We start from the raw sequence: 1143812 nt of genomic DNA on the forward strand, positions 1-1143812 counted from the left end.
GTCTTCAATCTAACCATAAAACATGAAGCACCCATAACTGTCAGTTGTATCGACAGCGGTAAAAAAGATTTTTTCTTTCTGTCACGACCTGGTCCGCCATCCTTGCCGTAACATGGTGTCATTCGGATGTTAACACAAAGAATTTTCGCCGAAAGGCTATGTTTTAAAATGTAGTGCTTTGTTGAAAACTTTCAAGCCGGGTTCACGCCAAAGTGGCACAATTAATCACAACCTCACGCTCTCGCCCCGTAGCAGATTTTAATTCGGGAATGAGAAGCAACAACTATATCACTGTCAACTTCTCACCACTTCTGTCTTGTAAAACAACTTTCCTTGTTTTTTCCCTTTCTGAAACACGGGTATGCCATTAATCAATTCACATGGCAAGATGGAACCGGAGAAACAAGCGCGTATAAAACATGAAGCCGGGGTTGGGGTTGGGTGGGGTTGGGGTGGTACAGAGGCACGTGCTGGGATGGCAAGGAACACTGTACCCATGTCTTGGAGGTCGTGGGCGGGGTTGGGGTAGGGGTGGGGGGTGTAGGGTGGAGGAGAAATCTGTTGAATTCAGCCAATATATGGCGTAATTGCGTGTCGAAATAACTCCTACGCCACAAGTGTGATACTTTCCCTATTGATTCCACACACTTTTTCTTTATTAGATGGAATAAACAGCAACCGGCATCCCAGTGGATGGGGTGGTCGCGGTCTGTGCAATAAACAAGAGCTCTATAAACATGAGTTTTTAGTATATCTTATTGTCAAATCGGGATGTTCCTGAAGAAACTACGTACATCATACATGGCCACACAAGGTGCTCTGCTGCAGCTGTGGCACAGTGCGGCTAGAACTGTCTCAGCTCCCGCGGTCTGATTTATCGGCCCCACACTTGGATGCGCTTGAGAAGAACTCGTGTCGGTTTATTGTACCATGAACCGCACATATGCAACAGTCGTTGGATAGTCGCTATTTTAAATTTCTTTGGTGTATTTGGTGGTTTGCGCTGTCCATGTATTTGATTTATAGGTCTGCCTCTTTGGCGCGAAACTGCAGTCCTGTTACAATAGATATGAAAAATATAAGATTGATGCATACCAGCTTTCAGAATTTTATTTTATATTATTTATCTGTTTATTGGGCAAATTTGTGAAATGAAGTAAGATATAATGTAATATGGAAGTCAAGCTGTGCTTAAAATTGACCCGCCAGTGGAAACATAAAACGCTCTAAAATCACTTAACGCGGGAAAGAATATCTCCGCACGTATGATGCTGGATGATTAATTTCAGCAATATTCCACGTATTTCAATGAATATCTAAGATGTTCAACTATCCCCAGGACATGTTAAACCAAGGCCGTAACCTAGGGTGCTAATTATAATTCCCGTGACACGAGGGCTAACGTGGGGGTATATTTCATTCTTCGTTCAGTTATGGTCTTGGTTTTCTTGTCTATTGTGCCCAGCCCTGATCTGTAAACAAACACGAACAGCTCTGGTCCCTAACCATAGCCATAGAGTTGCAACATCACAGTTGGGTGGTTCGTAATGAACTCCCATAGAGTGCCTTTCGATACACAGCCCCCCTCTTGCGGCGCAGTAAAACAAGCCCACATTGTACGAAGCCCAATCAAGTGTGAAGTTTGATTTCTCCTCTATTTACCTTCTTTGGTTTATTTTACATGGCGCGCTGGACAACGTGGAAGGCCCAAATGCAACGTTATCCCAGCTTGTGAGTATTGCGTAATTGCACAACCCCTAGTGGAGTCCCATCAGACCCAGTGTCACCCAAAGAGAAAGAAGGAGCAACTTATTACCAAACTGATTGAATAGCATTTCTCCTCTTCGGTGCATTTTACTTCATATTCACCCTTTCTTGTTTTACTTTCGCCAAAAGATCACGTCGTAATTGCAGGTGTTACAATAAGCAGATTAAAGGTGTAAAGGAAACAATTGTGTAAAGGATTATATTCCGTTATTCCAGTTTTGTGGTTTTTACGATAATTTTGCAACTATCTACAATATTTCTCAACACGCTTACCGCCTCTCTATGGAAAGACAGTTTGGTGCAGGGCTCAAGCATTTAGGAATACTTAGGGTTAAAGGGGGCGCTGCTTATTAACCTAATATCAGTCTACCGTGTTAGACTTTTGTCTAATGCAAATTTGAAATCAGTATGTTCGAAAATCATTGAGTCAGTGTGACCTTCAGATACACAGGGTCTGTCGGTCATGTCGGTCATGTTGCGCGTAGCCTGCTTATTAGCTATATGACCTTACGTTCTGGCAAAGATATCAAAGATAGATAGGTAGAAAGATAGATAGATAGTTCAGAGAAACGACAACCAAGTAAAGCGATAAGCTTCCCGACACAGCCCTGACACCACTGTCTTCCGTTTCTCCCGCGGGTTTCTAGACTTTAAAATGTTTCACACGGTATTTCTCAATATTTTTCCATCACTGATCTTCTAAAAAGGTTAAATGAATGTATAAGTTTATTTCGATGGTAATATTTTAATATGTAAAGGCTAACGTAAGTTACTTTTATTTTTGTCTTTTGTTTTTTGTACATGGCACTGATGGAATTCGTTTCCTACGCTGATTCTGTTTAAATGATGTTTATGAAGTGGAACAGATTGCGTTTGTTGAGATGATCAGCCGTGCGACAACTGATGCATTGTAAGCAGGCTTTCATAGTCCACTCCAGATCTGAGTTACCCTCTACCAGGGCCGCAGACTTTATAAATTATGTGTACTTTTCTCAAACGCGTGGAGAAAAGTACCACCGTTTATCTAGAGACATATCTGTGAATATCTAGTGAAAATATCAATCTGTGGTCCTGGTGGAGGGTAGATCTTAGTCTATGTAAAAAGCTAGGCCTAAATAGATTCCCTTATCTTTAAGTAAGTGTATTTCTGAAATATAAAAAAACCTACAAATCAAGATAAGGAAACAATCACCACTCATATTGAGGAACTCCAGAAATCATATAGTGAGCAGCCACTAGTATTGGTATGGTAAGAACAAATTGGACATTCATAGTCTAAGATCAGGTGAAGCTACATGCACAATGTCTGGCTGCCTCTTAAAAAGCAGCCCTAATGGAAACCGCAGTAGACGTTTATATTAAAGAGAATAAAGGAACAAATTTGCTTCACAACCAGTATGCTTTTAATCTTTATTTATCGTTGAAAATAAGATAAATGAAATGAGCACTTCATCCCCAATACAGTGTCTGTGATTATATTATATTATATTATATTATATTATATTATATTATATTATATTATATTATATTATATTATCGTCTGAGTGTACCGAATTAGAACATAAAAGCAAATAGTAAACACGACAATGTAATTGACTTTAGACCATTGAAATGGGATGTGCAGAATTTGGAAGAAAATATCATAAATCAAAAATGAAAGGTGTTTGTCATACCATATGCCCCTATTGACCTACCATACGATTTGCCCGATACATTTTTATTTACGTTTGGCTGATCAAAAAGGAATTAAGTTTGGCCAATTTTTTATATATTATGCTTTAGTAATCTAATGGGGGGGGGGGGTGAAAGCCGTCCAATATGCACGTCGATATGATGGTGTTAGTTATCTTCTCTCCCGGTCAATCATTGGTTATCTGTTGACCTAATAAATAACCGATAAGCCTAATCTTAATAATGATACACCAAAACGTAAATCTAAATCTACTGTCCTCATTGTTCATTATAAGTAAACAACAGCACTGTTGTATGATAAATACACTAAATGGTACTTCTCTGAGTTTAACAGACACAGTTATAAACTGTATTCGAATTCAAGTTGACACAAAGTTTTAACATTTCAGACTATTGCCTATTTGTGGTTGGAAAGGAATAAACATGCCACGGTAAGTAACACCTTTTAAGGATATTAAAATATCTAAGGGCCACGGGCCCTATCTCCCGGTCACACGCCACTTTTTTCGGTATAAGTTTTTTCACTTTAAGTGCATAAACCCGAGAAGTGCCCTGTATTAAGCTATATACAGATATATCATATTTTCCATGTATTATTTCATATTTGCAAACGTCCATCAAAATAAGAATTCGACAAAATGATAATGATAAACTGTACTTCAAAATCAAATGTAATATTCTATACGTGATGCTATCCCTGTATTTCACATTATCAGTAATTTACAATTTCTGTGAAATATTTTAAGATCAATTCACATTTTTCCTACCGCTCCCCCAGGACTGGGCGTGGTAAGTGATGGTGTAGGCATTAGGGTAGTGTTCTTTACAACGCTGAAGCTCGCTGTCGGTCATCTGGTTGAAGTCCTTGCAATGTGTCTTGGCACCGCCCCAATTAAAGGGGTTGAAGTAACATGGCGGGAAGACAACATAATCATCATGGTACTTTGTATAATTTTTCAGTGCGTCCATTACTACTTGTGGTCCTGTGACGAACTCCGGTCTCCCGGAAGTGTTGTTTTTAGGTAGATCAGCCAAAAGCTGAAACGGAAAAGTTTCTCCCATGAAATATGTCATTATATTAACATCAATGTGACAAATAAAAAAAATCGAAGGCAATTCAATTACTCTATTAATGAATGTAAAACCAGTTGTATTAATCAGCAATGCTCCAACCGATTTACGAACAAAAGCTACGTGCGATGGGGGTATAAGTTTAATCCCGAACCCTTTTTAATTTATCTCATTTACACAATAACTTAATATATTCTACTTTGAACAGGAACAGGAACTTCACCACAACATATACTCTTGCTAAAAATGACGGGATATTCCCACAGAATATTGGTCCTGCCCTTTCAATCAGTTCAAATTTACACATGTTTTATTCAACTAGTGAAATAGTTTTTTTTTACGTACCTCTACAGAGGGGTGACAAAATTATTGCACAATTTTGCTTACAGTTGAACAACAGCTGTATTTGCTAGTTCTTTTCAATTAGTATTTTATTGAAAACTTTTAATGTCAAGTTAATATCTTCACTACAGGTTTACAGAACAGTGATTTTCCCTTACAAAACGCATGTTATTATGTCAGTATTTATATTCTGTAGGGTAATCACGTGATCTCAATATGGCAACAATCTCAGGTTTTTAATGTCTCTCAGGTTTTTAAATTAGGTAAGCGGCTGGTGATTAGGCAGGCCCTTCCACCCTGTTGATTCCATGCTGGTAAAGTCACTCTTGTATACAGCCCTGGTCCTGGGGTAGATGTTAGGCGTGATCTGCGTAGATGTTATGGGGAAATTTTCTTTTGAATTACATGCTTATTGCATATCATCCTATCATCCCGTCAAAGATTTTGTCAATCTGCTCAGAATTGTTATGCAAAGAACACAAGAAATATTATTCTATGAATTTTGTATACTATTGTAACTTTTTACGATAATTGACTAATGCTGCAGTCAACTATAGAAAGGGTTTTGTGACAAGATAACAGTGGTCTTTTAAAATGATAATTATATCTTAAATTTTCGAAATATTTCGAAATATTCCATCATTTTTTTAGCAGGAGCGTTTGTTACCATTTCTGCAGAAATACACAAATATTCTAGGAAGAAAAGGTCAGTCAAATGGAACGTGTTAGTAGAGATCTCACCTGTTTCCAGAAGGGGTGTCCAGCTCGTGACATCATGAAGGAATTCTGTATGTATGGGTAATCTGGATACTTGTGTCCGTCTCGGCGTAGGTCCATTGATTCAAATATCAAATCTTTAACAAGGAGGTGCTCAAAAGACCTAAAACATTCGTAATCCAGATCCACATATATTCCCCCGTACTGGTAAAGGTAAAAATATCTGACGGCATCTGCTCTTTTGATATTTGCGTCATATGCGTCGTACGTCTTTAAAAACCATGGGTAGTGCGTTTTGATAAACATTCTGTTGTCTTTGTCTGTCCATAATTTATATTCCCAGTCAGGAAAACAAACTCTCCAAGACTTTTGCCATTTTGCGAAGCGTTTTGGTAAATCTTTGGTTTTCCAGGATTGATGAATAATTTTAGGAATCACTAAATTTCTAGTCTGCAATTTAATTAAGATTTCCCTATTTATATCTGGAGGACACGAGAGATTTAATCTTTTGATGTAGTAGAATGATTCATTAGTAATTTTCCCATTGGATTGTTTTTTTGCCGCTGTAGCCAGATATAGTTTGTTCGAAATGTTCCCAATCGGTTGAGCTGTTGTGTTGTGGTTACTCGTGATCCAATGTTGTCGACTCTGACTTTTTTGAATGGATGGAGTCGAGACGGATATCGCAGCATTTTCTTCTCCCCTTGATTGATGTGGCGTCACATTTTCACTCTTGTGCGAAGTCCATAATTTCAAAATGATTACTGCTAAAAGGAGGAAGATAAGGATTTTTCTCAAATGTCTTTTAAAATAGATTTTTACACAGCCTGATTGTAGTGCAGCCATTTTTCAATACTTCTCTGAGCAAATTCAGGATGCCTCAGTGATCAGTCTGATTTAAACATCTTATTTTCATTTACGTGTAATGGATATGGGGTATTCAAAAAGTTCTTGGAAACCACTTGTTTATTGATAATAGTTTATTGAGACGTATAAAATCGAATTTACCGGTTCTACGTTCAAAGTAATTATATGTACTTCTTTTAGATATGCACTTTCAAAAAACAGATCTGATCTTTTTATTTCATTTTTTGTCTGCTGATTAACGCGATTGTTAAAGAACACCGTGAACTTTTTCAACACTGTACGTTGTCAACAACACTCTAATCCAAGCCCACATAGTCTACCCTCATTGTTAATTGCCTTCAGCTCAAAACACTTCGACTAAAACATCCCTTATCACATAGTATATGTATTGCCTCAGTGAAAAATCTGCATAAATGTTATGGGACAAATTTCTTTTGAATTACATGCTTATTAAGTATCATCCTATCATCCTGCATAAGATTTTGAAGTTGATTAACAATGCGACACAATGTTGTCCAGAGTCACTGGCGGTGACACAGAAGGGGTAATATCAGACACCTGCTTCCGATTTTTAAAATCTCAATTTTTTTTTATGTCAAACTAATAAGCATCATCTGAGTTAAAAACCCATGTCATATATTGGGGCCTCATTCATATAATTATCAAAAAACGGCCAGGGAGTTTAAGCAATGCACGTCTTTTATTTCCAGGTATATACATGATAAAGGCACTGATATCATACCATGTTTTCTCGCAAAAACGTTCACAGGCTTTTAATACATTATGTTTCATATTTCAATGGTATGCCCTATCCTTCCATGAGGGTTGCCAGCAAAATCTCGCTTAAGTATGTCATCACCGGAGTTATTAATATTGATTGATATAGCCACCTTTAAAAGACGAATAATAACATTAAACAAGGCAGCAAAGCTGTCAAATGTACAGACAAAAAGCAGAAAATAATAATGCACAAAATAAGGCTACTTTCAATTCTGATGCAAAAATACATTATGCTTAACTGCAAAGTCAACATCAAATTCTAATTATGCGTAACAAGTAATACCAGTGTAAGTAAAACAGGCCTACCCAACTACCAGACTCGGCACCTAAGGATCCAGAATTAACCGGTATATCAGACCCCACTTCCCGTTTTCAAGGTGTGTGTCAGATCGCATTTCGGAGTATCAGCCAGAACACCGATAGGATGAGCCCTGGCATGCTCGGCTGTCACCTTGATTGGATAGTAAACGATTGTCGTAAAATCGCTATATGATTTTAAAACCGGGTGCATTAATTTGAAAGCCACCTAGATGAACCTTAGACTGCCACATTAATCTAATACAATGCAAAAAAGCCCTATCAAAAGTGGTTAAATCATTCAAACCGAATGTCATAAAGTCCCTTTATATCCCCATAGAGACAACAAAATAGAGTACTCTAAAGTAAGAGTACAGTTTAAGGTTGTTCAGCCGAGCGTGGATGAGCCCGCAGTCGTGCTACAAAATTTGTTCTTAGGTATGATACTCCGAAATGCGATCTGACACACACCTTGAAAACGAGTAGCGTGGTCCGATATACCGGTTAATTCTGGGCCCTTAGGTGCCGAGTCTGGTAGTTGGGAAGGCCTGTAAAATAAGTAACAAGCATAAGGCTTCAGGCCCATGAGAGTTCAAGTTCATACTTTGAAAACGCCATAATGAGAATAATGAAAATTAAACCACTTGAAACTACATCTCCATAGAATAATTGAAAATAAAAAACAATGTCCACACTGTAATGTAATAAGTAAATCCCTTTGAAAAAAAGTGAATAATAACGCTGAGAGCAAAGTCAGCGGCTACATCTATGCTCTGCATTGAGTCTGATATCTTACGTAAAGATCTCAATATAGTAAAAATTATTTTTTATGAAAATTCACTTCTCACTCGTTGTCAAAACTAAGGAAAGTGGAAGAGTTATTGTAGATGATTACGACAAACATCGCTTAGCTGTTTTTACTCCCACTTTCGTCCAAACCATAGACCTAAATGTGGTTTTATGAAAAATAACTTTTTAGAAGTAGTAGAAATAGGTCATCTTTTGACTGATAGTAACAAACAGTCCTCACAAACTTTTCACTTCCGTATACGACATGCGCAATGCATGCCCCAGAAGAAAACCACAAAGAGATATGTCCCTTTTCATTGTGTCTCCTTAAAAACGACGGTGTGACCTTGATCCAGTACGGCAGGCTGAATATGTACCAGTTCTTAGCTGAATGGCTCCCCCTATGGTGGCATTATAAGTATGGTGTTTTCTTATATCAAATAGATGCCAAGACTTCGAAGGATGGAGTCGTTGAGTGCATATTTTTCAGATGGCTGCAGGTAAAATTCAAATGTAACTTGGACTAATAATACGAATTATTTGCCCAAAACTGAAAGCAAGGCGTAACTGATTTCTCACTGCAGTGGTGTGTGTGAATCACTGCTTTTTTGGTTTTAGAATGTTCGTCATGAAGTCCCTCATTACCAACAGTGTGTGTCCGGCAACACTGAATGACATGTTTCACAGGCTGTCGCTTACTCAGCTCCATCATTGGAAAGTTTGTTGTTATTTGGGTAGCTAGAGTCACCGCTCGCACTGTAACACCAGGGTGCATATCATCATCACCTTCACCATCAATGCCATCATACATTTATATCACCTATATTGCCATGCTGTACATTAATGATCGTTGCAATATGATTTGTATCTTCAGAGCGCAACCTCTGTGGTTTTTTATGATGGTCGCAGTCTTACCGGCCACCATAGGGAAATCATTCGACGGGTTGTTGCGGCGGACCACTGACGGGCGATACGAGGCCTACATGAAGCCACCGTACAAGTCTAACCATGCCTCGTTCATAGAAAGACTGTCCAGGGAAGACATGGTCATAGCTTGGTTCAGCGGTTCTAAGGAAGGCGAAAGTAACGTGAGTACAGAGAAACCTTAATACAATATAAGATATTAAAGATAAGAGGAAAGTAAGATCACGCAAAATGCAACATTTTTTTATGTTTTTAGGTATCTCTTTGTATTGTATACGTCTTCACGCACGCTAGTAAAAACTGTTAGGTGTTGCCAAGTGCTGTCACTGTCCCCTGTGAGGTTGATTCAATGGATTTGGAATTAGAACATGGACATTTATTGAAATTACTTATTTTTTCTAGGTTGCCATAGTTTTTGCCCGTCTCCCTAACGGCACATTACAGTGGATGAATCCGCGCACCGTCTCACAAAGACCTGGTTATTCTAACCAAAATCCCGTCCTGTTCGCAGACAACAACACGTTGTTCCTCTTCCACACTCAGCAGAAGGCATCATTCACAAGCACGTGCAACAGTGACGTAGGCAGCGAAGGTGAGATAGGCATGACTTATTTAATATTACATATTTAGTCCGTGAGTTGTATGTTTATGTTATAAACATATAACAATTAATTTACAAAACAATCAATATCGATATCAAAACCATTATTCGTGAAAAAAATAACTTCCAGTGGCAAAACCATGCTCCTTTTACCGTTTTCCAAAAAATGAATTGAGTTTATTGACATGAAGACAACCTCCAATCTTCTAAATACGTGTCAAATAAATAGATGTCAAAAATCAAATGATTTTATTCTCTTTCATTAGATTCCGCTCAGGTGTGGGCTCTAGTTTCTACAGACGGGAAAGGAGAAAAATTTACTAAACCAAAGCTAGTTCTTTCCAAAGCTGGGTCATTCGACCGCAATCGAATTATTCGATCCCTGGAGAACGAGTGGCTATTCCCAACGTACTTTGCAGGGGGCTCTTCTAAAGACCAACACTCGATTTTGATGGAGAACGCCAAACACGATCCTTATTCGTCATGGGTTGGGCATGCTTTTCCAAAATCTGACTACTTAGTGCAACCAAGCGTAGTCCGTCCCGTTCCAGGCAAGTTATTCGTGCCGTTCGTCTATTCTTTTTTTTCTTTAAAAAATTAGAATGGATTATCAGCACGTTTTGTGGAGCAGTTATTACTAATAGACGTTTGCATAAATGATAAACCCACCCAACCGCCGTCTTCTTTGATCCACGAAATAAAGTATTCATTTCACTTGCAATAAGACATTTTATTAGGGCTCCACTTTATGCTATAAGGGGACGTTTGTTTCACAAGTATGCCATGTCTAGAGAAAGCATTTTATTCACCACTGTTCATTTATAAATTCAAGAATCAGTTAAGGCACTAATACTTTCAGTGCTTATTCGAAATGTCTTCAAATAAAAGTCCGATATTAAAATAAGAAAGACTAATTTTTTCAGGCAAGCCGAACCTTGTCGTTTTCTTCAGAGATCGGCGTGCAGGGAACATCTACAGGGCAACAAGCCCAGACGACGGTAAAACGTGGACCACACCCACCAAAACCACACTTCCTAATAACAATAGTGGGATAGAAGCAAACGTTTTGAAAAGCGGCCGAATCGCTCTGGTGTATAACCCAACCCACCACGCACGTGACCCGTTGGTAATCTCCCTGTCGGAGGACCAAGGTAAAAGTTGGAAGTATACGCGCACACTGGAGACCAGCAGCAGCGGGAAGAACGTTGTAGAATACAGTTACCCTTCTCTACTACAGGACACAATGGGCAGAATTCACGTGTCCTATACTTATAACAGAGAGACAGTTAAACATGTCATTATACCCAATGAGCAGTGGATAATGAAAACATATTAAGAAATTGATATATCAGACCTAAGTTGGATGTTTTATAAGCCAATAAAAAGAGGTTCTTTTCAATAGATTTTTATTCAAATTACTTATGCTAACGAATAGATAAAAGACTCTTTCACTAGATTCCACAAGTTAAATTTTGAGGCAATTTTGTATAACATTTTTATTATTATATAACCAGAACAATATATTGTATATATTAAAATGGATCTAGAACCAAAACACACACACACACACACACACACACACACACACACACACGTTGACTTAATAAAATAAATATTTTATAATTTAACAATGTGTTAATATTGTTAAAAAAGCAAACATGTAAATGGGTTTTCATATACCAGCAAAATATATATCATGTATAAATTTTTCTAATAAAAATAAAGGAGCATTATCAAAAAGGCACATATGATAAATAGCCAAGATTTCGCAGGGTGAAGGGACTAACTTCATTAAGATTAAGCAGAAATAATATATATAACAATATATATATCGGTCATTTTGGCAATTATGATACAATGTTACATAATGGTTAACAACAAAATCAACACTAAATTTTAATAATGCACAATAGGTAACAGAATATTACTTCAGGCCCACGAGAGCTGGAAAATGATTGTACACAGACTGAAGTTTAAGTAGGACCTTTGTAGGATCTAATAAAAAATGGTTTCTGTTTTTATGAGGGACACCCTATACGATGCCACTGTGTGAACCTACAGACGCTTCCTTGAATGAGTCCAGAACGAGCAGCAACGACCAAACATTTGTTTGCGACCAAAACACCACATTCACAAAAATTACCAAGCTTAACCACGGGGTGTAAGACGAAAAAATTGCTACCCTTCAAATGTTTCAAATGAAGAGAATTGACTTGCGACCGCACACAGCAGTGACTTGTCCATAAGTATACACGTAGCATGCCAGCCTGCTCAGATTTGCTAAACAGGGAACACAGCTTAAACCAACCATTACTCTAGGAATTCTGTCCACTTCCTTACCTTCATAATTGCTTACTGGTGAATGTTATAGCCAGCTTAATGAAAGGTTTTGTGACAAGTATTATGCCTGTAATTGCCAAAATATTCCATCATTTATAGCAAGAGTGTATATGAGGATTTCCGCAGAAACATACCAAGGAGAAGAGCAAGGTTACTTACCAGTATCCAGAAGGGGTGTCCAGCTCGTGAAATCATGAAGGAATTCTGTATGTATGGGTAATCTGGATACTTGTGTCCGTCCCGGTGTAGATCCATTGATTCAAATATCAAATCTTTAACAAGGAGATGCTCAAAAGGTCTGATACATTCGTAATCCAGATCCACATATATTCCCCCGTAATGGTAAAGGTAAAAATATCTGACGACATCTGCTCTTTTGATATTTGCGTTATATGTGTCGTACGTCTTTAAAAACCATGGGTAGTGTGTTTTGATAAACATTCTGTTGTCTTTGTCTGTCCATAATTTATATTCCCAGTCAGGAAAACAAACTCTCCAAGACTTTTGCCATTTTGCGAAGCGTTTTGGTAAATCTTTGGTTTTCCAGGATTGATGAATAATTTTAGGAATCACTAAATTTCTAGTCTGCAATTTAATTAACGTTTCCTTATTTATATCTGGAGGACACGAGAGATTTAGTCTTTTGATGTAGTAGAATGATTCATTAGTAATTTGCCCACTGGAATGTCTTTCTGCAGCTGTAGTCAGATATTGTTTGTTAGAAATGTTCCCAATCGGAAGTACTGTTGTGTTGTGGTTACTCATCATATGTTGCCGACTCTGACTTTTTTTAATGGATGAAGTCGAGACGGATATCGCAGCATTTTCTCCTTTTTCTCCCCTTGTTTGATGTGGCACTACGTTTTCACTTTGGCGCGAAATCCATACTTTCAGAATGCATATTATTAAAATGATGAACGTAAGGATATACTTGAACTTTCTTCTAAAAGAGATTTTCACACAGGCTGATTGTTGTGCGGCCATTTATCATTTCTCCTCTGAACAATTTCAAGATGTCTCAGTCAGTCGTTCATAAAATATTCCGTCAAACATTAATTCAAGCATCATGGGGGTAAAAGTATTAGCATATAATTAAATTGAATTACAAAGCGCTAACATAATGTACATAGTAACAATTCGCGCGCTTAATCAATAACCTTCATGTATACAGGAACCCACATAGCACAAGCACACTGCTGTTGGGGCAGCTTTGGCATCAGTGGTTCAAACGTCATTTTATCCTTGGGCCCACAGTGGATCACCCAGACCCCATCCCTGCTAGGTACTAGAACGGGTGATATGAGCTTGTAATTTCTTTCGTTTCCGACCCGCATATGCAGATGCTGGATCGAATACTTACTTTTTGCAGTAATTTTTTCGGGAAGGTACACATTCATAATGTATATTTGGTATTTTTATGTGTTGATGTTGAACTTAACATAAGTTATTTGGTGCGTAACTTCAGAAACCAAGTCGCCCGCCGGAAGTAGTTCCAGTTGAACGCTATGTCAGCAGCTTTGACGTGCACGACATATAATTAACAGACTTAACGTCACAAGCCGTTGTTGTAACTGGCTGTCTTATGATCTTCAACAGAAACACAAAAATTAATAGGCCACAAGTTGTGCAAATTGTTGTTGTCCTCAAAACACAACCACATCCCCAAATCGCTGTTCATTCTCAAGGCGTGGTTTGCGCACCTGAAAAATCACCCCGTTTTGTGGTTGCAAACTGATTTTTTAAAAGATAGTTTAATTAGATAAAACAGTTTCTGGTGAAAATCTGAAAGAGGCCAACCCTCGATTTTGATGTAGAACGCCAAACACGATCCTTACTCGGCATTGGTTTGACGTGCTTTTCCAAAATCTGACTACACAGTCCAACCAAGTGTAGTCCGTCTAGCGACAGGCAACCGTGGTGCTCGTCTTTCCGCGTTTTTTTGATCAAAAAATTTTACTATAAGGACGATTGCACCGCCCACTGCTAACTCGAAGTCTTTGCAACCGCAACGCAATATTTGAGTGGCCGTAGAATAACAGCCTTGATGAGTCATTAAAATTAAAATCTAAAGAAAAGGCTTTATCCAACTTTTTTTTTATTTTCTCGACGGTTTTGGATGGTATATACCTTGGCAAATAATTGGTAAAATGATATTCCAAGGAAATTTAATATATATTTAATACATACAGATTTCATGCACTTTGTGTGCTTTTAACGATAGATTTATACTTTTCTATTCTTACTTTATATAGTCAATATTCATAATATAATATACTCTAAACAAACATGGCAAATAGCTCTTTCATATACATCCACACACAACCAATATTACACGTATATACATACTGCTTGTGTAACTGTTAAAGCACTCAAACAGATGATTGCACAATTAATTCAAATTTTGTTGACTTCACTGAGATAATATTTCATAAGTTACACTAAAAATGTTTTAATATTGTAAAAAGAAAGAAAAGCATAAATAGGCAGTTTTCCATCTAACAGCAAAATATGCAGAATTTGCATAAATTTCCCTCTTACCAAACATAAATGAGCATTATCCAAAATGCATACGATACGCAGGTGAGATTAAGTGCATTTTGGCAGAGTCAAGGGTTGAGGAGTTTAATAAGATTCCTTGAAGTGCAGAAAGGATTCACTGGGGGTTTATACACTGGTGTAATGGTAAGGTGAAACGTTGGCAGTTTAGATGTCTTTTCAGCTGGGGTGATATTGGTATTTCCCTACATATAGTTATATGCAGTGCATATTCACACTGGTCTTGGGATTTGATGACTGCTGACTGCTGGTTCAAATAAATGGTTAATGGTTACCGAGTTATCAAACACTGTTACATAGTTCTGCTCAAAATATAGTTACAGAAGATGGTGTTAATAAAAAGAAGCTGCTCAGTCTGGTTTAGAATACAACCACTTTTTTCAAAATCAATAAATTGGTTGAGAAGACTGTCACTTTAATTCAGTCAGAGGATCCAACCCCAAAAATCACTGTGTGACTGCAAACTCTCTGGTCTCATCACAGTCACTGCTGAGGAGGGTGCATCAACTGGTGGACCTCCTGAAAAGACTGTGCGTCCAGTGCGTACGCTGAGCCAAGCGGCCCAGGCCCGTACATGTTGTGAGCTGGGATCATGTGGGTCGAATGCACTGCTTGCGTGTGGGTTATATGTGGGTGCTCAGGGTGGGTTCTCTGCTGTTTGTCACCCACAGTGGGTGTGGGTTGCTGTTGCATGCCCTGTAAAGTGGGATAGTGGTATATGGGGTGGGAGGAGTAGATGGCCGAGGGGGTGCCGGGGACTTGTACAGGGGTGGGATCTTGTTCATGGGGGTCTTGTGGGAGATGTTGTGACTGATGCTGCACCTGTTGTTGTTGCTGTTGTTGTTGATGTAGTTGGTGTTGTTTTAGTGCAGTATCGGCCAGCTGGGAGATACTGTCCTGTACTTGTTGGAGACTTTCCTCAGCAAGTTGTTTGGAAGCCTGCTCAATATTATTCATTCCACCATCAATAACTTGTTTTGTGTGGACTCGCATGTGCTTGTGCAGGGTTGACCCATGAGCAAAGGTCTTGTTACAGACTTTACATTTGACAGGCTTCTCACCTGTGTGGGTACGTGCATGTTCCATCATGGTTTTCTTTTGTGTAAATCCACGCCCACAGTAAGAACAGACGAAAGGCTTCTGACCATAATGAATTCGCAGATGCATGTTAAGATGACTCGTGGCCTTAAATCCTTTGCCACATACATGACAGACCTTGTTACGCTCAGCAGTATGACTCTGAAGATGGCACTCGTAAGAACGCTTGTGGGCAAAAGCTTTAAAGCATTCTGAACACTCATAAGGCATTTGGTCTCCATGAGTTTTCTGGTGGTCACGCAGATAGTATTTATTGGCAAACTTTTTTCCACACTGCTCACAGAAATATTCCTCAATTTTTCCACCATGTACTTTTTCCTTGTGAACATTAACATACTGATGACTTGAAAAGTTCTTACCACACAAATCACAGGGGATTTGTCTTGGACCTTCTTTGTGGCGACGCTCATGGATAACCAGTGCTGTTTTACTACGGTACTGCTTGCCACAAAGCTCACACATGTATTTGACATTATAGTGCCGACTTTCCATGTGGAATTTTAAGTCTCTAGGGATTGCAAACTTATGATCACACTCGGTGCATTGTAAGCTTTTTGCAAAATGCTTCCTCATCAGATGTGTCCTCATGTGACGGCGGTACTCACTCTTGAAGCTACAGTGGATACAGACGATCATTCCCTCAACAATCTTGTAATGCGCCCTCCAGTCGCTGGCTGATTTGGCAACAATTACACCATCATTTGAATCATTTGATTCTGTTTTATCCAAAGTCTCATCCAGTTCTCCTGTATCATCAAGTGCAGGTTTTTCTGCGTGCGACACCCCCTTTGAGTCGGCCTCACACTCTGCCTCATGCTCTTCATAGGCATTCTGGTCAACAAATTTAGCTTGGCAATAAGCACATGTGTAGTATTTCCAGCATCTCCGAGTTCTCTGACCACATGAGTGCCAGCGCAAATATTCCTTCTTCACGTACGCCTTCCCACACACTTTGCACGGATACCGCTTGACTTTGGGCTTACATTTGTGAATTTTAAGTGAATGCGGGCTGACATAGACTTTTCTACACTTATTACACTTAAAAGGTTGTTGCTGCATGCAGTGTCTTTGCAGGTGCTTTTTAAGTTCTCCTTTATCCATAGTAGACTTGTCACATAGAGGACAGAGCCACTTCTTTGGTAAATGATTTTCTATCATGTGGTTGCACCAGGTGGTTATTATTTTAGTTTCAAACTCACAAAACTTGCACTTTTGGTTGACTTTAGTTTGTTTTTGTGTTGGTGGTGGGATGAAATTATCTCCTTCATCTTCTCCTGGTTCAGCAATGCCCTCATCATTATCATCATCATCATCATCATCTAAAGCTTCATCCATTTCTTCTTCATTGTAAATGAAAGAAGTTTCTTTGGCTTTCTGTTTTCTTTGTGGTTCAACAAAATCATCTTCTTCATAAACTTCTGGCTTTGGTTCAGCATATGATTTGTTTTTCTTGGCCCTTCGAAATCTAGGGACCCATCCAGGAACCCCTTCACAATTTCTTGACTGCATTCCCTCTTCGGGGACTTCTTCTTCAGCTTTATTTTCATTCTTTTCTTCAACATTTCCATTTGATGAGCCAACCTTTTCATTTCTATCTGAATCTTCAGCAATCAGAGCCTGTTTACTGAAGGCCAAGTCCTGTATCTTTCTAAGGGCCTGACTCTGCCTGTACTTGGTATCTAAGACATCATGGAATTCTTTGATATTGTTCCATGTGCCATGGAGGAGACAGGCGCCTACGTCATCTGGAACTGTTTGTACTGAGGTCCCACTCTGGAAGACACAAAAATGTTCATGTAAGTACACAGATACACATTGTAGCAAGAGATAAATAAATGTTCAAAATATAACTAGATATGCTTAACTGGAGCAAAGGATAAATCACATTTTAATATACTCATGTACAGAGTAGTACGATGCACATTATACACAGCAGTGATCAGAGGAGAGGACTGCACTTGAAGATTACTTTATCTTTTCTGGCTTACAATGACTCACAGTTCATAGCTTAATTTTGCAATGAGAATTCATTAGTTTTCCTTGTGACACTAAAATATGTTCTATTAGTGCAATAGTATAAACAGGAGAAGAGTTTGCAGCTAATACCACCGTACATACATTTACATGGGATACCTTTTTCATGTCTTCCAGTGGCTGTACATGTTATAGTGCCAGCGGTATAATGAGCAAAATTAGGCTTAAAACGGAGGTTTAGATGGCACCTCCCTAGTTACTGCCTTTATAAGTAAGTATGTCGCATGTTCGTGAATGAATACAGGTGTTATTCTTTGCTTATGCCAACCCCCCAAGAAAGGTTTGCAAATACCGCAAATGAACGGCATACTTACGGGCTCGCCATTGCTCAACTCGTAATACCAGTCAAGTCCATATTCACCTCCAAGATCAGAAATCAACTTGGCGAAGAGTGGCACCGTTTTTATCACATCAGAAGAAACCACGGCGGTTACTTCACTGAACACTGTCATTGCTAAGGTCTAATAAGACCATCGTTTGGGTAATCAACCGAATTTACGGTAATTTTCTTCGCCCCTTTGTGATCAAAGTACACTTTTTCCTTACCTCCAATCACTGAAGAGCGTAACTTGGCGAACCTTACATTGCAATAATTCATGCAAAGCAGATGATGAGTTTTTTCCCTGATTTTTCTTTTTAGGGACTTTTTACCTTTTAAAAATATTACAGAGTACTAACAAAACTGTGTTATTGAAGTTGGTATAATTTTTAATTTAATTCAATTTATTTCTTTTTGGTGCATATTTTAAAATTTTATTACTTTTTAAATTAATTAAAAAAATAATAAAAATAATAATAATACCGTACGTAAAGGAGCAAATATATCTTTGCACAATGGAAAAATGCACTAGTTAAATTACTCATAAAGTATTCCAACTTAATAGTGAGATACTTGGTGTTTACTAATTTATCATGCAGCATATATTTACGATTATGTGTAACACAATAACATATGTAGTTAAATTTTACAAAAAAATATGCTAGGAGTTACCAAGTAGAGCAATTACTCCACTCCATATCTTAAATTATTTCATTATAAAGTTGGAAAAGGAGACTAAATTATCTTTGTTGGCACTGTTAAACACTTTGTATAATTTACTCTCTGGTGACCTTGCATCAACTTTTAGGATTAATATTTTACTATGATCACTAAGGTTTGTTTTATGCAATGAAGAATAAAATGGCATCTATCTTCATTAACCTCTTGGGTACACAGGCAACAGTACACCTTTCAGTTTCCATTTTAATCTTCCCTGGTCACTTTAAAATCAAAGAAATAAACATTTATTGTAAAGAAATACTCAATTACCTATTGATTGTAGTTTCACTTCTTTTCCATAAACCTTTCCCATTTATTCTGAACTCTATCCTTCAAAATTTACAGCAACACATATTATTCTGTTTAACACAAATTTTAACTTTTTTACCGAAAAAAAAAAACAATCACACAACAGACACAATGTAGCAATATAAAGTTTTTTATTCGGTTACCTCTAAATCAAAGATGCATATATTATTCACATAAAATAGTAATTATTCATGACATACATCCCAGTGAGACAGGCTCTTTATTAAGACAGGTACATAAGCTGTGCTTGTTAGTATTTAAAAGTTATGTGCCTTTATTTGATTTTATTTGTAATGTAAACCCAAATACTATAAAACCCTTTTTTTAACAAAGTAAACCTTGTAAATTAATGTCCATTTAAATGCAGTTGCTTAACATTACAGTCAACTTGCAACTAGCAATTAATAATAAGTTATGTTATAAAGAATATATAGTGTAAATAAAATTTCTGGTTCATAAAACAAAGTAACAGAAATAGATATATGCATTAAAATGATAATTTCTCATTCAAAGTGTATCTTTATGTAAAACACTGAGCAACAGTCACATTAAGCTGGTCCCTTGTGTAACCTAGGAAATGACACATGATGAGTTGTTTCTTTTCAGACCTGGTGGATGAACTGATGAATTCCTGGCAAAAAATAGCAGATAATATTTTGTTTTAAAAAAACTTATTATCAAAAAAATATAATTCAAAAGTGCTACTATCATATCATCATCAATTTAAAATACAACTAAAAAATCAATTTTAAATCAACAAAAAATGGAAAATATTTTTTGGGCAAATTTTGCCTTAAAAGTCATGAATTCAGTGCAATTTTCAATATAATTATAAGGGAGAGAGGAGAGAGTAATCGAGTGAAACAACAAACCTGAGATTAGCACCATGACTCGTGTAATAAATTTCCGTTGAGCTCTCCTGTCCACTGCCACTACTAGATATCATCTGCTGCTGATCAGAGGTATCTGCTGAGGAACAAGGTTCACTCTCAGATGACAAATCTATCTCAGAAGTCACAAAAGCATCCATTTCAGCAGAAGTCATGAAAATATTTCCTTTGTCATATTCCTCTTCCTGGTCTTCATTATCATAGCTGTTTTCTTCTTCCAGTTGTTCTTTGATGACAGATAGTTCTTGGGGCTGCTAAAAAGATTTGTTCAACGATTCCAGTTATTTTTATATTTGATTTAAAAGAAATGTCCAAATTCTTTAATTGAAATAAAATCCGCAATTCTACAAAGAACAACTAGCTATTTATGTTAAACAGTGAATACACATACTAATCAGAAATATACTTTGAAAGTCATTAATATTGACAATATTATGTCTACAATATATAATCGAACTGTTCTACATGCCTGCTTTAGGTCTGTTTGATAGGAGTCATCCATATCAAAGGCATCAATATTAGGTGATGTGTTTTCACAACTCTCTGGACTACTGGGGACATCACAGCCATCGTTGCTACTGGTACTGCTGAGCAATTTCCTTCTCTTCCTCCTTGGAGTTATACAAGACATGTTCTGTTCTAGGAGCTGTCTGAGCTGGGCCTTCACAGGAACTGCAGCTCCCGAACCCTTTTTACTGCCGTTTCCATTTTCTTTTTTCTGAAAAAGAATGTGCAATGCATATCACTTTACGTCCTTATTTGGCAATTCCTATCTCTAAGTATAGAACTCACAGATCATCATCATACAATTAAAAATTTAAACATTACAGAATCTATAATTTTCCAAATATCAGGAAGGAATTGATTCTTTGCTTTATTAACAGAAGAAAAATCTATACACTTTCAAATGAACTTTAAATCATATAAGCTGAAGTACAAAGTAACTTTGTCTAAGAAAAAATGCAGGGAAAATCCTTTATTACATCATCTGATAATTTTCTCTTTTCCTGTTTCCTCATCCTCAGAAACCCTGTCCTTCTCATTGGTTGCTTGGCACTGCTCTCCTTTCTCAGGGTCTGTCTACACTCCTTGTTTACTCTGGAAAAAACAACAACACTGTCAGAAAATAGAATGTGCATATGAAAGTAATGTGAAAATCATAATCTTGATCTCAGCTGATATCAGAACATGCCTTTGTTGTTTTTTTAATTATTTGTATACTGGTTATCCCTGCACTTAAATTTCGTTTCAATATACATATACATTTCTAACAAACTGTGAAAAAAAAAACAAGGAAACAAGAGAAGATTTTCTTCTTATTTTGCAGAAAATATAAGGACATTATCATATCTTGGAATCTGAACCACCACTTCACATGTGAACAAATGCAAGTCCCAAATGGAGCAGCACTTGGCCAGACAAGCTGTACCAGTGGTACTTCGGGAGGCCCTATTATGTAAGTGCACTACATGCAGTTTTACTACCTTTTCTCTACCATTTACTTTGTAAATTAAATTAATTTACTTCTTTGACACACTATCAAAACTTTTTTACCTACCCTATTGCCTCCTCTAAAGCTGTTATCCAGGAACTCACTGTCTTCTTGTCTTCAGAGAACAGCAACACACTCTCATTCTTGCATGTCACCTGGTTAAAAGTATAAGCTAAATACTACACCTGCATAATTCTAAAGCCTGAGGAAAGGTATCACTATGATAGTAATTAATTTTGTCAAAAATCATCATTTAGTTTTTCAATAATTCAGTTAGTTACTAGGCACATGTCTGTCTTCTAGACTCATATTGGTGAAATCCTGCAAGCTCTCTTAATGAAAAATGATACAAACACAAATTATAGCTCAAAGTATCTGTCCACAAACAGAGATGAAACGAGCTCATTGCTCAGACGAAAGGTAGCTTAGTTTTCACCTTAAACAAATCCCCCAGCATTCTCTCCACATGGCAGTGGTGGAGAGGGAACACACAGCAGCAGACATACTTGGAATTGAAAGGTTTGGCATACAGTAACATGTCTGAAAACAGGAAGAACATACGCTCATGGGATGAGCAACCTGTTCTTGAAACCTGTGAAAAAGATAAAAAATTGTTCTGTTAGAATGCCATTTATTCAAATATATATTTTAATTTATAATTTTAATTTTTATAATTTTTTAAATAATCTATTGTCATATTTATACAAGTATAAAATGAAAATTGGTATGATCTGTCGATAAAATGTAATACAATGGAATTATTAAAAAACATTAAAATAATTACCAGCTTGCAATTACGAGAGAAGTAAAATGCTTTGGTTCATGGAAAAATGGTTAGAAACAACTTCTTTTTGCCAAATTGTCTCAGGTAATTTTACTTTAAACTTTAAAGTTGAAATTTTTAGCCTGTTAGATAAAGAGGGTTCTTAGACTACTATACCTTTTTTAACATGCCATCTTTGATGAATCTTCTTCCAGGAGCAACAATCCTGGGAGCTGTGTTCCCTGTCAAATTGTTCTGTATTGCCAGCATCTTCTGGAAGTTGTCGTGCTCCTTTATGTGTTCGTTGATGTGTGCTGCAACCCCAGCTATCATTATCGCTGCATCTGTGTGGATAAATCAGAAATTAAACACTTGAGAGAACACATTTTTTATTTCTAAAGGGACTGAAAAAAAAAAGCATACCAACATACTTTAAGTATGGATTACAATTTCTACAAGAGAGGAAAATAAAACTAATACTGAACAAAGTAATAAACCAATGTTGTCTTCAACAGAGAAACGAGTGTCAGCAACCCCTCGAGTTGGTCACATCACATGAAAGGTAAGACAGCTAGATGTCTGCTCAAGGACCTGTTCTCAGTTGTGGGAGAGATGAAATTTCCTCCACAGTTCAGTGGTAACGATCGCAAAGTTGCTTTATTACTTTGTAAGCCCAGTTTTAATAGTTTTTTTTTTTTGCACTTATTGTATATTACATTATCTGGGTTAAATAGAACATTCACTCTACAGACTTTAAAGATCCCATCTCTAATATTTACATTTCATAACTGACATCACCTGTACCTTTTAATGCTTTATAATCATCATCTTCAGGTGGGGTGTTCTCTAGAAGATCTTCCAGTAATAACTTGTACCTGAAATACACACACACATCAGCATCACAAAGGAATCATTTACCATATACTTATGAGAGACAGGCCAAAAATGAAAATTGGTGTTTTAAAACTATTTTACACATAAGTACTTATTAAAATGAAGTGGCTTGCAGAACATCTTTCTGCAATTCATTAATTGCACTGATTTTTCTAAGACAGGAAAAAAAAATTTTTTTGGCAATTATTTGAAGAGAAAATTTTATACCTTGGTATTCTTTGCACAGGTGTAATAAGTAAAGCATTGAACTTTAGACCCATTACTTCGGGCTCTTCCTCCTGAGCACGCCTGAATGCAGAAAACTCGGGCTTTTTCTGCTCCCATTCCTAACACAACAAAACAAAATGCAAATTAATAATGATCCTTCAACATCACCTTAACTAAACATATAGTTAACAAAACATTATAATGAAAAAAGTTCACATGATATTTACAATAAAGTTCTTAACACCAAGTATTAATGGTGAGGGCGTCTCGATAGTCCGAAGGTTCATTGGTCCGAAATGTGGTAACATTTTCATCGATTTTTTAATCAAGGGTTCATTGGTCCGAAGGTTCTATAGTGAATATTAGGACCAATGAACCTTCGGACTATTGAACCTTCGGACTATTGCTATGGCCCCTTAATGGTGACAAATAAATTCAACTTTTAACATCATAATCTTTATAACCACAGCTCCACTGTAAACTCCTTAAATCAGACATGAGCCTAGGTTAAAAAAAAAAAACCCTCTGACCATTTATCATGAGACCCAACACCTAACCTTGATGAATCTCAGGAACCATCAGAATTGAATTAAAAAAAGCGGAATTCCACTTTTCTGTGGAAAAAGCTCATGTCTGTTAAATCTACACATAAACATGAACAGATATCTCACCAGCAGAGTACCAAGAGCATGTTCATGGTTATTTGCATACATGGAATAAAGCTTTAGAAATGGCGCCAGGGACAGGAATGCGTCTCCTATTGATGTTGTCTCTAACTGTTCTAGGAGTTCTTTGTTGACTTCTATGATATTCCTGATGTTGCTGAATATTGTGGCTTGCACATGCTTTGGTACCAACTGACTTTCTGTCAAAGGGTCAGCAAAATACTGGAAATGATACAAAGAAACTTCTTTTATATTTCCCTTTAGCATGCAATGCACTATTTCTTGGATAAAAGAATTACTGAACACTTATAAAATTTAGAAAATGCTACTTGAGTTCAGTTAACTTCTTACCTCTCAGAAAACAATTTTATCAACAGTATTATGTACTAAGAATAAGTCAATTAATTTTCTTCAATCAACAGTTAGTAATGGAATTATTTACCTCCATTACTTTATGTCTATCTAGAGCATCTTCATCAGTGAATGAGGCTTTCCAGGTGAATAGCCTCTATAGAGGACATATCCCCTACAAACACACTCTAACCACCTTAGACAGGAATGAGACTGCCATTTAGTGAAAAATTCAGAGAATATGGTGTGGGATCCAAAGGCCACATAGACTTAAAGGTCAGAAATCTGCCAATACTCAATAGAAAAATAGAAAAAAAAAAAAAAGAAAAAAAAATCTCATCTCTGCTTGGAAAAGGCAGGTTCACTTATCACAGACGTACATCAAAATACTGGAGGTAGAAAACAATTTTAGTAATCGCTGCTGATTATTGTTTCAATCTTCTTACCTTTACAATTAACTCCAGATGCTTCTGATACGTCCTTTCAGTGTCAAATATCTCCTTGATAATCTTTTTACGTCTCCTTTCTCTCCGTGCCAGATCTTTGCTGTCTTGATCCTCCTCATCTGAGGTATTACAAACCTTCTGATGGGCAGAACCTTCGTCATCTTCACATTCCTTTAATGCCTCTAGGACTACAACATAGAAATGTACATACAGTATTTTCCACTACATTTTAAAGATTATACTTTAAATTGTCCAATATACATGAAGATCAATATATATATATGTGATATATATTATGTATATTTATTTTATCATAAATATAGATAAATATAAATAATATAAAAATTAAATGGGTGACCTAGAGCTAAGTTTCAGAGGAGCATTTACTACTGTGATTGATATACAGTACTACTTAAATAACTTATAGTGGATGGTATGTAACTAATAAAGCTTATTTTATGTTGTTTATGGAAATGAAATATTGTCAAGCATTTTTACTAGTACTTAATTACTACGTTACTAAATTACTGTAATAAATACAAAACTAAATCTGCCATTTCATGTAGCAGTATGTAGTTGTTTACACTACCTCTAACACGACTCCTTGTTGACAGCATGACAGAAACGGTTATAGCAATTTCAATACTGAAAAAAATACAATATTCTTAAATTAAGGAATGAAGAAATATTAGTTCTTTTGCAGAATCCCCCCTCCCTGTGTCTCTCTCATTTTAAAGGCAACCAAAACTAGAGGATCAGAGAGGCGATACCGCCTCCGAATATTGTACCACCAGCTGGAGCAAGCGCATTCGTATAGACCCCCACATACACAAAATAAGGGACACAGCCACCAGTCTTATGCTTGACAAGCTATAAAAATGCAATCAACAAGAATTTTCAAAATACGCAAAAAATATATATAACTTAAAATGGTACAATCAAAGTTAAGTTCATCGTAAGGTAGGTCAAAGGTCAATTTCAAGGTCACAGTAAATTGCCAGTATATGACTTCCTATTCAACTTCAATAGTAACTATGGACCTATCTCTGCCAGGTTTGGAGTTAAAAGAGAAAGAAATTAGCAGAGTTCAGTTCATGATTATAAGTAGGTCAAAGGTCAATTTCAAGGTCACACTTAGATTGCCAGTATATGACTTCCTATTCAACTTCAATAGTAACTATGGACCTATCTTGCTAGTTTTGGAAATAAAAGGGAACCAAAATTTGCAAAGTTCAATTCATGATAAAAAGTAGGTCAAAGGTCAATTTCAAGGTCACATTTAGATTGCCAGTATATGACTTCCTATTCAAGTTCAAAAGTAACTATGGACCTATCTCTGCCAGTTTTGGAGATAAAAGGGAAGCAAAATTTGCAAAGTTCAATTCATGATAAAAAGTAGGTCAAAGGTCAATTTCAAGGTCACATTTAGATTGCCAGTATATGACTTCCTATTCAACTTCAACAGTAACTATGGACCTATCTCTGCCAGGTTTGGAGTTAAAAGAGAAAGAAATTAGCAGAGTTCAGTTCATGGTGAAAAGTAGGTCAAAGGTCAATTTTAAGGTCACATTTAGATTGCCAGTATATGACTTCCTATTCAACTTCAATAGTAACTATGAACCTATCTCTGCCAGTTTTGGAGATAAAAGGGAAGCAAAATTTGCAAAGTTCAGTTCATGGTGAAAAGTAGGTCAAAGGTCAATTTCAAGGTCACAGTAAGATTGCCAGTACATGACTTCCTATTCAACTTCAATAGTAACTATGGACTTATCTCTGCCAGTTTTGGAGATATAAGGGACTAAATGTTATAATTTTGGAGTTACCATAATGTGCCATAAAGAAAAGGTCATTTTGGTAAAAATTCTTGAAATGGGAGGTGCTCTGAAGTTCCAGATGTTCAAATTTGATGAAATAATGTCATTTTCGACCACAAGTTGCCTGCTTTGCCAAGCCTTATGTTTTATTTTTCCGGAGTTCAAAATTTATTATCCATTACCGTACTGCACATTTTGCTTTAACCACCAAAATGTACTTTTTGATACAGCGTAACTTTGGAGATAAAAGGGAAGCAAAATTTGCAAAGTTCAGTTCATGATGAAAAGAAGGTCAAAGGTCAATTTCAAGGTCACAGTAAGATTGCCAGTATATGACTTCCTATTCAAGTTCAATAGTAACTATGGATTTATTTCTGCCAGTTTTGGGGATAAAAGGGAACCAAAATTTGCAAAGTTCAATTCATGATAAAAAGTAGGTCAAAGGTCAATTTCAAGGTCACATTTAGATTGCCAGTATATGACTTCCTATTCAACTTCAACAGTAACTATGGACCTATCTCTGCCAAGTTTGGAGTTAAAAGAGAAAGAAATTAGCAGAGTTCAGTTCATGGTGAAAAGAAGGTCAAAGGTCAATTTTAAGGTCACATTTAGATTGCCAGTATATGACTTCCTATTCAACTTCAATAGTAACTATGGACCTATCTCTGCTAGTTTTGGAGATAAAAGGGAAGCAAAATTTCCAAAGTTCAGTTCATGGTGAAAAGTAGGTCAAAGGTCAATTTCAAGGTCACATTTAGATTGCCAGTATATGACTTCCTATTCAACTTCAATAGTAACTATGGACCTATCTCTGCCAGTTTTGGAGATAAAAGGGAAGCAAAATTTGCAAAGTTCAATTTATGGTGAAAAGTAGGTCAAAGGTCAATTTCAAGGTCACAGTAAGATTGCCAGTATATGACTTCCTATTCAACTTCAATAGTAACTATGGACCTATCTCTGCCAGTTTTGGAGATATAAGGGACTAAATGTTATAATTTCGGAGTTACCTTAATGTGCCATAAATTTCCTACAGAAAAAATTAATTAAAATAAAGAAAAGGTCATTTTGGTAAAAATTCTTGAAATGGGAGGTGCTCTGAAGTTCCAGAAGTTCAAATTTGATGAAATAATGTCATTTTTGACCACAAGTTGTCTGCTTTGCCAAGCCTTATGTTTTATTTTTCCAGAGTTCAAAATTTATTATCCATTACCGTACTGCACATTTTGCTTTCACCACCAATATGTACTTTTTGATACAGCGTAACTCGAAAACCGTATGGAATACAAAAAAACGGAGACCACCTCCAGTGTTGGGCTTTACATGCTCTACAAAATGCAAAAAAGAATGGGTCTCTAGCATTAACGGTTCCTGAATTAGAGACAGTTTTCAGTTTCGGTATCTTATGGCCGCTACTCCCGTGAAAATGCACCGATTGACCCCAAATTTACGGATATGAAAGATGACCTGAAGGGTAACATCTTCCAATAATATTATTGGTTAAGTCTGTGTGGTGTCTGAATAACAGCGCAAATAAATTTTTTTTCGTAAAAAAATTCATTTTTTTGAAAATTTTTGCCCGTTTGACCTTGAAATAAAGGTCAAAGGTCAAATCCAAGGGCATATTTGAAATCTACACATATGACTTTTGGAAAGCCGTCTGTAGAAATTTTTCCCATAATTCCTTCCGTAGGGTAGATAATTAGCATTTAATTTTGCCATTTTTGGACAAGGGTGCATTGCAATGAGTGCCACACCTAGACCCCAATACCGACAAGGCCCAAATTTTACGTGGAACGAGTTGAGATTATAGGTGACCTAAATCCAAGAGATGGGTATGGGGGCCCTTACCGTCTAGGAGGAGAAGCGGTAACGGTAACATGGCGGCGGAGCCGGCGGAGCCGGCGGAGCCGCAGGAGCCGGCGGAGCCGGCGGAACGGACCGGACGGGACTAAAACCATGTGTACCGCCAGCGCTAACGCTGGTGGTACAATTAAGTTATATGGTGACTATGATCAATGTCTCTTCTTTTCAAATAAATTAGTTTTGTATTTTACTAAATAATTATTTAAATATCTTTTATTAAACCTTCAAGCTCTGGGAGATTACAGAAAGCTCTGTAAGATTACGGAAAAATTTCACTCAAGCAATGGCCTCCACTTTGGATGGCATGTACTACAGTATGTTTCATGCAAAAAATCAAGTTAAATTGGCATACTAAATAAATTGCCGAACTATTTATTAGAATTTCCGGGACACATTGCTCAAAGTTACCACAAGTTGGTTAAAAAAGATATTGAAAATCAAGAGTTTTATGGTGGTGGTGGTGGTGGTGGTGGTGGTGGTGGTGGTGGGGGGGGGGGGGGGGGGGGGCTTCGGGAGGGAAAACTGCAAAAGTGCCAAATCTTTGTAACTTGAATATCCATAACGTGATCAATATCAAACATTTTCACTTCAGTTAATAATGTAACAATCAGAAGGGCCTATGAAGCAGGTGTCACCTCAATGTTGACATGGCTACAATGAGTCACTACAGGCATGCATTGCTGTAAATCTCAAATTTATATTTAAATACAAATATGTCGAAATGAAAAGGGAAAGGGGTGAATTGGACCAATTATAAAAAATTACAAGATTGTACAAGGTTTTCTCTAACTGGATGTGCTTAAAATATTACTCTTCATAATTATCTTACCTGTGATTAAAACAGCGGTGTCAAGAACAGCATAAAAAGTGAATGAAAAATCTCATTATCAATTAACACAGTGAATGTTTCAAATGGTTCAAAACAGGTGCTCTTTTACGAAGAAACTGACGTCCGCAATTCCCATTGGTCAATTTTGTAGGTCACATTAAAGGCAAGTACTAGGTCATTTTGTGCGACCTAAACCCCTGCAAGCTAATGGCTTGGAGGAGGGGTGCATTTTTTTTTGTTTACAAATATTGACTCATTGTGAAAAAAGAAGTTTTGCACTGATATGGTTTGATGAAAGGTTTTAATGAATGTTTACATTGCCTCAGTAAACACTAGCTGCCACTTATTTAGTGAGCCTTAGCAGTAATAAATAGGCCCAATTAGTCCATGGCTTCCGCGTCTCAGCTCGCCACGCGCTGAGCCCACCCAGAGCTTCAGAGTCATGAACGCGGTAAGTTGCCTTAAGTAATACTCTGATACAGACCATTTGAGCGACATAGACTGTGAAACACCCGGGAAAATTACTTAAACATACACGAGGCTAGTATTAATGTTTACAATAAAATACTCTCTCTCGATCCCTCCTCTCTCTCTGTCTCTCTCTCTCTCTCTCTCTCTCCCTTTTACTTTGTTGCTACACTTGATCGACATTACACATATTTTTTAGTATTTGTTAAGATGCATTTACTTGAATTTTTTATAGTGTAAAATGTTTTTGAGATCAAAAGCCTCTGCATTGGAGGAACTTAGATAACAATCACATTTTCTTTTTTCATCTTGGCAAACTTCTGTTGCTTCCTGTAGATTTATTCTTGATAAATATGCTCAAGTTTCATTGTAGTCAGTTTGTGGTTTGGACCCATGGTGGCTGACGGAAGTGAGACCTAACAATGAAAACAGCAAAGCGTGCCTTGGAGTTTGCTTTGAAACCTGAGTCTAACAGTGGCAGGGACATATGCAGTGACCCTACTAATAACAGCTGAGGCTACAAAGGATGACCACCCCATAGAGAAAAAACTTGTGATCATGATGCAAGGTACTAGTGATTTCTGCAGAGATGAGATTTATTCATTTTTTGTTACTTTTTTTCCATGACAATTGAATCTGTAGTTATTAAAGACAACTTTATATATATACATGTACATATGTGTGTACCTTATCTTTAAAAAATGACGAGCTTATATTTGGTAATTTTCAGTCTTATTTTTTGTTTGTTACTTAACTATTGTGATGGACATGCCCTAATGACACCACAGTATGTCACAATATTTCACCATTTGAAACTATTTAAATGGGTATTGAAATTAATTTATAAATGAAATATATAACAGAATCAACAATTACAAAGATGGATAGGGAAACCCTTTGTAAGTTAATCAAAATAAAGAATATATCATTGTAGTTAATAGATAAACATGGAGAAGAAAGAGCAAATTTCCTTCCAAAAGTTCAATGGCTGGGAGGTAAGTGTTCCCTGTTCCAAGCCTCTGAAGCCTCAATGGTACACCAGGATCTGTATGTCCTGGATACTGAATGATTGTAGTTTTGTCATGTCATCTTTTTCTTCTATTCACAAAACACACCACAATACATGTTACCACAAATTTATAGAATTAAACACAGACCACATTGATTATATAATTTTAGGCCTAACACCAGAGGTTTTCAACCCGGAAAAGGCATTATGGAAGATAGACCAGAGAGTAGTTTAATGAGTGTTCTTGTGTTTTGACTGTAATGTAAAACAAGGGGTGCAGGCCTGAGCTCACCACCTGGCTTTCACTGTTAATTAAGATAAGGGAGCGTGCTACCGGGAATTGTTTTCGCTGATAACATTTAGTTTTGATTTTGCAGCAATTAGTGTTGGGTTTGCCACTACTATCTGAACACCCAAGCTGGCAAGAGGCACATTTGGTTTCATCTCCATTGATTGAAGCAGTAGTGGCATATCTCTCATAGTTGTAACATGTCAAAGGTTTCAAGGAAGAAGACAGTCTTGGGTGAGTATATATGTGCTTTGGGGAGCTTTTCAAAGTTATGAAAAAAATGTTATTGGTGTATTCTTGTCTCTCTAGATTTGAATTTCAGATGTTAATTACCTTTTGTTGAATATTTTTCAGCATAACCTTCTTTCTAGTATCCTGACAGTCAGATGTAATGTAGTCAAAAGTTTAATTTATTGAAGCTAAATGTATATCTAACAGAATCAACAATTACAAAGATGAATAGGGAGACAATTTGTAAATTAATCAAAATGAAGAATATATCATCGCCCATCATCATGCTTAGTTTTTATTTATTTTACTAGTATACTTTAACAGTTCAGAGAAATGCATGTTGAAATTGTTTTGGAACACTTTCACAGCACAGATATGCTAAAAATGAAAAAAATTACAAAAACTATATGTTCACTTTTATGGTGGTTGTTGGCTTTGGGATGGCATATATTACTTATGTATATTTTTAAGTCAAGATGGTTTATATTGTTTTAGATATGCAAAACTGAATGAAATTCATTGTGTCTTGTTTGATAGTTTGGGGTTGCAATTATTATGTAGTAGAAAAGCACTAGGAGAGTGCAAACCTCTACACATTTGTTTTTATTATTATTATTATTATTATTTATAATTAACTAATAGATCACTACCTGAATTAAGAAAGTGTTAGTTAGCCCTTGAGAGACTTATCTTGAAAATTTTACCAAAATATGGCCACATTTTTTTGCTAGGGGAAAAAACAAAAACATTACTTCTTTGGTGTAGGTAATGCGTTGTGCTGGGAACTGCAGCATTGCGTTTTCCCAGAGCATACACTCTATGTCTCACCTAACACAATAGCATTGATTGAGGCAGACGGCCAGCTGGTACAAACTTGTTTTGTGTGCTTAATTTTGTTCAGAAAAGATTAATTAAATACACTGTTGGTAGACCTAAATGATTACTTTTTCACAGAATTTCCAAGATCATTTTGCCTTCTTTATATGAAGCCTATTCTTGATTAAAACTACTAAAGAATGTGTGTCACAAATGGCAATGGTAATGGCAGGATTATGAAGAAAAAAAATTAATTATGCTGTATGATGACACAGCTGTGGAAAATTATATCATGGTTCAAAGCTAAGATTAAGTCACTTGTCAATATTCAATGAAGTGGTGGTTTTTAATACTGTTGTTACAGCTGGTTTTTAATTTCATGAGGGTGTTGCATATTTAACATTTCAGATATCATTATAATTCATTTTTATGACTCGTTGAACACATTAAACTTAAAGAGTAATGTGGGTGTTAGAAATCCTATATGGTATATATTTTCAGTTTATAAATTTAAAAATAATTCTTATCAGTTATATATATATGTTAAAATGTCTCATCTATTTTAACTTGATGGAAATAGGTGCAGTTGACTGATTAATTGATAGTCCTTATACCTGGTAACACTGATGAGACTTTTCCGACTTTTGTTGGAATTCCGACTTTTTCAGTGTCATTTGTGTCATTCTTGTGAATCATGTACCCTGGACCCTCGGCCAATTTTCCTACTTTTTCAGTGAGGACTGGTCTCATCCCTGTAGTAAGATAACCTAAAAGTACATTTGAGGATTCCCAGTAACGCACATAAACCACTATCCAACTACATCGTGCGAAGTCAAAAACCAAATTTAATCCTTCATTCAGCCAAAAATAGCTTTAAACTGCAACTTCTTCAATTTTCAGGTTGGAAGTTGACCTATTTATCTGCCCCTCCAAATTGTCCGCTAAATGATGTAGCACATTGCATACGTATTCCAACGAGTTGCTGAAAAAGACCGAGGGTTATATAAAGCACAGAAAGAAAGCAGAAAATATCTGCTCAAATGCCATTTTTTCAGAAAATATAAAATCATATCCTTTGGTGTATCTCTAAGTTATACTATTTGAAGCTGTATGGTGCCGTTTGGTTGGGTTTTCTAGAAAAAAGTAAAAGTAAAGAGTATTTCACCAGTCTACCTTAAGCTTTCAAATAATTATGTTTAGTTCAATTTTTGTCAGTTAAAAACCTCCCCTGACTGATATGAGACAGTCTCTGAGAAGAATCATTTCTGCAAAGAAAAATGTCATATTCTTTTGTGTGAAAGTTGACACAAGAGTTAAGCTCTCTACGGGCTCTGTGTGTCCAAAATTAATGCACATAAACATGTACTCAGTCATGTAAAGTTAAGTCAATACATTTCTGTTGTATCAGACTTTTTTAATGATTGAACAGACAAATATTGATATATGTCTTAAGTCAAAAATTCGGTCTACAAAAACTATGTTACAGTTCATTATATCAGACCATTTGAGTACCATGTTAGTTTACCCCTATGACATACAGCTAAAACAATACAAAATTATTTATTCAATTAAGCTGTAACAGACAAAACATGTGGCGTCAAGTCACTTATGTACAGATTTTTGAAAGAGTTAACTTGTAATGTAGGAAAAAAGTATGTGCAAGATTTGATCCATTGTTTTTATCATTCTTTATAAAATTTTGTATGCATAAACTTGATGTTAGGACTATGCTGGCTATGATCAAGGATTTTAGGTTTTCAATTATCTCTTTGTTCATGCCATTTTTAGTCTAATGACGCACAGTGTTTGTGTATAATGTATCATTATTTTTAATCTCTTCCCATGTCATTATGTATGTCATGATTGATTTAATGTGTTAATATGTATACAGTAAAAGACCAAACATCCGAATGCTGGCTATTTTTGTTACCTGTATGTTTTTTTCCTATGTTCTAATGACTCGGTGAGAATGGATCGCTGGTGGGGAAATAAGTTGGTACATGTTACTCGTTTTTTTTAGCCACCTAGATTGCAGCGTCTTATTTTGATTTGTGCTACAGTTTCTTTGTTGATTCTCTCTGATACACGGTAGTTATCCCTGAACATACCTTTACAGTTGTAATACATAAATACCAGTGTGGAGCAGAGTCCAGATCTTGTCATCTTGTGTTAAATGGTAAAATTGTGGTGTGCTGAAAGATGTAATGATGATTATCTTGTTTGCTGTATTTGTCACTGTTCTTGTTACAAGGTAACTTTCATACCATCTCTAGAATATCCAGGATGGATTAGGATCATGTGTTAAAACATTAAGTCCCACATTGCCATGGTTCACTGATGCAGAAAATTAAGGAAGAGTTAAAAAACTAAAAGAGGGCAGAAATTATCCTATCCCTATCATGATTGAACAGGTGGGTCAACATTCTTATTGGATATTCTTCTTCTCTTTGTATAACCTGTTAACAGGTCTGGTTGTGCTTTCACATTTATTATTATTCATTTTTGAAAAAATCCCCCAGTGAATAACAGGAATCCAGAAAAGAACCAGAAAATATGTTGTAAATACACTGCTTTTTTGTAAATCCTATTTATTTCAGGCATTTCTCACTGTAACCAGAGTTCAGTGTTAAACCACAAACTCAGTATAAGGTTTTCATCATGGAAAAGTGAAGTCCTGAAATGCTAGACATTTTAGAAAAGGCTTGGTTTCTTATTAAGGAAAACCTTACTTTTAAATCCATTCCAAGTTTATATCCTTCCTCATTTTTTATTTTTTATTTTTTTTTTGTCATCATCAGTCATTCAAGGTCAGATTTTTTCATTCATTATGAGTTAAATTTTCTTACTTTATGGGCATATTGTATTTCCCAGCATTTATATATATATATTGAGAACCAGAGCTTTGTAATATCTTATTCTAAGTATGCACATAAAAATGCTGTGATTGTAGTGGACAGTGTTTATTCCACCTCATTTGGACACATGTCCTAAGGCTCATTCACAATGAAACTATCATTCTACATAGATAGATTCAACTCTGTGGGGACTTGCTGAATGCAATCACACTAAAAGATAAAACTATCATCAAGTAGGATACAGCTGATGATTATGAGAATACATTGGAAACAAGAGGATGCATGTTAACCTGATTGCATTCAGTGAGAGTCCTAACAGAGCTGGATTGATGTTAGTAGAATGACAGTTTCATTGGGAATGTGCCCTTAGGTTCAAGAGTGATGGTCAGCCTATATTGACATTGGGAATGGGTCCTTAGGTTCAAGAGTGATGGTCAGCCTATATTGACATTGGGAATGGGCCCTTAAGGTTCAAGAGTGATGGTCAGCCTATATTGACATTGGGAATGGGCCCTTAGGTTCAAGAGTGATGGGCTGCCTATATTGACATTGGGAATGGGCCCTTAGGTTCAAGAGTGATAGTCAGCCTATATTGACATTGGGAATGGGCCCTTAGGTTCAAGAGTAATGGTCAGCCTATATTGACATTGGGAATGGGCCCTTAGGTTCAAGAGTGATGGTCAGCCTATATTGACATTGGGAATGGGCCCTTAGGTTCAAGAGTGATGGTCAGCCTATATTGACATTTACTTGATTGATTGCTTTGCTAGAGTGGACATCAGGAAACTAATTTAAGAAACCTTCTGTGAAGGCCCAAATGATTAACCTTGTGGGTGTGCTTCTCTTATAGCTAGATTAAAAACGTGCTGATGAAACTATATAGGAGAATGTAAAGGTATATGCTGAGCTGAGTGTTTTGTACAAGTAGATGTTTGAAGACATCATTTGGTATTGAACCCTACAGCTATGGCTAAGAAGAACATAACTAGCTGATGATTTTGAGAGTATTTGGTCATTCTGTTCTCCTAACTTCAGATTTTAACTAGCAACCTTGTCATATAAATGTAGCTATATTGTCCAGATTGACCTTCAGCAGATGTACCTTCCTTCAAGATATTGTTGCTTGTGATTTTGTGGGTTTCCATATTTGAGGTATGGCATAATTTATAGGTTGGTTGCTCTTGTAAAAAAAAAAGGTTGAAGAACCAAGTGTGCAGTATAGATTGTGAAAATGATGTTTTTTTATGCATCCAGACAATTTTATTTGTTTAACTGATACATTTAATAAATTATTTTAAAATATTTGTGCCTTTAACAAGAAATTTGAAGTTAAATGTTTATGGTGCAAATAAGAAATATTCAATGAGATTTTTTACTCAGTTGTTACAAACAAATTCAACAATATATCTTAATGAGCAAAGCTTTATATTTTCTTTAAATGTGGCAATATAATTATAGAATATAGATTAATTTTTGGAAAAGACCTGTAACTTCAGTATATGTATTTGAATGAATGAAAATCCTTCAGTGTTAACAGAGGGACTCTACCCTTCTTGAGTCACTAGCATGTTCATGGTTATACTATCAAATCCACATGAGGCCATAACAAAGTTCTTTAAGTGTAAAATATCTTTTTCATCTTCATTGTGGATTTTGTTTTGTGTTCCAAGATTTAGATGGGCTTTCAATTAGATTCTAACAGAGTTTGGATTGGTCTTTTATTTGATCCAGTCTAGTAAAAAGATAAAAGTCTGCATGGAGCCTTGGTACTGTTTGGAATTGGATAGTCTTTGAGATTAAATGGAGATTTATAGCCAAGTTTGACCATTTATTGTACTTGATTGGACATTTTGCTCTGTACTTGCCATCCTATTGTTTCTATACAAGTTAAACAAGAAGAAGATTGGCCTGGTAGGTTAGACAAATGATGAGGGATCAGTCAGAGGCCAAAGTGGACCCATCAGAGTTCAGTAAGAGACAAAACCATTTTTACATCATGTACATTGTTATGTACAGTTGTTTGTTAGCTTATAGCTTTTATTTTGATTAGTTATCTTGTTTACGTAATTGCATACTTCTTTGCCTCATATACATAATGGAGGTTTCAATTAGATAGATTTCAATTAGAGCTTTATGATACAAATAGCAGTGGTCAGTTGGCAAGCCTTCAGCTTTGTCACTGTAGAGGTGGATTGAAGGGGGGGGGGGTGTTGTGGAGGAGCAGGGGAAAGGTGCTTTTGAAAGATAAAAGGTAGTAATTATCGTCATTAAGCTAAGCAAGAACGTAAATTCAACGTCCTTGAACTAAGTTATCATTAATATTATTGAACTTAAAGTATGTATATATGTATATCATGCTAACAATTTCATTTAGAATGGAAACAATCAAGAAAATGATATGGAATACTAAAAAAGTGTGTGTGTGTGTGTGGGAGGAGAACAAGCATAAATTTGCAGAAGAAGTCAGTGCCAGGAACTAGCAGTCTTGTTAATGTGATGTTACTGACAAATATTACTGTTGATTGACAGGTGTTTTGGTAACAAGTCACTGGATCAGACTTGACAACTGTCAGTGGCAGTCACATAAAAAAGCGTGCCAAACAATAACTAGATATATATATTTTTTTGAATATGTCATTATCATTTATAAAGTTATCTGGCTTTTGCTCAGCCTTAAGGATGAATTTAAGAAAAATTGTGTGAAAAGATGAAGACACCTGCTTGCCGTGTCTTGTCTTGTCTTGCCCAGACAGTAATATCATTATAAATTTCATTGTCATGTGAACTTAACTGTCAGAGGAAAAAAAAAACTTTTCCTAATGGCATTGTTGTTAAACAGTGCTATCTTAACAGAAAGATCTGGAAGATAATGACACTGTCAGTTGTTATATAGATGTCAGCGGAAGATATATCTTAAATGCAGAAAACTATTTTGAGTTTTGAAGGAAAGAATGCTTTGATCGATATAACAACATTTTGACAAATGCCCCCATTGTTACCTAATGGAGTTTTCTTAGATATATCTTAAGTTCCTGGGGTTGTCTTGTTTGTTATGGGATTTTTGCCAGAATATTGAGACTGTTAAAGACACTGACTGCGATTTTAAAAAATTATTAGGCTACTTGAAAAACAAAAGAAGACTGGCTTTGACTTAATTGATATAAACAATGTATTTTAAGGTGAATTTTGAACAGGTACTTATATAACAGCTGAAGGATGTGCTTTTTTATTAGTGTACATGTGCAGAATTGAGGGAACATACACTGTCTTTTGCACTTTAGGTAAGAAGGGGCTGCCCTGTTAGTTACATGTACACCATACATGACTGAGGTTTAGATATACCTAAACTGAAGAAAAATATGAGCTCTACAGACCTGCAGGAACAATAAACATGTTTCTGTGACATTTACAGAAAAAATGTCATGTTGCTAATGAAGTGAAGTTCTTTTTACCTTGTCAGGGCTTGGAGGGAGTTCTGTATAGAATATTGGCAAAAGATGGAGGTTTTTGACAGAATTGTCTCTCTGTACTATGTATACAGGGACATTTTTGTAAAAGTAAAAGATTCGAGAGTAATTTATTGCTTGTAGATAATGCGCAGGGTATGCATTTTTAAAATAAAACTCTGTGTGGTTTTGAAGGAAACCAGTTGTGTTTTGTGAACCATAAAAAGCAGTTATATTTCACACCAAGCATATAATTTAGCAGTCATCTGCCTAGTTTGGCTGGAGATATGTATCAGGTTTGTTGGCCTTAGTGTATTTTACTTCTCGTTTTTCTACGTATGTAATTTACATACTGATACATTGTGATGTTTAACAGTTCTCCATTGGCAAATATTCACCTTGATGGCATTGAACATGTCAAAGGGATATTTGAATTTAAGAATTGTTGGATATTTGTAGGATCTGACTTTTCTGAACAATTTAGGACAGGTAAGATTTAGCATATTTGTTAATATTCTACAATGTCATCTTAGTTTATTATCCTTAATAATGTGAACTTGTAAAAATTAAAATCTTGTCTTGAAAACAAATGTTAGTGTTATTTTTAAAACGTCAAATTTCATCATGTTGAAAAAAGGAGGCAATATGCATCTTTACCTGCTGCCAGTGGATTTTACAACAGTTAATTTATAGAAACTTTCAAATGAACCAGTGGCATAGGTAGCTGCAAACTGGAAGTTTCATGAAAAATATAAGTTTAAAAATATCAATAGGAAGCAAATATGGTTGTTATCTTCATTTGCAGCCAAAATATTAGTATGAACTTTTTCAACTTCTGCAGTAATCCATTTTCATTTTGGTATGGGTGAAGGATTACAGGTAGACTTAGAATTTATTTTATTTATTGTTTGCAAAGGGAGTTAAATAAGTTTTGTTGTGTAAAAAAAGTGGCTTCAATATTCCAACTGTAAGACTCTGGAGGAAAAAAGGAAAGTAGGCGATCAGTGACTGAGTCAAAAGATTTACAGTATTTTTTTCACTTAATTAGAATCTTTGTAGTTGTGGTCTTTTTACACACAAAAAATGCCATCATAAATACATGTATGTCTCTTGTTTGTGACCCTACATCCTGTGGGGATGGCTTCATCTGTGAGATCTGAACTGTGGAGGAAGTCTTCACACTTGACTGTGAAAATACCTGTAATTACGACCAGCACCCCACTTACTTTTACCAGCATTTACTTCAAAATAACGCTAGCAGCTTATAATGGCAGAAATAATAGTTGGTTTTAGGGTTACATAAGGAATGCAAGTTTTGCCCTACCGGTTTGATTTTTATCAACTTTTAAAGTTCAATTGTAATTGAAATCTAATTGCTTTGGTCCTTTTAAGGGAGCTGTAGTTGGCAGTCATCTCACAGGTTTTCATTTTATCTTTCATGCAATCAGGCCATTAAAATCTCTGTGTCTGCCATATTTCCACTTTACCAATGTCTAAATGTCAGCATTTCTTTACAATAGAAAAGGAAGATCTGAGTCTCAATGTTAAGGAAGAACAAGAAATTAAATACTAGAAATGGTAATTTGATGATTTTAATACAATGTTTTGGATAATTGCTTTTTCAGCTCTTAAAATACAACTGTTTAAATGTTTACATTGTGTGACTGATATCCAGTTTGAGGATTTAAATTTACAATGTGAGTAATTATACTAAATACTAAATTTAAAAAAATGATAAAGATGTACAAAAGTTAATGAGGTGATCAGATCAAAATTTATTGACTCTCTTGTGCTGTGTTCGTAGATACAAATGTACAGAGGAACTCCATTATTAAAAATGATTTATTCAGTGATTTCAGAGAATTAATTTATTCGAAAAAAAAAAATTTATTTTTACAAAGATTGAATTTTTACTCTGTGACACATTTTAGACCTTTTATTGCTATCAAAACTTGAGGGTAAATGGAATATTATATTACTTAAAGGCTTTTACTGTTGGTGATTTCCACTGGATTGTTTTGTACAAGATTAAAACCTACAGGTACACGTATACCATGTATACTTGTTTATGGCTGCCAGACTATACTTAGAGAACAAAAAAGATGTTTTATAGCTACATTAAGTGGAAAATGCATCTTGATTGATACTTTTTTTGAAGGAGATACCATTAGCTGTTCTGTAAAGGTGCGCAGTAAACTGTTTTGTTTGTTCTGTGTTATGATAAAATAAAGTTGTAAAATTACATAGAGACATCTATCTTTGTCAGCTGAGCTGAAGAGTCTTCTATCTACCCGTATCCCTTCCTCAATCTTAAATATCATCATTAGAGATTTTTAGTGTTGAGGTACAGCTGATTTTTGTTATTTGAGAAGAGCATGCAATTTACGGACATAAAGCTTGATGATCGCCTTTCAGGGTTTGCTGTTTCTTCTTTATTGTTGTCATCCTTTTTTTATGTTTCTGCATGGTATATTGCTGTCTGCACCTGGGAATGTAGAATCTGTTTGCATCTACTCCATATTCTTTATCTAAGGTACAATTTTTCCCCATTTTGAATAAATGAACAATGTTCACAGTTGTAAGTTGGCCCAAGGGGATGGTCTCGGTTTCACCACCTAACTTCTGTTCATCTCCACATAAAGGTTACTCCCTATGGTTAGATATACTCTTCCACAAAATGCAGAAGTTCATTAAAACGAAGTAGCTTTTCAGACAATTAAATGGCAGATGTTTAAACGCTTTGTGAAGCTGTCTGCTGACACCCTCTCCTGAGAGTCCCCATGAAAGACGCCCCACTTAGCTTAGGATAAACAAAGTGCTTTGGGACGGTAACAAGACCTGCAGCCATGAAAAAGATACCTTGTTCAATGCCACAATAACTTCTAGACAATTTAGCTGAGTGAATAACTCAGAAAGGACATCAAAGAGTCCATACATATGAGATTGTTTGGTTAATAGCCAAACTAGAGATTCTTAATGGTGCTTAGTTAGTTGCGTGCTTGCATAACACTTAGTGGTGGGTCAAAGCAAGAGGTCCCTAAAACTGTAAAAGACATGATAAATATCTAATTGAGCAATAACATCAAACGTTTCACAGGGACAGAAGTGAATGGCGGTGCCACTTACCTCGGCTAACTCGGGAAGGAAGAAGAGAAAAGGTAGGTTCAATACAACTCAACATTTTTACAGCCTGATGTTTATACCAAAATGTCATGTGCTTACACTTTTCTAGTTTTATTTCTAAAATTTGGTTATTGCAATGATGGGGGCTTGATTTTGCAATTTTATTGCTTATGTCTTCGTAAGAATGTCTTCTTTTTTTAAAAAAACAGAACAGTAATGCTGGTAGCAAAAATGATTCTTGTGTTTGTTATGTCATGGTAGTTTTGGCACATATTTCTTGGAAAATTTGCCTTGTGACTTCTTCTTAAATCATGATTTAGAATATATCTTAAGTGTCAATCACAATCATGAAGAATCTTTTGACTATTTTCTGGAAGGACCTTTGTCTAGTCATATGTCACCTTTGTCGTGATCATCAAATATTAAGAATAAGGAAACATCCTTTGCAAAACTTTGAGATCAAATATAACAATGAGAAAAGAATCTTCACCAAAAATAAAATAAGACTGTGATTACTTCTTGGAAATGTGTATGTATTATTTTTCTGGGAAGAAAAGATTTCTTTAGTGATCAGGTATCTTTGCCAGAAACTTCCAGCTCATTTATATGACACTTAATGGAGAAAAATTAGATTAGGCATTTCTTCACAGAGTGCTTAGGCATAAGTACATGTACAAGTAGGCTGCTTGATACAGTGATGAAATCTTGTCAGATTTAAGTCATTAGAAGGAAAACAATCTTTCAGAATTAATTTGTAATTACACGGATGGATCAACAGAGAAGAATATTCAGTAGAAGATGGATATGGAAACCTACATATGTCAACCAAGCTGCCCTGACATTTTTTGGTATGACTAGTGCAGCTATCTGAAATAATATGTTTACCAAAAAACTTTTTTGAACACAACAGCAGTGATGTTAATAGTCTAGAAGGTATTAATGTAAAGTGTTGAAATATAATTTTGTTATACAGATAATATTCTTCATTTAAATGTATGTTTAAAGGGAGATGGAATGCTGCAAAAACAAATAAGAATATCAGAGAAATGCATATAATGTGCAATAAGATTGAATAAGCTCATATACATTTTAGTACCGCTATCATTCTGGATATAATAACTTGAGTAAACTAAAAACATAGGTTTTGAGACAGGTGGTTCTAGAAGAGAGATCAAAGCACCTTCACCTAAGTTATCTGAATTATTTGATATGACCTGAGATAATAATACTGCCTAAAGGACCAATGGATAAACATGCATGCTTCAAGATCTGGGAAAAGGTATAGCCATTTTGTATAGCCAGTTTGGGTGTCACATGGAGCTTGTTACTAAATGATAACACTTGTGCATGGGATTTTTAGCTAAAATAAAAAAAATCCTGTCTTCCTTGACCAAGTCCAATGATTTCTGACTTACTTTATATCAAATTCCAATATTAGATATACCTGATGCAAGCTTTGAACAGGGCGTGCTTTTAATTTCTTTAATGACATGTATAATATGCTGAGTGCTTTTGAGAAATAATTTGAGGCTGTCATAGGATAAAAAAGTCTATTTTAGTAAAGGACAGTCCCCTGAATGAACATTATAAGGGGTATTCGATGGCTGTTGAACAGTAAACTCTCCCAGTATTATTATAGTATTATATACTATATATCAGGGAGGGGGAGGGGGGGGGCAGGGAGGCTATCAACTTAACCATAAAACACCTCTTGTCATTACTGTAGCAAGTTTGAATGTCATGGAAGCAGCAAAACTTTGTTCCTTCTCTTAAAAATATCTTGGCACGCTAGACCACAAAGTATCATGGTCAACACAAACCCAGCATGGTGACACTGAGTCTGCATCTTCGTCCAGGTCGCCATTGTTTTCACACTTCACCAGGCGAACTCTATTGTTTGGCAGTTGTCATTATTCTAGAAAGTTGTCACTGATACTTTCCCAAGGAATGGATCAGCATTAATCAGGTGTTAATATCAGGAGTTAATGATCCAGTTAGAACATAACTCCTATTGATTCTTCTTAAATTAGTTGAGATAGAATCACAAGATGGCTGCTGTGCCATCATTTTTCTTGTGCCGTAGTGAATATGTGGAGAAGCAGGATCTGATTTTTATTGCACTTCTTTTTGCTGCTTGATAGAATTAGGCACTAAATAGGCCTAAAATGCTTAAATAAAAAATTGCCAGAGCTTGGTCAATGGTCCTGTCAGAGCGAAAGCAAGAACTATAGCAATGGCTACAGTTAGGGAGTACATGCATTAAGTTGGAACCTGGGTAGATTTGTGTCAAAAAGGTGAAACAGTTAATTGTTGCAACTGAAATATTTGAGGCGATATTGTAAAAAAAATTTTCTGAGATTTGTTTAAGGGAATTTTTTTTAGAAAATCAGAGAAATTGCCTGTCTCTCTCTTCCCCCCCCCCCTCTTTTTTTTTGCTTGAGAAATGGTTCCTTAAGGACTGATTAGTCATATATTCTCCTTTAGATTTACTTCCTCAGTTGAGTAACTAAGGACATCCTGAATGTATCTATGGTTTTGTTTGTTTTTTCAAAGTTTCCGCAGCATCAAAGGGAGCTTTTGAATGGGCGGCTTCCAATTTGTAGGAAATTTGTACTTGTAACTGGAATATATGGCATCCAGCAGAAGGAGAGAGAGAGAGAGAGAGAGAGAGAGAGAGCCTGAGTGAGAAAAGTAAAACGAGGGAGTTAAGGTTTAAATAGAATTCTTGTCATCTTATCAGTATATTTCACATGTTTCATTATGTTCTAATTTTTAACCAAATTTTTTGACATGCAGAGAAATGATTGGATACACAAACACAGATACATGCAGACACACATTCACACACACACACATGCATACAAACACACACATATACATGTACATGCATCTTATTGTTACTTCATGGTGTTAGTCCATCATGCACATTAAGGGAGATGGGATAGCTGGTACCTTTTGTGCTTACCATAGAAATGGTAATGAATGATCCAGAGAATTCAAACTTATACTTGCAAGAATTTTGACTTTTAAACCTCTGTTTATTGCAGCAAATTTAGGAATTAAAAATAATATTTGGAAATTTAAACAGTAAAAGGGTTGTACTGATATAGGCTAAATACAAATTAAAGCTTTTTAAAGGGCACTGATTATGTATTTAAAACCCTGTTTGCTTGTAATCACTGCATGGTAACCAGATTAAACAGCAATCAGTTCCCTAACTAACCCAAAGTAGTGTCTGAAAATACAGATGCTCAAGACATTAAGTTGCATCAATAAGTTCTAAAACTGCTCTGGCTACCTCAAACTGCAGGGGTTTGAACATACACATTGCTTAAGTAGGTGATTTAATGGGTATTTAGCATTCAATTACTTGATCAGTAACTAATGGGGTGCGGAATGTGACTTTTATTTGGTTTTAATTCACTTGTCAACTCCCATTACCTGTTCCACATGTTGCATCTAAATGCTGTACATGTTGAAGACTTGTATGTAGGAATGGGAAAAACAAACCGGCATTTTTGCACATAAATTGTGTATTTTAACTGTTAGAAAGTTGGAAATATTGAAAATTGGTACTAATGTAATAGGGTGAACTTAACTGAGATATAGATACTTCTTGGGAAGTGATTGAAAGATTCTTATTGCTGCAAATTAAGTTTTGAGCAATGGCAGGTTTATGATTTCCCCAACAGATGGCAGCAGTAGTGAGAGCAAGTCAACTGACCATAGCTCATGTTTTTTGACAGCATACTTGGACATAAGTTGTAAACCTAATGTCTTAATCAGCTGACATCTAACAGGATGGCCAGAAATTGAAAAGTATTTAAGATATATTGAGATCTTGCAGTGGGATTTATTTTACAGTGGATTAAATTTTGAGAAAAAGTATGGGTGTTAAGTATCCAGCGTAATGTAGGGAGCTGTTTTCCAAGCTGCCAGTCGAGTATTGTTAAAAGAATCAGAAGAGGATTTTTATACCCTGTTGGCACAGTTGAAATCAAAGCAGTGGCAGTCTGCCAGGACAACTAGTCATACTTACATTTTAGGCCCAAAACAATCCTGCAACCTAATCTATAGCACGTCTATAATAGGTATAATGCAATGAAATTAGACGACATTGATACCTCTCTTTTGTCACACTAATTCACCAGATCTGAGAATAATGGCTGCAACCTGCAGTTAGTGTTTAGAGTTGATGATGATTTGAACTTTCCCCTGTGCAGCTGGTTTCTGTGTTTTTTGTTGGACATGCCATTATGCTAGACCAGCTCTGCTCATTAATGGGAATAATTGTTTTGCTTTCCACTATGATAGGGAAATGTGACAGTAAGTGGGCTACACTTATGCATGTTTTGGGACCAGTAGGGAAGCAATAGAATGCTAAGATAAGGTTTACCAGAGAACCCTCCCTCTGTCTGGGTAAGGGCAGTGATTTCTATAGTTTCTGCCCTGTATAGAGTATTGGCCCATATGATATTGTTTTCACTATTCCATTAGGAAATCTGTTGGGGAAAGGCTAATCATGCTCATTTGAGGATATACTTTTCAGAGGAAATGCTACATATTTTCAATAAGGAGAAAGTAATTATCTTCCATTGTTGCTGGCAGGGCTTTAACTTTATTGTGTTACGTTTAATTGATTGTGCATTTGAAGGCAGAAGAAATGGCTTTAGTAGCTTGCTCAGCAATAGATTGCTCATCGGGGCTTTCGGTGGAGAAGCTGTTGAGAAATAGAGTTTGAAACAAAATGTAATTATGAATTTTCCAAGCATGAAATAAACCAACTCCTCCTGGAAAAGTGATAGATTGAGTCTGGCATCCACAGAAAAGTTGGATTTCAGATTTTACTCAGATAAGATGGAAAATTGGCTCTAGTTGAAGCAGCAGAAACATTGACAATTTTCCCACCACTAATAGCTTTCCAAGGCACTTAGAATGAAATATCAGTGAACTTAATGGGCAGAAAGACTAATTATTGGAAAGGCAACAAAGTCAATTAGGGTTAGCTATCATTTTACCTTCAATAAGTGCTGTTAGTTTCAGAATTAAACATACATTTATTTCCAACATAACGATTTTCCTGACTGGATAAAACTAGGGGGGTCATCTCCAAGAAGTGGATAGGCCTCACATAAGGCCAAATATCCTGCTGCCATTTAGTTGTGGTGGGCAATTTCATTGGACTGTTTAGGATACAGTAAGTTTTAAAGATTATATATATGTAGACCTTTTATGCTATATTCTTTCAGCTGAAGAGTATTGGGAATTATGCAGAAAACAATTATTTGACTGAAAGGATATCACTTGAATTGTACATAAAGAAAGGAAAAAAGGACCATTCATAGAAGTAGATTTGTTAGATTTAACTTTTATTAATTTTTTCTTTTGTACAAAAATGAAGTTCATTTAGCAGGTACAATACCCATACATGCTTTCTACTGCAAAGGTGCCTAATTAAACCATATGTCTTTTTAAATTTCTTATGGAAAAAAAAACAGCTATTACAAGCTTAATTTTATCTGGATTGTATCTTTTTATTAGTAAAATATGTTGCCAATCATGGAACTTCATTGGTATTTACATAATAACAGTATAGTGCTGCAAGGGCACTGGGTACAGCAATGCCTACTTAGTACTCACTTACTTCAAAGCATCTTAGGAAGGATGTCTGGGGCATTAAAAATAGCAATTAATTTTTGCACATTGTAAGCCCACTAGGTCACGTCAAAGTTTGGTGTAAGTCATTGAGCTGCTTCGTGAAAAAAAAAAAAAAAGCAATCCTGACAATTTGTTAAATGGAAATCTATAAACCTAATGATAATGTGTACACACACACAGAAAAGGATGCAACATTTATGAATTCATTTCACAAAACAAATTTACCCGAGCATTTCAACCTTAGATTTTGTCTAATTTCCACTATATTTCAACTTTGTATGCATGAAGACTTGTATTTGTGCACCAGGGTTTGAAAACCTTCATTTTTCTTATTAATATATTTTAACATATTTAAATAGAAATTTGGTTATAGATTTTAAAAATGCATTTGCTTTTGAGCATTTTACCTTTTTTTTTACTGACCATGAACTTCAGAATCAATTCCAAAGGACCCATCCATGCATGAAGACCCAAATCTGAACTTATGCACCTGATATTCCCCCCACTGACTTTTGCCAAAGTTTGATTATTTTGAAAATATTTGAAAATTAGCTGACACATTAGTGTCATGAAACATTGTTTGACAATCTCTGACAGCTAACTGTCAATTTTATTGAAATCTTCCTGGGTCATCTCTGTGCATCCCCGCATCATATCTCTCCCACGTCATTACTGTACTAGCACAAGTGTAATATTACCTACATCAGTACCTCCCTCCCTCCATTTCCATTTTCTCTCATCTTTGGTTCTTGAATGATTTTTATAAAAAAGTGTCACTTTCAGGTCTCAGTAAGTAGTTTTAAAATGAATATTATAACTGTCAGTAAAATCTCTGTCCATTTGTGTTGCAAACTGGTGAATGTGTTTTATAATGACAGCTATGATGTAGGACCACTCAGCTTACAGCATATTAAGTCCTTCTTAGATGAGTTGATGATTTATTCACCTTGATCCACTTTCAAGGTAACTCAGGTCTTAATTAAAAAGTTTTAAGAGGCCATATATGTAGAAAGTGTTAATCCAGGAACTTCAAACTCAGAATAATTATTATTTGTAGATGTGGTATTTTTCAGGTATTTTTCAGTGTTTCTCTTAATTTCTGTGTTGCTGTACATATTTAGTTTGACCCTTTCCTCATAATCCATTTCTTTGTAAAGAAAAAAAAAACAGATACTGATTGGGTGGAGGGGTTATGGCATTTAGCGAATAGTTATTAGTTTGATGTGACACTTTTGTGGCCCAGTAAACAATGAATTGTTTTAATGCGCATATTTCTGACAGTGAAATATACCACCTTGCATGCTTTGCTAAAGATGTAATCAAGTAATAGAAAATTGATAAATTTTTCATGACCCTTTCAAATGTCAGGTGGAGCATATGAAATCAACAATGCATTTATCTGATGCCAGCAGAAGCTTTTAGCTCACGGTTAATGGGAATTTGAAAAATTAATTGGCCACCAAAAGTGAATAGTTCATCACTGTTTGACATAAGCACAGTGATCAGTGGCAGTTGAGAGTAGACATCTTACCGTTTGTTGGCAACTGAGGTGTGAGAACGCACAGGGTGTGTCAATTGAAGATCCATTTTACCTTCTGACTGTTTCTTGACACTACTTTCTTAAATAGCTCTGTTATCTGAAATAAATGATCTCTTAAAATTATAATATAGCAGGCCGGTAGCCAGCCATTTCAGGGAGGTTCTTTTTTGAAAAAAAGTGGACCTTCAACCATTAAACCTTTATGTACCTACATTATATTTTACCCAGAGCGGACCTTTTTCCCCAGAAAAAGAACAATTCATTCTCACTCCCATCCTGGAACCCCCCCTGGCTAAGGGGCCTGAATACTGATCAGTACTGAATGGCTTTTTGCAATTTTCCAAAGAAAAGAAGAGGAAAAAGAAGTGTAGAGAGAATGAAGAGATTGTCATTAAGACCATCAGAAGAATAAACAGAATAGGAAAAATTTCTGGTCAAGATATTATACATGGTATTTTTACTCTGTACTGTTGATATATAACAATCTAGGTGAAAACACCCACTTTTGTTAACCACAGTTATTTCTTAGTGTCCTAGCTTTGCCAAACCTTCAGTGACTGTTACAGAATGTTTACCGACTTCCACCCATTTCATATAGCATGCAGTTAGGAAGTTTTGACTCTAAACAGCTATATTATGTTCCCAATATAGCTTATAAAAAGGCTGCAAATGCTTGTTGGCATACAATAACATCGTTAAACATAATTCTTATGTGAGAATTTAGATTAACATTGGGTGATTACGAGGGCTGTGATTTTTCCGTGAAAAGTATTAAGTTGATTGAATGTATTGATGAAGAAGCCTGGTTATGGAGTTTATGTCTGCCAGCCTTTCGCATGTTCTTGTATTAAAGATACCCTGTAAACTTTTTATGTTCTATATTAATCTGTCCTCAATGTAATCATCAAATTAGTTGCAGGTAATGCTGTTATCATCCTGTAGCATTTTGAAAATTCCAGCTGTTTCTTTCTGGGTGGTGAAAAAGTCAGGCAAATCCTATAAATGAGCTAATTTTTGTGATTACTGAAGTTTTGCATGATCTGCATGACATCTGTCATGTAGGAGTCTAATGAGCTGGTGCCCTGCTATTCTGACCTGTTGGTATTGGGGCTTCCTGTGGACCACTTTATGCCAAAAAAAGCCTCCCAATTAGCTGAGTGCACTCATTAAAGATGCTATGGTGTAAGGTATAGCTCTCATTAAAGCAGGATGTGTCATGGTACATTTCTGTCATTCTTGCTCATTATTCTGTAAGGCACTCATTTATGGTGCTCTCTTGTGAGATGGTTGTGATATAAAGTTTTTTTTTAGTTTGATAATTGGGTTTGGTTTACTTTTTGGAAGAGGGTAACTACAGGCAACATTTTGAATATGTGAGAAGACAAACTTAGACCACACAGCATGCAAAGAAAGGCATTGACAGCATCGGAAAATTTCATTTTGAACATGAATTTTGCTTATAGTTTTTTAATCATCTTATTATTAGATGATTTTGCTTTGTGAAACAGTGAAACAAAAAAGTAATATCACATAATTGATATCCCTATAGAAAATGGTTATCCTTTGCTAAAATGGGATTCAACAAGTAGGATGACCTCTTTTAAAGATAAGATAATAGCATTACATGTTTGATTTCTTAAAATGGTATATTGTAATAATGAATGTTTTTTATAGCTTGGTGGCAGTCAGGGTTGAGAAGCATTCCATCTATATATTATTCTTTTGTTCTTGTCTTCCAGATTGTGAAGGAATCAAGTGAAAAATTTTAGTGGATGATTGCTTTCATTTGTAGTTTGTTTTTCCTTGAATTAGCCTGATTCTGGGGGGTCACCCGGTGCATTTTGAAACTTTTGGCAGCCAAGCAACCATCATCTGAAGTATTTTTGTCATCATAAGAGCTACAGTAGTAATACCCTTACTGCTATCATTATCAACTAAGTAAGAGAGGTACATGTATATTCACAGAGTGGTAGCGATCTCTGTCCATTTTCTTCAACAGTACTAAATCAGGTCCAGTGGGTATTTTCATATACTAGTATATGAACACACGTGTCATTCTTTTCCAATTTTTGTAGTAAAAAATTGTCAAATTTGAAAAATGTCATAATTGATTGGTTATGCATTGTACAGCCAAGTATTTAATTAGCACATATAGCAGGATTTTTGAAAAAAAAGTTTCTGTTTTTTTGTCCATCTGTCTCACAAAAACAGATGAGCTAAGACCACCTGATTTAGACCAGAGACTTGTCATGGGGTTCTTGGATGAGATTGTGATTGGTTGAATTTGACCCTCCTTTCAAGGTCATGGAGGTCGTATTAAGAAAAACTTTAACTTGATACTGGTTGATGAATAATAGCAGCTAGAAACCTTATACACTTCATCATCATGAAATGTTAATAAGCCTAACGTATATTTCATTGTAATGTGGATAAAGGTGTTACTTAGGAAAATTTATTTAAAATTGCTGTGTTTTTCCAATTTCTGTGTTTCTGAGACTTGGTTTATGTGTGGATGTGGTGAGTGTTATCATCAAATTCAGTGATAATTTTGTTTGAATGTGTTATTTTTAAAATTATGTTGCGATAACATGACTGATGCTAAGGGAGTACTGGCATGTGCTCTGAAGGCTGTCTTTGCCTGTCTGAACCTCTCATGGAAACCCTCTCTCTTGACTGCATAATTTTCTTTTCTTTGCCTTTAAATATCATCTCTCGAAGTAATATTATCCACAACATAACAAATTCTTATTTCTATTTTGATAAATTATTTTTTTGATGAGCACTTGGGTAGCCCCATTATCTGATAGTCTTCTTGATTACTATTTTTTCCAATCTTGATTAAATTACCAATGTGACTAGGGATGTTTTCCTATGGGTGTAATAGTAGCAGTTTCTTAATAAACTGGGAACTCCTGGCGTGACCGGTTGTTTGTTTCAGGCAGGCTGGGAATTAGATCCATCCCAAATTATGTTTTCTTGATTCTGTTATTACATGTTGGTCCTGGTTGTATGTGATTACTGGTGGAGACTGCAGCCCTGTGCTCTGGCCTAAGGTGGGATACAAGGAGAACACTGAAGTTAATTCATTAAAATGTGTACCACCATACTGCATTGATTTATAACAACCTGCACCGTGTTAATGAAGAACTTGCAACCTGACACCCCCTGAGGCGCAATGCACTGGTCACTGGAAGAGTCCATTCATAGCGAGAGAAACATGAACATGTTGGTGCAGCGTAAGATCCAAGCAGTGTAAGCGTGAGCAATCAGTACTAATTCCACTCATGTTTCTCTCATTTCATAAATTATGATTGCAATCAAGCCATAGATAAGCTGCCATCACGCAGTGTTTGTGACAGAAGTGATCGCCGCATTGTCTTTTCGTCATCCTGTGTCGGTTGTGACAGGAGTGACTGACTGAAGCATCAGCAGACAATAACATACACAGAAAGCCACAGCTGCTTGACTTCTCCCTAACAAGGATGTCATCTGAAGGAGACAGTAGCACTCACAGTGGTTCTCTGGATTCTTTGCCCAACATATTAGAAACTGATACAGCGCAGGATGATATAACAGAACCACAGATTGGTATGTTCATTATTAGGGATTTTTTTATGTTATAGAATCAAATGCATGCTGCTATAATAATTAGGATATTTCAACTGTAGCATGTGTTTTGGTACATTTTCATACATGTGGGAATAAAGAATTGAGAAGTGCAATATACGTGCTAGTATATTATGTATACAGAATGAAGAAAGGTTCTTTTTTTTAAATATTATTCCCAGTGATAACTGAATAGCTATGTAATCACGTTGACTGTTTGGGTTTTGATTAAAGCAGGAAATGCACTGCACTGGCAATTTAGGGAGGTTTTATATTAACAGGAAATCACACTTTCCCCAAAGCTTTTGTTGATGCCAAATGCTGAGATTTATCAGTTAATTATTTCAATTTATCATTTAATTATAGGGGTTGCTAATTAGGTTTAATACATCCAGTCACTTCTACTAGTTACAGTCAATCAATAAGCTGTGCAGCCAGATCAGTTGGGAGGTTAACCTGACTGCTACAAATGGCTATTCACAAGGTTATGTGCTACAGAAAATGTTGGAATAGAATTGGCTAAATGGTGGTTATGTAGCTCAGGGTTTTCTTGTTCTTGCCTCGCTGAGTTATTTAACATGTGTATGCTAATCTTTAGGGCAGCATGTATTTTTCTCCCTGATGTTGAGCCAGAAATACATAATTTTAGTTCGTGTACTGTGGTTTGGTTTGGGAAGTGATTCTCAAAGCAGCTTTTTTAGCAGTGGATAACAGCTCCTTTATTTCATTTAGGCTGCTGTGGCACTTCATGTATGCAAACTGAGTGGTTGACTGTTGTTCATTCCGTGCACATGCTTTTGCGAGTAACATTTGTGATTACTTTGTCACAGAATTGCATGGAATCCTAAAATTATCTTGTATTCTCTTTTAATCATAGATGAAATATTTTGTAAATTGCTGTGTGTATTATAGTGTTCTGAAGCAAGATGTTCAGATGACACTATGTATTAAATTTTTAAGTATTTCTTTTGTTTTTTGTCCTTGCTGATTTAGCATCTGATGTGACAGACTGGTTTGAAATTATTCAAAAGAAAAAAAAAAAGAAATAATATGGCCGTAGCAATTCTTTAAAAAAAAAAAAAAAGATTGAATTTTTTATATCATGGCTCACCAGCGTCATAAGCTTTTCAGTTGATTCTGATAATTTTCAGCACATCATGAGGGTGGATAAGAACTTCAATAAGCTGTTACAATATGTCATGTCTAGTTGGCTTTTTGTTCTGGTAGCTTCTGACAATAAACCGATTATGCCTATGTTTTTATTTTTGATATTGTTTATCAAAATGTTTGATTAAATCAAGGAAATTGTGCCATTATTTCATGCTTTTTGTTAGTCCTTGAAAGTAGGAACTTTTTGTGCCTTCTAGATACTAATGAAGATATGTTTTCTCTGAAAAGAATGGAGAGCTATATTAATTAATAAAGGAAATGTTGGTTTTGAAAGGCAAATATTTGAATAGCCATTTCTCTTATAATGAAGTACAGCACTTTATGCTTTGTCCATTTATTTTGCCACAAAATCTCATAAATTATTTTATTAACATAAGTTTTTGCGAAATTATTATAAGACACAATCATACATTATTCTAATGCTTCTGAAATATTAAATACGGTCTTTTGTAAGTTACGTGATTGTGTTTGAATCAGTTTCCTGTTTTTATATTTTGTGTAAATAGAGACAATTAATTAAACATTTATTGCATTTTCTATGAAAAGGGACATAATGATGGAGTTTTAAATGTGGGAACAATAACCAAGCAGGGCTTTCCGTACCTTTCATCGGCTTGCAATTCCATCTGAAATTTTAACATTCAATCTTTGTCCAATTTTCATGGTAGAGGCGCGACAGTGAGTTATCCAAATCAAATGTAGTGGAAGGTTAACACTGTGAGATGATCTTGACATGAGGTACAGCAGAGTACATCTGTACGGAATCTTATACATTACATGTCTTATCCTATTTTTTGAGTGATTACTGCTCTTTGTAAGTAGAGGAAATTAGGTGGTTTTGAAATACATATACAAGATGAAAAGATTTTTTCTCTTTTGTTGAATATTGTACATACATGTTTTATCTATCAGGAGCATGTATTGGTGTAAATTCTTAAAGCAATTATTCATGTTTTGTGATGAGATAACCAACTCAAGGCAACTGTCATTCATTTACAATTTACAACATTTACAAACCTGTGTATTGACTGATCAAAAGAAAATAGAAAGCAGCAGAGGATGTACACAATGAAAGAGAAATTATACAATGCAATAGCTGTCAGTTGATGTGACAGAAAAAATTAGTGATGCTGAGGGCAGTTAATTAGTTTGAACCACGAAAAAGTTAATTAGTTATCAGAACCAGACTGAGACATGTTCTCACTTGGCTAAAAACTAGAGGGACTTTGTGGTGAATAAACTAATTAAAGCAATCCATTTGCAGGAACATAAGGGCAACATTATGCCAGCTCAAGTGCCTTATTCACAGTCATTTTCAAGTTATGTCACTTGTAACAGTTAGTTTTAAACAGCCAAGTTGACTGTGCAGTGGGACACACATGCTTGTGTGCTTGCACTTGCTGAAGTGAAGTTACTAGTCACGAGAGCAACTTGCAAGAAAAACAAGGCACTGTTTAAGATAGCAATGTTGCAGGTCATGTAGCAAAGCTGAGATGTGTCTGATGCATATGTCAGCGGTTTGTTATTTTTTTTATAATTACATTTCCCCCTTTTAGAGTAAAAATAGATTTGTTGAGAATGATATTCTGGAATATTCAGTCTTAGGGCTCAATCCCAAAGAACTGTTGTTCTACATAGATGAATCCATTCCTGCAGGGTCTCTTGCTGAATGAAATCCATTAACTGATTAACAGTTTAACATGTCTCCTCTTGTTTTCAACACACCTGTATAATCACCAGTTTTTCTGCATTCTACTCAATGCCAGGAGACAGCTTGTAAATAGGTGAAATTGATTGTATTCAGCAAGAGTTCCCATGGAATTGGACCACTCTATGTAAAACAATAGTTTCATTTGGAATGAGCCCTTAGAATCGTCTTATTACACATCCTCATTCTTAACGTTAACTGCCAATATTTCATTTTTTTACTTCAGAAATCTGGCGCTTTGCTTTTCTGCGTTCTGAAAGAAAAACTTTTGAGAGACTTGTTGAAAAGGCAATGTCAGTCGTAAAGTAATCTTAAAAAAATGGTTTTGAGTAGGAGTGGTCACTGTTTTGAAGAAATGTTTTAGAAACCCAGCCCAGAAGGAGAAAAATAGACTGGTGTTTTCGTGCAAGTGCCCATAACTAACATAGCGAAAAGCATGTGGCTACTTGGCTTCAAACAGCTAGAACAAAACTGTTGATGTGTAAAGCTCATAGTTTTGTAAACTAAAGTCGCTAAAATTAAGGACATTTTGCAATCATTCCAATCTCAGAGTGCATTTTCATGTTCTTCTCAAGCCAAAGCACATTTCAACAGATTAACATACATCAAAGTTGAGGTAAAATGGCATGATTATGATTTTACCCAAATTGATGCCATTGATTTAATGTGTTTTGCTGAAGGAAAATTTAAACTGTGGTGAATTAGAAAAAAGCATTTTGTATTTCTTTAGCATAAGAGATGTGATATCTTCAAAACACTAGAAACATTTATGATGTTTTGTTTAAATAGAACTTCCTTTAAGAGTGCTTGATGCTGTTTTGAGAAGTTGAGCAGTACTTGAAGGACTTAAAAAGATCAGCCTGGAGTAGACAGAAATTCTTTGTAGATAAAAGGCATCCAATTTTGCCTCATGCTTGCATTGCTGTAAATACACTGAAATATACAACTACACCTGAAACTTGAACATAAGACTAAGTGATTTTATTCTTGAAATCTGGTGGATGATATAAGCCTGTAGGGGAGAGTTCGGAGGGGGGGGGAGGCTCAAAAGACTCTTTGGCCAAATGACCATTGCAAACTCTTTGGCCAAATGGCTATTGCAATTTTGGTTTCATTTCATTGCTTGAGAAAACCCCCAATTTCATTATCCTGTTCTGAACCTATGTGAGTATGCGAGGGACATATTGCCTGGTACAGGGCCTCTTTTTGACATCAACTATATTTAAGGAATCTCTCCCCCCCCCCTCCTGCCTGTAAAAAGCCTGGTGTTGGTGACAGTGCCCCAGCAGATGACAGCGTATACACTGGGGTCAACTGGCAATTGTGTGTGGGTGCTAAAAGCAGAACTTTGTGCCAAGAATATGAAGGAAAAAAGGAACAAGTGGGCAGAGTTACTACTTGGGGAATACTTTTTGGAAGAAAATACGATGTACAGATTTGAAAATTTTGTCAGTATGAACCACGATCAAACATTTAGTCTTAAAATCAAACTGGTCATTATTACCATGTGGTCACTTAAAGGGATGGATGTTATTGCCTGGAGTATAGGAACAGTTTTTTTTTTAATCAGTGCAGACTTTTAAAGAACCCTGTACATATACCTGGATCTTGTAAGTGGCTTCATAACTAATAATATCTTCCCCACTTGAAGGCCTAGGGAAGTAAATTACTACAGTTTCTAGAGCAACTCAAGCCCACAGCTTATTCTTGCTTTTTTTTTTTAACCCTAGGAATCATTTTATTTAAAAAAAAACCTTTACATACATGTATCTGTTTTGCCAATATTACAGGCTGAATATCTCTATAACAAAAGATAAAGGTGTTAGCACAACTTGATGCTATGAAACTGGTAAACCAAGAAAACTTAGCTTTCAGAGGTGCATATCCATATATTTGGCAGCTATTTTAAACTTAAGCAAAAAGGAAAAAAAAATTTTATGGATAAATACGTATCCTTTAAGATCTTCTCCAGCATTTTAAGTTCTAAGTTGACTGAAGTAAAATTATTTCAGGCATATGTTTTGCTGGTGGTACATAGTAAGGAGGGGTCTACACTCTCTAAACCTATCATTTATATTGCTTCAGCATGCTCAACATGCTTATTATTCAAATTAAAAAATGATGTCAGAACAAATAGACATGTCTGTTGAAATATGATTTTATCAAATCTGTCTTTCTAATCAAATTTTTCTTGTTGACCATGCAGCTTTTCTCACAGTGTTGGCCAAATGTGTGTGAAAATGTGATGTTTTCACCCAGGCTTCTGTTACTGATGTTAAACAAGCACTTAAGCTGGAGTGTGTCGCTAAAGTGTGCACCTCCTTGAGGATAGAATAACTGACTTAATGTGACAAAAAAGCTAACAAATCGGTTGGGCAAATTGAGCTAGGGAAAATTCCCTCTATTGAATGCATTTGAACTGCAATTGCATCTTGTTTACAAAAAGGTTAAAAACACACTCACTCTATTTTGTGAAATTGATCTGTGGGCTGAGAGGGAATTCCATTTTATACACTACATTACCCTTTATTTCATTTGATGAGAAAATTTCCAAAATTTCATCCCTGAATTATTTTCTGTCAGTGCATAATGAAAGAGTAATCTGTCAACCAATCATTTAGAGACTTGGAAATGGCAAGGGAGAGCGCGGGGTGCAGAAACGGCCATGATCTGGGGATAACTGTGGTGATTACCACTTAATGGAGTGGAAAGAAAAAGGCTTTTCATTAACTAACAAATGCACAGATTAGTACAAGTAGGAATGAGCAGCCACTACTTAGTATTGGTTCATTGCAGCAGAAGGACAGCAGGCGGAAGATGGAGCAAACCCGGCTGCCTCACACTGCCATAGCGGACCTGCACTTTTGAAACGACATTATTCCAGGGAATTGACCATTTACAGTATTTATTAGTAAGAGAGAGAGAGAGAGAGAGAGTTGGTTTTTCTTATATTTTTATATCATTAGATACCATAAAGGCAGGTTAGAATTCTAATTCAGTCATGTTTTCTGGAAGATTACTTTATTGAGAATTTGAAGGTTTTAATGATAAGGATTAAGTCAGCATCTCCAGCTTCATTTAGTCCAGAAAATAGTATTTTAATCATAAGCAAAAGTTGGTTAGGTAAGGTGCCATATTGAAATCCATAATTACACAGCTTAAATCCATGAAAATGACGTCTTTTGGCATGTAAGAGGTTTACCAATAACCTTTGCTTTTTCTGATGATTGCACACCATATCTTGTATCTGAGATTAGTTGTTGAAAAACAATTCAATGTTGAGAAGGTCATATTACCTTTACAGCTGTTACAGTTTATTTTAAGAGCAAAAAGAGTCCTTTCTGCTTTTTAATTAAAATGTCTCTTTGTGGCTAGTCACAATTTTCAGTCATACTGCAAATGAAAAGAGTAAATATATTATTCAATAAAATCTGTGAAGCATGTTTCCCAAATATCACTTTTTTTAATTGCCTTATGTGATGAGACATCAGAGTTTACTGTAATAGTTATGGTATGGATTCCTGACCTTCTGAGGACATTGACATGTGTCTGTTCTGTGAATGCCAAAAGAAAGTGATGTGATTTGGGAAAAATTTGGTGTGTTGTTATATGTAGATCAGAATGTCTACAGACTTGTATCTGTGCTGTTATAACACAATATGTAAGATCTGCTGATGATGGAGAAGTGATGTATCATGATGTAGGAAGCATATGGAGAAGCTGCACAGTTACAGTCAATTTAGGTACCACATTTTTTCCAGACATTTATGATATTGTAATGTTGAATGCATCCAAGTCCTGCGTTTCCACTTACGTCTGGCGACCAGCGAGAGCAGATGTACGGAATGTTCCACTCCAGAGACAATAACAACACTAAAAATGAACTGTATCACTTGTATGTCATTTCCAGCTTCGTTTTACTGATAACTTCCCTCCACTTCCAATGATCGCCTTTGTTGCCCATAAGCAGTGTATTGCATGATGGCAAAGTTAATGAAAAACTAAGGATATTGTTATTATAGGATAAAAACCAATTCCCTATACTTGCAACATTAATGTATATTATACGAATTTCTAATGAATTTTTTCATCAATATCGCAATGTTAATTACAATATTCTTGAAAAAATACCCCCTCAGCCGCCTAAGTCAACTTGAGAAGTTGATTTTGATGGAAAAATTGCATGTATCTTCCATGCTGCCTCATACTGTGCTCTTTTCACAAAGGATATTGGGTTTACGGGGAGATCAGATAATCAGTAAGTAATTCCAAACTTTAATATCTACCGAGCTGATAGCCCTGCTTGGCATGTTTTCATTACTTTGAAATTAATGTTAGTAATAATCTGCTCACTTTTACACAAGTCAGTAGGCATGAAATGTAAGATATAAAGTCATCTATAACCCCTGATGGAGTTCTCATCTACTCTGGCCATAGCTCATTTTCTCTCCATGTAATTTTTTTACAGTTTTAATAACTGCTCTAGCCACTGATGGCACAAGATTTATCTTGGTGCATAGTTATTAATGGCGTTGCCTAGAAAGTGGCTGCGGGTGCATGCACCATTGCCCCCGCAGATGGATAGCCATCAATAGCATTAGTTTCTGCATGACTTAGAAACTATTGTGAAAATAAAAAAAACAAAGTAATGTACATGTAGTGTGCTTTGTTTTGCCAACAATTGTGTATTAAGATGCTGGCTAATTTTTTTCCTGTCTATTTCATCTATTAGAATTGAGGCAGGAAATTAGAAGTCTGCTCCAATCCGGTAAGCTAAGACGAGTGATTAGTTGCTGTGGAGTCCACACTGTAGACAGTCTGAGACAGCCTTAACAACAGGGTTGCATTAAGTTGTCCATGGATGTGACTAAGCTTTCCATAGTTCTGTGCCAGTCTGCTCTAGACAGCATGTTAATTTTATAACACTTTATCCCATTGACCTTTCCTTGTTATTGTATTCTTTGCAGAAATTAATATCTCACCAGGATATCCATATTCCCTTCTATAAATTGAACCACAACAATGCGGTGTACTCATGTGTTAAAACTTCAATATCCACTAATTGAACACTGAAAAAGCAAATGAAATGGATGATGTATGATCAAATAGACTTGCACGCAGCCAGATTGAAATTTTTCATTGCTGTAATACACTTGACATCATCCACAGGGGATTATTTTACACAGACCTTTAATAAGTGGCTATAATTAAGGTAACAAAGTAATTTTGTGAGTGGGTTTGCTAAAGGGAGGGAAATATCTGCACTGATTACTTTTTGCCTGCAGTCAGTTGGTTGGCAGGCCAAGCAGAAGGTAGGTAGGCTACACTGAGACTGAACAGCTATAGGAGTCATATCTTGTGGGGAGAAGAACAACCACATGATCAAGGTCGTACATGTACATGTAGATCTTGAGGACCAGCTGGACATGTTCCCGTAAGGTTGAGTGGTATTTTTAAAGCAGAATGTTGATTGAAAGGAAAGAAGATATGGAAACTTCTACCCAGGCATTAGTAACCTTATGGAAATATTTTATTCATATATGGTTCAAAGGCACCAGCATTTCCCTGGTATCGATAGGGGCAGTGTTGACAGTAACGCTGAAGTTATTAAACATTTATCTTTTTTTCATTCACTTTAATAACAAGTCCTTTCAAACCCAATCGGTCTGACCTGAATCATCTATAATGCAATCCATATATTTCATTAACTTGATATTTTTATCTAAGAACAGTGCAGAGATGACAGGGAGCCTGACATTTGTCATGCAACCTGTGTTCATCTGATCTGGTCTATGAAATCATATATAACTCAACTTTTCTGCCGTGCACATGATGTGCTAGAAAATTTCATTGAATAAGTCCGTCATGTCAGGTAACATTTACTCTCACAGGTGATGGTGATATCATAAGAGCCACACTTAGTCTATTAAATTAAATGATCACATTAGTGTGATGAGACCAATTTAAGATATTAGCTGTGTGGACAGTATGGACAGAGAGAGAGAGAGAGAGAGAGAGAGAGAGAGAGAGAGAGCTAGTGTGTTAAGATTTAGAAGGGAAACATAACACTTTCCCAAGCATGTGACACAGAAATAGAATCATGTTGTTGTGGTTACTTCAGTTCCCTTTATTAAAGATTGTTTTATCTTGTTAAATAATTGTTTATGCAGTTTTCAACTTGGATTCAGTAAAAGTTCAGTAATGTTCGTCAATTCAAACGATGATTTAAGTTGGAAAGTTGAATTTCAATATTGTAACAAAGACCTTGGATGAGTGTGAAATGTTACTAATTGATTTAGACTTCAGTTTTCTTTAGATTTAGAAAAAATACAATGTGTTAATATATATTTTTCTCAGCACTTGCAGATTTTTTTATGATTAATGCATTGAATTTTTCATTAAATGTATTGGCATATTTTTATTTTCAGATTTAACCCATAAAATTGATTTTCTGTAAAATGATACTGATGTGTTTTATTTTTCAGATTATATATATTCAGAGTGCAGTGAGTGTTCTAAATTCTTTTCTAAAAAATTTATCTGCGACTTTTCATTTCATTAATTCTACCTCAAGTTATTCTGTATCTGTTATATTGAATACTTCTCATATTTCTATGCTTTTCAATTTCCCACTAGTATCCTCTTGTTCAAAAGTCGAGATTGAAGAAGAAGCTGGAAGAAAACCTCAAGTATATTCAGCATCTTTTTCATTTCTGTTCAAGTATGTAAAAAGATATTTTCCTGTTTCTTATTGTAGTTAGTAACCCCATTTAGACACAATTGAAAAAAAGCTGAAGTGATGGTCCAGATTGAAATCAAATTGGTAAATAAAGGTTTAAGCTGACATTTTGAGATATACTAGGATATAATAATAATAATAATAATAATAATAATAATAATAATAAATTTGTAATAATAAATTTGATCAAAAGAGGTTTCATCTGGGCATGCATAGTGATTTTCTCTGTTTGTCTATTCTAGTGTCACACGATAGAATGAACAACAAAGATGTATTCTGGTTCTCTGACGGCTTTTTATTTCAGTCTAGGATGCCTTAGTTTTTTAATTTTAAAACTGTGAGTTGATTGACCATATCTTATAATGCCCACCTCTTGTAAAAATTTGAAACTTTCTTTTTCAAGGAGATTTCTTAAATGTTTTGCTGCATAGGCTTGGTATCTTCAAATCAAAGGATGTAAAATTCCATGCTTGGATACTAAATTGGCAATCTTTCTTATACCTTTGTGTCAGTGACAAAGTTAACTCTACATTATGTTATTTTCCAAGTAATAGGAATAATTGCATAGTTGCTTTGTTGCATGACGTCTTCAGACTTATGGTTGTGCATGTGAACATGCACTGCAGATAACGTTACTTTATTTCATTAGCTCTTCATCAAATTGATTATTTTAATTAGATGGCTCAGGAGTGTTGCTTATCCTCCCTTGACTAACTCTGGCAGTAAGACATACAACAGGGACTCCAGTGCCTGTCAGGTTTATTCTATATCCTTGACGAAGAAATTGGTTTAGTATCAGGAATGGAGTTAATTGGAGTAGAAAAAAGAGAGTAAATTTGAGTGGAATTCAGATTTTGAGCTAGTTAGACTAGGTAATGAGAGAGAAGTGAGATTGGACTTGGGTATCACAGTGAGATTCCATTTGATTAGCCCTGTCACTAATTAAAATGTGAAATAGAAAACAAAGTATTTTCTTTACTTGTAATTCAATTTGGGACTGCTTTCAGAAATGAGCTGTCAGTCCTAAATAGCAAAATTACACAAACACTTGACACTTTGTCAGTTGAGGTTACTTTGAGAGTGATGAGTTCACTTCACACTGGTAGAACTGGGAGATGCTGGTAGGGCATGGTTTTAATAAAAAGGATCATCAAACCAGGGAGATTTACAGCCAAATTGTGCCTTGTTTGCCCCCATCAAGCAGTGCTTATTGCTCATCCTTTTTCAGTGTAACTGCATGCTTCAAGCTGAATGGGACAAGAATTGAATCAATGAATTCATAAAGATATATAGTCAAAAATATGGTATTTTACAGACAAGTATTTGTGTATTTTATTTAACAAATTAATACATAGGAAGCATTGCTAAATGTATGTGCATTAAGTCATGTTGTTGACTCCAAATAAAGATATCAGTTTTTAAGAAATCATTAAGACAAAATTTATTATGATAGTATGAAAACACCATTTATACATTTAACTTACACATGTGATTATAAATATGCTGGTATGGCATGGATTTTGAGGAAAGATTTGTTTTGTGTATATTTTTGTTGTAGTGGCTGTCATGACATTTGGCAGCAAATGTCGTATATGGTATCAAATTTGCAAATAACTCAGAAATTGAAAACATTTTGCTATATTTTTGAAAACTATATAAAACTAAGTAAAGTTTTTCAAAGGCAATCCTGACACTGAAAGTTTAGTATAAAAGTGAGAGTTTAACTGTTGAATAAATGGGAATAGAAAAATTGTAAAAGAGATATGAAAGTTTTATTTTCTTATTTTTTGTAAAGATCTTTCAAATGATACTAAAGGTTTTGCTTCTGCAGAATAAAAAAAAAAAAAAAAAAAAACGTGTGGATTCAACAAATAATATACAAACTGAATGAGGAGGTGGGATTGGTGGAAATCTGACAAGTTTGTCACAAGATGACGACATGTGACCCAAGTATGCCACGTGAAAATGGTACGCTTCTCAGGAAAATCTACGAGAGGCTTCAGAATCTCTACAAGTTCTACTTTTTTAATACACTTTCGTGGTGGACTGATTAGAAATACATTGAAAATACATGTTTTTATCATTGGCTAGTCTAGATTGCTGATGCAAATGTTATTGCCAAAGATGTAGAAGTGCCAAAGTATCTATCATCCTTTCTTTGACGTTGGGTATGGTTTCAGCAAGCAGATTAAAGAAAACTATCCAATGCTATGTTGAATCTGAAAAGAGGATTGGCCAGAAAAACAGGTATATTGATATATAAAATATGTAGGGACATGTTTATCAATTTCAGGGAAAACCATTTTCACTTGTAATTTACAGAGATCTGCTTTTGAGTTAGTCTGTGACAAAAGGAAGACTTAGGATGAAATATCTCTAAGGCAAGTCATAACTTTTATATTATATTTGAACATTCACGTTCAAATCAAATAAGAATTGCAATCTTTTCAGCAAAGAAATATCTCGTGTTTTGATTTTTGCAAATTATTATTTGAACATCGTTATCCATTTGTTTTTTTTTACCTTACAAATATAACTAGCTTGTATCTAAACTGTAATTTGTGACCTTATTTTCCAATTCATGAGAGCCTTCACTGATTGGAAATCATCCGAGAAAGTCTTAAATGAGGCTTTCAACATTGTATGACGTCATAAGGGAGTAGAAAATGTGCGAGTATCTATCAGGTTGGAATAATCATGTAGCAATAAGGGGAAACTCTATGCACCATGAATGTCATCTTAGAAAGCAATGTAAAGGTAACATGCAAAACATGGTAAATACTATGTATGTTGTGTTATGAAAAAATCTGTTATTGTTCACAAATTAAGAAAAAGCAACCTGAAATTTTTTGCGGAGAAATTTTGTCAGCTTCTACATTCAATTTATGGCTTATCCAGTTGCCATAAACTTTCAATTACTGACTGTTTGGACCACCTCTTTCCTAAAATTTACTGGTCTGAATTGGGATTCACAAGTCTGAATTAGAATGTCAATAAGACTGGACATTTTCCCCTTTTACACAAACATTAGTTATAACAAAACCTTGATTTTGTCAAATTAAAAAAAAATTTTGAATAATCTTGATCTGACAGTAACATTTCAGAAAAATTCAATCATGTTGTAAGCTCTTTTGCAAACTTACAGAAAAATATCTAATGGCCATGCCAGACCACTTAATTCACATATTCTGAAAAATGCTCGTGGAATCAAAATTTTACTAGCTGTAGGCATCAGACCAGTGGCTAATGTCGCAGACTGCTTTAATTTGTTGCAGCACTGCACTCACTATGGTCTACCATTATTTCTGACCCCATTCTCCTCTCAATCCCACAAAATCTCATTTGATTTTATGCTAAGTCAGAAGACATCTGGCCATCTTGGATGATCCCCCTGTTACGAATTCTTTTTCCGTTAATGTGTTCACTTTTCACAGCCTCCGTATTGGTCAGTATGTCACCTGTCACCAATGACAACCACTTACAAAATATTTGAACTGATCTACTCCCAGTCACAAAGGCCCTTGTATTTAGTTATCTTGGCTTACAAAAAATGGAATTACTTTTTCTAATGAGGTAATATCTCCATTGTTCCTTCCCCTGTGTACATGTGCTCATATCAGTTGGACTTCATTAGATGACACTGAATAATGATTAGCTGAGAACTGACATTTAAGATGGTGCAATTTAGCCTAATTTTGTTGGTTGGATTCATCAAAAGTGAAACTTCAGCCTGACACCCATGAAACCAGACCCATTTTATCTGCTACCCTAAGGGTTTTAGGGAAATTGCGCCATTGCATTGAAATTGCTCGGGGGAAGGAATACATATAAAATGTCATTGCAAGGGATCTTGATTTTGATTATTTTGCATTAGGCAGCATGGGTAATTTCTCACTTATGGATTTTACTTAATCTAAAGGTCTTTTTATATGACAACTCCAATAACAGAATGATAGAAAAAAAGATTTTGAATTGATTTGTATTTGATAGGGTTTAGGTCCTAACTGGCCAACATAGTACTGAGGTTACATATTATTTTAAGATCATCAGATTAAGATTTAACTGTCAAATATCAGGCTGAATAAGGCAGTTGAAGTATAGTATTCTCTAGTAGAAGTATTGTAGGTACCTGTGATTTGATCATTTCATTGATTTTAGTGCCATTGAAGTTGCATGAAGTGAAAATTGGAAAATCTGCATTTTTACAGAAGTAAAGCTTCAGTGATGAACCATAGGCAGGTGTCAACAGGCAGTAGACAGGTGGTGTAATGAAACTTAGGGTCCTTGTTACATTTAGTTATAATGGTTAGGGTTAGCCTGAACGAAGTGAGCCCAAATCCAGGGTGAGGCTCACCTGTACAAATGAATAGGAAGTGGACTCTATCATTGGGGACTCTCTTACAGTGATACATGTACCAAGTAGGACATGATTACCTTGGTCAAAAATCTCTGCAGGTAAAATGACTGAACCATTGTCTGGCATTAAGCTGAAGGTTGACAAACTGTCCCCAGTTACCAGTGATCACTTTACGCACTTTACACATTCAGTGGTATACTATAGCCATCTATACAGGTATGCTTTGAAAGAGTGACAACTCATTAGACTGGCTAATATGTAACAGAGTCAACTAAATGAAGCCCATCAGATTTGTAAAATAAAAAGGAGAGGAAGAAGAAGAAGAAAAAAAAAGCATGAGATGTAATGCTAATCAGTCTTAGAAAAACTGAAGACCAGAAGAAGAGAGATGTGCTCCAAGATGGCAATGGACAAGACTGTTAACAGCTTAATGCATATTGGGAATTAATAAATGGATAAAAGGCTGTCAGTCCATGTGTGAATTGCTGTTATTATGTCTGTGAATTATGTTGATGTGTGACAAATTATCAGAATTGCTAGAGACCACTTATTTGATGTGCATTTTGATAAATGGGTTTGGTTAATCCCATAAGTGTGCGTGTTGGGGGACATGAAGGGGGGGTGTCTAGAAAAACCAAGGGTGGTATCTCATTTCACTTCAGCTTTGGCAACATTTATATGTGCAGTAATGGGTTATATGTTTATTTTAGAAATGAAATTATTTATTCCATTTATTATTAATTGTAAGCAGAAGTGAAAAAAATGCTTCATTTAGCTAGTTGCTAACAACAAGCACCTAAACGCTGGTTTAAAGGATCTTATCCCACTGACGTCCAAACATAAAGACGCTTCCTCTGCTCTGCTATTTGTTATATTCGTTTCCTCTCATTTTTTTAATATCAAACCTCAGAAAAATAGGTTAAACATTGCTTGGGTGAACAGCTAGTCGGGCGTAAATTAAAGGTTTGAAGAACATTTTAAAGCTTTTATACCCTTTATTTCAGAAAATAATTTTTTCAGGAAAATAATTGTTGGATACATGTATTTCATGGTGCTATTCATAGTGAGAAAGGCACATTGCAATTGAAATTAACAAAGTATTGCAACATAATTTTCTACCTTAAACCAACCACTTGTGTATTATTTGACTTGTTGCATTATGATAACTGCTAAGTTGCTGAGTTTTCTTGGAAACAATAATTTAAGGTATTCCACCTTGTCAGGTGTGAGATATGTGAAAACACATCCATTCTTATGGAACAGTTGGCATACAGAAAGACATTGTGTGTAATCTATTCTGAGTATCCTTGAGGAAATAAACAATAAAAGTAAAACCCATTAGTTTAGCTGTGTAATTGATTAATGGCAGCTGAGTGCACAACAGACTTAAATGGGTTCATCCAACACTTGGTTAATGCAATATTGGAAAATGTCGCATTATGGATATCTATTATATAGTAGAAGGAAATCAGTGAGCAGGTGCTTTACAGTGCCTTCAATAGGCTGTTTGTAGTAAGGACAAAGCCAGGTATAGAAATGGTGTTTTGTTCTGTGATGTAATATCCCAGTTGGTTTGCTGGCTAATTGTATCCTGTGTTACAAGCAGGTTAATTGCTAGGGGCTCAGACTTTTGGCAAGTGGAGGCACCTCCTTTTAGCTGTGCTGTCTAGATCATCCTGTGATAACATCACACCCGTTGCTCATTACTTATGTTAATAACCACAAGTTTTGGTGGGGTCTGGAAGTTGGTTGATATAAAAGTGGAGTTTAGTGAGAAGAGATGAGATAGAGGCTGGCATTTCATAGCCACTGATTCCTGAGATCAGTATAAGATTGTGGAGGGGAGAGGAAGAAGTACTCTGAGATATCTACAGGTCTGACACAAATACAAGATGAGGACATTGATGTCACCTGATGGAAGTGGTAATGGAATGCTAATATTTATTTTGATTGATCAACTATTTATTTTTCTTTCAGAATGGAATTGTGATTTAACTTGGAAGATAGTTTTTCAGCAATTTTAGCTGATAAAAAATTTTTGTTGTTAATACAGTTTATTGCATTGTCATTTTTTTTTTGTTGACATTTTAAATCTATTTTTCTGAGTCACTGAAAGTTATCCTTTTTTTTAGCAACAGTTGCAGGTAAGGCATAATGAGGAAATCCTGTCAACATAAGATCAATTTTCCAGTTCTACATATAGATGTGTGATTTAAGACCCTCACCAGTAGATGAGTAGCACATGTTCAGTTGACTTGCTTCTCTTTCCAGGTCCAATGCAGATCTCGCCCGAAGAAAACATCCCGTCTGCGAGCGGGGAACGACAGACCTGCTCTGGTTGTAAAAGAAAGATAACTGACCGCTACTTACTGAAAGCTTTAGACCAGTATTGGCATGAAGACTGTTTGAAGTGTTCGTGTTGTGACTGCAGACTGGGAGAGGTGGGGTCCACTTTGTTTACAAAAGCCAATCTTTTGTTATGTCGGAGAGACTATTTGAGGTAAGAAAGAAGCCTTCTTGAAACAAAATCTGCAAACATATCTGTAAAGAATGGCATTAATGCCACTTCATGTAATGATGTGTACTGATTTGATGATAAAAAAAGTTAAATTGAAGCCAAGAAAATGGGAAAATAATTGGTACATCCTTCATTTGACGTCATATGAAATACACTGTCTGTGAAACTGATAATAACATATAAAGTTCATATAATAAAAATGTGGATGAGGAGAAGAATTATGTATAAAAAATACATGTTCTGATGACCCTTTTCAGTAAACTATTATAAATTGAAATTCCAATAATATTATAAGCCAAAAGCAAAAAAAAAAAAAAAAAGATGGAAAATGAAAAAAAAGAAGAAAATGGTTGTAAATATATACAGACAAACTAAAAATCTCACATTGGAAGATATGGATGTCCAGTTGAAAAATAATGGTTTAAGTATTGGAAGTGTTGTAAAATATAATTGGTACCACCTGTGGGGCTCAGGATGGTGTTCTGTCCCCTGAGAGCTCTCTCTCTGGTATCATTACCTGGTCCAGGTGTGTTATTAAGTCTTTGTTGACCATTGTATTGTGTAACACTATGCCATCTTCCTGAGCAATGAAAGTGGCTTCCCATGCTGCAGGGCCTAACACATTGTTAAGACACTGTAATTATTCCATCAACTCATTGCCTTATGAAGCACTAATTAACTTTCCCCCAGGTGAACCAGTTGAAAGGGACCTGTTTACTTATGCGATAAAACAGTGGGGTAGAATATAATGAGAAAAACCTGTTTTAGTATTTGTTATGGACACTTAAATCATGGAGTCTTCTTCATAATAAGTTAATAGTCTTACTTTACCTACTTTTGAAGGTTAAACAGTCTGGTGCCCTGTATTTATCAAGTTATAATGTGTACTTGGAAGACGTTTATTTTGGTGAAGGTACAATTAACTTATTGTTCCAAGTAATACTGTATACTGAGTGCTCTTTTTGCTGTTAGAAAATCTGGATGCAGTAAAACAGGTGTAGAGTAAGTAAAAGTGGAAGGATTTTAGACATTGTATACCCCACATGAATATTTCAAGTGAACTTCTTTGCAAGATTATTTTTTTCCCCACCCTTGACAAATATGAAGATATGTTTTGAAAAATATGCAGCATGGGTCACATTGTAATGCTTTATGAACCTCAAGTCTGCATTCTATCTACTTCCAGCCTGAATCAACCACTGTTTTTGTTTTGGAGAGGATGTGTTTGTGTGTGTGTGCGTGCGTGCGTGCGTGTCTGTGTGTGTGTGTGTGTGTGTGTGTGTGTGTGTGTGTTTGCGTGTGTCTGGAGGGAGCAGGTACCTGTGGTCATTGAACACCCCACAAATGTAAATAAAAATACCCTCTCATCCAATATGGTTTGATTTCAGTCTTACAATGTTCAAAAATAAAACTAAATATTTTTATTTTCCGGGCAGGTTGTTTGGCACCACGGGGTATTGTTCCGCATGTGCGAAGATGATTCCAGCGTTTGAGATGGTGATGCGAGCCAAGGGCAATGTGTACCACCTCGAGTGTTTTGCTTGCCAAACTTGCAATCACAGGTAATACACCACAGATGGATTTAGTCTTATCTTGCTGGTGTTTATCATGCTCAGTAGGGAAAATAGGAAGCAAATTGTGCGTGTTAAAAAAAAAGAAGACAAAGGATTATCTATTTAAAATGACAAAAGGAATTTTTTTACCCTTGTCTAAAATGATATATTGCTTGTCATGGATTGTTTTGGTGATTTTGTCGATATCTTTATTCCCTAATGAAGATAATATTAGGGACACAATTATTATTGTTGTTTGCATTGTTTCCAAGTAGAATACATTACAACGTACCTAATCCATTTGGAGCTTTGTTAAACTAAATAAATAATGCAAGAGAAAGATAACATCAGTGTAATTTATGATCTAGAAGATAAGACACTTTGATATTCTGCAAAATTCAATTATTTATTCAATAAGTGGAGTTTTTTAATCATGAGGGTAAACATCGTATTGAGTATCATAATGCCAGTGGTACTTTTGAAGCTAGAATCATTTGCTGAGAAGTAACATAATATTTTGTCAAAAAAAAAAAAAAAAAAGCAAAGCTTACCTGTTGCTGTCCCTATGCATATCTTCATAATAAGCTGATTTAAAGAAGTATTTGATACCCTCCATGGTAGATCTATTTTGAGGCTTTCTAGATGAGTTTTGCCTGCATGCAATCTGGAGACACATCTTTGGCAGGACAAATCTGATTGCATTATTGAAAATTCAATTAGAATCATAAATCCACGCAATAAGTTTGGATAATTATCTTTTGATTAATACCACAATATCTGATTAATAACTCAATATTTTTCACCTTCTAGGTTCTGCGTGGGAGACAAGTTCTACTTGTGTGATAACAAAATCTTGTGTGAATATGACTATGAAGAGAGGATGATGTTCGCAAGCCTATCCTACAACTATAACGCTTTGTCCCAGATAAAACAACAGACCTATAGACTGAATGGCAGCATAAGCGATGATGTGTCCAGTGGATATGGCAGTCCAAGTCCTAACTCCATGTAGTAACACGTGAGGGGGGGGGGTTCACCCTGAGAATCCAGTGCAATGTTTGGCCATCTCATCGTGGTACTATCCAGGTGCAATGCAGTGGTATCAGTGGACCAAGACTCTGGTGCTCACTGAGCAACAGGGGGGGTATCCCAGGCTTTTTTTTTTTACATTCTACAAGTAACTAACTACAAATGAGCACAGGTATTAAATGTCTGCGACAAATTAAGAAACTAGTTCATGCAGATGGTTTTGGCAAGTGAAAGACAGAATTCCTACAAAATATTATTTTAAGATAATAGGCCCACCAAAAGGGGTTTCTATATAGAATATTTTAAAATAGTTTTGGGAATAAGGCACCCAGAACCCCTTATATGATGCATTGTGTGTGTCAACAAAGGAAGCATGTGCAAATATGGCTTTTTAAAATAAGTTTATGAAAGCAGAAGCCTCAAAAGATGGATTTATCTTGATAAATCTTCAAGAATAATAAAATATTAATTTGAAATATTTTAAATGGCGCAAACATTTGAAGCCTGTGCTCAACAAATTTAGGCGATGGATGGTATAATAGGGGCTTGGGACTCTGTCAGACATTTCAAGGAAGACCGACAAATCAGCACTGCCTTTATGTTAGTTCATGAATGTATAGCTCCAAAGATGTTCTCCAGTTTTGTTGAGTATGGAGTTTAAATAGTTAAATCTTGGTATGATGATCTTTAATTTGTATAAACCCATCTTCACTGCAAAAGGATCAATATTGTGAATGTAACATGTTGAGATGTACTTTGGTCTGGAAACCAAGAATTTTGACTTAAGATTTCATGTCCTTAGACTTAATTGTCAGTCTTATTATGATACAGACAGATTTAATTAACAAACTGTTCTGCAGAGTTGCAGTCATCAAACACTTTCGCAGAAGCCATCCTCTCTGTTATGAGCAGAAAGATTAATGGGTATATTTCATGAGGCATGGTGTTCAGTGGCTCCTGTAATGACGGAATGAAAAGGCTCTCTGCAGACTAGCTGGCTGGTTGAGCAGACTGGGCAAAGGAAATGTGAATTTGAACAAGAAATGGATAGCTAGATTATAGATATATTTGGTTCCGATTTCTGCGTTGTACAGAGAACAAGGCTGTTGAGCAAAATTAAAACAGCAGCGGGTATTTGGATCTGAGATTCTTTTATCACTTATTAAATAGCATAAAACATTGAAAGTATGGTTTCACATTGTCTTGCTGTAATATTATGAAGAATTAATCATTGGTTCATAGTCTTTGTAGGGGTCAGCATTTTTATTTTTAACTTGTATATTATTGTAACATTATCCTTGTTATTAATATACAGTTTCAAAAAATAATCCTCTTGCTTCACTGGAAGGGATATTTGCATATTTCATCACAACTTCACTATTTTTGATACAGATTATGGTGCTATTAGTCTGTTATCTTTATTATTTTTCAAGAAACACCTTTGTAAATACTTCAATATAAGTGAGAGAAATATATTTATTCACTTTATAGTGACCTGTGTAAACTTGTATCATATATAGCTGTTATAAAATTTCAAGCTAAGATTTGATTTTCAAAGTTTCAACTTTAAATATTATGTTACTATTTTAATGAAGCACTAGTGACATCAATTTTGTATTCTACAAGCTACTGTAAGATGTGTTCCAGGTGTTCATAGAACTGGTTTTAGTATACTGGCTAAATTAGCACACCCAACACAGCTGTGTGTTTTAATTTAAAAGGATGATACCTTCACCATAATTATACATTATTAATGAAGAAATTTTACATAATTATGCTTTTACCCCCACATTAAGTGAATCATATGTTGAATGGGATCGTTTGTGCATGATTCAACTGGTGGCACATTTCTTTCAAAAATAGTGACATATTTTCTTGTTTTCTTGTTGAAAACACATGCGACAGATTCATTTGGCTACTGCAATGCATTTACATTTTTGTTAAGAAATTAGTCTGCAAGGCATCACAATATCATCTTAGTCACTGCCCAAAGGAAGAATTCCACATGAGCACTAACAGCAATGACATTAATAAGCTAACTTTGGCAAGCAAGGAAAAATTGCCAGAGATTTGCTAAGTATCACTGAAGCACCACTTTCCCATATAAATTATTGTGATTATTGCACCTTCTTGGTGTCTTTATTATGTTGTGTTACTAACTTTGAACTTTATTGTAAACACGAAATCAGGGAACCTCGTAGCCCTCCATGATATTTATAATATAATGGCCAATATATGATATGTTTATTCAACACATTGCTGGTTCTTTATAGTCACTGGATTTTGTGATTGAAGAACAAATGTTAGCTGTGCCAGCTTGGAGGAGAATGGAATTGTGTTAGCTGTACCAGCGGAGGAGAATAGAATTGTGTTGGCTGTGCCCCCGTAGAGGAGAATTGTGTTGATATAGAGCTTGTTGCAGCAACCTGGATTCAGCAGGTCAGGACGACAGTTTGTGCATTTTTTTCCATCTTTGTTGTACATACTTAAATATATGAAAATAAAAAAAATGTCAAATATTGGTTTGTGCTTTCATTATCAGAAAATTGGGTGAAAGTTAATAACTTAAAAATTTATTGAAGAATATCATCTGTTGCAAGTTCAAAAATTTTCAAGATAAAAATAACAGTAAAATGTGCTTGAAAATGAAATAAAACATCACTTACTTTGTATAAAAACAAAATCTGTTAATCAAAAACTTTTCGTAACACTATCATCAACACCTTGTCAGGTTTTATCAACTCTGACATTTATCTAGATTCTAGACCAAAGTATCTTTAACTTGCATGGTTTTGCAGTAAGTACTAGACTTAGTGTTTTAAATAGATATTAGATTAATTGGTCCCTGTATTAACTGTTCTATCATCACATTAATCACGGCCAGTATGTGAAGGTATAAAATATACTAAAATATACTAAAAAGTCTAAAAAATTACATCAAAAGTTTGGACTGAAAATTCAATCGGGTAAAGCTAAGACGTCTCTCAGATGAAGCCATTATTTTGCCGGGCAATCCTCATCATTTCCATCTCTTCACTGGAAAATTTTGGAGTAAGGACAACATTATCATAATCAAAGTCCTCATCCAGTGAGAAAGGCTGGACTTCATCTGGATCGGTGGGTAACTGAAACAGAACATTAACACTCATTATCATAGTCATCTTCAGACTTCTTCTGGATTGGTGGGTGACTGACAAATTAGACAAATATTAACATACGGTGTGATATGATAAGATTTTATAAAGCTGTAAGGTCTCAACCTTACAGAATCCATGACAGAAATAGTGTCAGTTTGCAAAAATATTTTTTAAAATCTACAACCTGAAGACCTTTTTGGCTGTGCCATAGGCACACACAGATATGTACACAGTACTATGTTGAACAACTTCAAGCCCTAATCATTCAATGAAATAATTGTCCAAATAGGCCTACTTTACCTATGCTGCAGTTTCAAATTTAATCTCAATGATTTTCACCAAGGAGTGATCCATATGCTATCAGAAATTGTTAAAATGTTTATTTATTTTTTCTTTTTAACAAAATAAACTAAAATGATTAATGTAAGGCTTTGTTTTAACAATCTCCACTATTTTGTCTCAAGATAACAAACATGACACCGAGTGGACACTACAAGTACTGATAATGGATTCTTGATAAATGTTCAAAAATATCAAATATTCAAAATGCACCTACATCTTTTTCCCCCTGAGATTCTTTATTTTCTGCCACAACAGGGCCACCAGTGGCTGTTGAAAAATCCAACTGAGAAATTTTTCTTATATCTTTTTCTCTGGGACTCTGCTGAACCTCTTCCACTTCACCAGGGTATAACGCAACTCCTGTATCTTCTGGCATGAAAGGTATTGCATCTTGCGTGTGATTGTCATGGATTTCAATGCTGGCTTTCATTCTTTCCTGTTTTGAATGCTCTGCTGTGGAAACAGGTGAAGGTACTTTCTCTTTTTTTGCTGTAAAATAAGTATGGTTTTATTCTTAGTTTGAGAGTTTCTAATCATTCTCACAGTTTTTTTTACAAAGAGTCTTATTTTAAGGAAATGTCTTGTACAGTGGGTTAATCAAAAGAAACCTTTTCTACACATTTTATTCTTTCCCTTAGCAAAATATCAGACCAGTTGCAAATTCACTGCAAACTGCAATTCCTTCTTACAAATTAGCAGCAAGTTTGCTGCAATATGCCTGCAAATTAGCAGCAAGAAAATTTTTCTTACAAACTCCTGCAAACTCATTGCTGCAAACTTTTCATTTAACAGCATGAAAGCACAAATGTATTCTGCTTAAAAGTTCAGTCAACAAAATTTTACATTTTTATTGTCAGAACAATGGGAACATGAAACCTGAACAGCATTTATATATACATATATTGCTGGACATACAATTTAGACATGTGATGTTGTCCATCTTTCTCAGTGACTTCAGCCAGTCTCCAACGGGGAGACACAGCATTATTAGACTAATGTAATGAATGAAGACCAAAAATCCTGAAATCAGAGATAATCCTGAAAACTTTCACCCATGGAACAGTATTGTTTACAGCTGCATCAGAAATCTCTATTGTCAGCACTTCTACAAGAGGTTCTTAAGGGCAGAAATTGCAGAGATGCTATGAAGTGCTGACAACTCTGAGCCTAGGTTTCAAAAAAAAAAAAACTTATCATGGGACCCAACACCTATTTTATTGCAGATCTTGACGAATTTCAGGAACCACCAGAATTGAATTAAAAAACATGGAATTCTGGGTTTCCGCAGAAAAGCTCATGTCTGCTTAGCATACCATCAGTAGGAGTAAAGCTAGCCTGATATGTGTTTTCTTCACTGGTGACATCTTCCCACACAGCCTTGCAACCATCTTCTTCATCTGATAAGTTCTCCTCTCCTTCATCTTCAACAAAGTTGTCAAGCTAGAGGGGAAAAGAAAAAAAAAAACTAATAATATAAAACTGTGTATCTCCAGTATCTACCAGTTGTCTGTTAGTTTAACTTAACTTGTTGTTTACTACACAAGAAGTCTGAGCTTCCTTGAGAACTTTCATCCTCATCCGAGGACTTCTGATTAGTCTGGGAAGGAAGATCACTATCAAACTGTCCCAAATATGCAGCAGTTGCAATCTGCTACCACACTCCTTTTGATTGAAACGCTGTACTCTAATGTAAATCACATAAGATAAAAAGATAAATCTAATACTAGACATCCAGCTATGATCAAATGTTGCCATTGTACTACCAATGTTCAACCAGAAAGTCCAGTTTTAGATTTTTTGTTCTATTTTTGTGATTTCTTACATTTATTCAGAACATTTATTCTGTCTACTGTAAATCATGTCCCTCCCCCACCCCCCCAATTCCTGGAATGATCACCCATCAATATTAATAAAATTATTACAATATAAAGAAAAAATTTGCCAACAGGCATTGAAACACAGAAAATGACCTTTTAAAAAATTATCTAGAACAAGTAATTCCTAGAAAGCAGTTTCTGAGAATCTTCAAGAGGAAGGTGCAGAAGCAAAGGGCAGCTGAGAGAATAAAGGACGATAGAAACATACTGGAAGACCTGATGTGCTCAAGTTCGATAATTAAAAACGTGACAAACTGGCATTTTCTTTACTGACAGTAGATGGGTTTGATATAGTTATTAGGTTTCCCATGAAGACAGTGACAGCAGATCTATTACATCACCTGCACTGAGGCTGTGCCATCACTTGACTGACGGGTAAAGATACTTGGGGTTTGTGTTCCTTCTTCAAGTATCTAAAAATAAAGAAGTAGACTTCCTTAAAAACATGTATAAAACATACAGGTAAAATATGTTATGAAACTTTACGTGTATTAGTGCATACTTAATCATGTGTGTGTATGCCTGTGTACACGCATGTTGATTAATGTATAGCTTTGCACCTCCGCAGATTGTGGAGGAATGCTCAGCAAACTAATAGACAACAGGCTCCATCAGCAGACTTTCAATTCCTAGATTGTTCATTTTTTTAATCTAAAAGGTCTGGGGCAAAGGAATCACGTGATAATGTCTGAAAATTTAATCTGACACCATTGTAAACAATTGTGCCAAACATTCATAGGTTTTTGTATAAACAGATGTCAATGCCACAACTTCATAAGCAATTTTCACTCAAATTTCAATTTTTTAGTAACAAGGGCAACCAACTATTATGAGAGACCACACCCAGTGATGTACCGGTGTCACTTGTAGGGTCCATTCTGCGTGAACCATCTGCGTGAACCGATTGTACACACAGCAGACGTGTGTATGAGCCATTCCGAGAATGATCCGTTGTTATTCACCTGTACTGTTATATTCAGCTAGTTCATTTCCTACCTCATTATACATTTACCAGCTACGATGGGAATATTTCTAGGTAAAATTCATGTTTATTCATAATTTTGATAGAGAATCAGCGTCCAATTCGTTATTCGCTGTTGGCCTACTATTTTATTATTGATTTTACTAGGCTAGTGTGTTGATGTGGCCACCTGAGGGAAATCGCAGTAGCGGTGAACAACTATAAGTTGTGAATACTTCTAAAGATTATGTTTGAATTTGCAGTATGTTCTCAACAGCGCATGTTTATTAAAGGCTGAGAATGTACTGATGACTCGCTAGAAAGTTGGAAGTCTCTCAGATTTGCCTGCACTTTGTGCGCATGAGCAGGATGGATGGTTCATGCTCCAAGTGGTACTACGTCCACCGGTATAGTGAAAGTATCAACATTTGTTTCTTATACCTCCACATCTAAATCACAGTCAACTCTCTCTTGAGCAACAGATTGGACAGACACGTTATCACGACTAGCAGCAACTTGTGGCACAGGTGCTTCTACAGGGACTGGCGTTGGTCTGACAACATCGCCTGAAATCAACCAACCAAAAGTTATACACAACAAGGGAATAGTGTCATTCCGGTTAGAAAATAATCTTTGTATCAAAATATATTAGTAAGGCTACATTCAGAACAGATGATCTGCAGACAAACATGGCCGACCCCACTTGAAAACTATGCTGCTTATTCCCTATTGGTCTTGCCACCTTCAACACGTGCCAGGTCTGCAGGAGCCTTGCAATTAAATGGATTAAATCTAAGCTCCGGTACCATTTTTTCGAGTGTGTCAGCCACATTTGATCCAGAGATTAGTAAGTTCACTGATCAACTTGTTCTAAAAGCACCCTAAAGCACATTTGTTATACTGATCTTTATTACTTAATCACAATGTAGGCTTGGGTTGAGTCCAATGATGGCATTCTCTACAATAAACTGTCCGAATTTTTTCTAATATATTTTGCATACATTAATGCAATCCTTGCTTTCGATGTAATACATATAAAACAAAGCTGACCCTTCTTCAAGAACATAAAGTTTTCCATAAATTCATCATAAGTTTGTTCCGGGCTGTTCATCAAGGCATCTATAGCTTGGTAGGTATATGCATCCTGGTTGTTGGTCTCATTTTCTGCTTCAGCAGACGATATGTGGTTGTCTACTCCTATTTCATCCATCTCAGCTGCCAGCAAAACACTACAAAATGAAAGATTCATTCAAATAAGTGAATTTTTTGGAAAAATATGGTAGCATATTATGTAGGAACTGAAGATATGACATATGGAGAGAGAACCCTTTTTCACAATTTCATTTCTCATAGGCAAGAAAATCTCTGACATTGAGAAGATTATAAAGATGTCCCCTTTTCACACAATAACTTTCATTATTTCATGCAAAGGCAAAATTTATATGATACATAATTATATGCTACTGTATATATACAAGTTATACAAGTTGCAGTACAAAATGTTTGCTTGTAAAGTGCCTCATATGTACCATGCAGTTTCTTGTGTTGCTCCAACCAGTGGTTTCAACTTGCCTTCTAAACATGAATTTGAGCAAAATTTTCAATGAGCCTGAGATAACTCTACACAAAATACTGATCGTCAAATTTGGTCATAATACATTTACTGGCAGTAATTAATTTAACTTTTTTAAAGTGAATAAAATATTGATTGGCAAAAAAAAGAAGCAAAATATTCACATTCATTTTCGTGTTACTACCTGAGTTATAACACTGGTGATTTTTAATACAGCTTCACATATTCTTAAGTTTGCAACAACAGATTTCTTAGCTAACAGCACACTGAAAGCTTTTACGACTACAGCCAAATGTGATATCGTGCACTGCCAGGCATTTTGTTTACCTGGAAGTGACGTCTCAAACCTCCTGAGGTCACATGAGACTGTTTATCCAATGAGCTTGCAGTTCTTTTCAAGATGGCGAGCACTGGTGAGCCTTTGACGTTGGAGCAAGGTAATTTAGATATATTTTGGTTCTTTCCGTTGTAGAATATTATTGATCGCCTATAGAACAACTCGAGAATGCTTCATATTCAATGCAAAAGGAATAAATATGTCTAGTTTTGCTTTTTTGTTCAAATTATAGGCTAATGTTCACAGAACGGTTGACACCCTTCATTTAGTCATTGGATATTCAAACTATTTCAACTATGCATTTGGGTCTGAGAGTTTTTTATTGTCGCAGTGCATGGATTACGATTCTTGGTATTTGAGAGACTGCGCATTTTGTAAATATAAAGCAAACCTCTTAATCATATTCCATTCAAATGTAGCTGAGCCTGCTTGGTGCCCTAATTAGTTTGCTAAATAAAGACAAGGCTTCCAGTTTGTGCCAATAAGGCTTATAGTAACTGGCTCGCGCTGCCAGTAATTACGCCGCGGGATAATCAGTGCACAGACCGTGATCATAAGACATACCGAAAATAGAAAATAGAAAATAGACATTGCATGTGAACGAAGCCTAAGTGGCAACATTTACAGCCGAATCATGTGCAGTTTCACTTCCTTAAGCTAAAAGCATAGAGCGTATAGAGTGATTTCTTAAAGTTACAAGTAGAGATTGCTCCTAGTTTTCAGCAAGCTTCTATTATTGTTGGAAAATCACTTGGGTTTTCTAGGGCATAACTGGATTAATTTTTATTGAAGTGGAGTGTTAATTATATTTCAGATGTTGCAAGAGCCATTGAATTATTGGAAAATTTGCAAAGAAGTAAGTGGAAAAGCATATTAAGTCTTCACTTATTATCTTAAAATTGCGAATTTCAAAGAGAAAATAAATATAAGTTTCTTCAAGTATGGGCATCTGTTATAATTTTTTTCAAACCTCAGATATCATTATGATATATATAAAGATTGAATTTACTTGTATGTTTTTCTGTGTGCACAAGGTTATGAATAAACAAATAAAAAGTTTGAATTAAATTTGTTGAAGAATGAATGTCAAACATTAAATCACTTGTCATTACCAGGTGGAGAGTTCAACAATGCTAAGTTAATGGCCCTGCAGAAAGTGCTCCAGAGTGAATTCTGCCAGGCAGTGAGGGAGGTATACGAGCATGTCTACGAAACCGTGGATATCCAGGGAAGTCCAGAAATAAGAGCGAATGCAACTGCAAAGGTTGGTCTCACTCTGCTTGTTTAACTTAAGACATCACAAAGTATAAGTTTAGTTTAAGTAGAACGTTTGCTAAACATAAATTTATATTTATCATAGAATGGACAGTGATGTTAGTTATTTGCCTTTGTTGGCTTTAAGTTAACTTTATTGCTAAAAAAATTACAGATGGATAGCTCAGAATTGGGTCTACTTAGAATTGATAGGATCTTGATGTTGATCCAGTAATCAGTTAATTAATAGTGAGAATTGAGCAGCTTTGGCAGAGTTCCCTGCCCTCTGATTGCCTTTCTACTAGTTTTTAATGTTTTGATTTGTTTAATATATCTTGCAGCTTTTATGTTACAGTTATCCCTAAACTTTTGCCAAAATTATGTGGATCATATTTCCAGGCCACTGTAGCTGCTTTTGCTGCCAGTGAAGGGCATGCACATCCCAGAGTGGTAGAACTGCCCAAGACAGAGGAGGGTCTTGGTTTCAATGTGATGGGAGGAAAGGAACAGAACTCTCCCATCTATATCTCACGCATCATTCCTGGGGGTGTGGCAGACAGACATGCTGGACTGAAGAGAGGGGATCAGTTGTTGTCTGTGAATGGTGTGGTAAGTATGACCCATTTCCAGAGATTAGATTGATCTACTTTAGATCGACCTAACTCCCTGGGGGTTCACGCTAAATAGCTGTCAGCCGAGCCAATACGGAAGTTAATTACCCCCTTACAGCTTGCAGTATGCGGGACAGACATTTAAGCCGGATTATCTGACAGTAATCTAGTGAGACTCCCCGCGGGGATAGATCAATCTAAAAGCTCTGGGAATACAGCCCATGTCTGAGGATGTACAGTTTGTAATTGGGAGTTAGAGGTGATGCAGAGCATTTACACTGAGCAAAAATATATGTGACTTTATTTTTTAATATGTTATTATTATTACTTTATTGTACCACCAGCGTAGGCGCTGGCGGTACACATGGTTTTAGTCCCGACCCGTATGTTCCGCCGGCTCCTGCGGCTCCGCCGGCTCCTGCGGCTCCGCCGCCAAGTCACCGTTACCGCTTCTCCTCCTAGACGGTAAGGGCCTCCATACCCATCTCTTGGATTTAGGTCACCTATAATCTCAACTCGTTCCACGTAAAATTTGGGCTTTGTCGGTATTGGGGTCTAGGTGTGGCACATTATGGTAACTCCAAAATTATAACATTTAGTCCCTTATATCTCCAAAACTGGCAGAGATAGGTCCATAGTTACTATTGAAGTTGAATAGGAAGTCATATACTGGCAATCTAAATGTGACCTTAAAATTGACCTTTGACCTACTTTTCACCATGAACTGAACTTTGCAAATTTTGCTTCCCTTTTATCTCCAAAACTGGCAGAGATAGGTCCATAGTTTCTATTGAACTTGAATAGGAAGTCATATACTGGCAATCTAAATGTGACCTTAAAATTGACCTTTGACCTACTTTTCACCATGAACTGAACTTTGCATATTTTGCTTCTCCTTTATCTCCAAAACTGGCAGAGATAGGTCCATAGTTACTATTGAAGTTGAATAGGAAGTCATATACTGGCAATTTACTGTGACCTTGGAATTGACCTTTGACCTACCTTACAATGAACTTAACTTTGATTGTACCATTTTTATGTACAGACACAGATGTGTCTGTACATATTGCCATCACCTGCGTCTGTCGTCGCCGATGCCGATGGCGATGCCGATGCCGATGCCGGCGCCGGCGCCGTGCACTTTCCTTGTAAACACGATAAGTGGAAGGCAGTTTCACTTTTTGGCTTTATATTTACAGAGCTGATGAATATTCATAAAACGCAGGTCAAGTTCGAAAATCAGCATGATCGGGCCATTATTGTAGAAGTTATGCTGTTTTTTCACTTTTCAGCATATATGCAACCTTGTAAACACGTTTTAAGGAAAACCGTTAGGCCTGTTGTCATGAAACTCACAGGAGTAATCAATCTTACTAAAACGCAGGTCAAGTTCGAAAATCAGCATGATCTGGCCACTATTTTAGTAGTTATGCGGTTTTTTCATTGTTCAGCATATATGCAACACTGTAAACACAATATAAGAAAAACAGAAAGCCCAATTGTCATTAAACTCACAGGAATGGTCAGTCTTACTAAAACGCAGGTTGAGTTTGAAACTCAGCATAATCAGGGCATTATTTTAGAAGTTATGCTGTTTTTTCACATTTCCTCAGATTTCCTCAGATTTAATTCTTAGGCATGTTAATAGCCTTATTATTTAAGTAATGAGATATGTAAAAGTGTTTGCTTGACATTTCCTGCATCTTTACAACATTGTTAGTTGATTATGTAAAAATGATGGTAAACTTGTTATCATGTATTGTGTAATCAAGTGTCAAAAACGGAAATAAACTCATATCATTGCAGTTTGTCAGATTCAATCATCCACTATGTTCAGAATCTCAGAATGGAGGAAATTGGACATTTAACACTGTTCTATTGATACTTTTCTCATCTCATCATTTTTCTTAGTTGGTCATAAAAAAATGGCAGTAAAATGTTTATTTTGTTTTATGTTAAAAAAAGTGTTAAAAACGGAAATAAACCCATTTCAGAACAGTGCTGTCTTGTTTACATTTTGGCATTTTCAAGATGTGACTTTGAAGTTCCATGGGCCTGAAGACCTTTGCTAGTCACATTTTCTGAATATCTGTGATACTAATATTTTATAATTAAAAATTAATGGTCATTATGCTGTTAAACATTATGTAATATTGCATCAAAATTTGAAGAAACCCCTATTTTGGGCACTGCTCCCATGATGACCATTTAAGGAAAATCATGTCACTTACTGTTCTCAAACTTACAGGAAAGAAACATGGGACTAAAATACAGCTTCAGTAGGCAATGCAGTCTGTTTGGTAACTTTTTCTGGCAGTTAAACAGTTTTTTGTGAAAATTTTTATTTTTCACGTGTTGGCATTTTTAAGGTGTGACTTTGAAGTTCCATGATAGTGAAGACCTTTGCTTGTCATGTTTTCTGAATGTCCATGTTACTAATATTTTATTAATAACATTTGATGGTCATTATGCTGTTAAACATTATGTAATGTTGCATCAAAATTTGAAAAAAAAAAACCTATTTTGGGCACTGCTCCTATGATGACCATTTAAGGGAAATCATGTCACTTACTGTTCTCAAACTTACAGGAAAGAAACATGGGTCTAACATACAGCTTCAGTAGGCAATGCAGTCTGTTTGGTAAAATTTTCTGGCAATTTAACAGTTTTTTGTGAAAATTTAATTTTTCACTTCTTGGCATTTTCAAGGTGCGACTTAGAACCTCCACGGGCTTGAAGACCCATGCTAGTCACATTTTCTGAAAATCCATGACAGGTATATTTTATTATTAAAAATTGATGTATTATGCTGTTAAGCATTATGTAATGTTGCATCAAAATAGAAGAAAACACAATTTTTGGTGCTTCTGCCATGATGACCATTATGGGAAAACCGTGTTACTTATGATTGTCAAACTTTCAAAAAAGAAACACAGGACTAAAATGCAGCCCGAGTTGGAAAAGCAGTCTAATTGGCTTCTTTTTCTGGAAGTTATACATTTTAGTGAAATATTCATTATCTTTTTGGCATATTCATTGTTGGACTCGGAGCTCCCATGGACATGAAGCCGGATGGTAATCAAATTTTCTACATGTCCATGCTATTTATAGTTAATAATCAAAAATTGGTGATAATTATTCTATAATTTATTATGTAATGTTACATCAAAATTGACAATAATCTTTTTGCACTGCTACTGCAAACATTATGAAAAGAAAACTGTGTTATTTATTATTATATTTAACTTATGAGTATGATATATATATATATCAAACTCAAAGATTAAAAGTTTGAATAGCAGCTTCGTTGGAATTATATTTACCTCTGCCAAGGAGGTTATATTTTCACCCCTGTTTGTCATCAACATAACTCAAAAAGTTATGGACCGATTTTGCTGAAATTTTCAGGAACTGTCAGAAGTGGGCCAAAGAGGACAATAATCAATAATAATCAACAATTGCTACCTTGGCAGAGGTCTGCACTCTCGGAGTGCTTTTCTAGTTTTGTTATGTTTTCCTTTATAATTTTTTCTCAAACACTTGCATTTGTGACTTTTAACTCTCATCCGCCTGAGGCTCTGACATTTCTGTATTTCCACATAAGCAGTTGTATTGTTTTTTATGTCTTTAAACATTATGTTACTTATGTAATATTATTTTATGCACTGTCATCATTTTTCAAATATTGAGACTTTCATCATGTGAATTTAAACTCATGGTCCTGAAACTGTAATCTTATTGAAAGGGTAGATTGAGACCATCTTCTGGGTCTTCCGGAAGACAGTCAGGTTATTAAGTTTATATTGCCTGGTATCTATTTTTTCTTCTGTTGGAAGACCATCAAAATGGAGGATGGATCAAAATAGATACTTTGATATACTGTCAGAAAATATCTCTGGGTCCGCTCATGTTATTGACCATTTTACCTGTTGTGCATGATTAAAATTCAGTGTTGACTGACAGTGCTATTATAAGCATTATTTATTATTGCATCAAAATTGACAAAATGACCTATTTTGAATCTTTATTTTCTGTTTTTTGTCTGTACATTTGACAGCTTTGCTGCCTTGTTAGTTATATATATATTTTTTGCATATTTTGAAAATTCTTGTTGATTGCATTTTTACAGCTTGGCAAGCACAAGACTGGTGGCTGTGTTCCTTATTTTGTATATGTGGGGGTCTATACGAATGCGCTTGCTCCAGCTGGTGGTACAATATTCGGAGGCGGTATCGCCTCTCTGATCCTCTAGTTGTGAATGTAGATATGGTAACAGAATAAAGTTTAAAAACAATAATATATTTTGATATAGGGAAAGTGCCATTCCTATCTTTGATAACATGATTTTTGCCAATTTGATGCTTTTCAACTTGCGGATTTACTGCCATTTCAGAGTGTTGAAGGAGAGAATCATGAAAAAGCTGTGGATCTTTTGAAGGCTGCACAAGGTAAATAAACACAATTTCAGTTTCACCAGAAAGAAAAGTGTTATCTGTACAAGTAAAATTAACATAAGTATTAATAAATAGGACAGTAAGCAGGGTTTTTCTTTTTTTTTCAAACTTGGCATTTTTTAAAAATGTTTTTACTTACATGTAAGGACAGGCTACACCCTTTTTAAATAAAACCATTAAATTGCCTTTGTGTGTTCCGATAACTTGAATCTCCTGCTAGATGTATCCAAAGTTTTATATTTTTGCAGGCACTGTAAAACTGGTGGTTAGATATACTCCAAAAGTTTTGGAGGAAATGGAAGCAAGGTTTGAAAGACAAAGGGCAGGAAGAAGAAGGGCACCATAGTTGTTTTTAAAAGTCTTGACAGAAAGGACAGAAAAATATCTGCAGAACTGTGCAGTTTCCTGGTACTAGGAAGCAGTATCAAGTTTCTGAATGTGTTAGATGTGATCATGAAATGCTTCAGATGTGAACACATGTGTAGAACTTCTCTGATCATAGATTGTGCTTGTTTCCACTTTAATGGATTCTGAAATTTAATCATGGACATGGCATTTTTTTGTACAAAGAAGGAATTTTTTCCAACCATGCATTTGAAAATAATGGTTATGTGTCAAGCACAGATTCTGAACAGACCCTGTGTAGTTTTACAGAGAAGAACAGCAAATAATAAAAATAGTTAAGTGTTCAATGTGTCTATACATGGATGTATGCAGTTTCCCCTCATGTACATAGTGCCTGTAGAGAATTCATAGTGAAATAGATTTGAGTCAGGTTATCTGCATATGAATAAAAGATGTCACATAATTGAACCATGTGTTTTTATTAAGCAGAAGTCATTTCTACCATGAATATCAATGTTGGAAATGCCCAAATGTCAGAACAATTATTGTATACATTGCCAAATTTTTGTTTTAATAGCCTAAGGTTTATTATCCTATCAAGTTCTAAGTAGACCATATGGTAGCTTCTTTTTAGCCTAACCATTTTTGTTCAATCTTGTGTGTTGCAATAACCCATTCTTCAATTTTAGCCACTGGTCCTACACCCACGGCCAGTAGAACTTTGTTAGGACCTGTAGACTTCAGAATGTGTGAATGTAATGGTACAACATTGCCCTTATTTTTTTTCCTGAAAGGGATAACAACTATTTGTATCAGATTCAGACTCATGGAAATGTTACACATTCTAATTTACCACCAAAACAGCTGTCATTGCAACTATTCTGGAATCTGCTTGCCATCAGATCACATGGACCTTCATAGATGGCTATACCTCTGTAATGATGTCTTGAGATATTATAAAAAAACTTTTTAGAAAAAAACATGGGCCAACTTTGAATGTCGAAATGGATTCATTAACCATTGGTAAGTATGGAAAAATTGTATTTTGCCCTAGGAAAATCTGTACTTTGGCTAAAACTACCAATTGTTATACCTGTAAGTTTTCAAAAAAACTTGCTTTGATTTTATTTTTTTTTCTCTGAAAAGTAACTGTTACATGTTGATTCATAATGAATAACGTTTGAAAAATCAGGTCTTGTTATAAATAATATTAATGTAGTGCAGGGGAAATGTCCAGTCTTGAAATTTCTATTCAGACCAGTGAATCCTGATTTGGACCTAGTCCAGTGGATTTTGGGAAAGTATTGGTTCAAATTGCAGTAAACTGAAAAGTTTGTGGCACAGACGGGTAACCCCATTATTTTACTGTCACTTACATACATTTACCAAGTTTTTGAATTGAAAATTGGACACCACTTGAGTCTATACAAACAGTTGTTATGTATATGCCAATCCTCCTTTCCTGAAACAAGCAATGTGTCATCTCATTAAAATTTTTACTTATTAGCAGTTTTATCTTGAATAATCACATGTCATTAAGCTGATCTTGTTCTTGGATTTGGTTCCTGTAACTTATTTTCCACATAATAAGTGGACTAAGGTACACTCAATGACCAATAACACTGCCAAGGCCAAGTTCGGCCTACCAAAATGGCAGGCCAAAATATAAAGATCCTTAAAATTAAATCCTATAAATCATAATAATAACCAATATATGAATATGCATGTGGCCCTCCTTTCTAATTTTTTTTTTTCAAAATGAAAAAATAAAATGCCCTGAAAATACGTTTGACTAAAGTCAAGTGCAAACCTAGAATGCATACCAACTTAAAGTTTATTGCTGGACATACCTGGGTTTGTTATTATTCTCTTTAACTTTGGCCTTTTCAGTTTTCCAAAGGTTACTAATTCTCCATCTTTTCCAAAAAGTTTGGCTTTCCAGAAAAAAATCGAGAGCTCCTTTCAATTTTTCAGGCCTTATATCTCCAAAGGAAAACCATATTATTTTTTGTTTCTGAGTCTTGATAAATATTCAGGTCAACATGGGGAATGAGAAATATTCCATTAATTTTTCTTTATTTATAGAGCTGTGGAGAAAAAAACAACAATAAATTTTGTCAAATTATATCCAAATGAATAAAAAATGAGTTTATTATTCTGGAATCTGCTTGCCATCAGACCACATGGACCTTCATAGATGGCAATACCTCTGGAATGATTTCTTGAGAGATTATAAAACACTTTTAGTAAAAACTAAGGACCAACTTTGAATGTCAGAATGGATTCATTAACCATTGATAAGTATGGAAAAATTGTAGTTTGACCCATAAAAATCTTTTTTTTTTTTTTTTTGCTTTGACTAACAATTGTTATACCTTTAAGTTTTCAAAAGAACTTTTGATTTGATTTCATATTTTTTCTGAAAAGTAACTGTTACATGATGATTCTAAATGAAAAAAAAAGTTTGAAAAATCAGGGTCTTGTTATTAATAATATTAATGCAGTACAGGGGAAATGTCCAGTCTTGAAACTTTTTTCTGACCAGTGAATACTGATATGGACGTGGTCAAGTGGATTTTGGGAAAGTGGTGGTCCAAATGACAGTAAACCGAAAAGCTTGTGGCACAGACGGGTAACCCCATTATTTTTCTATCACCTACATACATTTGCCAAGTTTTTGAATTGAAAATTGGACACCAACTGTATCTATAGGTGCCAATCCCCCTTTCCTGAAACAAGCAATGTGTCATCTCATTAAAAGATTTACTTATTAGCAGTTTTTTCTTGAATATGTACACACCATAAATTGATCTTGTTCTTGGATTTGGTTCCTGCAACTTAATTTTCACACTGGACTAACTTTAAATATTAAAAAGGTGCACGAAAAAATTCTTTTACAGAAGGTTTTAAATTTTATTTTTTAGCCCAGGGTTTATTTATCCTCCTTTAAATTCTGAATACACCATTTTGTTACATCTTTTTGGCCCAACCACACCTTGTTCCATCTTGTTTTTTTAATGTAATCCTATTATTTTACTGAGCAGCATTAAAACATAAAGTGTCATCTTACTGAAAATTTTACTTACAAACAGGTCCAGTAAATCTTGTTCTTAGAGTAAAAACCTATTTTTCACACCACAAGTAGACTAAGGTAATGCCCAATGTACAATAAAACATCGAAGTTCTCAGAAAGTTAATGCACCTGTTTCCCTTTTTTTCTACTGCTTTAATTAGCACTGTTATTTGCAAAAAAAAAAAAAAAAAAAAAAAAATGGCCACAGTACACAGGCAGGAGAACTTCATGTTTTTAATGTCTTGAACATCTGTCAATGTTCAACATGCTGGGGTCATGTTTGGTCCTTTCCATGAACTGTAACTATACATCGGCATCATGGTCCATTTAGCCTGCAAAAGTCACCTCTCCTACAGGAGGCCAAGACTGTACATTAGCCATTTCCTTCTCCAATACCTTGTGCTTACTCCTGGGTTCTTTAGAGCACAGGCATTTCTTTATCTTTGATGGGAGATTTCTATCCACTATAAAACTCTGGAAGATGAAATCATGGAACCAGAATATGAAATAATCTAAGATAATGAGCTAAAATCCACTTCTAAAGACAAAATGCATTATACATTACTGATCAATTTTAGACTATCATTTTTACATCCTTATTCATCTCCAATAATAAGAATAAAAGATCACTGCATGTTGTTTCTGCTAGCAATTCCTATACTTATTCTAAAAATTGAAGCTAACAAAGTAACAAAATTAACCTTAAACAGGGATTTTACTGAACTTTAACAAAACAACTGAATAACTACAATGCTGGTGATTGGGCAGGTTAGACAGTCAAGGTTTTGTGTTTTGGTTCCATATTTAAGATTTTGCAGCAAGTGGCAATAAGAATAATGTACATTACCTCAATGGACATTGCCACGACAAAATGAATAGTTAGCATCAAAAGTATAGTCATCTTAAACCCATTGTACTCTGAGGATATCAATTTGAACTGAAAAGAAAAGAACAAAAGACACATACCTGATAAATGGCAAAAAATTATGACCTGAGTAATATAATAACTCTAATAATATTGTTTCAAATACTAAAAAAAATAGCACATGGTATATAGAGTAGATAAGCAAGAAAGGTATCAAAATTGCAAGGTTAGTGATTGCTTAATTAATCTGTACACTTGAGAGCTAAGGTACAGAAAGCTTTAAATGGTAAATTATTGAAAATGTGCAGTGTACATTTCTTTTACCTCAAAGAATTTGGATAAGGTTGGTGAAAACTGGAACCACAGAAATGCCGTAAACATGGAGAGCAAGACGACGGCTATCAGAAACAGCACTGGAAGACAGGGTGATTTAACATGTAAAAATATCTGCCTGAGAGAGAATGGTGAAATTCTACAACAATTTTACAATCATTATGAAGTACTATTCATTTGTTCTAATGTAATATAAGTCAACCCCCAAAAATTACATTTCATCTTGAACTTTTGGCAAGCACTGCAGTATGACCTATATAAGTTATCGTTTCACTATAAGTACTATAACTCACCATTTGTCCATATTCTCTTTCTGTAGGGAGGACCCTTGGAGAAGGCAACAGAAAGGATAAGGTACTGGTAGCTTCCCACTATGAACAAAGTGGTGGTTTCTGGGCATACCTGGTTATTTTGATTCAATACAGGTCGCAGTTTTTCCTTCCTGTGTGATAGAAAAACAAGACCAAATCTGCAAGTCTACCCTACAATACAGTGCTGTCACAAAATATCATTTTTTTATGTAAGATTAAAATATATAGTGATAATTAAAATAAACTGCATATGCCATTTAATTCAACAAAGAATCTAATAATTTTGTTTTATCTAATTTGTATTATCAACATTTTAAAATCTTAATATCTTAACAACCTATTTATTTATTGACTTTATTCATCTTATTCTGTTCATTTTACCCATGTAAAGTCTACTGAACATTTTACATGGATTTTAGACTATAAATAATAATAATAACTAGAGGATCAGAGAGGCGATACCGCCTCCGAATATTGTACCACCAGCTGGAGCAAGCGCATTCGTATAGACCCCCACATACACAAAATAAGGGACACAGCCACCAGTTTTGTGCTTGACAAGCTGTAAAAATGCAATCAACAAGAATTTTTAAACTATTGCAAAATATATATATGGTACAATCAAATTTAAGTTCTTCGTAAGGTAGGTCAAGGGTCAATTTCAAGGTCACACTTAGATTGCCAGTATAGGACTTCCTATTCAAGTTCAATAGTAACTATGGACCTATCTCTGCCAGTTTTGGAGATAAAAGGGAAACAAAATTTGCAAAGTTCAGTTCATGGTGAAAAGTAGGTCAAAGGTCAATTTCAAGGTCACATTTAGATTGCCAGTATATGACTTTCTATTCAAGTTCAATAGTAACTATGGACCTATCTCTGCCAGTTTTGGAGATAAAAGGAAAGCAAAATTTGCAAACTTCAGTTCATGGTGAAAAGTAGGTCAAAGGTCAATTTTAAGATCACATTTAGATTGCCAGTATATGACTTCCTATTCAAGTTCAATAGTAACTATGGACCTATCTCTGCCAGTTTTGGAGATAAAAGGGAAGCAAAATTTGCAAAGTTCAGTTCATGGTGAAAAGTAGGTCAAAGGTCAATTTCAAGGTCACAGAAAGATTGCCAGTATATGACTTCCTTTTCAAGTTCAATAGTAACTATGGACCTATTTCTGCCAGTTTTGGAGATAAAAGGAAAGCAAAATTTGCAAAGTTCAGTTCATGGTGAAAAGTAGGTCAAAGGTCAATTTCAAGGTCACATTTAGATTGCCAGTATATGACTTTCTATTCAAGTTCAATAGTAACTATGGACCTATTTCTGCCAGTTTTGGAGATAAAAGGAAAGCAAAATTTGCAAAGTTCAGTTCATGGTGAAAAGTAGGTCAAAGGTCAATTTTAAGATCACATTTAGATTGCCAGTATATGACTTCCTATTCAAGTTCAATAGTAACTATGGACCTATCTCTACCAGTTTTGGAGATAAAAGGGAAGCAAAATTTGCAAAGTTCAGTTCATGGTGAAAAGTAGGTCAAAGGTCAATTTCAAGGTCACAGTAAGATTGCCAGTATATGACTTCCTATTCAACTTCAATAGTAACTATGGACCTATTTCTGCCAGTTTTTGAGATATAAGGGACTTAATGTTATAATTTTGGAGTTACCATAATGTGCCTTAAATTTCGTACAGTAAAAATTAATTAAAATAAAGAAAATGTCATTTTGGTCAAAATTCTTGAAATAGGAGGTGCTCTGAAGTTCCAGAAGTTCAAATTTGATGAAATAATGTCATTTTTGAACACAAGTTGTCTGCTTTGCCAAGCCTTATGTTTTATTTTTCCAGAGTTCAAAATTTATTATCCATTACCGTACTGCACATTTTGCTTTTACCACCAATATGTACTTTTTGATACAGCGTAACTCGAAAACCGTATGGAATACAAAAAAAACGAGACCACCTCCAGTGTTGGGCTTAACATGCTCTACAAAATGCAAAAAAGAATGGGTCTCTAGCATTAATGGTTCCCGAATTAGAGACAGTTTTCAGTTTCCGTATCTTAAGGCCGCTACTCCCGTGAAAATGCACCGATTGACCCCAAATTCATGGAGATGAAAGATGACCTGAAGGGTAACACTTTCCAATAATATTATTGGTTAAGTCTGTGTGGTGTCTGAATAACAGGGCAAAAAAATTTTTTTTCGTAAAAAATTTCATTTTTTTGAAAATTTTGGCCCATTTGACCTTGAAGTAAAGGTCAAAGGTCAAATCCAAGGGTATATTTGAAATCTACACATATGACTTTTGGAAAGCCGTCTATAGAAATTTTTCCCATAACTCCTTCCGTAGGGTAGATGATAAGCATTTAATTTTGCCATTTTTAGACAAGGGTGCATTGCAATGAGTGCCACACCCAGACCCCAATACCCACAAAGCCCAAATTTTACGTGGAACGAGTTGAGATTATAGGTGACCTAAATCCATGAGATGGGTACGGGGGCCCTTACCGTCTAGGAGGAGAAGCGGTAACGGTAGCCGTCCGGCGGAGCCGGCGGAGCCGGCGGAGCTGGCGGAACGATCCGGACGGGACCGAAACCATGTGTACCGCCAGCGCTAACGCTGGTGGTACAATTATTATTATTATTTATATCATAACTGAATTTATAACTGAATTTTCCATATAGCATTATTAATATCATAACTGAAGTCATAACTTACGAGTACCAGGGCTGGGATGTTAGATAGTAATATGCACTGATTTGTACCACAATGACCACAAATGTCTGTGACAATATGGAGAACAGATTGGACACACTGACCAGACTGCCCCGTGGTGGATGGGGCACCAGCTTGTGATAGGCACTGGTGTGTCCCACTGGAAAAAATGAACAAAAATGCAGTGATGATGCAATCTCTTCATTGGGCAAAAATTATCAAACTTTCAGATACGTGATTTTAAAATCACAAAACTATATTTCCATGAAGCATTTGTGGTGCTTTTACTGAATATAGAAGAGAACTATAGAGTAGCATGCTTTTTAATTTTATTGCTACTTACTATAAATAGGAATGTTCTGACTTAAAGAAATTATGACTTAACAAAATACTATATCTGTAAAATTTTCTCCCATTGAAAAGAAAGTGTAATTATCATATGTCACAGAGTGAGGTCATCATGTGGTAGATATTGGCTATATATCTGTATATATCATGTGGAAAATTATACCAAAGGCTGTACAATATTATATAAATTTTCAATATTCGATGTCAAAAGAAAAATTTTAATTGAAATTCATGAACTTACTCAGAATGGCCACTGTTGTTGTAATCACCAGATCAATGTATAAGAACTGCATGTCTGACATGTTGGTCTCCAGCTATTAAAATAATATTTTTATGATATTCAAAGGCATAGAGGACAAATAAATAGCACAAAACACTCCATTAAAACGGAATTTTATCACATCTCCATTAAGGCCTAGTGTAAAATTCACTGTTTTCATTAATTTTGAAGCAAAAAATTCCTTCGTTTCTTTTACAACAACTAAAACAAAAACTCACATTTGGTCCACATAACTGCAGATAATGCGTCGTAAAGGTTCATATAATGGGTGCATATATTTTCTTCATAATATGCAAAAAGCCTGTAACTTAATTTACCTTATTTACCAATTAACATAATTTTGATATCCCATGATTGTAAAAAACTTCAGCTATTTGCAAAAAATAGAATAGTAATTCCAATTGTGTATTTACCATATACAGTATCATCACCATCACAAATTGTATCCAATTGCCCAAAATTATGTAAAAATTTCCAAGTCAAGTTTTCTTTATTTTACCGTGTAGAGTATCATCACAGTCACAAACTGTATCATGCTGTATAGTGCCATGTACTTGAACACTCCAAATGAGGTCACAAGGGCAGCCCGACCTTCTCTGAATAAGAACAGAAACTTCTAAATCAAAAACATTATTTTTAGATAAAGTTTTTTCATTATTGCTTTTACAAATGAAATGGTAATTTTTCAAAATGTGGCTATGATTTTAATCCAAAAAAATGGATCTTTATAGATTCCACCAGACATGTTGATTTGTGTACATTCTTGAAAACCTAATATAAGAATATTACATTAGCTCAATACAGTCAGTTTGAGGTGAAAAAGAAACTTGAATTTCTTTTTAATATCTAATATTATTTATACATTGTATTTTTGAGTGGTGATATCGTATGCTTACTAGATCGAGTTACGGTGGGTAAGAATTAGAAATTGCAAATGTCTGTAACGCCTAGTAAAGCTGTTAGGGGGTAATCATCTTTACCCCCTTGCTGATTCGGTAGGCGTGGCAGACATTTGAGCCGGTTAGTTGACAGCAATTTAGTGAGACGTACTCCTCAGGGAGTTAGATCGATCCAGACGGATTGATCTAAGTATGGGAACCCAGTCCTAGAGGTGAAGGGAGAGACTCACCTTATCACACTGGGCACACACTCAATGTTTGGTGTCTTAGAGGTGAAGGGAGAGACTTACCTTATCACAGTGGGCACACACTCAATGTTTGGTGTCTTAGAGGTGAAGGGAGAGACTTACCTTATCACAGTGGGCACACATTCAATGTTTGGTGTCTTAGAGGTGAAGGGAGAGGCCACAGAGGCTTCTGCTTCTGACAGGGAGATTCCAGCATGGGCAGTTTTTAAAGCCTTTAGAGAGATTAGAGAGATACAGTTATTTGAAAGTAACAATAACAATCACTGGCAACAAACATACACTAAGTATACTTAATATGAGGACTGGGGTAACACTTGAAGATTTTTTCTTTTGTTTTAGGAAAATGTATTATTTTCACAGCTTCAGTCAATAATGAATTAACAACCGTTTTTTTTTTTTTTTTTCATTTTTTACATGTTCAAAATTGCAAAATTTGATGCTGGTCTGTGTCTTCAATGGCAAATGTGACATATATACCAGTATCTATGTAACAACAAAAAATTAACACATTTATTGAAACTTTTTGACAACAAAACACTCATTTTAATCAATAATTTATATCATATAATTTCTGCATTGAAAACTGGCATCAACTTATGTATGATCTTTTTGGTGTTTTTGAATACAATACAGAAAAATGAATCCCACTAGAAGTACTTACCCCACAATCATTTGCCCCATCTCCACACATCCCAACAACATACCTGCCAAAATGGAGAGGGGAAACATCAACACTTCAACATGCAAAACATAAAGGTGAGACGAATATATACTTTGTGAAAATACTAATTTTACCAATAAACACAATCTGCCAAATACACTTTTCAAAGTTGAAGCTTTGTATTAGGCTGTGAGAGACCTGATTTGTACTTTGGTGGTTCAGAATAACAGAAAGTGGTTTCAATGATTTCATGCTAAAAATTGATATAAATCATCATGAATACAAATACATATGCAAAGATTGTATACAAGCACTGTGTATATATCTGGAGTTGTTCAAGGTTGATCTAACATCTTTTAGTTCTCTAATGTACAGTTCTTTATAGTAGTTCAGACTGTATAATTAATCTATAGAAAATTTCTTAGCTTAGCTTATAAGGCAGTTTGTAAAAGTGCAGTCATTTAGTTTACTGAAACAATAAATGCTTTGAGGTGGTGGTGTAAGATTATCTTTCAGCTTTTGAAATTCTTTAGAGTGATGGCTGGTTGATCAAAGTTAATTTCAAGAAAAATTAACAGCAGAATGTTATCATGAACTAATAGTAAGAAATGTACATGTTTTCACAATTAAAATTGTATTTATTTATTTATTCATTTCTTCTGTTCCAAAATCTTATATAAGGTTTGAACAACTGTTCTGACTGATATTTTCTCTTGGAATAGGGATTACTAACCCCAGGTCTTGCAAGTGTTCAATAAGATTTCCTTTCTGGTCGGGAGACATTCTGGCAAATATTGTACCTCTCACACAGATCTGAAATTTTTAAGGAACACAATGCTCAGGTTAATTTTGCCAGGAAATTACAATAATTTTCACATAACATTATATCCCAATATATCCCCATAACACCCTTTCCAGGTATATCCAAGGACGTCGATTGACTTTCTTGGTATATCACATCCAAAACTTTTAATTGAACTTTGTTTTTTTTTTGTTTGTTTGTTTTTTAGTCACCCTTTTAACGAAAATTGAAACTGGTGAATTTCACGCATATGAAGAGAAATAAAAAGCTTGGAAATGTTTTAATGGTTTTGCAGTGATTATACCTTAACTTTTGTGTTATAGGGAAAATGGAAGCATTGGGTTGCCAGAATTCTTTTTAAAAATGGCTTTCAATGGGCAAAAATCATCAAACTTTCAAATACACAATTTTATAAACACGAAATTTTTATATTACATTTACAAAATACAAAACACTTTTAAAAAATACAGTATCGATAAAACTAACAATTTCCCTCCACTGAAAATAACAAGTAATTAATGTAGTTTCAGGCATCCTATCGTGTTTGGAAGACAATACTAGTTTGTGAAAACCAAAATCATTTAGAAAAGCTGTTTTTGGTTGCCAGAATTGTTTTCTAAAAATGAAACTGACAAAATACTTCAGTGTCCTCCAATAATCAGAATATATTGACCCTTACATTAAATATAACAGTTATTGGTTTCCATAACATCTTTTCCTATTATTGCAGATGTTCATTGTTAATATACAGTAATGAACTTGCCAGGAAGAAATAGGTTTCTTAATATAACTACATGGTAATCCTACTTACTTATCTTACTTAACACAGATTATCATTTGTAACTTTTCACAGTTCCAGAATATTCTCAAACTCACTCTGTGTCTTATTGCAATGTGATTTTGTTCATCTATAATAAACCCATGTTTCTATTAATTAATAAAGAAATCAAAACTACTTCAATTACTACATTTTTTGTGATTTTGTTCACAGCGGAGACATGTGCCATGAATTAGCCAGAGATATATCTGTAAATATCTAGTGAAAAATCAATCTGTGGCCCTGGTAGAGGGTATATTTCTATTAACCAAGAAATAAAAAGTATTTTCATTCCTACCTTTTTTTTTGTGATTTTGTTCATCTAAAAACCCACATTTCTATTACCAAAGAAATAAACAATATTCTAATAACTACATTTTTTGTGATTTTGTTCTCAGTGGGGAAATGTGTCATGAATTTGCAGATATTTAGTCACTTCTAATACATTCAGTAAATCTTTTTGATCAAAGGAAATTTCAGCTGTCCATTTTTTAATGATGAGTAATTTGAATGAAATACTCTTTAATTCCTAAGTGAAATCTCATGTTTTATAATTACCTTAGGCAAAATGTCAGGAAAATGCACCCTGATTACACCAAATGAACCTCCATCAATGGCAAAGTGAAAATTGTCTGCCCTGCTCTCAATGTTCAGTGTACTATAGGGCTGAAAATGCCACAGTATCATACTTTACTTTAGTTTCTTAAAATATGTGGAAATTTTAATAAAACACCCAAAAAACTAGAGGGAAATTTCCATGCTTAAATGATGGTCATATACCAAGAATGACATGAAAACAGTACTTTGGGTGAATGATCCTAAGTAAGCCAAAAATAACATTATTTCTTTTAAATGCAAGAAAATTAATAATACTTGTCAAAACCATAGTACCCTGGTCCACAGGATAATGTGCATTTTTTTAATAGGCTCTAAAAAATCTACATGCACCATATCAATTTTACCTATCACCACACTCCACAGAACCAAGGTGCAGGCCACTATGGGGCATAACATGGATTTAAAGCTTCAACAAGTGTTTTAAAAAGTAGTTCTCTAACATACCTTATCTCTTTCCTCATGGCTGACCGTAAGTTCATTGTCCAGGTTGACCTCAGCATATTCCCAGTGGATGACTGCCTCACTGTTCTTGCTGGGAGGACTGGCTTTCACCATAATTACCTTCTCTTCCTCATCCACCATTGCACAATCCCTGGCAACACTTATGGCTGTGTGCATGTTGTCACCTGCAGTAAAAATTGCTTTTGCAGAAAATTTTGCATTTCAAATGTGATTCCATAAACTAGCCCCAGGCAATTACCCACCTGTAGAGACACTGGGCTAGTAAAGGGCTATCAGAATAAAGATTTTGGCACATACAGTCAATTTAATATATTAAATCATTGATAACATCATGATCACCAAAATATATAGGGACTGTGATATTGTTGGCGAAGTTTTCCTAAATACTTTACAGATAGTTTGTGCTTATATCCAAAGGGCACGTAATGATCGAAGTACATTCCTAACAGTCACATAATTTAAGATAATCTATTACAGATTTTTCCACAAAATGCATTTTACTTGACAATGTGTGTGAATGTGTGTGTGTGTGTGTGTGTGTGTGTGGGGGGGGGGGGGGGGGGGAGGGGGGGTGTGGAAGCTACTTTCTCCTACTCCTAAATCAATTCTCTCAATTTGTTCATATTTTGGAGGAAGTTGTGAGGTGATATGGTGTAAAATGCACTGACAAGATAGTTATGAATCATATAATAACAATTAGGTACACTTTCGATAAACTTTTATTTTAAGGGTTCCACTGACTTATATTCTATACTGGGGAATAAAAGAAGCTTTGCAGGATAAAAAGGTGGTGGTGGTGGTGGTGGTGGTGGTTGGGGGGGAAGTATTTAAAATGTGTGAGAATTTCCTGTGTTAAAACTGCATTTTCATGCTAAGTGATAATAAAAGAAAAGCATGAAGCATTCAAATACCTGTGACCATCACAACCCTTATGTTAGCTGCCTTGAGTTGTCTTATTACAGGAGTAGTCTCTGGTTTTAAACTGTTCTGCATAATTATCAGACCTAGGAATGTCAGCTCACACTCTACAGTTTCCCTGTAAGTATATGCATATGCATATGCTTATGTATATAATTATCAAGATACTGACAATAAATTCTATAAAATACATACCAACTGAATATATTTCATGAAAAATGTTTGAATGCTGTTTAACTCCATCACTCCAGATTTAACATGTGGTATTATCTTTAAAAAATGTTTAAATTTCCTCAACCAACTATTTAACATGCCACACAGCTGTTTCTAGAAACAATGAGGTACCTTTGTATTCTTGAAGCACGATGCCAGGTCAAGGCAGGGTCCAGTGGCTTCCAGGCAACCGCTATCACACGGAATCCTTTCATAGTATAACGTTGTAAAACATAATGGAAATCACAAGGCACTAGAAAAAAGCATGATGTATTTGGCATTGGAAAACTCCTTGCATTTTCAGACAATTGCCTGGTTTTTCCTTCCTGGCAATCATTCTATTGGCCTGATATTTATAATGAGATGCTATATAGAGCGAGTAATTTTAATTGATTTCCATAAGTTTTTATTAGACTTTTGAGACAATGAACAGATGTGAAAATAAAATGAAAAAGATAATATCTAATGAATTATCTTTTTTAGATGATGATCAAAATATATCATTATGTCAAGGTCAGCATAAAAATGTACCTGAATAAATAAATATATTCAGCAAACCTGAAGTCAGACCCAGTGATTTTAAATAAATAAATAAATAAATAAAGCTTACATGACTCTACATTGCAGAGGTGCGCTACTTTCTCTGGTGACCCTTTGCAATACAGGTCCATGTGGGAACTTCCCAAAGTTCTGGTGATCACACTCATACGCTGCAGGTCTGAGGTAAATACAAACTGACGCACAATACCAATTTCATATGGCAGCTGGAAACAGAAGGTTTTTAATAATCTTGAAAATCAAGACAATGAAAATGAAGGTAATGTACGTAACACATGCTGCATTTAGCCACGAGAACTTACAATAAAAATCAAGTCATATCAGGAGCTCTTCTTTACCATCAAATTATTGAATTAATTATCAATACATATAACCCTTAAATAACCTTTTTACCATTTTCTGGTCATAAGCAGAGAAATAAGTCTCTTTATTGCAGGGTTTTACAATGGTAGGCACCATCATGTCAAATCTACTGGTGTCTTGTCCTGGTTCTTCTAATAGCTGCAAAATAAGAAAAAAGGTTAACATTTACCATGAAGATAAAAGAAAGGATACCAAACTTAAGCATTTGATACATCAATAATCAACCATGGACATTTATGTTATATTACTTTGTCTGACACACAACAAAAGTTTTGACTCCAAAGATTTTGTAACATCCCTGAAATAATTTATTTAAAATCATGGTTCAAATTAACAGATTCACAAATGAGATGGGTCAGGACTAAAACCATATGTACCGCCCGCGCCGCGCTGGTGGTACAATAAACATCATTTACCCAGTTTGTAGACTCAAACATCTTCAAGTCAAGTGGATCTCCTTTCAGTTCTCCTTCTATCATGGTGAGTGAGTGACAGGTTGCCATGGCAGCCAGAAATGGACCAGTGGGCAGGTCTGTGGGATGCTGGACTACATGCAGAAACCTGGAATTATTGTTATTTCAATCAATCGATTACAGTGTATTATTGCTTATAAAGAAAGGTGTCACTTTACACCTAAACCCAATATAGAGGTGTAAATGAGGTCACAAACATGCTCTTAAAAATATTTAGTGCACAGAATACAAACTATGTTTGATTATTTAAGGGTCCCACATAAAGAAGTTTGTATCAAAATTTCTCTCTTCTGGAACCATGAATAATAAATAATAATAAATAAATGATAATTCCCAATTATAACCCAAAAAAAGGAACATAGGTTACTGTTATAAATGGAAAATGTCCAGCTGTGGAGACGTTTACACTTTGAAAATTTAATCATCTGTATAGATCAATTAATTTTTTTTAGTGACTTTAGTTTGCTTGTCACTGAATATTATAAAAAGGGGAAAATACACCCTACTGATGATAAATAAGCATTAAATAAACTACTGTGCATTACTGATCCAAATATTATATCAGAAAAGTCAAACTTTTATGGAATCACAATATATTTTTCAGTCAGCAACAGAAAATCCTGCTTCCCATTGCACCAAGTACTTGAATCTTTCTGACAATGTTTCTGGGGAGCATATGTTACGTAGTATTAGCCATGGCACAAGAACCCTTGCGTTAGTTTAGATATTTGTAAAAACATCCTTACATCATTGCGCCATGGCTAATACTACGTAACAGATGTTCCCCATCACTACAAATTATACTGGAAAGTGATATAAAATTTAAATTACATGGCCCTGAACATACATTACTGGAACATATGTTACCATTTAGGCTCCTTACATAATGTGCAGACATGGTAAAAATTAAATGTAAATGTAAAATTGAGACAGCCATGGAAATTGTTCTATACACGTTGTAAAAAAATTGAGTACAATTCTGTATTCATTTCATTTTATTTTTTGATACTTCAGCATGTAAAATGCACCTCTGTATTGGGTTTGGGGGTAAGTTAAATTTTCTGAATGTTTGGCACTTATGACACTTGTTTTGTTAATTGCTGTGCAGTTTAAAAATCCATTGAAGACAGGCAAAATAAATAACAAATAAAAATCTGCCAAAGTTTCTAGTTTCTCAGATTTCAAAATATTTCACTGATATCCTAGTTTTTACCTATCCTCCTGTACAGGAACTACACCATAAAGGTCCAAACCATCTTCAGTTAATGTGCCTGTCTGAAATGACCACAAATTACCGTCAAAATGTCAACTTTATCAAAGATGATAAAAATGACAAAGCATGGCAAGTGCAAGGCCTTTATTACATATATCCATTCTCATGCTATTTTGAACTTCATGAAGGGTGATTAGTTCAATTTTGGACATACAAAAAATGGAGCAAGCTGTAAAAAAATTAAATTTATCATCTGAATTCTACAAGTCAAATAAAAAAAAAAAGATCTACCTTGTCAAAGCAAATGCTGTTTAATTTTCCACACATGTTAATCCTTGGTGGACTGATACAAAATATGCCTTCCTTCTTGAGGCGATTCTGGGCATATATTGTGCCCACTGTCATGGCGGCTGGTAAAGCCACGGGCACAACTATAGTAATGATGTCTAGAGTACGTAATATAATTCTCCTGACAGATTCCTGGTTTGAGAGAAAATTGAAAAAAACAAAACAAAACTATATATGAATAATGATATGTATTTATATTAACAATTAATGATATGTAAGATAAATATGAAAATTCATAACTGATATTATTATCATTCAATGGACAAACTTCCCATAAACATGTAACAACGATGTAAGACAAGGAAAAACATAAGATTCATACGTATGTAATTTCAGGTCATGATGCAAAAGTACATGTCTATTTCTTGTCAGTTAAGAAACTTACCCCTCTTTTAATGAACACATACAGGTTGTAAGCCATACCACATAAGGCAATCAAAAAGAGGATTTGGACAAAGCGGATAGCATCAGTGTAAAACTTGAAATCCATTTGTTTGGGATAGAGAATGGCACGGACTAGTCTACCTTTTGAGGTTGAATACCCTACAGAAAAAAAATTTTGAAAATAGCAAAAATATTACATAACTGAAATCAAAATTTAAAAATATACACCAGAAGATATAATTATACCATTGGAAAATATTTAAAGTGAGGGAGTTGATAAAAGGACAAAAATATTTCACTTGACAGCCAGTGTTTTTGAAGTTTAATCAATACACAGTCCACAACCACTGCACTCCCAACTTATACCTTTACAATTTTTCAATTATTTTGTTGGCTCCTGTGTGTCTCAATATTTATCAAACTCAGCAATTTTTAGCTGCATGACTAGAAAATGGGTATGGTCACTCCCTTACCTGTTCTGACCACCACAGCGGTCACTTTTCCTGCCCCATAGTATCTGGTCTGGATGACCTGGGTGCCACAGAAAAGGGTGTATCTCTTGTGGACATCATCAGGAGAGAACACTTCATCTGAGTCAGGCTGGTTTGGAAGGGGAGTCTTGGTCACTGGGACACTCTCACCTTCATAAGGCAAAATAAATTTTTTTTTAATATATAAATTATAAAAACGGGAAATGAGCAGCTTTGGTTCACTCTTAGTTTGTGAAACATGAAATGGGTAGACTTTAGTGATTACTAACTTCCATTTAAAATGGTTTCTTTACATTAAATAACAGAAACAGAACAGCTAAGTGATAGTTTTATGAAAGACAGGTCCTACTAAGGCAACATCAAAGCAATTCTGTTCATGCCTGGTATTGTTGTTACGTACCATTTGTAAAAGAAATGACTACAACATGGGGATCAAAAACTGAGAGAACTCTTAGCAAATGCATTGGCATTGTGTGCAGAAATGAGGTACACTGTACCTCTACCAACTGTCAAAACTATCTTTTTAGTTCCTTACCAGTCAACATACTCTCATTGACAATACAGTTCCCAACAAGCAGGACAGCATCACATGACATTGTACAGCCATGTTTGGGGATCACAATCACATCTCCAGGGACTAGTTGGGTCATTGGGAGGTCTTCAAAAACTGGAATTAAATTTATCAGACTTGGTTACCAATTTAATATGGACCATTTCTTAAATAAATTTTATTTTCTTCCATTGATGGTTTACAGGTTCAGTTTATAGATAAAATTCAGGAAACAAATCATCCACCTTAATTCAGCAATCAGTCCTTCCATCAGTATATTCATCTGTGCATAGGTCTGGCCAAAAGGGTACTACATAATCTTATGCCATAAATAAAGGCATACAATGTCTGTTAGACCATTATATAAAAATAACAATACTGAATTAATAAATAATAAATTGGCTGTACATTTCCATAATTCACAATACTGAAATCCATTTTTAATATCTAATTTTTTTAATTCTACCATCACAAGTGAAACCATCTAGTCACTCCCTCCATGACATATCAGGAAATCAACAACAAAAAAGTTTGGTTTTTGGATTACCAATGTTTTTTTCTTTTTTTTTTTCTGTGTGTGTGTGCACGCACATGTGTGTGTGGTTTATGGAACTCTTATTTGTTTATGGATTGCCTTTCTGTGAATGCTTTCAAAACTATAAAAAACAAAATTTTAATACATGTCTTACATTCACTACATGGCCTGAAAGTAAACTGCTACATACACATAACACCAGGGCCCCGTATCTCGAAAGCAATATCACATAGAGGCTACAATGTATTAGATGGGACGAGTATGGGTGAGTTCTGGAATCGAGACGCTTGCGCACAGTCGCACATGCAAGAGCAGCCAGTCTGCAACAATCACTTCTATGGAGACTTGTCTTGCAGAGATTCGAGAATGGATGAAAGTGAACATGTTGGCTTTAAATGATAGTAAGACTGAGTTGATATGGTTTACATCAAGGTTCAAGGCAAATAGAAAAAATGTAGCAAATGCCAACATTTGCATAGGAGCTGTTCTTATAAAACCATCTAGTTCTGTAAAAGATCTGGGAGTTACCCTCGATGAAAATGGCACTATGGGCAAGCGTGTATCTGAAGTGTGTAAATCAGCATCTTATGCACTATGGCGCATTGGAAAAATAAGGAAAGTGTTAGATAACAAAACCACTGAAAAATTAGTACATGCATTTATATCATCAAGATTAGATTACTGCAATAGTCTCCTCTTTGGTATTTGTGACTATCAGATTAAAAAGTTACAAGTTATTCAAAACTCAGCTGCAAGACTGGTTTGTCAAATTAAGTACAATAGTACACACCATATCACTCCCATTCTGAAAGAATTACACTGGCTGCCTGTGAAGCAGAGGATTGATTTTAAAGTACTCTGTATTATTTTTAAGGCGATCCATTCACAAGGACCATTATATTTATCTGATCTTATCTGTTTTAACTTACCACGGCGGTCCACACATTTTAATACTGAGAATGATTTTATTTTAGAACATTCTGTTTTAGAGAAGGGGTGCCTAAAAAGTTATGGAGATCGTGCTTTTATAATCTACGCCCCAAGAGTGTGGAATGGTCTACCAAATTTTATTAGGAAAACAGAAGACTTTGACAATTTTAAATCTCTTTTAAAGACCCACTTTTTTAATTCTGTCTATATCTCTTAGATTTTATTTTAATATATATATGTTTTTTTTTTTTTTTTAATAAGATTGATTTTTAGTAGTGTAAATTTTAAATGGTTTCCAATGAGAGTTTATGATTAAAATATTGTAGTCATTTTAATGATTTTAGTATATTAGCCATTATTGTAAGGCGCCTTGAGATAGAATGTAAGGCGCCATATAAGAATCTTATTATTATTATTATTATTAATGCACGATGCTTTCGAGATAAGGGGCTCAGGTCCTTAAATTTTCTATTATAATCAAAATCTCATTCAGTTACAAATCCATAAAAAATAATAATAGTATAAGTTACAACAATAAGAGCTAGATATGTCAACAATAATTAGATTATATACACTAAGAAACAAAAAGAAGAAAAGAAAAAGAAAAACACCAAAAAAATAAAAATAAAACAAAACAAAACAAAAACAAAAGAAACTATCTTAGACTCATGCATCTTTCCAAAAAAGTGTTGTTTACAATTTTGCAAAAAAAAAAAAAAAAAAAAAAACAGTGATCTTGATTTTCTGAATTCAAAACATGGAATTTCCACATCCCAACACCAGTAGAAATATTTCATCATTTAATGCCAAAATGCCTGTTCACAATGCAAATCTGAAACATAAGTTTAGTAGGCCACAGATTTAAAACAAACAAGCTCCTGAACTTGGATGATACTAAGAAGGTAAATCTGTCATCACACTTTATGAATATATGTTATAAGATATATAAGTGTGTATTCTGTAGTTAACAGAGCAATAATATTTGATTGAAGTTACAGTGTGGATGGCACTATATTTAACATGTTATATGAGTTTTTTGCTCACAGAAATAATTCAGTTCCCAAGTCTGGTAAGTCAAATTGTGAGCAAGCCATCAAACTGCCTTCTTAAACTGCCTGTTATTCAAGTTATATACAGAAAGAAAGCAGAAAATACCTATCCAAATAGCATTTTTCCAGGAAATATAAAATGATGCCTTGTGGTATTCTATAAGTTAGGCTATTTGCAACTATTTGGTGGCATTTGGTTGGGTTCTATGGTGAAATTTTGACTTCTTTAAAAAAGCATTTTCAATAATAATGTTGGATGTCTGAGCAGCCAGAAATACACGTTTGCATTCATGTGCATCCGTGCTGGCACGTTCTCTTGCCTCGTGTTGTCTTAAATCCTCCTAAATGTATCATTAATTAAACGTGCTTTATTATCTGATATTGTGACAAAATGTCGGGATTCTTAGAAATGTGAAGGCTGTGTTTATTAAGATATCCTGTAAACCATTTTAATACAATGTATACCGGTTGCAGCTTTCTAGTTCAGTAAGAGCTATGGATGTGGTATATGTGGCTATGTTTTGCAGGGTAGTACTGAGGAGTTGGGATGTGGTATATGTGGCTAGGTGTTGTAGGGTAGTACTGAGGAGTTGGGGTGTGGTATATGTGGCTAGGTGTTGCAGGGTAGTACTGAGGAGTTGGGGTGTGGTATATGTGGCTAGGTGTTGCAGGGTAGTACTGAGGAGTTGGGGTGTGGTATATGTGGCTAGGTGTTGCAGGGTAGTACTGAGGAGTTGGGGTGTGGTATATGTGGCTAGGTGTTGCAGGGTAGTCCTGAGGAGTTGGGGTGTGGTATATGTGGCTAGGTGTTGCAGGGTAGTCCTGAGGAGTTGGGGTGTGGTATATGTGGCTAGGTGTTGTAGGGTAGTACTGAGGAGTTGGGGTGTGGTATATGTGGCTAGGCTAGGTGTTGCAGGGTAGTACTGAGGAGTTGGGGTGTGGTATATGTGGCTAGGCTAGGTGTTGCAGGGTAGTACTGAGGAGTTGGGGTGTGGTATATGTGGCTAGGCTAGGTGTTGTAGGGTAGTACTGAGGAGTTGGGGTGTGGTATATGTGGCTAGGTGTTGCAGGGTAATACTGAGGAGTTCAGACGGTCACTGTTGTGGGAAAGACATTGTTTTCTTAGCTTAAGATATAAGGGAGTAAAATTTATGTACTACCCCTCAGTTAGATATTCTTTTTATGAATGAGCTAAGACCTATCAAATTTTAGGTCCTAGATCTCAGTGAGTTTGAATGTCTGATACATTTGTGTACATGCTTACCTCCATTGCCTCTGCTAACATGAACCATGCTCTTGTGTGAAGCAACCATATCTCGCAGGATTCTCCTTTGCTGTAATATTTTATACATGTAAAATTATATAGACCATTTTTATTAATAAACAAGGTGAATGCAGAGGTCAATGTGCTCCTGACAACAGGCATCAATCATGATTTTTGTGGTATAAATTTATTGGTCACGGGCCACCCCTTTCTAAATTAGCTATGGCATACATAAGGTTGTAACAAAAAGCTGTAAAGTGACTATGTCCATAGATTTTTCACCAGAATGGAGGTAACTACATGAAATACACTGCATTATTCACACATGCTGACATTTATGTACATATGTCAAAATTATTCTGCTCTTCTTCCCCCCTAAATGTTTGTTGATACAGTGAACCTCCCATGAAAACTCTGGAATGATAGTTATTTGTCATGAATAAATTCAAAAGTACAATTCAATATGAAGTGATTGATTGAATACAAATTGTCCCATATAATGTCACCAACATTTCAGGTGCCATGACAGATGCACAGGTATAAGGAAATTAAGACCTATCAAAGAAAAACAACAAGTTGAATGTGTCATCCAGCAGAGCACATTACTGTATTACATTACTATGATAAGTCAAAGTTTTAAGTATGTTTACATGTGTTGTGAATCGTACCATACCTTTTTTGTTTCATAAAGTGACATCACAATGGATACCACAGAGATGAGGATAATACATCCAGAGTAGAAATAGTAATCATCACACATCCATAGTATTACACTGAACAGCTGAAAGATGTAGAAGGGATTCAGCACCTAGAAAAACATTGGAAACGGTGTCTATAAATGAACACATCTATGGTCAAATTGTATAACATACAAACTATGCAACAAAGTTGTCAAATGGACAGAAAAAAATCATCCATACCCACAGTATCCCACTTAACAGGTGAAAGATATAAAACTGATTCAGCACTTGAAATTATCCACACAAAGACAACCAAAACTATAACTCAGATTTTATCAGTTATTTGAATAAATTGTCATTTGAATTAAAAGGAACATCATATTGAAATTAAACAGGTGGGGGACAGGCACAACATTCATGATTATCTGAAGTGCAAAATAAAATGAACCATTTATTTCACAGCAGTGTTTTGATTTAATTTCTCATCATATCCTGTTAGGTCTGAACACTACTGACAAGTAGATATGTGTCAGTATTTCAGTATGATTACATGTTCTTACCTCTTCAAAGAGCAAAACAATGTATGACTTCACTTCCACATCTATCTCATTTGGGCCATATAAATCCAATCTAAAAGTAAAAAGACAAATAAAAATAGAACCCCTGAGGACAAAACTATCCTCATGTTGTTGTTGTTGTGGTTTCATCACAAGGTTATGTAAAAATATCTTTAGTTTTAATCACCTTTGGATAAACTGTGTCAAAGACAAACCCCCAATACTAAAGACCCTGAGGATACATTATAAAACTAAATTGTTGCAAACCTCAACAATGGCATGCAGTAACACAACATACTTGTGAACAGCACAACTCTGAAACTCAGGGTGCTATGACAGTGATGTGGTGAATAAGGCATCTATATCACTATGCTGGTAGTACTGAAATCAAGGCTTACTTCTTCCATTGCTCTGTCACACCCAGACCTTTAAAATCTTCATGAAAAGATGAACATTTTGTGCCCACATCCAATCCACTGCAAAGGATGAATAAAGAATGTTATTTCATACATTAACTATCATCTACCTGTATTTCATCAAATGTAGAGAAATGCATCATGTAAAATGAAAGAAAACATTAGCTTTGCAGCTATATATATATATATATATATATATATATATATATATATATATATATATATATATATATATATATATATATATATATATATATATATATATTCGCCAACTGAATTTAAGGACTGACAGTATTTGCTATATAAAAAAACACCTACAAGTGAGTACACCTCACATAACTAAAATGTTTATTTCTTACACAAGGATTCTATGTACCATAGTGTCTCAAATTTGCCATTGCTTTGGTTCCATATGTATCTCACGTGTTGATGAACAAAATAACGGAGGGCTGAACCCTGTAAGGAGAAATTGACTTCATTTGAAATTTTAGTGATTGAGATTTTTAAAACAAGCTATATTGTATAGAATGATCATTTCAATGAAAAATATTACTCATAGTTGATTTTTAGAAATTTGACGTTTACTGTGAATTGTAAAAAAAAGCTAATAATAAACATTTATTATGTTAATGTTCCACAACAACATAACAACTTTTACCTGTTTCATTGACAAAATACTTGTCCTTTCATCACATGAAGAAAGTTCTTGGTTCACAGCAAAAGACCTGCAGCAGTGAATGGAAGACAGCAAAAAATAACTTACAGAGACCATAAAAATAATCTTTTAGCAGATGGATGCAGCACAGGCATATGTAAATAAAAGGGTTTATAGATCATAAATATGTTCTAGAGTTATGTGTATATGTGTAAAAAAACTACTTAAGCTAACATTGCACATAATTTTCTACACATATGGGATATATGAGACATGAGTGAAAATGCAATCAAGATGTAGAAAATGCAATCATGATGTAGAAAATCTTACTGATAGCCTTCTCTTGAAGTCATCAACAAAACATCAGCAGTGAACAGTTGTGATGACTGGTCCTGAAGAGAGGAATCAACTTAGGGTACTTTTTCAGTGAAACCACTGCTCTACGTAGATCTATTCAGCTTTGCATGGACTCACGCTGAGAGCAATCAGATTAACATGCATCTTTCTGTCATTAAGTAGAATAAAGAAAAGCTGATTATATGAATATGTTGGCAAGAAATGGCACATTAATCTGTTAATCTGATTGCATTCAGCAAGAGTCCAGATGGGGTTAAATGTTAGACTGATAGTTGCATTGTGAACATTCTTTGGAACACATTTCACTAGTTGCCAAGTTTATGGACAAGTTTATATCCATTTACCATTAATAATAATAACAATAATAATTTTAGCTTTCAACAATTTCAGCTTGTAATAGCATTGCTACAATGCTAATGTAATGTTAACAGTGCTGGCTGTTTACACTACTTGTAATACTACCATTTGTTAACATAGTATAGGAAAGGGATATATATATATATATGTATATAATTTAATATGATAGATACTTGTCTGTCAGTGTATATAAATTGAGGAGTGTGATGTGCGCTTTCTGTAATTCTGTATATTGAGATAGTGCTCTAAGAGATTTATCATTCTGTGGGTTAAGGAGGATAATATAGAATATACAGTAATAAACAATGACAATGTATTGCTTACACTGTTTATTGAAATAAACTTTTTTTGGTTTCATTATTTTTATGTTGATCAAATACTAATTCTGCTGATCAGAAGTCATATGACCTTACTATCAAGGTATTTTGTCACTTGAAAAAATATAACATTGTATAAAATGTATATTGAAGATTCAAAAGGAATATCATGAATGCAGAGGATTGTCAGTTTTTGTCAAGTGACTGTGACAGTCATCAAATGTCATCATTACATTTTCATATACCTTGAGCAAAACCTCATCTGCACTGGCCAGAGAACACGGGGTCTTTGTGAACCTAATCTTCCAGTCTGGCTTCCAATATAGAACCAGCCAGAAACCCCCAAGTGTGAGGACACACAAGACATAGTACAGGGAAACACAACACACTGTCTTTCTGTAGCCATGGCAATCCTGTGCAAAAATGAATTATTTAAAGCATTCTGAAAACATCAGGGCTATTATTTAAGGTAACATACTCTATAAGCCCAAATCAGGCTAAAGTGACTTTTGTTATGTAAAACTGGTTGTTACTATGTTAATAGTCTTCATAGAAATAATATGTTTTCAGAAAAACATATGAAGACATAAAAACACTGATGTTGATGATGATATCATAACAGTGTTTTAAAGATATAACTGCAACTTTTAGTTTCTTGTACTGTAGGATGCTATTATTTTTTTTACCACTTTAAACAATAGGATAATTGTACTTGTATTTTGCATACAAGCGTGCCTGTATTTTCATGCGCTTTGGTGCATTCAACCTATTGTTAGATTCAACTGTGGCATAAGTAAGTTACAACTACTTCTCGTCTGTATGCAACATACAAGGGCAAATTATATCTCGGCTGCGCCTTGGTATAATTACGCTTTTGTATATCCCATACAGTGGCCAACTCATGTTGTAACTAGTACTTATTCATTTAGTTTAGATCTTGTCACTATTAACTTTAAATTACACCAATTTCCAACTGATTTCCTAACTTACAGTCATGTAATAGAATACTCACCAACTGGTCATCTGTCCCTGGGTTTAGGACTTGAGTCACATCTGGCTCCTCCTCACCAATCTTTCGGTACATGTGATCTGGAAGAAAAATGCATCCATTCATATGCCAGTATCCTGCGCTATTTAATATTGTTACATGATTATAAATTTTTTTACAGAATGAGACAGTTTTCCTGGTACTGGAAATTATTGCTCTCAACTGGAGTTTCCTGCCACGTCTTATATAAAAGATGAATAATGGTAGTATCAATCTTGTTACTGTCTACAGACCCTCCGTAAAATCCACACTTAACAATTAAAATATAGGAAATAGATGGAGAAAAAAGTCCTGTCATATCTAACATAAAATGATACCAAAAAGAATCAAAATGTTACCTTTTGACTGCCCAAATCCCTTCCATGATCTCATCTTTCACTTCTGTATGCCTCCAAACTGGAGCCTGCGGTTTCTCGACTACCATGAAATAGGGGCAAAATCCCATATATATTTCAGTGCAACAACTTCAAGTGACATCAGTAGGTACTATCAATATGAACCCTGTATTCATCACTTGACGGTACAAACGTTTACAAACTAATATAATGGGGCATGAAATTTCACCTCTCAGAGCCAGTTTTGTTTTAAAGAAATTAAAACTGCAATTTTTCTGACAGTTAATTTCACAACACGCCTCCATGTATGTACGATATCATATGCTCCTAAAATAAAACAAATGAGTAAATTATTGAGACATTAACGTTTTAAATAATTATTGGATGCTTCACTCCATGATAAAGACACACTTCAATCTTTCCTTTTCTATTTGGGAATTATCTTGATAACAATATGCTGTGTTTACCTTTTGATGTTATTCCGAGTTATTCCTTTCTTTACAACTCTAGCCACAAACTTGAATGTCACCAAAATATAAATATACACAAATATATAAACTTTACACTGGAACTAGTCTGTACGCATGCATATATGTTGGTTTGATGCGACTAAGATAATTATTGTTAAATTGCTTGAAATTGCACTTGATCTTCAGGGTAGAATTTTTGTATCGCCTGAGATAGTCATCTAGACAATGACTGAAAGAAAGTAAGAGACATATATCTGATCTGAGAAAGGTGACCTCAAAAGTATGTAAAAATGTCCTCAAAAGTATATTAAAAATGCTCAAGTGGTTAGATATTGGCCACTGTAATCATTCACAAAATGAATTGAACAATACCCAGGCTCCCAACCACAGGTAGATAAATACACCTACTTCCCCCCCCCCCCCCCACACACACACACATGCACACACACACACACACACACACACACACAAGACTGCTGGGGTCTTAATTGGAAGAAAACTGTCTGTTTATATTTTTACAGAACCACACATGCTGGTTAACCTAACTGAATGATAAAAATTAGGTCAGAAAGAAACTGTTACATAAGAGGTCAGTTGCCTCCTTCCCCTCTCCTGACTTGCCCCTTCTGTAGGTCTTCTGGTCACTCTGATATGTACTTACCACAGGTCAGCAAAGCAAGGCCTTTCACTGAGACAACCATCCAGCAGTCATTGGTTTCTGCCCTTGGGATCAGAGACAGCTACAGTGTACGTCAATTTGCAGGATAACCAAATATGACAAGGGGCTCATCTGCTTCACAATAGCTACAGCCAGGTGTTGAATTCTCAGAAAATCCCACTCAAATAAGGGCTAAAATATTCAAATGTCACCCCTTCCCTGTACCAGTCTTACCCACAGTGAAAACAAGTGAGTGCTTGACGTCAGGCCTCCAGGAGACATCAACATTGCACACCTGAGTGACCCTACCGGTTCAGGTCCAGTGCCTTCTTTTCAGCTTGGTGATTGTGAACATTTACAGATGTGTTACAGCATTGTTGAACAAGAGGCATAGACAACCACTGAACACTTTATTATTTCACTCAGATAGAGACATGTATTGGTATGGTATTATATTGAATGCTATACATTATCATTAATACATTTTCTGTTCACAGACCTACAGTATGGACTTGTCACGTTTCAACAAACAAACACTACTCAGTTATCATTGAAATATTTATTTCTGAACTATTCCTTGTAGGCCACCTTGATTACATTTTATAACCATGTCCTTTATCTCCCACTTTAAATACATATGGCACAATTTACCAAGGTCAGATCATTGTAATTTATATTATATACCTTATCATATTTTGCCCAACCCCCAAATTCTGCAACATACAGGCTCATTTCAGAATCAGTCCAATGTGTCACATGGTCCCACTCAACCACTAACGCTGTTCACTACATAATTAGTGACCATTAGCAGTTTTGCTAAATACTGATGAATAACATCTTGTTCAACCAATAAATACTTTAACAGCAATGACATTTTCACAAAGAGATATCTGTCAAAAATACATTTTAAGAAAAACTTCTAGGAGAAAGAATAAAACCAGTAGATGCTCAGAGAGGTTATAGCCTCCTCCCGAGTATGTCCCACCAGCCAGATATCTTTAATAAAGTAGGCTTACATCACACCAGTGGTATTTTCATCTTTTTTCTTTTTGATTCAGAAAGACATGAATTAAAAACTTACATAAACTGCAAATTGTTGGTGCCATTATTGCACATGTCCTGCTGTTGTAAGGCTAAAAAGATGGAATGTTCCTAAGTTCAAGTCATCCTTGCCTGTAAGTACTGGTTAACTTTTATCAAAGGCATACACTGTAATCATACTATTAACTTCCTCCCATAGTAAAAACAATGTACCTATGTTTAATACATACAAGCTGGATGAGTCCTGTTTACCCCACACCATAAAACCCTAATTATTAAACAGAGCAAACAATTTTTCTCAAAATTAGAGGTATGTGGGGACATTACAATTACATGTATGTGCTATTTCTCTACCTATTGTTTTACATGTAACTTACACAGACTGATGTCTTCTTTGCCAGCAATAATATCATCATAATATAAGAATTATTATACATTGAAAATGACACTAGGAAGACCAGTTTGTATTTGACAAATGATATATTATTACATGTCATCTTCCAGAAAATGTTAATGTTCTGAAATGTTTTTATCACAAGAACAAAATGAATTGTCTTAAGTTCTACAACAAGTAAAAAATAAACTTTTTTAATATCACATATTAAAGCATTCCATAAAACATTAACCCTTTCATATCCATCAGTTCATGAACAGTAATGGTTCAATCTTTTCAATGGGGAAAAATAATCAGTCTTTCAGATGAATCATTAAAAATCGTTTTCTATATAGCATTTGTGGTGCTTTAAACCATATATAATAAAAGCTATGGGGTAGCCTGCTTATTCATTTTGTTGCCACCTCTCAACAGAAATGTTGTAATTAAAAAAATATTAATTAAAAAAATACAGTATCTGTAAAATACACAATTTCCCCATTGAAAAGATTGAGTTATTACAGTAACAATAATACTTCACAGACTGAATAAAATTTGAGAGCACTCACACAAATAATGACTCCCAGTCTAGTACACCATTGTTTAATACTAAAACCACCTCTATGAGATTATTTAATAATAACAATAATTAAAACCATTATCACAAACATCACAGTAGCCCTCCCGTCAGCAGAGAAAATTTCACCAAAGGCTATTACTAATCTTTTCCCCACCACAATGAATGGATTTTGATTATTTTTTGGGGGAAAATATTTGGTTAAGAAAACATATCCATTGGATATATCCAGCCCAGGAAGTCCAATATTCATAAAATTTCATAGTATCTAGTAAACTACTCAGTTATTATTGTACTTGCAATGAAACATGGACATCACTGGTTTCCCGCACATTTTGTTCAGCTTCTCTTGTAACGTCACCAACAGGAGGCCAGTGCGGGTTGTCCGATAGCTCTTTTTCAATAATCTTGTATTTTTTCTTTGGTTTTGAAAGTTTTCCAAAGCATTTCTTCAAACAACTGGAGGGGATATTCCTGTCTATTATGAAGCTCTGAAGAGAGACATAAATAATGTCATTAGATGATTTATGAGGCATGCAGGTAGTTTGGTTACCATGGAAATGAGCAGAGTTATATAACAACTCAACGGGAAAACTATTTCGATGTGTTATGACTAGTGATGTTAATAGCATGTTAAGTCTTAACATTAAAATACACTGGTTTCTTGAGAAAGAAAACTTTAATGATGATTCTCAAATCTGATGCTCAAAGAGGCAACAAACTCTCTCTGACCGATTTGTTTTATTTGCAATGTTGTTCCTCTCAACTATCTCTGTCAATATAAAACAGAAAAACTCTCACCTCTATACTCTCAGCTATCACAAAGTGCATCACTGCAAGAAGAACCACTGTTATCTTGAAAACAATATATTCATCAGGAATCAACTTCATCTGAAAATAGATCAGAGTTAAAAAGTTATACCTCAACTTCTCATTATTTTCTGTTTTCCATTGCTTTTGTTAATTTTTCATCACAAAATGAAACACACCTCCTCCTGGCATTGAGTAGAATAGAGAAATGCCAGTGACAATATAAGTGCAATGGAAAAAAGAGTAGGCATAATAATCAATATAACTGTTTGCATATAGCAAGAGTCCACGCAGAGTTGGATTGACCTATATAGACCTATATTGACAATATATAGTTTCAATGAGAAAGAGCCATAGTCTTCATGTTATACATGTACAGAACATCTTACCATTAGGAATTCTCTGATGACAGTGGGAGGGTAGAGCCACAACCATGCAGTCAATGCTGTAAGCAATATCACAGACACCAGAAACAAAACTGAAAAGAGAAATTTACCAAAAACTTCCATTAATTATTCATATAAAATCTGATTTTTAGAGGTATTTAAAACTTTTTATTCTTATATATATATATATATATATATATATATATATATATATATATATATAATACTTCATTTAAAGTTGCTGACAGGAAAGAAACTTCACTGATATAAACCATAACATACATAATACCCAACCTACAGACACAGACAGCTACACAAAAGATATATTAGATTTACAGTTATAAATACAGATATAAAATATTTACAGTGAGGCATATGTACAACAGAAAAAAAGTTGCAGTATGTAGTAGAAAAATAATGAATCAGTCAACTGACCCAACTTACCATTTGTCCAAATTCTCTTTCTATATGGAGGACCTTTAGAGAAAATCACAGAGAGGATAAGGTACTGGAAGGATCCCGAAATGAACAATGTGGTCGTTTCTGGACACACAACATTATGCTCATCATCATTTATTATTGGGTGTAGTTTCTCTGCACTGAAAGTATTAGAATTAGCAAGCTTCAAAAAAATTTTTCATAAAACCTCATCTGTACAAAAGTAATGCTAATAATTAACCAAGGAGAGTTTTTAAAATGTGATGATTTGGGTGATGAGGTAATAGCTTATTATCTCCAGAAGCACCTTAGGCATGAAAATTCAGTCCAGATCACCTGCTGCTTATAACATACACAAGGGTCACACATCAATGTAACCAATGAGCTAGTGAATGTGGCTACTCTTGCCTTAGGGCCAAAGAAACTATCATTCTAGGCAGATCTATTCAATGCTATGGGGACTCTAGCTGAATGTAATCAGATTAACATACCTCCTTTTGTTTCCAACATACTTATATCATATAATCACCAGTTTTTCTGTGTTCTACCTATTGCAGGAGGCATATCATTCAGTTAAACTGACTGCATTCAGCAAGAGTCCATGCAGAGTTGGATCTACATAGAATGATGGTTTTACTGAGAATGAGTACTTAGAATGCCTTCTGGTTCTAAAACTGTCTATAAGGTTAAGAAGGAATGTTATCCCATTAATAGAGGATGTATACTTACGGATACCAAGACTGGGAAGTTAAATAGAAGAATGCTCCGAGTTGGAAGGTCACCACACCCACAGTCTGTGACAATATGGAGAACAGATTGGACACGCTGACCAGACTGCCTTTGGGTGGACGCGGGACCAGTTTATGATAGGCGCTGGTGTGCCCCACTGAAAACAGTATTACAATATCTTAATATCAAAATAATGTTTATACATGGCAGGGTTTAGCTAGCTTATATTAGGGATTTTGGCAGGAATCAATACAAATAAATATTTTCTGTACCAATGACAATTCTTTTTAATTTTGTTCTTCATCATTTTGTTTCATACTCGTGAAGTTAATATTTCTTCTTTTTGCCTTTTTTTTTATTAATCTCCTTTTTTTCTTTTTTACATTTTAATTTAAAATGCATTATCACACTGATGACCTGTTCCTCAGCAGACATTATCATTACAGCTATTAATCAATTATGTGGACTGTAAGAGTGAATAACTCATTTCAATAATAACACAAGGAACAACAAGTTATTTTTCACACCAACCCAAAATACTTTTCTGCAAATTATTCTTAATATTTTGTTCAAATAAGTTTCCTCAATTTTCTCAGACAAACCAGCTCACTAAAAGTCACTTACTGAGTACTGCCACTGTGGTTGTAATGACTAGGTCAATGTAAAGAAACATCATGTCAGATAAATTGGTGTCAAGCTGAAAAATACAAATACACGACACATTAATATCTAATTTAATCATAGATTTTCTGCTCTTTGATGAAATATTTGGAATATATAATGAGGACAAAACAGAACATATTTTTAAGCTTGACAAAAGATCACTTTAAATCAAAGTTTAAGAACATTTACTTTTTCTTCTTCTTTTCACATAACCCCATGCTATTTCATTTATACATTCAATTTCTAATGGTGTAAAATAATGAAATAAATACCAAATTGTAATTATGATGAAAACCAAATGTAGGTCTACATAATAAGTGGCTCTGAAGGCTCATGATAAATTTTCTATGATATGACATTGTAGCCAATTGCCCAAAATTCTGTTAAAATTTCCAAGTTTTCTTTTATTTACCGTGTAAAGTATCATCACAGTCACAAACTGTATCATGCTGTATAGTGCCATGTACTTGAACACTCCAAATGAGGTCACAAGGGCAGCCCGACCTTCTCTGTAAGTATAAAACATTCATGTGAGGTTTATAGACAATCAGATATTCATTTGATATTTACAAGTTTGTTTCTTGGTGAGAGACTCTTGATCAATGATGATGGCCAGTTGATGTCATTTTGGTAAATAAGACTAGTTTTACATCAGGGTTATGTTATTGTAAGGGTCTGAAAGCCATAAAGATTGATACTACTGTGATCATGTATCATACCACTATCTTTCTGAGACTTATTCTCACACACACACACACACACACACACACACACACACACACACACACACACACACACACACACACATACACACACACACACACACACACATTAAAAACCTCTCAAAAAGACCTCAACATTCAATGTTTGGTGTCTTAGAGGTGAAGGGAGAGACTCACCTTATCACAGTGGGCACACATTCAATGTTTGGTGTCTTACAGGTGAAGGGAGAGACTCACCTTATCACAGTGGGCACACACTCAATGTTTGGTGTCTTAGAGGTGAAGGGAGAGACTCACCTTATCACAGTGGGCACGCGCTCAATGTTTGGTGTCTTACAGGTGAAGGGAGAGACTCACCTTATCACAGTGGGCACACACTCAATGTTTGGTGTCTTAGAAGTGAAGGGAGAGACTCACCTTATCACAGTGGGCACACACTCAATGTTTGGTGTCTTAGAGGTGAAGGGAGAGACTCACCTTATCACAGTGGGCACACACTCAATGTTTGGTGTCTTAGAGGTGAAGGGAGAGACTTACCTTATCACAGTGGGCACACACTCAATGTTTGGTGTCTTAGAGGTGAAGGGAGAGGCCACAGAAGCCTCTGCTTCTGACAGGGAGATGCCAGCATGGGCAGTTTTTAAAGCCTTGAAAAAAGACGTGTGTGCAATCACTAGATATTTTAATACTGTTATTTAAAAATAATATTCCAAATTAGATCATCTAATCAGAAATAATCAGAAATAATGATGAATATTCAAATAATTTTTGCACTGATCAGAATGTTTCAAAATTGTTGAAATGTTTTTTCTTTGTCTGACAAGAATAATTTCAACTCTTCTTGGTCCCAAACTTTTATGTTCAAGATCTAAATTTACTAGAATGACAGTAAGGTCACTTTATACTTAAATTATCAATGAGTAAACTTTGAGATTCTTTCTAAATTGTAAGCATGTTTTTCACAGAGGAGGATGCATATTTTTCACAGAGGATAAAGAAACTTTCTATAATAATACTTACTCCACAGTCATTGGCACCGTCTCCACACATTCCAACAACATATCTTAAAACAAAATTAATTTTTTTATAATAATCATTTACAACTTGCCATGAAGTCATTTTGTCAAAACAGCAAAAGCTTCTTAATATGTTTTAATGACCAGATGTCTTCGTTTGTTTTTTATGTAGATGAATTCACCAGCAGAGCTTTCTGTTCACAATTACTTATTTAAGATTTTCAATAAATAATAGGCTTCTTAGACGTAGATTTATGTAGTAGGTAGGGTTTTAAGGAAACGCACCCTAGGTCTTGGAGTTGTTCTATCAGTTGACCCTTTTGGTCAGGAGACATTCTGGCAAATATTGTACCTTTCACACAGATCTAGAACAAAAGCAGTGCATTTCAGTTAAAACTTATAGCAATATGCAAGACTCACTTACATTCAACCTCATTCTTGAAATGTCACAGTCAAATGTAGCACAATTACAATTGCCAACACATTCATCAGATCATAAATTCCTCTTATTGATGAAATGTAAATCAATATTTTGTGTTATTGCAAATTAAAGAAATAAAAATAGAAAAAAATGTTTTGCATACAAACCTTTGGCAAGAGTTCAGGAAAATATTGCCTTACTACCCCAAAAGAGCGTCCGTCAAGAGCAAAGTGGTATGCATCAGCTCTTACAATGTTCAAGGCGTGATAAGACTGAAACAAAAAATAGTGCAATGCATACATTCTCTGTTTAGAATAATATCTCAGTATAAAAACTCTGGTCAAATTTTTAAAACACTGAACAATCGAGTTCAACAGATACATGTTTCTCCATCTAACAAACAAGCTTGTTGCTATATAGGATGAAACATTTCCAAGCAGTTTTGACCTGTAATGATCACTCACTGCATCACTCTCCTCGGCTGTGGATACCGTAAGTTCATTGTCCAGGTTGACCTCGGCATATTCCCAGTGGATGACTGCCTCACTGTTCTTGCTGGGAGGATTGGCTTTCACCATAATTACCTTCTCTTCCTCATCCACCATTGCACAATCCCTGGCAACACTTATGGCTGTGTGCATGTTGTCACCTGGAAAATGGAGACATGGCAAAGATATATATCACTGATGACAAAAACCTGTATACTGATTTGTATTTAACCCATGTAATTAGTAAAATAACATCAATGAAAGGAGTACCAATTTTATTTCTTGTTTGTTCTTCTCTACATTTACTAATTTTTATAAGGTGGTTCTTTGAAAGAAAACTGCAGAAAACCTTGTTTGAAATCGAATAATGATAATCAGTATCATTGTGTTTTTCACTATTGTGCTAGTAACTATTTTTCTTCACATCCAAATGTTTCAGTCTCTTGTAAAAAGTGTTACACATTCCAGCTTTTAAGTCACAAAATTAATATAAATGAACAAAGATAAAACAAATTCAAACCTGTGGCCATCACAACCCTTATGTTAGCTGCCTTCAGTTGTCTTATTACAGGAGTAGTCTCTGGTTTTAAACTGTTCTGCATAATTATCAGACCTAGGAATGTCAGCTCACACTCTATATTTTCCCTGAAAAATAATATGCATGCAATCACAATAGTAAAAGTCCCTGCCAAAAATATGAAAAAATTAAATTTCACATGTATTTACAAAAGATATTATCAAAGTAAAAATTTTCTCAAATTTCCAACTGAATCTCAAACACCTTAAAATGTACACAGAACCCCACTAGGATTTGTTCCAGGATATCTTGAAAAATACTGCACCCTTTACCAGTAGTGCTTTGAGAAGTTCTAACATAAGTTTTCCCCCTTTCACAAGTTCTCAACAAGTTTGCCCCCTGCTGTTGAGTTTAAACGAGATTTCAATTAATTTAAGCTGCAGAGGTGCTGTAAAGATGACCCTCTACCAAGGCTATTAAGTAGCATTCCCTCTAGACAGACAGACTGTATCGCTAAAGTTGGCCCATAGCCAACCATTTCAAAGGAGTGTTTTTTCTGTTACCATGACCCTTTACTTCAATCAAATTTTACCCAGAGTGGGCCATTTTCTGGCAAAAAAGGGTGATTCGTTCCCCCCCCCCCCAAACCCCCCTGGCTATGGGCATGTAAAGTCTACAACATCATCTGGCACCTGGCTGTAAAAAATGGCCACAGCTTACCTCTGCACTCTCATGGCATGGTGCCAGTTCAGTTTGGGGTCCAACTGTCTCCAGCCCAGGGCAATGACACGAAACCCTTTCATGGTGAACCGATGAAGTACATCACTGTAGTCTTCTGGCACTGAATAATGGAACAATAACTTATGAGAGATTTCTCAAAAGCACATGTTATGTAGCTTTTGATTTTTTTTTTTTTTTTTGTAATATTATGGCCAAATAAACCTGGGGCTGATCAAAAATGCACCTTACTTGATTGATATTTAATTTTGTATGTGAGCTTGTATCTGAGAGGCATTCCTCACTTTTCATATCACTTAAATTTACAAAGTGTAACCTGAAGAAATCTTTGTTAACATGGAGATTCACAGCATTAATTTTGAAAATTGTCTGTCATTTAAAACCACAGGTCTTACAAGTTTCTTGCTTGCAGAGAGAAGCCACTTTCTCTGGTGCTCCCTTGCAGTACAAGTCCATCTGGGTATTCCCTAGAGTTCTGGTAATCACACTCATGCGCTGTAAGGCTGATGTGAAAACAAACTGGCGCACAATCCCAACTTCAAAAGCAATCTGCAAATGTCAAAATAGTTACAGCATTCCAAATTACACAAAATCCTCAAACTTTTTGCTGAACATATCACGTTTTCAAATGATTTCTTTATCAAACACAAAAAATATTGCTTACATTCAAATGCTTGGTCTCATTTATGTACATTGCGCTTCTTTTTTAAATGCAACTTGATAAGTTTAACTAAATAATACTTAGAATAAATGAACTTCAATATAGGACTTCTCCACTATCAAAGTCAGCAATACAATACCTTTACTGTTGACTGTCAAAAATAATAACTTTTCTTAAGTTTTCAGATCCTCCATGCCATATTTATGTCTGTGCTACTACATGTACTATGCCAGCTTCCAAACACATAGGTTGCACTCACAATAAAACTATTTTCCTACATAGTTTGAACTCCTCGGGGACTCTCACTGAGTGCAATCAGATGGACAGATTAACACACCTCCTCTCATTTCCAAGGTACTCATATAATCACCAGCATTTCTGTATTCTACTCTACTCTAGACCATGAGGTGGCATGTTTATCTGTTTATCTCATTGCATTCGGTGTGAGAACTTCTAGCACGGTAGTTTCATTGTGAAGGCACCAACAGAGAATATGACTGGGTTCCCTTACCTAGATCGATCTAACAGGATCGATCCATCTTCGAGGGGTTTCTCGCTAAATTGCTTTCAGCTTAAGCAGCTTAAGATGTCTGGCACACCTACTGAAGCTGCTAAACCATAGTTAATTACCCCTAGCAGCTTCAATTTAGGCGTGAAAGACATCTTAGTCGCTTAAGTTGATTGCAATTTAGTGAGAATTTCCTCAAAGATAGATCAATCCGCAGTTAGTATGATGGGGTCTGGGAATGGTCCCAATGTCTGTGGCACTAAATTCACCTTGTCAGTATGTCCTGAGTAGTAACTTTCTTTGGTAATAGGTTTCACAATGGTGGGCACCATAATGTCAAATTTACTGGTATCCTGCCCAGGTTCTTCCAGGAGCTATGGTTGTGATAAAATGCAGTCATTTTAGTATGTAATTCACCAAACTTACCTCAACCTCCAGTTCTATCTACCACGCAGTGCAGTGAGTCCAAAGAAAACCTCAAAACACACAAGAAATGGTGAAGTTGTGCAGAATCCAAGACACTCTATATGTTAATTTGGGTACAATATTACACCACCAAAGAAAGGGACACCATACCAAGGAAGAATCATGGGAGATTTAAATAACCAGCCTAAGAAAAAAATCTCTGATAGGTTTTTATCCCTATATCTGAAAGGGACCTTTTCCTTTTCTGCAAAATTCACCAATTCTTCATTTCTAATAACTTATTCCCATTGAAACTATGTAGATTGATCCAACTCCCCAGGGACTCTTCCTAAATGCCATCAGATTAACAGATTAACAGGCCTCTTGTTTCCAAGTTTCTCGTATAAACACCAACTTGTCTATATTCTACTCAAGCCCAGGAAGAGGCATGTCATTCAGTTAATCTCATTGTATTGAGTTAGTCCCCTGGATCGATTGTTTCATTGGGAATTAGCCTTAAAGTTAAACCACTGAAGAAACCATCACCTGTTCAAACCCATCAAAGCCAGTTGAAGAGGTGAAAAGTGTGTCAAGTGAGGGCGGATGTACAGTAGTGGGGATCAAGTTATCAAAGCGAGTCGTCTCCCTTCCTGGTTCCTGCAATATCTGCCAACAAATGTGAAGGTATTGTTAAAGCAGAAAAAAAACACACCAAAAAAAAAAAAAAAACACTGACAAGCCCTTTTCAAGTGTGGTACGCCTTTCTGTTTCACACCATTTTGACGGGTCCAAACATCCTTAGATCACATTCAGATCCATCAGGGAATTAGCAACATCACTTTTTAAGTGGGATCGGCCATATTTGTTCAGCGGATGGGTTAGTCCGCAAATCATCTGTTCTGAATTCGTTCTTACACTGCAGGGATTTTACTCCCTCTCACATTTCCTTCTGACTTTTTAGACCAATCAAAATAAATCCAGTTAAAGTGTACTTCGCAATGTGGGCACCATAAGACCAAACAAGGCTTAAGTACAGAGACACACACCACAAAACAACTAATTGGTAAATGAGGTTAAGAAAAAAAGATGTGTCTATTAAATTCAATCATCTTTATAAATTAAGCTAAAGCTATATGTTAATTTAAAATTGTTATTATGTTTCCATTTTATTAAGTTCTCCTTACATTCAAAACAATTAACATTCTTCAACAATAAAAATGATAAGGAAAACAATTAGATTATTGTCACTGATGATGTTTTTTTTTTCCAATAACTAACAAAAGAAGAACAATAAATTGACAACAACATCAACATAGACTATTCTTTCAGATAACGAGAAGTTAATCCTAATACAAGATCTTACACTGAAACGTTGTTTTGACCTTATCACAAGGTCTTTTTTCAGCTGAACTGATTTTGATTTGTCACTGGTTTCGTGTAAGATCCTGTATTAAATTGAAATTCCCATTATATCAGTCTTATATAAATGAATGAATCAATATAATATAACTGGATAAATAAAATTATTCATTTTTTCTTCAGCATATTTCTCTACTCTTCAGACTTACTAGGTAACATTTGTTTGGAGTTTAAATTACTAGTATTTGTTTCAGCCCAAAATCTCATTTTTAGCATAGATAATTCAGTAACCTCACTTGATGTCTTTTTAATAACCAGAATTCCATCAAACATTCAAAACATTCTTACCCAGTTTGTAGACTCAAACATCTTCAAGTCAAGTGGATCTCCTTTCAGTTCTCCTTCTATCATGGTGAGTGAGTGACAGGTTGCCATGGCGGTCAGAAATGGACCAATGGGCAAGTCCGTGGGATGCTGTACTACATGGAGAAACCTGATAGACAAAACAAACAAATACTAATGTGACAACTTTTTCCTTGTATGACATTTAAAGTTTATGATTGAGAACCTTATTAAGCTTTACACAGAAAATTTTAGCTACTTAAACATACAAAGCCGATACTATACGTTTCATTTTGGTTCAATGGTGAAATGTTTCATTTTAGTTTTAATACAATATCAGCTTTGGCAAAGTGACCTGGATAGTGCAAATGATGAAGTAAAGAGTGGCCAGAGTGTGTGCATATGAGAATATTTATTCACAACAATGCCTCCTAAATCTACCTGTTCTCCTGCAGTGGCACTACACCAAACAGATCCAGCCCATCTTCAGTCAAAGTCCCAGTCTAAAACACAAGCAGAGCCAGGTAATAGAGCATGTTATTATTTATTATGCACAGCTTCTATAATTCAGTGACCTCATTAGTGTAGTGAACATGATAATATCAGAATCAAACATTTGTGCACAGACAAAATGTCTTGCTTGACCATCAAAGGATGACTCCTGCCATTATGATCATACAGTACTCAAACTGAGCAAATGATTTCTTCCAATTTTTTAATATATCAACAACTATGAAAAAGAGTATGAAATAATTCTAAACCCATATTACTAAACATCATGGTTGATTGAAGTAGAGGCCATACTGTAAGAAAATCTGACAACATAGGATGACAAATGTACAATGTACTGTCCTTAAAAACATTTTCTTTAAGGGGTCAAATATTAAGGAAATGTCAATTAAACTACATGTACCTTATCAAAACAGATACATTTCAACTTCCCACACATGTTTATCCTTGGAGGACTGATGCAAAATATCCCTGCTTTCTTGAGGCGATTCTGAGCATATATTGTGCCCACTGTCATGGCCGCCGGTAAAGCTGGAGGAACACAAATTGTCACGATGTCCAAAGTTCTAAGAATAATTCTCTGAGCACTTTCCTGAAAGAGAAAAGGTATCTAATAAAATTGGAACTCTTTCTTATTAAGCTTAAATGCATAAAAACCTTATTGTCTAAGTTCGGGTTAAAAATAACGAATTTGAAATTATTTGTGACAAATTTAGATCAAAGTCAAGTACTTTTCAATTACAAAAATCATGGAATACAAGCCCTTTTCAAGGCTAATAGTAATTCCAAGTACTGATCAAGGCCAATAAGGTGCAGGGCTAAACACAAGTAATTTTCAAGGCTGTACGAACCCTGCAGGGGTAGCAAGTATGATCTACAATGATTGCTTTCATTCAAGGATATAAAATCTTTTATACTAACCCCTCTGCTTAAAAAGGTTGCTATATTATAGATCATCCCAATTGATGCAATCAGGAACAGCACTTGAACAAAGCGGATAGCATCTTGGTAGAATTTAAAGTCCATGGGTTTGGGGAAGAGGATTGCTCTCACCAGCTCTCCTTTGGTGGTAGAATAACCTAGAATTTACAAAACAGAGTCAACTAAATATAGTTTTAACTAGAAAAGCACTTCTAGAGCGCAGACCTCTGCCAAGGCAGGGATTTTTTATTATTATTGATTATTGATTGATTATTGATCCGGATCACCACCAAAAACTTATCATCCCTTCGTTGGCCCACTTCCAGTTCCTGAAAATTTCATCAGAATCTGTCCATAACTTATTGAGTTATGTTGATGACAAACAAACAGACAAACAGGGGTAAAAACATAACCTCCTTGGTGGAGGTAATAAATATATACCTCTGAGAAGTTCCCAACAACAATATGGATATCACGATTTTTTTTGCAAAAATTAATTATAAGTCAGCCATCAAACAAGCCAACAAATAGGAAACACTCTCTTTCTCTCTGGCTATCCATCTTTTTTTTTTTTTTCTGAGAGTGCAAATGTTTTTTATAAATTAATTTCAACTTTCAAAATATTAAGGACTTCACTTTGCAGGATTACAGTAGTCAATATTTATCTCTATCTCTGTTGTCGCTTATGACAACAATTTGCGTTTACAATCGTATCACTGGTCAGCTTTGTATTATTATGCAAATCATTTGCTCTGTATAAATACTGTATGCAGTAGTTCTGGGCGCGGCCACGTTGTATTTGACGAGCGAAGGCTCAGGTCGTCGAGTCTGAAGTTTTAGTAGGCAAAATTTGTGGATCAACACTGGACGGGAAAGCCACATTTCTCTGTACGTATTGTATTAAATTCTATTGTTAATCATTTGCACAACATTTCCGTTTCTTATAATTAATTCATTATTTCTTTTTATATTTGTATTCAATTTATGTTATATTTGTGTATTTTGTATAATTAGTTTGGTATTTATCTTTCATTATTTTGTTATTTTTAGTTACACCATATCCATGTCAGTGTGCGTGAAATAAAGTGTGAACATTTCCCGTCGTTTGTTTGTTTGGTGTGGGATCCGCAACAGTGAAAAGAGAAATATAGACATTGGACAACTGAATTACCCTAAGACGACACCATCTCCATGTAAGAAACTACAATATGAGTGAAAGCAAGGATCAAGAAATCGAGAAGCTGCGACTCGCACGTAGGGCACGGAAGGGCGCTGTTACACGGGTGATTGGGGTGATAGAGCGTGCTATAGCCGCGGATGAACCAAAGACTGTCGACGCAAACGTTAGTAAGTTGAAAGAAGTGTTTACAAGCTTTGAAAACTGTCATGATGCGTATCATTCTCTACTTGAAACTGACTCTGACATTGAAACCAGTGAAGCTTGGTTTTCTCAGGTACAAGATAGCTACATAAGAGGTATTGGAGCAGGTGTTACTTACATGAAAAGTCTAAAACCAGAAAGTGAATCTGAACAATTATCTGAGCAAAAACTTATCAATTTACTTTCATTACCAAAAGCAGAAATAGACACATTTTCTGGAAATCCATCTGATTTCTATAGCTTTTGTGCAGTATTTGACGAAACTATTGACAGCAAAATTGATGATAAAAGTGTCAAGTTGACCAGGTTATTGCAATACACGTCTGGAGCTGCCAAAGATGCAATAAAAAATTGTGTTCTAATTGGTGAAGCGGGTTATGATAAAGCACGGGAAATTTTGAAGGCCAGATTTGGTAATGATCACTTAGTAGCCCAGCGAATTATTAATGATCTCAAATCAGGCAAAACTGTAAATACGCCAGATGAACTACAAAAATTGGCAGATGATTTGCAAGTTGCTAGTGTCACTTTGGAAAAGTTAGACATGCTAAGTGAGGTTGAGAATCAAAAAACAATCTTAGATATTGTGAAAAGGTGTAGAGTAAAGATAGTAGACAAATGGAGACATAAAGCACTCAAAATTAAAAGTGTTGAGAAAAGGTATCCCACATTCTCACAATTTGTAGATTTTGTGTCACAACAAGCAACAGAGGCCAATGACCCGGTCTATGGGGACAGTCCTGTATATCATCCTGGCCGTAAGTCATCTAGTACTTTTACTTATACCGCCCAAGGGCCCATTGACCCCCCTTTTGAACCCCCTGTTCAGCGTGATCTCCCTCCATGTGTTGTCTGTCATCAGCCGCATGATTTGTTTCATTGTGAGGTCTTCAAGGCAAAAAGCGTTCAAGCTCGTTTTGATATCATAAAGCAAAATCGCTTATGTCACAATTGTTTTTCAGCTGGACATTTTGCTAAAGATTGTCGGAAAAATACTGTGTGTACTGTGCCAGGTTGTGGACGTAAGCACTCAAAGTTTATTCATTTCGGTCAAAGTGAGAAGTCGTCCTCCAAAACCGCAAGTAACGGCATTTCAGACACCGTGACGAGTGTTCACTCTAATTTCAATCATGTGAATCTGCCCATTGTGTCCGTCAGAGTAAACGGACACGTGATAGCTTCCGCTCTTTTGGACAATGGTTCTACTTCAACATTTATTTCTGAACGTCTTGCAAATGAACTTTCTCTCAAACACTCACAAAGCTTGAACTATCAAATGAACACGTTGAGTTGTTCACAAAGTACAAAATCTCACGTTGTGTCATTTCAGGTGTCACCTGTTCATGATTTGAATGTCTCCTATTGTTTATCAAATGTGTTAGTTATCCCACAAATTCGTGTGCGAGCGAATTCGCGAGTTAACACTGATGCGTATCCGTATTTGAAAGATATACCTTTCAGTAACACAGGATCGGGTCACGCAGATATTATTATTGGAATGGACAACGCGCATTTGATCATGCCGTTAGAGACACGTTGCGATGAAAGCGGAAATTTGAAACTTTACGCGTCTCGTTCGCGCTTAGGTTGGACATTGAACGGCCCGTTGAATGAAAAGTTGGCATCTGACATTTCAGTCAATTTTCTCTCGGTTGAAGAAAATATTGAGAATTTATGGCGACTCGAAAATGAGAGCGCGGTTTCTTTCTCGCAAGAAGATGGAGAAGTTTTGGCCCTGTGGGAATCGACTGTTAGTGAGGAGAACGGTCATTACGTGTTACCGATACCGTTGGAAAACAGGGTGTCCGAAATTTCCGTATAACAAGAACGTGGCGATCAACCGCTTACACAGTTTAGAACGTAAGCTGGAGAAAGACGGGTAATACGAAAAATATCACGACAACATATTGGATTTGATTTCCGATAGTTATGTTGAGAAAGTCCCAGATGATGAAATTGATCTGCGCGACTGCACAGTATGGTATATTCCGCACAGACATGTTTTGAATCCCTCAAAACCTGAGAAATTGCGAGTTGTTTATGATTGTGCGTGCAAATGTCAGGGTGTTAGTCTAAATTCTCAGACCAAACAAGGCCCAGATTTCATAAACAAGCTGTTAGGTATTTTGTTGCGATTTCGTCAACATAAATACGCGATAATGGCGGACATCAAGGCCATGTACTATCAAGTTATGGTGCCCGAATGCGATAGAAATTCGCTCAGATTCTTATGGCGCGACGGGGAAAATCTTGTTCACTATCGCATGCGCGTCCATTTGTTTGGTGGAAAGTGGTCAGGGAGCGCAAGCTGTTATGCTCTAAGACGCACAGTAAAAGACCATGAAGTCACAGAATTGATCAGAAACACCGTGTTGAAATCTTTTTATGTCGATGATTTGCTCAAATCCGTAAAAACTAGAAGAGGCTCGTGAGGTCATTGAAGGCACAAAACGCGCGGTGAGCCGCGGCGGATTCGATCTCACTCAATTCGTAGTAAATGACTTCGAATTAAATAAAGCTATTCCTGTTGATGACAGAGCTAAAGAGGTGAAAGAATTAGCGTTCGATTCTCATGCAAAAGCTCTCGGGATTAAATGGGAAGTCATGCCTGATTATTTCTATTACATCTTCAGACTCAAAGAAAGCGCGATTGTTACCAAGCGTATCATTCTCAGTAGAGTTGCCTCGATGTATGATCCTCTTGGATTGATATCTCCTGTCATCACACGCGGTAAAATGATATTTCAAAAGGTAACGCGGTTGCGCGAAGGATGGGACACACCAGTGCCTGGTGACTTGAGTCTTGAATGGCAACGTTGGATTGAATCTTTGAAAGATTTACACACTCTTCATTTTCCAAGGTGTGTTATTTCAGAGACGAGTTATGCTTCCGAGGTGCACATTTTTTGTGATGCTAGTGAAAAGGCTTACGGAGCTTGTGCATACCTTCGATCAGTCTGTAGTGATGGCAAAATCCGTATTGCGTTATTGGTAGCTAAAAGCAGATTAGCGCCTTTAAAGCAAGTCACTATACCGAGACTGGAACTTACTGCATGTGTTGTCGCTGTTGACCTTGATCGGTTAATCCGCGAAGAAATGGATGTATCTTTGTTGCCTACTACATTTTGGAGTGATAGTGAGGTCGCGTTGGCCTATATTGCAAATGAAACTACGCGTTTCAAAACGTTCGTGGCAAATAGGGTGTCTTACATAAGACAAAATACCAGTGTGCAACAATGGCGACGGATTCCCGGCAAATCCAATCCAGCCGATATTTTATCGCGAGGAAGCAATGTTGATGAAATGTCTGAAATTTGGATGAAGGGTCCCGCGTTTTTATCGGAATTCAGATCAAAATGGTCCTGCCCAAAGTCTTCTCGGGACATTTCTAATGATCTTGAAATCCACACATGCACTGTCAGTGAACAACTTGAGGAAGCTGTATCCGAAAGAGATGTCTCACCTTTACAAAAGTTATGGAATCATTATTCCAGTTTTTACAAGCTTTGCAAAGCTGTGGCATGGCTTTTACGATTCAAAAGACATCTTCGTGGAAAAGACATCATAAAAACGAACGTAACGGCATCCGAGTTGAAAGAAGCTGAAGATTCCATTTTCAGAGCAGTCCAAAGCGAAGTGTTCGGTCGTGAAATTCAATCTTTGAGTGAGTCCGGCGTTATTTCGCGATCGAGTGCAATCTACAAGTTATCTCTTATTGTGAAGGACGGGATTTTAGTTGTTGGCGGTCGGCTTATTCATTCATCATTAGCATGTAAACAGCCCCCCATTTTGCCCAGATCTCACAAAATTTGCTCTTCAATCATTCGCGACTTTCACGGTGGAGCACATATGGGAACTGAGTGGACCCATAGTATTGTCCGTCGGAAGTACTGGATAGTTGATGGAAGAAATTTGGTGAAAAAAATCGTCAAAAACTGCATAATCTGCAAAAAGCTCTACGCGTTACCTATGTCGCAGAAAATGGCGGATTTGCCCGAGGACAGGTGTAGCGCAGGGGGGCTTCCTTTTGATATTGTCGGCATCGATATTTTCGGGCCCCTTGTTGTGAAAGTAGGACGTTCTGACGTAAAGCGTTATGGATGCATTTTTACTTGCTTCAAAACACGGGCGTTGCATATTGAGGTGTTGGAAAATTTGAGTACAGACGCGTTTCTCAATGGGTTTTTCCGTTTTGTCGCGAGAAGAGGATGTCCTTCCAAACTTTATAGTGACAATGCCACGAATTTTATTGGTGCTCAAAGTGAGCTAGCGCGAAGCTTACGTCAGCTCGACAAGAGTAAAATACTTAGGGAAACAAGACGCAGAGGCGTCGAGTGGAATTTTAACCCCCCACATGCATCCCATCATGGAGGGATCTGGGAACGCATGATAAGAACTGTCAGAAAAATACTGACAGCACTGTTGTCAAATGTGTCTACCAAGTCATTATCTGATTGGGTATTACAAACAATTTTATGTGAGTGCGAAAGCATTATAAATGGAAGACCCATGACAAAAGTCAGCACTGACTCAAATGACTGTGACGCTCTTACTCCTAACCATCTGTTACTACTCCGTAACAATCCCTCTCTTCCTTGGGGTGATTTTGAAATAGCAGATGCGTATAGACGGTTGTGGAGACATTGTCAATTTCTTGTTTCCCAGTTCTGGAAGCGATGGACTAGGGAATATTTATCTTTGCTTCAGTCTAGACCCAAGTGGCGGGAGATCAAGCGAAATTTAAAGAGGGGGGACCTTGTCCTTATTGTTGATGCTTCTATGCCCCGTGGTTCATGGCCTCTAGCTGTAGTAGAAAATGTTAAGATTGGGAGAGATAGCTTAGTGCGTAGCGCGACGGTTCGTACTAAATCGTCTCGCTATAATAGACCCATCACAAAATTAGTATTTTTAGAGAGAGACTGTTAAGATATGTGTTATATTATTACAATATTGTTTAAGTGACATTGTTTAAACAATAAATTGTAAGTAAATTTGAATAAGAATAAGTAGACTATTAAGATATGTATTATATTGTTACAATATTGTTTAAGTGGCATTGTTTAAACAATAAATTGTAAGTAAATTTGAATAAGAATAAGTAATATTGTTTATTTTTGTTTGTTTGTTTGTGACAGATAATATAGTGAATATGTGTTTGTTTGAGTATATACTGAGGTAGATAATTTTTTATTTTATTTTTTTTTATTTTTGTTTATTTATTTATTTATTTATTTATTTATTTATTTATTTATTTTTTTGTTTAAGTGGGAGTGTTGTCGCTTATGACAACAATTTGCGTTTACAATCGTATCACTGGTCAGCTTTGTATTATTATGCAAATCATTTGCTCTGTATAAATACTGTATGCAGTAGTTCTGGGCGCGGCCACGTTGTATTTGACGAGCGAAGGCTCAGGTCGTCAAGTCTGAAGTTTTAGTAGGCAAAATTTGTGGATCAACACTGGACGGGAAAGCCACATTTCTCTGTACGTATTGTATTAAATTCTATTGTTAATCATTTGCACAACATTTCCGTTTCTTATAATTAATTCATTATTTCTTTTTATATTTGTATTCAATTTATGTTATATTTGTGTATCTTGTATAATTAGTTTGGTATTTATCTTTCATTATTTTGTTATTTTTAGTTACACCATATCCATGTCAGTGTGCGTGAAATAAAGTGTGAACATTTCCCGTCGTTTGTTTGTTTGGTGTGGGATCCGCAACAATCTCCAACTCCAAGGACAAGACTGCCTGGCTAGGAAATATGTGACGTCACTCTCTCACCTATTCTGGGCACTGTCTAGAAAAAGGGTGCAGTCACACTCTCACCTGTTCTGACCACAACAGCGGTCACTTTTCCTGCCCCGTAGTATCTGGTCTGGATGACCTGAGTGCCACAGAAAAGGGTGTATCTCTTGTGGACATCATCAGGAGAGAACACTTCATCTGAGTCAGGCTGGTTTGGAAGGGGAGTCTTGGTCACTGGGACACTCTCACCTACATAACAGATCAACAAACATTCAGAATTCTGCACATATTCATTCAAAACTTAAACTACTGTTGGGATTAATAGTTAACATAATCAAAACTTGAGTCAAATTACAAACTAGAAAGAGCAATTCTAAAATGTTATGTATACCATTACCATATTAATAATGAAAGTCATAAGAATGCAGACATAAGCCTAGGTTTTCAAAAAAAAAACAACTTCTGAACATTTATCATGGGACCCAACACCTAACCCTGACGAATCTCAGGAACCATCAGAATTGAATTTTGAATTAAAAACATGGAATTCTGCTTTTCTGCAGAAAAGCTTATATCTGAGAGTGTTATGTGTGTCTGTCTATATAAAGACACACACATACACAGATGGAGATGCCTGAAGAAATTCAAACCCCCCTCTCAATGAGTCAAGCATGTGTGATTTTAAAGTAAAACTTCATCAACTTACATGTCCTTATAAAGCACACACTTGCTAATATTAAATTAATGCATATCTAAACTTGTAAGACAATATTTTCTACCAAAATTAACATAACATAACAGCTGTGTACTGACCAGTCAACATGCTCTCATTGACAATACAGTTCCCAACAAGCAACACAGCATCACATGACATCATACAGCCATGTTGGGGGATCACAACCACATCTCCAGGGACCAGTTTGGAGGTTGGAAGCTCTTCAAAGACTAAAATTATAATGATCCTTTAGTTGTATTGTTATTATACTGCTGGTGGTTGATCACCTTTTTTGTTTGAAATCACATACATATATTTTTACAATTTTAAATCAACATTTCATGAAAATTTTAAATTAAAAAAGGAAACAATAATACATTTCTTGAAGGAAGAGCATGTTATTGCCCAGTGTCTCCACAGGTAAAGATCTGCCCATGGCACATGCACATGACATGTCCTGATATATAAGTTGTCTGCACTGAACAAGTAAAATATTGTCATTAGACAAAAAGTATACATGAACAAAGATTGAACACACAAAGTCCACCAAAAGTTAGACTTCCTTGCAGATTTATCAGGTATACATTAATATATAATCTGAAAAAGCTGGCCCCCTCAGCTTATTATTCAGCTAAATCATTAAAAAATCATCAACAATACAGGAAATTCAGAAAGTATTCAGTGATACATTTGCTGTTACTTAAAAATATGAAAATTACCTCCATCTCCGCGAGATACTGTCATTACATTCACTTCATGGGAGGCTACCATGTCTCTGAGGGTTATACTTTGCTGATAAAATATAAAAAAAGCTTTATTATATTTAGTGAACCAACAGTGTTTATGGAAAAGTTCTTAACAAATAACAAATAGATGTGAACCAAACACAGTTTGTGCCATTTTCAAGAAGACAATATACACTATCTTTGCTTGCGTTGTCCCAAAAACAAGTATAATTAAAGACCATAGTACTAATTTGCAGGCTTAGTCTCAATATGCTTCCTTTGAAACAATTTGTCAAGCATCCTCGAGAAGTGAAGATAAATACTGCTTGCTAATGATGTTAAAAGAGCACCAAATGAAATATTCAGATCACACCTGCCACACAGAAATGCTAACTGGAAATCAAGAACCAAATCAATGTTCCTGGCAAATTACAACTATCCGGGTGCATGAGCTAAATATCATTCAGGTCTCTTTGGAGAGACTATTTCACTGTTGATTTTTCTCACTCTTCTGTGTTTTAACATCAAATAATAAAAAAATGTTGTTTTTTTTTTTCATTTTTCTAAGAATAACACACAGATACTTTAAAACTCTCAGTTTGTCAATTTCACAAAAAAGTCAAAGATGATTAAGTCTTAATATGCACCCTTATGGAAATTCAACAAATGCAGTACATCCTGTAATTGTAACTCAATATCTGGCTCACCTTTTTTGTCTCATATAAAGACACAACTATGGAGATCACAGATATGAGTATGATACAGCCAGCATAGTAATAGTAATCATCACACATCCATAGTATTACACTGAACAGTTGAAAGATATAGAAGGGATTCAGCACCTAGAAAAACAATATATATATATATATATATAAATATATATATATATATTTTTTTTTCCCCTAAAATTTTATCTTTCTTTATAAAGCACTCTCTCAAACACCGTAATGACTTAATCTTCAATGAACAATAATTATCAAAATTTCACATACATAATTTTATAATCGCAAAATCATATTTCTAAAGTGCTTTTTGTGGTGATTTTACTGCATACAAAAGAACTATAGATTAGCCTGCTTTTTAATGTTGATACATCTACTAAATAGGAATTTTCTAATATAAAGAAACTGTGACATAAAAAATACAGTATCAGTAAAATTCACAATTTTCCCCATTGAAAAAATTGACTATTTATCGTATTGGTAAAACAAAGAAAAATTGAAAAAGGTAGATAACCATTACCTCTTCCACAAGCAGCTTGAAATAGGATTTCACTTCCACCACAATCTCATTGCAGCCAAATATTTTCAGTCTGAAGTTAAATGTCACTGTGGTCAGTTTAAAATCAAATATAATATTTGACCTTCACTGAAACATTTGACAATCAAAATCTAATCACAAACATGAGCCTAGGTTTAAAAAAAAACCCTGAACGTTTATCATGGAACCCAACACTTAGCCAGAAATCTCAGGAACCATGAGAATTGAAGTAAAAACGCAGGATTCCACGATTCTGCGGAAAAAGCTCATGTCTGAATCAATATGGACTGTTCTGAATGTAAATATCCTGAGCAGATAGCTGTTACGTACAGCCATTTCTCTTGATAAGCAAAATATACTGTATGTCAAGTAATATGAACAAATATTTAAAACTTCCAACACCATTTAGGAGTTCAATGACAAGAAGAAAAATGTCTGTTTCTTACTTTTGCCTTTGCTCTAATTCACTATATCCATGGAATTCACTGTGAAATTCAGAACACTTTGTTCCTTTATCTAAACCACTGAAACAGAAAGAAACTTTGAAAAGCTATAAAACTAGTTTTCAAGACAATTTATTACATACAGTTATACATAGTAATCTTTTGTACATTAATAATGATTTTTAAATGTTACTTCGTAAAAAATAGGTGCGATAAAATTCTTAAATTCAGAGTATACTCAGAGAACATCACATTTCAAGATTATCGTTGTAAAATAATTTTTCAAGCAAATTCTACAAACATCTCATGAGTCACATCTGAGTAACATGGCAAGATGATACTTCCAATATAGTTAAATCTATGAAAAAACAGAAATTTACACCAGCAATTTGAAAGCACGTTCTTCATGGCTCCAGAAATATCTGAGATACTGATGCACAAAGAATCTGGTATGAGGACGCTGAAATAGAAAAAAAACAGAACAATTGTGCCTTTACAATTGATACAGAGGATTTGTACATACAGGTGACTTTAATAAGCAGAGGATTTTCTTTTATATTCCGTGAAAATACACTAAATTTATAGAAAATAATATCATGGTTGGCCAAAAAATTGTACGCACAGTGCATCCGTGCGTATGCCTAGTTACGCCCATGCTAGGTACAACATATATCTCACATAGGATGATAATACTTAGCAACTGCATGTTATCAAATGCCATTGTTAAGCATTACCTAATAGAAAGATGTTAAATCAGTATCTGGATATTCAATTTCAATATACTCATAGAGGGCTTGTTCTCTATCAATGTTTAAATTCTGTAATAAGAATACCTGGCAAAGCAAAACTGATTAATAATGCAATTTCTTCACTTAAAACCACTCCTTAATGTCAAAATGAAAATGATAATATATAAATAAACAGAAATGCTTCATGTATTTCTGTTTAAGTTCTTAAACCAGTCATATGAAAAAATTTGGAGTATTTTGTATTATCATCAACTTAACTAAATCTACAGAATGGGTAATAACACATACCTTTTTTCATATATTTCAAGGAGGTACTTTTCAACAAGATTTATAAATTTGGATTTTTTTACAAATTCTTTATGTCCAAATATTTAACTACCACCAATTACTATTAAGGTTGCTATTTTTATGAACATTGTATGGAGGTAATATAATTTCTACAGTTTACACGTCGTATTTTAAAAACAGTTGGTAAATTCAGCAACTTACACACAAGTTTTATACATCTGTACAACATTACATTGTTAAAGGTTACAGACTAAAATCCTCAAATGACCTTCTTCCGCCCGCCTGCCCCCCCCCCCCCCCCCCCCCCCCCCCCCCCCCCGTCAAAGAAGTACTGTTACACCAATAACTCTATATGGGTATGTTAAATTGATACTGTTTCTTACTGTTTGTGACCCAGTAGAGGACGCTCTTCCCACACTTGGAAAATCTTAACCTGAGAATCTTAATTGTTATATTGTTATAAAGGGGGTTATAAAAGTCATGTATCCTGTCTTACCTACATTCCCCTAAGAATTGTTAGTGATTTTTAACAATTTGGGAATAAATTACGTCATAAGAAATGTCACAAATTTGTTATTACCAATGTCGTTCCAATCAAGAATGTGACGCACAGTAGGCGATAGACACAATTAAAGAAAGAAATTTCCTATTTTTGCTGATTAAATCTTCACTACTTCTGGAGAAAATATTAAGGTGATATATTTCTTAACAGCTAATTGCCTAAAGAACCGTACTGATAGCAGCAGTTAACTAAGGTTAACTTGAAATCAAAAAATGATATCTTTATACCAACAACTCTACTAATTCTATCTAAAACACATTTCATTATATGGTAACAATGGTTTTGTGACAACCTCTCATGATTCGCTGAAATTTAACTTGTCAACTCCAGGGTCCCCTAATATTAATTTTTTTAAAAATCTTTTCACTTTTATTCACATTTTGACAAAGCAAATGTCTACATTCTTGTACAGCTCTAAAGTTACAATAAATACAAGAATTTTATTTGGCAAATTGTTGAAATAAGGCCTCAGGCAGACACATGGTTTGTTCAGCTTTATGGACACTGCACAACTAGTTCAATGCAGTGTGCTGTCTAGAAGTAGAACACCTACAGACCAGTATATGTATTCTGTCAATGAAAATCAGGCTCGTAAAGCACACATTTCTATTATCAGCAAAGCAGGCAATGTGTCAATAACATCCACTGGCCTTAAATAAATAAAATGTTTACTCAGATGCAAACTTATTTCATATATAGCAAGTAAATAATTAATTCAAAATGGAGTTGAGCTGTATCAAAATGTTCAAAAACACAATGGCGTGTTACCCGTGTTTAATAAATCATCCACCTACCTGCTTCGGTGTGAGGATTTTTGTATCTTCATCTGAAAGGTTTTCAGACTTCACTAAGGAAATGCTTCTATCTCTGAAACTAGACAGAAGACATTTTCATTTAAATACGATGATGAATAAATGTTGTATTTCACTTAAGGTCTTATTACAAAGATTATTTGATTTTTTCAATGACCTGTTCATTAGTGATTTTAGTATTTTTTTTTTACAATATGTGAATATTTTTAAATGTTTGTTTATCAGTAATATTACTACTTACTCCCCTAGTCCTTCCTCTAAGAGTAAAATCTGGACCTCTGCTGTTAACTGTTGGTTAAAATGGTCCTACAAATATTTAAAAACAATGATTTTAACAGATTTCACATGGTAAAACATTCTTCTTACACATAAAAAGATGAAAAACATGACACTACAACAAAGTAGGACTATGTGAAATCAAACCAAGCTTTTGAAGGACAATTTTTTCTAAAAAATGAATTCCTTGAAAACAATTAGAATTATACTGAAAAACATCAATGGTTGGACTCATATTTTACATAATGTAGTTAAGTTTACCCAAATGCCTAATATTGTGATTTGGGAATTCTTTGCCTTGTTATACAAGTCCAAGTTTTTTTTTATTTTTTAACATAAAATACATGCTATTAGGCTAAAATTAATTATTTTCTTGATGAGCCAGAAAAGTACAATAAACAACATCTTAACCAGATAAATACAGCATTATAAACCTAGAATCCTCATACCTTGAGCAAAACCTCGTCTGCATAGGCCAGCAAGCAAGGCATCTTGGTAAATTTAATCTTCCAGTCTGGCCTCCAATATAGAACCAGCCAGAATCCTCCAAGTGTCACGACGCACAGGACATAGTACAGGAGACTACGCCACACAGTCTTCTTGTAGCCATAGCAGACCTACAGTCAATGAAATGATTTTAATAATCCTTTTTAAAATGAGGTATAAGAATTGTTGTTGTTGTCTTTCAAGTACAATATGCTCAATTTCATATTAGGGCCACAAACACTAGTTTTAGCTAGTAACTGTCACTGCAGATTTTTTTTTTTCGCAAATGTATCACTGCAATTTATTAGGTGTAAACAAAATCTGTATCAATTGTCCCAAACACCTTATCATTCATTCTAATCAAATATTTCCAGCATTCATAACAATTATATTATAGATTTTTAACACAATCCTACTGCTATCAGCAATGTATGAAAGTGAAACTAATACCCCGTTCACACTACGCTCAGTTATCCGGATAAATTGCGAATTAGGTCACAATTCGAATAAATGCAGTAGTGTGAACGCAAGAGGATTTTTGTAATGCGCATTTTCAAAATCCTGCAAGCGAGGTGGATTTCTAAGCGCGATCCGGATAACTTACCGGAATCGACACCTGTACAGATCTAACTGCACATGCGTGCAGATAAGTGCGGGTATCTATGAACGCTTGTTTATTACTTTAGCGATTGCACCAAACGTATTTGGAGGTCGCCACTCACTACAACATGAGGAAACAAACTTATTTTGCCATCTTATACTTCTCAAGAATGCTGGAATGTCTTTAGAGTTGCATTTGTCGTCACAAATTGTTGTTGGTATTTTAAGATTTTCTGTGCGGCGCATGCGCGAGTGTTCAAAACAGGAAGTTAAACCTGAAATTTTCAACGTGGGATTCGGATTCGCTTAGCGTGTGTGAACGCAATACCGAATCGGATTCCTAACGAAAAATTCGGATTATAGAAATGCGCATTTTTGCAACTGTAGTGTGAATGGGGTATAAGACTCATCTTTTCAAATTCAATGCAAACTCAATTAATTTAAATAGAATTTCAACAGCACTTTTCAATTATATTAATTCATAAAGATCAGAAGTAAACCTCCCCACAAGGAATGCAGACCAAGTCCAGCTTTGAAGAAAATCCAGCTCAATCATTTTGATTTTTGACATAAAATCGCATTTAATTTTTTCAAGAATCGAATTCTTACCAACTGATCATCTGTTCCTTTGTTGAGTATCTGAGAAAAGTTCTGCTCAGGTGGTCTCAGTTGCTGGTAGCCATTCCTGCTACCTACATCATGACAGAGAAAACAATTTATCAACACAGAAATACATGGGGGTACACACATACATTTATGTACTACATAATGCACTTCTCCAGAGCATTATTGTTTGTTTAATAGGGTATCGCGCACTTGTAGCACTAGCAGACATGGTGTCGTGGATATCAGGCAAGGGGGGTGCAGTGCATACCAAAAGGACGCATTCATATTTCCCACCCAAACACCCTAATGTCAATAAAAAATGATAATGTCAATGCACACAGGGTGATATGAAAGAGCAGATTTTCCACATTGATGACAGATGTTTTTGTTCAATTGTGGGTATTCCCCCTCATTTCTTTATGTGAATGGTTTATGATTGCACGTATTGTCAGAGATATGACTCAATGGTTTTTTGTATCTGGTGGTTGGTTGAATTCCCCCCTTACAAAAAAGTCCTATTGGATCCTATAGGACTTTTTCATAAGTGATAAATATATTGATAGAAGTCCAATTATAAGTACATGTATATATATTTATATGTATTCTAACCATGGGATTGTTACATAGGAAATTCAATATATCATTTTAACACTGTCAAAAATCCTTTGCTAGATCTGAAACAGGATGCTTTAATGTCTCAAATACATAGAACATGCCTTTAAAGTATGTATCTGGTTCCCATGGTCACCAAGTACTGCAACTAAGTAAATAAAGCACAATTATGCAACGTCAAATTGGAAATCTAGAGGCAATAAAAATTGACATGAGAATTTAAAATACAAAGAAGAAACCCAATCTATAAATACCCAATACATCAAACATTAGGCATTTGAACCATGTTACATTTTGAAAAAAAAAATGTTTTTGACTGTGGGTATTAATCACATCTTTATCAATTGCAACTACTATCCTATGTCTAGGACAGCACAGCGCACCAAGTACACAGATCTATATGAATTTTACAGCAAGTCCACAACCACACCTTTGGTAAAATTAAAAGTTGAAACCATTAATTTTCTTACTACTGACACAATACCAGCATTTCCCTTTAAACAGTGGATAGACCCATTTCTTTTCCCATCACTACTCAATCAACAAACAAAACTGACTACTCCCTATTTACCTTGTCACCACTATCATAATTACACTGTTACACACCACCTGACTGGACATTTCATGTGGTGGTACTATGTAATAATTTCAGAGGTCTGCTTCTCTATGGGTCGTTTAGTAGTATGTCCCCCTTTGTATAAAGTTCTGTAATGCTTCATATTCCTACAAATCTAGTCTGAGTAAAATGTATTATAGTACTAGCTAGTACTCATTTCCTTTTTCATGGGATAACACAAAGAACAAAAATGAATGCAGCAAGATAAATTTTTACAAAGGGGAAGACTACATGCAGAATGACCCTCATATAGACAAAACTGTGTAAATATGGAATATAATATCATATCAGGCAGCAGAAATATAGGAATGACATTTATTCTAAGCTACAAAGACAAACATAAAAAATTCCCATATAAACTGTGTAGAATACCTTCCTCTTCCTGATAATTCTTCTTATCTGAAAGCAGCATGTTTCATACAAATTCATACATTTCAATTTCAGTATATTTACTGTTCAATACACAACCCTGCAAAAATTTGTCTCATTTAACGCTCACTTACGGTTCTCAATCTGTCCAAGAACATAATTTTTTTTTCTTTTAATGAAAAATGTACTTACTAGTAATCTGTTCTAGGACATTCTGAAAGACTTCCTGAAAAATTCCTCGAACTGTTACATTCATTACAGAACAACATTAGAACTGTAAAAAAAAAAAAAAAAAAAAATACACCAACTATTCTAGAATAGATTGAGAATATTAAATAATACAGATTTTTGCAAGGGAAGTAAACAGCAGTCATTTTTATTTCAAAGATCCATCGAATTAGCAACCTTGCTTGCTTTGGTAATCTCTTTAGTTATGGGAGGGGGCAAAGATGAAGGAAAGACAGAAGGAGCCAATGAAAAGTGAGCACTGGCCTGTGCAGGTCATATGAGTTACTCACAAACACTTTAATTTAGTTAAGTTGATCTGTGAGTTATTACAAAGGCATCTAAACTTAGAACTTGTCTTCTGTACATAGATAAAAAGATAGTTTACAAACACAGTTGTACTACACATATGAAGTCAAGTGTGTCTCTGTTACACTTGACATAGGGACTCCCAGTGAACTTTTGACTGGGATTTATAATCTGATAATCAGATTGTAATAACGACACAGGTTTACTGTGTCAGCTTCATATACATTCCTTTACGCCCTTTACGCCTTTGCACCATTGCTATCCAGCATCTTTAATGCCTTACAGTATAGGTTCTACCTAGTAAAAATGTGACCTATAAAAAACATAATTCTTATTTTTGATTTTGTCTTTTTTTAATGGGACAACAGAAATGAATAACATTTTTTAATAAATACACCATCCCAGGGAGTCATAATGCACCTAGATATTGTTGAAGAGGAAAAACAATGCATGGGCTCACTGTTGTAGGTGATAACAAAATTTTCTTAAGGAAAGGAATGATGTGTGGAAATAAAAAGGGAAAAGTGAACCAGAGACATAAAGAAATGACTCATATATATCTTTTTCTTCATATGGACTTTGATTCTTTCTGATCAGTGAAAGTAGACCATATATTGTTCTCTAGCACTCTGCCTTTATATATATAAAGAGAAGCTCCTACTGACCCAAGTAAAACTTTATCAAACCACTCTTTCTGCTTAATTTTATTTAGTACTTATTACTTTGCCCCCAAATGAGAGGAAAACTGCAGTCAAGACAGGGTGTCTCGAACATCGGAAGATCATTTTAATAATATAAAGATTTGGGGGGGGGGGGAGTATAAGTTTTCCCTCTCACCTAAACAAGTGCCAAGTGGAGTGAACTGAGGCATTTAGCCCAATAATATACTGGTATTATTCTACAATAGTACAAATGAACGAAAGAAAGATATGGCCCCCGTTTAACTGACAGCACTGGTTAATTGTTCGAAGTACCAGTCGAGTACGTCGGGTGAACTCACGTCAGTGGCACTGAGACAGATTAAGAAGACTGCTAATGTCACATCCCTGCAGGCTGCTAACAGTACAGTACGTGTAGTATTATTAATCCTGTAACCAAGTCTCACCTGATAGGAGGCTCATCTTCAAACGTATCCAGAATATTTCTCATTCCTTTCTGTCTTGATCAGGTGATTATCCCTCTAGTTTCCTCGGTGGTTTCGCTTTGGATAGATAGAACGTTTAAGAAAAAATGACATAAATACGAGGATTGAAAGTGCAACCAGGGTTAACCATTATGGAAAGACGTTGCACTTCCTATCCCACAATGCAATTGAATGACCCTTCCTGTAGACGCACCTGTCGCTTGCCTGTTTACATATCATCACACATTTATAAAGAAACGACGCAATTGCTTACAGTGTGTTCCATCAGTGGGCTTTTGACGTAAATGTAACATTGCAGTTATGAGGCTTAAAATAATGCATAAACTTATATATAAAGAGCAACTCTTTGGGATTTACCCGCCAAAATTGATTTTCCCGGGAAAATAAACAATTTCTCGTACTCACGAATCATTTATCTACCCCTCTCTTTCGACCTTTAATTAAATTTATAAAGCTTAATTTATTTTAAAATGGCTGGCCAGTCATTGTAACCAGCGACCACCTTCCTAACCTCCGAAGTATCATCAAGTATCATCAAGTAGGCTACTGTACGCTCTAGAAAAAATATTGAAAGGAGTTAAATCATTTTTAAGATGTAAGGTTTTATAAGAAGCTGTGGATGACAAAAATAAGCATTGTGGGGATTTTCAAACCCATACAGCATGCTTTTCACCTTGCTTGAGTAGCTGCAGAGGCGCGAGCAATTCCTTAAAGGCTTTAAAATATACGTTTTTTTTCGTATCTGAAATTGAATATCTGCTGGCTTTAGCCACACTCTCTCTGTTCCTAAATGTGTTTTGTTCATGATGATAGATCTATAAAATGTGCCAAGTGCTGTTGTCACAAGATCCGTATCTTGTAGGCCCCTACCAGCCGAGCGAGTCGTCTCATGTATTATATAAGATAGGGCTATTATTCACTTTTTATGGAGACACGTCACTTTTTTTTTTCTTTTTTCATGAATGATACCTGTAGATGGCCTATTCCGCATATGAGGCACAGGGGCGGATCCAAGAATATAGAGGGGGGGGGTCAAATATATTCTTGGATCCGCCCCTGTGCCTCATATGCGGATCCAAATATATTCTTGGATCCGCATATGAGGCACAGGGGCGGATCCAAGAATATATTTGACCCCCCCCCCTCTATATCCGCCACTGAGGCACTAGTATTTGACAGTCAGGAAGAGTGTTTACGACTCCCTCAGACTGCCCCTCCCCCTCCCCGCCAAGCTATCACTGTATATTCTCTGTATGACCACGCTGTTTTCGCACCGATAATTGTGAAAATTGCGTTTCAGTATCTACTGGGCGAGAGAAAATCCAATTTGCCAAGCCAACGTCCGTCTCAAACATCGGTCCATGCCGGCAATTAATCATCTTTGTTTCAATATGATTAAAACTATTGGCCCCTATATCGTTTTTTTTTACCTGAAATAAAGGGAGACACTTGTAGAAATCGATAAGTTTATTTTAAGTTAGCTATAACACATAGGACTCTCGATAAGTTTATGTCAAGTTGGTTATATCACATAAGGCCCTACATGAGACCAATGAATGATTTGAAGCGTATATTATAAAATCAGCTTATATATATATATTTTAGTGTGAAAATAGATTTGGCTGATTAATATGACGCCAATTACCTAATCACGTACATCACACATACAGTACTGACATGGTGCGTCAATAAAGTTGGATTTAATCCAAGTTGGACAAAACAAATTTTATCTTATCAATTGGCTCATGAGATAAAAATATCAAAAGCCAATTGATAAGAGAAAAAAGTCTCTTACAAATAAACAGATGAGGACATTCACGGATCCAAGATATGTATTAGGAATGAAGTGGTAGGATTTTTTCCACATAGATCCGCCTGTGTCATAATATTCAATGTGTACAGGCATATTTTAGTAAGAAAGGTGTCTAAACTGATCTGAGTTGGAGGTGAAATTACCGAACCATAAAACAACGCAATTCTAACCACTATCTCGCCGATTCATTCAGATACATAAACAAATTTAGAAACAACTTATCTGATTCTACATGTACGTGCGACATTTGAACAAATAAAAAAAGTCACGCGTTTGTCAAACACAGCGTTAACCAGATATCCTATCATATTAGTAGCCATTCCTCTGATTAAAAACCCTGGAATTTTCATGGCTAAATGAAAAATTAACAAAAATTATTAAATACAAAGAGAGAAAGAAATAAGCTGAACGGTGTAAGAATGTAATGAAGGGCAGACACGCCGATGCGCACTTTGGGACTAGGATTTTCCCATTTCAGTGCCTCCTAGAGAGTAAATTAAAACTTTATTCGGTGTTCATTGCCATTTTCTTATTTGTATTTGATATCAAACGCACGCTGCAAAGTCGATAGTGTTTTCTTATGTTATTTTTTTTAGCAGTGAGTTATTTCATTCTGCTCATTGGGTATTTCCATATTATCTACCAAGGTGGCAGTATGGGAAGAACGTGGTTCAGTGTCGGCGCCATTACCCTCTGTATAAGTGAGAGACCGAAGACGCTTTATAGGTGACTTTAAGAAACTGCTTGGTGTTCCAATGCTGCTGACGCTGAAAGACCGCGGTTTCTTTTCTGGGAGTTCGACCTGTGCAAATTTATTTTCTTCTTGCTGTTTCTGCCGCGTACTTTGAAGTTCAACATATGTTTCATTTTCGTTATAAAAACCTAAGGCGTTTTTGTCTGTGGCATCGTTGCTTAGAAAACTGTCATCCAAATTGTTGTTGCTGGGGCTATCATCATCAGCTGCTCTGTTTTCCGTGGTTTCAGAGTTCACGGAAGCACTCTTCTCATGCAATGACGTCCGCAGGTAGGGCTGACTGCCGTCTTCTGATTCTTCATCATCGGATGGGTGAACTTTTGATGGGTCCAAGCCAAGCGAACCAAACGCGGCCAGAGAAGCGAGCATTGTTAGAGACGCCCCACTGGATCGTCGTCTGAACCGATTCTCTGAAATAACGACAAGGACATGGTATCACCTTAAAAAACGTGCTATACAATGACACTTCACACAGGCGTTACACTATCTGATTTTTCTCCCAAGGCACGCTTTTAAAAACTGAACCGAAAATGAATGTAGTGAATAAAGTTCAAAACGAAAATTGCCTTTGACCAAATGCGCCATCTTGGTCATTGCCCAAAGAGTTAGATATAAATTTGCAGTTATGTTATGCAGGAGCGGATCCATAGATATTTTCTAATCTTCCAAATTATCTTTGTAGATCCATTCCCCATTTTGACCATCTTCCGACAGAAAAAATTAAATACTAGTCAATGTAAACTTGAAAATCTGACCGTCCTCTGGAATACCCAAAAGATTTATATGATAGAAAACCAATGAAGTTCCGACTCACCGTTGCCCACCTGCGGCTTACAGGCGTTTATGGCATCTTCTGGTGCTTCAAACTTTTTGCACAATCCACGTAAAGCGCGTATTTCTTGCTGTAATGACACAAGTCATGGTGAAATGGGGTTTTCATAGTCTCTTGTGTAATAATGGTAATATATTTTTATTGTTGAGGCATAACGTTTCGACCCCTCTCCCCCCCCCCAAAAAAAAGGGGGGGTGATCACAAGACTGAATCGTCATGCCTCATGCAAATGTAGGTAGGAAACGATTTGTTTTTAATTTGTTTTTCGTTAATTGCTAAATTTGGCTACATAACAGAAAATTCTTAATTAAAGTTAATAACAGTTTGAAACAACGAAATTGTACAAAGGTGATATTCTGAACCGTGTTTGCTAATATAGGCGACAGGTTACCTTGTGACGCTCGGCCTGTTTGATCAAGTCGGACACTCGTTTCAGCGCTTTTTTGCGGCCGCTCTTGACCATTTTCATTGCAATGTGGTCCTTTTCTTTCACAGTCATCACAAAACCTAGCAAATTGTAGAAGAACGAATCTACAGTTGAGACATAAAATGGGTGCATCTGCTAAAAAAGGAACTGAAATCCAGACACAGTAAAAATCAAATCAGTTGAGATTCCGATCGTGGTTTTACCAGGGTGAGGTAGAAATACATATACATGATATGCACATCATGCTGGGGTAGCGCTAACACTCGCCAATTTAGCCAAATGCTAAAACTGACTTAAATTGGTTAAAGAAAAAGGGCTTGATATGACATGTTTTAGCCAAATTATAACCATTATGATAACAAATTGACAAAAATGTGGTGATTTGGCTAAGTGAAAAAAATTGCTAGCGCTACCCCAGACATGCCTTAGTGTAAGGTCGGGATGGTACATGCGCTGGTGTTTTATCAATTAGGGATATACATGCACAGGATTAAAATATCAGAAATGATAATCTAATATCAAGCCAAAATATATGCAAACACAAGAAAAATATCAATTAATACTGCCCCCATGTTTTCAGGGTTTATGAATCTACAAGTCAATTTTACTTTCTCATCACTGTTCAACTGCATAATGTAACACTCATTTCCGGAGCCCTGGTAAAAGTAATGTATTTAAAATGAAAATCAAAAATAAGAGGTCCAAGAATCATTTGACGTCACATAAGTGATTAGGCTTGTTCTACATTAAGTACTACGAACTGAAATTAATGGAAGCCCCCCGATTCGAGGAAGACCTCCTGTGAACTACAGGTGCCCTCACATGGTTAAAAAGTCCAATTAATTTTAGATTTGCAATGTTTCCGGCATATCTTGCACTGGAAGTATATATTGACACCTTTATCGCGAAACAATAACCTAATGCTTACAATTCTTATTACCCTCCATGGTAAAAAATCACTTACTGTTCACAATTCTTATCACCCTCCATGGCACTAAGACAAGCACTAATACTGCTGCCTCCCCGGTATCGTCAGACCAAATACCTTTCAGAAACGCCAAGTCTAACACAAGTGAAATGGTGACCACGGCAGCATCAAATACCTATAATATATTCACATTTGATTACTGTTTTATCAGCCTTGTTAACCAACTATGTTTGTTGCTATTTAGATAATCATTGCTGAGTTTACGTAATTAAAATATAATCTCTTAAGATTAAAAAAGCGAAATGGGTGAATATTTTTCTACAATCTGCATTTTGGTTCTTAGATGTATCATTTGAATATGTCTTGTTTTAACATGGCAGCTAAGGTTCTCCCTAAACACCGAATTAAAAGACCAAGCACGAGGCTCACGAAGTCGAGAAAATTTCGTAAATCCCCATCCAGAAAATTATCAGGAAAACGCAACTGGATACTTGATTTTGAATAAATGGAGTCGACAGGGGGACTGGCGGACCCAGAATTCTGCTAGGGGGGGGAGGAGGGGGGCAGGATCAAAAGATTTTGGCGATTGAATAGAGTCAAATTGAAATTAGTAGACAAGAACAATTAAATCATGATATATAGGGTACAGGGATGGAAATGTTCTTGGTTTGGTCTCATCTCTCTTTTTATACTGCTTTGTGAGAGGGAGGCAGCACGTGGCCCTCTTTGCCCCCCCCCCCCCCGCCCCTCCCCCTAGATCTGCTACTGAGAAGAGTAGAAAGCGCGGTATGAACCCCTTTTATAAGAACTTTTTCGCCAAAAATTCAACTTCTGTGCATTTTATTGATTAAATATCACTTACCTGAAACTTATACTGAAAGAATCTTCTTTTTGTTGCTATTATTCTCAAACAGTGCTGCAGGAAAAAAAAGGTAAATACGAGATTCTACATGTTTGCTTCCCACCAATGAAGGAAAATAGTATTTTCTAAATTGAGTACCTTTGAATCACACTCTGACTTAAATTTGGAAATTTTCAAAAAAAAAAAAAATTTGTCTATTGAAGAATTTTTAAGTGTAGTACTAACAAAGACTGCACAGGTTTAGAAAAACTGAACACTGTTATGGAAAGATAGGAAAACAACATACCACAAAAACAATACTTGACAGAATAAAAAGACTCAGCATATGCAATACGTGGCCGATTTCTTTCAAGACATGTTCGAGGGCATGGGGGCATTGGTCAGTATCACCAGGAAGTGAACAATTGCTAGGCTGCCCAGGGACTGCCTGCTTTGTGAGTGATCCTGTCAGTACATTCAGATACAAGACGCCGGGTTCTTCGGTTTGGGTCGGGGCGTGACTAACGGTGCTCTCAGACGTGGTTGGTCCCGGGCAGTGGATGTTGCTAATCTTCCGGATTAAATCTGAGACGCTTTCTGTAGCTCTGCTTTTTAAGTGTGGAAACCTGTCATACAGAGCTTGACGAATGGAAGTCACGTAAGCCTTTGCTGCCTCCGTTTTTCCTGCAATACGGACAGTATATCGAGTATTGGTATTAGGGGCAAAAGGAATAACCTTCATATGTCATTTATTATTACCTCTTAACCAATGACTTTCGTTAGGTAATTTTTTTTCATCAAAATCATTCGTGGTTAAAATAAACACCCAATTAAACGAAAACACATGCATTTTTATTTGGCGGGCTACAGTTCTTACCATTGGTAAGAGTTAAATCAATCAGCACTTCCCCTACTACACACGCAGCGTCCGCTATGGAAAGAATGCTGATAGCCATTAAAAGTGGGTAGCTGTACAGATACTTCGTTAGTCTCTTCCTGGAAAATTAGTTCATATTATTACTGATGTCCCGTTTTTGGCCATGATGCTTGAAAATAGATCGAATTCAACGAAGCAAAGTAATACAGCTATAACTCAATAAATTCGAATAAATTATCTATTAATAATCCCCCTCTCCAAAACTGTTTTGTTTGTGATGCTTCAAAATGTTTATTCACAAGATTGAGAGATAATTCAGTTTTGTGTCAGGAAGTAAATTTTTGTGCGTGTTTGCAAACGAAGGGAAAATATTGGGGAAAATGAGACTTTGTAGATTTAAAGAAAGACCTTTTTTCAAAATTTTATCGTAGTATCAAATGAAATACTTTAAATATTGACATGTTTCTAGCATTAAAATCTTACAATTTTCAGGTGCTCCGTGCAAAGTCAACCTTAAATCCTGGCCAGTTTGGAACTGGCAATAATACTAGATAAATGGAGTGGCCATAAATTTTATTGTATGGTTTTTCAATCTGGGACTTCCCCAAATAGACCGTGATTTATCAATTAATAATCAACAAACGAAAAATTATGTCAGCTCTAGCTGTCATTTTGTTTGTCGACGTTTATTTCTTATATCCATTTTGGTGTTTATCAATGGTTCGTTAAGGCCCATGTCTACACATGTATCGAAGTCCAGGGTTTTGTGACCTTGCACACCTGAAAATCCAATAGAATGAACAACATGCTCCCCTGTTGCAGGTTTTGAGTGCTACTCATGTGTCATAAAATTTCTTAAACTTATCTTGAGAACATATTGTTGCTGTTAAACAAAGAAGGCGTTTTTCATTTTTTTTAATCCAAATACGGTGTGTTTTGTGATAGCGATGCTTGAAGTTATAAACTGCATTAGTTGTAAAAATCTCAAATTTTAAGATCACGGATATTCATGATGTCATTGAATTTTGCTAGTTTTCAGTGTTTTTAGTAAATTTAACAGGTAAAATTAAAATTTAATATCAAAAGATAGGTTTATTATCGAAAACGCTATCAAAAATTCCGGTTTCACTGAGTATTTTGCGCCAACAAAGCGTCGACGTTACACCTTATTTATGTTATATATGTATTGCAATATATAAAATTTAAAACTGTATATTAATATTTTCTGATTAATAGTTAAAAATTTAATTCCAAACTCTTGGTCGAGGGCCGATGTGACATATTTCAGATGTGAAATTGTTCATAACAATAAAGATGATTTGCTGGATTTCTGTGACATCAGAAAAAAATCAAAATGATTTTTGGCGGTGAAGAAAAGTTGAGTAATAGTTTTTTCAAAACCTTTAAAGCACAAAGGGCAAATCTTTAATCAAAACACCTTATGAGTCTAATATACCATGATTAAAACAGTTATACACGTACGTTTTAAAAATGCTTTATTTATTGATATTCGGGAGCGTGCACGGAGGCAAGGTATGATAAAGCCTTTCAAATAAATGGACAAGTTAACAGTGGGCATTAAAGGAAACCCAACGAAGTCATTGTTTCACCTACGAGTCTAATTTTTATAGATTTTTTAGAATTTTCATAATTTACAGAATTATATACATATTATGACTATCGTTAATAAAATCCACTTAATTTTGAAGCAAACCTAGACCAGTTTCACCAAAAAATTAAACGACCTGGGAGGTAAAAAATATTAAGTCAACACTACAGATTACCTGAAAGATACTTTTGCCGCTTTCTCCCACGTTTTTTCTTTCTCCATGGTTACTGAATCCTGGCTTGAAATTATTTGCGTTTCCATTACACCCACATCCAGACTACCAACTACAGTAATTGGCAACAAAATCCTCCCAAAGAGTTCCTTGGGTCATTTAAACGCCACTGCGCGTGCACGCTCTAACCATCAACTATACATTAGCATCAATAAAAGAGCAATAAAAGTGATAAAACTTTATCACGTGCTGAAGTGGTAGGCTAAGAAAGGTGAGGGGAGGGGGCTTGGGGTCTTGGCTATTAACCAGCATTAACCAACGTTATGATCGGTGTGAATAGGAGCATGCAGGATAACGCCTGTTTGAATATGATTACAATGAAGAATACCAAAATGAGATAGAATTGAGATAGAATTCATGGAGAAAACACCTTCACACACACAAATCAAAACCTTGAAATAAATTAAGACAATAATTTCATTAAGTTGACAACTACAGCCACAATTGTACTAGGACCCACTTAATGGGTTTGCAGGGCCCTAGAATTTGGGAAAGTGTAACCCACATACATGGAAACACTGTACACATAGATCACATCAAATTTATTTCATACTGGACAGACAATTATTGGCAATATTCTTACATGTATATGGCATACAACAGATACCGTTTAAAAAATCATCCAGGACACCTCTACTATCTACATGTAGTTGATATATTAGGCCCTACTGATAGAACGGTAACGAGCGGAATAAGGTCCACAATTACTTCAACTCAACAATAAACAGGCTTCCAAAACCCACATGATTGTTGTTAGACGTCTGAGCATACAGAAATTACCCATTTTTCTTCACTCCCAGGATTTAAGGGATGGCTAGAGTAGAAAAATGGTGTTTAAATATGTTGGATATTGTGCTATATAACTTGCCCTAAACCTTAATGAACCGATGATTTTCCTGAAAATTACGTTAAAAAGTTATTTTAAGGGACCAGCCGACTTTTAGGCTCTGTTCTCACAACTTTTAGATCGATCTATCACCGCGGGGAGTCTCACTAGATTACTGTCAGATAATCCCCCTTAAGTGTCCGTCCCCGCCTACTACAAGCTTTAAGGGGTAATTAACTTTCGTGTCCGCCCGGCTGACAGCTATTTAGCGTGAACCCCCAGGGAGTTAGGTCGATCCAATGTAGGTCGATCTAATCTATGAGAATGGAGTGTAAGTCCACCCTTTTGACAAGAAACATCATTTTTGGACAGGATATATGGATCGATAAACCTTCATGTTGCATTTTTAATGGAAGGAAAAATCACTGAATATCACCTGAATATCAATGCGTACGCACAATCTTAAGAATCAATTGAAGGGCTTAAATCATGCTATTAATCTTCTCATAACATTGCATGGTCACTCTGACGTTAGTATTGTTTGCTTTCATTCCCTCGTTTGAAATTAAAATATTAATGCGCTTATTACTTTTAAAAAACAATTTTATTTCTGAAATTTGTCAAAGGGATAAGGTATCACATTTCACTGGTCTGAAAAGGTGTCTTTTTCGAATAGTACTTTTACATTTTAAAAAAGGATAGGGAAGGTAAACCATGACAGAAAAAAAAGACAGGGAACGAAAATTTTACCCGAAAATCAAATCACCCTTATGTTTGGGTACAGAGAAAAAGATAGTCAAGGCGAAGCCTGGTTCAGATATTCTGTGTTTGTCTGAGACGTGGAAAGAAAAAGAGATAGACAGTAGCAAAGACCTCGCACCACAAGCTTATAACAAAAACAAAGTAATATTTGACGTACACTTAGGAATAGGCTTGTCTTGACCACAATCTTATTTCTCACACCAGGTGGCAATTTTACCTCATTCTTTACAAAATTATTATTTCATCCAAAATTGTATACAGAGCACACAAGAAGTGTGATATTTATACTATTGAACATTATGTTATATACCAACCTTCAATATACTGTGCAATGTGCACGTATTTACCCCGAATAAACTGAGACTGCTGTTCTATACTTAAAGGACAAGGCATGAGGTAGACCGACACAATGGCGGACGGCGTGGACATCGATTTGTATGCAGATAATTTAGAGGATGATTTCCATCAAGTAAACATTTTGCATAATCTTTTCACACTTTGATGCATAAGTCATTTACTTTCTAAAGCATTAGGTTGGGAAAACCATTTATCAAAGTATTGCATAAAACGTGCAATGGCATTGTTATCACCCTCCGAATGAGGGATGTCTCTGATTTTATATTGTGAAAACAAAGTGATTTTATTGAAATTGAAACCGTATGTGTGATGATATATATGTATTTGATAGGTCATTGTAAATATTGCTGTTATATGTCTGTGCAAGTGTTAAATTTGCAGTGCAGTGTAGTAACCCGACGGAAAGAGTCCGGAGAAGCCATTATTTTGGATCTCGTCTCATTTCGTGTATTGTCAGCTCAGCTTACTGCATTCCCACAGATTTAGATCGATCTATCTGGATCGACCTAACTCCCTAGGGGTTCACTCTAAATTGCTATCAGCCGAGCACGCACAGAAGTTAATTAACCCCTTACAGCTTTCAGTAGGCGGGACAGACATTTAAGCCGGCTAAGCTGACAGTAATCTAGTGAGACTCCCCAAGGGAATAAATTTAAGAAGTAGAAATGTATTGTTTTAATTTTCTGTTTAGGATGCCGACTTCAATGGTGGCGGAGTCGACCTCTATGATGATGTCATAACATCACATTCAACCTCACAGGATCATTCCACAGAAGAGGTGAGCATGACTACAGGGGGTTTTAGAAACCAACTTAATACAATATCGAAAGCAAAGTACTTTTTGTACAATATACCTTATGACGCTGCAGTTCTGTTTGAATAAAGTGGAAACTGTCAAAAACTTCAACTTTTAAGTATTTTTTAAAACTTTTTTACTGCAGCATCACCCTTGAACTAGAGGAAATTCACCCATAGTTGGCACTGAACTTGAATGCACTTAAATCTTTCTGTTGGTAGAAAATCACTGTTGGTACAGTATCACTAATGTTTAATAAACTTTTTTTTTTCGTACAGCAGCACCACCCTCAGTCAGATGGCCAAGAGACCAAACCTCGTGTGCCTGCAGGGACAACAGCTTACACAGGGAAAAGAGTGTCACTTTATGTGGGCAATATGACCTGGGTAAGAGAATACAGAGAGTTCTCTCTTTCAACAGTGAACAGTTTAGGGTACATTATTGAACAATTCTAATTAAGACTTCATTCTCGGTGCGGAGATGATACAGTTAAGAGTAGGATTCCCCTTAAATGACCATTTTTGCTAAGTGTTACCTAAATAAAAAATCACATAAGTAATTATCTATATCTATGTTTGCTTCTTCATTTGCAGTGGACCACAGATCAAGATCTGACTGATTGTATCACAAGTTTAGGAATCACAGACCTCCTGGAAATTAAATTTTATGAAAACAGAGCTAATGGACAGTCTAAAGGGTATGTATGTTTCTTCATCTTAACTTGGAACATTAAGACCGAAATGTTATTTGTTTCACTGATTGTTTGTTTTATATATTGCAGCTGAAAATGTTATAAGTAGTGACTCAATATTTAAAAAAATTCCTCTGATTTTCACTGAGTGAACTTTCTATGTGATTGCGTGTACAATCTGTGTATAAGCCTGCCATTTCATTCCTCAGGTTTGCTGTGGTAACTTTTGGGTCCGACTCATCTTCACGTATAGTAATGGAGAAGCTCCCCAGGAAGGACCTCCACGGCCAGGCCCCCGTGGTGACCCACTGCAATAAACACAACCTGTCTCAGTTTGAGAACCAGTCGCGGAAACCAGATGCTTCTCCTAGCCAGGACAGAGACAGGGACAGAGACAGAAATGACAACAGAGACCGAGATCGAGACAGAGATAGGGACAGAGGTAAGTGGACAGAGTCAGACTGGGACTGGGATAGTAGATTGGTGTGCATATTTGACAAGGTGCTACACTTGTACCATTTTTTTATTTCCATTTATATTGAAATTTGATTTTTTCTCAGCGTTGTTCTGCATTAAGCTGCTCTCACACCCCCTGTCACTCAGTTTCTTATTTTTTTAACAAACCAAAATCATGTCTGTTCACTTCAGGAAAAATGTTTGCGTTTATTCCTCAGGAATCACTTCTTAAGAATCATGGCCTAATAAAGCATGGTAACTTGATTAGAACTGAAGACTATGAAATTTGTAATGTCTAGGTTACCAGGATAACCGAGGTCCTCCAGGCAGGAATCACCCCCAGGGAGGTGGTGGGCGCGGGCGTGGCAACCCCTACCCACCCAGGGGGCAGAGGCCAGCAGGACCCCCAGGTCCCCAGGGACCACCCCCTGGAGCTCCAGGAGGACCACCACCACCACATTTTGGAGGTAAGTTTCCTTTGTGAACAACAGGTGTCTTCTATACAGAAGAAAGATGACTGGGAGATAATAGCAGTGAAGAGAATGTGATGTGTAAGCTTTTGGAAGTAATAATTAGGAATAACCCAGTCAATAAATCTAGATTTTGTTGCACAAGATTATTGATTTCCATACATTAATTTCTGTTAATTGTATACATTGAAAATGTTACATTGTTATTGTATTTGTTAAATATTTATTTTACTGTGTGAAAAAGAAATATAGTTATATTCTGCAACAAGTGGAAAGACCACTTATGGATGAGAAAAATTGTTCAGTTGAATTTGAAATCTTTCAGGCCCCCCACGCCCTGGCCCCCCTGGTCCCCAGGGCCCCCCTCCCCCAGGAATGCAGGGTGGACCTCCCCATAGACAACAAGGGCCTCCACCAGGAATGGTAAACATTGTAGACTTACTTGCATATTTAATGATTTTTTATCTTTGAAGGATTTTTTTCCAATAAAAAAAAAAACAAAAAAAAAAAAAAAAACAACAACAGAATAGCAGTGATAAATGCAAATCTATATATCAGACATTTTAAAACTACCACCCTTTGTATACCTATGCATGTGTACTGCAGGTTCCCCGTGGTCCCCACCCAGGGGGAATGAGAGGCCCAACCCCACAAGACCCCAGAGCTGGCCCACCACGGCCCGAGTGGGACAGACCCCCTGGTAAGTTACAAAGCATCAATTTTTCAAATCTCTTGTGAAGATCTGATGTGCTGTTTGTTTCACTAGGTATGCTAAGTGACCATTTTCACTGCTGTCTAAAACTTGAGAACAAAATAAAAAAAGATATGCAGAGAGGAGTTCTCTATCAATTTTTATGGACAGACACTTTGAATGTCTGTTTATCACGATGTTGGTCCTTTAATGTCACTTTTCAAAGCATCCCTGTAGCTGCCAAACCATATTTTTATTTTGTTTTTAATTGTACCACCAGCGTTAGCGCTGGCGGTACACATGGTTTCGGTCCCGTCCGGATCGTTCCGCCGGCTCCGCCGGACGGCTACCGTTACCGCTTCTCCTCCTAGACGGTAAGGGCCCCTGTACCCATCTCATGGATTTAGGTCACCTATAATCTCAACTCGTTCCACGTAAAATTTGGGCTTTGTCGGTATTGGGGTCTGGGTGTGGCACTCATTGCAATGCACCCTTGTCTAAAAATGGCAAAATTAAATGCTAATTATCTACCCTACGGAAGGAGTTATGGGAAAAATTTCTATAGACGGCTTTCCAAAAGTCATATGTGTAGATTTCAAATATACCCTTGGATTTGACCTTTGACCTCTACTTCAAGGTCAAATGGGCCAAAATTTTCAAAAAAATGAAATTTTTTACGAAAAAAAATTTTTTTTGCCCTGTTATTCAGACACCACACAGACTTAACCAATAATATTATTGGAAAGTGTTACCCTTCAGGTCATCTTTCATCTCCATGAATTTGGGGTCAATCGGTGCATTTTCACGGGAGTAGCGGCCATAAGATACCGAAACTGAAAACTGTTTCTAATTCGGGAACCGTTAATGCTAGAGACCCATTCTTTTTTGCATTTTGTAGAGCATGTAAAGCCCAACACTGGAGGTGGTCTCGGTTTTTTTGTATTCCATACGGTTTTCGAGTTACGCTCTATCAAAAAGTACATATTGGTGGTAAAAGCAAAATGTGCAGTACGGTAATGGATAATAAATTTTGAACTCTGGAAAAATAAAACATAAGGCTTGGCAAAGCAGACAACTTGTGTTCAAAAATGACATTATTTCATCAAATTTGAACTTCTGAAACTTCAGAGCACCTCCTATTTCAAGAATTTTGACCAAAATGACATTTTCTTTATTTTAATTAATTTTTTCTGTATGAAATTTAAGGCACATTATGGTAATTCCAAAATTATAACATCTAGTCCCTTTTATCTCCAAAACTGGCAGAGATAGGTCCATAGTTACTATTGAACTTGAAAAGGAAGTCATATACTGGCAATCTAAATGTGACCTTAAAATTGACCTTTGACCTACTTTACACCATGAACTGAATTTTGCAAATTTTTCTTTCCTTTTATCTCCAAAACTGGCAGAGATAGGTCCGTAGTTACTATTGAACTTGAATAGGAAGTCATATACTGGCAATCTATATGTGACATTAAAATTGACCTTTGACCTACTTTTCACCATGAACTGAATTTTGCAAATTTTGCTTTCCTTTTATCTCCAAAACTGGCAGAGATAGGTCCGAAGTTACTATTGAACTTGAATAGGAAGTCATATACTGGCAATCTAAATGTGACCTTAAAATTGACCTTTGACCTACTTTACACCATGAACTGAATTTTGCAAATTTTTCTTTCCTTTTATCTCCAAAACTGGCAGAGATAGGTCCGTAGTTACTATTGAACTTGAATAGGAAGTCATATACTGGCAATCTATATGTGACCTTAAAGTTGACCTTTGACCTACTTTTCACCATAAACTGAACTTTGCAAAATTTGCTTCCCTTTTATCTCCAAAACTGGCAGAGATAGGTCCATAGTTACTATTGAAGTTGAATAGGAAGTCATATACTGGCAATCTAAATGTGACCTTAAAATTGACCTTTGACCTACTTTACACCATGAACTGAATTTTGCAAATTTTGCTTTCCTTTTATCTCCAAAACTGGCTGAGATAGGTCCATAGTTACAATTGAACTTGAATAGGAAGTCATATACTGGCAATCTAAATGTGACCTTAAAATTGACCTTTGACGTACTTTTCACCATAAACTGAACTTTGCAAATTTTGCTTCCCTTTTATCTCCAAAACTGGTAAAGATAGGTCCATAGTTACTATTGAACTTGAATAGAAAGTCATATACTGGCAATCTAAATGTGACCTTGAAATTGACCTTTGACCTACTTTTCACCATGAACTGAATTTTGCAAATTTTGCTTCCCTTTTATCTCCAAAACTGGCTGAGATAGGTCCATAGTTACTATTGAAGTTGAATAGGAAGTCCTATACTGGCAATCTAAGTGTGACCTTTAAAATGACCTTTGACCTACTTATTATCATGAACTGAACTCTGCTAATTTCTTTCTCTTTTAACTTCAAACTTGACAGAGATAGGTCCATAGTTACTCTTGAACTTGAATAGGAAGTCATATACTGGCAATTTACTGTGACCTTGAAATTGACCCTTGACCTACCTTACCAAGAACTTAAATTTGATTGTACCATATATATTTTTTGCAATAGTTTAAAAATTCTTGTTGATTGCATTTTTACAGCTTGTCAAGCACAAAACTGGTGGCTGTGTCCCTTATTTTGTGTATGTGGGGGTCTATACGAATGCGCTTGCTCCAGCTGGTGGTACAATATTTGGAGGCGGTATCGCCTCTCTGATCCTCTAGTTTAATGAGCAGTTATGTTATTTTTTTTTTAAAAGGGTTCCTTTCGAAAATCAGCATGATTGGATTATATTTGCAAAAGTTAGCTTTATGTATTTGATTATTTATTTATTTATTTATTATTGCTGTTTGGTGCCTGTATATTTTCACATTTTGCTGTCTAGTTCATGTGTTGAACTCGATGTTTTTCATTTGGCTTAAATAAAATTGGTGAAACTTAGTAAGTAAACAGTTCACCTTCTATAATGGGGAATAGCAGGCTAGATTTGTCTTCTTTTCTCCCCATGCATTTTTAACATGGGTGCATAAGCACTTTGTATATGGGCCTTATTAATGTATCACAATTCAGAGCTTCCCCCTTTTCATCAAAAGTTGGTTCACCAAGAAGAATAAATTATCTTAAGTGAAGAAGTTGACATCATTTGTCTTAAAAACCTTTCTGTGAACATTCAGTAATACCGAATTGCTAGATAGTTTTTGCATAGTATTCACTGCCCTTCTTTTCTCCTTACCATATACAGTGTGACCAAAAAAAAAAAAAAAACAAATTTTATTAAATCCTACAAATGTCCATCAAATTTCAAGAAATTTGCTGGATTTAATATTTCAATATGTGTATGATTGTTCCCCAAAGTTTCAGTTATCTTGGTTGCTTTGCATAAAAGGCATGTTCTTTTTAAAAAAAATATGCTCCAAATGGCTTCTGAGGCATTGGATGCACACTTGCATATGTCGTGAAAAAAATGCCAATTTCTCAAACACATTCCTCCTTCAGGATTTCACTGATTTTTGCTGTGATTGCTGCCCACATTTCACCCATCATTTGAGGGTTGTTCTGGTACACTTTATCCTTGAGAAATCCCACAGAAAAAATCTGAAGGGGGTTTCAAGTCAGGTGAATGCTGTCCCACTCAACATCACACTTCCAGCTGATAAGTCTATGCCAAAATCACTATGTGGCAGTGCTGAGGAAGTTTGGACATCACTGGGACGATTTAGAGGGATAAATCAAGATGGACAGTGGTTCCAGCAAGATAGGGTCATCCCCACATGTCAAATTACTCCCTAGCCTGACAGAGAGCAATTTCAGGAGTATTTTCTATGTTTTTTTTTTTTTTTTTTTTTTTTTTTTTTTTGGGGGGGGGGGGGGGGGGGGGTCACCCTGTATTTCTTGAGAATGTAATGACAGTTTGTCTGAAAACAAGTTTAGGACATTTTTGCAAAATGATCCTTGCTAAATGGTTAAATTAAAGTTGTTTGTGTAAAAGGATGTCCTGGAGTTACTTGTTAGCATCTTGTCAGAGTGGTGCTAGTCTCCTGTGAAGGCAATGTGTAGAGTCAGACTTGATGCTAACAATCGTGTTCTAATTGAGGATGTTCAGGGAGTAGATTTCATCTTGACATTGGTTGATATGTACTGCCAACACGCTGCTTTTTATAGCTTACTCAGTGTGCGACATAGATGCCTATGACTATCCAGAAATTGATCTTCAAGATTCTAGAAACCTGTTGTGTATTTTGTCCTTAAAATACCTGTATAGACTACCGAGTAACGAGAAAGGTAATTTTCATACAGAGTCAGTTTTCATAGACTATTGAACTACTGGCTATGTCTCACCCTGTATACTGCAATTTCATTTATGTTTTATGGTTTTAATGTTTTTATTTTTTACTTTTTATTTTTCTTGATGTGTACATTTTGTTCAGAGTTGTGTTTTGCACCCTTTTATTTTTTTATGTTCAGATCCTTATAGCATAAGCACTGCTCCTACTAACTGTGACTCCCCCGAGCCTCCCCCTCCTGGTGGTAAGTGAGCCTAGGGGGTGGAGGAAGTGGTGACAGGGGTGGATGTCCAAGGGGGGGTGGGGGTGGAGGAAGTGGTGACAGGGGTGGATGCCCAAGAGGGGGGGGTGGAGGAAGTGGTGACAGGGGTGGATGTCCAAGGGGGGTGGGGGTGGAGGAAGTAGTGACAGGGGTGGATGCCCAAGGGGGGGGGGGTGGAGGAAGTGGTGACAGGGGTGGACTCCCAAGGGAGAAGGACATTGACGTCATTGTTAACCCTGACATTTTGCCTCTTTATCACACAGTTCACTTGAAATGTGAACAGAGTTACTGCGTATGTGTCTATAAAATATAGCACAGGTGTGAGCTAACTTATGTGCCAATTTGGCCGATTTTAGTATGCATCGAAAGGCTCGCCAAATTGGATACATAGTAAGCTCAGCATCCATGGGCACAAATGGGATGAAGAAAGCCAAGATATGCACTTTATTGGTTCACGTAATATTATATCTGTACAGTGTGTAAAAGAAACAAAATGTCAGGGTTAACAGTGAACTCTACATTCTTTGATGTTGGGAGTTCAACCCCCTTGTTCTGTCAAAGTAGGAATAAAGTGATAGGCAAGAAGCACACATGGTGATTGCAAAGTTCTTGGTTCGCATATGACAACTAGGTAACGTGTCAAAAATATCCTACCTGGGATTTTCGTACCATATCTAATTTATATTGAGGAAAAAGGCAATTTTTTTTACGGTTTGAATTGGAAAGAGAAATAGGACATTTTGAAATATGACTTTGGGACATTTTCAAGTTTGTATTATGTATCTTTGAACAAGCTGTAAGTTTTAACAGAGAGATGTGTTATGATCTACCTAGTGGATTATTTACTGCACTGCACCTTCACTCCAGATATCCTGATCATCAGTGCTAGCTAAATATGGGATGCGATTTAACGAGGAAATTGATTGCTTAATGCACTTAACAAAGCCCTCGTGGACCATTCATATGGTTATCTAAATGGAATCTAGTTCTGTTTGAAAATACACCATAATAATTGAATGGTTTTTTTTTACTTTATATTCTGCCTAAAGTTTGAAAGATATTTGGTGAAATACTTGTGGTGTTAGGAATAAGAAATGTATACTTTTAAAACTGTTTTATCTCGTTGACATTGTTTATGATTAACTGCAGTCAGTAATGTACAGGAAATCATTGTGGCCTGATATAGACCAGTCTTTTATCTTTTGCAAATAGAAAATGGAAAAAAAGACAAACCTTTTGGGGTTTATTGCATATTTTGGTGAAAATGTTGAGTAAAAGGCTTTTATTAATGGCTGCAAAGATGAGACACTCAAATTACCTGAGTCTCTTCTTTTATGTTAAGATTGTTTGGGAGGTACAAACCTCGCGATGTGAGAACCAAGATCTTTGTAATCACCTGTGACTATGCATGTTTTGACTCGGTATGGGGGGGGGGGGGGGGGTATGGTGGTGGTGGCAGGGTTTTCAGTTTACACTGTACACAGGTGTAGTTTCTGGTAACGACATTGGTCAGAAGTTAAATGGGTGACTGGTTTTCAAGGATTTTCATGATCGTTCTTTTGCAGTAGAGGGATTAAACATTGTTGGTTGGTTGTGGAATTTATGGGCAGTGCTTTGTTCCTGTATATCTTTTTCATTATAGTTACGATTAGATTCCTAATAAGGGAATTGACGTACTTACATTTTCTTCTTAACTTCAGGTGTGCTTCATCTACTGTAAATATTATATTTTGATTTTATGTTATACTTTTCTGTGTGTGTGTGTGTGTGAAGAGGGAGGAGGAGAGTAAAAGTAGGTATTGGAGCATGTAGAGGTCTAATCCTTTCTGTGATTGGACAATGCGTCCTAAGCACTGCTATTTTCTCCTACAGGTTATATTTTAGGGTTTGCATAGGCTTGACAATTGCTCTACCTCAAACGATTCAGTTCATGAACTTGAAAATTCTTGAAACTATGACAGGAAGCTGTCCTCATTTATGTTCATAAGTTCCATGAAATGTACTTGATTAAGAGCCTACAGGTCCTTGAAAGTCCTTGAATTTAATCTTCATTTTTCTGTATGAATCCTGATAATTCCTGCATCACTAATTAGTCCAGATGTTTGAAAATAAATACTAATACTTTAGTTTCCTGTGAGAATTTCATAGAAGGAAATCTCTTGAGTCCTACAGGAAAATACTTAATTTTATTATTTTTTGATAAGCTCTCTATATGCATCATATGCCATACAGAATTTTTTAAAGAAATGTTCTACAAGTGTCAGATTATTGCATATAAATGATAAAGCTGTGAATTTAAAGTGGATAGATTATAAGATTGTCTGTATGAAACGTACAAAACAGATTTTTTTCTTTGAAAGCAGAAACAAAATTCAAGAAGTTTTTCCACATTTACATGGCTCATTTGGCTAAATTCTGATATAAGAGCGAAGCATATTTGCTGTGATGTTCATTTCAAAATTCTCTCCATCATTGTCACTGGTTTTATTCATTAGTCAGTAAGATTTTGCTGAGGTGGTTGCTATTCTCAGGAGGCCATTTCACTATATAACATGATTGATTTATGTGTCAATTTATTTATTTATTTTTTTAGACTCAATTGTGTCTAGGACTTCTTTATTGTCTGTCTAAAATAGGGAATAAAAAAATAATAGCATTCCCTAAGCTACAAGTTACTGTTTGACCAACATTGCCTCCATCCTCAACTAAGGTAGAAATCTGACATTTTTCATCAAGTGTATTATTATGCAAACTTCATTGTAGTAAATGCCTTCATTGTATCTTGTGATTGACCCACTGTGATCCAGAAACTAAGACCATTATTTTCTGCAAACTTTTATAACAACCTAAGGTTCCAGCCACTGGAGGCTTGATTTATGAAACTAATTAGATTACATTGGATGTTTGGGTCATGCCTTAGGAGGCTCAGATCTTACTTGGAAAAAAAAGGAGTAAGCTGAGTTACCAGCCTCCAGAGCTCAGTAGCTCACCTTCAAGTTCTCTCTGACCGCAGGGTACACTAGTAGTCCGTAACAAAATTATTATATTGCACCCAGTGGGATTTCATGTCATCAGTGGGGACACGTTCCTCGCCAGACATACCTGTGAGCAAATAAGCAGACATTTTGGTATATTTAATATTCCTTACAATTTTGATACGAACAAGAGCATCCTTCCTGTCTCAAAGGTGAAGGTTATTTTACCCAGTGAAAAACAAATGTTAAAGGTTGCAGGTCTCTGTCTCTATTGGGAAGATATTTTATGTACACTGTCAGTGACTTACAATTCAACTTTGTATTTTAGTTGGCTATATACCACAACATGCACGGCCAATCCAACCAGTGACATCTTCTAGTAAGTTATAAAATTATTAAAAAAGGAGAGAAAAAAATGCAGAATTCAGTGCTTTGTGCTACATATTGTTATGCAGATGGGCTTGGGATTTGCATGTCTCTTCCTTAATAAAAAACCTGCCATGAAAGGAACTTGAGGCGTCCTTTTCAGCTTGCTTACACACAACCTTGGGGTCAGTAAAAGTGCCAACCTTACCCTTTGATTGGTTTTGATTGCATCAGGAGAGGGAAAATATTTTGCCAAATTTTTGTTAATATGTCGGCAGAAATTAAGGCATTCTTGAACGCAATCATGTGATTGATACAGATAACTATCCTAGAGATTGCCCTGCTTTCTTTTTTATGCTCACTGTGTTGAAGAGGGATTTTGGGGATATTATTCAGTAGGTGGTTATAAGCCACCTGAACTTGTGATGCGAATTTAAGCAAAGAATATTGACTACCAAGTTCAACTGATGTGTGAAAGAACGTTTTGCTTGTTTATGAATATTCTTTACAAAATGTTTTTGGGACATGAACTGATCTGTTATTAAATTGCACAAACATCATTAACTAAAGGTGTTAGGCAATTATAAAATAAGTGTGGGCAGGAAATTACAGGAGAGGTTTCGTCATTCAGACAGTAGTGATAATCCTGCATTTGTGCCCATATTTTATTTTTCAAGATAATGGAGAATGATTAAGCCCCAAGTGGAGCAATTTCATTGGTTCCCCTTACTCTGCAAATTAAAAGGTGACAATCTCATAATCCAAGAACAGCTGTGGCTGTGTCTCAGTTAACTTTTTGAAAAATCCACCATCATTTTCTGGAACTCCTTTTTTGTGATGACGTTATGTATGTTTTGAAAAAAAGGGAATTTTTTCAGTTTAGATTACAAAAGTATCATTACAGAATGGGGATTATCCAAGTAAATCCAAAGTTTCGTAACTTCGTGTAATATCAAGCAGTTGTGCGCAAGACTTAGAGGAGAGGGGGGTCAGACAAAATGGCAGACTAGCCAGTGTGGCGCAACAACAAATTAAAGCTGAAAGAATTTTTTCATATATTTTTTTTTTCGGGGTCCAGTTTCATTAACACTGGATAGCACTATCCTATGGATAACACTATCCATTAGATAAAATTGTCATCCTCTGGACAGTTATCCTGTGGATAAAGCAATGTTTCCTAAATGCTTAATAAATATTTTTGGTTCTGTTGCTATACAGTGGTTAAAAATGGCTGCTTTCATCAGGATAACTGTCGATAGGATAGCAACTTTATCAAGTGGATAGTGTTATTCATAGGATGGCGCTATCCAGTGTTGATGAAACTGGGCCCTGGGTTGTTTTCACTCAAGTTTTGTCAGATAACTATCTATTTCAAAACAGAACATATTCACCGTAGTTTGTGTGTCTTGTATTTCTTTCTAAAGCGCGATTTTCCTAACGCAAAGTTTCACCCTTTTTTGCTTTAAATGTTAGCCTCCCCTCACGCTAATCCTTACATGGTTTCTAGCCTCGCATGATGTCACACACAGCAGACAGCTCCCTCTTTGTTGAAACAGCATATTTATATATAATACACCAATGCATTGTTCAAAGTTGTGCTATTGTTGATATTTCAGTTTCCTATCCAGTGGGTCCACAGCCGGGCGTTCCCCCACAAATGCGTAAGTAGTACAACACAGTGAAACAAAGAAAAGGAAAAAAAATATTGTGGGATAGGAACAATTCCCAGATCCTATCTTAGTAACTGTGGATCGATCTAATTCTGAGGGGATTCTTGCTAAATTGCAATCAACAAGCGGCTAGGGGGTAATTAATTATCGCTTAACAGCTTCAGTAGGTGTGCCAGACATGTAAGCCACTTAAGCTGAAAGCAATTTAGCAAGAAACCCCTCAGAGATGGATCAATCCTGTTAGATCGATCTAGGTATGGAAACCCAGTCATAGAAACTTATCAATGTACATGGCAGGCCTTTGGCTAAAATTTCTAGGTTACTAGCCCTTTATGCAACTAGTATTTAAAAGTGGGGTAGTGTTATTTAAATTTTAGAATGTTTATAAGCTTAGAAAGTGTCTTTTTGGAAGGGTGGGTGCCTTGGTTTGTGCCTAACAATGCACACTGTATGTATGTACTAAGACCGTAAATCATTGCAAGCAAAATACTCCCATTAAGACTGCCTTTATCCATTATCAGGAAATAATTTTTGTGACACAGTTCATAAGTAAAAATATTGTGAATTTTTTATAAATATATTTAGCAATCATTATTCATTGTTATTTATTTAATCTTGTTTGTTGAAACATATTGTTTTATCATTATTTTGATGAGATGTGCTCTAATCTGTACTCATGATGTCAATTCAGTTTTCCTCATCAATATCTGTTTCTGTTAATCTAATCTAGAAAGTGATGTTAATAACATTACATTTTTTCAATCTGCACATCTTATCAGTTCCATACAGTTGTCATTAACAGCCTCTTGAAAACTGGTCACTGAGTGTGTAAGTAAAGTTGCCATGACAACTATATGGAATGATGCATTAAAAGGGGTGGTCATGAAATTCCTTTCAAAGTTCACCATGTTATCAACATTTATTAATGCAATAAAATATGTTGGGTTTTGTCTTTAATTTCATTCCCTTGCACAAAATGTTTGCCAAAAAAAAAAAAAAAAAAATATCTGCTTGAGGTGAGCCAATCATCTTGCTATTGCAATGATATGAACATTTTCACTCCACAGCTCATATGTGGCTTTTGAATAATGAAAACAGTTTATTGAGCTGTAGGTGGTACATGTATTTGCCCACTCTATACTCTGCAGTTTTTCTTTTTCAAATAGAAAAAAGTAAAAGAATATGATTCATTATGCCTTAAGACAAAAACATTTTTCCTCGTCTGATTGTATTTTCAAACAAATATTTTCCATTGTAATTTTAGCTCCATTTCAAGCAGCCCCAGGACCTGTTCCTCCCCCTGGCCACCACCCACCCCCAGCTGGACATCCTGGTGGACCCCCTGGACATCTGGGACCCCCTGGACACCCAGGGATGATGCCCCCTAGAATGGGACCCCCTCAGAGTAAGTGCTGTGAACCCCTTATCACAGGGTTTGTGCAGTCATATGTTAAAGATGCATACAAAGTCAATTTTTTGTCACAGAAACCAACCAAATGCCAGCATATAGTTTCAAGTAGTATAACTAAGAGAATTACCAAAAGGCATTGTATAATTTTACCCGGAAATGATGTTTGAACGGATTTTTCTGCTGGCATTCTAAGCTGTATGTCAATGGGGCAGGAAAGTAGGTCACGAAAGTAGGTTAAATTTACAACCATAAATTTAAAGAAAGGAGCCATCTAAAGGTCTTTTATGGCTCATCGAGTGATCTATTCAGTTTTTCCCTTGGCATGTCGAATTTATTTGAGTCATATAAGAATCTAGTAGAAGTGGTTTACATGTGTTACTAGGAATCCAGGCTCCACCAATGTTCGGTTCGTATGTACCTTTAAGGAGTAAAAGTTATACTTAATTTTATTTCCATTTTTTCTGTGATGCTTTAAAATGACTTCATTTCTCTGTAAAATTACTGTAATTTTTCTCAAAAACTTTCTGCATTATTCCTTGGCTTGCATATGTTATATATTTTTTATCAATATTGTGTGGTAAGCTGCATTGTCCACTTAAAGGTCGTTGCTTGTGGATGTGGAGATAAATCTATCGTAACATTTCATTGGCAATTGTCTTCCTATGTTACATTTCAGTTGAATTTAAGGTAGACTTGCACAGTGTTATGTTCACCACATTTTAATTCTTGTTCCAAATTCATGGAATATTTCTTAGCAAACTTTTGCTTATGATCAACCACAGGTACTAGGGGTGATATTAGGTAATGGTTTTGAGGTCAGTCTGAAACACAAAGCTGCCACATCTTGCACAGCTTTATGCATGTGATCACACGTAAGGGGAAGCACTGTCATAATGTTTTTTTTCCCTTTCAGATGCTCCTCCACATGCTGGCCCTCCGCCCCCCGGACACCCAGGGGCACCCCCTCCAGGACACCCCTACTCAGGGCACCCCCCACCAGGACAAGGGGGCCCTCCACCAGGCCATTCAGCCCCCCCGGCACCACATGTGAACCCAGCCTTCTTCCCCCCAGGACAGGCACCGCCCCACCCACAGGGAGGACCTGCGGTAAGGAGAGACTGTGTGTGTGTGTGTGTGAGAGAGAGAGAGAGAGTTTACCTGTGTATGTGTGCGAGAGAGAAAAGTTTTTGTGTGTATGTGTGCAAAAGAGAGAGAGAGAGTGTGTGTGTGTGTGTGTGTGCGTAAAAGCGAGAAATTGTGTGTGGTTAAAATTCAGTTTAGAATTTTTCTGTACATCTGAAAATATAGTATAATTGTGTGATTACAAGAACTCTGTTGTTCATGAGATGGATATTAATTACTGTAATGACTTGGATTTTTTCAATGAGGGGAAAATGATATATCTGAAAGATTAATAATTTTTGCCAATTCATAAGATCATTACCATTCCTGGAGATCTCTACATACACATGTAGGTTATTCTTTGTTCCCTGCCTGACATGACAAACATAGCTCTCTCACAGGTGGTTGTGACATGTTACAGCATGCCTTTGTTATAACAACAGTATAAATAGGAATTTCAGAATTCGATGTTATTGTGATTATTTTGTTGCTGTAAAACAGTTGGAAAAGCTCTTCAGGGTTGCTAAGCAATGTGACAAAAATTTAACTATGATTCTCATAAGTGTGCATGTATTGTATAATGAAAATAGAAATTGATAGTTTTAAAACTGTGCCCTGAAACACTTAATGGTGATGCAATCTAGGAAGTACTGAATGCTTTTTTATTTTTTACTTGATTTGAGAGCTTATGTTACCCTAAGGAGTAATTTTTAAAACTTGTATGATGGCAATATCAAAAGTAAAGGTAAATACCCCATTCACACTACGCTCAGTTATCCGGATAAGTTGCGAATTAGGTCACAATTCGAATAAATGCAGTAGTGTGAACGCAAGAGGATTTCTGTATTGCGCATTTTCAAAATCCTGCAAGCGAGGTGGATTTCTAAGCACGATCCGGATAACTTACCGGAATCGACACCTGTACAGATCTTACTGCGCATGTGTGCAGATAAGTGCGGGTATCTATGAACGCTTGTTTATTACTTTAGCGATTGCACCAAACATATTTGGAGGTCACCACTCACTACAACATGAGGAAACAAACTTATCTTGCCATCTTATGCTTCCCAAGAATGCTGGCATGTCTTTTTGAGATACATTTGCCGTCACATTTTTTTGTTGGCATTTTGAGTTTTCCTGTGCGGAGCATGCGCAAATGTTCAAAACAGGAAGTTAAACCTGAAATTTTCAACATGGGATTCGGTTTCGCTTCGCGAGTGTGAACACAATACCGAATCGGATTCCTCACGAAAAATCCAAATTATAGAAATGCGCATTTTTGCAACTGTAGTGTGAATGGGGTATAAGACATCTTGTTGCTTCCTGAACTTAAACTGAACTCAGACTTTTCTAAAAGTTTATTTCACACTCAGTAAGTTCATAGCTGTGAAGAAAAACATCTCTATGTTTGCTGTTGTTGTTATAGAAACCATAGCAGGTGGATGTAATTTTAGCATTTCTAGAAAAGCACTCGGAGGGGGTCACCGCCTGCGAAGTTTAAGGGTAAAATCTAATTGATTCTGAGTGAGGTTGTTAAACAACAAACTAGCTAATACAAAAAATAAGATTGTGATGGTAATAAAAGTGTGAAAAAGTGAGATAAGTTATAAATAGTAAGAACTAACGTTACTCCTTGTAATAACAGGATAGGCAAATGAGTTTTACTGACGTCTAGATGCAGTCTCTTTCTAATTGAGAATGGCATTTTGCAGATTTCTTCAATCTCATGTATAGGTGCAAAAGGTGTGTGTGTGTGTGACAGAGAGAGAGAGAACCTAGGTGTATAGCTTGGTAGACATGACCAGCATGCCTTTCATGTGAATGTTGATCCAAATTCTCTTATACAAAAACATAAGATTGCGGTGGTAATAAAGGTGTGAAAAAGTCAGACAAGTTATTAACAGTAAGAATTAATATTACTCATTGTCATAACAGGATAAGCAAGTGAGTTTTATTGATGTCTGGTTGCAGTCTCTTTCTAATTGAGAATGGCATTTTGCAGATTTCTTGTATCTCCTGTTTAGGGGAAAAACGTGTATGTGAGTGTGTGTGTGTGTGTGTGTGTGTGAGAGAGAGAGAGAGAGAGAGAGAGAGAGAGAGAGAGAAAACCCAGATGGTCAGCTTGGTAGACATGCCTTTTATGTGAATTTTGATCAGAGTTCTCTTATTGACAGTGATGGACAAATTTTTGCCAAGATGTTTGCTTGTTATTTAAAATATTTTAATCATCATCATAAAATGACATCATGAAATAACAACTTGGAACTAGACCTCTACAAATTATGTATTTTTTCAATTCCAGGTCACTGAATTATTAAACACACACCCACACACAAAAAAATTATAAATATATAATCATCTCCTAGACCCTTATTGGGTAAGCACATGTATATATCTGGTGTTTCAGCCCCCTCATTCCCAGCCACATGATCCATACGGTCGTCCCCCAGTGTCCTACCCCTCGGACCCCGCATACAGACCGTCAGAGCCAGCTTTCAGGCCTTCTCCACAAGAGAGGTGAGTGTCTGAGGACATGCATCTCATTACAGGGGCAGATCCAAAGATATTTTTTCTGACAGTCTTCCAACTTATCTTTGATCCATCCTCCATGAATCATTTACTGTTTTCCGACAGCAAAAAATAGTTACCTATCAATGTAAACTTTAAAAATCTGACCGTCTTCTGGAAGACCCAGAAGACAGCCTCAATCTGCCCCTGCATTATGAATATGCTTGAGTATTTAATTTCCTTTATTTGTAAAGATGTCACTTGCTATACTGAAGGGTATTTAGTATCGCTAGTTCATTGAATATAAAACTTGTTTATTTTATCCGTCTTCAATTGTAAAGATGCTCTGTGTGATATCAGTGAGAATGTTATAATTTTTTCATCAGCATTTGATTGTCAAAGGGCCACTCCATGGGATTTTCCCACCAAAATGATTTTTAAAAGTTGTCTCCACATGTTGAAAATCCCCCACGTGTCCTGGAAAACTTTACATTTCCCAATTCAGACCTTTAAGACAATAAAACCCCTTTTAAAATAAAGTTTACCTGAAGTGCACCTTGTGTAGTTATTATTTTCTAAGCTTCCTTGGGAAGCCATAACCAGCTTGCAAGGTCTATATTATACATGCCACAAGGATGAGATAAAACACCCAGTCATTTACTTGTCTGAAAAAAGAAGCAGGGATGGGTCAAGCAATAATTTGTGAGTGGGAGAAAACTGCTTTTTTCCCAGGAATATTCATTTTGGCTGGAAAATCCCACGGAGTGGCCCTTTAATACATTGATAATAGATATAGGTGAATTTTGATTTGATTTTTTGCTGTAGGACATCAATTACATGTTTCTTATTTACATATAAATAAAGTTACCTCACTTCCATTGCCTTAAAAAAAACTATTTCAGACCCCCAGCAAGTCAGAGACATGAGCCCCCGGCACCTCAGCTTAATGAGCAGGAGTTTGAAGAAATTCTCGCCCGTAACAAGACAGTTTCAAGCAGTGCCATTTCCAGAGCAGTGCAAGATGCTAGTGCAGGCAAGTTACCTTACTAACTTCACGCTGTCAATTGCACGGAGATTAAAAGTTTAGGTTCACAGTTCACGTACACTGAGCAAGAAACTTAATGCCCCACACAATACTTAAAAAAAGGAAAAGGTTATCAGTGAATTTTGATGTTTAATATGACCCAAAAAGAATTTTGTTGTTCATTGTTATCCAGATTACTGTACGATTATTAGGCAACATCAGCTTATTTACATGTAACATGAAAATTGGGGTGTTTATATTTTTGCTCATTGTATTTTGTGGCATGCAGCAACTCCCTCCTATTTTTAATTGCCAGAATAGTACTTGGATGTCATTCACTGTTTTTTTATTCTGCAGGAGAGTATGCGAGTGCTATAGAAACCTTGGTGACTGCCATTTCCCTGATCAAACAGTCGAAGATTGCTAACGATGACAGGTGCAAAATACTGATCAGTTCACTTCAGGATACGCTGCATGGTATTGAGGCCAAGTCCTACGGTTCCAAGTAAGTTGAATTGCGATATCCATATTCCTAATTCTGTTGATTAGCATTTCAAATCCCAAGTAGAAGAACATGTTTAATCGACCCCAGCAGGGTATGATTACTGCATATTTTTGTTTTTGAGGAAAATTTGAGAGACTTCATGAAACCTATTCTCTTCATGTAATAACGAAGTAAAACTTTTAAGTCACAGTAATCCTGATTTTAAAAATGTGTGCAGTAAAAACGGAAAGAGGAATTACTTGTGTCAAGAAGCATATTAAATTAAACATTTTTAGTGAAGGTGGTAATGAGGCTGCCTCATGTTTCACCCCATTGGTTTCCTGTTGCTGCCCTCTGAAGTTCCAAATAATTGTACTGACGGAATAGTTGTACCGCCTGGAAAATTCTCGTCAAAATTGACAATTGCACCAGCTTTATCTATTCAAATATTCCTATTTCATGAAAGCTGACTCTTCCTTCTGTCTCTCCCAAAATATTTATCTTCCAACTAATACTTTATTATTTTCTAACTGGAACTTAAAAGTGCCTAATAAATGTACTTGGAAAATTGATGAACATAAGGGCTGAAAAGGGACATACTTCTTGGAAAAAGTCTTGAAAAAAAAACATTATTTAGAACTTCTGAGAAATCAATTTGTGTTGTTCTGTTTGTCTATTAAAATATCATATTTAGTTTTGCACAATGAATATTTTTAAACTCCTAGACTATTTTATTATTTCCCTCTAGTTAGGACAAACTGATTAGAGGAGCTTTTAATAATTTTAGTTTTGAAAATAAAGAGTTTTAAATTATGTTACAGGGAACGCAGCAGCACATCTAAGGAGCGCAGGTCAAGATCTAGATCACGAGATCGCGACAGAGACCGTGATAAGCGCAGTCGCCATAGAAGCAGAGAGAGAGAATACAGGGAGAGGAGCCGAGATCGCAGTACCAGTCACTACGATGAGAGGCACCGTGAGAGAGAGCCAGATAGAGAGAGGGACAGGGAATATCGCAGAAGTTCTCGTCACTGAGTGGAAAGAGAGGTAAGAAAGTGAAACATTGTTTTAAGATCTTTTAAAAATGGGATGCAATTTAAATATTTAAATAAATCTCCATAGATGAGATTTAAAAATTGTTTATAAATGGGATGCTATTTAAATATTTGATTAGATCCCCAAAGATAAGATGGGTAAGTACAATTGTTACATACATTTGAGCAGTATTTCTTATTTCCTATTGTTTTAAAAGTGACTATGGATAACAGGTAAATGTTCTTGGTGTTGCTAAACTATGAGAGTGAAATTGTTCAGTGCACAGAATTGTCACATTTCAATTTTTACTTTTTATATCAAACCCTCACAAACATGCATAACATTGTGATATTCATAGTTCCAGGATTGAAAAAGAACTCTTTTGTTAAGCACAGCCTTTTTAACCCAACTGATTAAGATTTATTTCAGGACTATTAATGGGATTGATGCTTGAGATTTTAGTTTGCCACCAAGCAGTTTTATCAAAGATTTGAAAAGTGGCAGTTTCATTTGGTGAATTTCATTTTTGTCTTAATGAGCAAGCTCATGGAGTCCTCACCCAGTAAGGGGAATGGGGGAGGAATTTTTTGGGGGAGGGGGGTCATATATAAACAGTTTTTTCATCATACACCCAATACTGTTTTTATAGTATGAGAATAATAAAATGGTTTTTAGTCTCATATATGTGATTTGGCCTTTGGCAACAAAATATATCATTTATATTTTAATAAACATGCACCTTGTTTATGTACATTTTTTTCACAGCTTTATTGCTTTTGAACATAAATCTTCTCTCAGATGTGCTTAGTTTGTTATCATTGTTATCCAAGTCTTGTCCAAAACTTTTATCATCAAAATATCTCCGCAAAAGATGTTTGTGTGTGCTTGAACCAGAGGCTGCAAGTTAAAATTTTTTTGTTTCAGTCCACGCCATATATTTTCCCCCCAAAATGCCCCTATCCCCACCCTGGGACCCCTACCCCCACACTGGGACCCTATTCAGTATATTTATGTTTAAATGCAAATAACAAGTTGCACAAATTGCCAAAATGGAAAGGTTGGAATTTGATTTACAAACACAAAGTCAGTTTTTGTCTTATGGCTAAAAACAAAAACCAGAAATGTATTCACAGGGAAGTTATATGTAGCATTCTGATAAAAAAAGTTATTTTTTTAGACAAAATTATCCCTTATTTTTTTTATATGAAAATTTGATGTACCAGTATGTTAATACATTTATATGTCAGATTTATAGTTATGTATCATAATAATGTCTTATATGTCATCATTTATTTATTTATTTTATTACTTCTAATCTGTTATATACATTTGTGTAAGAGTTAACACATGGATGGTGGTCACTGCCCCTGTCAGTATTTTATATATAATATACTTGGGTTTCAGTATGGATATGATCAGTGCACGTTATATTGATGCAATGATTGTTGTTCCTGGCTATTGTCTGTGTTGTTTTGACACATTAAATCAAACCGAGTTTGGAAAACAATGACTAGATTAATTTTACATTCAAAATTAAATTTATAAAAATTTTGTTTGTTTCAATTTTTCTGTACCTGGGTGAAAAATGGTGGTCACCTTTAATGTTGCTTAACTTGTGTATTTTCTCTTTCTTATAGGCCTGTCATACATGTCATATTCCCTGCAGTCAATGTATATAATATCTACAACGTGTAGCCAAGAGAGCACCTGCTTATATTTCATTATTAGAAAGAATTATTAAGAGTTTTATATAGAGAGAAAATGAGCTAGACTCTGTTGTAACAATTTTTAAGGATGACCATGTAGTGTGCTGTATCTGTGAAAAAAAAAACTATTATTCTGTAAATGATCAAAGGTTTGGAAATTTACGAAGACTGGAGGAAAAGGAAAAGACAGAAAGAATGAAGATAAACATTGGAAAAGAAGAGGATTATGGACCAAGGAAGCAAGGAAAGATTGGGATTTTAGATCACTAAATATTTCTTTTAATTATTCAATTTTTGTGAAAGAATTGACATAGTAAATAGATGTTAGTAAAACTGTGTTCTTGTTTCTTTAAAAAAAAAATGATGATTATAATTGACTTGTGTTGTCCTTGTTGCCGATTTTGAGATTTTAAAAATCTTTTACTATTGATTTGGGAGAAAATATCAAAAGCTGTGAACTGGAAGTGACCCGACTTCTGCTACAGTTATGAGTAATTGTGAACAGTTTGCAGTCCCATTACTAACAAATATGAAAGGATGAAACTGGGTTGAATATTGATTCTGTAATTACTGGTGTTTTGTAAATCATGTGTTGAGAATGGGCACCAATTAAAATCTAAAAAACCGAAGGTAACTGGTTATGATATTAACCTAAAAGTATTTGGTGTATATGAAACCTTTTCAAAACATGACGTATGAAAATAAGTTGAACAATTGCTAATGAGCTGGGGATAGTGCGTTTAATATTCAGCGTAGAAGCAAAAAGAGTAATAACTGTACTTCTGCCATGATACATGTATCACGTCATCACAGTTAGTCTTTAGCAACCCCCGACTGCATGCATTATTCAATTGCAAGCACTTACTGCACTTATTTGTACGTATATGATGTTTGTTCACTATGTATGTGAAATGTATGTCTTTGATAAATATGTGTTGAACAGGTTTGATGGTAAAGATGAAGGTAACTATCCAGATATTTTTATCCTCGTCTTCTTGGCTAAATGTGTCCCTCTTAAACCAGTTACTGAAACAATTTGAAACCAGCTGTTTTAGGCAGATCCAAAAAACCAACACTATAGGTTTTTCTTAGGTTCATGAGATTTCAGTAAAAAAGGTTAAGAATGGTAAACCTATGTTTCAAGAATTGCAAAAGGTAAAGCTTACTTTATGGGTCTTTACAATAGTATTGAGGTAATGTAACTATATTAATTTTAAAAAGGGAGATAGAATGTTTTCATTTTTTCTCTGAAGTGTATGACTTTGCAGCATTGATGTAACTTTTTGTGATTACAGAGTTGCAGGAGTGTTTTCTACAGTCTAATATGATTCTCTTCCTTGAAAAGTAAAAGGCTTCTTTTGACTTCGGAAGAGTGCTTTACCTTTATTCACGATTTTTATAACCTATTTGTCATGGATTCCTGAAGAAGTAGGGATTAACAGTAAGTTGTTATTCTAAGAGTTAATACTATTTTATAATGTGGAATCCCAGTTTGGGCAATTAATGATGCACAAAATTGAAAAATGTTTCTATTAAAAATGGATGCAATTAAGAAACGACAGTTCCCACACAGTTGAATGAAAGTGATACATAGTTTTATCTATCAAGTTTATTATTTTAGGAAGACATTAGAAATATGTGCTTTGTATCCCATTAAATTTATTTCCAATTGTGATATATGGACCAAAGGTTTTTAATTGATAAAAAAGACAATCTCTAAATAATAACTTGCAAGTTGAATTTGATATGTTACATTCTTCCATAGAAAATGCATGTTAGTTATCTCAGTAAGATAAGGTATGAAAAAGTGAGGAACATAATAGTCTGTATTCAAATCCTTGAGGAGTATTTCCCTGAAAATGGGATTTTGGTAGCTGTGTAATGTTGCTTGACTAGAGAAAGGATTATGTTTGAAAAGTAATCCATGTAGCCTTTGATCTCTCTTCTAGCATTTTTATAGAATTTATTTCTGTACACTGGGGTTAGCTATCTTGGGATTTGCTTGTCTGTTCAGACAAATTATAATATCTAAAAGTACATTTCAAAACAATTTTCTTGATTTTTAATGTTTTCCTTTATCCTTCAGTTCTGTTGTTTAGAAAATGATTCAATTTTATTTGACTTAACTACTTCTCTAATCATTTTCTTTTATTGATTTTTTTAGCTATTGGGAAGTATTGGGGTTAGTTTTGTTCTATAAGATGAGATTTCAGTTGGTATTTTAAGCATAAGTTTTGCTCAAAAATTTATCATAATAAATATGGTCTTTTTTACATAGGTAGATAGGATTGCACAGTTATTTTTATATCAAATATTTTATATTTTTTTCTAAAAAATGTTTTATTAAGTGAAATTTTACCATATATTTTTTTTATTTTTAGATATGAAGTGAGCATCTATTTCAAAGCATGTCGTTCTGTTTAAGTTTTGTTAACAACATATCTGCTAGTTGTGATTATGGTAATATTTTGTGCGGCATTTTCTTCATCACCTTTTAAAAAAATGAAAATGACAATTGCCTCAAATACAGTACAGTTATGATTTTTCATTGCTGTGGTACATGTTATGAATAATCTTTTCAGCAATTTTCTCCCAGGTTGCTTTGGTTAGGGATGACAGCCCGTATTTTATTAACTTGTACTTGTTTGTTTATTTATTTGTGGCATTTAAGGTAGATCGTAAAGCCATTCTTTTAGTGTGCAATTCATATGCATGATACATTACATGAGAACGATTTGAAGTGAATAAGATTTATTGGTATGAAAGAAAATTTGAGATTCCTCCTACAAGAGTTCTTAATAATTTGTTTAATGTATCATTATGCAATATTGAAATTAGTATCCTAAAGTTATCACAATCCCACAATACTTAACACCTGATTATTTTTACCAGTATGTCTTTCATCTACATAATGGAGACAGAACTTACAAATAGTGCATGAAATATTGTGTTTATTGTGTAAATGTGTAGCAAATGCAACTGTTATAGAACATTTTCAATCTTTTGTTCTGTTAACAGAATCAAGTATATTTATCATATAGTTTCATAAATTATGATTGTTTTTTGATGGAGTTTCCCCTAGCATTTAATTGTGCTAGTGAAAATCATAATCTTTGTGACAATATAGTAAACGATGGCTATAAAGTAGACAAAATCAGTCAGTATACAATGTATAGCATCTTGGTTGCCCTTGGTTGTTATAAAATTTGGGAAGATCTGTAAATTTTCTTGGGGGACTTCCATCAGTAGGCATTTAACATCACTGGTACAGAGTGACCCACCCTTAAAATTTGCTGTGCTTTATTTTCATCATTATAGTTCATTCATAAAAGCACTTGTATTTCATCATTGTTTAACAGACATGGGGAAATCTATGGAGATACTGAAGGCCCAGAGGACCTGCACTACAAAAAATCTTCAGGAACTAAGAGTTATTTCTGTTAGTCTATGTTTACATGTGATTTATTATGATGTGTTGTATTTTCACATAAATCTCGCAGGTCCTCTGACATTTCAAGTGATCCTGTCCTGCCACATATATGCAGTTTCCCCATGTCTGTAGTGTGTATGTATTGGTAACTTGGCTATATGTTTATATATTGTATATTGCTCTTCATGACTTCTGCCCCTTTGACTAGAACTATATTTGGAACACAAGTAACTGGTGTGGCTATTGTAGCCTTCAACTTGTGAATGGGTTACCTTATAAGTTATATATGAAGCAAGAGTGGATGATGCATATGGACCACTTGAAACTGAAACTTCATCAAATTTCTGGTCATAAACTTGACCTGTTTATACTTCTCTCCAGTTTGTTTGTCTGTCAGTGACATAGGGTGCATTCCCATAGATTTTAGATCGATCTATCCCCGTGGGGAGTCTCACTAAATTACTGTCATATAATCCGGCTTAAATGTACGTCCTGCCTACTACAAGCTGTAAGAGGGTAATTAACTTTTGTGCTCGCTCGGCTGACAGCTATTTAGCGTGAACCCCCAGGGAGTTAGGTCAATCTAGTCGGATCGATCTAATCTCTGGAAATGGGGTCATAGTAATGTATGATGCATTAATGCTGTGCAATAAGACTGGATTCCCATGCCTAGATCAATTCATTTGGATCGCTCTAACTCCCTGGGGAGTCTCACTAAATTGCTATCAGCTTAACCAGCTTAAATGTCTGTCATACCTACCGAATCAGCTAGGGCGTAAAGATAATTACCCCCTAACAGCTTTACTAGGTGTGACAGACATTAACTTGGTTAAGTTTATAGCAATTTAGTGAGACTCCCCAGGGAGATAGATCGATCCAAATATCTGTCGGAATGGTCCCTAAGGCTTGACCCAAACAATTGAGGGGTTCTGTTCATGTAATATAGTACATAAAGCAGATAATATATGTTCAAATGTCATTTTTTGGGAAATATTTGACAATGCTCTGGTATTTCTTTAAATTATGCCATTTGAAACTATATGATGGTATTTGGTTTGGTTCAGTGGCAAAAGTTTGACTTCATATGTAACTTTAAACCAACTTTTTAAGGTCACAAGTTTGTAGTCACCTAGTGGGTACATATCAGTCCCTCCTTGTGTATTTAATGTGAACTTTGATCATAGATTTAAACATTTTGCACAAAAAGTAGATTATTACTGAATTCAGTGACATTGGGGGTACCTCTCAGTATATTTAAAGGCCATCCAAGGTGTGGCTGTGTAAAAAGTAATAGGATTGCTGTCACAAAGAACTTTTTATTATGTAAATCACCCCAGATAGCCCAGAAAATATGCAGGTGGTGCTAATGTTTTTAGCAATAGAAGTGAAAACCCCTGCACTTGAAATGTTGTCTTTAAATGCAAAAGTAACATGTAAAACATGGTAAATGTGGAATGTTGTGCCAAAGGCGTGTTCTACAGAAAATAATTTTTAAAAAACATACCAGCAAATAATAAATTCTCTCAGATTTTATGTAAGAACAACACTCTTCTTACACCATTCTCTTATAAGTGCCCAGAAATCTCCCTTGATTTTATGCTAAGTTACCTCGGACTATTTAGGCTGATACTCATTTCAAACAACAAACCACATGGCTTCTCCTTCAGTGTTATCCCCTTTGAATCTAATGGACGCTGAAAGGATTCTGATGCCAAGTTCCTCATCCCCTTCATCCTCTCACTATTGGAGGCCTCCCCCTCCCCCAGGGCCCACAAAACTGTCCCCCTTTGATATCCCTTATAGACTGGAGAATGTCGTTTCAGCAGAACAAAAATGATATGCTAAACATTGTGAATATGCACTGTTGGGCAGTAGACTGTAATTCAGCAGAGAAAGCGAGTAGAAGAATGTATTTGGATGAAATTCTCTAATTCGTTGGCACAGCCAATTTTTTTTCTGACAACATTCTCCAAATTCTGCGAAATCTCTCTCAATTTTATGATGAGTTGCAAGACTGGACTGTCTGAGATGATTTCCATTGTAATAAATTGTGACAGCAGTCCCATTTCTCTTCAGATGCACCTCACTTATTAGGCTCTTGTTCCATGTTATAAAGGTTGACAGATGCTACTAGGAGAGGCCATATTGTGTATTTAACTGCCATTGACAGCGTAACAAGTTGGTTGATAATGCCTTTGATAAATGAACTGTTGTAATGTTATAATGGGGTTCACAGCAGGAAGGGGTTTGGCACCTGAGCTATTCTAAGCATTTAGTCAAATTTTGGGTTTTGACTGTTTCTGTTGATTGATTTACTTCAAGGCATTGAGTATATACCAGTCTACTACATATGTTATTATGAAACTTACATTATATATCATGAAACTTAGGTAATAGTTGCCCGCGATTCAAAGTTACGGAAACGCTTTTATTTAATGTGTGTGAACAAGTGAAATGTGTGACGCAAGTCTTGTCCTTACGACAGCAGTTTTATACGAGGGGTGTGAGACTGCTACTTCTGGTGGATTTTTTTCTTTTTATGTTTGGGTGTTTTAAAAAGTTTGCTGGGATTTGTAGGAATTGAGAAAAAATGTGAGATTTGAGGGGGTAAGCTTATATTTATTGCTTTTAATAATACAAACATCCCACCCCAAGATACTCCAGATGAAATGTTACTATGACAATGTGTATATGGTACAGAAGTGCACAGTGTGAGGTACGGGATCTAGTGATAAGTGATTTTGATAGTGACCCTTATCATAAATTAATTGTTGCTGTACATATTGATGACTTAGTAGGTAAAATACCAACCAATACATGCTTGGAGATATGATCTCATAGTTCCAGGTGATTGATATTGAAAATATTTCATCATAATTTTTTACCGATTTGTTTGTTATGGAATGACAAGCAGAAGTGAGACAAATAGGTAAGTAAATGAGAAATGGTAAGTAAATATATTGATAAAATAAATTGCTTATAGAGACAAAACAGCTTTCTCTTTATTAACTGAAAACACTCCTGTGTAAAAAAGAAATGTGTAAAGCTATGGCTCACGCAGGTGGGCTTGATCTGAGACGTGATTATCGTAGGATTAGTCCATTGTTTAATGAAGTTGAATTAAAGGATAAAACTTTGGCAAACTGCCAGATTCACATATGCTGTTAAGAGGGTTATGTGTAAATTCTGAACAAGATCTTTTCTTGTGTTGTATATTTTAGTTCCATTCCCATAGACACCAGTGGTTTCTGTAGAATGATCCAACTCTGCGTAGACTCTCACTAAGTGCAGTCAGCTGAACTGAATGACACACCTCCTTTTGTATCCAACTTACTCAAAGAATCACCAGCTTTCTGTATTCTACTCACCACCAGGGGGAAGTGTGTCACCCAGTTAAGTTGATTGCACTCAGCGAGAGTCCCTGCAGAATTGGATCAATCTACTTAGACCATTGGTGTCTATGGGAATGGAGCCTAAAATGAATCAAATTATTTAATGAGTGACTTGAAGCCATGAAAGTCTTTCACTTACTATAACTTTGGTTAGTTAAATTTAATGCTCGGTGTTAAACTAGTATAGTTTCATCTCACAAGTACAGCTATTTTGATTTAAATAAAGTGATTACTTTCATGTTTTAACAGTTTTGTAAAGGTCCTTCAGGTGTACAACAGTTGGTTTTGAGTCATCTTTACTGTGTTAAACTTCACCAGTAATGCGGAAGTTGCTGGAAGTGTCATGATAGATTGTAAAGTTTGATGAAAGTTGTGTGACCCTAGAAAACCGATCTTCAGATACATATTGTTCGCCTTTGTATCTTGTGATGAAATATTGTTAAATATTTCGGTAGAACGACGAGTAATATGCTTTTTTATATGTCTTGTTTGATTATAGTTACATAGTAAGGCTGGTCGATATATTACTGATGCAAGTTAAGTGGTGAAAAGGTGATGGTGACAATATTCTGATTAGTTTACGCCTCAAATGGCAATAAACACCTTGTTGGTGGCACTGTCAGGTATATGGTAAGAGGAAAGAAATCAATAGCGTTTTGCCTCGGACAATGTTTCATTGTGTGTCAATTTCTCCAAACTAGTATCTAAAGCTCCCATCTTGTTTCATACCAGAATCAATTAATTGAATAAATTGACAAACGCAATATATGGGTTTATTGATATCAGGCTATTTTTAGGTCGCTTTTATTTATTCCAAACCCAAATGAGATTTATTACAATTTTACAGTAATTAATCATTAAATCAAACCAGCAATGATTGATTAGAATACTGAAATATAGCGTGACCAAAATATTTTGGTAATGGGTAACACGTAAAAGAATTTTGGAGTTACAGAATAGCTCTTAGCGTAAATGCAATCAGCATGGCATAGTTGATAACTTAGAAAATAAGTAGCGTCTTATAGAACGAACCACCTTGGAAGTGCCTGGATTCTCCGGAGGATACCTTGGGAGGCCATTTCTGCCTTCCTTCCTAGGAAAGGCTTGGGTAAAGTCTGACACCTGCCTCTTCCCGGCACCTCTCGTACAGGTTTAGGAGGAAAGTGTACCTTGAATGGCTTGTCCTGACTGTCACTTGGGGGTTTGCTTCCGTATGCTGTTCATCAGCCCCATTCAGAAAAGGGGACTAACTAATCCAAGGGTCAAATATGGCGACCGACTGAAAAGCTTGCCGTCTAACCTGCTAATAGATACTGAATAGATATCCCGTGAGAAAGTATACAAGTGGGTTGGCCATATTTGACCCTTGGACTAGTTAGTTCCCTATTCTGAATGGGTTCATTGTTCATGAATCTTGTAGGAATTTGATGGATTATTTATGAAGCCATTTGGTTAATTGTAGAAATGACAAAAAGTCTTGTCGCCCACTTAAAATAACTTTTTTAAACACGATTTTATTTTACTTGCAAAATGTATTTGGATGAGGGTGTCGGAAGTACCCTAAGGCGCAGTCACGTCACAAAAGTTACACCTCCAACAGCTATCTGGCCATGTTTGAGGGGAGATCACTTCTTGGTTACTCAGGGATGATTGGCGCTATGGGTTACTGGAAAACCCGACTTGCTATTGTTGCGTTACGGGACAATGGGATCATCTTCTTCATTTATGACATCTTTCGTATACTTAAATCATAAACTTAATACAGGTGCTGATTAAGCCAGAATATATTTGAAAGCTATTCAGTATGGAATAAATTGGAAGTGTTGAGGCGAAAAGAATCTGCAGCAGTCAATTGGAATAAAAGATAAAGTGGAAGATATAGCAAGGCATTTGGAATGTTCATGGCATGTTTTTCATTATTTCATATTCATTATTTTATCTTGAAACCAGTTTACAGATGAAAATACGTCTGTGCGTCATTAAATCGTAAAATACATTTTAGATATGCTAAAAACAAAAATTGAGATGGATTTGAATATATTGCAATTGTGTTTATATGAAATTGTCTTCTTTTGAATTCAGAACCTGCACCGGTGAAAACTGGGCACGCGTGGCATGTCTCGACTATTTTTTAGTGTAAATAAAGATATAGAAATATATTTACTATTCAATTGTTTTGGTAATGTGCTATGTGCATAGCACCCCCTATTCCAGTCTCGTCATGGTTCTTTTGAAACCGTTTTCCCGGGATTGGCTTTCTGAAGCCGCGTGCACAACCAGTTGCTCTGCAGACTAACTAATCCGCGGATAAAATATGGTGCGCACTTCACAATGGTTTCCTGCTTCCCGCGCGTGAAATTCCAACAGCAGTTAAATTTCGACACGCTTTCAAATGGGTGGCACCATATTTGATCCGCAGACGTATTAGTCCGCAGATCAACTGGTTGTGAACACGGCCTGAGTTCAGTTCCCATACGTGTCCTATCAATGGACTTCGCCCACCCTGCCACCGAGTGCTGGACGACCTCAGAGAAAAACGTGGCGACTAGTTGCAATGTGTGTGTGTGTTTTTTGTGTGTGTGTTTTTTGTGTGTGTGTGTGGGGGGGGGGGGGGGCTTATTAACTGTTACAGCAAGGCATTACCCACAGACGTGTTTTTTAATAGTTACAATTAAAGCATTAATGCGGAGCATGGACAAGAAAAAAGAGAAGGAACACGATATAGCCCTGAGGCATTGCCACAGCACTATTAGAAGGTGCCATAGAACAGAATTTAGTTTTCGTGAACGAAACCTGCCTTCGATGTCACATCTCGTGACAACTCGTGGTGCTTCAATAGTGAATGATTGTTATTGACAAAGTTTTTGTGTGTGCGCGCACGCGTGTCAACGACGATAACAAAAAATAAACCTGTCATGATCAATTATATAACTTTATAGTTTCTGTTTCACATATATAACGAAACCTCAGTTCAACTTATTAAAACCCGAAACGTCGTTGTGCTGCACGTACTGACCTAAGCACTACTCGTTATGACCCTCGGTCACAGGCACGGAACAAACTCGAAAATGGTAGTATAGAATTTCGGCCAGGCACGCAACAACCCGAAAACCATCGAATGGAACCCCGACCAGGTAGACTGGGGTGAGTGGCACGGAGTGTTATGCGTTAAGATTGAAACCTTGAGACTGTGTTGTATGGCACTATATACTGGTTACGTCGTGGTTTTTGGGGCTGTCGATTTTCTGTGGGCAAACTATTTGGGTTGCCCGAGTATGATGGTACAGCATATTTCAAACATTTCTCCGGAATACTGATATTCACAGTTTGTAACATTCTCCGAAAAAAGGGATTAAGCAATCATCTGAGCTTAAAGATCTCGTTGGCACCTTTTAACAAATTTTCTTTGAAAACTCCTGTTGTGCGCTAGACACATTATTTACCCAGAAAACATGTTGAGTTGTGAAAAATGCTTTACGCTGAAAAAAAATCCATGTATTGTAATCAATTAACACAAAAGTTTTGCTCTATAAAAGACTCTTGGGGGGGGGGGGGGTGAAAAACTCCAAAATTAGCAGAGATACGTCCATAGTTACTATTGAACTTGAATAGGAATTCATATACTGGGTGACCTTGAAAATGACCTTTGACCTACTTTTCACCATAAACTGAACTTTGCAAATTTGCTGTCTCTTATATCTCGAAAACTGGCAGGGATACGTCCATATTTACTATTGAACTTGAATAAGAAGTCACATTTTGGCAATCTTACTGTGACCTTGAATTTGACCTTTGACCTACTTTTTCACCATGAACTGCACTTTGCATATTTTCTGCCCCTCATATCTTCAAATCTGGCAGAGATATGCCCAGTGTTTCTCCTGGGTTTTCTTTTTATTCAACATATATGCAACGCTGATAACACATTTCAAGGAAAACCCGTTGTCTTCTGTCTTGAAAATCACAGGAGTGATCACTATTACAAAAATACAGCTTAATTCAAAAATAAGCTTGATCAGACTTTTTTTACAGTTATGCGGTTTTTTCAGTTCTTTTTGCATATTTTGAGAACTCTTGTTTATTGCATTTTATAGAGCTTGTCAAGCTCGACACTGGTGGTGGTGGTGACCCGTTTTTTTTTGTTTTTTTTTTTTGGTTTTCCATACGAATGCGCTTACTCCAGCTGGTGGTACTATAACAGGAGGCGGTATCGCCTCTCTGATCCTCTAGTTATTTTTTATTTTTTATTTTTTTATTTATTTATTCAAAAATGAACAGTTGTTATCCCTTTTACTAGGAATGGTATAAAACATTGTGGTCAAGTGCAGAGACGACTCGGGCTATAATTAGTGAGAAGTAGAAATTGCTAATTTTTCTAGAAAAATTGTATATAGCGAGAGATTTCCAGATGTCTTTAATTTCATTGGAAATTATGAACACTTCTTTAAGAACATGAGAAAAATTACCAAAAATCGTTTATCCGGTGTTAAATAGCAATGTTTTCACTTATTGTAGTGATTTAGCATTTTACTTGTGTCCTATAAAAATTGCGAATTAAGTACTCTGGAACGCGTTTATTTTTCTCAGCTTTTTTTTAAATAGAGTAACGTATAATGTGAGGGAAAGTTGCAGAAGTTTACTTTTTCCCCCTGTATAAAGGGTTAACACACCTTGTAATCCTTGAATGGAGAATTTTTCTTAGATGTACAGCTTTTGGTCGTGTGTGTCTGCGCAAGGAATTGGGATTTCCTCGGCTGCGTGAGAGATGGATCATTGAGATTAAACCTGGCGGATAAAAAAAATAGACACCAGCACTCTGCCAGACACGAGCGAATGAATGGGGGAGGGAGGTTTCCTAATCGCATAAATGTGGGGAAAAGCCCTTTTGGGAAGTAACTGAAGCCAACAATGTCGGACTTGAAGGGCAAAGAGGAAAGATCTTAACCATCATCTGCTGGCCGTTTTCTATTTAGCACTTCTGAAGGCAAAATGCTTGGTTAGGATGGAGAATTTATTCCTCGACAGGCACATGACATATACCCTCTACCAGGGCCACAGATAAATTTTTCTCTAGATATAAAGGGATATGTTCCTGGTTAAAAAGATGGCTAATCTCTGCAAAAAATGTCCACAGAATAATAACTGCGGCAAAGGTAGAGGGCACATGACATACCTGGCTGTTTACAGCTGAAGTTCGCTACGTTGTGGTTCATATGGTGTGAAGTTAAAACTTCGTGTATGGACTACTGACGAATGAAAAGTGATGTAATCCCCCGATATAGGCCTATAAATGGGGGTGAATGACCCTTTGATTAAATGCTTGCCTGCAGATGTGTGACTAATAGTTGTGCAAGACAACCTTATTTCACTTAAAAGCATATTTACGCGCGTGCGTGCGCGCACACACACACAATTTGTGATTTTACCCCTTTCGCTGTGGTTTCACCGTTTGTGCCTTGTGCCCATTACAACGGTTAAGTAAAATGTTAAAAGGTTAAACAGTTTGTAAAGCAAAACAAATTAGACGTCTTGCCCCGTGCCCCGCGGAAAGTGATTGCGCAGGCGAAGGGCCTCCATCAGCCGCGACTGGTTAACTACTAGACTGTGGCAATAGGGAGTGGTTGATGTTACAACGCACAGTTCAACGCATTCTGTTACAGGATCAATATTTAGTTTTTGAATAAGGACAGAAAATGTTTTCTGATCAAGCCTATTTAGTAATATATCTGTTATATTTTTAACCTTCGCCTTTAAATAATACGCAGTTCACGTTGCATGTCTTCTGCAATGTACAGTAGTCATGATGTGAAGACCAGAGAATTCTGATTGGCTTCTTGAACTGTACGTCACCGTTATATCAGTAGGGAGAGAAGTTTAAAATGTGCATAAGGTACCAAGGACTTCATTAAACGTTCATCAGCTGCGATTCAAGTTTTAAGATTGGTAATCTCATAAAAGACATTCATTTGGGGACCTTGAGGGCTACCAGATACAGCGAAGGACGTGTCACTGCTAGGTGAGTTTATTAATTGCAAGCTGAGGTACTAATTGGCTTTTTTTAAAGTGATCAATGAATCTATATCGTGGCATTATGAAAAAGTAAACAGAAACACGTGGCACAATTGTCATTAAAAATACAGCAATATTTGTTCGGCCTACCTAGAAAATTACTTGTCATATCCGCTCTTTCCTTAAAAGTAGTCCCGTTTCCAGAGTTGGTTTGTGTGGTTTATGGTATCAAAGCTGTTCGAAGCACTGCAGAATAGCATCGGCAATGGCTATGTAATTAACAGTCTTCGCGAGACGTCTTTCTTGTGGCTGCCTACTGAACATAAGTTAAGCAAAATGTTAATCTTATGTAAGAAACAGCAAAGAAGTGAGATTACTTTTTGCTAGAAGTCGACGAGGGAATATTCGGGATTCTTTGAAAGAAAAGAGCAGTATGTTCGTGGTTTTCTTTGCAGAAAATAAAAGGCTAAATCAATTGCAGATGTTTTGAAAACAGGAAATCTACAATGAATACTTGCTTTTCCATTTGTAGATAACATATGTATGTAACATGTCTTCAGAGAACAGGCACAAGACCGTGTTCTTTTACTTGAAATCATCATTTTTGACCGTTTTACATCCCCCGCGATGGCTGTTGTAGGCAAACTACGTATACTGTTTTGAAACGGAAGGGTTCGCATGACGCTCAGTGTCTTGTTCTGTGAAGTCTGGGTAATATGTTGTCAATAATGTAAATGCATCTTAAGATTGGCATGTTTCTCGAAGATACCATATCATTTAAGGATGCCTTTTTCCGTTTGTAATTAGGCAAATAAGAAACCGAGTCATTTGCGTTACCTGAAACGGTGATATTGGTTTCTATCACCACTGTATTTATGTTTATTAAATCAAATTAAAACTTGTATGCTGTTATGATAAATAAATTTTCAAAGTATTATGTTGCTAAGGATAAATCAAAGCCTTCAATTAGGTGATATTTAAATCGTGCTAACAATTATGAACAGTTTGGACCAACGTTAAGTTTGATGACTTTTGTTTGCCTAGAAACTACCAGTGAGCGTAGTGATTGACGCTCCGAGAGCGTGTAATGCCCCTTGCTCCGATATTGTGATGTTCTGTCGTTAAGTTAGGTTTTCCTATGAAATAAAACGGGTAAATCTGTTCCTATTTGAGTGCTGTGAATTGACGAAAGGTTGATTTGACTCGAATTAAAATACTGCTTTATGTTGCACACTCTTGCTTTGTATATAATTTATGAAATTAAACATCGGTGGCAATGGATAATGTAATTAATTAATTTATTTTGTTACTTTGGCCAGGGAATTATATCTATTCCCTGCTTTGGCATAAATGATACAAGATGGAACGTGTTTTTGTTCCCCTCCGTCGCTGGTACTTCACTCAGGAAGCGCCCTTCGCCACTCTAAACGTTTTCTGTGTCAGGTATTTTGTCATAGAAACTCATCAAGTGCAGAGAGCCATGCTACAGGAATAATATTATACAGTTTAGAATTCAGGAATTTCAAAATCTCAAAAGATATACACGACAGACGATTGGTTTTGTCGTGTTCTCGAATGCTCGTCACAGTCGCCCCCTCTCCTCTAGATTATGAGAATGATCGCGCGTTACAGGGGTTCCCGCTTTTTGCCGTTTTTGTGGCCAAAAAAAAAAAAAAAAGACTAAGGTAATTACCGGTAGCTAGGATTTAATAAATAAAAATTATTTTGGGGAAAAGCAATCGCTTATTTTGTGCATGATCCTTCTGAAGTAAAGTTAGATATGATATCTCTTTGCAGCCCTAATTACCCACTAACAAAACTACTTGAAACACCTTTTTTCGTTTTCATGTACACGTGGACCTGTAACAAACAGAAATCAGATAAAAATAAGGTGGAGTGGATATAGCATTCATGATCATGGTGGTTGGCCAAATGCAAAAAATTCATTTCATTTCATTTCATTATCTTTAAGTCAAAGCCATACATGCCATAAGACATAATTAAGTGTCCAACAATCCACTTCTCACCTTGGCTGGTGCACTCCTACATGTATTATGTATGATAAAGTACATCTTACACTGTGTCTGAAAATACAAAATTAAAATTATAATTGTGCCCAGTTTAATCGTGAACATGGTTGTTCAAAAAGGGGCAAAATATACCGTAGCTTCAATTTCTTGGCCAACTAAAATATTAAGTTATTAAAGAGCGCCGTGTCCATCAGCTATAGGCCCACGTGCAACACGTGTGAACGCTGTGACATTTTCTTGTCTTCACCAGTGTTAATAACATGAATAAGTATGAACATTATAGCATATGGAGTTTAAGATTAACTACACTGAGACTGAAATGGTAAAATATACCAGTGGTGAGTTATTGGCTTGAATACACATTGAAAATTAATCACCCTTTTGGTACGTTCTTTTTTTTTAATGTCAAAGACACCCCTTTTCATTGATTGAAATTGTCTTTAAACCGTTAAGCAGTTTTGAAAGCTAATGTATGACACTCTATCGCCATCAAACCCTTCTCGCCTGAGCTTGCATTTTAATCTCATTAAAATTGTAGACTAAGTTTTAATCTTTTTTTTTTTCAATTCGCATTCTGATGTGTCATAGTTATGAATGACTAAACGAGCTGAATTCTGAAACAAAGTAGTGTGCATGCTTTTAAACAGGAAGCCCATGAATAACATTTGTTTTTTTCCCTTGCTTTCTTTAAAGACGTCTTACATATCTTAGAAAATCATGATGAATATGACTACATCCAAATAAAGAGATGACTATTTCTAAATTACAAGTTGATGGTAGCTATGCCGGAGACAACCAAGACCATTTATTGGTCCGATTTATGCGTGTGTCCGTATATAACGTTAGGTCTTTTATGTACAAGCTTTTTTTTTTTTTTTGGGGGGGGGGGGGGGGTCTGAGTATTGAGCAAATAACTATAATAGATAAATATTGGATATATATTGCCAGCTTATGCTGTCTATTATATTAATAGAGCATTGCAGTACATGAACCTCACAAGACGGGCTTTATTTAGCGTTGAGTGTCCTAGGGGGATATCAGGCCTGAAACCCGGTTGGCTTGCGAACCAAATCTATGATAACCCTCTATTTATTCAAGATATTCGGTCGTCAAATAAAGGGACAAGGCTAATTTGAAAAACCTCAGTCAGTTGTTCATTTTCCCCCTTTTCCGGTTGTTCCATCAATGGGATTGATTGTAATTTGGTAACTGTAGGTTCATGTGACGGTACGGAATACATTTCCCAATGTTGCCTTCCGACACCCACTGCAGCTTGGTCGTCACGATACATATGGGCCTTGCACTGTGTGAGCGCTGGCTTCTTATCGCTGGCATGCATATTGCAGAAGAAACGCATTGGTTTTCAAAGAATTATCGCATTAAATGACAAACAAATTGGAAGGTAATGGAATTGTCGGATGCAAGCCTTTGTCGATTGTTTCCATTTTTTTCATGCGTCCTCCGTGAATCATCACTCGCATGTAACAGTCAATGTGGTGTTTTCATTACACTGTTTCCATAAACATTCAGCTCGTATGATTTATGGTTGCTTACAACAGGATTTGTGAATATACATCTGGAACATGATAGTCTATCAATGAATTTAAAGCTGAAAAATACGTTCCACGTTTTAGATAATGGTAATCCAAAACCGCGCCGCTAACTAAGCAGTAGGATAAGTCGTTCACATTTCAGTTTTTATTAAAACTAAGCCGCTGTTACAAGATAAAAGTGTATCGAATAAGTTAAAAGAATGGGCGTATGATATAACAGTTAAAATTTCTCATCATTAGTTAAAATAGGGATTGGTATTTTTGTCCTTTGCTTTATGATTCTTTAGTATAAATTTATCTTTGCTTCCCCTCACCTTTAATAGTGATATGAAAAAAAGAGCAGAAAATAGCAGGCTTTATTTAACAATCTGTTTTATTCCCACATTAAATAGGTATGATACAGGTCAAAGCCCTAGTGCACCTCTACCACGTTATCGTAACAGCAGCTCCAACAACCTGTGTACAAAGTTCTCTCCTGGGACCTCTTTCATGTGGTTTGGAAGTGAAGCTATGTCTCTTCTCGAAAGCTTAGGTTTTTAATGCATTTGACGATGAGTAGGGCCCTAAACGCTTCAGGTAATCTACCAGTATCAGTCTACCGCTTTCGGCCTGTAAAACCAAGTGTAGGGAAATCTGGTGGAAGTAATTAACCACACTGGCCCGAAATGGCCGTGTTATGTTTATCATTTGCGTGCAATTCAGTCAATATTTAAACCACACGTCTGGGAAACTATAACTTTTTAATCAATAGTGTTTGTTGTTGAGTCTGTATAGGTAGTCTTTCGCGTTCGTAAAGAATATGTGGAAAAGTAGCCTACATTTCTAGCATTTTCAACGTCTGTTTGGGACTGCGTCTTTATGTGAATATTATATTGAGGTACCAGTATCTTATTATTGCATTCCCGGAACTGTGACTGTGACTGTCTTTTGCTACAGTTCCTGTGAAAATAAAAAAATGGCAGTTTTCCCTTTTATTTGTTTATTGCCTTGTGTGTAATTGCAGTAGGATGCTTAAAAATACCGGGTTAGTAATATATTATGTCTTGCACATGTCCTACTTCTTTATTCGCTTTTGCGTGCAATATAAATAAAACCAATTATAATCTTAAACTGACAGTCAAATAACTGGGCTTTCAGTATTATTGCATGTTATTTATATATAAGTAATTAGGAAGTTTAAAGTGTGCACACAGGGAAACAAATGAACAGTACTGGTAGTTGACTGATTCGATGGGAATCGTCGAGATAGCTCAAAGTCACGTGATTTTGCGTAAAATCAAACGAGATTTCGCTGGATTAGAAGAAAGGATCAGAATTAATGAATAAAAGCTGACAAAATTATCCACGGATATTTTCATGTTGTTTTCTCTAAGGCTCTACGTGATAAAAGTTTACTGAGCAACAGTGTGAATTCGCAACGGCATTGCTTGTCACTTTTGTATTGCTGTCTGTGGCGATATCTCTGAAAAGTTAGCCCCACTTCACGCAGATTCTCGCAAGTTTTCTAGTCTCGTATGACATCACAGTGCCAAAAGCACCATTTAAGACTATCTCAAATGTTTCCCACCAAAATCGGACAATTGACTATTGGTTATTAGTCCTGAACCTTTTAAAACTTATTGGCCCTCAGTACATGCGTCTTAAATGGCAACTGTAACCCTGAGTTAAAAAGTCGTCAAAACGACCATAATTTACCCAAGTGATTTTACTGAAAGAACGAAATAATAAATAAAAAATAGTGTTCGGTCTTTTTACTTGTTTTGGAAACGCAATTTTGGCAACTGAGTCTTACACCCCATTTCCATAGATTTTTAGATCGATCTATCCCTGTGGGGAGTCTCACTAGATTACTGTCAGCTTGGCCGGTTTAAGCGTCTGTCCCGCCTACTAAAAACTGTAAGGGGGTATTTAACTATGGTGCCCGCTCGGCTGACTGCAATTTAGCGTAGCCCCCAGGGAGTTAGGTCGATCTAAAACTTAATCTTTAGATCTATCTAAATCTCTGGGAAAGCACCCATAGTCGTCCAAGATTTAAGCCCAAAAAGACGAAAACCATATTTTTTTAACCAGGCTCTTGTAGTTGAAGACCACTCTCCGCCATTTGGTCTTGTCACTAGAGGCATTTGCTCTGGGAGATATTTGTTAGCCACATCTACGACACCGTCTGAGACAGCTATCGTTGTGTGCACGCAGATTGGTAAAATGTTTTCTCTAATTACCTATTGACTAGGACGAGGTCTCTCGGCACTGCAGTTAATCTGCGCCCAAGCTATCCAAGCGTCTCAAAATGAAATGGCCTTTTTAAGTATAACTTATTGTGCTTTATCTTTGGCGATTTGCATGAGTAGTTCAATTTTTGCATATTAAGAAAGAAAATACTTTGTACTTTTAATTTGTATTTAAAAAATATTCAACCAACGTATTGAACGCTTAATGCCTGTCAGAAACGCTAGCTTTGGAGGCGTGTCGCCCACCGTGACAACTGGGGAGTCACCACCGGCCCGGCACTGCGCTTCTAGGCGCGGATGATTAAAAATCTCCAGCGCGTAACCAAGTATAATTCAATCTGCTCACATGTAATAACTCAAGTAAATGATTCAAGTTAAAGCTGGGATTGCATGTGCGTGTTCGATAGAAGAAGCTAATAAAGGTCACTCTGATTTATAAATTCATTACAAATTATATTAATCCCATTCAACTCCTGGGAATTGATCCCCATACAAACACGTGCTAGGCGCAGTGAAAATGCTTCGGCTCAAGCTTTCAGTGAAAGCTTTGTACTGCTACTGTATGAAAAATGGTGGCAACAAAGGTCAGAATCTCTTTTACTCTTTCCATACACTTATTCTACTTTGCTCAAAGTCAGCGTTCTGATCCTATTCAAAGTAATAAATTCACATCCATGGTCGTAATTTGTTTGCGCTTTGAGCCATATCTGCTCAAATAGAAAGACAAAAGATTGCCATATTTAATTCAACACGTTTCGTCTAGTCAAAATGCCGCCTGATCAGATATATTTTCTGTTGTGAATTTTTAGAGGAATAAAGGTTCGTTTGAAGTTTGATTGATCAGCATAATGTAACAATGTACTAAATTTGCTCTTGCCATAAAGAAGCTTGTTCAGTTTTGTACATTTCCGAGCGGATGTAATTTGCTTATAGAACAATTACCACGGTAGAACGCATGCGAATGTATGTGAAAACAAGAGTATGAGATACATACTGAAATGTGGTAAAAAAATGTGGTAAAAAAATGGAGATTTTTGCCGTCGCAGGCGCTCAGTGTTCTCAAAAAAATTTTGTCACGACCATTTGCATATTTTTATTTCATAGTGTGGTGACAATTCGACGCGCTTTTGTCAACATCGGCAAAGCACAATCAAAACCTTACATAATTTCTATTCCGGCCTCAATTATATGCAGATACGCTGTCTCCAACAATAATTATGCTGTGCGCTTCGTGTGTAATTGAAACGATACTGGCATATTGGTTTATAATTGTTCCTACTGCTAGGAAATTGGCCTCCAGTGGTGAATTTTCCTTTCGTTAACGCAGAATTCATCAAGACTTGTGAAATGGGAGGTCTTGCAACGGTTATCCATCTCCGTTATTGGGTGCCGGGGGCCAGTCTGACTGTCTTCGTAAGCTGTCAGAAGTTTTTTTTCTCATTTCGTCCTCTCCAATATGTGTGTATCTTGATGTCGTGATTAGAGCAACCACAGAGTCGCCAACTAATATAAACCAACAAACATTTATGTAAGACATTTTGTTTGATTCTTTATGTTTTTTCCACCAACCAGTCGTGTGTATGATTGATAAAGGCACATGCGAACGTTGTTAATGGTGATGCAAAACGCATTTTCTTATTATTAATGGATTTTAGACATAAGACATTTGTTATAGCTTGGTTATAAGCTTTGTTTCATATTTTAAAGGAAGGTAAATGCGGCGTAAGGTAAACCACTTTAGTCGTCTTCTCAAAACTCCCTGCACGGAATCAATAAAGGCCCACTTAAGTCTTTCCCGGTCACCATACCTACTGTTCGTCATCTAACTGTTAATAACAATTACACCAAAGAACAAAAAAACTGATGTACTGACAAGCAGTCCTATGATTGTCGGCCATTGAATGAAATATTGATAACAATAAAAAGAATGTTAAATTGCCAGTGATACCCAATAAAATCGGAGGGACGTTGACGAAGATTTTTTTCAAAAATATGTCTTTTCGTGGCAGGTAGACGTAAAGATATGAAATTGTTTATATGAGAGTGATTCAGTGACCAAATGCAATCCTCAGAGCCGTCTTAATTCAGTTGGATGCCCTTGTAAGCCAGCGACCCATGTTAGTGGTGGTTGTAAAGATAGAGCCTCGGGCAGTGCCTCGGCCAAGTCCGTTGTTCGAATCCATAATTCTTTTCTCATGCATTCACGGCGATTTTTTCTTATTTCAATGTATGTATTTATTATGCTTTCTTCAATCAAAGAAAGACAATTGTACATCCAAACTTTGCACTGATAGTATTGGAATCGGGTGTAAAACAGTCACAAAAGTATTTCTGATGAAAGCTTCTTTAAATTTATTGTAAGCATAGAGACGGGTACAGTATTTTTACCCCAAATATTTCCCTTGGACTCATATTTTTAAAAGTACAAGAAGTAAGCTCGTGGTAATCGATATTACATGCTATAATATGTTATCAACTTTACATGAGTGGGCCATAATTTTAGTTCCACAATTCTAAAATTTAAAAAAAGATGGTTCGGTGTAAAACAGAGTTTCGGTTCAAATCCAATTTTAAAAAGAGTTTTGGTGTGAAGGGCACAGTTTATGCATTATTTTTTGGTGTTAAAATGTGAATGCCAGCGAAAAAAACCATTCAGAAGTAATTTTAATCCACATACTAGATCAAATAATGCCTCCCATGCATTTAACAGAAGTCTTTAACAAAGCCTCAATCAACGTTTTTATCTTAGTGCAGAATATTTCCTCCTAGGTTTGCTCTTGAAGCCGACAGAATCTTTTAAAAGACTACATCAGGGTTTTCATTATTGTGCAAAACGGTAAACCGTGATATGCAACCCAGTCGTGATTTCAAGAGGACCCATTGATTTCTATACGAAATCTTACGATTCACTGGGACGTTTTGTTGTGTTCACTGGTGTGTATGTTTACGAACTACTGGTAAATGTTCAATTATTGCCTTGAGAATTTGTAAATTAATTAAGACGTGGAAGGGGTGTTAACGAATTAATATGGGATGTTATAATTTTTCGCGGAAAATGCCAGCTGTCAACAAAACTAGTCAAGGTGTCAAACAACAAATTGATTGAGACTTGATTCTAGAAACAGGCAAATAGTCCAACTAGTCCAATAGGTCAACTTGATGTCCAAACTCATCTGACACCTCGATGATGAGGACTTAGAGGGCTGAGTTATGTCACCTCGGAGGTTCAAATATATACATGTAGGTACAGGTATATTACCATTGTTGAACGAGATGCCGATTAATATTGTTACGGCGTTTTTGCTTCGTAACTATTGATGAAAGGAGTCATTTCTCGGAATATATTTTATTTTATTTCTGAAGTGCAGCTTACAAGATTTCTAAGTGCTAACTTCGACCCAGTTGTCACCTCTCTCACGAGTAGCTGATCCTCCGTTTCAGCACTTGAGCTTTTTGGCACTTGGCTAACTTTTCAATAAATTTCACATATGTAAATACTATAATGAATAGCGTACCGTGTGCAAATAGATAAGTGCCGTGTGCATTTTACCATATATGGTCAGCATTACTTTACTTACTGAACAAAGCTAATTGCATGGACAATACGTGAAATTATCATGCCTAAATGCTGGATTACATGAGATTGGTTATACAGATAATTTACGACATGCAGCAAATATCTTCACCTTACTATGTAGGCCATAACGTGATGCAGGAGGCAGGTCATTGTTTTTGCTTAATTATCATTAGCTATCAATGTCCAAATTTCCATAACTAATTGTCACGCCTCAAAAATGAAACATGACTTCACAAGTTAAATGCGAAGACGATCATCCGGTGAACCTATAAAGTGCATGGGGTTAGAAAGTACTCGGTATATAGAAGAGGGGTTTTCTAATTCAAATTTTTCATTTTAAGCGTTATGTTACCCAGTGACAATATTTTGCTCCGACGAAATGCGAATTGGAGTCCCACCTAAGTGAGGCTCAAATCCAAATATAAACACAGAGATAGTGATTGGGTTCGCTTTGGATATAAGAGCGTAGAAAGAATTCAAAGCAAAGTCTGTTATATGCTCAAAGTGTTTTGTAAAATTATATCATAATATGAAGTTTGTTGAAACGTCGATTTTTGTCTCAATGAGTGTAAATCAGATAAATGTCGGACACTTTATATGCGTGTGGAACCAGAAAATACTCAGGAACAACTCTGATTTGAGGACTTGATTATAAAAAGCTCAGATCATCTGTGTATCCACTTAGTGGTGTCTCGAGGTGAAAAACATGACCAACCCTAGCTTACTCACATAGTGTGCTTTGCATTGATGTTATTACACGCACATTTTGAATCGGTCCAAATGCGAGAAAATCAGCAAATCTCAACTGCACCAGCAAACAGACATTAAATGGTGACGCACATAAAATTACCACCTTGTTTTTCCCAAAAAAAGAACCGTGCTGTTTGTAAAAACCATGATAACGTAAATGGAGTTTAGTAACTGGTGTGTTAAATCATTGATCGCAGTAAGCGAGGGGTGTCCAGGACGCGTCCCGCGCGTCTCATTAATCATGTCACTGTGACAGCGATGCGCCGAGCGTTTCATGGTCTCGTGTTCAGAATTAACAATCTTACCAATCATAGTGTCTTGTGGACGTGCGTATTGCCAGAATAATGAAAACACAACCAATAATCTGTTGTTGACTGAATGGAAGAACTGAACGGGTACTTTTTCCATACAGGCGTGTCCAATTCAGATGGCATCCGATCGATAAAGCGATACTGGCTGTTTGTTCCATAAATGAGTATTTAGAACTATCTCTTTACGCAAACAAAGTCGTGGCGGATGAGACCATTTACCGCCTCACTGTAATTTCATACGGTGATTATCATTGGCGTCAATTTCATGTATTATGCATAAAATGTTACAAAAATCCATGCTGACGTAATAGAATGATTTATCTAATCAAAGCATCATACAATAATACTCCTAACCGTGCCTTATACAACTATTTTAGTAAAGAACCGCCTACAGGCCAACCGTTACAAGTGGTGGAAAGTGCTATGAAATTGAACGATTTTTTCCCCTAATATACGCGTTGTGGTGGCTCGAATATGAAAGAAGTATGTCCAAAGCTTACTTCACTCTGTTTTCTCAAGTAATGTTAGTGTGTTTTTTAGTAAATAAAACTCTACCTTCAAACACCACAGTAGTCTTTTCCAGAAAAGAAACAACGTAAGCGAGCTGCATCTTCGTTTTGTGTACACGGTGCTTGACAGGAAAAACAGCGGTAAAACAGTGTAGTGACAGTAGATGAGAGATCAAACAACTCGATAAAAAAAAAAAACGGCTTTCACAGTGCGTACAATATGCGTGTAAAACGAAACCAGTTCAATTTGTATGAAGGCGTAAAAAAATAACACTGTCTCAGATAGTTATAGGTATGAGTAAAAACGACCATTATGTAGCCAACACTGTTTGGATCTGATGTCCAATCCCGTATTTCTAAATAATGGGCAATAAGTGGACTCCCACTCCCATTGCGGTTCAATTTACGCGGGGTTTGCCTGTCATTAGCGACCGTCACACACACATTCAAGCCTATCATATGCGGGAATTATAGTCACTGAATATTTTCTGACCAAGCAAAAAGAGTAGTTGGCATTATATGGCAATCTTGATACTCATTTAAATCGCCCTTTGTTATTTTTTCTTTGAAAATAGCTACAGTGCCTTGCCTTAACTAAATAACTTTTGAGCTATTTCATCCATTTTGCCCACTAAAAGATTTGGTCCAGAGCAAGCTCATATATATATATATATATATGACTTCTAAAAGTTAATACGATATCTCAAAAAATTTAGATGTATCAATGTTTAGTTTTTGATGAAGTTAAAAAGTGTGCAAAGGAATACATATACAATTTATTCAAAATATGTATTTTTCAAATACGTGTAGATAGAAAAGCCACCACATATTTTTTTTACTTAATGTGGCGGAATATGCTTTCATCAATACCTTCAATATCCTTAGGTGATACTTAAGTATGTTGTGTGACATCAATCTGGGGCTAGGTGTGAACCAAACTGTTTATCATCTATATTAAAGGTTCAAAAACTGTTTATCGGGGTTCGTTTTTCTGTGGTTGCAAGATGCGTTGCGGTGAAGTAATACACAGTTATTGCAGCTGTTAATGACACAGCATCAGGAGCAGGCGGCGGACACTGGGCGTTCACTCCACTGGAAATTGGAGGAACGCAGTTAGTTATTACTGCTATGTGTAACCTGTAGAATGAAAAAATGCATGGGGTATCATCAAACAAATAAACTAAACCTTGTTTAACAGCACCTGTTGCCGCGTGTTGCCGCGCATATCGCTTTTCGACTGATTAATTGCCAAGAAAAGTAAAAATGTGAAACCTAAATATTTGGCAGTCCTGATACATGTATTTGGCATACATGTATTTGGCAGATAGGCCCGTAAATTATGAATTTACTTCGCAGTAATCAACAAATGACTGACGGATGAAGATCAAAACCGATAGTATGCCTTCTTGATTTCTGTCAAATTTTAATTTTAATCATATTAAGTAATTAGAACTACTGGTACATCACTCTTTCGCTATAATTTATTTTTACAGTGTGTTTTCGTTTCCATAATGGGCCCTCTCAAAGTAGAGGCACGAATACAGTGTCACTTTTCTGATCGTTTATCGACCAATCAAACCTTGCAATCAGATGCCTAGAAATGAGGTTATAGCAACATTATAAAAAAAAGGATTGGACAAGTAAGAAACAATGATAATGGCGATTCATTGATTCAGATTATTGTTAAATATTAGTCAACTATTTGTCTGTCTGTTAGCAACGGAATCCAAAGATTTTTGATGGATTTATTTATTTATTCATTAAATTTTTTTGAAACTGTCGAGGAGGGACTTGGTAACAAACGGTAGGATTTTGGTGATACATTGATAAATAACGTGATCTGTTAGCAACATTATGCAAAACGTTATTTAGGGATTTGAATGAAATTTTCGGGACAGCTCAGATTTGGTGAGGATTGATTAATTAATTAATGAGGTAATTAACTAATTTTAAAAGTTATACGAATTTAGCTTTTTTTTATAAGTAAAATTAATAATTAATTCAGTTAAATAAATGGGTTAATTAATTTGGAAGCTATTTAATAGATAATTGGTAATAATGAGAAATAAGCTACCTTGGCGGAGGTGTACGCTCTTTGAATGCTTTTTACTGTTAGTTGCATATTACATGATTTCTTAATATTGGGTGGTGAGCCGTGAATACATATCTCTTATTTTTTTCTAATTAATCTTTTGACGAATCAGTTTTTGTAGATGTAAATATGCTTCTGTGTAACCCCGTTTTACGTAGTTTTTATAAGGGAAAAATCAATGATATACAGCTTGTATGTTCTCTCCGATAAAATTGTACGGTATCATGACAGTTATTATATTTATTATTGAGACTTCTGCAAGTCCGATACAAAGCAACAATTTAATAACACTTATCGCAGCCAAGTTATCGCTTTACGTATCTGTGTACTATGTAGTTAATTGATGACAACGTGTCATCTGATTAACTTGCGAGCGAAGAAATCTCAGTCACCATCAACAATCATTTCTTTTGATTTATATCCCATTATTGCCTAAAACCTGGCTCACGCGACGTTGCGCGGGGAGAATTGGAGCCGTGAGCATAATACGCCAGTGCTGTAAAACACTTCAAGTTACTTAGCCATACACGTATCCTATCTAAATTAGCCTTTGTATCTCTCCCCATAGGAGCAGGCTGCAAATTTGTGATAGTCACCGGGATTTTTTCCACCAAATCCAATTTAGTTAAACTAGATAAAAACACCTTTGGCATTTGACTGATGTAGCTAACACAGGCCACTCTACCGATTTTGACACTCAGTGAATTAAAGGGAGTTGATAAACTTCTAATCATTCATATGGTGCAATAATTCGGCTGGCTGGAATCAGTTTTTACATTAAAGGAAAATTTGGCACACAGTCATGAACTCGATGAAGCTAAAGTCGTTATTTGTCGACAGCTGATAACCTTTGAGAATCGAGGTGTTAGCTTTATTACATGAGTGATAAAGGAAATGCTGACCCATCCGCTACTTGCGTGGCAATGAAAGCCGTAAGCAGTGGGATGTCTTGAATAAAATTAAGATAGCCGTGTGGACTGTCAAAGGTTCAAGACCAACTCACTCCCAGAAAATTGCGGAATCCGAGAAAATTAATTTGATGCACATTGTATGTGAACTTTTGCCGTTTCCGTTTCAAGCGACCGAGAAAGTAACTTAAAGGTTTCGTTAATATGTATTACAGCATCCAATACCATCATATTTTCACGAATAGCTTTGATATATTCTAAGTGGAATGTTAAGAAGAAAATTAACATGAAAGATCTTTGTGGAAATTCATTAATCTACGCGAAAATTGCTGACGCCTGAGGATGAGGATGCCAAGGTGTGTTGATAATGACATAAGGTGACGCTGTGGTCTTAATTAAGCCTAAAGGAAGGGAAAGGGAGAGATTTTTCAAAGAAGGAGACGAATAAATATGAAAACATTTGAAGTCATACGAAAGGAATTTAAAAAGGACATGCCACCTGCCCAATAGTCCTGATAGCATCTGTTTTCTCCATAAGTTTTTCCACTTGTTTATCTATTTACAGTATTTATTTATTTATTTATTTATTTATTTATTTATTTATTTGAGGGGGTGTCATCGAGTATTGCGCTGAAAACCCATGGAAACTTAATCACAATCAAAATAATGAGTCTTAAGATGTTTGTCGAATAGTTTCCAGGTGTTTTGCTCTCAAATTGCCGTGGGGAATTTGTCAACTATTGTCAAAAGTCATCATTTCTACCAATAATTAAATCTTTATATATTGGTCGTAAAATACGCCGATACTTCAGCAATAGAATAATAGATATCATTAAAAGAAGACCTTTTCGCGGTGCCCGACTTTGCTGTTCTTTACTAACTGTTCTTTACTAAAACCTCAATTTTTGGCGTCCTTTTTTCCTAATCGTGTACAGCAAATATCATGAAAATTTTCATCTTTGAAAACATTATCTTTTTTTATAAGTCTACAAAGAATATAGACAGTTTGAGCAGCATGGTCACGTCTCCACCCACCATACGATATATGCCTGTGAAAAAAAGACGTCATACATGTACCAAGACTCACCGGGGAAAAAACAGCATTTAATATTTCATCCAGGTTTTATTTGGTCGTCTGATGGCGCAATTTAGTCTTGAACCAATCTCATTTTACAACTTGAGCATGTCTTGATAACTGTTGAAGTCTTCACCGTGTTTTCTCACTTCCTACGTTCATCCGCCCACGCCAACGAGCGTTTGGCCACGAGGCGAGTAATCCGCCCAAGTCGTGCACGCCTTGAAGTGCTATTCAGGATCCTTTTTTCTTAATGAAATGCCTACTTATAAGGTAGTAATCACACCTATCGTAGGATGAATATGCATTTTCCACAGAAGGATTTCATCATGGTAATTGACTACCTTTTGATATTCTTCTTAATGTACAGGAGAGCGGAGGACAATGGCTGTGGGCCCGGGAAACATTAATCAAACATGTACGAGATCGATAACGCACAGGACTCTCTTCTCCCCGTAAATGGTTCAGCTTAAATTAACCGACACTGTTTTAATGTGTACATTTTGTTGTTTTTTTCCCTATGTATATCAATGGAATTCGACGGAGATTTCCAAGACCAAAGCTTTCGTTGTCCTGAAAAGTCATGTATGGAGCCTCTTGTTCTGTTTGATTTATTGCGAACAATTTAACCTGACTGATTCTGAGTGAACGTTCAATTAACTTTTTTCACCGCAGAATTGATACACTTACAGATTGCTAGGCTGTCAAAGTTGTAAATACTTATCTATGTTTGCTTGGCGTGCTATAAAATGTTGCATTCTAAACCTTACAATTGTTTGTATAAAATGAATCATAATAACAAAGTTCATTTTTCGTTCAAAGAGTCTGGTCATAGTTTTGCATAACAGGAAGCATGCTTTTTAGAACCGAAAGAAAATTTGATCACTTAAGAAATTAAATCAAGGTAAAGCACTTTGCCTTTGGATACATTTTATAATTACATCCCCTGTCTATAAAGACAACTAATTTGATAACCTTTCTTGATTAAAAACGCCTAGAAACATATCCTGTTCCTGGTGCTCAAATTTTTCCATTTCTAGGGGGATGAGTTATTTAAAACGTTGCGGTCTTCTTTACATCGCTGCCTACTAATTGTTTTATATGCAATGTCAATGAGTACTTTAGTCTAACTTGCTGAACAAAGCCTTATTTTCTCACATTGTTATATTGTTGCTACCACTCCATCAAGCCGGCAGGTGCCTTAGAGTTATTAATATTGTGTATCAAAAATTAATTCTGCGTCCGAGGACGCCAGAAGATACATTTTTTCATTAGAGCTCTATTAACAACGTTATGTTCTCTATGGGTATTATAGGCGCTGATTGCTTTATGAAAAACCAACATATCTTGTTTTTCATTTACAGTTCGTATAGCGTGTACCAAGGTGTATAGCAATGATTATTGCCGTTTGTAATATGTGCATAACTGATGACTAAATTGTACCACCAGTTCACTATAATTCGTATATACGTATAAATGCGAGTCCATTAAGTTAACTGCCGTATTGTTAATATTATATATTAACATTTTTTCGTTTCTATTTTTTTTTTTAACAACGATAGCTATCACTTTAAAATATGAACGAAGTAGTCAATAGCAAAGACATGTACATGTAGAGAAAGCGCGAAAATAATATGAATTAAAATCACCCTATCTGCTTGTCGCCTACTGGGCGTACGTCACCGACCAATATCCTGGTAAATGTAAATCAGCGAATGCTAGATCGAGCGCTAATGAGATGGACGGTTGCCATGTTCCCACGTGCTTCTGTTCCTGTCATATAGAGTGAACACTCCGAGATTTTTCATTCATTTTGCTAGAGACTTCAAGAGAGCGAAAGCGAGCGAGAGAGCGGTCTAATCGTTATATTTTAGTTTATGTTCCATTCTTTTTTATTTATTACAGAACATGGAACAAAGAACGAGTTGGTCACCACTTTTTAGACTTATAGTTACTCTGTGTGTCGTGCCAGTGTTAACGGCAGCTGACTACGTGAGCCCAGATTTACTTATTCGGGGAACCAATGGGGCCGACAGGCAGCAAGCGTTCGCAGAAAAACGCATGGACAGAAACATGCTTTTGATGGGACTTGGGAAACGAAACGGCCTCGACAAGCACGTGCTCTTCCAGGGGCTTGGGAAAAGAAACGGTTTGTATGTAACAGACTTCGGACCAAATCCTTACACATTTTCGAAAAGACGTATGAGTAGGGGCATGTTGCTGGCTGGGATTGGTAAAAGAATGGACCGAAACATGCTCTTTACTGGGATTGGGAAACGGCCCATGGACCGTGCCATGCTAATTCAGGGACTTGGCAAGCGTGCTGATCATGACTTTCTGTTGTCGAATCTAGATGATGGCGTTGCCGCCGGAATAGAACGCCGTCAAGACCCGAAGATGATTCTCATGGGTATAGGCAAAAGAAGCGCTCTCCTCAACAGTCACCCCTACGCTTTGATGCCCGAAGAAGACGAATTCGATTTGAATCCAAACTTTTCAGAAGACGACATCCAAGATTATGACCTACAAGAGCGAGATTTGGACAACGCACTGAGGTTCGGCGGACTGGGGAAGAAACGCCGTCGTCGCAGCACTGCCGCCGTCCCATCATTAGAAAAAGATGTCTCAAAACGCGCGGCTGATGATTCGGTGTTATCTGAAGATCAAGGAGTCGACGGTTCAAAACAGAAGATCACCGCCAAAAAGAGAGGCATAGACCGGGCAATGCTGTTCTCCGGAATGGGGAAACGGGATTTCACCAAACGCGGTATGGACAGAAGCATGCTTTTCTCAGGGGTTGGGAAACGCGGATTTGACCGAAACATGCTTTTCACGGGAATGGGCAAAAGGTCTGACCCTAAGAGAGTGATGGACTCCCAAATGCTTCTGGCTGGTCTTGGAAAACGACCCCACGACGAAGACGAAGACGAAGACGTAGACCATACTGCAATATTTAACGAGCTCGCCGACGCCATGGACCGCGCCGAGAGCCAGAAAAATGCCTCGGATGACGGCAATATAAATAGTGTTGACACAGCTGAAGATGATCGACTTAAAATACCCTATGATTATATATATGACGATGACGATAACATGAATGAAAAACGGTACAGCACAAAAATGTTGCTGACCGGACTCGGCAGACGACAGGATGACGCCGCCCAGGGCGAGTTTGATAAGAGAGGAATCGACCGCTCCATGTTGTTTTCGGGCGTCGGTAAGCGTCGGTTGTCCAAAATGCTTCTGACAGGGTTGGGAAAAAGGCGTCTCGATTCCAGTATGCTGTTCTCCGGATTAGGCAAAAGAGGCTATTCCAAGCTATTGCTCACAGGACTGGGGAAGAGGCGGTTAGATTCTAGCATGTTATTTTCTGGCCTTGGAAAACGTCGTATGGATTCTTCGATGCTGTTTTCTGGATTAGGGAAAAGGCGCCTTTCAAACCAAATGTTGTTCTCTGGCCTTGGGAGACGCGAAACGAAACAGAACGTGGATAATTCAAAACGCCTAAATGATGACCAATCAGCTATTACGTCTGGAAGTGAAAAGCGGACCGTGTCATAGTTCAGATGTTTAAGGAATGTAAGAGACGGTTTCTTATTTACTTGAGAGTATGAACACAGCCCATTGAGGAAAAAAACTGATATAGTGTCTTGGTTATGACCTTCGAATTTCAGTCGACTTTTGTCAGATACTGGTATATACCAAAATTGATATAGAAGCACTCACATTTAGTTTGTATGTTAACACAATAACGAAAGTGAAATGTGTCGGAGAATCAGGGGAAACGTAACTAGCCATGATTGCTTTATCCATGATTTCCTCATTTTTAAGCGATACAAAGCAATTTATGAAAACGAAATAGGTCAAATGAATATCGGTCCAAGTGGTATAGCTTTTATGGCTTATTTATATTTGTTTATTCATTGATTTAACCATTTTTGTCATCAGTATTCGATACATTTAAAGTTATTCTTCACAATTGTTAGTAATGTTTGTAAACATGTACCTCCGATATTTTTGTTTTCACGACTGATAATAACTTTTACTGTTTTTTGAAGTAATATTTTAAAATTTGCGTCTCTTTTAATTTATTTGCAAGGAATATATATTGGAAATAATTGTAACTGTATAGAAAAGCGAAAGAAGTTAAAACAAATGTTTTGTTTCAATTTTGTCACGTTTATTTAATATTCAAGTGCACAGATTTAAAGAATCCGGGCAAATTTTCTTGAAATTTACCATTTTACCATGTAAATGAGTTGACATTTCTTGTGTACCCAGCAATCCTTTAATTTGAAATAGTTTTCTTTTAGTTCGTGTATTATTTGTACCTTATTTTTATCGTAGTCTGTGCCTTATTCTAAATACACTGTTAGTCTTATCAACGCACAACGACTTTATTTAATGGGTTGAAAGAAGGGAATATTACTCATTTCTTGGCATTATCGCGAATTCCCTAGCGCTAATTGACTCTTCTGTCTTGTTTAAACACAAATGTACTTGAATTTACATACTTAAGACTTTTTTCACTTTCAAATTGCGTCCTTACATTTTAACAGCGGACATAATTTAATATTTGACTATTGGTGCATTGTTTAAATTTTGATACTTAAAACGAGTGTAATATCCCATGATTGCAAAATGATACTTTTAAAGAATACAGATTTAAAACGAACATTTTAATTTGTAAGTGTTTTTTTTTATTTCGCACTAAATACAGGAATTAAAAATCGCGCTGTTCACTAGAGTACACTCTGAAAAATAATATGCTGCAGTTTTATTTTTAAAGTAAAGATTTCAATCATTAAACCTAAAATTTATTCAAAATTAGAAAAACGATAACCATTCCAGTTATGTGCTTTTCACGGCGGAGGATTGGTTTAAATGAAAAATGACAAGTTATGTGTATAACAAGCACAGGTACATATAATATCCTCTCCTTGGATAATTATTTCACACCTTTAACACCTTTGGTGTTGGGATTAATATGGGCGATCGTCAGACACAAAGGGCATTATGGGTAGATAGACCCACTTCAGATTGCCGTCATGAGTGATTTACATATGGGAATTTTCCTTTTATATTTATTAGAGGAGGGGGTTAATTAGCCGGTACCTTCCATAAACACTCGAATGAAAAACAGGATTTAAACTTACGTCAATCCTGAAAAAGAATGCAGTCGAATTGTAAGGACATCTAGTTATCTTTCTAAGAAGGAAATCATAATTAAATCTATTTGTTTGAAGATGAATGACACGACTGCACATCACACCTACCGCAATCAACTTCCTGGAGGAATGTGATTGTGCCAGTTGCGATTGAATCTCAGTGCAACAAGATTTACAACTTTAACTTGTTTTTCATTTACCTTTTTTTTATTATTCTGATATCCTAGTGTGTGAATGTTTGTTGGGCTTATTTGGCAATATCCGAAATTAAAAGTTGTATTCTTTAAGTTTTTGTCAGGCCAAACTGGGGCATTTCAAATCTCACATTGCGTGTAATACTGCCCTGTCCATAGCATCACTGAATACTGCAAGGTTTGAGTGTTCATTAGCGCTGCTTTACTCTAGAAAAGCATGGTAACTAATCGGAGGCAGAGACTGAATATGTAAAGGGACATACAGTCGGTGCGTTATCAACATAGTGTCCGGAACCACGCAATTTTAGATATAAACGTAATTTAGACTTGAGCTCGAAATGCGGACACCGTTGGATACTTTAGTTAGGATAACGCTTTAGTATATAGCCTTCCAGATTCGCGGTCGAAATCTTTACGTCTAGACGCTACAGAGGAAATCCACACTGACAAAAATGACCAGTTTCAATCGTTTAATGTGAACTCGTTGCCTGCTCAGGTACATTCTGACTCTCTATTCAATATTACACACTTTTAGTACATACTCCAGCCAATGGCTTCATGCACTTCTTATCACTGGCTTCTTAATGCGACAGGTACACAAGCCTTACTCAGCCTCTTCAAAATTGACACAATGTATTATGGAGAATAATAAAAGTTATGACTTGAAATTATAGACATCTTCCATGAATTATTAAATGTCTCCGACAATAGGATAGTGGTGCTCCTGCGAAAGATATGAAAATTAATAAATGCATCTTTTTTTTTCGGTCATTGCCAGCACGTTGGGTTGAATTTCTTTCTTTCTTTGTTTTGTTTACTTTTTATTTTATTTTTTTTCTATTTTATTTATTTATTTATTTAATTAATTAATTAATTAATTAATTATTTATTTATTTATAATTTTTGTCATCTTGAAGGTGCCGAGAATCAAAGCTGAGCTTTTCGCCATCCAATTTTGAACTTATATCTGTAACCTTTTTTTAGTAAAGTGCATAAAAAGATATTTTTAATGAAAACAGAAATCTCATCTCGCATTTCTCTTCACAGACCGCCATAGTTCTCATCATTGTAAAAGCAAAGGTGGAGTGCAGTTGAAATGGTACGCATACCGGTTTTTTTAGACATCGAACATCTGTAAGCTTCGGGCATTTTTTTTCCATCACAGAGAAGGTCAAACAGCTGCAGAAGTATACCTCATCAACAGGTGTCTCTTTTGGTATGTTTTAAAAAATTACTGAACGTGTTGCAAATGTCAGGGATTGCTAAGGTTGAGAGAACCAGATATCTTGCTCTAAATTGGATGTGATGTGACCGCCTGTTCTCAACTACTGCAATGCTCTACAAGTTCCGTCGGACGGACACATCTTAAATATCGATCGACAGCGTCTGACCACAATACTACATAAAAACGACTACCGAAAGGTCGGGCAGGGAACACCTTAACCCATATCCTTTATCAAAAAAATCAAAAGAATCCAAACCAAATTAAGTGGATCAGCATCTTTCCCCGACAGCAAAGTGAAGAGAGGCAAAACTCAGTCTTATCGCCTATCTGTCAACAGGACTTCAAGATTAAATCATCTGAAAAAAATCAGTGATATGAATTTACTTAGGGTGTAGCAAAAAGAACGTATCGAATCCTTATCCTGGCGTGGGATGGCCCCTGCTGAAGGGAAGTCTACTCTAGAGTCTTGTTAATTGTAGTGAGGTATTGCTAGTTTTTATTTTGTATTTGCGATACTCGAGCTGCGTCACTTTTGCACCTTACACCAATAAACATTTGCATCAACGAGATAGCGTTAACAAGAGATCCAAAGCCTGCTTCCCCGCTGTGCAACCTTGAAATTGGAAACGCGCTTCTTAAAAAACAAGAAATTAGACAGCACTGCCAGTAGGCATACTCTCAGCTCATAAGTCGGTCGACAGTACTCATTTTATGTCATGTTATGGCGCTAATATCCGGTCTATAACTTATTAAAAAGGCATTCTCTATCAGTCAAGATGTTACCAAATCGTTCGAAGGTTCTTTGGCAAATTTTGTAACACCCAAAAAGGCCCCTGGCAGAATGCACTAAAAGGGTCCCAACCCAGTTAGTGAACCGTTTAGGAGAAAACTTGGAACGAATTTCTGCTGTCTAAATTTATCTTAAAATCAAAATAGTAAGACCTTATAACTATGATTTAGAACCACGCTAGCATTTTAAATGCGCAAAGAAACTAACACCCCCAGCACAAATGTTTAATTTCCATGTGAAGTGAAAGTGCAAGGAATGTAAGTGGGTGTATTAACGGAATGTAGATTTACAAGAAGTGATTATATCTTTGGTCGATACTTTATTGGTATAGACCATAACTTCAAAATGGGAAATAATGTCCATAACGCAAGGGAATCTCATAATTTGACCCTTTCCACTTCTTTACCCCAATAACGACCGTTTGTTCTTAAAAAAACAAATACCTACTTAATCACAGAGCGCATGCTTTGGCATGATTCTATAACACTTCAAAGTCATCGTCTTCATTAATATACCCAAGAGAATTGAGTTTTAGTGTTAGTTTTCCACCTGTGAAAGACGCGATAAACCCCGTTAATGTGGAATTTATAGTACTGCGCAATATAAGCCTTTTTTTTTCAAAACAATATTTGTGTTATCTCTATTAAGCAATGATTATGAAAACAGATCCTGAGTGTTTCTGGTCGATAAGTAACTGAATATTGATATCGACCAGACGGCTCACATCCTCGCTGGCCTCTCCATTCGTTTTTAATTACTCATGAACCAATTAAATTACTCTCTGCGCACCCAGAGAGGCCCATTAATATTACCCGCCAAAAGTGACCACATATTCCTCGAAATTACCCTCTGAGGTGTGGCAGGGATGATCCAAATGACGCGCCGTTAAATCTGCTGAACATAGTGCGCCATTGATTTCTTGGTGTGCATTGAATTATTCACTACTCAAACAGAACCAAGCTAATGTCACGAAGAAGTTAATTCTTTGTACACACACTGTACAGGTAGAGGCCGGACTATTACGGGGGACTTCGACTCTTATGTTCTTCTATAAAAAGTCTTTATTGGGAAAATAAGTGAATATGTTATCGATTTTACATCTCAATTTTGGCGTGGGTTGGTTTCAAACACCGTTTTAGTGAACAGTGGCGGTAATTTCAGCAAGCTAATTTTACTGCAGGTGTACAATGTACATGTAGGTTTGAAACTGTATCTTAATTCGAGCAAATTTTTCTTGGAAACTTCAATTGTCACTGTCAGTAATATAAATTTCTTTAAATGCATGCTTGGATTAAACAAGTTTCTTGAATAACTTCATTAGCTCTCTGGTATCCGGGATGCCCCTGATTTTGGATGATATTGTTGACCCTCCAACCCGGTAATTTCAGCAAGTTCATTTTACTGCAGGTGTACATGTAGATTTGAAACTAGTTCTTAATTCGAGTCAATTTTTCTTGGAAACGTCAGTTTTCACTGTCAGTAATGTAAATGTAACAAGTTTCTTGAATGACTTCATTAACTCTCTGGTATCCGGGATGCCCCTGATTTTGGATGATATTGTTGACCCTCCAACCCCACATCCTGTGGTGGCCCCCTTGGGACGGGTTGAGACAAGTTCAAATGTGTTCTCATTAGCCACTATTCTGAGTTGTTCATTCTCAATCACGGTTTCTGACGTTATTACGTTGCCTGAAGGTGAATGTTAACGAGAACGAGAAAAATGCTCTGCAATCAATTGTTGCTGATAAACTCTTGGAGCTATGAAATCTTCAACATTCAGAAAATTACTTGTTTCTCCTTAGTGTTACCAAATCCTTATATTCTCTCTGACCACAGGATGCGCCAGTAGTCTGTTACAAAAATGTTGAAAAGCAGTGTGGTTTTGTATACTATTTTAATGAGGTCATGATATCAGAGGGTGCCCTAACTTTTATTCATCTAGAAATTCGTCATCCACCGCATTTTTACCTCTATATAGGAAGATATTTGGAATGTAAAATCATAAGACAAATTTGTGTAAAGAATGTCTCCACATATCAATTTACAATGTTCAATGACACCAGTATCGTGAGCACTGGCACGGAGCAATTCTTCTCGGAGTGTAAATGATGTGTGTGTCTCAGTGCGTTGGTTTTAACAGAGATTTACGTCCATTTGGCTACTGACAATTTTCCGCAGTGTATAGGCCTACACACTTCATTTGTGCCTGCTATTTTAGTTTAAGTATTCAAGTAATAATAGTTTTCCGATAAACACACAAAAATCATCTAAAAATGAATAGCCACATTAGTTAACTTCGATTGAATATGCCAAACTGCTTTAAGTAAACTACCTCTCCTACCCTCTTGTTCGACACAGCACACCTCCCCGTCCGACCCCCGACACAGCCTCATTAATGTACTTATGGAATATATAAAATTCACGGTGATATCAAAATATAAATAGAACTAATTGTATTAGTAGGCTTGTAGGTTCTAACGTTTCTTGTCAATTCCCTCTTCCTTTCATGCAAATCTATCCCTGCGGCACATCCCACCCTCCGTCTGATAAATATTGATCCAGCACTAAACTCCAGCAACAATTGGACACTAATGAAAGGCATTTCGAAATCCACGCACAAAATGTCTCAATCAAAATTTATTTGAAAAGCATATCGAATTTTGCCGATACGTACATCGGACCGCTTTGAGCATAGATAGCCATACCCGTTCTATTTTTCTTCTTTTTGCTTGATTGATTCACAGCATCTTTGATATAAAATAGATCACATTGCAGTGTCACTTACAATGAATGTAAAACTAAGTCAATATCAACAACAGACAGGATTCCTCGTTTGAAATCAACGCACTGAAAATCGATTAAAAACACTACTTAATTTCCAACAATTGTAACACCAAAGCTTTATATGACATAATGCGCTTTAATCATACCCAAGCTGGAATCATACACAACATGCAGAGAATCACTTAATTGTGTATTTTTCATTAAGAGCGCCTTTCAGATTGTTTGGTCATAAGGATTTGAATGGATTATCACAAATTAATGATACCTGTATAGGTCTACTATCAATTAGCCCAGTCACTTAAAACCTTTTAGGTGTATATAAAGCCGAACAAGCTAAAACAGTGTTATCTATGTTGCTAAAATTAGACTTCGATTTTTAGTGAAAACATAATTTAAGCTAATCGCTGCAAAGCTAGTCAGCTAGTACACAGTTAACTGTCTAAGGTAACCATAAATCATATAGCACGTCGTTTTTACTTTGAAATTCTCTACCCGTTCTGTTTAGATAAATCAAAGGTGCGCATCTGCCTGCAACCAATCTCGTGGTATGTTTAATATTGTACTTATCAAACTGCACCCAAATGCCGACCAACCTCCTTCCTTCGTTTCCATGACGACGTAATTCAAATCGAATTTTCCCTGAAAACGTCCCTAAAACAACAATGGTGCGGAAATGATCACCGTATGTTGGAAAGTTACAAAAACAATGGTTGGAATTGTTTCAACATGAAACTAATGGACCTTGAATAGAATTTAAGCCCAGTCTCTATACTACAGGCATACATGAGTATCAGTTTAACCATCGATTACTACACTTCTGTTCTTCAGGCGCTGCCGCAATCGATACGAAAACAGTTTGCAAAAACAAACTTTACAATGTGACCAATTCGTAATATTTATAGCGTCAAGAAAAATATAGGCTGTATAAAGTATTAACTCGCACCCCGCCTTTCATAGCAGTTTTTGTGTCCATCGACCTACCAGTCACTTAGCCGACTATAAGATATATTACAGAGGTTTACAAATACTTCGATCAACTTATTGGAAGACTTGGAGAATGACTTCACTGCGGCACACATGCTCTCCGACCACAGAGGCTCTCTTTGCATAGGGCCATAATTGCCAACGCACCTGTTCAATGAAATAGAAGGCAGTTGTCATCGATATTTCACTTTAATAATCGATACTACCGATAACCTAGCCAAGCGGTTCCTCGTTTATCCGACACCAGTACATTTGCGACTCTAACTTAATGAATAATACGTTTTTTCCCGGGCAACCAGCTGATACAGCTTCATTTATCAAATCTAATCCTCACTAATTATACCTTTTTATCGTCTTTTACAAAGCACTACGTAAACAGGCAACCTCTTATCGTAATAAAAAGTTGTTTTAAATATCCTTCTGGGACCAAAAAGAAAAAATAACTTTCTTTGCATTAGTATATCACGAATATCCATAGAAAGTAATGATGTTCAAAATCACAATTAGCGTCACTGTCCATGTCGAGGTCAAGTCACATGACCCGCATTTTACGTAGACATTTCCTGTGAAATTGAAAGTATACTCCATGTTGAGCAAGTCACTCTCATTTTTATCGCAACTGGTGACACCAATGTACCATTTGAAAGCTTTAGTCACCGTGAAACCATGAAGAAATTTACATTCATAAAACGGCCTCCTCAATGGATTACTGTTGTTGTTTTTACACCCTGAGAAAATATCCTCATCAGTCAATTTATAAACTTGTTTTGGTGTGTCCTTGAAAAGTGATTCTACCGTTGAACAATTCATGGCGCTGTTCACTAAATACTTCTGTTGCTCGTTGAAAAGTAGAATCTTTATCGTATATTGATCATTAGGATATATGACGTTGAACGACAAGTGGGAAGTTTCACGGTGTGGTCTATATTGGGCTTCTGCTACAATTCCTGCCCACCTCTTGTTGGCACTCATGTACCCGTAACAAATCTTTGAATAGCCCTGTACATTAACAACAGCAGATAGAAAAGTTAGAAGTAACGCACAATACCTCTCCATTTCGATGTAATTCATAACTACACGGCTGATAGTAATCCAGTTATTCTTTTTGAATTTGACACTTTTATCGAAGTAACAACCTGTTTTTCCACGAGCTCAGATAGGATCTCTTGGCGTAGAAACTTTCTCACTGTGTCCGATTTAGAAGCGTGGAGTAACCGCTGCGAGAAAGTGTCTTTTCGAAGCAGGTTAATTCCTTTTGTCACGATATCCGTGCTCGATGTTTGTTTTAACTTAATAGAATTTTTTCCAAAGACTCCGAAGCAAACGAAAACAACGAAATTCACCGTCAACCCTTCAACGAGTCCGCTTCCTTAGTCATGTCGTCCAAAATGTAGCGTCTCGCTGAGAAGTCGAACTAGGACGTTGGCTTATAATTCCTGACTATGAAGCGTTCGATAAGGCTTATCGGTGATAAAATTTGTCAAATATAGGTTGACTAGGCTGTAAATGACTAAACAAGCAAGATTTGCACCACATAGATAACGGTTGCCCCTCTCTCCCAGTCGATTATCGCTGTTTCGGCTGGTTAACGTTCAAATCTTCTCAGGTGCAAATACCTGGCCCCGGCACTGCTCGCCTAATCGAAAAAACTAATCGATGAATCTTCGCTGACGTGTTTGGCTTGACTTTTGTCCTGCAAAATTCAATGATGGCAGGTAAAACTCTTACATGCAGGCTCGTCATCCCGGAATCGATTCCGAGGAGGCACACATCGTTATGAAATTAAGCAATAGAACCTCCTGTTTGCCCGGTTACATGGTGTGACAACTGAGGGAAAGTTTTCGGTTCAGTTTCATAGCCCACCCTTGTACCGACGGGTGTATACACACCCAATAGGAGAGGCTGCAGTAATCACTTAGGGTAGAGACACGCTTCACAAGTAGCTCTGGAAGTACCTTTAAAACTAACGCTTAACTTGGTGCGCATAAGAAAAAACTTCTACGCGAAAAGTTAATAAACTCCCCAGTTCGACGGCTTTGAGAGTTAAAGGTGGATTTGCGTCGCTTGAGCGATGTTTGAATATAATAAACGGGAGATGCATGTTGAGATGCAGAAAAAACTTGACCTTTACAGAGTTCTTCAATTTTCTGTGTAGTTTTCTTAGCATAAAAACAAACCTCCCTCCCAGTTGGCTTCTGTTTTAGCAAGCTTCGTTGCAGGTACTGAACGTTGCGTTCCACACACACACACACAGACGCACAAATCAAAATAACAGATCTTTTCTCTCTTTTCGGGGTGCTGGACGGTGTTGTAAAGTGGGTTAACGTTGAAAGAGAGTGCATTTGAAGAACGTGTCTCTCAAAACAAAAAAGCTCTTATTTCTCCCTGCTTAACAGGTGACTAGTTCAAAATTAAGGAATTTTAATACTTCCCATGTCAGCCAATCTACCTGGTATGCAATTTCTTTAAATATCAACCCGATCATTAAATGGAGCCAGTGAAAAAGTCGGATTGATAATTGGAGAAATTGCGTGCCAGAATCAACGCCCAAGGCGCTGAACTGACTGTCTGCCTCGCCATTCAGATTTGATGTATATAAAGCTGGATTTGAGTAAACTTCAGTTTCGAGGATACTAAACTGATCTACGGTGTGATCTATGACGTTCATCAACGTCTGGAAGATGGCCATTAAAACCACAGGTGTATGCGTTGAGCAGGACGAGTTATTCCAAGTAATTAATTTCGGCGCGGTAATGATGCTCGCTGGCCCGGTGCAGCGTGCGTGCAGGCCGCATTTGATGGCGAAAAATCGTTGCGTTTACGTAATACACAACTGCAGCGTCTAAATTATGAATTGGTAGCTAGGTACTGCCTCATTTTGGCAGCCTTTCTCCATGATGGTTCTTGTTTTAATGATATTTTCGTTATCATTAACAGGTACTTGCAAAGGGTTTCTGTGTTGTTTACACACTGCCATTTTAAAACTAGCGCTGAGAGTAAACCTTGTATAAAAAGAGACAGATCAACAAATTATTGTTTTAATCATTCTTCCTGTAAGATGCACCTTTACTTAAAATATATTGCTTGTCTATATAATAGCAATCTATTCCCAACATGAAATGAGTGGAGAGAGAGGCTGGATGCAATTCTATGTTCTCTTCCAATAGTTGGCTTATTTGTTCATTTAAATTATACCGTATTCGTAACCAATACCAGATTTAAAATGTGTAGAACATGTGTGATGAGTGTTTGATAAGAACCACGGAAACCTTGTAGAATGGAAACTTGCAGGCATATTCTGATATCGTGTAACTTTCAGTAAGCTGGTTCTTCCGTGTAGGTCTTCTCTCCCTTATGGGCCGCGGGATGCAAAGGTCACGAGGTGAAAACTGATATATATGTCATCTGCACGATAAAAAATGGCGCAGTAAAATACCCCATTACTGCTATCAGATACATCATCCACGATAGTTAATATAAACATGATTAACTTCTTGACAGGTTAATTTAAGCGTGGTTTGGGACCATATGGCAGGGAACTGGTTTGGAAAACTATGTTTACTATTTTCACTGTAATCAAAGATGAAGCAGGAAACTCTGGACGGTTTAATAACACGTGCACCACCAAATAGTCCTTCAGCACTCGCTACCTGAGTGTTAAGTGATCAACTTCACATTACAATAGTAATTGTTATTAAGGGCCTCTTTACGTCATCTTTAATATATCATCATCGTGATAAATTAATCGCATTTTCCCACCTGATAAGCACTTAAAGCAGTGGAATTTATACGTGTGTAATATTTCGTGCTAGAAACAAATATTTTACTTCAATATCAAAGCATAATGTTGCAAATAGGAAAACTCTCCCATCTGAAAGTTGATATTCAGAAATAATGCATTTACTCCAACACGCGCCTTTTGTAGTAGTCAGCTAAGCACGTGTGAGAGGTTAGGAAACATTACGCTTCCGTTCATCCGGGACACGATTATGCTAAGTTACTCCTGCGGTCCTTTTCTTTCATTGTCGCCATCTAAATCCGCCAAAGTTACTGTATTCAATAACACTGGGCACAACGGGAGAAATGGAATAACAACAAAATTCATAACTGAGGATAAAACAATAAACGGGAATACAAAATCGATACGGAAAAGAACAAATATAAAAACGACACACGATATTATTGGATTCTCACACTTTTCCGAAGAAGTCCAATACCTTTGTTTTGATTACAAATTTTCAGCAGGTGTATGATTGTTGACCCTAGTTTTCATAGCTGCTTGGGTATTAAATAATTCATTTGTTTACCACATGGCTGTATTGCAGAACAAGGTGTGAGAAGACGGCCTTCGATATCAAATACTATTGAAGAGGGTTTAGATAATAAAGTGCTTACATTTGTAAGAACGCTTCGTTTTAAATAGTTCATTTTTCGTTACGAGAAAATCTAACCTTGAAAGATATAAATTGTTTTCATTTGATTTCTGAGGGACGGAGTGTACCGGTATCATTTAAGAAAATATCCATTTAACAGGCTCCAAATATGTCCAACTGGTGAACCTGTTGGACCCCGTGGACCCCATATAAACTCTCGCCGACTAAAAAGGCCCCCGGCAAGGAGCGTATGGACCCCTCAGTGGGCCCCATGACCCCCACGACCCCCCTCTTTAGTGTGTACTGTTTTGGCTACTTGATATTTTCTCAGTCAGTCCAGACAAAAATGAAAAGTTGGAAAATCTCTGTATACTAGTCGCCCGGCTTAGTTTCTTTTTGTTGTTCTGGTTTTGTTTTCAAAACTGTGTTGTTTAATCATAGGACCGGTCTTTTTATTATTATTATTATTATTTGGAAAAATGTTGCGAAAAAACTGGGATCGGTCGCGCTTGTTAACCCACTTTGCCATAATGTCTGGCCTAACTGGAATGGTTACTTGATAGCGCATATTTATCTGCACCAATGTGCTCTGGCCGCACCAAGACTTCATATTCCCCGACGCATCTAAATTCCACGTTGCAGTGCAAATAGAAATAAATGCGAAATAAAAGCAACGTCATTCCCGGTCTGCCGGAGCTTTTCAGTCACGTGACAATATGGGGGTGAAATAACTATACTGAATAACTGAAATAACTAAACTGGGTATAATACTTTATTTTCCAACTGTCAATTGTTCGTAAATACAGGGACAATGCAATGGTTTATTGGAAGTTAATTTTTTCAAAAGGACTCAGGAAAGGAGTGGAAAGCCATTTATAAGTTTTCCCATGAAATTTCCAAATTTGATATATTGAACGGTACATGTAGTAATAATTGAAAACAACATTATTCTTCAAATGAACGCGATCATGTTGCACCTGCATAAATCCTCTATAGGAATGCAGCACGTCTTAAAGTCTGTCTGCAATTACATTACACCAAAATCAGGCCCATTTTTTCCTGGCAGTTGAACCTGTCTCAACCTCACCCCGCAATCAATAAAACCCTCCTGCACTTGGCAGACTTGCGCATATTAACGTGCACCACATACAAAACAAGTTGCCGCGTTAAAATGTCATAAGGTAATCCAAAGTAATTTCATCGGAAAGCCGACACGCTTACACTTTTGCCCTAACAAGATTAACTTCCACAGGTAAAATGTCGAATATCGAACGAGACTGATGAGATCTTTAACCGATTGGATTGGCGTTTGTATTGGCACTGGCACTTTTATCGTTCATGTCGCCGTCCATACGTAGAATATGAAAACTAGTTTTGTAAATAACACACTTCCGTGGTAATTGAATAATTTCTTTAATCACAGAAGGTTTTATAGTGCCCTGGATGCACCATGCTCCTGTCTAGAGCAACAGAGGCTGACACCGTACAATGCACTGAAAATATCACATCTGATGGCGAGGAAATAGTCTGTAACTGTACACTTACCAAATCTGTTAAAAAAAAAAAAAAACAGACCGATTTAAACTGAAATATAAGACAGAAATATAAAGCGACACGTTTAAGGAGTTGAGTTTTTTTAATTCCAGAATAGTCATACACATGTTAGTATGTTGTATAATTTAACGTTGTTACTGTTGTAGACATTAGGTTAACTATTCCAGCTATTGTTGTATACATAGTACCTAGGTGCGTGTTAAAGCTCGAGCAGCTCACTCCCTCAACCTGAAACCCAGGTGCTGCGCCTCATTTTCCAATTAATTAAATGTGTAAGCTTAGAAGAAACGCGTTTTCATATCGATCTTCAATATATCCCTTCGCTTTTTTTCACTTTTTTTCTCTCTGGTCCTACAGAAAATGCTCTGCATGAATATTTATTATTTTTCTCAAATTTGTAAGATGACATACAAATACCTGAAACTCGGACATCTTTTTCAGTCCCAGTATGAAGGCTTAAATCGAAGATAAATTTACTGTATATTATTTTAACAAAATTATGAAACAATTTGTTGAAAAAAATGTTAGAAAGAAAATTCCCCTCGATGTGCCCTATTATGAGTTATTTCTACAGCGGAGCATAATGTTCTTGGCTCATCTGTCACACTGAGCTGTGCATTTCTCCCCGTTTATCTGCATGGTTGCATACAATGGGCTGCACAGGCTGCTTGAAGGGGCGGATCCAGGATTATTTGAAGGGGGGGGGGGCGACAGGCCTCGGATGCGAAGCCGACCATCCGATGAGGGGCGGATTGAGGCCGTCTTCTGGGTCTTCCGGAAGACGGTCAGTTTTTCAAGTTTACATTGACGGGTATTTACTTTTTTTGTCGGAAGACAGTCAAAAATTGAAGATGGATCAACAAAGATAATTTGGAAGACTGTCAGAAAATATCTCTATATCCGTCCCTGCAGATTCATCGCCCCCACGGTGTGGGGTTCGGTGTTTCGGAGAGCAAACAGTGCCCTTTGGTACGGTTTAGAACTATGATTTAGCTAGTTTTAAAAAATTCTAATTACACGAGTGGAATATTGGTGTGATATATTTTTCAGAAACCGAAGGGGGGTTCAGGACCCCCCTTATCCCCCCTCTAAATCCGCCATTGGCTTGGCACCCCCACCTTTAATAATTACATGTTTCATTTTTGTTAATGTTAATTGTGCCATTATAATATATTAGCCTTATTGCATAATTATTTTTTAAATTCCATTTCAAAACATCACGGTGACTCCCTTCGCCACATAAGTTTTCCTGTAATTATTAAACAGAGCAAAAAATGTCCCTATTTCTGTAGTATTATAAATAGTAACAACAGTAATAAACATAGGTCCGTTATCATAATTGGTCTATTTATTGCAGTTGGTTGGGTAGTCCGTTCATCCATTTGTTTGATTTAATATCAAATGTTTTATTACTTGTGGAATTAACGGCGGCTTATCGTACACAGACTGTTTCCCTTTGTTTGTCAACGTCTTGGATAGAGAAAGAGATTTATCTGAAAAATTTCCAACGTGTGTTGAGATACTTCATAGTATATTCCCACTTCATGGGATAACCATTACTACTTCATGATAGAAGGCGACTTTATTGGTTAAAAAATTAGGACTCTCAGATTTTCAGGAAAATGGAATCAGCATAAATCATCTTTCTTTTTTCAGTTTCTTTAAGTTGTTTTTGACAAATCCCATTTCAACTCATCCTAGTTTTGCAAATGGTCGCTGTCAAAACACACGTCCTCAGCCACTATCTAAGCCACTTAAGCTGAAAGCAATTTTGCGAGAAACCCCGTGGGGCCCTACAGCCAAGGGGGGGAGGGGGGAGTCGGCTTCGCATCCGCGGATCCCCCATCAAATAATCCTGGATCCGCCCCTACGATGGGTCTATATAATGGCCCCTCTAATTCTTCACCTCCGCCGTGACAAACTAGACCAAGGATTAGAGTCAAGATTAGTCTAGTTACAGTTTTTGAACTGGTGGGCGTGGCCATATGGTGAAAATTCGAAATGTGCCTACGCAGGTCGACTTCTACCAGGTTCATGATTACGGATTTCTATCATACGTAATATCAACAGGCACTCAATTACAGGTATTTATTCCTTTGAAAATCTCTTGAGATATTATCATTCTTATCCATTCCCGTCAGTGAGATTGTTACCTATATTCAAAATAGTATTTTAAGCCGAGTAATCCTATATTACAAGTTCCTCTTTACTTGGAGATAGTTTCCCTTCACTTGCTGACAGTAAAGAGGTACCCACTACCGTGGTGCTAGGGCCTACTAGGTTATGTGGGTCATAGCTTGGTGAAAGTGATCCTACCAATGTATTTACAGGTCATTCTTTGGTGTATATCACGATTCATTAATGGCCGTTAGGCATAGGTACATGTAGAAGCATATTTAATACGATAAAGTAGATTAATTACCATTTTCTTTCATTTGAACACAACCTTTCAAACAGTGTTTGTAAAGTTACAGGGAGCCGTGGCCAATATTGCTGATCTGCAGCTCCATTCTCCACACCTCACAGTGTGTGTTACGATATGCTCAACGGCACCATAAAGAGGACTAGCAATTCTTATTTTTATCATTCCTTGACATTTCATTTTAAAAACAGTTGTATACGCCACAGAAGGCAACTGTCATCAAACCCACGTGGGTACATGTATCAGGAGCATGACATTGTGTAAGTTACTATCTCTGCGGAAATACCACAGATGTGCAGACCAAAAATCTTCACTGGATTACCGCCCACTATCCTCTCCAATATTATTTAAAAGAAGCAGCGGCCTTGCTGTTGGCACTGCTCACAAATATCACTGTGACAATGTTCAAACTTGTTGTGGCTTGCGCTCTTTTGGCTGGTAAGACTTCCATATTAATACGTGTTAATATATCAGTGTTATTATCATTGATTAATGTTCTGACGTAGTAGTATTTAAGCGACGAGATAGAAAAATGCCTAACGTGTATGTGTCGGTAAAAAATAGTAAATTAAATAAGCGTAGTTAATATGGATAAGGAACCTAGATATGATTGGTTATATTATTGTTTCACGTGAAAACATTTCCACGACTGTTAGTATGCCTACAGAAGAGTGTGTGTATGTGTGCGTGTGTGTGTGTGTGTGTGTGTGTGTGTGATTTTTTGTGTGAAGACACAAAGCGTTTTTTTTTTTTCGAATAAGTAATAAACGTACGGTACCTGATTAAAGTATGATCGATCATCTTTTGGCGTTATTTCACAACAGTGCACAGAGATGAGTTTTCTTTAATTTGTTACATCAGTCATCGAATGACATGAGGCTTAAAGGTCCTATTGCTTGGTATTTTAATACCGATTTCAACCAATAATACAGCGTATCTTTACTCGTGTCGATAGTGGCATTGGCCCAGTTCCGCCCCCGTCCTTTTGGACCGCGTCCAACTGGTGACGGGCCACACCCACCCCACCCACCACACCCACATCCCACTGGAGACGGGCCAGACCCCTCTGTCATGCCTCACGGAGGTGAGGGACACACCCACCCCCCACTGGACTGCGAGAGGATCCTCGCCGAGGACTGCAGCAAAATGCAACACAACAGACCAGTGTGCGGGTCTGACGACGTCACTTACGACGGCATGTAAGTCAGCGGACTTTTACAGACAATCTATTCATATACACGCTAGTTATATTTATAAAATGACCGTAGGACTTTATGTCCAGTGGTAAAAAAATCAAAGGGTGAGAGATAAATTGATAGAAAAATGAAAAGAGAGGAGTCGCAAATTATAGGTGTATTGATTAACGCCCAATACTTACGAGACTCGCTTTAAGCCAATACAGAAAGTGATTTGGAAATTCGTAAAATATTAAGAGAGTTCCTTTTCAATGGGAAGCTTTTTAAACTGTAAAATTGGTATAATTCCCTTGCGAACCAATCAACAATCACCCAGTTATTTCTGATTGTACCTGGTATTCAAAATGGCTGTATTAATTGTTACAGGTGCTCTTTCGGACAAGCCAAGTGCAAGAATGAGGATCTGACCGTGCAGTGGTTCGCTTCCTGCGAGGGTGGAATGCCAACCAGAGGACCCCATGGTCCCTTTGGTCCCCATGGTCATCATGGACAGCCATTCGGATACTAACCTGGTTCATATTTTACTCGCAGCACGACAAGTTGTATAGAAAGTACAATAAATATCAATTCTGGTCTGTAAGACTACTCACGTTTTTCATATGTTGTGTTCATGAGGTTGTCCAAGACACACGCACACACACACACCTCGTTCTCTCTCTCTCTCTCCCCCTCTCTCTCTTCTCTCTCTCTCTCTCTCTCTCTCTCTCTCTCTCTCTCTCTCTCATAACACACATATACATATACATACACAAATACACACACGTTTCAAATCTTAAAAACACTGCGACTTTTGAGGTAGGACGTACGGAACAAATTCACCCGATTCCTTCAAATCCTACAGTATCTTATATTGAAAATTAAAGTCTTTTATGTACCAATTGACATAACTACATTGCAAATATGAAACCGCCAGGCAAACTGAAGTTTTCTATCTTTTGTTGCTCCTACCTCTGTAATGCAATCGCTATCAAAAATGCGGTAGTGCTGTACAGGATTAAGAATGTGGTAGCTGTGCAAGGTTGAGACTCGCGATGCTTTTATCATCAACCGCAGGAATGAGCTATATACAGTACATATACATACATACATACATACATACATACATAGATGTATGTATATCCCACTGACCTCACCAAGTACTACTTAGACCCAATTATATGTGCACAGATGCCTGTCACCATAGACTCGGTCGAGGCAGGCGCGGCAGGCTAGGCAGTTGTAGTGCCTGTCATTACCCCAGAGCTCACTGATTCCACTGGCTCACGGCAGTGGTCCTCGGGATAACTTGCTCGGAAGAACCCACGTCTTCAATTTTCAGCATCTATCAAAAGCTACCCTCTGATATCACAGGGGCCTCTTGAATTTTTTACAAAAAAATGAAGAAAAATAATTTTATAACAGTATTCTAACAGACCCTGCGGTCAGAGAGTTACCAAAACGCACGCTTAGGTCAAACGTTTAATGTCTACAAGTTAACCTCTGCCTGGGGAAATTGCCTGGGGATGTTAGTAGCATAATACTAGTAATTTGATGCACGTACATGTAGCCAAATCCACGAAGACCGGTAACTTCTAGTACATGTATGAAAAGTGCTGCATATGACAAACATCCAGCACGTTCATTTCCACAGCGAAGGAGTTGTTCTACTTCGTACTGTCTTGTGTCATTCTTTGCTGTGCCTTCTATAGACAAAAGAGCGCAACTAATTGCGTATTATTTTAACTGTCAGCAATCACATTCCATTATAATATCGTATGCTCATAAAGTTATGCTTGTATTTTTATGAGTGATAAGAAAGCGTAAAATGTTAAAAGCTAACAGGTTTTAGTCACACTTATTTTTATAACCTTGTTTTACATTTTACAGGGACGTATCAAACATACATGATTTTTTTAGATGTCAACAGTGGCTCATATAATCAATACGTGTTTAGTTATAACATACCTGTGTACAAAACATGCATGTTGTAACATAACTAGCAAACGCATATTCATGTATTCATTGTGTCTGAACTATTGACATTTCCCTGTAAACATGAAGATGGTTTCAGAAGTACATGTAATTAGGTGTCACAGAGATAACACTGGGCCAGGGTTATGTTAATTTGCACATGATTAAGCAGGCACATATTTGCTCTAAATTGGTTCATGTTTTCTCAATTAAAATTAAAACCGCTATTCTTCACGCACGAAGTCACGCTAGCAGTTGAAAACGAGCTTTTGGAACTAAAGATAACTTCTGAGTCACATCATTTTCATAATAAGATGCCTAACTGACGCAAAATCGGGCAGCTAAGATAAGCTCCCGGTCACCTTATGTCACGCTATAAGTTGGGGTCACTTCTTATGTCGTGTTACATGACACAAAGATCCTGGCTTAAAAATGATTTTTTACTTTCTACCTTTAAATCACTGAGCACTTGAAATAAATCGAACTGGAAGTAGAAAACTGTGCTGTGGTCATAATGCATCAAATTATTTTACTGGGGCTAGGGTTGCGCAAAATATATAGGGCATATTCACGTGACAAATAGCAGTATAAGTTCCCCATTTCTGATAAGCCATAATGTGCCATAGTGACTGCAGGGAGGCCGACTGTATGGAGGCATCGCATGCTTTCATGCGTGCACGTGCATATCTACCTCAATGATTCAGTCTGCTGGTTTGGGGACGCTGTAATCACTGTTATTATTATCATACACTGAGTTAAATGCGAAACTATTCATTGGTGTCGGATAATTTTATTTCTTCCGTATTCATGCAGACAGGGCTGGTTTGGGACTTTGTACCGTTAATAACGAAACAAATAATGAAATGATACTTTTATTCCTCAAGCAAGTGATGTATGCGTCCTGAATTAGTTGACATTAAAACTAGGCAGCAAAGTTTACAAATATACGTTGATGACCCGGACAGACGTAGGGATCAGAATATGTACAAACAATACATATACAGTGTCTGAATAGTAATGTGAAGTGAATCTTTTTAAAAAATATCTGGAACTGTCCTGCAGCAAAATGACAATAACTTCCATAAAAAGTATGAAAGCTATGTCACGGATAATACTGACACTAAATGAAATGGAACGGATAATATCGCGCAGTTTTAGATAAAGTTTAACGAAACGCGTGAAAAAATAATGAGCTATCGGTACGCTGCCCCTGTGATAGGGGCCAAGAAAGAAAGCGTTTTTTTGGGACTTAACCTCAGCTGTTGACTGTGTCTCTGTCCTGTCCCTTCTTTTACCTAACTTTGAGATGGCAGCTAACGCATTTGTCAGGTCAGATTTCTTCGTTGAAACACCTCTTCTATTTATTCAAAAATGTTTCTTTTGAGGTAAATTTAAGCATTATCTTCGCCACTGGCAGTTTTTGTGTGCTCTCCATTTCGATCTTTCGTGTCCATCTCAATGGATTTTTTACAGGTAATGAATTAATTCAAAATGTAATAAGCATTTCGCAAAATGCTAATCAATTATAAAAATCGCTACATATTGATACAAAAACTTAGCTCTCATTTTCACAAGTTTTTTTTTTTTTTTTTTTTTTTTTTGAAAAATATCGATGATTTTCGGTAAAGACTGAAACACAGGCGCATTATTGCATTACGAACTATTTGTTAATTACACCGTCACTGCGTGCTACGTCTTGGTGATTACCATACGTGCATCCACCACGTTACATCAACGCTTGCAGAGTCATACAGCTTTGCGTGGTTATCTACTGCATCCTATCTCAGTACATATCAAAACGAATTATTTAAATCCACCTCTTGGTTTGCAAGTCAAAACCACTATCATTATGGCGTTTAACAAGCGAAAAATTAATTCCATCATTTTGAGATGAGTTCAGCCACAAATAGGGCCAACTTTCCCACTTAGGCTGCATGCCATGTGCTGTTAACTAATTGGGTCCTTAGCATCCTTTTGTCTGTTTGTGTCATTTTCTTTGTCTTATAAAGACGCACTTATTTTTTTAACTCTGTCATTAGCAATGATAATATTGGGCTGTTGGGTCAAAAGTATCCTTTTATATTTTTGAATTGTGCCGACTTTCTTGTGAAGACATACTTATTATCACTATAATTAGAGTATATCTTTATTAGCAGCTGTAACCACGCATACATTAAGTTATAGTAGTGGCCGATAATGGAACGAGCTATTTACAAATCATCGACGTTGGTTTTCCTTGTTTCTCGAACCATCTCTATTCACTTCCTTCTCTAGTTTGTCCCCAACTTGGAAGGTCACGACGTTTGTGTATTACATGGATAAAGAGTTCAGAAAAGACAAAACACTTGTGTGGTTGGTTTAATAAAATGTATTACAGTTTATGAAATGCCTAACAGTAATCAGAAAAACATTTTACTACAGTCAATTAATATAATTTTTGTCAAGTTCACGATGGTGATATGCCTTGAAATAATTTGAGAACCGTAAGGACATGCACGTTCTATTTTCCCACCATCCTCAAACACCCTCGAAATATCTATCTAAATATATGTAGTCACTGGATATATGCAAACATCTCTCATTGGTTATAAGAGAATTGTGGTCATTTTATGGCAATTTCAATTATTTCTCCAATTAGCAGTGTGCAACAACTACAAGCGTGTATTTCATAACGAACAATGAAATTTCCCAATGACTACCTTGAAATTCTCTGTATTTTATAGATGGTTGTATTACCTTGCAAGTAATATCAAAATGTATTTCATTACAGGTAAATAAGTTTTAAAATCTGTCATAATGATGTGCGATTAACTATGGAGAAACCTCAACGCTACTGTATACCAAATGCAAGTTCACTGTTAATAATGTCACGTTTCTGAATATCACATTATTTAATCGAAATCTAAATATTAGCGCCTAAATTTAGGTTTAAGTTTTCAGTGCCGTTAGTCTTTCCGTATAGGCACATCGGTCTTTTTTTTTTTTTTTTTTTTGCTAAGTACCGATTACGTTATCGTATTTTCCCCGTATCCCCCAGTGTCAACCTAGCCATCTCCATGACTTTTTACACCATTTTACACTGCATAGCTAAAAAAATTAGCATGTTCAATCCATATATTCCACCCATATATTACTAATTCATATTGAAACTCACTTGAATTATGTTTTAATCTTTGCTATTTAAAAGACAAACATTAAAACAGGAGGGTTTTACTTTCATTTAATATGCCATGGTTGAGAAAGCTTGCAATGGGCATTTTCCTTGAAATTGGGCCAAATATGTGAACGTATCCTTACATATCCACTTTCATGATTAATGAAATATTGTTTCTGTTTACATTAAGCATTGTGACATCTATGAATGCAAATGAAGATAAACTGAAAGTTAAAAATTCAAATTAATGATAATGAAAGTTGATGCATACGCGGAACTAATCCCCTATAATTTGCCGCTATCCCTCCGCGTCGTGACCTGTGAGAAGGCCGCGTCTGTCGCTTGCCGTGATCACAATCAAAGAAGGAAATGTATAAAGTATGCAGGAGGGAGGAGCTTAGGGTCCATGGGTATTTAGAGTCGAAGATAGCCAGACGACAAGTACTTTCAGTGAGGAGCTCCGGGTGCGTACACCAGCAATAGAGAGGGGCAGTCGACGGCATGTGGAAGGTAGGCAAACGTTTTCCTTCTTTGGAAAAGATCAGGTTTCTTCCTCGTTTTTAGAGCATTAATCTTCTATTAGTCTGTTTATATTTGCTTCTGACACATCAACGAAGTTTTGCTAACTCGGTTCGGCCCAGGTGGCGGTTTTTTGCTAGCGTTCCGTTATTTCTACTACAGTGTATTTTACAACTATAGGCCTACCGTATTCAGACATTTTTTGACAAAAATAGTAATATAAAGAGGTAAGTAAGAAAAAGTCTCAAATGCTGCGGAAAAATAAGGCCTAAAGCTAAAATTGGAAACCTGTTCAATTTAAATGTGACTTAAATAAAATTGATAAAGTAGAAGATGAGAAAACCGATTGAAACTATAGCTTATTAACTTAAAATGCATAATTTCCGTAATTGTTGTGTCAAACCATTATTTGCATTAAAAAACTATTTCGTGGGTTCAAACATTTGACCACTCAGTCTTAACAGCAGTCGTCCTTATTCCAGCTATTTTGTTCTGCGCTGCTTGCCAGCGTTCTGGTGAGCTCTCAGGGTGCGTCTGTTGCCGAGGAACACAGCGTGCACAAACGCCAAGTACCGATGCAGTATGGAGCCAATACCTTAGGAGGCTCCTTCAACTTTGGTCCAAATATCGGCGTGGCCACCCCCGACCAGACCCCAGCCAAAGATACGATCGTTGTCAGTGACGTAGGCAAGGCCAGTATTACTCGCACTGACGGGCCTAACTATACCCCATCTGGACCTAACAACTACAACGCCAAGGTCTGGCAGGTAAGAGAATCATGGATGTTTTCTTGCTGAGAACAGTAGACAATTACCAATAAAGATTGTGATCTTTAAAGAATCTTGTTTAGGATAAATGTGTATGGGATTAGAGATAATGAAATACTAGCCACGAGGTTTAAGGCTTGACAGTGTTATAAACATACTTTTGTATCTACCTTCAAAGTTTGGTTTTTATTTCGTTACAGCTAGGCAACCAGGAGGTCACTTACGTCGGAAACGTAGTCATCATTGACTGGAGGGTGTTTAGCGAACGTAAGGCTCCAGCTGCTTCTAGAACACCCGTTTACGGCTCTTCAGGACCTACGTACGGCACCTCAGGACCTACGTACGGCTCCTCAGGACCTACATACGGCTCCTCGGGATCTACGTTCGGCCCCTCGGGACCTGCGTTCGGCACTGTGCCTCAGTATGGAGATACCAACCTTGGCCAACCAGGCTCAACTAACACAGGCCCAGCTTACGGCCAGGCTACTGGTCAGGATCCAACTTACGGCACAGTAGGACAGGACACAGGATTGCCAGGGTTCAACGCAGGGCTGCAAGATCCAGGATTCAACGCAGGATTACCAGGACAGGGATTCCCATCCGGTTTACCAACCTACAACAACGAAGATCCCTTTTCCGACCCATTCTTTCAAGATGTTCCTGGTTTTTATAATGCTGGGCAAGACGCTGGGCAAGACGGCAGCAACAGTGCAAACCAAGCCCCGCCACAAAACGGAGGAACTTACCAAGGCGCACCTGCTCCAGGTTCTTACCAAAATGGCGTTTTTCTAGGTCCAACACAGAATGGAGGCTACCAAGATCAGGGGGCTTACCAAGGCTTACCCAATCAAGGCGGCTACCAAGATCAGGGGGCTTACCAAGGCTTACCCAATCAAGGCGGTGCTTACCAAGGCGCACCTGCCCAAGGCTCATACCAAAATGGCGTTTTTCTAGGCCCAACACAGAATGGAGGCTACCAAGATCAGGGGGCTTACCAAGGCTTACCCAATCAAGGCGGCGTTTACCAAGGCGCACCTGCTCAGGGCGGCTCAAACCAAGGTGCCGTATATCAAGACCCAACACAGACCGGAGGCTACCAAGACCAAGGTGCTTACCAAGGCCTTCCAAATCAAGGCGGCCTTTACCAAGGCCTACCTTCACAGGGCGCCTCTTTTAACCTCCCCCCTCAAACTGGTGTTTATTCAGGTGCTCCCGCGGGCAATGTCCAGTACGGACCTACGTCTGCTCAGGGACCACTCAACAACCAGTACGGCAACGCCTTGAACCAGTACGGCAAGAAGAAGAGAAGGAGGAGGTCTCTGAGAAAAAAGAGACAGACCTACGCGCCATCTTACGGTACTGGCCCTCTGTACGGCCAAGGAGCCAATTCCGGAGTTGTCACCGGCCTTCCTCTGTACGGCCAAAGCCCCGCATACGGCTCAACCTACGGTTCATACAATGGTAAATATTTTAACCAAACAAAAATTCTGTCATTGGTTTTAATACTAAAACGTGGAGATTTTAGTACAATATATATATATATATATATATATATATATATATATATATATATATATATATATATATATATATATATATATATTCGGTTTGAATCATAAAACTGATATTACCAAAGCCATTTATGTCCTTTTACTACCAGTTTAAGTCTATGTTAATTGGAAAAGAAGGCATTTTTCTCTGAAAAGTTAAAAACTGAAGCATGACTTTTTTTAAAAGCATTGTATTTACTTTTGCAGTTCCTACTGGTCCAGCCTTCCCTAACATCTGTGTGAAGAGAGGAACATACCTTGTCTTCAACTGGCCGTATCCAGGTAAGTTACACAGATCTACACACTTACCTGCTACTTAATCCACTTACGTAATATAACACTGATTCCCTATAACTTGTACGCCAACTATCGTGCATCATATACAGAAGTCATATACTACGTTTGTTAAATTCATAGACATGTACTAACGAAGAAAGATATTAGTGGCTCATACAGTCTTTCAGTAATATGGCATTTGGCTGTTGCTAGTTTCTTATCATGTACATACACCTAATATATACAGCATATGCACAGGTGCAAATGTCTGTTTGTATTTATCAATTAATTGTCATACGGACTCACTGTGTGATGTTGCCCGTGAACGAAAGGGGTCGCGCTAATGTAACCGTTCATTATACCATTCCAGGCAGACACAACGTGAACAAATTCATCTCATACAGAGCCTACAAATACTGCTCCAAGGACGAGCTGACCGAGGACACTTATGGCTCCCAGACCCAGGAGATCATAGACACCAGTAACCTAGCGCCAGGCTATTACTACTTTGCCAGTGGCGTCGGCGATGACTGCTCTACTGGTGGACAGAAGATAGCCGTCCGCGTGGCCACCGATTACGGTGATGACTGTAAGTAGGCCTCCTTTTTTATGGCTTGGGTGGGACTTCGTTATATGGCTTTGATTAGGTCAATTTTAAAGGTCTGCATGGGTATCCTTAAGCCTTCTTACTTGCTTTATTTCAAATGTCCCAAAACACTGTTTGATTAAAAGCTAGAATTTTTTTTAAATGTGTTAAACATTTATCGTTACTTCTCTACTTTAATGTAGCATTTGCCTAGCCTATTTTTGAAAATGGTCATAATAACCCGTCATATACAAGTGTTTTAGACCTTCAGTAGACGTACTTATTAAATACTAGAGGTTGGTTCAGGCACAGTAATCACGTTTGAATATTTCTCTGATTTAGGTAAATACCCAAGCTACGGACAGTATGGCTTGGCCGGTGCAAGCACAGGCAAATAAATCGCTGTCAACATACGCGGGGATTGAGACGACTGGGGAATGATCGTACAATACTGTCAACTGCGGGGAAGTCGCCCTTGAAGCACTACCTAAACAGAATAAGCTAACGCAGGACTGGTTTTGCGGTATTTTTTCAGAATTCTTCCTAGTATGAGCTTTAAGTCTGGAAAACGAAGAGACGACATAATTTATTGTTGGAATTCACAAGAAGTACCGTGCTTGATTTTTAATAATTGACTTTGTTTTATCTTTAATTTTTATTATTTTATTATAATTTAGGCCTTATGTACATAAAGGACCAAAAATAAAGCTTTACTTTCATAATATCATTAAACAGTAGTGTATTATATTATTTTGTAGTTAAATGTAGCTGACTGTGTTGTTCAAATTTTCATCTAATTTATTTGTAAAGCAAAGATGGTCGATATCTTTTTCATTAAAACATTAAAAAAACTAAACCCAGGTTCAGTAGTCGTATGTTTACCTGTCGTTATTGTATGAGCCGGTGAAGAAGGAAGCGTTTTCACAGGGGGTGGGGGTGGGGGTGGAGACTTGGCTATAAGCCACTTAAATCTCGGCTCAGGGAGGTTATTTGGGTGATGGAGGCATTAAGAAAGGGGTGTAATTTTCCAGGTTGACCTCTAAGGCTGACCTCTGTTCTCAGTACCCATATTAACTTCCACTATAATCAGGGTTTCATAGATAAGGCACAGCTACTTATTACTGGATTAATTATGCATTTATTCAAGGAGACAAGCATTCCGATTTCATCTGACTAACAATGGTAATTATATAAATGGTATATCCCTATAAAACCCCCAATCGGATTCTGGTCGCTATCTTATTTCCTCGTCAGAATAAGTAATGAGAACATTTACATACGGAAACGCTGTGAACAAAATTGCACTTCAGTTAAAACAATGATCCAGTAAGTAATTGTTTGCCTTTACAATTTGATATAACATTTAGATGTTCAACATGGCTTTACCGCGGAACCAATTTAATGGGACAGTTTGTTATAAATTCATTCTCACTCGACAACAATAGGTATCCAAGCTGATAGATCTTCACTGACAGAACAACATTCTACACAAAATTAAAGAACTCACATTATGAATTCATCAATTTTCTATCACAATTGTAAGTTTGAATCATGTCATTCCCATTCAAAGATGTGATGATTCCGTTTCCAATGAGCCTTTTTAAGTTTCATGTTGGAAATCAGTCAGTAGGTTTACAAGCGTAAATAACGCAACCTTGGGATCGCCCGTACAGCACAAATATCAGTTAAAACAGCCTAAAGATGAATCCATCGCGACTCAAGCAAATGTCAATGGCAAGTTTTATTCGCTTTTTCCTAATAACACATGTAAAAGAATGGCCTTGAAAAGAATGTTCGCAAGTGGCAGTACAACTTCAATCTCAAAGCTGAGTAAAATTACATCAACACCAAAACTTCAATATTTGACGAAAGAAATGCCTACGATATTCAGAATATTTATCCGCGGCAGCAGCAGTAATTCGGCCCACACCCTCCTCCGCAGCCGCCGCCGTATCTGTGCACTTGAGGACCGGTCACCCCTACAGCTTCGTCATGGTTTGATGATAGCCGCGGGCGATTGAGGTACACATGAAGCGTCTCAAAGCATGTCTTACTAAAGAGAAAAGAAGGAATAATAATTCTCGTGCTACATTTACAGATTAAAAATTTGAATAATTAATATTAAAAAAATTAGGCAGTGGAAGTATTTTCGCAAATCTTCGAAAACTTAACTTAACTTGGCGCACCGAACATTTTTGCCTTTACTTACGTTTTATTTCAATTTTCACGAGAACCTACCCAAATTCAAACGGCAGCGAGTGTGAGTTATATCGATTTGAAGTAATTCATAAAATGTTAAAAGTAAATCAGCGTTTTACCCTAGGTCTGTGCATGCGGTGGAACAAGCCGCATAAGCTGAATTACAGTATCTGCGCACGGCGTGTACTGTCCCATCTACAGGCATAATACCGGTACAGGCTGCCTGGGCAATTTCATCCATCCAGTTGTAGTAATCAGATTCTCGGTTACCTGAAGGTACAATCACACAGCACCGCTTTCTTATAATTGCATAATGTATCTATATCTTTTGTAACACTTAAACTAAATATAAACCCATACATTTATAAAAGTTTGTAACAAGCCATGCAATCAATTTTTGAGTCACTGTAAAGTGGCAGTATCAGACATGCAGGAGGAATACTAAAAATTGTTTTAAAACCACGACCATAAAATTTATATAGAACAAAAACCTATAATTACCCATCTCGTTGGCTGCGACTGCCATCAGATATACACAGAGAATAATGACCAGGAATCGCGCCGCTTGAGCCATCGTTCGATTTGTGATTCTTACGTAACTTCTCCTGTATGACACTTGAATTAGTGAACTGAAACTTTAATGTTGGTGAATCGTTTTGTCTTGATTTTCGAAGTCGTTCTGTTGTTATCCCTGGGTGCTCTGTCTGCCAGACTGGTCTTGGAAATTAAAACACCAGCCCATCAGCTGTTATCAGTAAAATGGTAACTCAGACAGACAGGGTCTTAAGAATCTGACACACCAAGCTGCGTAGCACGTTTTCAGCAAAATTTCTATTTCTCTTGTCCATTTTTTGTTACGATCAATTAAGAAATGAAAGTGTCAACATTCGGTCAACATTCTTAAATTTGAACAAGCTACGAACACTGTGTATTGACCTGCTACAGTTTCAATTTTATTATTTCTATTGATCTTTTTTTTTAGCAACTTTAATCGGAAAAATATCCGTTTGCTTTACTCTGCCATTCGACATTTCCAGTTAAATGCTTTCTGCGGTCAATAGCCTTAAGCCAAGTAACCGGAAAACTATGACTGATCGAAATCCCATTTTCTCTTATTTACACTCTCTCATCAATCATTTGTGTTAAAAACTAAAACCTATCTAGGAAAAGAGAAAATAAATATTGAACTAATTAAATCAACAGTTGTATCTTAACAGTAAGCAGTTTCATAGATGCCATGAAGCAAACCACGCTTTTAAGACATCGTTGCCTTTAATGTTTTATTATTCTATGAAAACTATATTTTACAACAGCCATTCTGCTGGTGAGAAAAAGGAATGTATCATCGTAAAAAAGTGACAAGATTTATTTATTAAAGTTTAAGTATACATGTACAACACTTGTATTCGATGCATTACCCAGTATATCCGAAACACCAAATTCCCTTTCCAATGAGCCTTTATTGTGTTGAAAAGTCTGACAGTAAGTTTATAAGCGTAAGGTACACAACCATTGGATCACAGCACAAAGTTAAAACAGTTTAAGATGATACATCTCAACACGAAGAAAAACATTCATAGGTATATGTTAATCCTAGTGCGACGATGGTATTGAATTTTCACATTTAGCGGACAGATGAGAAACTATGTTCAAAACTTTCAGGTTCCTTCATGAAGAAGTTCGTACCAAAGTTACTGTCACAAATCAAAAACTTTCAGCTGCGGAAGCGTTTTACTCACTTTAAAATTTCGATCAGCGCTGGTTGTGTTCTTTAATTTATTTCCTACAAGTACAACGTTGTGAAATACATGACAATCTTCTGTATAGAACGATTAATTTTTGCGCTATTTTAGTCACTGAATATTACAAAAAAAGGCATCATGCTGACAATAAAAGAAGTATTAAATGAACTATTTTTATTCGTGGCGCAACAAAACCATGTCAAAAAAATAATATTTCAAACTATACAAAAAGTATTGTATACCATTCAGTCGAAAACTGTAACTTATTGCACTAAGTGCTTGGACAAAAATAATTTTTTTCGGACATTTTTCTGGGAAACATACGTTACGTACGTTTTAACCATGACGCAAAGTACCCTGGGTTGCAGTTTACATATTTATAAAGATTTCCTTTTGTTAACCATAATTTACCATGACTGAATCAATGCAACATACATGTATATTGAAACACGATACAAAAGTAAAAATTATCTCCCGTAACATACATTACTGAAATATCAGTGCTACTTGGCCCTTACATAATAATATAAACCGTGTTAAAATCTTATGTTGATGTAAAATTGAGACAACCGTGGATTTTTGTTGTATACTGTGTTTTAAAAATTGAATACAAATTCGAATTCATTCAATTTTATTTATTTATTGGTTTATTTGAGACTTCGACTTGTGAAATGCACCTCTATATTGGGTTTGTTTTCGCAAGTGGCAGTACAACTTCAATGTCAGAGCTGTGACATCGTCAATAAAATTACGTCAATATTTTGTATTAGAAGGGGGAAATGGCTACAGCGCCTTTATCCACGACAGCAGCAGTAGTTTGGTCCACAATGAGTGCTACCGCAAGTGCCATATCTGTGTACCCAGGGTCCTACCTCCCCTACAGCTTCTCCGTGGGTTTCCGACAGCCTTGGTTGATTAGGGTAAACATGAAGCGCCTCAAAGCATGTCAAACTGAACAGAAAAGGAGATAAGATTCTATTCTTAAATTACATTTTAAGATTACGAATATACAGGGTTACCACTTAATATGGAATATTTTTTATCATTGTTATTTTTGAGTGCTCATTAATTATTTTTTGGCTTGAGTCATTAAAAAAGTATGTCACTGAGTGATAATAACATCCAGTCTTCTGTTGTGAGATATTTTGGTCAATAATATTAAATCTGACATAAGGTGCTATTCAAAAGAAAGGAACACCCCCAGAAAACCATATCAACAGTTTGATGCCAGTATAAACTTTAAGATAAGATATTTAAAAAAATGATAGCCTCCGGACAGTGATATGTTACACAGTCAAAGAACTCACTACAGTAAATCATGAAAAGTCAGTAATTGCGGGTATGACCTCCAGCAGCCGCTTGCAGCGCCCTCATCCTACATGGCATATCCTGTGACACGTTTTTTAGAGTTTGGGTGGGGATATCATTCCACGCAGTGATATTTGCCTGTCGCAGTTCATCACTATTTACCGGCCGAGGACCATAGCTATTAATTCTGTGAGTTACTTCCGCCCACATATTTTCAATTGGGTTCATATCTGGAGAGTTTGCAGGCCAGGGCAGTTGCTGAACCCATTGGTTTTGAAGAAAAACAGTGTTTCTGCGGCCTCGATGTGGGGTTGCGCAGTCGTCTTGGTACACAAAGTTGTTCCTGAAGATGAATCTTAGCAATCGAAGCATTGTTTGCTGTAGAATGTCTCTGTAGGAATCCTGGATGAGGTTGCCTCCTAGAAAAATCAACTGGTTCTGGGCACCGACATGAAATACTCCCCAAACAGAGACGTTACCATCCCCTGCTTGCACCCTAGGCAGTACACAATAATTGTTTTATGCCCCTCGTACACGTCGGTGGATACGGATTCGACGATCAACCCTAAAAAACCCATATCTGGCCTTATCACTGAAAACAACGTGATTCCAGTGTTTTGGCTGCAAAGGCACGTGGTCCCCAGCCCTTTGCAGACGTCGCTGTATATGACCTGCTGTTAACAGTGGTTTCCCTACTGGTCTTCGTGCAAAATAACCGGCTTGCAGAAATCTCTTGTTCACGTGGGACCTTGAAACGGGCGTTTGAATGACATTCTGCCTCTCTTTTCTGAGGACACTGGTTGTTTTTGTACGTCCAGCACGGCGTCCACTAAGGAGAAGGCGATCCTGTCTTCTTGGTGTGATACGCGGACACCCTGGTCGAGGTATTGGAGTAGGTGCCACTACTGTAGCAGCATTTCTTTGGAGGACTTCACAAACGGTTCCTGATAAATGTTGAATTACCAGGCAATGGCTGTCCGTTTCTGGCCATTTTCTCTGAGAGCAAGAATCCCATAGTAAGCTGCGTTGCTTTGCTGTCGAACCATATCTTCACTAAGATACCTGTCAAGTTTCAGAGCGATCCCGTTGTTGCTTCTCTAAACACGCTCCAAAGATTGACCAAACCCATGCGTTTTTATACAAGGGCAGAAATTGCCGAAAAGGCCACCCCTCAAATTTCTGACCACAGAACATGCAACTGCATGCATCAATTGTTTCGAGAGTTGTGTGGTAATTAGGTAACACATCTGGCTACACATGGAGTGACACCTCAGCTTTGGATTTAAAGTAGTTAGAGAGAAATTAAATATTTTGTAGAAAATTTATTCGCCAAAAAATAATATTCCATATTAAGTGGTAACCCTGTAGATGATTTATCTTTAAAAAGAAATAAGCAGTAGTACCAGTAGTACTTTTTAGCAAAAATTGGAAAACTAAAATTGTCGCAACTGGAGATTTCTGTATGGACTTGCTAATCATTTCATGAGAACCTACTCAAATTTAAACAGCGATTACGAGTTATATCGATTTGAAGTAATTCATAAGGGAGTTGAGATACGCTGATTGGCTTGAGCTGTGTACATCTTTCAGAAAACATTCTCAACTAATGATTATCTAGACCTGTAACTTCGTTTTTGCATATTGAGTTGTTATTTAAAACTCAATTTTACACTAATCGATTTTTTATAGTGTTAAAAAGGTAGTAGTCGATTTTAAATGTATCACTGGTGTACAGGTTTAGTGCTGTTTCACTAAAATTTGATAACTGTCATTTACCGTATCCCAACTCTCTATGGTTCTAAGAGATAACAAGCGTTATACCCCTGGTTGGTGCACACGGTGGAACAAGCCGGCTGGCCTGAAGCAACACAGTATCTGCGCACGGCGTACACTGTCCCATCTACGGTCATAACACCGGTACAGGCTGCCTGGGCAATTTCGTCCATCCAGTTGTAGTAATCGGATTCTCGGTTACCTGAAGGTACAATAACAGCTATGTGCACTGCCTTCTCCACCTCCCACTGCGGTGATAAACAAACAATGAACGTCCATGCTATACGTCCTGTAGCCCATCGCCCTTCCCCCTTCCTCACGCCCATCCATCCAACCTTGGACATAAAAAGGAAAGGCCTTCTCTTATTATGTCCAAGATCCAACCCAACGCCCGCTCCTTCCACCATGCTCTTTTCTCCGACCAATTGCCCCCTCCTTCCCTTTACAGTGTGTAAAGAGAATTCTTAGTACTCTCTGCCCACAGGGTGCGCTAGTAGTCCGTTAAAAAATAGTTGTATGGCACTTACATAATTTAAAAGTCATAACTTAAATAATGTCTTTTAGAAAACAATCGAGGAGCCAATTTTCACACCTGCATTCCATTAGGAAATGATTTGATTATTGACTATAACATTTGAAAAATTAACTTATCATAATTATCCTGTTTAAAACTTCGGTCCTTTACCGACTTAATAACCTTAATATATAGAACAAAAACCAGTAATTACCCATCTCGTTGGCTGTTACTGTTATCACATTCACACACAGAATGATGACCAGGAATCTTGCCGCTTGAGCCATTGTTCGATTTGTGATTCTTACGTAACTTCTTTTGTCTGACACTTGAATTAGTGGACTGAAATTTATTGTTGGTGAATCGTTTTGACTCGCTGTCTTGATATTTGTAAAGTTGTTCTACTGTTATTCCTAGGTGACAATCTGGTCTTTGATATTGGGCAGCAGTTTTTATCAGTAGCAAGCGAGACCGACAGGGCCCTAAATCTGAAATAGATGAGAAGTGTGTTGCCTGCAAATTTTGACTTCCGTTGTCGTGCTTTTGTAACGCTAATAAAGTAAAAGTCGATATTCGACCAACGGATACTTAAATTTAAACAAACTACGAACGCGTTGTATTGACCTGCTACAGTTTCAGTTTTATCATTTGTAATGGCCTTTTTTCACTTTTAGCAAATTAATCAGCAAAATATCCGTTTGCTTTATCTGCACTTACTCTGTCATTTGACATTTACAATTAAACACCTTCTGCGGTTTAATTTGTGGCGCGCTAACATCAAGGTGTCAATATCCCAAAGCAAAGGAACCGGAGAACCATCATCGATCGAACTGTCATTTTTTTTCTTCCCTTATCATTTTAGCTATGTGCACTGTCTCATCATTTGTTTGTGCTAAAAGCATTTTCCTGTGTCTAGGAAAAGAGAAAATAGATATTGAACTAACTAACTAAATACAAAAGTTAAATCTTTACGGTAAAAAAGTTTCATCAATATCAGGAAGCAAATCACGATTTTAGACATCGTTGCCTTTAAAATTGGTTTTTCAATCTGTGAAGATTGTGCTTCACAGCAGTCACTCTGCTTGGAATAAAAAGAAATGTATCACCACAAAAAAAGACATCGTTGCCTTTAATATTTTTATTAGTCTATGAAAACTATATTTTACAACAGTCATTCTGCAGGTGAAAGAAAGGAATGTATCATCGCAAAAAATATTTATACGTTAAAGTTAAAAGCACACTGTACATAAATTGGATGCATTACCCGGTATATCCGAAATATCAAATGTAATTTATCACTATATATGCTTCTAAGTATCACTGCGATGAGAGTGTGAATGTTGTGATTCATCCAGTTGTGTACAAAAAAAAAGATAAAAAAAACAGACCTCCGCCAAAGCAGCTTAATTATCATTATTAATCAAAATCATCATCATTATCAAAATTAATGGTTCACAACCAAAATTAGACATGTTGTAATTTGTCCAATGCGTGTCTATTCAAAATCCATCCTTTTTGAGTAAGCACTGGACGGCGTCCTTTCTGCGTCCTTTCTGCGACCATGAAATTTGGCATTGCTGTGGTTTTAATAAGGAGGCACGAGCATTGATTTTGTATCAGAATGAATGCTCAATGATCGGCCAGTTGTCGACACGTAAAGTATTATAATTTTTAACTCTCAAATGGGGCCGTACTGCTGGACGCAGAAAGGACGCCATCCAGTGTAAAGGGGGCTTAACTAACAAACCAATGATGCCAATTACTTCTTAGAGTAGGTTTCAAAAATTCTAATTCTTGGCGTAGTATTACAGCAATAATCCAACGTTGCGCTCAGTCAGTACCACCAATTATTAACAGAGAAGTGTCACTGCCCATCGGATATAACAATATACGGTCCTGTTACCGATCAAAATAACAGCTCTATCAAAAGAGTGGTATACAGTGCGTAAAGAGAATTCTTAGTACTCTCTGCCCACAGGGTGCGCTAGTAGTCCGTTATAAAATAATTGTTTGGCACTTACATAATTTTTGTACACACCTTGGACATAATATTCGTTATTATGTCCAATTACACACGTATACTATTTTAGAAACCCCTGAAATCAGACGGTATATTTTCCCACATTAAATTACACTGGTTTTAACAAAATGACACATCTATAGACACCTGAAAGTTATAGCGTGGGTAATTATACAGTGACACACGCGACATCGTTTAACTAGCGCGACAGCAGCAGTATGACTGAGCGTTTACGGCATTGGTCAGCTGTCCGCAGTCCACACTTTTGTGTGTCCCCAGTCCAGTTAGGTATGTGTCCTGTTGATAGGTCGCCGAGAGCCGAGTCGCGTTTATGTTGACAGATAACCAACCGACACAATGGAAGGTGCTGAAATTTGTAAAAGAAAAAAAGAAATATACATGTACTTCAAATTAATTTTAACACCACATTGCATATCCAACTGTTAGAATAAAGTCACAACACTCTTGCCCTCTTGTAAATCCAAGTAGTGTTTTAGTTTAGTTGTGACAAACGCGCATTAAAAACCCTTTGTTTTGAAAGATGTGTCAACAATAAAGAAGGGCATACCTGTATCCAGCTAATTCCGCGTCTGCCTGCCCCCAGGTGGTGCACATAGTCCCGCAATTTGTTCCGCTGTTAGCTCTTGGAGCAAACGTCAGACCTTCCGCCGAGTTCATTGCAGTGCAAGCTGCGGTCATCATCTCATCGTAATAATTGTAGTAGTCAGATTCCTCGAAACCTGGACACAAAGATTTACAAGCATTTAGACATTTAGCCCTTAAACTCTTATCAGCTATATGAAACTATTTGTTAAACTTGCTGTATGCACTTTCAGAAATATGTAAGTTACATGTGAACAATATTTGTAGCTTCCCTTCTAATGGTTCTGTTTAACTGACACAAAATTGCCGTTAGGATAGGATCCGAAATAAACCCTTGGAGCCAATATTTGGAAACTTCACAAATATTAGATAATAAATGGCAATTCCCTGTTACACAGAAAATAAGAAGCAGATTTTGCATGAAAAAGTGTTAAATAATGTGCGTCGATTATCTAGAACTAAAGTTCATATAGTTCACATAGTATATCAAATACAATATGAACATTCCCCTTAAATATCTCTAATTAAAAAAGAATTAGCATAACCTCTTTAGAGTAGTACATATGATATTAGTTCGGAAGATCAAATTTGATAGATATAACGACCTAAGAGATGCACAAACTATAATCTCCGCCACTTCACCTCTTCACATCGCCGTCCTACCCATTCCCTCACTCACCTCGCCAGGGGAAATACACCCATTCCGGGTCCTGCAGGAGGGTGCCTTCCAGGTCGGCCCCAGTGTGCAGCTTGCACGTTCTGGCCGAGGCACTTTGACTCATAGCGTTACAGGCGTCCATGTTCCAGCAAGCGATGGCGCACTTAGTGCCGCTAAAATTATCTTTGGTTACGGTCTGCAAACCTGTAAACTGCTTATTTCTCAGTCCCTTCCATACCTTTTGCACGTATCTAGTGTTTGAAGTTACACACACGCCATATACCAGTAACAGAGATAGAATCCCTTTCTGTTGGAAACAACGCATCTTGCAGGGGAGAAACAAACGCCAGCTATAACTAGACGGCTGTGTAATTTCTTGGACTACAAAAGAAGATTTTGTTTTTGGTCTGTGACACAGTGTCACGTAAGTTTTCAAACTAAAATATCTATTTTGAAGAAAAGGGAAAAGGATAAGATACTGAAATCAATTCGAAGTTAAAAAAACAATAGAACCATCTTCCCGTATATTTATTATCCTACAGACCGGTTTGTTAGATCCTTGTACACGTTTACCCTGCCATGGAAGTTATGTGCACGGAAATCTACACATTGATTGTGAGACATGTTGTTTTCTAGATTAGCAATGAGAAAATCAAATAAGGTTTGTAGCAGTTATTTGTTGATCAAAATAGTCAGTTGGCACGGAAATTTCAATCGATAAAGTAATCAAACTCAAGGTCTCACAAGTGTGAAGCGTGGGAATTTGATCGGGGGGGGGGGGGATATTTGTGATTTTCTGCAGAAAACACATTGAGTAGTAAAAAGTCAACCTATTTTGGTAATAGGCATGGTTCTAGCAAACAACAACAACAAAAAAGGAGGGGGGGGGGGGGGTTATTCACATTCAGAAATATAAAATTAACTAAAGTATGTGTTGCATCCAAGAAATGTGCGTTTTTACATTGTATATGGCTAATAAGTATTGCTATACATCTCTATACGTGGTCGGCACGCCTTTGATCATTATTCAAAATACAGCAAGAGTAGATATCTTCCGTATACATACTTCATTTATAGTAAAAGGAATAATTCACCATTTCACCCTCTTTTGCTTATTCTGAACTCTTCGTGTAAAATTAACCACTGTCAATATTTTACTTTATACATCTGTGCATTTTACCCGAATTTTTTTCCTTGTCTTTTTTCAACGCTTTTTAGTTCACATGGGAAGTGGAATATAAGACTTCAATAATTTCTAAATTTAAAATGTTGGATTTCCTTTTTATTTAGGCGCACATCTTTGGTAATCGAGAAAAATTGTCCACCGGGAAAGTTCATTGATTTTTTACTTAAACATTGTCATTAGACAAAAATTTCTGTGTTTGCTCTCATAGAGCTGTGTACTGTGACGTTAAGGGCCTGTTGACCATTTTCTTCACGCCACAATGTAAAGAAAATATAGAATTGCAAGAAGTCGCTGTTGATGATAATGTTCAAACGATCTACTGTCATTTTTAGCTGAAGGCATTGTAATTTAAATCAATAAAGAAACTTCAATATTTTTTTGCAAAAAACGTCCTGCATGAAGCGTGAGAATGTAATTTTGGGTGTTGGGGTGAAAGCGCGTTAAAATGTGAAGATTTGATCAAGAAAGAAAACACTTGATTGCCATAATCATTCATTGTGTTCGCGACATCAGTTTAAAGTAACGGAGTGATTACACTGCCACTGATCAACTGCTTCGCCCTGAAGTAATGCTTGAAACATTTCGTTGAAGATGTTCATTGTCGAATTCTTCATGTTGCCATTGTCACTAATCGACGGTACATTTACTATTGATTTATCTATTGGTCTTCAATTCATATTACTCACCTATATCTTCATATTAAAACTTTCGGATTGACACATACCATATGCTGAATATACGGTTTAAAGGGTTTATCTATTTAATTTTATAATTTCAAATTTTATTTATTCTTTTTAGTATCATTTATATATTGTTGTGGGTGCTATTAGCCACGATTTTGTGCGCACATGTTTTTGAATTGCGTTTAAGCTGCATATCTTTTATAAATTATCGTATACCTGTACATTATTTATTTTAAGCGCAATAAAATACATTTAAGAGTAAATGATCAAACCGTACATGTGCATCTTCACTTATCAAGTCTTTTGCGTCAGTATTATGATGAGAGACCACACTAATATAAAATTTTCAAAGTGAAATAATGGTCTGGCTTTTTAGGAAATTTCTTTTATTTTCAAACTCTGCGTATTCACAAGTATTATATTTTTAAAGACAGACAATCAATCTCAAAATGAATTACATAATCAAATTAAAAAAAAAAAAGAAAATCAAAATTACCAAAACATATTGAGAATACCCTTCTTCGATTAGCCACATGTACAAAAAAGAACGTTCATAATATATACTGAAGCAGCTCATCCGTTTATTAAATACTGAACTTGTGGACATTAAAAAACACAATATTAAGGTCTACAACCTTCAATAATACCTATATTGAAAGGCATATCTGTTTATTATATATGTACACCTTTTACAACCGCGGTGCAGGTTCACAGACTACGTAGGAGCATTAGTTTTATCGAATACTTGTTTTCATCAACTGATGATATCACACCCTCCGCGGTCGTACCCTAGACCCAGAGTTTGTAGATTGTCTTCGTTATTTCTCTTGCCAGCTTGACGGGAATCTTAATTTTTACAGCAACAGTAATTGGGCCCACACCCGAGGGTGCTGCAGTCGTTGTACCTGTATATCTTCAGTCCCACTGTCCCTATGTCCTCTCTGGGGTCTGGGGACAGGCGACGATTGCTGTCATAGACGTGCTGTCCACCAAAGCAATTCTTACTGAAAATATACATTAAACTTTGAAGCAGTGCTCACAAATAATAACGTACACATGTGAATGTCACATCATTAAAATGCCGTGCACTTACGTTGACGCCGGAATCCAGTATATAATGGAACGTATGGTTGCGTCATGTATGTATGCTTTGAGAGGGGATTAGGAAGAATCGTGTTTCATTGAATTAATCTTTAAATTTAAGATGTAACGGTTTTTAATTGGCAACTACGACATTGACAAACATATCATGATAATACAAATAACAAAAACAATAAATGAGGCAAAAAGGGAAATGAAGAAAGTGAGAGAGAGAGAGAGAAAAAATAAAAGAAAGGATGAAAAGAAAAAAAAAAGAATTAAGTGCAATAATCCAACCCTCCGTGCTTGATGGGGGTTGCTGTGCGTTTTGTTTTATCAGATTCGCCAGAGAAGGCTATACCTACCCAACAGAGGTACATATGTCAGCACAGTTTGGCTGACTGGAGTCGCACTGCCTTCGTACGGCAAATATTGCACCGCTAGTCGTCATGGAAACACACACAGCTTGCGCCATCTCATCACGGTAATTGTAGAAGTCGGTTACTGCACGACCTGAAGGAAAAGAAGAATAAAAGATAGAAAATACCTCATGAATAAGGTGAAATGAAATGTAATAAACAAGTGTAAAACGGGGATTTGATTTCTAACTGTCACGATATGTGAAAGGCCTATCCAAGTCTGAGATAACTGGCACTCCAATTAAATTTACATTGGCCTATTATGCATATGACAGCTTATTGGTCTCTGCTGTTCTCCTTAATAAAAATTTCTAAAAATCCAGTACTTTTCAAGGCCACCTTCACAACATTTTGACCTATCTTTCTATAAGTTATTGTTACCAATGAAACAAATCCATTTTCTGTTAAACTAGAGGTAAAACTAGATGAGCACCTTCTCTGTTAGCCAGAGTTCTACAGATCAACACTACACAGAGAGCGAAGAGAAAGCGCCAGTACGCCATGACACCCATTGTAATAAAAGTCTCCTGTGTGAACGGAGGAGCACTTTTATAGACTGTGACACATGACACTAGGAAATCGATGCTGCTCTGACGAATACAAACCTGTTTCAATAATTGTTATGGTCATGTACCAGTACACTGCAGATTGAACGAAGTCTTCAGTGAAATGAAGAGGGTGTTCACGCAAAAGACTTAAGAATACCACACTAGCCTACCTGAACGAAAAAAATCTTAATCGCTCAAGACCGTTTAAATATTTCATTAAAATTAAAATAAGTAAAACGAACAATTTCATAAAGTAGCCATATACTAAGTACCCTGGCCTTTATAGGCGACAAAATAATGTACTTAGAGGAAAATCAACTCTTCATTTTGGTGAGGAAAAGTGCCATAAAACAATTTTCCTGGGGTAAACGACTATTTTTCCCATATCTTAAAAAATATTTAATAGATCCGTTCCGACATTCAAAGTAGGCCTAAGTCGATTTTTTTAAAAAAAATTATTATTTATTTATTTATTTATTTTTGTAATGATCTCTAAAGAGCTTGTTACGGAAGGTAGCCAAGAAAATCAACGTGGTCCGATGGCAAGCACAGATTTCGGAATAATTGCAATAACCGCTGTTTTGGTGGTAAAATGGAATTCATCAGGTGTTGCTTACAATGTATTCATTGTCAATTTTGAATCTCATATGAATTAGAATTTAGAGTTGTTGAAACAGAATCTCAGAAAATAAGTAAATAAAATCCAAATGAAAGAGGCAGACATCGGATCACCTGTTTTATTTAATCTATCAAGGTGACAACCGAGCGTGTTTACAAGTACGCCTACATGTATATTCGCCTCACCTCTACTTTTTTTCAGCGGACTGTCTTGCAAGACCTAAGCGCCGTCTACAGGTTAAACATTCCACACCAGTCGGCCATATTTGATGCGATTCGCCATGGCTATGCTTAGGCCGGTTTCGCGTTTAAATTATGTAGTTTCCAAGGCTGCAAGGCTTTCATCAGCCTCATTACAACAAAGAAGAGAAAAGGGGGATCTAATATTAACGTTTGCTTCACCTGGTGATGTATGTCATTCCGTTTCTTGAAACGCACACAAGAAACAGTTTATATAGGCCGTTTCATGAAACTCGACTGTCGTGTATTTCTAGTTACTTGTTAATTACTGTAGAACTTAATCACGCAAAAGCACTTTACTTGTTTGTCAGATTAATTACATTTTCGTTGTACACATTTCAGCAAGTCGTTGTACAGTATAAGTGCATCCCATCAATCTCACTGACTTTTTACATTTTTGGTGAAATTCAAACTGTTAGATATGTTTGTACCTTAAGGTAACATTCCAGTGAGTAGTAACGCAATCTTCCCTTCAATAGGTATATTATGTTCAACAAAGTGTGAAGCAAGTAGATGTCCCTACGTTGGCCGGATCAGTGGGTATTCTACCAGATCACGTTCCATGGATTGGGTGCCTGAAGCCAGGACTACTGAGTGTGTTTGAGGAAAGTGGCACAAAAGTACAATACTTTGGTAAGACGTCTTTGGGAATTATGAGACATAGCTTACCTAGAGAGCACTGCAAGAGTGCAGACCTCCTCGAAGACAAAATGTAGAAATAAAAGATGAAAAAATATTCAGTAAAATACAGGAGACCTGGATTCAGTACAAATTATTACTTCTTTTCCTCCTGAAAAAACTCCTCATCCAAAAAGAAATTATCAAAATTTCTGAAAACCTTTCTGAGATTGCTTGCTTATACAAACACAGTAAGCTCCCTTACTAGTAAAGGTAAAAATTAAGATTTCCCTAGTGATATGAGGTTAATTGCACACATATCTTTGAGAAATTGTCTTTGAATACCAGAATCAACAAATTGAATAAGGATTGTGTATTAGGATCTGCAACAAAAGTGAAACCTACAACCAGGTAGCACAGAGCATCTTAACTTATAAGTGCTTCCCTTTTAGTATGTTAAAAATTTTAGGTATTATGCTTAACTAAAGGCCTTGTAAAAGAATAGAAAACTTCATTTTTTTTATTCACAATCATTCTTAAATAATTCACAAGTCTCAGTTGATCTCCATTAAATTCCTTTTTTTGTCACTTAAGTTTAATTGACGATAATGGTATTTTTATGCTATTGTAAATTTGTCATGTCCAATATGAGTTTACAAACATTTATTGCAATATAGCTGTACAGAATGAATGTACCTTACTTTGTAATGACTTTCAGTAGACTTAGAACTAGTAAGGAAAGAACTTTAATTTCATATATATCAAATTGTTTTTAGCATTTTTTTATCTGTTGTGTTTAACATTGTGAAGTGTATTGAACATATGTAGATTTTAGATTCTATATTATAATAATTAATATTAATGACTATTAAATACTATTTGTATTAGATTTTGTTCTCCAGGATCTTGTCTCTACATTTATATGCTGTATATTTGCTTTCAGTAAGCAGTGGTACAGCTACAGTCAATCCAGACTCCAGCTTACAGATATTGGCAGAAGAAGCAGTGCCTGTAGACAGACTGGATACTTCTGTAAGTTTTAAATCATAACATTGACACGGCATAGTATACCACAACCAGAATATGGCTTGCAAATTTCTGTGAAGTGGCAGAGAGCACATTCATATCTAGCATACCTTGACCAGTTCCAGTACTAGTGTCAAAGATGTGCCGTTTTATCCTCATCCAAAGAATTTGTCAGAATTTACCACCGTCTTTTCATGTTCTCCACATTCATAGTACTGTACAGTATTTGTAGGACACTTTAAGGCATGTGAGGTGAATTTTCTTCCCACAATACATGATTTACATTTCTACTTAATGAAGTTTACCAAAATGACAAGCCGACATTTTTGTTTCAAAGATTGTAAATGTGTTAGTAAAATCGTTTTGCATTTCACAACTCTTGCCCCTTATAAAAACTTCTTCCATGTGTACCATCCATTTTCCAGGATCATTGCCTTTAAGATGATTCATAATCATCGAAATAGGTTTGATATTATTGTTAATCTGTCCAAGGATGGTGTGTGTATTTATGCATGTGTGATTCCTTGTTTTGTATTGCTATTTTAACATATTATTTATTTTATTTCATTACCAGGCAGTGACCAGTGGTCTAGCCAAGGCACAACAGATGGTGACCAGCGCACCCACAGACAAGGAAAAAGCAGAGGCACAGATTGAAGTGGAGTGTTACGAAGCTTTACAAAAAGCTCTCCTTGACAAACATTAATGATTTTTTATGGTTGTAGAAATTACACTCTCTACTCCAGTGTTATATGTATGAAATGGACAGTGTTCAAGTTAAGTAGAATTGAGAAGTGTGTGTCCAGCACCTGTGTTGTTACACTGTATTTCTAGAAGTTTTGCTGTGCAGAGATGATTCAGTGCATTTTAGGGGAAATTAATTAAAAATGTTGATTTGAATTAAGATGATACTCGCAGCATAGGGAATTTAAAGGTTGCCTTTCTGCAAGTCATTGTCATGTTTGAAAGTAACTAGAAATAAATGATAATTGTCTATCACCTTAATTTTTTTTTTTTTAATAAAAAAGTAAATTGATGGAATAGTGGATGATGGTCAAAAGCTTAATTAATATGGATAAATCCAGATTTGGTTATACACTTTGACTGGAGATAAAAAATTAATGTCGACACTTCCACGTTCCATAGGGAGACCTGATTTTTTTTGCAGATTTAAAGTAAAATTTTACGGCCCCTCCAAAACCCTGGAAAGGCCACTAAGCCATTTCAGGCCTACCCAACTAACACTCGACCCTAAGGATCCTGAATTAACCGGTATATCGGACCTTACTACCCGTTTTCAAGGTGTGTGTCAGATCGCATTTCGGAGTACCAACCAGAACATTGACAGGATGAGCCCTGGCATGCTCGGCTGTCACTTTGATTGGATAGTAAACGATTGTCGTAAAATCGCTATATGATTTTAAAACCGGGCGCATAAATTTGAAAGCCACCTAGATGAACCTTAGACTACCACATTAATCTAATACAATGCAAAAAAGCCCTATCAAAAGTGGTTAAAACATTCAAACTGAATGTCGTAAAGTCCCCATATACCCCCATAGAGACAATAAAATAGAGTACTCTAAAGTAAGAGTACAGTTTCAGGTTGTTCAGCCGAGCATGGATGAGCCCGCAGCCGTGCTACAAAATTTGTTCTGGGGTATGATACTCCGAAATGCGATCTGACACACACCTTGAAAACGGGTAGCGTGGTCCGATATACCGGTTAATTCAGGATCCTTAGGTGCCGAGTCTGGTAGTTGGGTAGGCCTGCATTTCTTCCTACTTTCTTCTCACAACTTGATTTATCGTCTTTGTAAGACTCTTACTAAGAGTCAAATTTCTGCTCGTGTGAAGTGCAGGAAGAAAACCACATATTGAGAAAAATAATTAATGGGATTGAAATTTTTTTAATCCAATCGAAATGAGAAAATTAATGATGTGATAAACCATGTTCTGTTCCACTGTTTTCTATCAAAGATGTCAGCTGCCTTGTTCTGTATCATTAAAATGACTTGCTTTCAAAAGTTTGTCATTCAAATAACACAGCTGCAGTAGGAATCCATCATTAGGACAGATTTCCCTTTTCTTCCTGACAGTTCTAACTGCTTGCTGTACTGTCATGTGTTTCTTCAGCATTAGATAGGCCAAGGTGATGGCGGCTGACCGGCTGACACCTTCTCTGCAGTGAACAACTATTCGACCTGAGGAACAGAAATGGAATTTTTACGCTGTGTTAAATAGAATTTATAATCATGCCTGAATTCTTTCCAATTTAATCGGAATACTGATTTCATCAAATTGTTCTTCTGGCGTTAAGTGGGGCCCACATCCTTGATCCTAAGATCCCCCAAGTTATTTCTAAATACTTTTTTCTGGCAATTCAAAATCATTTTGGGGTATTAGCCACAGTTCTGCTGATGTTCTTTGCGATGAGAATAATGCGGTGTTATAATGTTCTCACCTGGCAAAAAACAGAAGAATTCAAGAAGTTGACTTCCCCTAGTACACTGAGGTAGTGTTAAGACAAAAAATTTATCATTATTCCTAAAAGAATCATCTGAACTTCACAATCAGAGGGATTACATTCAAGGAGTCTGGGATTTCAGTACCTTACCTCCTGATGTTATTGCCTCGTCAATAAAATTGGCAGTTTCCTCAAAATATGGACTCAGGTCAAAGTTCATCTGGTCTGTTGCTTCAATGGCCTTGAACTTGACCCCCAAATCTCTGTACATGACATGGTTGGTGTTCACATGATATGGGCTTTTCCCTTTAGCACAGTTCAAAATGTGGGTGATACCCAACCGTTTTAACTCACTTTTACTTTTTGCTGTAGTTCTGAAGTAGAAAAAACATTTCTGAATCAAAACATTTTAGACATAACTAACTACATTTAATCTTTGTTTTAAATTGTTCTTAGCTTATGGTTATCATTTGCCAATGAATGAAACATTTCCATTAAATATCTCACATAAGACAGGCACTCTTATCAATTTTTATTGATATTTTAATTTAAAAAAATGAAAACATTCAAAACAGCAAAAAAAAAAAAAAAAAAAAAAAAAAAAAAAAAAAAAAAAAAACTCAAAAGTTTACCCGTCAGATATCAGCAGTCCTGGATAGACCTCATCCCAGTCATTGCTAGGCAGCATAAACAGCCCTCCTGTGTCAAACGTCAGGATGGTGTGTAGCTCCTCCAGCGTGCAGGACGGTTCCTCTTTCCCTTTCTTTTTAAACATGGCCATCCTTAATTGCCCTCTTTCAACTTCTTTGTCGTTCCACTACAATCAGACAAAGTGTGTGCACATTTTTTGTTCTTTTACCAATGACAAATACTTGAAAAGGCTGAATTTCCTGGCCATTTTTAGAAATCAATTTTTCTAAGCCATTGGCCGAAATTCTTGTTTTCAGATAACAGCGACTCGGTGAAGATAAAAAAAAAAAGCATTTTCATATCTAATAAATTTCACTACTGTCCCATTGTGCATTGTAATGTTTTTTTTTCACCTAATCCCAATATCAGGAACAAGCACTGGTATTAGTATATGTACAGTAAATGCAAAACCATGAGACTGGTATGGTAGTACAGAGGACAAATGCACTAAAACACTGACACAAGTACCTGTTATATATTTAATATGCACAAATTTACTGCATACAACATATGTTAAGCAAAACAATTTCTTAAGTTACACAAAGACACTGCAGCAAAGTATATTCAAATATACATTTATAACTTCGCTATAATGACCATCACGTTTACTCTAAAAATCACATAATGAAGTATTGAATCCATTATTTGGTATTGAATTCACTCAATTTTTGAATCTAAAAAAATTAATTGTTTATCAGACAGTCTCTGTGCATAACACCAGAATACCATTTTTCATTTAAAGAAACCCTCTTGAATGATCATAATTGGGAAAATGGTTTTCTTCTGGGACTTTTGTGGCCTTTCATGCTAGTACAAGTACTTGCAATTGTTTGACCAGAAAATAACTGAATATACTACTGTAACTGATATACTTGTTCATAAGGAATCAAAAACCCTTATGCTACCTGATCATCATATTTAACAAATTATCTTGTTTCACATCAAAAGAGAAGCTACAAATACGCAGAATATAAGAGATTAAATAATTATGTATTCTTCTTTTCATTAAAAAAATATTTTTGTAAATAGTGAACCATATTTGCCATTTCTGTCAGGTCTGTGTATGGTGATCTGAATTAAATTTCACAATTCAGTTAATTTCTGTATTAGTGCATTTTATGATCTTGAGCACTGTACATGTAGTATACATGTAGACTGGTCACCGTCTAATGAGCAGACATGCATATACCCCCTTCCCCCTAGTAGGTGTAAAAACACTTTGTCTTTTTTTTCAGATTTGATAGTCAAGCAACTAAAAAAAATATGAAAAGCTTTTAGTCTTTGTGTCTGCTAATATGTGTCAATTATCTTCTTCGCAGCCTTGTACATGTTTTCCTCTTTCTTCTGAAGCAGCTCGATCTTGTCTTTCTGACCTGGTTCCCTGCACAAAGCGATGAACCGACTAACACCTTGCTTGCGAGCGCGCCCACGTGTCTGTACGAGCGCCGTCACTGAACTAGGAGGATTCATATGAATCACGAGTTCACATTCAGGAAAATCTACCCCTTCTTCAGCAACAGAGGTGGCAACTACCACCTGGTACTCGTAATTCCTAATGCCTTCCAGGGCCCTACTCTGCTTTTTGATGGTCATTCCACCACCATCAGAGGAACCACCACCATGGCCCACTATGCAAACTGGACAAATACCGCGTTCTTTCAATTCCTCCATTTCTTTAAGAGCCTCTGTCATTTGCTGTGCAACTACCCTTGTTTTCACTAAAACTAAGACAAATGGCTGCTTTCCTTGCTCCCTGGAGTCCCAATCAATTCCCTGTAGTATTTCTCTGGCTACTGTCTTGACGGCCATCTTGTCATCTTCCTTCTCCTCTTTTGTCCTCAGGGCAAAATGTTCTGTCAGACTTTTCACTTTCTGGTGTGCCAAATTTAACTCTGCTGCTTTTTCAAAACTCCCTGGATGCGATCTGTTCAAAAGATCTTGGAGAACTCTGAAAGCAAATTCCACGGAACCATCTCCCACAGCACTCAGCGCCTCACAGAGAACACTGCAGTGAAGCTTCAGCGCTTCTATGTAGATATTTCTATCAGGCTCGATTGGCTTTGCGTCTTGCAAAAATATTTGGAATGCTTCCAAAACATCCCCTTTCAGATCCTGGCAAGTTTTCACTTCCTCTCTACTGTCAAAATTCCCAAAATCAGTCTCGACTGAGAGGCGGTTGTAACAAAGGAACAAATATTTCTGAAGTTCGTCCTGCAGTTCTTTCTCATTTACAGTCAAGCCCAGCTCTTTAGCTATTAGTTTGGTTTGGGTCTTGTATTTTGACAATTCTTTGAAACTTCTATCATTTTCCATGATGGCTGCCAGTTTTCCATCACCAATATTTTCCAGAAGTCTCTTGAGCATTTTTTCTGTGTCTTCCACTGTTTCTCTCCCTGCTGGAGATGCAGTCAATCCTGCAATAAAAAGAATCAAAGTATAACCCAGATTGTAGAGCCATACAGGCAAAGCATACATCTTAAGATGAAAAAAAAAAAACAAACCCAAATTGGTCTTAATATATGAAGTATTATCAGCAGTTTGTATAAACTCTGAAAAACTTTTGTGAGCTAAATGCACTATGTAGTATACTAGTAGCTCGTCTTAATGTATTGTGGGCAAAGAATATAAATTCTACCTAATTAATTTAAGCTGAATTAATTTTGCAAACAACCAGTAGAAAATCTAACTGAGAGAGTGTAAACAACAAAATAATGATACTTTTTGCATTCATATCAAGCAAAAAGTAACAACTGAACAAAATTATAATTTACCTAAAATTTTAGGTCTGTGTTTAAGTTGTAATTTGCGGTGGAACTGTTCCAGAAGCCTGTTGAAGGGGTGACTTTTTACACAGTGGTGGGCTTCATCAAACACAGCCAGGCAGAGGTCTTGCCAGCAGACAACTTGTTTCTCCAGCAGATTTAAATAATAAGCTGAAATATTTCACATGATATCAAATTATGTGTTATATATTGTGTGGCTTGATGCCATTAAAACACTTAATGACATAAAAACTGTTTATATTATATAATATACAGAATACTGTGATTGAATATTTAAATCACACATACACACACGCTTTGAAATCAAACTTTTTCTACATAATGATAATATTAACTTAAGGTAATTATATAGAGAAACAGAGTCGACCCAATCTCCATGCACATACTGAAATAATGCCATACATACAGTATACACATACCTGCGGTGGTCACTACTATGTCTTGTTTCCATATCAACTCTCCTCCTGTATCTTGCTTTTCCCCACACAGAGTTCCAATTTTTAACTGACGGTCATGTTGCACCCCATCATCTATCCTAGAGAAAATTGTCACAATTCAAATCTTAAAGTTCCCACTAAATCAAACTTCTGAATTATTATTTATTCCAGAAATTATTTTTAGGTCCATATGGTACATGTACAGTTCAATACCTCACCATAATAACACACTGTACAACATGCCCATTTTAAAAACAGAAACACTAACAGTTAGGGTAGGTGGGAGCAAGGTGGGGGGGGGGGGGGGGGGGTTGTGACAAACTAATCTTTCATCATCCTCCATTCCCTTTGGCCTAAAATAAACATATACAAGTACTTCTGACTTTCATTACAATGTTTATGACATCTACAACAATAACAAAACATTTCCAATTACTTTTTATGAGGCACATGTAACGGAAATTTTCAAGATATTTTTTCCAATACAGGACTCCTGCTACTGGTACTTGTAGCATTAAAACTTAAAGAATTCTCCTTTAAGGAGAGACATTTCTTCCATTGCCCATATCAGGAATCACAAAGAAAACAAAACACACAGCAAATGAGCTGATAAAAAGGGTAATTTGTAATTCTCAAAAGACCATAAACACATTAGATTTACCTGTACCTAAGAGATATGGAACAATGAAGTTGTTTACATTTTGATTACACCATACATTTCCTATATTACCTGGTATACATTTTGTCCCCCAGCTCTGTCTTCAGTACTTTACTCTGCTGCATGACCAGTAGCACCCTGTCCACCAGAAACACCACAGGTCTGGCAGGGTTCAGCTGCAACATGTGACTCACAACCATGGCCGATATCACAGTCTTTCCAGTGCCTGGAATATTTAACAACATGCACAGCCTAATTATTTTTTAACTCCCTTAACACTGTCAACTTTATCCTTTTCATTAATTCAAAAGCCTTTACCAAAATGCATTTTCCCAAGAATGACATGATGATATTTGGTTATCCCAACTTAACACATTAACCAACTACAGTGTTTTATCACTTGAACCTCCCTTTACAACAACAAGTGTAAAATAAAGCATGGGCATCTCACAATTAACATACAAACTTTACCTGTTGGTAGAAAGACCACCACATCTCCTTTCATCGCTGCTTCATACAGGTCAATTTGATAACTTCTGGGTAGTGTTGTTGTCATCAAGGAATAGGGATCCATGTCACAATCAACCACTTCTTTCACATGAGATGGCAAGGATCTCTCTGGAACACACTGTGACTGGGCCAGTTTTGCCTTGTGCTTTTCACTCTGAAGGTGTTGAGCATGGCTCTCTGGTCCAGAGAAATTCACCTGACACTCAGAGCAGCTGTAAAGACCAGGCACAAAAGTCAATTGTAAATATCCGTTTTTTGCTCTGGAAAGTTGCTTTGCATGATTTTTTCCTCTGAAATGCTGTGAGGATTTAATTCTGGAATCCAGACCAACATTGCATATGAAGCACTGTCCCCTTCCTTCACTATCTATACTGTACACAGCTTGTCTGTTACCATCAGCATCAACATAGGAATCATCACTGCCATCTTCAGCATCTTGACTTTTCAATGACAACTGAAGAAACTTCGCACATAGATCATCATCCACACTTGGAGGCAGCTGTACAGTTGGGGTAGTGTTCTCAGAGCCAACAGTAGGTTTTTTATCATTCTGGAACAGTTGTTTTTCTTTTGTTTCATCCTCCTCCTTCTTGCAAGTGATATTTTCATTTTCATTTCCATTTCTACCAGTAGCAGGCAAAATATTCTGGACCAACTGAGTGACCTTGGTACATGCATTATCCCTTTCTGACATACTGTCAACTTCTTTTATAGCAGTCACATCATTTTGGTCCTGTTGCTTTAACTTGGTGTCATCATCCCGATCAAGTGCACATGAAGTGTCTTCTCTACGAATATTTACCGGAGTTGAACATTGATTGAAATGCAACTTTTCATCCAATATATCAGCAGTGACTGGTGTTTCCTGACCAGGCACCTGAACCTGTGTCTCAGCTGTCAAGACGCTGACTCCATCAGCACAACCAGATTCTTGGACATCTGGCCTCAAGAGTTTCTCTGGTGTCTCCAGGGTTGTTTCTTGTACCATAAAGTCTGGTGTAGCTGGAACTGCAGAAATATTCCTGACAGACATCATACCCATACTCTGGACTTTCTTTTTGTGTGCACTGCCCACTTGATGTTGTTCAAGATGGTATTGGGAATTACAGTCTACACTGCATACATCACAGTGATACCATGACGTATTATCAAGTGGTGTGGCCATGCGTGCCTGACTGCCATACTGACGCATTTTCTTCGTATGTTTCTGTCCACTAAGGTGCTGCTTGGCATGTTGCAGTGAAGTAAAGGCAATTTGGCAAACATAGCAATATGTTTCATCATATTCTTTGGCTGCAGCATCAGCTCCATCGCTATCAATGCCTTCTTTATTTTCCACTTGAGTGTCCATCTCGTTTTTCTGTGCCTGGGAGTTGGGGTGCTGCTGGGAATCCACAGCCGAGTCCACGCATTCAGGTTGTCGGGGTGGGAATAACAAACGGGCAATCTCTTCACTTCCCACCTCCACTGTAGGGAATTGTTTGGTGTTTTGTAATTTTTTCTCTGCCGCCTGGTGTTTGGGACTTTGACGATGTTGTTCTAAAATTGTGTAAGTATCGCAAAAGATATTACAAATGTCGCAACACGGCTTGTTGGTAAGGGTACTGCCCATTTTTTCAGAGGCAGTCAACTTCTTCTGATGCTGAGCGCTCTCAAAATGTTGCTTGGCAGGAGCTTGACCACTAAATTGTTTCTTACAAACATCGCATTTTAAAGGTAGGAGCGGAGATACATTCATTGCTGTAAATCTGGAGCTGCACGGCACAAAGGAAAAGCTCGAAAGGTACACGAAAACGCACTGACGAAAACGAAAGTCGTACGTCATCACCGACAAAATTCCCCAAGGAAATTCCCAGTTTCAGTTTGGATCAACAAAACACTGTAAGGTTTGTACAAATAATACTTAAAGCCATACTTACCATCTGCGCTTACATCCAATTAAGGTATTGAAAAACCATAGTGATGAACGAAAAACGGGGAGAAGAGCAAAAGACAAGGGAACCAGTCACAAACTATATTTCGCATTTATACAAAGTTGACTTACGCTTTGTATATATTTTCGCTCCCAAAAGATGCTACTATTTAAATTACGCACAACTATACTTCTTTCTCCGTATTTAAAGAATTAAATTAGTGAAATTATTACACTAAACATAATTTTATCCTTTTCAATATTAATTCTTACTGTTAGCGAAACGTTATCTTATATATAAATAAAAGCACAGCTCTGTATGTCTTTATTTTGGTAACAAGCAACATGGCGGACCTTGACCAGGTAACTGATTAGTTTTCAGGCATCAAATCGTTCTTTGTGATATTTTTCTGAAGAATATTAAAACAAATCTATTTTTATTTTTTGTAGAAAATATGTGTACTCTTAATAACCCCTATATTGTCGCATATACGGAAATACAGCATACCTTACCGTTTTGAAATATTCAGTACTTCACTTTTCAGACTATCAAAACGCAGCTCGAAAAGCAAAATATAAAACGCAACGTTGATGTCAAACAGCTTTACTTGTCCAAGTGGTGAGTGTGAAATTTTAGTTATAAAAAATTGCTGATTTGAAGGTAGTCCTGGCAGGCATTGTATATAAAGGGTTACCTAGTTAAAATGATGTGCTTCTATCAAAATTCTAGTCAAGAGTATTTTCACTTGTATTGAGATTATACACCTTTTGAATAATTAATGCACCAATGGCTAATGCTGTATAAATACCCATTGCATTTATTTTGTGGTGTGTTCAGTTTTTCCCCCCACCCAGTGCGAAAATTAATTTTTATTGTATATTATTGTATTTTTGCCTTACAGCAATCTCAAAGATGTTTCAGACTTGGGAAGATTTAAAAATCTCAAATACCTATGGCTTAACCAAAACATGGTTTGTTGAACAAAAATATTTATTTTCTGTTTATATGATTATTCTATTTCATTAATTCAGATGGAATAGACTTGTTTTTTATTCACATATCAATGAGTAATGCAGTTTATACCACAGTACACATGTACCGGTATATACAATTCAATGTTTTTGGCATCACTTAGATATATTATAGATTATATTGCGATGTTTTTTAAAGAGAATAAATAATAAAAAATATAAGAAATTCATTATTTTACCTTTTTAAAAGATTTTTTTGATTTGGCAACTCTTCAAAATAATGTTATGAAGCAATTTAAGTAGACTGCTTTAACTGGATTTTCTTACACTATTTAACACACTTGGAAATATTTCCAAATAAGAAATAGACCTTTAACTTTTATATCATCTTCTATTTTAGCTCACCTCCATTAACTTCCTGGCAAATAATTATCGGTTGTCAGAATTATATTTACAAGAAAACCATTTAAAAGAAATCACTGGGGCACTGAAACATTTAACAAGCATGGAGGTGCTATATTTGCACAACAACCAATTGACCAAACTGGAAAAAGTAGTAGCAGAGTTCAGAAAAATGCAGAATTTAAAATCACTGAGTGAGTATAGCCCCTTTTTTTCTAACTCTTACATGTAAGTTGAATTGAATGAAAATGAATGCAGATTTTAAAAGTTTTTAATTTTTTTTTCAGTAAAAGTGAACTTTTACTGGTATATTAAGTGTTATTATTTTGCCTATCTTATACAATCGTGTTTAAAGGTTCTAGTCAATACAGTGATGTGTATTCTTAACCATCATTGCAGATTTGTTTAGCAATCCAGTGGCCCAAGAGCCTGATTACAGACTCTTTGTGATATCAAGTATACCTTCCTTGGAATTGCTGGACAGACAAGGTGAGAGCATCTTTGTGATATAACTTCTAAAACTGTGTGGATATTAGAAACCCTTAGCTAATGTTAAATTATTAAGTAATTAACTGAAACATGAAGTTTAGGTTTATGTTTTAACCAGACGTGTGAATGAAATGAAGATCTTGATTTGACTGTCATTGATGGAAGTTTTTTTTTCATTACATGGAACTTGAATGATAACTAAAATAAAAAAATTAAGCCAAAAACCTTGAATTCATGTTTAATCTTAACAAACTCTGGGATTTATCTGATTTAAGAAATCACAAAAGATGAGAAAGACAGGGCCAGAGAGATCTATGATCAGGAGCAAGAAGAGGTGAGGGGCACCATTGCATTTGGACGAAGATCCCAGGGTCCGCCATGTATATATTATCCTTCAAGCTTAGAAAAACAAGCGCCAACAAATCCAGGTAAAAGTTGTACATAATCTTCTCCCATGTGTCTGCTGGGAAGATGCATCCTTTTTATTTTAAATCTAAGTAAGTCATTAGAGAAATGTCCTTCTTTACACAGTCCTACTTGACAGTCATGCATATTTAATACTTTGTAGAAAAATAAATAAAAACCAGAAAAGAGCTCACCATTTTATAATCACAAACTAATTGTCAAATAAAAGTATTTTTCTTTATTTAAGTTTTTTTTTCTTTATTTTCAGTGGAATTTGAAATAGGAAACAATTTCTACAGAAACAGTCCCAACTATACAACCCCTGATGATGCTGTTAATGCCAGACTGTTAAAGAAATCTGTCATGCAGTTCTCCAGGTTTGACTGGGCCAAGGTACCCAGGGGAGAACAAAAAAGGACTTCTGAGGAACCATTTGAGACTCCTCAAGTGTTGACGATGCACTTTAGATGACATAAGCATTCTGAGACATCCTAAGGAATTGTTGGACAATCCAGGCAGTGTGTGTGCATGTGTGTGTGTGGCAATGAACATTGGATGCAACACCCATACTTAAAGTTCAGTTGCTGAAGTAGTGAAAAGTATTACTTGTCTGAAGTCACACATTTATGTCATGAAAAAAACACTTACAACAACATTTTATTAAGGTAAAATATAATGTTCAATAGTTAAGTAACAAAATTTTACTGTTTTTAAATAAATGTTACTTTTCTAATAATTTGTTGTATAAACAAGTTCACTTGCTGAAGTAGTGAAAAGTATTACTTGTCTGAAGTCACACATTTATGTCATGAAAAAGCACTTACAACAACATTTTATTAAGGTAAAATATAATGCTCAATATTCAAGTAAAATTTTACTGTTTTTAAATAAATATTACTTTTCTAATAATTTGTTGTATAAACATATTAGACAAGAAAAACTCTGATAATACAATGATGATAAATTGACATTTTTAAAGTTAATGACAAAACACTTTTTTAGTTATTCCTTTGTTGCAATACAGTAATAAGTGGTGGTGGTCCCCTCAATTCAAGAAAGGTTTTCTGTGAGCTATTTGTGAGTGCTAATGTAGCTATGTACTTCATTTCTGGATTAACAGTGTCTGTCATATTGACACTGAAAGTCAGTCTACTAAGTACATAAAAATATTGCTATAATAGTAACAAGAGTTTGCCATGATCATCACAATAAAATGATAAGTCTGTCTTCCTTTCACAATAAGTATAAATAACTGAAAGAAAATACATCATTGAATGGAACCAGGCAACAGTTCAATGTCAAATAATAATAATGCTAAAAATGCACCATATGCATTTTACACAATGAAATATATCTTCTGAGAATTTTCATTAAAATGTGGAAATGACCAAATTTTGCAACGTGCAATATTCAAAACAGAATGGAATTTTAAGTCTGCTATTGTTAGAACAGAAAGCCCTATCTAAGGGAAGCTCTCTTTTCATTCATTTTGGCTGCAGCTTTCTTCTTCATCATCTGCAGTCTCTTGTCAGCACTCATGGCAGCAGACGCACCAGAAGATGACGAGGCTGATGTTGATGATGAGGATGATGATGGTGCTGAGGCAGAGTTTGCTCTATCTCTGCTACCACTGGAGGCCTTTGCTGCTGCTGCTGCAGCTGCTGCTGCCGCGAGAGCTGCCGCTGACAGGGGTTTACTTCCACTAGATGACGACAGCTTAGACAACTCCTTACTTGAAGAAGAACCTTTGGAGGAGTCCTTAGTACTAGATAATGAGGACTTCTCCTTGCTGGACGAGGACAGTTTAGAAGACTCCTTGCTTGAGGAGCTTGACAATTTAGAAGACTCCTTGCCAGAAGAACTTGACAACTTAGAAGACTCCTTGCTTGACGAGCTGGACAGTTTAGAAGATTCCTTGTTCGATGAACTGGTTACCTTTGAACTGTCCGACTTCTGTCCCACTTTTGAAGACAAGTTAGCAGCTAGACTTGCTAAACCCATGAGTGGTTTGCTGCTCTGGCTAGCTGTAGGCGACTCTTTTGTTGCTGAAGGCTGCCGAGCAATAAAAATAAACATTGAACTAATTTGATGTCAGAAAAACAAAACAGTTACTTCCTTTAAAAAGATAATTTGTATATCTCAAACAAAAACTTTTTAATAGACTTGTACATATTACACCCTTAACAAGTATTATCTGTACCTTTACAGGTTCCAATCTTTTAAATGGTAGCATGGCTGGTGCTTCTGCCTTTGTGTTCTTCCCTCCATTACTGCTGTCTTTTAAGCTGCTGCTTACAGCAGTGGGTGCAGGGCGAGACTTCTGAGGTTTGGATACCTGGAAATACAAACCAAATACAGCTGAATTGCCTTTAAATAACATTTTATCACAAAATAACCTTACCCACAGTAACTATGTATCAATTTGAGATAAGTGCAACATTACCATACTTCAGTGAAACTAGTAGGTGAACTTTCTGTATTAAAAACACCACAATTGTAGCAAAAATCTTACCATTTTCTTGAGATTTCTGGAACATTTTGAGCAGTACCAGACAAAACGTGGGTCATTCACTTCTTGTTCAGTTACTGCAGGTCTGTGGCATTCCTGCAATAAGAACAGCCATAATAAAGCATGTAAATTAAAGACTGGAGAACTGAAACTGACAGTGAACAATAAAGAAATGACAGACAAATCAGGGGGATGATATATTTCAAAACTTCCTTAAAATATGTGTCAAATTATCATTTTCATTACTCATGATCACATTTTGCCCACATGTTGCAATATTTCAATAAATTCTTTGTTTCAGAAAAAATGAAACTATTACTTACTTGATGGTACAGGCTGTGACATTCTTGGCACTCCAACAACTGATTAAGGCTACTCACATCAAAATTGCTATAAGAAAGGATTGTATAACTTTTGAATGTGGGTGTTTTTCTTCTTCTTTTTTGTGTACATTTTTCTTTTAAAGACTTTTTAATTGAAACTTATGAAATGGACAAGGCCACTGTAACAAAAGCTTGTGATGAAATGTGCTTTACAAAATTAAGAACAAATCCATGAATTGTATAGCTATGAACAAGATTTCCATTGAAGTATTTATTTAATATAATAATGAATCAAAATATGATACACATTTCAAATGTTCAACTGTGCAGGGCTTTTTTTTGGTTGGAAAATTGAAAAAATATTTTGATCAATTAACTATAAAAGTAAAATTATCACTCTGAAATGAAATATCTTATCCCCCACCCAGGTCATCAAGACTATTAAATTATACTTACCCACAAACTATGCAGGCAATTCCCATGTCTATAGCAAAGTCCCCAGCATCCATGCTGCCTTCGCTATCGGTCTCTTCATCATAAACTGATCTCTCATTCTTGCTTCGTTCTCTCTCCTTTTCCTTCTCTTTTTCCATCAGTCTAGCCTTTTCTCTTTCCTTTTCTTTGACTTTGTCTCTTTGTTTTTCTTTTTCTTTCTCAGTCTCTCTTTCCTTCTCAGTTTCAGCTCTTGATGTTGTTTTAGGTGACTCGGTTCTACTTTTGCTCTCCAGTTTTGGCACCTTCTTGGCAGGTTCCTCTGATACATCAACTCCTTCTTGTTTGATCTATGAAAAGAAAATGCTTTTAAACTTAGGTTAATCATTATGAAAATCATGGCCCAAAGTATGCTGTATTGATGGTATGGAAAAAGAGAATAATAGTGAAGCTTTGCCTTTCACAATGTCACAAAAATCATTTAACTTTTAATTTCTTGTCTGTATCTTCTTTAATTGCAGTACTGCAAAAGAACTACATAACAACCTTACCAAAACAAGAACTCACTGTGTTTTACCACCTACAGTAGCCACACCAGTTCCTAAATCCACCCCATACCTTGTCTACTGTCCTCTTTTCTGGCTCCTGCTTCTTACTGGATTGGGTGGGAAGTGATGGGGAGTCTCTCTTTATGGACTTCACTGATAAACCCTGAATGTAACAAATTAAGTACCAAGTATGTGACATGTGTTTATATATGTATATGTGTATATTGTTACATGTCCCTTCAAAATTATTCGTTCCAGTTATGTGTAGATTCGAATTAGGCAATCTTCATAACAATTACAACCAATAACAGAACAAACATCCATTTCATGTGATTTTTTTTAGATGAATGATGTCATGGGTTAAAGATGCATACAAAGTCAATTTTTTGTCACAAAACCCAACCAAATGCCAGCATATAGTTTCAATTAATATAACTAAGAGAATTACCAAAAGGCATTGTTTAATTTTACCCGAAAATGATGTTTGAACGGATTTGTCTGCTGGCATTCTAAGCTGTATGTCAATGGGGCAGGAAAGTAGGTCACGAAAGTAGGTTAAATTTACAACCAAAAATTTAAAGAAAGGAGCAGTCTAAAGGTCTTTTATGGCTGATCGAGTGATCTATTCAGTTTATCCCTTGGCATGTCGAATTTATTTGAGTCATATAAGAATCTAGTAGAAGTGGTTTATATGTGTTACTGGGAATCCAGGCTCGGTTCGTATGTACCTTTAAAACATTAGTCTGACCACTGTATCATATGTTTTTATAAAACTATCTGGGCATAAGCCAGGCACTCATCCAGTTGTCTTTTTGACTACCAATTTCAGTTTTGATGAAAGTTATTTCAGATTTTTATAATTAGATCAAATGGAGACTTACTAGTAATGAGTTCTAATAAGAAAACGAATTTGGACTTCTTAATTACTACGTAGAATGTACTACACAATTAATACTGGCTAAACCCATGATTTAAGTGCTTCTAAATTTTAACAATGTACACACCTTTTCTTTCTTTACACCCTCATCTACTTCTTTGGCAGGCCGTTTCTTCATGAGAACATCATCAACCATTTGCCTAAGTTGTTCTGTAGAATCTTTGGCCTTGGAGTGGAGGAGATGCAAGGCCTTCACAAAGAGTGGATCTAACTCTACAGAGGCCATTCTCTGACTTTGCCACACTCACTGGTATGGGGCGCCTGTTAAGAAGAATATGTATTAAATATTACCTAAATGTATTAAATGTTTTTAAACCAAGTCATACATTCACAATAGTGCCAGTGATTCATGTCCTAGTACTGGCATGGTGGGGCAGCTACTAAGACAGCAACTCTTGAACTTCCCCGACAATATTACAGGCAGATTGTCCCATTCATTTCATACAACAAACCAATCTCATATAGATCTGAATTACTGCGTACGCATTGTCCAACTGTGCATAAAAACAATCGCCAAACTACTAGTATCTATCTCACCTCTCCGGTGTGCCGACCGACTGGTGTGGATTTAACCTGAAGACGGCGCTTAGGTCTTGCAAGACAGTCCGCTGGAAAAAAAAGTAGAGGCGAGGCGAGTAGGCCTAAGTTTACTTGTAACAGGTGATCCGATGTCTGCCTCTATTTCTTTTGGATTTTATTTATTTATTTTCTGAGATTCTGTTTCAGCAACTCTTCATATGAGATTCAAAATTGACAATGAAAACATTGTAAACATTACAACACCTGATGAATTCCATTTTACCACCAAAACAGCGGTCATTGCAATCATTCCGGAATCTGCGCTTGCCATCGGACCACATTGATTTTCTTGGCTACCTTCCGTAAAAAGCTCTTAAGAGATAATTACAAAAATAAATAAATAAATAAATAAATAAATAAATAATTTTAAAAATCGACTTACTTTGAATGTCGGAACGGATCCATTGTGTATTTTTAAAAATAGGCTATGGGAACAGTCGTTTACAGAAAAATTGTTTTTATGGCACTTATCCCGCCAAAATAAAGTGTTGATTTTCCTTTAAGTACATTATTTTATAGCCAACAATATATAAAGGCCGGCCCACTTAGTAGGCCTATATATCTATTTTATGATATCGTTCGCTTTACAATAGGGGAGACCGGGGCTAGTTGAACCCCGGGGTAAGTTGCCCCCCCCCCCCCCCCCCCCCCCCCCCATCAAGTCTCATTAATAAAGTTACTTTAAGATGCTAAATTATTTCATTTGGACTCACTGCCGACGCTTTCTTAGCACTATTGGATACGGTCACTTTACAAAATGATGTGAACAATTCTTTTACCCCATATAGTTAGGCATACTTTGTCATAAATTGAGGGAGGAATCAACTTACCCCTTGCAACTTACAACTAGCCCCGGTCTCCCCAACTTACACGGTCTTAAGCGATTAAGTTTTTTTTTTTTTTTTCGTTCAGGTATAGACTAGTCTTTTGCGTGATTACCCTCTTCATTTCACTTCAAGGTCGTGAGGACTTCGTTCAAACTGGTGTACATGAACATAAATTAACAAACATTGAAACAGGTTTGTATTCGTCAGCACAGCATCGATTTCCTAGTGCCATGCGTCACAGTCTATAAAACTGCTCCTCCGTTCACTCAGGAGCTTTTAATTAGTTCTACAATGGGTGCCATGGCGTACTGGCACTTTCTCTTGGCTTTCTGTGTACTGTTGATCTGTAGAACGCTGGGTAACAGAGAAGGTGCTCATCTAGTTTTTTCCTCTAGTTTTACAGAAAATGGATTTGTTTCATGCGTAACAATATCTTATATATAAGAAGATAGGCCTAATGGTGTGAACGTGGCCCTGAAAAGTACTGAATTTTGAGAAATGGGTTAAAAGGATAGCAGCAGAGACCAATAAGCTCTCATATGCATAATAGCCCAATGTAAATTGTTTAATTGGAGTGCCAGTCATATCAGACTTGGATAAGCCGTTCATGTATCGTGAAAGTAAGAAATCTAATCACCCTTTAACACTTGTAAAAACACTTGATTATCACATCTCATTTTACCTAATTTCATGAAGTATTTTTCTATCTTTTATTCTTCTTTTCCATCAGGTCGTGCAGTAACCGACTTCTACAATTACCGTGATGAGATGGCGCAAGCTGTGTGTGTTTCCATGACGACTACCGGTGGAATATTTGCCGTACGAAGGCAGTGCGACTCCGGTCAGCCAAGCTGCGCTGACATATGTATCTCTGTCGGGTAGGTATACTCTGAAGATTTTGATATAACAAAAGAAACAGAAACACTCATCTTGCACAGAGAGTTGGGTTATTGCACTTAATTATTCTTTTTCTTTTCTTTTCATCCTTTCTTTTCTTTTCTCTCTCTCTCTCTCTTTCTTTATTTCCCTCAGTTTTATTGTTTTTAACATTTGTGTTATCATGATATGTTTGTCAATGTCGGAGTTGTCAATTTAAAACCGTTACATCTTAAATTTAAAGATACATTCAATAAAGCACAATTCTTCCTACTTCGCTCTCAAAGCATACATATACATGATGCAGTCATACGTTCCAGTATATACAGGTTTCCAGCGTCAACGTATGTGTATACGACGTTTTTAATGTGACATTCACATGTGTACGTTAATATTTGTGAACATTGCTTTTAAGTTTAATGTATATTTTCAGTAAGAATTGCTTTGGTGGACAGCACGTCTATGACAGCAATCGTCGCCTGTCCCCAGACCCCAGAGAGGACATAGGGACAGTGGGGCTGAAGATATACAGGTACAACGACTGCAGCACCCTCGGGTGTGGGCCCAATTACTGTTGCTGTAAAAATTAAGATTCCCGTCAAGCTGGCTAGAGAAATAATGAAGGCAATCTACAAACTCTGGGTCTAGGTTACGGCCGCGCAACGTGCGATATCATCAGTTGATGAAAACTGTTTTTTTGATAAAATTAATGTTCCTGCGTAGTCTGTGAACCTGCACTGCGGTTGTAAAAAAATATATATAATGAACATATATAATGAATAGATATGCCTTTCAACATAGGTATTATTGAAGGTTATAGACCTGAATATTGTTTTTTTTTTGTAATGAATTATGCATTACACAGAATTTGAAAATAAAAAGAATTTCCTAAAAAGCCAGACCATTATTTCATTTTGAAAATTTTATATCAGTGGGGCCTCTCAATGATAGTACACGTACTGACGCAGAACACTTGATAAGTGAAGATGTACATGTACGGCTGATTTAGGATCATTTACTTCCTTAAAATGTATTTTTTTGCTCTAAAATAAATGCTGTAGAGATATTCAATGAATTATAAAAGATATGCAGCTTTAACGCAATTAAAAAATACATGTGCGCACAAAATCTCGAGAAAGCACCCACAACAATATCTTAATAATACTAAAAAGAATAAATAAATTTTAAATTATAAAATTAAATAGATAAACCCTTTAGACCGTATATTCGGCAACATGTGGTATGTGACAAACAGAAAGTTTAAATATAAAGATATAAGGGAGCGATATGAATTGAAGACCAATAGATAAATCAATAGTAAATGAACCGTCGATTAGTGACAATGGCAACATGAAGAGGGCGACAATGAACATCTTCAACAAAATGTTTCAAGCATTACTTCAGGGCGAAGAACTTGATCAGTGGCAGTGTAATCACTCCGTTATTTCAAACTGTTGTCGCGAACACAACGAATGATAATGGCAATCAAGTGTTTCTTTCTTTCTTTCTTTTAACGCACTTTCACCCCAACACCCGAAATTACATTCTCATGCTCAATACATAACGTTTTGTACCATAAAATATTGAAGTACCTTTATTGATTCAAATAACAATGCCTTCAGCTAAAAATGACAGTAGATCGTTTGAACATTATCATCACCAGCGACTTGTTACAATTCTGTACTTTCTTTACATTGTGGCGTGAAGAAAATGGTTAACAGGCCCTTAACGCCACAGTGCACAGCTCTATGAGAGCAAACACAGACAATTTTTGTTTAATGACAATGTTTAAGTAAAAAATTAATGAACATTCCCGGTGGACAATTTGTCTCAATTACCAAAGATGTGTGTCTAAATAACAAGGCAGCAAAGCTGTCAAATGTACAGACAAAAAGAAGAAAAAATGATACACAAAATAGCTAACTGTCAATTCTGATGCAAAAGTACATTATGATTAACAGCAAAAGTCAACATCAAATTTTAATTATGTATAACAGTTAGAATGGACGTAAGTAAAATGTGTAACTAACATAAGGCTTCAGGTCCATGAAAGTTCAAGTTCATACTTTGAAAATGCCTTAAAATAGAAAATGAAAACTTCATACATTCAAGAAAAAATCATAACCCAATCAAGCTGTATGTCAATCCTATGAACCATTCTTTTAAGCTACAAAATAATAAGTAACTTTCATAACATTTGCTGTGGCAGTGCACAAAGTACATGTAGGTTTTTGACAATTTGGATGCAGTATTACATAATGATTAACAGCATAATCAACACCAATTTTTAATTACCTACTATACATAACACTGACACTCAGAAAATGTAAATACCATTCAGCTTTATGTCTGTTGGAGTTCTAAGTCTCACAATGAAAATGCCATATGTGAAAAATAAAAATTTCGCAAAGAACTGAATAGCTTCAAAAAAAAAAAAAAAAAGAATGTAACCATACTGGTTTTTCAACTCAAGCTACACTTCAGTCCCATGAATCTATTCAGTAGGTTTCATGGGCGGATCCAGGATTATTTGAAGGGGCGGGGGGGGGGGGGGGGGGGGTCCGCGGATGGCGTGGGGTTCGGGGGACGCTGAAGGGCCACGAAAATTTTTGGTATTTTTGAGGGCGAACGGTGCCATTTGGTACGGTTTAGTAGTATAAATCAGCTAGTCAAAATTCTAATTCCAAGAGGGGGATATTAGTGTGATTTTTTTCAGAAATCGAAAGGGGGGGGGTCAGGACCCCACTTATTGTGTTTTTAGTGTTGCATATATGCTGAAAAAAAGCATAACCTTTGAAAAATGTCCCGATCATGTTGATTTGCGAACACCACCTGCATTTTATGAATATTAAACAGTTCTGTAAGTTTCGAGCCAAAAGGAAAAAAAAGGTTTTCCACTTATCGTGTTATCGGTAAAAGTGCACGGTGACGGCGACGACGGCGACGACAGACGCAGGTGACTGCTATATGTACATAAAAACAGCATAACTTCCATAAAAATGGCCCGATCATGCTAATTTTCGAACTTGACCTGTGTATTATAAATATTCATCAGATCTGTAAGTTTCAAGCCAAAAGGTAAAACGGTTTTCTCTATTTCGTGTTATCGGTGTTGCATCGATGTTGAAAAACGTGAAAAAAAAACGGCATAACTTTAGTAAAAATTGCCTGATCATGCTGATTTTCGAACTAGACCTGCGTATTATGAATTATTATCATTTCTGTCAGTTTCAAGCCAAAAGGTAAAACGGTTTTCCACTTATCGTGTTGTCGGTGAAAGTGCACGGCGACGGCGACGACGGATACGACAGATGCAGGTGACGGCAGTATGTACAGACACATCTGCGTATGTACATAAAAAGGAAATCAAACATTTTAAATTTGGAAATTATTGAAGTCTTATATTCCAATACCCGTCTGAACTAAAAAGCGTTGAAAATAAGACAGGGGAAAGAAATGTAGATTAAGCGTCTCACCAGGAGTTTTAATCGCTATTTCTTACAATCTATTACAATGATTATTAAACAATGATTTGCAAGGAAAATTTTTTCGGGTAAAATGCACAGATGCATAAAGTAAAATATTGACAGTGGTTAATTTTACACAAAGAGTTCAGAATAAGCAAAAAAGTTGATATGGTGTATTATTCCTTTTACTGTATGAAGTGTGTACACGGAAGATATCTCTTCTTGCTGTATTTTGAACAATGATCAAAGGTGTGCCGACCACGTATAGAGATGTATAGCAATACTTATTAGCCATACAATGTAAAAACGCACATTTCTTGGAATAAGCTCATACTTTTGTAAATTCTATTGATTACTTTATCGATTGGAATTTCCATGCCAACTGATTTATTTGGATCTACAAATAACTGCTACAAACCTTATTTGATTTTCTCATTGCTACAGTGTATTACACAGCCGTCTTGTTATAGCTGACGTTTGTTTCTCCCCGGCAAGATGCTCTGTTTCCAACAGAAAGGGATTATATCTCTTTTACTGGTATATGGTGTGTATGTAACTTCAAACACTAGATACATGCAAAAGGAATGGAAGGGACTGAGAAATAAGCAGTTTACAGGTTCGCAAACTATAACCAAAGACAATTCTAGCGGCACTAAGTGCGCCATCGCTTGCTGGAAGATGGACGTTTGTAACGCTATGAGTTATAGTGCCTCGACCAGAACGTGCAAGCTGCATACTGGGGCCGACCTGGAAGGCACCCTCCTGCAGGACCCGGAATGGGTGTATTTCCCCTGGCGAGGTGAGTGAGGGAATGGGTAGGAAGGCGATGTGAAGAGGTGAAGTAAATGAGATTATAGTTTGTGCATCCCTTGGGTTGCTATATCCATTTTTGATCATCCGAACTAATATTACATGTACTAGTCTAAACACTTAATGCTGATTCTTTTTTGCTTAGAGATATTTTGGGAGAATGTTCATGTTGTTTTTGATAAACCATTTGAAATATATGAACTTAAGTTCTAGATTATTGAAGCACATTATCTAACACTTTTTCATGCAAAAATCTGTTCTTATTTTGTGTAACAAGGAATTGCCACTTATTAGCTGATATTTGTAAAGTTTCCAAATATTGCATCTATAGGTTTATTTCGAGTCCTATACTAACGACAGTTTTGAGTCAGTAAAACAGAACCGTTAGAAGGGAAGCTATGAATATAGTTTGCATGTAACCAACATATTTCTGAAAGTGCATACAGCAAGTTTAACAAATAGTTTCATATAGCTGATCATAATAGTTTATGTGTCCTAAGTTCCTAAGGGCTAAATGACTAAATGCTTGTAAATCTTTGTGTCCAGGTTTCGAGGAATCTGACTACTACAATTATTACGATGAGATGATGACCGCAGCTTGCACCGCAATGAACTCGGCGGGAGGTTTGACGTTTGCTCCAAGAGCTAACAGCGGAACAGATTGCGGCACTATGTGCACCACCTGGGGGCAGGCAGACGCGGAATTAGCTGGATACAGGTATGCTCATTTTTATTGGTGACACATCTTTCAAAACAAAGGGTTTTTAATGCGCGTTTGTTATAACTAGACTAAAACACTTCTTGGATTAACAAGAGGACAAGAGATGAGTGTTGTGACCTTGATCTAACACTTGGATATGCAATGTAGTGTTTTAAAATTAATTAGCAGTACATGTATAAATATTTATTTTTTTCTTTTACAAATTTCAGCACCTTCCATTGTGTCGGTTGGTTATCTGTCAACATAAACGCAACCCGGCTCTCGGCGACCTATCAACAGGACACTTACCTAACTGGACTGGGAACACACAGAAGTATGAACTGCGGACAGCTGACCAATGGCCTAAACGCTCAGTCATATTGCTGTTGTCGCGCTAGTTAAACGATGTTGGGTGTGTCACTGTATAATTACCCACGCTATAACTTTCAGGTGTCTATAGATGTGTCATTTTGTTAAAACCAGTGTAATTTAATGTGGAAAAATATACCGTCTGATTTCAGGGGTTTCTAAAATAGTATACGTGTGTACTTGGACATAATAACGAATATTAAGTCCAAGGTGTGTACAAAAATTATGAAAGTGCCATAAAACTATTTTGTAACGGCCTACTAGCGCACCCTGTGGGCAGAGAGTACTAAGAATTCTCTTTACGCACTGTATACCACTCTTTTGATAGAGCTGTTATTTTGATCTTTAACAGGACCGTATATTGTTATATCCGATGGGCAGTGACACTTCTCTGTCAAAAATTGATGGTACTGAGCGCAACGTAGGATTATTGCTGTAATACTACGTCAAGAATTAGAGTTTTTGAACCTACACCAAGAAGGTTATTGGCATTATTGGTTTGTTAGTTAACAAGCTTACTCAAAAAGGACGGATTTTGAATAGACACGAATTGGAAAAATTACAATATGTTTAAGTTTGGTCGTGAACAATTAATTTTGATAATGATGATAATTTTGATTAATTATAATAATGAAGCTGCCTTGGCGGAGGTCTGCGTTCTGGTTTTCTTATAAGTGATATTACACAACTGGATGAATCACAACATCACACTCCCACCGCAGTGATACTTAGAAGCATATTTTGTGATAAATTACATTTGGTATTCTGGATATGCCGGGTATTGCATCCAATCCATGTATAATGTAATTTTAGCTTAAATGGATAAATATGGATAAATATTGCGATGATACATTCCTTTTTTCACAAGCAGAATGACTGATGTAAAATATAGTTTTCATACACCCCATTTCCATAGATTAGATCGACCTACTTTAGATCGACCTAACTCCCTGGGGGTTCACGCTAAATAGCTGTCAGCCGGGCGGACACGAAAGTTAATTACCCCCTTACAGCTTGTAGTAGACTCCCCTTACAGTTTGTGAGACTCCCCGCGGGGATAGATCGATCTAAAATCTATGGGAATAGAGCCATAGACTAATAAAAATGTTAAAGGCAACGATGTCAAACGATGGAGGGATGAATTAGATGACTACTGGAAGTCTTGGAAGAAGAAACCTTGGCCAAACTGGAAATCTGAGGCTCAGGATAGGAAACAATGGAAAAAGCATGCTGAGGCCTTTGTCCAACAGTGGAACACTATAGGCTCTAAATGATGATGATGATGATGATGTCTTTTTTTGTGGTGATACATTTCTTTTTATTCCAAGCAGAGTGACTGTTGTGAAGCACAGTCTTCACAGATTGAAAAATCAATATAAAAGGCAACGATGTCTAATGAGCGTGAATTGCTTTCTGGTATTGATGGAACTTTTTACTGTAAAGATGCAACTTATTATTTATTTAGTTAGTTTGTTCAATATCTAACACCTCTTGTCCCAGACAAATATTTATAGCACAAACAAATGATGATACAGTATACATAGTTAAAATGACAAGGGAAGAAAAAATGAGTTCCTTTGCATTGGGATATTGCCACCACGATGTTAGCGTTCCACAAATAAGACCACAGAAGGCGTTTGATTGTAAATATCAAACAAGGCAACAAAGCTGCCAAATGTACAGACAAAAACAGAAAATAAAGATGCAGAAAATAGGTCATTTTGTCATTTTTGATGCAATAATATATAATGCTTATAATTGCATAGTCAATCAACACTGGATTTTAATCATGCACAACAGGTAACATGGTCAATAACAGGAGCGGATTCAGAGATATTTTCTGACAGTATTCCAAATAATTTTTGTTGATCCATCCTCCATTTTTGATGGTCTTCCAACAGAGAAAATAGATACCCGTCGATGTAAACTTAAAAATCTGACCATCTTCCGGAAGACCCAGAAGACGGTCTCAAACCGCCCGTGCAATAAGATTACAGTTTCGGGACCATGAGAGTTCAAACTCACATAATGGAAATCCCAATATTTGAAAAATGACGACAGTGCATAAAATGATATTACATCATGTTTAAAGACATAAATACCAATACAACTGCTTATGTGGAAATACAGAAAATGTGCAGAGCTTCAGGTGGATGGGAGTTAAAAGTCACATCTTGAAAATGCCAGTGTTTGAAAAAAATTAAAAAGAAAGCATAACAAAAATATTCCTATAAAGCTGCTATTCAAACTTTTTAATCTTGCTGTATTAACATGATATGAATAACCTAATTGTGTTTGAGGATAATAAGACACTGTTATTCATCTATAGCATTAAATGTTGGCATTACACAAAAATATTTTATTTGAAAACTTATTTGCAATATTAAACTACATTTACCTGCATACTTATCACTGCTTCCTTGTTATGGACACTGTTTTCTGGCAGAGAGCTTTACCAATGGGAGTTTACAGGGAAATCTCAACAGGTGTCTTTTATGTAATCTCATTTAATGGCCACTTGAAACTTAATTAGGAAAGTGACTTTATAGCTCTGAACGTAGCCAGTGATTACCCAAGGGAAAATTACAGACTGACACCCAAATGTGACTAGAAAAGGTCTTCAGGCTCATGAAATTTCTAAGTCACACCTTTAAAAAAAGCAAAAAATAATAATGCACAAAATAAGAGACTGTCAATTCTGATGCAATAATACATTATGCTTAACTGCACAGTCAACATCAAAATGTAATTATGCACAACAGGTAATTGGATTTTTTTCAATTTTGATGCAACATAACATAATGCTTAACAGTAAAATGACCATAAATTGTTAATAGCTAAATAGAAAATGTGTTTTGCAAAGGTCTTCAAGCCCATGGAGGTTCAAAGTCACACCTTGAAAAGGTCAATATGTGAAAAATCAAATTTGCACAAAAAATGTATAACATCCAGAAAAATTAACCAATAAGACAGATTTTCCACATGAAGCTGTATTTAATGCCCATGTTTCTTTCCTGTAAGTGTGAGCTGAGAAGAGTAAGTGACATGGTTTTCCTTTAATGGTCACTATGGAGGCAGTGCCCACAATAGGGTTTTCTTCAATTTTGATCCAATATTACATAATGCTTAACAGCATAATGACCATCAATTTTTAATTTTAAAATAAAAGTATCATAGGTATTCAGAAAATGTGACTAGCAAAAGTCTTCAAGGCCATATAAGTTCAGAGTTAAACCTTGAAAATGCCTAAATGTAAACAAGAGATATCTGTACTGAAATGGGTTTATTCCCATTTTCAACACTTTTCACATAACACAAATTTATCAATTTACTGTCATTTTCATATGATCAACTAAGAAAATTGTTGACATAAGAAAAATATCAATAGAACAATTTTAAATGTCCAATTTGCTCCATTCTGAGATTCTGAACATAGTGAATGATCGAATCTGACAAACTGATATGAACTTATTTCCATTTTGACACTTTATTCCACAATACAGGTTTAGCATCATTGTTATATAATCAACTAACATTATTGTAAAGATGCAGAAAATGTTAAAAGAACACTTTTACCTTTCTAATTAGTTCAATAATGAGACTCTTCACATGCCTAAGAATTAAAAACCACTTATACAAAAAAGGCATAATTTCATCAAAACTTAACTGATCAAGCTTATTTAGGAACTTGATCTGTATATATTAGTAAGAGTGATCACTCCTGTGACTTGCAAGACTATAGACAGATCTGTTTTTCTTGAAATGTGTTATCAGTGTTGAATATATGCTGAAAAAAGCGAAAAAACGGCATAACTTTTGTAAAAATGGTCCAATCAAGCTGATTTTCAAACTTGACCTGTAATGTACTGAGTAGTAAGATTGATCACTCCTGTAGGTTTTAAGACAAAAGGCTTATTGGTTTTCCTTAAAATGAGCTATCAGTGTTGCATATATGCTGAAAAAAGGGAGAAAAAACATAACTGTTGAAAAAAATGGCCCGACCATGCTCTTTTCGAACTTGACCTGCGTTTTATGATTACTCATCAGTTCTGTACGTTTCAATCTAAAAAGTCAAATGTGTTTCCACTTATCGTGTTATCGGTGAAAGTGCACGACGAAGGCGACGACGGATACGACAGGTGACGGCTATATGTACAGACACATCTATGTCTGTACATAATGACAGAGTAAGTGCAGATAAAGCAAACGGATATTTTCCTGATTAACTTGCTAAAAGAAAAAAAGAAGATCAATACAAATAATTAAAGTGAAACTGTAGTAGGCCAATACACGGTGTTCGTAGTTTGTTTGAATTTAAGAATCCGTTGGTCAAATGTTGAGATTTACTTTATAATTTAGCGTTACAAAAGCACGACAACAGAAGTCGAAATTTTACCGGCAAAACACTGTTTCAGATCTAGGGCCCTGTCGGTCTCGCTTACCATTTTACTGATAAAAACTGCTGCGCAATATCAAAGACCAGATTGTCACCTAGGAATAACAGTAGAACAACTTTGCAAATATCAAGACAGACGGTCAATGGCTAAAGCGGCAGGATTCCTGGTCGTCGTTCTGTGTGTAAATCTGATGGCAGTAGCAGCCAACGAGATGGGTAATTACTGGTTTTTGTTCTACATATTAAGGTTATTAAGTCGGTAGAGGACCGAGTTTTTAAACTGGATATATTCGATTGCGTTTTTTTTTTATTGACACAATACATCACGAATACATGACAATACAAAAACAAACAAACAAACACTTGCTCACACACTCACACATATATAATAAGTTATTCGATTGAGTTTTATTAAATAATAATAATTATGTTTATTGAGCACTAAATGTGTAAATGGCTTGACATTTGCGGCTCAAAAATCTGTAAGAGTAGTAGTAGTAGTAGTATATATATATATATATATATATATATATATATATATATATATATATATATATACTGGACAATAGAAGTGTCACCCCCTAAATCAGAGTAATAAAAGTAGGCAGATCTTGGGTAGTTATAATGTCTGGTCTACTTATGATGTGACTAATGAGTATAAAACCGCTATACCATGGAATTGTATTGTTGGTCTTGTACATGTACAGCAAATTTTATTCCTGTCTTCCTCCAACATGGCAATTATCTAACGGTTATAGGTGCAAGTTATTAACCTGAAGAGGCGGAATATAAGCAATGTCAAAATATCGATACAATTGAATTCTTCAGTCAGAACCATGCAGAGGGTCTGGTCTCGGTATAGAAACACTGGATCAAGAGACAAATTGCCTCTGATGGGTCGTCCAAAAAAACTACTAGCCGTGAAGACCGACGACTGATTTTGATGTCCAGGTTGTCAAAGTTTTACAGTGCTTGTCAGTTGACAACACAGTGGAACAATTTCACACATAAGAATCTGTCTGTGAAAATTGCTAGGTATCGGTTACGTGCTCAGAGAGTGTACAGCAGGGTAGCAAGACTGAAACCTTTTATTCGTTACAAAACGGGCAACTTAGAGTAAACTAGGGTGAACAGGATCTGGAACTGGACAGTCCATGACAATTGGTCCTAAATATTTTTTTTCTGATGAGTGTCGCTTTTGTCTGACCTCTGATGACAGACGGGTACGATGATGGCGAACTGCTGGTAAAGCATTTAAACCACATGCACTGAATTTTCGAACCCGGAGCAGCATATTTATTATGGTGTGGGACTGCATCAGCATCCATGGCGTGGGCAAATTGATAGTGGTTGATGGAAACATGAATCACTAGAAATATATCGATGTTTTGTAGTCAGGCTTGCTACCATCTATTACTAACATGTTTGGTAACAGGAATTATCCGTTTGTTCAACAGGATGACAATGCTCCTTGTCATAGGCCCAGAGCAGTTGATGATTGGTTTGACCAACAGGACATTCGCAGGGTGATGTGGCCTGCCCAGAGTCCGGATGCAAACATAATAGAAAATGTGTGAATTGATATGTGAAAACTTTTTACAAATGCCCGTCTAACCAGCAGAGAAACTCTGTTATATTCAGTGTTTCATGCTTGGGCCAGCATAAGCCCTGAACGCATCAGACAATTATATGAATCCTTGCCTCGTCGACTGGCACCTATTATTTGGTCACGTGGCTTTGTCACTAAGTACTAATTTTGGACTTGAAATGCATATTTTAGTAGAATGTATATTTTGTTCTCATGTTGTGATTTTTTGTTAAATTTGATGTTAATAAAATGATACCAGGAGCATATAATTCCACAGACATTTAACTCCCCCATAGTATTGGTTCAGTAGGGGTGACACTTCTATTGTCCAGTGTGTGTATATATATATATATGGGCGATGGGTTGGAGAGAATGGCATGGGGAAGGAGGGGGCAATTTGTTGGAGAGAAGGGCATGGGGAAGGAGGGGGCGATGGGTTGGAGAGAAGGGCATGGGGAAGGAGGGGGCGATTTGTTGTAGAGAATGGCATGGGGAAGGAGGGGGCGGTGGGTTGGAGAGAAGGGCATGGGGAAGGAGGGGGCGATGGGTTGGAGAGAATGGGCATGGGGAATGGACCTGGTGGATGGAAGGGCCCGAGGAAGGGGGAAGGACGATGGGCTACAGGACGTATAGCATGGACGTTCATTGTTTGTTTATCATCGCAGTGGGAGGTGGAGAAGGCAGTGCACGTAGCTGTTATTGTACCTTCAGGTAACCGAGAATCCGATTACTACAACTGGATGGACGAAATTGCCCAGGCAGCCTGTACCGGTATTATGACCGTAGATGGGACAGTACACGCCGTGCGGAGCTTATGTGCTACAGGCCAGCTGGCTTGTTCCGACGTATGCACCAACCTAAGGTATAACGCTCTTTATCTCTTAGAACCTTAGGGAGTTGGGATACGGTAAATGGTAGTTTTCAAATTTTAGTGAAACAGCACTAAACCTGTACACCAGAGATTCATTAAAATCGACTACTACCCTTTAAAACACTATAAAAAATCGATAAGTGGAAAATTGCGTTTTAAATTACCACAATTCAATGTGCAAACACGAAGTTACAGGTCTAGGTCACGTGATCCTGTGGCGCAATCCAGTATGTGATAATGAGCCATGCGCGATGCGGGCAAAGGATCTTTATATTTACCTTGACAAAAGATCCAGACTTATTGAAATGTGAGCAGAAAAAGCCTTCCAAGTCATGGGGTAAAATGCGAATTACCCCTACTAACAAACCTTAAATCTTCCTTTTCTGACACTTGCCATAATTCTATCACAGTTTTGAAAAAGGCGAAAGATCATACTTGCCGCGACCAGAGTTATTTTCAAACTGTATTAAGAGCGCTTACTGCCGAGGCTGGGCAGGGGACAGTGAATATGGTTAGTTTTGAGATATTGATTAAGGCCAATTATCCATTAGTATACGTTTTAAAAGCTTTAATTGTCTTCATATAAGTTCAATAAGAAGTTATTCATTAACTTAAAATACTGGCTTAGATCAGAACGGACATTTTCAAACAAACCACACACTCAAGACTTTGCTCTGATCACTTTGAAAGAGGTATGGCGAAATTTCTAGATCCCCGGACATTTCTTCCATCTCGAATTAGTACAATGCTCTGAGAGCAGCTTCTCGAAATACGTCACCCGACCACGTGACCGTGTACTCATTAACTTTCTCTTACAGTCGGTTTCCGGCCTACTTAACCCAAAACGAGGCTCTCATGAAGGACTGGGGTAAAACAATCGGCTGCGCCCATTGTTCACAATGTTAGACTGATGAACTTTGTTCAAATCAAACGTACCAGTGGACAATTACTTGTGACAGCCGTTTGATCATATTCACTTGGGTATTTAGCGTCAGTCAAGGGCCATCAGGAGGGTTTTCTAGAGCTGTTGGTGATTTTATCAGAGATTATACCAACACTTTTCCAGACACACTTACCCCAGACACATGTTGTAATAGGCATATTTTATTGTCTGTAAAGAGTATATCTGTGAACAAATATGCTTGACAACTATTTGTTTTTAAGTAATGTTTTCATTTTAAGGACATCAGACTAAATATCACAATACAAAGTTTGATATATAAAAATCCGAATTTAATACATATTCTTCTGTCATAAATCACTTTGAATTCTCAAACAAAATGCAAAATGCAAGATGCTATAAAACTTGTTGACTTTAAATCCACATTTTATTTCTACCTGTAAGGTATGTAAGAAAGAAGTTATAAAACTTCTTGATCTAAGTTGTAAAGTAATATTCTGAATAAACATTTGTACAGTAAAAATGAATGGGAATGTCAATGATATAAAGCTTGTTAGCGAATGCATCAATAATGTCAAAAGAATAAAAGACTGAAACCATAACAAAAATTGGATTGCTGATTTTATATGTGTGTGTGTGTGTGTGTGTGTGTGTGTGTGTGTGTGTGTGAAGTTTATTCATTGTATCGTATGCATCTACATGGGTAGATGAAAATGTACAATAGAAATGCACTTATAAATAAGTATGATTTATATTAAGTAGTGATATAGTGCGACTATTTGTAAGAAAAATACAAAACATAATTGGCAGAGCCCAAGTGGCTTTACCTACTCAAATGCCAGTACACTTGTTGGTAATGGGTGCAGCACAGTCCCTTTTTTGAAAGGCTAACCATAAATATTTGGCAAGAGCAATCATATGTTCGTTCTTCTTACCAGTCATTAGTGTTATAAATTTATCCATTCTGGTAAGATGTTCAAAGTTACTATATTGTCTTTTGTACAGTGAATAAAGATCATATCGGAGATCTGTATAAAGAGGGCACGACACAAGGAAATGGATTTCATCTTCTATTTCCCCAGAATTACACTTTTTGCAAATTCTGTCTGCTTGAGGAATTTTTTCATGTCTACCTGTTTCAATACCTAGGTTGTGTGCACTTATGCGGAATCTAGTTAAAGTGGTGCTTTTATCTCTATCTTTAATTGTATCTAAGTATCTTTCCTATTTGTTCTTGTATTGACAATAAACTTGCATATTTGGACTTGGTGTTGGTTATGTCTCCCTGCCATTGTATTTGTCTCACACCTTCGCACCATGACATGTTTTCCTGCTTTATCTCTGTAAGATTGGATGTTTTTAAAAGATTGTAAGTTTCTATTTCATCCAGATAGCCTGTTTCAATAAACTATTATCTTCCAGGTTTAATATTTTTTGCCAAAAATTTACAAATTGTGTTTGGATTTTAGAGGATACTTTTAGCCTACCGAGTTCTTCTCTGACGGCTTGGTTTGTACTTTTAGAATGTACGCCTAGAAGTTCTTTGCAAAAACGTAGGTGGATTTTTTCTACTGGAGATCTGTCGGTGATTTTTGAAATAATTGCTGTAAATTTGCTGGGTTAATAGTTCATATGCTCATTGATACTAGTAGGCCTTCTTGCATCCTATCCTCTGTTAAAAGTGTGCAACATCACAAAGAATATGTATTAGTTATCTGTTCCCATAGCATTTTATTGCCATTTACGCACTTCATGGTACAATAATGTTTAATGGTTTATTGAGTATGTAAACTTTTTAATCCTAACCATGATCTCAATTGCCTGCGGCTACATGGTATTAAAAAATTACTAGAAAAATCGTTCAAATTCTCAAAATGGCATGTAATATAAGAAATAAAATCAGACTAGTAAATTGTCATTAGAGCTCTCTTTTAGCACCCACTTTCAAAGACAAATACAACAACCACGCCTGTAAAGATCATATCTGTTTTATAGTTCTACTCGCTAAAATGACACCAACAGATAAGATCACTTTCTTCCAATTAAACCACCTGAAAGCTCGCTCTTTGATTGTTTGAAGATCCAGGTAAGCTCTCTTCAATCGCTGTCAGTGGACAGATTCCAGAGGTACACCCGATAACAAAGCCATTGCAACTCCAAACCTGGAAAACTATCAAAACAGTAATTGCAGCTTATATAATTACAGTGTTGAAGATGTGCATTTTTATCGTTGATGGCCATTTCCTGACACTGAATATCTATGTTAATATAATTAAACAGTTGTCAAGTTTAATTATCTACCGGTGTGATCGACAGAGACGATCAAACTTCATCATTTTAACATTGGGAGTAATGGACCTACCCGATTGTTTTACCCTAGTCCGACTGTAAGATATTGTGCATTTTAAAGCTCGATATTTACAAAACGCAGTTCCAATTTTGATAAAGAAATTATTAATTGGGCATGGTTTTTGAAGGATGTGCACCGTTCAAGCCACTCAGCGTATCGCAACTCCTTTATGAAATACTTCAAATCGATGTAACTCACAATCTCTGCTGTTCAAATTTGGGTAGGTTAGTAAGGCCAGGGAATTATATTGGATATTGGATATAGTGAATTTTCCAAGTTTTTTTAATGACATGTACGGTGATAAGAACGGGGCTGGTGATACCCACAATCTTTCATTAGAAAATGAATGCGTCTCAACTTTTGAGGAATAAAATGGAGAAATAACCATAGATGAAATGAAAAATGCCATTAAAAGTCTTAAGCGTAAAAAAGGTCATGGGTATGATGGTATTCTAAACGAGTATTTTATAGAATTTTCAGAGATACTATTGCCCTATCTTCATGTAATATTTAATGCAATGTTTGATAAATGTTAATTCCTAAGATCCTTTGCAATGCATTGATTGTCCCAGTTCATAAAAAGGGTGAATATTCTGTTCCTAGTAATTATAGAGGAATATAACTTAATAAGCTGTATGTGTAAGTTATTCACGTCTATTGTAAATGCAAGACTACTTACATGGTCAGAAATGAACGATATTATGAGTGATGCTCAATTTGGTTTCCGTCCTAACCATAGTACTACTGACGCAATTTTCGCACTAAATGCTATAATTAGTAAATTTCTGAGTGATAAGAAGAAGCTGTTTTGTTGCTTCGTGGACTATAAACAATGTTTCGATACTATAGATACTATATCGATAATATAGATAAGTTAGCCAAGTTAGGAATTGGTGGCAAATGTCTCTCTGTTATAAAGTCCTTGTATAATAATATCAAAACTGGTATTTTGTTAAATGGAAAGATCTCAGATTTTTTCAAAAATAACAATGGAGTTCTTCGGGGAGAGGTTTTGTCCCCAATTCTGTTTTCCCTTTTTGTCAATGACTGTGAATTAGAATTTCTAAAAAATGATACCCAGCCAGTTATGATGAATGATTTGTCACTTTTTCTACTCATGTATGCGGATGACATGGTTTTATTCGCTGATTCTGCTGAGGGGCTACAAAGTATGTTGAATTCCTCTCAACATATACTGATAAATGGTCTTTAACTGTAAATGTTAGTAAAACAAAAATACTGGTATTTACAAAAGGTGGTGCTTTAAAAACTGATGAAGTATGGCTATATAAGGGTCACAAACTGGAAGTAGTTAATGAATTCTGTTACCTGGGTGTCACAATGAATTACAATGGTAAATATTATAAAACCCAGAAACAACTTGCATTACAATGTCGCAAAGCCATATGTATAGTTTGTCTAGAAAGTGTAGTGATATGAGCTTGAACCATACTACCGCTTTATCTTTGTTTGACACTTATATATCTAGTATCGCTAATTATGGATGTGAAATATGGGGTCACCATCCTGCCCCTGATATTGAAAAGGTGCATATGGACTTTGGGAAATTTATTTTGGGGGTTAAACGTTCAACCCCTGACTCAATGATTTATGCAGAGTTAGGTAGATTCCCTTTGGTAATCAATAGGAAATTAAGAATGGTTAAATACTGGCTTAAACTGAGAAACACAAATAATTGCATTCTAAAAGAATGCCTTAAATATTTTGAGTATAAATTCCGGACTAAACCATCCTGTGGCAATTGGCTCTCTAAGATTCATGATGTTTTTACAGAAACTGGTCTTAATGATTTTTTTCACTATCCAAGTAATTATGATAAAAATTTATTGTACCTCTAGTATATCAAAAACTAATGGATATTAAACAACAAGCTATATTGTCAGAGATTAACGACTCGAGAAAGTGCTGGCTCTATAGACACCTCATCGACCGTGTTACTATTCAAACTTATCTTACAAAACCAATCCCGCTCCAGTTTAAGAAAATGATTAGTAAAATAAGATTATCATCCCATAAACTTGCAATTGAAACGGGCAGATACAGTAAAATCCCTATTTCACAAAGAAAATGTTCCTATTGCAATGATGTGGAGGACGAATTCCACTTTATACTGGGTTGCTCTAGATATTTAGATTTAAGAAAAAGGTTCATTAAACCTTTCTACTGTAATAGACCCTCGGTGTTCAAATTGGTTCTCCTGCTGAATTCTTCCAGTAAGAAAGTATTATGTAACCTGGCACGATATCTTAGTCAAGCAGGAAGGCTTCGGCATGAGATCTAATCTAATTTGATCTAATTTGATCCAATTTGATCTTATTTGATTCAATTTGATTTAATTTGATTTATTTAAGTAGTTTATTTATTTAAGTACTCATGTATTTAATTTACTACAGGTACTATTATTATTGTTATGATGATTATGATTGCGATTATTACTATTATAATTATTCTTTGTAATAACCCTATAGTTGTTGTAACTATAGTCGTTGTAACATTTGTACCAGTACTAGACTGATGGTCCTCAAGAGACCAAGGTAATAAATAAATGAAAAAAAAATTCCCTGGTAAGGCCAAGCAAAAATTTCCAGTTGCGCCAAATTTGGTTTTCGAAGATTTGCTAAAAGCCTACTACTGCCTATTTTTTAAAGATAAACCATCCATATTCGTAATCTTTAAATGTAATTTGGGAATAAAATGTTTTCTCTTTCTTTTCTCTTTAGTTTGACATGCTTTGAGGCGCTTCATGTGTTCCTCAGTAGACCGAGGCTATCGGAAAACCACGGAGAATCTGTAGGGGTGACCGGACCACACGTATTTAGATACGGCACTTGCGATAGAACTAATTGTGGACCAAACTACTGCTGCTGTAGTGGATAAAGTCGCTGCGGGCATTCCCCCCTTCAAATACAAAATTGACGTTATTTAATTGACGATGTTACAGCTCTGACATTGAAGTTGTTTTGCCACTTGCGAAAACAAACCCAATATAGAGGTGCATTTCACAAGCCGAAGTCTAATAAATAAATAAATAAAATTGAATGAATTCGAATTTGTATTCAATTTTGAAACACATGCGTATACAACAAAAATATACGATTGTCTCAATTTTACACCTACATATGATTTTTAACACGGCTTATATTATTATAAATGGATAAGGGCCAAGTGGTAATGCTGTTCCGGCAACGTATGTTACGAGAGATAATTTTCAATTTTGTATCGTGTTTCAGTATACGGTACTTGTATGTTGTATTGATTCAGTCATGGTTAATTATGGTTGACATAAGGAAATCTTTATAAATATTTAAACTGCAACTCGGGGTACATGTATTTGTATGTAACGTATGTTCTCCAGAAAAATATCCGACAAAAAAGTTATTCTTGTCCAAGCACTTGGTGCAATAAGTTGCAGTTGTCGACTGAATGGTATACAGTCCTTTTTGTGTAGTTTGAAATTAATTTTTTTGAAAAAAATTTTAAAAACTTAAATCTAGTTTATTTTATACTTCTTTTACTGCCAGAATGATGCTTTTTTGTAATATTCAGTGACTGAAATCGCGCAAAAATTTATCGCTCTATACAGAAGATTGTCATGTATTTCACAACGTTGTACTTGTAAGAAAGAACACAACCAGTGCTGATCGATTTTTTTTAAAGTGAGTAAAACGCTTCCGCAGCTGAAAGTTTTCCATTTGTGACAGTAACTTTGGTACGAACTTCTTCATGCAGGACCCTGAAAGTATCAAACATAGTTTCTCATCTGTCCACTAAATATTTTAAGAGGGTGCCTGTGGCGCTATTTGCACCTCTGTATTAGGTTCGGATGAAAATTCAATACCACTAGGATAAACATATACCTAGGATATTTTTTCTTTGTGTTGAGATGTATTATCTTAAGCTGTTTTATCTTATATTTGTGCTGTCACGGGTGATCCGATGGTTGTGTACCTTATATTTGTAAACTTACTGACTGATTTTTCAACATAAAACATAAAAAAGGCTCATTGGAAAGGGAATTTGGTGTTTCGGATATACTGGGTTATGCATCGAATACAAGTGTTGTACATGTATACTTAAACTTTAATAAATAAATATTGTCACTTTTTTGCGATGATACATTTCTTTTTTTTTTTTCAACAGCAGAATGACTGTTGCAAAATATAGTTTTCATAGACTAATAAAAATATTGATGGCAACGATGTCTTAAAAGCGTGGTTTGCAACATGGCATCTATGAAACTGCCTACTGTTAAAATGCAACTGTTTATTTATTTAGTTCAATATCTATTTTTTTCCTAGATACAGCTTAATGTTTATAACACAAATGATTGATGAGAGAGTGTAAATAAGGGAAAAATAGTATTCGATCAGTCATGGTTTTCCGATAATTTTGCTTTAGGATATTGACACAACGAAGTTGGCATTCCACAAATTAGTCCCCAGGAAGCATTTAACTGGAAATGTCGAATGGTAAAGTAAAGCAAACGGGTATTTTGCCTATTAACTTGCTAAAAAAAGTAAAATAACGATAATAATAAATAAATAAATAAATAAATAAATAAATAAATAAATTAAAATCCATTGTAATAATAAAATTGAAACTGTAGCAGGTTAATACACGATGTTCGTAGTTTGTTTAAATCTAAGAATCTATTGGCCGAATGTTGACTTTAATTTTTTAATTGATCGTAACAAAAGATGGACAAGATAAATAGAAATTTTGCTGAAAACGCGCTACGCAGCTTGGTGTGTCAGATTCTTAAGACCCTGTCGGTCTGAGCTACCATTTTTACTGATAACAGCTGATGCGCTGTTGTTTTAATTTCCAATTTCCAAGACCAGTCTGGCAGACAGAGCACCCAGGGATGACAACAGAGCCACTTTTCGAAAATTAAGACAAAACGATTCACCAAAAATAAAGTTTCAGACAGGAGAAGTTACGAAAGAATCACAAATCGAACAATGGCTAAAGCGGCAGGATTCCAGGTCATCGTTCTGTGTGTGAAGGTGATGGCACAAGAAGTTTTAAATCTCTTTATTACATCTTGGATGGCAGTAGCAGCCAACGAGATAGGTTTTTTGTTCTTTATATTAAAGTTATTAAGTCGGTAGAGGACCGAGTTTTTAAAAAGGATAATTGTGGGAAATAAATTTTTCAAATGTGATGGCAGTATAGCAGCCAACGAAATACTAAAAACTGTTTTTAGTATTTCTCCTGCATGTTGGTTACCGTCATTTTATCAGTAACTCAAAAAAATTAGGCCTACTTGGCTTATTAGGCTACAAACTTTTATAGGCCTAAATGTAGGCCTATGCGTTTATTTTTTGATCTAGAATTTTTAAGTGTTACCAAAGATTCAGATACAGTGATGCAATGATAAGAAAGCAGTGCTGTGTGATTGTATCTTCAGGTAACCGAGAATCCGATAACTACAACTGGATGGACGAAATTTCCCAGGCAGTCTGTACCGGTGTGGCATGTCACCGGTTCTTCATTTATGAGCAGTTATGAGCTTAACAATAAAGATGGCGCTGTTCCCAAGTCAAGGTAGTACCGGTTTTTTAAAATTATATTGCTTATCTAGGTTTTCCACAAGTACATGTATAACATAATACGATCACTTTTAAAGCAATGAAAAATGACAACAACATTAAAGTTGCTGTTTAGTCTTTCATAACCAACTCAAACATTGGAAGGGCACATCTTCCCCTAGCGCCACCTATAATAACAAGCCAAAACAAAAAGAAACAGAACCTACAGCTGGAAATAATATTATCAGTAATTTAAAGTGATGCTTATATATTAACTGCCAGGTGAAGTTGTTGACAACAGCACGATGTTTGGGATCCTGGCAGCTGGTAGACTGGTAAGTACATGCTGAGTGTCAAATGATTGAATCTACGGTTCGAGTACGGATGCGCTTCAACTCGACTAACCAGTGGCTTCCAGTAATTTCGTTGAACAAGGATACATTACCCTGAGCTTTCAGTGTCTACTACTCTTAGTTTCGTATATGAAGTGAAGATTCTGTGCCCCTAGCACCTAATTACGTACAAATTTTTAAATAGCGGCTTTAAAAGTTTATTTTTGGACTGTCATTTGCCTTGACAAATGGGCCTAATAAAGTAAATGTAGTGGAGGGCAAGTACAGGAGTACTACTGGTACGAGTATGATCCAAGTTCTGATTATGAACAAGTCGAAAGGTTCATGCAGACAGTATGTGTTATAATATATCACACAAGGAACATATCTCATGCCTATCATGTTATTGTATTTTAGGTACAAACTGAGTTTCAGCAAATCAGTGAGACTCAGTTTCTTTTCAACATCACTGATGCAGACAATGTAAACCATATCGTTGTGTTTATGACTGGGCAGGTGCCCTTTCCAGATGGCATGGGTGGTGCAGGTAAATGTTTTGGTTATGTCAGGTGAGACAGTACCCAATGACATGGGTGGTGCAGGTAAGTCCTTTGAATATGTCAGGTGAGACAGTACACAGTGACATGGGTGGCACAGGTGAGTCCTGTCATTATGTCAGGTGAGACAGTACACAGTGGCATGGGTGGCACAGGTGAGTCCTTTGCTAGAGACTGATTATGTGCTATGTGCTTCATGTATTTGTGAGCGAAATGGTTAGTAAGTGAACACAGTAATTATTACTGAAGTTGCATGGCCAGTTGTGTACATAGAGAATTCTCATCACTTCACATGTATTTTTGTTGGTTTCAGTGTATTTTTGCTGGCCCAATCCCTCGGGTCCTTCCTGGATGCTGTTAGGACATATAAGCAATGCCAAACCAAGTGCAATTTTTAAGATATCTGGATTAAAGTCAGGTACTTTTTTGTGTTTCTCAGGTTTTAAAATATGATTTTAAATAGTGTAACTGTATGTGGAACTGAATGGCATGTTTTTTTAATTGTTGGTATTTTTTTTAGTGAGAATACTGTGCCTTCCCCATGAGCAAGGTCTCACTACCCATAGGCCGCATACAGAATAGGGGACTAACTAGTCCGAGGGTCAAATATGGCTGACCCACTTGAATACTTCCCCACGGGATATCTATTCACTGACTGTTAGCATATTAGACGGCAAGTTTTGTAGTGGGTTGCCATATTTGACCCTCGGACTAGATAGTCCCCTATTCTGAATGGGGCCAAAGCATACTCCTTTATTGATTTGATTTCAGTACACAGTTAAAATATTGTACTTCACTCCAGGTGATAATGCAGTCCTCAATCCATTTGGCCAGTCTTCCCAGCAGCCCAGTCATAATGCACAGATAGGGATCTCAGTGGAGCCTCTAGAGCAGCTGTCCCAGCAGACACCTGCCACCAACACCTCTCTTTCCACACTGAACACCATGGTGGCATTCTCACAGAAGATGCTGGAAAATTTCTTCAATTATGCTTCCTCGTTTGCTGTAAATCAAGCCCAGATGGTGCCAAATCCCTCAGAGACATTTGTTCCACTGAGCACCCTGCAGAAATGGTATGAAAACTTTCAGAAAAGAATGGAAACTAACCCTAATTTTTGGAAGACGTGAAGTATTAGACATCTATTTATTTTTTGTTTGTTATTTACAAATTAATAAATTCACTGTGAAAGAGATTTTCCATGGTCTGTAGATACATGTATGATGATAAAATAGAATTATTCTTTACTTAAAGACTAAATTACATCAGTCAAACACGATGTTTGGTCCACCACCTGTAGACCTTATGCAGGGTCCTGTTTCCTGAAAGCCATGTTTGACTGATGTTATTTAGTCTCTAAGCTAAAGGGATAATAACTCTTCATTTCGGCCAAAAAATGAATTTTCCTGGAGTAAACAACAATTTTCCCATACTTACCAATGGTTAATGAATCCATTTTTACTTTCAAAGTTAGTCCCTGTTTTTTTTTCTAAAAAGTTTGGTTTTTTGTTAAAATCTCTTCAGAGATTTTAACAGAGTATAGCCATCAATGGAGGTCACGTGGTCTAAAGACTGAGCTCAGATATCTGAACAATAGCTATAACTGCCGTTTTTGTGGTAAAACTCATACGAAGAGTTATTATCTCTTTAAGAATACTTCTATTTAATCAGATAGTAATCAGAAAGTATGTGGATGTTCATTAAATTGTATGAGGATAAGCAGGCATCATTAGTGCATGGAAAAGAAAGATTTACATATATATTATATATATTATTTAACTGTTCTGTTCTACAAACAGTCATTTATAAGACTCATCATGCACCTTTCATTTTGTTTGGGGCTTTGTGTGAAAATTAAATAATGTTTGCCAAAAGCAAAATCTTTGTTATTTATCATTAATTTCACAGAATATTTGAGACCAACAGGTACCGGGGTAACAGTATGTATAAAAGATTACGTTTTTTTCCTCAATTAAACTTTATATATACAGTAATTCTTTGTCATAGTATTCAACAATTTTTCATTGATTTGACTTTGTCAGCAATGTAGCAAAAGAAAAGGTAATTTTGTAGAAAAGTTAGGCCATAGTAAAATTTGCAATGCTTTGTTCAATGCCAGCCACTGGTACATGTATACTGCAGGAGTTGTTCTTGTTTCAAGTATTTGACATTTAGTAACTTTGCTAAGGGTTAGGTTTTTCGAGTTCTAAGGGCTTTCAGTCTTAGTCAAGGCTAGTACATGTACTAGACATGTTGAATGGTATTTTTGCTTACTTATTCTCACATTCAATCCAGTGGAATTTACATGTGTTCAGGCTATTTATCATGGTTAGATAAATCTCCATCAGGCTTGTAACTGACAAGTAGCTATTTTTAGTAGTGTCTTGAGCATAATTGTACTATCGGTGTTGATGGTATTTAGTTTTGGCCCAGCACGTGCCATGTTTACTTTTTTAGGCAAGTCGTCAGGTTCTCGCAACGAGTTTCACGTTGAAAGTTTAAGTTGATGAAACTTGATGTAACTGATACAAGACGATACACAGTACCAGTTGATGTTACCAGTTGATGTTATATATCGTTGACAGTTGAATAAAATTGATTGACACCTGCAACAAGGCTCATTAGTGTAACCGATTAGCATTATTGATTAATAAAAAGGCTTAAGTCTGTGAATTACATGTATGACCAATAATGATAGCAGTTTGAAAATTTTAATTCTTAGTTTGCTTTGTTTTATTAGTTTATGGTTTGTCAGTAAGAGTGCTACATGTACCTTAAAGGCTACCATAATACAATAGTTTATATGCTTTATAGATTTTTTATATCTGTTCATTTTGTTTGTATTATACATGAATTATGAAGTTGTGACAGTCTTTAAACTTTTATTGAAGTTTAATGATATTTGAAGGTGTGGTTATTAAAGTTTTCATAAAAATCTTATCTTCTTTTTTACATCACATATAATGGATTACTTATGGACAGAAGCATGGTTATATTTACCCTAGGTTCTAGATTCCGGTATTGCCAGCTCGATCTTGATTTCATATATAACCCATGTCGCAATACCAGAAAAGCGACTCCACCACGAGGTATATTTAGCAAGCTAGCTTTTACGTTTCTCTGACACTCAGGGTAGGTTATATTGCAATTTGGTGTGATGTTGCTTATAGCCAGGGCCGTAGCCTCCGGGGGGGGCAGGGGGGGCAGCTGCCCCCCCCTGGAAATTGGGGTGCAAAAAAAAATAATCGCAAAGGTAAAAAAAATAATTGCAAAGTTGGTATCAATTCTGTGAGAAAAGGCACTCATGGCCACTAGACAATCATTCAACAATCTGTTTACAAAGGTGTACTGTTTTTAGCCAACTCAGTTCATGCCAAAAAGCTCACCCTCCCTGAGGGAGCTATCCCCCAGGCCAATTGGCGTGTTGTGTTGAAAAAAATGACTGTACTTATGGCAAAATGAACCCACAATTTCTGACTTCTGATTGACCAATAAATAACAGTTAAAATGCACCAGAATGCAGTATTATACATACAGTTTTTAAAAATTTTCCACACCGTAGGAGGGGGACACCACCTCCAACACCCTCACCCCTCGGGGGCTTCACCCCCTCGTGTCCGCTTGTACTGCCCCCCCCCTGGCATTTTGCTCAGGCTACGGCCCTGATAGCTACACTTTACTCAGTCACATTTGGATCAACAACTGCAATGGAAACTAGTATATTTGCCTTACTCGGGCATATCAACCACAATATCACATAAAACAGCGTTAATGCGCCTATTTTTCCTGGGCTCTCGAAAGCATTGCGTATTGCGAATAGCTATATCACATAGAGGCTACAATGTATTATATGTGGCGAGTATGGGCGAGTTATGGAATCGAGACGCTTGCGCACGGTCGCAATGCGCGATGCTTTCGAGATACGGGGCCCTGGATCACCAACTGCAGTATGAAGACGGCGTTTATCTCAGGCAGACGTAATAGGGAGATATCAAGCACACACACACATTCGCACTTGCACGCACGCACTTACGCCCGTTCTTATAGGGTACAACTTATATCTTATATCCGTTTTGTAAGTAGGACCTCAAGTCCTTTAGATTGGGTATAATCAAGGAATGATGTACATATGCGCCTAGCAGGTACCCGGAAACCTGGGAAATCAAACGTACAGGGTATACAGAGGTACCTTATAGGCCTACAGGGGCGGATTGAGGCCGTCTTCTGGGTCTTCCGGAAGACGGTCAGATTTTTAAGTTTACATTAAAGGGTATGAATTTTGTTTCTGTCGGAAGACGGTCAAAAATGGACGATTAATCAACAAGGATAGTTTGGATGACTGTCAGAAAATATCTCTGGATCCGCCCCTGTTATGCACACAGATGAACATATCAACGTGATCACTAGCTCAGCAACCAATGGCTTTTTATTACAGACAAAGGTTAACATGAGGTGATAATTTCAAAAGATAAATGGGCACGTGGGGTTTTTATGCACGGGTTGCGTAAAGAAATTGCCTGTCATTGTTTGCTGAACCCTGTACTTTAACAAAGAACGTTATCAAAGATGTAGCCTTCGTATTTATAGTTCCACCAGCTACCAATATTAAAACCCAGCAGTCACGTGCAACCTCACCCCTCTAAACGTGTTCTCATAACTTCATTGAAGACCTGAGCATTGTTAAAACACCTGCAATTTTACGCAACATTCTTCAAAAGAAAAAACGGGGATTGAGGAATTGCAGTTCTCGAATAACACCCGACAAACACTGTAATAATAAAAATAAAGGACTTGTAAACGAAATGTACGGCTACATGCTCCATTTTCTATTTTCTTAAATCTCCCACCCCAACCTTTTCACGTCTTAATATATTCTAATCCTAAACTGGCACACCGGTAGATCTGCTGTATTTACATTATACAACGGTGAAAAAGACAAGAGCATTTATTTACGGCTCACGCTATATTTACATAAATAATTTAAGGATTATACACATTTTACGCAATAGGCCATTTATATCACTTTTGCGTGTATTACGGATGCTTGAATCTTCGCAATTATTGTGTCATTTTAATTTCAGAAGTTCGCATCATTTCAAGAAATGATATTTATCATCAGGACGAGACACCGTCCTCCTCTGGAATTTCACCCAGATTTCTTCACTGATAAGGTTGGCGCGGGTTGAGGTCCAGGTTCACTCTTCTCCACCAGGGGTGTGGCTTGCTTCGACTCTTGCCAAACTTTAGCTACGGCCATACGCATTAAAAAAACTAATTCTAAAAATGTATTTTTATTTTGGTCCGGTCTTTCTCTTCGCGGGGATTTTAATATTTTAACTTGCTTTGTATTAGTTTCAAGAAAATAATTCGTAAACCAGAAGTCTAAAAGCTTTGGCCTTACTGTAAATTGACATTTGAACTTTACAAGGGTATATAAGAGTCGTAATCAGCATCTAACACTTAGAAAGAAGAGGGCCGTTTTCCACTTGACTACTACCATAAACAACAGCGTCAAAATGCAAGGGTCTTGGTCATTTCTTTGCGTGCTACTAATTACCAGTGTAACGAAAAACAATGCCGTAGAAAATCTCATCTTTGAAGACACCTTTGACACGCTGGATCCCAAAAATTGGGAACACGAAATCACCGCATGGGGTGGAGGGGTAGGTGTGGAATGAGTAAAAAAATAGAAAAAAAGGAAGGTTGAAACTTCATAAGTAGTAGTGGTGGAATGAATAGTTGTAAAACTGCGATTTTGCCAGCAAATGTAGAGTTTAAGAGGTGATAAAGAAAATTTTTAGTGCTAGCACCAGGATTTTCCGGAAACTGATGCTTCGGCTGTGTGATATTTTCTTGTGTGTGCACGGTGTCTTCACCTTGCGAGGAACAGAGCGGCATTCAAACACTGTTGCACGTTCACCCATATCTACACTATATGATTTTGACTGTGATAGGGCTTATATTAGATCCAAAGTTTTAAATTGAAATTAGATTATAATTTAAAATTTAACATAAACTAAAGATTTATTGACATATTTTTTTAAAAAATGAAAGAAAAAGAAAGAAAGGCATGTTAAGTCTATATATATTCAATAAACATGTTCCCAATGTTTGAATTACGATGAGGGTCGCTCATGATTGATCGGCAAAAAGTAGAGAAGCAAAAAGATTCATACAAGATTCGCCCCTTCAAATGGCGCACATATAGAAATATTACGAAAATGCAGTCAACTAGATAAAGCCTAATGATTTTTATAATTTCTTGTTTAGAAATCACATTAATTAAATTCAATTCAATTTATTAAATTCAATATAGAATATACACTCCTGTAATATGAAAATGGTGTTCTGTATAGTGGACAATTTTTGGAATATAAAATCACGCTCCGTAATTATTTTTTGATGTGACTTTACATTATTGTTCACCTTTGGTTTTAACTCAACCTGAAAAAATTAAAGATTAGCTCGTATAAGAGGGTCCATAACACTTATATAACGGCATGGACATAATGAGAGAACCTTCTCTCATTATGTCCATGATAACGGCAAGGAGGTATATCTCAGAAGTGCCTCCTTGACCATCGTTAATGTTTTATAAACTGTATTGTGTTGATTTCTAATCGTCCATCATTACGATAAACAGGTGTGATTGTGAAAGACTAGTGTTCTTCACTGCTCGTGTGTCGGTCCCTAGGCTGCCAGAATTGTTACTCTAACATCTGACCAGATAAACTTAGGGATGTTTTAATCCAGTCTTATCACAAATTCAATTTTTCGTCAATATTTGTATAGGTGTGCCGTAACCCTAAACGCATGTCATGGGGAGATAAGTTTGGTTACATATACCCATGCAGCATTGACACCGTAGACATCTCCACATTAACCCAGGAGTGTCAGGAGATTGTATCAGGTACATTGCATCTCCTCGTTAATTTGAATGCCTCGCCAACGTTGGTGTAAATGAATGTCTCCAAGTTCAAACTCCTTTCTGTTCTACTACTCTTTTCTTTCCACCCATCATGCACGATGTATAACGGCCCAGGTTGTTTCTTATGGACTTGGACCCGATTTGTACAAAGCCTACAGTATTTGGAACACTTCTATTGCAAATATCAAGCTGTTCATGCAGGCCTCATCTGTGGGAATCATTTGAAGACCACATGGCCATATTTCATATACTTAAGCTCTGGCCATAACTGTTTGCATTTGAGCTCAGCCAGCGTTGTTTTTGCCCTCAAATGACGATGTTGTTAAGATGGGTTGCTCTATACAGTGGCAGATTTAGAGGGGGGGGGGTCAGGAGGGTCGTTCGACCTCTAAAATACCAAATTTTCCGGGCCCTTCATCGGGCCCCGAACCCCACGCCAAGTTTTTTTTTTTTTTTGGGGGGGGGGGGGGAGGCTTGGCATCTGCGGACCCCCTCTTCAAATATTCCTGGATCCGCCCCTGTCTGTAGTCGTGAAAATGTACTTCATGTGACCAGGGGACAACTTTGCACGAGAAAGGTGAGTTTCCCCAAATATGAAACATTTTTACTATTAAAAATGTTGCCCAACTAAAATCTAAAAAATGATCACAGAATCAAATTAAGTAATGAAATAAAGCCTGCAAGTATCGTCGATCTAGGTGGCCATGCCGACTGAAAATACACTGCCAACATTAGCAAACGCGAAACAAAATGGATAAATACGTAAATAAAATGATGGAGGTCGCAAGTAATAAACAAACAAATTAATTAATAAAAGGGGCGGTTGAGCCCAATTGACCTCCATTTTAACCTCAACAGGTGAACATTTTACCTCGCTAACCCAGCCCTATCAAGTTTTGCTGTGACAATGTGATCTGTATATGTTTTGACAACTTTTCAGTGACTTTTGATTAATACGCATTTCTTTTCAGAACTGGGAATTCGAGGTCTACACTGACGACCCCAAAAACAGTTACGTGAGAGATAACACCCTGTTCATAAAACCAGTGAGTGGCAATTTTTGCGAAATTGTTTGCTTGTAAACGAATCCCTGAACAATTTTATCAAGTTTACTAAAGGGAGGATTTCTTTTAATACCCCACTGACGTATTGACATTTTGTTATTTATTGACACAGGTCGCCCTTTAAATCTTTATTTGCTTCTTCATAGAATTTTTGTGGACCTTTCTTTTCGTGTGCAAACTGCCTAAATGTATGTATGTTTGCAGATCCTGTCAAGAACATAAGGTGGTGTGATCTAAATGGGACAGTTTGAATGCAAAGAGGATATTTTTCTATCAAGAAGCGAAGTTTCATTGCGATCTTGCTTCACAGAATAAATACAATAGCACTGTTTTCTATAACGTCCATTTCTTACAAGAATGGAAATTGTTGACAATTTGAGTTTTATTGCAACTTCTAAAAATCTTCGTTGAACATAATTTTAAAATTTCAAATGGCATTTATAGATGAAAAAACTAATAGTTCTAGTAGAAACAATGTATGTAGCCTGCATTACCAAAGTCCACTGTGCTACCAAACAAACTGACATTCATGAGATTACTGTGTTACCTCTGTGAAAACATCTTTTCCCTGTATAAACCGATATTTCGATGTTATTCAGACCCTGCTGAAAGACAGTATCAATCCTTTGACTGGTCAGCCATTTGGCGAAAGTTTTCTTTATAATGGGACATTGGATATAAGAGGTAATATATCAAATATTCGATGACTCTCTATTAAATGTAAATGTTTTTTGAAGGTAAATGAATTGACTTACACATTACGTCAACAAATATTACGGATATTTTTTTCTAAGACTTAAAAGGTAAGATAGACCCATACTTGTACACGTTTCTTAAAGCGACATGGAACATTTAAGCAATCAATGATAAAGTAAATATATTTTGACTTTTAGCAATGTATGGTCGTTGCACAAATGAAATGTTTTATGGATGCCTGCGCAGAGGACAAGGCGGGCAAATCGTGAACCCCATCATGTCTGCCCGTCTGCGGACTAAAGGCAAATTCAGCTTCAAGTACGGTCGGCTGGAGGTCGTGGCCAAAATGCCGGCAGGAGACTGGATATGGCCAGGTAATGAGAGAGAGAGAGAAACAGAGAGAGAGACAAAAAAGAGAGAAAAAGAACGCCGTGGTAAAAAACAGTGACACAGCAATGTAAACTGAATGTAACAGTATTGTTGAACTATCGCTTCGTTTTTCTGAATACCTCCAATTTAAATTAGAATTGTTTTTGCTCGAAACTGAATGAAATTTAGTGTGTATTTTCAGCTATTTGGCTTTTGCCTGAGGATAATGAATACGGAGATTGGCCAAGATCTGGAGAAATTGACCTAGTGGAAGCAAGGGGTACGCATGATCCAGTACACCCGCCCTTTATGAAGTATTATATTATAATGTTAACAAAGTGCAATATAATATAACCACTCTTATCTGCACACACTTACAAGTATAGAGGTGTTAATATAGGAGTTACTTTATCACTTCATCATTTTTTTAATTGCCCATTTTCAAACGAAAACCTAAGACAGGTTTACTCGCATGGTTGCAAATTAGGAGAAGTCTAAATTATCAAAATATTCTTAAGTCTTGATTATTTTTCACGAAGAACCTAAATAGAAAAGTAAAATAAATCATGGAAACTCTAGATATATATAAAGTGAATAAACAAAAATACACTAAATAACCTACTTTTGTCAGGTTAAACAATAGTTTATTGAAACCAAATGCATCTGTAACATTTATTTTAATGTCATATTTAATTTCCCAGGAAATCGAGATCTATATGGGGTAAATAAATCAGAGCAGGGGGTGAACGCGATTGGCTCAACGCTACACTGGGGACCCATCTATAATGACAATAAGTTCCATCTCACACATAAGACATAGTAAGTTCATTGCGTCTTTAAAATCAGCAACAATACTAATACAAATACAGTACTTTTTATATAATTAATCTCAGTGCAGACCACAGCAGATCTACCTAACTTTGGGTTTGAAATAGTGTTGTGAAATTGCTCAAAACATATTTGTTTTGTCTAAAAGCGTAGACACACAGTTTCATTTTATAGAAAAAGTGTAAATCAGTTAACTTTTTTGAAAGGCTGCTTTAAAGTTTTATTTCTGCTTGTGTGTTGTAGTACAAACAAAACGGCCAACTTTGCAGATAATTTCCACAAGTATGTCGTTGACTGGACCGCCAACGGCTTCAGGTAATACTTTCATCTTGGACATTTCAGTTACGGTATTCTGAAATATTGGTCGATTCAAATGTGTCTTGGAAGAGTGGGTTATTACCTAAATATTAAACAGCTACAGTTTCATTCGCGGGCATAGTTTAGATTTGTATTTTAAAGATCTATTATTTTTAAAGATCATTTTATTCGGATAAACCATATACATTAGGTGCAGAGAAATGTGACATATTAAAAGTAATAAGAAGTCATGAAGTCTAACATAAGTTGGCCGGATAGTCTATTGTTGCTAAATTGCACTGATAAATTTTCTGAAGTTTAAAAGTAAAGTTTTTTTTCTGATGTGAAGAGATGTTCATATTCGGCTATTGATGTAAACATCTTGGTATGAATTTGTCTCTATTTATCTTTATAGTATTATCTGTGCATTAAACTAAATAGTGAAACTCACCTCCCATTGACTTTGTGCCATGTCCACAGGTTTTCCGTTGATGGCCACCAGTTCCTAGAAATTCCATCTCCGCTGCTGGATCAAAACCCCAGCTTTCCCGGTTTCTGGGCGTGGGGTAACCAGAGCGACGGCGGGTGGAAGAACCAAACTCAACCAAATCCTTGGAAAAATGGGACACAACTGGCTCCATTTGATAAAGCTGTGAGTTTCATGATTAAAACAAGTACAGCATATTATATTGTTTCAATTATGTATCGTGTAAGAGAGAGAGAGAGAGAGAGAGAGAGAGACGCCATACAGGAATATATATATATATATATATATTTATATATATATATATATATATATACACTTATTCATACGTAGCGGGTATTTAGGGTTGCCAATTTGTTTTAGAATACGCTTTGTTTGAAAGGTAATTCATTAAAGACAAAAGGGCGGAGTTGTGAATTAGAATTAAGCTAGTTTTGTTATGAATGCGTGTGTGTTAGTGTGTGCGTGGGTGCTTCATTTGTTGGAGAAAAAGGTCGAAATTCGAGGTCACATACGGACATTTAATATAAACTTTCAGGGTCACTAGAATTTTTAAAAAATGACTTTGAAAGCTCGAGAATGGTAGATGCACCGTTGAAAGTGCATTCAAATACTAAATGTATATATTTTAATAAAAGTATTTTGTCTCCCCTGCGCCTGAAAACTTTAACAACTGCGATACTCTGATTATTTGTTATCCCAAACTTAAATAATCACTTAATACATCAAACGTGTATTTTCACATTTGCATTTATTTCAATTCATCAATATTTCAGTTCCACATCATCATGAATGTTGCAGTGGGAGGCACTGGGGGATTCTTTCCCGATTCCCTTAGAGATGGGTCTGGGAACATCACTAAACCGTGGAGGGACAGCGACTCTAAGGCCTCAGCTACGTTCTGGGAGGCCAAGGACAGGTGGTATCCTACATGGACGACGGAGGGGGAGGGTGTGGCCATGCAGGTTAAGTCAGTTCGCGTGTATCAAACTGAGGGAACTGCCACAAGCAGTGGCGCCATCTTGCGAATGAACTCCTGTTCGTTGCTTGCTGTCTTATTCCTTATGATTTTGGCAGTGTGGCATTTTTAGTTTATTATCATCATTACCATTTCAGTGAAGATAGGAGGAAGTTGGACTGTAATTTGAATTATGACAAGCAATTATTCTATTCTTTTAGAAAGGCAAGGATGACAAATGTTTTGTTGATATAATGCTGGGCTTAGGCCTAAGCATTTAAAGAATGCATGAACTGGGACTATTAATTTCTCGCTATAATATTTTGCTTTATATATTATTATATATTATTTATTATTGGTTGCTAAACCTTCATGTGCAAGAATGCCTCAAAGTCAGTCGCAGTGCCATTCCTGCTGAAGCTTCTTCAGTGAACAAATTGCGTGCCTTCTTTTGTCTTTTCTAAATAGTGGAAGAGGTATTTGGTTATTATCAGCATCTGAACAAAATGTTCCATAGCAAAAATGCATAAACATATTCTGACATTCTGAATATCCTCACATTCCATTTACCATGACACAGACGAATGGGAACAAATATTGTGAAATACAGAATGCAGATTCTAACGGTTTGAAATTTATTTATCGTATCTTGTGACAGAAAAAATCTATAACTTGAATTTTCGAGTCGTTGTTTAAATGTGATGTTAGTACATTAAATGTGTTTGATTTGATCAACAAAAAATATACGCTTTGAACCTTGTTTTCAAGTTGTACATTTTCCTTTTTAATTACCGAGATGGTATTACATGTACTAATTCCCGCATTCCCGACGCTCTTGTAGCACGTGTGATAAGAAACCCGTCCCCTCTACCACAGTCACAGTCAATAAGTTTTTACTAGTATTTCGCTGGTTATTCTGGGCACATTTCTGTACAGTGAAAAATAAAGACGTAGTCGCCCATTTGGCATCTGGTAGAGAGTAGAGTTCACGAGACTGTTATTTGGGATAAAGTAAAGTAAATGAAGTTATTAAGGATAATTTTTCATATTGCCAAATTAATGCCATGGCATTTCCTTCATTAATAGATGGGAAATTTCCTATTAAGATAATGAATATTAAAATAATCAATGCATCCGAACTAGAGGTGCTCTGTGTGATCGCCTGCTCCATAACATATTGTGTCAGCTTTACGGTAAGTCACATGGAATCTGCTATAATCAAGAAGTAACGGAGCCCGTACATATATTATAGTTATTCGTTCATTTTTTCCTCGGCGGGCATTTTGAAGCTACATATAACACTGGGTGCTGAAATAGTGACCCTTTCTTTTTTGGTCCTTAAAAGGCTGTAATTATTCTTCACGCATGCTGGTAGCCACCTGGCTAACATAATGTAAAATTGGGTAGTCGCTGTACGCTGCTCCTCGGGTTGTGTATAGATGAAATATTATTTTGGTGTATTTTTCCATCAGGAAGTTACTCTGCTTTGATAATCATTTAACAGCATGGTACAGAATAGGATGTACGGTGAGCTATTCCATTTCATATCAAAGACCACGTCTCCATTTCCCAAACTACCCGATAAAAGAAAAATACGTTTTATTTTAACTGTATACTGAAATCAAGTCAATAAAAGAGTACGCTTTGTTGATGTGTTGGGCGGGTCCATGGTTTAAGGTGACAGACGGGAAAGATTTCGACAATTTCAGCTGAGCACATTCTTGCCAAAAAAGAACCCGAGCTCCTGCTGCATCCTTCTATGAATAACAGCTCGTACTTTTATGAAAAGAATATACTTGAAAAAGTCTATTATATTGTGAAAAGTTTTGTAGAATGTAAAAAAAAAAAAAAAAAAAAAAAAACACAAGTGAAAGAGGTCTGAAACTTGTACTCTGACCACAGGGTCCGTTAGTAGTCTGTTATAAAATTATTGTGTACTTAAATTTTGGATACTATTTTAGAGACCCATGTGATACTAGACTGTAACAACCTTCCATCTTTTCTTTAGTTGTTAAACTTAAATAACATCCAGTGAAAATGTAATTTTCGATATGACAGGATTTTGTAACATCATTTTTCACATAATTTCTATTTAACATATTTATTCTAGTTTATGTCACAGTAACAATTCTTTTTTCTCTCCAATCATCAGGCTTCAAAATGAACCCGGGGATCATTATTGGATTTCTGTGTATTGTTCAAGTTGTCAGTGGAATTCCTCCGACAGAGGCCGCTTCAGATAAACTGACACTTAACCAGGTAAGTGATGGGTAGATAAAAAAACGCTCCGAACTTAAGATTTTATTTACACAGTTCAGTGTCCATAATAATTTAAGAAAATTGGCGGGTCAAGTTGACCCCAGGATCGGGTAAAAGTGGCACCCTACATTTTATAATGAAGCAATCTAAACGCCATGTAAGAATTTTTTACACATTTCATCTTATTTTGAGTCTTTGTTAAATATGTAGTCAATATGAGGCAGATAAATACTATTACAAGGTTATGAAAATACATGTACATTTTGAAATCTATTCAACGAAGTAACATTCACATGCAGAAAACCTTCAGTTGGACTCACCTCCGAAGTATTTTTTTTTTTTACGTATTCTTGGCCCCGTAGGATACGGTCACTTTACAAGATCATGTGATCATGTTTTTCCCCTCATGGGTACTTTTGCATAAATTGACGAAGGGCCAAATTAACCATGTCCCCTCTATCGGTTTCCTGTGTTTACAGAAAAAAAAGAAAAAAAAGCCCAATACATCAAAGATCAATATCATGCGTTCACATTTTACTTGAAAAGTGTACTGGTATTTCTGCCACAGCGAATGTTGAGAACAATAAAATTCAAACGTGATATTTTCGGCAAACACCCACGTCAAGCACGATTGCTAGTTATATCACACCTGGGTCAATTGTTCTCGACACTATGTGAAAAAGATAATCACGACTGAACGGTGTGTCGTGATTTTCACCTTACTGACGTGGGTATCTATTACATGTAACTTCCTGATTCGTGGTGTATTTATCGTATACGCTATTCATATATGCTGGGAAACACTCATGCGTCGTTTACTGAGGAAATGGTTAGTTTTAGAGGGACATTCGTTGTGTAAGATCTCCATGTATTCTTTAAAAACAAGTTGTACTTACATATCAAAAACAAACCCGTTCGCACATTGATTACACTCGGACCACAGGTTGCGCTAGAAGTCTGCTACAAAAGTATTGCATCGTTCATACTTTAATTTGGTATACTATATTATTAGAGACCTGGTTAATTAGATGGCTAATCTCTGTACATACTGTCGCCTCAGCAAAAAAAGCCCACAGAATAATAACTGCAGCCCTGGTAGAACGTATTAGAGACCCCTTATATTACAGAGTATACATTGATAAGGCAATTTTGTGTTTGGAAACCTTGATGTGATAACTGTTTATAAACAACAGAGACTTTTACATGATACCAGGAAAATTACTTTTCCATTTTATATTTTGGGTTCTTCGTCCCAATATCCGTTTGACATTTTGATAATGTGCGGCCGCTACTGAATATCTGATGTAGTACGCATTATTCAATATTGATCGGATGTAATATTTATATGTTCATGAAATTTAAACTGATGTTGTAATGACATTATACTATTAGTCACAACTATTAAAAGTCGAAACTTGGGCCACCTGGTGTAGTCAGAATGAACAAAGTCGTGATATTGGTGATACTAGTCTTTTTTTAATTGTAAGTATCGAATATCAGGTTTTAATATTATGGTTATTTCAGGCCGTTTGTGGTATTGGGCAGGCGTTTGTGGACAAGTACCCTGAGACTGCCGGTGGAGTCCAGACTGCAGCAGTAGCTCAAGCCCTGGCTGACTTCAATGGAGAGAGGCGCAGACACAACGCCCGGCTGAGGGTTATACTTGACAGAGCTGATGCCAATAAGGACGGTGTATTCGACATGGCTGACGTGTTAGCCGGCAAGCCACACCCGGTACAGGTAGGTGTGAAAGAATGTATCAAATCCACAAGGTCACTTTTATCATTTTGATTCATTTAAAACTCTGTATTCTGACGTGTTTCTATTTATATTTTTGAATTTTGGTCGACTGTAATTTGGTGTTGTTGTTTTTCATTTCAGCAACTGAAGTATGTGTTTTAAACTCAACATTTTAAGCCAAATGTAATCATCAATCAATCACAAATACAGTTTTATCACAAAGAAAAAAAAAGAAATAACTAAAGAAAGAAAACGCCCATGTGTATTTAAAGTTGACAATGAGCTAGTTTTGCTATATTTTTTTTTAACAATGCTGTGGTAAAAACATGTTTATGGCAACATGTGCCACGGTTATCAGTATAATATCACAGCTTTTTGTTTCAGTAGAATCTCGATATGTACATACTTGGAAGTGCCTTTTTTGGAACCTACGCTGACGTCGGAGTGGACGCTGAGACCGTCGCTGCGGGACTTAAGAAATGCGAAACGCTGGCAGCTGACCCCAATGTTATCACCCACTTAACTGAAGACTCTCTCTTCGACATGTTGGACGCTACTGAAGACGGTATCTTCAACAAAGAAGATCTACCTGTTATTTTTTCTGAATTTATAGCACGTTATGGAAGGGGACGACAGTAATAATTCTGACCGGGCAGTCCCTCCTTCAGGGTGACCTGGGTTATATGTCAGTGAACGGATGATTTGAGAATTTTGCCCATTTCCTTCCTGGGACGGGGATAGAAGAAAGTCATACCTTTGAAAGAGAAAAACCTAAATCAAAGCTCCTTTGATAAATGTTTTTAAAATTTACATTCTGTTTTGTTTTGTGAAATTTTCAAATCTATCAAGAATAAAGAGAGCATGTAAAAAACTCATGTTCTGGTTTTTAAAACAAATCGTACAGCTATAAAAATCCCACCTACAAATTAAATCACATCATGGTATATTACATGTACCACTTCATGGGATAAATGCTATGATTTTACTGACAACTCGACTTTATAGGATAAAATGCGACTTCATCTCCACATAAGATATTGCCTGCGACTTCATGGGATAATGGTGAAAAAGTACCTGTTGTTGGCCCAACGTTATGAGAGATAACGTTTTTCAAATATAATGTTTTTGTACTGTAAATATTGTTCAACATAGGTAAACTGTACGTTTTAATTTACTTGTATGACTGAATAGGGTTTCTTTAGTGGCATTGGATGCATGTTTTGAGCAATTTTAAAATACACAGGCATATGTAGGTGAGAATCCAGGATTTCTGAAAAATCAGTACATTATGGGAGATTATGGTCAGCGTTGAAAAAATGGGGTCCAGACCCCCTGGGCCCTGCTATATACCCAGATCTTTAGGTTGAGGAAACTAAAATGTTCTTCAGTCGTATTCTTGAATATAAGTCAAGTTAATTAAAATCCATTCAAGACCCCATACTTTCAGGAATCCTAGGGTCCAAGTCCCGTTGTTCTTTAACATAAAACACACATGTTAATTACTGCTCTTGGGTAATAAACATTTTGTTTTGTGTTAAGACACAACAGCAGTTGAACGTTAGGATTCCTGAGTGTGTAGGGCCTTGAATTAGTTTTTAATTGGATTCCCTGACCTATAGTTATGCATATGGCTGGAAGTCTGTTTAGTTCTGTATGTGCTTCTGGTGTTCTCTATATTTCTCAAGGACCTATGCACATTCATTAAAAATGACTGGTTCATTAATCTCCAACGTTAAAATTATGTTCCTTAAAATTTAAGGGTATAGATGGCAGAAATAACGATGTGAAAAATAGAATCAACCACCCACAGGATAGCCACACCTGAAATATCATACTAACATTTCCGGAAACCTATGCAAGTAGTGATAAGTGAGTGATACAATAAATTTGTAACAGACTACTAGCGCAACCTGTGGTCCGAGTGTACGAACGGGACTATTAAGAACTTTAAGATTTATTACTTCAAGGGTTTGTATTAAATATATGAGTACAACTTGTCTTTTAAGAATACATGAAGTTCTTAGACAACGAATGTCCCACTAAAACTACCTATTTCCTCAGTAACCGATGCCTTAGTGTTTCCCAGCATATACGAATAGCGTATACGATAATTACACCACGAATCAGGAAGTTACATGTAATAGATCCCCACGTGTCAGTAAGGTGAAAATCACGACACATCGTTCACTCGCGATGTATCTATTTCATGTAGTTTCGAGTATAACAGACCCAGGCGTGATAAACATATAACTAGCAATCATGCTTGACGTGGGTGTTCGCCTAAAATATCACGTTTGAATTTTATTGTTCTCAACATCCGCTGTGGCATAAATACCAGTACACTTTTCAAGTAAAATGTGAACGCATGATATAGATCTTTGACGTATTGTGCTTTTTTTTCTGTAAACACAGAAAACCGACAGAGAAGACAGGAGTAAGTTGGCCCCTCATCAATTTATGCAAAAGTACCTATGAGGTAAAAAAACATGATCACATGATCTTGTAAAGTGACCGTATCCTACCGGTCCAAGTTAACGTCGGTGGTAAACATTTTTCTTGGGCGGTGAGTCCAAATGAAGGTTTTCTGAAAGTAACTTTGTTGAAGTGATTTTAAAATCTAAGTGTATTTGCAAAGCCTTGTGATAGTACAAAGGATGTGAACAGGGTATCAAACTAAGGTGAAGTGTTTAAACCAGGTTATTCCTATCGTCTACGACCTGTTTCGACGTAGTTCATTTTATAGCACAGAAAATGGCTGAAATTCTTTAAAATAAAAATGTGCAAATGGAGCTACTTGGGTCACTTGAATCGGAGCAAGTGGGACCCTGTATTTTGTTGTGATTTTTAACACAAATTCATATATTAAAAGAAACTTGTAGAAACATTAATTTATCTGTCTCATATTGACTACATATTTAACCAAGACTCAAAATAAGATAAAATACGTAAAAAATTCTTACATGGCGTTTAGATGGATTGCTACATTATAAAATGTAGGGTGCCACTTTGACCCGACCCTGGGGTCAACTAGACCCGCTAATGTTTAAAAATTATTATGGACACTTAGGATCGGGGCGGTTTTTGATCTACCCGTCGCTTACCTGGTTAAGTGTCAGTTTATCTGAAGAGGCCTCTGTCGGAGGAATTCCACTGAGACTGTGTACAATACATAGAAATCCAACAACGACCCCTGGGTTCATCTTGAAACCTGGTCATTGGAGAGAAAAATAATTTTTTCTGTGACATAAACTAAAATAAATATGTTAAACAGAAATTATGTAAAAAAAATGATGTTACAAAATCCTGTCATATTAATTTCGAAAATTAAATTATCACTGGATGTTAGCTAAGTTCCACAATTAAAGAAAAGATGGAAGGTTGTTACAGACTGATATCACATGCGCCTCTAAAATAGTAGCCCCCCCCTCTCCTTATCCAAAATTAAAGTACACAATAATTTTGTAACAGACTACTAACGGACCTTGTGGTCAGAGAGTACAAGTTTCAGACCTCTTTCACTTGTGTTTTTTACATTCTACATAACTCCCCTCACTATAAGAGACTTTTTTCAAGCACATTCTTTGAATAAAAGTAAGAACTTTATGTCTCTTTGATCTAAGCTTCCCTATTCATCATAGAAGGATACAGAAGGAGCTTGGGTTCTTTTTGGCAAGAATGTGTTACATGTGCTCTGCTGAAATCGTCGAAAATCTTCCCTGTCCGCCACCTAATCTATGGACCCGCCAGTACTATACCAACACATCAACAAAGGCCCCATTCAGAATAGGCAGGCCTTCCTAACTACCAGACTCGGCACCTACGGGTCCAGTATAAACCGGTTTATCTGACCACACTACCCGTTTTCAAGGTGTGTGTCAGATCGCATAAAAGAGTATCATACCCTATCACAAATTCTGTAAGCCTAGCTGTCATCCGGGTATCACGCCTCGTTTTCGTCAAGTAGGAGTCGTATGAATAGAACAGACGACTCTCTCAATCAGGGGGTGGAAACGCGCTACTTATATGATTAAGACGAGCCTAGCCGTCAGTACCGGTTATTGTTTTGTGACCTTGAGGAGCAATTAGGTTTGGTCGTTGCGGCACGCATGAACAGTAGTTGAACTACCACAGCTGGGTCTTTTGTTTTTGACAACTGTTCACTCGTCATCGAGGCGCTTGTTCAAGACTACAGGCTGATATCTACTAGTACTACCAGTGGCTTCATTAGTAACGTTCCCACAATACTTAAGTTTTCTGTCCGTGCATACAAACCCTGAAAAAGGACAGCCTCGCTGACGAGAACAATAGACGTTTCTCACCCCTCTCTAGGATTACCCCTGCCCTCAATCTCGTCCGTCCCGGTAGTCATGAAAATAATTTAACCCCCGACAGAATATGCTTCTGCTATCAAAATTAAGTCTACTTTTCTAAATTAATATGTAAGTTTGCAAGTTCTTTTTTACAAAACATCATTGGCTATGTCCGAACCTAAATTTTATGTTAAAAATTGCGGTACTGTCAGATTTTAGCATAAACAGAGAAAATTGCAGCAGCGCATGAATCTAGATGAGATGCACTACTTTCCAACCCCGATTAGGATGGCTATCACATCGCGCACCAGGCAAAATCGGTGTGGTGGCTGATACTCTGTAATGCGATCTGACACACACCTTGAAAACGGGTAGTGTGGTCAGATAAACCGGTTTATACTGGACCCGTAGGTGCCGAGTCTGGTAGTTGGGAAGGCCTGATAGGGGACTAACTAGTCCAAGGGTCAAATACGGCGACCCACTACAAAGCTTGCCGTCTAATCCGCTAATAGACACTGAATAGATATCCCATGGGGAAGTATTCAAGTGGGAAGGCCATATTTGGCCCTCGGACTAGTTAGTCCCCTATTCTGAATGGGACCAAAGCGTACTCTTTTATTGATTTGATTTCAGTACACAGTTAGAATAAAACGTTTTTTTTTTTTTTCTTTTATCAGGTAGTTTGGAAAATGGAGGCGTCCTCTTTTATATGAAACGGAATAACTCACCATACATCCTATTCTGTACTATACTGCGATGTGATCGTTAAAAAAGAGTAAATTCCTGATGATAAATACAATAAAATAATATTTCATCTATACACAAACCCGGGGAGCAGTGTACAGAGACTACCCAATTTTACATGAAGTTAGCCAGTAGGCTACCAGCATACATGAAGAAAACTTACAGCCTTTTAAGGACCAAAGGTGAAAGGGTCACTATTTCAGGGTCCAGTGTTACATGTAACATCAAAATGTCCACCGAGGAGAAAATGAACGAATAACTATAATTTATGTATGGGCTCCGTTACTTTTTGATTATAACAGATTCCATGTGACTTATAAAGCTGATAGAATGTTTTATGGCGCGGGCGATCACACAGAGCACCTCGGATGCATTGATTATTTCAATATTCATAACCTTGATAGCAAATTTCCCATCTATTAACGAAGCAAATGCCAGGGCATTAATTTGGCATATACAAATTTTCCCTTAATAACTTCATTACTTTATCCCAAATAACAGTGTTGTGTACTCTACTCTCTACCAGATGCCAAGTGGCTGATGACGTCTTTTTTTTTTTAAATAAAAATACCACTGTACAGAAGTGTGCAAAGAAAAACCAGCGAAATACTAGCAAAAACTTACAGTCTGGACGCGTGCTACAAGAGCGTTGTGAACATGGGAACTACGTGTAGTAATACCATCTCGGTTATTTTAAGGAAGGAAAATGTAAAACTTGAAAGGTTCAAAGCCTATATTTTTGTTGATCAAATCAAACACATTGGATGTGTGTACATCTCAACAACGCTAGAAAAATCAATTTGCAGATTTTTTTTTGTCACAAGGTACATGTACAATGAATCAACTTCAAACATTTGGAATCTCTGTATTTCACAACATATTTGTTCCCATTCGTCCGTATCATGATTAATGGAATGTGAGGATATCCAGGATGTGGAAATATGTTTACATATTTCTATGGAACATTTTGTTCAGGTGCAGATTATTTGTCATTTGAAGAAGCGGGCCATAAGGAATAACAGCTGCTACTGGCTTTGAGGCATATTTGCATAAACAGGTTTAGACCGAATGATTTAGCAATCCTTAATATAAAATATATAATAATATATAAGACAAAATATTGTAGCGAGAAGTTAGCATGTCCCAGTTCAAGTATCTGTAACTGCATAGGTCTAAGTCCAGCATTATATCAACAAGACATTTGTCATCATTGCTCTTCTAAAAAAAAGAAATAATTGCTTGCCATAATTCAAATTTCAGTCCGGCAAATATACATGTATATATACATTCCTGGACTGAAATATATCAATAAAAATTCAAATTTCAGTCCGTCTCATCCACACTTTCTCCTATCTTCATTGAGAAGAACTAAAAGTGCCTAACTGCCAAAATCATAAGGAATAAGACAGCCAGCAACGAACACGAGTACATTCGCAAGATGGCGCCACTGGATGAATCTGGCGTTTTCACAGTTGTGCTAGTTTCCTCCTCAGTTTGATACACGCGCACGGACTTGACCTGCATGGCCGCACCCTCCCCCTCCGCCGTCCATGTAGGATACCACCTGTCCTTGGCCTCCCAGAACGTAGCTGAGGCCTTAGAGTCGCTGTCACTCCACGGTTTAGTGATGTTCCCAGACCCATCTCTCAGGGAATCTGGAAAGAATCCCCCAGTGCCTCCCACTGCAACGTTCATGATGATGTGGAACTGAAATATTGATGAATTGAAATAAATGCAAATGTGAAAAGACACGTTTGATGGATTAAGTGATAGAAAATTATTTAAGTTTGGGATTACATATAATCAGAGTAATCGCAGATGTTTAAACTTTCAGGCACAGGGGACGCAGAATACTTTATATGTACATGTAGTATTTGAGTGCACTTTCAACGGTTTATCTACCATTTTATCCCAAGTTTTCAAAGTGATTTTTTGTAGTTTCCGGTGGCACTGAAAGTTTATAAGGAACCTTTGTGTGTGGCTTCGAATTTCGACCTTTTTTCAATATAAGCTTAACATGCATTTTAAAAATATTTAAAAGTCACACAGACGCACACACTCAAACACGCATTCATTACAAAACTAACTAAATTCTGATACAAAAACCCACCCTTACGTCTTCAGTGAATTAACTTTCAAATAAAGCGTATTCTTAAACAAATTGGCAACCCCAAATACCAGCAACATCTGTATAAATATGTGTATTCCTGTATGAAATTACATCATCTGTCTCTCTCGTACACATTACATAATCTCAACAATACTATGACGGTCTATGTTTTATTCACGAAACTCACAGCTTTATCAAATGGCGCCAGTCTTGTGCCGTCTTTCCAAGGGTTTGGTTGAGTTTGGTTCTTCCACCCGCCGTCGCTCTGGTTACCCCACGCCCAGAAACCGGGAAAGCTGGGGTTTTGATCCAGCAGCGGAGATGGAATTTCTAGGAACTGGTGGCCATCAACGGAAAACCTGTGGACATGGCACAAAGTTAATGGGAGGCGAGTTTCACTATTTAGCTTAATGCACAGATAATACTATAAAGATAAATAGAGACAAATTCATACCAAGATGTTTACATCAATAACTGAATATGAACATCTCTTCACATCAGAGAAAAAAAACTTTACTTTTAAACTTCAGAAAATTTATCAGTGCAAATGTAGCTACGATAGACTCTCCGGCCAACTTATGTTTGACTTCATTACTTTTTATCACTTTTGTCACATTTCTCTACACCTAATGTACACGGTTTATTGAAGAAAATGATCGTTAAAAAATAATAGATCTTTAAAATACAAATCTAAGCTATGCCAGCATATGAAAGTGTAGCCTTTAACATTTAAGTAATAACCCACTCTTCCAAGACACATTTGAATCGATCAATGTTTCAGAATACCATAACAGAAATGTCCAAGATAAAAGTATTACCTGAAGCCGTTGGCGCTCCAGTCAACGACATACTTGTGGAAATTATCTGCAAAGTTGGCTGTCTTGTTTGTACTACAACACACAAGCAGAAATAAAACTTTAAACCAGCCTTTCATAAAAGTTAACTGATTTACAAATTTTCTATAAAATGAAACTGTGTGTCTATGCTCTTAGACAAAACAAATGTTTTGAGCAATTTCACAACCCAATTTCAAACCCAAAGTTACGTGAACTGCTGTGGTCTGCATTGAGATTAATTACATAAAAAGTACTGTATTTGTATAAGTATTGTTGCTGATTTTAAAGACGCAATGAACTAACTATGTTTTATGTGTGAGATGGAACTTATTGTCATCCCAGATGGGTCCCCAGTGTAGCGTTGAGCCAAACGCGTTCACGCCCTGCTCGGATTTATTTACCCCATATAGATCTCGATTTCCTGGGAAATTAAATATGAAATTAAAATAAATGTTACAGATGCATTTGGTTTCAATAAACTATTGTTTAACCTGACAAAAGTAGGTTATTTCTTAGTGTATTTTGTTTATTTGCTTAATATATATCTAGAGTTTCCATGATTTATTTTACTTTTCTCTTTAGCTTCTTCGTGAAAAAAATTCAAGACTCGAGAATATTTTGGTAATTTTCTCGTAACTATTGGCAACCATGCGAGTGAACCCGTCTTAGGTTTTCGTTTGAATATGGGCAACAAAAAAATGATAAAGTGATAAAGTCACTTCTATATTAACACATCTATGCTTGTAAGTGTGTGCGGATATAAGAGTGGTTACATTATATTGCACTTGGTTAACATAATAATATAATACTACAAAAAGGACAGGTGTACTGGATCTTACATACCCCTTGCTTCCACCAGGTCAATTTCTCCAGATCTTGGCCATTCTCCGTATTCATTATCCTCAGGCAAAAGCCAAATAGCTGAAAATACACCCTAAATTTCATTCAGTTTCGAGCAAAAACACTTCTAATTTAAATTGGAGGTATTCAGAAAAACGAAGCGATAGTTCAACAATACTGTTACATAGTTTTCAGTAAAAAATAACATTGCTGTGTCGCTGTTTTCCACCACAGCGTTCTTTCTCTCTCTCTCTCTCTTCTCTCTTTGTCTCTCTCCCTTTCTAATTCCCTCGCTCTTTTTCTCTCTTTCTCTCACTATCTCTGTATCTCTTTCTTCTTCTTCTTCTTCGTCTTCTTCTTCTCTCTCTCTCTCTCTCTCTCTCAATACCTGGCCATATCCAGTCTCCTGCCGGCATTTTGGCCACGACCTCCAGCCGACCGTACTTGAAGCTGAATCTGCCTTTGGTCCGCAGACGAGCAGACATGATGGGGTTCACGATGTACCCGTTTTGTCCAGTGCGCAGGCATCCATAAAACATTTCATTTGTGCAACGGCCATACATTGCTAAAAGTCAAAATATATTTACTTAATATATTTTCTGATTGCTTGAATGTTCCATGGCGCTCTTGTAAACGTGTACAAATATGGATCTTTCTCACCTTTTAAGTTTTAGAATGCTGAAAAACATCCGTAATATTTGTTGACACAATGTGTAAATCAATTCATTACTTTCAAAAAAACATTACATTTAATAGAGAGTCATCGAATATTTGGGGACCGCTTACCTCTTATATCCAATGTCCCATTATAAAGAAAACTTTCGCCAAATGGCTGACCAGTCAAAGGATTGATACTGTCTTTCAGCAAGGTCTGAATAACATCGAAATATCAGTTTGTACAGGGAAAAGATGTTTTCACAGAGGTAATACAGTAATCTCCTGAATGTCAGTTTGTTTGGTACTGTGAACTAATAGTTTTATCATCTGTAAATGCTATTTGAAATTTTATAATTTTATCAGAAGAAACGAAGATTTTAAGAAGTTGCAATAAAACTCGGATTGTCAACAATTCCCATTTTTGTAAGAAATGGACGTTATGGAAAGCAGTACTTTTGTATCTAATTTGTGAAGATCACAATGGCCCCATTCAGAACGGATGATCCGAGTACTTACTGATCCGACAACTAAATATGGCCGTCCACAGTTCAAAAGCGATGTCGCTGATTTTTTATGGTCTCCCGTCTCCACACGCGCCGTCGCTGCAGGGGCCTAGCAATTAAACCTCGGAGCAGAGATTCAATCCGTTTTAAGGCGCGTGTGGAGTCGGGGAGACCATCAGGAATCAGCGGCATCGCTTTCGAACTGTGGTCGGCCATATTTAGTCGGCGGATCAGCAAGTACTCGGATCATCCATTCTGGGGCCAATGAAGCATGGCGTCGCTTCTTGATAGATAAATATCATATTTGTAGTCAGACTTAGATCAAACTGTCTTGCGTTCTTGACAGGATCTGCAAACATACACGCATTTAGGCAGTTAAATTAAGTTCGCATACATGTACGAAAAGAAAGATCCACACAAATCCTTTGAAGAAACAAATAAAGATTTAAAGGGAGACCTGTGTTGATAAAGAACAAATCTCTATATGTCAGGGGTATTAAACCAAAGCCTCCCTTTAGAAAACTTGATAAAACTGTTCAGGGATTCGTTTAAAAGCAAACAATTTCGCAAAAATTGGCACTCACTGGTTTTATGTACAGGGTGTTCTCTCTCACGTAACTGTTAGTTGAGTCGTTAGTGTAGACCTCGAATTCCCAGTTCTGAAAAGAAAGGCGTATTAATCAAAAATCACCGAAAAGTTGGCAATACATAAACAGATATTGTCACAGCAAAACTTGATAGGGCTGGGTTAGCGAGGTAAAATTGTTCACCTGTTGAGGTTAAAATGGTTGTCAGTTGGGCTCACCCCCTCTTTTTATTTATTTATTTATTTTCTTTCACGTTTGCTAATGTTGGCGAGTATTTTCAGGCGGCATGGCCACCTACATCGACGGTATTTGCAGGCTTTATTTTATAATAATAATAATAATAATAAATTTATTTTAAGTCTAAAATCCATTTAAAATGTTCAGTAGACTTTACATAAAATATCATAAATAATACTACATAAAATATCATAAATAAAATCTAGGTAAAACAGCCATATTCCATACAATTAAATGCAATTAATACAAAATTTATAAAACCAATTAAGAGTTAATCAAAATATTTCCTAAAAAGGTATGTTTTGAGTTATTTTTTAAAATGTTTGGTAGACTGAATTGCTATTACTTAATTTGATTCTGTGTTCAATTTCTAGATTTTAGTTGGCAACATTTTTAATAGTAAAAATGTTTCATATTTGCGGAAACTCACTTTTCTCGTGCAAAGTTGTCCCCTGATCATATGAAGTACATTTTAACTACTATAGCAACTCATCTTCACAACATGTGAAGGCAAAAACAACGCTGGTTGAACTCAAATGCAAACAATTATGGCCAAGGCTGAAGTATATGAAATATGGCCATGTGGTCCTCAATTATTCCCACTTTGTCGGTAAATGAGGCCTGCATGCACAGTTTTTTACTTGCAATAGAGGTGCTCCAATTACTGTGGGCTTTGTAAAAATCGGGCCCAAGTCCATAAAGGACAACTTGATGGGTGAAAAGGAAAGAGTAGTAGAGCAGTAAGGAGTTTTGACTTAGAGGCATTCCTTTACACCAACGTAAGGGATTCAAATTAACCTGATACAAACTCATGACACTCCTGGGTTAATGTGCCGATGGCAATGGTGTCAAAACTGCATGGATACATGTAACCAAACTTATCTCTCCATGACAAACGTTTAGGGCTAAGGCAGACCTATGCAAATAATGACGAAAAACCTGAGTTTGTGATAAGACTGAAGATATCCACAATTTTATCTCGTCAGATTTCTTTTTCTTTCTTTTTTTTTTTTTTTTTTTTTTTTTTTTTTTTTTTTTGTAGCACTTTCAGTAGCCCACGGAGAGAAACACGAGCAGCGAGGAACTTCAGCAACATGGCGTTGAAGAGTTTTCCACTGTCACATTGACAAAGTGTCTTTCAAAATCACACCTGATTATCGTAACGATGGATGATTAGAAATGAACACAATACAGTTTATAAAACATTAACGATGGTCAAGGAGCTACATCAGAGATATACCTCCTTGTCGTTATATAAGTAATTTGGTAAAAACCAAAGATAAACAGCATGTAAAGCCAATCTGAAAAAGAACTGCAGTAATTTTCAACTTTACACTATTTCATATTGCAGGAGTGTATTAATACCTAGAGGTTGGTTAAAAACCAAAGGTGAACAATATGTAAAGCCAAACGAAAAATAATTACAAGGGCGTGATTTTACATTGCAGGAATTTTCCAGTATACAGAATGCAGGAGTGTATTCTATATTGGATTTAATCAATTAAATATTATTTGTAAATAACATATATATATAAATTATTAGGTTTTATCGAGTCTATAGGTGCGCCATTTGAAGAGGTGCGTCTTATATAAACCTTCTCTGCCTTTTGCCAATTAATCATGAGCGACCCTCAACGTAATTCGAACTTGGGGGAACATGTTTGTTGAATATACATAGATTAAACATGCCTTTCTTTCTTTTTCATTTTTTTTTCTTTTTGGAAAATATGCCAATAAAGCTTCAGCTAACGTTAAATTTTAGATTATAATCTAATTTCAATTTTAACCGTTGGATCTAATATAAGCCCTATTATATCAAAATCATATAGTGTAGATATGGGTGAACATGCTACTGTGTTTGAATGTCGTTTTGTTCCTCGCAGGTTGAAGACACCGTACACACACAAGAAAATATCACACAGCCGAAGCATCAGTTTCCAGAAAATTCTGGTGCTAACATTAAAATTTTTCTTTACCACAGCATCCACCTCTTAAACTCAACGTACTGTATGCTGGATAAATTGGAGTTTTAAAAATTATTCATTACACCACTACTGCTTATGAAGTTTCAACCATACTTTTTTTTTCAAATTTTCAACTTATTCCACACCTACCCCTCCACCCCATGCGGTGATTTCGTGTTCCCAATTTTTGGGATCCAGCGTATCAAATGTGTCTTCAAAGATGAGATTTTCTATGGCATTATTTTTCGTTACACTGGTAATTAGTAGCACGCAAAGAAACGACCAAGACCCTTGCATTTCGACGCTGTAGTTTATGGTAGTAGTCAAGTGGAGAACGGTCCTCTTCTTTCTACTCAGTGTTGTATGCTGTTTACGACTCTTATATGCCCTTGTAAAATTTCAATGTCAATATACGGTAAGGCTACCGCTTTTAGACTTCTGGTTTACAAATTATTCCTTGAAACTAATACAAAACAAGCTAAAATAGTTTTAAAAAAACCCTAGAAGAGAAATACAGGACTAAAAAGATATATGTTTGGAATTAGTTTTTTGAATGCGTATGGCCGTAGCTAAAGTTTGGAGGGAGTCGAAGCAAGCCACACCCCTGGTGGAGAAGAGTGAACCTGGACCCCAACCCGGGCCAACCTTATCAGTGAATAAATCTGGGTGAAATTCCAGAGGAGGACGGCGTCTCGTCCTGATGCTAGTGATCATTCCTTGAAATGATGCGAACTTCTGAAATTTAAATGACACAATCGAGAAGATTCAACCATCCGTAATACACGCAAAAGTGATATAAATGGCCTATTGCGTATAATGTGTATAATCCTTAAATTATTTATGTAAATATAACGTGAGCCGTAAATAAATGCTCGTCTTTTTCACCATTGTATAATGTAAATAAAGAAGATCTACAAGTGTGCCAGTTTAGGGACAAAATAGAGAAAGTGAGAATGTTGGGGCGGGAGATTGAAGAAAATAGGAAAATGACGCAGGGTACATGTAACCTACATTTCGTTTACAAGTCCTTTTTATTATTACAATGTAGGTCGGGTGTAATTCGAATGCTGCAATTTCTTAACCCCCGTTTTTTTTTCTTTTGAAGAATGTTGCGTAATCTTTCAGGTGTTAATAATGCTCAGGTCTTACATGAAGTTATGAGAACACGTTTAGAGGGGTGAGGTTGCACGTGACTGCTGGTTTTTTTTTAAACCAACATTAAAATATTGGTGGCTGATGGAAATATAAATATCAAAGCTACATTTTCATAGTGTTCTTGTTAAAATAATAATAATAAACTTTATTGAGATATTGCATATATTTTACATATATTCTATTTTATATTATATATATTTTATTTAATTCAAAATCCAGAAAGAAGCCGGGTCATTTTGGCCCTGTTGCACACTATAAGTTGTCGCTCTCGCCCCCCTGGGGAGGATACAGCCCGACTGCCGTATTAGGCGCTCAGAGCTAGCAAACGTACCATTTCTACACTGCCAGACCAGACCCCTGCTTCAACCCCTAAGTGCTGAGTGCCAAGCGGGGCGACAGCAGTTACCGTTTATAAAGGACTGATATTTTCCCGGACGGGATCGAACCCACGTCCTCCCGCTCCAGAGGCGGACACTCTAAGGGTGCATTCCCAGATATTTAGATCGATCCAGAGATTTAGATTTAGATCGACCTAACTCCCTGGGGGTTCACGCTAAATTGCAGTCAGCCGAGCGCGCACCATAATTAATTACTCCCTTACAGCTTTTAGTAGGCGGGACAGATGCTTAAGCCGGCTAAGCTGACGGCAATCTAGTGAGACTCCCCACAGGGATAGATCGATCTAAAATCTATGGGAATGGGGTCTAAGACTGTGTTCCCATGCCTACATCGATCCATCTGGATCGTCTAACTCCCTGGGGAGTCTCACTTAATTGCTATCAACTAAACCGGCTTAAATATCTGTCACGCCTACCGAATCAGCTAGGGGGTAAAGATAATTACTCCGTAACAGCTTTACTAGGTTGATAGCAATTTAGTGAGACTCCCCAGGGAGATAGATGGATCCAAATATCTGTGGGAATGGTCCCTTAGCCACAAGGCCACCCGGTCGGTGATCAAAATATCGGGTTAAGCAAACAATGACAGGCAATTTTTTACACAACCCGAGCGTAAAAACCCCAGGTGTTCATTTATCTTTTAAAATTATCACCTAATGTTAACCTTTACCTGTAATAAAAAGCCATTGGTTGCTGCGCTAGTGATTACGTGGACATGTACACCTGTGTACATAAGGTACCTCTGCTGTACCTCTGTATACTCTGTACGGTTGATTTCACATATTTCCGGGTGCCTGCTAGGCACATATGTACTTAATTCCTTGATTATACCCAAAATAACCCTTTCTTTTCTCAAAAAATGACCTTTTCTTTTGCTACATTGCTGACAAAGCCAAATCAATGAAATATTGTTGAATAATATTAAAAAGACTTACTCCATATATAAAGTTTAATTGGGGAAAAACATGTAATCTTTTATACATACTGTTACCCCGGTACCTGTTACACATGATCTCAAATATTCTGTGAAAATAATAAAAATATCAAAGATTTTGCTTTTGGCAAACATTGCTTAATTTTAACACAAAGCCCCAAACAAATTTAAAAAAAACATGTTGGGTCTTATAAATGACTGTTTGTAGAACAGAACATTTAAATAGCATACATATATGTAAATCCGTCTTTCTTTTCTATGCACTAATGATGCCTGCTTATCCTCATACAACTTAATGAACATCCAAATACTTTTTGTTCATTACAGATATCTCTTTTTAATCTACTGAAATTTATTTGATTAAATAGAAGTATTCTTAACTTAGAGTCTAAATAACATCAGTCAAACATGGCTTTCAGGAAACAGGACGCTGCCCAAGGTCTACAGGTGGTGGGCCAAACATTGTGTATGACTGATGTTTTTTACTTTTTAAGTAATTTCATTTTATCATCCTATCTACAGACTATGAAAAACCTCTTTCACAGTGAATTTACTAATCTGTAAATAACTAACAAAAAACAAATAGATGTCTAATACTTCACGTCTTCCAAAAATTAGGGTTAGTTTCCATTCTTTTCTGAAAGTTTTCATACCATTTCTGCAGGGTGCTCAGCGGAACAAATGTCTCTGAAGGATTCGGCACCATCTGGGCTTGATTTACAGCAAACGAGGAAGCATAATTGAAGAAATTTTCCAGCATCTTCTGTGAGAATGCCACCATGGTGTTCAGTGTGGACAGAGAGGTGTTGGTGGCAGGTGTCTGCTGGGACAGCTGCTCTAGAGGCTCCACTGAGATCCCTATCTGTGCATTATGACTGGGCTGCTGGGAAGACTGGCCAAATGTATTGAGGACTGCATTATCACCTGGATAATAATGGGTAGTGAGAACTTGCCCATGGGGAAGGCACAGTATTCTCACTAAATTACTAACAAACAAACAAAAAACATGCCATTCAGTTTCACATACAGTTACACTACTTAAAATCATATTTTAAAACCTGAGAAACACAAAGCAGTACCTGACTTAAATCCAGATATCTTAAAAATTGCACTTGGTTTGGCATTGCTTATGTGTCCTAACAGCATCCAAGAAGGGCCTGAGGGATTGGGCCAGCAAAAATACACTGAAACCAACAAAAATACAGTCATGTGAAGTTCATCAACTGAAGAACATTAAATCATTCATCACAGGTGCTGAGGATTTCTATGCACACAACTGGCCACGCAACTTTGTTAATAATTCTGCAATAATTACTAAGTGTTCACTTATTAACCATTTCCTTCTCAAATACTTGAAGTAAATATCACATAATCAGAGACTGATATAAGCCGTTTGTGGTATTGGGCAGGCGTTTGTGGACAAGTACCCTGAGATTGCCGGTGGAGTCCAGGCTACAGCAGTAGCCCAAGCCCTGGCTAACTTCAACGGAAAGAGGCGCAGAAACAACGCCCGGCTGAGGGTTATACTTGAGAGAGCTGATGGACGGCGTGTTCGACCACACGGTCTGCTGATATAGCACTTTCTAAGTCAAGCCGTCCCAACTTGATTGGAAATGCAGCCATAACATAACTCTAAAAAACGAACTGCAAGTTAAATTTCAACCAAACTTACTGCTCCCTAAGTTAGTTAAACAATGATTTTATTTAAAACTGTATCTATCAGTTATTACTAATTAGTATAAATGCCATATCAAATTCATGTGTAATATATGCATTTGTAACAATGCTAATGGGTTGTTTACCTTCGGTAATAAGCTAACAGTCTTGGGTGCAAATTGCTGACGCAAAATCCAAAATAACGGGATCTAATTCCTAATCGTATCTACAATACATGTACTTTTCTCAAAGCCACAAGGTTATTTTTAATCATTTTGATACATTTAAAACTGGGTTCTGACGTATGTTTATGTATATTTTTTAATTCTAATCGCCTGTTATCTCGAATTTGTTGAAAAAAACGTCACCTATCTATGCCTTTTTATTTCATCAGAATCTCGATCTGTACATACTTGGAAGCGCCTTTTTGGAACCTACGCTGACGTCGGAGTGGACGCTGAGACCGTCGCTGCGGGACTAAAGAATTGCGGAACGCTGGCATTTGACCCCAATGTTAACACCCACTTAACTGAAGACTCTCTCTTCGACATGTTGGACGCTACTGGTGACGGTATCTTCAACAAAGAAGATCTACCTGTTATTTTTTTCTGAATTTATAGCACGTTATGGAAGGGGACGACAGTAAGAATTCTGATTGGGCAGTCCCTCCTTCAGGGTTATATGTCAGTGAACGAATGATTTTGAGAAATTTTGTACATTTGCTTCATGGGACAGGGATAGAAGAAAGTCGTACCTTTGCATGGGCGTAACTAGGCATACGCACGGATGCACTGTGCGTACAATTTTTTGGCCAACCATGATATTATTTTATATAAATTTAGTGTATTTTTCACGGAATATAAAAGAAAAGCCTCTGCTTATTAAAGTCACCTGTATGTACAAATCCTCTGTATCAATTGTATAGGCACAATTGTTCTGACCCCCCCCCCCCCCCCCCGCCCCCCCCCGTTCTGGGTAATAAGAATATTGGAACTTTTTTAACTGCGAGAATATTTCTGACTAAATGATGATTTTATTAATGGAAATTAAGCTGCGATGTGTGGTACATATGCTGTAATTACGCTGTCCTTCATCTCTTGCGTTAGTCTACATTTTGCTGGGAATTTTAAAAATCTGTGCGTACAATTTTTAAAGGTCTGGTTACGCCCCTGCTTTGAAAGGGAAAAACTTGAGCCGTTAAAGCTCCTTTGATAAATGTTTGAAAATTTTACATTCTGTTTTGTTTTGTGAAATTTTCAAATCTATCATGAATAAAGATGGTATATAAAAACCGCACAAAACCTATGCTCTGGTTTTTATCTATTCGAATCCCGACTCCAAATTAAGGCACGTCGCTTTTGATGACAGATGCAAGAAATTTGCAGATGAAGCTTTCGGCAAAAAACGAACATCAAGTGTCAATAGAACAACTAACGCATTTGAAATTGTACGGGCAGACCGTGTGTAATGAATTGTAAATTTTAATATGGAACTTTGCGTATGTGCAAGGAGCATAAGTAGGCCCAACAAGGCTCTACTTCTGATACTACATAGTACAGACACGCCCACGAGTTGGTATATCATGTTTACAACACGGCTTCTATAATATTTTAGAGCAAGCACACAGCAGCTGGCCTAAGCATCCCCCCACTGCTCATTGATCATGAACTGTTTATCAATCTTTTTTTTTTTGCGGCACATTGTCACAATTATACCTGCGCCGGCTTACACAAAACGTTTCGCAATTTACACATTCGCAATAGTTTGTGCATTTGTAATTTTTTTTCATAGCCTGAACAAAACCGTCTGCAAGCAAGGTATTGAGCAAAATAACATTGCGAAACAGTGGAAACGATCATGCACGGGTCTGTCCACAAAAAAAAAAAAAAAAAAAAAAAAAAGGGACGGCACAATTGCAAAAACTGCGAACGGTTCATGAAAGTCGGCAATGTTTATTTGTCGGGATCACAAGGACAAATACCTGGACCAAGGGCATCCAGCTACTGCTGGAAATAAAAAACAACTTTTTGTGCAGTAAATAGATAGTTATTACCGCACAAGCCCTGCTGAATACTAGGTATCTGCCATGAGGTAACACCTATTCATTGCCGAACAATAGGTATATATTATATCATACTGTTAAAAAATACCGTTATTTTTCAAAGGCAAAATAGATCTATTTTCTCTCTTATTGGAGCTGTTCCGGTGTTTGCACATTACATTGGGCGGTGAATTCTGAATTTATGTGTTGTTGTATGATAACACGTAGCTGAAGGGGAGAACCTGCATGACTTAGTTTTCAAATATGGAAGCTTTAAAAAGATTGTGAATCAATTTTGTTAAAAATGTGTTACATATAATAAAAGTGGTGGAAAATCGAAGTCCTTCACATACCTTGAATTAAGAACAACCATTGGAAAAAGACAGTAGGCCTACTATACGATGGGGTGTCATTCGTTAAAGAGTTTTTAATACTATACATAAGGGTATGTAGACGAATTTTGAGGGGAAAATGTTTTTGATGTAATTCTCTCTCAGAAAACAATGCCAATTTCACATCCTCCATACCCCTATTCAAAACACTTTTAAATTTCGGGTGGTCATCTTTCAATATTATTCAGAGTTTTTGATTTTGTATGTCGATATTTTTATCAATAAACGTGTTTGAATTGTTTTAAACAAGGTGTATTCTAAGACACTGATGGTAAAGATGAGGAAGGGGGGGGTGTCTTGGCGCCAGACACTCGAATTTTGATCCCGTTTACGATGTTACGCTTTGTTAATTTTACGGACTTTCTTTTTCACTCACTCATGATGATACACCAAAACGCATTTCCTGAATTAATCTTTGAAAATCCGTCTTATACAAGCGAAGTGTTCTTGCCATATCGAGTTGTTGAGAGATTTTGTCTAAATTAATGACGTTTTTCCAATACTTAATTCCACATGAGGCTAATTTCTGATTTTTTAAATCTCGATTCAATTCGTTAAATGCTTATCAATAACAATACTCGCTCTATCTTTGCAGGTACTGTATAATTCTCTCACTTAACTTTTAAACCTCTTCGTTACAATTAAAACATGAAATGAAACGCACAAGGTAAACTCCATTTCTGTGAACTTGTTCTTTTATTGCTTTAAAAAACGATCTGGTGATCGAGTAAGTCGTAGATACAGCTTGATGCAATACGGAACATATCTTTGAAATATAATACATGACGCATCTCGTTTCTTTTTGCATCTTGGCCATCAAATTGTCTTTGGTGTCTTCGTCATAAAAAATACAATTTTTACAATATAGATACACTATGTACATGTATACAGCTTTTACAGTGATTGTACGCGACTTGTGCGGATCAACGAAGTAGAATTAATGCTGTACTGATTTTAAAATATGGGCGCACATGGTCGACAGGAATTGATATCTACATATTGTACAAAGATAAATGGCACTTGAATATTTTGCATATCAAAACAAGAATTCTCTTTATAAAAATAGCTCTTCGAGATCATTTCCCTACATCTTGTTCTTGTGTCTCATCTATATGCATTAAATCTTTTTAAAAATATTTTAAATCTTTTAAAAAAGCACCAGACATTTGTAGCCAGGCAGGTGGTTGGTAACCTGCACAAGCCTTGGTCACTAGGAGCTTAATTATGCCCAATTTAATTAGCGTAAAGATGTCTTTGGCATTTAAAACAAACTAGTTTCCTTTTTTCTTTGATCAGATCTCCCCCTACTTTCCTTACTTATGGGTGACAATTGAGACATAAGACAACAGTGGTTGCTCCTCCCCTGGGGGATGGGGGGGTCTGTAAAGTGCATAGGATGGTCCTCATACCTCCCTGGTCAGTTCTGGTACCGTGGGGGCAATGGCTGGGTTCACGCCCACTTCCTTCTGCGTCACGGTTGAATTATCAGAGCAGAACTGGTATATATAGTTCTGGAAATGTCACTGTAAAGTTTACAAATAGCCTGGGCAAAATTGGTATACCAGTCTCTTGGAGTGTTCAGTTTTCCTAATAATTCTTTTCTTGTAATACTGACGAATAGATCTGCTAAGTTTGTCGTAGTTCATTGCTGGTCTGTTCTTGCGTTTCCCCCACAGACGCGCTACCTTGACGGAATCCTCAATCTTAAAAATACCTGCAAATAGAATTTTTAAAAATGCATCGTTACTTCGGGAACCATTTTAAGTGTTTGCGTCTTGTTTTAAATCTGAACATGTACCTTTTTTCGTGTTAAAAAACCCAAATTTACACTTTTTCTACATAAAAAACTCTAACAAAACTAAAGAACTACAAGACAATGTCAACCCGTTTACCTTTTGATCGGTCCACCCATCTTATGCAGTTGCCATAGCAACCAGGCTCCATGAGCAACTCTTTCAAAAACTGCCACAAATGAATGGTGTGTCTGCCGCTAGAGGTCGTTTCAACGCCTTTATCTGAAATTAGCAGAAGTTGATTTATCAAGTCACGTCATGACAGGAAACGCGTGGTTACGAGTGATACTCATTATACTGACTTGCAATATTTCACCACCGTCGCTAGAGGTGATATATCCATTTTAAGCAATTTTACTTCCTCATGTCTTTCACTTTAATCGTGGTATGTGAGCGAGCTCCCTGCGTGCCTGAAACAATTGTCCCAGGGTTCGTTCTCAATATCGTGATTCATCGTAAAACGATCCTATGTGCTTGTCTTTGCAACAGTCACGAGTCCGAGTCAAGAGTCCAATAAAATTAATTTTACAAACAGCTGACTTCATAGTTCAATCCCCCTGGAGAGTGGGTGGATTGTTTTTATGATTTTTTTCTGGTGGGAGACATTCTTTAAAGATAGGTAAATTAATTTTCGGTTGTTAATCACCAAGACAAGTCACCAATTATACGCTTTGTTCTTCTCTGCTTTTTTACATACCTGAGGAAAATCCCACATCAGTGGAGCAGTATGAGCTGCCATGGCTGTCCAGGCTGTCCTCGCTTGGGTGGGGAGACACCGTATGGCGTTCGGGGACACTACCCAGGAACGGATCCTGGGAAGTGGACTGCATAGTACCAAAATCTGTCACCAGAGGGCCACAGTAGCTGGGATAATAAGAAGGGGACAGAGATGCCGTGCTTGAGCTCGACGACATATTGCACTTGAAAGCTGAAATTAAAGAGAGAAACATTTATGCTTTTGGAAAAATGCTATGTCCAATTCTTAATGGGGAGGTTGAACTATATGCAACACTTGATGGTAGTAGAAAAAACGAAGCAAATAAAAAAAATATTGTAAGCAATTGATTAATACAGTTATATGTATACATACCATTTTTCCATATTTCTAACTGAGCGTATAGGGTTGGTCCCGCTTGGGGGGAATGTCTGGCGAAGTCGGCCTCTGTCATGGCTTGTAACGTGCTCCCTGGCAACCGAAAACTCTCCGCGTGATACGAGAGGAGATTGTACTGCTTCAGCGTCCACACTGCCCACTTCTGAACATTATCTACCGTCCAGCATGATGGGTCTGCAGAAAACAATGAATATTATTTTTAGACTTTTTCACTTTGGTTAACAATGTGTTTATCATTATAACTGTACAGAAATATGATATCTTAAAACACGAGTCACGCGCCTAATGTTATTGCTGGCTTATCTCTGCTCTTGTTTGAGAACAAAAGTTTATTTAATGAAACCGAAGAGAAGCTGCGGTAAGGGTCTCAGATAAATTTGTTTATCTCTTCGCTTCACGCGTGTGAATGGCAAGGTCAAATTTACAAGGCCAGGGTTGCTTTCTTGAAAAGAAAATTGAAATTGAAAGAGTTTTTATTCCTTAGGGTGTCAAGTTCATGTCAATTTTTTTTTTTTTTTTTTTTTTGTCTCAGCCCCGGTAGACTTGGCGGTTAGCCAAAATACACCATGTCTGCATGGCAATGAGGGCTGCCTGTATTCTACGCCTCAGTAACAGTAAACCACACATTTGGCACATAATGATACAGTGAATTGTCATAAGAAGTGATATGGAGTGGAGAACACCTGAATATTTAGCTGGCGGGCTTGTTTACCGACCTAGATAAAAGTTTATAAAAAAAATCACTGCCTGTAGTGCTGCCTGCATGTTTTCTACGCAGTTACAGATACAAAATAGGTATTCTCAATAAATTCTCTTGAAATAAAGAAAAAATGTCTTACCTTCAGGTATATCTAAGATTTTGCAGGCGAATTCAATGTCTTTACTGACTTGCTCAAACACCATCGATTCCATTCTTTGCAGCTGAAATTTCTCGTCTGCTGCGATGTCGTCTGTTGTGTTGTAGTATTGCACTTCTGTTTTAACTTTCACGTTAGTGTTAAGATACAAGGAGGACTCGTCATAGAAAGTTACTTCATCACCCTGGAGAGGCTGGTCCAGGTCCAAAAGATTGCTCTCCTCCAACTGGAATGCACTGTATTCGGAATCATTTGGAATTTCTACTTTTATGCACCTTTTTGCTTCATTGTTTATGCGAATGTCATTGAAAAGGCAGTCAATGTCAGGGAGCACCTGTCTACTGTCCACAGACATTGGTTCTTCATTCATATAGGGTAAATCTGGGATCAGCCCGCTGGTGTTGCGTTCCGTAACTTTCGGACTTGATTGTAACAGGTTGAACAATGCAGATGATGGAACCTGGAGCGATATAAAACCAATTAGTTTATTTTTGTGATTTACAGAAATACGATCATTCAATGTGGAAATTGCACATTTGTTTTATCATAATAGAGCAATTAGCTTAGTTCCGTTGCATATTACACTGATAATGTTTTCTGGAAAGCGCTGATCAACCTTCAAAACGATTCGTTACGCTGTCCACAAAAACCCCTTTTGTAGTCTCTGCAACTGTCAGCGACAGATACTAAGTGTGCTAAATTAAGCCACAGAATAAATTATATATTTAAAAACAACTTAAAACAGATCTAGTAGGTATTAAAAATTCAATAACCGTTGTGGAGACTGGAAGTCGAAATACAAAGGAGAACGGAAAGTCCTAAGGACATAGACTATATGCAGCTATGATGCATCATGAACCTCCAATGCAAATAGTGTAAATCAAAACAGTGGTATACTGCACCTACCTTCTGGTCCTCGTTAGTCACCATTCTCACTTTGCTGTGGTATCTACTTAACTTGTGAACTTCACAATCTGTAAAATGAAAAGACCTTGAGCGTGAGTCTTTATATGCAGGCTTCTATAATCAATAAAAAAGTGTTAACGGTGGACACTGCCTACAAGTAGCCAATCACGTTTCGCTGGAGATTCATAAAAATAGTTTTCCCTGTCAACAGTCTGAAAAACAAGTCTGCTATTGACTTAGGCTATGTTGTTCAGTGACTTATTTATTTGGGTCTTTGGGCCTAGAAAAGGGTTGATCATGATGAACGCGGAAGGGAGTGGGTGAGTACACAGTGTACTTATCACTACGATAAACAATAATTGGTACCGGTGTAGTTCTATATATAGAACTTTTGTTTACTAAAAATAAACTGCGCAGTTCATGCCTCGGTAACTCTGTCACCTGTCTTGTTGTCTATGGCCCTAGCTATCCAACTGGTGACAAACGCAAAATCATTATGAAAATAACTTTGTGTTCGCGGCTGTATAAGTATAGAATGTCAACTGGCCCACAATTTAGACACGGGCATCTCAACCGCAATTGGGTCATTGTAACATAGTCGGAAATGACGTCATGTCACCTCACCTGTCCTTTTGATGAAATTCTCCGAACTACAGTGAATACCTCGGTTAAAGGTGTGGTAAGGGACAAGATTTACCTGGGCTAGAGGGAAAATAACAAGTGCTATGACTGTTATGTTTAATGAAGTAGCGGTTACGATGACTATATAGCGGATAACAATCAGTAAGGATGAGTTTGGTGACAGTCCTACTGCACAAGGTGGGACATTCTGGTCTGAGAGAGTGGATCGGTTTGGAAAAACGATAACGATTTTATATGAATTTGCTCCCCTATAGTAAAACCACACGCACGTGAATAAAATGCCATTGCGAAATAAGTTGCACACTGTGCAACCCAGCAAGTTTCACAACACCACTTTCATCACTTTAACTCAAGGCTAAATGGCTTCACTTGAATACTAGAACCTAGCGTGCGTATGCGGGTCACCCGCTATCAGTCGTGATGCAGACAAGTCAATATTAAGACAGAAGCAATTTTAAATGCAAATATTACAGATAAGAAACGACTCATTGATAAATGCCCAAGGTTGTAGTGACGCATGCCGTGTCCCTGTCCCAGTACTGTTGTGTTTGCACACAGTTCCCTTATCATCTTGTTGACTTACGCTGTGTATTGTCATTACTGATATGACGTGCAAAGCTTTACCAACGATTACAACGAACAAACGAATGCAGTGCTTTTGTACTTAGGTCGACTGACGATTTAGTGTATTTTTCATAATTCGGAAATACAAATAAATAAGTTGCAGTAAGCTGAAATCACTCACCTTAATCGCACACGCTTTCTCCTGCTCCTTTCAGCACTGAGAAACAAGTAAGCCATAACAAACGTGTCTCGATATTTATATAGTCTGATTCACGAGTTCTGCGAAATCAACTACCAGTTGTAGCGGGTTTTCCGAATTCTATTTCTGTCATGCAAATGAAGGAGATTCCGCTGCGGTCACTGGGGTAACTCATGACGAAGAGGTTCGTAAGGATAACAGGACTTACACTGCAGCAAAAGTGGTTGGAGTCTGTGTGGAGGATGGAACATCCAGTTGAGCCCAGCCAATATCGGTCCGTACACATCTCGTGTAAAAATGATATTAAGCTCAAATAATACAGAAGAACATAACATTTAGACGAGATATCTTCCCTTCGTGCTGCATAGCTAATGTTTCCCTTCGACTTCAACCCGACGTAAAATAAAACCTATTATATTGTTTTGTATTACTATATACTTTTCATAAGCATTTTAATAAATATTAAGATATAAAAGGTAACGACTGCTTCAAAAAGGTGTTGGAAATGGGTTGCGCGCCCACCCCTGGATCTCCCAATGTTATTGTCAGAAATAAATTCTTTTATATTTCTCTTTTATACATGATAAGCAATTTCATATTACACACTTCGATTTGAAATTTCAGTTAAAAACCCTTTCGAGCCCCTAATCCGACCTGTCATTCATAATTATCCCGCTGGGCTGACTGTTGTCATTCTCGTTATCGTGCCTAGCACAGGCTTCGTGGAATTTAACCGAGGGGCCGTAACCTCGCGTGTTCTCGCTTCTGATTGGCTTGACGTCACGGGAATCAGGATAAACAACTCGGTTCTACGAAGGCAAGATATTTGATGACACTAAACTGGTTTTAAGCCCATAAGCTACCAGCGGCGCTGTTTATAGACAGGTGTTATGTAATTTTGTGGTTGAATATGCTGAGTATGTGAAGTGGAGGTCAAAAAGGTGTTGCGAAATTATACCGTTGGAAATAAGAAAAGAAATTTAAACACAAACCTCTTCACTTCTCTCAAAATATCTGCTGAAAGAATACCATGCATATATTGCATAGCAGTAGTAACTTGGCTTAAAAATGTCTTTAGTAAGTTAGTAGTCATACATTTTATAATACTCACTTATATTTCTATTGTAATTTTATTTACCAGGTACTTGTAGATGCATACGTTACAATTTAATAAACTATATATATAATGATTTATCTTACTGGTGACTGCGAAGGTGACTGATTGAGCGCTTCATTCAAGCCAGCCAGCGTTTTTGCACCAACAAGAGTATGCAGTGGACTGGCGACGCTCTAACTCGTTGTAAAAAGTACAATTAAATTAACTTCTCCAAATTCAAAATTAATATTTCTTCGAAACCTGAACAATTTCTTCACGATGACGGAGAATTGACTTAGTTTTCGCTTCCGTACTGTTACTTATACTGGTTTCCGCATTTCAGCGGAAACATAATACGGCCTTCCTGTCGCTACCATACAACTGAACGCAAACAGCTGATGGCAGCTTATATCAAACAGCAAACCTTACAACAAACTGACAAAGCTGTGGTTTTCAGCTTTTGTCTTGTCACTATAGTTTTATCCATAATAATAAACTTCTATGAGCATCACCGGTGAAAAGCATTAAAACCCATCACTACGTATTTTGAGCACTCGTTGTACAGGTGTACATATTTATAATGATATTGCACACGGCTGTGTGTTATCCACTCTACTCTTAAACCAAGGGAGACTACCCATATGGAAAGATTAATGACTTGATGCACATTCTTCATGAACGTCACTTCTGAAGACATATGATAATGAGTATTATGACGTCCAAGTTTATAAATAAATACGACGCTCTCAAGAAGATGACCCAGATGATCAGCTGGCATGCGGCATATTTCAACTATTCCGTCGGTAGCTTTACAAAAAGGTCCATCCATATTCCGATGGGGAAAGTCGCCGAATTTCAAGGATTGGTGACTTGATGTTTTCTTTATATATATACAAGCATTTAATTCAATATGCCACCAAGCAATTGTGGAAATGTTCCAGTTATTTCTTATTTTTCTTTCGTAATACAAATATGCCTGAAGGTGATGTACTCTCCAGAATGCATGAAATTGATGATTAAACAATATTCAACCCACGTCGTTACCACGAGAAAAGTTGTCTCTCTCTCCCTCCCGACCCCCCCCCCCCCCCTCCACCCACCGCTAAACCTACACTTATATTTTCCACCAAGTGCTTTTAGAACTTTTGGCTTTCAATACATTTTACTTGACGGATTTGTAACTTTAATATAAGGTAATACTTCAGTGAAAATGACAACCAAACAATGAGACCAGTGAGAAGGCTGTCAGACAAGTACCCCTTACGACGTTCTTCTTAGAGAGTGCAGTCACGCGCTTTCCAATGTGATGAAGGAAAGGGCTTAAGCGAAAAAAGAAAAACAATGACGAAAAGAAACTCAATTCTATGAACAATAAACCTATCCAAGGAACCAATATTTTTATACACGGGACCAAAGATGCACACACACACTTTATACGTTAGAATAATGAAAAGAATTTAGTGCAGCCTTATGCTACGCCGTGTCTAACTGTAAGTTTGTTAAAAAATATTCTTCGGAGCATTGGTTTTGCACACGACCAAGATTTACATCTGGTCAGCACGCTTTCAGAGTTCACCCAGCGTGAAGATTCCATAACCGTGGGAGAATTAGCCACGGTCCTAACACTAACTGGTTGAGATCTAAAGTTTGGAATATTAAAAAGGTTTTTCACATACTTACTTTCAAGACTACGGCCCCAAATTGCTTTTGACGCAACTCACATATTTTTTTGTGTGTTCCGGGTATATAGATAATAAGCCCAAGGTTCGACCATAGTGAAAAAAACTTCTGAATGAAAGATATTGGAAATTGTTACTCTTGAATTTGGTTGTTTAGAAAAAAGGAATTAAAAAACCTCTTGCTACCTCTTTTTTTAAATCTTTTTCTTGCTACGTGAAAAATAAAATCAATAGAACTCCCTATATAGGTTAAATATAAACTTATTCTTGCAAAAGATCTTCTTAACGTCTCACGTCAACAAAAGTAAAGCGAACATTCCTGACGACCTAAATGTAAACTAAGAACGCTGTCCGATAGGAAGTAGACGACTTGTGAAACCAGAAGGCTGAAAGCGTAGCACTGCCACGTGGCTCCAACTTCAGGGAACACTTCCTAGTTACCAGATTTTTGTTGTTTCTTGCAGAAAAGGGCCTTTCACTTCCCTGCTTGGTAATTGGCACTGCCTGTAAACAGTGTTTTTGAGGACACGAAGGATTGCCTCTGCTTTTAACCAATGAAAAATAGGGGACTGATTTGGTCTTTTTTTTTTATCTAATTACTAAATTTGTTTGTTTTTACATTGAGTTAACACATATGAGAAAACAAGTGTCATGGTCCTTCTTGTCAACTCTAGGTGCAGCTCTGTTAAGGTCATGCAATTGTAAGTCATTTCATATCATAGCGATATAAGAGAGGGGGGGGGGAGGGAAGGGGGGCTAAGGTCCTACTTCAACTTCTTTATTTAAGTATTGCTAATCCTTTATCAGTAAAGCTTTATCGACGTATTTGTTCCTGTGTGTTTTATTTGGCCGGTGATTGTTTATTCCGGTTGCCCAATGATAATGAAGTGCCCATTATCAACAGTGCCTCTTCCACGAACTGAGGATATGATGTTATACAACTGTATATGGTGTCACTTGTCGTGACGGCTTCCATCAGCCCTTGAGTCTGCGTCGCAGAAGATGGCGTACGGGAGTGCAACAGATCACGCGATAAGACGTATGAAATGTAATGCCAGTTTTTTTTGGGATGGGGGAGGATTAAGCTCGATCGATCAGGGATTGTTCTCGTTGGTATCACAAAAAAAAAGGCAAAGAAAGAAAGAGAAAGAAAGAAAAAACACTGAGTTCCTCGATACAATTCAGTATTTCTCGTACAAAGTTCAAAACTCCCAAGTACAAAAACTTTGATAACAAATTTTATGTTTACCGACAAATAAATGAATGAGCTTTTATTTCATGAGAGATTGCGTTACGACTTCGTAAGTCTGGTTAGTCTTGATATGAGCCACCGATTTGGCCGCCTCCGAAATCAGCATAAATGTGTTTATCAAAAAAACCTAGAGGGTTGTGGGACCCTAATACACCTTAAATATTTTGATGATCTGACACAGTTAAACATTAATATAAATTCTTGTTTTTTTTCTCATTTTGAATTAACTTTTGGTGACCCTAGACCGGTTAAAACAAAATAGACTTGGCTGTTTTGGAGGCCCAGACCCTTTGAAAACTGTTGAAAAACGTGATGAAGTTTGAATGTAAAAACCATGCTTAAAACTACCCCCTCCAAACTTCTTGTGGCTTGCTTGTCGATTTTTGGTCCCAAAAATCATGCCTTTCTAAGGATGTTTGTGCGAGAGGGTGCCCCCCTTTGGAAATGCCTCTAAAATTGCTGTAATTTGGGGCAATCTGCATTAACTCTGCTTCTGCTAGGAAACATGCTTCTGTGGTACACTCTATCAAAGGCCGCAATAATGTTCTAGTTTGTTTTTTTTTTTTATGGAAAGAGTGGCGGCTTTTTTTTTTTTTTTTTTTTGGAGAGCTCTTCCCCTCTCCAAATCTGCCACTGGACCGAGTTTTTGAAAACTCTCGAAAATACTTGACCATAGCTTATTCATGAAATACTTGACTATCTTATTTGTGAAATTTATGACCAACCTCACCATCCCTATATCCATTTTGATGACCTCCATGTTGCGAAATCTGCCACAAACATTGAGCTAATATTTCAAAGAAATTAATAACAGATGATGTGCGTATTAAGTGTCATAGCAGCCGTACAATGGTCAGTGATTTCACAATGCACTGCTTGAACACACTTTCACTGGAGATTTCGCCGGGGGCACTTGCGGTGGACCACAATTACGCGAAGTTTGCGGTTGGCCAGTTATTTAAGCCACAAGGAAAAGCCAGAATCACCCGCGCCTTTTACGGCATGCTATTTTTAACACTGGGAATACCACGGGATTTCCCGTGCACAGATCGGAAAAATCTCCTTAGTAACTTTGTGGTTTATATACTAAAAAATCTTCAACATTGCGTGAGATTAGCCCCAAATAAGCCAAAGTTTTTTAGCCTTTTCAATATATATTTTTTAACATCTTTTTTTTTTAAACCGAAAGTATTGGTCCAAATGGCTCTGAAATTTTCAACAAATGGATCCTTTGTTGATCATTTTTCTTGGAAGCGGGTTCCTTTGAACACATACAAATAAAAATGTATAAATGTTTTGAATTATTTCTCGTTTTTTTTTTTTTTTTTTTTTTTTTTCACTGTCGTGTGCTGTGTGCCTATTTCTATAACCTAGTCAGCTGCTTATTTTGCCTGGAAGTCGTTTTGCGCGTGAAACGCGCCAAGAACATTCAGCATCAAATTTAAACCGACTATTACAAGACCGTCGGTTTTGTTTTCATAAAAGAAAATCGTGTTTCGCATTTCAGAATTCATATTATGGTTTGTTTCACCACGATCATGTTAAATGCTGTCACTGTAACAAAGATAATGGTTATCAACATCTATTTTTTTTTGTCCATTTTTACTTTCCTTGGTGATAAAACTTTGCTACGAATTCACAGAGAGGACGCGGTAGGATTGACTATACTTGTAGCAACCGATAAAAACGCAGAGCACGATACATTCTGTTGTCTGCTCATTCCCCCAAATTGTGGTCTTTAAAAAGTTGATAAATAACAATTTTCCAGACATGCAATGTTAATGAGAGTGACTATATATTCCCAACAAATTACGTACTGCAATGTAACCCAAAATATGAATTTTTTTTTACCGTAATTCGGTTTGAATACATGTATTGCGCTGATCTGTCAGTGCTAAATTAAAAAAAAAACTAGAAAAAAAAGACAATAATGGCAAATCAAAACACTGAATTTTGTCCTCGTGTTACGGTTTCTCGTTTTTGACACTGTGCTTGCAAACTTTCAAGGACAAATCCACGTTACTTTTTATAAGTAACCTTGTGTAATCGCGCATTATTGCTGCCAGAAGTTTTTTTTTATTTCTGATCATATCGTTGAACCAAACATCTTAACAGGAGGGTGCCTTTGGGCCCTATTAAAATTAAATTTAAAAACTTGGAAATCCGCTGGGAAAAATCACATTTGTAAGTTTTTTTTTTTTTTTTTTTTTGCAATTCCTATTTTTCAATCATTTCTATGGTGAGTGTCCCCATTTCAACCGACAGTAGCAGACCAAATACCAGGCAAACAAATCCAGGATTAACTGCATCAATCTCTCATTCATCTCCTCAACAATTACCTCATACAGAGTATATGCCTCAAAGCTTTAATGAAATACATTTTAAAAATTTATATTAATTACGTAGAAGCGCACTTATAATTAACTGTCAATAAATGGGAAATAGCTGCTTTCCAGTTCATAAACTGAGCAGTACAATTATCCTGCAATGGAGGTTGCTCTGTTATTTGTAAGTCACATTTTAGTGATCTATAAATCATCATTCATCATTGTCTATGAAAATTTAGTAAAAAAAAGGTAAATGAAGCGAAGTTTGAACTAGTACCATCAATGCATATACACTGGGATATGTACCATATGTAAAGATTATACTACCATCGTTGATTTCACAATTTCCTCTCCTTTACCCCGTTGAATATATATGGTTACACAGAATATATGATAATGTATACAAGTAGCCAGAATATTTATGCAAACTGAATAATGTTCACAAACAGATACAAAAAATGTAGAATGTTTCTTGGAAGGGTTGGCTAAAAGGTTTATTGCACCATAGTGCTTGGGATAACATGGATGAATAATTACTTTTCTTTTACATGTAAGTAGCTAAAAAGATATAAAGTGCACCTCCTCTCAACTAATGGCTGTTTTTACCAGGCCCTTTCAACTGTTATGTTAATCAGGCAGCCACATATATTTTATTTAATGTCACGTTCCAGGGGCGGATTTAGGCCGTCTTCTGGGTCTTCCAGAAGACGGTCAGATTTTCAAGTTTACATTGACGGGTATCCAATTTTTAATGTTGGAAGACGGTCAAAATTGGAGGATGAATCAACAAAGATAATTTGGAAGACTGTCAGTATATAGCTCTGGATCCGCCCCTGCATTCATCATCGAACTAACTTTCTCTTCTTGGAAATGACACTATAGTAACAAACACTGTCTGGGGTAGCGCTAGCAATTTTTTTTTTGCTTAGCCAAATCACCACATTTTTTTCAATTTGTAATCAAAATGGTTATAATCTGGCTTAAACATATCAAATCAAGCCCTTTTTCTTTAGCCATTTTAAGTCAGTTTTAGCATTTGGCTAAATTGGCGAGTGTCAGCGCTACCCCAGACAGTCTTGCTAATCTGACGTGATGCTTAACATCACTGTAGATCTACCACCCAAATGTAACAGATAATTAGTATGCTGAGGACAGTGCTCAATCCACATTTTTGCTAGTTCAAAAATTACATTCACAACAGAGCATAACTTACTCCATAGCAACTGCATGGTGGCAGAAACAGAGGAATTTAGGTATTGCACAGATGTCCCTTAAACTATGAAAATGGCAGAAAAATGTTCACTTCAATATATATATATATATATATATACTCATCATATGGAATTATTTTTTAAAAGACATCATTACAATGGAAATGCATGGCAAGAAGTAATGTTTGAGCAGATAACAAAAGACAGAAAATCCTCATGTAAATTCTGCTTTCCTTCACAGTACCAACTTGATAATTTTCTTACATGTGTGCTTCAAGAAGCATATTTACATTCAAGACTCATTTTTTTTTTCTGAACAAATCTCCTGCACTCACTTGTTAATGTTTGAGGCCACAAAACAGTACGTAATTACTTGATCTTTTCAATTGGCAAAAATTACCAAATTTTCAGATACATAATGTTACAATCACAAAATAATATTTTTTTATAGCATTTGTGATACTTAAACTGCATAGAATAGAACTAAAGAGTAGCCTGCTTTTTTAATTTTGTTGCTACCACTCAATAGGAATGTTCTAATTTGCAGAAATTAAGAACTAAAAATATAATACCTGTAAAATTCACAATTTACCAATTGAAAAGAATGAGTTACATCTGGAATTAGAAAAATAGATATCATGTATAAAATGATATATATTAAATAGAGGTCAACCTAGCTATTTGTGAGCTGCTGTTACTGACCATGCTATAAACTGGCAATTTATCTTCCATCAATTATGTACACGTTCCCTGATGACCACTAAGTAGATCTGGGATAAAACTAAAAAAAAAAAGATCTTCTGATAATAATAAAATCAGTCTTCTCTTTATCCACCTTATATCAGAAGCTGTGTGGTCTCATCTGGACTTCTCCTTATATTCACTGGTTCTTCGTCCAAGTGTGACACCTGTAAATGGACCACAATGCCGAGGTCCACTTTCTGAAAGTCTCGTATGTACGTGAAGAAGTAGAGCAGGAATGCAATGGACATACACCACTCTGCAATGGTGCTCACCACATGAGGTGCGTAGCCCTGGAGAGAACGAGAAAAAAAATATATATATATATCTTCATCTAGAGAATCGGTCACAATCTCTAATAACATTCTAGGACTTCTTTCACTAATTACTGAATATTTATTGTATCTCATGCAATTACATTGCTAATTAGGGCTCATTCCCAATGAAACTTACCATTCTACGTAGATGGATCCAACTCTGCGGGGACTCACGCTGAATGCAGTCAGTTAAAAAGATTATCAAGCCTCCATTTGTTCCCACCATATACTTGTATGGTTACCAACTTTTCTGAATTCTACTCAATGCCAGGAGGAGATGTGTTAATCTGTTCATCTGATTGCATTCAGCCAGAGTCCTTGTGGAGTTGGATCCATCTATGTAGAATGATACTTTCATTGGAAATGAGCCCTTAAACTTGGAGATAGAGAGAGGCAAGGCAACTGACTGACTGACTGACTGTTCATCATATGCTAATGCTAAACTCCATCTTCACAATTAACAGAGTTGACCAAAATTATCTTTCAGGAGTGCCTGTCAGGCAGCCACAACCAAAATGCCAGTTGTGGTGTATATAATCTGTTTTAGTAATCTTAGTAAAGGATCAGAAAATATAACTTTATTTATCATTTAAATAATATGAATAAAAAGATAAAACTGCAGTGGAAAAAATATTTTTGGTAGGGGAAGGTGGGGAGAGGAGATTGTTAGATTCCCATTTGGCATTACAGAAAAATGTGTTTGGTTAAGAAATGGGTCTAACTTTTTCTCCATTTAGTGATGTGTTGTATTCAGTTAAACATTGTTTATGTGTGTGTGTATATGTGTGTGTGTATAGAAAGTTTTACAATCACACATAAATCACAAGAAATATAAAATTGCTCATTTCCTGTGAAGAAGGCAATTTTGGCAATAAACCCCCCCATGTGTTTCATGCCTGCCTACACAGGTAAAATTGGCACATTAACACATGACATCATTACGCTGAGATGTGGGAAGTCATGAGAGTAAAGCATGTAATGTTCACATAAAAATTCTGTCAAAGCTGCACTCTCAAAATAAAGTCAGCACATTTTATAAACTTAGACATTTTGGAACTGGAAATTGGTTTTAAAAATCCACTTAGGATATGTTCATACCAACTTCAGTTGACACCTAATATAAAAAACGGGTGAAGAAATCAGTGGCATGATACTGATCTGTGCACGACAAGCAATGTTATCAGGAGTCTAAAGAAAGAGAAGGAAGGTCAGCTGTACTTTTAAAGCACCAGACACAGGTTCTTTCTTTTGTTCAGTTGCAAACTCCCTACACACACATGCACACACACACACACACAGACATGTAAACACACACACACTCACATACACACATTCTTATGCTCAGATGCTCACACACACATGCACACTTACACACTAACACATGCGCACATGCAAACACACACACACACACACACACACACACACACCAGATGAAAACAGCTGTGGTAATGTAAATCCCAGGCACAGCCAGCTAATAAGGATGTCACAATATTTCTGCTGTGAATGAGCCACATAAACCACAAACAAGGAAGCAACAATTTCTAAACAGTAATTCATTCTCAGTTTTCCAAGAAAATTGGCGAGAAAAAAAGGTCATCAAAATAATCAGTTAGGATATTTGAAGACGCAACTGGATCAAAAAGTTTTCAATGTAAGATTGTGGCTTCATATTTGTCATATTTCTTATTTACATTCATGATTTATATAATAACAATGCTTACATAAATTTGAGGGTACAGAAAAAATTGCTTATACACACATGCTTTTGAATCTATATGATACATTACTGCCTGCAGCATATACCAGCACTGTTTTCTGAACAAAATATTTTTGAAAGAACATACTAGTAGCTGATACAAACATTTGCAAGCTTTGTCACCCAAAGTTTGAATGAACAAAGGATTTAATCTATTTAATTTTTGACTTTATCCAAACACTGCCAGTACAAATCAGTCACATTCAAGAACTTTTCAATACTACATGTCTAACATAACATGTATGTGAAAAGTTAAATACAGAGCAGTTAAAAACTATGAATTTACACTTTTAAACATATCATTAGCAAATAAGCCTTTGTTAAAGCATGTCTGAGAGAATTATTTGCTGTAATGTTTGGTTTTTGTCCAAATGTAGATGATCCTTCCTTGCTAAAGCCATATTTCATGATGAGCTCATGTTCCGGGGTGAGATCACCATTACAATGCCAGTAGCAACTCACATATACAGTTCTTTAATGGACATTAATTTCTTAAAATGGAGGAAGAAAATTTCCAGAAGAAAAATTCAAGTAACTGGTCTCAGGAAGTATCTGCAGATGGCTGTTAGCTCCATAACTAACACATAATAGTCCAATTTTGGGGTGGAATTTTTTGGTACATCAGTAATGCTCACTTTGAAAAAAAAAGCCATTTCAGAATTTACATTTATTCCATACACATTTAAAACAAAAACAAACAAAAGAATACTTAAATCTAAAGAATAACAAGGCAGCAAAGCTGTCAAATGTACAGACAAAAAACAGGAAATAACTATGCACAAAATAGGCTACTGTCAATTCTGATGCAAAAGTACATTATGTTAAACTGCAAATTCAACATCAAATTTTAATTATGCTCAAGCAGCACCCAAAATTGTGTTTTCTTCTATTCTGATGCAATATTACATACTGGTTAACAGCATAATGACCGTCAATTTTTAATAATAAAATATACATGGATTTTCAGAAAATGTGACTAGCATGGGTCTTCAAGCCCGTGGAACTTCAAAGTTACACCTTGAAAATGCCAATATGTGAAAAATTAAATTTTCACAAAAAAACTGTTTAACTGGCAGTAAGAATTACCAAACAGACTGCATTGCCTACTGAAGCTGTATTTTAGTCCCATGTTTCTTTCCTGTAAGTTTGAGAACAGTAAGTGACATGGTTTTTCTTAAATGGTCATCATGGGGGCAGTGCCCAAAATAGTTTTTTTTTTTCAAATTTTGATGCAATATTACATAATGTTTAACAGCATAATGATGAGTATTATGGATATTCAGAAAATGTTACTAGCAAAGGTCTTCAGGCCCATGGAACTTCAAAGTCACAACTTGAAAATGCCAAAATGTAAACAAGACAGCACTGTTCTGATTTTTTTTTTCCATTTTTAACAATTTTTAACATAAAACAAAATTAACAGTTTACTGCCGTTTTTATATGATCAACTAAAAAAATTGATGAGATGGGAAAAATATCAATAGAGCAGTGTTAAATGTCCAATTTCTTCCATTCTGAGATTCTGAACATAGTGAATGTCAATGATTGAATCTGACAAACTGCAATGATATGAGTTTATTTCCATTTTTTGAAACTTTATTACACAATACAAGATAACAAGTTTACCATCATTTTTACATATGTTGTAAAGATGCAGGAAATGCCAAACAAACACTTTTACTTATCTAACTAATTAAATAATGAAACATGCATGTTAACATGCCTAAGAATTAAATCTGAGGAAATGTGAAAAAACAGCATTTCTTCAAAATAATGGCCCAATTAAGCTGATTTTTAAACTCAACCTGCGTTTTAGCAGGAATGACCACTCCTGTGAGTTTACTGACAATTGGCCTATCTGTTTTTCTTATTTTGTGTTTACAGTGTTGCATATATGCTGAAAAGTGAAAAAAAAAAGCATAACTAAAATAGTGGCCCGATCATGCCTATTTTCTAACTTGACCTGCGTTATAGTAAGATTGATTACTCCTATGAGTTTCATGACAACAGGCCTAACGGTTTTCCTTGAAATGTGTTTACAGTGTTGCATATATGCTGAAAAGTGAAAAAACAGCATAAGTTCTACAATAATGGCCCGATCATGCTGATTTTCGGACTTGACCTGCGTTTTATGGATATTCATCAGCTCTGTAAATATACAGCCAAAAAGTAAAACTGCCTTCCACTTATCGCGTTTACAATGAAAGTGCACGGCGACAGTGACAGTGACGGCAACGCCAGCCACGACAGACGCAGGTGATGGCAATATGTACAGACACATCTGTACATATTTACTGTACTGTTTGAGAACAGTAAGTGACATGGTTTTTCTTAAATGGTCATCATGGGAGCAGTGCCCAAAATAAGTTTTTTTCAAATTTTGATGCAATATTACATAATGTTAAACAGCTTAATGACCATCAATTTTTAATAATAAAATATTAGTATCATGGATATTCAGAAAATGTGACTAGCAAAGGTCTTCAGGCCCATGGAACTTCAAAGTCACAACTTGAAAATGCCAAAATGTAAACAAGACAGCACTGTTCTGAAATGTTTTTTTTCCATTTTGAACAATTTTTTTAACATAAACAAAATTAACAGGTTACTGCCATTTTTATACGATCAACTAAGAAAATTGATGAGATGGGAAAAATATCAATACAACAGTGTTAAATGTCCAATTTCCTCCATCCTGAGATTCTGAACATAGTGAATGATTGCATCTGACAAACTGCAATGATATGAGTTTATTTCCATTTTTGACACTTTATTACACAATACACGATAACAAGTTTACCATCATTTTTACATAATCAACTAACAATTTTGTAAAGATTCAGGAAATGTCAAACAAACACTTTTATGTATCTTATTAGTAAAATAATAAGACTGTTAACATGCCTAAGAATTGAATCTGAGGAAATGTGAAAAAACAGCATAACTTCTAAAGTAATGGCCCGATCATGCCGATTTTCGAACTTGACCTGCGTTTTAGTAAGATTGATTACTCCTGTGAGTTTCATGACAACAGGCCTAACGGTGTTCCTTAAAATGTGTTTACAGGGTTGCATATATGCTGAAAAGTGAAAAAACAGCATAAGTTCTACAATAATGGCCCGATCATGCTGATTTTCGAACTTGACCTGCGTTTTATGAATATTCATCAGCTCTGTAAATATAAAGCCAAAAAGTAAAACTGTCCTCCACTTATCGTGTTTACAAGGAAAGTGCACGGCATCGGCGACGGCATCGGCATCGGCATCGGCATCGGCATCGGCGACGGCATCGGCGACGACAGACGCAGGTGATGGCAATATGTACAGACACATCTGTGTCTGTACATAAAAAGTGTCACTACCTATATAATACCACAGTGTCATGTGTAAGTATTAAATGATATCTTCTGATAAAAAATGGGATTAACGAAATGAATAAGAGAACGTGTGAGGAGCAATGTTCGGTGTCTCTTTCTCCCTAACCACAAAAGAGGACACAAAACTGTATAACAGAAGAAATGCAAAGTGACCTTACAGGGGCGTTTTATTATAACACAAACACATGCCCCAACACTGAGATGAAGCAAGACACATTTAATCCTATAGACACACTTACTTCTTTCAAACATGTCTGAGTAAAAATTTTAAAATGAGCCAGAATCACTGAGCTCTATACCCAAATATTCTATGCATGATTTCATCAGTCTGCGTTGAAAAAGTGTCAACACGGTAAACATCTTTGTACCTCACTTTATTCATGTACACGTAGTCTATGAATTTGACCTTGATTTTTTTATGACTCTTATGTTCATTTTATCTTTTTTATTTATGGGTGCAATTGTCAACACATCAAATTTGACTGAATGTTAGCAACCCAGATGGATGAAGTTTAATATAAAAATCAAGTCACTCTGAGGAGATTGAGCACTGTATATATATATAACTATGGAGTTCTGTTAACATACTCACACATTAACACAAAATGTGTATTCATGTTTTGACCTCTGACATACTATTAGGTTTTTATCTTTTACCAATATTAAAATATTCATTACTCTTTGTATTAAGATATGAAGAGTCAGCTTTAAATTAAACCACAAATAAATATTTAATTAAGTTATTAATAGCAGACTACTTAGCACTTTTGTCATTCAGTTTAAGTACTTTCATCATTCAGTTTTTGATAGTCAGATATGTGAGGTGTACATGTAGGCATAACCACCCACATAAAACGTGTCCCGTGTCAGCAGCTCTGTTAAAACAGTTACAAAACAACATCACGCTAAGAAGTGAAAGAAATGTGAGTCACTTCCACACACTGTTAATAGCACAAACATTGAATGATAAACTGTTAAATCAACACTATCCATTCAGATATGTATCCAGTATGTGTGCTTTGTGTGTGTGTGTGTGTATGTGTGTGTATGTGTGTGTGTGTAAGTGCACATCTGTGTTAGCTCATAAAATGTGATAAAAAAAGTCCAAGAACAATTTCTAGGAACTTATTTTTCATAGAAAGTGAAAGTGAAAGATCTCCTCATTTCTAAAAAAAAAAAACAAAAAAAAACAAAACAAAACAAAACAAAAAGAAAAAAAGAAAAAGAAAGAACACATTTATGCTGAGACCATAAGGGTAAAGTATGAGGGTGAGATCAATCTATTTACGAATGAAAATCACAAATTTAAATAATACTTCTAACAACTATGTGAGCACCCAAATAACACTAAGAGTACTTCAACACTTTAAAAAGCAAAAATAAAGGTATAAATTTCTGTCTGTCACTTTAAAAATAAATACATTTCTTTTCAGCACAATCCATACAAATGTTGATTACCAAAAACAAGATAAAAATCAAACACAAGTCTAGTGGATAACTTTTTATAGTGAAGTGGGCTTTTTTACCCCCTTAGTTTACCCAAACTGAGAAATGCCATACAATCTGTAATCTAATCCTCACTCACAAGTAGTTTTTTTTTCTTTTAATTTTTTACTGAACTACAAGTAGGACAAAATTGCATCAGATGTGACATCTTCACAAACACGATGCTCACTTCACAGTGCACATCGTACAACTTCTCTTTCAATTTAGGGCTCATTTCCAACACCCAACTGTTCAGAAAATGGGATATGCTGTTGTTGTTTCTGACACTGAGGAGGTTATGTTTTTCGCCTTCATTCATCTATCTTTTTTCTTTCTTTCTGTCTGTTCATCACCAGCCTTACTCAAAAGTTATGGATGGATTTTGATGAAATTTTCAGGACAGGTGAGAAATGTGCTTAATTAACAGATATTAGATTTTGGTGGTGATTCAGTAATTAATTAATGGTAAATTATAATTTAATTATTTTCCTATCTGTCTTTAAGCAAAATTAAGCAATAAGTTATGTTTGGGTTTTGATGAAATATTTAGCACAAGTCAGGATTGGGCTAGATATTTGCAGTAATTAATTAATCAATTTTACAACTAATTAATAAAAGTAATTAAAGATAATAAGAATTGAGCAGAATTGGCAGATATGCACACTCTTGGTGCTTAAAACTTTTCTAGCTTATCCATATTATCAGAGCTATTCTGTTTTAACAGAGCTGAATTCATTCAATGTATGCACTGACAAAAATAAAAAACATGCACAGAACAGAATTCTAATACTCACCATAAGATGCAGCAAAAAAAGGGGGGGGGGCTTAATTTCTTCATCCAAAAAGCTCATTATTTCATCTGGGTATCATTATTAAATAATATGATATTTGATACAAAAACACACTTTTTTCCAGTGAACTTACCCAATCTGTAGGCTTCCAGTGTACTCTACTGTCTGGATGGTCTGGCATTGCATTCCACTCCACTCTAGATATAGACGCTGCTATGAAGGCTGAACACGGTGATAAGGAAAACAGTCAAAATATGATGGTAGCTAAAACTGTACTGTTAGACTATGACAGCTGTGAGGGAGGAAGACAGTAATTAAAATTTGAGGACCAGCAATTTCCAACTTTAAAAGGAAAAAATTGGAGAAAAAACAAAGAATATACTGAAGCTGCATATAACCTGAAAATCTTTTTTTTTCCAAAAAGGATACTAACAACCATACTGATGAGAGAAAACAATGAGAGAGCAAGGCGCCACCTGCAGATGTAGACTCCATTGAACTGTGGGTACATTTTGTAGGAGATAGCACAGTGTAGGAGGGAATACACCACACCACCACCAAATACAAGACCTGCACCTAGGAAGTGGACAACTTCAACTTTTGTTTCCTGGAAAATATATTGTATTGAATACTGAATAGAGTAATTGAATTTAAATGAAATGAATTGATTTGTAGAGTATCATATCATATCATATCATATCACAAAAATATCAATAGGATATTAAGGCACTTTTGGAGGGAGGTCCTCAGTTGGAGTCAAGCCAGAATTTTGAATTACGGAGTTCTAATTCATTTACTTACTGTATAGGTATGTATAGGTCCCATTGGATTTGATAACCAAAATCTGACATAAGGGTTTCCAAAACTGAAATCAGGAGTCCAAAACACAGTGAGATAGCAGTTGCTGTCTGATGACACTTACCTGGAAATTTGCAACCATGGACAGCCCTAATGACGTTAGAATTCCAAAGCCAGCAGCCACCTTGTTCAGAATATCAATTCCTCGATACTCATCACTTATGAACCCCTTCACCAGTTTGTAGCGAACATACATGGTTGCTAGTGCTAGAACATTGAAGAGAAAATGCCATGTTAAGAATGTAATACAAAATCCTGTACAGTTTGTGTGTGTGCTCACTGAGAGTATTTTATGTATGAAACGAAAAAAAGTTCAGTATTGCGTAAGTATTTAAATCAGATATAAGTTTATGTCCATGATCACCACCTGAGCTTCAGAGATAACTTGACACTAACCTCTTCACTGTAGCCTATCTTCATCGTGTCAAGTTACAGGCTACAGTGAAGAGGTTAGTGTCAAGTTATCTCTGAAGCTCTGGGTGATGATCACATTTTATTTATATTTATTTTCTAATATGCAAATACATGGTTATATTTTGTGTATTTAACAAGGTAATAAAAGAGTTCCTATATAAACCAACAGGTGTGCTTTGCTCTCTACACTCACATAGGAAGGCAGACAGGTTCAGGAATTGTCCAAATATGCAGCTCTCTGGCGCATTAGTTCCTGTGTCACTAAAATACAGATATAGAGATATGTTAATTATGAATCTTGTTATAAACACCTATACATTTCATAGTGTCTGCCCTAAAAACAAAAATATACTGTCTTAAAAATCTGATACATTGTGTTGCTTGTACATGTACATGTAGACTAACAGAAAAAATATCAAAACTTAAAAACACTGACTTCCTTATAAAGTTGAAAGGACACATTGCAATATGTGAACAGCAACTAACACATGCAAAATGTAGATGCACATTAATAACACACACACAAACACTTAGTCCCAAGTGAAATCTGGACAATGTCACACAATAAAATATACCATGAAGGCAAATTCAGTATGCAACAATCTTTTTAAGTCACACATGTAATACAACACCATAGCTAACAGTGTTGTATATAATATGTTATAACAACCTAAAAATTCAGCAATAGTGAAGTTCCAACAATGCACAATGATACAGCTGACACACGGTCACAACTAACACACTGTCACATCTACCACAGCAATGCTCACCTTATGTAGGGGAAGAACACCTCCACGTCATTTCTCACTACTGATATGATGTAGGTGCTGACAAATGTGGCAGTAGCAAGAACTCCCAATGAAATGGGCAGGAATCCCAAGCCAGGCCCAAGTATATTCATTCTTCATTAACCACTGGAACAGAAAACAATCACAGCAATTCAGTTGCATGCCTCTCTCTCTCTCTCTCTCTCTCTCTCATATACACTATACAGTACATGGCTACAATATAAAACACCAGGTCGTTTTTCTTTTTCTTGTGTTATGAACCTAGAGTGCTGCCATGTCTGGTAAGTGTATGGTCAGTCATTTCAAACTTAATTATCACAGTAAAATGGTATTTAATATAATTATCATAATATGTTTCAAATTGCACAGACTGATTGTGAAATGATTCTTGAATAGAAAAAAAATTTGCAAGAAAAATAAAATAAATTTGGCAGGAATATCTTGTACAGATTACCTTAAATCAATGCAATTAACGTGTTTCTCTCAAAACAGTCCAGCACATGACCACATACTCATGATGAGTCAACACACACTGGTCAGTCAGCAATTAAACTGAATGTACATACCACAATGACGAAGTCAAACGCCTTTGTTTTACCTCACAGTAGTCCACTAACGTTAAAACCGCAAGCACGAGGTTGTATGACTGTGATCTTTTTCTTCCCCCTGTACCACCTGCCTGAGAAACTTCCTGGTCTTGTGTCTCTGAGATCAGCACTATATTAAAATATCTGATGATCAATATTTGAAGTAATCGCCCCAATCTAACGCCACAACACAGCCATAAACAGGTCCTGGATGTGATTGATTTAGGTTACATTGACAAAACACCCATCGATCACTTCTTAATCACTTTCGTTTGCAGTTGTTTTGACCGGAAGTGTGACCCCTTATTTTTCCTGACTTTATCTAAGAAAGAGCAGCGCAACAGGTTTTAAAAGACAAGCTATTTTAAAAATCCAAGTTTCAAGGTTTATGTTTGAGGTATATCAGCGTGACACGCTTTTTCAATCTATATAATAAGATATAAATAGAGGAATTTCAGGCTGACATTGGTTCAAAAGACCAAAATGATCTAAGTAAAAAACTCGCGCATGCATTTCTGATGAAAAAAAGTAAAAATTCAAGTTAGTTCAATTTAAACTTTACGTAAGAGGCGATTTTCGTTATTGACAACCGTTATGATACTTATAATTTATCTGTTGCAAAGAAAACATTGAACACTGAGGCATGGATGGTTTATTGTCATGTCCACATTTTATCTCTAAATGTTCTATTATATGCACTTGGACAGTATTTTGAATGAGTGAATGAATGAGAGGAGGTACACATTGAACATTAATGGACAAGTTCTAAAAGTGGCTACAGTACGTGCAATCAAATTCCGTTCCGTAAAGTATTTTGCCGCAATGACTCCATCATCTCCTAAAGCATCTTTACTTTTTGTTAGTCTGATTCTAAACCCCATGGGTCTAGCTTGACCATATAAAAATTGTAAAATTGCAAAATTTTCTTACCTTTCCTCAACGTCCGCCTGTCCGTTATTATTATTTCTTAAATCCGGTTGGTCTTCACAGTGCAAAAATCGTATAACTACCGCCCTCTTCTTTTTGGTACGCGCGTACTGTTAATTCATAACCATAGCACAACCAGTACACACCCTTATGCAATTAATTACAGAGATTAAAATGCTTAACATGTTCGAAATAACGCCGCTAATACACAGCTTGTGGCACGAAGTAGTATTCCTTTCGAGCTTTAAGTTCAATGCTTCTTGTACACGCCATCAGAGATTTAGGTAGATTGCGGATTGTGTGTGTAGGAGCGGATCTGTGTCTAGATAATCAGGACAATGTAGGGTAATTTCACGCCAGCACGCACATTAGACCCTCTAATTACGGGTGTTGCCAATGGTTGATTGCATAACAAGCTGTAATTATAACTCTAATAACTCAACATTTAGTTGTAGTACACGAGATATTCAAGATTGGTATGTTAATCAATGCATGGACTGTGAAGACTGAGATTTTAATTTCTGTCTGACGAAAAATCTTTTTGTGAAGTAAAATATTTGTTGGAAGCTATAATAACATGTACCCGTTACTGACCAGTATAGAGGCAAAGATGGGTGCTCTCAAATCTCTCTTTTTTTCATATCATTTTTTTTCTTTTTTATTTGCATATCACATACATTTTGAGTTTCAACAAGCCACTTGACACTGAAACGTTAGTATATCAATACATTACACCGAAAAGCGTTATACCGAGATGTCGGTGCACCATTACATAACCGACTGAATGAAGCGTGTATCCGCTAATTGATATTCCACCGGTTCAACAAAAAACGTGCTTTTATACAACCAGACTGAACACAAGCAGCTAATGTTAGCAGCTAACATTTAAACATTGAAAAGCAAGCTTCCGAGCTGGAAATAATCGTCAAATTAGATCCCTGGGGGAAAATACTAAATTCTTTTTAAAGCACATAGACCTATTTCCTTCTATTCTATTTTCAACCTTTTGAACTGATATTTCTGCAATAACCCATTTCTCTTTTTAACTTTTGCGTGGGGCATGGGTTCGTAGCCTTCATACTCGGCATTTTGCCTACAGATTATGATTTATAAAACTTTTGATTATTTTGAGAGCATTTGAGTTTTTGCTCAAGCAAATATTTTACTAATATCGATCCACTTTGTCAACTTCGCCTCCATCAATTCAAAACTCTGTTTCCAAACGTGCCCTCTAGATCTTTTCTTTAATTATTTAATGAGCCTCCATATGTGATTTCGATTTCTGCTGTTTTCTTAAAACTAACAATCTTGACATATTCTAAAAAAATGCTAATTAAGTCATTTTATAGCCACCAATCCCAAAACTATATTTTGGTGCAAAAATAATAATGATGATAAGAATAGATGGAAAGAAAAAACCAGAACATAAATATTTCTTCATTTTTCTTTTTCCCCCGATTTTTCAGAACAACGGAGTTCAGGTTTAAGCCAAGCTGATTCAGTCAGAAGGACGCAGTATATTAACTAGTTCTTTTCATTCTGCAACGCAGTACAGTGGTGAGATTATATTTGAAATTTTTATAAATAGAAAAAAACGAGATGGCACATAATTATTCTTTTTTCTCGAATTTAACCAACTACCAAATCTAAATGGACGTTATGTCGTCAATAAATGATAGTCTGCGTATTCTCAGAATTAAACGTGGGGTCCCACCATGCGGGATTTACTAGTGCGGGCACCTTGACAGAAAAATGTTTTTTCAAAAGTGTCAGACCCCTTATGTATGTTTTGAATTAAGTTGAAGGTAAAAACATTAAGAGTAGTGTATGCTCATTTTCTCTAATTTACACGACTTTTATGTGTGTTATTTCAACGCTCGGAATGTGGCAAAGTCGAGTTTTGTTTCAATATGTTATCATAAACCATGTCATTGGCTATGACCAGCTACTGTACAATTTGAGGCGACATCTGCCGTGTGCCAGCTGTTGTTCAGATAAATCACGCTCCACTATCAGGCCCCCCGCCACAGCTCGCCCTCGCTACTACATATGTGTGAGCACAAGTACCTTAGAATGTCTTGGCGCACTTGGCAGATTACGGCGTAACAGACGACAGCATAGGACGGAGTAAAAGTATGGACACTGATACTACCTGTGGACACGTTGACATCACAGAAATGTTCGGATTTGATTTTTGCTGCAGAATTTGATCATCTTAAAATTCATTGGGATATTTATTTATATTTATATTTATATTTATATTTAAAACTTTTGTTTACGTGCTTGCTGCAAATGGCTAACGGACAGAGAATTGCGATCGTTGTATTATTTCCATGCATATTAGCAAGTAAGTATAAAAAAACATTTAAAATGTTTCCATATTATGTTATGCGGGCCATACACAAATAACACATTTTTTAAGAATTAAGAAAAACCAATTTGATGTAAATTTCCGCAAAATTCTTTTCGTGTGCTTTTTACAACCTTTTCAGTCTCAGCTTATTTTACGTAATGACAAGTACATTTTTATTAAGCAGCTGCTGCATATTCTCGAACTGTCTAGTTTGCCTTGACGTATTAATCAGTGGACACGCGACAGGTCTACGTCCTGTCTCAGTATCTGTTAGAATGAACTTTTATGTAACGGAGTTTTTAGCGCCTCGCCTCACACAACAGAATTTTCCAAAGTTTCAAAATTTAATGCGTTTAAATATGAATTGCTTTGTCATAATACCAAGCTTCAAGATAAAGTCTGGGTTACATCCGCCGATGCTGACCAGCTTCTTTAGATTAAAAAATAAATGTGCACATATATAGGTTTTAAAATGAAAAGGTCCGTATTGGAACTGAAGTTCTGGGTACATAAAAAGAGAAAAATCAAAATCTTTCAGTGTGACATTAGTCCATATCGTGATCAAACCAAATATTTGTTGTTCAGCAAATACTTATTTGCCATCTGTGTAAATAGTTGACAACACCTGTACGTTAGAAAACATGTCGTTTACCAAGGACATTTTTCAGTATCCAGGTAACATTTGGCTTAATTTCATAAAACCAGAATATTCACTATCTAAGATAAACCGTGGCCTTGTCTTTGCCGCATTACTATAAATTTTGCAAATTCTAATTCCGCTAGCAGCTATATTTGTAACAAAGAAGTTCTAACTTTATGGCAAATGTAAATATTGAAGATGCCAGTTAATCATTTCATTTGTGTCATTTCATTCATTTCCGTACGTTTAACAGATGTCATCCGGTTGATTTTGTATTGACCAACATGCAATGTAAAAATTAAGGAAAGTTTGTTTGTCAAAACATTTTGGATCGCTTTTAATTTATAGACTGTATTGGGGGGGGGGGGGGGGGGAGAGCAACGAAAAGCTCTCTTTATGTGTATTCTGTAGGATTGTATGCCTAACTCACAAACATTTTGTCTCTCTTAAATAATCACTTTTGATTAACATTTTTGTTATACTGTCAACGCCAATATAATGTCCTTGGTGCATCTGTTCCGCCAGGTATGTCCGCCATGCAGGTGCGCGTATCTGTGGTCCAGCATCCATCACTTGTACCGGCGTTGCTAGGCAACCAGGTGCAGCTGCTGTGTGAGGCAATGGCCAGCCAGCCCATGGACGTGCTGAACATTGCCTGGATGTACAACACAGCCTCCAATATTGTGCAGACCAGTCAGAAGTATACCTTGTTCCGTGACCCTCAAATGGGCTTCTGGTCTGCCGTCAATTTGACCCTAACCATCAACAACCTTCAGCCTTCAGATATGGGGAACTACAGCTGTCTGGCTTGGAACTCTGATGGGAGGTTAAGTGGAGAGACCTTGCTTCTGGAGACAGGTAAGAACTTGGTCAATGGAGGAATTAATGTGTATGTGTGTGTGTGTGTGAGAGAGAGAGAGAGAGAGAAAGAGAGAGAGAAAGAGGGCAACAAATATGATAGTTCATGCATTCTTCTCTTCTAGATGGTGGAAATGGTGTAAATATTGAGCACCTTACGCCAGAGATCACCACAACAACAGCCATCATGACCACCACCCAGCAAACCACCACAGAGCTCTATGAAAGACCAATGGAGAACAAACACAGTGGACAGATGGGGCTGAACACTTTGCCTGTCATCTACCTGGTCACAGCCAGCTGGTTAACATGGATATCCTATGGATGAGATGTGCAGCTTTACACTTGTAGTTTCTTCAGTTCAGGGATTTCCTATAATCATTTTCTTTATTTTCCATAAGTTTACAAACATATATTAACTGGCTGCATTAGAAATCACATGCTGATTAATGCAGTGGTCAGTAAAATGGGAAATCTTCACCTTTGTTTGACCAACCTTGTATTATAAAGGTTTTTGTACTTCACAGTCTGTTAACGCAAAGAACCTAAAATCAGACCATCAGACTTGGATTAGGGCGAGTCAAAGTACCACTCTATGATTGAGTTAACAGCCCCGCAATCTCTGGGGAATCATGGAAACAAATATGCCACCAGAACAGAATGAGGAAAATGACATTTTTCTTTCAACATGAGAAATATAATCCTGATGCTTTCTGGTAAGGACAGTGTATACATCAAGTTTAGAATAACAAGAACAACTTTCCCAAAGCCTTGGAAAAGAGAACAAATATCAGCAACCTGGAATTGGGGATTATCACTACATCAATATGGGATATGGACGATGACAACAACACTGTATAAAATAATATAATTTCATTAACTTTTTAAATTAATGTTCAACTAAGAGAACTGTATTCATAACTGTGCTAGAACTGCTCAAAGAGGACCAAAAAAAGAAGAGTGAGAGAGAGTGAAAAAAAAGAAAATTAGTTATGTAAGCATATAATCAAGAAAGATTAATTACAACTAACTACCTCAAGGTAGTGAGGAGGACACTATATAAAGAAAGTTAACATTAGGGAAGAACACAGTCTCAGTGTCCCCTTGCTACCTATATATTTTGGAATCAACAGAGGAAAATATGTGTAAATGCTACAGCAACAGTTGTCTGCCAGATACTTGCCTTGATAATGACATTTAATTTGTGGAGCAAAATTCCCAGGTTACTTCACCATATTGTATTGAATCATCATTTTTATAAATAAATTCTCAAGGCTGACAAATTGAAAGGATTAATAACAAGGGCATAGAATGTCAAGAGAGCACCAAGTAGGGGTTTTAGCAGTTTAACAGATTGGTTGAAGAAACATCCAACTGACATGGAGCTTGCTCCAACTTATATATAAAAGATCTTCACTACACTCCCAACCATACCATCATAATATAGAGCATCAAAGTGTTGGGGTGGGCAGCATTTTAATTGTATAAATAGGGTGGTTTTCTCAGTTTTCTCTACATAATGTCTATTAAATGTAGAATGCCTAATTATGAGAGATCTTTTAAAAGGTAAAATATTCTGTAAATTTAATACTGAACTTTATTACATGCAGTAGTTTATAACATCTATGTACCTAGAGAGTCTACAGAAAATGTTGTCTGCTACATTTATGCTACTATTTCATTAGTCTATGAATGAGAATCTAAAGAAGATAACACAAATGAAAACAAATACTACTATTCGGTCTTTGCACAACCTTACATTACATTAAGTACATCCTGGACTTATGCATATAGAAAACATGATAGTCATGTAACAATTTTCATCTTTCTTTAAAATAGTTGTAAGCCCACAATGCTGCCTGCAGCACAGGTGCCTGTACAAATTGCATCACATAAACAACCCAAAAATGCTCTCTGCCATTGCAGTTAACATAGTCATACAAGTTGATTCATCAAAACTTATAAGAGTAAAAATGCATAATTGAAGTAGAAATTTTACAGCACCAAGAAGAAGTGTATTAGCAAAATAGTTCTTATAAAGTTTTCTACATCATAGAAATATTTGTGAGGATAGTTTTTTCAAGTAAAAAAAAACAATAATGCAAACAGTCCTGTCAAAAATAATAAGCACTGTCAATGGCATTAAAAAAGCCCTCTACAGAATCTAATATAAGCACATTTTATGCATACATTAAAAAATAATAATAAAATAATGCTCTTCTGTTGGGGACTTCTAATTATTTCAGAAGTGGTGGCATAACGTGCCTTACCTAGTCAATTATCATCAAAATACAGGATCTCATCCATTCACAAATGTATATTTATATATACACGTAAAAACTAGAATAAAACCCTTTCTTATTAATGCAGTACAGTCACCTGCCCCTAGAATATATTGCCTAACTTTCTCCTATGTGTATCTCCTACTGTAGATGATACCCAGGTATTTAAATTGTTTACCCATTTTACCCATTAACTAATTGTGATTACATGATAACTTAACGTAAATGACTTCTCACACAAACATAAACTGAACTGAAGTATTTTTTTCTTTACAATACAGTTATCCTAGCTTTGTTCTCCATGTGACATTAAAACAGATAAAAAAAAAGAGTCAAAATACCAGTACATGACATACTGAGACAGTGCTATGGCTAAACTAGCACCATCAAATATTTATGAATAAAAGCGTACACAAGATTCAATAAGCAGCACGAAACATCAAGTAAAGTCTTTTACTACATCAGTGCAGTACACACGAGTACTCATAAGACATAATCTAATGACCCACTTCCACAGTATACATATACAGATGTTACTGAAACAAATGGCACCCTAATCACATTAACCCATCACATAACAGCACCCAAGTAGACAACTCTCAGGCTGAAATCCTCCTGTGTATTTTGATCACAAAGAAACAGACAAATATAGGACCGTAAAACATGAATAAGAAAGTATGAGCACAATGGTGGTGGACGATGATGAATGCTGAAGCTGTTTATGTCAACTTGTTCGTATCATCCCAATGAAACGACTGGTCTTTTCAGTAACAGTTCACTCTCCTGCGACATGATAGGCAGCTTGTTGGTCATGTGATAGTTCACCAGGTGACTGATACTATCAAATGTGCGGTCGCGAGTTCTCACCTAAAAAAATAAATAGTTAAACCATTACATTGGATAAAATGAACACATTTAGTTCTGTAACAGAAGTGACAGCATATTCATAAATAAAAATATCACTGACAAGGAGATTTGTTTCTGGCTTTGTTGGTTTGTTAATTTAAGAGCCTAACTCAATAAATTATTGACAGATTTTTATTAAATTTTCAGAACGGTCAGAAATGGGTTTAAATGGAACCTATTACATTTTGATGATCTGGTATTTCCTTAGAAACAATGAGAATTGAGCTACTTTGGTAAAGGTCTGCATTCTCTGTGAGCTTTTCTAGTTAGTACTGAAGTTTGAATAAGTAGAGAGGTGTATAGGAAAATTTATTTTTCAGCATTATAACATAATTTCCTACATACCACTCCATTGGGATCCACTAACATCAGATGTTTGAAGTGGCCACTCCTCATCCCGCTTAGTATGTACTGACCGGGACTGTTTTTACTCTCACGCACCAAAAAATCACCATCTTTTTTCAGTTTTTCTTCAGCCTGAAACAGAAGTGTTTTTTTTTTCTTTAAGTATGACATAAAAGGCTTATATCTGAAGACTGCAGGCAAAATATTTTTAAAAAATCTTCACAAATTATTTTTGAGTTTTTCACTGTCAAAGTACAATATCAGGCCATCATAATTGAATGTACCACCATTTTGCAATGTTAGAAGTATCCCAGTAGTATCCCACCTGTTGTCTTGTGAGTGCACCATGGAACCATTCCTCATTTTTGGGTGTTATGTCACCAGGGGAGCCTGAAGCTGCTCCAGTTTGTTCACCACTTAAGCTGCTTTTAAATGGTTCTGAAAAAAAGATTGCATTTACTATCTTCTTTGCAACTTTCCTTTTGAACTTGTTTTCATATGGAGATTTCAATTTACTATTTAACGTATTAAATGACAGTGGGCAATACGGGTCTTAGATCAAAGTATAAAAGACAGTTTACCAAGAGAGCCTTTTCAAACACTTTTTTTTGGTGGGTACCGCAGTTTTTCTTAAACAAAGCTTCACATAATGTTACATTTCTAAAACAGCTTACATGGTCCTCTTAACTGTTTTCATGTCTGAGCAATATCATTTTATTACATAACTCTCTATTCACCAAACTAAGCCAGGCTTAATACATGAATATTTGTCACTGATCTTTTATATTCATACGCCATGCCTACAGCAACAGGCAATAATTACTGTAGCAGTTCCCAATGGTATACTCACTCATGTCAAATGGGTCCAGATCCTTACTAGCCCCACTTGTAGCACCGTGATTATCATAGACGCCGCCCCCTACAGCCCCCTTGGCTTCCATCTCTGCCAGTTCATTGGGCAGGTTGTCATATGTTACAGGTGGTTTAACCATTGACAGATCACTCTCAGCTGAACATAAAACGAATGATAAAATGGTTGTAAAATCATAAAACTGGTGGATTCCAGGGCTATATATTAGAACATTTCTACCATACCTTGACCTTTGTTGTTGGACTAATGAACACTTTGACATTAATTACTTACTGGATATGATCCAGCACACAAAGTGTATTATTTTTCAACTGTCATACAAACCCTCAAAGTCATCTTGAAATGCCTCTTTCTGTGGCTCTGATAAATCCACCAGTAAACCTATTGCACCATCTTTATTGTCGTACACTGGATCTCTGAACTTTACAGAGGAATAACCATTCTCATCTACCTATATGAACGGAGAAATACATGATGATCATTAACATTTACAATGTTCCTTAAAATTATTGTAGTTTATCAAGTTAAACTCGTTATAATTAATTCATCCATAACTTTTCCTCAAACATACTTTAGTTCTTCAAGTAAAACTTGATATAACATTATACCATATCAAAATGTTTAATTTAATTTTTTACAACACCATCTAGGCCAAACAAAACTTTAATGTCAAAGTAAATAAATAAATAAATAAATAAATAAATAAATAAATAAATAAATAAGTCCTTGAGTCTTACAGGTTGGTTGGACTTGGGAGCAGAGTAAACTGGGAGAGGTGGTATGGGTGGAGCCTGATCAGGTGCTACAGCTCCAGGTCTGTCATTGTAATAGTCCGGGTCATCTCCCCAGGCTGACTCCTCATTGCTGAACACTGGACTCTCTAGTCTTTAAACAAACAGAAACAGGAATAATGTCATGTTTCATGTATGATAATTATTTGACACAAGTTGAAAATAATTTCATACTGTTGGCTTGCAGCCAACATGGATGTAGGCCTTCATCAGACTGACATGAGTTATTACTAACTAATGTTATGTTCAGTAAATGTTTCTTTATATTCAAAGAAATCCCATGGTATTCTTCAAAATAAATCTTTGGTATTTTATACAATAAATACAATTGAATGTCTTTTTTTTAAATAGCTGTGACAGTTATCCTTCATATCATGGTGTAATATGTGAAAGTTTTGGCTGTAAGTGGAATAAATATACAAAACATTCAATGATAATGTGCAAAGAGCAAAAGAACATACTGGCAAATGCTAAAGCAGAAACACACATACTTGTCTGGGAGATTCATTGCCTTGGGCTGATTTCTGAGAAACTCTTTAAATCTCAGTTCGAAGGCCTGTCCCATGGTGGTGATGACATCCTGTGCTAGACCTCCCCCGCACTCCAGTATGTGACAGGCACGCCCATTCACAGAGTCCTTGGCCACATAAGCTACAAAGTCCATGGTATCCTATAAACACATAATGCATACACTTTAAGTATAACTGGGTACTCACTGAATTAACAATTGAAGATGCAGTTACATACAAATACACACACCTTCACTCCCTCTTTCTCTCTTTAAACCAAGAGATATATCCATAAAAAGCTGATTAACCAAAAAGCTCCAGTATAAAATTCTATATTTGCCAGAGTGAGTAACACAATGATATTACTATATTATGTGATAGTGCTCTGTATGTGAAAAGTACTCACTGGATCTCCTCCTGAGGCAAAAGATATCCCAGGCATTTCATGGTGAACGAGAATCTGAAAAAAATTGCTTTAAATTTGATACTGTGTTGGGTGGGACATTGTGTGTTGTGATGACATATATCATGATAGTTGTGTCATTTTGTCTGTTGTAAGAATAACACAACAGATGCAATAACATGGTTGAGACATTGTGTCTGCTGTGACAAAAGATAATGTGTTAGGTGGGACATTGTGTCTCTTGTGAAAAAAGAGATCATATTGGTAGAGACATTGTGCCTGTTGTGCTAATAGATACTATGTTGGTTGATGTTGTGTCTGCTGTGACAATAGATATTAAGTTGGTTGAGTCAATAGTGACAATAGATAAGGTGTAATAATACACTGCACCTCTCCTGTGTCCATAATCATCAGAGTCAAGGCATCTGTGGTGATGGTCAAGTTCACATTTGTTCCTGCATATATCATCTTGGGATGCTCGCCTAATATTTTTACTAATTTCTTGTCCTGAAATACCAAACAGAATCATAATATTTTGTGACACAAACCAACGCTTTTGATATACTTGGGTAAACCAAACAAGTTTTAAAATATAGATGCTCATCAAAATGAAAGTTACAACATTCTTTCTTTGAACTTTTAAACATTTTCTGTAAAATACCTTTTTCTTCTTTGTAGCTGTTTTCAATCCAGCAGCATCACACACCCTACTGATTGACTCCCTGAAAAATATCATTGGAAAACTTAAATGGCTTCCACTGTCTTAAACTCTTACTTTTCTTTTCAAACATCATACTGTCATTCCATGTGTCAATATGGTATCTTATGCAGAAAGCCAGGAACTCAAAATCTTCCTAAACAATAACCTTTGAATTAAATTTTTAATTAAAGAAATGAACGTAACTGACAACTTGGCATGTATCCAGTGAAAATACTGGTCCTTATCAATGTATATTTATGTGGTATATTTATGTTGGAAATGTCACAGAGTAATAGAGAGTGAATTCGAGTTCATCAAAGATGCCACGAATATAAATTTTATATCATATTTCTACACAGTCAAAAGCCCTTTGGATATAAACATACTTTGAAAGTTAAACAACTCATGTAAAGTACTCAAAACCATACATTTTCATAAAATATTTTGTTCAATCCATTATCTTTGATAACCCTTTATCACAACATGTCATAGCACCATCTATTAATAGATTAATGAATACCCAAAATATATCATAGACTTATTTTTATAGAACACGATAAACATACTTTGCAACAGCAGTTCTTGTTTCAAAGTCCAGTGTCCTCATCGACTGCCTTACTTCCATACACCCCACATACTGGAAAAACATTTGCACAGTATATTAGTTATTTTTTTCATTCAAGGTGTGAACAGTACTATCATAACATTTCCAATCCCTAAAATATTTTCATCTACCCAATATCTGAAATGGGGTATCAACTAATTTTAATATAAAAGCATTTCTGCAGGCATAAAGTTTGATTTTTACTGAAGTTACCTTTTAAACAACAAATTTGTCTTATTGTATTTCATTAAATATCACAATAAATTCAATGTCACAATTGATCACATGGCACATTCACATGCAAACACCCATTGCAATGGCACAGCTAACACACTTACCCAACCGTGAGCCTATAACTCACTTAACATGAGGTCATAAAACTTACCTCTAGACATAACACACTTACCCTGAGACCATAACAAACACCAGCTTCAGGAGACAGTTGATCATCAGGATGAAGCCATCCTTTTGTTGGTTTGTTTATAAATGTGCCTGTTTTGGACCAATCACTACCTTGTGGAGGCTTGCCTTTCTTTAATAGCTTGTCCATTTTCTAAATAAAAACATTTTAAAAAGTAATAAAACAGGGATTCATGAATTGAGTTTCTTTACATTTATAAATCATTTAATAAATTATGACCTGGATTGCCAATGAGACAATTTTTAAATATTATATTGTATAACATGGTAATTTATATTCATGTATTAGAATGGAAAGGTTTGAAACATGTTTATAGCTTATATATTTCCTGGGGTTTTAGGATTCTCAAAGTGAAATCCTTATCTTTAACCCCCATAAATCATGATATTGTAGAGTATGAAGATTACACAACTAGTGAAAACTCAGGTTGTCATGCCTCAGGTTACGAAAATTTCTGTACATAAATGGAGATAGAAGCTGTGAGATTTTACCAACATTTTACAAGCTTAATTCACAAACAATCTCTAAACATCAGTGTCTGTGATAAATTCTTATTCTACCAAAGCCAGAAAGAGTCAACATATTTTAGAGTTTAAAAAGTCCTTGGTAACTAATGCATGAATAGAGAATTTAAAAAGAAAGAAATGAGTGGAAAACTTGGCAAAAATCAATGACATGTTTGCTAAGAAACTCCAAGGTGTAAGTCTTTGTACTGAGAATATCATTTTTCTGCAGTTTGATAAGATTATGTATAGAGAGCCACAGAACGACGCTGTAGCATAGAGCCGCCCCATGGTGTATCACGTTCTACAGTGTTTTTAATGTATATGTATGCAAATTTTCTACGTTAATGAAAATTCAAGGAATCATATATTCAATCAGAAAATCTAAGTAAACCTACCTTTAATGCAGTCAATCTCTATACGAAAAAATAATAACTTTTCAATTTTATCGCTCCCCTTACATGATTCATAATTCGATAATGACACAGACACTAATCTTGTAGCGGGAAGTCACGTCAAAAGAAAAACTCCGTGAATAACTCCTATTCAACCAAACAATGTGTAAAAAGACTGTGAAAGTATTGATAGTTGGAGACATTAGAAATGGAATCTAATGACCTGAGACCAATATTAAAGCACTCATGAATAGCTTAACAAAAATACCACACCCTTCAATATTATTAACACCTGATATTATGAGACATACCTTAGAAAGGTGCCCCGAGTTCGTAAAGCAGGAAGTATTTTCTGTATCCCTCTTATGCGCAAGCGCATAGTGATACTTCCTGTTGAATATTTCACTTCATAAATTCAAATTATGTATGTAGCATAGTAAAATTAGAAAAAAATATATTGAACTTTGTAATACTTAATAAGTATTCTCTAGTGCACTTCTGTTTTTCCTTTGATTTTAGTATTCTTGACTTTAAAGAAAGTCGTATATTGACCAATCACAATTCAAGGAGAATGTCACGTGAAAAAGAGGCACCTCATTCAAATCTGGAGACAGCAGACTATCGGATCTCTGCCGACTAATCCAGTACGGTTTTTCAACATTATATCTTTAAAATGTCTACCAAACAAATTTATTACTCTGATAAGTATTATGATGACGAATACGAGTACAGGTAAGGGCTTTTTTTTTCAACTCAGAGTGGAAATGGATGAATTTCATTGAATGATTTTAATTCTGTAAGTGTAAATTTAAAGGGGCATGTTTTATTCAATAATCAAATGCCAAAGAGTAAACGGGTTTGGCAGGGCAAATGATTCTGCTATCCAAAAATCCCGTTTAATGAATAAACACATAAGTCTAATTCGGATTCAACAGTATTTTCTGTTCCCATAATAATTACTTTTTGTCTAACAACATGCATGCTTGAATTTTTATTTGGCCATTTTTATTGGCATTCTGTGTAGTGCAGGCAAGTGTATTGGTACTTTTGCAGTATAACCCCCCACTCTGTTAGTCTTTGAGAATCACCTTCACTTTTTGTCTGAGATAATTTATTAAGTGACACACCATGACTTTAGGCATCCAAAAAAAAAAAAAAATTAAAAAAATAAAATAAATACAATGGATGAGATGGTTTTGATAGAAACCCCAAGCCCATTCAAATAGTATGAAATTGGTGTCAAAACAGAGTTGAAATTAAAATTCAAAGAAATTGAAAGTGTACTAAAAAACATCCAAAATTAGCAAATTTCCAAAGTAATTTATTAGCATAGCAGAGATATTAATTGATCAAAAATATAGATGGATTTTAAATATCATAAAATACATTGAAAATCAGATAGTCTTGAACTAGATAGGAAGAAATGCTACAAAAGTACCAATAAATCAATGTTTTTTTATCAATAATATATTGATACAAGTTAATATATTGCATAGATGTAAAACGTCTTAAGTTTGCTTTACTTCTGCAACAGTCATAAGAATTTAAATGTATAAAATATGAGTAAATTAGAATATGTGCTCTTCCTTAAATTACTATTTATTTGTGATAAAACTGTGTTCCTTTAAATTGTAGGCATGTTATGCTACCACGTGATATTGCAAAGCTTGTTCCAAAGACCCATCTGATGTCGGAGGCTGAGTGGAGAGGTCTAGGAGTACAGCAAAGCCAGGGATGGGTGCACTATATGATGCATGAACCAGGTAATTTTTTAGGGCACAGGGCTATACATGACCATCGGCGTTACTTGCCAAGTGCAAGTGATATCTGTAATCAGGCAACTAGGATTTAAATTGTACTTGCCTGAAAACACAAGTGACTTGCTAATGGTGCCCTCAAGAAAATCTGATCAAAACAGCATCTTTTTTTTTTCTTTAAGATTTTATGCCTTTTGATTATTGATTCCCCACCCACCACCTTTTTAATATTTGGAGTGGGGCAAGTAGATTGTGAAAATTACTTATAGTACCTAAAAATAGTTTGGCATGCCCTGGGCCAGGATTGTAGGGTGGGGTTTGTGCCAAACTCTTATAACCTGATGTTATTTCTTAGCTTTCAAGGTTATAAAAAATGCCCTAGCCCTTCTATGATGTACATCATTATTAACTTGAAAGTTAATGTTTAATTACTTATGATAAGACTATTGACAGGTGTGAATTATAGGGACTATTATTGTATACTTGATTTTTTATGATTGTATCATATATGGTATACATTTATTTTGGAAAATTTTACTTTCCAGAGCAACACATTTTACTATTCCGGCGACCAGTACAGAAACCATTGCAAGAGAGCAAACAACAGAACTGTTGATGTGTATATTATGGTGGATAAAAAGACTGAAAAAACTAGGAAGTATATTAATTGTGTATGAGTTGAACAGTGACATTGACTGCAGTGTTAATGACTTCACAAATATATACACCATCTGTGTTCACAGACTACCGAGTTTGTTAACTACACTGTAATGCAACAAAAAAATTAATGCAATGACACTGAAAGAAACCACAAATCCCCCATTTGATGCTGAATACGACTGAACAACACATGGATGATTGACTAGGAAAAAAAAAGAGTATTCAGCCCCAATTAACATCTCTGGAGTTGTTAACAGAAGATTGGTTGAAGAATGTGCAATTGTGCGTTGATTGTGCTAAAATGTGTGAAAGGAAATACTGGGGATGTCAGAAAATTAACAGGGAATGGTTTCTTGTAATAACATGCAGTTAGTTATGACTAGCATGTTACTCGAATGTTACTATGATCCACTCTGCCAAAAGTTCAGATTTACCTTCAGGGAAGGTATGCATTATCTGGCATTTGTTTGTTATTAAATCTGTTTTAGAACATTGTAGTGTCAGTAGTAGATAGTTACAGTACTTACTGTTGTTATATTTATAGCTGTATAGTTTACTCTGATTAAATGTATGCACTTTTCTGAGAAAATACCAAGAATGTTTCAAATATCACTCCAGCAGAGCTTAGTAGTATATTTCCTCAGGATATCAATTTAATGTAAAATGAATCCTTTCATATTGGAGATGGGGAGGGGGGGATATATTTTCCAAAGAAAAGCTTTTTCTTTTTACTTCACCATATATTCTGTTTATAAACTGGTGACTAGGATTTGTTTGCATTGGGGGAGAGGGGGGGGGGGGGTCCAGATTGGAAGTTGCTATTAAATTCAGGAAATGCAGGGAATAGACATACTCATTTATCATCATTGTTTTATAATTTATCATACTACATTTGTCAATAAATTTCTAAAATAATAACTGATAAAATTGTTTGACTTGTTACGATTGATATTTATTTCATTTTCACTTTATGTTTCTTGTAGACAATATTTTAAAAATGCAAACTGTTTGGATAATACTTTCCATGATTGAGCAACAAAAATGTACAATTATTGTGAAATATGCATCAATATGATTGTATATCACAGGACATAAACAAAAGTTGAGCAATGAGAGTTCCATCATAGGAAAAAATTACGAATACTGATGATTGTCTTTACCTCCAATATCACTTACTATACTACTAACAAAATAGTGGCAAGTGCACCATAAACAAGTTCTTGAAAGACATACCGCTTCAACAAAGGAGATGCATAGATGAGATGTGAACACACTTGGAGAATAACTAATCAGAACATGGCACGATGAGAGGACATACGAACTCCGAGTGCCTAACACCCAGAGAGTGTTTGGGAGGTGTTGGTTTGTGTACAGTGACACGCTCAGGCCGATGAGCACCTGGTCCTGGTTTAACTGTAGTATCACCTGGCATATAGTGGCGAGACTGGAGTCCATAGATTGGAGCTTTGTTTCTCCAGGTGTTTGGATTGAGAGCGTCATAACGTCCAGGGCCAGGGGTTTTTGATAAGTCCTCAGCAAAATGGCCAACATTCCTTCTTGCTGTCATGGAATAACTTGGATATGACCTCTTGTTTGGTTGAGCAGGGCCAATGAGTTGAGGAAGAGAGTATACATTGGAAGCAGGGTTCTTGTCACTTTTTCTGAAGCGTGTACGGGCACCCATTGAGTAAACTGGAGCATGCTTTTCTCCTTGTGGATGAGCTTTTTCATTTTCATACCGTCCTGGGCCTGGGGTTTTGAAAAAATCTGAAAAACAGAAGGATTGCCAATGAAAATATTTTCTATCTTAAAAAAACAGCAATGCTTAAAATGTTGTTTTTATAGTGATCAAAATTATTATAAAAGGGGTTCATATATTCATGGCCTATTTCAATGTGACAAGGGTCATTAGCAAGATGAATTGTGTGTGTGTGTATATATATATATATATATATATATATATATATATATATATATATATATATATATATATATATATATATATATATTTATAAAATAGTACTCCTTTTATGAAATTGTGCTAGTATCTAGGACATTATTTTGGTATGTAATACTAAAAACAGAGCAATAATATGTAATGGGAAGTGCTTTAGTGATGGTCGATTGATTTGTGTTAGGGTTCATTCGTGTTTGGTCTGAAGTCTCTTTTGGTTGTATGCAAGAGATGAGTTGTTCGTGTGTCAGGCCTTGAGAAAGACTTTGATCATGTGTCTTCAGATATAATAAACTTAAGCACATCCAACAAAACTGTCAGTTTTTATTTGAAAAATTTAAGCCACTGTGACAGTTATATTGTAAACATTTAATTGACTTACTTGGATCTTTTGGCCTGGCTAGCATGGAGTATGATGGAGTGCCATCTTTCCCGTGCCGTGTGTGTCTTGGATCAATGAAGTGGGCAGGTCCAGGACTGCAGTCTTTTGCCACTGAAAGAAAACAATGAAAAAATAATGCATATGTCATGGAGTCAGTTATAGTTTGATAGTTTTTGTGAATATCAGCAAACATGAAACTGGCCATTTTTTAAGTATTGCATAATGTGAAAGCGTGCAGTAAAATAATATGTTAAAAAATCCAAGTTCCTTTAAGTCAGCCTGTGGTTTATGGCACATATGATGATTTTTTGTAAATTAAGGTGATCGACTTATACTAATGTATAAACAACTGTTTGCCAAGCCATGGATAGATAGGCAGATGATAGTTTTTTTATTAAAATGACATGCATCTCTAAACAAAACAAGAATTATAATTTTAATTTGCAAGAATAATAATAATAATTTATACCGGTATGTCACACAGGTAAATGGATCAGTTTATTATATGAATGACACTTACTCAAACTACCAAGCCTTTGTCCAAAGGAGTGTGCAGGTTTCATATGCTTTGTAAAATCATGGTCTATGTATCCCAATGTAGAGGGAAGGCCATACCGTCCTGGTCCAGGTCCTTGTAAAATGAAAATGATATGTGGATAAAATAAGTCCATTCTTTTTTTAAAAAAAGCAAGTACCAGTACCATACAACAGCAGTGAACTATACAGTAATTAACATTTTCTTGTCACACCTATAATAATAATAATAAAAATAATAATCAGAATTGAGATACATCCTTTGTTAAAACGTCAAATGTATTATTCAATATAATCTTGCAAAACTCACCTCTCTCTCTGGCTGCTATAATAATTCCTTTGCCTGATTTCCCGGTTGTTTGCTCATTTCCTTGTCTAGCATCTTTTTCTGTTTCCATTTTTAAATCATACACGCTTTATCTCTGGTCTGTGTATGATCTCCTGCAACCTGAAGCTTCTGTTCATTTAATGCCAATAAAAACACACGTGTATCTATTTACGGGAAATAATAGTGTCTCCAATGACGCCAAACATAGCAACGTAACAACCACCGAGAGGTGGCTACATAAACATGGGCGTGAAAATACGAGACCTCAAGAGGAGCCATGAAAACATTTTTCATTTCCGGTCTAAGCACTGGTAAGTCGAGTCACCTGACGGAAATAATACAATTTACTGCTAATTTGCTAATTTTAGACAATGAATTTGCGCTTGTCCAATCTTTGTGTATGGTTTCAGAGATTTCAAAGCATATTTTGCCGATAGCAATATAACTTAACTGTGTTTGCTTGGTTCCAGAACAAAAGTGTATATGTTTTTATCCCATACTAATTGGACACGCATTCATTGCTGACTAATGAGTAGTAATGTGTGTAGTGAAATTATTCCTCCAAGTAAACTCTACACAGACTGTATATACTGGTGCCAATTTCGACTTTGGAATGATCTTTTTCATTGGGCCATTCCGTGGTATTTTTTTGCTGTTATGGAAGGACATTTGACACTTCAAATGAAAATATTTTCAAAAGTAAAAAAGTTACAAGGTCCATTTTTTGTATGTTTATTCTTCTATATGTAAGTTATAATTAGGCAAAAAATTAGGTTTAAAAAAATTAAAGTTACGAAAAAATTATAATAAATAGTTAGCATCTCGGAAGGACGTGAAATGGACATGGAATTTTAACTTTCAACTTCAACACTAAAATTCTGCTCTGTCTGTGTAGATAGTTTTAAAATCAAATCAAAATATGAATATTTGATTATTTTACTTTCTCGGAGTATAAAAATTTTTTTGGAAAAAAAATAATAAATTTGAAAATTTTGCATATAAAAAAATCAAGTAGGCGTCATGGAAGGACACGTCTCGGAAGGACGTTTTGTCCATGGCTAAATAAAATGTAAAATAAGGCTAATAATAATATTTTATGAATATATACCAGCATAATTTTGATGAATAATATCAAATGTAAACATGTCTTTCCATGGTAATATATTTCATCTTCAAACATGTTACTAATTTTGACTATAAAATAAGTTCTCATCTGCTCTGATCATCTTTAAATAATATTGGGACATTTTTTGAGAAATTCTTACCAAATCTATTAATTATAAATATAATCAATTGTCTAAATTATAATAACTTCAATATTATTCATTCAAATGAAATGTTTCTCAGTTTAAAATGCTTCTATATATAATAATTGTGAATTTTAAGTTCAAGATTATCTTGAAAGACATAAGGGTTTTGGGGCTCATTGGTCACATGACCTGTTATGGTCCAATCAAAATGCCTCATACTTGCTTCCACTGTGCTAGGTGTCATGTTTAATGCTTATATATTTGGATTTAATTTCTACTGAAGTGGTTCTAAGCAAAAATAATTTCATATTTTGTTGGCCCCTTTCATGGTTGAGGAGAATATGAAGTTATAAGTTTTTAACTTTTGTAGTTACTGAGAAAACTTAAAAAATAGGTACCAAAATCATCTCGGAAGGACAAATTGATATTGATTAATCCATTATTTTATAATCAAATATTTTTTTAATCTAATGCACCTGACTAAATGTAAGAAATAGGTTATATTTAATGTATTTAGCCTTTATTGTTTAAAATGATCTCTATTATGAAAAATATATCAAAAATAAAAATGTCCTTCCGTGACACTATTTTATAAGTTTTCCAGATAAAAGTGTCAATAAAATCATAATTAATCATCAAAACCTAAAATTTCTTTTGGATTCTGGTGTCTTATGATGTCTGGTTTCAGAAATTATAAGTTTTATAAGTAGGATTCCTTTTTGAAATTTTGAGGTCTGCGGACCAAATACCACGGAATGGCCCCATTTCATTTTGTAGCTACCTGCTTTGGGAACTTTTTCAAGTCATATTATGAGCTATAAATAACTCACGTGTGAAATGTAAAAGAAAAAAACCCTGAGCTGCCAAAATGGGTGATATATTACATTCCCAGGAATACCAAAGCTTTAGAGCAAGCGTGCCGCAGAAGAGGGTAAGATGATGAGTTAATTGTTTCCCAATGACAGTATAACCTTATAAGATAAAATTCATTACATAACTCTATCTTTACAGTAATGCAACAGCTAGAATAAGTTTATTTTTATGTTGGAAAGAACGAAAGAACAAACATTTGCTGAATAGCTATTTACTGACAGATTCAAGTTTTTAGAATTTAAAAGTCTATTCAAGCTTTTGAACCTGGTTGTTTTGTTTAATAAAACAGTTGTACATTATTATTATTATTATTCTCTCTCTCTCTTTCTCCCTCTCTCTCACTGTGCTTGTGTATGTGGTTTGACTTAATCTCCTTGAAGTACAATGAAGTATTCTACTTTCCAGGTAGCTGTAGATGATGACCCCAGTAAGGTGTGGACTATCTATGATGCTGGTCCCAAGAACGTCCGCTGTCCACTGATATGTATGCCTCCTGCCAGTGGTACAGCAGATGTCTTCTTCAGGCAAATCCTGGCTCTCACGGCCAAAGGATACAGGGTCATTGCAGTATGTACTTAAACTGATTTGTGTTTTGTCCTGTCGAGCAATGTCCATGATGTCTAAGCTGTTTGCTAGGAAAGAAGTGCATGTAAAATCACAAAGTCACTTGGAGCAGTTTAAGAGAATATAAATGATAGCCACAAGTGTTATTCTAACTTAACGAGAGTATTTTCTAGTCTAAGAAATATGTAACAATGTAGAAAAGAAAAAAAATGTTTATATTTTGTGTCATTTATGCATAAATCAAACAAAATATTAAAAACAGTATATTTTCTCTTCTAGGTGGAATATCCTACTTACTGGAAGATGAAGGAATTTTGTGAAGGATTCAGGAAGCTTCTGGATCAGCTGCAACTTGATAAGGTTAAGTATTGTTTTACAGCTTGGTAGGGTGAAAAATACTTTTGACAAATTGAGGTACCATCCCTCTGAGATAGGGTCCTGATTGAGCACACGTTTCAGAAATTGTAGGTTTTCCCCTTAACTGTTTGTCTTATACCTTTCAGGTTCATATATTTGGTGCTTCTTTGGGGGCTTTCCTAGCTCAGCAGTTTGCCCAGTACACACACGTTTCTCCACGAGTCCACTCCCTCATCCTGTGCAATTCTTTTGTAGACACCACAGTGTTTCAACAGACCAATTCAGCCCCCTTGTAAGTGTTCTTTATCTAATTTGTTTTCCTGTGATTAGGCTAAATTAAGACTGTTTCGTTTGATTGTATAGCATGAAAAGATATTTATCTGACACTCAAGCATAGAGGCAATTACAGGTGATACATTGAGATGATATTGGTGATATTTTCCAGGTATTGGATGATGCCTGCTATCTGGCTCAAGAGAATGGTGATGGGCATTTTTGCTCAAGGAGTTGTAGATGGTGACATTGCAGACTCTATTGACTTCATGGTGACCAAAGTAAGTCTTCAACATAACAAGGAGTATTCTAATGTTGAGGGTTTGAATCTAGTTACCGATGTGGCCATCAAAAGTTGAAAAGCCATGCGCTGGTGTGTTTGAAGTATGTTATATATATATTACTGTGTAAAAGAGATAAAAGAAAATTATTTGAAAAGTTGATAAAAAAAGTTTTATCTGATATTTATTGACATTTACCCACTGCAGGATAAGCCCTAAAACTTGACAAATGTGCTTAGCAGGTGTTATCAAGTACTTCCTAATTAACATTTAATTTTCAGTCTTATTTTTTAAATATTATTTACTTTTAATTCCTGTTTCTGTAGTCAAACTTAAATTTTTCATATCTCTTAATTATTCTAATATGTAAACTTTATTACTTTTGTATTTTGTAAAGTCTACTGAACATTTTATGGATTTGAGACTCTAAATATATTATTATTATTATTATTATTATTATTATTATTATTATTACAGCTAGACAGTCTAGACCAGCAGTCACTGGCAGCCAGATTAACATTGAATTGTATGAACTGTTATGTTGAACCACAGAAGCTGCAGAATGTCAACATTACACTGATGGATGTGAGTGTATCAAATTACATAAAGCCATCATGCATTAAAAGAAAACATTTTAAGTTATGTTTTATGCACCATTGAGGTAATAATTTTTGTTTCTTTTAATTCGTTTGGACCTTTTTCACTCATCTTCACTGCATGTTTTAAGTGTACATTTAATGTCTAATTTCGTGACACATTTCATTTTTCAAGGTGTTTGATGAATGTGCCTTGTCAGATTCTGTGAAAGAAGAAAACTGCAAATATTATCCAGATGCCAAAAGAGCTATTTTAAAAAGTGGTGGTAATTTCCCTTACCTGAGCAGGAGTGAGGAGGTCAATGTCTTTATTCAGGTAAGGATTGTTACATTTATTTATTTTTTTTCATTTCCATTCTAGCATGGATATTTAATGTTATCTTCATTTACAGAAAATTTGTAGAGCCCACTAATTTAATGTATTCTAATTTCAGATCCATTTAAAGCAGTTTAATACCACCAGATTCAGTGCCATGGATCCAGAACACGACCCTCTCGCCAATGTGGATATCACACAAGTGCCATCAAAGTCGAGTGATTCCAGGACAACTGATGATGATGACACAGAGAGTTGAGAAATGAACTCAAGTGTTGAGATACCAAACTGTTGGATTTAGTACTATAAAATACAAAATAAGATTGTGATCTGTTATAAACTGTATGAAGAATACAGAATTATGTGCTGTGATTAAAAAGGGGGATACTGAAACAAACAAGTGCACAGTAATCCAAGATAAATTGTACAGAAAGTTGAGTACAAGATTGCCAATTAGATAATAAGGTTGATGTGTGCTGGAAATGAAAACCAGAAATACAGATAAAGTCTAGGCGATCTTTCTATTTTAGATAAATTTGAAAAAAAAAAAAAAAAAACACCTTATGCAGCCATCAATATTTTAATACAATGTGATGCAAAGATGCACCTTACCAGCTTATTACATTGTGCACCATGTTCTTTCACTGTTATTATTATTCAAATATAGTTTATCTGTTTTTATCCTATCAAAGAGACTTGCTTCTGTAAAGACATGTATATAAAATTATTCATTAATTAAAGCAAGTCGCCCATTGGCTTGGCCCGATTGGTGGCTTCATCTTGCTTTCAAATGAGATTCATTTAATAAGACATTATTATGAAACTTACAAATTATGGATTAAATCAAGTTGGATTAAATCAAGTTGACATTTTATGTTGAATGTTGGTTATGGAGAAAAAATATTTTATTACATTGCAATATATTTCACTTTGCATATCTACATTTTTTTATGAGGGTAAATTACTTTGGAAAATGGGTATTGCTGGGTGGTTAATGTAGCAAACAGTAAAGCCATCCTTGTCCCATTTAAGTTGTCTGACTGTCATTTGAAAACACATAATGCCAAGATTTGATTCCAGAAATAAATTAATTCCCAGAAGTTTTTTATTGAAAGCACAATCACTGATCTGACTTCCAAGAACAAGAATTTTGCATTGTTACATATGTACACATTGTTATCAATGAATAAAGATAAGCAAAGAAACATCAAATCACTTCTGCATATTTTAAGATAGTGATTCTTTGGAAAAAAAAAGGCCAAGTGCATGTTGTAATATATGAAATTTGCTGCGTTGGAAACTAAAGTGAAGCTGGTAGAAGTCGGTACAAAAATCATGAATGATAACCAAGTACTTCAATATCTTATTTGCCAATTCATCAAAGAACCACAGTGAATGAACTTGAGGGTGTTATTTGTCATGTTGATATATATCTCATCCTTGCCTTTTTCAAAAGTAGCACAAATGATGACGTCCTCTTAGAAATCTTCGATACAAAATTTTTCTTCCATTAATTGTGCTTAGTCTCTTTTTCCATCCATGCTTATTACTTCTCTTAATTGCACTAGGTCTGTAAAAAGCCCTTCTCTTTCTGTGCCACTGCCTCATAGGAATGCATACAGAAGGACTGCTCTGTAGAATGCTGGGATATACAGCTGAACTCCCTTCTCTCTCTGCACACATAGACCCTTGTAGTAATGTCCTCCCGACAGCAGCCTGTGTGAATTTTTTTGTGTTGTAAACAGGGTTTGCCATTGAAGGATTCCGTAGTACAGTGTTGCTTACAGTTGAAACCAAAGTTCTGCCTGTGCTAAAAACTGGATTCGCAGCAATACCTTGCAGTAATTTCTTTTCAGTTAAGTCACTTGAAAAACATCTGAAATTGGTAAAACAAAATCTTCACCACGTTTTGACAAAAGCAATTATTTCATCAAGATTTTCATTTTTTCTGGAATACGTAAGTGATCACAGGAAAGGAATCAGGCTTATTGGTCATGAAAAAAATTAGAAACTATGGGCACTTACCGTTGCGTTGTAAAAGACACCAGCTTCGGTAAAATACGTGAACGAAGCAAGGACATTACAGAATTCATCTGATTCATGTTGGTCGTATCTCTCGCTGCTTCAATATTGCTCACGAGGTGTCGCGTGTACTCAAGATAACATTCATTTAACGTTTACTAATTATAAGAAAGCTAAGATTATTCGTCAATGCTGCGTTTGCTTTTATTTTGTATTTAGTATATAAAATGGTTTCAATCACAATTGTTTTGACCCCTTTTCAATAGTAACAAGACACTTATGATATATCTGCTCTTGGTTAACAGCGACACCTTTTAACATTAATCAAAATAAGAATATTCATGCGCAAGAAGATGCACAATGAGTTATGTCAAATATGTTAACTTATAAAACAATAAATTATGATTTAATAGATTGATTACTTCAAAAGTTTATCATGTCACCTGAAATTGTGTAAATTTACACTTTTCAAAAATTAGCAAAAGTTTTGTTTTCAGTGCGTAACAGGAAGTTGGTGGTATGTTGTGCGGCTACAGGAGCAAGTGTTTGGATGGTTACTAAATGCCACTTATCATACCGGGAGAATGTATTTGACATGTAGTTGCACTTCAGAAGCACAGTGGACGGCAATGGTGATTTTGACCAAAGGAAGTCAGCTTTCTACTTGTGATGTCTTATCAGCATAACTAGTACAAAACCAGAATATATTCAAATGACATTTGGTAAGTACGGTACATGTAACTTAATGGTGTACATTGTAAGTGATCAAAACAAATAGAATTTATTGATCAAACGATCGAATTAGTGAAATAAAGAAACAGATGCAATAAATACATATCATAGAGTTGACAGCTACAGCTGCAAATGTTCTATTTGACAAACATCAATGACATCATTATCATAAATGCTGTTCATGTTAATCAATAGTTACAGGTAAATCAATATATATACTTGTCTATTGGTAATATTGAGCATTACTGGCAAGTACTAGTAGTTTAAGTCTTGCTAAAAAGTTGAGAAAAAGGGGCTTGATTTCAGATAAGTGTGAGTTTAGTTCCTTTAATTTTTTTTTTAATATTGAGTATGCTACCAGCATTCTGAATATATTGACTCTTTTGCAAGAGTATGAAAGTAATGTCTTCAGCCCCAGGAAAGGTGGATTTATCCTTTCATGTTATTTGGTAAATATAATGCCATTGAATGAAAGTCAGGGGTTCTGAGTGGAGTGGATCTTATTTACCATGATTATCCTTTATAGATGTGAAACTTACCGGTAGGCCATAGGGGTTATTCCTTATGTAAGCATTCCTGTTATGGTTTTATATATGTGTTATAGCATGGAAGCTATCAGTATAGATAACTGTAGAAATCACCATTAGCTAGTGTGTTTACCCTGATGCCCCAAAATTTGTCATAATTTGACATTGTTGTGGAAAAGATATGATTTGGCTACTTTTCTATTAGCCATAAAATCACTCACCTGTTTAAGAGCACCATTACCAGGCTACAGAAAGAATCCATCAGCACATATCTAACCAGAACTATCATCATCACTCCTTGTATATGTGCCGTATATTATAGTATATAAAGAAAAACTTAAATTGGAATATTTCCACATAACTTCCGTGTTACGGTTGGTAGGGAAGGGTACAGATTTTTAGAGAGTAGTTTCTTTTCAAGTTCATTAAATTTTTCTGTGATTTTACTAGTTATTCTTCAGAAGAATGACATTTCATATTGAAATGTTGGTAGATTTATCACATGGGTAGTACTTAGTAATTTGTTTTGCCAAAGAAATGAATGGAAATTAAAAATGGTCAACTGAAACTTCATTTATTTTATCATACTATTTGCATATAAGCAGTCAGTATTTAATGTGTGTGTAGAAGCTTACAGACAGGAAAATGTGGAAGAAAAAAATTTTCTATTTTCATTTTTTTTATCTTTTAAAATGATATTCATAGAGGAACTGACATTGGAACCCCTCAGATTTTGTCACCTGGTCATTGTTTTAATTAGAATTAATAACTTTATAGATCGTTTACCCCCCCCCCCCCCCCCCCCCCCAGTACATTGATGGATGCACTTTAATTTCAGAGCTTGGCTAAAGAAGTTTCTACAAATCATTTGTTAAATGGATATGGATTTGTAAAGACTAAAAAGAAAATTTATTTTCTAGTTAAATAACTTACATATTTATACAGCATTCCAGTAAAGCAAAATAGATAATGAAGAAAGTATTTTTATATAGGAAAAAGGAAACATTTATTTCCTGTCAACTTGGTTGTGCTTTTCATGTTACTGATTTTCCATTCCAACATCTTATAAATATTAATTCAGAAAATGGCATTACAATTTTAATGTCAATTTTGGTATGATTTACAATGGGCAATGTTTTTGTAGCCATAACAGTATTTTAAAATAATATGGATGCTTTTTTTTCCTAACTGAATTCTTCAGTAACACCCTCTACATGCCTAAAGATGCATGCATGAATTCCCAGTCTGACTCAGTAATGAGAAAAATAAGTATTGCCCTTTTAAAGTTATGATAGCCATTTTATTTAAAGTTCAATAATTGAACTTTTATGTTAAGCTTATAATAATGCCTTTTTCTCCATTCATTTTATGTCTTAACCATTATATACATGTAAATATGTTACTTTAATTTTTAACGTCCTTGCATGATGCTGAATACCTACAAGGAGTCAACTTTCTTTCTGTAAAATTACAGTACTGTGCTAATTGGATAATCTTAAGTATTTGGCAATTATTTTACATGCTTAGACAAGCAGTGGATTATGAGAATTTTCAGGATTTAAATTTCTCATTTCTTATGAGTTGAAAGTGTTATTTTGTTGGTATGCATACAAACTGTTAGAAGCAACTTATTTCTTAGAGGAAAAAGCTATGGGGTATATTTTTCCTGCTTGTAAATGGATTCATTTTTATTGTCAGTAAGAATAGAAAAACTTGCCATGAAAGAGGCTTCTATACATTTTGACAAAAAGCAATTTAAAAAAATGCACTTTTGTTTCATTCATTTTGAACAATGCTCTTGTTAATTAGTTATATGCTATTATAACGTGCTTCTACCACAGTATTTACAATCTTATGGATGGTTGCCATGTAATTACACTTTAATCTTTCTCATCTCACAATATAATCATGCAGAACAAATAACAGTTATGTGAAATGATATTGAAAAGCCCCGGTAATAGATCTGTAATCAGTCATTACAACTGGGGACACAGTCATGGATTGACTGCATATTACAGTTGACAAGGATAATTGCTGGGATATCGATCATAACACTAAAAATGGAGGAACCCTTCACCTTGGTTGACAGCACACCATTCATCACGGATCAATTTGCAGCATTAGGTTAACACTTTTTTCATTTTTTTCTTCATACATATTTGGCATTTGGTTCCCTAATAAATAAATGTCTGCAAGACATGAAGAATTGATTTGTGTGTCTATTTTCAGACAGAAAGCCAGCAGGGAATCCAAGGATGAGACACAAGGGAATGGAAATGACTTATCTACACAGTGTAGCCTTGTTTGTGGTTGACCTGGAACATTGTTGTCTGTGTAGGCTTGGCATACAATGCCTGCTGTAGAAAGCTCAGCCAATCATCCGCCAGACCCAGGGGGTCACACACCAACCCCCAGGGGTCAGTCCTCAGACCCAGGGACACAACTGACCAACTGTGGTTGTCTACAGAGGCGGCATCATCGCATAGTTCCAGAACCTTTCCATGGTGAAAGATTTAACCGTATCGAAATCCGTCCAAATAGGTGGCTTCGTATCCGCCATATTAATCCCAGATCCAGGGATAAAGACTTTGAGAAAGAATATGAGACATTTCTTGAGTGTCAGAGATTGGGGCGACAATACATTCCTAAAGGATCTCCAGCATATAGCATGAAAAATGGCAGTGAACCGCAATACCTAGCCAATGGCAAGTGGAAAAAAACTAGTCATACAGTTGAAGAACACCCTTTTTCTCCATACGCTGGGAATCAGCAGGCAATTAGTATTGATGATGGAGCAGAAAATCAAAATAATTCTTTTCAGCATCCAATGGTTGTGACTTCAGAGGAGCAACAAGATGGCAACCCTGAGAGTAGAGTTGCTACTGCTTCTAGTGTTAAAATCACTGAAAACAATGTCCCCGGTTCTGTCAGTGATGCCTCAGCAATTCAGAGTATTATAGAATATAACACCACCTTATCCTCTCATACAAGTGTCACAAAGATGAAAATGAATGAGGATGGAATAGTTGGCAAAGCACGACATCCAAAACTAGAATCTCAAGATAAAACATATTTTGTCAGTTCACCAGGGGACACTGTTCTCAGCACTCAAAGCTCCACCAGTCACGAAACCACTCCACCTGTGATGCGAGTTGACACCAAAGGAGAAGTGACCAGTCATGGCGCTGTGTTGTTTTTCATTCATGGGGTGGGAGGCTCCTCAGATATCTGGCAGGCACAGCTAGACTTCTTTGGAGATGAGGGCTATGAAATCATTGCTCCAGATATGTTGGGGCACGGGTTTAGTGGAGCACCAAACAATGCCAAGGACTACAGCTTTCAGGCACTACTACAAGACATGCTGGCTGTGTTTGATAAGTTTTGCAAGAAACACAATGTTCTCATAGGACATTCATATGGGTATGTGTCAAGTAATGAAATGATCCTTGATGTATCTTTTTAACGGGTTGTAAAGTACAATACATATACTGATTTTTATTTATGTAATTGGTTGTTTACATGCAACCTTTATATGGAAGGCTGTTGATGTTTTTAGTCAACACATTGCATATTGATTAAAACAAAAAAGAAAAATTACTCTGCATTATTTTTTGTAACGGTTGGTGTAAAAGGCTAAATTATTAATTCAAACTTTGACGTAATTAATTGTTCTCCGTTGCACTTAGAAGTAAATCAATACATGAATGGGAAAAAAAAAGATATTGATGAAGTACACTGGATTGCGGAGAAAAAGACTGGCATAATGATTAATCAAATTTATGTAGATAAACTTTGCAAAAAAGTTTTTTTAATCTGTTGAAGGCAAAGTTTTGGTGATTGCCTTCACTTTTTTCTTTCTTTTTTTTCTTTTTGTTTTTTGCCATTCCAAAACATCAATGGGGCCTTAAATGGGAGAAAGTCAAGCTGAATTGATCTCACTTGTTGTGACATCTGATAATGTATTGATTAGATAAAGCTGATTGTCCTGCATATAACTAATATGTCTGTATTGTTACAGTACTTCCTTTGCCACAGCCTTAGCCAAGAAGCGTTCTAGGTGGACGTCAAAATTGATATTGATAAACGGTGGAGGGCCCACACCCCTCGCCCCGCAGCCAGGAGTTTTCCAGTGGCCAACGTGGATGTTGGCATGTATCAAACCTATCCTTGTCTGTGGATTTCAGAAGTGAGTTATTCTTACTGTTGTCTGTATTTTTTTGGTTTTTGTGCAGTAAAATTTAACAATGTTATGCAGTTCTATATTTTTGAATATTGAAAAAATTTGTTTTTCACAAAATATAAATCAAATTATGCATTCCGTATATAAAAAGAACAACTAAAAATTGTCTCCATGTGTTGTTGAATACAGACAAATTTAAATCACAGAGCAATGTTTTTATTTTTTTACAGAAGTGCATTTCATAAAGAAAGCAAGAAAACCTATGTCCCTAAAGAGAAGGCATTAGACGTCCCCACTTACATCTTGAAGCACATGATGAATGGTCAGGTTTGGCCAGAGGGCAACGCCGAGTTCCACCAGTGGCTGAATGTACCAACACTGCTCATATTTGGACAGGATGACCAACTGGTCAGTCTGGAGGAGGAGATTGAAATGAATATGGTAAGATGCCCTAAATAGCAAGCTGTCACACCTGATGCATTTCTGTGGCACAGCTAACACATTTATGTGGCACTCCTGACACATTTATGTGGCACAGCTAACACATTTCTGTGGTACACCTGACACATTTTGTTTATTTTAACACAATTTTGCCAGGCAACATTCAATTGTCTCATTTCATGACAGTCTGTTGTGTTCAGTTTATGTGTGGGTAGACTTTAGGTAATATGCATTTTTCCAATGTTTTAAACATAATATCACAGCATTATCCTAATTTCCATCAGGAAACATCATACTCATATCATGGTAGTTACTTTTTATTAATATTTTGTTATTTAAAAATATGATTCATTTGTTTTGACAAAATAGGGTTCATATAAAATATTTTTGGTAAAAATATATGTTGACTCTGATAAATTATGTGTTGGAGTAAATGTAGTCATTACAATATACAAATAAAAATACTGAAAACATTTGTTTTTTTTTTTTTAGGTTATCTATGGATCAAAACTAGAGGTGATAGAGAATGCCAGTCACATGGTGATGATGGAAAAACCTGATGAGGTCAGTCAGTTGATTTATGACTTTCTGCTCCAAGGCCGGGCAGTCGTCAGGTCAGCAGTCGGCCCAGAGGTCAGATCTGAATCCAGAAGCAAGAGAACATTGTCTGCCAGTTCTGTTAGGAGCTTTCCTGGACATTTACTGAATGCAAAGATTGTATAACAGAAGTTTGCTTCACATTTCAGACATGAGTTTTTTCCACAGAAAAGCGGAATTCCATGTTTTTTAATTCAATTCTGATGGTTCCTCAGATTTGTCATGGTTAGCTGTTGGGTCCCATTATAAATGTACAGTTTTTTTTTTTTTTTTTCGAAACCTAGGCTCATGTCTGATATTTGTCATGCTAGATGTGATGCTCAAACATTGTGGAATAAATCATATTTTATATTTGATAATTTAGAAATATTTTCCTTGATGGGGACAGCAGGACTGTGCTCCAATAAGAATATTTTACAAACAACCAGAGGACCAAGATTTAAGTGTGGTTAAAGTACAGAATTATCTCTAGTTGTTTCAAACAAGAGCATGTTTTTCTTTGAAGAGAATGAAGAATATTTCTGACCTATTTTAATCAAGTATTATGTGAAACAGAATCTCATCATTTACATTTTCTGAAATAATAACCATGTGTAAAGATGTCAAAAACCTTTTCATCTATATTGCTTGAGTAACAAAAAGTTTTTGGACCTATTAAATTTGTTTTTACAGTTGAACTGCACATACTCAAATATTTCTATTTTTTAAAATCCAATGTCAGTGCTTTTTCACTCTTTTTATGTTGGTAAACTTGCAGCACTGCACAGGCTTCATTCACCATTTTATGAGAGCAAGTGTTCGCGGGAAGTGTAGCAGAAAACCCTTGTCTACTTAAATTGATTACATATTGAAAGTATATGTTTGTGTTATTGTAAAACTGTTAACTTAAAGCATCAAGCTTTACAAACAATGATTATTTTAAGATCTTTCATATTTATATTGTTAAAAAGACAATCAAATTCAATACTTGCAGTCAGAATATTATGCAGAAATTTTAGACATTTATTTTTATGTAGTTCATTGTTGAATGATGTTCAGTTATAAAAAGGAATTTGTTGAATAATTAGTATTTATATTAGTATTTAATCAGAGTAAAAAGATATCGGTTAGTAGACTCATCTTGTTATACACACAGTGACAGCTGGTAACTAAGTTATAGCATGTACTTTCAATTTACATATATGGTAAAAAAAGGGGACCACGGTTGTTCCAATTTTTTTTTCAAATAAAATATAATTTTATACCTCCAGATTCTAGTCGCATTGCTTTGATACCCGTGCATACACATTTCCCTGCCTATTAGCTGGCAGCATTCAGTTTTAGGTCAAAGGAATATACATTTTTAAGGGAAGGATAATAAGTGCTTAAACTACAAATAATAAAATTATTAGACCACTGTTTTATTCATAATTATACTTGCAAAATTGGAATTCTCAGAATTCAGAAACTTTCAGTTGGCTAATTTGCTAGACCAAAAGGTGTTAAAATATACCATGTAATAGTTTCACTTACTACATGTATCTAATTAGATCACTAGTACTGCTACTGATACAATGAATTTACTAGTATATATCTATCCTTTTAAAAATGCCATTAAGGTTGGACTTGTCTTAATTCTTCACAATATCTACTTTAATAGATCAATATGTACTATGCTAAATCAAACGAGGAAATGCTTTCTTCTACATACTCTAACAATTTAAATATTTTTTATGCAAATTAACAATTAAAAAATTAAAACAATATGAAATTGTCTTACTCCAAAAGAAAAATTAACAACTATGGATTATGCCCATAACAATTGCCAAATTTTTATAATACCCTTGTCAGGGGTAACTTTACGGGGACCTCGTCTGCAACGTCATACATAAAGATGAATAACAATGAAGAGTACAAAGCTCATTACATACAGGTGGATTTCATTATTGCTGATGGTTTAAAATCACTTGTATATCATTTAGGCAGAATATTTCATCAAATTGACTGAAAATTCAAAGAATGCTATAGAGAGCAGAGTCAGTGGTCTTATGTTTGACTACATTTAAATATATGAGGATCAGCTACCTTTCAGGAACACAACGGATTTAATAAATCAAGGTCATCACCCCTAAAGTTGAAGACTTGTGACCGAGTTAAAATCTACTAGTACATGCCATACCTCAGGACTTCAAATATACAACAATTGTTTTGTATAATCATAAAAAGTCCTGAGCTTTATTTTATACTTTGAATGCGTTTTGAAAAAAAAAAACTACACACAGAATTCCTAAAATATATCAGTTTATTTATTTTTCAAATCTCCTGGCCTGATCTGTCTCTCTCCTTCTATCAGAAATATTTGCAGAGCTTTCTTTAGCAGGTATGTCCCTAGAAGTCTCTTCTGTTTCAATGTCCATGTGCTTTTAACAGAAGTTTAAAATATTTTTGGTAAAAATATATGTTGACTCTGATAAATTATGTGTTGGAGTAAATGTAGTCATTACAATATACAAATAAAAATACTGAAAACATTTGTTTTTTTTTTTTTTTTTTAGGTTATCTATGGATCAAAACTAGAGGTGATAGAGAATGCCAGTCACATGGTGATGATGGAAAAACCTGATGAGGTCAGTCAGTTGATTTATGACTTTCTGCTCCAAGGCCGGGCAGTCGTCAGGTCAGCAGTCGGCCCAGAGGTCAGATCTGAATCCAGAAGCAAGAGAACATTGTCTGCCAGTTCTGTTAGGAGCTTTCCTGGACATTTACTGAATGCAAAGATTGTATAACAGAAGTTTGCTTCACATTTCAGACATGAGTTTTTTCCACAGAAAAGCGGAATTCCATGTTTTTTAATTCAATTCTGATGGTTCCTCAGATTTGTCATGGTTAGCTGTTGGGTCCCATTATAAATGTTCAGTTTTTTTTTTTTTTTTTTTTTTTTTTTTTTTTTTTTTTTTTTTTCAAAACCTAGGCTCATGTCTGATATTTGTCATGCTAGATGTGATGCTCAAACATTGTGGAATAAATAATATTTTATATTTGATAATTTAGAAATATTTTCCTTGATGGGGACAGCAGGACTGTGCTCCAATAAGAATATTTTACAAACAACCAGAGGACCAAGATTTAAGTGTTGTTAAAGTACAGAATTATCTCTAGCTGTTTCAAACAAGAGCATGTTCTTCTTTGAAGAGAATGAAGAATATTTCTGACCTATTTTAATCAAGTATTATGTGAAACAGAATCTCATCATTTACATTTTCTGAAATAATAACCATGTGTAAAGATGTCAAAAACCTTCTCATCTATATTGCTTGAGTAACAAAAAATATTTGGACCTATTAAATTTGTTTTTTAAGGTTGAACTGCACACACTCAAACATTTCTATTTTAAAATCCAATGTCAGTGCTTTTTCACTCTTTTTATGCTGGTAAACTTGCAGCACTGCACAGGCGTCATTCACCATTTTATGAGAGCAAGTGTTTGCAGGAATTGTAGCGGAAAACCCTTGTCTACTTAAATTGATAACATATTGAAAGTATATGTTTGTGTTATTGTAAAACTGTTAACTGTTAAAGCATCAAGCTTTACAAACAATGATTATTTTAAGATCATTCATATTTATATTGTTAAACAATCAAATTCAATACTTGCAGTCAGAATATTATGCAGAAATTTTAGACATTTAATTTTTGTAGTTCATTGTTGAATGATGTTCAGTTATAAAAAGGAATTTGTTGAATAATTAGTATTTATATTAGTATTTAATCAGAGTAAAAAGATATCAGTTAGTGGATTTATCTTATTATATACACAGTAACAGCTGGTATAGCATGTTATTTCAGTTTACATATATGGTAAAAAAGGGACCACGGTTGTTCCAGTTTTTTCAAATAAAATATATTATTTTTTATCTCCAGATTTCAGTCGCATTGCTTTGATACCCGTACATACACATTTCCCTGCCTGTTAGCTGGCAGCATTCAGTTTTAGGTCAAAAGAACATGCATTTTTAAGGGAAGGATAATAAGTGCTTAAACTACAAATGATAAAATTCTCAGACCACTGTTTTATTCATAATTATACTTGCAAAATTGGAATTCTCAGAATTCAGAAACTTTATTTTTAAATTGATTTCAGTTGGCTAATTTGCTAGACCAAAAGATGTTAAAATATACCACGTAATAGTTTCACATGCTACATATATCTCATTAGATCACTATTACTGCTACTGATACAATGAATTTACATATCTATCCTTTTAAACATGTCATTAAGGTTGTGCTTGTCTTAATTCTTCACAATATCTACTTTAATAGGTCAATATGTACTATGCTAAATCAAACGCGGAAATGCTTTCTTCTACATATACTCTAACAATTAAAAAATTTATTATGCAAGTTAACAATTAAAATAAAAACAATATGAAGTTGTCTTACTTCAATGGAAAAATTAACAACTGTGGATTATGCCCATAACAATTGCCAAATTTTTATAATACCCTTTGTCAGGGGTAACTTTACGGGGACCTCGCCTGCAACATCATACATAAAGATGAATGACAATGAAGAGTACAAAACTCATTACATACAGGTGGATTTCATTATTGCTGATGGTTTAAAATCACTTGTATATCATTTAGGCAGAATATTTCATCAAACTGATTGAAAATTAAAAGAATGCTATAGTGAGCAGACTCAATGGTCTTATGTTTGACTACATTTAGATACATGTATAATCATCTGAGGATCATGACCTTTCAGGAACACTGGATTTCATGAATCAAGGTCAAGATCCCTAGAATTCAAATATATATATCGGCCATTCCTCAGGACTTCAAATATACAACAACTGTTTTGTATATCACTAAAATCCTCAAGCTGTATTATATATTACATGTATAAACATCTGAGGATCAGCTACCTTTCAGGAACAATATGGATTTCATGAAGCAAGGTCATGACCCCTAGAGTTGACCACTTGTGATGGAGTTCAAATAGGACATACCTCAGGAATTCAAATATACAACAACTGTTTTGTATATCCTGAAAAATCCTGAGCTGTATTTTATATTTTGAATGAGTTTTGGAAAAAAAGCTACATACAGAATGCCCAAAATATATCAGTTTATTTATTTTTCAGATCTCCTGGCCTGATCTGTCTCTCTCCTTCTATCAGAAATATCTGCAGAGCTTTCTTCAGCAGATACGTCCCCAGTAGTCTTTTCTGTTTCAATGTCCATGTGCTAGCCTTACCATAGTAATCTCCTTTCTTTATGTTAGTCAACCTGTCTAGTCCTGAAATAAAGTTTTAAACATGAAGCAAAAGGGAATTCCATTGTAGCAGACTGTCCTACAAAGTTGAGAACATGTCATGCAAGTAGACAGTAATTTCAGAGGAGGGTTTTTACTGTAAAAGTGGACTATTTTACCCATTTAGTTGACCCAACTTGACAAATGGAAAAGGACCTAGATTGTGTTTATTCATAGTAAAACCTTTTCCATCCAAAAGAATGGTTCTTTTAAACCTACAAACCCCTCCCTCCACCTATGATTCTGAATGTACTATAAGGGTGATTTATTTGTAGCCTGTTTTAAGTTTGCAAATATACATATATTTACTGCTAGCACATAGGATACTGATTTTAGCCTCGTTTGTATGTACAACTTATATACAAGTCTGATACATGTATGTATGTATGTCAGTTTCCTTAAACTTACATCAAAAGTAATACATAAATGTATACAGGAATATATCTCTGTATTTGTATCCATGTATGAGACAATAGTTTTACCTATAGCATCTATCATGGCAGCCTCCCTGGTGTAGGCTTCTACTGGAATAATACTGTTGAAGACATGTAGAGAGACCACACCCAGACCTTCCTCCCAGATCTCCAATATGTGCTTCACCTTTTGGTTTTCCTGAAAGGCAAATATTTTGCAAACTTCATTTAAGCATGGGCACATTTTTCACTGCATTGTGCATCAGTGAGATGGATCTCAAAACAATTTGCTTTGAAACCTGCAGTACAAAAAATTAAATTCTTATTTCATAGCCTACCTTTTTATTTTGCTTATTCTTGATCTCTAGCGCTTCAAAGAAATGGCTGTATCCTCTACTCTTCTTGCCTTTGCCAATGTAAAAAATGGCAGCAATGAAGGTCTGGAAAACATCTGCTTCATCTATTAAGGAAAAAGAAAATTAAAGTGGTTTTGGCATGATTCTTGCATGGATTTATCCATAACCTTTTTCAAAGGGGGCACTGGAGTTATACAGTCAGAAGAAAACTTGATGAATCTGTATGTTCTTAAAAGAGAAGAATAATACATCAAAAACTGAAAAATGAACAATCAATGGCGACAGACGAACTAGTATTTGAATGGCTGACTTACTCATGTTCCTAGCTCTACAAGGCAGGTTCTTAGTCACTCTGGGGTCCAGTAACATGTAGTTAAAGGAGGACTTCTGTATCCCCTCCCTCCAAAACATGGCGGGGTCAGGACTGGCAAACTGACCACACAGCTGTTGTTCCAATCCCTCACACATGCTCATGTCCAAGTTACCTTTTAAGGCTAAGGCCAACTCTTGCTTGTACACTGAAGAGGAAATGAAAAAAATATATTACAGTCAGAAGAAACAACATTCTTCAGAAGACAAATGTTCAAAGTAGAACTTATCAATTAGTATAGCAATTGACAAATAACTTTTTCCAACATTTGAAATATATCTTATTGTGTCAATAATAAGCAAATGTCAGCAAATCTCAGCAACATTACAACATCAAGGATAACTGCCAGACATAAGTGTAACTTTAGTAATTATTTAAACGTTGTGTTAATAGTTCATACTTATGTATGTTGATTCAAAAGTACTGGAGAAGCTCATAGCAACTAAAACTAACAAATGTTGAAAAAGAAAAGTACTAGAATGAAAGGGGCATTAAAAATCCTTTGCCAACATACCTGGCTTATCCACAGGTACATGTTTTTGAGCCAAGTCAGGATTGTGTAAGAGTCTGGCCAGCCTTCTGAGGTACAGCATCCTGGTGGAGTCCATCACAGGGCCAGGGAAGTCCCCCATGTTAAACAGCCGTCTCCTGACCTCCTCATTACTCAGTGCAGCCAGCTCTGCAGGGATCTGTACCTGATTACTGTCTGCTGGCAGGAAGCTGTTCCAGTCCTTGTAGTCCTCTGGCTCTGGAGGAACCTCGCTGAGAACACTGGAGTCTACGGCAGTCGGTTCTGGCAGGATGTGCATCTCGATGATGCTAGCACCAACCTTGTCTTCTGTGTGGACCCATTCTTCTATCTCGGACACCAGACTGGACACACTGCTGACCACACTGCTGCACTGGCTACCAGCACGGGGACTGACCACCGAGTGGTCAGGGGTTAGTAAGCTGTGGTCACCAAACTCCAGGCCGTCTGCCAGAGACCCCACAGTGGAGCTGCTGGTGTTCATGCCACCAGGTTTGTTATCAGTGAAGTAAAAATTTGATGCTGGAGATGTTTTGTTGCTGGTGTCTTTCATCACAAGTATTCGCCCCACGTCTTCTTCCTCAGACTTGGTCACTAAGGAGAGAGCACCTGCAAGCTGGGAAGCAAGTCCGTCGCAGTCATCCTGGGCCGCTGTCACTGGACCTTCATGATCGGATTCACAGGTGTGAAATGATTCACTGCTCTCATCTAGACTCAACTCTGGGTCGTTTTGCTCAGACTTTTGGTGTCTTGAGTCAAGGCCTTTGTTGCTCAGGGAATCAAAGAATGCTGCATCACCTGCTGCTGTGGGTGTATGCTGGGATGCAAGTTCACTGAATGACTTCATTGCTGTTAGATTTTGTAGTGTTGGAAAGTTACTGGAATGTTTATTTGGCATCGAAGGAGACTGAAAAGTGGAGTCATTGAATGATTTCATTGAAACTGTTTGTCTTTGAGCAGGGTATGTATCCAGGCATGTGTCTCCTGCAGTCTGGTACAGTGAACTAGGTTCCACAAATGACGCAACTGTTGGCAGGTTTTCATCAACGTCATTTCTAGTGTCACAAATGCTCTCTGTGGTGTCTGTGTTACATGGAAGAGTGTCATCCAAATCCACATTATCCACTTTTGGTGCTATCTGCAAGTTGTTTAAATAATCTTTTTTACAATATATGTATTAGGGCACATATAACACATTAAAATGGTGAGCACTATTATATAAAAATTAGTCTTAGAAAAAGAATCAAATGAAAAACAGTGTTTTCCTTGTCACTAAATTCTTTTTCATACATATTTGCAGATTTCAAAATAAAAAATACTGATAAGTTTCTGTCCACTCTAAAGACATGATTCACTTACAAAAGGATGGTCTGGAGATGAAACATCAAAAATGTCTTCATTAGCAGAAAATTTCTCCAGCAGTCGGTTCACACTCTCTGTGTAGAAACTCTGACGCGCTTTAGTGTTTATAACTGGGCGAAGGGAGCGCCTGTGCTTCTGTTTTCTTGGTTCATTAACTACCTGGGGAATGTTAAGAATAGATGTCATATCATGTCACGTTACGTCACATTATGTCATATGTTACGTTTGTATTTAGTATATAACTCTCATTTCTTAGCAATTTGAAAAACGTCCTTGATTAAACAAGAAACTGAATTATAAGAATGTGTTTAGCAATCACTTTATAGATCCTCCTTTTACCTGGAGCTTGGAAACATTGAGTAAAGAACTTGAACTGTGGCCGTCAGAAAGCCTGGACTCTGAGCCAACAGATGACAGAGCGGAGCTTGGACGAGATGGCAAGGACAGACATGACAGCTCCCAGGCAGAAATACGCTGATCTACAGAGAGTAAAATTCAGTAAAATAGATCTTAAAATTAATAATAACATTTCATAGTGAAGAAAATCAACATGCATCCTACATTAATAACTCTACCAGAGTGCCACTGTTTGTCATCTCATTTGACCAACACATTATCAGAAGACATGACAAAACTATATCCAAAACATCTATTATAATAATACTTATGAAATGGTCTGCTTTAGGTAAAAAATATTAAAATAGATAACACAAAAGATTATCCACATACTGAGAATAGATCTAACAGTAGTCTGTAATTCTTCTCTGCTATCCTCCTGAAGACTGTGGATGTACTCTGCCACATCAGTGTGGTTATTTAACAGAGCTAGGTCAAGTGCAGACTGACACTCCTGAAAAGATAGGATACACTGTGTATCAAAAGTTTATTACTCTGTTGTTTAAATAAAAATACTTAAGACAAAAGAACTAGTGGATGGAATATACCACTGCTTTTTTATAGCAAAAGGGAATAGATTATTATACACAATACAATATAAGTAACCAAACAAACAATCCACGATCAATTTACTTTTAAAAAACATCTTATAATTCACAAAACTTTTTGACTGACTTGCAATAAATGACACACTTTGAAATGGTACTTAATCTATTCAATAACTTTACTTGGTGTTCAACAATTTATGATGTACACAAGTACTGTGCCTATCTGACAAATCTCTTTCCTTCTGTAAACATACATTAATAATGATACACTTAAGTTGTAAGAAAAAAGTAGGAACAAATGGCTCATTGGGCTTATGACCAGCAGTATGGGGCCACTTATGGTGTAAAACTGCTAAGAAAGATCCTGTCTGTATCAAATATTATTCAGTTGTTTATGTTTTGTCCAAAGAGGCATCTATAATGTAGTGCAGAATCAGTAACAAGGTTGAATGAAGGTTATGTATTGAGACAGCATTTAAGTCATTCTAAGACAGTCTGCTTACCATATCTTCCATAAATGGGTCCCCTCCATTGCTGACTAGTAGTTTGAGCACCTGTAATTTGCCATAAGCTGCAGCCACATGACATGGGGTAGTGCTTTCTGTGTCTCTGAAAGATTGAAACATCACATGGTAACACTATTTGAAGATGGTCCGCAATTTCATAAGTTTTTTAATGACTACTTCTGCCAATAAACTATATGACAATCTACTCAGTACAAGGAAGATTATTCAACACCTTTGGCCTGTAAAGTACCAGTAGATTGTAGACAAGATCTCCAAAACTTCTTCACAAGTTTTGATTAAACTTTCAGCAAAAGACAGTGGGAAGCAGTCACTGCGATTTCAATTTCTAGTTCTCTATTGGTATATGTTCTACAGTACCTGACATTAGGGTTTGCTCCATACTGAAGAAGTAGGCGGGTAAACTCCACAGCGCTGGTTTCTGAGCCCACAGCCAGGTGGAAGGGGGTGACAGCTTCTATTAAGATTCTATTTGGATCAGCACCATCCTTCAGCAATGTTCCTGCCTCTCTGCAAGAATTATTACAGGTTTTTATTTCCTTCAGCCAAAACAAAACCTTGACAAACGAAAATAAGTGGTTAACTTAAATGAAAGCAGAAGGAAGGATAATAATAATATTTAAGTCCTATCCCTTTTTAATCTATAAAGGGCAAATTAATTCATCAATCACCTTCACATTTACAACAGCCCCAAGTCCAGAGCTTGACTCAGTTCTCAACCTTACATGCTATAGCTGCGTTAAGGGTTCCTGGCTAGCATGTAAGGCCGAAAAATGGGGCAATTCCAGAACCCGTTTCAAGATTTTATATGTAGCTACCGATTCTCGGCGTTCTACACCGATTCCAGTGCATATTTGGCCAATAACCTGTACCAAGAGTGCAAAGGAAATATATGACTTGTCAACTGATCGCATTACCTGAGGCGATTTCCTTGAATAGCATGCAGAAGAAGTTCACTCAGCTGGTGCACTGACATTTCGCATGTTTTGCTTTTCCCGGCCAATTTGTCAACAGCAGTAAATATTTTACGGAATTTGATTGGCCACACTAAAACTGGAGAAGCATTTTTTTATGTGATGTTATATCTGATCAATTAAAACGTAGGATGTTTACCTGCTTCACATTTATCAAGAACAATATTCCAAACCTGAAAATGCAGAATGAGTGCACTGTTGTACTGTAGTTGATTGTTATACAAATGTATGCATCACTTGATTAGTCACATGCTTGACCTACTTAATCATAACATCAGGCCACCTAGCATCACACTTCCACAATGTGAGTCCCTTTCAGTGAGATTGTTGGACACTGTATTGAACGAAAATGACGCCCAGGAGGAATAATTGCTGTGTAGTGCATTTTTCCACTGTGATAAATTGGTCTGTGATTGTGTTAACAGGGATTATATCTTTGTTTTGCTGGGGCACGTTAGGTAAGTACATCTTATTTTATTTTGTTAGTACAGTACATGTAGTGTATGTGTAGTTCAAATCTAAGCCGGGTACTAACCTTACGTAAGTTATTAGTACAGATCATAGGACATAAATTTTGGTTTATTGGCGATATTTCAAGAGGTTATTAAAATATTCACATTTTAAATTCTGCTTCTAGTAGTAGTACAGGCCACTAGTGGAGGTGGGAGGGGTCCATGCAGTAAAGTACTTTTTACTCTTTGATCAAAATGTAGCAATTTTGCCAATAATTGTCCTATGTCACCTTTTTTGTCAAATTTTTATGTGACAGTAAATTAACAATGGTATATCTACTGGTATTACTGAGCACTGTAATTCATTGCTTTAAGGCAAGTAACTTCCCCCTCTTCTCCAGGTGCTATTCCCTGTGCCAGGCGTGACTTTAGCCATGGCTCCGTAGTGTGTGTGTGCAATGCCTCTTACTGTGACACAGTAGACCCCCTGACCTCACTGACCGCTGGCCACTATGTGGTCTACCAGTCCAGTAAGGCCGGGGCAAGGTTTGCCAAAACAACTGGACAGTTTACAAAGGGAAAGCTTGAGGTCAATAGTGGTAGGTTTTATTTTTGTATTGGCATTGATAAGGAAATTGAAAAGCAAAAATTAAATATTTACATGAGCTTATGTGACTGATATGCCAAATAAGCTTAGCTCTGGTAGTTGGATTATAATTAAAGGGAAAAAAAGGTGGATGCAATGAAATGTACTTTTAATTCTGATGTGTGTGTGTGTGTGTGTGTGTGTGCGTGCATGTGTGCGTGCATGTGTGCGTGTGCGTGTTTTTTATGCAAAGTATGTATAATGAAATAATATTGACTATCACAATTTAGATTTTTTTCATTACAGAATAAGACAAATTGTGTGAAATTAATTTAATTATTTTAATGATTGATATATATTGGTGAATACATTTGATTTTTCCAGCAAGCTCTGTGGTTTTGACAATCAACAGAAGCAAGACATACCAGACAATGAATGGGTTTGGAGGGGCCTTCACTGATGCTGCAGGCATAAATATTTTCAATGTTTCTGTCAAAACAAGGATGAATCTAATGAAGTCATACTTTTCACCTGAGGGTAATATTTGTTTCCAGTTATGATTTTAATATATATAATGCAGACTTAAATTGGGTTGCTTTTACCCTTTGATTGTCAATGACCATTTTACATATTTTAAAAGTTGAGTAACATATCATTGTCATATTGTATAACGCCATATTGTTTAAGGTATCATTGAGTTACACATCATAATCAAATATAAACACTGTCATGATTGTATGTAGCCCAACACGTGCTTACTTGCACATTTTTTATCTGTGTACAGATATATGACTTTGTAATGTGAATAAGTTTATCATAGTTATCAATTTGAAAGATTTATATCAGTTGTCATAGATAATTCAGTACCTTTATCTGAATTGATTGCTGAAAAAATGATGTTGGTTTTATTTTCATTTTGTTTTCAGTAAAACTGTATTCTGTGTATCCATGTTTTGTATTGTTTACAGGACTTGAGTACAGTATTGGTAGGATTCCAATGGCAAGCTGTGATTTCTCTACACATCCATACTCTTATGATGACACTCCCATGGACTTCAGTCTCAGCAACTTCAGCTTGGCCAAAGAGGACACCAAGTTCAAGGTCAGTTCCCCAAAAGTTGAGGTCTGAACACTTAGGGCACATTCCCAATGAAACTTTCGATCTACATGGATCGATCCAACTCTGTAGGGACTCTTAACTCTGGAACTCTGGGAGCTTTTTCACTTCATTTTGAGTGCGACTAAACACACATGCATGTGAATCACCCCCTAATGGTAGCTGCTCAAGGAGGCATGTCATCCAGATTATTTGATTGCAAGAGTTCCCCTCAGATTTGGAACAATCCTAAAGTTAAAAGGTCATGTCGTCTTTTACCTCCAAAGTCATTAGTACCACCAGCGTGTACGCTGGCGGTACTCATGGTTTTAGTCCCGACCCGTCTCGTCCAGCTCCGCCGGCTCCGTAAGCTCCGCCGGCTCCGCGTACTGGCGCCGGATACAAGTCACCGTTACCGCTTCTCCTCCTAGACCACAAGGACCCCTGTCCCCATCTCTTGGATTTAGGTCACATATAACCTCAACTTGAACCCCCAGGTTTTTTTGTCTCAGTCGGTGCATTGACCTGGGCGTGACGCTCGTTGCAATGCACCCTTGTCAAAATTTTTGAAAATTCAATGCCAATTATCTACCCTACGGAAGGAATTATGGGAAAAATTTCTACAGACGGCTTTCCAAAAGTCATATGTGTAGATTTCAAATATGCCCTTGGATTTGACCTTTGACCTTTATTTCAAGGTCAAACGGGCCAAAATTTTCAAAAAAATGAAATTTTTTACGAAAAAAAATATTATTTGCACTGTTATTCAGACACTACACAGACTTAACCAATAATTATATTGGAAAGTGTTACCCTTTGGGTCATCTTTCATCTCCATGAATTTGGGGTCAATCGGTGCATTTTCTCGGGAGTAGCGGCCATAAGATACCGAAACTGAAAACTGTCTCTAATTCGGGAACGGTTAATGCTAGCGACCCGTTCTTTTTTGCATTTTATAGAGCATGTAAAGCCCAACACTGAGAGTGGTCTCCGTTTTTTTTGTATTTCAAAGGGTTTTCGTGTTATGCTGTATTAAAAAGTACTTTGTGGTGGCACATTATTGTAACTCGGAATTGTAACATTTAGTCCCTTATATCTCCAAAACTGGCAGAGGTGGTCAATAGTTATTATTTAAGTTGAATACGGTAATGTGCCAAGCATTTCGACCGGCCCAGTCAATCCGACCAAAAAAATTATATTATAAAATTAATTTTTCTGGGCTCAAACATTTAGTCCATACGTCAAAATCATGCGGCAGAATTTTTTTCTTGTTCCGATTGTTCGACCACATCGTCGGCAAGACTCGGTAAATTTTCAAGCCAGTCATATAGATGCTGCATGCCGGGCCCTTTGTCAATTGTTGTCCTTTCAATAGCTCTCGCCAATGAGGAAGAAACTATTAATTGAAGATCTAATCTGGAAGCATGACTTACCTGTCATTTTCTTTGTCCCCGATGACAAAATAGTGTTATAGACATACAATTTGTGCTAATTAAGCAGACTTGCCCTCGCTGACTGATTCATCACGCCCGTAACCGGCGGAAGGGGGGGGGGGGTTAAAAAAGGTCCATTCTTGATGAAACCAAATATCGACAGTGGGTAGAATACGTCGTAAACACCTTCATATAGACCATATATAGCGTTTGCTAGCAATAAAAACTTTGGGAAGAATAAGCAATTTATTTTCAAGTTTGATTGAAATATATATGCAGATGGGGAAACGTTCTTGAAGTCAACACCGCAAGATCTTACATTTACTACAATCGACCGAAAGATCAGCGGGCTCGACCGCCCAGACTTCTTGGCGCCAAATACCACGCGCTGTCAAAATCTGACGAACACGTGTAGCTGTTCACCTACATGGATAACTGATTTGTCAACAATAAAAATGACGTCTTCCTTAACTCCATGAGAGCTTCATAGAGAGTTCCACTGGATATTTACGTTACCTGTGAGTCACTTTTTATTTCCCCAGATGCATGAAATGTTGATGATATTTATCTTAATCCACGAAGAACTCCATTCCTGTGACCCCCCTCCCCCAAAATGGGACCGTCTTCATTAACACGTGGTTTGCGCTATGCTAGACCAGACCAGATAAGACCAGTCTCATTTCTGCATGTGCTCAATGATTCTCGCATCAAATTATAAATGCACTTGTTTTGTGAAAATTATGGCAATTAAATGCTTATTTTACGTTCGGGTTGTATCAGTGGGGTTTTCAATATGCACCGTGGTTTGTGCACAGCGAGAGTATATAATTAAGAAAATCGGAAGAGTGCCAGCAAGATAGGCCTACTGTATGTCTATAGGCACAGGTAGGCTCCGTATTTTGCCTTTTCTCAATGTACCCTGTTTCAGTGTTCTTTGTCTTGTACATTTTTGATGCAATGTCGTCGTCGCCACTGACGACGCAGAACGTCGTGAGCCACGTCATCGGCCGCACACGACGCAGCACGCTCGTGGAGGCCGTGACGCGCTCGGCGTTTTTGATGTGGAGTTTTTGTTCTGTTTGATGTTTGACTTTGATGTGCCGTAAGCGGGTTTATTCTTTTATGAAAGCACAGGATTCTCTGGAAGCCTTAATTTTAGTCTTATTTTAATTCTTATTTCGATTACCAAGAATAAACTTATCTGAAAACCCCAGTTGTCGTTATTATCCCGCTTACATTTGGTACCAGAAGTGGGGTAATAAGGCTTCCAGAGATGGAAGAGAAATTGCGCCAACTCGAAGAGGAACTGAGTAAAATAAGGGACACCCAACTGATCAATGTGACTGTGACTGCGCCTCCCGTTCGTAAACTGAGAAAGTATGGAGGATCCGCCCATGAACTCTCGACATGGATAGAAGATGCCCAGAGCCTTTTACCAAGCATTCCGGACCCTGAGCGCACAAAATTTCTGACTAGTCATTTGGAGGGTATAGCCAGAGAAGAAGTTAGACTGATTTCTGACGATGAAAAGAACTCTGCTGATAAAATTTTCAACATCCTCAAGTCGGCGTTCGGAGACACCAGAACCCCAGTGCAGATAAAACGTGAGTTGTATGATCGTTTTCAGACCCCAAGAGAGAGTATCAGAGAATTTTCGCGTAAGTTACTAGAATTAACTACAAAATTGGAAGATTCAGAAAGTAAAAACAACATTGTTTGTGAAGTTTTTAGTGAAAATCTCTATGATACTCAAGTAAAAAGAGAGGTAAAAAGAATCTTCAGATGCAACCCCAGAATTTCCTTCAGTGAGCTCAGAGAGGAAGCCATTAAGATGGAGAGGGATGGAAAGCCGACATCACAGTCTGCCCATGTCCAATCCCTTCAAAGTGACCAAGGTGAGTTAGAAAAGCGTATTGACAGCTTGGCAACAAGATTAGAAGAAATATCTACAACGCAACAAGAAATGATTTCATGGATGAGAGATCAACAACAGCCCCGACAACACCGGTTCCAACCACCACACGGTACAGTACAGTACAGTGCGATCTCAGACAGTAAGTCAGCGCCATACACCAACTACCGTTGTCACTATTGCAAGAAGATGGGACACATTCAGCGTGACTGCCGTAAGCGTCGGAAGGATATGACGGGCCAGGGTACGCCGCAGACGACATCCACTTTCAGCGAAGTTCATAGAACAGCTGATAATTACTCAAGGGACGAGGGAAACTAAAAGGCCCTGCTGACGCGAGGCAAGCAGACGGGGCAAAGAAAATGGAAGAAATGATTAAAGCCTCATTAATGGGAAAATGTCCAACCATACGTTGCAGTATTTCCGGAGTTGAAACAGAATTATTTCTGGATCTCGGCAGTCAGGTTACGATCCTCGAGGAATGGTGGTTTGAAGAAAATCTTAAGTCTCAGTTTAGTGACCTTGCAGATGCCTCAACCTGGCTGAGATTAACTGCAGCGAATGGATTGGAGATTCCATATTTAGGTTATTTTATTACACACACCACTGTTTTGGGTAAAACTGTAGAAAATTGTGGCATCCTAGTAAATAAGGGTGCATCCTCTCCCATGAAATCACACATTGCAGGTATCCTGGGTATGAATGTCCTCCGTCACCTCCCAGATATCCAAGAATTGCTTAAAAAGGTTTCCCCCCAAGAGTCATCTTCATTTTCTTGTGTTGATGGGCATGTTTTTAAAGTTGCTGGCCAGGATATGGTGAATATTCCAGCCTGGTCCACGCGCATTGTTTCTGCATATGGACCACGTTATCCAGGGATGTTGATCACTGAAGCCCTCGATAATCCAGTGTGTGGTGGGTTGCTTTTGAACCCAGGGCTAGTCGTATCCGAAAGTGGACATTTTGACGTGGAAGTGTTTAACCCGACGGAAAATGAAGTTTGGCTTCGACCTCGCTCTCCACTGGGAAGAGTTTCTGCGGCTGATATTGTGGATACAACTCATCAAGTTGAATTGAAGGACTGTGGTGACTGTATACAGGTTAGCCTACACCCTAATAAATCCACAGCATCAGTGTGTACAGCGCAGTACGCAACCAGCCAAGCACCCCCTGAGAGTCTAGATTGGTTGAAAGACATAGCCGTGGGAGACATTTCCACTTGTGATTCCAAACGACTCACTGAAGTATTAAGTCGTAACAAACATGTGTTTGCTTTCTGTGACGAAGACGTGGGTCTCACTCATACAATAACTCATCCTATTCACACATCGGATGACGCTCCTGTAAAATGCCCTTACCGACGTATACCGCCGCCGCATTTCCAGGAAGTGAAAGAACATATACACGATCTAGTCAAGAAGGGAGTGATACGACCTAGTACGTCTGAGTATGCCAGTCCCATAGTTGTATGCAGGAAAAAGAATGGGAAGATTCGAATGTGTGTAGATTACCGGAAGCTGAATTCCAAGACCAGAAAAGATGCTTACCCTCTTCCACGCGTGGAAGAAACGTTTGATCACATGAGTGGAGCTAAGTACTTTTCAACAATTGATTTGAAGGCAGCCTATAATCAAGTTGAGGTAGCAGAGCCTGACCAGCATAAGACAGCTTTCACGACCCCAATGGGACTGTATGAATATGTTAAAATGCCGTATGGGCTTTGTAACTCGCCCGCGACATTTCAGCGGTTGATGCAACTCATCTTCCGTGACGAAATGAATGAAAAGATGATTGTTTTCTTAGATGATATTATCGTTTTCTCGTCCACAATTGAAGAGCACTTTCAGCGACTTGAAATGGTTTTTCAGCGCCTGGGAAAACATGGGTTGAAAATCGAGCCGAGTAAGTGCCATTTATTTAAGAAGTCGGTGACGTACTTAGGGCAAATCATTTCAGAACAAGGGATTTCACCAGATCCAGACAAAGTAAAAGTAGTGTCAGATTGGCCAGTACCCCAGAATGCTGCGGAACTACGAGCATTTTTAGGCACAGCTGGATACCACCGACGGTACATTCGTCATTTTTCTCAGAAAGCCGCACCCTTGTTCAGTTTGGTGAACCAAGATCCAAACAAGGGGAAGAAAAGGAAGTTTGGTCGTAAGCTGGAGAAACCACGTGTGCCATTCGTGTGGGGCGCCGACCATCAGAACGCATTCGACACACTAAAGAGTGATTTGATCTCTGCTCCTGTATTGGGATTTGCCGACTTTTCGAAACCATTTGTTTTAGAGACTGATGCGAGTCAGTCTGGTTTAGGTGCCGTTTTATTCCAGGAACAGGAAGGAAAAAGAGTTGTGATTGCTTATGCTAGTCGTGGACTTCGCGGTGCTGAGAAGAAATTTTACAGTTCAATGAAGTTAGAACTTCTCGCTCTAAAGTGGGCCATAACAGAAAAGTTCCGAGATTTCCTGCTAGCTGCTCCATTCCTGGTATTAACAGACAACAATCCTCTGTGTTATGTGCAGTCATCTGCTAAGCTAAGTGCTACAGAACATCGCTGGCAGGCAGAATTGGCCAGATTTAATTTTACAATCCAGTACCGACCAGGTAAATTGAATGGATCGGCCGATGGGTTAAGTCGAAGACCTCCAGTTGATGACGTCACTGTACTTGATGAAGATGACATTGCAGAAATACTACAGGTCACTACAATACCTGCAGAGATTCGCCAGAAGCTACTGAAAGCGACATTATGTACCACCGACGCCAGTGTAAATCACGTATTTGAATCACTTGTGCCAGTCACACCAAATGGAGGAAGCATCGACATTCAACAGAAACAGAGAGCTGATCCCGTGATAAACAGATTACGCTATTTCCTTCAGACAGGTAACAGTCCGTCAGCAAGGGAGAGGCGAAAAGAAGTCCCAGATGTGAAGAGACTTTTAAGACAGATGGAGCGATTTCATGACCAAGACGGAATCCTATACAGAAAATGCAGAGATCCAGGCAATGGTGAAGAGATAAATCAACTCTTGCTGCCAGAAAATCTGAAGGAAACAGTATTGAATGCTCTACATGATCGAATGGGGCATCAGGGGGCTGAACGTACAGAAAAATTGATCCGATCACGATACTATTGGCCTAATATGTCTGCCGATGTTAAGGACTGGATATCAAACTGTGAAAGGTGTAATCTGGCCAAAATGCCATCACGAAATATTCGTACACCTATGCAAAGCATCATAGCTCATGAGCCAATGGAAATCGTCGCCATTGATTTCACAGTTTTGGAACCAGCCGGAAACGGAATTGAAAATGTTCTAGTCATGACTGACGTATACAGCAAATTTACAATTGCCGTACCTACGAAGAACCAGACAGCTCAGACAGTTGCGAAAGCCCTTGTGCGGGAATGGTTCCTACATTATGGAGTGCCTCAAAGAATTCACTCAGATCAAGGAAAATCATTCGATGCCAAGATAGTGAGTGAGTTGTACAAAATTTATGGAATTGATAAATCCCGCACAACACCATACCACCCGAGAGGGAATGGACAGTGCGAGAGATTCAATCGTACAATGCATGATCTCTTACGTACATTAACACCAGCTCAGAAGACCAAGTGGCCGGACTTCTTGCCTGAACTAGTGTATGCTTACAATGTCACTCCACATTCAGCCACTGGATTTAGTCCATTTTATTTGATCTTTGGTCGAGTACCGAAGCTGCCCATTGATTTAATGCTCGATACTTCAACTGCAGTTCCAGACAACAGGACAGAATGGATATGTCGTCATAGAGAGAGACTTAAGGAGGCTTATAGAAAGACCACCAAGCAACTAGAAGCTGACATTGAAAAGAGGAAAAGGGTTTATGATAGAAGTGCAGAAGAGAGCGTGCTGCAAGTCGGGGATCACGTGCATCTCCGCAACCGCATTCAGGGCAGAAATAAGATTGGGGATGCATGGTCACCTGAAGTCTATATTATTAAAGAAAGGAAAGACAATACCTACATGGTGGTTGCTATGGTCGGGCGAAAAACCTCCTGTGTTAATCGCAAGGACTTGAAACTCTGTGTACCAAAGACTGTAACAAAAGCTATTGAAAATCGCAAATCGCGAAGAAATGCAGTCAACCAAAGAAGAGGAGATATTTCGATTTCTTCGGAATCAGACAATGATAATGAACATGGAACTGTTTCTAGTTCTTCTGAATCTGACAGTGACAATGAACTGGGTTTTGACGTTCAAATGGAAATGCGGTGTGAAACTAGTTCCGACTCGGAACACTCGGCTCATACAGATGAAGTAGAACCCCCCTCACAATCTGTACGACGCACAACTCGGCGCCGTGCAGGTTTTCATTCGAATCCGTTTAATGAGCCGCGTTCCGTATTAAACCAAAACTTTCATTAGACGTGGTCGTCTAATATTTTTTTCCAGGGGAGACTGTACCCTGTTTCAGTGTTCTTTGTCTTGTACATTTTTGATGCAATGTCGTCGTCGCCACTGACGACGCAGAACGTCGTGAGCCACGTCATCGGCCGCACACGACGCAGCACGCTCGTGGAGGCCGTGACGCGCTCGGCGTTTTTGATGTGGAGTTTTTGTTCTGTTTGATGTTTGACTTTGATGTGCCGTAAGCGGGTTTATTCTTTTATGAAAGCACAGGATTCTCTGGAAGCCTTAATTTTAGTCTTATTTTAATTCTTATTTCGATTACCAAGAATAAACTTATCTGAAAACCCCAGTTGTCGTTATTATCCCGCTTACATTAATATGTTTTAATATGACATGCTTTTTAAATAAAATACTTATAGGTAAATTGAAGTTACACTGAATTCCGTTTGAGTACCAGTTGGTATTCTTTGATACGGGTGATTGAATTTTCTTCGGAAGTACGTCTACGCCTCGACGCTGAGCAAGCCTTGTGGGTTGAAAACAACTGATCTCAGACTGGTAAAAAATTTCAGTTCGGTTGATTTCAGTTGTCATATCAAAATTCAAATAAGGCGTACGTAGATCAGATAACTAGTTTAAGTCTACTAAAGCTACCGGTTTCAAATATAAGTGACCGGCCTTTGTTTACAACACCTGTCTCTGGGGAAATACTCGTCCCACTCGTGAAGCGCATCATGAAAATGATCGTAGGTGAGGGAAATATATAATTAGAAATTATAATTGTCATCTTTTTTAATGTTAAGTAATGTTAGCACATATTGTACACAGCAAAATAAGATTTTAAAAGGAGGATAAAACAAGCCTGAAACACGTGTTAGGCGAAAATTGCGGCTTTTCTTGCGTAACACTTCCGGTAAAATGCAATACTTCCGGAAAGATGGACGTTTTGGCAGATGCCCCTAACAATCCGACAATATCAAAGGTTTCCATTTGCTGTATTTTAATCAATTCGACCAAACTGACATTTCCATGAAATTAATTAATTAATCTTGGTCGAATTGTTTGGCATATTACCGTAGGAAGTCATTTACTTGGAATCTAGATGTGACCTTGAAATTGACCTTTGACCTACTTTTCACCATGAACTGAACTTTGCAAATTTTTGTTCCGTTTAATCTCCAAAACTGGCAGAGATAGGTCCATAGTTACAATTGAACTTGAATAGGAAGTCATTAGAGGCAATTTACTCTGACCTTGACGTTGACCTTTGACCTACTTTTTATCATGAACTGAACTTTGCAAATTTTTGTTCTCTTTTATCTCCAAAACTGGCAAAGATTCGCCCATAGTTACTATTGAATTAGATTAGAAAGTCATTAGAGACATTTTATTGTGACCTTAAAATTGACCTTTGACCTACTTTTCACCATGTACTGAACTTTGCAAATTTTCATTCCCTTTTATCTCCAAAACTGGCAGAGATAGGTCCATAGTTACTATTGAACTTGAATAGGAAGTCATATACTGGCAATCTAAGTGTGACCTTGAAATTGACCTTTGACCTACTTTTCATCATGAATTGAACTTTGCAGATTTTCTTTCCCTTTTATCTCCAAAACTGGCTGTGATATATCCATAGTTACTATTGAACTTAAATAGGAAGTCATATACTGGCAATTTACTGTGACCTTTAAATTGACCTTTGACCTTCCTTTTACTATGAACTGAACTTTGCAAATTTTCGTTCACCTTTATCTCCAAAACTGACAGAGATAGGTCCATACTTACTATTGAACTTGAATAGGAAGTAATACACTAGCAATCTGTGACCTTGAAATTGACCTTTGACCTACTTTTTATGATGAACTGCTTTTTGCATGTTTTCTGGCCTTTGAATCTGCAAAATTGGCAAAGAAATGTCCATGGTTGCTATTGAACTTGAATAGAAATTCATATACTATGATATTGAAATTGACCTTTGACCTACTTTTTCACCATGAACTGAGCTTTGCATATTTTCTTGCCTCTAATATCTTTAAAACTAGCAGAGATGTGCCCATTGTTTCCCCAAGGTTTTCTCTTTTGTCAGCATATATGCACCATTGACAACACATTTCAAGGAAAACCAATAGGCCTTTTGTCTAGAGAATACAGTAGTGATCAAGGGTAGGAAAATGCAAGTCAATTCGAAAATCTGCTTGATTGTACCATTTTTAGTTATATTTTTTTGCATATTTTGAGAACTCTTGTTGATTGCATCTTATAGAGCTTCTCAAACACAAGACTGGTGATGGTGTCCCTTTTAGGAGGGGGGGGGGGGTCCATACGAATGCGCTTACTCCAGCTGGTGGTACAATATCCGGAGGCGGTATCGCCTCTCTGATCCTCTAGTTTTATTTGGTTTAAAGTTGATATGAATTATAAAGTTAATATGATTTATGTGCATTTTAAAATATTCAGATACCACTGATACAACAAGCTCAAGCCATGAACCACCGCAAGATGAAGTTTTTTGGGAGTCCTTGGAGTGCGCCATCTTGGATGAAAACCAACAAGAACATGAAAGGACGGGGCAGCTTGATGGGGCAGCCAGGGGGGAAATACTTCAAAACTTGGGCCCAGTATTTTGTCAGGTTAGATCCTGATATAATTTTTAGCACTGATTGGAGGTCAGACAAGAAGACGAATGAAAATTCGATGATTTATTTCAGTTGTTAATGTCTGCATATTATTTTATTAGTTTAATTCTTGTATTAAATAGCTTATTTATTAGTGCTGGTGTGAAAATAAACTCAATAGGAAACCATTTATTTTTCTAATCAACAGGTTCATTCAAGAATACCAAAAGCAGAACATTACTATGTGGGGTATTACTGCTCAAAACGAGCCATCAGATGGTGAAATCATCGACTTCCCTTTCCAAGCCATGGGCTGGACTGCAGACCTCCAGAGGGACTTCATCAAAACAGACCTAGGCCCAGCCCTGCAGGCAGCTGGCTTTGGCAGCGTGAAACTGATGATTCTGGATGACAACAGGATCTGGCTGCCTCTCTGGGCAAAGACAGTATGATATCATAATGATTTGGTTCATATTTTCGTGGAACAAAATAAATGTTGGTTACTTTTGTGCACAAATTCAACAAAATAGAGAGACCTGTGTATTAATTGTGAATTTCAAGATGGTTTACGAGAATAGCCTGGCAAACAGATAAAATTCACATTTAAACCATTCCATAGTATCTTAACTCTCCAATATATTACATCTTGAACATCAATGCCATTTTTTCATAACTAAGGAAAATATTTGCACCTCATTTTAACTTAAGTCATCTGATAGATATAAAAGGAGCATAAATTTTTATGGAGGAGAGAGGATATTAAGAAGGGAGATAAGTGATAAGTGGAATGGCGCATTGGCACTTTTGACAAAATTTGAAAGGAATTTCATGCTTTGTTTTTCTTGAAAACTGGCATCCATGCAAGACAATCACTAATTTCTGTCCTTCCAGGTCCTGTCAGACCCAGTGGCAGCCAAGTATGTGTCAGGTATAGGTGTTCATTGGTACCTGGACACAGAATGGTTGGTGCCTGCATCACTGCTCACAGACACCCACAACCTGTTTCCAGACAAGTTTATCCTGGCCACAGAAGCCTGTGCTGGCTCCATGCCCTGGCAGACCAAGGTGGTACTAGGGAGCTGGGATAGGGCAGAGAGTTACAGCAGGGATATCATAGAGGTAGGCACAGTGCACCCACCATATACCTCGCACTCTAGCTCCCTCCTCTCTCTCTCTCTCTCTCTCTCTCTCGTCTTTGACTGGTCCTTGCATCATTACTCTACAAATCATTCTCACTCTGCCCCCACCCCCCCTTCCACCCCCCTCTTTCTCTGTATATTATTTCTGTCTGATGCTTTTCACATCCAACAGTTCTTTTAGCTGGACAGGCTCACTGTGACAGGTCCAAACATGTAAATACACTACATGGGTTTACCCCCTTTCACAAGTAATCCAAATTGCGCTTTCTGCTCTTCATTCTAATTACTTGTAGTTAATTGGCAGTGTTGAACATTGGGAATCCATTTAGGTGACTCTCTTACATTATAGCTAGACTTCATAGTTGTCATGTTATCTGAGTGATATTCTGTCTATTTGCACTCTAAAATTGTGAACCTCCACATCTCCAGGATATCTCCAACTGGGCCAGTGGCTGGACAGACTGGAACCTAGCTCTGAACATGCAGGGAGGCCCTAACTGGGTGAAAAACTTTGTGGACAGTCCAATTATAGTCAATGCTGAACGTGATGAGTTCTATAAGCAACCCATGTTTTATGTAATGGGACATTTTAGGTAAGATGGTGAAGTTTTTATTTAAAAATGTAGAAGAACAAAGATAACTGTTACAGTAGTGGTGGAAGTAAAATTTTGGGCACAGTTGTGACAGTATCTGCTTCTCTTTATAGCGTTAAAACAAACACTAAATGACGTTTTAGATTTGCATACAAACAAAAATATTTCATTTAGGGAAGGCAGCAAAATATAGTTGATGTGTTTCTGTTTGCAGCAAGTTTGTTCCTCCAGATTCTGTGCGAATAGACCTGACATCTTCTGACAAGTCCATACTGGCAGTGGCTTTCACAGCTCCTGATAAATCAACTGTACTGGTCACTAGCAACAGGTAAGACAGGCCAGAAGCCAAGGGCCGGTTGGGGGGGGGGGGGGTGAAGGAACCACCCTTTTGGTCAGCAAAGATCATGCCTAAATGAAAATTTTATCTAGGTTCTATGCTTTTGAATGATCTGGATGCTACATCAGGAAAAAAAATGTATGTCAGTTTTCCTCTTAATTCGGATATTTCAAATTTATAATCTTTCAGATATGGCTGATATAAATATAATCTTATTGCAGACAAAACCAAGATGTGACAGTAGTAGTGAAGGACAGCGCAGTGGGGACCATGACCATCACTTTACCACCCCACAGTATACAGACCTTTGTATGGTGGACATAGGATGGAGAATATTTGTACCACCAGCGTTAGCGCTGGCGGTACACATGGTTTTAGTCCCGTCCGGTCCGTTCCGCCGGCTCCGCCGGCTCCTGCGGCCCCGCCGGCTCCGCCGCCATGTTACCGTTACCGCTTCTCCTCCTAGACGGTAAGGGCCCCCATACCCATCTCTTGGATTTAGGTCACCTATAATCTCAACTCGTTCCACGTAAAATTTGGGCTTTGTCGGTATTGGGGTCTAGGTGTGGCACTCATTGCAATGCACCCTTGTCCAAAAATGGCAAAATTAAATGCTAATTATCTACCCTACGGAAGGAATTATGGGAAAAATTTCTACAGACGGCTTTCCAAAAGTCATATGTGTAGATTTCAAATATGCCCTTGGATTTGACCTTTGACCTTTATTTCAAGGTCAAACGGGCAAAAATTTTCAAAAAAATGAATTTTTTTACGAAAAAAAAATTATTTGCGCTGTTATTCAGACACCACACAGACTTAACCAATAATATTATTGGAAAATGTTACCCTTCAGGTCATCTTTCATCTGTGTGAATTTGGGGTCAATCGGTGCATTTTCACGGGTGTAGCGGCCATAAGATACCGAAACTGAAAACTGTCTCTAATTCGGGAACCGTTAATGCTAGAGACCCATTCTTTCTTGCATTTTGTAGAGCATGTAAAGCCCAACACTGAAAGTGGTCTCCGTTTTTTTGTATTCCATACGGTTTTCGAGTTACGCTGTATCAAAAAGTACATATTGGTGTTGAAAGCAAAATGTGCAGTACGGTAATGGATAATAAATTTTGAACTCTGGAAAAATAAAACATAAGGCTTGGCAAAGCAGACAACTTGTGGTCAAAAATGACATTATTTCATCAAATTTGAACTTCTGGAACTTCAGGGCACCTCCCATTTCAAGAATTTTTACCAAAATGACCTTTTCTTTATTTTAATTAATTTTTTCTGTAGGAAATTTATGGCACATTAAGGTAACTCCGAAATTATAACATTTAGTCCCTTATGTCTCCAAAACTGGCAGAGATAGGTCCATAGTTACTATTGAAGTTGAATAGGAAGTCATATACTGGCAATCTTACTGTGACCTTGAAATTGACCTTTGACCTACTTTTCACCATAAATTGAACTTTGCAAATTTTGCTACCCTTTTATCTCCAAAACTGGCAGAGATAGGTCCATAGTTACTATTGAAGTTGAATAGGAAGTCATATACTGGCAATCTAAATGTGACCTTAAAATTGACCTTTGACCTACTTTTCACCATGAACTGAACTTTGCAAATTTTGCCTCCCTTTTATCTCCAAAACTGGCAGAGATAGGTCCATAGTTTCTATTGAACTTGAATATGAAGTCATATACTGGCAATCTAAATGTGACCTTGAAATTGACCTTTGACCTACTTTTCACCATGAACTGAACTTTGGAAATTTTGCTTCCCTTTTATCTCCAAAACTAGCAGAGATAGGTCCATAGTCACTATTGAAGTTGAATAGGAAGTCATATACTGGCAATCTAAATGTGACCTTAAAATTGACCTTTGATCTACTTTTCACCATGAACTGAACTCTGCTAATTGTACCACCAGCGTAGGCGCTGGCGGTACTCATGGTTTTAGTCCCGACCCGTATGTTCCGCCGGCTCCGCCGGCTCCTGCGGCTCCGCCGCCAAGTCACCGTTACCGCTTCTCCTCCTAGACGGTAAGGGCCTCCATACCCATCTCTTGGATTTAGGTCACCTATAATCTCAACTCGTTCCACGTAAAATTTGGGCTTTGTCGGTATTGGGGTCTAGGTGTGGCACTCATTGCAATGCACCCTTGTCCAAAAATGGCAAAATTAAATGCTAATTATCTCCCCTACGGAAGGAATTATGGGAAAAATTTCTACAGACAGCTTTCCAAAAGTCATATGTGTAGATTTCAAATATGCCCTTGGATTTGACCTTTGACCTTTATTTCAAGGTCAAACGGGCCAAAATTTTCAAAAAAACAATTTTTGCCGAAAAAAAATTTTTTTGCGCTCTTATTCAGACACCACACAGACTTAACTAATAATATTAATGGAAAGTGTTACCCTTCAGGTCATCTTTCATCTCCGTGAATTTGGGGTCAATCGGTGCATTTTCACGGGAGTAGCGGCCATAAGATATCAAAACTGAAAATTGTCTCTAATTCGGGAACCGTTAATGCTAGACACCCATTCTTTTTTGCATTTTGTAGAGCATGTAAAGCCCAACACTGGAGGTAGTCTCCGTTTTTTTGTATTCCATACGGTTTTCGAGTTACGCTTTATCAAAAAGTCATATACTGGTGGTGAAAGCAAAATGTGCGGGCTTGGCAAAGCAGACAACTTGTGGTCAAAAATGACATTATTTCATCAAATTTGAACATCTGGAACTTCAAAGCACCTCCCATTTCAAGAATTTTGACCAAAATGACCTTTTCTTTATCTTAATTTTTTTCTGTAGGAAATTTATGGCACATTATGGTAACTCCAAAATTATACCATTTAGTCCCTTATATCTCCAAAACTGGCAGAGATAGGTCCATAGTTACTATTGAAGTTGAAAAGGAAGTCATATACTGGCAATCTAAATGTGACCTTAAAATTGACCTTTGACCTACTTTTCACCATGAACTGAACTTTGTAAATTTTGCATCCCTTTTATCTCCAAAACTGGCAGAGATAGGTCCATAGTTACTATTGAACTTGAATAGGAAGTCATATACTGGCAATCTGAATGTGACCTTAAAATTGACCTTTGACCTACTTTTCACCATGAACTGAACTTTGCAAATTTTGTTTCCCTTTTATCTCCAAAACTGGCAGAGATAGGTCTATAGCTACTATTGAACTTGAATAGGAAGTCATATACTGGCAATCTACATGTGACCTTAAAATTGACCTTTGACCTACTTTTCACCATGAACTGAACTTTGTACATTTTGCGTCCCTTTTATCTCCAAAACTGGCAGAGATAGGTCCATAGTTACTATTGAAGTTGAATGGGAAGTCATATACTGGCAATCTAAATGTGACCTTGAAATTGACCTTTGACCTTCTTTTCACCATGAACTAACCTTTGCAAATTTTTTTTCCCTTTTATCTCCAAAACTGGCAGAGATAGGTCCATAGTTACTATTGAACTTGAATGGGAAGTCATATACTGGCAATCTAAATGTGACCTTGAAATTGACCCCTGACCTACTTTTCACCATGAACTAACCTTTGCAAATTTTGCTGCCCTTTTATCTCCAAAACTGGCAGAGATAGGTCCATGGTTACTATTAAACTTGAATAGGTAGTCATATACTGGCAATCCAAATGTGACCTTGAAATTGACCTTTGACCTACTTTTCACCATGAACTGAACTTTGCAAATTTTGCTGCCCTTTTATCTCCAAATCTGGCAGAGATAGGTCCATAGTTACTATTGAACATTGATAGGAAGTCATACACTGGCAATCTAAATGTGACCTTGAAATTGACCTATGACCTACTTTTCACCATGAACTGATCTTTGCAAATTTTGCTTCCCTTTTATCTCCAAAACTGGCAGAGATAGGTCCATAGTTACTATTGAACTTTAATAGGAAGTCATATACTGGCAATCTTAACGTGACCTTGAAATTGTCCTTTGACCTACTTTTCACCATGAACTGAACTTTGCAAATTTTGCTTCCCTTTTATCTCCCAAACTGGCAGAGATAGGTCCAAAGTTACTATTGAAGTTGAATAGGAAGTCATATACTAGCAATCTAAATGTGACCTTAAAATTGACCTTTGACCTACTTTTCACCATGAACTGAACTCTGCTAATTTCTTTCTCTTTTAACTCCTAACCTGGCAGAGATAGGTCCATTGTTACTATTGAACTTGAATAGGAAGTCATATACTGGCAATCTTACTGTGAAATTGACCTTTGACCTACCTTTTGATGAACTTAACTTTGATTGTACCATTTTAAGTTATATATATTTTTTTGCATATTTTGAAAATTCTTATTGATTGCATTTTTACAGCTTGTCAAGCAAAAGACTGGTGGCTGTGTCCCTTATTTTGTGTATGTGGGGGTCTATACAAATGCGCTTGCTCCAGCTGGTGGTACAATATTCGGAGGCGGTATCGCCTCTCTGATCCTCTAGTTATAACATCTCTTTGACACATTTATCTTATTTATTGGGGTTGTAACACTTAACAGTGTCCCCACAGATTTAATCATCAGAAATAGTCTTTCAGCTCTCTTGTGAAGAGATGGAGTCAGACGACATTTTTCTTGGGTAATTGTGGCGCAGCTCTTCCACTGTCATGGAAAGAATATTAGAAAGTGTGCACAACTGAGATCTCTCAGGAAATTTGTTTTTCTTTATGCACTTTGGTCATATTTATGCCAGAAAATTCAGTGTCAAATAGGTTCATCTGCTGGTCTCAGAGGTTCAAAGGTGTTGTGATTTTGTCTTTCATGCCATTTCATAGCGTAATTTGTTGTATACTGAGAGTTAAGAACATAGATATTAAGTGTATGTCATGTACAACCTACAACTTCTTATTCCACTAGTCTCTGCAACTAGCATACCTTAAAAAATTCCTGTCCATTTCAAAATGTGGCAGTCCAAAGATGAAATCTATAGGCAGTTGATCTGACTTAAAAATGAATTTTTTACTTGTCCAAAGTTGAATTCACTAGTCATTAGCAAGCCTGCAGTCTGACTGCAAAAACAGTAATATCAGTGGTGTTAATTTAAAATGTGGCTAGTTTACAATATTGTTATAAGGGTAACAGTTTACTTGTTAGAAATAGGCTTTTTTCATTGATGATAAACACGTTTGCTTTACCTGCTGTGATACTCGGTATTTTTCAAAACTGTATTATTACTGTGCTTCAGGACCATAGTATTAATGTGATATTTTCATGCCAGTTCCACGGGATTGATTTGACATGTTTTGTATTCAGCTCTAGTCCTGAAAGCTTTTCTGCAAATAGTTTGTGTTGAGCTCATCACAGAGGTTGTGTAAAACATTTGTGAGATATTGGCATTTCAGTGATATTGATTTTGAAATATCAGATTGTCATTGAAAGGCATTAATAAATCAGTTTTGTTGACGTTTGTTTATTATGACTTGATAAGTACGTTTTTTAAGGCACTGTTTTAGACCTTTTTAATGCTGAATTTGTCATGCTAAAAAAGTGAGCTTTCATTTTCCATTGATAGGTAAAAGTGCAAATGTGCCTATAGTATAACCTGTATGATAAACACATCGGGTCACAGTCTTCCTAACATCGTTTGGTCTAAGAAGTTGAATCATTTTTTAAGAAAATAAGAGAAAGTGAATAAAGAAAACAAAAAACTGCATAACAGAGATTCATGTTTTGTTTTAAAGATCTTACGACCAGGATATTGGGAAAAAAAGTAACGAAAATTTTAAACTTCGCAGTAGGTATTCTGAAGTACAGCTAGCAGGACTTTCAGAACCTGCTATGGGTTCATCTCTGTTTATTAGGAGAGGCAGGAACCGAGGTGATTCAGAACTTAAAATTTACTTAATTTTTAAGGACGGGCAAATTTTTCAAACGTGCTAGAGAACTTGAACAAAAGTAACGTCTTAGTTTTATTTGTCTAAAAAGGAACTAACATATTCACAATAATAGTCCAATTTGTCAAACGATTTCTTTTGATGTCGCTCTTAGATCACTTAATTAAATGCGAGATTATTACTTGCCCAAATGTAAAGAGCGAAGTTTCCTGGTTTCCTCTAAATAAACATGTTGCTGGCTTTTCATTTTCTAATTTTATTGTTTTTATTTATTTATTTATTTATTTATTTATTTATTTATTATTTGGCAGAGGCCAGTAATGCATTTAAGTGCATTTGGGAGAAACGCACAAGTATCTACAACGACTCCCTGTACAGTCAGTTTACACATATTTAGGCAATATAAGAAAGTTACCATAATAGATACTGCTGAATAAAATGAAACTTCGTTCAAATTTATTTTCAAAGAGGACCTCATGTTAATCATTTAAAGTTTAAAACACAAATTTGAGAGATATTATGACTAATGCCTAATAAATGACAATTTATTTTTACTGTGGAAACGGTTATTTGCACTGCCGTGTATGGGCGAACGTAACATCCTTCTCATGCTACCTTCTCGTTTTTACTACCATATTACGGTTATTTCTAATTTCACTTACATTATATACATATGTTTTGGAATGAAACTGCTTAACAAACTATTCATTCATTCATTCTTGTTAATTACCAGGCGTACTTATTTAGGCAGAGGTACCTCTATTTTGGCATGACTTTCTTTCAATCAGTGGTCATAACAATCTTTTTTTTTTTTTTTAGCGTTATGATTACCTACTGACTACTTAAATCACATCAAAAGGCAAAAGAAAGCGGTCATCTTCCGCGCGGTGTGCGTGCGCTCAGCCGTCATAAAAGAAGAACAAACCCATTAAGAACATTTAGAGTACATTTCAAAGCATTGAAAATCACCCTAACAAAAGTTGTGAAGTTCATCAAACAGATTTGTGCACGGAATTCAAGTAAGTTGAATGAAAGAAATCGTGAGTTAATCACTCTGACTCCGTGAGTTGCTTTTGAAAGAAACGTGTCGTTGCTTTTGAAAGAAACGTGTTTTTAAGGGAAATACTTTACAAAGAGGAATATTGATTGAGTTTTTGATTGTTTCATCGACAAGAACAATCGATTTTCACATTTTCACACATTCAGAACTCTTTTTTTCCATAAACGTCAGTGATTCAAGTGAAAAAAATCTTATTGTTCACCTGCGTTGACTTTGTCTGTACTTGAATTAATCAATTGTGTTGATCAATACGGCTGACACAACTCTACACAGATCAATACGTCCAATCTTGCCTTGTAATAAAAGTAAAACAGGATGGTGTACATCAATCATGAAAGACACGTTCACATGACAGCATGGTACGAGATCGAAACCGTTTTATATTAATATGGAAACATCACTTGTTAGTAATCTGAGAAGGCTGCGACGCAGAGCCGAGTCTTACCAGAAGGGTACGCGCGTGGTGTAGCCTAGCAGAAGTGGGCTTTGGGTGGAGACCGCCAAATAAATAGGAACAATTAACGTCAAATGAATAGCTCCATAACCAATCTCATGAAGGAATCATGTCTTGTAAATGGCAATGTATAGAGTGCAGTAAGGACATGCTGCAGGCTGATCGATAAACAGAATAGACGGTCCATTGGGATTTAGAAGAGCTGGCGGGGAAATAATATTTATAATGAACGTTGGAGTACATGTTATGGTGAACATGGAAAATGGATGTATTTTTCACATATCCGTAAACGATTTGAACAAGGCAGAATTCAGTTGATTATAGCAACCAAATAGATAGAGAAATAAATAGATAATGAATACGCTAACAGCTTCGCTGTTTATCTGTAAGAGAATGCCTGTCGGTTATTATAATTAAATAAGCAAGGCTGTGAGATTATTCAAGCACGTTTTATGAAAAGAGCATTTAATAAACTAAATGGGGAATTTTTATGTGCCCCTTAGAACCTATATATCGTTCAACATTTTGTGTAAAACAAGTCTTTATTATGAATCATCACCTTTAAACAACGCTCCTTAAAATGCTTATAATATCTATAGCAATTATTTGTTTTCCGTCTCAAGATCAATTTTATGATCCCTGTCAATAAAAAGATATAGAAATGATACAGCTCTTGTTGGTCTTGTTAACTATCACATGCTGTGTATAATCTATTAATTATAGTTAAGAGTGATGAGGGTCACGTGTACACGTCTACTGAAAAACGACGCAAAACATCAGCGAAGCCACTTCATTAACATCATAATCACTCCAATTTCCTCCTCGAAATAGACGGCAGGCATAATAAGAAAAAACAACGCGATTTTATTTGACTTTGAAACAGCGAAGGTGATATTTATTAAGGCAGTCAACTCTGCCATTCATTTATTGCGAATAATCCAGCAGTGAAATATTGATAAAGCCGAGAGAGCAGGCGCAAAGATCAGCAAGGGGATAAGTTGCAGTTGGACCATTTTTCATTATTTTCCCGGTGTTTGACCATGACCAGTGGCATGATGGCCCCTCTGGACAGATTCAGGTCCTGGGTGAAGAGGAGAGTGAAGCAATGGAAGGTAGGTGGTGGTTGTGGATGAGACTTAAGTGGAAGGTAGGGGTTGGTTGTGGGTGAGACACAGTGGAAGGTAGGGGTTGGTTGTGGGTGAGACACAGTGGAAGGTAGGGGTTGGTTGTGGATGAGACTTAAGTGGAAGGTAGGGGTTGGTTGTGGGTGAGACACAGTGGAAGGTAGGGGTTGGTTGTGGGTGAGACTAATTGGAAAGTAGGTGTTGGTAAGGAGTCATTGTGGGTAATCTCATTGTGGGTAATCATGAAACAGTAGAAGGCATGGGGTGGTTGTGGGTGAGAGAGTGGCAGGTAAGGAGTGATTGTGGATGAAATACTGGAAGGTTGTGGGTGAGAAACAGTGGAAGGTAGGGGTAGATGTGGGTGAGACACAGTGGAAGGTAGGGGTAGATGTGGGTGAGAAACAGTAGAAGGTAGGGGTAGATGTGGGTGAGAAGAAGTGGAAGGTAGGAGTAGATGTGGGTGAGAAGAAGTGGAAGGTAGGGGTAGATGTGGGTGAGAAACAGTGGAAGGTAGGCTTTGGTTGTGGGTGAGGCATGGTGGAAAGTAGGGGTAGATGTGGGTGAGACAGTGAAAGGTAGGGGGCAGTTGCATGTGAGATACAGTGGAGGGCAGGAAGTTATGTACCATGACAACCAGAGGTTGGGCAGGTCACAGCTATGACAGTGGCAGGCAGAGCCAGGTTGTAGGTATGATGTTAAATGGTATAGGCTTTGTTTTATTGACCCAATAACAAGGGAGGGGTTGAGTTTAACAGGTACACTGGTACCCAATTTATCATTATCAACTGTTGGAACAGAGCAGTAATGACTAGATTCCTATTATGCAGCATGGACTGCAGCAACTGAAGTAAAAATCAATTTTTATGTGATTTAAAACAAATACATCTAATAAAAACTCAGGTCAAGAAATTAGTTTATCTAATAACAAATCTCTTACATGCTTTGGGCAGTATTTTCTCTTAGAGTTGCCTTGCTACATGTATTTTCTATTCAAGTTACAAAAACATGAGCAATTTCATGCCATTTTTAAATGAGAAAGTATAACAAAAAAAATGTGGAAGACAATTTCTTCTTAGATCCAAGAAATTGAGGATTTCCAGAAAAGCTTAGAGGAAAATCCAACAGCTTAGTGAACCCAGTCAGTCTGTGGATAATTTGGAGGTTCAGCATCTGATCCCCCAGAGGGTATGGATTCATTATCTTTATACATTGGAGGTACTTACAAATCAAAGGAAAAGACATAACATTAAGGCTATTGATATCTTGATAGGTCTATAAGCCAGATCAAGACAGACCAATTGCTTTTACTTTCATGCAAGTATTTCCTTGGCCATGCCAAGCACTGAATATAAAGTACATTACATTCCAAGCAGTTTGACAGCTTTGCTTCTTGAACGTTTTAACTGCACGGTTTCAACAAGAAAAACATCTCAAGTAATTTCCCATCAGAAGCTGCAGCTATTTCTACAGCTACAAATGGATAATGTTCCTTTCAGAGCACGTTATAACAGCAGGTGCCCAACAGTGACCAGCTTTAAAGGCTCTCTTTATAGACTCTACACCATCCATACCATCTGCTTAAAAACATTGTGATTAATAAATTATCATTTCATAATGCATATTCCTGAATTCTTTTTACATCATGTGTTTGACTGTTCTGTAGAAATAAAGTTTAACATCACTGAATATTACACAGCACAAGGCTAGCAATAAAGTGGGAAATGAAAGAACTAATGGATTCTATATTGACATAGCAAGAATTTATTACATGAAAATGTAAGTAGCAAAAAGAAATTAACAATTTTATTGGGGCTTTTTTCTGCATCTCCTATGATCCACAGTTTAACACAATATGTGTAGAAATCATCACTGCGATATACCAGTTTAAAAGACAATCACAGCAATTTTCTTTCCTTCTTCAGGTCATCTGTCTGCAGGTAGCTCAGTGACATAACAGTACGGTAATGATCTACTTGACATTTTGGTTTCAATGAAAAAGGGTGGAACAGATATAATGTGCACGGATTGAGAAATAATATGCTATGTTACATAGTCGGATTAGTAAACCATTAAATAATTATTTATGATCATTGCTTTTTCTTTGAACAACATACAGAACAGTTAATTGTCCAAGAGATTAATTTTCCATTAAATTAATGATATTGTGCTTCCATTTTTCTTTAAAAACTTTTTTCTTAAATTGGACAATATTGTCAAAAAATTTCAATCAATGATCACTTTGTATAAATAAAATTGTGGAAATGATACCAGCATTATTATTATTATTATCATTATACCTGGTTCAATAATGAGAGTAGGCCATATGTAATTGCCTTTTATTATTAATAATAACTGAACATTATGACATTACGCAATACACCAATACTGTGAATTGTATTACCAGTGTGTTTGTCCTGCAGACAGTTAACTTTAGTCTATTTTATTGGACATCAGTCCCGCCATCCATACTCATCAATATAAGCTTTTTTTAGCAGGGTAACCCGACTGATCAATACCAGACTTAGTGGGAAGGTGAGGGTTCAGTAGAGAGGTTAGAATGGATATCTTCAGTGTTCTATGTACATTATATCAGCACATTCAGCTCATAGGCTATTCTCACATTGAAAGGTACATTTAACTGGACTGGTCCACTTTGAGATATAGCCAAATTGCTAGCTTGGATATAACCTTAGAGAGGCACCTAAATGGAGCTCCTGCACTCAACAAGGCTAATTAATTAATTAAACATCAAGAAGCCAACTTGTGGAGAACTTGTGAAAGGCAGTAAAATCCCCTGTAGCACAATTATGTTAGGACCATTCATAGAGACAATAGTCTCACAAATACAACTATAAAACAACGTGTACAACTGGTATATAACACTGAGCAACTGGTTAACTGCAAGAACCCTAATGATATTGTTAGGTGTTGTATGATGCAGCACTAAGTATGGGGGGCAGGTCTCATACTTGACCAAGCAAGCATTCTTGTAATGGAGGTATTCACAGCTAATACAGAGATATGTGAAGACATTGTGTTTTCATTGAACATCATCTATCCTTTCACTACTACCACCACTGGCGCCTGCAGCAAGTTTGGACCGTTGTCGGGTTCCTGTCTGCAGTTTTAATGCATTCCTTTTTGGCTTTCCTTTCTCTCCCTTAGATGTGCCTGTGGCTAAGTTAGTGGAAGCATTCTCTCCACACATATCATGTTTAGATTTAACAGAGCTAACCTGGCCGCCTCCCTGTGAGTCAGAAGTCAACTTAGCAGTCTTAATAGCAGCAGTCCGTCTTGGCCTTTTAGCCTCAGCAAGTATGTCTTGAACAAATGAAAAGTGTTCATCAGGTTTTCCAGGCTTAGAGCTTTCATTCTGAGCTAAGTTTGCTCCACTCTTTTCCTGAATGGAGTCTTGTTCTTGTGCACCTTGGTGGTTTGACAGAGCATCAGCAGTGGCACCCCCCACGGAGGTAAGGTCAGAGGTCATTTGATGTTCTTTTTGATCACAAGTGTCTCCATTCAATTGTTCAGAAACAGTGTCATCTACCACATCTTCGTCCATGAATGCTATATCACAGCTTGCATTGGTTGCACTGTTAGTTTCTTTTTCAGTTTGTTCACACTCTTTACTTAGTTCTGACAAAATGACTTGGTTTTCTGTTAATGTAACAGCTTCTACTTCAGGAGTTCTTGTATTTGCTTTTCTTTGGCCAGGTTCCGCCTCAAACACAAGCAAGTTCTCTACCACAGGCTCAGGTTCTGGCTCAGGGGGTAGGGCTTTGTTCTTTTTATGTGGTACTTTTGCATTTTCTGAAAAAAAAAAGGTTTCACTAAAGATTACAAAACAAAATCAAAGTAAAAACAGAAAAGGAATAAAATTCTGGCCATCATGCAAATCTTTTAATATCCCCACTATATGATTTACCTGTTCCTTCCAAAGAACTGATACCGTCAACCAGGTATGCAATGAGGTCTGTTATACAGGTTAAGTGATAGACAAGCCATATCAATTATCATAATATAGTGCCCCCCCCCACCACCACCACCATTTGGATGATTTGGGACTAGATCATTTATTGAAGTAATGCTAGGCAATTTCCATATTTTTTTTTCTAATTAATACGACAAAATATCAGTTCCATAAAATTTATTTGAAATAAATGGTAATTTTTGTATTATAAAGTAATGAGTTATCCAAAGTGTACTCTTACCATTATGTTTAGATTCTTTGTGCCTTAACCTCTCTCTCAGTACCTCCACTTCTTTATGCAGACTCTGCAAGTGCTGCTCTGTCTCCATAACATCTTGAGATAAAACCTGAAAAAAATATGTCAGTGAAAACTTGAAATCAGTATTGTTTTACCTTCATTCAGTCTGAGTCACGGGCAGTTTTTTCACTTACATCATAAATTGAGATGAAAACAATTCAAGTACCCTATGAATCTGCCTATAAGCTCAGTCCTTCACAGACAGGAGTCTACTATATATTGAAAGAAAACCAAAAGCCATTCTAAAGCTACAAACACCAAGAGGACAGCATGCAAATGTCTGTATTCAATGGTTTTTCCTTAATCTAAGTTACATTTAGAGATATGACCATATACATAACATATTGAGATATGCCCATAAACACTCTCACCTGAATATGTTCCTGTACATTAGCTTTCATTTCCTGTACTTTGCCTATCTGTCCTATCTGGCCTCCAGGATCAACAAATAATTTTCTGAAATAATACAGACATGAATTACAATTTCTTAAGAACACGCTACATCAAAACAGAAGATGAGACACACGGCTGAGACCAAATTCACAGTGATCTTATTCTCATCTTTAATAACTAAACATGGTTAAAAACTTATTAGCTGACAAGTATGCTGTTTGGTTCACCAGTTAACATCCAAATTTAAAGAAAAGTTAATCTAAAACATTGTGAATCTCTCTGATAACACTGATGCCATGAGGTGTTTGTAACTTACTCAAACTCACTGACTAGACTTCCAAACATGCCACTGTCCTTACTGGTGGCCAGAGTATTGAACAGCTTGTACTCCACATGACTTGTGTCTCCTAGGTTCACTACTGACAGCACCAGTGGCTGAAAGCACCTGAAAACCAAGTCATTCATGTGTGGTGTAAGATAATTGAATCCATGTACGGTAAGGATTGGATCTTAACTGAGGTGAATTTTAACAACACCATATTATTTAAGGTCATCAGTTTTTAAAATTAGAACATTCCTATTGAGTAGAAGGTTGAAAGGCAGGGTTCCCAGTATAGTTCTGTACTTTACAGAAAAAGAGCCACAAATATACAAAGAAATATTGTTGTAATGATTCTTAAATTTTGTGTCTGAAAGACGAGAGAGAGAGAGAGAGAGAGAGAAAGAGAAAGAACCCTACCTATCCACTGCATGCATTATGACATGATCAAAGTTATGAAGAGCATTGTTAGCCGAGAGGCTGCAGCCAGACAGCATGAACAGAAAGTGGTGACTGGTAATGGTGGGGAATGCATCCTGAAGCTGGAAGTGGAGAGCGCGTTCACGTAGTGTTATACTGGGAGTTGTATTTCTTCTAAATCTGTACCATCCTACAACATTCTGAAATATGAATGTATACTTTAAGGAAATGCCATATATGTTTGTTAAGATTTTTTATTATGTACTAAAATGTCAAAGGTTTAATTGAAAAGTAAATACTGGATTTACAATTCAGAATCAAACTAAACAAGAAAAAATAAAAGACATGAAAACATGTGCAACAGGCAGTTTTACAGCATTTCACTTTCCAAAAATACAAAAAAATGGGATTTCAAATACATGACTTGACTTGAGCATGTATTTTAAAACAGGTGCAACATTTTATCATCATCAATTATGGTAAAATGCTATTAATCTTAGTCCCAGTGGTGGTTGGCTGAACAGTGTTTGGAAAAGTGTACCTTAATTTTTTCTCCTAGTAGCTCAACCAACTTCTGGAAGTTCAGTGAACCAGCAGAGTTGTAGAAGCTGAACAGGCCCAAGCATGGTATGTGGGACTGAATGGCTAAAATAAAGAAAACAGTAATTGCAAAGACCCATGTTTGACTTGGAGACATCCTAAATAGTAAACAATTAAAATTCAGACAATAACTTCACCAAGTTTTTGGTATTCAAACCAACTTATCAGGTTACCTGACACAACCCACCTTCATAAGCTAAAGATACAGCGCACAGCAATGTTTAAACCACATCGCTGAGCTGAACAGACAGTCCCTGTCCTAGATGAAAGCAAATCCTGTTTCACCATCTAGATCAACTCAAATTTGACTTTTTTAAAACACAACCAATTTGATCCTTCAAACTTACAAAAATGTTGAGAATAAGCTAGAAATCACTTCAAAGATTTTTTTTAAATTTGAGGCAGCACAGTGCTTTGAGCATGGGACTTGATCTAGTGGGCTGTTGACCTTTTTCACAACATAATTTCCTATCAGTTTCACTCCTTTAAATGTCATGTAGAATTTATACAGATATATATTAGTGTCTGAACCTAAAGGTTAATTTCTATTGCCTTTTCATGAATTGTTATTTGCTTTACCATAAAAATTCCAAAGAATTCCAAACTCACTTTTTCTAAAAGGGTTGCATGTTTTATTTATTTATCTATTTATTTATTTGCTTGTTTATATATTTTACTTGAGGACACTTTTTCTCAGCCGACAAGGCTGGACCACTATGTATGATGTCTTGTACAAATGGCCAATCACCAACTTACCTATGACTGTTTCTTCTTTAACATTGGTTATCTGAGAATCACTTATGGTATCTGTCACACGCTTGTGTACTTGTCCAATTAAGAAGCCCTCCTAAAATTAAATCAAATAATTATAACTTTTACATGTAAAACCTGAGGCTGTGTGTACAAGTTACAACAAAATTAATATGTGTTTACCATACCAAGGTAAGTGAGTCTAAGTCTCCACGTCTACAGTCTAATGTTAACACAATAATATTAGTTTTAATCCTTTTACGGTTAAATTTTCATCATAAAAAGTCAACAATGAGTATTCCCTGCCACACCATTTTGTCACAAAATGAACAAATAAGCAATGTAGATAATAGCCAGCCAATCGATTCAACAGTCACTCTGCGATCTAATTACATGATTGCGATTATGTTTAGAAAATACATCCATCATTACTAACATATGCAACTGGCATTAATTATTTTTGGAAGACATTGAATGACTCACCCAAGAATCTGCTAGTCTTATCCACAAGCAGACAACAAACTGTTTATTTATTCTAATATAATACTGCATATCAAAATATGTTGCTATAAGCAATATCATGTAAGTAGATGGTTCATCTAGATGTGCAAAATTTACCTGATCGCCTGGACTGTTTATAAGTTCGAAAAACAAGGAAGCGAGTGCAGACCCGCTTACAACCACCGCCATAGTTCCTTATGAATTGTGGGACTGATAAATTTGCCAATAGATGTCAGCAGCTTTTAGTCAGCCAGACACTTGTTCAAGACGGTGATAAAGCGTCACTTTGGCTCACTTCACGCACGGACACTGCTACAAACTAATTTTGAAATGCACATGGGACGTTAAGGCGAAGTTTAAAAAATAAAAACACTTAACCATAAGCCCAGGAATCATGATACTTCAAAGATAGGCCCTAATAGGTACTCGGCAAAAACGAATTTTTGTAGGGGAGGGTTGGGGGGGGGGGGGGGGGGGGGAGGCAATTTTTCTAACCAACTTGTAGCACAGTCAGTTCATATTACAGGGGTGGATCCAGAGATATAGTCTTCCAAACTATCTTTGCTGATTCAGCCTCAATTTTTGACCGTCCTCCGAAAGAAAAATAATTAGATATCCGTCAAAACTTAAAAATCTGACCGTCTTCCGGAAGACCCAAAAGACGGCCTAAATCCGCCTCTGTATTAGATATTAGCACCGTGTATAAAAGCACTGAAGCATGAATTTTTGTGCTATGCATTTTGATTCGATGCTTTATTTCGTTTTTAATTCATAATGATCTGGTTTTGAATAACTGCATGGCTGGTCATTTAGAACGACATGACACCCTGGACAGTCTAAAAAGAACCACCGACGTCAGGGTAATAGACATAAAATATAACTTAAGGGAATTTCAAACGCGTACAGTATACAGGGGTGGATCCAGGATTATTTGAAGTGGGGTCCGGTTTTTAGAAATGACAGGCCGCGGATACGAAGCCGACCCTCGCACTCCCCTCCCCCTTGGCGCGGGTACAGTTTTGGTACAGTTTAGAACTATGATTCAGCTAGTCAAATTTCTAATTTCAGGAGATGCTTATTGCTGTGATTTTTTAAAGAAATTGAAGGGGGGGGGTAGGGACCCCCCCCCCCCCCTCCCCCCGACAACCGCCACTGAGTATACCTTTTACGTTTAATCCCCAATGAAATGTCAGGTCAGCCTACCTTCAGCATTTTTCGCGATATTGAAAATTTAAGTTGATCCAAATAATGTTACATTTAGGTAGGCCTATTGCATTGTTCGCTTTATGATTAATACCTATTAGGTTTGAGGGCGTCATGTACATGAACTAAATGCTTGCTGTCCAGAATATTAGTGATCAGTGGATTTCAGACCTGTCCAACAGACAGTATCTACAATTTTTTAAAAAAGGACCCCATTATAAAAGAGCCCATCAATCCTGAAATTCAAGACAGACTTGCGGTTGTAGGAGTGAGTTGTCTTTATTGTCACCTATTACGCGTTTAAGTTTAGCCCTTTTGCTGATATCTGTCACGGCCGTCAACGGCGTCCTAATTTAAGGTGCTCCTTTGCTCATACGGTGACAACTCAAGGAGGGAGAGGCAAAAAATAAAATTTAACGCCAAACAAGTGTGTTTTGGTTGAAACCATGACCTGAAAAGACCTATATGCACCTCTATAACAAACCATATTAATTTCTTTCTTCATTTCAATGAAACCAATTATAAGAATTATTCATGTCCACAGTTGCTTTCTGCCATCTTCTGATTTCTTACATTCAAACTAAACAATCCAAGGTATACCTGAAAAACTTAATTGAAAAGATCGGAGATTTAATGAAAAATCAATGTAATACGTTAACAAATTAAACGAAAGAAATATATTGAAAGAGCTATTTTCTTGACAAGTTTTTAGTGTTTGGTGTCCATCGGCCTGTGGACTTCGTCTCAAACTGAGAAATTCGATTTCCCCGTTTGATAAATGTTAGAAAATAACTTATTCCGCCAGGATTAAACCACAAGAACGAGTTCATAATTTTTTGGCATCGTAAAAATAGCGTTTTTGGAAAGGTTCCAGCCATTCCACAGTTTAAACAAGGATGGAACATGCCTTTGAGCAGGGTAGGCCTATCTACAACAAAATAATAGTTATATAAATTTAAATCTCACGAGCGATTGCGCAAGTGGTTTTATTTAGATTCTTGGGGGTCATTTTAATTTGGTCTCATCACGCTCCATAAAACGGGTTTTGGTGGCTTTTTCCATAGATTTCCTTCATCACTCATCGTCATCTTCACCGCCCCATCCAATTTTTTGAAGCACCATGCCTCAACGCGTTTTCCATTTCTTGTCGCCCATATATCACCTCTCACCAAAAGTAGCCTCCGCACGGGATATCCATTTTCGAAGTTTTATTTTCAGCTACTGCGGTTTGTTTTTAAAACATATGACATCATATGCTAATCAGAAACTTAACGTGCTTTTTTATGAAAAAAAAAAAAAAAAATACCGCGACTTTAACATCTTGAAGGCAAATATCTTTTTATACACAATCTTCAGTCAGTAATTTAACATAAAATTGTTATTGTAGAATAGAATTGGCATTAGAAAAGGGCTGGGATGAAGAGAGATAGGATTTGCTTCTCAACTTTTCATGAGAAAAATATCGGTGGTTTTCTGAAGTTGATAGCATGTCAACCTCTTTAATAGGAGATGGTGTGACCAGTGGCGTTTACAATGGAGAGATGTAACGGATAGGTCTAGGCCGATGTCTGCACTGTATGATCCCTTAGGACATCTATGCCAGTCATTATAGATTTGACTTACCACTGAAATAAACTTCAGCCTGAGGAAATCTAGTCATTATCACTTCGTTATTGATATCCATCTTTTATTGCTTCATCCAAGAGAAAAGTTTTTGATTTTAAGACGTTTGAGAATTGAGTGAATTTTAGTTATGGGCGCATATCTGTGGCTAAGTTCACTTCTTCCAAATAACTTTAGCGCTTAGTCAAAGTCTATTTACTATTTCAGTTTATGGGAAGACTATCACTAAATTCATTTTGGAAACGTACAAACAATCCATGAACCCCCTATATTTCATCATGTTACGTAAACATGTCAATGTCTAATTCCGGTTCCCCAGTACCAGTGAGATGCAGTAAAGTTGATGAATCAGGAGAAACTGTCCTTTCGTGGAAGAACCGTTGAAGGAAGTCCTGTTTATAACGCCACAGTGAATATAGTAAAGTGAATGGGTGTGAGTTTGGTGACCAAGACAGGGGAAGGTGACTTGGATATGAGGGACTACCTGTCTTAACACATAGGCCGATTGCGGAAACGACACTGAAACGAAATATCGGGACATCTCCATCTGAACATTGGGACGACACGTTTGTTCCGTACACCTTTCACATAAAACGCTAAGTTAGTTTGTGTCCCTTTTTATTGTCATTAACTGAAGGTTAATACTATCGAAGAATGAGGAAAATAACTACCAATAAATTTATATAGGCCTACATTTTTCAATATGTTACAAAAAAGTGTTTAACCGGTCGCACACGGCATTTCGGCGCAAGAAATTATAATGAACGATTTCTTCTGGCACTTCATTGGTATTTAATCGGCTATTTTAATAGCCAATTAACATTCATCGAGTCGCAAACTAAAGAGTAAACATTTCCTCTTTTTTCTGGTCAGACGATTATGCTGCTTAATGAATTTCTGATATTTTCACCTTGTGTAAAATGGAAAGATTTATGTAAGGGCATTACTTTCAATATAATTATTATTTAAAGCGATGTAACAGCCAGTTGGGATATAAGTACGAAGAGGCTATTCACAAAAATAAATGAGAAAGCATGACAAAAATTCCGTCCTCGGGCCCTTTAGAATAATTAAAGTCCGTATCATTGAAACATGACAAACATGTACATAGAAAGACGTCCAAAGCACACTTACAGCCTCTATTATATTAGAGTAAAATTCTATTGCGATCTATAACGACCCTTCATTTACTTGAAATGAATGATACACAGCAGGTTGTGACATTTTTATTTCCGTTTTTAATATTCGACTGTTGAAAATCCTATATTTCAACACAAACACAAAATATATCCGCAATAAAATATTTATCGTATAATTGGGCTTTAATTGAAGGTTTAACGCTGACTGTCCATACATTGATTAGAATTCCGAAAACTTGAAGCCAATTTAAATTTACGTTAGTTCTAGAAGCAAAACCAAGTTCTATGTCATGATATTTGCACCGCAAAGTACGTCTTTAAAAGTCGACGCAACATGTTTGTTCAGTTCTCCACGTTGGATTACAATGCGATCGTGCGATAAAGCAATGTGAAGCGGCAAAGCGGAGTGAATGAAACTCATGCATATGTCTCGTTCTGAGGTATGACGATGTTGTGACGATGACGTTAATAGTCACGTGACCTACACACCTCCAGAGAGGCCGTATAAGACATCAGACGGTTCGATCAGTAATTATCAACATTAAGTCCAAAGATCACATAGGTTCCAAGCAGGCAGGTTTTCACAACATAGGTCCAAATGCATCCGACAATTCATGGAACTACCATGGACGATAAAGAACGAGTAAGTGTAAATTTTTATGTTATGATTTGGCAAATTTTAACCTCCATCTCTTTCGAAACCCATGAATATTTCAACAAATAAGGACGTCTCGTTTTCTTTTCGAATTCTATTAAATATGCGATATGACGCATCACATTACCTGTCGCCTGAACAGTAAGTCAGTGAGAACGTAAAAGAGTATTTTTCTGATGAAACATATGAGTTGGTTTTTCTAAATCTTGCGAAATTAAGCTGGTCAACTGAGTGCGTTTATCAGACGGCATTAAGCCAGGATGTACAGTGAAGTGGGCTGGGCAAATGTGACCGCCGTCTCATCCAATCACAGGTGTTAAAATGTTGACAAGCCCCCATTTTATGCACACATTGTTTAAACACTCATTATAAGATGTATTTTTGGGAAATTTTGAGTTTTTAAAGGGCCTGCATTTTGAGTCCTCGGTTTGACCTTGGTAACCTTGGGACTCTGCAGGCCACACATGGACCATTCTGCTGCCAAAAATCAAGATGTTTGGAACAATTATGAATTTTTTATACTGAATGCAAATGTAAACATATGAAATGTAATTTATAAAGTCATACAAACATATGTGTATGTTTTCGAGTGTAAAATGTCTAGCATACCTGGTATTATGTATGTTTGCACAAAAATCTATAACTTTTGATTGATTGTTTAATTGGTCATCAATCCTAATCATGATAGAAAATAGTGGTTTAAATCATCCTGACAACAATTTACAGGGTGAAATGACAGTAAGAACAATTGCTCCAAAAGACAGTGCAGTTCCCATGGCGATAGCCACATGCAAGCCTTTGAAAGAGAATACAAGCATTGTGTGCTGCCCCCTCCCTGTGCTGGTTAGATATGTTGTATAAGTCTCACAAAGTCAGGAAGGCCATTTATGTTACCATTGTCGAGTGTGCAGTAGACCATTTCGCATGATACATCTACTGTGCTATTGTCGTGCTAAAGTCATTTTGTCAAGGCGAGGTATGCAGACATAGGGCATTTTTGCATAAAACTCATCCAAGCAGAGAGTCAACAACTTGTTATCAACAACAAGTTACACTATTTATATATTATATGGTGGTTGTGACGAAAATAATTTAACAGAGTTTTGTTACAGCTGGGTATCAGATTTACACACTGAAGACCCTAGGGTGGGGGAAGGGGCATAAGGGGCAAACACGCAGAGTAAAACTTGGTTTAAAAAATTACTTGAAAAAATCTGGTTTTCTTTGTATAACTATTTCAATATTAAGCTGTTGATTAAAAAAAAAAAAAACTTCACCTCTTCATACAACTTAAAATTTGGATAAGCATGATTAAAAATCTCAAGGCTCTTGTTCGCATATAAAATTCTCCAAATGTTTAAGTTAATTATCAGTCTTAGGTGATAAAATATATTTCGCCTTTCAGAATTGGGTTTGAGTCTTTAAATCCCCCCCCCCTCTTTTTTTTTGGGGGGGGGGGGGAATTGTAGAGTGAAAAATTAGAAATATTCTATCTTGATGGAATACAAATCATTACTTATAAATGAATAAAGTGGTTTGATTTTAAGTCAGGGGGAGGAAATCATTTGGCTAAAAACTACATAACTGACTATCAATTACAAAACTTTTTCTATATTTTATTAACCCCTATCCCTTTGATAAATTTATTGAGAATGCATCAGTTTATTCCAATAAGTCATGTCATCTTTTAATGATTTTTTAATTACGCTTTAAGGGCACAATCATAGGAGTACAGTTATAAAGACCCTAAGTGTTGACATAGCAATTAAGATAGCATTTCTTTTAAGATTAATGAAAGCCAAACTTATCTAATGAACTTGGTTTAAGGCCATCGTCCCCTGTGTCAGCATGTCTGAAAGTGAGAACAGTTTACAGACTGTAGTCTGCAGGTTCTAGAGTACAGGGACCCAAGATCAAGGTCACGGTATCATATCTTTGTGATTCCGTTCACATCCCGTAGGCATGATGACCACATGCACCCTCTATGGGATTTGTATAGATTACAGATATGATATTTTTGTCGGGGAGTGTCAATATTTAAGACGTTTTACTGATTTTATATTTTCATACTTGAGCTGAGTTGTTGCATTGGTTTTGACGTGCAGTTGCATGGTTTCTGATGCCTTAAAACATTCGAGTTTCCAAGTCAACTAACTGTAGGCTGAATCACATTCAATCATAGTTATTATTCTAGAAGAGTAGATTTACTAGAACAGCGAGTCCAACAAGTTTTGGAACTTTCTTGAAAGTTGAGATTACTTTGCAGTTTGGCTTAAAAGTCTGTCTTTTTTCTCCAAAATATTATATATGTTGATATTTACATTGCACACCACTATATGCACACACATGTGTCCTTTCATTTATGCACACCTGTGCTGGTGCTGGTGGTGGTGGTGGGGAGGGTCCTCTAGATTTTGGACTTCAGGTCATTTTTCACACAGACTTGTACAAGTAGTAAGCTGTTACTGAATTAGTGAAGTTAAAAATATTTGCCTCTTTCTTCCACTTCCTGATAGTGAAACAGCAAGTGTCCAAAATTTGGATACAGAGACTTTCCCGGAATCCAAAATTTAATCTTTTTTAGTGTAGAACCAGGATATTGTTTGTGTCTCGGGTCTGTTTTTTTCCACCTACACCATGCTATAAGACATCAGTCACTGGGGCTTGGCTAGCCTTCCCTGCTCTAGAAAACAACAAGAACAAACATGTAGTAAACACAGAAGTGTGTGCAAATCTAGTGCTGGGTGCATTCATGGAAGCCAATAAGATGACAATTCTTTTTTACAAATTAAGTAGATTTCATTAATTTGCTTACAGGACAAGCAGTAATTTACTAGTACTTTGAGCTTAAGTCAAGACAAGCTAACATCAGTGCATTTTGACCCATTCACATTTAGCAATAGCCACAGCTTTAATGACCTCAGGCTCCCTATATCATGAACTATCTAGGTAACTGGTCTGATTTAGAGGGTAACCTGTTGTCCGTTATTCACCTCCTATATAACAGAAGTCTAGTTTCAGTCCCGTTCAGTTAACTTACCATATATCAGTAAATACAGGTAGTATTAAATTCCGTTCTGTATTTCTATTCAATTGGGGTCATAAAAACATTCAGACACATTCAGTCGTCATACCCCATTAATATTTGAAATTTTAGTGTCATATGAAACAGGAATGTCTCAATATATATTTAGTAGCTATATGTGTGTATACATACAGTATCACATAACAGAATAATGCCCCTTCCCTTAGACTAAGGCTAGCATAGTTTACTATTAAGTGCTGACCTTTTATGCTTAGAAACTGCATGCATACTGTATGTTATTTGTATTTTTCTTAAGTCAGGTGTTTTAAAATTAAAAGACCCCAAAACAAAATCAACTGTTTATTTATTTCCTACACTTCTCAAACTTTTCATAGTAAACAATTCATCAGTGAGTATCTGTGTGGTTTACTGACGCTGTGCCAGCCAGACTGACGCACATGTGTTTTATCCAGTGAATAACCTTGAGATCTCAGCAGTGTGTACATGGAAAATTCCTACAAGTAGTCGGGTCACCTTTGCTGATGTAAATATAAACATTCCTCAGGTCTTGTTTTATTAGTACCACAATCGCTGTTATAGCTTTGTGGATAATTATTATTTTTTTGCAGAAATAGATCGTAGGAGTAGGACACTTAGACATATGTATAGAAATGCAGAAGTGATATTTTATATTTTTTTGGAACTTTAAACTTTTTTGTATCCTGCACTTTGCAAAACAATATAAGTCTTCTAGGAGTGTTTTTGAAAAACAAATTTGTTTGTGAAATAAAAAACAATTTTACAGTAATTATGTCATATTCAATTGGGGTCATAAAAACATTCAGTCACATTCAGTCATCGTAAAAACAAAATAAATTTATTATATTCACCCTGACCTAGAAATGATCCCCTCGATTGCTGTTTTGATAAAGAAAAAGTTTTTTATAAACAAATTGTGCATTTTTTTTCAGTCATCAACATTTCAGTACTAATTGATAGTATTTTGAAAACTCTACCTTGTGGAAATAATTATGGCATGAAGGTGTATAGTTGAACTGCAGGTTTGCGTGCCTTGTGTGCTGTACTTGTTTACAAAATCATAGCCAACAATGATCAACATCACCAATGGAGTGCCTCCATTTTGCTTACGAAATCTGTGTCCTTCATAATCAGTGTACAGTGTAGTAATGAATGACATAAGCAGTTGCTGTACCTGAGCCAGTATAATTGGAATAAAACCCTAGTGTTGTGTAATAGTAATACTTTGCAAGTTATGAAACTTGTTGATTTTGACCACCTAATGTGAATAATCTGACCAGTAACTCACTGTTATTTTCCAGTGTTCTGTTGGTGTAGCTATAAAAGATTATTGAAGTATAAAGTTATTGAAGTATAAAGATCCTTTCAATCCACATGCTTACTGAACTTGTGCTGACTTTTGCCATGAAATCACATACGTAAATAATTAGAAAAAAAAAGAAGTGAAGAGAAGATATGCAGTATATGCTAAAATGACTGAGGTGAAACAGGTACAAAGTGTGGTATTTAATTGATGGCTAAATACACTATAAAAAGATTACATAGTATTTGATTGTTTCACTGCTATCTAGGGACTGGGTATTATGATTGTGCAAAATTTACTATTGCAAGTGGATTTGAATGAATGGGTGATGTGTAAAGTTAACAAAGTTATGATAAAATCAATAAAAAAGAAAAATATTCTTGTTTAAATGTGTAGCTTACTTGCAGGTTGAAAGAATAGTGGAAGAGCTAAAGCTCTCTGACGTGCAGCTACGGAAGGTGATGCAGCTCTTGGATGATGAGATGAACAAGGGTCTGTGTAAAGGAACAAATCCAAACGCAGCTATCAAGATGTTCCCAACATACGTCAGATCTATACCTGATGGCACAGGTAAGATAAACACTGTGATATCTGTGACACGGGGTTCAGATATGAGTGTCATTAATAGATTTACACATGTGCATGCATATAGCCACATGCACACCTACATGCATGCACATCCACGCATGCACACCTACACCACTCAGATGCATGCAAACAGATGTTGATGTTTATTGTCCTGACACCATTGATAAATATAAAGTTACATCACAGTCAGTTTTGCCTCAGTACTGTCCGTTTTATGTCACTATTGTCAGCACCACTGTTCCCATCTTGTCAGCACTGTCAGTTTTATATTGTCAACACCACACTCCCAGCCAGTTTTCAGTTTTATGCCTGTTTTGCCAACACCACTATCCCAAGTCAACACTGTCAGTTATTATCACTATTGTCAGCACCTCTGTCCCAGTCAACTGTCAGTTTTATAGCACTGTTCAGTGTTGACAACACTGTCAGTTAATATCACTATTGTCAGCACCACTGTCCCAGTCAACTATCAGTTTTATATCACAATTGTCAGCACCACTGTCCCAGTCAATACTGTCAGTTATTATCACTATTGTCAGCACCACTGTCCCAGTCAACTGTCAGTTTTATATCACTATTGTCAGCACCACTGTCCCAGTCAACTGTCAGTTTTATATCACTATTGTCAGCACCACTGTCCCAGTCAACTGTCAGTTTTATATCACTATTGTCAGCATCACTGTCCCAGTCAACACTCAGTTTGATATCACCATCACCTATGTAGTAAGTATGCTCTGCAGTAGCAGTCATTCACGTTCTGATCATGATCAGTATCTGTGGAAAGGTGACCTCAATGAGGTACAGGCCAGATAGGCAGATGTTATCTTCAGAGTACTATCTGTCTGAAATACAACTGCAAGACCATCAACTGGCTTGGAGTTATGATGGGGAAATTATGTCTGGCTGGAATTTTACAGGCTGAAATTTGGGATTCTCAAGTCATATTTAATTATTATGGACCCATGATACTAAGTGGCAATGTGTTGTCTGAATGTTTGTTTTATGTTCTACTCATCATAAAATCTACCTTTATCTGTAAATACCAAAGCTCCTTGGCTTACATTTAGGGACCATTCCCAGACCCTGTCGTACCAACTGTGGATCAATCTATCTCCAAGGGGATTCTTGCTAAATTGCAATCAATGTAAGCAGCGTAGATGTCTGTCACGCCTACTGAAGCTGCTAGGGGGTAATTAATTATTGTGTAGCTGCTTCAGTAGGCGTGCAAGACATCTAAGCCGCTTAAGCTGAAAGCAATTTAGCGAGAAATCCCTTGGAGATGGATCGATCCAGTTTTATTGATCTAGGTATGGGAACCCCGTTTTAAAGAAATAGATGAGAAGTATTAAAACTCTGGATATGCCTTGCAGAATTTAATTTCACCTGTGCAGAGATTCCATATCAATTCAATGACTGTGTGTAACAGAATTTAACTCTCTACCAAAGGCTAGCTGGGTGATGACATCATTTTTTGTGCAAAAATTCACAGTGCGTGACTAGCCAGAGAAATATCTGTTAATATCTAGTGATAAAAATTCACTCTCTGACCCTGGTAGAGGGTGAGAGAATTTGCCTTGCAGCTGGCAACAGGTAACCAGTTCAAGCAAAAATGAAAAGTGTTAGCCAATGGACAATGCATTCATTTATTCATTGTGAATAGGTAGGTTTAATATTTATTTTGTCAGGTGTTTTCATTGACTTACCTGTATGGTACCAAAACAGTCATATTTTTGTACAAGGAATCCAAGGTATTAAAAAAAAAGTGATGTAGAGAATTTAATGTTGACTGTGTTGTTTCTTTTCCAGAGGAAGGGAACTACTTGGCCCTGGATCTTGGGGGCACCAACTTCAGAGTGTTGCTGATCAGGCTGAATGGTTCCGAGGTGTCTATGAGGAGTAAAATCTTCTTGGTTCCAAACTTCATCATGACAGGAACAGCGGAAGAGGTGGGTTTCTGAGGGGGCTGGGATAAGGATGGAACAGATGGTTGTCTTTTAGGGACCATTCCCAGAGCCTATTGTACTAACTGTGGATCGATCTATCTCCGAGGGATTAGCGCTTAATTGCAATCAACTTGAGCTTAGTTGTCTGCCACGCCTACTGAAGCCACTAAGGGGTAATTAGCAGCTTCAGTAGATGTGTCAGACATCTTAGCCGTTTAAACTGAATGCAATTTAGCGAGAAACCCCTCGGAGATGGATCGATCCTGTTAGATCGATCTAGGCATGGGAACCCAGTCCTAGAACTTGGGGTGTTGTTTATTCCCTTCCCCTGAACCCCCCCCACCATCACCCCCAACCCCCATCTAGAGGTGAGCATCTCTGATTATGTTAAATTAAAACCTTTTTCTCAAGATATTTACAATATTGTATTACCAAAGAAAGTGAAAACCATTATGCATAATTATTTTCACCACACTCTCATTTTATTTTTGGCACACAGAGGTGAGTTCCCCCTCGATTAAGGTGTTTTCCAAGTACTTTCAAATAATGCTTACGTAGTATCAGGTGGAATTAAAATTGAGTGCTGTGGAGATGTTTACAAGAATATTTGGGGAAATCATTGGCAAGTTTTCAAAAATAGAATTTTGGTGGTTTAGGTGAAAGAAATAATTGAAATGTAGTAAACTCAAATTATTGCAGGTGTATGCATTCGTCTCAGGTACATGTTTTTTTTTTTTTTTTACTGTTCTGGCTTAAATTGTTAAGATTATAGGCAAAATATTGTGAGCCTTTTGGGCCAGTGAAGTTCAGACCTTTTGACTCGCATTAAAAAGTTTAACTATTACTGTTTAAAGAAAAAATAATAATAATCAGACCTGAAAAGCTCTAATGAGCTACATGATCCCATATTTGATATATATATTTTTATGACTGTACACACATAATTGAATACCTGTATAGCAGATCGAAGGCTATGCACATATATATATATATACAATCCACTTTTTGTGTGTGTCTGGGTTGACTTGGCAGCCAAGACACATGATAAGATCAGGATATTTAGCCTGAAGTCTAGACACCACAGACAGTTGCCATTTGTTTCTTAAATCTCTGTTTAACATGGAGAACCTGATGGGTTAATATTGCATCAGCCCCCTTGCAGGTGTCCTGAATGACCTTAATTTGCATGTGGTTTCAACATTCCACGCTTGGTTATTGTGAAATGTGGTGTCAAAAGCACGTTTAGTACAGGGGCTTTGTATATATTATGACTGGATATTTTGCATGTTGTCTTTTATATGACCTTGTCGAATATTTGCAGTGAGCATGCAGGCATAATAATGTAATATGAAAACAACAGATCAATATGATATTGGACTTTGACCTTGTTAATGTTTGGCCAGTGCAGTATTTGGACAGATTGAGCTAAGTGGAATGTTTGGATGTGTTTGTTAGATGCTGTTACTAGAGGGGTGTGTCAGAATCCTGGCCTCTGATTGGCTGAAAGGCATTCCTTCAGTGTGTTCAATACATGCTGGTGTGCACATGTGGTGTTGAGTCTAGGTCAGGTATTGTGTCACTCTGTTTCCTGTCTGCGACCCATCACATTTATTATCACAGCTCATCCAAATGAAACATGAAGAAGGTCATGTGAATGTTTTTTTTTGGCCATTTTACCCCCAAAATAAGACTATTGATGATAGGATTTATTGCTGTCCATTTTGTGGTATATTCAGCTGCACAGGTTAATGTTGCTGTCTTCCCACGCTGTAATGAATAACCATGCTGCTGCAGATAAAACCATAGCGCTGTGGATCGATTACTTTTCTGTCTTGGCAAGATGCCATCTGGAGAGGATGGCATTGGTTATTTAGTGTGTCTGCTATCAATAATCCTCCAGATTTTCACTATACCTATAATACAGAAAGTCCAAGAATAAAATAAATACATGTTGTAATAAGTGGAAAAAATTCTTAACATGTTAACTTTGTTTAATAATCTTTTGATGAATTGACGAAGGTATGAATATTGTGACCTTTGTGAGAGAGAATATATAAAGATGGTGATCATTCATTCCAAAGCTGCTGCGGACATATCTCATTCTAACCTTTCTAAACTTGGCTCGAATTCAATACATGGCAGACGTTCAAAACCACAGGAACAGAATTGACCAATCAGCAGTGAGCTGAGGTGCCAAGCCCCTGACACACCTTTCATAGAAATTTATGGTGAAAATGTACTTGGAACTTATGCAACTGCTGTCTGATTCATCAAATATTTTAGGCAATAATGGGTAATCATTGTGGCTTTTAAAAGAATTGCTTTTTGTCTTGTGAGGGGAATTTTGATGTCTGTTTTGCTTACGGAGAGACTGGTCAAGGTTAGAGCTGTTACAAGGTCAACAATGTTGAGAAAAATGTACCTAGGGCTAATGAGGACATCGTTTGGCTGTGTTCTGAATATACTCCATGTTATCCAGTTTGGCTATTACATATTTAACTTATCCTGATGCCATTGCTGACATATACTGCATATTTTGCATCCTAATGTTACACATTTTTCTGTATGTCTTATTAATAAAATTTAATTAACCCACTTACCCAGGCTTGATACAGGGGTTTGAATTATTTATAAATCAGAATTATCACAAAATACAAATGTTAACTGCATAGACGTTTAATCATATGCAATCATTTCTGAACAAGAGCAGATGCATTTTATAGGAAGATTTCCCACTAGAAGATGATGCATATCTTTGTCTTTTTGTGAATAGTGCATTTTCTGTTATTGAAAATTGAACTGCTTTTGATGTGCTATTGTGTTAGGTGTGACTTTAAATGTGTTGGGTGTGAATGGAGCATGTTGAATAACATTAACTACTGTCGGACTGTCTGGGACAGGTCAAAGTTCAGTTTGAACATTTTTTGAGCCAATTTTGCCATTTTGGACAAACATACATTCTTGATTACACATTAGTTTACTGAGTTCACTGACAGGTATGAATGAAAAAAAATATTGGTTTTGTTGGACAGGTTGGATTCAAATTTGGACAGGTCAAATTTATGGTCATAAAAGTTAATGTTGATCCATGGAAAGGAAAAGTTTACTTGTGGACCATATTGGAATGTAGTCGCATGTACAGTTTCCACAAAAACATTAAAACCATATTTAATTTTACACTGATGAAATCAAGATATTTGCTGAACTGTTACTATGATATCACACACAAAAATATATATTAACCATATCAGTTGATAAACTATATCAGATGATGACAGCAACAATATCAAGTATATAAAATATGGATGTGTTATATATTGAACAGGGTTGTTTGCAGAGCTAAAGGTACGAGTGGGTGTTGCTGTATTGAGATTAGAAGTCATCAGGAATTGATGATTCAACTAGAAAACCACAACCACACTTTATTACTGGGACACAGGTCTTTCAGCGTACATGAATGTCCTTTACAAGATTTTAAGAAACATTCTTAAAACGAAACAGGATACTAGTATATATATATTTCTTTGAAAGAAAGATGCTATCTATCTATCTATCTTTCCATTTTGACAAAAAGATGGTATCTGTATCCCTCCATTTATCAATATATTCATATGCATATATGATGAGAAAATAAATCTTGTTTTAATGTAAAATGGCCTCTTAAATTTTTTTAAAACCATGTCTTCGCTCTTTTGGTAGTTTACAGGATAATTATAAACAAATTGTCTGTCTGGGAAGTTAAGAGGTTAAGTGAGATGTCTCTGACTGGTGACATTGCCTCACAATGTTAGTCTTGCACAATGTTAGTCTTGCCGCACCTTGTTTCATTAGTTTGGTATTTTTAGCACTTAAACAGCAGCGTTAGTGGTGGAATATGGCCATTCAGCATACCACAACAGATGGATGAAGTGCCTTGAGTCTCAGATTCTATTTGTAAATGTCCACTTCATATTAAAATGTTTTAAATGATTCTATCCCAGTTTACTGCATGGTGATCACCATCAATTTTATTTGTTACAATGAATATGCAGTTAGAAATGATTGCGCCCTTATTTGCAGTAATCCTAATCAGAAACCATAGCAAATATAACCAAATGTACTGGGAGGCACTGGATGCCATGTAGGTTTTCTGTAGAAGTCATAGACAAAAAGACTAGGATGGTCATGGCTTAGGGTCACAGTATTTACTAGTATGATGAAGAATTATATTATAAGTGTGTCCTGCTTAAGATTACAATTATCAATAAGACACAATTGTCAAGATACTAGGATAGGCTGCAAGAAATCAGTGGATCAAATATGGTGTGCACTTGACAATGGATTCCAGCCTTCAAAGCACGCTGTCCCAGCAGGGGCAGATCAATAAAATCTCAGCACACTTTCAAGTGGGTAGCGCCATATTTGATCTGCAGACTAGTTAGTTCACGGAACAACAAGTTCTGAATACACCCATTATTACATTTTTACATAGTTACATTTTGGTTTCATATAATTCCAGCTCTTTGACCACATAGCAGAGTGTATCTCCAAGTTCATGCATGAAGAGGGTATAGCTGACCAGAAGCTGCCCCTGGGGTTCACATTTTCATTCCCGTGTAAACAGGAGGGTCTGGCCAGGGCCCGTCTGTCACAGTGGACGAAGGGGTTCAAGGTCAGCGGAGTGGAGGGAGAAGACATCGTGAGACTGCTACACGAGGCTATTGAGAGGAGGGATGTAAGTAATACTAAACTGGTTTATTAATTAATTAATTAATTAATTTATAAGCTGTCTCATAGAGGTGAAAAATAAGATTTAAACATACATTACACATAAAACTGTTATAAAATCATTTAAAACATGACTAAAGTGCAATGCAGTGATTTTTAAAAAAATGTTTGTGATAAAAGTTACACGCGAACACACTTAGTTGACATGCCGTGAGAATATTTGGCACTGTTAACTAAAAGTGAGTCTTCCTGTCCCAATGTTGATTGGCAAAGTTGCAGACACACCTGGTCATTTCAAACCCATCAGTGTGGCCAGTGAAGAGAGAGATGGATATCTCCCATATTAAACAGCTTTTTGCATACCTTGCAGTAACACATCTGACATTGACATACTATGGATGTGGACAGTAACATTTTTTTTCTCATGTCATGTTGACATTACCAAGTAGTTTGGGCTATATAACCAAAAAGAAGTCTTTTTGTGAGTGTTTTTTATCTGTGCCAGCATCAACTTTTGATAAATTTTTGAATGCCTGTTGCAGATGTATGGATGAAGGCTATTTGAATGCATCTTTTGTATTAAAATGTTTCGATTTGGAAATGGTCCAAGTAACTCCAATATTGACAATAGCATTTCGTTTTTGTAAGAAAAGAAAACAACAAACATTCCAGTCAGCTTGATGCTGATACTTTTAAATTCTTATACATTGGAATGTTAGGGACTTTTTACATTGAATTTTGTCAACCAAGGTAATGTGCACTTACTCCATGGGGACTTTTGCTGAATGCAATCAGATTAACAGAGTAACGTGCCTCCTCTTGTTTCAAACATACCAGCTTTTCTATGTGTAACTCTACTAGTGCCACGAGGGGGCGTGTTGGTCTGCATTTGGCCAGAATCCCTGTGGAGTTAGTGATATTAGCTTGGTCAACAAAATTCATTGCAAACAGTTTCATAGTTTCTGCCACTCCAGGGCTGCCATTTAATAACATTGACATTTCTATTTTAAAAGAAAAAAAAAATGATTATGAACATTGGAGTTATATGTCTCAGTGACTCAATCTTGAAAGTAACAGATTATTAACAGATTATTTCAATCCAAGTTTTTTATCGCAAAAAAATTTGATAAAAATAATAATAAACATGATTTTTTAAAACAAAGTTTAGACCAGTCACAATGGTAGCAGGAAGAAGGGGGGAGGGCGTTCACAAAAAAATGACCCCCCTGCCTGTTGTTACATGTTCACAGTGCTAGTGTTATATTTACAGGACATTGATGTGGAGTGTGTAGCGGTGATAAATGACACAGTAGGAGCACAGATATCTTGTGCACACGAAGACAGAAACTGCCAGATTGGACTTATTTTAGGTGAGAGAGAGAGAGAGAGAGAGAGAGAGAGAGAGAGACTGGGACGGGTGCCATATTGGATCACCTTGAGGTGTCTGGCATAAGGTCTTGCAACCTGAAGAGAGAAAGAGGGAGAGAGAGAGAGAAAGAGAGAGACTGGGACAGTTGCCATAGTTAGGCACCTTGAGACGTCTGGCATAAAGTCTTAGAACAACCTTGATCAAACTGAATTCCAGACAGCATGGTGAACATGTGTGTAAGCATACAACAGACTCATAATTTGCCAGTCAAAATACCAGCACATACATCAGTGCTATGCATGCAAAGAGCCCTCAGGTTAATTTTTTATAACCACAGGTTTTATTCAAATTTGCATTAAAATGATATATTGTATTTCCAAAGTGCTTAAATGAAACCTGTAATGTGTATTAAGTTTTTATTATCCACTCTTTTTGATTTTTTCCTGCTCTTTAGTTAAAAAGATTTTTCTCCAAAATCTGAAAATTTATAGTTTCCTGTTAATGTGGGTCATATTAAAGGAAGCAGGAAATGAATTGTGAGAGATATGATGAAATGCTGTGGTGTCTTGAGTGTAGTATAAACATTTCATTGCACATAATATTGTGAGAAAAAAGCATAGAATTTTTTATCAGTCCCATTAATGATTGCTTTGACATGGTTTTAGGCACTGGTAGCAATGCTTGCTACATGGAACAGTTAGACAAAGTGGAGACATGGGATGGTGATGAGAGAGCACCCAGACAGGTAAGAGACACATTTAGACTGTCACACCCAGCACAATGTTGTCACACCTAACACAATCCATGCAGACTATACTAGAGTGTCCTGTGTTTAGAAAGCAGATCTAGGACAAACATGATTTTGTTTCAATCTAAAATGGAATTTTAAAAAATCTTGAGAGTCCATTGGTTACAGTTGTAAGGTCACTGAGCTATTTCTTTCTACTTTTTTAATACAATTCAAAAGCATGTCAGAAGAGAGAATTACTTTATATGTCACAATTACTTTATATGTGTTCTCAACCTGTAATATGTCATTTGGTTAAATTAGAAAAAAGGGGGGTTAAAATGGTTATCATGTCTATAATGATACTGATGCTTGTTGCAACAATATAATTTTTGCTCCAATTTCAGGTTATAATCAACACAGAGTGGGGAGCATTTGGGGACAATGGTGTTCTGGATTTTATAAGAACACAATATGATCAGGAATTAGATGCAAAATTCTCAGTCAACCCAGGAAAACAGCTGTAAGTTTTAGTGCTATTTTTGTGTTCTGTTTCAATTACTTGGCTGCTTTCTATTGACAGACATGTGCGAGTAGAGACAGAATAAAGCTGCCCTTCAAGTTCATTTTTGTTCAGACATGAATGTTTCTGATTTATATCAGAAATTTGATTCTTCTTGGCATTTTTTTTCTGCTTTAGAAACCCCTGTTCATTGTTCAACCTTTTTCTTACTACCCCAAATCACCCTTCTCCCTCCAAAAATGTAAAAAACAAAGAAATCGGTGTATGTAAGTGAAATGTGTACTGCACAGTCCTAATCCTCCTCTATGTAACAATCCAGGTATGAGAAGATGATGTCGGGTATGTACCTGGGAGAGCTAGCGCGCCTCTACCTGGAGCGTTTGGTCAACGAGGGACTGCTCTTCGAGGGACAGAGCTCCGATCTCCTATCAACTCCAGGGCGCTTTTATACAAAGTACATCTCAGAAATTGAAAGGTAAGTTTCCATATGAAATATTGGGCTCAGAGAATATTTTGTCACTGACTCTCCATGGCTCTGTTTTAGTATATCACAATAATAACATAATTATGCCCTTATTTCCCGTGACAAAGGTAATGATTTTTAAACTGCCAAGCATGACCTTGGGATTGATAGCTGTTATATAAAAACAAAATTATGGCATTTATCAATGACAGGAAAGATGATTTTCAAAATCTGTACTAGTACATCCTTGGGATTGAATTACTGTTATATAAAAACAAAATTATGGCATTTATCAGTGACAGGAGAGATGATTTTCAAAATATGTACTAGCACGTCCTTGGGATTGAGAATTATAATTACATAATAACAAAATTATGGCATTTTTCAGTGACAAGAGGGATGATTTTAAAAATACCAAGTCTGTACTAGAGTATGACCTTGGGATTGAGAATTACAGCAATGCAGACTGCCACTATGTGCAATATGTTTGTTCTTTAGTATCCAGCCGAGCAGCCCATTTAGCTTCATGTGGTATGTAGATAGATATCATTATATAATGTCTCTAAATCATTTACAGTGTGCTGTGTGATATTTTCTGTAATGTGGAACAGCACATTGTTATCATATATATTTATAAAGCAATTACATTTTGTTGTCATGTAGATGGCATTGATATTGATCATTGTGTCAGTAAATGAATAAGTAAATAAGTGAAACAGTGTTAGTATTGTAATGAGTTTCGTAGTATGCAAGTAGTATAGGGGCATTGCAGTTATATTATATAGCACTTTCCAAAGGTTTTCCACTCCTGAATGTGTCTTTGTATTACAGGCTGTGCAGTACTACTGAACAGAGTAGCCCGGCCCAGCGTCACAATAGCGGTGGACGGCTCTCTATACAGATTCCATCCCAAGTTTGGTGATATCATGGAGCAAAAGGTCTCACAGTTGGTCAACAAAGGGTTAAAAGTAAGTGTCTTTGGGTTGATAGAGCTGTAATATTTTGATGTGGAGCTGACAAGATGATAAGCGACATAGAGCAATGTAAAAAGACGTATGAATATTATAAATGGTGGAAGACATATGAATATTATAAATGGTGGGAGTTTGTTAGAAGAAATAGTTTTGGTAATAATTCTGAAAAATTAGAGTTAGTTATTTTATAAAAACCAAAAACTGTAAATAGGGAAATTCTTATGATGCATAGACACATGAAAGTTTAACTATACAGTCACAGCGCTTATGCTATATTGTGCTTATATGTTAGAGAAACTTTCTCTTTCTCAGATTTGATTTTGTTCAGCCTCTGCTAGTCTTATCTGCTTTTGCTTTAAGTATGAGACATTTTGAGTTTGCAGTGATTTAGTTTGATCTAAGAAATTATGTAACGATTTTTGCTTTTTAGCTATCGTGGTCTCACCTCACACAATGTTGTATACCTCTGACCTTTTACATTTTTTTGTCCGTATATAACACCACTGCTGCCTTTCATACACAGTGCAGTAACACACTTTGGCCCAGTAATTTATTTACAGAAAACGGAGCCAAATTTTCAAAACTTTTACACGTGCAGTACAATCCCACATGTGGTTGAATGACCAACTTCAAGGTAGATTAGGAAAAAGTCAATGCACCTGATCTAGAATACTTGTAAATGACTGTAGGTTCTTTTGAATGTAATTCAAAAGTAGATAAAATAAAACAAGTGAAAACAAATTATGGCTGACATATCCAGTGAATTTTCAGGCCCATTTCCACAAGAAAAACATGGCTGACATATTTTCAAACTGCCAAATATGAGAACCAATCAAATCAGACCAACACCACAAACTCTGCCCCTTGCAGGTCTAATGCTGTGCCTTGGCATTTCAGTTCAAGGTGCTTTTGGCCAATGATGGCAGCGGGAAGGGTGCTGCTCTGGTCGCTGCTGTGGCAAAACGACTAAGAATGAGTAAACTTAGGAAAGACATTGTCAAAGGCATAATTGATTGTGAAGGTTGTTATTAGAGAGATGATATCTTAGACCATGGTCACAGTGGTGATAGAAGTACACCTAACCTGAAGGTTATTGTAATAATGTTGTCCTTATTAGAACTATGGCAATGTAGCTCTCTACAGTGGTGGGGGCTATCCATATCACTGACAGCACTGTATGGTTTAAACTTAACATATTGTTTATATATTGTCTGTCTTGTCTTGGTGAAAACAAGCACTCCTTTCTGTATCACAGTACCAGTACTTACTTCACTGAACAGTGTATTGTAGACTAATGTGATATACACCCTGCCCTAAAATATGAGCCTAATGAAAAGAAAATAACAAAAAAGAAAGAAAGAATGATGTAATCAAACTCATTAACTATTACTTATCTAAAGCTCTGTCTGTAGTTCTACATGAACAAAACATACATTTTTCTTTGGAATTTGTAAATAATATGACTCTCTTAGGCTAGCTCAAGAGTTGAAGTACAAATCATGATATCCTAATTTTTAAAGAAAACATCACTATAATATTCAGCACTAACATAACTATTCTACTTAACTAAATAGAAAACTTACATAATATAAACTATATTTACTCTATTCACGTGTTAAGAAGGCTACCTATGAGGCTCACTGTGATTAGGTAGTGTAACCACATTAAAACGGGTGTGTTTGAAAAGTATATTATCCCATCTAACCCTGTGTATAGTGCATGTTATATTACAAATAACAAGTCAGAGAAAAAAAAGAGGTAACAGAGTAAATAATAACTAGGCACGCTGTTGTAACAAAAACACTATCATTATAACTATCCAGTAATGTATCCAACAAATGTTATGACAGGAATTTTAGATTCAAGATATAAGGATGTTTTATGTGCGGTATTTTAAGTATACATTTTAAATATCATACATTATGTATTATAGAGACATCTAGAATTTTATTCAGTTTGTCATTCAAAGAAAATTGGCAATTTTAAAAATTTGGCTATACATTAAAACCAATTGGTAAGTTTACAGTGGCCCAGTGATGATCTTGTGATAAATGTTGTCACTTTGCTTCCATATTTGATTGATTTGACATCCATATATCAATTTTTATTTACATTGTATGTATTTTTATTTATATTGTATCTTTCAGTTCAAAATCATGTTATCTCATGATGGGAGTGGAAAAGGTGCTGCGCTAGTGGCGGCCGTTGCATGCAGGATACGTGATGAACAAAAGAGGAATGGACTAATATGAATAACAGGCTGGGATACAATAGACTTAACTAGTATAGAGTTCAGGTAAAACAACAACACAACAACAACAACAACAGGTGAAATGCTGGGCAAATTATAAAAAAAACTGCTACCTACAGTGCAACAAGTATTATGAGTGGAGTACAGTGTCTGCAGGATTTATGTCTCTATGACAACCTTGTATATATATATACCACATAGAGCAGTGGTCATTTTCTGTGTCCAGCAACGGTCATGTCCTTATGGCAGCTCAAACATTATACAGTACTGATGGAAAGAGAGAGAGAGAGAGAGAAGAGAAGATATATTACTTAAGCATAATTCTTCTGCACTTGTTACGTGAGTGTCAGCTTTGTATATAGCTAAAGGTCAATTAGTTTCTCAGTAGAACTACTTAGTGTACTTAGTTGTTTTAGTGTCCGACGTAATGAGCTTCCGGGAACTGCTTTCACTAGTCATTCAGTTGGACACCAAAAAAAAAATGTCACTTGATGGTTTTACTCAAGTAATCATTGCAGGTAACCCTGTCATGGTCGCTTCAGTGTTAAATTTACTATTTTAAAACATTCAGGAGTCAAAACATTTACACATAACATTGTCAGAAACCAGACAAGCAGTGTAACATGACACAACTAAACACACTGTTTGGAAAAAACATGCTTTCATTCAACATATAATCACAAACATGATGCAATCACACTACACCTAACACATTATCACATCTAACACACTGTCACATCTAACACACTGTCACACCTAACACACTGTCACTGTCTACCTGCTGTTAGTCATCACTGATCACCACATCACACTACAACAAATTCTTAATTTTTCAAATAAGAAACATGTTTATAAGTTCAATAATTTCTGAACAAAGTCCTCCAGGTATATGGGTTGAAAAAATATTCATGTAATTTATTAAATATTCCTAACTATGGTGTGTAATCTTAATATAAGCATGTATGTAGTGGAGATATGGGATTTGTAAAGAGGCATTCAACACTTATATGATATGTGGTATCCATGCTCTTTTTTTACTTTGTAGAAAGGAAAACAGAAGGAACATGGCGTTGACTAGCTTTTTTTTTCAAATACTTATTCTCGTTTTATTGCTTTGATACTAGCTATCATAGTACATGTTCTGTATCATATATGTATAAAAATGGGAATGGGTAAGAGGGAGACGGAACAAGTTAGCATGCAGTTGCTAAGTATCATGTAGATAAAAATTGTAAATATATGAAAGACTTGAAGCACTTACAAATGTAGGTTCCTCATAACTTAAATCTCTGCACTGTTGAAGTCATATAATTTGTATTTGAGGTCTTAACAAATATATGCTAGCTAGTGTATAGTTAAGGACTACTTTGCCAAATGTCAGCTTTCTAACAACAGCACTGTTGTTAACACTGCTTCAGGCCAAATTATGCTGTGCTACATTGCATTCCTAGTAAATTAGTGGTCAAAAATTGTGTGTTATAGGTATGGTCAGTAGATCATCTTTAAGTTATCACAATTAAGAAATTTTACCAAAGAACAAAAAACACTGCATAAATTATGTTATTTTCATCTTTTTTTTCTTTTTTTAAAGAGGTTGATGACACTGCTTTTTTTGTTTGATATGTGAAGCTTAAGGATAAAAAATAAACAAATAAACTTGACATGTCTGTCATAAGATCAAAAATGATGTAATTCAAAAACATAGCAAGCAGTAATTTTACATGCTAGATATGCATGGCAGGATAGATTATTTAATTTATTTATTTCTTCATTTATTTATTTACTTTTGCCAATCCAGCCTGATAAATCTGCTAAATTATGCTACGATAATGATACAGCCACAAGCCTCTAGAACAATTCAGATATCCAGGCACAGGACAGGGATTGGCTAATGACCAAGAAAAAACCTGCTCCTGGCTACTGGCAGCAGAACAGTGCTCAATACATCAACAATGCAACTTAACATGTAGATGTATGTATGTAACACCAGCATCCCAGGATGGGGGTGTATTGTAAATATTTTAAAGTAAGTATATGGGTGAAATGATTGTTATTGCAGCATGCAATCAGTCAAATATTAATTCAAAAATGGATATTTGTGTGTGAACCTGCTGGTTTTTCAGTCTGTTCTTTGCCAAGGTTCAGTAGATAGTAGGTAGGCAATTAATGGTCTCTACTTTTAAACTTGTTTTACTCTAACACAAGAATGTTATATTATTAGAAGCTGAAATACATAATTAATGTTCCCATAATATAGATCTTGATCACAAGTTAATTTGAAGTTAAGATTTATGAACAGTGACTTTTAATTTGGATCAGTTAAGTATATGAAAAAATCATGGGGCAAATGTCTCCTTTTCGGGATCACTGTAGTTTTGTTACAAGTAAATCAAGTGTCTTTTACAGAAAAGTTAAAATGACAGCTATGTGAGGTAAGATAGATGGATTTGTTTTATTTCAACTGTGCTTAGTGCACCACATCAGTTCTGTTATTTATTATCAAGTGTTATTTATTTCAGTACATTTTACAGGCATTATTTTAAATAATGTCAGCATTTCATTTCATTATTCTGCTTTTTGACGCACTTTTGGTAACCACTGCCATGTTTATGAATCTCCATTTTATTTCAACAGCTGTTATGAATAAAGTAAGTCTTATTTTTGTTATCTTCTTAATTCCTTTTGTCCTCATTGAATATAGTAGGTATATGTAGTATAGGGTAGTGAATGCCAGACAAAGGCTTATGAATTGGGACTTCATTGTTACCACCATTAGTTTGGTCAGTAAGTCTTATCTGTCTTTCTTCACATTTACCTTGGATGTTACCTCGATTTGTTAATTCGTCAGGTAAAAATTTTATTTGTAAATTGGTGAACTTACTCTCGCTAACTGGTTGTTTATGTTGTGTGTGAACTGGTATGACTAGAACACTGGGACCTTAAACAAGTTGTTGGGTCCCAGAGTGAGTTTGGAGATTTATTTCATTGGCACACTGTATTTATGGTGGTTGTGGATTACTGCATACTTATCATATATTAACTCTAATAAACACTTGGAAGGATATATGTTGTTATTTTTATTTTTGATTCCACACTGTATCAGGTAGAAGAAAAAGATGGTCAGTAAATTGTGCTTAGAGTCCCAGTAGTGTCTGCAATCTCCCATACACAGCACTGCACTGCACCCACTCACTACTATGGTTATATATTGCATAGATACACCAGATTATATACAATAATGGTACTAAACCATCATTAGAACTAACAAAGATGCAGTCTACTAAATAAACAATTTGATAACTTTGTAATTTAATTAAAAATACTCGATCAGTTTTACTATGTGGTATTATTTTGCTTACCAACAAACAATTCATAAACAGAAAAAAACCCAAGGTGTTAGATTCATTAGATGCTACTTGTTCTGTGTAATATTTTAAAATGCAATTTCTATAAAAATTACTCCAAATTTTCCAAATTGCAGAGAATACACAACTTCACACACATTTTCACTCACATAAAATTGCACTATCAGAAATCATTTTATAAAAGCATACAAATATGTTATATGTATGAACAGTAGTGCTTATGACTGCACTAAACAGAGGAGATTCTATAACAGCACATGCAACTTGCGTTAAATGGTCAAATTTCATTTAAAAAATGTTTTTAAACTCAACTATAAAGATAAAATGGTAGTTAAATGGCCACATTTTAGCTGAAAATAAACAGACAAACCAGACAAAGGTGAAATGACGCAATCAATTGTAGCATATATTAATGGTAAGAGATTGAAATTTGAGTGAAGTACAGAAGTATTTCCTGAATGGCCTATTTCAAGTGTTAAATGAGGAACGTGACCTCAACATACCAGTATATTTAAACAACAAGTTGATAAATACTCTATAAAGCATTGTAAAACAGCTTAAAACATCTGTAAAAAAACTTTAACCTAGAGGTTTCAGCTGTAGTCGAAATAATATCATTTTGGCAAGATCCAACATGAGTGAGACAAGAACTGTTTTTTTAGGGTGGCTATAAAAAATTTCGGATATAATTTTCAATCAACAGACACTGTTGATGTAAAGGTGAAGACACCTCTCTGGTAGTGAGATAAATCTTAGGTAATCAGTACTGAAATTAACTTACATCACTATTATATACTGCCTATATGTTACTATAAATAAATTACCTTCTTTGGTAAAGACATAGGGTCCATTCAGAATGAGAAGATTCCAGTATCAACTGGTCCAAGGCTCAAGTATGGCCGACACTACATGAAAGGAAGACTGCTTAAACCTGTAATGGTCTCTCTGCCTTTCACACACCTCACCATGCATCTGGTTGAATGGAGTTGAGATTAAAATTACTGTGCCCCTGCAAGGACGATGCGTGGGAAGGCATGTGAGAGGCAGAGAGACCATTACAGGATTAAGCAGTCTTCCTTTCATACCATATTTAAACCGTGGACCAGTTAGCACTCAGATCTTCTCATTCTGAATGGGGCCATATTTAAATAGGGTTCTGACTTAGTTTACAGGCTGCCTATGAATGTTACAGTTTTAATTCTAATGTGAAATGGGGGCAAAATCAATCTGCACATTAATGGAATATTCTTAAATTTTATACCTTTTTTCATTCACTGCATCACTTTCCATCATGATACACAATGCTACATTTTGGCAGAAAGGAGGTTATTTTTTATCATTCTTCATGCAAATTAATTTGTTCATGATTTACTTGAAAGAAAAAAAAACTACATGTTAAAACTGTCTCTGTTCTAAATGCATATATTGCCACTAACTTCTCTAGAATGAGACAGTCTAAATCACAGTCTCGAAGAGATCAAACCACGCCTGGGCCATGACCAAAGAAATGCTAATGGAAAGAAACAATGCTTTGATGTAAGTATGACAAATATATGACTTGTGCACACAATTCCACCAGTAATTCCTGTCTTGTCTTGTCCTGGTGTCTCTAAATAATTTTTCCACCACATACCAATTCTAAATATCTAATAGCATATGGCTAGTTACAAATAGCTCTGTTCTTATTCTCTCATACCCCAATGGTATATTCATATATTCTTTTCACTGTGTGCGTTCTGTTTCTTAGCTTCATCTCCACCCCCTGTTAATCCACGTGAGTCACCCCCTGCTTCCGGCTGTTCCCCTTTCATCAGCTCAGGGTGGTATTTCTCCAGTGCCCATTGCATTGCCCATATACTGAGGGGTCTCATGTAACCCAGTGACCTGTACCTGTTGTTCTCAAAGTAAGCCTCTGGTGTCTGGAATCCCAGGCCCCAGGATTCATACAGGGTGTGGTAGGCGCCCTGGGCCACCTTGAACCCCTCCTCCAACATACCCTGACAACAGATGAAATATTCAGCCATCAGTAGTCATAAAAAGTTTATTCTTTTTAAAGTATGATACCTTGTGTCTCTTTTATGGACTTAGAATGAGGTGAAACATAAAAATGCTTAGATGCTAAGTAAACAGGAAAACTCTCTGATAAGAAAAATAAACAAAAACATCTGTTGCGATCAGGTAATCAGTTAATTAATTTATCATAGAGATAAACATTATCATTTAAGAGTGAATATGATATCATCTTTTATATAAATCAGAATCACTGACCTCTTGAATCATGCTAGCAGCTAAGGCATAGTTAACCCCCGTCCAGAACTCCTCGGACTGCACTGCGCAGGTGTCAGCCTTCCCAGAGGGCCGAGCACCATTTACAGCTCCCATGGTGCCATTTTTGAAAGGTAGAACGTTGTATTTGTAAATGCTCCTTAGAGCAGTTTTCACATGGTCTGCTGGGAATATCTGTAATAAAAGACAATAAAAACAAATGAAAAAAAGAATTGGGAAGGCATTTTTGTCTACAACTAATCCTTATCTTCTGACTTGTTGTCTTCTAATTTGCGTAAAATGGAAGAAGAAATGAATGGGCTTACTGTGTCGTCTGCCACTCCAGATGCCTTTAGGTACCAGTGTCCACACAACTGGTCCGCCATGATGCTGTCCGAATGTTTCTTACCTGCAGAGTCGTAGTTGTAATACTGACCTATAATATCACAAAAATATATATAGAAATATATATATAGAAATAGATAAAAAGAACTGATCAAACAAATATATGATGATCAAACAAATATATATGATATGAAAATAATAATGAACTATTAGAATCACATCAATTTTTGTTAATCAGTCTTAAAAAAGTGTTGAATCTAAAGCATGAACAATGCTAGTTTCTTTTTTTTTCACATACCATTCCACAGTTTTCTCTCAAAGGAGATTTTGCCTTTGTCCAGTATTTCCTTATATTTCTTTTCGTCTCCATAGTAACCCAGCTGTCTTGCCATTAGGCACATCAAGTGTAGTGAGGCCAGCCATAAACCTCCACAATATGCACTGAAAACCATCACAGTACATCAAGTGTACATGGGTGAGTTAAACCAATACTTTGACAGTGTTGACTGGGTAAATTAGGTTTATAACAAAGTTTAAATAGTCATTAGAAACAAAATATTGTATTGTTTAAAATCAATTTCCAGTATTAATTGATGATAAATTAAACTAAAAAATGTTGATTGTTAAGTGTTTCTACATAAAAATGGGTATAAGCTGTCACATTGTGTAAGGTGCACCTGTGTTTGGGATGTATAAATTGTGGCATTGTGTTAAGTGCACCCGTGTTTTGGATGCGTAAATTATGTCAGGTGTGACAGGGTTTCCACTCACCTGGCACCTGTCATAGACCAGGAATCATACGTCTGGTCTGCAAATCCACCATTTTCAATCAGGCCATCTCCATCTTGGTCAAACCTCAGACAACTGTCTGTCACAGCCTAAAACAAGATAATCATACATGAATTTCCCTGGCTCACATTCATACAACTAGAATATGTCTCATATTTACTTAAAATTATGACAGTCCTTGTATAGTAGGAAAAAATCCTCACCTTGGCACATGGGTACATGCTTTTCATATAGGCATGGTCCTTAGTTATATGGTAGTCTCTGTACACCTGAAGTACAAACTTTGGGTTGAGATCCTTCCAGTCGTGGGTGGCATGGATTGCATAACAGTTTGTTCTGATCCATGGCTCGTCCTCTGTAGATAGAAGAAATTTCAGTTTGTTTGCTTTATTACGAAAAAAAAAAAGTCTGCTGGCTTGGTTTATTACAAACAATTTCAGCTTGTTTAGTTTATTTCAAACAATTTCAGCTTGTTTGCTTTATAACAAACAATTTCAGCTTGTTTGGTTTATTACAATTCATTTCAGCGGAGCTGAAATATAGGTGTGATACATGCAGCAGGACACACTGAGCTGATAAAGTGAGACATTAGACAATATGTGTAATATACATGTTACTATGACTGTGTTAGATGTAACAGATTTACCTGGGTCACCAACATCATGAGGTACACAGTTCTTGGCCTTGACCACATCTACATTGCCATCCATGCAGAATTTGAAACGTGTCAGATCTTCTCTTGGTATGTCCATAGCTGCAGTAGAATTACATAAAGACAGTGTTAAAGGATCTATTAGTGAATTCTTTATTATCATTAAAATCTACTTCATGATTGATATATTTTACACCTCGTATCATCACAATTTGTCAGTTTTATCGCAAGGGCACCTGTCCACTCACCCAAGTCATACTGAAGACTGAGTTGTAGTTTTGGCCACAGCATTATCAGGGCAAATGATGCATAGTAATGGACATCATAGGTATTATACATTCTGTATTCCTGGCCTGGAAAAAAGAACATGGCAATTAGATTTGAAACCATTCACACTTAAACAACAATATTTAATTGTTCACACACTTCTCAATATTACTTATTAAAACTGATGCATCTATCACTAGTCTTGCTGATGCAAAAAAAAAAATAAATAAAATAAATAAAATAAAATAAAATAAAAATAAAAAAAATTATAATAAATAAATAAATTAATTAATTAATAAATAAATTAATTAATGTGGATTCAAAGGATAGATAATATCATGTTACCTTCTAAATACCCAAACTTTCCATACTCTTGTTCTAGAGGGTTGTCTCTGGCATCTTTCTGAGAATCTTCTGCTCTGGGAGGTGTGTCTGCTTTCGAATCCTGGAAACCATTTTTGTGTGCCATCTTGTCCACCCACACCGTGCCCCCATCACTCACAAAGTAGAGCTCGTTAAACAGGGCAGACTTATACCAGTCAGGGAGGTGCCTTAGGGAAAACAAGTGTGAAACTCTCAAAAAAAGTGTCAAAACTTACATAGAATACAAAATAATGATGGTTTCAAATAGATATTCACTATACAAGAAAAAATGAGTGGCAAGGATTTGAGAATATTGAATTAAGGGCAGAGTGCTGAGGGCGCTATATAATATGCAGGACATAGTTATGATTTTTTTTGCTCCTTGTCAAGCTACTGGTAAGAAGACCTCATAATGCACTCTTCAGGACATTTTAGCACTCATTATTTCTCTTCAGTACTTTTTAGCACTTCTTATTCCATCTAAATACATCCATATTAAGTATAATGTAACATGCTGTATATATAAAACTACCTATTCTGTACAATTGGTTTCTGCCATTCGTCAATCTTCTTCTCCCATATATGGTAGTTGTTCAGTGTGTGGCTGGCCAGATGAGGAGAGGCGTTCCCTGAACTGCCAAACCAGCGAGTGTACCGCCTGGAAGGGGATGAGAAAGGGGCATTTAAGATCAACTTATATAATGTAACAAATTGCCAAACAAAAACATGCAAAATCTTATGATGGAAAAGTGATAAATATGTTCTAAAATACCTGTCATTTTAGCAAACTAAACAGTTTCTTGAAAACTATCAAACTGAAGGACTTTACAGCACAGTTATCAAAAAAGAATGCTTCACCTTGTCTAACATAAGATACCAATAGTTCAAAAATTCGACGTGATCTTCTGAAGAAGTTCAACATTCAACACAATGAACCAGTACAACTATCACACCTGACACAAAGAAACAGAACAACTGCCACATCTAACACAATGAAATAGTACATGTGTCACACTTAACACATTGAGCTAGTACAAGTGTCACACCTAACACAGTCTACTTTAAAAGCCACAGAATCACATCTAACACAATCTACCTGCAGTACAACTGCTCCTTGGCACCAAAGTATATCACAGGCATGTCCCATGTAAGACTAAAGTCCATTTGCTGTGTACTTTGAGGCTTTACATGACATTTGGCACACACAGCTGTGGCAAGTTCCTGGCCTCTAGAAGTCTTTGGACTAGGGTCTGAAGGCAAACAATAGGGAGAATGTTGGGGAACACAAAATCAATGAAATATTACGCTATCCAGACCTATTGATAAAAAATACTTTTACATCTTATATAATGGAACATTAAACATATTATAAACTGCTCCACATAGTCCACACACACACACAATGATAAAACTAAAAGATCTATATATAGTGAATCTAATACAAAGGCATATGTAGCACACTGGTATATCTAAGCACAGCTGACACATTGAGAACACCTAACACAATGGCACATCTACCACACTACCTGGACATGAATCCAGCTCCCCGTCCTCCAGAAGATCTCGCCACACATTCACAGCAGGACTGTTAGGGTCAAAGGAGACTTTGTGACTTACTTGCACCCCCTCCTGGAAATTATCAGAAATATTACAGTTTTGTTATAATAAATGAGCATTTTATGACGCTTTATGCCAAATTATCCTTATAACAAGCTTTCCTGCCAGTCGTCAATCTAATGTATTACAAGATATATTATTAATCTCTACTCAATATTCTATCTGTTTTTAATATTATAGCACCATGTTATCAGGTAAAACCAGCATCAACATACCCTGTGAGAGGCAGCCACAGCATAAGTACATCCCATTTCTTTGAATGTCTGATGTATCATGACACCAGAGACCTTGGTTGCATTGTGTGTGGATTCAAAGGGTTCATTCCACACTCCACCCTTCTTGTCCTCCCGAATACCCTGACCATTCTTGAATGTGAACATTATGCTGACATCTACGGGCTCACTACCCTGGTTTTCTATGCTCCATATGAAGGCAGCTGCTGGAAGACTGGTGTCCTAGAATATATAAAATAACTAGAGGATCAGAGGGACAATACCATCTCCTGGGTAAGTACCACCAGCTGGATTAGATAGCTGCTGGAAGACTGGTGTTCTTAAATACAAATAATTCAGAAAAAATATGACCACATTTTCTTTTTATTTCATTTTTTTTCAGGCTGTAGACTCTTAGTACCTGGTGTCGAAAAAGGTTATTAAGCAAAAAAGATTTTGGCACAGAATTAAACATTCTCTTCCAATTCCCCCATCACTGATAGCAGAATCAGATTTGTCTACATTTGAGGAAAGTGGAGGCACCCTGCCCTATACATCCAACAAATAAATGTGAAAGAATCTGCATATATATATACAACTTACCTTATAATCATGAGGGAATACTGGAGAAACCTGTCTACAGATTAACCGTATATTCTGGCCTGGCAAATCATATGTTGTCCAAGACCTAGGATATAGGGCATGATAGGTGGCATACTCTCCATGAAAGGCCCAATTCCAGGCAGTGAGCCCAGGACCCTTGGGTCTGTGGGGGGACAACACCTGCTGATACACTGTTTGTCCTTTCCTCCTTACACACACTGTGAACTGGAAGAAAGTTACACACCTTATCACTGAGACTCTGAGGCTCTTGTATATCACAAACAGTGGTCAACTACTACTTCTTGCAATGGGTTTGATACTGCAACCAAGCTATGAATTCTAGTAATTACAACATATTAGTATGCTTTCAATAACCAAAGCAACAATTTGTTTTATAATTTGGGCATATATAAAAATATAACCGTTTCCTTACCTGATTAGCTTCCACCACATGCCACTGGTAGATGCCAGGGACCATCTGAAACCTGCAGAATTCTCCCTTGAACCCTCGGCCTATGGTGCCACAGCCAATGCCTCCAACAGGGGCACCTGCAATAGGGTACCAATGGATTTTTACTTCTACTGAGCAAATATGATTTCTATCTGAAGGTCTCTCTCTATCCAGCATGTCTACAAACTCTTTCCCATCAGACTTAAAGCAAGGAAATCAAATTTATATTAATTCTGCAATCTTTCTTTACCTTAAAAGTGTTTCTTAAAAAATTATGAAATGTTGCAATATCATTTTTATTTCTTTTTAGAAACACTAAATGTTAAATGATTTGCCTATGAAATTTTGGTGTAAAAAATGTACTGAATTTTACTTGAGCCGAAATAAATGCATGTACAAGCCATCACTCTTTGAGTCATAAAGTCAAAGGTTATAAAAAAATAATAAATGTGCTTTACAAACTTTTTACAGCAAAGAGGGCGATTATTTGTATTATTTGTATTTTATGCTTTATGTAAAAAGTACTATTTTTCAACAAAAGAATTAATTTTATATCATTTTAAAGGATGCAACATGCAGTTGGGATACAATATCTTAAAAGATTGGCTATCTACAAAGATAATGACAAGATTTATGAAAACAAAAATATCATAAAGAATTAAATGAAAATTAATTAATGACCTCACCATATATAGGCTGGTAAGGAACAACCTTAACCTGATCAATAAAAATCCTCTTTCCTTCTCTTCTTTTCTTTAACCAGAAAAGACCATACCTGGAAAAAATGATACAATCATAAAATAATGTTGATATACATGATTAAATATGCGGTTGAATTTTTTTCATTCATGTATAATGTTGTATGATATTGCACAGGTACTACTGGGTCCAAAATATGACTGATATTATAGTGACTCAAACCATCTCTATCTTGCCAAACCCCCAAGGTGATTACCAGTACAGAAATATGCTTTTGGATATCATAGGTGAGTCATTTCCGCACCTCCCTGTAGGGCAGTAAAAGTTCTGACATGGTTATCTTGCCAGGATCTACAGATCTTTGAACATGTAACAATGTATGTAGACATCTTATGGCAAAGATCTTAGGCTCTATTCCCATAGATCTTAGATCGATCTATCCCTGCGGGGAGTCTCACTAGATTACTTTCAGATAATCCGACTTAAATGTCCGTCCCGCCTACTACAAGCTGTAAGAGGGTAATTAACTTTCGTGTCCGCCCGGCTGACAGCTATTTAGCGTGAACCCCCAGGGAGTTAGGTCGATCTAAAGTAGGTCGATCTAATCTATGGAAATGGGGTGTAAGATCCATAAGCTACCAACTCCACCAATAGGTGAAAATAGCTGAGAGTATGGAGACTATCGCTGTCCCTATCATATAATCCTAATATAATCCTAATAATAATATAAACTTAAACCATGGCTAGCGCATAGAACAAAAGACTCGGCCGTGCTGTATGCGACATACAAGCACGTCATGTACGAGTGCGTTCCACGGTCTGTTGCACTACTAGTGTAGTAGCCAATCAGAGGCCGTGGTTTAAGCCAGATACAACACTCGTCGCCGAGCTGTACGTGAAAATTACTCGTGTATTGTCTCGCCAGCGGCTCGCCAATATACTCGTAATATTTCATGTACAGCTCGGCGACTCGTACTGTATCTATCACTTATAACCTATATTTAAAGCATGTGTCTTCTGTAGAATTCTTTGCCAGAAGCAGACAAAGATTAATATTTGTGTTGGGCAAGGGTTTTCCCAGCAAACTGTCCAGCCATCATTTAGACAAGTGGTCAGCATCATCAGATGACCTAAATTTTCAAAGACTGCTGGACGGCTTATTGATTTTTTTTTTTTTTCAATGACGGCTTTAGACATACTTGTATTCCCTGAAATTTTGTAGGATTTTACAGGTGATAATTTTGGACAGCCTGTACCTCCAATCCTGGAAAAAGCCCTGGTATAGGGTATTCCTGTTAAGTTTAGCAAGTGCAGATACATTTGGCAATGTGTTGTGTTATTTTTGCCCAAGGAGCATATGAAACCGGTTCTCATTTGGCATTCAACTCTTCTAGCTTTGTTGCCAGACATCTGTAATCAACTGCTGAAAATATGCACAAGATTTGAAAATATATTGATGGATTTTTAGATAAGCCACAATAACCATTTTACCACAGAGTACACTGAACCACTCATAAATGCCTGGAGCACTTGTTCATGGGTAACTGAATTAATGGTCTTTACAGGGCTTTAATTCTATTACACAGCCAAATTATCTAATTAGTGCACAAAAGAGAATCTCCCATAACCAGAAGGATAGTGATCTATGCAGCCTGCAGTGTAAGTGAGTGTACTGTCCCTGGGGGCTATTACACAGACAGAGTAGCAGGTGCTTGAGACAGCCAGATAATGTGTGCTGTGCTTCTGTGCTACTGGAACAACCAACACACAGCATCCAAGTGATCCAACCATACTGGATCTCCTGGGTGACTGGGGGAGAAGTAGATTACACATTGATTTCCAGTCTGGTAATCTCAGGACTAAGTAGACTATATACAATATTCACAAACTTCCATGTAGTGTGAATGAAAAATAAATAAGAAAATGACTAGACCAAGAAGGATCTATAGACCATCCTTGATAGGGCTCTGCTTGTTCAAAACACTTTTCATCACTACAAAGAAATATATTGTCAAGTAAAACACATGAAGAGAAGAGAAGACATGAGCATTAAGAATATGGTAAAAGATCCAATAAATTTAAAATCCTTGCTTATCTGTTAAATTATTTGTACTTTAACATTCACATTATTGAGTGAACTATTCATAAACTAATTCAGATGGTCTTCAGGATCTTGTGGGTAAACATTAAAAAACGTATTCAGAGACACTCAAACAATATAGAATGGTTTACATATTTCTTATTTACTTGGAAAGGCTGCCAACTTGGAGTGGATTATTGACTGTGTAACTAGGCTGCCAGATATGTGACCCTGTATTAAATCAACACAATAAAAAACAGGCAACAAAGAAACCAGCAAACAATTTTATCAGCACTGTTGTGCACTCACAGTTACAAATAATCAATTCTTCTAACAACAGCTAAAAATCAAAATCAATTTTATACAGAGACTGCGTATGTAAAAATAAAAAGAGCAAACGTTCACACAGAAATGTTGGGACCACTCTTGTTGGTTTCTATTTGCCACTGCTTAAAACAACACGGAGGAAAAGAAGGAAAGGGAACAGGAGCCGGAAAGGGGGGGGGGGGGGGAGAGTTTCTTTCTCACAGTGAGGACTTTTAACATAATCGATATAAATAAAAAGAATTTTGGGATTTTTTAAAAAGAAATACAGGGCTTTTATATGCAGACACAGAATGCAAGACACTTAATAAAATATGGACCTGTCCTTGTCCTACATAATTCAGAACACATGACAAAGTGTAGCTGAATGCTCATATTTCTACACTGCATTTTTTCTTGTTATCAAACCAAACAAATGCTGATAATGCTTTTGCCTGTGTGGCTATGGTGAATGTCATGCAAAACTTATGACAAAACATGGCAATTATAAATAAATAAATAAAGAAAGAAAGAAAGAAAGAAAGAAAGAAATAATGTTGAAATTGATAATAATGGAAAATTGAGTTCACAATTTTTTGCAAAACAAGCTGGTGCTGGTTATGCTAGGCATCCCAGCTAAAAACAATAGAAATTAATCACAATTACTCACACAAAGCACCTTATCTGACACAGTCTAAAGCTGGAAAAAAAAAAAAAAAAAAAAAAAAAAAAAAAAAACATAGACAGCCAGTGACTAATTTTGCATAACCTGGTGAATAAGTATGCACAGAATTTCCAATGAAAGGCACGGCAAATAAATTTTTATCTAAATATCGGAATGTGATACACATTAAACAAAAAAGAATTAGAAGTTAAAACAACTTGAGTGTTCTTACCTAAGACTCAGTCCTACTAAAGGCGCAACCTGGCGTAATCTTGGAGTGACAAAAGGCTTGATATCCTCTTGAAACTCGTGGTCCAGTTTCACGCGCCACCCGTAGTCTGGCACCCCAGGTATTTTGGCTCGGGATCCCCTTTCCTTAGGTTTTACACCGCCGTGCCCAGCCATGTCAGCCGCCAGCTGATGGTTGATGTTGGGGTAAACACCAAACTGTGACACGTCACGACATCTTGAGTACGTGGTGGTTTCGCGTCTTACACAAGAGTTAAATAACAAAAGGCAAGCAAATATCAGGTATATTTTGTGAATATTGTGGAACAAGTATGCATATAGCATCTTTATTTTTGATGAAGGATTAAGTTTTCTTTTAAAAAACAGATATAACTTTAGAAGGGTCCTGTTGTTTTTGTGTACTACGTCATTTCCTGTCAGTGCTGCCACGACCGATATCAACAAGGAATGGGCAAATATGTGTGCTGATCTTATCTGTCTTCTATCTGCGGTGTAGTTCCTCTTGGTTGAAGTAACTCAGTGCTCTAGGAAATATAGGTAATGGGGTTATGTTTCATTACTTGTTGAGTTAAATGGCGTAAAGTTACTATGCGAATGGGTAACATTTGCATCTCAAACTTGTTCGTTGCAAAAATCAGTGACTTCAAGTTGACTCATTAAATTTGAGTATAGGATGGAGGTAAGTTTATAAATGTATTAAGTGTGTCATAGTATTGCGTTTGAATAAAATTATACTTTCCACATTAATTTCCACTCCTGAACGAGACTTTGCCTTCCTTGACACTAAATAAATAACATCCTGCTGCTAACACTGTGTCAATTTTTTCTTTTCTTTTTTTTTTTTCATCATAAAATTAATTTTTATGGATGGTTTGCACATGCCTCATAGACTATATAAGTTCAGATTGGCTGGACTCAGTAATAGATGACCAGATAGGGTGTTCACAGTAGCAGCAATATGGTCACTTTGTCTTCAAGCAGGTTAATAATAATTTTATCTACATCAGAATGCAGGTGTTTTAGGAAATCTAAAGGATTATTTGTGACCTTTTATTTGGTTGTAATTTAACATACTAAATACGATATACGAATACGAAATATTGTCAGAATTCCAACCAAACATTCCCTGTAGGGTTGCATGTTATTTCTTGACACCCTGGCCCTTTCTAAGGCTGTATTCCCAGAGCTTTTAGATGGATCTATCCCTGCGGGGAGTCTCACTAGATTACTGTCAGATAATCCGGCTTTAATGTCTGTCCCGCCTACTATAAGCTGTAAGGGGGTAATTAACTTTCATGTCCGCTTGGCTGACAGCTATTTAGCGTGAATCCCCAGGGAGTTAGGTCGATCTAAATTAGATCGATCTAATCTCTTGAAATGGGGTCTAACAGCAAATTGTGGTGGGTCTGTACACATGAGGCCATCTACATATATTGGTTTTGGGCAGTGGAAGCTCTGACCTGCAATCTTGATAAGTTGGCATGATTTATATAATACACAAATGAATGGTATTTGAACTGCAAATCTTTGCCTGTTGGTAAGCAGACTTGTCAAATAATAATTAAATTGGTGGTATTTAAATTCATTGCAAAATGCAGTTAAAGTATGAATGAGTAGATATTTCATGTATCTTCCCCTCCCTCCTCCCCCATACACACAAACATGGAAATATGTTTTGCTAATTTTTGCAGGGATGGATAATATCTTTTAGGTGCTCCTCTGAGTCTCCCTCCTCTCCCCAAGACAGACACATACACACAGCTACTACAAGCTGCTTGTTACTGGGAATTAAACTAATTACTAAATTGTTTGTTTTTTGCCAGGTGCAATAAAAGATGTTTGAATAAAATTACATGTTAAATGAATGTTAATTCCTTGTATGCTAAATATATTTGTATTTACTTAAACCCGAGTAAATGAATCGAAAGTCTGATTAAATTGTAGATGATACTGTTATCTAAATTTACTGTGCAATGCTTACTTATTAACCATGCTATTTTTGCAGAGATGATTGAGGTGACTGCTAACTTGGCTAGAGGGTCTACTTTCCTTGCTGGGGAGATACTAGAATGCTATATCACACTTATCAATACAGATAGGGAAGAGAAGAGGAATCTAGCATACAAGTAAGAGAATTGTCTGGGTTAATCAGATAAACATTGAACATGTGAAGGAGAAAAGCTTTTTTATGGAATATAAGTATAATAAAAGTTGACTGTTCGCCATCAGAATATGTGGGACAGTTGTCTTATCATGCACAGACTTGAATATGTAATAATAGGTTTTATAACATATGCAAAATGGGGTTTAAAAGACTTTATATTAAGTAAACCTTATCAGCCAAAGAAGTGATTAATTTGGTATGATTCTAGGTATCATATAAGAATTGACATTTCCAATTGTGCTAGATGTGACAGTTGTAATTGTTATTACAGTGACTGTACTCTAGCCTGGGCCAGTGCACAGATACATTGCCAATGTGCCGTCAGTGACTCCAGGGTAGTTTTGCCAAAATCTGACATCCTTTCTACTGAAGATGTTACTTCTACAGGAGATCAGACATCATTTGTGCCAAGTAAAGGTAAGAGCCCATGAACATGGATACAGAGTATGGCATAAATGTATGGTCAGTGAATAATTACATTTGATTTTATAATGTGACTTTTTTTGCTGATACATACATGTGTAGTGTAGCCAAGATAACAATTCTGAAAATTTGTTCTTTGACTTACTTAGATTATCACAATTTTTATTTTTTAAACCAAGAATGTTATAAACTTTCCAGGGGAAAGAGGTCTTACAGTATGGTCTAGCAAACCTAAGATATTATTCTGTGACTTGAGACTCGGGCCAGGAGAGCAAAAAACATGTGAGTGTTAGATTAAGTCACAACTCAAAATTGACTTTTAAATGGGCGTTCTGTGGTTTAATTTCAGTAAAATACTGAAACTAGTCTCTGGATTTTAAATGATTTGTATATCATTGAAATCATTCCCAATCATTCCACAGAGCAAAAAACATGTGAGTATTAGATTAAGTCACAATTCAAAATTGACTTTTAAATGGGCTTTCTGTGGTTTAATTTAAATAAAATACTGAAACTAGTCTCTGAATTTGAAATGAATTGTATATCATTGAAATCATTCCTAATATATATTGGTTATCAACTTGTCATCATTTTCTTTACGTTAAACTATAGATCTATATAAAGAGGGGATTCCAAAAGATGTTCCTCCCTCCTTTAAAGGCCAGTCTGTAAAATACTCATACAAGCTGACCATTGGAACACAAAAACTGGAGTGTCCAGCAAGGCTACTCAGAGTTCCATTTAGAGTTTTAGTTTTATATGGTGAGTAGTACAGGGTTCTCAACCTTAAACACAATGTATCTGTAAATGCAAGCGAATTTTTTTTCTTTCTTTTTTTTAACTATTGGTAGTGACATATTATTTTATCTTTTGACGAGGACAGATGACTGTCCATTTGTCTTCTTTAGCTGACATTAATGGCAGCTTTTGTGCTGTAATTCTTCTAACCCTGTGGTTCACCTCTTTTGTGATTTTGTCCTATACGTTTTCTCCTACAATATATCTCCAAACTCAAACATTGGTTTCATTGGTTGAAATGGCAATTGAGGGGGGAAAGCATGATGCATTATTCCCCTTGATGAGAGTGAATAATTGGCTGAAGAGCGTAATGTGGATAGGAATTCAATGAGTGATAGAGTTAAGGCTCTGCAGTTAATCAGAGTAATGAGTATGCAAGGTTATTTATCTCCTAATCACGAGAGCTAACTTCAGTTTTATTGACAGATGTTTGCTCATTCACAGTTTTGTGCCATATCTGCAAGACCATATAGTTTTCACTGTATTGGACTGTATAGAATAGTTTTGACAGCTGGCATGTTTTTATTTTTCAAGTGTAAGTTAGTTAACTCTGTTTAATTTTAAATTCAGAATAACACAAAAATTACTTGCGTTAGGGTTTTCTAGGGTTGGAAAAAGCTTTCTGTGCACAGTGAAATGTCATGTTTCTAGTGTTAAATTTTTTGCAAACAAAAGGGGGAATCTTCATCAAAAAGTTTGTTATCCTTCCTTCATTTTATTGCTTTATATCCAGGCCTCAATGACTTGAATGTATATGCCAGTGGAGAGGAAGTCACTCCTAGTAATCCATTCCTAGAACAAAGACCCCCAGAAAACACACTCCTAGAGGTAGCTCTCCAGGTTCTGTCCACAGTAACAGCCAAAAGAAGTCCACGTAAGTAGAGAACCAAACCTGACTTAAACTAAATCTTTGATTTTCCTTTAAGATAGAATTGAAATAAATGATTATATTGTCTTTTGCATCAGCTGTTGATTCATAATTAAAATGCATTTTTCAGACTGTTTCAACATCACTAATGCTAGAGGAAAAGTTGCAAGATTGTGCATGTTTAAACAGGCTTTTAAAATAGGAGAAGATATTGTGGGGACATTTGATTTCTCTGATGCCTCAATACCATGTGTTCAGGTGAGTAAAACTGCATGACAATTTGACCTAAAAGATAAAACATATTGAAGAATTAAAAACTTGAGGTTAAATATTCTGTTATAACAGCTTGCAAATTTAGTTGGATGCTCAGTTGTCATCATAGGAGACATTTTATTTAAATATAAATTCTTTAATTATATGCAACTTCTGTAAAATACATGAATAACTTTAGATTTACTTAGGATTTCCTGCTTACCTTAGTTTTCAGCTACTCTCCAAAGTGAAGAGCAAATATCAGAAGAGTGCAGGAAGAAGCCAGGGCAGCTCCCAATTACCATGTCATACTGCAAGCACCAGGACTTTTGTCTGCATTCCAGGAAAACCCATTTCAGCTTACCCATACCTCTATCAGCTAGTCCAGGCTTTATATCTGATATAGGTAAATAACTGATCGTGATTCCCTCAATTTACTGTCAGCACAAGGTGCCACTAAAAGTGACTTCTTAAGGAAGATTTAATTTTACTCCACTCCTAAGCAAAAGGTTAAACAAACATCTTCTATAAGTGTTATAGATATTTTTAAAAGGTCCATTCAGTTAATCCTGACCTCAGCTCGAGAAGGTCATGTATTTAGCCTCACACCTGTGGAATCTTTTCAATTCCCATTGACCATTTTAAATCATCTTTGCAAGCAGTTTCAGATTAACCAGTATGACTTTTATTTTATCCCTGGTATGGCAGCATACATATGGATTAGAGTTAATCATTCCATTTATATTTGACATTTAATTTTAGTGACGCTGAAGTGGAAGATCCACTTTGAGTTCATCACCTCCCAGAATGCCATTCCTCCTCACGCTGCGCCATCCAACCCTGCCGAGTGCTCCACCTGGCGGGGACCTGAGAACCTGGAGGTGGAAACCATGGTGTGGGATCTGCCCATCAAGGTGTTCCCCACCAATCCACTGCATGCCTCTAATGTATCACTACTCAAGACTTCCTCCATGGTGGAAATGTAATGATCACTGAACAAATGGATTTTATAGATTACTATCTCAGAATGGCATTGGAAACTTCACACAGATGGACTTGAAATCAATTTATTTTATCTATAATCTGGGTCAACAAGGAGATGTGCAATATGTCTTTAATAATGTTGGTAGGAAAAAATTGGCAGACTTTAGGTTCCTTTCTTTCAAAGAACCAACTAAGATTGCAGACAATTCAGAATTTTACTTTTTCTAAGCATTACAAATGACTAACATGGATCTGAAAAAGTCTACTTTCTGTCTCCTCTTAATGTGTTCACATATGACCCTGACCAAGTCACCATGATGGAACTGTTCATGGATTGTCAGTGGTAATTAGAGTGTTGCATGTCACAACTAGAATAGTACATTTGCCAGGTCAGTGGTAAGATGCGGGACCGGGTAGATTCAGGTCTTAATTGTAATGTCAGTTCAACAGTTCTATTGAGGATAACATAACGTCATGTTCCGCTTTCTAGAGATCAGCATGCAGTGTCCTCTCTCTGAGTACTGACTACTGACTTCTACCTTTATTTCTATCTTTATATACCTTCACATATATAATTACATTACATTGGCTTCCCAGCCAGGTGGGTTGCCAGAGTGGTCACTTTAATTCAATTACACATGCAATAGGGAAGACTTCCAGACTGAGCACTAAATGGCTTCTACTAGTGGACAATAGGTTGATAACTTAAACTGATTGATCAAGGTGAATAATATAGTTACAAGGCAGAGGACCATTCCTAAATACATTTGAGGTGGATGTATTTGTTAATCAAAGATATGGCTTCTTGTTTAATTGAGTTACCTAGTGTGACGTAGAACAGACTTCTTTAAACTTGACCTGTAAACTGATTATATAAGTATACATCCTAAAAACATTTAACCCGTACATCTATATAATTCGGGACACATAATGTTATATAACAACCTTATAAACTTCTGGAAATTAGACTGAATGTAATGGAATTGATCATATTTATAGTTGCTATTTCAATGAAAAGTTGAGAAAACCGAAAATTCATTTAAGGCATTAAATTACAAGTATGACACATCCCTGGGGCCCTTCTAAATATGTCCTCATATTTACCATTAAATTACAAGTACTCTAGGTTTTATACACACCAATTACATGTACACATTATCTATTTGTTTTGACTATGTACAACTAAATTTACATCAAACACAAGCAATAATTATAAAGACATAATATGACATGGTATTTTCTCACTTCAAATTGAAATAAATATGTAAAATAATATTTCTATATCAGTATGACAACTCATTTATGTTTACACAAAAGATAACTTCTAAACAGCTACATTCTATTTGATTTTACATTTTTCCTTTATGTAAGTACAGTTCTTTTGGTAAAGTGGGAACCTTATTTGTCCAGCTACTACCATTAATATTCATAGGGTGCACAGTAATAATATCAATGAACTCGTTGTTTGTTTCCATTATGTTTAAGTATTACTATTTGTTGATACGTTTTCTCTAGCAATATCCATTAGGGCTTTTAACTGATGCATATACATTGCTCCCTGGACTGATCCCTGTCAGACCAAGACTCTAGAAGATTTTCTAACATTTTTACTTTGAACATCCATTAAAAGCATCCACTATAAGTGCGATGACAAAGTAGGAAGGTACAGACATTGTGTTTATGGTAAATGTAAGACCTAAGCCACGTTGGTAAAAACTGACAAATCCCATAAAGACTAAGAAGGTCAAGGAAAAACAAAAGTTGGTGGAAGTTGGTGGTATAAGTACAAAATATACTGAACCTTTTGTAGTATGTACAAATGAGGATTGGGGGTTTGCTGAAAGGTATGACCATAAAAATAAAAATTAGAAAACAACATTTACTATAAACTGTTTTATTCAAAGTGCTGGCATACAATGTATACAATTGTGGCGGTTTTTTTTGTTATTATTTCATTTTTGAAGCTTTTGATTTGCATTTTATTTTATTTGACGTTAATATATTTTTCCTGCCTTTTTTTTCTATTTAGCATTTGCTTCCTCGATATTTCTTCCAGTTATGGTAATTCATTCAATTTGTTCCTTTGTGCTGATACTGATATTTTACGTTTGTGATTTTCTAAAATAACTCCATTCATCCAATGCACTGTGTAGCTTTCACAGACACTAACGTCATATTTTGTGATGCTTACCAGCAGGCTGCTTACAACAGTATTTGTTAAATTTTACTATGTGTTGTTCTTGGATGGACTGTTTCCCAACTTCACAACTACTTACTTTGGTACCCAAGAAATTAAAGATGGAAGTACAGGTTGTGCACAGCCTCATACAATGCAGAAAGTGCCTGCACCTCTGATTGCATTCAGCAAAAGATGTAAAGAAGAGGGTATAGATGGTACCTTAGTTTGTTGTTGTTAGGTTAGGTTGTAGTCTTGAAGTTTGCACAAGTGCGCATCTTGTGCATTTTTGCATTGCCCTTTTTAGTTTCTTATTATTATTTTGCTGCATCTTTAAACACTATGCACATCTAATTCAACACACTTTTTATCTGTCATTTGTTTGTTACTACATTTTAATTCTGATATCGTACTATTGGTGGTCTTTTTCTTTTCCTTCCCGCATGGGTTTTTGTGCTATGGAATTCTTTCTTGAATCTTTCTGGTATGTCATCAGCCAGTACACCTTTTACGATTGATTTTTCATTTGCAAACTTAACATTGTACTGATACTGTTTATATTTGGCATTCCATGAGCATTTGACAAGCTTTTCTATTTGTCGGACTGGGTCATCTTCTTCCTCATTCACCACATTTTGCTGTGTCAATGTAACGGGCGTAGTTGTTTGGCCTGAAATGCAACGTTGCCTTTGAGGTCTATTTTGCTGAGGGATGAAAGGTTCATGGTACTCTCTCAGGTTATTTGCATGGACAGGGCTTCTGTGCATTTCATTATTATCACATTTCCTGATTCTATATGTGACAGGCCCTACTCTTTGATGTATCCGATATGGTCCTTGCCACTTTTTGTGAAGCTTGGAACTAAGACCAGGCGGAGGCTTTGGTACATTGAGGAGAACTTCATCACCTATTTGAAATGTTGGGTTTTTAGCTTTTTTATCGTAGTGCTTTTTGTTTGCTGTACTTGCCAATTCTTTGTTTTTCTTTGCTTGTTCTCTACCCCATTCTAGTGTTTCCAGGTGGTCTTGCACATACTCTCTGATAGAATTTGGGAGCTTATCTTTCGGCGCCATTTTCACATCAAAAGGTGTTCTCATCTCTCTGCCGTGCAATAGAAAGTACGGTGAAAAGCCTGTTGCTATTCCTGGTGTTTTTCGATATGCCATGAGAATTGCTGGGAGTACCGTTGGCCAGTTTGTTTGTTTCTTATCAGCATAAGATCGAAGAGCTTGGCCAATAAAACCATTTGTCCTTTCACAAACAGCATTTGTTTGAGGGTGATAACTGCTCGTGAATACCTGTTTAACTTGAAAAAGATCACAAATCGCCTGAACCAATTTTGACCGAAAATTTTGACCTCTGTCTGAAATTAATGACCTTGGAGCACCATATCGAGTGAATACCTGATTGTAAAGGACTTCGGCAACCTCTTTTGCAGATTGAGTGCGCAATGGAAAGGCTTCTGGATATTTGGAAAATGATTCTACTGCAAGAAGGATGTACTGATATCCTTCTTCTGTTTTGGGGAGAGGCCCTAAGATGTCAATGTGCCATCTTTCCATTACTTCTGTTACAGGTAGAGGTTGCAGTGGAGCAGGGTGTGCGTGATATTGTCTCTTTGACTTCTGACAGGTGTCACATGATTGTATATACTGCTGTATGTCTTTGTACATACATGGCCAATAGTATTTTAGACGAATAGCACTATGAGTTCTGTTAAAACCCTGATGTGCTCCACCTGATGGCGAGTTGTGATAGGCTTGTAAAAGCTCATTGCGATATTCTGGTGGCACTACTAGAAGGTGCCTTGTTCTGTTTCCACCTTTTCTTCTTTCTGCTCTGTCTTGATGAATGAAATGCAGTGTTCCTCCTTCGTCCAGAAAATAGTTCATTTTGTTTTTACTTTGATTATCAGTTCTAGGGTACTCTGTTGATTTGACATCCTCTATAATTTTTCTTATCTCTGGGCAGTTACGCTGTGCCTGTCTGAGTTTGTCACCAACCTGTGCTGCAACTAGGGGAACATCATACTGATAAATAAATGTTGTTTCTTTTGACTTTCGGAGATCATTACTTGTTTCTGCAACTGCTATGTCTGCTTCATGAAATTTGTCTTCGATGTCCTCTTCATTGATGTTTTCCTGATACTCTTGCCTTGAGAGACAGTCTGTTGGATTTGTTTTTCCCTTGGTGTACTCAATCTTGAAATCATAGGGTTGAAGGTAAAGACTCCATCTTTTTAGTTTTTCATTTGATGACTTTTTGCTGTGTAACCATGTTAGAGGTTGATGATCTGTATAGACTGTAAATTTGCGGTTTGATAAAAAATGGCTGTATGCTTTTATTCCTTCTACCAAGGCTAGGCATTCTAATTCTGAGGGACAGTAGGAACTTTCTTTTTCTTTCCTCGTGAGAGCACGGCCTCCATAAGAAATGGCATGTTCTTTGTTGTTTTCATCCTTTTGACTTAGCATATAGCCGATTGCTGTTTTTGAAGCATCAGTGGTTAATATAAATGGCTTTGACAAGTCAGGAAATGCAAGGATTGGAGTAGAAGTGAGCGCTTGTTTTAGAAACTGAAATGCAACTTCACATTCATTTGTCCACTGGAAACGTTTGCCTTTGTGTGTTAATGCATGGAGGGGTGCTGCTAATTTGGAATAATTTTTAACAAATTTTCTGTAGTAATTTGTGAGGCCTAAAAAACTGCGAACTTGAGTGGCTGTTTTAGGGGTTGAAAATGATTTGACTGCTTGAATTTTCTGTTGATCTACTTCTATGCCCTCCTTTGATAGAACATGGCCCAAAAAGTGGATTTTCTTGCAGGCAAATTTGCATTTTGTTGGTTTTAGGGTCAAATTTGCAGTCTGAAGCTTTTTGAATATAAGCTCTAAATGGTGAAGGTGTTCAGTAAATGTTTTGCTGTATACCAGGATGTCGTCGATGTAGACTAAAGCAATTTTCCAGTTTAGATCTTGTAACACTTGGGACATAATTTGTTGATAGGTAGTACCGGCGTTCCGAAGCCCAAACGGCATGCGTTTGAATTGGAATTGACCGTGGTGTGTGACAAACGATGTTTTCTCCTTAGTTTCCGGATCGAGTGGTATTTGCCAGTAGCCTGAGGCCATATCAAGAGAGGAATAGAATTTTGCTTGAGCTTCTCCAACTGTCTCGTGAATATCTTCCATACGGGGTAGTGGCCAATTTATAGGGTGTGTGACATTGTTCAACTTTCTGTAATCCACAGCAAACCTGTATGTACCGTCCTTCTTCTGAACTAAAACTACTGGTGCAGCCCACTGTGATGTTGATGGCTCTATGATATCATTTTCAAGCATGAGTTTTGTTTGCTTAACCGTCTCTTCTCTCTTGTCTTGAGTTTGTCGGTAGAACCTTTGGCGTTGTGGAAGTGCATCACCTGTTATGATTTTGTGCGGATGTACATCGACTGCTTTACCTAGCTCAGAGAGGTCTGTTGCAAAGACAGAGCGATATTCACCTATCAGGGCTAAAAGCTGTTGCTTTTGGTAGTCATCTAAATCTGCATCTTCTAAGTTGATTCCCATGTTTTGTGCTATTTTTATTTTCCCTTCCTCAAGGTGCATGTTTTGTTGAGTTTGGTGGTTTTGACCCATTTCTGTTTCCATGAAGTCTGCTACATTAACCAATATTTTATCCAACCTTTCTATTTCTACTTTTTCATCAGTTTTGGCTTTCTTTCCAGTACTTTTTAACAAACTTTGATTATCTGTGAGTTTTGATTTTGTGTTAGCTAGAGTTTTTTCTTCTAACTCTCTGTCTAGCTCTTCTGTTTCCTCAAAATTGAAAATATTATCATTTTCTATTGTGAACCCCTTTGCTAGTACAGTATTACCTGAAATTTTCATTGTCGTGTTTGTTGGATTGTAAACTGAGCATTTGACTCTACCATTATCCATTGCGGAGATACATCTTGATATTAAATACTTGTTCCCTACAGGTTCCAGTAATACTGATGGACAACTCACATGCTTATGTCTGGACATTTTGAGGTTAACTGTTGTAATGGTTCTAGGGGGTATAGTGACATCAGACATAGTTCTAGCCAGACCAAAGTGGTTTGGCTGGTGAGTGTGGACAGAAGATTTCCCTTTGAAGATTAAAAGATTTGAGTCTAAGTCTAAAACAGCAGAGTTGGCACTTAAGAAATCAACACCTAGGATAATGTTTCTTGGTAATGTTTCAAAAATGTGAAACTTGTGTTGGAAACTTTGTCCATCTATTGACAGAGAAAGAGTGACTGAGCCCAGAATCCTATATTTTTCTCCGCCCACACCACTGATAACCCTAAAGGTAGAGGGTTGATACACTTTAAGCTCTGGGAGGACTTTGGATAGAAAATGTTTTGAGACAACAGAAACAGATGCACCAGTATCTACAAGAGCCAATGTTTGGACTTTGTTAATTACCACCTGCACCAAATTATGATGCAATGGATTTGCTTTTAATAAGGCTGATATATCTAAAGTTTGGTCCGAAATAAATTTTGAGTTCACTGATTGTTTACTACTGTGCGCGTACCCCTATTGTACTTTGCTTTTACACACAACTTGTAAATGATTGAATTTGCCACATTGGTGACATTGTCTACCTATTGCTGGACACTTATGTTTAGTTGGTTCCCACTTACCACATTTTTCACATTTGTTCAGTTTGTGTTTCGGTGGTGCTGTGTTTCTTTGTTGACGGCTGTATGGCGTGCAGGGCTGTTTTCTATACCGCTGTCGTCCACGATGCTGGTACTCATGTAGAGGTGCGGAATGGAACTGTTGAATATTTGGGTCCACAAACTGCTGGGCTGGATCCCTGAACTGTTGGGTTGGGTCCGTGAACCGCTGGGCTGAATATATGGACTGCTGGACTGGGTATATAAACTGTGGGGCTGGGTTTATGTACTGCTGAGTTGGGTACAGCTGAATTGATTGATGAGACCGCTGGACTGGGTGGGAGGGAATGGTTCCCACTGTTGTTTCTTTGCCCACTGGGTTTTCATACGAGTTTGTGGCCAGTAGAGATGCTTCCACTAGTGCAGCTGCCTCTTCAAGTGCCTGTAGTGAGTTGGGCTGCTTCTGCATAACGAATGTTCTGATTTCCGGTAGTAAGGTATTCACTACAGCAGATAAGGTTTCCATTTCTGTCATATTGGCTTGTGTGGCTAAAGTTCTTTTCCTGGTAATAAAGTCTAAGACTTTTTCATGTGGTTCTTGTTTTATTCTGAATACTGCTGAATGTTTGTCATAAGCAAAAGGGTGTGACGAGAATCTTGTCAGGAATGCTTTTTCTAAATCCTGATAATTGTTTTGAACGTCATGTAACAATTGTTCATACCATTCTTCTGCTATTCCTTGTAAAAACAGTGGGAAGTGGTTGAGTTTTGTTTGTTCATCCCATAACCTTGCTTTGCAGAATCTGTTGTACCGTGTTATCCACCTCGCTGGATCTTCTTTTCCTGTAAAATGTTGTATGCTCACTCCTTGTGGTATTGCTGGCACCTTCATGCTGTTTTGTTGGTCATTTAACCTTTGGAGGTTGTGTACTTGGGGATCAGCTTCTGGTTGAGGTCCTTCTCTAGCTGAGTGTTCCATTTTTGTTGGTACTTGTAATTCTGAATGCTGGGGTAGCTAGCTGTTGCTGTAGATTTTCATTCGCTTGGCATTTTAGTGAGAGGAACTTGGGGATCGCAGGTATCTCCACCACCTAACATAACGTCATGTTCCGCTTTCTAGAGATCAGCATGCAGTGTCCTCTCTCTGAGTACTGACTACTGACTTCTACCTTTATTTCTATCTTTATATACCTTCACATATATAATTACATTACATTGGCTTCCCAGCCAGGTGGGTTGCCAGAGTGGTCACTTTAATTCAATTACACATGCAATAGGGAAGACTTCCAGACTGAGCACTAAATGGCTTCTACTAGTGGACAATAGGTTGATAACTTAAACTGATTGATCAAGGTGAATAATATAGTTACAAGGCAGAGGACCATTCCTAAATACATTTGAGGTGGATGTATTTGTTAATCAAAGATATGGCTTCTTGTTTAATTGAGTTACCTAGTGTGACGTAGAACAGACTTCTTTAAACTTGACCTGTAAACTGATTATATAAGTATACATCCTAAAAACATTTAACCCGTACATCTATATAATTCGGGACACATAATGTTATATAACAACCTTATAAACTTCTGGAAATTAGACTGAATGTAATGGAATTGATCATATTTATAGTTGCTATTTCAATGAAAAGTTGAGAAAACCGAAAATTCATTTAAGGCATTAAATTACAAGTATGACAAGGACATCAGGATAGTAACCAACACCTTTATATAAATTACAAATGGGTTTTCTGAGTGGTAAGAGTGGCTCGGGTTCATTGTCTGGATTCAGTTACAGTTCAGGTTGTGTTAGGTGTGAAGTTGCTAATTCTGCTGGGAGCAATGGTGCTGATTGTGTCAGTTATGGTGCAACAAATTCCTGCCAAAATTGGGGATGAATATATTTAATTAAGGGCCATGAAATAATGTCCAACAGAAGCAAACTTGGTAGGAGTATTACTATGTAGATTATTTATCCAGTTGTTTTTTTAGAAAAATAAATTTAAATCTGCTACTACATTTACAATATAGTCTTGTTAACGCTGTTGCGACTCCCACTCAGACTTCAGCTGGTCTACTAAGCATGCAAATGGAACTATTCTCAGTCTTGCTAATCTGAAGAGTCATTTGATCTTATTACATTTCACTCTAAAAATGAAGGCACTGTTATAATGTTTCAAACAATTTTCAGCATTTTTCCTCTTGGTGGCATTCTCAGAAAAGTTTTAATTTAAAAAGTGATTTTTTGACAGAAGAAAGTACACATTCATCCTTGGTAGATTGTTTAAAGGGTTTCCAGTTCTTCCAGTAAGCACGGTGTGTCAATTTACATACTTCAGTATCCAATTCAATTCAACAAAACTAAACAAATGACGCATTTATTACAATATAACAAACATTAATACTGTACTTTAGTTAACATCTTATATCCCTGTGTATAAAAAGGATAAACAATCTTTTTAAAAACCTAAAAATTGATGTTATCTAAAGCAATGCTTTTACCAGATCCCTCAAAATGAAATTAATTTTGACCAAACTGTTGTGCAAAAAGGAAACAGTAAGGTCCTTTAATTGTGTGCAAATAATATCACTTTTCAAATAGTGTGTATAGAAATTAAAAACAATCTGTTTTCTGTTATGTGTCCTTGCCCAGCATGTCAATATTATTTTTTCAGGCACCATCAAAAGTCAAGTCGGTGAGGCTGAATGTTTTCACAAAAGTTGGTGCAGTTTTTTAAGTGATGGGAGTATTTACTCAGGACCTCCTCTCTGAAATAAAGCAAGAACATATATTACTGTAAAAACTCTCTACTTTGTGCATTTTTCAATAGGAAGATGTTAGTAAAATTGCCCTAAATATTCTAATCTCTAAAATGTCTCTACCACCTATATACAGTAACTGCTCAAGAATACAATCTTGATAGCAAGCATGCTTCACAACAATGTATTAAAACAGATATTGCTTTTCTTGGAAAAAATGACTTTCCTTTATTAAATCTTAAATATCCTGCAAAAACAAATATTAATATTTATATTGTCATTATATATTATAGGTTAATAGTAAATAGTTTTTCACCATTTTCACAAGTCTACAAAGAGTACACTTAAACCTATACACATCCCCCTTCAGTGAGTATAGAGTGAATAGTTAAAATTGATGACCTTTGCCAGCACACCCCTGGGGGTGAAGATCATCACTTGTATTAGTTTTTTTCCCCAAAAGCATGCAGAGGGCATTTCCCCCAGTGTAAAGTTTGCAGACTTGTGAAAGTGATGACAAAAATGGATGACCCCTTACTGTCGTGAAAACATCAACAACAGATGGTACCAGAAGAGACAGGATTGTGCCGAAAGAAATGTGTAGTGGTGTAAGATGTGAAGCTGAGTGGTCATTTAGCTGGAGGGGAATGGGAATGAAGAATATATTATATGTCCAGCTGACATGAAATTCCACACATATGAGCTCTGCCCTACTTAACCTGACATTTTCACACTATTCCACTTTTTTTTAATCCCAAAAGCATAGAAAGAAAAAATATACAAATGTGCAATAAATGTGATGCATTCATCGGACAAATAAAACATTTCAATGGTGAAAAGTAAGCTTTTCACTGATAAGATCTTCCCAAGAAGATAAAAAAAGAATTTAATGAGCCGATCACAAAGCTTCCGGTAATTAAGACTAGGTCAAGTTACTAATAATTGACCATATTAGGCAATACTCAGTTGTAAATCGCTCCTGACGGGTAGATAAGATCCAACCTGACCAGTTCCTCAAGGTTTATTTTTATTGCCGGCCTGAGGTAATTGAATGCCAGCCCTCCTTTGCTTGTGAGATAAGAGGCTGTCAGAGTGTCATCTTTGTCATGGCATTTGTCACTGATAAGTTCCTACACTGGTGAAATAGGTGTATTATTGCCTGCAAATTAAGCATGATTTTGCACCTTAGTATTGTAACATGTTTCCATATCATGTACCTATTATTTCTGCAAGTATTTTCTGCCCAAAATACTGAAAGAAAAATGTTATCTTATTATGTTGTTGGAAAAACTGCTTTTTTCTCTGAGCCCACATCTTCACTCCTCTTTACCTCCAGCTAAAAATGACCACTCAGCTTCATGTATTATACCACTTGATGTCACATGACACCACACTTGCGGCACAATCATCTCCTCTGGTACCCTCTATTATCAAAAGATTATCCCTATCACACCAGTGAATTCCAAATAATATTCACTTGATACCCCAGACATTTGAATTCCAAATAATATTCACTTGATACCCCAGACATTTGAAGTATACTGTAGCAAAACATACTGTTATATATTCCATTTCTTCTATATCAATGGGTTTCCTGTGGTATTTAGGTAGCAGTTCTGAGGGGTCTACTCCAGATCCACGGGGTATGTAGCCTATGGGAGGGGAAGATTTCTTTGGTTCCTGTGAAATTGCAGGCTCAGGTGTTGTTTGAAGAGTTTTATTAGAACTTGGAGGAAATAATAGTTTCATGCCTGAAAACAAAGCAAAATAGAAGCAATTATCAAAACAAAAGCATAAAGATAGTTAAGACGTATGTGTATGGCTAGTCTTGAAAAATATATACAAAAGGACACTGTGTTAATTTCAACACTCATGAGGAAAATATGCAATGCCTGTACAATCTTTCCACAGCACAAAAAAGATGTAATAAGGAATGCACTGACAAAACTACAAATAATGTAGACGTCAAACTTGATTCCCCCCACATTATAGGTAGGCACTTAATTCCAAATATCATTAAAATATTCACTTACCTATACCTTTTGGGTCTTTAATGTTAAACTGGGGAAATTTGATGAGGGGTATATGCTGTTTAACAGCCTGAAATATACATATTACAACACATAATTTCACAATATTTCAAAGAGAAAAATGTACATTTTATATATAGTACTGTAAGGTATTTATCTCTGACATAGTTTTGGAAACAGTCTTTAATTTAAACATTGAATAAAAACATGGGCTTGCTTTGAAGGGGCATTTTTTCAACTTTGAAATAAGTGGTGTTGAGCTTTTCACTGATGGTTTGATGGATTTGGTGCTAATACCTAGGGTTAATATATCACTTTATATCACAAGGTAGCGTTCACTAGATAATCTAGTAGATTCATTGACATGTCAAGGTGACAGGATCCGGGAAATGACTACCCGTCTCTTAAACATTTTCGGGGGGCATATTTAGATATTCTTGTGAAATATCACAAACGTTGATATGGAGCACATCCTTGCATTTTGAAGTCAACAATACACGTGCTTACTTCACAGACGCTAGAAATGATCCAACCTACCTGAAACCCTCTTCCAGCGGCTGCCATAGTATGTGTGTTTTCAAACCTCCTTCACTGAAGAGCTCCAGCAAGCGATGAAAGGCAAACTCGGCACAGAAGGATTACGGAGTGCAAACATAGGGATATTTAAAGCACAGACCCCGATTGATCGAGTCACAGTGGCAAGAAAAGCAGATAAAGGAATGGACAGGTTGTTTTTATGGCATATTACGTTTCATGGTCAAAGGTCAGTTCTACTGAGTTAATCGACCTTTCCCCGCTTGACTGCCTCAAAAACTGGGATAGGGTCCTTTCCCGTACTACGCGCATCCGGGTAAAGCGGACTCGTACACGGAAAATGGGGGACACATTTAGGTAGTATTCTGCGTTTGTTTCGGTTTTCAATGTTCTTACTGTGATAATACAACCTTGGGAAAGTCTTTCAAGCATCTTAAACGACACCTACAGGTAACCACCGCCGTCCGGTCACAGAGTATTTCAGTACGTTGATAATCACTACAGCTGTTTCAGACACAGTTGAAATGACAGACTTAACACACATAGGAACGCTGCTTCTTGCCATCACAACTCTTCTACTGGACATCACAAGTGGATTTTACATCAACCAGTGGGCAGTGCAAGTGGACGACGTTCTTTATGCTGACCAGGTGGCTGATCGGCTGGCCAATAAACATGGGTACAAAAATTTAGGAAAGGTAATTGGAGTACCACTGTGCTGTGAAGTAGTAATCAATACAGCTGTTACGTAATTGGTACTGGTTATTACAACCCAAGGTATAAGAATGAAGGTCTTTGTGTACAGGTGTGAGATAATAATTGTTCATTTGTTCACCACTTAAGGTTCTTTTCAGTCCATTGTCCATAAGGGTTTTATTTACTCTGTGGTGGTTCAGTGTTCAGTGCTCGTATTCTATTGTCATTGAAAGAAAGATTAACCTTGTACTTTAATAACCTTATCAAATTGTTTAAAAACACGTTGCAAACTTTCAAAAAAAAAAAAAAAAAAAAATCCAGACAGAATTTTGTTTTTTGAAATTTATATACTAATATATTTTGAAAGCTATTTTTGTGATACAAAAAAAGAAACAAAAAAAAAAAAAAATCAAAGAGCTCAAAGTCTACTTCCTGGCCATGGATTTGCATAGTATCAGGTGGTGTAGAGATTGTATAGGTCAACAAATCTCAGACTTCAGCATAATTAACCTTGTTTGCTTGACATATGGATCTCCAAACAGGAATATTTGTTGTACATTTAAAATTTAAAGGACCTCTCCTCTCAGGTCAATTGTCTATAAATATGAACATTTCCCAAAAAGGCACTTTTATTACAGCAAGAATTTTTTTCAGCCATTTTTAGTATTGTTTGGACTGTATGCCAGTCTCTAAGAGAAAGAATCGTGTGAACGTTTTAAGAACTACAAATGAACTGGCAAAAACTTTATGAGAAAAAAAAAATGATTGATTGACACCTTGCAAAGTCTTATTTAATCTTACCAGCAACTAAATTACAAAATAAAACTATTAAAATAAAATAAACTTTTAAAGTAAATTGTGTTAAAGGCATAATAACTCTTTGTATGAGACCTATATTTCACAATAAAAACCTTGTGAATAACTCATAGAAATACAATATATTCTGTTTTACCACAAAAACAGCAGTTATAGCTTTTATTCTGATATTTGAACTTGTCTTTAGACCACGTGACCTCCATTGATGTCTATACTCTGTTAAAATCTCTTAAGAGATTTTAACAAAAAACCAAACTTTTTAGAAAAAAACCAGGGACTAACTTTGAATGTAAAAATGGATTCATTAACCATTGGTAAGTATGGGAAAATTGTTGTTTACTCCAGGAAAATTCATTTTTTGGCCGAAACGAAGAGTTATTATTGCTTTAACTTTGTTCAGTCCAAATGTTTACTTTTGTATATGAGACTAGAAATGCCATTGGCAGATAGCAGCAGTTCAATGTTATTTGTCAAATCCATTAATTTAAAGGATAAAGATATATCAGTGTTAGTGAGCAAATCATAAATTGTGTATCAAGCCAGTGCTGGATATTAGGAGGGTGTTTGTAATAATTCTCAGTAAGATAAGCAAGTACGCCCATCAGTGTTTACTTTACTTATGGGAAAGAAACAGGCAAATCAATAATATTGGGTGGATATTTTATTAAAGAAACAGATTTTCAACAGTTATGAAGAAAATTGATAAACAAAAGAAAGACAAAATGGAGAAATCAAGCCAATGAGATACAAGTCAGTAAAGCACATTTATTAACGAGGGCATAAAACGGTGTTTAATAACACATTGTTTTTTATGCCTTCGTGATATTAACAGTAGATCAATTAAAACTCCTACTCAAGCTATCCACTTTCACATCTCTCTGTAGGTACATAATAACAGCAATTAGGGTTGAAACCAAGGGTTTGCATGTCTTTAGATAGGCACTGATTGTAGCTTAGGGGGGCTTTCTTGAAAATTGCAGTACTAATAAGTACTTAATATGTATCAGAATATCTTTAAATTGAAAGCCAGTAAAGAACATACATTATCTTTGAACCTCTTAGACTTACTGAAATTGAGTGTTTTACGAGGTACTATATTTTCTTTAATAGTTATTAAAAACATGTCAGTATGCCAATAAATTCTTATTAGTTTTATACATGGCCACTTCTCGAAGTATTCAGTATAACCACAGTGCTGAGATACTGGGGAGAAAGCACTTGAAAAGAGGCTGATAACATGTAATTGAGGGTGGATAGAGAGATGTGAAGGCTGATGGTAGATTAGGTTTTATTTATACCATGTTACAGGTTGGGAATTTGATTGCAGTTTATGTCTTGCTTGTATATCTTTGTTTGGAAAATAAAGCATTACTGAGCAATTTCGTAAGTTATTAGAGTGATTTTAGAGATGCAGTTAAATTAAATACAAATTATTGTGGTTATAAAAAGGGCAATTGCGGTTATTTTTGAACCGATACTTATTCATTTGTTATTTACAGTATTTTGTTTTAACGTTTTTAATTGAAAATTTTCTCATTTTTTTTTTCAGATATTTGATGGGTTTTATTTATTTGAACATCCCAATATATTAAAAAGGTCCTTACGAAAAAGTTTACACCATGTAAGATTAAAAAGAGAACCTGAGGTAAGTGCATCACTGTTATTTCTGATCCTTTGGGTTGTACAGAAATGGAGAGAACAGGTGTCAAGAGTGGCAATAAACTATCTTTGACATAATGTAGTGGGTGACAGTGTGCTAGGTGTGATAATGAGCTAGGCATGGCAGTGTTGTTATTGTGAGAGTGCGTTAATTGTGACAGTGTGTTAGGTGTGATAATGAGCTAGGCAGGGCAGTGTTATAATTGTGAGAGTGTGTTAGTTTTGACAGTGTGTTAGTTGTGACAGTGTGTTAGTTGTGACATGTTATACCACAACATGATACTTTGTAAAGTAATATAGTGATTGTTATTGTTGTGTGCTAGATGTGATTAGTACCTGTTAGTCACAAAATGTTGTTTTATATTGCAATGAGTGCCAGTTTAATGGCAGGGACACTTTGGAGTGTGACAGTGTAATGTGTTCTTGTTAATACATCCTAAGTGATAACTTATATAACATGACATAGTATTTTCACACAATTTTTTGTAATGATAATTTTTAGAGGATTATCAGTTTAGTAGTGTATGAGTAGATATGGATACAGTGGTGATTTTCCATGTTGTAATTATATTTTGTATATATATATTTATTTTTATATTTAATGTTGTTTGTTATCAAATGATTTCCAAGGGTATAATTCCTATAGATTTCATAAAAAAGATCCCCCCTAGTGCTTAGTCTGTGTTGATACATATATCAAATAAGGAGACACCTGTCTCTGTTCATCAAGTGTAAGGGCTAAGAAACAAGGCATTTAACTGGATGAACTCTGTGACCACTTATTGGTAGGGAAGAGGTTATTGCTGTTTTATGCCATTTAATATGCAGCCATACAATGTGAATTATGTGATGGTGTAAAATTGCAATCTTGTTGCAGTCTTGTTTATATAGTTTAATTTAGCTGAAACTTCAAAGATATTAAGGGATTTGTTAAATGATCTAGTCAGGTGGAATTATTGTTAACCAAACAGCATATATGCACATGATAAACACCATCATAACCATAATTACATGTAGACATCTTAATTATGATGTTATCTGGGATATCAAATAGAAATCTGTACAAGTAAAGTCTGCATAGAAGATGACAGTAACTCTGTCTAACATGGCACATTTTACCAAAGCAGACTGGGGTTGTTGGGTGTTGTTTTAAATTGAGCCATCATCCATGCTTCTTCCTAAGCAGAAGCTCATATGATCTGCTGGGTTTTGTCTGAGTGACATAAACTGTTTTAGTTCTAGTTATTGGTTCACCACAGCTGGCTCTGGTGTATATCAGGCTCGTGAGCAGCGCATTACTTAGTTCGAAAATGAGCTATAGTCTATAGCTTCTTCCTATGCTACTTTATGTCTCAGTGGTATTCACTGTATTTGTTAGAGTTCTTGGTACACCACAGCTGGTTTTTGGCCCTAAGCTATACCCATGGCTATCTCTGTATATACCCCAGTAGACTGCACTGTCATGCACTTTCCAGATCAGCGGACCATGCTGGTTGTAACAGCTCCCAGAAGAGCAATATGTGATTGGAAACAGGATTGCTTGATTTACAGTCACAGTTCTCATTACAATCAATTCATCGTGTCAGGAATGAGACGCTGCGGCTTTCTCTGTTACTGCGACTGTTTGCATGCAGTCTTTCTACCCTGTAATATGTGTTGAGCTTGAACTTAATTGGAGACATGCAATCTCCATTTACGAATCAGCCAGTATGCTTTATTTTAGCTTCTTATATATATATTAATATATATTTCTGCACACATATAAATATATATTTATATGTCTGCAGACATAACACTTTTAAAAACTATGAAGTGTAGCCTGTGGTAGAGGCAATGGATATATTCACTTGTAAGCACCTGCTTGATCAGATTTTTTAAATCCATCTATCCTTACTAGTAAGTAAAAAGAAAGCAAGACACTTAGAAGCAAGTCTGGCAAAGTGCCATCATTAGAAAACTGTTGAAGCATTTATCGCAAATTCCATTTTGTAATTGTATCTTGTTATAGTATGTGGTTTTGATTGATTAATTTATTACGTAAAGCACTTTAACAGCATTGGATTGTTTTAAGATGGGAGTTTGAATAGAATCATGAACAGTCAGTACACTGGTAGAGTCAAAGCCAGTCATGTTATATGTCAGTGACTCAAATCTTTTCAATGGGCAAAATTATCACACTTTCATAATCATAAAATTATATTTCTAATTCTATTTAGCATTGTGGTGTTTTAAATGCATAGAATGGAATAAAACAATAGCCTGCTTTTTACTTTTGTTGCTGCCACTTAAGAGGAATGTTCTTATTTTAAGGAATTATGACTTAAAAAATACAGTATCTGTAAAATTCACAATTTCCCCCATTGAAAACTTTGAGTAATCATTGCACCAAACGATGTTCACCTCACTGGCCTTAGCCATCATGGACTTCAGACTGGATTGTAGAAAATCAAGTTTACTTGAATTTCTGTAAACAACCTTCATATGCAACTCATTACCCAGTCATGAATGTGAATTTATTTAAGCGTAACAAGTGTAGAGATTGTATTTCCGTAACTTATCAGGCACAGGATGGCAAAGATGCCATGTTTTGAGCTCTTTTGACTTGCTAACTGAAACGTTTTATAAATGGGATACCTAGAAGCAAAGGAGGAAATGAATAACATTTGGACTCTTTTAAGAAAATATAGGTTCTCATTTGAAAGATTTATGTCCACAGAGCCAACCCACACAATAGATGTGATTTCATCAGGATAGCTATAGATTCTTTTTGTCTTGGCTGGTAGGAAGTAATAGAAGTCCCAGAAAATATAAAACATGTTTCTTTTTACCCCATAATTTACAGTAGGCTTGGTTGCAATGAATTCCTTTTGGGTTGAAATGTATTTGAACTGTATGTTATTTCCTTTTTTTTCTTCTTCTTAAAAAGAAGATACCATAGCATGAATAGCAACAAGAAGAGGAAAGAACAAACATGTCCTTTGTACTTTTTATTTTCCCCCTTAGCTCTTGACCTTAGGAAGAGCATAACAGTAGCTATTTTCTTTTTCCTGGCAGTAGCTATTATTTTACTGATGGTGGAATGCCAGATGAAGGAGGAAGTAAATAAATTACAAAAAAGGAGCAGTTTTTTGTTGATTTATGAATGTAATTTGTATTCATCACAGTAGAATGTGGGATTTTGTATATAATATGTGACTGTTTGTGTGGCAGAAATGATATATGTGTCTTAATAATAGTGTCATTGACTCTATGACACACACATTATGTGCAGTGAAAGGAATAAACAAGATGAAAGATGTGGTATTTCTACAACGGAAATTTTAGTAGGATGTTATAACAACCAGAATTTATTTATCATTATGCAAGTTGTGGTCAAATGTTATTTTTATATTGTTTATTAATTTTTAATTAATGATCAGCTGTGGACATATGATATTTGGATATTTAAAAAAAATAGTAAAATTTAAAAAAAAGGAGAAATCCATAAGTGCATTATTTTCTCTATTTCAGGTTCTTTGGGTAGAGCAACAATATGTGAAGAAGAGGGTGAAAAGAGATTTACTAAAGTATAATCCTCACTTTAGAGACCCACTGTATAAAGATCAGTGGTACCTGGTACGTACAGTTTAGTGACTAAGCAATATTTTATAGATTTTGTTTTAATTTTTTAAAAATGATCAAATTATCTGTCACCAATTCACCATTCATTATCTTAAAGGTTTTACATGTCCTTTCTTCAAGTTTTGCTAGAAGTATTACTTACACAGCAATTTATTCTGATTAATTCACTTGGATGATTGGTTGAATGACATTCAAGGCTTTCCCCAGAGAGCTACCCAGTCATCATTTGGATGGCCATTGGCTATATTTTTCAAGACGACTGGACTGCTTACAGGGAATTTTTTGAGAAAGGACAAGTCAGTTGGTCTCCCTGTAAATTGGTGACAAAATTACAGATTCACATCTTTGACTACGTGTATCCCAAATACTGGGGAAAACCCTGATTTTATAACATTGTAATAGAATTTTGCCTAGTTAAGATATTCAGGAACATTCTACCATTTATGGATTTAGAAATTGTTACATATTTATACATGCATATAAAAGACGTTATTGAGAAAATTATCAAAAGTATATGAATTTCAGAGAGTCAAAAATTACCATAATCGATTGTAAATGTATTGTGCCACTCTACTAAGATGTACCATACAGAAGTGTTTTCATGAGTTTGATCATGTTAGTAGTGTAATAATAATGATACTACTAGTCCTGTTGCTGACCTGAGCTGGTATTTTATCAGCGTGGACTTCGGCAGTTGTCCCAGCCCAGCACAGTCAGTATGTAGAGACCAACGGAGGATGCATTAGAGATTTGTGTATTCACATTATCACATCAGATAGCTCAGTTTGTATAGTCAAGTACAAGACAGATATGGAAGTGTAGTGATGTGATTCTGTAGACTCTGAGAGAGTTCAAGGCAAACCTCAGAGCTCGTTGGTTGTTAAGTGTATGAAGTGTGTTAACACGAGCAAAAATAAAATGTCAGGGTTTAAAAAAAATTTTGGTTGGGGCTCTAATTTCTTTACCACAGGCCCTCTCAAGAATAGGCCAAAATCAAGCAAGCGAGTGGGTTGAAGCATTCACGAGAGCAAAAATGCCCTAACGCTGGCTAGGTGGTAATTGCTTCACCTGCACCTTGGCTTTTATAGTTCTTTTTCTAAGGTCATGATAATAAGAAAGTTTGAACAGTTGCCACCTCTTAACTGGTCCACCTGTGGGCAGCTCTACTTTACTTCCTTAGGTGGATTACTGCTGGGCTGTTAACTAAAAAAATGTTGTGATTTCATGAACCCCAGAACCCATTTTATATGGTCCCAATGTGAACACAGCTATAATCTCAGCACAAGGGACTGGTTTCTGTCTACATGTTACTTTGGATACACATAGACAGCACAGCACTATGTATTTTCAACATTCCACTAATGGACTTCAATAACTTGGTTATTGATTTGAAGGGCATTCAACCTGGAGAGAAAAGGTCTTTAGTGATATTGTTTTAAGTGTTTTATTGAAAAACATGCAGTGCATTATTGCTGCAACCTTCTGTGATTTGATAATTGTAGACATAAATGTGGCAAAAATCGTTAGAATTATCTTCATTTTTGAATTCTGCTCTTGAGCTGTATTGAAATATAATCTAGCTTTCCGAAGGAGGCTAACTTAATTTTGCTAAACTGGTTTGCATATTTTGTTACTGTCTCATTTAATTAATACATAATTGTCTCTACTTTCATTCCTGTAGCATCATGTATATACTTGGCTTCATCAAAAAAAAAAAAAAAAAAAGAAAGAAAGGTCAGAAAATTAGTATGGTTTGTAATATTTCTACACATTAATATTCATAAATTCATTTTCCATAATTCATAAATTCATTTTCCATACATGACTTGGGAATTGTTCACATTCATTACAAGTCATTTCATATTGTTATTAGAACAGAAAAAAGACATAAACCACAACTAATGACAAGTTTTTTTTATGAACCATGCATGTCTACTGATGCTAAGTAAGTTAATAAAAAAACTAGATACGTAAGAAAGCTATTTTCTTCCCTGGTAGTGACGTATTGTATTATCGTTAAAGATTATCTTCTCCATAATTTGTTGGGATTGCTATGTAAATATTATGTTGTCAGCACATGTTGAGTCATAGTTGTTATTTTTCTATGACAGAGTAATGTTTTATTGATGTCATATATACAGAAGGATCTTACCTATAGGAGTGATAGGAGAAAAACAGGATAACAGTGTCAATAATTTTGTCATTTTTTTTTTAACATCTTTATTCTCAAGAGGGTTAAATATTGATACAGTATAAATAAAGGTGGCAATTCGCCTAGATTAAATTGTCATTTAATCTTCTCAAACATAAGAATTAGTTTCATAGTCCAAAGTAATTATAGTAATCTTCAGTTGAATTGGGACATTAAAGAAGATATAGTTGTAACACTGACAAAGCATATTGATTTTCTTTGAAATCTTGAAAATTGAAAACCTTAAAAAAAAAACGAATCTTGTTTTTTATCGAGTGTTTGGAGGCAGGCAGCAGCAACGAATCTATTGAAGCCAGTCTATTTGTATCAGAATGTCAACTTCCCTTTGCTTAATTCATTGATAATTTCATCTTTATTGAATTACCCATGATTTGCCTACCTCAAGTAATTTAGTTTGGAAGTATTAAAAAGCAGTCATTTCAGATGTTGATTTGAAGATTGAATCTTTATTGTTTTTATAGAACTGAGTCTGCATAACAAGTTGATCCAGCATAGAGGAGTCAGCATTTTGATACTCAAAGGCTAACTTCTCCAGATAATGATCTCCTTATTATGATCATAATATCTTGAATCAGAGGTATCTTATACAGGATTATATGAATTCAAAGAAAACCAAATTTAAAAAAAAAAGAACAAACTCAATTCCAAGTCAGGTGGAGGGAGGGGAGGATGGGGGGGGGGGGGGGGGGGGAGATCAGATGCCCAAGGATCAGATGCTCTCCCCTGCAGTGACAGCAACATTGTTCATAGAACAGTGAACTACACAAAGAGCAGAGGCATTTTCATGAAAAATAAGTCAATTGATGGTGTTTCGTGTGGCACTAGGGATTATTTATAAGCAGTGCGTGTGATATAATAGGTATACAGTGTTTCATATTTTGCATAAAAGCATTGCTTTCCCTGCAACATTACCATTTGTGAGCTGCTGTCATGATGATGTACTCTGCAGTAATTGTATCTGCTCAAACCACTTTTTCAGTCTCTTCACCTTGTTTTCAGACTGGTTATGGTTGCCAGTGATTTCAGTCTGTTATTTTGTAGCCTCAGTTATGACTAGTCCTGAGATAGATCTTCAAATTTTTTTCTATAACTAGCATATTCAGTCTCTATAATTAAGCATTCTCAATTGAATTTTAAACTTAAAACTCTTTGAAAAATAATGTCGAGCAAGGTTGGCAATTCACTTCAGAGAATTTTTTCACAATATTAGCCTCTAAAATACTTCTTTTATCCCAATATTTCAACTTCTGTAAGATAGTCTAATCCTTTGGTAGGCATTGATGATGAATTATATTTCTTGGATTAAATCGTCAAGTAGCCAAATTAAAAACTTTGGATACAAAATGAAGATAAAAAAACGTTCATTTGATTTTACAACTGTGCAATTAGAAAAAAAAAGCACTTAGGAGATTGATCTTTATTAAAAAATGATAATATGACAATAATTAACAATATCGATCTTAAATAGGATGATAATGGCACTTACGCAGAAGTTGGAGTTAATTGATTTATGTGGTAGAATGCTATTAATATAATATTTGTCAGTGTCAATGCACATATTTTGTTGATTGGAATATATGAATATTGCCAATTCTGATTCATATATTTGCAGCATGCAGGCTCCAAGGATGGGTATGATATGAATGTGTTACCAGCCTGGCAAAAGGGATATGCTGGCAGAAATGTGGTCGTTACTATACTCGATGATGGACTAGAAACAACACATACGGATATACAGCCCAACTATGTAAGTAGACACTGTGTGTGTGTGGGCACCGTATTGATAGTCTCATCCAACACAATGCTGTATCCAACACACTGTGTGTGAGGCAATAGTAATGCATTGGATGTCTCATCTAACACAATGCTGCACTTAACACATTTTGTGTGAGGTTTGAGTATCTCATCTAACACAATGCTGCACTTAACACATTGTGTGTGAGGTTTGAGTATCTCATCTAACACAATGCTGCACTTAACACATTTTGTGTGAGGTTTGAGTATCTCATCTAACACAATGCTGCACTTAACACATTGTGTGTGAGGTTTGAGTATCTCATCTAATACAATGCTGCACTTAACACATTGTGTGTGAGGTTTGAGTATCTCATCTAACACAATGCTGCACTTAACACATTGTGTGTGAGGTTTGAGTATCTCATCTAACACAATGCTGCACTTAACACATTTTGTGTAAGGTTTGAGTATCTCATCTAACACAATGCTGCACTTAACAAATTTTATGTAAGGTTTGAGTATCTCATCTAACACAATGCTGCACTTAACACAGTGTATGTGAGGTAAGGCACATAGTGTCAGTTATTCAGTGTGTCAGGGATAAAATTGTGGTAGAAGTGGCAACACTATTGGTGTGACAAGGGAGGTCATTATTTTGCAAGTGTTTAGCCTTACCAAGGAACAGTTTGGCAGCAAAAATATAGCATACATGTTATATAAGATACATGTTATATAAGATATATTTGGTATGTTGATGTCAGGGATACTCCACAGGTATACATTGTATGAGGTAGGTAAAGTGGTATAATGAGTCAAGGGATGGGTCAGTTGCTTGTTTGGTCCAAAACTATGCTGAAAGTGGATGTCTTTGTATAAAAAGTCTACAGTAAGTTAAGTTCATGCTGCGCTCTTGCTTTTATATCAGTATGATTCTTCCTTTTTTTTTTTGCTTTTCCACTTTGCAACAGAGGTTTGAAACCAGATGTCATAAGGCAGCTAGCAACTTGTTGTGTAGCTCAGAATGCTGAAATATCACTCATAATACCAGAATATCTAGTCTTAAAACTATTAGGGCCTCCATTAAGGCAAATGACAGCTTAGCTTGATTCTTTCAGATCTTTTTTTCATTTGATAAAGACATTTCATATAAAATGATAGCATTTTAAAGGGTATTTTGGTTCAATCTGACCAGAAGTCAGTTTGCTGGTAATGCTTTGTTAACTGCATTGGGAAAACATTAGGTGGTCTGGTTTTCATGCATTGTCATATCTGATCACAAAGCCATTTCACAATCTTTTTTTTTTTTTTTTTTTTTTTTTTTTTTGGCAAGTCACTGGATTCTTACAACAAAAATGGTATAGAAGTGGTGTTTAAAGTTATATTTTAGATATTGATTTATTTTGTCTAGTGTTGCTGCGTGTGTTTAATTTGCTAACTTCAAACTGGTCAATGTGTGATTCCTTCTCTTTATGATTGGAATGGCTTTGATGTTATTGATGTCTCCATGTTAAGAGAAAATACATGGTGTTTGCTGTAGCGTTTGTTATCTATAAATTAACTAATGAACAAAGATTGACCTCGGGTCTCAAAACTCTTCTATGTTTCGGATAATTTCCCAGTATTTGTGGGTTGTGATGTTGGTAGGTATTGCTGTGGACACTAATGACCGCCACACTGGGCATTTCGTTATTACTTATCATCATTTAGTCAATTAGAGGCCTCCCATGGCAGTGATCAGCCATCACTGGCAGCCCACACTCATTTAGTATGGCATCACAATGGCAGCAGAGTGAATGGGTTATTTCACTTATGAATAACATGAAAAAAGCAATCAAATACTACATAGCCGTATCTTTACCAGAACATCTGTAGACGATTACGTTAAATCATTCACATGAATTATAGTCCATCACAATGGGCCCAGGTTTTAAAAGAAAAAACTGAATATAAAGATAGCGATGATATTATGTGGCAGAAAAGCCTGTCACTGGATATTACACTACACACTGCAGTAAGAAGGGATTTTCATTTTACAATGTCATTTCCAATATCTCTTTTTATCAATATGCAAGGGTGAAACACCAAGAAACACATAAAACCTAATAACTTTTTGACTTTTATTACAGGACAAAGAAGCTAGTCATGACTTTAATTCCAATGATGATGATCCAATGCCTAGATATAACTTTTCAGATGAAAACAGGTATGTACCAGACAAAAAGTAATCACACCCATTCTCTCTCTCTCTCTCTCTCTCTCTCTCTCTCTCTCTCTCTCTCTCTCTCTCTCTCTCTCTCTCTCTCTCTCTCTCTCTCTCTCTCTCTCTCTCTCTCTCTCTCTCTCTCTCTCTCTCTCTCTCTCACAAACACACACAGAATTGAAAACTAAGTGTAACATATCACAATGACATAATACATAAAATGTTGTCATTGTACAAATGTTGTCATTGTAACAGTTCCAATAATGTTATCGTTACCAGGCATGGTACAAGATGTGCAGGCGAGGTGGCTGCTGCTGCTAACAACACAAAATGTGGGGTTGGAATTGCATACAAAGCAAGAATTGGAGGTAAAATAATCTGCTAAATCGTGAAACTTAATTAAACTGACATATTACTAATAATGGGCATATAGTCTACTGAATCAATTGCTACATAAGTGTTCAAAATTGCACCAAAACTGAGGGACGGATATTTCAGATCATTGACTTATTCATCTGATTCTATGTGTATTTCCGATCATTTACCTAGTCAACATGAAAAAAGATTGATTTCTGAGAATTAACAGTCCTCCCTGCTGAGCAGAAGCCTGCAGTTGCTGTTATGATGATAACTCTCAGAGCAAATTGCATGTCTTCACCATATTTAACCCCAAGTTAAACACATCAGATATTAAAGTAATGAGGAGACGCCGAGGTGATTTTCTTAGAAAAAATTACAGCGTTTCTCTGTTAATAACACACCTGATGACACACAGACAAAGGATCTTGTATTGCTGTGTGTGTTTAATTTGCTAACACCAAACTGGTCAATGCGTGATTCCTCCTCTTTATGATTGGAATGGCTTTGATGATATTGATGGCTTCATGTTATGATAGAATACATGGGGTTTGCTGTAGTGTTTGAAGCTACAAGATGGACAAGGATCTTTGGGGAATTGTAATGGATTCTCCATGCATATTCAGACCTTTATGAAATTGTGTATACTGTAATATGATAGAAACACAGTTTATTATGTAATCTGTTAGCAAAGAGAGAGTTTGTGTAAAATGTCACTGAACTATGAGTTAGTTTTAAGTTCAAAAGTGCTGCAAATATGATTCTGTGTATTATTTATCTCGATGATATGCTATGTCTGTATATGAATTTTTACAAGAGAAGTAAGACATGGAAATATGATGAATAAATAAATAAGTACTGGGTTAATTAGTGTATACATGTATATATTGTATATATGTAGATTTAATTGATTATGTTGTCACTGTTAGTTAATGTTACCTGTTTCTAGGTGTGCGTATGTTAGATGGAGATGTGACAGACGCCGTGGAGGCCAAGTCACTGTCCCTGAACCCACAACACATAGACATCTACTCCGCCAGCTGGGGGCCTGATGACAATGGGAAGGTGGTGGACGGGCCGTCTTTTATGGCCAAGAAGGCATTTGTGGACGGAGTAACCAAGGTGAGGGCGATTACTTTTACATCAACGCTTCTCTCTGGGAGTAGAATTGATGTCCAGAACTTAAATGATAACTGCAGAGTATACTACAGGGAGATAAGGTCAGGCTCTCCTGGGTTGACATCTGAGTTTCCACTGTGTAGAAAATTGTTTGAGACACATGTCTCGATTGATTAAATGTTTCTAAATTGATCAATAAAGAGATAAATGCTCAGGCAGTTTGTGAGATATTCACTGTTTGGAGTAAAAATCTCAATGTCTTTACAATGTCTTCCAGGGCAGAGGGGGCAAGGGCTCCATCTTTATTTGGGCCTCTGGGAATGGTGGGAACAATAAGGACTCCTGTAACTGTGATGGCTACACCAACAGTATCTACACCCTGTCCATCAGCAGTGTGACGGAGAAGGAGCTGGAGCCGTGGTATCTAGAGGAGTGCTCCTCCACTCTGGCCAGCACCTTCAGCAGTGGAGGATACAATGATAGACAAATTGTAATTATGTTTTTGTTCTGTTAGTAAATAGCATTAGTATTATTACTGTATGAAGTGTGTCAGATCTTTTGATAAAACTGTTCATTTGTCATCAGTTTATTTAATGTATTTCAAATTGATAAGTCAGTAATACTAATGTTTTCTTACCTAACACTTAGGTGACCACAGATCTTCATAACAGATGTACAAACACTCACACTGGTACCTCAGCCTCAGCGCCTCTGGCTGCAGGGATTGCTGCCTTGGCTCTGGAAGCAAAGTAAGTATGGTTCTGAAATACAACAGACATTAACACCACAGGCATTCATTTCACCACAGGCATTCATTTCAACATTCATGTGAATTATCAAAAAAGTGCATAACTAGGAGAATTTTGTGTTTTGTGTGCTTATGTATGTGCAGGCTTGCTTGCGTGTATGCATATGCATGCATGCATGCGTGTGTGTGTGTGTGTTGTGTGTGTGTGTGTGTGTGTGTGTGTGTGTGTGTGTGAGAGAGAGAGAGAGAGAGAGAGAGAGAGAGAATTATGTAGATTATTGATGTGTTGATGCATGCAGTTATAAATTTATAAAAAGTAAATTTTTTTCATGATCATGTCTACCATGTCACTGTATCCTCCCCTCTAGTCCCAGTTTAACATGGCGTGACATGCAGTACATCACGTTGCTGGCTGCCAGGCCGGACATCATCAAAGATCCACATAACAAGTGGGTGGTCAACGGCATGGGGAGGAAAGGTGGGTGATTGCAAAAATTTCATTGAAAAGTGAAAGTAGTACATTATTGTCATAGTATGAAAGTAACTGTGTAGACTTTATAACAGGTTGCTAACTAATGGCTTTAAGTGATATTTCTCTTGTTTTCACATATCATTGATATGACATTGTTCATAATTTATAAATGTTTGTTAAATTGTGATGATTAAAAATTGAAACCCAGTGAAAGAATAACAAATGCTTATATAATTAGTCAAAAGAAAAAAGAAAAAAAAAACAGTGGTGAAATGCAGTGAAAGGATACAAGATGTGATATTTGTAAATGTATGTTGCAGTGAGTAGTCGCTATGGTTATGGTCTGATGGATGCTGCTGCTATGGTAGAATATGCTGAACGCTGGACCAAAGTGCCTCCACAGCATGTCTGCCACTCGGAGAGAGATGACAGGAAAACGTAATTATAGTCGTTTTTGTTGAAGATTCTTGCTTTGGCAGGTTTGATGATTTTAAACTTTTTTAACTACATATTAGGATAAGAATTTAAGGGCCAGTTGAGTATAATAATGATGTTACAATTGATGATTTTTTGTTTATAAAATAATATTATTTAACGAGGGCTCTGTGTATTCCAGTAATATTGGTGGAGATGGATTGAAGGTGGAGATGCACATGTATGCATGTGAAGGCACGAAAGATCAACACGTGGTGCATGCAGAACATGTGCAAGCCAAGATCTCACTGACGTACTCCAGGCGCGGGGATGTCGTGATACACCTCACATCACCTAATGGTACGCGGTCGCTTTTACTGCCAAAACGAGACATGGATGGAGTGAATGGAGGATTCAGCGAGTGGCCCTTCATGTCTGTTCACTTCTGGGGAGAGAACCCCAAGGGAAAGTGGATACTGGAGATAGAAAACCATGGGTCCAAGGAAAATAAAGGTAAACTGTGTGACCTGTCACTCTGCAGATTGTGATGGGTTTGATATATTTGATTGTGTTTGTTGTAATATTGTTGATTGTGTTGAGTATTTACATCACTAATGGGATGGTTGGACATTGCATTGTTGTGTATGTGATAGTGAACATTTATTAGAGAGAAAGAGATAGAGACCAATGCAAACGAAACAAAATAAATTTTCAGAAAATTTTGAATTATATTTTATAAATAATCATGTTGCAGGAGTGTTAACAGATTGGGAGTTAGTGGTGTATGGCACAGACAAACAACCAGTTCAACTCAAACCCAAACCAACAGCAGAGCCTGAAGCCAAACATAGGGGGCATGCTGACTCCTCTCCCAAAAAAGGCCATCATGATGAATCCAGTCATTTCAATGATGTCCTTGATAAGAACAAGGAGGGGGCATCTGGCAGCAGTGAGGGGGGGATATATGAGTGGATGTTTGGTAGCAAGACAGAGAGACCCGGTTCTGGCACCAAAACAGTAAGATGATGATAATAATAATAATAATAATAATAATAATAATAATAATAGTGAAATCAGTTTTTTCAAACCTGGCTTTTCTTGGTAATTGTATTTTGTAAAAGAGTTTGTAGTGTTAATCCCACTTTTGTTCATTCTTTGGTATAATTTATATTCTGTGTGTGTGTGTGTATGTGTGTGTGTGTGTGTGTGTGTGTGTGTGTGTGTGTGTGTGTGTGTGTGTGTGTGTGTGTGTGTGTGTGTGTGTGTGTGTGTTTTTTCTGTAACATTGTACTATAATGTATTTATCAGGCTCCAGCAGAAGACTGTGATGTGGAGTGTCTTGGTGACTGTACAGGGTCTGACCCCAGAGACTGCCTGGAGTGTAAACACTACAGAGATGGACAGGATGGGTAAGTGACAGGAGGAGACTATGAGAGGCAATAACAGGAAAGGAGTCAATAGATCTTTCAGAAACTGAAGATAAGACTGGACAAAATTGATAAGATGGTTAACGATCACCATAGACCCTGATTTTGCAGAAATCAGGTATGTGGATTTGACATCACTCCTAAAAGGATAAAAAAAAGCCTGGAATTTAGTTGCTGTGCCTGTGAAAAAACGTTTAAAAACTGTTAACAGAGAATCCACACTCATTAACCATCTTTTCATCATGTCTGACAGTTAGTTTTCTCCAGACTACAGATCAGGCCCTTTAGGAAAAGGGTTTGAGAGAACCACCCATTTAGAGGGAAAAATATGATCTAGGTCCTGTGTCGTTTTAAAGTTGGGTCAACTAAGGGATAAAAGGGTCCACATTTTCAGAAAAAGAACACCCATTTCAAATTTCTGCCCGAAGGTCTGCAGATAGTAATATTTTTATCCTCCATTATATTTTGTCTGCTTGCAGCCCATGCGTCGCCAGCTGTAAAGATGGTCAGTACTATGCCAGTGATAAGATCTGCCACCCCTGCAGTATGTACTGTAAAACATGTCGTGGTCCCAAGGAGACAGACTGCCTGAGCTGTGAGACTGAGGAATACTTCAGTGAACATGATGGGACCTGTGTAAGCAGCTGCTCTGATGGATATTTTACAGGTAAGGTGTCAGTATTTGGTTAGACAAGTATATAGCAGTTGAGATAGCCGGTTATCAATGCCATAGCTGACTGTGCTTTTATCTATTGATTGATTTGGATGATCAATATTACATTGCAAATGTCTTAATAAATTTTATTGTGTGAATGTGGTAACCCTGATAACACCTGAGGGGTAATATATATTCTTTATTTATATTTTTTACATCAGACTGAGCTGGTGAAAATGTACAGAAATAAATAATAATAAATTAATAATGATAATGCAGAAATAATAATAATAACAATACATTTTATACTGATAGATAGATGTACACATTGTGCAGTTTTCTAGTATGTGAAATGGATCCTAATATTTAGAGTTATTACTTATAATTATAGAACTACTAAGTGGAAGATGCAGCACAGTTCTTTTTCTCAAAAGCAAGGTTAAGGTATTTGGCCAAAGATATTATCACTGTCAGTGTCTCAATTGGGCTATTCATTATGAAGGAAAATTTGTCATTGTTGTTTAGATATGTAAAATATGAGTTTCTGCTTTGTACTACTTGGAAAGAGTTCCTTTATGTATGCAATGTATAGGGGGAAGTAATTAAAAAGTGCTCTTCATCCTCTATAACTCTAGAGTGGCAATTTTGGTACTTTTTTCTTTCAACTGGTGTGGGTTACTCTTGACATGGTGACCTGTTTCAATGTGCAAATTGTGAGTTCTGATTCTTAATCTGGTTAAGATTTGACTTTTTTCTTTATCTACAATTATATCAAGGTATTTTTCTTTATCAGAAATAAGTTTAAAAGTTTTATATGTGCTCAGCTTGAGATTTTCTTGTGATACCTTACCATACCAAAGTTGTATACTACTGTCTCTAAGTCTAACACTAAAACACCTCATCCTTCTGCTCCATATGCAGCAACTGGGAAAATCATTGTGTCATAAAGTTTTGAGGTGGGAATGGTACTAGAGGAATTTGCATTTGAGACTGAAGAAGGCTTTTTGTGCTCATGTAAATGTTGTTAAGCAGGGGCTAGTCTCATGATCTTGTGAAGAGGAGAGCTAGTTATATGTGGCTACCTGCTTTTGGTACCAACTGGTTATGGACATTTTTTTTCTTTATTTCAAACAGTTTGACCATGTATTTTTTGCTATACTTCCAAGAAAATGACATCTTTAGTCTTCTTTAGATTAACAGATAAGCTCCATTGTATTCTTCTAAGTATTTTAAACTATACTGAAGGCCTGAGGCACTCTCCACTGTGATGTAATGATGTAATAAGCCACGTGATGTAGGTCAGAGGTCATACCATATCCACAAACAAAACTAAATCATCGGCACAAAAAATAGATCAGTAACAGGTTGAAATAAACTCAAAATATTTCTTTTTATTTGTTAACATTTTGAATATAATTTTGCTTATTTTATTATTCATTTTATTTATTCATTTTTTTTTGTTATTGTTAGTACAAGTACTAAAGTAGTGCTCACTTTTCATTTCAGATGAAACTGTTAAATCTTGTAAGCTGTGTGATGATATCTGTGCCACCTGTGAGGGCAGCCATGATAACTGTACTTCTTGTAAGGACAAAATGGAACTCATAGATGCCACCTGCACAGCCTCTTGTCTTAGTGATGAATATAGGGATGAGGAGAAAAAGTAAGTTGAGTATTAGATGTTTAACTAACATAATTATGGGGATGAGAAAAGAAGGCCATGCTTGTATATTATGAATGTGAAATTCTACAAAATGACACTGGCACACTAATGTTAAATTAAATGTGAAGATCTCAAAGAGCAATGTTGAGGAAAGGGAATAACTTGATTTATTCAGTCAGTTACAGTCACTGCATGTTTGTTATGTATAGATGAAAAAAGTTTTCACTCCTTTTTTGTCTGTTCATAAAGTAACTGCCTTCCTCTCTATCTAGGTGTCAGCGCTGTCACCCGGACTGTTATAGTTGTGCAGGGCCGTACGTGACAGACTGTATCACCTGCAGTCATTTCTACTACTACCAAAATGGGACATGTGTCAGCCATTGTGGAACTGGGTTCTATGAGGATGACAGTGGGCAACAGAGACAGTGTTTGAGGTATGTTCCTTGTGTTTTTGTTAGAAAAGGAAAAGTTCTAGATGATTTGATGCTGTAACTTTTGCAAGTCAGTGTGAGAAATGGCAATATTGTGTGGAATTTGAAATTTAGGAGTGTTAAATTTTGCAGAATTTGATATATTGTGATATATGTCCAGCAATCTTGGTGACTTTTTCCTTTTCACCATGTACCAGTTTGACCTAGATTTTGCAAAAAATAGGTTTTTGAACCATGCTTAAACCAGGTTAAGTCTAATTTTTAGACCATCAATGTAAAACCAGCTTGATTAGTTTTTGTATTTTTCTGTGCTTTGCCACCCTTTCTCAGTGCAACTGCCCATCATAATTTATGTTAGCTAAACTATATTATTGCATATAAACTGTATTATTGCAGGTGTCACAGTAGTTGTTCTAAGTGTAGTGGTCCTCGTGATGACCAGTGTACACAGTGCTCAGGTGAACTACAACTCCAGGATGACAGGTGTGTCCCCAAGACAGCAGAGATGGTCACATGTGCTCCAGGTAAGACTGGGAACTGGTACCAGTATGTTATAGCATCTGATACACACGTCTACATATAGCCATGACATTTACTAAAAATTTAAATGTTGTCTTCTCTGTTATGAACAAAAGATGTGTGTTGGATAAAAATTATGATTTGGCGCAAATTATAAATATTTAACTGAATTTGTATTATACAGTGTATGATGTCTTGAATTTAGATTTAGCACTGGGAAAAGAGGAAATGAATGTCCTCAAAAAAGCATCTCAAATACCTTTGTTTAAGATATCCTATCTAGAATTTTCTTTGAAAAGAAAGCAGTTTTCTCATATTCACAAATCAACCTGTCTTTGAACTTGGATTATATGTTTTATACCATTTTTAATTAGGTGATTTACTTCTGACAGTGACAGTCACTTAGATGGCCATGCCTTCTAGTACATTTCAGAAGGAAATATCAGCACATGTACTTTTATTTGAGGATTTTTAAAAATGATCTTTAAGGTCTGAATTCGGAAAGATAAGTAGCTTTGCAGGGTATGTATCACATGGCTTTGGGACATGATCAAAAGCCTTTAGTAAACCTTCAATGTTACAGGTCAGTACAAAAACCAAGATGGCTGCAGCAGCTGTGATCCTACATGTCTCACTTGCTCAGGACAGGAGGACTATCAGTGCTTGACCTGTATGGAGAACAGGTAAGGAGGTTATATATATATATATATATATATATATATATATATATATATATATATATATATATTATAGATTAATTATATATATAATTATTATATGACGATCTGGCATTATGATTCTAATTTCACCTAGAACTCAACACAAACTGGTTTCATGCTTGCATATGAAAAATGGCCCATGGTTAAAAATGAGAAACTCATTTCGATGCAGATATAGCTTTTCTGGGAAAACTGATTGAAGTGGATGAGATAGAAGATTTTTTGTGTTTTCCAGGTATTTGAGTGAAGGAGAATGTGTGGTGGAATGTTCCCAGGGATACTACCCCTTTGTCAGCCATGATGAGGATGGCTCTGAGTTCAGGGAGTGCAGAAAGTGCCACATAAACTGCAAGTCATGCAATGGCAGCCATGCCACAGACTGTACCTCGTGTATTCAGGGACGCCATCTGGTGGGAGGAGAGTGTGCCACAGAATGCCCGCAGGGGTGGGTAGAATTGTAGAATTTAATTGTGTATCTTGTGTCATACAAAACTTTTATCTGGTTCTTTTATCTGGTTCTGGTGTATATATATATATATATATATATATATATATATATATATATATATATATAATTTTACCTTGAAAATCTACGTTTAAAGAAACTTTTGTAACTTGCTTTATACCTTTTCATAGAATTTAGATATTAGATCCTAATCTTTTTGTCGTGTTTTATGATATTATATGCTGTCAAACCTATATTACTTCCTTTTAAGGCCAAATATCACATTTAAACTGTACAGTGAAAATATCAATATCTGATCAAGTTATATTTCTCATTCCAGGCAGTACTCTGACTCCACCAACCACTGCCATCCCTGTCATGGTTCCTGTAAGGAATGTCTGGGCGGCAGTGACAGGGACTGCGTCCTCTGTGAGTTCTCTAAATACCTACTCAATGGTCAGTGTGTTGACCACTGTCCAGACCTCTACTTCCACACACCAGAGGGAGACTGTCACAAGTGTCATCCTAGCTGTAAAACTTGTTTAGGTAAGGGCGAATATGTTCACGATATAATCCCTAGTTGTGGGGTTTAATTTGGGAAATGTAAAAAGTGCATTTTGAGCAAAATAATTAGTGTCTGGGAGTTGTATGAAAGACACTATTCCAAGTGCAGTATATGGGGACACTTCTAAGTGTAATATATGTATTTTAGTTATTTTAGACATTTGTATTGTATCATCTTATATAACTTTTTTTTTTTTTTTGGGGGGGGGGGGGACTGTTAAGTCTGTTAATCATAGGATGTGGATTGTAGACGTCTAAGATATTGAGACACCTTCTCCAAAGCATACCTTAAATCCAAGCACCACAGCATGGGAGGCCAACTAATACCTGTAAAATATATTTCAGATGAGGGTCCTGAGGACTGTGAGAGCTGCAATGCTGGGTCTTACCTGAGGATGGGTGTGTGCCACAAGCAACCAGAGTGTGATGACAATGAATACTTTGATAATGTTATAGAGGTAAAATAAACACAGGATATTTAGATCTACCAAAAATTTTATATGAAAGTAATTGAACGTGAATACCTGAACGTGAATATATGAGCCTTTTATCAGGTGTTTAGAACTTAACTACAAACTTAAACAGTTACACAGTATATTCTTACTTATGCCTATTGCCCCTCTTGGAGCATGGGCCACCTGCACTAACCCTCCAACCATTTCTGCTTGGGGCTTTTCTCTTGCTGTATATTCTAAGCTTTAAGTTGTATTCATTGCAGGAATGCCTGCCATGTGATAAAACGTGCCAAAGCTGTGATGGTCCTGGCGAGTATCACTGTCTTTCATGTGTCGCCCCACGGACGCAAGGAGGCCATGGCCACAAGTGTGTTCTCTGCTGCACAAACACACTCACACATGACTGCTGCCACTGTGATCCAAATACAGGTATTATTATTATTATTATTATTATTATTATTATTATTATTATTATTATTAAGAATCAGTTGAACCTGAACTGTTCTCTGTAACTCTACCTGATAGTTGTGAAACCTGACCCAATCTCTCCCAGCATGTCACATCTAACACAATTTTATGTCACACCCAACACATTAAACAATGTGACCTGACATCTGTACCAACTATTGCTCTTCCTTGTTGTAACATGCTTGCATTTATGTCTGTACCACTTTCGTAATTGTATTATGTTGTATTCTCTCTTGTAGTTTTGTTTATTTCCTCTTATGCATCTTTCTGTTGCTTTTGTAGGTAAATGCCTGAATAGTAATTCAACAACAATATCTGCTACTGTATCTCCTAGTACCAAACTAAGGTCTAATACTGTTACTACAGTTTTGCCAACAACCACAACCACTGTTGCTCCTACCACATCATCTTCTCCTTCTACTACCAAAACTACCCCTACAACTACTACTACTACTACAGCTTCTCCTAAAATTACGACTACTACTACAACCCCAGCTACTCCTACTACTAAAACTACCACTACTACTACTACTACTACAGCCACATCTCCTACCACTACTACTACTGCTACTACTACTACAGCTACTACTACTACTACTACCGCTACTAGTACAGTTACTACTACTACAACAACAGAGCCTACTACAACAACCATTACAGAGACATCCCCTACTACCACCACTGTCACATCAACACCCTCTACACTTGCTACTTCTACACCAACTTCCACAACACTTGTTACTTCTACACCTTCCACAACAACTAGAATTACACCCATTTCTACTGTTCCTTTCACTACAGTTACTACAACTACTGGTAAAACTACCTCGGTTCCACCAACCACAACAGTTACTTCTACCACTACTACAACTAACATGGCAAAACCCACCCCCAAGTCTACATCTGTGTCCCCTGCCCTGGCCTCCCCCCACCCCCAGGAGCCCTCCACTAACAGTGCAGTAGATAAAACTCAGGACTGGGACTGGAGACTGAAACATGTCCACTTCTCTGAGGTGGTCACCACTGATGTAGGGTTCATTATCCTGGCCATATGTTCCTGTGCTGGGGCTGTTATTCTGTTCTTTATTGTGTTTGGAGTTCTACAAGTTGTCAACAACACCAGTAATAGCAAAGAGAGAGTAGAATACACCTCGATACCACTGGAGGAGTTAGAGACGGGGGTGGATTAGGTTTGTGTAGATCAGACACTGGTATGCTCATTTGATTTATAGCACATTGCTATAAATGAACATTTCCCAGCAATGCAGTTAAATGTTTACTGTCACACCTAACACAATGGTACATTCATATGATCCTATCTAACACACTGGCGCACTCATATGGTCACACCTAACACACTGGCGCACTCATATGGTCACACCCAACACACTGGTGCACTTATATGGTCACACCTAACACACTTGTGCACTCATATGATCACACCTAACACTAGTGCACTCATATGGTCACACCCAACACACTGGCACAACCATATGATCACACCTAACACAGTTATACTTTCAGGACATTTTTTACACTTTACATGCCTTGATTTCTGATAAACCATAATCATATAGATCTTTTGAGAATATGCATCAGATTATATGATATTTCTTTTCTACTGATAATGAAATGCTCTGAAAGACTGAAAGGCAAGATTTAAGTAAATTATTTTGTGAATTCCAGGTACTTGTGTGGATGACGCTATCAAGGAGATGGAAGAGGAGAAAAATAACATGATAGACCACACTGTGAGACGGGGATCCATTGCTCACCAGGATAATGGGGGGAAAAACTCTGACCCTAACAGCCAGGGGCAGTCCACCACTGCCTTTGTGGCAGTCATAGTGTTCAGTTGCCTAGTCACAATAGCCATGTTTTTCTTAGTATTTGCCCTGCTACAAGCCAAAGACAATCACAAGTGGTGTTGGGGATATCGCTACCAGTCCATTCCAGTGCAGTTTGAAGCCTCCAGTGGGACACTCAATGGAAGCATACTTACTAGGGAAGACTTTGCTTCAGAAGATGAAATATTTTGATATGGTTTTTAGTTATAAAATATCATCATCAGATTTTGCAGGGTAAATAAGACTTTCACTTGAAATGTATATTTTAATGAGTAATTTTACTAATAGGATGGGTGTGTCATTATGTGTACTTGATATGTCTCAAATGGACAAGGGATTTGTTCTTTGTTATTCACTTGTCCATTCCAGCATACAAATGTACTTGCATACAAGATTGATACATGTAGCATGGGGTTCACTGTACTCTAATGCCACAAGGGTTTTAAATAACAAGGAAGGAAATTGGGTCACAAACTGATGAAGATACTTAAACAATTGAGGTTATCAGATCAAAACTGATGTATGTATTGCATTTGCATCTACATTTGAGGTGACAAAAGAGTGACTGCAAATCATTATATCACACCATCTTTACATGTTGATTAAGAATAGCTGTTCTTGTTTATAATGCTGAACTAGTTGTCCAGAATATGGTATGAAATAACTGCTGTTGATTAAAACAGTATAAAAATGTCAAAATTTACATAATTGATGACCACAGTTTAATTTAAGAAAAATTGAAAGTCTAAATGTTTTGTATTATTCAGCATAATGTCATAAAATTGTTATATACCTAATCAGTAGTCATTTTTGAAAAAAAATGTTAAATGTGCAACATGTTCTAACCATGTATTAACTAAACACAATTTAATTCACATTGTAATTTTATCTTTTTTTATTCTATTTAAATAGTCAGATATATTCAAATTATAGATAGATACATTGCATATGTAATAGATGCATTAATATTGTACATTGTACAAAGATACATGTAAATGTTTATAAGAACAGTCATTATAGCGATCTCATTTCTGAGGCCAAATGTTGTGAAATATTAAAGATCCAGTGGCACACTACAATGTGAGGTCAGAATGGAAGCTGCTGTGGCCTGCAGCAGAAGAACAAAGACATATTTCATATTTTCAGCACAAAAGCATTTAGAGTAGAGTACGTAGGGAGTGCTGTAATAGATGGTTGTGTAATTACCATAACAAGTAGTGCATATTAGAGCCTATGAACTCCACAGGTAACATATTTTACTTATTTCTTCGCAAGTTGATGCACTTGTGTGAATTAAAAAACAGTATTGAGTCACAATTGTTGTCATGTGCCATTTGATATAGTAGTGTGCAATTAATTGATGTCAATACAAAGCTTGTATAGCACTGTGATACTGGGTTCTAGTAGTTAATATTGCCCACCAACTATGCCTTTCTAGTTCTATTTATTGCTTGCATCAACAACCCCCGAAATCATGTAGGTCATAAACTACATTTGGTAGGTAAGGCATACCATAGGATTGTATAAAATTGTTTTAACATTAATTAAATTACACTACATGCAATTCCATTGATCATTATGCTGTTGATAAGTTCTTTCAATTGATGTTATTATCTTAAACCAGTGTCAGTCAGTGTTGCCTTTTAAAAAGTGATAAATGTATATTAAGATAGTTTTCATCTATGCAATAATGGTGACAAATGATTTAAGTACCAATGGAGAGTGTTTAAAACAACCTCAGTGATGGTAATTTAGATTTCTTGGTGTCATATTTAAAAAGAAAAGGTCGTGATTTATGTTTTAGTTGTTCTTTTAAGTTTGCTTTTAAATAATGCCCATTATAAACCTGTGTTAGTTCTTCATATCAACTTGGGAGTTGTTTATTATTTATATTAGATTTGAGATATAGTGAAGTAAGTAGAAGGCCCATGGTCACACTATTGCAATTAGGCCAATTGTTGTATTTATAAATGCCCTGCAAGATAATAGATTATAACAGTCAAAGGGGGGCAATAGAGAGATGTAATACCTCCTATTTTTTCAATAATTTAGTGAAACATTCAGTATTGATAACTAATCTAAGCAATACAAAGTAAGTCTACAGAGGAGTACATTGTTATACATGTTTATTTAGTGTGATCAGTAAGAATTTCAAATCAAGAACAATATGCTTTGTATACAGAAGAAATGGTGACACTTGCTTTGTATAAAAGAAAAAATAAATCTTTCTTTAAAAGTTTATTTTGCTCAATTTGATTTCAAGATACATGTATACTGCTAGCAGATGATTCCAAGAAAAATTCTTTTTAGTACAGATTTTAAATGGGGTTAAATGAAAAAAATTTTACGTCTGCATTAAAGATATAGTGTTTTTTCTTAAACCATTGCACTGTATTACAGTTAAGTGATGAGTTTCTTTGAAAGAGATTTTACTTTTACTGACAACTTTCTTTGTGCAAAACACAGCATTTTTGTTGGCACAAAATAAGGACATATTTCATTAAATAAACATTACTCTGGTTTTGTGGAATATCAAGTTTGGCGAGCAATGTGTTGAGATAATCGGATCAAAACTCATCTATGCAGTATTTTTGATGAGAACTTTGCATACAACACAAAACAAGACAAAATCCTTAACAATACATAAGCACAATAAAATAAAACTGAACAATAGACTTGAAGATGACAAAGGACTGTAAATTGTGTATAATAAAATAAATATAATATCAACAATCCCACATTGCTAAATCTTATTGCTACTGCACAATTCACAGCAATAATCTTCACCTTACTGACCAAATGCTGAAGTGGCACCTCTCCTGTTAACTATATTTGGTGTTTATTTTAAAACTGGAACTCTACTTTGGTGAAAAATATCAACACACATGGAATGGAAACAGTCCATACTGATAGATCAAATTATAAATCTGTGCGCAGCGTTGTTAGTCCATGGCCTCTACTTTCCGGCATATTTCTTGTGTGTACTCTGAACATTTGGAAGATCCTCCAAGATCTGCCGTTCTCACCTGAAAATAAATAACAGTTACGGTAAAACAATGGTTAAAACATGAAATGTGAAAAGTATACTTATTACTTATCAAGATACCAGCTCATAAATCAGATCTGCTGTTTTCACCTGAAATATATAGCAATAGTAAAACACTGTTGATAAGGTTCAAACAGAATATGAACAATATGACTGAACTTCACATGAGTGATAACGTGGTAAACTAATTAAGATACCAGCTCATAAATCAGCAAAACACTCACATTCCCTTCCCTAATCGTCTCAAAGCAAGCCTTCTCTATCTTGCGTGCATGCTCAGTGAGTCCCATGTGTCTCAGCATCATCACTGCACTGAGGAGTAATGCTGTGGGGTTCGCCTTGTCTTGGCCTGCTATGTCTGGTGCTGTGCCATGAACCTGGAGAATACAATGTGAGATATGAACAAAGCTGTGGGGTTAACCTTGTCTTGGCCTGCTATGTCTGGTGCTGTGCCATGAACCTGGAGAATACAATGTGAGATATGAACAAAGCTGTGGGGTTAACTTTGTCTTGGCCTGCTATGTCTGGTGCTGTGCCATGAACCTGGAGAATACAATGTGAGATATGAACAAAGCTGTGGGGTTAGCCTTGTCTTGGCCTGCTATGTCTGGTGCTGTCCCATGAACCTGGAGAATACAATGTGAGATATGAACAAAGCTATGGGGCTGACCTTACCCTGGCTTGTGGTGTCTTGGACTGGGTTGCCATGGCTAGATCGATCCATCTGGGTTGGTCCAACTCCCTGGGGAGTCTCACTAAATTGCTGTCAACTAACCATCTTAAATGTCTGTCATGCCTACAGAATCAGCTAGGGGTAAAGATAATTACCCCCTAACTGCTTTACTAGGTGTGACAGACATTTACGCTAAGTAAGTTGACAGCAATTTATTGAGACTCCCCAGGGAGATAGATCAATCATATCTGTGGGAATGGTCCCTTGGACTTGCCATGTAGAATATCATAGATATATTTAATAGTATAAATAATAAATTCAGAATATGTCATACTTCATTACAATGCTAATATTCCTTTCAGCTACATTTATCACCACTTAAAGTGGACAGAAGTTCTGTATAAGTAAAGCACTATATATTAAGGTCACTCACAGACTCAAATATTGCTGCCCCATTTTCTCCAATATTGCCACTAGGTGTCACTCCTAGTCCTCCTATCAAGCCAGCACACAAGTCACTAAAGAGAAAAGAAATGTCCATTATGGCAAGTAAATACAGAAAGTCCTCAGAGCTTAGAAGGGGTATTATCTTATAGTCCCCTTTGTTTTACTAAAAAAGACTACAAACTATAACTAGTGGTAAAAGCACTGTCTGTGAGAAATTGTGAATATGCTAAATGTAAAATATAAGTTAAGAAAGTAAGAAACTGACTGTAATAATAGCTGCACATGAATGTGTCATACAAATAAGAAAAAATCACTATGTTGAATCCTGCAGCTATACATTACCTGAGAATATCACCGTATAAGTTTGGCATGACTAAGACATCAAATTGGCTAGGATCCTGGACCATCTAAGAACAAGAAAGCAAACAGAAACAGTTTTCCCTTAGTTACTATTCCTATCTTTGTAGAAACAAACAGAATGGATTTCAGTTATTTCTATAAACATAAAAAAGACAACATATGAAAGTAAATATTCATCTATGAAGCAATTTGAATTAGCAACCTTTCAGCCATAAAAGAAAAGAAAGAAAAGAAAAATTCTACTTACATTTAAGCACACAGTATCTAGGTACATTTCATTAAATTTGATATCTTTGTGTTTCTCTGCAGCAGCTCTGCAGCACTTTAGGAAAAGTCCATCTGACATTCGCCTGGAACCAAAATTTTCACTGATGAATCTTCTAATTCATTTCATTATTTACTTATTATGTCATGAAATAAATTCTAGTAGAACTTACATTATGTCACATTGAAAAATCTGGATTTTATACCATATTTGAACTTGATAAGAACTGCACAAATTGCTTTTCTCCTTACTCACATGATATTGGCTTTGTGCACTGCTGTCACCATGTCTCTACCATTCAGTTTGGCATATTCAAAGGCAAACTCTGCCACTCTTCTGGAGGCTTGCTCTGTAATCAACTTGATACTTTGAACAACACCATCCACTATCTGAAAAACACATTTATATTACATCTTTGTACAGTGGCAGTGTGTTAGATGTAACAGTGTCTTTAATAAGATCTTTCTAGGATTAAGCTACATGCATCATCTAGAAGATGGTTCTACATAAATTGTGACAATATGTTTGGTTTGGGTATACTGGATGCTCTGGAAGTAGCAACAAAACAAAACTATACACTTAATTCCAACTGTGTGCTGTACAACATGATAGCAGGCTCTAAGATTCTAGATTTCATTATGAAAGTAAGGAAGATAACTTTTACTTTACGCACAATGTGTTCTATTCCACTGTATTCTCCCTCTGTGTTCTCTCTGATTGTAACCAGGTCCACATCCTTGTAGACCGTCTCATAGCCCTCTACTGACTTACATGGCCGTACATTGGCATACAGGCTGAACTCTCTGGTAATGATACATTCATATTGGTAAACAATTGTATCAAAGAGTGCAATCCTACTGCACAAAATGTCAGGCAAAAATTAATTTATCATGACTAATTTTTTTTCATTCAATTAAAGGATGAATTATCAAATACAGAAACAGTGAAATCAGTACTGAATGTTTGATTTATACTTCCATTTTATATACTTACTTTCTTAGAGCTAAATTCAGTGAAGGATGCCCCTTCCCAATAGGTGTTGCCAGTGGTCCTTTTAATCCTAATTTGTTCTTGTTCATAGATTCTATGGCTTTAGGAGGGATGCGGAACTTTCCATCGGGTCCCTTGACTGGTGTGACATCTACTGCCTCCCAGGATATGGGTACCTAGTCATATATTTATAATAAAATACATTTAAAAATGAATAACTAAAAAAATATAATGTATGTTAGATAATGTGTTATACATAGGTCACTTACTTATAAACAGTATAAAAAAGACTCAATGACATTTTGCCCGGATATTTTTTCACAAAAATGGTGTAAGCTTATGACATATCTATATTTACTAACAAAGACATATCTATATTTACTAACAAGAAGTTAGAAGTCTGAAAAACAGGTGTACAATTACAAATTACAACATCAGATAAAATGTGGATGTAATATTCTTTTCATATCACCTGTGCTGCTGAAAATATCTGTTGTACAGCTGCTGAGATTTCTGGTCCAATTCCATCTCCTGGGATGAGGGTCACTGTCCTTGCCTTGAAATAAACAAGTAAAAAGCTGTGAAAAAATTATAATAGAGGTTAACAGGCTTTTTTTAATTTCTCCAGATTGTCAAAGATGTTAAGGGGATCAAAGGTTAGAATTTTTTTGAAGGAAAATCTTATATTCGAATTCTCTGATTATTCTAATTTTTTTAATGTCCATGAAATATTAGCTGTAATTTTTTTAATGTCCATGAAATATTAGCTTTATCCAATAACTTTTTTTAATTTCTCCAGATTGTCAAAGATGTTAAGGGGATCAAAGGTTAGAATTTTTTTGAAGGAAAATCTTATATTCGAATTCTCTGATTATTCTAATTTTTTTAATGTCCATGAAATATTAGCTTTATCCAATAACACTGGTACACAATAAGTTGCATAAGACATTTCATAAAGAGGGGCTGTTGATAAGATAAGATAAGATAACATACATCTTGTGAACTATATCTTCGGCAGAGGGTTCTTACTGATGGTGCCTGAAAAGATTTAAGAAAGTTAAAAAAAAAAAAAACAAGTCCATGTTCAAAGTTCTTATTGCATGTATTGTGAAACAAATTGCTGTTAGTCATAACAATTGCCACACCAACAAAGACCAAAAAAGGACAAAAATACAAGGAAATTATCTCCTGTGGATAATATAATTTTCAGTGTAAGCAAAATCAAGTAGATCTGTCCCTGAATTTTTGAAAAAAATGCTCATGTTATCGTGCTCTTCATTTTGTACATCCATTTTCATTTACACCTCTTGGTTCTTATTATTACGTCAGATTCCTCTGAAGTGGCTTACAGAGATGGCAGAGGTTGTGGCTAACAGAGATGGCCGAGGAAGATGATGATAGTCTGTAGTTATTCATGTACATTGTTCAGAAATATAAATGGTGTAAGAACGCTCATCGATTTTGGCAAATAGCAATGTGTTATAATATCTACAAATCAATTTGTATTTTCCAATTTCTTTAATTTGAAAGATTTCCAATACATTTCAATTAAATGTTAACCGAAGTCTATTACATTACATCGACAGGTATAAAAACTGAAAAATTTACATACCAACAGTGATTTCAACACGCGAGTCGCCATTTTGTGACGTCACTAGCATGTATCAAGGAATCCCCAACACGAGTTTCAGAAGGCTTTTCCCATCACGTGACCTGTGACCTTTACCTATTTATTTAGTGCTTGGTCCCTGTGGTTGCGTTATTGAATATCGTGATGAACCGATAAATATAAGAAGCATCCCTTGAAAATGTTTAGCAGAATGTGCGTCTATCAGCCTCCACAATGCCAGGGCCGGACGAGCTGAAGGATCCTTGCAAATCCCCCTCTGGGACGAGGAAGGTTCAGAGAATTTATCCAGCAAAGAAGAAATTATTTTGTAGAATATAAGTTAATCACAAATTACTGGTAAAGATATCTGAGTGCTAATCTAAACTTCCATCAAGCCCAGTCAGTTATATATTTCACTTTCAGGGCAGAAGAGTGAGTGCCATTGATGATGAAGCATACCACATCATGGTTGAAATTTTAAGTGGAAAAAAGAGTAGGAGTGACTTTAAGCAAAGATCTAAGACCACGAATACATCAAAGTCCCGTGCAGCCCTTCGGCGTGTCGACACAGGAAAATATTCTATAAAGTTTCTAGATGGTGAACCACAAATATTTTATGAAAACAAGATTGTGCCCAAAAAATCGAGGATTCCTCATGTTGTTAAACCAGCACAAAAGCAAACTAAAGGTGTAAGAAGGAAAAAAATACAAGCGCATAATCATGTGAAGAAAGCAATAGATGAGATAGACAGACCAATCACACAAAACATACAAGAACAAATTTCCCAGTCACATTCTATTTCCAATAACATTCCAGAACGTACACCTCTAGTAGTAAAATCACCACAAAAAATCAACCAAATTGACTTGATCCCCATGGAGGGCTTAGAGATCAATGGATATAGATATGTTTTAGAGATAATTGATGTATTTAGCAGATTTGTGAAGAGAGCTCCTCTAAAAGAAAAATCAGCTCAAGCAGTGGCAATGGAACTGTATAAGTACTACTCTTGTGTCGGCCCTCCAGAAATCCTGTATGCTGATTGTGGAGGAGACTTTAAAGTAGCCATTCAGCTTCTTATGAAAAAAATGAGAGTAAAAATTGTGTATGGAAAACCCTGCCATCCCCAGTCCCAAGGAAAGGTGAGTGTGGACGAGACACCTAAGACCAGTATTCCAAAGTCAACTTTATATGCTCACCTGTCCCATTTTAGGAAGCAAAGTTACTCTCTTTCGAAAATGTGTAAGAGCACATTGAGAACAGTGGACTAATTGATCCGTGGATCAAATATATGACCAACCCACTTAAATGTTTGTTGTGTAATCCACGCAGGGAATCTATTTAGTGTCTAATTTTGAATTAAGCAGCAAGCTTTTGAGTGGGTCACCATATTTGATTTGTGCATCTGTTAGGCTCTATTCCCATAGATTTTAGATCGATCTATCCCCGCGGGGAGTCTCACTAGATTACTTTCAGATAATCCGACTTAAATGTCCGTCCCGCCTACTACAAGCAGTAAGAGGGTAATTAAATTTCGTGTCCGCCCGGCTGACAGCTATTTAGGTGAACCCCCAGGGAGTTAGGTCGATCTAAAGTAGGTCGATCTAATCTATGGAAATGGGGTGTTAGTCTGATGTTTTGAATTGGCTCTTAGACTTTCTGTGAACTGTGCTCCTGGCACATTCCCATCAAAACTTTTGACATGTCTTTGATCCCATATACATGAAAATATAATACATATTTGTATCATTTACTATTCCATTATTATCACCTATCAGTAAAAATTTCATCATCATTATATCTTTATCAGGTGGAACAGAGCCATAAGGCATTTCAGCACATGGTAAGAAGACATTTGGAGGACCGGGGACTGGATTTCCAGTGGACAGAACAACTTCCTACTTATGATTTTCTTCAAAACAATATGCCTTACAAATCTATAGGTACAGAGAGTTGATCTTTAAAATCTATAGTTTGAAAAAGTCATTGCTAAAAATCTATAGGTACATACAGTCAGTCTTGCAATGTTGAAAAAAAAAAGGATAAAGAACATGTTACAGGTAAATGTACTTCGCTCTCATCACTAGATGGATAAATGAGGATGAGTGAACAGCAATAAGCTAAGGCATAAATATTAAAGAAGGTACAATGCATAAAAATCTACACACCTTTATATTGCAGCTATGATGACACCATTTAAGAAATTTTTTGGACGGCAGTGCAACTTGGCAGAATGTACCTTTACAAGTCACAGTTTTGATTATTCTGTTGAGGTATTTAAAGTTGAACATACATGAAAAGAGCATTTTGATTTACATTACGTTTATATTTGTTTATGGAATAATATTTAATATTGAGTTCTCACACAGTTAGTTAATACACAGAGTTAAGATACCCTCTACCACGGTGGCAGATTATACAGGGGAAAATTGGAAGAATCCACCCTGTGACATTTGGCCAGATGGAAGCAATTAAATCTGTCCACGCACAGATGGCATTGTACCCACTCTGCAGGAGCTTCGCTTTGCAACGATGTGATAACTGCCTGTTATGCAACCTGTCTAAGGCTCTGCTGTCAGCAGAAACTAGACACAGAGCCAAATGACTTGTCTATTTATCTAGAGATATATCTGTGAATATTTGAAATATCAATCTGACGCCCTGGTAGAGGGTAGAGGGACATGAACTGTTCAAGTATAATCCAACAATGGCTGTAATAATTTCAGGAAGTGATGATCCAAGTTGAAACAAAACAGGACTTCATCAAAGAGAGAATGGAAGTACTGGGCGCAATTCAGGAAAAAGCTAATACAGCAAATTTGGCATCAGATAAATAAAGCAAATAGTTGTAAAATAGCATTCAGTTTGAAGAAGTTGAAACTTTCTTACAATTTCAAAAGTTCCACATCTTTCATAAAAAGTTACAACAATGAATTGTTTTTAGATAAGCAAAAATGAGATCAACCTGATGTATTGTGGGAACCAAAATATGGGAGCAGAGGTGGACTCTCTATCAAGTACAGTATGTTGATCTACTGAAGACTGAGACTGTAATTTCCAGAGTTTCCACTCACCGTGGATGGAGAAACAGGAGTAGCAGGATACACCCCTTCAACTTCACATGGGACACATACACTTGCATGTACTTAGCAACTGGGATGACATTTTTCATTGTTGAATGTTTTATATTTATAGAAATATGATCAGCCAAACACTATCAATAAAGACAATTGAAATGGCTTATTACATTTGAGTGTTCATATGTCCTTTAAATTGCAAGTTTAAAAAACTTATTTCAAGTAATATTTTCAGGTATGCCAGGAAAAATTGATAAGTTGGTGAACAAATGGCATGGTCGGAACATGAAATTTATTTTTTCATTTTATTTTAAACATGATTTTTCACCTTATCAGCTAAATTTTAAGTTTTTTTTAAGGTATAAGGGGTGGGCTGACAGTTCACACTGTGGGCCATTTTAGAGCATAAAAACGGCATCATTAAGGCTTTTCCAGTAGTCTGTTGTAAATTTCTCACAAAAACCAAACCAACAAGTTCAACAACCAACACCTTTTTGAAAGAAAAAAAATTAAATTTCCTTTAAATCAAGGACTGTCATGCTCTTTATTGTTGAAAATGTATGTAACATTACGCTGCATGAAACAATATCCAGCATAGAAGTGTCTGAATGGTGTATATTCCTTACGATTTTTCTTTCACCTTTTAATCTGCATAAATATCTAACTTTTACATCGGCCACAAGGGGTCTCGCTTAACGGAAGGCCTGTCTTGGCTCGTGGAGATCTCCTCGGACTGCATCATTGGAGGTAGAAAAATGTCGCTGTAGTTGACGAAGTTGAACTTGTTGGTATAAAATTATCTCTACAACATCTGAAAATGAGTAGTTTACAGAGTGTAATTGCCGAATGGGAAGAACTTGAAACTGAGTTTAAAGAGTTGGAGGTAAAGTAAATTTCTTTAAAGTTGTAAACAAAACAGTCTCACCGGCAGAAAAAAGTTCATTTACTATGATTTAGTCTTGTTGTGACTCACCTGAGGTTGAGTGTAGTTACTTTTAGATCTACCTTTTTGTTTTTTGTTTATTAAATATTTTCTTACCATGTTTGTTGAATTGTGATATTTTGAATACGCTAGTCAATATTTATAGCATTTGGTTATTTCTGTTTTCAAACGGACTTAATAATAAACGGACAAAATAACAGAAATTCAATGTTAGCTAATACATGTACCAGTAGCTGGGCATTGCATCATGATGTTATTCACGTAGACTAAAACTGTGTGGTTTGACACGAACAAAGACTCTTGAACATCATTTGAATTTCTGACTGATTATATACCCACTTTACCCTATTAGTGTAACTATTATTATTATTATTATTCACTAAGACATTGTCTATTCTAGGAGAATCACAAGAACTATGTGAGTAAAGTAGATGAAGTTAAGAATTTGCAGGCAAAATGTGTGAATGGAATTGCACATCAGAGGTATCGCATGAAACAGGTTGCTGATAACTTAAAGAAGTAAGTGAAGTCTTAGAGATACTTAATTTTACATAGATTTCAAGGTGAAACCACAGCTGCAATCTTGTACCAGTTGTAGTAGAAAGCTTTCAATATTATCATATGTATATATATATACATATGGATAAATTATCAGTAGATGTTGTTAAGCATCTTGAAAACTCCATTTTCCTATTTTATATGCATTTTCTGTTTTGATTTTGAAATGAATCAAAATAAATTATCGAATACAAATCTGGATTTATTTAACTTGGGGCAGTGTTCTTATTAACCATACAAGTTTTCTTTTCCTTTTAGGTATGGCAAATCCAATGATCAGGAAATTGCAAGTATATATCAGACAATAGAAGAGAGAAAAACCCAGTTTAGAGAATTTGAAGATGTACTGCCACATAAAAATGGGTAATTCTGATACACTCAATTACTGAAGTATTTTCTTAAATATGAAACATTTCATATTATGATCCATTGAGAAAACTTACACTTACATTAATTTATTTATTGCAGATATCAGTCATAAAGTTCTTAATGTTCATAGCATATTAAAAGTTTTTCTTTTTACTACAGGATATATTTAAGCATTGTTCTTGGGCAGGTCAACGTATCACTTCTCAGCAAGAAAGACAAGTAAGTATGAGTTGTTGAATGACAGCCATTTCAAGTGTTTGAATGAAGTAACTAAATTGCAAGTTACCACTTTTTAAAGTAGTTGAATCTGAAAAGTAAAATAGGCCTAAACTATAATAAAGGCAGGGGTTGGCCATTGGTTTAAAACCAAGCAGAAACATCACATTCACTTTCCTGATATTCATTTTCAGATATCTGTATAAGCAAGACTATGAGAAGTTCAAGCTGATTGTGTCCACCATCTCCATGGTGCTAGCCTTCTGTTTACTGTTCTTTATATCATCTAGGTGAGCCATATAGCTTTAATTCCTACTCCTCATTGTACAATAACATGTATAGATCTACATTAATTTTTCTATAACTGCATTTTTTTATCATTTTGGTTTTTATTCCATAGAAAATGTCCATTTATGAATGTGCTGCGGTGACTTGGAAAACAATAATTGCATGAAGAGTGTTACTGCAATATACTTATTCTCTCTTCATTCCCTTAATCCTGGGTTATTCTGAAAACATAAAGGAACATGTTTATAACTATGTTGGCCCATGTATTTCTAGGTATCTGGATGCTGCCTACCACTTTCTCTTGGTCTGGTACTACTGTACATTGACGATAAGAGAGTCCATTCTTATTGTGAACGGTTCAAGGTAAGCTATATGAATCAATTAATAAAAAGAGTGATGGTGACAATAAATATAAGGAATTCCAAAAATGAAGCAACTGCTATCAGGGTTTTAATAGATAAAGTGGCTTCGGTTATAAATTACCACCTCCACGTCCAATTTTTTATTGGTTTGTCCTGCATATTATGTTTTGATATCCCTGTTATTTAATTGATGAAACAGCTTTATCAGGGAATATCTCTTTACATTCAGATTTATTTTCTATATGAGATGTATGAAGTTGATTTCTTTATTCAGAAACCTACCTTGTTTCATTATCTTGGCAGTTTCAATATTTTGATATATTTTTTGACACATTACAGAATCAAGGGTTGGTGGGTGGCTCATCACTTTGTGTCCACAGTGTGTACTGGGGTGCTGCTGATCTGGTAAGTACATTGAAAATAAAACAGTGCTTTCACATATATATAATTATGGCATTATTGAATTCAACTTTAACTTTTAAGTTCAACATAGGCTTGACTATTTGTCTCTGACACATACAGGTGGTCCCCAATTTTGGACATTCTGTAACATTTGACACACGCATGCACGCACATGGTACATTTTCAAATCTAAGCGTTCTATGCATTTTATTGAAGCAAAGGTTATCATATACTTTGGATATTCATTTGTGTAATCTATTTCTTTACTTAGGCCTGATGGTGTGACTTACAGACTCTTCCGGCAACAGTTTATGATTTTCTCTGTATATCTCAGTGAGTAAAAGTTTGTCTTTCTTTGTTCATTGAAGTGTATGAGTAAGGAATAGTTTTTTCTCAGTTTATTAAAAGATATAAAAGGTTTAATGTAGAATTCCTCATATTATTTACTATATATGTTATTAAGTGATGATAATTTTAATTTTTAGACAGAACAGTTCCTGAGTCAATGGAAGTAATGATTTCATATGTATTAAACAAAATCTTTTATACTCACAGTTATAAGAGAAATTGATTAATCTTTAACAGGTTTTGTCCAAGTGCTTCAGTTTTACTACCAGAGCGGGTGTTTGTACAGACTGAGAGCATTGGGAGAAAGGCACAATATGGATATCACTGTTGGTGAGATATCGTTAAGATTTTTGTTGGTAAGAGGAACGGGATTTTGAAAAGGGTCCAAGATGGAAAAAACTTGAGAACACTGACCCATAGACGTGCTACGAATTGACAACAAAACAGCTGCAATACTTAAATATGATGGTGAAAATATTTTATATGCAGGTCATCTTGTTAAACTTCTAAATATGCAATATTTTGTGAAAGGAATCTTAAGAATATTATATTAAATTTATTGAATTAAGAATGTTTTACTTTCAGAGGGGTTTCAGTCTTGGATGTGGAAGGGCCTGTCTTTTATCCTGCCATTTTTGTTTGGGGGCTATGTAAGTTCTAATTAGAGATCTCAGCTTATGTGTAAAAAACACTGTCTTCTATGATAACTTGATAATCAGAGTGTACATTCACTGTATCTTGTTGGTTTGTTGTATGTAAAGAGCATGTACTTAATATAGTAATTATCTGTACAAGTCATATTATGAACAACAAATTTTTAAAATCTGATTTTAATAAAATTGCATTACTAAAAAGTCTAGATATTGAAATGTTTCTGTTCGTGCTAAAATTACTCATACATAATCCTGTGTTGTTGCTTATAAATAATCCTATGTTATTTCTTATAGATATTCCAGTTTTACAATGCCTACACATTATACCACTTGGCCTTTCATCCGCAGTCTGAGTTGCAGGTCAGTATATACAGGATATCAATGTGGTGGATAGCTGTGGTGTCCAGTTTTTTCTCCTATTCATTGTGTTTTCATAGGAGTTGTTTTAAAATTGATTGGATGGTTTTCATACAACATTAATTGAGAGAAAACTTTGAGTTGCTTACAAGCAAATAAATCTGTATACCTTTAATTTTGATTGTAAATTTAAGTAAAAAGAAGACTAGTCTATTCAGCAAAGTGTGTCTGAAATTTAAAGTTTTTTTTTTCTTTTTTTTCATTTTTAAAAAAATTTCAAATTTGTTTCAGGTACCAGTTGTATGTTTCATGTTCTTTGTCCTTGCCTCTGGAAACGCATGGACTACACTTCTCGTTATACGGGAAAAGCTGAAGAGCAGGCTTCAAGAGTCAAAACCTAAACTTTTCCGCATGAAGAGCAAGTACAAGTTTAACTGGAATAATAACAAGGAAACGACTAAAGTACTTTGACACCACGGTAATGTCAGGGGCTGGAAAATTACTGCACCAGATAATTCTGCATTTTTCTTGCATTAAAGCAGAAGACTTTTTTCCAATCTTTTCACAAGCAATAAAATAAACGTGTTTTGTGTCCAGCAAGGATGGTGACCTGCCTGAGACTGGTGGTGTGGGGATGAACAGAAATGGACCAATAGAATTACAAGTTGTGTGCCTGTCACAAAATGGCTACCTGGGGGGCGCCACCTGCAAGGTCACAGTTGTAGATGTGGATCAGATCCACGGTAGAGGGAGTGTGTGTTCTCTTTTCAAACATATGCATTTGATGTTATAATTTAATTTGTTGACTATTTAAAACGTTCAAGTATGTAATTGAAATGATTCAAGATCAGTGCTCAATGAATGAACGTAACAACGATTTGTTTAAAAATATGGGGAGATATGATCATTTTTGAACGTTTTCTCTAAGATCACATTCACAACGAGTTGAGCCATGGCTTTACAAATCCTGGAACTAAATATGGCAGACATACATGAAAGAAAAACCACTTAATCTTTTAATGGTCTCTCCGCCTCTCACCCGCCTCCCCATGCGTCTTCCCTGCGGGGGTACAGTCATTAAATCTCGGCTCCAGTGGGACGACACATGGAGAGGCGTGTGAGAGGCAGAGAGACTATTAAAAGATAAGGCGTTTTTTCTTTCATGTACGTCCGCCATATTTAGTTCCAGGATTTGTAAAGCCATGGCTCAACTCATTGTGAATGCGATCTAAATTAGTCGTCTAAAAAGGTCAGTGTTTGCAGTTTCTAGAATTTGATTATTTATTTAAATCTTGAGATTATATCATTTTTTAAATAAGATATTATAAGTTTTGGGAAGGTAGAGGTGGTTGTGCATGTCAATATTGACAACCAGTTTAGTTTTATTTACTGATATTAGCCCATGTATATAATTTTGTTTCTCTTGTTTATCCATACTGGAAATACTTAAAAGGCACCAGTAAAAGTGTTGTTTGGACTTTGTGAAAATGTATCTTTGTTATTAATGAATTTAAAAGTTTTTTTTGGCTTGTAAGAACATGTCAAGCATCCAATTTAAAGACCACTTAAAGATTTTTTTACCTGATGTTAACCAATTCAATGAATTTTTTGTGTGTTTGTAAAGTGGAGGGATATGTCATGTTGCATTTTTATAAAAAGGCAAAAATAAAGTAGTGGTTGTCCATTTGAAGAGTCTGCTAACATTCTGACAATTTTTTTTTACAAATTCTTTTTCAAATAAATCATAAAACAATTCAAATAAATTATCTGCAGGTATTGATTTGTTCTGTAAACTTTAATTCATATTCAAACCACAATTGTCTTTATTTTTATTATACCGCATTTCAGCAATTGTGCAATACTTGTGACAGTATTGAATAATGGTTAAGTAGAAACAATTTTATAAAATAAAACAGTTTGTACTCAAAGGCATCTTAATTTGTTTCCTTGCCTTTTTTAAAACAATTTTACAAACTTTTCATTAATTAATTTCTTTTCACTGTCTGAATTAACAGGATGTTAGACAATTTTCATATTTGTAGATGTTTTCTGCCATAGCTGGGAAGAGGCATTTTGCCACATAAATTTGCTGACAAGGTGTAAAAGTCTACCCCACCCCCCTCCTCCATCCAACAGGAGGGGTGCTTTGCCTAGTAACTTCTCAGCCTGCAGAAGCTGTCCTTAAAGCAATACAAAATATATTTTACAAGATAGTCCCCCCCCCCCTACACCCACCACCACCACGTCTAATCTGGCGTTCTCTTCTCCAAACTACTTACTGCCAAATTAAACAGTAAACCGTTTTAAGCCAATATTGTAGAAGTCAGAAACACCAAAACCAATCAGTTCTGTAGCTTTGTTCAAAACATTTTATCATTAATGGCTTGTGTTGATTTTCATAGTATTATTACAATTCTGATAATGCATTTCAGTTTTAAAGAATGTAAGTCTACTGAACTGTTTTTTTCTGTTTGGTTCAACTACATTTATATCCACTTAATGTCCCACTGATGAAATACATTTAATACAAGCACTGAAAACAAATCATATTGTTAGCATTTATATTTCACAAAAATTGTACATTTTTATATTCCAAATTAATTTTTGTCAGAAAATCATCACTGAACAGTTTCCCCTGAGAATGTATTGCACAAACTATGGCCTTTTTCACAGCAAGAAGAACGCTAAACCGAATGACTAGTAGTCCCCATTAAGAGGTCCTTACATGTTATTACTAGTGTGCTACAGGTTTTTTTTTACCACCTTTCTTAAGCTCTGCACAAGTTTGCTTCCTGCTGTTTATTTAGGCCAAGTTGAGCACATGGGCTGTGTTAGGTCACAGTCGGGCTATGAAGTTGTCCATCTCTTGAAGTGTACCATTCCATTTGCAAAGGGCCTGTCTCACACATTTTTCAGTCTATTCAAGGATCATTTTGAAGCAATTTCCAAGCCTTAAATTAATTTTTATGCAAACAATGAAGCCGATCTGTGTATTAAAGGTTTTGCATGGAATATAATTTGGTACGTATATGGTCAACAAAAACCAGTGCATTATTTGGTTTTAAAGAACCAAATTACAAAACATTCTGTAAAACACTTCAGAGCACAAAAAAAGATGTAAGGCAGTGTACTGGAAAACTATCAGTTGTAAAGTTCTATCCGAAGACAAAATTTTGAGAAAAGATCATTTTGGGTGAATGGTTAATTGCACATACAGTATAATTCAAGGAATATAAATTTATATAAAAAAATTTCCAATCAATTTTTTTGTCGAACATTAAGAATTTAATTCTAATCTTAATCTAATTTTCAAAAAGTTGTCAAAAAAAATCACGTCATGGCTCGAGAATGCTCTGATGGTCATTTTTTCAATACTGACTAAATCATTGCTAAACAAAAATAACAATAACAGGAACAATACATGCACAACAGATCTCTTTGGGCAAAACATGAATAAGCTATATATAATAAAATGATAACATGATAACAATAGCTATGAAATAATCCAACAGATACATATATCTGAAACTATTCACTTCAATTCGTTCACATGGAAGGAAAGTTTGTTACTCGACATGTTACCCATTTAATTATACAAGTATGACCATATTAAAGAAACATTTTTACGTATATGTGTGGAGTATATCAAAATATAAATAAGATGCATATAGATATTTATTATGAAGTCTGGATATCATCTGATTATAGACATTTGTTCTCGTTGTATTATTCACACACAGCTCACAAGAGGAAAAGCTCTTCTTGGATAACCTCTCTGGTATCTGGAGGTTAAATTGGCTCTGCAGGTGCTCCAGGCACTGTATCCTCTTCTGTACTCACCTCTGCTTGCAGACCTGAAATGACCATTATAATGAATTAGCCAATGTGGAAATGCAGGTCAACGGCAATAATGAATTAGATTATGTTTTCAAGATGATAATCACAAACTACGACCTGTGGGCATTCAGCTTCATGATGCTCTGTGACATGAGTGAAATGTGGCCGTTTCATATTTTGTTCAGAAGTGATTATCATTAAAATATTAATAATCAGAAATCCTTGGAACCATTTGATAGCTAACAAATATGGAATTACATTTTGTAACAGTGAAGCACACTCCACAGTAGTACAAAAATAAATATACTTTAAATATTACAGTTGTACATCTGACATTCATTAAACTAATCTTCATTGCTGCAAAATACATTTAGTTGCCTCTTTTATTTGATATAAATCACCAGTTAAAATCAATCTACTTATCAAAAACTGTCAATTCAGAGATATGTTAAAAGCACTCAGCAGAGTAAATACAAGAGAAAGATAAGTGATATGCATATTCTATGCATTAAAGGCACATACACCCCAGAAAGTGGCTTTGATACTGGATATCAGACAGGTTAAAAATAAGACATTTTTACACAGCTTTGATATTTAAAATGAATGCATTAAAGTGCATATTTCTCCATAAATTGGACCAGTCCTCAATTAAGGCACCTTTGAGTTGTCCTGTCTAATACCAAGATCAAACGAGAAAGAAGAGAAAAAGACTACAACCTGGAAAACTCACCACCAACTACAGCATGCACAGCTAGCAACAATATCATGGAATTGGCAAGTAGCTTAGGCTCTCTCCCTGTAGACAGGCTACAGAAATGCATGGACAGTTAGCAGTGATATTTGCGTAAACTGAGACTACCACACAGGGGACAACACATGGGATAAATGATGTCTGTGATGTGTGTAGGGAACATCTAGGTGGTCCTTGGGTAAATCATTTTAAAGACCTTCAATCTAATTATATAATCACCACCCCCTTCTCTTTCTAGTTCCTTTGATATGCTGTACAGCAAAGAAGTTATCTCTCCAAAATTCTGATTACTGATTTGAAAAGGTAAACTTGAAGATGAGGAAGCTAATCAGTATGAGAATTGGGTTTACTTCAACACGAATTTAATAAATTTAATTTAATTTATAATCAAGTTTAAAATTTGTAATATTATTTGAGACAATAGCACTAAAGGCCCCACAACCAAATATTTTGGAAAGAGAAAAAAATTTTCATCAATACTAAATTACTCAAAAATTCATCAATTCGCATCTCTCTGGTTCTGGAATTTGTAACTGTACAGTGCTAATGCTACAACATACCATTTTCTTTTCCATTAGCCTGTAAATCTCTCATACTGAGAGAGATGGTAGGAATAGGGTTGGTTGGACTAGAGTTAGAGAGTTGGATGGCTGGGAGGGAAGAAAAATGTGACTTGAACAGGTGCTTTATGTTAGGGTGGAAAACATGCAGGACAAATTCAAAACTTTAACACAGTAAATATGTAAGTACCCTGGTTCCTTATAGTTGGCTGTCTACATGATTTAAGTAAAGGTAAGCAATGAGACAAACAGTAAACAAACAGAAATCCAAGGCCATTCAGCATGAAACAATACAAAAAATGAGAAGAAAGAATAACATAAACAGCTTGGCAGCAACAGAGATTTTAAACAGAGTCTTCCAGAGTTAGTCCAAGCTCTACAGGTCCCATAACCAAAGCAGCGTTCCAAGTGAACGCCTTCCAACAAACCTTCATGGATAATTTTATCAGTTTTCTTCTTGTCATAAACAATGTAGATTGCCGTGGCTAGAAACGCTCCCCCTCCCAGTACAGCAACAAATGCTGTGATGTACAATGCATACTGCAGGGCAAAGTACTCGTACTGGGGATACTTGGGCTCGTTTCCTCTGATCTTGTCAGACATCTGAAACAGATACATGGACAAGACATACATTTACATCAATACTCAAACATATGACATTGCCAAATACTTTTATTATACAACACCTACTGCATATCTAGATATTCACCAAGATGTAGGCAGGCCCACATTTTCCAGAAAAGGACCCCACCCCCTCTTAAAATTTCTGGTCACAGGCCTGTTAATCTTGCCTTAAATCATTCTGTAGTCACAATATTGTTGACTGGATTTGTTCCACTTACCAGTCCTATGAGATAGGGACTCCCTGCGTCCCCAAGAAGATGTGACATCACTATCTGTACAGCTTCTGCTGTTGAACGTCTGGTCGGAATCACAACTCCCTGCAATAGTTATCCAGCATGCTTACTTATAGGAAAAATACACTCACACAAACGTATGGCGATTTAATCAATCAACTTATAACTGCCTATTGTATTTAGAACTATTCTGAGATTTTTTTTTTAATCTGAGATTCTGTCGACTTAATTTCCCTTTCATTGTGGGATGTTTTCAGAATTATGAATACAAGAAGAGTTTCATACCAGTAATATATCTGCTACAATTGACCAATTAAGACACAGGAGGGTTTCACCTAAAAATATGAGAACCTGAAAGAAAAATATGAGCATTATCTTTTCATTTCAAACAACTATCTGTGAAAATGTCTCCATCTCTCTTTAACTATGTAATGATTATATTTCTATAAGATAAATTGGTATGAAGATCTGATAAAGTCTAAACATTATCTAATATTCTTCACCTTAAATTATTTTATTTCCACTACAGGTGGTATTTTGAAAGCATATACTGCAACTACTATGCTATATAAAAAATGCTTACCCATGTCACTATTGTGTTATACTGAGAAACTACAATGGCAACATAGAGGAATGGCATACATGACAGCAGACCAAAGGCACACACAAAGGGGTCTGCCCTAGCATCAAACTTGCTGCGGAGTCTCCGTGCTGACTCGGCCCCTATACCCACACCAAAGAACCCAGCCAAACAAGTGATGATTCCAAATGTTAGACTCACACTGGAACTCAAGTCATCTCTGAAATACAACCAATTACTTATTGAAACATAATACATTTTTTCCTTTTACTAAAAATATCAAGTAAAATCAAACTGACAGCTAAACTTAGTATTAACATGACAAATCAAAATAACTGATAAATACATTAGATTATTCCCTTTATCATCCTCAAAAAACTGAGTTGCTGATTGAAGAATATACTTATCTGCCATCAGTGAAATGTGCGTTCTTGATAATAATTATCTCCCATCAGTAAAACATGCATTCTCGATAATAATTATCTCCGATCAGTAAAACATGCATTCTTGATAATAACTCTGTTCAAAAGTCACCATATTGATATGTTACAAAATACAAACATTGTCTCTATAAAACCCCTTAATCCTGCCTTAAGAATATTGTCCTTACTTCTGTTTAGGTGTCCTGTCCACCTGATCTTGTACCAGTATGGAGTTGTAGACATAGGTGGGAGCCCAGAGTGCTAGGGCACCTGTCACAAAGGCCACACTGGTGAAACCTAATGTGGACCATACAAAGCTTTTACTGGAAAGAGATGGCAGTCTTCATTTAGAAATGAGTTAATAATTATGGTATATTGTAAACACTATACTGATATTAAGAAAAATACTTCCATATAAGGTTGTTGTCTATAATGTGTGACATTTAAAATAAGATGCATCCATCCATGCATGTCATAAGAGGCACATGCATACACCAATTTGTGTTAGTACACTGGTAAATTATAATCAAACAATTGATCAAAATTTCATATCTTGCCTAAGCAGAATTAATATTTGCCTAGGCAAAAATCCAGGTACAATCTTGTCTTTGCAAAACTCTCAACACAAATGACTTCTTACACAAATTAAAAATCCAGTTAGAACTAAATTTAAACTGTAACACAGTAATTAGATATCTGAGATAGCACATGTGTTTCACGTATACTTACTTCTTCAAAAGGTATTTGAGATCATCCAGGTAGCTGGTGCTGTGTAAGTGTGTGCCCCCCTCTGCCTGCCCCCTGGGTGGCTCCTTCACCAGAGTACTGATAAGAATCACACAGATCACACCCAACACTGGAGTTACCTGACGTGAGGAGTTATTACATCTGATATACTATCTACCAATCCATTTGAAACAACATTTCATACTGATAAAAATTTGATGTACTATACAATTTTTTCTTATTTCACAAATACAACAACAACTACTACTACTACTACTTTATGGTACCCTAAGATTTTGCTAGGGGGCACATGCTTAAATTTTGCTTAGCAAAATAGCTGAAAATTTTATTGTAATGGCACAAGAATGGAAGTAATGTCTTTTTCATAGAGAGACAAAAAGAGAGAAGCGGGAACCTCCATAGCTTGGTGTAGTATATAACTGACCCCCCCCCCCCCCACACACACACACACCCCGCCCACCACCACCACCACCACCCCCTCCTGTATCATCACAACAAGCTTCCATCCCAGTATGCAACACCATCATACAAATAAGACCTGTCAATTTACCCTAAGAGCCCACTTCCAGTTTCCAAGGGCAGTTGCAATCTCTGAACCAACAATGTACCCCAGACCACTGCAAAATAAAAGATAAATTAATGAAGTTAACTTTTTCCATTGTGCCATGTGCCACATAAAAGAAAGTGCTACTTTGAGTTAATTTACAATTTACTGATGCAGTGCCTTTTGTTAACTATCTATCGACTTTATAATGACACTCATTTTATAAACAGAATTAGTATAATGACTCACTAGTTAAACTATAATACCTACAGTTTGTCCTTGTAAACTGTTTTGGTAGAATGGACGGATATAGTCAAAACATGTACTTCTGACCTTTTGAACTTTGTGATAAAGAACAGTGTGTGCCTACTCATCAGGAAGACCAAGTTTAGGAATATGTATAAAAACAGTGCTTCAAACTGACACCTTGAGACTGACCTGCCTATGGGGATAGCAAAATAAAATATAGCCAACATCTTGGTCCTCATATCCTTCACAAATAGATCTGCTATAAGCGTTGGTGCAATGGTGGAGTAGCTGGCCTCTCCAATACCAACACAGCCTCTTAGGAACAGAAACAGCCCAAACATCTGGTGGGAGAAAATGGGAATGAGAATGGGAATTCCCTATGAAATCATTATCTAAAAAAATCATTACCTTAAAAGTCCTTTGCTGATAATATAGTCACAAGCAGCATATATGTTTGACTTACATTGTATTGTATTGTATTGTATTGTATTGTATTGTATTGTATTGTATTGTTTTGTTTTGTTTTTTGTTTTGTATTGTTTTGTTTTGTACTTACATTAGCTGGTACAAATGAGCTTGCCAGTGTTATTCCTGACCAGAAGCATATACCAGCCACCATGATAATCTTTCTGTTATATCTGTCTCCAAGGTAACCAAACAGTGGAGACAACAACATGTAACTAACAATGAAGACGGTTTGAAGAAGTCCTGAGAGCTGATCATCAAGTTTATAATATGGACGTATCTTTGTCAACACACCTGGAAATAAATATTGATATAAAATATTACAGCTTAAAAAAAGGCATTCCTACTATATATTCAAGAAAGACAATCAAACTAAGAATCATTGCAGAATATTTGCTTATTTATTTGTTTGCTTCTAAGGCTAATAGTATGTGGTTTAATACTTCTCATGTGGTGCAGTGTTTTGCAGTACCTGCGACGTACACGATGCACTGCCAACATTTGAACTGACACATTACAGTGTATTAGTATTTTCAAGCAATCCATATTAAAAACATCTTTTAGACTCATATTTCATGAAACTGGATACCCCGTGGACTTCTGACTCTGCAGCCCATTATGGCATTAATGACAAGTGTCCTTAACATTTATAAATCTAGTCATAAATGACAGCAAGCTTTCTGAAATTATTGTCATGCAATACCCGTGGGTAAGATGCTTTGTAAGTTTTTCCATCCAACAGCAATTTGAATAATCAAATAATATGGAACAAAAAGTAATGTACCACAAAATAGAAACCGGCTTGGTTACATTTTCAAATTCTTTTATTTCCTTGTAAAATAAAATATTTTAAATATTACCTGCGATTGTAAATCTATCCATATAATTAAGCAAGTTGATAAACAATAAGACGGCCACGATCACATAGGATCTAGCCTTGGTAATGTTATGTGGTCTTTCGCTTGGTATTTTAACTTCCACGGAATCATCTGGATCCTCTCTGCCGTTGCCTTCCAACCGGCCGTCAGAAATAATCTTCTCCGTGTCGTCAGGAAATATGCCATTTGGCACATCCTCGTCGTAAGACTGCTCCCCTATCATATCTTGTAATACAACCGTGTCATCAAATGGTGGTTCAAGGCCACTCATTTGTTCAGAAGCTGCGAAGATAAATCGAATTTCATAGAATCATAGTTCCAGTTTTTGCTTCAACATTTCGCGTAACCTTCACTCACGCGACCAACGAGGATGCTGTCCAAGACAGTCCTAAAAATAATACACCGTATGATTCATATCCAACTCAAATTTTCCCTAAGTTATAATTACACTTAATTTGGGAAATAATGGCCATTTTGGAAAAGGAAATTTTAGGTATCTACTCAGTATAAAATTAATATTAACACCCTATCTTGGGATACCGACCTTCTAGGCTGCCCTCTGGCGAGAGAAAAATGAGTGCCTTGGCGGGTGCTATGTCTTGAAGTCGACGTGCAAACTTCCTTAAAACGCAGCCTTTCAGAATACATGTCACCAAAATGGTTTCCGATCAGGTCATGGCAGGTTCATGTAGTTCAATCGTTGTGACTACAGAGATATTTGCCAAGTTTAGTCACATTTTGCAGGAGACAGGCATGGATGCCAATGAACTTATGCAGCATCTGTTCACTCTGTATTTCAGGTTTGATAGGTTTGATATATCTTAACAATGGACGCTTCCAGAACAAGTTGATCCAGATCCGCGAATCAAATTTGGCCAGCCCACTTAAAAGCAATTCCACCGAATCCCCCAAGGGACTCCCTGCCTCCGGCCCTCATACTGTCCCTACACGGGGCTAGCAATTAATCCTGTGAGCAATTTTAATTTAGCATTAATATTGCTGGGACATTGTGTGTGGGAGGCAGGGAGCCCATAAAGGGATTAGACGGAATTGACCATATTTTATCTGTAGATATGTTAGTCTGCAGATCAACTTGTTCTGAAATCCCCACTGTTAATTACAACACATGCTAGTGTGCTATAAAATTTTATCATTTTTAGATAAACCTCAAGTTATTTGACCATTGATTGAGATTACCGCAAATTTTCACCCCAGCAGTAACATCGGTCCTTGTAATATTTGTAAGGCATAAAAGATCATGTAAAAAAATGAAAAAAAAGAAAAATGAATTACCTAACTAATTTGTTTGAGAAACATAAATAGACATTGCTGAAAGTCACCACACAAATTAATTTTCAAAACATATTTAATATCACAGAGTTATATGGTGAGAAAATACTGCAAAAGTGCAGAAGTAGTTTTTTATTTCTTTATAATTTTATTTATCTTCATATAATGGTTTTCAAACCTGTGTATAACGTTAACACAAAGATTAATGCGTTAGCACTCCAAAAGCCCTGTCCACTAGTTTCTGATAAGTATTAACTCATTTTTATTTTGCCTATTAGGCTATAAAAGTACATTGCATTATTTTCAGAATTTTTAGGCATGGGGGTAGCATATTTATGTTCTACTTGTCTTATTTAGGGACAGATCAAATGAGTCCAAGGGCAGAGATCTTGATGAAAGTGCCAACAAGGTTTTAGAAAATCAAGAGTATGAGTGTTCTGCATTTAGCTGTGATTTAGATGAAGTCAACTCTGAGGAGAAGGACTTTCACAGCGGTCTTTCTGACACAGTTCCTAACATACCTCAGCCTGTGGACCAGATGGTCATTGGCAAACGTAAAACAGTTGTTTTAGAGAACATTACAGACAAAGTAACTGGCATGCTACAACAGTCAACTGACACCAAACATAAGAAAGGATGCCCAAGGAAAGGACAAAGCATGTTAAAACCACTGCAGCAACCAACTGATGCCAAATGTAAGAGAGGATGTCCCAGAAAAGACCCAAGTGACACTGCAGGTAGCAAACTAACTGATACATAATATATAGTGTGTTGAAATTTAATAAATTCTTTACAAATTTTTAATTTGATTGCCATTCTGGTGTGATTTTGAAAATGAAAACATTTTAATGAAAGTCATCTGAATATTAGCTAAAAATTTGGGTGGATAAGTATCCAGGGAATTTTCTTTAGAAACTTGTTTAGTTGATCACATACATGCAAATTATCATGGATTTTAAAATATCTTTTAGTAGAAAAAGAACCAGATAATGGGAAAATGCCACAGAGAAAGGATAATTGGAGGGAGGGCATGTATTATAAAGAAGATGGGCTGTTTTGCTGCAAGCATTGTGATTACAAGAGGGCAAAGTGGCGGCAGATGTCCCAGCATTTAAATATTCATGCAGGTACTGACAAAATGCAATGATTACCTTTATTTTTAAATATCTTGTCACAGAGTGAAACATTTTTAATTCAGAAGCTGCCTATAAAGTAGTTGCAGTCAGAAATAGTTTTACATCAGAAACAGTTGAAGTTGACTTAGGATAATTAAAATTAAAACTTCAGGTACCAAAATTTCTGTGTATTTGTTTTATTGCTTTACATGTATTTCAAGTCATACCTGTCTGAGCCCAATCTAGAAATATTTTCTTTAGGTCAATTCCAGGATGATTTCTAACAAACTATTTGACTCTTCTTTGGCCAAATTAGAATTTATTGAGCATTTGTCTTGGATTTAATTTGCTAGTGTTTAGACTTGGTAGAAATTAAGCATGTAAATATGCTGATGTTGTGATATTGCAGAGATCAAGCCATTCCTATGTGGTGATTGTGGAGCTCAGTTCCATAGAAAATATCATCTGTTACGACATCAAAAATCTCAACATGGCATAGAACCTGTCAATAACCACAAATGTCAACATTGTGACAAAACTTTCTTTTTCCCATCTCTGCTGAAAACACACATGGAAACAGCACACAGAGGCAAGTTGTACTATTAGTAACAAGTTAGTAAAAATAATTGCATTGTCATAACCTTAACACCATCTTGATAAAAAAAACATGCATAAATCAATGAAATGTCCATTTTCACTTATCCATATAAGCAAAAAAAAAAAAAAAATCTCTGATGATTTTCGAAAATCCAATAAATGAGCCATTTTTGTGTGCTACAGAATGGATCATGTTTGCTTTCATATTTGCAGACACACCAGCAGAATACAGCTGTGATAAGTGTGACTACAAGACCCATGTAAAGTATTACTTACACAAACATCAGGCCAAGCATATGGGCAAGATTTACAAATGTGAACATTGTCAGTATTCCACTGCATGGCGCAAAAATTTAAAAGAACACAGTCAAAGGCACACGGGAGAGAGGCTGAAATGTGAGCTGTGTCCGTATGTCACTGTCTACAACAAATTGTACCGGAAACATGTACAGAGACACCAAGATGCTTTGGAGAAGCTTGTTTGTGACAAATGTGGAAAGGAGTTTGGTACAGCAAAGAAATTGAGAGAGCATGAAAAGCTTCACTTGGAAGTCAAAAAATTTCAGTGCACTGAGTGTTACCACGAAACCAGTAAGTACTATAATACCTCTCACCCCATATCCCCCCTCCCTCCCACCCCTTCCCCTGCCCCCCCCCCCCCCCATCATGGGCACAGCCCCTGCCCCATCTCCTGTCAGTTTCACCTTTCAGAACACTGCAATGACGCAGTTTTAAGAATTTTACTTTCTTTTCACCTGTATGGTTTTCTAAATTAATTCATTTTCATCTAACATCCATGCATGTTGTTTAATTATGCTACATTTATTTCCTATGACAGATTGGCACCAAAGGTTTTAATACTCTGCATGTTTTAGAAATAGTACATGGTGATCATTAATGAAACTGGCTTCATATTGATGCAAGAATATAGCCTCTGTGCCATTTTGCCCTTTAGAAGTGTCAGCAACTTTTCTGAGAATTAAAGTGGTCAGCATTAATTATTGCACCGAAATAAACATTTATAACTATTTCACTAACATAAATAATTTTTTGTTTGTTTATTTGTTTTTCAGGCTCAAAGTCTGCATTACGATGTCATATGAAGAAGCACACTTCCCCTAGGAAGGTTAAAAAGAAGAAGAAGAAGAAGACACATCCAGAAACAGTACAAGTGGAGGGGAATTTGAATGATTCCCTTACTGCATTTGATCCCTCCAGATGTACATGGCAGGCCATTGGGGTCAGTGAACAGGGAGATGTGTTATTTGATCAGCTTTTGGCTTGAGGAAAATTAAGGAACTTTATTAAATTGGTTGAGTTGTTCAGCTGCAGTAGAATGTGCATGAACATTTTGGGGTTTTGAAAGAAGGAATGGAGTTTCAATAGCATAAGTTAGTAAAAAAATTGGAAAATTGTTGCCTTATCAGCTCGCTACAAACTGATCATCAGCCTCTTTGACAGCTGTAGTAAAATGTAGTAAAAATAATGTTACAGTTTGTTTGTGTTACAGAAGTTATAGTGCACTTGTTGAAATCATTGAACTTCCTGTATTGCATGCATGTTTCCTGTTCTGAAGCGAATGACTGATTTGCTCTTTTAATTCAATGATTAACAGTAATAAGATACAGTCAAAGAAGAACTACAGACAGTTATGTGTCATTTAAATGATTTTTAAGATCCAAAGAAATCAAGTTTTCATACAATTTGTAACAGTTACTTTGAAATAAAAGTATATTTCAACACTTTGTGAATAACTTTTATTGTTCAGTAATTCAGATACAGAGTGTACAAACAATGTTTGAATTTGATCATTTAGAGTACTAGTTCATGAGCATCCGATTGCTTTTCAAATTCCACTTTTTCAGTATTTATGCCCTTGGAACAATCGGGCACCAGTTAAAATCTCCATCTGTTATCACCTTTGATTTGAAAGTTTATAACGCTTATTCTTGATAATACAAAAGATCACAGGTATTAACTTGACTGACATCTTCAGTAAGACATTCCAATTACATTGCCATCATTTATAAGAACATAAAACTGAACCTGGATATCAATGTTTCCAATTGCAAGTATATCTACTTTTTTCCAAAAAGAATAGTAAAAGATAAATAAAAAAAGATTCACACTACTGCTGTGACCATTTTTACAAAAATATGTACAGCAAATGTAATTTATTTTACAAAAATATCAACAAAAGCCTATTAGAGGGAGCATTAACACCCTATATATATCATCTAAGAATATTTACAGTTGAACCTAAGCAGCAATTTTTAAGCTTAGAAAAATGTATGCATACAGTAAGTAATCCATTGTTAGTCAGCAAATTACTTGTTTTGTGTGTTCAATATTACATGAACAATGAACGTATACACATATTAGTCCTCTGGGAGTGTACCAATGTTAACATTTTCCATGTTCTTCACAACCTTGCAATTATGCACTGTGTATTATACCTTCTTGAAAAAAAGATCAGACAAACTGACAGCACTAAAATGGAACTTTGTATTAATAATTACTTGAAAATTTCATTTTTTATTTTTGGAACTTTCAATTAACTGCCAAAACATTTTAATGAACCCTACTGTTTATGAAGCAACACTGACAGAACATTTATATAAAGAAATATTGCACTTAACAATTTTTTTTTTGGTTAATATCAACAAGGTCCATTTTACAGATTGATAAAAAGAAGCAGCATTAATGGTGCTGTGTAAAATTATAAACAAAATCGACCTTCTTTCTGTAAATGTGATTACATGTACAAATATTTAACAGCTGGAAAGACTGCCCTTCGTCGATCATACAGTAGTCCCTCAGGTCACTAAATGTCTAAATTGTCACTAACATTAAATGCTACATTGTTCTGTATCAAAAATGGGTGTTTTAACGTTTCACCACTTTTGGCAGCATTCACTCCTCCGAAGAAACACTGGCAAATGAAGGATATGGCTAACATTTCACAGTACTTGTGTCTGAGCAGATCTAGAAGTAATTTAAACTGTATGTGGAGAAGCACCTTTGTTACATCTAGGTTCAGGATGACTACATTAAGTTGTAGTTCTGTTTGGCTTCAATAGAGAACATGTCAGTGAAAATATCACTACAACAAAGCCTGGAATGTTCCGTCAGCTGTCTGTGTTCTACTATACCACCAGGTTGTTTCCACCAGAGTCGGTAGTGGAACCGGTGCGAATCTCCAGTCGAGAATCTGGAAGAATGATCAATATTTCAATTTTAATTTTTAAAAAAATTCAAATCTAGCTTTTCAAAAAATCAAATGATCATTATCAACTCATGTCAATTTGCAGGATAATATACAGCATATTTCATATTTCAACTCCTGTTTCATGTTTTAGTGCATTTAAGTTATTTTCATAAGTATTTTAGAAACAAAAAACCAATTGGGGGGGGGGGGGAAGTAAAGGTTGCTGACTAAGTACCCACAATACAGATGTGTTCGTAGTGAAGTTTCAAAATCAATTGTCATAGTGGGTTTTACACAAAGCCTACTCACATAGGACTCAATATGTTGAGACGCATTCATTTAATTAAACAAAAAAATTGACTGGTGATGAGGCTATTGTTCATAAACAAATCCCTAGCATTCAAAAACCAGATAATTTGAGCTAAGAAGGAGCTGATTTTTTTCCTAACCATCTCCAAACGCTGGCACAGCATCGTCCTCCTCAGTGCGCTGTGCAGTATTGATGGCTGGCCCAGAGTCCAACATGGGGTCATCATCATCATCTTCATCAGGGGAATCCAGCAGACGGTCTGCCTGCTCGTTAGCTCGCAGCAGACGATATGCATTCTGATTCAGAACAAATTTCCTGAAACATCATTGAGTGTTCGATGTAAGTATGTATTTTACTAACACACTGATGGTTTATTATCAGCCTTCTTTATTATGAATTACTGAATTACATCATTTCTTATCAATCATTTTAATTAAAAATAATCAGATATACTTAAAAAATGCCTATTTATATTTTTGACATATCTATTTTAACTAACTTCCTGTAGTATATGACAATCAATCCCATGACAAGAACTGTTATCACTGCAACAGGGACAGCAACAAAGACTGGAACCAGGTTCCTCTTGTGTGAGCTTCCCCCTGGTGTACTGTCTGAAAATTATAAGGAAGTGTATTGTTCATTACTTTCTGTTTGTGCTGAGATCACTGAAATAAAGTATGTAAACCCAAATCTGTAACAGTAAATAATGGTGTCAATAACAATTTGGTTTTATCCAGCTTTATTGACAATATTTTTCATGACCTATAAATCATGCACCTTTTTTGAGTTTTATCTACAAAATGTATATGAACCAGTATCAACCATTCTTTGTTTTTAAGAAAATACAACACCAACCTTTGACAATGACAGCTTTTGTAGGTGTAACAGTATCAATGCTCCCCAGAGGAATGGACAGATTATGTGCAGCAACAGCATCTATTAACTTTTGAGCAACCTGAAATCAGGAAGTGAGAGTACACCTGCTGCTATAAATGAATAATTCAAACTAAAATTTTTATAAAAATACTGCAAGCATATAAATTGCTATAATGATTTTAAAAACATTTCAAAATATTTCAAAGATGAAATCATTTCTACCTGTGTGGCTGTTATCTTGTTTTTGTTCACAGTTGGTGGAAGTATCACAACATCTACTCTCAGTGGCTCCTTTAGTAGCATAGCAGCTTGAATCTCACCCACTTCTGTTCCCAATATCTGGAATTACATTATAAGTTTTTAGTTGATTTGGAGAGGGGACACCTCAATTTATGCTTTAAGTTAGAATAACATTATAAACAAGTGCAAATAAATCATTTAGTATGCAGGAATGTGAACAGTTTTTAATTAATTCTGCTTCATGAAAGTTCAAATGGTTTATTTTACTAAATATTATCTTAAAATTGAAAATGAGATGCTAATACCATAGCAATGAAAAACTTACCTTCTTTTCACTTATTTCTTTAACTACAGCCTTTTCAAAGCTTCTCCTGAAGATAATCCTGTTGATGAGAAGAGATGGTGGAACTTCCAGTGGTAGATTCTCAAACCAAAGCTGAACTACTACCAGTTCACCTGAAATAAGTTCATAAAATTGTTGCTACCAACACAATGTGTAAGGATATCATGACACGCTCATCACCATAGCACATTTTAAGACTGTAACATCTTGCACACTCAACACTGTCACAACTAACACATTCAACAAATGCCACCACTGTCAGTCTGCTACACTACTTGTTACAATCTTACACCTATCATAATTTTAACGCTATGCAGACCTGTTGCAATATTCATTGTTCTGAACATCAAACATTTAACAACATATAAGATCTCTATCAAATTATTAATGAAAATATGACTGCCAAATTTTGAAATTTCAATATAAAAGAAAAAAATCTCACCATACACTCTCACAGTCAGAGCCTTGTGATATGAGCTGACAGCATTCACTGCAGTCACGTGTACAGTGTAGTTGCCTGGCTCACTGTATTTGAAAGAGACAGTACCATTCCATGAGAGGGTTGGGGTTTCCTAGAAGAAACAAATGCATCTTCAATTCATTATCTAAAACTTGGTAACTAAACACTACTTATAATGTTTTGCTTATAATTAGCTACACTGATAAAACTGCTTCTCCACACACTAAAATAAAACAGTACAGTCTGTCATAGATTTACTGAACTCAGTCTGTGCTCAATATTCTTATATCTTATTGTCTTCTAATACTATGCAGGATGGACCAACCTGATGTGAAAACTGCCAAATGAAATGTGTTTGCTTCAAATCCTGTGTATTCCCATTATCAAGACCAAAGACGGGGATGGCAGTGAAAACAGAGGGTTCATTCTGCAGTGCTCCTCGAGGAAGTTCCACTTCCAAGTCCACTATGCGATCTAATGGGGAAAAATCAAGTAATGAAGCGATTCCACAAAAATGGGGGAAAATCATGCTGCTGGGAAGCAAAGTAGTTGAAAAGGCAGGGATAGAAACACGTGCAAACTACCACCAAGTGATCTTATCATAAAGACAGTATGGACTGACAGGTTTTTTTTAAAAGAAATGCTGAAAGGCTGAACAACAGAGCATATCCCATCATTTTCATACCTTCTACAGTCAATGGCAGTGCTACAGAAGCCTGTCCCTTCTCATTGGTTGCCTGGACTGTCACATGATATGTTCCCGCCTTCAGAAACTGATGTGTGAACTTCATGACACCAGGAGTAGTGTCATTCCATTGCATGCTCTGCTGATGACCATCCCCAAATGTGCAGTTATAATGGGTGGTAGTTTTGCTGCCCTAATGACAGGTAAAAATGTGACATATCATACAAGACATACTGAGTTACACCTGTAAAATGCGATCAAATTGATAACGGATACATATTTCAAGTTTGAGCATTGAGAGGAACATGACCATTTAGAGCACCTTGTTTTTCATATTTTTTTAAACGTGAAATTTTAATTGTCATTTACCATTCTTTTTCATATAACATTTTGTTTTATAAATTTTTATTTTGTCACTGTGCTACGAATACTTTACTTTTCAAATTGTTTAGTATATAAATAAATATATATTTAACAGTGTACTTACCTTTCCCTGTCTGAAGTAGAAGGTAACATTGGTTCCAGTGGTGGTGGCTCCAGTGGTTGCCGAGGACTCCAGTCTCATGTCCCCAGGGGGCAGCACAGGGCAGTCAGTCATGGTCGGCTTGTACTTCTTATCATCTTCTACACCTCCTTTACACTTGTCTGCGGCAACTTTACGATATCTGGGAAAGAATGAGATTGATGTTTACACTATACCCAGTTTACTATTTCAGTTTTAATATCATGTGTTTCAATTTCCGAAAAACATCTTTGGCAAAAACATTTTTTGGGAAAATAAATAAATATCAAAATTGAATGTCTTAGCAAAGATGGGTCACCTATCCAGTTAATTACTTTTACATCAAAAAATCCACCATCATGTGTGGAATATAATCACTTGACATTGTATCAAATTTCTCTATATTCCATTGTACACACACACACACACACACACACACACACACACACACACACACACACACACACACACACACACACACACTGGAATATAGAGAAATTTATATATATATATATATATATATATATATATATATATATATATATATATATATATATATATATATATATACAATGGAATATAGAGAAATTTATATATATATATATATTCACCCTGAAGACTTGCTATACTTGGTGCCCACTGGGCAGTCTTCCACTGGGCTCTGGTCATACCAGGCAGCTACCACACATTGACCAGCCTGGTTCTCATATCCATAATCACTGTAATACAACCACATTACATGGCTTATAATATGTTATATAGCCGCATTCAGAACAGTGGACTAACTAGTCCAAGGGTCAAATATGACGACCCACTAACACATGACAAGTGAATAAATAATAAGTGATTGATTGATGAAAACCGTAATAACAGACAGTGGCATGGTACAGAGACGAGAATGTGTATTCACCAAGAAAACTTGATAGGTACCAGTACTGCATATTTCATGTTTGTGGCTTTTATTCAACACCTGTTGCATTTTATTTCAATATTCTTATATTAAAAGTTCTTACCATTCAAAGTCTTCTACTGTACACGTGCACACAGAACTGTTGATGGGGCGTTCATAGTCCTGGCCATTATAACAGTCTGCATTCTGCTTCCGCCGCTGATACACTGCACGCTCTCCAAGTGTGCATGCATGCTGGGAAATGTGAATGTCGTATCAAACAGTATTCAAATGTCAACTGGCAGTCTCTTCCACAACAATATACTATTTAACCATGCTATATACATGTATATACATCAACACTGACCTCTGATGTTTAAGCCATTTTTATTCTTTTAAGAAAAAAAACACTAGATATTTTACTAGTTTTAACAACTCACTTCTCCCCCTGGATTCCAGTGTTCATAATTCTTGTCTGTACACTTTCCAGAGAAGGCACCAGTTAAATTAAACTGAATCACAACCCAGCCATAGTCCCCTGTCTGATGGTGACCATAGGCACTGAAAATATTGAAGGGGTGATGATCTTTAGTTATTTTAATGGCGCTTTCATTAATAATCATATCAAGATGTCTGCTTAAGACTGTACTGTCAACATCTACTAGGATTCTATTAAACCTAAAGAAGAGAATATACCAATATGCTGATACAAACCAACAAAGTCATGAATGTGGTAAACACAGCATTAAAACAACACACATTTGGGCTTAAGACATTTTTATTCCTACAAGGGCTTAAGACATTTTTTTTCCTACAACATCCCAACTGTAGCTATGACAACAAGCTGAACACTCTGCTACCATGACAACACACCAGGTCACTATCACCATAGCAACCTACCTGCTGACTAATGTGGTAATGCCAGGTTCATTGAGGAGACCATCTATCATCAGAGATACATTTAATGTAACTGGCTTCCATGTGCCCCCTACATCTGTGCTGTACCTAGATAATTCAAATAGACATTGACCACAATATAACCAAATGAAACTTTATGTTTCCTCATTAATAGCATATTCACAAAAATTGCATTCATATTTTCATTTTCATTTTCATATGTTACAGTGAGATAAACTAAACTAAACTAAACTTAAATATTAACCCAAGCCAAAGGATGAGTAAATGACAAACACAGATAAATAGTGTTCGAAATTTGGCCAGTAGCGGCTGCTTTTATTGAAAGGTCCCTCTATTAAAGAATGGTGTTAGATATTATATAGCATTAAATAATGTTAATTAGTTAAAATTACGTAATGTTATCTCTTAAAAATAAATATCAAAACAAATAGTGCAAATATTTTCATTTGTGGGGTTGCACCATAGTTTAACATAGATGTAGACAAAATTTACCTAGAGCTTAAAGCATTATCAAAGCCAAATGCAACACGAGGAAATATTTTATGTGATCACAGGTTATGGTAATGCGTTGTGAAGAGATATTCCAGGTCATACGTACAATGCAAATCAATTATAACAAAAAGCTGTTGGGTATGCTACACAAACTTGTATTCTGCTTTAAAGAAGATTCTGATCATTGGATTAATGACTGTTGATTATTCTGTTCTACTTACTGTATATGTCTGGTGTAAACTCCAGGTTGCACTGCCATCAGTGCCCCTCCCTGGTCCAATATGTTGAACTGATAGTTCCCATTGAGTAACTGAAACAACACAACAGTGTATACTGACTCTTTGCAAAAGAGAACAGATACCTAAAGTGTTCTTTTATTCTATATAAGAGGATGCAGTAACACAGTGTACAACTTGACATGTGACATTTGAAAATATGTGTTGAATATGTGTACTAGTACACATGTGGTTCCTTTAAGTATCCATGACCCTTCCTTGCATTAATCAATTGTGACAAATGCTACACAAACCATGTTTTAAATGCTCCAATTTACTTGCAGTTGTTAGAAAATTGAATATCCACTAACCTTAGTCCATGTGTGCCCCCCATCTCTACTGATGTAAGAGTTGGATTTGGACTGCATGTTCAGATAACCATCTTCATTACCTGCAAACAAAGCACCAAAACTTACTATTTTACAATATAGTCAACAAAAAGATTCAAATATTTAGGTCATAAACACATGCGTTGACTTCTTGAATGGAGAAACCTTTCAGGGTGATCGTGGGCAAGGGGAGTGGCCAAAAGTTCTTGTAACAAGCTTTCACAATTTCTAATCACAAGCATCAGTGTAAATACATGTCATAACCATATGACAGTCAAGTTTTCAGGGACTCTAAATTGTTTCTTTTTATCTCTGAATCTTCCCCATAACATACTTGTGCACTTATCCAAAATAACATACACAAGTTTTCCATAAATATTGGTACCTACCCAAGCCAATAATAATTCCAGGTGCATTTTTCTTGCTAAAGATGCCTTGAGGAATAGAATATTTGAAAGAACTGTACATCATGTGCAGGTTCAAGGAACAGTCAGGCTGCAAAGTAAAACAGACAGGGGACTATTAAAAAAAAAGCAAAATACTAAAATGAAACAAGTTTTTTGCTTTTTAAAGACAAAAGGGTGACAACAAAAATTTTATCTCAGACAATACAGAGGCACATTTGTGAAATAGCAAATTACAAGTTTTGAAAGTGTTGTACTAACTGTACATATAAGTAAACTTTTCCCTCTATCTTCCACGAAATTTCTAGACATTAAATTTTTAATATTATGTAATTATTGTTATTAAATAGAAAATGTACTCCTAGTATATAAACATTTTATATAATTTGAAGAACAATAACAGTGATAATAGATACAGCTGACATAGTAAAAGCAGAACTTTACCAGACGACACTTAGGGTCTGCTGCTGCCAGACGAGACCAATTCCCTCCTTTATCATATGTTACCATGGTAACTATACCATATGTTGTCCTGACATTGGACAAAAACACCCCTGGGGTGCTCTTAATCTGAAAACAAAAGTTAACAAACTTAATACTATCCATATAAAGTCTAAATAATCACATAAAAACAGCCGTCAACTTATCTCTAAATCTTAGGAGTAAATTGTGAGTGAAATTGCCATCTAATGAATTTCCAATTCTGATTTATAAGTTATAATTTTGGATATCACATAAATATCCCAGTGAACAATGTTGCAATGTTATGAATCTAAATGTTTCCATGATAAGGTAATCATTTTCAAATAAAAACCACTCACCTCAATCAAGTCACTGAAGGAAAAAGTACCAAAGTCCATGGTGACAACATTTTCCAGAGAGAGCACAAAGTACTGGCCTGTGATGTCTGAGAGATAGAGATTGAGAACATCTGTCCAGTGTCTTACTGCTACAAATACCTGATGTTCATCTGTGTCATATAGCTCAAATTCCTGTAATATAGATAAGATATTTATACATATAACACTGATGTTAAATCCTTTCTTTCTATAAACATCTGGTCATTAATTTTGGAATATCACTCAAATTCTCAGAGGGAAAAGGTCTAACATTCTGAACAAAAACAAATCATAATCCTACAACTTTAACTATCTGTGCTTGGATAAGAATTACTTCAGTCATAGACTGACTGAAAAAAGTTGTTTATTTTGCTCACCACAGATTCCAGTCCTTGTGGAAAGTAGGCTTTCTTGAATGGCTGTCTTCTGTAGGAAACATACATCTCTGCTGAACGCTGTGTGTTTTTCTAAAATTGAACATCACCACAATCTAAATGAAGAGGATTTTAATCCAGACCAAATATAACCTCCTACAGAAATGGATGTCTAAAATTGAACATCACCACAATCTAAATGAACAGGATTTGGTCCAGACTGAATATAACCTGCTACAGAAATGGATTTGGCTTACAAAATATTAAAAGAAGGTTAAATCCTGAACAGAGCTTCTGTCAAAACACTGGGCCTGTTCAGAGCCCAGTTGTGCTGCAAACTAAGACATGGATCAAATATGACATGACCCACTGAGATTTAATTGCTCTGCCACTGCAGGCATGGTGTATGTGGGAGGCAGGGAATCTATTGTCAGTGAGCACCATATTTGTTCTATGGATCAGTTAGTCTGTTGATCAACTTGGTACTGAATAGGCCCTAGCTTATATTACCCATATGACCTTACCTGTACAAAGATATATTCATTCTGCACCACCAGGGACTCCACTGCTATGGTCCCCAGTGCACTGCTCAGGTCAGTCAGTGGACTACAGTGGACATTGTCCGACTCTGTCCACTCTATGATGCAGGTTTTGTAATGCATTTGTCCTACAGACAGAAAATATAGACAGTAATTCTCTAGTATGACATATTTTAAAAAGAAAACAGTCTACATAGATGCCTTCCCAATTTCATTCAAAATCTATTTCTTTATTCATTCGATGCAATGTACTTTTAATGCTTAAATTGTAATTTTTTCACATACATACTACTTAATCTATACATAAAATACAAAGCAATATTCAAATTTTTTAAAAATTTTGAACAACATCTAATCCACAATCAGTGCACAAAAAGCCAATTACCTGTCACTGGGTCAGCAATCTCCATGTGCACTGTCAAGTTGTTTGTATCAACACCAGGAATAAACCTGGAATACACAAAAATTCTAAAAATAAAAATACACTTAAGAACGGAAATATTTCATCACTGCAGATGCAGATTCAAATAGCATTGGAATTGATTAGAAATAATGGAAAATAACAATGATTTTCTGCTATCAATAAATAAAGACCAAAACAAAACTGAGTATGAAAATTGTAAGCCCCCCCCCCAAAAAAAATGAAAAAAAAAAAAAAATAATAATAATAATAATAATTAGAATCATCAATAATAATAATAATAATAATAATTAGAATCATCAACTCTGCTTTCTCTCTCATCCTTATGCAGGGTACCCTGTTGTGTGTGTGCCACATACCAAAAGAACCGGCTGTCTGCTCCATCCTGAAGCTTCTTCCATGTTTTCCCAAGATCTCTGCTTACAAACAACTGAAATAAAAAAATTGAACACCTTATCCATTGACAACTGTAACTACTATCTGCAATCATTTTTGAAATAATTTTCTCATTAAAATAAATATTATTGCATAATTACTTATGGACAGCCCTACCAAATTCAAGGTGAGAATCGGATATTCGACAGTACCCATGATAAATGAATATTGTATGTGAATGTAAATAAATAGTACTATGTAATGGAAACAAAGCTAAAGATATTTTTCATGTGTATATTTCATTTTCTATTCTCACTCTACACGAAGGATTTTGAACCAGGGGCAGAAATATGAATTCAATTTTCAAAACAAATTCACTATAAAATTGCATCCTACCTGTTCCTGGGTGTAGGAGTACCCAAGCAGTACATTCTCCAGTATGGGGTTAAACACAAGACGCTGGGGATTAAACTGTGTGCGGTGTGGACCAGAGAGCGTCTTGCCCTCATCATCCGTGACATACACTGCTCTGTTTTTTCTGTCGGCAAATATCAGCTACAGAGAGGAAACATAACACATGTATTTACAGAACTAAAGTGAACTGTCTTCTACAGGCTGGTGAGGCAAAATTTGCATACCTTGGGAAATTATGCATTATTTCTATCAGTTACACAAGTCTTCCCTATCCATTTTTTTTTTCTAATTTGTCTTAATATGCTATTGATCCATTTCACTTTTGTTCTTTATGGTACGTGTTCTTTAATTTCCAAAATAAAAAATCTTTAGAAGTTGACTGTGTACCTTTGTGTAGTTGTTAGGATCAACAAAAAAGCTGGAAATTACTGAATTTTGGGGGGTGATTTCATCAAAAGTCACTCCATAATTCAGAGATCTGGAAAATAACACAAACATAAATGGAAATAAATGTTTTTTCTTTTTTTTTTTTTTTTTTTGGACACATATTGCTGTCATCATAATCTGATACAGACTGAAAAAAATATTTTCTTATCTCCAGATTGCTACAAAGTTTCTATGCATTATGATTCTTTTAAACATATACATGTACCAGTATATTTGAAATTTATTAAATACAGATTTAAATCTTTTTTATGTATACTTTAAGTTATATCTAAGGTTTTTAAACTAATTCAAATTCATATTTTAGTTTGTATTTATTCATCAAATCTATATCAATTTGGATCAATTACCTGTACATGTATATACCTGTATGTATACAATTACCTGTATAGTGATGAGCTGTTAACTACTCCATCAATAACTTCTCTTGTTAGTAGAAAAATGGCCTACAATAATGAATACCGTACATGCCAATGAAACAATAACATATGTGCTCAACAAACTGAGATTATTGTATAGCATAAATGTTACATTTTTAAACTTGAAAGCATAACACCGAGTTAAATGGATTTGTTGTCTTTTTTTTTAAAGACCGAACAGTACAGCAGTGTACAACACTAAGTAAAATAAAATAAGATGGCACTTCAATCTAAACTTGGTACAAACAATTAAGGACAAGCACATATCTTTAGCAGAGATAAGGCTTTGTGAAGCCCAGTATTGAGTGGGATGTGCACCTTCTCTTAATTCTATTCTACTGCGATGTATTATTGATATGATATTGATATGTTTTGGTAAATGTGTAACTGTTCTCTTGTCCTGATATAACTGCAATTTATTTAAGGTATCAATGTCTCCTTACGTTGCTGTCGCTTCCCGACCAATGGACCACGGCCTGTTTGTGGTTCTTGTTTTTAAATGTATTCACGTGAACTTCGACATGGGAATCGCTCACTCCCATTTTTCCACGATTATTTTTGGATGATTCTCGTCGTATTCGATTTAGTTCTTTCTCAAGCTTTTCTCCATCGCTAAGGGACACAACTCGAGGCTCATAGATGTCATCTCTGAATTTGATTTTGGCAGTCACCGATGAGAAAATTACAACAAAAACAAAAACATTAACAGCAATCCAAAGGTGGCCTTGAAGAGCCATGATTTTCTGCGAACCTACAATTTTACCTGTTGAAGTTCGCTTTGCCAATATTAAAAGGTGTAAGCACTTAAACTCGTGTTTATATATTTTAAAATATTTCAGACATTAAACACAGAGCGATCCAGGACGAATAGACATAAGTGCAAGTTCACGTTAAGGTCACCAGGGTCAAAGGTCATAGAGGTCATTTGAGCCCACGTTGGATGGTGCGTGTAAAAATTCAGTGCAAGGCTTGAACCGGCGGCGGATGTTTTTGTTTTTCTCTGCAGAGAAAGCGTTGCTTCGGCGAAGGAACTGGCGGTAATTTCTGTATTCAAATAGCCACTGAGACGGACAGAAGGTAAACATGTTTTCTGTAATTATTAGTATTTTTTCAGTGATAAATGAAAGTATATAATCTTCACTTTCACTTGATAAAAACATAAACAATGACCAATGTGAGACCATTAGACGGGGGGGGGAGGCGAACTGGTAGAGCTAGGAATCAACAGGTTCTTATTATTTAGGTTATAATATAGCGATCAGGGCGTGGAAACTGGTTGTGGGTGTTAATGAAAATGTAAACGTTTGGTAGTTACAGTATGTGAGTGAATATGGATATCATTCATATTGTACTAAGCACCGGTACTTCCGTCGGTATCCACGTATTGCGTCACTAGGCCAAGTGTTGCATCAGCCGGTTTCCTTCAGTCGTCTCAGTAGAACTCAAATAACGTCGGTTTATAATTATAAACTATACCATACCTAAATAATACCTTATGTCTGATGATTTAACAAGGAAATGAAACGTTATGAGATAATTATTTGCATGCATGTATTCTGTATATATACAGATTGTTCAGATTGTAATGTTCCAGCTCAAGAAATAGTAATTGTTTATATAGTTTATTAAAATCAAGTGCACTACTGTCTTGATAATTAGGTACCAGAACAACATATAAAACATATAAAATGTACAATACAGTATAATAAGGTGGAGGTTAAAATATGAAATATAATATGTAAGAAATTCATGCAAATTATGCACTACCAAGCATTTGAGTTTAACTGGATGGAACCGGTATAAGTTGATATATCTCAGCTTTGTAAGGTTAATGACGTGAATAAACAGGAATTAAGAATGATTTGAAAAATGAATGGATTGCAAAGGTGTGGTGAATAATAGTAATAGTAATAATATATAATAATAATGAATGATAAAATAATACATCGATCTATCTGTAGGATGGGATGAAGTGATGAGTGACAGTGAACATCTTATTATGTTTATGTACTTTTAAATATATAGTAGAATAATGTGGCATCAGAAAAACAACTAAACTTTGTTATGAATTTAAGTGTAAAATAATACCTGATTCAATTTTGCACAGTTTATATTTTCTGTGAATTGTAAGGAGGGTTATCTTTAAACATACATAAATATTGTGGTACCACGCACTACAAGGCTTGATACTGCTATGTAGATATATTTAGTTCATTTTCTAAGCAACTTACATATGCAAATTACCAATTATAATTCTTGTTCAAAGTAAGGTGATAAGAATGACATCTATCTCTACCAGACAGTCTGATCTTAAGGGTTTAATATTAAAGTTCAGTGGTTGTTGAGATGGGTATAGGAACAGTTGCATTCAATATTTATACTAATGAAAATGGGGCAGATGAAAATAATAATAATAAATACACAGAATACAAATTGGGTAACACTTGTACTAGAAAAAAATAACTATAAGATGTATATATGTCTGGTTGATGACATGGTGGCAGAAATAAAACTATGCATTGCCTCCCACCCACTCACCCCCTCCAAACACTGTACTGTAGCCTCTCTATACAACCTTTGTACCCACTCCTAAACTCTGTTTACATGTCTGGCTGAGGTGAGGTAATTAATCTTATATAACAAGGCTAGTAATTTCTTAAAGGGACAAATGATGAAATATTGGCACTAAAACTATTATTCACAAGTTTTCTTCAACTGTTTCTTAACACTAACTCAATCCTCACTATTTAATATAGTGTTAAAGTGTTTTTTAAATACTACAAAATATTCATTTTAAATATAATTTTTTCTACCATTGGCCAAGGAAACAGGGGTTAAAATGAAATATTTTAAAAAGGGCTTTTAGATATGATGAGCACATGCCATTGAAATAGTGAAAGGGAAGATTACATGTAAAGGTGTACAGTAGGTGTTCCATTTACTGCCTCTGTAACCTATTTGTCTGGATACTTACCCCAATATTGAAATTGTGACACAATTTAGGTGACCTTTTACTTGGCATGCAGTCAGTTCATGACAAATGGTGCAAGGTGCAACAATATTATTATTATTATTATTATGTTCCTCCACCCTTTTATCTATCCTTGGGGACAGATAGCCCTACTTTTTATCAATGCTCATGATAGTCCATTTGTTTGCTTGTTTATTGTGCAAAGAAAATATATCAGCTGAAGGCCCACATTTATCTGCCATTGTGTTAATTTTTAATTTTTTTCTTATTTCATAAAAGTTTATTATTATTATTATGTTCCTCCACCCTTTTATCTATCCTTGGGGACAGATAGCCCTACTTTTTATCAATGCTCATGATAGTCCATTTGTTTGCTTGTTTATTGTGCAAAGAAAATATATCAGCTGAAGGCCCACATTTATCTGCCATTGTGTTAATTTTTAAATTTTTTCTTATTTCATAAAAGTTTATTATTATTATTATGTTCCTCCACCCTTTTATCTATCCTTGGGGACAGATAGCCCTACTTTTTATCAATGCTCATGATAGTCCATTTGTTTGCTTGTTTATTGTGCAAAGAAAATATATCAGCTGAAGGCCCACATTTATCTGCCATTGTGTTAATTTTTAAATTTTTTCTTATTTCATAAAAGTTTATTATTATTATTATGTTCCTCCACCCTTTTATCTATCCTTGGGGACAGATAGCCCTACTTTTTATCAATGCTCATGATAGTCCATTTGTTTGCTTGTTTATTGTGCAAAGAAAATATATCAGCTGAAGGCCCACATTTATCTGCCATTGTGTTAATTTTTAAATTTTTTCTTATTTCATAAAAGTTTGTGAATGAATGATATTTGTTTGGAAAAGAGAAAGTATCTCCAAAGACAATATTTAATACATTTAATTTTATTAAACTTGATTATCAATAACAGGGGTGTACTGCACCTATCTAGACTTATACTACATGTAGCATGCTAAAAGTTATGAGAGTACTTAAGATAATTTTTTAGGGCATATTAGAATTGGTTTCTACCATTCCATCATGTACTTAGTTTTGTTATAAACCCAAAGACAGACCTGACATATGGCCCAAGCAAATGCACTGGGGTAGTCAGGCTACACTGAGTAACATGCACTTAGCCCTATTCACCTTAGTTAATTGCTAGCTATGTTTCTATTAGAGAACTAAGCCTGGAAACTGCTTTCTATGTAAATAGTGCAATATAAAACATGAATGGTCTTTAAGAAAATCCACACTATGTCTTCATTGTGATGTGCATGCCAATTTATGCTGATGTGACCTTTCTCTACATGGCAATTGCATGTGTTAAGTTCATAATATGTGAGAAACAAATGGTGCGTTGTACTTTATACTATCTTAGAGAAAGCGTACAGAACTCGGAATTAGATTTAATGTGTAATTGTGTCTTCTTAATGAGTTAATTAAATGAGTAAAAGCAACTTTTTCAATTTTGTTATTAAACATATTCTTGAAGGTAAGTCAGGAAGCGAAAGATAGTAATTTAAATTAGTTTGGTAGAAAATATCATTTATGTACATTTGAAATTAAAGAATGAGGACTAATGTGCATTTCAAATTCAGTGGTTGAGATTTATTACTGCCCTTAGGACATGGATACTGTTCAGGAGTTCATTGTGCATAATGAATACTAAAACAAAAAATTTTTAACGTTATAGATTTGTACATTAAAAAATTATTAGTTTGCAAAAAAGAAAAGGTCAATATGAGGAAACTTGAAAAATTCAGTTTATTCATATTAATGGCTCATTTTTGATTGAGGAAACTTGATTTTTTTTTCAAAAGCCAAAAGAAATAGATATTGACAGTCAAGATATTGGAAAGTATAAGTCTTCCAGTGGGAAATTAAGAAACATTGAAGTCCTTCTCAATATCCTGATCCAGGTCACCATAATGCAGGCATCAGTTTGCAGACATCACTGCAGATACCTACAGCGCCACGCTCAGCAAAGGTACTACGGCACTAGGATGCCAAGGCCTGCCGTCCTTACCCCGGGGATGTTAAGATCTGTCCTGCATACCCCAGGGACTGTCTCCTCCCGGTCTGGTCTTGTGGCAACAGTCAGTGCATTGCATACTAACAGCACACTTCAGAAGAGTGCCATTAAGTATCGTGCTGACTTGAAACATGGCCGCCGTATTGTGGTCAAGTTGGGAAGTGCAGTTATAACTCGTGAAGATGAGTGTGGTCTAGCACTGGGAAGACTGGCTTCTATAGTTGAACAGGTTTGTTAGACTTTTTTGTTTCATTTTCTTTTATTTAGTTGTAAGATTTTGGGCATTTATAATTATTATTATTATTATTATTATTATTATTATTATTATTATTATTATTATTATTAAACATTTATGAAAATACTTTTCTTAAATTTTCATTGTTCTGAAAGTAATAAAATGGGAATGTGAATATTGATGTGCTTGAATCTGTTTACTTAATTCAAGTTATTCAACTTAAATATATATATAATACAAATTCATAGCAGAGGTACATATTTGTATATATTTCTAGGTTTCAGAACTTCAGAATCGGGGCTACCAGATGTTAATGGTGACCAGTGGTGCCGTTGCATTTGGGAAACAAAAACTGCGCCACGAGATAATGATGTCCATGAGCATGCGCCAGACGCTGTCAGTTAGGGAAAATGGGAAGGTAGGAAAAAAACTGCAGAGGATGTGAAAAACATTCCAAATTCATCAGTAATATTGTTCGGAGATTTTTATTTGTATGCAAGCAAAACATTTATGAAGCTTTTATGCTAGCTAACAGTCAACCTGTCAAACGTCAGACTGAGTAAATGTTACTGATTGAATGCTACGTTGTATAAATGTTTGTCTTGTGTACTCTTAATGATCTTTGGGCCATATCTACAGTTAATAAATATTTTTGTTCAGCAGTAATATTACGTTGAATTTATTCAAATTAATGTTTCACCTCAATTTAGCCTGTATTTAGGGCTTTGGTTAGACGTTCAAAGTTCTTTGGGGTTTTTTATTGATATTTAAGGGCAATTTGTGGCTTATCCTGTCATGAATGTTTACATATGTTGACTTATTTGTCAAGTGGCTAGATAGTGGAGACAAGATTTAGATAAACATAAACATATTGATATGTTGTAGGAATGCTTATTGAGGTGACAATGTTGTTTATTTTAATGTTTGTGCTATAAGATACAAATTTTATGATATGTCTTTTTCAGCATTATTAATTATTGAATGTTTTGTATTCTTATTAAGAAATCTATCCATTTCATGCTGCATCAAATACTGAAAGACTTTTGTCTATTTGTTTTTATTTCAATCTCCAGCAAGGACGCCCAATTTTAGAGCCACGGGCGTGCGCAGCGGCGGGCCAGAGCGGTCTCATGTCCTTGTATGAGGCCATGTTTTTACAGTATGGCGTCAGAATAGCTCAGGTACATTGCATGTTTCAAGGACAGGGAGACAGCAGATGATACACAACGGAGCAAAATATCTGACTAAAATTGATACAGGATTTCAGAAAAATTGAATTAATTTTCCTAACAGACAACCTCATTTTGCATCAAAAATATTTCATTTGGTCAGGAATGAAACCCTGAATTAAATTTGATGTCGTATTTTGCTCTGGTGATTTTATTGTGGTTGCAGGAATTTTTGGCATTTGAGGATGCATGCAGTCCTTTTACTTTATTTAAGTTATTTATTTTTTTATTTATGTTGGATAGATGGGTCATATATGGGAACCTTGTATTCATAGACTAATGTTCTCTTTTCTGTATTCTATCTGATGAACATCCCTGTTTCAAATTTCATTGCTGACATGTTTCACGTCAACATCTGCTGAGTTGTACTGTGAATTTCACAATCAGAAGCAGGCCATCTTGTTGACATCATTTTGCCAGCTTGGAGATAATCTTATCTTTACCAGACCCGATAGATGTTTATAAATCTATAAACCATTATGGTAAAAAGAAAACACATACAACATTTTTTTTTCAAGTTTGAATCAGATGTCTGATATTATTCCTGACTATTTATGGGTTCAAGCTGCCCCCAGATACCAGGGCAATGGCTACCCAGGCATTTCTGTCTACTTTTTTTTACAACCCCAAATTGTGTCTGAAAATTGCATTGTTAACCTTGGTTACAAGTGTTTTAGCTATTAGCACACATTCCAAAATTGACCCCACCAGTGACCATAACAGAAACATCTAAAGTATTGTTGAATACACTTTTTACTGTCCAAATCCTATATATAGGACATTCTGAAACCCAAAAAGTAGAATGAACATTTGTTATTCAGTATGATGAACTCATATGATATGATATATGTTGGTAAAGGTCAGAGTTTTGGAGCAGATAAATACTCTACCAGTTGCCAACACTTGGATACAGAAGAAACATTGCTAGAAATGTCTCCCAAATATGACCTATTCTACTAACATCCCTTAGTTTCAGTTCTCATCTTTCTTTATTTACTCTGCTTTTAGTTTGTAGTTTTTCTCTTTTTTTAACTGTATTGTCTGTTCAGGGAGAGTTGACAGGGCCTAGTAGTCATGCCTTCTCTGCCTGTGGTATGGGTGGATTAATGGCACTGTACAATCAGTTGTTTTCACAGTATGCCATCAAAACTGCACAGGTGATTATTAACAAACCCACCAAGTTTTTTTTTCCACATTGTTTCTAAAATGTTATTATAAAGTCATGCCACTAAATTATTATATTATTGACTATATAGTAGCATAGAGTGAATTCGGTTTGTATGAATGAATGTACACTACTTAAAATTGAAGTTTTTTTTTTTTTTTTTTTTGCCTTGGGATTTTTTTTCAATTAAAAATGCAACAGCACATTCAGTACTGGTAAGCTTTTCAAACTTTGTATAATCTCCTGAACCAGCATATTTAAAATCAACAGTATTTTAACAAGGTCTTTATCTTTTTATGCTAGTTGTATTAACTGACTGCTGTCACTTTTGCACATCAGTGGTGTTAACTTTTATTGTTTTCTTTTAACACTGACTAACTGTTTATTATTTGTTTCTAAATGATGTTGATAAATTCCAAAGATAATAGTCTGTTAATTTTTTATTAGCAATGCATTAATTTGTATACATCAAATAGATCATTTAATGGCTAATATGAGTGTGCATGTTTCATTTAAAGTTAAGTTACCTTTTTCTCTAAATTTTTCAAAACTTTTACATTGGAGAAAGTTGCTTTTACTTATTAAGTATATCGACATCTGACAAATATGTTTTATGATAAGACATAAAAACATGTTAAGTATAATTCTTTTTGTTTATGATGTACAGGAATAACTTATGCATTCCAGGTTTTAGTCACAAAACCAGACTTCACTAATGATGAGAGTAGAAAGAACTTACGGGGCACCTTGCAGGAACTCCTAAAACTGAATATTATTCCTATATTAAATGCTAATGATGCAGTAGCTCCACCACCAGAGGCAGACAAAGACCTAGCTGGGGTGAGTTTTTTTCCACTGTATCACTTTGTGACCATTATATTTTAACCAATTATGAGTCAAGCTAAAAAATGTGCATTTTCATTCATTTATGTTAAATGTCAAATTCCATAAGAAGTTGAGAAATCGGAAAAAAACTTTTTATAACACATATCCCAATGCCAGACACCCAATTGAGACTGTAGATATTTCATCTCTGATTCTCAAGTCTTTTTTAAATGCATTTAGTTATCAAGATTAAAATGTTTTAATCTACAAGATAAGGTTGGTTATTTTGTAAAGCTGTCAATGCTCTAACCCTTCGTCTACCATTTCACCCCTTTGTTGCTATTCAGGTGATCAGTGTCAGTGACAATGACAGTCTGGCTGCCAGGCTGGCCGTAGAAACAGATTCTGACTTGCTGATCTTAATGTCAGATGTGAATGGTATCTACACGTCTCCTCCCGGCACTGAGGGGTCTCGTCTCCTTCACACCTATTCCCCAAAGACAGACAGTGTGAATGTGGTGTTTGGGGGCAAGTCCAGAGTAGGACTGGGAGGAATGGAGTCCAAGGTAAATAACAGGAAGGGAAATGTGCTTCATTTAAAAAAGTAGACCGAAGTGACTATTACCTTAGAATAGATAGAGTGAATGTTATGTATGGTGACAAAATGAGAAGTTGATAAAAGAAATGACCCCACTAAGAAAGGTCAACTCAATTTTTATGTTGATGGCCACTTTAATTTCTTGACCAAAATGTGAGAGGAATGAACTACATTTTGGCTGAGGAGCATGTGCTAGGTGAGAACAGGTAGGATGTGCTGATGGAGAAAATGTAAAATGTGCTAGGTGAGAACAGGTAGGATGTGCTAATTGAGAAAATGTAAAATGTGCTAGGTGAGAACATGCAGGTGGTGCTAATTGAGAAAATGTAAAATGTGCTAGGTGAGAACATTTTGAGATGGATTGTGTAGTTGTGACAGTTACCTAACTATTTGTAGGTGAAAGCAGCCACATGGTGCCTGGGTCATGATGTGGGCGTGGTCATCTGTAATGGTACTGAGGAGAGTGCAATCCTGAACATTGTTGATGGGAAGAAAGTGGGCACCATGTTTACAGACGCTATGGTAGAGGGGCCTGCTGTGGAAATACAAGCAATGAAAGGTAAGGGGATTTTGTTCCACTTTTATACAGTTATACATTGGTGAAAGTTTTAAGGATTATGCCTGATTTCAGGACTTTCAATCTTCATTTTGATCATTTTTTTCCATAAGGTCTGCAAGCTATGTTTTAAGGATTTTCAGTTTTTACAAATTTCACCGATGTACTACATATATGGAGTTGTGTGGCAACAAGAAGGCTATGAGCGATTCAGTATGCTTCAACCTCTGAATGGTCAATTTTAAAGCAGCTGGATAGTTTTGATGCTGCGTCAACAAGGCTTTCCCCTGAGAATGACTCAGTTATCATTTGGATGGCCTGTTTGTCCTTCTCCCTTGGGTGACCTTTTTTTTTACATATTATATGTGGTAGTAAAATCATGGTCTCTCAAAATCAAGCAGGCTTTTTTGGTCCTCATCTTAACATATAAGTTGTATACTTCCATGTTCAAAATTAATGTGTGAGGCTAAAAATTCCTCTTTCAACCTGATATATATGTTTGACCATAATTTGTGTTTATTGTTCTAGATTTATGATCATTGTTTTTTTTTTAAGGCAATAAGTATTATAGTTTAATTTTTTTAACAGTTATAACATTATGCATTATATTCGGTTGTCAAATTTTAGTTACAATTCAGTCTTTTGTTTCTTTCTTTGTTCTGCTTCAATTTCCTCTGGAATTGTATGCATCCACAACTTCATCCTCTCTGGATGTAGATCATACTCCATCTTAGTTTGTTTGCCGATGTCTATGTAGCCCTTCTTGTCCTTGGTGAACTCCTCCCAGCTTGCCACACCCTCTAGTGGACTTCCTTTGTTTGGATTTCTGAAAAAATTGTAAATTTGTTTCAATTCTTGTTTCTTATTTTAGTTATTGTTATTCATTTTTATTCACAATGACATACAATATTTCTTGGATAAAATATTAGATAATTTAATGTAGTAGTTCAAGTTTATTCATCAATTAATTGGAATGTGCTGTTATTTTTTACAGTATTTTTATATTAAAAAAAATCCAATTATTGTGCATAAAATATAAGATCTTGATTACCCTGTTTTTGCAAAGTTGGTCCAGAGTGTCATCACAGTATTGGCAGCATTTTGATCCTCTTCATTCCAGTCAAATTCAACACCTTCTTTAACAATATTTGGCCCAAAAACTAGTGGTAAGTCATCCCCATGTGTGGCACACTTGGCCCAGGTTGGAAGAGTAATGCCAACATAGTAGTCAGTAAAGCTTTTGCCACTCAGAACATGACTGATGATATAGGAGTAAGTAGCAGATTTTCGGGTACTACTTAATTTCGATCTCAAATGAGCCAGGCATGATTTCATGACTTGTTGATGCATCAGGAAATCGGAGAAAAAATCCCGTGCAGCAATGGCATTTTCAATGGGGTCAACTTTGTGGGTGTACATGTCATGAATATACTTTTTTACTCTTTCTAAGTTGTTTGGAAATAAGGCTTTCAGAAACGGAAGTACCAGTTTTGTGTTTATGATATCTTCCGGTATTCCAGATGTTATGTTGTACCCATCTTTCTCATGCGTCATGGCTGCCAAATAAAGCATGTCATTACCTTCGTCTGCTAATGCACCTGCCATCCAATCAACTTTACTGAAAGCTTCGTCTATTTCTGGATTGCTTTTGAATTTGGAAGCTGAAAAATATCCCTGTGCACCATAAGGCACAAAGTCTCCATCTTCTACTGGAGCAAAAGGCATGATGCCATATTCCTCCGTGTCGTTTGAAATGCCAGGTGTTAATAGCGCTGCAGATGCATGAAGAAGATCCTGCACAGATGCCAAACGTAAGCAGTTAACCAATCTCAGAGTGTCACTGAAATCTTTGTTGTCCGAGGCACTGCAATTCAGTTTGTGACCCATATTTCTGGCTAATTGAAGAGGTTTCCTTGAGAAGGCAAATCCACTGCTGAAAGCGGACGGACTCTGGCTGATGGCACGTTTGACCAGTCCAATGTTATATTTAGTTATCGCTTGATGCAGCACGCTAGAACCACCAGCAGATTCACCAAATATGGTAATGCTTTCTGGATCACCACCAAATGTTGAGATGTGCTCTTTGACCCATTTTAAGGCCTCATGCTGATCCCACAGCCCAAAATTACCTGGGGCATTTTCATCCAGTGTTGATAAAAATCCAAAAATATGCAACCTATAGTTGATGGTGACACAAATAACATCACCGTGTAAAGCCAATTCTTGGCATGGGGTTGCCATCCCCTGACCCATGGAGTACCCTCCACCATGAATCCAAACCATTACTGCTTTGGGTGCCTTATTTTCAGATACAGGGACGTACACATTAAGAGTAAGGCAATCCTCTGAAATATCAGTGTGAAGTAATATCTCCTTGAGTCCGGGAAAGAAAGTCTGGGTACATGAAGGCCCATATTCAGTAGCATCTATGATGCGTGTCCATGGCTTCTTGGGTACAGGCTTTTGGAAGCGTAGATGTCCAAGAGGAGGCTCTGCAAATGGAACCCCAAGATAGACATCTATGTTCTTTCCGTTGACTGTTTGGGTCTTTCCACGAAGTCTACCCAGCTTTGTTTCCAGAATCTCTGCATGACTAGTGGCAATCATAAACAACACAGATAAAATACATGTACAGGCAACCATTGTAGAAGAGCAAACAACTTTGACACCCATTTCATGAGCTGTGATGGCAGCTAGTGTTCACCTTTGTTCTGATAACATAGATTTGACAGTGTCTGTCTTAAAAACCTTGTATGGTCTCTTGTTTTTCTCTCACTCAATCCTCAGGTTGCTTTTTCGTGAGGTATTATGAAATTAACAAGCAGTAAGAAAGCAGCTTAAAATTAGTTATTACCTTTTAGTTGTTGTGATAAATATGACCCAGCACCCCTTCCTGCCCTGTACCCTAGGCTCATACTATCATGCAAGTAGCAAGTACAAGTTCATATTTATCAGCTCTTTTATCTGGGGCTGATTCAATATGTCCTGACCTACTTGTTTGTTTTTTAGGCATTAGCTCATTCAGAAAGCAAACACTTTACTTGTATATGTAGGTCATTTGAAAATGTGAGGCACATAAGTGACTGACCCATTAATATTGTGTAATATTTGTGTATCTGTTTTATATCACTTTTTGATTAAAGTTGATTTCATTCTTAATTGGATGGTTCTGCAGTAAAAGACAATTATAAGGCAGAACAAATTATTAGACAAGTCAGAATAATGCAAATCTTACACAAAGTGTTTGCATCATTAATATGATTCAAATGCTCACTTTTTGTGTAATGACCAATATAAGACACAATTGTTTTTTTTTTTTTTTTCCTAATTGAACTTTTTCAGTCTCTTTGGGAATTGTGTTTGTTCATAACTTCATGCTAACTGGAAGCAGATCCATAGCCATCTTGGATTTTTATGCCTCTTTTGCTTTGCTGACACCACACCGTGCAAGGAACAACCAATTTTTGGGGGCTGCTGAAGAGAAAGAGTATTGGTGTCAAATTAATAAAATTAATATTTATTTTAACAATTTGACTAAGTTTTAAGCAATTATAATATGTCACTTATTTGATTAACATTATTATTCCAGCAAGAGAAGGTTGCTATGCCTTGCAAGCACTAAGCTCTGAAAAAAGGGCGGACATCATCAACAGTTTGGCAGGTTTACTGATCGACAGATCCGCTGAAATACTAGCAGCCAATAGGAAGGATGTGGATGCAGCTAAAGCTGCTGGTAGGTGGAGAAATTATGGGTAGAACGTCAGTTGGACTGTAATATTTGTTTCATAAGGAATTTCTCTCTCCAAGATAATTTGATCGTAGTGTTTTACTTGCTTCTTTTTCAGTAGTAGATAGATGGCATAGTTCTCAAGATTTATCAAACCTTACTCTAAACCAGTTCAAGATTTAAAGAGTGTAAATGAAGGTTGTATTAATGTCCTCTTTTCAGGACTTCTCCCAGTGAACATCTCCCGTCTGATCCTAACCCAGGCAAAGTTACAGAATCTATCAGGCGGCCTGCGACAGATAGCTGCCACATCCCATACTAACATTGGCCGCGTCTTGCGCCATACCAAGGTGGCCGAGGGAATGGACCTAACGCAAGTCACTGTACCTATAGGTGTACTGCTAGTCATATTTGAGTCCAGACCAGATGCCTTACCACAGGTTTGTATGGATTACGTTTTAAAACTTTTAATATTAAAATAATCATTTTTTTAAAAAGAAATTAATTTTTGCCTCATCAGTGTGCAAGACAAATTTGAATGTTTCTAATTGATTGATATATTTTTTTGTCTAGGTTGCTGCCCTCTCCATAGCCACTGGCAATGGTTTACTACTGAAGGGAGGCAAGGAAGCATATCACAGTAATAAAATACTTCATGAGCTGGTAGAAGAGGCTCTAGGGCCACATGTCCCAAAAGATACTGTGAGCTTGGTGGGTATACTTTTCAGTTAAATATCAATAAACTTTTGAAAACTATCACTTAAGATTTCATGTTATTTTAGATGTCAAGATGCTGTATGGTTAGTGTACAGCCATGCTAATTTGTGGAGGTTTATTTATGAACACCAGTTTATTGACAAGTTGTCTCACTCCGTAGGTCAGTCGACGAGAAGACATCACTGACTTACTGCAGATGGATGAATACATTGACCTGGTGATTCCTAGAGGCTCCAAGGAACTGGTTTCCAAGATACAGCAGGAGAGTAAAGGCATTCCTGTCCTCGGCCACAGCGAGGGCGTCTGTCATGTGTTTGTGGATAAAGACGCAGACCTGGAAGCAGCTATTAAAATAGGTCAGTAGTTATGAAAAATATGGAACTGTGGCGTGCATCTGATTTTGGTACACTTTTCACTTTTTTGGCCTAAACAAGATGAAAGGAAAATATTGCATAGCCTGAAATATATTATTAAAATGTAAAAACTTATTTTCAATGATAATCATACATAGTTTATATTACTGCCATTCTGCCCAAGGGCGAAGGATGATAATGATGATATATTATTGATAATTCTTTGGAAATCAAGAAAGATAACTAAATAAACAGATATAGTGCCATCTACTTGTTTTTATCCTATGGTGTAGGCATTCCTTTAGATAAATGACAATGAAAATACAAACTGATTCAGTAGGCATATATGGCAAATACAGCACAAACAGCAATCACAAAGCAGTTTCTTACTTGCAGTAGTGAAAGTCTCTTTATTGGGTTCAGAAAGTTATATTTGATGTACTTTCAGTGGTTGATGCCAAATGTGACTACCCTGCAGCCTGCAATGCCATGGAAACACTTCTCATACATCACGATCACTTACGAACTGGTTTCTTCGACCATGTGTGTGACATTTTGCGAAAGGAAAATGTAGGTTTTTATTCTTTAGTTCAGTTGTTACGTATATCAAAAACTAAAAGTCTGCATGTTAACCTGAAGTGAAAAAAGTTTTAACATTAAAATGTGAAATACAAGAATAGCAAAAATTCATAATATTTTTCAAGTTATGGCAAAAATCCTGATAATTTTTCAGGTGAAGATTCTAGGAGGACCCAGATTGCTGAGTCATCTCAAGTTTGGCCCTGTGCCAGCATCATCCATGAGGACAGAGTATGGAGACCTGCAGTGTACCATTGAGGTGGTGGAAAATGTGGAGGATGCTGTGGATCACATCAACAAATATGGCAGCTCACATACAGATGTGATTGTAACTAGAAATGGTGTGTTTATTTGGGATGTTATCAAATTTCTATTGTTGTGTGTCATGTGTTAATTTAGCATTGAATACTTTTATTCAATTTGGACCCTGAAATTTCAGTTTGAAAGCTTCTTCAACTTTGAAATGATTTATGAAGATTTTCTTGTTAGGGAATCTGGTGTACCTTTGTAGAAAGCAACATACCAAATGTATTTTTTACAAGGCCTCGTTTGCTGAAATATTCGGAGTTACTGTAATATATGCAGTGTAGACTAAAATAACTTTCAGTACTCAGCTGTAGTGAAGAGATCATGGCCTTTGCTGTGGTGTCAGACCAGTCAGTGTGGCATGGTATTAACTGTGTGTTATTATTCCAGCTGAGGCAGCAGAGACATTCCTACAGAAGGTGGACAGTGCCTGTGTGTTCCACAATGCCAGTACCAGGTTTGCAGATGGATACAGGTTTGGACTAGGTGAGAATTCAAGACTTATCTATTAAGACAGTAGGGTCTGTAGATATTTCTAGGATCCAGTTTTTTATCATGTGTCCACCAGGTCTGTTTTGGGATGGTCAAACACACTAACTCAAAGATTTTCAGTAGGCCTTTTCACTCCACACCAATATGATTACTCTTTGGGTTCACACCACAAAAATTTTGTTTTATAATCTTTATGAATTTTTTCGACATGGAAACCATTTAAATAGTTATACATTTGAAATAACAATTACATAAGCCTATTTATATTTTTTAGGTGCAGAGGTTGGTATCAGTACAGGCCGTATCCATGCCAGGGGCCCAGTGGGCGTGGAGGGCCTGTTGACCACAAAATGGATTCTAAAGGGATCTGGAAACACCGTTGCCGAATTTACCGCAGGCGATATGAAATATCTACATGAACAGCTGCCTATTGACGACATTTTGCATAGCAGCAGTTGATTTATGTCGTGCATGCTCAAGAAGTGTCAAATTTCTAAATTATGAACAAAAAAAAGACCAATTATTTATTTTGTTTATTGAATTATATGTCATTGAATGCATTTTTGTGTTCCACCATCTTGTGGAATATTCTGTGCAATGGATAGGAAGTCCATGGGTCTGATTGATTACTGAAGGAACAGTACCATTAAAGATTTATTTGTTGTAGCAACAACAGGGTAGAATTTATCATTGGTAATGAATTTTTCATTTATAGTGATGATAGTATTGAAAGGTGTACTTAAAAGTATTTTAGTAAAATTGCTTCAACTTTTAAAGATAGGGCTGGGCAAAAGCTTCTCCAGTCAATCATGAATTCACACAAATTATAAAAGTGAAGCTGGCAGTAATAAATATATTTATTCATACATCTCATGCAATTTTCTACAAAAACTACAGACAGCTGTACATGTAAAATGTTAATAAGATTCCTTTACAAAAAAAAGCACCGAATACCATTTTTTGAAGCAAAATCGTATGACTAGAACGTCAACCAGGCAGGTTTGTAGCAAATTGACATACGTACTGGTAACTACTGTATAATGCATGGTACTTATAAAAATGATTCTTCACTCGTGATTTATGTAAGCATCTTAAATCAACTACATGTATAAGTTGCATGGTTTTACTAGCCTTTCACTGTATGCAGATTAAGGCTTCGTTCACATGGAATGTCTATTTTCTAAAAATCTATTTTCTATTCGCGCTATCTTATGATCACGGTCTGTGCCCTGAATATCCCGCCGCGTAATTACTGGCAGCGCGAGCCAGTTACTTATAGTAACTTATAGTAACTGGCTCGCGCTGCCAGTAATTACGCCGCGGGATATTAAGGGCACAGACCGTGATCATGAGACATACCGTGAATAGAAAATAGAATTTAGAAAATAGACATTGTGAATGAAGCCTAACTTGAACAGTAAATGTTATTCCAACTTCCAGTGGAAGTACAAATGCATAGATGTACAATTTGTACCAGCAAATCTCATAAAAACATGCCTGTTTATTCTACCAATGTACATATTCTTCTGCATAAACAAATATATTCCATCATTGCTGAGTATTGCATAGGCCCTCATAGAACTGACTGGCAGAAAGCTGGGGACTGCCCAGGTTTCTGCTTCATGGATATTTTAACCACAATTTAAATATTTTAATTCAGACTACATACATAATACAAATTCATCATAAACTCAATATGGACTAGTACTATAAAATTTTATGTTGTTATATGGATACTCCTTTGTTATATGGATATTTCCTTCACTGGCATTTCATATGCCATACCTGAAAAAATGCACTTCTACCTACATGTCAAAATAGAAAGTTTTTGTATTGTTTCTAAGTATTCTTAGGTCAAAAGGCAAGGACGGAAAAGGTTAATTTCATGGAACTTTGAATAAATATTTGGCACTTGAATATGAGGAAATTTCTTTGGTAGGAATATGAAAAATCTATTAGCTCCATCTTCATAATATCCCTGTAATTTGGCCAGTACATACTTAGTCACTGCACCTGTTTTTTTTAATCATTTGACAGGATCTTTATTCTAGTTTTTGTCCAAAGCTGTTTTAATTCTTTTCACCTCGATTAATTCTGAAAGGGTGAGTACCCTAACATCTTCCAACCACACAATAATAAATCTATCATCATGACAACATTCTGGGCATGTCAACCACAAGGTGAACTGAAAGCCCAACAGTTTGTTTTCAGTAATCACTTGTTGAGGAAATCAATGGAAGCTCTGACACACTTTCCTGTCGCAACATCCAGAGCGCTAACTTTGATTTCTGTGTCCCCAAACTGCATCCTCGTCTGCAGTTCGCGCCTCTTTGGCAAGTCCTGATAGTTGTCGTCTGACAAATCCAAAACCAGCTGTCCACACTTCTTCACACTTTTGTCAGTGATAAATTTAACGTCAGGGCGATCACTGCAGTAAATGTTAATAATGCTGACCTTTTGCCCAGCCTTGGCAGGGGTGTAACTCCGCAGGGCAGAGTCCCCTAGCGCCACTGCCTGGTCAATGTCCACAAACTTGTCAAAGACATCTGTGCACCAGTCGGCACCATCTTTGGTAATTTTCTTGGATTTGGGATGTTTTCCTGGTTGAAAACGGTTGAGCACACCAATTCCATACACCATACGTGAACGTCGCACTTGTACTACAGTGGGATCCAGACCAAATAAAACAGCACCTAGAATGTGGAAATTTTATAAATTCTGTAGCTTTTAAAAATAAGAAATCTTATCATAGAACTTATGTATGCTAATGCAGGAAGCATTAATATTATAAAGATACATGATCTCTCTATATGCCCTCCAAACAGCCACCCTTTTTTTTTTTTTCATTTTACATTGGAAAGTTTCAACATTATGCCATTTCTTACTAACCACAATGGTTTTTGTCTTATAAACACTATATAATTATCATTGTATCATTTACCTTTGAGTATAGTCAGTCCCACTTCTTGAGGTATGATCACTTTGAGAAGATGTCCAAACTCTCGTCTGATATCTTGCTGCAACATGGGAGATTCTGCAAAGCCTCCGACCAGAAACAGGTACTTGACGTCTGCAATAATAACAAATTTTTAAAAATTTCCCTTCCTTCCAAAACAACATAAAAACATATCTAACCCATACATAAATCAGAACTGTATCTGCCAGATATCTTGGTAATTTGAAGTACTCATCCCTTATAGTCTTTACATGAATATATTATTATTATGCTACAACGGTCAGTGCATGTAAAAATCACAAATTAAAAAGTACAAGTTTTGAACAAAAAAATAATGTGAAAAGGCTCTTTTTAAATCTCGACCTTACTTTATTCAGACACTAATCCAGAAATTCAGCAAGACAGACTTTAATCTTTTATTATATCCTTACTACAACTGGATTGGCCTGTATTTTAGCAAGACTTTAACAAAACGGTGATCCCATTTTCTAGTTACTGTAGTACCAAAATATGTGCATGGCTTTTGCTTAGCTTTGGAAATATGAACAGACACTGGTGACGGACAATTGTACAGATACAACTTTATATCTGAGCATAAAAGAGACAACTACCAACCATCACAGCAAAGCTCCATTTTTTTTCTTTCAATGGCCGCAAAATTACGCAATATATTAATTAATACCTTTCACATTTGGATGATTCAACACATCTCCCACGGCTTGCTTGATTCTCTCCAGAGTTGGGAAGAACAACCTCCTCATGGCCTCTGGTGACAGGCGGAGGAAACCCTGCGTAGACCACCTGATTTCTTTATCACCATATTTACGTATTGCATTCTCTACCTGATTTCCCTGCAATAAACAACATAGACGGCTGAACCAAATACCACAACATGGCAGAAATACAGAACATAGAGATACAGATCACAAACCACCTTCTGGTTGTGTTTATACATTTTTAAATGTGTTTAATATTAGATCTTATTCAATACAATGATGCACAATTCACAATCAATTATATATAAATATATATCTTAAAACAGGAAGAATTTGTAAAATTCCATAAATAACATACTTATATTAAATATGTAAAGTGAAGTGTTCATTTTCTAACTGAATTTATAAAGAAAACAATAGTGCATGCAACATGGCATTCCACATTAAAGGGATAATAACTCTTCGTATGATATCTATATTTCACAATAAAAACCTTGTGAATAACTCATAGAAATATAATATATTCTGTTTTACCCCAAAAACAGCAGTTATAGCTTTTATTCTGATATCTGAACTTGTCTCTAGACCACGTGACCTCCATTGATGTCTATACTCTGTTAAAATCTCTTAAGAGATTTTAACAAAAAACCAAACTTTTTAGAAAAAAAACAGGGACTAACTTTGAATGTAAAAATGGGTTCATTAACCATTGCTAAGTATGGGAAAATTGTTGTTTACTCCAGGAAAATTCATTTTTTGGCCGAAACGAAGAGTTATTATTGCTTTAACATTCCTTATATGTTACTATCAGAAATACAAACTGGCAAGTACATTTTGTTCTTCTGCACTACACAATAAACAGTGATAAAAAGCGCAGTCAACGTTAATATACAAATATGTACTCAAATTGATTAAAAATGCTTCCGTTGATTTTTATTTTCATTTCAAGAAAATTATGTGAAAATCAATTCAGCACAACTAGAAAATCAAAGTACAAAAAAACTTAAATCAGCAATTTATTAGCCTCAAGCTTGTTTTTACACTGCAAAATTGAACACCAAGAGACCAGATAATGGCCAATTTGAAACTCACAACATCAGATATCATGATAAATATTTAACAAAAGTGGCAGCTCTGTTTCACGGTTCACTCTGCCCAGCTTTACAGTCAGTTACAGTTGAATTGTTGGTGAAGACCCTTCTCCCATTTCTACTTCACTATCACAGTTAGCACAGCAAAACAAAATCAAAAACTACTAAAACCACTACAAGACATGTCACTACAGGTCACCTACCTTCCAAGTACCTCCTCTGGATAAAGATGGTGACTGACAAAGAATAGATATAGATTTCAAGTTGTCATAAAATTATGAAGAAAAAAAACTGATTTAGCAATGCAATTTGAAATGCTTTTTTTTTTTTTTTACCGACACTTTTAAGGCTAATCATTTTAACAAACTGCTATTTCATTTACTATTTCTATGGATAAAAACAGTTGAAAACACACTTTCAAGTATTTTTTTTTCAAGTTTCCAGTCAACTTGCTAAGAAAATGCAGTTTGTCATTGTGCTGTATAAGCATGTACCTGAAAATTTTCAAGGAATATATCTAAATAAAAATGTATTTGCCAGTTGCATTTTTCCCCAAAACCACTTAACACGAAAGTTGTAAAAATAAAGTTATTCAGATTAAAAACATCAAATCCAGAGAGGCTGAATTAATAGTTATAATTAAATGACCAACACCGTTTGCAGTGAAATAGGTACCAACCTTGTATTTCTTGTAGTAGTCTATAAAAGAAAATGGCAAGGAAACATTGAGGTGATTCCCTCTGAAAGGGTTGGCAGCTCGTTTGCGAGATTCAAATGCTATTGTCAGATCCACATAGCCAGCAGGCCGCTTTAGTTTGAACGCCTGTAAGTAATCTGCTCCAAATATGTCTGCCAGCAATTTTTCAAATTCCATATCAACTCCTGAAATGGCATCAAGAATAATTGTATTAAAGTTTACAATCAATACTGGCCATTACATTTTCATATAAAAATGGTGAAAAAAAAATGTACAGTTCCTAAAATAGTTTATCATAATACTACCTGGCTAAATGCAGCAAAGAATTCTTTACCCCAAGGCTTAACACTTTCCAATTAGGCTAAAGAAATATAAAATATATTTCATTATTCATTCACCTAAAAATTTCAATTCATCAATTATTTTAGATTGCCGAAAATTCCTTTAAAACCAAGCCCAGAAATGATGAGCAAGCCCTACACTAAGAGCATGTCTTTACCTATGGAACCATGTGGCCCCCCTGTAGCTTTGTACAGTTCTTTAAGTCCACCTCCATGAAGATCCATCTCATGCACTGTGATGTCCACAGTACCACCGCCACAGTCCACCACCATGTAGCGTGTACCTGGAGAGAATACAGTTACAGCAATTTATATTAACTGACATATAAAAGAAAGAATTTAATTGGCATAACAGTGAAGTTGATATTTCAGGCATGAGGTATTTTAAGACTAACCAAGTATGAGGTCATATCAAGATGCAAATATACTAACAAGAAGCAGAAGCTTTCCTTTTGCAGTCTTTAGCCATTTTGCAGATAACTACAAAATATACTTTTCTAGAAACAAGGTACTTGCATATTCAACCTAATTTAAATAATCTACAAAATGCTTCATAGTTTCCTACAAGTCAGCTAATTAAAATACATGAGAAAGCAAAGAAAAACAATATTAAATAGAGATACATAGGTATAAATCATGCTATGGAGGCTAGTAGTAAACAACCATGCATAATTTTACATTGCAAAAGTTCTAATTCACTACTCTATCATAATTGGCAATATGTATACATATATTTCTATACGCCATGTTATTCATTCAGACCCAACTACAAATATTCAGCATTTCCTCTAATCAGATCACTTATGCCAATAATTTATGGCTCCAATGATGTAAAATGCATTGGTGGCTTCTCTACCACAATGTGAAATCCTGTGCATCACAATGTGAAAAGGAGATAAACAAACCTCTTATAATGGCTTCCACCTCTTCATCATGCTCTAGTGGGAGGTTGGGCCTACATGTTTTGTAGTAATACGAGTCTGAAATCATACATATTTTTCTTTAAGTAAAAGGCTACCAAATATATATTTCTGCATTACAGTGAAATAGTATACTTCTTTATTGGCCTGTAAGATAAAGACATTTTGTGAAATAAGGAGTCTAAAATCACAAAATTCTTTTCTCAAGTCATGTAAAGGGAGACAGCTTTAATTTCATGAAAAAAAATGAATTTATGATTTTATCTTCTAAAAGGTTCATTTGGGTTTTTCTCTATAAGCTGCTTGAGACACTTGCAGACAAGAACACCAGTTCCACTGTACGTGGTCTTCATATTTGCTGACAGTTGCTTTTTAATGGTGTTATATTAAGGCATTAGAATTTTCATTCATAAATTTCATGGCATAAAATGCCAAGTTACAAATTTAGCAACATTACTATATTAAAAACTTAATAATAAATATAACTTTTGGTTTGTGATTTATTAAAAATTATCTATTAATGTTATCCACAACTGCCTCAAAGGAACCATCATGATATATAACTGAGAAAGACCTATGCTAATAAATAACATACAATTAACATGTTAGAGAGGCTGTCAGGGCAAATTTCATTACCTCACATGTTCTTCAGGATCGTTTATTTGCCAAGTTTTCTTTTCATTTAATTTCTTTTCAACCATAAATGTGAGGTAAACACCATAGTTTGTTTAAAAATATTTTTGCTTACCTATACATATTGGAAATGAAATGTGCATTGTGAAAATCTGACCATTTTGCTTACACGGAAGCTATAAATTTTAACTTGGAGTTGCTTTTTTTGTGGTTTGGACTGATGATTTAAGTCAAGCAAAGACTGGTCAGAATATAGGGAATTACTGTTTACCCTCGGAAATTAGTTTTCCATGAGTTTTTGAGACTTGGCCCTGGCCCTTGGCCCTGACAGCTCTGTAATGGCCCAATTGCATATTTAACCAGAGTAGAGTTTTCTCCACTGCTGATTTCTGCATTTTAAAATTCGTTTCTGATTGTTCCTGTGGGCTTGGTTCTATGAAATATGTTCAAGTTCTTAAAATTTTTTTTTTTACAAATTATCCAGCTTTAATACCTTGTCTTTGAAAAAAACAGTTAACTAATAAAGGCTATGAAATGCTCAAAATAAAATTGGTGCAATGATTATTATTGATCTCATTAGAAAATTTTTCCTTCATCATTTTGCATTTTTGTAGACATGTACAATTAATTGAAATTCACAATGTTTTTCTTTTAGATTGTGTCTGCAAATGGTTCAACACAACTTAGACGGAGTTTAAGAAGACTATCATAGTAAAGTTGACCAATGTGCAAAAGACTTTTGTCTAAAATTCTTCAATTATTAAGTGACTAAAGCAGTATGCTGACAATGTACACAATCTGGCCAAGGGAGGTTTTAGCCACTCATTCTGGCAGGAGTTCGAACGCACACAAGAAAAAGACAGTGATGCCACAGCTTGACAAGACATATTTGATCCTTGTGATAACTTATAGAACTGATAATTCAAAAGCAGTAGCAGCATCGTTAAATTTGCAAAAATCTATGAAACAATTCTCTAGTAAGCTGGTTGCATAGCATACTGTGGAATATGTACATTTATACATTTTTATATATTGAATAAAGAATGTAAACATGATACTCTCTTTTGTTTTGAGGGAACAGTGCCTATAACCAATTTTGCCTAAGTTCCAACAATATATAAAAAGCTGTAAAAATATTCAAAACAGTTAATATAAATTTCTATAGGTTCCTATAAGATTTCCTATAGGATCCTATAAGATTTCCTATAGGATCCTATAGGAAATTGGGCCAATTTCCTATAGGAACCTATAGGAAATTCTATAGGATCCTATAGGAAATTCTATAGGATCCTATAGGAAATCTTATAGGATCCTATAGGAAATTGGGCCAATTTCCTATAGGAACCTATAGGAAATTCTATAGGATCCTATAGGATATTCTATAGGATCCTATAGGAAATTGGGCCAATTTCCTATAGGAACCTATAGGAAATTCTATAGGATCCTATAGGATATTCTATAGGATCCTATAGGAAATTGGGCCAATTTCCTATAGGAACCTATAGGAAATTCTATAGGATCCTATAGGAAATTTCCTATAGGAATCCTATAGGAAATTTTCGTAAGGGTATCTCTGCCAGTTTTGGAGATAAAAGGAAAGCAAAATTTGCAAAGTTCAATTCATGGTGAAAAGTAGGTCAAAGGTCAATTTTAAGGTCACATATAGATTGCCAGTATATGACTTCCTATTCAAGTTCAATAGTAACTACGGACCTATCTCTGCCAGTTTTGGAGATAAAAGGAAAGCAAAATTTGCAAAGTTCAATTCATGGTGAAAAGTAGGTCAAAGGTCAATTTTAAGGTCACATATAGATTGCCAGTATATGACTTCCTATTCAAGTTCAATAGTAACTACGGACCTATCTCTGCCAGTTTTGGAGATAAAAGGAAAGCAAAATTTGCAAAGTTCAATTCATGGTGAAAAGTAGGTCAAAGGTCAATTTTAAGGTCACATATAGATTGCCAGTATATGACTTCCTATTCAAGTTCAATAGTAACTATGGACCTATCTCTGCCAGTTTTGGAGATAAAAGGAAAGCAAAATTTGCAAAGTTCAATTCATGGTGAAAAGTAGGTCAAAGGTCAATTTCAAGGTCACATTTAGATTGCCAGTATATGACTTTCTATTCAAGTTCAATAGTAACTACGGACCTATCTCAGCCAGTTTTGGAGATAAAAGAAAAGCAAAATTTGCAAAATTTAGTTCATGGTGTAAAGTAGGTCAAAGGTCAATTTTAAGGTCACATTTAGATTACCAGTATATGACTTCCTATTAAAGTTCAATAGTAACTATGGACCTATCTCTGCCAGTTTTGGAGATAAAAGGGAAGCAAAATTTGCAAAGTTCAGTTCATGGTGAAAAGTAGGTCAAAGGTCAATTTTAAGGTCACATAAAGATTGCCAGTATATGACTTCCTATTCAAGTTCAATAGTAACTACGGACCTATCTCTGCCAGTTTTGGAGATAAAAGGAAAGCAAAATTTGCAAAGTTCAATTCATGGTGAAAAGTAGGTCAAAGGTCAATTTTAAGGTCACATATAGATTGCCAGTATATGACTTCCTATTCAAGTTCAATAGTAACTACGGACCTACCTCTGCCAGTTTTGGAGATAAAAGGAAAGCAAAATTTGCAAAGTTCAGTTCATGGTGGAAAGTAGGTCAAAGGTCAATTTCAAGGTCACAGTAAGATTGCCAGTATATGACTTCCTATTCAACTTCAATAGTAACTATGGACCTATCTCTGCCAGTTTTGGAGATATAAGGGACTAAATGTTATAATTTTGGAGTTACCATAATGTGCCTTAAATTTCGTACAGAAAAAATTAATTAAAATAAAGAAAATGTCATTTTGGTCAAAATTCTAGAAATAGGAGGTGCTCTGAAGTTTCAGAAGTTCAAATTTGATGAAATAATGTCATTTTTGAACACAAGTTGTCTGCTTTTCCAAGCCTTATGTTTTATTTTTCCAGAGTTCAAAATTTATTATCCATTACCGTACTGCACATTTTGCTTTTACCACCAATATGTACTTTTTGATACAGCGTAACTCGAAAACCGTATGGAATACAAAAAAACCGAGACCACCTCCAGTGTTGGGCTTTACATGCTCTACAAAATGCAAAAAAGAATGGGTCTCTAGCATTAACGGTTCCCGAATTAGAGACAGTTTTCAGTTTCGGTATCTTATGGCCGCTACTCCCGTGAAAAAGCACCGATTGACCCCAAATTCATGGAGATGAAAGATGACCTGAAGGGTAACACTTTCCAATAATATTATTGGTTAAGTCTGTGTAGTGTCTGAATAACAGGGCAAAAAATTTTTTTTTTCGTAAAAAAATTCATTTTTTTGAAAATTTTGGCCCATTTGACCTTGAAGTAAAGGTCAAAGGTCAAATCCAAGGGTATATTTGAAATCTACACATATGACTTTTGGAAAGCCGTCTATAGAAATTTTTCCCATAACTCCTTCCGTAGGGTAGATAATTAGCATTTAATTTTGCCATTTTTAGACAAGGATGCATTGTAATGAGTGCCACACCCAGACCCCAATACCGACAAAGCCCAAATTTTACGTGGAACGAGTTGAGATTATAGGTGACCTAAATCCATGAGATGGGTACGGGGGCCCTTACCATCTAGGAGGAGAAGCGGTAACGGTAGCCGTCCGGCGGAGCCGGCGGAACGATCCGGACGGGACCGAAACCATGTGTACCGCCAGCGCTAACGCTGGTGGTACAATAATCTAGCTTATACTAAACTGCCATTTTCTCTTTCCACAAAAATAAAATTGCTGGCCATATGCATGCAATTACAAAATATTCAAAAGAAATTCTATGAATATAACTATGCATTTCAATTATCTGAGTCAAAATATTTGCTGACAATGTAAAATGAGCTCTGCACAGCTGTCAACCAATGTGTCTCCACTAGGTGTCGCCACTATCTACAGGTAATTCAGTCTGAAGGTTCAACAGCAGTGGCCATCAGAATAATCAGAAAAACAAAACAATTTCCAAATGCACTGTAATGAAGACAAAATGTCACGCATGATTTGTCTTAAATTCAGAATAATCAATCTTCATCCCCACCTTTTTTAAATCCAAAATTTGAAAATCTAAGACAATTTTACATCTGTTTAGACTGACATACCTTCTTCAAACTAATTAACCTGATAAGAAGCAATTGCAACACAAACAATACAGAGACAACAAAGATACATACACCAACCAACATACATACTTTTAATTTTGTCCTAAATCTACTGCAGTGTGGCAAGCAACTTTAACTTCTACAATTTCAGTTGTCAACATTTCAGTCTTCCAAAGCCAGAAACCACCTTGCATGTTGGGTACAAGTGCTACATGGTTCATTTGTCTCATTTCACAACAAATTTGCAATGTCAACACCACAGTCACATGTGACTAAATGAAGCATGTCCATTGGCCACTGGGACGTGGTAATTACATGGATTATATGTCAGGCAAAAAGTCTCGACAGGGCTGAGATTTGAGCACCTGTCTCACTGTGGCAGGCTTCATGCAGGAAGCAACATGCTGGGTTAAGACTAAGACATGCAGCCAAAACCCCAAAATAAAAATATAATTATATATATGACTATTATTTCGTCTACTAACACATTCATGCAGAAATACAGATTGGCAATGGCTCAAATACAACAATGCCTTTCTACTTCCTGCATCTAATTAATTACTTCACAGAAACAAAATCTGCTTTTTTTTTTAAATCTCTGAAGCATCCCTTTAAAATCTACATATTTTATCACGTCAGCCTGACAGGATCAATATTTTGATACTTTAAATTCAGAACTTAATATAATATCAGCTCTGGGTTCAAAACATTAATTCCTTTTTTTCTGCAGTGAGCCAAAATGTTTCTTCATGTCAGTCTACAACACAGCACTTACCATGTTGGAATCCATCTGCCACAGGGTCTGTATTCAGGGGTGGGGGTTCTTCTTGTCTGATGGATAGAGGGCGCTTTTCTGGTGGTACCTCGGGTGTCAACTGGTGCATGCGCAACTTGCGGCAGTAGATTGAGGCAGCCTCCGGTTCCAAGGCAATAAGGAGTTGGTCTGCATACTCTGGGGAAGATATGCCAGCCTGAAATAAACAGTATATGGAACATAACCAAATGTGTACAATTTATAGGTCTACAGTGACTTGTAATTGGAGTTCTTTGCTGTATAGATTAAATAATTGTTCAAACTTATTATCTTTGGTTAAGTTAGCTGTTTGTGTATCTTTTTCTAACAGATGAGCAGTTGAACATGCACATCCCCCCAAAAAACAAACCAATTTTTACAAAGGTCTATGCCTATATTGTTATATTTCATTTGATTGATTAAGACAAAATACATTCTTCCAGGTTGAGGGATCATAAGCTTTTGCAAAAATTGGAGAACCATTTCTCTTCTCCACCTCCATGATACATACTACAACTATCCATACATCTTTTTGATCCTACAACACAAAAACAAATGGCCGCAATTCTAGTATTTAAATATTCCCTAGGGACTGATAAGGTCAGACAGAACTTGAAATTTAGGAAACTAGTTCAGCAAAGTGTCTCCCACTGTTACAGTAAGGAATGTTCAAAGACTGAAGAGGAAATGTATGCTTAGCTTATTGTGAAGTGACTATGGCAATGTGGCACTTGAGAAGATTGAAGTATACACTACTCCATCTTGTCATCTGCTCTCTACCCTCGCAGCCGACTTGATTGCCTTACAAATGTCAAAGCAGCAGAAGGGCATCCTCTCATCTCCACTGATGCAGGGGCCCTGTCCCAATAACAGAACTGTTAAATCCTGGTGACCTGAACCAGGGAGCAAGCCAGGAGCAGGCCCGAAGACAATCACAATGTCAGCTCTCTTTTTAGCTGTGATGTTATCAAGACTCTGCAGCCCGATGTGGGTGGAGCTGAACTGGGTGACAAAGCTAGGAGTTGGTGTACACAGATAAGGCTGTTATTTCCTGCTGTTTACAGGAAACGCATACATCACTCTCAGTCATCACACTATTTTAGCTGTTGATGATCAACAAAAAAAAAAGAGATTCACTACTGTTTTGAGTTATCTTTATCCTATTTAAGGGCACAGACAAAAACATCCCTCACTGCCTTTCACTCTGTTACAGTGACTAATGTTTTTAGAATTTTTATTTCAAATTCTAGTATGATGGTACATATTTTCTATTATCATGTCATCATGTCACCGCAGTGAACAGTCTAAGTGGTTGCCTCAGTCATGTTCATATGGTTCTGGTCAGTGTAATCACACAATACGATAATCTCTTTGTGGGCATATCTGAAAAACAGGGCTCAAAATTGAAAGCATAAAAGCATCAAGTGAGGGCTCGTGTGATCTATGAAGTAAAACAAAACCACACACCTTTTTTATGTTTGTTTGGGACCAGCCCATTTCGGGTCTAGGACTCTAGATAAACAGCATTCCTGACATTCTTTATGAATGGTCAATAATAAAATGGACAGAATTTGAATAAAAATCCACACCTTGATTTTTTTTACAATCAAAGGAAACTGGAAATTTCTTGCCTCCACATCTCCACCCTGGATAAATCTTTGAAGAAGCATGGAACACTGGCTTTAGAAAACTGAACCCTGGATGAACTAAATTCCTGGCACACTTCTTATCTGGTTTAAAGCAGAGGTTGTAAGCCAAAGCACTGCATAAAACCAGACCCATAAAAATCCACACGCACATAATTTTATCATACACACCCTAGTCTGAAACCATGAGCCTCAGGAATACTTTGAAGAGCAAGGATTATAATGGGAAACAACACTATCCCCATAGACATCACACCCTGAATATTTTGTGGTTTGTATCCAACCAAGAGAAACCCGACTTCAATGCATTAATAAAACATTTCATCATTACTGGGCTTTAAGGAAAGAGTAAACAGTAGGAAACAACACCATCACCACAGAGACCACACCCTGAATAATTTGGTATGTATCCAACCCAATGATACCCTGAGAACATATCATTCATTATTATAAAACACACAATATCTTGTCATTGCAGAAATGGTGTAAACACAATATGAGCCCATAATACCACCAGAATGAGAATCAGAAGTTCTCAGAACAGAAAAACACAATAGCATCAGAAGTCTTCCACCTTGCAGCCCTGCAAGCAAGGACCAGGGTGCTCAACATTCCTGGAATATTTCATCAGTGGTCAATGAGAGTCGAGCAGAAACAACAGACCACAGCTTTCTCCATTTCAAAAGTTTTTCTTAGCAAAGAATACATCTGGAGTGTACAGAGCAACCAACTGGGTCCAACAACCTGCATACTTCACATACTTCAGAGCTGCATGGCCAATCAACCAATATCTAGGTTTTCACAGCAAAGAACCACCCCCAGTAAAATCCAGATCACTTGACTTCACACATAAATACTAATTTAACCACTGAACTCCACATATGTTTTAAGAGGTTATACATTATGTCCAGCAGTTTCACTGATGGAAGTTTCAAAGTGCTGGCATATTCATTAACCCCATTGGTGAGGTAAATGGGATCAACGGTTATAAATGATTGGTATTTCTTGGGAAGAGGACAGATACAACATGCCAGTTTTTACTGCACTGTTAATGTTTTGATTCTGATTAAAAACTGGACGACTAGATAAACTATAAGAACAGGCACACCAACTGGGGAGAAGTAGAAAATAAAACACCCTTTTTGGCCAGAAAATGCCCACTCTGAATCAAAATTTGATCTAGGATAGCTTTCAATGTGTACAATGACCCTTTAGACATACCATTAGTGTTAAATCTTAAGAAACAAAACACAATACAAATGGGCACAATTCTAACAGTTGTTTGAAAGGTTTCAAATTATCAGTTTAAGTGAACAGGGATTTTTTAGCACAATGCAAACTTAAGCACCTCCCCATGGAACTAAATGTGAAAACATCCATTTACAAGATCAAGAGTGTAACTGCCCGCGACATTTTATTTTATTTTATTTATTTATTTATTTCTCATTATTCATTCGAAGTACATTTTCCGTTCTTTCTCTGTTTACTCTTTCTCTTTCTCTCTCTCTCTCTCTCTCTCTCTCTCTCTCTCTCTACTAATTATAACGTTACAGGCCACCGCACTTACCTAACCGCACCGTCACATGCCTGTACCACACCCTGCACTGAACAGTTTTCATTCCACAGCATATATAAGGCCTCCTCTCTATTTCTTTTTGCTCACTTCACTTTCTTACACAGAACGATACGGGTACTCTAACGACACCATTTTTGCACACCCAGTCGGAGGAAAAGGTAATTATTTCAACGATAACGTAAACTTCTCTGGCTTTGGGTATTTCAACGTTTCTATCTATCCTTTTATAACGATATTAGCACACTTGGTCGGGGGTAAGGCAAATTATTTCAACGCTAAAGTAACGTAAACTTCTCTGGCTTTGGGTCTCTGGCAGAAGATGGGGGCAGGGTAACCCAATCCTTCATACCCTGGATTCAGTGCTGGCACCCATCAGCAACTGAGTAGTAGTAATGGTTAAACAACTGTCTTTAGCAAGGAAGTAATCTTACACATTGTAATTGGTTAATAGCATACTCATTTAAAATTGTCATCCACCAAGGTGTATGCATATGGTGCAGTGAATAAACTATCAAACTATCACATAAGATGTACCACCATATACTTAGTTGCCTCAACCCACCAATGAGGATAAAACAACAATTCTACTAATGATACCGGGAACACCAACCTCAAGTACCTGCCTCCTACTTTAACCTCTGTTAACAACTTACCATGAGGAATGTGACAGTTTAACAAGCCAAAAAGTCTCCACCTAAACAGAGGTGGCAGGACCTGTCATCTCTGGTATATTGATTATGAAATGTTTCAGCTAGTTAAGCTGCCATATACACTTCTCATATCCTTACCAGCAATCTTATATGAGTTCAATGACAGAAAAGGTTATAAAGAGCTTCTTCTGCATCTGAAAACAGTCATAATTTTCACTTTTTTTCTAGCAACAAAACATGATAAACTTAAAATAGACTTTCTAAAAATAAAGAGTGTTTTGTGAGTATCTGCCTTAATTCATTTCAAATCAGTATAGGAATCCTCACAAAATGCAATTTTGCAAACAAACATATATTGGTATCAGACAGATAGACAAGCAATGTCATATACGTCAAGCTTTCATAAAATGGTAATCCCATTTACTACACTTTCAACTGTCAACAAATAATCTTAAATCAATAAGTTAGGATGCAACAAATGATGTCAGAGTAAAACATCAAACAGCAAGGTAGAAGTCCAATTCTTTAAGAAATTGATTTCAGATACTGACTGTTGTTAACAGTTTAGCAGTGTACCTCCTTCAATCAATAAACGTGGACCAATCTGCAGGTTATTTTCATGAACTGTATCTTACCTGTGGGCTTGTTTACAAAACACTCAGTGTAGTCAGCTACAACTTGAAACAGTTACCTCGAGTGATCAACTGATGAAAACAACCAATCCAACCCTACTTTTCACATGATTTTTGCTATTGAGTTAAGTTCAGCAGGCATTTAGGGGGCAGCAGGCCCGCAGGCAGGGGGGTCAAAGGGGTTCAAAAAAACCACCCTGGTAAATTGCCAGCTGTAGACCAAAGATGAAGATGTAAAAAAATTCATGCTTGCTGAACATTTTTGCCTCTCTTTGCAGTTATCACTACAACAATATCCACAGCCAAATAACAAACCCAACACACTGCTTGATAATCATAGTTAATTTCAGACTGTATTGTCTATTGATACACCATTAAATTTATACCTATAACCCATATAAGAAGAAAAAAAAATCAGACAATGAACTTACAGGTATGATTTTATGCCCCTTTAAAATTTGTAAAAAAAAACATAAGTTATCAACCATGTTGGTTAATTATGTTATATATTTTTGGTAAAAGGGAGCCAACTAGACAACCTGAGGCAAGGTGGGTTATCACAGATCTTATTTGAAGATTATCTTGTGTTAGAAGATATTTTGAGTAAACCAGAGTGGCCTGAGGACACCACTAACTAAAAATCTGCCCCATACCTCGTATGCTGCCTCTCTCATAAACTGCTTGGCTGGAGACTTCCATATTGCTGGCACGGTTATCACCCACCGCACGTCTTCGTTCAAGAACGTTGTCGCAGACTGGTCGCTCAGCTCTTGCAATGCATGTTCTTTGAAGAATTTCAGTGCATAGGCAAAGATGGTTAGGGCGCAGACGCTCTTCCCGTTGCTTGCTTTGAGCATGGTTGACTGGTTTAATTCCTAGAAATACACAAAAATATGTTAATATAGAAGCAATATTGTTATCTCAAAAGAGATAAGGAATAAGGTTGAAATAACCTCATAATTTCATATTTCAATAATCTATATTCCCAATATTGCAAAACTATTGAACATTTGAACTGATGACCCTGCCTAATTTGACATTATAAGAGTACACGACACAAAGAGAAGAAACCAGAATTTCTTCATCCCCAGTGTCTAGAAAATCTTTATATATCATCACTATGAGCATATAATTTTTGGTATTTCAGGGATTAAACAGAATATTTTGAATTAGGGCAAAATATGCAATTTCTGCCAAGGGGCCACCAAGCAGCTGTTATTACTTGGAAAAACTGTGCTGGCAGCCTTGGACATATCTCCCAACTCATTCCATTCATAACCACCCTTGTTATTCTGTTATAACAGTTTCCCCTTCTTCTGTTTGTAGAAACAACAGATGTAGGCAAATAATAAACCAAGTTCTGTGGTTGGTATAAAAATATGTGCCACAGGGGACTTTCTGAGTCTCTCCAATGGGGTAAGGACAACTTCGTGCAACAGGTACGAACTGGTCCATACTAAGACTTTACAGAAAGACAAATGGCTTGAGTTTAAAATGAAAAAAATTAATTGCCCGCCTAACCATGGGCTGTATGTACAAAAGAAATCACATTAATCCCAGTTGAGTGCAGACAGCCACAACACTATCCTGGGTTCTTGACATGAATACAGCAGGAAGAAATGCCAAATGAGATCAAATCTCGACTTTCAACTGCTTTAGGAAACCTCTGAAACCCAGGCAACTAACATAAAACATCTTTTACTATAGTTAACAGCTGAAAAAGATTTAAAAGATTTTTAAAGATATCAGGCTATCAGTTTGAAAGATAGATATTCACACGGTCACCAGCCATGCCAACAGAATGTTCATATGGTCACCATGCCAACAGAGTGTTCACCTGTTATTGTTATTTAAATGGTCATCATGCCAACAGAACATGTACATGTTCAGTGTCACTGTTGTTCACGTGGTCACCATGCAAACCGGGTGTTCTCATGGTAACATGCCAACAAAATGTGCACATGGTCACCAACCCAACAAATTATTTTTCACAATGTCACTATCTCCATGTCTAAATTTCACAGTAGCATGGTATTCACACAGTCACCATGGCAACTTGATATTCACAAGTTCACCATGCCAACAGGGTGTTCATTCCTATGTCATTCTAAACTGACTTGATCTACTGAGCAGACAAGCAAAAATAACACCAATGTTTGGTAACAGAAGAAGCATGCCATGTGTTAAAAAGACAGATTACATAATTTATCAACCCAAGCAAACAGAATAGCATATCACTCAAGCAAAACACATTTAATTGCCAATGTTTTTGAAATGGGTCTGTAAAAAATGCCAGAATGCAAACAATTCTCTTATTTTCTATGCAAAATGGCAATAGGATGTGAAGAATGCTCATTTTTAGGAAAGCAAAACAAAGAAAGTTTACTAAACACAAAAGGGTCGCACTCACAATTGAAAGAAAACTGTTTTATGCATTCTCTCTGCAAAATCAATTTCATTCTCTACATTGTACTCTCATGGTGGTTATTTTTTTCTTCAGACTGAAAAAAACAGCCCAATGAGAGTCAGTTAAACTAAACTTGTGCAGTAGACCCATAGGCAAGGAAGGGGTCCCTGGTGTGGGTTTCAGTAGGGGGTGGAGTTGGAAAGAACCACCCTTTTGGTTAGTAAGGACCTACTCTGAATTAAAATTTGCTCTAGATGCTATAAAATTTCACAATCTGGGTAAAACGTCCACCTTTTCAGAATAACCTTCTCCCATTAAAAATTCAGGTTTTTGACAATGTTTAACATACACACATCCCTAGCACAGCTTGTTTCTGCAGTACTTCTTCTACTGAGTGCCCTCTATTGTTTTTTCATCAAAACATAACATGGCAAAAGTTCAGCAAACCAATATGCCACATGTGTGGTGACTTACAGCATCAAAGTGGCTTTAGTGGCATCCATCACATTTTATACAAACAACACATCCTACATCAACCCTGTCCTTTAATTTATTAGGTGCTAATTTACCGAGTATGTTCAGGAGTGAGGTTAAGTATTAATTCATTTCCCAGGTATGTGTAAGTTTAGTTTACCTAGGTGTCAGGTATACACTGGTTAACAGCATGTTTCAGTAAAAGATATCTACTTGTATGACTCAGTATCTGGCACTGCTGTGATCTCAGGTAGAACAGGGTGGAGTGGAGAAACACCTGACATAAGATTGTTTACTGCTGCAGGTGTGGTTACCTGGACAGGGTGGTAACATTACCTGTGCCAGGTGTAAACATCAACAAGCTGCACTCACGTTTCTTGAAATCAAGCAAGGGTTAATTATCATTATTTTGTCAATAATTTTATATCTTTAATGCCAAAAATTAATTCATATACAGATTAAGTCAGAGTCTTCCATGCTAGGCATATCAATCCACAACTTAGCTAGTGTAACCAAAAATATTTCCTGAGGTTATCTAAGGCTTGGGAGGAGAACTGGCAAATTTTATAATATTATTTAAAACTATTTTTTGTTCTTAACTACATGTAACAATTGGACATGCAGGCATATTTTATAACGATCCTCTTTCAGTTTTTCTAATTGTCAATGTAAAATACTAGTAATGTTTTTTCAAAATATCTCAAAATGTGCTGAAGAAAAGATAATTTTCAATAAGTCTGTTTCCAGCATACAAAGTTTAAGGGTGCATTCCCAATTCAGTTCATCTGATTGTACTCAGGGAAAGTCCCAACACAGCTGGATTGATCTACGCAGAACAGTTTCATTGGGAAAATGCCCTAAGAAGTTGCGTTTGTCACCTTCAGGCATACCACACACCCTCTGGCCAAATTAAACCCAGCTTTCTATTAGTAATGACATGGTTACTATTCTTTCAATTTATTAGAGTTAATTCTGAAGGACAAGTTTCAATTGTGTTGTGGTTTTACTCCTTTTAACATCTACATAGCATGACACATATTCAGAAACCCAGTAGTATGAATCATACACTAGCATTTGTTACTTCTAAGAACCCCAACCACTACAACAATAGTCTAGACATACATGTCCACATCTCAACTATAATATCTGTGGGCCCTTTCTCAACATCATCATCATGTTGCCCTTAACCCAGCACCACACTGGGAAGAAGAGAAGATCTATCTGAGATGGGTATCACATGGAGCCAAGGGATGAGACTTTACAGCAATCTGTCTAGGGAGACCCCACTGGCTCCAAACCAGTTTTCTTGTCTGGCTTATAAAAAAAACTTACTTTCCCAGGTGGTTTTAATTATGCCCTTTCACCTTTTCACCAAAACAACATCTTCATCTGAGGTAAGCATGTGTGATGTGTTTCCTGATATTGGGTTTATTTCGTTTATTTCGAGAGTTTTCCTAGCTCATGTTACCCTGACCTCATAATGGCTCTTTTCCTGTCAACTTTCCTTGGAGGAAAGATTGATCTCTGCTCTACAAATGGGATGTTAGCTAGCTGATACAATGATAGCACTTCTACATCTAAAATACTGATTCAGGAGGGGTAAAACTTGGTTACGGCTGTAATATAGCTTTTCTTTACCGTAATATTGTTCTAGCATCTAGATGTTAGATACGATAATAGAACTTGTACATGTAAAATACTGGTCCAAGGGGTAAAACCTTGTTATAGCTTAATTAGCTTGCTCAGACTGAGATATGAGGCCAAATCCTGGACAGCTACCTCCCAGGCGGCACTTTCTTATTAAATACCAATACTTGTGCCTCTCTCCCCTGACCTTATAGCCTCAATGTTCTGTAACAGTTAGATCAGATCTCCTCACGATCACCTGCCCAGACCAGAGATCAGTGCCTGCAACTCTAGGTGGTCCACTCATGAAGCTGCCTAATTTACATGCCAGGGCAGTTCCAGTTCAGGAGAGATGAATTTGCTGCAGATATCTCAACACTTCTGACAGCAACACCTGAAGCAGTTCAGAAGGGTTACTCTCTTTTTTCACCAAGTACCAGTGCCACATCAGATTTTTATATAATGCCAAATAATAAAACCCTCATATTTTCATTTCAAAACATTTTTAAATTTTGTTCTTTGGTATAGATTATCAGTGAAACCATGTGCATTGTAAAAAGGTCTTTTTTGTATAAATGGTTGACTCTACTTCAAAACAGAACCAAACATTGGTACCCGTAAATCAACTTGTCATGCAAAATCAATTCTGCTGTCTGTACCAGTATAACAACAAGTCTGGTGTCCATACCAGTATAATAGCAAGACTGGTGTGTATACCAGAATTAATGGCAACGAGGCTGGCATCTATATCAGTATAACAACTAATTTGGTGTCTGAACCAGTATAACAACTAGACTGGTGTGTGTGCCAGAATGATAACAAGATTGGAGTCTGTACAGCAGGGTAACAGTATAACAGTAAGACTGGTGTCTGTACCAGTATAACAATAAGACTGGTGTCTATACCAGTATAACAATAAGACTGATGTCTATACCAGTATAACAATAAGACTGGTGTCTACACCAGTATAACAATAAGACTGGCATCTGTACCAGTATAACAACTAGACTGGCATCTGTGCCAGTATAACAACAAGACTGGTGTCTGTACTAATATAACAAGCCTGGTGTCAGTACCATATAACAACAAGCTGGTGTCCCTACCAGTATAACAACTAGACTGGCATCTGTGCCAGTATTACAACAAGACTGGTGTCCATACCAGTATAACAATAAGACTGGCATCTGTACCAGTATAACAACTAGACTGGCATCTGTGCCAGTATAACAACAAGACTGGTGTCTGTACTAATATAACAAGCCTGGTGTCAGTACCATATAACAACAAGCTGGTGTCCCTACCAGTATAATAACTAGACTGGCATCTGTGCCAGTATAACAACAAGCTGGTGTCCCTACCAGTATAATAACTAGACTGGCATCTGTGCCAGTATTACAACAAGACTGGTGTCCATACCAGTATAACAACTAGACTGGCATCTGTACCAATATAACAAGACTGGTGTCAGTACCATATAACAAGATGGTGTCTGTACCAGACATCACTTTACATCATGTCACGTACCACTTCAACAATCGCTATATTATTTTAACACCCTTGTCAGTCCTCAAGTCAATTATCGTGGATCACCATATGAGAAGTCGATTACACTACGTTGTATACATTGCCCTACAACAAACAATGAACTTCTCACCACCTAAATGATTTCCATCTGCTGGCATCACTGCATATCAACACTTGTGATAAACAATGATAGAAGGAACAATGCTCAAATGTTGATTAGTCAGAGAATGCCATAAATGTCTTTCCAGTGATACAAGGAAGTTAACCTTGCTCTTAATGATGAATAGGTATCTGTTTTTTTCCAATCCCCAGCTACGAAGTTAGTTGGTTTTAAATCCCAGTACAAATTTACGTGCATAAAAGCCACGAAACTGATCTTTAACCTTTTCAGTCAAATGATCGAAATGATATTAATGTGGATGTTGCTTTAAGTCTTGAAAAAGACTTCTTAAATAATAAGTTACTCGGAAGTGCTAATCATTCATACTCAAGACAGCTAAACCACAGCCCAAAAACCATTTTGAAATTATTTTGTCCTTCATCCAATACACTACCTGCAGTATGTTTCCAGTAATTACATAATAATCAATTAAATGGGTTTATAATTAACAAAACCAATTAGTCCCAAATTTAACTCCTGATCAAATGTTGGAGCCAAAATGGTGCTGAATTGACAAGAAAGCTTTAAAAATTTAATTTTTTTTTTTTTTTTTTTTTGTCAAATTGAGAAGTGATGGCATTATCAAAGATTAGTTCTCAATAATAACCCTAATTACAAAACTTTAAAAATAGATGAGACGGCAATTCTTTATTCTCTTTTCCAAAAGTATGCACGTTTTTTTGGAAAGTTTTATTGACAATGCCAAAACACTTCAAGATTGCTTAAATCTGTGTTCTTTCACATTATAATTGGGTCTAAGTCATAATTGTGCTCAGATCTTAGTCTTAATTAACTGTAAGTCAGATTGTGCCACAAACTTTGTCAAGGCCGCATCCAGTTGCTAACAACACATTACATAGCCTGTCAAATAGACAAGAAAACCAAACTGTTTATGTGTCAATTTCAACAATTCCATGGAGACTGTCATGATACTATACACACAAAGAACAGTTCAAATAACTTTACATCTGGGCTAAATGCTACAACTCAAATAGCAAGTTTCAGTTCTGGCCCCTTAGTTGACTAGAAAGAGCTAAAATTCAACCTACTGGTACATGTACATATGTATTTAGAATGCCACTGCAAACCGCACTGATATCATTTTCCTTACTTTGCCCCCTTTTTACTCAATGCTACAAATTACTATAAATATGGAGGTTTCTGAACCTGCAAAGCTTTAGAATATTTTTACTGCAGAGGCACTCTGGTCTTACATTAATTGTTCACATCCCCAGTATTAATGTGAAATTGCATCTTGGTTCATACTTTACAGTAAACCAATAATGTCCAAAATCATTCTACAGGTCAAAACACCACCACCAGCAATCAAAATATATCTCATCAGTAGGAGTTACACTCACCTCAGTGACCTTCAGCTATATTAAAGCACCTGTTGTTATTTAATTAGATCTAAATATGCATATGTAACATTCCCCATTACTCCAGTACTACTGGAATGACTTAGAAAACACAGCAAGCACACCATTACAGAAAAGCTCCACCACATGAGAATAAATTTCAGACACTGCAACCTTATGCATAAATGATTCACTTCCATCAATTCAGACTACAAAGTGGAGTCCAGCAATCATTACATGTCTTACACTGATTGTTGTTGAGATGAAGAAATATCTACACATCTATCTGTGTCACAACACATGAGACATCACTCATTAATGCACAGAAAAACAGCATTTTACTCAATGAACAATAAAAAAGGGAGCCTAAAGAGAAGGAAAGTTCATGGTAGAATTGGCAGCCGATCAAAAATGCATTTTTTAATGTGTAAGGTTCTGTTTGGTTCAATACATAAATTGGGCAATAAAAATGCTCGACAGTCAAAAGAAATGGGAGTTACAGTTAGATGTCTACAAAAGCTGGATTTTTTGCACTGGGATCAACAGTGGAGAGGCCTTTGTTGGGTTTATGTGTGGTTGGCTCATACTTAGTAGATGATAAAACTACTACAATAATTTTACATGCATCTGGGGAATGCACACTATTAACAAAATGGCATAAGTTAGTGATGAACATATGAAAAAGCAATGATGTATAAACGGTAAAAACTTGAAAATTTAGTCAATCTTGAAAATTTTGTTGGAAGACAATTCTCCACCAAGGTAATGTTTTTTTACTTTGAAAATTTCATCAAACTTGAAAATGGGCCTCTCAATTATTTTGAAAAGTTTGTCACCTAATATGGCCAAGTTGGATTCAGGGATTAATTAAAAGATGTTTTCCTGAATTTTAAGTGAAGAAATTTTCAAGTGTCTACCGTAATTTTATTTAACATATGTCACCACCGTCTACAAAAAGATCTTACCGCATTGTGGTGAAGCATCATTTTGAACTTGTCAAAGTACATCCACCTCTTGGCTTCCTGTGGGTGAAGGTCATGGAAGAAATTGCGTGCAGAGTAGCCGAAGGAGTGAAATTTTCCCTCTGGAGAGAGCAGCAGACATGTCGGCGTCTTCTGGTTGATGACTCCCGCGTCTCCTCCCTCCCATTTCCTCATCATATGGATGCTGTCGGGATCCCGAGTGAAGCTGAAAGCGTAACCGCTATACGTGGTACCAAAATCTATGGCAACAACTACGAAATGCCCCTGATGGCGGACACGCTCAGATCCCGTCCCAGAATCCACAGACATGCGGTCGTGTGCCTGTATGGCACTCTCCTGGTTGTGAGGGTGGTGGACATCTGCGTTGATCTTGGCAGAGTTTGGTGTCATGGGTTTGTTTGCTGTGCTAGGGGACAAGGGTGAATTTGGCACGTCAAAGGAGTTGTGGTACCTTCCCTCTATGAAGTCCACCCCGCTGCTGGGTCGACTCCCGTCTGTAGAAGCCTGGGACCCAGGCGAGGACAACACGGGGGACACTGGGCTCAGACGAGGACGGTTTTCATCATGAAGCTCATCTCCATCCACTATAATTATCTCAACTTGCTGCTTCTTTTTTTGAGTGGGCTGTATGGGTTCCTCCTTCACTGGAGTCTGCTCTCTGCTAGGGGGGTCCTCTGTAGTGGTGGGACTGCTGGCACTCTCGTTGGCCACCCCACTGTCCTCACAGCTTACTGGGGTGACACTGCGCTCTGGTGTAGACAGCGGGGCAGTACAACTGTCTTCCAGGCCTTCTGCTCCATCAACACCTCGAGTCTCCATCTCCTTCATGCACTGCATCTCTTCCATGGGGTCCACACCTTCCTGGTGCAGGGAGTCCATGTTAATCACTGGCTTGCGATGGAGACACACTGGCTCTATCTCATCTTCTATCACACTGCCACTGGCATCAGCTGAAAATAAAAAAGTTTAAGGAATATTTACAATACCTCAAAAAAATCAACTTGCAATTGATGAAAAGCAATGGGATGAAGAATGTCTGGAATAAAAAAACAGTATTAACCCAATTTCCATCTACAATTTCCCAAACTTAAGTTGGGAAAATTTTGAAAATAAAGTTGCTCCTTATATTTTCTGTATAACGCCATTATTAATTTTAGCTCAAAAAGCAAACCAGGTATAATATAGCTACTGCCTCCAACTAGGATGTAATTTAAACAATGCCAACAGACGCTGTTATCTTCAGCAGGGCATGTGGTCCGTTATCAAGCAGGCTAGAAAAACAAAACCTTGCGGCTTTCAAAGCCAACACAGCAACATGTGGTCATGGACTCAAATGGAATGTCAGCATCAAACAAACTTAAACAAAAAATTACAGCCAACACCAAGATAATGAGTTAAACCAAACCAACCCGAAAAAGAGAAAGAGGGAAACGCACAGTTAAATATAAACATCCTGTGGCAGATATACTGTGCAGTCTTACAACATGGCCTTAAAAAGTTCTATTAGGTTTTTTGTCTTTTCTTCCTGCTAATCTTAATCGAAGTCTGAAATAAAAAGAACTTTAAAGAGTCCAACTGTGCAAATGACTGGGTGTTAAGAAAATAATTAACTTACACATACAGTCAGTTTTCCTTTGGTATTTCTTTGCTTTGCCATTGTTCCTCATTTTCATCATATTTTTTTCTTTGCTTTTAATCTTTTGATTATAATAACTGCTTGAGGCAAATCAGTAAATATCATGAATTTTCATATCTTAGAAAGTGTGCATGATAAATCAGATAAATCAGCAACAATCAGAGATTTTCCTGAGCCAACAACATTTCTAAACCCCATGTTGTACTTTATTGTTTAGACTTGATGTCTGCTCACTGGAAGAAAACACCGTTCCTAATCACCTGATATCAGATAGAAGTTATTTCAATACAGCCACCTGCTGGGTGAAATGCACACTCAAAGAAACAAAAAGTCCACTTCCTACAATGATTTCTGGAAGCCATTCAAGAACTTAAAATACAAGACAGTAAAAACAAACCATTTCTCAGAATCCATTACTTACTAGTAAGTCAATTATAGGTTACTACAAGCAATTCCAAACACACACAGTAGGAAAATGTAGTGCAGACTTTTTTAATGTGTTGTAAAATGGTTTTAAATCTTTGTGCACTTAACAAAAAAAAAATCAGCTTTCATATTTCAAATTCCTCTTCCACTACACAAGTACATGTATCTCTCTCAATAGGGAGGGTGGCATTCTAAACCCAACATTTATGGTTCTTCTTGGTTTAATCAACAGCTTTTTCATGAGAAATGACAGATGCTGCATTCATTTCTGACACAAACAGCACATAGTAGCTACCCCATTATCTTCAAAACCACAGTTGACTTACATTTTGGTATACTCCACAAGGGTACCTTCAGACTGCCACTGTTGAAACATTGAGAACCAAAGCATTAAATCAGACTTTTCATGCCTTTTGTATTACGACACAAATGGGTGACTTCAGGTCATTTTTTTTAATGAGGTGCATGCTTCCTAATAACCCTCCCATTTAGGATAGGAGAAATTAGTCAGAGGGTCAAATATGGCCAACCCACTTGAATACTTCCCAACAGGTTATCTATTCAGTGTCTATTAGCGGATTAGATGGCAATCTTTGTTGGGGATCACTATATTTGACCCTCAGACTAGTTAGTCCCCTATTCTGTATGGGGCCTTAGAGAACGATTCTGGCACACCCTCTCCCACAGAACCATGAACATGATTGATCAGCTGAACTAGCCACAGAAAAGGGAGAGGAAAGAATGCCAACTATGGCCACATATAACGGTGATCTATGGGTAAATTCTGAGCTGATCCCAGACCAGATTGCAGTTCTATGACTGGTCCACTGCATGTTCAGAGCATTCTTCAGAGAGCCTGCAATGTCATCTGGGTCCATTATTATGTATATCTAGAAAAACTCTCCCCAAGATTTTTTTAGAAGGAAAGAGATGTCAATATATCTTAAATTTAAAATGGTCAAAACATGTTTGGACTTTAAATGAAAGCGAGATAAGATTGCAACTCAATAAATCTTATCCAGCCCTCTCCATAATAACCAATAGTCATATCCAGTGCCTTATCTTCATGGATGCTTACAAGTTCCAATTAATCCACCATCTCTCAAGAGCTTCATGGGTTATCTGGATACACTGTGGCTACTCACTGGTCAGAGCACCTGTCCCTGATCTAATCCAGCACCAGGCCACATATTTCACTGGTCAAATAAGCAAGCACCTGCCTAGTCTTCACTGTTACTGTGGGGAGGTTCATGTGCCAAATGCAAGGATGCTGTTACAGTAGAAAAAGTAACTAAAGCCAGTTTTAAAAAGCAGGAGCTCTGCACTATCGTCATTCTACTACATATTATCCCCAGTTTCCTTGATAAAATGTTCTTATCCCAGACTTCCTCTTGGCTATCATTATGCATATAACATCACCTGGTCCATACTGCTACTGGTTGATAAAACAACAGACATCAAAGAAAAACCTGGACTTCATTATCAACAGAATTTCAGTTAAATGTCTGCTGACCCTAACCATACTTCTGGGCTTAATGGGTTTTTAGAAAGACATTTTTCAAAACTGCTTTCTATAATTCAAACATTTTGACATTTGGTTTTGATTAACTTTGAACTAGCTCTGGTATTTTGTAGTAAAATTCAACAATTTTTTTTTCTTTTTTTTTTTTTTGGGGGGGGGGGAGGGGAAGGGGGCAAATTTTCACCATTAGTTTGACTAACCCCCCTTCGCTTCTAAACCAAGCCAATGCCATCTTATTTTGAAAATAACAAACTTCAATATGTTAACATCCATTGACATCAATCAACATGCTCTCATCCTACAACCAAAACAACCATAAAAATATTGTAAATGCTCTTTACCTGTAGAAACATTTTCATTGCCAGATTGTAGGACATTGCACAAAGCAGTAAAAAATCCGAGAGCCGTGATCATACTTCATGTGCTCTCTCTGGAGTGAAACTGTTCACCATTAAGACCATAAGAACATTACAAAGGGACTTCTACGTGTGTTCTTACACGTTTCAGGTCAAAAAAGTCTTGGTATACAATGAAAACATAAGTTAACAAGAATTAGTGCAGGAAAGGGAACATGTTGCAAACCCTTAAGACATTCTTCTTCCCATGAAAAGTGCACATGAGCAGAATTAGGGCCGCAGTTGGTAAAAATAAAACTTGGCGGCATACCTGCACGAAGTTTGTGTACAATTGAAATACAATGCTACAAAGATACTCTTCAAATAACTATTTAATATGTAATATTGGCTGGAGACAACATCTATTACCATGTAAAAATTTAACCAGCAAATATACCCATTACTGCTCTGTTCAACTTGCTACACCACTTGCAAGGGCATACTACATGTAAGCACTAGTTTACATCACTGAATTGTACTGATTATAGGATAGCAATTACTGTTTAAATCAATAATTCAGTTTGGTCAAAACACAATGTTTGACATGTATGTTAAGTCAGATACAGTACACAAATTAATGAAGTACATTAAGATATTCAATAAAGAACAGAATGTTCACCAGTTTTACAGTTACCATATCCGAAATGTATAATATCTTATATACTAGTATCTTATATCTCGAGTGAATCCCCCCTTCACACCAATCAATGAATCTTGACTGTAACCCCCTGAAAGTTTCAGTAAATTTCACCATTTGTAAAGATACAGGAAGGTCAAGAGATCAAAGCTCCCGATGGGCAATAAGCCATATACTTCAGCAGGTGTACACCAACAATTCATACAACAAAAACACAAATTTATTTGTTCAAGTTATCATTGTGATTCAACTGTTTGTCCAGACTAACCAATCCAAAGTTAAGCAAACATAGGTCAGTTTTACTGAAATGCCTGGCTTCTGAAGAAATGGACTGACTTTTATCACTTCTTTCTTTTGACCAGACTTTCCCTAACAATAACCATGAACTGGTTCGGACTTTAAAATAAAAATAAATTTAATATCAGATTTATTTCATTAAAAACTTTACTCTTCAAATTCATCCACAATATTAGTAATACTAATAGTTACCTGCTCACACTTACATGTACAACACCATTTAAAATCCAGATTTTAATATTTATTGGAGCAATTTAAATGTTAATTACATTTTCAATTACATAAAATCTAACTGAGACCACATCTGTATGTCCTTTTAATTTCTGTAAATATATAGTTTTTCTCCTCAATATCTAACAAGCTAGAAGCCAAGCAGCTAGAATTTATTTTTTATAACTTATACTGAGCATTTATTAATATTTAGAAAGAGGAACATTGTCAAGCACTGTTCTCACTGCAAACATATCCCTCATTAATGGTGATTTAGTTAGCAACATGATGCAGCCCCTTTACTTCCCGCTCTTTTTAACTTCATTTACAAAATAAGTCTCATGCCCAGCCAGAATAAACTGAAATAAACTAAATTGCTTTAAGAAACAGAAAAAGCTCTTTAAAATGTTACTTAAAAATCTTATTTCTGATATAAGTTAAGCAATAAAATTTAACTTTGTGGGGTATAAAAAGGTTTTCAAGTTCAGCTAAAATCCTTTACTATGAGAGCTACATTTCAAGAGCTGAATCCCCGTCCACTGAGCTATATAAACATACAACTGAGCATATTCCATTTCACAATTACTGATGGTGTTTACTCAACTGTTTTGGGGGCTGTTGGACTAAGGCTTCGTTCACATGCAATGTCTATTTTCTAAATTCTATTTTCTATTCGCGCTATCTTATGATCACTGTCTGTGCCCTGAATATCCCGCCGCGTAATTACTGGCCGCGCCAGCCAGTTACTTATAGTAACTTATAGTAACTGGCTCGCGCTGCCAGTAATTACGCCGCGGGATATTCAGGGCACAGACCGTGATCATAAGACATACCGCGAATAGAAAATAGAATTTAGAAAATAGACATTGCATGTGAATGAAGCCTTAATCTTTGGTATTTTGATCTCTGTTAAGGCAAGCACTAATGAATACAAGCACCACTAGTTGATGCCTATTCATGCAATCAAAATACACCACTAATATTGATTCTTCCTTTGTAGCCATATTCTTGTTGACACATGGACTTATTTTCTCCTGTACATTACCTTATAATCCATGTAACTTTACATAGGAAATGGTGTTCACAAAGCAAGATGATCTTCACATCAGTTTCACAGTTGATATTTCAGAAAAGTACTAACTACACTTCAAAACCACTAAGTACATACATTAAGTTTAAGAACGAAGACTCACCGAGCTATTTTGCCACTGACCTGGCCTCTAACTAGCCTATGGACAGCCCATACATGAGATACACATTGTACATCACATGGTTATAAAAAGACATAGGCTAAATGCCCAGGATTTTCCCAGCATTCTTTTACCCAAGAATGTCATCTATTTGTAATCATTGCACTTTGCATCAATTTCTCAATTCAATCTTCATTTCATTCATCATATAGTTCACTGTGATTATGAAGTAGGCATTCACAGCAAAATTGTTTATTTTTTTATATATTCTTAGGTCATTAGGTCATCATTAATTCAATTTAGATTCCAGAGGCAGGTTTTTTTTTTTTTTTTTAAATATCTGCAAAAAGCAAAGTGATTGAGATGGAATGCGAGCAAGTATTTTTTATAGTTCTCAGATCCTTTAATTCAACCAAGAGCGCAGCAAAAACCACAAGGGCAAGCTAACCTCATTTCAAGTGTAAATTTGAAGTACACATCATGCTGAACCAGAAAATATTTTGACATGATAAAAAAATGACGTATCTCATTCTGACATTTTATTTTTGTTTTCTACCACCCATCAACTTACATATTTACTATCATAAAGAATTAAAGCAAAATAGGTTTTATGTTTGCATGCATGAAACCACAATGCTTAAAGCGAACCTTCGGGTTTTTTACTCCTAAAAATGTAACCACACCCTAATGCAGCTATCTCAAGCACTGGCTTCCTAACTATCCTTCAACCGGCCCGAACTATAAAACATGTGTTTACAGAACATGGATGATGTAGGAACTGTTTTCCAAAAATACAGTATCACTTTTCTGACATTGCATAGACACAAACTTGAGATGCTTTGATGATTTCCCCAACCAAAAGCCAGGAGCTTGTATTTTATCTGCTTCAATATTCATTTGACAATTTAAATGGGCACTTCAGCATGATAACTATTGTGCTTATCTTATTAAAATTATGGTGAAGGTTAATTGAAAAACAAAAGCCCTAGCAATGTATATTGCAGAATTTGGGTGAGGACCACATAGCTAAGAATCCTTACACTCCATGCATGCTCTTATGATTCACCAAATAAGAAACAGGCAAGTGTTTCCAGAATTGTTCAGGCCAGAATTCTAAATATTATGGCATTTTGTTAGCTTGGTCAAGGCTGGGGACTGGCACTCTGACTATTTGTAAACACAAGGTCCTGTGGAGAAAGATTCTCCAAATTCACCAAACCTGCATTTGGATTTTTAAAAATGTACAACCTATTCATGAAAAAAAAGATTTATTACAACTATTCAGCTATTTTTTAAAGACTGTAAGCAAAAAAATCTGCCCTGACCTTAAAATATGTCTCATGCGCAACCAATCAAATTCTTTCAAACTAGAGAACACAAATTTCAGAAAACAAATATCCAAAATCTGCCACATAATGGGGTGACGAATAATAAATATATAGTAATATTGAGGTCTTGACACAATTATGTGGGCCAAAGCTCCATTAGTTTTCCATCTGTTGGAATGTGTGCTATGATATAGCAAGGACCATATCTGTAAATGAAAAGCAGATGTGCACACAGCCCTGGATACTGGGTGTGTCCTGAAACCACTGACATCCATAATCACAGTGCGCAGTCCACCTCTCAGAACTACAGTAAAATACTGTACAAAGCTGAATGTAAAGAATATCTAACTTCAAATAAATAAGGAAGATATATGGGTTGCGGTTGCTGTTTACTGAATAACTGCATGTTAGAATTGATGTGTAAATTAAGCCTTCAAAAGTGTGAAGTTGCAGGCCCTGTAGCCAGCAATTTCCAAGGAGGGTTCTATTTCTGAAAAAGTGGACCTCTTTACCCCATAAGTGGCCAAACTTCAAATATGACATAGATCCTAGATCAAACTTTGATTAAGAATGGACCTATTCCACTGAAAGGGCTAACTGTTCTTTCAAGCCCTCCCCCACGACCTGCCTACGGGCGTGAGTAGTGGAGGGGGATGTGGGGGGGGGGGGGAGCAAGTAGCCTGCATTGCTCTTCTCTTGTATAATTGAGTTCTTGATTGTATTTAAATTAAGTGATCCAAACTAATAAGCTAGTTAGATTCAGTGAATATTGGCCTTGCTTCAAGTTGTAAATAGGGAGTAAGTGGAAAGTGATGGCTATCAGGGTGGAAGATGTTAATGGTTTCCTAAAATCAATTAGAAGGGGAAGTGGATATATGAGATTAATCCAATTAGGGGTGCTTACTCCTCTGCTGATACAATTTGACACCCTGTCTTTAACACTGACAAAAGAAACAGCTGGGAAAACGGCGGTGGTTTAGTTGGCATGTGTTTCAAACAATTATTTAATTCAGGTTTTAAATATTTTTATCAACTGTGACCATTGTGCACATACATTTGTGCGCGTGTAGGTTTTGGATTTCTTCTGCAAAAAAGTTCTTTGCTGAAATATCACATCGTAAAAAACAAATTTAGTTAATTTCAAACGTCGGCAAATATTTAACTTTAGCACATGCACAGTGGTTTTAAATTCATTCACGTCGCCGCATAATTGCACACATAGTATTTACCTTTGACTACGCGCACAGCTACACACTGCACTCGCTTTACTTGAACAGACTCTTCTTTCACGGGACCCGAGCCGTGTGTCTCCGTCGTGGTCGTCTTCACCGTCTTCATCTCTCCAGCGTTCTCGTCCCCACGCCCCGTTGTCACTGTCTTCACTGTCTTCATGCCGCCGTCTTCAACCACGGTCTTCGTGACGGTGGTAACTTTATTGCCCTCTGCGTCCTCTGTTGTTGTGGTAGTAACATTCTCGGTTGGTGTAGCGCTCTCTGCCATCGAGCCAGTCGCGTTGAGGTCCCCGACTACAGGATGCTCAACTTCAACAGGCTCAGTGCTGCCGTTGGCGATGGGATCTAGCGCACTTGTCACAGTAAGATCCAGTCCTACGCGGCCGGTATCGTCGTCATCGACACAGCTTTCCTCCAGGCTGTCCAGCAGCTGATCTGTGAACACACCGTTCGACTGAGAGGCCTTCCCGGCCTGACCACGGGCAAGAAGGCTTTCTTCCACTAACTCTTTCAGGGGGCGAAATGTTCCCTGATCAGAAACATCCCCCGAATCGGAAACCTGAGATACTTCGTAACTGCCTGTAAAAGCCATTGTTCGAAATCCACCAGACTAGGCGTCGGAGCAAATTTGGAACTTCCAGCACGACTACAAACAACCTGCGCTCTGCCACGCTTCCATGACATGAAATGAAGTTGGTTTGAAAACAAGTGCCCGCTGTTCTGTTAATGCGTAACGCCCCCTCCACACTCGTTACTCGCTCTTGTTTTAAGTGTCGGTCCCCAGTCTTTCAATGTTTGATATCCTTATAACTAAGGTAAAATGGTTGTTTAAATCACTTGTATTTATTTTAGAATATTAAAATTTGTGTTTGTTATCTGGTTATTCTACGTTACTTTCATCAAGCGATATTACAAGTCCATACCGATACACGTATTTGAAGAGTTCGCAGCTTTCTGAATTTTATCTTTCAAAAAACAAGAAAAAATAGTATATTACGTGGATTACATACAACACATGATCTTTTGGTTTTTTGAAAAAGCCGAAGTTTATATTCTTCAACATATGTACCTTGTGATGACGCAATAAACAAAATGGACATTGAAAAGAATAAGCCTGTAGCAAATTTTACCTTCTAGTCTTGAAATTACCCAAATTATCAACAGATTATCTATTTTAAGAACGTTATAAATGAAATCAACAAAACACTTATTTTCAGAAGATATTTAATCTGCTATTGTTTTGATCAGCTTCTTAGAGGAAAAGAATATGTCATTGCGATAGATGTGAAAGATGACTTGCAAATGCGGTTGGTTGCTCTAAGCAAAAACAATCAGGAACCGCTTTGAGGATGTGAAAAGTAATATAATAACTTTGCAAGTTTTAGGCAATGATTTCATTTAACATGAGTTTACATCCATGTTTCATTAAATGCATGCCTTGGGCTGTTCCCATAACCTCCCGGTTATATGTAGATGGTGCTTCCAATCCATTTCTATATCTCTTTTCCAGTCTAATACAGCAGAGGTATTTGACACAAAAGATGTAGTTTATCAGTTTCCGTTCAGCCTGATTTATTTGGAAGAAACAAACTGTAGGGAATAGTCTGAATCTGACAAAGCGGTTATTAGGCTATAGGTAAAGAAAAAGAGAGGCTACAATTAACCTAGTGTTTTTTTAGGTAGTGACAACACAATCTTAGAATAAACCAAGTCTTTGGGAACATATTTTTGAGCTGTATCGAGGCAAAGTTTTGGTCGTCGAGTATTTATATCTTGCCAGGCTGCACCATAACCTTCAGGGCACCATCTTGTCCAGTACTGGCTATCTCCATGGCGTGGACAATCTTCTCTAGGGGGAGGGAATGGGTCGCTATCGGCTTGATGTCCACAACACCCGCTGTTATGGCAGCCAAGGAATTCTTAAAACTGAAAATGTTGAATACAGATAGAAGAAAGGGGCCACAGTATATCCAATGATATGTTGATCACGGATCTGAACGGTGAAATAGACCTACTACAAGTGGCGTTTTTATTAATAACCAAAATAACATGAAATTAGTAGGCCTATCCGTACCTCTTAACTTGACGTGAATATGTTAGAAATAAGGTACTTGGTATTGTATCACTGTTACTCACTTGTTCCCATATCTGAAGGCACACAGAATGTCAGCCTCTTTAACAAACAGCATGGCCGCAGGTATGGTTGCCATTTGGGGAGCCACGCCCACCAACACCACTTTACCACCTTTCTTCACGGCCTGCGATAATCATTCGATTAAAATTATCATAATTAGATGACTAATTATTGAAATAAATAAAAATTAATTAATTAATTAATCTAAAAAAGTTCAAAGAAAAGCGCAATGTAAAACATTGCAATAACAACAACATCAACAACAACAACAACAGAAATAATAATAATGATGATGATGATGCTGATGAGAAAGTTACATACAGACAACCAAGAAACTGTTTTCAGCACAAGCAGTAATTATGGCTACAGGCCTGTAGCCAGGTGGAGGTTTGGGGGTTCAAACAAACCGTCCGTTTTGCCTAGAAAAAGTCAGTTCTGGGTAAAATAAGTAGGCCTACACAAAGGTTTCTATGGTAAAAGGTCCACTTTTTCAGAAAAAATACCACCACCCCCTTTGAAAGTGCCTTGGCTACAACTCACGTGTATAGCGGTCTGCATTCCTGGGTCCGTGCCACTACATTCCAGCACCACCTCGGGCAGGTCCCCCATGATCTCCCCTATCTTCTTCCCTGTAGCTGCCGTGTCACTGCCCTCAACCAGTACCGTGTGTGTGGCCCCCATCTTCTTGGCGAAATCAATGCGACTTTGACGAATATCTAATGTATAGAAATTAAAAGGGACGTTGTGATATGAGAACCAAATGGGGGAATAGTTGAACGAAGAAAAAGATAGTGAAAAAAAGTAAAACTTGAAAACTTGTAATTCGAAAGAACGTTAGTAAATATCTGTATCGATGGCCAGCACAAAATTAGCTTTTCGTTTTTCCATATATGCAAGAGAAATTAATATAACTGAAGTTATGATAAACATATCTTACCGACAACACAAATTTTGGACGCACCAGCGGCTTTTGCTGCGACAAGGGACAGCATTCCAATTGAACCTGTGACACAAAAACAACAGACGTGAAGGCAGAGCGTTCTACTAGTACCATGAGCTTGGAATTTTCAACATTTTGACAAGTACATACCTGCTTAATCTCCATGCTCTAAAAGCTCTACTAACGGTTCTCATATTTTGTACACGCGGTTCTAGCGTCGCCAGTAGCTGATTTCTCACCTCCGCCAACGATAAGGACTGTCGTCCCTACTCTGACCTGTCCTCTTTCACAGCCGTACACAGCCACTACAAACGGTTCCAGAAGGGCACCTTCTTCAAATGTCATTGTGTCTGGCATTCTGTCAAAATTTAGAAAATAATTTTTACTGCGTACTATTATTCAAAGACATATCTTTTTATGTAATAAGGCATTGGGTTATATCAAACTCTGTTAATTACTGATTTGCTCGGCGATTTGATTCATTTCTGGGCGCCTTCATCGATAACCTACTTATAGCAGAGAGCGGCCTTGTGGACAATAACTTGTCTGAGATGTCCCATGCCAGGTTCCCACAAGTTCAGTTTTGGACACAGGGTACTGCGGCCTTTAGTGCAGAACTCGCATTCTCCACAGGAAGGTGCTGGATCAATGGCCACCCGGTCACCTGCACGTGATAATGTAACTAGATATTATTGTGACACCGGGTGCAAAGTGTTTTTTTAATTGAAATGTTATGTATATCAGCACTAAATATCTATATATCTAAAACTCTCTCTCTCTTTCTCCCTCTCTCAAAGGAGCTTATATTTTTTGTTCTCTTAGCTTGTTAGTTTGTTTGTCTGTTATCAACATTATGCTAAAACTTATGGGCGGATTTTGATGAAATTTCCTGGATAGGTCAAAAATGCGCTGACTTATCTTAAAGTAATTAGAATTTTAATTAATTCATGGTTAATTATTAGTTAATTGTTTGTCTTGACGGAGGTCTGCGAGTGCTTTTCTAGCTACCATTTGTACAGTTAAGTACAGAACCTACCCACTTTGAGGTCGGTGACCCCTTCCCCCACGGCACAGACCACCCCGCTACTCTCATGGCCGAATATGAAGGGCTTCACCAGGGGGTGCTCGTCTGTCACGAAGTACCCTCTCTGCCAGGCGTGGAAGTCGGTGCCACACAACCCCACAGAATGGACTCGGATTTGAACCTCTGTGGAACAAACCACGTGTTATTTTTTATTTTTTTATTATTTATTTATAACTTGCAGACGATTGTGAGTACATGTATTGTTACTGATGATGATCATATTTCCTATTAACTGTATTAACAGTATTACTGTAACTAATAACCAGACAGTGTCGTATTATCAAAATATGTTAGTAAAATGAAATGAAACAATAAAAAGCGAACAGTAGGTCGTGTTTATTATCAATGCATGATATAGACATACATTTAAAAAGGTTACGCGGTGTAAATTGGAAAATTATTACATAAGAGATATAAATTATACGTACGTCCCTTTCCTGGCTGAGGAACTGGAGTCTCTTCCTGAAATGAAGAGAATAAAAACGCATCTGTTCAATTTCAAACTATCTTTAAAATATATCGCTCCTGTCACGTGGTTCTCTGTTAACCAAGTTAAGTTTATCACCATCAGATTGTGCAGTCTAAAAAAATAAGAGATGGGCAAGCGCCTTGTTTGCATTGCACATTGTACATCAAGCTTCTTTCTTAACCAATATGCACCATGAATTAATCAAATAGTCATATTCCCGATTTCTTGTATTGCAATATCCAGATATATATTTGAAAAAAGCCAACGCACTTTAAAATCAAGATAGTTTAACAGATTTTATATTATTTACTTAAAGTTGTTTAAATTTGAAATGAAGCATTCGTATGTAAAATTTTGTGCTTCACAGATTGGTTTTTTTTGTTTTCGAATAGTTGCACGTTTTCTCCTTGGTAATCATTTGATCTAAAACCAAACATCTAATGAGGTCGATGTACGGACGTAATTATGTCAAAGTAGCTTCTATGCAATTAGACGTGTTGCTGTGGGCGTAATTGGTACTGGTGGATCATGATTATATGATTTTTTTTTTTTTTTTTTTTTTTTTTTTTTTTTTTTTTTTTTTTGCAGTTGTTACACAACATGTACATTCGCAAACTCCATTAAATAAATGTACGAGACCTCACAAAAAAGGTTTTTATATATGTGAAAATTCACCATGTTTCAGTTAAAACAATTCTCTTACATTCGATTTGGTCAATGGTTAAATGTGTATTTAAAGTTATCATAAAGTATGGATGTATTCGTGTTCCTATTCCCTTGCGAAAAAATCCTATAGGATCCTATAAGATCCTAAAGAATCCTATAGGAAATTGGCCCAATTTTCTATAAGATCTTATAGGATCCTATAGGACTTTTTCGTTAGGAATTGGATAAGTCGCTAACGTCTTTTATTTTGATCAATAAGTTACACGATTCGTTTTATACGTCCAAGTCACAAATGATATTTTAACGTTTGATTCAAACATCAAAACACCTTAAGTACAGTAAATACACAGTATAATCCACCATTGAAAAATAGTGTGATGTGGCACATTTGTGTTACAAACCTCAACCAAATCTGTGCCAGCGTCAAAGCTAATGTAAAGTGGAAACCCAGAATACTGTTACATTACTATACCCCCACACGTGGAACACCTGAATGACACCTGACATCTTGGGGACCCTGGACACCGTTTTGACATCAATAACTATTTAACACACACACAGCCGTCAATTTCATCTTCCTGTTCCACTTTCAAGGTTCATTAATTTCTTACCAGTCGTATATCATTCTTTCCGTGTAACACGGCAGCTATTTGGTCACCCGTAACAGCGGCCATGATGTGTTTGCACTGACAGTAAGATCTAGGTTTCCTCACTGCCGGTATCGAAGATAAGAGGTAACTACTGATAGATGCAACGGTTAGTGAGGCAATGTTTATCAGCAGTATATATAGACTTAGTCACTGTAAACATGCATCAAGATGTCAGAGTCCGGTATACGGGGTCAGTAAAACATTCCATGTTTGACAAGTTCCGAACAACACTGATATTTTAAAGCCCCAAAATTGAACAAGATATTTTCCTTACTCCATAAACGTTTTGTTTCGTTGATGCCATTTGTTAAAACAAATTTCATACCTTTTTTATAAAAGCGGGACAACATGTGATCCTGCATAGACATTCGCAAATATATCAAGACAGAAACGTGTTTTAAATCGCTAAGTATACGAGATGGTATACGAGATAAGACACAATCTTATACAAGACACACACACGCCCCAAAATAAGGTTTAACAAAGTGTTAAGAAGACGTACCAAAACTTGAAACAAGTCTTAAAGGAAAGCTGAGCACAAGATGGACGAAAAACCGAAACCGGCAGTTGAAAGTAGCACGGAGGACATAAAAGACCTCTTTTACGTGTCCACGCTATTTCGTGTTGTGAAAACCGTGTTCCTCATTCTAACATGGGTCTGTCTGGTAAGTGTTGCAAACTTCTACAGTGTCGTCTATTTGCATCTGTAAATTTTTATCTTTTTTTTTCACTTCATTTGCACAATGGACACCATTCCAGGATCATTCTGGGAAAGGAAGAATGCGAAGCAATTCCATCTTGTTCTGCCTTCTCAGCATAAAAAATTTCAAAGAATCGACAGAGAGGAACAAGACCACGTAATTGTCATTGACGCCAGAGCCGCCTGTGTCTAATTGATTTCAAATAGAATTGACCTCCTACCTCTGAAAAAAAATGCAAATCCTTTATTTTCAATCAATAAATACCGTAAAATATATGTGTTCTAGGGTTTGTCACTGGAAATCTCGGGGCCGACCATGCAGGACCTCATTCTGCGCACTGGCACCAACTATGAGGAAGTGTCTCGTGCCATATCTGGACGCAGCGCGGGTTTCTTCACCGGGGCGGTGATCGGGGGGTTCCTGGTGGACAAACTGCGTCTGTACTGCGACCTGATGATCGGAGTTAGTTTGGTGATTATGTCAGCCGGGTCAGTGGCCGTACCATGGTCACCTTGGACAGGACTTATATGGTTCATATTTTTCCTGCAAGGAACGTGTGAAGGGGTCATCAACATAGGTTAGTTAATTATCCATTATCCATGTTTCTCCACCCATTATGATAGCAAGGGCAAAGGGGTCGTTCTACTGATAAATATCACAAGTCTTATTGAGGATAGATTTTGAAGGTAGTTTCGTTAGTCGGTAAAAATTCTTCAAAAGTGTAATATGAGTACTACACAATATGGTCTGTCTTCTTTAAAAAGATGTTGTTGATCTACAATCATTGCTAAATTGTTTGCCTTAATTTGGATATTATTATGCGTTGTGTTAGAGTGCCTTGTTGTATATTCTTTGGCACTTAGTCTTAGTTCTCTAACCTTGGTTTTGGTAGTTCCCAAGGGCCATGGAATGGTAAAGGTTTTTTCTTTCTCTTAAAAGAGATTGCAAATTTTATCAAGGTTGGGAGTATAATTTAGTCATGTCATTTGCACATTGTCATTTTGTTTCTTTGCAGCGGGACAAAAACTGATTTTATCCATCTGGGGAAAGAACGCTGCCTCCCCACTCCACGTGTTACACACGGGCTTTGGCGTCGGCTCGATGATCGTTCCCCTGATCGCCAACCCATTCCTTGCCAACATACAGACAACAACCCTCACAAATACTTCAATGAACATAACGTCTGTGTTTACCACCGCCCTGCCCCCTACACTTTCAAGTTTGGAATACACGACAGACGCCACAATCTCGACTACGATAACTCGCGTCCTAAGGGAATCCCGGATTGAATATGCCTACTTAATCGTTGCCATCCTCGTCACTACTCTCTCCCTTGCCTTCTTCGTGTACCAGTGGAAATATTCCGAGTATGTCCTCCATCCTGCTGACCACGAAACTGAAAGTAAGAAGAGAGTTCATGGAGTCAAAGAATTTATCCGCATCATCAATCCGGCCACCTGCGCCGATGGTAACTTTTGTTTTGGGCTCCAAATGTTCATACTGTTATCTCTTCATTTTTTCAATGCGGTAGGCGGGGAAAGACTGTACGGTAAGTTCATCCGATCCTATGCCATAGATCAGCTCAACTTCTCAGGGGACGAAGCAAGCTACTTAAATGTAGTTTTCTGGATCAGCTTCTCTGTTGGCCGCTTCTCCGGGTTCATCGTAGCCCACTGGGTCCCTGTCCGCTTTTTGATCATTATAGAGGCAGCCGGCGTCTTAATTTCGGCAATCCTGTTGAATATATGGGGGCATACCGAGCCCCTCATGCTTTGGATCTTCACCCAACCAATGGCGTTCTTCATCGCACCTCTGTTTCCCTCAGGTATTGCATTGGGTGACCATTACGTAGAAATGAGCGGCCTGGCCATTACAGTGCTACTTCTTGGTGGATCTATCGGTGGAATTGCTTACCTCTTCCTCATCGGCTATTTGTATGAGAACTTTGGGCCGTCGATGTTCATGTACAACGTGTTGGGGTACGCTATAGCCGTGGTGGTGATGGTTGCCCTGCTCAGTGTTGTTGGCCACTTGCACGGAGATCGGTACCAGCGTGAGGATGAAACAGAACGAAGTATCGGGGATATGAAGAAAATGGACAAACTAGAATACGCGGCAGATAACCCTCAAATGTTGTCTTACACCAATACTGCACTGTAGCTGTGACACGTGTTGCTGTAAAAAGACGACGACCATTCTTGGTGTTGAGGTGGTGATTACTGAAAATTTCAAGAATTTCTTGAGTGCACTAAATTTTTCATAGAAACCATCAGTATCTTTTGACATATTTTGTTGAATTTTTCTATAATTACGGAACCTTGGTGCAAAAGAAAAGGCTAAAGCTGTCACGGTAATGTGTAAAATACCCATGCTTGACCATGGCGGGGTCGAGCATTTTATAGAGCCGATTAACATTGATGAAATGCCATTATAGGTGGACGGATATTCTCAGTTTTAATGTGAATAATCATGGCTCTTTAAACGAAATGTGTACATGTACCGTATGTGTAAAAGTTATTAACATAAAGTTATTGAGAAAATTTGAGACGATCTGCTCTAGACTGAACTGATTGAGAAATTGAAAAGCTTGATTTTGCATGTATCGTCAGACTATAGTGCTTCTGTGAATATATCGCAGGAAATACTGCTAGAGGGTGAATTTAAGGACTTAAATATTGTAGTCAAGGCGGGCCTGCTTCCCCTATGTGGACATGTAGCCTTTATTGTGCAAGAAACAAGTATTGTTATTTTAATTACTGTGCGTTTATTTTATTCAATAGGCTATATTTGATACTTGGTACGATGAACGGGTCACCCTAGGTTAAAGATTTTCAAAATCTTTTGCAGAGTGGCACCAAATATATGGTCAAAATACAGAAAATATTTTGAATGTTCATTTTTAGTGACGAAAATACAAGAAATTAAAATTTCTACTTAAAATAACATATATAATACTGTATAAAATAACATTTATTCTGCATCTTTAAGTTGGATTGTGCATGTACATGCACTATAAAAGAGCGACAAAAGTAGCTAAAACACATGACATTGTCAACTTAAACATATAACAAGAATTCAATGTTGAAAATGTGAAATCAACCAGTACTTTTAAAATAAAGACTAGACAAATAATGAGATAAGATTTTCCAAATCATTATTATTCGCTTATTTTTTCTTAATTTTCTGACTGATAATTGAAAACAAGGATTCAAATCGTGTTTTAATAACTTTTAATAATTTCTTTAGTGTCATTGCGGCATCACTTCTTTAATTGAATTAACCTCATTAAGCCCAGAAAAATACATGGTTGATTCTAAGTCATACAACAGCCAATTAAAGCGCAATTTGGATGTCCATATATATTCCACATTATTATCTGGGAGATAGTTATAAGCCCCAAAAAGGAAGCTCATTTCAGCGTCTAGTCACAGCAACGGTCGGTGGTACCGGTACATCTGGCTTCACCTGGCTGCTACCATAGCTCTCAAGTGGCAAGGCATTCCTTCTGACATGTTTCTTAGAGTTTGCTCTGGAATAAGATTCCGGGTATCGATCAGAGCTTTCCCAATTTGACCCCGGTTTATTTTAAGACGACTAGGACGTTGACTCTGCGAGGGAAGTCAACCTACAGATTGTCTATAGGGCTAAGATCTGGTCATATTGATGGCCGCGATAACTCCTCAGAGCCTTAATTGGTTCTGCAAGTAATCTGCAAATACTAATTAATGCTTTGTGTTGACGGGCATTTTCATCCTACACTGAGAATAAAATCGGAGTCCAAGTGACTCCAAACTTGGAGTCCAGCAGTGGTGCCTAAAATAACTCCCAATTGGAGTCAAGTTGACTCCGATGGAGAAATGCCATTCCAGACCCCACAGGAGGGTCACAATTGACTCCATTCACACATCCATTCATCCCTTGATTTATCCCTACAAAAGATTCAGCATGACCCCACATTAAGGAAATTTTGACTCCTTGGCACATCATGAACAAAACAACAACAACGGTGCCAAGGGGAGAGACAACAAGTGTCGTTCATTTCAGATGGTTGTGTCCCCGGACGGACTCCAACCCACGTCCTCCCGCTCCTGAGGCGGACAGCCTAACCACTAGACCATGTTAGTCACATGTGGTGATAAAAGAGCAATAACAAACAGTTTGTACATCTGGTAATAAACGACATATATATCTACTACAAATATACCAATGACATGCATTGGTAGGTCAAACCTACTACCTGGAAACAAACCCTGATGGCCTGTATACCAACATATCACATAAAGGGTGTGGCAACTGAAAGTCCGGGCCAGTAATAATTAAGTGCACGAGTTCTGCATGCAGAATCACATAGAAAAGCACTTGTTCATGCATAAAACCAACTATGGCCAATAAAGTAATGTTTATACTGACAAAGGATGATGCTCACTGCCATCACAAGTAATGGAACGAAGCTTACTGTCCAGCGAGCGAAAAGAGTCTGTGAAAAGCGTCAGCCAGACACTTGTCCCCGATATTTGACTCAGATTTTAGAGTCAGATTGACTCCATGAGAGCCAGGGGGTGATTGACTCTGATAAGAGAGTCTAAAGCTCTGGTAGTGGGGTAATTTGACCCATACATAGGTGTCATATTATCTCCATGAGGGTCAAGAGGTGCTGGACTCTGACTAGAGAGTCAAATGACTCCAATTTTATTCTCAGTGTATAAAATAAAAGTGTTCCTGATGTGCCCTCTAACAAATGGTAGGAAGGTGGTTGCCAGAATATTCCCAAATTAACGTGGTTTTCGTCGGTAATCACCATTGGCGTTTTCGCACTAACATAAATTCCACTCCACAAACTGATGCTGTCACCGCCCCCAGTCACTGTAGGAGCGACACACGCACGCCTTGTCGTAGGTTTCCTCGGGGTGTCTATGCAGTCTCATTTGAAGACTAAGGCGGTACAAACGGAATCTGGCCTCATGTCGAAAGCCACATGGTTCCTGTGATGTAAAAAGTTGATGGCTCCCAAACCATTCAGAGAAAAGAACAACGATGTTGTGTAGTTCACAGTGGCTTCCTCAGAAGTTGTCTGGTATAGTAACCTGTTGCAATCAGTCTGGAGTTCACAGAGGGCAATGAAAACGCTTTCTGATGGCAATCTCCCCTTCTTTCTCAACTGACTAGGTGGCCTTTATTTAGTTGTAGCAGAACCGTCAGAACAGTGGGTACGTTTCTTAGTGGAAAGATTTGAACACATTGGGCTTGGCCTCTCTGTAAGGGTCTGGCCATACCTCTGTAACACTGTGTGGAGCGTTCCTTGCGAAACAAAAAACTGTTTGGGTCGCTGGGAGCATCTGTATCCGGGGTGGTATTCAAGTTGGTATCAAAACTACATTGGTAGACATCGATGGAAACCTGAACCAGATCGGATACAAGAATATTTGGCAAACTAATTAACTGGCTCCCATTTGCCAGAAGGCATCTCAGGAACAATTTCAATTTACAAGATGAAAATTCCCATCCACAAAAAGCAATTGTATTGGCAGATTACTTGCAGAACCAAGGGACTGAGCAGCTACCGCGGCCATGAAGAGAACCAACTGAACTCCATAGACAACCTGGTGAATTGCTGAATTATCGGCCTACTGGCACTACAGCAGTACAACAAATCGTAAACAAATTAGCCTGGAATATTATTCCTGATCAAATTTTAGGAAACGTGTCAGAAGTAATACCCTTACGCTTGAGAGCCCTGGTTGCAGCCACGAGGCCAGAATCACATCTGACCGTTGCTGTGCTAAGACCATGATATGAACGTCCTTTGTTGGGTCTATAACATTTTCACAGATGATAATTTGGAAAATATGGAGATCGAAATAACGTTTTTTTATGGTTGTTATATGACTTAGAATCGGCCATGTATTTTTGCTTGTTTAATTATGTGAATTCAGTTTTAAAAAACTGGTGTAACATTTACACTTTAATATATCGAAAGTTATTAAAACGCGATTGAAAACTGCATTCATTCATTAGTCGAAAAAATTGGAAAAAATTTGAAGAAAAATTCTTTAAAAATGCAGTTTAAAAAACTTTAATTTATCGAAAATTTATTAAAACACGATTAAAAAATTGCTTCCATTTACTAGTAAAAAATGGTTTGGGAATAATCCATGAGAAATGTCAAGGCAGTATAGGAGCAGTGTACACATGTATGTACGGTGTGCATAGGCATTGTAAACGTGCATCAAGATGCTCGAGTTCGGTGCTTTGGGCGATAAAACATCCCATGTTTGACTACTTCGAACAACGTTGTTTTTCAAGTGAACTGATCAGCTTTTCAAAGACGCTGGCTCTTCTCTTAGGAGTTGTTGGCAAGACTAAAATAGCCTTTTTGACAGCACGTTTTTCAGTAGATGCTGGCGTTTGGTTGTGTGAGAAGCCGTTTTATTCTTGTTACGTCCACTGTCATTCAGTTTGACTTTCATTCATTCGTCTTTTCTTCAGAGTATGTTTGCATACATTTAAATTTTCAGGTTCCCCTTTTCTTTTCTTTGTTGGCCTTTGTTCATTGTCATCCATGTTTGATACTTCATTCACTGAGAGAATTTTAATTGTACTTTGTTAATTATGCACGTATTGTAGTGCCCGTATATCAAACAAATAAGTCCATAGAATATTAATCCATACACAGTTTATTATTTTGCAATTAGTTATATTTGGCTAAATATTCAAAGAAATATTGTTCATTTTGAATGCAAAGAATAGCATCTTTACTGATATTATTTCTTTGCAGAATTTCTTGCCTGACAATTATCAATTAGTATCAGTTTATCGCATATATTTATATTCAATGTTTTTTCTAAACATCATAAGACATGAATACATTTTATATAATCTACACCAATATCTTGTACCATATTTTGAAGTTTTATCATCATTGATAAGTAGCCAGTTATCCAATGGTTAATGTATACCTTGGGGGTACGGACACTACATTTAGCACCAAATTCTTGCATATCTTTTCATAATAAGGGGTTATGTACTATTTTCTTCCTGCAAAATAAATGTCAGTGTGGACATACATTAATAATAAAATCAGACAGAATATGCTGTGATTCCTTAATAAAACAGATGGGGGTAGGGGAGGGGGGGTACGGACACTACAAAAATTGGGAGACACCAAGGGGCTCATGATTATAAATACATGTGTCATAGCAATATTAATAATGGTTGCATATGCACAACTCCTTTATTATGTTTAAGTCATAACATGGTATATTAATCTTATTATCCCGCAGGCATTTTCAAAGTTATATTTGGCCTGATCAAATATGTTTTTCATTGCGTCAACAAAAATTAATAAAATATGTATTAAAGTCTGTTTAAGCAAAATGGTTAAAAGAATTTTTCTCGGAATACATCTTTGGAAGAACCTGCTAAAAGAGAAGTCATATGTTGTTGGAATTATAGACCAATATCATATTTACCGTAAATCATTGACATAAAGTGCATCACATCTATGACCTTAATTGCAAATGACCCATCGTAACAGCTAAATATACATACTTGTCAAACACATAATTGGCTATATTTTTGTGAATTGTAGTCCGATTACCATAATTATTTTTATTTATTTATTTATTTATTTTTATTTTTTATTTTTTTGGCTCCTATGAGCAGTGTCTTTGATATCTTTCTGTCACCAATCATAAATCGCTAATTTATCAGACACTTGTAACATTAACCACATTTAATTGTTCACCCTGATAGTGAAAGAGCCGATAATGTCTCAATTAACGAAGGACAATGGATAGTATACGAGATAAGACAATCTTATACAACACACTCATACAGGCCCCAAAATTAGGTTAAACAAGGTCAAAACTAAAAGCTGAACACAAGATGGACGAAAAGCCGAATCCGGGCGTTGAAAGCAGTTCTGAGGACATAAAAGACCTCTTTTACGTGTCCACGCTATTTCGTGTTGTGAAAACTGTGTTACTCATTCTAACATGGGTGGGTCTGGTGAGTGTTGTTAACTTTTATAGTGTTGGCTATTTTACGAATCTTTTCTTGATCACATTATTTGCACAACACAATCTGTTCTAGGATTATAGTGGGGTAAAGAGAGTATGCAGCAAGGTGCGCCCTTGAACAAACTCCAGTTTGTTTTGCTTTCATGTCAAAAAAGGACTTTCAGGAAACCAGGAAAGAAATGAACAAGACCACGTATTTGACATCTACCCTACATCCGCCTCTGCCATTATACTTTTGAGTAAAAGTAAACATTGGTTTATTTTCTATCAATAAATACAGTAACCTATATGTTCTAGGGTTTATCACTAGAAATCTCGGGGCCGACCATGCAGGACCTCATTCTGCGCACTGGCACCAACTATGAGGAAGTGTCTCGTGCCATATCTGGACGCAGCGCGGGTTTCTTCACCGGGGCGGTGATTGGGGGCTTCCTGGTGGACAAACTGCGCCTGTACTGCGACCTGATGATCGGCGTTAGTTTGGTGATTATGTCGGCCGGGTCAGTGGCCGTACCATGGTCACCTTGGACAGGACTTATATGGTTCATATTTTTCCTGCAAGGAACTTGTGAAGGGGTCATCAACATAGGTAAGTTAATTATTCATTATCCATGTATCTCCACCCAAAATGATAGCAAGGGCAAAGGGTTCTACTGATAAATATCACAAGTCGCATTGAGGATAGATTTTGCACCTCTTGTTTGAGGAGTTTTGGTAGGTGGTCAAAATTCTCCATAAGTTAGTGTAACATGAGTACTACGCAATGTGGCCTTTTATATATATATATATATATATATATATATATATATAAGATGTAGTTGAGATACCCCCAGTAATATCGATACTTGAACTGTATAATGGTTTCGAATTCGAATTTGCCTTAATTTTGATATTATTTTGCGTTTTGACAGAGTGTTTTGTTGTAGGCCTATATTCTTCGGAACAAAGTCAAATTGTAGATGCTAAATAGATCGTTCTTAGTTTTTTCTCTATATTTGGTTCTGGTGATAGTTCCCAAGAGCCAATGAAAGGGTTAAGGTGTTTTCTTTCTCTTAAGAGATTTTAACATTTGATCAAGGTTATGAATACAATTTAGGCAAATTATTGTAATGAACACCCAAACATAAAAGCCCGATAATTACTTGCCTTTGGGATTGATTAAGTAACATGTTAGACTTTAGAAGATTACCTTGGTTGTGATCTTTCTTCAATTTTCAAGGACTAAGATATATTGTTCAAGAAAAGTTGTTGTCACTAGGCTTATCATTTTTCAATATTTTGTTTCCTTTACATGTATTTCCTTATTTGGTGGTAGGGGGGCTTCCTTACAGCCTCTCTCTGAATCTCTATATGTAACTAATTTGACATCGTCATTTTGTTCCTTTGCAGCGGGACAAAAACTGATCTTATCCATTTGGGGAAAGAACGCTGCCTCCCCACTCCACGTGTTGCACACGGGCTTTGGCGTCGGCTCGATGATCGTTCCCCTGATCGCCAACCCCTTCCTTGCCAACATACAGACAACAACCCTCACAAATACTTCAATGAACGAAACCTTTATGTCTACCACCGCCCTACCCCCTACAATATCAAGTTTGGAATACACGACAGACGCATCAAACTCGACTACCGTAACTCGCGTCCTAAGAGAATCCCGGATTGAATATGCATACTTAATCGTTGCCATCCTCGTCAGTGTTCTGTCCTTTGCCTTCTTCGTGTACCAGTGGAAATATTCCGAGTATGTCCTCCATCCGGCTGACCACGAAACGGAAAGTAAGAAGAGGGTTCATGGAGTCAAAGAATTTATCCGTATCATCAATCCGGCCACCTGCGCCAATGGTAACTTTTGTTTTGGGCTCCAAATGTTCATATTGTTATCTTTTTATTTTTTCCAAGCAACAGGTGGAGAAAGACTGTACGGTAAGTTCATCCGATCCTATGCCATAGACCAGTTCAACTTTTCCGTGGACGAGGCAAGTTACTTAAATGTAGTCTTCTGGATCAGCTACTCTCTTGGTCGTTTCTCCGGATTCATCGTAGCCCACTGGGTCCCTATCCGCTTTTTGATCATTATAGAGGCAGCCGGCGTCTTAATTTCGGCAATCCTGTTGAATATATGGGGGCACACCGAGCCCCTCATGCTTTGGATCTTCACCCAACCAATGGCGTTCTTCATCGCACCTCTGTTTCCATCAGGTATTGCATTGGGTGACCATTACGTAGAAATGAGCGGCCTGGCCATTACAGTGCTACTTCTTGGTGGATCCGTCGGTGGAATTGCTTACCTCTTTCTCATAGGCTATTTGTATGAGAACTTTGGGCCGTCGATGTTCATGTACAACGTATTGGGGTTCGGTATAGCCGTGGTGGTGATGGTTGCCCTGCTCAGCGTTGTGGGCCACTTGCACGGAGATCGGTACCAGCGTGAGGATGAAACAGAACAAAGTATTGGGGATATGAAGGAAGTGGACAAACTAGAATACGCGGCAGATAACCCTCAAATGTTGTCTTACACCAATACTGCACTGTAGATGCAATATTTAGTGTTATTGTTAAGGGCCGATGATTCCTTTGACGATTGCTGAGAATTTCATGAAATTCTTTTTAGCAAAACCATCTATCTTTCATAGAAACCACCAATGTTTTTGAAGTGCCTTTAAAATACTTATGCCAGCCTTATGCCATGTAAAAATTACCCATGCTTGACCATGACAGATATTCGCAAATTTAGTTTGAATAGACATGGCTCCTTCGGAATGTGTTATGTTAAAGTGAGAGTTGAAAAGGATAAAATTTAAGACTATCAGATCTAGAGTAATTGATTCAAAATGTAAAAATAAGTTCAGCTTGATTTTGCCTGTACCGTGCACTATACTGCTACCGCGAATGTAAATAATTAACGTTGAAAAAGGAGGCGAATTTTCGAACATTACTGCTGCAGTCGTGGTGGACTTCCCTGGCATATGCAAATGTTAAGATGTAATATTTAGTGCGCAATAGATTTTTGTTGTTGTTATTGTTATTGCAAGATTAATTCTTTTAAGCTATTTTTTAAATTTTGCTACCATGTCCGGGTCACCTCATTAAAAACATTAATTATAACTCGTAAAAGGGCACCAAACAAAATTCTTTTTTGAATATTTAATCTTTTAGCAGCTTAAACAAAAAAACTTTCTAGGCAAAATAGCATATATTGTATTGTATTGTATTGTATTGTATTGTATTCATATACGCCTTGTAACTAAATATCAATATGCTGCAAAGTTGAAACATTCCATATAAAAGATTTAGACCAAGAGATGTAAAAGGTGACAAATGGCTTTTAGAATTGAGACTGAGACTGATCAAGCTATGATGACTAGTATAGTAAAAGTGCCATACTTAACGAATTCTGCTCAACTCAACACTATTCAAAAGTAAAAGGCATCGGTTTTGGGCTTTTCTAAGTTTAAATTCTTGTTGACATATTCATGATCAATTGTTGTTAATAAAGCACACGGGGAACGAAAAGATGTTAGATTATATCTTTTTTTTTTTTTTTGGGGGGGGGGGTTCGCAATTTTGCCGATGAAATTGCGATTTACCTTTTTTAAAGAATATGACGGAACTCTTTTTCCGTTATCAAATTGTAGTATAACTTACGATGTCGCTGTAGGGCCTATTTGTTTTCAATGCTGCTCAATGCTGCTACAAGATGACAAAATGAAAATGACATTTATGATGTATAATGGTATTTCTAATATTCTTATTAACCATGATTAACAGGCATTTCGCAGAATGTTAGATGCTCATGTAGATTAAAACTCCCTTTCCCTATCAAACCTATGAAGCCGAATCTACCGTTTTATTTACATTCTCGATGCTTGCTCATTAAAAAGATGCATTGAGTCAAATGCCTGTTGGTGCATGTAAAATATTTTCGCCACTTGGTTAGCAGGTCGATGTGACTTACAGTTAGTAAGGGCAACTAACGCACTGGAATCTTTTCAACCAAGCATTTACTGGGAGAGGTGGAAGTTCATATAGCAGGTCTCGGCACGCGTTTCAACACGTTCGACGGCTCTGGTTGTTCTCGTACAAATTCATTCCAAACGTGTTTTTTTGTTCAATTTATTTTAATTAAATTTGCAGAGGCCACAAATTTGGTTAATTTATGAAAATTAACGAAGATGATAATTGCATTGACGTTTGTTTGCGGACAGTCTGTCACGAGAGCAGACAAATCTGGTTAATTATCTCTATGACAGAGGATGAAGGTTTGGATAGTTGTACTGGTTTTTGTCTTTAGGCATTCATCAGTTAATCAACGTGTTTTGTTGACGTATATCCGATTAACTCTAAGGAGACATACGGGAGATGGTCGTCATGTGGACGTATTTTTTTTAATAAAGTAATTAGGTCTCTCGTCAGTCATTTGACTAAGGTAATCTAAGATTGAGTGATTGTTTAAATGTATGAAATTAAGCTAAAAAACAAAATATATTTTAAAAAATAAATGTATAAAGTAAAACGTATCGCTGAAAAGAACGCGGGAAAACAAAAGGTGTGACCTTTGCCATAGCCTAAGACTCTCATTGTTTAAAATCGTTTCAAACGCGGTCTGTCTACGTCCCTTAATCGACCAAGCGCGCGACACCAGGGCAACAGGCTAAAAGGACACTGATATTTGAGTCCCTGTCTAATACGTTTCGAAGAAATCCTCATTAGACTCGACATCCTGACCAAATCACTTCAGCAATAGAAAATTCGCAACAGAAAATTCAAACAACAAGTGCAGCATTAGTCATAATAAGCCGATAATGGTAAAACATTTTATTGTTGTTTTTCATGTACCCCGCACGTGCTCTGATGCCTGGACCAGATAGAACGCGGTGACATTTGTCATGGAATGGCCTGGGCGTGAGGAGATAACACTATATATCCCCCCATTCTCTTCCTAACGCTCTAGATTCAACACCTATTGATCTCCTAACCAGTGTCAGTGACTCTCTGTGGGCCATTATCCGCAATTCAATAGGTTGTGTTTTTTCGCTGGAGGTGATGTTCCTCTAGAATATCGGGGCAATCTTCTCAGCGCTATGTTCACCACTTCCGGTGTGCTGCCTCAGAAACTGTTAGCGCGGCACGTCAGCGGCAGTTAGGGGTACCGACAGATCTTGCCCTTGCCATTTGTAAAGAACCCGAACAGCACAGGGACAGACATCAACGCTGGCAAAATGTCCATTTTATTTGCTAAACGCCCCTCCTCCTGGCTCTATTAAATAACAGAGCAGAAAAGCTAGCGCGATATTATAACGAACTTCTACAGATGTAAGCCAGAGATCGCACCAACTAGCATCATTATTTTGAACCAACGTACAGAACGTTTAACATCAACAAAGGGCAATTATAATTACTGTGGGAGTAACTAAGGTAATATTGGTGGACTTCTGGTATATAGGATCACTGAGTTCGAAGATTGGAGTATTTCTGTGATTTGTTATCAGCGAGAGATGGATGGTGGATGTCAATACCGCTGCTCCTGCACCAGTGAAACAGGTTTTTGGAAAAATATATTAAATCTTTACCTAACCACATTGCTTGTGGTTAGCGTTTTCTCGTGTGGACAATGTTACACGATATCTCTACAAAATGCGGACTACGTTGCACCGTACGAAAACAAAGTTCCCGAGTATATCGACGAAAACATGGTGTCGCCGTATATTGCGTCAAGTTCTGTGGAGAATTACCGAGGCACACCCAGAGATAACCCCCAGGAAGTTAATTTGGAAGGTACGTCAGAAAAAATTAATGTTTAATATTTATTTGAAATGACATACAAGTGTTATCAATTTTTGATCAATTTGAAGAATAGTTTAACTTCAAATTTGTCAAAAAAATAAAAAATTGAAAAATTTGAAGTTACATATATATATATATTCACAACAATTTATAGTTTCTGATTAATGGCTAATTCAATTTTTTGATTTGTTCTTTATTTTATTTGTTATTCATTAGTTTTCTGCAGTCAGTGCGTATTACATTGTAAAAAGAAATATCAAAGTTGAAACGGTCAAATATAATTTGGTTACTATATCCGCACAGGGCATACAAACAACCGTCGAAGAACACAAAACTCCCGAATGGGCGGCACTGAAATAAAATGAAATGTCGATATCACTGTACAGGTGCACATATATATATATATATATATATATATATATATATATATATATATATATATAGTCATGTTTTGGCATAAACTTTCTAAATCTTCCTCAGGATAGACCTAAACAACCATATCCCTAAAGAAAACAATTCCGTTAATATGATTTGTTTCCAAATGGGTCATTTTTAATAAATTTAAAAACAGTTTTTAGGTATACCAAAAGTGTGACGCACCCATAGCATGGGTACCACGCAAAGCCGTATACGATTGTAACTGAAGCGAATAATTTCCGCGTCATCGCTGTGACTATTAGTGATATTCTGCTTATTAGTACCATGCACCCAATTATAGTTTGAGTTCGTATCCAGTACCATTTTTAATCGCATGTCCTTTTGATTATAAGGTCGAGGCGATGATTCATATTCTGATGCAATATTTAGGAAAAATGCCATACCGAATCATTCATCCTATGAAGTTATTGGAAAATTGGTGGAAAATGGTCCCCTTAAGTTGATAAGTATTACTTCACTTTGGCTGGACTATTATGGCGTTCGATCTTCATAAAAACATAATAAGGATAGCTTTTGCCGTTAAAATATAAATTGGTGTGGATTAAGTCACCTCTTCCAACTGAACCAATGAGCGCGAATGGTGAAGTGTCCTAAATGGAGCAGGTAGAATGAAATGAATATCGAACCCTTCCTCTCACATGTGCCCCTTCACATGGAACCATTTCTCTCAGGGCAGTCATAGACATCTAAACAATAAATATGCCGAATCCTGCAAGCGTACCTAAATCAGATGAATTGCTATCCTATTCAAAAGTATCCTAATCTGCTGTGAGCCCTTGATGATAATGTCTTCCGCCTCATCCGTCCACATATCCGATATACAGGTATGACACAATCCATCACAAAGCGCATTATGCAATTAGAAAGAACGCCTAACAGTTTACCAACGCATTTAAAGTTCTAATTTTAACTGAAGAACCTATCCCACGCGTTTTCTAGACCTATATATTAACCAAATCCACAGAAAAAAAGATCAAGTTAAAAGCATTTTATTCATTTTCTGTATATGAAATCAGATGTGAATAGCGTTTTGACATTTTGCTATAAAAACGCCATTCTGTTTATGCTAAGGGTAATTTTGGGACAGGATAATGTTAAATAAATTCTAGTTTGCAAAATGTTTGACAGCATTGATGATACAGTTGGCGTGCTTCAAACGTTTTTGCACACCTCTTTTGCTCCGACAGCGAAATCGCCGCCCCTGTACGTCCCGTTAGTAAAATCAGTGTACGAGTAGGGCCCCTACGGTCTCAATAGGTCGTCTTTCAGTTTAGCAGGTGCTACAGGAAAGCCCTTCACAAAAAGCATCAACGTGTTATGATTCATTTCATACATTTGCAACAATCACCACGTATCCCACAAATCAATACACCCCACTGGTCATTACCTTATCAACTGAACGCATGCAACCCAAATAAAAGGAAAACAGATAAGTTAGAAATTTCGCTTTACTATGATTTAACGATATTTAACTATACCGGTCTTGTTAAAAATCTTCACGCACCACAATTTATGTTACTCGAACATCTGTGAATAGTAATGGTTCAGGCCTATAACTGGTATTGCCAGACAGCAAAATTACCATTCTTTGGTTTATTGCCAAGATGTTTTTATTGCTGTGAGATATTTTGGCAGTTTTTCTTAACGTAAGTAAAAGGAATTTCACTGAAATACGTTGACCTTGAGGCTACGGAAATATGTGGATAAATTGGAAAGTGTGAGTGAAAATAGACGTCAATCTGTTAAAAGTCTTTCTCTTCTTTCTAACAAATCTAACGGTGTTCAGGTGCGTGGTAAGCACACTGAAAGCTGGACAAGGGGAAACCGTAATGAAAAAATATTTCGGGGAGGGGGGCTGGGGAAATTCTCCTTTACCCCCTCCCATTCTTGCTTTAATGACCGACAGGATTGACAAAGTGTGGGGTGCGATGCCCACCCCTCCAGCTCCAACGCCAATGATGTATGAGGAAATATAGCGCGAGAAAATGACAGACCCCCCCCTTAAGTTTGATAATGCAAATTAGGTTTTTTAAGGTTAGGGGGCGAGCATCTTTGTCAAAATAAAGGACGAAATTGGGATTGGTAAAACTAACAAATATGTTCCCCTAAACGGTCCCTAGATATCTCAATTTTCAAAAATAACATTACGTCATTTCTATTTCAGCCCTGCGGGAGTTGGTGGACAGGCTGCAACGTTTTAATAGCCTGAGCCGAACAACGAGTAAACGCGCCGGCTGCAGACGACTCAGATGGTGCAAGGCATGCTGGGAAGTCATGTGTAAAGCAACCAGGGGCACCAAATGATGGCCACATGACGTTCGAGCGAAAGAGGACTAAAATATACTATATTACAGGAGATGTTAACTGTTGTCAAATTAATTTATAATTTAATGGTAGTAGGACCTACTATGGGCACCGTGGAACATTTACTTTAATGTCTTTAAAACTGACGTTTGTCAAGAAAGACACAGAAGAGACATGCATGTAATAAGTATTTAATTTATGTATTTATGAGGACAGTGGAAAGGCGTTTGGGAACGAAAAACAAAAATTTAGTACATATTGACGATCTCTATCAAGCTCCAAACTCAACAGTAGACAATATTTCACTTTCTTTAAATCACGGTATTTCACTTGGCTGTATCCGCATGGATGGCGATTTGCATCTCTTGCACTTTCACTTCGATTTTTTAAAAGAGACCTTTTCTAAGCGGGGTAGTTGATTTCAATGCTTAAGAGGATACAACCTTCATTTGGAGAATTGCACATGTTATCTAAAAGGAGAAATGGATGAAGATTTAAGACAAGAACAATCTCATGAAGTACTGTATTTAATTCAACAATGTCAACCGTATCACCAGTATGCAGTTACAGTATTTCCGAGACTATGAAGTTTTTTTTTCTAATGTCGTTGGCTAATTAAGTAAATATTGTGATACACTCATATATGTATTCAGTGTGAGTTCTGTCTTTATTTCGCACCATAGGCCTATCAACGTCAAATAAACCGTTTCTTTTATCATAACGAAGTGAGTTCACATATATGATTTTTCGTGTCAATGGGATTTTTAAGGAAACCATAGTGAATTCTTATATACGGCTTCAACCTATTGCAAACAGAGTGTCTAATGCCCCGTATTTTAAAGCTTAGCCTACATAAAGCTAATCACCGCAGTGAGTGCAAAGGCAAGGGTCACATATACCTAACACTGCAAAATTACGATCCATCAATCAGTTTTTGAGTCAATCTTGTATTTCTAAAGGTAGCAACTGGCGAATTACAAACGTGACTGTAAAAATTAGAAATTTATAGAATTCGAGAACTGATTTCAGAATCGAAATTTTAGTTTCAGTTTAGGACAGACTATGTCCTGGTGATAAATGGAAAATTGGTGAAATTCACAGGTTTGAATTTTGATACAGTATAATATTGATACAGTATATAAACACCTAGCACACTTTGTAGGAATTTGACCTGGAGGCCTTTTCCCCCTCTCTACACTATTCAACCCTTTAGCAGTCTATGTTACTTATGTAAATGAAGTCGACTTTCGTCACTAGAACCCGTTAAAACCCGAGAAGTCCATTTAATTTTGTGTATATCTCTGCCGTATTCAACTAGCCGCGTCCAAAACGTGGGTGGTATTAATTAATGGCACACACGATCACGGTTTTTATGCATATTGTCAAATTTTGCAAACAAGAATTACACTGTCTGCAAGTTCAACCAGTGAAGCTTTAAGATTTCTGTCTTGTTGCATTTTTGCGTCGAATTCAGATTAACAAAGAAAAGGCGTATTCATTAACGTTTTAACAATGTAGTGGGAGACACGGCAGGGAACTGCTGTTATGTTACCCATTTATAAATATAAAATATTTGAATGCAATTTAGAAACTAGAAAAGCACTCAGAATGCGCACAACTCCGCTAAGGCAGCCAGTTCTCATCATCAATTAATTACGTAAGGAATTGCCCACAAAATCTAATCGTTTCTAAGTGAGCGTATTTCTGACCTATCCTGATTTTTTAAAAATCCGCCATTACTTTTTGACTAACGGATAGACAAGGGCCGATCCAGGATTCTTTGAAGGGGGTTCCGCGGATGCGAAGCCGACCCTTCCACCCCTTCCCCCGTTGGCGTGGGGTTCGGGCCCCGCAGAAGGGCTCCGAATTTTTTGGTATTTTAGAGGGCGAACGGTGGCATTTGGTGTGGTTTAAAACTATGATTCAGCAGGTCAAAATTCTAATTTCAAGAGGGGGCCATTAGCGTTTTTTTCAAAAATCGAATGGAGGGTCAGAATCACCTGACCCCTCCCCCTAAATCCGCCACGGGATAGACAGTGGTAACATACAATGCTACTCTAGCTGTGAATAGATGAATTTGTTTCACATTGTGTTTTGGCTTTTCAAATGCGTAATGGAAATATTGGAGCGATTTTTAATAATGGTACGCGACGTTATACAGATGTTACTTAAGTGCACCGTCTGTAGGCCTAGCTTGTATGGCCATATCAAAGATTTTACTGTGCTGGCACAACCAGACGGCATAAGTAGCCAGAATTGCGTGACAATTAATAAAAAGAGCCTTCAGTGCTCTTTGAAAATCTGCCTCAATAAAAGTCCTCCCCGTCAGGTACTGTAAAAACCAATAGAAGGCGGTTTCTCTTGGGGATAAGATGGTGAAGTAATTTTCCACAAGAATACTGTTCACGTTAGACTCCCGATAGTCACGCTATATGGCAAGCTCGGAGGGGAAGGCTTAGGGGAACAACAAACGGCATTTATCAACATGAATTATTAAAACCATCCGCGTTTGGAAATGTTCTTAAATTCTCATTTTTATGTATACATACCCTGCAAAGTTATTATCTTTCCGAAATAATACTTTTAATAGACAATAAAACCACCTGAAATGTACAGGAAGTAAAGGCGGTCTAGGTGACGGGCATTTAGAAATAAATCGATAAATAAAGGGGGCTCGATACGTTGGAGTATTTTCCTTATCCTTTTCAATAATGCAGTAATAAACATTAGGCCACACTTTTTTATTTTTATGGATGACATCCTCTGGGTACCCCAAAATCGGTGCGAGAGGGCGAAAAAAAAAAAAAAAAAAACGGTCCAAAAAATAAAAATACTGCTTAAGTAAAGGAATGCTGTCAGTACACAGCTGGAAACACAAATTTTACCACAGAAACACGTATCAAACTAACAATATGTCTTTATCCATGCTCTCAAAATATTAAAGCGTTGTGAATACTTCGTAGAAATGTAAAAAAAAAGTCATGAATAGATATACTTCTTATTACAAAATCTATTAAGGTTATTTCATGCATTTTGTTGGTATAGCAATCAATAAAACAAATATCTATAGGAACCGGGTTGTACGTTACAACTGGCCTATGAATAAGTAAAGTGCCTACCTTTTCTGGATAGGCATCCAAGTCCTCGTTTTCTTGTTAATTCTCTCTTCACCACAACTTAGCACCATGCGCTTGAGCGCGCCATGCTCAACTCCAACGCTCTCAACTTCTAACTAACTACTACGCATGCGCCGTGACACGCTTCCGGGTCATGCAATGACCCCTCGGCACTACACTCTCCCCCGTTTTACCTTGAAGGACCGTGCCTTCTCGGTCGTGTCAGTGCCGAGTCCACTAAAGTCCACTTAAAGTCCACTTTCCTCCGTGGGAAAGGGAAAATTCCCGCCTGTCCCCGTGGGACTCAGGGGATAAGTGCTTGCAGTGATGATGGGCGTCCCATCAAAACCACTAATCCTGGTCAGGTCGCACCCAGCCTGACCACACCCTCGCCCTTCTAACCATCTGGGCCCCTTTTCTCCAGGTATAAACGCCGTGCGTTATCCCTGGTCTGGCGCAACACTTCTCGCCATCGCTCTCCCCGGATCTCCGCCACTAACTTGGCCACGTGACCAAGCAGAGCTGGAGTGGAGCACTTGTTCCGTTGGATGTTGAAATACGGAGCATCCGTCTCCAAGAGTAGTCTTTTCAGGGGCAAGGTTCGTAACATGTCATGCGCCTTGGCATTGACAGGCCCCTCATGTTCTGCGAAGCGCCCGTGACGCCTAAGTATACATCCAATTCTTCAGCCCTTAAGCTCGGCGTATGCAGTCTTGGCATTTGTACTTGTTAATGCTTAAGGCATCCGTGGCCGTCACATTAACACATGACCCGTGATACCACTCCCCGCAGTAATCACATTGCAGCATAAATCTACCCTGCCAGGGTTGACGGCAACTGCAATATACCCGGTCATCGCCCCTCGCCGTGGAGTCGGGCACTGGATTCTTCCTCCAATGTTGTATCCACTGGGGCACCTCCTTGTCTCGACAAGGCTTCAACCTATCGTGGTTGGTCACAAAGACTGCATTCCGCACCTTAACGCGGAACAGGTTTGAACTGAGCCGTGCTACAATTAAACCTGGACCCCTCCATGGTGGGCACAATTTCTTGCACTTCCCCTTGGCTGCCGCGGTATCCAGCACATACACCGTATCTCCCACAGCATACGGTCGCTCGAGTATCCTTAGATCATAGTCCCTCTTCATTCTTTTAGAGGCGACTCTCAGTTTACCCCGAGCCGTCTCGTGGGCTTCCATCAGATCAGCTGCCAACCGTGCGGCATAGCTATCTGAATCTTCAAAATTGATGCTCCTCCGTGGGAACATTAAACCTGCAGGTGCGTTCACCTCCCTCCCCAACATTAACCTGTTGGGAGTGTACCCCGTCATCCGGTTTACAGATGCCCTAAGTGCCCCGGCAATCTGTTGTAGACGCAAGTCCCAGCCGTTCTGGGCCTTCTCCGTGAAGCAGCGTACCGCATCCATGAGAGTGCGGTTATAGCGCTCTACCTGGCCATTGCTGGCCGGCCGGTACGGCGTAGTACGGGCCTTGTGAATCTCGAGCACAGAACACACTTCAGTGAACAGCTTAGATTCAAAATTCCTCCCCTGGTCCGTGAAAATCTCCAGAGGGACTCCAAACCTGGAGAAAAATTGATCTATTGCGGCCCGTGCCGTCTCCTCCGCTGACTGTGATGGTAAGGGGATACATTCGACCCATTTCGTAAATTGGTCGACCATCATGAGTATGTACTCATTCCCCCTGGCAGTCTTCGGCAACGGTCCCAAGAAATCTAAGTGCACCCTCTCCATAGGCGCACCTGCCTGGAATTGTGTCAGAGGCACTTTTCCCTGCCTTGCAGATTTCTTATTCTGGTTACACCGTGTGCACCCAGAAACGAAGTTTTCTGTCGCTCTTCCCATCCCGTACCAATAGAATCGCTCCTTGAGCCGATCCTTGGTTCTTTTCGCTCCCTGATGGCCTGATGATGGCAGGCAATGATGTAGTCGAATGGCTTCCTGTTGCCATGCCATAGGTAGCACTAACTTTTTATCCTCAGTCTCAGGATCACACCTGTATAGCAGACCCTCTATGATGATAAACAAATCCCTATCCAGCCAATAGGATTTTAAGGCCTGGCTGCCTAGGAATAAGGTGGACTGATCAGGTAGCTTACCACTTTCCAAGCTCACCCTGATCACACTCAGGTCTGCATCCGCCTCCTGTGCTGCACGGACCTCCTCCACCGAATAACCCCAACTGGTGAGTCGTGAAGACCCGTGGTCCTTCACCTTGACCTCACCCTCTGCTTTTCCCTCTTGAAGTGTGGATTCCTTATCACACTCCACCGTGGGAGGTTCATCCTCAGGAGTTATCGGCGCGTCGCCTGTATCTTTAGGCCCGTGGCCACGTGCACGTCTCCGAGTAGTAACTGGAGCTACTCGTGGTGTTTTCCCTTGACCCCAGGGAATCTGATCTAACACCATCTGTAAGACCTGGAACTCTAGTGTATCCGTGATACACTCTTCCTCTCTGCATACCTCACCGAACACCGTGTGTTCAGAGTACGCATTCACTGGATCCACCGTTACTGAGCGAACCGTCTTGCCATCGTTGTTTTGCTGACCTTCTGAAATTTCAACGCTGTGGATATCCTCCGTATCCCGGTACGCACCCTGTGCTAGCGGAATAACATCATCCACTTCCTCCTCGAAACCCACCCAATTCTCGTGGGCTCGCCTGCAATACCCGCATCCACCACATGGTAGAGCATCTAGCCGCCCCCTGGTGCCTGCTTTGCACTGCCCCGTGTGAGTCGCTCTAGACAGCGCGTCCGCATTCCCATGTTTGCGCCCAGCGCGATGAGACAACACCATGTCGTACTGTGAGAGCTCTTCCAGCCATCTCGCCAGCTGACCCTGCGGCTCCCGAAATTTCATCAGCCATCTTAAACTCGAATGGTCAGTCCTAATAGTAAATGGTTTCCCCAATAAATAGTACCTGAACTGTCGGGTGAATCGTACCACCGCCAAGAGTTCCTTGCGTGTCGTACAATACTTCCTCTGTTCCCTGGTTAATCCATAGCTACCGTAAGCTATCACTTTCTCCTGGCCATCTTGTACTTGAATAAGCTCTGCTCCTATAGCAAAGTCACTTGCGTCTGTATCCAAAATGAACTCTCCGTCCACCGTGGGAACAGAAAGAACCGGGGGAGATGTTAATGCCCCCTTTAATGCCGTAAAAGCCCGTGCTTGTTCCTCACCCCACTCGTAACTCTTTCCAGTTACAGCGTACAGGGGTGCCGCTATCTCACTGAAGTTTTTAATAAAGGCTCGATGGTAATTAGCCAAGCCCATGAATTTCTCCACATCTTTGGCACATGTTGGTGTAGGCCAGTCCGTGACTGCCTTAATGTCATGATCAGACATGGAGAGCGTCTCTCCTGTCACTATCCGTCCGAGAAATTCAATCTCCTTCTTAAAGAAGATGCATTTCTTTGGCTTAAGCTTCAGCTCGTAGCTGCGGAACCTCTCAAGGGCGTCCCTTAGGTTCTGTAAATGCACATCAAAAGTAGTACCGAGTACCACTATGTCATCTAGAAATGCCAGCACAGTTTTCCAGGACATTCCACGGAAAACTAAGTTCATTATCCGAGCATAGGTCGCGGGCGCCCCGCACAGACCAAATGCCATACGCACATGCTCATAGAGACCATATTTCGTAATGAAAGCTGTCTTTTTCCGATCCTCTTCACGTATGGGCACCTGCCAATACGCAGAGTTGGCGTCCAACTTAGAAAAATACACATTACCCGACAAGGTATCCAAACAGTCATCGACTAAGGGTAATGGGAACACGTCCTTAGTGGTCACGGCATTCAACGCACGGTAATCGATACACCACCTCACAGAGCCATCTTTCTTCCGTATTAACACTGGCGCCGACGCCCAGTCGGAAGTTGACTCCTGAATCACTCCTGCCTTCAACATCTTCTGTAAATGGGCTTCCTCCTCGCCCACAAAGCACCGTGGCGTTCGCCGCATTCTCTGCTTTATCGGAAGAGCAGTACCGGTGTCTATCTTATGCTCAACCAATGTGAAGTTTCCTAAATCAAATTCGTCTCTAGCAAACACATCCTGATACTCCGTGAGTAATCTCGCTAGCTGAACTTTCTGCTGATCGTCTAATTCTGCACTGGATTCCTCATACACCTGCTTTAAATGAGAAGGCACGCGTCGCGCCTCATCATTGACCTCGTCATCGGTCCGTGCCGTGACTGATTGCACTGCTGGTGGTATGCAGTGAATGACCTCCGCCCCAGGTGACCTGCCACCCTCCCCTTGGTTACTAGGGAAACATAACGGATCCCCCAGGGGCTCCCCAGACGTTATAATACCCGCATAGGTAAAAGCCCGCCCCACTTCAGTACCCTTACGCAATAGTCTGTGCCTCTCACTGGGATTTATGAGGACCATGATGGGTTCAGACCCCCCATTACGAATAACCCTGGGAGCAAGGAACTTACCAACACCCCCCACCTTTGGCTCTATAACATAACTAGGAAGATCTACATCTAACTTACAGGCCACCCTGGCAGCGGAGTAAGGGGGTATCACCTGACGCCGTGCGACAGTGACCCTGGCCATCTGAGGTGTTCCCTTATCTGAATTAGCGTCTAATGTCAGATACATGCCGTCAAACTGCATCACTCCTCTGCCGACATCCACTACTGCCTGTCCTAAGTCCTTCATAATGTCCATTCCCAGCAGCATATCTTGTTCAATGGGGGCTACGTATAGCCTCACAGCATACCACTTATGTCCAATCTTTAACTTAACAGGGCCTGCCGTGAACCCCTGCATCACCATTTCCCGACCAGCGGCTAAAAGCTGTACTGAATTCAACCTCTTAGGTTGTTTCTTAAGACTGTTGTAAATGCGGTCTGAAAGTATCGTAACTTGAGCCGCTGTGTCCACTACAGCATTCACAGCAATGTTTCCCACTTTCATCTGAAGTGAATAATCCGCCACTGTTCCGATTTGTCGCACCACTACCATGGGAGCAGGAACCGTGCCCTGTATTCCCCCTGTGGTAGCCTCATCTGCCCTAGTTGGTGATTCAACGTGACCCGTATCACGGTTGGGCTTGTCTTGGACTAGTGCTGCCCCCTGTCGAGTAAATTCTGATTGCACACCCTGTACCTCCGTGGGTACAGTGCACTTAATATCCGAAACTGCTGACTCCTCTGGTACCCTGAGTTTCTTAATGGGCTTATTTATAACATCTGGGCCTATGAATCGCTGGGTCGAGGGTTGGCCTCCGGCCTCGACCCGGTGGAGTTTCCCACCTGCGGGCACTCCCTTGCAATGTGCCCTTGCCGATTGCACTTATAACACAGCACCGAGCTTCCAGTGCTGCCCCGTCCCCAGCCCCGCTGGTTTCCGGGTGCGGCTCCGTGGCCGTAACCGGTAGATGACCTCCTACTCAGCTCCTGGCGGACATCTTTCAACGCCTTCTCCATCTCCTTGATGGTGTCCCTCATCTGTTCCAGCTCTGGAATGTTACCCTCTGCTGCAGGCGTCACCTGGTTGGCTCGCTTGGCTCCCGGGCGCAATTTCTTTCCCGCATTCTCCATAGTCACTCGCATTTCCCTATGCATCTTAGCCAGCTGCATCGCTTCCCTTAAGGTGGCTGGCTGTCGCATATAAATTGATTGACCTGCCTCTGAATCAATCATGCCCGCGCAGAACCGACTTACAGCCTCCGACTCCACGAATGTCCTAGGTAACTGAGCATACGCTTCAGAAGTCAGACGTAGCACCCTGACTCCCCATTCATCCACCGTTTCCGTCTCGTCTTGAGTAGCGTTATGTAGCTGCGACCGGACCGTAGCCGGTGTGTCCGTTTCTCCGTAACAGGTCTCCAATTCCTCCATGAGACCTTCATATGAGAGCTTACCTAGCCTGCGTGTGACGTTCACACAACAGTCTAGGGCTTTACCCTTCAGGCAGAGGCATAGTGCATCCAGGGACATGTCGCGATCCCAATCCTCCCTCTCTGCCTGTCGTAAGAAAAGCAACTTAAAAGCAGCCCAACTTCCGTGTCCGTTAAAAGTTAAGCTCTTAGGAGGATTGACCTTCCTCCTCTCTATTGAGTCTTGTTCTGCCCCTAGCTCCGTGAGCCGTGCAGTCCTCCTCGAGGCCGCGCCCCGTTTCAATATAGGAGAGCCCTGGAATACAGGGTGTTCGTCCTGGCTACCTCCCTCCACTGGGGTGCTATGATACACTAAGTGCCCTGAATTCGATCCATTTCCCACCACTGGAGATCCGTGATCCCCAGGGTGTACGTCTGGAGAGCTGTGACTTCCAGGGTGTTGTACTGAGAATCCGTGATTCCCAGGGTACATGGCTGGAGAGCTGTGATTTCCAGGGTGCGGTACTGAGAATCCGTGATTCCCAGGGTACATGGCTGGAGAGCTGTGATTTCCAGGGTGCAGTGCTGAGAATCCGTGATTCCCAGGGTGCATGACCGGGGGACTGACACCAGGTGCCATTGGAGGGCTATGATTCCCAGGGTAACCCGAATAGCTGCCACCACCCCCCGGGCCAATAGCATACCCCTCCCCCCGGACATCCCCGGACATAGGAGTCTCCCTTACAACGCCCCCCCCTGGACTAGGTGTAAACAATTCAGGGGTATAAACAGCCCTATCCTGACTCCCGGGACCTAATGCTACCCCACCCCCCATGGGGCTAGGTGTATACGGAACATAAGGACCCCCCTGCTGAACCCCACTATTTACATTCTTAACTACGTTTTTACCTGGGCTCCGTTTGACAAGTTGAGGCGAATTCGCTCCCTCCAGTCCACTATCCTCGAATAACCTCTTCGGCACCGTGGCCTCCGAGTTACGATGTGCACTCATTTGACCCTCACAGCCTCCTAGCTGCCGCGTGCCACCTCCGTGAGGCGCACTTTCGCTATTGAAAGCGTTGCTCTCCTCCTGAGCAGAAAATCCAAAGAACAGTCCTAAAAGAAACCGGAAAAATCTCCATAGCCAGTTTCCAGATCCTCCTGTCTCCTGCACCTTCCTTTCCCTGAGTGAAACAGCCGTGCTGCCCACACCCAAGCGCTGATTCGGCTCAAAGTCCACCATATCCAGCGTACGAGGAGCCAGTCTGCAGCACAAAGCACTTTCCACTTGCTGCACATTTAAATTTCCAAATTGTTCCCTCAATTCGGCTATTTTGAACACTTGGTCTTCCGTGAGACCTGGAGTCCGCATCAACTCATTCACATTTGCATAATTTATGAAAATCCTGGCGTGCGTCGCCATTTTGTTTTTTCCTTGGCGCACGTGCCGCCGAAAATTCCAGAAAACTCCTTAAAACTTGTAAGAAACTACTGTAAAAACACTCTAAAAACACTCACCAGACCGTGCTGGGGTTTCCTCATATACAATATATACAACAATAAACATTAAAATGGTAGGGTAGCGTGCCTGAGTGCGGAGTTCAGCTCCGTGGCTGAAAAACTCCTCAGCAGAAAAATTCGTAACTTTTCTGCCCAAATGTGGCACAAATCCGGCCCGGCTGCCACCAATATAGGAACCGGGTTGTACGTTACAACTGGCCTATGAATAAGTAAAGTGCCTACCTTTTCTGGATAGGCATCCAAGTCCTCGTTTTCTTGTTAATTCTCTCTTCACCACAACTTAGCACCATGCGCTTGAGCGCGCCATGCTCAACTCCAACGCTCTCAACTTCTAACTAACTACTACGCATGCGCCGTGACACGCTTCCGGGTCATGCAATGACCCCTCGGCACTACATATCAAACAAACAGTGTGTCTTTATTTGTATTCTCAGAATATTAAAATGATGCAAAGATATGCTTAATACTACCAAATCTATTAAAGGTCATTTCGGACGATGCCATTTTGTCTACTTCGACTCACACGGCCAAACTGTCAGGTGGCCTGTCCGACCTTCAGCCAACCAAATACCTCGACGCCCTTGTCGACCCTTTTTTCGCTACAGAAAACCTGGTAGCCTACGTGCTTTGTACAGAATGTCACTGAAACTTTTCGGGCGATAATCGCTGGCGTCCGCCAGCCTTTCGCACAATTGTAAAAAGGTGATATCTCCATGCCCAATATCAATGGCATACCAATCCAAAACGACGGCACCCGTTCTCTTTATGACTTTAATTGTCGTGTATTTTGTAATCCTAGAGATGAATTTGACGGCAAAGCGGCCACATTTCCACGTGGCGATAATACGCATGCGCAGAAAGCTCATTTCCTGGCAAATTCAATAACGACGTTTGCGACAACCGCCTACGTTGGGGGCTGGGGGGGGGGGATTTTTTTTTTTTTCGGAGAACGGGCGAAAATCGGTGCGCGCGCAGGATGTCATCCATAAAAATAAAAAAGTGTGGCCTTATTAGAGATAATGCTGCCATATTAACAATACATCGGGGTTAATTTTGCTAATTCGAGATGATAAAGCAGTAGGTCTAGCATTGTGGGGGGTGGAAACTGTAATCTGTGACGGTCGGGATCACGTCACACTGTCCACCGAAAATGCCAGACCACAATTAATAGAAAAAAAAAACTAGCCATAATCACCAACGTTACATGGTCACATCATATCCTAGGAAGTGTTACAGTACAATTATGGAAACCCTACTTAACTAAGCCAAAAGAGTAACTAATGCTTTTTTGTGTGCGTGTGTGTGAAACTGGGGCATGGGAATATGCTTGAAATATTTACTTCTAATTTCAGTAAAGAGGCAAAACAATGACTGTATTTAAGGAAAAACGTAATTAGGGTTTTTTTTTGTTGTCAACCATGCCAATATCTTGCTTACAGTTGCCTGCAGTACCGACGGCATTGTTCCACCTGATAATAATCAGGCTTGTGAGGGGGTGGGTGGGAAGGGGTCAAACACACCACCCTTTTGGCCAATTCATTTTGGGTTTTACGGTACCAAGGTGTCGTTTATTGAAACCTCTCACATGAATAACATAAATGATAGAATTCATGCCCAATAGAATGAGAAAAATCACAAACAAAATAGAATAGAAGACTTCAACGTTTAATTATGAATTTTTTTAACAATCTCATTCGTCTCCGCTGACTTTTCTTGTCAAGGTCTTCTTGTGCAATAATATAAACAAATTCTAGTTCTTCGATCTCCTTCTCCAGGGTCTTTTTATCACACTCAATTATCTTACAGCAAACATCAGTCAACCACAAGTAAGACCTATGCCTGTGAGCCTCTTTCAATCCGGGATCATTATACAGAACATAACGCTCATTAGCTCTCAGCAGTGTTTGTGCCAAGTCTTGCAACTCATTCATGGTAATCTTATCCTTGGGGGCAGTTTTACCACCTACAGTTGACAGTATGGCCTCCTGCATTTGTCTCTTCCTTGGCACAGAGCCACAGTGTTTTTTCTTCCGGACTCTTTTTCTACTGTCCTGTGAGGCAAACATATCCACCCCACTGCCCTCCTCTTCCTCCTCCTCCTCCTCTGAATCCTCAGCCTCCAAGGCACTGGATATGGTGAAGTCAGACAGACCCTGTTTCTCCAGTTCTTCTAAGAACTCTGCATCCTCTATCAAATACTTCAGACTACAAACGCTGAAGTCTTTTTCTTTACAAGTGTCAGCTGACCCAGTGGTCAGTTCTGAATGCCTGATGGACGCAGGAGAGGTTAGAGATGGGGGATCAATGGTTGGCTGAGGATTCGTTAGGTTGAGTCTTTCCATTAAAATTGTGAATGGCATCTGAATGGCCTCCCTAGCTTCTTTACGCAGACTTTTCCCTAAAATAATAATAGGAATGATGAAAGGGAAATTGCCATTGTAAATTTTATATAATTTGAAATAACTCCAGACTTGTCAAAAACCTTTTATTAAAAGAACTTTATAGTACATAAAAGGCCTTGAGGTCTATCATAATTCTAACATAATAATAATAATAATAATAATAATAATAATAATAATAATAATAATAATAATAAAGGTTTATGTGGGATATCATTTTACTGACATACTGGCATTGGTTAACTTGCATTCATTTCCAGAATGGCACACACACAGTGGCACCCCACCCAAACCACTTTGCTACACAGCAGTCAATGGCCATTAAACATATATCCAACCTTTCACAGTTCTCAATGTCTTTAAGGGATTAAAAAGCCTTATGCATCTAGAAATTATTTTTTTATTTCTTAGAAATCAATATAAACTTAATGGACTTTCTCTGAATCAAAATGCCTTCAAGAAAGACACTTTCTACCATAAAGCTAATGCCACACAACCCTGACTGGTGTCTTCTTTCTATGTCAAAGCATGGCATTTTTTGAAATACTAATTTAAATTAACCAAGATAACAATTTGCTATCTCACTCTTTCTACTTCTTAAGGCAGAATTTTAACACTTACTTTTTAGGTTTCTCTGCCCACCAAGTTGTGCTCCCTGAATCCTACAGTCGTGATATGCTAGACAGCCACTTATATTGGAAGTAAGCTGAACTTCTCTGAAATGGATAAAAATTGTCAACAACTCTGGTAAATATACAGACACCGAAGTGTACAGTGTGCATACAATATATGGCCATGGTCTTTGTTGCAATAAAGAATGTAGTTTATAAAAACCAAGAGGCCTTAAGGTAATTAATGTGCAATAAAACTAAATTTTCTATATTTATTCATTCTTAATTCTTTTTTATGGTAGATAAACATTTAAATAAATACACAAATTAAGTGGCCTTGAACTTGAACTACGCCATAGTCGTTGTTAGTACCTTTCATTACTAGGCAGAGAAAATGTCGACTGTTTGACTGACAATTTTTTTTCCATGTAGTGCACCCAGTCCTCCCATATAAACAGAGGCTGCTCTGGAAAAGAAATCCAAATGTGAAAATATTTAGACACATAAATCTGAGGTCAATGCCTTTCACACCACGTGCTGGATCAGTGCTCTTGCACTCTAGCCTACCTTGCTCACCGAACAGAATCAAATAACTATATTCAGTAAAGAAATGTGACTCAACGCTGTGAAAGCACCTATGCCAGGACAGGTGACATTTCCTTAATCAACAAGCAAACCTGGATTTATTAAGTTACTTGAAAATTTTTGTAACTTCTCCAAATTTCTTTTTTATGAAATGCAAATTTTCAAAAGTGTTCATGTAGAAACATGATAAGCAGTTTAAAATATCATCTTTGCCTTTCAGAGCTGTACGCAAGGAGGGTTCAGGAGATTTGGAGAGAAAAAAACCTTTTGGGTGGAAAAAGTCCACTCTAAATCCGACTTTGATTTATGATTTATGCCACTTTACAAGCTGTATCCACTAAGAGGTAAAAGAAACCCCTCACTGAAGGCCTAAGGTAAAACTCACTTGGTTGAAGTATGTCTGATAATCTTGTAGCATACCGAGACAATTCTCTGAAAAAAAAACATTGCTCTTTATTTTCATTTTTTTGTGGTGAAATGTAAGCATTTAAGCAGTTGAAATTATGTTTCACGGAGAATAGAATTTTATGTTAAGTTTTTGGACTTAAGTGCGTTTCATAATTTTGAGTGTTGATTTCTAATGAAATGATACATTTTACTAAAAGTTAAGTAACAAAATAGCCAGTTATATATATATAAAAAAACTCCTGAAGATCTGACCAACCTTTCTGTGTGATCATCAAGTCCAAGTAATAGTTTAAGGATAATGACTATGTATGCCATGGCAACAGCTTCATAATTGGGAATGCTGTGCTTTATACTCCCTTTGCCATTTTCATTCCCCCTGCAGAAAAACATATGTAATAGCATACAAAGCCTCCTTAAAGGGATAATAACTCTTCGTTTGGCCAAAAAATTAATTTTCCTGGAGTAAAGAACAATTTTCCCATACTTACCAATTGTTAATGAATCCATTTTTTACATTCAAAGTAAGTCCCTGGTTTTTTTCTAAAAAGTTTGGTTTTTTGTTAAAATCTCTTAAGAGATTATAACAGAATATAGCCATCAATGGAGGTCACGTGGTTTGAAGACAAGCTCAGATAGCAGAATAATAGCTATAACTGCTGTTTTTGTCGTAAAACAGAATATATTATATTTCTATGAGTTATTCACAATGTTTTTATTGTGAAATATAGACCTCACACGAAGAGTTATTATCCCTTTAATTAAAATCATATTGTTAAAAGTGTAATGGCAACAGTTATTTTAAAGGGGGGAAAGGGGGGAAAGGGAAACAATAAAAACCAAACTAGAACTAAAATGGAATCTTGAAGGAAAATTCAAGCTCCTAGGTATAAAATACGACTTGTCCAAAGACGATATATACCATGAAAACTTCTCTGAAAAACTTCATAAATACAAAAAAGTACTCGATGATTGGTCCTTTAGAACTTTATCCTTGATAGGTAAAATAGTAGTAGTACGAATGATTGCTATGCCACTGCTAATACAAATGCTCACAGTTTTACCAACTCCCGAGGAAATCTTCTTCAAGGAATTAGAAAAAATAACTTTTGCTTTTATTTGGGGAAGCGCAATTGATAAAGTAAAAAGATCAACCATGAAAAGAAATACGAAGAGGGAGGACTGCGTGCTCCTGACTTTAGGCTATTAGCAAAATCCCTAAAAATTACGTGGGTAAAAAAGTATCTAAATGATTATCATAGCAGCGCATGGAAAGTACTTTTGAAGAAAAACCTAGAAAAAATTGGGGGACGTAATTTTTGGTATCTCACGAAAAATGGCCTTTCACAAACAAAATTTATTTTCAATCCATTTTGGAAAAACATTATATCTGCATGGGCAGAATTACAAGATAGCCCCGCAGAGTCGACAAGCGACATTTTATCACAACCTATTTGGTATAATGAAAACGTGAGAATTAATGATGTCCCCTATTATTGGAAAAGGTGGTGTGATAAAGGTGTCTTTTTTATATGCAATTTGATTAATGCCTCAGGCGAGTTTTACACTATAGATGAGATGAATGCAAAATATTAATCTAACTTTAACTTTCTCGAACACTTAAGTATAAGAAACTCCGTACCACAAAATTGGAGAAAACTAATTAAGGCATATGGTCATAACATAACAGAAGCTAGAAACGAAAACATTTCACTGATTCAGATGAATGAAAAAGTATCACAGGTATTTTATAGATTGTTCCTTAAAAAGACGTGCCCCAGATATCAGAATCACTGGGAGTCCACTCTGCATTACCATAGCGACGATGATATATGGGGGGCGATTTTTGGGGCACCGTTTGAACAAACCGACGATACTCGACTACAAGCCCTCCAGTTTAAAATTAACCACAAGATTTTTTGCACAAATTCTTTTCTATACAAAAGCAAACGAAGGGAGTCAGCAGAATGTACCTTTTGTCATTTGTCAAAAGAAACACTGAAACACTTATTTTGGGACTGTGTCCATGTGCAAAATATTTGGACATGTTTGATCAGAAGTTTGAAAAAACATTGCGGACTCACGATAGAAAGAAAACTAGAATATTTTGTACTGGGTACTCTGAATAAGCAATTGCCCGGTATATATCTTGTCATCCTTCTAATCAAAAAGTATATTACTCTCTGTAGGACAAAATTGGAAATCCCAAACTGGAAAAGCACAAAAACATTTATAAAACCATATAGAGATATAGACATGCATTCCAATTATTTACGGACTGAGAAAAAAAGATTAGAAATCACAGAGAAATGGGTAAACGTGAAGCTAATTTTCGAAAATTAAAACATGTGGGGTTTCCCATTCTGTCCATTAAAAATGTAATTTATATTAAGTCTACACTTTGTTTCTCTTTTCTTCACACTAGTATTTTTATATATCCATATATTTATTTTATTACGGCTAAAAAAAAAAAAAAAGCCTTGTATCTTAGACTTATTAGCCTATTGTCTACCTTTCTGTAAATAGTGGTTGTAAAAAGTGATAGTATACTACATTTTTATTTTTTATACCTTGATAGAAATGGCAAAGTCACAATGATAATACTATGTAGTTGCTCCAAATGTGAGAGGCATGTGTGTGTGTATGGGAGTGAGAGGTTTAGTTAATTATCCTAGTTATTATTTAGTGTATTTTTGGTATATTCTGGAAATAAAAAAAAAAAAAAAAAAAAAAAACAGTTATTTTAAGCCATCAATTTTGAACTCCCAACAAGGGGGTACATGAAGTTTATTGTTTATTGAAACCCTGACATTTCGTCTCCTTCACGTTACTTATGCCCCAATTCAGCTGATTTTAGTGTGCATCGGAAGGCACGCCAAAGCAGTGCATAAGTAAACTCAGCACCTGTGCTACATTTCATGGGCTCATGTGAAACTAAGAACCAAGCCAAGTTATATACTTACTTGGTTCAGATATTATTTTGAGTGCAATGTGAAAGAGAAAAAAAGAGGAAAAAATATCGTTATCAATGGACTCAATGTAGTTTCGTCTTGGGAGTTCAATGCCCTTGATCACAAGTTATGACACACCCACAATATGCGTGACATTTTACATTACATGCCAGAGAGCTAAATAAACATTTCAAAGCACTCCCTTTCAGCAAAAGCTGCTAAAACCATTATTTGTAATAATCATGTAATATCCCCACTGGGTCATATTTACTGATAACCCCAATCAGGCCAGTAACATTGATTCCACTGCCAAGTTTGAAGGCCAATGTCAGTAAACAGAGAGCTTACCTGAAGTGAACCTGCTTCAGTGTAGTTTTGTACAGGCGTCTCACCATAGCATGTAGCTCACCTGTTAGAAATAACAATAAAAAGTTAAAAAACAGCATAGCTGCCAAATGGGCCAACACATACATATATCAAAACTGATAGAATCAGTAACTAGTGACAGTCTTAAATGATAAGCAGCCAATACAATTTTCAAATGTAAAAGTAAAAATTTTCCATTCCCCCATAAGGCAATAAGAAGTTGGTACTGATATTACTTGTCTTAGTTTTTTAGTTTAAAATGCATGAACTATACAGTAATGCCTAGAGTTGGAACCTCAAGATGAAAGGCCAAGCACTCATTCATAGAAGAAGTCTATTTATTGTGAGAAAATTATTGCCAGACAATAATATTCAATTAGCAAAGTGGGAAATGATTTAGACTAATCTCACTGGCTTGCAGAAATATAAATAATTTTAATGTTAATAAAATATCCTGGGGTAAGGGGTATTTTTCTCTAACTTTCCAACAAAAGACTCTCTAATTTTTGATAGTATTTAGCACTGCATAGACAATGATAGTCTACTGACTGCGAGACAAATTTACCATGCTGTAACGAATGACAATATTATTCAATTAGCAAATTGCAAAACAATTTAATGATTTATTACACTGATTTGCAGAACTATAATTAATTTAAATGTTGAACATGATTTTCCTTAAAACTTCCTGTTAACCAACCAGATAAATGAGAAATCATTATCAAACATCGTGAGGAGCTGTCCTACCAGGTAAATTCATTTCCATGACATATCTACTCAGAAGAATATGCACATCCACGTCTGGTACGTTCTTGAGATCCAGAAACAAGGCCAGTCTACCAGTATTGTACCTGATCCTTTCAGCTGTGGGAATGGTCTGAAATCACCATTCATCACTCAATACATACATACATAGTCTAGACAGACATGTGACCAAGCAAAATACAGGGATGAGACTGCCATTTAGTGAAAAAGGTCTGAAAAAATGGTTTACCTCCCCAACCCCTTCTGCGTCGATCTCAAGAAAGGTATTTTTGGCTCCCAGAAAGTCAGAAATCCACCAGCAGTCTGACATATCTCATCCCTGAAAAGTATCACTTTTTAGGCTCCATTCAGAATGGTTGATCCAAGTACTAACTGATCCACCAACTAAATATGGCAGACCATAATTCAAAAGCGATGCCGCTGATTTCTGATGGTCTCCATGCCTCCACACACACTGTTGCTGCAAGGGCCAAGCAATTAAACCTCAGTGCAGATATTTAATTCGTTTAAAGATGCGTGTGGAGTAGGGGAGACCATCAGGAATTGGCAGCATCACTTTTGAACTGTGGTCAGCCATAATTAGTTGGCAGATCAGTAAATACTCGGATCATGCATTATGAAGGGGTCTTGGATATATATATAAATGTAAAATATGTATGACACTGTACTGAACTGTTTTGGGTGCTATCTAAATTTAATAACATTACAAAAAATTCATAATAATAAAATGCATGTGACTTCTTTACCAGTATAGTACAATGTTCAACTATAGTAATTATTATTGATAATCAAGCAACCTGAAATCTATTTATACATCAAATCTAGGCGAAAGACATGTAATACCCAAATTATCAAACAAGTGGACTATTTTTGTCTTTTTTGGACCTTTAATCACTTCATTAATCCATACTATAAATATATCTTTATGTCTTCTTTTGGCCTTTAATCACTTCATTAATACATACTATAAATATATCTTTATGTCTTCTTTTGGCCTTTAATCACTATAAGTATACCTATCTTCAGTGGGAAATAAACATAATAATTATCATGTTTTGAAGAAGACATGATAAAAAATGAGCCTAATTTGAAAAAAAAAAAAAAAAAAAAAACATAATAAAATGTACATCTTCAGTTGATATTCAGTTGATATACCATCACTAGGTTTCTACAATATACGTCACGTATGTACGTTTTTGCTAATTTATGATATTTTAAAATGAATAAATTGCAGAATATTATTTCACCTCAGTGGGTGTTGCACACTTCAGTTTGCCCTTTCCCCGTTTTCTGATTAACTGACCACAGGAATGTGAATGTTTTGTGAGTCCAAAGGTCAGTCTAAAGTACGATCATTTTAAGGATGATTACTAACCAAAACAATTTTTCAGTTAAACAGACTTTCAAGGCAGAGAGGAAAAAAAACTGCTGGCAATACTCCACGAGATGAACTTTCCATATTTTTTTCTTCATGCCCAAAGTCAGCCCAGGTTTTCATGGTTACTAGCCATGTGGTACAATTAAACCATGCGTCTGAAACTGATTCTTACCTTGCAACTAAAAGTCTGAGAGTCGTAATTCTGTAACTTAAAATCTGCTGGAAAGTATTTTGTAACGTTTACAAAAGGTATCCTATCTTCTTTAATCCACCTGAAAATATAACACAGGAACTTGGAATATTCACTTAAAGGGATAACAACTGTTCATTTTGGCCAAAAAAAATGAATTTTCCTGGGGTAAACGGCAATTTTCCCATACTTATCAATGGTTAATGAATCCATTTCTACTTTCAAAGTTAGTCCCTGTTTTTTTTTCTAAAAAGTTTGTTTTTTTTTTGTAATAATCTCTTAAGAGATTATTACAGAGTATAGCCATCTATGGAGGTCACGTGGTTGGATGGCTAGCACAGATCTAGATTTCAGATTTACTGCCATAACTGCCATTTTTGTGGTAAAATAGAATATATTATAGTTGCTTGAGTTGTTTACAATGTATTTATTGTGAAATATAGATATCTCACGAAGAGTTGTTATCCCTCTAACTTTTGATCACACTACTGTAGCACCTTTTTGACATTGCGTTCGGTTTTTGGATATATTTCACATTTGATTTTGAACATTTTTGACAACAGTGCACTGTGTCATGTACCACACCTGTGCAAGTGCACTGATTGACCCCCAAAACTGTCAGGTTCAGGTTGGTGGTACCACAACCCCCAAGGTGCTGCCACCTACACGTACCTCACAAAATCAGAGGCCACAACTTGACACTTGCTGTACAGTAATCCCAGATAGCAGAAACTTATAGTCAGGGTTAGAGTCATCTTCTCTATCCTGTATGTCGTTTTACTGTGCTACAAAAGACAACCAAACAGTTTAAACAGTGTACACTTTTGAAAATAGCTTCCTGGTGTTGGCATATTTACTATACAGAAAAAAATAACACTCACACATGCATGCATAAACAAATAAAATGGGTTATATATGGCCTCTTTGTATTCCCACAAATGAAACAGTAGCTGAATTGTTTGTAAATAATAACAGCTTATGCTGACTCATTACATCCTGATACCTAGGATCATTAGTCTTATCTAATATCTACTTTTAATCCCTAAGGTCATAATATTTAATACAGGCAATGATTTGTTACAATGTCAAAGTAAGTTTTCAAGACAAATCATTAGTGAGGTTACTAGTATATAATTAAAGCAGCCCTGATTGGCCCAATCTTGATCTATACTGTGTTAGTTGTTTACTTGATGTGAATGATGGTTACAATGATTGTGGTAATTTGGGATGGAGGACACATATTTATCTAAAGCACTAGATCTGTGCATTTATGTTTTCTGTCATACCTTGGCAACTCTTTTTGGTAAAACTTTCCCCTGTTCCTCATTCTGCTCCTCGCCTCCTTCAACCCTGTCATCCTCATCTTCCAAACTGGACCCACTCCCAGAAGACTCTTCCTCCTCACCGCCCTCCTCCTCCTCCTCAAGAGGGTTGTCTTCAGCATAAAACTCCTCATTCTGGAGGGTTTCTTGAAGTTCCTGGTAATTTATGTTATAAAAAATATGAAAATACTAATCTCATGATACAACTTTGTTGCAAGAATGTGTCAATTTCAAGAAAAACAAGATATTTTAATCTCTGTAACATTGACCGTCTAGCCTTATACTTCTACTTAAAAGAGCATGTTTAAACAAGACCATGATTATCAAAAATGTTTCATTACATCACACTCATGTTCACCCTTGACCTGTACTGCATGTTTACAGGTAACCCAAGACAACTTTCACCTCAAACAGACACATCTTTGATTGTCCACAAGGTCAAATAAAAAAAGACCAAAATTATTTTTTAAAAACTTTCATTTCAATATTAGAGCCATGGCAGCAAATTACAGAGAGAGAGAGAGAGAGAGAGAGAGAGAGAGAGAGAGAGAGAGAGAGAGAGAGAGAGAGAGAGAGAGAGAGAGAGAGAGAGAGAGAGAGAGAGAGAGAGAGAGAGAGAGAGAGAGAGAGAGAGAGAGAGAGAGAGAGAGAGAGAGAGAGAGAGAGAGAGAGAGAGAGAATTATAATTAATACTTTGTGTAAATCAGCCTAGATTCTAATTAAAATCTCTTAATTATAAATTGACTCAATTACAGAAAAACATAAAGGTCAAATTTAACAAGAAAATCATAATACAAACTAAACTAATAAGAAGGAAAATGAGAAAGTGACAATCAACTGAAATTAATAAGAAGCTAAAGAGGACGTGATAATTGAAGCCCTGAAGGCTGATGAGTGTCACCTGCATACTTAATGGCAGCAAATAACAAAAAAAAACAAACAAACAAAAAAATTAATACTCTAGGGGAATGGGGCTAGAATCTAATTCTCTTAATTAGAAATTGACTCAATCACAGAAAAAACTTAAGGCCATCTTTACATCTTAAAAGAGAAAATTATAATAAAAACTTTAATAAAAAAAAGGAGAAAGTGATAATTAAAATGAGAAGTTCAGAAAAAGAGGATGTGATAATTGCAGGCTTGCAGATTGATGAGTGTCACGTGCATACTTACTGGTTCAACTATTCTTTCTTCTGGGGTCTTTCCATCATGGCCCTGTGACTTACACCATGTTTTCCTGTATCTCCGGGGTTTTATTTCTGGGTTTTCAAGTGTAGCAGGATATTTGTCTCTATAAAACAGAAATGAATGAAGAACTGACATGGAACAGACAGCTTCATCATTATCTTAAAAAATTGGGTTTGGGGTTTCTTTATTTTAGTTTTATTCATTTTTTATTCTGTTGCTATATGGTTCACATCTTAAGAACCTAACCTCACCTATGCCTTGGATTAACTATTTTCTGAGGATTTCTGGAGATTTCTGTAAAAGCTATCCCAACCTTGGACAGATATAATGCCCACAGCCGAAAAACGATGTCCTGAAATGAATTACAGGTTTTGAGATAATTTACACAAATAGAATGCATTTCCTTCAAACGACTACAACAACACATGCTGCACGTGGAATTCACATCAATAATGACGACAGAGAACAGTGTGATTGAAGAAACTAGGATAGATACAGTGGTATAATGGTAATAAACAAATAATAATAAATACACAAGCCAAGTTCCATTGATGTGAGAACACTTTCATGAGCTTTAAGGAACCAATCAGAATGCCCATAACTGAGCACGCCTCTTTCTTGAAACCAATGAGTACAGATTCCATGAGGCTTAATGGCCCAATGAAAAACCACAAACTTGAACACACCCACTTCGTTACCAACACACACGAGCCTATGAATGCTACAGTAACCAATCAGAAAGAGGATGGTTGAACACACCTTTTTTGGACTATGTGAGAATGTCAGCTACATTAGAAGTATATCAGCCAGTAAGAAACTCGTGTTTTTACACACCTCTTTTTGTTATAACTCACAGTTGACATCTATCCTCTGCTCTACAACACTGAGAGCATTTTTTAACAACTGAAGACATCAATCATATGAATATCAATAATATTTGAGGTTTGTTTGAGAATTTTGTGGTTGCTTTGAAGAGCCCCATTTTCCTTTGGCATGTAATTTCAATAACTTTTGTTGTCAATGAAATAAATCCACCCATCTGTGAAGAACATAATCCAACGAAATCAGACACAGCCATGCGATAGACTTTGTTACCTGAAGCTGGGCTGGAGCATTTAGACTTATGAAAGATTTGACTTGTTCTTTTATTATCAATTGGAAAGCCTCTGTAGTCGACCATGGTCTTCCTCTGTCAACTGAAAGAGTAAAGAAATAGGAACTGGTATTCACTATCACTTATAAAACAAGGCAGCAAAGCTGTCAAATGTACAGACAAAAACCAGAAAATAAAAACGCAGGAAATAGGATACTGTCAATTCTGATGAACTAATGTATTATGCTTACTGTAACTGCATAGCCAACATCAAATTCTTATTCTGCATAACATTGGATTAGGATGAAAGTAAAATGTGTATCAAGCATTAGACTAAGTTCCCATACCTAAATCAATCTAACAGGATTAATCCAACTCCAAGGGGTTTCTCACTAAATTGCTTTCAGTTTGAGAGTCTTAGGATTCTGGCATGCCAGTTTCAGTAGGCGTGACAGACAACTAAGCCACTTACATTGATTGCAATTTAGCGAGAATTCCCATGGAGATAGATCGATCCACAGTTAGCGTGATAGGGTCTGGAAATATTCCCTAAGGTGTCAGGTTGATAAGAGTTAAATTTTGGAAATGCCAGAATGAGGTACAGTGAAAATTACACACAAAAAAAAATTGCTTAAACTCATAATATATATATATATATATATATATATATAATTAATTTTTTTTTTTTTTTGGCTGTATGTCAATCCTAAGAATCATTCTTGTAACATAACAAAATACAGAAAATGTTACAAAGTAAGAGTACAGGGCTCCTGGCAGATGGGAGTGATAAGTCACAACTTGAAAATGCCAGTATAGCACTCTATAAACCTGCATTGCCTCCAAAACAGAAAACAATCACACTGGTTTTCAAACACAAGCTGCGCACTTCTGTCTTATGAAACTTTTCACTTTCAGTATCGTAAGTAACATGGTTTTCCCTTAATTGCTATCCTGGCAGCAGTGTCCAAAATAGGGTTTTCTTCAACTTTCATGCAATAAAACATAATACTTAACAGCATAATGACCATCAAATTTTTTATAAAAAAATAAAAGTATCATGAATATTCAGAAAATGTGATTTGGGAAGGTCTTCAAGGCCATGGAAGTTCAGAGTCACACTTTCAAAATGCCAAAATGTAAACAAGAGATAACTGTACTGAAATGATTTTCTTTCCATTTTCAACACCTTTTTTAAAACAAAATGATCAATAAACTGTCATTTTTAAATGTTCAACTAGGAAAATTGTTGACATAGGAAAAATATCAATAAAACAATTTTCAATTTGCTCCATTTGCAGATGCTGAACATAGTGAATGATTAAATCTGACAAACTGCAATGATGAGTTCCTTTCCATTTATCATACTTTATTACACAATGCACAATATTATAACAGGTTTACCGTCATTTTTATATAATCAACAAACAATATTGTTAAGAAGCAGAAAATGTCAAAACAACACTTTTACATATCTTATTAGTTCCATAATGAGACTGTTAACATGCCTAAGAATTAAATCTAAAGAAATAACAATTATATACAAAAATACAGAAAATGCACAGCACTTCTGGTGGATGGGAGTATAAAATCACATCTTGAAGATGCTAGTGTTTGAAAAATAATTAAAAAAAATTTTTAAATAAAACGTAAAAAATTCCAATAAAGCTGCTATTCAAACTTTTAATCTAGCTATATTAACTTGATATTAATAACCCCACCAAGTTTGAGAAAAATAAAGCACTGTTATGCATCTATAGCATGTTGGCATAACACATTCTTTTTGTTGTAAATTATTTGCAATGTTAAACACCATTTATCTGCACAATTATCACCAAATCCTAATTTTGTGACACAGTTAAGAGAGCTAAACCTATGGGACTTTACAGGGAAATCTCAAGGAGTGTTTTATGTAATCTCATTTAATGGCCAATTGAAAATTAATGAGTAGGCAAGTGACTTTATAGACCTTAATTTAATTAGTGATCACCCAAGGGACAATTTTAAAGACTGCTATCCATACAGTACCGTCATATAGCACAAAGGTGTTGCATACATGCTGAAAAAAGTGAAAAACAGCATTACTTCCCTAAAAATGACCCGATCATGCTGATTTTCAAACTTGACCTGCGTATTATGAATATTTATTAGTTCTGCAAGTTTCAAACGAAAAGGTTAAATGGTTTTCCACTTATCATGTTATCAGTGTTGCATATATGCTGAAAAAAGTGAAAAAACAGCATAACTACCCTAAAAATGACCCGATCATGCTGATTTTCGAACTTGACCTGTGTAATATGAATATTCATTAGTTCTGCAAGTTTCAAGCCAAAAGGTAAAATGATTTTTCACTTATCATGTTATCAGTGTTGCATATATGGTGAAAAAAAGTGAAAAACAGCATAACTTCCCTAAAAATGACCCGATCATGCTGATTTTCGAACTTGACCTGCGTATTATGAATATTCATCAGTTTTGTAAGTTTCAAGGGAAAAGGTAAAATGGTTTTCCACTTATCGTGTTATCGGTGCTACATATATGCTGAAACAAGACAGCACTGTTCTGCAATGGGTTTACTTCCATTTTTAAAACACTTTTTTAACATAAAACAAAATAAACAGTTTTCTACCATTTGTATATGATCAACTAAGAAAATTGATGAGATGAGAAAAATATCAATAGAACAGTGTTAAATGTCCAATTTCCTCCATTCTGAGATAATGAATATAGTAGATGATTGAATCTGACAAACTGCAATGATATTTGTTTATTTCCATTTTTGACACTTTATAACATAATACACAATAACAAGTTTACCATCATTTTTACATAATCAACTAACAATGTTATTAAGATGCAGGAAATGTCAAACAAACACTTTTACGTATCTTATTAGTTCAATAATGAGACTGTTAACATGCCTAACAATTGAATCTGAGGAAATAAGAAAAAACAGCATAACTTCTAAAAGAATGGCCCGATTATGCTGATTTTGGAACTCAACCTGCGTTTTAGTTAGTTTGACTACTCCTGTGAGTATAATGACAATTGGCCTATCTGTTTTTCTTATATTGTGTTATTAGCGTTGCATATATGTTGAAAGAAGTGAAAAAAACAGCATAACTTCCCTAAAAATGGCCCGATCATGCTGATTTTCGAACTTTACCTGCGTATTATGAATATTCATCAGTTCTGTAAGTTTCAAGCCAAAAGGTAAAATGGTTTTCCATTTATGGTGTTATCGGTGCTGCATATATGCTGAAAAAAGAGAAAAAATAGCCTAAATTCACTAAAAAAGACCCAATCACGCTGATTTTCGAACTTGACCTGCGTATTATAAATATTCATCAGATCTGTAAGTTTCAAGCCAAAAAGTAAAATGGTTTTCCACTTATTGTGTTATCGGTGCTGTATATATGCTGAAAAAAGTGAAAAAACAGCATAAATTCCCTATAAGTGACCCGATCATGCTGATTTTCGAACTTGACCTGCGTATTATGAATATTCATCAGTTCTGTAAGTTTCAAGCCAAAAGGTAAAATGGTTTTCCACTTATCGTGTTATCGGTGCTGCATATATGCTGAAAAAAGTGAAAAAACAGCATAAATTCCCTATAAGTGACCCGATCATGCTGATTTTCGAACTTGACCTGCGTATTATGAATTTTCATCAGTTCTGTAAGTTTCAAGCCAAAAGGTAAAATGGTTTTCCACTTATCGTGTTATCGGTGCTGCATATATGCTGAAAAAATTGAAAAAACAGCATAAATTCCCTATAAGTGACCCGATCATGCTGATTTTCGAACTTGACCTGCGTATTATGTATATTCATCAGTTCTGTAAGTTTGAAGCCAAAAGAAAAAACAGTTTTCCACTTATCGTGTTATCGGTCAAAGTGCACGGCGACGGCGACGGCGACGACGGCGACGGCGACGACAGACGCAGATGATGGCTATATGTACAGACACATCTGTGTCTGTACATAAAAAGAATGTGATACATACATGTATTATCCCATGAGGAAGAAGCAAAAAATGAGTGTTTTTGCAAGTTTAAAGTATATTTACATCAGACATGCTGAACTGCACAAACTGTGTGCACAAATAATAATCATTCAACAGGAAATGTCAAGAGAATTATAGCCCATTGTACTTGATTGTGGTTACATTAGCGAATGCTTGGAGACCTACCACCTTCACAGCCCAGGGGATGGACAGGAACATTTATACAAAAATATTTTTTAAAAAATCTTCAATTTTTGTGTAACCATCTTAGAAAAAACAAACAAACAAACAAACAAACAGTTTCTTAAAATGGAAAATAAATAACCTTTCTTTTTCTGTTTGGCTGTCTCTTTTTGCTGTGAACTTGATACAAGTAAGCTGTATGACTGGGCTCCAAATTCTTCCTCTGCTTCTTCTTCTCTAAAATCCTATAGTAACATGAGGATAAAAGTTTAAAATTGACAAAAAACTTTAAATGCAGGCTAAAGGGGGCTTTGATATTTCATAATTTGGACGTATATATGTGGAATATTTAGCTCATGGCTTAATGACAGTGGTCACACCTGACAAAGAGCATAGTAACAATCAGTTATATTGCAAAACATATCAAAGTTGGAGGCAGCACTGGGGTGACAGCATAATAGAAATTTTTTCCACTCTTTTTCTAGCCCCTTACCTGTGACTGTGTTTGGCAGTGGACACAGAAGTAGTGACCATCCATGTAATGGAAGTCACTTTCACCACAGGTAATACAGCTGGCCATTTTTATGGGGACTGAAAAATACATGTAAAAGGGAAAACTTTACTACACAACAATTATTTTTTAAGTGACAATGTGAATATTCTTGTTAGCATCCTGCAGTAAAAGATAAACACTCATAATAAATATGTACACACATGTTCATTTATATATGATTCAGTTTTCAATATATTTGGTATTCTTTATCAAAATGTCAGTCCCTATATATTTGCAGCACAACTGTTAAACCTATCAAGTTAATTTGTGTTTAATGGATCCTGTAATGATGCAACTACCTGAAAAAAATACACATTTGAAATGAAAAATGTATAAATTTGTTTCCAAGAAGCAATAAATATAGACTGTTTACTAATTAACCTTAAATTATGTGTCTGAGAGTCAGTCATGGGAGGGATTGAAAATACATGAGTATATCTATTATGGACAGCAAACAATCAGTTGTGCCAAAGTGAACACCCTTCCTGTACATTAAAAGAATATATGAAACAATATCTTATTTCTAATTCAAATAATGCTCATTGTTATACTTCCATTTTTTTGAGAGAGAGAGAGAGAGAGAGAGAGAGAGAGAGAGAGAGAGAGAGAGAGAATGTCCTGCATGCCTATTCTCAAGTCCATAAAGTATTTCACTGCCAAAATTTAAAGTGCCTTATAATTTATAAATAATGGCAGTTTTTTCATTGTCAGGAAGAAAAGGCAGCGTGAACCCGTTTCACATCCACCTGTAATGTCCAACAGAACTGATTACAGCAAAATTGACTGGCTTTTCAGCAGTGTGTAAGTTGTTGTTGTGAGAAGTAAGAAAAATATATGAAAGCTTCCACACTGGGGTGGACAGTTAGCTGAATGGCATTTGACAGTTATGTGCACCTGCATCTTTCATGTGATAGCAAATTTTGCACATATCAAATGTGTAAATAGGAATGCTCACAAGAACTTTTCTGCATCACATGTTCACCTTTACTCACCTGCTATGACAACTAAATGGCTTAAGTGAATATCAGGATCCTAGATGTACATGACCATGTACGTTCTTGGAGGACTGTGGTACTCAGGGTACACCACTGAATTTATGCCATTTGCATATCCCAACTTGGGCTGGTTAGAGCGGCAAAACTGGCGTCTAGAGCGAGATAAAACTGCTGAGCTCTGTGAACTAGGAACCAGTCTCACTGAAGGTGGAAAAAGCAGTCTGTAAATAATATTGCATACAAAATTAATTTAACATAGCTGCCCTTTCCGTCTCGCAACAAACTGACCTTAGAACTAAAATTTAGCATATCACAGTCCTTGTTTTATCCTCAAATCATTTCTGAAGCCTCCTCAGCTCCAGTTTCCATTGCGGGACACTGCACCCACCTTGCAGAAACGGACTAATATTTAAACACCACTGTCGCTTTTTAAGCACAAAATTCTGTGTTTTGAGAACTCTACTTTAAACAGCACAAACCACATATGCCTTGAAACATTTGGGTAACTGTATTTCTTTATTTTTCTCTTTTCATTCACTTGCTTTACACGCACCGTTCACAGAGTGTTCACATGCACCGCTTTGAGGGTCCATTAGTCAAGAATGCAATGCGGAACGACAGTGGCAAATATACTAAGAATAATCAAATTGTTGATAAGTTTATGAAATAATTTGAGCAAATTAAGCCTTAAGTAGTATTGAAAATTGAAGTATTCGATCGCATGACTTATCTATCAAATATCAGTTTTCTTAATCTCGCTCCGGTTTACGGTACTCTGTCAAAATTTAGTAAAAATTTTAAGCAATCATGGCCGCCTCCTGTGACCATAAAATTTCTGGATGAAGTTTTTGTTGTATAGCATTACGGTCTTTTTAATTAAGATAGCCATTTTTTCCTTTTTTAATGGTGAGATCTGCAGATTCAGACATGTCTCAAGTGAGAATAGAGGATCTGTTCAATGACTCCAGGTGATACTCTTTGAAATATGTCAGACTGTAGTAAATAGTAGGCACCCCGAAATTTGATGAATGTATTTAACATTAACGATAAGTAATATGCTGTTGTTATAACTTTTACTAAGTCATTATTTGCCCTTTGCTTTCTCTCTGAAAGCAGTAGAGGCCAAGGAAAAGTCATATGATGTATAAAAATATTTTGAATCATTGCAAAATGAATTTTTTAGGTTTCCTTCTGGAGCTGGTGTAATTGGGGTTGTTCTGTATTTCCCTGTTGGATTGCTGCTTGCTGTACTCAGATTTTTCATTGGATTACATACATATGTCATATCATGTATTCTTCCTAAGTCCAGCATTATTAGAAGGTAACTATGTCGGGTCTGTGATGTGAGAATAGAATATGAAGATAGAACATTTATAAAGGGGGTAAATGTTCAAAATAAATTTTGTAAAATTTTATGATGAGCTGCTTTACTGTTTCAAAATATGCAGGTGTGCATTATTTCCAGTTGTGAGATATATGTGTATCAAGTTGCAACAGTGGAATTTGCATCACTTTTGCTACTTAAGACAAAATTGTTTTTTTTCAGCTGTGTTTTTCGAGTGATGTATGGTATATTGGGAATTGTTGTCACTGTCACAAACCCAGAAAACAGGGACAAAAGTTGCAAAGTGATTGTCACAAATTTTGTCAGCTCCTTTGACAGAACAGCAGTGGATTTGGTTTATCCAGCAATCATGGTAACGTATCTTAACTGTGACAGTAGTCAATTTGATAGTGATAGAAAGATACATTACTTTGTCAGTGCTGTGATTGGGGAGATGCCTTGCTAATAGGGATCTGGTATACTGATTGCAAGATGTAGATTGATACTGATTGCGAGATGTAGATTGATTTTCAAAAATATTTTTACTTTGAACTATGTGCAATTTACTTTGGATATGCATTTATCTTTATAATGTTCAACAAATGTTAGTAGCTTCATAAATTATTATGCTTTGCTTTGTCCACAGCTTTAAACCTAACTTCAGATGCATTTCCCTTGAAAGTATATTTTTTGTAGAATAATCCAACTTTGCAGGGACTCATGCTGAATGCAGTCAGATAAATTGATGACACAACCCTTCAGACATCTAAGAGGTGATTAACTTGCATGTGAGCTCGAACTCTGGAAGGTTTTGCACTTCGTTTTGAGTGGAACCATATGCACACAAAAGCCACCCCATTGCTGCTTGAGGAAGCATGTCATTTAGTTAACTGCATTCAGCAAGAGCCTCCAAAGAGTTGGTTGGATCTGCGTAGAACCCTCCTTTAGACTAAAGTTTTTTCTTTTGTAGCCAAGTGTTTGGGATCTTCCTCCATTGCTGAATTGGATGCTTGGCTATAGCAATATGGGAGTAAAACAAGGGAGGGATATACTCATTCGCAATGCTAAGAAACATTTATTGGGTAATTACTTGTTAATATGATTGGAATTATATACATTAGATTTCTTCATACAATGTTAATAAACACAGCAGAAAATTGATTTTGGTTTTCATTATCAGGTTTTATGAATAATTTTATCTGTGGAACTTCTTTTAAGTTATTGGTTTTCATAATCAGGTTTTATAAATAATTTTCTTTGTAGAACATTTTTTAAGTTATTGGCTATATCGAATACAAGAGTCCTGTTATTGTTGAATTGAAGTAAAAGATGACACACATGCAGATATACTCACATACATGCGCCCACACACTTGTTCAAAACTTAATCAGACTATGGGTTGACTCAAGTTGCAGAGGGCTAAACGTTTATCATTTGTCTTCAGAGTCAAACCTACCAGTGTTAGCTCATCCTGAAGGTGCTTCTACCAATGGTAAAGTAGGAATGTTGAAATTCAGGTAAAATATTCAAGTTCTTTATTTCCCTATCCCCTTTATAAGTTGTTTTAGTTCTACTGAAATTAGGCAGACTTTATACATCTTTGCATGAAGAAAAGAAAAAGTAACTGAATTTTCATTTTGATCATTTTTCAACTCTGTTTTGTTTCAGTGTCTGGCCATTTTCTTTAGAAGACCCTGTTCAGCCTGTGAGTATTATATTATTATTTTTTTAGATACTACATTTCCTAATTTAAAATCATCTAAGTGAATGCAACATATACTTGATATTTGACATCAACAAAGCAAGTTAATGCCTTCTTTTCTTCATAATTTTCAGATTCTTATCAGTGTTCAGAGGCCCATTCCTATTGCAGCTGTGAGTATCTTACTCAGAACTCTTGACTGAATTCAATTTCTATATCAGGTTAAATGAATTTTGACTAAATTTAATAGGAATTTGATTAAGTGATAGTTTTTAGACATTTCTTACTTTCTTTTTCAAAATGATTCCCTAACTAGAGGAAATCTTACTTATGATATTTTTTAGGTATAAAGAAAACTGTTGATAGTATATTTTGTGCCCTTTTCTATTTCCAGTCTGTTCTGGGTGGCAGATGGTGGTTGGATGTTTTCTGGTCTTTGTTTGTGCCATACACGCACTTCAAATTAAGGTTGGTCACATAGATTTAGCACATTTCATATGCCAATAGGCACAGAATATTTTAAAGCACACTGTTGTAAGTTAAGTAAGTTAAAAAGCAAATCATTTTCCAGGAAATAATCTAGTGAAATAAGTTTTTATACTTTCCATGTTTGCATTACAGTGCTGCCAGTAAGTTGAAAACAGTAAGATCTTAGATCAGTGCTTACATTTCATGTGGCCTGACCAAAGGTCTTTTTCACCTCTTGTCATTGTGTTCATATTAACAAATTATCATTTAATTTTTTAAAGATGGTTTTTAAGATGGTTTTATCTTATTTTTGTACTTACTCAAATGATTCCACCAATGTATATATACATCAGAAAAGAACGAAAAAACTTTCAGGCTTTTCAAAATTTCATTGACAGAGTCCTCCCCACAATGGAGGCACAGGATGAGGAGAGTGTAGAGGACTTCACTAAAAGGGTGCAACAGGTGATGGCCGAAGAACTCGGGATCACGGCTACAAATTTTTCCAGTGCTGATAAAGTAGAATATGCTAAAAGGAAATTGATTGTTCAACCAGGTGGGAACCACGTTTCACACTTGGTTTGCCTGTGATTTGTTGCTTGGTCTGATAAGGTGCTGACTAAAAATATTTGAAAGTTTTTTATTGAAAGTAAACACATGGTTTTTGGTATTAACAGACTTACAGTTCAACTTAATATTCTAAGAAATGTAATATGCCAAGAAATGTAAACATGTATTGATTCGAGATAATAAAGACATTATGATCCAGTAATTTGCATCAAAAAAAGACATTTGGATGAATATAAAAATGTGAGAATAGTTCTCTTGCATGTAAATGTTTCGTAAACTGAAGTAAACGGGCCATATTTGAGTACTTCCCAGAGCTTTTTACAGGAAATGTATGTTTTTTTAATCCACTTACACTAACATCGTTTATATCTCTATGCCCTGCAGACTCTTCCACCAACAGTAGAAAAGCCACTGATCAACAAAGCCAGTCGTCACAGGTTGCCCCTCCGTCTAGTCCTGGGGCTGACACCAGGCTCCACACCATGGCTATGCAAGTCAGAGAGGTTCTGCCACATGTCCCCATTGAAGTTATCAAGAGAGATTTAGGCAAGTTGAACAGACAAACTCTAGTTTTGTTGTACTTTTATTATTTTCAAATCTTTTGAAAACATTATTATTAAAGAACGAAAATGTCATAATATTGTCACCCTAAACCATTCAGGGTGGTTTGGGCTCATTAATGTAAAACTTGTTCAATCATTTAATTTCAGGAACAACACGAGACGTTGACACTACAATAACTAACATACTAGAAGGCAGAGTAAAGTATGAGCCAGAGAGTGAGAGAACACAAAGTAGTTCTAGACCCCAGGTCAAGCCAACCCCAGTCTCAGTAAGTTATTTAATCCAAGCATACCTTGCTCACAATAAGCACCATTTATACTCCTTCATTATGATTGCTTTACATGAAATAATGTTCCAAAACAAAATTATCAGAGATGATAATATATAAATATATAATAATAAATAATCTTGAGTCTATTCAGTATAATTGCAACTCAAAGGTTGATATACAAAATATAGGTACATTTTCCAAAGACTAGAAATATGCACTGTACCACAAATGATAATTGTCCTTTGACTTCATATTTATTTTTGTTCCTTTCCAGCCTTCCTCAAATGCTGCTAAATCATTCTCACGCTCACCTCAGGAGAGGACATTGTCCCTGAACGACAGGAAACAAGCCTTGTTGGAGAATGCTAGGAGGAGGTATCTACAGAAGAACAGCCAACAGCAGTGAACTGTGACAGCTATTCTGTAATCTAGAGATGTACTATATGTTAAAAGATATCCACTAACGTCTAGTGAACAGCACTGACAAGCTGTTCTCTCCTTTACTACACTTGAACATGGCCAGTTTAAAATGCTGAAAGTATCAAAGTTACAGTGTGAGGTTTGACAAAAAGCGATTTCCTTTCTTAAATGTTGCCTGCTCATACCCCCTCATTGCACATAAGACCTAGCTTATACTTAAACGGAAAACTGAAGTAAATCACACAGTTAGTAAGTGGAATTTTCACATTGCTGTGCCTGGTGCAGGGTGATCAGTGAGACTGTTTCAAACCTGAAAGTGGGTTTTTGTTTAAATATGAATTCTCCATAACTGAAGACGAATTATTCAGTATGTTTTAATTGGTTAGTTCTTCAACAGTTGTAGTATAGACGTGTCAGTTCATTACAAACTGGTAATTTGAATGTTTCGCTGGGGTGCTACACTAATGTCATGGAGGATTTTTGTGGTAAAAAAATAACAATGTGTTTTTACAGAGAAAAAAGAAAACAGGAATGTATTTTGATATTATGTAAATAAGTGAGTAAACTATGTTAAAGTGAAGCTCAGGTCAAACAAATAAAAATGTCAGATTGACATTGAATATTTGGTTTGCTATTCCTTTTAATTTTTATTAAGTTTCATTCTCAGTCAAGTTTCAAAGTGTTGGTAGTTTTATATCAAATTATATCTTTCAACAGCAGTTGCCATTCTGACTTATGTAGTTATATCATTCTTATGTTAAATGCTGTGGAATGTATCACAAATGTGCAGATTTTTTTGTCTCAATGATCACAAAATGTTTCAACAAAATGCCCAGCATATGGTATGCAGCCAGCACATTACTACAAATCACTGTCCATCTTTGCAAATTTATTTGGATTGGAAATTGAAAAGAATCTGCTTCTATACACACATCATGCTTCTTGCTAACTATATGAGTGGTACTTTCAGACCAAAATTAAGTTCATTTTCAGTGTCATTGCACATATTCACAATACTTAATAACACGTTTAACCCTGTTAAAACAACAGAGACACTTAGATTTATCTTGGGTGTCATTTCTTTCAGGTATTTCAATAAAACGTCAAACTACAACAAACAACAAGGCCATATATTGACAATAAATATTTTATCATTCATGTTGCACTCTTTGATTTGCACAGCAGTCAACCTTAATTCCTGATATCCACTTTGATAATCGGTGCAATAATGATCACTCTTTACAATAAAAAATCCCTTAAAGACCTCAATTAAAAGCTGAACAAGTACTTGCTTTGCCAGCCTGTATCAGCTATTATTTCCTTGAAGATAAGCTGCTCTTTTGTGAAATACGTCCTGTATAAAAGTATGGAATGCGCAATCCGTGTTTTTACTGGCGTTCACCACCTGAGACTCCACACCAGAGGGCACTAGTAGTACACCAGTCTTCAAGTCTTTGAGAATTTCACTTTTAAGTCCATTAAGCTTTTGAGCAAATGTTTTAATGCCTTCAGGTATATGTGTTTGAGTTTCTGAAAAAAATTATAAAGAAATACTGTAATAATTGCACAAAAAAATAGTTATTTTGTAAAAAAAGTAAAATCATTGGTGCAACTTGTTTAAATGCCCTAATAAATTAGTGATATTTCTCAACGTTGTTTATATTTCTAATCCTACATGATATCATGTAAAAATAGATATCTTATTTTAACTAGTATAAAAACCATGGTAATCTCTTCCTTGTAATGTACTAGTACAAACCACACACCCCTACCTTTTTTCAATGCAATATGTTGTCCAATTAATTTCCTTAATATCTGGTCTGCTTGATGAATTAGATTTTCAGAGCATGTGATCCGACTCTCCTCCTTCATGGTCATATCCTCCTCTGGAGGCCTCTGTACTGGGTGGTGTAGTACATGATTCATAAACTGCAGAACAGAGTCACTGTAATGAAGAAAATTATGAAATATAAAATTAACAGTCTCACTTAACAAGTCATATTTTAATGGAACAGATATTAATGAGCTTCCATTAAAAAAAAAAAGAAATTAATCCTACAAGTTAAGAACAAGATTAATTAAAACAAAAGAACGTTTACAAGCAAGTACTCACACTGAAGAAGAAAACTCGTCTAAAGTAATACTGTTTTGTTCCCATGCCTCCTCGTGGTCCGGTGGCTCCAATCTTGTTGCCATGGTTACTATCACCTCTTCAGGGACGGCTTGCTCTCTTTTCCGATTTCTTTGTAATGCAGTCTCTACATCACAACTGATGTATACTTCACCAAAGCCAATTTCATCTTCAACAAGTAAATCAATGCTTCACTGTTAAGTACAAGTATACAGTTGTAAAAGTGGAACTTGATATGGACAATAAATGCTTTTTGAAGCAACAATAAAATAATACAGAATGTGAAAAGTACCAAGAAATTATATATATATATGTGTGTGTGTGTGCAATAGTGAAAACACAATAGTGAAATAAATTAGCACATCAACTTTTTCCTTTCAAAAAAAAAAAAAAAAAAAAAAATACTTAGCTGCTTGTTATGATTAAAATTTCACAAATATATCAATCTACTGAGTGATGTTATTTGTACCTAATAACTCTTACATTTTCTTGCCAGCTGGTAATATTCATATCTCATACTTCTATAGTAAAGATTGTCATCAATCAAAAAGACATGGTTTGTCTTATCCAATTCTGAGTAGCTTTTGATTCCTTGTAATTGTTCAAATCTTAATTGAATTTCAGCAGGAATTTCACTTTCTCTTCCCTGTGATACACCAAGAATTGATGCTATTTTCTGGTCAAGACATTTCATTATATTCCTTCTGTACTTCTTCCACTGTGAACATCCCTGAAACATATTTTGTTTCTGTCAATGCCAAGATATACATGTACGAGTAAATATCTATTTAATAGCAGTGTCAAGATGTAGTCCAAATAACCACACTCCAGCTTTCTATTTTGTCTTCATATATTCATTTGTGTTCAAGATTCAAACAACAGAGACTAAATGAAAATGTGAGTCAATAAGATTTCAACTTGTAGAGTAGGATTATTTGAATTAGAATGGTTCAGCCCTTCTCATACACTAATATTGCCAAGGTTGAAATTATTGGGATTTTTTTTCCACTTAAGTTATCTAATAAAATATTTTCACAAAGGTTATTTTTTTTCTCTTCCTCTTTTCTTGACATTATAAATTATATGTACAGTGTACCTAAGTCAAGTAGTGGGAAGATTTGAAAAATGAGTTAAAATATAAACCAATTTCTTTTTTTTTAAATATCCGTTAATATTAACTTTATTAATTAAAAATAGCCACTATGGCCAACCTCCTCGGACACTGTCTGTAGTATAGTTCTTTCTGTGTCCGCCGGCAGCAGTTCATCATAGCATACATGGTACAACTTCAGGCTCAGCTCAGCTGACTTCTGTTGACATTTGGCTGCTTCTGATAAAAGACGCTTGCACAGCGTCGTCTTACCGCTACCTGGTAAGCCACATAGAAGAAATATACATGTATTGTCGCTGCATTTCACGTTTTCTACCATTGGTGTTGAATAAATATTTCCTGTTCATATTACACTTATACCAGTCATATCTTAGTTGTACACGCGTGCTACATGGGCGCCGACATACTTACAGAGGGCGAGTGGCAAACCATTTCTTAACGATATATTATCTCGGCTGTGATTGGCTGTATGTATCTCCTCCTAGTCCAAAAAAACACCATTTGATCTTACTATACTCGATGTGAATTGTAAACTGTTAACACTTGGATATAAATATATTGTTTTTACACAATTTTTATATTTGAATAAGTTGCATATTCTTTTAGATAAACATTAAAGGGATAAATTGACACACTTCACTTAAAAAATTTAATCCAATCACAACAGCTTTGCCAATATTAGTTAGGGTGCGTAGTAGGAAGTGACGACACGGCCGTACGATTCACATGGTGAAGGAAGATCACACAGTGTATGCGGTTGCACAAGGGTTGTGAAAGAGTTTTGTACATTCTAAATTTTACGAAAATCTATTGTAGTTTACAATCTGATTACTCGGGTTAACTAAATCAACAAGAAAGAACAAAGATTTAATAGAATTTAGGCCAAATTTGGTCTTCTTTCTGAGGGCCATTCGCGCCATTTTGATAAATTGTGAATACTGCGAAGTAGGAAATTAGTCAGTGATCGAAGTTTTCAGAGACTCAAAACAAAACTAAGAAGATGTCTGCCAACGGAGAAACGAGCGCAGACAGGAACGTAGAGATATGGAAGATCAAGAAACTTATCAAAAGCTTGGAAGCTGCGAGAGGGTAAAGTTGAATTTTTATTCGTCCCAACAGGTCGCCACATCACAACATGTCCCAGTAGTTTAGCCATATGTTTTTCATCAGAAGTGAAGATGAAAATATTTCATAATTGCCAATCAAGAAAGGTCATAGATACTTAAGATCAGTCGCAAATATACTTTGATTTTTACATGTTAAAAGACTTAAAGGTTTTACAGAAGAAACGATGTCAAATGGAAGAGGAGCATGAAATCTGAAACAGTGGACTTTCATACTCTTATTTTTCACTGTAATTTGTCACAGAAAAGAGTGTTATACAATCACCCTACCCACTTTTTCTGATAAATTCACTCTCTGGAATGTTTATTTTTCAAGAGCTGGTGGTATTTAATCAAAATCGAATTATCGGTGTGGGGGCAGCTCTGCAATATATGTTGTTCCCTTTTATAAATCTTTAAACATTTTAACAGTCAAAAATTTTTCAAAAGACTTAAAGAAGTTAAGGTGGTAGAATTACTGTGAATGCCTTATTATTTTAATCTTGTCAAAATCTACTTACTATAAGTTGACATATCTACAACCACCTACCCTTTTGTTTACGTCCATAACAATAAAAACTATTGAAAAATGATCTGTCCATATTTCAAGGGTAAAACAATTTTCTTAAAGTTAGATTTATCAAGTATTGTTATGATTTTTACCCTGACGATATACTTTTTTTAAACCTAGCAATGGCACCAGCATGATCTCCCTCATTATTCCACCCAAAGACCAAATTTCCAGGGTGGCAAAAATGTTGGCTGATGAGTTTGGAACCGCCTCCAATATAAAGAGCAGAGTGAACAGGTTGTCAGTATTAAGTGCTATCACATCTGTACAGCAGAGACTGAAGCTGTACACAAAAGGTGAGCTAACATCCAGGTTATATTAAACAGAAAGGTAATTTTTTATGACTTAGGCATTACAGTTTTGCTTTGTTCAATAATTGATATAATGTGGCAAGGAGTTAGCTGAAATATTAACAGATGGAGTTTTGATTAGTATGGGCATCACATGAACATATTTAGCCATTACAATTATTGAAGGTGGTTGAAATCTTTTAACGTTTTACAATGTGTGACATTATCATGCATGGATTAAACTAAAGATCATTATAATTTATTAATTACTATGATCAGAATGGAAATGTAACACTATTTTCTACTTAATTGTCACTGATTAAACCTCCAAAATAATTTGATGAACAACTGAAGAATAAAATGGCCAAGTGACCAAAATTAAATGATCCAAACAAAACTGTTCTAAGAGTGAGTACGGCAAGTCATTATTTTCACGTGGAATACCTGGCTGGAAGATCAAATAATCTTTGTTTACCAGCCTAGGTCAACAAACCATAAGCTTTCAATATAGAATCCTTGTGTTGCTGTTTAATATAGTCACTGTTTTTACTATGTTCCTTTTATCACATTGATGTTTATGATTTAAAAGGTCATTCTCTTGATGCTTCATCGTTAGATGTGGGAAAATGAATTCTATTTCATCTCTGTAATTCATATATTGATGTTAAGGAATGGATCTTCATATTATAACAATAAAAAAGTAATTAACTTTTTTTCCGATTTCAAAAGATAAAAAAATTGGATGACTCAAAAATGTGTTCAATTTTAGCAATTATGAAGTCAATTTGTTAGATTTAATTGTTAGTAAGATATAAATTCTTATACCCCCTGTTAGTGTCACTGGGACTAAATGTAACAGTTTTATAGAAGTTGGTGTTTTTTTCTGTCCTTTCAGTCCCTCCCAATGGTTTGGTGATCTACTGTGGAACAATAGTCACTGATGATGGGAAAGAAAGAAAAGTGAACATTGACTTTGAACCCTTCAGGCCCATCAACACCTCCCTGTACTTGTGTGATAACAAGTTCCACACAGAGGTACAGCTCTCTTTTTCACATAGATATCTTATGAATAATGTTCTTTTACTATGATTTTCTTTTCATGTTTTAGTACAAAATGCAGGCAATCCCTGTGTTTATTAGTACCACCAGCGTGTACGCTGGCAGTACTCATGGTTTTAGTCCCGACCCGTCTTTTACAGCTTCGCCGGCTCCTGTGGCTCCGCAGGATGACATGTGATACAAGTCACCGTCATTGCTTCTCCTCCTAGACCGCAGGGACCTGTGTCCCCATCTCTTGGATTTAGGTCAAATATAATCTCAACTTGAACCCCCAGGTTTTTTTTGTCTCAGTCGGTGCATTGACCTGGGCGTAACACTTGTTGAAATGCACCCTTGTCAAAATTTTTGAAAATTCAATGCTAAATATCTCCCAAAACGATGGAATTATGGGAAAAATTTCTACAGATGGCTGACCAAAAGTCATATGTGAGGATTTCAAATATGCCCTTGGATTTGACCTTTGACCTTTATTTCAAGGTCAAATGGGCCAACATTTTCTAAAAATGGGAATTTTTTGCAAGAAAATTTTTATTTCAGCCGATTTTTAGAAACTAAACAAATCTTACCTATAATATTATGGGCAGGTGTTACCCTTAGAGTCAATCAGTGCATTTTCACGGCAGTAGCGGCCATTAGATGCTGAAACTGAAAACTATATATGGAACCGTTAATGCTAGAGACCTCTTCTTTTTTGCATTTTGTAGAACTTGTCAAGTGCAACACTGGCTGTGGTATCCTTTTTTTGTTTTTGATACGGCTTAGGCATTGCACTGTATCAAATTCAGTGGTGAAAATAAAATGTGAAATACTCAAAAATTAGCAGAGATACGTCCATAGTTACTATTGAACTTGAATAGGAAGTCATATACTAGCAATTTAACTGTGATCCTGAAATTGACGTTTGACCTTATTTTCACCATGAACTGAACTTTGCAAATTTCCCAGCCTTTATATCTCTAAAACTGGCTGAGATGTATCCATAGTTACTGTTGAACCTGAGTGGGAAGCCTCCATGTTTGATTTTATTTATGTCAGTTAAATTATTTTTTTTGGTATTTGTTTTCATTCTCTATTTCCAGGCCTTGACAGCACTCCTGGAAGATGACAATAAGTTTGGCTTCATAATAATGGATGGTAATGGGGCACTGTTCGGTACTTTATCTGGTAACACGAGGGAAGTCCTGCACAAGTTTACTGTGGACTTACCCAAGAAACACGGTGAGTGAATTAAGAGATTATTACAGAAAAACAAACATTAAAAAAAACCAGGGACTACTTTTGAATGTAGAAATGGGTTCATTAACCATTGGTAAGTTTGGAAAAATTGGTGTTTACTCCAGGAAAATTCATTTTTTGGTCAAAATCAACAGTCGTTATCCTTTTAACTTACTCAGTACATGGTGAGTAAAATAGTAAGTAAAGTGAACTTTGAATGCATTTTAGGGCCTGTGTGATAATACTTTTATGCATTTATAAAAAAGAATAACATTCATTTAAAGAGATGTATTTGTATTGTAGAGTGTGTGACAGTGAAATATTGAAACAGTTTTTAATTACCTTTTTTATGTTAAAAAATGGTTGAATCCTCAGGTCGTGGAGGTCAGTCAGCCCTGCGTTTTGCACGTCTTCGTATGGAGAAACGTCACAACTACGTGCGGAAAGTTGCTGAGACAGCAGTTACACTTTTCATCACCAATGACAAGCCGAACGTGGCAGGTCTGGTCCTCGCCGGATCTGCAGACTTCAAAACGGAACTGAGCCAGTCAGACATGTTTGATCCTGTATGTTAAAACCAATATCCCAAAAGTCCTAGCAACTCCTTTGGATATGGTTTAGTAATTCTGAGATAAAATTCATTTTGGATAGTTCTATAGAAAACCTTTGCTTGATGGCTGTTTTGTCCAGCTCTTCTGCTGACTTGATCATACTAAGGGTGTATTCCCAGAGATTTAGATCGATCCAGGGATTAAGATTTAGATCGACCTAACTCCCTGGGGATTCAAGCTAAATTGCAGTCAGCCGAGCGCGCACCATGGTCAATTACCCCCTTACAGCTTTCAGTAGGCTGGACAGACCCTTAAGCCGGCTAAGCTGACAGTAATCTAGTGAGACTCCCCACAGGGATAGATCGATCTAAAAATCTATGGAAATGGGGTGTAAGACTTGGGTAGATGTGATGACTGAGTCTGTTGTCTCAGGTCTCTTTAATGAGGAAAATTCCTGAGCCCAAGATGTAACCAAATCAGCAAAGAAGCAAAACGAAACTTTCATATCAAACGAGTAATGGTTCTCCATGGATCTCCACTAAATTAACCTAATTTCATTATAACACCAATATCCAGAACAAGTCTATTTTTAAAAATGAATTATGAATTATTTCCCACGTCTACATGAAATGTTTGATTTGATAATAGAGTGGGTTTTAGTTTTAGTTTTAGGTTGGGAACCAAGTACACTTAACACACCAACTGAAGTAATATTTAATACTTAATTAATATTATTTTGATTGGTTGTTCACTATTAATGTTTTAAATCTCCTAAGCACAGATTAAGTGTAATTACATATTATCCAAGTTACCATTTTTCTTTGCAGCGCCTTCAATGCAAAATCATCAAAGTGGTTGATGTATCTTATGGAGGAGAGAATGGTTTCAACCAGGCCATTGAATTGGCATCAGACTCATTATCAAATGTCAAATTTATTCAGGAAAAAAAGCTCATTGGTGAGATATTTTTTTGAAATGCATTGTCACAAGTTAATTTATGAGAAGCACATTCATGTAGTATGAATGGTGCAAGCAAGCACAATCACAACTACTGCATTAGGCTCCACGTCACAACTGTAGGATCAAGTCGACTGATTTTGTAGTTGCAGTGAATAATATGTTGAGTGAGAATTTTTTTACCCACAATTTTTCTGTCTCAAATGAACAATGCATCTGTTTTTAAATATCAGCCATTCTTTACATTTAAACTTCAAATGTAGAATTTAAACATCTATTTTGTTTTTAGATTTATCTTGTGTGATATTTCTTCTGCAGGGCGTTATTTTGATGAAATTTCACAAGATACAGGCAAATACTGCTTTGGTGTTGAGGACACGCTGAAAGCCCTTGAGATGGGCTCCGTTGAGACCCTTATCGTGTGGGAAAATCTTGACATAACCAGATATGTACTAAAAAACCACTCCACAGACGGTAAGCTGAAGTTGATATTGAAGATCTCAAAATGTTCATGCTGCAGTGGCTGTGAATTGAAAATCTTCCATTAAAGCTTAACATTTAAGGCATTGGCCCGCAAAAATTGAATTTTTAGTTCTTGATCAATAGTATTTTCTTCCCTAGTTTTTTGGATATCATGGTAGATTATTAGTGTTTCCTCTTTATCTCTTAACTGTACCATGCACATTGGTTTATTTGGTTTTGCCTAAGAAAAACATAAAGCCCCTGATTTTGCTTTTTCAGAGGAAAAGATTTTGCATTTAAAACCAGAGCAAGAAAAGGACAAGACATATTTTACTGATAAAGATGTAAGTAGTTGGCTGTTGATTTTTTAAGAAAATGATATCGTGAAAATATTTATAGGGGTATTTGCATTGTCTATAATTGTCAGAGAAGATGAATATTGTAATGGTACATACCTGTGTATACTTAGGATTACTAATGTCATTACTGTTTGTTATTAACTCTCCTGTGTTTTGCCAAAATCTAACTAAAAGCCCCATTGCGTGTGCAGAAATGGCAAAAACAGTTGAGATTGCAGAGATTGTATAGGTCAATAGCAGCAGTGAAATACTGGAAAGTTATTGGGAAAAATATCAGTGATTTGCAAGTCAATCTTCATCCTGGAGCTTTGATAAGAGTAATTGCTCATTTATGTCTGTTCTTTGTCTGAACTTGATAAAGGGACAGGGACTAGTCATAGTATCAATGGCAGGGACCTGAATGGGACCAATCCTGCTGGTTTTAACCCCCATCTTTATGTGACAAAAAATAAAACTTGCTTAAAAACCAAGGTAAAACCAAATTTAAATCGTGTTTTGCTGCTTAAGTGGCTGTGCATCATGCAGATTTGAAACTCTTTGGCTGTTGTTTACTTTGATCCAACGTCCCCACAAGGTCATCGTTCCTTCAAGCTTCAATAATGCATAAAATAGAGGCAAAAGAAAACACTGCCATCGGTGACAACCTGTCTGTAATCAGGCTGCCAGGAGTGGCACTGTTGTGTTACACACAGGAGGGCATTCTCAAGGCTGTTACTTTAGGATTAACGCAAATGTCATTAGTCGTTGAAAAACATTATTTCATTACTTGTGGTTAACGCATAACTAGGTCTTCGTTAAAAGGTCTGAAGGCATGATATTTTCATTCAGGTTTCCTCCTGTGAGACCTGGACATTACCTGAAGATGCCCGATAGCTTCTGAAAATTATATATTTTTTGTATGCAATCAAAAATTTTCACCATGGGATGTGAAATTGAGTGAATTACACACCAATGGCACTTTAAAGGAGTTGTGGTTTGTCAAAGTAACTGGTGTTGATTAAGGAAAATGGACAATGTTATTTTCAATGGCAGACATATGGTTCCATATCATCTTTGAAGAAGTAGATTTTGAGATTGCAGGAGACGTAAAAGTTGCCCTTGAATGGCACCTGCTACACAAGGTTGAGTAGAGGTTGATGGAATGTATTCTGTGAATGGGTGCAGACTCACCCACAAGTTTAAAAAAGGTTTTAGATAAGGTTATTTTGAGAGATTAATTAAGAAGTTTGCCAGTGAAACTTAAAATGTTACAAGATCAGATCAGAACTTAAGTATACTCAGTGGCCTAAATTTATTGAACTTGACTACATATAATCAATACTTGCCTCAGAAATGAAAATCTCTGAAGATGAGGTGGTGTTTTGAAAGGAAGAAAGAGAGTTGCTTTGCGGTCAACTTAGGAAAACAGCATGGAATTGCAGTGCGCCAAATCTCTGTTTAGATAATGTGACTTTCATTAAGTTTGAAGTAGACAGAGTGAAGGGAAAAGTTGACATTTCCTGCTATCTTTCCTCTAGCCTCGCTGTGTGGTACTAAATGATATATCGAGACAAGGAAACCCAAAGAAGACCATTAAAACTTTGCAGTTACTATGGTGATTATCTGTTCTTTTTTGCCAACACTCATATTCTAGTGTAGTGATACTTATTATTAATAATTGTGGTAGTCCCTTTACCAAGTGGTTTTATATTTTATATCAAGTTCTTTATGCTTTGTATGTGTTTATCACAGCGTAGGGAGGGGTTGTTCAATCCAAACTGTTCTAATATCTCCACAGTAAGAGGCATTGTCAACATGTTATGTCCTGGGTGATAGTAATAGACAGTTTTGATTAATTCCTTGAAAACAGCCATAAAGATTGGTGAAAAGAGCACCAATAACTAATATTTCCCCAAGGTGAGCTAGCAGGATAACATGAAAGCAAAAATGTCTGCTTTGATACATTTGAAATAAGGATGTCGCTTTCTGATACATCTGTACGTTATAATTTCTGATGGTCTTGAAGTTCTGTAGTCAGATGACAAATCATTCCTGGGTCATTGATGTCTGATCCATCAATATAATTGCCCACCAGTGGCAGTGCTCTCTATAGCTTATCAGATCTAATGTCAGAGGGGAATAAGTCTAACTTGTCATTTCAGCTGACATAAATGACTCCAAAGCACAATATTTTATTGACCCCACACCTATACTAAAGCTACCCTGTCGGCATTATTGTATTGGTTTGCCTTCATGACTTTTTTTTTCTTTTTGTTCATTTTAATCATAGTATGTAAATGGCAGTAATCTCTCCTACGTGTGAGTGCCAGAAAGTGAGTAGGAGGGAGTAAATATCTCCTAAATGACTAGAATGTTACTATGTTTTTGTTTAAGGTTAATAGGAGTTGAGAGCAGATAGTTCACTATCTTTTGGGAATACTGAAAATTTATTTAAAAATAAACACAACGTTTATATTCTGTTGAATAGGAAATGTTGAGAGGTGAGACCTTTTGACGTGAAAACTACTATATTTTCTTGTTTAATAGAAATGTCCAGGCTCAGGTTATGGTGTAAAATAAATCACAAAATCAAAGAGTTGGGAGGTGAAGATGCCACACGCAGTGAATTTAAGGCCAGCAAATGATGACATATCAGTAGGAAATCCTGATCTTCTTTTAGTACCAGTACATTAAGTCTAAATTTAGTGTATGTGGTAAGTTGTTTTATGAGCTCATCCAATTTATTATAAAAAAAAGCATTTATAATTTAGATGCATACTAAAACACGGGGTTCTATTGGTTAAAAAAAATGTTTCGGCAAAAAAATAAATTTTCCCTTTATTTTTTTTTATTTTTATTTATTGATTTAATTATTTATTATTATTTATTTTGTTGTTCATTTGGCTTTTTAGTTATCGTCATATAATAAGAAAATTATACTGGAGTGTCCATGGTGCAGTGCTTTTCCTATTCAGTATCTGAACAGTGGAACTGTGTAAACTTGTTGTCAATTGATCAATAAAGCAAGCATCCATCATTTTAGAGATATATTTGAAACATCACCACAGTTATGACAAAAAAGAAGCCACATACAAGGAGGAGGTGGTACATATTGAGAGATGGGAGGCTGCATTTATGATTTTAAGCTATGTAAAAAACTAAACTCTTAGAGCAGTAAAATCATTGGAAAGACCAAATGGTTTGAATAACAGCAATTTATCCCTACAGTTTACATAATTATGAATTTCTCTTCACATTTCTGCCAGTTTTTACTGTGACAGACATTTTTTCTTGTGATTTATCAGTTCAGAGGATCCTCATGAATCGAGAGAAAATAATTTCATTTTTTTTTTCTTCTATAAAACAGAATGTTCCTAAAAGTGAGATTCCCCATAATGATTTATCAGTTCAGAGGATCCTCATGACTCAAGACAAAATAATTTCATTTTTTTCTTCTATAAAACAATAGTTTTATGTGAATGATTAAAAGTAAGATTCCCCATTATGACCCTGCTGGTGTGGTAGAAGTTCTGAAATATATTATGTTGTCTTCTCTATGGCAGTTTCATAAATTATATATTAAACTTGAAATCATGATCTCTGCTAGACATCAGGTGAAGTAATTTTACGACCTGGTATGCGTTTCCAGTGGTATAATAGTAATAATTACTCAGCCTTTGGTTTCATGAATTCACCGATTTAATGGCTGCCACAAATATGTCTGACATGAATTGAAAATTGTCTGAAAAAGAGCCATTCCATGTCAGACATGATGTCTGGATGGTGTTAACAATTTTCGGGAGAACACTGCTTTGTACCACATGGCAATACAAAAACTTTTTATTTTTCAGTAAAATTGGTACAATCAATACATTCTGTCTGTTGCTAGCATTCTGAAATCCTGCATGCATCTTGAATTCATTATCTTTAAGGCTAACTCATCGATAACATTAAGAATTTATTCAGCAGTTGCAGTTATGCCATTTATCCCTTAAGTGTCATTAGGTGGGATTTACCGTGTTTTTGACAATTTCCATTATTTTAAGACAATTCCTGTGTGGTATTTTTGTTAAATTTGCCTTGTAGAATGAAACCAATTTGATTAATAGCAGTAAATCCCCATCAGCGATACAGATGCATTCCATTTCTATAGAAATATGAAGAATTCAGGCGTATAAGTAGGTTTTTTTTAAAAATCACAATCATCTTCTGTAGCTAGATCAGAGTAGCCCATTGCTTAAACAATATCTAAATAATTATGCAAGTGAACTTCAATAGATTAATGCTTGAATAAGGACTTAATTTCAAATTAAGCCTAATCATCAAATGAAAGTGCAAATCCATGTTATTTTAAAGAAACATTTTAGGGAAGATAAAAGAAGCTGAACATGATCCATACTGTCTATAGGGGTAATGAAATTGTAACCAAATTATCTTTTATGAAAGAACATGCGTCAGTGTTTCCTTGCGCTCCTCCATTTCACTGGATGAACAAGACTTGCTGTGAGAACACGTGAGTCTCTTTGTTGACACTGTCGTCAATTCTGTCTTGTCCATATAAAATGAATGCGATGGCACGTATTGATACTTCCTGCAACACAACTTGCGGAACTCGACTTTTAGGAGTTTTCTGAACCGCTTCCCAACAGCACAGTATATCAGAAAGTTCAGAGAAGAGTTCAGAATGACCATAACATTGCTAAACACAGCAAAATATCTATAGTTCATCAGAGTAGAGTGTTCCGCCAGGTGGTAAATAATTTCACCCCATATATGAGTTATCATGGCAGGGACTTGGCAAATAATGAATACAACAACTATCAAAACCAACACCAAAGTTATGGAGGACTCACTTTTCTTCTCCAGTACTTTAATCGGAACTCCCATGTTCTTTCTTGCCTTGCTGGCCTGGCGCAGTGAGCATGTTAGGTTAATGTTGATAAAACTGACCGTAATGAGAGGGATGACCGCATTGACCAATGAGTAGAGGACCACTGTATAGAATATTCGGTAGTTAGGGTTATTGTACAGCTCTGTGAAGTCAAAACTCATCTTCATAGAGCACCCATCTTCTGTGATGTAGTTTTCAAAGAATCTTGGAATATTGAACAACACTGAGAAAATAGTCACCCCGATTACCTCCTTCCGTGCGTGAGAAATGGTGCACAGCATCCTTGCCTTAGTGGGCCAGCAGATGGCAATGTAGCGTTCAATGGCGACCACCAGCACCATCCATATCGTGGACGTCTGCGCCATCATAGCAAACGGCCAAATTGACACCGCGGTATACGCCTTGTAATGTGAGTAGCTGTCCATTTTGAAGTAGTGCATTAGTCCCGGTACCACGTACATCAACAGTGAAGTTACCAGCATCAGGCTATCAGCTACAGCAACAGTTCTTAGGAGGAAGAAAGTGGGAGAGCTCCCGTTTTCTCTGAACAGTATGACAAAGGAGAGGGCATTGCCGATGAGACCAAATATACACATTGGTCCTATGATTCCAATTTCTATCACATACTGGAAGGCAAGAAAATCCTCCTCATCATTTTCAAAGTCATATGTACAGTTTGAAGAACTATTCATCTTGAATATTTTTGTTTTGTTTTTACTGAATCTTCAGTTATTTTTTCATAACTTTTGCTTTGAAATAATCACAGTTCTCCTTTATATAGCAGTGATGTTGAACTGTTTTCTCTATTTAAGAATATCTTGCTGTCCTCATTGTAGACACTTGACACCTTTAGATATGCTTCAAGAAAAGTCCCAGTTCCCAGATTCTCTTAAATTCAAAAGAAAATCAAATGAAGACAAGATCCACTAATATCCACTTGTCACTTTGAAAAGAGATCCTTTTTTCTTACTGAAGAAAGGAAAATGAACACTCCTGCGTTGAGGAAAATGTGTAGAAACATTGGCTCTGGACTGATTTCCTGATTCAGTGATGTACAAAAAACTCTGCGCAATGTGTGGTTCACTGCTAATGGTTCAGTTTGAGTGGAGAACTACTTGCCGCTGACAGCTGGCTAGTCATACATCACAAAACTATCCTAATCTCTTTGATGATCATCGGATCTCCTTGAATATTACCCGCAAAACTCACTAACCTGGCAGTATTTGGCTCTCCTCAGTGCCATACCTAGCAAGTTGCCACAATGAAGACTGACCCCCCTTTTCCAGCCTCACAAATGTGCCATAAGACTTTCAGCCAATCAGAACTGCTGGTTTGAATCCATTGTGAAAGCGATGGTCGTCTGCCTTTTTGTCAGTATATCTGGAGGATAAAACCCATAAAACAATTGGTTTAAGACATAGATCAAGTAAAATACTCTCAACTTGCCCTCAATATATAGGTATATCTGTGTGGGTGGGTGGGGAAAACGTCATATTAGCCTTAAGTGCCTTTTAAAGGGAGGAAAATTAACACCAAAATGGGAAGCCTTTTTTTCCATTCTGTTTTCATCTCTCTTTTATGGCTTGAATTGTTTCCAGTAGGAAACACATGGATTGGATCTCAAATAATTTAGTTTATGTTTTAGTTACATATTAAGCTGCATGTTTGAACATGGTGTTAAAAGGCTGCAAAATTAGTTGAAAGTGTTGTTTATGACTTCATAGATTCCTTCAGTTTATTGCCGTGTTGTAATGTGTGTAAAAATTTCAATCAATACCTCTGCCAACTGGGAACTCCTGCCAAAGAAAGCATCTGCTGCATTAGCTCGGAGCTCCATCATGAAATGACGGGGAAGCTGATTAAAAGGTTAACAAGGACAGCGGGGTCACCAAGATGTTGGTTCATGTGAATTAAATCCGACTGCATCTATCCTCAGGTACAAGCATTTTTGCCAGACCCACCTCAAAAACTGCAGGAAGTTAATTGGAAAAAGCACTTGTTCTCTGCATTTATAGACCTTGACAAAGTGTTAATAGAAGCTGCACACCTTCACAGTCAGGGGACTTGACTCTGGTCCTTACTCCCCGGGGTCCTCTCCAGGGTCCTCACCAGGCTAGCGGTGAGGAGAGGATGAGAACCATCTCCAAGACTGTGGGTGGTGGGATATGTGAAGTAACACAGTAACCCAGCCATCAACATTGTTCTCTCAATTCTATTTTAAAAGTTTTTTTTAAAGTAGGATAAAAATATCTATTTGTATCAACACATTTGTACTTAACCAGACTTAGAGATAACATGTATATGTAGTCATGAGCATTTACCATTATGCATATTTTGTTACAATATGTTGTAATGATAGTGGAATAAGTACGGATGTTTGACATAAGCACTAGTAATTGCTGTCACAACACCATCTCATAATACTTTATTATACTTCATATAGCCGTAAGCAGTTTTATAAGCCATGTATTATGTCATTAGTAAGGGATGTGTATGCTGGTAAGGAAGCTATTAAACATTTAGATCTGTCAGCAACACTTATATCTGCAGGTTGGAAAATGTTATCGCAGAGTTGGCTTTTGAAATTAGGCTAAGATAGGTTTATAGCTATAATTTTTCTATAGGGTGTGCCATGGTAATTAAATGTACTCGATCTATGCGGGATTTACCTGCCAACATGATCTTTTCTCCAAGGGGAAAAAAGCAATTTTCTTCTATTCACGCATCATTGCGTGATCGGTCCCTGCACTTTGATTCAATGTTTTATTCTAATTTTAATTTAATGACGCAGCAACTTCCTTAACATTTATGTACTTTTATTTCAGGTTTTATAGTTTTTAAGGTCTGATTTGGGAAATACTATATAAGGATATGTAGACAAAAAATATTACTTGGGGATTTTTCAAAACCTACCTTTAAGGTAAAAGTACTGAAATTTCTAGGAAAAGTAATGTTTTGCTGTACAAAGATAAATCTAAATTGTGTGCCTTAATTATTTAAAGTATCGGCACTTGCTGAGATAGAACACCCCTTTTTTGTAGTTTATGCAGCTAATGATTTTTTTTTTTTTTTACCAAAGAAACCAAAATAACATATTAGCTGATTTTATAAATTAACTTGGAACGTGCCAGATAAAACATTTGGGGATATCAGGTCTACATTAATAGTAAGTTATAACCTGTTCACACAGTGAAGGCACATGCTGACTGTGGAGATATTGGGTATTGACATATAGTCAGAGATGTGTTACCCACAGTTAGGACACACGATAGAATCTCTTCTGCTGAAGGTAATGCGTACTTGCTTGATGAGTTATGGAACTGGATCTCTATAATGTCCTTAATTAATGGGGGACGTAAAGAGATTGCGGAGAAGTGGCCCAATTCCAGAGAAAGTCTCTGCCCCTAAGCCGTGCTTGACATTTGGATGCATGGTTCAGAGGCACAGTGTCTGTTGTCTGGCAGTATGGATATGAAGATGAATGGTTATTAGATTTTGAATTAGTGCAAATAATGGAAGTACCTGGTAGGGAACAAGAACTGGATGTTGTCCAGTGATTGCTTGTTCTTATGTCACTCCTCAGCTCTCTAGATGGTACTAGGTAACTAACTTGTGGAGGCGGCACAAGTTTTTGTTTCTTGAAATAATGCAGTGGAAGTCTGCTGGGAACCATAGACAATTAAGCTTTCTCCTAGGGATTTGGAATGAAATGCTAATGTTGTCCCGGAGCAGGATGAAATGGGGATATTGGGAATAGAACTGGTGTGATCTGTAGAAAAATAACATTAGTGACTATTTTCCCAAAGTTTTTTTTTTCCAAATAAAAAAACTAACTTTTGATGTAATGTAGAAGATTTGATTAATATTTGCTTTTAGAACATGATTCAAAGCAACCCATGAGGTGAATGATCAGCCCAACACAGATTATCATTAGTGAGCGTGATTACGTAATTGGAGGGGCAATAAAAAGTCTACGCTCGGGAGTAAAAACTGAACATTTATTACTGAAACTGCCTGTTAACATAGCTTTGATATTGGCAGAAGCAAGTATTTGTTGTTTTTGTGGTGAAAATGCATCTTTTCACCTTTGCAAATGGATTTTGCATGTGCTGATAAATGGGATTTCAGTATTCAGTAATTTTGAGGAGTCTACGACAGTGTATTTTATGTTAAAAACAGATGCTGGGGTAGCGCTAACACTTGCCAATTTAGCCAAATGCTAAAATTGACTGAAATTGGCTAAACAAAATGGGGTTGATATGAATTATTTTAGTCAAATTTAAACCATTTGGACCAAAAAGCAATGAAAAAGTGGAATTTGGCTAAACAAAAAAAATTGCTAGCACCACCCTGGAGATGTATAAAAAGACCCACAAAACACCTGCATGGGAAAGATTAAAAATTCAAAATGGTTGCCAAATACCATAGGAATATACATAGTAGCATACATGATCTTACCTCATGCTACTGCTTCGGCCCAGTCATGCCCTGGAAATATGTCTATATGAATCCCTTCACTATTTGGAATATTGATGCCATTTCATCAATCCAAAATGGTATGTGATGGCCTTTTCATATTTTTTGTGTTTCCCAATCAGGGATTTTGTGGGACTTTTGTTATTCATGATGCTTTTGGGACTTCGTGGAAATGCTTTGTGAAAAACTTCTATTGCAATTTTCCCAGGTTCACCCCTATCTAGCCTGGGCTACATTGTGAAAATTGCAAAATACACTTGTTAGGATTCATAAATAAACAAGCTTTATTATCAGTATCATAATTTTTTACATGAGTATTGATGAAAAAATTGATATTGCTGTATCTTCCCTCTCTTTTGCAACATACCTTTGAAAGTAATTTTTTTAGGAAAGTAAAATTTGTTTTAGTAGACTGAATCAAGAGAATGAATAGATGTTGATTTTTTCAGTTAAACTCGTAGTAATGTTTTTGTATTATTTGATCTCATTTCAGACTGGAGTGGAACTGGAGTTGTCAGACAGCCAGCCATTACTGGAGTGGTTAGCTAACAACTACAAAACTTTCGGCAAGTATTCATTGAAAATCTAAGCCAAACAGCTCGAATTTGGCAGCTGATACATTTTTTGGGGGCAAATTAATGAGAAATTTATGAATAGTGCGATTCAAATGTTTTTGATATAACAATACTTAAGTTTTTAGCATTTACCAAATATTTTGTCTTGTGTTGCTTACTTGGAAACTACTTTGAATTCATTGTTATACTTAAAATGTTAATATTGGTTTGTTAGACAGTAATTAGTCCAATCAACTGGTAAGATATGAAGTCATTAGTATGATCAAACCAGGCGAATAAATAAACCTAAATTTTGTGAGTAATTATTAAAATATGTCAAAAGGACTGGCCATAATTTATTTCCTTGTTTTTCTGTAATGATCAGGTGCCACTTTGGAGATAATCACGGACAGATCGCAAGAAGGAGCACAGTTTGTAAAAGGATTTGGAGGAATAGGAGGTAAACACCTTAAGGGTTTTAACGCAACACACCTGGAGACCAGTTTTGCTTAATCATCACGTTACAGTTTAGGAGGATGTTGCTTAATTGAGTGGTAAATCACAATAAATAAATAAAAAATGCTACAAAAGTGCCCAGAGAGCATGAGAACAAAAATCCAGTCAAAGCTTCTCATTTTTCATTATAATTAATTGATGGATCAACACCAAATTCTAAACAGTTCCAAGTTAGCCCATTTCTGATGTTTCACGAAAATTTTTTCAAAGTGTGTCCTTAACTTTCTGAGTTATGCTGTTCATTGATTACCCAACAAAGGCAAAAACTTAACCTGGGGGCAGTTATAGATAAATAAATACTTTATAGTCACAGCTTGAGATTGAGCTCAAAATAGGTAGGACTTAAAAAACTAGATGCTCTTGCTCTAAAATTTTGACCAGCAGTAATAATTTCAAGTGTTGGAAAAAGGAAATATTAAAGAAATGCCAAACTCCTCACTTAAAATTAATCTGGACATCAACAAGTGTACTCTAACCATTCTCTGAAGGGTTGCCTGAAATGCAGGAATTCGTGCGTGCCGTACACTTTCCTTACGTAATGCTCACAGACGAGGAAGATCTAGCTGGTGCCTGTCTTTGAAGTTGATTGGAATTTCTCTACCTTGTTGAGTTTGGTTTAGGTTTATCTATGGTCTAGAGATTTTACAGGTTGGAGAGGCAGACAGTGTTGGGAGTGAGTATCTGTTTAGTTACCCTGAGTGGCATAGAAATGACAGGAACTTTGCTTAAGACAATTGACAGGTGCCTCTATGAGCAACCGTGATTAATTTACGTCATGGAAACAAAGAAGACATGTACCTAGGAAAATGTATGGCCTACACTAAAAGGAATTTATTATAACAAAATGAATAAATAAACTTTTTGCACCGGATATATGGGCTATGTGACATGGACACTAGAAAAATGGTGTAGTGCATGAAGGAGTTTGAGGCACCAGGTGCTATCTGTGCCTTAGAACTTCACTCATATTTTTACTTCATGGCAATATACACGCCCACATGTGGGGTGGCAAAGGAAGACAGCCGACTTCTGTTGGTCAGGTCATGAACAGACATTGGTTACAGGGGCCAGAATCGCCCTGCCCCCCCTACCCCGCCCCTTTCAAAAAAAAAAAAAAAAACTTGAAATTTGGTCCCAGGATAAAAAGATTTAAGTCCCGCCTAAATGGGAATATTTGGATGTTTTACAAATTATGAATGTACTGTATTAGAGTGATGCTTTATGTAAGCAGACTACTACAGGTTGAACCAGAAGTGAAGGTGACCAATAATTTTGACCTTAAAGCTCAGACCAGCTGCAGCACCCTATCTGATTTATGATCAAAAAGGAAGCAGTTTTCACATGTTCAAAAGTCATTGCTCGACCCATCCCTGCACTTGGATTCAATGTTTTGTAACATGCTGAATAACTTGATTCTAAATGAATCATAATGCGTCACTGAGATTTAAATGAATCATAATTCAACTTATCTTTCTGTCATCTTGGAAGAGGTTTTTACAACAGGTATTTTTTTTATTTGTGGTGGGGGGTCGGTATAGTATTTGAGGTTTAAATTTGAAAAATAAGTTTTCAGATTATTCAAACAAAAAATATGATTTATGAATATTTTCAATTTGGCTTCTTTATAAAACGGGGTTTTTCCTTACACATGCACCATTCCTATAAAATTTTAGAAATATTACATCATAGAGACAAAGATTTGACTTAAGTTATCTGTAATATGACAAAGATCTAAGAAGCAGTGCAACACCCAGGGTGTATGTAGTTAACTGGAAGCATGAGCCCCATGGATAACCACAGCCAACAGCAGCGTGACACCCAGGGTGTATGTAGTTAACTGGAAGCATTAGCCCCATGGATAACCACAGCCAACAGCAGCGTGACACCCAGGGTGTATGTAGTTAACTGGAAGCATGAGCCCCATGGATAACCACAGCCAACAGCAGCGTGACACCCAGGGTGTATGTAGTTAACTGGAAGCACGAGCCCCATGGATAACCACAGCCAACAGCAGGGAATATGCCTTGCCTAGATTGCAAGTCTTTATATCTGCAGCTGGTTCTGATTTTTAATTCTGGAATACTTACTTTTAAAGCTTATTAAGGTTTTAGTTGGGTGTAAACGGAATCTTAACATGCATTCTCTTATGATTGACTGCCAGCTGAACATGTTTCCACTTGATTAAATTGCTTCATGTTGCCTCTGTTGGTGAGGAAGTGAGCAGTTTACTGCCAAGAACTTGAGAGATTTTCCACTTTGTGTAAATTAAGTGATCAGTTAAAAACACATTAAGAAATTCTATGAGAATGAGGGCTGAAAGATAAAGGAGTGTCTGCTAACTTCATATAGAATGATTTTCTTTTTAAGGAGGCCTTTATGACTATTGCTATATGAATATGAAAGAACTATAGCTGGGTTGTGTATTTATTTTGAAGAAAAAAAAATAAGGAAGACTCTGAGAACACTGCAAACGTCAATGTAAATTCATTTTTCACATCATGTCAACTTTATTTTGGGTCTTTATTTCTTACCTGGGTGTGACAAATGCAAAATAGTAACCTCTAATCTTTGGAGATGGCTTTGCAATCCTTTTTGTTATTCAAAATACAAGTTAAAGAGGTAACAGTCTTGTTTTCCAGGTTGATAGATTTCCCAGGTGTAAAAATAAAAAAATTGTTCATCCCACACAAAACCAGGCATTAAACTTCACAATGCATTACATCCAATCACCCTGCTTACATGAATGGGCAGCCTCTCAGGGCATACTGCCTCTCTGTAATTTCTTTGCTTATTGGTATTTATTGCCTGTTTTATATGTAGTAAAAAGTGGGAACAAGGATATTAAGGCCTGCTGGGCCGGAAATATTTGGAGAAATTTCAAGAAAAGAGCGTGCATGAGATATGATGGATTGATAGGATTCATATGCATTCAGATAGATCTAGTTCAGTGATCTGCATTGTGTGGTTAAATTTGCGAGTGTGGGGTGATTAACTGATCTTTTTAATATAGGCTTATTAAAATTCCGATTCCTATTTGGGAAATATCCTGAATGAGAATGATTTTTTCAGTTATAATAAAAGCTTCTCAGAACAGTAAATGTACTGAACTGCAGTGGTTTTGTTTGCATGAACTTATGAGTTGACATGTACTGTTATTGTAACTGTAAACTTTAAATTACTGTAACAATAATGCTTCTGGTTGTGACATTTTGCACTTCATATATCTGTCATTATATCCTCTTTCCAGGAATCCTGCGTTATCAGGTGGACTTCCAGATGATGGAGGGCCCTATGGACGGAGAGTTTGACGACTGGGACATGGACGATTACTAAACTTCTTTATGCAACACAAGACTGCAGGACAAGACTGCAGGGGGGGGGGGGGGGGGGGGGATACAGAGGATGAAATAGACCCACATTTCTAAGAATAAGATGAACATTTGGAGAAGCACACATTGTTTTCACTTTGCTGTGATGGTGAATAATGTACCGTGTACTAGTCAACTGCCACAGGGCTCCATCTACACTGTCTGCTGTATTTGTGTTGAAGTGAATCAAGACTTGATGCCGAAAACAAAAAGAAGACATTTATCTGCAGGTGGACTTTTAATTTAAGAAAAACTGATTAAATTTTGGTTGTACCCTCAGAAGATAGCAGGAAGAAGATCATTAACTTGTTGACAACATTTGTGTTGAATACCCAGCAATATGTGGAATGTATTGCCATCTTCATTTTCTGTTCTGTGTATTGAGTTATAGCACAGTCAGAACTCATTTCTGAGAAAGCTATGTCATTCATATTTGGACAATTATCTGACAGCCTTTTCAATTATTTCAACTTTAACAGTATCCCAGCTTGAAACTTCCACTAAAATGTTGGTTTCTAGGCAGCAAAGTGGCAATACCAAAATACCTTCCAGTTGATTTAACTAGTTATGAGAGCAGAATGTTTATTTGCTCGTTAAAGAAATATTTATTTGTGCTCTGTGTGAGTCAGAATTTTCAAGGTTATTAATGGGATTTTCAATGCAAATCCCTTTAATTTGCAAATCTTGTCTAATACGGTAGAAGGAGCTACTGTTTATTTTACGAAAGAAATGCTTTTGATATTTCCAGAGGTTGAACATTTCCCAGTGACTGTCTGTATTGCTGCAGTCTATTTTTTAGATCCTGTCTATTTAACTAATGTCAGACCAGAAGGTCAGAGGTCAAGACCCAAAGGTCAGAGGTCAAGACCTGAAGGTCAGAGGTCAGGCCAAGAGGTGCCTTGGGGCTATAATAAAGAGTACATGGCTGACTTTTATTTAATGTTTTACTATCCAGTGGTTTGATTTAACAACATTTTAACAACTTACTGTCCAATGTACTGGTTACAAAAGGAAATGCAAACAAGTCCCAGTGGTGTTACTGAAAAATTTCACATCATTCAAAATTAAGCTTCTCACCTCTCAAAAAAAAACAATAATAGAAATAATAATAATAATAAAATTACAATGACAATAATATGGTGATAAGATTAGTTTTTATGTACAGACACAGATGTGTCTGTACATATTGCCATCACCTGCGTCTGTCGTCGCCGATGGCGATGGCGATGGCGATGGCGATGGCGATGGCGATGGCGATGCCGATGCCGGCGCCGTGCACTTTCCTTGTAAACACGATAAGTGGAGGGCAGTTTTACTTTTTGGCTTTATATTTACATAGCTGATGAATATTCATAAAACGCAGGTCAAGTTCGAAAATCAGCATGATCGAGCCATTATTGTAGAAGTTATGCTGTTTTTTCACTTTTCAGCATATTTTTCACATTTCCTCAGATTCAATTCTTAGGCATGTTAACAGTCTCATTATTAAACTAATAAGATACGTAAAAGTTTTTGTTTGACATTTCCTGCATCTTTACAACATTGTTAGTTGATTTTGTAAAAATGATGGTAAACTTGTTATTGTGTATTGTGTAATAAAGTGTCAAAAATGGAAATAAACACATATCATTGCAGTTTGTCAGATTCAATCATCCACTATGTTCAGAATCTCATAATAGAAGAAATTGGACATTTAACACTGCTCTGTTGATATTTTTCCCATCTCATCAATTTTCTTAGTTGATCATGTAAAAATGGCAGTAAACTGTTAATTTTATTTTATGTTAAAAATTGTTAAAAATTGAAAAAAAAAAAAAACATTTCAAAACAGTGCTGTCTTGTTTACATTTTGGCATTTTCAAGTTGTGACTTTGAAATTCCATGGGCCTGAAGACCTTTGCTAGTCACATTTTTATGTACAGACACAGATGTGTCTGTACATATTGCCATCACCTGCGTCTGTCGTCGCCGATGCCGATGCCGATGCCGATGCCGATGGCGATGCCGATGCCGATGCCGTCGCCGTGCACTTTCCTTGTAAACACGATAAGTGGAAGGCAGTTTTACTTTTTGGCTTTATATTTACAGAGCTGATGAATATTCATAAAACGCAGGTCAAGTTCGAAAATCAGCATGATCGGGCCATTATTGTAGAAGTTATGCTGTTTTTTCACTTTTCAGCATATATGCAACCTTGTAAACACATTTTAAGGAAAACCGTTAGGCCTATTGTCATCAAACTCACAGGAATGGTCAGTCTTACTAAAACGCAGGTTGAGTTCGAAAAACAGCATAATCGGGACATTATTTTAGAAGTTATGCTGTTTTTTCACATTTCTTCAGATTTCCTCAGATTTAATTCTTAGGCATGTTAATAGCCTTATTATTTAAGTAATAAGATACGTAAAAGTGTTTGTTTGACATTTCCTGCATCTTTACAACATTGTTAGTTGATTATGTAAAAATGATGGTAAACTTGTTATCGTGTATTGTGTAATAAAGTGTCAAAAATGGAAATAAACTCATATCATTGCAGTTTGTCAGATTCAATCATTCACTATGTTCAGAATCTCAGAATGGAAGAAATTGGACATTTAACACTGTTCTATTGATATTTTTCACATCTCATCAATTTTCTTAGTTGATCTTATAAAAATGGCAGTAACCTATTAATTTTGTTTTATGTTAAAAAAGTGTTAAAAATGGAAATAAACCCATTTCAGAACAGTGCAGTCTTGTTTACATTTTGGCATCTTTAAGTCGTGACTTTGAAGTTCCATCGGCCTAAAAACCTTTGTTAGTCACGTTTACTATTTGTCCATGATACTAATATTTTATTATTACAAATTGATGATCATTATGCTGTTAAACATTATGTAATATTGCATCAAAATTTGAAAAAAACCTATTTTGGGCACTGCTCCCATGATGACCATTTAAGAAAAACCATGTCACTTACTGTTCTCAAACAGTACAGTTGATATGTACAGATGTGTCTGTACATATTGCCATCACCTGCGTCTGTCGTCGCCGTCGTTGCTGTCACTGTCGCTGTCGCCGGCGCCATGCACTTTCATTGTAAACACGATAAGTGGAAGGCAGTTTTACTTTTTGGCTGTATATTTACAGAGCTGATGAATATTCATAAAATGCAGGTCAAGTTCGAAAATCAGCATGATCGGTCCATTAATGTAGAAGTTATGCTTTTTTTTTTCACTTTTCAGCATATATGCAACACTGTAAACACAATATAAGAAAAACAGATAGGCCAATTGTCATTAAACTCACAGGAGTGGTCATTCCTGCTAAAACGCAGGTTGAGTTCAAAAATCAGCATAATCGGGCCATTATATTAAAGAAATGCAGTTTTTTCACATTTCCTCAGATTTAATTCTTAGGCATGTAAACAGTTTCATTATTGAACTAATAAGATACGTAAAAGTGTTTGTTTGGCATTTCCTGCAATTTTACAACATTATTAGTTGATTATGTAAAAATGATTGTAAACTTGTTATCGTGTATTGTGTAATAAAGTTTCAAAAATGGAAATAAACTCATATCATTGCAGTTTGTCAGATTCAATCATTCACTATGTTCAGAATCTCAGAATGGAAGAGATTGGACATTTAACACTGCTCTGTTGATATTTTTCCCATCTCATCAATTTTCTTAGTTGATCATATAAAAACAGCAGAAAACTGTTAATTTTGTTTTATGTTAAAAATTGTTAAAAATGGAAAAAAAACATTTCAGAACAGTGCTGTCTTGTTTACATTTTGGCATTTTCAAGTTGTGACTTTGAAGTTCCATGGGCCTGAAGACCTTTGCTAGTCACATTTTCTGAATATCCATAATACTAATATTTTATTATTAAAGTTGATGGTCATTATGCTGTTAAACATTATGTAATATTGCATCAAAATTTGAAAAAAAAAAAAAACTATTTTGGGCACTGCTCCAATGATGACCATTTAAGAAAACCCATGTCATTTACTGTTCTCAAACTTACAGGAAAGAAACATGGGACTAAAATACAGCTTCAGTAGGAAATACAGTCTGTTTGGTAATTCTTACTGCCAGTTAAACAGTTATTTTGTGAAAATTTAATTTTTCACATATTGGCATTTTTAAGGTGTGACTTTGAAGTTCCACGGGCTTGAAGACCCATGCTAGTCACATTTTCTGAAAATCCATGATACGTATATTTTATTATTAAAAATTGACGGTCATTATGCTGTTAACCATTATGTAATATTGCATCAGAATAGAAGAAAACACAATTTTGGGTGCTGCTGCCATGATGACCATTATGGGAAAACCATGTTACTTATGATTGCCAAACTTTCAAAAAAGAAATACAGGACTAAAATGCAGTCTGAGTTGGAAAAGCAGTCTAAGTGACTTCTTTTTCTGGAAGTTATACATTTTCAAAGTGTAAACTTGTCACATATTTTAATTACATTGGTATTACCTGTTGAGGATAATTAAAATTTGATGTTGAATTTGCAGTTTAACATAATGTATTTTTGCATCAGAATTGACAGTAGCTTATTTTGTGCATAGTTATTTCCTGTTTTTTGTCTGTACATTTGACAGCTTTGCTGCCTTGTTTTAATATATCCAAGAAACTATTTCATGCAATTTTTATAGCTCTCTTGATGGCAATATCTTTCCGGCACACTTGTGTACAATTCCAGCAGAAAGATCAATCTTAAGTTAACATTATACATTACATTCACAACAACCAGATCAATTCAAATTACCACTGGAGACCTTGCATTAGACAACATGTCTGATTTGATCAACTTAATGCTGTCATAAATGGGGGTCTCAACATGAAATTGCTAATGCATTTTCAGTTATAAATCTTGAGGTCAATTCAAGGTGCGTCCTATCTTGTTGATAATCTAATCTATGGCTTTCAAGAAAATAGCTGAGGCTGTGTTAGTAATGTATACTTAATCAGGCAAAATGTTGGAAGTGGACATCTACTTGATCAAGTCTATCCCCAACTGACTCCCAGGAAACTAGTGGAACAATGAGGAGGGAGGACATTTTTTAGAAAATGATTTTGATCTGTTAACACTGGCAGCACAGAGTAGCCATGGTGGCGATGAAATGTTTTCTGGTCAATTTGGACTATTTATGGTTATTGTCAGTCCTAGATTGTTAATATTTGACAAAGGAAAGGAGGGGGGGTGGAGAGCTGCCACTAAAATTATTTTTAAAAATCCATTTCCTTCCCCTCCCCTCCCTCAAAAAAAAAAAAAAAAAAGAAGTAAAATAAGGACATTGGTAATGTGTAGTATACAGTGATTATGTAACCACTATTTTAGGAAGTACATAAGATTTCTTACAGAAACTTTTTAACCTCAAAAAGCGTTTAACTACAGAGTAAAATCAATTTTTTATTGAACAGCTGTAATAGCTACAATTGTTTTGCCTTTTGTGTAAACAACATAACTGATGAGCACCTGGCTAACTATTGCCACCACCCTCAATTTCCACCACTGAGGTCGAGCAGAAGGCAGATCCTTTCCTAGCTGAACAACCTGGTGGGACCGTCATTAACAGCCTAGCAGCATTATCTCTCATCTTCAACCAATTTCTCCAAATATAGAGGGACGGGCAATATGTTTGAAAATAGGGTTCCGTTTCCAAAATCAATTTTCTTATTAGATTAAGTGACCATATGTTTCCATATGAGAGCACTCCGTGTGGCCATAGATCATGTCAGATATTCCCTGTTGAAATAATGGAATGTTGTGGTACATAGAGTACAGACGACAGAAGTACGAAAAATCCTTGGAATATCCCACAATGCCTCAAGATATCTGTGCATGTTTTATTCAACTTACAAATTACAAGTTATGGGTTAAAATTAGTCCAAAACGAATAATATAAAATTGAAGTATGAAGTGGGCAAATAATGATGTGTCAATATTTAACTGTAATATTAAATGGGGGAAATAGAGGTAAGTTTTCTTTGCCAATTTGTCTATAAAGAATAACAAAATTGCGTTTTATGTCATTCAGTGAACTACTTGTATTAAGAAAATTATGAATTATTGACATAGTTGCCTCATACACTAAATTACGTAGGCTGACAAAAGCACTATTCTTTGTCTAGTGCTTAGGATAATACACCAAAGACGTAAAATATATTATTTGTGCCAATTTACCATTGATGGTGACAAAGTTATTAAAATTTCTAAAATTATCATTGACAAAATATATCCACTAATTTTTAAAGTCCAATACATCCAAAAACAAAGCTACGTATAACATGCAATGGTCTTTCAGAGTCTAAGAGTAACACATTACAAGAAAACCATAGATAGCAATAAATCAGTTTTTATATTCCTGGTAATTCAGCAAAAGCCATCCGACCTACTAGTTTATCATCAACAAGCATCCTCCTCAGACACAACTGAAATAAATCATCAAGTTTTTCCAACAAGCTTCCTAGCGCCCCTTCCTTGCTACAACAACCATAAATCTCCGCTAAAGCAGGAGCAGAGTTAGTAGCTGGTCATCTACGGGGAGCGCTGTTGATAAGGTTGTCATGGAAGCTTGGACTTCAGGACAACCTTGGCCACATACCCCCCATGGGTGTATGGAGGTTAACTAGTCACTGGGGACTGGAACATCCCAGGTATGAGGAGTCCTCTCAGATAAAGATTCTCTTGGGTAGGGTCTACCTATTCCCCTTACATTGATTAGATATTAACAAGGACATTTAATTTAGCTATTCCTCACATCTTCTGAAAATCAATATGAATATGTTACCTGGGCCCCTGGGTATCATAATCCCCCCACCTCTCTCAACCATATCTGTACCCCCTCTGGAATTAAGATCCCACAGTGTATTGGTTGTGTGGAATCCAGTGAACACAAATCATTAAACAACTTCACATTAACTGATTAAATAGTAAAGCAAGTGTGACTTGATGTACATCATCAATTTATCTTCAAAACTAAATGTCAGGGTATCTGGATTCCAGTGGAGTTGGTATTTTAATCATTTAAAATGTAATAGTTTTATAACATTAATTTTTAGTTTACCTTCCACAAAGACAACGCATGGACAGCCTTTAAAACCTCGGCATCTTCACTGCATTTATCTCAATTACTGATTGCCACTTTTTTATTGAGCAACCAAAAGCTGAAAAAATGTTTAAAATTCCAACACCTTTCCTATGTGGGTGGGATGTGCTCTACAAAGCACTGAAGTATGGGGGTTCAATCTCATAAAGAAAAATTAAGGACAACATATCTGGAAACCATTTATTTTTCTGAGAAATTCCTCAGACCATCAACAACATAATGCAATAAAATGTCATGTATATGATATCTTTGAATGAGTCAAATTATCTACTAGACAAAATATATGAAGGCCAGAGACAATATTGATTAGTTAGTGACTAAAAGGGGATGGTAGAAATTTATTTTTATTTTAGCCTTTTAAACATGTTTTATGGGCATAGGTTGGTTGTTTTCAGCAGAAGAACAAGAGCATTTTTTTCCTAAAGTCAATTTCAAATTATCCCCCGCTTAAAAAAGCAATGCCCAAAGCATTTTTTTTCAACTGAAAAAAAGGTCAATTGCGTTAGTTTACAAACTTATCAATTTTGTCCAGCCTAAGGTAATTTTTGTTTTCAAGATATCTCATATAGCTATAGATTAATCAAAATATGACATAGCTAATGCTTACACATGCATGAGTGCAGCCTAGAGGTAATAAGGTGGTATGCACCTTGGCCCCATTTCATGATCAAGAATACTTTTCTCAAAAATAAAAAAAAGAAGTCAAGCTGTAAAGAGGCAGGGCAGTGAGCTGAGTACACTGGCCTAAGGGGAACTGTAGAGAGGAGCTATTTGTGGTCAAATACACAGTTCTGTCATGATTAAGTACATTAGCTATAGGGGTCATACATTTTTATCATCATTTTCACTAGTCAACATGCATGCTGGGGGCAGTTGGGGGGGGGGGCTGGGAGGAGGTTAATGCCCTCTGTACACTTGAAAAAATAATAAAAATGATGATCCAAATTACTGGCAAAAGTCATCAATTTTAGATTTTCACTTTGTATGCTCTGAGGGAGAATAAGAAGGGTCTGGAAAAAAAAAAAAAAAAATATATATATATATATATATATATATATATATATATATATATATATATATATATATATATTAAATAATATCTATGTATGTCTCTCTCTCTCTCTCTCTCTATATATATATATATATATATCATTTAAAGCTCATAGCAGCACTTCTGCTCTTACAGGATTCTTGCGTTTATCTAATTTCATTAATGCGGTGGGACTTTTGAAAATCACTGCTTATTAAACTATTTTGTTGAAATTGAGAAAAGGTATTTGTGATGCAAAATCATAGTATCTTTCTTGTTTATTCTTTTGACAATGAAATGCATCTGTGTAAAGCAAAAGAGGAGAAAATTTTGCTTATATTTAGAAAGGAATGCATTAATTAAGTCAATCTAAGTACAAGTCATGACAATATATTTGGTACATGTATCAGAGAAAGCTATGCCACTCTGTCAAGGACGTAGCGTGCTGCCATGGCAACCACAGGGGATCCAGTTGGGACACCAGGGAAGGGGCCACTAGAGCCTGCGATATCCATGTGGGAATATTTCAGGGGACGCTCTGAGTCGATACCATGCTGAAACAGAAAGTAATTTTATTCCAGTTATCAGGTTGATTATCCAATTATAAAACCACAACAAAAACCCACAACTGTATACAAATTTGATTTTATGAATAACAGATAAAATGTCCAAAACCTCAGCAAAGTCTGTATCTACTACAATGTTGATGGGGGCTCCAGTAAATAGTCTTCAGTTGGTATTAATTTTAAATATCAGAGACCACCGAGGCCAGTATAATTAATATGTGTATCAGTTACTGAACAAAGCAAAATTATATTTTTATTATGTTATTGATATTATATGAAGTATTGTATAAACACATTTATTCCACCCACCTTATCTAGCCCAGACGCCATGATCATGAATGCGGCAGGGGTCTGATGTCCGCGAGGTGTCATGGTGGATGGCACATTGTTGCACTGCAACACATCTTCATATTCTGACTTGCCTTTATGGAATTCATAATCCTACAACGAATATACCAGTTACACTGCATATGTTGAGAGGAGGCAGTAGCAATTTTTTCATAAAAAGTATTCACTTATAATGTTAGTTTGAGTGAAATGATATTCTACCAACTTTTTAAAAACAATTTGCCTTTGGTGACCCATTTACTGGCTTAGCTCTCACCTCTCTTCTGATGTTTGATATCTCAAAGGGATCTCCATACTGACTTCCAGCAGCCTGCATCTTCTGTGACGTCTGCTCTTTGCTTGCAGGACCATTATCCAAGATAATCTGGAAAAGAGTATTAAATTTATGAAATATGGAAACATATTATCCTATAAATAAAAATAAATTATTTTTTGCTTTTTGATACATAACTTATCAATCATAAAACACAACCAGAGAGAGACTGCTTGATAGAAGATTACATAAAGAACCATAACTATCACCATTAATGTTGTTCATCTCTTAAAAGGTATAGGCAGAATTTCATAACTTTATAGCCACTGTGTAATTCTTCAACACCATCTGCTACTGTTATACCTGTTCAGCCCCTCCCACCAATAAACACACACACACACATATATAGTACTTACTGAATAGTTTGGCCCCATAGCCCTGATAGCATGCCCCGTCAGGGTAGCAATAGTGAACAGGTGTGGGTTGACCTCATTAAGTGCCTGAAATGATGCCATTTGTTATAAAAAATTGCTACTGCCATTACAGAGTGGGGTGCCTCTCATTAACAGGCACCAGATACGTTCTAGCATGTGTATAAACAGAAGAATAAAAGTCGATAGTAATCAGTTGTTTTGGGAGAACCTTGGAAGCACCTGCTGCCTCCCCTGCAGGAACCTGACCAGAAATAGAGCTGGATTGTCTAAATATATTCTTTACTCTAAGTAAGATAGACAGTACACCTGTCCTGGACATCTAATTGGCCTGTTTGGAGGAAGTAATTATCAGAAAAAATTAGTCTGTGTAACAAAACTATATTTTTCAACCAAAAAATGTTTTTACTATATTCAGAACCCAAGATCATGTTAAACATGCAGCAACTTTTCCAATACTTCTCAAATCCAAATAATATATAAAAACACTGTTGCCTATGATGTTATTTAATCTCTAATTTTTAACTGGTGCTAACACATCAGGAAACAAGGTTGTAAAAAATACCTTTTCCTTCATCTGACACAGCACGTCAGCCATAACCATACGTCCCTCTGCATCAGTGTTGCCCACACGGACACGCACACCAGCACGCGAGGTTATGATTTCATCAGCCACGTAGCATTCTGCAGATGAAAAAATATCTGACTCATACCCCAAGTTGACAAGCTGACAAATCAAACATATATCTCTGTAATCTGTGCATCTGTAATAAGCCGAATTAGTAATTCTCAGAAAATAACAATAAATGTCGGCTTCAAGTAAGTACATGGTGTTTTAAGAAATAAGTTTTCTCTGTGTTAAGCTGATCATCTTTATAATTTTAATTAAATGTTTACCTGATCCTACGCTATTGCGTACCATGGACATGGCTCCCAAAACCTTCAAACCTTTGGGTTTCAGTGAATCTAGGACCTAAAAACAGACTTGTATTTTATGACTGCCTCCCTCCCACAATAAAAAATGCATATGCTCTGGTAACTCTAGACTGTGACACTTCTAGAAAACATAACACTCTCTTAATATCAATTCAAGATGCACACCTCCAACAAATGCACAAATCTGACATTAAATAAAATTCCTTGCCGTTTTAAGTCATATTATTTTACAAAAATACCCCACATTTATCAGACTGTTAACTACCCTAAAAAAATTACCAGGCATGACACCTGGCAAACAATTGGGCACTGGATCAGTGAAAACGATAACTGATGTTAGACTCAAGCGTATCAATTAGGCATTATTACACCTACACCTCTGAAATGGTCACTAACCTGGAAGAATCCAGCCACGGCTGCCGCTCCACATTTGTCTCTGTGCATGCCTGCCATGACCCCACCTGCCTTGATGTCTGCGCCACCTGTGTCATAGGTAATACCCTGGAATACAACACCAATATACAGCCTGAACAAGGTGCTCCTTCAAAAGATGTTCTGGTTCACCCTGAACCACTCAACCATTTAATAGAAATATCTTCAGAGTTATAAATTTTCTTATAGAACTTCAAGTAGAAACAGGCTAACTAAAAGTGTATAATTTGTTTTTTGAAATTAATATCCTTGAAGAATATGATACTTCAGTGAGTCAAATAATTACACCTGAACATCATTTTTCAGAGATCTTTATAAATCAGTTACACTTCAGTTCTTAATTGCATTTGTATTCCTGATGTTTTCAATATCATCACCTATTTCAAATCTGATGTTTTTCATTTTCAATATTAAATAATATATTGCAATCAAATCATTTACCTTTCCAACCAGTAACAAAGTGGTATCAATGTCTCCCTCTCCCACATACTCCAGGAAGATGACATGGCCCCTGTGACGCTCCACACCTGAAAAAGAGTCTCAATGTAAACAATGGCCAATGGAAATCATCCAAAGTAGTCTAAAACCAGGTTGTCAGAATACCCTGACATCATACGAGACTTGGAAGAACCTGCAGAAAATCCAGCCAACTTCTCAGCTACAAGGTGAGAAGGTTGCTTCATAAAGCAATACAAAAGTGACATGCATTTTTCCAATATGTATTTCATATTGTAAAGTCTACTGAACATTTATGGATTTTAGACTCTAAATGAATATTATTACTTTCATTAACATTATTATGATTATTACTGCTTACATCCAGCAGATCTGTTAACTGCTGCTAACAGTGGGTATTCTTTCTTGAAAACCTCTGGATCAGATAAGATGTTCACCTTAAAGGAAACAAAAATAGCTATAATGACCATTTTATTCCTATTATTATAAAAAAAGTTATAAGCAGCAAAACATACTTAAAAAGCAAAATAGAGTATTTATGCAGTGACACTGCAGCTTTCTCTGTGGGGAAGAATTACTAAAAGGATAACAACTGTTCATTTTGGCTAGGATTTTCCTGGGGTGAAAGACAATTTTCCCATACTTACAAATGGTTAATGAATCCATTCCCACATTTTAAGTTAGTCCCCCTTTTTTTTCTAAAAAGTTTGGTTTTCTGTAATATTCTCTTAAGAGATTATCACAGAGTGTAGCCATCTATGGAGGTCACGTGGTGTGATGGCAAGCACGTTCCAGAATAATTGTGGTTACCACCGTTTTTGGTGGCAAAATGGTATATGTTTTGTTTCTATAAGCTGTTTACAATGCATCTATTGTGAACTAACGAACAGTTGTTATCCCTATAGGTAGCAGCATTACAAAGCAACAGCACGCATATATACAAAAGTCTCATTTTGTCATGCTTTAGGCATGCTGCAAATTACAGGTAAGCCAATCTTTTTTCTTGTTTTATTTTCAAACTATGTAGATGTATTCAATATTGTCATCAATATTTAAAGGATAAAAATGTGTGTAATGTTCCTGTACTTGTTGACTTGGCGACCATGTAAGTGTGAACATACCTTAATACACGTGCCCTTGAAGACATCTTGCACATACTGCGCAACACGTGGTGCTGCCATGCGCTCTGGGTCAGAACCTCCAATATCACGACAGACTGATCTGCAGAGTTAAACATGCAAATACACACAGCATTCTGCAATGTTAGATCAAGCTACAACCACTCCATGTTGAACAACATGCAATCAAAAAAAAAAATTAAAAAAAACAAGAGAAGGAGAAAATACAGTGCACCCTGGCAACATTATGGCAAAAAAACATATATTCTTTTACAGTAACTACAATCCTAGTAAGTTGACAAAATTTCACCTTTTTCAATATGAATACAACATACACCTGCATAACCATTTTCTTAAGACTGAGTTCAATTCCTTAAAAATGATCTTAAAATTTTACCCTTTATCATATATCATTTTTACATCCACCCCTTTTGTTGTAAGCTGTTAAGTGTAACCTTAAAATGTTCAACAAACAGATAGAGATGCAGATCATTAAAGGAAATAAATAGAAGGTTTGCAGACATTCTGCATGGAAGTAATAAAATATTGGTTCACAGACAAGTATTCCAGTGCCAACTGCCTGGGATTTATCTAGAGTAAAGAAAAACGCAAAATCACAGCCTTTCCATTTACAATTTTTTCACGTCTTATTTTAAATGTATGTTATGTAACAAATATGCATCATTAACTTTGGCCTTTTGTTCTACTGTGGATAATGTTCTCAACCCTCCCAATGCTGCTCCCCTCTCCTTCGCCTTCCATTACACATTATACTGTAGATCTGTATGAAAGCTCTCAAAAATATGTAACACGATCAAATGTCTGATTATAATTTCACAAAATTTAACTCTTTTATTTTGCAAACCCAATGTGAAGTATGAGGTCCTGTATTGAAGTACAATTCTAGCTGTAGTGTTTATCCCTTTGTCTTTATACATACCTTCCTTTCTCAAGTCCATTTAAGATGGGCAGAGCCTTGACCACTCTGGTCTGGTCATTGCACCACACTCCCAGGTTGTTGACTTTACGAGCTCGGCTGGGAACATCTTCTCGTACCTCAATGGGCTGTAATATATCATCAAACAATTTGAGTAATGCCACAAGTTTTTTCATTTCCTGATTAATCAATTATGTACTACATTGAAAACGTGACCAATTTTAGATTTTCAACCATTTTTGCTTCAACTGCTTATATCCATGAAAAAACATTCCTTTTTTCAATCATAGGGCTCATTCAAAAAGAGTTGGCTCACAATAGCTACTGTGCACAAACTGCACAGGGACTCTTGCGGGGTAGCGCTAACACTCGCCTATTTAGCCAAATGCTAAAACTTGCTTAAATTGGCTAAAGAAAATGGGCTTGATTTGACTTGTTTTAGTCAAATTATAACCATTTTGATAACAAATTGACAAAAAAGTGGTGATTTGGCTAAGAGAAAAAAAATTGCTAGTGCTACCCCAGAATCTGTTAATCTGATTGCATTCAGCAAGAGTCCCCATAGAGTTACTTGCTAGGTCTACATTAGCTTGGTCTACATAACAGTCATTCGGCATGGTGCCATGCAGTCTACATCTCTCCATACCTACCACATACAAGACCTGCATGGCTCCCAGAGAGGTGACCAGACCTGCCTTGGGGAAGCTGTCATCAACTGGTCTCACCAGTAAAGGGTTGTTACTCCCAGCAGCCACAGCTCTGAAATATCAAATACACACCATTTCACAATATTATTACCATATGGTCAACATGTTGGTCTATTTATTTTAAGACATGCATCATGCATGAGTACTTTTCATGTTATTTTGTTATTGTCATTTTACTTATTAGCTTATGAAGTGCAATGTCATAATTTTCAAAAAACAAATCAAGTTGTGCTCAAATATTTAAAATATTTAAAATAGAGTACATCATTTATAAAAATGCCATTATCACTTGCCTATTTATGCCTCTGTTAGCAGCATCAGCAAAGCGCCTCACATCATCATAATCCCTGTTTAGTGGCCCTGTTGGAGCAAAGATCTGGAATCCACAGAATATAAAAATCAAAATTTTATGAAAAAAGGGAATAAAGAAAAGAAGTAAAATACTGTTAGTTGTTTCTAAATTTGTCCATTTGTATAGCTTGATTATTTCATATAAAATATACTGACACTAAACTATTGCCAACTTACTTACTGGCTTATTGATGCAAATAGAAGTAGCTGCTATACCTTTTTTCAATATCATTTACCATCAAAATTTAATTCAACATACTGACCAGTCTCTTTGATGGCACAACATCTGTCTTGATAAAGTGGACAAAGCCAGGGTTTTCCAGTTTCCCATCCACCTGTAATTGAAAGGAAAATGTAGTTTCTCAAAATATATAATCTGAATAATTTCTTTAATCTTCAGGAATACTGAAAAAAATGTTTAGTTACACTGCATTAAAATTTTAAAATTCTAAAAATTAGCATTTTATAAGTTGTTCACATCTTCTAAACAAAAGGAAAATAAGTGATGCTACAACAACCTTAAATTCTTTTTTGAAACATGTTGCCTATAAAAATGCAACAAATAAACCACTAACATGTTCATAATCCTGCAAAACAGCTTTGATGTTTTCAAGGTTGCCAGTCAGTTTGTCAATGCTGTCAGTGACCACCACCACTGCATCATACTGGGCATCTGCTACATCAAGACATGGCACCAGGGTGCAGGGAACACTGTGGAGGAATTAACAATAACACCATAATATTAATATCTATAGCTATAATTATAAATGTGCTGTATACTCAAATGTGATTCAACTGTATTGTACATCAAAATATAAATGGCAGAGCACAAAGAGAGAGAGAGAGAGATGCATCTAAGTTATACCCAAGGATCACTTGTTGCTGTAATATGCCAAGTAAGAATGGAGATAGGGGTGATGCAAATCAACAGAACAGTATACCTTGCTTCATTTTTATAGAGTCACAATTTAGGACAAATTATTACTCATCTGTCACCGATTTTACGTCTGTTTGTTTTATTCAGGATAAAACATACAGCAGTTTGAGAGATTAACTAATACAGCTTTGTGCAGAAATTTTGGACACGCATTATCATTATGTAATCAAACTACATGCGTGGGTAAATACAGTAACGTTAAACCGTTCAAACATCAAAAAGTAAATATCAAATTTTAAATTGTTGCAGTGCTTACACAACACGTAGGACAGGAAGAAATATTCTGTTCAATTAAAAAAAGTTAAGTCATAGCAGTAAAAATGGTGAGCAATTTTCCGAGTAGTTTGTGGCTAGTTTCACTTTCATTTCAGGAGTTATATAATAGAGTCGTTTCAGATATCGCTGACTCATACAAAACAGGTATGCTGTGGTGCATACATATCGATGTACAGGTGTATTCTATGAAGGCACTCTGCATGGATGTACAAGTTTAACTGACGGATTCCTGAATTAACACCAATTCAAATAATGTAACTGATTCTATATACAGTACGTGCTGACATTACTTACGAGGCAAAAGCAACCGTGTTTCCAGCGGCTTCACTTACCGTATGTCTGTCATCTTGGACACGACAAGTCATGTGAACAAAGCACTAGCAGATTACAAGTCTTAGGACAATAATAAAGGCACACTCATTTGTCAAATTTTAAGGACAAAATTTACTTTTTTCATTTAAAACAAGATATCCAACTATTTCAGTCAATATTTCTTTTTCTTGGGACATGTATGAGCCAAATACAAAGTTTTATTAATATGCATTATTCATATTGTAATAAAACCTTGAAACCCGAGACAATCAGGAAAATTAGGTCATTGTAAATAGGTCAGGGTTGGAAGGTTTGGAGGCGTACCAAGATAACAAATAAGAGTACTGCTTAGCTATCTACGACCAAAGTGCATTTATATGCGGTTTAATGTACTGTTAGATGTCCGCCGCATAGCTTGTCATTTACATCGATCTTTCCAAACAATGAGATTCGTGCAATTTGAAGAAGGTGGCCGCCGCAGGGTAGGAGTTGAGAAGGAGGATGGGGGAGACGTCGTGGATCTTTCTGCATTTGACAAGAATATTCCCACAGACATGAGAAGTTTCCTGGAGGGAGGACAACCTATGATCCAAGCTGCAAAGAGGTTAGTTATAGTTGTTGACAAATATAGTCTTAACTGCAAAATAGAAGATGTATTGGCAGAGCAATCCTACCGGTACAACAGGTGACAGAAAGATTACTGGTATTTATACAGAACAGGTCTAGGGTAGTTTATATGGATTGGATATTATTTAACAAATATTACCGGTATATTTGATATAACAGATATCTTTTAATTACATATTACAGCTACGGTGCACTTAATATTTGAACTTAAGTTTTGCATGTTGGGAAGTTCCCAAAAACACAAAACATACTGTATACCACTTTGTCATTTGTCAGTGTGTTTGTCTTTAGCGTATGTCTTTGGTTATACTGTAGGTATTACTGGTATATACACACTGCAATTATCATCTTGAATTGACTTGAAATTAAGTTATGTTTTGCATTCTAGTGCTGTTGAAAGTGGCAATTCTTCTCTGATACTGAAGAGAGACAGTGTCAAGCTGCTGGCACCTGTCACCAACCCAGACAAGGTGCTCTGTGTGGGTATGAACTATGTGGACCACTGTGCAGAGCAGAACCAGCCTGTACCCACAGAACCTGTGCTGTTCAGCAAGTTCCCCAGCACCATTATAGCATCAGGGGATGATCTACAGTATCCTGAAGAAACACAGGTATTTATTATGTATTTAATTTGTAGGCCCCGTTTATGTGGACACTGCCATAGAATCTGCATACGTATGGTCCAACTTATGTTTGTTATTAAAAAATTTCAACTTCACCTAGCTAAACACAGTCACAAGCAATATGCACATGATTTTCCAAGAACTTTATTTGATAAAAAGTACTGGCATTGGCAGTGCTAGTATTTAAAATACCTATAGGAATATATCTGATTAAAAATTGATCAGATATCTAATAAGACACTTACTGATGCCTCCGTATTCAGTTTGAACATGTATACAGACATATCCTGATATACAAACATTTAATTTGTGAATACTATCATAGCATGTAATAGTGACCCTGGGGTATAGGGGTGCTACAACCTTAGATAATAAGGATTGCATAAATATGATTATCTAAAACATGTGATCTCTTATTTTTATTAGTGAAGTTAAACTAATCTAGTAAAAACCAAATTCTGATCTTTTTAAAACCAAATGGCTATAAATATTAGATACATAATGGACAGAAAATGTAAATTGCTGTTCAGACTTCTTTTGACATTGCATTTCTTTGTACTCTGATCTTTGTTTTGAACTGGGTCAAACACTCTGGTGCATATGAAGCACCTGCACTGTTTTCCTGGTATAGATAACTTAACTGAGTGACTGTACTACTTCATCCCTGCTTTTCTTTTTTTTTTTAGGAATTGGACTGGGAAGTTGAAATGGTTATTGTTATTGGAAAGGGTGGAAAGAAAATTAGTGTAGGTAACAAAATATGTGAGGATGTGGAGATTATTATATTAAAAAATAACAAACTAAACTTGAATTTTTCAGTGCTGAGGGATTTATCATGAAATCAGCTGTACTTGAGTTTTGTCAATGTTTTATCATTTCAAGGAAAATGAGGCAATGAGTCATGTGTTTGGGTACACTGTGGCACATGATGTGAGCGCTCGTGACTGGCAGATGAGGCGTAATGGAGGGCAGTACCTGGTTGGGAAGTCCATGGATTGCTTCTGTCCTCTTGGACCTGCCATTGTCATGAAAGAGGATCTGAGCGGTAAGTGACACGACTAGTGACTGATGATTAGATTTTATTTATTCATTTTAAATCAATTTTCCATTGTCTTTTTTTCTATTTTTTTTATTTATTATGTGAAGATGTGGTGATACTTGAGGATGTGTAGTAACCCTGATTTGGCTTCATTGGTTGAGATTGCTACAGTTGCACATCTCAACTAACACAATGCAGACAGACTGGAGGATTAGGTCCTGGAAATTCTTTGCCCATTTACTTTATTAATAGACTTATTTTCATTGTTTATACAGATTATATAAATTACTTTTTTGAAAATAGTTTGTTTACAGAAGTGATAAATATTAAACATAATTAAAAATCAATACTGCTGTATCAATGATAAAAATTGAAAATTTAAAGATTTCTTAGATTTCATCTTTTGCATCTTTCTGAAGTTATGCTGGACGTAAAGAAAATTCTTATTCCTTATTATTAGTCCTTATTTATGATCGCATTATTTGACAGAAATATGAAATTATCATTTAATTTTTCATTTTTCATTATAAAGAATGTGGCTTGGTTGTGTTTCAGATCCACATAATCTTGGCCTCAGATGCAGAGTGAATGGAGTTACAAAACAAGATAGCAACACAAAGAACCTGGTCTTTAAAACAGAAAGTATTATAGCTTTTGTATCGAGGTAGGTACAGTTATCTTTTTGATCATTATTATTTACATTATTATTATTATTTTCTTCCTATTTTGGTTCTTTATTTCATTCTTTAGGCAGTTTGATAACCTGATTTCTAATCTATCCAATATTAGATGTCCTGGTTGGAGAGCATTTTTTTGGTTCTTTTTCTGATATCATTTTGGATTAACCTGTCACTGTGTTGTCTTTATCTATGTAGGTTGTTCACTTTAAAGGCAGGTGATATCATCTTGACAGGAACGCCACCTGGTGTGGGGTGCTTCAGGAAACCTCCAGAATATTTAAAGGCAAGTTAGTTCTTTTACTAAAATAAATATTAATTTTTCATTGTCTTATTTTAATTAATTTTATTACTATTTTATTATTTTATTTTTTTAAATACAAAAACAAAGAAAGGACACAAAATATCACATTATGCTGTGCTTATAAAGTTGACTTTGTTGTTCATTTTGTATGGTGTTATTTTTATATCTGGCACAATCTTTCAATTAGTCTTATATGAGTTATTTTGACACCATGAGAGTATGAGGTTATGCTGCTCATAATTTCTGTAATTCTTGTTGTATATAGTATAATCCTTGTTTTATATTGTATAATTTTTTGTTTAATATTGTGTAATCCTTGTTTTATATTGTATAATCCTTGTTTTATATTGTAGAGAGGTGATGTGGTGGAGGTGGAGGTAGATCAGATTGGAAAAGTAGTCAACAAAGTGGTGTAGCCTGTCAGCACATTCCAGGTGACCTTGAACTGTCACTGCTAATCAGAGATAATTCCTAAGTGATTATAATTTGCCATATGACCTATGCACATCTGTGTACATTATGGATAGATACATACTCAACATGATGGGATCTAAATTAATAATGTCTATGGGAGTACACGCAGAATCTTAATAATGTCTATGGGAGTACACGCAGAATCTAACCAAGTCAGTGCAATGCATCATGATAAACAGTTCAGGTGCTGTGTATGTAATAAAAATTAAATCAGGCCCATAGCCAGGTGGGGTTCGGGGGGTTCGAAAGAACCACCCTTTTTGCTGGAGAAAGGTCCACTCTTGGTAAAATTTGATCTATGTACTTGAGGATTTTATGGTAAAAGGTCCACTTTTTCAGAAAACGAACCTCCCCCTCTGAAATTGCTGGCTATGGGCCTGTAAATGCATGGTGATTTTTTCTTGTGTCAAAATAAAGTGATTTAAGTTGAGTGTAATTTAATTATTTTCATATCTTTTAAGATAGATTGTGTCAATTGTTTTAAATTGTTATTTCATAAGTATATCTGTACGGATATGCTGTATAATATGGTCATTTTGATAGGGATGTAACTCATTGTTAAATGTTTACACTTTAAAGTATATTCAAATTTGTAAAATGATCAGAATACATGATGTGTTAACTTGTTAAGTTGCAGTTTTTATTAAAGTTTGGAATATATTTGTCTGTAACAACGACTATGTACGTTATCATCATCCAAGGATTTGCAACTGTGGATAAAATGGTACAAATCGGATACTAGTTCGTTTATGTTTATTCTTTCCCTCCACAGCTTATTGTCAATATATATAGTTAGACATGTAGACAAGCATTGTGCCTTTTGTTCGTATATTAAAAAAACTACACCACATGTTACGTGTGTGGCAAAAAAACAGCTTTTAGTTTTTAGATGTATTTTAGAAATGGTTTACGAATTCGGAAGCTACATGTAGGTTCTGCCAGTCCCATTTCAATTTTCCGCTAAGTTGTCTATTAGTTTTAGGTCGCTTAACGCAGAGAATCCCCCGTCACATGTTTAATGCTTAATGAACATCGATTTACCTTAACTCATTATCAAATACCACTGATAGTGATTCCGTTACTCACTTTTTGTTGCTGGATGAAATGCCGAAGGTGAGATGCACGGTATGGACACTTTATATGATGAGATCCAGATAAGCTGCTGCTTTGTGTATTCTGTGCTCATTAAACGTATCAATATGACAGGCGGTATTAATACCCCACCTTTTACAAATATTTTACTTTTTTGCAAGTTTATAAAATAATTTTAAAAAAAGCATTGAAAAAATCAAGTACGTTAACATTTCATATTAAAATATAGCTTCTTTATAAATGTTTTTTGCCGCTCTACAACCTGCTTCATGCTGAAGTATATAGAATTGGCCAAATCATGATAAAATGTTACATCCTGACTCAAAAACGCATAAGTAATATTAAGGTGTTATTTTACTCGCAAATACGGTTGTTTAGGTTTAATTAAAAGATAAAATGCGATTTACATTAATCACTGTTGAAACAAACTTCTTTCTTTTCATTATTTTTAAACCGTTGAATAGACCTATTTTGACAAAATTTGATTTTCTACTTGACAGTTTTTTGTACATGATTCGTAAGTGAACCGCAATTTAGTCAAATGAAATATAATTAAATCCAACAATAGGGTTAGCAGTTCAATTTACAGTTGTTGTGTGTTTACCTATTGTGAGACCCGTTTTGGCAAGCATCCCGTTGCGTTTATTTACTGCATGTTACATTTCAATTCTAATATAAATTAATGATTTTAAATAACTTTATGTAGAACATGCACATCTTATATCAGCTGAAAACTTCAGAATCAACGTCCTTGGGGTTGTTGTTATTGTTTCCACTGTCACTGTTATTGTCTACATTGGATTCATTGGCAAGCTGTTCTTTCGTTTCCTCCAGAATTGCGCACTCCACACTGTCTGTCCTAGGCTTCCTGGGTCTCACAGACACCGGACTGTTGTCGACTTGCCGTTCCTCGAGCCATTTCATCACCCGCGTGTCTACAGGCGAGTCCGGTTCCTCCGCCGGCTTTTTCTCGGTCTGTAAGGACTGTAATAGTACCAAATTTTTCTCTGTCAAGGCTAAGGGGCCCTCCGTCCTAGGCAATCTGGAATTGTCATTATCATAATCCACGACGTATGTGTCTATAAAAGAGACGTTAGGACGGTCGTTAAATGTCACAGTTTTCGTCTCCTTTCCGGTGAACGCTATATTAGTCCTAGGCAAAGTTCGGTAAATGTTAAAAGTAGACGTCTGGTCATTTTTTCCGTCTGACTGACCAGTCCGTTTTGCCAACTCGTTTCCTTTACTTTCTACAAACCCTGTAGAATAGTTAACGCTATTTGCCGCGGCCAGCTCCTCGATGGGAGAGTTATTGAGGCGACGTTGTGAATTCGGAAAAGAACTGGACGAAATTCTCGCTGGTCTTAGTTCAAACCCATCGGACCGGTACTGGCCGTGCGTCCTGGAGGTGACCAGACGCGACGTGGGTAAGGGATCCCTGCCTTCCGCCTCACGTCGCGCTACTTCTCCAGGTAGGGACGCTGAGCGTCTCAGTTCTCTGTTAAATCTCTGTCCTCTGTCTTTGTGGCTAGCAGAGTGTGGAACGGACCTGCCGTTAATGATAGGTGGAAACTGCTGTTCAGAGGACACGGACTTTGGGTGTCCTTTAGAATCGTGTAAATAGGTCTTGTTATGTCTCCAGCTGTTGAATTCCGCCACCGTGTGTGCTCTGCGCAGGACCTGGGGCACCGGCTTCTCCTTCACTTCCACCACAGCAATGCGTCCACCCTGCTGGACAGCGGCCATCATGTCAAAGTTGGGGTCAGAGGTAGACTTGTGAAGTTGCCGCTGAACCAGCCTTTTATACGCCCTTTCCTTGTTCATGATTGTCTCCTTATGATCGCGACCCCCCAGGTCTGCCGTTATCCACCAGTTAACACGACTGTCAGCGTCATCTTCTTCAACTTTTTTGATGAAAATCGCGTCGCTATCGCCGTGTGTTGAGTCAGTGTTGCCCCTGTGGTCTGTAAATGTTCACCTCCCATCAACAGGCTGCATGACTGAAACTGTTACAAAACGAAATTGAACAAAATCACAATAAACAAATTCTCTCGCACCTGTGAACATTTAATAAGGAAATCCAAGTTATAGCTCCCTCTGGTCTAAAGTTGAACAAACACTGCACGGAGACAATGCCAACATAAACACGGGGTCCTTTGATGGGAGCACATACGAAATGAACCTGTAAACTAAGTTCGTTTATGTATTTTGGAATTGACTGATAAGTGGAGATCAATGGGTTAAGAACCTGTGCTCATTATAAGAACTGCCTATTGATAAACTGTCAAAACTTTAACTTTTTTTCAACATTCAAGGTCAGTCTGATTTAATTGTATTTTTTAAGAAAAAAATGACCTACTAACGGTGTCAATTTGAAAAATTAAAAATCTGAATTGCTTGCGCATAAGCTTAATTATGCAATTCCTTTTTGTGAGATCGACTCCCCTCTCTCTCTCTCTCTCTCTCTCTCTCTCTCTCTCTCTCTCACACACACACACACACACACACACACGTAAACATACACACACGCAAACACATACACACACACACACACATTTAATCGGAAAACCGACGTAATATTTACTAACCTTGCAATTTTATTAGTTTTGTCTGCCTGCCTTAGGTTCGCACTGCCCCATGGAAATGAGTATGAATATCAAGCTGTCGCTTTAAATGCCTTGCTCAACAAATGACCTGCATTCCTGATCCATTCACCTTTAAGTTACCCCTCAAAGTGAAAACGTTTGTTGTTTTTTTGTCCCATGCTTGTCCCCCTTCAACGGGTACTTAACTGTTTAAATACAGAATGTCGCGAAACTTTGTTCCCACTGTGACAAATGGACTTGCTTTCAAAGTGTTTTATTCACGTTAAAAATGCTTCCGTATCATGGCGTAACCTTAAAATAAATTTTGCTTTTGGAGTTGTTTGCTTATAAACGGGAGTACCATGCGTTAGTGTGTTAGCATTGAATTGTGGAAAAAAAATGGCGATAGTGATTTGAATATCAAAACAATGCGCGAGTTAGCGTTTCGATTCTGTATAGTCATCTAGCTGTATTTTCATTAAAACTTGGCACTGACGTTGGTTTATCAAAACAGAAATACAAAACCATAAACTTTGATTTGACAAGTTCTAACACTGAGCAGAAATTGTTTCTGGCAAAATTTCGCAAATAAAAAAGCAGGTATCACATTCAACACGTTCTGGTGGATGAAATAAGTTAAAAAAGAGTATTTCGACTAAAGACTTATTTTCTTTTTTGTGTCAGACTATGATATATTAAATTTATAAATATAAACTTTTGAATACCTAAATATTGCATACTATTTTGATGGCGCAGGCAGTTAGTAAATTTTGTGTATGAAAATAACGGCAATCAAGGAAGGGACATTCCTACTATTTTCAAACTTTCTTTAAATTAATTTTTTTCTCTTATTTTATTTCATTTCAATTTATTGCATTTTATTTCCTTTCCCTTTTTTTTTTTCGGGAGCGCGAATAGCACTTGCAGTATTTGTTATTCAGAAGAGTATAATTTACAAACGGTGCGCAGTCTGCTTTCAATGCAAACGCTTAGCGAAGAGATTAAAACCCCTATTCAAATTGCCATTTACAGTTACACAAACTCTCTATACAGCCGAAACGCAAATTCCCATTGACTGCCAGTTGGTATTGTGCCCATACAACAACGGAGCGTGGCGGGTTTTATTGTTCAAAGAAGAAATTTGACCCTGAACGCTGCTGTATGATTTTCACGCAGAAATGATCAATTCCTTGGCAACAACAAACGGCCGCCATTACTGCTTCCTGTGAAAGGCAGCCATGGAGAGAAGATAATTCATAGAAGAAGAAGAGCTTCGTAGATCTATTATTAGGTGAGTATAGAAAATAAGGGCCCTAACGACTGGTTTGTGTTGATTGATGGTCGGAGCGTAATTCTTATAGGTTCAATCTGACCATGAGACTTGCTTGGTAATGTAAGCGTAGACGTACCATGTAACCGGTACTGAAGTCTGATTGCCGAACAGTGATTTTAAAAGGTCTGTTCAGTGTTTGATCTGATTTTTATGTGATCGAAGCAATAAGATCGATAAATTTTACAGGTGGAGAATTACACAACTGACTTTGAACTGACTAGCGTATTGATACCTTGACGGTTCAATGACGCTAATAATTGACTTCTGAAACCCCTGTCTCCCTCTAAACCAATGTAATGTGTTGTGCTCTTTGAGGTGACCTTTTAAACTTAAAAGTTAAACTTTAAAGAATGGGGTTAAGTCTATTTCAATTCTTCAATAAACAACACGAATTTATATAACAGCTATGTTTTTGAACTGAAATAACAAAGAAGTAAATTACACGTGAAATTCTGTTGAAAAGAACAAAGACTGTGCGCAGGATGCTGCTAGGGAAAATGCAGTTAGTAACAGTTAAAAAGTAACAAACGCCGGTGGCAGGTGCAGGGGACTCGGCATCAGAGCAGGCATCTGCCATGGCTTTGGGGGAAGACTTTCAGCTTCCTCCCATAAATCTAGACAAGGTAGGAAAAGTAGTAATGTTACAAGTGGATTAAGTGCAATGTATAGGGTCTACGGTTACAAAAGCCATCTGCAAACGGTTTTTCTAAGGCTGCAGATTCAGATGTTTTGGACCAGTAGTAAGAGTCATAAATACACAGATCGACTTCACAAGTGAATCTGATACAACCTCTTGATCAGAACTAAGATTTCTACATGTTTTATACGAAAACCAGCGCATTGCACTCAGAAATCTCAATTGTGTCGGCAGATGATGTAATGCACTAAGTATATATTGTCTGTCACGCTTCCAAAGCCTCCGTTTTTAAGTTCAGTTTTGCTTTAATATACAAGAAAATTAGCGGACGTCAACAAGTGCATGCGGCCACATGTCACTGAATACAGTCTGCAATGAAAATTATGCATTTGAAGCTTTCTCCTCAGTTGGGATTAATTTTTTTATTTTAAATTAATTTTTGGAGCTCATTTTTTCCCTGAAATATTGGAGATTTTTCCCGTCCCTGTGAAGAGAAGGAGATGGGGTTTCTTCTACTCTTTTGCATTGCATGTATTTGAGTCCGCCTGAGTTTACTGGCGTTAGTGTTTGTGTTCCGAGTCCTAGGCAGACAGTGCAGTCCACTTCTTTCTAGTAGCATAAAATAGAGTCTCCTGAGCGTATTAGATGCACGTTATCTATTTGTCAGCGTCACTTAATGATTAATGTAAACTTCCGTCAAGATCCCTCTTCACTGATAGCTTGACATTTTTGTAAAATTGTTACCAATTGGCGGTTTCCAGGGCTGTTCGTTTGTTGGGACTGATGGAAATGGGCAGTGGGGGTCTGTCCCAGTTAATGTCATTGTCAACATTAGCGACAATGGGGGATGTCCATTTATGAACCTTGCGCCTTGGGATATATGTTTGCATTTCGATTATCCAATCGATACGTGTTTAACACTCGAGTCTCCCGTCTGATAACAGGATTAAAGGGTTTGCTTCATGCCGTCAGAATGGCCTGAACGGAACATATTCTTCAGAAAACATGCCCAACTAACGATATCTTTATCCAAATACACAAATTAAAAGCTCATTTTGTAAATTTTTGGCTTTAAAAAACGTCCTATTTGCTCGGCCTGGGAGTTAATGAGCTACGTGGTCACGTGGTCCAATGACGACAATCGAGCCACTGGAGAACAGAGCGTGCTTAGCTGTCAAACTGAGCTGCATTGTCTACCTGTAAGATGACTTCTCTGGCTTCTGATAAAAGTTTATACTCATTCAAATCTCTTACCCGAGGGGTCTAAATCCTCGTGAAGCTGTGTAAAACCATTTCCCGTCTAGTCATTTCTTTAACAAGCATTTCATTATGGTTATCCCAAGTTGTATAAAACACTGCATTTGAATGAGTTAAGGGAAAAGTTGATTATTGCATATGAGGTCCATGTTATTTGTGAAATTCAATTTATTTTATTAAACCGCTGACACTCCGTCTTGCATACTTTTATTAAACTGAGGTAAACAATGCCCGTTACCTTTACAAGTCCTATCTTAATCATCCATCTACCTGGAACTTCCTTTACCTCTTAATTAGAGGGTTAAATGGCATTCAATTTGTCTTGCTTGTATCGAACGCACTCTCTATCTAAGCTTTACTCCAGTTATCTCAGGTAAAAATCTACCTGTGCGTTAGTTACAAAGCGCAGCTCCCGTAGACCTGGGGGTACTAGATAAAATCTGAACACCAGGTTTATCGAGGAGCTAGAGAAAGAAAGGAAGAATTTTTCCTGCACAACTTCATAGGAATTTTAACACGGACTTGATCCAGCTTAGACCTCCAAACTAACAGGGTGACATGGGCAATTTTCACAAACAAATCATAAAACTATATTATAGTTAACCGCCTTTAAAATAAATATACCGTTCTGGGTAAATTAAAATAGTTATTAAATCGCAAGAATATTTTTGACTTAAATGATGATTTTATTATTAATGGAAATTAAGCTACTATATGAGGTACATTTGCTGTGATTACGCTGTCCTTCATGTTTTGCGTAAGTCTACATTTTGCTGTATGTGCTTGTAATCTTTTTAAATATGTGCGTACAATTTTTGCAGGTCTGGTTACCCCCCTGTTATGTGATGAAAGTATTAATTTGGCAATTAGTTCCTTAGCTTATTTGAATAGAATTGCAGTGTAAAATTTTCAACAAGATGTTGGCGAAATAGCCCATTACTCTTTGTAGGTATTTCCCCCGTCAAAGTTTGTCTAAAATTATTTTTCAATCTTTACTCTTTCAAAGACAGTATAAAGTTACCTGACATATTTTCGTGTAAACTTAATGACAAGCCAAGTGTCTCCAGTTCATTCCGTACTCAATTTTACCCAAGCAAATTTTTTTCTTGAGTAGATCTTTATAGCACGTTGTTATAAGCTTACAAATTTGAAAAAAAAATTGCGTACTGACGCAAAATTTGCGTTTCAAGTTATAAAATAATCAATCTTTTAAATTATTTAATATTTCAGATGAAATAATCTTCAGAAACAAATCCTCAAAGCATAAACGAATTAGGATAACGAACCATTTTATTATAGCAGTTCCCATTTTTTCTTTAATATAACGCTCTTTTTCCTGTTTTTCCTCAACACGTTTTCTTCCACGGAAGCTTCAAGATACCCTGAGAGCAATTTCTTTTATTAATGTTCGCGACCGTGTTTGAACTTAATTGTTTAAGTATTGATATTTAACGTCATTTACAAATACCAATAAAATAACCCCATGAAATAAATGAGATATATTGAAAAATATGAAAGCCCACCAAGACGAGTTTCATACCTGTTATTACCTGGCTTGGGAATTGCAGCGGTGCATAATTAACAGGTTTGTTGTAAACGAGCTTTTGGTCAACTACAATGCATTTAAAATGCATCAGCAATCAGTAAGTTTGCCAACTGATGACAGTTAATCTGAAAGACTACCAGCTCTTGATATGATCTAAACCACCTGAGGTGACCATGATCTAGAGCATCGCAACTATTGTCACCGAAGTTAGTAAGTAAGTCACGGAAGACCGTCACAGACAAAGAAAGATTGTCAACGAAAGCTGCAATTTTGGTGAATCCCACGGCAACACACCGAGGCATAACGAAAATTCCTCAGCTCCGTTCAACACAACTTTCCTTAACTTCTCCGTCTGTATGCACCTGCAGCTCAGTTGAGTCTCATAGACCTTTATCGTGATTGTCGTCACAGTACCACGTGACCCAGATCTGTTGCTTCATTTTTGCATATTGAGGTGAGGTTTACTAAAACGCCTTTTTTCTACTAATAGATTGTTTTTATAATTTTTAAATGGCGGGGATCGATTAAAACATACCTCTAGTGTATAGATTGAGTGCTGTATCTTCAAAATTCGAGAAATGGATTTTTACATGAACATTGTCCTTTAATGGTGCTGCTTGATAAACCCTGAACTTAAGCTTCAGTTTATAGTTACCGTGGATCGATAGGAAAACATTTTCCGGGACTCTTTTTTTCCCCTAAAACGAGAAGCAACATGAAGAAGGTAAGGCAGTAGGTTTGAATGACGAATTTTGTTTTTGATAAAAAAGCCTACAAAAGAAAACTTCAGCCAGAAGCGATGATATCCATTTACTTCATTTTCCTCTGGTGAGCTGTGAGGTTAAGAAGTTGAGGTTTAGATAGGTCATTGGGAAATACGGCGTAACGATCAATTAAAAAAGCCAGTCAGTCAGTGGTGTGCTAATGTTAAATATAGGCATTAGTTAGAATGGTTCAACAGACTGGTTTCAGCAATCTACATCTACGTAAGTTTAATATGACGGAAGATAGCAAATGTCAACCATGTTGTCGATTTTTCTTTCCACAGAAAATGTCGCTCCGCTGGGCCGACGAGATGGAGGACAACGGCTCCCTGTGGGAAGGTCTGGGGACCCTGCGGGAAGAGGACGACGGCAACGACGACCTTAGCCTGTCTCAGTCATCAGAGGAAGACGGTGCCCCGTCTCCAGTCTATCTGAAACGCTGGGGAGTCCCCATTAAGACTGGTTTTGAGGAGCTGGAGCCCCTGGTGTCCAGGGAGATGGAGCCCATGTTCTCAGCTCGCCTTGGGTCAGGTTATTACTTAGAGAGAGCGTCTAGTAGTGAATCAATAGCCACAGATCTGTCCTTACTGTCCTGTTCCTCTCTCGGAGTGAAAAAGGTCGAAAGAACTCGTAGAAAACAGTCTAAAAATCAGATCCGTGATACTGAAAATACGCACAGTAAAACTAACTGGGACCAAATATCAGCCAATGAAAACAGTAGCCTGACGCAGATGGTGTTGAAGGACGCTTCTGCCATGCAGGGGGTCGGCGGAGGCGCGTCTGGCGGTGCTTTTAGTTTGTGGAACATGACACGCGCCATTGAAGCTTTAAATGAAGCGGAGCGCAAGCTTATCTTAAAGACATATCATACCAGGGGGATAATGGGGGTTGTCAAAAGTTACAGCACCACCGACGTCAGAGAAAGTGGCACTTACACCCCAGTAAAGTTGAGACAACAGAAGACACTTGAACAAAAAGCGACGCGAACCCAGTCCGCTTCGTCAGACCGCAGACCCTCCCGCGTCTCCATTAGGGAGTGTCCAAGCTCTGCAGGGTCGCATCTGCCTGGCATCGGTCAGGCGTCCACCCGCGGAGGAAGTGGGGCGTCTAGGACTTCCGCTGACCAAAGATTGGTCAGTGCAAAGAAAGTTTTCAGAAACTTCAGCAGAATGAGCTCAAAAATGAGACGTAAAATACTGAACACTTTGGCAGACTTGGACCATAACACAGGGTACGGTGACACACATCACGCTTCCATGGAAACGATGAAAGATCCGTCTGCGTTTCTTCGCATTGAAGACGACTTCCAGAAACTTCCGCGCATGCCCCAGAGGATACGCATAGCGCCACAGCTAGCTAAAGTAATCAAAGACGACATCAGAGACAGAATAGGGAAACCTAGATATACCGAAATCAAAGAGACACTCTTACAAAGATTCAATAAAAATTTGGACCAGAACGAGCGAACTCAGAGAAATTTGATGATATTCAACTGGCTTCAGAATTTGGACGAGAAAAACTTTGAACCTATGGAACCAGAAAGAAATCCCGAGCTCCGTATGCAAATGTATGGAGTTACAACAACAGTTCAATGACCTGAATTACAAAATGATTTTGTCTTCTTTCTACCTTTACTTAGAAATAGGAAAATTTTATCTTGGGGGGACTAAGGAAACATTTCATCATGTTAAGTGCTGAAGAAAAATGAACATCAGTTATCGAAACATTTACATTTGGACGAGCATTATTCATTGCTCTCCCTGCATATTATGACGTATTTCCATCCTTTCCTTTGTTGACTTTTCAATCAAATAGCCTCTGGCGTTCTTTTCCTGTTTTCGGGATAAGCAGTTACATGTTTTGGTGTCAAGTCAATTGGATCGGTGCTTGGTCATGTAAAAACCAATCGATTGCTCAAACAAGGTTGATTTTTTTACACACCATTTTCATGCAACTTGAATGCTCACATTTGGTGCTTTTTTTTTTTTTTTTTTTTTTTTTTGCGGTTCAAGACAATGTCACAAAGCGCAATATGAATAAATTTTTAATATTAAATAAGACCAGTTTTGGTTATTGTTATTGCATTTACCGTCACGTATGCTCGATTTATTTAAAACTTGAACGTAAGATGAATGAAACTCATGGTTTATCTTAGAAGGTGGCCTTTAAAAAAGAAAAAGCCAGAGACAATACAAATTTTTTGTTACATTTTTATACTTTCTGTAGACAAAAAAGAAGAATTTAAAGAACCATGTGGAAGATAACTTTTTTGCTACACAAAGTAAACTTTACGAACGTTAATCGAAATTATAATTTTTTTTTTTAACATTTAAGCCATTGGCAATGGACAGTTTCAAAAACAATTAGAAAACAAAATTTAACTAATTGCAAAATTATAAAAATCAACTTGTTCATAAGCCGGCGTTCATTTAATGGCGACAGTAAATGGTACACACTATTCCCGGTTTTTTAAAAAAATCTTTTTAATACGGGCGGCCCACGCAGTGTAAGGTTTTTGTTGGGAATATACACAAAGAGTTTGAAGTAGGTTATTATGTCCTTAAAATCATTTGAAAAAATAAACGTTTCATTTTCAAGAGCGTTAATCTGCAGCTAATGTTTTGTTCCAAATGTAGTGTTGGAATGCACAGACTGCAGTTTTCAAGCGTCTCCGGATATTAAAGTAAACCGTAGCTATTTAGATAGCAAACAGGGTATCAACATGCTAATTTGTACTTTATCGACATTCTTTAATTCCTGCAAATTGAATTTAAAAGAAAATTCCTCGCGAAAATTGGCGAATGAATAGGCCTTTCACACAATGAAATTGAGTTGGGATGATTTTTTTGGGAGGAGTCAAATTTAACTTGTGCCCAAACAATCAAAAATATAAAGCTAAAGAGTGATCTAAACAGGAGGTCAGAAAACAAATTTTCCTTTTTTTTTTTTTTTTTGGCGACAAGTAATTGCTCAACACCACTCACCTACACTATCCCTTCAATGTAACCTAAAAGTAAATCAAAATATGATTTATACTAAAATTTTACAATTTACAAGCACCTAATTAATTGGTTAAATTATTTTGGGCTGTTTGTTATTTTAAAGCTGTACACAGGACGTCATAACATCGTCACCGGCATCGTAACACAGAGGTAACCGTGGGCCATTTCATCAATGGAAACTATAGGACCAATTCTTCGATCTCATTATTAGTTGTGCTAAGCTGGTATTGAATTGAGTCCATGTTACACGCATTCTTAAGTCAGCATAAACAATTCTTAAGTTTATATTAGTGCTGTCACGGGTCTTGTAACTTTCCATGCCCGAGAGCGTCCTTTACGTCACATCACGCTGCGTTGTACGATAATGGGCATTTTTCATTTGCTTTAATACTGTATGACTTAAAGCCTGCGCTTCAATTTACTGCAAACCGTTCCTGAGTGCCGACTGAGTCATTTGTCATCTGTGAGCTGAATTGTGTTCTCTGTCCACCCGGTAATTTGTCCCTGGATGTTTCTGTTAATGGATAGTTTACAGACAGCGAGGTACGCGTGAAGTGTTGTCAGTCCTGGATATTACTTGGATGATTGAGGCCGGTCATGGCGCTTCCTCGCATACGGCAGGGCTCCCCGTGCCTGATTCAGGCACACTGGGACGGACAGAGTGACCAGGAGAATAATAATACCACAGACTGGAAGAAGAACTCGTATTCGCTCTCAAATAGCCTTAACCTTCCGACCCTATCTGATTCCATGCTAACCGCTTGTCCAGCGAAGTTAGGGACACGGTGTTTGTCCACGCCTTCGGTTTTTATACAGGAACGCTGCAATTCTCCACTTCTCCGTGCACGGCGTGATGAGCATGGTTCAAAGCAGTCCTCTCTGGCAGACAATCAAAAGTCTTTTTCTGGTCTTCTTCCTCTTATTCGAGTCACAAATTCCGACTGCGACCTTCGTGATTCTCAGAAATTTTCAGAAATTCGGGACTCGAAAGAAAGGTTGACAATGCCCGCTGTGGCCCCAGGGGCCCACCCCCTCTGTCTAAGGAGGGCAAGGAGCCAGGAAAACCCGCGGCAACTGGGTGGCTGCGGAAAGCAGTTTTATTCTCCTCGGTTGTCGAGGAAGACTGTATTGAATACCAGTATTACGACGGATATATTTAGAAAACAGGGGGAGAAAGTTTTGAGTTTTGAAAGAGAGAATTCTGATGAGGCAGATGCACAAACATCGTCAGGTATGCAGCTCAGTGTTTCCTATATTCGTTTCACCATAACCGAAAAAAATATGTTACTGTTCAATTTATTTTGATCAAGTCAAAAATCCCCATTACTGATAAAATTGAGTAACTATTCACTTAAAAATCCCCATTTCTGATAACATAGAATAACTATTCACTTAATTTTAATAAAGTTGAAAATCACTTAAATAATTGTACCGAAATAAAAATGTCAAAAGCATTAAAGATAACATAAAAGATTTTGAAGGTTTTGTTAAAATTGCACTCACAAAGCTGATGAGGTCTTTGGGCACACGATAAATAATCTGGTTACTTAAATTATTTAAAGTCCATTGTAATTTTCCAATAAAAGCCACATGCTACACGACAATAAAGATATGATTTACAAGATAGCCCCTTAACCTAGATTTACACATTTGACAGGCGAATATTTACTACAGTACATTTCCAATAGGCATTATAAAGAAAGTAACTTCATGCTTAAATAGCTATTGCTTTAACAATAAGTCTTTTTATCAAGTAATGACCCAATCCTCAAATCACTTTTGAAAATGTACCATAAGATGAATTGTCAACCTGAACACACAAAAAATTAGTAGAACAATAAAAGTTTGAAACTCGTGTTTATTTTCATAATCTCGTGTGTCTTTTGTTTGAATTGATGTATTGATCGATCGCTGTGGGATCAAACTGATATCGATTAGCATGCAGTCGTTTAGCAAAGCTGTGCCACACTAAGTAACTTAACACAATGCCGTGTATAATTGGTGCCTATTAGGGCCTATATATAACTTAACGGCACCCGGGGGTGGCTTATATAATTTTCCTAATTGGCGGTGCATCAGTAAAACAACTGTGTATTTAATTGAAATAAGTCGATGTCAGCCTGATATGTTCAACCGCAGGTATCCTGTCGCAATCAATAGGTGTGAGTTAACACCTGGATTATTGTGAAGATGTTCAGGCTATGAACCCGTGCCTACGGACCTGTTACATAGCATATTCATGATATTTATGAGAACAAAAGGCCTATGATTTTAAATCCATGTTTCCTCCTATTTCAAGGACAATGAAATTGGCCAGGCCCAGTCAAGTTTACGATGTTTACATAGCATTGTGGCGATATTACTCAAGCTACCAATAAAACAGCCATGCACTCCATTTAGTTCAATCAGTTGCTATCAAAGTGACTTATTATAGCCTTCTGCGTGCACTTGCTCTTCATTTGACTATTGGCTATCACTATTTAGTTGATTAGGTTTATTTTTCAGCGGAGGATTTCCGTTGCAGGGAACCGCGCTGATCAAGAAGTGTTGTTTGATCGATAACCTGCCTTCACTCCTGTCTGTGGTTCCTGTGCTGAATATATAATCTCCGTGATTGAGAGGGTGGAATCTCAGGATGTGAATCAATAATACGGTTTTTCCATCCGGGATGTTAATTAATAACGCTGTTACCTTACATACCTTTCTATATTATACCTCATCTAAAATTTCCCGATCATTTCCTGTTGTCAACAATTTTTTTTCATTTACAAGTTTTTAGCATTTAAACCGAAAAGATATCTTAAAATATTATCCTGAAGTTTACGCCATATTTGTGTATGCCACAAACATGTCTAAATAAAATAATTTAAATTTAGTTATTAAGGAGATAAATACAATTGAAACAATATATCGATGTGTAAACTGTACTTAAACGCTTACAAATATAGGCTCTAAAATAAAAGACATTCAGAAACTTAACAATGACGATAACAGATAAATCTTCAGAAGACAGGTTTCATTAAGATATAATAGACAGCCAGCATTCTAGACGTTCTGGTAAAAGATGCTCGTTATCCAATATCCGCTGTCTGACAATTATTTCAATGTGTTATTCTGTAAACTGACAACCGAATTGATTGTCATGCTAGGGTAATATGCATGTAGCTAACATGAAGTAATATGTTGCATTAAGCTTTAATAACCCCTTGTTTCCAAGTCTTTTTAATTGATTTTATTTTTATTTCCACTTAACACTTAAGTATTACCATATAAAGAAGGGATTGCTAGGCAATAAACTTGTCGCAAACGACAAAACACACAATTACCTGAATACATACAGATATATTTGAAGACATATTTCCCACATATTGGTTAAGAGTGTTGTCATTCTTATTTTCCATCCTTAGAGCAATATCAGCATGGTAGCACCGGTTTGCATTTGTTCTACTGGAAACATTGTTTACAACACCTCTAATATAGGCCTACTTAAATTCGGTCTCCAGCATGTTTCCATTATCTATTTATATTTAACCTTTGGAACCCACGCCATTATCAGTTTTCATTCATGATTTATTGGAAGGACACCCGCATATTAATTTGTTTGTGTTTATCTGTTATTAGGTGTCATTGTTAATTTATATTTTCTACAGATCCAGCAGAGAAAAAAGCGGCGTCCTCTTTTTATCTTGGAGACAGCGTAGAAAGCCTGGAGTCACGTGAGGAACGGTATTCTTTGTCGTCTGCAGGAAGTTCTAGACAAACAGAAAGTCAAGAGTCACACAGCGATCGCAACTCCTTGTCGTCTGGTGGAAGTTCTAGAAACCAGTCTCAGATGGACAGAGCCGATAGTGCAAAGACAGAACAATATGGTAATAGGCCAATCACAGATTCCCACGATGAAGGAGCCTGTCTTCAAGAATGCGAAAATTTAAACGACAGCTGAGCATGTATTTGAGACTTCGTATCTTATAATGTGATGTACAGGAAGGGGCCCCAGTGATATCTTCTTTTAAGAGACTGATTTTCAGCAATGAGAACGATATGGACAAAATCTGTTTCTTGTTTTTATTTACTTATTTTTTTTAATTATTACACAAAATTCTCAAAGGTCGATAAGAAAAGTTGGCATGTTGTTCTATTCTCACGTATAGCTAGGAAGTACATGTAGCTTGGCAAAGAATCACAACCACTGCACAGAATATTTTATGGACATAAGTGCAGTAATGTAAGGGCAAATTGAGAATCAAGTTGTCTCATTGAAGCATCATATATTAATTGACCGTCGTGTATGAACAAATAACGTTAATAAAAATAATGTTATAAAAAAGAACTTAAACGGCAAAAAATGCTTTTATTCACTTTCCGTAACAGATAGAATTAAAGAAAATTTGCATGCAACAACCACACATAGTTGGCACAACCACAGATATAGCACATCTTAGTACATCATGCTAGCTCATATATATATTACTGAATAAAGTTAAATGTTACAAATGATGGCCGTGAAGTGATCGGAAGCTCAATAAAATGTCGATATATGTCTGTTATGCAGTGAATATCAACATGAACTTGGTGGGTGTGCTTGAAATGGCGCTGACATCGTTTAATTAAACCCTTAATGGACAGAAATACATAGGTTTGGTGCAAGTTCCAAAATCAAATATACCTTACAAAATACTTTTCACATGTTAACTTGGCTTAATCTTAATAAACGTTTGCATGTTTTCCCCATTCATTCAAGTAAAAAGACATTCTTTTCATTTCGTACTGCAATGTAACATTTCCTACAAATATAAAAACAATTAAAGACGCCATACCCCCATGAATGGTTCTTTCAGTGTTAACAGACAAAAACTAATTTTCTACACGATACAATGCTACAGCATTGGTGGGATCGGCGGGTATAGGTGTTTGGAGCCACATCCAAGGCCCAAACTTGTTTTTAACGACGAGGATTTTTATCAGTATGTTAAGGAAGATTAAAGTCAATGTTAATCCTTTGTTGTTTCCGTGATTGAATCACATCACTTTTTATGCGATTTCCTGACAAATCTGCCACGTTTGTGTACCTTTCTAAGCCATAAAACAGTAGAAAATCAACCAAACCAAGGGCTGATTTGGCAAATACGTCTCCATTCTGTTTGAAGTATCTTTGTGCGTCGTATTAATGTCTTCGTATCTTAATGCAGCAAATGAGAGTTGTTCTAGAAGTATGTTATGGCATATCAGGCTTGGTTCCCTCGGCACGTTTAAGCCACTGCCATACGGAGTCGTTTTTATCTTGAGGGAGATACGGCGACTTGGCCGAGTCCGGGACGTGGGTCGTTTCCACTTCATTCACCTTTTGTACTACCTCTAATTCCCTTGGAGTAATATCCTTTCTAGTGTCTGTATCACGGTGCTTGAGATTCATCCTCTTTGTACGCAAGATAATATGATTTAATTGAGCCTCGTTTTTGCTGTGTCTACCCAGTTCTGGTCCGTGTTTAACACTGCCATTTGGGTGGAATTGCACGTGCGTGTAACCTCGCGAAAGTGTCAGTACTCGCGTGGGCGCACACGAATTTACTGTCAAAGCGTTAATACTGGAATGTCTGTTGAAACTCATCCTTGCTATTACAGCTCTACTGGACAACCTTGGGTGAGAGAAAATCTTCGTTCATGCTGTCTCTGTGATTTCAAAGTTCAATAAGTTAAAATGTCTTCGTTTCCAAGCGAATACCTGCCTTGCGACACAAGGATTAAATTAATATCGCAAAGTGCAATATTCTAGTAATCAAACCATATGTGCAACTCGTTTTGCTGAGCGCCATCTTACATAGTTTTTCGGTGGGAACGAAAGCTTCCTTGCTTCTCTTAAACTGCTTCCAACTGCTCAGTTATGTGTCCAATACGGCCATATTTTGGTGGTGCAACTCCTCTCCGCTGTTTATTAATGGCGTTACAGAGCGTCTTTTACCTCATGGTGGTATCAAACTTGAAGGCAAATCTTATTTCACATCTGACCCACGGGGATCGCGAAGGATCAGCACGAATCATGCGCAAAATTGAGTAAACAAATCTGAATCAATTCCTTTCTTTCTGTGGCTATAATATTGGTTTAGTTTTCTCCTTTTATTTCTTCCTCTACAACGACCCAAGGTGAAAGCACAGCGTGTGAAAGGGCAGCCAGTGTGCGCAGCCTTTGGTAAACACGGACTATACAACTTAGTGTAGAAATTAAAATATTATGAAAAGTTTATTAAGCGAAGTGTTTATTGTTCGCAATCTATTGCCACTTGTTTACGTGTTACAACAGGCAGGGCAGAGCACATTAAAGAGCCTTACCGACAGGTGGAATGTTGCTAGGGATGGAGACTTGTCGTCAGTACTTCGTCACAATGAAGGGGGATTAGCGCGTCTTATGTAATATATTATTCATAACACATTGGCGTAAAATAGTGCAATTTAGTTTTCAAGTAAAAAAAAAAACGCGTTAATATTGTATTTTTGAAAGCGTTAACATTCTGAAAAGAAACTTTTTTCATTCAGACGATCAAAATGAAGTCATACTCTTTAGTAACTATGTTATATGTTCTTTATTGTGAATATTTATTATAATTTTTATTTTACAAAAATGACATTTTCATTGTACTGTTTAATCGTTCATTAATTATAAAAATATTCATTTGATGGACTTGGAATCAATAATGCTTTGAGATACGCTTCTCCTCTAACACAATTGTTACTTTAACAACGTCACTTGAGGGCTCATAAACACATTAATTTACTTTTTAGTGGAAGGTAAAGTATATTACTTTTTCCAAGAACCTATAACGCTAGAAATGCATTTTGACATCAGTTGTGTAAAGGCGTTCAGTGGCATTTTTGCACATGCACGACTGATCAAATTATATAATTAAAATATTAGTGACAGGCATTTAGGTGTTTGAGTAGGAAATGATTTCACTTTGTTGTTCGATTTGAACGAAGATAAAAAGGCAAACCCTATTACGATATATGAAGGATTTGCACATTATCTATATCAACCTGGTGATAAATATCCTTTTCAGCAAGTGCTCTTCTATATTTCTAAACAAATAATTTATTTAGAGATTGTCTCTGGAAAGCAACAAAATACTGCCATGGGATACGATTTGTCTGATCACGTACCAATTACAAAATGAACGGATGTTTTCCAAAGTCTTTTATTTGATGACGGATGGCTAGTGAAAGAAAATCGTTGAAGTATGATTCCGATGACAGGTCTCGATTTTCAGATCAATGACTGATAGACTGATAGAAAAAACAACATATATGTGGGTTTCTAATTTTGCACTGACACAGACGAACATATTGATATTTGATATACTTGATCCTTTTATTGCAAATATCCACATTACCTAGCTATAAATATGTCATGGTCGTAATTGAGCATCTGATAGGTAGAAACATGTAAAAGAAGGCATCCCCCCACACCTCTACATATAAACTTGGACATCCGGTGGGACGTATAGGTATTATGATAACAACATTGGCAATGGTTTATCTTTGGTTTTGTCAATGTTTGAAAGTGTTTACCCTGCTTTTTATGTCTGTTTAAATGTATAAAATGAGACATATAGACTTAAGCACCCGTGTGGCTTACGGACATGGATATGGCAAATACAGAGCACTTTGTAAGCCATATTGTCATTGTGTTGACCAATCTTCCCGCTAGGCATCACTTGGGTCCATGATGTAACCACTCAATATATTGAAAGGTCGAATTACAAATTGCCGCAAAGCAGGGTGACATTTTATACCACCCCATGACATTCAAACAATAAAAATCAATGACATTTGCCCATACTGTCCATATTCTCTCAGTCTGCCTGAAACTTGATTGTTATTAAAAATCATCCACAAATCGAGAGAAAATACTCAAAATCATCTCTCTCCTGGGTTCTGGCATTGTGCAGCCATTCCCATATATCCTGCTTCTTTCCACTGTTCAGACTATGAGATGACACAGTGTGAGGGACCACCAGTCTAGGGGCGGGGTTATTTCTTATTTGGTCGTAACTGTCGATGTGTGCTGCCGTCTTGATGTACCTCTTTTCTTTCCGTCTGTGTAACCCGTGTCCAATCTCACTATGGCGTCTGTGTGTGCCGTATTCACTGCGTCGTCGGCTGAGGTCTGTCGTTCGTGTCATCTCGCGCTGTGGTTTTTTGTCGTCTGCTTCATCTTCGTCAGATTCGTGAAATTCCTCGTTGTCTTCCTGGACACTTTTGATAATATTCTGAACTTCTTCCCGTAGTTTTATCACTTCGTCTGGAACCTTCTGTTTCATTGGAAGATATAAGTCAGAGCGTTGCTTCTTTTTGCTAATATGAGCACCAGTCCTAGGAATAAGTTTCAAGTAGTCTTGTCGAAATTTCTCAGAATCAGAATTAACCTGCACCTCCATGATGGGTCTAGATTTGTCCAGTCTGTTAGACCAAGTATTCGGGCGTAACAGCACCTTTGATGCACTATTGACCAACTCATCGTTGTAATCTTTGACTGGGTGGGAGTAAAACGGCTCTCGGAACATGGCGCGCAGGTCAGTGCGGTAATGATTGTCCACCGAGTTTCTTCCCCTGTCGTTAGGCAGCAGGTACGTTATCCCGTGACTGACCCTGCTTCTAGCCATAGCGTCCTTCATCTTGGTCAGTGGCGGGAGATCTGGACACTGGTACTCGTGGGTGTCTAGATTGCCGCGTTCGTCCTGGCTGTCCTCCTCCAACGCCTCCATGAACCGGACCTTGGACCAGAACTTGCCGGACGCCTCTCGTGAGCTCTTAGACCCCGTCCTCGGGTTACTGCGGCTATCGCTGCTGCTTTTACTCTTTGCAGACGCCATGGATGTGGTTTTATACTATGATAGCTAAGATTAAGCCTGGAAATAAAGAAAAAAGTTTTAGGAAAACTTCCCAGTGTGATCTTCTTATCCAGGGTCACTGTGTTACTGTGTTTTATCTGAGGGTTTTGGAGTACACAAGATAAAGATATAAGCTCATGTAGACTTATGTATATTGATTGACTAATGCCATATATTTCTACTTGAAACCCATGTGACTGAATATATACCACAGTTTCTATGTTATAATAAGTAGACCTAAACCAAAAGAAGTATAAGAAGCAGGCTATCACTGTCATAAACAGTACACCGGTATATGAATGGAAGCTTGTAACAACTGTTGTAAGAACTATATAATGTTATATACTCTAAGCCGATCTCTTACCGTGGATACCATGGCCATCAAATTCTTCATATCCAGCTATGTAGGGAAATTTCTATTCTCATCCTTGAAGTTGTTTTTCCCAAAATTTCTTTACCGGGACCTTCGTCTACTTTGTAACTGAGGTCCAAGTTCTTTCATACCACAAAGTTTGCCCCAGCGCGTTCCACCCTGACCCCGTTTCCAAGGCGTTCAGAGCAGTTAAACTATCCGATTTCCATTCAGCGGCCCTAACGCTGTTGTAGCTGTGCGTTAAAAGTTGAAATTACACCCCTCAGCGATTTTCAACACAACCAAAAATAACAACAAACATTGTGCTTTCGTGGGTGCATTGAGAGGTACAATAACACATAAACTTTCGCATATAATTTCCCCGACTCCTGAGGCATCTAGCGGAGATATGAAACACTATTCTGACATCTAGCAGCAGTTGATTTTAACGCTGTGGATTGTACACAATTTCTCTCGGGTCCACACATGCAGAGTCAATTCATCACTCTGTTATTATAAATTATAAGGGAAGGATATATAAAGATATGCACTTGATGCGACTGGTTTAAATATCAATATTTGTCACCACGCACCTGCGATATTTCTGTAACCTGCCGTAACCTTTCATAAAGAAAATCGATCAACATTTAATTTTATAGATTTATATTACGATGTAGTCAATAGCGCATGGGTTGCTCATCTCCGGCGCAGCTGATTGACCATTGACAAACTGCCACTGACAAGTAAACGTTATTTTAAAAAACGTGTCTATTGCCGTGTGTCGGCTTTCAAATAGTCCATAAATGTAATACAGTTCTTATTGCAATTCATTCATCAAATTATAATTCTGGTTCGTCTCCAGCCGAGGCTAATGTTGTTGTCTCTCGTCAAATGGTACTTCTAATCAGGCGTGGGTGGGTTTTCATGTAGATGATGACATGTTTTGGATAACTTTTAAAAAGTATCCGCCTGTATCTATAGAACACATAACAAACTATTTATTTTTTAATGTCACTTAGCCTTTTCGTGTAAGCAAATTGGAAATATTTCAACTCTACAAGTAATAGAAAAGTCTAAAAGAACTTCCCTTTTCAGAGTAGCTTGTCAGGTTTCAATGTTTATTTCAGACGCGCGCTCCCTCTCCCCAAGAAAAGGTGTTTTTAAAAAATCAATTTCCCAATAGTACAGATACCGTTAAATGATTTTTGCTTCGATCAATGTAAATATTACCACTGACATATACCAGTTTGTTTGTACTGTACACATAGATCGAGTAGATGAGTACAAAAAGTACTCCAGCTGATCTGACGTACCGGGTATCTTCTCTATTGGACAATTATTGTGTCCTAATCTCAACTAACACATCAAGACAGCGCATTCCAATTTGATGTTCATAATTTTGATGAAAATATCTGTCATTAGTCAAATAAGAAAAAAGAAAAGAAAACGAATACTTCACACATCGAAAAACAAATAATTTTCAGATTGCATTCCAATAACTAAACAGATAAATAGAATTGTTAAGAAACGCCGCCCTCCACTGACTGAGCAAGCGTTATTTGGACTTGGGACCATTTCATGCGGCAGAAGTTGCCAAAAAATGTACGAAGTTTCAAACCACCCCTTTTTCGCTCCGGCAGACGTTCAGGTATGCACTGTGGCATTGTTGACCTTGTAAGACATCTTAGGCCCAATTCAGAATAGGGGACTAACTAGTCCGAGGGTCAAATATGGCGGACCTACTTGAATATCTTCCCCACGGGATATCTATTCAGTATCTATTAGCAGATTAGACGGCAAGTTTTGTAGTGGATAGCAATATTTGACCCTCAGACTAGTTAGTCCCCTATTCTGAATTATAGACTCATCTTCAATGACTAAACAAGAAGGATACTATATGAAGCCAGTAAAGACGGCTTGATGGTAATGGTACCGGTGCATACCTACCATGGTCTACGATGGGCTGTGCATCCCACTGTTTCCAGCTCCCATAAGACCAGGTTTTTCTCTATTAAAGGATACCTACAATGTTATGATATCTTAGACCCATTTTAATCGGGAATACTTTTTTGTCCGACCATGAAATTGACCAAAACGTCGATTTTTTTATCCCTCACATTCATTTTCTGAAGACGTTCTTATGGGATCGACTCTGATAGAACTGAGCTAGATTACATGTAAAGTCAAGCACTTCAGGAGAAATAGTCACTAAAATCGTCCAAACAACGGTCTCAAAGGAGTCTGCCACTGCTCTCCGACGATGGAACACAGACGGCAAATACAGGAGGCTCAGTGGTTCAAACATTCCTAGGGTCCACTGACGTGTCCACAATCCCCCTCTCCCCAACAGTAAATGTGTAGTTTGCTGAAGCATTACACATTGAGACGCAAATTTCTGGCTTTGGTGACCACTGAGCGTCCTGCCCATATTCGTATTGATATTATGGTTGTACAGGAAGGTCGCAAAGGTCTCTAATCTGTGTAAAGGCGCCTGAGACATGCTGACAAATCAAACCGCATTTATCATAACCCGTAAGTCCATTTCAATAGATTGACAATCCACTTTATTACGTGTTGTGTTCAGCAACCTCGAACAATAGACCGATGACATACTAGGCAAAAATGTTCGTTTATATATGTGCGCTTAGAATTATTTTAAGTGATTGCTTACATTGCCAAAATATTCTATTGCCAATATTCTTGACCGTATTTTAAGTTGCAAATAATATTCAAATTGTAAACGGATAAATATAAATTTTTACTACCAAGTATGGAGTAAATGAGGTGTATTATTTCAAACATTTTGTGACTGCTTATTGGGTGAATCACCCTCGATTTGATATTGCATCCATTCTGACTTACAAACAAGCGCATGCATTGGCCACCATATCGGGGATTCTCTTTAGAATTAAATCATCATCATTGTCAAAGTACAGTACACTTATGTAACTGTAAGACACTGGCACGCAATGTGACGTGGTGTACCTATCCGAATCTAACGTCATCCTCTGATACATGGCTTTCACAAAGGCGTGGTTGCTGCCATTGACAGAGGAGGCGGGCAACAGAGGAGCTGAGCAAGAACCAGCGCAGTAATTGGCAGTGTATCCTTTGGGACTCAGGATAAAAGTATCCCAGTGCATGTCAGCAAAACTGACGTACCATGAGTGAAGCTTGCAGGCCGTCGCAAGAACCGAAGGATCCAGTTCCCTGTCTGCTCTCGGCATTAGCTCCGGGATCGCGCGCTTCTGTCTGGTACCTGTCTGGTGTTTGTTGGTAGCGTCTTGCTCGCCATCTGGCGGAGTCTGCACTACTAACAGGGGCGCTTCCTCGGCCCTAGCAACCTCACATTCATCACATTCCTCATCAATTTGCAGACCTTTTACATACAGAACAACTGAGGAGTCAGTGTGGTTGATGCACCTCTTTGGGTTTGTTGGAAATTTCAAAACGACAAAAGAACGCGGTTTCGGCATACCCACAGTAACAGTCTCTCGAAGCACGGCGTCTCCGTTCACTGTCACGGTGCCCTGTGCGTTGTAAAAGGCAGGCAGCACCAACTGGACAGACGTGATCTCAGAGCTGGACGGCCATGAGTGGGGTTTGAATCGGAACACTGCTGTTGGCCTGGCTGAAACAACAAAGAGCAATGTGCTATGAGGCCTAACGCTATTCCAGCATTTTTTATTCTTGTTCTTATACAGGAAGAACAAGAACAAGTGCAAGATATCAGTATATTTTTAAAAAGTCTTAATTCAGTTTCAGAAAACAATTATTTTCCTTTGCAAAAAAGTTTTTCATAATGGAGGGTACCGGGTGGTCATTTTTAGTTGAAAGTGAACGGGAGTGAAGACGTGGGCTTAGAGGAAAAAAGCGTTTTTTCCCAACAACACGGTGAGATAACATTTTCTTCTTTTAGCATTTTGGGCAGAGAATACTTGTAGAAATAATAATAAGTACATGTTATGAAAACGTATAACGAAACCTGAAGGTGCAAAATCGTGCTTAATTTTCAGTCAATTTGTTTTGAAATATATGGTGCATCGACCGACAGCGCGTCAAAGACGCTTAAGTTGATTGAATTTAGCAGGAACATTAACCCCCTAGGAGATAGATCGATCCCAAGTTAGTACGATAGTGTCTAGGAATGGTTCCTTTCAAAGCATTACAAAGCGTAACAAAACTATAGGTAGCACTGTTGTACAAAAGAATGTAATTCTACATAACTTAAGAGAAAACAACCAGAAATATATCCATATCTGTGAATGAATCCCGCCAGCTTTTATTTCTTTCTCGACTTTATCTAAGGTTCCGACTTCTTGCTTGATTTTACACTATGTCGCGATACTGTGGGCTATCTCGCATGGTTCCCAATGGGTTTAAAACAGACAAGTTTGCCGAATTTAGAACTGCCTTCAGATATACCCAGTGGATGGCTGCTACCAATAACAACGCAGATCTAATTAAGGCTACATTGAAATTCGATTTTTAATCTCAATATTTTCATATGTTCATTAGTCTTGCAGTCACAATTAAGACTGGTACCGGTCCGTAAACATATCGACGAACAAAATAGGAACTTCCGGGGATAAAATGCTTTTCAGGAACCTAAATTTGGCTCAAACTTTTAAAACTAAATTTTAGTCTACCCTGACCCATGACAAATATTGCGTCTTAACAGGAAGAGCCCGGGTGATGTTTTAGACCAATAGGTACTTTATTCAAGTAGACAACTACGTTATTATTTCAAAGTTTAACAAAATTTTTGTGGTAAAGTTTAAACCAATTAAGGTTCTTTTGTGGAGCCATACGCAGGTGTAGGAGCCACTTAAAGTCGACTAGGAAGTTGGGCCGATTGAGATTGAGACCCAATTTAATGTGGCACATTTGTCATTGTGCAAGAGGATGGGGACACTCAATATAGCGTATCATTCCCAGAATTACAATTGTGTCACTTAACATCTTATGGAACTCAGACAAGTGAAAGGGGGAAAGGAAAAAAAGGCAAAATGCCTTCTTTTATGTTCTGACGTCCCAACAGCTGGTCTATATCGTTAGATCAACTAAATATTACATGGCCTGTGGATTTTATGTAACTTTTATCGGAAAAAAGGAAGTCCTCCGCTATTTTTTCTTTGAAGTATATCTAGCCCTTGAAAGAATTCTTAAGTCAAGTTCAATACCCGAAGAAACCTTTTTGCAACATAATTGAAAAAGTCGGTGCGCAGAGCATTTCATATCTGAATTGAAGACTCTAATTTTAAAATTTTTGACTGTTGTTGTATTTGATGTGTGTTTTACTTGAATAAATGAACATTTTTATCTATACATAACAAACAGAAGCTCCCTATGACTGTATATATTTCAAAGATTATCCTGGAAAAGATTCTGTCAGTTCCTCTCAAGCGAAATTGGCCGTAAAACTAGTTTGAAGTGGACAAATGGCTTCGTTGATACCAGCACGTAGCACCAATGGAGTGCATTAAATAAAATTTAACAAGACAGAAAAACGTTTAACTAAAATCGCGCATTCCACACAATCCATGACAAACGAGTGTAATTTCTTGACCTACCTTGCTTAAATTGGTCTAGCATACACAATTTGTTTTTAAGTGTCAGTAACTCTGTTAGATATAAACATTTTTTCGGTGTAAAAGATATATTCAAAAGCGGTAATCGCGATAATACATTCTTTCTTCCTTAAATTCTCCATTATTATCCCACGGTCGGTACTTTGAACAAGAGGGTAATTGCAGTAGTACCACTATAGTTACAACACGAGCCGTCCACGGCATGCGTCATACAAAATCGTAATTATGTCTAGGCACAGCCGAGATATAATGGGCCTTTTGCAGCTAGATGACTAGATGTTGGTTTATTTTGTTTACATTTCCTTCAATATTTTGGATTTGTGTAGAAAAAAAAAACATAACAAGCCCCCAAATGTCTATGAAAAAAAAGGATTAAACTTGTTCCCAGCAAAGTAGTCCAACTAAGGTGCACATTATTTTATTAATGGATTGTAGCCACTGCATGTACGTTTTAATAACATTCCTGCGAAATTTTAAACACTTAGCTTCAGTTTGTTTCCACGTACACATCCTTTATACCATCACAAGGTTATGAAAATAGATTTTAAAATCTCTTCTAGGAAGTTACTTTCATATGCAAAAACGGCTCATTTGAACTCGCCGCTCAATAAAACTTTTTTCCAACTGAAGCTCCGTTTTCTTGGTATTGTTATATGTAGTAGAGTTACAAGAGCATGTGATCAATTTTCGTATATCGTAGGTATTGTCTAATAAATTGAGAGGCCAGCTTCAGTGGCGGATTTAGAGGGGTGTCCAGGGGGGTCATGGCCCCTCGCCCTTCGATTTCTGAAAAAAATCACATCAAATGTCCCCTCTTCAAATAAGAATTATAGTTCTAAACCGTACCAAATGGCACCGTTGGCCCTCTAAAATACCAACATTTTTCGGGGCCCTTCAGCGGGCCCCAAACCCCATGGTTTTTTGATGGCACTTTTGTCATGTAGGCCTCTATTGCTGAACAGCATATCACCCAAATTGAAAATAGAGGTGCATTTCACAAGCAGAAGTTTTATAATATTCAGTGAAAAACAAATTAAAATTGCGCAAAAATAATTAATCGTTCTTTACGAATTAAAATTATTATTATTATTATTTTTTTTACAACGCTATATTTGTGGGAAATACGTAGCCTACGTTCCTTTTTACGGTTAGACGATGAATTATTTTTGTTCTCCATGGTTCCAGGAAAGTGAAACTTTGATATTAACTTATTTATGTGGGACCCTTAAATTATCAAACAGTTTCTTATCCCTGCACTAAATATTTTAAGGAGCGTGACGTTATTTGCACCTCTTTATTATCTTAAAATTCAATATCCACAAGCAAAAGAAAGTTCTTACATATCTTATGGCCTATTTTGTCAAATCTAGATCTTATAAATGTTCCTTATTGCCTTTGTGTACTAGATAAGTGCTTATCTCTTACCTGCCACTGATCTAAAACTCTGCACAGTTGAACTGGGAATTCTCCCGTTTTCCATTTCTTCATAAAGAAATTTCATGAACATATGGGGCGCCCTGCTTGCGGAATTTCGGGGATTTAAGGTATCTACACCTATACCTAGTCTTCGGGCGACACTTTCTGCATATGGGCCTCCAAAGTTCCCGGCTACTGTACCGCTTACCAAGAGAAGCATGGCGGAAAATACTATTCCAGAAACCATTGCTGCACCACGCCGACGGCTGACTAGGTAATCTGTTTTTTTTGGTTACGAGCGACATTTATTTCAAGATTTTGGATTATTCCATTAATTATATACGAAGCAGGTCCCCATTCAAGTGAAATGGCATTCAATGGCATTCTGGAACGGGTTTGTGCAGATTCCCGCCGCGCACGCGTATAGGTACATCTTAATTGTGCACGTTGATGGAGGTTGGCGGCATTTTTTAAAAGTGCCATGCAATGATTATCTAAAAAACAAACCTGTGTGCGCACATCCACACCAACACGCGCGCATTTATAGGCCTACCGCAGGGCAGATCATACCAATCTAGTTCCTGGCTTACTCGGTTGGTTTTCATTACAGCCATATCGGACCATAGGCCACATCATGCAGTTAGACAGAATCGTAAATTAAGCAAGCCATAATTAAATGCTGTTTTATAATCTTCATAAGGGATTTTAGTCAATAGGCTATAAAAAATATCATCATAAAAATAAATGTTGTTTAAAAAAGACAAGACGATATTAAAAATATACCGAGCCAGCAAAATTGCACAGTAAGGATGATCATGCAAAAGGCATAACTTGTCTGTTTGCAGTTAGACTCATCATTCAGTTGGCCTAAGGTAGGCCAAAGCGCCGCGGATGACCTATTTAATATGTAGGTCGCTGGCTCGCAAATATATGTGGCACGTGACGTCACGTTAGATGACAACAACATCATGGCCGCGTCTGCGCTGGAGTGGGTCCCTGATTCTCTTTTTAATACTGCGATCTCGATTGTTGTTAAGCATTATTCTAAGTTTAGAAGGGAATTAAAAACCTTACCAGAAAATGTACAGTTTGATGTTTATTATAAGGTAAGTAGTTTGCTAAAAATGGAAATTATATTGGCTATCTGGGGGAAATGCTAGTCTTTTTCTCCTAGCGTGCTTTACAAAAACTAAAATCCTAAACATTGTTATTCAGTAACTAAATGTGAACGTAAGTACAGCTGCTAAAAATTATAACCTTAATTCAGATGCCATAAGACTAAGTTCTTTGTGAGCGTGAAAATTAAACCAAACCAATTGTTACATACTCGTAGAGTTGATATGTAATTCCTCCACATTTTGAATTTAATTAGGGCGTAATACGGCTCGTTTATACTGATAATTAGATGTAAGGGCAGTTAAATGTTTTGCCAGAATACTTTTGAAGACATTTACGTAAGTCCGTTTTTACAGGTCACTCTAATACTTAAGTAGTGATTTCAAACCACCCATAGACTAATAGTAATCTTTTTAGAAATAGATAACTGTATGCTATTTCATATGGATTTAAAATTTTCATTTTAATGGACATCATTGAGAATGTTGGTACCAATTAGAAAAATAAATGGAATTTGTTTTGTAAATAATCTGATCCATTCCAAAGACAGTTACTGATAAATATTCATCAGATTAATTTAGTCACAGTCTCAGGCCTACCCAACTACCAGACTGGTCCCTGAATGATCCCAATTTACTGGTAGATCAGATCACATTGCCCGTTTTCAAAGTGTGTGTCAGTTCGCATTTCACAGTATCATACCCGGAACAAAATTTGAGATGAAATGCACTACTTTCCAACCTCCACTACGGATCATCACTATCATATATCGCTTACTAGGCAACCTGAACAGTGGTATTGCGTCTGATACTTCGAAGTGCGTACTGACACACACCTTGAAAATGAGTGGTGAGGCCTGGTAGTTCGGTAGGCCTGAGTTTGGAGGTTGGTTGCAAGATATATCTCCTCATTCTGAGGATGATATTAACTATGTTGAAGTTTAGCCATCTCTATTGCTATAACTAACACAATATTCTGATTTTAAGTTGTACAGCAAGGGTCGGTTATGTCAACTTGGATTGGAATTCTCAGAACTGGATATATTTGCTGGTGTTTTGAAAGTAAATGACAAAAGGTGAGAAGTGTGGATTTTTTTTTTTTTTTTTTTTTTTTTTTTTTTTTTTTTTTTTTTGAGTGTGTGCTTACTGTAGTCAAAATCATGTTTTTATTTAAGTCAAAACCTAACTTTCCAGCCAAAACTAGAGTGTGCTTATGATTAGTTGTAGAATTAGTCAATCAGTTTAGGCTATTTTAATACATATTTTGCATAATAGTATTAGACTAGACAACCATGGGTGTGGCCTTGGTAGAGTAAACTGTATACTATGCCATGTCTTTGAATTGTCAGTTAAAATTGTGTTAAATGTTAAAGAATCATTACTAGTGAGAGTATAGCTGTGTACATTCCCTGTATCACACAAGAATTATTACTACCAGTTTCTTCCAGAAGTCGAATAAAATCCACATGCCAATTATTTAACATGTCTACTTAAAGTGGATTAAGATAATGTAGTGATTGTATTTGGTATATATCAATGTTTAAATGTTAGAATTACTATGACCTATAATCACAGACTGTATACCACAGATAAGAAAAACATGGTGTTATCATGTTAGCATACAACATTAACCAGTAACCTTGATATGTGATGGCATAAGTAAAACATGGTTTCTTACATAATCTAAAGGTGTTTATCATCCATTGCCTTTAAAGTTCTTATTTACAACAAAATTGACAATAAAACCAAAACGGCTCTTTTTGTAAGTAATTTCACAGAGAAGGTTGTTTCTAACATTGCAGACACTTGCTTCATCATTGTTTCCAAGCCCTGATGGATCATGGAGTAAGAACCTCAGAGACATTGTGTGATGCTTACAGACAGATGTGCTGTGTCAGGAACCATGCAGAGCCTTTTATAAGAGATAAAACACTCAAGCTGGGTCTCTTACTGGGTATGTAGGCTGAAATTCACTGGGAATAAAACCCTATAGAGTTTTTATTTATGTCGCACATTTTTGAAGTTATGATTTGACAGTCTTATTGTGATAAATTATCCGAGAAAACAGGCTTTTTTATGTACAGACACAGATGTGTCTGTACATATAGCCATCATCTGCGTCTGTCGTCGCCGTCGTCGCTGTCGCCGTCGTTGCCGTCGTCGCCGTCGCCGTGCACTTTTACCGATAACACGATAAGTGGAAAACCATTTTGCCTTTTGATTTGAAACTTGCAGAACTGATGAATATTCATAATACGCAGGTCAAGTTCGAAAATCAGCATGATCGGGTCACTCTTAGGGAATTTATGCTGTTTTTTCACTTTTTTCAACATATATGCAGCACCGATAACACGATAAGTGGAAAACCATTGTACCTTTTGACTTGAAACTTACAGAACTGATGAATATTCATAATATGCAGGTCAAGTTCGAAAATCGGCATGATTGGGCCATTTTTAGGGAATTTATGCTGTTTTTTCACTTTTTCAGCATATATGCAGCACCGATAACACAGTAAGTGGAACACCATTTTACCTTTTGGCTTGAAACTTACAGAACTGATGAAAATTCTTAATACGCAGGTCAAGTTCGAAAATCAGCATGATTGGGCCATTTTTAGGGAATTTATGCTGTTTTTTCACTTTTCAATATAAATGCAACACTGATAACACAATATAAGAAAAACGGATCGGCCAATTGGCATTATATTCACAGGAGTGGTCAATCTTACTTAAATGCAGGTTGAGTTCGAAAATCAGCATAATCGGGCCATTATTTTAGAAGTTATACTGTTTTTTCACATTTCCTCAGATTCAATTATTAGGCATGTTAACAGTCTCATTATTGAACTAATTAGATGCGTAAAAGTGTTTGTTTGATATTTCCTGCATCTTTACAACATTGTTAGTTGATTATGTAAAAAACATGGTAAACTTGTTATCATGTATTGTGTAATAAAGTGTCAAAAATGGAAATAAACTCATATCATTGCAGTTTGTCAGATTCAATCATCCACTATGTTCAGAATCTCAGAATGGAGGAAATTGGACATTTAACACTGTTCTATTGATACTTTTCCCATCTCATCAATTTTCTTAGTTGGTCATATAAAAATGGCAGTAAAATGTTTATTTTGTTTTATGTTAAAAAAGTGTTAAAAATGGAAATAAACCCATTTCAGGACAGTGCTGTCTTGTTTACATTTTGGCATTTTCAAGATGTGACTTTGAAGTTCCATGGGCCTGAAGACCTTTGCTTGTCATGTTTTCTGAATGTCCATGTTACTAATATTTTATTAATAACATTTAATGGTTATTATGCTGTTAAACATTATGTAACGTTGCATCAAAATTTGAAGAAACCCCTATTTAGGGCACTGCTCCTATGATGACCATTTAAGGGAAAACATGTCACTTGCTGTTCTCAAACTTACAAGAAAGAAACATGGGTCTAACATACAGCCTCAGTAGGCAATGCAGTCTGTTTGGTAAAATTTTCTGGCAATTTAACAGTTTTTTGTGAAAATTTAATTTTTCACTTATTGACATTTTCAAGGTGCGACTTAGAACCTCCACGGGCTTGAAGACCCTTGCTAGTCACATTTTCTGAAAATCCATGACACATATATTTTATCATTTAAAATTGATGGTCATTATGCTGTTAAGCATTATGTAATGTTGCATCAAAATAGAAGAAAACACAATATTTGGTGCTGCTGCCATGATGACCATTATGGGAAAACGGTGTTACTTATTACTGTCAAACTTTCAAAAAAGGAAACACAGGACTAAAATGCAGCCCGAGTTGGAAAAGCAGTCTAATTGGCTTCTTTTTCTGGAAGTTATACACGTAATGAAGTATTCATTATCTTTTTGGCATATTCATTGTGGGACTCAGAGCTCCCATGGACATGAAGCCTAATGGTAATCAAATTTTCTACATGTCCATGCTATTTATAGTCAATAATCAAAAATTGGTGATAATTATTCTATAATTTATTATGTAATGTTACATCAAAATTGACAATAATCTTTTTGCACTGCTACTGCAAACATTATGAAAAGAAAACTGTGTTACTTATTATTATATTTAACTTATAAGTACGATTTTTAGGATTGGCATGCAGTTCAAATTAGAAAGCCAGGTCAATTGGGTCATCATTTTTATTAAATTTATGCATTTTTTGTGAAATTTTCATTTTTCTCATTCTGGCACTTTCTAATTGAAAACTTGAACTCTGATGGGCCTGGAGCCTTATGCTTTTACTTTCATCAGCATTACCTGTTGTGCATAATTAAAATTTTATGTTGACTGTGCAGTTAAACATAATGTATTATTGCATCAGAATTGGGCAGTCTCCTGTTTTTGTGCATTATTGTTTTCTGCTTTTCTTAAGGTGTGACTTATGGGCCTGAAGACCTTTGATAGACAAATTTGTGTGGTCAGTCTGTTAATTCCCCTTGGGTATTCACAAGGCTAATTTCAGTGCTATAAACTCATTTACCTAATTAAGTAGCCATTAATTGAAATTTCATAAAGCACACTTGTTGATATTTCCCTGTTAAGCTCTCTGCCTAGATAACATAGTGTCCATAATAAGGAAGCAGTGAATAACAGCTTCATTAGAATTATATTTTTGTTGTTTCTATTTAATTTTTTCTCCAACACTGGCATTTTTAAGATGTGATTTTTAACTCCCATCCACCTGAGGCTGTGCACATTTTCAGTATTTCCACATAAGCAGCTGTATTGGTATTTATGTCTTTAAACACGATGTAATATTATTTTATGCACTGTCATCATTTTTCATATATAGGGACTTTCATCATGTGAATTTTAACTCTCATGGTCCTGACATTGTAATCTTATTGAAAGGGTGGATTAAGACCATCTTCTGGGTCTCCTGGAAGACAGTCAGATTTTACAGTTTATATTAACGGGTTTCTGTTGGAAGACTATCAAAATGGAGGATGGATCAACAAAGATACTTTGGAATACTGTCAGAAAATATCTCTGAATCTGCTCCTGTTATTGACCATGTTACCTGTTGTGCATGATTAAAAATCAGTGTTGACTGACTGTGCTATTATAAGCATTTATTATTGCATCAAAATTGACATAATGACCTATTTTGCATCTTTTTTTTTTCTGTTTTTTGTCTGTACATTTGACAGCTTTGCTGCCTTGTTTTTTCATTAAATCAGGCACATTTTATTCAGTTCTCATCATGCCAGAATAAATTGCTTTTGATGTGGCTTTGTTTTTGACTTGAGGTAAATGTATTCGAAATTTGAGGTGCTGAAGCTCGTAATTATTAAATTTTCTTTCTTTGCCAACTTAGGTGGATTTCTCAGTGAAGCGGGCTGGTTTGTGGACAGTGAGAACGTAATACTATCTTGCCTTCAGATGTGTAAACAGCGTGAGGACACCAAGCACTGGTATAAGGCTTTAGAATGCTGTGTCAGGTTAGGACTTGATCTTTGATGATTATGTCTTTTTGCAGAGCAGGCAGATCTTTCAAGGCCGATTTTTTTAATATTAAGGATTCCTTGCAGTAATTGCTGTTTAATTAAGTATTCCATTTTTTTAAAGTAACTTTATGATAAGGACATAGGGTAACCGTTGCAACATGTAATTGAACATTCTGGGTGCTCTTAATTTTAATTTATATCAGCTAAAATTGTATGTTATCTTTCTTCAGGTTGATGCACATTCGCAATGCTAACTGTAAATATGTTGAGGCAGAGCAGATCTATGTTGAAGCACGTACATACCTGGACAAGTTGTCTGAGAAAGGAATACAAGTTAACAAGTCTGCTCTTCACACTGAGATATGTGCACTCTTGTTTGCCAAAAGTCAGTATGACGAGGTATGTTTTATATGATTTTCTCACTTTATACACCCACTCATGCACACACAACAAAAACCTTGCTTCCATTGGTGCTATTTTGTGTATTTTGTATTTATGCTGCTGGGCATGGAATTCAAGGCTTTGCTGAAAAGTAAATGCCACTGCAAGATGTCATGTGTGAACCTTCGTGAAAAAGAGTTTTGATTACTCAATCAGAATAGCTGAATACGGATTTTAGAAACCATATTATGAAATGGTAGACCTTAAAGTAATTCTAGACTGCATTCTGTGGTTTCTGTTTCTAAGGAATGACTTGCTTTTTTATGGATTCACATTTTACATATTGTATTTTAGGCTTACCATAATGCCATGCTTGCCTTGAAGGAACTTAACTCGTCTCTACCTGCAAAGGTATGCTGTGGGAGAAGTTGATTATGATTTAGTGTCATAGTAAATAAATTAATGTAAATTCTTTGAATAGAATTAAATACCTTGCCAGAAAATGTACAGTTTGACATTTATTTTATGGTAAGTAGTTGATAAAGCAGTTAAAATGATGTACCGGAAAGGCATGTTTCTGTAACATGTCCCTAAACTTTTATTGTAATTGCATTCTTGTTTTTATAACATTTTGGAAGGTAGAACTAGTGGGTTTCATTGTTTTTTTTTTCATCTCCTTTCAGACCATTGTAGATGTGTTGAGACAGTCTGCTAAGGTAAGTTTTATGAATATTAATACTGAGGCAGAAAGGCGCAGAAATAATGTCCCTTCTGCATCAGTATAGGATTCAGTTTGGACAACTGTAGGATGATTTCTTTAGTAGCAACTCTTTGTGATAAAATTTTGATTTGTCACTGGAGTTTGAAAGTAAAGTAAAGAAGTTATTTATTTCTTGATACCAGGACTAAGTGCTTAATTCTTCCATATATGTTTATTGCCATTAGGGCATGAGTTTGTCTTTAAGCAGTTTTTATCAGGCAACAGGACTTCACTTGTAAATTTTTTATTAAGGTTTGTATTGGACAATCTAGCTTAATTATGAAAAACAAATGAAACTTTTGTACTTTCAGGCATGTGTTGTAAAAAGAGAGTTTAAGAAGGCAGAGTTGCTTGTGAAACATGCAGTTTACTTTGCCAAAGAGTTCTTTGGAACCAAACATCCAAAATATTCTGATGCTTTGTTAGATTATGGTTTCTACTTGCTTAATGTGGATTCTATTTGTCAAGCTGTTCAGGTTTATCAGGTAAATGATATAGACTTATTCTGGCAGGTTTTCTTCTTGTTATTATTTTTATTTATTTATTTATTTATTTATTTATTTATTTATTTATTTATTTATTTATTTATTTATTTTTGCCTTAATAGTATCTTGGATACATTAAAAATAAAAAATGATTACTTTAATTGAAGTGAAAGAAAATACTTGATGAAAAATTATAACGAATTAATGGGTAATAATGTACTAAAATTCAGGCTGCTTTGGACATTCGTCAGTCGGTATTTGGTGGAAACAACTTGCATGTGGCAGTGGCACATGAGGACTTGGCCTATGCTACATATGTACACGAATACAGCTCAGGAAAGTTCAGTGATGCCAGGTAAGTCTAGGAACTGATTTTCAGCACTGCATGTCTTGGGCAACTTTTTCAAACATTTTTGAGTTAGGCTTTTTGCGAACAAAGCCAAAAACATAACCTACTTAGTAGAGAAAATGATCTTGTCTGCCTTCATTGTAAAATGTTTTTTGGTTTTCTTTTGTGTCTTGCAGGTATCTTTATAAATTTAATGTGAATTTATATTATTTTTATGTACAGACACAGATGTGTCTGTACATATTGCCATATTAATAGTGTTTGTTTGACATTTCCTGCATCTTTACAACATTGTTAGTTGATTTTATAAAAATGATGGTTAATTTGTTATCGTGTATTGTGTAATAAAGTTTCAAAAATGGAAATAAACTCATATCATTGCAGTTTGTCAGATTCAATCATTCACTATGTTCAGAATCTCAGAATGGAAGAAAACACAATTTTGGGTGCTGCTGCCATGATGACCATTATGGGAAAACCATGTTACTTATGATTGCCAAACTTTCAAAAAAGAAATACAGGACTAAACAATGCAGCCTGAGTTGGAAAAGCAGTCTAATTGACTTCTTTTTCTGGAAGTTTTACATTTTCAAAGTGTGAACTTGAACTCCCATGGGCCTGAAGCCTTATGCTTGTTACACATTTTACTTACATTGGTATTACCTGTTGAGCATAATTAAAATTTGAAGTTGAATTTGCAGTTTAACATAATGTACTTTTGCATCAGAATTGACAGTAGCCTATTTTGTTATTTCCTGTTTTTTGTCTGTACATTTGACAGCTTTGCTGCCTTGTTTTTTTATATTATTTTTTACCCACAGCATATTCATGCACCATTGTCTTGTCCATTGTATATGTTTTTATTTATTGTGATCTTAATTATTTTATTAGGGAGCATGCAGAAAAAGCCATCAAGATCATCACCAGTATATTGCCTGAAGACCACTTGCTACTCGCATCTTCAAAGAGGGTAAAAGGTAAATTAGAGTCATGGCTTTGCTACAAGTTAAAGTGAATTTTCGACATAAACTTGGCTTACTGAGTTCAGTGGAATGTTTTGCCAACCAAAATGTACTAATGCTATCTTCTAAAAATGCCAGAGCAAGTGATGTATAATGTATAGCTACAATAAAGTGTCCTTGGTTTACTTTGTGCCCAGCACTGATATTGGAAGAGATAGCCATAGACAGTCATAACAAGGAGATAGAAGAGAGACTGTTACAAGAATCACAGGACTTACACCTGGCATCTTTAGCACTGGCTAAGAAGGCATTTGGAGAGAATAATGTACAGACAGCTAAACACTATGGAAACCTCGGTAGATTGTACCAGTCCATGCATAGATATCAGGTTGGGTGACATTTTGGAAAACAGAATATATTGGATATTTTTAAAAGAAGAGTCACATTAATGTTTTTACTTTATTATATTTCATTTTACTGTCTCAAAAACCTTTGATATAGTAGGTCTAGAGAGAGAGAGTGAGAGAGAGAGAGAGTGTGTGTGTGTGTGTGTGTGTGTGTGTGTGTGTGTGTGTATTTTCCATGTCAGAAAAAGGCATGCGTATGTATACAACCATTTTACCATCATCTTCTCAGGAGGCAGAAGAAATGCACCAGAAAGCCATAGAGATCAAGGAGCGTCTTCTGGGGAGTGAAGACTATGAGGTGGCCCTGTCTGTGGGCCATCTGGCCTCTCTCTACAACTATGATATGAAGAAATATCCTGAGGCAGAACAGCTGTACCTGAGGTCTATAGCTGTGGGTCAGTAGAATAGACTGGCCTTCTTTGGCTTTAGTAGATTGAATTAAAGTAAACTAAGAAATCTGACCTTTATATTAGAAAGCTATAAAATCAGTGCATACCCATCTTGCTTGTATGGATAGCGAGTCTTTACATCTCATGCCTAACATATATCACACAACATTTTGTGAGAAGTTGGCTAATAAGTTAATGAGGTAAACTACATGACTTTGCACATTTTCACCCAAAATGTTATACCAATATTATTAAGAATACCACATTAATAAGTTAGTTTACATCTGTTCACATACTTTTCAGGTAAGAAGCTGTTTGGTTCAGGTTACAGTGGACTGGAATATGATTACCGTGGACTGCTAAGGTTATATCATTCCCTAGGTGATACACTGAAATCAGTGGAATACAGTCTCATTCTACAGGAGTGGAACCAGATACGAGATCGTACAAATCAGGAGGAAATCAAACCCTTGGATTTTGAGAGGCCTTTAGAAGACACCACACTTCTAGTGAAGAAATTCTTTGAGCTGTGAATGTGGTATCTTAACTGTGTTTGATGCTTCGTATTGTGTTTGACGGCTTTCATGTGCAATAGGAAGATCATGTTTTGAAGTGCATTGCAATATGAACTGCTCGTTTCATAAAAGTTCTGTATACCAGGGAATAAATCCCTGTGGTGGTTTCCTTTGTCCATACTTTATAGCTTGATTTAAGGGTTTATGCTCAGTGGATACCCAAGTTCAGCAAAAAGAGTGTTTCTTCACAGGACATTCTTTTTGGAATACTGCGGTGCTGGCTTACCTAATCTTGAATATTTACAGTCATAAGTAAATGATATTCAGACATACTGAAGATAAAACATTGCAGTTTGATGTAAGGAATGATATTTTTTGCTTTGACAGCCAGCATATAAAAACAGTGGGAAACATCTTAGCTGAAAATGAGGCTGTTGGCAGTGCATGATGTCATATGAGATGAAAAAATGTGCAAGAATTGAGTTGGGATTTAATTTATGAGCTATAAGGGTGGAAATCATTGTACTGGGAATGTCATCTTAGCAATACAAAAGTGACACATAAATCAGGAGTTTGGACTGTTGAGTATTGTACAATAGCTTGTAATTTTACTACATCCAAAAAACATCTGTGGAGTAATTCTGTAGGTTTTTATTCATTACCCCAATCACTTCTATACCCCACTTGATTTTAGTAAAGTTAGGAGACTGGGCTATCTGGACTTATTTCCATTGACATGAACAGTTTACTGCAAGGATGTACAAGATGGGCTTTGTCTTAAATAGAGAGGACTTCATTTTGGTACATTGAAATATTTTGCAGATTACAAAACTGCTAACATTAATTTCAAGCCAGGAGTTTGTCATTTTTGTTATGTAATGAGTGTATAATGCTTGCAGATTAATTTTGTTAACAATCATGGATTTAAGTCTTACAGGCCAGTTGGAGGGGTGATGAACCACCCTTTTTTCCTGGAAATGGTTGGCTCTGAATCTAAATATGAAATACTCTATGTGCCATTATGACAATAAAGTACACTTTATCAGAAAAAGAACCTTTCCCATTTGAAATTGCTGGCTATTGGCCTGTTTAATGTGGACGAGAGTCTGGATAATGTAACAGGTTCTGACTTTTTTCTTGTTGTTACAGGTAATTCAGAAATTAATTACAGTTGTTTTTTTCAGTAAAATGCTGCACTGCCAGAAACACCACAGAAGTTATAATCTTAGGAAATATTAAGGGGAAAATCAAGTAACTTGTGTAATCTCCCAATAAGTATCAGTATTACAATGTACATTTAGCACTACTTTAAATGTGACACAAGTACATCCTAGAAAAAAATTATCAACACAGTGGACTTGGCTCCAGGATAGGCAACAATTGACATACAGGATTGTATCACTTAGCTTCAGCTGACTAAACTGTGATATTGTCATTTGGTGCTACTTGTATATAGTGCTTTAAGCTATACAATAAGATATCATGTTACAAGTCATGGTTCATTAAATGAGACTGCTTGCTGAGCACATATGTGTAATATTATTTTAGTGTCTAATTGTGTTAAGAGGAGTTGATGGGTGACTGCAATTGTGAATGAAGTAAGGAGATTCAATTGTTCGTTCAGATTTCTGGTTGAGATGTCAGTAAAAAGTGCGTTATCTAGGCAAACCTAGTGCTTCAGTTCGACTGGTTCTTGGTAGCTGCTGATGTTCTTGGAACTAATCCGTATCAGTTCAACGTCTGGAGTAGTTGATTTATATAATGTGTGTACTGCAAGAGTCATTAGGTGCAATTGCTTTGTCAGCTTTCTGCTAGACATGTAACCTGTGTTTGTAGTTCAAGAGCAACACCTTTGGCTTCATTTTATATTCATGCTGTTAAAGAGGAGCTCTTCAAGTATTTTTATTCCATACTGTAGAATCTAATGAAAATATTTAACCTCAGTTTAGGTTATTATTTATGAAACCATGAAACAACTGATATCATAGAATTTTATTTATTTAGCATACATCCTATGTACTTAGTTAATAATAATAATATACAGGGTATGTCTGTAATATAATATTGCCAATATCAATGAATAAAATAACTCCTCACACATGCTTTAGTGAATCTGAAATGTGATGGCTTATATTTTGATGAAGGAAAAATATGTCTGTATACACTAGATGGAGTAATCCATGAATGTGCATCAATAAATCTGAAAATGGTAAAAACATGTTCTTCATCTGTCAATATGTTCCAGTATACAAGTCTGGCCTTGACCAAAATAAATAAACAGATAAATAAGTTTCTCACAGCCATTATTCCAAAACCCAATAGTCTTGGAGTCTGTGTTCTTTGCTCCCCAGCAGACCATTAGGGGCCTCAAATGTCACAGGTACTTCCTTGATCTTTTTCTTCATTTCTTTTTCTATCATCTAAAATATCAGAAATTATACATATAAACAGAAGTTTTGAAAGCTGTTTCAGAGAAATATGTAGATGTAAATCGGTTAACTATTAACTCAGTAAGCAAGGTGGTATTCTATTGCCAAGGCCAAGTTACATAATTCCTACACAAAAACCTACCTGATCAGTTGTTAGATCAAGGACATCAGCCAGTGGAAATTCCAGTTTAGGAAATGGCTGCTCAATTTTTCTTGCCCACATTGCTACCTCATGGTGATAATGATTCTGTAGTGTCTGGAACAAAAAAATTCAACATCTCATCTATCAAAATATACTTTTAACTTAAGTTATCATAAAATGTACTTAAAAAAAATAAAGTTGCCTTAGCATATTTGATCAGAGGTCATTTTAGACAAAAGAAAAAATGCAACTAACTGTTGCTTTACAATAAAGATTCCATCAACCCTCATGCTCCACTGAAACCTCTCATTTTGAAAAAAAAAAAAAAAAAAAAAAAACATACCTTTATTTCCCATAGAGAACTTTCTAGAGCATCACATTTTGCAGGGTCTGTCTCTTCCTGAATATAAGGGTCCTCTGTAAATTCTGGAAAATACACAATTGAAGTTATACCTCTTATTCACATTAATATCACAGTGATTTAAGTCCAACGTAATGTAAAGCTGACTCTACAAAACTACCAAAATAATTATACTTAATATCTTGAGGAAATAATTCACAATATCCTTTTTATGCAGAATTTAAGTTCAATAAGTGTACATTTTCAAGTAAAATAATTTCACCTTTTGTGGTGTCAGGTCTGTGTATGAGAACTCTGCAGCTTGGGTGGCGTATAAGGAGGTTGTAGATGAATGGAAGAATGATTAACAAGCCACAAGGGGGCACTGTGAGGGCAAGACGAGACAGTCTCTTGGCAAAAGCTGCAACTAGATAGGCTGGAAGATGTCTGAAAGAAGTGAAGAATCCGTAAACGTACATATAATGCTTCTGATCAATATAGGAGAGTAAGCAATTATCCATTTAATAACAGATTTACTTAATATTTTTTTCCAACCTAACAAGTGGTAAAACATTTCAGGTAAAATTTGAAAGGAGGAATAAATTGCAGTTATAGACACTGTTCTCAAACAGCTATATGTAAAAAACCAGCAATCAAATAATGGAAACTACTGAAGTATAACTTACGTAGATGTGAGAAAAAGGTCAGCAAGGTGAAAGAATCTCGCCCTGTATTTCACGTGGAAGACATTGGGCTCAAACAGTGCATACAGCTTCTTGTAGAAGTCTGGGTAGTCTCTGGAAAATTTCAACAAACTTCAATTGCAAAACTACTATGATATATGTACATTAAATTGTTCTTTAATATTAAAGATTTTCTTTTACATTTCACCAATGAAAATGGAAATAAAGACCAATTTTCCACTTTCAGATTATTGTTGAATAGCAATGATATCAGGTTCAAATACTTACAAGTTGTACGTGTGGATAAGCATAAATAATCCATTGAGTGCTAAAAGGCTGACAGCACCACCTGTAAACCAAAGTGTACAAAATGATAATACTAAGAAAAGCTGCAATTCAACATATTGATCAAATAAACCAGCACTTTTTAAAAAATATACATAATCAATGTGGATATCATTGAAAAAGTGCCTCGACTAAGATATATAAATTTAATATTGTAAAAAAAGAGTATAATACATTAGAAAAAGGTAATACCAAACAGTTATAGCCCGAGAAACATGTTTTTACAAAAATAAATCTTGACTAAAGATGACAGTTTTGAGAATAGAAACATTGTTGAGCTCTATGTCTGACCATCTCTCCAGATCCAACACTCCAATCCAACACTAATATAGTTGCCATAATAGAAAGAGTTCACATACCAATATTATACGACTCTGTAAGAAAGTCACTGAGAAGAAGAGGACTGGTCATATAAGGCATCACTTTGTCATGGAGTATAACAAGCACCTTTTTGTAAAGACTGGTTGGCAACTGAAAAAATAATAAACACTGATTTGATGAAGATCAAACAGGCAGATATTCAAAGAGAAGGTACCAATTAAATCTAAAATGATCACAATTACAGGGTCTTGTTATTTATTTACTCATTATCAAATGTTAACTCAATATCATATGAGGTTTTTTAAAAATTTAATAACCTTTAAAATGTACGCAATATTCAAACGCCTCACCCTTTTTCTCAAAAATTCAAGCCATAAACTGGTAAAAAGTTTTTTCTGGTCTCTCAGTGTATTGATTTTTAAACTAGCATTTGTATCTGAAATGTATGATTGTCATATAAATATAAACAGGTCACTTTCTCCTTAGCATCACAGAAAAACTTTACCTAAACTTATTTTAGAACTTAACATTTCACAGATTATTTCAAATTTAAATTTCTTTAAATCAAAAATGATTGTTAACAGTTATTCTTTTACCTGGCATTTTAGTCATAAAATTCATTAACTTTTCTTCATCTGTAGCTGGTAGTGACAACTGCTCTAAAAGTGCATATACATTTCCATAATAAATATCTAACTGCTCCTGGAAAATAAGTAAGTTAAATGTTAAAGTACATTTTGTAAGTCTTTTATACAGCAAGAAATTTGAGCGAAACCTTCCCACATGAGACAAAATATCCCTTTTAAAAGGATTGAGTTCTACAGCTTTTTTAAATCTTTAAAGGGGTAATATGCCATAGTTATTTTTCTCTCAAAAACAAAGTTCCACTTCATAAAACTTTTTAAATTTCTTCATAAGATGAAAAAAGTAAAAACACAACGCTTTTTCACATGGAGTGTTATGTCTGAGTGATACAGATGATCTGTGTGTTTTGAGAGGTTCTATCATATAATTATGCTTCAGGGGACTTTTAAGTACTCCCTTTCACAAGTTCCCCACAAGTTCACATAGATAGTAATTAATTGAGGATGGGGACTTTTTTTAAGATGTGTATCTTAAAATTATTGTCAGGCTTTTAAGTTTTTAATCTCTAAAAACATACCAGTGCAGCTGTATTGCTACGATATTATGTTAGAATGTGGAATATTTTTCAACTCAAGAAAGTGACAAAAACGGGTTTAGAGAAGAGGAAAGTTGTTAGAGAGAGTAATAAATGCCCTGGAAAGGCTGCCACATGGTTTTTGATAGCTTTTTAATACAGGTATTCTCACATGGTTGGGTTTTTCTTTCAGCACTTTATGGGCTATCTTCATTGCATAATATCTAACGTCATCATATTCCAGGAATTCTTGAAAACGCACAATGAGAGGTCTTAGTTCTATTTCTTCTGATAAGAGTGTCAGTAGCAGTTTCTGAAATATCAAAAATATTGACATGTAATGATATTCATAGGCAAGATATTCATATTCAAGAGCTCCTTGCTTTTTTGTGCATAAATAAGAAGAGAATTGTTTTGATCAAAAAAAGTTGTTAAAACAAAATGAGCAGAATAAACCTAAATAATAATACATTTCATTAAATTTTAAAACATTTTTCAAATCAAATATTTTGCAATCAATTTGATATGTAAGCTGGGTAACTGTGTGTAGTTGTCATTAACTGACCTCAAATAGTACTGCTGGAAATGCCAGATGTTTTTCTGATAATTTTCTGAGTGGATTTTGTCCTTCTGCTGCCACAAACTTCATCAATGTGCATAAAGCCAACTCCTGTAACAGTTAATAAATATGCTGCATAAATCTTTATAGTGTACCACAAGAAAATATTTCACATATTTAAAATAATGCCAACAGTTAATGATTTTCATTTCTATACTCTACTTTGTACAAAGGAAATTTCTCATTGTTCATTCATGCTACAATTTGTTTCCTGTTGTATAATTCATACATACCTGTACTGTGCTGAGTTGGTGAGTTATTAGCTCTAGCATCCTTTGGCTCACATCAGAGTAGCGTTCTCTTAGCCAACATCTGTACTGCTCTTCTGAGCTAAGATCTAATTGTCAAAATGGTTAAAATTATCTTATTTCTTTCATCCATATCCATTGGCTGTTATTATATTAATGAACCATTAAATGAGATGTTATCTTTGTATCTATATTCTAAATCTCAATATAAGCACACAAAAATAATTTTTAAAAATTAATTTAAGTTGAATTTTTTTACCTTCATAATCTGAAAAAAAAAAGTTAACATTCTTACCTTCAAGATCATCTTTTGTGGTAGGTATTCTTTCTAAATACATAGAACCATGAGTAATTAAGTTGGAAAATATGTTATAAAATGCCCTTATACAGGCCAAAATCACCTCTTCTTCTTCAGACTGGAAATATAAATAAAAGCCAATTACTGAACTGAAAATAAAAATACAATTTATAATTGGATGAAAACAGAAAGGCAATATTGACCAATTAATATATCTGAGATAAAAGGGTTACAAATACATTTACCAGTATATCAGAAATTAAGTTTGTTGGCAAAAAGTGACAGCTAGGGGCTTTCCTGAATTCTTTTGAACCTGACCAAGTACTAATCTGAATTCACATAAAATTATTTGTTTTGGATACGAGTCCTTAACTACCTTAAAAAATCATTCTTCTTCAATAGTCTATTATCTACTACTACTACTACTGGCAATGCAACCTGCACTAGTGCAAGGGAAGTATGGGACTATCACACGCCTCCCTTTAGAAGATCTGTCAAATATACAAACCTCAGACAATGATATTATGTCCACTAGACAGTTAGCATTCTTCCTGTCACATAAAAACTCTTTTGTTTTAGACTTAATGCTTTTAATTTCGTTCTTATTTGAGAACTTCACGTCCTTCCTCGTGTTTGACGGCATGGTTTAATGATGTCATCCAATCAAAACATTTCTTTCATTTTATCTAGGGCAATTCTGTATTACAAGAACGAGGCTCATGTATGCACGCATGCGTGTTTCTTCTTAATGACGAGAGCGCCATTTGCACTGACGAAGAGAAGAATTTTTGACCCAGATACAGGAAAATGAAAAACTGAAAATTAAGGAGTAAAATTTCAGAGGTCATTATCTGACTGCGTCAAAATGTCGAGATAATTAATCGTTCTTGCAGGATTGAGGGTTTTCGACCACGGATGGGTCACTCTGCCAAGTGAAATTTGTGACTGAAATTTTGGTAAGTCATTTCCAGGTGGGTAATTGCAAGATGGCGGGTTTCACTGATTTGGCGGTAGAGCTGCATGGTGACTTTTCGTCATATATAATAATAAAACATCTAATACAAATTCTTGACAAATTATCTTGATTGCATAGTTGCATTTGGGTAGTTAAATCTATAAGTGACAATTGTCATTCTTCGATCGCGACGAGTGCCGGTAGTTTCCCCTTTGTGTCCGGAAGCGGGGTATTTGAAATAAAGGTCAAATCGACGACGCAAGCCTCTTATGCATGTCTGATCGCCAGTTGTTTAACTTCATTAGTAACTTCCTTAGATTTCGTATACTTTGCATGCATTTTTGACAATTTCAGTAAATGCAACCTATCAGTAACTCAATCAATTTTGTAAAATGCAAAATTGTTCTCACAATTCTATAGCAAAATTGTTCCTCTTTATGAAGATGATCCATATTTCAGCTTTGATGCAGACAAGCCATGCAGAGAGGCCCAGCTCCTAACCAACAACCACCATCCACAGGTGTTCCCAATGCAGGATCACAGCAGCAGTTGCCAACACCAGGCATACAGCAGGCGCAGCAACAACATGTGGGCAGGGGAGCAGGAGTGGGTGGGTAGCTGAAACAGTTTTGATCTCTTTACACTTTACTTAAGAAGTCTTTTAGGATTAGAAAGAAAAAATATTGCAACTAGATGTTTTGATGCAAATATTTTAAGACTGTTAAGATACAAAAGTCTGATTTTTGCTTCAAGTTTTCTTTAATGATCCCCAGCCCCCTTTCCATAAAACAACTGAACTATTTCTCCATTTTTTAAACCCAAAATTATATCTGAATTATAACAACTATTTATTAATGTTTACACCCTATTTTTACAGTCCAGCACCAAGCAGTTCGACCAGGAACAGCCCAGTCCACACCGTTTCCAAACTTGTTGCAAGGTATGTACTTCATGTAGCTAATCTAGTATATATATATTGTACTAATTTATCTGATCTTTGAACTGATACATACCCAAGCGCACAGCATATAAAATGAATTGGAATTACTATTCATAGTAATTGTCATGAGTGATATTTGATTTTTTATTTGTCAGAGCAGTCAGTGTGTTTTTCTTTTTTTTCAAGCAATGTCTGGTTTGTCTGCTGTCAACTCTGCCCAGCAGCCAGGGATAGCTCAGACAGGTCAACTGGTATACCAGCGTCCACCTGCCTACACAACCCCTGTCCCTGCAGCTCAACATCTAGGTCAAAGCCCTGCTGGGGTGGGGACAAACCCTACCCTAGTCAATCCTCAGCCAATACAAACTATATCAACCCAGTCTCAACAAAGGACTAGTGTTGGTACGAATGGAAACTCCGCCTTCCTATTGCCAGGTATAACATCGTTGGAAGACGCCAATTTGACAGTGGCGGAACAGAGATCCAGCATGGATAGCCCAGTGCCTAGGAAGAAGATCAAACTAGAGGAGCAGCCTCCTGCTACAGAGGAGATTGGTCTGTTAAGGAAACAGATATGTGACACAATGTTAACAGACATGAAGAAAATCAAGGATATTTACACTGAGAATCTAACAGAGCTGTTTTTTCTGCAAAGTGGAGGGAATTATGTAGACTTTCATGCTTGGCTTAAGAAGCCATCACCACAGCTGACATATTTCCTGAATTCTGACAAACTGGACAGTGATGATGAGGAAAATAAAGAGGTAGGCTTGCTCTAATACATCACTTTGTAGAAAAAGACATTGTACAAGTACATCGAATTAAAATGCAACCAGTATTGTGTAAAAGTTCTGTAATTATGTGTTTGATATTGGAACTTACTGATGTAATTTAGGAGTGATTTGTAAACATTGATTATCATTTTCAGACCAAGTTACCCTCTGCTCCTGGTGGCCTTTCCTTGTCCAACTTGGTACCTTTTCCTGCCCAACCAGGTAAGTGCAGGCATTATTAGCAAATCAAGAAAGGCATTTTGTTCCTCATCTGTTTATGAAAATATTTGGAAACCACCTAACATACTTAGGAATTGCTGTTACATCTTGCTCCAAGGGATGTGTTAATAGTAATGTAGTTCTGAATAAAGCAATATGCACTCTAAATATATTATTAAAAGTCTTAGAACTTGTTGAGTTCTGATACATGTAGATCCATAGCTATTGTTCTGTACATCATTCTCCAGATCTACTCCCTAGACTTACAGGTTCTTTTCTCTGTTTCAGTTAAACCAGAACCTCTACAGCCACCTGCTGCTCAGCTAGGTAGTACAGTGCCCTCTATAGTACAGCAAGCTCCTGCCCTTGCAAAAGCCATGACAGAAAATATTGGTATATCTAACATAAAAACTGGAACTAGTGGAGCTGGGTAAGGGGATAATTAAGATGATTTATCTTATCAGATATAAGTCTCCCCTACTAAGACTGATCCTGTGGTTGTTTGGTCCTTATTGTAAAAAAAAACCAAACGAGAATTGTACTTGCATATTAAATATATCATAGCTTTTATAAATTTTTAGTAACCGAAACAAGCAGAACATGGAATTAAATGAGAAAATTGAAAAAAAAAAAAAGAAATCGATTTCCTTATTTTGTGTTCTTCTTTCTAGCACTCCATCTGTTCAAACCCCAAAACCTCCGAAGACTCCATTATCACCGACCAGGCTAGCAACACGGCAGCATTCTATATCTGCAGTGTATGATAGCACCATAGGATCTCAAGAAGCGATAGTGGAAAGAGCTAAACAGGTCAGTTGTTAAGCATGTGACTGGTCTCTAATTGTGGAAGTGTTGAGCTTGATGCCATCAACTCATTCTGGGCTGGCATTCCTCTGGTGCTTGTTCAATTACATGGTGGCAAGATAACTGCAGGTCTGCTTCCAGACCTAATATTTTACAATTAGATCTGGCAATGGACCATGCTACATAGCAATTTAAGCAACTTAAAGGAAGTTTATTTCTTATTTTATTACAAAGCAACTCTGCCCCTCATGTCGCAATTTCTGTTGTCTAGGAAGCCCAGGTAATGCAGAGGATAGCTGACCTCAGAAAGGAGGGCCTGTGGTCCTCTAAGAGGCTGCCCAAGGTTCAGGAAATGCCAAGGAACAAGGCTCACTGGGACTACCTCTTGGAAGAAATGCAGTGGCTTGCTGCAGACTTTGCTCAGGAAAGGAAATGGAAGAAAGCTGCATGTAGAAAGGTAAGGCTGTGGCAAAGTTTACTTTAAGACAAAAGTTTGCTTGAATGTGTGCAAATTTAATTTGTCTAATAAATGGAAAGAACACCTGTAATTGAGTCAGGGTGTCATTAAGGTTTTATTTTGTTTCTTGTATCTTATAGATAGCAAGCATGGTGTCTCGGTATCACAAAGAACAAGAACTTAAAGCTCAGAAGGCGGAGAAAGAGGAATCTCTAAGACTGGTCAGAATAGCCAACTCCCTTGCTAAACAAGTAAAGGAATTCTGGGCTAATATAGAAAAGGTAAGGGTACAAAATGAGATCATTTAAATGACCTTTTGTCTGTTTCAAAGTAGGTGAATAATCAAATCTAACCATGTAAATTTTTCTTTGACACACTGTAAATGATTCAATAAAAGATTAAATACGTAATTTTTTCTAAAATTCAGGTTGTGCAATACAAACAGACAAGCCGATTAGAAGAAAAAAGGAAGAAGGCTCTAGATCTTCACCTCAATTTCATAGTAGATCAAACAGAGAAATACTCGTCCTGGTTGAGCCAGGGTCTGACAACTAAGAGCACTACCTCTTCAGTACAAGGTTCTATTGTGTCTAGTCCTGAACACTCACAGGATGGTGAGTATTTGAACTGCTATACTTTATATATCTGTATGGTGGCCACCTCCGCTTTGAATTTTGACTTTGTGTTATTATTCACTGTAAGTGTGGCCAGAGTGAGTGCATGGTAATTTTTCCTTGCTAATCCTTAACACTGGATAGTATGGCAGATGGCCTTGCAACAATTGCTAGCAAGATGGTAGTATTTGAAGTTAACTGTGATGAGGATGTTTAAGTAGCATGACATTCAACCAGAAAATAATTTCATTTTATGGTCTGTCAAATGTAGGGTTTTTAGTTTTGTGTGTGATTTGCCTTCATCAGTAGTGTGTGCAAGTATTACCTTAATGTAAACTGTTTCAGATGATGACTTCCAGCCAGATAAGGATGAAAGTGATGATGAAGAGACAATAGAGCAGGCAGAGGCAGAAGGCATGGATGATGTAAGTTGGTGTTTTATGGTATTGTGGGATAATTGCAGGGTGCAGATTAAGCACTCACCAACTGATCTATACCTGTGCATTTTTGTTATGGGAGCATATTTCAATTCTTTTTGCTGAGGGTTTTATTCTTTCTTGAAACAGTGATAAGAACCATCATTTCAATGTCCAACATTGAGGAGTGGAAAAATTGCACTGCACACTGAAATGAGAGTTACATAAGGGGCATCTTTTTCTATTTGCATGGACAGCATCGACACTTAATAAATGTGAAATAAATGTCACATTTTCTCACAAAAACAAAGTAAACATCCAATACTTAACCAAATGTGTGTTATATTTAGGAGAGCACCCAGCAGGAGATAGAAGCCTTACAGAAGGAGAGTGAGCTGCCCATAGAAGACCTGATTAAGACCCTGCACCCAGAGTACCTGGAGACACCTGCAGGGAGCAGCACAATGGGCAGTGATGTGGAGGCAGATGATGAGGGGGCAGACGAGGAGTTCAAATCTGCCGAGGAGGATGAGGTTGATGATGAGGATACCATTGAGGAGCAAGAGAAGGCTGAAAAGAAGGATTATAAAGGGGAGCTGCAGGATTTGAAGGATGAAGGTAATGATTACTACTTTCGTGTTGCAGGCGTCTAACATCTGTATAGTAGAAAATGGTGTGATGGAAAATCTGTATGTTGTGAATGTTGAATTTTTACACACAATTGATCATGTAAGTGGTTCTTAGATTCTTGTTTATTTTATCTGTAGGTGAGATGAGCATTGAGGAACTGGCCAAGAAATATGCAGGTGCCTATGACAGTGATTTTGAGATGCCTGAGTCCAGTGATGAAGGAGAGACCTCAACAGAAGAAGAAAGTGGTAGGTCATGTTGAGCTTTAATGCTGAAAAAGTTTTAGTAAAATGCTGGAGATGGACAGGTTTAAGGGTTCCAATGACAAGCATTTAGTCTTAAGTCATAACATTTTGTTAATCAGTGGGCATGATAAATAAAACACATGAATTAATGTAAAAATTGTTATTTTAAAATTAAAGAATCTACAGAAGAAGAGGAAGCCTCTGATGCATCAGAAGAATTAGAAGATGTGGGCATGGAATATCTCATTCACCCAGAGAACAAACCAGAGGATATACAGGTTAGTATCACTGACTTAAGTTTCCCCAGGCTCACACCATTGTGGATTATCACTATATTCATGAATGGAAACATTTTACTGGGGTAAAGAAAGCCAGTCCCTTTTAAAAACTCTCAGGATTGGCTGTAAACCCAACTTGAGACCCTGTCGAAGGGAACATCTATTTTCACTAGTTCAAATTCAGTACAATCAGTTTTGTTTGTTTCATTCTTTTAATTTGTAAAACAAACAACATTTAGTGTTTTGATGCATTTATAAGTCAACTATTATTCATTACACTGGGCATAGGCTAAAACTTAATTGAACGACTATGGAACTACAATCATTATTACATATATGATGGATTTGTGAAATCTGCCCATAGTGTAAAAAAGGGCTTTCCTTGTGAAAGGTGTTCAGTAATGATTGTTTATGTGTCATAGGCTGGTGGTGATTCCACTGAAACTAAAGGTCCTGGCAAAGAAATCACAGATATAGCTGCTGCAGCACAGAGTCTACAGCCCACAGGGTATACACTGGAGACAACACAGGTGAGTACTGCTCTCCACATACACTCTTCATGTAATTGATAACCCGATTTAAAGTTTTCTAATAGTAGTAACTCTTTGTTGAGGTCAGTCGTCACTTCTGCACTCCCTAATGTGCTGAAGATGTGCTATCTCTAGTGCCTCAAAGAGAAACCCTGCCATATTGCTCTGAAAGTATTTACATTGCAGTACTTTCAAATCTCAAGGCAGGTACAGATTTCCACATAGTGAGTATTGCTAAATGTGGTCCTGTTGTTCATCCTCCAGGTGAAAGTCCCTGTTCCATTCCTGCTGAAGCACAGCCTGCGTGAGTATCAGTACGTGGGTCTGGACTGGCTGGCTACAATGTATGAGAAAAAACTAAATGGAATCCTGGCAGATGAGATGGGACTTGGAAAGACCATTCAAACTATAGCATTATTGGCTCACCTGGCCTGTGAAAAAGGCAAGTTGTCTTCACAAAATTTGATGTCAGATAGTTGTAAAAAAGGTTAAATAATTGTTGAAATCCACTTAGATATTTGGTATTGAGACATAGAGTCACTTTCTTGTTTAGCCAGTAGCATGGTTAGTGCTAAATGTCTCATACATAAAAGACATTTTGATGTTATGCCCTGAACAAGTGAACTGGTTTTGTTCAGGTACCTTGTCAAGAACATTCAAAATTTTATATACTTGGGAGACCGAAACCCTGTTGATGACATGATCATAATGGTGAGAAATGTGATATTTTAGGTGTGTGGGGTCCTCACTTGATTGTGGTACCTACAAGTGTAATGTTGAATTGGGAGATGGAGCTCAAGAAGTGGTGCCCTGCTTTTAAAATCCTTACATACTATGGGAATCAGAAAGAGAGAAAACAGAAAAGACAGGTAAAGTCATCTGCTGTTTTTAAAACTGTCAGTGTTTTGTTTTCTTAGTTGCTAGCATTTCATATTTTGTGGAGGCTCTTGAAGGTCTTGTCATGATCATCTCTACTTTTCATAGTTGATTGCTTAAGACCCGAACTTGGTAACTTAAAGCTGATAATAAATAGACTCTCTTCCAGCAGAAAAAATTTGACTATAAAGTTATAAGTGTAGTGATATTCTGAATTTTACTTTAGGGTTGGACCAAAACCAATGCTTTCCATGTATGCATTACTTCTTATAAACTTGTGATACAAGACCACCAGGCATTCAGGCGGAAGAAGTGGAAATATTTCATTCTTGATGAGGTGAGGGATTTGCATTTTCCTTAGTTATTGGGAGGTGGTCATCTTGTTGCTATGATGAACTTTTTATTGCTTACCAAATATGACTTCTTATGATTTCGACTCACAGCGCTCTGAGCAACAATTACAGAAATATTTAAAAACTAACAAGATGTTAAGCCATAAAGAAGACAGTTTTGGGGCATGCTGAAGTCTTTCTGTTTTACTTTTTCCAGGCACAAAATATTAAAAATTTCAAGTCTCAGAGATGGCAAACCCTCCTGAACTTCTCCAGCCAGCGGAGGTTGCTCCTGACAGGTACTCCCCTCCAGAACAACCTGATGGAACTGTGGTCCCTTATGCACTTCCTGATGCCCCATGTGTTTCAGTCTCACAGGGAGTTCAAGGAGTGGTTTGCCAATCCACTGTCAGGGATGATTGAGGGAAGTCAGGAGTACAATGAGAATCTCATCAGGCGATTACACAAGGTAAATGACTAGCTTGAGTGCTTTTAGTGCCTTCTTTTTTGTTTCATTTGCTTGGAAAATGCAAGAAGGTTACAACACTTTTCTATGCTTTATTCTTGTAATTGTGCTTATTGTTTACATAAAGAAGTCATCACATTCTGCACTAATCAATGTTCCTGCAATATGATCCGCATGAGGCATAATCACTAGAATGCTATTTCCCCATGAGCATTGTAGATCAAGGGTCTCGTATAGCAAGTCTGGTCTGCACTGTGCGCTTGCTGCTATTATCTTGAGCTTAAGTGCATGAACAGAGACAACTGCATACTGTAATTGCATGATTTGAGGCTTATACTGACTGGAGTGCTTTGCTTACAATGAGCATTTTGGATCAAGAGTCTCAGACAGAAAATCTGAGCATGCAGCAATAGTTTATATATTTACTGAAGCTGTGTTGCATGAACAGACACATTTTCATAATTCTCAAAAAAGGATAGAAAGTGAATAGGTTGGTGGGTGTGGGTTTTAATACATGTTGGTTGTTTTAGGTGCTTCGTCCATTTTTACTGAGGAGGTTAAAGGCAGATGTGGAGAAACAGATGCCAAAGAAGTATGAACATGTCGTGATGTGTCGCCTGTCCAAACGCCAGAGGTTTCTGTATGACGACTTCATGGCCCAGGCAAAGTATGCTTACAATTATTATGGTTTATGTATAGCCCATAGTAATTTTTTCCCCATAGTATACTGCTATTTTCATGTTTAAAACCTTAGGTTATTGTATAGATTCAAGTCCGTGTTCAAACCAAATTGAAACTTAAAATATTTACATTCCAGGACAAAAGAGATGCTGGCATCTGGGCATTTCATGAGTGTCATCAACATTCTCATGCAACTCAGGAAAGTGTGCAACCATCCCAATTTGTTTGATCCACGTCCTATCATGTCGCCATTCCAAACTGAGGGCATCACGTACCAGACAGCTTCAGCTGTGCTTAGGGCTCTGGACTATGATCCATTCAAGGTGAGGATGGGAGAATAGATCTTGTGTGTTGAGGCATAGAGTCACTGGTATGTTTACCTCATAACATAGGTAGTGCTATTTGCCTCGTACAGTAAAAGTCTGATCTTTATGCCCTGGGCAAATGTTGGTTTTGCACAGATACCTGGTCAGAAACATGTCATTGATTTTTAGGGAAACTAGATATAGACTAGATATATAGTTGACGCCAGGTCCACTGTAATGCTTCTATATCACAAACCTATATTTTACAATTCTTCATATTTCAGCATGTAAACCTGCAGGCTCTCAGTCCAAGTCTTGCTACCCTGGAGCTGTCTCTGCCTGCCTATGCAGCCCACAGAGTGAAGAAGCTACAGACTCCTAAACCTCTCATAGTGGAAATTGACAGTCAACCGGAGCCAGTGCCCAGACCAAAGCCTTTCAAACTGAAAGACTTTGTGCTCAGGAGTGCATCGCCTAGTGTTCAGGTAAGCTGCCTTGAATTGTTCTCGAAATCTTAAGTTATTAATCCTGGTAATGGTGCAGGGTTAAATAAAGAAGGTGAGGAATGCGATTTTGGAAAATTTAATGCACTGAAGAAAATTATATTATCAAACTTGTTAGTTAGATTTGGTATTCTAATGAGACACAAAATCACCAGTTAGTCTTGATGTGGCTTAATGGATTGAGTTGTCTCGGACAACAAGTCTGCTCCCAATCACCTGATTGTTTCATAATAAAATTCTCAGGTATGGAAACAGATACAGGTGTAATTAGAGCTCACACAGGACTGGGGAGGTTTCTTTAAGAGGAACAGAGTCCTGGTTGATGGATTTGAATAGTCTCTTCATTATCCACATCTCTCATTCTAGAGTGGTCGCCTGTCTCCATTTGCGCCTATCCAGCAGAGATCAGCCTCCCCACTTCCCGGGAAGTCTCCTTTGACAAGGTCTCCAGCCTCCACGCCCACTCCTCTGCAAGGTAAATCTTTAATCACACTGGCTAAGGAAAGTTCTCAATCTCTTGAATATTGTGTAAATATTGCTATGATGAACTATTACTTGCTTACCAAATATGAATTTGGTGATTTCAACTCACAGCGCTCTGAGCAATATTCCATGTAAAATAATTCTGTCTCTGTTTGATCTGGTTTGATAAAGTTTTGTTTTTGTTTTGATAAGCTAAAACAGTCGATATTGTATTTCAGTGAGAATCCAAGGCTCCCCCTCCCCCTCTCTGATTGTTCCAACCTCTATCAATACAACTCAGCCAGAGCAGTTGCCAGGGTATACGGGCCCCGCTAGAGCTTCCACACCTGGGCAAGGTAAGGAATCTTATATTGGCAAATCGACACTATTTTCAGAACATACAGGTATCACATTAGTGGTTATTAGTAGGCACAGTGACAGTTTTGATTATTATTATAATTAAGTAAGAGATAAATAGTGTTTGATGGTAGATTTTTTGCATCTGGGCTTTGTGGATTTTTATCTTTCATCTGATCTATTTAATTGGGCCTCTATCCAGCTGCGTCCCTCCTATTAAGTACTTGGATAGTCAGATTCAGCCTGTTCCTGTACAGATTTGTTTCCTTTCAGGTCTATTACTGGCCTCCAGTACCCAGTCTCTGTCTACTGGTCAGCTAGGCAGCCAGTCCCAGCCTATCACTGTACAGATACACCACACCCAGCAAGGTACCAGGCTATTGATCCCATCTAGCCAGCTAACACAGCTACCTGGTATTGCTTTTACTTTCCACTTTATCTATTATGCACATATTCATACAATGGCAAGTTCAGTTAGCTTGGAATAAAGGCAAACTGAACTTTCCTGTGGTGTGAGATGACAGCACTTTTGCATTGTGGTTTCTTAACCTAATAGTTTGATCAGTAGATGCTTTGATACTGTGTTAATTAAAGACTCCTAGTTCCCACTTTGAAGTGTATTTAAATTTCCTCTCAAGCATTTACATTGGTGTTTCTAGTTCAATTGTACTAAGCTTGGTAATCTAGTTCCTTTGAATAGAGGTAGAGCATTAATGTTTTGGCTGACTTTTGAAATAAGAGCCCCGCTCTGTGGTACTTCTAGTTCCTAAGCTTTCCATTTTGTTTTCAGCTGGTTTCCTACAGATAGTACAGAGTTCCACTGGTCAGCACATACTGACCACTGCGGCCACCTCTCAGGGCACCCCAGTCCAGGCCGTGGCTCCGGTCCAGACCACCACCACCACCACTGCTGCCTCGGCCAGCCCTGTGCCCAGCACCACTGTGGTCAGGGCGGCTTCTCCTGCTGCCTCAGTGGTCACAGTGAGGGCAGCCTCCCCAGCCACTTCAGCAGCAGGGGTGAGGGCTGGGTCTCCTGCAGTGTCCATCACTGGGACAGCTGTGAGAGCTGCCTCACCTGCAACATCAGCCTCATCGGCAACAGTTACTTGTAAGTGGGAAAGCCAGATGTATAGTTAAAAAATATAGTCACATTGTGATGTATTCCTATAAAAGTATCTGTTGGTCTGAAGTGGACATGTTGCCAGTTTGGATTAATACATTTGATACTTGATATCTGAAAGCGAGTCAATTTTTTCATTTAAAAAAAATGGGGGGGGGGGGGGGGGGGGCAAAAGTGTTTGTAGGTGGCTCATCATGTTCAAAAGTATGTTTAAACAAAATTTGTAACCAACTATGAAAAATGTTCAGAGTACTTAGGAAAATTTATTCTGTATTTTTATTAATATTTTAGTAATGAATGGCCTTCCTCCTGTGAGTACACCAACCACTCCTGTCTCTACCCCCAAGTCTACTCTGCCTGTCAGCAGTTCAGTGGTAGTCACACCTAAACCTGTGGTACGGGTGTCTCCCATGTCTGTGGAAACTACAGCAGTTAGTGGTGAGTTGGGTCTTTTAACTTGTTAAATATGTTGATAATGTGATAAAAACAAACCTGAACTTTTGAAGAAAAGTGACGTGATGAGATTAACGGATTCCCCTTCATGATGCATTCATGACAATCCGAAATCTGATACTTTATGATTACCTTTTTAAGTACTCAGATGACTACCAGAAAACATAAACTCCTGCTGAACATTATAGTAAGAAGTGTAAATATTCATGACTTCTGAAGCTAGCTCTAAATGTCTGCATGTTTACAATCTCCAGCCTCATCAAGCCAGCCTGCAGCATCCACACCCAGTAAATCTGTGATTGGAACCAGAAGCCAGAGAAAAAGCTTAGAGAAAGCCAAAGAAGCTCCAGAAAAATCACCATTTTATTTGGTAAGAAGTGCACCTTTCAGTTTTTGTTGCCTTAAGGCATTCTGCCTAGAAAAAGACATTATATATTGCATTCCATTGGCATGTTGTTCGTATAATTTTTAAATGTTCATGATTTGAGATAAATGTGCAAAATATTTATAGCATTCATTTATTTTCAAAAGGAGTCCTTAGCACAAAAAAGAGCAGAGCATCGTCAAGAAAAGCTGGAAAGGATAGCTAAAATCAATGCCAGGCACTGTGACTGGAAGCCAGTTTATGGCCAAGATTTATGTGCGGCTGTGGATGTTCTCAGTGGATTAAAAAGCACTACAGTGCTGGACAATACAATGCGTGGCTTGGGCTATGTAAACTGTTATCATGCCCAGCATAGGAGTAAGCTATACAACCCTGACATGTACTACAGGTGGACACAACCTTTAATGGATATTGTACACAGACCTGAGAAATATGTGGAAGAAATGAAAGACATTTTAGAAAGGTATCGCACTTATTGTGCTCTTAAATACAGAATAGTGGTACTAGGAAAACGGTTTTGAAATACTGTATTTCAGATAATGGTTATTGTTGAAAATACCAAGAAGTAGAAACCAGTTGATGCTATTTATCAATTGTTTTAATAATCAATGAAAATAGTATATAATCTTCAGCTTTGTAATTAACTCAAATTTTTTTCAGATATTGCTTTTTGATACCCCCAGTCAAAGCCCCAGAGATCACTATGCATGCCTCTCATCCCCCTCCCTCACTGCTAACTGAGAGAAGAACCCGGTACTTCACCCTGCAGACTGCACTCTCGCCTAAAGCCATGTGTCTGCACAAGATGGCCACCAACATGATGGTCTGGTTCCCTGAACCCAGGCTCATACAGTATGACTGTGGTATGTGTTATTAATATGCAATAATAATTGTACCACCAGCGTTAGCGCTGGCGGTACACATGGTTTCGGTCTCGTCCGGATCGTTCCGCCGGCTCCGCCGGCTCCGCCGGACGGCTACCGTTACCGCTTCTCCTCCTAGACGGTAAGGCCCCCCATACCCATCTCATGGATTTAGGTCACCTATAATCTCAACTCGTTCCACGTAAAATTTGGGCTTTGTCGGTATTGGGGTCTGGGTGTGGCACTCATTGCAATGCACCCTTGTCCAAAAATGGCAAAATTAAATGCTAATTATCTACCCTACGGAAGGAGTTACGGGAAAATTTTCTACAGACGGCTTTCCAAAAGTCATATGTGTAGATTTCAAATATACCCTCGGATTTGACCTTTGACCTTTACTTCAAGGTCAAATGGGCCAAAATTTTCAAAAAAATGAAATTTTTTACGAAAAAAAAATTTTTTGCCCTGTTATTCAGACACCACACAGACTTAACCAATAATATTATTGGAAAGTGTTACCCTTCAGGTCATCTTTCATCTCCGTGAATTTGGGGTCAATCGGTGCATTTTCACAGGAGTAGCGGCCATAAGATACCGAAACTGAAAACTGTCTCTAATTCGGGAACCGTTAATGCTAGAGACCCATTCTTTTTTGCATTTTGTAGAGCATGTAAAGCCCAACACTGGAGGTGGTCTCGGTTTTTTTGTATTCCATACGGTTTTCGAGTTACGCTGTATCAAAAAGTACATATTGGTGGTGAAAGGAAAATGTACGGAAGCCCACTGGTGCCATATGTAGAAAAAAAAATTATCTCGAAATTTCGAGATACTATTTTGAAATTTGAACAAAAAAATTTACCACCAGCGTTAGCGCTGGCGGTACACATGGTTTCGGTCCCGTCCGGTCCGTTCCGCCGGCTCCGCCGCCATGTTACCGTTACCACTTCTCCTCCTAGACGGTAAGGGCCCCCGTACCCATCTCATGGATTTAGGTCACCTATAATCTCAACTCGTTCCACGTAAAATTTGGGCTTTGTCGGTATTGGGGTCTGTGTGTGGCACTCATTGCAATGCACCCTTGTCTAAAAATGGCAAAATTAAATGCTAATTATCTACCCTACAGAAGGAGTTACGGGAAAAATTTCTATAGGCGGCTTTCCAAAAGTCATATGTGTAGATTTCAAATATACCCTCGGATTTGACCTTTGACCTTTACTTCAAGGTCAAATGGGTCAAAATTTTCAAAAAAATGAAATTTTTTACGAAAAAAAATTTTTTTGCCCTGTTATTCAGACGCCACACAGACTTAACCAATAATATTATTGGAAAGTGTTACCCTTCAGGTCATCTTTCATCTCCGTGAATTTGGGGTCAATCGGTGCATTTTCACAGGAGAAGCGGCCATAAGATACCGAAACTGAAAACTGTCTCTAATTCGGGAACCGTTAATGCTAGAGACCCATTCTTTTTTGCATTTTGTAGAGCATGTAAAGCCCAACACTGGAGGTGGTCTCGGTTTTTTTGTATTCCATACGGTTTTCGAGTTACGCTGTATCAGAAAGTACATATTGGTGGTGAAAGGAAAATGTACGGAAGCCGACTGGTGCCATATGTAGAAAAAAAAATTATCTCGAAATTTCGAGATACTATTTTGAAATTTGAACAAAAAAAATTTTTATCTCGAAATTTCGAGATAGCATTTTGAAATTTGAACAAAAAAAAAATTATCTCGAAATTTCGAGATAGCATTTTGATATTTGAGCAAAAAAATTTATCTCGAAATTTCGAGATAGTATTTTGAAATTTGAACAAAAAAAATGCTATCTCGAAATTTCGAGATAATTTTTTTTTTCAACATATGGCACCAGTCGGCTTCCGTAAAAATGTGCAGTACGGTAATGGATAATAAATTTTGAACTCCGGAAAAATAAAACATAATGCTTGGCAAAGCAGACAACTTGTGGTCAAAAATGACATTATTTTATCAAATTTAAACTTCTGCAACTTCAGAGAACCTCCCATTTCAAGAACTTTGACCAAAATGACCTTTTCTTTATTTTAATTAATTTTTTCTGTAGGAAATTTATGGCACATTATGGTAACTCCAAAATTATAACATTTAGTCCCTTATATCTCCAAAACTGGCAGAGATAGGTCCATAGTTACTATTGAAGTTGAATAGGAAGTCATATACTGGCAATCTTACTGTGACCTTGACATTGACCTTTGACCTACTTTTCACCATGAACTGAACTTTGCAAATTTTGCTTCCCTTTTATCTCCAAAACTGGCAGAGATAGGTCCATAGTTACTATTGAAGTTGAATAGGAAGTCATATACTGGCAATCTTACTGTGACCTTGAAATTGACCTTTGACCTACTTATCACCATGAACTGAACTTTGCAAATTTTGCTTCCCTTTTATCTCCAAAACTGGCAGAGATAGGTCCATAGTTACTATTGAACTTGAATAGGAAGTCATATACTGGCAATTTTACTGTGACCTTGAAATTGACCTTTGACCTACTTTTCACCTTGAACTGAACTTTGCAAAATTTGCTTCCCTTTTATCTCCAAAACTGGCAGAGATAGGTCCATAGTTACTATTGAACTTGCATAGGAAGTCATATACAGGCAATTTTACTGTGACCTTGAAATTGACCTTTGACCTTCTTTTCACCATGAACTGAACTTTGCAAATTTTGCTTCCCTTTTATCTCCAAAACTGGCAGAGATAGGTCCATAGTTACTATTGAAGTTGAATAGGAAGTCATATACTGGCAATCTAAATGTGACCTTGAAATTGACCTTTGACCTACTTTTCACCATGAACTGAACTTTGCAAATTTTGCTTCCCTTTTATCTCCAAAACTGGCAGAGATAGGTCCATAGTTACTATTGAAGTTGAATAGGAAGTCATATACTGGCAATCTTACTGTGACCTTGAAATTGACCTTTGACCTACTTATCACCATGAACTGAACTTTGCAAATTTTGCTTCCCTTTTATCTCCAAAACTGGCAGAGATAGGTCCATAGTTACTATTGAACTTGAATAGGAAGTCATATACTGGCAATTTTACTGTGACCTTGAAATTGACCTTTGACCTACTTTTCACCTTGAACTGAACTTTGCAAAATTTGCTTCCCTTTTATCTCCAAAACTGGCAGAGATAGGTCCATAGTTACTATTGAACTTGCATAGGAAGTCATATACTGGCAATTTTACTGTGACCTTGAAATTGACCTTTGACCTTCTTTTCACCATGAACTGAACTTTGCAAATTTTGCTTCCCTTTTATCTCCAAAACTGGCAGAGATAGGTCCATAGTTACTATTGAAGTTGAATAGGAAGTCATATACTGGCAATCTAAATGTGACCTTGAAATTGACCTTTGACCTACTTTTCACCATGAACTGAACTTTGCAAATTTTGCTTCCCTTTTATCTCCAAAACTGGCAGAGATAGGTCCATAGTTACTATTGAAGTTGAATAGGAAGTCATATACTGGCAATCTTACTGTGACCTTGAAATTGACCTTTGACCTACTTTTCACCATGAACTGAACTTTGCAAATTTTGCTTCCCTTTTATCTCCAAAACTGGCAGAGATAGGTCCATAGTTACTATTGAAATTGGATAGGAAGTCATATACTGGCAATTTACTGTGACCTTGAAATTGACCTTTGACCTACCTTACAATGAACTTAACTTTGATTGCACCATTTTTAGTTATATATATTTTTTGCATATTTTGAAAATTCTTGTTGATTGCATTTTTACAGCTTGTCAAGCACAAGACTGGTGGCTGCACCCCTTATTTTGTGTATGTGGGGGTCTATACGAATGCGCTTGCTCCAGCTGGTGGTACAATATTCGGAGGCGGTATCGCCTCTCTGATCCTCTAGTTTACTCCATGTCAGAAGTTAAAAACATAATCTACATTTAAGTTACATGTCTATATTTGGTAATTATTGGCAATTTAGTTTCAGGTTAGCTTATTGCGAATATATGTTTCATTATAGAACAATTTCCTAATTTAATTTGCACTTGACACAAAATTTCTATTGTAGTGACATGTGCCACTTAACAATTTTCTAGGCAAGTTACAGACCCTAGCTGTGCTGCTGAGAAGGCTGAAGAGTGAGGGCCACAAGGTGTTAATATTCACCCAGATGACCAAGATGCTGGACGTACTGGAGGTCTTCCTCAGCTATCACGGCCACAGGTACCTCAGGCTGGACGGTACAACCAGGGTAGAAATGAGACAGGCTCTGATGGAGAGATTTAACATGGACAAGAGGATATTTGCCTTCATTTTGTCTACGCGCTCTGGTGGACTGGGGATGAACCTTACTGGGGCAGATACTGTGATTTTCTACGACAGCGACTGGAATCCAACCATGGATGCTCAAGCTCAGGACAGGTGCCATAGGATAGGACAGACCAGGGATGTTCACATATACAGGTGAGGTTAATACTGTCACAGAGTTTTGGCAGACCTGAGAGGAAAATATGAAGAAGTTTAAAGCAATTGAAAATTGTGCTGTTTGTGTTAAAATTTATAATGTTACAATTACCAAATGGTGAACTGATCAGTTTTTATAGTAAACTAATTCTATTTTAATTTACTTTATTTTATCCAGGTTAATAAGTGAAAAGACAGTAGAAGAAAATATCCTAAAGAAAGCTAGTCAGAAGAGGCTACTGGGGGATGTGGCAATAGAAGGAGGGAATTTCACAACTGCTTTCTTCAGACAGGTAAGAAGAGGAATTTAAACAATAATATAAATAAAATGTTTTGAAATTAACAAATAAATTGATAAAAAGTAATTGAAAATGTCTAACTAGTTCTATGAAAGCTGTAAGTCTCATGGGTGAAATTGTGTTAAAAGAAAAAAATACATTGGTTGTTAGAAAATTGGCCATTTACCAAGACCAGTTGACCTGTTTGAGTTAACTGTGTTGTGACCTTGGCCACAGATCAACCACCATTAGGTGGTCAGCTCCCTCATCCAGACTGACCTCCTAGTGGGACATGCATCTCCTCGTGTTGACCTAGTGGGACACGTCTCATTCATGTTGACCTAGTGGGACACATTTCAGCCATGTTGACCTAGTGGGACACATTTCAGCCATGTTGGCCTAGTGGGAGGTACATCTCTCATAGCATAAGTAAAAGCATTTTTGTCAATATAATTTCAGAATACTATCCAAGAGCTGTTTGAGGAGCCAAGTGGCTTGGACTCTCTGGTGAAAGAGAAGGCAGAGAAAGCTGCTGCACAACAGGCAGTAAAGACAGCACAGCCAGCACCAGAACTGTCTGAATCCCAGCTGGAACAGGTAACTTGGATGTTTGTGTTGTATAGAGTAAGGCAACATATAGAACTTTGAATTTGTTCCAGTGTGGAACTTGGGGTCAATCTAATGAGAAGACGCTGAAAGTGTGCATTGTTTAAGAATTGACCAAGTAACAGAGTTAATATTTCTCCTCCAGGCTCTATGTGATGCTGAGGATGAGACTGATGTCCAGGCTGCTAAAATAGTCCACGCAGAACAGAAGGCTGAGCTGGCAGAGTTTGATGAAACCATTCCATGGGACGAGACGGAGGCTGCTCGCAGAGAGGAGGAGTCCAAGGTGGAGAAGGAACTCAGCATGCTGGAAAATGAGGTTAGCATATGTATGAAAAAGGCTCTGAGATGTTCAAGTCTGATGTTTACATTTTGAGCATTTGTTTCATGTTACCATAACTGAAGCCATTTATTTTTCATTCAGGTATCTTTCTTGCATTTATGAACATTATGCTGATATTTTGTAACTTGAATTCATTTTCTTCACTTTCAGCTGATGTCAGTAGAGCGGTATGCAGTCAAGTTTGTAGAATCCCAGATAGAACCCTTTAATGTGGAGGAACTGAAACAAGCAGAGGTGTGTATTAATCTAATGCAGACATAAAATTTAAAGTTAAATATCTATTACCAGAAGTCTTATTCCCATTCTGAAAAAAAAGCTGCTCTCAGGTTTAGCACCTCACATCTTTAAGTTGTAATTTTTTTTTCCTGGTAGACTTATTGAATGAAAAGTTGGTAAAATATGCTGTATATTTGTCAATTTAGGATGCAATTGACTCAGCAAAGAAAGACTGGGAGCTGAACAGGCTGAAAGCATTAAAGGAGGAAGAAGAGAGGCGCCTGGAGATAGAGGAAGATGAGATGTTGTTCACATACTCTCGAGATGATGCTTGTAATCAGGTGAAAAGAAAGAAAAAGACTGCTAAGGTAGCAAGTAAAAATAGGGAAGATGTGTCCAGAGTGAAGGATGGAGAGTTGAATGGTTCCAAACCACTGAGATTACCAACCCGCCACAGTTCTCGGGCAGCTAGCAGAGCTAGCACTCCTAATCAGTCTGAAGCTTCTAGTGGCGGTGGTGGTAGTAAGAATAGAGCTAGTAAAGACTGTAAAGGAAGTAGTTCTAAGTCAGAGGAGTCTGAGAGTATAGGTAGTCCCCGCACTAGATCCAGACCAGGGTCTGTAGACAATGAGGCAAACAAGACACCTCTTAGAATAGTGATACCAAAGCAAAGCCCAAGGTCCAATTCTGCTGTAACTAGTCCTAAGCAAGGTACAAAGTCCAAACTCCTCAGTCCTAGATCCTCTTCATCTAATTCGACCCCCAAGGTCAGTCCGAGGTCAACCCCCAAAAGTAGCCCCAAGTCCAACATATCTTCCCCCAAAGAGGTTGTAGTGCCTGTGTCTTGGTCCAACCCAAACTTGGTGATACGGACCAGGCGTGCTTCTGCACAGACTAGGTTCAGGCAGGACTCTGAGAGCAGTGAGGTGGATGTGGTATCTGTATGTACTGATACTACCCCATCTCTACTGAGACCAGCCCCTCCTGTTATAGGTGTAAGGAAAGTAGTCAAGTTAAGCCATAGTGCCCCCCAGTTACAACTGTCCAACAGTTTGGCCGAGGTCCAAGGAGTATTGAATCATGTAGCAGAAGTCAAAGAGAGCCCTCCCAGTATAAAACGCCCTTTACTCACTCACCCTGTGTGTCCAGAGTTGAACAATATACCTGATAATACTGAGGTAGTTCATACAAACAATGGGGGACCTCTCCATATATCCACTGCTAGTGAAACTGAGCTTGTGAACCAAGACAGCAGTGCCCTTTCACCACAGAAAATGTTAACAGAAAGACACTGGACAGATGCTCTTAACTTCAGTTGACTTCAAACTTACTCAAGTTCTGTGGAATACTTTATTTTATCATGTTGAAAATTAAATGCTGTGGTAAGACTGAAGAACTACACATTCAAGAGAAAATTATGGTGGTAATTCAAGTATGTTGATTAATTTACTTCAGTTCAATTGAAAGAAAAGGGCAATAGCTGTTGTGATATGTAACAAGGTTCAACATTTAAGTAAATAATTGGTCATAAATAATTTAAGGTAGGCAAAGGCCTTAAGGAACTTCAATTAATGAATATATAATAGAATTGCTGTTGGACAAGATAATACTTGGTTATGTTGAGCCTTGTGTTAAATGAAGCTGTTGTTTTCTATATGAAGGCAAGAAAGCCAAATCTTGTTGAAATCGAAGTTCACTTCAGAGGCTGTTGTAATTTCCTGATCATCTGGTTAGAGTATTGCATGCAAAAGTGAAGAAAAATAAAATTGTTTTGTTATCAGCTGCTGTTGTTGTATCTCATTCAATCTACTTGGTGTGCACAGAGGAACAGCTATATGATCCAAGGTTTCTATGGTGTCAGTATGTATCTCTTTCTCTTATTGTCACACTGGCATTTGGGGGCAGAAACAGTCACCTGAACTGTCAGTGGGAGTGGCAGATCATTGTGACAGCTGCCACTCATATTGCCAGTGGGAGGGGCAGTGCCACTCAAACTGCTAGTCTGTCATCAGTGGGAGTGGTCAGGCCAGGCGTGTTACATGTAGAACTTCTTGTAGCTTTACTTCCACCACATTTTGGTTTAGTTGGGTTTTGAGAATTTGTGCTTTGATTGCATGGCACCAAAGACCTTGTATCACGCTGTAGCCTCACCAGCCTGCCAAGGAAAGAGAATGAGATACACACATGCACAAACACAGGGGGCGTGTTAAGACCTGGGTACTGGATGGTCTCCCTTAAAGGAATGATTAAATTAATCCTCAAAATCTCTCTCTATAGAGGACACAAACTATCCCTTTATACAAATATTTGGGAATGACAGTTTACTCTTCGTGGGATGGGCACATTCATTTTCAGAAAAGAAAGTAATTCAAGGAAAAAAGTAATTCAGAGTTTCATTCATGCAGTTAATATTGTCAGTGTGTAAAATGCACTAACCCCCCCCCCCTTAAAAAAAATAAATTATTAAAAATAAAAAAAAATAATTACATGAGAAACTGACAAAAACATGTTCTATGATTTAAAAATGGATTTGTTCAGTCAAAAGAGAAAATGGCATGGGGGGTACTTGGGAAACCAGATGGCCAAAAAATTACCAGCACCTGAAGAGTTTCCTGCCATGCTTTAATGGTGATGTTCTTCCTCCTCTTCCTCAGGTGTATGTGTGTGATTTCACTGGGGAACACATGCCGGTAAGTTAAGACAATTAAACATCATTCTTAATATAAATAAAAGGTAACCAAAGAGCATCCATTGTTCCTTTTACATTATGACATTTGCAATGAACAAAAGAATGAAAGCTATAATTTTTTCCTATTCATAAAAGCAAATACAGTTTTCCTTATTGATACAATGGAAGAATTCTTCCTTTTGTCACATAAGACACCAGTTTTTCTTACCCTCACTGAAATGTGAACACTAAAGAAGTGAGAACGAAAGCAATTCAAACTGGAATGTTTAACTATTGCAAAATATAAGTTGTACATTTTGTCACATGTATATATCTTTGTGTGCAGTCAGTGACAAAACTGTCACTTTGGAACCAATAGTGTTCAAAAGATTCAACTAGTATCAGAAAAAATTGTTCTACAAGATTTGTTCAAAACTAACAATACTTGGAAATTAAAGTTGACAAGTTAATATGTAGTCTACCATGTATTCAGATCTGGGTCCTTTTCACTTTGCAATGCTTAAACATAGATTGTATATGTTACATTACATTGTACATTATATTTATCCAGATCTGGGCCCCTCCCACCCCGCCCCAGGATGATAATGATGTGTACATAGACCAGACCCTGTGCTTCCTTTATGAGCCCAGTGTAATGACAGAGATGCAGCTGCCACCTATCTATGTGAAGAAAGAGCCAAGAAGAACACGCCTGGACTCAATTGCAGGTAAGTTTCACATATTAGAGCAAATAAAACTTCCTGGCTGCAGATGCTGTTAAATTCTCCAATATTTATTCTTTGTTATGTGTAAGTTTCAGTCAAAATATATCAGAAGTACAAAAATATATAGATTAAATATCTAAAAGCAAGTGAATTCTTTAATTTCTACATAACAAATCTTATTTGTAGCTCGTAAACACAAAGTAAGGAAGGACGAACACGCCAGAATACCTAGGTCTCTTTTCGACCGCCCAACTGCGGCATTGCTGAAGATGCGCAGAGAAGCCAAGCTGCACAAGTTCAAGCAGGGTCTGATACGGCAGCAGTACCCTGGTATCTTGCCACAGAAGGCCATGATAGAGCCTCCCACAGACCATCCTGAGTGGCTGATCCATGAAGACTGGGCATTGCTACAGGTGAGACAGTGGCACATCCAACACAGTGGCGTCGAGTATTGTATGTATTTTAAGCGCGGAACTGTCTACATAGACTTAGTGATTTTGTGGCCCACAACGGTTTAAAAAAAAACAAGAGTTATGTAAAGTATAACACATAACTGGGGTAGCGCTAACACTCTCCAATTTAGCCAAATGCTAAAACTGACTGAAATTGGCTAAACAAATTAGAGTTGATTTGACTCATTTTAGTCAAATTTAAACCATTTGGACAAAAAAGCAATGAAAAAGTAGTAATTTGGCTAAACGAAAAAAAAATTGCAAGCGCCACCCCAGCATAAGCTTACTTAAAATCTGTCACCAAGTTCATCTCTTCATCTCCAAAAGTATAATACCTGACATTATCTTTGGTCTCAACTTACTTTATGATCACATTGTACTCCAGGCTGTCCAAGCTCTCCAGGAACTGCCACTGAACCTAATGCCAGTGTCTCCAGCACGTATTGCTAACTGGGACCTGGTGGCTGATGTAGTTAACGCCTCCAGCCGTGTGTACAGGTCAGCCAAGCAGTGTAAGAACAGATATGATAATGTGATTGTACCCAGAGAGGAGGGCAGGATACTGTATGATATCAACCCCAAGAAACAGAAGAAGAACAAGGGAGTGTACAGGGTAAGATGATGGCAATGTAATGCAAAATAATAAAGCGAAATGAGGAAACTGTTTTTACATTACGAATTTGTAATATCCGATGAGGCTACAATTCCAACTGCCAAAGGCATAATATTACACTCATTAAATTGAATCAGACCATTAGAAATTCCTGTAATATCCAACTAATACATCAGCAACTGACACAGTATCTTTAATTGTTTCCAGACCAAGAATAACCGTCCCATGAAGACCAGCCAGTTGTATGCCCAGGACAACCACAATTCACTCACATCACTGTATGGTCTCCGCTTTGACTCTGTGCGTTCTCTGGCCACCAAGCGTACGCCCACGCTGCGGCCAGTGCTACAGAACCCTCAGCTGAAGAACCCCAAACATGCTGCTGTGTTATCAGAGAGTGGGATTAACTATGACACCCCTCTGGCCCCCATACAGGTGGCTGCCATTAGGGCTGAGAGGATTGCCAGGGAGAAACAGAAAAACCAGGTATGTGGACTGGAAATAAATGGAGTTTGATAGGAGGAAAGATATACCAATATACCAGTTGGTTGCCTATACAGTGTACACAAAATGAGTGTGTGTTTTGGGCTCTGTTTAGTGAAACCAACATATTTACTTATTTATACCACATTAATAATGCATGACAAATTCATAATGTACATGTGACAGTAATTTCTTGACTTCCCACCCCACTTCAGGCAGCAGCAGAGCAGCAGTTACTCAAACAGCAACAGCAGCAGGCACAGACCACCCAGGCCCAGCAGACCACCACTGCCCAGCAGCCAACAGTACAGACACCTGCCATACAGGGACAACTACAGACTGTGGGAGGAACAACGGCTGTACTGGTAAGTAGCAGTAAACAAAGCAGTGCAGGTTTTTATATTTAATATGTACATTGTAGTGGATATATATCTTTAGTCTAAATTCAAGCCTGATAGGTGTTTTTGATTAGTTAGTTGATTAGTGGGCCCATGAAGAGATGGTAAGTATATTGTGCCCTTTAAGTAGATGTAAATAACATTGAAAAACTATTCTTGTAGAATACTTAATAAAATCTTGGAGTGTATTGTGTTAGGTGTGATTGTGTTAGTTGTGCCAGTGTGATTGTGCTAGGTGTGCTGTGTTGTTACCTTTCCCTATGCTTTCCAGCAGAAGCCCCGTGTGGTAGGTGGTGCAGCAGCCAACTTACTTAGTGTCAGTGGTGCCAGTAGCAGCCTGGGAACCAATGCATTTCTTACTGTTAACAAACGCCTGACCCCTCCTACTGTGGCTGCCATTGTACAGCAGCCTGCTGCAAGCTTGGTGAGTGTGAGGGTGTGGCTCTTCATTTAGACGATCTTCACTCAATTTTGTTTTTTTATTTTCAGTGTCAAGGAAATTATTTTTTGGATTAATTTTCAACTTTTTTTCTGTCTCTTACATTTAAGCAGAATTTTGTTTTTGGGTTTTTCTGTTTTTTGTTTCCTGGTTATATTTTCCATGACCTACAGTGGTGGAGCTTTGAAATTTTTGATAACCAGTTCTATTTGGATTGCAGGAAGGGAATGTGGTGAAGAAATCAGTTTGTTGATAATTTTTATGCTTGCTATTGTTGACATGGAGAACTTTTGAACATTTCTTTCACATATATGAATTTACTAGACTAAGTTATACCAACTTTTTAAAATGTGAAGAAAAGTTTAAAATTTCTCCATTTAAAAAAGAATGTTACACATTTGAATAACATGCAGTAATAAAGTATTAGACAAGATTTGACATGAAGATATAACAGCATATAACATGTTTCCAGGCTGCCAGTGGCACCCCAGTCCGCAGCCAGATCAGGACCACCAGTGCCTCCATGACAGTCCAGGAGATCTCAGCCGTGGTGGCCAGCCAGGCTCAGCAACAACAGCAAGCCAGGCCCACGGTCACTGCAGTGGTCACCACGACCAACATGACGGCAGCACAGCTAGTGGCTGCTCAGAGGATTGCTGGGACCACTGTGACTACAGTGTCTGGAGGTGTGTACAGTCTCACCTAATGCAATGTATTCTCTCCAGCTTCCCCATGCACACTAATTCTGTATTCAAATATTTTTGTATAATGCCCAATGTTTATTGTGTTTTAGGTCAATATACTTCCGAGCTGATCATTTTCCCCAGTATGCAGATGATGTTGGTGTTACGCACATTTTAAAACTTCTACTCCAGGTACAACAGTACAACAACAGTTGGCCAGAGGACTGACACCTCAACAGTTACAAATGCTGAGACAGCAGGCCTTGCTGAAACAACAGCAGCAACAACAACAGCAGCAGAAGCTACAGGCAGCACAGAGGCTACAGGGAGTGCAAGGAGTACAAGTGGTAAGTTATTGTGTGGGGATAATTTATTGTGCTAGTGTGTAAGGTGAGTTTCAAGCAAAGAAGGCCATACGTGGTAAGTAAGAACAGCTTTTAGGGGGTATTGTTCCTTCATTGAATATAAAATGGAAAGTTTCATTTCAAGAAATAATGAACTGAAGAGGTATTGAAGAAAGTTTTTTTTCACTGGATTTAGGCGGCTGCTAAGTCTAAATCTCTCTCCCAGGCGGAACAACTCAAGCAGCAGCAGTTGCAGCGCCAGCGTGTTGCGGCGGCAGCCATAGCAGGACAGAAACAGGTAGCTGTGGGAGCGCCCCTGGTGGCCAGTCTGACACAGACTCAAGTCTCACAGACTTCACAGCAGAAAATACAGGTAAGGCACAGGCAGCTTACAGGGTTTAGGCTTTGATGAATATGATGTAGAATAAACATTCTGTCAACAGCTTAAAATGTATTTTATCAAATAAAACATTTTCATTTCCCGCTTTCATATATTGAAAAGTTAAATCAGTATAAACTGGAATAATGTGGTAGATAACATAATGTTAAAAAGCTGCATGTGACATTGGTTGCATTATGTTAAGCAAACAAAGAGCAATACTTTTGAAGAGCTGACCAAATCTCTGCATTATTATTAATATAGATATATATATATTCATGTATTACAGGCAGTCCGCCAGGGTCAGATAAAGCAGGCCACCACCAGGCAGATGACCAGTGAGGAGCTGGCTGCACTGTTCAGACGCCAGCAGCAGCTCCAGGCCCAGGCCCAGCAGAAACAGGCAGCAGCAGTGGCAGCCGCAGGGGGAGGGGTCACTGTATCACAGAGTGGTCTCACATCACAGGGACAGGGGACATCTCAGGTAGGCAGGGGGAGGGGTCACTGTGTCACAGAGTGGTCTCACATCACAGGGACAGGGGACATCTCAGGTAGGCAGGGGGAGGGGTCACTGTGTCACAGAGTGGTCTCACATCACAGGGACAGGGGACATCTCAGGTAGGCAGGGGGAGGGGTCACTGTGTCACAGAGTGGTCTCACATCACAGGGACAGGGGACATCTCAGGTAGGCAGGGGGAGGGGTCACTGTATCACAGAGTGGTCTCACATCACAGGGACAGGGGACATCTCAGGTAGGCAGGGGGAGGGGTCACTGTATCACAGAGTGGTCTCACTTCACAGGGACAGGGGACATCTCAGGTAGGCAGGGGGAGGGGTCACTGTATCACAGAGTGAACTCACTTCACAGGGACAGGGGACATCTCAGGTGGGCAGGGGGAGGGGTCACTGTATCACAGAGTGAACTCACTTCACAGGGACAGGGGACATCTCAGGTAGGCAGGGGGAGGGGTCACTGTATCACAGAGTGGTCTCACATCACAGGGACAGGGGACATCTCAGGTAGGCAGGGGGAGGGGTCACTGTATCACAGAGTGGTCTCACATCACAGGGACAGGGGACATCTCAGGTAGGCAGGGGGAGGGGTCACTGTGTCACTAATAGGATTCAAGTCGCAGGAGCAGGGGACATCTCAGGTACACCAGGTACAGGTGTCTCAGGCAGAAGAGATGGGGGGGGTGGGGGAATGGCATTTATCTGTACTGGTGGTGGTTTTAAATTGATGGCTGCTGGCCAATGTATAAGAAAGAAAGGACTTGTAAATTTGTGAAATTGCCTGTATCTAAAAAAAAAAAAAAATCAGTGTTGCACCTGTATTACTGATTGAGACTGTGAAAGAAAGATCTGTTCATTTATGCAACTATAAAGTAACTGACTATTTATTTTAAATACAGATAACTCGGACTAAAATACAATTCCATAATTTCAGCTGTCTCAGGCCCAGATCATCTCCCAGGCACAGCTCCAGCAGTTGAGTTCTCAGACAACAGGGACACCTGTCGCCACTCTGGTGAAGACCGTCTCTGCCCCCAGTGGTCCTAGTGTCACCATTCCTGTCAGTGCTGTCAGCGTGGGAGGTGTCAACATACTGTCACAGCAGAAGTTGACATCAGGTGAGTCTTTAGTGTCACAGATTGGTGTTTTCAATGCCAGTCTTGCAACATAATTACCGTAACTGGGTCTGCTCTAATAACTGGAACTGGTGCAAGGTCAGTTACCTGCATGCTTTTGGTGATCTCGATTTTAAAACTATCAGGTTTATAAATTGTATGTTTAAATCTGCACACACATTTCAAGTGTTATTTATGCTAAGAATAGTAATTGCTATATTCTGTCATTTTTGATAATTTTAGTGTCCAAGGCCACTGGACTACAGCAGCAGATCAAGCAGCTTCAGTTCCAACAGCTTCAACAGCAGAGGAAGCTTGGCCAGATACAGCAACAGAAAGTGGCAAGTAAGTAGCCTAGCAGACTGATTGCTTTACTTTGTCCTATTTAACAGTGCTATGTATAACAATCTGAATAGGTTTCTCTCAGTCCTTCTGCATTACTATGTCCAAGTTTCTGACCCAAGTATCCTAAATCAGCCTGTTTCTATCCTATAGCGCTGACCACGACCCCACTGCTGAAGCCCGGGCAGACTACTCCACTGAGCACAGTGCAGATCATCTCTCACCAGGGTCAGCAGAAGGCAGGCCCCACCATACAGCAGATACAGCAGATCATTCAGCAGCACCAGCAGAAAGCTCCTGCAGCCCAGGGCCAGTCTATCCAGCAGTCTGCCCCCACTATCATCACCCAGCTTGTCACCCAGTCCATGGCACAGATGATTACCAAACCTACCACCGCCATTGCTGCCTCGCCAGCCAGGCCAGGCACAGCGGTCACCATAGCAATGCCAGTTACCATAACAACCCCTATGCAACAACAGACGGCGGGGCAGACCACGGTGACTGTGGTGGGCACCTCGGTCTCCAGCCTGGCCACGCCCACTGTGTCATTATCTCATTCAGTAACCCACACGGCAGCGCCCCCTAACGTGACAATTACCCAGGCGGCCGTGATACCGTCAGCAGCAGCGGCCACGGTAACCCAGGTATCCGCGGCCACAGCTGCCGGGGCATCACGCCCTGTACAGACCCCGGTTATTGTCAGCGAGCAGCAGGGCACGCAGCAGAGCCCCATAAAGCAGGTTCAGGTGACGGTGCCGCCAGCACAGACTAGTAAACCGGAGACGGTGATCAGTGTGACGTCAGAGGCAGGAACGCCGGGACAGGCAACACAGCAGCAAGGAGGGGACGCCGCTGCTCAGCAGTCTAAAACGCCCTACGCTATGAGGCTGCGGAATCCACCAAGAAATACATAATTGTTTCTGTCATTTACAAGTTAGCTTTTGTACTATGCATGTTTCTTTTTTAGGAAGAATGTAATTTCTTAGTCTCGTTGGTTTCAGGAAATGAAAGAATTTAACAAGGTAGCAAACATTAATGCATCATTTCTGCCAAAATAAAAGACTGAAAATGTCTGAAATATATTATGGAGAATTTATATGTATAAAATGGATTTTGGAGATCATATGATGAGTAAAGATTATTGTGAGTATAGTTAGGTAAATTTACAAAGATTTATGTTGTAGGTTCTGTTGTAGGTTGTAGGGTTTGAAACCTGATAATGTGTATATAAGAAATTGTAAATTTGTTTTGTGTATATTTGAAAAGAGTACGTAGTTATTGTTGTTGATCGAGGTAGGGCAACATACGATTTTTTTTTGTCACAAATTGAGTATTAACTCACAATTTTGTATTCAATTTTTAACCTGTTTCTAAAGCTTTTAGTAGTTGCACAGTTAAACGAGTTGTCCAATAAAAAGGAAAAATTATAGACTCCCCTTTTGTGTGAGTGTTACGGGATTGTAGACTGGATAGCACATAGAGTACAGGATAAGAGAAAGAAAAAAAGCGATTTTCATCGGGTTTTGATTGGCAGCGTGTTGACTGCGTTCTATGCAGCTACTGGTTTGATCATTCAGACAGTGTTTTGTTTGTAACTATTGCAAATGCAGATTAGGTTGTTATATTACAAATGTGTGAATTGGACATTCAGGCAGAAAGTCAAAATAAAGGTTCAGTATACAAGTTATTTGTTTTCTTTCAGCATTTTATTAAAAGAGTTTCGCGACTCAAAATGAAATCTATTTAACGCAGTCTGTTTTGATCAAACAGATGGTCTTGAAATGTGAATTCCAGATATAAGGTCGTTATTAAATAAAGATACTTTGTTCGACGAAGCCTACATTAAGTCATATGTCATTGTGACAGAAATGGTGGTCCACTCGGAAACGGCCCTTTTCCCATTAGGTTCTTTCTGCCGGAAACATTCGTCCCATATGCTTACTTTTATTCTTCCGGCTAACCCTATCGGAGAATATTCGCCCATTATAAACCAAATAATGTTAATAAGTTTGAACTAGTCTCGCCAACAGTTCATGTGTGCCTACCAAACTAAAGGTTAAAGATGGTCGCTGCACTCGCTTCGCATTGGTCGGCGACGGAGGGGGAACCAAAATTTACTCGCGGTACTTGATCGTAACGCGACCATTCCATACTACGTTTTCTGTGCCTACACGTATGACGGACAAAAATAGGTAGGCCTATTTGTTAATAGCAGTAGAAGGCAAGGATAGGAACAATTTCTTCCAAGCTAGGCATTAAATAAATGAAAAATGATAAACCAGAAAGATGTTAAAAATAATATAGGCCTATACCTATTTGCATCACCACTCGCAAAAAAAAAAATGCGTGAAAAAATCTACACGATATGTCGGAGTTTATACCGGTTTTACATGGTTCGAGAAAGTTGTGGCTTTAATTTTGATCAGCATCTGAGGATGAAACCTCGTGTAAATCGGGTGGGGTCCAAACTTTTCATGTAAACTGGGCAGACTTAAGCTTTAGGCCTGTAACATTCAGATTCCCGGGATATACCAGTACCTTGTGCCCGAATAAATCAACTGATAACCACGCGAAGACGTTTTAGGCGCGTGCGTAACGTCACTTGTCTGCGTCGTTGACTAAAACGGCAGTCGTGTTATGGCTACAGATGAACAGCGTGCTGCTTCACTGCTCAGTTTACGTATTACTGTTTTACTAACAAAGTGAACGAAGAAATCTGAGATTTCGACATGATAATACCACAACTTTAGCACAATGTCATATGAATTCGTGCCAACTGGTTCTTTTGTTCATGCGTGTTCGGAGGAAGACATCAAGCGACTGCTGAACTCACACCCGGTGTTGCTCGCCCTGAAACCGTCTGGGATACGAGTTGACAACTTTCTGATACACGTCACCGAAGCCTTGATCCCTCTACCAAAGACCATCACAGGACTGAGCCGCAACATTTTAGATTTCACAATATTAAGATTTGTGATAACCCGCAACAACGAATACTTTGAGACATTGTCCAGAGCTCTCATCAACTCGGTTGTTCGGCATCTCTCTCAGATTGCATTCAACCACGTGGTGCGCCTTGTTCCTATAACCTCTGACGAAGTCCTGAAGCACTTCCCCGATGCCCTCACGTCTGATTTGGTGCTGAATAGGTCTCTGGGACTCTTGATTAACGATGACGATACTGAAAACGAATTTTGTTTTGCTGACAAGACGATCGAGGCACTTTTGGTCGCCATAGATCAACACCGACAAATAATTACCAAGTTACCTTCGCGACAGTTTTTAACACTTCCATCTTTCCTCCGAGACAGCATGAACCGTTTACCAGCCACTAGCGACATCTGGCGGATGACATTTGGACTGCTGTCTGAACAAGAGGACAACGTGTCTGTCCAAAAAGAACTGCTGGGAGAGCTAGCTCACTTCTGTAAGAGCACTGGAATTATGAACAACATGAAACTCACACAATTCTTCGTCGAGCTGGTTTACGAATCTCAAAACGCAGGTGAGATGGCGACAGAAAATTTGGATATCTTTACAACTAATCAGACCCTAGATTTGTCAAACTGTGTAATAGCGTTTCACAGATTAGCCTACGCTTTTCAGGCCACAGGATATTTCGTTGCACAGTGCATGAGCCTACACGGACTGCTGCTTCCGAATTCTGGTTTGAATGATTTCTTTGTCAGTATTTTCAGCGAAGAAGCCCAGCGTGCCGAAGCTGTTGGTTTAGAATTTCTAAACCTTTCTAACAACAACATCACAGGTCGGGGATTAGAAGCTCTAGCGCCAGTATTCAAGATATCCACCAAACTGACACACCTTGATTTGACAAACAACCGCTTGTCTGTGCAAGGAATTAAAGCTCTCTCAGAAAGCCTGAAGTACATGCCGCTAGTCTGCTTAAAGCTGGCCCAGAACGGGCTCCAGGACGACCATTTGTCTAGACTTGCCCGAAGTCTGAAGTTCTGTTCCTTGTTAGAGAAGCTAGATTTGTCTCGCAACGAGTTCAGCGATCAGGCAATGCCGTTTCTTGTCGATAGCGCTTTGACACACCTAAAGAATTTGCAGCTTCTAGACCTGCGGGAAAATCGCATCGACAACCGCGGCGCTATTTCTCTGGCGTCTTTGCTGGAGGATCTACCCAGGCTGTCTAGGGTGCTTCTAGCCTCGAACCACATCGGGGAAGAAGGAGCTTTAAGCATTGCCATGAACATCCCCAAGTCCCAGTCCTTACGGTACGTGAACCTCAACACCAATAAAATAAGCGACCAAGGCGTGGTGGAGCTGCGCAGGGCGGCCACTGCCCAGGGGTTTGTTAACGTTATAGCTGCAGGACAATGTTCTGACGCCGGCTGTGATGCCGCCTCTGCAGTCAGGTCCCAGGTGTCCTCACACACTGAGCTTGAACGTCTACTGCGCAGTGAATCCTCCGAGGACCTGATTGAACAAGCAGGCGCCAGGCGGTCCCTGACTAACTTTGTGGTTACACTTTGACTGGGTACAGATGTCGTGTGTGTGGAAACTTTTTGGCTGTTATCACTCCAATGACAGGTCGAGTGCATACATATTTAACTGAGCACACGCAACAGCTAAAATGCATTGTAGAAGGGGATGTAAAATGACAGTGATTGGAGACAGAGAGATACACGTTATCAAGTTAACAGTAAATGTATTGCAAACGCCTTGATTTTAGTGTTAAAACAACCAAAGGCCGTTTTTCTTTTTTTACATGTAGTTAAGTTAATATGTCGAGGAAATTCCTTTTCCCAAATCACCATTTTTCTGTTGTATTGCCTCTGTCCTGCCCGGCATCTCCTTGTTTTTCATCTCCAAATGAATAGGATGGTATTAAGACAATTCAAGGGAAAACAGAACAAGCCAGGTACATTGCAGGGCCTTATAATTGTAAGACATTAAGGTACTGACTTCGGAAAAAAGAAAAAAATAAAGATCTAAAGAACTGAGTAAATGTATCGGAAGACTACTGTACATTTCCCAACAGTCACTTGACTCAAAAGAGGTTTTATTCCTTTCACTTCAATGGGTTCAGTCTATTACTTTGATGCCTTTTAGCTTTGAATATTGTTTGCAAGAAGTTTTTTTTCTTTTTCTTTTATTTCATATCGTGATGTACCTTTTTGGAGATTTATTTGTTTATTTTCCTTTCAAGTGTCCGCTTTTTTGACTTGTCGACCTCTCATCAAAATACAGTATACAGTTTTGGTTGCTATTCATCTTATTTGTGAATCACATCCCTACCCTATTGCTGTGTTTGTCTTACCCCAGCGTAATATGAGCTTGTGTTATGCTTGCAAAGTCAATTATCACAGCAAAAATTAAACCAAGTTTAGCGAGCAATTGTAAGACACTGCATTTTGCTATCATTTTAACTCAAATTATTAATTTGCCTAGTTAGGGTGTACACAATTTAGAAAGAACCTCTCTTTATGTTATCGAGATTTTCTGCATTTCACTTGCTGTCAGAGTAAAGCATGATACTTATTTTTCTCCCTGGTCATGATTGCCATAATTCATTAGATACATTAGCAAATACAAGCGGTATCAATATCTGCCGAGTTCCCAGTGTAATCCCCACACGAAATGCTTACAGCCTACCTTTAATCGGTCTGATAGACGTTTTTTTTTCGTATTTTAAGATACGCAATAGGTCCACTACTTATGTGAAATAATTTTAAAATTGTCATCTTTGAATTTTGTTCATTTTACAGAAGGATCAGCGGCAAGAGTCCTAAGAGCGATTATTATACTTGGGCGGAGGACATTAATCCGCGTTTTAATGAATTATCTTCTTAAAACTGAAAGTGAGCTGTGGAATATATCTATTGGAGCATTGCCAATATCAATACCGGACACAGTGAAAGAAAAAAGCTAATTATTTTTATATTCATTTTATTCAACAAGCGATAGAAAAGCGTTACATACGAGAAAAAAGTTCAAATTTGTAAACAATGAATATAATTAGTTAAAACCAATAATGTAGAAAAAAGGTATACTTTGAAGAAAGTGAAATATAATTATCCTTCAAGTTTATAATCATAAATTATTATTCTAATTATCATTATTCTGATTATTCTAAAAAAGATTAGGAAGTGAAAGATTTATGCGAGAATAAGAACCGGGCATTTCGTTTAACCCGATTTGAATGGCAGCTGTTTGAAGAACTTGCAAGCAAAGCTGGTGCAGCCGCTTGAAGAGGCAGAGCAGGTTCCTGCACTGGCGATGAGTTTTCTGCTAGCGCTGCCGAAACTCCAGGAAAGCTTCTCGGGTTTTATAATTATTCTAATTATTATTATTCTGATTATTCTAAAAAGATTGGGAAGTAAAAGATTAATGCTAGAATAAGAACCGGGTACTTCGTTTAACCCGATTTGAATGGCAACTTTTTGAAGAACTTGCAAGCAAAGCTGGTGCAGCCGCTTGAAGAGGCAGAGCAGGTTCCTGCACTGGCGATGAGTTTTCTGCTTGCGTTGCCGAAACTCCAGGAAAGCTTCTCGGGTTTCCACGTTTTTTTGCTTCCCCATTTCCATTCTACCTTGAACTTAGGGGGCTGAAAAGGCATGTATTGTAATGATCAGTTTTGGGGAAATTAAATTGTGTTGTGGCGTTTTCTGAGCAAGGCGTGCACTTTTCAAACTTTATAATGACGTCACTATCGTGCGCTGATTGTGCTTGTTGGGTAGCTACCAGAGTAAGATTACTGACGATTTACGCATGACAGTTAAGTCTGACAATCAGTTTTGAAAATGAACAAAACTGAATCCTTTAAAACTTGTTAGCAACCTAGTATTTGTTGATATCAAGCTGTTATTAAAATCAATGGCCATTGAACTTACCCACAGTTTAACCTTGACCTTGACCTTTGACCTAATTTGGTACCAGGCTTGGATGCTGGCGCTCATCTTATCATGGCCGTGATAGAATTTGAAACAGACTCCGGGATACAGTTTACCGACGCCTTCAAGCAAGTAATTGAGGTTCACGCCGATGGTAATACCGCCACGGACCAAGGACTAAAAGGAGAAGGCAAATATACAATCAATACATGAAACACAACACCAATAGATACTTCAGTGTACGTTTATGTTAGTACTGACAGCAAGGGTATTGCCCAAATTAAAAGAACCGACATTTTGAAAATCAACTGAATGAAAGGTATTTAAAATTATTCACACCAAGTGTTTGCTTCTACATTTTTTCATTAAATATCTGCTACTGGCAAACCTTGCGTTCGAGAAATCAATATGAAATGAGGACGTAGAAAATTGAGAAAGGCATACTTTTTCAAGCTAAAATGGAGTTCAAGTGACTTACTGCTAAACTTGCTTCTGCGCCTCCTGATACTCGGGCACTTGCTTTCAATGTCATTGTCAGGCAATGGGAACACGGCTGAGATGATCCGGAACAGAACCCGGCCTTTACGGTGAAATCGACGCGAGGCGCCAGGTTAATAGTGACACTTATTTTGGCGACATAGATGTAAATTCTGAAGACCTCGATGCGAATCGGCGAGGGTTTGTAAACTGGGAAGGTCTTGGAGAGTGGACCAGCCTGGTTGATGTTCAAAACAGTCTTTCCGAACACCTTTAAATACACTCTTGTCTTACTGGAACCAATCTTCTGTCTGTAAGCTTCGGCTGTTGCCAGGTCAACAGATTTGGAGAACACCTTCAGTTTGGCAATGGATTTTCCATACAGTTTGCACCTGTTAGTCGCCGTGTTTTCACCGGCAAACACCCCGGCCTTGATGTAGACATTGGCTTTAGATGGTCCATACTTAAGATGAGTTAGGCAATGCCTGTTATTTGGGAACTGAGAATTATCGGATGAGAACTGGCTGGCTGAAAGAAGCTCTGAATATCTTCCACTATACGTGCCCCACGTGCTACAGCTCACGTGCTCAGTTCCTCTCTTAGAACGGGAGTGCTCCTCGGTATCGTTTACATGAATAAGGACACCCTTGAGCTTAAAGTATTCTTTAATGTCCTCCAATGCGCATTTAAACCCTTCATCCTCAGTCAGAACCGCCTTATACAAAATGTTGTCCACCTCAGAATTGTCCGCATTGGGCCACACCTTGTTTTTGGCCTCGACCAGATTTCTGTAGGCGAGTTCTCCCTTGATGGTGACGACAGCGGCTTGTCTTAGTTCACAGCTGGAAGAAGGTCGGGTTAACAGATCTACGAGCCATTGCTGGACAGAAGACACGTGCATATTCCTCCGCAGAGCATGGAGGGTACCAACCAGCGTCCACAATGGCTGATCTTTCTGCTTGGCGATGTCCAACACATCCTCCGTCAGTCTGTTGTCTCCAAAGTTTCCAATGGCTTCCAGAACGTCACTGAGTTGCTCTGTGTTATCAGCTTCATGGCTTGCCTTCAGATGTTGTCGAAGCAGTTCCACCAGCTCTTTCTGGAACCCCGTGCTGACAGTTGGTCTTGAAGCAAGTGAACCAAGAGATAGAATGATAGGTCCATGAAAAGACGCATCTTGAGCCGGCAGCGTTTCCCAAAGTTTCTTCACAGAGTTCAGAATGTGTTTCGTAGGTTTTGTGATGAAGGTTAATTTCTGTACCAGCTCCTGCCTCTGCTCGGTGGATAAAGGATGGCTTAGCACCAGACCGGAAAGAACCTAAATCGAAAATAATTTTTTATTTAACCAGTGTTCATGTTTTTAACACAAAATTCATTACTAATGGTTCTATTACTTTTAACATTAGAAGCCGCATTGTCTTTTGAAAGGTTTTACTTTTTTTTTTATTAAACTACAAACGTTTGGTCTATTTCTACTAAACTACAGGATAAAAGGAATGAATAAATGAAAAAAAGGAGGCTTACATTTTCGGCGTCTTTGCCGCCTGCAGTAATGTAAAGATCTAGAATTTCTCTGCAAACTTCCCAATTGGAGGAGCATTTAGAAACCATCTGAAACAATTTTATAGTCATATTTATTAATTCCCCTAAGTTCAACCACATATGCATTATTCTAAGTTGTATTTTGGATAAAATAGTTGCCTAGTTTTCCAATTAGATAATATACAAAAGAGAGAGAAGAAAAAATATTAAAGAATAGCTTAAAAGTCAAATTGAATTAGATACAAACTTTTTGATGATGCTATATCTAATGTCAGGAGAGATGGTTTGTATTGTTAGGTTTACTAGAAGTTTAATCAAAACGATAGCACCAATAAAGAAAAAATAATATATGTTGTTTACATACATCTTTTGTCAGTTTAATAAGTTGAGTGGCGAGAGCTGGCTTTTTGGCGTCTTCCTTAGAAATGTTGCCGTGAACGAGACCAAGTTTGTTTTCCAAAGAAAGGATCTCAGTCAAACCGGTCACTACAATGGCAGAATATTCAACAAGTCTATTAGTATCAATAAATGAAGTGTATAGGATGCATAAATCTGTCGAAACTACTTGAAATAATAAAATTACTAGGACTTCATGCATTGGAAATCATATTATATGAGTACATCAAATGAAATATGTAAAAATAGTAATCCAATCTTACGTGAAAATTTCACATAGGCATGTGTGAACTAAATGTCACATTATCCTTTGATTGTTAAAGAGATTTCAAACGAGATTATTGACTTTGAACCTATATACAAGTGTCTAAGGGTGGGTTGATTCTATTTAACTGATCCAATTACTAAAATGTGTACAGAATTGGTTACAATTTACGCCCACGTAGTAGAGCCTATTCAACAGTCACTTAGTATTATGACACTTACATGTGGATGCTTCTGTTGGATTCTGAGTGAATTTTGTCAAAATTTGACTGAGTTTGTCTTCTCCATCGAAATCTTTTCTCAAAATGAGCCATCTTTTTCTATCATCTGCATCTGAACAACAAATAAAAATGGTAAGTAAGAATAAGTCTAAAATGATGGATTTTAAAACTTTATATATATAATGCCTTGTATAATTCAGAACCGTATTGATTATTGTTGTCAGACGACACTATAGGCTTACAAAGTTTCTTATGAATCCAATTCAGTGGTTTATTCCAAAATACCAACCTGGATCGAATTCCCCAATCAAAGATCTCTTCTGGAAGTGTGCCTTTTGTGCTGTTTCCAAGCGTTCATGGCCGCTGACGGAGCGTTTCACGTGCTTTCGCAAAGTCAGTTTGAATTTCACATCTGAATTCAAATAAGCACCAAGGTCAACGTTGCTGCCGTCATTATCAGTCATGGAGGAAGAGTCCACCTAAAGAAAAAAAAAACAGTATAATTTCGAGTCAATCCCCATGAAATAACACGAAAAGAAGAATTTCTTCATTTAACAGCTATGTTAAAAATAATGTTGAACAAAACTAATTTTGCAGTGGGTATCGTCTGAAAATCGTTGTCGCAACCCTTTAAATTTTTACAAATTTTACATTTTTATAGAGGTGTTGAATCAATATCTTCTTAACTTACCTGATGGTCCGGCTTAGGAAGCACCTTTAAGTGACCAGTGACGTCAGTCATAACTCCACCAGTGATGTGCTGGACTTCGTCTGACTCAATGTCCACTTCGTCCCTGTCCAGCTCCTGGCCGTGGTCATCATAGATGTCCTTGGAGGACACGTGCTTCTTGATTTCTATTGTCCCCAATTGCAGCTTGGACGTTCTGAAGATAAAGAACAATAATTAGCACATTTTAACACAGAAACGATATGTTTTTCAGCTACAAGATATTTATTGCCAGTATCATGCATTTTTTGAAATCTTGGACATTCACAATATAGAAGCCTTGTAAAAATTTTATTTAAGGTATAATTTCCTTACAAAATGGCGAAATTAACCCCCCATTATTTACACAAAAGAAAAACGAAAGCGCACCCTGAAACCCACGAAAACGTGTTTTTTTCTCTTTTAATTAGTGCTACATGTACGAAGATACTTGCCCTAGTTAAAAAAAGGGATGGGGAGACTTAAACATTCACCTAAAAAATCATGCCTCCGCTTCAAAAACTTACTCATCATTGTTACAGAAACTGGACGAATGACATGTGCTGACATTGTCACTTGTGCTGACCCCATCAAACCATTACTTATTTTGAATATCCACCCACCTGTAATGTGATTTGTGCTTGCCCAAAATGTCCATTTCCACAACATTCTCCCTGTCCCGGACAAGGTTAGTTTGCAGGGCAGAAATTATGGAGCGCTTGAAGTTCATTACATCGACGTCTTCTAAAAAATATTATATAAGGAATGGCGGGTGATAAAAAACATCATCAGGTATAATGTTTATAGAAAAGGGCAAGTAGGTATACAGAACGAATCTATGATACAGTTTTTAATGAATTTCCATTAGCCTTTTCATTTTTAAAGGTTGAGTTCTAAAGTTCGGACATTTCTGTTTTGAGAACCTGGAAATTAGAGTTATTCATTGACGAGAGCAGTTTTTACCTGTATCTTTCTTCGTGAAACTGACATGAGAAATGGTGCCATTCTTCAGCTGAACGAACATCGTTGGCTCGTTGTACAAGTCATCCGCTGATACTGGCTCACCGCTGGTACTATAATGACAAAGACATGTGATTATAATCTTTGTTGTGGCACCGGAACACATAATTATTAATTATAATTATTAATAATGATGTAAATGTTGACATAGTTTACAACGCCTATGCAAGTGCACGGTCCAATACCGACATACTTCACAAACTTTTTATTGCACAATGCAAATGCTTAAACAAAATTCCTAGTTATCGTTTAACATTAAAAGTTTGTTCTCACCTGTTTGCTTTTGTCATTAGTACATAAACGTTGTGGATGAACATCATAAAGGTAGAAGCGCCGCTTTTACCTGTGCCTGTAAGATGGAAAGAAATCTAATGAAGATACATATACACAGTTCAACTACGTTACCGAACTCGCTTCTTTGAATATCTGTTAAAACAGTGCGAGACTTAGTAAACATTAGATCGATCAATATATATATATATCGGGCTTGTAATAATCCAATCTTAAAAAATCTATCCAACTATCTATAAGCATATACATTGGATAGATTTACTTAAACCAGGACATTGCTACAGTATATATTGGTTCATACCTACCCAGATACTCTACATCCACGTAAGCAGAGAGCCGAAAAGTTTCATCAGCCGGGCCGAACAACTTTGCCTCACTTTCATAATAGTAATGAAGTGTGCTGGACTGAAACCAAAAAGATATAATAAATTATCACCTTTTTACGACAATCGACAGTATGTGCAAAATGAGTTCAACTGTCTATAGGAATTATGATAAAATGATCCCACGCTTATTTATTTTTCGAACATCAAAAACATATTTTTATAAGGTTTTTAATTTAATCTTATAGGCAACTGTGATATGATACTGTAGGGCACTTTTCTATAAATCTAACCTGCATGTCAGTTGAAAATAATTCTGGCTTGTCTTTTGATACACTGTCTTCTTCTTTCTCGCACGATATTGGTCGTGACGCCAAGCCAACTAGACACAGGTACAGTAGAAACTGCATCTTGGCTGCAAGGTCTCTCTCTTCACACTGCTGTGATTATTTTGTTTTATACCTACAACTGGAGAACCAGAGGGGCGTTACCCATCAGAAGTCAAATCAAGATCATTAAAAAATCACAATAATAATATTAACAAACAAACAAACAAATAAATAAATAAATAAATAAATAAATAAATAAATAAATAAATAAACAAATAAATAAAACTGAAAAATGGAAATCCTTCCAGCATAGGGTCTGGGTTGCGCTTACTGTGTGCTAATGAAAAAGTTTTCAAATTTAGCATAAAATGTTTGCAGTACTTGTGAAGATACGCTAAATGTCCTTATTCAGGCAGCATATGGGAGTCAAATAGGTGACCATGAATCTCCATATCACTGCATACGTTGGTTTCTGAACTTATTTTTTTTTTAAATTAAAACTCACTGTATTGGCCCATTTGACCTTGGAAATCTGGTAAAAGAGCCAAAGTATCTTTGAAATCCTGCCAATTTTGCAACAATAACTTCTTTTTCAGTAAATCATAAATTTTACATTATATAAAAACTGATCACAATGCAAAAATGCTATCTGTTTTTTTGTTTTTTTTTTTCATGTAACGAAATCCCTAAATGTTCAAAAACATTTAGGCAGCGCAAAGGCGAACCAATATACAGTAAACAACAAAATGTAATTGCAAATACTCCCAAAGCATATGGAATATAAGGCTTAAATTTACTCATTTGAGCTTGCAAAATTTGTCAAAATAAAAAAAGTTTAAAATATATCAACTCAAGACTGAAGTAATACCACCCCTTATTAACCAATAATTATTCTAAGAAAAAAAAACAAATTAGAAGAAAAAAAGAGGAATCCTTCCGGTAAAAAATATAGATTCCCTTCACTCAAGTTTTCAGTTTCAGCATCAAATGGCTGGTTCACCCATTTCTTGTGCCTAATTTTTCATTATGTCTCGGATCAAAAAGCAAAGGTTACACTAAGTGTTTGACATTTGTAAATAAGATTTGGTTCGTATGTACACTCTTTATAAAAACATCACCTGTATAGAATGAAAAAAGGAACAACAAAACATCAATTTACTCATGTACTCACACATCGAAAAAATATAAAAAAATAAAACACGAGAATGAAAAGAAAATATCCAACTTACCAGTCGACCTGTCTTTCTTATTTCCCAACGAAGGGTCGATGTCAATCACTCCGAATACTGCTTCTTATATATCCTTCCACCGCGCTGTCTAACAGTTGAACATCGTTAAATTTATTTCCTCCTCATTTAGACTAATTCTCGATTACTATCTTGTCCAGGCCGCTTCCTCCTACACGGACTAAAGGGGAGAGGCTGCCAAGAAGCTTCTGCGGTTTACCCCGGCCAAGGTAACCTTAGCAGGTACCGAGCCCCTGTAAGACCTTATAATGTTACATTTTCGCGGGCTGCATAGCAGTCAGTTTAATTATAAATAAAAATAACCAGCGCTCTATGCCCCAATTACTCTAATTAATGTTCATTGTAGTCATAGTGCACACATTTGACTGACTTTTATTGGATTTTGCGCAAAGAAATACACGTTTACAAAACTATATTTTCCATTTTGTTTAAGTAAGATTTGAGTGTTCTTCGTAATCTAAATGCGCATCTTAATTAGCCTGTTGACCGGCCGACCACAAAACATTGTACATAAATATAAGGAAAACTTTCTTCCACGAACTGAACATGTGCCCCCAGAAGTCACGTTTTGAATGTAGACACTTAAAACCATTAAGAAGCTACTGTAGATTTAAATTGTTTTTCTTTCTTATCGTTTCCAGTTTCCAGCGAAAGGCAATTATAATGATTCAATGAAAAAACCTAGACAGTACGTTACACTATACTTTAGATCAAAATCATATTTCTCGTGCGCGTTTGCATAAAAATCATTTATTCAAGGTACAATTGCAAAGATGTTTATTGCAATGATTTAATTAAATAAATTCTAAACCATCATGTGTTGACAGTGCTCTATACTAAACAGCTCATCACACAAAATTTATGTACCTTATATGTGGTGCAATTGAGCACTTTTTGAACTGAGAGAGGGAGAGAGATGGTTTATAAGTAATACATAAATAAAGTATATTTTTGATTTAAAAATGGTATTCGTTTGTCAAGAATCAGATTGAATATATAAGTCTAAAAAAGAAAAAAAAAAGTATCAAACTGTACACTGTGCAAGAAGTAATTGTGTGATTATGAGCTTTTTAAAGCAAGGTTGAGCATGGAAAACGGACAGATGGTTCGAGAGATTTTAAGTTTCAGTAAAAAAATTCATTTTAATACTGACTGCTGCCTTGGCCAGTCCCTCCCCCCCCCCCCCCCCCCCCCCCCCCCCCCCCAATCATCCTGTGAGTACGGTGGTCAGTATAGTAAGTAATGTTAATTACAAGGACATCCTGATACTTATTAATGTAAACACTTACAATTAAGGTAGTGGCCAGAATTAAAGAAATAGAAAGGCCGATTTCTGCAAAAAGACTTATGGGGATAATTATGATTAAGATGTTGTCCTTTTTGTTATCTCATTTTACGTACCTTAATCGATGCCCTCAATGTGCCATAGTTGACAGTTCTTCCTTAATTTCGGTGATGTATGTGGCTAGGGTACCATGGCGGGCAGAGGCTTTGGTGCGTAGCACATTATACCAAATTAACCACACATCAAGAAGGAAATGCGAATATTAGATCAAAACCTTCCGTGTGGAGATAGGCCGCATCCTGTTGGCCAGTGTGACGATAGCCACTTCATATGCAGATGTCACGCTAGACCTGCGTTTTACCTGTGTTAAATGCCGCGTTCACACTGAAGATAACACGGCCCTTTCCGACACGGGGCCAACATGACCATGGGCAGCAAGTGAAGTCCCCCGTTTCTCAAATTAAAATCGTCGCTTGCCATGCCTAGCATTGGGAATGGCGGTAGGCACGCGAACAGAGGTACAACCTTTGCTGCCGACATTTCATTTGGTGTGCTGAGCTGGATCAGGGGACCCATGGATGGATTGAATGTGGAGGGTCAATCTAACAACGTGAACGCGACTGGAGAGCGGGAAATTCCCCCTCGCCATAATCCGAAATAGTTATTTTAAAGCTGAATGCATTCGACCATATTGGATGTAGGAAGGGTTTCTCTTTTTTTTTTTCAATAAGCAGGCATTTCGCATCCCCCTCCCCATATCACATTTTTTAATGATTCATGGTTTCTTTGCCATTTCCTTTTCTTTCTATCGACTTTAAAGGAGTAAAATTGTATATCAGTTCATTACTATTTTTACCTGAATATCAAGTCTTTAAAGTTTTGTGGAGAGATAACGGAAAGAAAGAATATTTACCATAGTAATCCATCATTGATAAAGGAGATAGCATGGGAACAAATACTGCTGAATAACCCCCATAAAGTTTAATCAATCCAAAAGCTTTCTAACAAAGAAGAAACCAACTAGAAAGAGAAACCATTGAGGCTTCGGTGTTTAGGCAAAGGATAATAGGTTGGGGATTGAAAATATGACCTCGACATAGTAAAGTCAATTTGTTTTAAGTCACTTTTTGTGTCAAATGAAAATTGTGCCTATCTTTAATTTCTTACAAATGCATTGTATTAAATCAGACATTTAAAAAATCGTTTTACCGTGTACCAGTGATGCGGAACATAAAAAGCGCATCATTTTAATTATTATTTTATTTTAATTATTTTGTCAATAATCATAAAGAGATATTTAAAAATAAATTTATCTTAAAAGTTTTACGAAAGTTTTCAGCTAGAGGGCCAATCTCCTAAAATATATTCATTTCATCGAAGACAACCTTTGTAAGTAGAAAATGTCATTCAATGTACAACTCACCAGTGCAATCACTTCACGCCAAATTAAAGCTAGGAAATAGAGATGTTTTATTGCTTTTTTTAATTTTCTAAATCAGAACACCTTTACTCCATCCTGTGAACAATCCACAAAAATCTGCTTATTTCTTCTGTCTTGAGGAAAGAAAGAATATAAGATATGACAAACTGTCTCCATTACTTTCATTTTTCAACTTTAAGAGAAAACATATATTCACAATGTTGAACAAGCAGGAGTCAAAATCATGGATTTTGTTCGCACAAAAATGTGTCTTTCCTGCGGAAAAAAGAGAAAAGATGGAGCTTTCTCTTTTATTTGTAAAAAAAAAAAAGATTTTCATAATGGCTTAAAGTGGCACATTAAGTGGACATAGTTTCGTATCCAGTGTCTCTTGTGGTCCACCTTGGTCGCCACATGGCATGTGGTGTTTTCTAGGTCTCTTACCGACAACTATAGATACAACCACACAAGAAAGAGTTAGAATGACAAGGACCAAAATATAAATGCAGTAACCGCTGTATGGTAAACACGCCTTCCTCTGACGTATGAGGAATTTTACTTTCCATACATTCCATTTCATAAACTTTGTTTCCTCTTGTTTTATTGTCACATTTTCCATATTCTTAAGGTAATTAAGACGTTACCCCTCTCCTTCCGACGCATCTTTTTAAATTACGATTTTAGATATGTCCAGAGCGCTTTGAAAAAAGAAAAATGAAACAGTATATATAATTATATATAACAATATATAACATAATTATTCACTTACACGTGATTTATTTGATCTTTGGATAACTTATTTACATATACAATTTTTTTTTCTGAAAATATCAACCATCATATTGTGACAATCATTACATGGCAATTAGCTCATAATAAGTCATTTAACTCACTGGCCTTTATTTATTACAGACGCGTTCATTCTGTTATCACAAAACGCATGACAAAACGCAGCTGTGCATCAAATTTGTCCTTAAGGTATTATAAATGGCAAAGAGATTCATTCGAGACTTAATGTTAAATCAAGCGGGATTTCTCGGGACTTGGAGGAGAGTGAGATCAGAAATAATGGCAAACTAGCGAGTACGGTCCGGTAACAAACGTAAGCTAAGAGAATCTATCCACTGATATTTTTGGTTGTTTTCTCTCAGGTTCTGTCGAATAACAGTCTATTGCACAACTATACGAATCCATCATGTTTTGGCATCACTTTTATACTGCTTTCACACTTAACGCTTAAGAGTTAACCCAACCTCGTGCGGATTTTTCGCACATTTTCTGGTCACGTATGACGGCACGCAGTACCTAAATCCTCGGATAATTTCCATTTTCATCAGCCATAACGTCTCTTCTCCGACGGGACGGTCAAGCCATTACAATAAAAAAAACACCAAGGAGAAAACATCTATTAAAGCCAGTTTATCATGGTGGACTGATACAGGCGGCTCTCAAACAAGAGAGTTCGGTTTAATAGCTGGTCTTTGCAATAATCTAGGTGATGACACCACGGGTAAAGCGTGGCGATGTTCTATTTGTTCTCGTTGTTTTAATACAGCCTTATCTTTCTTGACAAATTTGTTTTCAGAAGTCTGTCGTTCCGGAGCTGAGTGGAGCTGGCTGATGTCGGGCAGACTTTTGGCCATGTAACGCAAATCACTAAAATCATCTGTTGAGGCAAATGTTGGAATATGTCTGCCTTGCTCCATGAACCCAACATGCTTTTGGTTGTGTCCTTCTCCATGTTCACACTTATCTATTTTGTATCCACTACCTGTATCGGTACCCAACATATTTGAAAACACTTCTTGCTTTTTTGTCTGTGTGTCTATAATGTCTGTATTTGGTCTCTTAGAACCATTCGATTGCACCAGATTGCTTTTTGTTTCCTGACAACGGTCCCTCTCTTGCGCCAAGTCGCGCAGCGCCATCTGGAAGGGGCGGGACCCATGGGGCAGCGGGGGTCGACCAACACCAAAATTAACGGGAGAGAGAGCATTCAGGCAACGGTCGATGTAGGTATCGGTGGAAAGGTTTGGCAAAGAACCGCCGATATTGGATTGTTTTAAAGTTCCGCCCGTCCAATTCTGACGTTTTGGCACAAACCCCGTTTTCCAAAGCTTCTCCGTACTTCCGAGAGGGGTCACGTGAGTTGAGCCCCCTGGAGAATCCCGGGGGGTGCTGCGAGGACTGGTCCGTGGGGTGCTGCGCGGCGTGCTTTTAGGGGACGCATCTGGTGATAACATAGGACTGTGCTGGGACGCTGGCAAGGCAGACACAACACGGCGTCTTGGGTGTGGTTCCATTTCCGGCACCGTCAACAAATATCTGGGAGCGTTTTTACGCCGCAATATACGTGGTGAGAGTAGAGCACTCATTGGCATTGCTTTTATACCCTGCCTGCGTTTGCTTAAGTAGTCGTCCATGCACCCAAAACTCTTAGACCGTACCCTGTAGTCCTGCGTCTCCTCACCATCTTCCTCCTCTTCCTCTAAGACGGAGAAAAGGGTCGTTGGGGCCTGCAAAGTTGACTGTTTTATGGGAAAGTGTAAGACGCTGTCATGGTCAGATGTTCCCGCAACCGTCAACCCTATTCCTTCCTTAAGACGCTGCTGTAGCTTTTTGCCTCGATTACCTGAAAACTTAACTTGCCCCTTGTCATGTGCTTCAAACTGTCTGGAATTCTGCATCCTTCCCTTGTAGCTACCTTTTACGGCGCGATAGGTTGGCGCGATATTAATATCACCTATAAAAGAAAAGAAGAAAACGATTACGATTATTGACTTTGGCTGAGGTCAATATATGGTGTTTTGCAGATCTCAGAATAGTGATATCGTACCGCACTCAAAGGCTATTTGACCCAGTATAGCACAACAAATGTGGAAAATCTGCTGCAATGTAGTGAACTGACCTGCCTAATAAGGTCGCGCGTCAAGGTTATTTTCAGTTGCACCCTGGATTACGCACGCTTGCTCCGCAAGGTGTCGCCTGTGGTGGGGGGGCATCACAGCCCATATGGTTACTGTGGCGAAGGTGACAGGTACTTCCAAACATTTTTTCATAACTTTCATTTTTCCTTATTCTATTCATGAATTTGATATTTACGGCAATTGAAAATGTGGCACCGGCAAAAGTGAATCTAGGTGCGTTGACAGGCCGCACAGGTGTCCCCAATTAACCGCCGACAGAGAAGAGACCCCAAACATTAAACAACACAACCTGTAGATATTGGAAATTTGGAGAAAGTTAAGCAACTGAGGCTTTATTAGATTTGGACAGAAATCGGGGGTAATGCCCAGTGACATGCCAAACCCCTAAGTTCAAGTCTTGGCCCTTGACACCTGTAACGCACCCCTTAGTCAAGAATCTGAACAAATCAATGTTGGGCAGGTACAGGGTATACTCTATTTTCTACAGGTGTTTTGTGATTTTATCAACTTGATTGTCAAGTGCCAGACCTTTTGTTCTCAGGTACTAGTAGCAAACTTTATCAGATAACAATCTGACACTAACCAAGCTGCACTAACAGCGCTGTAAACCCAGTTATCAATGCTGTCATCTTTACCTGTATCTTTACCGGTATTATGCCAGTGGTACGTTTGATACATTTGAGTAAGGAAATACGCTTTTATGCTTACATTCATTTGTAATACGTTAGCATTAACCTGTTAATAAAAACTTGGAAACTTTCAATGTTATTACACAATAACAGTATATAATGATGGGAGATGTTATGATTAAATGCTTAGAAGAATAATAAAAACAAATTATGTGAAATATAAAATGAATTGATTTTATTTGGGTTATTTATTTATTTATTTCAAACCATTTAATTATCAAACATGAAGCTTATTTTAAGAAACATTCGCAGATATATGAAATATAACCCTGCTGGTACACAGATCTACAGTTCTAAAATGCAAATACCAAGTACCTTTCACACACCACTCATGAGATGTGAATAATCATATGTATAAAGTAGTAAAAATATCACAAAATGTGTGTAAGCAAGATATTTCTACAAGTAACCTCATTAATCAGTCAGGAAACTTCATAATGCGCCCAATAAATGTAGAAATTTGAGCCAGAGAAATTCTACATACAGGCATGACAGATTTACCATATATTGCCATCAACCCTTAACTGAATGGGCATAGAAAGAACAAAGTGAGTCTCCCTCCCATTAAAAATGAGAAATAAAAATAAATAAATAAATAACAGATACTGTCATTCTTAATACTGAAAAACAATGGCACCTTGCAGCCTTCACTGCCTCACTATTTGCAGACAATGTTCTAGTCACTGTAACTGTGTACTTTTGATGAGGCATAGATGCTAGAATAACTTCTTTGAAGTATATTTTGAAGGTCTCTTTTGTCATAAATCTGCCACGTATAACCTGAATGTACAATACATATTGCGATTCACACCACAGCAGCTTGTCTTAGTAAGGACTCAACCAGTTTGAAAACTTGTGGCATAGCTTCAGGACAAGATCACACCATCGATCCTTGCTGTGATGATGGATCTACTAGTACATTATCTATGTCTTGTCCTCCTAGTTTCTCTAATACCATTTCCCCTGATCTATGCTCACATCAATCTCTACAGCTTTACCAACTGCTACACAGTTTTTACATCCGAAAGTATAAAGCAAAAATTGTAATAAAGCACTATCAATTTACTTGTTAGATATTGAATCGAGGGCAAGAGAAAAATGCAGAAACCTCATATCATAATCAAGATAATTGAAAATCAAATATGCATAATCAAATTAATAGCTTTAATTGTACATACTACTGATGATTTAATCTTTTAAACTTCAGCATAAATTTCATTTGTTAAAGCATAGACACTTTATTAAAATGTGCTTGAACAAATAATAATAATAATAATAAACAACCTGCACACAAGATGGAACATGGAGGTCAATTGCCACAAAATAAGTTGATTTGTACTTGGTAGCCTGAGAAATAGTATCAGGTATTAATTTGAGCAGTAAATTGAGTAATAATACCACAGAGTTAACAATGACACAAGCATATGGTGTTGTGTAACAAAATTCATGCATTACTTGCTGTGGCAGTGTCCTCTTCAACCTATCGTGCACCGCAGGTTTTGATTTTCAATGTCATCAAAAATGTTTATTGTTGTTAGTTTGATTTACGTATCTTCTATTCAAATAATATCGTTTGGAAAATAACTAACTGATTTAATTATGCTTTTGCAACATGAAATCATCATTAACTTTGCCGGTTCACGTGTATACAGTACCTTGCTATCAGTGCTGCTCTTTTCTCCCTAACTCGTCACTGACAGGCTAACCACATCGTTTCAAAACAACGTTGGTATGCTCCTTTACTTTTGGTGTTGGCAGTTTCGCCCCGGGGACATCGTTTTTGGTTAAAAACAACGTATCGTTTTCACCCATCTATACATTGCTCCTGTACAAAATGGCCGCTCGCTGCCCCCCCCCCCCCCCCCAAGGGAAAAATCGTAGCACGTGGGTAGTTACGCAAGACCTGTGACGTATAACGCGCGCAAGGTTATTTCTGTCCACTGGAGCAGCAATTAGCCATTGGAGAAAACGGGATTTAAAAACTTGTAGTATAACTATCGTATAACAGCTTGTCTTCTCCCGGTTAATATTAAAGAAGTTTGTTTTTCACGGTAGCGTTCTGACCTTACACCAGCTCCAATTTAATCGCAATTTGTTCGAGAACAAAAGTGAGGATCGTTTACTTTAAACTCCTTGCCATATTGGAGATATTTTGCCAGGTGATTGATGTGATTGCACTCTAAAAATCAGCCGTGAACAGCACCGCCTCGGTTAAGGATTCGAAGTACGTTGAGCGGAGCATAAATATAAAGATGGCGTTCACCATAGAACACTTCATTGGGTCCCTTGGCCTTGTGACATTAAACGCTATTGACGACTAATTTCTAATGCGTATCCTGTCTTATTTTGAAAGTCGGTATGCAGTAATAATCCGTTGAAGTATTTTACTGATTTTAATATTGAGAGCAAATAAAGCTACCAAACAAAGGCATCGATCTTTTTCATTCTCCCCTGTATGGAAACATGGCCGGCTGTTTAGTTGCTGAGTTTTGTCAATATCGGAAATAATTGCCGTATTTGACCCCAGGTTAAAAAAGTGCCCCTGCCTCTCTCATCGGTTTCAATTAGTAGACAAGTACTCAAAAGTGGCGGTGGAGGTGTTTACCCTATCGATATTTTGTAAGCACCTTCGTCTCAATCAGGTGATTCGACACGGACGCTTGAATCGGGTTTACTAGTGCAGCAGACAAGTCAGTGTTCTGTCCTATCGTTTGTCTGCTCTGCCCTTGAAGACAATATCGTCATCCGACGGAATGCGACCGGCGGGTAAATTGAGATGAAAAGCAAAGAAACATATAATACCAAGCTGCTCTGTAACCACTGGTAGGTTTCTAGCCTGCTTTTGGGTATTTATGAATAAAAAAAAACGAATAAATAAAGTAAGGACTCATTCCCACTTAAATCATCGTTCTATACATAGACCAATCTATCTTCGCGGGAACTCTCGCAGAATCCAATCAGATTAACAGATTAACGCTCCTACTCCTAGCGCTGAGCAGACTACAGAACTGTTGGTGATTATATGAGTACATTGGAAACAATAGGAGGAGTGTTAATCTGTTTATCTGATTGCATTCAGCGAGAGTCTCTGCGGAGTTGGATCGATCTACGTAGAATGATAGTTTCATTGGGAATGAGCCCTCTTAAGTGTTAGCATGATACTACTATGTAAACAGTGAAATACATTTATATTAGCTGTATTTTTTAAACACATACCTCAAGTACATAGGGAAAAGGATAAATTCCGCCGGTCAAGGGTAAATGTTTCAAGTGAATGGTTTACACTGGTGTGCGAGTTTCTTTTAACACTATCAATCTCTCGCTGTAATGATATATGTCAGACTTCGAAGTACAAAAGTCGTTTTTACATTTTTCTGGTGTCATAAGTCCCGGGCATAAGTCACAAAAAAGAGGTCTGCCGTTATTGTTTATACCAGCTAACTCATGTTGCGCACTCACTGCGTTTTATACGATCCGATTGAGTGATAGAAAGCAATGAATTTAGATATGTCTTGTCATTCAATTCTGCCCCGAGGGCAGTTCAAATACCAGCACCGCGTCCAGCTAAACGAACAATTTAACCCTCACTTAAATGTCACTTAGTAGTAGTTCTTTTAACAATTGGAAATGTTTAATCATAGTGCGTGTAAACACACAGATTCGTCATAACCTACGTGTGTGATATGGCTATATCTCAATTTTACTGTTATTGGAACGTTGCAAAGGATGCCCAATAAACAGTCCGATGTATTTTCTTAGGATCTAGATGCTAAATGTCTCAACTTATCACTGAAGGCAAAATCGCAGTACAGTTGCTTACCTTAATTCAGTAAAAAAAGCTCTTTTCTCTCCCTCTCTGTAACCCTGTAGTTACACTAGCTCTGAACGTTACATATTGTTACAGCCTCTCCTCAGATTGTCTATTCCTGAGGCCGTAGCTCATTCACTAGGCTCTGTCGTTTGCAGCCAGTATTTGTATTGTTGTCCCAAGCGAAATCAGTGACATTTGGAAGCTATTGACTGGACCCAGAGAATGATAAGAGCTTATGAGCAGTTCGGCTCAGGGGATTGCTCCTATCTGAATAGGGTTGGCTCCGCTGTAGATACTGCTGCATTCAAATCTCAAGCAGTCCTTTATAACGTTAATTTTTACTCACGGGATTTCGCCAGTCGTCGTAAAATCCTGGGTTTTATAGACTGAGCACAAAGAAGTAATTGTAAAAACATCTATGATATTCAAAATAGATTGTGGAATTGTCCGATTTTTGTCAACCTTTCGAACCCGCTTTACATTTTATGTAAGGTTTGGCAAGCTCTTCCATTGAGGTTTTCCGTGAAAAAACACACTACACTGATTGTGACGTGGTGCATCTAATACAATGGGGGATCAACTGACACATTTGGAGAGAGAGAGAGAGGCCTACATTTTTATCCTTAAATCATGTGCCTATACTAATTATATCGTCATATATGGCAAATTAATATAAAAATAAAATCAACATGAAAAGGACATAAAAATTCTAGAAATACATTTGTGTAAAATTTCTTACAATATATCATATAATTTTCTAAATATGAAGAAAAACTTTAAGAAAAAACGAATTAAATTGGAAACTGAGGTTCCGTGTACATTCATACAGATCAGGGTAAGGGTGACGTAATTGGGTCAAAGTATAGAACGGGGTTTGCCTGTACAAAGTACTGAGAATAATGACGTTACACATTTGAAAAAAAGATATATTTTAACTGGTAGTGTAGAAGATGGCAGACTGCTGATTGTGAATGGGATATTCTCTCGTTTTTTCAAAATAGGAAGAGGGTGTCGACAGGGTGACCCTGCATCCCCATATATATTTAATTTATGCGCAGAAATAATAGGCATTTTTATAAGACAGGAAAAAACATTAGAAGAATTGGTGTAGAAGAGAAGAGATAAAATTATTACAATATGCCCATGATACAGTGGTATTTTTAGACGGCTCAGAGAAATCGCTAAAAAGTGCTTTAGACCTTTTGTTCCAATTTTCCAAATATTCCGGGTTAAAACCAAATATTTCCAAAAGAAAAGCAGTATGGATTGGCTGAAAAATGAATAGTAAGGAAGTCTTGTGTAGAAATGAAAAATTAGACTGGACAAATGAACCTGTATCTGTTCTAGGTTTTACCTTTACAGCTGAACTTGATTGTATAGAAGAACGCAATTATAACATTAAGTTGGCTGTCATTAAAAAAGAGATTAATAACTGGTCAAAAAGGTGTCTATCCACCCTGGGAAAAATAAAGGTGGTTAAATCACTATTGATACCAAAGTTTACTCATCTGTTCACGTCACTACCAGGTCCCAGTGCCCAATGGATAAAAGAGTTTAACTCTATTCTTTTCAAATTCATTTGGGAAAAATGATAGGGTATCAATAAAGACAATTATTCAAGACTTCGAAAATGGGGGCTGTAGAATGGTGCATTTGGAATCATATATTAAAGCTTTAAAATTAACTTGGATTCGCAGATTACTATCGAATACTAACCAATACGGAAGGATTTTTACCGAAATTACAAGCTGTGACATGACGTCGCTCTGTCAGTTCGGGCCTGTATATGCGAAACAATGCCGGGAAACCACGACAAATTTATTTTGGAAAGAATTATTTTTATATTACTCACAGTATGCTAGCGTAATACAGGAAAATGACCCACAAGATTTTCTGGAGGCTCCATTGTGGTATAGTCCGAGTATTTTGATCTAAAACAAGGCCGTATTCTTAAAACCATTATATGAGAAGGGCTTCCGGGTGGTGCTCGACTTGCTTGATTCAAACGGCAACGTGCTTTCATATAGAGAAATCACGGATGCATACAAAATACGCCTTCCATTTACAAAATATTTTGGCCTAAGAAATGCTATCTATAATGCATTTCCCAATTTAAAAGGAATAACAGTTACACAGAAAACTTATAACCTGAAAATACCCAAACCGCTTATGATTATATGGAAAAACAAAAAAGGCTATTAAGCGATTTATGATACGTTTATTAAAAAAACTGTACGAAACCCCTAAAACTGAAATAAAATGGGAAAGGTTCTTTAATAAAGTAATAACATGGAATCTTAGCTACAATCGTCTCCTGACAGATATAAAAGAATCCAAACTCAGATGGTTTAAATTTTAATGTATTCATAGAATTCTAGGGACAAAACTCTTACTGTTCAAATATAAAATAGTTGATAATCCTCATTGCAATTTATGTAGCACAAGGATGGAAACAATTGAACATCTATTCGTTGATTGTGATCTCGCAAAAAACTTGTGGAAGCAAATCAAAAACTGGTTTAGGGAAGAAAAGGGAGCCAATATTCATATTTCTGCATCGGATATTATTCTTGGAAACAATGATGAGAAATTGAATTTATTAATTTCCCAGGTAAAATATTACATTTACAGTAAATCAAAAAATGGGGGACATCTGTCCTTCAGGGACATCGAATGCTATCTGTGTTAGAAAAAATGCTGTGCTTATCAAAATATCATATTTATTAATGAAAATGATGAGCCATCAGTAGTAGTTATGTGTGTATGTATGTGTGAGTGTGAGAGAGAAGTAAGCGAGGGGTAACAAAGAAGTATTGTATACTGTAGTATACATTTCTTAAGTTAAATAAAAAAAAAGAAAGACTGCTGATTGTGTTACATTGATGGAGTGCGGCTGCAGCATTGTATATATTGACATTATTGTGTCGAATTCCGTGGACCAGCTAGCACATTAAAAAATCTCTTCGGGTGCCGTGCGACACTTGCAATTTGCCGAGTTTTAAAATATTCAAAGTTTCTCTTAGTTCTAGGTTGATTGCTGTTGTGGAATAGCGTATATTTGTAATGGTTTATGAGAACTCTCATCAGTTTCTGCTGTCTGTTTCTTCTTTTCCCATTCAAAAAGAAAGGCAGACGATGTCAACTGTTTAACCTTTGCTGCTTTATTTGACACTGCAGTCATATAACGTGGTGCTTCTGAATATAGCCTTTTTTAACTTCAGGAGGTACATATTCACTATCACATACATCCCTGTTGGACTATGTCTTTCATAGGCTCTACATGGAATCATTTCCTCAGTTTTGTATGTAAGTTTCTCTGTATTTTTTGTTGTATTTATTATGGTCTCAGTTGCCTTTGTGGTAACGTCTAAGTCCATCTACTAGCCAGTCAAAAGATCACAAATTTCTTTCACCTGTTTTCCTCTTTTTTATTTTTTATTTATTTTTTATTTTTATTTATTTTTATTTATTTTGCTCCTTCTTTGGCCTCTTTTGCCTCAAATTATTAGCTTTACTTTGCCTGCTATATTTTCTATTTTAGTCACGATCAACTTAAAACTGGTAACACGAAGTACTTGGATTTCAAATGATGCATATTTTCCTTGAAATATTCTGTAAAAAGAAATCGTAAAAGCAAGTAGCAATTTATTTCGAGTAATAAATTAGAATTTTAATTTGTATTAAGGGGGGCGGGGCTGGGGGCTTAATTTTTCAATCAGTCCGGAAGGAGGTCACGAAAAAATATATGAATGTTATCACAGGGGGGTCTCGAATTTTTTGTCATACGGGCATTTTTCCTCCCCCCCCCCCCCCCCCCAACCCCTCCGACTTAAATATTGACCGGTGCCTAAATGACTGAGTGTAAAAGAAAGCTGAAAACAACTTTTCGATTAGGCAAAAAAAACTAGCCTATTTTGGGTTATTCATAAAGATTAATTGATTAATTAATTAATTCATTAATTTAGTTGTCAAAAGATAACCCACCCACAAAATAATTTTTTAGTTGATTTCAAAATTCATTTTGGCTAAAAATAGCCCTAAATGGAAAAAAAGTTACTCATAACTTTTGTCACTTGTTTTTGTCAAGATGGCTGTGCGTAGAGTGATACCCAAGGCCAGAAATAATTAGGCCCTACATAACCTTTTTACGCAAAAAAAAAACAAAGAAGTGCCTAAAATTACCCCCGTCACCAGCCAATAATGTTGAATCGCGGCTGCTAGTAATAAAAGGGAGAAGCAATCCGTTCGAAGGATCAGTGTTTTCCCTGATAAATTGTCATGTTCACCGCCGAACTTATGTTGCTGGCACATCTTTATCTCTGAGTTCGGGTTTGTCACGTTGCACGCTATCTATAGCAGACTATTGATAAACTTACTGTTTATTTTGTTGCTGTGACAGCGTCGATTACAGGTTGTAGGAAGTTTTAGGTGGGATAAAGTATTTTCACATTCATCCTTCCAAGTCAGAATCGAACTTACACTTGTTGAGCTGACAACATTTGATTTTTGGTTTTTGAAAGAATAAGTTGAATAAGGAAACGCCCTTAAATATTACAATGAGCGACGAAGCAAATGTCAGCTGGGGTGAAAGTGATGAAAATGGCATAGAACAGCTAAGACGCAAACTTACGGAACTAAATGGCCAACGCCCAGTATCCATGGATGATGGCTACGGTAGTCAGCGATCATCGACAATGTCCGACATTTTAACAGAGGACGTCCTAGCCAGCGTTGGTCAAGGAGAACAGAGCAAGTTCGCAGAACCCGGTGCCGCCAATCCGCGATCTTCAATGGGAAGTAGTGGTGGGAGAGCCTCTTCCTCTCCTTTCAGTCGCCAAAATTATGTTACTGTAAATGAGAGCCAAGGCGTTCACGTTGGGGACAAATATAAGACCGTTTACGTTTACCAGTACACCTACGGCCCTGGTTCGGTAGTGTACCATCACAAACCCACTTCTACAGGTAACCACCTCGTTAATAGAAAAAAACCGGGCTTAATGAAACAATTAACTGTGAACTGATTCACAGAAATTTGATAAATCAAATTGCGTACACACATGTTTATTTCTTTACATCACAGAGCTATATGTTTGATTCCAGATCATAAAATTTTGATCTATTTACTGAAAGTATTCAAACATTTGCTTTCACTTTTCAGAAGAAGAACAAGGTGCCACAGGCGAGGTAAAAAGAATTTCTGTTAACTTATCATACAAAGAGGACTCTGGTCCCAACGGTGATACATTTTCCCAGGTTCTAAACCAGAAGATTGAGTCCAATTTTCACGTGAAAAACTGCAGAGTCATAGTAAAGCAGCTGCCTGCCATGTCTTTTGATATAGAAGCGGACGAAGTCACAGCCGCCAAACTGACAAGCGACGTAGGGATGGAAAAGTTGAGAAATATTATTACTGAGGTGCTGAATGAAATGCCCAACGCTTGTTTCGGGAAGCAACTGGAAGGCCGAAAAATGAAAGTAGAAATAGTTTATGGATGAATTAATGTTGTTATTTTTTAATATCCAGACAGGCTCAATACAACTGATACAAGCTAGTCCTATTCGGCTCAGGGACAGAATTACTGGCATCGGCACACAGCTTCCCGCTACTATTACTCGGTACTACCCCAGATAAAGCATGTGCGAGAAAAGTGATAGAAACTGTAATTAAAGAGGACGCCACCATAATATGACCTATATATATTGTATTATATTATAGGCCTATATATATATATGACTGCTTTCTCAAGGCAGAAGTACCATGATAAATTTTATGGTGGATCCAGGACATTAAAAAGGAGGCTGGCAAATTTTTTTGACGCATTTCGCTCCTTTCATATTAAATTTAAATTTATTCATTTTTGGGAAGTGGTTCAATTTGCAGCATATTGTAATAGTTTTATGGGGTAAAAATTAAACTCTGCTCATGTTGATTGGGAATGAGTCCGCCATTTTGTTTTGGAAAAACCCTCCTCCTTCACACGCCTATTTTTGGGCCCTGTTATAAACGGGATTTTCAAAAGGTCAGATTGACGCAGGAAGGTCGGGAAGTTGACCTGTTTACACCAGAATTCACTTATTATCTCTAGACTTTATCTTTGACGGGACATTACTTCCTGGTTTGATGTGCTAAATAGGGCATTGTGAAATGCCAAAATTAATACAGAAGTTAATTAGATATCATTTAACAATCAGTACGCGTCTTCAGATATGAAGAGATTTAATTTATGACTAGCGCGCCAGAAGTTAATAAAGTAAAAGTAATGGTATTGTCTTTGTATTAATTTTCAGCTTATAAAGTTGTAATATATTTTATTAAGCTCATTTCTTTTGAATTCATATATCGTAGTTCTTTTATACAGTATACTTTGAAGTAAAACATGCTGTGAAAGGTGGGGAGTCGTATTGTGTATTTTGGTATTTTGTCAGTGTCAAGTCGTTTATCAGTGTCAAATAAGCTGTAATCTTGTCTATGTATTTACTCTGTCGTTTTTTTTTTTTTTTTTTTTTTTTTTTTAATTTACCAGGAGGTCATTTATCATTGTGACTTTGCCATGTCATGATATAATCGAGATTTACATTATTATATTAATGACTACAACATATGTATTTATAATGAAATAAAATGATAATTTCCAACCTTATTTTTTAAACCCAACAACAGTTGCTCCCGAAGGCTCATCAAGTGTACATTTCTGCTGTATTTCTGCTGCGGTTTCTGTTCTTCCCTTTTTTTACTGTTTACGTTGTTAATTTCTGTAGAATTTGTGTCAAAAACGGTTAATGGGCTTACTATCACCCGTATTCGGCTATTTGTATTACAAAAGGAATTTCCTAATAGGTCTAGATTGAATCTAGAAGAACAGGAATTTTTCCAGTTTATAACAGGATCTTAGTAAGAAAAATCTCCCCCGAAGAGCCTTTTTGGAAGCAGCGCTTCGTAAACGAATTCAGACTTGAGAAACTGTAAAATGAAGGGCGGACCTTTTTAAAAAGTCGGACAAGAAGCTCAAATCTAGCACACAGAACGCACGCACCGTGTCTAAATAAACATGAGTGTCGCTTTCATAACGTAATTAACCCGTTATGCGAACGTTAAAATTAAGCAATTAAACCTTCAATTCTCTTTTCACCCACATTCCCCCTGGAATCAAATCAAAGAGAAAAAATCCTGCTCCATGAAGTAGTCGATCTTTTCATTACTCGGTATGACGTGATCCGTACTTAATGGTGTTGCATTGTCCTTTTCTTCATCAATATGGCCACTGTGCCTTCCCCTCTTTCAATAAGGTCGCGCGTCAAGGTTATTTTCAGTTGCACCCTGGATTACGCACGCTTGCTCCGCAAGGTGTCGCCTGTGGTGGGGGGGCATCACAGCCCATATGGTTACTGTGGCGAAGGTGACAGGTACTTCCAAACATTTTTTCATAACTTTCATTTTTCCTTATTCTATTCATGAATTTGATATTTACGGCAATTGAAAATGTGGCACCGGCAAAAGTGAATCTAGGTGCGTTGACAGGCCGCACAGGTGTCCCCAATTAACCGCCGACAGAGAAGAGACCCCAAACATTAAACAACACAACCTGTAGATATTGGAAATTTGGAGAAAGTTAAGCAACTGAGGCTTTATTAGATTTGGACAGAAATCGGGGGTAATGCCCAGTGACATGCCAAACCCCTAAGTTCAAGTCTTGGCCCTTGACACCTGTAACGCACCCCTTAGTCAAGAATCTGAACAAATCAATGTTGGGCAGGTACAGGGTATACTCTATTTTCTACAGGTGTTTTGTGATTTTATCAACTTGATTGTCAAGTGCCAGACCTTTTGTTCTCAGGTACTAGTAGCAAACTTTATCAGATAACAATCTGACACTAACCAAGCTGCACTAACAGCGCTGTAAACCCAGTTATCAATGCTGTCATCTTTACCTGTATCTTTACCGGTATTATGCCAGTGGTACGTTTGATACATTTGAGTAAGGAAATACGCTTTTATGCTTACATTCATTTGTAATACGTTAGCATTAACCTGTTAATAAAAACTTGGAAACTTTCAATGTTATTACACAATAACAGTATATAATGATGGGAGATGTTATGATTAAATGCTTAGAAGAATAATAAAAACAAATTATGTGAAATATAAAATGAATTGATTTTATTTGGGTTATTTATTTATTTATTTCAAACCATTTAATTATCAAACATGAAGCTTATTTTAAGAAACATTCGCAGATATATGAAATATAACCCTGCTGGTACACAGATCTACAGTTCTAAAATGCAAATACCAAGTACCTTTCACACACCACTCATGAGATGTGAATAATCATATGTATAAAGTAGTAAAAATATCACAAAATGTGTGTAAGCAAGATATTTCTACAAGTAACCTCATTAATCAGTCAGGAAACTTCATAATGCGCCCAATAAATGTAGAAATTTGAGCCAGAGAAATTCTACATACAGGCATGACAGATTTACCATATATTGCCATCAACCCTTAACTGAATGGGCATAGAAAGAACAAAGTGAGTCTCCCTCCCATTAAAAATGAGAAATAAAAATAAATAAATAAATAACAGATACTGTCATTCTTAATACTGAAAAACAATGGCACCTTGCAGCCTTCACTGCCTCACTATTTGCAGACAATGTTCTAGTCACTGTAACTGTGTACTTTTGATGAGGCATAGATGCTAGAATAACTTCTTTGAAGTATATTTTGAAGGTCTCTTTTGTCATAAATCTGCCACGTATAACCTGAATGTACAATACATATTGCGATTCACACCACAGCAGCTTGTCTTAGTAAGGACTCAACCAGTTTGAAAACTTGTGGCATAGCTTCAGGACAAGATCACACCATCGATCCTTGCTGTGATGATGGATCTACTAGTACATTATCTATGTCTTGTCCTCCTAGTTTCTCTAATACCATTTCCCCTGATCTATGCTCACATCAATCTCTACAGCTTTACCAACTGCTACACAGTTTTTACATCCGAAAGTATAAAGCAAAAATTGTAATAAAGCACTATCAATTTACTTGTTAGATATTGAATCGAGGGCAAGAGAAAAATGCAGAAACCTCATATCATAATCAAGATAATTGAAAATCAAATATGCATAATCAAATTAATAGCTTTAATTGTACATACTACTGATGATTTAATCTTTTAAACTTCAGCATAAATTTCATTTGTTAAAGCATAGACACTTTATTAAAATGTGCTTGAACAAATAATAATAATAATAATAAACAACCTGCACACAAGATGGAACATGGAGGTCAATTGCCACAAAATAAGTTGATTTGTACTTGGTAGCCTGAGAAATAGTATCAGGTATTAATTTGAGCAGTAAATTGAGTAATAATACCACAGAGTTAACAATGACACAAGCATATGGTGTTGTGTAACAAAATTCATGCATTACTTGCTGTGGCAGTGTCCTCTTCAACCTATCGTGCACCGCAGGTTTTGATTTTCAATGTCATCAAAAATGTTTATTGTTGTTAGTTTGATTTACGTATCTTCTATTCAAATAATATCGTTTGGAAAATAACTAACTGATTTAATTATGCTTTTGCAACATGAAATCATCATTAACTTTGCCGGTTCACGTGTATACAGTACCTTGCTATCAGTGCTGCTCTTTTCTCCCTAACTCGTCACTGACAGGCTAACCACATCGTTTCAAAACAACGTTGGTATGCTCCTTTACTTTTGGTGTTGGCAGTTTCGCCCCGGGGACATCGTTTTTGGTTAAAAACAACGTATCGTTTTCACCCATCTATACATTGCTCCTGTACAAAATGGCCGCTCGCTGCCCCCCCCCCCCCCCCCCCCCAAGGGAAAAATCGTAGCACGTGGGTAGTTACGCAAGACCTGTGACGTATAACGCGCGCAAGGTTATTATAGTCTTTAAACCTTGAGTTCACAAAATTGTTTAAGCCTTATGCCCCTATTTCACACAGACCACGAATCCCACGAATGGCCATGAATTGACAAATTTCACGATTCGTGGTTGAATCGTAATCGGTTCGTGACGTTCTTAACAGATTCGTATATATTCGTAGTCAGTTCTTGCACTTCTTGACCAACAGGAATTGGTGGCAAAAACTTTGATGCCCCTATTTCACACAGACCACGAATCCCACGAATCGCCAGGAGTTGAAAATTTCAGGATTCGTGGTTGAATCGTAATCAGTTCGTAAAGTTCTTAACAGATTCGTATATAATCGTAGTCAGTTCTTGGAATTCTTGATCAATCGGGAATTCGTGCAAAAAATTTGAGCTGTTCAAAGTTTTGGCCACGAACTCCCGATTCCAAAAAATCGTATTGAATTTCTGGACAATATTCGTGCGATTCCAACCGAATCCTACGAATATTCGTGAGCGTGTCGAATTAGACCAGAAAATTGGCAAAATCTCACGAATCCTCACGCATCCTGAAATTTGTCAATTCCTGGTGATTCGTGGGATTCGTGGTCTGTGTAAAATAGGGGCCTTACGCATAGACATCGGCGGAATAAATAATTAAATTTAATAAGAAACGATAAATTTTAACGAGAAAAAGTTATTATTTGAAATCAGCGGGCACGTCTCATGAATCTTATATAGTGTTGTTGTTGTCTGCTTTTCCCGCAGTTTTAAGTAGGTCACCAGTGACTTTGCAATGTCAGAGAGAGCTCCGTCAGTTAAAATCTCTTAAGAGATTTTAACAAAAAACCGTACGTTTAGGAAAAAAACCCTGGATTAACTTTGAATGCAGGAATGGGGTCGTTGGCCATTGGTAAGTACGGGAAAATTGCCGTTTTTTCCAGGAAAATCCAATTTTTGGCCAAAACGAAGAGTTATTATGACTTTAAGCAGCATTTTAATGGCATCTGCTGTCTTGCTGATTGCCTCATTTCACAGAAGAAAATGGCGGGGTGTTTCGTATCGCTTTTGCTGTATACAAAACATCCATCGAACAACATGTACAATATATATGAGTGCTCCTAAAAGATGTTAAAAATATAAATAAGTCACCTATAACTTCAATTTGACAATATTTCCTTGTACCAGCTAACAGCCTCTTTAATACTTCTCAGGATAAGAAATTATTTTATTATCTCCTACTTCTTACCAACCATTCACTGGCCAATCTCATATTTTAAACCTACCCCCCCCCCCCCCCCCCCCCGAACTTCCAATGCAAGCTAAATAAACAACCCATACACTTGTAATCATGGAGGGCATTCAAACAGATGATCCTTGGAACTACTGGTCCGTGGATCAAATATAGCAGACCCTACATTAAAAAAACGCCGACAATCAGCTGATGGTCTCCCCACTTCCGCACGCACCATTAAACGGATTTAATCTCGGCTCTGAGGTTTAATCGCTAGACCCCTGCAAGGACAGCGCATTCAGAGGTGGGGAGACCATTAGTGAATTAGTCAGCTCTTCTTTCATGTAGGGATGGCCATATTTGATCCGCGGATCACAAGATCCAAGGATCGTCTGTTGTGAATGCCCTCATGGTCTTAATACAGTGCTGGACCCTTCATACACGTATCATGGGTACAACATACAGCACCTCTTATCACATGAACTGAGCTATCTATTTATATTGCAACTTCCTCCACCTTGATCAAAATACATGAACGTTGTCACTGATTTAGAGAAAAAAATTAAACATTCGATAATAATTTCATACAAGATCAAGAAATGCTTATAAAATATTCTTAAACCAGCCAAGACCAGCCATAATTCTTCGAATAAAATCTTTGTGTCATCTTGTCTGAGCAATTCAAAGAATGAAATTTCTTACAATATGTCATATAAATTTCTAAATATTAAGAAAAAAACTTTGAATTAATTTGGAAACTGAGGCTCCTTGTACATGGAGGGAGTCTGGTCTCCATTAGATTCATACAGATCAAGGTAAGGCTGATGTAAGTGGGTCAATGTATAGAACAGGGCTTGCCTGTACAAAGTACGGGCAATAATGACGTCACACATTTGAAAAAAAAAAAGATATGTTCTAACTAGTAGGGTGGAAGTCGTAAGACTATTGATTGTGTTACGTTGACGGAGTGCAGCTGCAGCATTGTATATTTACACTATTGTGTTGAATTATTAACAAATCTTGTCTGATTTAATTTTTATTATATATTTCAATTTTTTTCAATATACTAGGTTCCTTTCATAAGAATGAATGGAAAAAATTCTGTATCTACAGTTAAACCCTGTCTTATTATAGAGTGCCTACACTGAAGAGAAAAATCAACAATGTTTACATTCATAATTTTTTTAATCATTATATTTTAACAAGAATCTTTTCATTAAAATATCCACATGAATGGAGTGTCTTTGACATACTTTTTATGCCATGCTTTTATATAATTATAATACTTTTATATAATTAATTACTGGAACCCCTTTACGGGGCAGGACAAAACTGTTTTGAACAAACAGTATCTATGCTCATCACCCTTATTAAGTCATTCAAAATCATTTTCTGAATAATCGCTTGACGATTTAATAGAACTGTTATCAATTTCTGCTGGCTGTGCCTTCTTCCATTCAGATAGAAAGGCAGCCTGTTTTACCTTTGCTACTTTATTTAACACTGCAGTCATATAAAGTGGTGCTTCCAACTTCTCAATATACAGTGTAGCCTTTTTAACTTCAGGAAGTACATATTCACTATCATATCCTTGTTGGACTATGTCTTTAAGAGGCTCTACGACTACGTGAAATCTCAGTTTTGTATGTAATGCTTCTCTGATCATATTTGTTGTACTTATTATTGCCTCAGTTGCCTTAGTTGTCTAAGTCCATCTACTAGCCAGTCAAAAGATCACAAATTTCTTTCACCTGTTTTCCTCTTTTTTTTTTTTTTTTTTTTTTTTTTTTTTTAATTATCAGCTTTAGTTTGCCTGATATATTTTCTATATAAGTCACGATCAACTCTGTTTAATTAAAGCTGGCAACACGCAGTACTTGGATTTCAAATGATGCATCTTTTGCTTGAAATATTCTGTAAAAAGAAATCGTTAATGCAAGTAGCAATTTATTTCCAGTAACAAATTAGGATTATAATTTTTATTGAGGGGGGACCCGAATTTTTCAATCGATACGGAAGTGGGTCCCGAAAAATATAAATGCTATCAGAGGGGAGTCTCGAATTTTTTGTCATACGGGCATTTTTCCTCCACCCCACCCCCTCCGAATTAAATAATGACCGGTGCCTAAATGACTGAGTGTAAAAGAAAGCTGGAAACAACTTTTCGATTAGGCAAAAAACTAGCCTATTTTGGGTTATCCATTAAGATTAATTAATTGGATTAATTGGATGTGCGTAAAGTGATACCCAAGACCAGAAATAATTGCATAACCTTTCTACGCAAAAAAAAAAGGGGGGGGGGGCTAAAATTCCCCCCGTCACCAGCCAATAATAATCACGTCTGCTTGTAATAAAAGGGAGAAGCCATTCGTTCGAGCGAACAATATTTTTGCTGATAAATTGCCATGTTCACTCACTACTGCACTTTCCTGAATAGGTAGCTGACACATCGCTATCTGTGAGCTCGGGTGTTGTCACGTTGCACGCTATCTATAGCTAACTGTTGATAAACAGTAACTGTGACAGTGTCGATTACAGATAGCAGGAAGTTTTAGATGGGATAAATACTTTCACATTCCTTCTTCCAAGTCAGAATCGAACTTAACACTTGTTGAGCTGTCTACATTTAATTTTCGGTTTTTGAAAGGAATAAGATGAATAAGGAAACGCCCTTAAATATTAAAGTGAGCGACGAAGATAATGTCAGCGAGGATGAAAGTGATGAAAATGGCGATGAATTCAAACAAGGTATAGAACAGCTGAGACGCAAACTTAAAAATACAGAAGTAAAGGCTCAACGCCCAGTATCCAAGGATGATGGCTACGGTAGTCAGCGTTCATCGACAAGGTCCGACGTCTCGTCTTGTCGGCTATCTGCACTCGAAGCAGACATCTTAACAGAGGACGTCCTAGCCAGCGTTGGTCAAGGAAAACAGAGCAAGACCGCGGAACCTGGTGCTAATTCGCTGTCTTCTATGGGAAGTAGTGTTGGGAGAGCTTCGTCCTCTCCGAATTTCAGTCGCCAAAGTAATTTCACCGCCACTGTAAAGGAGAGCCAAGGCGTTCACGTTGGGGACAAATTTAAGACCGTTAACGTTCACCACCACACCTACGGCCCTGGCTCGGTAGTGCACATTCACCAACAAACTTCTACATGTACAGGTAACGATGTCGTTAAATAGAAAAAAACGGCCTTAATGAAATAATAAACAATAAACTTTTAAATGATTCACGGAAATGTGAATAATCAAATTGCTCACATCTATTTATTTGTTTACATCACTATGCTATATTGTTTGATTCCAGATTATAAAATATTGATACTCGTCTATTTACTTAAAGTATTCAAACATATGCTTTCACTTTTCAGAAGAAGAACAAGGTGCCACAGGCAAGGTGAAAAGAATTTCTGTGAAATTATTAAACAAAGAGGACTCAGGTCCCAACGGTGATACATTTTCCCAGGTTCTAAACCAGAAGATTGAGTCCAATTTTCACGTGAAAAACTGCAGAGTCATAGTAAAGCAGCTGCCTGCCATGTCTTTTGATATAGAAGCGGACGACGTCACAGCCGCCAAACTGACAAGCGACGTGGGGATGGAAAAGTTGAGAAATATTATCACTGAGATGCTGAATGACAACGCTTGTTTCGGGACGCAACTGGAAGGCCGAGAAATAAAAGTAGAAATAGTTTATGGATGAATTAATGTTGTTAGTTTTTATCCAGACAGGCTCAATACAACTGACACAAGCTAGTCCTATTAGGCTCAGGGACAGAATTACTGGCATCGACACACAGCTTCCCGCTTCTGTTACTCGGTACTACCCCAGATGAAGCATGTGCGAGAAAAGTGATAGAAACTGTAATTAAAGAGGACGCCACCATAATATGACCTATGTATATAGTATAATATTATATATCGGAGTACTTAAAGGAGAAGTACGATAATAAAGTTTATGGAGGATCCAGGACATTAAAAAGGAGGCTGGCAAATTCTTTTGACACCTTCCGCTTCTTTGCTATAGATTTTAATTTATTCATTTTTGGAAAGTGGATCTATTTGCAGCATATTGTAATAGTTTTATGGGGTAAAGATCTAACTCTGCTCATGTTGATTGGGACTGAGTCCGCCATTTTGTTTTGGAAAAACCTCCCCACCCACTCGCCAATGTTTGAGGCCTGTTACAAACGGGACTTTCCAACGTTCAGGTTGAAGCAGGAAGGTCGGGAAGTTGACCTGCTTACACCAGGATTTACTTATTATCTCTAGACTTTTCCCCTGACGGGACAATAAGGGGGAACTTACTACACTATACTTCCTGGTCTGATGCGCTACATTGTGAAATATCAGAGTTAATACAAAAGTTAATTAAGTATCATTTAATTATCAGAAGTATGCGACTTCAGATATGAAGAGATTTAATTTATGACGAGCGCGCCAGAAGTAAATAGAATAAAAGTAATGGTATTATCTTTGTATTAAGTTTCACCCTATACAGTTGTAAGATATTCTTATTAAGCACATTTTTCTTGAATTCAGATATCCCAGTTCTACTAGTAATATACAATAGACTTAGAAAAAAATTCTGCTGTGAGAGTTGAGGAGTCGTATTGTGTATTTGTGTATTTTGTCAAGTCGGCTATCAGTGTCAGGTCGTTTATCAGTCTCAAATAAGCTGTAATCTTGTCAATGTATTTACTCAGTCGTTTCTTTCTTTCTTTTTTTTTTAAATTTACCTGGAGGTCATTTATCATTCCGACTTTGCCGCGCATGATTTTATGTAAAAGGGTTATGTCATGATCGAGATTTACATTATCATATCAATGACTACAGCATATGTATATATTTATATGATGAAATAAAATGATAAATTTCTACATCATTTGTTTACCCAACAACCGTTGCTCCCAAAGACTCATCAAGGATACATTTTTGCTACAAGTTGGGTTGTATCACAATATGTTGCGGTTTCTGTTCTTTTTTTATTTATTTATTTATTTATTTATTTATTTATTTTTATTTTTATTTATTTTATTTTTTTTTTACTGTTAACGTTGTTAATTTCTGTAGAATTTGCGTCAAAAACAGATAATGGGCCTACTGTCACCCGTATTCGGCTATTTGTATTTCAAAAGGAATTCCCTAACAGGTCGAGATTGAATCATGAAGAACAGGAAGTTTACCAGTTTATAACAGGATCTTGAAATGAAAAAATCTCCCCCGATGAGCCTTTTTGGAGACAGCGCTTCGTAAACAAATTCAGACTTGAGAAACTGTAAACTGAAGGGCGGATCTTTTTTAAAAGTCGGACAAAAAGCCCAACTCCAGCACACGGTACACACGCACCGTGTCTAAATAAATGTGATTGTCGCTTTCGTAATATACTTAACCCGTTCTACGAGCGTTAAAATTAAGCAATTAAACCTTAAATATTCTTTTCTCCCACATTCTCCCTGGAAGAAAATCAAAGAGAAATAATCTGTGTCATGAAGAATTCGATCTTTATTGTTATTACTCGATATGAAGTGATCCGTACTTTATGCTGGTGCATTGTCCTTTTTTTTCTTCACAAATGAGCCCACTGTGCCTTTTCCCCTTTTCAACTATAGTCTTCAAACCTTGAGTTCACAAGATCGCGTAAGCCTTACAGCTACACATCCGTGGAATAAATAGATGAATTTAATAAGAAACGATAAACAAAGCCACTCAGGTCCCCTCTCTAATTTTAACGAGAAAAAGTTATTTTTCGAAATCACGGGGCACGCCTCGATAGCAAGTCTCGTTATTTTCCACGTGTTATGATATCAGACGAAACACGTGACTGCATGATTATAAATTTTATGAACAAATTTTATTCAACTTGTCACACACTGATAGATCTACTGGAGATAGTGGGGGAAGGTATATGACGTGCACCTATCACGTGATCGTGACGATTTCAGTAAGAGATGCTAATACACGTACACCCAGCAGTTTGCACGTATCAAGGAGTTTGTGAATCTATTTCATGAAAAGCGCTTCTTTGAAAAATTTTATTTAAAAATGAATTTTTAGTTGAGAAACTACAACTTGGTCAACTGCCACTGGCCTTCTATGTGATAGGGGGTCTGTCTGTGTGCACGGAAGGCCCTTTTCACGTCCAACGGTATACTTACTGATACATTCTGGCCCGGTTCACAATGAGCTTCCACTTTGACTTAACATCAGGAAGGGGACGTGAGAGGGAGAAAAACCAAGATAAGGGCACTCCATGGGATTTTCCCGCCAAAATTAATATCTAGAGATTCTCTCTGCGCCTTTGAAAATCCCCAACAGTCATAATCATGTCTTGTGGAGCTAAAACAAAAACGATACAAAACACCCCGCCATTTTCTTGTGTGAAATGAGGCAATGCAGATGCCATTAAAATTCCATTTAAACTAGAGGATCAGAGAGGCGATACCGCCTCCTGGTATTGTACCACCAGCTGGAGTAAGCACATTCGAATGGGAAGGAAAAAGAAGGGGGAGAGGTTGACAAGCTGCATGAAATGCAGTAAACAAGGGTTATCATTTTTTATAGATAATTATTATATTTTTAAATCAGGTGGGAAAAAGTTAAAGGTCAAATACAAGGATGTAGTATCATTGTGAATGTAGGACTTCCTCTCTAACTGTAATGGAAACAATATTTCAAAGTTTGTTTATATTTGGGTTAAGTTCAATAGTAACTATGGGCATTTCTCTGTCAGTATATTTTATAAGGGTGGGAAAATTTGCAAACTACAGTTCATGGTGAAAAATAGGTCAAAGGTCAATTTCAAAGTAAAAGTTTCCCAGTATATGACTTCCTATTCAAGATCAATAGCAACTATTGCTAGTTTTGGAGATATAAGGGAGTGAATTTTTTTTAGTGCAGTTCATTATGAAAAGTAGGTCACAGATCAATTTGAAGGTCAAAGGCTAATTTCAAAGTTACAGTAAGACCCCATTTCCACAGATTTTAGATCGATCTATCCCCATGGGGAGTCTCACTAGATTACTGTCAGCTTAGCTGGCTTAAGTGCCTGTCCTGCCTACTAAAAGCTGTAAGGGGATAATTAAATTCTGTGTGTGGTTGGCTAACTGCAGGGAGTTAGGTCGATCAAGTAAGATCGATCTTAATCTATGGGAATGTGCTCTAAGATTGTCAGTATATCACTTCCTATTCAAGTTCAATGGTAACTATGGGTGTATCTCTGCTAGTTTTGATGATATAAGGACCAGAAAACTTGCAAAGTGAAGTTCATCATGAAAAGTAGGTCAAAGGTCAATATCAAGGTCACAGTTAGATTGCTAGTTAATGACTTCCTATTCAAATGCTATGGGTGTATCTCTGCTAATTTTGGGAGTATTTTTTCATTTTATGTTAACTACTGAATATTGCATTGTTGTACTATTTAATAATGTGCAACTCCTAAACCGTATGGAAAATAAGAAAATGGACACCACCTCCAGTATTGTGCTTGACAAGCTGTACTTCATGCAAAAAACAAGACGTCTCTAGTGTATACAGTTCCACAATTACAGAGTTTTTAGTTTTGGCATCAAATGACTGCTTCTCCCGTGAAAATGCACCGATTGACCCCAAACCCACGAAGATGAAGGGAGTCCCTAAATAGTAGCCCTCACTGTAATATGAAAGCTTAGGTCTATGTAGTTTCTGAAAATTGGCACAAACAATTCTTTTTTTGCAGAAAATTCCCATTTTTAGAAAATTTTGGCCTGTTTGACCTTGAAATAAAGGTCAAATGTCAAATCCAAGGGCATATTTGGAAACTCCATATATGACTTTTGGTCAGACCTCTATAGTAACTTTTTCCATAATTCCTTCAGTTTGGGAGATATTTAGCATCAAATTTTCAAAAATTTTGACAAGGGTGCATTTCAGTGAGCATCACACCCAGACCAATGCACCAACTGAGACAAAAATACCAGGGGGTTCAAGTTGAGATTATATGTGACCTAAATCCAAGAGATGGGGACACAGGTCTTTGCGGTCTAGGAGGAGAAGCGGTAACGGTGACTTGTTTCCGGCGCCCGACTGCGGAGCCGCAGGAGCCGGCGGAGCTGTACGAGACGGGCCGGGACTAAAACCATGAGTACCGCCAGCGTATACGCTGGTGGTACTAACTAAAGTATCAAATCAAAAATGGAATAAAACTTTAACATTAAATCCAAGTGCAGGGACGGGTCAAGCATTGCTTCACGAGTAGGTGCACGTTTCAAATGCTTTCGCCCCAAACCCTGTTTATCAATTTTGAAACAAAACAAAAGGATGACAATCATTCAAATTTATTTATTTGTGACCCTCAAAACCCACCTAATAATAAAAGACTGAGGCCCAGTTGGTCATTTCCTGACCTATGCCAATTTCAGTACTAACTTAATGTTAGTGATAAGATTGAACGATGCACCCATGATCCATTTATTTATAATTATATTTATATACATATCAAACATAAGTCCATATATAAGGCATGCTGTATCGTCAGCTCATGCCAAGTAAAAAAACTCCACCACATTGGCGAATCAGGAGACTATGTCACTTCCTGATATTTGACTGGACAATACATATCAGTACTGGATTAAATAAAATTATCAGTAAACAAGTACACTATTAAAAAAACTTTAAGCTATCAAAGTTCACTGTAATGTAGTGTACCAGATGAGAACTGCCATATACAAAACATTTACTGAACGACATGTACAATATAAATGAGTGCTCCTAAACGTTGTTAAAAATATAAATAAGTCACCTATAACTTCAATTTGATAATATTTGCCACAGATAACAGCCTCTTTAATACTACTCAGGCTGACAAATTATTTTATTTATTTATTTATCTCTTACTAAACAGTCACTGGCCAATCTCATATTTTGAACCTAACCCCCCCCCTCTCATGGTCTTAATACAGTACTGGACCCTTCATACGTGTATCATGGGTACAACATACAGCACCTCTTATCACATGAACTGAGCTATCTATTTATATTGCAACTTCCTCCACCTTGATAATTGGTAAATGGTCAAATAAGATACATGACTGTTGTCACCAATTTAGAAAAAAATTAAAAGATTCTTATCACATCTTGAACATTCGATAATAATTAATCTTTAATTGCTATAGCTAGCCAGAATAACTTTACTATGACAATGCATTAGGGAGCCAAGAAAAGACCAGCCATTCTTCTTCCCATAAAATCTTTGTGTCATCTTGTTTGAGCAATTCAAAGAATGAAATCAAACTCAGCATTTCATATAAACAGTGTGCTCGGTCAGCCATAGTTTAATGAACTATATAAAAAGACACTGTATTTGTTTAGCCATGTTAATTTGTTGGCTAGAATCTAAATATTACAACATATACATTTCACGTAGCCACTTGTTGAAAGCACTGATATTCATCAGCAATGGGATGTTCCCCCTGTAGATATCCCACAGTGCAATATCATCATGGCTCCCACATTAAAATCTTGGTGACAAAGGCATACTGCCCTGCCTCTGTAACATGTGTCTGTTTCTGAAAGAATCTATGGCTTCAATGATATCATAGCTCTTCTCAAAAAACCTCACTAAAACTGGCTCATTATTCAAAGATGCCAGCAACTGTTCATAAGTAATGGACCATTCATCGTCTGGTTTGTAAGAGGAGCTGCACTCTGACTCAGTGCGCTGATGTTCTGCTGTTGTCTCTGAAGTCTTAGCTTCAGACAGGACAGACGGCACTTTGCCCTGGTCCTCTGGTGTCACATCAGAACTACTTACACCACTGTCTACTCCACTGACACCTGTGCCAGCACCACTGTCTGCTTTATCAGCACCACTGTCAGTGACACAGGCACCACTGTCTATTGCACTGGTGCTACTTTCAGTTGCACTGGCACCATTTTGAGAATTTTTAATATGTGAGATCACCACATCCGGCTGTGAGGTCAAGTCCTGGGTTTCAGTGGAAATATTCCTCTCCACCCCACCTGGTGCTGGCTCAGCGTTGTCCTCCACTAGAGCATCAGATATAAGGGCCTTTAGATCAGCATCAGGATTTTCTTCCAGTGCTTGTGCTTCAGTGCCCATTTTAGGTAATTTGGACTCATTTTCCTGTGCCTCTGATCCTGCGCGCTGGCCCCCCTGTCCCTGTTGACCCTGTGACAGCGTCAAGTTCTCCAATCCAGTCCTGATATACTCTCCGTCCACGCTCTCCACGCTGCCAATGACCTCTGACATAGCCTCACTCCCGTAGGCACTGCTGTCCATGGAGGTACTCTTGGGCAGGTAGAACTGTTTCCCCACTTCCCCAATCTGCAGCAGCAGTGTCCCTGCCATAGCCAGGGAGTGGTACAGCTGCTGCTCCTCTGGGTGCTCCATCATCAAGTCATACAGGGTCTTCCACAGCTTGATAAACTGGCCCTGGAAATGAACAGATTGCTTATTCACAGGGTCTTCCGAAAGTTTTATTTGAGGATCTTTTTGAAAATTAATCTGCTGTCTGTAGAAATATACTAAACAATTTTTACAAGACATGGATATACAGTGCAACACGTCTTAACTGTATGGCTAATGGATAAATAGTAATTGATAAATTAATGCAACTGAAGAGTGTTGAAAAACAAACCTGTGTAAGTCTAGGAATGTCTCCGTAGCGTGCCCTGCTACTCTCTCTGTACAATCTCTGGCGCTCAGATTCTGGTTTCATGTCCCATGACTTCTGACTGTTTGTGTCTAGTATTGGTAATAAAGATATGTTACTTGAATTTTATTATATAAACAAAGCAACTTAACTCTTTTCCTTTCTTTTTTCCTTTTCTTTTTAACAATTTAACAAAATTTAGTGAATTTTCAGAATCATTATGTTACATCTTTGTAATAATTTTAGTGATTCAGAAATCATCAGTGATACACTACTTTACCTTTTGACGAAGAACTGCTGCTTGAAGCATCATTTTGGCCAGTCAATGTCAAGGTTGATCCACCAGGTGGTGTCACAGCAGCAGCTGTCTGGACCGCCTTGGCTGTCTCAGCTGTAGGAGGGATCTGCAGTACCTGACTGAACTCTAGGTGTACACTTGGGCTCACTGGACTCTGGAGGTTTGCGTCAGGAGACTTGGGCCCCAAAATGTCCTCCCCCACACCTGGAATGTCGTCCTCATCTTCATCGAAGAAGTTGGTTGCCTCCATGGCACTCTCTGTGCTATCTGGAATGGCAGTGAAAGGAGAAGTAAGGAGGTTGCTCATCCACAGACAGAACATGGAAACCAATCTGCCCAAAATGTGTTATAATAAATATTGTTCTGTTAAGGAATTAGAGTGTACTGTAGTGATGTTTAAAAACTGCATTTATGGAAATAATCAAAGGACATCACATCTTCTTAACAAAATAAATAAATAAATAAATAAATAAATAAATAAATAAATAAATAAATAAATAAATAAATAAATAAATGGAACCAAAGATGTGACCCCCTTAATGGAGGTAATAAATCAATTAAAAATTCAGTGTTTGTACAATTACCTGACTTAGGTGTGGCAGGTTCTATTTCATCATCATCTGTGTCCCTGAGAGCTGGTGGCTGATGTAACCTGTACAGTAGTCTCACCTTCTCCTCCAGAGTACCCTTACACACTACACCCAGACACCATGCAAACTCCTTGAAGTTGATCAGGTTGTCTGAGTTGGTGTCCATTAACTGGAAGGAAAGGTGGCTTTGTGAGTGACACACTGTGTGGAGGTATTATAACATTTTGGGTAAAGAATTCTGTTTTGTGCTCTTAAGGTGTGAAATCTGCATGTTGCAATCCTGTTAAAATATTATTTAAATATTGTTAAAATAAGTATTTTAGGTGCTACCTTGAGCAAGACTTACAGAATTCATATCATTTTACATTTCATAAGTGTATGTTACATTTTTACACACTCATAACTCAAAAGTTATGTGAATTTGCATCAAGTTAATTCACTCACAAGGTACTCGTTGATGGGTGTAAACTACATCTATGTTTGTGTGTGTGTGTGTAAAAGATGAGCACACCCCATCCTCCACCTACCCTGAATGACCTGAGGGCAGTGGTCTCTGCTGATGGTCCTCCAGCCCAGGGACAGATGGACAGGAAGATTTCCTTGTACTGGTCATAGTCAATTCTATACTGCTCGTAATATGGCCGAGCTGGGTCGTACTTCTCTGAGGGGTCGCATGGCTGGGGGTGAGTGCGCCAGTAACACGAGGACAGGTATTCTTCCTGGGAGAAGGAATTAACAGCCTCACGTTTTATATGCCAATAAAATCCATTAAACAGATACAAACATATGCTAATAGTCTATCCTTACCATAATTCAAGCTTAGATAAAATTCTTTCAGTTTTTTTTTTATTTTATGCGTGTATGTGTGTCTGCATTTGTATGCATGTTTGTGTCTGAATAATCTTTTGGACTTCTTTAACTCAGCATGTTGTATGTCATGAAGTTAATTTCACTTGAAATGGTAATCTAGATCAAGGTTTTACTTTGTTCAACGTGTTTGATGTAAAAGAAATGCCATAGTGTGCGGGATACGACACATACCTTGAAGAGTAAAAACAAGTCCTGCAGCTCCTCCCCCTGTAGGAGGGTGTCATTGGCCACACTGCGGAGGACATTCTTCATGGTGTTGTCTTCTATGTTCTGAATAAAGTGAAACCTTTTTATGTATATTGACATTTTGCAAAGCAAACAAATACTTGTTACTGGAATTAAAATGGAACACAAAAATATTCATGAGATTCTTTTATAAATATAAACACGCACTAGAAGCCAAACCCCTACTTACCTGTACAACCTTCAGTCTGTGTTTTAATCTCAGTTTCTCAATGTCTTCGTTGGAAATATGACCAAACTTAAGGTAAGCCTCTCTGACTAGGTCTGCCACATCTATGGAGGGCTGGAACGTAAGAAGGTAACATAGCATGTCACATCAAGAAAGAGAGACAAGTCTACGTAATTTATCAGAAATCAAATTATACACACAATTCTTAAATTTAAACATCTTTTAGAGAAGATGAAAACACAGCACATTATGTTAAAATATTTCTAAGTGTGAGGAATATTTGTAAGTATTCAAACTGCCATCTTAAGTGGAAAGTTTACCACTAGATGAAGTAAATCAAGACAAGCCTCAGTCATACTAACAGGAGGGTCGACCCCAGTGCTGTACAGTTTAGTATGTGGGATGTCAATGAGGGTGGCATCTCTGTTGGTGATATTCTCCAGGTATTCTCCCATGATAGTCATAGCCTCTCCGTCATCATTGCACGACAGCAGGTCCTCACTGCGACCATCTAAGATGGCCAGTGCTACTTGAAATGCTACCTGAATAGGCAAAAGATACAACAAACCTTTAAGTGTCTTAGTACACATGTGCAAGCATGTACACACGCACACGCACACACACACACACACACTATATATAGCACTTGCATCTAATTACGTAGTAGATGTGGTTTAATACGCCATATATCAATTATGAGATCTTTGCAACAGAAAGCTGTATACAAGGCAGCAAAGCTGTCAAATGTACAGACAAAAAGCAGGAAATAACAAAATAGGCTACTGTCAATTCTGATGCAAAAGTACAGTATGTTAAACTGCAAACTCAACATCAAATTTTAATTATGCTCAACAGATAATACCAATGTAAGTAAAATGTGTAACAAACATAAGGCTTCAGGCCCATGGGAGTTCAAGTTCACCCTTTGAAAATGTAAAACTTCCAGAAAAAGAAGTCAATTAGACTGCTTTTCCAACTCAGGCTGCATTTTAGTCCTGTATTTCTTTTTTAAAAGTTTGGCAATCATAAGTAACATGGTTTTCCCATAATGGTCATCATGGCAGCAGCACCCAAAATTGTGTTTTCTTCTATTCTGATGCAATATTACATAATGGTTACCAGCATAATGACAATCAATTTTTAATAATAAAATATATGTATCATGGATTTTCAGAAAATGTGACAAGAATGGGTCTTCAAGCCTGTGGAACTTCAAAGTAACACGTTGAAAATGCCAATATGTGAAAAATTAAATTTTCACAAAAAAACTGTTTAACTGGCAGATTGCATTGCCTACTGAAGCTATATTTTAGTCCCATGTTTCTTTCCTGTAAGTTTGAGAACAGTAAGTGACATGGTTTTTCTTAAATGGTCATCATGGGAGCAGTGCCCAAAATAGGTTTTTTTCAAATTTTGATGCAATATTACATAATGTTTAACAGCATAATGACCATCAATTTTTAATAATAAAATATTAGTATCATGGATATTCAGAAAATGTGACTAGCAAAGGTCTTCAGGCCCATGGAACTTCAAAGTCACAACTTGAAAATGCCAAAATGTAAACAAGACAGCACTGTTCTGAAATGTTTTTTTTTTCCATTTTTAACAATTTTTAACATAAAACAAAATTAACAGTTTACTGTCATTTTTATATGATCAACTAAGAAAATTGATGAGATGGAAAAAATATCAATAGAGCAGTGTTAAATGTCCAATTTCCTCCATTCTGACAAACTGCAATGATATGAGTTTATTTCCATTTTTGAAACTTTATTACACAATACGCGATAACAAGTTTACCATCATTTTTACAAAATCAACTAACAATGTTGTAAAGATGCAGGAAATGTCAAACAAAAACTTTTACGTATCTTATTAGTTTAATAATGAGACTGTTAACATGCCAAAGAATTGAATCTGAGGAAATGTGAAAAATATGCTGAAAAGTGAAAAAACAGCATAACTTCTACAATAATGGCCCGATCATGCTGATTTTCGAACTTGACCTGCGTTTTATGAATATTCATCAGCTCTGTAAATATAAAGCCAAAAAGTAAAACTGCCCTCCACTTATCGTGTTTACAAGGAAAGTGCACGGCGCCGGCGACGGCATCGGCATCGGCATCGGCATCGGCGACGACAGACGCAGGTGATGGCAATATGTACAGACACATCTGTGTCTGTACATAAAAATGGATTATGCGTTGGCCATAACAGTGCCATGGAGTAGTGCAAGCCTCAACCCTACCTTTGCACCATCATAGAAGAAGCAATCCATGATATTCACTGCACTGGCAAATCGCATGACACTGAAATTGAAGTTTTCAAGCAACTGAAATATTCTGAATAAAGCCCCTTGTTCATCACAGACATTCTTAATAGAAACAGACTGGAAAACCAATATCTTGCCCGAAAACATTTTGCTTAAAACTCCTAATTCAGTACTAAGGAAAACATCTGCGAAACAATCCTCCAGTTTTAATATGTGCCTGCGGAACTAAGACAAGCACAAGTATAGTGTTTTAATATTCAGCTTTAGTATGCAGTTGTTGTTATAACATTTATGTAGCAGTTCGGTACCTGAGGAAGAGGGTCAGGAACCAGGAGAGAGCTATCATACTCAGCAGACCTAGGTGCTCCAGCTTGGCATGAAGATTGGGGAGGTTCTCTCTGATAAGATCCTCAAAGACACCTAGCAAAACAATAACAGAGAGAGACATGTGAAAGAAAACTTGAGCAGATAGGCAGGGATGAGAGAAAAGTTCAGCATCTAGAGATTTCAACGGTGTGCTTACTGTCCATTCTAATTCAGCCACTCTTTTTGTTAGAAGAAAATTCTTGTGAATTCTACTATACAGGGGTGCATTTACCTTAATCCACATATGCTGAATGACAATGGTATTTACCTTGATGAAGAAGTGCCCCAACAACTTTGGTATTGTAGTAATCAGGCAGTAGCCTCTCACATAGAGCTTACCTTGGTCAACAAGTGCCCCAACAACTTTGGTATTGTAGTAATCAGGCAGTGGCCTCTCACACAGAGCTTACCTTGGTCAACAAGTGCCCCAACAACTTTGGTATTGTAGTAATCAGGCAGTAGCCTCTCACATAGAGCTTACCTTAGTCAACAAGTGCCCCAACAACTTTGGTATTGTAGTAATCAGGCAGTAGCCTCTCACACAGAGCTTACCTTGGTCAACAAGTGCCCCAACAACTTTGGTATTGTAGTAATCAGGCAGTAGTCTCTCACACAGAGCTTACCTTGGTCAACAAGTGCCCCAACAACTTTGGTATTGTAGTAATCAGGCAGTAGTCTCTCACACAGAGCTTACCTTGGTCAACAAGTGCCCCAACAACTTTGGTATTGTAGTAATCAGGCAGTAGTCTCTCACACAGAGCTTACCTTGGTCAACAAGTGCCCCAACAACTTTGGTATTGTAGTAATCAGGCAGTAGCCTCTCACACAGAGCTTACCTTGGTCAACAAGTGCCCCAACAACTTTGGTATTGTAGTAATCAGGCAGTAGCCTCTCACACAGAGCCACCAGCAGCCAGAAGGCTTCCTCCTCACTGGCATACAGCAGTAACACACTGGTCACTATATTCATGGCCTGGCAGTAGCCTGGAGTCCAGAAAACCATCATTATAATTACATTGTGCACAGAGCCCATAAAAAACCAGTCAGAATGATTTGAATTTTTAAAAGAATGCTGGATTTTAAAACAATTTGTCAAACATCTGAAAGACAACAATCAGCCAAATATACATTTTAATGAAAATGAAAAGTAAAACAAATATCACAGACTAAGATGTCTGTTCTTAGCAAAGGAAGAAAACAAAACAGTTCTCTATGCAGAACTTACCAATGGTAGGGTTCCTCCATGCATAAGCAGTAAGAACTCTTCTCAAAGCACCAATCCCCAGGGGGCTCTGGAATGCAGGGTGCTCAGGAAGTGACCTGGAACAAAACAGAATCTCTTGTCACCTGAATAATAGGGCTGAGGATTTGCTCATCTTTTAACATTTTTTTATTCAACCAAACCTGACTGGTTCAATTTGCATTGCAACTACCATGGTAATAAGTAAAATGGATTGTTCACAATGTATGAAATGAATGAAGTGGTAACACAGTGAATCATGCTGGCAAAGACATAAAGAAGTCCACATGATTTCAGCATATTTTAAACTTTAAAATTAATACAGGAGTCCCAGTTATGTTGTACCTGTGCAGATCTCGTTCAATCTCATCATTGGCCAGGGTGTTCTTCCCACTGCTCTGCTCCACCAGGGAGGCATAGTAACCATCATTAGTGGCCATCTGGAAGTGGAAAGCAAACTCTTCCACACATTAAGAAATCCTGTGAAAACTTTTTGTTTTGTGACAAATGTACCTTGCTGTAACTTTGTTTGTAACTCTGATTGAGAACGTTAAATATCAGTTTGCAGACATACAAGACAACTCACAATTATAAAAGAACTGCATACAGGATGCATAAAAAATACTGACATTTGAAAACAAGGTATGATCCTACATGTAATATGTTGACCATACTTACCTCATTTATTGCACCCGAGTATACCATCCATATCTCTCCCCTCAGCTTGTCTGGTATTCCACGCAGTATCAGCTCATGTGTCTTGTGGGTTCTGTACATACAGATCCCCCTGAAATATGCAATTATACAATGTATTCAATTTACATACTGACATTGTAAATCACATACAGCAGACGTTCATGTCTTTAAAAACTTCCATTCTGTTTAGATTTAATTTTGAAAAGAAAAATCTATGGGATTCAGGAGTAAGCCATTCCAGAATTATCCATTCCAAATTATCATGCCAGTCCGTACCTGCCATATTCGGCATAATGGACGTCCCACAAATGTTCCTTCACTTTCTCTTTGGCCATCACCTCGTCCTGGGAGTTCCTCCTTTTTGAGAAGACCGAACCCAGCGCTGGTTGGAAATGAGACAATGTGGAATCCTCGTCTGACTTACTGCTTGCGTCTGAGCAGACACTGGCCTCTCTCCGTCTAAAATGTATATACAATAACAATATATTAACCCTGGCTACATGCCAAATGACGAAAAAAATTTTATTGTATTGCTCAGTTAGTGGCGCCCGTTTAAGCTTTGGAGCATGAGATTCCTAAACCCTGCTAACCTGAAGTACACTAAAAGGTTTTTGTCACAAAGTGGTGTATTGTATAGTAAAGATCAACAGTGATAGTTAAACAACATATTGTAACAGTCACAGTCCTATGTGGTGCACTATGTCTCTCTGTATTACATAACAAATAACCACATACTAAGCAACAGAATTAAGAATGTGGCTTGATATTGTCAATAAAAGATAACAAAATCACCTATAAATTGAGCAGTCACCTCCAGGAAATTTCACTTAGAACACGTTTATTTTTTTATTATTATTATTTTTTTGTGTGTGAAGAGGAAATTGATATTTACCGCCCAGTAGCTGGTTGTGCAGAGAGGAGATCTGAAAGCTTCTCTATCACAAAGTTTCTGTCAGGAAGTTCACAGAACAGAAAGTTCATCTGAAATTAACAGTTTAACAAATGTCGTAATTCAATGAAAAATTTTACAGCCAAAAAACAAAATATATTTAGGAAACAAGAACAACTTCAAGCTGCAACTGGAAGTAAATGATGAATTCAGTATGCATACACCACAAGACAACAGTTTATCATGCAGAGTAAAGTGTCCAAACATGCACATCAGAAGTAGATATGACACTGCACAAAAATAAATCAGATATGAAAAATTGTTTTAACTGTTCCTTTAACAACAAAAATTGTCAAAAGAAATCACTGCAGTATGGTTTATATTCAGTATTCAGGAAATGAAGTCAAGTCATATAATTTAAGGTGCGAGGCACACAAGGTAAACAGAGATAGAATGGTGATTATGGGGAAGCCAGGAGCCTGAAAAATGGTGATCATAATTCAACATCAGTGCACATGGGTGCAATCCCAGTTATCATCAAATAGTGCAAATTAGCAATGACATTCAACATTAAATAGCTCTACGTCATGGTTCTTGGATTTGTTGTTGGTGGTGTGTGATGGTGGTGGGTGAGTGGGTGTAGGGGGGGGGGGGGTTGGGGAGTCGGAAAGTCAACAAAAACTGACAAAGCAAAAAAGGCAGAGAAGGCAATATGTGTCATTATATCAAATAAAATCAATAATTAACTTAGGAAACTTGTCAACAATCAATTTGTCAAACAAGAAAGTTTTTTTAAAGCATACATCTGTGAAATAAATGTGCTCACTTGTTCCATAACATAAGGGGCACCTTTGTAAGGTTTCTGAAAGTTTGTAAAATAAAAAACTCTAATACTCGCACTCAAAAGGTGACTAATAATCTGCAGAGTTCTTTTGCTAACAAGGAAACCTTTCTCAACAATTAACTTTTATCTTAAAAATACTTTTTAAATGTATTCGCCTGCAATAGATCTAGATCATCTGATGTAAATAATCCACAAAGTCTAAACAAAAAAATGCAATTACTTTTAACCTTTACTTATACAACAGAAAAGGGTGGTAAGCACTGGCTGAATAAATGCTAGACTTACTGGCTGCAGACAAAAGAATTTGCCTAAAAGCTAATGCTCCACTCTGGCAAGCGTTCTGCTCTGCCAAGTTTTTGCATTCCATTCTGTAATTATTTACACTTAGCACTGACTAACCTGCCATGGAGTGTCGTATGTATATGAGTGTGTGTATGTGTGTGCACATGTGTATATATATATAATATATATATCAGTTAAAAGCAGTCTCTCATACAAAGCACATGCCACTAATCATGGACACTAACCTTCCCCTTGGTAGTCACCAGGAGAGCTTCGTTGATCACATTTTTGGTGGAATTATCCGTCTTCTCCACCACATACACTTCTCTCAGAGGTATCACAACTGACACAAGATTTTTCACCTGAAAACAACACATTAACAGAATGACAGCATTGGTCAGATGGAGTAAAAGATTTAGTTTGTGTAAATAAGCATTTTCGTAAATGGCACTACCTTTAACATATCTGTTTTGCATCATCTGAAAAACTTATTTTAGTTACTTTTCACTTTTATTACTGTGCAAATCACTATAACACATAGTTGGAACTGGTCTGATTTATAAGTAAAAAATTTCTTGAGGGTGTGGTAGGCAGCCAAAGTATTTTATAATCTCATCTCCTCTACTTTCCTCATATTCTTCAAAGTTATTATTTCGTTTCAAAATATCCATTGTATGTATCTTACTAACCCTTCAGGTTTATTAATAAATCTATTAATAATTATTATAATAATCTAGGCAGTATAAACAAAGCCCCTCCTCACCCTGCTGGCAAAACAGATGTAATTCTGGGAGATGTACATCTTTCCCCAGACATAGTGTTTATTATACGGGGTCCACAAGGTGCACTCTATGTTACCATCTAGTTTCTCATCTAATGGCAAGTTAAACAGGATTCTGTAGGCTTCACTTCTGACCCGGGCATCCAAATCCCGCTTCAAGAGGGGCACTTTCTTTGGAGTACTTTTCCTACAAAATATTATGAAATATATTTCTAATGTACTGATAATAAATTATGCATATAGCAAGTGATATATAACCATCTGTTGTGATTTAGGGTGTGGATGTTTGAAAAGAAATAATATTTGTCATTTAATCTTTTATATTTCACCCATAAAATTCAATTCCAACTCACTTAATTTTCAGCATCAGATCTCTGTCTTCTTCAAAAGTTTCTTCTGACAGCAGCCTGGAAGAATGTCCAATTATCACTTTATCTTAAAATAATTAATAACTTCACAGACATACTGTTAAAGAGATACTAGCCTAGATCAAGTGATTCTGGACAAAGTAAAAGAGAGGAGTAACATTATGAGTGAAAGAACCATCTGCCATCTACTGAAATTCTGCTGCCTGCACCATGTGCTGCCACCAACATGATGATGACAAAGAGCCTCATTTTCAATGCTGTGTAAAGTATAAAACAGCATGATTCTATTCACACTGAGGCTGAACTGTAAAAATTCTTATTTGCAAAATATGCCACTTACTGTTTCATAGCCATGTTGGCCAGTTGCTCCATCAATCCAAATGTCTCTTCACTGCGAAGAAGCATGGAAAACACATGCTGAAAGAGAAATAATATGGAATTTGTATCAAATATGAAAGTCACTCATACATATAAAATTGCAAGTGTGACACATACAGGGTTGCAATAAAATATTGTGCCAATTTGAGGTGTTAAGGCTTCTTTAAAAAGAAAACTGTGTCACTTACCTGTTGATTTCTCGTATTTACTCTAATGCTGTCTGGGAAAATCATGTTGTTCCCCTTTTCCAATTTCTGGAAATGCATTACAAAGCTGATTAAAATTAACATAGTGGACAACAGACTGGAGAACGCTAATTGGCCATTAAACTTTACCAGCCTAGCAAAAGTACCTGATTTTCTTTAAAATCCCTCAAACTTGGTACAATCAGTGTATATTACTGGTATAAACCATATCGAAATCAAACAAAAAACCATGGTAATCACCGTAACATCTGTCCATCTGATAACCAACATGGCCTCCTTGCCAATAAGGAATGAGTAGAAGCAGAGGTGATTCACGCTCAGATACACCCATCCCTGCCGAGGTAATCCTCCCTTCCAGTAACTGCAGGAGTAGTCTGAAAATATAACGTAGATATCAAGTGTTTGTTATCACATCACACTGTCACAATGTCATGCTCATCCTGATATGCTGATTACTACTATTACTGCTAATAATAATGATAATTTATTTAGCTACTTCATAATTTTATAAAATATACATTGTAACAGAAGATTATACTTTCTAATTCTCTTACTTACAGTTGACCAGTCTTTCCTCTTTAGGCATGTTGAACATCTTGTGGAACCTTCTGGAAGCTATTTTGAAATTAGCAGTCTCCTCATCTATGAAAGTAAGAAACAAAACACACAACTATATTTATACTTGATCCCTACTAATACATGTGACTGCTTACATGTCTTTAAACTATACATATTTCTGACAGTGGAAAAAGGACAACCCAAAGACCACATATTAAAATACCACATCTTATTGCTGTTTTAACCAACTATTATCAAAACTGCTCACAGAGATTGTCTGTGCCAGAAAAAACAGACACGCTGAAACTGTTGGTTCTACCAGTCAGGACTAATTTTTTCAAGAAATGATAGAGAAATGTGTTCAGTCAGTCTAAGCACCAGGCAACCAATTTGAAGAGCTTTTTTTTTAATTTGCAGTCATTCCATCAAAAAGCCCTTTAGCCAGGGAAAATTTTCTTAACTGCCAGTCCAAAAGTCAGACTGGTTTAAAAGGTTTTTTGTATGTCTGCAAAACACAGCATGTTGTTTTCTGTTGACATATGCAGAATGAACACTTTCAGATCAATTAACATACCATCTTTGCCATCATCATCTGTAACAACATTGGCAACCAGACTATTAATCTTGCCTCTCACAAATTCAGTGGCATCATCTTCATTTTCAAAAGTATCTGAAAATTTACAAAAAAAAAAAAAACATCTGGTTCATTTTTCATATAAATCAATTTGAATAATCAGATCAAAGCCTTAAACATGAAATTTAATTCACAGAAATCATTTTTCTGAATCAGTTGATATCATGGTATTATAGAGCACTAGAATTTCAAACAATGTTGATATTATATATAGCAGACCCCCAAAATTTGGATTTATTTCTCATTTGCTTGTTATCTCTTATGAGAAATGCCAAATGTGATAGTTAGGCTACTCACTTCTACAATAAATGCTATCAAAACATCACAACAATAGTTATTAGAATTCTATTGATTCTTGCATCAATATATAAGGAAGACTACCAACTTTTCACAGGAAATGTGTTACAGTGAATAAAATGTAAAGTGAAGTGGAACACAAACAGTAGCACCAGGCTGCCATACACAAGTCACCACCAGGTGTGATCAATAAACTGTCAATTCCTCAGCACTTGTTAGTCCATGCATTACTGGATATGCACATACTTTAACTGAATTGTCAACACCAATACATTGCTTGTCACAAACAGGTTTACTGGCTTCAGCGCTCATTTAAACCACTAAAATATTTCTAAAATATTCATCTTTATCAGTTCACAATAAAGAATGATGTGTGATATTCTTGCTTTACATGAGATGGACACCATACCCCCAGAAGCACCTGTTGGTTTATTGCCCTGCACTTACCCAGTGTTTCCATCACATGCTGTTCCAGCCACTCCCAGTCCTTGAATATCTCCCTCTTGCTGTTAGCCACAGCAACTCCTGTAGATTAAATTGCTTTTAAAGAGACTTAACATGTTTCAACTCCTGTAAACCAATTTTCAGCATCACAGTTATCATACCCAATGCTCCCTGGCAATGGGAATGTTACAAACAGGAAAATATCCTTGATGCTTAAAACGCCTTTACACTTTTCAAATGATTGCTTCCAGGATACCATATTAATTATAACTTCTTATACATCAAGTAGTATTGGTCAAATATATAAATAATTTATCAAAGACCTGGCCACATCTCATGAATTATTTTCAGAATGCAGGATATCTCCTTGATGTGGCTTCACAGCATTTTGAAGGTACCACTTAGATTGGCAAATCCTATCAGCAAGTGCTTACGATTTAACATATAAAGGTACTTTCACCCAAGTCACAAAAATAAAATTGCATTTCTCACCATAGCTGACTTCTGAGTTAGTTGTCTGATGCAGTATTCTATATGGCGGGGTCTAGAAAAAGAGTACAAATTCATCAATATTGTGTGAACATTATGCTTTATGGTACAAAAAGTAAATCTATTCCGAAGAGATGATGGCCCTTTGCTAAAGAGTTGAAATAGCAAGCCTCATTGGTAAAATTGTTTAGTCTCTTTAAAAGCAATTTAATATATTAATACAAAAGAGAGAATGAAAACTCTCAAAATGTTTCATATTTGATTTTTGTCAGTGAATGATTCATAACTGGAATATATTAAGTCAGATAAAATTTTATTTTACCTTCTGACTCTCATAAGTTCATTTAGTCTATTTTTGTCTATATTATACTAGCTTATCAATATTGAAGGTTATCTATTATGTGTTATACAACCCATCAGTACTTTGTTATCTAGCACAGCATCCATTGTTCCAACCAGCAGACCAGTGAGACCACCCCCACCTCGGCCTTTTCTCCTCTGCAAGATGAAAAATGGATTGGCTCTCTCTGTTACCCTGGAAATAAACAGTTTACGTGAAAATTGAAGTAATTGTAAAAACTAGCAGAGGTGATACTGCCCCTATTGTAATATTTTTGGTAACAGATATCCGTTTACAGTATTATGAGGATTCACACTTTGTATTCCACAATACTGAACTTTTGGGACTTCTAGCATGAATGAACATAATTTTTCATCCCTAATTAAGATGTCCATTGCGATTAATTAAGATGTCCAATTTTAATCGTTCTCCATTATTTAGATGTTACGCAAATAACACAGTAATAAAAGAACCGGGGCCTACGTTTACATCACTACAATTGCGATTTGCAATATTTGTCACTGAATTTACTGTCAATGTCGTCTATACTAGTAGTTATATTGGAAAATGAAGTTTGACGAAGTCGTTATAATTATTATTTGACTATTTGTTTTCTGAAACTTACCATAGTGCATTGGCAAGTAAGACCTCTTCCGGCTTTACCCACATCTTGGTTCCACAGAGCCTTTCCTTCTCAATGAGAAATATTTCCGAAATGAATGGAAAATAAAAACAATAACAAAGATTCACTTTTCCTCTTCGTCAGCACCCACCATCTTAAATCTCTAACTTTCTCGTGAGATGTGGTGACATTTTCTTTCGGCAGCGAAAGTAAGTACCCCAAATAACGCTAAAATAAACGACTTGAAAACTCATTTAACTGATAAATGAATCTTGAAGAGGGGACATGAACTGATAATGTAGGAAACTAAACAGAAAATATAAAGTCATGTGACTTCAGCGTGATCATAACAACTGAGGAAATCGAGGTCAATGGTCACACGTGGCCTCGGGTATAAGAGGACAAATCGAGATCTCAGATATGATAGGGGCAGAACGGATGTAAGCACGAGAAAACTCGTCGTTGGCACTTTTCACTTTGTGGTCTTCAATCACAACTGGTGTTTTGTACCATATTACTGTTCGGAATTTCTGTAAAGTACTGATCCAGGACAGACCATTATTTTCTTGCCTCAACTCCAGGTTTTAATTTCATAACACAAGAAGTGAGTAACTACTGTGTCTGTTTGATTTATATAATTTAGATTGGAGTGTTCGAGAGAAATTGGGGTGTTGTGGAGTTTGTACTTATTGCCCTGCTGTTAACTAGTAGATTTACAGTAGATTTTTATTTGCCTGGTTTACTCTGCTAGTTACCTTAATTGTTGTTCTGGTATTGGTATTATGCTGCATTCAGAACAGCGGGCTGACTATATAGTCTGCAGGCCATATATGGCGACCGACTAAAAGCTTGCCATCTAATCTGCTAATAGACTTTGAATAGATTTTCCATGGGGAAGTATTAAAGTGGGTGGGCCATATTTGACCTGTGGACTAGTTAATGTGCTGTTCTGAATGTGGCCTTACTCTCTTATGTGTGCACTTATTAAATATAGCACAATATAATACAGTATACTGCATTATGAATGATGCAGAATATTATGGAATATCAATACCATGAAAATTTGCATCACTACTGGTATAGCATGAAAAATCATGTGTTAATATATTAAGATATGTTCTGTTTTATTTCTCTTTGCATAACCAGCACAGATGTTGAGAACAAGAACTGAGGCTTTGAGGCACATCTGGAGAGTAAACCGCTGTCTCACGTACCACAATCAAGAGAAGTTCAGTGCTGTTAGTGTATCCCAACACAATTTTGGTTGTCTCAGCAAACACAACCAGGACAGTCTCACCAAACACAATCTAGCTAAGTTCCACTCTGGTTCAGTTGTCAGTATGGGAGGCAGGGTATCTCAGCCATCTCCAGCCATTCATCAGTTTATAAATGAAGAAGTTTCTAAGAATTGTGTCACAATTTTCTCTAAGACAAGCTGCGGTTTTTGCAAGAGGACCAAAAGATTACTGGACCAGCTAGAAGTGCCGTACAAATCCATAGAGTTGAACTGCAGAGATGATGGACCACTTATACAACAGGAATTACAAGTTATGACTGGTTCATCTACAGTGAGTATAAACACAGTAATATTTCTAAGGAACCATTCAGAATGAGTTACGCCAACCTAGTTAATGCGCACTAACTCCATGAACTCTTGCTAAAGGCAATCAGATTAACAGACTTAGGAACCATTCCCGTAACCCTATCGTTCTAACAGGATCAATTTTCTCTCCGAGGGGATTCTCGCTAAATTGCATTCAGTTTAAGCGTGCACAAAAGTTAATTACACCCCTGGCAGCTTTAGTGGATGTGACAGACATTTTAGCTGCTTGAACTGAATGCAATCTAGTGAGAATCCTCTCGGAGTTATTTCGATCCAGCTAGTACAATAGGATTATGGGTACCCAGTCTACTCAACCTCTAACTTCCAACTTACTTGGATAATCACCTGCTTTTCTGTATTCTATCATATGCCAGAACGAGGTGTGTAAGTCTGTTAATCAGGGCTCCGTATCTCGAAAGGTTCGCTATGTTGCACACGTGCGCAAGCGTCTCGATTCCATGGCCCCATATCTCGAAATAGAATCAGTTATGGAATCGAGACACTTGCGCATGTGCGCAACATAGCGAACCTTTCGAGATACGGAGCCCTTATTGCATTGGAGTAAGTGAGCATTAACTAGTTTGACAAAACTCATTCTTCATGTTTCCTTAAAAGCTGAAGTGCAGTACATACCAAGACATACTGAAACTGTTCTACTGGTAATGACTGATAAAATCAATGTCATGTGCATTAATTCTCCCCTTATATATTGTGATGTCCTGACATGTTGCTGAATTTGATGTTATAAAGGTGATTAGGTAAACAATGGCATTGTCATATTAATTTCAGTTATTTTTAAGTTATTATACAATTTGTTTGTTTTTCTGGACTGATATTAGACATTAATTCTTTGATGTTCTTATTAGATAACTTTTGATACCCACTTTTTTGTGCCAATTTCTTGGGGTGATTTCAACAATACAAATGGCTTATTGTTCATTTCAGGTCCCCAGTGTGTTTGTGAATGGCCAGTACATAGGAGGCAGTGATGACACCAACAGGCTGCAAAAAGAGGGGAAGCTTCTACCACTAGTCAGACAGTGTATGCCATGAGGGACCAAACATTACTTGTGTTGTATTCCAGACTTCCATCTCGCCCTGCTATTGACAGTGCTGTTTTACAATAGGGCTGCATATTCTGTATATATGTTGCTTTTTTTTTAAATAACTGACTTTTTTGTAATTTTTTCAGTCCAGAGCTCAAGTTAAAAACTACCTCAAACTGTAGCACGTGCCCTGTACAGTTAAGCAAAAACTCACTCCGTCAAAACATGAATTTTTAGCAAATTATGAGCAACTTGTAACTGCAGTTAACAAAGTGTTTTTCTTCTGATATTGAAAGGTGCTTTGAGCTATGACAAATCATACCATGACCCCCTGTATTTCAATATTTATGTATGGGGTATTTGCAGGACTACATGCAGGAGTTAAGTACAGAAGAATGCAACAGATATATTCTTGAGGTTGTCAAAGATTCCCTGGTACTGCTCAACCGTCAATCAAGTTCTACTCTCAAAACTACCCTAGGAGTATGTTTTAGTATTATGGAGTATGTTTTAGTTAGATTATTTTTTCATGAAACACATGAACAATTGCATACATTCCTTCCTTTGACATCTTTCCAGCTGCAATTGTGCTGGAATAGGATTTTTATTTTCTCTTGTTTTTACTTCATAACATCATTGGCTGATGATATAAAGTTCTCTTTGACAATGTCAAGGGGCTTTTGAAGAACTGCATTTTAACACTAAGTGAATTTGCTGGAATGAAAACAGTTCTTTAAACATACAGGGTTTTTATTGAGTTTACTATTCAGTTGAATTAAAATGGAACAGGGTTTTTCAGTTTCTCCTGTAAAGATGGTAAAAGTAGTTGTGTTTAAGGTGTTTTTATGAAGGATTGAAACATCTAACCAGCAAAACGTGTTAACACTCTTCAGAAACAATTGATTTTATACCACTCTATGCAGTAGCACTTGAAAACCCCTTAAAATCCCATTACCTACACATTTGAAAAAAAAAAACAAAATATAAGAAAAACAACTAGCATTTGTGGTATGTTTTGATTGTTTTTATTGTATACATTTTGGTTTTTATCCATATATAGAATCTAAGAAAGTAAAACTTTTTTGACCAATATAATTGTTATTCATTTTCATTTATAATACATGTCACTTGCATGACAATGTGACTATATATATATATAGAGAGAGAGAGAGTGAATGAGTATTGTCATAACGAAAAAAAAAAAAAACGACTGATGCGATCAGTGGTACATTTCATTTCAGCTTCTGTTTTTACTTAATTCTCAACACTTTAACTAACACTTGATATAATTTAATGCCATTATATTTATAACTTTGTTGACATTTGCAGCAGTTGTCAAGTAATTGTTAGTGTATGCCAGCTGAAAATTCTTGTCTCCTGTCCAAGTTAGACTAGTCCCACTTGGTTAACATGATGGGATTATTGTTAGATTTAAATTTATTAAGTGTTTCCCTTAACATTCATTAAATGCACTACAGTGGAAAAGGATGACCATTGTCATCCGTGAAAGACACAAGTGTAGGTAGAAATATATCTATAGGAGATGATTGACTACATTTTTCTTGTCCTTTTTTCCATCAAGGCCATATTTGCCCAGTTGTCCTTTGCTCAATTCTCTGCTCAGAATATCTCCATTCAATTTTGTAATTTGACAAAATTTCCCCATGCCTACCCTGAGTTTTGTTCCAGCTGAAGGTAATCTCATTTTCCTAGATACCCAGGTAACCTTCAGCCAAAATACTTAACAGTCAAGTGGAAATGGATAAGTAGATGGTTTTGCCTTTTGAGACAACCTGGACCCAGGATACCTATGCCTAGGGCTCTCTCTTTGTGGCACTTCATGCGTCAGCTTTAATCCTCCTTGTCTCCTATGCCATGCTGCCCCGCGCAGTTTGCAGAGGAGCTTTATTTTTCTCTTTTATTATGTATTCGTGATCAACTCCTGGAAAAAAGTGCATTTATGAGTCTTTTCCTAAAGACAGCAGAAACTGCTTACACAAAGAACTTAATTTAAAGGACAAAATAAACATTAATGGATGTATATGATTTTGTGACTTAAATGTACAATGTCCACAGCATATGTACTGAATGAGGTGCTTATGACCCATCAAAACCAGGAATCACACATACATTATAGTTGCAAGAGAAGGCAATGCACTGTTCAAATGTGAAGATGGAAGAAAACTGATCTTGAAAAGGCATTTCCATAATTTTTTAAAATTATTGAAAGAAGTGAAACTGAAGTTGGGCATTAAGGAAAAAGTACTAATAAAGTGATCGTGATCCATTTCAGTTCTTGTTTTTTTTAATAAAGGAACACTCTGACAATACTGTGACAAAAAGCAGACAAAACTGAACAGGCTTGTGTTTTCTTTATTTAATGAATTAAAATGTGAAAGTTTTTACCATTTGTGTGATTCATGTTTGAGCAGCTTTTGGCGTGGGTTAAGGCATGAAGATCAAATCCTGGGAATGAACTGGAAAATAAAGATAAATAATACTAATAAATATTAATATTTTAAACTGACATTTACCCTGCAGTCCTCACTATCTCAATATCAATCAGTATAGCTGAAAAAAAGATTTTCAAAATATCTCTCATGTTACGTATAGGTAATAAAATCTTAATTTTAAAAATGTGGCATGTATATTATAAAATTATCTGGCTACCTCTTCCTCTGGAGTTCCTTTTTTCCTGCCACTTCAAGATGTGACTTCAGGGTGTTGTCTGCCTCTTCTTTGTCTGTACTGCCATTTTTAACCCCAGCCAGCCAGTATGTATTCATTGTACCTTTACCCTGGAGAGAGAAACAGGATTCAATGTTGTATCATAGAAAGTTATTTGATTACTGAAATGAATAAAACTGATGAAACAAGCTTTTAAAAATATGAAGTACATGTGTCATTCTCTGTGGGTTATAGTGGTAGCTTCAAAACCACTCTGTACTTCTGTGATATAATATTATGTTCTATTTCAGGCAAGTTGTCTAGTAACTCAAGAAAGCAATTGGCATTGTGTTAGGTGTGCACATTGTGCATTGTGGCTGGTTTGGCTGACAAAAGCAGGTGCTGGCACCCAATACATTCTCTATAGTTCTCAGAATCTCAACAATGCTACATGTGCATGCCTTGCATATCGCAGCACCAAAGGAAGTAGAAGCTATAGAGTTCCCCCATGACAGGGTGGGACTCACATTTGACTGATAGGCACAGGTTCCCAACCTCTCCATTGTACTTAACAATAGTTCTTTATGTGCAATTTATACTGCCATGAAACCGGTCAGTTGTTGGAAGTGTTTTCTTAACTTAAAACTCTTTAAAAGAAGTCATCAATTTCTTGTGTGTGAGTGTGTGCTTTTTTCGCCCATTTTTTCACTGTTTGTTTCAATCTAATGAAGTTGTTTTTAAATGAAATTTAGAAAACATTCAGGGAATTTATTCCTATAAGGAACTTGAATTTCAAAAACATGATTATCAAAAGTTGAATAATAACATCAAACCTTTGCCTTATATAGGCTTAGATAGGTAATATGCTGTAAACTGACATTCGCCCCCCCTCCCCCCCCCCCCCCATCACACACACACACACACAAAAAATGAAAAACAAATAAAAGAAAAAAGAATGAAAAAAATGAAAAATTTTTCCACAATCAGAAAAATAAATCAGAAAAATAAAGTCAAAACTGAAGAATTAGAAAATTTGCAAATGTTATTCCATTGCCTAATTGTTATTATATCTACAGACATATTAACCCAATGCATGACATAATTCATAATTTGCAATGAAATGTACATTTATACTTGATCTCTCGTCACACCTCTAAAAAGCCATCTATGCACTGTGTATGGGCAGCTGAAAGACAGAGAGCACAGTCAGCCCCTATGCCTTCCTGTTCCCCATATGTGTTCACTTCACTAAAATTGGCCTTATGCCACTTTCTATTAACAGGTTGAAACAATAACAAACCAGAGAGACGGGGAGTTGGAACAGTTTAAAGAAACGGCCCCTCAGCATAGCTAGCAAGCAGAAAATTGCTTTCTCTGGCATCAAATTGAGTAAGGTCCATCAGCACTGGGCCAATATGAGGAGGGCTGCTGGTGTAACACTGTCAAATTGAAGTATTCTTACTGTGCCACACACCCACACAAATAAGGAGTACAGACCAGCAGCAACATGAGGTAAGTGGAACACTTGGAGGAGGAACTGAATGAACCCTGGTAAAGCACGAACTGTGGAGGTAAATTGATAAACAGACTTGTGTGTTTTGGGAAAACATGTCAGTGAGATGGCATAAGGGATATTACATGAAGTGTATGGTGCTTGCATGGTAAAGAAATCTTTGTTGTACATGTAGTTTATCAAGGTTGATGGAGTGAAAGGAATGAAAAATGAGATTTATTATGATAGTGGAGCTTTGCTACGTGGCAATTACAAAAAAGTTATACATATATGATTGCCTTTGTGTGAAATATTATTAAGTTATCCAATGCAGAAATAATTTTTATGATTTTAATAAGGTCCACATTTAAAGGCCAAATCTGTCGCAACTACCCCTTCATTTTGTTGGCACCAGTGAGTTGGTAGAACAGCAGGAGAAATCCACATAGCATTTGCAAGACCAGACATGTTCCTGCATGATTCTCGAGGCAGTGCACTTTGTGGTAGTTAGCTAATTGGGACGGTGTCTAAGAGACGCTAGTTTTGATGTGGTTACAAAAGAAACCTGTTGGTATTTTCAATGCAGGCAGTACAAAAATCACAAAAAAAATGTTTTTGTATCCATTTACTGCAATGAGATAGTCAAGACAAAGGAAAAAGCAGTTAAGTAATGTCACTTAACTGTTACTGAGAACAAAAGGAAATAGATCACATAATGCGCTAACTCAAGGCAACAATCTGTTGACTGTGTACTTAAATACTATCAGGATACACAGGTTCCGGATTAAGAACACATTTCAAGATGTTTGAAGTGTGCTTATTTATAATTCAGGAGCCAAGCACTTAAAAGACCATATAAAATTACAGAAATTTTCTCACCAACTGCTTTTCATTGTTTCATTCAAAAGATTAGCTATAAATTTACTCCAACCAAAGGACCTCTGTATTTGATCCACAGAGAAATGTTAAAACCAGAAAAGCACAAAAGCATACTTATAAATATATCAATCTAAAAATTACTACCAAAGATGGCATACAGATAACATTCGCATACAAAGTTTCTCTTTGTACTTTCATCAAAGTCTTCCGTCTGTTCAGTTTAGTCCTAGTGATTGAAAGTATGATATGAACCAGCAGATCGAACCACCCTGGCTTTTGAATTGAGAACCCCACATTTAGTGAAAATACCACCAAAGAAGTGTTAGAAAATACAACACCAAGGACTCATTCCCAAGTTAACTATTGTTTTATGTAGCTCCATCCATGGGGGCTCTTGCTGAATGCAGTCAGATTAACTGATTAACACTCCTCCTCTTGACTTTGAGTAGAATGCAGAAAAGCAGGTGATTATACAAATATGTTGGAAACAAGAGGAGAAGGTGTGTTGATTTGTTTATCTGACGTTAGAGTTGGATCAATGTACAAAGAACCACCCAAGCTTCATTGGGAATGAGCCGTAAGGGCACAATACCACCAAAGAAGTGCCAGAAAGTAACTACACTAATTGTAAATGGGTTTTCAGTCCCTACTGCCTGACCCTGCTGCTGCTGCTCATCACCTGGCTCGGTGGGACCCCAGCCCAGTCGCAGAGTCGAAGTACATGTGCCAGTATGGAGTTTCGCAAGCTGTCCCCAGAGCTGCAGAATGAACACACCTGCCTCTTGCTGGAGCAGATCAAACAGGAGATGCAACAGGACAAAGAGGACAGGCAGAATTTATTCAGGAGCATTTTAGGGTGAGTGCTCACACAGTAGGGCAGGGTCACCGGTTTTGGTAATTGATTCAGAAACCTTGGTATAGTGTTTTAAATAAATGGTATTATTTAATATAAATTTGAAATTGGTCTTTTTGGTCTGGAAATCAAAATCTGCTCTAATGGCATATTTTTCTCACCAGTGAGTTGCCTTCATCCTCTTAGATATCTATTTGACAATATTCCTTTCCAGTTGATCTACTTTATTGGGACATCAACATCCCTACAAGGAGGTTTTATCTTGTGAAAGTTACCAACATCTAACATGACTGATGTTAAAATTTTTCCAAACACAAGTTTTTCATTGGGTCATTTGCCTTCAGGTCTACTGGTACTCTTCATAATGTTTCATTAGCAGAAAAAGCCTTTATGGAAAATTACCAGATCCCAATATTTTATAAATAAACATCACACATTTGCCAGAAGATTACAACTCATTCATGTAACTTTACACAGCTGATGAGATGTTTGGATGGCATTTGAGTCTGATCACCAACCAGATGGTAGACTTTTTCTTGTGAAGCTTGTCCAACAAAAAGGGTTTGCATGTTTCAAAAATATTTCAAATGGGTTTATTGTAAAAAAAAAAAAAAAAGAAAAAACATATTTTCAATTGTACATATATATATATATATAATATTTCAAAAGACATATTTTAGACTAAATCAGAAAATAAAATATATTCTTGGAGCAATAACATCCAAGTTTTACCATTTAGAGCAAACCCCAAATCCCGCCATTGCATTCAACAAGCTGTTTTCCATCAGTTTAAAACAGTCGCATTGGTATTGTTCTCATGCGAAGGTCAGTCTGCAGGCTCAACCCCAGCCTTTCACAACGCTAGTTTTAATTGGGTGCAGGTATCACACTGCCCTATTATTGCAAATAAACCAGATTATATACCAAGACAAGGCCCCCAGTCAGCTGCCTGGTAACACAAAATGTGATTGCAAGAGAACAACATTAAGTGACATCTGAAACTGATAGACTGTATGTCCAGTAGTCCACACACTGGCAAGCACCCCATGGCTTGTCCAGAAGAATAACCTGCACTGTGTTGCACATATGGTCAATTGTGTCATAAAACCCCTTGAACCTGAAGCTAGAGCTTTAAAGAGGTTAGGGCTACCACCTGAGTATGAACCACCGGCTGGGAGTGTGTTTGAAAGTGAGGCAATCTTTCCAGTTTGTTCACCATTTTTTTTTTGCAGAGAACTTGTATGTTATGAGAAGAATTTGAAGCACCTGAAGGGCAAATAATTATTTGAAATATGCAGGGTTTGGACAAAGTATAAAACAGCTGTGGAAATGCACCGATTAACCCCAAATCAGATCAGATTCGTTCTGAAGGTACAAAAATGTAACTTGATGCTTAAGATGTTAAAGTTTGTGTTAAATGGTGGACACAAACTTACAACAAATAAAAAGTGGTTGATTTTCCATTTGACCTGAAAATGTGTTAAGGTCCAAGTCAAGCAAAAATATGACTTAAAAAATTCTTTCTATATCATTTTCACCTTAAATGTGTACACGTACAGTGTTATAACCATACCCTGGTTTAGGAGAGCCGTCTTCTACAATTAAAAGTATTAGAATTCCCAAACCATTGTCATTGTAAACCACATCAAATGGTCTCCAAAGCTAATCATAGGATGGTTAACTATTTAACAAAGAAGATAAAAACTTTTGGATCAACAATGGGTGAAGGACACTCCATTTATTTGGCTAAAATATGGTACTACACAAGTGTCATTTATCTGGCACATGTACAAGGTGAACCTCTATACATATTTAGGGTAGAAATGTGCAGTCTTCCCTTAAAATTCAGCTGTAAAATGAGACACAGATGTGGAAAAATTTTGCCAAATTTAGAGAACCACAAAGCTACATGCTTGTGTATAATACTCGTCAGAACAGGAGAAAGAGTACGTGTCTGTAATATGCAGTATTAATGTTCGAAAAAAACAAAAAAGAAAACACTTTTCAGTATTTTCAGTCTTACTCTTTTCTACATTGTTGAAGCATTTTCAGCAAAGTGTTGACACAGTATTATTAACAGCTGATATATTTACACATTATACCAGTATGATGCCTTTTTTGTTATGGTTAACCCTGAAAAAAATACTGATTCTGTTTTCAATGCCAATGTTACTTGCAGGGTTCTGACAGCAGTAGAAAAGAAGCTTGGAATAGTAAAAGATATGGCCAAAGAACAGTTTGCCAAAGATTCTGCCAAAGCACTGTTCTATATACCAAGAGATCTCCCTTTAAAATTAGGTAAGCAAACATACAGATTTGTTTAATTCAAGATTCCCTCATGAGTAAAATGTAAATAATTATCAAGAAAACAATAAATAAACAATTGATAACCCATCTTCTTAAACTACATCCATGCCATGTACGAAGCTGTGTGAAAATGGGTTACTTACAGAGTTTTTTATGTGTTGAAAAAAATTTTTCAATTTTTATTATAATTAATTATATATATATATATATTGGGGGGGGGGGGTGATATATGTTCATTTTTAAATTATCCAAAACAACGTATATTTTTAACAATATTAAAATCTCTGTGGGGCCCACACATACATCTCTGCTATCAGGCGTTACCTAGATGTTCTTACATTTTAAAGTTTCTTTTATACAAGTTGTACAGTTGTGTTTAAAGCATGGCTCAATTAAATAAGACAAACATTATTAATGAAATACAAATCTAATTTTATTTTGACACATGGAAGTGCTTTGTTCCGTTTCAAAACCTGTTTTTTTTTTTCTTACCTGTTTTTCTCCAGTCAATTTTTATATCTTATATGTTGACATGTTATATGCAGGAAAGTGGTTTGTAACACTATTCTTGCAGAATTAGTCATCTATTAGCATACAAATTACAAATAAGTTAAAAGTTAAATCAATGGCATTTCCTTCTTTCTTTGAAAAAGAAATAAGTGTGGGCACAGATGTGTATTTTCCTTAAGTTTTTAATTCCCCAAATTTAAAAGGACAACAGTACAGTGCCAAAATAAATCATTCTCTTGAAACTTATGTAAATGTTTTACTTGAATGATTACGTTAGTCATGATTTTCTAGCCCTTGGAATACAAGTAGTTTTAAGTTATATAATAGAAAAGTGAACAAATTTATGTTGTTTTGAATTTTTGTAATTATAGATTGTATGGATCTACTTCGCACTGGCAAAATTCACAAGTCAGGAGTCTATCCTCTCAGGATGGATAATGGTGAGATCAACTTGGTACGCTGCGATATGGACTCTGAAGGTGGAGGGTGGACAGTAATACAACGCCGTGCTGATGGCTCTGTAAATTTCACTCGCTTTTGGAATGAATACAAGGAGGGTTTTGGCGATCCCAACACAGAATTTTGGCTTGGTCTTGAAAAAATTCACCGCATGACAAATGGGAAGCAATATGGTCTGAGAATTGATATGTGGGACTGGGAAGGCAATAAGGCTTATGCATTTTATGAAAAATTTGTGGTGGATAGCGAGGAATACAACTACCGCCTGCATGCCAGCGGGTACCATGGAACGGCAGGAGACTCCATTAACACATATCACGATAATGTAATGTTCAGCACCCCAGACAGTGACAATGATGACTGGTACGGACATTGTGCAAAGAAGGATGCCTCGGGATGGTGGTTCAAAGACTGCAGTTACGCCTCATTAAATGGACAATATAACGAAGGTGGGAGAAGTCGTATTGGCCCCGATGGCCTCTTCAGTGGAATTCATTGGTACCATTGGAAAGAGGATTATACCTACTCTCTGAAGCAAGTGGAAATGAAAATTAAGCCAATTAAAGACTTCTAGTGCTGTAGGTAATCTATAATCCATGTTTGGGCTGACAGGGGCCAAGCACCTTTATTTTAGGAGTATCAGAACAAAAAATTACTATCTCCATGCATTCATATACATCACATCCATTGCACTGCTAATTCACTTACATTATTCAAAGAAACTACAAAGATCATAGAATAAGGACCATGAATATTTCATTAGATATCATTCCATTCTGACACCCGTAGAACTCTATTTGGAAATGCAACCATGTTTGGATAAGTTATTTTGCTACTCATAAAATGTAAATAGGTCTCATAGAAGAAACCCTTGGTCTTTGATATCCACACGTACATAAGCCATAAGTATTTTAATGTAGATAATTTAAGTTCTATCTTTCACACTTTGTTAAAGCCAGCACACCAACAGTCCCTTGAGGGATATAATGAAAATCTATTCAACATACTCCTTGGCCCTTTTGACATCAAGAAGTATACTTCAGCATTGTACCATGTTTAGGTTGTACTGATACACTTAAATGGCCTGGTTATGAGTCACCTTATTGGAGCCTACTATATGCACTCAACACTGCCAATCTATTTAACTATAAACAACAGGAATCAAAAAAGGTGAAAGGGAGTAAACCCACTAGGATGTAATGGCATGTGTAAGTCAGGACCTCTAAAAGTGTACCGGTATACCATGTGTCACTCTTTTATGACTTAAAAGTATATCACTTGTGAAATGGGCCTCAGACAGTATGAGCAAGAAGTCTTGTAACCACATGAATCATGTACAGTAATGCTTCTGTATATCCAAATATATACATGTAACTATTCTATTAACCGTGTATGTGGGGCAAAATGGCTGTTGTGGTTTTATGTGCAATTGATGAGTTTATTTGCCATCCTAGTAAACTAATATTCCTAAAAAGATGTTTTCGTTTGTCTAAAAAGGTCTGTTATTTCTTTCAAAATGTGTGAAAACTTGTTGTGCTTTCTATCTAAGCAAAAAGTTCCAAGAGCAAATTATGATTGGCAGCAGCAATGGGAAATTCTTGTTATCATTTATTTTATTTTTGAGGGAAGGGGGTGGTTTTCCACTGGGGCACAGACTTGGATTTACCTTCAGGTTGCTATGTGTAAGCAGTCTAAAATCTGATTTGACTTCAAACTGGCAAAATGAAAATATATATTCAAATACCATATCTCATAGTGAGGGTCAAAATCCACTAGTCCGGGTTTAGGTCTTTGGCTAAAGTTGAAATCACACTTCTGGAACTAACTAAGATGTAAATGTTTGTAATATAAACCCTAAGTGCTTAATGCTGTTCTAATTAGCCTCCAGTTTTACTTCATCCTTTGCCTGTTTTCTTTGACCTGCCCAAGGGCAATATTTCTTCACAATACCAGCTATACAACCTAGGTGGAGTTTTTCTGAGGTATTTTACTCCAGACAGAGACTTGTATCCAGCACAAGCTCTGAAACTTGAAATAATACATGGAACAGAGCACAGTGATTATATATGTGCTGACCATCTCTGATGATGATGTTTTTTAAAATTGCACCCACGTAGAATTTTTTTGAATGCTTATTGTTGTGAGGACAAAAAAATCATATTTATAATTTATTTTTTCTTTTAAAATTTCCATTTTTAATGCGTACACAGCCAGTGATCTCATATTGTTTGATAAAATCTATTGCAAAAAGTGTTCTATCTTTCTTGATTAGGTGAAAGTGCCTCATCACTTGTTTGACATTTTCTTTCAAATAGTCTAAACAATTCACCTATTACAAAGTATTTTAAATCTCCTTAATTGCCACAGTCAATTGTTTTTTCAAAGTTTAAAAGTTTCCCAAAAGAAATATAAAACTAGTGGTACTACACAGAACGTCCCTGACAAACCACAAGTATGTTTCTGCAGGATTTTTTTTAAACTTCAGCTCTCTACTCTCCTAACGCTGCACAGTTTTCTCAGCATACTGAATACTTCATTCATGGAGCCTTGAAGAGAATTACTATATTGGATTAAGTAAATTGATCTTGATAAGAGCCACTCAGTAAACCCCAGCTCCATGGCAGGTGGCAGTGTTCACAGTAATGGCTAGAACTGGTGGCATTTGCTGGGCAATTTTTAGAAATTTGTAGCTGTAAGTGGGTACTATTTAGGATGGAATTTAAGAATTAAAGTGAAAAATTTAAATTTGCTTCAGGTGCTTTGGTTTGTATAATCTCCAGGGATGCTCGAAATTGACAGAATTTCTCTCAAAGTGATGCTCTATACCTAAATGCATGCCAGAGTTCAGAGACAAGGTGAATTCTTGAGGCTTTGTACAGATGTTTTGTTTAAGAAACCTGGAGACATGGCCAACCCCCAAACAACTTGTTTTGCCAGAGAAATGCAGGGAACTAATTGCTGCTTTCCAACTGCTGATGTAAAATACAATTTGTTGAGAAAATACCAAGTGTTTATAAAATGGGTATACAGCACAATGCTACTGAAAAACAAGAGAACAATTCTTAGGAACATTTTGTACACATGCAGCATGTCCAACATTTGTGTCAATAATATTATGGTTGCCATGGCAATTTTGTCATATGTCTAGCAAATGTGTCAACATGTCCACACCTGTCATAGTAACACTGTCATGTGTCCAGCATTTGTGTCAATATATTTTCCATTGCCATTTCAACATTTTGAAAAGGCAAAAAAACAAAACCAGTTTTCACAATTAATCTTTATCATTTCTAATCAAAAAGGTTATTTGCCATGTTTCAGAGACATGCAACAAAAATGTGTAAGAGAAAATACCTGAGTTAGAAAAAATGTAAAATTGGGTTACAACAAAACTGTAGTCAATTTGTCAAATGGTGTTATGTGTACTTTGTGACAGCGCCATAAATCAAATACCCTGCAAGTCCAGAGAGCTCAGGATTTCCTGCATTAAAAACCTGTTCCATTGTTTTCCCCAATTTTTTTACTATTAGTTCCCCCACAAGCATCAGTTAACATCTTATCATAAACAGAACAACTGTTTTATGTGTTGTACATAATATTTCATATCTTATGTATCAAGTCCGCTAAAGTTGGCAAACATGCCACCCAGTGGCTGCATTAAAGCTGGATAAGTAACACTGATCTGGCTGTACGTAAAACTTAACAGCTGAAGAAAGTGGCAACGAATTCACATCTTGCTTTCTACCAGAATCTTAATATGAAAAGGAAATGAAAAAGTTAACATTTCCGAATGATATAGGACCCATGGAATTGTCCTGCTCTGGTGAACCAATGCACCATGGCATATATTTCTCTTCTAAGGCCACTAAAGCAGCTGTCCTGGTGATATATGAACTCTCACTTATAGGTCACTGTTCTGCCAAGTTTACACAGAGTGACTTGAGCCAATGGTAGGCAAAAATTGGTGGTTTTCCTTTTCCTGACACAAATTTTCTAAATAATGTAATGGCTTATTTGATCTTTTCAATGCAAAAAATTATGAATTTTACAAATACTGAACTTTTTGAAGATTTTCAAAATTAGAAGACTCCTATATAGTGGTAGCAACAAACTGAAAAGCAAGTCACCCTATGGTTCTTTTTTATTCAGAAAAAAAGCACCAGGGATGCTACACATATTTTTAATGATTCTAAAATAATATATCTGAAAAACTGTTCATTTTTTCCCACTGGAAATATCAAGTCATTACTGAAGGACAATAAAGAACACTGTCTGACTGCACCACCTATTTTGTTTGAAAAAACTTTCATTTATGCTCCATTGTGAAGTCAAGTTGATCTAGAACTGATATGATAAATACAATTTCTATAACACAATTCTGATCATCTCTCTAATCAAGAAGTGCATGTAAATGGTGAACAAATAAGTTTGCTGATATTTCCATGACAGAATCATGACAAGGATTTCATTGGATGCGTCAAGAACGTAAGAGTATACAATCCTTGATAAAACATTCTCACCACATTCTATCACTGAGCTATGAAACCAAGTGGTGAAATTGGCACTTTCAACAAGTAACACATCATTTCAGACCATTAAGAAATGCTTGGAAGAGGAAAACTGGCTCCACTTCAAAAGAAGAAGGCGACAGGAGCTGCCATGCTGGTTGGGAACCTAAGCCTGATTTCACCTAACTTCACCGTAATGTTACACTTGGTATTTGTACATGTATTTGATGTGCATGTGCTAGTACAATCAGACAAAAAAAAAAAAAAAAAAAAAAAAACCATACACTCTAGCACTCCAGAGGGACTCCAATTTTGGACTCTCTTACTCATCCCCCTCTTTTTTCACTAAAATTGCTAAATTAAAAAGTCAAACTCACAGATTTTTATATATTAATTATATTAACAAATGAGCTGGAAGCAAAATGGAATTTCACTGAAATGGAATAATTTCTAAACTTGTCCTGGTCACAAACAACCTTCACATAGGTTGAGATACACTGCATTAATGCCACAAAAACCATTTATCTTTATAATCTACTTTCTATCTCAATTTTCAAACCAGCTGAGCTAACACTTATGCCCTTGACCAACCCTGCTGGGCTCTCTTGAGGAGCGTCATCTATCAATCAATTTATCTCATAATCCAGACCAGTTGGCAGTCTACATGTACTTCTGACCAAATGTGACTAGTTTGTTTTATGTGCTTCAACTGCAATGGTTTTATAGAAAAGTCAACTCCATATTGCATACCCCAGACTATCAACATACATCAGAGACCATTAATTTGTATTAATGCCACCACTTGACTGAACCAAAGAGTTTCTATTAAAACTATTTGACTTTTACCACATTTATTTCTACGGTATCACAACTCCCCCCCCCCCTCCCCCCATCCCCACCATCTCCACTTTAAGTAGCTCCCTCTATATTTCTTACTTTTATACTGACAGTACCCCTGGGTATAATGTTGAACTCTGTGGCATCCAGGCAGCGCTTACAGGTCTCACTTACATGGATCTGGTCAGCCTGAAAGAGAAAATCAACTAGGATGTATAATGTTGAACTATGTGGCATCCAGGCAGTGCTTACAGGTCTCACTCACATGGATTTGGTCAGCCTGAAACAGAACATCAGCAAGGTTGTGTAATGTTGTTTTGATTGCCTGCAAATACTAAAACCATTTATTATGACTTTTGCAAGTTAATGAAGAACGTATTAGGACTGGCTGAATTTAGCTTTATACATATGTGATCATTTGAAAGCAGTAGACTGACGAGAGCATCCGCTGCATGTATAGCTCTATTTGCATGTGTGTAACAAAAAAGACCACCTTTATTCCACAAACTAACTTTTTTCAGTGATAACCAGCACTTTACTGAATAACCTGAAAAGTGTTATTAATAATAATAAAAAAGAACCATCAGTTTTTCCCTATTATCAGTGTTATTTTGAAATAAGAAAAGAAATCTTCATTAAAACTTTAAAAGTAAAATTTTGAAAGACCCTGCAGTCAAATTAAGTGTGTGCACCTGTATGTGTGAACAAACATACACACATTTCCTTGTTTTTTAGGAACATCTAAATTTCTCTTATGTTAAAATCAAGACTGCATAGAAAGTAACTAAATGCTGTACACACAACACAGATATGAATGCGTTAGAGAAGATCTCACAATGCTGTGATTACATCACAATTCTTAAGCACACCCAAACACATTCAATGAAATCTTGTGTGTGTATTTCTTTTATTTAAAACATATTCTCTATTTCACTGCAGTAGAAGTTAGGTATATATTACTCCCTTACCCTCATCAAGTCCAAGTCATCTTATACATGCTAACATATTCAAGAGCACACTATTAAAATGCATTTCATATATATATTGTGCTCTAATAGTACTTACTTCTCCATGTGTTTGCATCCTAGCTGCTGTGTTGACAGTATCACCAAATAGACAGTATTGAGGCATCCTCTTACCCACCACACCTGCCACTATACCCCCTGTGTGCATGCCTAAAATGTCAATTGTTACCCCAATCAAATATATATATAATATGGATTATATTTGATGGCCAATGTGCTGTACTGAATCTTCCTGTCAACTATAAATTGAACCATCAGTGGACATACCTGAAGTAAAGGTAATTACAGCTCAGTAAAGAAATTGGCCATGAAATATCGCTTCTTAAACATCTGGAACAACAAGAACTAGTTACAGGTTTTACAAGATTAGTGGTACAGTGAATGTCTCTAGTGTTTACAATTGAAGTTACTAGGAAATCCTCAATTCATCATGGGACTTGGGAGCAAACTCACATAACTGTACACTGTAAACTTGCAAATTTAAACCGATTTCTGTAAAATTCTATTTACCAGCTCTTAGTAGAAAATGATTTCCTGGTTTGTCCGGGTTCCTTAGTGTTTTCACTTTCTCTAGCAGTTCTAACACACAGTGTGCCACATTAGCAGCATGGTTGGGCTCTCTGTCAGGCACTCCTCCTGCTACCATGTAGACAGCATCACCCAGGGTCTCCACCTGTTTCAAATGCATTTAAATATGCAAATAAATACGTATAAAAAAATCAATACAAAAAATATTGTAGAACTATGCTGAATGCCACCCTGCATAGGGTTCAAGTGGCAAAATATTTTAAAACTTGCTCACATCATTTTTTTTTTTCATGTAATAACCTTGGACATATTATGTCCAAGTACTAACTAATCTTTTGAATTGTGAATTCTAAATATTAAAAAGTTTGATATTTTAAAAACCCTTTTATTTTCATGTTACAAAGTCACTTTTGGGATTTAATTACTAAAAAACAAAAATCTCACTAAGTCCTTATAAATAAATCAATAAAAAATAAATTTGCTTGACAATTCCATTAACTAAGATGGGACTTAATTTTTGTGTGGTGTAGCACCTCCACTAATGTTCTGATACCAGTGGTGAAGAAAACTTACTTTGAAAACTTTGTATTTGTCACTGACACTGTCAAACAGAGTGAAGGCACTATTGATCACTTGGACAGACTCCATGGCGCTGACATGTGCACATACCTCTGTGAACCCAATAAGGTAGCTGAAGCCTATGGTCACAGAGTCAAACACCTGAAATACAAGGTTTTAAAATGCTCCTTTTTTACATCAGTTTAATCACTTATTCCCCATCATCCATTTAACCACGTATTGCTTCTTCTCCTTCTTTTTCATTTCTTTGAGGAAAAAATAACAAAATTTAAAATTATTTCAAAAGATATTTCACAAATAACACATTTGTTTTTTCTTTTTCATTTTGAGATATGCCCATTTTCCATAAATTATATAATACTTCACCATATACCTATAGTTTCCCTCACTCACCTCACAAGTGTTGATGGGGTCCTCCCCATTCTTCAGCCGGACAGCTATAGACTTTGGGATCATAGAGTACAGCAGAGACTCCGACTTCTGTTTCCATTCATCCAATTTCTTCATGTTATCTGTTATGTGTTCCACCTCTTCAACTTGCTGAAAATATTGGAACACTCACTGTCAATATCATGTTTTATTAGGATATAAAATTCATTACCTCTGCCTTTGATTTTAATAGCCTTTCTCAAAAAGTTACAGGTGGATTTTAAGAAAAATTATACCTGTAAGAGAGGCCAGAAATCAATCAAATCAACTTATTTATTTATTTATTTATTTATTTATTTATTTATAATGAGGAAGGGTGTGCTCTCTAATTGCTTTTTTAGTTAGTTAAACATTTTCCTGTAAATATTAATGTTTCTTTTGTACATGTTGAACTGCATGATAACTGCATTGCTCAGCGAACAAAGTGTCTTTTTCATAAAGCTAATCTTTAAAACTTGGAAACAGACAGGAAATGATTTTATAGTGACAGGGAAGTGACAGAGCACACACATTATATAGCAGATAGTAAACCACTATGGTGTCAATCAAGTTATAATTTTGTAAGGTAAACCTTCAAACTGACAGTCAATGCCAACGTAATTAAATATCAAGTTTTACTTAGTCAATAATATTGATTGATGCAGTGTTATTGTAAAATGATTAAAAATGACAATGGGGACAGAGACACAAGTTTGATATGACTTGTTTCTTTATAAATATCTGAAGGTTTTATTAGTACACATCTTGGTTTGCTATACATTACTGACAATGTGTTCTGCAACCAGAGGTCAGAAAATAAAACTTTACTTTAAAGGGTATGTGTTCGTATGTACACCCATGTGTGCATGTGTATGTGCGTGCATGTCTACATATGCGTGCATGTGCATGTGTGTGTGTGTGTGTGTGTGTAAAAGAGGGGGCTATAATTTTTTGTTAAATTTAATGTTAAAGCCAAAAGGAGTTTTTGATTGTGTATGTTCAGTTTCAGTTAAAATGAAAACCTGTCCAAAAACAGATTACAGACACTGTAAGAGTCACATGACATTACCTCAAACTGCATTTTGTCATTTTCAGTCTATTCTTAATGAATACATCTGATTGGTTTCACTCCCTGGCTGTCCTAGCTTTAGATTCACATGAGAAATCTTGACATACAGGCGGATATTAAGTTTACCAAGAACCACTGGCCATCAACACAACTATTAACACCTGTCAATCAAGGGTTTGTTGCCCAGGCAACACAATTTTCAGACATGGTCATCAGATGACGTTAACCATATCCACTGAGTAGTTGATACATTATTGAGGTTTAATCATAAGTGAACTCAATACTTTTCTTTAAAGCAGCAAATGTTAAATGGCAATGCTGAGACTGAAAAAAATATTTCGAGATAAAACAAATTAGGAACATCCTGTATTTTAAAACATTTGATAACACTGCTTCATGAAAATGATCAAGTTTTTATTTTTTCTTTTCTTAATTTGCTTTATGTGGCAGCATATACATGGATATAATTTGTTCAAAATTTTTTATGAATTTTACAAACAAATCAAATTAGCAGTTTAAAGTGCATGAAAAGATCTCACTTCCCTAAATCATAGTTGTTTTGCTATAATTAGGAAGCTAGGTTACTGATTTCTTAAGAAATATAACCATATACATAAGTCCTGTCTGTTATTGGTGCCACATCTCCAGCGAGGAGGTGAAGGTCACAGCCAGCTTGATCCAGCTAACAAACAAGAATCATTTAAGTTGCTCTGAAACTTGGGGAATTGGGGAGTTAACCTTGGTCCAAATACCAAGATCAGTTGAATGGATTCCAGACTAATACAGTCCCTGGGTGCTCACACTTCAGGAACACTAGTTAGATAATTAACACCATTAGCAGTCACAGCATGAAAGAAATCGGTGGAAAATGAAATACAGGACTGTCTGGTGACCTTCAAGCTTTGACATGGATCCAACTTCAAAGTGGTTAAATGGACATGGTGAAGCATAACTTCTAGATCATTAAGTCTCATGTTAAGCCACAAAGGAGCAGATTGAAAACATCTCCCAGAGGTTTCTCCATTTGCCACAACTGGTCAACAAAGAGGATCAATTTTACGTCATTAAAAAAACACTCAAAGGCTTTCAATAATTGTTAGAATCAAACGTCTTTGAGTCAATTACAACGATAATTGAGGAATAACTCCCAAGGATTTTTTCCAGTTCTGTAACAACACCTTTCTTAACACTCAAAAATAGAAATATTACAGAGCAAGTGTTAAAGAAAATTTGATGTAAAAAACAGGTATTTTTCAGTCATGCAAAGTGAATGAACATTTCATCTTGCAGTAGCATAATAAGCTATCAGCTTTAATTTATCAAATTACACTTCAAATCAAAGGAAGCGTAACAGACTTCATTACCTACTTATACCAACTTTTTCCACTTCCCCCTTTATGAATTTTGGCGAACCATAAAAAAGCCAGTGTTTAAACAGATTCCACTGGCAATGTATTTTTTCCCAATAAAGGTCAAAATTGGGTCCAAAAATATAAGAGCAAGATTGAAAACCTTTTGTTTAAAAAAAAAAGTAAAAAACTCTGTGAACGTGAGCTGAGAAATGATGCAAGTACAGTTAGGGCAAAAACTAATCAGAGATTTGAAGTTTCTTGTTTTATAATATCATTTTCTATTTCCATATCAAAGAGTGGTCTATCTATAATCTTATATCTTGACTTTCATTATGTATCTCATCACAGACATCACATTTCATCTATTTGCAAAAACATCACTATATAACCAACTCATGGCTGCATGATGATGCCAACCTTAAAATCTTATCTTGCCCAAATTTTAGTACCTAACTGCACACAAAATAAATCCCCTAACACAATACAGGTGTTATCTCACTGAGCAAACTTACTAAATACATTTTACCACATGCATCTCACCTAAAACATCATATCTCAGCTAACACAGTACACTTACTTTGTATGTCACAACCCAACACATCACTTCTACTGCATCACATCTCACCAAACACAATGCAACCAACTCATCACATCTAACACAACTTATCCATTTCATCCTACACATTAACCTACCCTCTCTAAAGCCATTTCTATCTTAGATGCATGTTGTGCCCCTGCTATGACCATGTCTCGACTGCTGTCAAACATGTTGAGATCATTGATAAACAGACCCAAACCTTGCATCTCAGTAAGATTGCTAAGCCTATGGATGAAAATGTATGCTAACATAAACATTCAATCAAGTCTCAATGCAATGTGCATCAAATAATACATAGATATATCACAAAAATATCTTTATAGCATCTTCCTTTTACTGATCATGTGTTAAATCTTTTCAAATCTTGACCAGCTTTTAGTGTTCCATGCATTATATTATCAGTATAAATGTCTGAACTATTTGACAACTACAGGTCTGGCAGACCAATCTTTACCATGAAATAACTGACTTTTTTGAGGTCAAAATAATGTTCTGCAGACCTAAGAAAGGTGATATCCCCTGAAGCAGAAGCACCAAGCACCTGCAGCAGTACTTACATAGGAGAGCAGAGGTAGACCACCTCCTTCCAGTCCTCGATGTACCTCATCTGGCCCTTCAGCAGGAGATGTTGCGAGGCCGTCCTGGATGGGCACGTGCACGATGTCGTGTGCTTACAGTGCCTGTGTACAGCATCACGACTCTCCAGCTCAAACACTAACTTCTGGTCATTTAGTAAGACCTGAAAACATAAGTATTAATTAATACAAGCATTCTATATACACTGTACCTCAAATTTCATACTTTACTGATCACTGGATCAAAAAAAATGATTGAAAACACATGATGAATGCTCACCTAAATTCTATAAAATCCAAACTTCATTATTACTATAAAGGATTCCAATTCCAACACCCTATATAACATATATATATTGTTTACATCACAACAAACACACTACATTGTGGCACTGCTCTGCATGTTATGTCAGCAAAAGACCACAAACAGCTTATTTAAGAAAAACCACAATGTCAAAGATTGGATGCTCTGATGGAAATGCGAGAACCAATTTAATGATTTGTAGTGCAGTTACTGTTGATCAGTCATCCTGCCAGTAATATTTTGCACTCATTTTGAGTTGTTTTAGATGAATGAGTAGATCTATTACAAATGCAGAGACATTAAAGTTATTCATATAAAAAACAAGACGCATACACAAGTACTGAAGTTGATTGACTAGTTGACACAACTGTAGTCTAACATTAAAAAGTGATTGGTATAATTTATTTAAAGATTTGATTGATTGAAAATGCTGGATGACTTTAAAGAATTGGGTTGAGGGGGAAAAAACTGCATCTTTCACACTATGAGAGTCCACTAAAAATTAGACACTTTTATGTTTAAAAACATATTTGCTCATATTGTGGTTTGTACAAGACTTGACTAAGGCTTCGTTCACATGCAATGTCTATTTTCTAAATTCTATTTTCTATTTGCGGCATGTCTTATGATCACGGTCTGTGCACTGAATATCCCGCCGCGTAATTACTGGCAGCGCGAGCCAGTTACTATAAGTTACTATAAGTAACTGGCTCGCGCTGCCAGTAATTACGCGGCGGGATATTCAGTGCACAGACCGTGATCATAAGATAGCGCGAATAGAAAACAGAATTTAGAAAATAGACATTGCATGTGAACGAAGCCTAACATACTTAAGTCTGTAACACCCAACAAAATAATAACTGTTCCACCCAATACACTCACTTGAAAGGAGATCATTAGAGGTACTTACATTTTCCCAAGAAAATGCCATGATAGGTCTCCTGAGCTTGAACACACTTGAGACAGGTTGGTCGACCAGACCATCTCCTGGAAACAATTTCTGGAGACATCGTCCTATTTTGGTAACTACCATATCACAGCCAAACACCAGACTAAATGGAAACACCTAAATACACACAGAGGAATGGACAGTAAAAAAAGTATATATTCGATTGACAATAACTTTTTTATTTTAACTCTAGTCCAGGGGCAGATCCAGGAATATTTGAAGAGGGAAGGGGGGGTCTGCAGATGTGAAGCCGACAATAAACACTATGGTACATTAGAACAAAGAACAGATATAAGAGCAAACTACACATACAATTTAACTTTACTTTTTTCAACACAGCAATAGCATGTTTCTTGTTCCCCCATCTTCGTATTCATATTTATTTTCTCTTCAAGCTTTTGGCATCTATAAATTATTATATATTGCCACTTAAAATTTGCCTTTAACCCAAGGGTGTTCTTGATAAGGGCACAGCAGCACATTAATACATTTACTTATATATTAGCATCAATTGCTGACATTTTAAACTTTTTCTATTTCACGACCTCTGCTATCGCCTTGACTTTGGGTGAAACAATATGACATGTTGATTCGGCTCAATAAATCATTTGCATCTATTTGAGCTAAAAACTGCACATTATAAGCCACTTATGCCAAATTGGTGATACTGAGGATTACCCCCTCATAACAAATTGCCATTAAGCGTAGGTTTAATGGTAGTATGATCTGGTCCCCTCTGTGTTGAATTAGTCTTATTTTACCAGAGACAACTTTAGTGCAGCACACACCATTATTATAAAATAAAATTGCTTTAAATGTTTTGTTATACAGCATGATTGGTAAAAGGATTTGTGGACAGGAAGTAGTCTTTGTAACGAAAAGGAAAATCCTGCCAAATTTTTAATATTTTTCATTATTGAAAAGTTTTTCATAGTCCATTAACTGCATCCTTCAGATCAAAAGTTAATTTTAATCTAGTGAGTTTAATGTTGTCCTCACCATTTTACATGTGTTTAAGTGTAATGTATTCCAGCCATAAATTGACAATGCACCACACAACTTGCTTTATGTAAACACATAAAACACATATAAAAGCAATTCTGATAAAAAAAAAAATAGAGAAAGACCATTCAAAAGACCGGCACCATTAACTGAACAGAACTTAACTCTGTACATTCCCCCATCTTAAACTGAATTAAGAAAAACACTTGCAGGAACCACAGTATATTGCCCAAAACAAAACAAATTTTCCAGGTATTCTCAACCATGATGATCACTCTATCAAGCTTCAAAACCTGATTATAATCATATAAATATAAGTTTATAAGACCACTCATTTCTTCACCTGGTCTAAACGAAAAGATGGATTACATGTACTGCTGGCAAATTCACAACATGTTAAAATGGAGTTTTCACTCAGGTATACTGATGTTATTATATGTACAGGATAGAGGAACTACAAATATGCTTTTGGGAAGCACAGAATATAAACATGAAATAAGAATATCTAAGGTGCCAAAAAAAACAAAAACAAAAAACCTCACACATTGTCTCTTTAAAGGCACATGTATCAATATAACTAACAGAATATACTTCTTCAAGTTTTGACACCTTGACATGACTTTTTATCAAATAACTTCCAATCAACTTACCTTGAAAAAAATATCACTCCTCACAAAGGCCAAATCTTTAGGCAACTGCCTTATACTGCTGATTGACTTGGCTTCACAATACACGCTGTTCTCAAAATTGAGGCGATACTTTACATGTAGCCCCCTGGGAGAGGTCTTTTTTTCTGATATTACTTTAACATCAACATCCAAACCGTAAAATTTCTTTCCTATTGCTTGAAGCTGACCGACCACATAGTGAGTGAAACCAAACCTCTTGGTCACATAGTTTAATACACACCCTTTTTTATCAATCTGTTCCACACAGAACGAAGGTGTGATGAGTTTTGGGAATCCAAACCTGAGCATCTCGTGTAAGTTATCAATGCCATGTAAGAAATCACAGTAGTATCTTCCTGAGACACGGACAATCTTGTCGTAACCATAATGGCTGAAAAATTTTACAAAGCACTTGCCAAAGTATTGCAAATATTCATCCACTGTTCCGTCTTTCAGAACTTCTGAACATGCACTGGCAATGTTATGCATGCTGTTGTCAGGGTAAACTGTGTGCGTTGAGAAGACTTCGTTTTTCATCCCAGCATGCTCCAAGACCATCATCCATTTGTCTTCCCCATAGCTGGACTGAATGAAATACTGAATGCTTTCCAGTAGCATACCATACATGTCGTTGGTTTGTTAGAACCTATCTGAAACATTGAATAATGTGAGTTTAAGGACAATTATTATATGTTACAAATATCATCAAATATTTACAAGAAAACGATGCATATTTCATTTATCTGAAATGATTAATAACATGTAATTATGTGTACTTTACAACTTTTAAGTTCAGTGGCCTTATCAAACCACTTTTTGTAATTCGCTACAAATATAAGGAAGTTAATTACAAGAAATACAGTAATGGAACTGTGATGGTGTTCATTTAAACAGATTATAAACTTTTTAATTAAGAATCCTTTATGTCTATGGATCACATTTGCTTTAATTTTTCAATTACCAAGCCCTCTGAAACTATTGCAAATTGACTTCTGCCCATTGGGATCTATGTGCAGCATATTCTGCGTGTGGCATGAACATCAATGTTATCAAAAAAAGCATTACCAGGAGTTTACAGGCACCGAGAATGAGTTTACATCCTATTATGTAACTTCATCAATTTTTTTTTCCTGGAGTGATTTTGGACACTTGGGTTGAACATACTTGATAATGGCTTATTGATGTTACGGGTTAAAGAACCTCTGGAGACAAAGTTTGTCAGTGTTATTAACCTTGGTGTATCAATGAGAAAGAAAACACACTCCTGAGACTTCAGTTACATCTACCAACCCATTAACTTCTTGATTTCATTTTATCTTATAACATTCAGTGTGGAAGAAACTATTACCCTTCAAAATGATGTCACAATCAATCAAGTTTCAATTTTTCTGTAAAATACATCTGAGAGATAGGGGATGCCAAGTATACTCTAGAGTAGAGTGAAAGCAATACATCTATGGCACTGGTACAAATACTCAATTTACAGTAATGAATGTATGCATTTTTGCCTCCATTATACGCATGTGTTTCATTCAAAACTTTTAGTGCAAGAAAAGAGGAAAGATCGAGTAAACTTTAATTGTTTTTCTAGATATAATTGATTGGTCCCCAAGGAGCAATTCTAAGTGGACCATACATAAGTGATGATGGATCTTGATGCTAACAAGGAGTAATATATCTGACAATTATTGCTTTTAAGCAATGAAATACAAATATCAGCTTTAAAATGAGACCAGATCATAAATTACAAAGTCTCTAAGCCTACACACTGGAGATCAAGTCTGATGTGTTCATCTAAATTGAAGAGATATAATCAGAGGTGCAGCATAATACCCGTTTTACACTATCCTGAAAATAACCAATTTTTAACACCATGCAATGTAATGAGTAATTAGAAACACTTGTGCAAATAGTTTCTAGAGTGTTGTGCAGGTGCTTTATTTCTTTTTTAAGTCTTAGTTTAATCAAAAAGCTTTTCCCTCCTCCTCTAGTACATTTTCATCTTTTCATGACAAATTAAAACAAATAAACTTAACTTCATAACTCCTTTTAAACAAGATTGGTAAACAGGAAAATGACAAAATGTTTTACAAAGATGAACTGCTACTCCAGTGTTTCACTGTTGTTTGAGAAAATGAAAGGTTACATTGGAAAATAAAATCAAATAGCTACTAGACTATCAGTTACAGTTCTTGTCTATTTTTCAAGTAGTTTTCTCACTCACTCAGACATAATATTCACAAGAACACGCGTATGTGCATCATTCATACACGCATTTGTACAAGCACACATGCACAAGCATGATAATTGAAAGGAGAGTATATCCTTATTTACAAAAACAAATTATTTCTAAGTATGAAAGAGAATTAACTTCATTTTACTCAGAAAAGAAAAACTGCCTAGAAACTTACTGAATTTTAGTAGCAAACAATTGGAAAAACTAAAACACACCTGTAATCTTATTCCTATGTAAATTACTTAGAGCACAAGCACCAATGTACTTTATCCTTTGAACAGTGCAAATGACGCTGTCACAGTTGATCATCTGTGACAAAACTGCCATTTCAAAATGTAGTACAAAATGTAGTACATATAAACCAATCCCAGAGAATCTCCACATCTTTTAGTCTTTGCTGATTAGAGATGAAAGTTCCATCTTAGACAGAATTCCCCTTAGTTGACACACAATCAGATATAATAATAAATGAAGCCAAGAGAATTAACTAGGAGAATATTGCACTTTTCGTATATTTTTCTGATTGGGCATAAAAAGGAAAAAAATCAATGAAATAATTCTGTCAAATGAAAATAAAAGATACAAAATTGCTTTCTCTATCAATCTGAAAAGGAGATTGGCATAGGGAAATTTATACCATATGAAAAATTTCCAGCATTCCAAAGAAATCCTTGAATAATATGATCAAGGAATAAATGTATCATAACATTTTGTTAAATTTCACATAATTCACATTTATCAAGATGTAGATATAAATGCTAAAAATAGCACATTTCTATTTCAATTCTATTTTTAATTTTTGACACATTAAAAACCTGTTTCAATATCAGAAAGGCTACAAATCCAACAAAATTTTTTTTCAGTTTTTAATACACCACGAGTATTTTTATAGTCTATGTGAACAAAGTTCAGCTTATTAACCTTAGAGAAAGAATAAGACTGGGTAATAAGCTGACTCACCTGAACTGATTGGAAGATAGCTGGTTAAGTGAATTGTAAAAATTAGCTGCTAAACACTAGTTTATGGTGAACACATTCCCCAGCAAGTCTGTCACTGTTGATAAAGAAATACCCATGTCAGGCCTGTAATCAGCAATTTTAAAAGGGGGTGTGTGCTCATTTTCTGAGAACATTGACCTTCTTACCGTTATCACCTTAGTTGATCTAACTTGTAAAATGACCTAGAACCTAGCATTAAACGAGGCTGTCGCCACTGTATAATGTCCTATGAGAACATGAAAAAGTATCGCGAATGCTGTCTAAGGGCTCGTTTCCAATGAAACTATCGTTCTACGAAAATCAATTCAACTCCACAGGAATGCACTGTTTTTCTGTATCCTACTCAATGCTGAAAGTCCCCATTTGGATTGATAAACATAGAATGATAGTTTTTTATTGGGTATGAGCTCTTATAAAGCAATATGAAAGTGACATGATGAATTCATAAATTAACGGTTCTGCAATGGATTGTAATTTGACAGAACTTGAGAGAAAATATCCAGAAAAATACTTCTGGATTCTTAAATTTTGTCAGCCTTCACTTGCTTTCTGACCCCACTCTCTTCCATCTCCCCCCCCCCCCTCCCAAATCTCAGAGACTTTTGGCTACCTTGGATGATTCAGTTTACTTTGGTTCTGTTTGATGAAATGGGTGCCATCTATTGTCCAACGATAATATTCTTGCTCACTACTTTTTCTGAACTCTAAACATTGGAAATTGTCAGCAGAAATTCTTATTATTCTCCTAATATATTGACAGTTGATGAAATGTGTGATGACAGTGGCACGCTCTTTGTTGTAGTTCTAGAGGATTAAATACCTCTGAGACAAAATATCAATTGATCATTTCAGAGAAATGATATTATCAATTGTCAGCTGACAGAAATACATGTACCTTGTTCTTCATATGCCAAACTTACCATGCAAGTGTTCAGCTGGAAAATCAAAGATGTCCAAGTGATTTAATAAGAGAGTTGAGGAAATCACCATTTGTATTGCAATCAGCCAGCATAGACCAACTGTTGAAGGAGCATGAATACAGAAACAAATGGCTAAAGATATACATTACTGTACACATTAACTCATAATGACTTCACCAGATGGACGACATTCAAGTTAAACTACTTGTTACTTCAGTGATAAATTGCCAGTATTTCAAAATCTTAGGACAGAAGACAAAGCTGGCAGTCCACTGCCAGTTAACTTCATTAAAACAAAGCAAAAGGGTATAATACATTTTAACCAGACTGATGAATGGCAGCTCTCGTATTCACCAAGAATATTTTTATATCACTTTGTGAAAAAACATTTCTTAGAATCCATGTGATAAATCAAACACAAAGACAGCTGTACAAACTTCAAGCAGTTGTGAAACACATTTTTAGACTTTTTTTTTTACATACCTGGAATTCAATAATTAAACGAATGTTGAAGTGATTATTTGAATTTGCCATCATGCCTGTTTTCAGAGCATTTCAGAACTTTCTACAGTTTTAGAGCTTCAATTTATTGTAACATTATATCAGCACTCTTGTCTAAATCTCAACCAGTGCCCTGAGAAATCTATTCTTATACCTTCACTGTGGTTTTGCCTTGCTCCTATAACTTCATTACCTGATACGAGTCCCAAGAAGTGACCTAAGTCATGAATCCAGTGCTTTCTTGTCCAATGTCCCACGGTGATGCTCAGTCATGACAGCAGCCTTCCGTTTTTGTCTTAAATGGTTATAAACGCAATCTTACCGAAAAATTTTAAGCGTCCTGTCACTGAGACTTTTCTTCTTAAAAAGGGCAGTTGTGACGTGGGCATTCTGGGAAAGGTAATGGCCTGTCAAATCACATCCAAAAGCTTATCAATCCATTTTCTTTAAACCAACATCACAATCATAGAAACAAATACACTCTGGAATTGTCTTTCTGACATTTGACTGATTTTGAGAAAAGGGTAAGTTTACATAGAAAGTACTTGCATGACAGAGGGCATACCTAAAGGTACAATCTGAGAAGAAAATACAGAAAAAAATAATCAGGGTATTTCAGGACTACCTTTTTATCAATAAGTCAAAGACTGTGTTAAGGATGGTAGACAGGGTACCGTGTTCAGTACTAATAAGAAGCTGCGAGGAGTCAACTTATCTCGTGTTCATCTATAAATACTAAGACTGACAACTTAAATAATATATGGTCTGGTTACCAATTAGTGATGACACAGCGTGAAGTTCAACATGCCATTACTCTGATTAAAAACATCTTATCATTCTAAAAAAGCAGTTGCTAAGTTGATATCTTAATCAAAGAATAAAACGTTTGAAGATGCAACTCAAACTCATTATTGTGACCTTTTTATTTTTGAGGTTTTAACTACAAAAATAGGCCTCTTAAAACCCAGGAACCTATCTGCAGGAAAGTATGAACAGTCACAAAATATCTGATAAATATAATTATAAAAACCTTATTAAGTGTAACCATGTTCAACTTGTTAAATGAACAATTTACCATCTTGTTTTAAGAGTAAATATTCATTCTACACCATAATATTATCATCCTGATGATCAAACACCAAGTCTACATAAAATACTGTACATGCTATCAAATAAATTAATGAATCAATTAATGCTGTTGCAATGGAAATGGTAAGTTTGACCAGGGAATTATGTCTACAATATATTTCCCTGGTTTGACATACCAGAATCTGTTAAAATGTAGATGTGGCAGTTTCATCAACAGCAAATATATATATTTATATTTTTATAAAATAAACCACTGCAAATCATTCTTTGCATGTCATTTCACGTCTGTATTGAACAGATCCTCAAAACTTGCCACACAGAGGTGAAAGGTGCAGCAATAAAAATGGGTAAAACTGGCCAATAAGTCTCAGGAAAATTCAGAACATGGTAATCAGGCAAAGTGTCCTCAATCACGGCCAGAGACTCTTTCTTTGTGACAGGCGTACAGATGACAGACAAAAGCTTTCAGACCAATATTTGCCTGTTGATGTGATTCTGAAAGCGACAGGACTCTAGTGACACGCCAATTTCCTATTGACAGGACAAGCCACTTTGTTATTGAACCAAGGTTTAATCAGCTTCCTTTTGCAACAGTGACCCAAACCATTCCTCAGTGCAAGCTGCACGCGCTGAGGCATTCTCTTTTCATTGGATGCAATTGCTGGGTTTTAAATAATTCTAGCATGTCTAGTCAAATGTTCACTTCCAGTTTGATGACTTTCATGGTTTTCAGTTTAAGGACTAGACTTCCATCTGCACTTAAATACCTAAGTACTTAATTACTTTTGTCATTTATCATGATCCAGGGGTTATTCTTCACCCTTTTATTCAATCTTCTATTTAATATATAAAAAGATAAAACTGTCCTCCTGAAATATTCATTTTTTTAATCAAATAACTCAGTCAATTGGTTTTATCAAATGACTAAGTCGGTAATCAGTTTTTGGTAGATCAAGTCTGTTGGCTATATTTAGCTTTAAATTTTGGCTTATTTCCCTTCATGAATGACATGAAGCTAGTTTACACCTGGCAAACCATTAGTAGAAAAACCCTAATTATATTCTAAGGATAAGAGATCGACTATTAACAAGCTAAAATGCCAGTCTCACCTGGATTCTTCCCCAAAGCTTTCTTGGCCTTTCAATCCCTTTTCTATTATTGGAAGCTACCACAGTCAATTTTGAAGCACACTTTGGTATTAAAACCATCTGAGAGAAAATCATGAAATTTTTTGAGTAAATGGTGAGAAACATCTGGAGACCAAAAACTTTATCTCAGATTTCTGACCATACCTTCTGTTTCAAAGATATGGCCATAGGTATATACCACTAAAGAAAAGACTATTTTCCCAAAGTAACTTCAGAAAGACCATCAAGGAAAATACCATCTATCTATTATTAGTGTTTTCCAAATATTACTAAATGTTCTTTGAACTGTATTGACAGCTGTTCTGGTGACTGAGAAAATCTTGAAACCAAAAATGATGATTTTACCTCCCCCCCCTCCCCCCACCAAAAAAAAAAAAAAAAGAAAAAAAGAAATTCAACCCATACACCAACCTGGAGTTTTAGGAAAAGTAAATATTTTAATCATGCTAGAAAATAATTTTTCAATCATTTCTATGTTGTAACATTAGTAATGCATCTCACTGTATCAAAACTGCATAAAAACAATTGCAGATTCAATCTTGATCTGCCTCACTCTAACACAACTGAAAAACCTTGTCACATTGAGAAGCCAAGTTTTCTGTACTGCTCCAGGTTGAGATTGACAACTTATTGCCCAAATATTTCATAAGAGTAACTAGCCCCTTCCCCCTCTCCCCTCCCCCCCCCCCTCCACCCAAACAACCACCACCCTTTGCTTGGCTTATACAGCCAGTTCCCCACATTAATTTTGATTAGTACATTGTGAAAGGGAGCACACACACACCCCTTACTGCAGACCCACACCCAAAGCTGGTTTAATACCAGCAGTGCTTTTCAGTCTCTCAACCAGAGTAAAAAATGCACAGCTTAATCAGGTTTAGTTTATTTCTGGAGCATTTTGACATTAAATGTCTTAACAGCTCAAATCTGTTGACATATTCTTCTTTGCTGACAGAATTCTATAGTATTATCTATTTTCACAGACAATGATGAATGGCTGTAAGCAAACCTCCAGCTTCTCAATTGAACTGATTGTCCTTAGAGCTGCAGAATTCCGACTCCGCCAGGACACTGTGATAAGTCATTCATCTGAACAAAATCAATTTTACCAATAACAAAAACAAAGCCTTTTGCATCAACTACAATCTAAATTATCCCGTGCTCAGACAGTGTTTAGGTCCAGAAATAACTCGCTCAAATCCTTTTCTTAATTTGCATCTTTCAAAGCTGGATCTTTTTCAAAGAATTCTATCAGTCTGAGCAATCCCAACTCAAGGAAACAGATATATTTAGAACAAAACAAAGTTCTTGATGGTCCTGTTTTTGGACTGATCATCCTAACTACAGCGTAAACAGACTTAATGGAAGATATTTGAAAGAGTTACAACAAATAACCATTCTTTTTTTTAACCAAAGCTCACTAATGTAAGTAGAATTCCCAGTTTGACTCCTTTCCCAGAGTAATCACAGTAATCACTGCATGTAACTGTGACAGACAATCAGTCATCACACATGTTGCATGTTGATGTAAGACTTAAGTACCATACTGAAGATAAAACCTGCTAAAAGCAATGTGAACATCACCTCAAGGTGGGAGATACAGATCAAGCATGAGTTAAGTGTACATGGTAATTATTTCTCATTCAAACCAAACGGGCATAAATCCTTCAATTACTGCCAGGTTATAAAACGTGTATCACCTGATGAGGCGTGATCCATTTAATGAAATGTAACTGGAGGTCTTTTAGCAATTCATGTATGTCCCATTAAGAAGAGCTAACTTTCAGAAATAATACAGGATTAATAAATGTGCATTGCGTGACATCATTGAAAAGTTGACTATGTACCGTTTTTATATCAAAGGTTCAAGATTGATTTTCAACTCAGGACATGTGTCCATGTTTTTCATGGTCAGGAATTTTGAGGCCTACAGATTTCATTTGGATTTGTCGAAAGAAGTCATGTGCAGGTCAAATATCAGATCACATTGACCTCCAACAGGTGAATAAAGGTTTTGGATTATTTTATGAAAGTGGATTGGCACTGTTTGGGATCGAACCTAGGTCATCTGGCTTCAGGGTTCTCCATGCTAGCCATAAGGTCACCAGACCTTATATCAGATGAAAGCGTAAAAAACCTATCTATACGGCAAATTTGGACAGTCAATGTATCTTGTTTTTAAATACACATCCACACACTTCTATTAAATACAATGTGATTATTCCATGGATAAAAATTGAAAATAATTGCATGTTTTATTGACATCACGACATTGTGACAGTTGGTTGTAACATTAAGTAGCAATGGGGTGTGTCTTTTTCAAAATTCGAAATCAAGTAACAAAACAGTCATTATCTTTGTGTTTTTCGGTCAATACTTCCATTTATCTTGTATTCAAAATTTGCGACCATGTAACAAAACGGCTAAAGACTTAGAGTTTCGATCATCTTGACAAATGATTGACCCTGGATAATTGACCTCTGCCTTCATTGTCGGTCAATGACACCGGCTTTGGGTCAATAATTTGTCAAGGTGATGTCACCCAAAGTCAATAATTGTACATTATCGATCTAATACAATAAATATTTTTTTACTCTTTCAAGGCTAAATAACAACAGATTTAAGGAGAGCTTAATAACTCCATAATGAACAGCATACAGACAAGCAGAATTCTTAAATCTGTCTATTGCTCTTAAATTTTTTATATATTTTTTTAATAATATTGAGTTTTTAGTAGTGTTAATTTCTGATGAGTGTTTTAGATTTAAATATTGTAGTAATTTTGAACTTATTATTATTATTATTATTATTATTATTATTATTATTATTATTATTAAGTAAGCATCTGTTAATTTGTCACATAAGCTTAACCAGCTTATAGCCTTTTTAACATTTTGTATTGCTATGGACTGCTACCTCTCCTTTCAAATAAAATGACTCGTGCTGTTCAGTTATTTATATTCCATGGATCAAATTAATATATTACGTGATCTTCCAACAAAAAGAAAATCCGACTGAATCCTGCTCTAAGTTTAATGTCTGAGATAATTATGAGCACTCAAATGTTTACCCTGTTTGTAAACTGATACAAGTGCCAATGTTCTTGTGCCATGTTAGCAGTATACAGAGTATCTCATTAGCTGCCATGCAGGTATTCAACACATTGCATCAATCTACAAAATACATTAAAGTTTGATTTAGTACATGTAAAACTGACAGTCTCTTTAGTTCTGAGTACCTGTTTAGGGCTCATTCCCAGTGAAACTATCATTCTACATAGATCAATCAAAATCTGCAGGGACTCTTGCTGAATGCAATCAGATTAACACTCCTCCTCCTGGCATTGAGCATAGTACAGAAAAGCCAGTGATTACACAAGTACACTGGAAACAGAAGGGGCATGTTAATCAGTCAATCTCATTGCATTTAGTGAGAGTCCCTGTGGAAGTGGATCAATCTACGTAGAACGATGGCTTCATTGGGAATGGGCCCTTAAACATCTCAGTTTCAGTTCAGTGAATACCACCATAAATGATTTAATGACTTCGTCAATCATTCATTTGGATCAATAAATGTTCACAATATCATTGTGCCAATTATGTTTTCATTGGATTCTACAAAAGAACATAAAGCACACAACTAAGACCCCATTCCCATACCTAGATAGATCTAACAAGATCGACCCATCTCCGAGGGGTTTCTCCGAGGGAATTTGCAGGGGAGAAATGGATAATTTGTATAAAATTATCAGAAGGGCCCTATCTTAAAGCATGATATAAAAACAATTTCTAAAACCAAAACGCAGTGTCAAGAAATCTTTTCATTCATGCATAACAGGTTGGTCAAATTTGTCATTTCATCATTTCTGGATCATCTGGGAAATCCCATCTTTTTTCGCATGGCATCCTGCTGTCATACCGATGTTTAGGCAAGTCTGTCACTGATGCTACCATACATAATTGAATTCCTAGATTCCACTTACTCGTGAAAAATAGTGACAGTGTAAAGCCTGGAGTATTGCTAGCTGTCACATACTAAAATGGTCAGTTGGGGGTGCAAATGGAGCTCATCAATGACACAACTAACAGAACTTATCTTCAAAACTTAAGCAGTTAGAAAAAAGATACATGTAGATTTCATGACATGAAAATAGATATAAGATATGATGTTTTGGCTCAGACTAAGCAGGGGATGCCAACGTGCACAGGTGAGATAAATATGACTCTTCTGAATGGCATGCAGAACTCCAGCATAAATGACTAGATTACTTTCTGGTGTCACTGTAATTGGAATTCATCAAGTGTTTCACAGTCAGTAAACCACACTTCCTGGTTTCAAACTTGCTGCGTTATGCCAGGTAACAGTGGAGAGACACAATAAAGTGATACAGAGGTAACCATATGGTATCCATGTGATGAACTAGATAATATTATTACATTCAAGTCTTCATCAGTCACCGTTCTCCTGTGAATCATATCCACACAATTCAATTCTGAAGCAAATAATTTTTCAAATGGAGGGCGGGGTCAGTGGAGAGTTGTTCCAATCATTGTCCTATTTTTACCTGTGTGCAATCAACAACCTCCATCGCAATTACAGAATGGATAATTTAGAAGTTAATGGCTGGTATTTTTGTCTGATCAATCCAAGTTAATCCCCTCCTTGTTATGAATAAGTTATAAATACACTTTAAATCAATCTTGACTGTTGTAACCAACAATATCACTGTGCACATTAATTTATCTTGTTAAAGTTATTCAACAATTTCCCATCTTTTCAACAGCTGCAATATGGTAGACTTACTCATCAACTTTGCCTAAAATGGACACTGTATTACTTTTTGTCAAATTCTTCAGCATAATGATGAAAAACATGTTTCCACAATAACAACTAGACTTGAGGAAATATTACAAAATTACTGTTTTTGCGAGGTAGCAAGAAATGAAAATAGAATGAAAATAGCATTCATCAATTTTAAAAAGGTACAGACAATAACTGAATGATAAAAGTCATTTTCTGTAAGTCACACAGGGTTGAAGAAACTGCAAGCCCTTGGAGGCTGGAACTAACCATTTGTTAGCCATTAACCATTTTGCAAAAAAAAAAAAAAATTGTCAGCCACATCCTTTAAATAGTCAGTAACAAATTTGTCAATGAATAATTAAATTACACGATCCCATTTCCTTTATACCACAACGGATGTTGGTTACAAAAGATCCAGCTGTGGTGCATCTTACATACACACATATCACCTATAAATGAGAGTTACGTTTTTTGCTCTATTCTTTGCTGTTGTAGAAGTCAGATACACCACTCGTTAGCAAGGTGTCCTACATGGCATCAACTTGTGTTAGGCACTCGTGCGTGTCATGGACACCTCACTGATTTATGTATGATAAATATATACTGTATATAATATGATATGGTCCTTTTCTAAAGAACTCATCAGATCAGGACACGAACATCACTCATCTACGGTCTACCGGTACCTATAGATCATCCTTCTGGTCTCTGAGTGCATACAACAAATGTAATTTCCCTAATCTCTGCAGGTTATTTATCATATAATTAATATATTTGATAGTTGAGAAAATATCATTAGACCAACATTTTCAAAACTATATTTCAAAATCTTATCTTTTTGTTGTCTTATCTATGGAAGAATGCCTATTACAATGAAGAACACACATTACCAATAAATTAAGTGCATAATCAAGGCATAGTGCTGCTGGCTGAAATATAACTAGCTGGGTCAGCTATGGTAAAAGTGCTTTACTCTTTATAGTAGACTTTCCCCTAGGACACTGAAACTCACCTACTCACTCTACTAACAGCAAGCCACTGCCATTTCCAGCATCCTGTTGACAGTCGAGAGGTGAGTTTCCAATGCTCTCTGAAACTGTGAAATCAAATGATGTAATGCCAAATTAAGTGTTCCAGATCTCCACCTCTTTTTTTGGAAAGAGTTATCATCTGGTTTTCCTCATTCCTGCATGTTCTCCTTTTCCATAATACACATCCTGATCTCAACACTACAAAAATATGGTCCTTTTACCTAAATCAATCTTTCTTGCCCATATTGTTCATGATACCTGTGTTACTTATCTTTACATTAAGTAAGTATACAACTTACCTGTCACTTATAACTACCTGAACTCTACCTGACACTGAACTCTACCTGATATACTGTTCACCTGTAACTACCTGCTATGTAAATTACCTTATACCACACGTTTATTTCTGTTTTACCCAAAACATGACTTACAACATACTTGCAAACCTTGTTTTCTTTCAAAGTGCCACACCTTTTCTGGCTTAGATGTCCGTGTACTAGAAAGTGGTGTTAACAATCCTTTAATGAGGTGAGTTGAACTTTATTGTGTGGCTAGCCAATACCCATCAATCATAGCCCAGTAGTATTGAGAAATGAACAATGATTTGCTTACCATGCTGATTGATAGAGCTCCAATAAGTCCATATTCAACAGCATGTGGGCATAATTTGTGTAAAATAAAAGGGAGGTACAGTACATTTGATTACTTTGACTAAATGAATATGTCATCAATATCATTTTTGAGCTGCTCAATCCTACGAAAGGCTAAATTCACAGAGTAGCCACAGCAATAAAATCTCATGAAGATAACATGAGAGATTAGCAAGTGCTCTTTTAATGACCAGTTAGCTGCTTGTGCTTGTTAATTATAAAATTCACTCAGACAATCTATCAAATTATAATTATAGCTTATTCAATACTATATCTGTCATATATAAAGCTGTACTAATTGTCTGTGAATCATAACACTTTTACATCTGTTAAACAAGTCAGTCTTCATTAACTGAAGCCAATAACAAATGTGTAAATGATTACTTAGCTGAAACTCTTTATTACTAACCAGATATCACTTAATTAACGAAGGCAGAAACATGCAAAATGCTACTAGCACAGCGTTTGTTTATGAAAAGGGGAGCATTCAATCCCCTAAAGAGTGAATGATCTTATTCCTTGTGATATATCAAATAAAAGGAATTATAATAATAAAAAAATAAATCAAAGACTGAACTGACTTATTAAATTCATTATTATAAGTAAATGCATCTTTATTGGCTTATTTCAACTACCCATTCCTAGCTGTTCTTCAAAACAATTATACACTCCACCTGTGACATTTGGTTGAAATGTTGGAGTACTTTTATCACACTACTGTTGATATCCAACCCTAACATCACTATATTCCCTTACATAGTATATATTTAAACACAGTCAAATAGTTCACTAAATATTACTTACATATACTAATACATTTCATCGGCCATAAGATCTATAGATTCCCAAAGCTGTTTATAAAAATGTTCGTTCTTCAGAATTCCTTTGTTTAAAGCTCCTTTCACCATGTAATTTATGTCCTCCTCAGGAATAGCTTTTGTTGCAATATCAGCTTTTTTATAAGTTTAACATGAGTCTACTATACATCAAATACAAAGGAAATTGAAGAAAAAAAGGACCCCTACTTGTAATACCTATATTGTTCCTCACTTCTTAATGACACAGTCATTTGTTTCTTGGAATTAATCAACTGACATTGACGTGTAAGAAAGTGAAAGAAAATTGACCATAATGATCCTCTACAGGCATACAGCAGACCACATAAATCACTGGTGACCATCCATCTCCAGGCTTGCCAATAAACTCAGTGAGCTCTTGGTACCATGGCACCTTTCATATGGCATCCATGCACATAGGATCTCTGTCTCTCTCTCTCTTTCTCTCTCTCTCTTGCTGGGAAAGAAATTAAACTGACGTGCGACCACTGAAAATGTTCCAGCCACCAGGGTTCCGAAAGCATCCACTGAGAAAACACTGATCGTAGGAGCAGGAACGAAACAATGTAATTTCACATCAGGTATTACGAGATTACCTGTCAGATTTACTCAGTTACTCAGTTTGCCTGGTGCGTTAAACTAGAGGCCCTTGCTCTGCTTGTCTTCAGGGATTCCAATTCAGCCAAATTATTTACAATGCTTTTGAAAAGTTGTAATTTGCTTCACATAAATATATATGCATTAGCTGCCAATCTTAAAAAGCAAAAATCTAAGCTGAAAGTGTTGTTGAATAAATAACCAAGAAAGTGTTATTTGGACATAAGTTGAACCTGATGTTTTACATGCATGTTTTCTGTCATGTTTCAAAAATTCTTGATACAAAATGGTGATATTCATACATCTATAAACAATTGTAAGAAAAAAATAAGTCAGTGCAAAATGATGTAGATCCTCATGTTTTTCTGGACCAGTTCTTAATTACGTGTTACGACCTCAGCCTCTGAAGACGCTAAACAAAAGTAATGCAGCATGGCCACAGAGTTTCACCTGTATGTCATTTCCATTTTACCCATCAAACCTCCACATTGCTTATCACTGACAACATCTTGCTGGATACAGAACCCAGGGGATGGGGGTGGGTGGGTGTTGAGGGGGGGGGGGGGGAGAATCAGAAAGGTGGTGACAAACATGGCCAGTATTTTGTCTCGTGTCTGTGATAATGCCAGACTCACCACCCAGATCAAAATTACTGTGTATCATGCATGCACTGTGAGCACTGTTCTGTTTAAAAGTGAATCCTTGCTGGACCATCTCCACTACGCAGGAGAAGCACCTGAATACCTTCCACTTGAGGTGCTTCTGTCCGTTCCTACCTATTTTATAAACTGACTAGGTCACCAAAACCAATTTATGTTCTTAGGATGGTAGGTATTTCATTGATGCTCACCCTTATTGAACAATGCAGCCTGGGGTGGCTGTGCCATGTTTGCCATATGGACGATGGTAAAATCCCAAAGGACCGAGCTTGAAATGGGTCTAGAACTGTTGGTCAGTCAAAGTTTCATTTCACAGTTGACAAGACAAGATTGAGCTGCCAAATTAGATGCAACAAGTGCTTGGAGGAAGGCAGCAACTGGAGCAACCCCAACAGTGATATATTTTGCGATATATATACATACATTTGAGATCTGTAGCTGAGTCTGCCTCTGGAGGATCAACCACCAAAAGAAAGTGCTCAGTTATGTACTAAGTTATGAACACAGTCCAATGGCTGTTTATCTACATGTAACTCTTGACACTAAATATAATGAACGGATGGAAACTTGGGTTAGATATCAGCAGATATTCCAGTGCAAAAAAAAAAGAGATTATGAAAATATGAAATATTTTGCACTCAGCTTTCTTTGACTTTTCAGAACTTATGTTAACTTATATAGTATAAGTTATGGAATTGTAAAATTTCTTTCAAACAATATCAGTGGAGCCATTCCATTTACTACATAATCAATATGGGGTTGCCCTAATACCATCAGAAAATGGTGACACATTTGAACCTCTGTAGGAAGTATTAGCCTTTAATTTCTTTTTTACATTAGACATGCTTCTTTTTGCTCTAAATGGTTCACAAAGCTTGGACTCTGGTATATAAACTGTATATCTTTTACATTTAAATTGTTTTCACTTGTAACATAACACATTCCTGCCAGTACATCACACCCAATATTGAACTCCAGAATACAGGCGTCTCCTTTTCAATTCTTTTTGTTAATCATATATCAGAGCATTTAGGACACCTATCAACAACTGTTTTCATTCATACATGTAGTCTCAGCTCCCATGAGGAAGTCATTTTACTTTCTGAACTCTCTGCCAAAGAGACTGGTTCAATGGTTCAATAAAAAAAAAATACTGTCTTATTATCTCTTGCATTACATTGTCATAAAAACTGCCCCATCTTGCTGAACTTTTATTCTTTCATTTGAAGAAAGAAGTTATAAAATAGTTTGGTTTCAATACTTACTTTAAAAAACTTCTTTAAAATTCTTTAAAAAATTAAGTTGCATACCGCACTTCTTTCTTGAGCACTGCAAAATTGCAAATCATCATAAGCATTTTGACAGGAATTCCCTACTCTAAATGAGCCATTCTATAGTATGACAGTTACAACAGTTATACAGAGGTGTGGGAAAAAAAGAAATGAATACATGTTTGAAATCAAAATGTTTGACTGAAAATGCTGTTTTGCAAACATTTTTATCTCAGTTAGCTTGCTGTGCATTCTTGAGCCTAGCTTTCCACCCTCTCCAGTGATCAAAATTCAACAAGCATTATCACTTTATGAGATTAATCTTTTTAGTACATTTAGTGGAAGGGATGAGAGAGATACAAAACTTTAAGTTTTTTTCATCAATCATGACGTTAACCATTTATTCATATAATATGTAGATGCAGAGACTATATGTCTTTGTCTGTCTGTGTTGTCATTGCTGCCAGTTTGTCACTGGCTGACACATCTATTGTTCACCCTATAACTGCCAAACCACATCTTTTACCTTTACCTGGCTTTGTTCAGTAAAAATGGATGCAGGTTCCTTCCAAATATACACAATTCTTTTTGTATTTTTTTTAGTGTCTGTATATTTCCCAGCTTTGCTGTCTAGTTTATCAGTGGCAGCAATAAATGTTTACTTAATTAGTAGCTACATAAACAGAATGGTAGGGAAGATGAGAACTCTGAATTTTCCATTATAAATAGCCTGAATAGTTGTCGTGTATGAAAAAAAACAACATGAAAACCTATAATTTTAACTCGCAATTAACCAGCATCAAATTTCAGTTTCGATGATACTGAAATGGGAAAAGCACACAGATACATGAATGCGATTACCAAGCATAAAGGAAAATCGTTGCTTCCTTATTCCCCTGAAAGCTTTTTCATTGTATATTTTCCTTTTCGAAACACTGTGGTACATGAAATAAATACCCAGGTACATAAATCTATCTACAGTCAATTTTTTTTTTTATGCCGTTATACTTGTTGTCCTAGACTTGGACATAATAATGAAAGGACTAGAAACACAGCGCAAGATCAAAGGATTAGTGCGAGCTCTTGGTGAAACCATCTGCATTCAGATCACGTGACCTCCCACACAGGTAGTGAACATATCGCTTATCGGAGACAATGGGTGAATGTCTACTCAAACGCAGATGTCTTTAAAGGAAGATGCCGCATTTCTAGTCAATTTGTAATTTTGTCCATGTCCTGGATATGTTGCAGAAGAGTGCCAGAGCCCAAATTTCTGAGATTTAAAAAATGTTCACCAAAGCCCAACTCCACCCCAATTAAAAGGGTCACTACTTTGCCTCCTTGAACTTTAAATTTAATGGTCTGTATAATGACTTATCTATACAGGCACGTGGCACCAATCAGTGTTTTCTGATACCACATTCTAACTGCCGAATTGATACAGGAGGAAGAGTTTGTCAATACTTAGAAAATCCTTATCTCTAGCCATGTATGTGTAAAATGTATACATATTTACATACTGTACATACATATTGTTGGTAAAGTTCCAAATTGTTTCTAGTTGTGTTTCATTATACTACAGGAAATTGCTTCCAAATGGATCTTCGCATTTCCTTTGGTTATCTAACTTTTTGACAGTCTATAAAATGAAAATGAACAAATATGCTCATCTCAATTAACAAGTCCTTAGGGGATGGCAACCTGGGACAATTTTTATCCTTGAGAAAAAACACTTTAAGGGTACAAAAAAGGGTTAATTATCATCAAAATACTGTAAATGAGGATTTTCATTCATCCAATTATTCGATAATGCATCTATCATTTTGCTTTTTATAACCAATAAAAATCCCATTCAAAATGTTAAATATTAGCATTCAAATTTCTCATTGTTAAGCATAAGCATAAGCACATCAGTTTAACAGCATTTTATTTTGAGGTGAAATAACAATCAGTATGGGGCATAACTCCGTAGCAAGATCTAATAACAAATATTGACAAATTTATGGGCTTCAATCCTGTGCTGTCATTTTGGTTTAAATGTTTTTGTCATGGAGTTCTGAGCCCCTAATTACAATGATTCATTGAAGAAAGGCATTATTTTGCCTTTTTAACAATAAAATCTGAATGGTGATGTTTAAAAAATAGCGCTGGCAGGGTTTTTCAGTACTCCAATGGTGTCATTTATTTGGCATTAAATCGGTGTTTGTGGGTGCTCAAGTTAAAGAGAGTCTTGATTAACTGATTTTGCAATTTTTATCCCATAATTGCAATTATGATATCATCCATAAAATGACATTTATATAAATGCAATCTAACTTAGTCAGTGAACACTGAAGATTCTTCTATCATCCAAAACATGCATGTAAAGACAGTCATTTTGGAGATTTTGTCTAATCCTGAAAGTACCCTTAAGAAGCAGTTAACATTTTTTCTTTCAGTTTCCATACTTTTTTCTCTTGACAGAAATAAACCATTCCAACTATGTAAGCAGAAACTGACACTTTGCAGACAGCATACTTTTCAACCCGTAAGCCACCAACATTCGACCATTTCCCAGTAGACCTTCAAAGAAAATGGAGATGATTATAAAGCGAAATTGCTTCCAAGGACATAGAGTCACACACCACTTAAATATTTGATACAGAGACTTCCGTTGCTTCTTTTTAGAGTAAACTGATACATTTTACTCAGAAAGGTTATATGCACTTTCAGCAAGATTCAGCAGCATGAGAAGTCAATTCTTATATTTAAAAAGTTTAATTCGTTGAGCCTTTCCTTTACCTAAATGTGTCAAAAGAATATCTATGTATCTTATTATTCTGCCAACTGTAGAGAGTCAACACTTGAAATTTCAAACAGGTTCATTTATGACAGCAGTCACTGCAGTGAATTTGAATTTAACAAATCAACTCTTTATTTTCTTTATGAATTTCCCTATGTCACATTTAATTTTTTCAGTTTATTTGGCAAAGGGATCACTCCCAATGGAACTATAGTTTTATGTAGATGGATCCGACTCTGTGGGGATGCTTGCAAAATGCAATTACATTAACAAATTAGCACACCTCTTGGCATTGAGTAGAATACAGAAAAGCTGATGATATTATGAGTATGTTAGAAACAAGAGGAGGCATGTTAACCTGTTGATCCAATTGCATTCAGCAGAACTGTATATAGCTGTATATATAGGAACAATAGTTTCATTGGGAAAGAGCCCATAGCTTCCACTAATTATTTTAAACTGAAGAATCTATCACTGTCCATAACAGGCTCTACATGGTTGAAATTGTAGAGCCAGGAGAGCTTAGGTTGCCTTCTACCAAAAGAAAGATATAATATTTCCAATCTTTCAAAAAATTGAGAAAATAGGACTTCCAACTCATCACGTCTATAGGAATTAAAAAACAGTAACCAGGAAGCCAACAGAAACAAGGGTGGACATAAAAAAAAAAACAAACCAACTGGTAATCTCAAATATTCTTTACTAATAGAAATAAAATTTGACACTTTAAGACTTTGTCCCCTAACTTACATGAAACATAGCTAGGATAGTGAACAAGGGAAGTCCATTTACCCCCAGTGAGTAATATGGGATTGCTAGGGTGTACATGCAAGTCAGCAGGCAGTTTAAAAAATGCTGCGTGACATGAAAAGACATTTTATATACAAATGATTTGAAGCCAAAATCTCAGAAGCCTTGGCATTCCTCAAACTGCGATTGGGTTTCATTTATAAGAAAAATAATTATTCTAAAGCACTAACTTAACATGAGTTTTGATACTGTATTTCTTAGGGCTTGAAGCTGACCACTAACTGAAAGTGGGGTAAAAGTAACTGACAAGCTGGCTGTCAGTTTAAATGAGATTGAACAAAAACACTCAGAGCCTCCAGAATAAATTTGATAACAATTCTGATTATAGGGAACAGTTCAATGAACTGTTCTCTTTACGAAAATGCCAATTTTTCATGCAAGATAATCTATACCAATTGTCCAAAGAGGGTTGAAAATGCATTTCAAACAAGGCAATTACCAACAGACCAAGAAAATCTCATACTAGTATTTACCTAAAATTGGGAAGTAAATATTTCCTCATTTAAAAAACAATGGATCACAGCTAAAACTAAAAAGGTTCTCCATGATCCAGAAATATGTACAGAAATATGTATCAGTGTCATCAGGGATATGGAAATGGATGGATGATTGCCACATTACCAGTGCACTAAGAATTTACTTTTTTTCCAATTTCATCTCCATGAGCTATTCCTTTCAGCCAAAACAACTAAGTCTCCAGGACATTAAAAAAACAGCTAATTCAGTTCTCAGTGCATTTTAATAAATCTTGCTTGATGGCAAACCAAATATTTATCTTGTGCAAAACAATTGAAGACAAATATAATAAAGAGTACAGAAATCACTTGAAGTAATCAACTTAATTTGTGAATATAAGATGTCATTAAAACTAGCTTTATCCAACAGGACATTAATTGTTGATTCAAAGTCTTTTTTACTTTCTAAACATTCAAAGTATACATTATCAACATATCCAAACAATATGCAGTTAAACCACTTATTAAGGTAAAGAAAAGAAATAATTAACCTTTCCTTGAGATATTTAGGACATGTCTTATTTCCATTACAAAAATTAAATATAGACAAATGTAGTATAAACTGATCAATTCTATAATGCAGTGTGGCATATAGTATGTGTTCATCTATTAGCTGGTAAGAAAACAAGATTAAACACTACTTAAGCTTATGCTTTAAAGAGATTTCTCAAATTGACTGAACCTTATGAGATAAGGTGATCAAAAATTAATAAAGCCTGGTTTATAGATAAGTATACATACTGTGATACTCAAAACATAAACTAAACTTCCCAAAGCAAACTGAAAATAATGAGCTATTCCATCATGGAACATAATCGTATTTACCAATACTGCTTTCACTATTCATATCATCATGTATCTGTCTGCCCGTGATGAGCATGCCTCAAATCAATTAAGACTGGTTATTATTCATTACCTAAAGCAGAAAACTGCTGACAGCTCCATTTCTCTGGAGCCTTTCAGAGTATCTGTTTCCCTTCCCAAGGCAATGACCCTCCAAGCAGACAGGACGCCAGAGAGTAAGCAGAGATATATAATTATATGAGCAAGCAAAATTGCGTCAATGAACAGAAAAAAAAACATGAGAACAAACATTTTAGGCCCTTCACACATGGAGTGGTCTACTTAACTGAGATAGACTATACTGCTACATTTTCAGAAATTGGCAACTTAACAGACTGGGCTATTAAGTAAAGATCGCCTTAATGTAGCCTCCATGCTCTAAACGACCAATCTATCTGAAAAAATTAAACCTTTGTTCAATTTGATAACTGATCAGAGAGTGGATTGTGTGACTTCTGCGTAACAGCCAGGCTATTAAATTGTCAGTCTCTCAAAGTGTACCAGTACAGACTGTTCTGCTAAAGTATACTGCTGATATGAATGTGTGCACCCTGAAACTATTATACTAGGTAGTCCAAACGTACTAACGAATGAACATGCCTCCTCCTGGCATTGAGCAGAATACAGAAAATCTGGTGATTTTAGGAGTATGTTGGAAGCAAGAGGAGACATGACACACACTGAGACTGGGGTTCAGGGTTCAACTGTAGTATGATCAGACATCTGGAGATGTGTGGAAGTAAATGGAGATATTTGTGAGTGAGCAAAGATATGTGTGAGTAAGCAGAAATCCCTAAGTGAGCAGAAGAGAGATTTGTCAGTGAAGCACACTCTCCTGGCTTTTCACTATGAAAATATATCATATCATTTCCAAGAAACTAAACGTGTGGCATGTTTAGACTTTTCCTCCAAAGGTCTTGATGTGACTGACTTAGGCTTGACAATGTGTTATTTTTTTTCATCATTCCACAGGAGACAATGAAAAACCTGTTTTACCGAAATAGGAGCTATAGTTTACCAAGCAAAGGGAACTCTGAATTTCAAGATTTTGCAGTGGCTTTGCTGTAAAACCTTGATTTTTTTCTGCACTCACTTTCATCTGAACATTTTACAGAGCACTTTGGACATCTGAGCATGCCTTGGATTTGTACAACATTACAAGTACAGAACTAAGACCGATAAATATTATTCAATTTTGATATAAACAACTCTGCCTGGTCTAAATCATCATCTTTACGATCTCTCATCTCAGTAACCAGCATAAAGATATGGTTAACAGTTATTAATCCATCTCTATTTCTAAAACATTTCTGTCACATTTGTGGATGAGAGAGGAATTGCTTTTGCTTTGCTAATACTTTACATGTAAAGATTGCAAAACCAAAATCAATAGTGATCTATGCTCACAGAATTGGCTGAACAGCGATAAGACAGGCCTGTAGCCAGCAATTTTAAAGACTTTTTTCAAAGGTGGATCTTTATACCCCTATGGCTGATTCAACTTGAGAAATGGTATAGAACTTGACTTTGAGTCAGAGTGGACCTATTTGCCAAAAGAAAGGGTGGTTCTTTCCACCCACCCCTGTACCCTCTGTCTATGAGTCTGCTATATATACTCCTGTCACTGGTGCCGTGTCCTTGGACAGCAGATCATTTTTCTTATGATTCAAACTCTTATTTCAACATTAGAACAGGTTTCGATTACATAATTGCTGTTTTGACAAACGTTCATGATAAAACATTATATTCCAAAGAAAATATATACAGCATGTGGCAGATTTTTCCCAGAAATTTTGCCAATTTTGTCATTAACACCAAGGCATACCCTTAACAAAACATTGACAAAAAATCGAATGATAGATTATCAAGATCAATATTTGGGGGAAAAACAATTTTTTTCAGTCCTGCACAATGCATTTCAAGAGAATTATGGGACACCCTTGTTTACACATTATTGACTATGTCATTCAAAAGCAGTCAGTTCAGAACTGAATTCATGAAACATACTTGATAAGATTTTTTTCTAATCTTTTCACTTTTAATATGTTTTATTTTGCCCGATATCGCCAAGACCCCCTTTAAAATAATGAAGATGCAGTATGTTGTGCCTTTAACATCTTCTATCTCAATGTATTAGTGCAATGCTCTTTACAATAGTTGCTCAAACAGTTCAAACAATCCAACCAAAAATAATTTTCTAAATTTTTTTCTGGGCAGAAACACATAGAACAAACTGCAAAATCATGCTTGTCTTTACTGTGAATGAATGAGTAGGTAACAGTAACTAGTTACACATACTGTTCTAGGGGTAAAAATGCTGAATTGTTTGCAGCAGATTTCACCATTTCTTAACTACAGTATGGATTAACCAATCAATCAATCAATCAGCTCATCTATTTTAGTTTCTGCCCTTTGACATCACCAAAATTGCACTAAATCAGGCACCAGTTTACACTTAGGTTATATATTTCTTTCTACTTGCCTGTTATCTAAACACTTCATGCAGAGTTGCCCATTGACCACAAGATAAATGCTTATTGAAAACATACATCAAGTGAAGGCTAGATTTACACAATCAATCCGCCACTCACACTAATCTTGATGGAGAATCGGTACAAGTAAATCAATGGCACTAGCATTAGTCCCTATGTATACGTAATAGCAATGCACTCCAGTATTCTGGGAATTTAATTTGACCTCAGCTCCAACTGGCTTAAATTCACATAAGAATTTCTTACACCAAGTTATAAATACTGCTAGTCATACCTGAGTCGAGTTTATCGATTCACACGATATATCTTTTCAACACCTATAAACTATTCAAGAAACAACTCCACGTACCCATCTGAACCTGTCGTCCCTAAAACTTGAAACCCTTATCCCTGTATGTCAGCACTGGCTCCCAACAAGGCAACTGACAGAAGCTTATCACTGTTCTGAAAACCTTGGCATATCACAGGATGAAAATGTCTGGTTCACTGTCATTTTGAAAATCCAGCTAATCCAGAATTTATATGCCAAGGATAAACTGTGTGCCATATTATAACTGTGATGCTCAGCAGATAAACAGTATACTTGTAAACTTCATAATTGCAAAAATGTTGTATATTTCTTTGATGAAAAGTAGTGACAAATTAACAATATAGAATTTCAGTGACCTATAATCTTTTTAAAAATCTTTAAGGGTATCACAACTGTTACTAGTGTTACTTAAAACAATTCTGTAAACTTACACTTGAATTAGGAAAGCTGTTAATCAAGATCAAACAGACAGACAAACAGACATAGCCCATTTTAAAATAAGTTGTGTTTGTTTAAAGGCATGATATACAATTTACATAAATACAATTAATTTCTTACATAAGTCACTGCTTAAGTTTGAAAATCCCTAAAAACAAAACTCATTCACCTCAAAGAAGATTCCACATTTGTTTACGGTTCAGTACAGTAAAAGAGGATTTGTTCCACTGAACACCTTACATAAACACAGGGCTGCAGGAGTTTCTGTAAAAATATGAAAAGAATAACTAGCATGGACAGCTTAAAAAATCTACAGAAAAAAAAAAACTGATAGCTTAAGGTAACATTATGTTAATATTAAAATTAATAAAATAAGTTCAATGAAATAAAATACCAATACTTTTTAGCTGTGAAACTCATTATATTACAATAACTGCTCTCTTAAACTAAAAACAAATGATGTAGTTTTGAAAAAAAGTTTCAAATATAAAGTATTACCAAAGTGAAAAATCTTGTATTGGCTATGGTAACTAATCTTAGTCTCTTGAACTTATGGGGCAAATTTCTCAAATTAAGAAATATTATGAAAAAAAGTCCTTCATCATAAAACCTACCTATCAAGTTGCCCTGCTGGATGGAATGAAAATCCCTTGTACTGCCGCTGTTCTTTATCTCGCTGACCAGTTCTATTAGTACTGCTACAGCAGCAATTTGGCTGTCATCAGACTGAAGCCCAATACGTCAGAAGGCGCTGTTATAGCTTCAACAAATCTAGAGCATGCAGAATGTCACACAGATGCCCTTCTCTTCCGTTCTTAGTTCAAAAAAGAGGTAAAAAATAGAAGTAGTTGCCAATAAAAGTTCAGCAATGTTAAACCATGCATAAAGTAGGTGATCAGTGATGTACAAATCATGTTGACAGTTTTCAAGTACATGTCTGGCACCGTGCCTCCCTACCTCCTAAAATTAACCATAGTTTATCTGACTTCATACAGCCCTCACATCTATCATTTCAAAAGTGGGTATAAGTAGAAGTACTATCACGATTTTCTAATTGAAACTACCTTGCTGCACATTGCTTTTAAATATTTTTTTTCGTTTGTTAAATTATTTTCAGCCTTGACTAGTTACTTTCTTAGCACATTTATTTCCAAACATAGTAACCTCTCTTTTGAGGTGTTTACAACCTAGTTACTCAGACATAATACAGTTTAAACTTAGTTTTATAATATAATGGGGTTCAGCTCTGTCCTTGCTACTGATCCAGAACAGAAAAAAGGGTCAATGTTCAATAACTCAGGCATGGATAATTCAGTCCAACAGATGAATTTCATTCAATTTAGATCATTTTAAAGTAGAACGCGCTGTACAAAGCTAGACACTAAATTGAATGTAGCTAGCTGATAATTTCTATAAAATAAGTGGACACTTTAATAGTACAGTTGAATGAAAAGTTTATTCTATCTTTCTTTTTTTTTATTTGACCCTACACTTATGTTATAATATGACACATTGCGATAGAGGTGACAAGGCTATTTCTCCCCCAATACCCCAAAATATACACAGATAATGAAAATTTAAAATATCTTGATCTGTATGAAGTCACTTGATAGAAAATTTAAGTAAACGGAAAACCCATGCACATATTATGCACAAATAATGTTTCAATTTAGTTAAAATACCCGGCAATGTGTTTATTAATGCCTAACAACAACACTTCTTTATAACAAAGTAAATTACCCAATATGCAGAATCATGCAATTAGAAATAATAATCCAATTGTCTTGAATACAGGACATATCTTTTAAATCCTTTAGATCAAAGAAAAGAGGAACATTTGAATTATTTTCATTGTGAATGTTACTGTTCAAGGAATTCTCTTAGTCTATTAACTTTTGAATCTGAGCATTTCTACTGGGGCTTACCTTCCTGCCTGTAGTCTATTACTTTAAAAGCAATTTCATGTTCTCTGGAAAACTCAGGTTTCTCACTTCAAGTTGTGGAAGTGAAATACCAAATGGCACGAGGAGTCGCCTGTCAGCTGGAAACTCATGGACATAACATCAGTAAAATAAACACGGCTGGACTTCTTTCCATCAAAATGTCAATCATCATCCAAAACTGAAAATATCAAAATTCAGTGTAGACTTATCTCAATCACCTTTCTTTAGAAGTGGCCACTGATTACATTAACAATAGGAAGTTTTGATTTAATTTTTACATCAACAATCTTAGTTTAAATGGTTAACATGTTTTTAACAGCAACCATGTTAAGCCAATCCCATTTTCATTTCTTCATATGTAATAATAATATAATCTGAGGACCATCAAATAAACAGGATTTAATAGTCTTGGTTATAACAAATTGAAATAATGCAAAAGTTTTTTTTTAGAATAAAATGTATTGTTATGAAGACACTACTATAGTAACAAGTCTTTTTCAAGGGGTGTTTTCTGTGACGTTTATAAAGGATAACTTCAAACAAAACATTTAGTTGTTGCAAATCATTGCCAAAACTGTTTTAAAATATGTACAACACTGTTGAGACCTCATCTCCATTTACAAATTCCTAAAATCTTGGTAGAATGGTTGCTTCAAGGTAGATGACACATGTTCATCACTTTCAAAAACAAATTGCAGTGTTTGTTTTCAGGTGGTATCCAGTGCCTATGGTGACAGTCATTTTTGCCAATTCCTATAAGGGCATGCACTATTCAGTAGTTACAAAAGAGGTAGCAGTGCATTCTAAACCATGTCATTAATGCAGTTCTTAGAAGTTAACGAACAATTCTCTTGCCCTATACATGTGTTAAAAGTCTCAAATGTTCTAGAAGGAAGTTTTCCAGAGCAACATTATTCTCTCAATACACGAAAACAACTTACAATCTACAAGCAATACAAATAATTGATAGTACATGTACAGGGGTGGATCCAGAGATATTTTCTGACAGTCTTCCAAATAATCTTTGTTGATCCATCCTCCAATTTTGACCGTCTTCTGACAGAAGAAATTAAATACCCATTAATGTAAACCTGAAAATCTGACCATCTTCCGGAAGACCCAGAAGACGGCGTAAATCCGCCCCTGCATATAAACACAGACTGACATAAATATCATAGCAAGAACTTAAGCTTATTGCAAAATAAACTTTTTCTACTGAATTTCTAAAAATAATTTGAACACCATAGAAATAAAATGCAATTTACTTACGTCAACCTTGCATTCTTTGATCTTGCATCCCTTGAAAGTTTTCTGAGAATACTGCACTTAAATGCAAAATATAGATTGACAGCTTCTGTTTTTTCTGGTAAGACTTATCTTCCACACTAACATGCCAAAAAGAGTTTTGGCTTGTAGTCATTGTGCAGCACATCAGTTCCTTTTATTATATTTACCTCAACATCCACGAGGCCTACAAGATGATTCAGCACCTTTGATCCATAGTAATTGTTGCTTTTCTGTCTTAACATAAGATGCAATTTGCAAGATTTCGCTTAAACATTTGCTAAAATTCAAATAATTCATGTTTTTCTTATTATTATTTATTAATTTATTTGTGTGTGTGTGTGTGTCAATGTTCATATTTCAATAAGAAAACAGCAATACAATGGAAATCAAGTAAAACTGTTAGTAAGACTGTAATGAGAAATAAAAACCACATTCTCATGGATCTGCCACAGATGCCACTGCAGACAACTATCTACTTTGATCAATTTTTTACAAAATTGAGTTCCTTCTGCATTTTGTCTGCTTCAGTAGAAAAATACACATTCTGTAAGATTTGAAAAGAATTTTTCCTTAAATAAATCTCTCTGCTTAACACTTACACAGGGATTATGATTGATAAGCGTGAAGTCTGCATATTCCATACCAGAATTCAGTAGCTATAATTTGTAAAAAATTTTCTTTTAAGACCCTCTAGATGTAGTAGAATGGAAACAATACAAAAATATATTGACAAAGTTCAAATATAATGGTTTATTCATATGTTTGTATGTTTACTTTATTGTCCATATATCAACATTTTTCTAAAAAGTACTTCTCAAAGTTATATATATTGTTTCAAACTCACATTTTGTTGATAGGTGCATAAATAACTGATAAAGCTTCCATAAATATCTACTGTATAATCATTCTTCATGATAAATATACAAATGAAAAGCCACAAAAAAATCAAACATTACTCCCCCCCCCCCCAAAAAAAAAATATATATATATCCCTCACAGAAATAAGTTAGTGCTTTGTGAAATGACAGTCCCATTTTTCTTCTTTTTGTCAAGTTAATCTTTGTCCAGCATTTCTTCTAAGGCCTGTAAATACAATATCTCAGTATAAATTCTATGACATTTAAACCTGCTAATTCACTCGGAAAAATCATGAAATGAGATCAACTTTGCTTTTTAATTTCAAGTGCTAACATTTTTCTTATTGTACAAAATACTTGTGAACAAATATAGTGCTAACCTGCAGTGTGTCTTGCCTATCTGCAGTGACCGAGATATTGGGTGGATTGCTCTGTCTTATTATTTCACAAAACCTGCATGACAAAATAGTAAATCCTTTATCTCAAATATTAATAACAGTGTCTATATCTCTAAAACTTTCTTCATCATAATCATACAAAGGTACTATTGAAATCTACATTATGCTTTGCAATAAAAACATTATATTAAGTCAATTACAATTTAGTTTTTAAAATGTTCTCGTTCAACAGCACCAAGCTCATCAAAGTGTATTAATGGTAGCAGCAACAGATTTATTTCAAACAATTTTCCGGACTGTAAATTGGCTGTGAAACAGGTGGATAAAATTCTCCTGTACTGTAAAGCTAACAATGAGAATTTGACATAAAATAAGCTGCCAGTATTCTTTTTATTTTACTTTATTTAAAATGTTCAGAAGAAATGAGACAAAAAAACTTCGCACCAAAAACAGTGTTTTTCATTTAACTTAAACTTTTTTCATCTATATGTTCCCCAAAAACAAAAAATTGATTAAAATGAGCAAAAAGTCTACACAGCATGCAATTTTTATTGATATCCTTCATTTTTGTCAGATCAATAGGTTTCACCCAGTCTCTGTCTCAATTAGTGTAAAAGCATTCACCTGTTTGATCTTACAAATGAAGCTTCTTACATCATATCTCTCTTGGGAAAACAAAGTGAAAAGAAAGAAGATAGAGAATGATAAAATATTAATTGTTATGCTCATGACATCAAGGGACTTACTTTTCAATTTGTTCATCTGTCTTGTGAATATCTTTGTTCACTTGAGAAAGCTCCTACAAATTGACAAAAAATTTCAAAGACTTGATAATAAAAAAGAAAATCATATCTGATGCATAAAAAATACTATGGCACTGCATTTGTGAACTCTGTCATTTATTCTAAAGCTTTTGAGTGAAAATAATAACAAATTCCAGAAGTATCATTTTAATAATACTTCAGGCCTTAGACATAAAAGTGAAATCCCAATGAAACTTTATATTTTTATGTACAGACACAGATGTGTCTGTACATATAGCCATCACCTGCGTCTGTCGTCGCCGTTGCCGTTGCCGTTGCCGTTGCCGTGCACTTTTACCGTAAACACGATAAGTGGAAAACAGTTTTACGTTTTGACTTGAAACTTACAGAACTGATGAATATTCATAATATTCAGGTCAAGTTCGAAAATCAGCATGATCGGGCCATTTTCAGGGAAGTTATGCTGTTTTTTCACTTTTTTCAGCATATATGCAACACCGTAAACACGATAAGTGGAAAACCGTTTTACCTTTTGGTTTGAAACTTACAGAACTGATGAATTTGTATAATACGCAGGTCAAGTTTGAAAATCAGCATGATCGGGTCATTTTTAGGGAAGTTTTGCTTTTTTTTCACTTTTTTCAGCATATATGCAACACCGTAAACACAATAAGTGGAAAACCGTTTTACCTTTTGGTTTGAAACTTACAGAACTGATGAATTTGTATAATACGCAGGTCAAGTTCGAAAATCAGCATGATCGGGTCATTTTTAGGGAAGTTTTGCTTTTTTTTCACTTTTTTCAGCATATATGCAACACCGTAAACACGATAAGTGGAAAACCGTTTTACCTTTTGGTTTTAAACTTACAGAACTGATGAATTTGTATAATACGCAGGTCAAGTTCGAAAATCAGCATGATCGAGTCATTTTTAGGGAAGTTTTGCTTTTTTTTCACTTTTTTCAGCATATATGCAACACCGTAAACACGATAAGTGGAAAACCGTTTTACCTTTTGGTTTGAAACTTACAGAACTGATGAATATTTATAATACGCAGGTCAAGTTCGAAAATCAGCATGATTGGGTCATTTTTAGGGAAGTTATGCTTTTTTTTCACATTTTCTCTGATTCAATTCTTAGGCATGTTAATAGTCTCATTATTGAACTAATAAGATATGTAAAAGTGTTTTTTTGACATTTCCTACATCTTTACAACATTGTTAGTTGATTATGTAAAAATGATGGTAAACTTGTTATCGTGTATTGTGTAATGAAGTGTCAAAAATGGAAATAAACACATATCATTGCAGTTTGTCAGATTCGATCATCCACTATGTTCAGAATCTCATAATGGAGGAAATTGGACATTTAATACTGTTCTGTTGATATTTTTCCCATCTCATCAATTTTATTAGTTGGTCATATAAAAATGGCAGTAAACTGTTAATTTTGTTTTATGTTAAAAAAGTGTTAAAAATGGAAATAAACCCATTTCAGAAAAGTGCTGTCTTGTTTACATTTTGGCATTTTCAAGATGTGACTTTGAAGTTCCATGGGCCTGAAGACCTTTGCTAGTCACATTTTCTGAATATCCATGATACTAATATTTTATTATTAAAAATTGATGGTGATTATGCTGTTAAACATTATGTAATATTGCATCAAAATTTGAAGAAACCCCTAATTTGGGCACTGCTCCCATGATGACCATTTAAGGAAAATCATGTCACTTACTGTTCTCAAACTTACAGGAAAGAAACATGGGACTAAAATACAGCTTCAGTAGGCAATGCAGTCTGTTTGGTAATTTTTTCTGGCAGTTAAACAGTTTTTTGTGAAAATTTAATTTTTCACATATTGGCATTTTCAAGGTGTGACTTTGAAGTTCTATGATCCTGAAGACCTTTGCTTGTAACATTTTCTGAATGTCCATGTTACTAATATTCTATTATTAAAAATTGATGGTCATTATGCTGTTAAACATTATGTAATGTTACATTAAAATTTGAAGAAACCCCTATTTTGGGCACTGCTCCCATGATGAGCACTTAAGGAAAATCATGTCACTTACTGTTCTCAAACTTACAGGAAAGAAACATGGGACTAAAATACAGCTTCAGTAGGAAATGTAGTCTGTTTGGTAAATTTTTCTGGCAGTTAAACAGTTTTTTGTGAAAATTTAATTTTTCACATATTGGCATTTTCAAGGTGTGACTTAGAACCTGAAGACCCATATATATATATATATATATATATATATCAAAAAAGATTAAAAGTTTGAATGGCAGCATCATTGGAATTATATTTACCTCTGCCAAGGAGGTTATGTTTTCACCCCTGTTTGTCTGTCATCAACATAACTCAAAAAGTTACGGACCGATTTTGATGAAATTTTCAGGAACTGTCAGAAGTGGGCAAGGAGGACAATGATTAGTTTTTGGTGGTGGTCCGGATCAATAATCAATCAATAATAATCAACAATTGCTGTCTTGGCAGAGGTCTGCGCTCTTGGAGTGCTTTTCTAGTTTTGTTATGTTTTCCTTTTTAATTTTTTCTCAAACACTGGCATTTGTGACTTTTAACTCTCATCTGCCTGAGGCTCTGCACATTTTCTATATTTCCACGTAAGCAGTTGTATTGTTTTTTATGTCTTTATACATTATGTAATATTATTTTATGCACTGTCATCATTTTTCAAATATTGAGACTTTCATCATGAGAATTTGAACTCTCATGGTCCTGAAACTGTAATCTTATTGAAGGGGTGGATTGAGACCATCTTCTGGGTCTTCCGGAAGACGGTCAGGTTATTAAGTTTATATTGACTGGTATCTATTTTTTTCTGTTGGAAGACCATCAAAATGGAGGATGGATCAACACAGATACTTTGGAATACTGTCAGAAAATATCTCAGGGTCCGCTCCTGTTATTGACCATGTTACCTGTTGTGCATGATTAAAATTCAGTGTTGACTGACAGTGCTATTATGAGCATTATTTATTATTGCATCAAAATTGACAAAATGACCTTTTTTATATCTTTATTTTCTGTTTTTTGTCTGTACATTTGACAGCTTTGCTGCCTTGTTTTTAGATATTTGTAACTTTGATACTTTTATTGGCTCTATATATTTAGTTACTTTCGCTGACATACTTACAAAAGTGTAATATTTTACTAAATGAGACAAAAGCAATAACAGCAAGTTGGAAAAATTAAAGGAAAAAACCTTTACCAGCTGGAGGTCTAGTTTAACAGTATCTAGGTTTATTAGAGTTGCTTCAATTTCCTTCAACCTCGTATCTTCCCCGTTTACAGGAGTCTATAAAAAAAAATAATCAGAAAAGCAATGGTAAATCACATCTTTGTATCCTGGGTTTCAATTTTTCTAAGGAAGACAACTTCCACAAATTAATGTCCATGGGCTCATTCCCAGTGAACTATCATTCTACACACCTTGATCCAAATCTGTGGGGACTCTTGCTGAATGCAATCAGATAAGCACGCCTCTTCTTTTTTCCAACAGACTTGTAAAATTACCAGCTTTTCTGCATTCTACTCGGTGCCAAGAGGCAGCATTTTAATCTGAAAATTTTACATTCAGCGAGACTCTTTGCAGAGTTGGATCAATCTATGGAAAAGGATAGTTTCATCAGGAATGAGCCCTTACATACCTGAAATGTTCTCAATGACAATATAGTGCTTCACTGCTGATAGGATAAGAATATCTTTAACTTCTCAAAATTGCAGTCAAAATATTTGCAGTCTAAATGAAACAGAAGGAACAGGTTCAAATAAAACTTGACAGCATGATGGGACTGTATGGGGTTTTCATTAGTTCCTGATTGAGGGTCACAGTGTCATTTTCATGTCATGATCCCCCGTAACATAGGCATCTTCAGTACTGATTATAAAATGTTGTTCCCAGATAAATGTTCTGGAAAATCTCAGTTAAGTTAAAATGTTAGGTTAAAAAAGTGATGGAAGTTAATTATATATGTGGTGGCAAAAAGTATAAGTTCCAAACATTTCTGTGCACATTCCATTTTGAAATCTATTGAATGAATTTCTTAAGTTTCAAATCTGGTCTAACGTTTCTATTGTAGCATAATTTTGCTTCTGGCAAAACAGCTGGGTCATTTTATTCAAATCCAGATCTTTTGCAAAAGCAATGAAAACTACAAAAATATTGAAACATTTAGATCATCTTATCCCTAGTTATTGTATTTCTTCATTTGCCAAAAACTGTACTACTGTAAGTCTATCAAGTTGGGGATAAATGGAAACAGTTTAACCATGGAAAAATACCTTTTATAACTGATGTTAATATATATTCTGTAAATGACACTATTAATAATACCTCATCTTCTCCATACTGTTGGTAGATGTTTTTCTTTGTTATACTGTGCAATTTCTTGTGGTGTCGACGAAAGGCTTTGTAAAACTGCCTTAAACTGTCATCATGTCTAAAATGTGAAGCACTATAGTAAGCAACCCAGTCAAAAAAAGAGTACAAGCTTATCAAGCACTATATTTCTATGATATTTCATATCGTTAATCATATATTACTATGACATTTCTAATCAATTCATAATACAAGCCTCTGGTTACAAAACTTATCATTTATCATATGTAATTCACATACAGTACTTAAATAAATAAGTCATGGATAAAACACATGTGCAAAGAAGCTGTATCTGCATAAGGGCATTTTTACAATCCTGGGCACTTTTCAGATTTTCCCACATATTGCTAATTAACAAATTACATACATATGATCAAAGAATTCTTTTATCACTATGTTAGAGAATGGTGTAAGTGAAGATAAACACTGAAAATAAAAACCAAATATCACCACCGAGTCCAAAGTTATGCTAAAGCAAAGCCCGAAAAATGACCAAAAATTTTTCCCGTTTTAGTCATATGAAATAAAAAGCAATCTGAAATAAATTAAAACAGTGTTTGACATTGCATTTTTTTGGATTATAAAACACTCAGTAGTATGGTGGAAGCAAAAAAGCTTAAATATTAACAGGAGAGAGGTGTATCCTAGAAAAAAGGTCTTTTAATGGCATGCTGGTATTTCCGTTAAACGAAATGTCCATTCCGAAACAAAAATAAATTACTTTCAGAAAATATGTCATAAAACATACAGTATAATTAACCATCCTAATCATTATTTGGATGTATTGGTATTGTTTGTATCAAATAATGAAATCTGTGTGATGATTCTGGAGCTTGTCATGGAGTGCAAAATAACCCTACCATATTTTTCCGTTAAATTTGTCCATTCCGAAACATTGGGTTTCTCTTACATAAAAAGAACATGTTGACACCTAGCCTGTAACAATATGTATTTCTCTAAAGCCCAGGACATGTGATATTTATTTTTATATAAGAAAACCCCAGTGCACAGAAACCCATTTAACTGTGGCCTTTTTTGAGATGCTTGTTAAAAATTGTCCATTCCGAAACAAAGTACCTTTACATTGCCAATGTTATAAATAGAGAAAATTCTGTCTTTAATGCTGTATGTTTCACTTGACATGAGCAAATTACTGTAAAAGCATCATGCATATGACATAAAAATAATAGAAAAACATTTCTTCAATGGCAACTTTTAAAATTTCTATATATATCCTCAACAAAAAAATTCATTTTTGCGAGACAGCATCTTTTCTTTGGATCTACTAGAACTTCCATTGCATATTTTCCCCAAGTTCATGTATTTCAAAGTTAAATTAACAATTAATTGAAGAGATTATATCAGTATAAATAGAAATATAGGCAATTTGGATGCTTTGTATCGGAAAGGACATTTTTTAACACATTGTCTAAAACACTTGTTTACTCTTTGGTCTGCTCATCTATTTATTATTCATGAGGAAGAGGATGATGGGAAGCACATCAAATTTATGTAGAATATAATTTTGAATAATACAGCTTACCTTACTTTAAATATTGCTTACTTATGATGTACATAAAAGTATACGAAAATAGTTATGAGGCTACAAATGTTAAAGTTGCGAGAGTCAATTCACTGGCACAGTTTACAGAGGCGCTTGCAGGCAGACACAGGTTATAATTAACTTCCTGTGATTATTTATCATGATGTATATATATATATACATGATGTATATATATCATGATGTATGTATATATATATGTATATATACCATTTAAGCAATTTCGTAAATGTTAAATAAATGTCCATTCCGAAACACAGGACATGCCTAAAAGGACATATTAAAAAATTTAATTACTAAATTTAAACCTGACCTTGTCAAATAATATTTTATACAGCTATGAGCTGTAACAAAAGGAAGTAGAATAGGGTATAATGGAGTGTAGAAGACTCTATTTTATGTCATGATCAAATACTAATGGAGTAACATTTCAAAAAAGAATCAAAAACTATCCAAAATGACCAATTAATGTAATAAAAACAGTTCAGTTTTAATATAGTTAACTCATATTTTGTCCAATGATTGCTTCATCTGTACCTTGTAAACCAACATACTATGAGATCTTAAGGCAATTTCATAAATGTTAAATAAATGTCCATTCCGAAACAAGGACATGTCTAAAAGGACATATTTTTAAACATGTCTTTACTGTTGGTAAATCTGACATTGTCAAATAATATTTTATACAGCTATGAACTGTAACAAAAGAAACTGGAATAAGGTATAATGGTGTAAAGAATAACTGGAATATATCTCAGAATCAATATTTAATAAAATAAAATTCCAGTAATGAATTGCTAGTACAGAATAGACAAAACAAGCACAAAATGTAATAAAAAGACTTCAATTTTAGTTCAGCTTCCACCTATTTTGCCCAGTTATTCATAGACTTTACCTAAAACTTATAAACTCAAATACTACAATATATTAAAATAATATCATAAATGTTTTAAAAAATGTCCTTTCCGAAACAGGGATGTTTCGGAAAGGACATTTATTTTAACATGACACTGCAATTAGCACACATGTCCGTGCAAAATAACATTTTACACAATCATGAAGCATAACATAAAGAACTAATGCAAGGTAAAGTGAAGTACAGAAGTCCTCAGAATATCTCAGAATCAAAAAATGGAGATCAATACCTTAAATTATCATAAAAGTCGCACACTTCAAGGTTTAGCTTATGAAAATTAAAAAAATGATTTTCAAAATTCAAATAATCATATCTTTATACATACACAAGGTTTTATCTCGGGATTGTCATTTCTTATACCCTTCAGGTCTATACTTTCAAGAAAAGTACAAATTTCAACACAATAATGACTTCTATTTTTGACCCTTGGTGGGAAAAAAAGGAGCCCAGGATTGTAAAAATGCCCATAATATCATTAACTCTTTGCTCTTAAAGAAAAAAAGGAAAAATTATAATTTTGAAAGATAATTATAAGAAACATTAAAATTATATAAAATAATTTACAACTTTATGCCTTAAAAAATTGGCAAACAAAATGTCACTGAAACATGAATGGTTTATTCAAACTCAGATACATGGCTTTCTGTGTACCATATTTCAAGTTCTGAGCCTTTTAGGTGTGGAACCTACTAGTTAGTTACTCAGTAAAATTGTGTCTTGCTCTTTTAAGAATGCATTAGCATGAAATTTCATGTTTTGGCAATGCTATATGATTTCTGATATGTCCAATTTGGTGGTTGCTCTAGCCGACTGTCATTTTACAGTTATGTGCAAATCTATCTTTCATCCATGATGTGATACCAGATAACAAATTACAAAATAGGGGTCTTCGTGATATTAACCTGTGAAACTGTGTAAAAAATAAAGATTATAGGACAAAATTTGTTTGAAAAACTAAACATATACAATTAATTTCACCTCAGCTTTTCTGTAAAATAACTTTGGAATTCTTGAAACGTCATATCCTTGCCCATGTTATCAGCTAACAGAAATTCCTCCAAAATTGTTGCCGCCATGTTGAGCTTTCTGTACATTTTCAACAAAAGAGCTCCAATGTTTACAAAATTGCAAGACGGATCGATAAAGATTGACATTAAGAAAGAAGGAGTAGAAGTTCCTACATCAAAGTTTCAAAGCTCCAGTAGTTTGGAAACATAGACTGTTGCGTATAGACTGTCATATATTTTTACTTGTTGCAAAGAGAAAAACTAACGATTTTTTAAATATTTTTTTCTTGGTTGACCCATTTAGTGAAAAAATGGCAGGAACCGGCTATTTTGCTGCAGTGAAAATTGCTGCTGAAAAGCACCCTCGTCTCCGCGAAAAGGTCATTCAATATGGTACAGCAGGATTCCGAACCAAGTAAGAAACAGCAAGATTATTGTTGATGTACTTGTATTGTTTTTCCATAAAAAAATTAGTAGATTGTGCACACCGTTACCTGTGGATTTCACCTACGATAAGTTTTATTGCACCGACATTGCTGACCATGCGCATGTCACATCTTGCAAATTGCATGATGCCAGTCATAAATATCCCATGCTTGTTTGGTGGGCGGTTTCAAGTGTTTAAGAGACTGTTTTATTACATTTACCATTTTGAACTTTGATTGTAATCCGTGGATTAAAGAATTAAATATATCTCTCCGTTGGGTCTGGGTGGGGTGTGGGGGACGCTAATTAATAATTTAATGTGTTCGATCTCACAGCTCACCCAGTGGTGATTTATAAGTAACACATCATGATCGACCAGGGCTGTCACCATCATTTAATATGATGAGTTAAAATAAGAATGTCTTCAGTATTTATATCTGTTAGTTAAAATGAAAACAGCGCTTCTCAATATGATATAAAAATACATGTGTATGGTGTCATTGCAGAGGTGAAGAACTTGACCATGTCATGTTCAGAATGGGAGTGTTGGCTGCACTTCGGTCACAACTTAAAAGAGGTAATGATGCATGTCACATATATGTTTTCTAATGAAACAGAAAACTTCTTTGCCTAAGTTCAGGCATGATAAAAGCACCAGTTTCTTATTTTCATAGCTGTGAAAAATTTTTTACTCATATTAGCATGATGTAACTTATAATTTAATAAGCTTCATGTCTTTTTTTTTTATTTTCTGATGGACAGAAAACTAGAGAAATAAGTGATTATCTTATGATCAAATTCTTCCTGTGAGCCTGCTGGAGTGTAGTCACCTAGAGTCAATTAACAATGACACGTCTTATTTTGTTGTTTTAATGAAATATGATTGATCTGTTTTTGATAAATTATTGCAGCTGTAATTGGAGCTATGATCACAGCATCACATAACCCTGAGGAGGACAATGGAGTCAAGCTGGTGGATCCTCTTGGAGAGATGCTGGAAGCTGCCTGGGAGAAACTGGCCACCAAACTGGCTAATGTCAGGTTAGGAATATCCCTTTTTCTGTATCCCTTTTTTTTTCATAATCACTGGACCTGTTAGACCGGTGCGACACTTCTTCATTCTATTTCTGACTTGATACTTACTTTTAAATCTGATTCATTTATTTTCAGAATGAAAAATGCATCCTGTGACATCAGAATTATTTTAATAATCTTAAAAAAGATATAAGTCAGCATATCATCAAAAATTCTTTAATGATATTAAATAAAACTGAATTTTAATACAAGATTATTGTGCATCATTCTATGCATATTTTAGTGATTCTGACCTCCCAGCTGTTCTGTCAGACATTGTCTCCAGTTGTGGCATAGACACAGCTGTCCCTGCACAGGTGTTCCTAGCCAGGGATACCAGGTCAGTGATATATGGCCCATTACTGAGATAAAATGTTACAAAAAACTGCTACAAAGTATCAAAGGCTGCTCAAAGACACATATAAAAGAATGACAAATAACATAACTCGAGCTATTTTGGCCACTGTTATAACAGTTTTATTAGAAAGAAGATTTTATTTTATTAGATAAGCTTATCCTATGAAATTAGATCTTATCTTTCAAGTGTGTTCTTTAATAATTTCCATTGTATCTCAGGCCCAGTAGTCCATCCCTTGCACAAGCCATAATTGATGGAGTCCAAGCAATAAAAGGAGAGGTCAAGGACTATGGTCAGTTTTGTCTACTAGTGTCCAACTACCTTGTTACTCAAATTGTCATTTTGATATTTTATGGCCAGAGTTTTGGATACTTAAAGATAAGATTGTGTCTGCTAGTACTTGTAAGCAGTCCTAATTTCCTTTGCTCAACCATGATGTTTTAATAGAATAGTATGTAAAGTCCAAAAATTTGTACGGGTCATTATGTTGTTTAAGGGTGACAGTTGGAGACGATCATTTTGTTTTATTGTTTTGAATACATTTCCAGGTATATTAACCACTCCGCAGCTTCACTTCATGGTTAGATGTGAAAATTCCCAAGGTCAATATGGGAGCCAAACTGAAAATGGCTACTACACAAAACTATCTAATGCTTTTTTGAAACTCAGGGGTCATGTAAGTAACTAATTAGTGATTTTTTAAATTAAAGACTTTCATAATGATAAATAGTCATAATTTCAACATTTGAAAAACATTTGATAATATGCATGCAATATATTTTTAAAATATCATTTGTGTGATAATTAAGTGGGTGGAAAAATCAATATTGGTTTATTTGTAGGAACACCAAAATGAGCGTTATCACCCACAACTCAGGTTAGATGGAGCTAATGGAGTAGGTGCCTTAAAGATAAAAGAAATGCAGAAGCATTTGAACAACTCTTTGCAAATAGAATTGTTCAATGATGGGAGTAGCGGCAAGTTGAATTATATGGTAAATTTGTGTGTTGTTGAGAAACTGATCAAAACTTACTAGGTAGAAGAACATGAAGCATTATCTTAAAAAGTTAGGTCAGGATGCTGTCATATAAGCTGGTTTATTTACTCACAGTTATGATGTCATCATGTTTTCATTTTCAAGTGAATTATGCTAAAATTTTCATTATTTTAATTTTTCCAGTGTGGCGCAGATTACGTCAAAGTCCAGCAGACAGCTCCTAATGGTGAGTGGGGTACAGGATTATCAAACAATCAAAATTATTAAAATATAACCATCTGAATTGCTGTATATTTAGTAAAAGCTGAAAAAATTGATGGATACAGCATGGTGATATTTGTGTCTTTACCTGTAGTTTGTATATCCAGGTATGCCCAAGGAAGCCAGGGTCAGGTGTGCATCCTTTGATGGTGATGCTGACAGGATAGTTTACTTTTACCAGGAGAAAAGTACGCATCAGCCATGTGGTATTGTATGGATCTCTTGGTAGTGGTTATGTGAAAGATTGGAAATCCCTCAAATGAAGTTAATTTTTTTTTTCATTTCTGATAGTGCCATTATATGGAATACTTGAAAGTTTACATTGTTTACTAATAAATCATTTAAGGGTACCCGGTACCTATAATCGTGTGTGTGTCTGTGTGTGTGTGTGTTTTTTGAGTAAACTTTGCATAGCTTCTATCTATTTTCAGATGGAACATTTAAGCTATTAGATGGTGATAAAATAGCAACTCTAGTAAGTATTTCTGCAAATTTATGTTGACACCTAAAAGATAATCCTAATCTTATTGTTTGGGTTTTGATCTTAGACAGAATACTATCACATTGATAACTGAATCCTATCACTAACAACAGAACTATATTTTCAAAAGGTATTAGTTACATATTTCCTGTGGCTGTCATGTTGAATTAAATATGTGGACTTTATTTTTTATGATGTATGTTTTTCCTCTTTAAGGTTGCTGGTTATTTGAAGGAACTTGTGAACAGCAGTGGACTGAATATCAACCTGGGCTTAGTTCAGACTGCCTATGCCAATGGCAGCTCCACAAGCTACATAACTAATGAACTGGTGAGTTTATACATGCTTTGGGTTGAGTAAAATGAGAAAATAACTACAAAAAAAGAATAAACGTAAGCATTATCCTTGCCTGCTGATAAATTGCTCATGTGATTTTCCTGAATGTGTTTCTCTATAAAATGCGAGCAGTTTCAACATGTATCCTGTGTGAGTGAAGTACCAGTCACAGCAAGGCATTCACACCTAACACATTAAACACATTTACAAATCATTGCTATGGTGGTTATATAGCCTACTCGGGGCACATTTTATTAAGTGCACAATCACAACTAACACAATCTGTTACATCCAATACACTTACCTGTACATACCTGACTGTCATTTCAGCAAGTCCCAGTGGCTTGTGTGCCCACTGGTGTGAAACATCTCCATCATAAAGCCCTGGAGTATGACATAGGTGTGTACTTTGAAGCAAATGGACATGGGACCGTGGTCTTCAGTGAAAAAATACAAGATATGGTACTCATGGCAGCTAATGATTCCAGGTAAGGCTTTAAGTGTTAAACATTTTTGCATGTTAAATAGTTGTTTGTATATCTTGACTTGGCAGTGAAGTGGGGGGGGGGGGGGGGTCGGCTTTAACAATTTATAAACATTATGGATTTTCAATGACCAAATTGATGCATTTCTGATAAGATGCACAATTGGAAAAGATATTGTCTGTTTGAAGACATATGAAAGATCATATTCTTTTTCAGTCTTTCAAAGGACCAAGAACATGCTGCAAGAAGACTGTTATGGATAATTGGACTAATAAATCAGGTATGTCAAAATAACAGTTGAAGATCCTTAAAAAACTACGTATTTATGTCTTTCAGTTTTTCCTATTTGGCCATTATATTCATGTATATATTTAAGATTTTACTTTACGTAAATATAAGAACTTATACATCACTGCATTGCACACATGAAACCTGACCATTTTAGCAGCCATTGTATCCAATTATTATTAATAATTGGTTAAACTTTTGCCCTTTCTTCATTGATACCATATTGTCCACAAGTTTTATAACAGTTTTTAAAGGTATTATTTTCTTGTTGGCTCAAAGCATTATTTTGGTACACAGGAAAACTTCATCATCTGTATGTATGACTTTTGCTCTCCTCATCTTCAGACTGTAGGTGATGCCATCTCTGATCTCCTGTTAGTAGAAACAATCTTACATTCCAAGGGGTGGAGCATAGAGGACTGGAATGATGCCTACACTGATCTTCCAAACAGACAACTGAAAGTCAAGGTGAATTTTTTCATGATACACAGAAAGATGTATTAGGGGCCCACTTCAAAAGCGATGCTGTTAATTCCATGATGGTATCCCCACTTCCACACGCACTGTTGCTGCAGGGGCCTTGCAATTAAGCCTTGGATTTAATCCATTTTATGGCACGTGTGGAGGCGGGGAATCAGCGGCATAACTTTTGAAGTGAGGTCGGCCATATTTAGTCAGCGGATCATTTAGTACTTGGATCATCTACTCTGAGTGGCCCCTTTGAAGTATCTTGATTTTGATGGACTTGACAAGATTGTCCATGGCCGTGTGTCATAACCTTGTGAATATCTTGAGAAATGGCTTGGCTAGGACCATCATATTTGGAACATAAGGGGGCTTTGATGAGTTTATACTTTATTCTAAGGTTGACCTACATTTCAAGGTCAAGGTCAAAGCATGCTCCATTTTCATTGGCATTGATTGTCTGTTCATTAGCGGACTTGATATCTCAAAGAAGTTCTTCCTAAAAAATCTTACTAAATTATTCAGACAGTTGTTCTGGGGGTAAGAAGCGTTTACAATTTCAACAAAATCAGGGTTTCCTAATAGATTTTTTAGAATTGTAATTTGATTATAATTTACATTTTGCCTTTGAAGATGTCTGCTAACTAGAAATATTCTCCATTTAATTATTGGTGCAATACGCATACAGATACTACTACATATAAAAGTACATTAAAAGTACTGGGCTGGAATATTCAAAATATGTGTAAGCTAAGCAAAGTGAGCTAAAATAAAATGTATAACTGACAACCCTTAAGGTAGCAAAAATAACATGCTTAATGTTTTTAATTTATTTAGAAAACTCATACTCCAGGTTTTGAAATCTGTTACCTAGTTTATATTATCAGATAACTGCAAGAAGAGAAGAAAAGCTGTCATATTCTCATTTATTTTCAAACTGTTTGTAGGTGAAAGATAGAACTGTGATTCAGACCACAGATGCTGAGAGGAAAACTACCTCGCCTAAAGGGTTGCAGGAGGCCATTGATGCTTTGGTGGAAAAGTATCCAGATGGCAGGGCCTTTGTCAGGTCAGTTCACACCTGTGCACATGTCCAGCAGGCATGTCCAGAAGACATATGGCTGTACTGTCCAACCCAATGTCAAACTTTGTTTACTCTTTTTTTTCTGAGTGTTCAAAGCAAAGAACAAACAAGTGCAATCATGAGTCATTGTTGCACAATGTGATTTATGTCGAACTTTGTTCTATGAACACTTATCGTACAGTATGTGAGGTCAAGTGGTCATGATATTTGGTTCACTTTTCAATATTAACATTTTGAAAAGTGAACCAAATATCATGACTACTTGACCTCACATACTCTGAATTTTTTAGGCAAATCAGTTACAAATTAATACAGTAGAAGATTACTTATTAGATTCACTATGGATCCCAAGTGTTTGATGAGCTTAAAATTCTAAACTGATGAATCAACACTCATTGATCATCTGGGTGACAATGACCATTTCACATTGGTAACAAATAAGAAAATAAGCCAGCAACTTGGCTATTAAAAATTCCAAAATAAGAGTAGTTCTTTATTTTTAACAGTTATTTAATTGAAAATAAATACAGCCTGTAATTTTATTTAATTCAGGCCTTCTGGAACTGAAGACATTGTTAGAGTTTATGCCGAGGCAGAAACTCAGGTATGTATTTAAAGTTAGTCTTTGATATGTGTGCTGTGCTTAAAGAGGTATGTCTGCCAAAAAAGGTATGTCTGGCAGTGTCAGGGGGGTCCTGACACCCCCCCCCCCCCTTAGATTTCTGAAAAAAAATCACACCAATGGTCCTCTCTTGAAATTATAATTTTGACTAGCAGAATCATAGTTATAAACCATACCAAATGGCACCGTTTGCCCTCTAAAATACTATTTTTCACACCAAGAGGGGGTTGGGAAGGTAGGCTTCACATCCACGGACCCCCCTTCAAATAATCCTGGATCTGCCCCTGTCTGGTGATTTTATAGACTGAAAAGCTCCAAATTTGGAGTTAGTCTAGCAAAGTTTTATTTTAAAAGTTATTTGAATCATTTAAATGAATCTAGAATTTATTAAAATGGGGAAGTAAAGATGAGTGGGTGGCATGAGAATGATTTAAATGTTATGCTCGACAAAAATGTAGTAAAAAAGCTGGTCCCATACTTGAAAACTATATCTCGTCAATGGTCTTGTCTCTCAACTATGTGTTTAGAGCTTCAGATAAGTTTTTATTTTGGCAACATACATATTTTGTTATCTGTATGTGCATGTATTTAAATACTTGTAAGTAGATAACACCTTCAGGATATACTAAATAACTTGCCTTAACAAGAGTTTGTACTAGTAACAGACATTGGCTTCTTAGCATTGAGATTACATATGCCATTGGAATTATTTTCATTTATAGTTAATGATGTTTATCTTTGTCAGTTGAAATTGTGTACACAGCCAGCATCATTGGTGTGCTAGGGAAAACACCTTGTCCCCTGACTTTGTTGTGCAGTTGAAAGATTTTAACAGACCCCCCCCCTCTCCAATCTGCCAAACATTCACACATGTACACTCACTGGTACCAGGCTTCCCTGTACTTTGCTCTCCTACTTCTGGAGTATTTTACCACCTGGAGCTTCTTAACTACAAAGAAAATTTGTGATAACATTGACATTGATCTTATAGTGTAAAGTTGATTAAAACCCCTCAAGTCAGCCACAAGGACTGTTTTCAGTGCTTGGCCCTAAATAAATAAGTTTGAAAATATTACGTGTACACTTTTTTTTTTGCAGAAAAATGCTGACATGCTTGCTCATGAAGTATCAGTGGAGGTGTATAACCTTGCTGGTGGCGTAGGAGAGAAGCCGACCCCTCCTCAGTGAACTGCCTGTCTGATCTGTTACCATACAGCAGGACCAGTGTCATCAGTCATGCAGTATTCTAGTCTTATATTATATTATATTATTTTATAGAAGCTTTTGTAACAAACTAATAACAAGGGGTGCAACATGTTGGAAAAGGTGTATTAACACAAGCCAAGAGACTTACAGGTCAGAAATTGGCAGCTTTACCTCTAATGAACAATGACAGTGTTGTTTCTTTATTCTATTTATTTATTCCTTAATTTTAGTCTTATTTGTGATATATAAGGATCTCTTTGTAATTTAGATTCATTTCACACTTGTATTACAGCTGATAATGTATACATGTTTGTCACTATTTTGCTAGCTGTAATGCTTTCATTTTGAATTTGAAAGTTCATTTACAGTAAGTTTGTTTTCCCATCCGCTTACTATGTTGTTAATCGTGGAATGAAGCAAGCTGCAGGAGAATTGCAAGTTTCTTCAGTCATTATAATTCTGCCTGACTATATACATGTATTACATACCGTGCCCTGATTTCTACCCTCTCCATGCAGGGGGGTGGGGGAGCTGGGAGAGGGGGAAGTTCCAAAAATAAAAAGTGAAAGTACAGTTGTGATAATTTGGTATAATTAAATGAGACGAAAAATATAAAGATTTTCTTTTGAAGTTGTACACAACAATGGATTCCATAGTCAGTGTTTATTGTTTAGTCTTTTGGTAGACCCACAGTGGATATTACTGCACATTTAGCCTTCTGTTGATGCCTATCTGTCTGTTGCAGAGTGTAGAGGGCATAACACCTTGTAAATGAAACTGTTAGCTCAGTAAAAGGGGAAGTGGTGATTGCTATCTTTTCCTGAAAGCTAAATAGTAATAGATACAGTGTAATTGGTGGCATTGAATGGCTTGCCTTCCTTATCATATGTCTAGATAATAGACAGCAGCCATACTGTAACAAGACCTGATCTCTCTTTCTGAATGATGCTGAGGTGGATGTCCAGAACAAAAGATTGTGCTATGTATCTCACACAGGTGCATCTGTCATGCAGGAATGCAAGTTCCACCATGCTTGTGCCTTTTTACTCCACATTCAAAGTAGTATACATAAGTCAGATACACCATGAGTCCCCAAAGTGCATGTGACTCACACTTCCCACTGTCACATGCACCTTGATGACTCGTGATTTCACTATGACATATTTCTCATTATATAATAATTATTAAGTATGAAGAGTATTCATATACTTTTTTCTGTTGTGTTAAACCTTTAGGATGAGAGGTTATTTAGGCATTGGCAAGGTATCTTATCACTTTCATTTGGGTTAAATTTATAAGAAATTAAACGATCCTGAACAACAGATGTACCCATTTTGATGGTTTCTTGGATCCACATGTATTTTACGCTGCTCAGTTTCCTTTGTAATTATGAGTTAAAATGTTAATGGGGTGAACAGGAAGCAGTAATATGTATGCAACATTTAACTGCCAACCCCATCAATACTTGCTTTTAGTCTAAAAAAATCCAGTTGTTAAAGATAATTTGGTGCCATTAATTTTTTTTCTCTTTTGAGTCCCAGGCTGTCACATCAGTGCTTTTCTAGTTGTAGGATGATGTCAGAGTCATAAAGCAGTCCATGCCCATGGTGTTCATTGTCCAGTAGTGTGTCCTGATGTCAGAAAAATTCTGCAACAGTTTGAGAAAACACAAGGACCAGCTGTGAGACTGGTCTCCTTGTTTTAATATTTAACAATTCAGTGATATGGGATTGAAACTTTGTATTCAAAGGGATAATAACTCTTTGTATGAGATCTATATTTCACAATGAAAACATTGTGAATAACTCATAGAAATATAATATATTCTGTTTTACCGCAAAAACGGCAGTTATAGCTATTATTCTGATATCTGAGCTTGTCTTTAGACCATGTGACCTCTTTTTATGGCTATACTCTTAACAAAAAACCAAACTTTTTAGAAAAAAACCAGGGACTAACTTTGAATGTAAAAATGGATTCATTAACCATTGGTAAGTATGGAAAAATTGTTGTTTACTCTAGGAAAATTCATTTTTTGGCCGAAACGAAGAGTTATTATCCCTTTAAATTACCATAACTTGTAATAATCATGGGAAATATTTGTCAAAATTATTACTCATGTATTGATTTAAAAAAAGGAAATCCATATTATTTAAAAAGTGATAACCTGAATAAGAATTTGTGCTCATATTTTGAATAGAAAGTAAAACAGAATGTGTACAACTTTAATGTAATAGTGTTCTTTACTTTGTACTACATGTTTTGTTATATATTCATTGAAAGAATGCACATTAACTGAAACAATTGTACAAACTATAGTATGTATGAAACTGTGATTACCAGGGACCTTCAGTGTGTATAAAAAAATTTAAAAAAAAAAAAAAAAACGCTGTGTTATTTAGCTCCTAAATTGTTAGTGAGCCTGTGTAAAAGCTTGAAAATCATGATGATGCTTTTAGTCTTTATGTTGTTGGTGAAAAAGAATATTATAATTTAAAGAATGATAAAACTGTTTATTTTCTTCCAGTAGTACAACATTATTGAGGTTTAATATGCCAGGCAAGATTATAATACATCAAATGTTGGTCACTTCAAGTAGCGCAATTATTTGATAAGGTTATGATAAAATTAATATAAGTATGAATGTATTGGTTGACATATTAAGTGGTAAAGTATCACAGATAGATAGATAATATATATCTCTGAGGGTTTAAAAGTGTGATAAATATTAAGCTGTTAGAGATAATGGCAGTAAAGGCAAAAAATAAAATATTTATAAGTAAATCATTTTCTCTCTTGTTTTGCCAAGCTAACTAAAAGGAAAAACTAAAAACACTGATTCAATAATTATGAAATACATCTCTGCCAGCACTTTTCCTTTGGCTGTATCAACAACCAATTAAGATATTGAAGTGGTGGTCAACACTTGCTCAGATATATCTATAATAGCAAATTACTGAAAATGTTAATTTTTACTGTAAAAAGTCTGCCCATACTGGTTACACTCCAAATGTGTTGCATGTAGCATCGTTTTTGCTTATTTGTAAATATGTATCATCACTCTGTCATGGGGATTTTTATCACTAGCCTAAAATCGGTGATTGAGAAATGACCTCGCCATAAGGACATGTACATGTATATCTACCTACCCCTACCAAAGTATATTTTTCCTCTTTTATTTAAGGCAAAAATAGTTTTGCCCGTTTCTCTGAAAATCAATGTTATAGAGCCTACCCTTTTCACAGAAAATAAAAAAGTAACTACTTTATTGCTTATAATATAATGCATTGTTATTTAAAAAAAAGAAAAACTTTAATTGCAACACTGACAGAATTTTACTGCAGAGTGGGGAAATTTCGTACATCAGTTGATTATCAAAAACTTGGCGAGTTTGAGCGCCAACTCGCGCTCACTATAAACCGACATGAACCGACTTGACTGGTACTAAAAATAGGATATTTGCTTCGTGATGTCAGGTGAGAACTTACGTCATCGTTCTTCTGACCGGTTATTTGGATGTAATAAAAATATGCAATTTAAATAGATAAAGTCGTGGATTTTTTTCTCCTTCGAAATTCTAATAAGATGTATGATATCTCCACTGCTAAAAGTGACTTTGCACACCACGACGACATTGCTGTGCCTGGGGCTCATAACTTTACCTCTGCATTGACCTAATTTCCTTGTAAACAAACGTTTGAACCAACAGCTGTGTTATCAACACTAAATTTTTCGACGTGCAACTTACAGATCGATAGGAACGATGTTACTAAACCCATTACCTTGTACTAATGTCTTTTTACACAAATAAGTAAAAAAATATCATCTTTTTGAACTAGAATGTGAAAACAAGAGTTTTGTTGTGTTGCATTCTCGGGGTGTGGTAGCAACATATGATCAGGCATGACTTTCACGTGGTCTCTTGAATTAACTTCTGATTGGCCAATTTCATATGTATTAGCATATGAAATAGCTAAACGTCAAACTTGGCCAATCAGAATTGCAGAAAGACCGCTTCATTATAATATTCAATTTTGTGTAAACAAACCATTGCGGTTCGTTCAACGTGCCGATTTGCGCGAGCCACAACAACGTCAGCCATTTTGACAGGAGGCAGGTCCCAATTTACTTCAACTAAAAAATTCCAGAAAAAGCGAAGCTTTCATCCATCATGAGCATAGCTCAGCTTCTACAGGCAGCAGAATATCTGGAGAGAAGGGAAAGAGGTGAGATACTCTAATCAGAGTTAGAAATAGTGTAATTTTTGCAAACGTTGCCACGTTGACAAGCTGTCAAAAATTCCCCCTATAGACGCTGAATAGGGTTATCAAGAAATTTTTATTTTGGAATTCCAGAGGCAGAACATGGCTATGCCACGACGATGCCAATGCCAGATGACTATATGAAAAGGAAATCCAAACCGAAGAAATCTCAGGGAAATAGGTAAATAAGAAATGATGAGGTTACGAATATAAACAACAATCAGCTGACAGCGCCCGCCATTTTATTTTGGCGGATTCCGGTCACGATCAACTGCCTTAGAGCATTCTCATGCATCCTGGATGGAACAAAATTTTCAAGGACATACACATTTGATATACTGAACTTTGTGTTAATGAAGTAAATAGCTTTAGTAATGGACTTTTGTTGCAGTATTTTGCAAGTGATATGCCAGGATATGCGAAATCGATTGCCGCCATCTTGAAGTTTTATTATGGAATGCTTTTCCATTTTTGACATCTAAATTTCAGTTAATGCTGGAAGATCTATCTTAAAATTTTAAGAAATTATTGGATTAGTCTTCTTTTGTTCACAACTAAAACATCGTGAGAATATCATCAGTTTGGGTTAATAACCACCTAATCAATATTAAAAGCCATATCGGAACTGGATTAACTGTTGTTATCGTTTTGTTATGATGTAGTGTGGATTTTTTGTGCCGCCCTAACACCATGTCACGTAAATATCTCTCTCTTTAAATTTTTGATATTGAAATAAGTCATAACTATGGGTTGATTAAGATTTGCAGTCTGTTTTTATTTCACCTAATATTTACAAGTTTAATATAATGTCACTCTTACTTCTTTTATTCTTTTATCAAATCAAATTTTGTTTCATAAATTGATTAAAATTAACTATTTTTCTTTAACCAATGAAACATAAGTATTCCACAAAATGTGTTAGGAATTTTTACAGGTTGGAAAATAATGAGAATGTTTTTAAAAAACTCTTATAGTTTCTATCTTTATTAACTTAATTGAAGTTTGAAGACATCGTTTGAGGGATAAAATTTTATTACTCATTAACTTCTGTAACCCAAACTTATTGGTCATTTCGGTGAACTATCAAGTAAATTAGTTTTATTTAAGGTACTGCACATAAATTTTTAATGACATGATGTGTTTCATTGAAATAATGATACCAGTTCTATTAATATTCAGGTATTTTCTATTTGTCACAGAGGCAGTGCTGGTGACACATAAAAGCATGCTTTCAGTGTAACTGAACAGCTATAGGAAATTGACAGCTTATTGGACTGTTGCCTGAAAATAGGGTGCATATCCTAGATTAAGTAAACAACAAATCCTTAGCTTTAAGTTGAGTCACCCAACATTGCCTCGGAGTGTTAAGTAAATAGGTAGTGTTTATATTTGTTATACATATTTTTTATACCTATATATATGTATGCTTGTTAAGATTATTGAGATTTTACTTTCAGGTCTACGCATAATGAGCTGGAAAAGAACAGGTGAGAGAGTTTTCTAATATTGATTCTTCTAATAATATGTTATGCATTATTGATGTGACAGTTCCAGCAAGTTACAATATTTCAGAAAAAATTTTTTTTACTGCCTTAGTTAACCCTACTTAAAAAATGGCTTTAAACCTGGATCAAGTTATGATTCAGAATGGATTATTTCATAACAAAAGTCTTTTTTTACCCCCCCTCCCCCCTCTTTGCCATTTGATTGTGTTATTTTGAAACGTGGGATACATTTACTAAATTGTAAGTTATAGTTAGGCCATCATTGTGTATCAGTGGCGGGTTTCTGGTTCCCACATTGAAAATGGCATTATTACGTAGGATGTGGTGGAGAAAGAGGTGATTCAAAGGTATTACAAGGACATGGGTGTTCTGCATAATGCATGTACCATGTAAGGTCAAATTGAGGTCATAAAGACTGGGCATTTTAGTGTGCACAACATAAAAGGTACTAGAAGAAATGTACTGAGGGGTTGAATTTTTACTTGAATTTTTTTTTTCTGCCTTAATAAGAATGTTTATGTATCTTTATATATCTATTATATACAGAAATATTTAAAGAAAAAATTGAAATGCATAATTTTTAAGTAAAATGAACTTTACAGAGATAGTCTAGAAATGGTTACAATATTTTTGTGGTTGAATAGTTAAAAATTTTCAAAATGGAAACTGATCTATGTGATTGAAAAAGAGACCATATTGGTAATTACAAACTATAACTTATTATGATTTGATGTCTTGTCCTAATTTGCTCATTGAAGAAAATTTTTTTTGAAGGCGGGCACACTTGCGTCAGAGCCTGGAATTGTTAAAAGAAATAGTCCCGGTGGGACCAGAAGCTACTAGACACACAACACTAGGACTGTTGACCAAATCCAAAGCCTTTATCAAGGTATGCTGCTTTGTTGGTGCAGAGAAGCCTTTAATAGTGTACACAACGTGAAATAAGTAAACATCTGTGTTTGTTTCATTGATTTATCTGATTGTTTACAATGGAAGAAAGTGGCACCATTTGGAGATATGCATTAGAGACAGGTGTATAAGCAAGTTGCAAATTTTTGCTTTATTCTTGGCTCAGGCACTGGAAGAAAAGGAGAGGAAGTATAACATACAAAAGGAAAATATGCTCAGGGAACAGCGTCACCTAAAAAGGAGACTAGAACTTTTAACTAAAGGGTCCTGGAGGACACGAAAAAATTCAGAAAGAAGTATCAGTGAAAGTAGTACTTCAACAGTCTCCAATGTGTCAAATGCCTCAGACTCTTGTGAATCAGGTAAGCCAAATGTGCTCATCACAAAAAATTGTTTTTTAGTTGTGTTAATTTTTTTACCAAAACAGGTAGAGAAAATGTCAGTTTTACATTTTTAGTCACAGTGTTGTTCAATAAGGCTGTAGAAGTTCTGACAGTGTAGCTTAGTTTATTGGGACTTACCAGTACAAGATTAATAGCTTATTCTTTGGCCTTCTTTTTGTAATGAAGTTTGAGTAGTTGACTGACCTCTTTTCTATTACTGTTGAAGTCTAAAATTAGAATTGGGTATCACATTACCGCTGTTCCTTTTGTGCTTGTGTGTTTAAGTTGACTGCAAGTAGTGCATAGTTCAGTAGTTTATCAAAACCCTCAGGGGGGCTTTTGAGTACAATCATGAAATATGGACAAAGCAGGAGACAAATAATTCCATGTCATTGCTTATCTGACCATTTGCACCTGGAGGCTCTCCAATATTATAGAGCTGTTAGATTGACAAACCTGTCAAAGGTCAGGCCACCTGTAATTAACTGAAGTCTTGAGGTGATAATTATACTTACCTGAGGACATTTGGCCTGGTGACAATTAAAAGCATGGGTCAGGAAATGAATATTAATCTATAAAGGCTTGGAGCCAGGTGATGTGCACATCAAGTATGGAATACTAATAACTTTGTTTGGAGTGAAGCCCTGTTCCTTTTTATCATGGCAAATAGAAAAAATTTAAGCTTTTAGAGGGGACTGTAGCTCGAGAAATCTGTAATCTTGGTCTCAGTCATTGAATGACCATTCACTTCCAAAATTACGGGGGGAGGGGGGGGGAATACGTGTGGAAGGGGTTGCAGTCTTTAGTGTAGTCTTAAGTACTAGTTGCAACACGAGTCATCCACTGTATGTGACAAACAAGAGCCTTATTATATCAAGGTGCAGCCCTTGCGTATTGCATACAGTGGACGACGAGTATTTGTAACTGAGTTATCCCACGGCTGGCACTTCGAACAATAGGATGAACACACCTAAGCCTGTGAAAATACAGTTGAGTGTGCAAGTAAAATACAAGTGCAATTATCCTTTTGTTCAGAGTGCTGGGTGTAGGATAATTGTTTTTTATTCGAACTTTTGTGGTTTCAGTATGTGGAGCTGAGGTTTCCTGCAATAAGAGTACATACCTGTTACCATGGGAGTTTTGCGCCAAAAAATATCTTATTAAGATTATGAAATGCACACTTCATTACTAGCATTGAATGTTTGTTACATTTATTCTTTTCAGATGAGGTCGACATCCTGGGCTATAATAGTTCTAATAGTGACACAGATGACCACAGCAGCATTGGGAGTGGCAGTGATGGCTGTACTGTGAACTCTAGCATCCACAACCTGGCTGTATGATGCTCACATACAGTGATGTACAGCGTAAACTTGGATGCATAAGAAAATGGGGAAAATGTGAAGAAAAAAAAGAAAGAAAAAAAAGTGGAAGTATTCTCATCTTGAGGTATCTCAGCATTTCATTCTAGTCCTACTATGGTCATCACAGCTTGCCAATAAGATGAAATCGGAATTCAAGATAAAAGATGATGCATTGGCTAAATGTGCAGTATCAGTCGACTCCATCCTTCAATATGTGTTGACTTGGGGCCAAAGATTTGAGTCAATCTAGTGAAATTACATCTCTCACTGCCAGGTGTTCATCGCCCATCTGATTACTGATCGCCTCTTCCAGTGTCATGCACTCTTCTGTTACCTCGCTTTATTTCCTGTGAAGGAAATCAGAAGAGTGTGTGCAGTGTGATATTGAAAAGCTGAATGCACTGTTGGATACGTAATGTCAACAAAAATGGAAGAAAGCTCCAGCCATCATGATCTCAGAGCACTTGAACCAACTCCTGAATGCCATTAAGTGCTCAAACTCTTGCATTGCTAGGAGGCTAAGCTAAGCCATGGTAGAACCAGATGGAGGGAATGCCATATCACAATATTATTATGTTATCATTATTACTGCTATTATCTGGTATCATTATTATACTGGTAGACCTAGTATTTGGTACTTCAACTGATAGTTATTATTTCATGTTGAATGAATATGCTAAGTTTATTGAGATTTATGTTGAATTACATAATATTGTATGAAAGATTAAAACTTTATTATTACTACCTGTTAATTCTTGATTATTTCAGGAAGATGAGTTACAACTTGCAAAGTCAGCTAATTGACTTGCCTTTTCATTAACGTGTTAAACCCACAAATGTATCTATTTGAATCTGTGTTATGTTGATAGGCAGCTTTTACCATGGTCCTTCAGATTGAGAGACCAAGCTTTTTCGTGGGTTGAATTCAAGCACTGAAACTCTACATGAACCACTTTTTATTTTGTGTGAATGTTTATTTTACCTGAAAGGTGTGGAAATGTGACTGATAGGCAAAGTGTATGCCAAAAGGACTATCTGCAAAATTATGAAGGCGAGAGTTTTTCAATGTCATGTTTGGATTTACCCTGCTGTTGGGCTAGATCATCTTAACATTTTGTACAGAGAATTGTCTCCCAAGGTGTAATCAGTTTAGTCCCTGGCATGTAGATTGTGTAATAAGCTGTTGTTTCTGAATCAAATTAATCCTGCACTTCTTGTGTTAATTCACCTTAAAATGCCTATTTATATATGAATGTATAGTTGTTTTGTTTGCATTGAGCAGGGCTACAAATAATTTATTGCATGTTGGGGTTTCATTGAATGTGAAAACCCTCTGATGATGTTGTGCATGGTTCCATTAACTTCTGAGAAGCAGGGTCATGTAAGACTATAACATCTATGCCAGCTATTCTGAACAAAGTAATTCTAAGCTTTGCTTCTAGTTATTTAAGTTACTGGTGCTAATCATAAAATGTCCCAGCAGAACATACACCAGACATTTGCAGGGACTTGTGCTGAACTGGTTGGAACAAGTGAATGTTTTTAGTTTTACAGCATGAATGGCTTTTAGTATGTATTAGTGCAATCTTTGTCCAACTAGCTGTATTGTAGACGAGTGAAATGTAAAATTTTTAAATGATTTTGACTGAAAGAATGGGACTCTGAAGATTTTTAGACATTTTAAAACTTACCAGGTAATGGACTGGAACCAGCCACATCTCCTCATGATATTTACAATGTCCATGCACATTGAGGAGATACTGGTACCCCAAAGTGAAATTTACCTTACATTTTTATGCTAAAGATGTGTATATAGATAACAATGTTGTTCTCATTCTCATCTTGAATAGAATAAAGTTTTATTTCAGTATATGTTTTTTTTTCTTCCCTGGGAGATGTTTAGATCTGCACTTTTGAAAAGCAACTGCCATCAAACTTGCCATGGGCTTCTTGCTCAAAACTTTCTTGGAAAGAAACTGATTTTACAATGACCTTTGAATGACTGCAGGAGGATTTTGAATCTTGCCTAAAGGTTTTTAGTGTCTTGGATAAAATGGCCAAATTATCTGAATACATTATGAAAAAGGAATTTTGACTGCATAATATTAAATTAAACTAACAGGATGTAATTCAAATAACACTAGATGAAATCTTTCCCCTGTTCCTTTGACAGTGTATAATTAAGATAACTGAAGTCGGCATCTTTTGTTAGAATTCTAAGATTACACTTCAGTTTAAATAAGACATAACCACTATATATATAATAATATAACAACCAAGTGGCAGTGATTGGGCTATTAAGCAGATGGGGAAGTCTGATATACAAAATGATCAATTCCATCTCAATTACAAGGTTTACACCAATGTTTAAGAAAAATCCATCCACTTGTAATGTTATTGTTTTCCTTATACCGTTTATTAACTTCTCATGAAACTATATGCTGCATAACTATCACCTTTTTAAAACAAAGTAAGTAACTGTTAAAGTCCCAACAATTTGTAGTGTTAAAATTGTTAAAGTTACATACGGAAGGTGTGTAGATTCCCTAAAACACATAAATCACTACTACCGGTTTCTTATACCACTCAAATAAAGTCCACATGCAAAAGATGCACCAGATTAAGCACTTGGTCAGCCAAAGCAAGCTTAAAAACTGTGCCTTCTAATTTCTGGTTGTAAATTTGACCTATTTATCTGCCCTCCAGTTAGTAAAAGTCTGTCTAGGAACAGTAATGTATGCTGCATTTCTGCTGTGCATGCAATAGCATATATATTTAAATGAGAGTTGGATAAAATAACAGTGTTAAACAAAGAACAGAAAGAAAACAGAAAATATCTGTTGAAATATCATATTTGAAAAATAAGAAATTATATCCTTTGGTACATCTCCAAGTTATGCCACTTGAATCTGTGTGGTGGCATTTGACAGGGTTAAGTAGCAACATCTCCAAATAAAATTCATCTTTAGATTATACTAACAATTAAGCTTGTTTCAGTGACAAAGACGTTTATTCATTGACAATGTATTGATTGTTTAAAGTCTTCCCATCTCTGCAATATGCGTGGTTTGAATAATAGTTACCCAAAACACTTAAAGTTCACAGTGACAATGACATATTTATGGCCACTACCACAAGATAAAATAATTGGTTGGTAGGATGGAAATACCATAGACCACATTCAGCAATAATTTTTTTGAAGAATATATTTTTATTATCTTTATTAAGCAAATTTATATATATATCCACACTGCATGGCATTGCTAGTCCTGACAATTCTACAACTCCCAACTCCAGCTTCTATCTTGAATACAAGAACATTCATTGCCTTGTGGCAATCAATTAGTTCTATGGAGCAGATCGAACAAAACATTGGAAACATTTACTTCTCCATGAAGCACTAATGCAAAAACATGAAGGAAAAAATGATTAAATGGTCTCAATATTGCATAAGAAGCTGCACTCAAAAAACAGAGAGCATTAACATGATGAAAATACAAACTGGACTGCTGTTTGCACAACTTTAAATGTTCTACCATAATTTTAAAATCAAAAATCCATATTAACAAAACTATCTTTAACAAAAAACAACCTATAAGTATTCTAAGTCAGTTATGCATGCCATGCACAAGCTGTCATATACTTGCATAAAGCAAGGTTTGAACAGCTAAAATTTCAATACAGACTTTCGTCTGTAATTTAGACCCAATTCCCACACCTAGATTGAACTAGCAGGATAGACTCATCTCCGAGGGGATTTTCGCTAAATTGCGTTCAGATTAAGCAGCATAGATGTCTGGCACACATACTGAAGCTGTTAAATGATAGTTAGTTGCTCCCTAACAGCTTCAGTAGGCATGCCAGACATAAGAGCAGCTTAAGCTGAAGGTAATTTAGTGAGAAACCCCTGGAAAATAGGTCAATCCTACTAGATTGATCTAGGTATGGGAATGGGGTCTTACAGATGGACTCCATTCGTCAACATCAATCAATGTCAAATGTTGAAAAAATAGTCCCATGTAAAAAGAGAGATCTGTGAAGTTCAAAATTGCATATAACTTCAAATTTCTGCATTTCTGGTCAACAGAAGATAATGTAAGCAAATATGTTGCGGTTCAGACTTTCAAGATCAATAATATTTTAAATATACATTAGCCAAAGTCTTATGTAACATATAAGTCAATTCTCCAATTTACGAGTCTTTGATTATTTTTTTCCATATGTCCCATTCAAGGTATGACATCACATAAAACAGATATGGTAATGCCAGGAGTTTAGATTCTGAGGTGTTCCATTGTGCTGGGAATGAACGATGTTGCTTGCAGTTCAGTCTGCAGGCACTTTATCCAGTCATTTTTATCTGGGAATACTGGGACTGCAAAAATGTCGCCAGAGCTTTGTGTTCCTTAAGTCCCCTTATATACAAATTCCACTTGCATAATGTATTCAGTCCACAAGAAAAAAAACCTGAAATGCATCAGTTAGCATCCCAGATATGTGTGTTGAGATACTTCATCATACCAAATGTTCGCACTCTTTTACGACCTAAAACAAAGAATAAGAAAGCAATATAAACATGGTCTGTCAGTTTCACATTAGAGGTTGCACTCAAAAAATATTAATATGATGAAATTGCAAACCAAAGCACTGACAAAGATGAATTACTTAACCTGTAATCTAACTTAGAACACAACTGTGTTGGACAAGAAAGTTTACAATTCAATGACTTTAACAGATATCTACTTAAAGATCAATGATTACTATGTCAATCTTATGAAGACTTACCAAACAATTTCTGCATCTCTTCATCACAAACCATGAACTGACGATTTTTGGGATCCTAAGAAAAGAAAAGAAAACAGCAGTTCCAGTTAACAGCTTCATATCACAAATGAAAGTAGTATAAATGACATCTCTTAATATGAGGTGATCAAATGACCATACAGTGATTAATTCAGATAAAAATCATCTCCTTTTCAAAATTATCATAAGATTTGATTCAGAATAAAATTTGCCAAAAAAATACAGGACATACCTCCAGTTTTCTTTCCTTTACAATCTCCCACATCCTCTTTACTACATCTTTCCTAGGAAGCTGCAAAATTTAAAAACCATGTTATATGCAAGAGAACACTAAAAAGAACACGTATGTTAACTTTAAAACCATGTTATATGCAAGAGAACACTAAAAAGAACACGTATATTAACTTTAAAACCATGTTATATGCAAGAGAACACTAAAAAGAACACGTATATTAACAATTACATTTTAGAAATAGAGAACTTTAAATGTTTGCAACCAAAAACTGTATAGAATTATTTACAAATATCATATTAAAGAGAAATGTGGTTTTCACCATATATTTTTCATTTCCCACATACTAATGAGAAATGAGGAAGTTAACAAGAGCAGATAAACATAAACACCCCATTTCCATAGATTAGATCGACCTACTTTAGATCGACCTAACTCCCTGGGGGTTCACGCTAAATAGCTGTCAGCCGGGCAGACACGAAAGTTAATTACCCTCTTACAGTTTGTAGTAGGCAGGACGGACATTTAAGTCGGATTATCTGAAAGTAATCTAGTGAGACTCCCCGCAGGGATAGATCGATCTAAAATCTATGGGAATAGAGCCAAAGACAAACAACACTCCTACATGTATTACAATTAGACACTGTTAGTTAAGATCTAACAATGTACTATCACACAAGACTAATATCAGAATAGATAGACAGGAAGGGTTGGTGTGGAGTCAAGCTGACCAAATGCTATAATTATCTACCTATTATCTGGACAACTTCATCTAGTCACTGAGTCTTCGGCAAATTTATAATAACTCAGCTTTAATTTCCTTTCTTTGATAATTTGATGACTGACAAGCAGCCTATTTGCATGCTTTATTCCCCCCTTGAATAACAATCAAGTAAGTTTACATGTACACCAAGGTAAAACATGGGAAACAAAAGGCAAGGGGACCAATTTAATGCCATAAAAAACTCCACTTTATAGTTTGATTACATTTTTTGCTTTTATTCTCTAAATGTGAACGTCTTTTCCATTCATTCAAAATATAAGAACACATCTCCGGTAATTTCTATTATTCCAATAAAATACAGTCTTTTGGCATTATAAGCCCGTGTGTAAAACTAAATAGTGTTAATGAATATATCTTTGTAATGAGACTGTCTTTAATCACACTTCAGTAACCATAACACTTGCTTTATTTATTTTATTTTTTTAATTACGAACTTTAAATGACAAATATGGAATTTCCTCTCTTGTGCAATTTGGATTAATTAGGCGTAGTTTTAATTTTTATTTTGTTTTATTCATCCATCTATTTATTTATTCATTAAATTTTGATCTTAAACAACTAATGAGAGCATTTTCTTTCATCTATTATGATTCAAGGTTGAAGTTAAGAATCTCACCCATAAAAAGAGATTTCAAAGTAAGGAAATACATGACAGACTAGATAATACTGGTAATAAGTTTAAGTTCTACAACAATGCTACCTTATCTGTTCCTACAATGGCAGCCAGGTCTGGAGATAGCTGACATGGTTTGCTGTACCTGGACTGTCCTGGTAGAAAGGAAACACCTCAGATTATTACATCAACACATAAAAGATAGTAAGACATTTGACTCCACCATATTCGCAGTAACAAGGTTGTCACATTACTAAGACGTTTTTATTTTGATTGTTTTTATTTTTAATTATAGCCCAAAATTGATATTCTTTCCTTTCTTGCATATTTTCTAATAACAGCTGACCAAGGTGATAATTGGACATGATATACATGATGAACTTAACTTTATAAACAAACATCTGTGGTATTATTAGACCAGTAAAATATGATTCAAGTAAATCTTTATGTAAATTATTACCTGGTTTGCTTCCCTTTTTCTTTTCTGTGCTTTTTGGTTTAGCTTTTGGCTAAAAAGAATAGTTACTGACATCATTTACTCTGAATAGAAAAGACAATAAAAGTAAAATAGCACTCCAATAAAAAATTAATCTATTACAAATACAAATTCTTTTTAAACCATTTTTTGACATCTAACATGTCTGGAAATCCACAGTTTTGTTATTAGTTTAAAAGAGAGTCCATAGTTGTTGTAAATGTATTTAATTTGTACAGTTACCTTCTCTGAAAGTTTTGAAACCAAAACCATTCAGTAGACATGTTTAACACAAGAATAATGTTACTTTGTGGTATCTACCTATGACAGTTTTAACCCTACCCCCCCCCCCCCCCCCGTCCCATCCTCAACAAGTAAATGGGGCACCTGCAATAATGTGGGTTTTTTCAATATAATGTATATGTATCATCACAATTAAATCCTCCTTAAATTCTGTAAGTCACTAAGTGGTATTTGAGCGTTATTTAGAGAGAATAATAGTGTTACATCTCAATGTCAATATATGATAAGGTTGATCCCATTTTGCTTTTTTCACATTACTCCTTTCCAAAACTTCAGCAGTATTTTCAATTTCTTTTAGTAACAGAGCTCAAAGAGTCTACTAAAGATTTTGCAATAGCAAATTGATAATTATGCACAATTTTCTTACTGGGTTTCTTTTCACTGCTCTTGTTCTGGTTCTTCTTCCTGCAGATTCTTCTTCTTGGAGTTTCTTTGCCAATTTTTCATCATCTACCTATAAAGAAATCGATAGGAAATTGTACAAAAATAGCTTTCTGGTCAAAAGTCAATCTTTCTAAGTTTCTCTTACAGACATAGGCATTTCAAAATGACTTTCCATCAATTGGTAAACATAAAATTGAATCAAACTTACTATCCTCTCAAAATCTGAGATTCTAACACATTACATCAACAGTTAACTGTATTTAACTACCCCATCATCATCATTGTCGTCGTCGTCTTCATCTTCTGAGGAATTCTTGCTTGGTGTGGAGGGTTTGGTATTCTAAAGTAAAATGAAACAAAGGAAATGTAAGTGTTATTTTGCAAATAGCTGATATTTCACCAGCTAATAAATTAACAACTCCCCAGGAAGGGGTCAAAGGAGGGGGGGGGGGAAGTCTGACTATGCACACTTAGGGGGTACGATAGGCAGTCACATCTACCAAAGCCCCATTTCCTGTTGATGTCTGACAGTAAGCAGATCAATGATTGACTAGTTAACAATCAGTTTATTTCCCCAAGCTATAACTTCTACATATCTATTGATACTACATACTGTAGCTTATGAAACTGTTCAACAACAAAATGTAACAAACAAACCCATTTATAAGTATATAGTTCAGAAACCTATGTAAAGGCTTCACTATAAAAAATAAAACATTTGAAATTCAAAACATCAAAAGTATGCAGTGTAAAGTACTTCAACTTAAATATCAATTGATAACTTGTTACTAATCATATTTACCCCCTTATTTACAATGTTTTTTTCTTTCTTTTCATCATTTCTGGTCTGCTTATTATTATTATTATTATTATTATTATTATTATTATTATTATTATGAGTTTGTCATCTGTTGGGGCAATTAAATAAAATCTTACTTTTCTGGCTGGGGTAGCTGTCTTTTTCTTCTTAGCCACTGGCTCTGGATCTGGCTATAGAAACAAAAGGTCAGTTACGCTGGATGGCTGGGATCATTTCAGTCAATATGTGACAAATATTCTGTATATGTTAGCTAGCTGTAACTCAAGGAGAAATGGACTCAAATGTTATCCCTTGTAACACAACACACAAATCTTTAATTTTTTGTTTTTTTTTTAAACATGTATATCATAAATAAAATATCTACTTCTTTTGCCTCATCATCAGAACTTGACTTTTTTGTCTCATTTTTTTTAACATGTATATCTTGAATAAAATATGTACTTACTGCCTCATAATCAGAACTTGACTTTTTTGTCTAATTTTTTAACATGTATATCTTGAATAAAATATGTACTTACTGCCTCATCAACAGAACTTGACTTTTTTGTCTCATTTTTTTAAACATGTATATCTTGAATAAAATATGTACTTACTGCCTCATCATCAGAACTTGACTTTTTTGTCTCATTTTTTTAAACATGTATATCTTGAATAAAATATGCACTTACTGCCTCATCATCAGAACTTGACTCTTCTTTTGTCCCATTCTGTTCAACAACTTTTTCTTCTTCAGTTTCTGTTTGGCTTTCTGTTTGACTGGAGTTTGTGATCATATCCATTACAATTTCATCTATTTCTTTTTTCCTGAAAACAAAAGTAATTATATGGCAACTATTACTATGTTGTTCCAAAGCTTTCTTCTTTTTGCTTTTGTCTGCCTTTCAGTTAGACTACAGTTTGCTATCATATTTATAATAATTTGAAGAATAGTTTCTTTGCTTTTTTATATTGAATATGATACCTTGAGAATTCAATACCAAATATTTCAGATAAATTTCTTCTCAAAACTTGGGATTTTTGTCTCAATTATAATTTATATAATCACATGAAAACTACTGCAATGGTAAAATATGTGTATTTACTGGTGAGCCTTTCCTGTGGTAAATTAACGCATTTCTAGGCCTCTCCAACCATGAACATATTTTTTCTCCGTCTCTCTTTCCAAGTCAATCTCTAAGCACGCGCAAACATACAAGCACATACAGAATACAGTTACATGTGCATGCCCCCGCGCAAACAAATACACAAACACACTTTTTTAAAACTGCTTTTACAGTGGTTTGAAATCAAACTAGGTAAACTTGACTATGACATTTAACTTACCTCTCCGTGAGATCCACTTCATATTTTTCTTCAAGCTGTTTTCGGACCTTCTTTGATGACAATGAGGAGAGATCAGCGCCTTTCAAGATCTCTGAAAACACAAATTTTACACATTAAAACATTGCACACAAGTTCAACTTCATGGACTATGATATGTCCTCACATAGCTATGTATAAGGTGAATGAAAACATAGCGTAAAAGTGTTTTGTTTACCTCCTATACTTCGCCGCAGCTCGGACTTATTCATCTCCGCCATGCTCCTGCATTCATTTGACCTTCACTTTATTTGACCTATTTAAACGAAAGCATGAAACTGGCTGTGCATTCATATGACATGAGTCGGTGTTGACTGATACTTGCTTTCTACACAACCATGGATGCCAAGGTATTCAGATCTGAATTGTTAATTAAGTAGAGAGGAATATGAGTATTTTGGGTGAGAAAATGAGCTGTATAAATAATGAAAACGCTACACCATGGGCCATGCAGCTTGCTACTACTGCAGTGTAGTTACTGGATGTACTATAGTTCTATATGTTGACCTTATGAAGTAGTGGTATATCAGTGAATTAAATTTTTCATCAATATGAATGTTATACTGCACCTCCTCACCAGCAACACAGTACACAAATGACACAATTTACCCTTTTTAAACAGATTTCACAGTCCTGTGGTGTTTAATGGCATTGCATTATGTGCTTCCCCCCCCCTACCCCCATACATACCAAGGTATACCTAAATGGTAATATCTGCCTGCAATTTTGAGCATCAAATATTTCTGTGTATTGATTGTCATTTCAAGATTGATTTTTTATTTTTATTTTTGTGATGTACGTTTTCTTACTGGTGTGTAAAACTAGAAATGTCAGTGATTTTCTCTCCAAATCTATGCACTGTTACAGGTAGAAAAATTCATTTTTCTTTTCAATTTACAGTGTGTGTGAACTTTATTTCTTTCAGTCTGAGTCTTTAAAAGAACAGGGTAATGAGTGTGTTAAAGCTGGGAAATATGAAGAGGCTATCTTACACTATAGCCATGCCATCAAAATACAACCAAATGATTACAAACTATACAGTAACAGGTAGGGGTTATTATTATTATTATTATTTTTTTTTTTTTTTTTTCAATTTAGATATTCATTTATGTATTCAAAAATCAGAAAATTATATATTTTTTTTATTCTTGCTGGTGAACTTTAACAATTTTTATTATTATTATTTTTAATTTAGCTGACCCCATTTATCTTTTTACCCTGACTGAAATAATTCATTTTAGGTCCATGGCTTTTTTGAAAATTCAGCAGTATTACCATGCTTTACAAGATGCCTTTGAAACAATTCGTCTGAAACCAGATTGGCCAAAGGTAAAAATGCCGTACATATTAGGAACTAGTAGATTGACATTTTGAAATACTTTTGAAATAGGTTACAAATGAAGTTTTTGACTTTCTTCAACTGTACAATCCTGGTAATAAAATGAATCAGTAATTTCTGACTTTTATTAAAGGGATACTTCAGGAAAGGTGAAGTAGAATTCCACACGGAGCATTATGAGACAGCATACATGTCTTACAAGGTGAGTTGTAATTACCAAAATAAGGGGACCATAATAGATGAAGGTTTTAATTACATCAGAGTCTGAATGCGCTGTTTGTTTGACTTGATAATTCAGATAAAATCTAATTATTAAAGAATAAAATATAGTGAAAGTTAAGATTGTTAGTATGAAGCCAAAAGAAACTATTGTTTGATATTGGCAATTTTTTATTTATTACTTTTATTAATAGAGAGCATATTCCTTGGACTCAGAAGATAAAACTCTGAAAGAGGCCATAGAAAAGACAAGTAAAGAATTGGTGAAAAAGATGAAAGGTATAAAGCCTTAAACAACTGTACTGTTAACACCAAACTTCTTGACTTACCCAGTTCTAAGAAAAGAACCTTTCTGTTTGATTTATTTACTTCACTTAATGGAAAAATTCAATGATCCTTTGGGTTTTCCTATAATATCCTTGAGAAAATGAATGTTTTTGTTTTGAAAATAAAAAAAGAGAAATTCATTGTTTGTTAGTTTTTGTCAATAGTTAGCAAGCAGACATACCATACATTGCAACTGTGTGCATATTAATTTTGTAGTCTTTGTTTCAGATTTTCAAACTTTCAAGACCCACCTGTTTTAAATTGAAGGTTTGCTTCATCTTATTGATGTAATTGTTGTTTCAGCCCAGCAACGTCTGCCCTGGCTGGGTGTAGGAGGCGGGGTTTTAGTGGGTCTGCTCATTGTATTGGGGGACCTATTTCTAGCCAAGACGCCATTGCTGGGAAAGGTTGGTCACATCAGTATATATCATGTATGAACACACATATTATCCTCATTATGCCTAGTTAATGTTTTATACAAAACAAAAGTTTGATTGCTCTAATTAATATTTTGAAGCTTTTAATAAACCCTTTGCAAACTATTAAATTCAATTTATTTGAATTTATTTCTGTTTTGGTACATACTGTAGGTTATCATGACCTTGTACAATACAATATAATAATGCAATTTTTGCAATACCATTCTGTAATTGGCATTTGCATTACCAGTGTGTAAATTAACATAGATCTCTTTATATAAAATTCTCTGTTATATTCATACTACTTGCATATGCTAGTCCCATTATACAGGTTTAGCTATATTTGATGTCTGTTTTTCCAGACTTTCATCCTGCAGCTGTGTTTGGTGGTTGTATTTGCAGGAATTGGTCTTGGGTTGGCTCATTTGCAAAGGCAAGTTATTGTCATTTCTAGAAAATAAAGACATGCAATAAAGTACTGCAGCTAGTGAATTGTTCAGGAACACAATTAAACTGAACAACTACTATGAGCACATGGGGATGTCATTTTAAAGGGTTTATTGGATGAAAAAAGGTTTAATTGGATGAAAAAAGGTTTTTTAGAAATAAAATGTATCAATCACGAATCATTTAGCTATCTGTGAAGATTTTATATTTCATCTTGTTTCAGGTGGTTTGTCCAGAGTCAAAGGGACTCCCTGCTAGAGCCTCCATTAGATTTCCTAGGTGAGGATGCAGTAGTTGTGACTTATTTGATTTAAGCACAATCAAATATATTATCCTTATCAGTGTCAATTTACAGATTTTTAGTATGCTGTGTTATGTGAGACCTGCGTGCAAAATCTTCATTTTTTAAAATTTTAAATCTCTCAGACATAATACAGAAACCTTTCAGCATTTGGAAATGACCTAAAAACACTGCTCATGGTGGAGTAAATCATATTAAAAAATTGAAAGGACGTGAAATATCTTGTTTTAGGTTATATTCATGTTGTTTTTATTTTTATTTTTCAGATTTTGCAGAAAAGAGTAATAATGCTCAAAATGAGACAGACCCTAAACCACACAATTTACGGAAACGAGGTGCCCAGACGGGGAAGAGAAAATACCAGAAGGGGAAAACTTAGCTACAATCCAGACAAAACTGATGTGAAAACTTTTAAAAAAAATATTTCAAATGGCCGTGAAAGACTAGTCCATTGAAATAGTTATCAGTTATCTTGTGAAATAGAAATTTTATAGGTATGTTTCTGGAGGGTTTGTATGTCACCACAGTGGCCAGTCCCTGTACTTGAATTGGGTTGATAACATTATAGAGCGTAACAGTTAGCTCACTCAATACGTCATGATGCTTGACTTTTTTTGAAGGATGTTTCACCATTGCAAAATGTCAAGAACATAAAAATCCTTATTTTTAAATAAACTAATAAATCTGAATGTACATATAACATGTTGATAAACTGCGAAGAAGTTTTTTTTTTTTTTTTTTTTTGATGATTTTAACATAGATCCTATTAGATTTTTCTGTCGACTTGAAGTGCAATTCAGAAAAGTGTGGAAAATAACAGGGCTTGTAAGACAGTTTCTGAATATATTTTGACGTATTTAGAATAAAACTAACGAAGCAATTTTAAAATTTGAAGAAAATTATAAACAATAACCAAAGTGCCGAGAGCTCTAATAACTTACTTCTGTGGTTGATTTTGACATCATAGTTGAACAATCTTGGTTATGAATTCTGGATATTTTTGTCCGTTTTCAAATAAAGGTGCGCTGTCCGCAAGTATCTAATGCACAACAATGCATGCAACACAACAAAATGAGGTATAAAATAAATGAAATTGAATACGTAAAACAAAGAGTGAATGAATAGATAAGTACACTGTTAAACTTTTTTTACATACATAACAGAAATAAAGTGCCAAAAAATTTGTTTGGTCATTATTTAGCTAGCTATGCCCTGCATAGCTGCATTTTCTCTCCGTAGTAGACTAGCGGCATTCCAGGTTTTTCAGGTTTAAACATTTATTTATTGATAATATATATATATATATATATATATATATATATATATATATATATATATATATACGAATTCGACTAAACAGCGTAGTTTTCGCGAGCTGTGCTCAAAATTGGTAAACCATAGCGTTCGTGTCACGAGTCGCTCCGGAAAGTGTGTGAAAGCATGACGCTTATCGGCTGACTCAGGTTTGCGCACAATATGATTTTATTCTTTTTATTATTGTAACATGATTATTTAGTAATAAAGTTATATCTTGTATGACAACTTAGTATGGTTTGTTTTAGGTGCACCAATTCAAACTAAAGACAACTAAAATGGTGAAACTTATGGGTGCAGAGTAGATAACGGCTGTAATATGCATAGCTGGGAATACATGTACACAATAATAATAATAATAATAATTTAAATAAATAAAAAAAAACAGGGGATGATATGAAATAAACAAATGTAAGGACATATGTAACACAAATATTGAACTTATAGAAAATAATTTAGCATAGTGTGAAATATACATGGGCCCTGTAAATAACCCGCCAGGGTGAATGAAAGATGGAGTAGATTTCTATGAACCGTGGATCATGTACTTTAATTTCCATCCTTCACAGAATAGAATTTACAGACGTGCGGCAGTGAGCTGGATGAACGTTTCAGACAGACATGATTTGTTTTTAATAATGATATTTACATCATACTCCTCACGATAAAAAAATATCCATTTGTCTTAGGGTAACGGGGCTTTGATTTTGTTTCTGAAAATTGAATTAACCTGAGAATTCAAATAAGTAGATTTTTTCTACTGACATCGTGAAAACAGAGTTAACCACAGGATTAAAAACCTCAGAAAATAAAAAGAAAGTCCCTCATGCCGCAGGTACACTTAGTTTTCTAAGGCATTGTTTCTTCATGATTTAGAAAAGTCGATAACACATTATACCACAAACCATCGGTCGTATTCGAAATCAGACAGTAGAATAAATACGGTGTTTTCTTTCAGTTGTCTTTTAATCAAGGATATTATCTCTTATGCATAGCCATCGTGCGTATTAAAACTTTCAAAACTCGTAACGACTTGCTGCCGATGGCGAAAAATTGGCTTATAAAACTGACTGCGTGGGTTTGTGACGGGGAACAAAGCTAGCAACGTCATAAACATGTATGCTGTCTTGAACTTCGGCAATATCCAGAAAATTGCTGGCTTAGCAGAGATGATGCCGACGGACAGAAATAAATTGGAAGTCTTATATCAAGCCTCCCTCAATCAGAAAGGGATTATCCGCGCACGCCGTGCATCATTCATCACAGTTCAATAAGGCAACGTTAAAACGTGTACTGAGTTTGTCTGTTGAAAATATTCATTATGCTATTTAGGCTCTACGCTGGTCGAAAATGTCTGTTCTTTCTGAGCATACAGTTTTCGTAGATTTCTAAATCTGTACAGATGTTGCCCTTAATGTCTGTTTTGTGTAGTATAATTAAAAAAAACTATGGGCACGTTTTGCGTCTGCTAGACTTTTTTTTTCATTTCGTCGATATGATATTCCAGTTTACTTGGGGGTAGGGGGAGCAAATGAAAATCGTTAAATGTTTTGAAGGCTTGGATCTGCCACTGAGGCATAATGTCTGAGAGCTGTTAAACTTATTATTTTCAAAGTTTGAATCAATTTAATTTTTAATCAAGTCAAAGATTTAGTTCCTGAAATGTAGTATAATTGACAATTGAATTTTATTTTGCTTTATTATTGTCATTAATGAAGATCATGTCGCAAGTAAATTTTTTGAAAACGATCTTTATTTATTTTGACTTAAAAACAATGGTAACCAAAGTTCCGTGTAATCTTTCCATTAACATCAGATTTGAGGCATTTTTTTTCGCCAATCGATTCAAGCATATTTATAGAAACTACGTGAAAAAAGAAGAAACGCGTAGGCTGACATCCCTATGAAAAATCTTTGGATGCTATTCCAAGTTAATTCTACGTCTTTGCATCATGATTGCCGCAAGCTAGGTTCGATTGATACAGATATTAGCATTGGTAATTAATCCTCAGCCTGCCGGGGTATATATGCAGGGGTTTAACCGTAGTTCTATCATCTCCAGTATTGCGTGGGACACAAGGCGTGGGTTGTTGTCCGGAGTCTATATACACTTTGTCCAGCACATGACTCATCCCAGGTGAACGCCGTGGACAGTGAATGCATTTACTAGAGAACATCCGACAAGGTGGACGTAAAACCTTCGAGGGGTGGACCCTAATTTTTCGCACCAGAGAAAAGAAACGTTCGGCCATCTTCTCGTCTTCTGGTTGAGTTTTTGTTTCAAAAACGTTGTTAAATTTAAACGATACGTGTTTGAAATTAGTTTTTTCTTTAGGAAAGTTTTCTTATTTTCAAAGAAAACGACATAAAATACGAATTCACCATGGCGTCATCACCAAAGAAAAATGGCTCGGCAGTGGACAGGAAAATATACGGCCGCCGTCGCTGTACCAGCGTGGCCACCTTCAGCGAGAAAGACCTTGAGATGGCGGAACACAACCCGGGATTGCTGAAACTGGAGGTAATAAGATTTGTAAAAAATGACCAAAGGCTTTTTAAATCAGCTTATAATTTTTGCGGAAACTTGACTGCAATTTTAAATCATGCGATTTCAAATCATGCTGTGACTTAAAAAAATGACAATTGGATATCTTTAAAATATTATTATGAGATATTTATGACAATGGTCCTTGAATAGGCGTAATAGTTCTTTTTTATTTGCGTTTAGATAATCCGGCTAAAATATTGGGAAAACTGTTTTTACTAGTTTATGAACTACATCTTTACATTGTGAAGTCTCTCCAGGAAGGTTTTCGTACCTGAAAAATAAAAATGTTACGAAGCTAATTTGTGGAAAGAAGTTAATGTTTATTTTGTGTTATATAAATGCATTTCTTTTTCCATATTTTATTTCCTTCGCTAAAAATTAAAGCACAAGATAATTTGTATAATAATGTGTATTATAGCTGTAGTCAATACAGGTAAACTATCATTAATTTATTATATACGTTATATTTATATGTATATGGATATTATAGCTGAATAGCAAAACAGGCAAATTATTCCATTTTACTTTCCTGGTATTTTCTATACTTTTCATTAAAAGACCAATAACATTACGGCCGTAAACAATATCTGAAACCTATTTAATGAAAAGTTTGAAACAAATGTCAAAACAAGCAAAAAAGGACTGTTTTCAGAACCGAAAGATTGAAGTCATGTTTCCTGATATGCACAGTCAATGCCATGTAGGGACGGGTGCCCTACGTCACGCTTGAGACGCTTGAGATAGTCAAAGCGTTTCACAAATTAAACTATATACAAGCACTCACAATGTTTTTAATTAACTGCCCAGGACATTCATTTTCAATCTTTTAGGCACAAGGCGTTGTTTGGTTTTTGTGTTTTTTCATTATCCTTCAAGGAAGCTCGAGAGGATGCTGGTCTTCATGTTACCAGTTTGAAAAGCGCGTGCTTGTCTTGCTTTGGACATAATAATAACAAAATGACCTTTACAAGTTTCTATCAAACTGGTTTCTTAAGGTTGAAGAGCCTCTTTCTAAAATACTCTCTCGTGGCATCATTTTAAGGAGGTGTATTTTCGCCCTTTGTTGATACTAAGTAAAAATTCCAGTAATTCATGCAAAAAAAAAAAAAAAACGTGAAGTTGTTAAAAATTCATTGTTTTGCCACAAGTTGCAAAGGACACCTACTCTTTTTCATTAATATTTATTTCCAAACAGGCATTAGTCCTACAGTGTATATGTCAAGATAGCATGTGTTCTGTCCACACTAATCGGCCCTATAATATTAACTCCATTCTTTTCAGAATAACAAATACAGAAATACAATAGAAACGTTGCATGTACCAACGAATACTGATAAAATAATTGTTACGATTGGGAATAATTTAATAAAAATGTTTTTTGTTTTATGACAGAACTTGGGAAAACCAATATTATAGAAGTCTTTGACTGTATGCTACCCTTAAGATATTAATTATGACAGGCACCTCATCAAAAATCCAAATGTTTGATAAACTAGTGGTCTACTCTTCGTGTCCATATTTAAAAACTTATCATATCAAGTGCACAGTATCTTAACTTGTTATTTTCCAGCATAAGTTGAAGATCTTGAAAGAGGAACAAAAGGATGCATTGCTGGCGGAGACGAATTCTTTGGTGTTTTGTCTGAACAACCATGTTGGCGGGCTGGCCAAAGCCCTGAACGTGTTTCAGGTAGTAAGTTTTGTCTTACTATTTAATTTTATATGTTAACCGTAGAGCAACTGTCCAAAAATGTCCAAAAATGAACTCTGGGAGGTTTACATACGAAATTGCTTCAAATACCATTGGAAATTAGCAATGGATCAGTATCAGTAGCTACTGACTGAAGCATGTAAAGTTAATTTCTTTGGATTCTGTGACTGCTTCCACAATAATGATTTTAAGACATAAGATATAAGCCATATATGTTTTACTTGCCATACAACCTTTTACTTGCTGAAGTTTTTTGAAAATAAATTCTGAAAGTTAAACAACCTTTCGGCGTGGTGACGAGGTAGGAAGTACAGAGCAATACAAATACGAATTAACATAACAAACTGACAATGCCAATATAGTACTATAGATATATAAGGTTATGTGTCCAATTCAGGAGTACGGCGTAAACGTCGTACACATCGAATCACGTAAATCCCGCAAAGCGGATGCTGAATACGAGATCTACGTGGACATCGAGAGTGACAACCCCACCTTGTCGAGCGTTGTGTCCAGTCTGGAGAACGAGGTGTCCATGATAGCGTTCCACGCCGACAAGGAGTTGCCGCCATCCACTCCTGTTGACAAAAACGGCAAGGAAGGTGAGCATCTCTCTCGCAGTATGTCTTCATAAACGCTCTCCAGTGCAGAGCCAAGCAAAAATAAAGTACATGTATCTAGAGAGTTTTCAATTATGTTTTGGCTCAACCTACATTCTGCTCTCATCTTTGAGCTATACAGTAGTAAATCTTATCGAAATAAATGAGTTTAAAACATGTGTAATATAAAGCTTTCCTTCACTTATTATTTTTTTTTACATAGTGACGATGGTCCCCTGGTTTCCTAGAAAAATCTCAGAACTTGATAAAACTGCCAACAGAGTGTTGATGTATGGCACAGAATTAGATGCTGATCATCCGGTAAGCATCCATCCGTCACTATTAAATGTCATAACACATTTACTTTTCGTTGAAAGGTAAACCAGACTGCTGCGTTCATCTAATCTTTTTCTACCTTAATGGCAAGATTTAAACAAAAAGTGACAATTGATGGCAACAGGAAAGGACCTGGACTATTTATTTAATACGTTCGTTATATATAAATAGAAAATAATTTGAAGTAACATCAAACAAAGGCTAAAACTCTGGTTAAATTTTCCTTGCCAGGGTTTCAGAGACAACGTGTACAGAGAAAGACGCAAGTACTTGGCAGATCTGGCGAGAAACTTCAAACAGTAAGAGTGATATCCCGTAGAACTTAAAAGTATCGCGTCAGTGTTGGCTTCAGTCCCATCAGCGTGTTAAACTGAATGGAAAATAAGAAAACTGTTTTCCAAGTAATGTTTTCTCACAGACAGGAAATTAACGATTGTGTTTGTCAATTACATCTCGGTATTTATAAGCAAGGCCATTAGATGTGCCCTGAAACGGTCGGAACAAATGTTCCTTAATACTTCTATAATTGAGGACAGAAAGTTAATATCCCGCAGTATCGATCCCATAAAACAGGCGCGTCGAGCAGATTTAGACTAAGAACCCTCAAACTGTTCCATCATCCGAGTTAGATATGTTTATCCTTGAATGAATTCATATTTATCTGTATTTAATTGATCTTTGTTTGAGGGCAAATGTGACGCTAAGAAGCTGTCGTTTTCATTACAGCGGAGATCTCATACCGAGGGTTCAATACACGGAGGAAGAAATTAAAACATGGTATGGACCAAGAAAGAAATAGACTGTAACTGTCAAGTAGAATGTATTAATTTTTTTAAAAGGAAGAAGGATTTACTGTAGTCCATTTTCTTCAAAGTTGATGGAATACACTGTGCATCATTATGCCCCTATTTCACACAGACCACGAATCCCACGAATGGCCATGAATTGGCAAATTTCACGATTCGTGGTTGAATCGTAATCAGTTCGTGAAGTTCTTAACAGATTCGTATATATTCGTAGTCAGTTCTTGCACTTCTTGACCAACAGGAATTGGTGGCAAAAACTTTGATGCCCCTATTTCACACAGACCACGAATCCCACGAATCGCCAGGAATTGAAAATTTCAGGATTCGTGGTTGAATCGTAATCAATTCGTGAAGTTCTTAACAGATTCGTATATAATCGTAGTCAGTTCTTGCAATTCTTGATCAATCGGGAATTCGTGGCAAAATTTTCGAGCTGTTCAAAGTTTTGGCTACGAATTCCCGATTCCAAAAAAATCGTAGTGAATTTCTGGACAATATTCGTGCGATTCCAGCCGAATCCCACGAATATTCGTTACACTATCGCACCTGTATCGTAACTGAATCGTAGAGCGTGTCAAATTAGACCACAAAATTGGCAAAATCTCACGAATCCTGAAATTTGTCAATTCCTGGCGATTCGTGGGATTCGTAGTCTGTGTGGAATATGGGCCTCAGAAAACCTTTCATCTATCTGCAGACTTGGCATTCAGAACAAAAAAGCTATTGTTGTGTATCAGCTTCAAATGTTTAAAATTAGAAAAAAAGGGAAGAAAGAATACTTCAAATCTGGAGAACACTAAAATTTAAAGAACGATACAGAAAACGCATTTATTCACACTTTTTTGAATAAATGGATATCGCGAAGGCATAGGCATTAAGAGGGAAATTAAAATGCATGATCAAAATCCGTTTTGATGATGTGCCTTAAACTTCATGTCTATTATTTCTCTGTTATTTTCTTCAATCAATACATCACGCTACATATGTAAAAAGGAAAACCTCCTTATGCATGCGTTAACATCTAACCAGATGTTAGGGACACTGATAGTTTGATTCCATCAGTGAGGCATCCGGCAGGAACAGCGGCAAAATTCCAACGCAAAACTACGCAAAAAAATAATAAATAAATAAAGATACAAGTTTGATTAATAGGTAGGAATAAAATCTGAGGCACGAGACTTCATGCCATCCTGTTTTAGATCTTTGTTCTGCAAAGGAACATGACTGTGGCATTATTTTGGTTAGAACACTGGTGTACAATAAAGCGGTACATTCAGTCGTTGCTGGGATACACAAGCATAACATGAAAACAACACGCATTTTTTTATTATTAATATTATTATTGCACACCAAAATAGGGTGCTTTTTTGAGCTAAAAAGCCTGTACATAAAACAGCTGATTAGCTTTCAATTAGTTAAACTGCATGCAGGTCATCCCCCCTCGTCTTTTACATGTAATTGATAGGGATAGAATATTATTTTATCATGTCGCAAAGAAAAGCATTAAATAAAGATGTCAAAAAATGTCAAGTCTGTGGTCACTTTACGCCTTTATCATTTTAACTTTTAAAAAAATTACAGTATCAAATCTGCTTTCAGTACACGTGTTACTGAAAGAAATCAGTTTGATTAATTATTCTGTATCAACGTTTAGAAATTTAGCCTCAAAGTAATACTGGAACAGCCTACTTTTAACTCCCCGTCTAACGCCTTTTTATCACCGACCAGCATTTTGAAAACAAAATATCTTATTTGAATTAACTTTACCTTTGCAGGGGCACCGTATTCACCGAGCTTACTAACCTTTATCCAACTCACGCGTGCAGAGAGCATTTGGCCAATCTTCCACTCTTAATCCACTACTGTAACTACAGGTAAAATAATGAAATATATATTATTATCAAACTGCTTTGATAAATGTTTGTCCTCTAAGTTAGATCATGTTGAAATAATCATGCTACGAGTACAAACATCGTTTCTTTTTGCAGTGGCAAGTTAAGACAGGAATTCGTGTATGACCTTTTTCGCATATGAAATGTGAAGATAAGCAAAAATTATGTTTCTGTGACATTTCAGGGTGGACAATATCCCTCAATTGGAAGACATTTCTAGATTTTTAAAAGGTAATTTACAGTACATCAATACAAAACCAAGCCTCCTAGCTATGGATATGGACGAAATAAAAGCATATAAAAAACCCATTAAGAGTTTGGTCAAACCGCATGTTTCTATAAGTTTTTTGCGACAGCCAAGTTCAAACATAATTAACCAAATCTGTTCACCCTGGTTGCATTATTTTAAAAGCAAGAGAACAACGGTCCATGTAAGTCAAGTTGAATATATCTAATCTGCAGTATTACTGAAATAAGTAATCGCCTTTTCTTTTTGCTTTTTAGAGCGTACAGGATTCCAGCTGCGCCCAGTGGCTGGCTACTTGTCATCACGTGATTTTCTGGCTGGCCTCGCTTTCAGAGTTTTTCACTGTACGCAGTATGTACGTCACAGCTCGGACCCTCTCTACACACCGGAACCGTGAGTATCACGTTTAGCAGACGTGAAAATGGAAAGAAATATCGGAAAACAAAGCATAAATGTGTTGATATACCGGTACTAAGCGGTTGGAAATGGTGTTGAAATTTCATACACAGTAAGATTTTTTCTCTATTTCGTACTTCTACAGGCAAGTCCAGACTGATGTAACAATAAATCAGTATATGAAAAATTACACAGGATAATTCCTGCAATTAGAATCATGAAAATGAAGGTTGCGGAAAAATTCTCCCTCAAAGCCCAATGCCAATTTTTAAAATTATTTACTACATAGTGGGAACGAGAGTGCCACTTTATTTGGTGAACAGCCTGGAGAAAACGAGAGATAAAATATTACAGCTACAGAATACTAAGCATCGTATTCACAGTTTCAATAATGATCATGAGATCACACTAATTTTAAAAAAATCTTTTGTCATAAGAATCTATCTTTTTCCTGATTAAGCCGTCCAGTCCGCCCACTACAGATAATGTGAACAGTCGGATAAGTCTGACGATAAGACAAGTGATGGCATTACATTCTTACACTTGGTTGTCCATTGTAGGGACTGCTGTCATGAAATTTTAGGCCATATGCCACTGTTGGCGGACCCTAGCTTCGCGCAGTTTTCCCAGGAAATCGGCTTAGCGTCCCTCGGGGCCTCAGATGAAGAGGTGCAGAAATTAGCCTCGGTAATTATCCCCTGGCTGTGCATTTACTCAATATTGTCTTTTCTTGCTCTTAATCCAAATGTTATCAAGCGTTTGTGAAGCAACGTAAACATATTTAACGCAAAGTGCTAACTGTTTTTGTATATCTATGTATAAACATTTTCCCCTTTTGCAGTGTTACTTCTTCACCATTGAGTTCGGGGTGTGCAGGCAAGATGGTGAACTGAGGGCATACGGGGCAGGGCTGCTCTCCTCCATTGGGGAACTTAAGGTAGTGTTTTTATTTCAAACAATTATACATTAAATAGCAATGAAAATGTGCATTTTGTATCAAGGTCATAGCTTTTATTTATTTTCATCATATTTATATGCACAACTTAAACTTAAACAAAAGAAACTAATATCTATTTTTTTCATTTCGAGAATAATATTTAATAAATTGACCTTCAGTAAATGGATAATGGAAATTGTGTGAATTTTAGCACGCCTTGCAGATGTCAGAGAAAATAAGAAAGTTTGATCCAATCAACGCAATTGAACAGGAGTGCCTGATCACCACCTACCAGGACGGATACTTCTACACTGATAGCTTTGAGGACGCTAAGGAGAAAATGAGGTAAAAAATTTGTTTGGAGTAAGTCATAAATCCATTGTAACGAAACTGAGGGTCCATGTAACAGAAAGTCCGCCCTTTGTAACAGAAAGTCCAGTCATAATTATAATGGTTAGGGTTAGCCTGGCGTAAGTGGCTCAAAATCAAGGGTGAGGCTTACCTGTACAAATGAATGGGAAGCGGACTCTCTATCATGGGGGACTCTCTGTCACGTTGCACCGGAACCAGACCAGGAGGTGAATAAACGCATTAACTACAAGTCTGTATGAAATATGTTTAATTCTACAAAGGGTGCCTTGTCGTAGACGTTATTTCAAAGAGGAATGATTGGTTGTTACGCGCAAGCTGCCTGTCACTTTAAATCAAAAGTTACAGTCATTAAAATGTAACCAGCATAAACCATGTCCAAATGACGTATTTAGTGTAACTTGTATAAAGTTATCCCTGCGCAAATTAAGTTATAACGTAACCGCAAATGGCTTAATAATGGACATTTCATTGTAATACATGTAATACATGGGATATTATAAAATTAACGCAAATTTCATTGAATAAAAACAATATTATTAGTGCTGTGAATCGTTTTTCTAAAACTAATAGTTGCAATTTTAAAAGCGAGACAAATGAGTGAAAAAAAAACAAAAACAATTGTTCCCAGAACTTCTGGAAATTCCATATTTTTCAAGCAATCATATGCATAATCCAAATTCTTTTGAATTCATGATAAAGAGAAGTTCAGTATTGATCTAAACTCGTTGGACTTATTACAAATGTCACATGATAAAAGATTACAGATGAAATTAACCACCGCCATCGAAATATAGGTGCCAGGAAAGCAGAATATATATGATTTTATTTTTTCACCCTTTCAGACAGTTCGCGATGACCATCAAGCGTCCGTTTGCGGTGAGGTATAACCCTTACACACAGAGCGTGGACGTCCTGGACAGTGCCCGTCAAATAGCCATTGTAGTCAACGAGCTCAAGGGAGATCTCTGCATCATCAGCGACGCCGTCAAGAAGTTAAACAAGGATAAAGACGGGGAAACTGAGAATGTCTTCAACTACTGAGTCTTTTTTTTTTACTTTTTTTTTTTCTCGTCACTGCTTATTCGCAGAGAGTGAGGACTCAATGGCGATGCTTGAACAATCCCATAACAGTTTCTTTTTTCTATTTTTTAATTTATCTTTCTTTTTTAAGGTGTACGGGGGGGGGGGGGTCAGGTGCAGCGCATCCAGTTCATGTAAACCCTTTGGTATTTCCATCCCCGTGATCAAATATACTGAAAAACATTCAAAGATCTAAGTGGAACTGGGTCTCTAGCATCGAAGTCCACGAGCACCAGACCCCCTAGAATGCCCCCTTATTTAGTTCTGTACGCTCCGAGTGGGACTGACGATCCCATAACGAAAAAAATTCCATTGAGATCTAAAAAGTATGTTCAAAATGTTCTGATATACCCCGGATTTCACCATCTCCAAAATGGAAAAATATTATGGTAATTCCTGGTCAAGCATGCCTCCTACCAGCTTAGAGTAACAATTACCTGTATTCGCTCAAACTAGAATTGATGGGGTGTGTGAGTGGAGATATTTTTTCCTTTCCATGAAAAGTGAGATTTTGCGATAAGAAATTATTTAATAATCTAGTGGTTGTTTATTTGAAAGATGAGCATATTGCTACCACGTGTCGGTTGCAGACAACATTAGTCACAGGCGGATTTAGGGCGTCTTCTGGGTCTTCCGGAAGACGGACAGATTTTCAGGTTTACGGAACAACAAAGACAATTTGGAAGACTCAAAAAATATCTCTGAATCCGCTCCTGATAAGTGAATTGGTTTACTTCCAGACATTAAATACTATTTGCTGCTTTATTCTATAAATTATGGAGCCCTATTACATTTAAAAACTGATAATCGTCTTGCTTATTATGCGACCTTATTTGCTTTGTTTAGCTCTTTCCATGTAAGGCTTATGTGTGTTTTATTCTAGAAATAAAAATGTTTGCCAAATTTGTCTGACAAAATTAGTGGATAACTATTTAAGCATGATATTTCCACATCCCACGTGATACCGAGTAATTGGAGTGAATAAAAAAAAATGCCATGTTCAAACTTCAGTTTTACGAGTGAAAGTGAACGATAATTATGCGTATACTACATTACCAGAGCGCGATGCAGTGCGAGTCCATTTACTCCTGTTTTCTAGAAAAGAAATTAATCCAAGAATCTATAAATTTGAATAGGGCCCTTTAAATGCCTGTATTGAACAGCGCTGAAACGCTGCTGTCTGACATACATTTTAACTTAATGATCGAAACATACAATGGTTAAACTTTGAAAACACAACAATCTTTCTTTACTGTCAGCATTTCAATAAACTTAAAAAGTAAATAAAAATAAATAATGTAGATAACAACATTCTGAAGTGGTAGTAAGTCCATATCAAGACCAAGCTACATACAAGGTGATATTTCAAATCATAAAATCAAAGCAAAAATTGTATGAGAGGCTCTCATACAACAAATATACAACACGTATTTTTGTCCGTGTATATCGAATAGGCCTACGTACATTACAATGACCTTACCAGGCTGTACATTTATAGCCCGATGTGCGATAAGCGTTCTTTACTCGAGCGAATTAAAATTATTAACACATCGATTGCGTTTTCAGCACTCTGAATATTAACTGCCCAAAAGATGTAGACTGCAACAGGCAGAGAGTAGGGGGCCTATAAGAGCAGTTCATTTAAAATCACTAATAATTATCCACTCGCTGGCCACCATCGGAAACGTCCACTTGGGCACAGGCTACCGCACAAGTAGCTTTAACCGCATTGGCCTATACATGAAGGTAGGCCTAAGGTTTTTAGTTGCCTCTTCAGCCTCTTAACGGCGAGCTAAAAATCCATTCAATATGGGTGCCGGTAGGCCTACCTTTGTTGATTGCGTAATACCTGATTGTGTGTACACTGCGCATAAACTCTGAGCCTAGCTTTGTCTTTGTATTCACAGTGACATAACAAACATCCGCCATTACACATAGCCTATCTTGATACAACTACGCGTTACAAAATTGCGGCCTCTGGTAAACTAAAGTGTTTTCGCGTTTCACATTCAATGCAAGATGCATTCAAATCAATGCCAACTTAATTCGCCAGTTCTGATAAACAGCTACAAAGAAAAGACGACGTTCAGGCTAGCACTCATTTAAAGGCCTTGACCTCAGAGGGGTATAAATAGAACTCGCTATGATTGGTCGTTTTGATAACATATGGCATACGGGTTATTTGCGCGTGCGTACTGTCTGGAGTTTTGAGTGACGTCGTACCATTAGATGCTCTCCGGAATGGACATCTACTAGAAAAACAGCATTTCTCGTAAGTGTAATTGGTTATCGTACCCGAAAGTGCATAGAATTTTTACTTTGACCTTGGAACTCGGTGGAAGTTCAGCAATATTTCTATTACAACTTACACGTATAATGTAAGTCGTATGCGAGCACCAGCGGTCAAGTTCTCCCGTGTTAAAATGGCGGCAATCCTCACAACTGAGCGCGCAGAATCGAAATAAGAGTTAAGGATGTCATTGACGTCAGACTTCTTACAGAAGAACACAATAGAAAAGAGTGGGTAGATTACTTTGCCCATAACCTATTATACTGATTACAAGCATTGATGAAAAGTAGTTTACAGAAATTATTTAGCCTTGTTATCATAAAAAATATAGCCTACACGATATAATTTATCTACCCTACTAATAATAGTTATATTGCATAACGGACAATTACGAAGATACATTTACTACTTTTCATAAAAATGCCATGCCTACAGGCAAAATTTACAATATCAACCTTTTCTCTTACCGTTGTTCACATTGGTGTCATGAACATAATTTATCCATAGTTCTACATCAGTAACTTTGCAGTAGTGGCTATTTTGCCTGAGAATCATGCCTGTGGTTTAGAGGAAACGGCACCTAATGAGAAGCTAGATGAGTGGCTGGAGAGAAAAACTTGCATTGTATCGAGTCTTTTCATTTACTGATAGATATTTTTATTTTATTCGATCGTTTTCATTTATTTATGTTATCATTTGTTAAAGACATTAAAATGTAGAAGGATATATATTATTCTGACGCTGTTAATTCTTGAATGACATTGTAGCACTGTCGTAAACGCACGAATTGGAACTTGGACAAATAAAAAGTTTAATTCGTCCAAGCATGGAATAAATAAGGGAAAATTGAACAGTCTTAACAACATATATGGCGTGGATTGTAGTGATGCAAGGAGCGATACCTTTGTCCAGTTTAAAAGATAAAGACTACAAAAAACGATTTCTTTATTTTATTTATTTATAATTAATTATTATTATTATTTCCCCGAAAACAATTGAAGAAAAGCCTTATATCAAAAAGTTGCAGATAAAACCAAAACGATGATATTAAAGAAAATGTACAGATATGGTTCTGCAGTTCTTTACTGTAGCTACACAAAGGGTTAAGGCCTTTGCACTTGGAGGTGATGAACTGGAAACCGAAGAAGGCGTTTTTGTCCCCCCCCCCCCCCCCCAAAAAAAAAATAAAAAAATAAAAAGTTAAAAGAAACTACTCACGCCATATGGCAGATATTGCAGATCAAGAGTGCTCGGAAAACCAAACTGTAAATGCTGAGTAATCATATTTCATAAGACGAGTGCCTGGTTACAGTGATTTTGTTTTAACTATTGCCGATTGTTGATGTGGGCAATGTGGCTTGGCGATGGGCTGACCACGTCGAAGCCCAAGGACCGTCATCGGACTGTTGAAATACTCTCAGCAATACACAGATCCTTGGATAATTTGAAATACACTGAAGCTTTTTGAACCAAAGGAAAGCGCGGTTTATTACAATGATGTGGGGAAGCATGTTTTTTGGTTTAAATATTTAATCGAAACACTGGGTTGTGTCGACCATTCGAAGTCGTGCACTGTGAAATAAATAGGTCAAATAAGTTTCGTCGACACGGTATTTATTCGATGTAAAGTATTTATTACTTCGTTAGCAGACCAATCCACATATGAATGTAACCGTCACGGCGGATGGATTAGAAAAATTGCACAAAACGATTTCCATTATGCCACGTGCATAAAGCGGGGAGCCCGGTGTAACGTGACAGAGTCCCGCCCATGATAGAGAGCCCGCTTCCCTTTGATTTGTACAGGTAAGCCTCGCCCTAGATTTTGAACCACTACGTCAGGCGAACCATTATCACTATAACTAAATCATAATGGAGGGCGTCTTTCTGTTACACGGGCACTCGGTGTCGTTACACCTGGGCTAGTTTGCCCATTTAGACATAATGAGAATGAGTTGGACAACAAAACCGGTTTTAAAACGAGCGACAAGTATTTGGCTGCAGATGCAGCGCCAATGTTTTGCAAATGCAATGCCACATGGCTCACACTTTGACGAAAAACACACCTGATGTCAGGTGGGCATACTTACCCCGTTTGGATAGTAGGCCCAAGAGTTGGGGAAAGCTGGCACAAACCTTTTTTCCGACCAACGTTTTCCTGGCATTGTCGGATATTATCACTTTATGTGATCAATTTATCTTGTAGGTAATTTTCAATAAATTAACAAGGGACCAACTTATCCTGGGGTTCAACTAGCCTCGGTCTCCCTATGCAAACAAACTGAACGTACTTGTTATGTTGCTGATTTTAAATATTTTTCTTGATATTCACCGCCTCTTATCGTACCTAATTGCCTACTTATCAAAAGACACTTCTAAAATACCTTTCACCTTATCTGTATGTTTGCATAGTCCAATACTTCCACCCAAAAGCTCAACAGAGCTTCTGTTTTATTGTTTTGATATATGCCGATGGAATATTAAGTTGACTTGTTTTCCATGTTCATAATGAGTGTCTGATAGTCACCATTTTGTTGCTCTGCGGTAGTGAAATGAGAAGCTGACCTTTGTCGTCCTAAACGGCCATATTGAAAATCCATTACTAATTTTTACCTCTAGTAACCCAGCCTTGGTTTTGCCAATACGCTGCGATTCAAATCGACCCATATAATAATGTGTCATTGTATCCCAAGAGGCATCTGGACTGACGTTACAGCTATCGCTACAGTCGAGCTTTTTTCATTAAGATTGCATTTCAAAGATCTCAGCGTAAATCGGCGTTCTGCTATCCTTATGAATTTAAATTCATTAAGTTGGAAACGATCAGTCTTTGGTTAACGATATTATTAGTAAGCGGAATCTCCGGAATGTCTGAAAGAAAGCAGCTTTTAGCCAATTTTAAACGGCGTATTTGACTTATGCGGTCTGCCAATAATGTTGAATTTTCCAGTTGCCAATCGGAATCATTACTTTTGGAACATTGGATGTGTTTTTAATTATTCGATAACTTCAACAAGAGGTAACGTTTATCGCGCAACATTGGTTACTGTTAGTTAAAGGGATAATAACTCTTCGTATGAGATCTATATTTCACAATAAAATAACTCATAGAAATATAATATATTCTGTTTTACCACAAAAACGGCAGTTATAGCTATTATTCTGATATCTGAGCTTGTCTTTAGACCACGTGATCTCCATTGATGGCTACAGTCTGTTAAAATCTCTTAAGAGATTTTAACAAAAAACCAAACTTTTTAGAAAAAAACCAGTGACTAACTTTGAATGTAAAAATGGATTCATTAACCATTGGTAAGTATGGGAAAATTGTTGTTTACTCCAGGAAAATTCATTTTTTGGCCGAAACGAAGAGTTATTATCCCTTTAAGTTGGCAATGCTCAACTGTTAGTTTCGTTAGTAAGGTTGTAATGGCACTCACTTCAGTTGTTTAGTTCAAACGTTATTACATTATAAAAGATGACTTACTTGATTTTTTTTTTCAAAACTAGAAACTTCAATCCGAAATATTGCGATGGCTGCACCACCATCTAGTTCGTCGAACGTCGTCAAAGTTGCCCCAAATATAGCGACGGTGAAGCCAATGAAGATTCCAGGGGGGATATCTACCACTACGTCTTCTACACAGAACATACAGTAAGTACATTTGTACACAGCACTTAATTCTGCACTGCTCTCTCACACGCACGCAGACATACATATACAGTCATACCTAAGTAACAACTCTCGATATGTTTGATATGTGTTAGTTTACAATAAATTTAAAAAAATCATATTTCACGTTGTCATTGGTTCCTTTTTAGGTCAATTCCTGCAATGAACAAAGCGGCTCCACAGAACGGGAACACGGAAGGACAATACATTAACGGAAACCTGTACCAGCTAGCTGTAGTCACCATTGATGGAGAGAAGAAGAGAATTCTCATTCCCGCACAAAGTATGAAAACCTTGAGTGGAACCCCTGTTCTCCTTTGTCAAAAGACAAACCAGGGGTATAGATGTATGTCCGTGCCCGTGCCTTCTACTACGACCACAAAGACAACAAATACCCCCACACAAACGGGATATTCCCTCATTAATGCTCCGCAGCAGCTTACATCAGATGTATTTGATGCAAGTGCTCCAAACTTGCAAAAAAGTGTTTCGCGGTCTTTGTTGCCGTCATTTGACGCAAACAAAGTAAATCAAGGGTTAGCGTTTCAATCGGGATCACCGAATGATGTTGCTGCAACGCCAGTTTCAGTAGTTAATGGCTCGCCCAGCGCTACGTTACAAGGATTGTCAACAATCTCAGCCATTGACCATCTAAAAGATATTGTAAGTCAGGTCCAGAGGTCGGCTAGTCCTACAGTGCAACTAACACAACCTACTTCCACGGTAAAAATTGCGAACACACCCGTTCCCGTAGCTTCCAGTTCAAAATTTGTTAGATCTAATGTGACCGTTGTACAGCCTTTTATGGTCTCTGGGGCTAATAAAAATACTGTGCAGCCCGGTGCCACTTCTCTGACTAATTTCCAAAGGTTGCAACAACCCATCTTAACTTTAATTTCAAAAGAGGCAAGTGCGCAGCCTTCAATAGCCCCTTTTCCTAATGCAACAAATAGCCAGCCTGCTGTGTCCTCTGTGACAAACGCAGCGTCCGTGCCCCAAAGAGTATTTATTGTGCCACCTGTGTCATGTCAGAAAAGTGGACCAGGCATTGTCACTACAGTGTTGCCAGCCATTGTGACCACGGCTGCATCTCCAGCTGCACAGACCATAACATCTAGTGATGTTGCTGTTGAAAAAAATACCGCGCCAGCTGTTTTAAATCTGCTGTCTGCCAATAATTCCCAAACAAAATATTCTTTTGGGCAACAATTCCAGAGTAGCAACGGACAGTCGTTCGTCCTGGTGACTAGACCCACCAGTTCTTGTGTGCAGCAAAGTCAGCGTACAAATACGTGTGTTGAAGCACCAGATGAACTGGATCAGACATCAGCTTCGAACGCTCCAGACACTTGTCAAGGCGCCCTGGAATCGTCAAAGCCTTTGTTTCAAATTCAGGATGTTTACACGTTGAATTCTAGCAATATAAGTTCGGAACACGTGGCAAAGAAAACGGAACGGTGCAGCAAAGACGTTGCGAATAAAGGAACAGAAAGTGTTTCAGAACTAAACAGTGAACCGGAAACTGATCCCGGAAGCCTGGATGAGTCAGAAGAAACCAACTCAGCTGATACAGAGTCTGACTATAGCGAAGATGCTTTCAAGGAAAAGTATAACGAAGATTTAAAGAGAGATGGTGACCAAGTTCAGACAACGGGAAAACTTCAGGTATTGCAAACTTCACAAGAAGATGACACGTGTAGTTTGAATTTGGACTGTGAAGACGTCTATGACGAAGATACGGAGGATGGCGATCTTGAAAACGAAGATGATACATTGGGTAAAACAAATATGTTAACGACGATAGAAAATGAATCAAGCGAAATGCAATCTCTGTCCAAGTCTGATGCGAGTGTTAGTGGCGCTTTTGAAAGAAATTCTCGTAATGTCATAGAAAATATTTATCTTGAAAACAACAATGAATTGAACGAAAATGAAAGTGAAATGGCTTCACTGTCAAAAGTTCATGGTTCAAATAATGAAGTAGCCGTAAAGTTTGACCGTATGAACAAAATGAAATCATGCAGTGTTAGCCTAAGAAGAGTCGTATTGCCAAAAAATCGATCTGCCTTTAGAACATGTGAAGTTGAACGCTTATCGGTATCCAAAGGTATTGGTGCGCCCGCAAATAAACACATGGCAGTACAACAATGTTCAAATAACTTGGGCTCTGGAAAGTCACAAGTTAAACTTCAGGAAAACAAACATGGTTCCGCTGAATCTAAGAAGCAGACTGTATTTCAAAAGGTTCCAGTGACAACTGCCGCTTTGTCAAATGTTAAAATATTAACAGTGAATACCGACAAAACGACGGACACGGAAGCTAACCAAGCGTCACTTAAAGCAACTGGACCTACTCCAAAGGCTCCAGCTGGTAAAGAATGGGAAAGGTTTATTTTCTTCAAACTAAATGGGAAGGCTATATTGGTTCCAGTTAACAAAAAAACTGTTACCATGGCATCCAGTCCTGGCGCAAAGTCAATAATATGTCGCAATGGCAAATATTTTTTTCAAGGTAGCCCGGCGAGTGTGGGGAATCCTGAGAAATGCATAGTTCAAAACTCCAGTGTTGAGGCGTCCACGCACACAAAATATCCGGCGCCGACACTCCCTGTCGCTGCGGACCGTTTTGATTCGAAACCAAACCAATGCACAGCGTTAGCCGGCACAAGTCACAGTGCACTAAATATTCCGTCCGCAGAGGAATCGAATTCGCTTGAAACCACCGGTCAAAATTTACCAACATCAAATTTTAAGGTCAAATGTGAACCCACTACATATGGCTATGGCGACGAGGTTGCTCCTTCTACTTCCACTATGAATACTGTTAACTACTCTACCGGCGAGCAAAACCAGCTCAGTGACATTGCCTTGAAAGCAGTTAAAACTGAACCAGAAGATTTTTATTTGGTGCCTAACAAAATTCAGAAAGTAGAACACGGTAACGGGTCGGTAATACAGGAGTTTCAAAGTGAGCGAATCAGAAAACTGAAAGAAAAATTACGCCAGCAAAATGAGGCTTTGGAAGAGTTGCGAAGAAAATTGAAGTCCAAACCAAGTACGGCTTTTGAGGATGATGACAGCTGAATCCACCCCGAAAAAAATTAAAAGCCTTGCTGGAAAAACGGCCGAATTTTGCTGTTAAGATGTGCTTTGCTTTCACATTGATTGGATTGTAAATTAACAGTAAATACGATTTTATACTTAAAAGAATGTAGTGTATTGTATAAATGTTTAATGTTCAGCGAATATACTTAACATGTCTTTGATAGAAACAAGAAAGGTCCTAAACGTTGTTTTCACAAATGTAACTAGCTTTTAGCTCCTTGGAAAAAGCGTCTTGTACGTATAAATACCTTCTTACTTAAATGGTTTCTCTCAGTTTTCAAGTGAACATGTTCCACGCACGAAGACTTATTAGGAATAAATACTATATCAGCAATCGTAAATTGAACGAAAATTGCCGTTTGTTGTTTTCACAGTGGCACAGACCTAATAACCTTACACGTTAAGCTTGTTGATTTGGCAGCATTTGTGGTGATTTATCTATGCCCGCATTCAGAACAGTGGACTAACTAGTCCACGGATCAAATATGGCGACCCACTATAAAGCTTGCCGTCTAATCCGTTAATAGACACTGAATAGATTCCCCGTGGGGAAGTATTCAAGTGGGTCGGCCATATTTGACCCTCGGATTAGTTAGTCCACTGTTCTGAATGCGGCCTTTGTGTAACGATCTTTTTAGGCGTTTGGTAATTCAGTGGTAGAATATACTGCGTACGTTACACCAAAAACGTAATGAAATCGGTGCTAATTGTTACAATAAATGTATGATAATTTTTAGATCTCGTTTGTTCTCTCTTAAAAGAAAAAACAAAACAAAAATAAGGCTTCTAATCTCAAAATACAGCATCAGCTTATACAAAAGTTTGCAGAGGTCCGCTTTACACATTCCTTACTTTTTCCAGAACAAGATGGCGGCTGCAGTCCCCGTCTCTTTCCATGTTACAAGAAAACGCACGCATCCATTCTTCACATAGGCTACCACTCCTGGGGGGTGGGGGAAGGGGGGCTCGCGTCTTTATAAAAGAGGAAAGGCAGACCTGTAACAAGCAACTAGGTTATTTATCTGCAAAAAAAGAAAAAAAAGGACGTTTTTGCCACCATCATTGCCCTACTGGAGAAATGGCATTGCACCTGTAGATCAACTTTTCATATCGCAAACACACATTTCCCAGTTAGAAGTGCGGTTCTTTTGAAATCCACCTGCCTACAGACCTGGAAGTATTACAAAATCTTAAAAGTTGCAGATCAACTTGGAAGTCGTCATTTTTAACCTTTGACTATAAGGCATTCCCATTATAGCGATACCCTCTACCTGGATCACAGATTGATTTTTCACGAGATATTCACAGATATGTCACTGGTAAAATTCACGGTTATTCTCTGAACGCAGCGATAATGTCCACATAATGATAACCGCGGCCCTGGTAGAGGGCAGTTTAGCGACAGGTGACACAAAGTTACATATCTTCTTCACCGGAGGGCTTACCAAGAGCAAACGCCAACAAGCTCCTTATTTGATTCAGTCAGTTACTGTAATGGTAGGAACACGCCATCACACACATCTTTGATGGAACTATAAGCGAATGATTGAAATTGATAGGAGGCGCATTTTAAGTTTGCATTGTTATAGGCCCTACTGTAGATCATCATTTATCAATTTTATGGCCGTACTTTGTCTCGGAGAAATCACTTGTCGCTTAAAGGAATAACAACTTTTAATTTTGGCCAAAAAATGGATTTTCCTGGGAGAAAGGACAATTTTCCCGTAATTGCCAATGGTGAATGAATCCATTCCGACATTTAAAGTTAGTTCCCGTGTTTTTTTTTTCTAAAGACAGATTTAGAGGGGTTTTCTGACCCCCCCCCCCTTCGGTTTCTGAAAACTATATCACACCAATATTCCACTCTTGAAATTAGAACTTTGACTAACTGTATCATAGTTCTAAACCGTACCAAAGACCACTGTTTGCCCTCCAAAACACCAAAAATTTTTGGGGCCCTTTGAGTAGACCCCGAACCCCACGCCAAGGGGTGATGGTCGGTTTCCCATCTGAGGCTTGGCGTAATCCTGGATCCGCCCCTGAAAAAAGTTTGCTTTTTTGTAATATTCTCTTTTAAGAGAATATTACAAAAACAGATTATTAATAAAACAGATTATTACAGGGTGTTCCCATCTATGTGATGGCAAGCATAAATTCCAGAATCATTGCGTTAACTGCCGTTTTGGTGGTAAAATAGAATTTATTATATTTCTATGGGTTGTTTATAATGTATTTATTATGAAACATGGATTTCATACGAACAGTTGTTATACCTTTAATAAATGACATTGAAATGATATAATATCAGATTTACCACAACAGATGCTTTGTTCTAGCTATTAAAAGATAATCATAATTTGTGAAACGTCGCAACTTCATCTGGTACTTCGTGTAACACTGACGTCAGCAATATTACAATAAGGGCTGAAGTTGTAACCCGACGTACTTAATATAATTTTTAAACCAGCTGATACTTGATGAGCAAATAAATTCACACGGGTGTGAAGAAGCTGCAGCAGCTGTCACATGGGGCGTGGATGCTTTTTATAAGACGGAGAGCACACACGAATGCAGTACACTGTCCTGGCTTCGAAGGGACTCGAGGTTTCCTCTGAATTGCCATTATAAGCTGTCTCAAAATGATTACTATTGGTATTGTACTTATTGGTTTATTCTACCAGACCCTCGCAGAGACAGAGTTCGTTAAGGAAAACAAAGGCAAGTAAGACATTCTGAGTTCGAAAGCAGAACAATGTATAGTTTGTTTCGATGTGGTTTGAAGCAATGCTTTTCTGAACGAAGAAAACATTTCGAAAACTGAAAACTATGATGCAGGATAAAGTGATTATAATGGGCCTTTCAAATTATTTTCGTCAATCAGCTCGATTGGAGAAGTATTCCTTGGTCTATTCATGTTTAAACCGAGACTTTTTTACAACACACAGTCTACGATCAACATTTTGACGACGGTCGAATTTTTGAAGTGTCACCTGATTTTTTTACTGACATCTCTGGAGAAATGCCGAGTTTTATAATTCATATTTTGTTAATATTTTCCAGCGGTCCGCTGCTTTGACTGTAACTACAGCCCTTCTGGTTTTTACCCCAGTGGATACGAGAGAGGGTACGAGAGGTGCGCTCTGTCTACCTATGGGGACGCAGACTTCATAGATAAGTGGGAATGCCGCTCTGGTCGATGTTTTATACGCCAAGACAAAAATGGACGTAAGTGTTTCACTGAAATTTCTCATTCATTAAATTTACAGGTAAGTTTTAACCATTACGTTTCCTTTTTTAAATTTTCGTTTGAATCATATATGATAATGTTCATTTCCACGTCACTTTGCCGAAGATTGTGAAAGTATATCTTTTGGCTGGCCCTTCAGCTTTTAGCTTTTAAGCTATTTCATTGCCATATGGTGCATTTTACTTAAGAAGAAGTTTAATTACTACAAACACATCACCTATGATGAATATGTGAGTTGGATAAACAACTGCTCTACAAGCTACTACCTGATGCATTAGTTTCGGTTTGATTTTCAATACCTTCGACTTGTACATATGCCGTGTTTCTTGATTTTCATAATACCATTCTGGGGAAGAAGTAGGTTTTAACGCGCTTGAAAACTCAAGTCACTGAAGTCGCTTTAATTGGATTCATCACATGTATAACTCGTTTTAATTTGATTAATCCATTATATTAAACGGAAAAAGTAGTGTTTAAAATTGGTTTCCAAAATATAACGATCAGTATGCATCAGGATTTAAATGCAACTTCTTCTATGCAAATTCCCTTCTAGTCGTATTTCGTGGTTGCGCCGATGAAGCTAACGTTCCGTATGGTGTAGACCCCACCAAAAGCTGCAGCACCCAAGGCCACGCCTACTGGTACTTTTGCTATGGCGACCTGTGTAATGATGGACAGCTGGGGAACAACGTGTACGATAAATACACCGGGCAGCTCACCAAAGACGTATGCGGCTACGAACCTGACCAAAAGGAACAGCCACCATATAGTACGTTTCTGTCTTACTGTATCTGAAAAAATCCAGGTTTTCTAAATGTACCCGCTTTTTGCCCGTGTCTCGTGGGATGTGCTGGGTTCGCGACAGCTTATATACAACTTTAAAATTGGTGAACACATTTTGAAGTTATATTTAAAAGAAGCAAAATGCAGCAGTCCTCTTTGAACCAGTGACGATGTTTTATCCTGCAGCTGTTGCAAGTTATGCGACGCATGTTTTACGGTTTAGTAATTAAATTCAGATTAAAAAATAATATAGCCGCCTCCCTTTGGCCTACTAGCGTGTTTACTATAGCAACATCTGCACACTAAACTAGAATATGCACAGACTGTGTTCTATATTCCAGACCCGTGTGCTAAGAACAAGTGCCTGAAGAACCCCAGTGGTGTCTACGCAGACCCTGACAACAAGGAGGGGTTTATCCAGTGTGGGTGTGGTCGTGACGGCTACGGGAAACCCTGCACGTGCTGCGTGCCTCTACGGCTCAGGTGCCCGTACGGCACTGTGTTTGACGAGTACAACAAGGAATGCACCTCCCGATACAAGTATGAAGCGGAATATGAAAAGCAGAAACTCTTGAAAGAAGAATGAAATGTGACTTTGGATATTTCTTCAAGTTTATGATACACCTTTGTATAAAAAAAAGAATTCTTTTGAGTGAACTCGGATTGAAACTTTAAGAAAATTGGTAACTTAAGAACGCTGCTAAAGGTATTGCTGTATTCTTATATTGTTGGAGGCACTACCTCATTACGATTCCAGTATTCGATTACCATATCAAATCCAATTATAATGTAGACTCTGAGCAACGCCAGAGTAACGCAATGGCATTTTATATAAGACATCAACGGTCATTCATCATATCATTATTAAAGGTGACATGAATTCAATATAAGGTAGGACTTAGATTTATGGAATTTTCTGTGAAGATTTTAACAATAAATCTAAAAGTAATGTGGCGTACTATAATAATGATAATGAAAAGTAAATGAAGTTAGAATTTTTATCTTGTTTATTTTAATTGGTCTGTAGCTGTGAATTACGAGCGAGATCCCAAAAGTAACAGCCAATTCAGTGTATATACATGTCCTTGTGCAAAACAATCCGTCGCATACTATACAAATATACACTGACCTGTACTTAATCACAAATAAATAGAACTCTTTGAGAAAAGATATCACAGTTTGGCAGTGCAGCAGTAGTAGTTTCAGTTCTGCTGAAATGCACTTGTCTTGCAGTCAAATTACCAGAATACAACTAAATGAAGAACCCGTCAAAATATCTATATATCAAGTCACGCACACCTTTCAGATGTGGCGTACCTGGTTAAATTGATAACAGATGACAGATACTTGAGACTTGTAATTCAAATCTTGACAAATGCCAGCAGGAAAGAGTTGTCCGTTTGTAGTGTAAGTCTGAACTATTTCCTGATCATTGTCTTTCTGCAACCTATGACTGATATCAAGTGGTGTTTAGTCATGAGGATAGAGGGCGCGTAGGTGCGGGCGTGGCAAATACTGGGCACCATCAAATCCCTCAAAATACTCGTCTATTCCAGGATGCAGGACCTGGGAGTAAGATTAAATAAAAACAGATTACTAAAACTTTAAAAAAACTGAAAGAACATTTGTCACATTAAACAATTTTGGTGACCTGATATACATCACAAATCTATCTCAAATTTTTTTTAAATTAAATATGAAAAACAACTACATTGAGCAATAATTAAATAAGTTCAACTGTTTTCCGATTATTTTCTGATGCAAGAGTGCTTACTTTGGTATTGGACAGTATTTCTATATTTTCTTGAGGCACATATGTGACTTGTGGCATCTCACGATCTCTCGTATCTACTAAGATTGCATAGTTTGGCATGTCTCTCCAATGCTGCATAGAAAAAACAATTTAACATAAAGTAAACAATGATATCTGGAAAACTAGCACAATATTAATTAAGACTAGAAATGTTTGGGACGTGTGGATATGTTTGGGATGTGTGAGCATAATGTTGTCAACAAGATTACTCTAATATCTGCACAATTTGTCTTATCTCTTCACATACATATTCTCTCTCTCTCTCTGTGTGTGTGTGTGTGTGTGTGTGTGTGTGTGTGAGTGTGTGTTTTTTTTTCTAATGAAAGATATTTTTATCATTCACCTTTTTATCTTTTGGGTGCATCCGCTGTAGCCAGGATTCTGGGGCCTAGAATTCCAACAATTCCAACACATTAAAATGCAATCAATAAATTTTCAAAAGTTTTCTGATGTCTTCTAGAGCAAAATGCATCTCACTGCTTAAAAAATTCCCATGACAAGAGTTTAAAAAGAAATGATCATTTCTACATTTTCCAGGCAATATTTTGTAAAGTTAAAATACCTTAGCTTTAGGATCCCAGCCAACAATGACACCTCGATATCCATGTATTTTATGTCGTATAACTTGTCCAACTCTATATTTCACATTTTCTTGCCTTGAAACACGCGGATGAGGGGAACCTAAATCAAACATTACACTACTTAGCAAATTTGACAAATAGCCAGGCACCAAACAGCAAAAAACATTACAAATATTTTTTTAAATCTGTATTTTTAAAAAATCTGATTTATGAAAGGAACCCGCCTTTTTACAAAACAAAGCCATCCAGTAAACATGAAAGCAAAATGACAGTTTGGCACTCACAACAGAGACAGCAACAACACAGATAAACATGTCAATCAGAATATATACAGGCACACAAAATGTACATAAAAAACAAGACAAAACAAAAAACTGTCAATTAATTTTGAATAAACAATTAATATACATCATTTTCAAAAAGGTCTACAAATATGTAATGGTGTCACTTATCTAGGTTAGGCATATCAAAAACATGTGCTTGAAAACAACAATTCACAGTGCATGGGCACGGGGATTGTACATAATTCAACAATCTTCTGTCTTTTGACAAAGGGTGTTATGAAGAGCTTTTTACAATCATACTGAAAGGGAAAATGATAATGCCAAAGGCAAATCTAATCAATACTGCCATAATAATTCATACAAGCACATTGTTACTGCAGCTGTACCTGCGAAGTATCCATCAGGTTGATCATGTTTCATGACTTCCACTGCCGGCGACTCCCCATCTGGTGCATCTGACTCCCCATAGCTGGGTTTGGAATGAAGATGCACCTTAGATATCACATCAAAGCACCATTTTTGCCAAGATTTCCAAGTAAAATACTTTTCATGGAAAGTCACTGCACTGTTTAAGATGCTGAAATAATGAAATAGGTGACAACTCTCCAGTTTAAATCATGATAATATATAAATATTAATTACATTTAAAAATCATAAACAACATATGAACAGGTGGGGGGGGGAGGCTTTGAACTGCCAGTCATTCATAACTATACCTAGAGGTTAGTTAAGTCAACACACACTGTGACAAATGCAAAAGAAGCCAGAGAACTTTGTTAATGTTGTTGATAGTGATTAAAGCCGTCCTCAGGGGCCTCCAATAAAACCAATTAAGAAATAAAAATTAATTGGAGTCTTTATTTCCACCTCTACTACTTCAAATCATTTTCTCTTTTTTTCTTTGGTTTTGTATTGTTCATTAAACAGTGCGGCACTTGACCTCCTCCCCTCACCCTTATTAACTATACACACCATCATCATTTTGCCTTTAGAGCTTGTACATTACTTATAACACTTAGTGCCCTCTCCACCCCCATCCCATCCACACACACACACACACACACACACACACACACACACACTACGTACCTTCTGAGTGCCACATTCCTCTGCACCTGATTAGAAGTCATCCATTTTGTGATCAGATACTGTGCTGGTACTGCCAGTAGAATTAGGCCAAACTGGAAGGCTGCTCTTCTATCCAGGGGCATGATTCACCTGAGAAAAGTTCATAATAGTGCAATTTATTTACCCACCACTGGCACCAGGAAACAAATAACTGCTTGGAATCCTACACAATGGAGACTTCCCAGCCCACCTAATATAATTTGAGGGTTTGAATCCAGGCTGGAAACAATCCCTGAAGTACTTTTTGCACTTAAAAGTCTTTTAATGGCAGTCTTCAATAAATGTATGATTTCATGGCAGCATAACCAGTGATGAATCTTCCTTTATTCACAGCACTGCTGGTAGGAAAACTAGTTGGCTTTTCAGCAGTATGCAAATTGGAAGCTGAGTGGTAAGCATTGAGAGCTCCCAATGTGCAGCTGGGTTACTAGTTTGCTGTGATTTTCAAGCATAAGCACATATAGGGTATGTCAGATACCATAGATAGAAGTGCTGATACATGAAACTTTGTGCCATAATACCGGGGTATCTCTTGCCAAATTGTGCCTAATATGTGATCTCAAATTTGATTTAACTTTAACTTACCTGTTTTGACAACTGATGTACATGTACATACAACAAAGAATGTTTCAAACAAAACACTGTTACTTAGTAATTTACACATGTCACTTACATGTATGCTCACAACAGTATCTTAAAAAAACTGATTATAATAAATTATAATAAATAATTTATAATAATAAAATTATAATAAATTATGATACATGTACTTTAACTTCAAACACATGTAAAACCAGTAGTACACAGTCACAGAGTCAGATTGGCATCAGCACATTTTAAATTTCAGTTTGGCATGTCCTAATTTTTTATGTATGGGCGTGTATGAGAAACAAGGTCTCTGCACTTTGTTAGCATGTCATAATTTGTGTATGAAGATGTATCAAGGCAATATCGATTTGGGAACAAAAACCAGTTACTTTTACCTCATTTTGTCTTTTGGACCCTGTCTGTGCTCCATGTATTAACCGTTGGTTGGATAATATGGCAAAGTAAGACCTCTTCTAAAGTTGCCTCAATGTGAAGAGTTTCTCTGACTGACATTTAATTTGGAAAGTATGGAGCAAATGAAGGCGTTGCAGTCACACTGAGCAAGAGATTGGAAAGGCCTTCGAAGCCGAAGGCTTAGTATTGTCTAGTATAACTTAGACACTTAACTTAGTGATTATTTTCAACTCTGATATATTTTTGTCTATATCGAAAATATTATGAGTTCTCCAACTCACCTTTATCAGACTGAAATATGCACAGTCCTGATTTCTCCTTCCATTAGGATATATCCGACGGTTAACACACAACAAATCAAAATAGTCCACGACTCCGTTCTCTGTTGTATCGCAAAGGAGTACTTCATTTGCTTTTGCGACAAGAAAATACTGCGTAAGTGTTTAAAAGGTTCGACATTACCTATATTCAAGACTAAAATAATTGAAACTGTCCAATTTGATTAATTATGTACCTTTTCACCAATTGTTATCAAAACTAAGATAGCATTTCAATTTGAAGTGTCGTATTTGCGCCCTACTTCCTTCTTGTCGAAAAGAGTCAGCGAGGTGTTTAGCAGACGAACAATGGCCTGTTGTGGTTCAATCTGCGGACAACAAACCAGATGTCATTCTTATTCACGCCTTTAAAACACGAAAAGGACGGGTGTGAGAGTAATAGGCATTTGTTATTTGTGTTCCTTCCTCCTTCATTTTGTCTCACAAGTTGACGTCGTTGGCCATTAGGGGTCTATAGTCTGATAAGTGTTGAAAAAATTTTGAAAAGGCAGTGATGTATTCGTTAATATTATTCTCTACCTGGGTATTTCTGCTCGGCATAGCTAACCTTTACTTGTTTCAAACTATACAGTTATTTGTGTACAAATGCACGTGCGTGCCAACGTCTCAGTCTAAAAAAAAACAAACTCGTAATTTGCTTTTAATAATAATAATAATAATAATTATTATTATTATTATTATTATTATTATTATTATTATTATTATTATTATTATTATTATTATTATTCATTTATTTATTTATTTATTGAGCTCTAAAATATGTTGCAAGAATAAAGTAATTTTTTTCTTCAGTCAAGAGCTAAATATTATACTGAAATAGTGTAACCCCAATATTTCGATGTCTAACAGAGGATCTTCATCTCTGGACTTATTTACTCATTCACAGAAATTCTGTGAGCTTGAGTGGGGTAAGTGGGTATTATATTTATTTATTTATTTATTTATATTTTTGCAAGGTTCCCGTTTTTTATCTAGAATATATTTTAATTCATTTTATCTATTTTTTTTTTATCTTATGCCCATCATTAAGTAACCAACCGGCATAAACACTACGGCACCAGTTACAAAGACAGCAGGATGAAACTTTTACGTAACTACGAGTATAAACCAAATGCCAGTGTCTGGTAGGGTAGTTGACATATGTCACTTCTCATTGAGATTTCATTCTTATATTGACATACCCCAAGTAATCCACCTCTTAATCCAACGCAAGATAAAGGAGAGTTTTATTATTAATGTGACTACGGATAATTAATTATCCCTGTGCACACTTGAATGCTGTTTATACTGGTGCAATGTATAAGAAATGAGGCACATTTACTACTTATTAAGCAGGCCTACGTACGTGACACTCATTAGACTCAGAATAAGTGTGACAAGGACATTATTTTAATTGTCCTAATTTTAACGTAAAACATGCGGTGGAACAGATGTCCCCTCCTACTTAATTCAAGTACCAATAGTGTCGATATTGATCGTGGATTAAGGTATACAATCTGCTTTAAATGTTAATCAGGGTTTATTTCATTAGTTTGTGGAAAATATTTCACGGAAAAATTTCTTTCATGAGTTACAAGTTTTTATATTTCTTGGAAACATTTTCTAAAATTTAGAAAAGGCGATTTTAAAATGAAGCGTCAGCGGTCTCCTTTTATGTTTGTCACGTCCTTTCATCTAGCCTATTCCCTTTTTATCGTGTTCTTTAAAGTCCACTTTCTTTTATACATCCCAATCTTTGTGTCCCTTTAATCCGTTTTAATTAAGGCAGCCAATTTGTATGAGGCAGCGGACAGTTGAAGCAACCTCTCTTTCATTAAACAAATCTGAGGGTTCATTTTTGAATTACCTTGAACTATCAAAGACACTTCAAAGACCCACTGCGCGTCACCGCCTTTTTGGTGTTTTCCTTGAACCATTGTTCAATTACTAATCGATATCCTAATCGTATTTCTGAGTGTGGCACGCGGCATCTGCCCCCCTCACTTTATACCTGAACACCAGATGTCAATACTGAGAGTGTGGCAGGTGTCAGCAGGTCACGTGACCATAGCAGATGCTGCCGCTGGTTATCTTAAAGCGGGGGACTCTTTGTAAGCATCTTAATTCATCCAGTCGAGGGACGGCTGACGTGATTTTGGAGAGGCCTTCGTGTCACCAGTGCCGTTATAAAATATGTGTCGCGTTGCTGAACGTTTATAAGTTTAGTTGAAACAATGGGAACATGGCATCTCAATTTTTCACATCATAAATTTAACTGCCCCGCGGCTGAAGCCTGGATTATAAGCATATACAGCTTCGGTTCATTTCAAGAACGCCACTAGCAATTCGAAGTTTGTCAACGACGCACAAGGAATCCTAACTGAGCTCCAGATCAACGTTATTTGCCGGAATACTATGTGTTAAAAAAGACAGATAACATTAGCATGGAGTTCTTGCTTAGGCTCTTGTCATTTCTCTGCGTGTATACATTTTCTAAAGGAATTGAAGGTAAGGATTTAGTATGTCATGTTTTTGTACATAACGATAACAGATAATTATGAAATATTTTTCCTCCAAATCGAATCGCGTGGGAACCTGCTATAAGTAGGTGCGCCACTGTGTGACAGCATTTAAAAACATGTGAAACACTTTCACGCCGAGTGCTCTGGTTAAATCACTGGTGCGCGGAGTTCAGTTCACACTCACCAGATTCAACATTGAAGTTACACAGTCAAGTGAACTGCATGCTGAGCTGGCGAGAATGAACGTGGCACGAAAACTCACACAAAGGTCCTATATATCATGGGATCCAATTATAAAAGATAACCGAGCATTATGATAGAAAATGTAAGCGGGAAACACATTCTGGATCATATTCATCTTTGTAAAATTTTGATATAATTCACGTGTTAAACAAGGCTTCTTAAACACCACAATATGATTCATCGGCATTAATAGCAGTCCGTGTTTTAATTACATTGTCATTTTCTCAGGCAAAATATTGTTCACAGGGTAACTGTCGCTGCAGGCTTTTCTATGTGCTACGACCTTTGGCTTTCAACTGTTTATCACACTACGTTCCCACGACTGTGATGATCCGGCTGCTTTTTATGCACTCTATAAAAATGCAAGTCGTGGTCGCCGATTGAAAGGTGACTTTGTACAAACTTGTTACGCGAAAAACTGCCCACACTCGAAACTACTTCATCTGGGGTTTTTAGTTTGAACGAGTGGCCATTATCATTAATTTTCATTTTTAATGACCTTATTCTCAATTTTTTGTAAGACTTGCAAGTCATGAAAGCTCATCACGGAATGACTAATATGCTGCATAACAGCGTCAAACCGAGAGAATGAGACTCGAATCATGTGTAATTATATAATCGGTCTAGGAATAAATGCGTGACAAATATGAATAGTGCATGCGGCTTGTCTTATGAATGCCTGGATTAATATGTTACAGATATTATTATGATCACACTATTTATGAAAAATGTTTGTTAGCTTAACGTCGTCCTGATTAAACAACACCGTTTAAATGCAAGCGCGCGCAGATGCAGGGCCGCTGTACAGGTGGTAGATAAAGTCTTCGGTAGCTCAGCATTATAGTAATTATGCGTATCGGTTTTTGTATAGACAGGTGCACCGTGCTGTGCTTAATGCGATAGAGAGGTAGGACGACCATCTCACTACACCTGTCGATATAGGGAAATGTCTTCATCAAACAGTAATAGATCACATTATTTTGACACCTTTTTATTGATGTTATAAGATTTTCCACACTAGCATTTGTAAAAGCCGTATTTTACAGATTAGCAGTAACATGATAAGGCATAATCCGCCTATCCGTATCACTAGTATGCCTCAAAGATAACAGAAAATAAAATATTCCACGAGGGCTTGATCTTTTTTTACCAGTTTCTTATTTTTGTAGTTTCTCACGGTCAAAAAAATTACAAAGTCAAAAAAAAAAAAAAATACAAAGTAGTACGAGCGCTCACTGTGACAATTCAAGTCCCTCAGGGCTCTAATTTTCTCACTTAACAATTTTTTATTCTTATGGTGAACTGCTGTGTCCCCCGTTTGAATTAGATACTTATGTTGTCTGCATAAACAACCGCCAGTCATTTTGTATGTAATTTGTTCCAGCAAGCCAGACTAGCTACGTGTGCTTTAAGGAAGGAGACAGCGTTCCACAGCAGACAGATATCCACTGCCCCGAGGGTCAGAGAATCCGCGTGCTCGATGCAATTTACGGGGTGAACCCCTGGGACGCCTGTTACTTCCTGGAGGGGGACTGCACCGTCCAGACCACGGACGCTGACCACTGCTGTAACCAAAACTCGTGCACCGTGACGGGACGCCAGTCTTACCTCACCAGTTGTGGGGGACAAAAGAGCTTTCTTAGGATTGTATACGAGTGCGTGAGAGGTACGTATTAATTAATTAAATTATTTATTGAACGAGCGGGGGTACTTTAAAATTTTTTATTTTTATGGCGAATTATTTATTTATTTATTTATTGTAAATATTTTTTCCTCTCTAAATCACAAGGTTCTTGTTTCCATTTTGCACTGTTTGATCCAGGATATGAAGAAAGATGGGGTGGTGAAAAAATATTAGAAGCATAAAGCAATACGCTCGGGCTCAGATGACTGCAGTAGTTTACTGTTCATGTTATTTGCGTTATTTTATTTATTTATTTATTTATTTATTTATTATTATTATTTTTTGATAAAATGATGAACAATATTAAATACATTGGAAAGCCTTATGTTATCACTGCTGCTAACATTTGTCTTTTCCCTTCCAGAGCATGTTACCTGTCCTGGTGACAGTCCCAGTAGCCACCCTGACGTGCTGACAAGGACTCTGTCCATCAATATTCCCGTCAGCACCACCACAGCGCCTCCGCCCTCGTCTCCCGCCATAGACACCTCCACTGTGAAAAGGTACTGGAAAACGTGGAACGGCAACGAGGCTCAGTCTAAAGCCACTAACACCCCAGATGGTATGTTATAAATAATAATGATAATATTGCAATAAATGTTTGGTTTCATAGTCTCTGCAACTATCTGTCTAACTACAATGTGGATAATAAAATAGTAGTATTGCTTAATGTAAAGATGCAAGAAAACCATCCCTCCCCTCGGAGGAAGTGAGAAAATGAGAGAGGGAGAGACAAAAGCTATATAGGCCTACTATGAACTAATCTCATTTAAACATGTCACGCTACAGCCCGCCCTTAAAGGCTGTATAACTGTCCAGAGGCCACCAAAATACAAAATATATAAAAAGTGAACCTGCACGCGTTGAGTTGTTGGTCAACACGGAACTATCCCACATTTTCAGTTTTTGCGCGGTATTAAAAATTGGTTAATTTTCAATATTGTGAAATAGATATTTGGTGCCGTTTTCTTATATTTTTTCGTTATAATTACAGACATTTTGCTATGGGCCTGTGTTGGAGCTGGTATAGTAGCAGTGTTATTGGCAATTGCAGTAGTTGTCGTCTGCATAAGGAAGAGGTGAGTTATCCACGTTAAGTTATTCTGCACTGTGGAAAGGAGTTGTAAAAATTAGCATAAATTGTTCGTTATTTTTCATCTTTTGTCTTATTGCATTCATGAAGATTTCAATATAGACAATATTGCATCTCACAATTTACCTAAGTAATCTACATATCAGTGAAAACGTTTTGAATCTTTCCAGGCAACTGCAGGACACGAAGTCGAATCTCCTCAAACCTAACGGCTCTCCAGTGTCTTCCAATGGCTCATCGCCGGAGAGACCCGAATTACAGACCCGATACGGTCCAGACGGGGATTCACAAGCATTTGAAAACTTTGTATGTAATAAAGATTCAGGACTAGACGTCAGTAATGACGTAGCTGTGACAATCTCAGATTCCCCTTTGGACAATGTTGGCGAGGACGTGACACAAGCGGTGTCACATTCACGAGACGCGCGGGACACGTCACTGGAACGTAGAAATAGAGGGGCTGCAGAAGAATACAGAGATACGGTCTGCTACACAGAGAGTGAAACCACGACGAATGGGGTCTCCGTGGAAGACACGTCTACGGAACTCTTACAGAATTATGACAATCAAAATAAAAACCATTCCTACAGTGTGCAGGATCCACACAGTGACCAGGATAATAGTTCCTCGTAAATGATGTCCAAGGAGGTTTTATCTCAATGAAACTTCGTCGTTTAGCACAAGTTCTCACCATGCATCATTTTAATCATAACGCCCTAGCACAAAGTGTGATTTCTGAGTATTAATGATATGACAGTGACATATGGAGGGTGAAAAACTCATTGGGCAGCTGGACCTTTTTTTTGTGTACATATATATATTGAATTGTAAATAATTAATTATTTATTATGCACTTTGTCTCGCTTAGCGAAAGGGTATTCTTTTCGGATTTTAATTGTAAAAATTGTCTATATTAGAGGACATTGTCTCTTATGCTTTAAATCTCTTGTTTATTTTTAAAATCACATAAATACTTTCCTGTTATCCTGGATTAATGTTTGTGATGTTATGCAAATAAAGTCCCGTGGTAAGTTAACGCTGAGTTCTGAGTACATGAGTGGGAGAACACCCCAATTTTATTCAAAATAAATGATATCGGCATCCTTTTAGCTACCCCGAGATCACATTTTGAAAAACATTGAATACATTACAAGATCCACAAACGGTCCATTTTAGATCCTTGATGTTTTGTTTTTTTGTTCATGTTCAGGTACCGAATAGACCTATATTCGTGTGCGTTTTAGACATTCACACAAATAGTCGCTTCACAAGGTTTCACTTACTTGGGCTTTCATAAAATGTCATTTTTAATACTAAATCCATTAGTCGTAAATTACCAGTGACTAGAAGTGGGTTAAGGCTAACCAGAGTTACACTAAAGCGTCTTATCGGGCGTCTTCTTGATGACGCTGGAGTTGAAGCGACTGAAGGCAACCCAGGAGAGGTTTAAAATTTTCAAAATCGTCTGATTTCTGACGTTTGTTTTAACGTTAACGCGGGTAAATTAAAAGCGATAGGCCTATATACTTCGATTCACTTGTCATTAGGTTATATTGGCCCTTAAATATGGGTCAAATGACGGGGCCACAATGATAGCGTGACCCGCAATACTTTGTTCAATCCATGACAGATAAATAGATGTACGGCCCCCAAGTATCATGCTGATCTTTGGGTGACACAGATTTTATGCAGCGCACGAAAAGCAGAGAAAACCAACAGGTTTAATAGTACACCGAAATGAGACTGGCACTATACATTATGTATAATATGCAGGCTATTAGACTGAGGAATTAACTGAGGAGAAAGAGATACACGTTCCACAAGGTGATATTCAACTCATCTATATTTTGAATTCCTTGTTGTAAAACAGAGAGCATCTTGTTATTGAGTTCTTGCTACGGAGTTTCCGTGGATGTACAGATAGGCTGTTGTTTAATGCTGGTGCAGCTTTGGTTAACACATGGTCTAACCAGCTTATATCCCCGTGCTAGAAACATAGCAAAGTGATGCTGGTCCATGTAAAAGGTAAATATAGACTTATCTGTAATATTGTTGCTTATTCATATAATCATTGTATGCTTTGTGTAAACCTTGAACCCATCATACATAATAAGTTGTACACTTGGGTCTAAGGCACATGTAGTCCTTTTGCAATGGGTTTGATCTGTGCAGAACACGGGGTCTACCTTTATTGCATTAGGGCATCTTCCTGCACGCGCCCCCCCCCCCCTTTTTTTTTTTTTGGGGGGGGGGTGTACCACTTTCAAAGAAGTTCCCTGTGAGGCACGTGCCTTGTCCAACGTTATCTGACCAATAAGCTAGGCAGAGAGTGTTACTTTTAAAGAAAACTGAAAGATTATACTGGAAATGAAATGAAGGTATTTAATCTTATAGACATTTTAACATTCACAGTAGGAATACGGTATTAGCCTGCCAGAGAGGGAGACATTGAAAATTATGCAGACTTATATATTGATACGTGCATTAGGGTTGGGTATTCTCTCTCAGAGAAGGATGTATATGAAAAAAATTGCTTCCAAAACCCAAAGGATAATGATTGATATAATCACTCAGCTTATGGAGTTTTTAAAACTCTTCCAAGCAACATTAGACTTTGAATTTTTAGAGGAAGAAAACGATTTTTAAAAAGCTTTTATCCAACTGTCACATCTCTTTTCAACAGTAGAACACATTATTTAAATCAAAGACCTTCAATTTGTTTTTACATTTCTAGCCATTTTTTACCTTTTCACCTTTTATTGAACCTGAGATGGTGACATTATTTCCGATTTATACGTATTTTATAATAAATATACAACAGCTGAATAAACCTTTATAATCATGTGTATGTAGCTCATTGATCAGGCAACATTCATGAAGAATAAATATTTTTTTCATTTTTGATCATTTTATTATTTAGAAGCTGTCTCAGAGATGAGTTCGCATGCCCCCCAAAATGTCGCAAATATGTCGTCCTCCATACAAGCAGTTACATTACAGAGACCAGTTTTTACAGGTGAGAGGTTTTCACCGTCGCTTGGTTTTAATTGTTTTTAATACCTTGGGATATTCATGTCAATATGAATCAGTGCATGAAGATATACAGCTAGTATAAATCATTTAGCACATCATTGAAACTGTATTTAAAAAAAGTGGTTATCGTGGTAATATTCCAACATCAACTACATGTATGCATGTCAAATAATGCTGTGTAGCTTAAACTCACTTCGTGAATGTATTTCTTTTTGTTATATACAAAACTGTCATTCATTGTAAGCTGTACTACAGTGGCAGATTTAGAGGGGGGTCAGGGGGCCGGGGGTCGCCTTGGCATCCACGGACCCCCTTCAAATAATTCTGGACCCGCCCCTGTACTATGTATACATTTATATTTTATCACGCATCAAACCAGGCCCATTGCCAGCGATTTTAAAAGAAATGTTCTTTTTCTGAAAAAGTGGACCTTTTACTATGAAACCCACGTGAACGTAGATAAAATTTTACCGAGAGGGGACCTTTTCCCAGCAAAAAAGGGGGTTCTTTCGCACTCCGACCCCCCCACCCCCCCCCCACCCCACCCCACCCCTCTGCAAGCTAAACAATTTTCATGAACATTGTACTTGCTTGCAGCCGCATTTGTAACGTCATAAATTAGGAGAAAATTACATTTCCTGAATATGCTGCAGCTTGTATATGGATAGCTACTTATAGCGCTCAGCCCGAATAGATTGCATCTCATCGAAATGAAAGCACGATTAAAAAAATTTGCTTTTAAATGCACTGAGTTTGTGTGAAAGGAAGGCTTTTATGCTGACTTGATGTGATGGTGGTTGCATACTGTGATCGCGGTCCCCTTTTTAAAAACAAATGTCGGGGAAATAAAAAGAGTGGTAATAATATCAACGAAATTAAAACAAAAATGTACGTGTAATAATGCTTAAAATGATGTGGATCATCTCTTCTTCGTTTAAAGAACAATGACGGCCTCACTCAGATGGCCCACGGTACATGTGGTAGAGAGTACATTCGCCAGTGGTCGGTAGATACAATAATGCAGTCGCACAGAGACGCCAGTTTAGATCTTGAACATTTGTTTGCCTTTATTGAGCACTTCCAAATATCTGCTCTTTTTTTTTTCAGGTGATTGTAGGGATTTTTTTCTTCACATGTGCCCCACATGGACTTCGAGTGGAGACTGCCAAGCCAAGTTACGGTTTATGCTTGAGTTTTGCCCAAAATCTTGCGAGTTCTGTATTCCCAGTTTTGCAGGTGAGTAAGAAGCTCTTTATTGCATTTAAATATTATTTTCTTGCATAACACGGGTTCTGAATAATAAGAAGAGAAGGCATGATGATATGATTTGAGGATAATTTAAAGGTGTATGTCTAATGTCGAGTCAAACCGAAAATTAGATCACACTAGAGCAAGAGGTCTTTTTGATGTGCATTGCGTATTATCGACATTTATAATAACATGAGATTTTATTTCAAACTTTTTTACCTAAATTTGGTGATCTTCCCCTTGTAGATATCTACCTAGAAGACTGGAAGAGTTTGATGGTATTGGTGACTTTGTTAGCCATCTTGCTCCTCGGAACTACCGTGTTAATCATATATTCCATCAAGTCTTCCAAATGGTAACTATGCAATTTTTAAACTGAAATTAATTCTTAATTAAAAGAAAATTAAATTGGTTTTTATGTAAATACATTAAAAACAAAATTGAAACTCCGTTGCTATCTAAGCAAAACCCTTATTCCAGTAATTGCTAGTGTTAAATACAAGTTGGTGAAAATTGGTTACGGCATCATGTATTATAAACCAAGTGAAAAACAAGTAAATACAATGCACGTAAAATAATCGTAACTTTGTCGAAGGAATATGGATTACTTGAACTGTGCATGGAAAGATGCGATGGAAGTTTGAACACGATATCAATGAATAGCAGTTGAACACATGTTAAAGTCAACTCATTAAAGTGAATATCTTAATTCATCTAGTTGTGGTTTGAAAAATGGCATAATTTTCAATGTAAGACAAATACCAATTTAAAAAAGTCATTTCCCATTGATTTAAATGAGCACTAGTGCGACACGCAGGCTATTTTTGTCCTTTGCCCAAGTTCTCATATAGGCCTATATACTGTAGAATGTTCGATAATCCCCTATTTTCATACACATATGATATCTAATCTATGTAAATATCTCTTAACATACACGCAACCATACACTTATCCACATACACCAAAAAGAGATCCTTACGATCTACTTTGATATCTCCTCTGAAACTTTTATCAAAAATTTGTAAACAACTGTTTTATCAGTTGATATCTTGTCCAGTAAAACAAACTGTCAAATGGACGCTGATGAAAACATTCGTTGGCAAAGTTAATTAAGTAGGCTAAAGAGATGATGTATTTATCGTGTTGTTGTTCATTTATGTTATGAACTATTTATGACTCGCTGGAGGATACTTGAAGCATGATCCGCACGTGATATCAAAACATTTTGTATTATGACAAATGTGGCGGATTTGTATTAACGATAGCTTCTCCTTGAACCTTTTCAGTTTATTCAAAAAGATGGTATGGAAGATATTGGATCTGGGAAGATCGCCACGGATAATTGAAAAAAAATGAAAATACCATATGCAGTATATGCACTATTTTAATGCCTGTGATTTGTTTATATTTAAAATAATATTTGTCAGGGGTTATAATAATTGTGTAGATATTGGTGGTATTCACAAACCTTTTTTAATTACTAATAAATATTATTGATGCAAGAAAACAATACCTTGTACATTCGTTCTTATGGTTTATTGAGGCACTGGAATTTAACCTGTCATATGTTTGAGAATTGTAGTATTTTTGGATAATCCTTTGTCGATTGCAATTGTTAAAATTGATTAATATCATAAATATATTATGCTTATTACCATCCATAAAAGGTCGAAATGGAATGTTTTTTGATATTATTATTGCAAAATACGTTATGGGTTTTAATATACAACTTTTTATTATATAAACTCATCACTTATCAACAAGGTCTCATGTTTTTAATTAATCCAGTTGCAGAGTGTTAGAGTCTGTCATTCTACAAAAAGTGCCTTAGTTGTATTTTTATCGAATTGTTTACAATCAAAATAAAATATTAAGTTAATAAAATCGCTCAGTGGAGCATGGACTCGCAAAATATATAATGAAGTAATTCAACCATGAATTGAGGAAAACGGGAATATTTGGGAAGGGGGCGGTCTTTGCATGGATGGAGAATCCCCCCCCCCCCTCCACACACACATACAAACACCTTCATGGTATTGTTATGCATGTATGATGTACTACCACTGGAGTTTACTATCATGCATGCATACTGTTACCTATTTCAAATAAGTTGACACGAAGGCATTTTTTAGCCGTCTGTAATCGTTCATTCATTGCCTTAAATTACATGGCTAGGGACTTAGAGTCCAATTTGTTCCAATTTGGTCGGTGTCTTTGAGGCATTCATGCAGCCTCTATCAGAGACCTTAATAATTTAAAAACTTCATGATTTTTTACATATAATCAATAAACACGATCCTTTTGAAAATCAAATCAGTTCATCCTGCGTCTGTTATCTATCTACAAAATAACGTGAAACAATAATCTCGGACAGAGATTTACCACAAACAAACAAACTCACAATCAAGCACACTAATAAACTTGAGAATTTTTTGTGCAAGTATTAAGCTTCAGAGACCGAAGGTATAATAGGCCCGGTATAACGGCATATCAATGTATCTCCCGGCAATTATTCACCGCACGCATTGCTGGGGGCAGCGCCTGGTTTGGCACCTCCTGCCGCAGTTATCAACAGTTTAGTACGGACGACAGAGGAGGCGTTCTTCCATGGGGTTTTGTCTCGAGAGAATGGATTCCTCTTAACATCAGCAACGGATGATGTATCCTTTGAGGCAGATTTTGCTGCTAACCATCACCACCGCCGCCTCCAAACAGTCAGCCATTGAAGGTAGGTTTACTCTGATTGAAAAATTGTTCGCCATATAAAAGGACAAAATGTTGTGATTCGATCTCATAAATTACTTCATGCATATGTAGGCCTATGTATTTGAGTGAAATGTTACCAATGACACGTTGCAGCGAATCAATCTCGAAGACTGCCGGAAATAACTACATTTTACATTTTTCAAGTATATATTCCATTTGCGACAGCATTTCTTGATGATTTGAAATGACAAAATATTCTCTTCGGGCTGTTATGACCTGTAGACATTTAGGCCGCCTACTGTCACACAGATCAAGTGATAGCCTATTTCTTTATAGCTGAGTTGGCTTTTTTTTTCAGTATTAGGGCCAAACCAGGCAATCGCTTGCTTCAACACGGCTGGACTTCAAACAGTGGACATTCGCTGTCCTGTTGGGTATGAAATCGAAATCCTTGCCAACTCTGCCCAATATGGTGTCAGCCATTTTGGCGTCTGCTTCCAGACTGTCACCGATTGCATTGCGCCTGCGCCGACCCAGAACCTTTGTTGCCACAGACAGTTATGTTCCTATTACATTCAGCAGTGGGGGAGAGTGGCTAACTGTGGAAATGCCAGCACCTACTACCAGGCTCGTTATTACTGTGTAAGAGGTAAGATATTGTTTTTATATTGTTTTATATATAATAAATATACAGAGCATCCCACCAATTTCATTCAGCGGGAATAGAACTACAGGTAGGCCCCCTCAAATTAGGCCTACCACCCTTACCAACCGTAAACGTATGACGCAAAACAAAGTTATAGTATTCATGCAAACTTCCAGGTTGATTTCCCCAATACAATCGATTTTCATTCTTTCTGTTCCACAGGGCGTCCGGCGTCATGTGGGGGAACATTGGCTGGTAGTGAAAGCGAAAGTATTCGTAGGAATCGTAGCGCAGCCTACCGCACTATTCTCTTTAAACGGCCCAGGAGACCACCTGTCTCAAGTAGTACCGCAGAGGTGCCAAATGTTACGTACGCAACCAACGTTTCATCAGACTCCATTACAGATTTAAAAATGCCATCAAGTACAACAACTTCGATTGAAACAACCACCGCGTTTTCGGTCACTTCCTCGCCCTCAGAGCTCCCAGGGCTCCAAACAACCATGGCGACACTGCTGACGAAGGAACCTATCTCGCATGTCAACTTGGGCACTCCAGCATCTGAAATACCAGCATCAGCTACCCCTGCTAGCAAAGACCCCAAGATGCAATACCAAGACAATGAAGCCATCAACAGGAGTAATTCACACGCCGTTAAAAACACAACAGTAACGCCTTTGGTTATGCAAACGAACATATCTCAAGATTCATATTTTTTAACGACTTCGGCACCAACGTTGCTTACAACGAATTCCTTGCCTACGAGGACCACCAAGTCACTACACTATGACCATTCAACCACAACAGAAATGGGAGAAACACCATCTCCTACTCCCCTGACTGCTACTACCATTAAAACCACCACAGCTTCTCTCCGCTCATCATTGCTCACTTTTCCCGCCAAAATAAAAGGAAACGAATCCTCCAAAAAGAAGGTCACAAAAATGTTAACTACAACAACTACAACACATTTCTTAGAAAAAGCACAAAAAACGACACCTGAACCAGAACACGCCAAAACTTTACAAAGGATGGCGTCGGTGACAACAACGAGTGATACGATGATTCCTGTCAGTTGGAAACCAGCAAAAGTTACCGCTCCAACCAAGCTTCAAACCCCCTCCACCACAAGGAGCGCAGATGCAAAAGTCCCATTTGAGGAATTTGGGGCCAAACCGGAAGTTAACCCCCCAAATCCCAAGGCCACGAAAACAAATCATACAATTTCGCAAGAAAACACAAAAACGAGGCCAACGGCTTATAATTGGACAACACGACTCACCAGCTCCAGTGCTCCACTGGCCATTACTGGACAAGATTCCAAAGAAAATATGTCTGTTGCACAAGTAGATACCACTAAAATTGAAAACCACAGAACGCTAGAAGACAGCCTGAACCCTGTGTTGGGGACGGGCACCGTTCAGGATAAAGAAAAACCTGGTGGTATGACAAGTGAGTTCTTTAAAATTTCTTGCAATCTTCCTGAATATTTTCAACTGCCATTATAGTTTTTTGAGCAAAAATATGTCTTAAGCAATGTATGCACGATAATATTCAATGTACACGTTGCGTTCCTGCGCTGACAAAACTGTCATTTATCATTTTGAATGTTACATATTTTGCAGCCACTATAATTTCTTCGGTGGCGTCCATGTTAGTCCTCGTCATCCTGCTTGTTATCATTGTCTACATTTGTAGAAAGAGGTGAGTCATCATTCTAAAATGCTAAAGAATAGCAGTGCTCTTTCCAAATCATTCATGGTTGTCATAATAAAAACATTTTCTTTTGTTTAGAAGTTCTTCCAGTTGTTCTTTCTTCAAATTAGTAGCTATTTAGCATCTACTGTTTATCATACGCCACTACCACATTAATTTTCCAGGAGGGTACCCAAAGACATCATCCAGTTTTACAACGCTGAAGACGACGACCACGTGCCCACCTATCAGAAGCCGTTCTACGACCTAGAGCTTGACGTGAAGTCCACCCAGAGCAACTGTTTGGGCGTCACCATTGGCTTTGAGGAGTGCTCAGACGACAATAGCACAGGCACAGGGACGCTTAAGAGCACGTGCACTACAACAATCAAGAGGAGCCGCCCTAGCAGCCAACGCAGTTCTCTTAAGAAGAAGCATGTATCTTTCTCAGATGATGGATTATCTAAAGAGTTTGCTGTGTATCACAACGGTGCATATTGTGGGACAGAAACTTTTGATGATGAAAAAGCTGTAGCCCTGGACGATTTACCTGCAAACGTCTATGATGACGTTGCCTCGGTGGATGCTTTGAACGATGTTCTACCCTGCGATATCATCGTACCTCCTCCCAAACCGTTCCGAGAGAGTTACAAATTTGATGACGTAATTTCCGAGTTTGTGAACGCGCAAATCTTGCGCCACGATGCACAAGCTGTGCCTTGTACCTCTTCTCCTCTGAGTTTAAGCCCAAGTAACGACTGCTTTGAAATGTCAGAGATGACAATGCGTGCCGACAGAAGACTCCCTTCCGACATTCTTCCCGACGTTCTTTCCATGCATACAAAACGAGACTGCCACTCTCCCTCTCAACAGCGCATCCGCCATAGACAGAATTCTGTAAGCTTGTCGTCTGCCTCCCAGCCATTCTTTGACGTCATGGAACCGACTGCGTTTGGCACTGAACACATTCCAGAGCCTTCGGTCGATGTCAGATATCAGTTTCCAAGGAAGAGATATCCAGAACTGGTCACAAGTTTTCAGTCCAACGGCTGGACTAAGACCCAAAGTGTTGATGATTTACTGGGATCTTATGGGGATCCGTTCCAGCACAACGCTGCCCCCCTGCGGCGTTCCACCAGCTTGTACTCCGGATCAGACCTCTACGATAATACCAGTCTGACGGGCTATTTGCGAGCCCAGGCGAGCCAAGAGATGGAAAAAGAGCTTGAGATGATAGATAATGATATTCACTACATGTTCAATTCTGTGGACAGGAGAAAACGCCCCAAGAAACCACGGCGACTCAGCCACCTGGACCTCTAAGGATACCTGCAAAGTGTTTTCGAAGGTGAATACTTAATGGATGTTAAATAAATAAATAAAAATGAAAAATAGAATGAAAATCAACAGTAATTATATGCTACCTGAAAATAAGACGGTGCTTACCGAGTGGATACCCAGCACCAGTTCCTATATCGTCTTTTACTCTATAGTCACTGTGGGGCTGGGTTTGTACATTCAGTTTACAAGGTTTTTGATCAAACGGACCAGAACATTCACAACAGTCACCGGAAGGAAAGCTTATTTGTTTTGCGCCTTTATGGGTCCTAGTTTGTATCATTCAAACCTTAGGCAAATTACAAACAAAAACGTGACTGAATTTTTAGTGAGAAGAATTAACACGCCATTCTGCGCATCACAATTCTGAGACATTAGATTAAAACCATCTTACATTACAATTAAGTTTTAAAAAACTTGCAGCATTTCACTGTTTCGGATTCTTTTACTGAAAACATTATATACCGGGTAATACGACTTTATGAAATAAAAGGTGATGTAATACAATGTGTGCGTTTGTGATGACCTTGCTTTTATCCCATGATTTCTCTTTATCAAACAGCAAATTAAAATCAATTAAATCCCTTTTTCTTTTAATCTAATCAGAAAATTGAAAATTTGGCCAAAGTAGACTATTTCCTCTTCAATGACTCTTCGTTATCATCCATATCCAAAAACACCAATAGCACTAGGCAATAAATGCAGGTTAACTGTCCGCAATTGATGACGCAGCCTGCCGCTCTGATTTCCAGAGATTTTAGCCGCCAGCACTTAAAACATACATCGTTAATTCCCTCAGGATTAATTCACCTCATTGCCTGTAGGTGGTGTGCATCACACGGTTCACGAATTGCCAGTTTTACCTTGTATCTATGAGTACTGACCCTTAAAGTGCGACGTCTTAGAGTCATGTACTTGAGAAGCTCCCAGACAAAAAGAAAAAAACAAGAAAGAAATGACCACTACTTTTTTCTTCGATGACTCTTATTCTGTTATTGCCTGAAACAATTCTTTATGTCATAAAGAAGGCAACACCTTGCATATCACTAGAATCTATAAATCGTGAGAAAATTTCCTCCTCTGACATAGTTAATTTGCTCAGCATGAACTTCTCCATGCGAAATGTATCATATTTTAACTTGTTGAAACAAACTTAGGTGCCTTCGTCAGAAATGAATCTAGGAATTTTGATACTGGGAGGATTATCATTTGTTATACCAGGCTGCGTCTTTCAAGAAGGTATGGATATACATTTTCATCTTTGTTTTCGTACTCAATACCTCTTCGTCAAAAAGTCATGCGTATGATTTAAAAATATTTTTGAAAATGCCTTTATGGTATAATTAGTTTAAGTTTATATCAGACTTCTCATCCCAGAAGTGCACACTGTATAGTCACCATGTTTCTCACATAATTTGTCTCGTGCTGAATGATACTCGTAAATTTTTTATAATGCGTTTTGTGGACGCTTGAATGAGGTCTGGGCAGAGTTATTGACGATCGGCGATCCGCATTAACGAGGCTCGGATATTGAATAAGCGTTCTGATAAAGCTTCTGAAGCGAAAAAGGGGAAACGTGTGAAAGTTTTTGTTCTTAAACTATCTTAATTTGACCAGATGCCACGTTTTCACTTTGCACAACACGAAAGCCATTCGCTGTTGTTCCGGACACAGCTGGGAGTTAGGGACATAATAATCAACCAGACATATACTGATATATGCTATATATCTGAATGTTCAACCGCAGAGCATTACGTCAACACTTTAGGCCTATTGTATTTGAAGTCCACGGGGATTGCGGGTTTTTAATTTATTTAATGCCGATTTGATTTGAAACTAGTTGATTATACTGTGACATAATTTGACTCACTGCATCTTTACAAAATTCCCCCCTGGATACTTACACAGGAATTCCTGCTTACCTGTTTCTCCGTTGTAGAGTATGTCTGCACTCTTACTTATTTTCTTATTTACCGTACTAGCACATGATATAGGCCTATATTCATGTAAATGACGAAGACAAAAAATTCATATAATAAGTAATGCATAAATACTGAACAGTAATTAAAGAATTAAAAGTTATCGATTTGAATACTGTATGTCCCAGTGTGGCGGAACTAGAATCCTGCTTAAGCAGGTCTCCATGTTTAGACTGTTCTTATTTTCTTTTTAAATGAAAATTACTTTGATAAGAGGGTGGGAAAATTCATTTATCAAAAGCTATGATTTGTTGAGTTGTTGTCGATTTCTGCAATATATGACAAGTATTAAAAATCAGGTAATAGGCTTATAGTTTTATTGAAGAACATCTAAGACAGACTAGACACGGTCGTGCATTCCTCAAGGACCTGAAAATAATAATAATGATGATGATAAATAGAATTAACTTAGAAAACTGTAATAATATAAAGTTTCGACATACTTCTCTACGACTATTTTAATGGTTATATTAGCTTTTGTAAATCAGGTGCTTACATTACTAAATAAAGTCAATCTCCTTTTCCACATCGAGCTGACTTAATTATTTTTTCGCTGTGTGGAAGATTTGCACCATGAGAAGTATCTATGCATATATTTTTTCCTTCATTGATACTAGTATATTTCGTACAATGGCTATGATCTTACAGTCTAATACTTGATATATCTAGAGGCATACATGTACAAGTAGTTAACGCTGTTCAAATGCTCGTCTGTGTGGTACAAAAATAATACTGGGAGAAATTAAAAGGAGTCGGTGCTCGCTCTCTCTCTTTCTCTCATGACAAGTAATTAAACTTCCGGTAAAGTTTATACTTGGTATCATTACAGTATCATTTAGGGATTACTGCATACAGCTCTACTTTCAAATGAATTCATGAATGTTTGTAAACTAGGAAGATAACCCGGCTTGATACCAACACGTGCGCTATGTTTTGTTTTAATTGGGTCATGGTAATATCAGCGTCACTGATTGGTCTAGAAGTTAGTTTGACCTAGTTGAAGTGGAGGTGCTCTGTGGGAAGATGTAAGCTGTAAGTTGCATGTTGTGTTGCAGGTAAAATGCTTTATTGTTTTATAAAAGTCACTCTTTTTTCCATACAGTTTGTAAGATATTAATTCAAACGATGAACCTTACAGGATCTCACGCATTGCAAAGTTTCGTGAGTTTTTAGGGTTCCTCGACTTAAGCATGGGGCTACATTCCAATTTTCCATTTCACAAATGTAATCAAGGAGTTATAACTCCTTGATTTAATTGTCTATGAAAATGAACGAGCTTAAACCTGGATACCGCAAATAATCATAGTCAAGTGCTTTTATACTGTTTTGCTTAATTACCAAAGTGTAAGATTACACTTGTGAAAGTCCAGGGCAACTTCATTCTTGGACCCAATGATTTTTGCCTCAGAACCTGTACAGGCTACAGCATGGGTAGGTATCCTATAAGTATTTAATGCTTTAACCAAGCATGTAAGGCCAAAAACTGAAGCAAGGACCCATCATGTTACATTTACTGGTATGATGGGTCCAAGCTTCAGTGAGACGTCCATTGTGATAAAAAATGCAGGATTTTTTTCAGGACCATCTCAAAAAAGACTTAATAAATGTGTCTTTTTTTTTCTTCAGTGAAAGTGCTCGACAGTTGTCCAAACACTCGTGTTACTTTCCAATGCCCTGGTGGTAATAAGATCAACATAATCAAAGAACAGTATGGCCACAACCCCTCTGGTGGCAGGTGCGGAGCACCAGGTCCTCTGGACTGTAAGATTGATGCTAAGGTAATGAAACTGATACAATAACAAGATTACAAAAATTGTAAGAATCTATACATACCTCTCTAGAAATCTTTTCTATTTTCCTTGTATCTTGCGAAATTTGACAAAATTTTGATAACATTCCAAATTGAGTTATTTTTTTAAGTTTATTTCAAGATTTTATATAGAAAAGTTATTTAAATATCTCCAGTTGATTTTACCTAGGATTCAATATGATGCTAGATCCTAGATTTTACATAAAATAATACAGTATTAATTTTGTTTCTTTCCAGGTCATCATACAGCGCTGCCATGGTAGGACCAGCTGTAACTCCTATGCCACCACCGGCCAGTTGACAGCTGCTCAGTGTGCGGATGTGGGATATAATTTAGATGTTCTTATCAACTATGTGCACATTGAATATACCTGTCTACCCGAAGTCAGTAAGTGCTCTTTATTCACAGTTTAATATGTCTCACAAAATTCTGTCATGAAACCCAGGATGCTAAAATAACACCATTAATTGGAACAGGGAACCATCCCTTATTATACGTCACAGATTAAAATTCCTGGCAAATCAATTTGGTCATCTTTTAACTAGTTTTGAACCTGCAGTGTCTAATACGTACTGCATCCTTAGCAAGGAATGAAACAACTGAATGAATCTTTTTTCAATTTGATTAATCTACATAATTTTTTTTTCAGGGGCAAGGTTGGCTTTGAAAGCGGACTGCAATCCAGGCGTCGACAGATGCGCTGACTACTTCGCTCTCTGTGATGCGCAAACACGATCATGCCAATGTGAGGAGGCATACTATGATAAAGGTGGCGCTTGTGGTAGGTTGACTGATAGTAAGGCGTGAAAGATGGAATGTTAAAATTGATCTAAACTTCATAATTATAAGTAAATATATTTATAGATGTTTAATGAGTTGGATCAGGTGAAATTTTATATTCCCATAATTTCTTAAGATTTATGCAAACTTTTGTTGATAAAATGAATGCTAATACATTTCAAGTTAGGTTGCTAATATAAACAAAATGCTTTTTCTAAAAACTAATTCATTTAGTTTGAATAATTCAGTGAATAACTGCAGTATTTTTAGTGCACTGCCTAATTATCTGAAGTTCTTTTGTGTCAGTTCCTAAAATCCTGTTAAACAAACCTTGTCAACCAGAGGAGGCATGTCTGGATCCCAATGCTTCTTGTCTCAGTGGCTTGTGCGTCTGCAATGAAGACAACTTTTATGACAAAAATGAGACCTGTGGTATGTTGGTTTGATTTGAGGAACTGTGATGAAATTTCTCAAGTGAATTTGAATTAATAGTTATTCTGGGAAAGAAAAATTTCAAGTTATTTTAATGTTAAATATAAAAATATGGATAAATTAACCTACTAGTATACTACTTTCATACCTGGAATTGAACCTGAAGCTTATTTCTAAGAGGTGCAATCTTAAAATAGCAGTTTAGGAATTTTACATTTTTATCTTGGTAGAATAAATTTTTACAGAACAGATTTATATTTTCATGGCAGTGCCAAAGCTGCCAGTAGGTGGAGCCTGTGTGGCTGGCACAGATATCTGCTTGGATTCTAATGCAGCATGTGGTCTCTCAAACATGTGTGAGTGCAAGAAGGAGTTCTATGTGAAAAATGGAGAATGTGGTGAGTACACCAACCGTAAATCACTTGTTATTTGCACAGTTATTATTTGATTTGCATTAGTCAACATGAATAATGATAACTACTGATTCATCTTTACAATGTGAACACCCAATGTAAGTATTTTCTAGTATTGCTAACTATAGTTCATGAACATGCACACTTACAGTTCTGCTTGAAATTGGTCATACTGTTAGTCATACCAAGACTAATTTTGGTACTCCATGAATTTTGCTTGGTTTCTGCTCAGATGTTTTACTTTTATATTCATCAAGGCATGTGATAGATTCATATGTTACTATGTTTATGCGGAGGCAGCAGTATATCAATACATATTAATGCATCAAACTCTACATGCAGTATTCCGTGTTGTATTTCAGTACCCTTGCTCGGTTTGGGCAGTTCTTGTGTCCAGGGAGCTGACCAGTGTGAAGATCATAATGCCAAGTGTGTGTCAGGCACATGTCAGTGTGTGGGGGCATACTATAATAAAGACAGTGCATGTGGTAAGTGGTTGAGGGGCACATGTCAGTGTGTGGGGGCATACTATAATAAGGACAGCTCATGTGGTAAGTGGTTGAGGGGCACATGTCAGTGTGTGGGGGCATACTATAATAAGGACAGCTCATGTGGTAAGTGGTTGAGGGGCACATGTCAGTGTGGGGGAGCATACTATAATAAAGACAGCTCATGTGGTAAGTGGTTGAGGGGCACATGTCAGTGTGTGGGGGCATACTGTAATAAAGACAGCTCATGTGGTAAGTGGTTGAGGGGCACATGTCAGTGTGTGGGGGCATACTATAATAAAGACAGCTCATGTGGTAAGTGGTTGAGGGGCACATGTCAGTGTGTGGGGGCATACTATAATAAAGACAGCTCATGTGGTAAGTGGTTGAGGGGCACATGTCAGTGTGTGGGGGCATACTATAATAAAGACAGTTCATGTGGTAAGCGGTTGAGGGGCATGTTTCTGTATGTGAGTCCTTTTATCAAAAGGACTGTGCTCTACTTACTTTGCTTTGATTTCAGAATGCACTTGCTCATACAGGCCATGCATGATGATTTTTTCTATATCTGCAGAATTCCTAAAGACATGTTTTCATGCCCCTTTCTTAAAATATACAGAAAGTAAACAACAGTTATTTGATAATATGATATTATTTTTATGATTTCTTTATATTTCTTGCCAGTCCTCAAGCTTGAGCTGAAGTCTAAGTGTGACCTGAGGGTTGATGAGTGCAGTGATGAAAACTCAGCATGTGTTCAGGGCACCTGCTCCTGTAACCCAGACTATTTTGAGAAGGAGAATAAATGTGGTAAATTGGGCACACCGTCTTTACTCTTTCTCTTTAGATTGTTTAAATAAGCACATGAAAGGGATTTTATGATTCCACATATTTCAGGATATACTGTTTCTGCATTTATCTTAAAACTGAAAAATCACTTATGATATTTATTAATTGAGAATTTATGGATTATTTATTTCATATTCAATCAGAGTCTAAAGTACTGATAGATGAAAGCTGTACAAGAAGAGAAGAGTGCCTTGACCCAGTAGCACTGTGTGAGAATGGGAAGTGTAGCTGTAGAGCCACACATTACAAAAACAGGGACAGTACTTGTGGTAAGGCAATATGAAGATTTTTACCATATAATATATTTATATTAAATGTGTGTGTGTGTGTGTGTGTGTGTGTGTGTGTGTGTGTGTGTGTGTGTGCTCTTGTGCACGCATTCTAACCGAGGACACACACCCGCCCGAAACCCACTAACCGAGGACACACCTCCAACCGAGGACGTCCTCGGTTGACATAAGCAGTGGAATGCATAAAGGGGCCCATTTCAAGTTAGGTGGTGAAATTTGACGCTATTCTGAGCCAGTCCTCGGTTATGCTGTATAGCGCGGGCCAAATTCCCGCCATGAGTGTATCAGAAATACTGTCCAACTTTTTGTCTGAAATCGGGCTATACACACGCGTCCTCGGTTGTGCTGTAAAGGGCGGACCAAATTCCGCGTCCTCGGTTGTGCTGTAAAGGGCAGACTAAACTGAAACTAATGTTATATCTCAGATGTCTATATATTCAGTAAGTTCATATTTTTAAACTAAAGGTCTTTTTTATCAAATTAAGCTCTCCTAGGCCGTTACGTAACTACATAACTATCATCGCACTGTACATATTACGGCACGCTTCTTTATTAGTACAACTGACTTGGAGTGGTTTAAATAAAGAAGAACTGTCTGAATTTGTGGCTCACTCGGTAGATCTTAGGACCGACAATCTTTTGAGGGTGCAAGAATTAAATGAAAAGGGTAAATGGATCGTCCGTAAACCCCCTTTACACTGGGGCGGCGTCCTTTGTGCGACCAAGAAACTGGCATCACTGTGGTCGTAGAAAGGAGGTACAAGCATTGCTTTGGTTGAAAAAAATGAATATTTGGTGATTGGCCAGTTGTCAGAAAGTTAAGTATTATAATTTTGTACTCTCAAATGGATCCGTACTACAGGACGCAGAAAGGCCTCACAGCAAATTAAGTATAGGCCTAACGACAGTGTTATACAAACGCAAAAAAGGTGATAGCAGAGTTGCATTTCAGTTCTTGCCCGTTCTCAAATTTACGTTTTGAATATTTTTCATGTAGATTGTTCAAGTAAAACATCGACTTTTGTTTTTTAAATATAGAAAAGGTAATCAGTAGTCTATAGCACACAAGCAAAATTTATTTTTGAGCAAAATTGTTTCAATAACAGATCTTCGTGTAGCCCCTCCTGCCGAGCTGTGGTTTCAGATTTTTCTCAATTTTACTTGGTCGATCTTATAGATTTTTCTAAATATTCTTGGGGGAGCCCCCCCCCCCCCAATCCCCCACCACTGTGCCACCCCTCCTCCCATAAAGAATGCATACAAATCATTTTACCATAGCCACGCCCTTCAGGGTCACCTCTTTTTATAGCGCCGGCTTGTGAGGCGATCGGCGATCATCGGCGATTATCGACTGACTTCGCTACGCTCCCTAGTGCACGAGACATCGACATACATGTAGTTCCCGAGTGGATTGTGATGTCCTTTAAAAAAAGAAAACTAAAGGCCATTTAATAAAGGAAAACCACCACCGATATAAAGGCTTTATAGAGTATAGTTTTCATTTTTAACCAGGAAGCGAATGACGAAATATTAGTCTCGTTTTCGGTCTCATACCCTTATGGAATGAAGCCACGCGCGGCGGAAATTAACGGGGCCGTAGCGATAGTCCGAAGGTTCAATGGTCCGAATGTTCACTATAGAACCTTCGGACCAATGAACCCTTGATTAAAAAATCGATAAAAATGTTACCACTTTTCGGACCATTGAACCTTCGGACCAATGAACCTTCGGACTATCGAGACGCCCCCAAATTAACGAAGTGAAACAACGAAAAAAAAAACGACTGTACGTTTCTCCTACGACGGCATGGTTCCATGTGGTTGCACAGTGTTTGCTCTGATTTTCTTTTATTAAGAACAGGAATGGCACTTTCAAGAGGGAAACAGTTGGTGAGTTTATTATTAAGTTTTTAAAGAATCTTTTAATTATAAAATCGAGTGTGTAAGTTGGTTTTTCTGTTACTTTAGCTCTTATGTTATCATGAACCGATCTGGATAGATATGAAACATGACTCATGGTTGCCCCGCTCTGGGACAAGTCTTCAAAAAACTTATTTTTGTTCAGTGAAATTTTCTGCTATATCAGAATAAATTTGTTACTTGATTAATTATATTTGATTAATTACCAGTAAGGTTTAATGAAAGCAATTATGCTGATTAGTTGACTTTTTAAAAAGCAACCCATTTATATTCCATTCTAGCTGAGACTATCCATGAAGAGGAAAAGGGTAAGCAATTACTCTGTTCAATACTTTCAATAAATAAGATGTGTTACTTATTGATCGAACTTACCTCACACAAGCATGTTATTAATCAAACCTACTTAAGAGTAGAATGTGTGGCAATAGTACAATTCACAGATTTTATTTTTTGTCAAATTTCTTTGAGACTTTTGTAATTGTATTTGGAGAGCAATTACCCTTTGGAATATACTGCTAAAACAGAAAATACCTAGCTATACTTTGCGTAGCCAGCTTGCTGAGCAAAACTTTGCACCTCCATAACCTGGCATTGTACTGCAACACAGCAGATAATGTGGTATACAATGAGATTAACTACTTCTAACCCCACGCCCCCCCCCCTTTTTTCATTTCAAAACAATTTGCTTGCTTAATTCCATATTTCACTAGAATATATGATGTATATATAGCTTTGTAAATTAAGTCCCTACTATTGTCACACATCATAAATATTAAGTTTTGTCTTGAATGAAAAAGAATACCTTCAATATTATTGTCTTGTCCTTCAAACCTTTCATAACCTGAACCAAGATTTTAAGTACATTGTACTGTGGTTACTATGACATTCTTCACGTTTGGTCTGCTGGGAGAGAGAGTACATTTAGGGATTTAAATAACAACTGGGGAAATCTATCTGCAAAAGCAGCAGCAGAAACTTAAATGATCGCTTTATATCTCAGTTCCTTCCTCATTGACAGCAACATATAGTTTTTAGGGAGAATGTGACACAAAGACCCAATGTTGTTTTTTCTTCGGCATTTCCTCCTCATTGTTTACTGCAATTATTATCATCAGTTAATGAAACTGAGAAAGTAATTAAGTGACAGCACATTGTTTATAATGAATGAAGTCATCAGGTGCATGTTACTGAGCGTTTAAAAGGTCTAGCGACACATTTTATCGCCAAGTGTTCTAGCAAAAAGAGAGAGAATAAGTCTGATAAATCAGGGGATTTTTAGTCTGAATTGGGGGGGGGGGGGGGGGGGATTGGGAGATATGTCCCCAAATGGGGAGATTCTCAAGGGCACCAGCAGTGTTGACAGATCTGAAATTTTTTTTCGTGAAATGAGTCTGCTATGTAAAATTATCATACAATAGATGGTATCATACGTGCCTTAGATCTTCAGTGTGTGCAACAACAGGTGATGCTAAAAAATGTAACAAAAATGTGTGTGTTTATGAGGGGACAGTTAGTGGTAGGCCTATTTCTATCGGTAGTTGAATAAAAATAGTCTAGTCTAGAATAATGTATGTGTGCATCTGAGATGTTGAACATGCAAAAAGTTTTTAAATTATAATAAATAAACACCAGAAATAGGAACATTTTTTAACCCTATAGAGACCGTTACCGCACCGGTGCGGTAAATTCTCCATATACCCCAAAGGCCCAATACCGCACCGGTGCATATCTTGGAAAGATCGTCTTGTATACTCTTTTGTATCAGGAGTCACGAAATAACATACAGTTTAACATCCAGGTATGTTCCTTGTCTCTCATCCTAGCCATTTTTAAAGAACGTGAGAAATAAATTTGAGGTAGAAAACGGCAATTTTCTAGACTTAGTTGCAGTAAGTGAGATCAAGATGGCGGCGTCTCGCCACAGTAAGGCTCATGTATACCTGATAGCAAAACGAGCATAACTTGGAAACTAATGAGAGTAACTCTCTCAAATTTTCTGTATTGAAAGCGAAGATAGTTGGTATCATCCCTGTGAATTTTCAGGCAAATGTGTGGAGAAATGAAAAAAAAAATATGCATAAGATAAATAAACTTTGTTTATTATCGCCGATTACCAAATAAGAAAGTTGTTTTTAACCGTTTTTAACTGTTGATGCTGCTTGTTAATTTCAAATGTAATTCAATTTTCATTTAGCTTAAAGTCTTGGCTTTTTATAAATGTATACTTTGTATGGGTAATAATGGCACACAAATAAATAATGGCCAATTTACTGCAGTGACCCCGCTTTTCAAGATTAGCCCACAGAATTAATTGGGCCCAGCAGAGGTTTATGGGTCAGCATTAACAGGTCTCTTAGGAGTTAAATGGCTTTGCGCCATGGCCGTGAACAGCACACATAATGTAATATAATCTATGTTCATCAGAAAAAAAAATATTCGAAAAAAGGTTATCCTTGTCCAAGCACTTGTTGCAATATGTAGTTTTTTTTCTGCAGTTTGTTGGCTGAAACGGGTAGTGTTTTCATGTGCACGTAGATATTTCTGACATAATCTTTGCACCACAAATGGTCCTAGAATCCCCACCAGAGTTTTTCGTACTCAGTAGTATGCCTAACTTTGTTATTTGAAAGGAGCCTAGGGGTCTGTTACTCCCCTATCAAGCATGATTATCAGTGTTAAATTTGTAAATTTGTACATAATAGCACAATCTTTTCTTGATGTACTTGGGGTTGGCAAAGTTTTATATTTCTTAGATCATTTAACAATTACCAATCATTCTATTATAATCATTCCAGGATGACACCACCCTAACTCCAATTCATGATGCAGAAAGGTGGATAAAAGCATGTCAAGACAAAGATGGATTTGAAGTTCGTTTTGTAAATAAAGAAAAAGGTATTTACTTTTAGGCTATTTTCTCTCTTTTATTTTGTTAATTTTTTTGACCATTTATTTCTAGAAAGATGTAGTGATAAGTGATCAATTAAGTAAATTTGGAACAGAAATTCTTATTTTAAAAAAATCTCTTCATGATTCACTGTGTGATAATACTTTTGTAAGGAGGAAATGCCAATTTCAGGTTCTGGAGTGTTTTCTACAAAGACTTTTTCAAAAGGAGAGTTTATTGCGGATTATCCAGGGGAACTCATTTCGCAGAAGGATGCGAAAAAAAGGGAGAAATTAAAAGGATATACAAGGAGTCGGCATTGCTACATGTATTTTTTCAAACATGATGGAAAATTGCTGTGGTAAGACAAAACCAACATGATTTATATTGTAAGGGATATAGTTTACGCCTATCGCATGGCACTGAGGGAAATAGCACTATTCTATTTCCCAGAGACCAGATTTCACGAGGCTTCAATAGGTCTGTTCAAGGGGAAATAGAATCGTGCTATATCCAAAAAAGCCATACAATAGGCCTTTTATCACACCAAAACAAACGCTAAGTTGACTTTTTAGCAATCTCCATAAATCAACATTGTTATTTCCTTCAATCAGATATAGGCCACCCCCACTGAACATGGTAACATCACAATGCAAACCACTCATGTAGGCGTAAATTACCCCATTAGCCTTAAAAAAAAACCTGTGATTTTTATTGTCACTGCTCACAAATTTGTGCAAATTACATAGGTTGCATAACGCCTCATTGTCTTTCTGATGCTCAACCACGTTTGATTGTTTGCATGCCATGGAAGGGAAAAAAGTATTTTTTCGGAATCTGATTGGTTGTTCAGAGGGACAATAGTACTGCATCCAGTTAAATAGTACTACTTCACTCCAGCCGGGGACAAACAAATTTTATACCAACAACAATGAAGATGTAGCCTTAAGGTGTGATAATGAAAGCTATATGTTTTAACAGAGATTGGGACACATTTGAAATATTAGGGATAAATTTTGTAGGATTAATTGTCTGTTCTTGGGCAAAGAATATTGATATTTATGTCTTAAGTATTCCATTTCATATTTTAGAGTAAGCAACTTAGTATATAAGGTTAATATATTGTAAGGAGTTTTAAAAATATCGACTTAACAATTGGTTATAGTAAGCCCAAGGTAGTGTTTTGTGGTTACTATATTTACAGCAATAAAATTTGAGGAAATGCTTTTTTTCAGTCTGGATGCAACTAAAAGCTACGAAAGGATTGGCAGGATGATAAATGACAGTCCAGAGCCAAATGCTGTAACAAAAAAGATGGTGATATCATCCACACCACACTTGGTACTGTTTGCTGCAAGAGATCTGGCTGTAGGTGAAGAAATCACATTTGATTATGGTGATGAACAAAACTTATACTGGAGAAGAAAAAAGGTATTTTTTTCTCAAAAGGACATGTTATTTAAATGCTGCAATTTCATTTTGCATGGAATATATATATATATATATATATATATATATATATATATATATATATTGTGGTTAGAAAATTAAAATTATTTCAAATAAGTTATCATTTATTATGCATTTTCACATGCAAAATATTTCATCAAAGTTTTAGTCAAATACATATATTAGGTAACTGTTTGTCAAAGATAAATACATAGCATGAACAACAATTTCAGGTTGCAGAAGATGCAAGTATGGAATTTGAGGCTGGTAAGTTGATTTTTTGTATTTTGTCATACAGCAGTTTTTTTATATTTGGTTATAGATATTTATGAACCTTTCTGTTTAAGTAATAAGATATCATTTGATCTTGAAGAGACCATACTTAATAATTATATCACTTTCTCATGTTAGATTCAGATTATGACCCGTTCCTGTTTGATTCAGACAATGAACTCAACATGAAAAAATATAAGGTAACTTTTTAAATTAATGTAGGATAAACATATTAAATGACAAATAGCAATTTAAAGTAAATGACGATATATATATATATATATATATATATATATATATATATATATACACACCATATGTTACCATACTTTACCATAACATACCAATTACTAATAAGTTGTGTTGCAAAACATTCAAACAATGCTATTCATATCCTGCAGTTCTGTTTTCACCCTAACATTTACATTTACAGGTTCCTCTGTAAAGAAATAAAAGCTGACAAACGGCAAAAATAGCACAAATATACAGTCCATGTTTTTCTATTATAAAATTCATTATTCTCTGCATGATGTATTTACCACAGATACTTGTATCCGTAATTTTCATATTTCAGAAAACTGAAGAACACTTCGAGCCCGAGATTGTTGAAAACAGTTACAGTGAGTATTAATTAATTAAGTTGTTTGTTGAAAAGTACACATTTGCATTTTTTAATAAGACATTTTACATTTATTTATGTGATTTTGATAACTATAGGCCACCAGTGGGATATTGGGGCATAGAGTGCATTTGGCAATTGCACCCAAATTCGTGATCAGACTTAAAGAGTCTAGCAAAAGTTAAGTTTGTATTTCCGAAGCAGAGACTCTGGTACAAGATGCTTTTAGTTAGACAAAATTCAGAAGCTAGTAATTATCTCAATGAGGGTATAAAGGTTGATTGCAATCAATGACAAATATTTAAGCTAAATTTAGGTAATTAAGACATACTCGACTATTTTTATATACAGTTTTATTGAATTTTTTTTTCACACAGGATTTTCAGTAGCTTATATATCCCATGGAACTAAATCACTTGTTAGTTTTTCAATGTCCATGTAATTTGTGGTACATAATGTAACAGTACATGAAAATTGGCCAAAGCACTCTTTGGTGCACTTTTTTCTGCCATGTTTGAATATTTGTCAGCTTTGCAGGTTTGTTTCCTGTATGGTGTCTGTCTATTTGTCAGCTGTCTAGTTTCATTACTGGTTGCTCAGTAGGCTGTTTATTGCAGGGTGTCATTTTTCCCTTTTCTCTTTTTTAAGTTTATATACCTTTGTGATTTCTCCATTTTAGGTGATGAGAGTAGCTTAATTACTCTACAAAATCCATCCTTTGAAAGGTTTATCACGTATGTATTTATGACTTCTAAAATGGCAGAGATACATACATCCATGTATAACATTGAAACAGTTTGTTGCTAAGTCTGTTGTTAAATAATGATAAAATATTTCTTATTTTTCTTTGTATTATAGCATAGTCGTCATGATTGGAATAATATTTCTTATTTTTATTTTTATTATTGAATAGTCATGATTAAAATTTGTTCATCTTGTTTTGAATACTTCTGAATTTATGACTTATCTGTTACTATTTGATATTCCAGAGACTCTAAGAATAACGTTGAATCCACAGAAAAGAACAGCAAAATTATTGCTAGTGAATTTGAATGTGAAACAGACGGTAAGTAAAATGGTCAGTGATGATAGTTTATGTATCCAAACCTACCAAAGTCTGATTTTGTTTGCATGCAAAACTTCCAAACTGCCAAATCCAGTTTACCCTGATCCTAATAAATTGCTCACTAAAGAAGACTCATAAAATTATTTTAGGCTTTTAATGTGAAATATGGAATTGATACAGTAGCTTTCTTTTTACGTACAGACACAAATGAGTCTGTACATATAGCTGTCACCTGCGTCTGTCGTGGCCGCCGCAGCCGTGCGCTCTCAGCGTAAACACGATAAGTTGAAAACCATTTAACATTTTGGCTTTATATTTACAGAGTTGATGAATATTAATATTACGCAGGTAAAAAAAATCAGCATGATTGGACTATTTTTTAAAAGTAAGACTTTTTTTTGCATTTTCCGCACATATGCCACACCTTAAACACATTTCAAGAAGAACTGATAAGCCTATTGTCTTGAAACTCACAGGAGTGATCAGTCTTACTGAAATACAGATCAAGTTTGAAAATAAGCTTGATTGGCTCCGTTTTGAGGGCCTTTATTTGTATATATGTGCTTTTTCCTCAAATTCAATTCTTAGGCATGTTAACAGTCGTTATTGAACTAATGAGATACATGAAAGTGTTTGACTGATATATTCTGCATCTTTACAATATTGTTAGTTGAGTATATAGAATTGATGGTAAACCTGTTATCATGCATTGTGTAATATAAAGGGTAAAAAATAAAAATTAACTCATATTATTGCAGTCTGTCAGATTCAATCATTCACTATGTTCAGAATGGAGGAAATTGGACATTTATAACTGTTCGTTTGACATTTTTCCCATCTCAACAATTTTCTCAGTGGATCACATAAAAATGGCAGTAAACTGTTTATTTAGTTTTATGTCTAAAAAGTGTCAAAATAGCAATAAACCCATTTCAGTACAGTGATCTCTTGTTTACATTTTGGCATTTTCAAGGTGTGAGTTTGAAGTTCCATTGGCCTGAAGACCTATGATAGTCACATTTTCTCAATATCCATGATACTAATATTTTATTATCAAAAATTGATGGTGTTTATGCTGTTAAGCATTATGTAATATTGCATCAAAATTTGAAGAAGACCCTATTTTTTGCACTGTTTCATGATGACCATTTAGGGAAAACCATGACCATGTCACTTACTGTTAACAAAATTACAGGAAAGAAACATGGGACTGAAATACAGCTTCAGTTGCCAATGCAATCTGTTTGTTTTTCAGGCAGTTATACAGTTTTTTGTAAAAATTAAATTTTTCAAATATTGGCACTATCAAGGTGTGACTTTGAAGTTCCATGGGCTTGAGGGTCTATGCTAGTCACATTTTCTGACTATCAATGATACATATATTGTATTATTAAAAATTGATGGTTATGATGCTGTTAAGCATTATGAAATATTGCATCAAAATTGAAGAAAATCCTATTTTGGTGCACTGCGGCCATGATGCCCATTTAAGTAAAACCATGTCACTTACTGTTATCAAACTTAAAAAAAGAAACACAGGACTAAAATGTTACTTATTATTATTTTTAACTTACAAGAAAGATTTTTAGGATTGGCATGCAGCTCAAATTAGAAAGCCAGCTCGATTGGGTTTTCATTTATTATTGAATTTATGCAATTTTGTGTGAAATTTTCATTTTTCTCATTCTGGCATTTTCAAAGTGTTAACTTGAACTCTCATGGGCCTGCAGGCTTATGCTTGTTACTCATTTTACTCACATCGGTATTACCTGTTGAGCATAATTAAAATTTGATGCTGAATTTGCAGTTAAGCATAATATACTTTTGCATCAGAATTGACAGTAGCCTATTTTGTGCATTGTTATTTTCAGATTTTTTGCAGCATTTTTGTCTGCTTGCTTCCTGTACATTTGACAGCTTTGCTGCCTTGTTTCCAGAAAAGGTCTACCGTGGAAATTTTTTTTTTATAACTTCGCAAAGTGTTTATGGTAAAAGATCAACCTTCATTGCCCTCTTTAAAATTTCTGGCTACTGACTTCTTACTGGGCCGACCGTCATCCCACAGATAGCACCATCCAGTTTATGAATATACAATTTACAAAGTGGTGTACATATAATGATTGAAAGCTGGATAAATGGTTAGAGTACGTCATCTATTTATCCAGCCTTTATATTTCAACCATGGAGAATTTAAAATTGTATAGAGGCATGCATAAAATAAAGCCACCCACTTGATGTTGATGAAGTGAAACCCTGAGGGTAACTGACGGAATCCAGTGATAGTAACTGTACTCTGATAACTTCAGTACCAGTGTGGTGCAGCTTTAAAAATGTTCAAGTTTCGAATGTTTATTTAACATTCTGTTTGCCTCATTTTATAGGAATAATAAATCCATCAAGTGAATTGGATGCCATTGAGGATGGGGACAAAGAATACTATCCTAGTGGCAGCACAAGTGAAAGTGAAGCAGATGAAGAAATGCAATGCTCTTTGGATGTTTCCGTTGAAACCACCCCTACAACTGTATCTGCAACTCTTACTGCCATGTCAGATACATCTGACCCTGAAGAGTCAGCCTGTAAATCCAAAGTCACCATCCAATCAACCAACAACTCACAGAAACGTAACTGGGATAAGAAGTATTATTGCCTTTTTTGTGACCTGCCTCAATCCAAGCTTCCAAGACATCTTTCCACAATGCACCAAGAGGAGCCTCAGGTAATTGACTACCTGATAGAGGAAGATACAAAATTAAAATCCTACAAACTTGCCAAATTAAGGAACCTTGGGAACCACAAACACAACTGTGATGTGCTGAGGAATGGAGAAGGTACATTGATTGTCGGTTATAGACCAAATACGGAGGTCTCACCAGATGATTACGGACCCTGTGAGGGATGCTTTGTATACTTAGTAAGGAGAGACTTGTGGAAACACAAATGCCCTGGAAGAGATGCATCTGCCCCCAAACCAAGGCAAGGAAGACAGGCAATAACCTGCAAATTGCTGCTGCCAGCACCCAAAGGGATGAGCTTACCGGTTAATAGATTGCTGCGAAGCATGTTGGATGATGATGTCTCTCGTGCAGTTAGGAATGACTCTCTAATTGTAGACCTAGCTAATAGAGAATTTCTTCGATTGGGGCATAATAGAGATCAGCACAACTATATTAGGGACACTCTTCGTAGAATGGGACGCCTGCTGATACAGCTCAGAAGCCAAACAAAGAATAAACATGCTGGACTAGAGAGCTTTATTGATCCCTCAAGCTACCAGGAGGTAACCCAAGCAGCAAAAATAGTCTCTGGTTTTAACGAAGAAACGCACAAGTACACAACGCCAAGTCTTGCCCTCAAGATTGGACACACAATTAAAAAATGCGCTAAAATCTTAGAAGGTAGAGCATTGGAGCAAGAAGACAAGGAGATGGAGAAGAAGTCCAAGTCATTCAGGAAGCTCTGTGAAATGAATTGGACAGATGATATTTCGACCCATGCTCTGCGAACCTTGTACAACTGCAAGAAGAATCAGATCAAAGTTCTGCCAGTGACAGAAGACATCATGCTGCTTTCAAAGTTCTTGAAAAATGAAAGTCAACGCTGCATAGACGAAGTGGAGAAGAGCATGGATTGCAACACATGGAACAGATTGAACAAAGTAGTCCTAGCTAGAATCATTCTATTCAATCGCCGCCGGCAAGGAGAGGCCTCCAGAATAACATTAGATGATTACCAGAATAGGCCAGCACCTAATGGGGAGAAGGTAGTTTTAGATAGTCTTACTACTGTAGAGCAGGAGTTGTGTCGAACCCTACACAGAATGGAGATCACAGGGAAAAGGGGAAGAACAGTCCCTGTTCTTCTCCCATCAGATGTGCAACAGGCGATAAATTTGCTCATTGAAACAAGATCAAAATTTGGAGTGAGCAAAGATAACAAGTATCTCTTCCCCAGGCCCAACTATGGCAGTGAGGGTCACATCCGGGGGTCGGACTGCCTTAGAGAACTAGCACAAGAGAGTGGAGCAAAGCAGCCAGAGCTGATCAATTCCACCACCCTGAGAAAGCAGATTGCCACCATATCCCAGGTGGTAGATCTGAGAGAGAATGAGCTGGATATCTTGGCTAAGTTTTTAGGCCATGATATTCGTATACATCGGGAATATTATAGACTGCCAGAAGCAACAGTTCAGGTGGCCAAAGTGTCCAAGCTTTTGCTTGCCTCAGAGCAAGGACTGCAAATTGGAGGCAAGACTCTCGATGACATAAATGTCACCACTGAAGATGGTATGTAATAGATCCTTCTCTAGAAATCATTGTGAAACACTTCCATCCATCTCCCTGAAAACATTTCTAAATGTTAAGATGTTGTGTACCTGAGAGATATTACCAAAAATCTGTTATCATTAAAATTTATTCAAAGTATGTAAGAGAATACACACTGAATTCTCATTTCACTAGTTGTTTTATCAATCAAACATTATACGATTTCAAATTTTAGTATTTGAAGAGGAATTGTTGGAGGACGCAGCAAATGAAGACTCTGCTCAAGGTATAGTAAAATTTGATCAAATGCTGAGTTGCACAAGTGATGTTTTTCGTAGTATAGGAACATGCAGTGAGTGCACTTCTATGTGTAAACGTACAATAAAAACTGTCAGAATTATCTAGATTTACATGCTACATTTAAAGTGATAACTGTTAGTATGAAATCCTTATTTGACAATGAATACAAATGCTATTTTACCACCAAAGTGGCATTTTTTTTTTTTTTTTTTTTTTTTTTGCTAAAATGGTCATTTATTATCCCTTTAGTATATTTACCTTTAATTTTGCTTTTTCAGATATTGTTGGTCAATTGATTCCAAGGGTCCCTTTAGATAATGGTGGAGAAGTTAATGCATTAGTGGAAAAACCAGGTAAAAAGAATTGCAAGAAATTACATACAGTAAATGTTTATCAAAATATTTGAATTATATAATGAACTCTCAAATTTCTATATTGGTATTCTAACATATTTTTTTATGGATATTACTTGTTACATGATCTAATAACATATCAGGTGAAAATATGCTATACACTAATTTTGCTGTCAAAATGCTTAGATCCATATTCTATGGGGAAACTAAGAGGCCTTTCACAACAACTGGGCCAGGGTTTGACTCATCATGTGACATTTTGAAAGAATAACACCTAATTCTTTAATGGAATGTCTTCAGGCAACTTTGCTGTTTTAATAGCTCTCCCCCCCCTGCAGGGAAGGCGGGTCGATTGTTAAAGGATAAAATTTTACTTTTTTAACATGTGTGATGATTTAGGCTTCAGCTCAGTTAAGCTGCAGCTCATTTGTTATGATTAGTCTCTACAGCATTAAGTCTGAATAGTTCCATACTTTTTTTATTTGTAGTCCCAAAAAAGAAGGCAAAAGGCAAAAGGCCTTGGACAAAAGAAGAAGTGTCAGCTGTATTGAAGCATTTAGGAAGTTTCCTGGTTCAAGGAAAACTGCCTGGAAAAGAAGCAATCATGGAATGTGTGGAACAAGAATCTGCTTTGGATAGCAGGAGCTGGAAAAACATTAAAGACTTTTGTAGAAACAGAATGCAAACAAAGGATCCACTAAAACTAACTTATGCAAATTAAGCAAGTTAATTTCGAAAATCAGCATGGGGGGGGGGGGGGGTTCAAGCTGTGCTTTTTTCACCTTTTCCAGCATATTTCCAACACTGTTAACATATTTCCGATAGGCGTATTGTCATGAAACTCACAGAACTGTTGAATATTTATAAAACGCAGTTCGAAAATCAGTGTGATCTGGCCATTTTTACAAAGTTGCTGTTTTTCCTTTTTCTCAGCATAATATTATATGCGATGCAACATTTTAAAGAGAACCGATAGGTCTATTTTCATGAAACTCACAGAACTGATGAATATTAGTTAAACGCAGGTCAAGTTTGAAAATCTTCATAATGGGCTGCTTTTTTTTTTTTCAGAAAATTTGCTGTTGTTTTTGCTTTTTTCAGCATACATGCAACACTGTAAACACAGTTCAAGGAGAAGCAATAGGTCTATTGTCATGAAACTCACAGAACTGATGATTATTAGTAAAAGGGTTGTCAAGATCAAAAATCGGCATATCCGGGCCATTTTTTGTCAAAAGTTATGCTGTTTTTTTTTCTGCCATTTTCAGCATATAAGTAACACTGTAAGCACATTTCAGGGAGAACCGATAGGCCTGTTGTCATTAAACTCACAGGAGTGATCAATGTTACCAATATACAAATCAAGTTTGAAAATAGGATTGATTGGTTGAGTTTTGTGGAAGTTGTGCCTTGTTTTGATATATATATATATATAAGTGGTTTTCCTCAGATTTGATTGTCAGGCATGTTGACAGTTTCGTTATTGAACTAACTAGATATGTAAATATGTTAGTGTTTGTCTGAAATTTTCTGCATCTTTACAACATTGCTAGTTGATTATATAAATATGACGGTAAACATGTTATCATGTACTGTGTAATACAGTGTCTCAAAATGGAGGAAATGGGGTGATTATTTTCAAAAGTTTTGCATTTTTTTTCTCCTTTTTTCAGTGTACATGCAACACTGTAAACACACTTCAAGGAGAACCAATAGGCCTGTTTTCATGAAACTCGGAGAACTGATGATTATTAGTAAATTAAAAAGAATGATCAAGATTGAAAATCAGCATGACCAGGCCCTTTTCTTTCAAATGTTATGCTGGGTTTTTTTCAGCATATATGTAACACTTTAAGCATATTTCAAGGAGAACCAATAAGCCTGTTTTCATGAAACTCACAGAACTGATGATTATTAGTAAAAGAATGGTCAAGATTGAAAATCAGCATGACCAGGCCCTTTTCTTTCAAATGTTATGCTGTTTTTTTTAAGCATATAAATAACACTGTAAGCACATTTCAGGAAGAAGCAATAAATTAAAGCCTGTTTTCATGAAACTCACAGAACTGATTATTATGAGTAAAAGAATGGTCAAGATTGAAAATCAGCATGACCAGGCCCTTTTCTTTCAAATTTTATGCTGTTTTCTTTTTTTTTCAGCATATAAGTAACACTGTAAGCACATTTCAGGGAGAACCGATAGGCCTGTTGTCATTAAACTCACAAGAGTGATCAATGTTATCTATATACAAATCAAATTTAAAAATAAGATAGATTGGTTGAGTTCTGAGGGACTTCAGCTTTTATTTGTATATAAGTGGTTTTCCTCAGATTTGATTGTCAGGCATGTTGACAGTTTCGTTATTGAATTAACTACATATGTAAATATGTTAGTGTTTCTCTGAAATTGTCTGCATCTTTACAACATTGCTAGTTGATTATATAAATATGACGGTAAACATGTTATCATGTACTATGTAATACAGTGTCTCAAAATGGAGGAAATGGGGTGATTATTTTCAAAAGTTTTGCATTTTTTTCTCCTTTTTTCAGTGTACATGCAACACTGTTAACATATTTCAAGGAGAACCAATAAGCCTGTTTTCATGAAACTCACAGAACTGATGATTATTAGTAAAAGAATGGTCAAGATTGAAAATCAGCAAGACCAGGCCCTTTTCTTTCAAATGTTATGCTGTTTTTTTTTTTTTTTTTTTTTTTTTTTTTTTTTTTTTTTTTTTTTTTCCAGCATATATGTAACACTGTAAGCACATTTCAGGGAGAACCAATAACTTAAAGCCTGTTTTCATGAAACTCACAGAACTGATGATTATTAGTAAAAGCATATTAGTAACACTGTAAGCATATTTCAGGGAGAACCGATAGGCCTGTTGTCATTAAACTCACAAGAGTGATCAATGTTATCTATATACAAATCAAATTTAAAAATAAGATTGATTGGTTGAGTTTTGAGGGACTTCAGCTTTTATTTGTATATAAGTGGTTTTCCTCAGATTTGATTGTCAGGCATGTAAACAGTCTCATTATTGAATTTACTAGATATGTAAAATGGGTTGTTTGACAATTTCTGCGTCTTGACAATATTGCTAGTTGATTATATAAAAATGGTGGTAAACCTGTTATCTTGTATTGTGTAAAAAAAAGTGCCAAAATGGAAATGAACTCGTATCATTGTAGTTTGTCAGATTCAATCATTCACAATGTTCGGAATGGAGGAAATTGGACATTTAAACTTGTTATATTGATATTTTTGCCATCTCAACAATTTTCTTAGTTGATCATGTGAAATGGCAGTAAACTGTATTATTTAATGTAAAAAAGTTAAAAATGGAAAGAAACCCATTTCAGTACAGTGCTCTCTTGTATACATTTAGCATTTTCAAAGTATGACTTTGGAGTTCCATGAACCTGAAAACCTTTGCTAGTCACATTTTCTGAATATTCATGATACTAATATTTTATTATAAAAAATTGATGATCATTATGCTGTTAAGCATTATATAATATTGCATCAAATTGGAAGAAAGCACAATTTTGGGTGCTGCTGGCATGATGTCCTCAATTGTAAAATTGTGTACTGTGCAAGTCTGTATCCAATGGACGACACTTTGTGTTATCAAAATATAAAATTCATGATAATAAAAGAGTGCTAAATAGAAAATAAGCATTATGAAAATAAAATGTTTGAAAACGAATTTCTTTGGTCTTTTATTTTATTTCATCAGTATCCTTTCTTTTCCTAAATTAATTGATGTTTTATCTCATAATCTTCAATTCTAAAAAAGTGGCAAAGTCCAGCATTAAATATTGTATAACTGTTCATTTAATCATCACTTCTGGTGTTATTTTGGAATTTACCTTAAATATGAAAGAATTTCATAAAAATGTGAATTGCTGCAAAGTAACGCTACATAAAATTTGCTTTGCATTAAAAGTACAATCATTATTACATGTAGATGCATGCATGTCCTCGGTTGTAATGTGTAGTGTCTGTCCGTGTGTGTGTCCGTGTGTGTCCTCGTTTAGAATGTAAAATTCTTGTCAGCAAAAAATTAGTTTTTATAAAAAATTAATTTATAACATTCATACTCGAATAGATTTTACCCTAAATTGAATGTTTTTATTTTGATTTAACCAAGGAATAAGATGTCCTCGGTTGTATGGTGTTGTGCTGATGTCCTCGGTTGGTACACATAGACAAGTATGTGTGTGTGTGTGTGTGTGTGCGCGCGCGCGCTCCATTCTCTTTGAATAATCTATTGCCTTAGTATGAAATATTTTCTTATCACAATGATTGCAGTGTAAGAAGAATTGTCAAATGACACCTGAGTTTTTTTTTTTTTTTTTTTTTTTGCTATATTACCACATTTACGTAGTATTGCATATATATTTTTAAACTTACTGTAAAAGTAGCATGTGTTGTGCTGAAGAGATGAGTTTTAAGTAGTTATAATATCTATATAGATATAATATCCATATAAAATCCATATTTTATAACAGTTTTAAAGAAGCTTCACGAGGAGTCCTGCAGTTCGGAAGATGAATGTGCAGATGAGAATGCTGTCTGCAATCAACAGTGTAGGTGCAAAGAAGACTTCCATTTCTTTGAAAACAAGTGTGGTGAGTTTTGAATTATGTTCTTTATATTTGGACACATTTTAAATGTAAACTTTTGAAAATTGTTATAGAGCATCACAGTAAACATATCAGAATTTTTTTTACAATATTTAGTTATTTCCACTGTAATTATGTTAATCTTTTAAGTGAAAAATTTCCAATTTATGCAAAAAAATATTTCAGTTCCCCACTTTGGCCTTGGTGCTCCCTGCGTTACCAAGGCCCAGTGTGCAGACCCCAATGCAGCGTGTGATGATATCTGCCGGTGCCAGGAGGAGTATTTTGAACTTGAGGGAGAGTGTGGTGTGCTATTTAGTTTTTATGAGTTTGTTTAGAACATATGCAAAATATTTATAAGAATATATGTGGTACAGTCAACACGACTTTTAGTCCAAATTGATAAAGACTTCAAATTTAAGTTTTAGTTTTATTATTGTAATAGTCAAGAAGACAAAAGCATTAGATACGTATTGTATCAAAAAAAATCAATTATGAGGGAAAAAGTGCTTGATTTTGTTTCCCAAATAATTTTTCGTTTAAAACAGAAAAAAAACATACAGATCTGTTATATAATTCTTCTAGAAAAGAAAGTTCCTTTGAATGAGCCATGTCCAGGTCCAACCTACCTGTGCATGGACAGTAGTGCAAAGTGCCAAGATGGCCGCTGCCTCTGCCTGGATACACACTATGAGAAAAACTCTGCCTGTGGTAAATTTGTATTCACAAGTCATATAATTGTTTATTTGTTTGAAATGGGTATCGCGGATTACGTTAGAACAAATTGATTTTATGATGTTGATGATATTTCAACAAATTTTTACTTCAGAAGTGGTTTCATGTGTATATGTAAATATTTATGGCCATTGCTTACTGCCAACAAACTGGGCAGTACAGCAGTGTATATTCATTAAGATATTCCACTTAACAAAATGATGAAAACAAACCATTTTGACTCTTAAGAATATGCAAAATACTCCCAATTTTTTCAGAATTAAAGCGCTCCCTGGCGGCCACGTGTGACCCTGGACTGGACGTTTGTAAAGATGTTAATGCCATGTGTGATCAGCAGGACAATATGTGCAGCTGCACTGAGGACTATCATTCAAAGTCTGGCCACTGTGGTAAGGTTCACTGCTAGCAATTTCATATGGGGGGGGGGGGGTTCTTTTTGTGAAAAAGTGGACCTTTACCATGAAACCTTCATGAACCTAAAAAAATTTTACCCAGAGGGGACCTTTTCCCTACAAAAAAGGGGTTCCTTCTAACCCCCTGAACCCCCCTGGCTGCGGCACAGTATGGTGTTATAGAAATTGATACAGATGTTGTTATTTTTATATTTAGATGTTGGATAAAATGATAAGATTTCTGATAAATAGAATGGACTGGCCTACATTGTTAAAAGTAATGGAAACTGGCAAATACAAAATTTTCAAATGGCATAAGTGATGAGATTAACTTATTTTTCATTTTGTTTTCAGAACCAAATATTTTAACCACATTTAACTGCACATTTGGATCAGAAGATGTGTGTGCAGATCCGAATGCTGAGTGCGCGGAGAGTGGAACATGTGAATGCAAACAGGAATTTTATTACGAACAGGAGATGTGCAGTTAGTATTGGCATTCTTAAACATTCCATTTCTTCACCATAAATATAATTGATCTGCTGTTTGAAAAATTGCATGTATGAAAAAAACATTCAAGAAAGATATATTAAGCACACCTATGTTTAATTCTTAAATAAATATAAGGCTATTTTTGGTAACCATTTAACCATTTTGAATAACCATAACGTTTCAAAATGGTTAAAAATGTCATCTTTATTATTGCTTTATACTGTTTGGTAATGGCTTTCTTCCCTAGTCTCCCATTAGTTTCTGCAGACCCCTTAGTTCTGTAGGGTCCAGTGTGATGTACTTATAGTGTCTTGATATATTTCCAGACCCCAGGGGTTTCCTGGACACCCCGTGTCTACCTGGTGCCCAGTGTGTGGCAGCTTTCACAGAGTGTGTCCTGGTGCAGTGTGTCTGTGACTCTGAACATTATAAGAAGAATGATAAATGTGGTAGGTAGAAAAATTGAGGCTATAGTACATGTATGTATGTCTAATGGTAGTATATAAAGTGGAGTGGTGGCTGGCCTTTGGATGCGTTGCTAATAGAATGGTGTTTTGTTTCCAAGGAGAAATAAAAAATGTACATTTGAAAATGTTTTTAAGTTGCATACAAAATGAAATTAGCGTGCACTCCCTATATCATATGTTCTTTTTTGCTGACTGTGTAAGTTTCCCTTTTCAGTGGAGAAATTGGGACTGTCAGTGTCCTGTGGGCAGGAGGATGTGTGTGCAGACCCCAGTGCCAGGTGTATCAATTCTACCTGTATCTGCACTCAGTCCTTCTACCAGGACGAGGAGGAACATATGTGTAGTAAGTATAAACCCACATATGTATATTAGTTATATATACAGTAAATGTTTCGTTACTACCTCCTGCCTGTTTCACATGTTACATCTTCATTTGTGCATGGTTTAGGTGGACTACCTTTTCTTGTGCATGTATGAATCTAAAGAACATCACTAATTTTATTTGCCCAACAATGCCTTTATGCCCAACAAATATTTTACTTTGGCCTTAGAATGAAGATTCTTTAATTTCATGTGATAATCTATAGCTGCTAAAAATGCTGAAAAGCCAAAATTGGTTGTTCATGTAGTATTTAGTGCTAATAATTTATTTCTCCTGTACTTTGAAAACAAGTTAAACACCAGTTTATTAGATTGACCATGAATTCAAACATCTGGCTGATGTAAGTGAAAAATACATATAATTCTTTTGAAAAAAAGGAAAACAAACAAGGATGGATTATACACGTATTATCCCATTATTTCCAGAGCTGCGTGGCCTGGTCCTGAAGCCATGTCTGCCTGGTGACCGCTGCTCGGCTGACCACACTGTCTGCCAAGATGACCGCTGTCTGTGTGAGGATGACTTCTTTCCCAAACAAGGACAATGTTGTAAGGAGACTGAATATTTAGATGATATCAAGGAACATGAAAGTATTGTTGACTTAACTGGACAGCATTTGTTTTACCTTATAAAGGAGAACATTGACTCTATTGTCTCAATATTGGTTATCAAAAAACTAAAGTAATAAAAATGGAAATTAAGAAGAATCTTACTGACACATGTACCATTGTTCGCAACAAAATCTTTTAAAATATTAATGCACAGATATGAACATGTTGGTTTGGAATATGACATATGAAGACAAATTAACTTATTCCTAAGTATTTAAATGACAAAAAATAAGAAAGATACCAGTTAATATTTTCTCTGCATTTCTAGTGTTGAAACCTTCACCTGGAGAGCGCTGTCTTCCAGATGATGTGTGTAGAGACGTGCATTCCACGTGCTCTGGCAGTGAATGCACGTGTATAGAGTACTACCATCTCGTAGATGGGCACTGTGGTAAGTGGAAACAAGATGGCTTTTGACAAATCAGTATCAGTACCACCTTGGCTGCTTACTTTTGTTGAGAACTATTTTAAATTTGAGAAATCAATATTAATATCTTACCTGAAGACTTAACTATTAGGGATATTAATAACTGTTTAATGTTATGCAATTTTACATATAATTGTATGTAGATTTCTGTAATTCTCAGTACTAGGAGGTATCCTGGGTTTGCTGTGTCTTGGTGGGGAGTGTACTGATGACTACAGTATCTGTGTGGATGGTGTGTGCCAGTGTCAGGATACACACTACCTGGAACAGGACAGATGTGGTGAGATTTCACAGCAAAAGACACTTTAAAACTGATTCAGTTGAAAAAAATTGGCTCAATAAAAAGAGATTGAGATTGTTTGCATTTTCATTTTACAATTTATGTATGCAGGTCAAATTGAGGCATCCAGTTTGGTATTTTTGTATAAAATACGTAAGACTGAATTACTGATGTTACAATAATATCCTATCTCTGTAATTGACAAACTGCTATAAGTGACTTTCTGCTAGCTCTTGTGCTGACTTAAAGAGTAAGTTTCTACTGTGATATTTTAAATACTAGTTCCCAAGCTGGCACTAGGAGAGCAGTGTCCAGATCTCCCTACTGATCTACATCCCTGTGCTGATCTACATGCTAGGTGTACCAATGGAAGCTGCCAGTGCTCTGATGACTTCTTTCCAAACAATTCTACCTGTGGTATGTATGTATTATATTTCATATAGTTGTCTTGGTTTTCCTAACTGATTTTTTATTTTTCAGTCATTTTGGATGATTTGATCATTATTTATTTACCCTCTGTATTATTTCTGTGCTTACCTGTTCAGATCAAAAATGGTTAATTGCAGTGATTCTTGCAGATTGTAATGATTATATGTAATCAAAGACATCATTAGAGAATATGAAAAATGTAAAAATGTACTTTTTTTCTTTCAGTCCTCAAAGGAGGGCTGGGTCGCCCCTGTAGAGTTAACGGACAGTGTGATGACAGATTTGCTGAATGTCTCCAGGGAACATGTGTCTGTGTAGAAACACACTTTAAAAAGAGTGACACATGTGGTACATTTGAATTATATATTTTGAGTTCCAGTCAGACAAGAAAAAGCAATATGGTCTTTTTTCACTTTCTGGTCATTCTTCTAGAAAAGAATAATGGAAAGGAAGTGTTTGTCAATGTTGTTAGCACAATTAATCTCAAATTTTAAACTGTGAGGTAAACCTGAAACTTTAATGATCAAACTTATGCAGATGTGAAGCATAAAAAGAACTAGTTGGTGCAATTCTAATTATTTTTACTAATTTAAAATATTTTTTTTTAGATCGTAAGAAGAAGCTGTACAGTGCATGTGTTGAAGGAGATGTTTGTGATGATGAAAATGCAGAGTGCCAGCAACAGCGGTGTGTATGTAAACAAGATTTCTTCCCAAATGCCCAAGATGTTTGCAGTAAGTGTCATTATTATTATAATGCAGTAAAATTTTTAATTAATGCTGTGGTTTGTTTGACAGTTTATCAAAATCAATTGCTTTCAGCAGTTTTGGTCTTGAAAAGAATTACATTTATATGGTCATTACAATTTTAATGCCAAATGTAGTAAAACCACACAACATTTACATACAGTAGATTTGGACATTTTTTTCAAGTTTTAAATACTTCCTCTGTTTTCTCTGTAGCATCCAATGGACAAGTTTTGACTCCATGTCTGCAAGGAGAACGCTGCCTGGTGACCAACTCTGTATGCGACAGGGGAGTCTGTATTTGTGACTCTGGGTATTTTGTCAAGAATGCTCTCTGTGGTAGGATGGCAGTTTGTTGTTTTGTCCACATAGGATCAGTCAATTTACAGATCTATATGAAATTATGAATAACTGCATAATTAGCAAAAATAAATTAATTAACCAATCTGCCCATTATATAAGTGAAAAACACTTTATTTTTCACATGATTATGTAGATTATGAAACCAAATCCTACAAACTTCTTTGTTTAAAAACTATATGTGTCTCACTTGTTTAACTGTTTCTCTTAGATAATTTTTTTTTTACTCTCCTTTTACTGTTCTCAGTTCCCCATGTATCGTACAACAGCCAGTGTGATCAGGAAGATATATGTGAGGGGGACAACGTGGTCTGTCGGGGGTCAGAGGACTCTGACATCAGAATGTGTCAGTGTAGACACAACTATCACAGGCAGGGAGACAGATGTGGTAAGTTAAAGGGTTACTCAAGTTGAGTCACATGCTGTATAAAGTCAAAAGAGTTTATAAATCCTCAGATTTCCTGGTTTGACTGATTTGAACATTCATGAACAATCTTGATGTACTTTGATAGATGGAATAATTAATATGATATTAAACTCATCTTAGAAAATGATAAGAATGGACAGTGTAGAAATTTTATATAAAATTTTTTTGGTCCCGTATTTCTTTTAGTACCCCTGGGTGAGTTGGGTAGAACATGTCTCCCTGGGGACAGGTGTAGTGACCCCAGTGCTGAGTGTGTTAACAACCAGTGCCAGTGCCAGGGGGACCATTTTGTTAAACATGGGGTCTGTGGTGAGTGCATGTAGTTAGTGCATATATTATGGGATAGAATATAGAAAACCATTTAGATATATGTATTTTTTACAATAACTTGCAATTTGCTAATGTATTGTAATAGAATATAGTATTTCAATTAAAAAAACTAATCACAAATATGATTTTTAATGATGTTGATCTGTGCGGTGCATACATGTATGTATAATGATTAAATTATGCCAGCTCATATACTAGTATATTGGTCCCCATTATTTCCATCTGGTTGCCCAGGATCTTCTAAATCACAGAAGAACAACAAGAAATTATATTTTCTTCACCTTTCAGTCCCCAAGGTGCCCCTGTCATCGACATGTCTGCAAGGAGACCAGTGTCTGGACGGGAATGCAGCGTGTAGAGAGGATGCCTGTAGATGTAGAAATGGTTACTATGAACAGGGAGGCAGATGCAGTAAGCACATAATTGATATTTTACATTTTTCCCTACCATATATATTTTTTGTAATTTTTGTCACATCTGTTCCTTCCAGTGTAGTTCAAATATGAAATGATAGGCACAGTAACAGTTGCTTTTATTTATTTTTTATCTCAAATGAATATGACTGGTTGAAGATATTTTCAATGGGCTGGGTGTGGGAAACGAAGACAGAGTGTAAAACATGTTTATGGCTCACATAAAACGTGGATGGCTCACATACTAACACAGTGTGGAGTTGTAAAAGGTGATTTCATGTCTCTGAGTGTTCATTTTTTATCCAGAGGCCAAAGGCAAGCTGAACACCCCTTGTGATGATGGAAACTCTTGCAAGGATCCAAATACTTTTTGTAGCAATGGAATATGCCTCTGTAGTGAAAACTATTATGAAAAACAAAATCTCTGCAGTAAGTAGAAACAAAGTGCTTAGCTTTTGTGAAGTATGTATAAAAGAAGTTATATATATTTGTCTTGACATTTTTATGCTTTTGTATGGGTCTTGTGTATTAACTTCTAATTTAGTTTATTGATTTGCTCTACTTAAGATGCATGCTTTTTATCTTTACTTCATTTTGTAAAAAAAAAAAAACAATTTTGACTAAAATATTGTCTACAATCTTAGTTCCTAAGAAAACGCTGGATGCCTTCTGCACTCCTGCTGATAAATGTGAAGACCCTCAAGCTAAATGCAGTGAAGCCACTCGGAGTTGTGAGTGTGAGGAAGGTTTCTCCAAGGATCTTCAGCTGGATGCATGTGGTGAGGAAAGGTCCTCAAAGAAGATTAAATTATCTGCTTTTCACATTTTAATTTGCCTGATTTTGAAGTTTGTGATGTTTAGTGTCCATGTTCATATGAGATAAGGACCCAAATTTACCAAATGATATTTGAGAACTTTGTACTTTTCTAAACTTTGTAACTCAGCAGCTTACACATATTTTTTCAGTCTCAGTGTCATATGAAGGCGCAGCAGGTGGACGTTGCCTGCCCTCTGGTGGTGAGGACTGTGCAGATGTCAATGCACATTGCACAAGTGTTGGACTGTGCCATTGCATTCTGGGATATGTGGCTCATGATGGAAAATGTGGTACGTATGTTTGTTGCGAAATTAAACCAGCAATGAATGTCCATTGTATTTATCACCATTTCACTGTTCAAAGCTTTGTCTCTTTGTCTACCATTATTATAAAGTTCAAAATTATTTTAAACAATATGTTAAAAACATTCCAGTGCCCAAGAGGAGCATAGGTTCCATTTGTAATTCAAGCCTCACCTGCCAGGACAGCAATGCTGAGTGCAGAAATGGTGTTTGTGTCTGCTCAGATATGTTCTTTGAAGACAGAGGGAAATGTGGTAAGAGAACTGAACAAGTTGCTATTTGCATAGTTATATTCAAAATGAAGTGTGTATTACAAGTAACAAATGTGATTATGGATCACATCATATGTTAGAAATGAAAGCAATATATCTGTTTGTAATGTGTACTTCTGAAGTGAAAAACAAGACCAAATGTGAATTATATCCAGAAACAGCCTACTTTTAAATCAATTATCTAATCAGCAAAAAGTATTTCCATTTTCATGTTTTTCTTATTTCCAGCTGCCCGTGGCAGACTCCAGAGCCCTTGTTTACCTGGGAGAGCCTGCTCAGATCAGGACACCACCTGTGTGGAGGGAACATGTGTATGTGAGACAGGGTACAGACAGCATAGGACACAGTGTGGTAAGATACCCTGTATATGCACAGTGTGGTATGGGTTCAAAGACTTTCCAGAATATGGTGTATGTTTGTTATAGATATGACCTTATTATTGTACTCTTGCTTACAAATGGATTAAAAAATAGTGTAAATGTATATGTTTTCCAGGAAATATTTATTATATGCATTAATTGCCCAATGAATTTAAACAGAACTGATTTTGTAATTCCCAAAACAGTGTTTTGTTAGTAACAACTTTAAACATGGTTTTGCAAAACTCATCATAAGCAGCCTTAGCTCTTGGCAGACTTTTTGAAATGTTAAACTTAAAGAAATAGAACATTGGTATGTATAATTTAAAAAAATTGGAGTAAAATTGGAGTTAAAAAGTTGATAGTATGGTTATTGTAGTTCCAGAGAGAAGTGTGGTAGTCTGTGATACCATTGCTCAGTGTCCAGAGCTAGGTACTGTATGTGATGGCGGGGTCTGCAGCTGTCAAGATGGATTCTTTAGGAAACAAGACAGCTGTGGTAGGTAGAAGTGTGTGAAAGATCAAGTTGGTTTTTTATTTAAAAATGGGAGGATTTTGACAGTCAGTAATAAGGAAAAAAGAGTTTTATAGTTTTGATTACTGCTCATATTTTAGAAACTTAATAACTGAAGTGTGTGCTTTTACAGGCCTGAAAAGAATATCCCTATGAAAACTAATTCTTGTCAAAAGGACAAAAATATGAACATTGATAACCAACTAACAGCAACTGTCAACATAGATTTGAGACACCTACATACACTTAAATTGCATTTTAGTGTAATTCTTCACAATTCAATCTGAAAAAAATATTATGTAAAATAAGTATAAAAAAGGAATACTAGTACATGCTGCATGGTTGAATGACAAGATATTGCATATATTAGAAATGTACTTATTCTGTAGATAATGAATATAAAAACTTGATATAATATTATTGTTCTTGCAGTGCCTAAAGTTGCTTTGAATGCAGACTGTGAGGAGGGAGACAGTTGCAGTATTGATGGTGCATCATGTCATCAGAACCTGTGTCTCTGTGATGTAACAACTCATTATCTGAAGGCTGGGAAGTGTGGTGAGCAAATGCAGATAATTCCTTACTTTCTCCACAATTTACAAATTTATAATGATTTTTTTCCACCTTTTGAATGTTAATGTTGCTGTTTATGAAGATCATGACTTGCTTTTTTTCTGCTATATTAGAGCTAAGGGGTCTTCTGTCTGGGCCCTGTAGGCAGGATGGAGTATGTTCTGGACCTAACATGGCCTGCTTCAATGGCGTCTGCTTGTGTGCAGATGACGCATTTCACAGCAATGATGCATGTGGTAAGTACCTCCTTTTTGTTAATAAAAGGTTGAACATTTATTTTATATATTTGTCCAATATTGTCTTTAGTTTGAGAAAGTATTAATAAGTACTGTTTTACATGGTTCATGGTAGACCAGATTATTACCATCTTGGAGTCATTATTATTTTTTTTATTTTTTACCTACGTTCCAGTATTGAGGTCCAACTTTGGAGAACTGTGTACTTTTGATGAGATGTGTAAGATTGGTTTGGTTTGCTTGGACAATGAATGTACATGTCCTGAGGGGGCCTTGGCAGATAGAGGGCAGTGTGGTAAGTTATTTTACAAGAGGGGACTGTGGATGAAGGCAACATTTAAAACAATTTTAAAAAGTGAAGTACATTTTTACTTATACATGTAAGCAAGAAATAGTATATTAGTATAAAATGATATTGTTTGTTTCTATTTCTGTAGTTTTTTTCACAAACATCTTTGCTACATGGTCTTAAAATTTTTTTCAAGTGTCAAGCAGTAAACCTGGCCAGGTTGGCTCCTATTGTGTTCAACCAGGACACCAGTGCTTTCAGACTGACACCTATTGTTCAGAGGGAAAGCAGTGTCACTGCCTTCCAACACATTATCTAAGCAATGGTGTCTGCAGTAAGTATAACCACCATGGTAATTTTAATGGCATGTTGGCAATTATAGTAATTAGCAAAAGAAACCCCTCTCAGAATTAGATTTGTCTTTGAATTAAAAATGTTTTTTTTATCTTGCATATGAACTTAATGTTCTTCTCCACCTTTCTCTACAATATATTTCTTAATTCATCAGTTTTGTTCTGAATTACATTCACTAGTTCCCAAAGCTCAGGTTGGTGAGGGGTGTTCAACGGATGAAGAGTGCATGGACAACCAAGCCAGTTGCAGGGAAGGTTTCTGCCTATGTAACAGAGGATCTGAACCAAGAGAACACAGATGTGGTAGGTTATTCTCAGGGATTTCATGATTTTTAGTTTTGTTTATGCTTAGTTACATTTTTATTCTAAAACATTAGATGTGGACATAGTTTTCATTCCACTCCTCTCGCAATGTACTATTGATAGATACTCTGAGAGATGAGCATACCAAAATCTGCATTCACATATATATTCCTTAAGTGATATGGTATTCATAATGAATGAGAGGAAAATGGAAGACTCCATTTTTCCCTATTTTTACAGTGAATGTCTGTTGAAGGGGGCCATAAGCAATTTTTAGCATTGATATCCTGTCTTTATTTTCTTTTCTAGTGAGCAGAGGTAGTTTTGGTTTGTCATGTCTGGAGTCTGGTACTTGTGTTGACCTGGGAACTCAGTGTGACAACAACACCTGTGTCTGTGGACCAGAGTTTTATCACAGGAATGGAAAATGTGGTGAGATGTGCTCAAAATGTAAAATGGTTCTAGCAGTACAAGTGCAATGTAATTACTAAGAATTATTAACTTATTAAAAATAATATTTGCCCAACACATACCTGTACTGAAATATTTTACAAAATAACACAGAGCGTCATTTAAAATAAGTTCTTCTTTTCAATTTCATATTTGAGTACATTTTTTACAGAGAGGAAGGGTTTTTTGACTGGTTCACCATGTAAGTTGTTGGACATGGGGTGCAACTCCAACGCCATCTGCAGTGCTGACATCTGCAGGTGTGAGAAACTGTCGTCTGACAGACAGGGCAAATGTAGTAAGTTGTATTGCTCTGTTAGCATTTTCCCTCTGCAAAGTAAACTATTTTTCAAAGTAAATGGGTTTTAAGAATACTAGTACTCTAGATAAAAAGTATGTAGAAGTTATTTTTATACTGTCTGGATATGACAAGAAGCAGCATATATAATAAGCACGATTACATTACATTATTTTCTTGGTAAATAAGAATAAATGTAGTCTTTATACACAGAAGTGTCTCCATTTTTACTCAAATTTTACACAATTGTTCCAGTTCCCAGAATCCCCCTGGGTTCCCCGTGTAACACCAGCTCTGACGCCTGCCAGACACAGGACGCACAGTGTTTGGGAAGAGTCTGTAAGTGCAGCAACAGCTTCATGGAACAGAATGGAATCTGTGGTAAGCCAAAATATATGCAAGCACCTTGTAAATGTGACTTGAAACTTTTTTTAAAATTTGCTTGGAAAAGTTTATCACCTCCTAGAAAATGTAATTGATAGTAGAAATTCTTTTATAATATGAAGTAAAACATTACTATATTATTGATAGTGGCTGAGCCAGAGGAGGGACAGTTGGGCCGACTTGACCACATGTGTGCACCTGGTGGTGTTTGCTATGACCAGCATGCAGTCTGCACTAGAGGGCGCTGTGGTTGCTCTGCTGACTTCTACCAGGATGGGAGGAAGTGCCGTAAGTAGTGTTGCGTCCTGACTTCACTTTGAAATTGTGAGTTTTGATGAAGATGAGCATGACATTTGTACTGAGACATGTTTTATCATTTGTTAAAAAAATAATGGTTTCTTATTGCTATTGTGAATGTTGGTAGAAGACAAGTTTTGCATGGTGGAGGTACATGTATAAGGTCCCTTAAATGTATTAGATGAACGAAATCCTACACAAAACAAAATCATCTTGTAATTCAATATCTGCTGATCAGTAATTTGGCAGTTGGAAAGGTATTATACAAGCAAAGAATCAACCTGTGTCATTGACATTGTTATATTAATTAAAAAGTAACACTACATAAAAATATTTTGGTACCCCGTCAGTGAGTAAGGTATCTCTAGGCAGACCATGCGCCAATACTGCAGCCTGTGCCAGTGATAACACAGTGTGTACAGCAGAGGGCACCTGTCAGTGTGGACCTAGTCACTTTGAACTGGAGGGACAGTGTGGTGAGTTGTCTCTAATATATACTATCAGTACTAGGCATCTATTATCTATCTTTTTTAAATTGTAGATATGTAGGCATTGTAGGCCTTTTGATCAGTAAGAATCAATGTATTTTCTTTATTTATTTGCAGTCATTTATGTTTACAAAATAGAAGTTTGTTGTTATAAAAAATCTGTGATTTCACAAAATTTTTGTTTGTATAGTATTTCGTGTCAAATTATTAATTTAAATAATTTTATATATATTGAATAGTCATAAAAGTATTCCACAGTTGTAAACTTACATTCTCAATTCCTGTGCTACTGATTGAGATTTTTTTCATTTCCTGCTTTTTATCATAAAATAATTTATGTATTATTTCAGTTGGTCGTGGTGGCCTAGGAAACCCATGTCTTCCTGGCAGTGGATGTGTAGATAACAGGGCAGTCTGTATACAGGAATATTGTGTATGTCATCCCTCATTCTATCAAACCAGTAACACATGTGGTAGGTATATTGAATAAGGGCAGATTTTGAACGTCTGTGTTTGATCTGTATGTGTGCACATCACGAGGAAAGATCTTTGTTGTTGTCAATGTCACCGATTTTGAATTGTCCAATTTTGGAGATGAGGTTGAATTTTTTCATCAGTTTTAGAAAATGTCAACTTTTAAATTATTTAAATGATTTTTTGAATGATGTGTTCAGAAGTAAAAACTGATACTCTTATAAATGTTTTCTCACCAAGAGCCAAAGAAGAGCCTGACAGTTCAGTGTTCCAGACAGGAGGAGTGTCTTCACACCAACACGTTATGTCACAAAGGACAATGTCTGTGTAGAGCTGGCTTTGTCTACATAGCCATCATAGACAAGTGTAGTAAGTGTTTTAATATGGTACATTGCATTCTCTTTTAAAAGTACCTTTGTACAAATGTATTCACAGTAGAAAATGCAGGAGAAATTTTGAGTTTTACTGATCTTTTAAAAAACCCTGAATGTCAGTTGCATTAATGTTATGATGGCTGTCAATGTGAATGGGTGTTCTGTATGTTGAAGCTGGGAAGAAATACATGTTAATAAATGTAGAGAAAATCACTATGTGTACTCTGTTGTACTCTGTAATGTACTGAAGAATTTTGTATATTGTATTGTACGTTCTACAATATTAAAATAATATTCCAGTGACTGTGCACCCATAAAAGTGTATGTATTGTATTAAGTTATAAAACTGTACTGATGTAGTGTATCGTCTTGTATTTGTACTGAAATGTGCTTTCTGATTCTGTGATGTATTGCATGTTCTCGTATGTTTGTCTTCTTTGTAATGTGCTGTATTGTGTTTATATATGTTTATAAAAAAAAATAATAATAAAAAACACTATGTGAATGTTATTATTTGTCTATTTCAGTTCCTCTGCAAAGACTTGGCTCCAGGTGCTCTACACATGCAGAGTGTGAGGCAAGAAATGCAGTTTGCGAAAACAGAACATGTGCATGCACTCAAAACCACCTGGAAGTACAAGGAGCATGTGGTACTTGTTTCTGTCCTTCTTGCAATGACATAATTCAGTACTAGTTGAATTATAGCGTTTTCTTTTAAGCACTGCATTTGTGAGAACTCAAACAGAAAAATTGACATATTCTTGAAATATTAGGTAGATTTGTTCAGAGTGTAATAGAATAAATGTGCATAGAGTAGCATCTGGGCAGTCTTTCTGCAATGTAATAATTTTCACAGCATTTCTTGGTAACCATAAATACAAAGTATTTCAGAATCCCAGTAAATTCATATTTCTTTTATTATTTTTTCCAGAGCCCTTGAAATCACTAAATGAGGAGTGTACAGTAGGTGCCCAGTGTCGCCCAGCTCACAGTGACTGTCTGGGTGGCAGGTGTGTCTGCACAGAGCGATATGTGGATGCCTTCCTCAATGGCCAATGTGGTAAGTGATCATTGTAAGAGATTATTTCAAAAACATGCATTAAAACATGCATTTCTTTACTCACAGTTTAGTACAGCTAGACTTGAAGTATATAAGTGCAGCCAGGAAATTTTAGAAATTGCTAAAAACTTTCTAGCTGTTCATGTAAGTTATGCTTCATTATTTGGCACATTATTTGTTCTTTCCAGTCCCTGTTAGTACCCTTTTTGTCAGTTGTTCTACTGATCTCCAGTGTGAGACTCCCAATGCTTTGTGTAGTAATGGAGCATGTAGCTGTAAGCAAGGGTACCTGCCTGAAGGGGACAATTGTGGTATGTGGTACTATGGTATGTGGTATATGGTATGTGGTATATAAGTACAATAAGAAAGAGAAACCTGCTCTCATTTGTTTGCAAGTATTTTTAATTTTGAAAAAAAATCAGTTTTTTTCAAATGATATTGTCCCAAGATTAAAGCATTTAAAGTTGTTAACTGAAAGGCACCTTATAATCTTTACATTGGACTGTATTTTTGTCTACTTTCTCACATGAATATTGCATATCTTCTGATCTAGCTTCTGAGGCAGGTTTTAGTGAGCCATGTGAAAGCAGCACCCAGTGTCAGCACCCTCATACTCTGTGTAGAAATGGCCAGTGTAGATGTAGAGATGACTATGTCTTTGTAGCTGACAGGGAGAGGTGTGGTAAGTACTGCAGAAATATGGTAACTGGTTTATTGAATATCCACATGCTATGTAAGAAAAATCAGTTAAAGTGCTGACAGAGATCTCTGTTGTAGGTAGTGTAACTGTGGTAAGCTGATGAATTATAGTGATAGCTTTTCATGGTCAGAATTTACACTATTTTTGGTGGAGAAGAAATGTAGAATGGAGTTCAAGGGTATTTTTCTTGCCTATTTTATTCACCAACATGAGCAGTTCATTCACTATACAGTCATTGTTTAATAGCAGATCAGCACCTCGCTCTTTGCTGACATGTCATTACTGTCCTCTTTCTCTAGTACCTCTACAACCATTAGGCCTACCATGTGGAATAGACATAGAGTGCCGTGACCCTCACTCTGTCTGCAGAACTGGTACCTGTCAGTGTCAGAAAGGATTCACTGCACTTCATGGAGTCTGTGGTTGGTGTTCAAATTTATTGATGTATATTTGAGTGTTTTCATATTCTGTTAAAAGTAATTTGTTTTTTTTTAATGATTCTGTTGTTCTTATAAACTGAGAATATACACGTTATGCAAAACAATTACCTACCCTTACTTTATAGAGGAATTTTTCTGATAAGACTTTTTCATTAAACAGTTATTACACATGATATTTCAGCCAGTCTCTCTGGCCTGTATGGTCAGTGTTCTAGCTCAGCCATGTGTTCTGTGCCTTTCTCAGTGTGTGATGAAGGTGGAGTTTGCAGGTGTACCCAGGGTTACTATGACAACAGTGGTGTATGTGGTAAGTCTAGGGGTGCATGTGTGTTTGTGTGCATGTGTGCACGCACGCGTGTGAGTGTGTGTTTTAGGGGTACCATGAATGGTACATTTTGTTATTTAAGTCCTATATTTGAGTTCATAACCCATCATGTCTACTTTATTTGTTCTTTGTTTGTTCTCATAATGTTTCTTGCTCTGTTTTGATCAGCTCAATGCACAAAAATATTACATATGAATATTTCAGTTTAAATATCTTGTACATGGACATACCTTTCCGTACTTGTTATTATTTGTGTTAAATAATTTATAGTCTCTATTACAGTGATGGCTCTCTGTTACATGTGAGATTTAATGTTTATGTCTGTTTTCCTTTAGCTGGGCAACAAGGTCTTAGAGGATTGTGCAGTTCAAATCAAGGCTGTAGGGTGACTGACTCCATGTGTAATAAACTAGGCGTCTGTCAGTGTAGAGAGGGCTATGCAGAATCTGGAGAGATTTGTGGTAAGTTACTCTGATGAAAAGTTGTTTTTTATGGTGGCATGATTTAGAAAACACCATCTTCTAATTTTTGGTCTGAATATGGCACCCCCTTGGGCTGTGGTGCATCTTCAATTTTAATCCTCCTGTTTTCAAATTAGGTTTCATTCTTGACCTCCGTCTGAATTGTAGCACCACACCCTGTTGTGTTTGTCTTGTAACCCTTTATATTTTATTTGTACCTTCATATAGTCCCCTTGTCTTCCCTTGGTGCTTCCTGTCAAACCAATGCAGAGTGTTCAGAGGCAGGGGGATACTGCAGCAGTGGGACTTGTGTCTGCCTGGCAACAGACTACATCAGCAATGGACTCTGTGGTGAGGAGAAGAAGAAATGTGTTAAAGCCAGTTTTTGAATTTTTTGAGATTTTTATTGCAGTATTGCATACTGAAATGTTTTCTTGTCTTTCCTACCTAGAGCCTTATACGTGTTAACATCATACTTATATTCAGATTCTGCTTTGCACATAAATTATTTAAAAAATTTGATGAACTTTTAGTACCAAAGGCAGGGTTGGGGCAACCATGTGCTGCACCCACAGGCTGCTTGGATGGCAAGGCTGAATGCAGGGCTGGAATATGTGTGTGTAGACAGGGATACTATGATTCTGATGGCACTCAGTGTGGTAAGTAGACACAGTTCATGTCTAGTTTGGAGTATGTGTGTGTAGGAATGGATACTATGCTGATGGCACTCAATGTGGTAAGTAGACACAGTTCATGTCTAGTTTGGAGTATGTGTGTGTAGGAATGGATACTATGCTGATGGCACTCAGTGTGGTAAGTAGACACAGTTCATGTCTAGTTTGGAGTATGTGTGTGTAGGAATGGATACTATGCTGATGGCACTCAATGTGGTAAGAAGACACAGTATCCTGAGTTGTTCCATAAATCCAATTAAATCCAAACCTGGTAATCTAAGTTTTGAATGAAATTACCTGGTTGGCCTGGATTCGCCAAGTCGTAAATTTTTCGTCTCTGGTGTCTTCATTTTGCATGCATCATGATGTGTGTGGTGTGGAAGGATGGAAGGAACATAAAAAATTGTTCTTGGTTGAAGACAGAAAGACGTTGAATGAGGATATTTTTATCATTTTTGTACTTGAATATGCATCCTCAGTTCCCAAGAAGAGTCTTGGAGATGTCTGTGCCAGGTCAGAAGAGTGTCAAGGTGACGTCATGACATGCCGTGGGTCCCTGTGTCAGTGTAGAGATGGGTTCTCTCCACAGACTGGAAGATGTGGTGAGTTAAGTCAAAACATTTTACAGGTTGATTTTGTGATCAAAGTGTTGTTAACATTGCAGTATATAGGGTTAATTTTGATTTTCTGTAACTTTATATTATATAGAATAAATGTTGGTTGTCCATTACATGTAAGGATGTACAATATGTACATTTTCTAATTAATTTTAAGAGGATGACAATTTTAACATTTGAATATTTGTCCGGTGAACTTTTTCATAGAGTTTCAGCCAATTACCTGATGTTGATTTTCCAATTTATATTACTAATATCATATTCAAAATTTGGATAATTGTCAAGTGAATTTGTCTTGTAATATCAGCCATTGACCTGATGAATGTTGTTCCCATCCCAGTGCCCGCAGCAGCTGTAGAGTTCCCCTGCAGTGTTGGTGTCCTGTGCAGTGATGTGAACTCAGAATGTGTACAGGGATCTTGTGTATGTCAGGCTGCTTACCAGACAGTGGAGGACACATGTGGTGGGTATTGTGTGTGTGCGTGTGTGTGTGTGTGTGTGCGCATGCGTGGGTGCGTGTGTGTGTGCGTGTGTGTGCATGCATGCATGTGAACGCTTGTGTGTGAGGGTGGATGGGCGTGTACGTAGTTTTGTATGTATGTAAAGATATGTTAGTTTATATGCATATGGTATGTGCATGCACAGACATGTAAATGAGTGTAAATATGTGTTTGTGTGTCATCTTACCTTCAGTCTTCACTTACCTTTACATTTTAAGAAAGAAAATGGTAACAGAAACTTGGTGGCATACACTATATTTCATTCCATTGATAGTAATAATGACTATTGAACGATCCATTTCCAGAGCCCCTGGGTACTTTGGACAGTGGCTGTCTGTTTGGCTGGGCTTGCAGAGACACCAATGCTGTGTGCAGGAATGACCTCTGCCTCTGCAAAGATGGGTACTTCTCTAATAATGGCATTTGTAGTGAGTAACTTTTGTATTAATCTTATATTAGTTGTTTGATGGCATTTGAGAATAGACGATTTCAGATTCATGCAAAATGTCAATTTGAACTAAGTTTTTGGTAGCAGCCATGACTTATGGTAGAATAATGACACACTAAAGAATTATAAGATGAAAAATAAAAAAGACAAAGAAACGTTTGGTAAATTTTAAGAAGACTAGTACTGAGATAACAGTGCTTTGTGTATCCCCCTAGGACGTCAGCCAGATGTTGGAGAGCCCTGTAGAACTGGGGACACCTGTTCTCATGGCCTGGCTGAGTGCAGGAGTGGACAGTGCCAGTGTAGACAAGCTTACTTCAGTATTAACAAGAGCTGTGGTTAGTGAGCATAGCTAGCTCTCTCTTCTCTCTCTGTCATTCATGTATCCATGCCTCCACACATGTACGTGCATATGCACACACACACACATGCGCACACACACATGCACACACACACACACACACACACACACACACACACACATATCAAATTTTCACTGTCATTCCAAATGAGAATACCTAACCATAATTCCAGGTCGCCTTGGTGTCTTGGGCTACCCCTGTGATACAAACCAGAGATGTACTACTTCAGGCTCTCAGTGTGTAGGAAACAAGTGCATCTGTAAGGATGGTTTCTATGAGACACAAGGGATGTGCAGTAAGTTCTCACAGCCCAAGAGTTTTCATGTTTTGTATACATATTTTTTTCTGTTTTGGTTTTTTTTATATCATATCAACACACACACATGGCATGTCAACTAGTATAAATAATTGTATAATTGTCATTTGCTTTAAATTGTCATTTGCTTTAAATTTTATGGTAATAAATAGTGTCAATTTCAGTTCCGTATAATGAGATGTAATTGGTTATATCTTATATTTCTTAATTAAATTTGTCATTATTTACTGTGTTTTCTAGAGCAATCTCTTCAGCTAGGTGAGTCCTGCACAGCAGAAGACATTTGTGGTGATGAGTATGCACAGTGTACACAGGGAATATGTTCTTGTACTGAGGCATATTACACAGTGCAGGGAAGATGTAGTGAGTATATTTGCTGTGCTTAATAACACATTTTTACTTAATTATTCACACTGGTGATATTTTTATTAAAAGCTTTTTGAACGTAAAGCATTCTATTTTGAATTCTATCATGGTCCTGTCCAAAATGAAGGAAGGATGAAATGCCTTGTTTCTTCCAACAATTTGATATACATTAAGTATCATTATATGTATACAGCATCATTGTATTCAGAATGCTATGTAAATGTTGACAATTGGAATATTTCAGTTCCCAGGGGTGTGCTGAATTCCCCATGTCTGCCAGATGCCGTGTGTTCTACCCCAGGTCTCCACTGTAGCTATGGTCTGTGTACATGTAGACAGGACTTCTACCCAGCAGGACAGGACTGCAGTAAGTGGGACATTTCACAGTTGTTGCAGAGCACCTGTTACAATTTGAGGACATTTTTGACGATTTCATGCTGATTTAAACTACATGTAGTACCTTGAAATTTGTAAGATACTGTCAAAGTTTAACTCAATTATACCCGTGAACAGCTGCTCCAGATGGGTGCATTTGTTATACAAACAAGCAATCAAAAAAGTTTGATTTTGTTTTTGTAAGTCACTCAGTTGCCTAGTATCATATATTAATTGGATTTAACACCACTTAAATTCTACATTTTCAGGAGAAAAGGTCTTACTAGGTGCAGTATGTGCTGAGAGCCAGGAATGTGCTGATGCTAATGCACTGTGTATAGGAGGAGTTTGTACCTGTAAACAACCATATATACAGACCAGGCAGATCTGTGGTAAGCCTGAACTATAGTGTATTTTGAAATTTCTTAATACTGAAGTCAAAATACAAGCAGATCTTACACATGTAATTGTGACTCAAACACCGGCTTGTGAAAAAGAGTTGATAGCAGGATACAAATTTAACATTTTTTTCATTGAAAACTCTGAAAAGGAGACTTAAGTTTTCCATTGAATCTATTTTAATTGTTTTTCATTACATTCTTTTATTGATAAATTCCTCTATATAATGTGTTTTTAAGGATATAACTTAATATTAGTAATGCGAAATTATTTGTAAACTTTCATAAAATATTTTAATCGACCTGATATCAGTAAAATTTTCTGTCAGTTTTAAATGTCTTGTTACTAAGTACCTGTGTTTTCCTTTTAGCACTGTCTCGTGTGCGTAGAAGTCTTCATGCTAGCTGTCTAGATGGAGAAAGCTGCAGTGATCCAGACACTATGCACTGTGCACCCAGTGGTATATGTGAATGTAGACAGGGGTACTTTCCTATTGGAAATATATGCTGTATGTCAAATATCTTAGCTTAGATTGGTCAAGTATTATACCTTAGATAGGTGCCCTAAGTCTAATTGAGTTTTTATTGGAAATTTATGCAGAAGAGTGAGTGAATCTTATTGAATGTTATAAAAATTAGCAAAGCTGTTACATAATGAAAAAAAATCAACTCATTTTTAGAGAAATAGTAACTATATGCATCCTTATGAGTGTATTATTTTGGATTGATAACTTGAACATTTAAATCTGCAAACACCAATCAGTGAAAAAGTCCTTTCTAATTTCAGCCTTGAAGAAGGCACTGCTGATAAAGTGTAGCCTGGATGTGGAATGTGCCACACCTAATGCCGGGTGTCATGGTGGTGTCTGCCAGTGTCATCCTCAAACTCACTTCACTGGTGATGCTTGCAGTAAGTTTAGAAAACAGGTTTTCGTGAATTTATAGTCATAAATTTTGTCCTCATCTCTATCAGATTTTTCATGTCTTACACTATGAAGGTTTTGAGAGGTATTTATTTTTTGACACTTGCTAAAAAGCATTGCTAACAGCAGTGTTTGGATGATAGTATACAAACACCCTTTTGTTCTATTTTATTCTATCCTGTAGAAATCAAAGGCACGCTGTCTGCCCCGTGTCTGTCAGGCTCAGGCTGTATAGACTCCAATACTGTGTGTCAGGGTGGACTGTGTCTCTGTCATCCCAGCTTTTATGAGAACAATGGAAGATGTGGTAAGTTATGTGTATTTTTTGTTTAATGTTTTCTTCTGTTCTTCAGAAGTTCAATGAATTTGTTTCTTTTGTGAAGGGGCTAGAAGCATTAATTTACAAATGTTTAAGTGGTTTTTTCTTGTCACTGTTTTTTTTTTTTTTTTTTTTTTTTTTCAGTGCCAAAGCGTCCAAACATGGCAGCCTGTGATACTAGCTCCAGTGATGTCTGCCAGGACGAGAATGCCTTCTGTAATGGAAAATGGTGCCAGTGCATGGAGGGCTTTAACCTGAACAGAGGTTCTTGTGGTATGTATCTTTTCATTTTACAGAATTTTTCATGATTTTGGAGTTTGAAGAAAAAGAAAAAATCTGAAGATAATAATTATTTCATATGATGTAATAAATTCTTTCTCAATGCCAGTCAGCCAGCTCCCCCTTGGCAGTGTGTGTGAGGAGGGAGACGTCTGCCAGGGAAGGTTCTCATCATGTCAGAGCAGACGATGTCAGTGTGCACAGGGATTTCTACAGTCTGGAACATCTTGTGGTAGGCAGATTTGAGGGAAATTATCTTGGCTCATTTAAAGTTATGTTATAGTAATTAATGTATGAGACATAAATGATAAATGAGGTGACTAAGGTAAACTGAATTTTAATTGGTTTCTAAACCTTAATTACCACATATCCACAGTTTTTATGGATTCTTGTTAAAATTATGAATGGATTAATTGACAGTTGGCAGTGAGCAGTGTATGAAATAAAACTACTCTGTGATATGTTATTGTAAAGAGCAAGTTTTTTCAACCATGATTTAAGTCATCTTGAATATGCTCTTTCTTGTAATTATGAAAGTTAAGACATTTTGCGACTTGCAAAGTTTCATGTTCCAAACATAAAATTTTTTTGCCTAGGGGTCTTTTATGTACATCATGCTTTAGATGTGTAAGAATTTTAATGTTTAAATTTAGATGAACATATAGCCATTAAAATCATATAGATATGTAACATACTTCATATGAAGATCAGATTGTCATTATTCATTACAAGTAATGCTGCTTTCTTTTCTCCCCATTACATCCAGATAACCATACACTAAAAGAACAGTATAGAACACAATAATTATAATAATTGTGTTTAAATTAAAAATTGTCTTTAAATGAGCTATTATCTTCACAGTCCCCCAAGGAGAACCAGGGAGTCTCTATGGACCATGTTTACCTGGAAGACAGTGTAAATCAGAGCACAGCACATGTGATGAAAATGTGTGTGCTTGTGCTGAGGGTTACTTTGATTCCTCCGGCACATGTGGTAAGTAGAGATAGCATGCCAAAGCAAATATGAATAATCTGTGTCATTGAAACAACTGAGCATCTTATGAAACATAACAGTAATTGGGATTTTTTTCTAGGTAAAGAATTGAAAATGTTGCCTTAATGTACAATATAGAGACTGGATTAGCAGTGGTGCCCATAAACAATATAAAGTGGATGAATTCAGTTATCATGTCTTACTTGTAGTTCTCAAGTCTGCAATAGGGGGTGCCTGCAGTAGCAGCAGGGCTTGTGGAGCTTCCAACTCAGCGTGCAGGAATCAAGTGTGTGTCTGCCAATATGGCTACCAGGAGAAGGAAGGATTTTGTGGTAAATTTGCTTTCAGCATTTTATTTGTCTTTTTTTATTGACATTTTGTTTAGCAATTGTACCTCATGTCATTAGAGTTGCCAAGAGTGAGGAACTGTAGGTATTGGTCTTGATGAAAATTATAAGGGATTTTTAAATAATAGGCCATTGGGAGAATGATGCAATTGTCATTGTTCCTTTTATGTGAATAACTAATTGATAATTGAAAAACTTCAATTTTTAATATCTTTAATTAATCAAAAATCATCTGCCATGCCTTATATTATTTGCACTCAAGTTTGAACTTATGAAACTCTATATTTTGATAATCTTCCTCTAGTTCCCCTAGGCAACCTTGGAGACGTGTGTCTATTTGGTCACCAGTGCCTGGACATCAATGCAGTGTGCAGTAGTGGGGAATGCACCTGTCAGGAAGGATATTACAAACAGGGCGGCCACTGTGGTCAGTAGTTGTTATCTATGTTCTTTTTATTTAATTTTGTTCTGAGATATCTTTTCAAAAAATTGTTCTCTTTTAATCCCAAAAATTTGTATACTTTGGAGATTTAAGATTTTGAAAAATTATGAAATTATGAATTGGTTGCAAAAATTAAAAGAGAAAAGATAATGTTAATAATAATAATAATAATAATAATAATAATAATAATAATAATAATAATAATTTTATATAATGATAATAATGATAACAATTTTATAATGGTAATGATAGAGAATTCCCTTACAAGTACATAATTTTTATGGCTTTGAAACATGCATGGCTATACTGATGAATACAGATACAAACTCTGTATTATTTCAGTCCCAGTGTTACCCCTGAATGCAGAGTGTGTGTTGTCTGATGTGTGTAGAGCAGATCACGCCAGCTGTGTCTTAGGGCAGTGTCAGTGTTCTCCTCTCTACACACAAAATGGATCAGTCTGTGGTAAGACTGCACCTTGCACACCTGTAGACTGCTAGCAGAAATAGAGTTGTTTTTATAGATGTCATTTTAAAATTAGTTGGTCTTTTTTACCAATGGGTTACATTTTGCTTTGTATAATTGATTGTGATAACAGGTTATAGATTTTTTCAGGAAATTAGACATGATTTTTTCCTATTTAAATTAGAAATTAAGTATTTTTCTTGGCAGTTTTCCAATTTAAATAGACCCCAGACTTAGAACATAAGGCTGTTGAACTTTTTCTTCCTACTTTTTTCTTACAACCCAAAATATTTGAAAATGTCTGAGAATTTTTCTATTCTGTAGAATTATGTTTTGTAATTCCCTTTTTTGCATGAGTTAAATGTTACTATGATCTCATTCCAGCCCCCACCATCCCCCTCTCTTCTCCCTGTACAGAAGGAGATATATGTGAGGACAAGAAAGCAATCTGTACCAGAGGTTTCTGCCATTGTCAGGCAAAGTACGCCAACGTGGGGGGAATCTGCAGTAAGTGTAACACCACAGCACTATAACTGTGTCCCGAGTGTTTGTATCCATACGATAAGATGGTTTTAGAGGCTACAACAGGATTTGCACTTTTGTTTTTGGACTGGTGGCTTCAGGTTATCATGAAGAGGGAGTGGTATAGAAATTGATGGATATGTCTTTTTTTGCCTTGAAACTTTATGCAAAAGCTGTGCAGTTTGGGGCATTTTGAAGTACACGTATAAACACCCTCAATGAACCTCAGAGTGTGTAGTTTCTTCCATTTAAAAAAAAAGAAAGCCAGAAAACAAGGGAGGGGGATTTCAAAATTGTAGAACAAAGAGAGTAAACTGATTGTAACATATATTAATTTACACTGCATGCTTCCCACAGATATTACAATTTACTCATCATGGTAATTAGGGAGGTGTGTGCCTCTATGACTAGCAGATATGTAATTAGGGTGCGTTTAAAGTGTCATAACCCTAGTTATTATGGATATAGGCCAGAAGTGATGTGGTTGGTGTAACTTCAGTTGACCAGGACAATAGTGGCAGATTGCCAAGGATACAGTGGTCTGCCACTTTGTCCATGGTGATTAGAGTTGAGGACAACTTCTGCTCTCAGATCTCAGATCAATTCCCTCTAGGCCTGACTTGGCCAGTGCACTTGTTTTTCATGTTCACATTTTATGACAGTAGATATCTGTTATGCAGCACTCACTCAGACTTGAACACCTAGTGCTTTCACATTATTATACTTATTCCCTCTGAGTGAAATTTTTTTCATGTCATGAGATTTGCCTTTCCATATGCTCATTTTTATGTCAAACATATCATCCACATGCAAGTGTATTGCTACCAGTTTTTTTTTCCAATGGACTTACAATGCATCTCAGTCTCATTTCTTTTGTTTAAAATTATTATTATGTTTTAACCTTTTGTTTATATACTTGTGAAAGTGCAAGTAAATTTCAACTTTAAGTAGAGTAATTATCTCTCCAGCTCCAGTGTCTGCTGGATTGTTGTATGGCAGCTGTCTGCCTGGGGATTTTTGCACTGGCAACAATGTCATCTGCCAAGATGACCACTGTGTCTGTGTGGAGGGATTCTATGCAAGAAGAGGGGCTTGTGGTAAGTAATAGCTAGCCCATTCCATGTACATCATGAAAACATATATTGTTTTTTTTTTCATTTTTTTCGTCCTCAGGTCTCAAAATCCTTTGATTTCCAGGCACCACAAACTGTGACATAATAAACATTTCATGACCTCTGCTTCTCCTGAAAATTTAAGAGGAACTGCCCTAAGCAAAAAGTATTATTTTTCTGCCAAGTTGTCAACATATTTAAAGCGGATGCAATTAGTAGACCTTTTAAAAAATTTTAGCATTTCAAGATGTCACCATGATCTTACAGACAATTTCTATGTCCTTCTCATTCCATAGTTTTAAAGGAAATGCCTTAAGCATAAATAGCACCAGTTAAAAAAAACAGGAACTAAGTACACTTTGAAAATAACAATGCCTTTAATTTAACATCTTATAAAATGCACCATAATTAAACAGGTACTTTCAAACTGTTGCATTTTCCAAGATCATAAAAGAATTGTCTTAAATGAAAATAACACATACATCTGCCAGCAGATTTATATAAAAAAGATTTCTAAGGTTGCCCAAACTTAACTTCTTGGTAAAATTTATTTTCTTTTTATATAGACAGTTGACATCCCTTGTGCTTCCATGTGGGGCTTTACCATGACAGCCAACTAAACATTTTGACACATTCAAATTACTCTGAGTGTAGCTGTTTGATTACATTGATCGCACAGCACAGATAATGAAATTCGTTGTTTTATCTCAAACCATTGTATTTGTTTCCCCCTCCCCCAGTTCCCAGCCTCCCCCCAGGGGCAGCCTGTACCCCCACAGACCTGTGTATCCAGAGAGCCACCTGTATCAGTGGCGTGTGCACATGTGACACTGGGTATATACAGGAAGACACCACTTGTGGTATGTTGTGTGTTACAGTTGCATTCATACTTCACATTTTGATATTTTATGTTTCAAATTTTTATTGATTTTTATTGGGTGTTTTGTAATGTCTGAATTATTTTTATCTTATAATAATTACAGTTATTACTGGTGATATGTTGTATTTTACAATAATATTGTATTCAGAGTTCTCACTTTGATATTTGATTTCAGAAAAATGTTTGCCTTGAAATTTTATTGGGATTATTTATTCTTTATTTTTTATAATTTCCCGAGTTTTTCTTGTGATTACAGTTGATGCGAGGCCCAGTTTGTTGGTGGAGGAACCACCTTGGACAGACAACCCTGTGTGTAAGTGATATTTGCTCTGATATTTGTAGGCATTGAAGAAAAGTTTTGATTTAGATACCTTCAAAACATTCAATGTTAACATTAACACAGTTTTCCCATCCATGTGATGAGTTTTATAAATGATAAACTTGAACTCCATATAACAGCAATTTTCAAATGTTTTTCTTAATTTATTTTTCAGGGGTAGCATTGTTTGTTATTGCCATGTTGATAATACTGCTGTTGTTATGTGTTGCTTTGCTGTTATTATATCGGTGGTATCAAAGGTAGGGATTTTATGCGTCTTTTATTTCACAAAAATTGTTAAATGGTATATACTCTTGTACAGTTATAACAATAACCAATTGATATTCTTACCAATATTTTTTTTACATTTCTGTCAGATAAACTAAAACTGTTTGTGTTATTAAAGAATTTGCAGTTATTTTATATTATTTTAAAAGCAGGAGAATGGAACTCCTCATACAAAATGTATTTTGTTGTAGGCGTCAACTGACAAAGCACTACAAAGACCACGAGATGTCAGACTTTGCCTACCAACGTCACCAGTCCTATCCTTACATACCCCAAAGCCGCAACACAAGCTTTGCAACGTCTGAGAACATCCACCTTACGGATCTCCCTCAGATTCTGGACCTCAATGGGCAGGACATCCCCAGCATGGGGAGCAGTGTCTTTGAGAGCTCAGACAGTGGATATCAGCCAGCCATAGGAGAGGGGGGCCACCCTAGATACCAAGATGACCCCAAACATCAGGATAATTCCACCCCAAAGCCACTTAAGAAGGACAGCATCCCCCAGCCTCCACCTGTCAAGCCTAAACAGTTAAAGATGAACTCCACGTTTCCCCGCCCCCCTCCTCCTCCTCCACAGGAAAGGCGTGGCACTGTTTTGAGTTTGGCCCGCAGACTCTCCTTCCTGCAGAAACAGCAGCGCTTCGAGTCCATGAGTCAGGACCAAGCCCAGTCAGCTCCCAACTCACCCGAGATGGACAAACCAAAACTGACCATGAGCTCATCAACACCCATGGTGAATGTTCTTGGTCATCGGCCAAGTGCATATGGAGAGATCACCGTTATGCCTATAGGTGACTGAACTGTACTTTAATATTTTAACAGTTCTGCCCATAGGTGATTGACATGTAACAGTCATGAAACGAGTCATTTGTTAACATATCCTACATATGTTTCTATTACATCTGGGGTTGATTAAAGATTTACACAACCAAAAGGTTGTTTCTTCACTTGCTTTAAGGTTAAGATTTTCAGTTTTGACATAAATTATCAAACTATTTCCATTTTCACTAAGTTGTCCTCTTTACTTGTTAGCAAGTATGTGAAAGGGTTAATGTTACCTTACCCACCCTTCTTTTTAATTAGAGTCAAGTGCGGTGACAATAAATATTTTAAATGCTCAGAGAAAAAGAGTTAATTCATGACTGTATGTTGTTATTCCATTTACTTACAAAACGCTTGTCATTATGCCAGATTTGATTAAGATTCCATCATTTTAACCTATGTGACCTTGTATGACCAAGTAGTGTCCTACAGCGACTCTCTTTTACGCTGCAGCAATAGAGTCCTGTCTTTGCATTTTAGTCATAACTACCTCCAACAACGTGGAGGTAATGTTTTCATAACCTTTTTCTGTGGCAATCGATAGATTTTTGAGTAAATTGTTCACAAATGGCTCAAGAAAGTAATGATTAGATTTTGGTGTTGATACATTTATTAACAAATAAATTACTTAATAATTAATTTTTTAAAATAGATCATAAATGGACCAATTTAATAAAATTTTCAGGTTAAGTCAAAAATGGACAAAGGCAGAAATGAAAAGACTTTGGTGATGATCCATTAATTTATTAATTAACTATGACTTAATTATATGTATTGGCAGAGGTTACGCAGAGTGCTTTTCTAGTTATTTATGTAGCACTCACATATTTATTGTATTGATCAAAGCGTTATATCAATTGTAGTATGATTTTTAAGAATAAGCAACAAAGAATAGAAATAGATACCTGTTTGTAGTGAGGAAGGTGATAGATCTTGTATAATCACTTGACCTCCCAGTTGATATTCCTGGGGCCGTAGAATGGCTGGGGGGCAACTGTGAAGACTCCAGTCTGAGATGGCGGCCTTAACATGGCTATGCTTTCCCCGCTGGCTAAATGAAGTCCAGTGGTTATATTATTATACATGATATTCATGATGGGTGCCACTTTGATGTGGATTTAGTATTGACGAGGTGTAGCACGTTTGTAATATCAGATGTTTAAAAAACTTTCATGTCGGAAGATTTTTTTTTTGTTGTTTTTGTATTTCAAGTCATCTCTTGTTATTATGATTTTTAAAATTTTTTAAGGTCATGTAAAATTGATCTTATGGTTGAAAACAATAAACTTATTATACATGATATTCAAAACATTTAATTAACAAATGTGATATTTTATTAACATACGTAAGATATTGATAGCCATATGAACCCTAGGAACGAGAAAACAGCGACTTTGACTTGTGTATTAATGAGACCCGAGTTGCTAAATGTCATTCCTTACTCTTGATATTATCTTCATGTAACCTGTGAAATATGCACGTGATTAATATTAACAAACCAAGTGTATTAAAATCCTCCAGTTATTTTAATCTGCATTACAAAATATCCAAAAACAAGTTTGGTCACTGCCAGAAGCGTCTTCTTCCTCCCTGGTTGGTAAACAGTTCAAGCCTATAGCCATGTGGTTTGCTGCTCTATAATTAGATATTTGAATTATTAGAAATGTGAATTTTATATAGTTTACATGCACTTGCTTTGCGATATGAGTTAGGGCTCTACATTCGCAATATCTGGATGGTGAGAATCTTTCTTGGCGTTCTATTTTAGTCTGATGACGATCAGACGCGATACAAAGGGCAATTGTGTCATTTTCTTTTTTGGTAGCTAATTTTTTCCTGAACAGTGAATTTATATTTCCTTAAATCCAGTAATATCTGCATTGGAGTTAGTTTAACAAAATTGTGAATAAAAATGCGTTATATGAATTATTACTTTGTGCTTCATCCGAGGAGAGACCCGGGGAAAACTACAAATGCCTCTTTGTAAGCAATTAATTGATCCACTGAAGTTTTCCAATTTAGAGATACATTACATTATTGTCTTTTGCTTCATGTTAATAAATTTGGGATCAATGATTTGCTAAGTGGTATCTACTCACTGGCAAAACAATTATATGTGTAAAACGACAACAAAACCAGTTTCTTTCCCTTCCCCAGGACTTACTCGAGTAGACAGCGCGTAATCATGATTTTTTTCTTATTACTTTCAACTATGAAACGTTTCTGTTTCAAATGGGCGGGTTTACGCGTAAAATTTAAATTTTATTATGCCTACGTAATAAAATTAAATATCTGAAACTTTCAACACCTTTACCGCAGTCTCCACGGTGTACCACACCCCAAACCGTCGACAACATTATATTTGTAAACCCGTTTTTTAGATCTTAAGTTTCTGATGCTGAGTCTCGTCTTGGAGAAAGAGATTGGTGCAGCACTGTCGGGGCGGTGAAAATAAAAAAATTAAACTCCAAAAAGTCGTTTGTAAGCCTTTAATCACTTTTTTTAACTTTATAAATTCTTAAATCAAGATTTAAAAATCTGATCTACCAAACATTGTAAATCTACACCAAATCAAACAAATAATATTAAGAAAATCTACATGCTGAGCAAGTGAAGGCGAAGCTGTGTATGAAATTAACAACCTTTTAGCTCGAAGGGAAATATTGCACAGAATAATTAATATGATCAAAAACATTGCGGCCGTCTGTGTCGCATACAAATTACGACCTACACCCAACGAGAACCACAGGAAACTTTTGCCTCTAGTCTTCAGCAAACTTCGACTTGTAGTCTATGTCTTTTTTCTAAAAAGTGCGGCGAAGTTAATTGCTTGAAGTGTCGTGCTTATCAAAGGTTATGAATTACACGTCACGGTAGGGTGTGCGCACGTGGAAGTTCTCGTGGTTGGCTGTCAGCACGCGGCCAGTTTGGCAAAACCTTTACATCACTCGTGCCACTCTGTCACAGGTCAGACAACCAGGCAGGTGAGAAGACGCACCTTACCTGACAAATTCTTAATCGGTGATGACACCTGGTAAATAGGGTGGATCCCTGCTGCAGAACAAGAAATAGTTCCTAGCTGTAAGAAATTAAGCAGAAAGAGTGGTAACTTCTTGGGGGAAAACTCCCCTCTTTTTCAGATCGAGTGTCCGCAGGTTCGGCAACACAGATCTGACAGTGAGGCGTGTAGCTGTGATTTTATAAAGGAACACTTATACATTTATTTGTGCTTCAATGTGCTGTGGAACTTACGATGGGATCTAACTTCAAAGATAAAGGGATCCTGTGCCTCCTGGTGATCCTAGGATGTATTCTGGAGATATCGCAATCTCAAGAAGGTAAGAAAAACATTGCTGTACGGTGAACTTTAGTCTGTTACAAACAACTATTATTGTCTTTTCAATTTTTGCCCTTGTAAACCATTACCAATTTTAAAAGAAGATAAGTAAATTAATATAAAGCGTATTTAAAAGATCAACTTTGGAATCCCTTTGTCAGCTGATGTGATTTTAAGCTTTTGTGACTTTTCGGGCATCTTTTTTCTTTTAACATTTAGTGCGCATATAACCAGTTCTTATGTAAACAGTGTATGCCCAATTTAAAGCGCACATTGCCAAAGATAATCAATTACTTCAAAATTAATTTTGACAAAAAAAGTTCCCTTCTTTTCGTTTAAATGAATTCAGAAAGCAAACATGTTTGAATCGAGGAACACCATGCAGAATTGAAGGTAAAATTCTCAAGCTCGCCATGTGACCATTTTTATTTTCTGTTTCTGTTTATATCTATTTATTACCTTATCACACATTCAATAACACAAGAAAAACAAATAACAGAGGAAAACAAAATTTCTTCTTCCGGATTAAAAACGTTGCCAAGTGCGTTATTCTCAGCTAATTTATGTTAGCAATGATTGCGTCATGGCAGGACGCATAGAATATGCATTGACAAACCAAGCAGATTCTGTTTTCAATATCTTTGCGTACCATGGTACTACAATGCCAGCACACTCCTATTAAATATATTTTCATTGCCCAAACTTACAACTGCTGCAGGCAATATAGACATATATGTTGTTGCTGAACTGAGAACTAACCTAGGGCTTATTGGGCAAGTGCCTGTCAGACAGTGAACACCAAAACGTCTGTGTAAAGCATACGGCCAATTCTCTAGTAGACCATGTAAAGAAAAAAATCATAATGACAACGTATGCTGATTAGAGTAAGGACTTAAAAATTTGAATATTAACCGAACATGATTTGCTTTTTGAAAACCACTCTTTAAACCGTCAAAACAGGTTCTTGCATGTTTTTGATGCCCTCATGCCCTTCGATCTACTAGGGAAGCACATGGCAACATATTGATACCTCACCGTACATGTATATCCCTTTTATAATTGTTTTTTATAAATAGATACCCATAGTATGTAGATTTAATAAACGGTGTGATAACTGTAAGCTACACAATACAGGTATCAAACATGTGCATCTCTACTAGTGCTAGAGATAGTAGGGCTAGATAATTTAACAGTACAGTTCATGGCAAAAAAAAAAAAAAAAAAAAAAAACAGGTCGAAGGTCAATTTCAAGGTCATATTAATATTCCGACTATATTATGTGCTATTCAAATTCAGTAGTAGTGTATCTCTGCTGCTTTGCAGATACAAGGGCTAAAAAATTTGCAAAATTCAGTTCACGATTGAAAAGTAGGTCAAAGGTCAAATTCAAGGTCACTTTAACATTGCCAATATTTGGTTTGCTATGCTAGTTCAATAGTAACTATATGGGCGTATTTATGCTAGTTTGGAGTATTTCCAATTTTATTTTGAAAACTTTTAACATTGAGCTTTGCACCTTTGTACTATTTGAAATAGCTTAACAACTAAATCGTGTAAAACCCGTTTAAAATGTCAATTATTTAGTTAAAAAAGGCCAGATTTATTAGTTTCTGTCACCAGAGATATATGAAAAGAAGAATTCGGGAAAATATCCTTAACTTCATTTTTACTTTTCTGTTTGCCTCGAAAGTACGGTACCTATATACTGAAAATAATAATTCACAAGTGAATAGAAAAGACTTATATTTAACACTAATCATTTGCGTTTTATGTACAAAATTTGCAAAAGCAAATAGATATTGTATCATGATAGATATATGACGGTTTATTACAGGATGGCCTCCTGTAGGCCTAACTACAATGGACCGCGACAGTAAAAGTACGTGTAAGGTGTGAATAATGTACATCTTAGCAAAGTTGCCCGTTTTTTTTTATTGATAATCACATAAATAAAAAAGCAATTTAAAACCCAAAAATAGGCGAAGAAACTGGCAATATCACTTTAAAAAAATTAATTTGAAGGTAAAGAGCAAGCAACCATTTCATAGTCCCAAGTGAAACGTTAGCTATTTATTTTACTACTGCGACAAATTTGCTTAATTGGTTGTATATTGTCGATCAAATTTCTTTTGATATTGTACCTAGATAAATTAAATTTACCATGTTTGTTACAAAATAAGAAAATTTCTCCATTCTAGCAAGGCACGAATTAATTATTTTTTTCACGATTTACACAAAAACTAAATTTATCAATTTTTGTCACTAGAGATTTAGAAAAAGTAGAATTAACGAATATATCTTTAACTTCATTTTTCACTTTTTTTTTCTTCAAATGGACCTATATATTCAGAATGAGTGATAGTTTCAAATAGTATAACTAAGATAAATATCAAAGCGTGTCGTTTCATATACTAACTTTTACTTCAATTAAAATTACTTGCCGATTTGATTATTCTTTATTATCTAATGTAGTCAATATATTTGATCATAGCAAACTGCTTTTACATTTCTTATGAAATGAGGCATTTCTTTTCAAAGCACTGAAAAAAAAACAGCTTATTTTGATTTAAAAAAAAAAAAGATCTAAATTTTTTTTGTTTTTTTCTCCCCCCTTTTTTGTCTTTTTCTTTTTTTTTTGTGTGTGTGTGTGTGTGTGTGTGTGTGTGTGTGTGTGTGTGTGTCGAGATGGTTGAAGTATGGCGCTCGAGAAAATCTCCCTCTCTGGCAATTGTCATTCCAAACAGGTATGAATAATTATATAGTTAATTGACCATTAGACGAAATGCATTGTAGAATGATCGATATTGTATGCTTTTAGGTCATATCAAAAATGCGTAATATAATTACGCAGGTTTGAGTGCTACCACGTGTACTCATTCCAAACAAATTTACCGCCGTCATACAATGCAGTAGTTGAGATTGCGCATAAGTTTACCTATTTTTTCAACTTCCGCTTTTAAAAACTACCGGTAGAGGAAAAGGCTGTAAGGATGTTGCAGAATTTAGGGGATATAAACAGCTTGCAGGAGTGAATGGCAAGACAGTGAACCACTAGTGTCTAGTTAATTTTGTGTATATTTATCGATGGCTTCGACTATGAACAAAAGCCACTCGATCAGCTTTCCATCTCAAGATTAAATAGTTAATCATATCTCAGAGAACAGAAAATATGCTGAACAACTAAGACTAGACGGAAAGAACTTTTTTTAAAAAATCAGATGTTAATCTTGATTAAAATTCAAGTGCAAGTGATGTACAGCATCATTTATCAAACTTCAAACTCCACATATTTGCAATAGGCAACAATAGGGTTATGATGGAGTGATAAACGGTAATTTTTTTTCCTTGGAGGAGGGAAGGTGAGGGGGTTAGATATCATTCCAGTGTATTTTCATTTGTAGTTTATCACCATGAAATTGTAATTACAATTGAATTTTCTCTTTCAGTAATTCAGTTGAACTTGTGTCTCAATACAAGACTGGTCATCCCTCCATGTACAGGAGGAAAGAAGATCAACATAATTCTAGAAAGCTATGGGCGTAATCCTGAGGGTGTAGAACGCTGCCAACCCCACCCAACAATAGACTGCACTATACGTGGAGATGTGTTTATCAACCTTTGCCAGGGGAAAACTGAGTGTTCCCCAAGATTCCGACCTGTCCCTTACTATCCTATTAAAGCAAGCAAGTGCCCTCAGATAGAAACTGATGATGTGGAAATTTTAACCAACTACCTACATTTAGAATACCAGTGTCTGGACAGAATACGTAAGTGGTAGTATATCCACTACAGTAGCAGTGTATGGTATGTTTTGTTTATATTTGTGTGATAATCATATAAAATAATAGCTGTTAAAATGAATGAGGTGCCAGTAGATCTATAATAATAACTTTTTTTTTTCGCATAATTGGTACGGTATTTTATTTAAATGGACTTCTACACTTCAGTTTATTTTGTGTTGGAGTAGGCTTAAACCCTGTCCTTAAACTGAAAGTTAAAAACAAGACTTTTTCTTTGTTCCTTTGCAATGTTTTCTGGTCTCTAACTGCAGGTTCTAGAATTAGTTTGAACCAGCCCTGTGAGCTGAATCTGGACCGCTGTAAAGACAACAATGCTCACTGTGACCCTGACTTCCTACAGTGCAGGTGTGTCAAAGGGTACTTTGCTAAAATCATCAACGGAAATCCAGTTTGTGGTGAGCAATATTTAAAAATCTCTTTTTAAATTTTTATTGACCAGGTTAACTTTTTTGTAAATGGTAATCAGGACAAATTAAGTTTGTTTTCATAACACATTTTTCACTTCATATTTTATGGTTCTTTATTTTTATTTTTTTAAATTTTAATACTGTTTTTGTAATTTCATTACCACTACATTAGATGCAGTATATCTTATTTGTGCTAAAGAGCTAGGTGCCAAGAAGCAGTATAGTTTCCCTTTCAGTAGAGATCTATGCACCATGTAAATAAAGATAAAAAAAAAAAAGATGGAAGGTACATGTATGCATACTGGCTTCAAAAATTTCCAAAGAGGTACAAGTTGTGTTAATGTCAATATACTGTTCCCTATGGGTATTTTTTAAACATTGCAGCAGTATAGCAAGACTTACACATTAGGATATCACTTCTAGAAATTTTGAATTCAATTTTAAATATGTTACCTTGGGCTAGGGAACTGCTCATTAAAAAATTGAACTCAGCGCCATGCTATTACCATCCCTCAGGATACAAGATCAGGTTTTTTAATGGCACAGATGTTACTATGCTACTGTAGGTGCAGCATTTATATTGAATTAATGTGTGTTTTCAAAGTTGGAATAGTCGTAAACCCAGGGCAGAAATATGACAATTACACAGTGTAAGTTCTTAATGTACATGTACCTCCTGCTTCTAGAGTAGCCTGATTTTCTGTTTTTTTTTTTTTTTTTTTTTTTTTTTCAACCATATTTCTGCCTTGTCTTTGTCTGTGTCCACCTGTAATATATTGTCTTGTATAATATGTTTGTAGTCACTTTGTAGTCACTTTGTAGTCACTCCAATTCGCTAGGTTTTACTTGTCACCTGGATTGATCCCAAAGATTTTTTCATATCAGCTGGCATGCTGATCTAGATTTAATGACCCATTTTATATGTGTAAAAACATTTCAAATCTGAGTCATTGCAGTAGTAAGTGGTAGAGATGTACTAGAAAATAGTACATAAGTGCATGGACATAATAAGAGAACTTTCCTATTTAGGTCCAAGATAAGTGCAAGCTGGTGATGGCATTGTCTGGTTTTCTCTGTTTTGTCAATAATATAGGAGGAGTTGACTTTGTCTTTCTTAATTTTGTCACAGTGTAAAGCTGATTACACTCACAGCTATGTCTCTCTCCTATTTCCTATTGTTCACTTAAATCAGATAATTCATATAGCTGCCTTTTACCCAGTAGAAAGGTGTCAAGGACACTAGTGACAGTTTAACAGGTATCTCCAGCCTTTAGTTGGTAACCACCACTAACAGGTAGACTTATTACCTGCGCAGTTGTCCTACCTGAATAAAGGGGTGAATGGTGGATCAGTTAAAAAGTTTATTGCTGTAATTATCTATATCTTCATTATTTTCACCAGCCTAACTACTTGTACAAGCAAATGTACCTTTACAATTGGAATCATACATGCTGTTTTACCCCTATAAGCACAGCTGAAGTCAGAGATGTGTAGAAGTGAATGGTTAAGAAATTGACGTAGATAATTTAAAAACTCGCATTTCTACTTTGTCTTAGTCCCCCACATTCCCCTGAATGGTCTGTGTGCAGTCCCAGACATATGTAACAGTACCAACGCCGAGTGCAGAGGAGGGCGCTGCAGGTGTAAACCAGATTTTTATGAGAAATATGGAAGCTGCGGTGAGTTTTTATTGTGTCAAAAAATCCTCAATGAGATCAAATGTTTATGTATTACCATGTTTATTGGAAATACTTCCTTAATAGAGTAATATTAAATAATATGTATATTTTATTGGGAAATGTTCAATTAACTTTCGTTTCCAAATTTTTATGCACTTAATATAATCATGTTAATGGTTAAGGAAAAAAGGTACAATTTTTACCAGATATATAAAAAATAACATATACCTTTAGTTTTTGATATACTATTTTGATCAGTTTTATAAATGTATAAAGATACATGTATGAATTGAATTTAAAAATGAAATTTACCCACATTTCACTGATAACCTGTGTAACTCCTTGCAGACTATAAGATAGCCCTGGGTTCCCGGTGTCAGAGTGCCTTGGACCAGTGTGTGGACCAATTTGGACGCTGTCAGTCTGGGATATGTCGGTGTATCCAGGGATACTTCCCCAAAGCTGGCATGTGCCGTAAGTATCTGTGCTTAACATTATGATAACTGAAGTTTTTTAAGTCTAATACTGCACAATATTGGTCTAGTTGATGATGGTGCATTGTCTACTGATTGAAAATAAAGGTGAACTATTTTCAATACAATACATTGCATATATCCAGTTTAGATTTTAAAAAAGTTCTTTTTTTTTGTGAAATACATCTGGATAAATTACCAAACATAGTATTATATGCTTTATATTAATTATTATATCATTTATTGTAACGTTGGTTTTAAGTCTAAAATCTCAGTAAGTAGAAAGGCCTATGATTGCCTGCCCCAAAGGTTTGCTTCATCCCTTTAAAGTAGTGAAATTACACTAAAAATAAAAATAGTGTCTTTATTTGAAAAAAAAGCAATAGATTTTATTAGTACCACCAGCGTGTACGCTGGCGGTACTCATGGTTTTAGTCCCGACCCGTCTCGTCCGGCTCCGCCGGCTCCGTGAGCTCCGTGAGCTCCGCCGGCTCCGCGTACTGGCGCCGGATACAAGTCACCGTTACCGCTTCTCCTCCTAGACCACAAGGACCCCTGTCCCCATCTCTTGGATTTAGGTCACATATAACCTCAACTTGAACCCCCAGGTTTTTTTTGTCTCAGTCGGTGCATTGACCTGGGCGTGACGCTCGTTGAAATGCACCCTTGTCAAAATTTTTGAAAATTCAATGCCAATTATCTACCCTATGGAAGGAATTATGGGAAAAATTTCTACAGACGTCTTCCCAAAAGTCATATGTGTAGATTACAAATATGCCCTTGGATTTGACCTTTGACCTTTATTCCAAGGTCAAAGGGGCCAAAATTTTCCAAAAAAACAAATTTTTTACGAAAAAAAAATTATTTGCGCTGTTATTCAGACACTACACAGACTTAACCAATAATATTATTGGAAAGTGTTACCCTTTGGGTCATCTTTCATCTCCATGAATTTGGGGTCAATCAGTGCATTTTCACGGGAGTAGCAGCCATAAGATACGGAAACTAAAAACTCTAATTCGTCTCTAATTCAGAAACCGTTAATGCTAGACACCCGTTCTTTTTTGCATTTTGTAGAGCATGTAAAGCCCAACATTGGGTGTGGTCTCTGTTTTTTTGTATTTTATATGGTTTTCGTGTTATGCTGTATTAAAAAGTACATTGTGGTGGCACATTATTGTAACTCAGAATTGTAACATATAGTCCCTTATATCTCCAAAACTGGCAGAGATACGTCAATAGTTACTATTAAAGTTGAATAGGAAGTCATATACTGGCAATCTGAGCGTGACCTTGAAATTGACCTTTGACCTACTTTTCATCATGAATTGAACTTTGCAAATTTTGGTTCTCTTTTATCTCCAAAACTGGCAGAGATACACCCATAGTTGCTATTGAATTTGAATAGAAAGTCATTAGAGGCAATTTACTGTGACCTTGAAATTGACCTTTGACCTACTTTTCACCATGAACTAAACTTTGCAAATTTTTGTTCCCTTTTATCCAAAACTGGCAGATATAGGTCAATAGTTACTATTAAAGTTGAATAGGAAGTCATATACTGGCAATCTAAGTGTGACCTTGAAATTGACCTTTGACCTACTTTTTACCATGAACTGAACTCTGCTAATTTATTTCCCTTTTAACTCCATACCTGGCAGAGATAGGTCCATAGTTACTATTGAAGTTGAATAGGAAGTTATATACTGGTAATCTTACTCTGATCTTGAAATTGACTTTTGACCTACTTTACACCTTAAACTGAACTTTGCAACTTTTTTAATGCTTATACTTTCAAAACTGGCAAAGATACGCCCATAGTTACTATTGAATTTGAATAGAAAGTCATTAGAGGCAATTTAATGTGACCTTAAAATAGACCTATAACCTACTTTTCACCATGAACTGAACTTTGCAAATTTTTGTTCCCTTTTATCACCAAAACTGGCAGAGATAGGTCCATAGTTACTATTGAACTTGAATAGGAAGTCATATACTGGCAGGTCCATAGTTACTATTGAATTTGAATAGAAAGTCACTAGAGGCAATTTCCTGTGACCTTAAAAGTGGCCTTTGACCTACTTTTCACCATGAACTGAACTTTGCAAATTTTTGTTCCCTTTATCTCCAAAACTGGCAGATATAGGTCCATAGTTACTATTGCACTTGAATAGGAAGTCATATACTGGCAATCTAAGTGTGACCTTGAAATTGACCTTTGACCTACTTTTCATCATGAATTGAAATTTGTAAAATTTGGTTTCCATTTATCTCCAAAACTGGCAGAGATAGGTCCATAGTTACTATTGAACTTGAATAGGAAGTCATATACTGGCAATTAACTGTGACTTTAAAATTGACCTTTGACCTACTTTTTATGATGAACTGAATTTTGATTGTACCATTTTTGGTTATATTTTTTGCATATTTTGAGAATTCTTGTTGATTGCATTTTATAGAGCTTGTCAAGCATAAGACTGGTGGTGGTGTCTCTTTTTTTTTGGGGGGGGGGGGCGGGGGCGAGGTCCATATGAATGCGCTTGCTCCAGCTGGTGGTACTATATCAGGAGGCGGTATCGCCTTTCTGATCCTCTAGTTATTATTATTATTCACTTAGCTTTAAACAACTATGGAAAAGCAGTCTTAATAAAAGTGAATACAAATCAAGCATTTTGTGTCTGGAGATATTTATAGACTAATGGTTGATAATTTTTTGTTAATTTTTTTCTACTAATTTATCCACTAATTTGGATTCAAACTAATTTTACCTCCTTGGGCTATGATGTGTTCTTCAGGTCCCTCCATCCCCCTGGGTGACCGCTGTGCCCCTGACGAGGAGTGTGCAGATGTGGCAGCTACCTGTCAGGCAGGGGCGTGTAGATGTAACAAAGACCACTACGAGAAAAGTGGACGATGTGGTATGTTAACTGACCAATCAGTAGCAAACTTTTCTTTACAGTTGCACTTATACTTGGAGTTACAGTTTGAGTATTTTGATCAAACAAAAAAAGTCAAAGAAAACCAGCAAGCGCTGAGCATTATTTATGAAAACTCTGTATGTCACAAGTTTATTTTCTCTGTTATTTACAATGATTATATTGCCAGTTAGAAATCATAAGATGATATGTTAGTGACTGACTTTTTGTAATATTCATTTTTCAGTTGCAAAACTTGGTCTCAATGATGGCTGCTCATCTCAGGATGTGTGTAAAGATGAAAATGCTGCCTGCTTGGTGGGAGCCTGTTATTGCAAAGGAGAATATTATGAAAAGAATGGCAAATGTGGTAAGTTATATGCTACAAGTAACACTGATTGCTGTTATATCTCTTTTATATTTTGTCCACAGTTTTACAGATGTCAATCTTGCTAATGCTACTGAACCCGTTGTCAACTTTTTTGTCCTCACAGTATAACATTACGTGTATGTTGAAATTTTCAAATGCCTTTATTACCAGGAAAACTTTTTATCTTAATCAAAATTATTGTTTCAGACTGCCCATTATAGTTGGGTAAAGGAAATTAATTTCCTTAGTCAATAAAGATGACTGAATTTTATTCCAGTTCTGAAGATTCCGCTTAACCAGAGATGTACGGAATCTGTGGACCAGTGCGCAGACCCCAACTCCAACTGTAAAGATGGCCGCTGTCACTGCACTGACACATTCTTTGCTAAGAACATTAAATGTGGTAAGTGGTGCATTTTGTATGCCATGGTTTAAATTTACTTAGAGTCACATGTCATTAAGCTTTATGCTCCTGCTAAATTAATTTAGTAAACAAAATTAAGGTACGGGATTTATCAATCCTGTTCAAGTAATATAATAGAGATTCACTATTTACTTAAAGGGATAATAACTCTTCGTTTCGGCCAAAAAATGAATTTTCCTGGAGTAAACAACAATTTTCCCATACTTACCAATGGTTAATGAATCCATTTTTACATTCAAAGTTAGTCCCTGGTTTTTTTCTAAAAAGTTTGGTTTTTTGTTAAAATCTCTTAAGAGATTTTAACAGACTGTAGCCATCAATGGAGATCACGTGGTCTAAAGACAAGCTCAGATATCAGAATAATAGCTATAACTGCCGTTTTTATGGTAAAACAGAATGTATTATATTTCTATGAGTTATTCACAATGTTTTTATTGTGAAATATAGATCTCATACGAAGAGTTATTATCCCTTTAAGTGTTTATAACAAGATGTACCACTGGAAAATGGGGAAATATTGATTTAAAAAGAAATAACTTTATGAACTAAAATCCTTCAGCCCCCAAGATCCCCATCAGTGGTGTCTGTGACTTGGGTGATGTCTGCTTGGACGAGTTTGGGAGATGTCATCTTGCAAGATGTCAGTGCATTGACACCCATTTCTATCACACTCTCATGGGAAAATGTGGTATGTTACCAAGTGATAAATTTTTATCTAGCATTTATCGTTTGGTTAATAGTCTTTCTTTGAATTGACATTTAGAAAAAGTATCCTTTGCCTAAGGGTTTATGTCATGTGTAGAATAGAGTGGCATATAGAATTGTGTTAACTTAGATCAGAAATGGTCCAACTGTGTGATCATCTGAGATGACCAGGTTGATTAACTGAAGCTTTTGGATATGTGTTTTGGAAGTTTCTGTGGAACTTTCTACATTATCTGGTCATTTGGAGACACTTTTAGTTCATATGTTTGTCACTGAGCTTTGTAGGTAGTGCAGACTAAGAAATTTTATAGATTTTTCATTACTTAGTGACATGAAGTTTCTTCTTTAAGGATTGATTATGGTACTTTTTCGGCACAACCTTTTGTCTTCTCTTTGCTGTTAATAGATGACTAAATTGGTAATGGTGAGAATTTCCTTTTGTGAACTTTATGCTTGTAGTTGTAGACATGTAGACCATTTTGTTTCTTGTTTTGTTCTTATCAAGTACGGAAAGTTCCGACGAGTGGTGATTGCACTTCTCTGGATATTTGCGCTGATGATAACGCAGAGTGCATACGAGACAAATGTTTTTGTAAGCAAGGATATGCTCTTCTCAACAATAAATGTGGTGAGTGCTCACTAAAAAGTTCTCCATGTTTAGATTCCTCCCCTAAGAATGTTGCTTATGCTCCTGTAAAATGTTGTTACCTAGTTACAATTGCATGGTCATCTTAAAGAAAAGCTTACGGATTTTGAGTTATATTATTTTAATGAGATATTCTCTCTCAGAATATTGAGCTTTTCTATATAGCACTCCATTGTGCCTTTGGTTCATCTGGTTTAATGGAACAATGAATCTAGTTTCTAACTGGTATTGTTTAACATTGATATTCACATTGTGTTCAGAGCCACGGTTTGGCATTGGCGCCCCGTGTCAAGATGACGACCAGTGCGCTGATGGTAATGCAAGGTGTGATCAGCAGTGTATATGCAAGGAAGGATTCTTTCCTCTCAATGAAAGATGTGGTATAGTATTGCATTATTAAATCATGACAGTGTAAACAAGAGCAGTTGTTTCATATAAATTCATGTAGCTTTTGCAAATGAGAATAGTCAGAAGTGCTTATCAGATTCTGTTTTGGTTTGGTTATTTGAAATATTCTTAATCCCATTCAAGTTCTAAATAAATGGCTTGCAAATTTTTTTTGGAACATTTATTCAGTGGTTTCTCCTAAAATAGTGATTTTATTTGATATTCAGTACAAAAACCAGATGTGGGTGGAGCTTGTGATGGCCCCTCCTACCAGTGTAGTGATGACAATGCCATTTGTCAGAATGGCACCTGTCAATGTGTCAGCACTCATTACCTCAGCGGCAGAAGATGTGGTGAGTAACTTAAGTCAATCCCTCATATATGACATTGATTATTGATTAATATTGGGTGCCATTCTTAATGATATATGAAGTGAGACAGGAAAAAAGGTAAAGTAAGGGATAATTATATTGTTGAATATCCCACAACACTAGAAACCAAATATAATGGCAGATTTTTAAAAATGTTGTGATAAAACTAAGGACATATTGTGTGTGGTATTCTTACAGTAATTTAGCATGCATTAAATCTTTGCCTGTTTTAGTTGAGAAGACAGGTAATGGTGGTCAGTGTACCCTTGGCAGTGGACAGTGTGCTGACCCCAATGCTGTGTGTGACCAAAACACCAGACGATGTCAGTGTAAGACAGGATTCTTCAACAAAAATGGCAACTGTGGTGAGTAGAGGACACGTAATGATAGAGAAAATTATTTTTACCATGTGTGGACATCACATTTAGTTGACATTGCAATTTTCTCCATAGTGAAATCTTTGAAATTGTCCTACTCAATTTTTTGTGGAAATTCAGTTTGAAAAGATTGCAATGAGAAAGTGCTTGTAGGTTACATGAAAAATGTAAGATGTATTTAATTTTATTCAAGTTGCTGAACTCCAGCCTGGCTCATCTTGTTCCCCTGGTGAGCAGTGTGGTAGTAATGCAGAGTGTGTCACAGGGAAGTGCACATGTCTACCAGAGTTCTATGTGGACACACTGACTGGGCAGTGCTGTAAGTTACAAATAGCTGGAAATTTTTAGTAGGTGTGAGATGGGATTTTCTGTAATAAATGTGGATTCATTTTTGAGCACACAAGCAGGAAAATATCATTTAACTGTTGCATTAAAGATGTCTCTCTTGTTGCATTTATTTAGAAATATTTTTGTTTAAGTGGCATTTTGTTGTATTTTAGTTCCCATAAGTTTGATTCATCATAGTTCAGCAAAGCTAAACTATTTTGACCCAACAAAACAATATATATAGCTGTTTGTAGAGCACCAGGCAGAAGTTAAAGGAATATTTTTGTCTGTCATATTCCAGTACCCAGAGGTAAGCTGTCCAAACCATGTCTGCCAGAGCGGTATATCCCAAGATGTGATGACCCAAACACAGAGTGTAACCCTGGCAACGACACCTGTGTATGTCAGAGAGAACACCACATCAAGAACAACCGCTGTGGTGAGTTGATGTGATACTTGTTATGACTTTTAAGGCAATGTTGATAGTATGTAACTTTTTGAAATTAATTGGATATGTTGCATAATTTTCTTATCAAACCTGTGATTTTTTTCTTTTTTCTTTCTTTTCTTTCTTTCTTTCTTTTGTCTTTCGCAAATCTGCTATATTTTTCATCTCAAAAATTTTTGATTGTTTTCAAAAATCAAGCTTTTGATGTTAGTATGTTGACTTCATCTTTGTACTATTCCAACTGTTGTTCATTGATTTTAGTGCCAAATATTCCAACCAAATCAAGCTGTGTGCGTAACTCTGAAGATGTGTGTGCTGACCAGAATGCTGAGTGTACTGCTGCTGGGATATGTGACTGCAAGCCAGAGTTCTTCTATAAGGATGGACAGTGTAGTAAGTGTACAGAAATAATAGTAAGGCTGGACTAAATGTGGTGTAGAAGTAGATTTTTATATAAACAATAGAACCATGATACTTAATATGATATCTTTGAGTAAGAGTGTAAATGGAAAATAAAGTGAAATTTTGCATGCTAGCACACCAGTGTTGTATCAAATTAAAAAATTAGTTCAATTGTCACAAAGTCTATTTCAGTTAGATAACAAGAATGTTACTGCTTGAAAAAGAAACATACAATCTCTGATGGGTAAATGTTATTTTTGTCCATAAGGCAAGGTTGATATAATCCTTTAAATTCATGTATGTATTTCTTGCTAATTTCAGAGGAGCGTGGCAAGGTAGACACCCCGTGTCTGCCAGTGAGCTCTCCAGTAAGGTGTACAGATGACGACACACGCTGTGTGAGTGGGGAGTGTGTGTGTAACCCAAGACATGTGAAGATTGGGGAGAGCTGCAGTGAGTAGTGGGTTTTCTTGTACTGATCCATACATGTGTACATGTATAGAGAATGTTTTTCATTTTCATTTATTCATTGGTTTTTGTAATTCTAAATGATAATTTCTTTTAATTCCAAATAATGATGTAATTGTGACCTTTAATCCCTCATGAGACAAAGAGGTTAGTTAAGTAAGTAATGATGCATATTTGTAAATCCATGACCATTTTAGAACTGGTATATTTTTGTCTTTCAATTTAAACTTTCTTTCAATTTAAACTCTAATTTAAACTTATTTACACTGTATAATCATCCTTAAAGTCAGTCAAGCTTTCAGTCTACTTTCACCTTGATCACATCATCGACATTATGAATTTTTGCTTTTCCTCCAGTCTTAAAGAAACCCATCAATGGAAGTTGTGCTACGACCAGTGAATGCGCAGACGTGAATGCGGAGTGCATCAGAAGAACGTGCCAGTGTTCCTCTGACCACTACTTCAGTATCCAGGACCAGGCTTGCAGTAAGTTGAGGAATGTGATCTCAACACAACATGAATTATTTAAAATTTAAAGTTCATAATCTGTCCAAAAAGAGCAGTTCTTTTCAATATAGTTTTAAGCTGACCCCTGTGCCAAGGTATGTATCTAGATATGACTTAGGTGTTTTTACAAGGTAAGCTACTAGTAGATATTTAAGGGGTTTTGTGACTGAAATGATTGTCAAAACAATCATGATTTTAATTGCACTAGAATGTCTGCAGTTAACCTGCATTAGGAGTGTGCTTCACAAAATAACTTTAGCCCAAAAATTGTTCTTAGGCTTTAGACCAAAATTTTTGTCTACTTTCACTCAAGCTAAATTAGCAGTAATCCAGTCTAATGGATTATGGCAGCTGTATTTAAACTAGAAAGACTTTTCTGAGTTTTTAGACCAATACTTACCTTATTTCAGCGGACTAGGATGAATTTGTCCAGGTCCCTGTTTCACAAAAAAAAAACCCTTAAGTCAGTTCCAGTCTGTTACCAACATTACAACAGTGGATGCAAACATCCTTAGCCAGGAAACTGACTTGAGTTTTTTTGTGAAACTAATATGCAACCTCCTTAGACAAAATTTTTGGTCTTGAAGTTGTTTAGACCAATTTTGGGTCTACAGTTATTTTGTGAACCATGCTCAGTGCAGGCCTCCTCATTGCATGGCAGGCCAGCTGATACATGGCTGGTTATATTTCTATTCACTAGGACTGCGTGGTGGCCTCAATGAACCATGCCTTCCCCAGGCTAGGTGCACTGACGCACACAGTGTCTGCCACTTACCCACAAATATCTGCGAGTGTGAGCAGGACTACTTTCAGAAGTTTGGAAATTGTGGTATGTTGTAACAAATTTTAATTTCATTTTGCTAGTCTTTCAAAATAATCAATCATCATTTATAGCCATTAAGTTTTTATTATCAGAAAGTGTCAGAATATGATAGTACAAAGTTAATAAGTAAAATCTTGGGTTATTGATTTTAGTTTTTTAAAAAAGGACATGCATTCTAACACAGACATACACACTTAGGTACATATTTGCAATGTAAAACATGATTCAGGATACTGTACAGATACATGTTTCTCCTGTAGAGTTAAAGCCAGGCCCAGGTGACAGATGTTTCCCAGGTGACGTGTGTCTGGGGAACAATTCTCGTTGTCAGGGAGGAAGATGCAAGTGTGCTGAGGGGTTCCAGGTGGTCGATGGAAACTGTGGTGAGTGCTGCAGGTCATTCCTGTGATAACATTGTCTTAATTGTGGAGGTTTTAGAAAGGTGGCATTGTAAAGTTTTTTCCAAGATTGTTGCACTTTTTTTAACTGTGTATTGACTTTATAAGGGAGCAAGTGAGATCCAGCTTAGTCCTATGATATTTTTTACTTATAGGGTTTCTGGCAATCTGGTGTTAATACAGATTTAATACATTTTATTTGCATTTCAAGGAAAATTTCACAAAGCAACTAACAGATTTTAATTTATGGATTTCTATACAATTGCATCAAACATCTATATCTATTCAGAGGAGGGTGGCAAGCTAGGTCTCCAGTGTCTGACAACTCCTGGAGAACCCTGTACTGTGCCACAGGCCGAGTGCTTCAATAACATTTGTCAGTGCCAGCGGGAGTACTTTGAGATGAATGGACTGTGTGGTAAGAGAGAAATTATGTTATTATATTTTTTTTAATAATCCAGAAAAAATATGAATATTAATTTGCACTTTTTGAGCGAGCATTTAAAGTTGTATTGATAACCTATAATATTTTCTTCATGGCTGAACTTTGATACCTGTATACAAAGATTTGTAAGCCTTATGGGTTATTGTTAACTGAAAAATTGCATCTTCATTACAACAGTTATCTTATTTTTCACTGTAGTTTTGTCTCACTTCCATTGTAAGACCCAAATGGGGGCCAGTACGTAGTGGTGTTGAGTTATCAGTACAATAGAAGCCTTGCTCTAGTGTGTCCCATGTTTCTATTTCAGTTCCATTAGGAGAGCTTGGAGAGCCATGCAGGTCAGTGGCAGGTGTCCAGGTGTGTAAAGATGGGGAGGCAGAGTGCAGGCTGGGCAGGTGTAGGTGTCAGAGAGATTTCTACCAGAAGGAAACACCTACTGGCCCTGTATGTGGTAAGTTTACTTCACCAATAATGCTAATAAGTATTCTTTTTAGAGCAGTTCACAGGTGACTGTGTTGTATTTTTGAAGCAAGTGATTATGCATAAAACCAAAAAAAAAGACCATTTTGAGAATACAAAGAATTGTTTTTAAATTATAGAGAGAGGGCAATTGCAGTGTTAAAAATGTGTGACCTTGCAAAGCAAAGAAAAAGAAGCTCAATTTATACTTTGTAAATTTTTTTCATAAAATGTGAAACCCTGCTTGAATGTAGATATTATAAAGTACTTTATAATTGGTCAGAGATTAGAACATTGCATAACTTGTCCCCTCTTAATATTTTTTCCCTATTTCAGCCCCCCGTGGAGACCTGAATGGCCCCTGTACATCATCAGGAACCTGTAATGACATCTTTGCTCAGTGTCTGAGAGGGACCTGTGTCTGCGTGGAAACACATTTTGAGAAAAATGGAAAATGTGGTATGTTGACTGTACTCCATCAAGACTGTGCACATTGTTTGTTTGAGTATATATCTTCATTTAGAATTTTCAAAGGCAAAGCAGTGTTGTTCTAATTTGCATAAAAGATTAGAAATAATGGACTTTTGCTCAGAATTCCACAATATAGTTAGTATATCTATCAGTAACTATGAATTGTGTGTCCAGACAAAGTGTTGCTCAACCATTAATTAGAAGACTACATACATAAAGAAACACATGGTAATTAACCTGGTCATCAGTTATAAACTTTAATCTTCTGTTATTGCACACATTCCTTATTTCTGGCCAGATCCTAAGAAGCAGCTGTACAGCTCCTGCACTGAGGAAGATGTGTGTAAAGACGAGAATGCTGTTTGTCAGAACAACAGATGTCTTTGTAAAGTGGATTTCTCACCAAACTCTGACAACATATGCAGTAAGAGAACTTTGCTAAATTTTCAAACATTAAAAAAATATGTTAATATTTTTTCATCAAAAGTATTACATCATGTGTTGAGTAACTGTAATAACATTCTTAAAGAATAGTACCACATTTTGCTCAGAATAAATAAAGTTAGAAAACCAAAAACATGCTCTATACACCATTTCTTTTAAAATTTTGAAAATAATATCATTGACACTATAATCTGTTGTCATCCAAGAATTGATTATTGAATTTTAGTGGCAAACAGCAGCTTCTTATTCTAACATTGTAGCATATGGTACCCACTGTAAGATTATAACCTCTATCTTGTAGTTTCCAATGGTCAGATCTTGACTCCATGCCTCAGTAACCAGCGGTGTCTGATCACCAATGCCGAGTGTGACAGGGAGCTCTGTATGTGCAAGAAAGGATACTTTTACAAGAACAATGTCTGCAGTAAGTAAAATCCATTTCTGCTTTCAGAAAATTGGACAGTTAAAATGGCTTCACCTTCTGTAGATATAGGTGGAAGCGCTTAACTAACTTCAGTATGTTAAGTTCTAAACCTCCTTTTTTGACTTGACATGAATTTCAAGTTATTAACTTGCTATACAGCACTTTAAAAAAGAATAATTGCATGCTTAATTTTAACTGTTAAATTTGAAAGCTTAAATTTGATGCTAAATTTTAAATTAAAATAGAAACAACATATGATACAACTGTTTTTTTTCAAAGGACCAGACATCCCGTATGGGTCCAGATGTGAGCCAGGCGACTCTTGTGCTGGGGAAGATGTTCTGTGCAGGCGAGGAGATACTGCTGCCACCTTGTGTCTGTGTAAACCAGACTATGGCAGATCTGGAGACCAGTGCAGTAAGTGCAGAGATATGAAGTGAATCTTTTGTGAAGATATGATTAATATGAATTTGATTGCTGTTCTTTAAAAATTGTAAAACAATAAGATTTGGTTAATGAAAGTATAAAGATGTCATTTAACAATAAATCACTGATCGGCAATATGAGATATAATTAGCGTGATATCTTTAGAAAATTGTGTTCTCTTTTGTCTTCTCTCTTAATTCTTTTGTGTTAATTTTTAGTAGGTTAAATGTCTGTTTTAATTTTGACAATAATTTGAGTAATCTTGGTATGAAATTTTTCAGAACCTCTTGGTGAATTAGGGCAACCATGTCTGCCAGACAACACTTGCAGAGACAGCCATGCTAGATGTAACAGAATATGTCAGTGTCAGCAGGACTATTTTGAGAAAAATGGACAGTGTGGTATGAAATCTTTGATGCACTACTGCTATGTACATTCATATTACATACTTTGCACAGTGTTGATACTAGTTATCAAAATGTGTTTTCTTTTATACATTTTTTGACAGTTCAGTTGGTCCTGTAAGCTACTTACTGGTCATTGTTTTGTATGTTTCCCCTTTTTTTAGTTGAAAAGATTCCATTGAACAACTATTGCAAGGCTGAAGACAAAGACGAGTGTCTGGACGGGAATGCAGAGTGTAGAGAGGACGCCTGTAGATGTAGAAATGGCTACTTTGAACAGGGAGGCAAATGCAGTATGTGTTTAAATATATGTACTTCCATAATGGGATACTTAATACTTTTTGTCTTGCATAATTTCTTTCTTCTGAAAATGCAAAATGAGATTCATGAATTAGTTTGAAAATTTTATTTATTTTCAATAATATTTGTCTGCATTGTAAAACCCACAGTAATCAAGGAACTATTGGCTCGTATCTATAAGATTCCAGCGCTGTGGATATGTTACATAGTCCTTATATTAAGATAACCCTTCTTATCTTTACAGGAGCCAAGGGCAAGTTGAATGCCCCATGTCTAGAAGCAGTCAAAGGAGAAGAGAAATGCACAGATGCTAACACACAGTGCAGTCAGGGAATTTGTTTGTGTTTGAAGAACTCCTACGAGAAACAAGAAGTTTGTGGTAGGTGAAATCAACAGACTGTGTTTGTGTATATTCCATGCTTCTTCTTACGTTTGTTTCAGGATATTTAGGAAATATACTGTACATAAGCATATCTCTTGAATTTCTTTTTAAGTCCTAAATAAACACCCGGATGAAATATGATTCTTTGTCCAGAACTTAATTATGTCCAGCAACCTTATTATTATCTCATCATAGCCGTGATACTTTAAATACTTATAATACTTGTGTTTTAAATTTAAGAACATCCAGCATCCCTGTTGAAATACCTGAAGATCGAAAGATTTGGTTTGTTTAATTCTCAAACCAATGCCTATAATACTGTTTGTTTCAGTTCCTCAGCGTCCTTTAGGTGCCCCCTGTACTCCAGCTGATGTGTGTGAAGACAGGTTTGCCCCGTGTAACTCTCAAACCAATAACTCTAATACTATTTGTTTCAGTTCCTCAGCATCCTTTAGGTGCCCCCTGTACTCCAGCTGATGTGTGTGAGGACAGGTTTGCCCTGTGTAACTCTCAAACCAATAACTCTAATACTGTATGTTTCAGTTCCTCAGCGTCCTTTAGGTGCCCCCTGTACTCCAGCTGATGTGTGTGAGGACAGGTTTGCACTGTGTAACTCTCAAACTAACACATGTACCTGTAGACAGGGCTACTTTGAAGATGACCAGGAGGGGGTCTGTGGTAAGTAAAGGATTAAAGATTTTTTTGTTTATAGTGTGGTTCAGTGAACAATGATAATATCATTTAAGATGCTAAACTAAAACTGGACAATTAACTTAATTTATAAAACCCCATTTGTGAATTTTAGATTAAAAAATTTACCTGAAGTGAAATTAAAGGTACCTTACTTATTTTGTCATCTGGAGATTAATATTTTATTTTCAACCATTTATATATTATTTGTATGCAATAAGTTTTGTCAATAGGTCCAAATAAAAATTATGTTAAACTTCTCATTCTCCCCAGTGCTGCCTACCAAGGAGGGTTCCCCAGATGCCAGGTGTCTATCCCCAGACATCAGCCCCAGGTGTCTGGATGCCAACTCTCAGTGTCTACTGGGCATATGTCGCTGTAACCAAGGATACTATGCCGAGCAGGGGAGATGCTGTAAGTTGTCTGATTAAGTCAGGGGGGGGATCTGGTATATTATCAACATAGTATTTAGATTTATATTTTTCTGAAATTGAATAGGATTTGAAATCCTTGATATTAAGATTAAAGTTTCAAGGAAAAATTTTGGAATTTTTTGTAAATTGAATTATATATATTATTCTTAAGTGCATTAATTTTTGTTGTAATAATTGTATTGAAGTTTCTTTTTCCTTTGTAGTGCCCCAGAAGAGTATTGGTTCCTCCTGTAAACGCAAGGAAGTCTGTCGAGATGACAATGCAGACTGTGAAAATGGAATTTGTTCCTGCAGTGGCTCCTTCTTTGAGAGGGATGGAGAGTGCAGTAAGTACTAAAAATACAGAACAGTGCCTTGTATCTTCAGTTTGAGAGCTTTCTTGTACCACTTAAAACATAAATTAACACACAGTTCTTGGGTTGGAAAAGCTATTTCTCAATTCTAACTGAATTAGATATTTTGCATTCCTGTTCCAGTCTCCCGTGGCAAGCTAGACACCCCCTGTCTGCCTGACAACGCCTGCTCAGACACCAACACGGCTTGTCTTGCAGGCCTGTGTGAATGTCTGCGGGGATACGAAGCTAAAAATGGCCTCTGTGGTGAGTGGTGTAATTTAGAGATGAAAGTCTTTTGGATTTTAACTGGAAATGTGGATATTACAGTGTTGTTTTTGTTTACTCCCTGTGCCTTTGGCGCTTGGTATCTGGCTTAAGGTTCATTATATCTGCAGTGAGAGAATCTTGTTGAAATAGGTGGGTGACTTTATAGAACTGTTTTGGTTCACCATTTACCACTCCCTCTCAGAATTGTATGATATGTAAGGTTATTGTTTTCTGGAAAAGATGTGAATATTGCATCCAAATTATGATTTTATGTCACAAGTTTTATTTGCCTATTATTTTATTCATGCCCAGTCCTACGGGATCCCTCCAAACCTCAGATCCCTTGTGTCCGTGGCAACCAGTGTGAAGATCGTAATGCAATCTGTATCAGTGGGATATGTGAGTGCCGAGATGGCTTCTTTTTAAAGCAGGGAAGATGTAGTAAGTTGTTTTTTTTTCTCTCTCAGAATTTTTATGATAGATAAGTCTAGTGGTGACTTTTTTCACGGAATGTTTTACTTACTTTCAATTTTTGAAAAATGGTTTGTGTTAACTTTTTATGAAAATGAATAACCATGTCTTACAGTTCTAATCAAGTCTTTACATTTATACAGAATTGAAAATACTAAAAACAGATCTTTTATGTATCTCTGGAATACTGATAGAAATGTGAACAATATAGAATTTTAAGTAAAGGTTTAAGAGCACATATTTGTACTCTAGGACCTGAGATTCCTTTGAATGGACTGTGTGAACAAAATGATGTCTGTGAAGATGACCACGCCGCCTGCACAGAGGGTGTTTGTCTGTGCAACAGAGATACACACTTTGAGAAAAATGATCAGTGTGGTAAGTTAAACATTTTATCCTTCAATCAAATTTTATTTTTTTGTATTTTTAAAATTCATTTAATGAGAAACTGTTTGCAGAATCTCCTTTTTGAATCTTTTGCTAACACTGATCCGTAGTACACTATTCTGATCTCCCTTCATGACACTTAAAATAAAAAATAAATTGTTCTCTTTATATCATCTAGATTTACATATTGAGTGGTTGTGCAATGTTTTGATATTTTAGTTCCCAAGGGTAAACTACACACTCCATGTAAAGCTAATGGTGTGTGTACTGATGCCAACACAGCCTGTGACAGCAATATCTGTGTTTGTACAGAAGACTCCTATGACAACAATGGCATATGTGGTAAGAACTGTCAGAGATTTTGTACCATGAAGGCTGGAATTTTTTCTTGATTTCTGTATGTAGCAAGTTTTTTTATTATGAGATTGTAAACTTAGTCTAATGCTCCTTTTGTCCAGATTTCTCTTTTGAATATTATTTTTATTCATTTTTGCTATATTACTACTTTAAATTAATGACTATTCTCTTATTAACTACCTTCTAGTTCCCAAGTCAGATATAGGAGATGAATGTAATTCTGATGAAGGATGCACAGCCAGCAGTAACCTCATGTGTAGAAATAGAAGATGTGTTTGCAAGAATGGATACATTGAACGCAGTGGAGTCTGCTGTATGTGTGATAAAAACCTCTTATTCTTTTGTTGAGTTTCTTCCAAAATTTAGTTTTTTAGTTTTTCTCTACAAGTAAAAACAATGGAGAACTATTTACTGAAGAGGAGAAAGAAATTAAAATGCATATTGATTTGTCTAGATATAAAATTTTGGAAATGGGATATCATTAATTTGTGGTGAGTCTGAGATCCTTGCACAGAATACATGCGCATCAGACACAATCTTTTAAACCTCCTTAAAGAGTTGCCAGTAATCATGATAAGAGAAGAATTTATTTTCATCTGTCAATATGGTGATTCATTGTGTTCCAGTCTCTAGAGATGCAGGTAATGGAGATCTTGATGGTCCCTGCCAGCAGACAGAAGACTGTAGACAGCCAAATACTGAGTGCAGAGGGGGGAGGATATGCAAATGTCTGCCCTCTCACTTTGAAAAGAATGGACAGTGTGGTAAGATAACATGTTATATTGGAATGTAGGATTTTTAAATAATGTTTATAAAAATTTATATTTACCAAAGGGCAAATTAAAAATGCCCTGAAAAGTATAAAACATGTTTTAGGTCATATTATGGTACCATCTTACTTATTCTGTATTAGATCGGATTAAATCAGTAATAAAAGCACCCTTTTCTCTCTCCACAGTGCCCAAGATCCCAGTGGGTGAAGACTGTGAGCCTGGTGACATGTGTAACAGCCAGAGGGCGTCGTGTCAAGACGGCACCTGTCAGTGTGACCCTGGCTATACCAAGGATGGTGACCAGTGCGGTCAGTTGCTTAATCAAATAAGTTCATTTTACAATATGGCAGTCTGTGCTGAAATCTTTTTGCCTGATGTTCCTTTGGGCATCGAGATCTAAGAATCTTCTGGTCTAAAGCAGATAAATAATTGCAAAATTTTCCTTCAATTTTACTGGAATTTGTAGACCAGTATAGGTTTGCAGGCTGAAAAAACTTGTCTGTTGTAAAGAATGGACCTTACAATGTGTCTGAAGCATTTAAAGAAAGAACACTACAGTAACTTCATTTTACCTCCAGATTTATCATTTGTTAAATTATGAAACATATCATTTATATATAACTGGTTTGGTTTCAGTTGGTCAGGGAGCACTGGGGAAGGAATGTCTACCAGGAGCTCTCTGTTCTGAATCTGGTTCAGTTTGTGAAAATGGCATCTGCATATGTTCTCCTGACTACTATGAGAAAAATGGCAATTGTGGTAAGAGCCAAGTATTGCAATATATGTAATCCTCTTTGATAAAAAATCTCCACTTTTGAGTCAGTCCAAATATCTCTATTATAAAAACAATCAAAAATAAGGATTTTGAAAAAAAATTGAAAGATATATATCAAAAAGGAAAATTGTCACATATATATTTTGAAAATTTTGATGAAAATTGTTTTTCCCTGCATCGCCAGAGAGAAGAGGTCACGGCCCAGGTTCTCCATGTGGCCAGCCAGGTAATACATGTGGTCCTCATGCCGAGTGTAAATCTGGACTCTGCAGGTGTGATGACACTTCTTATGAGAAAGATGGAAATTGCGGTGAGAAATTTCTCTGCTTCCTTTCCTCTATTTTGTCATGTTTGAATTTTGAAATTTGATATTTCATGACATCTTCTGGATTGAAAGTTATGAAATTTATATCTTACTCACAAATGTCTTTCTTGTAGATTGGTCCACACAACATGATTTTTTTCCCTAACACTTCATGTGCTCATGACATGTCCACATATCTATAAAGGTCGGGGGTATATTGCAAAAGCCAGTATCTATCAGATATTAGCCAATTTTTACATTGAAATGAGTTGCAATAAGCATATATATATATATGTATATATTATGAATACTATTATTACAGTACTGAAGCAAGGTCCAGGAGAGGAGTGCAGTGAAAGGGACCCCTGTGTGGAGCCCTACACCTGCCAGGACAGTCAGTGTAAAGAAGTCCCCCCAGGACAGGAGGGGACACTGGACCACAGGTGTGCACCAGGGGACGTGTGCTTTGACGTCCATGCTGAGTGCAGGCGAGGTATCTGCAAGTGTGAAACTACTCATTTCAATGATAGAGGGCGCTGTGGTGAGTTGTCTGCTGCAGATGTTTTTTTATATTTTCAAAAGTTGTGAATACTTATTATAAGTAAGTGGAAGAGTTGATTTTAATCTTTTGAATGTAATATTTGATATGGTTTTGTTCTAAATTATAAAAAAAAATTCATTCCCATCAGTGATTTTATGCAATGCTTCAACTGGGGCAGAAAATAAAGAAAATAACAATTGTTTTACTAACTGTAGTCGGAGTAGACAGTTGATTAGTATTGGAATGAAATATCATCAAGTAAAAAGATACATATTTCAGTGAATCTAATGACTTTATACGGATCTCTTATTAGTAAGAAAGTCTCCATTGGATAGCCGGTGTTCTAGAGATGAAGAATGTTTGGATGACAGTGCTGTTTGCTCAGATGATGGTCAGTGTATCTGTGACAAAAACTTTCATCAGTCAGGAACTACATGCAGTAAGTCATCTCATGATGTTTGTATACATAAGACATGATTTTTAGTGTTTTTTAACATTTATTTTCTCTTCTGTTATTATTTGAATGAAAAAATATATTGTGCATTGTTCCAGCTATTGTTGCTTTGATAGCACAAATGCCATTTGAAACTTGACATTAAAAGCTAAAACATTTTCCATCCTCCATCCTTACATCTGTTTGCCTGCTTTTTTCTCAGAGTAGGATGTGTATATTATCTTTCTGTTTGATTTGATTTTCAGTTTTGAATGGTGCTGTTGATGGCAAGTGTTTGGCTGGTTCAGCCTGTCTTGACAACAATGCTGTTTGTAAGGATGACAAATGTGTTTGCAGGGATGGATTTTACAACGATGGGGGACAATGTGGTAAGTGCTGACATCTGCTGAGAGAAAATGACAAAAAGTATTGTTTTACATCGCTGAAATGAGAACCCTGTCAGATCAGGCCAGGTAAAAAAATGCAACATTTTAAGAATCGGATATCAAGAATGGTCACAATTTCACAAAAAAGATTTAGGTTTAAAAGTTAGGTCTTTTCCTTCAGTGATTTAAAAATGACAAATTGTATTTTTTTTGTTAGCTGCAAAGAAAGGACATCTTGAGGACTGTAACACAGATGATAACTGTCAACTTGAGCACAGTATGTGTCATCAGGGTCGCTGTGTCTGTATGCCTGCTTATGTATATAACACACAGAGACAGCGCTGTGGTGAGTATACTTGTACTGAACTGGAGCTTTTCTTCCAGATCCATTTTGCTCATTTCTCTCATTTTTATGGCTTTATCAAAAAGAAGTTTTCCTTTTTAAAACTTATTTGAGATGTGTTGATTGTGATGTTCAAGTTGCAAAGTGAAAACAGGATTTTTTGTTCTGTTGATAAATTTGCTAAAGCTTTAAATGTTGAAGTGGGTATTGTGAAAGCATGCTATGGGCAACCAGGATGAATGCATATGTTTTAGTCATGCCTATGATTTTAAAGAAATTCTTATTTGGCTTTTAAATGTTTTTCATTAATTTTTGCTGGCAGATGAAGAACAAAAGATCAAAAGTTAAAGCTGTGGCCAAGGGCATGCCCTCCAAAGCCTTTTTTTAGTTCAGAGTTTTTATGTGATGTTTGGTTGAATTTCTTTAGTTCCCCAAGTTACTGAGAGAACCTGTAGGGAGGATGTGGAGTGCCTGGACCCCAATGCTGAATGTGTGCTAGGCACTTGTCAATGTAAACAGGGCCACAGGCCAGGCCCAACAGGCACATGTGGTGAGGGGGTTTATTCAGGTTTTAGTTTCTACAAATAAATTTGGTTTTATATGTTTGTTCAGTGTTTAGTTTAACCAGTCAAATTTGGTTTCTGATATGCATTTTACTTGCAGATTCATTATGGGGTTATGTTGTGATTTTTGGTCATAATTATTTTCTGTCTTCATATTAAATGTGGTGTTGTTTGTGCATATTTTCTGTGCTTTGTACACATTTGTAGTTGGGAATGTTTAATCTATGTTTTATATTATTGAAGTTAAAAGAGTGTAGATTTGGAGGGGAATATAAAAAAGACATTGACTCTTTTTAGTTGATTCTTAGGTTCTCCAAAAAGCACTTTGGAGATTCTGCATAAGTTAAATCAGTTTGAAAAATGTTTATAATTATGAAACTATTAGATCCTGAGTCAGATGGCCCCCAATGTGACAGGGATGCTGACTGTCCACTAAATGCCAAATGTGTGAATGGCAGGTGCTCATGTGATACAGGATATAGACTGCAAAATGGGAGGTGTGTGGAAGGTAAGTTGGTCAAGGTCATCATCAAAAATTTTAACTCTTGAAAAGTTGAAAGCAAAAATCCCAGGCCTGCTTCAAACTCTTTTGCTAATTTGCAAGAAGGAATTGTACAATGCATATAAGGTCTGTTGCAAATTTGCAAGAACCTGAATACTTTCTTGCAAACCTGCATTAAACTTAAGATTATCTTACAAATTTGCAGAACAAATTTTTCATGGAAACCCATTGAGACTGCTTGCCCCAAACTAAATACTTTGAAGCAAAGTTGCTTCACCCCCTCAAATTAGTAAATATTGACATGCTATTATGATATTAGCACAGTTAATTTGAAATTTGTATTGTATGCACATTTGTCAATGAAAATTTCTAAACATTACCCCTGAAAGGACTACAGATATTCACACATTTTGAACCATCACATTATTGTATTGACTCCTATAAACAGAGGAGCAATCTTCTTTCAACATTAAAAAACATTGGGAATCAATAGTAAACCTAATGCATTTTATATAGTTGCCCTGACTGAGAAGGTATACTATATATTGGTTTCAGTGACAGGGCCAGGGGGTCAGTGTAGCAGTAATACTGACTGTCAGGACACTAACTCCTACTGCAGCAGAGGGAGCTGTGTGTGTCTGGATGGATACTATGCACTGGGAAAAACATGTGGTAGGACATTTCTCAAGTGATTATAAAGCTTTAATAGCAATTGTAAAGCCAAGATGTCTGTTAAAATAATAATTTTAAAAAACTTTTAAGTTATAAAAAATCTTGTATTTCAATATAAAAGAATGAATAGGCCAAAGCAAATTTTCTTTATATAATTTATTTTCCCACTTTAATTGTCAGAATTGTTGACAGACAGGTGGTTTGATGTATAAGGTTGAAACTTGAATTTAACTTCTTTCTTTCTTCAGTTCCCAGTTCTAATTTGAATGAAGCCTGTAGCTCCAATGAGGGGTGTGGAGACAGGAATGCCGAGTGTGTCAGGGGGAAGTGTCAGTGCAAAGATGGATACTATGACAAAAATGGAGTCTGTAGTGAGTTTCAGTTTCTCAGCTAGGTTATTTATGGCAGATTTAGGAATTGTTGAGGTTATTAGCTCCAGCAAAGAATATGAATAAGTGGATAAAAATAGTATTTTGATAAATATAGAAATGTAGAGAAGCCAAGAACTGAATAGATAAAGAAAAATTGCTTTTAACTTCAACATTTAAAAAACATTCCATTATTGAATTGAAATGTTGAAATCATAAAACTCTACTGTATGATTGAATTTCCTGGAAATAGTTTTTCAGTGTTTTGGGTATAAATAGTTATTTTACGTGACAATTCATGTGATTTAAAACATTTTGTTATGTGCCCAGGTGAGACATCTGGTGCCAGTGGACCATGTACCTCAGACGCAGGCTGTACAAATGGCAGCTACTGTAGAGGCGGAACCTGCACCTGTCGACCGGAGCACTACCAGGACGGAGAGGACTGTAGTAAGTAGTAGTTGGACATTGAAGCAGAATTTATCAAAGTGTATATTTTGATTCATCCAATTGTTGTTTCAAACAAATGATAAATGAAAACTGAATATCATGATGAACACTCAGGTACATCAAAATGACCTATATGGAATAAAGACAAAATGTTGGTTCACATACATGAGTGGCCATTATGAGATTCAATTTCCATTCTCTATTCAGTATATGTTTGTTGATTTGAATGGTCTGTCACTCCACGTGGCAGTCACAGACGCATGTTCTGACACAATGTTTAGACTGCAGTTCACTTGATTATGTCATGGATTATATTTAGTATGATGCTGTAGGATATGATTTCACCATCACCTTGCCTTTACTTCAGAGCTGCAGGTAGGGGATGGGGAACCCTGCAGAACTCGTGACGCCTGTCGTGTGGTGGACTCCCAGTGTACCAGAGGCGTATGTCAGTGCCCAGAGGGTTATTATGCTGACAGTCTCTTCTGCTGTAGGTGGTCAAAGATTGATTCCTTTTCATTAAAAATTTTTCAAACTAGACTGCTTTGAACTCTGACCTTCAAATGACCTATGGGTGCCCATCTGTCAGTCTTATGCTGTCTATAGCAACATGACAATCCAATTGTTTACTGTAATATCTGATAGAAGATAATGTGAACCATACTTCTGTCAGGTCAACATTCCAATAAATAAAATAGTACTTTATTGCAAATGCAATGCATTTTACGGACAATTTTTTTCTTAGTTACACTATATCTGTCTACTCTCAGCATTGAAGCAACCCCTGGGTGGCCGCTGCCGGACAGATGAGGCCTGTGACTATGATAATGCCAAGTGCATAGGTGGGCGATGTCGCTGTCCTCAGGGATTTGATGCCAATCGTTTGCTGAAAGCTTGTAGTAAGTACAGCTATTGCATGGTTTATACCACCTGAGAAGAGGATAGTAATGTGTGTGCGTGTGTGTGCGTGTGCATGTGTGTGTGTGCGTGTGTGTGTGTGTGTGTATGTGTGTGTGTGTGTCTTTGGTATGCTTTATTTATTTTATTTATTTTATTTGTATTTTATTTATTTTTGCTTTATTTTTTTTAATCTTATATTTATTATTTTATTTTTTACTTTTAACATACTTTTTTGTCATCAGGATTGACAGAGAGCCAGCTTCATAAGCCATGTCAAACTGAAGCAGACTGTGCTGTTCTGGAAAATGCTGAATGTCGGGACGGTCAATGTGAATGTGACGATATGCACTTTGATAAAGATAATGATGGCACTTGTGGTAAGTGTTAACTAGACTGTAAGGCAATGTATCGTATAGCATTGTGTTTTAGACTAGAGGAATGGTAGTATTTGAGAAGCTGAGGCTGTGCCAGTTTGAATGTATGTTACAGCTTATGTGAAAATAAAACATACCTGTTATCAAATTTGTCAGCTCAAGTGCAAGCTAAAGTCTACCATAATGTTAAAAAATGAAGCTGATAGGTCATTTAATTGAGTAGTGTAAAATTTTTGTTTTATTTTCAAATGTTGTCAGATGGCATCAAATCTGGACTCAGTGGAGGCTGTGGCTCAGATGAAGAATGTGCCCCAGAAAATGCCATCTGTAACAGAGGCCAGTGTATTTGTAGACAGGGCTTTGTCAACAATGGGCCCTTATGCAGTAAGTAATACTCAGCTGCTTTAGATATAACACTATTCAGATGAAATATTCTCAACATATTGGTCATCTATGCATTATGTCTGGTGATCTTTTGTTTTATTTTAGGTGGTATTTACCATATAGGACTCAGTGTTTTACTAACAATATCATAGTAAATTGTCCCAATTTTTTGCCACTTAAACCATCTTTTGAAAACTCTTACTTCCTACCCTTTCTGTTTGTCCCGATGCGTGTTATTGACTTCTCTCTCAGGTCGCAAGGTTGGCTTGGATGAGACTTGTTTGACCAATGAAGTGTGTGGTACAGACAACTCTTACTGCAAGGACAATAAGTGTGCCTGTAAGGAGAGATTCTACAGGGACAGAGACCAGTGCTGTAAGTTTTCTGCTCTTACTTTCCAATGACATACTATACAAGATTCAGTAAGAGTCACATCAGTTTGTCAGAAGTATAACTTACGATCATGTTTCTTAGTAAGAAATAATTACTAAAACAATTGAAAACAGTTTGAAGGTTTTGTAAATCTAAAAAATTTATAATTCTTTCTTAAAGAATGTCAGTAAATTACTTAGTTTAGCTAACACTTACCACAATTTGAGAACTGCATTTGTCTTTCAGCATTTGTCATGTTTTTAATTTGCATTTCTTGCCATAGACAAATCTATGAACCATTTTTTATATGTGTATTTTCAGTGGGTATACACTTAGTTTTACACTTGTTTTCAGTACCCCAGACAGTGCTAGGGGGCAGGTGTGTCAGTGACGAGGCTTGTTTGAATGAAAACTCTGCTTGCAAAAGTGGGGAATGTGTCTGCCAGCAAGGCTTCTATAACAATAGGGGGCGTTGTGGTAGGTAGACTAATAAAAATGAAAATTATTAATTCTTCTTCATAGTTCAAATTTCCCATCGGGCATAGTTTAATTATAGCTCCTTTTCAAACAAAATTTGTCAAAGCAATAGATCAAAGCAAATGAATTGATCATATTATGTTGTAGACAAACAAGTTGGAGTCGATGACTCCTGCAGCTCACCAGAGGCGTGTGTGGACAATGCTGACTGTATAGACAGTAGATGTCAGTGTAAATCAGGATACTTCCAAAATGGAGAACTGTGCAGTAGGTGTCCTCTCAGATAGTTTTATAGAAAATATATTTGTTCAAATTTAGATTTATCATGAGATTCTAAATTTTATTTCATTTATTTGGGTACTTTTATTTCTTTCACAACATAATAGACTAAAGAATTCCAGTATGTTTAGTTTGAAATTTCATCAGAAATTTATTTTCTAACATTGTTTAATTGACTTTTCATATTACTATAAATTCTTTCATAAAAGAAGTTATTTTCACTGGTATATTCATACCGAAAAACAGTATGTTTAAATATGTTTTGATGCATCTTATTTACCAGGGTATAAATATACTGTTTTATAGCCCCTATGTCATGTGATATATGTATATTATAGCTCAGCAAGGTGGTCAGGGCTCCCAGTGTACTCTTGATGGTCAGTGTAGAGAGAGGAACAGTGCCTGCAGAGAGGGCAGTTGTCAGTGCAGCATTGGCTACTACTATGATGAGGACCAATGTGGTGAGTTAGTCATAACAATACAGTATTGGCTACTACTATGAGGAAGATCAGTGTGGTGAGTTAGTCAGAACAATACAGTATTGGCTACTACTATGATGAGGACCAATGTGGTGAGTTGGTCAGAAAATTCATAAGCATTTCAGTATTGTGTGATAGCACCTGTTCAGAATTTAAGTATTGTGCATTTTTCCATTTACCAATAGACATTCAGTATCATTAACTACGTTAGCATATTTCTCTTTCCTTTCCATGTAGAACTGTCATCACCTTTTACACAAACCGTTCAATAGATATTATCATATTTTGACAATGTGGTATTATCTTCTAGTCCCCCAGTCTGGTCTTACTGGTGACTGTGACTCCAACAAAGCCTGCCTCACAGAGAATGCAGAGTGCAGGAATGGCAAGTGTGTCTGCAAGCAGCAATTCTTTAAGGACCAGCTCAAGTGTGGTAAGTTACAGATTGCATAAAAAGGTGGACTTCAAACTTTGCTGATCACTTTGAAAAACTTTTAGATGAAACTGAATTATGAATTAGAATGTTATTGAACTGCACCTGATAGGTTAATTAAAGATTCAAATTTTCCAAAAATGTAGCCATTTGCTTGCAATGGCTAGACTGTTCTTAGCCCAGATAAGTCCCTTCACACTTCCATTAGATATGAAACAGATTTTCCTTCATGGTTACTTTTAGTGTCTAAGAAGCAACTAGGTGAACCATGTCCCAGTAAAGAAGCCTGTGACACAGTGAATTCAGAATGTAAGGACGGGCAGTGCCAGTGTAGCCCTGGGTTCTACAGAGATGGACAGACTTGCTGTGAGTGACAGCAACTTTTTTAGTATATTATACTGGCAGAGAGCAATATTGGATTCTAGGAAAATATATTGAAAGAGATAATGGTAAAATAAAAAAAAAGTTTTTTCCAATAATAAAAGTAAGTGCTCTAACCTTGTAGGTGCTGAACATTTAGTACGTATCTCAAAGGTGTTGACAAATACACCTGTATTGTTTTATTTTTCTGTAGACCCCAAGAAGCAGCTGAACTTCCCCTGTGTACTGGATGTAGAGTGTCTGGATGATGTTGCAGAGTGTAAAGAAGAAAAATGTCGATGTGGAGAAGGTTTCAGGGATGTTGGAGGGTTCTGTGGTAAGGATAGACTTTATTAGCTCAGTGATTGTGCAGACACTTCTGCAGTGCTGTAATGTATTTATTGTCAGCATTATTTGCACATGTAATATTTTACAGCATGCTATTATTTGTTAGATAATGTAAGGTAAAAAAAAAATTTGTAAATTTAGTCACACAATGAGTCCTTGATCTTCCAGAGGCAGCCCCCACCGAGCCTCCCAAGGTACAAGTGGCTCCCCCTTGTGAGAATGGAGAACTGTGTGATGACAATGATGGGCAGTGCATTGAAGGCTCATGTCTGTGTCATCCCTCTTATGATGTTGCCTCCAGTGAAACCGTCACTGATGCCTGTAGTAAGTATTGTTGATTTACAAAATACCAGCTTGTGTTGGAAGTAAAGTTTCGTTCATGATAATTTTCTTCCTTTTATATACTAGACATTGTGTTTTGTGTAACCCAATTTTGGTTATCCGAGGCACAGAATGATAGGTGTAAGTAAAGGCACATATATCCTTTATTTTCTTTCCCAGCTGCTAAGGGGGAGGTAGGAAGCAGCTGTTTGTTAGGCTGGGCCTGCAGAGACAGGAACTCCAAATGTATAGATGGCGTATGTGCATGTAAAAATGGCTTCTATATCAAGAATGGAGTTTGTGGTAAGTTCCAATAAAAACTATGTCTAGAAGATTGACAAATTCAATCTTCTGTTTTTCCTCTGATAAAGAATTAATGTATAGAGTGAGACAAAGAACATTTTAACCCAGCTTGCTTTCTGATATAATGAAATATTTATATACCATCTAGAATTGGAATATGCCTTAATCTGTAAAAGGGCTTACTTTCTTTTTATGTCTTCATTCAGTGCATAACCATATTCTTTGTATGAACATCTAATGTTTCAGTCCCACAGCCAGAGCTTGGTGATGCTTGCTCACCAGGTGGTGTATGTGCTCATTCCTTGGCAGAGTGCCAGAACGGACAGTGTCAGTGCAAGCCATCATATCTTAGAGCAGGCAGGGCATGCGGTAAATTTCCAGATTTTTATTTATTTTATGTACAGAATACAAATGAAATTTATAAAAATATATTTTTCTTCTTATGTATGCCAAGTCTAAAGATAAAAAATCCTTTAAGAGAATACTATCTGTTTTTAAGTGAACCTTAACTGATGTTATATATATATAATATGATATTACAATCCACAAGAAAGAATAAAGAACAATTTTAAATTTACAATTAAAACTGGTCACAACATGAAGCTTGTATTTTCAGGTAAGCGAGGCACCCTGCAGTACCCCTGCTTAGTAGACAGGACGTGTGATATAGAGGGCGCTCAGTGTATTGGAGACCAGTGTGTCTGCAGGGAGGGACGCTACAGCTACCAGGGGATGTGCAGTGAGTGGAGATTATATAGATTGTAAAATGTCTCATGTAGCAATTATACTGACACCTTGCTGACAGAGGAAAGGGAATTTTGTGATATTTACGCATTTGAAACAAAGAAATTGAAATTCATGAGATTTTTTAAAAAATGCATATTTTTGCATGAAACCTTTACGTATATTTTAGAGCGTAAGATTGCCCTGGGAGAGAAGTGTACAGAGCAGGATACATGTGAGGATGACCTGTCAGCCTGCACTGATGGACTGTGTTCATGTCAGCCAACACACTATGCTGTCAATGGGGCATGTGGTATGTGAACCTCTTGTGGCATATTATCCTTTAGATAATTTTAGAGAGAGAGACAGAGAGAGAGTTTATCACACTTTCTTTAATACCTTATCACCAAACAGAAGTGAAAAGTAGTCTTTTAACATGTTTTTTTGATAACACATATGGTGCACTGATGGGGCATTGAAGCATGGAAGGCCTCTTTTACAAGGGTAACACTTAACTTTTCTGATAATAACTACAAATTTGATCATTACAGTGCCTCGTGGTGTCAGAAATGCTCCATGTCTCCCGGGTTCCTACTGCTCCTCCTCTGGTCTCTTCTGTAACTATGGACTGTGTGTCTGTAGACCAGGATTCTATCCAGACAGGACAACCTGCAGTGAGTGGACTGACTGAGTTGACTTTTAGTTGTTTTTGTTGTAACATACTATAGTAGGTTTGAAGTCTTTAATAAAACATTCAGTTTGGTTATCAGTTTTAGGTGCAATATACAAGGAAATATATATTTTGTAACAGTACTTAATCAGTTATAATAAGCTCTGTGACCTTTATTATTGTTGCAGTAATAGTATTCATTCTGCAGAAAAATAAATCTATAAACAAATAACAGTGATATTTCAACTATGTTAAACATTTACTTTTGTCAGTAGTAACCTGGTAAACCTATTATAACCTATTATAAAAGCATAGGCCCTATTAATCTAGGATTTTTAAGATCCTAGCTAGGTCAATTAAGCCTATGCTTTTATAAAAAATATATGATTATGCTCTACTTGAAAATATCCTGCTTACCGAAAAATAGCATAATTATTCAAGGAATCTTGGTATTATTTCAGAGGACAAGAAGCCCCTGGACTTTGACTGTGAAGCAGATGACCATTGCTCTGATATGAACGCCATCTGCAGGAACAGGAAGTGTGTCTGTAAAGAGGCATTTACTGAGGTCAACAAAGTCTGTGGTATGTCAGTTTGTTTTTATATTTATAAAAGGAAAATAGCCCATAGTTTATTGATTTTGTTTTTAAACAATTAATATAAAATTGATTTGAAATAGACACTCCTTTACAACAAAATGGTAGTAAATGATTTAAATCAAACAGAAATGATGATTTATATTGCCAAAAATATTTTGTTATTGATGAAAATGTTTTGGAAGTTTTGAAAAAGGAGATTCATAGGTGAAAGTTTCTGAGAAAGGATTTAGGTTTTAACAAAATATAATTTTGTAATAAACTAAGTTTTTGAAATTTGTGATTAATTTCTGTGTATATTATATGGTTACAAACCATCGATTTAAATTCAAGCAACTGAACTAGATTGAACCTGCATGCTTTTAAGTTCAAGATTAGGAAAAAGCTGTTATGTATTTATTTTGTTTTCATCTTCATTTCTTTTCTCTAAATTTTAAACAATTTTTACAAATCTGGCAAGGGCAAGGCTGTATTGAAAATCATTGTATTTTCATGTGTAGTAATTCATCTGTGTATATTGCAGTGTTGCCTGGTGCCCCAGGGGAGCTGTTCAGAGCCTGTGTTGATGGAGTGGCTTGTTCTAACATCAACACCATGCAGTGTACTCCCTCAGGGGTCTGTGTGTGTAGGAATGGATATTATGCTGATGGCACTCAGTGTGGTAAGTAGACACAGTTCCTGTCTAGTTTGGAGTATGTGTGTGTAGGAATGGATATTATGCTGATGGCACTCAGTGTGGTAAGTAGACACAGTTCCTGTCTAGTTTGGAGTATGTGTGTGTAGGAATGGATACTATGCTGATGGCACTCAGTGTGGTAAGTTTTTTATCACAGTTATGTTTTTTTAACATGAATGGATGCTGAAAGGCTATATTAGTTTTTTAAACACCATACAGGTCTAAGGTACAGGTCTTGAAAATTTACAAATTCTGATAGATATCAGACAATATCACAGACAAAAAATTCACTGTAATGCAGTGTTTGTCATTTTTTCTGACAGTACATTTAATTCCCTTTCCTATCCATCAGTTAATATTGTGCCATTTGTCTTACATATCCAGTTGCCAAGAAACGTCTGCAGGGACGTTGTATATCTGATGTAGAATGTGATGCTGCCAACTCTCACTGTGTCTCAGGACGCTGCCAGTGTCAACCCCAGACACATGGGTTTGGGGTGTTTTGTAGTAAGTGGTCTTTAGAGAAAAAAATTGGAAAAAATATCACTAAAAATTTAATAAATGTCTTGATATATATAAAGGTTGAGTTTAACGTGAATGAAACAGTAAAAAGTAAAAAAAAGAATCCACCATAATGGCAATCAGAAGTCTTTAAATGTCTTTTTAGGTGTGAAAGGTGGCCTGTTTTCCCCCTGTCTGGATGGAGGCTCCTGTACGGAGGGGTCTCTGCTCTGTCAAGATGGTCTCTGTCTTTGCCACCCAGGCTACTACCCTAAGAATGGGAGATGCAGTAAGGAAATTGTACAATTTTTATTTTACTTATTAGTTTGTGATATTTTTCACATTGTATGTTCTGCCACTGTAGCAATGGATTAACAAAAAGCTCCATAAAACATTTAACTAGTTTAACTTTGATATGCTGTCAGGAATATTGGTATGAAGGTGATGCATGCTTGTGTTGCAATAAGTGTTGATTAAACTTTTCAAATGTTTTACAGATTTCTAAGTTTGGAAGAATCAGTGAGGTATTGCTTAATATCTTATTATTATAGTATTTTTTGAATTGGTCTTATTTCATATTTCAGTTCCCAAGCATCCCACTATGGCTGCTTGCCACTCCACCAATAGTGATGTCTGCCAGGACCAGAACGCCTTCTGCAATGGAATATGGTGCCAGTGCAAGGAAGGTCACTATCTGAAAGAAAGAAAGTGTGGTAAGAAATTGATGAATTTTGTTAATAATTTCATTTTAGCTGATTTGTCTTTGATACTGAAAAAATTTCAAAATGATTTTTATTCAAAGGTTTAAATTTTTCAATGAATTTTGATATAAATCTAAAAACTTGCCTTCAGTATTCTATAAGTGAAAAAGGAAAATTGATATAAATCTAAAACCTTCTTGTTTTCAATGTTCTTATAGTGAAAAAGGTATTACTAGGCATGAAGTGTGACAGTGGAGATGCTTGCGATAATTTCAATGCAGAATGCATATCTAAGAAGTGTCAGTGTAGACAGGGCTTCCAACAAAATGGAGACGTATGTGGTAAGTGATAAAGTGTATTGTTGACTTTTATTAATTCAATATAGTAAATTTATTTGTTAATTTTTTCATATAACAATGATAGTCATTTAGAGTACAAAATCCAAATAAGTTCAAGAAAATTCGTAAAAGTTTGATATATGTACATTTGAAAGTTCTTTCATTACTTATAAAATATACTAGAAGTCATTAAAATGCATGTGGGTCATTAAAATTTCCATAATAGATTTGTCTTCAGTTCCATCTTAAGAGTCCCAAGGAAAGAACTAAAATATGCAATAAAAGTGAAAATGCATTCCATTTATTCATTGCTGCCCCCTTAATGAATTGTCCCTGTATGTAACAAGATATCAGGTGTTATGCTGACATAGTACGTCTGTGTAATTTCATGTCATTTATCCCTGTGTATAGAACCTCTAGGAGCTGTGGGTAGTTTATTTGGCAGTTGTACCAGTGATTTCAGTGTGGCTCAGTCCTGTTCTGCTCCCAATTCTGTGTGTCTACAGGGCACCTGTGTGTGCAGGGAAAACTACTACTACTCTAACGGACTCTGTGGTAGGATATTACCAATGCATTTTTATAGCATATTTGAACATCTTTTGAAAATACATGGGTAAGGTAAAAACCAACTGTAAGTAGATTTATAACCAGGCATGATATAATATAAATTGTAATAAATATTGAATCTCTTTTTTGACTCTACTATTCTGTTACAGTTTATTACCATGCTATATACAGTTTTAAGCTAAAATATCATGTAAATCATAATCAAAATTTAAAAAAAAAGTTGTCTGAAATCATTATTTCACCATCCTCCTCTCCTAGCTGCCAAGGTTCCCCTGCGAGGCACCTGTGGGGACCATAATGCCTGTCTAGACCCCAATGCTGTGTGTAGGAACAGAATCTGTACATGTCAGCTGGGATACAGACCTGAACAGGGCATTTGTGGTAGGTCTTTGCTTCTTCTTCATTTCTTCTTGTTTGAACCTTTATATGCCTAAAATGATTTTTAGAAATTTGATTAATGATGTCATAGTTCTGTATATTTCTCTTTTTAAAATTATGTGGAATAATCACTACATATGATGTATCACTTTTGCTGTGGGTGATATGAAAATTAACTGTGTAAATTTATTTATTTATTTATTCATACGGTTTAAATTTAGAACTTCAGGTCTCAAAAATATTATTATTAAGTATGTAATAATAATGTTTCTGTACAAAAAAGCCCAGTTTTACTCAAATTTCCCACTCTCATTATAGTCCCTATAGGTCTGGTTGGAGACTCCTGCCTGTTTGAACACCAATGTGTGGACTTGAACTCTCTGTGTGGTAATGGAGTATGTATTTGTCAGTCAACTCACTACCTCCTGGAAAATGTATGTGGTAAGTCAAACCTTCCATTTCTATACATTTATATTGATAGTATTATTAACCTTTTCATAGGTAATTGGAGAATATAATATAATATCAGATTCACAATTGAGAGAGGTCTCATATAAAACTATTTCCTGTCGTTATTTAATTCTGAAAAAAAGGCATATGCATTAGGAAAGTAAAGTTATTGTATTTATTGTTTTAGCTATATTTTACATTTTTTTCAATGTAATTCCTGGCAAGGTATAGTTAATACATTAATTTTTTCGTGACAGTATGCTTTAGCAGAACTAACCCCTGTTTTTTGTATTAGTTCCAAAGCTAGAGCTTAAAACTACCTGCACCCCTGCAGACCAATGTGCAGACCCCAATGCAGATTGCCAAAGAGGAGAATGCAGCTGTCTGATTGGATATGTACAACAAGCTCAGAGATGTGGTAGGTTTAATTATAATAAGCATTGCACATTCCACAAAGGGCACTCAGATTATTAAAGATTATTAAAGGTTAATTATAAATAAAACTGGGCACAGTTGAAATAAAATGGTGTAATAATCAAATTGTTGTGATGTTTTGCCTCCCATTCAGTCTAATTTGTGTGATTTCAAGGAATGTTTTTTTCTGTTGGTTTAGAAAAAGTTACATATTAAAAAAAAAAAATTTTCCACCCACAGCTCGCCTTGTGCCTGTGAACTCTGCGTGTACCTTGGATGACATCTGTGAATCTGAGTTTGCTGCCTGTCAGCAGGGAGTGTGTAAATGCAGGACGGGTTTTGCTCTCAATGGGAATAAGTGTGGTAAGATGAATGAACACTGGGGGAAATTTGATAAACTTGAGGGCAGTGTAATGTAAATTTGTAGTACATAAAGATGTACATTTAACAGCTACATTATAGAAGGAAATAGTGTTACTGTTATTTTTATTATGAGCATTATATGCATTTATGTTTGTGAAATATTGGCACCGTAGGAATTTAAATCATGTGAATTTAAACTCTTATGCAGTATGGGACAAAGAATAAATGCTGTTTTCATCAATTTATTAAATGGTATTGATATTCTTAAATTGATATTTTTTAATTTAACTCTCTGTTACACTGAGAAGACATAGTTGTCTATAGTAACTATAACTGTATCACAGAGCCTGAGAGCACATCTGGTAATGAAGGAGAACTGCTGGGGCCATGTCTACGTAATGGCGGCTGTACGCCAGAACACACCGTCTGCTCCGAGGCGAAACAGTGTGTGTGCACGCCAGGATACTTCCAGAAGGAGGGGCAGTGTGGTAAGAGAGAACAAGATGACCTTTTTTTTGATACACTAAAAATGTTGAAATAATTCAAAGAAGATTGTTAAGTACTTACATTTTTCCTATCACTTAATGTTATTATATAAGAAACTGCACATTTCTCTTTTTCTTTCATTTGTATGTAGTTCCTAAGATCCCTCTGTATGTCAGGTGTGATTTCCGTGATGTGTGTGCAGACGACAATGCTGTCTGCTCTGAAGGAGTGTGTCTTTGTAAACCTGACAGCTTTGATAATGGAGGATACTGCTGTAAGTAAACCATTGATAGAATTATTTAATTGTTGAAGGTTTAAATTTAAAATACTGAGATTTAAAGATTTGCAAAGATGTGCTTTTCGCTCTCTTTATTTATCCCTCTGTTCTTAGGAGCCAGTCTTCCATTTGTCAAGTTTTTTTGGTTGACTGATCTGATGAACCGTTATCCTTAATCTTCAATGTATTGAGAGCAATTTTGCTACATTTTATATGTTAAACATATATGTATATATGTTTGGCTCCATATTATATTTTGTCACAAATGTCTGTGATATTCTAGTGCCCAAGCTTCCCCTGGGTGCCAGGTGTCCGTATGACTCCGCCTGTGGCACGGAGAACGCCGAGTGTGCCAACAGTCAGTGCAGCTGTAGCAAGGAGTACTTTGAGAAGGGAGGACTATGTGGTAAGTTTATGTGCTAACAATTTCTGATACTTCTGATGATCTTTCAACTGTAGTAAATAAAAATTCAAGTAGGGAAGACAATTTTAGTTTCTAAAATATTCCTTTGATGTTGAAATTACATGATATTGACTTAAGCTTTTTGCCATAAAACTGGAAGTGACTAAATTTAAATGTGCTGCACAAACATTATAAAAACTTCTAATGTCATATCTTACCATGTCCTTAGCAAGGTTGATGTCTGCTTTCAGTTAAGAAGATAGATGCAGGGAATCCATGTGGACAGGAGGATATCTGTGTAGACCAAGCCTCCTGTCTAAATGGGCAGTGTACTTGTATTAGAGATCACTTCCCTCTCAATGGGATGTGTGGTAAGATAATGTGAAGAAATATATATATAGGAATATGAACTGAAGCTTTAACTGCAGTGAAGATTGTAGATAGCAGTTTTAGTAGGTTATAGATAATTTATACTGTAGAAATATTTATACATTTACCAAATCACCATTACAGTATATTTGTTTACACCAAAGCTTTTATGTGTATATACAGAAATAATTGTATGAGATAGATATTGAGGTTTTGCATTTCAATAAAAAACAAGCTGTAAACACAATGTACACATTACATTTTTAAATGAAGTTAATTCCATACCTCAACAAGACATTTGACTTCTTTTATAAGTTTTAATTATCTGTTATTTTTGCTGTCATCAGAACACGTGGGTAGCCTGTTTTCTCCCTGTCAGCTGGACTCTGACTGTGCTGAGAACAACACTGCTTGTAATGCTGCAGGGATCTGTGAATGTTCCTTGGGATTTTATCCGTCAAACAGACAGTGCTGTAAGTATACATATACTTGTATTCTTCATGAGTGGCACAGGTATTAAAAGAACTCTTTTTCATCCTTTTTTTTTTTTTTCATTTTCAGACACAATGGTTTTAAACACTGTAAATTGAGAAATCTAGTAATTTCTTTAAAAAATTGAATGACCCTATACCATTTTAATCACAGAATAGCCCTATATATATATATATTTGATAACCATATAACTGATAACTATGTCTCCTTATCAGTGGAGCAGATTCAGCCTGGTGACCAGTGCATTACAGACTCAGAGTGTGTGAATGACGCCTCATGTATTGGAGGACTCTGCGTCTGCACTGGAAACCTTATCCCAGCAGACGGACATTGTGGTAAGAACTTTTAAAAGTGAATATGAACAAGCAATGTTGAGAGATTGTGGATTATTAAGAAGCAATTGGTGTTTGGTTATCAGTTAAGTTTTTTTTATCCCTTACAAAGTTAAAGAAAATATAATATGATGATGAAATTTTTTGTCAAGCCTGCATTATTATAGCCTTGTTTTCCTTATTTTAACTAAAAACTTATGCACAACAGCTTGTAAACAAAAGATGAAATTTTGTCTTTACATTTGCCTGCTGCTGTAATTAAATAAAGAAGCTGACTTCTCTGTAATTTTAGTGCGTCCAGGCAGCCTTCATGTGGCGTGTGGTCCAGGTGGCACGTGTCTTACCAGGAATGCGGAGTGTCAAGGGGATGGAGTGTGTCGCTGTCCGGCTGATTACTTTGAAAAGAATGGAGGATGTGGTCAGTGGCAGAGACAGATTTCAGAAAAATTTGTCGTAGATGTATTGGAAATATATTATTTAAAGTTTAACATATAATAATATGCTCTTTGTAAATCAGAAAGCAGAATCTTTCCATGCTGCATTGAATAAAATTGTTATCATACCAATTCCAGTTCCCAAGCAGATGGCAGGATCAAGTTGTACAGATGAGGACGTATGCATAGATGGCGCTCTGTGTACTAATGGCATCTGTATGTGCAGGACTGAACTCAGTTATGTCAACATTAATGGGCGTTGTGGTAAGTTTAGAAGGCATTCAATCTGACCATTTTTGAAAGATAATTAAAATCATTTTAATTTATCTGATTCTTGAACTTATATAACATCAATAAATATGTACCAATTCACTCTTTTTGACAAAATTTATTACAGTTAATTTTGAATAGGGCTCTGCTTTTAAGGTGTAAAATGATGATATGATGACTTTTCTTCCAAATACTTCTAATGTTTTCTATTTTCTTGGTAATTTCTAGTCCAGCGAGGGAATCTGGGAGCCCCATGTCTGCCCAACCAGGCCTGCACAGTGCCCAACTCTCAGTGTAATGACCAGAACATCTGTCAGTGTCAGACTGGCTTCCACAGGAAGGGGAATACTTGTGGTGAGTGGCCGCATGGTGCTCTACATCTTTACTCTACATTTGGTGTGACAAAAGATATATGAAATATTTTGTTTATATAGTAAAGATTTATTTTCACTTGTTTTTAATTGTGAACAATGCATACATAACATGATAAGTATAATGAAATTTTACATAGATCAGACCAGAAAGACATGCCTGATGGGGTGGTGTTTATACATTTACATGTTGACTGCATTATGATGCTTAAAATGATGATATTATCTATATTCTTATTCATATAGACCAAAAACTTCCGGCTGAAGACATCTGTCTTGTTGGGGTAGACATATGCACTGACCATGCTGACTGCATTGCTGGCAAGTGTTACTGCAGAGACGGATATGAAAGCAAGAATGGGCAGTGTGGTAAGTAGGCAGTAGAGTTAGACATTGTAAATTAATATTGTCATTGAGAGAAAGTTGGTGACATTTTATAATTTGTAATGAACTATTACATTTACATTCAGTTCTCAGATTTCTACAGTTACTTATCTGAATATTTTAATCCAGTGTTGCTTTATATTTTGTAATTTCCATTTTTGAGTTTGGATATTTTAGAGCATAATCTAGCAAGGAAGGTGAAGATATTTGAACATGTATACATATACAGTGTATATGATTATCTTGTTCTACTTGGTTCATGCCTGATTCAAGTGTTTCTTTTCCAGTTTTCTTTCTTATGCCAAGTAAAATTTAACTAAGGGACTTTATAAACTCAATTGGTTTATATTACAGTAAAGCTGGGGACCCTGGATGCCCAGTGTCTTCCCAATGGAGCCTGCACTGTGGCCAACACAATCTGCAACCTGAACAACTTCTGTATCTGTAAGGCTGAGTTCTATGGTAGAAATGGAGTCTGTGGTAAGTGGTGTTGGTTTTTTAAGTATTAAGATATTTATTTCTATGTCTTCATTTAGAAAAGAATTGATGAAATCAAATATGGCATTCATTTTTTCTCCCTTTGCGTCAATATAGAATATTTTGTGTCTATGTATCAAAGAAATATCATAAAAAAATTCTGCCTCTTCTTTTTTTGCCAGTTTAGATCAAGAGGGTTGGTGTTGAGAGCAATTGATAACTCTTTTTCATTGGATATGAAAAATGTAATGAAAAAAAAATACAGTGGAATAGCATTTTAGAAATAAATATTTCTTACTGTATTTATTTCAAATATTTTAAAGAAGAGAGAAAAGAAATTTGCAGATTTTAAGAAAATGTTCTTAATTTCAGTTCCAAAGATCCGTGCTGGTGATGTGTGTGGTGGACAGCAGCAGTGTGTTCAGAATGCCGTCTGCAGTGCTGGCAGATGTGTCTGTGTCACAGGACATGAAAATATCAACGGTCACTGCAGTACGTTTCCATGCTTTTTGGAACTTGACAGCCAGTATTTGTTCGTGTTTACTTATAGTATGGTTGAAAATAAAAAAGGAAACCATTTAAATTTATGAATGCTCAGAAAGTTGATAACAAAAATTTAAAAATGTACCTGATAAATATTTCATATTTATATTCACTGACATTTTGGAGATCATTTGAGCATCTCTGCTTGCTAAAAGATTACATATAATACTTGTATGTTCCATGTATGTTCTTAAAGATGGTTATATTATCATGTTATAGCTCGCCGTGGTGCTCCGTCTGCCCCCTGTCTGGCAGGTGCCATATGTGCTGTACCTAATGCAGAGTGCGCCATAGATACCAATAAGTGCCAATGTGTGGAGGGCTTCTATGACAAGGGAGGAACTTGTGGTAAGACTCCAAATATAGGCTTTTTGACAGTTTTTATGGAAAGATAATTATTTATGCAAAAAAAAATTTTTCAAGTTTTCAAGTCTCTTAAACTCTTAAACTTTTTCAGTGTCTTCAGGTATGTGTTAATCTCTGTGTATCTTTTTTATCAAGTGCCCTATCTGAAGGTTAGTCAGCCCTGTAGTGCAACAGAAGACAGATGTGTAGAGAATGCTGTGTGTTCTACTAGAGGGTTCTGTGAGTGCAAGGAAGGCTACCTGGTAGACAGGGACAATCTGTGCAGTAAGTCGGATTAAGGATTTTGAAAAGAAAATGTCATTTGAATTTAATCATTTTCTGGGTATTTGTTAAAAGAGCAAATGAAATTTAAAAAAATTCTGTATCTTTAATTAAGGATGATAATTTAAAATAATCAATAAACCTAATTTTGCTATATGATATTTGGGTGTGTGTTTGGCCAGATGGAATATTGTTGTTGATGTAGTCTGATATGATTGTTTTTCTCTCTCAGATGCTGTTCAGCAAGGCACCCTGGGAGCCAGCTGTCTGCCAGATGGCACATGTCAGATTGAAAACACTTGGTGTGACCTTGACCTCAATGTATGCAAATGTCAGCCAGGATTCTATGCTAAACTTGGACAGTGTGGTAAGTGCACTTTGATGCAGTGGGATATTTGGTAATTTGGTAATTTTGATGATGAAATTGATTTAGCTGTTATAATATTCATGATGTGCATATGGTCTGAATTTTAGTCAATTTGTACATTATTTTTGGAAAGAAACAGTAAGTTCTGAAAATCATCCATCTTATATGTGTAACCAATTTTCAGTTGCAAGAACTGCCATTGGAGCTTTCTGTACTAAAGATGGAGAATGCATGGAAAATGCTCTGTGTACACAGGGGACCTGCAGATGTCTGGCTGACCATGTGCTGGTTAGAGGGTTTTGTAGTAAGTTAATCTTTTTTGTTATTTTTTAATCAAAACTATTATTTTAATTTATAATACAAGCCAGGATGTTACAAAATATGAAATGGAAAAAAGTGAACTTTAAATTCTGTAATTTTTCTAACATTCAGGTTGCTCCATTTCAAGAACCATCCTTGAAACAATTGGGGCATTTTGTTTGCATGGTAGCAAACGGATGCATATATCATTCATATTTAGACAGACATCTGTTGTCATATATTCAGTATAAAAAGGTAAATTTGTACTTACGCTGTGAATGGCAGGGCACCATTTGTGCCCAGTAATGAATGGCCATGTGTCACATATTATACCATATGTAATGTATCATGCACTCTATTTTCAGTCCTCCCTGGAACGGCCGGGGCTCCATGTTTGGCCAATAATGAATGTATCCCTAGGTTCTCCCAGTGTGTAGCTGGTATTTGTGACTGTCCCTATGGGGTGATTAGATGGAATGGCCATTGTGGTAAGTGGAGCCCATTATCACTATCATCTTGCTTGACATTGCTTTAGGTTCACTTGGTAACCAATTTCACGACAGATTTATAGGCTGTTGTGGTAAGTGGAAATTATAATCACTATCATCTGCTTGAAATTGCTGTCATAAGTATGAGGTAATTGGCAACATCAGAAAAGATTGAATGGGTTTTGTGGTAAGTGCAATCAGTAATGTCTGTCAAAAGAGAAATATCACTTCCATAAATTTTTTGGATGAGAAATTTTAGAAAAATTGTCAATGGGTAAGCAATTCCAAGGCTATGTCAGGCTGAAGGAGCTAAAAATGCAGGCTCTACTTATTATAAAATAATTTCCATTGTAAAAAAAAACAAAAAGATTGCAGTGAGTTTATTCACATGCTGTATGTTGTATACAGCATTGATTTGAGAGTCAAATTGATTATTTATTTATTCATTTAGTTAGTTAGTTATTTAGTGTTGTTTTGTTAATATTTTTATTCTCAGTCAATGGAATGTATTTCTGACCATTGTTTGTTTTTCCCCATTTCAGTAACCAATGGTTTTGCCCATGGAGCATGTGTTAGTGGCAGATGTGCTGCCCAATACACGCGTTGCCGTGACGACTCCTGTGTCTGCCAGTTTGGTTATGGTGCCACAGATGAAACTTGTGGTAGGTTAAAAGATACAGAGAACTTTGTTTATTAATTAACATGTTTAATTTGGATTGGATTAAATTGGAATTTTTGTATTAATTATTCCTAAGCTTCTTTTGAAGTTTAGAACCTGCCATTAAGAATTTTAATCTCAGTAATCTCCTAAGTAATCAGTATCTCCTAAGTAAAAGAAGTTAAAAGGCCCATTTTTGAATTGACTGGCACAAGACACACAACATAATCCATTTACGATAATTCAGAATAGATATAAGTATATCCAAATATAAGATATCCTGAGTGTTGTTTATGTGTGTGTGTTGCAGTGGGTGTCACACATGGGGTCCTGGGAGCATGGTGCCAGCAGCCAGGTGACGTCTGCTCTGGAAGCAATGTCACTTGTTATAATAGAATCTGCTCCTGTGATGGGACAACATATGCCAAAGATGGTCGCTGTGGTAAGAGATAATGTTGATATCGTGATTATGTTCATAAAGTATAGAGAACAATCTGAAATGTATCTTCAATTGATTTTACTTGTGTCTAAAGTCATATCTCATTCATGTTTGAAATATGTCGATTTATAACTGTAAACTAGTATCTTGGAGTAGATTTTTGGTAAAGGATGAACATTCAGGCAGTAACTTCTAAGAAGTAAAACGAAGACTTTTTTGCCTTTTTAATTTTTGTTTTTTTTTTAAATTATTTCCTGTCATGCAGTGCCCCTTATTGCACTTGGAGCGGCCTGCTTCTTTGGGGATGAGTGTGTATCCAGTGGAATATGTACGAATGGAGTATGTACATGTCCAGATGGATTCAAGAATGGAGGAGGCGTTTGTGGTACATACTTAATTTTTTTACAATGAAATATTTTGATATTTTCTGAATTATTTTCTAAAAGACAGTTTACTTAGGGATATATTTATTTTTATTGCCATCCTACAGCATCATACAAGATTTCGACATCATGTAAATTGTATTAATTGAATGACATGTAAAAAGGTCCGCTTTTCATAAAAAGACCCCCCCCCCCTTTGAAATTGCTAGCTGAGTACCATAGGTTTTGTTGTTTGAAGTGACAACTATGCATAAATGCCTTCATTTTCCTCCTGTATCTAGAATATGAATGATAATGAGGCATTTTTCTCTTGTTACAGTGGTTGCAGAAGCAGCTCTGGCCTCTCAGAAATCATTCTGGGATGAATGGTGGTGTAAGTTGACTATTATGTTTATAATATTTAGATGCTGTTTAGTATTTGATAAGTAAGCATTTTTTAAATTAAAGAGATTGTTACTTTCTGATTTTTAGTAAGAAAGAGAGAAAATGCATCAATTAAACAGTTGAGACCAGGAATTTTATAAATTTTCTGTATCTCTGTAAATGGTGTGTTGTAGGAGACATGAGTATAACTGTTGCAGTCTATAAGAAAATATTATGAAATAAATTTTAATAATTATTTTGTAAACAACCAGTCATGATCTTCACCACTGTCAAGCACTTGGTTGTTTTTCAGGGCTTCTCCTCCTTGGCCTCTTGGCTCTGTTGTTATTACTCTGCTTGTTATGCCTGCTGTGTGCATGGTGTTGTAGAAAGTAAGTACAACTTGACATAACCAGCAATCACACTAACACATTGAAAACTGGGACTATAATTGTAAAAATGTTTGCATTATGTTGAAATACGAGTGCAACTATGGGCTCACTGTTACATCCTTGAAAGTTATTGAAATGTAAAGAGCTGAGCTGTATTTTCAAACTTCAGATATATTTTAAAATTATTTTGTTCATAATGAATAGCATTTCAATTGCCAATTTCAGGAGAAGACGGCGACAGAGAGAGAAAAAAGCAGCAATGGAGTACATAAAACACAACTCTCTGGCAAGAGAAAGTGCTTACAGTTTGAACGGTGGCTATGGGGACAGCCGTCGTATCTCAGAAGAAATCCACCTAAAGGACATGCCCCGCGTGTTAGACTTGAATGGACAAGAGGTCCACAGCATACACAGTAGCCTGATAGATGCCAGCTCAGACAGTGGCTATCATAATGGAGTGAGAGAAAGCCGGAGGATGTCTGAGGTCAGCCAGCTCAGTGCTGGAGGAGGCGGCAGTACTGGGTTTACTAATGGCGGCTTCACTGCCATCAGTGGCTATCCCCATGGGCGTAGAATGTCTGATGCGGGACATTTAGAGGGCAGGCGCTACTCCCACCTTCAAGTGCCCACTCATCTGTATGGAGCAAGAAGCCATGAGGATCTCCTGGGGCATATCGAAACCTCCTCAATGTCTGGGCAGGCACAGAGGGCTTCAGGTGCGCGTCGTCAATCTGCTCTCAACGCTGCCCGCAGGATGTCCACCTTGGAGATGAAGCGTAAACATGAGCTGATGGGAGACGAGAATGCCAGAAGTGGAAGTATGAGCCTCGACAGACGCATTTCATTGGTCAGCACTAACTCTGCAGCGCCCTTGTTGTCAGCCATCAACCACACAGCCAGAGCGTTTGGTGAGATTACTGTGATGCCAATTGGGGACCAGCATGCCCATTCCCCCCATGCCGAGGTGGTCCTGGAGGAAAGCGTAGCATACAATTCTTCCAGTCAGGGCTTGATGCTGGATGCTGCAGAGAGCCAGTACAGTGCTGAGAGCTACGAAGCCCAGCAGCAGGGTTACGACAACCACCACGCCTATCTGGTCGGCCAGGGCGACCCGTACGGAAGTCAGCACTTCTCTGGTGCAGACAGTTATGGAATGTATGGAAGTTATAAACAATCTTAAGTCAGTTAGTTGGCAGATGTACATTTTTTATATATTAAGAACTCTAAAAATCTCATCTCATAAGCTGCTTTTTGTTATGTACTCTTATTATGGATACATATTTAGTTAATATTATTTTATTCCCTTTGAGTAGTTAAAATTTCTGTGTATTTAGAACAAATTTTGATGCATAATTGTCATGCTGTTTTTTGTCTTCATGGTAGCATATAAAAATGGACTGATGTTTAGAATTTCACCATCACAGCACTATTTTTTGAATTGATTAAAAAAAATTAATCCCAATTACGAAATTAGTTATAGATGTAGCATTGGTTGAAGTTTGGGTGAAAATTAGGTTACTGATCTTCTCCATTTCATAATATTCTCCCTTCACATTTGTTTTTTATTTATTCATATCCAGAAAAAAAGCAATCACACTAATGTATCTTTAGCTAGATTGGTAAAAATGGAAAAATCAAAAAATCAATATTAGTAATAGTCTATGGCATAGCCCTATTTGTAGAAAATTGACCATCATTCTTAGTAAATTGCAGCAATATGCAATAATTGTCTTATTATAAGCCTTCAACCAAGTGATTTTTATCACTGCCAAAAATATGCTTTACAATAGCATCAAGATTGGGACTCGGTTTGCTATGTATATGATGGAATATTATAATTGTAAGCCTAAATTTTATAGCAGAAGTAATAAGGAATCATTACCATGATATTTATCATTTGATCAGTTTTTGTATTTACATTTTTGTGAAAGAAACTAATCACTTTAGTGAAAATTAAAATTATTTATATATTACTATATGAAAATTAATTATGTGATTCTTGTAAGAATCTCTTAAAATTTTTTATCAGATTCGTTTGCAGTTTCTGTGATAGAAGTTTCTTATGTTTGATAACTTCTAGCTTGATGGTAATAAATGTAGCATGTAGACCCTTTGCTTTTGTTGGTCGTTGGATCAATTTTCTTGCCTAATATTTCTACAGCCATGAAGCGTGACTCGCAGTTTGACGAATTCCATGAATAAAATAGACATCATTTTTGTAAACGAGATGGATTTTATCACTGAGAGAGTAATCATTTTTTAATGTAACTCTGACTGAAAGTAAAAATGATCAATCACAAAAAAAAAATAATTGCGAGCTCAGCTTTCATTTGCCTCCCAGATGACAGCTGACTGAGACGCGTGCGTCCTATAGATAACGCAGACCACAGCCTGTATATGCGGATTTTTTTGCTCCGTGCACTTTAAACGCAGGGAAATTGGGATATTGTAATTCAAATTAGTTTGACGCAAAACATACTTTGCTACTCACCGGCATCATTTACTTAGCTTTAACCACATAAACCATCCGCTAATTAGGTGTAAGGAAGACATTTAGGCGCTGAAGTGTGAAGCTGGAATGTAACGAGCCTTCTGTTTGGGATTTTTTTTTTACTCTTGGAGTGACGATTTTTCCCTCTTACCACAAGATGAAGAAACCAAAGGAAATATTGGTTTATTGCGTGATGTTTTCTTTGTTGGTCCAATATGGTACGTAGATCTTGATTGATGACTTTTCTTTAAAGGCTTAAAGTAGTAGAATAAACCGAAATGCACATCTTTTTGGAATGCGTATCACCCTTGTTGCAGAATTCTACCCAAGGTGTCCTTTGCATATGATATACCGATCTACTGCATAAGTCCCAAGTGCATTTTCAAATTGGTCTCTGTGGACCTGTATATTGATTTAGATAAGTAAGAACGCATTAAACCCAGTAAGCGTTGCCGTGTTGTAACATATAACCTTAGAAACAGGATTCATGAAGTTGTCTTCAGGTAGATATTTTTCTTTTCGTTTAAAAGCGCTTTCGAAGATCTTTTTTTAGGAAATCATTGATTGCATTGTATGCATTGCTAAAATTTAAGCGGATTCCGTAACGTGCTACAGTTGCCACGACTGCGATGATGGATATCAAAGTCAGCCGACAGTGGAGTGTCTTGCTGGGTGCTTTAAGGAAACGAATACACCAGTTGGAGGTATCTCCCCTCCCTCCTCTTCCTTCTCTCTCTCTCTCTCTCTCTCTCTCTCTCTCTCTCTCTCTCTCTCCTGTAGTAAAAATACGTGTAACCGGTAATTTGGCTAAACTAATGAAATACTTAAAACACGTTCATAATATCTTTATGGGCTGCAGAGATGACGATCGTTACAAAGCCCACTCGAAAGTCATTGGGTTCGATTTTTTCTTTTTTTTAATTTTTGACATGCCCTGAGAAGTGCCCTCAATACAAGTGTCGCGCCACGAGGTTCAGTATCTATTTTCGGATCACTTCTATATCAGAAACTACTCAGCTTTTTCTTGAGCGGCGACATAGTGCATTTGTTGTGTAGGCCTAGAGAAAGTGAAGTTAAGGGTGATCATTTGGGCTATTCCTCGGAATTTCTTTGTCTTGATTCAAGCTAATTTAATAATTATTACCATTCAAGAGAGGACGTCCATTCACAGACGGTGCGCAGCCAGGCCTGGGAACAAATGTGACCATGCAAGCGGCACTACTGGGGAATATTACCAATGTGTCTGCACTTCAGACTACTGCAACGCTGGGAACACTGCCAAGGCACACCTGGCGCTGATATGTGTTACGATGACTTTTGTTTATTGGTACATGCTTCTGTGACGAGGTTTTTTATATGCAAGTTATAATCTATAACAGCTATGGTAATTTAATTTTAATGAAACATTAAGCGTATATAATTTTCGAACCATTCATCTGGTCCATTGGATACACGGTTGACTTGTTTAACTCTCTGTGATCGCCCTTCGTTTTTTTTTTTTTTTTTTTTTTTTTTTTTTTTTTTTTTTTGCAACTAGTTGTGCACTGATTAATATATCACAATTTGTTAACGCACTCGATCATATTTCCCAGGCCTCGAAATTTCATAATAAGCTCTGATAGGAAATTAATTTACCAACAGACGCATTTTTACACTAGCTTATTGGCACAAGGTGGCCAATTGTACAGATATAATAAATTTTGAATATTTGCTGCTGTTGTTGTTGCTGTTGTTGTTTTAAACTTGTATTTGACAGAAACGTAGACCCTTTTTCGTTCAAACTAATCGCTGACATAAAAATACTATGGGTAGTTTTATTCACTCGATTAACAACTGCCAAAAGCACCTTGTAAGTGCGACCCATTTTCCAGTCGGTTGTTCAGTAACCCAGCTTATGGGAACACACCATTGATCTTGTTAGAATTAGAGAGAGAGAAATTACCATCAAAATACTAAAAACGAGATGGGAAGGTTTTGCAACTGCGTGTCTTTTCTGACGTTTGTGGATGGTCACGAGACCGGCATTGGCACGCGCACCTGACACCCTGATTGATTTATCAGCCGATTAGTGAAAACCACCTACATATAAATGAATTTAGAAAAACAGACTGGTTTACTATAGGCCTGATGAAAATTGTGTTTGACCCTTTGTGATTTAAAACGAATTTCATAAAAATGAAGATATTATACACTGTATGTACTGTATTCCGTAATTGATGCAGACTACGTTTAGAGATGCGCGCCTAATCATACTCATATAGGGGGCCTACTACTGTTATGTGTATGAAGTAGGCCCTATAGATCTACACACAGGCCTACCTGTGGAGGTTTCATTAAATTCCGATTTTGAGGGCTAATTTTTTTATTATATTTATTTATTTATTTATTTATTTATTTATTTTATTTTTATTTATTTATTTGTTTACTTATTTATTTATTTTGTTTTTTGCCTTCGATATACCAGCGAGGTATTCGAAAGTCATTTTATGTGTTTTTTTATAGGTTTAATAACCGATCAAGGTGAAAACCGAATTACACATATTTGAGAACGTAATAACGTGGTTCGAGATCGAGACTTCAACGAGGAAAGTCTTATGGTGAAATATGACCTTGAACTAGATTTATGAACAATATGGCGGGTCGCGATGTTGGGTTTTCAAGTGGTTTAGATGTGCCGTCACATGTATTGGTTTCTAAACAGTTGCAGGACGTGTTTTTGGCGCAGCAGGAGGCAGTTAAACGCCTCCATGAAGTGGTAATATTCAATCGGTTTCGCATACGTAACTAATAATACAAAACCTATTTATATTGCAGCATTTAATTTTTTTAGAGTTCACTTGTAATGTAAGTAAAGTTGTAACTTTTAGTCAACTTGTACTGAGCTATTTACCAGGTTGTATTGTCAGTGTTGAATAGGTAAAAATCTCTTACTACCTGAATATTAAATTGGAGCTCAAAATACTTAGTTCCGAACTCGATAGGTCAAACTTAGTTCATATTCACTTACAGTAACAGTAAGCTTATTAGTTTTTGATCACTCAGTTTGATAAGAGTTGTTTAATAGATCATTTAATAGCAGTGTGAGCAAAAACACCGAAATTTCTGAACAATGTCATTCATCACTGTCATCTAAGTTGGATCTATTTATTTGCCAATAGAGCAGTAGCAAAGAAGACAGTGTGCCTTTGGACAAATACAATGCACTAGTTAAAGAACTTGAGGTGAGTAAATTTAAAAGTGGTTACATAGTGCATGCACATGTAGAATATGTGTATTGTTTGTTTGCAGTTCATATATATTTTCATTTCTGTGTATTGCAGGGTTTTAAAAACTTTGTGATACATGTAATCTTAAAATTTTCATGCTTATTTTGATTTTTTCTGGCAAATTAATATATAACATTTCCAAGAAATTGTGTAGTGACAGTAAAGGCTTGTTAATTGTAGCAAAGAGAAATTTAGTAAAATTTTCTTTTTTGATCTCTTTATGTTGAATGCATCCATATTCATCTTGCTTAGTGTACATACGAACATGTTTTAAATGCTGCCAAAACAGTTATTTTAATTGCTCTTTTTTGTTCAAGGTTGAAAAATATGAGCACTCAAAGACAAAGAGCAAACTAAATGAGATATCAGACAAACTTGAATTTGCTCTTGGCGAGATAGAAGTATTAACAAAGCAAATAGAGAGAGAGAAGGCACAGTTTCAAAAAACGTAAGGTCAAATGTATTTGCTTTTGACATATAGATGAACAACCACGTCTTTGTTGCAATCCAGTGTTTATTATTATTTTTTATTATTATTTTGCAAAGCTTGAAATTTCTCATTTTTAATAGTGTATTTTTTTAAATAATGTTCACCAGGTATTTAAAACCCATCTGTTGCAGGTTTGGACTTCTAAAGAATCAAGCAATGAAAGAGACTAGTAAAAAGATGGAACTAGAGACAAAATTTTCAGGTAATTTCATAAACAGGCCGTTTATTAAAGATGAGGTTATAGTCATTAGTTCTGTTTTGCAGACTTGTTTCTTGTTGAGTGAAGTGTTTTCTTCTTTAACAAATAGCAAGAGTTCAAATTACCTCCTTAATATTCATTTTTTACTTGTAATCAATTCATTTATATTTATTTAGTATAAATATATATTTTGCAGCACTGTAGTTCAGCCAAGTGCCCACTTTTTACTCCAAATAGTTAAAATGAGTGATATAGTGTTGACTTCCTTTTCTTTTTTAGAGATGGAAAAGCAAAAGGAGAAGCAAGACGATGATTTGCAAACAAAAAAACAAGAAGTCCAGCAATTAGCCCAAAAATTGAAAGATGAACAAATCAAACATCAAAAACAGTTGGTAGAGCTAACCTTGCAACAGCAGCAAGAGCAGTACATTGCTAATTTGATAAAAGAGGATGATCTAAAGAAAAGAAAACGACAAGTTATGCTCAAGAATACTTGAGACTTTCATTCAGATGTACGTAATATTATATATTGCAACAAATTTATACAAATGATTTTAGAGTCAAACTAAATAAGCTGTTTTGCTTTATTTATTAAACATGTTTTTATTAATATATTTTAATAAAGATTGAAAAATATCTCGAGTTATTTAAGTCATCAAAACATAAAATCCACACAATGCTACAAAAATATGCTCCAAAAAGAATTGTTCATCTGTTATGATAAGATCACTCCTGCTAGACCTAAGAAGTAATTGTCTAAAGCTATCAGAAATGAAACAAAAAATGGTTTTGTTTGATTAAATTGCATTAAGTATTCCAAGATAAATTTTAGTTTTTGCGCGTTAATCTAAGTCAACATGAAAAACTGCATTTAAAGGAAATGGAGACTCTTGTCTCTTAAATACCTTCCTCAAGTGTGAGATATTTACTCCAATCACCACAGAAAAAGCCTTTAAAGTGGTTAATTGTGTGATAAATAATTTCGAATTACACTGCTGCAAGTACACATGTATACCTTTGTAATGTATCATTTGAGCAAAATGTCTAAAAATTAAAAGACCGTAAGCTTTCATAATGACTTTGATATAAAAAAAAGTTATAAAAGAAAAAATTCATCCAATGTAAAATTAAGTGTAACTGTAAAACCTATTATACATTAACTGTAACTGAGTCAGTTACGCACAAAAAACTGATCGATATAAAACAATATAATTCCATTTTGTCATGTAAACAAAAAAAATCCATTGCCATAGCTTGTGGACAACCATAACAAAAGTCAAACCTTAAACATTGTGAAAAGTGAAGGGGACAAAGATATTTCACAACAATTGACAGCTTGTGTTCACAACCACTGTTTTTGGCAAATATTATTATAATAGCGTGACCAACAATATATGATATACATGGTATTTTTAACACTCATTTGACATTAGGATATTAAAGTATGTCCTTAAATGTTTAAACTAGAGATCCATAGATTGTAAAATTAATATATAAGTAAACACATCTACAAGTCAAATGTGATAAATGCAAAATGTGTGAAAAAAGGGACGGCGTCATTAGACACAATGTGAATTATATGAAAATATACATTTATATAGTGTAAAAATATAACGTCTAATGCATGTATCTAAAATATTGTTCTGTGTTATGCAAGAAAATCTGCATAACTGGAATTTCATGTCTAATGCTTCATTTGTTCAATTGAAATCACAATAATTCAACTTTTTTGAAATTCAGCACTTACTGTCTTACATGCTTACCATAGTCCAAATCATCAGAGCGAACAACAAATATTGCTGCCGATATTAATTTTGTCTGCTGTTTTACTGACATCATTCCTGGCTGAATTTTCTTATCTAGTGCTACATTTTAAATTGTATTTTACAATAAAACCTAATCCACACCATATTAGTGAAGTGGTACCACAACTATTTCCATGGTGGTGTTGGTTTTATTATTATAAGCTCTTCTAATGATATCTACAGCTTGAGGATGGGTCACATCTTGGAGACTTTCGCCATCTATGGAAATGATTTCCATGCCACTCTGAAAAATTGTAAGAAACGACTTAAAAGATGAAAATTCCATACCATAAGCATATCAATTACGTATACTTTATTGCATGATGTTATAGTATCATAGGATCACTGCCTTTGAAAGTAACAATGCTTCTTAAATTTTAACTCAAAAACTTTCAATTTTATCAAATTTTTGCCTGACCCACCAATCACACTTTATACCAAATATACAATCACATCACACCTGTAATTTTCAGTGCACCTTTTTTAAGTAATTTTTCAGTGCAGTGAAATAACAACCCAAGTTTTAAAAGTTACTAGAAATTTTAACTCCCCTCTATCATCAGCATTCCTCTCCCATTTCTTTTAATGGAAATGGCACAGGATTTTTACTTCCACCATGTGTGGCTGTTCTGAGAAGGATCGCCAGGCAGCTTACCTTGAGTATTCCTTGTTCAGCTGCTGCACCACCAGGGAACACTTTCTCCACTTTCACAGTGGGCTGGGTCCTGCTGTCCTTGCCGCCTGATATACTGATACCTAGAGATAAAATATTACATAAATTTATGCAACTGATAAAGTTACTGAGGACCAATTCAAACTCTTGGGGATTTTGAGCAGCATAGCTTCTGTCGTGAAATTCCATGAAAATTCAGGTACATAAAATTTGAAAATATAATGATGCATTTCAATTCAAATGAATTTTACAGTAATTTACTTGTGACATGGATGTTATCTAATGTGAATTGAAAACCTTTTTATTGGGTTTCTTTGCCATATACATATATATCAATGAAAAATTACAGGGTTGTGAAAGTCATTTCAATAAAATTCTCAACAATATCAACTACAATTCAACACCAGACCAACCTAGAGATCTCACATTCTTCTGCAGCTCAATTGAAAGTGTGGATGGAGCTTCAACAGTTTCTCCATCAGTGAGATCATCCTCCTCCATGGGCCCATCATGAGGGGGAGGTGTGTCAGGGGGTGGAGGTGCTGTAAAAGACGCCGCAGATCTGGACCTGCTAGAGGACCTAGAGGTATCCATGCTGCCTGAGGCTCCTGCTTCCTCAGATAAAGCCACAGACAGATGAAAATCATTATCATCATCGTCGTCGTCGTCATCCTCCAGGGTACAAGCATCTTTTTCAGCCTCCTGTAGAGAAGAGTGAGCAGTTTGTGTGGATACAGACTCTTGACTGGTCCATGCTGTGAGAGCACCAGGAGGGGGTGGAAGTGTGGATGTTGCCATGGCAACATCTGTGAGTTCCTCCTGGGGTGGGGGTGGTGGCAGTGGGGGTGGGGTGGCAACATCATAGTGACTCAAGTCTGCTGGTAATGGATTGTCACCCGTATTTGGCTTGGTTAAGGTAATATTTGGGATGGCATAGTGTTCTGAAGTGTCCTCAACCTTGTGAACTGTGGTATTTTCCTCGTTTTGTATTGTGGTATTTTGGACTTTGTGCTCACTATCATTAACATCTAGTTGTCTTCTACCATTATCACTATCTTGTTCCCTGAAATTTGGAGAAAACTTGAGAAACTGACAAGAAAATTTACACAACTATAATACAATGTCTAAAAAAGTGCTGAAGATTGCTAAATTTGACATTTCCATTAATAACACACTGTTTGAAATGTTATGTACCAGTATAACATCTTTTGGCTCACTGTCTTCAATCCATTACCTTTGTTTTGATTCTACAGTTTTAAGTTTCAATAAAAACTGATGCATATCTCAATGAAATGGAAAGAAGCTAATAAAGAATAAAGAAAAATTCCATTTGTGGTGCAAATAGCATGCACATCTCCAAACAATCATATGAAAATAAATAGATTTCTAAGACTAGGTTCCCAAACCTAGATCAAGCTAACAGGATCGATCCATCTTCGAGGGGTTTCTCGCTATATTGCTTTCAGCTTAAGCAGCTTAGATGTCTGGCACACCTACTGAAGCTGCTAAACGATATTTAATTACCTCCTATCAGCTTAAATAGGTGTGACACACATCTAAGCCGTTTACAATTTAATGAGGATCCCCTCGGAGATAGATCAATCTACAGTTAGTACAACAGGGTCTGGGAATGGTCCCAATAACTGCTATCAAATAAATAATTAGGGATATCTTAGCAGAAAAATACTTTTTGGCATGATGCATCAACCAATCAAAAGCACAACAATCTTAAATAACAGCAATGACACTAAACAAAGTTGCCCCAGCAATGTGTGCTGTCGCACTTCACTTTTGCTAACATGCCAACTCATAAATCTCAAATATCATATATGGCAGGATTTTTTCTATTTCAAGCAAAAGTAACTCATAACCCAGTGCCTAAAATACTGCTTTCAAAAATAATAATAATAATAATAACAATAATAAGATAAAATAAATAAAAAAGCATTCTTAAACAAACAGATACAAATGCTAACCACGGCAGAAAACAAACCACATTCTTTATACCTTGTTACAAATGGGTTGTTCTATCATACCTTATGTGTCTGCAGATAATATAAGTATAAAAAGGAACCGATCAAAAGCAATGATTAGTGAGAAGCAGTTCATGATAACATTCTAAAGCCAAGTGCTTGTCATAACATACTAAACCATGTATTACCCCACCTGTTACCTTCCTGCTGGTAAAAAACATATTTAAAATAATTTTAATCATAAAACACTACATGCTGTACATTAGGCTAAATTTCATATCTAAATTTTTTGTTACTTTATAATCTTATCTAAAAACAATCTGACAACTAACAGATTTTCTCAATTAGCTAAACTGGCATTTACTAAAATGACAGAGCTTAAGAACTAGCATATGCATAGCATCCTCTTTACTTCAGCCATTAGTCATGACATTAATCAATGTGTTTGCTGTGACATTGTGTTGGATGTGACATCGCATAAAGTGTGACAGTGCAAGTGAGGCATGCTTTTGTGTTAAATGTTTTATAATATAAAGATAGACTGCCTATGTGTTGGGTGTGACACTGTGTTGGGAGACACTGCAAAAGGTGTGACATGAAGTGTACAGTCAAAACTTACAATCTCCCTCGACTGTCCGTGTAATACTGCACACCAGGTCTCTCCTCCTCCTTTTCCTCGTCATTCCCTGTGAAAGTCACATTGACAGTTTCATAGACTGGGTTCTGCTCCACCCTGGGCCTCAGGTGCTTCTTGTCCCTCTTCACCACAGCATACAACTGCTTTGGAGATGAATTGATCGATGATGGCAGACTAGGGTTAGGTTCTCTTGAGTTGGATGCAAGTGGTGACACCTTTAATGGAGTGGAAGTATTCTGTGATGGTGGTGTAGTGTTCAGGGATGATCCAGCTCTCAGTTCCGATTCAACATCTGACAGATCATCATCATCTACATCCTCATAATCCCCAGCAGCTTGAAGCTTGGGAAATGGGACTGTTTCATTGCTCTGCTTTTGGCTCTCCCTTTTTCTCTCCTCCATCTTTTCTTTTCTAATTCTTTCTAAGGCCAGTTTACGCTCATTTTCTCTTTCACGTTCTTCCTCTGTCTTCAAGCGGAATTGGCCATGGGAGACTAGTAAGTATAAAACATTATTTGCATGAAATAAATGTAACAAAAGATAGTATAATAAAGATATCTAGTTGAACTTGACAGAAAAAATCATGAATTAATCTTCATTAATTTCCTTTTAAACCATATTACATAAAAATTGCAAAACCAATATCAAACATAAAAAACGTGGTATCATAATGAGGTACTACAAAGTATATCGTATCTTTCAAAAGATGCACCCTTAAATTAGCATGTAAAACATACATGTATGTATTACATCACCATAATAGTGTGAGTGAAGTATGTTTACAACATCCACAGGGCACATTAAGGTGTCTGAGAATAATTCAGTTCACTAAATAAAATTTAAAGTGTATTACATTTAAGTTAGTAAGAGAAAAGAATGATTAAAACTGTTGGTAGAAGTGAGATACAGGGTGATAAAAGGTAAATTACTTTAATTAAATTTAATTTCAACATTAAAATGTTTGACAGCTACAGAGCAGAGTGGTATCAGTAAAGGGTTACTGGTGAGAGTCATAGACCACTGACAGGAGAAGTGCTAAGGAATGACAAAAAACTGTGCTATAGACCTCTTTATAATGCAAACATTAAAATAAGTAGACATTAGTAAAGCCATTCATCTGTGATAATACAACAGCTACTGGGGTGTATAGCATCTAAGAACAGGTGCGGTAACTTATACAGCCCTGTGCCTTACTTTGACTGCTTGTTTGCTCTACGTCCATGTATGACATTCCTACATCAAGCAAAATATATGAGACATATTGTGCTACATGTGACTACTGATGTATACCAGCTATTCCATAAGCATAGATCAAACTACCAAGTAGATGGGATGAATTGTGGGGACAATTTATCCAGTGATACTTGTGTTCTATGTTCAAAACAATTTCTACATGAAGCAAATTTCATGACGCTGTACATGATTGAAAGGCAAAGCAGTAAACTATTTCATATAATGCCTAGGTCATGAAATTCCTGCTTGAAAACTCTGATACAATGTGTTGTCACAAAGCCTGTGTTTACGTAGGAGTTTATATCAACTACAATGTATATCCTCTCACCTGATACAGGTTCCATGATTTGTTTTCTGGGTGCACCAAAGTAAGTTTTTCCACCTGACCGTCTCATTGGCATGGGGGACGTGGCATTCATTACATACGACAACTCCTCATAAGCCTCCAACTCCTGACGAGATACCATGCTGTCAAATCGCCCTAGGTCCGTGGGGTAGATCACACCTCTGGAATTATGCAAAACATCGAAATATCAGTTATCAATTTATTCCATGTTATTTCTTCTATAGGAGAACTGTTACAACAAAACAACATGATCTACACAGTAACTTTTAAATGGTTTCAGTTGCCTGTTGTCAAACCACACACTAATTTTCCCAAACATACCTGATCTCCCGTAACAAAAGCATCTTTTCTGGTTTGTCTAAAATAGCAAGTATAGGGGGCACCACTGACTCTATGTCACGCTCCTCCAAATACTGAAATACATAAAAAATTATTGGTAACCTTTCCAAAACCTAAAACATTATACCCAAATATAACCGTAATTACTTGTATAGACCAGGAGATTTATAGTTGATATACATGTATATCTTTCTGTGTTATACTGACAATGAACCCAAACCTTACCCTCTTGACGTGCCGCACTATGGCAGCAGCCTCATCCTCATTGAGCAACTTCCTGGCCATGTCCTCCACCATCTTGAGTGCAGACCCCTGCATGGCTTCCTGCAGCATCAGCTGGGTGCCGACACCTTTACCAAACTTCTTCAGGTCTGTAAATATTGTATCAACAATATCCATATGCTAACAAGGATCTAAAGATGAACAAACTTTCCAAATATTACCAACATCTCTTACTTCTGTCTATAATATTATATAATATTATAGGTGCAAAATCCAGTTGATTATGCTTAATGAAACTTTAGCTAGTAGTATTCTATTTGTAAGAAGATTGTGTCCGATAATCGTGATAATTATCTCACTTGGCTCTGCTGTTTTATCACATGACATGTTAAACTTACTGCTTTAACTTTAACATGAAACGTTTTGTTGTGACCACCTTACCTCCATTTTTCTTCCCATCTGTTTCATCTAATTTCTTATCTTTATCTCCCTTTCCTTTCTTCACAGCTGCTTTAGATTTATCTTTAGACTTGCCTCTAACAGACCCTGCTATGATTGTAACATAATAAAATCAGTTAACTATTACTGGAATTCTTAACATCAATTTGTATCAACAAAAGAGTCTTCAAACTACAATATTAGAATATAAGGCTGAGCAAAAAAGAACATACTAAAGAAACAATGTGTGGAGGAGTAAAGTGAAAAAAAAAACACAGTATATAAAGGTTGGATAGTGTATGTCACCCATGCACCGAGTCTAACATAAAACCGAGCAAAATAAAACACTAACGGTCTAATCTATAGCTTTCTATGTCTCATTTTGAAATAAATCACCTTGAGAGCTGTCAGATGTTTTGTCTTTTCTGCCAAACAAAAGTTCTCTGAATGTTCGGGAGCGTTTCACTTTCTTGTTTTCTTTGGAACCTTTATCAGCAACTGCAAAAGGTATGATATCTAAAACTACTGCGTGCAGAGCTAGAATAGTGGTACAACATTTAGAAAATGACAGCAAGACCATTTATTAAGGCAGAAGAAACAACTAAATGAAAATGCTGACATGCATTTGTGCAAATACTTATAGTGAATAAGACACTAAAAATGAATACAGAATGGCATTACCCGTTAAAACTGAAAGACATATTAGTGCAAGTGATTAACATGACCAAAAAAAAACAAAAAAACATTGTAACATGCACAATATTGAAATGCATGAAAAAATCCAAACAATTGTAAGCAACTTTTGATGTGAATAAGTCCTTAAATGTGGCAGTAAAAGATGGTAGAACTTGGATTCAGAACTTTGTTGTCATGGCAATGCAAAAATCTATATGTTGAACTGCAAAACTTAAAATATCATTTACAAAGTGTGTGTAAGCGCGCACCAGTGCATGTGTGTGTGTTCTCTCTCACCTGTCTCCACCCTGAGACTCTGAGTTCTCTCCACAGTGGCACCTTTGTTAGCATTGTTGATATTCAGAGCTTTCATCCCCATAGGTGTCCGCGGCCTTTCCCTCAGGGTGGCGTTTGGACTGCCCCCTGGTGAGCTGTCCTGGTAGGAGGTGGAGGGGCGTTGCAGGTAGACATCATCGTGGTGGGGCATGATCAGGTCCTTCTGGGCTGACAGCACTTCCTCGGTCTGGATTGCCATGCTTGAGGTGAAATATTACATAAAATATAATACAGTACAATACAATTTGATTTTATATACAACTAAAAGCATCTAATTCATCCTGTGAGTATAAAAATATCGAAGAGCACAGAATGAAATATTTTAACCCCATAGGATCCAGTTAATGCTGACCCATAAAGCTCTGCTGTGCCCAATTAATTCTGTGAGCTAGCCTTGAAAAGCCGGGTCACCTCAGTAAATTGGTCATAATTTTTTTGTTTGCCTTTATTACCCATACAAAGTATACATTTTTAAAAAACCAATATTTCAAGCTAAATGAAAATAGAATTACATTTAAATTTAACATGCAGTATCAAAAGTTATAGCCGGTTAAAAACTACATTTTAATTTGGCAACGGGTAAAATAAAACAAAGTTGATTTATCTTATGCACATCAATTTTTTATTTCTACATACATTTGCCTGAAAATTCACAGGGATGATGTCAATTATAGTAACTTTCAATTCAGGAAATTTCAGCAATTTATCTCTATCAATTTTCAAGTTATGATCGTTTTGCTATCAGGCATACCAGCTTTTCAGCTCACCTGAACATCGTGGCCAGAGCTGAATAGAAGTCAAATTTTTACACCATCTATGACAAAAATATCTTTAAAACTTATATCATGAATAAAGGAATATCATCCCCACTGACTATATCACTGTCACTCGTAAACACCTTATCAGTGTCGTAGTTTTCAATCATTTCAATAACAGTATTCATTCACAGGCCCCTTCCGTAGTGAGAAGTCACCATTTTGATTTTACTTTCACCAGCTAGGTCTAGAAAATCGCCAATTTCTCGCTCATATATATTTCTATAGTCCTTTATATCATAAATAAATGAATATCAACGCCACTGTCTATGTTACTGTCACACGAAGACTTCTCTTCAAAGTCCGGATTTTCAATCATTTCAATAACAATATCCCTTCGCAGGTCCCTACCGTAGCGAGGAGCCGCCATCTTGATTTTACTTTCTCCAACTAAGTCTTGAAAATCGCCGTTTTTTCGTTCATATATATTTCCATCGCCTTTAAAAATGGTGGCAATGAGAGACAAGAAACATACCCGGATGTTAAACTATATATCATTTCATGACTCACGATACAAAAGAGTACAGAAGACGATCTTTCCAAGATACGCACATATGCGGTTCTGGGCGTTTGGGGTAAACGATAATTGAACCGCACATATGCGGTGACGGGCTCTATGGGGTTAATGCTTAAATACAAGGTGATATATTTCTTGTGCTAAAGTTGAGGATTTAGCAAGAATTAGAAAAACAGATTATCAAAAAGATCCATAAGACTAAAATACTACATTTTCTCTGACAAAATGGTATTTACAACATCGGTACTCAAAGAATGGGTTAATACATGTAGATAACACATTTGAGATAAGTTGTCCAGATGTACCAACCTATAGGACTCTCCACTGGGAGTGGGGCTGGGGGTCTGAGTGAACACCTCCACTTTACTCTCAACAAGGGGCGTGTCCTCTCTGAGATGATAACTGCTGTGTGGTCTAGGGGGAGGGGCGGTGGCAGGCCCTATAATATACATCAGTATTGGGATAGATACAGTCTGCAAGAACTGTCACTAACAATTAAATAATTCTCCTGAGTTTTATAGTTTTACATAAACAATTTGGTCTCTGGGATCTTCTCATAAGTTCTTACACTCATTACATAAAAATGCATTAAAACTACACAACAGCCAGCAAAAAATAATTAGCATGTATGATGGATGGTGTGAAAATGAAACATAATATGCAATTCAAATCCACAAAAATCATATCATTTCTATTGCTACTTTCAAAATAAAAATAAACAAAAAATGAAATATAAATAAAAATAAAATCTTATTTGTTCACTTTTGCATCAACAAATCTACACAGCACCCAACTTAAAAACAACACACTCTCACAGGAAAAAAAACTTGGAAACCCATCTCAATCCATAAAGTTTACCTTCTGATATCAGAGAATCTGAGTCTGAACCTTTAAACAAGACATGCACATTGTTCAACTAAGTTAGGTGAATAACATTCATGTGAACACTAATAAACTTCCATATATATATATATCTTATTCTAGTACTATGAATCCCTTTTTTCATCTACAGGATTTATACAGCTCAACTTGCACACCCTTGCATTAGACTATCTATTTTGAATTTAACTAAATTGGAAATATTTCTGAAGTAAGGAAACAAGGAAGGTATGCCAAAAACTTACTGTTTCTCCTCCTTCTCCTTGGTTCTCCGTCAACCCAGCTATATTCAGCATACATCTCTTTATACACAGGGAACTTTCCAATGTGCTGTAGAAAATAGTTATAAATGAATACATGTAGAAACAGTAACTTTTATCATTTCCTGCACAACACTTTACTTCCTTCAATAAATGATAAGAGCAATAAATTCTTCCTTTTTAATATTATAGTTAGAAACCTCTATCATTAAACAGCATATGCATTCAAAAGTAAAACATTGTTGCTAAATCAGTTTAAATTCAATTATAGTTGTTATATTTTGTTACATTATATATAATGAGTAGAAGCCCTGTTATTGTTGGTACCTTTATAGTGAGTATGAGCTGTGACTGTGTCTGCAGAAACTCTACAGCTCTGGAGTGAGTGATGCACTCAAAGTTCTGTCCATTGACAGCTATAATCTGATCCCCATCCACAATCCCCTTCTCCTCTGCCAGCCCTCCTGGATCAACTCTACAGACAGAAATATAACAGTCAATTACTAAATACAAATACATATTATAGTCAAGTCTACGATTTACACAGATAAACAGATTGTGAGATTTTGTTGTGATCCCCATCAACTATTTAACCCTAAATTTAATAAGCATCAACTGAAGATGACATGAGCTTTAAAGAAATATAATGGCTGAGTCAATATGACAAAAGTCAGAAACCAAATATAAATACACAGTAACACACCATAAATTATCAAATCTTTCAGTACAGAACAGACACACAAAGCTTCACAATAACAGACACAGTACAGCACTGAATATGAGACACTTTTTTTTGCATTTTTCGAGGTAGAACTCCCCTCCTCTACATAAGGATGAGATACTAATGAGACAGTACACAATACTAACTTTGACACATATATTCCCAGTCCATATTCACTGCCCCCACGTATGTTTATTCCTATAAACTCTCCTCGCTTTGTAGTGGTCAGATTCACTTTCTTGACACCATTATCACTCTGTTGGCTGTCCAGTGGAATGTGAAGTGACCCATGGGGAAAAAACTGACCATCAACTATCTTGTGCTCATTAGTGTCAAACCTGAAATTTGGAATAAGTAACTGAGGTTTATCTATTCAAATGGATTAATAATAAGTTAAAATAAAATCTATATGGTTTATCTGCTACAGCAAAATCAATTTTTTTTCTAAATTTTCTTAATTAACTTACTGAAAACTGACTTGGTTAGAACAATCTGGAACAACTGGTTATTTTGGTACAGTGGGTAAAGTTTATACCAGAAAATAATTTCAGGCCAGCATATTTACCAAGATGTCTTCTCTCTGGCATATTTGAGCCCTGGTATCTTCCCAGTTCTCTTCACTGCCAGTTTGAGTCTGTTGCTGCCAGTGAGGACCCTCACAGCACTGCTGGAGGCCACCTTGTCAAAGTTCACATTGTTGGCTTCAAGGATCTGATCCCCCAACTGGAGACCACTGCGATCTGAAATAGAATATTATGCCACAGACATTTATAATGACTCCGTACACAATGTCACATTCTTTGGCACTGTCACACACTATTAAATCTACAACTAAAAATATCTTAAATCACTTTTGAATATCTGATATACAACAAATATTGAACACCCAGACACAATGATACAGCACCTCATCTGGCCCACCTAACACACTTTTTCTCTTGATTTAATCACTACTTAAGACTCAGAATCTATCCTATTAATATAAAACCCTAGACATGCAAATACATTCCTCCCATCTATCTAATCTCTAACTTATTACTTAACAAAAAATCATTCCCCGCCCCCAGTCACCCATTATCACCTCCATCCCCCCACACATACATGCCCCTCCCCCCACTGCCTCCTCACCTGCCACAGACCCAGGGTCAATCTCACTGACATACACCCCCAGTCCATGCTCTGATCCTCCTCTAATACTGAAGCCCAGAGACTCATCAGGATGTTTGTCTATGTTCACAGTGAGGAATGAACCCTGCTCCTTTCTGTGTCCTCTGTTCAGGGGCAGTGTCTGGTAGCCTGAGATGTGACCTGGGAATAGAATGCATGAATGAATTACTACTGATTTAGATACAAAAGTTTCAACTCACCAATAAACTTGGAGTAAAAAAGTTATAAATGAAGACAGGTCCACTTTAACAAGATGGTTGGTTTTGGTTACTTAAAATGTAAACAATGAAATGATCATGCTGAAATAGGAGAAAAGCCTAATACCTCAAGAGCAAATATGACTAATATCCTAAACTGTGAATTTATTTTACCTACCATTAGCACTATGGCATCTCTTTGTATACATACTTCCAAGTTTTAGAATCCTCACAAGACACAGGTAAATGAAACTTAATTTCAAAGCTGCATATTTTAAATATTTACAGCTACTGCTATAATTTCCTTTTCTAAAGCTATATGCCAATAAGCCATTGAAAACACTCTTTTAATAGCATTCTAAGAGAAACATAGGTTTCTTACAATTTCTGCAAGATAAAACATATCATATAGGGGGCTGTATATTAGCTTAAATCTTTGCCTAATTACACGATGACTGATGTGTTCTTGTATGAATGTTTAACTTGATTCTGTTGTTTACTTCACCTGCAATAAAATCAATGCCCTCTACTTAATAGGAACAACTACCTGATCACAGTTTACATTGATCTCTTCACAGCAACAATCTTCTATTATTGATAAAACATACACCTGTTAGTATTGATCAGTGCAGTCAGGGAGACTCTCTATAAGTTTATTAACAAACCTGTACCAGTATAATCAATAGGGGCATCACACTATCCAATACCTGGACACCACTATTCTGAATTGGGCCCTAAACCAGGATTGAGATAAGCGTGTGTCCTTTCACATAAAGTAGCAGGTTACATAACAGTGATAGTGTTCTGGTATTAGATGGTGCCTATCAAAAATAACACGATAATATTCAGGTATGAACAGACTGTTACACAAGTCCTATAATACAGTACCAGTGATAACCTTCAGTTCTTGGGTTGCTATCTACCTGTAAAGAATGACTGATAGTTGCTACCTTAAAATAATGACAACCCCAGGGACAGACTACAGAAAAAGTTGTGTGAAGTAGTGCATAGTGAAGATGGCATGTTTATATTTATATAAAAAGATTTCATTGTAAAATAATATTTATCTCCCCAATTCAATAAATAAAATTACATATGGAAAATGTTTTACTAATTTTGATATAAAGAAAGATAAGATTTACCATAAGTATCAACCAGCCACTTTTTGACTAACTGCCCCATTTGTATATTCATACTTTCAAGTCTAGTTAATTGTTAATAAATCTGTAATAAATATACTTGACCAACATCAGCTTGAAGTGCTGTTCTTGCACCAGGGTGTCAAAAGTTGATCTAATCAACTAAAATACTAATCCTATATTCACATTTATTACTTATAAAAGCGAGCCAACTAGTGACATTAAAAGAAAAAATATATTTACGAGGAACCCCCCATTGCTTACCATTTAATGCTGGTCTTGACTTTTGCCTGGGGTGCCCAGTGGAATGTCCTGCAGAGTGGGTCCCCCTGGTGGAATGTATTGGTGGGACAAAAGGATGCGCCATTTTATGATAGGGCGCCAACTGATCATAGAGACTCAAGTGTGCTGCTGGTATTAAATTGCGTATGTCCTTCAATAAATCCAGTTTGACAGGAGTATCTAATGCTGACTGGAGACATTGTACTAGTTTATCCACTCTCTTGTAAGACTGGTATTCTTTGAGTACATTGTAGAGATAATCGCGGTCGTCCTCACTGAGCAACGAGTGGGCTTTCCTGTAAAACTCCTTGAGTTGCCTTTTACGCAGGGTGCTGGTAGAGCTGGTGGCCATGTTGTATTAGGTGTGACAATGTGCTAAGGAATGCAATGCACTACTTGTGGAACTGGGATAGATGTGACAATTGTTCTGTGGGGTTACTTGTATTTGTCATTGTGTGCCAGCCAGCTACTTGTAGACCATACAGCAATACACAGCTGTTGCAGCTAAGTGTGCATAGTAAAACTCATTTTGATTAGTGAAAACTCATTTGGCTGTTTCCTGCAAAGCAAAGAAAGGTAAAATTAGTATGAAACAATGTTTTTCAAAAGTTTTAATTCAATCTTAAAATTGTCTAGGTACTGTGGTAAGTTTTTAGATTGGAAGTAGAACTGAATGCCTTTCATACAATTTTTTCTTAAATATGTCCAAATTAACGTTAAATTTTTAATGAAAATTTTTGGTTATACAATGGTTATCGCCTATAAAATCCACTCAATGTTGCAGCAAAAAGTAATAATATCATGACATACATACACACATGCAAGAGTAAAATAGATTAATGTGGTGTGTGTAAAACACCTTTTTAAAAATCTGTTTCTTACAATAAAATCAATTACAAGTTTGCTTTGGGGCAGATACTGAGTACGGTTATTATACAGTACGTGTGTATTAAAAATACCTTTACGGTCTGAAGCAGTTGCAAAACCTGAATTATTAAAAACTTGACCAACATCACTTTCTCAATACTGCCATGTATAAAAGAGAGAACGAGCTCCTTGTATTACCCATGATCATCAAATCACAAGTCAATACCAAAGAACATTTATCGATCGTTGACAGTTATTTCTTTGTAACGCAACTGCTCCCTTACTCATGTTACTATTCTTCTTTATCAGAATTTTCAATGATTTGTAAATGGCAAACTCATGTTCGGATGTCTATATGGCAAAATACCAGTTACTTACATTTAAAGTTTCAGTGATACATGCGGCAACTGAGCTAGCTGGTACAAACAACTCAGACAAGCCTCCAAAGCACACCTGTGTAAACTGTCATGGCTGCCGTAGATATGACGTCAGACATCAACAAAGGAGCGCCCTCTCCAGGGAATAAGTATCTGCGCATGCGTTCCTTTTAAGAAGCCTTCTTAGGATACAAGATAGGCCAACAGTTTGTTTTGAATGAATCGAACTATTCTAGTGACATATTTAGTGGATAATCACCTACGATATATTCGCTAAGAAGCAGATGTGTAAAGTGAGATCTTATTTCTTTAGGAGACTTACACAGTAGTATGTCTTGAAAGACTTTCTTAGAGACATCTGGTGGCTGTCGCTTAGCAACTATTGACATAAACAGGTCAATCAAAGTTGTTTTGTATCCGCTCATAAAATAGTCCTCACTTGCACAAAATATTATAGAATTGAATGATAGATGTCATTTTCAACCAGTAGCATCGTTAATTATTGCATATTATACAATTTTTTGTATAACATTTACGATCATAAAGCATAGAAAATATAGCATTCAAGATATAATTCTTATGTATTCATCCTCAAAGTGAGGCGTCCAATTGATGCTGTGTTGATTAGTGTTTTGGTCGTCCATTCCACATTGCTAAAAGGAGAGAGTTGCTGATTGAAGGGGTTTTAGTTGATATCTCTCGCACAGAAGGACATTGTTTTGGTGATAAAAATCTGGGAAGATGACTACATTATTACCTCAAAAGACTGAAGGGACATACACCTTTGCTAGTCAACCAAGAGCTGTACAACAGAGACGAAAGTACAGAGAAACAGAACAGCAGTAAGTATTGCTATGATTATAATAAAAAATATGTAGATCCATGATATTATTTATCGACATTATATGGACGTTGTAAAGAAGATCAATATATTTATCATCGTCCATTTTGAACAAGAAAGTACAAGTGTCTTGATCAAGATTTACAGAGGGTCTCGTATTATAATTAATTACAGAAAAAGTCTTTAATTATAGAATCGGCATCAGTGTACGCTCTTCTTAAGATTGATATATTACAAAATAACATTGGCAATACAGTCTGCCAGTCTCCCTAAACAAAACTGATTTTCAGTCAGCCACTTGATTACAATGACATTTACAACATTATAGATTAATTTTCTGTTGTGATCTAAGAAACCTACCTATTACAAGAGGTAGAATATTCAGTGTATGTCCCATGTTATATTGAAGTGTATTTCATTTAAGCATGTAGATCATGTAATGAAAAAAAACTGCCTAAAATATTTTAGTTATTTTCAAAATATTTTTCAAAGAAAATATAAATTATTATTGCAAGTTAGTTGTAATACTTCTCCTAGTAACGGATGGTAGATAATACTATTTATTTTTCTTCTTTTTAGAAATGAAGGTCCAGCACCATATGGCAACATTATGTATGATAGAAGAATTGTGCGAGGAAACACATATGCACAACACACACTACCAGCAGTAAGTGTGTTTGTCATATAAAATGATAATTGATAGTAAAAGAGTTTAACAATTCACAAACACAAACATGATTCTGGTTTGACATATTGAGGCCAATTTTTAAAAATGAAAAACTCACACTGTCCAGAATCAGTGATCATTAAATCAAAGTCTGATAAAATTTTTATCAATATAAAACCTACTTGAAAGTTGTGGAAATTCAGTTGATATTCCCATCATCCTGTGTCACTCCAGAGAGCACAGCCAGACCCTATTGAGATTCAGAGACAACAAGAGGCAAGGCGACGTGCAATTGCTAGAAAAAGAGCAAAAGAACAGCTTCGTCCCAGATCTCCCGAGGCAGTAGAAGGGCGTAAGCACATTGATGTTCAGACAGAACTGTACTTGGAAGAACTGAGTGACCGTGTTGAAGAGGCTGATGTTGACTGTCAGACAGATGCCTTTCTGGACAGACCTCCTTCTCCTATGTTTATCCCGGCCAAGACTGGTGTGGATATTGCTACACAAATTCTAGAAGGAGAGGTGAGAAAATCTTGCTATTAAATTAAATTTTTCTAGTTTTAAAATTATTATTTTAAATGTAATTTATTTTAATTGATTTTTTAATGGGGGGCAGAGAAGGCAAATTTCTTATCAGATGTACCAGCTTTTTTTTATTTTTATTTATCTATATATTTTTATCAAATTATTTTAAAGTATATGCATAATTCTATTTTTTTTCAGCTTTTCGACTTTGACATTGAAGTCAAGCCAATTCTGGAGGTGTTGGTGGGTAAGACAGTGGAGCAGTCTCTGTTGGAGGTAATGGAAGAGGAGGAACTGGCGAATCTTAGGTCGCAGCAAAGATCCTTTGAAGAACTGAGAAACGCAGAACTTGTGGAACAACAGAGGCTAGAGGAACAAGAGAGGAGGCATAGAGAAGAAAAGGTAAAGATTATACAGACAGTTTGTGACTTAGATTAGACATTTTCTTTAATGTTATGTTTTAAAGGTGGTGGATTAAATGTGTTTCAGATGAATTTTGTTAATATCACAGGCTATAATATCTCAGATATAGGACATTCAGCAGCACAGGACCCCACTATTACAACATATGTTTGACTGAATAAGAACAAAATGATTTACTCCAATTTTTTGTATGTCTAGGAACGTCGCATGAAACAACAAAGAGAAATTCTTAGAAAAGAAAAAGAAACAGCAGACAAAATTGCTGCGCGTGCCTTTGCCCAAAGCTACCTGGCAGACTTGGTGCCTTCAGTTTTTGGAACGTTATCGGACAATGGATACTTCTTCGATCCCATTGAAAGAGGTAGGTCCACACACCAAGTTTTGCTCTACCATTCTTTTAAATTTATTAGCCATTTTCAGATATTTGTTATAAGCATCATTGTGATAATTGTCTTGGCGTGAATGATCGTATATAAAGAACAATTTGATTTTACAAAATTTAAATTGTGTTACAGATGTTGAACAAGGCTTTATCCCATGGCTTATGGAAAGAGTGGCTGAGAGACTTGAGAAACAGAACCTTGGTCGCCTGGTCGTGGATGGCATTCTGCGTGAAGTGGTCAAGCAGCGGTGGGAGCATTTTAAGAAGTATGAACTGACCAGTGAGGTGGCAACAAATTACCAGGAGGCTGTGGACCAGCTGGCGGAGACTGTGAAAGCAGAGGGTGAAACTGAGACTGCCCCAACGACAGAGGGACAGGCTGGAATTGAAGTAACGATAGCTGAAACAACTGAGGTAATTGTCAGTTATTATTGCTTATTGTATTTATATATTTAATATATATTTTATTGTCCATAGTTACCATTACATGTTACATACATGTTTGCATACACTAAAAGATTAAATAGTAAGATGACTTAAGGTAATAAGAGTCTTTAATAGATCACTTAATACTTTTTCAAATTATTATTATTATTTTTAGAAATAATATATAATATTTCATTATAACCTTCCAGGCTGAAAAGACAGAAGCTGAACCTGAATCACAACCAGAGACAACAGAGGCTGCTGAGGAAGGAGACGGAGGCGGGGAAGGGGAGGCTGAAGAAGAACAACAACAGCCTGTAGAGGAATAGAATTAAAGATTACCTATAACTTGAAAATGGACAAGTTTATATTTTTATTACTGCAAACAAAAGAAAAGTATTTATTTTATTGAAATTCATGTTGTATTTCACAATTGCCACTACTACCAACCACTTCCATGTTTTGAAGCCGAACATTTGTTGAAAATGTGACTACCATATCTAAGGTGCAGGAGGTCCATGCAGGAATAAAAAAAGAAACTTTTGATTGAAGCTTCCAAATGCATCTTTCAGTTTTATGGACTGGAGAAATGCTTTTAGCTTCTGATTGTGTCCAGAGTGTCAACATGTTATTGTAACATATGTGATATTTTTCCGTCCATTAGCCAAGTATAGTGACTTGTTAATATGTAAGTTTTAACGTATTCATTGTACATAGAATTTCATCTTGTTTACATCAAATAAAATATTACAAAATAATGGTTTTCTTTGTCATTGGTAATTTTTTTATTGAATGGTTTTCATACCATGTTTCTAACAACTGCTTGTCACTAAACAAAAAATAAAGGAACAAAGTTTTAGATAATATCTCTTAGATAATTTCTCTTTACTTCAAATGAATATTTTTAATATCTAGAGATCCATGACCAGCTGATAGATTATAACATTGTGTTAGGTGATAAAGGCACCAAGATGACAATCATAGATCAAGTAAGTTTATGGCTGATTGTGTTAGATGCACCAGTGGGTTGCGATGTAGCAATCTCTTTTGGCAAGTACGAAATGTTTTGTCGCTGGCGGCAGTCACACATTGGCTGCGACATGTCTGTATAGGTCATACCGAAAACGAGAGATAAAACGAAGACCGACTAAATGTTTTGTTTTATAACGTTTAATGTAAATTAGGAAATAGTCATAATGTTCAATGCTTGATTTTATTCTACCCAGTGTATACAAAGGTTTATATATAGCCAAATGATTGATGTAATAGCACCCAATGTATTACGTATAGGTTCAGTTTTATTAAAAATACTTATCAGCTCGTAAATACATCGTAAGTCACACCAACAGGTAAGTTCAAACTGTTTTCAATTCTACCTGTCTAGCATAAATTCTGCTAGTCCCTTTAAAGAAGAAATGGCTAAAGTCTAGTGAACTTCCTTTTCTTACTTTTGTTTTCTTTCCCAAGAAGGCTTATATGGAGATGGAATTGTGAATACTATTTGCGGGATAAAGGTAACAAATGTCAGTAATTTTACCAAAACAAATTGGCTATTTATACTCTCTCTGAAACCGCAGAAGCTTTGCCAAACACGCACTAGATTAACAGGAGCTTTCCTCATTTCATCCGCTCTTTGTCAAATTGAAATCGGCTTGATTGATAGGAAACAAACTTATTCATTGTGCTGTTAGTTTAAGACTATTAGAGAATTGTTAAACATCTGATACAATGGTATTTGTTTGCCAGTGCTGCAGGGAGGAAGGATTGCCATTCAGTTAGGGCGTTTGGATGGTTTGTTGTGTAAATTTTAGGGGCAGAACAACACAATGAACGCTGTGATGGCCCCGGTGGCAAATAACAACCGTCCCTTTATACCAAGTACACATTGCCTGACCCGGACCAAGTAACCAATAGACTAAATCGGGATCCCACGTTAAAAAAAGAAAAAAGAAGTTCATCTTTTGGATGGATAAATGATAATCGTGAGGTAAGAATCTGTGAATAATTGTTTGGAGTCACCAGGGATGAGAATTTTATTTGGGTTTACCTAAAAAGATAAGAAATTACAGTAACCTAATGACGCCTTGAGCCAGGTGAAAGAAGGAACATTGATCTACACCTCGTGGGAAATCACGCTGATTGAAAACGAAGAAGAGGTAATCTCTCTCTCTCTCTCTCTCTCTCTCGCTGAAAAAGTAATTTTCTTGTAAAATTGTCAACGTTTCAGATTGATTTAATTTCCATTATCAAAGCGTGCAGAATAACGACATGGTTAATATTGGCCGTTCTTCACATTGTTTATTCTCCTTGTCCAAAGAATGTTTTTACTACAGATACATTAAATATACCAAAGAGGTGGCTTTTCGTATAAAGGGTATCTTGAATTTGATAATTATGGTGTCGCCAAAATATGAATTTTTAAAATAAATCCCGAATCTGCTTATAACTTTAAAAACTTCCTTTATTGACAAAAATAAAGGTTTTGATAATCGTCCCTTTTTCTCTCTTTATCCAAAAGGCCATTTTCAAAACAAGTAGGTGAATTTACACAGGTGTGTGGTATGTCCAGTATTAGGTTCAGTAGGCCTAACTTACTGTAACAACTGTAACTAACATGAGTTATGTAACACTGTCGCAGCGCATTAGGCAATGGTAATAGAGCGAACCTAAGTGAATTTTATAATGTTCAAGCCAAAGAAAAACACTGCAATTTCACACAGATTTCTATGTCGTGCTCAAAGCTGTTGTTTTGCGTGTCGATAACGATCGTGATATTAGCCTTAATGATTAGCGAATTTAGCTTTGAATTATCTTATGCTCCAAAATATCGTGACTTCTAATACTTCACGATAACTGAGGTAGGCACAGATTAGCCGCACGCTGCCAGGAATGTAGGGTGAGATTAAATGTTGTTCTCTCTTCTGCTTTCAAGAACGATATAGCACATAAGGAAAATGGCTAAGCCCTCTCTTTCCTGGTTCAGCTCACTCTTTGATTTTTGTGTGACAGATTTTAACTTTCTTGATTCTGCTCTTCGTTTTGAATATTATACGCTGTATATTTCTGTGTCGCACATAATTGGATTTCAGTGTTGAAAATGACAGTATTGTTTTGTGTATTTTCAATCCCTTTTATACACAACATCACTTTCTATGTAGTTTTATATAGGTTGGACGAGTCAGCTTTGAATATTCTAAGATCAGATACGGGTTTGTTACGTTTAGTTCTCTAATTTCTGATTACAACATTACTTCATATGAGATTAGATTTGCTGACCTACGTCCATCACCAGTCTAAAATCAATTCATTTATCTCATTATAGGAACGCTCAGATTGATTTACTTAATCACATCGTTAATTCAACCCCCTTTGTCGTTTAGATCTGACCAGGCGCTGGAGATGCAATGGAGTCTTTAGGAACAGCGATGGTGACGACTCTTCGCAAAGCCACAGATTCTGGGTCGTCCGGGTATGGATCCACTGAGAGGATCTGTGAAAAAGAAGACAGCGAGCCATTAAAAGACGCAGAGCCAGGGTTTCAAGCCCAGACAGATAATCATCATGGAAGCGTTCCCATCGTGCGACTACCGTCTGCCGGTCCCAAGAAGAAAAGAAGAGGAACGGTTTGTTCTATGAAGAGTGTCGCGCAGATGAGCGTTGCAGCCAAGCGGTTAGCGATTGCCGCCAAGCGAGCATCAGTGTCTAAACAAAAAGTGGTCTTTGAGAATACGTACCGATTGGAACCAAACGAAAGTATGAGATTCAGGCAGGGAAAAGTGGAGGAAGCTCTCAGCGAACTTTTGGCATCAAGCTTAAAGGATGTCACGTACACAACTTACACGGCACGCAACTTGTCAGTGGACCTTTCCAATCAGATTAAATGCAGAGTAAAGGACATGGGCTTCAGACGACATAAACTTGTCGTGGATGTGTTCCTGGGCCAAAATTGTGGCCAAGGGATCGAGGTGGCCAGCAGATGTGTTTGGGACCCATCCGTGGACAACTTCGCTACCGCATCTTATCAAAATGAGTCGATATTTGCAACCGCATTGGTGTATGGTTTCTATTATGAATAACGGAGCAACAATTGGTTGGTAGTCTTCGATTAAGTTTTGGTGAAATGACTTGCATCAAAACCGTTTTCACTTTGGTCTGGTCTAGAATTTAATGAGCCAGATATTCTGACTAAATAACTACAGTACAAACCAAATCTACAATCTCTTTATTACGGAAATATATTTATTTTATCGTGAAATATTGCTACCCAAATTAAGGTTATGCTTCAATGTAAGAATTTATTTTCATTTGTCTGTTTTTCTCTCAATTTGTTTGACTGACCCGACAGACATATTTCTGGCTGTATACAGCAAATGTAATGTAAAATGTAAATCAAAGCTTCTTTAGATCACGATTTATTGATCGACAAAATGTTTACTTCTCAATAAACCACAGGACTTTGATTTGGTGAGATGTCTAATTTGACTCTGGTCATGAAAGGCGATATATCTGGACACGTCTGTTATTTCCGAAAAAGCTGATTTATTATTTGGTCTCTGATCCTGTGACACAAAAAGCAAGGACAGAACTGAAAGCACTGGATTACTTGAACAACGTCACAAGATGGCTTTTATCTCCGAGACGGATAGATACAGGGTGACCAAAAAATTAGAAAAAAACATAAAAATTTTATTAAATCCTACAAATTTCCATCAAATTTCAAGAAATATGCTGGAATAAACTTCAATATGTGCATAATCATCCCCTATACTAGTTTCAGTTATCTTGGTCCCTTCGCATTAAAGTTATGTTCTTTTTAAAGATATGCGCCAAATGGTTTCCATGACATTGGATGCATACTTGCATGCGTCGCAAAAAACTGTCAAATTCTCGAGCCCATTCCTACTTCGGGATTTCCATGATTTTTGCTGTGATTGATGCCCTCAGTTCGCCAATCATTTGAGGGTTGTTCTGGTACAAATTGCCATCGAGATACCCCCCACTGATAAAAATATAGGGGGGGGGGGGTCAAGTCCGGTGAATACCGTGCCCACTCAACATCACACTTCATGCTGAGCAGTCACTCTTGAAATATCCTTCTCTCAGTCAGATAATGTGTAGGGGTGGCCCTGTTTTGTTGAAACCACTGTCCATCTTGATCTATCACTCTGAATTGCCCCAGTGATGTCCAAAACTTCCCCAGCACTGCCACAGCAATTTCAATTTTTAGACGTATGCAAGTGTGCCTCCAATGCCGTGGAACATGACTTTTATGCAAAGCTACCAAGATAACTGAAACTTTAGGGAATGATCATGCGCATATGGAAGTTTAAGTGGACCTTTTAAATTGTAGGATTTCATAAAATTTTTATGAGTTTTATGGGTCTGTTTTGTTTTGGGTCACCCTGTAATTATTAATTCAGACAAATGGGACTTTAGTGAGCTGCAATAATATCTTAACTGTCAGCTTTATTGATACATACGGCCCAAACACTGACTTGGCAATAAAACTTGGCAATAACTTGTCCATATCAATGCATGACATGCCGAATGATGACCGTGTCATTTCCAATTATTTTGACGGGAGGATGAATCCGGATACAGATTAGGACCAGACCTATTAAATTAAAGATAATCATGAACACATCGAATGTTAGAACGTATGAAAGCTTTTGGTCTTATTAATGTGTATAAATAGCAACAGGCGGTCAGTAGGTGACAAACATTAAGATTCATTTGGATTTGAAGGAGCGTCACATCCCTGCATCTCTTGCTTTAAACAGCGTGGTTCATCGCTATCTTCTTTTTGCTTTAATGACCCTTAACTGCTATTACATATTCAATCTGTAACAGTAAGGGTATTTCTTCGTGACTTGCACTTCTATTTCAATATAAAAGATACATGTATAAGGCCATCGCGTTAGCCAGCGTTAGCAAAGCGAACAGTGTTAACTTTCAATTATTTGTAAAGTATCAAAATACCCAGCACTTTTAAAACGCGGAGTAGAAAAAACTCTGTCAATCAGACCAGATTAGACTTCTCCCTTATATCAGAAAGCCTCTTCAGTAGCAAATACAGATGGAACATTGCACCTTCGATACTGAGATGGTATACATGTACATGTAGCTGCGTTCACTCTTGGCGACAAGTTTAGATAGGGACGTTAGGCTGGAGCCTAGTTTGGCTTTCACTTTCCATTCCAACATGACGATACCCTCTTCAGCCTATCTGAACAACACGACTCTTATACCAGAAACAGGAAGTTCAGCAACTGGACTGGCCTGTATTTTCCCCTGATTTGATTCCCATTGAACATTGTTGGGATGCATCAGACCGGGCTGTAAGGGAAGGGGGGTCCAGGCGGCTTCAATGGATGAGCCAATAAAAGCTTTAGCAGAAGACTGGGCTGATTATACCCAGAGGTATAACAATAAACTGGGCGAGTATAACCCCCGAAGGATAGATGCCGTCTTCGCGACAGCTACAGTATACGAGATCTTTACTAGAGTTATTCATCATGGAATAACATTGGCTTTAGGTGACGCTAGTATTTTGCATGTATCTACGCTTCCGGGGACATTACATTTTCTGTTCACTATGAATTGGTGGTGATTTACCAAGTGTTAAATTGATGACCAGGAAAGAGCCCAAATAGACATTGTGTCACGAATGTACTGTCACTCGAAGTTAGAACATGGCATTTTAATGAAACACAAATGAACTTGATGAATGGCGCAGTTTGGCTTAGGTTGGCCTTATTGAAATCACAAATGCAATATTCTGTTGGAACATTCTATCATTTTAGCAAGAGTATACATCATAACGTCCTTAAGAAAGGCAAAGGGCAATAAGTATTCAGAAATATGTTGTTATTTGACCTTAAATATATTAAGTCTATGAATCAAGTTGACACGAACAAAAGAACACAATATGCCCCTGCCGTTATGACTTGAAAATTACAAATGAGAGAACTTTTCTTAAAATACAATTTATCATAAAAGTAAACCTTTTTCTTGACATATTTATTACTAACGGAGATGACTGGAGTAATTATTTTCGTGTCATCACGTAGAAAAAAAAATAGAATCGTACGATGTGAACAATCGACTTAAAAAAGAAAAAATAATTGATCTTGATAAGCGAAGAAGGCGTAAGTAAGGGGATGACATGATTATGTAAAAGCTATATTGATATAAGGGTAGAAGTAACCCACAATCTACTTTTTTAACCAAGAAGAGAAGCAGTCTACATCTAAAGTAATTTCTCGGATAAAAGGACATGTACTGTACTGACTGAGGTATACTGCACTTTACTTACTTTACTTTCATCTTCATCTTATACCACCAGGGATGTCAAAGGGGAAAAGAGCAATTGATCTTGGGCTAATTGAAAGTCTTGTTAAGTGGAGTATGGTATTTGGTTCATGTCTCTGGTCCCATTCAGAATAGGGGACTAACTAGTTCGAGGGCCACTTGAATACTTCCCCACGGGATATCTATTCAGTGTCTATTAGCCGATTAGACGGCAAGCTTTGTAGTAGGTCGCCATATTTGATCCTCGGACTAGTTAGTCCCCTATTCTGAATGGGACCTCTTTCACAACGTCTGTATTTTGGTGTTATATGAACAGTGAGCTGATTGGCTGGTTTATTAAGATATTATCATATTTAGACAGTTTATATATCAAATGCTCCACTGTCGTGGTGAATAGGCACAACAGATTGAATACAGAGGGGGGTGGGGTCCATACAATATAAAACAATGGAGGTTAAAATATGATATATAATATATGAAATCTTAATGATGCACTAGCAAGTTTTCACTACGAATTTGAAAACACATGCTAATATTCAGCAAAGCTTTTATGTCTTTTATTCCGTATAGTAATACCTTTCTTGTGATCACTTATGTGCCGAAATGTATATACAGGTTAAAGATACGAAAACTCACTCAAGACCTGTCTGTAAGCCTGGAAGTACAGGGGACAAGCGGAAATTATACAAAGCAGAGCAAAAGAGTATTTTTTTACTTCTATGGCAAAAATACAATAGTAGCAAAAAAGTAACAGGTTGACTGGTTACTTTTAACCAGACGCGGTTTCTCTTCATAATGCTGTTACTGAAGAGAAACATAAACGCTATATCTATCCTCTGATATCACAGGGTCCTCTAGAAAAAAAAAGGGGGGGGGGAGATAGCGCCAATCATGTGGTATACATTCAAATATCTGGGGTAGTATGGATTCTATGTCTTCAGTCAAGAAATACAAATTGTATGAGGCTGTACACCTATCTTTTAAAAAATGATGTAACTAGTAGTATTCTGTGAAAAAGGCGGTGCCAAAACCACAGGAAATAGAAATGATGAAATCTACAAAAATCACAACATTACGGAGATCGATGTTCGGGTCCCGTAGGGGGTGGACAGAGTCTCTTTCACAGACCTATGATTGGATTGTGAATGGAGATCACCAAGCAGTATGATGGGAACTTATGAAATCAAAATGAATGAGAATATCTTCAATATATCCACAAGTTTGACCGTTGAGCTGCAAGCTGTCGTTGTCTGGGTCCCGTGGGCCCAGATTGAACAGGAATAGGCGGAACGCCGCAATACAAAATAAAGCTTAAGGGGGTTTGAAACGTTATTTCTTCTGTCCATGAAGGCTAATTGTTAATAACATAGAAAAGGCGGATTTTTACATCGATCAGAATATAAAAGGTCCTTTTAGACGGTGATGAAATTCTTAATTAATGCATAAAACAATGCATTAACCATCTATGGGTAAAAACCCTAATATAATGGGTTATCTTGAGGGTAAAGCATGACGATATATAGCCATAAACATTCCGATTTGTAAAGAACATATTAACTGCTGGTATCATTACTATTTAGAACATGCTGAAAGACACTAACTAGACAGCCCTGATTAAAATAAGGTCTTTTAATATATCGTCAAAATTTTTTTAAAAATCGTCAAAACATTTTTTTCTAGATTTTAATACAAAAACCTTTATTTTCAGGCATCCAAGAAATCAAAGCTAAATATATAATTTGGTAAAAGTAATGTAACAAGTGCCAACTTATTTTCACTAGGTTAAATTTGCGTTATACTTCCACCTTCCTCTGTGTTTGGAATTTCTTTCTATGCTTACTTTTTGGTGTAATTCTTGTTGTACAGTACCCATGTCTACATTAAAACATATTATTTTCTATTTCATAATAGCTGTTGTCAACCTCAAACCAACCTCTATTTTTTCCCTCTTGTCGTCTCTAAGAGAAGCCAACACACTGGCCAGTGAAGTCATACAAATTTTATTTCAGTCTCGATTCACTGCATTTCCTTCCGTTTCATCGTATGTGCAATTGATTATCTAGTGTTTTGAAACCATTTATATGATATCTTATAGTAATTTTGATATCAGAAAACGCAGTGAAATTAAAAACAGTCGGAAACCGCATCAAGAGTTTAAAATGTTCTTGTTGTGAACATACAGATGGTGATTCAATATATATGTAAAACATTTTCAAATTACTGCACATTACAACGCACGGGTTCGTTGTCCTCTAGGTATTCTAAAACTGACAGTACTGTTGCATTACGCTCGATGAAGAGGAAAAACGGACCGGGAACTTCAATCCGGGGGGAGTGCAATTCTTACTTAAAAATATGTTACGACTTTGGTGCTGTTTCTGTGTTCCTATGATAAACCTTTCTGCTGGAGAACCTGGCCTGGGGGCTTAATATAACATTTTGTTTTCAAAAAGGGCTGAAACCCAGAAGTCGAGAAGCCGCCCGATACGAAGACAAAAACTGTCCATCTGTTAGTTATAGTCAATTTGTAGAAATGCTGTTCAACCTTCAAAGATTCTTCATCAAAATGTGTATATAGAGTTACGCTTAGCTGGATTGAAGTGAGATTAGGTGGTTAATTTATCATCCTTTTGAAATCTTTATTTTGTCTTCCCATATAAAAAACTTTTTTCAACACAAAAATACAGGATTAGTTTTTGTACACTGCATTTGTTCGACACCCTGAACAAAAGAACTGCCTGGATATAGCACGAGCGCTTTCTTGCTTGGTAATGATGTAAAGTAAATGACAAAACTGTTATATTCAGGGTGCAGCTTTACCAATGAAAAAGGCGACCCCTACTGCAGTTATGCACAAAAGTTTTCCAATTTGATGTATGAACTTTTACCACGTACTAAGTTTGTTAAAGGTCTTCAGCCCACGTCCCGCATAGAAAACAATATCACGAGACTTCACGTTGTGTTAATTAAATGGCTACTGAAACGGTTTTTATCCTTAACTGAGAGCGGTGGGTATGCGTTAAAGCTTTGCATTCAAATTATCACCTTCCACATGGATGCTTTTAATTAACAGTGCGTTGACTCTTATCTTTTAATTGGTGAATAATTGTATTCAGCGGAGTTTTTAATTTATTGCTCGTGGCACGATCAGAGCAATCGATTAGTTTGCCACGCTTTTCTTGATACAATTAGTAAAAGGAGACAGATGTTTTATCTGTATCCTTGTTTAGAATACCGATTTACAGACAGTTGGTATTGCACTTCTACACGTGTACTTTCTATATCATAACTACTAGTAATAGCATCACATAGAAACCTTCATGTAAACAGCAGAATGTTGAAATATTATACAGCCTAAATTTATTAACAGAAGGTAAAGCAAAAAGTTTCCAAATCAGTTTCCTGTAATTTCTTAAAAGTAAGAAAATCATTAGAAAACGGGCGAACAAGGGTGTGTGATCTTGCAGTTTGTTTTTTAAAGTTCTCTTATAGTTATTCAATTACTCGTATTTAGTGTGATTTAGCATTCAAAGGAAAATAATTCACTACAGAGGTGATACAAGCAAGCAAACCATGTGGTCTTTCACTCACGGCCGAACGTTTAGGATGTTACTCAGCATTAGTTCTGTAGGAAATTTGTAAGGATTAGCAATCTTTGAAATTCTACAGAACCGGTTAATAAGCTAGACAATTCACTGCTGAGGTGGTTTAAGCAAACAAACCACATGGTCTTTTAATTACCACCAAGTAGGAGTTTCTTCAGTGCAGTTGCGTTACAATAGTCAACAGTAGCAGCTAAACCGCCTTCGTAACATTGCAACAATGCCTGATACTTCTATAGTGACAATGTGAATGCAACCACCATCCATCCCCAAGACGACGGTAAGTGAAGGAAATAATTATGGTCTTCTTAATCTACGCATGATGGAATTATTTCTTAAGATTATCAGTCAGCAAGTGCATTCTTGACTTTATATGTAAAAGACTGATTTCAAAATTGGTTTTTTTAAGTATATCTATCTATTAAAGCATTTGTAACATAATTAATTGGTTTAAGATATGTTGGAAAAATTCGGGGCATCGTTTTGGCGCTGGCGTTAATTGTAGGCGTCGGGTAGGATCAATCAGATTGTTAAGGAACCCTACATGCAGTAAAGAAATTTGTCGACAAATGTAAAAGCGTTACACTTAACTCGCTTTGAAAACGCGTTTTAACCGTTATTAGAACATATTTGACTTGCTCACAAGCACAATGAGAAATTAATGACCAGATCTGTTATGAGTGAAGAAAATGTGTGCCACAAAGATATGTGCAGTCATGAATTCACTTATAGACTACTTCATTACTTAATCGAATGTCCCTCCGTTAAAACGTTTTCATTGGAAAGCTTAATGAAGCTGATCGGCGCGTGGGCCTAAACTTGCACGTTTTTTCCTTCTTGACGCATAACATACCAATATATCAACGCTCCTGACATAACCTAAACTTGATGATTAGGGGCTTGGTCCGACCGAGATAATAATATTACTCTCACTAATAAACAGAAGAGGCTGGTAAGGGATGACGTACAGAAGCATGCCCGTAGCCAGCAATTTCAAAGGGGGGGGGTCTTTTTCTGAAGATGTGGACCTTTTCCATAAAAACGTCATGTACCTAGATCACATTTTACCCAGAGTGGACCTTTTCCCAGCAAAAGGGGCGGTTCTTTCGAACCCCCCGAACCCCCCTGGCTACGGGCCTGGAAGAAACTTCCCACAACATTCGTGTTCACCATCAAGGAATCTTGTTTTGTTCCAATAAAACCATCTTTGAATGAGCAGTGCTTTCACGTATTAGACGTGTTTCAAAGGTCCAGACTGCAAACTGAGAGTGACCTAGCAGGTTTGATACATTTCATTGTACACAAAACTAGGTTAAAACTTAGGTTTGGACGGAACCCTCGTGAGTAATAAAATGAGTCCTAACGTTAACCGTGTAAAAAAAAAACAAAAAAAACTGGAAATAAGCGCCCAATTTGCTGCTGTCGTCTCAGTCAGGGAAACATGGCCGTATCAGAATTAAAACAAAGCATGCCTTAATATATATATATATAACTGTCAACCTTGTAGAATACAGAAGTTTGAGTCGTAGTATGGTTAAAACAAAAACAATAGCCATTTGTGCATTTAATCTTGACAAACTTACCATTACAAATACCATAATAATACCGAGAAATGTTCTAACTTTCAAAAGGACTTTAAAGAATGTATTTTGAAAGTGGAAGTGGAAAACTTTAGACATTCTGATATACTTGTCATTGACACACCTTTTAGATATGTTATCATAAAAAGGGCTGAAAAAATCACAATGTTTTTCATTCAAAATATCTCAATGGTTCTCACCAAAATGATGATGATACAAGATGATACAAAATTGCAGTATTTGCACCAGTTAACGTTCACAGACCTCTGGTAAGGTAAAAGCAAAATTGCACAATAAATGAAAAAATTGCGAGATTTGAGAGGGGGAGCAACAAATTTGTCTCGTCTGATTAATTGCGACATGTAGTATATTTCTTCGGCCAAGATGGTAGAAGAAAGTAAGCTTTCTCTATCTTTCTCTGGGTACGTACGGATAAAATTTAGTCCCAAAATATTACACGTCCCTATATTCCCGTTACCGATAGATACATAAAGGGAAAACTGAAAAAACGTCTTTTTAGATTTAAATACCGATAGATCCGATTTTTTACCACCGTCCTATAAATTTGCGTTCCTATAGATACGACGTCCTCATAAACCCACGTCCTTTAAATCCGCATACCTAGATCCACGTATTTTTAGATCCAAATACCGATAGATCCATTACAGGTACACTATTGCTCAAAATGGTTGGTATACTACTCAGTACATAAAATGCACTGTTTAAAACGAGAGTACACATATTAATCCTTTCAGCAATTTATTATTCTACTATAGATCGTTTTTACGCAATACTCGGGTAATTTACATTAGGCCTACTAATGCATTATCTGACAGAAATTTATGATTTCACTAGATGTTTTGTTATTCTCATGTTACATTCATTTAGTTTTGATTACGAAGGCTTCTGACAGGAACCTAAGATTATATTTTTTTATAGCGATTAATACAAGAAAACACACACACACACACACCACACCCGTCAATTAAGAACTCGGCAAAAGTTGATGAAATAATGTTAAGAGTTTTACAAGTAAACTCATCTTATTTTATACTGTGTATGATTTATTTGGGCATTTCATGAATGATTCTGCCTGATAACTGTCTTGTATAGGCCTACTTGATAGAAACCATTACTGTATGGTTGACAAACATACCCAAAGTTTGCAGGCAAAAATCGGCTGTATATATATAGAAGTTACTTACATCTTGGACTTAATAACGAATTTGTGTCGTTTTTATGTCCAAGTAGTTTACATTGATGAAGTTACGTGCGTACATTGCGGAATGGAGTAAATGATAGTAAACGATAGTAAAGACGTGTAGACGCGAACGTACATGTAGGCCTATGTCTTGTTTGAACACCTAATAAATATATAAATAAATAAATATCAGGTTGTAATTAAGTCATCTCACTGAGTGGGTCAGTACTCGCATCCAGACTATCTCTCGAAAGCCTCATACCTGTATCTCAAGTTAATATCGGCATTTTAGCCGATTAATTACGATGTCAGATAGATGGATCTAGCGGTACCTGGATCTAAAGATACGTGGGTTTATAGGAAACTGTTGGTGGATCTATTGGAAGGTAAATTTAACGAGACGTAAATCTATTGAGACGTGTATGTATAGAGACGTATCTATCGGGACGAATATTTTATTGGGGCGTTTATCTATATGGCGGACCCCCTTTCTCTCTCTCTCTCACTATCTCTCTCTCAAATCCATAGTGCGTAATTTTTTTCCATTCCTCTCAGCTGTGTATCAAAGCCCGGATGTGGGAAAACCTGATGTCTGTCCATTTTTTTTGATGTGGCCTTTAAATAGTTTGATCCGTCTCTCTCTTCACCACCCACTCCCAGCTCTGTTTAGGGGCAATTTTATTGAAGCAAGGCCTTTTGACCTTGATCTATGTCCTTACCATCGGAGCTTTTTTTCTTAATTTCCGCGAGAAGATCGCGGGGAGGGTAATAACGTCCGTCTATTTTCCTGTCTGCCAGTCGAACTGTCTGATACCAGTTATAATCTTAAAAGGGAAATGTAGACTTTTTAGTGGACTTTTTTGAATAAAATTCTGCTCGAAATCTCCTTCTCATATTAACCGGTGGTATGCACTTCCTCCTTACATTCCCAGAATAAAAACGATAAGTACATGTAGTAGTTTTCTTTTTTGTATTTTGTCTTTTGTATGTCTTTTTTATTAAGTTGTGGGGTAACTGCGATACTTAGATAAAATGCATGGGTAAGGTAGTAAGCAAGATATTTGTCGAATTCCGTGTCACAACATACAGCTTTTTTTCGATATGCATGTTTGTCCTTTCTCTGCTAACAGTACATTAGTGTTACTTATAGCAAAAGTACATTTGCCTAATTAGTTAGGTGTAAAATTCTTTCAATTTCTCAGTGAATCTTAATTGAAATGTTTCACATTTTAGAAAACAATACCCATAGTCCAACATTCTATTTGAGATTTAATTGCTTTTGAATGGTAGCCTTTAACAAGAAATGTCGGCGGAAATGTGAAAATGTGTCCCAAAGTCCTAACAGCAATTTCCCGACTTCTATCGGCGCGACCACCGTGATGGACTTTGATCCGAGAACAAATCAGATTTCCCCTTGGAAATGCCTACAGGCAGTCTGTCTCTACCTTTTGTTCATACTAAACAAGAAGATGTATTATTATTCTTATTATTCTTGATATTTATGACAAATGTTGACGGTGTAGTTTTTGCTGTCTGATGTAGGCCTATATTGTTTTGATCCTTATATAGTGCCTACTTCAGACCGAAAAACTGATACAATGTATCTATTGTCCCAGCTGATGCCTTTTTCATGTGCCTTTTAAAAATTTGATATTCTTTAATAAGCAATCAAACATGATAAAAAAGGTGGTTTGTAATACGGACCAAGTAAATATTATTTACTATCCTTTAACGATCGTTGACTAAGATAAAAGGAATCAGTCCCGCGTGCCATTTTTTAATCTGATCCGGGAAAATTAGATTTCTTATCTATTTACGGGACTCAAGTTTGTCCTCGGCAGGATGCTTCTTTGTAATAGATGATAAAGTTTATAGATACGGACTTTTGAGACGAGGCGATGCGCGCCCAGAATATAACAGTGCGGTTACATAAACGAAATCAATTCCCAAGATACCAAGCTGGCAGTACGGTTATAATACGTGATGGACATACACTTCCATACTCTTATTTCTTTCAATTCGATGTATTTTGAATTTGAACTAACCAGAATATTACCAAGTTAAATGAATGTCTTTCCCTTACTTTCGGCAGGGCATAAGTCTTTATTGAAAAGTAAAACCCTGCAGGTGATACATACTGTAATTATCTACCTGCTGCTATATTTGGATAAAAGCCCCCCCCCCCCCCAAAAAAAAAAAAAAAAAGAAATAAAGAAAGTTGGGAGAAGGAGAAAACACACTGAATGTCTCTATCACAAGCTTTTCGGTTTTTTAATCAAAACCAAAGTATTCAATTATTGCAACATTTAAGACCAATTGTCCGTAGCTGTCGATATAAAAGAGTTGTGCGGGAAATTACATTTACTCTACAGGGCAGCAGTTTTAACTGCATGACTTTCACCTTCAGAGAGCAACTCGCGTTAGCGCAATCATTTTTTCACTATAGCTAACGAAGATCAGAAAAAAAGGTCAAGTTTTCAACGCTTATATTTCCTCCATAGAGATGTGTGGGATTCAATTACGAAATCAATGACAAGCGCAATGTATAGGTTGATTGATATTTGGCCAGTTAAGACCACTTTATTTATGATAAAACAAAATGAGATTTTACGATTTTATTTTATCTCATAAACCAGGTAATAAAACGGTAATCCAAATGATTGATAATAGTATTAAAGTATGGGGTGGCCAAAATTTGATGGTGATAAGTTATGCATTATCAAATTTTATGCGGTTGCTAGAAGGCAATTAGCTTATCAAACAGTTTTTCGGATTTTTTCGAATATGCTTTTATTCATTTCGGATGTCTTTGTGCTTACCAGATCATTAATACGATAAATGGTATGAATCATATTTTATGGGGTTGCTTAAAGGAAATTTGATGATAAAACAGTTTTTCGGGCTTTTTTTTTTTCAGAATATGCTTTTGTTCATTTCGGGTGTTTTTGTGTATTTCAGGTCATTAATACGATAAAAGATAAAAATCAAAAGGGTTAAGTGAAATAAAAAGATCCCCCACGATATACGCGGAAGTTAATTACGAAAGATGCAAGAAATATGAGAAAATCAGAAGGTTTCCATGATGATCATTAACTAATTTTTTGAATACAATATCATTACTGAGGATTCGTTTACATTATCTGTTACTCATATATTATAACGTGTCTGCCTGCAATTCCTTCAGCAGAAGTTAAAACAAACCGATTACCATATATCCATACTTACGAGCTACTCAAGTGAATCAAAAATATGATTCTAACTCGTGTCTGGCGTCAACGGGCTATCAGTCGGAAGATGAGTTTTTCATGTGTAACCGGACCCTTACGGCTTTGTGTGCTATCAAACTCCACGCACCACGCGGACGCAGAAATTGAATTTCGTATGCTCCGCCAGGACTTTACATCTATCATCAGATAAAAAGGATCTTTATATCATTTGGTTGGATTTCTAGCACTATTACATTATATAACCGAGTGGATTTCTCATTCTGGATGATCGCATCATATGTTTTCTAATAATTTTTGAAATATCTTAAGATTGTTTGAGCGGTAGCACTGTAGTGCCGATACAATGTTTTGGTAATCTTATTTAGTATGGTGTTCAGCGTTTTACTATAGGTAGGTTTGAACTATTTTTGCCCAATGTGCCGTTGTTTTCATCTTTGACTTGCGACCATGATATGCTGTAAAATGTTTTTTTTTATTGGCGTTTTTACCACCATTGCCGTTACCACTGCGTACGTTGGGGATCGATTTCAAAACTTTTGCCACCATACATATCTTAATATATGAGCTTTTATCGATAACTCTGTTCAGAGCTCTTAACCTTCTCGTGAGTTTTACAGAACCTCATAAAGAAGCCGCCTTTTATAATGAAATAAACTTGTTAATTTAATGAAAATCTGGCGGGAAATAAAAGATTTATTACAACTGTCCCAATAATCGCTACAGATGAGGCTCAATGTATAGTCCGATGTACGCGTGAAGAGTAGATAGATTGTTTAAAATCAATCTTTACATCAGAAACTTTGTTTCTTATTTATGATGGAACAAAATGGCAAAGAAGATAAACCAGAGCTTATCCAGATCCTGAATTAAACGAAAAAGGATAAAAAAATATTCACAACTGATTAGTTTGTGGTGAAAGAAGCTGAAAGAAGCGTAAAATATGTTCTTACAAAGTGTCACTCTTTCCCTGCCTTACATTGACATGTCTCTTGCTGGAGGTTATAATATTTACGGTGATAAATCGATTTATAGTCTTCAATAAATCTTACAGCGAACACAAGTCTTCGACGCCTCACACGATGCAGTTCGTTTGAAATGTCTCCGATGATCAGACACAAAAAAGACCAAGCTAGCAAAAATGTTCTTTCCGACCAGCAAGAGAGCCGTCTCTGTCCTTTGTATTAAAACTTCAGGGTAACTATTGCTCTTCTGTGGTGGAAATTGCTTTTGCTCGGTCAATATTGACGGACAAAGTAATGCAATTTGCCGACCTTGGGGGGCAGAGGGCCGACCCTAGTTTGGGATTGCGACTTTCACAATTGATAACTGTGTCGTGTATTGATCTTCGGGCAGCCATGTAAATGAATTACACTGGAATATCAAGCGTATGATTCGCTTATGCAAATAATTTAAAAGGCAGTAATGTAAACAGCTCGGCATTTGACATCAATTTTGTCATGCTTGAAGGAAGTAATTGCCCATCTTTTACAAATATCACTTCCCCTTTGAAATAATGGGCGACCGGTGATATGTGTATGAAACACGCAGACACATCTAAAGTCTTATCTATGCTTGCCAGACGGAAGAGGAGAAATCATGATTGAAAGTATAGCTATTTAAATAAGACCGCGCACTGGCCACCGGGCAAGCTGCTAGATGATACGCAACTGTTTCAAAGAGATGGCTTAGGGAGTCTTTACCTAGATGAAATCGCGTTGTAGTTCCTTATCAATTTGGTATCTTAACAGGAAAGACATTTTTTATCCTCACTGTCACCTCCAGAGGTATTTGTCCTTCAATTAATGATTACTTCATTGGTTTTGGTGAGAATTAATGAAGAAACTTTTAATGATCTTAGTGACAACGTCGTAAACGCTTACTGCTGATGTATTTAATGATTTCATAGGGGAAAAACAGTCCATATTTTATTTCTGATTCTAAGGACTCTTCTGTTTAAAAACTGCAGCTACGCAATGCAGCAATGCTACCCTGACTATTTGTAATAGGAAAAAAAGAACATATTCACACACTGATGATATTTACTCTTTCCATGAAAAGTCACATATTGACATACACCTCGTATTTTATAGTATCTGGTTATTGAATTACTCGGTGATAAATGCATGCGGTCTGGGAGCGAGTTCTGGCTCCCTAGAGTTTGTTCGTATTTTCATCTTAAAATACGCGTATTTTTTTTTTCGTGTCATTCACACAAGTTTACACCATTTATAAATAATTTTAAATAATTTTTACTTTCGGATATCGTAGGTCCCTTGCCTCTTTAAATACATGTTATCTCTATTCCAGAAATGAAAAAGATTTAAGATCGTAACATAGAAATAACGTTAGCCTGAGAAACGCATTCGAATACAGTTTATATAACTGGTGTGTCCTTGTTACATCGCAATAGGGTTTCGCAGTCAGAAATATCTCAAGTGAAACGAATGTGTTAAATAATACAATAAATGACAGATATCAATTTATCACCTGGCAGCAGAGTTAGAACATATTCATTTGAGAGCTGGAAATGTCAATTTTTCCGCCGTATGTTAAATGCGACATTTAGTAAAAACATGAGAGGGAAACATGAAAAACTCGAAGGGAAAATGTACTTGAAGATTCCGCCTTATATTCAAAACGTGACGCCAATTTTTCTCTAACGGCGTTTTGTTATAAATCTCGTCTCTTATACGAAAATATTTATGCTATATAATGTATTTTAACGCACGTCAAGAAGTCTACGACGACATATGTTAGTTAATATGGGCCATTCAAAATCATTAAAAAAACAAAACTGCATCCTAAAGGAGAAAGAGGTTTCAAATATTTCACCGAGGTAAAAAAAAAAAAAGTTTTTAGTCAAAGTCCTTAGGGAGTAAAAAACTCGTCAGCAGCCATCACATGACCTAGCCTACGTCATATATACCACACTGCAGCGGATGCCCGAGTTAAGTCGCACTGGCATCGTACCTGAGGACAGCAAGAAATGAGAATCCCACTCTTCCCTCCTTATGTGTCCAAGTTTCATATGCTTTGCAATTTAAGGATTTGCCTGGGCTCAATGCTTTTTCATAAAAAGGCAGACGAAGAATTGAAATAGTATTACTTGCCATTCGTAAGTCCAAAACATGTACTTTAGCACTTAAGCACTTTAATAAGAACAATCATTTACCCATTAAAACAATTTATTTTCCAATATTTGTTCCAAACGAATTTAATGTACATTCTAATCACAATACCAGAATGTGCAACCTATATGTCCTTGGACCACTGCTTGTACTCTTGAATAAGAAAAAGAGTCAATATTTGATTGCCTTGGTTTCACATGACAGCCGGGGTAAACTTACTGGCAGCTTCCATGAGAACAAGAAAGCAGTATATTGATCCTCGTTGATTGAATTCAGACTATTTAATTTAGCTTTTAAGTTCTATAGCATCATGCACTTTAGAAAAAAATCCTATAAAATCCAAGCTTAGTTGAATCTGTGCATTTTAACCCATTTTTTTAAAATAAACATGCCATTCGTGTTTGATTAAAGCTCTCTTAAGATGGTCGCCATATGCATAATTATCCAATGGATAAGGGCGTCTATCTTTGCGTTCCTAAAATCCCAAAGATCATTGAAAAAATGTAGTAAACCAATTGGTCATTTTCAAAATTGGTTCCCTTGTGGTGTTGTTCGAAATTGGTTTCTAAGCCTTACGCTACATGAGCTCTTTAATGTAGCATTAAAGGATCGTTTTTGCTCTAAGTTGTATCAAATTCAGTCTGGCCTTGTTGGGTGATTGACATCCATTAAGATAACTATGAGGTGCAATAGCTTAAAATACGATAAATTTTCAGTCCACTGTCGGAATTTTGGAATTAATTCGCATGGCTGACGCCATGATGAATCAAGTGTTCACCCCATTGCCAGCCTATTTTTCACCGACGCAGTATCAGCATTAAAAAAAAAAAGACCCAGACGGTGCCAAGTATTGTTGGTTAAGCCTACATGTCTTTACAGGTTCAGAATTTACTTGAATAGATTTTATGATTATTGTTTAAATTTTGAAAATTTAAATTTGACCATCAAATAATTGGCTTTTAGGGCCATTCCGCAGTTCGTTATCACTTAATAAAGTCATTATTGATTGGTTTTGGAGAAGTGGCATGAAAGTAAACACACTGCGCTTCGACTTGGGCCCACGGATATATCAGAAAGAAAAATTCAGCTATCATATGAATGATATGATTAATGCATAAGCAAAAAGATCTCAAGTTTCAGGGAAGAGATTGAAATTGTCTTCTGAGAATTTCGAGAACAAAAACTTTTATAATTGAAATGTAGATACCAATCAAAGTATCGTTTGTTATTAACCATGCATTGTTTCCAAATGAGGCAAAAACTCTTCATTTCAAGTGATTTTATCTGATCCATTAACGGGGACTGCCGGTACATTAACGCATACATGTTATATAACACATGGCGTTAAAGCATTTTCAATAGGGTTTCGTCGACATTTTGGAAATAGGTCCATTCTCTCAAACCACTTGACAAATATTTACTCATTTAGATATGACTTTTGTGGGGCAAACTAATTTCACAGTAAGTACTTCCTGTGGTGCACCAGATGCACTTTAACTGAATTCATCCTTCATCCTCTTTTACAACATATTTTTAGCTGTTAGATGATGGTTCTTATCAATTGGGAACGTGATAACTGTATGTCTTCAATATTTACTGAAGAAGATTCTAATATTCTAATATACACTAGATGCTGGTCGTTACAGCCGTACTTTCATTACACACGAACGCTGTTTTATCTTCTGAGTCTAATTGAAGATACAGAAGAAAAGTTTCAAGGGTAAATGAATACTACTTGTAAATATGCGAAGCCCACGTTGAAACGATATTTATACAAAGATCAAAAATTGGTGCTAAATCCAGATGAACATCTTCAAGTGTAGAATTTTATGAAGTACGGTATTCTTGTCTCTTGTCACTGGTTCTTTGATAAAAGAGCCACATATACGTAAAGTCTTGTGGTATTAGGATCTACGGATGTAATTAAAGCTTTGATAAAGTCGAAATGTTTTACGTGCTAATAAAGCACATAAAGCCATTGTTTAACAGTTGAGAAAGTAAAGGAGAGGCACGATCTTTAAATTTTGATTGAGCTAATAATAGGGTAACTGACAATGGAGTGCTTTATAAATTTCAATCAACAGCTACAATCGCAGTTTTCATTGTGTTCAAATAAGCAGATTAAAAATCCGAAGTTATCTACAAATAGATCATTTGAAAGGAGCTCTAAGACAAAGTAAGTTATTTTCAGGCTACTCATTCATGAGGTGAGTTAAAATGTAAGTTAAAATGTAAAACATACAACCACTTGCTGTCTAAGAATGAATCGCAGGAGAAACAGTAGCCGCTGAGAGGAAGTGGCTTTCAATAGTCACGCCAAGGCAATGAGAAAGCAATGAAACAACGAGTGGAGTGACATTGCCGTAAAATGCAGCATTGAAGTATATACTGTCTTTGTCTCCCTTGACTCTTTATTTATGCAACATCAAAAAAGATAGATTATTTTGGACAGGACACACAATTACCTACACCTCTTTCTCAATTTAACCGTGTGATCTAAATTTAATTGCTTTGTAACCGAGTGCCACGAAAGATCAAGAAAGGCAAGTGAAAATGACATCATAGACTTTACAAACCACCGTGCTCTAGCTCTTTAATGATGTAAACCACATTTGCTGTCGAGAAATTTTACAAAATTTTTGTGTTGAAGGGCAGTTATCGCTCATTTTACCTGGATTTCAGGAACCATGTATAGGGGCATTGCATTTAATATACAACGAGAGCACGAGAGGGCAGACCTCCGCCAAGGCAGCGATTTTTGATTATTATTGATTATTGATTGACTGTTGATCCGGATCACCACCATAAACTAATCATCTCTTCCTTGGCCCACTTCTGACAGTTCCTGAAAATTTCATCAAAATCGGTCCATAACTTTTTGAGTTATGTTGATGACAGACAAACAAACAGGGGTGAAAACTTAACCTCCTTGGCGGAGGTAATGAACCTCAACGTCAATGTAAAAATCCACACAGATTCGTGCATCTGCCTTAAATAGGATTTTTATTGTTTTCTTTGTGATGATATTGGAAACAATTCAGTAAAATGTTTGAATGAAAAAATGTCATCTTAATAAAAATTCAAAGTTAAACTCTTGTGGCAAGTAAAATTCAGATCAATTATTTCACCCCACTGTTATCGCATTCTAAAACTCAATGAACTATGGTGCTTAAGGTAAAAGAAGCACACATGTACTTTTTCTAAAAGACAGCTAAGCACGTGCACTTCATATTAATAGGTGTAATTCGCAAGCAATACAGTTAATGATCATGTGACTGCCTTGCGCCCCGCCAATACTTGTCGTGTACATCCGCCTCCGTTCACTGTTCACAGTTTGAAGATTTTCGGATCATTAAAACTGATGAACTGCGGCAAGATGTACTTTAATAGGATTATTTACACATACATGTATGTCAATCGGACTAGGAAGTGCACAGTCTAGCTCTTCCTTGGGTTAGTGCAAATATAAGTTGTCGAGGCATTGTGTTGGGTAATAATCTAAATACAGCAACAATGCCTAGAATCCTCTTAAGTCGCCTAAGGTTGTTTCACGTAGTACTGCCTTTGCATAAGTCGCACTTTTGCACTTATGTTATTTCTTTACATAACGTTTCTTCGAATTCAGAGCTTCCTATTTATGATTCTCGATTTCAAAAAACTGTCTCAAGTAGGAGCTTATTATATAGACAGTACTTGATTTCAATAATGACCATGCACAGGCGTATAATCTGGCCATTCTTCTCTTTGATCACACAACAAAATTAAAAGCCGGAAATGCATGAATTTTGAGAAGCATTTTTTATCTTTCTTCCTGACATTGACAAAGCGCATCAACAACAACAGTATAATGAGCAAAAGCGTCATTATTTCAGATCAGTTTTCTTGAATGAGTTGCTATTTTTTCTGTTGTATACAGCACATCGCATCATTTATCATCATTTATCAAAGACATCTATTCCGCAATAAAAACCATTAACTTTTCAATTAGTGATGAGATATGATACTAACAGTAATGTACCAACACTAACATGTGCATATATATCCCGCTCGTTAGCGAAGAAACGACTCCCCTTTTAATTCGACGGTACGCCCACCAGAAGTTTACCCTTGGACGAAAAATCTTACAGGGCACAATTTAACTTTGTCAAATAACGGAGACCTCAGGGAAAACAAACAATAAAGGAAAAATTATAAAAGGTGTCCTTTTACTAATGCAGAATGATTATGCCTTTACCCAGCAATTAAATAGAATATGGAATTACCGCACTAACGTATTTAAGTGTATTGAATGTTGAAATTACTTTATAGGACAACGAAAATGTGTCCAAATTTGATAGCTTTCAATTCCTTTGTGTGATTTCTTTGATGAACGCTGGCGATTAAAGTCTTTGGCCTTTGTCATTTTAGGGAAAGAGGCTAAAGCTGTGGCCTTTATTTTGTACGAACGAAATATGAACACATCCAGAGGGGTTTCTCTTAACCAGAGCCGCCGCCCGTTGGAGACATCGTCTAATTTTTGCCATGTAAAGGGGTCCAAAGACACATGCGTCCTTCCTTTTCGTAATTGTGGCTTTCGTCTCCAGTTCCATGCAATTCCTTTATAACGTGACTTTTAAACATATCAGAGCGGTCTCGAGCATAGTGGTTTAGAACTTTAAAAATACCACCAATACAAGTCTATTGTATCTCTTTCCATAAATAATGTCGTGCAACTTTTGAATATTCATGAACGCGTTCAAGTTTTGGAATTTTGCCGGTGGGGGATGGAGTTTGAGCGTTGAAATAGGCACTTGCGCAATTATTGATCAAACAATAAACCGCGTTATAAAAGATTAAGGGGGACTTAAGCCAAAAAATGCTCATAAACCCATAAAAATTCCATCCCCGCGGATTATTTGGATTAAGTTAGACCTTAAGTGTATCAAATTACCCATTTCTCTGAATATGAACCAAGTTTCATACCTTGAGTGGCCATTTTCCTGCTGCAAAAACACCATTTGGAGATCGATCTGCCTTATGTGCGAAGCTGATAGCCATCATATTGTTATTAATCATGTCGCTTGAATTCTGCTCAGTGGCAGAACAGAGAAACGCAATTTTCTTTCCCCATAGCACATCGACAACCTTGTTATAATTAAATGATAACTCGTTCAGAAAATGTGTTATAAGCGTAAATATTGTGTCCTTTAAAAATTTCAATAATTTCTGTCGAGATAGACTGATTGCAAATTATCGAAAGACAATATCAAAGGGTGGAGAGACATGAGTCTTCACTAGATCCGATCATTAGAATGAAGCCGGAAAGAAAAGGAAAGATTAGTGTGCGGAGTGATATCGCTGCGTCTCCATGATTTTGCGCACACACTGAATTGAGACGCCAGCGCGCGCGCGCGCACACACACACACACACACACACACACACACAAAGAGAGAGAGAGAGAGACTTATTGATAGAGCCACTGTAGATTGCTTCATCCGCGCATGCCACATTCTGCCTAAACATAATGGACTAGGAGAAATAGATATAGATATAGGTTTTCCATTAGGTCTAACGACCTGCTTTTAGAAGGCTAATTTGGCAGATCAAACCGTCTTAATTCAATTTATCTTGATTTTCAGCATACAGTGGTTTAACAATGTGACCCCATCGAAAATTAAGCTAGAACAACATGTCCCTTATTTTATTGATCAAATCAAATAAAAGCCGGAGACCAGAGACATTCCAAAACTAAAGGATAATCTGTGTGAAGAGGCTGCTTTAAAAGTAAACTATTTTGAATTTAATTATTTTAAATGCATTTCTTAAAAAAGATAAAATACACAGGTTTATTTAACCAGGCGTGTAGCCAGCAATTTCTGAAAAAAAAAGAGGGCCTTCCCACCCAACTTGAGAAACTTAAAAAAAATCATTGCCTACTGTTCTAAGTTTACTTACATGTATATATCAAACAGTTGAAACCTAAGACAATGAAGTATTTATTTTTTATACAGTGAACCCTGTACAGAATGCTATAAATTTCATGTTCGTTTTACTTGAAATCCATACGTACATTACGCAAAACAGCCTGGATACCGAGAGCTTTTCTGCAAAAGATATCAACATCAATAAAAAGGCTGCCACTACGCTTTGTGGTCGAAATGTGAAAATGAATAGGCGCTTTTTACGCATGCCTTCTAAATGGGTTAGTCATTTCATAGCAGCAATCAGGTTCTGCCAATGATTGGCAACTTTCGTTTGTTATCGAAAATTACGCCGTCAGAGTAGCTGCTGCAAGCGAACGCGCTTGGAGTGTCGTGTTCACTTCTCACTTTGAAGTGCAAGTATTCTCTTTGTTCGTGACTGACAAATGTCAAAAAACACTCATGCCGTAGGTCTACCAACGGGAACTGTCTACACATTACCGGTACCACAGAAGTGAGCAGAGTATGAAAGGAAAGGTGATAATAGCAAGAGATAGTGACATAAGAGACTGTTGACGTTCGGTGGGCGGCATTAAACGGTCTATTCTGACGCTGATTGATCACCATGGCAGAGATTCTGATGGGTTTGAAAAATAAGGTATTGCTATGGAGCCATTTAAATGAAGAGACAGAGTCGTTGCACCTCAATCACACAAATGTTGCCGCCATGATCACTACTCCGGCCATGGAGGCTGACAACGAAACCTACACCGGAGACGACAGCGGTCTCCGCGCACAAGCCATCGCGGCCATTGTGGTCCCCATCATATTTGGACTTATATTCGTTGTTGGCATTTTTGGTAACGGAACCCTCATCTTCACAATTTTAAAAAACCAGTCATTGCGGAATGGACCGAACATTATGATTGTGAGTTTAGCTGCTGGTGACTTTCTCCTTATAGCTATATCGGTACCGTTTCTGGCGACTTCGTATACCTTTCCGTACTGGCCGTATGGGAACTTCATGTGTAAACTGACAGAATACCTTAGAATAGTAAGTTTGGGTATATCAGTATTCACTCTAATAACGCTGAGTGCTGACCGCTATATCGCCATCGTCAGCCCGGTTAAAATCCACAAGGCCAGCAATTATAGGAAAACGCTGATAATGGTGGCATCCACGTGGATCTTGTCGCTGGTGCTTGGAATCGTTACAGCAGTTTCCTTTGGTACCGTCACCGAAGACGGAGTAGAGGGTAGTGCATTAGAGCATTGTTACCCGTATGCGCAAGGCTGGCCCGATTGGTATCCCAAGTTTGACGTTCTGTTCAAATTTCTCGTGTACTTCACCCTCCCGGTTTTGATAATAGCGTATTTCTACATATCGATGGCCATTTCGCTGTTCCACAGCGCCGACCGTATGCCTGTGGAGGAATGCATGGACACCCGGAACACTAGCCATTACCGCAAACAAATAGAGGGGAGAAAGAAAGTTGCGAAAGTGGTTTTGTCTTTTGTGGTAATATTTATTTTATGTTGGCTGCCTCGCCATGCATACCTGATCTGGTTCCATGTCGACGAAAACGGGAACATGAACCTTTTCTGGTATGTTTTCAAAATCGTTGGGTTCTGCCTGGCTTTTATCAACTCTTGCGTCAACCCTCTGACTTTGTACATCTTAAGCAAGCAGTTCAGACGACATTATAACAGGAGCGTGTTCTGCTGCCGTCGATGTAAGAGACAGATTCCAAAAAACGGACAGAAATCCCAGAGTTCCTTGGGTTACCAGTTAACAACCGCCGATGGGAACGGCACAGGAGTCCTGGTGAGACGGTCCAGCACCAGCCTCACCGCTCTACAACACACTTGAACATCGAGGAGGACGAAGAAGAGGCGCTGGAACTGGAGATACGAACTCTGGGAGGGGGTAACTAAAGCTCTATTCTCATCAAGAGGTACATTTAAATAGACCGGTCCAGTTACAAACAATGCCAACTTAGTACACTGGCTTTCAAGTGAGCTAATCACCTAAACGGAACCCCCGTGCTCGACACAGCCAATTAATATACTTAGCAACAGGAAGGGGACTTGTAGAAAACCTGTGAAAGGTAGTAACCCCCAACCCCCCTGTAGCGTTATAACATCTTGGGACCTCTCAGATTGGACCGATGTAACGAAACCGAGAGTACGTGTAACAGAAAGTCCGCCAACCATTTTGTTATAATGGTTAGTAGGGTAAGCCGGACGTGAGAGGGTCAAAATCAAGGGTGAGGCTTATCTGAACAAATGAATGGGAATCGGACTCATGGGGGGACTCTCTGTTACGTTACACCGGTCCAGTTTAATGTACCACTCGAAGTGAAAAGGTCCCAAATCTATTGTAATTTGTAGATCGCAGTGACGGTTGTTCACTTTATAACATTCTGTGTTTAGGTGGTTGTGATTTGGCTGCGTAATTGAATAAAATTTAAAATAGAAATACTGCCATTTAAATGGGCACAAAATGTTAAATTGCCACGTGAATCACTTACTTAACGAACTTTGCTGGGGCAAGTGGTATTTTTCTCTTACTAACCATCCTTTGATACTCCTTACCTGTCACTTGCAATAACCATCTGGGGAGATTAAAAAGTCCTTAACTTACAGAATGTTTATTTTATTCAAATTTCGGTATCTTGTCTAGCTCAATTCTTTTACTGACTTTCCACGTGATTTAAAACTGTGACAAGATGGTTGACGGGAGACGAGAATCGTCAGGATGAGGTAATTTATTATTTTCATTTATTTATGTATTATAATTAATATTATTTTATGGCAAATACCTGTTAAAATATTATCAAAACGTTTAACTTGTTCCCAGAGATGTTCAAAAACAAGAAGCGGTTTTTATATTTAACGTGTGTTCAAAATCCTGCACTTTGTCAGTTCAATAGAAAGCTACATTGTTAAGATTTATGGTAGATATTGGAATCAATTTTCGCCCAAGTACATATGGACTGATGTGATATACGTCTCATTTATTGCTAGCACCTTGGTGATAATTGTTAAACGTTATAATGTTATCAATTCTCACAATATACTGGATTGAGTTTTACAATACAATACAATACATTTTATTTCGTGTCGGGTATAAATCGAAAGGAAACATTAGTTTTGCAGCTATTCATCGACTGAGTTAGGACAAACATTTCTACAAAAATGCAATATTTACACATTTTTAAGTCAAAAGGAAAGATGTTGTCTTTAAATTGTAATTAGGACCAATTCCACACCAGGGGTCTGTTTCACTGAAAGTATACAAAGAATTTAGCCAACTAAGACTTGTCTTACGAAAAATAAGCCTACCAAGACTTTCTTTTTGCCTACAAAGATGCGTTTACGCAAAGAGCATTAAAAGCCACTTTCCATGTGGTAACAATAGCCCAAAAAGATATATCAAATACAATTATTGAGGTCCACTCAAACTCAAAGACAAATATCACAAAATCGACATTCCGTAGTCATCTATTTGATTTTAGAAGTCTAAACTTAGCCCAAGAACGTAAGGCTTTCAATGAAGTATGGCTCCAGACATCTCTATATGAGGTAGACTGGAAGTTCTCTGGGTTTATTTTTATAATATGGTCCCTGGGGAGCTCCTTGCCCTCGGATCCACTAGCCCCCAGCAGGGGAAATTTTGCCTTTGTTGAATATACATTATTTTGGGAATTGTATAAGGGGAGGAGGATATATTGAGAACCATGCCTGTATACAGAGCACTATGTATTTATTGTACGTGATATGTTCTTGAAGCATATATTATGGTCTAAATGAAACTAAACAATAACAATCTATAATGTCGATATGTCAGGATATTATGACCTATGTTATAAGCATATTTATTTATTAGTTTGTTTGTTTGTTTGTTTGTTAATGGATATATAAAGTATTGAGGCAAAATGCCAAAAACGACCTTGTGAAGAATTTGTGCTCATAAATTGTCGCCTATGTCACTTACATTATGGAATTTGATTCAGAAATGCATGGTGTAATTAGCAGCATATATCGACTAGCCTCTAGGGGGTAACGTGTTTAAAATTAGATAGAGGTAATATAATTAGTGTGAAGTGCTAGGTGATAAGTCGACAGCTCATATATCTGGCGTTAACATCAGTATCTCACAATTATGGCACGGCCATATTTTAAAGTTTTGATTTAACGACTACCTTTGTTCCACTATGAATTTGTGTTTGCGTGTGTGTGTGTTTTATTGTTGTAAATAATCAAACCAAAACCTGCAACTACTTTATACGCACAAGTTGTGTAGCACAATAGTGATTATTAATACAGCACTTAGTCGACAGTGTTACAGCATCAGGTCTTTTTTTATTTCTTTTTTTTTTTTTTTTTTTTTTTTTTTGATAAAAAGGCCGCGAAGGCGAAGACGCAATGATCTTGATTTTGGACATTGTCATCTTGTCGTTTTTATGCCATGGCGTATATCTTTACAATTAGAAATCAATAGATAGAACGAATAATCATATCATACTTTTACATAGATTCAATGCAATGTTTGCCGTGTATCCTGAAGAAGATTAACGATGTTCTAATCGTTAACGGCAATGTTAATCTATATTCTGTTTGCATGTCGGCACTAAGCTATTATGGATACACGTTCTTGTTCATATAGATTCAAACCAGAATCAGAATTGTTCGAAGTACTTATTTTCGTAGCACAATAAACAAGATCACAAAAGCTAAAAGAAACAAATACTACATTCTTTATTATAGCATTCAGTAGTATGAAACTGGATTGGTTGAAAGAGGAAGATATCTTTGTTAAACGACACAGATTAACAATGGTTGATCTAAATTTGACGCAAAATTATGATATGGAATTTGTATTTTGTTCCATGAAAAATCTATCTTGAAGATTGTAAGATACTACCGTGACCACTTGGAAAATAAAAGATAAGATAACAGATTTTGTTATATTATTTGACGTGTTTCACTGAAAGATCTGGGGGTTATATGACCCAGTGCAATGTTTTGGAAATAACCTGTGGTGATAAAAATAGCTATACAGATCTTCGAGTGAGTAAAAACTATTGGAGCAAGTAAGATATGTATAAACAGTATGTTTAGTTGGTTCTATTACTTTCATCATTGTAAAACAAGACTGTTGAACTGCAAGGACAGTTCTTGTAGCATGACGTATGTCAATGGCAGGAGAGCAAAAGCTCAGATTTTCTATTGTGAATTTATTGTTTCTGTTACTAGAATAAAAGCCTTAAGATTTCAGTGCTTTTCTTTGATATATAGGCAAATCATTCGGTTTTTTCCCTTGGGCAAACCAAATCATTGGGTACCCGCGCTAAAGGCAATTTAAAACAAAATAATGAGCAGAACGTTTGGTAATTCTGTTACTAATCAAATCGTGTTTTAACCCTTTAGCACCGACAAAAAATGTTCACACAGTCATTACCAATTTTATTACCTAAGTGAAAAATAGAACTACAATAAGCTATTGACATATTAGTATAGTGTTTTCCTAGCCTCATGTGTAGTTATTTGATTTTGACACATTTTAAGTTATCGAGGTGGACTTATGGGAAGAGATATTGATCTTCATTGCGTTTGTCTTCAAGTAAATGAAGAAAGTGAACTTTCAAAACCGTAAACCAAATTGACGCCGAGAGCATTTCTTAAGAAAATGGCAGCTTTCTACAAAATTGTGGAACCAAATACAAGAGTGGTTTAAATGGGCGTATTTCTAGAATCTATTTCGATCATAATTCCAGTGTAGCCTACATTTTCCTGGACAAGAAACCCAGGAAACTTAACAGACAATCTTCTTCCTGTCAGTTTTTCGCTTGCATAGCCAAGAGCGTCCTACTTCTGCGTCTGATCCCAACGGCCTGGAAAACTGTTCTGGTACATTTACAAGCACTTTAAGACTGAGAAGCTTCAGATAAAATACGTTTACAGAAGAGACTATGAGGCAATCATTAAAAACACGGGGGTCAGACCATTTAAACTGTCTAGGATCAAACATCGCCTCTTGCAGTGGTTGGTGTATGAAATGTGACAAATTTTGTCAAGTGAATGGCAAAGCAACCCGACTGTATTCCACGGCCAGGTTTCAGTATATTATATACAAGTGATATTTGAACCAAGGTATTTTTGAATGATTTTATATATTCACCTGGGAATGACCACTAAGTATTTATGCTATGCAGTAAGGCGTAATTCTTGTGCATATATCCTTAATAATGTCATAAAATTGGAATGGCAATTGGCCCTCTGTACCTTAATAATGTATTTCGTGCGTGAACGTATAGTTAGAAGCTTTAACGGGGACATTTTCAGGGAGACTACTTTCAATATCGAGTACCGTGCTTGTCAAAGTGATGAAGACATGCCTAATATTTCAATAAAACATGCTTTTCATTTGTGTAATAAATATAAATGCACACGTAGGTACACACACACACACACACACACACACACACACACATATAATAATTTAAAATAGAAAGTGGGATATATCGCCGTTCTCAGTTATAAATAGGTCATTTACTACAGACAACTTTCGACTATCGCGAGTTTAGGTTTGCAAGAGAAATAAAGCGGATGACAAAACCCTTCAATCGTGCAAACTCAGACAAACTTTTGCACCGTGCTTTTTTCATAGCGGCGTACCGTGCATAAATGGCCAGTAAGACCAATGGCTGAGGTTCCTTTCAATTGCCGAACGGCACTTCTTTCGGACTAATGGGGGGCAATCAGGATAACGTTAGAAGTAAACATGCTCTGAGAATGGCAGCGCAAAAAAATTAATATGTTGAAACTGAACCCCACATGTTTGATTTTGATTACGTCATTTGGTCTAATATGGGACGACTAACGCTGTGTCAAATTGTAATTTTTTACATAATACGTTAATTGATTATTCTGTCTTGTGTGAAAGCGGAATGATTGACTACGCTTTAATGTAATTAATCACGAAGAGTTTGCAAATAATAAAAACTGGATGGGCCAAAATACAAACCTTGTCATCTGTATGCATAGTGGTATGTCTTGTGTAGATGGATGGAGAAGATATAAAAGTGTTTTTGGAACCTGAGCTTACAAGTCAATAGCTGATAGTAAATTTATGATACTAGCCCTCTGCACCTATAGCCCTTAAAATTGTAATATGGTTGTTTTTGAATGAAATGAGGCCGCTCCATGGAAATGAGCATTGAAAATTGAAAAAGGTACAATATTCATGAATATTGTTGATTTGCATTTTGCAGAAGTTTTATAATGTCTCATTTTCTAATCCGACAGACAGCAGGACATCAAACGTTATATTATTAATTAAAATTACATGTGAACAAACACACATTCCTCGCACAGGAACACTGATTTTAAGTGCAAAGCCTTTTCCTAAATTAGTATTGATCTAATTTGGTCAAGTAGTCGTAGAAACCAAATATTCAGTTAGCACAATGGAGATGTCACATGCGCCACACGCTTTATCCAGATCCAAGCTTTCTTATAAAAGATATTTACGAGCAGATGAACGGAAGGTGACAGATTTTTTACATTTTATCTCCTTAAATACAACGCAGTGCCCTTTAGACAAGACAACTCTGGCCTTCCCCAGAGACCTGCGTTCTTAAGACAGGATTCTGCAGACAGACTGAGGTGCTTCCAAGGTGAAGGACATTAACTGTGCTATCTTCACACTTCTTGAAACGTGTCTCTCTGGCAAAATTCCGCACAGTGCAATAATGGAAATGTTTTTAAAAGATATCCTAATGCTCATTTCCATGGAGCGGCCTAATTTCATTCAAAAACAACCATATTACAATTTTTGTTACAGAAAAAAAAAACATATAAGCAACGTGTTGGCAACCCGCAAACCTTTTTTATCATTCATGATCAAACCTGAAAAAAAAATCGAAATCTTATTTTAGCATGTGTGTTGTATTCCCAAAAATGCTGTTTGAAGTAGGAAGGGTATTTTAAAAATCTACCAATGTAAAAATAGATCAATAAGTAGATAAAAATATGAGAAGGAAAATGTTCGTGTCTTTTCAACAACTCCTTAAGATACCATCTGAGGAGAGAATGTATATCTTTTTACTTAGGCTTGAGCAACCATATATGACATTGCTTTCGTCACTTAGAACCTAATAGACAAACACTAGTGATCGTCCACAGTGGATAGTCATCCATTCTTTGATATTGAGACTAGCTATCACATCACACAGCTTGAAAAATATACACTTAAAACGACCATTTGTCAGGCGGCAATACCGCAGCAATTGATTTCATGACAGCCCTGTCTGCTAATTGATAATCTAAAGAAACTGTGATGTATGGAGCCATTTCTTAGCGTGACAGGTGCGCGCTCTTAATGTGCACTATGTCTTCTGGAGGTGACTAAGATGTCGAATCTAGATCATCACAGTATATCGTATGACACAATACCATGACATCTATACAGCATCAAGGGGATTTTCAGTATCAAAATAACGATCGGTTATTTATTTATTTATTTATATTTTCTACTTTTTAATTATAACCATTGTATGGCACATTGTATGTGCTGTGTATAAAAATATTAAGACAGATGTAAAAACAACAAATTAGAAATTCAACCTCACGGACGTAACTATTAATGGCAGTGAATAGTATTACATTCAGCAGAGTTGATCCAAAAATGGCGTTTGTATACAATTCTGAACGCATGCATATGGTAAAACCGGTGTAACAGGAATGAAAGTCCGCTAGGAACCGTAGTCCGTTTCCCATTACTTTAGTACAGGTGACATTTGTCCCATATACAAACCCCAATACTCCAACTAACCCTAACCTGTACTAATATCATATGGGAGCCCGGTCTTCCATTCCAAGGACTTCCATTCCTGTTACACCGGCATAGGGAATAGATATGGAATACGCGATCAAAATCCGTTACTTTACCTCTATAATTTTCATTGTTTTAAGTACTTTTATGTACTTCAGTTGCCAGTGTGTTCGATTTCTACCTAAATGCACTATGTCACAGTAAAATAATGTTAGTAATTAGGTACACATCTTTATTTAAGTGGTTTTAGTAGCTTCTATATAAAAAAACTGTACTGGTAGAAAAACCTTTAAATAAATTCTGCTTCAAGTGTAAAAGACCAAAATAATATGTGAAAGGAGTATTTGATTGTGATATGTAACAAATAACTGTTAGACAAAGTAAAAAGGTTTTTTACAACATCTTTTCCATCTTTCCCAGCGATAGGCCTATAGCTACTTTTGAGTCTTTATTGGAACTCATCGGCAAAAGCAGCAGTCCTCTCAAAGCTTTCTATATATATAACATAACCTTCAAAGTCGCCAAAGAATGTCTGATCTGCAATAATCTCAGAACAAATCCAATAAGCCTAGGAAATTTCGTCATCTCATTCTTAACAAAACAGCACTTTAAAGCACCTAATGAGTCTTCTTATGATAGAAGTATCATAATCATGATGGGGCCACTACCTGACATATCTGCATGATATAATCCAATTGACGTCAAACCACTGGGTGAAGTAAAGTTCGAAGGGCTAGGCATCCAATGACACTTTGGCTGATTTCAAAAATGTTTCTCGGCATATGAGTATCATTTGGTCTAAACACTGGGCTTCATCGTCATTTAGGCAATACTGTTAATGAAAAACACTTTTGTAGTGTCATTTGGGGTTCGCTTGCACAGCAAATCAAAAGAAGGCGATCGAACAACGAAGACTTTTCTTCATTTTTTCCCACGTAACAGCCATTTCAGTTTTCAATGACTGATTTTTTTTTCGAATTTCTCGCGCCTGGTATTAGCTTGGTCGGTTGGTTGTACAAGGTAGTTATTCATAAAAAAACATGCATTTATTTCACGTACCTTTGCAATCACAATCAAGTGGACATAAAATTTTGCAACGTCCTTAAGCATCTGAACTCTGATTAAAAACAAAGCCTTACCGATACACGTAGTACTTTTAAAACCAAATAAAAAAATGTCAACAACCGGAAATGCTATTACGAATAAACAATTTTGAAATTAATACAATCACTATAAAGCGACATCTGGGATTTGTCACCTCATCTACCGTTGTATTATAGTCGATTTAACACACGCAGCTGATGTAAAAGGCGAAGCTAAATTGCCAACCTTTGGTTAACACGCAGACTAATAAATATCAAAGATCAGAAATGTCTATAATGGATTTTGTCGCAGTTGCATACACTGTAGGACTGTCGCTGTTAGCTAAGTTTATCAATTTTGAATGCGCACAAAAAAGAAACCCTAGGGGGCCAGTAGTCGTACACGTACGCACAAACAGTATATCTGAGGTCGCATAAAACCGACTGATGCTTGGTAATTACCATATTTGAAACCCCAAGAGCATCTGTTGATATTCCACGTTTTTTTTTTAAAGAACCAATCTATCGCATCAATTGATTGTTTATAATAAACAAGGTTTCAATGGCTTTCGCCAAATGATCCTCACAGTAACTTACTCAAAGTCATGGAGGATCCAGCCAAAGCAAAGTAATCGATTCTACAGGTTAAAACCCTTTCCCAAAGAACATTCCGAACTTTCGACATTACGTATTATGGTGCTTAAAAGCAATTAAACCCTTCATATATTTTGCATAGACGAGTGCTTTTTTCGCTCAAACTCGCAATCACAAACAACTTGAGAAGTGATCTCCAACTCCCTGTAGCAATAATGCACCACGAGTCCCTTTCAGCCTTTGGGATACAGACAACAGGAGAAGGAAGATAGCAGATCATTATATCATCAATAAACGTTTAACCAGTGTTACAGTTCCGAGAGAGCAGTTAGCACGTATGAAATGCTTGTGAAATAGGATATAAACATGGTATTTGATGACGGAGGTTCTACAGTCTTCAGCAAGAGGTTGATGGAAATTGTGCCAAAATTAGAAAGAAGACAATTTAAAGGCTATTGAGTATCTTGGTCAATTGTCTCTCATGAATCGGGTGTGCCTAGACTTATAGCCCACCCTCCAATGGATCCATACAGGTATAGGTTTGCGTGACGTAACTGGGTCAAAAGCTAAGACAGGAAAACACATATACGGCGAAGCTTGCAAAAGTTGTCCGGCGAGAAAGAATTCACAATACTTCGTACAGAGACTAATACTTAAATAAACCACAAAATTGGAAAAGATTACTACCAGTAAACTAAAACAAAATAGTGTACTGCTTTGATATAATTTAATATGTAACCATAGTACAATACAGTACAATATAAATGGGTTAAAGAGAACATCGGAAGCCATGAATGCTAAACACTTCAAAATGTGCCAATAACTTTGAAAAATAACCCATCATGCTGATTTTCAAACTTAACCAAACAAATCCTACTAGCAAATACAATAAAACTAAAATATGGCGTAGCGCTTATGGGGAAAACGTCGCAAAAGACATGCAAAAAAGCTTCCTACTAGATTAAAAGTAAAACAGAAATACAGATTGGCACTTTCTGGGTGTATGTCGTCTACGAATTTTGTGAAAATGACCTAATCTTGTTGATTTTTAAACCAAACCCACTTTTATCAGAGGGAAAAGCTCCCAAGTATAGATTAAGTAAAACAAAAATACAGTTTGTAAATTGGCACGTATGGGGTAAATGTCGCAAAAGTGCATGAAAAAATAAATGAATAATTCGATCATGCTGATTTTCAAACTCAGCCTGCAATTACCAAACACTGTCCCTGAGTAAACTTAAAGAAAAGAGTTTGAGTTTTATGGGGAAAACAAATGTGTCGGACGGCGACAACGACGGCGACGATAAGTGTAGACCCAGGTAAACAGAATATGTAAAGACATCTACAGTGACTGTATAAAGAAAGGAAACGGCTATGATGGCTGGTCTATTGTTGTGTTGATGACCAAAGACCGTTTAAATTGATTCAATTTTATCCAGGTTCATATAACTTGTCTACAGGTGAACTGCTGTCAATTTGGACAATAAAAACACTTCGATCTGCATTTAGATGGCAGGCAGGAAAACCCAAGTTTACGTACAGTGATCACTTTAATATCACTTACACTCAGATATCATTTAAAAATAGAGAGTGAGAAAAATTGCAAAAAAAAAAAAAAAAAAAAAAAAATATATATATATATATATATATATATATATATATATATATATATATATATATATATATATATATATATAAAATAAAAAATAAATAATAATAATAATAATGATAATAAATGATAATAATAAATAAAGTAGCTTTGTATCTGCTCACTTTGGCAAAAGGTACACTAACACTGTAATGGCAAAGAGGGGGGACATCACAAAACAGTCTTTTTTGATCTTGCTTTTGATTCCTTCCACTTTTAAAGCCGTATAATCTTAATCATTCATGCAAGGCCGCATCAAGATTAAGTTTCGACTTCCGATCTGTCCACCCGAGTTATCATCTCCTCTTGCTATAATTAAGCCCGTGAACGTGAATCTTGAAACATTTTTACAACTAATTAGTTTTAAACGTTTTAAGTCAAATAAATGCTGTCATTAAAAAGGCTTTACTTTTTATACAAAAAGGTCAAATATATTCCCGTGAAATAGTAAACATTAAAAAGGTCGACTAAGTAAGGAAATTCTTTTAAATTCCCTTTGAATCGTGACTCTACTCCGCGAATTGTCTTTCAATTTGGAAGTAAACGCTTCTTTAACGGCTGAAACAAATGATTCTCGTGTTGGTATAATTGAAAGAAACACGACTCGCTTCATTTAAAGGGAAGTGGTTGTATCCGCTGTGCAGTGGTTTTTCGTAAAAAGGCAATTTTTATGTATTCCATAGTGTAAATTAAATAGTCAGAACTAGCAGCAATTACAATATGTATTTAATGCAATTTTTCCATTCCTTAACGTGAGGTTCTAACACGTGCTTCCATAGATAATTAAAGATGATGTGACGGTTAACTGGAGTGGCGCAGATGGAGATGAGCTCACTTAATAACTCTGTATCTCATGCAACACCAGAAACTGCGTTTTTCAGATAAAAAAGTGTACTTCGTGAGCGTCTTAATGGAAATGCAACTGAGCCCCTTGATAACCGAAAGATTGCAGGAAATGAGAGTCACGACTTCGACACCTAAACGGCGATAGCTGGATCATTTGTATTGTAATGCAGGCTGTTAACAGTAAGCGGAGACAAAATGAGGGGGGAAGGTGGTGATGAGGCTGTAAAAGCGCACACTTAACTGGGCTCGCATATCCATAAACACTACTAATAAGACACTTTTAAGTTGAGCGTCAATAAGC

The 1143812-nt window shown here is 36.4% G+C and overlaps 102 protein-coding genes across 183 annotated transcripts; 56 read left to right on the plus strand and 46 right to left on the minus strand.

The window, feature by feature from the left end:
- The first annotated feature begins 3663 nt into the window (after window positions 1-3663).
- On the plus strand, window positions 3664-11246 carry LOC106156237 (uncharacterized). 3 transcript variants are annotated; one of them, XM_013531399.2, is made up of 5 exons: window positions 3664-3890; window positions 9197-9410; window positions 9649-9838; window positions 10114-10398; window positions 10771-11246. In XM_013531399.2, the coding sequence occupies exons 1-5, from the start codon at window positions 3883-3885 to the stop codon at window positions 11181-11183; spliced, it is 1110 nt and encodes a 369-aa protein (XP_013386853.2). In that variant the 5' UTR covers window positions 3664-3882; the 3' UTR covers window positions 11184-11246. The 3 variants fall into 3 exon arrangements, with proteins under 3 accessions (XP_013386853.2, XP_013386852.2, XP_086855277.1); XM_013531398.2 differs by lacking the exon at window positions 3664-3890 and adding an exon at window positions 8707-8822; XM_086999151.1 differs by lacking the exon at window positions 3664-3890 and having other exon boundaries at window positions 8932-9410.
- A 3012-nt stretch (window positions 11247-14258) lies between these two features.
- LOC106156198 (uncharacterized) lies at window positions 14259-18426 on the minus strand. Its single transcript, XM_013531324.2, has 2 exons — window positions 18190-18426; window positions 14259-17614 (listed from the first exon to the last, which is right to left on the minus strand). The coding sequence occupies exons 1-2, from the start codon at window positions 18325-18327 to the stop codon at window positions 15227-15229; spliced, it is 2526 nt and encodes an 841-aa protein (XP_013386778.2). The 5' UTR covers window positions 18328-18426; the 3' UTR covers window positions 14259-15226.
- Window positions 18427-19337: 911 nt separating this feature from the next.
- LOC106156199 (rho guanine nucleotide exchange factor 39) lies at window positions 19338-29576 on the minus strand. 2 transcript variants are annotated; one of them, XM_087000020.1, is made up of 13 exons: window positions 29438-29576; window positions 25521-25576; window positions 24932-25119; window positions 24141-24356; window positions 23470-23588; window positions 23173-23243; window positions 22546-22712; window positions 22042-22197; window positions 21672-21760; window positions 21097-21211; window positions 20583-20831; window positions 20096-20364; window positions 19338-19854 (listed from the first exon to the last, which is right to left on the minus strand). In XM_087000020.1, the coding sequence occupies exons 2-13, from the start codon at window positions 25546-25548 to the stop codon at window positions 19794-19796; spliced, it is 1728 nt and encodes a 575-aa protein (XP_086856146.1). In that variant the 5' UTR covers window positions 25549-25576; window positions 29438-29576; the 3' UTR covers window positions 19338-19793. The 2 variants fall into 2 exon arrangements, with proteins under 2 accessions (XP_086856146.1, XP_086856145.1); XM_087000019.1 differs by having other exon boundaries at window positions 20096-20367.
- A 132-nt stretch (window positions 29577-29708) lies between these two features.
- LOC106156223 (LIM domain only protein 3) lies at window positions 29709-74071 on the plus strand. Of its 5 annotated transcripts, XM_013531351.2 has the most exons (7): window positions 29709-29888; window positions 30279-30473; window positions 30840-30900; window positions 31292-31437; window positions 68724-68952; window positions 70407-70532; window positions 71334-74071. In XM_013531351.2, the coding sequence occupies exons 4-7, from the start codon at window positions 31404-31406 to the stop codon at window positions 71533-71535; spliced, it is 591 nt and encodes a 196-aa protein (XP_013386805.1). In that variant the 5' UTR covers window positions 29709-29888; window positions 30279-30473; window positions 30840-30900; window positions 31292-31403; the 3' UTR covers window positions 71536-74071. The 5 variants fall into 5 exon arrangements, with proteins under 5 accessions (XP_013386805.1, XP_086856148.1, XP_013386803.1 ...); XM_013531349.3 differs by lacking the exons at window positions 29709-29888; window positions 30279-30473; window positions 30840-30900; window positions 31292-31437 and adding an exon at window positions 51936-52460; XM_087000021.1 differs by lacking the exons at window positions 29709-29888; window positions 30279-30473; window positions 30840-30900; window positions 31292-31437 and adding an exon at window positions 64291-64342.
- Window positions 74072-74103: 32 nt separating this feature from the next.
- LOC106156222 (uncharacterized) lies at window positions 74104-79780 on the minus strand. 2 transcript variants are annotated; one of them, XM_013531346.2, is made up of 8 exons: window positions 79627-79780; window positions 79399-79444; window positions 78920-79098; window positions 78311-78435; window positions 77250-77321; window positions 76345-76471; window positions 75246-75520; window positions 74104-74677 (listed from the first exon to the last, which is right to left on the minus strand). In XM_013531346.2, exons 3-8 carry the CDS (start codon window positions 79077-79079, stop codon window positions 74537-74539), a joined length of 900 nt encoding a protein of 299 aa, XP_013386800.1. In that variant the 5' UTR covers window positions 79080-79098; window positions 79399-79444; window positions 79627-79780; the 3' UTR covers window positions 74104-74536. The 2 variants fall into 2 exon arrangements, with proteins under 2 accessions (XP_013386800.1, XP_013386801.1); XM_013531347.2 differs by lacking the exon at window positions 79399-79444.
- LOC106156224 (protein lin-7 homolog C-like) lies at window positions 79737-86911 on the plus strand. Its single transcript, XM_013531353.2, has 6 exons — window positions 79737-79879; window positions 80594-80635; window positions 80895-81043; window positions 81433-81642; window positions 86038-86092; window positions 86347-86911. The coding sequence occupies exons 1-6, from the start codon at window positions 79843-79845 to the stop codon at window positions 86442-86444; spliced, it is 591 nt and encodes a 196-aa protein (XP_013386807.1). The 5' UTR covers window positions 79737-79842; the 3' UTR covers window positions 86445-86911.
- On the minus strand, window positions 86904-114331 carry LOC106156228 (polyamine-transporting ATPase 13A3). Of its 4 annotated transcripts, none has more exons than XM_087000016.1 (34): window positions 114008-114331; window positions 113344-113393; window positions 112880-112958; window positions 112506-112582; window positions 111739-111906; window positions 110793-110854; window positions 110466-110532; window positions 110184-110263; window positions 109790-109867; window positions 109395-109464; window positions 108828-108962; window positions 108155-108224; window positions 104362-104493; window positions 103809-103976; window positions 103337-103494; window positions 102895-103083; window positions 102604-102665; window positions 101334-101478; window positions 100948-101055; window positions 100607-100760; window positions 100129-100249; window positions 99777-99901; window positions 98848-99029; window positions 98344-98451; window positions 96900-96979; window positions 96167-96209; window positions 95608-95717; window positions 94858-94954; window positions 94320-94392; window positions 93734-93890; window positions 91008-91156; window positions 90706-90794; window positions 90364-90453; window positions 86904-89990 (listed from the first exon to the last, which is right to left on the minus strand). In XM_087000016.1, exons 3-34 carry the CDS (start codon window positions 112911-112913, stop codon window positions 89844-89846), a joined length of 3528 nt encoding a protein of 1175 aa, XP_086856142.1. In that variant the 5' UTR covers window positions 112914-112958; window positions 113344-113393; window positions 114008-114331; the 3' UTR covers window positions 86904-89843. The 4 variants fall into 4 exon arrangements, with proteins under 4 accessions (XP_086856142.1, XP_013386813.2, XP_086856143.1 ...); XM_013531359.2 differs by having other exon boundaries at window positions 113344-113403; window positions 114006-114331; XM_087000017.1 differs by lacking the exon at window positions 113344-113393.
- Window positions 114332-114548: 217 nt separating this feature from the next.
- On the minus strand, window positions 114549-145737 carry LOC106169394 (polyamine-transporting ATPase 13A3). 5 transcript variants are annotated; one of them, XM_087000012.1, is made up of 34 exons: window positions 145522-145737; window positions 143886-143912; window positions 142289-142371; window positions 141043-141210; window positions 140559-140623; window positions 140300-140378; window positions 138287-138366; window positions 137910-137987; window positions 137446-137515; window positions 136911-137045; window positions 136198-136270; window positions 135577-135708; window positions 134845-135012; window positions 127630-127787; window positions 127112-127300; window positions 126640-126701; window positions 126205-126349; window positions 125044-125163; window positions 124362-124466; window positions 123319-123472; window positions 122906-123026; window positions 122189-122313; window positions 121645-121829; window positions 121348-121452; window positions 121045-121124; window positions 120764-120806; window positions 120281-120390; window positions 119434-119530; window positions 118983-119055; window positions 118359-118515; window positions 117636-117790; window positions 117195-117283; window positions 116797-116886; window positions 114549-116486 (listed from the first exon to the last, which is right to left on the minus strand). In XM_087000012.1, the coding sequence occupies exons 1-34, from the start codon at window positions 145535-145537 to the stop codon at window positions 116283-116285; spliced, it is 3741 nt and encodes a 1246-aa protein (XP_086856138.1). In that variant the 5' UTR covers window positions 145538-145737; the 3' UTR covers window positions 114549-116282. The 5 variants fall into 5 exon arrangements, with proteins under 5 accessions (XP_086856138.1, XP_086856139.1, XP_086856137.1 ...); XM_087000013.1 differs by lacking the exon at window positions 143886-143912; XM_087000011.1 differs by lacking the exons at window positions 143886-143912; window positions 145522-145737 and adding an exon at window positions 144075-144159.
- Window positions 145738-146875: 1138 nt separating this feature from the next.
- Window positions 146876-153946, minus strand: LOC106156217 (uncharacterized). The gene is made up of 8 exons (XM_013531343.2): window positions 153817-153946; window positions 152033-152151; window positions 151463-151839; window positions 151177-151230; window positions 150351-150489; window positions 149351-149466; window positions 148942-149029; window positions 146876-148537 (listed from the first exon to the last, which is right to left on the minus strand). Exons 1-8 carry the CDS (start codon window positions 153900-153902, stop codon window positions 147966-147968), a joined length of 1551 nt encoding a protein of 516 aa, XP_013386797.2. The 5' UTR covers window positions 153903-153946; the 3' UTR covers window positions 146876-147965.
- Window positions 153947-155761: 1815 nt separating this feature from the next.
- Window positions 155762-178101, plus strand: LOC106154731 (cleavage and polyadenylation specificity factor subunit 6). Of its 3 annotated transcripts, none has more exons than XM_087015653.1 (17): window positions 155762-155930; window positions 156510-156596; window positions 156893-157000; window positions 157208-157311; window positions 157515-157747; window positions 158061-158228; window positions 158557-158654; window positions 158838-158931; window positions 166771-166821; window positions 168425-168469; window positions 169743-169883; window positions 170803-170996; window positions 173419-173528; window positions 174422-174552; window positions 174901-175048; window positions 175849-176074; window positions 177700-178101. In XM_087015653.1, the coding sequence occupies exons 1-16, from the start codon at window positions 155871-155873 to the stop codon at window positions 176060-176062; spliced, it is 1986 nt and encodes a 661-aa protein (XP_086871779.1). In that variant the 5' UTR covers window positions 155762-155870; the 3' UTR covers window positions 176063-176074; window positions 177700-178101. The 3 variants fall into 3 exon arrangements, with proteins under 3 accessions (XP_086871779.1, XP_086871786.1, XP_086871791.1); XM_087015660.1 differs by having other exon boundaries at window positions 156896-157000; XM_087015665.1 differs by lacking the exon at window positions 166771-166821.
- Window positions 178102-190429: 12328 nt separating this feature from the next.
- Window positions 190430-210307, plus strand: LOC106154712 (uncharacterized). The gene is made up of 2 exons (XM_087000281.1): window positions 190430-190606; window positions 207538-210307. Exon 2 carries the CDS (start codon window positions 207541-207543, stop codon window positions 209191-209193), a length of 1653 nt encoding a protein of 550 aa, XP_086856407.1. The 5' UTR covers window positions 190430-190606; window positions 207538-207540; the 3' UTR covers window positions 209194-210307.
- A 15084-nt stretch (window positions 210308-225391) lies between these two features.
- LOC106154746 (uncharacterized) lies at window positions 225392-226907 on the plus strand. The gene is made up of 3 exons (XM_013529205.2): window positions 225392-225564; window positions 226082-226325; window positions 226689-226907. The coding sequence occupies exons 1-3, from the start codon at window positions 225528-225530 to the stop codon at window positions 226828-226830; spliced, it is 423 nt and encodes a 140-aa protein (XP_013384659.2). The 5' UTR covers window positions 225392-225527; the 3' UTR covers window positions 226831-226907.
- A 4878-nt stretch (window positions 226908-231785) lies between these two features.
- Window positions 231786-235985, plus strand: LOC106163880 (uncharacterized). Its single transcript, XM_013541591.2, has 6 exons — window positions 231786-231936; window positions 232428-232712; window positions 232913-234173; window positions 234470-234544; window positions 234909-235127; window positions 235467-235985. The coding sequence occupies exons 1-6, from the start codon at window positions 231928-231930 to the stop codon at window positions 235520-235522; spliced, it is 1905 nt and encodes a 634-aa protein (XP_013397045.2). The 5' UTR covers window positions 231786-231927; the 3' UTR covers window positions 235523-235985.
- Window positions 235986-236027: 42 nt separating this feature from the next.
- LOC112041515 (uncharacterized) lies at window positions 236028-238199 on the minus strand. The gene is made up of 3 exons (XM_024074854.2): window positions 237825-238199; window positions 237443-237593; window positions 236028-237177 (listed from the first exon to the last, which is right to left on the minus strand). The coding sequence occupies exons 1-3, from the start codon at window positions 237895-237897 to the stop codon at window positions 237021-237023; spliced, it is 381 nt and encodes a 126-aa protein (XP_023930622.2). The 5' UTR covers window positions 237898-238199; the 3' UTR covers window positions 236028-237020.
- A 55-nt stretch (window positions 238200-238254) lies between these two features.
- On the minus strand, window positions 238255-243151 carry LOC106154730 (uncharacterized). Of its 2 annotated transcripts, XM_013529186.2 has the most exons (3): window positions 242875-243151; window positions 242195-242348; window positions 238255-240016 (listed from the first exon to the last, which is right to left on the minus strand). In XM_013529186.2, the coding sequence occupies exons 1-3, from the start codon at window positions 242945-242947 to the stop codon at window positions 239860-239862; spliced, it is 384 nt and encodes a 127-aa protein (XP_013384640.2). In that variant the 5' UTR covers window positions 242948-243151; the 3' UTR covers window positions 238255-239859. The 2 variants fall into 2 exon arrangements, with proteins under 2 accessions (XP_013384640.2, XP_086855400.1); XM_086999274.1 differs by lacking the exon at window positions 242875-243151 and having other exon boundaries at window positions 242195-242561.
- Window positions 243152-243767: 616 nt separating this feature from the next.
- LOC106163850 (uncharacterized) lies at window positions 243768-246374 on the minus strand. The gene is made up of 3 exons (XM_013541547.2): window positions 245963-246374; window positions 245249-245420; window positions 243768-245047 (listed from the first exon to the last, which is right to left on the minus strand). The coding sequence occupies exons 1-3, from the start codon at window positions 246264-246266 to the stop codon at window positions 244876-244878; spliced, it is 648 nt and encodes a 215-aa protein (XP_013397001.2). The 5' UTR covers window positions 246267-246374; the 3' UTR covers window positions 243768-244875.
- A 1812-nt stretch (window positions 246375-248186) lies between these two features.
- On the minus strand, window positions 248187-249873 carry LOC106163851 (uncharacterized). The gene is made up of 3 exons (XM_013541548.2): window positions 249743-249873; window positions 249256-249403; window positions 248187-248814 (listed from the first exon to the last, which is right to left on the minus strand). The coding sequence occupies exons 1-3, from the start codon at window positions 249819-249821 to the stop codon at window positions 248658-248660; spliced, it is 384 nt and encodes a 127-aa protein (XP_013397002.2). The 5' UTR covers window positions 249822-249873; the 3' UTR covers window positions 248187-248657.
- An 828-nt stretch (window positions 249874-250701) lies between these two features.
- LOC106163848 (ATP synthase F(1) complex subunit delta, mitochondrial-like) lies at window positions 250702-253358 on the plus strand. The gene is made up of 4 exons (XM_013541545.2): window positions 250702-250885; window positions 251195-251348; window positions 252277-252365; window positions 252934-253358. The coding sequence occupies exons 1-4, from the start codon at window positions 250745-250747 to the stop codon at window positions 253063-253065; spliced, it is 516 nt and encodes a 171-aa protein (XP_013396999.2). The 5' UTR covers window positions 250702-250744; the 3' UTR covers window positions 253066-253358.
- Window positions 253359-253490: 132 nt separating this feature from the next.
- On the minus strand, window positions 253491-261962 carry LOC106163845 (dual specificity protein phosphatase 3-like). The gene is made up of 4 exons (XM_086998915.1): window positions 261824-261962; window positions 255459-255643; window positions 254977-255200; window positions 253491-254563 (listed from the first exon to the last, which is right to left on the minus strand). The coding sequence occupies exons 1-4, from the start codon at window positions 261824-261826 to the stop codon at window positions 254343-254345; spliced, it is 633 nt and encodes a 210-aa protein (XP_086855041.1). The 5' UTR covers window positions 261827-261962; the 3' UTR covers window positions 253491-254342.
- LOC106154762 (uncharacterized) lies at window positions 256131-261729 on the minus strand. Its single transcript, XM_013529227.2, has 5 exons — window positions 259866-261729; window positions 259467-259620; window positions 258719-258834; window positions 258288-258449; window positions 256131-257930 (listed from the first exon to the last, which is right to left on the minus strand). Exons 1-5 carry the CDS (start codon window positions 261727-261729, stop codon window positions 256807-256809), a joined length of 3420 nt encoding a protein of 1139 aa, XP_013384681.2. The 3' UTR covers window positions 256131-256806.
- On the plus strand, window positions 261625-265314 carry LOC106154758 (leucine-rich repeat-containing protein 72). Of its 2 annotated transcripts, none has more exons than XM_086998914.1 (7): window positions 261625-261790; window positions 262362-262435; window positions 262719-262788; window positions 263189-263384; window positions 263590-263679; window positions 263955-264107; window positions 264353-265314. In XM_086998914.1, the coding sequence occupies exons 3-7, from the start codon at window positions 262786-262788 to the stop codon at window positions 264553-264555; spliced, it is 645 nt and encodes a 214-aa protein (XP_086855040.1). In that variant the 5' UTR covers window positions 261625-261790; window positions 262362-262435; window positions 262719-262785; the 3' UTR covers window positions 264556-265314. The 2 variants fall into 2 exon arrangements, with proteins under 2 accessions (XP_086855040.1, XP_013384676.2); XM_013529222.2 differs by lacking the exon at window positions 261625-261790 and adding an exon at window positions 262107-262179.
- Window positions 264729-269443, minus strand: LOC106154757 (integrator complex subunit 12). 2 transcript variants are annotated; one of them, XM_013529221.2, is made up of 8 exons: window positions 269371-269443; window positions 268901-269094; window positions 267967-268059; window positions 267373-267698; window positions 266917-266983; window positions 266597-266689; window positions 266285-266419; window positions 264729-266136 (listed from the first exon to the last, which is right to left on the minus strand). In XM_013529221.2, the coding sequence occupies exons 2-8, from the start codon at window positions 269057-269059 to the stop codon at window positions 265543-265545; spliced, it is 1467 nt and encodes a 488-aa protein (XP_013384675.1). In that variant the 5' UTR covers window positions 269060-269094; window positions 269371-269443; the 3' UTR covers window positions 264729-265542. The 2 variants fall into 2 exon arrangements, with proteins under 2 accessions (XP_013384675.1, XP_086855039.1); XM_086998913.1 differs by lacking the exon at window positions 269371-269443 and adding an exon at window positions 269317-269337.
- Window positions 269444-270512: 1069 nt separating this feature from the next.
- LOC147763841 (uncharacterized) lies at window positions 270513-271930 on the plus strand. Its single transcript, XM_087002311.1, has 3 exons — window positions 270513-270609; window positions 270970-271117; window positions 271549-271930. Exons 1-3 carry the CDS (start codon window positions 270531-270533, stop codon window positions 271703-271705), a joined length of 384 nt encoding a protein of 127 aa, XP_086858437.1. The 5' UTR covers window positions 270513-270530; the 3' UTR covers window positions 271706-271930.
- A 3109-nt stretch (window positions 271931-275039) lies between these two features.
- Window positions 275040-278069, plus strand: LOC147763842 (uncharacterized). Its single transcript, XM_087001599.1, has 3 exons — window positions 275040-275381; window positions 275939-276110; window positions 276323-278069. The coding sequence occupies exons 1-3, from the start codon at window positions 275078-275080 to the stop codon at window positions 276492-276494; spliced, it is 648 nt and encodes a 215-aa protein (XP_086857725.1). The 5' UTR covers window positions 275040-275077; the 3' UTR covers window positions 276495-278069.
- Window positions 278070-280873: 2804 nt separating this feature from the next.
- On the plus strand, window positions 280874-290702 carry LOC147763843 (uncharacterized). Of its 2 annotated transcripts, XM_087002631.1 has the most exons (3): window positions 280874-281073; window positions 283157-283307; window positions 289309-290702. In XM_087002631.1, the coding sequence occupies exons 1-3, from the start codon at window positions 281001-281003 to the stop codon at window positions 289463-289465; spliced, it is 381 nt and encodes a 126-aa protein (XP_086858757.1). In that variant the 5' UTR covers window positions 280874-281000; the 3' UTR covers window positions 289466-290702. The 2 variants fall into 2 exon arrangements, with proteins under 2 accessions (XP_086858757.1, XP_086858756.1); XM_087002630.1 differs by lacking the exon at window positions 280874-281073 and having other exon boundaries at window positions 282979-283307.
- A 1589-nt stretch (window positions 290703-292291) lies between these two features.
- On the plus strand, window positions 292292-295941 carry LOC106154742 (protein Hikeshi-like). Its single transcript, XM_013529200.2, has 4 exons — window positions 292292-292454; window positions 292869-292998; window positions 293322-293426; window positions 293811-295941. The coding sequence occupies exons 1-4, from the start codon at window positions 292425-292427 to the stop codon at window positions 294134-294136; spliced, it is 591 nt and encodes a 196-aa protein (XP_013384654.1). The 5' UTR covers window positions 292292-292424; the 3' UTR covers window positions 294137-295941.
- Window positions 295942-298458: 2517 nt separating this feature from the next.
- On the plus strand, window positions 298459-305390 carry LOC106154709 (beta-1,3-glucan-binding protein-like). The gene is made up of 9 exons (XM_087001170.1): window positions 298459-298669; window positions 300906-300980; window positions 301598-301682; window positions 301892-302068; window positions 302266-302343; window positions 302765-302882; window positions 303135-303206; window positions 303669-303840; window positions 304449-305390. Exons 1-9 carry the CDS (start codon window positions 298523-298525, stop codon window positions 304761-304763), a joined length of 1239 nt encoding a protein of 412 aa, XP_086857296.1. The 5' UTR covers window positions 298459-298522; the 3' UTR covers window positions 304764-305390.
- A 490-nt stretch (window positions 305391-305880) lies between these two features.
- LOC106171957 (uncharacterized) lies at window positions 305881-310352 on the plus strand. Of its 3 annotated transcripts, none has more exons than XM_087001172.1 (4): window positions 305881-305978; window positions 306783-306889; window positions 308414-308629; window positions 309017-310352. In XM_087001172.1, the coding sequence occupies exons 2-4, from the start codon at window positions 306791-306793 to the stop codon at window positions 309266-309268; spliced, it is 567 nt and encodes a 188-aa protein (XP_086857298.1). In that variant the 5' UTR covers window positions 305881-305978; window positions 306783-306790; the 3' UTR covers window positions 309269-310352. The 3 variants fall into 3 exon arrangements, with proteins under 3 accessions (XP_086857298.1, XP_086857297.1, XP_086857299.1); XM_087001171.1 differs by lacking the exon at window positions 305881-305978 and adding an exon at window positions 306058-306157; XM_087001173.1 differs by lacking the exons at window positions 305881-305978; window positions 306783-306889 and adding an exon at window positions 307630-307718.
- Window positions 310353-314402: 4050 nt separating this feature from the next.
- LOC106154725 (beta-1,3-glucan-binding protein) lies at window positions 314403-321790 on the minus strand. The gene is made up of 9 exons (XM_013529182.3): window positions 321568-321790; window positions 319214-319288; window positions 318256-318340; window positions 317858-318034; window positions 317473-317550; window positions 316933-317050; window positions 316612-316683; window positions 315981-316152; window positions 314403-315390 (listed from the first exon to the last, which is right to left on the minus strand). Exons 1-9 carry the CDS (start codon window positions 321712-321714, stop codon window positions 315052-315054), a joined length of 1263 nt encoding a protein of 420 aa, XP_013384636.2. The 5' UTR covers window positions 321715-321790; the 3' UTR covers window positions 314403-315051.
- Window positions 321791-322603: 813 nt separating this feature from the next.
- LOC106154717 (protein Hikeshi-like) lies at window positions 322604-325281 on the minus strand. Its single transcript, XM_013529175.3, has 2 exons — window positions 324984-325281; window positions 322604-324828 (listed from the first exon to the last, which is right to left on the minus strand). Exons 1-2 carry the CDS (start codon window positions 325111-325113, stop codon window positions 324503-324505), a joined length of 456 nt encoding a protein of 151 aa, XP_013384629.2. The 5' UTR covers window positions 325114-325281; the 3' UTR covers window positions 322604-324502.
- A 3385-nt stretch (window positions 325282-328666) lies between these two features.
- LOC106154751 (SAM pointed domain-containing Ets transcription factor) lies at window positions 328667-333199 on the minus strand. Its single transcript, XM_086999345.1, has 7 exons — window positions 333105-333199; window positions 332664-332731; window positions 331740-332217; window positions 330877-331074; window positions 330484-330714; window positions 329886-330008; window positions 328667-329707 (listed from the first exon to the last, which is right to left on the minus strand). Exons 2-7 carry the CDS (start codon window positions 332685-332687, stop codon window positions 329526-329528), a joined length of 1236 nt encoding a protein of 411 aa, XP_086855471.1. The 5' UTR covers window positions 332688-332731; window positions 333105-333199; the 3' UTR covers window positions 328667-329525.
- A 7239-nt stretch (window positions 333200-340438) lies between these two features.
- LOC106154763 (DNA damage-regulated autophagy modulator protein 1) lies at window positions 340439-353973 on the minus strand. 5 transcript variants are annotated; one of them, XM_013529229.3, is made up of 8 exons: window positions 353677-353973; window positions 352726-352876; window positions 352142-352285; window positions 351565-351632; window positions 351022-351164; window positions 350529-350706; window positions 350233-350321; window positions 340439-342667 (listed from the first exon to the last, which is right to left on the minus strand). In XM_013529229.3, exons 3-8 carry the CDS (start codon window positions 352270-352272, stop codon window positions 342470-342472), a joined length of 807 nt encoding a protein of 268 aa, XP_013384683.1. In that variant the 5' UTR covers window positions 352273-352285; window positions 352726-352876; window positions 353677-353973; the 3' UTR covers window positions 340439-342469. The 5 variants fall into 5 exon arrangements, with proteins under 5 accessions (XP_013384683.1, XP_086855474.1, XP_013384682.1 ...); XM_086999348.1 differs by having other exon boundaries at window positions 352614-352876; XM_013529228.3 differs by having other exon boundaries at window positions 352758-352876; window positions 353677-353971.
- A 1455-nt stretch (window positions 353974-355428) lies between these two features.
- On the plus strand, window positions 355429-358945 carry LOC106154741 (uncharacterized). Its single transcript, XM_013529199.3, has 3 exons — window positions 355429-356020; window positions 357192-357524; window positions 357650-358945. Exons 1-3 carry the CDS (start codon window positions 355966-355968, stop codon window positions 357850-357852), a joined length of 591 nt encoding a protein of 196 aa, XP_013384653.2. The 5' UTR covers window positions 355429-355965; the 3' UTR covers window positions 357853-358945.
- A 153-nt stretch (window positions 358946-359098) lies between these two features.
- On the minus strand, window positions 359099-366699 carry LOC106154724 (SHC-transforming protein 1-like). 2 transcript variants are annotated; one of them, XM_086999346.1, is made up of 13 exons: window positions 366566-366699; window positions 365342-365488; window positions 364898-364968; window positions 364293-364353; window positions 364022-364138; window positions 363635-363688; window positions 363211-363389; window positions 362666-362813; window positions 362253-362379; window positions 361908-362066; window positions 361383-361495; window positions 361058-361189; window positions 359099-360673 (listed from the first exon to the last, which is right to left on the minus strand). In XM_086999346.1, exons 2-13 carry the CDS (start codon window positions 365483-365485, stop codon window positions 360545-360547), a joined length of 1434 nt encoding a protein of 477 aa, XP_086855472.1. In that variant the 5' UTR covers window positions 365486-365488; window positions 366566-366699; the 3' UTR covers window positions 359099-360544. The 2 variants fall into 2 exon arrangements, with proteins under 2 accessions (XP_086855472.1, XP_086855473.1); XM_086999347.1 differs by lacking the exon at window positions 366566-366699 and adding an exon at window positions 366258-366483.
- Window positions 366700-366801: 102 nt separating this feature from the next.
- Window positions 366802-368911, plus strand: LOC106154761 (cyclin-dependent kinases regulatory subunit 1). The gene is made up of 3 exons (XM_013529226.2): window positions 366802-366986; window positions 367890-368017; window positions 368557-368911. Exons 1-3 carry the CDS (start codon window positions 366928-366930, stop codon window positions 368625-368627), a joined length of 258 nt encoding a protein of 85 aa, XP_013384680.1. The 5' UTR covers window positions 366802-366927; the 3' UTR covers window positions 368628-368911.
- Window positions 368912-369598: 687 nt separating this feature from the next.
- Window positions 369599-372090, minus strand: LOC106154760 (ciliary microtubule associated protein 1A). Its single transcript, XM_013529225.3, has 4 exons — window positions 371852-372090; window positions 371528-371638; window positions 371008-371118; window positions 369599-370438 (listed from the first exon to the last, which is right to left on the minus strand). Exons 1-4 carry the CDS (start codon window positions 371937-371939, stop codon window positions 369957-369959), a joined length of 792 nt encoding a protein of 263 aa, XP_013384679.2. The 5' UTR covers window positions 371940-372090; the 3' UTR covers window positions 369599-369956.
- A 1791-nt stretch (window positions 372091-373881) lies between these two features.
- LOC106154723 (uncharacterized) lies at window positions 373882-385987 on the plus strand. The gene is made up of 13 exons (XM_087001155.1): window positions 373882-374050; window positions 374398-374559; window positions 374836-374916; window positions 375060-375205; window positions 375359-375467; window positions 375945-376052; window positions 376239-376379; window positions 376498-376633; window positions 378899-378918; window positions 381999-383080; window positions 383679-383846; window positions 384071-384281; window positions 384774-385987. The coding sequence occupies exons 1-13, from the start codon at window positions 373988-373990 to the stop codon at window positions 385002-385004; spliced, it is 2658 nt and encodes an 885-aa protein (XP_086857281.1). The 5' UTR covers window positions 373882-373987; the 3' UTR covers window positions 385005-385987.
- A 2920-nt stretch (window positions 385988-388907) lies between these two features.
- On the minus strand, window positions 388908-395918 carry LOC106159235 (uncharacterized). Of its 4 annotated transcripts, none has more exons than XM_086999351.1 (11): window positions 395782-395918; window positions 395029-395178; window positions 394648-394753; window positions 393930-394050; window positions 393540-393679; window positions 393198-393359; window positions 391824-392976; window positions 391254-391457; window positions 390922-391043; window positions 390653-390782; window positions 388908-390155 (listed from the first exon to the last, which is right to left on the minus strand). In XM_086999351.1, exons 3-11 carry the CDS (start codon window positions 394657-394659, stop codon window positions 389986-389988), a joined length of 2214 nt encoding a protein of 737 aa, XP_086855477.1. In that variant the 5' UTR covers window positions 394660-394753; window positions 395029-395178; window positions 395782-395918; the 3' UTR covers window positions 388908-389985. The 4 variants fall into 4 exon arrangements, with proteins under 4 accessions (XP_086855477.1, XP_086855476.1, XP_086855478.1 ...); XM_086999350.1 differs by lacking the exon at window positions 395782-395918 and adding an exon at window positions 395586-395759; XM_086999352.1 differs by lacking the exon at window positions 395782-395918 and adding an exon at window positions 395586-395697 and having other exon boundaries at window positions 395029-395225.
- A 16-nt stretch (window positions 395919-395934) lies between these two features.
- Window positions 395935-415653, plus strand: LOC106159240 (lysosomal acid glucosylceramidase-like). Its single transcript, XM_086999354.1, has 11 exons — window positions 395935-396100; window positions 396496-396693; window positions 397065-397217; window positions 397649-397782; window positions 407985-408157; window positions 408351-408588; window positions 409034-409261; window positions 409711-409874; window positions 410089-410202; window positions 410433-410547; window positions 414695-415653. Exons 1-10 carry the CDS (start codon window positions 395992-395994, stop codon window positions 410533-410535), a joined length of 1614 nt encoding a protein of 537 aa, XP_086855480.1. The 5' UTR covers window positions 395935-395991; the 3' UTR covers window positions 410536-410547; window positions 414695-415653.
- Window positions 400128-401442, plus strand: LOC147763844 (uncharacterized). Its single transcript, XM_086999355.1, has one exon. It carries the CDS (start codon window positions 400483-400485, stop codon window positions 401440-401442), a length of 960 nt encoding a protein of 319 aa, XP_086855481.1. The 5' UTR covers window positions 400128-400482.
- A 4814-nt stretch (window positions 415654-420467) lies between the features above and the next one.
- On the minus strand, window positions 420468-426258 carry LOC106154756 (BRISC complex subunit Abraxas 2). 2 transcript variants are annotated; one of them, XM_013529220.2, is made up of 8 exons: window positions 426091-426258; window positions 425479-425569; window positions 424664-424767; window positions 424123-424322; window positions 423700-423828; window positions 423362-423446; window positions 422934-423039; window positions 420468-422532 (listed from the first exon to the last, which is right to left on the minus strand). In XM_013529220.2, the coding sequence occupies exons 1-8, from the start codon at window positions 426160-426162 to the stop codon at window positions 421763-421765; spliced, it is 1557 nt and encodes a 518-aa protein (XP_013384674.2). In that variant the 5' UTR covers window positions 426163-426258; the 3' UTR covers window positions 420468-421762. The 2 variants fall into 2 exon arrangements, with proteins under 2 accessions (XP_013384674.2, XP_086856792.1); XM_087000666.1 differs by having other exon boundaries at window positions 425956-426177.
- Window positions 426259-430394: 4136 nt separating this feature from the next.
- LOC106159237 (hexokinase-4) lies at window positions 430395-451569 on the plus strand. 2 transcript variants are annotated; one of them, XM_086999475.1, is made up of 12 exons: window positions 430395-430581; window positions 435368-435530; window positions 437355-437494; window positions 441990-442205; window positions 443469-443568; window positions 444233-444312; window positions 444702-444817; window positions 445137-445292; window positions 445669-445811; window positions 446112-446248; window positions 447152-447275; window positions 448402-451569. In XM_086999475.1, exons 1-12 carry the CDS (start codon window positions 430537-430539, stop codon window positions 448422-448424), a joined length of 1443 nt encoding a protein of 480 aa, XP_086855601.1. In that variant the 5' UTR covers window positions 430395-430536; the 3' UTR covers window positions 448425-451569. The 2 variants fall into 2 exon arrangements, with proteins under 2 accessions (XP_086855601.1, XP_013390907.1); XM_013535453.3 differs by lacking the exon at window positions 447152-447275.
- On the minus strand, window positions 451559-463655 carry LOC106159236 (non-lysosomal glucosylceramidase). Its single transcript, XM_013535451.2, has 17 exons — window positions 463413-463655; window positions 460121-460209; window positions 459417-459532; window positions 458984-459208; window positions 458384-458623; window positions 458078-458180; window positions 457648-457801; window positions 457084-457209; window positions 456534-456739; window positions 456170-456274; window positions 455916-456023; window positions 455473-455624; window positions 455252-455358; window positions 454779-454921; window positions 454462-454571; window positions 454139-454330; window positions 451559-453867 (listed from the first exon to the last, which is right to left on the minus strand). Exons 1-17 carry the CDS (start codon window positions 463583-463585, stop codon window positions 453580-453582), a joined length of 2637 nt encoding a protein of 878 aa, XP_013390905.2. The 5' UTR covers window positions 463586-463655; the 3' UTR covers window positions 451559-453579.
- A 33-nt stretch (window positions 463656-463688) lies between these two features.
- LOC106178772 (RAB6A-GEF complex partner protein 2) lies at window positions 463689-469384 on the plus strand. Of its 3 annotated transcripts, none has more exons than XM_086999488.1 (9): window positions 463689-463711; window positions 465435-465555; window positions 465865-466010; window positions 466215-466298; window positions 466629-466778; window positions 467548-467688; window positions 467813-467940; window positions 468163-468340; window positions 468697-469384. In XM_086999488.1, the coding sequence occupies exons 2-9, from the start codon at window positions 465437-465439 to the stop codon at window positions 468918-468920; spliced, it is 1170 nt and encodes a 389-aa protein (XP_086855614.1). In that variant the 5' UTR covers window positions 463689-463711; window positions 465435-465436; the 3' UTR covers window positions 468921-469384. The 3 variants fall into 3 exon arrangements, with proteins under 3 accessions (XP_086855614.1, XP_086855609.1, XP_086855620.1); XM_086999483.1 differs by lacking the exon at window positions 463689-463711 and adding an exon at window positions 463780-463966; XM_086999494.1 differs by lacking the exon at window positions 463689-463711 and adding an exon at window positions 464089-464108.
- Window positions 469385-470930: 1546 nt separating this feature from the next.
- Window positions 470931-477441, minus strand: LOC147763845 (uncharacterized). The gene is made up of 2 exons (XM_086996935.1): window positions 475767-477441; window positions 470931-471764 (listed from the first exon to the last, which is right to left on the minus strand). The coding sequence occupies exons 1-2, from the start codon at window positions 476719-476721 to the stop codon at window positions 471490-471492; spliced, it is 1230 nt and encodes a 409-aa protein (XP_086853061.1). The 5' UTR covers window positions 476722-477441; the 3' UTR covers window positions 470931-471489.
- Window positions 477442-478100: 659 nt separating this feature from the next.
- Window positions 478101-481231, minus strand: LOC106178773 (alpha-ketoglutarate dehydrogenase component 4-like). Its single transcript, XM_013562101.2, has 4 exons — window positions 481066-481231; window positions 480532-480598; window positions 480056-480249; window positions 478101-478507 (listed from the first exon to the last, which is right to left on the minus strand). Exons 1-4 carry the CDS (start codon window positions 481090-481092, stop codon window positions 478490-478492), a joined length of 306 nt encoding a protein of 101 aa, XP_013417555.2. The 5' UTR covers window positions 481093-481231; the 3' UTR covers window positions 478101-478489.
- A 355-nt stretch (window positions 481232-481586) lies between these two features.
- Window positions 481587-508547, plus strand: LOC106178752 (proprotein convertase subtilisin/kexin type 6). Of its 2 annotated transcripts, XM_086996815.1 has the most exons (25): window positions 481587-481760; window positions 484124-484219; window positions 487744-487848; window positions 491679-491813; window positions 493930-494006; window positions 494283-494371; window positions 495310-495482; window positions 495757-495969; window positions 496128-496228; window positions 496596-496705; window positions 497020-497137; window positions 497316-497626; window positions 497868-498130; window positions 498422-498522; window positions 499020-499207; window positions 500702-500858; window positions 501131-501292; window positions 501686-501813; window positions 502392-502491; window positions 502763-502972; window positions 503313-503518; window positions 503882-503994; window positions 504255-504420; window positions 504742-505649; window positions 506146-506314. In XM_086996815.1, exons 1-24 carry the CDS (start codon window positions 481587-481589, stop codon window positions 505647-505649), a joined length of 4404 nt encoding a protein of 1467 aa, XP_086852941.1. In that variant the 3' UTR covers window positions 506146-506314. The 2 variants fall into 2 exon arrangements, with proteins under 2 accessions (XP_086852941.1, XP_086852952.1); XM_086996826.1 differs by lacking the exon at window positions 504742-505649 and having other exon boundaries at window positions 506146-508547.
- Window positions 508530-513797, minus strand: LOC106175713 (isocitrate dehydrogenase [NAD] subunit alpha, mitochondrial). Its single transcript, XM_013557840.2, has 11 exons — window positions 513700-513797; window positions 513081-513125; window positions 512560-512643; window positions 512091-512263; window positions 511771-511900; window positions 511353-511486; window positions 511080-511182; window positions 510815-510879; window positions 510459-510543; window positions 509577-509729; window positions 508530-509332 (listed from the first exon to the last, which is right to left on the minus strand). The coding sequence occupies exons 1-11, from the start codon at window positions 513727-513729 to the stop codon at window positions 509249-509251; spliced, it is 1086 nt and encodes a 361-aa protein (XP_013413294.1). The 5' UTR covers window positions 513730-513797; the 3' UTR covers window positions 508530-509248.
- A 22-nt stretch (window positions 513798-513819) lies between these two features.
- LOC147763846 (uncharacterized) lies at window positions 513820-516943 on the plus strand. 2 transcript variants are annotated; one of them, XM_086996942.1, is made up of 5 exons: window positions 513820-513987; window positions 514120-514839; window positions 515508-515640; window positions 515879-515970; window positions 516424-516943. In XM_086996942.1, exons 1-5 carry the CDS (start codon window positions 513931-513933, stop codon window positions 516532-516534), a joined length of 1113 nt encoding a protein of 370 aa, XP_086853068.1. In that variant the 5' UTR covers window positions 513820-513930; the 3' UTR covers window positions 516535-516943. The 2 variants fall into 2 exon arrangements, with proteins under 2 accessions (XP_086853068.1, XP_086853075.1); XM_086996949.1 differs by lacking the exon at window positions 515879-515970.
- Window positions 516944-517473: 530 nt separating this feature from the next.
- LOC106175724 (transmembrane protein 120A) lies at window positions 517474-523202 on the plus strand. Its single transcript, XM_013557850.2, has 12 exons — window positions 517474-517657; window positions 518118-518236; window positions 518534-518638; window positions 518804-518863; window positions 519055-519150; window positions 519422-519511; window positions 519850-519915; window positions 520184-520245; window positions 520498-520590; window positions 520846-520910; window positions 521208-521273; window positions 521562-523202. Exons 1-12 carry the CDS (start codon window positions 517592-517594, stop codon window positions 521739-521741), a joined length of 1068 nt encoding a protein of 355 aa, XP_013413304.2. The 5' UTR covers window positions 517474-517591; the 3' UTR covers window positions 521742-523202.
- Window positions 523203-523616: 414 nt separating this feature from the next.
- Window positions 523617-531548, minus strand: LOC106175696 (protein spinster homolog 1). Its single transcript, XM_013557821.2, has 11 exons — window positions 531143-531548; window positions 530374-530576; window positions 530007-530158; window positions 529575-529641; window positions 529007-529143; window positions 528466-528600; window positions 527859-528075; window positions 527561-527626; window positions 527261-527359; window positions 526847-527021; window positions 523617-525124 (listed from the first exon to the last, which is right to left on the minus strand). The coding sequence occupies exons 1-11, from the start codon at window positions 531429-531431 to the stop codon at window positions 525060-525062; spliced, it is 1605 nt and encodes a 534-aa protein (XP_013413275.2). The 5' UTR covers window positions 531432-531548; the 3' UTR covers window positions 523617-525059.
- Window positions 531549-531703: 155 nt separating this feature from the next.
- LOC106175789 (uncharacterized) lies at window positions 531704-535907 on the plus strand. Of its 2 annotated transcripts, none has more exons than XM_013557947.2 (6): window positions 531704-531960; window positions 532808-533187; window positions 533425-533577; window positions 533975-534154; window positions 534376-534753; window positions 535236-535907. In XM_013557947.2, exons 1-6 carry the CDS (start codon window positions 531818-531820, stop codon window positions 535445-535447), a joined length of 1446 nt encoding a protein of 481 aa, XP_013413401.2. In that variant the 5' UTR covers window positions 531704-531817; the 3' UTR covers window positions 535448-535907. The 2 variants fall into 2 exon arrangements, with proteins under 2 accessions (XP_013413401.2, XP_013413392.2); XM_013557938.2 differs by having other exon boundaries at window positions 531705-531960; window positions 533422-533577.
- On the minus strand, window positions 535905-548780 carry LOC106174561 (VPS10 domain-containing receptor SorCS3). Its single transcript, XM_086996836.1, has 27 exons — window positions 548365-548780; window positions 547887-547948; window positions 547446-547536; window positions 547041-547199; window positions 546629-546699; window positions 546234-546298; window positions 545834-545976; window positions 545313-545402; window positions 544918-545088; window positions 544541-544666; window positions 544082-544187; window positions 543675-543754; window positions 543310-543398; window positions 542579-542683; window positions 542119-542239; window positions 541803-541933; window positions 541401-541508; window positions 540775-540952; window positions 540288-540480; window positions 539928-540076; window positions 539585-539714; window positions 539125-539255; window positions 538782-538898; window positions 538539-538638; window positions 538180-538294; window positions 537820-537995; window positions 535905-537373 (listed from the first exon to the last, which is right to left on the minus strand). Exons 1-27 carry the CDS (start codon window positions 548656-548658, stop codon window positions 537309-537311), a joined length of 3366 nt encoding a protein of 1121 aa, XP_086852962.1. The 5' UTR covers window positions 548659-548780; the 3' UTR covers window positions 535905-537308.
- Window positions 548781-548815: 35 nt separating this feature from the next.
- On the plus strand, window positions 548816-564580 carry LOC106175733 (delta-1-pyrroline-5-carboxylate synthase). Of its 3 annotated transcripts, none has more exons than XM_013557870.2 (15): window positions 548816-548998; window positions 552820-553161; window positions 553445-553585; window positions 555446-555553; window positions 556249-556401; window positions 556734-556952; window positions 557381-557543; window positions 561130-561273; window positions 561490-561707; window positions 561841-561978; window positions 562145-562340; window positions 562786-562907; window positions 563071-563257; window positions 563613-563708; window positions 563989-564580. In XM_013557870.2, the coding sequence occupies exons 2-15, from the start codon at window positions 552829-552831 to the stop codon at window positions 564171-564173; spliced, it is 2403 nt and encodes an 800-aa protein (XP_013413324.2). In that variant the 5' UTR covers window positions 548816-548998; window positions 552820-552828; the 3' UTR covers window positions 564174-564580. The 3 variants fall into 3 exon arrangements, with proteins under 3 accessions (XP_013413324.2, XP_013413316.2, XP_086853021.1); XM_013557862.2 differs by lacking the exon at window positions 555446-555553 and adding an exon at window positions 554241-554348 and having other exon boundaries at window positions 548817-548998; XM_086996895.1 differs by lacking the exon at window positions 555446-555553 and adding an exon at window positions 554241-554348 and having other exon boundaries at window positions 548867-548998; window positions 552721-553161.
- LOC106175749 (carboxylesterase 1C) lies at window positions 557553-560546 on the minus strand. The gene is made up of 2 exons (XM_013557881.3): window positions 558592-560546; window positions 557553-558366 (listed from the first exon to the last, which is right to left on the minus strand). Exons 1-2 carry the CDS (start codon window positions 560211-560213, stop codon window positions 558168-558170), a joined length of 1821 nt encoding a protein of 606 aa, XP_013413335.2. The 5' UTR covers window positions 560214-560546; the 3' UTR covers window positions 557553-558167.
- LOC106175758 (heat shock 70 kDa protein 12A) lies at window positions 564548-598635 on the minus strand. Of its 5 annotated transcripts, none has more exons than XM_013557895.2 (11): window positions 597918-598635; window positions 589030-589997; window positions 581169-581390; window positions 575994-576189; window positions 570421-570495; window positions 569674-569799; window positions 569157-569359; window positions 568681-568713; window positions 567353-567521; window positions 566656-566784; window positions 564548-566407 (listed from the first exon to the last, which is right to left on the minus strand). In XM_013557895.2, exons 1-11 carry the CDS (start codon window positions 598510-598512, stop codon window positions 565929-565931), a joined length of 3195 nt encoding a protein of 1064 aa, XP_013413349.2. In that variant the 5' UTR covers window positions 598513-598635; the 3' UTR covers window positions 564548-565928. The 5 variants fall into 5 exon arrangements, with proteins under 5 accessions (XP_013413349.2, XP_086853007.1, XP_013413364.2 ...); XM_086996881.1 differs by lacking the exon at window positions 597918-598635 and adding an exon at window positions 592188-592209; XM_013557910.2 differs by lacking the exon at window positions 570421-570495.
- A 519-nt stretch (window positions 598636-599154) lies between these two features.
- LOC106151117 (sorbitol dehydrogenase-like) lies at window positions 599155-603941 on the minus strand. Its single transcript, XM_013524214.2, has 9 exons — window positions 603825-603941; window positions 602507-602540; window positions 602031-602201; window positions 601505-601658; window positions 601234-601352; window positions 600992-601057; window positions 600595-600770; window positions 600057-600178; window positions 599155-599846 (listed from the first exon to the last, which is right to left on the minus strand). The coding sequence occupies exons 1-9, from the start codon at window positions 603885-603887 to the stop codon at window positions 599687-599689; spliced, it is 1065 nt and encodes a 354-aa protein (XP_013379668.2). The 5' UTR covers window positions 603888-603941; the 3' UTR covers window positions 599155-599686.
- Window positions 603851-607514, plus strand: LOC106175680 (sodium-dependent glucose transporter 1A-like). Of its 2 annotated transcripts, none has more exons than XM_087002401.1 (3): window positions 603851-603947; window positions 604850-605141; window positions 605580-607514. In XM_087002401.1, the coding sequence occupies exons 2-3, from the start codon at window positions 604880-604882 to the stop codon at window positions 606722-606724; spliced, it is 1407 nt and encodes a 468-aa protein (XP_086858527.1). In that variant the 5' UTR covers window positions 603851-603947; window positions 604850-604879; the 3' UTR covers window positions 606725-607514. The 2 variants fall into 2 exon arrangements, with proteins under 2 accessions (XP_086858527.1, XP_013413251.1); XM_013557797.2 differs by lacking the exon at window positions 603851-603947 and adding an exon at window positions 603987-604528.
- A 5369-nt stretch (window positions 607515-612883) lies between these two features.
- LOC106151118 (sodium-dependent glucose transporter 1B-like) lies at window positions 612884-615257 on the plus strand. Its single transcript, XM_013524215.2, has 2 exons — window positions 612884-613171; window positions 613972-615257. Exons 1-2 carry the CDS (start codon window positions 612910-612912, stop codon window positions 615114-615116), a joined length of 1407 nt encoding a protein of 468 aa, XP_013379669.2. The 5' UTR covers window positions 612884-612909; the 3' UTR covers window positions 615117-615257.
- Window positions 615258-617468: 2211 nt separating this feature from the next.
- LOC147763847 (uncharacterized) lies at window positions 617469-621820 on the plus strand. Its single transcript, XM_087001181.1, has 2 exons — window positions 617469-618357; window positions 620969-621820. Exons 1-2 carry the CDS (start codon window positions 618078-618080, stop codon window positions 621106-621108), a joined length of 420 nt encoding a protein of 139 aa, XP_086857307.1. The 5' UTR covers window positions 617469-618077; the 3' UTR covers window positions 621109-621820.
- Window positions 621821-633250: 11430 nt separating this feature from the next.
- On the minus strand, window positions 633251-651179 carry LOC106151119 (TATA box-binding protein-associated factor RNA polymerase I subunit B). Of its 6 annotated transcripts, none has more exons than XM_087001174.1 (17): window positions 651139-651179; window positions 650583-650786; window positions 649531-649628; window positions 649180-649282; window positions 644857-644957; window positions 644013-644113; window positions 643747-643864; window positions 642538-642729; window positions 641924-642036; window positions 641234-641333; window positions 639666-639795; window positions 638901-638961; window positions 635861-635980; window positions 635582-635628; window positions 634984-635077; window positions 634622-634716; window positions 633251-633999 (listed from the first exon to the last, which is right to left on the minus strand). In XM_087001174.1, the coding sequence occupies exons 3-17, from the start codon at window positions 649615-649617 to the stop codon at window positions 633260-633262; spliced, it is 2202 nt and encodes a 733-aa protein (XP_086857300.1). In that variant the 5' UTR covers window positions 649618-649628; window positions 650583-650786; window positions 651139-651179; the 3' UTR covers window positions 633251-633259. The 6 variants fall into 6 exon arrangements, with proteins under 6 accessions (XP_086857300.1, XP_086857302.1, XP_086857304.1 ...); XM_087001176.1 differs by having other exon boundaries at window positions 650583-650806; window positions 651139-651162; XM_087001178.1 differs by lacking the exon at window positions 651139-651179 and adding an exon at window positions 651065-651127.
- Window positions 651180-651365: 186 nt separating this feature from the next.
- Window positions 651366-656524, plus strand: LOC106151137 (lipid droplet-regulating VLDL assembly factor AUP1). The gene is made up of 12 exons (XM_013524239.2): window positions 651366-651553; window positions 651769-651906; window positions 652132-652282; window positions 652880-652991; window positions 653354-653426; window positions 653578-653614; window positions 653746-653784; window positions 654006-654079; window positions 654478-654635; window positions 655034-655195; window positions 655360-655481; window positions 655759-656524. The coding sequence occupies exons 1-12, from the start codon at window positions 651489-651491 to the stop codon at window positions 655888-655890; spliced, it is 1263 nt and encodes a 420-aa protein (XP_013379693.2). The 5' UTR covers window positions 651366-651488; the 3' UTR covers window positions 655891-656524.
- A 489-nt stretch (window positions 656525-657013) lies between these two features.
- LOC106151138 (L-seryl-tRNA(Sec) kinase) lies at window positions 657014-659581 on the minus strand. The gene is made up of 5 exons (XM_013524240.2): window positions 659247-659581; window positions 658519-658765; window positions 658018-658204; window positions 657677-657849; window positions 657014-657434 (listed from the first exon to the last, which is right to left on the minus strand). Exons 1-5 carry the CDS (start codon window positions 659463-659465, stop codon window positions 657211-657213), a joined length of 1050 nt encoding a protein of 349 aa, XP_013379694.2. The 5' UTR covers window positions 659466-659581; the 3' UTR covers window positions 657014-657210.
- A 255-nt stretch (window positions 659582-659836) lies between these two features.
- LOC106151134 (eukaryotic peptide chain release factor subunit 1) lies at window positions 659837-680432 on the plus strand. The gene is made up of 11 exons (XM_013524236.2): window positions 659837-660235; window positions 660941-661116; window positions 662006-662145; window positions 663249-663387; window positions 663760-663950; window positions 664763-664892; window positions 665211-665366; window positions 665634-665698; window positions 675553-675625; window positions 675999-676073; window positions 679377-680432. Exons 1-11 carry the CDS (start codon window positions 660147-660149, stop codon window positions 679460-679462), a joined length of 1320 nt encoding a protein of 439 aa, XP_013379690.1. The 5' UTR covers window positions 659837-660146; the 3' UTR covers window positions 679463-680432.
- On the minus strand, window positions 669197-672776 carry LOC106151135 (FMRFamide receptor). The gene has a single exon (XM_013524237.2). It carries the CDS (start codon window positions 671273-671275, stop codon window positions 670130-670132), a length of 1146 nt encoding a protein of 381 aa, XP_013379691.1. The 5' UTR covers window positions 671276-672776; the 3' UTR covers window positions 669197-670129.
- Window positions 680433-686770: 6338 nt separating the features above from the next.
- Window positions 686771-695793, minus strand: LOC106161659 (putative aminopeptidase W07G4.4). The gene is made up of 16 exons (XM_013538674.2): window positions 695715-695793; window positions 694745-694880; window positions 694433-694504; window positions 694112-694194; window positions 693762-693870; window positions 693115-693239; window positions 692178-692277; window positions 691418-691493; window positions 691042-691127; window positions 690565-690669; window positions 690130-690205; window positions 689798-689916; window positions 689218-689301; window positions 688805-688912; window positions 688510-688641; window positions 686771-688188 (listed from the first exon to the last, which is right to left on the minus strand). Exons 1-16 carry the CDS (start codon window positions 695726-695728, stop codon window positions 688051-688053), a joined length of 1563 nt encoding a protein of 520 aa, XP_013394128.2. The 5' UTR covers window positions 695729-695793; the 3' UTR covers window positions 686771-688050.
- A 171-nt stretch (window positions 695794-695964) lies between these two features.
- On the plus strand, window positions 695965-700174 carry LOC106161663 (oxaloacetate tautomerase fahd2, mitochondrial). Its single transcript, XM_013538679.2, has 7 exons — window positions 695965-696298; window positions 696710-696932; window positions 697631-697690; window positions 697827-697989; window positions 698539-698647; window positions 698859-698946; window positions 699318-700174. The coding sequence occupies exons 1-7, from the start codon at window positions 696072-696074 to the stop codon at window positions 699378-699380; spliced, it is 933 nt and encodes a 310-aa protein (XP_013394133.1). The 5' UTR covers window positions 695965-696071; the 3' UTR covers window positions 699381-700174.
- An 825-nt stretch (window positions 700175-700999) lies between these two features.
- Window positions 701000-703519, minus strand: LOC106151130 (uncharacterized). The gene is made up of 2 exons (XM_013524229.2): window positions 703116-703519; window positions 701000-702533 (listed from the first exon to the last, which is right to left on the minus strand). Exon 2 carries the CDS (start codon window positions 702349-702351, stop codon window positions 701254-701256), a length of 1098 nt encoding a protein of 365 aa, XP_013379683.2. The 5' UTR covers window positions 702352-702533; window positions 703116-703519; the 3' UTR covers window positions 701000-701253.
- A 630-nt stretch (window positions 703520-704149) lies between these two features.
- LOC106151131 (uncharacterized) lies at window positions 704150-711348 on the plus strand. Of its 3 annotated transcripts, none has more exons than XM_013524232.2 (2): window positions 704150-704403; window positions 708934-711348. In XM_013524232.2, the coding sequence occupies exon 2, from the start codon at window positions 708937-708939 to the stop codon at window positions 710242-710244; it is 1308 nt and encodes a 435-aa protein (XP_013379686.2). In that variant the 5' UTR covers window positions 704150-704403; window positions 708934-708936; the 3' UTR covers window positions 710245-711348. The 3 variants fall into 3 exon arrangements, with proteins under 3 accessions (XP_013379686.2, XP_013379684.2, XP_013379685.2); XM_013524230.2 differs by lacking the exon at window positions 704150-704403 and adding an exon at window positions 704927-705068; XM_013524231.2 differs by lacking the exon at window positions 704150-704403 and adding an exon at window positions 708490-708609.
- A 502-nt stretch (window positions 711349-711850) lies between these two features.
- LOC106151116 (uncharacterized) lies at window positions 711851-716691 on the plus strand. Its single transcript, XM_013524213.2, has 2 exons — window positions 711851-712882; window positions 715302-716691. Exons 1-2 carry the CDS (start codon window positions 712249-712251, stop codon window positions 715592-715594), a joined length of 927 nt encoding a protein of 308 aa, XP_013379667.2. The 5' UTR covers window positions 711851-712248; the 3' UTR covers window positions 715595-716691.
- Window positions 716692-718298: 1607 nt separating this feature from the next.
- LOC106151126 (uncharacterized) lies at window positions 718299-721363 on the minus strand. The gene is made up of 2 exons (XM_013524224.2): window positions 720898-721363; window positions 718299-720551 (listed from the first exon to the last, which is right to left on the minus strand). Exon 2 carries the CDS (start codon window positions 720513-720515, stop codon window positions 719529-719531), a length of 987 nt encoding a protein of 328 aa, XP_013379678.2. The 5' UTR covers window positions 720516-720551; window positions 720898-721363; the 3' UTR covers window positions 718299-719528.
- Window positions 721364-723426: 2063 nt separating this feature from the next.
- LOC106161660 (uncharacterized) lies at window positions 723427-727956 on the minus strand. Its single transcript, XM_013538675.2, has 2 exons — window positions 727902-727956; window positions 723427-724516 (listed from the first exon to the last, which is right to left on the minus strand). The coding sequence occupies exons 1-2, from the start codon at window positions 727954-727956 to the stop codon at window positions 723744-723746; spliced, it is 828 nt and encodes a 275-aa protein (XP_013394129.2). The 3' UTR covers window positions 723427-723743.
- An 855-nt stretch (window positions 727957-728811) lies between these two features.
- LOC106161658 (amyloid protein-binding protein 2) lies at window positions 728812-740826 on the plus strand. The gene is made up of 13 exons (XM_013538673.2): window positions 728812-728998; window positions 729995-730083; window positions 730810-730961; window positions 734349-734472; window positions 734709-734877; window positions 735214-735270; window positions 735543-735575; window positions 735931-736104; window positions 736335-736459; window positions 737345-737430; window positions 737613-737803; window positions 738052-738217; window positions 738515-740826. Exons 1-13 carry the CDS (start codon window positions 728861-728863, stop codon window positions 738742-738744), a joined length of 1734 nt encoding a protein of 577 aa, XP_013394127.1. The 5' UTR covers window positions 728812-728860; the 3' UTR covers window positions 738745-740826.
- Window positions 740706-746002, minus strand: LOC106151120 (nucleolar complex protein 4 homolog). Its single transcript, XM_087002360.1, has 14 exons — window positions 745819-746002; window positions 745308-745428; window positions 744998-745101; window positions 744711-744815; window positions 744318-744458; window positions 743583-743688; window positions 743337-743422; window positions 743025-743136; window positions 742609-742669; window positions 742324-742434; window positions 741921-742084; window positions 741641-741723; window positions 741298-741411; window positions 740706-741146 (listed from the first exon to the last, which is right to left on the minus strand). The coding sequence occupies exons 1-14, from the start codon at window positions 745951-745953 to the stop codon at window positions 741030-741032; spliced, it is 1560 nt and encodes a 519-aa protein (XP_086858486.1). The 5' UTR covers window positions 745954-746002; the 3' UTR covers window positions 740706-741029.
- Window positions 746003-746044: 42 nt separating this feature from the next.
- On the plus strand, window positions 746045-775725 carry LOC106151133 (chromatin remodeling protein domino). 7 transcript variants are annotated; one of them, XM_087002351.1, is made up of 50 exons: window positions 746045-746281; window positions 746725-746875; window positions 747143-747205; window positions 747392-747969; window positions 748134-748200; window positions 748486-748627; window positions 748869-749007; window positions 749273-749458; window positions 749599-749739; window positions 749886-750072; window positions 750418-750497; window positions 750839-751106; window positions 751256-751366; window positions 751541-751641; window positions 752064-752171; window positions 752436-752613; window positions 752904-753040; window positions 753274-753384; window positions 753597-753848; window positions 754376-754512; window positions 754663-754849; window positions 755116-755316; window positions 755701-755809; window positions 756036-756152; window positions 756427-756567; window positions 756944-757261; window positions 757565-757711; window positions 757981-758096; window positions 758258-758574; window positions 758772-758974; window positions 763075-763441; window positions 763620-763734; window positions 764179-764316; window positions 764471-764644; window positions 764819-764902; window positions 765091-765225; window positions 767539-767574; window positions 768124-768280; window positions 768464-768690; window positions 769115-769342; window positions 769550-769828; window positions 770041-770190; window positions 770495-770647; window positions 771135-771348; window positions 771538-771692; window positions 771886-772062; window positions 772358-772552; window positions 773516-773699; window positions 773940-774041; window positions 774192-775725. In XM_087002351.1, the coding sequence occupies exons 2-50, from the start codon at window positions 746743-746745 to the stop codon at window positions 774950-774952; spliced, it is 9006 nt and encodes a 3001-aa protein (XP_086858477.1). In that variant the 5' UTR covers window positions 746045-746281; window positions 746725-746742; the 3' UTR covers window positions 774953-775725. The 7 variants fall into 7 exon arrangements, with proteins under 7 accessions (XP_086858477.1, XP_086858476.1, XP_086858481.1 ...); XM_087002350.1 differs by having other exon boundaries at window positions 746045-746266; XM_087002355.1 differs by having other exon boundaries at window positions 746045-746266; window positions 771916-772062.
- Window positions 775726-776792: 1067 nt separating this feature from the next.
- LOC147763848 (uncharacterized) lies at window positions 776793-779271 on the plus strand. Its single transcript, XM_087001182.1, has one exon. The coding sequence runs from the start codon at window positions 776793-776795 to the stop codon at window positions 778533-778535; it is 1743 nt and encodes a 580-aa protein (XP_086857308.1). The 3' UTR covers window positions 778536-779271.
- A 663-nt stretch (window positions 779272-779934) lies between these two features.
- Window positions 779935-787881, minus strand: LOC106151124 (uncharacterized). Of its 2 annotated transcripts, none has more exons than XM_087002359.1 (14): window positions 787694-787881; window positions 786429-786603; window positions 786118-786217; window positions 785795-785870; window positions 785465-785574; window positions 785125-785242; window positions 784487-784679; window positions 784085-784274; window positions 783797-783907; window positions 783279-783400; window positions 782897-782983; window positions 781374-782690; window positions 780896-781072; window positions 779935-780609 (listed from the first exon to the last, which is right to left on the minus strand). In XM_087002359.1, the coding sequence occupies exons 2-14, from the start codon at window positions 786543-786545 to the stop codon at window positions 780421-780423; spliced, it is 2907 nt and encodes a 968-aa protein (XP_086858485.1). In that variant the 5' UTR covers window positions 786546-786603; window positions 787694-787881; the 3' UTR covers window positions 779935-780420. The 2 variants fall into 2 exon arrangements, with proteins under 2 accessions (XP_086858485.1, XP_086858484.1); XM_087002358.1 differs by having other exon boundaries at window positions 785125-785245.
- Window positions 787882-790737: 2856 nt separating this feature from the next.
- On the minus strand, window positions 790738-802944 carry LOC106175750 (uncharacterized). Of its 4 annotated transcripts, none has more exons than XM_087000072.1 (2): window positions 802474-802944; window positions 790738-793159 (listed from the first exon to the last, which is right to left on the minus strand). In XM_087000072.1, exon 2 carries the CDS (start codon window positions 793101-793103, stop codon window positions 791865-791867), a length of 1239 nt encoding a protein of 412 aa, XP_086856198.1. In that variant the 5' UTR covers window positions 793104-793159; window positions 802474-802944; the 3' UTR covers window positions 790738-791864. The 4 variants fall into 4 exon arrangements, 3 of the variants coding, with proteins under 3 accessions (XP_086856198.1, XP_013413332.2, XP_086856199.1); XM_013557878.2 differs by lacking the exon at window positions 802474-802944 and adding an exon at window positions 797853-798485; XM_087000073.1 differs by lacking the exon at window positions 802474-802944 and adding an exon at window positions 795688-795910.
- Window positions 802945-811361: 8417 nt separating this feature from the next.
- Window positions 811362-813840, plus strand: LOC112042323 (uncharacterized). Its single transcript, XM_024076692.2, has 2 exons — window positions 811362-812123; window positions 812332-813840. Exons 1-2 carry the CDS (start codon window positions 811616-811618, stop codon window positions 812661-812663), a joined length of 840 nt encoding a protein of 279 aa, XP_023932460.2. The 5' UTR covers window positions 811362-811615; the 3' UTR covers window positions 812664-813840.
- A 3424-nt stretch (window positions 813841-817264) lies between these two features.
- Window positions 817265-833662, minus strand: LOC106175754 (TBC1 domain family member 9). Of its 2 annotated transcripts, XM_013557883.2 has the most exons (29): window positions 833494-833662; window positions 832952-833063; window positions 832532-832583; window positions 832043-832120; window positions 831239-831334; window positions 830665-830748; window positions 830347-830480; window positions 830089-830154; window positions 829863-829939; window positions 829508-829561; window positions 829137-829341; window positions 828619-828735; window positions 828074-828109; window positions 827251-827339; window positions 826635-826817; window positions 826341-826449; window positions 826008-826102; window positions 825648-825742; window positions 825260-825406; window positions 824366-824477; window positions 824034-824094; window positions 822145-822324; window positions 821786-821896; window positions 821542-821640; window positions 821028-821219; window positions 820495-820669; window positions 819893-820177; window positions 819598-819704; window positions 817265-819392 (listed from the first exon to the last, which is right to left on the minus strand). In XM_013557883.2, the coding sequence occupies exons 1-29, from the start codon at window positions 833535-833537 to the stop codon at window positions 818451-818453; spliced, it is 4137 nt and encodes a 1378-aa protein (XP_013413337.2). In that variant the 5' UTR covers window positions 833538-833662; the 3' UTR covers window positions 817265-818450. The 2 variants fall into 2 exon arrangements, with proteins under 2 accessions (XP_013413337.2, XP_013413338.2); XM_013557884.2 differs by lacking the exon at window positions 828074-828109.
- Window positions 833635-837234, plus strand: LOC106175756 (uncharacterized). 2 transcript variants are annotated; one of them, XM_013557887.3, is made up of 3 exons: window positions 833635-833699; window positions 834637-835058; window positions 836039-837234. In XM_013557887.3, the coding sequence occupies exons 2-3, from the start codon at window positions 834642-834644 to the stop codon at window positions 836144-836146; spliced, it is 525 nt and encodes a 174-aa protein (XP_013413341.1). In that variant the 5' UTR covers window positions 833635-833699; window positions 834637-834641; the 3' UTR covers window positions 836147-837234. The 2 variants fall into 2 exon arrangements, with proteins under 2 accessions (XP_013413341.1, XP_013413340.1); XM_013557886.3 differs by lacking the exon at window positions 833635-833699 and adding an exon at window positions 833852-834094.
- On the minus strand, window positions 836192-888441 carry LOC106175742 (soluble guanylate cyclase 88E). Of its 7 annotated transcripts, XM_087001211.1 has the most exons (16): window positions 887851-888441; window positions 886564-886759; window positions 885253-885452; window positions 884808-884902; window positions 859691-860358; window positions 858000-858155; window positions 856768-856949; window positions 856306-856435; window positions 853177-853323; window positions 852778-852924; window positions 852187-852349; window positions 851717-851826; window positions 850751-850840; window positions 838810-838937; window positions 838546-838616; window positions 836192-838081 (listed from the first exon to the last, which is right to left on the minus strand). In XM_087001211.1, the coding sequence occupies exons 5-16, from the start codon at window positions 860333-860335 to the stop codon at window positions 838008-838010; spliced, it is 2043 nt and encodes a 680-aa protein (XP_086857337.1). In that variant the 5' UTR covers window positions 860336-860358; window positions 884808-884902; window positions 885253-885452; window positions 886564-886759; window positions 887851-888441; the 3' UTR covers window positions 836192-838007. The 7 variants fall into 7 exon arrangements, with proteins under 7 accessions (XP_086857337.1, XP_086857338.1, XP_013413325.2 ...); XM_087001212.1 differs by lacking the exon at window positions 887851-888441 and having other exon boundaries at window positions 886564-886884; XM_013557871.2 differs by lacking the exons at window positions 886564-886759; window positions 887851-888441 and having other exon boundaries at window positions 885253-885578.
- Window positions 839903-847472, plus strand: LOC106175755 (microfibril-associated glycoprotein 4). The gene is made up of 4 exons (XM_013557885.2): window positions 839903-840318; window positions 841821-842033; window positions 844210-844328; window positions 845219-847472. The coding sequence occupies exons 1-4, from the start codon at window positions 840314-840316 to the stop codon at window positions 845878-845880; spliced, it is 999 nt and encodes a 332-aa protein (XP_013413339.2). The 5' UTR covers window positions 839903-840313; the 3' UTR covers window positions 845881-847472.
- A 153-nt stretch (window positions 888442-888594) lies between the features above and the next one.
- LOC106166310 (uncharacterized) lies at window positions 888595-897886 on the minus strand. Its single transcript, XM_087001219.1, has 6 exons — window positions 897747-897886; window positions 894247-894352; window positions 893122-893208; window positions 889870-889922; window positions 889106-889178; window positions 888595-888951 (listed from the first exon to the last, which is right to left on the minus strand). Exons 1-6 carry the CDS (start codon window positions 897860-897862, stop codon window positions 888922-888924), a joined length of 465 nt encoding a protein of 154 aa, XP_086857345.1. The 5' UTR covers window positions 897863-897886; the 3' UTR covers window positions 888595-888921.
- A 119-nt stretch (window positions 897887-898005) lies between these two features.
- LOC106166309 (phosphoacetylglucosamine mutase) lies at window positions 898006-908646 on the plus strand. Its single transcript, XM_087001217.1, has 17 exons — window positions 898006-898190; window positions 898708-898778; window positions 899113-899242; window positions 899520-899615; window positions 899852-899925; window positions 900182-900309; window positions 900476-900628; window positions 900815-900857; window positions 901000-901080; window positions 901324-901367; window positions 901590-901703; window positions 902040-902197; window positions 902411-902474; window positions 902828-902950; window positions 903895-904016; window positions 904584-904635; window positions 905752-908646. Exons 1-17 carry the CDS (start codon window positions 898087-898089, stop codon window positions 905839-905841), a joined length of 1647 nt encoding a protein of 548 aa, XP_086857343.1. The 5' UTR covers window positions 898006-898086; the 3' UTR covers window positions 905842-908646.
- Window positions 908647-909894: 1248 nt separating this feature from the next.
- Window positions 909895-916152, plus strand: LOC106175762 (max dimerization protein 1). The gene is made up of 6 exons (XM_013557897.2): window positions 909895-910085; window positions 910215-910302; window positions 911579-911608; window positions 912401-912515; window positions 912702-912897; window positions 914143-916152. Exons 1-6 carry the CDS (start codon window positions 910031-910033, stop codon window positions 914259-914261), a joined length of 603 nt encoding a protein of 200 aa, XP_013413351.1. The 5' UTR covers window positions 909895-910030; the 3' UTR covers window positions 914262-916152.
- A 1322-nt stretch (window positions 916153-917474) lies between these two features.
- LOC106175761 (uncharacterized) lies at window positions 917475-924386 on the minus strand. Its single transcript, XM_013557896.2, has 11 exons — window positions 924234-924386; window positions 924020-924110; window positions 923365-923500; window positions 922813-922866; window positions 922145-922216; window positions 921860-921946; window positions 921175-921223; window positions 920802-920869; window positions 919318-919377; window positions 919068-919122; window positions 917475-918827 (listed from the first exon to the last, which is right to left on the minus strand). The coding sequence occupies exons 1-11, from the start codon at window positions 924274-924276 to the stop codon at window positions 918760-918762; spliced, it is 783 nt and encodes a 260-aa protein (XP_013413350.2). The 5' UTR covers window positions 924277-924386; the 3' UTR covers window positions 917475-918759.
- LOC106175759 (uncharacterized) lies at window positions 924290-927807 on the plus strand. Of its 2 annotated transcripts, none has more exons than XM_087001218.1 (9): window positions 924290-924405; window positions 924981-925102; window positions 925297-925384; window positions 925528-925596; window positions 925808-925892; window positions 926244-926371; window positions 926722-926792; window positions 927030-927085; window positions 927374-927807. In XM_087001218.1, the coding sequence occupies exons 1-9, from the start codon at window positions 924394-924396 to the stop codon at window positions 927484-927486; spliced, it is 744 nt and encodes a 247-aa protein (XP_086857344.1). In that variant the 5' UTR covers window positions 924290-924393; the 3' UTR covers window positions 927487-927807. The 2 variants fall into 2 exon arrangements, with proteins under 2 accessions (XP_086857344.1, XP_013413348.2); XM_013557894.3 differs by having other exon boundaries at window positions 926244-926347.
- Window positions 927808-930363: 2556 nt separating this feature from the next.
- On the plus strand, window positions 930364-940252 carry LOC106175748 (tryptophan 5-hydroxylase 1). Its single transcript, XM_013557877.2, has 13 exons — window positions 930364-930942; window positions 932540-932659; window positions 933078-933282; window positions 933503-933600; window positions 933847-933914; window positions 934342-934392; window positions 936197-936295; window positions 936498-936544; window positions 936818-936953; window positions 937517-937643; window positions 937798-937893; window positions 938105-938238; window positions 939108-940252. The coding sequence occupies exons 1-13, from the start codon at window positions 930805-930807 to the stop codon at window positions 939304-939306; spliced, it is 1518 nt and encodes a 505-aa protein (XP_013413331.1). The 5' UTR covers window positions 930364-930804; the 3' UTR covers window positions 939307-940252.
- A 1213-nt stretch (window positions 940253-941465) lies between these two features.
- LOC106175741 (uncharacterized) lies at window positions 941466-949149 on the plus strand. Its single transcript, XM_024076694.2, has 3 exons — window positions 941466-941617; window positions 945146-945290; window positions 945458-949149. The coding sequence occupies exons 2-3, from the start codon at window positions 945169-945171 to the stop codon at window positions 948390-948392; spliced, it is 3057 nt and encodes a 1018-aa protein (XP_023932462.2). The 5' UTR covers window positions 941466-941617; window positions 945146-945168; the 3' UTR covers window positions 948393-949149.
- Window positions 949150-953427: 4278 nt separating this feature from the next.
- Window positions 953428-957720, minus strand: LOC106172087 (uncharacterized). Its single transcript, XM_013552679.3, has 7 exons — window positions 957533-957720; window positions 956211-956339; window positions 955508-955698; window positions 954819-954937; window positions 954600-954644; window positions 954218-954328; window positions 953428-954009 (listed from the first exon to the last, which is right to left on the minus strand). Exons 2-7 carry the CDS (start codon window positions 956330-956332, stop codon window positions 953914-953916), a joined length of 684 nt encoding a protein of 227 aa, XP_013408133.2. The 5' UTR covers window positions 956333-956339; window positions 957533-957720; the 3' UTR covers window positions 953428-953913.
- A 1931-nt stretch (window positions 957721-959651) lies between these two features.
- LOC106175745 (uncharacterized) lies at window positions 959652-964146 on the plus strand. Its single transcript, XM_013557874.2, has 5 exons — window positions 959652-960076; window positions 961718-961999; window positions 962382-962579; window positions 963012-963096; window positions 963281-964146. Exons 1-5 carry the CDS (start codon window positions 960013-960015, stop codon window positions 963741-963743), a joined length of 1092 nt encoding a protein of 363 aa, XP_013413328.1. The 5' UTR covers window positions 959652-960012; the 3' UTR covers window positions 963744-964146.
- A 138-nt stretch (window positions 964147-964284) lies between these two features.
- LOC106175740 (uncharacterized) lies at window positions 964285-974277 on the plus strand. Of its 3 annotated transcripts, none has more exons than XM_087000643.1 (9): window positions 964285-965135; window positions 966031-966126; window positions 967251-967379; window positions 967638-967746; window positions 968678-970119; window positions 970456-970746; window positions 970966-972195; window positions 972369-972447; window positions 972624-974277. In XM_087000643.1, exons 5-9 carry the CDS (start codon window positions 970047-970049, stop codon window positions 973759-973761), a joined length of 2811 nt encoding a protein of 936 aa, XP_086856769.1. In that variant the 5' UTR covers window positions 964285-965135; window positions 966031-966126; window positions 967251-967379; window positions 967638-967746; window positions 968678-970046; the 3' UTR covers window positions 973762-974277. The 3 variants fall into 3 exon arrangements, with proteins under 3 accessions (XP_086856769.1, XP_013413322.2, XP_086856770.1); XM_087000644.1 differs by lacking the exon at window positions 964285-965135 and adding an exon at window positions 965348-965488; XM_013557868.2 differs by lacking the exon at window positions 966031-966126.
- A 2479-nt stretch (window positions 974278-976756) lies between these two features.
- On the plus strand, window positions 976757-1028533 carry LOC106172095 (uncharacterized). The gene is made up of 76 exons (XM_086999199.1): window positions 976757-976810; window positions 977382-977533; window positions 977803-977953; window positions 978216-978347; window positions 978653-978778; window positions 979048-979176; window positions 979554-979679; window positions 980364-980489; window positions 980672-980797; window positions 998471-998590; window positions 998771-998890; window positions 999170-999295; window positions 999577-999708; window positions 1000066-1000197; window positions 1000530-1000652; window positions 1000885-1001013; window positions 1001478-1001600; window positions 1001932-1002054; window positions 1002251-1002370; window positions 1002653-1002787; window positions 1003025-1003147; window positions 1003408-1003533; window positions 1003762-1003884; window positions 1004153-1004293; window positions 1004519-1004641; window positions 1004951-1005073; window positions 1005382-1005504; window positions 1005720-1005854; window positions 1006042-1006182; window positions 1006326-1006448; window positions 1006695-1006817; window positions 1007205-1007324; window positions 1007772-1007897; window positions 1008026-1008148; window positions 1008324-1008443; window positions 1008634-1008771; window positions 1008971-1009093; window positions 1009403-1009525; window positions 1009716-1009841; window positions 1010097-1010222; window positions 1010373-1010513; window positions 1010873-1010998; window positions 1011361-1011483; window positions 1011725-1011853; window positions 1012386-1012508; window positions 1012790-1012918; window positions 1013107-1013229; window positions 1013472-1013600; window positions 1013918-1014040; window positions 1014240-1014365; window positions 1014719-1014844; window positions 1015073-1015195; window positions 1015378-1015503; window positions 1015998-1016120; window positions 1016476-1016598; window positions 1016941-1017063; window positions 1017299-1017421; window positions 1017618-1017740; window positions 1018002-1018124; window positions 1018372-1018494; window positions 1018772-1018894; window positions 1019272-1019409; window positions 1019688-1019810; window positions 1020008-1020130; window positions 1020287-1020415; window positions 1020531-1020653; window positions 1021283-1021414; window positions 1021624-1021746; window positions 1022066-1022188; window positions 1022546-1022668; window positions 1023053-1023175; window positions 1024159-1024287; window positions 1025043-1025162; window positions 1025439-1025495; window positions 1025677-1025761; window positions 1025981-1028533. Exons 6-76 carry the CDS (start codon window positions 979131-979133, stop codon window positions 1026588-1026590), a joined length of 9228 nt encoding a protein of 3075 aa, XP_086855325.1. The 5' UTR covers window positions 976757-976810; window positions 977382-977533; window positions 977803-977953; window positions 978216-978347; window positions 978653-978778; window positions 979048-979130; the 3' UTR covers window positions 1026591-1028533.
- Window positions 980849-996808, plus strand: LOC147763849 (uncharacterized). Its single transcript, XM_086999200.1, has 14 exons — window positions 980849-982707; window positions 983019-983045; window positions 985533-985632; window positions 985817-985985; window positions 986860-987055; window positions 987307-987340; window positions 987485-987546; window positions 987921-987966; window positions 988645-988699; window positions 988955-989031; window positions 991413-993317; window positions 993532-993582; window positions 993875-993949; window positions 994438-996808. Exons 1-14 carry the CDS (start codon window positions 982633-982635, stop codon window positions 994668-994670), a joined length of 3105 nt encoding a protein of 1034 aa, XP_086855326.1. The 5' UTR covers window positions 980849-982632; the 3' UTR covers window positions 994671-996808.
- Window positions 1028534-1029549: 1016 nt separating the features above from the next.
- On the plus strand, window positions 1029550-1081058 carry LOC106175736 (uncharacterized). 2 transcript variants are annotated; one of them, XM_087011424.1, is made up of 101 exons: window positions 1029555-1029951; window positions 1033397-1033717; window positions 1034002-1034145; window positions 1035714-1035836; window positions 1036185-1036310; window positions 1039105-1039227; window positions 1039472-1039594; window positions 1039872-1039997; window positions 1040578-1040706; window positions 1041229-1041351; window positions 1041630-1041749; window positions 1041984-1042109; window positions 1042361-1042492; window positions 1042698-1042823; window positions 1043133-1043270; window positions 1043541-1043672; window positions 1044003-1044134; window positions 1044507-1044635; window positions 1045357-1045485; window positions 1045740-1045862; window positions 1046167-1046295; window positions 1046630-1046773; window positions 1047118-1047240; window positions 1047551-1047676; window positions 1047998-1048120; window positions 1048400-1048537; window positions 1048828-1048947; window positions 1049115-1049243; window positions 1049495-1049629; window positions 1050176-1050310; window positions 1050596-1050736; window positions 1050960-1051082; window positions 1051233-1051355; window positions 1051671-1051799; window positions 1052082-1052207; window positions 1052436-1052558; window positions 1052761-1052886; window positions 1053200-1053337; window positions 1053532-1053654; window positions 1053983-1054105; window positions 1054306-1054431; window positions 1054748-1054966; window positions 1055280-1055405; window positions 1055666-1055788; window positions 1056003-1056131; window positions 1056556-1056678; window positions 1057077-1057199; window positions 1057749-1057865; window positions 1058114-1058236; window positions 1058564-1058683; window positions 1059051-1059173; window positions 1059454-1059582; window positions 1059826-1059960; window positions 1060216-1060341; window positions 1060594-1060716; window positions 1061068-1061190; window positions 1061338-1061457; window positions 1061808-1061930; window positions 1062259-1062381; window positions 1062625-1062747; window positions 1062956-1063078; window positions 1063258-1063413; window positions 1063591-1063713; window positions 1063960-1064082; window positions 1064330-1064452; window positions 1064627-1064749; window positions 1064988-1065110; window positions 1065568-1065690; window positions 1066226-1066363; window positions 1066763-1066885; window positions 1067046-1067168; window positions 1067464-1067592; window positions 1067799-1067921; window positions 1068330-1068473; window positions 1068744-1068866; window positions 1069182-1069304; window positions 1069609-1069731; window positions 1069968-1070090; window positions 1070435-1070578; window positions 1070728-1070850; window positions 1071137-1071259; window positions 1071508-1071627; window positions 1071973-1072098; window positions 1072333-1072452; window positions 1072742-1072867; window positions 1073022-1073147; window positions 1073382-1073507; window positions 1073771-1073893; window positions 1074263-1074388; window positions 1074758-1074877; window positions 1075148-1075276; window positions 1075430-1075558; window positions 1075788-1075922; window positions 1076107-1076226; window positions 1076588-1076710; window positions 1077253-1077372; window positions 1077679-1077810; window positions 1078073-1078192; window positions 1078510-1078563; window positions 1078867-1078945; window positions 1079171-1081058. In XM_087011424.1, exons 1-101 carry the CDS (start codon window positions 1029867-1029869, stop codon window positions 1080123-1080125), a joined length of 13752 nt encoding a protein of 4583 aa, XP_086867550.1. In that variant the 5' UTR covers window positions 1029555-1029866; the 3' UTR covers window positions 1080126-1081058. The 2 variants fall into 2 exon arrangements, with proteins under 2 accessions (XP_086867557.1, XP_086867550.1); XM_087011431.1 differs by lacking the exon at window positions 1078867-1078945 and having other exon boundaries at window positions 1029550-1029951; window positions 1079171-1079337.
- Window positions 1081059-1081313: 255 nt separating this feature from the next.
- On the plus strand, window positions 1081314-1083832 carry LOC106172107 (uncharacterized). The gene is made up of 3 exons (XM_013552702.2): window positions 1081314-1081654; window positions 1082030-1082140; window positions 1082589-1083832. Exons 1-3 carry the CDS (start codon window positions 1081594-1081596, stop codon window positions 1082777-1082779), a joined length of 363 nt encoding a protein of 120 aa, XP_013408156.2. The 5' UTR covers window positions 1081314-1081593; the 3' UTR covers window positions 1082780-1083832.
- Window positions 1083833-1084031: 199 nt separating this feature from the next.
- LOC106172099 (spermatogenesis-associated protein 24) lies at window positions 1084032-1086027 on the plus strand. Its single transcript, XM_013552693.2, has 5 exons — window positions 1084032-1084191; window positions 1084595-1084657; window positions 1085020-1085150; window positions 1085324-1085394; window positions 1085671-1086027. The coding sequence occupies exons 1-5, from the start codon at window positions 1084060-1084062 to the stop codon at window positions 1085886-1085888; spliced, it is 615 nt and encodes a 204-aa protein (XP_013408147.2). The 5' UTR covers window positions 1084032-1084059; the 3' UTR covers window positions 1085889-1086027.
- Window positions 1085966-1101412, minus strand: LOC106172110 (PDZ domain-containing protein 7). Of its 6 annotated transcripts, none has more exons than XM_087011444.1 (20): window positions 1101290-1101412; window positions 1100027-1100603; window positions 1098388-1098567; window positions 1097825-1097999; window positions 1097406-1097597; window positions 1096866-1097013; window positions 1096524-1096608; window positions 1096258-1096287; window positions 1095709-1095838; window positions 1094029-1094267; window positions 1093453-1093554; window positions 1093060-1093164; window positions 1092622-1092767; window positions 1092379-1092470; window positions 1092040-1092218; window positions 1091673-1091711; window positions 1090462-1090972; window positions 1088283-1088932; window positions 1087852-1087952; window positions 1085966-1087440 (listed from the first exon to the last, which is right to left on the minus strand). In XM_087011444.1, exons 2-20 carry the CDS (start codon window positions 1100394-1100396, stop codon window positions 1087303-1087305), a joined length of 3612 nt encoding a protein of 1203 aa, XP_086867570.1. In that variant the 5' UTR covers window positions 1100397-1100603; window positions 1101290-1101412; the 3' UTR covers window positions 1085966-1087302. The 6 variants fall into 6 exon arrangements, with proteins under 6 accessions (XP_086867570.1, XP_086867564.1, XP_013408159.2 ...); XM_087011438.1 differs by having other exon boundaries at window positions 1093060-1093167; XM_013552705.2 differs by lacking the exon at window positions 1096258-1096287 and having other exon boundaries at window positions 1093060-1093167.
- Window positions 1101413-1101890: 478 nt separating this feature from the next.
- LOC106172118 (radial spoke head protein 3 homolog B) lies at window positions 1101891-1105310 on the plus strand. The gene is made up of 7 exons (XM_013552716.2): window positions 1101891-1102130; window positions 1102709-1102796; window positions 1103031-1103318; window positions 1103520-1103723; window positions 1103943-1104105; window positions 1104260-1104540; window positions 1104762-1105310. The coding sequence occupies exons 1-7, from the start codon at window positions 1102030-1102032 to the stop codon at window positions 1104879-1104881; spliced, it is 1245 nt and encodes a 414-aa protein (XP_013408170.2). The 5' UTR covers window positions 1101891-1102029; the 3' UTR covers window positions 1104882-1105310.
- An 882-nt stretch (window positions 1105311-1106192) lies between these two features.
- On the plus strand, window positions 1106193-1109012 carry LOC106172088 (dynein light chain Tctex-type protein 2B). Of its 3 annotated transcripts, none has more exons than XM_013552681.2 (2): window positions 1106193-1106708; window positions 1107933-1109012. In XM_013552681.2, the coding sequence occupies exon 2, from the start codon at window positions 1107957-1107959 to the stop codon at window positions 1108626-1108628; it is 672 nt and encodes a 223-aa protein (XP_013408135.2). In that variant the 5' UTR covers window positions 1106193-1106708; window positions 1107933-1107956; the 3' UTR covers window positions 1108629-1109012. The 3 variants fall into 3 exon arrangements, with proteins under 3 accessions (XP_013408135.2, XP_013408134.2, XP_086857779.1); XM_013552680.2 differs by having other exon boundaries at window positions 1106198-1106539; XM_087001653.1 differs by lacking the exon at window positions 1106193-1106708 and adding an exon at window positions 1107233-1107448.
- A 21801-nt stretch (window positions 1109013-1130813) lies between these two features.
- Window positions 1130814-1135776, plus strand: LOC106172105 (neuropeptide CCHamide-1 receptor). The gene has a single exon (XM_087001982.1). The coding sequence runs from the start codon at window positions 1131128-1131130 to the stop codon at window positions 1132370-1132372; it is 1245 nt and encodes a 414-aa protein (XP_086858108.1). The 5' UTR covers window positions 1130814-1131127; the 3' UTR covers window positions 1132373-1135776.
- The last annotated feature ends 8036 nt before the right edge of the window (window positions 1135777-1143812 follow it).

Source organism: Lingula anatina, chromosome 1 (assembly GCF_051362555.1).
Source record: "Lingula anatina isolate TDL-2025a chromosome 1, LinAna3.0, whole genome shotgun sequence".
Taxonomy (NCBI): Eukaryota; Metazoa; Brachiopoda; class Lingulata; order Lingulida; family Lingulidae; genus Lingula; species Lingula anatina.

Coding starts and splice junctions, on each gene's coding strand:
- LOC106156237 (XM_086999151.1), top strand. CDS start 8,994: ATGACATGTTTCACAGGCTGTCGCTTACTCAGCTCCATCATTGGAAAG. Junction 9,839..10,113: donor CAGTGACGTAGGCAGCGAAG/GTGAGATAGGCA, acceptor CTCTTTCATTAG/ATTCCGCTCAGGTGTGGGCT. Junction 10,399..10,770: donor CGTAGTCCGTCCCGTTCCAG/GCAAGTTATTCG, acceptor TAATTTTTTCAG/GCAAGCCGAACCTTGTCGTT.
- LOC106156198 (XM_013531324.2), bottom strand. CDS start 18,327: ATGACAGTGTTCAGTGAAGTAACCGCCGTGGTTTCTTCTGATGTGATA. Junction 17,615..18,189: donor AGTTGAGCAATGGCGAGCCC/GTAAGTATGCCG, acceptor TGTGTCTTCCAG/AGTGGGACCTCAGTACAAAC.
- LOC106156199 (XM_087000019.1), bottom strand. CDS start 25,548: ATGCTGTCAACAAGGAGTCGTGTTAGAG. Junction 23,589..24,140: donor ATGCTCTTGGTACTCTGCTG/GTGAGATATCTG, acceptor TTGTTGTGTTAG/GAATGGGAGCAGAAAAAGCC. Junction 22,713..23,172: donor TGATTATAAAGCATTAAAAG/GTACAGGTGATG, acceptor TTATCCACACAG/ATGCAGCGATAATGATAGCT.
- LOC106156223 (XM_013531349.3), top strand. CDS start 52,355: ATGTCATCTGAAGGAGACAGTAGCACTCACAGTGGTTCTCTGGATTCT. Junction 52,461..68,723: donor TATAACAGAACCACAGATTG/GTATGTTCATTA, acceptor TTCTCTTTCCAG/GTCCAATGCAGATCTCGCCC. Junction 68,953..70,406: donor TGTCGGAGAGACTATTTGAG/GTAAGAAAGAAG, acceptor TTTTCCGGGCAG/GTTGTTTGGCACCACGGGGT.
- LOC106156222 (XM_013531347.2), bottom strand. CDS start 79,079: ATGGATGAAATAGGAGTAGACAACCACATATCGTCTGCTGAAGCAGAA. Junction 78,436..78,919: donor CTTTATGTTCTTGAAGAAGG/GTCAGCTTTGTT, acceptor GGTTGATTTCAG/GCGATGTTGTCAGACCAACG. Junction 74,678..75,245: donor AATCTCAGGGGGAAAAAGAT/GTAGGTGCATTT, acceptor GTTCTGTTTCAG/TTACCCACCGATCCAGATGA.
- LOC106156224 (XM_013531353.2), top strand. CDS start 79,843: ATGGCGAGCACTGGTGAGCCTTTGACGTTGGAGCAAG. Junction 79,880..80,593: donor GCCTTTGACGTTGGAGCAAG/GTAATTTAGATA, acceptor ATTATATTTCAG/ATGTTGCAAGAGCCATTGAA. Junction 86,093..86,346: donor TCTTTTGAAGGCTGCACAAG/GTAAATAAACAC, acceptor ATATTTTTGCAG/GCACTGTAAAACTGGTGGTT.
- LOC106156228 (XM_087000017.1), bottom strand. CDS start 112,913: ATGAGATCATGGAAGGGATTTGGGCAGTCAAAAG. Junction 103,977..104,361: donor CAATGAGAGTATGTTGACTG/GTAAGGAACTAA, acceptor TGCCTTATGAAG/GTGAGAGTGTCCCAGTGACC. Junction 99,030..99,776: donor AAGGGTTGTGATGGTCACAG/GTATTTGAATGC, acceptor TTTTTACTGCAG/GTGACAACATGCACACAGCC.
- LOC106169394 (XM_087000011.1), bottom strand. CDS start 144,138: ATGAATGTAACAGTTCGAGGAATTTTTCAGGAAGTCTTTCAGAATGTC. Junction 126,702..127,111: donor AATGTATCTGTTTTGATAAG/GTACATGTAGTT, acceptor CTTGTGTTTTAG/ACTGGGACTTTGACTGAAGA. Junction 120,391..120,763: donor ACGGTGCCAATGACTGTGGA/GTAAGTATTATT, acceptor TCTTTTTTCAAG/GCTTTAAAAACTGCCCATGC.
- LOC106156217 (XM_013531343.2), bottom strand. CDS start 153,902: ATGGAAACGCAAATAATTTCAAGCCAGGATTCAGTAACCATGGAGAAA. Junction 150,490..151,176: donor TCTTTCAGTATAAGTTTCAG/GTAAGTGATATT, acceptor AATATATTATAG/GTATTTGATGCTGCCGTGGT. Junction 148,538..148,941: donor TAAGCCGCAGGTGGGCAACG/GTGAGTCGGAAC, acceptor TCGTTATTTCAG/AGAATCGGTTCAGACGACGA.
- LOC106154731 (XM_087015653.1), top strand. CDS start 155,871: ATGGCGGACGGCGTGGACATCGATTTGTATGCAGATAATTTAGAGGAT. Junction 158,932..166,770: donor CGAGTGGGACAGACCCCCTG/GTAAGTTACAAA, acceptor TTTGTATTTTAG/TTGGCTATATACCACAACAT. Junction 166,822..168,424: donor CCAACCAGTGACATCTTCTA/GTAAGTTATAAA, acceptor TTGATATTTCAG/TTTCCTATCCAGTGGGTCCA.
- LOC106154712 (XM_087000281.1), top strand. CDS start 207,541: ATGGAACAAAGAACGAGTTGGTCACCACTTTTTAGACTTATAGTTACT.
- LOC106154746 (XM_013529205.2), top strand. CDS start 225,528: ATGTTCAAACTTGTTGTGGCTTGCGCTCTTTTGGCTG. Junction 225,565..226,081: donor GGCTTGCGCTCTTTTGGCTG/GTAAGACTTCCA, acceptor TCGTGTCGATAG/TGGCATTGGCCCAGTTCCGC. Junction 226,326..226,688: donor GACGTCACTTACGACGGCAT/GTAAGTCAGCGG, acceptor TAATTGTTACAG/GTGCTCTTTCGGACAAGCCA.
- LOC106163880 (XM_013541591.2), top strand. Junction 234,174..234,469: donor AACCTACGGTTCATACAATG/GTAAATATTTTA, acceptor TTACTTTTGCAG/TTCCTACTGGTCCAGCCTTC. Junction 234,545..234,908: donor CTTCAACTGGCCGTATCCAG/GTAAGTTACACA, acceptor ATACCATTCCAG/GCAGACACAACGTGAACAAA.
- LOC112041515 (XM_024074854.2), bottom strand. CDS start 237,897: ATGGCTCAAGCGGCGCGATTCCTGGTCATTATTCTCTGTGTATATCTG. Junction 237,594..237,824: donor AGTCGCAGCCAACGAGATGG/GTAATTATAGGT, acceptor TTGTACCTTCAG/GTAACCGAGAATCTGATTAC. Junction 237,178..237,442: donor ACCGCATGCACAGACCTAGG/GTAAAACGCTGA, acceptor TTTTCTCTTTAG/TAAGACATGCTTTGAGACGC.
- LOC106154730 (XM_086999274.1), bottom strand. CDS start 242,553: ATGGTGGAAGGAGCGGGCGTTGGGTTGGATCTTGGACATAATAAGAGA. Junction 240,017..242,194: donor ACCGTGTGCACCAACCAGGG/GTATAACGCTTG, acceptor TTTTCTGTTCAG/TTTGACATGCTTTGAGGCGC.
- LOC106163850 (XM_013541547.2), bottom strand. CDS start 246,266: ATGCGTTGTTTCCAACAGAAAGGGATTCTATCTCTGTTACTGGTATAT. Junction 245,421..245,962: donor GGTGTATTTCCCCTGGCGAG/GTGAGTGAGGGA, acceptor CTTTGTGTCCAG/GTTTCGAGGAATCTGACTAC. Junction 245,048..245,248: donor GCGGAATTAGCTGGATACAG/GTATGCCCTTCT, acceptor TACAAATTTCAG/CACCTTCCATTGTGTCGGTT.
- LOC106163851 (XM_013541548.2), bottom strand. CDS start 249,821: ATGGGTGTCATGGCGTACTGGCGCTTTCTCTTCGCTCTCTGTGTAGTG. Junction 249,404..249,742: donor AACTCTGGCTAACAGAGAAG/GTGCTCATCTAG, acceptor CTTTTCCTTCAG/GTCGTGCAGTAACCGACTTC. Junction 248,815..249,255: donor GACATATGTACCTCTGTTGG/GTAGGTATAGCC, acceptor GTATATTTTCAG/TAAGAATTGCTTTGGTGGAC.
- LOC106163848 (XM_013541545.2), top strand. CDS start 250,745: ATGCGATTCGCCATGGCTATGCTTAGGCCGGTTTCGCGTTTAAATTAT. Junction 250,886..251,194: donor CGTTTGCTTCACCTGGTGAT/GTATGTCATTCC, acceptor TCCCTTCAATAG/GTATATTATGTTCAACAAAG. Junction 252,366..252,933: donor TAGACAGACTGGATACTTCT/GTAAGTTTTAAA, acceptor TTTCATTACCAG/GCAGTGACCAGTGGTCTAGC.
- LOC106154762 (XM_013529227.2), bottom strand. CDS start 261,729: ATGACGTACGACTTTCGTTTTCGTCAGTGCGTTTTCGTGTACCTTTCG. Junction 259,621..259,865: donor GGTGGTCTTTCTACCAACAG/GTAAAGTTTGTA, acceptor TAAATATTCCAG/GCACTGGAAAGACTGTGATA. Junction 258,450..258,718: donor CATAGTAGTGACCACCGCAG/GTATGTGTATAC, acceptor GAAATATTTCAG/CTTATTATTTAAATCTGCTG.
- LOC106163845 (XM_086998915.1), bottom strand. Junction 255,201..255,458: donor GGACTGCTGATATCTGACGG/GTAAACTTTTGA, acceptor TTTCTACTTCAG/AACTACAGCAAAAAGTAAAA. Junction 254,564..254,976: donor CGAGGCAATAACATCAGGAG/GTAAGGTACTGA, acceptor TCTGTTCCTCAG/GTCGAATAGTTGTTCACTGC.
- LOC106154758 (XM_013529222.2), top strand. Junction 263,385..263,589: donor GCAGAATTTAAAATCACTGA/GTGAGTATAGCC, acceptor CCATCATTGCAG/ATTTGTTTAGCAATCCAGTG. Junction 264,108..264,352: donor ACAAGCGCCAACAAATCCAG/GTAAAAGTTGTA, acceptor CTTTATTTTCAG/TGGAATTTGAAATAGGAAAC.
- LOC106154757 (XM_013529221.2), bottom strand. CDS start 269,059: ATGGCCTCTGTAGAGTTAGATCCACTCTTTGTGAAGGCCTTGCATCTC. Junction 266,984..267,372: donor ATTGCCTGCATAGTTTGTGG/GTAAGTATAATT, acceptor CCTTTCTTATAG/CAATTTTGATGTGAGTAGCC. Junction 266,420..266,596: donor CCAGAAATCTCAAGAAAATG/GTAAGATTTTTG, acceptor TTGTATTTCCAG/GTATCCAAACCTCAGAAGTC.
- LOC147763841 (XM_087002311.1), top strand. CDS start 270,531: ATGGGTGCCATGGCGTACTGGCACTTTCTCTTGGCTTTCTGTGTACTG. Junction 270,610..270,969: donor AACGCTGGGTAACAGAGAAG/GTGCTCATCTAG, acceptor CTTTTCCATCAG/GTCGTGCAGTAACCGACTTC. Junction 271,118..271,548: donor GACATATGTATCTCTGTCGG/GTAGGTATACTC, acceptor GTATATTTTCAG/TAAGAATTGCTTTGGTGGAC.
- LOC147763842 (XM_087001599.1), top strand. CDS start 275,078: ATGCTCTGTTTCCAACAGAAAGGGATTATATCTCTTTTACTGGTATAT. Junction 275,382..275,938: donor GGTGTATTTCCCCTGGCGAG/GTGAGTGAGGGA, acceptor CTTTGTGTCCAG/GTTTCGAGGAATCTGACTAC. Junction 276,111..276,322: donor GCGGAATTAGCTGGATACAG/GTATGCTCATTT, acceptor TACAAATTTCAG/CACCTTCCATTGTGTCGGTT.
- LOC147763843 (XM_087002630.1), top strand. CDS start 283,003: ATGGGCATGGGGAATGGACCTGGTGGATGGAAGGGCCCGAGGAAGGGG. Junction 283,308..289,308: donor GACGTATGCACCAACCTAAG/GTATAACGCTCT, acceptor TTTTCTCTTTAG/TTTGACATGCTTTGAGGCGC.
- LOC106154742 (XM_013529200.2), top strand. CDS start 292,425: ATGTTTGGGATCCTGGCAGCTGGTAGACTG. Junction 292,455..292,868: donor TCCTGGCAGCTGGTAGACTG/GTAAGTACATGC, acceptor ATTGTATTTTAG/GTACAAACTGAGTTTCAGCA. Junction 293,427..293,810: donor GATATCTGGATTAAAGTCAG/GTACTTTTTTGT, acceptor ACTTCACTCCAG/GTGATAATGCAGTCCTCAAT.
- LOC106154709 (XM_087001170.1), top strand. CDS start 298,523: ATGCAAGGGTCTTGGTCATTTCTTTGCGTGCTACTAATTACCAGTGTA. Junction 300,981..301,597: donor ACACCCTGTTCATAAAACCA/GTGAGTGGCAAT, acceptor GATGTTATTCAG/ACCCTGCTGAAAGACAGTAT. Junction 303,207..303,668: donor TGGACCGCCAACGGCTTCAG/GTAATACTTTCA, acceptor CCATGTCCACAG/GTTTTCCGTTGATGGCCACC.
- LOC106171957 (XM_087001171.1), top strand. CDS start 306,136: ATGGTACAGAATAGGATGTACG. Junction 306,158..306,782: donor GGTACAGAATAGGATGTACG/GTGAGCTATTCC, acceptor TCCAATCATCAG/GCTTCAAAATGAACCCGGGG. Junction 308,630..309,016: donor GCAAGCCACACCCGGTACAG/GTAGGTGTGAAA, acceptor TTGTTTCAGTAG/AATCTCGATATGTACATACT.
- LOC106154725 (XM_013529182.3), bottom strand. CDS start 321,714: ATGCAAGGGTCTTGGTCGTTTCTTTGCGTGCTACTAATTACCAGTGTA. Junction 316,153..316,611: donor TGGAGCGCCAACGGCTTCAG/GTAATACTTTTA, acceptor CCATGTCCACAG/GTTTTCCGTTGATGGCCACC. Junction 315,391..315,980: donor TGGCGCCATTTGATAAAGCT/GTGAGTTTCGTG, acceptor TCAATATTTCAG/TTCCACATCATCATGAACGT.
- LOC106154717 (XM_013529175.3), bottom strand. CDS start 325,113: ATGACTGTATTTTTGTTGGTTTCAGTGTATTTTTGCTGGCCCAATCCC. Junction 324,829..324,983: donor GATATCTGGATTTAAGTCAG/GTACTGCTTTGT, acceptor ATTATTATCCAG/GTGATAATGCAGTCCTCAAT.
- LOC106154751 (XM_086999345.1), bottom strand. CDS start 332,687: ATGGTGACTAACGAGGACCAGAAG. Junction 330,715..330,876: donor GTTAGAAATATGGAAAAATG/GTATGTATACAT, acceptor CTTTAATTTCAG/CTTTCAAGTGCAATATGTCG. Junction 330,009..330,483: donor TGATGTGGGATTTTCCTCAG/GTATGTAAAAAA, acceptor TGCTAATTTCAG/ATAAAGGCGTTGAAACGACC.
- LOC106154763 (XM_013529232.3), bottom strand. CDS start 352,272: ATGAATATACTTGGGCCTGGCTTGGGATTCCTGCCCATTTCATTGGGA. Junction 351,633..352,141: donor GTGTTCTTCCCCTACATAAG/GTGAGCATTGCT, acceptor TCTGTATTTTAG/TGACACAGGAACTAATGCGC. Junction 342,668..350,232: donor ACTGGAAGCCTACAGATTGG/GTAAGTTCACTG, acceptor CGTTCTCTCCAG/GGCTACGCACCTCATGTGGT.
- LOC106154741 (XM_013529199.3), top strand. CDS start 355,966: ATGGCTAACGGACAGAGAATTGCGATCGTTGTATTATTTCCATGCATA. Junction 356,021..357,191: donor ATTTCCATGCATATTAGCAA/GTAAGTATAAAA, acceptor CTGTTCCGCCAG/GTATGTCCGCCATGCAGGTG. Junction 357,525..357,649: donor GACCTTGCTTCTGGAGACAG/GTAAGAACTTGG, acceptor CTTCTCTTCTAG/ATGGTGGAAATGGTGTAAAT.
- LOC106154724 (XM_086999346.1), bottom strand. CDS start 365,485: ATGGACAAGCTATTAAAGAAAGGCAAGCCTCCACAAGGTAGTGATTGG. Junction 364,139..364,292: donor CAGCTACAAAGAAGAAAAAG/GTATTTTACAGA, acceptor TTGGTATTTCAG/GACAAGAAATTAGTAAAAAT. Junction 362,814..363,210: donor GCAATGAATCTCCCAGACAA/GTATGTGTGTTT, acceptor GTTTGTTTAAAG/ACTAGAGAGTCCAGTGTTCA.
- LOC106154761 (XM_013529226.2), top strand. CDS start 366,928: ATGTCTACCAAACAAATTTATTACTCTGATAAGTATTATGATGACGAA. Junction 366,987..367,889: donor GATGACGAATACGAGTACAG/GTAAGGGCTTTT, acceptor TTTAAATTGTAG/GCATGTTATGCTACCACGTG. Junction 368,018..368,556: donor CTATATGATGCATGAACCAG/GTAATTTTTTAG, acceptor TTTACTTTCCAG/AGCAACACATTTTACTATTC.
- LOC106154760 (XM_013529225.3), bottom strand. CDS start 371,939: ATGGAAACAGAAAAAGATGCTAGACAAGGAAATGAGCAAACAACCGGG. Junction 371,639..371,851: donor TATAGCAGCCAGAGAGAGAG/GTGAGTTTTGCA, acceptor TCATTTTACAAG/GACCTGGACCAGGACGGTAT. Junction 371,119..371,527: donor ACAAAGGCTTGGTAGTTTGA/GTAAGTGTCATT, acceptor GTTTTCTTTCAG/TGGCAAAAGACTGCAGTCCT.
- LOC106154723 (XM_087001155.1), top strand. CDS start 373,988: ATGGGTGATATATTACATTCCCAGGAATACCAAAGCTTTAGAGCAAGC. Junction 375,468..375,944: donor TTGACTTCATGGTGACCAAA/GTAAGTCTTCAA, acceptor TTATTATTACAG/CTAGACAGTCTAGACCAGCA. Junction 383,847..384,070: donor CTTGTCTGTGGATTTCAGAA/GTGAGTTATTCT, acceptor ATTTTTTTACAG/AAGTGCATTTCATAAAGAAA.
- LOC106159235 (XM_086999350.1), bottom strand. CDS start 395,644: ATGTCAGTGCACCAGCTGAGTGAACTTCTTCTGCATGCTATTCAAGGA. Junction 395,179..395,585: donor ATTCAAGGAAATCGCCTCAG/GTAATGCGATCA, acceptor TAATTCTTGCAG/AGAGGCAGGAACATTGCTGA. Junction 393,680..393,929: donor TACTGTTAGATCTATTCTCA/GTATGTGGATAA, acceptor TACTCTCTGTAG/ATCAGCGTATTTCTGCCTGG.
- LOC106159240 (XM_086999354.1), top strand. CDS start 395,992: ATGACGCCCAGGAGGAATAATTGCTGTGTAGTGCATTTTTCCACTGTG. Junction 396,694..397,064: donor AAAGCTTGAGGTCAATAGTG/GTAGGTTTTATT, acceptor TGATTTTTCCAG/CAAGCTCTGTGGTTTTGACA. Junction 409,875..410,088: donor TATGTAATGGGACATTTTAG/GTAAGATGGTGA, acceptor TTCTGTTTGCAG/CAAGTTTGTTCCTCCAGATT.
- LOC147763844 (XM_086999355.1), top strand. CDS start 400,483: ATGGAAGAGAAATTGCGCCAACTCGAAGAGGAACTGAGTAAAATAAGG.
- LOC106154756 (XM_087000666.1), bottom strand. CDS start 426,162: ATGGCGGTGGTTGTAAGCGGGTCTGCACTCGCTTCCTTGTTTTTCGAA. Junction 423,447..423,699: donor AGTCTAGTCAGTGAGTTTGA/GTAAGTTACAAA, acceptor GTATTATTTCAG/AAAATTATTTGTTGATCCTG. Junction 423,040..423,361: donor ATGTACAGGAACATATTCAG/GTGAGAGTGTTT, acceptor TATTTTTTTCAG/GTTTTATCTCAAGATGTTAT.
- LOC106159237 (XM_086999475.1), top strand. CDS start 430,537: ATGCATCCGACAATTCATGGAACTACCATGGACGATAAAGAACGA. Junction 443,569..444,232: donor CCAGATTGGACTTATTTTAG/GTGAGAGAGAGA, acceptor ACATGGTTTTAG/GCACTGGTAGCAATGCTTGC. Junction 445,293..445,668: donor TACATCTCAGAAATTGAAAG/GTAAGTTTCCAT, acceptor GGCATTTTTCAG/TGACAAGAGGGATGATTTTA.
- LOC106159236 (XM_013535451.2), bottom strand. CDS start 463,585: ATGGCTGGGCACGGCGGTGTAAAACCTAAGGAAAGGGGATCCCGAGCC. Junction 460,210..463,412: donor TTAGTAGGACTGAGTCTTAG/GTAAGAACACTC, acceptor CATTTTTTCCAG/GTATGGTCTTTTCTGGTTAA. Junction 456,024..456,169: donor CAGTCTTCAGTATGACTTGG/GTGAGTGGACAG, acceptor ATTCTACTGCAG/CTATGGACATACCAAGAGAA.
- LOC106178772 (XM_086999488.1), top strand. CDS start 465,437: ATGATTGAGGTGACTGCTAACTTGGCTAGAGGGTCTACTTTCCTTGCT. Junction 465,556..465,864: donor AAGAGGAATCTAGCATACAA/GTAAGAGAATTG, acceptor TTGTTATTACAG/TGACTGTACTCTAGCCTGGG. Junction 468,341..468,696: donor AGGCTTTATATCTGATATAG/GTAAATAACTGA, acceptor ATTTAATTTTAG/TGACGCTGAAGTGGAAGATC.
- LOC147763845 (XM_086996935.1), bottom strand. CDS start 476,721: ATGGAACACTCAGCTAGAGAAGGACCTCAACCAGAAGCTGATCCCCAA. Junction 471,765..475,766: donor GAACAAATGTGAAAAATGTG/GTAAGTGGGAAC, acceptor GTTGCATTTCAG/GCCAAACAACTACGCCCGTT.
- LOC106178773 (XM_013562101.2), bottom strand. CDS start 481,092: ATGGCAGCCGCTGGAAGAGGGTTTCAG. Junction 480,599..481,065: donor CCGCTGGAAGAGGGTTTCAG/GTAGGTTGGATC, acceptor TGTATATTTCAG/GCTGTTAAACAGCATATACC. Junction 480,250..480,531: donor TAAAGACCCAAAAGGTATAG/GTAAGTGAATAT, acceptor CTTTGTTTTCAG/GCATGAAACTATTATTTCCT.
- LOC106178752 (XM_086996815.1), top strand. CDS start 481,587: ATGACAGACTTAACACACATAGGAACGCTGCTTCTTGCCATCACAACT. Junction 484,220..487,743: donor GATTAAAAAGAGAACCTGAG/GTAAGTGCATCA, acceptor TCTCTATTTCAG/GTTCTTTGGGTAGAGCAACA. Junction 503,519..503,881: donor TAGCTGTAAAACTTGTTTAG/GTAAGGGCGAAT, acceptor AATATATTTCAG/ATGAGGGTCCTGAGGACTGT.
- LOC106175713 (XM_013557840.2), bottom strand. CDS start 513,729: ATGGCGACTCGCGTGTTGAAATCACTGTTG. Junction 511,183..511,352: donor GTGCACAAAGCCAATATCAT/GTGAGTAAGGAG, acceptor TTTTGGTTCCAG/GCGAATGTCAGATGGACTTT. Junction 509,333..509,576: donor AGACGATTAGGGAAGGGAAT/GTGAGTGTTTTG, acceptor ATTTATTTTCAG/GTGAGAACGGCAGATCTTGG.
- LOC147763846 (XM_086996942.1), top strand. CDS start 513,931: ATGCCAGGGCCGGACGAGCTGAAGGATCCTTGCAAATCCCCCTCTGGG. Junction 514,840..515,507: donor ATCCCCAGTCCCAAGGAAAG/GTGAGTGTGGAC, acceptor TATCTTTATCAG/GTGGAACAGAGCCATAAGGC. Junction 515,971..516,423: donor GTTTTGATTATTCTGTTGAG/GTATTTAAAGTT, acceptor TAATAATTTCAG/GAAGTGATGATCCAAGTTGA.
- LOC106175724 (XM_013557850.2), top strand. CDS start 517,592: ATGAGTAGTTTACAGAGTGTAATTGCCGAATGGGAAGAACTTGAAACT. Junction 518,864..519,054: donor CTTCTCAGCAAGAAAGACAA/GTAAGTATGAGT, acceptor ATTCATTTTCAG/ATATCTGTATAAGCAAGACT. Junction 519,151..519,421: donor CTGTTCTTTATATCATCTAG/GTGAGCCATATA, acceptor ATGTATTTCTAG/GTATCTGGATGCTGCCTACC.
- LOC106175696 (XM_013557821.2), bottom strand. CDS start 531,431: ATGAGTGGCCTTGAACCACCATTTGATGACACGGTTGTATTACAAGAT. Junction 528,601..529,006: donor CTCAAATACCTTTTGAAGAA/GTAAGTATACGT, acceptor ATCTCTTTCCAG/TAAAAGCTTTGTATGGTCCA. Junction 527,022..527,260: donor GTCCCTATCTCATAGGACTG/GTAAGTGGAACA, acceptor TATCTGTTTCAG/ATGTCTGACAAGATCAGAGG.
- LOC106175789 (XM_013557938.2), top strand. CDS start 531,818: ATGGTTTCCGATCAGGTCATGGCAGGTTCATGTAGTTCAATCGTTGTG. Junction 533,188..533,421: donor AGACCCAAGTGACACTGCAG/GTAGCAAACTAA, acceptor AATATCTTTTAG/TAGAAAAAGAACCAGATAAT. Junction 533,578..533,974: donor GCATTTAAATATTCATGCAG/GTACTGACAAAA, acceptor GTGATATTGCAG/AGATCAAGCCATTCCTATGT.
- LOC106174561 (XM_086996836.1), bottom strand. CDS start 548,658: ATGGCTCTTCAAGGCCACCTTTGGATTGCTGTTAATGTTTTTGTTTTT. Junction 544,188..544,540: donor CAGACCCTAAGTGTCGTCTG/GTAAAGTTCTGC, acceptor TTTACTTTGCAG/CCTGACTGTTCCTTGAACCT. Junction 537,374..537,819: donor TGTGCCAGCGTTTGGAGATG/GTTAGGAAAAAA, acceptor TCATTCTTCCAG/ATTCTCGACTGGAGATTCGC.
- LOC106175733 (XM_013557870.2), top strand. CDS start 552,829: ATGCAGGCATCAGTTTGCAGACATCACTGCAGATACCTACAGCGCCAC. Junction 555,554..556,248: donor ATGCCATCAAAACTGCACAG/GTGATTATTAAC, acceptor TATGCATTCCAG/GTTTTAGTCACAAAACCAGA. Junction 562,341..562,785: donor GGAAGCAGCTATTAAAATAG/GTCAGTAGTTAT, acceptor ATGTACTTTCAG/TGGTTGATGCCAAATGTGAC.
- LOC106175749 (XM_013557881.3), bottom strand. CDS start 560,213: ATGGGTGTCAAAGTTGTTTGCTCTTCTACAATGGTTGCCTGTACATGT. Junction 558,367..558,591: donor ACCAACTTTGCAAAAACAGG/GTAATCAAGATC, acceptor CAATTTTTTCAG/AAATCCAAACAAAGGAAGTC.
- LOC106175758 (XM_013557895.2), bottom strand. CDS start 598,512: ATGGCTTTTACAGGCAGTTACGAAGTATCTCAGGTTTCCGATTCGGGG. Junction 566,785..567,352: donor GAATCATCCAAATGTGAAAG/GTATTAATTAAT, acceptor TTATTATTGCAG/ACGTCAAGTACCTGTTTCTG. Junction 566,408..566,655: donor GGGACTGACTATACTCAAAG/GTAAATGATACA, acceptor TCCACATTCTAG/GTGCTGTTTTATTTGGTCTG.
- LOC106151117 (XM_013524214.2), bottom strand. CDS start 603,887: ATGGCCGCTGTTACGGGTGACCAAATAGCTGCCGTGTTACACGGAAAG. Junction 602,202..602,506: donor TCCTCAGCCAGGAAAGGGAC/GTACGTATAATT, acceptor TTTGTTCCACAG/AGGTTCAAATCCGAGTCCAT. Junction 599,847..600,056: donor GCCTTCAGATATGGGAACAA/GTGAGTAACAGT, acceptor CAACATTTTCAG/TTTTAAGAATTCCTTGGCTG.
- LOC106175680 (XM_013557797.2), top strand. CDS start 604,406: ATGGACGAAAAACCGAAACCGGCAGTTGAAAGTAGCACGGAGGACATA. Junction 604,529..604,849: donor TTCTAACATGGGTCTGTCTG/GTAAGTGTTGCA, acceptor TATGTGTTCTAG/GGTTTGTCACTGGAAATCTC. Junction 605,142..605,579: donor TGAAGGGGTCATCAACATAG/GTTAGTTAATTA, acceptor GTTTCTTTGCAG/CGGGACAAAAACTGATTTTA.
- LOC106151118 (XM_013524215.2), top strand. CDS start 612,910: ATGCAGGACCTCATTCTGCGCACTGGCACCAACTATGAGGAAGTGTCT. Junction 613,172..613,971: donor TGAAGGGGTCATCAACATAG/GTAAGTTAATTA, acceptor GTTCCTTTGCAG/CGGGACAAAAACTGATCTTA.
- LOC147763847 (XM_087001181.1), top strand. CDS start 618,078: ATGGATGGTGGATGTCAATACCGCTGCTCCTGCACCAGTGAAACAGGT. Junction 618,358..620,968: donor CCAGGAAGTTAATTTGGAAG/GTACGTCAGAAA, acceptor TTTCTATTTCAG/CCCTGCGGGAGTTGGTGGAC.
- LOC106151119 (XM_087001174.1), bottom strand. CDS start 649,617: ATGGCCAGCTGTATTACCTGTGGTGAAAGTGACTTCCATTACATGGAT. Junction 644,114..644,856: donor ATGCTCCAGCCCAGCTTCAG/GTAACAAAGTCT, acceptor AATTCATTTCAG/GACATCGTTTTTCGGCTGTG. Junction 641,334..641,923: donor GTGGCCTCTGATTTTGTGAG/GTACGTGTAGGT, acceptor TTATATTTTCAG/GTGGATTAAAGAAGATAGGA.
- LOC106151137 (XM_013524239.2), top strand. CDS start 651,489: ATGGTGAGATCTGCAGATTCAGACATGTCTCAAGTGAGAATAGAGGAT. Junction 652,992..653,353: donor TGCTAAGAAACATTTATTGG/GTAATTACTTGT, acceptor ATTTGTCTTCAG/AGTCAAACCTACCAGTGTTA. Junction 653,615..653,745: donor TAGAAGACCCTGTTCAGCCT/GTGAGTATTATA, acceptor CATAATTTTCAG/ATTCTTATCAGTGTTCAGAG.
- LOC106151138 (XM_013524240.2), bottom strand. CDS start 659,465: ATGGTAGAAAACGTGAAATGCAGCGACAATACATGTATATTTCTTCTA. Junction 658,766..659,246: donor TACAGACAGTGTCCGAGGAG/GTTGGCCATAGT, acceptor AATATGTTTCAG/GGATGTTCACAGTGGAAGAA. Junction 657,435..657,676: donor ACATATTGCATTGAAAAAAG/GTAGGGGTGTGT, acceptor AATTTTTTTCAG/AAACTCAAACACATATACCT.
- LOC106151134 (XM_013524236.2), top strand. CDS start 660,147: ATGTCTGCCAACGGAGAAACGAGCGCAGACAGGAACGTAGAGATATGG. Junction 663,388..663,759: donor GGACTTACCCAAGAAACACG/GTGAGTGAATTA, acceptor TTGAATCCTCAG/GTCGTGGAGGTCAGTCAGCC. Junction 665,367..665,633: donor AAAAAACCACTCCACAGACG/GTAAGCTGAAGT, acceptor TTGCTTTTTCAG/AGGAAAAGATTTTGCATTTA.
- LOC106151135 (XM_013524237.2), bottom strand. CDS start 671,275: ATGAATAGTTCTTCAAACTGTACATATGACTTTGAAAATGATGAGGAG.
- LOC106161659 (XM_013538674.2), bottom strand. Junction 693,240..693,761: donor CCATGCAGGTCTTGTATGTG/GTAGGTATGGAG, acceptor GATATATTACAG/CCCATTGAGGTACGAGAAGA. Junction 691,494..692,177: donor TCAAGGGCACGTGTATTAAG/GTATGTTCACAC, acceptor GTTTCCTTTAAG/GTGAACATCTTATCTGATCC.
- LOC106161663 (XM_013538679.2), top strand. CDS start 696,072: ATGCGGTTTAATGTACTGTTAGATGTCCGCCGCATAGCTTGTCATTTA. Junction 696,933..697,630: donor AGTATCCTGAAGAAACACAG/GTATTTATTATG, acceptor TTTTTTTTTTAG/GAATTGGACTGGGAAGTTGA. Junction 698,648..698,858: donor ATTATAGCTTTTGTATCGAG/GTAGGTACAGTT, acceptor TTATCTATGTAG/GTTGTTCACTTTAAAGGCAG.
- LOC106151130 (XM_013524229.2), bottom strand. CDS start 702,351: ATGAACAAGGAAAGGGCGTATAAAAGGCTGGTTCAGCGGCAACTTCAC.
- LOC106151131 (XM_013524230.2), top strand. CDS start 705,021: ATGGCTTTGGGGGAAGACTTTCAGCTTCCTCCCATAAATCTAGACAAG. Junction 705,069..708,933: donor CTCCCATAAATCTAGACAAG/GTAGGAAAAGTA, acceptor TTCTTTCCACAG/AAAATGTCGCTCCGCTGGGC.
- LOC106151116 (XM_013524213.2), top strand. CDS start 712,249: ATGGCGCTTCCTCGCATACGGCAGGGCTCCCCGTGCCTGATTCAGGCA. Junction 712,883..715,301: donor AGATGCACAAACATCGTCAG/GTATGCAGCTCA, acceptor TATTTTCTACAG/ATCCAGCAGAGAAAAAAGCG.
- LOC106151126 (XM_013524224.2), bottom strand. CDS start 720,515: ATGGCGTCTGCAAAGAGTAAAAGCAGCAGCGATAGCCGCAGTAACCCG.
- LOC106161660 (XM_013538675.2), bottom strand. CDS start 727,956: ATGGAAAACGGGAGAATTCCCAGTTCAACTGTGCAGAGTTTTAGATCA. Junction 724,517..727,901: donor GAGTTTTAGATCAGTGGCAG/GTAAGAGATAAG, acceptor TTGTTGTTTCAG/CCAGGCCAACAGCAGTGTTC.
- LOC106161658 (XM_013538673.2), top strand. CDS start 728,861: ATGGCCGCGTCTGCGCTGGAGTGGGTCCCTGATTCTCTTTTTAATACT. Junction 735,271..735,542: donor ACTCGTCTCTACCTGCAAAG/GTATGCTGTGGG, acceptor ATCTCCTTTCAG/ACCATTGTAGATGTGTTGAG. Junction 737,431..737,612: donor ATCTTCAAAGAGGGTAAAAG/GTAAATTAGAGT, acceptor CTTTGTGCCCAG/CACTGATATTGGAAGAGATA.
- LOC106151120 (XM_087002360.1), bottom strand. CDS start 745,953: ATGCCGTCAAACACGAGGAAGGACGTGAAGTTCTCAAATAAGAACGAA. Junction 745,102..745,307: donor CACAAAAGATGATCTTGAAG/GTAAGAATGTTA, acceptor TTTGACAATTAG/ATCTTAGCTCAGAAGAGCAG. Junction 743,689..744,317: donor TGAAAGAAAAACCCAACCAT/GTGAGAATACCT, acceptor CTTATTTTCCAG/GAGCAGTTAGATATTTATTA.
- LOC106151133 (XM_087002351.1), top strand. CDS start 746,743: ATGCAGAGAGGCCCAGCTCCTAACCAACAACCACCATCCACAGGTGTT. Junction 750,498..750,838: donor AGGCAGAAGGCATGGATGAT/GTAAGTTGGTGT, acceptor TGTTATATTTAG/GAGAGCACCCAGCAGGAGAT. Junction 756,153..756,426: donor AGCTTCCACACCTGGGCAAG/GTAAGGAATCTT, acceptor GTTTCCTTTCAG/GTCTATTACTGGCCTCCAGT.
- LOC147763848 (XM_087001182.1), top strand. CDS start 776,793: ATGTCATATGAATTCGTGCCAACTGGTTCTTTTGTTCATGCGTGTTCG.
- LOC106151124 (XM_087002358.1), bottom strand. CDS start 786,545: ATGCAGTTTCTACTGTACCTGTGTCTAGTTGGCTTGGCGTCACGACCA. Junction 782,691..782,896: donor GCGGCAAAGACGCCGAAAAT/GTAAGCCTCCTT, acceptor TTTTCGATTTAG/GTTCTTTCCGGTCTGGTGCT. Junction 780,610..780,895: donor AGGTCAAGGTTAAACTGTGG/GTAAGTTCAATG, acceptor ATGCCTTTTCAG/CCCCCTAAGTTCAAGGTAGA.
- LOC106175750 (XM_087000072.1), bottom strand. CDS start 793,103: ATGCAGAATTCCAGACAGTTTGAAGCACATGACAAGGGGCAAGTTAAG.
- LOC112042323 (XM_024076692.2), top strand. CDS start 811,616: ATGAATAAGGAAACGCCCTTAAATATTAAAGTGAGCGACGAAGATAAT. Junction 812,124..812,331: donor ACAAACTTCTACATGTACAG/GTAACGATGTCG, acceptor TTCACTTTTCAG/AAGAAGAACAAGGTGCCACA.
- LOC106175754 (XM_013557883.2), bottom strand. CDS start 833,537: ATGTGGGTAAAGCCGGAAGAGGTCTTACTTGCCAATGCACTATG. Junction 830,749..831,238: donor AGATGATGATGGCAAAGATG/GTATGTTAATTG, acceptor TTACTTTCATAG/ATGAGGAGACTGCTAATTTC. Junction 820,670..821,027: donor CTGCCCTCAGGTCATTCAGG/GTAGGTGGAGGA, acceptor CTTTCCTTCCAG/TTAATGGACACCAACTCAGA.
- LOC106175756 (XM_013557887.3), top strand. CDS start 834,642: ATGTTGAGAACAAGAACTGAGGCTTTGAGGCACATCTGGAGAGTAAAC. Junction 835,059..836,038: donor TTATGACTGGTTCATCTACA/GTGAGTATAAAC, acceptor TGTTCATTTCAG/GTCCCCAGTGTGTTTGTGAA.
- LOC106175755 (XM_013557885.2), top strand. Junction 842,034..844,209: donor TTATTCAGGAGCATTTTAGG/GTGAGTGCTCAC, acceptor TGTTACTTGCAG/GGTTCTGACAGCAGTAGAAA. Junction 844,329..845,218: donor AGATCTCCCTTTAAAATTAG/GTAAGCAAACAT, acceptor TTGTAATTATAG/ATTGTATGGATCTACTTCGC.
- LOC106175742 (XM_087001211.1), bottom strand. CDS start 860,335: ATGTATGGTATGCTACTGGAAAGCATTCAGTATTTCATTCAGTCCAGC. Junction 850,841..851,716: donor GGATGCAAACACATGGAGAA/GTAAGTACTATT, acceptor TTTCTCTTTCAG/GCTGACCAGATCCATGTAAG. Junction 838,082..838,545: donor AAACATGAATCACACAAATG/GTAAAAACTTTC, acceptor ACTTTTTTCCAG/GAGTTGATCACGAATACATA.
- LOC106166310 (XM_087001219.1), bottom strand. CDS start 897,862: ATGTACAGAAAGCTCAACATGGCGGCAACAATTTTGGAGGAATTTCTG. Junction 889,179..889,869: donor ACAGATGAACAAATTGAAAA/GTAAGTCCCTTG, acceptor TTTGTCATGCAG/GTTTTGTGAAATAATAAGAC. Junction 888,952..889,105: donor ATAGGCAAGACACACTGCAG/GTTAGCACTATA, acceptor TTGTATTTACAG/GCCTTAGAAGAAATGCTGGA.
- LOC106166309 (XM_087001217.1), top strand. CDS start 898,087: ATGGCAGGAACCGGCTATTTTGCTGCAGTGAAAATTGCTGCTGAAAAG. Junction 899,926..900,181: donor AGGAGAGGTCAAGGACTATG/GTCAGTTTTGTC, acceptor ATACATTTCCAG/GTATATTAACCACTCCGCAG. Junction 901,704..902,039: donor GCTACATAACTAATGAACTG/GTGAGTTTATAC, acceptor CTGTCATTTCAG/CAAGTCCCAGTGGCTTGTGT.
- LOC106175762 (XM_013557897.2), top strand. CDS start 910,031: ATGAGCATAGCTCAGCTTCTACAGGCAGCAGAATATCTGGAGAGAAGG. Junction 912,516..912,701: donor AATCCAAAGCCTTTATCAAG/GTATGCTGCTTT, acceptor TTCTTGGCTCAG/GCACTGGAAGAAAAGGAGAG. Junction 912,898..914,142: donor CTCAGACTCTTGTGAATCAG/GTAAGCCAAATG, acceptor TATTCTTTTCAG/ATGAGGTCGACATCCTGGGC.
- LOC106175761 (XM_013557896.2), bottom strand. CDS start 924,276: ATGGCGGAGATGAATAAGTCCGAGCTGCGGCGAAGTATAGGAG. Junction 923,501..924,019: donor GAAGTGGATCTCACGGAGAG/GTAAGTTAAATG, acceptor TTTTGTTTTCAG/GAAAAAAGAAATAGATGAAA. Junction 918,828..919,067: donor AGAGATGCAGAAATTGTTTG/GTAAGTCTTCAT, acceptor TCTTTGTTTTAG/GTCGTAAAAGAGTGCGAACA.
- LOC106175759 (XM_087001218.1), top strand. Junction 925,103..925,296: donor TACAAACTATACAGTAACAG/GTAGGGGTTATT, acceptor AATTCATTTTAG/GTCCATGGCTTTTTTGAAAA. Junction 927,086..927,373: donor GCCTCCATTAGATTTCCTAG/GTGAGGATGCAG, acceptor TTTATTTTTCAG/ATTTTGCAGAAAAGAGTAAT.
- LOC106175748 (XM_013557877.2), top strand. CDS start 930,805: ATGGCGTCATCACCAAAGAAAAATGGCTCGGCAGTGGACAGGAAAATA. Junction 933,283..933,502: donor TGACAAAAACGGCAAGGAAG/GTGAGCATCTCT, acceptor TTTTTTACATAG/TGACGATGGTCCCCTGGTTT. Junction 938,239..939,107: donor GACGCTAAGGAGAAAATGAG/GTAAAAAATTTG, acceptor TCACCCTTTCAG/ACAGTTCGCGATGACCATCA.
- LOC106175741 (XM_024076694.2), top strand. CDS start 945,169: ATGGCTGCACCACCATCTAGTTCGTCGAACGTCGTCAAAGTTGCCCCA. Junction 945,291..945,457: donor TCTTCTACACAGAACATACA/GTAAGTACATTT, acceptor GTTCCTTTTTAG/GTCAATTCCTGCAATGAACA.
- LOC106172087 (XM_013552679.3), bottom strand. CDS start 956,332: ATGCCCCTGGATAGAAGAGCAGCCTTCCAGTTTGGCCTAATTCTACTG. Junction 954,329..954,599: donor TGCACCCAAAAGATAAAAAG/GTGAATGATAAA, acceptor TTTTCTATGCAG/CATTGGAGAGACATGCCAAA. Junction 954,010..954,217: donor AAATACTGTCCAATACCAAA/GTAAGCACTCTT, acceptor TCTTACTCCCAG/GTCCTGCATCCTGGAATAGA.
- LOC106175745 (XM_013557874.2), top strand. CDS start 960,013: ATGGAGTTCTTGCTTAGGCTCTTGTCATTTCTCTGCGTGTATACATTT. Junction 962,580..963,011: donor AGCCACTAACACCCCAGATG/GTATGTTATAAA, acceptor TTATAATTACAG/ACATTTTGCTATGGGCCTGT. Junction 963,097..963,280: donor GTCGTCTGCATAAGGAAGAG/GTGAGTTATCCA, acceptor GAATCTTTCCAG/GCAACTGCAGGACACGAAGT.
- LOC106175740 (XM_087000643.1), top strand. CDS start 970,047: ATGATGTATCCTTTGAGGCAGATTTTGCTGCTAACCATCACCACCGCC. Junction 970,747..970,965: donor TCGTTATTACTGTGTAAGAG/GTAAGATATTGT, acceptor TCTGTTCCACAG/GGCGTCCGGCGTCATGTGGG. Junction 972,448..972,623: donor GTCTACATTTGTAGAAAGAG/GTGAGTCATCAT, acceptor TTAATTTTCCAG/GAGGGTACCCAAAGACATCA.
- LOC106172095 (XM_086999199.1), top strand. CDS start 979,131: ATGTGTGAGTGCAAGAAGGAGTTCTATGTGAAAAATGGAGAATGTG. Junction 1,009,526..1,009,715: donor TCACAGGAATGGAAAATGTG/GTGAGATGTGCT, acceptor CATTTTTTACAG/AGAGGAAGGGTTTTTTGACT. Junction 1,020,654..1,021,282: donor ACAGTCTGGAACATCTTGTG/GTAGGCAGATTT, acceptor TTATCTTCACAG/TCCCCCAAGGAGAACCAGGG.
- LOC147763849 (XM_086999200.1), top strand. CDS start 982,633: ATGTGGTTGCACAGTGTTTGCTCTGATTTTCTTTTATTAAGAACAGGA. Junction 987,341..987,484: donor AAGTATGGAATTTGAGGCTG/GTAAGTTGATTT, acceptor TTCTCATGTTAG/ATTCAGATTATGACCCGTTC. Junction 993,950..994,437: donor TGCATTAGTGGAAAAACCAG/GTAAAAAGAATT, acceptor TTTTATTTGTAG/TCCCAAAAAAGAAGGCAAAA.
- LOC106175736 (XM_087011424.1), top strand. CDS start 1,029,867: ATGGGATCTAACTTCAAAGATAAAGGGATCCTGTGCCTCCTGGTGATC. Junction 1,048,121..1,048,399: donor TTACAAGAACAATGTCTGCA/GTAAGTAAAATC, acceptor TTTTTTTCAAAG/GACCAGACATCCCGTATGGG. Junction 1,054,432..1,054,747: donor TGAGAAAGATGGAAATTGCG/GTGAGAAATTTC, acceptor CTATTATTACAG/TACTGAAGCAAGGTCCAGGA.
- LOC106172107 (XM_013552702.2), top strand. CDS start 1,081,594: ATGAAGAAACCAAAGGAAATATTGGTTTATTGCGTGATGTTTTCTTTG. Junction 1,081,655..1,082,029: donor TTCTTTGTTGGTCCAATATG/GTACGTAGATCT, acceptor CTAAAATTTAAG/CGGATTCCGTAACGTGCTAC. Junction 1,082,141..1,082,588: donor AACGAATACACCAGTTGGAG/GTATCTCCCCTC, acceptor TTACCATTCAAG/AGAGGACGTCCATTCACAGA.
- LOC106172099 (XM_013552693.2), top strand. CDS start 1,084,060: ATGAACAATATGGCGGGTCGCGATGTTGGGTTTTCAAGTGGTTTAGAT. Junction 1,085,151..1,085,323: donor AAGGCACAGTTTCAAAAAAC/GTAAGGTCAAAT, acceptor CATCTGTTGCAG/GTTTGGACTTCTAAAGAATC. Junction 1,085,395..1,085,670: donor ACTAGAGACAAAATTTTCAG/GTAATTTCATAA, acceptor TTTCTTTTTTAG/AGATGGAAAAGCAAAAGGAG.
- LOC106172110 (XM_087011438.1), bottom strand. CDS start 1,100,396: ATGGCCACCAGCTCTACCAGCACCCTGCGTAAAAGGCAACTCAAGGAG. Junction 1,090,973..1,091,672: donor AGAGCAAACAAGCAGTCAAA/GTAAGGCACAGG, acceptor TATACTTACTAG/TCTCCCATGGCCAATTCCGC. Junction 1,088,933..1,090,461: donor ACGGACAGTCGAGGGAGATT/GTAAGTTTTGAC, acceptor TCCAAATTTCAG/GGAACAAGATAGTGATAATG.
- LOC106172118 (XM_013552716.2), top strand. CDS start 1,102,030: ATGACTACATTATTACCTCAAAAGACTGAAGGGACATACACCTTTGCT. Junction 1,103,724..1,103,942: donor GGAGGCATAGAGAAGAAAAG/GTAAAGATTATA, acceptor TTGTATGTCTAG/GAACGTCGCATGAAACAACA. Junction 1,104,541..1,104,761: donor CGATAGCTGAAACAACTGAG/GTAATTGTCAGT, acceptor ATAACCTTCCAG/GCTGAAAAGACAGAAGCTGA.
- LOC106172088 (XM_013552681.2), top strand. CDS start 1,107,957: ATGGAGTCTTTAGGAACAGCGATGGTGACGACTCTTCGCAAAGCCACA.
- LOC106172105 (XM_087001982.1), top strand. CDS start 1,131,128: ATGGCAGAGATTCTGATGGGTTTGAAAAATAAGGTATTGCTATGGAGC.